Source organism: Micrasema longulum, unplaced genomic scaffold (genome assembly GCF_059751315.1).
Source record: "Micrasema longulum isolate JH-2025_06_02 unplaced genomic scaffold, ASM5975131v1 h1tg000076l, whole genome shotgun sequence".
In the NCBI taxonomy this organism is placed as follows: Eukaryota; Metazoa; Arthropoda; class Insecta; order Trichoptera; family Brachycentridae; genus Micrasema; species Micrasema longulum.
This window is the reverse complement of record NW_028277283.1, coordinates 648,537-1,801,969: the sequence shown is the minus strand read 5'-3', so window position 1 is coordinate 1,801,969 and position 1,153,433 is coordinate 648,537. Positions and strand designations below refer to the sequence as shown.

At 31.8% G+C, this 1,153,433-nt stretch overlaps 10 protein-coding genes and 2 long non-coding RNA genes across 40 annotated transcripts; 5 read left to right on the top strand and 7 right to left on the bottom strand.

Moving 5' to 3' along the window:
* Positions 1-7,634: 7,634 nt before the first annotated feature.
* On the bottom strand, positions 7,635-11,802 carry LOC148284935 (juvenile hormone esterase-like). 2 transcript variants are annotated; one of them, XM_088233140.1, is made up of 4 exons: positions 11,555-11,802; positions 9,285-10,318; positions 8,988-9,179; positions 7,635-8,177 (listed from the first exon to the last, which is right to left on the bottom strand). In XM_088233140.1, exons 1-4 carry the CDS (start codon positions 11,687-11,689, stop codon positions 7,991-7,993), a joined length of 1,548 nt encoding a protein of 515 aa, XP_088089266.1. In that variant the 5' UTR covers positions 11,690-11,802; the 3' UTR covers positions 7,635-7,990. The 2 variants fall into 2 exon arrangements, with proteins under 2 accessions (XP_088089266.1, XP_088089258.1); XM_088233132.1 differs by having other exon boundaries at positions 8,988-10,318.
* A 47,239-nt stretch (positions 11,803-59,041) lies between these two features.
* On the bottom strand, positions 59,042-253,272 carry jing (AE binding protein 2 jing). 3 transcript variants are annotated; one of them, XM_088233072.1, is made up of 6 exons: positions 252,823-253,272; positions 66,514-69,379; positions 63,205-63,384; positions 61,619-61,772; positions 60,550-60,781; positions 59,042-59,777 (listed from the first exon to the last, which is right to left on the bottom strand). In XM_088233072.1, the coding sequence occupies exons 1-6, from the start codon at positions 253,137-253,139 to the stop codon at positions 59,351-59,353; spliced, it is 4,176 nt and encodes a 1,391-aa protein (XP_088089198.1). In that variant the 5' UTR covers positions 253,140-253,272; the 3' UTR covers positions 59,042-59,350. The 3 variants fall into 3 exon arrangements, with proteins under 3 accessions (XP_088089198.1, XP_088089207.1, XP_088089215.1); XM_088233081.1 differs by having other exon boundaries at positions 61,628-61,772; XM_088233089.1 differs by lacking the exon at positions 252,823-253,272 and adding an exon at positions 116,896-117,647.
* Positions 253,273-262,875: 9,603 nt separating this feature from the next.
* On the bottom strand, positions 262,876-291,930 carry Pld (Phospholipase D). Of its 4 annotated transcripts, none has more exons than XM_088233100.1 (18): positions 291,260-291,930; positions 290,209-290,448; positions 281,168-281,318; positions 280,245-280,505; positions 278,551-278,671; positions 273,581-273,732; positions 273,074-273,205; positions 272,849-272,997; positions 271,605-271,837; positions 271,400-271,504; positions 271,176-271,315; positions 270,901-271,095; positions 269,937-270,599; positions 269,540-269,639; positions 268,566-268,736; positions 268,021-268,187; positions 265,321-265,561; positions 262,876-263,533 (listed from the first exon to the last, which is right to left on the bottom strand). In XM_088233100.1, exons 2-18 carry the CDS (start codon positions 290,435-290,437, stop codon positions 263,087-263,089), a joined length of 3,657 nt encoding a protein of 1,218 aa, XP_088089226.1. In that variant the 5' UTR covers positions 290,438-290,448; positions 291,260-291,930; the 3' UTR covers positions 262,876-263,086. The 4 variants fall into 4 exon arrangements, with proteins under 4 accessions (XP_088089226.1, XP_088089241.1, XP_088089249.1 ...); XM_088233115.1 differs by having other exon boundaries at positions 290,215-290,448; positions 291,260-291,921; XM_088233123.1 differs by having other exon boundaries at positions 278,551-278,654; positions 291,260-291,754.
* A 10,809-nt stretch (positions 291,931-302,739) lies between these two features.
* LOC148284931 (uncharacterized) lies at positions 302,740-483,506 on the top strand. Its single transcript, XM_088233059.1, has 13 exons — positions 302,740-303,299; positions 333,086-333,176; positions 462,413-463,786; positions 463,964-464,098; positions 464,653-465,300; positions 466,894-467,007; positions 470,265-473,192; positions 473,565-473,819; positions 474,549-475,400; positions 476,280-477,230; positions 478,087-478,356; positions 481,283-481,405; positions 483,315-483,506. The coding sequence occupies exons 1-13, from the start codon at positions 303,286-303,288 to the stop codon at positions 483,381-483,383; spliced, it is 7,824 nt and encodes a 2,607-aa protein (XP_088089185.1). The 5' UTR covers positions 302,740-303,285; the 3' UTR covers positions 483,384-483,506.
* On the bottom strand, positions 367,277-372,992 carry LOC148284932 (uncharacterized). Its single transcript, XR_015823417.1, has 3 exons — positions 372,934-372,992; positions 372,509-372,617; positions 367,277-367,697 (listed from the first exon to the last, which is right to left on the bottom strand). It is a non-coding gene; the product is annotated as an uncharacterized LOC148284932 (long non-coding RNA).
* Positions 483,507-519,708: 36,202 nt separating the features above from the next.
* Positions 519,709-589,374, top strand: LOC148284930 (DNA-binding protein D-ETS-4-like). The gene is given in 7 exon segments (XM_088232988.1): positions 519,709-520,043; positions 548,371-549,478; positions 565,694-565,848; positions 572,726-572,845; positions 572,847-572,871; positions 584,945-585,115; positions 589,042-589,374. Coding segments are annotated over 7 exon segments (1,809 nt in total). The 5' UTR covers positions 519,709-520,004; the 3' UTR covers positions 589,233-589,374.
* A 20,003-nt stretch (positions 589,375-609,377) lies between these two features.
* Positions 609,378-619,852, top strand: LOC148284929 (uncharacterized). The gene is made up of 5 exons (XM_088233020.1): positions 609,378-610,348; positions 615,307-615,562; positions 616,300-616,533; positions 618,249-618,429; positions 619,337-619,852. The coding sequence occupies exons 1-5, from the start codon at positions 609,505-609,507 to the stop codon at positions 619,505-619,507; spliced, it is 1,686 nt and encodes a 561-aa protein (XP_088089146.1). The 5' UTR covers positions 609,378-609,504; the 3' UTR covers positions 619,508-619,852.
* A 7,599-nt stretch (positions 619,853-627,451) lies between these two features.
* Positions 627,452-1,113,726, bottom strand: LOC148284927 (CD151 antigen-like). 3 transcript variants are annotated; one of them, XM_088233027.1, is made up of 8 exons: positions 1,113,641-1,113,726; positions 956,049-956,101; positions 889,025-889,067; positions 785,058-785,676; positions 677,110-677,301; positions 635,202-635,375; positions 629,205-629,360; positions 627,452-628,241 (listed from the first exon to the last, which is right to left on the bottom strand). In XM_088233027.1, the coding sequence occupies exons 4-8, from the start codon at positions 785,226-785,228 to the stop codon at positions 628,098-628,100; spliced, it is 837 nt and encodes a 278-aa protein (XP_088089153.1). In that variant the 5' UTR covers positions 785,229-785,676; positions 889,025-889,067; positions 956,049-956,101; positions 1,113,641-1,113,726; the 3' UTR covers positions 627,452-628,097. The 3 variants fall into 3 exon arrangements, with proteins under 3 accessions (XP_088089153.1, XP_088089164.1, XP_088089172.1); XM_088233038.1 differs by lacking the exons at positions 785,058-785,676; positions 889,025-889,067; positions 956,049-956,101; positions 1,113,641-1,113,726 and adding an exon at positions 731,191-731,346; XM_088233046.1 differs by lacking the exons at positions 677,110-677,301; positions 785,058-785,676; positions 889,025-889,067; positions 956,049-956,101; positions 1,113,641-1,113,726 and adding an exon at positions 655,248-655,437.
* SH3PX1 (sorting nexin 33-like protein SH3PX1) lies at positions 924,758-1,113,711 on the bottom strand. Of its 3 annotated transcripts, XM_088233002.1 has the most exons (3): positions 1,113,641-1,113,711; positions 956,049-956,101; positions 924,758-926,549 (listed from the first exon to the last, which is right to left on the bottom strand). In XM_088233002.1, exon 3 carries the CDS (start codon positions 926,529-926,531, stop codon positions 924,831-924,833), a length of 1,701 nt encoding a protein of 566 aa, XP_088089128.1. In that variant the 5' UTR covers positions 926,532-926,549; positions 956,049-956,101; positions 1,113,641-1,113,711; the 3' UTR covers positions 924,758-924,830. The 3 variants fall into 3 exon arrangements, with proteins under 3 accessions (XP_088089128.1, XP_088089135.1, XP_088089123.1); XM_088233009.1 differs by lacking the exons at positions 956,049-956,101; positions 1,113,641-1,113,711 and adding an exon at positions 927,843-927,862; XM_088232997.1 differs by lacking the exons at positions 956,049-956,101; positions 1,113,641-1,113,711 and adding an exon at positions 927,403-927,498.
* Positions 1,113,727-1,123,605: 9,879 nt separating the features above from the next.
* Positions 1,123,606-1,124,013, top strand: LOC148284926 (uncharacterized). The gene has a single exon (XM_088232647.1). It carries the CDS (start codon positions 1,123,606-1,123,608, stop codon positions 1,124,011-1,124,013), a length of 408 nt encoding a protein of 135 aa, XP_088088773.1.
* A 1,454-nt stretch (positions 1,124,014-1,125,467) lies between these two features.
* wupA (troponin wings up A) lies at positions 1,125,468-1,143,964 on the bottom strand. 19 transcript variants are annotated; one of them, XM_088232877.1, is made up of 10 exons: positions 1,143,906-1,143,964; positions 1,141,521-1,141,556; positions 1,139,469-1,139,508; positions 1,136,617-1,136,634; positions 1,136,219-1,136,347; positions 1,135,951-1,136,074; positions 1,135,384-1,135,484; positions 1,130,669-1,130,712; positions 1,129,074-1,129,215; positions 1,125,468-1,126,181 (listed from the first exon to the last, which is right to left on the bottom strand). In XM_088232877.1, coding segments are annotated over exons 2-10 (672 nt in total). In that variant the 5' UTR covers positions 1,141,523-1,141,556; positions 1,143,906-1,143,964; the 3' UTR covers positions 1,125,468-1,126,109. The 19 variants fall into 19 exon arrangements, 16 of the variants coding, with proteins under 16 accessions (XP_088089003.1, XP_088088993.1, XP_088089007.1 ...); XM_088232867.1 differs by lacking the exon at positions 1,135,384-1,135,484 and adding an exon at positions 1,134,973-1,135,073; XM_088232881.1 differs by lacking the exon at positions 1,135,384-1,135,484 and adding an exon at positions 1,134,423-1,134,523.
* On the top strand, positions 1,143,110-1,145,660 carry LOC148284924 (uncharacterized). Its single transcript, XR_015823512.1, has 3 exons — positions 1,143,110-1,143,183; positions 1,145,257-1,145,327; positions 1,145,524-1,145,660. It is a non-coding gene; the product is annotated as an uncharacterized LOC148284924 (long non-coding RNA).
* Positions 1,145,661-1,153,433: the final 7,773 nt, after the last annotated feature.

Here is a 1,153,433-nt window from a genome sequence, read left to right as displayed (position 1 = left end):
GAAACATGCATATATTAATATTTTGTCTCGGTGCCCCACACATTATGAAGTACAAATTTGTAGAACAAGATGTCCTAAATCTTTTCCTTAATAGTCTTGTCGATTCTAAATCAAATGTGAAATATTATGACATCAATTTATTGTTGGAATATGCTCCGGTGTCGACAAGTTAAATTATAGCCTTCGACACCTAACTGTACCGCTCTCGTTAGGAATAATAATTTAACTTGAAAGTTATTATTTAATATTTATGGGAATAAGAAGTAAAAAGGATGATTTAGAAATATAAAATTGTATTTACCCAAAAAAGCAAACAAATATCTAAAAGAAATTCCAGCAACAAAAACATTTTTTATGCAACAAAATTATTCAAATTTTTGGGTCTTTTTCTGTTACTCGTAAATACCGTGTTAGAAAAGGGGTAATGAGTAGTGATAGAGCGGGGTCCGAACCTCGGACTTGCTGATCAACCCGTCTAAACATTAAGCTCGGGTTTCGGCATTTATGCGGTTGACAGCCGTCGTAACGGTGACTAGAGAGTTGTTTCCTATAAAAATGGTGTTGATAACACCGTTAAAAAATAAAACCACTCTCTAGTCACCACTACGACGGCTGTCCACCGCATCACCGTTCACAACGGCCGTTAAAATACGGGCATTGCTGTCCTAGGAAACCCTAGCTTTACATTACATTTTTGAGTGGTAAATGTATTATTTTTTTTAAATGTTTTGAATCTGAAAACGGATTTTTTTTTATTATACGAGATCTAGTGTGGGCTACGAGATATTGAAAATACATTGCCCGTATAGCAGTGTAAACATTTTACGATTTTTCGGGAATGGACCAGGGAGTGCTTCCTTCAGAAATATCCTCCGGTAATACAATTATAATATACAAAAAGACGCTTAGAATCATATTTGCATACATCGCACTGTGTCCAAAAGTCTGATATCACGCCTGCGCGCATGTCTAGCTCCTCTCTCCTCTCTCCTCTCTCCTCTCTCCTCTCTCCTCTCTCCTCTCTCCTCTCTCCTCTCTCCTCTCTCCTCTCTCCTCTCTCCTCTCTCCTCTCTCCTCTCTCCTCTCTCCTCTCTCCTCTCTCCTCTCTCCTCTCTCCTCTCTCCTCTCTCCTCTCTCCTCTCTCCTCTCTCCTCTCTCCTCTCTCCTCTCTCCTCTCTCCTCTCTCCTCTCTCCTCTCTCCTCTCTCCTCTCTCCTCTCTCCTCTCTCCTCTCTCCTCTCTCCTCTCTCCTCTCTCCTCTCTAGTGCCGATATGATCAGGGATAGTAATATAAAACTACAAAGTCGAAAAGTTCGAAAGTTGTTAACGTCATCAATCGAAATGTGTTGATCTTTGTAATGTTTAGTAATTTTATTTATTATTAATTATGTATCTATGTTCCTACCTACGTACGTATTATTTTTTGGAGCCTCACTAGCAAATAAAAATTCACTTTCAATCAATTATTGATTTTTCAAAGGCCCGTATATATTTTCACATAAAATAACGAATAAATACCTAATACTGTACAATTATTTTCTTTTTTTATACTATGCATAAATGCCGCTTACTCTTGTCATGTGTCTGCTCTTGGCTAACAATTTGTGAATTTAATTTAATTTCTACGTTTAATAATTCAGTACCAGACCTCTTCACTAATGTTGATGGCTGTATAAAAATATAATTTGGCTTTTGCTGATGTGTTATTCGTATGAAACGCTGTTTATTGAGCAATTCAACCTTGTGGGTACTTACTAATAATAGGCAATGTTCTTTAGATGTGTTATGCGGATCTTAAATTATAATATCAGGCTTTAAACGTGAGTCTGTTAATGGGTTTAATGCTCAATTTAGAAGTTTTCATTTTTCTTCACCTGTATTTAATGGTGCCCATTTGTATAATATTATATCTGCGTCGTTATCTTGATCGTAAAATCATGGTTTAGGCGTCAGTGGCAAGTTACTTGACAATATTTTGAGTTTGTCCAAACGTTTGTAGATAAAGACGGTATTCCACCCCCTAGGGAGTTATTAAGATTTACATATTACAACGGACACCGAGAACATTTTAGAGAAGGAACATGAAAATTTCACAAGAATCAACGAGTGGAAAAATTAAAGAAACATGGGTGTTTTTAATTTAACAAACAGGTTTCAGCTCTTTTACTTCACAAAAGTCAACAGATGGAAGAGTTGAGGAAATTAGGATGTTCAAACATGGGCAAAAGGGTGAATGTCACACAGTGTGTGAAGTGGCCACTTAAACCAGCCAACGACAGGTCATAAGCCCTGTAAATGCCTAGATTCCCATATTCCCTTCTCTAAAATGTTCTCCATCCCTGTAGTAATTTCGTCGCTTTAGTTCGTTTTTGTCAAACAGACCATTTTTAACAAATTTTGTCTTAAGTTGCCGTCATTATTTATACCTATTTCGTTAAAAAACTTTAAAACTCTATTTCTGCAGAATTGTGTTTTGATCTGTTGGACAAAAACAAACTGAAGCGACGATTTGTCAATCTTAATGACTCCCTGGGGGGTTATATCCAGTATTTTGTCTACAAATATTTGAACAAACTCAAAATATTGTAATAAACATTTCTATTTTAAAAAAGAACTGATTTAGCAGTATTTGTTTATTTTTTACTTCATTTTGATTTTTACTATAATTTTTTTATTGATATACTACAGTATATAATATGTACTTATTTATTCATATTTTACTCTTACAAACTATAAACAATAATAAAAAATAATGAAAGCCCACTGGGGTTACCGGTGCCGAGGACACTTAACAATATACTTTTTCGAAATGTTTTTAAATTTGAGAATAAACAAAGAAGACTAACTTAATAAACAGAGATAATAAACAAAATATTCAGACTGTTATAAAAACTAGGCATGTATATATGTACATCTACATTATTTATATTACAAAACGCACAATGAAAATAACAAAAACCTAACATAAGCTATACACTTGTGGAGCAGTTGACTCAATATTGGTTTGGGCGAATGAGACAATCCATTTTACTTCTACCTGGCTCCACTATTCATTTTTTTAAAGCCTTTTTAAACATTTTCTCGTTACTAATCGTTTTAATAGATAGTGGAAGTAGCTTATAGATTTTGAAAGAACTTATGAAAATTCTCTGTAGGCATATTTAATTTAGTGTTTTATAAAAGGAACTAACCCGACGTGTACTAGTAAATAATGAAAAAAAATGGATGTCTAAAATCACTTGCATTTTTAAATTCTGTATTTTGCATCTAAATTAAAATCTAGCTGCCTAAATAACTACCGTAGTTTGTATTGCATAATTTTTCAAATAAATTTTTGTTTATAAATTTTGGAATTAACTAAAACCAATGTCTCAAAGTATCGAACCTGTCTCTAATTCCTCCAATCTAAGGCACGCCCATTAAAACTTTATAAAAAGGCATTCCAATTATACTAGACACCAAAAACTTAAAATTGTCCATTGAGTTTGCTAAGCAAAGTATTCGAAATGACTAAATGCTGTGTGTGATTGGCTCTCGGTTAGCTCATCACCTACAGCATTTAGTCAGAAAAATAGGCGGTATTTTGTTAATGTATCAAATTAAGATATCTCCCATTTTGCAATAAGCAAATTTAGACATGTCCCGTTTCTCAAAATGCTCAGCTAGATTAATACAAAATTTTATTTCAGAATCAGCAATGTTCGTTTTTTAAATTGTTATTTTAAACAAAAATTAAATGATTTTTCTTATTCGTATACAAGTCCTTTAATTATGAATCCAAATAAAAAAAATAAAAAAATAAAAAACTTGTTTTTGCCAATATCTCACAGTAACTTAATCACATCAAAGTTAAGAGTCCAAGGTTCGCGCGACTCCCCGAGGTCACAGGTCACAAAGAGTCCCTTTCTGAGTGAATTTTAACCTTGCCTCTCCGTCCCAGCCGCCTCCTCCCCTCACCAAAGTCTCGCTATCATTAAGACACATATTTCACCTCTCCGCCCCCTGCAATAATTGAAGGTTGATGCGCTAATTTTCATACTCGCCGGCATCTCTATAGCTTGTTTAAAAACACAAAAACCAGTTGATTTTTGCAGTCCTGAGTTTTGAAAAGGAGACGTTAAGAATCTTACCAACACACATATTTAAATTAATTTTTCACGCCCACAAGGCTTTAACATATATGAAAGTTATATAAAACATGAGTATATAAAGAACAAACAATTTTAAAAATACAATATAAAGCAATAAAAGATAGAACCGTGTTTAGAAGTAAAGTTGGTATAAAAAAAGAAGATGAATATATAAACAATATATTTTTTTTTAAATACAATATAAATTAATAAAAGTTAAGAACAGTGTTTAGAAATATAGTTGTTATAAAAATAAAAAGATGAGTGTATAAAGAACGTAAATTTAAAAAAAATCCTATATAAAGAAATAAAATATAGAACAATGTTTAGACGTATAGTTGGTTTATATTTTTTTGTTTTTTTTTTTTTTTTAATTTTTTTAATTTAAAATAGGTAAACAAATAAAATACAAACATATTAAAGAAATACAGTTTAAAGGTTTAAAGCAGCTAGTTACATGATATGTTAATACAATATAAACAGAATATTAAGTTCGATTTGATATGGAACATATTGGTACATTGATTTTTAAAAAATGATACTGTCGATATAATCTTACTATTAATAAAAAAAAATGCTCATTTTTTATTTATTCAGTAAATATTACAACAGAGATGGAGAAGATTTTTTGGAGGGAATATATGTTTACGGTGTTTATGAACGTAATAAGCTGGTATAGTGGATCATTTTACGCACTGTGCGAAATTCACCATTGACCATTCTGTCTGTATTTTAACACCGATACTTCTTCAATTCTTACATCTGTTGATTTTATTTATGTAAAAAGTTGTAACATTTTATTTATTTATTCTTTCATTTAGTATGTTTTTACAGACCTTATAAATATTATACATTCGTAAACGAGTTTTAGTTACAGACTGGTCTAACGATGTCGGTCATGACGAAACCCGGTCACTGAAGTTTTATAAAATATAAGTGGATATAAACTAAATGTTTTTTTTTAGTTCGCCATCAGTAAAGGAATCTTTGTAAATTTACTGCGTGACAAGCGCAAGTGTGGCGACAACGTTTTTTTTTTAAATAGTCCTTTTCCAACTAAAAGGTGGATGCCAACGCATCCACGATCCTGTTACTTGACACCATTTGATTATTTTTTCTTGGTCTATAAAAATCTATGAACAGAAACCGAGAACTCTTGAAACTTTAGAACCCAAAATAACACGCTCCGTTTGGGAAATTTGTTAGAAAATATTGCCAAAAATTTGACCGACAGAATTCGCCAGGTGACTGCTTGTCGCGGAAGATACTCCTGTCGGATATCATTTTCAAAAAATAAGTATAAATTTTTATTCATTCGAACACAATTAAATCAAACTCATTCCAAATTCAAAATCATATGGTAAAAATGCAGTCATCAATAGACTTCACTCTCTAGGCAATGAGTACCAGGACGTTGGTGACTCATTTCGCATGAAATTTAGTACATATAGAACGGCTCTTCTTCTTTATTTCATTGGTAATAGTTCTAGGTAACTATTTGTTACTATTGTTAAGAATTGTTTTAAACTTCTTTATTAGTGTTTTTTTTTTCTTTTTTCGTTTCTTTTCTTGATTTAATTTATAAGTACAAAATATTTTTCTCATGATTTTTTTTACATCATTATATATTTTTATACATAAATATATACTATTTACCTAAGTATTAGTTTTAAATAATAATACATATATTATATATATATATATATATATATATATATATATTTTAATGTTATTCAAAATTATTCTCTTAGTTTTTTTTTACTGGTTCAAAGTATTTCTAATACAAAATTATCTTTTTTTTATCGATAATTCTATAACTGATAATATTTTATTATTTTATATTGTTTATCTTTTTTAGACTTTCTTAATTTGTTAATTAATATTATTGTTTTAAATGCTCTGTATTACTTATAATTATGCTTACATGTATTTATATTTAATTATTTCAATTGAGAGTGATCATGATTAGAAAAATACCCGATACAGGTGGGATAAATAATAAAATCATAGTGTTGTAATAATATATCTACGTCTTTTAATAGTAAAATTGGTAACGAATGCACACTCTTGCGACAATCATTGGAACTAAAATCTTTACAAAATACAGTGGAGTGGTTTGGTTCCTCGCTATCGCTACTCTTTTGAGATAAAGCCGTAGGTAGTTTCATAAAAAGTAAGGTAATCATACCTACGATTTAGCCATTTTAAAACGCTGTTTTTTTATATTGCGAAATCAAAAAAATTCCATAAACATGTATTAGATAAATGCAATATGTTTTTAAGGTATTTCTTCTTAAAGGTTTTATATAACCAAACTATAATTACTTTGCGACCGGCTAATTATGCATCTTAAAATTAAAACAATACTTTGGTAGACGGATTCTATCAAATAATTTAAAGACAATAAATTGAACATTAGAAACGCTACAGCGAAATCTTACATTTTTGTTTTTCAAAAGAAATAAAAGTATTTTAAATTACAAAAAAAATGTGGTATTTTTCATGATATTTTTTATTGATTGTACGTAAAATTGTGCCTTCAATAATCGTTTAAAAATAAAATAAAACAGTAAATTTTAAATTTTTGCGTTACGTTTTTTTCAAAATATCATTGCTCATATCGACCATCGAATGGGGTTCAATTTTTTAAAAAAACCTACTGTAGAAATTAAATATTTTCAAAAAAATTATTTTTTTCCGTAAAAAAGGAATATAAAATATATAAACTTTTATGTGTTTTAAAAATCATGATTGAAGGTATAATTTCGCGTAGAATAAAAAAAAAACACAAAATTGAAGTAACTTAAAATGCTTGTATGTCTTTCAAAAAACTAAAATGTGAAATTTTGCTGCGGCGGTTTTTTCTTCAGCTTATAACCTTTAAATCACTTTTTTTTTTAAACTTTCTTACTTTGGTCTTTATATGAGAGTCCAAAAATTAGTCGAAATTTTAAGAGGCGTAATCTGTCGGTCATATTTTAGTTATTTAAAAATTTAAAGATAAATACTTTAAAAAATGATTGTATTTATTTAATTCGTGTTTACTTAAATTTTTACATTGCGTAGTTTTGGAAAAAAACAACGTTTTTAAATGGCTAAATGAGACTAAGAGTACACTGAAAGTAGATACTGCATAAAATGCATTCATAGGTACATGATAGTGTTTTATTAAAATAATGCTTTTAATAAGGAGGTGGTGTTTTTTATTATTGTTTGTTAATCGACTGTCAAACTAAGCCAAATTTAAAAAATAATAATTATATATTAGCGCTGTGATCTTTCAAAATTTTTTAATTTTGAAATTACTCAAATTTATCGAGAAAGTTTTGTGGTTTAAAAAAATATATATATATTTATTAATAGACTATCAAACTGAGCCTAAAATTGTTCTCGTCGGTGAGTTCTGCTGATTGATAAGTTGGTTTCCCGAAAACCGTAAATCTATCAACACATTCAATCATTGGTTGACCCTTAGGAATTTGTGTCATAATTCAAAACAATTCAATTTTGTTAAAATCGTTTTTATTAATTTTTTCATCCATTTTCGAGGAATTTTGCAGTACAATGAAATACTCTAATTTTTACCACGTGTGAGAAAACAGTTTTTACATCTTATTTCCCGTAGCACTGAACATCTTAAATACCAAACTTTACACCACAACCAGCCATGCCTGTGAACTTGTCCAGAGTCCCTAGAAAATCTGTGTTGACTTGAGGCACTTATACTGCATTCATAAACACATTTACAGATTATAATAAAAATACATGATGTACATTTATAACTTGGCATCTCAATATTATTTTCACTAATTAATGCTTAAATACATTTTATATGGCAATATTCAAAACAAAATTTTTACTTTAAATACAATTTTGCGAAGAGTTGGGTGCATAATTCTTATAAAGATTTTTCCAAAATGATAAACGTGAATTTTCTGGTCCATTCTTCATTGTCAAGTGTTCATTGATGTCCAAATACTTCACCAATTTTTCAGTTACTTCTTCCCATAGCACTGGCACAAGAATATTGCGGTCTGCAGTTGGATTTCTGAAAAGAAAGCTTTTTTAAATTAAGTACTCCATATTTGTCATTATATTTTGAATACATTCGAAATTTAGTAGAAAAATCCTGAATTTTTTAACCCGTTAGTTTAAATCTAGATAGAAGGATTTCTCAACAAAGACGAATGAATCATTGGGAAATTTGTATAAATTTTATTTTATAAATTTTATTTTATTAGCCTTTGACTAAAAAGAAAACTATGTTTGTCAGCTAAAAAAATCATATCGTCGGCGAAAACTTGAAAACCTGTAAGATAAACAACCTAAATTATTCAAGAGAGAAAAGAGAAAATAGTAAATAAATATTATTTCACGTTTTTCTTAACTTGTTAATAGTTAATATACTAGAAAAAACATTGAAAAAAAAAATTGTTTTTATATAATAACAAAAACCGGAATATCAATATTCTTATTTAAATACTTATTTTTAGTTTATTTTCTAATCACCTTCTTAAATCATTTACGCTCCCTTACGGCATTTCAAATTTCGGCCAATGACATGAAAACCCCTACTTTCAAAATAATAATGAAAATGATGTATGAAAAAAAAAATTCAACCGTTTGTTATTTGCATGCATTTTTAATTTAAAGCGTAATTAATTTTGTTTCAATGGAATATTCAAAATTGGGTTGAAATGAATCAATCTTCACCAGCAAGGTAAAAAATAACAAAATTGAAATGTTCAAACCATAAAAATGTTTAATTACATTTATAAAATGAATGGAAAAATTAGAAGATATTTTATAAAAATTCGATTGTATGTTTAAGAAAATTATATAAAATATTTTTTCTTACCCATATTTTGCAAAATCAGTCCACATCTGAACCATTCTTTGACGAACTATATCAGATGTGCTTCCTTTGTGCGTTTCTAAATTAATACCATATTCTCTGAAGAGATAGCCTAAATCATCCAAGTGACTCGCTCCTTTAAATTGAAGATTGTATCTCTTCTTATACGAATTCAAATCTCCGTCAAAAGAAAATCTGTAAAAATACACAGGTGCTTTGGAGTACTTCTTCACTAACCTTAAAGTAAACTCAATCTTTTCTAAAAACGCGTAATCTGTGTATAAATCGATAAATTCATACATTGTTTCTTCGTTCAAATCCTTTCCGCCAAAATAAAAGTTCTTAATTTTTTGGGCAATTTCTATCGACTCTGTGCTGTTGAAACCATAGTTCATATCCATCGGAACTACGTATTGAAAGTTTTTGTTGAGATTTTCTATATGTCCTTTATGCATTATGGCGTAGTCGGCATAAAATATACCATCTTCAGAACTGTATCCAGAAATATAAGGAACCTTACTGAAATTTCCAGAACAGAAGGATTCTATGGGAGGTCTTGTCATGAAAGATTCTCGGTCGGGAAATTCTTTTTCTAGGCTTGGTGCAAATGTAAAAGCGGCATCTCTCATTTTCTGTTCAAAGGATCTTAATTTATTTGCAGCCTCGAGTAACCCTTCTACCGAGAGATGTCTTAAAAGCTGAACAATTTTTTGTGGATTTTTCGTTCTTCGTCCGATTGCTCCTGTAAGCTCCACAGCCATGTCGAAATGATCGATATTTTCTGGAGTGTATATCCAATGATTGAGGCATGATCCTGATTGAGAAATGACCTTATGAAATAATCCTCGGGCCATTGGAGATATCATCATAAACTGACCCGTCGCACCCCCGGCACTTTCTCCGAAGATGGTCACATCATCCGGATCTCCTCCAAAGTGTTGGATATTTTCCTTCACCCATTTTAGCGCCATAACTTGATCTTTGAGTCCCGCATTACCAGGAACATCGCTAGTATCCAGATTTAAGAAGCCAAGAACACCGAGCCTATAGTTCATGGTCACCAAAACGATATTTTTTTCCACGATGTAATCAGGTCCAAAAAGTCTCGAGTTTCCTGACCCATCGACGTAACCTCCTCCATGAAACCATACCATTACGGGAAGAAGAAGTTGTGCAATGGTGAATAGACGTGGTATTTTAGGCGTATAAACATTTATGAAAAGGCAATCTTCGTCTCCAATGAGCCTAGGTGATAAGACATTAGACTGAGCGCACACATTTCCTTCCCTAGTTGCGTCATATTTACCAGACCATGGGTCAACTGGTTGAGGATCCTGAAAAAATATTTTTACATTATTTAAAACGCGATATGGGACTGAATTTCAAATGCCTACGCGCTTTGTAACTGCAAAACTTGTTGAAATATAGACCTTTACTGACAGTCCGCACCTTCTGCATAGCATTGCATCTGTACAGCGTTTGCAGCACGTCCCGATTGTTTGCTAAACAAAACAAAACACGAGAGGAACAGCCTTCAGATCCAGTCCGTGGGCTGTAATATATTCAAGTGAAAATTACAGTTTTAGAACATTGCATTTCGAAAATCGAACCTGAGACCTCATGCATGGTAGACTATCCACTGCATAGCGAGGTGTACGATGTGTCATTATCATCAAACCGTAATTCAAACCTGGTGGTGCATAAGGCACTGCATTGGAAATGTACATGTTTTGTATATCGATTATGCATTACAGGAAGGTAAGACAATCAGTCTTATGCTTCAGGTGCCAATCCAGGGACAGTGAAATATTAAGAGTTTAACCCTGTGTTAAACAAATACTTCATATTGGCCCTCCCAGGAATTGAGCCCAGAACCTCAAGCATGGTAGGTAAACATGCCAACCACTGCCCTACTAGACGAACTTTTTTACACTCCTTTACAGGATTTTTCCTGAGAGTGACCATCGAGTCGAAAATTCTGGTTTAATTCCACACACAGAAATGTATTCTTCATCTGTCCGGACAGAACAAAGTGTACTGACAATATAACACCCTTTATTGGAGTGGAAGGCAAGTCTAACGAAAAAATGTTGTACTAGTTCAGTTTTATAATATACATACATACATGTAATTTTTTAACTTTTTATATTTTTTAATTTTTCTTTCCCAGATTGTATAATGTATACATCATTTTGAATTTATTTCCATGCCTAGTATTATGTTTATTTTGTTATTTTTAAATATTTTTCATACCTTTTTAAATTTGTAGTATATCATAATTTTTATTCTGATTTTGTAAATAATGTTATAGTTTAAAATATAAAAACGTCTTTAAATAAATATTGTTATCTGTATGTCCCTAAATGAGTTTTTTTTAAAACTCTTTGGGAATATTATATAAAATTATGTTTTCAAATTAATTTTTAAAAAAATATTTTTAATGCTGAAAAAATCCATTTCTTCTTTATGTTTGTTTAATTTATCAAAAAATAAAACTAAGATGCAAATATCAATCTTTTAAAACACATCTATTGTGAGCTTTAGAGCTTTAATGTCTATTGGAAAATTACCTTAAACCTCAGGTCACCTAAAGGCGGCTTTGCATATCTCATTCCTTGGAAACTGTAATAAGTAAAATTAGACGATGTGGAATTCGTCTGACCATACATAACACCTTGTCTTAGGTTAACCGTTGGAACACTCATTTTAAACGAGCATGTAACGTTTAAAAAACTGTTTTTTCACCAAATAACATTAAATTATAAAGTTTGTATCACGTCATTCAACAATCCGCTGTGCACGGTGACCTTCCGCAAGACTGGTGATATACAAGTGACAAGTGACCGAACCAAATTTGCTATCTACAGAAGTTTATGTTTCTTAAGATTATTCATAAAATGTATTATTCGTGCAAATATTACTTGGCTCGTTGCATCATGCAGATAAGACCAGTTCTCCATTAACATAAACGTGGTGGTAAAGATAGTGTTAAAATAGTCATTCACTTGAGGAGACTTTGTGCAGATGTCATGATTGTATTGTTAAAAAGCACGAATAAATTCAACAATTGAAATGATGTAAAAACCATTTTGCCCATACATAATATCCTAATCCGAGTAGCGGTCCGAAATGTCACTATCCCGCCGGCGGCGGCGCACAGTGTTTCGTTTCATACAAGCTAGAAACTAAAAATTCTGAATGTACTTTTAACTTACGTATGCGATTCATTTAATCCTAAAAATAGGTTTTTTTTAATTAAATATGTAATAATAATTCGTTTTATAAAAAATATGTCACATTTTGTTATTTAATAAACGAAATAAATTTTCTGGAAATTGATATCTGCATCCAATAATGTATTTAAGGATCATAAATAATTGAAATTATTACTTTAATTCTATTGACTGATAAATCGGTCAACCTATAAAATAAATAATTGAAAATTATATTAGATACTTAGGCATAAAATAAAGATTTCACACGAGAAAACTAATCTGCCTTCACTTGTTTTGTCAGAATAACCATTTTACAGCTGATTTTATTATGTTAAACATGACAACTGAAAGGGTTTAAATAAACTTAAAAGTTTGGCATTGTAAGGAACACAGAAGTGAGGCAACGGACACAGCAACCCTTGGTATCTACTGTCATCCAAGGCGTTTTGGCTGGCAAGGCCATGTACTACGTATGCCTTCCGAGAGCCTTAACCATGCTTGCCTATGTTACAAGGCATCAGGTTCTTGGCGTCCTGGTCGTCCGCTGTTGACAATTTGTGGGCAGTTTGCGTCAGAGTTGCGGTACGTGGACTTAAGTTGGGAGGATGTACGGGAGGTCGATCGCTTGGCCGGAGGCTGATTATGGAATCCATATGCTCCACATAGGGAGCGGATATGGTATGATGATGATAAGACTTAAAGATTTTTAAATAAAACATTTGTTATAAGTGATTTTCAAATAGATGTATTTTGAGAAATATAAAAAGAGCATGTAATGTAGATAAGCCAAAGGAATAAAATTCTTGTCGAGAAACTCTATTAATACTAATAGAGTTCATTTCACTGGGTTTGGCGCCACAAATATAACAGGACATGGTTGACTTATTTTCAGCCAAAACGTTGCGAATTTTACCATCTACCATTGTTAAAAGCATTTTAAATTTTATGGACAATACTACACCTCCAATATTAACATTAAAATTTTCAAGTTTTTCAATTGCATCTTGAAGTTTTTCGATTTCAGACTTAGTAAGAATATCAGTTTCTTTGGCGAAAATAAATTTAATAGGACGACAATAAGAGGTTGAGGAAGGGCTTAAATTTTGCCAAATTACTATATTAGGGTCATCATTAAGCCTCAGTTGTATTGGAACGAATGACATAATAAATAAAAATTCATCTATTGCATGCTCTGTGTAAAATTTCTGTTTATAATTACTATGTCCCGAGCTTCCATTTCTACCCCACTTGCATATAAGAGTCAGTACAGAACCTGAAGGAACTTTTTCTTTTAAGACTTCTGATTCTACATTTAGCAATCGTTGCACCGTATGATTTAAAATCGCTTGTAGCTGGATTTCTGCACTAGTTTCCGTTATTTTGACAAATTCCTCGCTCAGGCAACATGGTTTTTTTTCTTTTCTTAAACTATAAAATGCCGGATATATGTTGTGGCCGGTTTTTATGGCATTTTTACGCATAACTTTGTAGGAATGCGAAGATAATTTACAGTCAACGTATAAACTTACCGCTTCCTCAATTGTCAATGCCCACTGTTTGTTTACTTGTTGACGTTCGCTACGTATTTTTGCTACTTCATTGGGAGTAGCTTTCAAAATTTTCTTTAGGAGATCGGCAACTGTGCGTTTTCCTGATGCTCGAATAGATACCTGCGTGGCAAACGAAAGTTCTTCAGATGTCTTCGTACTCACTAAATCACGCACTTTTGTCCTTTTGCACTGATCACTGCATGCCCCAAAATCCTTTGCGGGCCTTCCAGTAGACGTAGATGGTTTATTCATGTCTACTGAAGGACTTTGTCGAAAGTTTTCACATATCAAAATATTTTCACTACCGTCGAGCCACTCAAATTTTTTTTAACAAATCTATCTAGTTTACAGCCAGATTCGGTCCATTTTCTGCTTATATTTAAACAAATAAGCTTAATTTGATGTTTTAACAGTTTTTCACCACTTGCACCGAGTTCACCGACTTCAAATTTACTAACAATATTATTTAACACTCCTTGAAGCCTTTCTTTCTTCGTCAAACTCGTCCACATCACGTACAATTCTTGCCTGGAAATCTCGTATCTGGTACCTGTAAAATAACAAAATAAGATAGATGCAACTTCGTGCGGTAAAATATTGAAACTGTAATGAATTAACAATAAATTGGTCTATTGAAAAATAAAAATAATATTTTGCTACTTTGATATACTCTCCGAGATAAATTCTCGAGAAGTTAGAAATTGATATTTTTTTAACTACTGAAAAATACATAAGATAAATTATTGTTTTTTTAAATACCTAAATGAAATACATTAAAATATTAGAAAAAAAACCATACAACATACCTTCCAAAATAGCTTCCATTTTTTTTTAAATCGAAATAAAAAACTTTAAACTTGATAAACAACCTTTACACGTCGGACGCCAAAATGCAAATAAATGTAATTAGGCTTTCAAAAACCAATTATCCGACTTTCATATTCTGGTATGAATCACCCTAAGCATTAATCACCCCAATTAGGCTTACAATCGTCACACTAACTATCTGGTAATGCCCCATGACGTCATCGTTTAAGAATTCAAAAGTGACTTTTTATCTTGTAGCTTGTATGGGTCAAAACACTGTGCGGCGCGGCGTTGCAGTAAAAAAAGCCAACGTACTCAGAAACAAAAAAAAATGCTTAAATAATCTTATATAATACGAGTAATATGCCCATGCAGATCAGTGCGGAATTTCATCGCCTAAGGTGTCTGTCAAAATTGATTGATAAGCAACATTTTTTAAAAAGGAATAAATTGCTAAGCTTCTATTTTAAAAAAATATCAGCATATGGGAAATAGATGATACGGAAGGAAGTAACGAAAAATACACCATAAGTAATTTCAAATCATCTCTTTATAAATATTTAATAATGTTCCATAGTAACTACTTATGCTAATGATCTGGTGATTGTTAATTTTTTTATTTTTTATATATATTTTGTATGACATACATACATGTATGTATATATTTCTTGTTCTTTTTCTTTTCATACCCATGTTTTAATTTTGTTTTTAATTTTTTGTATACCTAACTAACTCATTATTTTGTAAATTTTATATTGTAAAAGTCACTTGTGCCGTGTAGTAAATAAATAAAATAAAATACCCAGATCGTTTGAAAAAACTGTCTAGAATTGAGCCCGCGAGTCAGGCATTTCCAGGATTCCCGGAATAAATCCTCGCACAACCAAATGGTCCCACATGTAACAACCTCCTTCGGTTAAAAGTAATGAAATGTAAAAGCTCCAAAAATATTCAGCCACCTTATTAATATAAAGTAGGTATTTGAAATGCAAAATATTTTTTTCGCATCAGTAGTTTGGCGAATTTTTTTTTACAAAGATGTACTGTATAGTGGTACAAATAAATGTATTACCATACTGACTATCTACGAAAAAAGTCGTTAGTCTTTTTTTAATTGTTACACATATAATTTGCATTCATTTGTGTAAGATTTTAATGTTTTTTTGCTGTATTATTTATCTTTAATTGTGACACAATTTTTTTATTTATTAAAATACATATTACAAAAAAAAAATCAATAATAATACATTAAAATACCTAAATTTTGTAAATGGGGTCTAGACCTAGAATTACAATCGTCTATACGCTTAGTAGCTGCAAGGGGTGTTGTAATCTTACTCCTTTTTATTATTCATATTATTATTTGTTCAAATATCATTCATACACTAAATTTATTTGTCAATTTTTAAAATGTGTAAATGGGGGCTAAATTTCTAACTGTCTATGCGCTCTGTAGCTGCAAGAAGTCCTGTAATAGATAACAGGAGCTAGAGCTCCTATCTGTTATATTTTTTTATTGATCTTAATTGAAAACGAGGAACTAGAATCCCAACCGTCCATGCGCTCTGTAGCTGCTAGACGTACTGGAATATTTATTAATTGTACAGCGCCCTTGAGGTGATTTTCACAAAAATGCCGCTATTTAAATTATCCAACTATATATAGATATATATATATCGTAAAATAACCCCTAACAATTAAATACAACAATTAAAATTCGCTGGCCGACTATAGAATGTTAGTAGCTTGAAAACTGAGTAGGCACTTGACCCAGTGAAAACAATACTTCACTATTAGCTAAAAATAAATAAATGACCAAACAAACACGGCCTTACTTAAATGGTGGCGCCTGCAAATCTCGTGTTAATACGTCCGGTGTTCGTTACGGGAACATGATTTCTATACACACTATACGCGCTTGTTGAGGGTAATGCTTGTCGCGTATTTAGCACTGTATTTTTTATTGTTCATCTCTTAAATGTTTACTGTTTATTTCAAACTTACTTTTCCTTATTTATATTTATACGTAAATCAAACTTTTCTTCCGTGTCTGTCTTGAGGATTGGTGTTGTTGTTGACTCTGCAGTTACCATTCAGATGCTATTTCGGCAGTCAGTGTTGGTGTTGCTATCGTTGCAGTTATCGGCGTGAAGGAAGATAACTCAGCCGGTGGTGTATTCAGGTCACGCATCACGCATTAATAAGTTTCAGGTGGCTGATAGTTATTGTTTCATCTTTTCCTTGTACTCAAATAATAAACGTTATTTTGTTATAGTAACTTCGCACACGCCGCTGTTTAAGCGGGCCTCCGAATGCGACTGCATCCTTTCGAAGAAATCAATGGGTTCCTGGGGCAAAATCTTTGGAAATAAAATTATTGTTTTTCACCGAGCTACGTGCCTTCTAATGTGGCGAATCTGTCGACGGCAACTTTTCTCCGATATCTTTTGGAAGGCGTACGTTATTGGCTTGTAAAAAACTTGTTGCTTTTAAAAAAGAACGTCAGGGGCTCCCACTGCCCGCCAACTCGTTATTGAAGTGCTCCGCCGGTGGTTATGTCAGAAGCGCCACTTATGATGGCCAGATGTATGTCGAGTTTCGGGTGTGTTAACTAAGAATTTAGCGCTAGGCTCTTCTTACATTATTCAAATGCACTAAAAGACTCCAGAGTCCAGTGCATGGGTTGTTCGCATTTGACGTTTACCTGTAGTGAGGCAATCAATAGTGCTTGTGTTTCGGTGGCCTTAGGTACAAAGTAAGATCTGGGATTCTGAATTATCTCGAGCTGACCGTATTTCTAGATTGTCTCTACCTCGGAGAGTGCGTTTGTGCCATTATCAGGTACAAGGTACCCGAGACACTTTACTTCCGACTTCCCGAAATGGGACTTTGCGCCATTCACTACGACACCGTACTCCTGTAACAGTGTAAAAAGTATTTCTAGATGTTCCAAGGTTTTCTTCTTTTGTTTTGAAAGTGAACTGTATGCTGTCAATGCACGCGTAACAAATGTCCAATCCTTCGCCCATGAAACGCTGGAAAATTTGTGCGGCGTTTCATAAACCAAATGACAACAGATATTCAAATAAGACAAATTGAGTTATAATGGCTGTTTCCGGAAAATATCATGTTTTTAGCAAGAGGTATCCGGTTGTAAGCTCGGAACAGGTCGATTGTAGTAAAATATCTTCCTGCCTCAGAGTGATTGTGGAAAGTCCTGAATATGGCGAACATGGTATCGGTGTGGAGTGGAGATAATGTTATTTTTTTCATATACTTAAACTCATTAAAATAGCATTATATCAACTCATTAGTTAACCCGAAAAAAATTTGATAATTATTCTTAAGATAAAAATAACTTTATTTGATTTACTTTCATATAACTTTGAATTATCTATCCTTACCTCTGTTTTGTATAAATACTTTGAACTCCTTAATAAAGATACCAGTCTCGATGATGTCGAGAAAGCGAAGAAACCGGTCACTGGATATTCCAAATTTGTGGATTAAAGTATCACTCGTCTTTTATTTATATAATAAATTACAATGAACTTCCATGAATAATTTTCACTCACAAACTTAAATGTTTCACATAGGTTATATGTATGCCATAACCATGAACAGAAAAGCGCTTAAAATAAACAAATTCACTCATCAAATGTATGCCTTTTATTTCATTGTGTATTTTGTTACGCACTTATTTTAATAAACTCAACTCAACTTTAATGAACTGAAACAGGAGTAAAATAAATGAAGCACGTTTTCAAAAATTCTTGATGGTAGAAAGCCATATAAACTAAAATCCGTTTTTTATAATGCTTGAAATAAAATTCACAAGTCATTATAGAATACGGATATAAGTTCATATACTGTTTGATGATTAGCATCGCCAAAAAGAAATAAGTTAAAGAAATGCGTAAATAAAAAAAAGGAGGTTAGTTGTCAAGAATAATAGGAGGAAATAACAGGAAGCGCTACCCCGCAGTCTACATCTACAAGCAATCCAACCATATAAAAACGAAGTGTAACGAGAGACTATGATATACGAGTATGCTGTTCTTCTTCTTCTCTTTCGTTCCTCAGTTCTGAGGGTCGTGATCATTGATACTCTCACCAGCCATCCAATTGACGAAGCGTCTCCACTCTTCACGGCTCTGCGCCCTCTCCACAGCTCCATATAGGGTCGCCCGTGACATTGTTTTCACCTGATCGATCCATCGAGCTGCAGCTCTGCCTCTGCTTCTTCGCCCTGACACACAGCCGAGATTATTATTTTCTGGGTCACGTCTAGCTATGTGTCCGAAAAAATGCAGAATACGTTGGCAGCATATGGCCGAACTTTTACATTGAGTTCCTCCAGTATAGAGACATTTGTTCTTCTGGCTGTCCATGGTATTCTCAACATTCGACGCCAACACCACATCTCGAAGGCATCTATTCTCTCCTGCTCATGTGTTTTAACTGTCCGCGTTTCTGCGCCATATAAGAATATTGGGAACACAAGCGTACGCACTGTGAACTTTTTCTTCGAGATGCCCCGATCTTGCCAAATTTTGGTCAGTTGAGTCATGGCATTTTTTGCGATTAGGATGGGTCTTTTAATTTCTGATGTGCATGCACCGCCCGCAGAGATGAATGAGCCTAAATAAACAAAATAATGCACTTTTTCAAGGTTTTCGAGTCTATTTGATGGTTATAGCATATTGGCTCTGTCAACGATCATGAGCTTCGTTTTAGTTCTGTTTATTTCCAACCCAAATTTGCAACTTTCTTCTGCTACCCGAGCCAACATATTTGCCATTTCCAGTTCGTCTTTAGCAAGTGATGTGGTATCATCTGCAAATCTGAGGTTGTTGGTTAGGCAACCACCAGTTTTGAATCTTCCTTTCCAGCCTTCCAGTGCTCTTCTCATTATGTGCTCCCCGTGCAAGTTGAATACATATGGAGAATAGATAATACATCCTTGACGGACTTTCTTTTCTGTGCTGAAACTTGTCGACTTTGCCGTTCTATTGCTATTGTATGCTGTTCTATTGAGGAGTATTTTCTGTCATTCGTTCACATTTAGGCATGGAAAAAAGTGTTATTTATTTTGCCAAGGCAAAATAATAAATCAGCTTTGTGTATAAAATAGAATCAGGGCCCCCATTACAAACGCTATCTTTGTCGGTACCAATCGAGACGGCATATAGTAACATCGATATTTATGTACGAAAACATGTATATTTGTATAAATATTCAAAGTATCTTCCTCAGTAACCTATAATTAAACTGTTTAGAATAAAAAATTGCTAACATATTATATTTTTCATAAAGAAAACTTAATTTTACTTTGTAGATAAAATGGACGATAAATCGTAACTTCCAGTTAGAATACGGGCTCAGGGGCCTTATCCTATAGTCATTCGCCTAAGAATAGTATGCGACGTTCGTAAATTGACGAATCACTGTATTCTTGAACCATCCATGCGAATGGAGTCGATTAAAAACCAGATGATTTTATCTTGAGTGCCCCAAAGCCCTCGACATTGATTAATCGAATGCGACATAGTAACTTTAGGTTCCAAAATTTTTTCGTGTAAAACGACGACATATTTGAATGACGAGTATTTTTACCGTGTTTTAACTTATGATTGACAACATTGATAAATGTTATGAACTTGGTGTATCAACAAATGTGCAAAAAATATACTCGTACTTATTTTCAATCTCTTTTCAAATGAAGTTTCACTAGAAACACGATTTTAAAATGATTTTGTCACTCGTCAAAATTCGCATTTGAGGGCATCATTAGACCATAAGACGCACTTTTTTACTCTGAAAATTCAACCAAAACGTGAGGTTCGTCTTATGGTCCGATGCGTTCTTTCATCATCAGCAGTGGAGAGAAACGGGCTGATAAGAAGAAGAAACATGTTGCAGTGTCTCAGTAAAACATTGTTTATTGTATTTTTATAATATATGTATTCCATTCACAAAATATCCAAAAGAAGGAAGTTTGACTAGAGAAAATAAATGTTTAAATGTGGCAGGAGAGCCATAAATAAATACGAGTTTGTAAGTGTTCCATTATTTGCCACTATTTTCATTCGGTTATAATGAAATAGTCGCAGGCGTTTCAATACTAGAAATTTGCTAAACCAAACAAGATTACCACTCGGCAATAATCGAGTGGGTGACAAACGTCATATCTTTCCATACTATATCAAAATACTAATTAATGTTCTCATGGTGAATTTTCAATGTCATTTTGAAGTGCTTTCGTGAATAAATCGTCACAATAATATAAAATCAGTGTGATGACTGACTATGACAAACTAGAATGCTAATCTTGTGTATTTATGCTGATTTTTAATTAATGTCATTTTTAAGCAACTTAGTTATCATAAGAAACATCAAAATGTGCCTCAAAAAATCATCTCGCTACAATAAAATCAGTATAAAGACTGCCTAGAACATGCCAGAATGTTTTTTCTGTGGTATCCTGGTGATTTCTTCTTAAATATAATTTCAGAGTGAGTTGATGGTCATATTTGACCTCGAGATGTGCCACAAAAAAATATCAAACCATTATTTTAACATCTGTGAGATGAGTGACTATGACATACCAGAAACGTTTTAGTGTTCTCGTGGTGATTTTTTCAATGAGTTTATTTTAGAGTACCTTAATGATCATCTTGCACATCATGATACGCCACAGAAAATCATCACACTATTATAACACAAATGTGATGACTGACTATGACATATCAGAATGCGTTTGAGATGATTTCTTCAATTATGCCATTTTGATGAGCCTTGATGATCATATTTTACATCATAATGTGCCACAGAAAATCATCACACGTTTATACCACCAGTATGATGACTGACTATGACATACCAGAATGCGATTTTTGTAGACCCGTGGTAGTTTTTTCAATGATGTCAATAAGAAGTTTATGGCTAATAATATAAATCACTTCAAAATATGTCAGAAAAAAATATTTTCTCACTATTGTTACGTAAGAATGAAAACGCTGTAACAAAATGTTATCCGCAAAATATATCACAGACAATCCTCACCCTGAATGAATACACAGTGTACTGAACGACTGTGATATACCCTGTAAAAAAAGTTATTGTATATTTCTGTAAAGTATTTCAAAGTGCATTGATTATACATACCCTGTAAAAAATAATTGTGTGTCTGCATAAGGTATTTCAGAGTCCATCGATGAATATAATTCGTAGCATGATGTGCCTCAGAAAATCATCACACTATAATAACATCAGCGTGACGACTGACTGTGACACACCAGAGTGCGTTTTTGTATTCTCTTGGTGATTTCTTCAATAATGTTATTTTAGGGTGTCTCGATGATCGTATTTCACATCATGATGTGCCACAGAAAATCATCACACTTTTATAACACCAGTATGATGACTGACTATGACATACCAGAAAGCGTTTCTTGTAGTTCCGTGTTATTTTTTTAATTATGTCAATAAGAATTGCATTGTTAAAAAAAATATATATCAAAACGTGTCACAGAATACCATCATACTATTGTTACATTAGTCTCCAAATTTCCGCAAAATATATCACAAACAATCGCCACACTTTATAACGACACGGTGTAATGAAAGGCTGGACATACCCTGCAAAAATATTATTTGCATCTGTCTAAGGTATTTTAAAGTACATTAATTATACACATATTTTAATAAGGTTGTTGTGTGTCTGAATAAGGTATTTTAAAGTCCATCGATAATTATAAATCACAGCATGATGTGCCACAGAAAATCATCACACTTTTATAAAATTAGTATGATGACTGACTATGACATATCAGGAAGCATTTTTTGTAGTCCCGTGGTATTTTTATCAATGATGTCAGTATGAAGTGCATTACTTAAAAAATATAGTATCTAAACGTGACACAGAATATATTAATTCTATTTTTACATAAGTCTACCCTGTGAAAAGATTATTGTGTGTCTGCATAATGTATTTTAAAGTCCATCGATGAATTTGCATCGCAACATGATGTGCCTCAGAAAATCATCACACTATAATAACATCAGCGTGATGACTGTCAGTGACACACCAGAGTGCGTTTTTGTATTCTCTTGGTGATTTCTTCAATAATGTTATTTTGGGGTGTCTCGATGATCGTATTTCACATCATGATGTGCCACAGAAAATCATCACACTTTTAGAACACCAGTGTGATGACTGACTATGACACACCAGAAAGCGTTTTTTTGCAGTTCCGTGTTATGACATACCGTGTTATGATGTCAGTTAGAATTGCATTGCTGAAAAAAAAACGTATCAAAACGTGTCAAAGAATATTTTTATACTATTGTTACATAAGTCTTAAAATTTCCGCAAAATATATCACAGACAATCATCACACTTCGTAAAGACACAGTGTAATCAAAGGCTGTGATACACCCTGCGAAAATATAATTTGTTGCGTGTCTAAGGTATTTATAAGTGCATTGATTATACATACCTTTTGATACTATTGTTGAGTGTCTGTATAAGGTATTTCAAAGTCCATCGATAATTATAAATCGCAGCATGATGTCCCTCAGAAAATTATAACAATATAGTAGCATCCTTGTGATGACTGACTATGACACACCAGAGTGCGTTTTTGTATTATCTTGTCGATTTTTTCAATGATGTTATTTTGGAGTGTAGCGATGATCGCATTTCACATCATGATGTGCCACAGAAAATCATCACACTTTTATAACACCAGTATGATGACTGACTATGACATACCAGAAAGCGTTTTTTTAGTTCTGTGTTATTTTTTTCAATGATGTCAGTATGAAGTGCATTGCTGATGAAATATTCATACCAAAATGTGTCACGGAATACCTTCATACTATTGTTACATTAGTCTCCGAATTTCCGCTAAATATATCGCAGACAATCATCACACTTTATAACGACACAGTGTAATGAAAGGCTGTGATATACCCTGTGAAAAGATTATAACTCGTCTGTCTAAAGTATTTCAAAGTGTATTGATTATACATACATTTTGATAAGGTTATTGTGTGTCTGCATATGGTATTTCAAAGTCTATTGATGAATATGAATCGCAGCATGATGTGCCACAGAAAATCATCACACTTATATAACACTAGTGTGATGACTGACTATGACATACCAGGAAGCGTTTTTTGTAGTCCCGTGGTGTTTTTTTCAATGATGTAAGTATGAAGTTCATTACTGAAAAATATATAATTTTAAAACCTGTTACAAAATATCTTCATTTTATTGTTACATAAACATTAATCAAACTGCGGTTAATCAAACTGTGGAACTGCCTTTACCAATCGGGTTAAGTTAGGCTGCGTTTGGAAAGCTAAAACACTCTTTCGAAAATAAGGAAATCCCAAATCTGAAGGCTTAAGTCTACAACTCTTGAGTTCTGCCGGTGGCAACATACGTTCTTGAAACCATGTCACTCACTGCTAGAAGTTTTCACAAAATTAAGTGCACTCAGCAGTCTATGGAAAGACAAATTTTAGGCGTCTCCTTAAGAGAACGAATAGGGAATTAGGTGATAAGACGCCGTACAAAGGTGACCGATATTGCAGAAAGAGTGAGAAGATGAAAATGGCAGTGGGCGGGTCATGTGGCGAAACAAGAAGTCAATAGGTGGACCCCCAGAATACTAAGCTGGAGACCCTTCAAAAGTAAAAGGAAAGTTAGAAAACCACAGAGGAGATGAACTGACGACGTCGTCGAACTCGTGGGCCATGAATGGAAACAGAGTGCCTAGGACAGAAAATTAAGGGAAAATTTGGGCGAGGCCTATATCCAGCAGTGGAGAGAAACGGGCTGATAAGAAGAAGAAGAAGAAGAAGACGACGAAGATTGTTCCATAAGTCTACCCTGTGAAAAGATTATTGTGTGTCTTTATAAATTATATCTAAGTGCATTGATTATACATACCCTGTAAAAGATTATTGTGTGTCTGCATAAGGTTTTTCAGCGTTTATCGATGAATATGAATCGCAGCATACTGTGTCTCAGACAATCATCAAACTATAATAACATCGGCGGGATGACTGACTATGACACACCAGAGTGCGTTTTTGTATTCTCTTGGTGATTTCTTCAATGATGTTATTTTGGGGTGTCTCGATGATCGTATTTCACATCATGATGTGCCACAGAAAATCATCACACTTTTATAACACCAGTATGATGACTAACTATGACATACCAGGAAGCATTTTTTGTAGTCCCGTGCTATTTTTTTCAATGGTGTCAGTATGAAGTGCATTGCTGATGAAAATTATCATATCAAAACGTGTCACAGGATATTTTAATACTATTGTTACAAAGGTCTCAAAATTCCTACAAAATATATCACAGATAATCATTACACTTCACCAAGACAGGTATTGAAAGACTGTGATATACCCTGTAAAAAAAATATTATTGTTTATCTCGTATTTTTTTTTCAGATAACAAATAAATCACAGAATATCTTCTTTCTATTGTGACATAAGTCTCAAAATTTCCACACAATGTATTGCAGACAATCATCACTCTTCATTAATACATAAAGAAATAAAATACTGTCATATACCCTGTGAAGATATGTTTGTGTGTCTCTGTAAAGTATTTCAAAGTTCATTGATTATACATACCCTGTAAAAGATTATTGTGTGTCTGCATAAGGTATTTCAGAGTCCGTCGATGAATATGAATCGCAGAATGATGTGCCTCAGAAAATCATCACACTATAACATCAGCGTGATGACTGACTGTGACACACCAGAGTGCGTTTTTGTATTCTCTTGGTGATTTCTTCAATAATGTTATTTTGAGGTGTCTCAATGAACATAATTTACATCATGATGTGCCACAGAAAATCATCACACTTTTATAACACTAGTGTGATGACTGACTATGACATACCAGAATGCGGTTTTTGTACTCCCGTAGTAATTTTATCAATGATGTCAGTATGAAGTGCATTTCTGATGAAAAAAATATCAAGAAGTCTCACTGAATATCTTCATTCTATTGTTACATAAGTCTCAAAGTTTCTACAAAATATATCACAGATAATCATCACATTTTACATAGACAAAAAGTACTAAAACACTGTGATATACCCTGTGACTAGATTATTGTGTGTCTTTATAAAGTATTTCAAAGTGCATTGATTATACATACCCTGTGAAAAGAAATTTGTGTCTGCATAAGGTATTTCAAAGTCCATCGATAAATATAAATCGCAGCCTAATGTGCCTCAGAAAATCATCACACTATAATAACATCAGCGTGATGACTGACTATGACACTCCAGAGTGCGTTTTTGTTTTTTCTTGGTGATTTCTTCAATTATGTTATTTTGAAGTGTCTCGATGATCGTATTTCACATCATGATGTGCCACAGAAAATCATCACACTTTTAGAACACCAGTGTGATGACTGACTATGACATACCAGGAAGCGTTTTTTTTAGTCCCGTGTTATTTTTTTCAATGATGTCAGTATGAAGTGCATTGCTGATGAAAAATTCATTCCAAAACGTGTCACGGAATACCTTTATACTATAGTTACTTAAGTCTCGAAATTTCCGCAAAATACATCACAGACAATCATCACACTTTGTAAAGACACAGTGTAATCAAAGGCTGTGATATACCCTGCGAAAAAATAATTTGTTGCGAGTCTAAGGTATTTTAAAGTGCATTGATTATACATACCCAGTAAAATATTATTGTGTGTCTGCATAAGGTATTTCAGAGTCCATCGATAAATATGAATCGCAGCATAATGTGCCTCAGAAAATCATCACACTATAACATCAGCGTGATGACTGACTGTGACATACAGAGTGCGTTTTTGTATTCTCTTGGTGATTTCTTCAATAATGTTATTTTGAGGTGTCTCGATGAACATAATTTACATCATGATGTGCCACAGAAAATCATCACACTTTTATAACACTAGTGTGATGACTGACTATGACATACCAGAATGCGGTTTTTGTACTCCCGTAGTAATTTTATCAATGATGTCAGTATGAAGTGCATTGCTGATGAAAAAAATATCAAGAAGTCTCACTGAATATCTTCATTCTATTGTTACATAAGTCTCAAAATTTCTACAAAATATATCACAGATAATCATCACATTTTACATAGACAAAGAGTACTAAGAGTTGTTTTAATAGTAATGACTTGGGACTTTGGATATAGAGATTTTGGTATTATTTATGTTTTCTCTGAATATTCATTGTTTACCTTTAAGACTGAAAAAGCACACATTATGATAAAACTGTAAATACTTTTTAATATCATTGTAAAATACATAATTTACTGCCTTAGAACGGGGAAGCTATCCCTAGTTAGGCAGTTTAGATGAACCAACAGCAAAAATAAAAAATATGTATGCTTACTGTTACTACTGAATTTATTTGTTGTGTAAATAATTAATTGTATATTGCTGTAATAAATATGTAAAATAATAAAAAAAAATAAAAATAGAAAATAAACTAAAACACTGTGATATACCCTGTGACTAGATTATTGTGTGTCTTTATAAAGTATTTCAAAGTGCATTGATTTTACATACCCTGTGAAAAGAAATTCGTGTGTCTGCATAAGGTATTTCAAAGTCCATCGATGAATATAAATCGCAGCCTAATGTGCCTCAGAAAATCATCACACTATAATAACATCAGCGTGATGACTGACTATGACACCCCAGAGTGCGTTTTTGTTTTGTCTTGGTGATTTCTTCAATTATGTTATTTTGAAGTGTCTCGATGATCGTATTTCACATCATGATGTGCCACAGAAAATCATCACACTTTTAGAACACCAGTGTGATGACTGACTATGACATACCAGGAAGCGTTTTTTTTAGTCCCGTGTTATTTTTTTCAATGATGTCAGTATGAAGTGCATTGCTGATGAAAAATTCATACCAAAACGTGTCACGGAATACCTTTATACTATAGTTACTTAAGTCTCGAAATTTCCGCAAAATACATCACAGACAATCATCACACTTCGTAAAGACACAGTGTAATCAAAGGCTGTGATATACCCTGCGAAAAAATAATTTGTTGCGAGTCTAAGGTATTTTAAAGTGCATTGATTATACATACCCAGTAAAATATTATTGTGTGTCTGCATAAGGTATTTCAGAGTCAACAATGTTTGATTATGTCCAAATGCTTGCAGACTGGCTGGATTTCCTCCCTAGGGAGTTGTTCATATTTAAATTTATTTCAACAGAGAGGGAAAAAGCCAAAAAGCCAGTCTGCAAGCATTTGGACATAATCAAACATTGTTGAATTACTACCTGGTAAAAGAAGAAGTATAAAAATTGGAAAATTGTTTCCAGGCGTTGCCTAGTAGGTGATTTGGTTCAGCCGGATGAATCTCAACCACGTGATAAAGGTTTCAGCTCTTTCACTTCACAAAAGTCAACAGATGGAAGAGTTGAGGAAATGTGGATGTTTAAACATAGGCAGAATGGTGAATGTTACACAGTGTGTAAAGTGGCCACTTAAACCAGCCAATGACAGGTCATAAGCCCTGTAAATGCCTAGACTTCCAAATTTCTTCTCGAAAACTTTTTCCCTCTCTGTTGAAATAAATTTAAATATTTCAGAGTCCATCGATAAATATGAATCGCAGCATAATGTGCCTCAGAAAATCATCACACTATTATAACATCAGCGTGATGACTGACTGTGACACACCAGAGTGCGTTTTTGTATTCTCTTGGTGATTTCTTCAATAATGTTATTTTGGGGTGTCTAGATGAACAAAATTTACATCATGATGTGCCACAGAAAATCATCACACTTTTATAACACTAGTGTGATGACTGACTATGACATACCAGAATGCGGTTTTTGTACTCCCGTAGTAATTTTATCAATGATGTCAGTATGAAGTGCATTGCTGATGAAAAATATATCAAGAAGTCTCACTGAATATCTTCATTCTATTGTTACATAAGTCTCAAAATTTCTACAAAATATATCACAGATAATCATCACATTTTACATAGACAAAGAGTACTAAAACACTATAACAGACAATCATCACACTTCGTAAAGACACAGTGTAATCAAAGGCTGTGATATACCCTGCGAAAAAATAATTTGTTGCGAGTCTAAGGTATTTTAAAGTGCATTGATTATACATACCCAGTAAAATATTATTGTATGTCTGCATAAGGTATTTCAGAGTCAATCAATAAATATGAATCGCAGCATAATGTGCCTCAGAAAATCATCACACTATTATAACATCAGCGTGATGACTGACTGTGGCACACCAGAGTGCGTTTTTGTATTCTCTTGGTGATTTCTTCAATAATGTTATTTTGGGGTGTCTAGATGAACACAATTTACATCATGATGTGCCACAGAAAATCATCACACTTTTAGAACACCAGTGTGATGACTGACTATGACATACCAGGAAGCGTTTTTTTTTAGTCCCGTGTTATTTTTTTCAATGAAGTCAGTATGAAGTGCATTGCTGATGAAAAATTCATACCAAAACGTGTCACAGAATATTTTCATACTATTGTTACATAAGTCTCAAAATTTCTGTAAAATATATCACAGACAATCATTACACTTCACAAAGACAGCAATACTGAAAGACTGTGATAAACCCTGTGAAAAGATTATTAGTCGTCTGTCTAAAGTATTTCAAAGTGCATTGATTATACGTATCCTGTGAAAAGATTATTGTGTGTCTGCCCAAGGTACTCGTATTTATTTATTTAATATAAATCGCAGCATGATGTGTCTCAGAAAATCATCACACTATAACATTTCATAAAGACGCAGTGTAATGAAAGGCTGTGATATACCCTTTGAAAATAATGTATGTTGTCATTGATTATACATACCTTGTGAAAAGATTATTGTGTCTGAATAAGGTACTTCAAATTTCATTGATGATTATAAATCACAGCATGATGTGCCACAGTAAATCATCACACTTTTATAACACCAGTGTGATGACTGACTATGACATACCAGAAAGTGTTTTTGTAGTCCTGTGGTATTTTTTTCAATGATATCAGTATGATGTGGATTTCTGATGGTAAAAGTCACACCAAAACGAGTCACAGGGTATTTTCTTACTATTTTTACATAAGTGTAATGACGCTTTAAAAAGGTATGGATTTCTAAAGTTTTCCGGAAAATGTATCACAGACAATCAGCACACTTCACAAAAACACAGTGCAATGAAAAGCTGTGATATACATGTGAAAAAAATATTAGTAGTCTGTATAAGGTGTTTCATAGTGCGATGATTATAAATAACAGTATGATATACATTTTTGGTCTTGGGAAATATGACCACATTTCTGATTATCGTAGGCAACTGAAATGGCTCAAAATTAGATAGCGGAGAGACTATCACTCCCTCTCACTTCTGTTCAATGTACTTCATAGTCCTAACGCTCCTACATACCTGCGTGAAAAATTTCAACGCTATCAGTTCATGGTTTACCTCTCCGTTCTAATTCTTAAGGCACACTCTTAATACCCATCCAAAATTCCTCTTTCTTCTCTAACTCATATAGTGTCCATGCGGCTCGACTGTGGAATCATCTCCCATCCACCATCAAAGATGTTACTACATTATCTCTGTTTAAATCAAGTCTAAAGAAACATATCCTTTCTCTTCCTTAATCTTTCCGCCTTTCCTCCTTTCCTCTTTCCTCTTTTTTTCCTTTTGCCCATTAAGTAATAGTTTTGATTTAAGGTAATTTGTTACGTTTATTTCTATTTATATTTTTCTTTAGCTTTTTAATATTTTTTACTATTGAATATGTTCTGTAACTTGAATTATAAAAATAAAACTCTTATTTTATTGGTTGGATGGAAGAAAATGGCATTTGACAATAAGCCCGCCAATGTACAAATAACATTATGTACAAAAAGTTAAATAAATAAATAAAATAACACAGAAAATAGTCACTCTATTAAAACATCGGCGTGATGACTGATTATGACATGTCAGAATGCGTTTTCGTATTTTCTTTGTGTTAATTTTATAGTTCCTTGATGATCATACTGCACATCATGATATGCCACAGAAAATCATCACACTATTATAACACGAGTGTGATAACTGACTATGACATATCAGAAAGCATTTTTTATTCTCGTACTGACTTCTTCAATGATGTCATTTTGGAGTGCTTGGTCGTATTTCGCATCATGATGTGCCACAGAAAACCATCACACTACTTTAACATCAGTGTGATGACTAACTATGTCATACCTGAATGCGTTTCTTGTAGTCCCGTGGTATTTCTTTCAACTATGTCAGTATGAAGTGTATCGCTGATGATATACATCACTTCAAAACGTGTCACAGATCTTTTCACCTTTGTTACATAAGTATGATGACGCCATAACTATGTATAGATTCCTCAAAATTTCCGCAAAATATATCACAGGCAATCATCACACTTCATAAAGACACAGTGTGATAAAAGGCTGTGATATACCCAGTGAAAAGTTAATTAATTGTCTGTATAAGATGTTTCAAAATGCATTGATGATTATAAATCAAATCATGATATGAATTTTCAGCAAACTATTTCACAAACTATCACACAGTATAATGAAAGGCTGTGATATTCACTGTGAAAATAATCTTAGTCGTCTTGTAAGGTGTTTCAAAGTGCATTGATGAATATAAATCATATCATGACATAAATTTTCCGTTAAATATATCACTCTAAATATATACACAGTACAATGATACGCTGTGATATTTTGTGAAAAGATTATTGTGTGTCTGAATAAAGTATTTCAAAGAGTATTGATGATTATAAATCACACGTGATGTGAAATCATTACCTAATGACTTAAATAAAATAATATGGAGATTTTTCACAATATAATTCCTTAATAAATAACCAAATAACTTATTGATTGGTTTGGTGTTTATTTTGTAGAAATCCATATTTAAACAATTGTCACGAAGTTTTTATTTTTATATGTTTATATTTGTAAAAATAAAATAAAGTGTCCAGTAGACTCAAATCAGTATTTGATTTCTAATATTATAAGTTTAACTAAATAACTTTTCAGTAAAGCCGTTTTTTTTTTTGTTAACATTTAACCAATCAACAATATTTTGAGTATGTCCTAATTTTTGTAGACAAGGACTGGATTCAACTCCCTGGGGAGCTGTTTATATTAATATATTACAACAGAGATGAAGAACATTTAAGAGAAGGTAATATGGAAGTCTAGGCATCTACAGGACTTATGACCTGTCAATGGCTGGTTTAAGTGGCCACTTTACACACTGTGTAACATTCACCATTCTGCCTATATTTGACCATCCATATTCCTTCAATTCTTTCATCTGTTGATGTTTGTGAAGTTAAAGAGCTGAAACCTTTATTTATGCGGGTGAGATTCATCTAATTGAATTATTTCACCTACATACTAGGCAACGCCTGAAAATATTATTTTTTCAATTTTTATACTTCTTCATGGACCAGGTAATTTATCAACAATATTTTGAGAAACTCAACTCAACTATAGGTCATAAGCCCTGTAGATGCCTAGACTTCCATATTACCTTCTCTTAAATGTTCTTCCTCTCTGTTGTAATATATTAATTTAACCAATCGGTTAACCCCACCTCTACCCCCCTCCCTCTCACTCAATACCAATTCTTCAATATGAGACAAATCAGAAAACTTACTAAAAAACATTCTAAAATAATAAATGGTATATATATTGTATAACTTTATAATAAATTAACTAGTCATTGGGTAGTCATGTTATTGTTTATTTTTGCATAAAAATGTCTGCCTCAAAACAGGTTATACTTAGTTAGGCAGACTAGACATAGTCCAGAGAAATCTATTACCTAAGTACGTAGGTAGTAGATAAAGAAATTGTATTTTTTGTTAATAAACCATGATTATTATTTTATTTTATTATACTACGGTGATGGAGAAGGTGGAGGTGTATTTTAGTATTTGCATGTTGGCGTAGTGAGTACATTTTTTTTATATTATTTTGTATATTGTATTGATTATTTTGTTTATTGTGTTGTATATTAATAAATGTTTTGATTTATATATAGAAGAGTCCCAACTTAACGCGGAATTTTCTAACAAGTCGGGACATAAAAATTATAATTGCGGTATAATAAAATTGTGTATTGTGTGACTTAAATAAATAAATAAAGTTAAACGACAATCAAAAACACCAGCGTCACTCGGTTTCACTGGGAATATTTAATTTTACGAAATAAAGAAAATATTTTTCTGTTTTTCGTTAATGTTCTAATCCTTAACGTGACACTTTTGAAAGAGTATGTCGGTCTAAATTGGTTGCAACAGCAACAATTGGCGCTTACTCATCATAATTAACTACATTAAAAATAATTCTGTTTTTACAAGACAACAACTTATAACCCCTTAAAAATTAAGCTATATTTATGACCTTAACCTGCCCATAACTAAAAACGCTTAATGAACTCATCTTTTATAACAAAGCTGTACGTAAAACATTAACCTACCCTTAAAAAACTAAACATTAAAAAAATATTAGGTGAACCAATCATATGTTTCATATTCAATGCATAGTTTTCGTCACGTGGCCCTTTTTAAATATTTATGAGATTCCATCATCACAAAATGTTTGTATTCCAAACTGAAAGATAACGAAAGCTTCATTTATAGATCACTCAAAATACTGCCAGTAGCTCAATCACAAATAATTATCGACGTGCTAATAAGCGACGTGATAACAATTTCTCACCATGGTTGTTCATCGTATTCGCGATCACAATGCAACATCCGTGAACACTTAATATTAAATGTCAAAATATTTACGTTTTGCGACGTATAATCCTGATGCGCAATCACATATTTGAATTTCTCCGGTGTAAATATGGAAAATATTCCAAAACTGATATTTTTATTTATTTCTTTATTATTTAGCATGCTATTTATTGCATTTAGCCGTCGGTTGGCAAGCCAAATGTCAAAAAAGCAGTCGCCATAGTAATTGTAATTTAATTTTTGGTTTTAGATACTCCTTCCTATTTTGCAAATGCAATATATTGTTTTACTTTTTATGGTAAACGCCAATTTTTCGCCAGTAAACTGTATTTATTTACGAGGAAAACAAAAAACGAACCAACAGGAGCGTTGACTTAGAGATTACGCACGCGTTGGTTATGTCCGCGATAACTTAAGCATGTTCATTATTGTTCATTGTGATCACTCAAATTCTTAGCATGTTTGTAAGCACGTTGATAGTTACTTAAGATTGAGCTACAGGTCAAGGAATATGGTGGATCTGCATCATTTTAGAACAGTATAATTGTATTATAAATTTTCCTTTTAGGATGGATTGCCCATTTATATAGATTCAAAAAATTGTATTTTATTTGTAATTTATGAATAATACTCGCTTTAATTATTATTTTTTATTCGTAGTTACCATAGTTATACTGAAACAATATTTTTTTTATAACGAAGCAACCCTTAACAAGTATAGTTATGGAAATCACTTTAATATTTTGTTTTATATTTAAAACTTATAGAAGAAAAAAACCTTCCCATTAAGATCTAACATCTGAAACGTATAACTATTCTAAAGACATAACCTACCGCTACTTAAAATCATTCGATGAAAAATTAAAACAAATAGATATTTAATAGAACCAATAATTTTTAGCACTCCTGATAAAAAATATGTTACCTTAGTAAAATGTTATTACTTTTCTACAGGCAGATTACGCCCTGTGAAATTTAGACTAAACTTAGGTACATTGGTACTCGTATAAGTATTTAAGTTTAAAAAATTGTATCGATTTTAAAATAAATAAAGAGGTATTTAAGAAAATAAAATTGTATTGATTTTAAAATTTAAAGACGAAAGTTATTAAAGAAAAAATTGGATTTTCAAAAGAAAAACAAGTTCTTAAATCACACGTCTTTTTGTATTTTTCTTAGTTTTTTGTTAAATTATGTCTCCAATAATTGTTAAAAAAATTAATACAGTAAAAATAATTTAGTTGCAACCTTTTTTCATAGAAATATATTTTTTTGGTTTTTTTTGGGAGAATATTTTGGTTGAACTTTACATTATGTTTTTAGCACATTTGGAATTCTGTCAAATGTCTGATATAAATAATAAAATTTTGGAATAATCATACTAAAAAAACTGAATATTTACAAGCAAAATATCATTCTTAAAAAAAAAACAACAACCAGTAAATGTGTTTTTTTTTTAAATTGAATTGAATAATTGAAGTTATCATTAAACCTTGAATTTAAAATGCTTTTACTTCTTTATGGAAATATATTTTTTTATTTTATCAGTTCAATGGATTTTATTTTAATAATTAAATAAATTTTACTAAAATACTTTGTCTTTATACGAATATCAATGTACCTAAGTAGACACTAAATTTCGAAATGCATAACCTGCCCATTGAAAATTAATTCTATTTTACTTATGTAAAACTTTTAAGGGTGTTTTTTTGTAAAAATACCTATAAAAAATTATGATTTTATTCCTGAATATTTTTTTAAGTTTTTTAATAGCGCGACTTTAAAAGAACGCTGTTTCAAGATGGCAAAGTTGTATGATTTCTATACTTTTCATCAGACTACAGCCTTAAAGAACCAACTCCTAAAGAGTAGAGCTACACAGAAAACACTAACATACCCTTTAACATCTAACTTCTTAAAAGTAGACGTATTCTCAAGATCTACCCTTAAATAATAATCAACCCCTTAAAGGCATACTTATACCTACCCTCAATGAACTATTCCTTAAAATGTATATCTTAATGGAAAACATAGCCATACCTTTAAAGAACTAACCCCTAAAAAGTAACGCTGGGCTTATGAAATAATTTTACTTTTAAAAAACTAACCTTTAAAAACCTACCCGTAAAAAGTATAATTTTACTGAAAACATTAACCTGTTCTTAAAGAACCAACCGTTAAAAAATATAGCTATGAAAAAATTAACCTACCCTTAAAGAACTTATCTTACAACAATATCATTATCTATTATATACACATTGATGCATAGGGCATTACATTGGTATATAAGGCAACCGTTTGTGGCCTTATCAGCCGAATCACTTCAACTTGACGACAGTTGGTTGTTGCGTTCGTTGTCTTATTTTCAAATTGTTTAAACAAACAGAATTTCGTAAAAACAAAAAAATATTATTTTACACCTACCGCTACTTTACGTGTGTATATAGTATAGCACACTCCATGTCTACTCCTTAGTAGGTGTGTATACGAATAGCCTCGTGGCTTGTCTGTCGGCGGCCAACTTCTGTGCTTCCTTCCAAATGTTTTCTTTTTCTTTCTTTTTTCTCTATTACTATTATATATGTCTGTGTGGATTTAAATGTGAATATGTAATATTTTATATGTATTTTATATATATATTTTAGACACTATAAGTATAATATATTAAATCATGTAAATGAATGCCTCGACACGGGTTGTGCCCAGTGAGGTATTCATATTTAAAAAAAAAGTTTTATGTAAAAATGAAATAATAAATAAATAATAATAAACAAATAAGGGTCTAGTCGTATTTTCAGTCGAGGCCTTATACACTGAAGCGCTACACGTTAACAACTACATTTAAAAAATAGTTTATCTAAACTAGTTAAACTTACGTGGGCAGATAAATAATACAGTTTTGTGTGTGAAATTTAACCAGAACCCCGGACGAGTATTTTTGACTCGATAACGACTCTCAGGTAAAAATCCTTAAAAACGAAATACAGCAGAGAAAGTCCACCTCGTTGCGTAGTGATTTCTTGCGTTTGCTTACCTTGCTTGAAGTCCTGGGTTCGATTCCTGGAGGGGTCGACATGAAACATTTGTTTAGTAGTGAGTTTTCAGACGTGAACTGCCGACGAACTGTCTGTCGTGGACGTCAAGTACCGCGAGAACCTGATGCCTTGTAAAAAAGGCAAGCGTGGTCAAGGCTCCTGGGAGGGATTCGTAATATAAGGCCCAGCCAGCCGTACCGCCTCCGCTTAACATCAGTTGTCACCGGTTGTTGCTGCGTCCGTTGCATTTTTCAACATTCCTTGCAAAGTCGAACCTTCGCACCATCCAGTATTCTTCTGAGGCACCTTTTCTCGAAATTGAATCGTTTTGAGTTAGCGCCCTAGTGAGTTGCTACGATTCGCAACCGTAGCGGATAATAAGTGTTATTCACGCGTTATATAGGCGGAATTTAATTTTCACTTAGTAAATATTCGATCTCCAGACAGCTTTCATACTGTCAAATATGGCACCTGTTTAATCGCACTCCCTGCTGTGTACTTGAAATTTTCGCAAAACTTCACAACCGAAAAAGAGAATGAGTGATATGAAGCCATTGAATAATCGGCATTTCGTTTTTACTCAGTAAACATCTCATTTCCAAAACTTATCTTACTAAAAAGAACTGTAAAAAAGCAAGAAAATATTCCTTCAGGAACTTAAAATAAAAATCTAAAAATCAACTTACCGATGCTGCTGGGTGTCATTTTCCGATGCACTTTTTTATCACAATTATTACAAAAAATATTTTTATGATCTCTTCCATGACCAAACTTTACTGCACTTTTATTTGAAAACGATTATATTTATTATTATTTTTAATAAATTTTCACTATACACACAACACTTCAAATCAGAAAAATACAAGAAACACAAAAAACCAACAAAAAAAAATACAGTGATTAAAAGGAGGAAGCGGGGTTACTCCTCTAAGGAAAAAAAGAAAAGTTCTTACCCGTTACCGCGTTACGTTGACTAATGACTAATTCGTCAATGGAGGAATGATTGTAAGGCGTCACTTGTTCCCTTTATATAGGTGTTGACCACGTGGCCAGTGCATTTTAGGGCCATGCATTAATTAAAATAAACATTTTAATTTTTTTACTTTATAATTTTTTTTTATAATTAGCTCATTTTTCTGTCACCTGTAAATTCATGCTTTCAGGCCTGAATTGCCCCCCAATAAAATCAACGCGCAATCAAATACATAATGTCCTCTTTCGCGTGACAAGAAAAAAGTATTTATTCCATCTGCTAGTCTGTAGCGCTAACTATGCACAACACTCTTTCTTCTATCGTTCTTGCTCAAACTATAATGCTTTTTTTATCTCTTGATATATTTAACATTAATTAATTTAAAAATAAGTTTAGACTAATTCTTTCTGGCTGCGATACGCTCCCACTTGCTGTTTAATGATGCTCACGCTTACACACACTTGAACACTTACTCCCTCACAAATACACACAAACACACCCCTACACTTACTCTCATACAAATGCACATAAACACACCCTTTTGCTGTACCACAATTTAATATGTATGATTTTATTTTATTTTTGATACACAGTGTGTAAAGTGGCCACTAAAAACAGCAAATGACAGATTATAAGCCCTGTAGATGCCTAAACTTCGCCACATGCGTTTATCCTGACATACATTCTAAACTACTTCCACATCCATACAACTGATTATACATGTTCTTCGAGTCTCCTTTTCTAGTGACTAATCCTTTTTGTCCGCCTCGATTCCCGACATGGTTTACATTAAATATTTTTTTAATTAAAAAAGATATTTTACACTATTATTTCACAGTGCCGGGATCGGCAACTGAAGCGTAAGACTGATTAATCTACTTTTATCTAACTAAAAAAAATAATCAAAATACGTTGTGGTTGGTATATTTGCAGTTCCTGATGATCCATTAGTTGCTGATAAAGAAACGATGCTGAGTCTTTTCTTTCGTTTTCTATAAGAAAATATAATTTAATGTTAACTTTTTTTTATTTGTTTATTTTTCCATACATATATTATTTACATAGAAATATAATAACAAAAATACACTTTAGAAAAATACATCTTAAAATTACGCTATAACATAAATTGGAAAAAATGCCCACAAAGACTTCAACGTCTGAGCGTGGGGCATTCCTTTTTATATTATTAAAAATGTTATAGCATATATAAATGGTATGACATGACTATGAAAAGAAAAGAAAAGAAAAATAAAAGAAATCCAAATTAACATGCTGATATTACGAAAACATAATTTATTTGCAATTTGCATTTACTCTTAATTTTTACATTTTTTTTAAAGAATGTGTATCTGTTCCTTCCATGCTAATCCAAGACGTCAAACCTACTTTAAACTGTGCCAGTGATTTAATGTTTTGTAGTCCCTTAGTTAGAAGATTGAAGGATCTTGGATCAACATGTAAGGAGTGTCTCTGTGCGAACTTAGTTCTACATCCTGGAACTGACAGAACACTATCGGATCTATTACTAATACGATTTAAATTATTACTAAACAATTCCCTATTCAGTAAACATATTTCAGGCACTGAAATAAATATAATTTTCTAAAACTAAGGAGTCCACTCTCTACGTATAATTTATTACTAAGATATAGTCTTTGTTTTTTGTAAACTATTTAAATTATATTTTTCTGTGCAAGTTCTTTTGAGTGACTATGCGCGTCCAATACTCCTTCCTACCTTAAGAAGTGTCATTAATCCAGTTTGAAATTGTAAATTTGAAATTTCACTGTGTTTCGGATACTCTTATAAAGTCCATTTTCTTTAACTATGGTTAGAATGTTTTAATGTTTCTCCCTAGGAAGGAAATCCAGTCTGTTTGCAAACATTTGGGCATATTGAAAACATTGCTGATTAAACTAATTCGTATAAGAAGAAGTATACAAATTTAAAAAATGTTTTCAGGCGTTGGTGTTGCCTAGTAAGTGAATTGGCTCAACACGATAAATCTTACCCACATGATAAAGTTTTCAGCTATTTTACTTCACAAAAGTCAACAGGTGGAAGAATTGAGGAAATGTGAATGTTTAAACAGAATGGTGAATGTTATACAGTGTATAAAGTGATGACATAAACCAGGTCATAAGCCCTGTAAATGCCTAGACTTCCATATTCCCTCCTCAAAAATGTTTTCCCTCTCTGTTGCAACAAATTTAGACCCATTTTTGTTGTTTATAAATGAAAAAATCATTCATAATTCATGATAATCACTGCTTTACAAAGCATTTAGTCATATGTTTGTAATGTTTGCCATAATTTATTCAAATTACAATATTCTTGCGAAAAACCGATGGCAAAATATTTAGTAATTGAACGAAAATTTTCAGTTTTTCTCGTCTTAGAAATTCGGAAAGAAAACGTTGTATCTTAACAATTAATACTTATATTTTGATTTTTGTGCTCTGAATGAATATTCCATTTAATTTAAAACATCTAAAATCATATGTAGGATACAGCATATAAAGGATGAATCTCAAAAAATAAAGTTTCAAGAAATAACGTTTTCATGTTTTTAAACCTCTTGAACATTAAAAAAATATATGTAAATTTAAAGAGTCCTGCTTTTTAAATAGTCCATAATGTTTCATATCATCTGAAATGGTTTTCATTAACATTAAAATTATCGCTTTATTTCCAGTATTTAACCGACACCCATCCTTTATTCCTCTTTGCATTTACATCCCCTATATTGATTTTTTCTTGTTCAATTATCTTGAAAAGTACAGCCCAAGTAAAATGCGAGTCAATTTTTATCAAACAGAAATGTAGATCATGTAAGCTGCCGTCAGTTCAGGAATCAAGTTTTAATAGAATGGGGTTTGAACCTAGGATTTCAGATTGGTAAGTCCCCAACGCTAGTCACAAAAAATTGAGAATGCGTTTTATTAAATTAAAACAATCTTTAATAAGGCAGGGCTCAAATCGTAATAAAAAATCATTATAAGCTTTGTTAGTAAAGGTGATTTTAATGCATTTATGGTTGCCATTAAGAAAACAAATTATTAAACTAACACCGAACACATTTCAGAAATTTATTGAGCTTTCGAAGCTCAGTTAAAACTTTGTAAAGACAAACCACTTTCAGCAATAGATCATTCATACGAATAAAACTAAAACCTACATATTACGAGTATGTAACCTTGTCTTAACTTTAAAATAATAAAACTTCACGGCCTTAAGAAGCATGATTTGTCTGGCGGATGAAGAATACATTCTGCGAGTGAAATATAACCAGAATGCTGGACGAGTGATTTTGACTCGCCACTCTCAAATAAAAATTCCGAATTAGGATAAAGAGGGAAGAGAAATCCACCTCGTAGTGTAGTGGTTGGGACGTTTGCCTATCATGCTTGAGGTTCCAGATTCGATTCCCGAGAAGGTAGAATTGCTCTTCAAAATTTATAAAAAATAACGAATCGTGTTTTGCCATCTTTCAGCGAATTTAATTAAAACACAGATATTTTCGTTTTGTTTGTCCAAATATTTCACCTATTTATTTCCATCTTTTTATTTTTCTTCTGTTTGTGTGACTCTTAAACAATATTTTTATTTTAACTAAAACGATAACAAACCAATGACAAATCGTTAAAAAGCTTTTTTCTGATCTTTTAACATTGAATTTCATGTTCATATTTTGTAAAAACATAGTTTTTTTAAAAACTGTTGTATTTTAAAAGTGAATTTAGTTTATTCCTGATTTTTGTAGCAACTAATATATTTTCGGTGCGATCTTTAAACACTAATTTTAGAATAAATACAAAATGATTAATCATTTTACATTTTTGGTCTAAAGTTACTCTATACGTATGTATACATACATTATTCATTCAGTGTGTATCAATTAAATTTTAAAATACTTTTTTTTCAGAATAAGGTTTAGAAATTAACCACACTTTATAAAATACAATTTTTAACATTTCTTGATTTAAATATTTACAAAAAGGTTTCGAAAGTAGTAAATTTTATTTTTTATAATCAAACTTCTAACCTAAGTTTAAAATTACTTTTTTATACTTAGGCACCCACACACACGCACCCTCTCCCTCATTCATTCACACACGTACATGCACACTCTCCCTCATTCATTCATACATACACACATTCGCATACACACATGAATACAAACGTCACACGCATACAATTACGTAAACGCTTTTTCTTATATATTATGTATTATTAGATTTACAGTGGATTTTTTTAATTGGCTCTGGTATTGTTAACATATTTCTACTTATTTTTTTATGTAATAACTGTAAAAATCCCAAATAAAATATACTACATACATTTATTAAATTTGTAATCTCCTATAAAACAAATAAGAAAATATGAATGCGCGTTGTCCGAATGATGAATGTTACATAATGTGTAAATCGATCATTTAAACCAGTATGACAAGTCACAAACCCTGTATTAGTATTTTCTAAGATTCTAGTATATTTTCAAAATTTGAGATCGTTATTTTCAATTTGTTGTTTTTTTAAGTAAAATTCAGTACTTGTCTCCAAAGATTACGTCATATTCAAAATTCTGCCTTGTGGTCTAGTGGTCTACGCCCTTGCCTACGGATTCTGTTTCTGATATGGCCTACATAATACAATTATTTTAAAATGCGTTTTTTACACCGTAATACTTCATAGTCCCTGGACTAGCGCGTAAGATTGATCATCTTACCTCCATGTTAGAAAAAATATCGAATTCTACTGTTATTGATCTACTAATGCAGTGCCCTGTGCATGATCAGGTTCAGAGAAATTAATTATGTAGATTATAACAAAAACATCTTTGACATTTTTAGTTTTACTAAAAAAATACAAAAAAAATTACAGTATTTTAAGTATTTCAATATTTTGATTTTGTCCAAATGTTTGTAGACAAAACACTTAATTTCACCCCTTAAGAAGCCATCAAAATTACCAAATTACAACAGAGATGGAGAACATTTTAAAGAAGGGAATATGGAAATCTACAAACTCAAAATATTGAAATTAAACCAACTGGTCCAAGAAAAAGTTTGGAAAATTGTTTTCAGGCGTTGCCTAGTCTAGTATGTGAAATATGTAATTCAATCAGATAAATCCTTACAGTAATAAAGGTTTCCGCTCTTTAACTTCACTAAAATGAACAGATGAATAAATATGGATGTTTAGACAGGCAAAACGGTGAACGTTACACAGTGTGTAAAGTGGCCACTTAAACCAGCCGATGACAGGTCATAAGCCCTGTGAATGACTAGACTTCCATATTCCCTTCTCAAGAATGTTTTCTATCCCTAGTGTAATTTGTTAATATTTTGAGCATGTCCAAATATTTGTAATTGGTCTTAGAAGTATAGAAATTTAAAAAATACTCCCTAGAATCTCACCCATATCAATTAACTAAATGTTTGAGTTCTTTTACTTCCCAATAATTATTAAAAGGAAGATTAGAAGAAATGCGAATGTTGAAAAATGGCAGAATGGTTAATGTTGCACAGTATGTAAAGGCATCCCTTAAACAAGCCAATTAAAAGTCATAAGCCCTGACGAGAGAACCCTTTTAATACCCTGTCATCGCTCTCATTTTCTTGCCTCCTCTTTCACAGTAGCAGCCGCTCGATTGTAGAATAATCTACCCACTAATGTTAGAGACGCTCCTTCTTTATTTACATTTAAGTCAAGATTGGAATGTCACTATCTAAATATTTAAATTGTTCCTTTATCCTTCTTCTTTTCTTCCCATCCTCTCTCCTCCCTTCATAGTATAGTGTTAATTTTTTTATGTATTTTTAGTTTTTTTAATCTTTGTTTTTAATTTTTGTATAAAATTGTAAGATTCAATATGTCCATGTATTTGTAATTTTCTCAAACTGAACGGCTTGGGTAGGTAGGAAGAAATTGCCTTAAGACAATATGCCCGCCCTTATATGCATAAAAAGTGTTAAATAAATAAATAAATGCAAACTTTGGGAATCCCTCTGACAGAAAAGGTTATAAATCATTCGAAAGAAAATTTTCTGCTCCACAAGATGCTGCATTGTCTTTTATATTACGTATATTATTTTATTTGATTACAAGCCTTTAAATGGAATGTCTAATAGACGAAAGTGAGCATTTTCGACACCTTTTTCTGTTCGCGTTCAATCGAGGAGTAAAGCTGCCAAAACTGCTCGCGATATTTGCGCAATGTACGGTGAAGATGCTACGAATCATTGACTAATTTGCTGTATTTTTTTTAATTGTGCCCTCTTGTTCTCTTCATTCGGAAGTAAACGGACACAATTTATGTTATCACCTAATTTATTTATTTATATATACGCCCAATGGGCATTTTTAAGGATATTTTAAACATTGAAAGTTTTTATAAAAGAAAGTAGAAAGACACAGTGGTATATAGTAGACTTGGTGTTTATTATTGAATATGATTCAGTGATCGTATGAAAGAAGACAACTTTTTATCAAAGAAATCAAGACTGGTATGTTTGTTGGTAGACCTACGAATTCTGGGCATAGGTGAATAAAAACCATAGTTAGTTCTATGGTTATCGGTATGAAGGAGTAAGGTTTCTGGTTGGGATATTTAATTTATCGAGCTCAGTAGTTCAAGCGCATCAAAGAGTGAATTGAGAATTTTAAATAGGACATATTTAAGCTAGTTACTACTCGTTATACGTATAATAATCTTGTTCTTTCTTACCTTTTTTGTTATCTTTATTCACATATAATGGTGCATTGAGCACTCAATTTTAAAATGATGATTTAAGTCGTTGATTTGACCAGCCAATAAAAAAAGTAAATTCCTCAATATCCATATTTCTTTTCAAAAGAAGTTATCTGTCTCTTGTAATATATATCTAATATTATTTAACTAAGCTTATTAATTATTTAAGCTTCTTGTGACAGCCCTTAAGTTTAGCAAAGCTTATCTTCTCATGTGCAATCGAAGCAAACCAGTGGCGGACGATTTATTGTTATTGGTATGTACGATTTTCGAGTAAAAAAATAAAACATTTGAAATAAGAGCAGGCATTTGAAGGAATGTCGTATTTATTGTAAACATTCATTCATTGTACCTTTCCGCACCTCATAATGCAGAGGGCGCTGCATCGGTCGACCAACCGCAGCGTAACTTGTACTGCGTCGTTACATGAAAGTATAATGAAATATTCAAAAGCAAAACCTTTTAAATAATTATTTCTTGTCGATTGTCATCTTCCGTGTCTGGAAACCAACCCGAGACGTCTTGCATGCTAGATAAATACGCTGAGCTGACCACGAGGGGGATAAAAATACATTTTTCATACCTTTACAACGTATGTATATTGAAAAGTTAAGTGTCTTCAACCTACATATTTATTTTGGTCGTAGGTACAATAATTAAAAAATAAACAAACAAAATTATTACGCCGTTTCCCCGTAGGGAAAGACAGAGAGGATAGAACGCCATATTACTCTGTATTTGCATACAGACCTCGCTTCCTCTACGTTCGATCTCATTCATGTACGCCAATTATTCCAAGTTTTAACATGTTGACGTGTTCAACATTCGCATAGAAAATCTTTTAGCCATTATTCCGCGGGCTGTCCATTCGCTCTACAATGTCCGAACCAACGATGCACCCGGTTAATTTTATCGAAGTTACTTGTCTCAGCATTGCAAACTTCACGAATCTCGACATTATTTGTGCACTCGTCATATACAGTTTTATCACACATTCACCCAAGACATCACATTTTGACGGCATTCGGCCTACTTTCATCCTTACTTCACTTTCATGCATTAGGGTCGATACCAGGACTAAATTGTGGACTGCTAATTTCGCCACTTGCGACAGCTTGCCCACCACATACCGCACACCACACCTTAATGTTATTCGTCTTTCGAATGAAAATTGTCTGCTCTAAAAGATATTGCGTTTGCTTTTACTTATTATTTAATTTGATTACAAGCCTTCAAAAGTAGACGACTGTAAGCATTTTCGACATCTCCATCTGTTCGCGTTCAATACAGGGAATAAAGATGCTTGCAATATTTGCGCAGTGTACGGTGAAGATGCTATGAATCATTGACTAATTTGTAGTAAAGTAATGAAGGAGAATATGTTTCATTTAATGAGAATATAATAAAAGGAAGAAGAATGATGGTAACAATTCGTAATATTCCGAATGTCAATTTTACAATAAAGTTACCCACAACACACAACATCTAACCAGTTAACATTTGTTTGAAGTTTAGTAATTATTTTTGTCATATTGTATTTGAGCCATTTTACGTTTTTTTCATCGTGCAATCGACATTACGAAACAGGCCATCAATCATTAATCGGTCATGAAATTAATTTTTCAAAGAGGTTATGTTTATTTTCCACCCTCTTTTTATGTTCTGAAAAATCAGTTAACATTTAAAGCAAGTTTGTAGTTTATATGTATACATGGATCTATAAATTAAACATACTTGAGTTATTTTTCTTGAGATAAGCCGTTGATTTTGCTCCATGCTTTCATTTTCTATGGTAAACCAACACGCGTGGGAATGTAATATTCAAACAAATCATGTACAGAAAATCGAAACTGCCATACATCAACTACCTATAGGCAGAATGATGAATGTTACACATGTCATAAAACGTACTTTATGTATTCGGAAATAATGTCTGCTTTCTGTGTTTTTTATTAAATTAAATATTTTACCCTAATATGTTAGAGGGGAAAACAATATTGCGTACTTACGTATAATTTGAAAGTTTAGTTTTAGTGGGAAAATAATACAATACACAATGGGGAAAGGTTTTTATTAAAACAATTTGGGTTTCTTACAGGAAACAAAAAACGAACCACTTTCGATTTCAAAAAAATTGTTGTGCACGCTGTCGCTGATATATTTTTTTGTTATTGGTATTTTTTTATACTTACATTCGCATTAAAAAATATTTCAAAATATATCCAATGCCCTCAGCAATGGCCGTATTTCACATTTACTAACAAGTTTTTGCTTTGATTTGTAGAAAAAATAAATTCCTCGAAACTGATAAATTTAAGATGGAATATTTATAAAATTTGCAATGTTTTAAGATCCCCTGTGTATTTGTTGACAACCTAAAAAGGCTGCATGCTATAATGTATTTCTGTCTTTTACATACAACTTTTTAACCATACGATACTCTTCACTTTTCCCTCCTTGAAGTTTCTGAAAGCTCAGAGGGTGGATAGATTGAGCTTATTTTACTCATAATAAAAGTCTCAGCGTCGGTGAATAAATTATGTATGTTTTAATAACTTGTAATAATTAATATATTTTTATTATGCATGCGACACTGGTAAATTTTTTAAACATTTTTTGATGACACAATGAGATTACTCTTTCGCATACTTTCTCACGACTCATAAGGCGTTAATAATATTGATATCGTGATTAATTTGACTCTCTTACCTTCGACTTTGTTAGCAAAATTATAACAGCCACAAAGGGAGTCAAATTTCGTTTTCTAGGAGAACGTAAGATAACGTTGTATAAAATGTCCCAGAAGTAAAATGCTGATGCAATATATTGCATTCAATTCACGGGAATCTCTAAACATTCCGCCTAAAAATGCAATTCGTATTTATTTTTATCAGAATAAAATATTTACATTTGTTTAAAAAATACCGCATTACAAAATAAATGGCTTGCAAATTCGCTCATGGTCGTGAAAATAGATTCACAATAATAAAATAGGTCATCAAAAAATTACCAATTTATCATATATCGTAATTATTTCTTATTGAAATTTTCTAAAATCATTTCCTTAATTTCTTTTTTAATTATTTCTTTATTTTCATTATATGGATACGTGTCTCAACTCTATGGGGTCCCGTGTTGAGTTGTGACGAATAGTACTATAATCTTAGAGTAATAACCTAATAGAGTCGCGCATATGGAGAAAAAACGTTCTATGATTATTGACCACGAACTTAGCTACAGATTACAGGAATACAACGGGCCGTAAGTACTTGGGTTGAGAATTGTGAGCGTTAACGGAAACCGTCCAAATTGAATCACTAAAAATAAGTGTTAATCTTAATTCCTCCCCCTTAAGTTAATATCCAGTCTAGAACATCTTCTGGAAAACTCTACATTTTTATGTTTGTTATTTTGTTCTGTATGACATGATGCGTAATGGTTGTAAATATTTATGGAGTTTTTAAAAATATTTTAAATAAAATTTTAAGGTACCAAAAAACTAGTCGAAGGTATCGAGGGAGACTATGGCAGGAAAATCGTGTATATATTGGTTGCACGATCTTTTTGCGCTTACGAGTACTTTCGATTAAAGCCTCTTGTCAAAAAATATATAACTGGGAAAGTCAATTCATCAAAATAGCATGGCTGACGAGTGACGAGAGTCCCCCATGACCCTATAATAGATACGAGTATGTTTTCTCCCTCAAATACTTGAAGATGAAAATGTCAAAAATTAATTAATCTGAGGCGTGCATAAAAAAATGCACGGAAGCGAGATCTGTATCTAAAATAGTGGTGTGGTGTTCTATTCTCTGCATACTCTGGTCGGCTTTAAGTCAGTTTGAGTTACTAATACATACGAAAAGCAGAAATATAGAGTTTTAATAAAAATTAAGTAAAACATATTTTCAACAACGCCATTTATTTTAATGAATTTTAGGACATATTCTATGTAGAAAAAAACGCGTTTTAAATAAACAGTGTGGCTTTTTCTCATAGATTTAGATACAAAGCTAATGAAATTCCACCTGGTCGTCATCTTTTAAAAAACCACCTAAAAAATGAAGGGACAGTTGGATCTCAATATCCCAGGAGAAGCAGCTTTCTGCCAGAACAGATTAACAGATCTAGATGCAGAGGAATTAGAAGAAGAACTTAACATACGGCACTTAAATGCGTATGTATTTATTTCTACTAATTTCTAGGCATATAAATATTTGCACTCATGACATGCGTACGAGAAAGCTTATTTTCTTATTTGCAACAATGTATGTTTTATCAAATATCATGTGTTACATTTTGGAATGTCAACTGCACTAAAGTAATACCCTTACACCAATACTCCATTGTTCTGTGGTAGTCTAAACATATTTGAGAATATTATCATAGCGATAAGCTTACTGACTCGAATTTCACGGCATGATTCAAATTTAAAATAAGCGCACGGATACATTGTATTCTGAATATTATGACTAATAGCAACGTATGTGGCCCCAATCGATACAATTATTGTTAATGTTATTTCGGATAACTTACATAGCGCCATTTTCTAATTATAATACCTTTACGCTTTACAAAAGTGAATTTTTTTATTATTTTTTTTTTATTATTTACATACAATATTACATTTTTATTATTTTTTAAAACATTTTTTAAAATTATTTTTTTTTACAGGACTCACAAGATCCTTTACATTAAATCATATGATAACACTACATAGTTATATAATAATAATTACTACTAACTTAAATTAAACTCGATTCTATGCAGCATTGGATTTAATTTGACAAAATTTAACATGTAGAACGTATTAGAGATTTTTAAGAAGTCTAGGCATTTACAGGGCTTATAATATGCCATTTTCGGTTTTAAGTGTCCACTTTACACACTATGTAACATTGTCCATTCTGCCTTTATTTGATAATCCATATTTCTTCCATGAGAAAGTTTAGTGGCATGGGAAATTGGATATAAAAACTGTTTTCTTACACGTGGTAAAAATTAGAGCATTTGATGTTCAGTTGTTTTTTTATTTGTTAATAGATTATCGAACTAAGCCTTTTAATATTTTTTTTCTATTTGTCGTATTATCAGTACTGTGATTTTTTAATGTTTTGTGATTTAAAAATTACTCCGCCTGTGACGTCACTAGTTCTCGTCGGTGAGTTTTCACGACATTTAAAAGGAGAGAACCCCGTAGCTATCAAAATATACTAAAAACGCTGAAAATAATGGCATTCCGAAAACCGAAAATCTGCTAGAGGTGGGCATTTCGGTTTTTGATAAAAATAGTAATAACAGTTACCGTTTCACAAATTAAGCTGTTTCGTAAAGACGTTTAAAAAAGAACAGTTGAGTGCAGTTGGCGACCCCCCCCCCCCCAACAATCTCAATTTAAGTAAGTAAAATTTTTTTTTTGCTTCCCATTTCCCTAATCGCATTAAATATTATGTTACGAATAAAAAAAAATTAAAGTTTTTTCCGTTGCTCAAATTTTTGATAATTTAGAAACAAAAAATTACTAATTTTCTAAAAGGTTTTTTATTTTTTTAAATTATTATTAAATGTATTTTCTAGGAACCATATTTTATGGAATGACATTAATATTTTTTAGCTTAACTCTTTTATTAAATGCAAATAGAAGCCTTTAAATTCACAAAATGTAATTTCATCTATACCTATAATTATGTTGTCATTCGGATTATATGCGTATTAAATGTACTTACATTTATAATAAATAACCCACGTAAAATTATACAATATTGTATAATATACAAGAAATTGTCGTTGTAAAATGCGCATGTAAATTGGGCCTGGTATAATCCCTGGACTGGCACCTGAACCGTAAAACTGATCATCTTACCTTCATGTAACAAAAATGATTAAGATATGCTGCGATTGGTGTACTAATGCAGTGCCCTATACACCATCGGGTGCGGGAACGGAGTGATGATGAAAATCTTCTTCTTTTTTCTTCTTTTCCACATCGGCTCCTAAGTGGAGCATGTGGACATCGCCAATTGCCTCCAGGAGACCCTATCGCCAGCCGGCACTCTCGCCTCCTCCCACATTAATCCAGCGGCCCTCAGTTCCGCCGAATAAAGTCGAAAGGTCGTCATCGACGGCCTTCCAGGACGGCGTGAGCCCCCAGGTCTAAAAAAGAGGCAACTTGGATTTCTTGGATTTCTTGGAGGTTCTTCTGAGGCATGCGCAGCATGTGCCCAAGCCAGGACCAACGCCGCATCCTCAAGACGCTCGTTATAGGACGCTGCTGCGTCCGTTCTCGGACTTCAATGTTAGTTAAAAAGTCAATTAATTAATATTAAGTGTAAGTTAAACCACCTTATACTTAAGTTTGGTGTTTTGAGCGTTGGTAAGGTACCAAGATTCGCACCCATATGGGAGTACTGGCATTTTTTATATATTTTTTTAAATGAAAATCAATGTACATTCAACTTCTTCATTCTAGTAATTTCTGAAACAATCAAATAATGTGTAAGTACGAGTAGGTGGGTAGGTACTTAATATTTTTCGTTTTTATTTTAATTTACATCTTGAGAACTACGCCATCTTTTCTCGAATAGTCAAAGCTTTATTCACAAACATTTTACTTAGTAAAGATCAAAACCATAATTTTAATACAACATAATACATCATATAATGTTTACTAGGTGTCGCTAGAGTTATTACTTCACTCGAGTTATTAATCATCACCGACTTAAGTATTGTGATAATACTTTTAGAAATAGGACAAGAGCCCAGCTTTTGGCCTGAAATTTCACCACTAATAATACAATGGATATAACGTTGGTTTCAAAACGCCGCATTAAAGGTCATAGACTCGTATTTCAGGTTTACGAGGAGTGCGTAACAAGAGGCAATTATTTTGTTTGTAATTATTTTTATTTTTTTTAATTATATAATCACCATTTATTTGTGGCCACTGACCACTTTTTATCCACTTCTACTTGTGACCACGCTCCTGTCAGAGCCAGACCTACTATAGTAAGTTGGCACTAAGAATCAGACACTAGCTTACAAGGGACTTTACTTGCTTGCTTGACGTAAATGAAATGTTAAAACTCTTTTACTCTAAGATAAATACTTTAATACAAATACATGTTCCATTAAAAAAAAAATACAAAAGGATATCCTAAATGGAACTCCAAAAGTTTAATTAAACTCATTAAAGAGAAAACACGCACAGAAGGAAGTACAAAAAATATGGTAATGAACTAGTGTGGATTTGTCATTTAAATAACTTAGAAATCGTACAAAGAAATTGATTAAACGTTGTTACGCAAAGTATATAGAAAATATTCAAAAAAATAATACAGGTAACACAGGTGGTATATTTCAGTTTTTTAACAGCCGCCATAAAGTTTCATCGAGTGAATGTATAGCGAAGTTAGAGCGGATTCACAAATTTTTTATCATTGCCAAATACCAAAATAGTCAAAATTGTAGACAAATAATTTGATGGTGTCAATCTAATAATATTACTTTCTAAAAAGAACTTAAAAATTAGAAGGAGGAAGTTTAGCTTTTTTTTTTTAAAAAAAATCAGTTTTAAAAATAATAAGCCGAAACGTTATTTTTTTTTACATTATTTTGATGTCACTATGATAGTTTTAACTTTTTTTTTTAATCTCACCGTTCATTTTTACTTACATTGTCACCATTTGTCAGCCTGTCCACCTAGTTCTATGAAATCTTTTCAAAAGGGCTAATTTGTAAATGATTATAACACATGTGTGTATATGGGCATATTTTTAATGTGTTCATTTTAAACTAACTTTATTAATTTTGTGTGCATTTCAGAGAAATTTCACCATGTCGTTATACAACTAAATAATATATGTCAAAGAAAAAAAATTCATAAATAAAACACCCAGTAGCACTAAACTTCATTATTTAGGACATATGCATGATTGTATGTACATACAGATCGCACATACGATAAAATAAGGTCATTACTCAGAAAGATAATTTCCGGGAGAGACAAAATCAAAATCATGTTTTCTTTTCACCCCCTTTCAAGCAATGCCAATGTGTCATATATTTGTCTTAAATAATGCTACTATGACTATCAAGTATTTACTAAAGTGAATGAGATGCGGGATCTCGGGGTTCTACTTGACAATAAGTTAACGTTTGAGGCACATGTCAACTTAATTGTTAAAAAATCATATCAAATGTGAGGTTTCCTCTTCCATATAGAGAGAGAATTCAATCATGCGCGCACTCTTAGAATTCTTTACTTTACATATGTCAATTAGAATTCGCATCACCCGCTTGGAGCCCTCAATAAAAAAATACATTAACCAAATTGAATACATGTATACAATCAAAATTTATATCGTATTGCAATTATAAACGGTTGGCTCTGAATGCAGGTCCAGATGAATCTACAAACTTACCTAAACTCCAAACTCGCAGGAACATCACTGACGCCATTTTTATGTATAAAACTTTAAATAACATGATAGATTGTCCTAAGATTCTATCACTTATTAATTTTAGAATCCAAGTAACGCAGACCAGAAACCAATCTCTATTTAAAATTTCTAAATGTTCCACTAAATCTTTTCAAAATTCATTTGTAAATAGAGCCTGCAATACATGTAATCAGAAATTAAATTCTATTGATATCGATAACATATCTTTAACTTCCTTTAAAAATGAAATTTCCAAATAAATTCAAGTTATGATGTTGCGCCTTGGATCCACAGCCTATTATGCAGGTTATGTGCAGTTCTGTATGTAGGCACATTTTAAATGTACACTGTATGGCCAACTATAGTGGTATTATATATTATTATGTGCAACTGTGTGACCAATATTCAAAAGTAGATATATTATTAATAATATGTATTACATTTACGTTTTTAGTAATATTTTAAGTTGGGTATCATTAATTATTTTATGTTGATTTTACTAATGTCCATACAATCAAAACTCTTTATTGCTCAACTGTTCACCCTCTTCTAGAATATGCCTCCGTGGTCTAGTCTCCATTCTATGTCAATCGCATAAATCACATTGAATCAGTCAAACATTGAGATGCTTGGACTAGAGAGAGGTAATTATTATTATGCTGATATAGAGTCAATGTTAAATATTTCTAGTCTACAAAAACGTAGAACTAATATTGACTCCGTATTTATGTTCGGCATACTAAATGGTATAATCGATGTTCCATCATTACTACGACAAGCGAAATTCAATATTCCGACTCGTAGGTTGACAAAAAATAAAGTACTGTTCATCAATCAGCATAGAACAAACTATGGCCTTAATTCTCCAATGACCCGTCTTTGTCGTATTGTTAACTCAAGACAAGATCTGGACTTGTTTGGTTTAAGTTTACAACGATTTAAACAAGCACTAAATAAACAGTCCTTGATGTCCCTTATGTTTGTCAATGCTTCTTTTCTTTTTTTTAATGTTTTAAAATATTCTTTGATTGTAATATTTTAACCCTTTAAACCCTGTATACATGGACAATGTCCGTTAATAAATAAATAAATAAGTTACGTAAATTTTTTATGTGACAACATTTACAATAACAATATTATACGGAAGCCTCTAATTGGACTTTATGATATGTATTTTTAATATTATAATTGTATTTTATAAATTTATAAATGTCTGTTGGCTTTCCAATAAAAAAATATTAAAAAAAATATGCCATGTTTAAAGAAGTGTTAATGTAAGTGTAACACATAAACCCGTAAAGTTGTTAAATCGCAAAGCTATAATTAAATACTCTTTATTTAGCAAATAAGAATTTTTCCATAATTTATTCAATATATTTAATCCACAGAGTTTTTAAGATTATGACTACTTTATCGGTGGGGCGAGATGTGAAATTTTTACATTTTGTCAGGTTTCTGGAACAAATTAGTAACTAAACTGTTACCAGTTGTGAGATATAGCACATTTAAATTAAGTTAAAAGGTCATCCCATATCAACAATTTAAATAAAACCGCATGCCGAACAGTATAAAAGATTATTTTTTGTATTCATTTACATTTATTATATTTTTATTTAGATTTCAAACAATGATGCCAGTTATAAATAAATATAATTTTTTTGAAAATTTAATAACTTGTGCCAGAAACCCGACGATTTGATCCATAAATAATATAAATTATAGATATAAATTACTTGTAATTTCATGTCACTCAATATTTCTTCGTAACAAGTAGATTCATGTCATTACATAAAATAAAGGACATTTGGATAAGACATTGGGATAGAGTAAAGACTAAGTATCATAATATAATTGAATTTATTTGATATTATTTCATACAGTACATGAAATGTGATAGGTAGAAAATTGAAACAAGATACACAAAAAAGAAAATAAACAAAGTTATGGGATATTTCATAAAATAATATTTGTAATAATTAAAATCTTTTGTATTATGCCCAAATACTGGATAAATAAATTGAGGTAGATTTTTCTTTCTCCATTCTTTAATTACAATTTTATTTCCCGAAACATTTAATGAGAAAATATAAAAATGATTGCAGATTAAAATATTTTTACCCGAAGAAAACGCAAAGAAAAATATTATACGCAAATACATGGTGATAGGAAATAAAATATAATTTACACACTTACACAGGAAAAATCCTACATTATTTGAAAGTATACAATTTCATTAGAATATCTACAATTCAAACGAGGGCGTATTATGTAATTAGATAGATTTCAATAATTAAAATTCTATGAACATTGTAAGCTGATTGTGACAACATAAATTTATATATATATTCTGGAACATTCATAATTCATAACAGAACATTTATGTATATTCCTTTTCGATTGCCTACTTTAAGCTAACACACGTTATATACCTGTACACGGAGCACACGGCTAACTAACAAACTCCGGCACAGAGCGGGAAGCGCTTCCTTCATGTTGACAAAGGTCAATATCTGCCTAGAACAACACTCCACCAGGGACCTGTCCCTGCCCACTCTTGCCGGCCATTACACAACTTAAGTTAATTTCAGTGCCCTCTGTACACCCGTGGCGGACAAGCGTGTTGTCGCAGGAGTAACGGAGAGGAACTTGGGAGTAGCGATCCCGACACGAGTGCGACCGACAATACTCTACAGGCGAGGGCACTACTTCACATGACATTCTAATACACTGTAAATAAACATTATTTGCTCTTCTACTACGTGAGTTGCATCAAGTCGCGTCCGCTTTATGAGTAGATTACTTGAAAAATAGACATAAAGAAAATAACTTTGTGAATAAGGATGAACATGTTGGGAAGCAAACATGTAAGAAACTACCAATAGTCTTTATGAGTTTTTAAAGATGAATTTAAACCACTTAAAATACTTTCAGTCAAATGTGTTACGAGGGTCGTCTTTTATATTTTGAGATTTGTCAACACTGGTGCTGCTATCTGGGAACTGACGCCTCTATCGTAGATTTTGACATTTTAGAAGCTATATTAACTAAAAAAGTTTTTTTATACGGTCACTATTTTCAATTGTAATAGTTATTTCAAAATTTAATATCAGTGCAAAAGTATAATTCAAACGTTAACATTTTCGTACAACGGTGATGTGATGAACTTAATTCAACTTTTGACGATGAAGCACTATCAAGGACCAGTATTGATGGTATACGAAATTCACTTGTGGCTGCAGTTCGCTTAATGACAAATTTCGTGAAGGTCGTCCAAAATTGGTTGTTGTTCCGAAAAACACTGATGCTGCAACTGATAATGGAAGATCGTCGTTTGACTTTCCATGAGATTCAGGAATCCTCAGGCATTAGTGGGACCAGCATACATTCAATATTACATAAACATTTGGGTGTCAAAAAGATTTGTTCACGTTGGATTCCACATAATTAGACAATCGCTCACAAAAAAGCCTGTGTCAAATGGTCAAAAGGAATGCTCAAAAAATATGATTACGGTGCTTCAAAACATGTCTACAACATCGTGACAGGTGACAAATCATGGATATATTGGTATGAGCCCGAAATTAAACAGAAGTCGACAAGTATGGGTGTCTCAAGATGGGCAAAATCCAACAAAATTTGTTCGCGGATGAATCACATCAAAACAAATAATCTCCTGTTTTTTTCGGAAAAACTGGACATGTCGCAGCCGTACCTTTGGTGCAATGTAAAACGGTCAATTCTGAATGGTACACAACTATTTGTTTGCCAGAAGCCTTCACAGAAATAAGAAAAACCAACCGCTGACGAAAGATCATTCTCCACCAGGACAATGCGAGCTCTCATTCACTGGCAGAAACAAGTGAATATGTATTTAACCGGTCAAAACATTGAATTAATGACTCATCCGCCGTATAGTCCTAATTTGGCAATGACTTATTTTTATTCCCGAAGATGAAAAATTAATTGCAATGTCAACGTTTTTCGGCACCTGAAGAAGCGGTTGATGCGTTTGAAATGCATGTTTCAGAGGTACCTCAGTCAAGAGTGGCAAAAGTGCTTCAAAAATTCTTTCAAACGAATCGAAAAGTGTATTAATCATCGTAGAGAATATTTCGAAAAACAATAAAGCCATTTTCGATTTTTTTTAAATGTTTTTTTTTTACTATATCCCGAAATGTAAAAAACAACCCTCGTATCTGTCAACTATCAGAGCACTCAACACATTAGAAATTTGGTCAGACAAAATATTGGATAAGGAGTTTTGCAAATACATGCCATTAAATTATAGCTAACAATTTCAGTGTAAATTTAGAAAATAAAACGTACCTTCTTAAGTCTTAATAAAAATATTTTCCTACTTATAGTGGTATTCCGAACTTAAAGATAATTTCGACCTTATATTATAATCACATAATTGAAGTGACCAATATTTCTATACATATCTTAGTACTCTTAAACAAGTTTTGGTTATACACAAACATCTACAGATTATTATGTTCAAAATGTTTTCCCATAATTTCTACTACCTTGTCATGAAAGAAAATTTTTACCGAATCTTAAAACATGTTCTTTTTACAGTAAATTACTGAAACAACCGCAATTATAATACATTCATAAGTAAATGATAATCAGTCTGATAAAAGTTTTGATAAAATAAATTTGACTGCACTTACACAAATTAAATTTGCACTATAAATTTTTTAAACAATTATCGGTACTGCTTCGGAAATAGAGATCAAAATTTTGATCACAAATATTTATTTTTCAAAATATTTTCCTACAATTGACATACATAATTTATGGCACAAAACATTTTGCATAAATTAATGATTGCACAAATAAAGGGTAATAATTGTGCAAGGATATCTGAATACGATGCTTTTATTGTATTCAAAATACAATTCATCAAATAATGTGAAACCTAGTTACATTGCTTGAAAATAAATTAGAAATATGATTAGTTTTCTTATATTATTCAGCCTTGGAAAGTCGGTGGAAAGTAAGATTGTAAAAATGTTGACAGTACATATTGGATATCGGTAATTTACGCTATTTGGATCAATTTAGAGTCCTATATTTGATTGCACATATTAAAATATTATTATTATTATTCACAAAGCAACGTAACAAGTGGAAAATGCATTACTGTAAAAAAGAAGAAAAAAAAGCCATAAAAGATTTAAGATTCAATAAAGCAGCACACAATGAAATTATAACCTACATAATACATATTATGTTTGTCTTTAGTAAAATTATTATTAAGTTGGCACCAAAAATATAGTTTATAAGGAAATATTTAAAGAAATTATCACTAATAATAAATGCGTATAGGTGATTTCTTTTCATCATTCAACAAGTGAAGGGATATAATATATAAATTATATATGTATTTATATGTTTTATTAAGGAGTTGTGTATTGACTAAAACTACACTGGAAATTTTACTAAAAAAATAATTTAACTAAGTCTGTTCAAATATAAGAGTATCTTAAATAATATTTTATACTAAATTCTAAAAGATCATTTACTAACTAAAAAAAAGTTATGTGGTCAAATGAACGCCTACAGAAAACCAGAGGTAAATTGTATAGACCTTCGTAGTTTTCTGCGCAACATATATCCGAGATCAAAGTTTTGTTTAGCAGAAACGGGTGCCATACTAGGTGCAGTTGGTGGACTTTGGATCCCATAAGGAAGAAGGGATGTTATGGACGAACACTGTTGTAGAAACAGGTAAAAGCCTGAAGATATGACACCCTTTCCGTTGCGCAATCATTGGAGCTTTCAAATATAATATCAAGACAAAAGATAATACATAACCTAAAAATATTTATCAAAATATTGTATTGATAAGTCCAACGCTAGTACACGATTTGGCAGTGTGTTTGTGTATGAGCTGGCTGTATTCATATAATATGTTTCTGATCCCACGTATCGAGATTAACTCCTAATTATATTTATCGACTGATCCTCTACGAATGTAGCATCCTTTAATGTACAACTCTTATCTAAACCTTTATAAACAGCTAATCACTTCACAACACTCATATCTTACATTTTCACACGCAGAAAAAGCAGATTTACATCATTTCAACTAAATAAATTTACATTATATTACATTGTGCACAAAATTACAGATAAAATAATACAATAAATCTTGAAAATTGTGAGATCTCTATGAATACAAAATGATAATGCGGTTACTCGGAACCTTTACTTAAATCTGTACAGTCTTGGCTATTTACACTATGCGTCATACATTACAGAATATCGTAAGAGATGGCAGTGGTGAAGGAATTAAGATAGTACATATTGATAATCGACATAAAGAGAGAAGTTAAATGATATACACACAAAAGTTACTCTGATAGAAAAATGACTCCAACCAAACATAACCACGAGTAATGTAAGTCTTGTTTTTTTAAATTTAAATTGAAAAGTTAACAATAATTCCTTTTTATTTATAATACAACAATTTCAGTCTTATCTGTGAGAAACATATTACTCATAATCACTATATACGGCAGTCAATAATGACAAAAATTTCTAAAGTGATTGAGCTGTAAATTTTTAATCAAGAAATAAAATACAGAGACCTTAGAATATACATGGTTAAATGGAAAACTACTTTAGTAACATGTACAGCATAGGCAGAGTGGCATCTTTGATATTCCATTTATACACGAAAAAGGCCAATGTGGTGGAAACAAATACGCCTATCCCTATCCACTCTACACAGACGAGATAATATATGCCTCCGTCCCTACAACCGGAAGGCAGACTCTCCCGTGTAACACTTCCCTTGCTTCCGCTTAGCAGCTCCCGTAACTCTTCCACTCCCGTCGTCGTTTGAGTCCACTCGTTTCCTCGACAAACAATTATTATTCATGAAAGAATAATTGGCAGTGTTGGCTTTTACGCTATCAGTCTTGGTATTTTTATTGTGACCGTTACTAGAAACGGAGTTCTTTCTGTTGGCAGCTCGGTGTAATCCGTTCACAGGAACGGCGGGTATTCTGAATTCCGGAGTAGGCTTAGGAAGAATATTTTCCTCGGGAGGCTGCGGCAAGTGACGGTACGAGGAACAGAATCCGGAGTACAAAATGTCTTTAGCTGCCGGGTCTAGTTGGCTCATGCGAACATCTTTTACAGCGACAAAATCTTTTTCGGGTAACCATTCATCGGGTAATCTGAAAAATAAATATTATTATTTAAAATATTTCAAAGTGGATACCTTATTTAAAGAATGAAATTGCACAATTTTATTTATTTGGATGCATGAATTATAATGGCTCATTCAGCTTGGACCAACCTTTCGGCTGGTTTTGGCAGTAGCCAAATGTGTGATTTTTAGCCAAAGTTGGGTAATGCAGAAACTTCGGCCAAACCATAAATATAATACAAAATCAAATCGACAAAAAGGAGTACACGAGATATAGGCGCATCAGCAAAGGCTGCCTGAATAAAAATAATAATAATAAATAACACATTTTTCAATCCAAAATACACAGAATCAAGATAACATTGGCAAAATCCTACCAAAGCCAACCTAACAAATCCTAGTGACAAAATTTAGACCCTAGTATAAAAAATCCCTGTTCAATTATTTTTATCTTAGCAAAGAATTTTACTCAATGTATTATGCTGCAAAAGGTTCATCGAACCATTGATAAATCTTAATCTTTTCTTTTTCCACATCTGCTCTTAAGTGGAGCATGTGGACATCACCAGACATCTCTAGGAGGCCCTATCGTCATCCAGCACTGTCACCTCCTCCCCCGTTAATCCCGAATCCCTTTGTTCCGCCGAATGAAGCCGAAAGATCATCATCGAAGGCAAGAGCCCGCAGGTGTGGAAAAAAGGCAACTCAAGTTAAGGCATCTTGACCTGTTTTGGTGCAAAAACTCAATTCAGCCTCTAATAAAAGTTTGCAAAGCTGCCATACTAAAGCGATTAACTTACACGTTAGGTGGCAGCCAGGTGACGAGGCACTCGGGATGCTGGAGATGGGGGTGCAGGCGGCGAGCTAGCACGCGCGCGGCCATGGTGATGCAGGGCGCGCCGCGCTCCCGCTCGTACAGGCCGCGCAGGGGCGCCACACCCGCCGCGCCGCCCGCGCGCCACATGCCCGTGCGCACCAGCCGGTACTGCAGCCCTTCCATTATACCCGCATCGAAGAAGTCAAATATGCGCGCTGCAAGTAACACAAGTTCACTTATTACATCATGATAATTTCAACACATTTTATTGAATAAAATACACTCAAATCTGTTGGACTGTCCATATCTGTTATAATTTACCTGTTAACCGAGTATGACAAAATATTCTGTCATTCAAAAAAGCATTTGTAGCAGGTATGACAAAACATTCCGTCAAGACCTTTCTAAAATTACCGTCGCATGGGCGCGACGAGCTATGGCTTATTTTGTTTGTGTATCATATATAAATTACGTGTGATTATTACACATAATATTATATGTAAAGCGATTATTACAGTGGGCATGATGAAGTAACTGGATTACAAAAGACGCCACGCTTCCAGTCTAGAGATCGCCAAAAACTTTGTATTTTTAGGGTGTATAGCGATCGAATCCTCACACGCATATTTTTTTTTTTTTTATGTTTTAAATGACAGATAAAATATGTATGTTAATTCTGGAAAAACTGTTTTTTTTTCATTACTTTTTGATACTTTTGTTGCTGACTGACAGCTGTTGACCAGGTGTTAATAAATAGTATTTATTTTCGAAAGTTTCTTTATAGTCCTTCAATTGAACGTTTATAAGTTACTATAATTATTTTTTTTGTGAAATAATACTTTATGGTTGGAAGAAAAATGTTTTTTCAAAAGTGCATAATCGTTATACTATAAACAGCCAAGGGGGTATGAAATATCACAGTGTATGAAATGTAATATAATTTCATGCCAAATTTTTCTGCTAAACGAGATTCCCAGAACTGAAAATGGCAACTTTTTAAATCTATATACACATCATACAAATAACCAATATTCTCAAGAAAATATACATACAATGCTTACCCGTCCAGGGTTGTCTCCTGTAGCGTAGTTTTTTACCATTCCTTTTGATAAGTTTAGGGGCACCATTATCTAAAGACTTCTTGGCACTACCAGTGTTTGTTCCTTGCTCCGTAAAGTGACCATTAACGTGCCTCTGCAGCAGTAACTGTAATCATAAAATAAAATGTCTTGAAATGAGTATAAGTCAATTTATGCAGATTAAATTCCTATCAAAATGGATATTCGGTTTGGGACTTGATCACTAGAGCATAAATGTCACAATTCAGCCAAACGGGGATTAGTTGGATCACGTTCAAATGAAAATAAATACTCATGTCTACAACCATTTTTAAAAATCATATGAAAGGTCATCTTAATTCTTGGAAAACCATAAAATGCAATAATTATAGTCTCGTACAATATTAACTAACTCAAATAATACAATATTTGTTGCAATATTATTGAACATCTTATTTATTGTTTATAATACCAATGCTACAAAACATCGTGATACCCATGCTATGCTATAATAATTATAACATATGAAATGGTCGGACTTATCATGCGGGTATCGAAACGATTTAAACATGCAGAGACATATGAAAAACTTTATAAAACATTTGTTCATCCTGTATACTGTACTCCTATTTGGTCACCTTACTATAATCTTAGTATTAATAGACTAGAAAAGGTCCAACAAAAATTCTTTAAACAGGTCGATTACCGGTTAAACCTTAACTTCTCTAACTATATTGAAAGTATGCAGTACCATGGAATAAACTGTTGTAAAAATCGAAGAATAATGTTGGACCGGTTATTTTTATACAAATGAATAAATAATAAAATTGATTCTCCTAATCTACTTAAAAGAATTCCATTCCGTGTGCCACATCTAGACCGAGAAGACAAAATCTTCTGTTTTGCAACCATTTTTTTAAAACAATCTACAATATATATAGAATATACGAGCAATATAACAATAGATTTACAGAGGTTGATATTTTTTATGACAATGTATGTAAATTTAAGTAAAAAAATCATAGAAATATTGAGAGAAGCAGATATTTAATTAATTTTATTGTTATATACATTTTTTTCATTTCTTATCTTTTACATTTGTTATATTTAACATAATTAAAATTATTGCCTTAAGTGTAAACCATTTTTTGGTGTGTCCTACACTAATATACAAAGAAATTGACAATATTTCTGTACATACTGTTTGTTTACCCAATAATATAAATACATAATTAAACAGAAATATTTAATACATTTATAAAATGTATCAAAATATAAAAAAGCTACAAATAACAATATCGAATCAATAAATGAAACAAAAATTACAAACAATTTTTTTCTTGTTAATATTGCATGTCTTCATATTCCTGCCATGAATTTAACGTCAAATGAATAAATATGTAAGTGTTTATTATTCAAAAATCTATTGAACTTCTTGAGACATAAAATATGTTTTATGAAATTCCAATTATTAATAAAAAGATTCAACTTACTTTCTGTGCCTCAATCAATCTGATTACTGTGATCAAAACAGTGGAAAATATTACACAAATATGTATTTACTTTGTAAGGATTATTACCTGAGTATTGAATCTCAGCCCACAGTCATCCACAATGCACCTGAACAACTTATTCCCTCCGTGAGACAAGACATGACGCTCTAGCCAGCAGCGGGAACAGGATGGGCGATTGTAAACCTTGCACCCGTGCCACAGGCAAGTGTACGTCTCGCAACCAGCCTGAGTATTCACGTGAGACTCCTGGAACATTGATAAGGAACAAATTAAACTTCCATTCCATTGTTCAAATAGGCAAACACACGCCCTTGCGCTTACAATTTAAAAGGAAAGAGATTTAACAATGTTTGCTGTTTGAGTCAACACTAATTTTTTTATCCTAAAATTAAAATATTTGTATAAAATTTTCAGTTACCTTTGTTGGTTACATAATACCAATCATGTTACAAATTAAATTTTGTACAAATATTTTCATTTTCGTATAAAAACATTAAAATTAAGGCATGGACAAATATTGCTAAGTCTCCTTCTTACCTACTCATTTTAATATTTATCATGGTCCATAGAAAATTTTTGAGTAATCAATAAGCCCTCCAAGAAATATAATGCACCAATACGATCAAGACTCAGGCAAAAAATGCTGAACACCGTCCAAGTAGAACCGAAGATCCAATAAATTTTATTTTAAATTTATTTAAATTTACATGATCGAGTGAATTTTACATTTTTTATTCTTCAAAAAGCAAAAGTGGAGAAGTTTCTAAAGTAGACTATCCTGCCATATTCTCACATAATAGTTACAGCAACTAGAAGAAACATACATATTGCAGTAATTATCATTAGCCTTCTATATTATGTTGTTAGCAAGGCAGAAAATAAAACAATTCCCATGAACGAAAAACTATTCCTGGCGTTGTGATTGATGTGAAAATACACTGATGTTGAAAAAAAATAATAATACACTTGACACTCCAGAACCTGCCTATGAGCCAGTGGAGTGGCTACATCTGCAAAAAATATTATTTACCTTTGATGTACGTGAATTTAACATGCATTTCAAATATCAAATATTATGTATATTTTTTTTAAAAAACAGCATAATTAAAAAAATAAAAAATAAGTAGGTACATAACAATTTGCAAAAATAAAGTGTTTTGGGAAATGACAAACACAATACTATATGTTGTGGTCTAGAACGGATGTTCGTAAAAGTTGTTCCGCGGAAGAGGCACGGGGGTTCCGAGAGTAAGGAAGTATTGTCGTAGAAAACAGGCAGTCGACGCTTTTATCGGTAAATATCTTCACCTATGAAAAATGTTGCTCGCGCATACAGAATCCATTTGCAGATCAGACCAAATCATCAATATTAAACTGAGCCAGAATATGAGAATTTGATCGACCTTGAGAATTCATCTTTTCTAAAACAAAATTCGAATTAGGATCCGACTTAAAGAAGATCGGATCCCTGCAGTCGTTGAGAAGGCTATCATGGTTCTGCTACAGTAAGACTTAGCGATGTGGGGCTAGCTAACACTAAAAACAAGTTCAGAATTAGACTGGATGCCGCTCCAGATCTCTGAATTCAATTATCGGACATTAAACATAATTTTAGTGCTATTATAAGTAAAACTGGGTAAAATTTCATTCTTCGCAATAAAAACACGCAGTAAAGATTTTAAAATCAAAATATAATCATTCTTTTGAAGTAGAACATTACAACACGCAAACTTAACAACAGGTCTTAAAAAGAACATTTTTGACAAAAAAAAAAGGGTAGATCAAAGGGTACCATGCCCAAAAAACTTTGAGAACCACTGGTCTAGAAGACAATATGCTAATTGCATAATTTTTCAGGAGAGCAGTTTAAAGTTTGACAAGTTGCTTTTTTGTCTCTGTTTGCATGTCACTTGTTATGAACATGCAACTACAATTTGGGAAGAGATAAAAAATTAGTGTTCTAGTGAGTGCAAATGGTAAGACTCATTTAGTACATTTAACGTTATAATGTCAAAACCATTTTTTTGTGCTTAGCACGTTTGTCTTCTAGATCATCGATATGTAGATTGGAAGTTAACGCACATGAAATAGTTTTCAGAGATTATTTCAGATATAACTTCGAAGTAAAATGGCCAGAATAAATTATAAAATTTATGTAAAGGGCTGACATACTTTTAAGCTGTTCAGCATTATGATACTCCTTCTTGCGTAAGAAACAGAGAAACCAAAGCTGAGTGAATTGTGTCCTCAAAATTGATATAAAAAATATTTCAATATAAAATTAATAGTTTCTAGTACATTATACTGTTAGTTTTTATTGAGTATAAAAAATAATATTTATATTTTAGTGACTTTCTCATTTCATTCCCTTATCCACGATTGATGGTGCATAAGGTGCTGTAATAGAAACACTATTTGTAGCGAAAGTAAAATGAATTCAATGCTTCTGCATTAATATGAAATACATATTATGAGAAAAAAACATGTTAGAGAAATATTTTATGGCGACTCAGTTGGGAATTGAACCCAGGATAGTAAATATGCTTTAAAACCAGTTCAAAGTGATATGGTATATAACTCATTAGGCAAAGTAAATTAATTTCACAAGAATACTCAATTATGGCTATCACTGCCCTAGACTTTCCAAAAAAAATTTATGGTATAATAATAATTGTCTCAATTGTAATACTATTAATAAGTAGTTGTAAATATAACAATATCCTTTAGCAAGTTCAATACCGTGAAAAAACATTGCGATTTTCTAAAAAAAAAGATAAAAAATAAATTTGAATGCTGTTTATTTTGTGTTGTAGATTAATACTAGAAAACCTATTTTTACTATTGTATGCATCTATACGAATTTAATTGTGGCAGTTATGCACGGCGTATTCGCTGTATTGCATTGCCACAACTCGTGTAAGTCTCATTTGCTGTATTGGATTTAGGGATATATGTGATATTGCTCGCTTCTTTAGTGGGGATGATTCATTTGCGGCGTTGAATTTAATCGAATGCAAGCAGTCTATTAGTCAATTTCGAAATTTAAATATACCGATCATTGCGGCTTGTCCAATTCAACTGAAAAGCCAAAAAAACATATTTGGATTTTTTCTCGGACTCATACACGGTATTAAATTTACATTTATGATATAATGTGTGTACAGTCCATTTAAATCTTTAATAAACTTTTCTTATGTGTGCGTGAGACAACATTTTCAAATAAAATATTTTAGTTGCCTGCTGACACAAATAAAATTTGTATGTTTACTCGGTTCACTGACACGCACTAATACATTAACATAGGTTTATCAAACATTCAAACGCACTGTATGAACTTATATAAAAATTAATAACCCAATTGGTAAAAATGCTTACTTGTAAATGTTCCGACAAGTTTGAGCTGTCATTAAAATACAGAGTACAGTCATTCCACCGACAATACTTAGTGTCTGAAGAACTTGAGCCAGCATTAGTTCTATTTCTGGGGTCATGGTGAACATTCTTCTTAGCAGGGAATCTTATAGTTTTCGGTTGGGATAGTATGGGACTCTTTGGGCAAGTTGAAACCTCCTCCGTCGCACTTATGTCGACTGTGAGTAGAGATTCATCGTCTATCTCTTTACTCGCTTCTGATGGCGAGTCAATAGAAGAAGTCTCACAAGTAACATTCAGATCCAAGCTTGTTGTTTCTGGACTACTTTTGCTTTCATCGAATGTGATTGAACTATCTTCTAGCTTACTATTATCTAATTCAGTTGATATCGAGTCCGCAGAATCATCTCTACTTATCCTGAGAGACGGTGGTGGTGGGGCACAAGGTTCCTCCTCATTGTTTCTGATCACTTCAGTCACTTTAGTCACTTCAGTCACTTCGTTCGCTTTAATTGGACTACTCTCATTAGCACTCTTAGAACACGTGATAGCACTTGGTAATATCCTAATAGGTGAGGCTTGTGAGACAACAGTATCAACTATAGAATTCAATCTAGGCACAGAATATTTGGTTGTAGAATTAGACACACAAATGTCCACTTTAGCACTGCTGTTTTCAACACTCGATGTAATAATATTTATTTGTGAATTTGACACAACAGTATTTGAAACAGTTTCACTTGCTAGCGAAATTTTTGGTATTGAGGGTTGGGTTGGCGTTAAGAAAACACGGTTCATATCACCTAATTTTAAAGGCGAAATTGGTATACTACAGGTAGGCATTGACAACCCTGATAAATTATTGCTAATGTTGGGGTTCATGTGTACATTGGAATGGACGGGAGCTGTTAACACCACATTTCCATTAAATGTTTGCGGCATCCCTGTATTGGTTTGCGTGGTAACTACACTACCAACTGGATTCAAAATAAACCCAGAAGAAGAAACGAACATGGGATGGTTCAGATTCATTGTGAAGTTTGGTTTCGAAACCATGACTGTTGGCATAGCTGTAGATATGTTCTTCTGCGTAGTATAAGACACATTAGTTGTACTGGTCGCGGTCATCTGTTTAGTCATGAGTCCAGGTAGATTTGGATGCATTGGCCCATTTATCTTAAGGATGGTTCCATTGATAAACATTTGCGTGGTCTGCTGGTTTACAATGCTATCTGTCCTTTGAATTATATTTTGGGTAGAAAGGGGTAGCACTGTATTCTGACCCTTGTAATTGGGTATCTGCACAAGAGCACCATTTAAATTCTGAACCAACGGTAACATGAACTGACCATTGATTTTGGTCGGACTGGAAATGTTGACGTGATTATTAATTCTTCCCGCATGCGGTTCCGCGTGTGAGAGCTGATGCAGGTTTTGTTGAGGTATTCTAATTGCTGTGAGCATTACAGTAGGTTGAGGCACTGTTAAATTGGAGGTGGGTGGATTTGTTATTGATTTAACTAAATTTTCAGTTCTCTGAGTTGTAACTACATTTAAATTGTTTGTCGTCACATTTGAATTAGAATATTGAATATGTGCTTGGTGATTAAAGCAAGGCACTCCATTATTTTCACTAGACACTTGAATAGATTTATTTAAATTTCCCGTTAAGAGTTTATTTTCTCCCGGTGGTACTTTCATAAATATATTACGCATGTGATTATGAATTGATACTAGATTTCTAGTATCAGATGGCAATGGAGTAGAACTATTTAAAGACATATCTGGTGAACTGCTGACAGTTAGTGAATTATTTATTTCCATACAGTTTGTCATGGTGCTTTTATTGGAAATATTAGAATTACCATTAGATTGGAAAGAGACTGGTTTTTGGGGTAGACTTTTTATCTGCATACTTTTGGTTTTTAAAACCTTAAGAGCTGTTGATTTTTTAACCTCTGTCGTTCTTGTTCTTTTTACGGCCAACTTAGCAGCACCATTGCCTCTGCTTTTTAACTCTTTTACGGGTTTATTTCCAAAATCAGTTAAAGTCTTATTAACATCAGTCTTCTGAGCAATTATAGGCCTAAAACTACTTTTAGAATTTGAAATTGGATTTAAGCCAGGAAGCGGTTTTCTATCTTGCTGTTTTTGAGATAAACTATTGGAAAATATTTCCACATTACCCTTCAAATTTCTATGCACAGAATCCAAACCAATTTTACCTTCCACTATATCTGAGTTCAGCAAGACTTTCGGGTTCAGCGTCTGAGAAAGGTACATGATATATTTATCAAAGTTATTATCAGATGCTTTAGTTACGGCAGATTGCGGAACTCTACTCTTTACATCGGTGGCTCGGTTGATCCACGCTTGGATATCCCGCTTCAGACCGTTGCTGGGTTTCGCATGAGACTTGAAGTATTCCGTAATCCGGCCTTGCTGAATCTTGAGCTGGCTTTCTTGGTCCGCAACTTTGTGGATGATATGCTTAGGGATAGAGGAAATCTGGGCCAAGCAGTCGGGGTCGGGCCGTGCGGAGGGCATTTCGGGAAGAGCGCAGCAGGGGGAGGAAGCGTCGCGCGGTCCACCGTCAGCCGGGAGGTTGTTGTTGTGGTTGGCAGCGTCCTGAGTGAGCAGCTTGGCGGCGAGGAGGGAGTCGAGGGTACTGCCCTTCTCGGGGCGCGGTCTCTTGCTAGCCCAGGGCCAGGCGGGCTGGCTGGGCCCCGCACCGCCCCCCGGGCCCCCCTCGGACACGCAGCCCGAGCTGGAGGAGGACGGGCTGTAGGGCGAGCCGGGCTCGGTGATGTCGCTCCCGCTGCTGCCGCTACAGTCCGTGCAGCCGCTCAGCACACACACGGCCACTCCGCTGGAAAAAAAAACAGAGTCGTTTAACAAACATTCATACTACGACAAAAACAATAGTTAGTTAGAAACTGAGATGAATTATGACAAAAAAATTTTGGAGTGGTACAATGAGCTCTTTCAATTTGTCCAAAAATAAAATTGAATTAGTTTTATATAAAAGGAAAATGTATTAACTAAGACTGTTTAAACGCAAATATTTTATTAAATGACAGGATGAGATCAGTGAGGGTGTTTTAGATATAATTATGTTTGTAATTGCCGAAAGAAAATATAAAGACAAATAAATAGTCACAGCAGTCAACTAACAAACAGCCGCGGACGACGGCGTCCGTAGCGCCACTGAACGATAGCGGGCGTCGTACGAACTACGCGCAACTACGCGACGCACTGCAACCACGAGGTAATCGCACCAAAACGCGCAGAGTGGGGAGAAAATGCAAGAGTAGGATGCATTTACGCCGACGTCACAGTGACGAAACGAGACAAAGCAAGAAGACGAAAAGAGACATCTCCGTTCACGTCTACTTTTCACTTTTCACTATAAGAGGAAAAGAGACAACAAGTTTTCATCGTTACGAGGATGAAACTCGTCGTAAAAGTGAAAAGTTTATATTTAGTCGACGGCACTCTACAAAAAGAGAAGTACTTGCTCATCGAGCTAATTGTTGGCGTACTATTTATGTAAATGGTTTATCTTCTACATGGCATTATTTTAGCAGTTTTGTAACTTGAATTGATAGTGAAATGGGGTAGGCCTGACGAGACGAGCACATGGCGGCGTGGGCGCGAGAGAAGGAGACGCCTAGATAGACAAGACAGTGGCGCCGCGGCGGCAACAAACCGAACTAGCGCGGGGTTATCGAGTCAGATGACTTAAATTTGGTATAAAAGTCAAGTTCTACCGGCGAGGAACGGGGTGGGGAAAGCGGGTGACAAGATGAAAACATTCCCGCGGGGTCAGGTGTCACGAACACGAACACGAACTACCGACTCCCGACTACGGACTCCCGACTACGGACTCCCGACTACGGACTCTACGTTACGCATACCACATGCTGGATCATTGGATAACCATATTATTAACGATAGTTATTATTTATATGGTCCGCCAATCGAATTATGCGAGTACCTACGTTTCAAACTTGTCACAAACTGCGACTCTCGTACTCTTGTCGCATACATAATTTTAAATCAAGCATTTTATTTAATCTATTCATCAATAATGTGGATACGGCAAAAATTGATTTTAGAAACATAAATTATTATGGATATTTTTTGTAAAATTCATCTCAAGGGCTGTATATTACATATTATGTAAACCTCCACGGACAAGCTATGCTTATATGGGTTTTTTATCCTGTTTTTTTTAAATGACATGTACTGTCAATCTATGCATAAGAAAAAAAACCAATAAAAACCAATACACAAAAAATAATACAAACGAATTCAACTTGAAAAAAAAATTACAAAGTATTACAAACGGTATACTTAAAATACTTAGATAAATAAAAATAAGATTAAAGAAGTATGTTAGGAATGTTAAAAATCATATTTTTTTCTCTCTTGTTTTATTAAATGTAAACCAAATTATTGAGTTTGCTGTTGTAAAATTATTATTATGTTTCTAATTCATATAATATTATTGATGATATACTCGTATGTCTATGTTAACTAATTATTCGTCCCAAATCAACACAGGACTTTTGGTCCCATGGAGTTGGGATTTATGTCTCAAAAAAGTGTAATAAACTGTTTATAAGTAAATAAATAAATAAATAAATATTGAAGGCCCATAATACAGGTACTACTGTCTTATGCTAAGAGATAAGTAGTGGTATTCTGAATCTTCTCTACCCCCTACAGATTGATTCATTTTGGAATTTGTATTTTTTGCAAGAGTTTACAATTTGCTTCATATCTGACCACGCTGATTATTGAACGTCAAATAAATATGAACACGCGAAATAAAGCATGATGATTTTCATTTAGAACATTATGGAGACCTTAGACCCGAAACACTTAATCAGGTTGAATTGACCAAACCGTATTAGTTTTTTAACAGTTTTATACATCATTTGACGTTTAATTATCACAATATATGAAGCAAAGTGTCGTCGAATTAAAAAAAATAAATACCCAAATTTATCACTCTCTAGAGGGCAGAGAAGATTCAAAATACCACCCAAGGGCTTCACAACAATTCAAATATAAATCATCATTTTTGTGAAAAAGCTTCAGCTAACAAAGATAATAATAAAAAAAACAATTCTAACTGTTGTATATCACTAAATTTGTTAATTTCTATAATATCTACAAGATACATAACAAATAATAAGCTGAAATAATTAAGTTAAAAAAAAAATCTGTAGATAAGAGATTTAGAAAAGTAGAATCGATATTACAATCATTTTCATTTTAAAGGATTTTTGCATCATTGTTTTTATTATTTACTACGTCAAATTTAAAAATTAGTTTACCTAAAATTCACATATTCAAGTACAATAATCAAATAATGCAACACACAAAAATATGTACATAGTGATTGAAAGAGTGTGATTTAAAATTATAACACCAAAAGCGGGTCAGTATTCACACCATACGAATGTAATATTGGTTTGGGATTCATTAGTCTCGCGGTGTTAGCGTTTGTATATTTAGACTTCATATATAAAATAATGGATAAATTCTATAAGCATTATGAAAAGGAGAAGAGAAGAATAGGGAAGAGACCATTGCGGGAGACTGCTGCAAAATATTGCATAGATTTATATACTATTCGTGTCGTCCAGACGTGTATTAAAATTTATGTTGATGTAGTACTTTTTATTTTTAGTATTCTTTAATAATATGTATGCTTTCACTCTCCATTATGTTATGTCCTAACTCAACACGGGTCTCTTGGCCTCATAGAGTTAGGGATACGTTTTTTTTTTGTAATATGTATCTTTATATGAATAAATAAAAATGTGGTATTGAAGATGCAAGGAAACGACCCTTTAACATTTTAAATCCGAACTTCTGACATCGTTGATTGGTCCGGACATTGACCGTCGCTCAAACGACGTCGATCAATTGGTTGGGTTGTACAATGAGGTACTATCTAACCTGATAGACAAACATGCACCATTTACTACGAAAACTATTCGAAAAAGGAAATCTGATGCATGGTTTGACGAAAATTGTCGACTCAAAAAAAAAGAGCTAAGACGTCTAGAACGCAAATACAGAAACACACTGTCAACTTTGGACCGATCAATATGGTTAGATATGCAAGCCTCTTATAGGACATTTATAAAAGAAATAAAATCTAGTTTCTGGTGTACAAAAATCACTGAACAGAAAAAGTCTCCAAAACAACTCTGGCGAAGCCTTCAATCTGTTCGTGGTGACTGTATAGCAGAGACATCTAACACAAGCGCTACTGCCACTGATTTTGCCGACTTTTTTACAAATAAAGTCGAAAAAATCAGACTGGCGTGTAGTTCAGCGAAAAAACCTGTAATTTTAGATAATGCCCTTCAAAAATTCAGTAAATTTGAACCAACGTCTATAAATGAGGTTAAAAAAATTGTTGCAGCATTACCCAACAAACAATGTATATTAGATCCGATGCCAACATGGCTTTTGAAAAAATGCATTAACGTATTAGCTCCATTTTTAACAGATTTATTTAATACATCCATGGAGCGCAGCATTGTTCCGAGAGCCATAAAAAAAGCAAATGTAACTCCACTTTTAAAAAATTCCCAACTAGATGTGGAAGATCTTTCCAGTTTTCGCCCTATTTCAAATCTTCCCATCGTATCAAAAATACTAGAAAAAATAGTTTCTCACAGGCTCGTTAACTATATCGAGCGGAATTCTTTATTTTCGGTAAGGCAATCGGCATACCGACGTTTTCATTCCACGGAGACGGGAGTGATAAGAGTACTGTCTGACATTATAACGTCGGTGGACTCTGGTAATCTGGTGTTGATGGCTCTTCTGGACATGAGTGCTGCATTTGATACTGTAGACCATAATATTTTGCTTGAACGTCTGGAGAAAACTTATGGTATCCGTGATCAGGCACATATGTGGTTCAGTTCATATCTTAATAAAAGAGAATATGCAGTCGTGTTCCAGGGTAAAAGCTCAACCAACTTTCGAGTGTCTACAGGAGTGCCTCAAGGGTCAGTACTCGGACCACTTCTCTATCTCCTTTACACTAAAGATATAGAGAACATTATCAAAGAATGTGGATTGTGGTCGCACTGCTATGCAGATGATACGCAGATTTATTTTTATTGCAAACCAGGCGAGAGAAGTGTGCTTGTCAATTTAATTGATGGATGCATCAAGAAAATAGGAAACTGGATGGCTGAAAACAGACTAACATTAAACCCATCAAAAACTGAACAACTGTGGGTGGCTTCAGCCAGACGACAGAATTTGATCCAGGATACGGCTCTACCCAATGTAGGGAGTGCCGTTCTACCCACCGTTAAACTACTGGGAGTTTTACTCAATTCTGACCTATCTCTTGACGCTCAAATTAGTAGAACGATAAGTTCATGCTTCTACCAGCTGAGACAAATTAAATGCATACGCAAAAATTTGCCGGTTGATGCCGCCCGTCAATTAATAAATGCGTTTGTAGTGTCTAGAGTCGATTATTGTAATGGTATCTATGCAGGTCTACCAATGAACAAAATGACTCGCCTACAATCTGTATTGAATGCCGCAGCGAGACTTATTTTCGGAATCTCTAAGTTCAGTCATATCACTCCACTACTTCGGGAACTACACTGGCTACGTTTTCCACAGAGGGTCGAATACAAACTCTGTTGGCTTATGTATAAGTCACTGCACAACTCGGCTCCGGAATATCTAAGGGAACTATGCATTCCAGATGAACTAGCTGACAGGCGTCTCACGCTTAGATCAGCTACGTCTACGGCGAGAGGAAAAGTTATTATACCTCTACGCAAACAGCGCACTAAATTTGGTGAGCGCGCATTTGCGGTCGCAGGCCCTATGGCATGGAATGCTCTCCCAGCAGAGGTGCGAGGCTGTGAAAGTGAAGTGATGTTTCGGAAAAAACTTAAAACCCACTTGTTCTCTAAATCATTTGAATAAATCCGTAGCACGTGACAACAAAATAAATTATTTTAATCAAATTACAAATTTAAAGCTTCAATTAAATTAACTTAACAGTAGAATCACCATGTAAAGCGCCCTTGAGGTATTTTATTACGAAAATGGCGCTATATAAGTTATCCACAATAAATAAATAAATTTAATTAAAATTTACGAAGGAGAATAAGTAGAAGATCAATCTTTAAGACCGGACGATGAAAGCGCTCTTCGGTCAATAAACGAAATGAATCGGGCTGTGGTCCTGTGGCTAGTGTCTCGGACTCACGGACCAAAGGTCCGTGGTTCGAATCTTAACTTGATTCCCATTTTCTAATAGTGAGTTATTTACAACTCGTTGAAAATGGCTGTCAAAATTAAATATTTGGGTAAATCATAAGAACGCAAATATTTCTTTAAAAAAAGAAAAACTTACTAAAAAACTAAACCTAGATATGTTATTATTATTATTATTATGGATAACTTATAAGGCGCCATTTTCGTAATATAATACCTCAAGGGCGCTTTACACAGTGATTCTATAGATAAATAAATTAAATTGAAGCTTTAAATTTGTATTTTAATTAAAACAATTTAGTGAACTTTATGAACAAAATGATTTAGAGAACAAGTGGGTTTTAAGTTTTTTCCGAAACATTACCTCACTTTCACAGCCTCGCACCTCTGCTGGGATAGCATACTATGCCATAGGGTCTGCGACTGCAATTGCGTCATTATTGCAATTTTCATAAAAATCATCAACTATGGGGGTTTATCAAGAAATATCTACTCAAAACATCAATACTATCGAGCTTTCTAGGTCGTCTTTATCCCACGTTACAATTTACGCGCTACTACTAAAATGGTACTTACATGTTTTATAATTATTTTGTCATTCGTTCATTCCAAATGACCTGACCATTCTATATTTCTACAAAGGAAGTGGAAAATACGTTGATTAATTATAAATAAATGATTAAAAATGAAATGGATGCAAAAGTTATAATAAAAATGGAAGAGCTGATTTATGTTCACGACGTTGTACATAATAATTATTACTGGATTTTGCATCGAATTGGGCAAATAAACTAAAAGAATAATGAATGGAAACAGTAAGCAAAGTGAACTTTACCAGCCATTAGGCCGTACCTATCCGAGGTGGAAGCGAGTAGGAGGATCTATGTATAAATTGTAAGAAAGAAAAGGACGCAAGCAGCGCAGTAAAGAATCGAGCACGGATGTCATAGTGATACACCGGAAACTGTTAATAATAGGCTACGGTCGGAGTTGGAGGGCCAAGGGAATAGGGAATACTGGCGGTGGGGTGGGGAGTGGATAGGAGTAGGGGGGGGGGAGATATTGAGGGGATTCGCCATCCATCACGATATCTTTGTGAAACTTATCCATAAAACAAGCTTCAGTGTTGACAGACATTTCAATAGAAAAGGAGAAACTTTTAAAAAAGGTAATATGAAAGTCTGAAAATAATAATAGCTATTACTTTAACAACTTAATTTCTTAATTTTAACTTTTAACATAATTTTAATTTAAACTTTTCATTTTAATTTTAACTTTAAATTTTAAACATTTGATTTCAACTCTTAATTTATACTTACTTACATCTACTACCTGCATCTAATAATTTATTGTTGGTTGTGATTTTTTACAATTAAATTTAAATGTTCATGGAAGCAGAGAGGAAAGTAGAGTAGCTATAAAATGTCTTCTCCTTTTTATGAACTTTTTATGTAATATTTTTATTTTTACTTTTTTAGAATTAAATTATTTTTCCCCTTTCCTCCTGCATTCATAATAAATTAGTGTGAAATCTGTAATTGGTCTTACTTTTTTTTATTGTTCTTTTGTACCTTGTTTTATATAAAGACTGTATGATTTCATTAATAAATAAATAAATAAACTTACTAAGAACTAAGTAGTCATTAGTTAGGAAGCGTTTTAGAAGTTAACGTTTATTATTATTATTTTATTTACATTGCGCCATTTTTGTGAAAATGCCTCAAGTATTAGGTCACAATAATTAGTCTATTTTTAAGTGGTTCCAAAAGTACCTACTACCTACTGTAAAGATATTTGCAAGAAGTTGCCTTAAAGATAATAAAATTTAGTAGAAAATGTGTTATAATTATCTTCAAGAACGTCTGTTTTTCGTATTTTTGAAAATAATTTACGTATTTGTATTATTTTTTTGACTTATTGCATAACAAATACAATCGCAAAAAAGTGATTATAAGTCCCGACTCCCGACTAACGAGACACGAATTAAATTTCAGGAAGTCGGGACACGATTATAAAAACAATTAATTGTACGAAAATTGTATATATTGTAAATAAGAAAATAAATATCAAAATTCGATCGATTCTGTGGTCACTTTAGTGAAATTTTGTTATTGAAGCAGTAGGTACATTTACTTTTATAATAATAATGTGTCTATAATTAATAATTCATAGAAGTGTTAATATATTTGAGATGTGGCGAGGATGAAATGATTCGGGAATTAAAGAATTATTCAAATTTCAAACGATGCATTTCGTGGACCACTTTTGAAGAAGGCACTGAACTGAATATTCTGATCAGGTATTATATTTTTATTATTTACTAACATGCAAAGCAAATTTCTACAAAAAAGTGCGAATAAAAAATACACAAGTCATCCTCAAGTAATCTCAGATAGCAGTCAGATAGCACCGGTAGATACAATGTATCATTCCCGAAACATATTGTAACAACTATGATTAGTTTATTGAACCATTCGGAATTCGTACGATATATATATTTACATACAAACTAAGAATAATGGCAAAACATGATATGTTATTTTTTATAAATTTTGAAGGAGAGCTTCGATGGGCTGTGAAAAATCCCAAGTTTATTTTACAAGTCTGATTCTAGTGTCAGCAGATGCATTGAACATTTGTTTACAAAGGATTTTTTTCACCGTAGTGTGTTTACACAAAATATATAACTCAATATTCTAAAAAAAAGACATATTTAGCCATCGTCTAACCCTTTATAGGACGGATACATTTTTTGTTTTGATTTACGTCTTAGTTTTTTTTTAAGACAATCAACATATCGCATTGTGTGATCTACCAGTGTACGTTAATACGATACTCTAGTGACATAAGACTTATTAATACATAATTATAAAAAATATAGACCTCAATAATTATGGTGGTTGTTTTAGGTGTCCTATAAATGGTAAGCAGCTAAAGCTAAGAGAGCGGAGTAACTATTCGCACTCCGAGAAGAGACGGGTATATCTACGAGTATATTCTGCATTAACAGGTGTACGCTCAATCATTGTGCATTTATGGAGGAGAAAAATACCTTGAAATCTCAATGAATAGTCACATTCCAACCCCCAGTGAATGGAGCCGACACCGATACTCGGATTATCATAGCATAGCGCTACCACTCTGAGAATTCCTCGTCTAAGCTACCACTCTTTCACTCTAGTCTCCCATTGGTAGTATGCGCGGTGACGTCACGGAATTTTAGTGAGGAATTCCGAGCTCGGAACAAGGCGGACAGGCAGGCCCTCCCGCCTCCCCCTCCCTCTCCCTCACCCAGCAACGGTCGCTCTGAGGATAATTATTTTGACAGGAATTCCAGAGGATAGGCCGACAGGACCAGCGCAGAATCCCAGCGGGAGTAGGATGAAATGTTCGCTCGATACCAGGATTAATAAAAAATGACGACTTTATTTCTATGAATTTTTCGCTACTCTCTGGAATGAAAGTGCATAGTAGGTAGGTATTCAGATGTCTAAAATGATTAATATACTATAGATGCACTAGGCCAATATTTTTGTATTCTCGTATATTCAGAAAAAAGATAAAACTAATCCACATTATACTTGCCTCAATCTGTCGAGCTTTATGACAAATTTCATTTTAAAATTACTAATCTCGTTGGTCAATAATTAATACGTAAAATACCATTCATCAGTTATAGAAAAAAGTCGTTTATTATTTTAAAAACAGAGAATCCATTAAGAGTTCACGGGATGAAATTCACAATTGATGGCCCAAAATCAGAAGTAGTTACTGAATTTAAGGCAAGGCAGCACAACTTAAAGATACGTTGTTGAAATATTTCGATTACCGCTCTTTGTTATAAAGCTCAATTCCTGCTAAATATAATACAGGCACGATAAATTCATACTAAATACAGATCTTCCCGCGTCTCCGGAGAAGGTTATGCGGGAGTTAGGAATCTAGAATCTGATATGGCAACAGACAGACACGGTCAGCCAAGGAGGGGGAGAATCCAATAATCCTAAGTTAAAAACAAATACTATTCAAAGAATTAGCGTAATTAATATAAATGGTGAAAAAGTTCAACAATGTAATACTATTTTTATCTAACTTATAGCCCGTGCATCTGAGGGTTAATCTTGAATGTGTGCTTTTACCCAGGTATATCTAATATAATATTTTAAAGAAACGCTATTTCTTTATTTAAATAAGAACTCTTACGTAAGGCGTTCAAGTGAACCCATTTAATCTTCCATATATTGAACCTAATAAATACGTCAAAAGCAAAAAAACAAGTAAATAAACAGCCCTCCTTCTCTCGCTCTTATAGATGAATTATTTTACAGTTTATGAAATAAAACTGATAAAAATAGATACAAAATAATAAATAAACCAAAGAAAGAAAACTGTAACACGACTAATCAAACAAAACGTCCGTCAATAAAACGATATGGTAATGGATTCAACATTTGGGTATCTTCATTCGAGGTCATACTAATAGTTGAATAAAAGTCGAATTACAAAACCACACAATCTCGAGCGATGTTTGAATAATGTACCCAAAAAGGTAATTACAGTTCTTACGTAACTAAATCAGCAGTGAGCAAACTAATCTCAATCAACAGTAAATTCAATGTCGTACCTAATCATGACCAACAGATTCATAATCGCCACATAATCAACATACAGTTCTTTGCCCCAATATCAACTCAAAAACATAACCAATTAGTAGCTCATTTTTTTTTCATGTTTATACTTTTCAAGCCTAACACCAATAACCGTCATCAAGCGTGTTCTCTCACAAATAATAGTATTGTATTTGTTTGCAGAGTATTTATTTTATTTACACCAGTGTTTTTCAACCTGTGGGTGGCGACCCCCGGGGGGGTCGCCAATCCTCGCTTGGGGGGTCACGGTCACAAGCAATGCAAACGTAAATAGCAAGGGTTTTAGGTTCTACACTAAAATACAATAATTTCAGTGAGAAGGGTGTGACTGTATTTTTTAACAATTTGTCTAGTAGTCGTTTCGTTTTAAGGACGCAAATAACCAAAATATTTTAGAATTGGAGTCTTTGTTTTTTTAGTTTTTATGTTTATTTTAAAGAGAATGTTAGTTAATATTCGTAGGATGTGGAAAATGGCACAAATAATTTGGTTTCCTTTACCAGCTCTGAATATTCTTATTTCTCTGTACCAGAAGACGTCAATCTTATGCGAATTAAATTCCACTTTAAGCGAGCAGTATTAATTTTACAGATATGCTGATGACGCTCCCTTGTGCCCGCTTTTACCTCGCTTCGCACTTGATTTCTCGATTAAAACTAATATGATCCCAATAGAAAGAAAATTGAACATTGATAATTATCTCTAAAATCACTGGCATTCGAGAAGTATAAAAAATAAGATCAGGGCCGCGATTATGAACGCTATCTTCATCGGTAACCTGTAAATGAATATGATTAAACAAAAAATATATATATATATTAAATTTTTCATACGGAAAACTTAATTTTACTTGGTAGATAAAATTGAAGATAAATTTTAACTTCCCATTACAAAACGGGCCTTGGAGGGTCACCAGATATATTAACTCGTAAAGGGGTCAAATATGCAAAAAAAGTGGAAAAACTTTAATTTACACAAACGGAGACACGTCACGTAACGAAAAAATGGAGATGGATTAAAAAGGTACGCACGGTCTAGCAAGGTAGAATGATCCGTTTCTAGTTTTATAAGTTCGGTCTTATTTTGTCAGATCGCAGTTCCGTGGTGTAATTCGTCCCTCGTGGACCAGCGCTCGCGCTCAACGTGCGTATCCATTATCCAAGGTAGTCCATTGACTCCGCGGGGGCGTTGGGCCACTCGGCCGGTGATTTGTTTTCGTCTGGTTCCGAATGTTTTACTACCGGCCGATGCACGGGACCCGAGACCCGAACACGCGGAGCAAGTTGAGAGGATGTGGAATACCGAAATATGCACACGGTGTGCATGCATGGAAGGGGGAAGGAGGGTAGTGCCTAGGATTCTATATACGCCATATAATACGTTCAATCATCGCGAATTCCGTTACAGATAATTTCGCGCAGCACGAATTAAAGCGATGAACTATTTCAATAAAAAATAAATATATAATTTTTATTATAAATATTTAAACCATTCACTTTGTGATCAAACCTCAGAGTTATAATTTGCTACTCGCTTAAAGAGTCGCCTTTTTGCACTAAAGCATAGAACAAAGGTGATTTTTGGTTCAACAAACGTATAACGGACGGTTTCGGTTGGCTCTTGCAATTCTCGACTTGAGTACCTAGGGCCCGTTGTATTGATATAAACTGCAGCTAACTTCGTGATTGATAATCATACAGTGGTTTTTGACCTATGGCCAAATCCGTAAGCGGGTGGCGTATTATTTACTCTAAGGGTCAAACATTTTAATAAATGTTAGTCAATAATTTTACGTAACCAGGCTTTAAAAAATAACGTATCTTTGATCAATAATCAAATAACCTTTCAATATAGCCCATTATGAATGTTTATTTCATTATGTATCGATGTTTCATTGTAATGATCATCCTATACCTTATTACCCTAAATTCACGCTCCATCCTTCCCCACGCCCTTTTTTTTAAATTTCTCCTACAAAATTAAACATAAAAAAAACACGTGACATAATTTCGTTGTTATTCTGACTTACTATCAGAATAATAACTAAATTACGAAACGCACACCTGCGGTGCTATTCTGAACTGCTCTCGCGGCCGTAGAAAATACTTTTATCGCGCGTATTTACACACAAAATACGCGAGATACAAGCGTTGTCTACGGCCGCGAGTGTTTGGAATGTCGACCCTGTTGAGCTTAAAGAATAAAGAAATAGGTACATTGTTGTAAAGATTAAAAATAATTTTACTTCCTAGGTTTTTGGAATTTAATGGCAACAATCGATGAAAAAATCACAGCCGAAAGATGTCATGCTAGTTTACCATATTATGTTAAATTATTTGTTACCATTGTCCATTGTCTTTGCTATTTGTTTTTCTAGTTAAAGATTTTCTATCTTACTGTATTTCGTGTCATTATGTATGTCAACATACAGCGTCCGTTAGCAAATACAAAATATAAAATGGTGGGAATTATCACTCGTAAACATTGGCAATGATCGAAACCAATAGTTGGTTCTCGTGTATTCCTTCCTCGTGGATGTAATAGTTAGCGCGTTTAGCTATCATGCTCGAGTTCTCGGTTTCAATTCTGGGTAAGGTCAATTTAAATACTACAATTTTTTTTTCTGTAATAAATTACAATCAAATTTCGTACAGTATTTTCATTAACAATATTTCAATTTCATTACAGTTCTGTATGCGTCATTAGATGCGGGAAATGGGTGAGTAAAAATCTGATTATGACGAGACAATAATTAGTGTGTAGGTACCCGTAGCAGCGAGGAGTGAGTTAGTACCTGCACCTGTAATCTGGCTACCGACACGCCATGCGCCATAGCCAGGGTTGCCACGCTCCGCTGCGTGCTCGTCTGGTAGGTGCTGCATAATGGGGCAGCCGCATAGCAGGTACGGGTACCGAGAGCTGGTGCCGCGTAGCAGGTAGTAGATAGTCGACAGGGCAGTGGGTAGTCCCACCGCCCACACTCAAATGTGCAAGAACGGCCATCAACTGACCATCTCGCGGCAATGGCAAATAGAACCGAAAAACGAGATAACGTGTGACGGACCGAAAGAACAGTTAGATACGATGCATACCATTAACCATTTATAGGACACCTAGAACCGAGTGGTACATATAACACCAGAATTGAGGTATTTAATATCTAATATTTCGTCTCGTCTCATGTCTCGAGAGAATCGTAATAATGTACACTGGTAGATCAGTCTTCCACTCAGCTTCTTCAAATGCAATAGGTTTATTATCTTAAAAAAAAACATCTTTTATTAGGTTCGCAAGGCGTCAATCACAAAATATGTGTCATATAAAGAGTTAAGCAACAATTAATATATAAATAAAGGACTTATAAACATAATTATATTTTAGATCCTAAGCTGTGGTAAAAGATACAAATACTAATTTAGCCATCTTAATTTAGTACAAACGTAAACGAGCGAAAATTCATGCACATTATTTCATATTTCCATATTTCCATTTTTCTATTCCTCGTATATTTATTCATTTATTTTTACATAAACGGCATAAATTGTCTTTAACATATACATTGCCTGTAAATATGAAGAAAAAAAATAAATACATAATAAAAATTATAAAATTGCATGACATTAACAATAGTAACAAGTAAATACACATAAATAACCAAAAATACTAACGGGATATATACATAAATATGAAAAAGCAAAAAAGAAAAACATAGATAAAAGTTTAAGAATTATATTGCAAGAAAAAAAAATAAGTCGGACTCGTTTTATAACTATCAAGTCCAGAACCAAAAATAACAGTCTTATCCTCATACTGACTACCATATCTGTAGAGCTTAGGGATAGGCGAGTGCATGTGATAATTTGTCCTAGAACTTGCAGACCAAAAAGGAGGTCTGTGGCGGGTTATCACGTTAATCATTTAAATAGGATGACCTAATATATGAATACAAATTATGATGTAGACTGGAGGAATACCAACAGAGCCAGCAGACTTACATCATCAGAAATGGTTGAGTTAGGCAGGTCAATAAGCTCAGTTAATTTGTTTTCTATTGTGTTAATCAACATAATGCTCGTTATTCCATGGAACATGGAACTGGCAGAGCAAGGATGAAAGCCGAGTGAACGCGGTTGAAATGCGATCTCTTAGACGAATTTTTGGGAAATCAATGAATGACAGGGTTCCGAATGATGAAATCAGGCTTAAGAAATCAGATTAAGAAAGGGTCTCTGAGATGGTTTGGTCACGTAGAAGGAATGGACGACGAAAGAATGGTAAAACAAGTAAATATGGCGAAAATGAACGGCAACGTGAGACGAGGACGACCAAGGAAGACGTGGCATGATCAGATAAACCAAAATCTAAGGTCTGGTCATGTCAAAAGCAGACAGAACCGAAGGGCATGTATGACAAGATGTATGAATGTGGAAAAAGCTAGGTATATATGCCGGGATATACGTGTGTGGCGGTCCATTCTCTCCTACCCCTACCCCTACGGGTAAATGGCGTGATGTAGTAGTAGTAGCATTGTGTTAATCCAAGTTATGGCATCATCATAAACATTAGAGAAAAAGTCAGCGAACATATTAACTGTATCTTGCATATTACTAGACCTGTTATTTCTAGATCTCATAGATTTAGGAATACCGATATCGCTATTGTTCAGGGTATTAGCATGTCTCCAGAAATACTTGGGATCAGTCAGAATATTATCTTCAATCTTTTTTATATATGCATTGTGAGATATTAATGATGTTTTTTTACAACCCTTCCTAATCTTATTGAATTCAATATACTAATTATTGATTTAAATTTTAATTATTTTTATTTGATTGATTTATATTTTATAGTTATAATTTATTTATTGACGATTATAAGAGATTCGATGAATCCTATATAAAGAATAATAAAAATAAGTTATTGTTTTGTTTTTTTTTATTATATTGCTTATGCAAAAAAAAATTGCAGATCAATCAAATCCTTGGAAAACCAACTTGGATATTTGTTTTCCCTTTGAACTGAAATTGATACAAATTGATATATATAAGAGTTTATAATATATAAAAAGGCGAGAGAATATCTGTTAGATTATGGTCATGAAGAAAACTCCAATTAGCTTTCCAAATAATTACAAATTAGTGAATAGTCGACTCTTGAAAAATTTCTGTAGGTAGTCACTTGTTTTAGTTTAGAAATTAATAAATTGGAAATCGTAATATCTAATGGTGGAAGATGCATCAATAGGGAAAAGAGCAACTACACTTTGGTCAACTATAATCGAAGGTATGTTAGAAAAAATCAAGAAAACGATTATTTGAGTTGGATACATAGTTACATTGTGATAGACCCAGGAAAACGGCCATGTCTCTAACTATACTTGAGTCATAGTCCAACACACTTGCTACATTTGTATCAACTACGTTTGGCTAGTTCTCGGGAGATTATATTCACCCACAAATCTTCTATAAATGCTTTTAACATCTTCACACTGGTTATTGTAAGGACAAGAATCAGAATAAGGGGGAATATATTATATACTTCCAATTATCAACTTGACACCCTGACTTTAACAAATAATTATCCCATACTTACAATTTTACAGGGAATAATATATGATTTCATATTTTTAGTAATTCAAATTTATAAGCTTCTGTAAGTTATTGTAAGGACAAGAATCAGAATAAGGGGGAATATATTATATACTTCCAATTATCAACTTGACACCCTGAACTTTAACAAATAATTATCCCATACTTACAATTTTACAGGGAATAATATATGATTTCATATTTTTAGTAATTCAAATTTATAAGCTTCCTCCTCTAGACTTCTTACTCGTGTAAATATTACGATCGATGCGATATATATTATAGTTATGGAAACTAAGTTCTGATGACTTCATGTGTTTATCGAGCCATGTTTTTGTAAGAATTACTATATCATAATTTAGTGTAGAAATTGTGGTCGCTAGCAAATCCAATTTGGTCTGTATGCCTCGAACATTTTGATAATATAGATTTATTGTAGTTTTATTGTATCTTTATAGTATTCTTTATAGGATTATTAGCAATGGAGAGAAGGTATAAATTTAAAGTACCTAAATAAAGGCCAGTTGCATCGAAAAAGGTTGAATAAACCAACTAATATTGATAATTTTGATATTTTTCCACTTGAACTTTTTTTATCTGCAACTAATAGCTCCTAATAGCCAACGAACCGATTAATGGCCAGATGCACCACGTAAAATTGAGTTTCAAAAGTTTAAAGTTAAATGATTGTTGCGTTTTTGTCAAAATCGGCAAGTGGTTTATTATATCTTACTTTTTACAGACAGACTATTTAATTTAACTTGAAACTTTTTTCTAACTTAACTTTTTTTGGTGCAACTGGTCATGTACACGATAAATGTACCACCCTATTATTATTTATACACGACCTCCTACACACGAATAAGTAACACGCGAGGTCGATCAAAATAACGCTCTCGCATAACGGTTCTTAAAATTTCGAAAAATTGCTCAATTTAAGAAGTAGTGTGTACTTCCCGGGTCGGCTAGTCCTGTCGCGCAGTTTTTGTGTTATTTATTTTGTATTTCTGCGTACTTTTCTTGTGTTTTTTTAGTGATTGACAACGTTAAATATATTCCTTATAATATCTTCGTAAACTTAGTGTCAGTGCCGAAAGAAACCGAGAGAATACGAGCTAATCCGAACGTGCCGTGCGAAAGTAGGTACACCCCTCGACGTTTCACTTGGACTCGTCCGCCGAGGAGAACCGAAAAGGTCCGAGGCGAGCCGAGACAAGCCGACCCGAGTGAAATAAGCGAAATAAACAAAGTAAACAAACAAATAAATTGAGCATAGACAAAGTGATAATAATATTTTTTAAATTAATACCTAAATTATCCTATAAAATAATTTTTATTTTTAAGTTAATATCTATAGTTTTTTCTCAATAATTTGTAAAATAAAACAAAATAATAATCATCTTTAATATCTCCTTTCGTACAACAAATAATAATTGTTTTTCACTTATTAAAAAAAAAAAAAAAACGTTTTTAATTTAAAACAATTTTTTGTGCACAGATTTTAATTTTAAAACATAATCAATATGAATTGTAACAAATGTGTACAAAATATCAGCCCCCGAAAAGCACTCAAATGTGCAAGGTGCTATATATATTTTCATCCGACATGTGCTGGAACCACACTGGAAAATTATAAAAAAATGAGTAAAATATATCGAGCACAGTGGAAATGTGAGATTTGTAAAATACATGATCCACGATATAATACAAGTGCACTATATTCTGATGAAGAAGATGACCAGTTGAAGACATCAAACAAGGAACCTAAGAACCATACTCAAAATAAAAACGAGGAACCAATCATAACAGATTCATCAATGAACTATATTAAAAACATGTGGGAAGAAATCTCAAAAGTTAAAGAATCGATCAATACACTTACTATAGAACTAAAATTGCTTACTGATAAATATGAAGAATTAGTAAAAAGTAAGAAAGAAGAACGTGATGAATTAATCAACAATCAAAAGGTTGTTGAAAATATTGAACCGAAATTGACAAATCGAAAAATTAAATCCAACAAAATAATAACAAATAGTAATAAGAAAAAGAAAAAGAAGGATGAGTCAAATAATGAAACAAACGATACAATATCAACAGCTGATGATGAAACTAATGATACTTCACAAATTGATAAATACACAAAAAAAAAGAAAAAAGAAAAAAAACTAACAGAAAATAATCTACATTTAATAAAAAAAGAAGATAATATGCAGAAAATGAATATTCTTAAAATAGGAGATGAAAGAGGAAAAAAAATCAGGAGAACCATTGAGCAAAATATATCTAACAATGTTCACTGCTGTAGCAACATTTATCCAGAAGCTACCTTAGAAAATTATGCTTCTAACATTATATCACAATCAAATACATTTACAATGGAAGATACTGTAATACTACTACTGGGACAAAATGAGACATCCCCTATTCAATTTCTAAGTTATTTATACTATATACTAGATAATCTTAAACATACAAAAGTATATATTTACTCTGTCTATAAGAATGATTTCCTTAACACCTTAAAACTAAATATAGAAATTAGAAAACTGGCAAAACTACATGAAAACTGTAAATTCATAGGACCAATCTATCACGAAAAAATGAAATTTTATGAAAAGCAAATATTAAAAGAGCGAACAATGTATGAAATGGTTACTACATTGAATAAAATGTATAAATTTGAATCACAAGCTAATTACATCCTGTGACAAGAAAATGTAAATAAAATCAATGAGCTTGATCATTTAGACAGACATAAATCTAAACAATCAGAGGAGAAAAAAATGAGAAAAATGCATAAACTCAAGATTCTTTATATAAATATACGCAGTCTTAAACCAAAAATAGATGAACTTAAATCATTAATAACAAATGACTCATCAATACCAGATATCATTATGCTTACAGAAACATGGCTAAGCAACGCTGAAGAAGAATTGTATGGAATTAATAATTATAATGTAATTAACTCATGTAGAGAAGGCAAAGGAGGAGGAGTTGCAATATATATTGCTAATAATTTAGATTTCCAAATTAAAATAAAAGAAACCGCAAAAGATAAATCAAATGTAATCTTAATTAATTTAACTGAACAAAATATTAATATCTGTGTCATCTATAGACCACCCAATAAAAATCAATTACACCAATTCATCGACTTTTTTGAAACAGATATACTTACAAAAGAAAAAGGAAAAATAATAATAGTTGGTGATTTCAATATAAATTTACTTGACAAAAAATGTGTGCATACTAATGATTACTTAAATTCTCTCCGCTCAAATAATTTTAAAATACTAAATGAAATATCTCCTGAAAAGTATACTAGGTGGAATCAAAGAGGTGAAAATACAATAATTGACCATGTGATCACTAATATAATAGGATGCAATTACACCATTGACTACATAGATACACCGCTAAGTGATCATAGAGCATTGGAGTTAAATGTGGATATATCAATAGCTAAACAAATAGTAGCAAGGCAAAAATATACTTCAGAAAAGATCGATTTTAATAAACTTAAAGAAAGCGTGGAAATAAAATTACAAAATTTACAAATAACTACTTTTAAACAACTGCAAGAGTTGATTCTAACTGAAATTAAAAAGAATACAAAAACAGAAAACAGAAGATTTACTACTTCGATCCAAGAGGGGTGGCTCACAAAAGAAATATTTAAAAAAGTCATTCTAAAAAATAAAATTTACAAAAAAATGGTAAAAGCAAGACACAATCAACATCTGCAAATACAACTAAAAAATATTCAAAAAGAGCTGAGAAATGATATAAGAAATTCTAAAAAACAATACTATCAACAACAAATAGCATGCGCAGAAGGAAACAGTAATAAATTATGGAAAATTATTAAAAATATTAAATCAGACACAAAAATACCATCACCATATATAAAGGAAATAAAACAAATGGATGGAAAAGTAACGAATAATCCGGTAGAAATAACAAGTACATTAAATGATTTTTATACAAATATAGGAAAAAAACTTGCAAATAAAATAAAGGGACCATGTTTAAATGTAACAGAAACACAAAAATACCAAATAAATGCTACCTTCTTTCTTAGACCCGCAACAATAGGAGAAATCAAAAAAATTATAGATAATTTGAAAAAAAATGCTTCTCCGGGATATGATAAAATTAAACCATCGCTAGTAAAAATTCTTAAAGACATGCTTAGTCCAATATTAACAAATCTGATTAATCTGCATATAAAAGAAGGTACCTATCCAGATGAATTAAAAATAGCAAGAATCACTCCAATATATAAAGGAGGTGATAAAAAAGATCATAGCAATTACAGACCAATTGCAAATTTAACAGTCTTCAACAAAATATTTGAAAAATATATTCAAAAGAGATTAATGGACCATGTTAAAAATCTCAATATACTTACTTATAATCAACATGGCTTTCAGGAAAAAAAAGGAACCGGAACAGCCCTAGTGAATTTAATAAATTTTATTCAAACCAACATGGATACTGGGATCCCAATCACGGGAGTAATCTTAGATTTTAAAAAAGCTTTCGATACGGTTCATGTTGAGACAATGATAAAAAAATTAAACGACATAGGAGTAAAATTTCAAGAAAGTAAACTATTAAAATCATATTTAGCAAATCGGAAGCAGTATACATATGTAAATGAAAAAAAAAGCCTTTTGCAAACGGTAAATTTTGGAGTACCCCAAGGATCCATTTTGGGTCCAATATTATATATTTTATACATTAATGATTTGTCACTGTACAATTTCAAGGGAAAAATTATTATGTATGCCGACGACATTGGACTATTCTATAAAAATCAAACAGACGTATTAACAAACAATGACATAAACAAAGACCTAACTATGTTGACTAAATGGACAAACACAAACTTACTTACACTTAATGAAAAAAAATGCAATATTATCCATTTTGAAATTAGAAAAAAATGTCATAAAGTAGATGCTTACATAAATAATGAACGACTTACTGAAATTGAACATGTTAAATACTTAGGACTAACAATAGACAGACAATTAACATGGACAATTCATATCAACAATTTAATTAGCAAAGTGGCGACATTATCGAGTCTTTTTTTAAAAATCAAAAACTTTGTTCCAAAAACGGAAAAAATTCTAATGTATGAAGCCTATGTAAAAACTAAAATATGTTATACGCAACTATTATGGGGAGCAGGATATCAAAATGACATAAACAGACTACAAAGACAACAAAATAAAATATTAAAGTTAGTATATGACCTTCCCTATTTAACTGCAACTAGAGAACTTTTTAAACAAACTAAGCAATTAAATATAACTGAACTCTTTCAACTAGAATCATTAAAATTTATCCATAAATTAGCCACTAATGTAATTGTAGACGAAGAACTTAAACTAATAAAAAATTGTAGTCAACATGGACATAATACGAGAATATCAGACAAATACCATATACAACTTTTTAAAACAAGACAAGGACAATCAAGACTAATGAACCAGGGACTGAAATTATACAATAAACTACCAGACAAAACTAAACAAAAGACTCAGACAAACTTTACAAAAGATGTAAAAAATATTATTTTAAACAACAGAGTATAAATGAAAAATGTATGTATTATTTTATGTAAAATGAATGTTATAATCCGTAAGGGTTTATAAATAAATTTTCAAATAAAAAAAAAAAAAAAAAAAAAAAAAAAAAAAAAAAAAGTACCTATTTTTTTCTCGCAATGGGATGATGGTTCTATAAAATAGTAATCGGTGTCAAGTCCTTTTATAAGTAAAAATACATTATCAATCTTTTAAATAGTCCATTGTGAGCGACGCCGACGTGATGATTCGCGACATTTCACTGAAAGAACGCGGTAAAAAATAAGGGGAATGAGATATTATAATTTATAACTCGGTAATTTATTTGCAATAACAATAAAGAACGAAATGCAAAGAAGGCGCACACGAGCGCCGACATCCAGAAAGGATTCTCTCGTAGTTTATTAACCCTCCTAAAAGTGCATACATCATCCATTGAGCATAATAATGCGCTATTGTTGATCGCGGGATTGTAAATTCATCGCGCGCACTATGGAAGGGTCATCACTCTTAAGAGTTGTGACGCGGAAAGACATAACAAGTCCTACAAATATTTCGTTTTGAGAAACACAACGAACATTCATAATGAGCACGATGTTATTAAACATCTAATTGCTTTTTTTTTTTTATTTCGGACTAGTTTGTATGATACAAATTAAACATCTATTTGACGTTTTTTTTAAGTTATATTAGGCTCCCACACAGGCATGAAAAGATGCCCATTCTAGGGAGCCTGATGCCTGATATATTATCTTATGGATCACGGTAAAATAATTAAGATTTTAAGTTAAACATAAAGACTAAACTGAGTAATCACTACATAATTATTGCTGATATCTCCTATGTGAGGAGCAACACGTCAAGTCGCATTTTGTCCACATTAGTATTTTTCTTTAAAAACGGAAACACATATTTTATTTAGGCTATATTAAACAAGGTGTCTATGTAATACCATAAATAGCCTAGAAAAAGAATAGAATTAAACAGAATGATGAACTAACTTTTGATGCAACGTGTTTTGATGCAACCTCGTGCACGTAGACAAAATACATTTTAATGTGACTCAATGGGGACAAAATGCGTTTTGATAAACCACTTTTAAGAAAATGTATATTTTACTATGAAAAATCTACGTTATTGTAAAAAATAAAAATAAATTATTATAACTAATATAAAATACGACAACGGACGATAGATTACAATCAGTTGTAACAAACCACGAATTTAAAAAAAAAGGACAAGTCCGGGTTCGTTATCTAAGCAGTTGCATCGATATTTGTCTTCATTACTTTAATAGCAACTGTTTTTTTGATGAGCATTGAATATTCCACTTAAAATTTCAAATCCCTCCACCAACTGTCTATTATTATCCAAATCTCTTATACTCGTATAATGCTTTTTTTAATATTTTGTTTTTCCAAATGAAATTTTATTTTACTACGAACGGTAATTCTTTCAAGAATATCTTTTAAAGCGTATATCCTTTTTTAACATGGTCAAATATTTTCGGGTAGGGTCGTCACATCTAAATGTTAACTACAATTTAATTTTAACACGAGGTTCGCCTGTTTTCCAACCTTACATTTAAGTAAGAACATTTTTTTAATTACACCGACACCAGTAGTTTTTTTTTTTATTGCTCAAATATTAGTTTTTTTTAGATTCCAGTCTTTTTTATAAACTTCAAACTTGTCCAATTTATTTATACGTGTATCAGTGTATTGTTTTGTGTTATTGTATATTAGAATGCTTATGTAATTTTTCCTAGGCAAAATCGTTAACACATGGAAAAAAATAATTTTGATGTGGGTAGCTAACTTTGCACATTATTTTATATGGGTTAAAATGCTATTTCTCGCGTCTCTTATTCAATTACAGAGACCTCGACAAATTTAACGAAAATCTGTCATAAACTCAATTGTGCCCTGGGGTGGACAAAATACGATTTGATGTGTTGCTCCTCATATTTTCTCTCACCTAGTCTGTAGTAGCCGAACTTATTTAAGAAGAAGATATTATTTATGTTTTTACCTTTTATTTTATTAAGTAGCAGATTATATATTTACGGTCATATAAACAAAACTATTTTGTGAATAATAATTATGCTGTTGCAATCATGGTTTGTAAATTTTAAAAATGCGTGTCTCTCACCATTAAAAACGCATTTATTTACCATCGGCTATTAAAATTTTTTTGGATATTGGTGTCGCACGTTCTAGGAAAAGCGGCGTCACTGACTTCAAAGTAATAAAATTTTCAGGAGTCGATCGACTAGCCGTCAGACATCCCAGTCTGGAGCAATAAACCGCCACAGAGTCGCGTGCAACACGCCACTCCACACCAGTCGCAATCGCAGCCGCAGCCGTGAGCCGTGGCCGTCTCCAGTCTCTACACTCCACACGACTGCACGGGCTTGGTCTGATTGTCCCGAAGTATTAACACAGGTAGGTACGTAATAAGGCAATCATTGCTACCGGTGACCGACAGCTTAAATAATAACGATCTCAATCAATATTCAACTGTGAGTTGGAATCTATAACCGGTCCGTTGTTTCAATATCGCGGAGAAGCCTCATAAATTCTTGAAACAGCAAACGCGACACAAACGCAGAAATAAATTAGTACTCCCAAGAATAAGGGTAACTATTGCACGGTCACCTACGAAAACTGATTGCCAGACATTTTTTGCGATCGCAGGGGCAATATACAAGGTGAAAATGTTTTTTAGTCTTCTTTCCTGAAGTAAAATTAAAAAATTAAGTAATGGTATCGATGAATTTAAACCTGTTCGCCTAGTGGTGGATTATCGTAGTAGATGCATTTTGCGAGCGAGTATGCGGCGCCCGCCTGTGCCTAGCCGATATAGAGTAGGCAATCTGAAGTGTTGCGGTGGTGTATTCTTTGAGACAACAAAGCTTCGTGCGAGGCTCGCCGAGTTCGGGCGGAAAGGGGCTGCAGTAGGCGGGGTGGACGGCGCGAGGCGAGGGGCGCGGGCGGCCGCTCCACCGCCGAATCATCACGCTCAATTTCATCCACGGAGTGGGAGGAGGGAGAGGGCCAGGGCGGAATGCTCGACCCCCTCTTCTAAAATCCTACCCCACCTTCCGCCAGAGGGGTGAACTGAGGGTACAATTGGAATGAATCTGCACGAAAACGGTTTTGGCGGGGTTAAGCTCCGATAATCCCGGGTTTAAAAAGAAATGCATGGACGTAAATAAAATCAAGTTGTAATATTCAAATTTTAAAATAGAAATATGATCAACTTTCTTAAAATCTTTAGGTGCATACGATTTTTTAAAACATGTAAAAACCCAAATTTTATTTAGTTATAAAAATAACACCAATTCGAGAAATCTTTATTTTGAAATATGAAGTATGCTTATAATGCGAGCTGTTCTCATAATGTATTTTTTTGACAATAATCGCCCTAATTTCGGCAATGCAACTGAACGCAAAAAAAAAACAAACGTAATACTCAGTATTTAAATATGTATATTATAGTATAGATTGTTGTAACTATGGCACTTTACGTTATATTATAAAATAACACACGTCCGCTCGTTTCTACTAACAGAAGGAAGGTGAATTTAACCTGATTCCTTCAACTTCAATAATTTATTTATTTGAGAAAAAACAACAGTTTTTACATTTAATTCATATAGAAGATAAGGGTACATTGGAACTTAAATTAAGGTATTAATCAAGTGTACACATTAAAATAACCAAGTAACCGAATAAATCATTTAAAAGAAGAAGAATTGTTAATAATTCAGAAACTGCAAAAAAAATATAATAAATATTAATAATAAAGTAAATAAAGGTAAAAAATAAATAAAGTAATAAATAAAAATAAAAACAACTTTTGCAATAATATTGAAGAAGGTACATATTACATTTTTCATGACATACTCATATTATCAACGCCTATAAGTAATCTTCTATCATATAAAAAAACTTTGTTTATAACTTTATTTTTTATTTTTATTTAAATGGTTAAAAATAAAGTTGTTTTATTTTATTTGATTATAATGAAAAATAAAAAAGATGGTGCTTCCAATATAAAATTAGTTATTTTAAAAGGGCAAAATTTCTAAACCTTATTAAAAACAGGCTACTATTTAAAAACGTAGAATAACAATGTAATTTTAAAAACCTAATAAATAATTATTGATACAGGGCAGTATTCATTTGTAAAATCTGAAGGGCTTACTTAACTAACATACTACAGCTAACTAATTTACTCCGGTACCTAATATCCCACACAGATTAGGCTTACTGAACACTGAACACCAGACTACAAACCATATTTGATCATGATGTAAAATACGTATTATAATATTATCTTGTAAATCGCCAACCTACGTGAAACAGACAAGGCCTAAATTAGAATATTTAACAATTTATACTATAACAAAACAACTGATGTGATTTAGTTTACGCTTTGATAAATAAATAAGAATACAAAAAGTAATAGCAAAAATTAATACATTCCAAAATCGTTAGCAGACGAACAAAAGCGAAAAATAATTAAGTACCTAACTTATTTATTGAAGTGGAAAAGTTCACTAAAGCGCGAGATTTTAAATCTGTAAATCAAAACACCCAAGATCGAGTAAAATCAGTAGACCAAAATGAACACGAAAATGTCAACAAAATCAACCCTTTCCAACATTATATAATTTATTGAAGAATAAAAATATGCGATGCATAGATTTGAATATTTTCCATGAAATAATTTCCGAATTCAGAATTGGTTAGCAACACAAAATTTACTTTTATTTATCGGTCTTATCACTATGTTATATGCAAGTGGATTGTATTATGGCTTTATTTATTTACTCATGTGAAAAGTCGGAATAATCTACGTGCGTGCATGAGAAGATGTATGAATGTGAAGGAAGCAAAGGAAGTGTGCCAGGACAGAGTGGTGTGGCGTTCTATCCTCTCTGCCTACCCCTCCGGGGAAATGGCGTGATGGTTAGTTAGTTAGTTAGTTAGTTATTTATTTACTAAAATTTATATTACGTTTTAGTTAACAAGTAAAATCCCACACCGAGCACTAGAGGTTGTCTCTTTTTTGTTGTAGTATTTCGTTTCGTTTTTATTTAGTACTTTTCCCTAAATTGTAAAAAAAATGTTTACAAAACAATTTGAATAAAAAAATAATAAAGAAACATATATTTAAATTTGGATGTAAAAGGCACTTGTACGTTATATTTTGTAATAAAGTAAATAATATCCACGAATTGTATTCGGTTTTTGTAAATTTTTAATCCGAAAGTTTAAACATTTTACTAGACAAAAATGGGAGTTTTTTTTCCTACTTTATAAATCCACAATTAATGACAGTAGATAATTTTTGCAAGCTGTTTATGAATATTGAGGCATACTAATGAAGTTGAAAAATTTTGGAATGAAGGAATGTGCGAAAAATCTAAAAACTTCTTTTTTTTTCAAATAAAAACTCGGTGATAACGCTCCTATAAACTTGCGTGAAAATTTTCAAAGCTTATCGGTTCATGGTTTACCTCTTCGTTCTATTTCTCAAGGCATCCACAATTCCTTTCTTCTCCGACTCATATAGTGTCCATGCCGCTCGACTGTGGAATCATCTCTCATCCACCATCAAAGATATTACTACAGTATCTCTGTTAAAATCACGTCTGAAGAAACATCTCCTTTCTCTTCCTTAATCTCTCCTCCTTTCCTCTTTCCTATTTTTTACCTTTTCCAATTGAGTGATAGTATTGATTTAGGGCAATTTAGATACAAATTCATTTATTTATATTTTTATATAGCTTTAGCTTTTTTTATCTTTATTTTCTATTGAATATGTGAATTATAAAAATAAAACTATAATTTTATTGGTTGGTTGGAAGAAATTGCCATTTGGTAATAAGCCCAGTCCGTTAATGTAAAATTAAAATTATGTACAAAAAGTTTAAAAAATCAAATAAAAATTAAATAAAAAATAAGACAATTAATTGAAAATATGACAGTCAAAAAGATAAAAATGTATTAAGAAAAATACCATAAATAGAAATTATTTTAAATACATAAAATAACTTACGAAGATAGCTAAAAAGCAATAATCCATTAATTGACTAATGACTGTGAGATGATGCAAAGGCCTAGTCTGATATAAAAATCTAAAATTGAAGACAGCAAAAAATAATTCAGAAAGGTACAATGTTCATTGGACCGAAAAGTACAACTACGTGGGTGAAAAGAGCAGATGGTCTTTATAATAGAACAGGATGTCATAATGCAGATGCAATGGTTAAGATTGCCATAAATATAGGTACATCATTGAAAAAAATAAAACAACTTTTAATTTGTAAGTTGAAGAAAATATTCAATAATAATAATAAAATAATAAAGTGCCGATTTTATAGAAAATATCATTCAAAATAAATATTTATGCCGAAGTTATAATTCTGACTTCAGCTGATTTACCGTTCCAAGCAAGAAGGCAGTAACAGACTTTTGAGTTTTGAGGAAATTGACGTTATACGTATTTGGTATTTTTTACTGTATATTTTTATATCAAAACGGTATTTAAAAAAAATAAAAAATTATTAGAGTAAGTTTTAAAAATATTATAATTATTTATCAGATGGCATAAAAAAAACTGTTTTTTTTTTAATCGCTAGATACGGTCTTTAACCTTGGAAGCGCAGTAATCATGATACAGAGTACGGATTACAAAAAAGTTTTTTAAAGTAAAACTTTCTGCCTTCTGTCCGGGCGCGGGCATGTGTACCGGAGTGTAGTGAAGCATTCGCCGGCGATACTTTAAGATTCTAGGTATGATTTCTGGACATGACGCATTGGTTTTAAAGGTGATTCGAAACTACGATATTTCTGGTTCCTAGACTGGCACCCAAAGCGTAACTCTAATCACCTTACCTTCCATTTAACAAAAGTGATCGAAATTCAGTAAAATTGGAGTACCAATGCAGTGCTCTATTTAACACTAGGTGCGAATAGAGAAATGATGATATTAATATTTAACAAATAATAAGCTCTTGTTAAAGTTTCATTATTGAATGATGTAATAACTTATATTTACATATAAGTTATTAATTTAAAAAATACTTGGTACACTTCCACTTATTTATATTGATCAATTAGCGCTTATACCCTGTAATGGGCATCTTCAGACTGGTGAATATTATACAGTGTATGGATAATTTATATAAAACTAAATATTATCTTAAGTGTAAGTACATTTAAAAATAAGTTGAAAAAAATACAATACGTAATATTGCAATGGAACAGAGTGAGACAAATGATCGAAACACGTGTTGGCGGTGTACTTTAAAAGGATATTCTATGTTATGGAAAATATTTATTGTTTTATTACAATGTACAGGGTCTAACTAAGGGGGCTAATAAGGGTGAGTTTTTAAATTCTATCAGCTGATTTATTAAAATTCTATCATCACATAGAATATCCTCTTAAAGTACACCGCCAACACGTGTTTCCATCATTTGTCTCACTCTGTTCCATTGCAATATTGCGTATTGTATTTTTTTCAACTTATTTTTAAATGTACCTACACTTAAGATAATATTTAGTTTTATATAAATTATCCATACACTGTATAATATTCACCAGTCTGAAGATGCCCATTAAAGGGTGAAAGCGCTAATTGGTCAAAATAAATAAGTGGAAGTGTACGAAGTATTTTTTTAAATTAATAACTTATATGTAAATATAAGTTACTCGTATCACATCATTATAATAGAATTCCATCAAGAATTGTCAATAAATAAATGAAATTTCATTATTGAAGTGTTTGCATATAATGCGCTTTTGCATTCAAATAATGGGCAAAAATAAGAAACCAAAAACTAGAAACAAGGATAAAACGTCCAAAAAACTGCAGAAGATTGATGCTTAGTGATAATAAAAAGGGATACCACGAAACACCTTAATAAAACCACCATAAATAACGAGCAAGACAATATAATGTATTTTATATTTGGAGGTTATACCCTCCCATGATCCTGTATCAATTTTTTTTGTACCGAAATACCTCATCATTCCTCGCAGTCCATAAAGAGGAAATAACCATAATAAGTTATTTTACAAGTAGATGGATTCTATAAATTACTAGACTTTCTGATATTTACGCTGAACCAACATCAAACATGACAAGATTATTTTAATCCACGTAGTTGATTACTTTCGTTAAAAATACAAAAAACATTTTTTAAACTTAACCAACAGTTTGGTGTGTGATAAAGAGATTGTTTATTTATCAAATAAAGTTAATATATCTTTTAAAATAGTATACTAACCCCAAGAATATGTAATCTTATCAGATTAAATGTGTCACGGAGTCGGGCGTCAGGACTTCGTTCGGTAAAAGTAGCTTGAAATTTTAGGACTATTAGGAAATATTAAATGTGTTATTGCAGAAAATAAATCATTAAAAATCTTTAAGAAACACGATCTGACTTCTTTTCATACAAATGTATTCTCGTATTTTCTCCCCGGATTCTAGAGCAGTGTTTTTTTTTTACACACTATACATATTTATGATTGGAGTGTCTCTACCATTTTGCTTTTGTAATAAATAGTTTCTTATGGGAGCTAGTACAATAAAATCGGATTTAGTCAGGAATAATCAGTCCGACGTGTAGTTGTCGTTTTCGCACAATATCGGAGAGGCATCTGCGAGTGACAGAAAAACTATGTTCAAATGCCAATTTATTAAATTTCTCCGCCACGCACTTCCTCTTGAGATAAAGGAAAAACAAAGATCCGCGGTGTCACAAATTAGCATTGCGCAAAGGAGTATCCTTGTAGACAGGACAGAACGAGAGAGCGAGAACGGAAGATCACCTCCAGCCTGCTGCCTGCAGCCTCTACTGACCTTGGCCGGTGCAGGTGCGATGACCGCCGGCGCTGGCAATCGCAGCTACTCCCCTCGCCGGAGGATGCCCTTCCAGGTAGGCGAGGGTTTAGAGGGCACTAAACGGGTAATATCTATCCGCTAGAATGTGCGGACGTGATTCACTGGTCCGCGGAGGCACCGAAGGGTGATTCCAACTTCAGGGTCATTAGGAATACGAACGATGCAGCGATCGGTAAACCAATATACAAAACCAATGTAGGATTGATAAGAAAATCCAGACAGCAAATGGCACAATAAAATAACGGTGTTCCAAACATTTCAAGTCTCCTCGGTTTTTAGCACGTGCGAAATGAGCGGCTAATCTTTTCGTATGAAACTGTGACACGACCATCGCATTTTTAAAAAAGTTTTGGGCGAATAAACTGACAAAATAATGAATAATATTGCATAAGGTTGATGGTTGGCCTTCTTAATCAATTCACTAGAATCGGTATAAAAATATGAACTGGAAACTGCGCTTACATTAGGGGAAAAAGCTTAAAACATTTTGATTTGATGTTGCGAGTTTTTAAAGGAGAATTCCACAGCTGGGGGTATATAGGTTCACGTTGTAGGTTGTATTTCAGTCATTCTGGTCTAGATGTAGCGAGATATGCTGAAGGCAGCAGGCAGCAGGCATCGGGGTCCACAAAGGAATGACGGCGGACGCGAGGACTGGTTAGCTAGGTTAGGGGTATAAAAAATATACCAGACGAACACAAAAGGTACACGGCCCGCAGCTACACAATAGCTCGTCTCGGGCAAGGTGAAGTGACAGGAGCTCCGTGAGACGTACAGCTGACTTTTTTGGTAACTTTTCTAACAGGGGTGAGTTTTTTGTTATATTCCTCAATACAAACTACGATTCCTATACATGTATATTATAAAATATTGCGCACGGATACGATGACTTAATCTGTGTAAAAAAATGTTAAAATTATCAACAATACTTTACGATAAGTAATCTGTCAATCCACAAGTCGGAGAATCGCTTTCTAAGGTCATATTTAAAGCCACACTTATGTTTATTTAACACGTGTATGGAGAGATAAAAATTGCGCTATCAGCAGGAAGTTAACAATAGCAAATAAAGTATACTAATATGCGTGAGAAAACCGTTTGAAACTTTAAAAAATACTTTGCTATCGATCTCAATACTATCGATATTTACGTTTAAATCAATTCAATAGTTAATTTTCGTGATTGGTAGTGTAAATGCCACGATACCTGTTTGTGACGTATTTCTTATATTGCGTCTATATTGAAGAGTGCGGTCCAGAGTAAATCTGGGAAAGACTTACCGGTTAAAACCACAAGTAACGATCGTTCAGGGAAAAACATTTTAAACGTTGTCAATTAAATCTCGTGGAGAGAAATGTGTTAAACGTTTACCACTTCAGTGCATACAATACCGCGCTACCTATAACTATTCGAGAGAAATAATATCCTTTATATTCTAGGCGCGGTGTTAATCGATTTTCAAACCACACTCTCGTCCGTACATTGTTTAAACCCATGGCGAAGATGTGTTTTTTTGCTGCCGTAAAAACGTAACGTGCATTAAAATACACAATACTGTCTGGTTCTGAAATCCATAACGCAGAACATACCCTCCTTATCAATTACAAATCTAGATTGAAAAAGAGTACCAATTAATTTATTATTCACATTCTTAAGGTTCAACGCAATTTTTGGGCAGATCAAGACCATATCATGAATCTTTTCTCTATTGATTGTTTTTGCACCTTGAGCCGAGAATCCAAATCACAGTGGTGAAGTACAGACCTTATGACTGAAGCAAATACATACGAGTACAAGTTACAAGTGTCAATTTGGGCCGTTTTCTGCAGTCGTAAATAACTGTGATAGAAAATGAGAAACACTTTGTGGTTTAGCGGGGTTCGACCATCGGACCAGAACTTGCTTAGCGAGGCAAGTGAGCTTTTACGCCAGTTCAAATCCTTGTGTAATTATTGCAAATCTAAAAATTAATCAATTACAAGAGGTTTAGGCGCTGGATATCCGTAGATTAAATACATTACTCGGGAATCAACAAAGGCGATAAAATATTTCGTTCATTATTTGTGAATCGTCGCATTAGCCTTACAAAGACCTGTCGGAAACAAAAACGAAAACGTAGCTGAAAACAGTTATGTGGCGGTACGTAGATAATTTCCTTCGCGAACAAAAGTGAAATAGACTCGCTGCAAATGTTTGTATAAGGCACCAGAACTAGCGACAGCCGATGGCAAGCGGGGGGGAGGGAAAGGGAGGGAATTAGCATTCGTCTCACGGACCTCCTGGGAGTGGAAAGAGGAAGGGCGCCTGGGTCGAAGAACAAGTCCCGATGCTTTATTAAATACGATATTGAATAGAAAGAGACACATATATTATAATATTATATTAACAATTAGAATGTTAATAATATAATCATGATTATTTTTTAATATAATGCATTGGTATTTTAAATATATAGATTAGACTATTTTTACTTAAGCTATTTACCTAAAAATAATTGTAGTAAATAGTCCAAGGGTCGATATTATTTATATGTATTTAATTCGCAGTAAATACGAACGTCAAATGTAATTTCAAAGAACGGCAAATTCTGAAAAGTTTACAGTAATTTAAAAAATGCACTCTTGGTTATATAAAAAAAAGTTAAAACTACGTAATTATTGCGTTTTCGTCGATATAGGCTGAGAATTTGTTGTATCTCACTTTATTCATGCAACCTATTTATTCTATTCAAAATAAAAACAGATTTTTTAAAACTTTGATGCAACTGGCTGGCTAAGACAACTAAAATATAACTTACTTTTTACTGTGAAAACAAATATTTCATTTTCGATAGAGCAAGGATACTAATTTTGAACCGCAAACGGAATGCAGAGTGATAATTAAGAATAAAAATAGATACTAAATTTGTGTTCGTTTTTAAAGTTTAGCTGTAGGCAGTTGAGTTCTAAACAATTAATAAAAAATACAGATGAAACAGGGTGACATATCCATAAAAACGAGTAGTTAAAAAATTTAACTATTTTTTATTTTAAAAAAAAAGAAATATTTGCGTTCTTATGATTTACCCAAATATTTGATTTTGAGCGCCATTTTCAACGAGTTGTAAATAACTTACTATTAGAAAATGGGAATCGAGTTTGGGTAGAGTGGGATTCGAACCACAGACCTTCGGTCCGTGAGTCCGAGACACTAGCCACAGGACCACAACCCGATCAAAAAAACTACCCGACTTCCGAGTGGTGTTATGAATCTATTTTTTTTATTAACAATTATTTTACAAGACAAGATAGCTATTTGGTGTAAAAATTCTGTAAAGGTAATTAAATTACGTTATTATTTCAAACCAGTTTACTTCCGGTCAGTAAACGTGGAAAAATTATCTACCTGACAAATGGATTAACGTTTTGGTTAAAAAGAATGTTTGTCAAGATTAAAAAGAGCTTCAATGATAATTTTGAAGTTACATTAATCTACATAGTAATTTCTCGAAGCAAATTTTAATTAGGCATAAAATTAAATTGAGTTGATACTCGTACACAACACACAATATACTAAACAAGAAAACGCTTTAAGTTTCGAAATATCTGTGAAAATATGAGATGTTTAAATTCCGTAAATTTTAGATTGGAAATCGGGTCGATTTTATTAATTACGAGCTGAACCCGGCAATGCTTTGTTATTGCTAGATTAGAGTACATACTCGTATATTTATAGTGCATATCACTGCTCTAGTGCTATAATCCAGGGTGGAAATACAGGAATACGTCTGTATGAAGAAAAGTCAGGTCGCATTTTCTCTTAAGATAAAACATTATTAAGTATACTAACAAAGTTTGCTTCATAATGCTTTTACTTAACCATAGAAACAGGTTCGGCTTTCTTAAATAAAACCGTCGAACTATTAATACACTTAAAAGCACCCTGAGCCCTCTAAAATTATGACACCTAACTCATGCCCAAACGCTTATTTTGGCCAACGCGTATTTAGTCGTTCTTTAACCGCCAGCCGGTTTTGACGTGAGCTTGATATTTCGTTTGAAACCCAAATGCCTGATTGTGCGCGAAAGCGTATAAAAATTGTTCAGATAAAAGGTACTTGTTTATGATTGAATTCCAAATATAAATTATTTGTAAATCTGAGGGATTTTCATGATACATGTAATCGGTCATTTCTATAATCTGATTTCTGGAAGTATATTTAATCCAAGTATACAAAAAAGAGATCAGTTTGTTGTATGTTCCCAATTATTATACTAAAGCGAAATCTCGCGCAATATTACGCACCCAGTAGCCGTACAAAGGTAAGTCAGAATTCACTCATTAATAGGGCAATTCGCTTGCTGAATACTGCTTCTGCGGATAATATGGATCCATTTTTCTGTACATATCGGCAGTCCAGCAGCTATCTGCTTTCTATTCATGAACTTATAACTTATATTTACAGACTTCATTACGTGATGGGTTAAACAGCCCGTAAAGTAATGCAGACTACAATTGTCAAATAAATAAATAAACTATTGCGTTAAATTGTACTGCGTAATTGAAGCCGAAATATACACCAATGGAATAAGGGAATATTTACATTAAAAAAAAATAATCACACTTAATTATATTAAGTATTAACAAACAAACACACAAACAAATCATCACGCCGTTTCCCCGTAGGAGTAGGCACAGAGGATAGAACGCCATAACACTCGGCATACAGACCTCGCTTCCTTTACATTCATACATCTTATCATGCACGCACGCCGATTATTCCTACTTTCGACATGTCCATCTTCAAGTATTTGATGTACTTGATCGTGCCATGTCTTTCTCGGTCTTCCTCGTTTTTTGCATCCATCAACATTTGCATCGTAGATCCTTTTAGCCGTTCTTTCGCTGTCCATTCGCTCTACATGTCCAAACCAACGCAGCACCCCTTTCTCGATTCTGTTAATAATGCATGTCTCAGTCTTACACACTTCACGGATCTCGACATTTGTGCACCTATCATACATCGTTTTACCACACATTCACCCGAGGGATCGCATTTCGACAGCATTCAACCTACTTTCATCATCATTTTTCCAATCCCATACTTCGCTCCCATACATTAGAGTTGGCATTAGAACTCCGTTGTGAACTGCTAGTATATACAGACAAACAGAGAAGAAAAACCTAATTGGGAAGGAAATCAGGAAGTCAAAAATATATATAGGGCTCATGACCGGGTAAAGCAATAAAATGTATATTTTTTATTTTTTTTTTATTTTTTTTTTCAAAAAATATTTACAAAAAAATTATTAATTAAAGTCCTGCTGAGTTGCATACATACAACTCGTCAGCAGGTTCTTATAAATTACATTAATTATTTACACTTAGCCTACATTAACAATAATTTTACTTGAAAAACAATTACAGATTACATTTTGCATTTTGAAAAATTAAAAACTATCACTAATACAAAAAACTTTTTTCTAATAACCATTAGTTCGGGTAGGTTCAGTAGGTTTAAAGGTTTTGCGATAACATCAGAAGGATCTTCTTGTCGCAAAGCTGTACTAAGTTCCGATAAATCTGAAGCCTCAAGATAAATTTCCATTACAATATTTGAGTTGGTCCGAATGTTTGTAGACAAACCAGCTAATGATAGGCCATAAGCCCTGTAAATACCTAGACTTCCATATTCCCTTTAAGGTAATTTGTTAATTTTCCATTGGGTACACATCGCTCGATACGTGGGGGTGGCGGGTAGATTAAAGGGACAAAGGGGTGGCGTGATATTATAAGAAACATTCACCTTCTACACTCGGGATGGAGGCGAGATGAGACACTTCAGTTTCTGTATCTAGTATCTAGATCCCTCCACACTACTTCGGCTTTATACACTATCTAGGCCAGGCCAGCAGAAAGTAAATAAAGACGTGTAAAGCAGCCGCGCCATTGTGAAGAGGGTGGATTCATACACGTCGATAGATCAGATATTAGAATCATCACTTCTCATAATTTCAACAGAAGCAGTATTACAAATGATTAAACAGTCAGTTCTATACGGAAAGTAAGGTAAATATCTACGCGATCGAGATCTTTTCTCATCTTTAAAGAATGCTTTATTTTTCTTTTTTATATTTAATTACCAACTAACAATTATTGTATTGTCTACTTGAAGAACAGTCAAATCAGTTTGTAATTAATAAGAATTAAGGTTTTTTTATATGTATTCCGGTCCAGAAAAGAAACAACACTTAGGTGCATTTATAAAAATGGTAAATTAAATAACAACAATAAACCATCTAAAGTATCATGTCTTTCTCGGTCTCCCTCTATTTCCGCATCCATCAACATTCGCATTAAATTGGTATATGGTAAATTAATAATGATATATTTTTAGGTACATACTTAGTTTGGATTGAATATACATAATAAATTATTACCCTTAAGGAAAAACTCTCAAAAGTTGAAACATAAATTATTACACGGATATTTCGTGTTTTTATTACAGTTTCAAATATTATAAAATATTCAGGAAGTGACATTTTATACGTGTTATACATTATAAGTATTAAGTATGATAAAATAGTGAACGGTGAGAAATCCGAAACAAATGGTGTAAAATCAAGTTAAGGCATCTTTGATCGACAAAGGTTTATCATTATCGCACGAGTGTGCGTGACCAACTAACACACAACAAATACACACACACAGAATCGCCAAAGTCACACCGAGTTCGTTCCCTTCCATCTAGTTTGAAGCTTAGAAGCAAACCGGAGAGAAACGCAGGGCACAAAGCTCCGGGAGAGCGAGGGAGACGGATTCGTGAGGTGAAGATAAAAAAATAAAAGAGGAGGAACAAGTTTCGCTGCGCTCGAAGGATTCCCATCCGCACAGCTGAGAAAAGTTGTGCGGGGGAGGGGGTGAGGCGCGAGAGGAGAGTGGCGAGGGGAGAGGAGAGGGTGGATAGTGGATACCTCCCCGACAGATGGGTCTTTCACTACTAGTCGCTAGGGATGCACATCGCCTACCGAAACATCGATACATCGAGACGTCGATGTAGTATCGTGATCGACGTTATTTTTATTTATTTACGTAAATATTCTTTATTATTACACAGGCGCCTACCTACATTACTTACGACTAAAAGGGAATCCTTCCAAAATTTTAATATTTGGGTAAATCATAGGTACACGGGAGGGGGGATGGGAATGAAAGAAGAAGGAGAAACGACTTACTTCCACGTAGCGTCAGAATATATAAATGAAATATTAAAGGTATAACTATACCAAATGTACTTTGAAATAGTTTCTAAGATTTTTTATTAATATATTAATTATATTACACCTAAACTAAGAAAAAATAATTATATTTTTAAAAAGCTTCGTGACATAATCGATTGGTCATTGCTTGAAAGTGTTTACTTCTCTTTTTTCTAATCTACAGCAACTTTTGGAATTATTGGATAGGTGGGCTAGCGTATTGGATCCAGTTTTCAAATTACAAAAACTCGTGCTTAGTACAATGAAAAAAGTTCCTTTACGCTATTTTTCACGTAGTACGTCAATAAGCAGTCGTCATGGCTGCCAAATGCATATATACTTTAATTGATTTATCTATTTTTTTAAAAATATGTTTACATTCCAAAGTGAACATAACTATTAAAGACAAATTTTATGTTAAACTAAAACTATATTTAAAAAAAAAAATCGATTCATAATTCAACTCACCGTTCCAAGCAGTAAAAATCATGATAAATTACAATAGAATTTAACATAAAATAAACATGATTCAAAATAAATACCGCAAAGTTTAGTATTGTTATTGTATAAACAACTACCAGCCTACTTTACCAATATCGTATATATTAAATACTTGCTTCACTTTTGAAAAAATAAAGAGTAGGTACACAATATACACCTAGCAATATAAAATAGAAAACAGATTTTTCTAAAAAACATTGATATTAATTTATAAACTAAAATGGTTTTTTTTAAGGGACGTATCGATCTTTTCAAAACATCAATGCATCGGATGCATCCCTACTAGCCGCTAGTTACAAGGCGCGATACTTTAGGGCCGCGACCAATTTAGTTCAGCGGTGCTTATCGCAGATTTATCTAAACGTCTCGGTTTAAGAGACGAAAAAAGATTTATTGATATTTATCGATACATTCAACTAGTTTTTTAAAACTAAAATATTAATATTTGTGTAAGATGATGAATAACGTTTCTGTTTCTAATTTCTAATCACGCTACCAGCGGAATTTTTTTTAAGTATTCGAGTTCTTATTATTTACTTAAAAATTTTCAGACCATTTCTTAAAAGTCGTATATAACTTGTGTTTGAAAAATTTGATCCGTGTATCCACACTATTACCAAGGGACCACAACCCGATTCGATATACATTTTTGTATTGAAAACTCTAGTAATTTAAATTGCAGACTCCTTGATGATTTTAAATTATTCATAGTAAATTGGTGTTAAGTTCATTTATGTAAGTAATTTATTATTTTTAAGTACACAATATGTATTATTATCTATATCTATATTCGCCCAGAGGGCTTTTACATTACAGTTATAAATCTAAAATTCAAGCATTTTGAAGTATAACAAGTAAATTTGTAGGTACTTACCTAATAAACAACATCATCATTCCCCTTTCCGCACCTAATGGTGCATAAGACACTGCATTGGCACACCAATCGCAGCGTATATTGGTCGATTTTGTTCAACGAATGTTAGATAATCAGTCTTGCACTTCAGGAACTATGAAATATTCTAATGTAAAAACAAATGAAAAAAAAAAAAACACGTCAACCATGTCGGGAATTGAACCCGAGACGTCTTGCATGGTAGGCAAATGCGTTTTTTTTAGACCTGATAAAATATTACAGTTAACATTTTATTCCATGCTTTTTTAAAACATTGCGTATTCCATACAGTAATTTATAAAAGGCTCAGTAAGTAGAAGTTCAAATAATATAAAACGATAAATATATGATTATGATAAAATTATAAACTTATCAATGAAACTTCTTGGTTTAGTTCTACTTTTTATTATTTTGACCAACGAGCGCTTTCGCCTAAGTAGGCATCTTCAAGACTCAAGAGTTTTATCAAGAAATATCAACAAAAAACATCAATATCGATAAATATATGTTACTGACTTGTTTTATGTGTATTATTTTCATTATCTATTCATCTCAACTCGACACAGAAGTTTAGTGCCATGCAGTTGGGACACGTGTCCACGTTTTAGTAAATAAATATTATAATAACAAATTTTGACAAATCTCCTACATATCATTTATTATGTAAAAGTGTTATTATGTTTAATTGTTAGTAAAAAATTAAACATATTTGCGTTTTTATGACTTACTCAAAAACAATTTTGGGCAGGTTTTTTAAAGTAAATAGCCATGTTAGAAAATTGTTAATAAATTGTAAAAGAGCGGGTTACGCGGTTCGAACCTCCTCGATCTAGAGTCTACAATACAAGGGTTGCTACTTAAGTTTTGAGATGGACAAGTAAAAACAAATACTTAATCGAAAATGGCTTCGTTGTTTTTCAAAATATTATCTTTGAAGATCAATACACTTTTGCATGCCTTTAAACCAATTTTCGAAGCACTTTTTCCAGTCCGATTGAAATACCTACAAAACATGTGATTTTAACTTATTGACCGCTTCTTTAGGCGTCGAAAAACGTTGACATCGCAATTTATTTTTGATATGCGGGAATAAGAAAAAAAACTTTGGGTGCCAAATCAGGACTGTACGGCGGATGACCCAATAATTCAATGTTTTGAATGCCCTAAAATTCACTTGTTTGAGCTGATGTGTGACAGCTCGCATTGTCGTGGTGGAGAATAATTCGTCTTCTGCAGTTGGTTTCCATTATTTTTCCGAACACTTCTGGCAAACAAATGGTGGTGTACCATTTAGAATTGGCTGTTCTACGATGCTCGAAAGGAACGGTGGCGATATGTCCAGTTATTCCGAAAAAACAGGCGACCATTTGCTTCGAAGTGCTTCGTGCGCGAACAAATTTTGTTGGATTTGGCTCATCTTGAAAGACCCATACAGTCGATTGTTGTTTAGTTTCGGGTTCATGTACATAGATCCATGATTCGTCGCCTGCCACGACCTTATAGATGTCTTAAGAAGCACCGCGATTGAATTTTTTAAACATTTGTTTACACCAATCGACACGAGTATTTTTTTGAGCGATTGTCAAATTATGCGGTATCCAACGCGAACAAATATTTTTGACGACCAAATGTTCATGCAATATTGAATGTATGCGAATGGAACTAATGTTCAAGCATGCCTCAATCTCACGGTATGTCACATGACGATCTCGCAATATCAGTTCAGGCAAACCATCGATTTTTTCTGGCACAATAGCCGGTTTTGGACAACCTTCACGTAATTCGTCCTGTAACGAAGTGCGACCACGATTGAATTCAGAAAACCAGCAAAACACAGTGGCTCGAGATAGTGCTTCATCACCAAAAGTCGCAGCGAGTTTATCGGCACACTGCTGTTGGTTTAATCCACGTCGAAAGTCATAGAAAATCATCGCACGAAAATGTTCACGATTTAGTCCCATTTTTTTAACAAAACATATTTTTTAAGCATCTGTAAACAACACAAATATTACTCGTATGACAAAACGTTCCGAGTACGTTTATAATAAAAAATGGCTAACTCTGCGATGACAATGTCAGATTTGACATATTCACATTGATGTTGCAATATCTCAAAACTTAAGTAGCAACCCTCGTACTACCACAAACACAAAACAATTTCAAACTATTAACAGCCGGTGACTTTTGATTTGAAGACCGCGATACAAACACAGTACAGTACCAAAAATTAACTTCTTACAGATGATACGAGTGTTTTACTTCAAAATCTACAAACGTTTGGACAAATGTTTTATTATTTTATGTCATTCTCAGAGTGGACCGAGAAAATGTACTCAAAATGTGTGGAAATTTTGAAAATGCACACAAACACTTACTCGGTGATAGTTTCTCATTGCCAATAACGATTGTGATTGCACACAAACAGTGAATTGTGTGCATGGATAGGGCGAAGAGGGGAGAGTCCCACACGTTGCATTGGTAAACTGACGATAAATAATATAGTATAAAGTTGCACGACCCGAGGGCACGCCCACGCATTCGGTCGGTCGTAAATATCGCGTTCGGACAATATACGAGGGCATGGATTATAACCATTTTGGATTTCGAGATGCGAGTTGCATCGTCTAAAAAAATATCACTTTTTGAACATTCTGAGAATAGTACGTCTGCAATAAATAAACCACGGCAAAAAAGCAATAAAATATTTAATTGTATACAATATCAAGAAATATATTTATAAGTGATTTTTTTATTACATAATTCCTGGACTTAAAAAAACACAAGATAAACGTGTTTTTTTCATGTAATAAATGAGTTAGACATGCTGCAATAGATATTATACCGTTTATCAGTTAAGCGCCACCATGCACAATGAAGTGGGAGGTTTATAAGAAATTATAAATAAAAATATATTTCGTTATCTCTACAAAAATAAAACAACATAAGTACCCTTATAATATCGGGTTGTGGTTCCATGGCTAGTTTCGCGAACTCACGCATCAAAGGTCCGAGGTTCGCACCTCATTCTACCCCAACTCGTTGAAAATGGCCTCCAAAATTTATATACTTGGATGAATCATAAAAACGCGTATATATTTATTTTTTTAAATTACTATTTACATAATCGCGATATTATGATATTTTAATCAAAATTCAAGCAGTTGACTCGATTGGCAAGATGGATATAATATAATTTACATACAACATTACTATTTACTCATAAATAATCATTTATTTAGCAGCAAGATTAGTAAAGTGAGATATGTTCCACGTCGCAATTAAGATACAACTTATTTTTTATGATAAAAATTAACTTACACTTAAAATAAGTACACATTTTGGTCAACTCGACTGTTTTCTAGGGGAAACAATATGCATCGTTCTAGGCGGATTACAATGTTACAAAGTGAGTGCCGATGAATCAATAAAATACCTAAACCGCTCAACTCTTTATACTCTAAACATAGATTTAGTGGAGTTTTTGAAATTTTCTTCGTGAATTATGATATTTATAGCTTGAAATCGATAGTGATATTGTTACTTATACTTGTATAAGAAAAAAAATAGCGGCACAAATTTGCAATAAAAAAAGTTGTTATTTTTCCAATACGATATATTTACAAAAATAATTTTAAAAACCGCATTATAATCAAACCACAAAAATATTTGAAAAAAAAACTTGCTGTCATAATCAAAATATTGAGGTTTGCAAAGGAGTAGCCAACCAAACGGATGACAGATCTACGTAAAACTGATCCTCAGGAGTCATTTTAGGAACTAATTACTTTAAAATGGTTAAAACTACTCAATAATGTCCAAACATGCCGACAGTGATTAGTTACATCAAAAGCATACTCATAAAAGAGATTATTTAACAAATGGACATTTATTTACAACACATTTACAACGTTTATCACAAGTTATTCACAGTGGTACGCGGTACGCTTAAAACTAATCTTATTTGCGAATTTTTTTCTGGGCTCTGTCGAAAATTTTTACATTCTTCGGTTAACCGACACGTTTAAACGTGTCTAGATATTTGTTATAAGTCCCGAATATATAAGTTAATTATATCAATATATTATACAATTTATGTATCACGTATAAACAATAACGTAGAATAATATTAAAATATCCATCTCTGCGTAAGTAACACGTACATGAAAAATATTTGTATTTAAATGGAAATGAACTGGAGATAAACGATTTATTATCAACACTTTGTTTTATTTTTAAATCAGTAATGCGGTCATTGTATAATTCAAGTTGAAGGTCCCAAAGTTACGGTGAAAACTTGTAAACAACTATTACAAAAGCGGGTACTTTCACATCGGGCCATCGTGCGGCATTGCCAGTTGCCAGTGTCAGAGGATTATACGTAATATATTATTACCTTGAATTCCTACATTGGCTACTGCCTACCCGCGGTGTGTTTACCGACCCGAGCTTGTCGCGGTGAAGAAACATGACTCTATAGTCTGATCGTGTTCAGTGGACATCCTGATCTAGAGACAAGATTGGAAACAGGAGAAGTAAAATTATTTCAAAACAGTAGGCTGTCTCGTCTCATTATCATCTCGACGGTCATTCAAAGTTGACAAAAAAAAGCACTAATTTGATTATTATACACAGCAATACGGTCGGACGCGTCGTCGAGGTGACTGAGCAGAAGATCCTAAGGTCCACCATCCACCCGCAACTGTTACTCTGTCAGCTGTGCGTAGACGAAAGTACATAGTGTAAATATTCTCGAGAAATACAAACTCCATGCAGATAATGAAGGGGAGGAGGATGTATGGAAAGGGGCCAACGCGTGGTCTCCATTCCTCTGATCCGCGTTCGCCTACCATGCAAGAGGTCTCGGGTTCGATTTCTGACATGGAGAACATCAAATATTTATTGAAAAAGGTGTTTTTACACTAGAATATTTCATAGTCCCTGGACTGGTACCTGAAGCGTAAGACTGATCATCTTACCGTCATGTAACAAAAATTCTCAAGATACACTGCGATTGGTGTACCGATGCAGTGCCCTATGCACCATTAGGTGCGGAAAGGGAATGATGATGATTATCACAAATGGTCGAGAGCATTAGATTTGTGACTTTAACAACGGTCCCTACGTATACCATGAAAACTGCATTTTGCAAGGTTTACGGGAGAGCAAAAACAAAGCTAGATATCTTTTTAAGAAGCTATCAGATACTGTAGAATTGCCAAACATGTGTCTATTGAAGCGCGTGTTAGTCACACGCCAGTTCCCTGTAGAATGACGGCAAATCACGCTACGCGATGCATCCTTAAGTGTGAATCAATGAATCAAGTAATAACTTTTCATACAATAGACACATGTCTGGCAATTTTAGTGTCTGAAAGCTTCTTAAAAAAAATAACAAGCGTTTTTTTTGCTCCCCTGTAAACCACGCAAAATGCAGTTTAGTTAGTATACTTAGTGGCCGTCGATAATATTCAAGATGAGGATATTAGGTAGGTCCCCGCGGCCGAGAGATAGCAGCTAGTTCAAAGGAAGAAAACCCGCAACAGGTTTAGAGCATTTCTAAATTAGAATACGAGCGAGAAAAGCGCGCGTAAATTCGCGAGCAGCGAGTTCAACGTCCGCCTCCGAAGGAGTCAGCGCTGTTAGCAGTAGTATGCGAACAATACGATACTGACTACAAAAAACAGGCTCCGCGCAAGACCTATCCACTGCACCGACACACGTCTTACATATTTGGATTTGGAAGTGTATTTTTTCTTCATAAAAAGATTTCCCGCCACAATCTTCGGCTCACGATCCGCCGGAACGGGTTCCTAGCACGTTTCGTCACCAGCGTGGAATTATTCAAATCGCGATGATCCGGTCTGCCAAATAAATATTATAGGCTTCTCGTGCCCGCGTGCCCGGTGCGCGGTACGCGATACGCATCAAACATGGGATCACTCGACTTTGTGAACACGCGTGCTAAAACCTCTTGCCGATTATACTATTTAATTATGTTAATATATTTAAGAAGTTTGTGTTGCGCGGAAACATGCAATTTAATTTGTCGGTAGGATTATAACATTAACAATAATATTCGAGGAATATATTTTATGTACGATGCGTACTGTAAATCAGTTTTATTAATGAGTATCTTTCTATATCAAAAAAGGATTTCATGAAATATTGCTGAAAAGAAAATTTTATAATTTCATATAACAATTAGGTACGTAATATTTAAACAATTACCTTCTTTAGAAGTTACAAAAGTGAGCTCAATGTTATGTTGAAGCGTTTTAAAAACATCAACAACAAATAAATTTGTTTTCAGGAAAACCTGAAATAGCAACGAGCAATTTGAGACTTATGTCCTCAGATGCGGTGTGCGGTATGTGGTGGGCAAGCTGTTATAACGTGTACTTACTACAAATAAATAAATTAACAACAACAAACCATCACGCTGTTTCCCCGTAAGGATAGGCAGAGAGGATAGAACGCCACACCACTCTATCTTTACATACAGATCTCGCTTCCTCTACATTCATAGATTTTCTAATGCACCCGCGCCGATTATTCCAACTTTTAGCATGTCCATCTTCAAGTATTTGTTGGATTTGGTCATGCCATGTCTTTCTCGGTCTTCCTCTATTTCTGCATCCATCAACATAAGCATTGTAAATATTCTTAGCCGTTCTTTCGCTGTCCATTCCCTCTACATGTCCAAACCAGCGCAGAGCTCCTTTCTTGATTTTGTCGATAGTGATTATCTCAGCTTTACATTATGTACGGATCTCTACATTTGCGCATCTATCGTACATAGTTTTACCATACATTCGCCTGAGAGATCGCATTCCGACAGCAATCAGTCTACTTTCATCCATACTTCGCTCCCATACATCGGGGTCGGGACCAGGACTTCATTGTGAACTGCTAATTTTGCCAATTGCGACAAACATTTATTTGCCAAGGTTGATTTAAAAGCACCATTCACTCTGTTCCCGGCACTCACCCTCCTTTCAATATCTTTCTCAGTCATTGCATCCCTGGTAAACATACTTCCCAGATATTCAGTGATTTTACATTTAGTCATACTTTAATTTCTTTCAAAAACCATCATATTCATCAGCTAATCGCTTCCCTAGCATACATCGTGAATAATAGTATTTGTAAACTTCTTTTACATTTGAAATATGTAAGATTGTCACTACGTAGGTTGGGAAATTCATTTTTCAAATACGAAACGAGAGAAAAAAAAACTCGCATATAAGTTCTATACCTAATCAGGCTTGGAGTAGTAATGTAATTCCAGGTTGGCAAGGATGTAATTTCATACACCTGGAAGCGGGCAGCGGGCAGAAGGCACCAGGCACCAGGCAGCTAGCAGTTAGGCCAGTCTAGCGGCAAATTAACGACTAGCAAGTTAGTTTGATGTGATAACCGGTCTATGAACGTAAAAGGAAACAAAGGGTTATGCTGTACGCGCTTAGATTACTCATTCCTCGTTAGCATGGATTATCTGTCGTCGCAAAAGAAGGGACAGACAACGGGCACTTGATAGGCCAAGCGGATACGGAGCGGTCATTACGCTTTTCTTTTTTTCGATAAAATTACGAATAAGTCCACGAGTAATCTTCACTAAGAGACGGATGCTAAGCGGTGCCTATTGAAGATACCTAATACCTACTTAACACAAAGTGATTTTTTTAAAAACGCAATGAAAGGACGTTGACTGGAAAACTCGTCACTTGTGTTATGTCTATATTGTTGTACACACCGAAAGGTCAGTACTTATGCATACTGAGACTACTCAATATCGAATGCAATGCTAAGAAATTTATTTTGTAAATTACAAATACGTTATATAACAGGTAATTTTAATAGACAAATGTAAGTAATTATAAAATGTATGCAAATAAAGAAGGATTTGAGAATAAACGAGATACCTAGATGAAATAGTTTTCACCATTTCAGGAATAGTCTTCAGTCTAACATTTTTTTCGCCTCGAAATGATTTGTTACGTTTACATTGCGATGAAAATTAAATGAGTATTGCACGGTTTATTTATATTGACAGAGCAATTGGGCGCTTAAGTTTTATTTTACTCGGTAACGCGAGTAGGAAGTTAGAAAGTGGCTTTTCAATTTGATATTTTTTCGGAATGGTGAGAAACGAAAATGACAAATGGTACCCAGCACAGGGAAATACAAAAGGGAAAAGCAAGTGTGCCCAAGGAAACGCCGCCATTTTGACAAGCATAGTTCTACGGTCCCATGAAACTATTGAAGCGCACGTGGTGTAGGGTTTTGGGTTTCTGTTTCTGACAGTCTGGCCGTCTGGCGTGCGAAACAACATTAACATTTTTAAATTAGGAAGGGAGCGAAATATACCGAAGTACATGATCGTGTGTAAATACTTTAGGACATTAATAATTTAATATACGTGCTCATAGGTAGGTAGGTAGGTACTTAAATATACTGAAAATATAAATGTTACAAAGTTCAATATTTTCAGGATACTCTTATTCACTAGAACCTCAAGTTTTAGCAATGAAAACTAATATACATTTTTTTTGCAATTTCAAATGAAATTTGAATAATAACGCACATGTAAAAAAATAAAAAAAAATAATACGTACTTAGAACACATCTATGATGAGTATTTAAAAAGTTATTTTTATGTATAATGTCAATGGAAATACACAAAATTTTGAAGAGCATGTACTATTTACCTCCATTCGTGGTGTAACATGACTCCCGAAGCATTGCCACCACTGACAACATCGCATCGCATGGAGCTGGTAGAGTTGACTCCTTCAATTCATCGTCTAATGGATACGAGCCCCGGTGTATATAATATATACCGAAACCGTGCAAGCTCGCAGGTGGACAGTGGGCACTCCCAACGAGCACTGGAAATCCACTCGTGCGCTAGGAGATATGCGAACCACTTAATTATTCAGAGATCACTTTGTCATCGAACACAACTGACCCAAAACTCGCGAACGGAACTTTAACGCGGTTAATTAACGATGGAAAAAGTAACATAAAATTAAAACTGTTTTGGAAAGAAGCAATATTTGTAAAAGTAGCAGTTAGTTTAGTCACCAGTTTTTTTTCAGCGCTGAACAATAAACACAGAAACAAAAAATATGGCTATTGTTAAAACCTATTATAAAAGGTCCCTTTGACGAGCAGGTATACAAAATACGGACCGTAAGTTTAGGAAATAGAAAAATCTACACTCGCGCACACTGCTGCAGTCTGCATAGGAACTGCGGCTCCCCGTCGCTAGAAATTGCAGCGGCCCTCTGACACAAACGCGATAATGCATTTACGCGGATGCCGGGGGTTTTAAAATAATAACACGGTGTACAAAAAAGCGTCAAATGACATCAGAGATGTTTTAAATAACGAACGACCGCGATACCGGAGGACAGCGAGAAGAGTCGTGAACGAGCGCCCTCCGCCGCAGTTCGGGCGCGAATGACTGCGGGGCCGCGGGGCGCGCGCCCGCGCCCCCCCTCGCCAGTGCCACGGCTAGCGAAGTGGCAGGGGTAGGGGGAGGAGGAGGGGGAGACCCACCCGACCTACCGAAGGGGAAAGGCTTAGGCGGAAAGCGCACCAAAGCTCTGCTTTTGTAGCTTTGCATTCTTCGTCGTTTTACTCTGCCATCGTAGTTAGAAGCGTGGGAATATTACAAAAATCGAATTGCAAACTTTGGCACTAAAAACATAGTTGATAATCCTATTACAGGAAAGTAAACAGTAAAAATTTGCAAACGATAAAACTTTGTAGTTAAAACAACTTTTAGATTTGTTAATAACGGGTCGCGGTCCCGTGGCTAGTGCTGCGGACTCACGGCTTAGAGGTCCGAGGTTCGAAGCCCACTCTGCCCCAACTCGATTCCCAATTTCTAATAGTGAGCTTTTTTTTTCATATGTATATTTACATAGAATTTTAATTAAAAAGTACACTTAAAAAAATACATCTTAAAATTAAGCTATAACATAAATTGGGAAAAATGCAAACAAAGACTTTAGCGTCTGAGCGTGAGCCATTCCTTTTTTAATTATTAATAAGTTTATAGCATATAAATATGGTATGACATGACCACGAAAATAAAAATAAAAACTAAATTAACATATGCTGATATTATGAAGTTATTTGCATCTCGTTGAAAATGGCCCTGAAATTGAAATATTTGGGTAAAAAAAATATTCATAAAACATTTGATGGGCGACAATTTTGAATTCAAGATACCGCAAAAACTTTTTAATGCAAGTTATAAATTAAAATACCTCTCGGTACACTTCCACTATTTATTTGCCAATTGACCTTTCACCCTCCAACGGGCATCTTCAGACTTGTGATAAGTATACTGTATTAAATCATTTATACAAAGCAGGAATGTTCTCCCTTTTTTCAACTAAAGTAAAGAACGGGATAGGTAGCCGTATTAGAATATTATACCTAATATGTACACAAGTAAAGTTTTATCGGTCCTGAGATGAGTTAGGTAGGTACTTAATAAATATTTTCTATCTTGACGAATCTTAGTTTATGTCTGTGACCGATCGGACGAAGAACACAGTGTGTAAAGTTAAAATTAAAAAAGGAAAATTCGCCTTGCTGCTATTAAACGTCCCGAATTAGATTTCTGGGAAGATTGACATCAAATATCTGTTTATAAATATGGTTTTTCACTGAAATATTTTATTGTCCCGGACTGACACTGACACCTGAAGCGTAAGACTGATCACCTTAACTTTTTGTAACAGATGATCCGAGATATGCTCCATTAAGTTTACTAATGTGCTGCCCTATGCACCATTAGGTGCGAAAAAGGGTTAGGGTAAAGGTGAAGTTTATAACAAATTATAAATTGTTTGTTAATTGTGTGTCATTATAATACCTACATAAGAACTTTTTAATATAAAAGCTATAGAAAATAAGTTTGTGAAAAACGTAACTTTGTAAATGGTTTCAATTTCTCGGTAATACAACAGTACGATTAAAATTACCAGAAAAACTAGATCCGCAAAATCGTAAATTCCTGAGGCGTCAATAAAGTCACGTTACAAATCCTTTTCTTTGTTACTTTGAAATCTGTTGGACGGAATATTACATAATTTCAAAGCACTTCTAACTTTTTACAACAACAAAAATATTGATATTACGAGGTTCACGGTTACACGAGCGACAGCTCGGGCGTGAGTGGGTGTAGGTACCTACTGTACTAGGTCTAGGTACTTAGGGACGCGGACGCCTGCCGTGCGATCATGAATGGCTTTCAACAGCTTTATCGATTTTGAGTTAACTCAAAAATGTATCTTTAGCACGTAGGGGTTTTAAAGTATAAATACAGTTTTTGAAATTTGAAGATATGTGGAAAGTTCAAATATGTGGAGAATACTGAATGTTACACATTATGTATTCATAAGACCTGTAAATATACCCAGGCTACCAAATTCCCTTAAAATCCTTGCGTCTCTTGTCTAATAAATTGATTGTTATTTAATCAGAAACTCCACAAGTCATTAACTGAACGCCGCACGTCAAGCCACTTCATTTTTAAAAATTATTGAATATAAAATTCCCTCGAGTGCGTAAACTTTTTTTTTTAATTTATGCTTATTTTTTTATGAAATCGTAATGAAGAAAAACGTCAGTTAATAGTTTTTTGGAGACCCCTAAAAATACTTTTTTTTTTTTTTTTGCACCACAACAGGCCAGGAGGCCCAATTACAGTGGTGAATTACATCACAGAACACCCAGGCTTGAGAAAAATCACATTTAATTTTTGTGTTCTCACCGGGAATCGAACCCGGAACCTTCCGTCTGTGAGTCGAGCGTCTTGACCACTACACCACGGAGGCCGCCGTTTGTTGAATTGTGGGTCTCTGAATATTACGACTTAAATTTTCCTTAATTTTTTGTACAATTTTGCCGCTGACTAACGATTTCAACTCAAAATTTCATGGAGATATTTACTTTTTGTGTGGAAAACTTATTGACTAAATCTGTCGAAAGTAAAACTAAAACAAGTCTCTTTTAGAAACCACGTGTCTTAGAAAACTTTTATTCGCCGAGTTAAAACGAAAGTCTTTACATCTTCAAATTGTATTTAGATACATACTTTACTTGAATGGGCCATCACTCGTACAGAAGTAACATACGTAACTGGAGATCTGAACATTCGTTTCGACCGCAAGACGGATTCAGAATCGGTTCGTTTTAATGCACTTTTAAGTGATTTCGATTGTTCACAAGAAGTAAATACCCCTACACATGATGCGGGAGGTACACTTGATGTTATAATACGACGGAATTGTGATAAAAAAATCACAGTTTTTGTAACAGACATCGGACTTTCAGACCACAGATTAGTGCACTGTAAAATTAATATCCAAAAACCAACACCAACTTACAAAACACTCGCATCAAGGCCATGGAGAAAATTAAATTTAGAACATTTTAAATCCGAACTTCTGACATCGTTGATTGGTCCGGACATTGACCGTCGCTCAAACGACGTCGATCAATTGGTTGGGTTGTACAATGAGGTACTATCTAACCTGATAGACAAACATGCACCATTTACTACGAAAACTATTCGAAAAAGGAAATCTGATGCATGGTTTGACGAAAATTGTCGACTCAAAAAGAAAGAGCTAAGACGTCTAGAACGCAAATACAGAAACACACTGTCAACTTTGGACCGATCAATATGGTTAGATATGCAAGCCTCTTATAGGACATTTATAAAAGAAATAAAATCTAGTTTCTGGTGTACAAAAATCACTGAACAGAAAAAGTCTCCAAAACAACTCTGGCAAAGCCTTCAATCTGTTCGTGGTGACTGTATAGCAGAGACATCTAACACAAGCGCTACTGCCACTGATTTTGCCGACTTTTTTACAAATAAAGTCGAAAAAATCAGACTGGCGTGTAGTTCAGCGAAAAAACCTGTAATTTTAGATAATGCCCTTCAAAAATTCAGTAAATTTGAACCAACGTCTATAAATGAGGTTAAAAAAATTGTTGCGGCATTACCCAACAAACAATGTATATTAGATCCGATGCCAACATGGCTTTTGAAAAAATGCATTAACGTATTAGCTCCATTTTTAACAGATTTATTTAATACATCCATGGAGCGCAGCATTGTTCCGAGAGCCATAAAAAAAGCAAATGTAACTCCACTTTTAAAAAATTCCCAACTAGATGTGGAAGATCTTTCCAGTTTTCGCCCTATTTCAAATCTTCCCATCGTATCAAAAATACTAGAAAAAATAGTTTCTCACAGGCTCGTTAACTATATCGAGCGGAATTCTTTATTTTCGGTAAGGCAATCGGCATACCGACGTTTTCATTCCACGGAGACGGGAGTGATAAGAGTACTGTCTGACATTATAACGTCGGTGGACTCTGGTAATCTGGTGTTGATGGCTCTTCTGGACATGAGTGCTGCATTTGATACTGTAGACCATAATATTTTGCTTGAACGTCTGGAGAAAACTTATGGTATCCGTGATCAGGCACATATGTGGTTCAGTTCATATCTTAATAAAAGAGAATATGCAGTCGTGTTCCAGGGTAAAAGCTCAACCAACTTTCAGGTGTCTACAGGAGTGCCTCAAGGGTCAGTACTCGGACCACTTCTCTATCTCCTTTACACTAAAGATATAGAGAACATTATCAAAGAATGTGGATTGTGGTCGCACTGCTATGCAGATGATACGCAGATTTATTTTTATTGCAAACCAGGCGAGAGAAGTGTGCTTGTCAATTTAATTGATGGATGCATCAAGAAAATAGGAAACTGGATGGCTGAAAACAGACTAACATTAAACCCATCAAAAACTGAACAACTGTGGGTGGCTTCAGCCAGACGACAGAATTTGATCCAGGATACGGCTCTACCCAATGTAGGGAGTGCCGTTTTACCCACCGTTAAACTACTGGGAGTTTTACTCAATTCTGACCTATCTCTTGACGCTCAAATAAGTAGAACGATAAGTTCATGCTTCTACCAGCTGAGACAAATTAAATGCATACGCAAAAATTTGCCGGTTGATGCCGCCCGTCAATTAATAAATGCGTTTGTAGTGTCTAGAGTCGATTATTGTAATGGTATCTATGCAGGTCTACCAATGAACAAAATGACTCGCCTACAATCTGTATTGAATGCCGCAGCGAGACTTATTTTCGGAATCTCTAAGTTCAGTCATATCACTCCACTACTTCGGGAACTACACTGGCTACGTTTTCCACAGAGGGTCGAATACAAACTCTGTTGGCTTATGTATAAGTCACTGCACAACTCGGCTCCGGAATATCTAAGGGAACTATGTATTCCAGATGAACTAGCTGACAGGCGTCTCACGCTTAGATCAGCTACGTCTACGGCGAGAGGAAAAGTTATTATACCTCTACGCAAACAGCGCACTAAATTTGGTGAGCGCGCATTTGCGGTCGCAGGCCCTATGGCATGGAATGCTCTCCCAGCAGAGGTGCGAGGCTGTGAAAGTGAAGTGATGTTTCGGAAAAAACTTAAAACCCACTTGTTCTCTAAATCATTTGAATAAATCCGTAGCACGTGACAACAAAATAAATTATTTTAATCAAATTACAAATTTAAAGCTTCAATTAAATTAACTTAACAGTAGAATCACCATGTAAAGCGCCCTTGAGGTATTTTATTACGAAAATGGCGCTATATAAGTTATCCACAATAAATAAATAAATACTTTTATATTGTAAAAAATCTAAGGCAGCACCTACTTATGAAAAAACAAATTAGATAAAATTTAATAATTATTATGATACAATGAAATCAGTAGTGAAAAATTCTAAAAATATATTTAATGTATGTACCCCAACATAATAATTAAAGGTATTGCAAATTATAAGCCTCGGTCGGTTGAGGGGCTTGAACATTGTATGAGAGATCTTGGTTAAAAATCTTTTGAGGAAAATCATTAGTCTTAAATTATCCTTTTAAAGACTCTTTTCCGAACTTCAGAGAATACCCGGAGAGGATTAGCAAATTAATGTTTAAAACGCCAGTCGGTACTGAAATATTCCCGGCTAAGATACCTACCCGATACTAAGGTATAATGTTCAGAGGGTAAATACCTGAAATCGGGTTTAAAACAAACAAAAAAATATGTAAAGTAAACCAGGATTAATAATCTGTAATATTATTTTATTGGCGTGGAGCGGCCGACATTATAACACAGTGAGCTTTGTAAAAGTATACTACTAAAAGCGTCCCCAAAATATGTATCGAGAACCTATTGAAATATCTATCATCATAGTATCAATGTCGTAAAAAATATAAGAAAAAGACATAAAAACACAAAAGAAAAAAAGCAACAAAAGTAAAAAATAATGTACACTGGTAGAGACGTAGAGAATATTGTCAAAGAAGAAACATGAGCGTTACTGGGGCGAGTGAGTTTAATTATCAGGTAATTGATTATTCATGGTTTATGGTAATTTTATTGGTATTAATTTCTTTTTAAGTTTTACTTATCATTAAAACCTATAATATTATGTTCACGCAACCAGACTTATTTTACCCTTACTAAGTAATAAATTAATGACTGTTTAAAAATTAACTCGCCAACACAAAAAAAAAAAAACTATTTATGACTTTAAATGTTGAGCACAAAATTATATTACAAGCTTATAACTTACAACTCAAAAAGGTTCATTGTAAATATTGCAGTGTGAATTTCAAGACCAAAGTTTGTAACTATATTATTGAGAAATTTATGACTTTGGTTCATATCAGCCTAACCTTTTGGTGAAAAGCATGGTGGTTAGCGAATTAGTCAATACGATATTACTTTTACGATGGATTTTATAACTTTTGCAGTTAAAGCATGAAATTGGGTAATCAAATTCAAATCAAATCCAATAGAAGAGTTATAACGTAACATTATACTATGCCTAGTACGGACCATGGCTCAGTATAATAATATTATATATTTAATACGTCGGTAGGTGTATCATTTTACATCAATCAAAATTCAGGTAATTTCTTGTATCATAAAACTTTCCGCCTTCTCGATTAAGTGGATAGAGTATTTTGTATTTAAAGATTATTCAAGAGCGTTAGGGTTTGATTTAAATAATGTGTATGAACTTGAACGGTATGGTCATTTTAACTATAATAATGACAATGTTTATAATACTTTTTGTCGAAGCGTAGTGTCAGTTCATAATCTTACAAATATTTTCTAAGCAGGTATATTTAATCAAAGGAGAAAGTATTCCGAAGAGTTTTATTTAACCCTTTGATCCCTGAACATAAATTTAGTAGTTTTTAAATATTTTCTTTTTTAATGACGATTACATATTTTTGTTTTTTAAAAAAAAACTTCATTTATAACAAAAAAGTTGCACAAATTCGTAACGTCAGAGAATTGTGATGTAAAAAAAGCAGTTATTTTTTCAATGCTACATATTAACAACAAAAAAATGAAAAATCAATATTATAATCCAACAACAAAAATACTGCAAAAAAAACGTCATCCTAATATTGAAGTTTGTAAAGTAGTACTAATTTTACACAAATAAACTGGTGACAGATCTACGCAAAACTGATCCCTAGGAGTAATATTTTAAAACTAATTAGGAACTTCAAAATGACCGAAGCTACTCAAAACCGTCCAAACCGACAATGATTAGTAACATCAAACGCATTCTCATAAAATAAGAGATGTATGAGTTTTTTTACACCGTGACAAATTTGTACCGTCAGGGAGCAAAGGGTTGAGTGTTACTTCTAACTAGATACAAATGTATTATCAAAAGGAAACATTCAAATAAGGATTAGTTTTGTGACAGTTTTGTATCGTACAAATTAATATATTATTATATTCTCAATGAGAAGAAATACGACGGTACTCGTAAAGGTTTCGCCTGCACGCGAAGAAATGTTAAAATAATGTCGGTTCAGTGTTAATTCTACTACGCCTACGGACGAATGTGTCCTAAAAGGAACATTTAAATTGAGGTCAGTTTAGTGCCAGCTCTGCTACACACGAATGCTTGTTCAACTTCCAGGGGTTGAATGGATCCCCCAATAACTCATTCAAAGGCTCGGATAATGTGTGCTTTCAGTATGTATTCTACATAGGCTCGCTGCACTCGGGTCGCGGGGCGGGGAGGTGAACGCCCGCACCAAGGCCGGGGGCAGGAGGGGGGGTAGGATGATCTCTCCAGGGGGTGGAGGGACGAGTCTTCCCCTCTTCGCCCCTCCTCGCAACATACCCGCCCGGCAGACACTTGGATGCGCATGTGTGGCATATATGCGTTACTTTAAGTGTGTAAGTGTGTTGCCCCTCGGCCACACGACCGTAACTAAAATTATTTTTTCCTACCATACTAAGAAAAACTAAGTAAGTACCATAATAAATTAAAAAATAGTTTAAAACAATTTGGAAATCAAAATACAACAGCGTCGAAACCTTTAATGAAATCTTTATGGCCATGTTAGAGATTTGCATTATAATCACGCTAAGATACCGCTCGGACTTGATTTTAAAAAAAATATTTAAAAATATTTATTGTAAAAAGTCAATCTTATATGAACGGCATATGAGTAGTAAAATGTTATCGTAGTAACATTAATATTATTGGTAATTTCTGTGTTAAGAAAGAATGTGATACCATCATGTGAGGTATGTTTGGAAGGTTCTGTATGGATAGAATTCCTCGGTAGATAGAAGATAATGATTTATTTTTGTTGAGAACTATTGTCTTGTGTTTTTACCGAATTCTGTAAAATACAAAATTAACAAAAAAAAAGATTTTTTGTATGTTTAATTAGTAAATGGTTCCTGTTTATTATTGTAGTATAATATCATCAACATCTCAGATTTTCAAAACAGGGGTATTCATTATCTTTTCTGACAAGTACCTATATTTCCATTTCTTGTCCATATGACAACCATTTGCTTTTGTGGCTTTTGGGTATTCGATTCGAAACAATTGTAAAATGGTTGTTATGTGTATTGATGTGCCGGTAGTAATAGTAGATTTTGGATTAGGTAGCACGATATATGTGGCAACGGGTTCTAGTAAATTTAATTTAATGGCGAAGAAATATAAAAAACATCACATTGCCATTGGAGTGAGCGCATTATGAAATAGTAAATACATAGACACGACCTTATACCTCTTCGTGTAAAAAATGCACCTTTCTTGGCCACTTTTTAGGAACGTCTAAATATTATTAATCATTAGAACCCGAACCTCCTTTACTTTTAAAAAAAATAATTTTTTATTAAATTTTTATTGATAAACCCTTACGGGTTCCGTACATTTAACAAAATATTTTCACTTTTAAAATTCACATTCTACTGTTAATAATAATATTTTTAACATCTTTTGTAAAGGTTGTCTGAGTCTTTTGTTTAGTTTTGTCTGGTAGTTTATTGTATAATTTCAGTCCATGGTTTATTAGTCTCGATTGTCTTTTTCTCGTTTTAAAAAAATGTATATGATAATTTTCTGACATTCTCGTATTGTGTTCATGTTTACTACAGTTTTTTTCGAGTTTTAATTCTTAGTCTACAATTACATCAGTGGCTAATTTATGAATAAATTTTAATGATTTAAAGAGTTCAGTTACATTTAATTGTTTAGTTTGTTCAAAAAGTTCTTTAGTTGCATTAGATCACCAAATGCCGAATTTGATATAGAGCCCTATACAATTTCTCATGATTTTCACTGTATCCATCGGAATATTATACAACCCTGCAATTGTGATATATTAGAAAATATTAGTGAGTATGTTTATTTGGGATTAACTATCGATTGCCATTTTAAATGGGATGCTCGTGTACAAAAATTGTGCAATAGACTTAGATCAAAAGTTGGTAAAATGCATATATTGAAATATTATGTCTTTGATAGTACTTAAAGAATAATTTATTTGTCACTTTCAAAATCAATTATAAGTTACGCTTTAACCTCATGGGCTTTTTCCAGTAATAAAAACATAAACCTTGTTCAAAACTTACATAATTCAATGAAAAAATTTTAATTGAAAAAAAAATGTACTGTAAGCGACAGTACAATTTCCAATATCCTTTTTGTATAAATCTATAAATATTTTATTTTATTTTATTTATTTTTATTTTTTGCACCACAACAGGCCAGGAGGCCCAATTACAGCGGTGAATTACATCACAGAACACCCAGGCTTAAGAAAAATCACATTTTTAATTTTTGTGTTCTCACCGGGAATCGAACCCGGAACCTTCCGTCTGTGAGTCAAGCGTCTTGACCACTACACCACGGAGGCCGCCAATTTTATCCGTTAGAGCTTTATTATGGTCCAAGCTGGTTTCTCAGCGTGCGTCTCTATCTGAATATAGAAATAAATTGGAACATGTATATAATACTCGGTTCACTAGTGTAGATGGACTAGCTTTCCCTAAATTTAATAATAAATACGGGAAAAGAACACTTGAGCACAATAAACCAAAATGTATAATATGCTCCCATTAAATATAAAAAATCAAAAAAACTTATCTGTCTGCTGAGAATCTGGCTTTAAGAATGTGGTTTTTTGTATTGAAATTTTTTTGTTTTTCTTTTTTATTTGGCCAATTTTTTATTTTTGATGTACATATTTTTCATTTTTTCCATAGTACTAAGAGTTTTTATATATATTGGAGCTTAACTTTAAGCACCCGCTGACGAACTGCATTTTATACAGTTCAGTAGGACTTGATAATAAATATGTTTTTATATTTTTGTATGCTTTTGATAAATAAAAAAAGTTTATGATGGTGAAAAAATATAAGTAATTTAAAATTTATAAATGATTCGGAGCAATCGGATATTTAGTTTACCATCATCCTTAACACATTTTATGATATATATATAGTATACAATACATACATATAAAAAATCGTTAAAAAAATAATTAGTTTCTGCCTAGTTTTCTGTAATATTGTTTTGCTCCCATTTAACATTTGTAAATACTGTATTTTTTAATTTTTTTTGTATTGAAAATAAATGTTTGCGTTCTTATGATTTACTCAAATATTTAATTTTGATGGCCATTTTCAACGAGTTGTAAATAACTCACTATTAGAAAATGGGATCAAGTTGGGGTAGAGCGGGATCCGAACCACGGACATTTGAGCCGTGAGTCCGAGAGACTGGCCACGGGACCACAGCCATCCAACCAACACAATATTACCAAGAATGGTAAAAGCCATAATGAATGAAAAAAAAGCCTGTTCCTAAATAAGTTCTTTGTCAAAAACTCCGTGGAAATATTTTTTTTGTATAAAATGGTATGTAAATAAATATACCTACGTTGATCTTATTCTAGTTACGTGAAACTAAATTTTTTAAATGCAGTTATTTCGGTTTTTCTTGCCAACATTTTTCAAGCCACATAAATATTGTATTCAAATAAACTAATTAACTCTAAGAATTAAAAAAATTATCTTACGCATGCGCATATGATGAACATCGTTTCCGTTTAGCTCCCATCGCGTCGATTGAAATAAATAAACAACACGTAATGGATTTATGTAAACCTCCGGCGGCTTAATCTCCTATTAATGTCTTCTGCGGGAGGGACTGATCCGACTGCAGGACATGTGGCGCACCATCGAGACAATTATGCGGAGCCGAGCGAACCGCGTTGGTGCATTCGAAACCAATTTATGATGTAAACTGACACATTTTCAGTTTCAGTGGCTGACAACATCGCACCACACAATGCACTCGTAAATTTGCACTTCGAGACTCGCGCGGGCACACAGCACACAGCACACAGCACACGCTATACACAATCATATAATAACATACAGCGCGGTAAATGTCCCGTGACTCGCTGCCCATTCTGGCATTAAACCCGCCGAGTTATTGTGCAGATACAATATTTCACATCTCAGATCCGCGATCCTTAGGTACACCTCGTCACACTGGAGAATGTATTTGAACTTCAACCGCAATAAATTGCACACACAAACCAAAAATCTAATGTAGAAAAGGGCATCGCGAATAACAAGTAGAGGTTATCCAGGATGACAAAAACTAAGCGATAAAAAGGGAAATGACATAGCCGCGAGTTCAATAAGCGATAAAGCGGAGGATATTTTAGCGATCACGTCGCGGGGTGACTAATAAATACGACTACGAAGCGGGCGACACGTAAAGGTGAGAGCTGTAATGTTGAAGGATAATCCGGAAGGCATTTCTGATCCTTCGAGGGAAACGCGTGCGATAGAACTGACGGTCTCCCGCACAGTTGAGATGTTTACGAAGCTCTCACGCGACGACAGTAATTATTCTCCTGCGATGGTTGTTGTACTTTTATTCCAGAAATTATTTATAGGACATTGTGGCTCGCGCTGACGACTCTGATCTCCGGCATACACATGGCGAACCACGTACTTTCTTACGGAGGCAATTATAATGTTGTTCAAATTTCAAATTGAGTTATAGCTCTGTTAATGTACTTACCTACAAACGAAAAAAATGTAGGAAATGTAGGAACACAATTTGTGTTGTTGTTTTTAGATTTTAATAACATCTGTTTTCATATTTATTTTAATAAATCGAATACATTGTGTAACGCAATTTCCGAAATAATGAACGGTGCTTTACAAAAGTGATTATTTACAGTAATGAATTCAATTGGACTTAAATGTTTGTTAAACTTTTTGGTAGAACAATTTAGCTATTTTGTCATTGCATGCCAAGTTGTTAGACGGTCAACTGTAAAACTGGCGTCACGAGTTCGATTCCCGCCAAGATTTTTTTCATCAATTTTGGGTTTTGTGGAGTATTTTTTATAACTTCCTTCGATATCCTCTCTTCCCACCCGCTGACAAGCCTCTAAAATAAAGACTTAGCGGGTTATTCCTTTTTTATTAATATAATATCATTATAATAACATTCAAACAAAGGGGGGTTCAAACTGTCAGCAGGGTTGCAGTGAGTCACATCTTGTTGGAGGGTGTGATTCTATAAAATGCTGCGAACGCCCAGTTGCATTATACCGGCAACAATACTGTCTAGTCCTATTCGTAAGCGTCCACGTCGCGAACCCCGGGCAATGGGATCACACTCATAACGGTGTGATCACAGCAGATAACGAGAGGATGAACGGCGAGTTTCTGGCGAGTTTCGGCAAACCAGAGCCAACCAGCTATGGGAAGGTAACCCCGACAGAAAATTCCACCAGAGAAGGCAACGGGAAACCACTCTGGTCATCTTTTCCCAGGAATCACTATGGCGAGTACATCCAATAAGCAGTTGTCCTGGCTGCGGAATATAAGAGTAGCGCAGGACCGAGATGCTGTCGCTGTAGTGGTCGCCAACGTCGGGGGGACCTGACAAGGCACCGCAAGAAGAAGATAATAACATATTGTTTTTGTTATATGGAGGCAAGATAATCAGTCGTACGCTTCAGGTCCCAGTTCAGGGACTATGAAATGTTTCAGTGTGAACACCTTTTTAAAATAAATATTTCATGTCAACCATGTCGGGAAATGAACCCGAGACCTCTCGCGTGGTAGGCAAACAGGCTAACCGTTAGTCCACGAGGCGGACAAACAAATTGGCGGGTTGTAATATCATGCAAACGGAATAAAGTTTCCTAGCTAAGCTTCACGAAAATTGTAACTACGGGTACGGAAGTTAAAGAAAGGAACATAAAAAAAATGAAGGAAAAATTACAAAATATATGTTGATGATTATTTTTCTATGGCTCTTATTGAAAATATTGTATTTTAGAAATATTTATTGGGCAAAAATTAGAAACATCGTCACAATAGATCTTCACAGATCGCAGTGACGTCAGGAGCTTGCATAGCACTAACCGCCCCACTACTAAGAATAAGAAGGCGTCACTCCTCATTATGGTACAAAAGAATGTTTTTTTTCGTTTACATAGTGGATAAACGTTAAAATACGGATTTAAACGTTAAAATATCCATATATCCCTAACCAAAAGCAACAGTGAGATAAACACGCAATTTCCAATTTTGAGATACACACGCAGATATGTATAAAATAAACTAATGTTTTTAAATAACAAAGTGTTAAAGTTAGATAGTTAACCTATGTGAATTCATAATCTAATTCAAATCATTTAATTTAGTCAGACCCTGTGCATACATTAAAGTCCGATTATCTCAGAATATGTTCTTCAGAGATATCTTACTGTTGCTTTAGGCTAGCGATATATGTGTTTATATGAAATCTGTATAAAATTGTTTTCAATGGTACTATTTTTTCTGAATGAAACTGATTTTTTTAAACATAAAAAAACTTTTAAATTTAGATACATTTTACATACAACAATGATAATTTTTATTTTATTTTATGGCCGCCACTCGAGATAATTAACAATAACATGTAATACTTAACGGCATGTACAATAAAAGGGTGGTCATTTAACAGGGGAAAAGTCGGCAAAAGTGTGCGAAAATGTTTATTACCATCGTCACCGGAAAGGAGACAGCAAGCGTTACGGAAACTCGATACAAGGACATTATTGGAGGGTGGAGGAGGCTTTTCCTGTTTAGTCGAATGTAAAATTAACAAATTACAACAGGGATGGAGAATACCTTAAATAAGGGAATATGGAAGTCAAGGCATTTACAGGGCTTATGACCTGTCATTGGCTGGTTTAAGTGGCCACTTTACACACTGTGTAACATTCACCATTTTGCCTATGTTTGAACATCCATATTTCTTCAATTCTTCCATCTGTTGATTTTAGTGAAGTCAAAGAGCTGAAACCTTTATTGTTGTGAAGAGATTCATCTGACTGAATTATTTCACATACTAGGCAACGCCTGAAAACAATTTTTCAATTTTTTAACTTCTTCTTGGACCAGTTGGTTTCATTACAATATTTGAGTTTGTCCAAATGTTCATAGACAAAAGACTGAATTTCACCCCCTCGGGGGTCATTAAGATTAACAAATTACAACAGGGATGGAGAATACCTTAAATAAGGGAATATGGAAGTGGAAGGAAAAGTTCAATGAGGAAGTTCAGCGATATTTAAAAAAAAAAATATTTTAATACTATCCAAACTGCCAAATCGTTAACAACTATACTTTTGTTTATAGTATTATCGTCACTATGATTTTTCAAAGTTTTGGAATTACTCCGCCCGTGACGTCACTTACTAGTTCTCCTGAGATTTGAAATATACTAAACGTTGGAAAAAATTGCTTCTGGAAACCGGAAATCGATCACAACACACGTCAACGCTATCACTGATTGGTTGATTAACGGAAACATGTGACGTCGTTTAAATTAGTTAATTTTTATTCATTTTTTCATATATTTTTGAGAAACTTCGCCGTACAATTAAATCCCGTAGCACGAACATCCTTATTGGGCACAATACGACTATTCATTTTTTGCCTACAAAGCATCCATTTTATTCGCAACATTTTATAGTCATACTCGAGAAATTTAAAAAGCAGTAATTTTGCTTGTTGTTTCACATGATTAGTTTATTTGTTTAGCATCATTTTATCTAACTATTTTATATGCCTACTTAGCCATACTACAACCCCCCATCATATAGATTTTGTCGAACACAGCAAAAAATATAATGCTGTGTAAGATACTAAAAATAGGACGCGTACGAAAAACGTTAACCATTTAATGGAAATAATTTTTACTATTCATATGTTTAAATTCGATATATATTCACTATGCACCGAGGTGCAAATTTACAACTTTTACCGACAAAACAATTATGAATTATGGAACAGTCACAGTCAATTGAACACGTGGGCACTTGATTACATATTTGATGGCATTATAGAATAATGAACAACCCTCGAAGCGGCATACCACCGGAAGGGCGATAAAAACTATTAGAAATTGTTAATGAATATGAGGGCGCCATTATTTTAGCAAACACAAAGTATGGGGTGCGTGTGAAGATAACGTCCAAATGCTCATTATTATTACGACCCGTGAAAGGGTGTTTTTAAAGAGAATTATTACAATTTTATGATGTATCATCTAACTATAGTATTAAGGTAAACTAAACCAAAACGCAGTTCCAATAAAAAAAAATAGCGGGTTATCTAAATCTAACAAAATAGTTATAACATGAGAAAATATTAAAATAACAACTGACAAATAAAACACATTAATAAAAGTAAACCACTGCAAATCGTTCGAAAATTATTTGTGTTAGGTATTATGTAGACCCAATGCAATGATGCGAAATCTTTCCACCGTGTTCTTAAAGATTCCTGTTTAATCCCTAATTAGGTAAGCAAAATTTGTTTAAATAACCAACACAAAAAGCGTGTCAAGCTTTTTTACCCTTTATGAAAATTACTCTCACCTAGTGATTTTTATACGATTATGGAAAGAGAGAACTTTGTTATAGGTAACAGTGGTAATTACACAATTGAGAGATGTAATAATAGTTTTAAAAAAAAACTTATTTTATTTAAAATAGGTAAAAAATTATGCATCAACCTACTATAACAACACATATTTATATATTTATACCTACTATGAAATTCCTATTATACTATTAGAGAGGTAATTTGGCAAACAGCTGAACCCAATGGACCACAAAATGAGATAACGCACTTTGCGGTTGAGAGCAGACCAATATTTTCATCGCATAAAATTTACGGACTGCACAAATGGGAAGGTTTAACAATATACGTACACCCACCTAGGAAAATATATTTAAACACTGTCGGGAACCACATTTTTTTACATGCTGTGAAGTAATGTGTGTAAAGTGTAATAAAATAACCTCAAATTATATATTTATAAGAAAATTAATAATACGACATTTAAATCTGTGTTTCGCATTTTGAATCACCTATTTAATTAAAAAAATCCCTTGTCTATCTAACCAGGACCTGAGACAATAATAAATACTACCCTTTTTACTGGAAATAGCAAACATGCAAAAGGAAATAAAAAATGTTATCGGAGAGGAAAATTTGTGAAAAATCAATATTTTCCATTTTCTCTAAACATTAGCAACCGGCGTTTCTTATTTTTTTCGACCCCAACAGGTCGGGAGGCCCAAGTACAGTGGTGAATCACAGCATGGAACACCGAGACTTGTGAAAAATCACATTAATTTATTTTTTGCGTTCTCATCCGGAATCGAACCTTTTGTGGAATCTTCCGTGCGTGAGTCAAGCGTCTTAGCCATTACACCACGGAGGTCGCCTTTATAATAAGTTATTCATTTAGAGTGACGATTTTATGGAGATATAATCTTACTTCCTAAGCCAGGTTTACCAATTCTATGTGTCCACCCTCTTCTTTACAATTTACGGTATGGAAAAGTAAAATAACAACAATCCCGAGTACAAATTACTAAAATGAAAACGTGATTCGTTTTAGCAACCACGCATGTCTACTTGGTACTACAAATTATATTCTTTCTAGGGTATGAAAAAACCATATTCACTCATGTTGAACACGGAGAATTGGTACTCCGGTTGAACATTTTTTCGTTTAAAAAACAAGATGAAAAATTGGGACTGACAACAATATGACTAAGACATACATATGACTAAGACATACATAGGACTTTTTCCAGATTAACGTACCGGAAGTGACTGACTCAAGCAAAAGGTTTGAATCCATTTGAATTTAATATCGAACAGGTACTATTTTCATGAGTTCCGATTGATATTTTTTGTTCGTTTAAATTTTATTTGAATATTACATTTCTCACGAGAGATCACGTGCCAAAAAACAAATTGCAACATTTTTATTTTAAACACATTATTATGGTTATTGTTTGGAACTGTAGTAATGATCTCACTAACCAAAAAAATAATGAATCAATGTAACAACTACTTAAATATAGAAAAATGACAACATGTTGATTGTGGATACTTATTTTTTTCATCAATATCTGCCTTTTTTAAAAGATGCTTATAGTAAAGGTTATATTAACTATAAACATTACTTTGAATGTGTATTGTTTTTTTTTTATATATAACAATCACTTCTTTTTTTTTTTTTTTTTTAAACTTCCACTTTAATTAACTCTGGTCAAGGGTCTTGTGCGTTTGACTGGATATTTCATATCACTATCTAATTGGTCAAATAATTAAGCTGTTGCGTGTTTCACATTTAAATATTTTGTAAACAATGGGGAATATTTAATAACTTTTATACTTCATTCGCTTATAGTTGAGTGTGGTCACGCTGCATATTGGCTAGGGGCGAAATAATAGCAACAAAGATAACAAAACCACGGAGAAACGTGTAGCCATTTTGGAAGCTGATAAGTTGTGAAATATTTCATTTTATTCGGGAAATTAACAGTAGGTACAATGAGGAAGTTCAGTGGTATTTAAAAAATATTTTTAGATTAGTTAATAGACTATCAAACTAAGCCAAAAAAAATAAATTATTTTGTATCGTATTATAAACGCTATGATTTTTTTAAGTTGTGTAATTTTGAAATTCCTTCGCCTGTGAAGTCACAAGTATTCTTGGTTGGTGAATTAGCTTCCCGGTAACCTGAAATCTATCACAACACTCAACATTGGTTGATTCGAAAGAACTAGTAAAAGAAAACATTTTTTATCCAATTTCCTGTAGCACTGAACTTCCTTATTGTATGCAATAAGTATACTGCGATGGTTTTGACTTATATTTTTTACAAACCGAAAAAATATGATAGACGACAGTAGATTTATTATATTATATGGAACACAGAAATTCAAATCCGTATATAAGGCAAACAAATAAATATGTTTTAATATAGGTATGTATAATATTGAATAAACACAAAATTGTTAAGCTCGCTTTAAGTCATTGTCTCCCAAAACGTCCCTATTATTAATGTTAGTAATTATTATTATAATAGTTAAGTTTCTTACAGCTAAAATAGACACTTACGGGTAATTAAAAGATTTAGATAGAAAAATAAAATCATTTTAAATTCTCCTGCGTACATGTTTTGAGATACGATACAATGTCAGATATTACGTGCACGTGACATTGTACGACCTGTTACTTTAGCCAGTGCGCAAATAATTTGCCAAGGGAAACCCTTGTCACATAAACATCATTCAAGTCCAAACACAAGCGCAATCGTATTTCATCAACGCGCAACGTTTATATTAAGCCAAACATGCAAGTGACTTCTTGCGATAATGCAGTTGAAGAGGGATTTTTCAAACAGTCCTAAGTCCAAATTTCAAACGAGCGGAGGCGTATAAATTTTTTTTTTAAAAGTCCCAATTTCAAAGTAAGAGTGCCATTGTAATAACAATTATAAGCTGCATAACGAGCTTTTTTTACTAAGGGGTCGTTTTCATGTGGAATGTGGACAATACGATAGGCAATATTGTCTAGTCCCAGCGTGAACAGCCTCGACAGCACGGGATAGAACGCTGGGACAATACAAAAATTCGGTCGCAGTTCACACGTGAGCGCAGCGGCTAAAATTAATACAAGAGCGAATTCACGAAAGATATTATTAATTGTATACCAAAATATATTGGAATTGTTAAAAGACGAACTAAACAATAAAAAGTATTTTTTTCTGTAGCCATTTTCGGCGGTTAATTTTTTTTGGAAGCGACACGTTCACATCAAGCAAATCGCTATTGCCACAAGATCCTGTCCGTACGGACACACGAGGACAATGCGGCCATGCGCGGTGGTGTGGGTAATCATTGTTTCGCGGAGAAGCCTGCCCGTCTATCTCGGTAGAGATGTTTTCGGGACTATTTTTTTTTCCTACAAATATATATTTACACGTGGACAACGGTTGAGTCCCGGGACAAAACAATATTGTATCGTCTACGTGTAAACGGCATTTAATTTTAAGTCCGAGACTATAAAGCTTAAAAATTTCACATGCTCTCAAAAATCCTTATTTTAATAAGAATTTTGATGATTGCAAATTACCAGTCTATTTAATTGATCGGATTGCATGAATCGACTCTAAAATCACTTGATGTGATAAAAATTAAAAAAATACAACTTAACGTTTTTCTCTAAACGATCTGTTTTACTTGGACCACTTTGAAAAATCAGCCTTTAATTATTACGAAGGGAAGAAATAAATATTCAGCCGAACGATGCATTGTAGTACCTACCTACAGTCTACAGTACGCCTGTACGGTACGGTAGCGAATAATTATTGCGACGTGCCAGTTACTGCGAAACGTTTCCACGAATTATATTAGTTACACGGTCAAGGAAATAATATTCAAACTGCACATTCTTCCTGCTTGGGAGTTAAGGCGAAATTGCGGTTTTGTATTTCATACGGTAAGTAGGAATATCAAAATTTAACTTACTACGCCAGAATGTCGAGGTCATCAATATTTGGTATAGTTCTTGAAATAATCCAAATTTCCATTACCTGAAACAAAAAACAATGTTAAAAACGTAACAATTACATTCTACTAAAAACATTATTTCGTTCAAATTGTGTGGTGCATCTGGCCGAATGTCAGATTCTAGAGAGTTTTAATAAAATATAATTACATATACTGGGTGGAGTCCCGTGGTAATGTTGTTGGGGTCTGAAACTTGCTCTAGCTTTACCACAACTTGATTTTAAGTTTCTAGTATTTTTTTAAAACGAATAAAAATTTGAATGAATATTTGGGTGCATCATAAAAAACAACTAGATTGTCGAGTCTCTGTCGATATACCTACTAATGTTAATTTGAGTAAATAAGTTACAGAATTTTTTTTATCAGTAAAACAGAAACGAAATTATTTTAAAGCGCCCTTTAGAGAATTTTCTATGAAAACGGCGCCGTATAAATTGGATAATATTATTAATACTAACAAGACATTGATTACTATATAATAATATATTTCCATCATTGTGTCCGCCTTGCAACAAACCGCAATGCAAGGAATGCGATAAATTGGGCGTTAACACACTAACTTCCATACAAATAAACTCTTACTCTCCTCGGCTAACAACATCCGTTACATTTGGGATTCGTCTGCCTTGTTAAAAATCGTGATCTAATCTTAGAGCGATAATGTCTCTAACAAATATTCCAACGCCGGATGTACTATACTTCTCTATGAGATTTTTTTATACCTCGGTTTTGTAAAGCATTATATTACGATCATATTATTGTATTGTATTGGATAATCATTATTTATTTATTAACGAGTTGAACCCGGCAATGCTTTGCTATTGCTAGATTTGAGTTCTTGCTAAACAGATTTAATAAACACAATCGAAAGGGTGATATCAATTATTGTATTAAGTCCAAATTAGGTATGTACGTATACGAGTACATTATTATCTTTGTGTTTCGGTTTACATAAATTGTGAGGACAGAGAATTTTGATAAATAGGTGTTAAAACATTGTTTTCATGTCACTGTCTTGCAGATGCCTCCCCGATACTGTGCGAAAAAGACAACTGTATGTCAGACCTTTTGTTAGAATAGACAAAATCGACGTTTCGCTGTACCGTTTTCCGCACTTCAAAACTGAACCGATTTTGTTATTTTTTTTAGACTGAGTATCAGAATAAAATTTTCTGTATCGGTATGTTTTGCGTTTTTCAAAAATAGTTACATTTGTGTACCGCGCGCCGTGCGCCGTGCGCCCGAAAACAGCAGATAAAATGTGTTTTTTTTACGGGTTTGGATGGTTCTAGTTCCCATAGCAAACTATTTTTATAAAAACCAAACAAAATAGGGACACGCCAATGGTTAATATCTACAATGTATAAAAGAGAGCTCTGCGTTGGTTTGAACATGTAGAGCAAATAGACAACGAAAGAACGGCTAAAAATATTTACAATGACCGAATCCAACAAATACTTAGAGATGGACATGGTAAAAGTCGGGATAATCGGCGCGCGTGCATGAGAAGATCTATGAATGTAAAGGAAGCGAGATCTGAATGCAGTGAAGTGACGTTCCTTCATCTCTGCCTACCCTTACGGGGAAACGGCGTGATAGTTTATTGTTGAAATGGTAAAAAATTAATTTTTTCCAGTGCCATAATTTAGAGAGAAAATACGTTAGTACGTTTGTATGACGAAAAGTCGGACTGCGTTTCCACTTAAGATTAAACATAATTAAGTATACTTACAAAACTTTAGTAAAAATCATTCGGATAAACATAAAAAAGATGTTGTAACTTTTTATTGGTTGCAGGTACCTAGGTACTTGTTCATGGTTGAATTCAAGAACTTATAAAAAATATATTTAATAACTTTTTTTGTACTTAATAAATTTAAGATTTTATGAGCTTTAAACCTTCTAGTAGCAAAGATGTACATTTATCTGAAAACCGCAAGTAAATCGGTCCGGTAGTTATCGAGTCCATCGAGGACAACCATTCGAACATTGCCTTTTATGTATATGGATACACAAGGCACGGAGTGCCTTTTACCATACAAAAAATACGTAGTTAGTAGAAATAAACACTTATACCACTATACATTTTCCAATGACATCAATCAATTCCATATAATTTAATCTAATAATTTAATCAGTGCATGTGCTTATTAAAATGCATGTCGTGTTGGTGTTATGTTTTTGTGCAACAACTGTGTTGAAGGTGTATAGTGGGTTTTGCATATTGGTTTGCATGTTGGTTTAATAAGTGTCCTGACGAAAAGACGGGTACGTCTCGAAACCGGTAGACACAGAAAAGTCGGTAAGTGGTTATAAACAAATATTTAATAACATTTAGTAACAAAAATATCACTCGTATGACAAAACGTTCTGAGCACGATTACCATAAAAAATGGCAAACTTTACGATTACAACGTCAGATTTGACATATTCACACTGGTGTTGCCATAACTCAAAACTTAAGTAGCAACCCCCGTAGTATACATCAAGTTATTGAGACAGGACTATCTTTAATGTTCAATTATTCGCAAACCACACAAGTTTTCAGCGCATCGCTTGAAAGATCATGTATTGTCTTCTGCTAATAGGTCCTGTAGGCTGGCTCTAAAATTTAAATATTTTGTCAAATAAATCATAACAAAGCAAATATTTATTTATACGTTTTTAAAAAATTCGAGTCAAGTCGATCTTGGTAGGAATTGAGACTGATTTAAACCAAACGCGCTAATCATTACATTATGTAATACTTGGCTTTCGCTTTACGCATATCACTATTATTGATGGCGAGGGGTTATTTCGGCATTTTTGGTCCCTCCCTTTCTGAGTGGCCCCTAACACAGCCCCGTGGGTGAATCACTCGCACTGACATTCATTTTCATTAGGCTTCTACACACCATTATTATTTTCATTATTAGGTTTTCATTTTTTTTTGCATCATTCCCCCCTCGACTTGTATTGTGCGTCGGTAATGCACCCCTAGTTCGCAAGATGAAAGCACAAGAGTTCACATATATTATTCGGGTAGATTAGGTACATTGATAACTGTTATTCCAAGAATATTATGCGATATTTAACATTATATTACAACAGAGATAACACCAACTTTATCAATATTTAAACGCTTTTTTAAACATTTTTTTAGAAGAAGTGAAGCACATTTTTGAAGAAGGAGCATGGAAGTTTAGGCATATTAGGGCTAATGACCTGTCATCGGCTAGTTTATGTGATCACATTACACACTGCGTAACATTTAAAATTTTACGTGTGTTTGAACTTCGAACATTCATATTCTTCAATACTTTTATATGTTTACTTTTGTGAATTAATTTTTAGTGAACATATTTATTTATAATTTATACTTATAATATAAGAAATAAAACACTGTTTTTATAATTGTAAAAATAAAATAAAGTGTTCAGTAGACTCAAATCAGGGTGTGATTTCTTTTATTATAAGTTTAAGTATGGAGTTCTACAAAATAAACACCAAATCAATCAACATATTTATTATTTTAGATTTTTATGTATTTTATTGGTAAGAAACATTAGTTTGTTGTTGTTAGAAATTTTAATCAACAAAATTTAATTTAAAAAGTATGTATGTCCAAATGTTTGTAAATCCTCGTTTGGTTTGTAAATTTATGTATAAATTTTTGAGGTCTTTTTATAAACAAAAATCAACATTTTGAAGAATTACGGATGTAAAATATAGCCAGAATAGTGAATGTCACAGAGTGAGTAAAGTAATCACTTAAACCAGCGAATTACAAATCATAACTTTTGTAAAAACCTAGACTTTCTTATTTCCTTCTCAAAAATATTCTGCATATCAATCTATTATAATAATATCTCTATAAAAACCTGAAAAACGTGGTTATTTTTTCCATTTGTTTTCTGTACCAAAGAGAATTTCAAAAATATTTTGTGGAAAAGGTGTGGGAATACAGTTATTGTCTGTACTCTGTACCATGTGCATTTATATTAATTTATTTTATGGCAGGATAAATTTAATATACATAATAAGAAACGAGGAATTTATTAGTTTTCTCTTTTCATCCCTCGGGAGTAATTCTAAATGAAAAATCTCCCGTAATTAATTTTAGCAGAGTCGTTGAGCCCAACTTCAATATGGGTAATCAAGTGGCGTAAAGTATTCGAACACTCCTGAGTGTTAATGGGCCCTCGGCCATATGGTTAGGGATATAAATACAAGGGACACGAAATACTGCTGGCTGCTAGCGGACTACCTACATACATATATTTGAAATAAGTTAGTGGGAAATAAACAATAATTATGAAAAAATAATTTTTAAAAACTATGCTGAGAAAAATTTCTGACCAATTTTTGCATTTAGGGGGCAGACAAAGACAAAGCTACATATCACCTCCGTAAAAAGTGTTGTAATTTTTGTGTGTATTTTATATTTTTTGTATCACAAAAGGCTCGGAGGGCAAATTACAATGTTGAATTACAGCATGGAACACTTAGACACGAGAAAAATCACATTTATTTTTTGCGATCACACCGGGAATCGAACTCCGAACCAGAACCTTCCGTTTGCAAGCGATCACACGATGGTGTATACATAGACCAAAACTTAAAATGGAAAGACCATATTAGTAAACTAGTTAAACGTATTAGAAAATGTATATACATATTTATTAGATTAAGGAATATTTTAAAAATCAATAATTTAAAAATACCTTATAACTCAATTGTACAATCTTTGTTACAATATGGTATTATAGGATGGAGTGGTGCACATGCCAATAATTAAAATAATCTCCTCAATGAACTAAAAACCATTAAAAATAATATATCAATAAATAAATTTAAAGTAAATCTAAAGAAATTTTTTGAACACGTGTAAAAACTGCATTCAATTTTAGTTAGTATGAATGTATTATTATTTTATGTTTTTGTGTATATCCTATTTTTTTTTTCATGTACTCGTATATTCAAAATTAGATAAACTCTTATAAATAAACAACTACAACAGTGTAAGTCACTCTCCAAGCACAAGAGTTAGTCTCTTTTTTTTTAGAGTTACAGTGATAACATTTACTAGATGAATAAAAGTAGATCTGTATAGATTTTTTTTTAAATATGTACCCTTTATGAAATTTATTTAGAAAAATATTTTATTTAAAAAAAAAAGTGTATCAGGTCTAAGCCATTAGACCACGGAGTAAGCTCTACCATTTTCCTTTATCATTATGGTCATTTCTCTATCCGCACCCAGTGGTACATCGGCACCACATGACACACGAGTACTCCAATCACAGCGTATCTGGATAGGTTTTGTCACAAGGAAGGCGAGGAGATCGAGCAATCATACGCTTCGGGTGGCAGTCCAGGGACTAGGAAATATCGCAGTGTATAACTAACTTTAAAACAAATACTACAAATCCGCTATGCCAGGAATTAAACGCGAGACCTCGAACATGACAGGCGAACGCTCCGACCACTTTAAGGAATTATTTGTTTATAATACATTAGTACTTTTAACTCAATTAACATCGACTTTACCCTCGTGTATCTGTTTCTTAATCTCAGGATTATTATTGGAGATTTGTTTTGCAATATGGAGAATTTGTTAAAATTTTCTTGGTTCGGTAGGATAATGCGCTGCGGTGGGGGTCGGTGTGTGGTTCGGTGATTGTGTTGTAGGTGATTTTGCGTGAATCCTTAGCAACAAATCTTCTGGTTCTTACCAAAATTCAATATTTTTCGTTATCACCTTAGTGTTATTTATTTATTTATTAACGGACATTGTCCATGTATACAATTTATAAGGTTTAAATATTACAATAAAAGAATAGTTTAAAACATTTAAAAAAAAGAAAGAAGCATTGACAAACATAAGGGACATCTATTAATTAAGTGCTCGTTTAAATCGTTGTAAACTTAAACCAAAAAAGTCCAGGGCTGGTATTCCAAACGAAATTATAGCGCGGTATAGCGCGTTTTTACCTACTAAATACGCATTATAGCGCGTTGTAAACGCGTTCGGAATACCAGCCCTGATCTTGTCTTGAGTTAACAATACGACAAAGACGGGTCATTGGAGAAATTGGTCATTTCATCATCGGGTTATGATGAAATGTAAGTTTCGAGCGTGTATAGTTTACAAATATTTACGATCAATGTATAGTTTATTGGTAATTAGATTCAAATTAATATTAAGACATTCATATAGTATAAGGTTTGTACTATTTAAAAACAAAATATATATATTAACGTATAAAAAAAGAATTACACAGAATACCCATAACATCAACACGTTGAATTTTAAAAAGCTTTCGGTTTTTCTAGCTACACTATTTATTTTTCAAACATATAAATACAGTAGGTATATAGTTTGATTGAAAGCTTTATTTCTATAGCAGTAATCAATCATGCGATTTGAGAGTTTTCGTTTCGTGAGGGGAGCTTTCGCGTGGAGTACGTGATATTAAGAACGAATATTAAAAACGCTACTTCCGTTTCCTGCAGAATTGCTTTTATAAACAACAAAGAATCTAATGGTAGTTCCATAAGTATACATAACATTTGGGTAGTGCGGAGTAAGAAACAAATCAATTTTATTAAGGATATAATCGGACATTTTTATTATACTAGTGGGCGGAATGAGGGTCTCGAAGAAGGCACATAATTAAATTTTATTTCGCTGCAATAGCATGCAGGTATTTGCAAAACGCTGGACCATCAGACTGTCCTAACTAGTGAATAACTGGTTTTATCATAATTTGAAGGCTCTTCATTTTATAACAAAAACCATTACTTGAATAACGCGCTGCGAAAAATTTAAACTTGCACACAACTAAACATTCTATTCGCTAACATAATATACACTGAAGAAAAAAAACTGGCCTATTCAGCGCATTGGACAAGACTTTCATTGTGACTTTCGTTTACCAAATCCTGAACTTCCAAACACGGAACGCAAAAAAAACGCAGATTCGTTTTTCGAACTTCGAAATCCTTTCCGTTCTCATTGTCATGAAAATGTCACATTAGTGAATACAAAACTAAATACGAATTATATTTTATAGTTTCTATTTATAATCATTTAATCTGTACATCTGTTTGTATTCTAAATAAATAGTAATATCTTTCATATTTTTAAATAATAATGAAGTAAATGAAATAATCGTATTTTGCTATAACAGACCGAAATTATGTATGATTATTTTTACAAATTATGGAAAATAGATTATAAACGGCGCCTGAATAAATATGTGTTCAATTTTTTATTTTAAATACAGTAGAACTCCATCGGTAGACATATTTAAGTAAGTTTTTTTTTTCCAATCAGCTCTATTATTTCAACAGCAATAAAATCTAGCACGCATTGATACGAGTTTTACTGTACCTGTATTTCAAAATATGTCGTCCTTTGATTTATAACACAACGTTGCAGCACCTTTTTCAGAGGGATTTATAGCACAGTTTTTTAAGAGCATACCACGAAAAACGCTAATGACCTCAGTCGTTTCTGTGAGAAAAATGATAACTATGCTTAGATAGAAAAGTTGTAATAATATGACAGTTTTTATTAAAAATATAATACAACAAGCGAATAAACCCGTGCAGATTTATAATATTGAGTAGCCGGTTGCAGCGTGAATAAGTTATAAAAAGTCCCCGCGAGCGTTGCACCGATAAATGGCGATAAATATTTGCGCGGTAAGTCATGCATCAAACTAATATTTTCGCTAGACGCCTTCGGTCATATTCACGGCGACTGGCCACTGGAAGCGGTCTGATTTCGCTAAACACTGATTACCCCATAACTGGACTGAACAATAACTTCGACAAAACCAAGATTGAGCCAACACAATTCTGAAAATGCAACGGGCATTTATTGCTTTAAAGAAAATAAGCTAACAGGGAGAAAGGAATCGCAGCAAGAATGTCGATAATGCAATAGATCGGCCAGGCAATATCAATAGGTCTAACGCTTACTGCGCGAGTAGGAATGTTTTGCTATACCCGAGCGATTGTAAGTTGATTCGTGCGAAAGTGTTGCGGCTTTTACTCTATTCACTAGATTATAGGCCTTATTTATAAACCTGGTTTAAAGTTACGCCTAGGCATTGTGGCAGAATAGGGATGGCATCCCAACCCTTATTTTAGAACGACGCCTAGGCGTAACTTTATACCAGGTTTATAATAAGTAAGGCCTTATTAATTTAACTAACCAAACAATGTTACGTGAGGTTGGCTAAAATGTACACAGGTAACTCTCCTCTAACACGGCCTCCAACAACACGGTTTTGCTCCAACACTATTAAATTTCTGCGGAAACTCTCCTACAACACGGCTTCTCATAACTCACAACACGGTTGTGTATATTGTAATGAATGTATATCATCAGAAAATGGCATGTTTAGCATATTAAAACTAGCGAAATCGATGAAAGGCGACGGTTTTGACGATATGAGATTTCGGGACGTTCAAGATTTATTGATGGAAGACGAAATGGGCGAAGAATTGTTGAAAATAGCCTCAGACGCTCAAATCGATTTCGAGGAAAAGGAAAGTAACGAAGATTGTGAAAAAAAAGAAATGACTTTAAACAAATAAAAAGAAGGCCTAAGCCTAGCTAAAAATCTAGAATCATATTTACTAAATGCAAACCCATCCGCTGAAAGAAGCCGAAAATTCAAAAGATTGCTCTGGAAAATGTTTTGTACCAGAAAATCTACAACGTTTTTTTAGGAACAGCAAGCGAACCAAAATCACAGACTTCAAAAGATTAAAAAAGTAAAGATGATAATATTATAATTGTAAAAACGCGATGAGGAAGATAGTTAAATTTTTACTGTTTGACATAATATAAACATTATATTATATTGTAATTTTTTTAACAATTTATTTTTATAAATTATTTATGGAACCTAACCCCCCTTTTTGTACTCGCTCTAAGTCTCAAATAACACGGTTTCACATAACACAGCATTTTATAGGAACCTATCTACCGCGTAGTAGGCGGGTGTATTTGAAAACGTAAAAAAAAAGATCGAAATTTTAAAATGAAATGGCTTATCTGTCACAGGGATTAACTTAAAACGACTCGTGTAAATATGTAAGTACATGTGTCATTACGTTATAAAATGCATACCTAAATAAAATTATAGACAAAAAAAATATTTCATGCGATGTTAATTTTGAACAATATATCACATCGATTCGCCGAGTCGTGTTTAGTTGGCTGATGCTGACGTATGGTAATTTTATCCTTGATCTTCTGTTTAATGCGGGATCATCTGAAAATCTGATTTCCAGAAGCCGACTGGAAAACAATTATTTATCATCCACGACTATTCCCAAGGCCGTTAAGGTGTTATTAACATATTTTTTTTAAATAACCCAACGGACCAAATATTTATTCAAAGAAATAGTTTCAGGATGATATAAAAAAAAAATTATTAATAAAAAGCTATGTTTTGTTTAGTTACGTCGCTAACATATTAAATGAAAAAAATATTGCGCAAAAGTAATGTATAGTTAATAGTAAAATTATGTAGTAAGATTATTTTCATTCATGCTGATTCAATGTCTCTGGACCTTTCCGGGTAAAGTTATGCCTTTTAATGGAAGCATCAACCATTTTGAGCCGATAAGTCGAACCAGATGACCCTTGACTATATGGAATACTCCAGATTATTGAAGCAACCGTCCAATATGATATATTCCAAAACTTTCAGAGTTCAGCGTCTCCATTTTTCATTTATGCACGATTATGTTTGACATCAATAATTAAACTAATATTATCATCTACAAATAGTTTAAGAAGTATTTTAAACGGATTCTTGAATCAGGTAGTAAATTTAACTTCGATATAAGTTTATAATGTTTTCTGAAATTAAATTCATATGCTGTAAGGGACCAGACCGGTAATATTATTTAAAATATTTTTTCACTAAAATTGACTTCTGTGATTGATATACTTAGCTTTGAGCCCAATCGGCCCTGTCATGTTCTAATGGTTTCGTGAATGGAGGATTGTGGGTTTGGGAAGACAAATTCGCGTAAACGCTTTCAAAATTCTTTTTTTAAATTTATTTATCGATCCTTCACGAACTTACCGGTGCAGTATACAGATAAAACAAGTAAGTACAGTCCATCCAAATATTTAATTACGTTTCCTTTATGTGTGCGTAACAATGAGTTTTCGTATAAATCATTCAAATGTGAGTGCTTACACAAGAAAAATTGGAGATAAGTTTACTTGGTTCACCGACAGACACTAACACGTTAACATTCGAACAACAGTTTTATAAACACATTTTCTAACTTTCGCAACATATAAATAACGCTTATATTAATTTGATAAACCATATAGATTTTAAGTCTGTTGATGCATTAAAAATATTATACATGACCTTAGTAAGAAGCCAGTTAGAATATGGGTCCTCAGTTTGGTCTCCTCATTATGTTACCCATATAACAGTATGGAGAAGGTCCAACACAAGTTTTTAAGATTTATAAATTTTAAATTAAACATTCCAATTGAAGAGCTTAACTATAAATGATTAACGAAGCAGTTAAAATTAATATGTATTAGTGATAGAAGGGAAATTTCAGATTTAGTGATGCTTTTCAAGTTATTAAATAATGTTCTTGATACTCGTAGTCCCGAACTTTTAAATTGTGTGAATTTTTATGTGAGACAGCGTGGGACGAGACTAAATACTTCTTTTGCTGTTGATTTGCATAGTTCAAACTATGCCAAATACTCACCTATTCCACGGTTCCACATTAGCAAACAAACATGGAAACTTAGATTTATTTCATTTATATTTATACCAATTAAAATCATTACTTTTTAATCACTTCTTTTTTAAATTATAAAAATGTACGAAGTTTTGTACTTGTTTTACTGTTTATGCTATGATACATCGCCTCTGTTACTTCAATACTATTTAAACCCTTTATTTAATGTTAATTTGCTGCATACCTATGTTATAATTTCTTATTATATTTTTCTTTATTATTTCCTTATTTTCTGCTGATTTTATTTCTTGTATCTATATTTTTTATACTGTGTTCAGGTGTTTTGTTTTATTATAATTGTTTTTCAATATGATTTTATACTTTGTTAAAGGCGTAAGCCGTCTAAATAAATAAATACATAAAATATGTGATAAGTTTGTGGATACACTCAAAATAAGATAATTGTTAAATATTCATGACACGACGTGTACCGAATATAAGAATGAATACAAACTAGAAGGTACAACTACAAACCGAGGCGGATGGGCGTCGTATATGCACTAGTAGTGAACAAACGCATAAAAATTCAAACCGTACACGCGTCCGCTGAGGAAACATAAATTTTTATTTGAATTACTTGTGCAGGCATCGGCCAAGGGGCAATGCCGCAAGAGGAAAACACTTTCAGTGGCAACTGGCGATCATCATTGAAAGAGGATTTATATTGACACACGTACGATATTATGTACAATGTAGTAAGTAGGCACAACGCCAGTATTCATTGACAAACTGGATAATAAGGCTGATTGCGAGGACGGTGAAAGCGGTGAAAGAGGTTTCGTCGAGGAAACGGAATACGGGGGTATTAAGTACACACAGATCCTTGAAAAGAAAAGTAGTGGTTGGTATTGAAAAAATAAAGAATTCTGCTATTTCCAACTAAAACATAACATTATTATATGTTCTCATGATTTACGTAAGTATTTAAATTTTGGAGCCATTTCCAAGGAGTTGTAAATAACTCGCTATTAGAAAATGGAAATCGAGTCGTGGTACGGCTCTAATCCCGGATCCGCGAGTCCAGAACACTACCACGGAATCAAAACCCGGTTCGAAATATAGTAATTGGGTCTTACTTATAAACCTGGGGTGTTATTCTCGTGTATTTTGTATGTAAATACACGAGATAATACGGCCGCGAGAGCGTTTGGAATACCAGCCCTGGTATAAAATTACGCATAGGCACATAGTGGTAGAATAAGGATGGTTTTCCCATATGATGGTATTATTATCTTTATTCTCCACTATGCCTAGGCGTAACTTTATAGCAGGTTTATAAGTAAGGCTAAATATGTATAAAGAAAGATGACTAATATTCGGATAATAAATCTGCAATAAAATACCAAGGTTCTAAAAGAAAAAATATGGGATAGCGGTGCCTGAACATTTGTTTATAATTCTAGTATTTATGAGAAACATACATAGGCAGGCGCCGTGGCGCAGTTGGTTAGACGGCCGACTGTGAAACTGGCATCGCGAGTTCGATTCCCGCCAGTAGCAAGAAAAAAATCCAAGAATGATTTTTTCTCAATTGGTCTGGGTGTTGTGGTGTATATTTCATTACCTCCTTCCATGTCCCCTCTTTCTTATCTGCTGACAAGCCTCTCAATAGAGGCTTAGTGTGCTAATCCTTTTTTTTAAATCAACATAAAAATAACCTAAATTTCGCTTTGAAATTAAACACAATATTTTATAAATACCAGAAGAATAAATGTCCCCGTGGCCTTGTGCGAAGTCTAATAATTTAATATTATTGTAATATTTTATTTATTTTTATCATAAAGGTTAAATTTTAGGCGTATTGAAAAAAGGAAAAATAACAATTAACCTAAATTACAATTGGGAAATGGATTTTAAATGTAACATAGTATTCAATTATTTATTAGCATCACACATAATCACTTGAGAGCGACGCCCGATAATTATGGGTCAAATGTTATCACAAATTATTATTGATTATATTATTATTCCATAAAGTTATACGATTGCGGATGAATTAATATAATGATAAAACCGGAATAAATAAGGAATTAAACCGATATTCTTCTAAATGTAATGATCGATGTATAATTAAGAACATGAAATTTTTCGTTTCAGAAAAAAATCTCAAGGCTCATTAAAAAGGTCACACAAGTCCTGGAAACATAATACACCCCCTAGGTTTAAATGCACCCTACAGAAGGGTAGAAGAATAGCTCTTCTCCGCGGGGATTCCTGTATTCGGAGTCTGATGGGAGAAGTCTATCATTATCAACACATGACGCCTTTAATTTTGCCAAGGGAGATGGATATACGTATGTATATACGAGAAAAGTTTGGAAAAATATTCAATTGCAAAGGTTAAGAGTTGGTGTATGATATCAAACAAGAGATTCAAAGTTTTCCCAGTAATTTCATGGATATTTGTTTAGTTGAATTTAATAAAGAAAATTAGTATACAGAAACAAATTTGAAATCTGCGGGTATTAATTTCTAATTTACATATTCAAAAATAAATACCAATTTAGTGGATCAGTTCGTTTTAAGCATGCAAATTCTTCCTTTTTACTTTGAAATTACTGGATTATTTTTATAGTAGAAATAATGTTTTTCGGTACGATAAATACCTATTTCATTATGACGTGCCTTATGAAAACGTAACATTTGAATTTTAGGGAATAATTTATATTTTATGAGAGAACCTAAAACACACATAAAATAATTTCAAGATGACATTTTGGTTGGTTTTTATAAATTACAAATTCCGTTTACCCACATGGCATGGCACTCCATTCATTAGCGCGCGATCGATGCGTCCCGAACAGCCAATAAAAAACGTGAAGCATACGACCAGCTAACAGATAGTTTACAGGCAGTGCCACACGGCCCAGATTAACCACAAACCCGCTATAAACTTCAGTGTTTTTACACTCTCGTCAGTCGGTTAAGTTTTATGGAAATTAAACAACTTGGTTTTATTAAAATAAAATTTCGCGCGCCGACCTACCGCAATGTACATAGCGACCTCGCTATAAATTTACCTACGTCGTGTATTTACCTACCTTCTAGCAAAGCCACTGAAATGTCGAATCGCGTCATCGCTGCAAATAAATTATGCACATTATTTCAAAGTAAACTAAATACGTATTTCTTCTTTGAGAACCACATGGATAAACTTGACGTGACAACGATCTTTTTACAAAATACATCAATTTACGAATGTACAAAATTCGACTAAAATATTTCAGTTATAGCCAGTTTTTCTTTATGCTTTGCATAGGTAAAGATAATAAATTAAACGTACCTGTTTACGACAAGCCAGAGATTGCCAGTGTCTATGATAAGTTCACAATTTGATGAAATCTACTCTAACATATATAGGTGTATGTATATATGTCAATAAATATATTACTATTGAATAAACGAAATCCAAGATATTCGGAATATAGTAAACAAATAATTAAACTGTAGATGTTTTCTTGTGCGAATTACGAACCTTATTACCGAATTACGAATACTAAGTGGAACCATGGACAAAAAACAAGCTCTTGGTATTCTAACACCGCGTTACAATAAACAGCATCTTAAAAAGTATTTTTGCACCTTCCTTAATTAAGTCACTTAACGCCGCATGCTTTAATCGACAACCCTGAGTAAGGATGGCAGGTTTCAAAAATACGAAATTAAGGACACAGCGCAATTTCCATAGTTATTCTGGTAAGCACCTGAACCGCGGCGCAGATGCTACTTACTATTAACAGATGACTTGGAATACAGCAAGGTGCATTGTTTTAATAAAAGCGATCAAAAATACATATAATATACACAACGTACGTACTCAATATTCAAGGTAAAAACCGGTTAAATGTGGTAGAATTTTCATAATGTATAAATCAACTGAAAATGTAGTAGCAAGTAGTTCGATACTCGTACTATGGCACATGCTATTAGCCCCGCCACACTTTGCTCCTCACTTTGCTCCTCGCGCTGCCGCCCTCTCGCGCAATTAATCGCGACGCTCCGCACTTGTCATTTGTCTCGCTATACGATGGACGATAAAACTGTGACAGCGTGCGCGCTATGCATTTTTAATATGGCTAATTATATCAATGTCATGCAACGAAATGTACATCGTTCAAAAATGACGCGTGCGTCTTGGTGAGCGCTCGATGCGTACTGCGACCGCGCGATTATGTGGCCAGCTACTCGCGCTCATATTGCCGGTCCTTTAACTCGCGCTCAAAAACCGACAAAATAGGGAGCGGTGGGCACGACGAGGAGCATGACGTGCAGTATGACGAGTAATGTTGCCACACTACGTCTCTGCCTCCTTTCCTCGCTACTTCCCATGCCACTCGTCGAGTGTATGGCAGGCCCATCATATCTACAGAGACCGTGCATTTTGATACACGATTTTCAAATATAAGATTCATGTCGAGATCGCAATACATCTTTTTATGCATTACAATAGGCCAGGAAGTGTGAATTACAGCACGAACACCTTGTCTTCAGTATTCACATTACTTGTTTGTAATCACATCGGGAATCGAACCCAGAATCTTATGTGCGCAAGTCAAACATCTTTGCCATCCACCACGGAGGCCTCTGTACAGTGTTATTTACATAAAAATTAAAATACACTTATGAATTCAATCGAGTACTTTATTGATTTTTTGTGCCGCGATCAAAAAATAAAATAAATTTAGCTGCAACATCAAAAGTTGGGTTAAAATGTCCAGATCAAGTCACGTTAATCGCGGCGGTGATGGGAGTAGTGACAACGTCAAAAGGTTTGATGGTCTAATGGGCGTGGAAGAGTTTGGCTGGGATGAGGCTTTAAGGAACACGTTCTAGAGGTCGATGGTCATCAGAGTTGAATAAAAAGTTACAAAGAAAGTTTTCTTTATCTACTGTAATGAAAGCATTATTACCGTAATTCGTTTTCCGTTTATTATTTCATATAAAATTAGGGTGAATTAGGACAACCATTTTCAATGTAGTTTAATGAAAAAATAAATGTGTATAGTAGAAATATAAATAAAACTCCTTACTCATTTGAAACATTGTTTATTTATGAAAGGAAGAAATGCGAATTTTATTCAATTAAGAGCAAAATTAAATTAGAAAATAAAAAATACCGTAAACAACATAAAATCTCACATAGTCGCACCATCAGAGTAATAATTTACTACCGCTTATACAGACGATACGGCCCATACGGACAAAAACAATTATACAATTATCAATCACGAAGTTAGCTACAGTCTACAGCAACACAACGGGCCGTAAGTACTTAGGTCGAGAATTGCAAGCGGAATCCGAAACCGAACGTTACACGTTTTTTGTTAAACCACAAACCAAACCAAATATTTTGAGAGCTTTTGTTCTATGCAATAGACAATAGAAACATCTCTGTAAGCGGGAGCGAATGAGGAAGTTCAATGTTTAAAAAAAATAAAATATTTGTTAATAGACTATTAAACTAAGACATTTTTTTTTTTCAAAAGTTGTATATATTGTACTATCAGAGCTATGTTTTTTTAAAGTTTTGCATTTTTTTAATTACTCCGCATGTTACGTCAGAGGTTCTCTTTCGTTTATTCTCGGTCAGTTCTGCCGATTGGTCCGTTGACGGTAAGTAAACCGGATATCTTTCACAGCTCTCTTATCATTGGTTGATTCATATGAACTAGTTACGTCGTTCAAAGTAGTTCAACAAGAAAACATGTTTTGCATACGTAGGGTTGAAGTTCCTTATTATTACTCAATCAGAAATAATCATTTGGAATGATTCTTTAACAAATCGATATCAGAACTGCGCAATACTGTGGAATAAGCAAAGTAATAAATATTTTTCATAGAAAGAATCCGGTTGTGGTCCTGTAGCTAGTGTCTCGGACTCGCGGACCAATGGTCCGTGGTTCGAATCCCTCTCTACTCCAACTTTATTTCCATTTTCTATTAGTTATTTACAACTCGTTTAAAATGGCCCAAAAAATTAAATACTTGGGTAAATCATAAAAAGCAAATATTTATTTTTCTTTAAAAAAAAACCTAGAAATTACAATATTTGAGTTTCTTCAAATGTTCGTAGACAAAAGACTGGATTTCACCCCCTCGGGAGTCATTAAGATTAACAATTTACAACAGGGATGGAGAATACCTTAAGTATCGTCCCTTATTTAAGGTATTATCCATCCCTGTTGTAATTTGTTTACCTATACTCTATCCAACCATTTATTTAACTTTTGACAGCTCGATTATGTATCGATTAGGGATGTCCTAATGCGTTACCGAATCGATTTCTCATAAAAATCGACTTTATTTAGGAAAAAATTTTAATCTCAACATTTTGTAGCTTATAAACATACCCAGACGTTTAAAGCAGAGTTTATATTACGAAAGCGATGTAGTAAAACTTTTTTTTTTTTAAGTCTTCATTCAATAAAAAATATTGCAAAAAATACATCATTTCTTTACAAAAGAAACTTTAAATACAGTCTCGATAAACTCCTTAATTGGAGTTTGTCATTGGGTGCAGGAGCTACAGAAAACCCAAATATGCATCGGACTATTTTATTGTCGTAATGTAAATTGAGAAATTTTGTGTCGCGACACTGTCAGTTTGTCGGCGACAATAATAAATGACAGCGACCACGGCGCCATTAAAATTCAATATATTCTGACAAACTGTCAAATTAGTTTTGGCCATAGACAAAATCCGTCGCCAATGACGCAGTGGCGGCGTTAATTTGCCATCACTTGCAACGAGACGCCCGTGCTATATAGTAACTACATTTCCTTTCGCTGAGAGTTCATTCACATTTTTTATACGTCGAGTTGAGTATTTATATTCCTCCGTATTGATTGTTTTTATTCCCGTGAGCTTTATACTTACAAAATAATGCCGAAAGGTATGGTGCTTAAAGGACAATCGAGAGAGCTTGTGCTGCGCCTTCGTGAATATCCTCCGTGAAGACCTCTTATACCAGTGACGCAAGTTAGAGACCGTGTTGCAGCAGCATTGGGAATAAGTGCTCCAACAGTGGCAAAAATAACCAAAGAAAGCTACGGCAGAAGCGGCATGGAACAGAACACGCTATCTACGCCTAAGAAAAAACGTCAGCCCCGTAAAGTGACTGCAGTTGACAGTTTTGACGCTGATGCTATTCGCCGTCATATATACGACTATTACTTTAGAAAAGAGATTCCGACATTAAAAAAACTAGTAGAATCTCTGAAAAATAGTGGCTTGTTTCGTGGTCAAAAATCTTCTTTGGCAAAGGTGTTAAAACAGATTGGGTTTCTATATAAAAAATGTGACAAAAGAAAAATATTGATGGAGCGCCATGATATTGCTTTGTCTCGATGTCAATTTTTAAGACAAGCGAAGAAAATAGAAAACTGGTCGAATGTGGTTTTCACAGACGAAACTTGGCTCAATGCGAATCATACGCTGTCAAAAAATTGGACTGACGACACTGCTGCCTCCACTTCTGCAGTGCCAATGGGGAAAGGAGAACGCCTCATCATTTGCCATGCGGGAGCAGAAAAAGGATTTATGCCAGACACTCTATTAGCATTCAAATCCCAGAAAACAGGAGATTATCATGAGGAGATGAATGCGGACGTGTATGAAAAGTGGTTCAGAGAAATGCTGACATCACTCGAAGAGCCATCGATAATATTTATTGATAATGCACCCTATCACTCTCGTCAAATTCATAAAATGCCAACGCAGGCCAATAGAAAAGCTGTTATCATAAACTGGCTACGTGACAATGGGGAGGATGTGGACGAGTCCTTACGAAAAATAGAGTTACTGAATTTACTGAAAAAAAAAAACAGCCAAAACGGTACGTGATCGATGAAATGGCAGCAGAACATGACCATATCGTTCTCAGAATTCCCCCATACCACTGTCAATACAATGCTATTGAGCTTATCTGGGCACAAGTCAAAGGACACGCCGCTAGAAACAACACAACTCCTCCTTTTACCGCTAAGAAAATGATAGATCTTCTTAAAAATGCGTGTGCTAATGTGACGCCTGAAAACTGGGCGAATGTCGTCGAAAGCACAAAGAAAAAGATATTTTCTGATTGGGATCGTGATATTGCGTTTGACATTGTTAATACGGGAGAATTTACAATTAATGTTACTGAGGATTCAAGTGATGATTCCAGTTCATATGGGGAAGAATCCGACGATTTTTCTCAATAAAATTAATTTAAAGTCATCTTTTGTAAGCCTACAAGAAAGTATCAATATTTTTCACTGCCGTTTTCTTTGGAAATGCACACAGAAATTTAATGTGATAGTGTAGTGGATCGACTATCAGCATTACAGACCAATATTATTGGTCAGAGTCAATCGGGCATCTGAAACGGGGTGAGTTTTTTTTGTATCTTGTTGTACTTTGACAAATAATACTAGATAGCGTTGGCTCCTCTTTCCAGAGTTGCGTAGAGCTTTGACCGCTAAGGCGTGCATCACAATTGCGTATTCAGAAATCGATAAGTAGTTTTTAATAAATATTTGATATTTTCACAATATTGAATCAGTTAGACATTTATATTTCATGTAAATTAGTCGTATTCAGAATTAAGTGAATAAAATACTGTGGCTTTCGATAGATTTTTTTTTTTTAATTTCTGGTTTTAATTTGATTCACATTTTATATTTTCTCATGAAAAAATCAACTTGTATAATCCTCATTGCATAAGTAGGCTCAATAAACATCGATATCGATAAATATCGGAGCAAAAGAACATGTCGCTTCACTATCGTAATGAAAACAACATGAAGTATTGCATTTTTCGGTCTATGGTTGCCTGTCAATAATTACGGAACTTTATAGGCGCCCATGTGTCAAAAGTTAAATAAACGCTTGGAAATACTATAGTAATTGTACATCCAAAGCTAAAGAATTTCGCAAGCGGGAAATAAAATTTATAAGCGGATATCGAGAAAGACATAGTCTTTTTATACGCAAAGCGTTGCTGCGAAGGTTATGGATATGTTTTTTTAAATCGTAAATAAGTTTTCCTCTCATTTCCTTATTTAAATGCTTTATAAGCACACGTGCAGATAAATTAATGAACTGCATATAAGAAAGTACGCATAAAAAACAGCAAGGAAATGTTTCGTCTAGTCATATTTTCTATTGCAAATTGAAATTATTTCAAGTGATGGTAGCCATGAATGCACAAACCAGCTCAACCGAGCAGTACCAGTAGATAAGTATTGCATGTTCGTACATTGCATAAGGCAAGTTGGATCGGAAATTACCCCTCAAACGTAACAAGCACCGCTTACGATGTTGAACTCAAAAGATGCCAAACAGAGCTTCAGCAATTGAACCGTGTCACTTAAATGACCATCCTAACATGCCTTAAATTATTATTGACTTTTGTTAGTACATCCCGTCTCACATTCAGATTTCATTATAATACGAGTATGAATAAATAAATATTTTACATATTTACGTCAATATTATAGAGCGTCCCAAAGGGCAATTTTAAAAAAAACATTGTCGCCATCTGGAAGAGCGTAAGTGAAAAACGCCACCTAAGATTTTTGAACCGAATTTTTGTCGTTTACTTTTTTTTATTTTTTTATTTTTTTTATTTAAATTTTATTGATAAACCCTTACGGGTTACATACATTTAACAAAATATTTTTACATTTAAAATTCACATTCTACTGTTAATTATAATATTTTTAACATCTTTTGTAAAGGTTGTCTGAGTCTTTTGTTTAGTTTTGTCTGGTAGTTTATTGTATAATTTCAGTCCATGGTTTATTAGTCTCGATTGTCCTTTTATTGTTTTAAAAGGTTGTTTATGATATTTTCTGATATTCTCGTATTGTGTTCATGTTTACTACAGTTTTTTTCAAGTTTTAATTCTTCGTCTACAATAACATCAGTGGCTAATTTATGAATAAATTTTAAGGATTCTAGTTTAAAGATTTCAGTTACAATTAATTGTTTAGTTTGTTTAAAAAGTTCTTTAGCTGCTGTTAGATAGGGTAGGTCATATACTAACTTTAATATTTTATTTTGCTGTCTTTGTAGTCTGTTTATGTCATTTTGATTTCCTGTTCCCTATAGTAGTTGCATTTAATATATTTTAGTTTTTAAATAGGCTTCATACATTTTTTTTTTCCTTTATTAGAACAAAGTTTTTGATTTAAAAAAAAGACTCGATTAAGTCACCACTTTGCTAATTAAATTGTTGATATGAATTGTCCATGTCAATTGTCTAAGTATTTAACATGTTCAATTTCAGTTAGTCGTTCATTATTTATGTAAGCATCTACTTTGTGACATTTTTTGTAGATTCAAAATGGATAATATTGCTTTTTTTTTATTAAGTGTAAGTAAGTTTGTGTTTGTCCATTTAGTCAACATAGTAAGGTCTTCGTTTATGTCATTGTTTGTCAATACGTATGTTTGATTTTTATTGAATAGTCCAATGTCGTCAGCATACATAATTATTTTTCCTTTTAAATTATACAGTGATAAGTCATTAATATATAAAATATATAATAGTGGACCCAAAATAGATCCTTGTAGACTTATAAACTCAGAGGCGAAAAAAAAAAAAAAACTTCAGTAGATCGGATTGAAATAGTTATAATTTGTGCGATGTACTTAGATACTATATCGGAAATAATTTTGTTTAAAATCACTAATAGTATAAAATATGTAGGTACGTGTTTTTATCCGCATTAATAAAATTATACCGCAATTCTTTTTTAATTTTATTCATATGAATGTTTCATTAAACACTATTTTATAAATTGCAGAAATGCCGTCAATAAATAAATTACAGTGGTATTCCGTTTATCCGATATCCAGTCATCCGGATCGTTGTCAGGAAATAAAAAATAAAGGAGACTTTATAATAACAAATAAAAAAAGGTTAAACGAGTTTCTTCGTCAAAGCAATTAACTTTACTGGACATTTTTAAGTCAGTTTTTAATGTTATTCCAATTCGCTGTATTATTTCAAAAGCAATAAAAAAGTAATCTTAGAGTAAATTGTGCGTTTTCTTTCCAAACATTGCTTTAATTTAATGATAAATCTAACTATCCGAATAACGTCTTGCACTCATGGATCCGGATAATTGGAGTGTTACCGTATAATGAAATACCTATAACGATACCAAAATCTTCAGTTCGTTCGATTGACTTCGCAATATAATAGGTATGTGTATATTAGTGTATATAAATATGAATGTAATAAAAACTAATTTAAAAATTAACATTTCAATAATAAAGGCTTTTATGTCCATCGAGGTCTGAAAAAACAAAATGAGCACAATGAAAACTAATACAACGAAGACATTCGATACGAGACGAAGAAAGTATAAGTTAAACTGACTTGAAGCCGTTTTGAAATAGTGGTGCAGTGTAAAAATACAAATTATACTTTCTACGAATGCGGGTTAAAGAAAAACGAGAGGTAGGTACATAGAGAAATGATAATTAAAAATAAATATAAGTTTATAAACAACGTGGGAAGGTCGAGTCGACCGACGGGTCTTGACCCGGTAATGACCCGCTCCGGCCCTGCCGGGGCGGCTGGGTGCCGGGTAGGGGCACAGCCAACCGGGGCAGGTGCACTAACATCACATCCATATAAGAGTATACCTTGTAGGTGCACACAAAGGCGCGCCATCACTACGGGTTAAGGTGAATCAATAAAGAGTGCCTGACCACGAACGTCTGCGTCCATTCACCGTGAAAGATGATAACTGATATCCGACGATTTTAAATAAACTTTTTTGCGACCGTCGGATACGGAGATTTGGAATATTACAAAGAGTAAAATGGTTATAATAATAATGTAATTAATAATAATGCGATACATATTTTTTTAACATTTAATGTTATTCAAAATTGTTTTCTTAGTTTTTTTTAACTGGTTCAAAGTATTCCTTATAACAAATTATCATTTTTTATCGATAATTCCATAATTGGTAATATTTTTTTTATATAGTTTATCTTTTTTAGACTTTCTTAATTTGTTAATTAATAATATTGTTCTAAATGCTCTGTATTACTTATAATTATGCTTACATGTATGTATATAAAAAATGTATATAATATGTAAAAGGCCGTTTATTTCAATAAAATAAAAAAAAAATGTCAAAGCAAATATAAAAAAATCTAATTTTAATATTGAAATCGATCACAGATTTCGGTAAACTTGTTTCGTTATCTTTTTTTTAACAATAAAATATTGGACAATTGCCTTGTCAAAGCTTTTTTAAGGTTTTTTCTTTAAAAACAACCAAATTAGTATACTCAAATCAGTGTTTGATTTTAATATTAAAAATGCAATATGGAGTTCTACAAAATAAACGCCAACTCAAGAAATGAAAAATTATATTAATTCTCCTTTCTGTCATCGATATTATTTTTTGTTAGAATACTCGAGTATACCATATTTATCTAAATCCAATATTTCTCCCGACTGATTATGATACGACAGTTACTTTAAATCAATTCAAATGTTTACATAACAATTAAAACTTGCACGATGCGATGAAAAATACATATTAATATTTAGTGACCGACCGCAGTTTCGGTTTCGGACAGTTTAAGCCAATAAAACGAGTTTCGGCCGCGATTTCGAAACCTGCGGTCGGAATGCGTCGATAACATTCGGCTGTATAACATAACTACGAACCAAAAAGCACTAAAAAATAAACTAATTTAATCATTCAATCAATCTTTTATTTAAACACTAATTTTAATAATCCCGTAATATTTAGCAATGAAAACGGCCATTTTTTATGTTTTGAAGTGACCTATTTAAAGTCGAAACTAGAACAGAAACCGAAATTCTGTTTCAATTTCGGCTGAAAATATTGATTCGATCTGTCAATATTAATTTTGTCTATATTATTGACAAACTATTTTTTGTTATCACACTATCTCATATTTATTCTCATTGTTTTAAAATTTATTTACATTTATTCAAATGTTTCTTAACGTGGAGTAGGTACCGTTTTAAATCAATGATATTTGATTTTTAAAAAAAACACAACATCGCATGTTATACTATATATACTTCAACGCAACACCACAAAATTTACTTGCATAACACTACTAAGTAAGTTTAGAATCTTTATCGCATTAAGTAAAAAATAATAACATACAAAAATAAAAATAAAACTCAAACAGAAGACCGGCTTGTCAGCAGGTTTTTATTAATTTAAACAGAGATAGACGCAAAACCAGTTACATAAATTTAGAAATCAATGTAAAATATTATAAAAAACTTGAGTATGTAACGTATTTTTTACATATATGAAATTTGTTGTTCTAAAAAATATGTAAAAATGAATATTAAAAATGAGTGTACAATAAAACAAAGAAAAAAAGGTTAATTAATGTGTAGGAATGACTATAAAAGATAAAGTAATAAATATATATAGGTATACAAGCAAGGCTTCAATTAAACATTATTAGGTAAGATCAAATCTTACCTAGATGAAACAAAATAAACGATCGAGATACACTGCGGTTAGTGTACCAATGCAGCCCTATGCACCATCAGGTGCAAACAGGGAAATAATAGTAGCGGTGAGACGCAATATAAATTAAATATTAAAATAAATTAGTTCCAAGTATGGACAGTTTTGCTAACGCGAATTTTAGCAGGTGTAAATGCTGAATGTAGTAATTCATTGTATAAAGAGTGTTGGCGAATTGAGTAATGAAGCAGCGCAGCGTACGGCGCTGTGACGCGGAACGCGTGCCGCGCGCGAATCCCGGCACCGGCACCGGCATTAGGCACCCGGCACCCGGCACCGAGCGAGCCCGGCGCCGGGGACGGTGGACCGTCATCCCGTCAGGCCTCATACCCATAAAGCGGGGTTCACACGACGGCAATGCAATAGACAGGATATAACTGTCTTGTCCCAGCTCCGCGAAAGGCCTGGACCGTGCAAGACGGGACAATGAGACGATACAACAAATAGGCCGTAGTCCACACGTGGAATGCTGCGAAAATGAACACGCGACGAAGCGCGTTACGCGTAGGGTTACCATATGACAGGCGTTTGCCGGATTTAACAGGCATTTTAAGGTGTAGACAGGCGAGCGACCGACATTGCTCATTTTTTTTATTTCACGTCAGTTCTTGCGTGGTAAAAGTTTTTGACAGTGTAGCAGCTATCCCCCCCCCCCCCGCCCCACCACGCTTGACTTTCGGAGGAATAATAATTAATCCACCGCTTTGTACTTAAGACAGGTTTTTTTCTGATAAATCTGGCATTTGAGGCACCATGTGCAAGCATCCCCTTTTGAAGTGGTAACCTTAGTAACGAGCGAGTTCGCGAAAAATATTATTTCTTTTATACCAAGATGTGTTGGAATTTTGGATGACAAACTCAATAATAAAAAGGCATTTTTCCTGCCGACATTTTCGGTAAAAACTGAAATGCGCGGGAGTGACACGCGTGCGCCTAGCTGGAGGCTATTGTCCTATAATCCTGTCCTTGCGCATTCACACAAGGACAATAGAGCCATGTGCGTCGGTAAGGGGGATCCATTATCCTGCGAAGAAAGCCTGCCCGTCTATCTCTTGGACAATGTATCGGTCTATCGTCCTGTCCCCGGAATTACCGATCACACGAGGACAATAGGTCTGATGCTGGGACAAGACAATATTGTATAATCCTCGTGTGGACGCCACTTAAGGCTGGCGCTCCAGCAAGGTGCGCTCGAGATGCGAGTACGTACTCCGCCACTACGCGAGCAGGTGGCAGGGCAGTCCCAACTGTTCCGTTCTGTTTCCACTGTCAGGTGATTCTCGATTACCAATGGATTTTTTTTTATACTGTCGTAAAAAGTTAACGACTCATTCTTTCTACTCTTAACATTCACGCGGAGAGCTTGGTCGACCGGAAGATAAATTATTAAAGGATCAATCAATGTACAGAAAAAAATGTGCATATTATTATGTACTATCTAAAATAATTAATCCTTTTGTTGGACGTCGTAAGCATCTTGTTGTGTCCACACAATATAACAGATATCTGAATCCAAATTTATTTACAAAAAAATGCCTCTAGTTCAATCGACTGTCCTGAACTAATATAAAAACTTTCTATCAATGTTCCTTCCAAAGTTCTAAGAAATAACTTTCTTCTTCAAATACCTCTTGTTTCATCTAATTATAGGCAAAATTCATATTTATGGCGAACTTTTAATAATTTTAATGTAATAAATAAATTATTTAACGTATATTTATTTGCAAATAATCTTAATGACGTACGGTGTTTGCTTTTGAAATAATTCGTAGTATTTTTTCTTTTCATTTGGATTTACATTAAATGACTATTCATTTTATGTTCGAGAATCTTTTTCAACTTACTGTGATGGTACTTGTGAAAACCTGTAATTGGCTTATTTGTTATTTGTTTCGTTATATATATATATAAGATAATTATAGCTGTTAGTTATCCAAATAAATAAAATAAAAATAAAATAAAATAACAAATTAATAATTTATTTTGGTTCTTATGGCAGTATCCTATAATATCGTTTAGTGTTTGTGACCCATAATAAAACAACAAATATAATTTTCTCGGCGACAGGTGCTTTTGCGAATTGGGATGCCTCATTTTTGAATATCTACGAATTGTGATTGCGCTGACAGCAAAATGAAATCATTGATGTTAGAATCATGGTGGGAAAATACCACGGATATGATTAATAACGCGAAGAATTTAATAATTAGAATCTAAACACAACCGTAAAATTAGTCGAAAAAATGACTAATTTACTTCAATAATGCATGTACCGTTTAAAAGAGTTCATGTATTTTTATATTATAGTTTTGAGATACACCACTCATAATAAGTACTTATATATAAGGCCTATATAATATAAGCCGAGGTAGAACCTTAGAATAATATATGTGGGTTTAATAAAATACAAAAATATCTAACTGTATTGCGATATAACTTCCAGTTAAGACGCTGACAGCACGGTTTGCTCACATACTGTGGGTACATGTAACTGATTGCCTTCGAGCCTAATAAAACCGGTATTAGGGAATGGTTGTGTAGGTACCCAAGAAAATAATTCTTAGTCATTGGACCACCACAAAACAGAAACTACACAAACGCAAAAAATGTTCACATCAAGATATAAATTGAATAGATAACCATGTAAAAATGTTATACATCAGTGTTAACAGTCATTTATATGCGATAATTTGCAGTATGAATAAGTAGAAAACATTATCGTCCAAGCGTAAAACTATGAATTACATTTGGTATTATTGATTTTTTTGTAGATGTTTCTTGACAAGAATCCATAGTAGACGCATCGTTTGATAAAAAAAGATCAACAAAATTCCTTGATTAAGTTTTATCATATTATTTATTGATCGACAAACGCTTTAGCAGAAATACTGGTCAATTAGTTCACTATCATCGTGATGATATTATTCAAAGAACAAACGTGACATAAAATGTTAAAATAAAATTGATTAAAACAATCGCAAAGAAATCGTGCGAAGTTCAATGGGTTTAAAAACATTATAAAAAAGTTTCATACATAAAAAACCCACCAATAGCGTTTTGATAGTAAACAGTAACAAAGATAAACGAGATAGTAATATGAATAGTTTAATTTTCTTGTATCGTGTTTTCGAGTATTATAAACATGTTCTGAAAGCAGGTTCTCCCAGGCATACAAGTGAGCCAAACTTATTCTAGAGGATATTTCCAATTTAGGAAAAACAACTAGGTGATAAAAAATCAGCGCAGAGGGAATAAGTATCCAGTTCGGCGTAAACTCTTCATCTTGTCGTTCCTGTTCAGTAGAGCTGGTTAAAGTTTCTGTTCTGTGGATCTATGCGTTCAGGTTTTTGGATCTACATCTATGTGCATTCGTTATGGATCGATGTGAAAGTGGTTCTGTTCTAGTTTATCGAGAACTCGTCACGGCTGCATCTGAACAGTCGACATTACCGAAGGCTGTTGTTGCGAAAGTGAATCGATGTTCTAAGAACGCGATAGAAACGGATAAGTACAATCGCGGGAGTTGCGCAATCGTGGATGCGAAGCGAACACGCCACACGGTGTTGTACCGAATGCACGCGCAACTCATTTGCGGAAATCGATGACAAGCGGACACTACAAAGCATCGTGACAATTTATTATTTTAGAATAATATATTCCCATAATATTTTTTGAATAACTTTTACGGTAGGTAGAAACACATCCCAGCGATTTTTATCCGAACACGGAGAGTTTTTATAAATATGTTGATCTTTAGACACAAAGCTCGCAAAGATAGTATTGTATTAGGCTACCATAAGACAAAATCTACTTGAAAAATACAACTATTTAACGAACAAAATGAAAAAAATAATTGATCAATTTAGGATAGCAGCTCATTGGTTATAGCAACTAAATAAAAAAGTAATTTCACATGGAAATCACCGAGTTTTAGTAATTAGTAACTCTGTTGATAAAAAAAATTAAATGACTTTGAAATTTACATGTTTGTAATATAAATTAAACAAAGTAAAATCCGTCGAGTGGTTTATCTATAATACCGGTTATATTTTTATTATTTCCGGAAAACTTCTGAAATTTATAATATGGAGTGCATTAAAACAATTGAAAATTGAAATTAAGTGGAGGGTGGTTTACAACCATTCACAACCAATAAAGGTAAGTTCGTGCACAATACTAATCACCATTTTAGATCGATAATACGAGGTACTCTCGAAGCCAGAGGCAGAGGGTATGGCAAACAATAATCTTCTAACGCAGCCATGTGCCGTGCGGGCGTGCAGTGCACTGCACGCCCAGGTACTGAGACTACCGAGTAGGAGAGCAGAGGTACTAGGTACTGCTAGGTAAGGTCTGTCGGTCGGTCGCTGCAGCCCGAGTATATATAATGTATAGGTATTACCTCGGGCAGAGTAGGTAGGTTGCGTGTCTGCAGTGGGAAGTGCATTCTCCGCTTACCTCGTGTGCCGTGTGCCGTGTGCCGTGTGATCTAATCATCTGACCGAGGCCGTTCGCCGTGCAGCTTAATGCGAGCCCGGCCGCGCCGTTATGCACCGCATAGAGTATAGAACGAGCCTTGAGAGTAGAAATGTGCATAAACATGCGCTTTGTCATCTTAAATACTCGAGAAAATGATACAAACTATCATTTATAGCAAATACAAGGTAAGGTTGCATATTCCTTTCGTACAGCAGCGAGCGGCTGACGTGTTGAATACGAGAAACGCATCAGAAATCCATTCGTAATTTCATGTTTGTGAAAAGGGATTCATGTTTTTCAAGGAATATGCCTAACTACGACAAAAGTACAAGTGACTTCTGAACATCCATTTATCGTTCAACATTATAACTCAGTGTTCACGGAATGTGAATTACATAAAACATGCAAAAAATCAATCGAACAAAACAAAATCTTTTTTAAATTACTGATATTTTTATCAGTACCTGCAATAAATTGTTATCTGTATCGTTTTTCAGATGACAAACCGAATTTACTGAAAGGGTATACTTGTTTAGTTACCTATCTATCATATGAGTGTAATAATTTCAGCATCGATACGTTTACATTATTTTGGTAACCAATAAGGCATTGCTAGGAACTAGGAACTAGGAATACGATAACGTAGAATCACTTTACCTTAATGTAAATATTCATATCGGACACTTGCCTGGCGTAGGAGTGCTAAGTATACAAACATAGAATAAAAATAATGTGAAGAATAAATACATCGGAAAATGGTTCCTATTTTTCAACAGCGAAAATATTACAGTATCACCGACCGTCTTATTTGCCCATTGTAATCAAACTTAGATTCGCTGGAAACTAAATCAAATGCAAGATAATTGTTAAATTTAATCATAGGGGGGTTGGGGATTTTCTATAATCTGTTAAATACGTCAATTGTACGATATCGTGTCACCTGTATTAGGAACAAGTGGGCTTTCTATCCAGTTTCCTGAACACGCATAAAAATATAAAACTTAACCACGACAGTGTTTTTAATTATGTTATTCTACAAAGTTAATGGCGATTCAATAAATAATATAGTTATATACACATATTTACTAACATTATGTCATACAGTTATTAATTATAATGCTTAAAATTAAATATTGTTTTAAAAACTCATACCACTGTTGTTTATTAGTCTGAATCCATACCTAAAACAAAAATAATAATGAATTAGATACAATTAATAATAAATTGATAAAAAAATATTACAAAATATTATACACATCACAGTGATTTGATTTCATCGTTTTGTTAGAACGTTAAAAGGTAATTGAAAACTTTTCTAAATTTGTAATAAAAATCTTTTGTCACAGTAAAAATAAGAAAACATAAAACCTTGTGATATAATTATTAATTTCGTTCTGGATTGAACTTGACCGGCTGTACGAAAATAACAATAATTGCCAATGTTTCTTTTGAAATGTTGAAAACGGCCAACAATAACATTAAAAATAGAAACATAAAAAAACGTAATATAATGAAGGAAAGGAACTCTTATAAATACATTACATCCAATTATAACATTCTCGCTTAATTAAAGCAAATATATATAAATATAGGCACGCAAGTCACATTTTTGGTTGTGACGCTCATTATGACAAGTGATCCGATAGCAAAATGTGTTTATCTGCAGACCGATGTCGAGATAGCAACATTTGGGGAGTGATTGTTTACATTATTACTCAAGAGGTGAGAAAGAGGGGACATTATGAACATCAAATGTTAATTTTAAAATGTAAAAAATATTTATAATATAATATGATTAAAAAATATACTTCACAACATTAACGGGATAATCTTTAAATGAAAAAATATATATTTTCGAACAGCATTCGTGAACTTGTGGAAAGGCTTTATCATAGTATAACTAAGTGAGAATACACGTTATTGGATGGCAGGCCCTATTATTTTTATACATACATTGTTATAGTTTCTATTTATAATCATTGAACCTGTACATCTGTTTGTATTCTAAATAAATAAATAAATTGAGGAAAAATTAGTTAAGAAAATAACGAAATTCGTTTATTTTACATGCCTATAACGCAACGATGTATTTTGCTATTTCTTTTTAAGTATGTAGATACAGGAATACTTACGTTAAAAGGAAAACAAAAGCAAATTTTTAAAATTAAATTTTTATAATTATTACAGACCAACCGCAGAGACTAAAATTAACAACCATTTAAAAAAATCAAAGCTGAAGCAAAACATAATGTTAAAAATGAAAACCTCCCTGAACTTACGTACTTACTTCTATATCATAATATAAACCAGAAACAAGTTTCTTAATCAAACGATAAATTATTTATTTATTCATGCGAGAGTTTGCGCGTTAGTTTTTACTATACGTAAATATTTAAAAAATGTAAAAGTCGATATGAAAACCAAATAAATGAGTGATTAACCATATCACATACTATTTACAATCACGACTTCACGGTGAAGACAATCGCTTGTAAATCAATTAAAAATTATTATTTATACCCGATGAATGCATTTTAGTAACACTTCAGTATTGAAAACGGAAGTGTGGTCGGCTAACCGTATCATTTATATTCGAGAAAACAACCGAGACAAGCTATGCAAACATTAAAGAGGGGGGAAAAAGTAAACTAACGCATAACGGCGTCAACATATAGCAGTTTATGCATAGGGAATAAGCTTATTGACACTTGACGGCGATTTTCGCGAAGGTAACTTATCGCCGTGTCACCTACGCGACAGTACCTTGTCACTTAGTATTCCGCTCAACGTCCGATGGCTAGGATCCGAAGTTAAATCACCGGGACACTGGGGAATAATAACCCCGGCGAATACCAGTTTAGTGACGGCAGTTATTGATATTTTTATTTCATTTCAATAGCATGCGAAATCAGCTTACCGTGTGCAATTATATCACTACGCTATTTTGTTAAAATTCAAACTATATTGTGATGTCCCCGAGAATCGATCCCGTCTTGGGGTCTTAAAAACTTGGCAAACAAGCGTCTTAACTATAATATCACGGGGGCTGCCGAGAGATCCTCCAACCCTTCTGGTTTTATGGTGAACTATTTTGGGGGAGATACGTTTTTTAAGAACGACTTACGATCATTTGGTTTATTAGTTCATTCAAAGATTTTCAGAAATAATTCATTCGCAATTTTATTTTATTTTATTAACATAAACGGCATATCTGCCTTTAAAAAAAATTATAATACTTACATATTTGGCTTATTTTTTTAAAACATACATTTTCTTTTTACCCAAGATTTATAAAAAAAATAACTTAAAAATTATACAACATATCATCTTATAATAATCGATTGACATGTTTAATTTTAGTAATGAATTGATGTAAGGTTTAAAACATACCCTTTTCATTTTTTATAATTTTCTTTTTACAATAGATGTACATAAGTTACAAATATATAAAAATATATACATTTACACAACAAAAACTCCCACAAAGGCATTGCCGGTGTGTGGGTATACATTTTATTATTAATTTAAATAAAGTCTACTGGAATAATACGATAGATATCAAAAAGTTCAACAATGAATGCTAATATTAAAACACTTTTTTTTGTCGTTGAAAATAAGAAAATTACAGTAAAAGTATATTCTATTAATTAAAATAAAAAGTTCTTTTTTTATCTATAATTTCAACAAAAAATTTCATCGAAACAAATTCAAATAATTAATCTCTATCATAATGTCCTTATGAAATGCCTTGGAACAGTTTTGGAGCTATGAAAAATGAGTGTCTTTGGCTGAGTCTGGATTTATAATAAGGGATTTCAAGTAAACTATTCAATCTTTGACTAGATCGATTAATTTATTTAGGAAATAAATGTTGGCGTATAAAAACATATTTAAGACATTGCTGGCAATAAATTACTCGTAGCTTTAAAAGTTCAGCTTCCTGAAATAATTGGTTAGAGGGAAAAGTTAAATTTTTATGAAGTAAAGAGTGATAATTATTATTATGCCATTACAAATTGCAGTGGCCAGCGGCGAAGCTCACGCCCAGATTAATTTCGGCATCTCGCAAAGATGAGCAACGCAAAAGCTCCAATCAGTTCGACATATTTTAGACACGGACAGTGTTTTACTCGCGTCCAACTGACTGGCGAAGATTTGCGCAAAAAGCTGTTTTATTTAAACACATGGTTTATAGATTCAAATAGGTTTATAGTTTATGTGCAATAATTTTGGTAGATAGGTCTCCGAACCCGTATTGAGAAGTAAAGAAAAAACCAGTTTGTAAATTTATGCAAAATAACGTGAATTATTTAATTACGAGTCGCAGTGATTACACGGAACAATAAATGTTAAAACATGCGCAATATTATAATTAATCAATGAAATATAATATACAGCAAATATTCTTATAAAAACTTAAATATTCAAAGATTAACGCCAGCGCAGGATCATCGACCAAATAATGTAATCAATTCATTTCATTGATAAAAATATAATATTATTCACATAAATATGCAATGAAATTGAGAATATACATCTGATGTACACACTGTAATGTATCATCCGAAGAAACTGATTTGGAAGTAAAAAACATTAAAAAGAATATGGAAGTTCTAAAATATTTGCAAGGAAAACATTGACAAGCGGACTTTAAAGTAATTGAAGGGAATAAATTATTTAAAATTCAGTGCGTTTTTGAAATATCGGTCCTGGGTTGTTTTTTTCAATGCGAGTCTAGTATGCGTATTCACAAAGTATAAAGGTATTAATGGATCAATGCAATATAGCAGTAAAACTGCGATGGGTTTATGCAAAATTACCTTAGTAACCTTATTACCACTATAATAATGAGGAAGTTCAGTGCTACGGGATTTTGGATATGAAAAATGGTTTCTTATTCGCGGTAAAAAATAGAGCATTTTTAATTATATGGCGAAGTTTATCGAAAATGTATGAAAAAATTAATAAAAACGATTTTAATAAACATGAACTACTTTAATTGTTGTCATAAGTACTTCTAAATCAACCAATGATACAGTATTGTAATTGATTTTCGATTTCGGAAAGTCAATCCACCAATCGGGACAACTCATCGAAGATAACAAGTGACGTCTTAAGTAATAAAAAAATAAGAAAACTTAACTATGATAATACGAAACATGAAAACAAAAAGTTTGGTTTAGTTTGATAGTCTATTAACAAATAAAAAAAACCACTGATCTTCCTCATTAAATGAAAAAGATAAATAATTGATTTTAGGAGATTTGTATGATCTATCGAAGTCTGATCGAGTGACGATGATCTAAAAACTGGCATGTGTGTAGCAAACCTAATCCTTATTCAGTGGGGTAAGCCAGCCCCTTATTGGCCTCGCAAATAAACCAATTTAAATTCAAATTCGCCTGCGGGGGTGAAACGAGGCACTCGGCGAACTGGAATACACGGACAAATACATTAATCAATAGGGTGGCGACAAAAATGAAAAAGTTTGATTGAATTGGGAAATGTGATACGTTTACACAATAGCTGGGGGCTGGGGGTATACTTACTCGTATCTTACAGTAGCGTTGCAATGTCGTGCACACAGTATTGAGTTTTAGTTAGTAAGAAGAAATTTTCACAGGCAAAAAAGTAATGCCAATGTAAATATATGCTAGCGTACCTACCAGTAGCGAGCAGGGATTTATTTTATAGGTAATGTACAAAAAATGATAATTAATTTGTACCTACATATAAGTACATAGGTAATATCGTGGGTATACTGGCAAAAAGCTTTAACTCTCAAATCCCTATTTTGAGAAATCAAGCATTTTAGTTTTTTTTCCAATTTTACTCTTTTATATCTTATTTAAATATACTAAGATATTAAGTGCTCATTTAAGAACATGTTTTTAATTTATCCGTTTTTTAATTTTATATTTATTTAAGATTAAGTTATTTAAAGCTTTTAGCCTGAATAAAATACCGAGTATACGACTTAACCTTAAATTTATTTTTAAAACTACATATATGTGAAATTTAATATGACTTAGTGTATTTTTCCCAGTTTGTAGAGCGTTAAAAACTTTACAAAATTGCGTCATTAAGTCAAATTCGCATATTTTCGAGTTAACGTTTTTTGCCAAAATACCCACGATATATAAGTAATATAATTATAAATGGATATTTTTCACGCGGTTCTGTGGAAATCAACTAATACAAAAAATATTATTGACTTAGTGATATACGTAGCTTTATTCTACATTATTTTAATGCAACACTTGTACAAAAGTTTATTAAAAAATACCAAAATGACATTCAGCAGATATTTGCAATATGATTGAAATGTCAACACTGAGCACTGGCCGATTCCTTTTAAAATGAATAATGCCACAAACGGCCACTTCGAACGCCACATGTCCTATATGATACATAATATGTCAACGGTATCCCACCAAAGAAAAATAGTCCTTCAGAAAAATTGATCGAAATACTAGTTTGCAAATAGAAAAATCTGCAAATAATATTTGTAATCTGCAGGATCGCTTTAGCACTGAAAAATCGCGACTAGGTTAAGATGTAAAATACAGTGTACTTTTTTGTATGGAGGAATAAGCTAATGTAATCGGCTAGTTTCATCGTTCACTGAGAACGGGCTGGGCGCACTTTATAGTTTTTTTTTGTGGGAAGCTATAAACCGTGGTGGTGATTTGAAATAAGTAAACAATATTTTAATTATTTTCCCATTAACATAGTTCCTATAAACAGTATTATAGAAAGTCAAATATAATGGTAAGCTGTGCATAATCGCTTATTTCGACGACTCGCCGCTGGTACCTACATAATAAATAAGTATTTATAAAAGACAAAACAATAAAATTATGATTAGCATTAAATTTAGTCATGAAAGTTAACCAAATTGACCTAATTAAACACAAACAATAACTTGGTTTACGATTACCCTGAGCCGCAAGGGATTAGCAAACCGGTAGACGCCTTTGTAATGCCACACGGTATGAAAGGAAAATATTAATATGTCGGATGGAGTTGATCCTTAGGAGGGTTCAATAATTTGTAGACAATATGTTAACAGAAGGATTTGATCGGGCAAATTAATGATATAATAAGTGCGTTATAATTTTTTAATGTTAATTAAACAGATAAAATTAGTTAAAATATTACATATATCATAGCATTTTTTTAATTAAAAACATGAAAAAATAAACTAAAATATTATGAGCCGCTATGAAATGAAAATCAAGATCTTAATTATTTTGGTTGTAAATTTATTTATTTTTACAAACAAACTAAAAAAAAATATTCCCAATAAATTTACTGTACTTTTATAGAATTAACCTGGATTCCATAATGCCAGTCTAATGTATTAATTCGTCTTTGCTTTTCTTTGTTGTATTGCTTCTATTACTTGTGACTGTATTATTATTGTTTTTCGTTATATGATTTGTTTAAATTGGACATTGTCCGTAAGTTTGTTAAATAAAATAAAATATAAATAAAAAATGTAACCGTCATTATTTGATAATCATGTTATATGTGATTAACTTTGTGCATTTTTAAGAGGGATGTATGCTTTGGATGATTTTTTTACGATGCGATGTAAGCATAAAAAACGTTTAAACGAACATCGGTTTTTGTCGCGATAATTTTTAAACAATTTATTTTCCCCTCAGCGGGAGACGAACCCTCCACCGAAAGCAGTTTCTAGCAGACATAATTAAACAAATGTGTCGGTGAAGCTGTTCAAATAAGGGTTGGGCTTCACCGACAGGCCCCTCCCAGGAGGGTCATATGGAACCCGAAGGTTCTAGAACTTTGTTTGTCTCGATTCTCGACACAAGTTCTATTTGCTCAGCATCACCATGCAAGGTTCAACAAATGGAATTCTGAAAAGTGCATAACAAAGCGATGTTCGAATAAAACGCCTCATTGTTGCATCGGAAACAAATGAAAGGATATTGACGTGTTGAGTTTACGTCTGTTTAGTGAGTCATATTTATAATATGTTGACAATAGTAAATTGCTTTACAGGCCATTCAAATAAAGACGAAGGAGAATCATTCGCTGACAGTAACGGAGCGTTCAATGCAGCACATTTAAAACAATGAAAGATAAGATACCTTTTTACAATATTTTGCAATTGCCGAATGGCGCCTGTCAATTCATTGTTAAGAACTAATCTACGAGTAAATGACGTACCTAAATACAAATAGTGAGTGTACAGAGGCAGGAGGGCGTAGGTGAGTCAAGCTATTGTCTCCACATCGATCCGATGTTTATCCACAGATGACGATCCCATTTACTGTGTCCCCTAGTGCAACATCCCTAAACTGGGTTACTAATCCAACGTCGGACGGAGGCGAAGGGTGCAATGCACCGCTACTCGGTACATGACGCATCACTCACTAAGGGCTGGGTTGACAGTATACCGTAGACCGGTTATTACGCTTTACTCCCTAAGCACCCTGTATAATGTTTTATTTTGATTCAGCGAAAGGATTTGATCGAAGGGTGCGAACTGCGCAGTAATAATATATAATAATCGCACTATCAAAAGAACAATTTCTTAAAAGATTTGTAAAGTATGAAAATAATTCTAATGCATGTTGACGAGTGACGAGACAGACGCGATACGTTAACTCAAATGAAATAGTTGTTAAAATATTTTACTATGTAGCGTAGGCGCCGAATGCGTAAACATTATTACAATAAATCGTATACAAATTTATTGATAAAACAAGACGTGCTTATAAACAATTCAATGAAATGCTTTATTTACACAGGTTTTTTTAACTCGATGGCATTGAACTTAGAGAAAAGAAAGCAAACACAACGAAAATTCAAAATAACATAATCGAAGAAATATTTTATTGAATAATTACCGAATAATAGAGACACGTGAATAAATAAGTTGTTAATGGCCTTGTTCGAGAATGTCTGTCAAAAGCAGCTTAGGTGAGGAAGATTAGAGTTTAAAATGTAGATGGAAGATACTAGATACACAAAGCTCCGGTTAAGACTAAATTAACGATAATTACATTATTTATAACAAACATACAAAATATTAGAAAAAGGTAACTGTAACATAAATTGTAAAACGAACTCCCTCTTTCAACACTAGCATCCTGCCCCATCATATAGGTAATAACGTTAAGTATAAAATTAATAAATATAATATGCGTATCATTAAAAAAAAAAAACTTTTTCAAACAAATAAAAAATCATTTGAAAACTGATAAAAAAAAACTATCCCGATTGATGTGAAATAACTATTTACGAAAAAAATACTATTATTTCCTTATCAGCACCTAATGGTGTTTAGGGCACAGCTTTTGAAGACTAATACTAATACCGCAACTTCAATCATTTTTAGTTACATTAAGGCAAGATGATTAGTCTTACCCTTTAGGTGCCTAAATATGAAATATTGCGGTGTTAAACACCCTTTTCAATAAATATTACATTTCAACCGGAGCGGATCAAAAGCGGATACAACAAATTACACATTTTTTTATATAACTCATGAATATATAGGAGAAAACAAATGAAGCAATGTCAAATCAAATTGAAACGAAAAAACATTTACTGTTGAGACTTTGAAACTTTGACAAAAATCATTAGCGGGAATAATTTATGAACGAAGTCAAGGACATGATAAAAAAAGGGGACGAAGCCCATACGACATTTTTATGCAAATTTGACTTAATAGTAGCGGCTTCTGAATGTTCACTCGCTTAAGATGTGTAGTCAATGTATAGGTCAAGAGGATGTACAGTAGCTGCATCAGTTTCCACTCTAATGGGTCTCCTGTCTCCGGTTGTGGCCAACTCGAGGAGGCAAGATTCCAGTTAACAGCATACAAGATACGTACTTATTACTAGACACTAGTATTAGAAATGAATACATAGGTCTTTACATGACTTATGTCTTGTTATAGGAAAGTTTAAAATAAAAACAAATGTGATTTTTAAGCCTCAGTGTTCTGTAATGTAATTTATCACTGTAATTGGGCCTCTTGTGAAACGGGTCTATTTTATATTTGATCAACAAATGGCACTAATGGCTAATAGTTTCAGTAAAAATATTTTCTAATGTAGCACAAACATTTGATTAACAAAAAAATGCATTTAAAAGAAAACATAATTGCAAAAAAAAAAACTGGAACCCGTAATGAATCGAACCCCCGCCCTAGTCAAAAGAAAGCAACGACTCATCCGCACGGCTATTTCATGTATAAAACTGTATAGTTCATTAGCGTACTGGTGCATCGTTGTTTAAGTCTGACTTTGAATATACTATACTTGAAATAAAACACTATTTCTTAGTGAATAAGAGAAAAAATTCATTATTCAAAAGTATTCCTTACCGAGTACGATAGTTCACTAAACAAAATATAAATTACGTTTCATCGATTTTTATATGACATTAATATTCACAAAACGACATAAATCTTGCATTTTTTAATTCTTTATACATATTATGTTTATTCTTAACACTATACACTAGTACCGTTTTTATCATAACTCAAACATAATTTTGAAAGTTTAATTAGATACTGAAGAATAACCTATAATTCAACTGTCATCAGTCTGCACAAAAACATTTTAAAAATCATGTATTCTTTATTTTTGTTGAGCGATCCTTTGTTTTTTTAAAACCCACTGAAGGATTTATACTGATACGCTAATATTATGGATTGAAATATCAATTCGTTATCATTTATTTTACAACAAATTTCACAAAACTACCGATACTTATCAAGTACCTATTATTGTAACTTCCGTGTTAAGACATACAAAATATATTCGTAATCTTTTTCTCACACATAACGAGTGCGTATAATGCCACCTTCCTTGGACCGTCTTAAGTCAAATAGATTTAAAAAAAGAATAATAGCCCTTATGAAGAAGTGTTGAAAGATTAAATTGCATTAAGGAAAGCTGCAAGATTTTACTGTAATCGCGTAGTGTAATTTTTCGAACATGATTGTAATATTTTGGGGTTCGAGGTGTATTTAAATTCATGTTTTTTCTTCAGCAGAGTTATCTTGTGTAATACAGTAGTAATAATTTTGGTCGATAGAGGCGCAACTGGCTCGCCGTGTGAAATAAAGGAGTATGAAGTAAATTTACTAACCGAAGAAATGCAATGTTTTTTTTTTTGTAGTGTGTTTTTTCCTAATAATAATGTAACATAAAACATTACTTTCGATGGCAACAAAATATGGTCAGCTGCAAATAATCGATTATAAGGAGAATTCGCCCCTGATAAATACCAGGTTAACTACTTTGGCCGTCCCATCATGGCGTGTTGAATACACTGTTTATGTTTACAATACCAGGGGTGGTATTCTTAACGCAAAAGCGCGCGTAGAAAACGCATTTTTACGTACTAAATACACGCTAACATAGCGATCTCTTCGCGCGCAATTCCGTTCAGAATACCAGCCCAGGGCCCCAATTATAATGGGAAGTTAAGAGAGTTATCTTCGATTGTCTATAAAGAGAAATCAATTTTTGTCTACGAAAATGAGTATATTTGCATGAACATTTAAAATATCTTCGTCGGTAACCTATAATTGAAAATGTTTAGAAGAAAAAAATGTACGAATATTCTGCTTTTCATACAGAAAACTTAATTTTACTCTGTAAATAAAATTGAAGATAAATGTTAACTTCCCGTTGTAATCGGGGCCCAGGTTAACTTCTATGGCCCATCTCATCATAGCATGTTGCACCAATGTAAAAATAAATTAGATGAAAGTTAAATAATTGCTGAATTTTCATCAAAATGCACAAAAAATGGTGAAAAAAAAGATAAAACCAACACCCTTCAGAAAAATGCAACATTTATTAAACTTTGAACTTATTTTGGTGCAACTGCCCTTCAGTTGCTTGCTACGTTTTATCGACTTAAGCCAGACGTAAAATATTACCATTGCACATTAAATGTGCAGTCAATAAAATACACAAATTAAACTGATGTATGTTTCAGACCAGAATATGAGTGATCATTTAAATGTACGTATTTTAATACAGCTTTTCGTTTGTATTGAGAAAACAATAGCGACATTAAAAAGGAATTAAATTAAAGTACACATACAGGGATAACACTAAAACATGACCACAATAAAGAAATAAATATGCTCAATAATATGTAAACTGATGACCGTAGCGAAAATAAGAACTCGAGACTGAAATGCGTGAATATTATAAATCTTTAAAATAAATTAATTTCAAGTCGATTATAAAAACAAACCCGCATCGGTATGTATTAAAATAAAAAAACACAAATAAACTGTGTTACAGATATTTTTGATATCTGATTTTATTCAACTTTTGAATGGTCGCATAATCATTTAATCGTAATCTACTAATATGAATGAATATCTTGCATAACTATCATATCCTTAGCGGCCTTAGCGGGAGGGATCTGAATAGGAAGTCTGGTTGTGGTCCCGTGGCTAGTGTTGCGGACTCGAATCAGAGGTCCGAGGTTCGAGTCCCACTCTACCCCAACTTGATTTCCATTTTCTAATAGTGAGTTATTCGTTAGTTGAAAATGCCCACCAAATTTGTAATATTTGGGTAAATTATAAGCACGCTAATTATATATTTCTTTTTTATTAAAAACAAAAAATCCTTGATGAGTTTTTAATATATAAGACTTCTCTTTTATCTTTTTTTGATATTTTTTATTTATTGTCAGTCAAATGTTTGGTGTTTGCTGATGATTAAAATAATGTGCCATTTACGAGTTTACATGTTTTTAATTTATTGATATGTTGTCTCTGATTGTATATATTTGTGGTGATGTTATATGTCTGTATTAATTCATTATTTGTCCCAACTCAACCACAGGTCCCATGAGGTTGGGACTTGAACTGTCTTGGAGCTTGGACTGTCTCAAAAAATTTATAATAATCTATATGTAAATAAATAAGTTGACAGTCCCTACGTATACTATCGAATCTGCATTTTGCAAGGTTTACAGAAGAGCAAACACAAAGCTTAATAGTTTTTCAAGAAGCTATCAGATACTGTAGAATTAAATAACGATGGATACATGTTTGGCAATTCTACAGTATCTGATAGCTTCCTAAAAAAAAACATCAACTTTGTTTTTTCTCTCCTGTAACCTCGCAAAATGTACTCTACTCGAACACCAGCACCCCTAAAAGAATTTAGTATTTGACGTCAGGTTGTTAGAATAAATGAACCATTAGATTTGATAGTATACGTGGAGACCGTCGAAGTAATAGTGTATTTAACTCAAACCCAATACATATAGCTATATAATAAATTAAATACGAAATCTTGAAATAAAGTATTTTTAAATGTGACCGAAGTTAATAACAATGAATTAAAAATATATTATACATATAACAAACCATCATGCGTTTTCCGTCCATCTTCGTGTATGTGTTGGATTAGGTCATGCTATGTCTTTCTCGTTTTCTCCATTCAATATATCTTTTTGGCCGTTCTTTCGTCGCCCATTGGCCCTTTTCACACATGCCACGCCAATCCACCTGGCGCGGTAATTTTACCGGGTTCACCCTACAAAAGCTGACTCGTTGTGTATGCGTTTGTAGGATGAACGCGGAAAGTTACCGGGCCGGGTGGATTTGCGTGGCATGTATGAAAAGGGCCATTAGCTTAATATGTCCAAACCAAATATTCTATATTATATTATATCATTGCACAAAGTGTGTGATAATTATATTCATCATAAAGTTTCAAATTCCAATTATTTAAGAAATAAACTTATAGGTTTCCGTATTGTCTTAAAATACTCTTAAATTAAAAAAAATAGTTCAGTTATGTTAACACCGGGTACAATACAGTGCAGCGTACCTACCTTTGTTTAAAGTATTTGACAACCTGACAAAGAGTTGACACTACCTTTAACAATCTATCGACCGGTTATATCGAATCGATAATAATAATTGCTATTATCGAAGGGCGGTTCGGGGGAAGCATTAAATGGGGCAGGTGCTCGCGAGTAAAGAGGGAGATAGATATGAGGAAAGTGAGGGTAAGGAAAAACATGACAAAAAATACGGCTTCTGTTCGACAGCCGCATACACATTAGCGGCAAGTCTAGGGGGCAAGAGAAGTCGATACAAGTAAATGGACGCATTTAAGCAGGGCCGCGATTATAATGGAAAGTTAAGAACGTCATACCTTCACCATGACGGTATATTTGAAGATGAATTCTCCCGAACGATTACGAAAGGACATTACCGACTCCCCAACCCTTCAAGTTTTAGGTAGGTACATCGATATGCGACAAGGAGAAGCGTACGTCACGGTACACGTGTCGACGCAATAGAGTGACATAAGTTCATTATGACGTCATTTTTGAGGATGAATTCTCCCGAGCGATTAAGAAAATACACTACCGATCCCCCCCCCTTCAAGTTTAGAGGTAGGTACATTGGTATGTATCGACGGGTCTAGTACCTCTCGGTACGCATATCTACGCATTAAAAGTGTCAAAAATTTGTTCCGCCGAGCAATTTTTCCTGTAATTACGATTTTCGAGGTGTGTTCAGAAAATAACGAGATTTTTTTAATTTCGCGGGTTTGGAAAGTCCGATTGTCAATTTTTTTGTTATGTTGGTATACGTGCCCCTAAGGTTTACTAAAATTTTCAGCTGTATTCATTGTTTACTTTGTGGCAGTCGCTAAAGTTAGACGTGTTTTTATGAGCTCGGCGATTTAAAAAAATGACACTCGGACTCCAAACCAGCAAAATTAAAAAAAAATGTTTTATTTTCTGAACACACCTCGTATTAAAATTTTTGATCGTTCTGAGGTTGGCACTTTTTTCTTAAAAGCATATTTAAATATGAGAGAGAAAAAAGTAAATTTTGAAGTCGAATTAAATTCTGTCATAAATGTCAGTTTTGAAAACGAGCAACTAATATAATGCTCAGAGAATGTGGCTAGATTTGATCTATTAACATAAAAGAGCATCTAGGCGTATCTTCTTGGTAATTGTCAAGTCATACAAACATCATGTTAAAGCGAGCATTTTTTGCTTGAATTGGGATTTATTGGAGTTTATAAAAGCTTTGAAATGGCCACTTTTTACATATTTATAAGAAGCCTATTGAAAATATAAATGAGAACTATTTAAAATTTTAATTAAGTAAGGAACGCGGACTAAATTTTCGGGGTCATTTGTTGGTTGGATTCGATCATATGACGTCGAGATGACAAGTCAGTAGAACATACCGTGGTAATCACGGCTCAGGTTCGATCCCCCTACCAATGGCACCGCTTACTACTAAAACTTCCTAGGCCCAATTTTTCTTTGCACATCTGGGTTCAGTTTTCAAAAAGATTGCCGTATAATTGAAATAATAAATTAGAGACTGCTTTATCTAAGTTTATCAAAACATGGGGATAAAGAATCCATACAGGAAGTGATTGTGAAAATTTTGTGAAAATGTGGAACTAGCGCGTCTTACCACGGAACACAAAAGTGGTGAATTTTCTATTATTTTATTTGGAAAACTAGCAGTTCTTAATTCTTATACATTATAGCGGTAATTAAATTATGCAACAACAGGTTTCCACGAATTATAAATTGCAAATAATAAAAAAATCTTATTAATATTTAAAGCATTAACTTTGCGGTCAAAAATAAATGTTATTAAATATTTGTAAATAACTAATGAATTCGCAAATCACCTAATCAATTTAAATCATAACTTTAATAATAATACAGGAGTTCAAATCTTACATGCAAATAATTAAGGGTTAAGTAAATAATATGGAAATATTTAAATTTATTTCAACAGAGAGGGAAAAAGTTTTCGAGAAGGGAATATGGAAGTCCAGGCATTTACAGGGCTTATGACCTGTCATTGGCTGGTTTAAGTGGCCACTTTACACACTGTGTAACATTCACCATTCTGCCCATGTTTGAACATCCACATTTCCTCAACTCTTCCATCTGTTGACTTTTGTGAAGTGAAAGAGCTGAAACCTTTATCACGTGGGTGAGATTCATCCGGCTGAACCAAATCACCTACTAGGCAACGCCTGGAAACAATTTTCCAATTTTTATACTTCTTCGTTTACCAGTTTCACATTAGGAAAGCTTTAAAAAATAATGTTCCTTTGATCAATAATCAAACAAACTTCCAATATAGTCTTTTATACGATGTTCCACTGTAATGGTCACCCTATTAAACCTATTAAGCTTACCCCCTCCCTCCATCCCCTCTACTTTTTTTATAAATTCTCAAACAAAATAATATTTTCATAATTTAATCAGTGCATGTTTGTCCTAATCAGTGCATGTGCTTATTAAAATGCATGTCGTGATGGTTTTATATTTTTGTGCAACAACTATGGTGAAGGTGTATAGTGGGTTTTGCATGTTGGTTTGCATGTTGGTTTAATTGGTGCCCTGACGAAGAGACGGGCACGTCTCGAAACCGGTAGACATAGAAAAGTCGGTAAGTGGTTATATACAAATATTTAATAACATTTAATAAATAACCATATGCTTTCTGTAAAGCAAAGCTTGATTGTTAACGGTATTTTTTTTTTATTTATAAAACTCACCACTTGCCTTCGTTGATTAGATGCGTGTTTATAACTTTATAGAGTGAGCCCCATAGACCCGAGTATTGATTCGCCTATTTGTTACCCTATTGTTATTTGGAAACAAAAATATGCATTAAAAAATAAATAAACGCGTGATATATTGGATCGATTGAACTTTTGATTGTTTCAGCATCGTTATACCTACTCGTGTTGAGAGCTTGGAGCGTTTTATTATTTGGATCGAATTTAAACGAAGAATGCAATTTGTATAAGTGTATGCGCGAGAGACGCGTGCACCATGATCAGTCAACGCGCCGCACCGGATGGTGTAATACGGGTCATTAGGGGTCAGCTGATGGTTTATGGGTGATGATTAAATGATTTACCATCTGACATACTTCTGCATAAATAACATTATTGTTACGACACCAAAATTTATTTTTCAACCAACAATATCCTTCGTGTGTCTCGAGTTAAGAGAATGCGCGGCCTGACATTTCTTCATACAAACGTCTTCCAGTATTTTCTCCCTGTATTATACCAGAGCGATATTTTTTTTTGCATTGCGTTTTATAGGAGCTAGGATTATCCAAAACCCTTAAACGCGCCTAGTTTTATCTGCCGTATAAAAATATGATAACTGTTTTTGAACATTTCATTTTTGAGTCGGGTTGTGGTCCTGTGTCTAGTATCTCGGACTCACAGATCAAAGATCCTTGGTTTGAATCCCACGCTACCCCAACTTAATTCCCATTTTCTAATAGTAAGTTATTTATAACTTGTTGAAAATGGCCCTCAAAATGAAATATTTGGGTAAATCATAGGAACGCAAATATTTCTTCTTTTTTTTAATAAAAAAATTCTGATACTCTTCCTGAAAAACTTAAATCGGTTCAGGTTTGTGGAAGGGAAAACGGGAATACGATCTCGGCAGCTAGGCATAATCAATCCGACGTGCGCTTGTCTTATTCGGGGAAGCATCAGCGAGAGAGTGACAGAAAACAGAAAAACTATATCCAAATACCTACTCATAAAACCGCTCTTCTCCCCATATCCTATTGATAAATATGTTTCTAATCAACCAGTGGACGTTAAACGAAGAAATTTGTCATAGGAATCCCGAAATAAACGGATGCATTTTATTTGTATAATAATAGACGTGAAATCTGAAACATAATCACAGAGAAACAGAACACCGTTGACACAGCAGACACAGCAGTCACGAGTCACGAGGAAGAGTCGGTTCCGATACGCAATGTTCCCACGCTTTGGCGGGCGGGAGGTTTGGTTTTGGTAACGCGAAGTTATCGCGGAGCGGGGCGCGGGGTCCGCAATACTTTGGGGAACGAACACGAATGTAGCTGTAGTTTGTGGAAGGGGTTGGTCTCGCAGTCTCACCCTCTGCGCTCGTAATGTGGGCAAACGAAGGTCAAACACTATTTAGGGGTGTTTTATCGTGTGTTCTCAAACCATATTAGCAATTTTTGGCAAAAAAAAAGTACCGATTGACATGACGATACCACTTTGGAGTATTTTTACGTTTATTTCATTGCAATATCGATGGCGGGTGAAAAAACATTCGTCGGTAGAGTAAAAAAAACTTTAAATGAATATTTTTAAAAATCGTCAATTATTTCGTATCAAATTACCATGAATGAAAAAAATTACAATGTTTACAACCAAATCATTTTATATTTGACAGTTATTCTAGCCGAGTACTAAGAGGATAAAATTGGATACTTATGCCTTAAACTGTATTGATGGACATGTGTAAAGAACAAAAAATTTTGGTTCAAAAAGGGTTATAATAATTAACGATACATTATAGAACTAGAAGGATTGGACGCTGCAGTAGTTAAGTACCGATATAAAAATAAATATTTTTATTATTTATTCATACAAATACATATATATTGAAAAAAAAAAAAAAACGTGTCCCAAACTCTATGAGGCTAAGAGCACTGTGTTGAGTTGGGATACAAAATAATGGAAAGTGGAAACATGTACATTATTAAATAATAACAAAAATTAAAAATTATTACAAAAACATAATATTTTAATAAACACCTGGAAAACACGCCTAATAGTACATAAATATATGCAATAGCTCGCAGCAGTCTCCTGCAATGGTCTCTTCCCTTATACAAAACCGTGCAATATACAAATAATGAATAGGTATATTAATATTATATTCCCAGAAGTTACATTAAGTCACTATGGGACATAAAGAATTGTTTATACATTTAAAAATACAATATGAAACACATAGCATGATGATACAAGGAACAGACAAAATACGTATCATATAAAATTATCAATTGTTGATGTCCAGGAGTTTCTGAGAAGCCTGGAGGCTGTTTATCGACACCGTATGCTCCAACTAAGGAGCGAATATGGAATGACTATGATGATGATGAATTTAAATACGTATTTTTAAACAATAAAGACTCGCATTTTTGGATTGACATCTGCCTTTTTCACATACGAATACATACGAGTACAGCAAGTAATTATCATAAGATAATTTCAATCTAAACGCAGACCATCTGAAATCAATACGAAACGTAATCGTCATCGCAATAAAAACAATATCGTAATAATACGTTCCTAACATTCAGATGTTACTCGTAGTTTCGCTAACAACACGCAATAAAGCGAGATGGAAGTTTGAGATACAAGGGCTACCGTCAGTAGGTTAGGAGGGGATTACATTTTTAATTTGATAATATTTTTGTATGGAAAGCACCCTCGGGCAAAATGCGAGTGCTCATTCATTAAATGTATTACCAATCTTTTCAAAGAGGGTAGAAATAATCGCAATAACTAAGAGGTTACTATGCAGTCTAAACACGCGCATCTCTCCATCTGAGAATTGCTAATATAGAAGGCTATTCAATGGATAGTGAAAATGGTTTTGTTAAGGAATTAAACATTTGTATATATGTTTTATGCAGCTGAAACATGGACAGCTAAAAGAGGTAAAAAAACACAATAAAGTGATGACGGCATGTTTAGGTTTGTTTAGACCAACGGCGATCAAATGTTTTTATTTTAGTTTAGAACAAGCTACATAAACAAACATTCTTACAGCGTTTCGCTCGGGTCTTTAAAAAACATACCTACCTTGTTTGAGAATGGGTTGGATAGCTCACATTGGCAGCAACAAGTAAAACACGCTGAATTCGGACCGCTTATCTTAATAATTAACACTGAGCTTTGTCAAATCGACTAGAGGAAAATAAACGCACTTCACTTTACCTTTCACTCTAACCCATGCACGGTGTATCTATTTTGATACATGGCACAAAATTACCATAAAATTACCTAAATCAAATGATTTTTTGATACCTGTTTTTCCTAATATTTTATAAATTTTCGATCTACGATGTAAAAAAATATTTTCCATCCATTTTAAGCGTTTAAAATATCATTTAAAATATATAAAACAAATACTAAAAAAATATATTATGCAACAAAACTCAAAAAACTAATCAATATCAGATAATTAAAATATTTTAGAAAGCAATTAAGTTTCATCACAAAGTACTTCTTCAGGAACAACTTCTTCCGCTGTCTTATATCCTGGTGAAATAGCGTATGAGTACACTTTTAGTCGAAACATCAATGTTTGAGCATCTTCGTTAACATTATTTTTTCGCTATTCCTCTTTTTCAACGTAAATACACACTAAGATTAACAAATTACAACAGGGATGGAGAATACCTTAAATAAGGCAATATGGAAGTCAAGGCATTTACAGGGCTTATGACCTGTCATTGGCTGGTTAGAATCCAGTCTTTTGTCTATGAACATTTGGACAAACTCAAATATTGTAAATACACACTGTGTAATATTCGCCGTTTTGTCCTGTAAATGCCTAGTCTTTCATATTCCCATGTCGGAAATGTTCTCTATCCCTGTTGTAATACGTTGATATTATTTTTTTGAAATACGTTTTTGTTAATATCCCTAACATTCTGTCCTATACTTATCTGCACATATATACAGTAGTCAGCACTAAAACCTATTAGAAAGGGTTAGTGCAGGTATAAATTAGTTCTAAGAACTAATTACCCCCCCCCCTTTAATTTTTTTCTGCCTGAATAAGGGCTTACTCAAATAATGAGACGAGTTTTATTGTGAATTATGGAAAATTATGGAAAATACGGCGGCCTCCGTGGTGTAGTGGTCAAGACGCTTGACTCACACACGGAAGGTTCCGGGTTCGATTCCCGGTGAGAACACAAAAAATTAAAAAATGTGATTTTTCTCAAGCCTGGGTGCTCTGTGATGTAATTCACCACTGTAATTAGGCCTCCTGGCCTGTTGTGGTGCAAAAAAAAAAAAAAAAAAAAAATGTAAAAAAAATTTAAGCAATTAAGCGTTTTACAAAAATATACAATAATGCAATTTTAACTTTGGCGACGCAAAAAGTGAGTTCCAGCGCTATAGCAGTTCAGATTGGATGCAGTCACACAGCAGTGTTAGATTGTGTAAAAGTTTTTAAAGGTTCTGCAAGTCTAGAGCGAAAAAAATGTACTGGGCATAAAAAAAAAACAACGCATGCTGATGATCGACTGCTGAAGCGAATCTGTTTGCAGAATCGATCCAAAAGAGCCGAGGATATAAGGACAAAGAACATAAAGGCTGGTGGTTCTGAAGTGGGTGTTCACACCGTACGCCGAAGACTCCGGGAGAGCGGCTTTTTGTGCCGCAAAAGGCCTGCAAAAAAGCCACTACTGACCAAAAAAATGCGCATTGCCCGCTTAGAATGGGCTAAAAAATATAAAACTTGGACTGAAATTGATTGGCGACGAGTTATTTTATCTGATGAGAGTAAATTTTATTTATTTGGTTCGGAAGGAATTCAGTACGTGAGACGGAGATCTGCAGAACGTTTAAGCTATGAGTGTCTTAGGCCAACACTGAAGCATCCTGCTGGACAAATGGTCTGAGGATGTTTCTCCTTTTATCGAGTGAGGCAATTAGCATTCGTAAAAGGAACTGTGAATGCAGAAGTTTACAAAAAAAATAATTGGAAGAGTATTTATTCCCGTCAATTGATATGCACTATTCCTATATTTCTGAGTGACTACATACAAAATTCGGTAAAATCCATGCCAAAACGTATTGAAGCAGTTATTAAAAAAGGAGGAACAACAAAGTACTGATTTTGTTGGGTTTTTGATAATTGTTAGTGTTATGTACCTACGTAATTTTATTTTAAACAAATATGTGGTTTTTAAAATTATACAAGCATTTTTGTGCGAAAAAATCGAAAACCTATAAATAAGCTATAAAATGAAGAAAAAAAAATTTTTGCTCACTAAATAGGCACTTTTTTTGTATATCATCTTTAAACAGTGTTGCTCAATAATTTAAACTGAAAAGCTATCAAGAAATCACATAAAAAATATAATTAAAAAAAACGGATATTTTCAAATGCTCATACTATCCGTGCTTTCATTCTAAAAAAAAAACAGTGAAAAATAAAAACATAAAAACAATAAGTGACCGCGAAAGAAATCGTAAACACGACAGCGATATAACGGTAAAGACATTATTTTGGTTTACCAAACCATTTGGGGTGACCTTCCCGAGTCAAGTTGGGTTGAGCGCTATGCAGAAACGGATTTTGCGAACACTGGCAAATTTGTGTTTTTTTGTTCAACACTAACAGAGAGACTACGTTAATTATATAAAATCTGACGGACACGGTCTGATCCACAAGGCCTTGGGATCCCGGGCAGTTATCTGAAATGCACTTGCCTAAGGCAACGGTTAAGGTCAAACGATTTGTTATTGCAGTCTGCATTTTTCTAGACAAAGCATTTTTTTATTGCATATTTTAATCGTTTTATGATTCCATTCTACACAAAGGAGTTAATTAAACTTATAACCAAAAAACAATAATAGTTGAATAAGGATTATTTGAATCTGGTTGTGGCCCCGTGGCTAGTGTCATGGACTCATAAACCGGAGGCCCGAGGTTCGAACCTCACTTTACCCCAACTTGATTCCCATTTTCTTATAGAGAGTTATTTATAATTGGTTGAATATGGTCCCAAAATTGAAATATTTTGGTAAATTATAAGAACGCAAATATTTATTTTTTCCATAAAAAGGATACAATTGCATTATCGCTATATCCGTCTTGTGGTAAAATTGTTAACTTATCATTAGATTTCAAATTCGATTAAGGGCGGCGTCAATATAACGATACACAGTAATCTACATACATTTCAATTGGAGATCCAGATTTACGGACCTTAACTATAAAACTTCTTGTCATAAACATAATATACTTAGTCTTGAGGATCGTCGTTTGGTATTAGATATGGGGATTTTACATAATATTCTTAATGGACGTCTTGATAGTCCTGTTCTGGTTTCTGAGTTGGCCCTTAATGTACCTGGTTACCGCACCCGTCACACGAATCTATCTCTTTTCCATGTACCTACAGTTCGCACCAACTATGCACAGAACTCTCCTCTGATTCGTTTGACGCGTAATTACAATGTATTTTTCAATAACATGGACATATTTAATTGCAATAAACTCACTTTTAAAACCAAAATTAAAAAACTATTATATGAAAAAAATGATGTTTCTTTATAAAAAAAAATAGTATTTTTACATTATACATTTAAGTTGTTTCTATTCACTCATCTCAAACACACATTCACCCTGTCCATAAACCTACCCTCAAACCAATATACAATCACATACATATTCACATACCTACCAAAACCACACTCCACTTTTTTACACACGCATCCTCACACAAAGAAAACTCGCACACATGCACTTCTATGAATTAATATCTAACTGAACTGGATTTTTATAATTGTATTTATGTGGAAAACTGATTTGGCTTTATTTTATGTTTTTTTTATAATATTGTGTATATTTTTTTGTATTGCTGTTGTTTTTCTGAAGAAACAAAATAAAATAAAAATAAAATAAATATTTTCCACACCGCCTGAGACATAAAAATCGAAATTAATCCGTAATATGTAAACCGGGGCAATTGTCTTCTCAGTGTTCTCAGGTATTGGATAGGGTGAGGTCGTATATATTAAAAATCTCCCATCCGATTTTAATATGCATTTATACCCACAACGAAACCCGAGTCTGCAATTTGAATAGCCTTTTGTTATCTCGACGAATCGATGGACAGATAAGTCGGGCACGCGACGCATGGAAGAGGAAGGATTAGTTCGGAGAAGTTATGCTTCTCAAACATACATTATGTTGAAGCAAGTACCTACAACCTACATGATAGTTTTAATATATTATTATATTTTTGAACGGATGAAAAATACAGTCCGAAGTGTGAAATAGAAACAGAACCCTGGACGAGTGCTTTCTACTCGATGGCTACTCTCAGGTAAAAATTCTGAAAAAAGGAAATTGAGCGAAGATAAGTCCGCCCCATAGTATAGTGGTAAGCGCGTTCGCCTGCTATGTTTGGGGTCATGGGTTTGATTCCTGCCAAGGTGAATTTAACACTGAAAAATGTCATTGTTCCCGGACACATGAAGCGAAAAATTGATAACCTTTTTTTTACATGTAACAAAAACGATCAAGATACGTTGCAATAAGAGAGTTTAGGCAGTTCCCTAGGTTAAAATGTTTATCTTTAAAAATAGCAAAATAGTTACATTTTAAAACAATTAATTTTAGTTTTTACGGTTTCAAAGGTTGTTATATACAAATATTTAATAACATCGAGTAATATTTTTTATCGACATGATACGTATGTTAAAAAATAAAATATTTTGTTTCGATAAAAATGTTCAAACTTTTTTATTTATTAAAAATAAAGTTGATAATTTAGCGTCCATATTAATTATTAAATGTGAAATGAATTTTAGTGGATATCGACGCATATAATTGGACTAAAAACATAATTTTAGGTATAAATTATATTTTAGAATTTTAAGGTCTTTATTTGCAATAAATAAAAGTTTTTCACGACATTGATCAATAACACTTAAAATTAAGTACCAACTTACAATAATTGATAGCGGGAAAACAGAAAATACCTTCACTTGAATTACGTACTTAAAAAGCTAGGATTGAAAAACCAGCATTCCGCTGAACAATTTTTTTTAACAGTTTCACGAAACAGTTTAATTTGTGAAACGTTAATTTGGATTAGTTTACTGGGATTATCCTTTTATATCCTGATTTGCTCATCGTTATGACATGTGTATCATCTTTTTATGTTCTAATCACTTGATTGGATATTTTGTTTGTTAATTTGCGAATATTAAAAAAAAAAAATTACCTATGCAATATTTGTTGTTTTATACTGAAAGTCACATTATATAACATTTCAAAAATAAAATGAATTGAGCAGCGATGGTTGAATATGATAATACAAAATACCTATTAGGTTAGGGGGATGAAACAAGGCACGAGGCACGTGGCACTAAGCGCAGAATTCATCCCTCGTGAACGAACCAATAGGATTACTTGAAACTGGATCGCCACAGGAGTCCTCCTAGGGTCCAATTGATACAAAAAAGTTTCATTTTGAAGGAACATGATTTTGTACTTCACGTTTTATTATTTTTTATTACCATCGGTGTAATTGAGAATTTAAATGAAAAAAAAATGTTATTCCGTATAGACCCGCAGGCTAACTATGGCGTGAGATTTTTTTTTAATAGTATTAATTATTGAATATATACATACATTCGTCTTCAATAAAAAAAGGTGGAACGATTTTATTATTTTAGCATCGTTTAAAAACAACGTTAACCTATTTGAAAAAAGTACTGATTTGTTAGCATTTACATTTAAAAAATAATAATAATCCGCTAAGCGATTTATTTTGAGGCTTGTCAGCAGGTGGGATAGAATATTTGGAAGGAGGTAATGAAAAATACACCACAACACCCAGAACAATTAAGAAAAAAATCTTTCTTGGATTTTTTTCTTGCTACTGGTGGGAATCGAACCCGCGACGCTAGTTTCACAGTTGGCCGTCTAACCAACTGCACCACGGCGCCTGTCATTGATGCAAGAATGATAAAAGAGAATAAGAAATGATAAAAAGGTTTTAATCTAAATGATCAAAACATGGTTTTAGACAGCAGTAAGCTGTTAGGGGAAGTCTTGTATGCATTACAAATAATTAGCTTGGTACTGGAAAACATGTCTTCTGAAGATCAGAAAAGTCTAATAAAGATATTTAAAAAAAAAAAACACCATCGATGAGCGGTGTAGATTTCAAATCTGAAAAAGATAGCATCTAAATTTAATTGCCTGACAATTTCCGATTTATATTGCAAAACCCGTTTGATTGCAATAAATTAATCAACATACAAAATGCGTTTTTTTCTGATATTCAGTTTAACCTCACTTTCATACTCAAAAAATCATCTATATATTTTGTTTATCATATTTTTGACATGTGGTTGATATCCCCAATAAATAAACAAATATATGTATAATTTTTCATTTCTGTTGAGGAGTAAGTAAATAGTGGTAACGCATTTTATCAAAACTACACTTAGATTAAATAAGATACGAGTAAAAAACATTTCGTAAGATAATAAATAATCGATAAACGTTAACTATCGGCGAAAATTACCGAGTTGATCTCCGCGTTCAATAATATAGCAGGAGATGGAACCGTTCATCGGCTAAATGCAGAATTAAGAGCGTTAACAAGCTGCAAAACTACTGCATAGATGTACCCTGGCTGAACGACGTCTCTGTCATTTCCCCAGGGCCGGAAGAGTAATTTGCCGAGCGTCCCGACGCCGAAACCGATTACCGAATTAATCCCCGCTTCACGTTAAACAGATTTGCGCCCAGCGGAGCCTGTAATGACGTATCCCACTGGTGCCCGTTGCAGCATAAAGTCGGTTGAGCATTAAGGACCAGAAGACTCATCGTGGTCATCAAAAGTAATCATAGGTAAATCTCAGAGATTGATAATTATAAACATAAACAGGCAGCCTAACATCAGGAGCTTTGACATCCACCCCCAAACTATACATAAAATAAATACAGGAATCATCTTGAAAGTGCCTACCCGTACACCCGCTCTAAAGTACTAACAATGTTCGACGTAATGAATATACGAAAAACATGTTTAAAAGTCACACTGTTTCAGATTCTTAAAGATTAAACAAAGCATACGCAAACGAAAACGAGGTCTTAGGGAAAGAACTGTTCAAAGAACCTAATTTTCTAACGGTGTAAAACATATGTTGAGATTGACTTCCTCTATAACAAATTCAAATAACTTATTTTCTTTAACTTACTCATAATTCCCATTGAATTTTCCAACGTAAGATGAAAGTTAGCTTAAATATGGAGGTAATCTTTTAAAATAGATTTTTTTTCAGAATATTTTTGTACATTAAAATTCGAGTATCGCATTTGCTTTGAATTTATCAGTATCATTTCTTTTTGCACAAAAATTAAATAATTTTAAATTGCTAAATTAAAAATTTGGTCAAGTCCCTCACTGTTCTGCTTGAATATAAAAATTACATAAACTAAGTCACATTTACTCAAATTCGATTAAAGTGGACAAGCCCATTTTTGAAGATTACCTCCTGAATAACTAAAATATATTTTTTTATTTGGATGTAAAGTGTTTGATAATACCGAATTGTTGTTTTACTATGTTCGTTAGTCCATCGTGCGAACAATGGACACCGTCAGGCTAAAGATACCCCACAAAGAATATGCAATATTCTTTCTTGTTTAAGTGAGAATGAGTCATTATAATATTCATATAATGATTGAGTGACAAGTAAAAAATGTTACCTAAAGCATCGACACGTGAAAAAAAGACGCAATACGTTATAATGCGGAATGGCGAGTACCGTGTCGTTGGTCGCCAGTCGCTACTCGCTACTGAGCCAAGTCCTTGAGATTGGAAAAAACCGCCAGGGTAATTTGAGCGATGATTAAATATTATTCCACCGGTACCTTTATGTACATCCAACAGCTGTTCTAGAAAGCTTGTACCCGGGCTGATACAAAAGATAATATTTTGTAAACAGAATGAACCGGGCGGCTTTCAAGGCGATTGTTGGTGCATTTTTCTTTGTGATTCGAAGGAAAAAAAGAGCGTGCGTGTGGGTTCGAACATAATAATATGATACGAATAGGTTCGTGCAATGTGTTCACACAAAACTTAATAAGTTGCAATACAGTAAAAAATAAAAACAAATTCAGAATGCATATTTTGAAAAATTAATATATTTAAAGGAATAACTCGCTACGCCTATATGTAAAGGCTTGTCATCAGGTTGGAAAGAGGGGATATGGAAAGAGGTTATAAAAAATACACCACAACACCCAGACCAAACGAGCCAAAATTTTCTTAGATTTTTTTTCTTGCAGCTGGTGAGAATAGAACCCGCGACGCAAGTTTCACAGTTGACTGTCTAACCAACAGCGCCACGGCGCCAGTCTTTTTATGTATTTAACTTATTATACATAATATATTTGTACATTGGGGTGTTTATTGCAAAATGGCAATTTTTCCAACCAATTAAACAAAATGTGCTATTTATATCAGGTTGGGGAAAAAGTAATTTTGTGTTTTTAGCTTTATTCGTAAAAAGTGTTACAATCATCCGATTTAAGTTAAGTCAGCCGTTCTGTTCGATAACTTGTTGCCAACGAGAATCCACCTTCACAATGCCCCTCTCGTAGAAGCCCTTGTCCCTATTGGCAAAAAAACTCGGACAACCTATTTTCACAGGCGTCTATTGAGGCCAAATTTGTACCCCCAAGCGCGTTGGCCATAGACAAGAACAGGTGGTAGTCATTTGGTGCCAGGTCCGGAATATAGGGTGGATGTATAAGAACTTCCCATCCGAGCTCAAGGAGCTTCTGGAGCGTCATCAAAGATGTGTGCAGCCTCGCGATGTCCTAATAAAACACGATTCCTCTATTTACCAATGCTGGCCGCTTCTGTTCGATCGCCAGTTTCAAACGGTCGAGTTGTTCGAGTTGTTGAGTATTCCTTGCCAATCCCAGCAAACACACAGCAATACCTTCCTGGCCGTCAGTCCTGGCATGGCCACGGTCTGGGCCGCTTCGTTGGCTTTCGACCACGATTTCGTCGCTTGGAATTGTCGTAAATGACCCACTTTTCTTCACCAGTCACCATCCACTTCAGAAATGGTCGCTTTGTTGTGATTCAGCAGCGATTCACAGACGGAAATTCGGTTCATGGGCGTCAGCTTGTGTGGATCCCCAAACATCGAGCTTTTTTTACTTCAGCCTTTTGCAAATGGTTCAAAACGGTTTTATGGTGGATATTCAGCTCCTGGGCGATGCTACGACTGCTAACATGACGGTCAATCTCGATATTTTCCATTATTTTATCGAAATTTTCGACGACAAGCCTGCCAGAGCGTGGTGTATCATTCACCTCAACTATACCAGAGCGAAATCGCTCGAATTACTGTTCTGCAGCACGAACCGAAAGAGTATCGAAGCCATTTACATCGCAATTTTTTTTGGTCGCTTTCGACGCGTTTTTTTCTTTCAGGCAGTAAAATATGGCGAATTTCTTTCTTCTGGGACCTCCATACTCGACGCACGATAGTTCATGACTGAACCGACCAAGCGCAATACTGTCAAAGACGCGTTTTTAGTACACACTTACACCTTTACAATGCCGTATCGTATGATCCGATGTGACCATTAATGAACGAAATATATTTAGTTTATAAAAAAGGAAATTACTTTTTCCCCAACCTATTATTATTAAAGGTTCAAAAGGTATTTGAGAGAAAATAAGAAAATAAAACAAAATACATACCAAAATAGAAATATTTGTATTTATCCAAACGAATTAATATCAATACTAGTATTTAATGGGAAAACGTAATAAAGAGAGAGGAAAGGAGGGAGGATTAAGGAAGAGAAATGAGATGTTCCATCGGGCGTGATTTAAACAGAGATACTGTAGAAACATCTTTGATAATGGATGGGAGACGATTCCACAGTCGAGCAGCGCGGACTCATACATGACTTACGAACATTATTTTGTGACTCTCATTCACCTTGATCAACAATTCGAACTGTTGGTTCTGGCTACTAAGTAGTTTCAGCTAACTCGTAAGTATTTTCAAAAGTAAGAATAATAATTTTAGATATTCTACGCCAACGCCATTCAATTTATTACTATGCAGGTAGTCATATCACAAAAAAAGACAAAGACGTCGAAGCGCTTGCAAAATAATGTAAGTAATCATTACGTGCCCGAGGAAATCGGAGATGCATCTGTGAGGATTGTAAAATCTCCATGGTGACTAAGTCCCCCTTGCGGGGGAAATACCTTAATCACTCCAATAATAATGCAGAAAAAAAAAGAACCAAGCTAAGCCAGTCAAATCAGTCTGCGACCAATGGTTTTTAAACTTCGTTTCGAGAAGGAGTATGGTAGAGTTGGGTAGTATTAAAAAATAAACTTACATGAAGGTAAATTGAGTTGATTTCAAACGATATTGCATCAAAATCTTACTTTTCTCATTTTAAGGTATGATCATCTTAACAGAGATAGAGAATTTTCGAGAAGAGAAAATTCTTTAATAAAACCATTAATCTGGAGAGAGTATAATATGGCAGTGCAATACTTAACGTAAGAAAAAATACTTCATAAGGGTAATTACTTGTTACACCTATCAGTTTTATATCAGTATCAACATTCCCTTTCCGCATCTAATAATGCATAGGGTACTGCATTAGTACACCAACCTCAGCTCATCGTGATCATTTTCGCTACATGAAAGTAAGATGATCAGTCTTACGCTTCAGGTGCCAGTCAAGTAAAAACACCTTTTTAAATAAATATTTCATGCTAACCATGCCAGGACCTCTTGCATGGTAGTCAAATGCGCTGACCATTTGACCACGAGGCGGATAAATATTTAAGTATACATAGGCATTTATTAATCCATGGCAGTTTAACCCTTTATAGGGCACATTTTGCACATATGCTCTGTTTTAAGATAATAAACCTATTGAATTTTAAAAAAGTTTAGTGGAAGACCGATGTATTAGAGTACTCAATAACGTCGCAATAGCGATACTTTTGTAACATAAGACTTATCATTAATATGAAATATTAGAAAATAAATACCTCAATTCTAGTGATATATCAATCTTAAGGTTAAGTTTAAATTTTAACAAATTAAGTTAAGTCTAACAAATTTCCAAAAACATATTGATATTTGAACCTCAATATTTCTTCAATTAAGAAATTTAAAAGAAAAAAGGAATAAATAATACATTTGCTATGCATTTTAGTGTAGGTAGCGATATGATAAAATAGTGATTTCTAGAGATTGGGATCGAGGGAGAGAAATTATACACAGTGGGGTGAAGATTGAAGGTTCGCAGAAACGAGATTTAGGAGTCATAGCGACTAATAAGAGAGTAAAATACATATCAAAGGTTGGAATCTACCACAAGAAGTAAATAAAACATGGTTTAAATAGAAGTTTCGAAACATTCACCCTGGTTAGTATCTTTAGTAGGTGTAGCCAAAACACAGCTTCGAAAGGCACACTCTTAATGTGTAAATAGTAGCATCCAATATAATAAAACACAGCTTCGAAAGGCACACTCTTAATGTGTAAATAGTAGCATCCAATATAATAAAACACAGCTTCGAAAGGCACACTCTTAATGTGTAAATAGTAGCATCCAATATAATAAAACACAGCTTTGAAAGGCACACTCCTAATATATAAGTAGTAACATCTAATGTAATGTGATTAAAAAACTATTTTACGGTACTAAATAAATATGTAAATATAGAAACAAAAACGTAATACTAACAAATGTTGAAATGGAGGGAAACAAAAAAAAAACAAAGAACTCTGAGTAACTTCACACAAAATTAAAATCACAAGAATACGTGCTATCATGAAAAACCTTTAAAGACTTCATAATACATATTTAACAGTAAATGGTCATAAAAAACTTTTTTAAAATAATATATTACAGCGGAGATGGGGAAAACAACAAGTAAAAAATTTAACGTTTAAATAAACTTCAAATCGAAAATATTTGTGTGGATTGATAAAATTAAAAAAACTGATGAAAACATTGACAGTTCTAGCAAATATTTAAATTTTCGTATTAAAAATTCCAGGTCTTGTTTTGTACGAACAATTAAAAACTAAGGCTAAAAGGATCTAGGATGCAGAAAACGAGGAAGACCGAGAAAGACATGGCACGATCAAGTCCATCAAATACTTGAAGATGGACATGCCAAAAGTAGTAATAATCGGCGTGCGTGCATGAGAAGATGTATAAATGTAGAGGAAGCGAGGTCTGTATGCAAAGACAGAGTGATATGGCGTTCTATCCTCTCTGCCTACCCCTACGGGGAAACGACATGATGGTTTGTTTGTTTGTTTTTTTATTTTTTTATTGATAAACCCTTACCGGTTACATACATTTAACAAAATATTTTAAAATTCACATTCTACTGTTAATAATAATATGTTTGACATCTTTTATAAACGTTGTCTGAGTCTTTTGTTTAGTTTTGTCAGGTAGTTTTTGTATAATTTCAGTCCATGGTTTATTAGTCTCGATTGTCCTTTTCTCGTTTTAAAAGGTTGAGTATGATATTTTTCTGATATTCTCGTATTGTGTTTATGTTTACTACAGTTTTTCTCAAGTTTTAATTCTTCGTCTACAATAACATCAGTGGCTAATTTATGAATAAATTTTAAGGATTCTAGTTTAAAGAGTTCAGATACATTTAATTGTTTATTTTGATTATAAGACATGATTTCATTTTACCCTTTCTAAGCATTAAATATTAAAACTATCCATATCATAAATCTAATACCTAACGAGCATAAACTTGTGATTATATTAATTAGATTATATGTACATTTTTACTAAAAATTCTATGATTCACAATACCCTTAAAAACATGTAACACGATCGTTCTTCTAAAAAAACTTCTAATTAAGTTCAGCGATACTACGTGATTTGAGTGTAGGGGAAAACAGAGAAACTCGCAGCGCCCTGAAGGACCAAGATAATCTCCTATCGGCGGGGATGCAGGCAGGGCCGCGGCCGGCAGGGGGGAGGGGGTGGGAGTTCAATTAGGATGAAAACCTTTTGGTATGAAACCCCGCGGCGAGGGGCGAGGGCCGAGGGGCGAGGTGCGAGAAGGCGAAACTTACTGAAAAGAACGCTCGAGATTCCAAACAAGAAAAATAACCGGAGTAACTCAAAAACGGATTTCAAGACGTAAGAATCACAATATGTTTCCACTTAAGACAAACTAATCCCGGTTAATCTACTTCTTTGATGTAGCAAGTGTATTATAAAACGTACCTGTTCACTGTTCATTATATGACGTACAAGGAGAAAGAAGAGCAACATTAAAATATTATAGAAGTAAAAATAATGATAAATGTTATTTATTGAAAGGCGTGTTATTTACGTGACATTCTATTAGGGCAGCGTTATTTAATAGTACTTTAATTTAATAAGTAGGTACATAAGTAATGATAAAGGCTCCACGCTTTAAATTAATAAAACTCACAAAAATACTTCTTTCTGTGAAGTATTTTTGAAAATTTAACTAGTACCCAAGTGCATGCGTACAAGTAAATAATATAATATAGAACTCAACAATATTTTGAGTTTATCCAAATTTTTATAGACAAGGACTGGATTCAACTCCCTGGGGAGCTGATAACATTAACATATTAAAACAGAGATGAAGAACATTTCAGAAAAGGTTAAAGAGCTGAAACCTTTATTTATGCGGGTGAGATTCGTGTGATTGAATTATTGAATAAAGGTTTGAATAAAGATTGAATAAAGGTTTCAGCTCTTTAACTTCACAAACATCAACAGATGAAAGAATTGAAGGAATATAGATGTTCAAATATGGGCAGAATGGTGAATGTTACACAGTGTGTAGAGTGGCCACTTAAACCAGCCAATGACAGGTCATAAGCCCTGTAGATGCCTAGACTTCTATATTACCTTTTCTGAAATGTTATTCATCTCTGTTTTAATATGTTAATATAGAACTTGTAAAAGACCATTAAAACATGAAATAAATCATCTGTCCGTACATATGATATATTCAGTAAAAACGGCAGCTGTTAAATTATTCCATATATATCTTAGTGGAAAATCGTTGAATCTATAAGAGAAAATAACGATCTTCGAAGTACAAAAAATACTTGCATAAAAACAAAGTAACGTATAAATAATTATATAGTCAACTAATTTCAATAGGGTTTTCGTTCCCTTTGCAAATTATCCGAATGGCAATTGGCGCAATGAGGAAGTCCAGTGGTTTTTAAAAAAATAAATATTTGTCGATAGACTACCAAAATAAGCAAAAAAAAACATTCTATTTGTGTGCATTTTAATATCATTGCTAAGTATTACAATGTTTTAAAATTATTCCGCGCGTGACATCACTAGTTTTCTTCGGTGAGTTGCCCTGATTGGTGAGGCTTTCCGGAAACCGGAAATGAATCACAACACTCTATCATTGATTGATTTAGAAGAACTTGTGACGTCATTTAAAACTAGTTCGTTTTTCTTAAAATCATTTTTATCACACATTTTAGAGAAGCTTCGCGATACAATTAAATGTTCTAATTTTTACCGCGTGTAAGCAAACCTTTTTGGTATCCGATTTCCCGTAGCACTGAACTTCCTTATTTTTCTGCCCTTGATTGTTAAGAATGGACCACAATATCTAGTAGCTATTCAATTCTCTAGTCGGTCTTATTTATTTTGTTTGTATTCTTATTTATTCTTATAGTGATACGTAATTTCAATTACAAGAATCATTTAAATCAATATTTAATTATCAAACGTAAATATGAAACATTTTATGAAAAATATCAAACAGGCAGCAAAATTATTACGCATGTCCGATGATACAAAGAAACAACGTGTTTCCGAGTAGAACAAAAAATTGAAATTCCGGGAGCCAAGTTGGGTAAGTGATATTCGGAAATTCATCCAAAAGCAATGGACCAAACATATGAAGGCGAAAAGGTAGAGTATTAATTGTCTTGTAGTGGACAAATTTCTGGCCAAATACACCGAAACCTATTTAAATTTATTTCAACAGAGAGGGAAAACATTTTTCCGCAACTCTTCCATCTGTTGACTTTTGTGAAATGTGGATGTTTAAACATGGGCAGAATGGTGAATGTTACACAGTGTGTAAAGTGGCCACTTAAACCAGCCAATGACAGGTCATAAACCCTATAAATGCCTAGACGTCCATATTCCCTTCTCAAAGATGTTTTCCCTCTCTGTTGAAATAAATTTAAATATGAATAACTCCCTAGGGAGGAAATCCAGCCAGTCTGCAAGCATTTGGACATACTTAAACATTGTTGAACACCGAAACCTATTTTTACACAGTGGATACGTTTCACGGAGTACCGTTTAAAAAATATACATAATACTAAAAAAGAACAACGGTGGATAGATTTCATTATATCAAAATAAATATAACATGACTACAAAATATGCTTTAAAAAATCATAACAAAGATTACTCACTATCAGACAATAGTCGTACCCGCATATGCACATTCGGTAAGACGCTTGAAATATCCAGAATCCAGACCCTGTGTAATATTTCCATTTAAAAAAAAAACGAACAGTATTATTATGCACTGATAAATTAATGTTTTTGATTCATTTGATTTTTGCACAGTGTTATTTCTAAACCGGGTAAAAGAAAATTCCGATGTATAAGTCAAAGTACCTACAACAGTACAGCGACATTGATTTTTCGAGTTCATGCAAGGACGGAATAAGAAGATATTAATATTTTAACGTATATAATATTAAGATCGCTGGAAAAATATATAACGGGTAACATTTAGTGGGTTTTTAAAAATGGAGGATGGGCGGATTTGTTTTTTAGGATATTATTAACTGTGAGAGGTTGAGTGCGCGCTAGGATAGTGCGGAGTAGTGAGTCCAGGTTCATTGCACGCCATGCACCGGCTGGAAGTAGTGCGTGTTGCAGGAAGATTATTCAATAAATAATGATCTCTGTCGTTGACCGCGAGCGCTGCACACTGCGCACTGCACACTGCACGCCGCGCACTGCACGCCGCGTACCGCACGCCGCACACCGCGCACTATCTGTACTCGGGAACATTAGGACAAGAGAAACACAACTCCATTAAATCTAAAGTGATATTCGACACAAAAAGCTGCCTTAGCCACTTCCATATAGCCAACAATGAAGAGTTCATTTGATTGATCAATAAATATATTTTTATTCGACGATTTAATCTTAGCATAACGAAACTACACTAATTATAAACCTAATAATTTATTTGAATAAACTGAAAAAAATAATTTAAACGAAACAACTAGAAATTAGATATTTTTAAAGAGAGGTAAAGCTATTAAGAATCTAGAAGTCTAATTATTTACAGAGCTTAAGATCTGTCACCGGCTGAGTTAAGTGATTACTTTATACTTGTGTAACATTAACCATTCTGCATATATGTAGTTGACTTCTATTTTCGCGTATGGTATTTTTTCATAAACATATTTCAACAGAGATGAATAACATTTCAGAAAAGGTAATATAGAAGTCTAGGCATCTACAGGGCTTATGACCTGTCATTGGCTGGTTTAAGTGGCCACTCTACACACTGTGTAACATTCACCATTCTGCCCATATTTGAACATCTATATTCCTTCAATTCTTTCATCTGTTGATGTTAGTGAAGTTAAAGAGCTGAAACCTTTATTTATGCGGGTGAGATTCATCTAATTGAATTATTTCACCTACATACTAGGCAACGCCTAAAAAGGTTATTTTTTCAATTTCTATACTTCTTCATAGACCAGGTGGATTTATCAACAAAATTTTGAGCCACTTAAACCAGCCATTGACAGGTCATAAGCCCTGTAGATGCCTAGACTTCTATATTACCTTCTCTTAAATGTTATTCATCTCTGTTGTAATATGTTAATATGAACAGCTCCCCAGGGAGTTGAATCCAGTCCATGTCTACAGGAATTTGGACAAACTCAATATATTGTTGGTATTTTTCGATTATGTACCTATGTGTAATGCTTTGTTTTGGATAAACATTCCCATGCGTGTGGGTATAGCTTCATCTCTGTTAAAAAATATATAATATTGGTATCATCTCGAGAGGGAAAAATCCAGAATTTGATTACAAAGATTTAGACGTACCCAAAATATTGTTAACAACTAGAAATTAAATTCAACCTTGAATAAAAAATCACACGTAGGTAAGACGTTAATAGGGAAAATATAAAATAATACCTTACCAAAATGCGTGAGAATGTATTGAAGCGGTTGTGGTTCAACGGCACAATTTATTTGAAAATTTAAAGAGAAAAATGACGAGTTGCATTACAAATTGTAAAAAAGGTAGAAAACACCGCTTTGCACCAATTTCCGAGAAGACAATTTGGTGCAGTTGGTCCGACTCACGCACGCGATGAGGATCCAAGACAGCTACATAATGAAGGGTTTCTATTGAACGGGAAACATAAGGCCAAGGGGTGGAGAATAATGGAAAAGTTGCGACTGATGATACACGAAGCGGCGAAATATTATTTACACTGACCATATGTCAAGTGAATGAATACAACGATAATTGCAGTAAATAAATGAAAACAAATTACTTCTTCGTTACGAAAACTGACGGTAACCGCATAGCCACACCTTTTTCATACTATCTATGCATATTTAAAAATGACTCGATGTCCACAAAAATTCTAAACACACGTCATTATTTCATGTATGTTGACATTTATAAGTGTATGTATGTTAAACATAAACAAATGAACCGTCATGTACTCATATTACTGTGTACCTATATTCCTGTGTATTCTATCATTAGTTTACAAGTATGTTGACAAACATTTAAAACATTTAAATATTAATGAAAATGGATATTTAAATGTTTTATAAAAAAGGGCAACCGTTCTCTTGATAATACCTACATTTTACTGGGAAATTTAAAACGCTTACAAAGCTTCCAAGAAAAGGGGCGAATGCTCAGAATAGAACAGAAAAAATAGAAGGAATAGAAATGTTTAACGAGTAACAGTTAAAAAGAAATTATGGGAAAACAGCCAATACGCGGATGTCGGAGGAACTCCCTCGAAGGGCGAGGAGCATCTGACGGTCCACCCGTCTCCGTCCACCGGTGCTGGCGCCGAGTACGACCGTCCGAACGCCACACGCGACTACTCTCCCAGTACAGAAACAAAGCGCCGGAGTATAAAGGTTTAACCGACAGCTATGTGCACTAATGGTGCATTCTAAATCAAAGTATCCTACTATATAGTTTTCCAGTTTAGCAAGCACATGCCAGTTTATACGGGATAGGGGCCTCACAGCCAACAACCCGTTTCGTTGGTTTTATTTTTACGCGGCTCTAAACCAGTTAGAGCGGACTCTGATGAATACTAGGAAGGGTTCGGACATTAGGGGAATGCATTAGGCGAGGCGACGAAAACCGACGGAGCTTCGAGATTTAATGGAACGAATATACTGCATTAAGTTCAAATAGGCAACACGTACGTACTTATTAGACGAAGGCTGAGAAAATGGATTCTTAGAAGCGTGTTCTTAGATGTGATAATATCGAAATAGTCTTTAGAAGAAAATGAAAGCAAAACAACCGCCGTAGATCCAATATAATATAAATAAACGGAATATAAACAAAGACATGAAAAAAAACCGCAGTAGAGCTCACGTGTACCTAATTGATTTAAGCTAAAGTGAAGTGTGATATCTACACACGTAATGCTGACACAAATGAGCAATATTTTTCACGTTCGTCTGCATTCGATTAGTTCAAACTTAGAATTGCGTACAACGAAATGAAAAAATTAATAATTAACGAGTGTGTTTGGTGGATTTCTATACTGTTTTAAGGTAATAACTCGTTTGCTATATAGAAGTCGTAAACTAGCCGGTTTTACGTTAACAGACAAAACCTTTATGCGCATCGCCGAGCCGGGTAAGACAAAGGCGAGACAAACACGAGGCGGACAGAAATGCAATTATCCTCCATCAGGTGGTCTTACTATCTATCAGCGGTTTAGTGGAGATTCCTAAATAGCGAATAACAACCTATGCTCAGCAATGTGCATGCAGAGGGAATCCAATTAACGGGTCGTTAGCATGAGAAAAGCGCGAACCTAAACCATTTCCGCTCCACGCAAGGAGCAATCGGATGGAGCGCTGATGCGCCGAGATTAAAGGCCAACTGCTTGTTAGAAATAAATTTACGTCTCCTGCACATAAAACGAGATACAATATCAGAATCAGGTGGCAGAATTACAAGAATCAAACGAGCGGATTTCCTGATTCAATATTTAAACTACGCGTTTCAAATAAAACGTCGGATACGAGAAAAGGAATCAACTTTTAGTATATCGAGCCTAATAATTTTCTCACTTAGATCAAACATCATTACCGTTTTATTGAATTCACACAAAAAGTTTGGAATACTAATCACTCGAGCCGTTTATATTATAAGGTATAGTTCTCTTGATATTATAGTAATTACATTTTTTGTGTAGTTATATAATGATTTAGATAGATTACATATTTTAGATAGCTGTTTCGCTCTGTAAGGGTATTGTCAAAGCAACGAATAAACTTACCAGTGAGTACCACTTTAGTATTTTCCAAAGCTTTAAATGTAAATCAAAGTTCTTCTTAAACACGTACATATTTTTATAAAATAATTTCGCTCTACATATTTTTTTTGTTTGTATTATAATGTCCAGTGTTAAAAACTAAATCATTTTCGTAGTATAAAGGACTTAAAAATAAAAATACATAGTGTCAACGTATGGCTAAGAAATATAATGGAAGTAATAATACACTAGGGTTGATCTTAAAGACGTGATTTATTGCTAATAAATGGTAAAGCTGCTTCAAAAACGTGGTACTCCTACAGTATGTACTAACCGAACCCCGCTTAACTCACCCTAACTAGGGGGGAGAGAAATAAGAAGTTGGACGAAATAAAATATTGCCTCTGAAACCTGTTATGACAAATAAGAAAACGACAGTACTTAGACAAAAATAGGTTTCATTGCCAAAAAACGGGATCTCGGCGGTAACAATATGATTGGTTTGATTTCAGACTTCGGGAATTCAACTTTCAAGTTTTTAAACATTTATTAATATTTTTTTGCACCACAACAGGCCAGGAGGCCCGATACGGTGGTGAATTACAGCACAGAACACCTGGGCTCGAGAAAAATCACATTTAATTTTTGTGCGCTTATTGAGAATTGAGCCCGGAAACTTCCGTGCGTGCGTCAAATGTCTTGGCCTTTACACCACGGAGGTCGCCGTGCAAAAAAAAACAATGAAAAAAAAAAAGCACCTAGAAACAACCATAATATATATTTTTTTAATGCATGCGTACAGAGACAAAAAAAATTAACTATTTTAGAAGAATTCATTTTACAGAAACACATATTGATTGACCAGTACAACAGTTAGCGTATTTTTTTGCCACATTATATATTTTTTTCTGTAGTCACTACTCACTATCTAAGCTTATTTAAATAGTAAAACAAGCATATTAATATGATATTGATACATATCTGTTGACAGGGGGACATTCGGGAATCGTGTTATCGTGCATCAATTCTGATTAGTGATAAACCAACCTGAAACAAAAAAAAACATATTAAAACAAGTTGGCAACAGGCCCAGCAAATAATATTGAATCGTGAACTGATTCAATTTAGAATCCACTAGAAAAACTTAAGATTATGGAAAATAGGTAAGGTGTGCAAATGACTAAAGATCTACCTAATAAATACTAATGTAAACTGAGGTCCAGAGAACAGGTATAACCGTAAGAATCCCTACTGATCATTTAATATAGTAGTATTTAGAAAACTGATATTTATTCAAACACTTATACCCGTATGCAGAGACAATACTTGAGGTGAGGAAAGTACATTCTCATTTCAAATGCAGAAAATAACCCGAAGGTGAAGACAATAGAATGTACTTTCCTCACCTTAAGGTTTGTCTCTGCATACGGGTATTAATCATCACCTTCCTTTCCACATCCAATGGTACATAGGGCAGTGCATTGAAAAACCAAATGTAGCTTAGTTCGATAATCTGTTATGTGAAGGTACGGTGATCAGTCTTACGCTTCAGATGCCAGTGCAGAAACAATTAAATATATCCGTTCAAAAAGCCTTTAAAATCAATATTTCACGTTCACCCTGAAAAGAATCGAACCTAGGACCTCAAGAATAGTGGACGGACGAATCAACAAGGGGCGCTTCTTCTACAGGTAAAATCACTACAATGTTTTTCCTAATGCTGGCCGATGCAGCAAACTTCCGTCGTCATCACCAAGGTACTTTTGAAACGACCCAAATTTTTACCGGACACGGAGCTATGAGAAGTTACCTACACCGCAAGACAAAAAAAATTACGAGTTTACCTGCTACCGCGCCCCTTGACTTTACTGAACCCTTTTTCTAAGAAATCCTTTATCGATACCTCTTTCTTTTGTTTAATAAATTAAGGACACTATGTGTCACCTTTCTACAATATTTACATTTTAAAATGTCTCAACAGTCTTGTTTTACCCGCGTTTGAGTGAACATAACACAACAATCATGGAAAGTGCAAAGCAAATGTCGATTGCGATAAAATCCAAAATAATCACATTGTCGCAAGAAAACATATCTAATTGTGAAATATCTCGTCGAGTTAGGTATTCAGAAGGTGCAGTGAGGTTTTTATTAAAAAAAATCCAAGAAACTGGATCCATAGAACGGAAAAAAGGAAGCGGACGGGGGCGCGTGACATCTGCCCGAGATGATCGCTTAATAAAAAAAATTGTTATGCGCGATCGATTTTTAATGGCACCTGAAATACACGCAGAGGTGCAGTCTACCAGCACATCAACATTTTCAGTAAAAACAGTGTCCAGGCGGCTGTTGGAGCATGGTTTCCAAGCACGGAGTCCCGCAAAGAAACCATTACTCACGGACAAAATGAAGAAGGCTAGACTGGATTGGGCGAAAGAGCACCAGAATTGGACCTTGGAGGATTGGCAAAATGTTGTTTTCTCTGATGAATCAAAATTCAACCTTTTTGGTCCAGACGGCAGAAAGATAGTTCGACGAAAACGTGGGGAAAGATATCATCCGTCGTGCGTCACTCGAACCGTTAAACATTCACCCTACGTGATGATTTGGGGGTGCATGACAGCATACGGTTTAGGACCTCTAAATTTTGTACAGGGTACGATGAATGCCATTCAGTACAAAAAAGTGTTAAAAAAACATATTATTCCAACAATCGAGGACATTACGCAGTATACCGCGGACCCAATTTTTCAGGACGATTCTGCGCCGTGCCATAGAGCCCGCACTGTGAGTACAAATATATATATTTTTAAATGCATTTTGTGACCACATGATAAATAATTTATTGTTTTTTTATAGATCAATGAATTCAAGGAGAAAATTGGCTTAAAATCGTTGACGTGGCCCGGGAATAGCCCTGATTTGAACCCGATAGAAAATTTATGGGCGATTATGAAAAAAAAAGTCGGGAAAAAAAAATCAAAAAACATCGAGGAATTAAAAAAAAACTTAATTCAAGTTTGGGAAGAAGAAATAACATCAGAAATTTTAGATTCGCTTTACGCTTCTCTAAATAATAGAATTTTACATGTTATAAAAAATAAAGGTGAATTCACTAAGTACTAAATATTTTTAAATGTTATAAATATGTTTAAATGTAAAATGCTTTAATTTAAAATAAAGCGATAAGAACCTACTTCTTAAATATGAATTAAAAAATAACATGTCTTTTATTATTCCATCACAAACACTCGACCATAAATGAACCGTTATGGGTCTCTAAGGTTCGGGTAATCTGATACCTGATATATAATGGCAATTTCTAAGTACAATTCATGAGTAAGATTTTTTATTTTACCCTTGAAATAACGAGTAGTCATCACATATGTCAAACAATATAAAAAAACTAATTAAATATCAAGAATAATTCATTATATGTCAATTTTAGTTTTTTTTGAGAACTCGTAAATTTATTTGTCTTGCGGTGTATATACGTTTAAATAAGGGAATGATGACTATTGTCCATGCGATAATATTTCTTCACTGAGTATCGAACATCTGTTATTTCGTTGCCCATTTTTCAGTTTACAACGCCCCAATCTTGAAGCAGAATGCAGGAAAGATGGGATATCTTTAACAGATATCCACACTGTCGTTAAAAGTAGTTATCACGCGCCATTGTTCTTGGACTTTGCAACAATGGTGATTGGACTCATAAAGGTAATAAACCAAAATCAGTGATCGAACATCCCATTTCCAAGATAAACAAAAACGGTTTTTTTCCGAGTACCCTAGCCTTGTACATGACACGTAAGGCTACTAAATACAGGGGTCCAAATATATTTTTTAAAAAGGGGGGGCGGACTTATATCCACTCGATTTCCTTATTCAGAATTTTCACCCGAGCACTTGTCCAGGATTCTGGTTCTATTTCACACACAGAACTGAAACATTTAAACAAGGGCAAAAACATATTTAGCAATTTGCTTAAGCGACTAAACGGCTGATACGTATTTATATAACCTCTGTTATATACTGAATATTTATTGTAAGTAAAATGCATTATTAGTCTAAAAAAGTAAAAAAGCATCCTTTAATAAAACAAAACAGGAAAATAAAATAGTATGAGCAAAAACCCATGGGTATTAATGTTATCATAATGCGCCAAGAACACCAAAGAGAAAAATCATACCACTATTAAAACGACATATCACGTGTACATTTCTTCTTCTTCCATCTATATTTGCCTTTCTTAATTGGTGACTATAATCAACTGCACTCCTTTTGTTTGCAAACCAGTTTCATCACGTGAAAACCATTGCACCGAGAAAATTATGAAAAAACCTGTATAATGTTAAAGTACATTAAACAGGATACAGGATACGCCACTTGCCATCGTAAAAGGGAAAATTCATAGACCTTACCAAGCGAATACACCGGAACTTTTTTTAGACGAGGTATACGATCCTGCATTATTATGTAAAAAAAAGAGCAAATAAAAGTATAATAAAAAAATAACAGTAGTGGATGGGTTTTCTTGAATAAAAATCCATTCAATTTTTTTTGAAAAATGTTTTCTATTTATTGTACCTTAACTTTTTTCTTAACTCTTGTGTGGCTGTGATGTCACACTAGTCGACATACGACACAAGACTTGATATATCTCTCTTTTTTTTTAAAATTATGAATTCGTATTTTTTGCAATCTTCAAATGGACATTTTCACATCCGATTTGTAAAGTAAAATTTGTATAACTGTGCTTAGTGTTAATACAAAAAAAATATATCCTTGCTACGTGAAGAACGAATGTCCGCTAATTCAACAAAACATCTATACAGATACCTTATACAAGAGAGAGCACGAATATAAAAGTCATAACAAGGAAGACAGAGACGCTGTTCTGCGGCGGGTGTCGTCTAAAACAGATTTAGTCTTCAGTCGGTTGATGGCAATGATGGGGGACGCACGCGCGTAGCATGAGCGGCGTATTTGTGATTTCAAATTTAATTTGCTATAACAGAGCAAAATTATATGTTTATTCGCATACATTGTGGAAAAGGAATTATTAAACAGTATGTCTATATGTTTTTCATTTTTTTTAAATATTCAAACTTTAGAATATTCCGTCTTTTACTAGTGGTAACACGATGTTACATCACCGCGCGCAAAGGGATTATTTACCACAGTCTTTTAAGAGTTAAAGATGACATGACATGACATTAAAATAAGTTTAAAATCGTAACAAAGTTTATTTACTATCATAACTATACTACACGCCAAGTAAAAGAGCGATTTAGGGCATTCCAATATATATCACATACTACGAAGACCGATAAAAACATGTGAAATGGATTTAGAAACATTAATTAAATTTTCAAAACCAATATGAATATTGTGGAGAAATGTTTTTATATGTGATTTTTTTAATAAAAATGTCTTTAAAAAACGCGACGTTAAAATGTTCTATTTGAATTGAAACGGTCACTAAGTTTAAAATTTAACCGAATCGTGACGAATTAGTAGCGTTGTTAATGCAATCAACCGTTATTTTATTTTATTTTATTAGGGAAATCAACAGTTCTACATACATATTTTTAGTAAACAAACAGATATAGTGTATAAACTCAGAACTAATAACAGATTTCCACATAGTATACAAAGTTAGTAAAGAAAATATATTACATATCAAATAAATACATACAATTTATACATATAAAAATGTTATTTTCATGTACTCAATAATCAAAGATTTTTTAAATATTAATTTTAAGAACATTAAGTTACTGTAAATTGGGCGGGATAAGGACAAAAATGCTTGAAGAGAGGATAAGGAGGGGGGGGAGATGTACATATTTATTATTATAATGTCTACTAAGTTACATAATACATTTTTAGTGTAAATTTTAAATCTGACAGAGTGATGTTTGTATAATCTATATTATTAAATTTTGTATTGTACATTGAAAAAGTCCTACGAAAAAAAGCATTTTTAACATACGATGTTTTACTTATTGGTACATGAAAAAGGTGGTACCGTCTACAAATCCTGGCTGGCACATGTATTGTTATTAAACCAAGCAGCTCTGTACAGTCAACCATTCCTGTCACAATTTTGTAAAGCAGTAGTTGGTCCGCACACACTCTGCGGTATTGCGGGAATTAAAAATTACAAATTTAAAAATATTTTAATACTACTAATAAGTAGAAAAATTATTCTACTGGACAGTATTTCATACTCTTGTTAATTTAAAATTGTAAAAAAGAAGCGTGATATTTCTCTATTATGTTAATATTACGCATTGTTAAAGTAATGTTTTTTTTATTTAATAAATTTTTGGACCGTGTTATTTCGAAACCGTGTAAAAAAAACGAGTAAAACGAGGTTTCAGAGTACTTTAGAGTCGCTGACCGATCTTGATCCTACGGCACAAAATAATACCCATACATCCATAAACATGCCAACTTCTCCATAAACACGTTCATGTAGAGCTTTACCAAAGTTCGTAAAACATTAGTCAGCTGATATATCCGCTGTTGCTAAACGCTAAAACATTGCATTGTGGGATATTGTATACTAGGCAGATCAATGAACAAGCATGACGTATATTGTACAAAACATTTTTAAAATAAAAATGTACGGGAAGTCAGTTGCACTATGTTTTATAAAAGACTAATTATAAAATTATATTGGTTTTAATATCTAAAAATGGGCGCGATATAGGTTAACAAGGTACACTGTGGGCGTAACAGTTGGCATATAGTACAGTATTGAAATATTTCTCTAGAAGTAAAGTATACTATTAAGTGTGTTGTCCACATGCCCTTTGAAATATATGTATGTTTATATAATAATATTTCATTTTTATTTTGCAATTATTTAATTATGTACGTGCTTCCACTTTCCATTTTGTTGTATCCCAACCCAACACAGAGCCCTTGGCCTCATAGAGTTTGGGATATGTTATTATTATATTTTTTTTGTAATATGTATGTATCTGTATGAATACAATACAAAACTATTTCTATATCTTGCACATGTGAACACATAAAAATCATACCTAAATATGGGCGAAAACGCTTTAAAATGCCTTAGCTGTACGCACAATACTAAATTTATTTATTTAACAAATTCTTGTCCACATTTTACGGACTGTTTAACCGGCCTCCTTTAGGCGGCCTCTGTGGTGTAGTGGTCAAGACGCTTGACTCGCGGACGGAAGGTTCCGGGTTCGATTCTTGGTGAGAACACAAAAAAAAAGTGATTTTTCTCAAACCTGGTTGTTCTGTAATGGAATTCACCACTGTAATTGGGCCTCCTGGCCTGTTGTGGTGCAATAAAAAAAATGAAAATGAAAAATGAACCCATTACGTAATGCAGACTGTAAATATAAATTAGCAGATAGCTGCTTAGCTGTCGATATGTACAGAAAAATAGATCCATATTATCCCCAGAACCCATAGATTCAGCAAGCGGTGGGTTAATTCTGACTTGCATCTGTACGGCTTCTGGGTGTGTAAAACAGCGCATGAGATCTCGCTCTAGTATAATTATTGGAAACATGCAAACTGATCTCTTTCAGTATATTTGGATTATAATATATACCTAATGATACTGATTTTTTTATATTTTTAATTTACACTAATGAATATTGGCACTAAGTTACGACAGTTTCACTCGCGAATGAACAACTATGGAGTTTTATCAAGAAATCTCAACAAAAAACATCAATATTATAATACATACTTTCAGAAATCAGCTTACGAGAATATTTCTCAAGAAAAATAATTAATATCATCATCATTATTCCCTTTCCGCACCTAATAGTGCATAGGGTACTTCATTGGTATACAAATCGCCGCGTATCTTGATCATTTTTGTTACATGAAGGTTTTTACGTTTCAGGGACTATGCAATTTTCTAGTGTAAAAACACCTTTTTTAATAAATATTTCGTGTCAACTATGTCGGGAATAGAACCCGAGACCTCTTGCATGTTAGGCAAAGCGCTGACCACTACACCACGAAGCCGACTATACTGAATATACTATATAATAAATACGCTAATAATATCCAGAACTTATAAAGTCAATAAAAAAAAAGTGTACTTGTTTTGTCATTTACATGAACAATCTAAATTTTTACATAGATTTTGCCGTCCGCGATTTTCGGAAATAGGAATGATGATGAAGTTATCTTTTCAGTCACATGATATTTGGGGGTGTTTTATGTTATTTAGTATCATCGGGGAGTGACGGATATTTTTGTGCGAGTTTGTAAAATCGATAAAAAAATTGCGAGAGAATACGCAGAATTATTAAACGATTGAATCAATTCGGTTACAGGTGACTTCTCGCCTCGGTCACAATGACAGGTTGTGTTATGGTAAACAATCATTGAGCAACCTCGTTGCGTACACACTCCGGTCGTTAATAGTCTTAATGAGCGAGTACAGGTGTTGACGCACAGGCACAGGCACAGGGAGGGTCGCGTGCGCGTCTACATTGTCTGATTGTCTCCAATACTTCCGATACTCTTATCTCCTTCCTACTAACACATTTGTGTACATGTAAACACGAGATAGATACAAATAATACGAACTGAAATTGGTTCGTAGTTCGTATGTGCTGTGGATAGTTGTTTCGTTTCGTTTTAGTTGGCCAGATGTAAATTGTAGAGGACGAGGAACTAGACAGGCAGATGGCGCCTGAAGCCCGAGGAATAATAATTTATTATTAAGTATTAACATCGCCTTATGCTTCGGAATTAATTGCTCGCTTCATCAGCCAATGAGGGCTAGGATATCAGAAGATTATCATACGGACCCAATTAATTACCGGACAAAATTATAACAACATTATGATTTAAAGATGCACAGAACGAATGTGAACGGTGAAACTTTTACTCGATAAAAAGCAGGGCTCGAAAATATCCTATCATTTGACCTATAAAAATGAAGAAGTTCAGTGGTTTATTTTATTTGTTAATGGACTATTAAACTAAGCAAAAAAATATGTTTAAATTTTTATATCAGCGCTATGATTTTTAAGTTTTGCATTTCTGAAATTACTACGCGTGTGACCGTCGGTTCTCTTTTGCTTATTGTCGATCAGTTCTGCCCATTGGTCTGTTGACGGTAAGCATACCGGAAATTTTCTTTACATCTCTTATCATTGGTTGATTCATATGAACTAGTGACGTCGTTCAAAGTAGTTAGTTTTATTAAAATATTTTTTTTTTGTACATTTAAATATACACTAAAACTACAGTTATATTAGGCAGTTGATAGAAATATATTTGTTATATCTTTTGAACAATGAAAATTACAAAGGATACAACAGAAATTGATATCTTATCAAGTTATCTATTGAAATATAATCAAACGGCGAGTAATCTTTACTAGCATCATCTTAACATATGCCTTCCAAACCGAATTGTAATCAGTATGTCTGGCTGCAGGGTGTTGGTTAAAATATTCAAAGAGGAATACCAGTTTTGCGGCCTTTTCATAACCCAGCCTATCTCTATGTTTGGACTTGGGAAACCAAACAAAAAGATAAAAAGTATACCTCTAGAGCTGCTGTTTCTGCATATTATTCCCCTTGCTCCAGGTCCGGTCCCCATTTCGGTCCGGGAAATCTCAGTTAAGTTAAACGCGGAGAAACGCGGAAATGTCTCGTAGAAACAAAGACACAGAATAAAATATAAATAAAATTTATATATATCGGCAATACATTTCATGGTATATATCCTTCGAACCCTGATAGAAAGGGAAAGTGTATCTTGATGCATATCCCTCGTGTTCTAAATTAAGAGTGGTAACATAAGCCTCCCCTTTACAAATAAGAAACCACATTAATTTTGATTTGCGCAGGTGCCGAGTCATGTCCGGCCCTTCTTTCCCTCCAACACCCAATACCCAGCAGTGTTGCCAACTTTACTAACATTAAATGTATTGCTGCACAAAAAGGGCACAATGCATAGTAAATGACGATTAAGGCAACGGAAATGCATAAACAACTGAGAATGTAGAATGCTGAAGAACGAACACGGTACACGGTACAAGGTAGGAAGTTGTAAAGGCTATTTACACACAATATATATGCACATAATAACAGCTATTTTGCAGTAAAGTGTATACGGGTACAATATACACAGCATTGGGATTGCTAAGTAAACATTGATAACCCTATGACACTAACGAGTGAGAAATATTACTACTTAATCAGGCGAGAATGTAAAATAGCTTTAATGGCCGCTTAAAATAGTCGTGAAAAAATATTAAGGTATTAACAAAAGTTTGCAAAACTTTAAGAAATTACGTCAAACCATAAAAATACATTTGATAAAAAATAATTCTCAAATTAAGAAACATTATTCGTCGTTAAGGAAATACAGATAATTATGTTATGGCTCCGAATTCCGAAATTAAAGGACCATTTCCGATTTAAAACAAAATTTGATAGTAGAAAAATTAGTTAAATATTAATTATATTATGAATCGTATGGTAGGTGTGATTTCTTAACTCATAGAATTACCAATTCACGAGTACATAATCATTTGACGCGTAGGTAGAAGTTCTCGAATAATATAATCACTAGATCCTCAACACATAGACAACTTAAACAAATACAAACTAAAACCACTTTCGGACGAAGGGATTTTGAGTATTATTCAATTAAAATCTAAAACCTACTTCCACTATCTATTAAAACAATTAGTAACGAGAAAATGTTTAAAAATGATATAAAAAAATGGATAGTGGAACAAGGTAGAAGTAAAATGGATTGTCTCATTCGCCCATACCAATATTGAATCAACTGCTCCACAAGTGTATAGCTTATGTTAGGTTTTTGTTATTTTCATTGTGCGTTTTGTAATATAAATAATATAGATGTACATAAATACCTTGTTTTTAAAACTGTCTGAATATTTGTTAATTATCTTCGTTTTTTTAAGTTAGTCTTATTTGTTTATTATCAAATGTAAATTTTAAAAAAGTATATTGTTAAGTGTCCTCGGAACGGGAAACCCCAGTGAGGTCACAATATTTTTATTATTAATTATACTTTGTAAGCAAAAAATATGAATAAATAAATAAATAATAATGTAAAGGAAATTAAGAGTGTGAGTGCACCTATAAAACAGCACCCGAGGTGAGATTTCCTTTTCACACGTAACGTTGCGTTAGGTAAAGCGTGGTTTTCGTTACACTGTATGTTAAATCAGGGACACCACCCGTTCAACGCGGGAGGATGAAAATTGTGAATTATAAAGTTCAAACAGAGTAGTAAGTCGATGCGAGTTCTGGGGTAGTTGATAGACTTTTTTGTTTACGATAGACGTAAATTACTTATTAAATAATGGTATGGCGTTATCGTGGAAATGGTTTCCAGCTCTGCGTGATTTTTGTTCAATTTACATACTCGATGACTTGCATACCACCGAAAACGAAGGGAGAAAAATGAAGCGTAATGCGGTATTTAAACTTATTTGTTTTTTTTTCCATTTAATAATCGAGATTACTCAAATTTATCTTATCGTAATTACGCAGAAAGTGTAATTACCTACGCCATCTATATAACTTAGTACCTAATACGTGAGTATTCAACAAAATTTAGATTAAAAAAAAATACTAGCGAAATTATTACAGGACAGATGGATACATTGCACATTCTTCTTTTCCACATCCTCTCTTAAGTTGAGCATGTGGACATCACCAAACGCCTCTAGGAGACCTATCGCTAGCCAGTATTCTTGCCTCCTTCGACTTCAATCCCCCATCCCTTAGTCTCGCCGAATAAAGGCGAAAGATCGTCACCGACGCGACGTTCTTCCAGGACGGCGCTAGCCCGCAGGTGTGAAGAAGAGGCAGCTCGGGCAAAGGCTCTCTCGAGGCATTTGCAGCACGTACCTAAGCCAGGTCCACAGCCGCACCCTCAAAACGCTCGTTATAGGAGTTTTTCATATTTGGTATAAGGTGCCTAGTACCTACTAAAAAGTTAAATCTTATCAATTGATTCCCAGTATCATAAAAATCAGTCGGTTTAGTCATCAAATTTGTTAGCAACGTAGAAGTTAATCAGAAACTATGTATCTACGTGACCAAACCAGCGATAAATACCAACCTTTTAAAATTTAATAATTAATATGTATTTAGTCATAAAAAACGTAAAAGTGTTGATTATTTTAATAAGTTAGTCGGTTAGTTCACAGATATCGCAAGCAATGTTTTTAAAAACTGATAAGTATTAATATTGTCAAAAGTTAAGTTCGAAAATCAAGCAGTAAAAATAATAATCGTACAACTCGTATTTAAGAAAAATCTGCGGTAAACTACGAGTACTACAACTGTCATCATTCTTGGGTGTAACAAATCGTTTAATTCGATAATTATATGAACGCAACACAAATATAATGCAGACGAGCATTTTCATTTCAAATTGCGCAAAAACTAGACTATGCAATATGAAAAAAACCTGTACACGCGGTTTATTTCATGAACGTAATGTTAATGAACAATATTCATTTCAGCCTACAATATTGTCAATATAACTGCCTGTTTACACTCTAGCAAGAAGTGATGTTTATTATTGTGACGACAGCTGACCCTGTATAACAACGGAACTCATGGTGACCCTGATGAACTAAAATAGATGCGCGGACTGATAGCCATTTACTTATATGAAATAAAACAGGGAAGTCCAACGGTCGATGGTAATTACATTTATTCGACAACTTTTCACTGATAAGGTATCCATAAACATTGTTTCTCAACCTGGAGGTCGTGATTCGTGGCCCTCTGTGGGTCGCGATGAGGTGGGGTCATAATCAGTCCAGCGAGATAAAATAGTAATGGCTTGAGTTGGTTAAAATAATTCATTATAATATTAATGCGACGCGAGGCAACGGTGAGCATTATTTTTCACTCAAAAGTTTTTATATGTGGATCGACATAGTAAACAAACAAAATAAAAATATTTTCAAGCGATAATAGACTATAAAATTGATATTTAAAGCACAAATAATAAAACAGATTTGTAAGAAAATAAATTAAGTCAGTAAAAAAAACAATAGCCCACACCTGTTTTGTTTTAAAGATCGTATCCATCTCTTTTTACACTTCCCGTCATTAAAATAACATGACAAAAACACTTAATTATTAGCTCCACAATATATATCAATAATGTACTAATAATATTTTGCTGATTTATATAGCGCCATTTTTGAGAAAGATCACCTCGAGGGCGCTTTACAATTGTATATGTAAACTTACATTCTAACTAAGCTTAAGTTACATATTATATTTTCTGAATGTTATTCAATATTTGTATGTTACAACTTACCGACTTTTCTGTTTACCGGTTTCGAGACGTACCCGTCTCTTCGTCAGGACACCACAACCAACATGCAAAACCCACTAAACACCTTCACCATAGTTGCACGAAGAGACGGGTACGTCTCGAAACCGGTAGACATATAAACGTCGGAAAGTGGTTTTATACAAATATTTGATAACATTTAGTGAAATAATTTACCACAAAGCTAATTAATGTTTTGAATATCAATAATATTATATTTTCTGATTTAAAATTGAGTGTATGATGAACTAAAGAAGTGAAATTAGTTATCACTGCAAAAATGAAATAGAATATAATATTTAGTTATCATAGTAAAAATAAAATAGGATAGAATTCATTAGTTAAGTATAACTTTTTGAAAATTTATTTATAAATCATATAACACAAAGTATTTTACAAGTATAATACGTTGAATTACATTCCCAAGAGTTACAACAACTCAATTCGGGATATAAATGATATTAACATTTAGAAAATATCACATATTGAGAACGACAAAGAAACAAAGCAAGTTTAGCACTTTTATAACTAAATATAGCACAACAATTTATACGCCAAAAACCTTTTCTTACACAAGCAGAATAAATATATATTAAAAAAACGCTTTTAAGAAAGAAAAAAAAGTAATGAATCTACTAAGGGAGATAATAAACCTTAATAAAGAAGCTTGTGTAGCTTTGAAACCGGTCAGCAGAAAAAATAAATAATAAGTGGTTAGAAACAAATTTATTTTATGATAATAGACTATTTCTGTAGTTTTCAAAGCCACTATAAATAAGATGCCCTTCTCACATAAGTGGCAAACGGGATCATTATTTTAAAACACCCGTTACTATAATAGGCTTCCGTATTTACATCGTCGTGCGAGCCAAAACGTCTCTTAATCTTGGGGTAAAAATTCTACATAGTTGTAAAATTTTCTCAAGCGATATTTCAATTTAATAAAACTGACAAACGTCAAAATATGTTGAAAGGATTTTTTACTTCAATTTTTGGCTTTTCAGGGGGCCGCGATATTAAAAAGGTTGAGAAACAACGCTATTAAATAATAGAAAGCACAAAACATTGGGAAAATAAATATCTACATGTGATGTGTTGGTGTTGATGTAAGGAGTTTTTTTATAAATAAATATAGCAAATTCGTATGTACGAAGCGTGTATTAGTATTTTATAAATAAGCAACACTCTAGATTTGTCATTGATAATACTATACATTAAATAAATGTTTAAATTCTTTACCCATAACTAGAAGTTTATGAACTATGAACATTGTATCGTTTGCATTCCTGTAGAGCTGTTTTAAAGAAAATATATCGGTGGCCCAAAGTAACAGTGAAATAAACCCGAAATTTCTGATTTTGATTTACAAAATCAGATATGTTAGTAAATTAAATTAATCAACGTTCTAAAATGAGACAATATTAAAGTTAGATAGTTGAACTAAGTTAAAATATAGTATTCATAATCTACTTCAAATAATTTCATTCAGTCAGACTCTTTGCACGTCTCTAAGTCCGGTTATCTCGGAATAAGTTCTTGAGAGAAATCTCACTGTTGCTTTGGGCTAGTGATAAATGGATAACCCTAATAGCTACCATGTAAATTATAAATAGCTTAAGTGGATACGAACTGTAGGTACGTAGGTTGTAAACCCTTGTGTGGATATGATGTCACACGAATCTACGAATCTATTTTACTTTTTTAAATAATGATGTCGTATTTTGCTATAACTGGCCTAAATTATATGGTAAGAGGACCATGTGAGTTGAAATTAGTACTTTCTTATGGTGGAGAGGGTTCAGAAGAAATTTCTTAGAATTCTCTACACGAGGGAGTGCGGATATTATCCATGGCTTTATCCCGCTGAGATTCTCCAGGGTATGATAAGTTAAACGTTACAACAAAGTTACAAAGACCAGAAGGGATGTGTATCTAACTACGCCTTTCTTTTGATTGTTGCGCGGTAGTGTCGACAGCCCTGAAATTATGCGCAGCAAATCTTTTATGTTTCGGATAATTACCTTAGACAGCATCAACTTGACTGTTCCACATTTCAATTTACAGAACCAACCTGCCAATGGTTATGCCTGTTGGAAGGGCTACATCTATATTGAACAATATTGCTTTGGACATTGATATCTTTCACGTTTTCGAGGGAGTTTTACATTACAAGATTCTCTTATTTTTAAATGTATTCTCAAGATATACTATACCGATGTGTTATTTTTATATGCATCTAATTATATTGACTTTGTTTAGTATTTTACAAAATTATTATTATTTTGTAATGTACATATTCATATATAAATAAATAAAATTAAAATTGTTGATTATTTTTACAAATTGTGGAAAAAGCGTTACTAAAATGTATAAATGTGTTAATTTTTTGTTTTTAAATACCCGTATTTCAAAATATGTCTGATTTTGTTTAATGTAACACGAAGTTACAGCATCTCATCTAAAGGAATTTTTTAGCACAGTCTTTTAAGAGTCAAACTTAAAACAGACGCAATCAGAAAACCCAGATTCTTCGGTTCCAGCGTGCAAAGCGAATTATTCCAGCGTCTTAAATGAATGTTTTAACCTTGGCGACTGCGTAATCTGCGATTTGTTTAGGAGCCGTGAAAATACCTCTCGAGATTGCGCTTCACAGGGCGCGAAGGGCCCCACCATCAAGTCGGCGCGGGTGTACTCCCAGTCTGCAGTACCTACCCGACACCTATAGTACCTAGTACCTAGTGCCTAGTGCCTAGATCCCGGTACCCAGTACCCGGGGTATCTAGCATTGTACCTACTCCCGCGCGGGTCGATAGGACCGAGGACCGCGCCGTGCTGTGCCGCCGCCTTGTGCTGGCTGTCGGCTGGCGCATACATCGACCCTCGCCCGGGGGCGGGGGACGGGGTCGGGGGAGGGGACGGCTCTCCCCTCGGCCTACAATGGTGTGTAACCACCAAAACGCGGGAGGGAGTGGGTTCGGGTTCGGAGAAGTCCGCAAACATTCGTGGATAATCGGCTGCAGAAGGTGGATTACCGCAAATCGCCTTGGATCCCGAAAACTCAAAAAATCTTTGTTTTGCTATACGAACAATCAAAACAGTATGTTTTCTTTATAATTTTGGGTACAACCTTGTCCGCCATATAGAACAAAGAAATGGCAATCAACACACACATTACAATATAAAAATACATGTGAATAGGACAGTGGTTAGAAGACTAATTAGGGGTAACAATATTTAAGATGTTTCTTAAAAGCAAATAATGAGTGTAACTTGCGCATCGCAAAGTAATTAAGATTCCTTACTCATTACTTTACGTCAAAGGTTCCGAATATCCAATCGATTTACGTTTGGTATTTCTTCGTTGCATTTCAATTTCTGTCAAAATAATTCCTCTATTATTCTGCGGATCAAGTATTTCCACTGCCCTCTCCTCCAACCCTCTTCCCCATCCTTCCGATTCCGTACCTGATTGGATGGCGGTACATACGTACTAGAGTTAGCCGCTCCAATATATTATTATTGTCCCCGACACCTTCAGTCATTGTCCGACATGGATACTAGGTTAATGGGAATATCAGCTGTTTACCGACACAGTAAAGCGAGATTAAGAGTAATAAAGCGAGGCTAATGCCCGGTAAAACTATGCACGATAGATGCACGAATGTCGAAATCCGCACATTAAGTTGTCTTCTTTCATAAAATCACTGAACCAAATTAAATTATAAACACCTCTTTCCCGCTTCCACTCCACCGAGTCTACTATTTACCATTGTGTCTTTTTAATTTCTTTTATAATAATTTTCTATGTATACATATAAATAAAATTACGTAAGGCTGAGATAAGTATTATCGACAGAATCAAGATAGGAGCTCCGCGTTGGTTTCGACATGTAGAGCGAATGGACAGCGAAAGAACGGCTAAAAAGATTTACGATGCGAATGTTGATGGATGCAAAAATAGAGGAAAACGGAGAAAGACATGACAAGACCAAATCCAACGAACACTTGAAGATGGACAAGTCAAAAGTCAGAATAATAAAGATTTATGAATTGAGAAGAAGCGAGATCTGTATGAAGAGATATGGCGTTTTATTATCTCTGTATACCCTTACGGAGAAACGGAGTGATGGTTTGTTTGTTTGTCTAAATTTATTGTGTTTTCCATGAATTGAAAATATACATGTAATTTTTATTGGATTATGTGTAATTCTTGTTAAAACGGGATTTAATCAAAAGTTTGTGTAAAAATTCGTTGATAAGCGTGTAATCGACGAAGGTTATTTTCGTACGGAGTGTTCACATTCGATAAAAATATTGTTTTATTATTATTACTTTTTGCCTGTCTTTTAAGATCGATATCCAATATTTCATACTTTGAACGCAATACAAAACGAGGGCCCCGATTACAATGAAAAGTCAACTGAGTTATCTTCATCTGCCTGTAAAATAAAATCGAATTTATGTAGGAAAATCTGCATAAATGAATACAAATTTTAAATTTCATCGCTGGTAACCTGTTTTTGAACATGTTCCGGAAAAAAAATCATACGAATATACATTTTCCTACAGAAAAACCAAGTTCATTTAATAGAAAGTTGAAGATAACTCTATTTGCTTCCAATCGTAATCTGGGCCAAGGAATGCAATCGGCGATATGTTTGTGTACACATATATAAATAAACACATAATTTATTTATCCACTTTTTCTACATTATACACAATATTAAACGAGTTCTAACAAATCTTTGTAGATAAATGTTGTCGTACAATAAAATGGTGTATTGACGCGCCCATCTGCCAATAAACGCAACTGATCGATAGAATTCAGTGTTCATATATAGCGCGAGAATCATCTCAAGTCCTCAGGCTACAGAGCTCGGAGGGTGTACTGTACAGCTTCAGCTTACAGATTCCATTCGATGGGGGGAGGGTGACGCTTCGAGCGAGAAATAAAAGAAAAAAGATCCAGTCTCCAACCATCTACAGCTGTAGCCAGTCAGACAGGCCACGCGTCTGTCCCCCTTCAGTCACACTTGTCCGAACTATACAAATAATATGTAAATTGAAAGTTTAGTCCATCGCGACCATGTGCTCGCCTCTCTACCGCAGATAGGAAGGGGTTGAATATTGCACCCGATTTGATGCGCAACAATACGCGTATCGTGAACAAAAGCTGCACGCATGACTAGCGATAAAAGGCTATCTCCGTAAAAAGAAAGAAAAAAAACGAGCGCGGACAATCATCGGTTACCCGGCCAGAAACGAAGCGAACAAATAAATACCAATCGGATGTTAAATCAAGCCGGGTTCATCAAGGGGATTATTCAAAAATATGTTTTACGTAATCGCAATAAAAATATTATATCGCCAAGCTTCTGAACTAACGTATACCATGCAAGAGAGCGTCCATCGAGTTTAATTCCCTACATGGTTGACATGAAATATGTATTTAAAGAAAGTATTCTTACACAAGAATATCTCATAGTTCGTGGACTGGTGCCTGAAGCATAAGATTAAAAATCTTACCTTTATTTAGAAATGCATGTTTTTAAAAATAATTCAACAAATTTTACCGTATGTGTTGATAAAATTAAATTAAAGTTCAAAATGCACCAATGCCCCATACACCAGTAGCTGCAGAAAAGGAAAAGTTATTAATGAACAATTACCAACGATTTATTCGAATCACAATATTAACATATACAATTATAATGGATTCAGTATTGATGTAGACATTTTTAATTGCACGTTGCATTTATACAAAAAAATTCTTTATGGGGTCGATTATTTGGGATAGTTGTTGAATGTGCACCTAGAGTGGTTTTTGCTATGTATATGTGCCGCATGTAATGTATTTATAGAAAGTAATTGTAAGTACATAAAATAACGTTTAAAATTGGTCACAAAGTAATTAGGACAAACAGAACCTTTTGATAACGCTGCGCTGCGGTGTACGTAAGCCTTTTCTAAAACCTGACCGCAAGGCTATCTCGGAAAAATCGAACAAAGGTTGTCGTAATAATAGTTTTACACTTCTGGTTTGTACTTGCCTATGGTCATTCTTTCAGTGTAAAGAAACGAAGCCAGTGACCAGTGACCAGTGACCAGCGACCAGCGGCCGACTAGCGACGCGGTAACCAGTTCGTGAATAGAGACGGCTGCGTCAGGTGGTCCATACAAAATGGGATGGAAGAAAGGAGGCTCGGGTATTATTCAGCCAGCGAGAATACTTTAACGCTTGTAATTAGTCATGACTGAAGCCGTTCAGTTGGGACGACCTGTCATTTCTACGGCGGGGATTACGAAACTCTTCGGCAACAAGACGACAAATTTAAATTTCAAATTTAAACCCAGTGTAAATAAAAACATCTTCACAGACCGTGTCATTCGAACGAACGCCCCAAATACTTAACGAAACTGTCGGGGAATGAATATTTATCTTTCAAACAAAAGAAAATGCAGGACGGCACGGCGCGGCAGGTAGAGGTGTCTCTATGTGAACACATGGAGCGGATATATCACCTGTACTGTGTCAACCTACGCGTAGAGCGAGATGCAGTCAAAAAGGACCTTACTTTATGTATGCAAATAAGCGACAAGGCGACTAAACATCAGTATAAATATTATAATACTTCGGTAGATACACATTTGTTTTGAATTAACTTATGTAAGTACACAGGTTTACAAACTGAGAAGAGTAAGTACAATCAAAATTCTAAAATATAGTTAGCCTCTGATATCACTGTAGGCATAGAACTAAAACTTGAAAAAAATAGTAGTAAATATGGACATAATACAAGAATATCAGAAACGAGACAACGCAAACGAGATTAATGAATTAGGGACTGAAATAATACAATAAACTACCAGACAAAACTAAACAAAAAACTCAGACAAAATTTTCAAAAGGCGTAAAAATTATTATTATCAACACAGTATTAATTAAAATTAATTAATTATTTTTGTAAAACAATTGTGATAACCCGTAAGGGCGAATAAAAAAATGACAAATAAAAAAACTAATATGAATATGTGTTTTATGACCTAAAAAACCGTCTGAGTATCCAACTCGGACACTTTTGAAACTATCACTAATGCATAGGGTTGCAAACCAGCAAATGTAAATATGAAAGAAATAAAAGAGGTAAAATTTACCTTTTGACGCTTTTAAATATTTGTTATTACTTGTTACTACTTAGGCAACAGTTAGCTGTTGGTTTAACCGATAGTTTTAATTTATTTTTAATAAGTGCCGAATATCTGAATAAAATAAAATAAAAATTTTAAAAAAATAATCTTAATACTTGTTAAATATAAGATATTTGTGCTCTTTGAGTTCCGATGTACGCATATTTTCAAATAATTGTTTAAATTTTTTGTATATTTGAAACAAATAAATTGAATGTGGATTAATTAATTACCTTGGCCCCTACCACTCACTCAAAGTTAGCTCAAAGAAACTTTACCTTCCAGGCTCCTAATTTTTTTATCAACTTCCGGCAGCCATAAAGAACTCCACAAGTGCCAATGTATTTAGGGAAAATGTTTCCAATTGGTTGCTGCACATCGATAAGGACGAGGCTGTCAATCTTAAAGTTCGAGATTAACGAAAATTGACTAACCTGCTTTCCTTCCATACTTTTATTTTCTTTATATATCTTGATATTTTTATGTTTTTTTATTATGTATTGTTTATTTTATTTTTATTTTTATTTTATTAGGGAAATCAACAGTTCTACATACATATTTTTAGTAAACAAACAGATATAGTGTATAAACTCAGAACTAATAACAGATTTCCACATAGTATACAAAGTTAGTAAAGAATATATATATATTACATATCAAATAAATACAAACAATTTATACATATAAAAATGTTATTTTCAAGTACTCAATAATCAAAGATTTTTTAAATATTAATTTTAAGAACATTAAGTTACTGTAAATTGGGCGGGATAAGGACAAAAATGCTTGAAGAGAGGATAAGGAGGGGGGGGGGAGATGTACATATTTATTATTATAATGTCTACTAAGTTACATAATACATTTTTAGTGTAAATTTTAAATCTGACAGAGTGATGTTTGTATAATCTATATTTTTAAATTTTGTATTGTACATTGAAAAAGTCCTACGAAAAAAAGCATTTTTAACATACGATGTTTTACTTGTTGGTACATGAAACAGGTGGTACCGTCTACAAATCCTGGCTGGCACATGTATTGTTATTAAACCAAGCAGCTCTGTACAGTCAACCATTCCTGTCACAATTTTGTAAAGCAGTAGTTGGTCCGCACACACTCTGCGGTATTGTAGAGAAATGATTCCATGGAAGGTGGAGGCAGTGAGAGTAGATACATAAGAAATACCGGTTTTGTATTTAAGGTACTTTATAAATTTGTTTTGAATATTTATTAATATTATTTTATTTAGTACCTACTCACTGTTATTTGGCATATTATTTATAACCCCATTTCTCACTACAGTATAGAGTAAGTTTCAATACCATATCTCAACTATCATTTCAATTATGTTTTTGTATTTTTTTTCTATTTAATTTAAATGATACTATTATTTTGTATATTTGATTATGTATGAATCTAAATTTGTATAATTCATATTTTAAAATTTAAACATGATTATCTTTTAAACATCGTCTTCATTGGAATTTATTATTTATACCTTGTTTTTCTAGACTGTTATTCTATAGCATCACGTGTCATTATAATTTAAATAAGTTAATTTTACTATGAATTTTTTTTGTAAATTATTATGGCTTAATACGGGCACAGCCAAAAAGGAAGTTCATTAATATTACGAGTGTAATTTTGAATGAATAAAAAAAATGTAGTATGATACACAATACTCGTACATGAGGGGGTTAAATGCAAAAACCGCCACTGTGCATGATCAGTATTTATGGGAAGATCAACAAAACTAGTAGCCAAATGACTGTTCAATGTGCACATTCTACTTCAAATGAATAGTCTTTTCGCTACCTGTTATACCACGCGCAAGTTGCACATTGAATTTAAAAGAAATAAGTCTTTTTGCTGCTGGTTTAGTCGGTCTTCCCAAAAACAGCGACCATGCACAAAGGCGGTTTTGCATTAAACCGCCTCACATTAAAATAATAATTAAGGAAAATGACCAACTGAAAACGTGTCTAGACTCATGACTGTTAAGAAATGCAAAACCCAACGGATTCAATTTCCGTCCGAGACCAGCAATGACGGATGTACAAAACCAATTCCCGGAGGTAGTCAGCAGTGAGAGTCGGCAGTCGCGGGCGGTATCGGAGAAAAACTAGCTCGTCTATGGCGGAAAATGTTCCCTACGAAAATCTCAAGACAATGGGCTGATGTGCTCGGGGGCCGGCTGCGGAGTGAGGGAGTGGGAGATAAATAAAGAAGAGGGAGGATGCGAATAGGGATGCAAAATCACTAACTGAAACATCGATATTATTACATGTACCGTTACGATACATTATTAAAAATATTCGTGTTCCCATGGTTCACACTAATATTACAATTTTGGGGTCATTTTCGAATAGTCGGAAATAACTACTAGAATACTAAAAGGCCGTTTACATATGGACAATACAATTGCTCCGTGAACAACTTTGAGCGCGCTGGGACAAATTCGACTGCAGTTCACACGTGAGCGCTGCGAAAATCAATACGCGACGGCGTTTGTACGAGCGAATTCACGAAGATTGTTATTAATTTCATACCAAGATGTATTGGAATTGTTAAAGGACGAACGAAATACTGAAATGGATTTTTTCTGCCACCATTTTCGGCAGAATTTTTATTTCGAGAGCGACACGTTCACGTAAATAAAATCGCTATTGTCACGAGGTCCTGTCCGTACACACGAGGACGTTGCGGCCGCGCGCGGTGGTGGAGATAATCATTGGACCGCCTGTCTATCTCAGTGACTCGGGACAATATTTTGTCTTACAAATTGCTGTTTACACGTGGACACTGGTCGAGTCCTGTGATAAAATCGTTTTGTATTGTAAACGGCCCTTTAAAATGGGAATAAAGTTGTAGAGCGGAGTTCTAGTCTCAGATCTAGAGTTCGTGATTCGTGAGTGATACGCCAACCATAGGACTACAACCCGGTTTTATATGACATACATTTAAAAATAAACTTAAGATCGGAATTTTTAAAAATAAATCGTTGTTTTTAAGTAGGTACCTGAATAATATGTAAAACCGACAGAAAACCAATTCGAAAATCAATAAACGTTGTAATTTTGATCAATCAAGGTTATTTGAATACAGAAATGTTTGATAGAATTTTCCCAACTGGTTTATTGATAGCATCCACCACAAAGCCGAATCCGTTTTAAAGACTTAATGTCTTTCTTCGGATCCACTCATACAAGCAAGCATTTTTTTTTCATTACGAATTGATTACATTTCTTCCTCTACTAAGCAAATTCAGTAAGGAAAAGCGCCAACAAATATTTACATTTACAACTTGTCCCTTTCTCTGTCACTCTAAAAACCCCCCCTCACCGTCTGCAAGGTAGGGACAAGGGGAAGTACAAATAAAATAAATAAATCAATCCAACTGGTTTAGTATTTTATGTCGACGTTATGAGAACATCGATATTTTAAGCATCCCTAGATGTGCACCGAATCCATCGCCACCTTGTGCCTTCACTGTGCGGACGTAATCCTAAGGATTCTGATTCTCCATTCTACGTTCATGCTGCCAAACTTCTACGAATTAGATTCCGTGGGTTTCCCCACAACGTTCAAAGGTATCTAATATTACCGTGCACGAAGATTGGAAGACATCATTACTATGCACGAGACGTTATAATACGCATACTCGTACATAGACCAGTTTTATTTCCATTTTGAACACGAAGCCAGACCCGGTTTTATGAGAATTTTGACGTTGCGGTACGTGGTGACAAAGCATTCGCAGTAAAACAGGGATAAACTGCCTTATTTTACGTATATCGGTTAACAAATTATCTAGAAAATAATAAATTACCGTGGGATAAAAGCATTAGAAATAAGCTAAATAAAACTTTGTGTTATTAATAACTAGAATCCTGGACTAGTGTTTAGCACTCGGCGGCTGCTCTTAGGTGAAAATACTGAAAAAGGAAATCGAGTGGAGAAGCGTGTTCGCGCGTTCGTCTACCATGCTTGCAGTCTTGGGTTCGATTCCCGGGAAGGTTGACTTGAAATATTCGATTTCAAGGGTGGTTTTCCACTGAAGTATTTCATTGTCACTGGACTGGCACCTGAACTAAGAATGATCACCTTACCTTTATCTAAGAGGTGATCGAGACGCTGTATTTGATTTAACGCAGAGCCCTATCCACCACCAGGTGCGGTTTGATAATGATCAGATACATTACCTACGATAGATGATTTTTTTAAGCAATCGTCTTTTTATTTTTCTATTCAAACAAATAATATTTCATTTTGGGACAATTTGAAATATTTAATCGAACGATATTGTAAATTAATTAAACACATTATTTAAAGAACAACAAACGCAATCATTGATGGTTTGATACGAATCAGATTGGACGATTTTCCGCAGTTCATTTCTCGTCACTGGAGACGACTTAAATAGTAATTAAAGTGTCAACAATGCTTTGAGTATGTCCGAATATTTGTAGACAGGCTGAATTTTCTCCCTAGGGAGTAAACCAGTCAATGATAGGTAATAAGCCTTGTAAATGCCTCGACTTCCATATTCCTTTCTCAAAAATGATTTCCCTCTGTTGAAAAAAAATTCGATCTAAATAACTCCCAAAGGCAGAAATCCAGCCTGTCTTCAAACATTTAGACATATTTAAAATATCTTTGATTAAACTAACTGATATAAGAAGTATAAAAATTGAAAAATTGTTTTCAGGCGTTGCCTAGTAGGCGGATTGGTTAAGCCGGGTGAATCTCACCCATATGGTAAAGGTATCAGCTCTTTTACTTCACAAAAGTCAGCAGATGGAAGAGTTGATGTAATGTGGATGTTTAAACATAGACAGAATGGTGAATATTGCACAATAGGTAAAGTGGCCACCTAAACCAGCCTATGAAAGATCATAAGCCCTGTAAATGCCTAGACTTCAATAAAATTATTCCATATGTTATTATTTTTATTTTTTTACATCTAAACATGTTTTTCATTCTTAACTTTTGATTACTTTTACAAATTTTCTTCATTGTTTTTACTTTAGTTTTAATTTTTAAACAACTTCTATTTATGTTTATTTTCCTTCTCTTTTTGTACTTTAATTAATAACTTTAATTAATAACCTTACATATAATTACTTCATAATATGGAAACTTCACTGGTCCATTAGAGTTAAGTCTAACTGTGTAAAATATAAAACTATGTAACTGTACTGTATGTTTCCTAAATAAAAGAAAATAATAAATAAAAATAAATAAATAAAATTGTTTCCCTCTCTATTGTAACAAATTTAGATTAAAAAGTATCTTCATTAAAAAACAATAATTTTCCTGGGATATGATGATATCCTTGTTCAATTATTTCACCTGATGGGACGTGCAGACGCAGACGGGGCTGTATCACAGTATCAACTATCAACTGAAAACCGGGAGCAGTCGGTTTCATACGAGATGATGAATATCTAATGTCTCCTCTAATGATAGAAATAACCTCTTAATTGAGTATTTATTGCCCGTAGAATAAAGTGTAGAATTACGACATAAATGACCCAATTCTATAAAACATTTGTTTAAATGTTTTTAAATTGCCCTTGACGTCTGTTTTAAGGATACGAATCAACAAACATTATAATACAAATTAATCATGAATATTTCGCACCTGAGCGATAAAAGTGGCACAAGTCCAAAATTGTCGTTTATAAGTTAAGTATGCAAAAATGTTTATGAATGTATTTTAATAATAATATTAGGTCATTCATGTATTATGTTTGTACTATTTTAAGACTAAAAAATTTAAAAAAAATAATCATTCATCATTATAATTAACGATATGATTCTTTCAAATATTTGGGTGGTCATAAAAGCAAAAATGAGAATATTACATTCTTACTTGAATTCAAGAAATAATAATGGCATAATGATAAACATTAAGTCGTGCCGTTGTTTTTGCGAATGGATGTTAATTTACTGATAGCGCAAGCGTGTGTGTAGCTGTTCGCTTGTAAAAATGAGTTTTTTAAATTTACACTTTCTCATATGTTCGTTCAGATGCGTCAAAACAATGACAATCAAACTAATTCTTAGGTGCAAGTGTGAAGCTTTGATAGATCATCGAAATATATACGAATATTTGGTTGATTCCGAACAAGATTGTAAATTTGTAATTTCAAGATAGTGAACTAAAAAAGTGTTTCATTACGCCATCAATCAAATAATGGGCAGCGCAGAAATGTCTATTTACGGCTTATAGTTTTGTGGTGCGTATTTCACGAAGCTCACTGTATAGTTTGGCTCTAGGGTCACACACGGTTAGATACCAGTAGACCAGCACGGGCGCGGGCGGGTATGGCCTTTTCAGACGGATCGTATAAATCCACACTACACGGTAAAATTACCTGGGCCTCAATTATGAGCGCTATCTTCATCTGTACATATCGAGACGGTATACTTTACTTCTGTACTATCTGTATCTTCCTCGGTATGTTCTCAATACTTGTCATCTCGACATCATATGATCGAAACGAACTAATGAATGACCGCAAAAATTAGTCCGCGTTCCTTACTTCATTAACATTGAAAATAGTTCTCATTTATATTTAAAAAAGGATATATCTGTGATAGAAAGTGCCCACTTTAAAACGATTATAAACTTCAATAAATCCCAATTCAAGCAAAAAAATGCTTGCTTGAACATGATTTTTATATGATTTTTGACAATTACCAAGACGGTATGTTTAACCTTTGTATGCATTTATCTACCGAGCGATTACAATGCAGGCTCTTTTTATGCCTCGATTCAGGAAGATAGTAAAACAAGTGGAAAAAATATAATAAGTTAATTTATTTTTTTATAGTGGTAACACTCGTACGCCTAAATGCTCCATAATCTAGCTACATTATCTGCGCATCTAGCTCTTCGTTTTCAGAACTTACAGTTGCGTCAGAATTAAATTCGACTTCAGAATTGACTTATTTTTCTATAATTTTTGAAACAGGCTTTTAAGAAAACAACTGGCCACCTCAAAACAATTCAAATAAAATAAATTGTGAATAAAGCTAAAACTGCTCGACGGTGTACACGGCGACGTGTACCGTGAGGTACTAGACCTGTCGGTACAAACCGATGTACTAATCTCAAAACTTGAAGGCGGGGGGTCGGTAGAGAATCTTCGTAATCGCTCGGTATAATTTATCTTCAACTTTGCCGTCATAATGAAGGTATGTCACTTTAGTTTGTAGATTTGTGTATCGTGGGGTACGCTTCCTCTTGTTACATATTGATGTACCTACCCAAAACTTGTAGGTGGGGGGTCGGTTAAGTATCTTTTCAATCGCTCGGGAAAATTTATCTTCAACTATATTGTCGTTGTGAAGGTATGACGTCCTTAGCTTCCCATTGTAATCGCGGCCCTGTGGTAGCTGTTGTAAACAAAATTGTGGATTGATTTGTTTGACGTATGCCAAAAATATTCCCGTAACAATGAGATGGTATGAAGAACACAGTTTTGTTTGAAAAATATAACCAAAATCCTAGACGAGTGGGTTTGACTCAATGGCTATTCTCAGGTAAAAAATGTGCAAAAAGAAATCGAGTGGATATTAGTCGACCTCGTGGTAAACTGGTTAATGAGTTTGCCTGCCATGCCTCAGGTTCTGGTTTGTATTTCAGTATTTCGCATTGAATAGTACCTGAAGCTTAAGACTGATCACCTTGAATTCGCGTATTAGATGATTAAGACACGCTGCAATCGGAATACTAATGCAGTGTTCTAAGCAATACTTAGTACGGACAGGGAAGTGATGATGATGCTGATTAAGCCACAAATATTTTTTAGTAAGAACGGTTTTTTGAAACTATCATTGTTTTACCGTATAAATGAGGTTTTTGAGTATAAAGCCGTGTGGACTTGTACAATCCGTCTGAAATAGGCCTATAGAGGATATTGTACCTACACTATTTCCGATACTGGGTGGGAGGGAGACTCTTCCAACAATGGACGGCGGCCCACAACTCCATAAGTGTGATTGAAAATAAACGTGTAATTTAATTTGCTAAGAAAAGCAAAAACAAAAATAAAACAATTATAGCTCAAACAATATAAGCAAACAACACGTCATGAAAAATATTAATCGATTTAAAAGGCCTTTTTTTAAAAACAAGTTGATTTTTTAATAGGATACCGTTGATCAGCCATTATTTTAATCGACAAATACCTACGTAACTATGCTAGATTATGCTCTTAGATAATTTGTGTTTTCTTGATACTTTTCAATTAATACTTTCTTATTTTTACAACTTAACCATAAAAGGAAAACATTAATATTCTATATTTTTTTCAGTAATTTAAATGCTTGGGATCTTGCTTATAAACCTGGTACAAAGTTACGTCTAGGCATAGTTGTAGAATAAGAATGGTAATCCCGGCCGTATTCTACCACTATGCCTCGGCGCACCCTTAAACCAAGTTCATGAGTAAGGCCCTTGATCCCTCTTGGCCTGTTTTTCAACCTATCACGATAAGGGAAATAATCCTTACATCCCAATGGCTACTTGGTGTAGACAACATGTCGATGAAGCTCTTATCTTATAATAATATTAAATCACATCACTAAATTTGTTATATCGGAATCCTTTTCTTTTTTTCAGAGATTGCTCATAAATAGAGATTTGAATGCACATTATTGTAACCTTCGCGTGTTATTCACTTCAGTACAACAAATTGATAAAAAAAAAATAGGTACGTATACTTACCTATGTTTATTTATTTATACTTATACAATGTTTGTTTTTTTTTTTAATAGAGAATAATGTTCCCTCACTGGGGATGTCCCGTGCCGAGGTAAACATTTTACAATAAGTGAAACATGATTTAATAACTTATATTTACATGTAAGTTATTACATAATTACAATGGAATTCCATAAAATATTTTCAATTAATAATTTAAATAATAATAAAAAAATGGTGAAACAAGCCTTAAATTCGTTATATAACGTAGTTAATATAATAAGAAAATAAAAACGTAATTAATCTAATTAACCTTATTATCATCTTAAACATAATAAGCAATAAAAACTGAAATAATCATAAAAAACATAAAAAATAGAATAAAATGAAAATGGAAATAAAATATTATTAAAATAATCTCCATCGCCGAAGGAGACGATTGAGGATTAAATAAACCATCCTTACTATTCCCTTGAACCAGAGCATTAAATTGGTTATAAGTTATCAATCTGAATGACAAAATTATGTAAAACATTTCAGGAATTCGCAATTCTATATAAAAGATAAGATGACATACCTACATAACATTGCCATAAGCGGAAACATAAATTTACGCTCAACGAAACCAGTTTCTGAGAGACAGTTTTTACTATTGCAAAAAACGGCATCATCGGAAATGTCTCCACCTCTAACAATTTTTTTTTCTTCTTTTATTCAGGAAACATACAGTACAGTTACAAAGTTTAATATTTTACACAATTAGACTTAATTCTAATGGACCAGTGAAGTTTCCATATTATAAAGCAATTATATGTGAGGTTAATTATGAATGTATAAAAAAGAGAAGGAAAAGAAAAACATCAATGAAAGTTCTTCAAAAATTAAAATTTAAGTGAAAAAAAGATATTTTAAAGTTTGTAGTTTGTAGTGAGTATTTACAAATGGAAATAATAATAAAAATGAAAAAAAAATGTAAGAGTAATTAAAAACTATATTTATACAATAAGTACATCTAGAATAATAATGACGAGTTGATAATAGAAAATATTGCTTTACGTAGATTTATATGTCATAAACAGAAACGATAAAAAAATTGCAACGTTATAAGAGATTCATCGGATTGAATTATTTCACATACAAGGTAACGCCTGAAAACAATTTTCCATTTTTTATACTTCTTGGAACAGTCAGTTTAATTAACAATATTTTGAGTTTGTCCAAATGGACAGGTCATAAGCCTTGTAAACGCCTAGACTTCCACATTTCCTTTCCTAAAATGTTCTCCATCTCTGTTGTAATTTGTTAATTTTAATAATTCCCTAGGGGGTGAAATCTAGTCTTTTGTCTACAAACATTTGGACAAACTCAAAATATTGTTAGCGAGAAAATTGTTTAGAAGCATGCGATATGTAAAAATGAACACATTATATAAAGATGAAGCGGTTAATGTATAAGTAATACATAAATGTGTATTAATTACTGAATATGCAAGTAGGTATGTTTAATACTATTCAAGCATCTACAAATTATATAACTTAAACTTACTTAAATATTTATACCATCAACTTACTTGGAACAATTTCAAGCAAAATTATACATTCATTTCAATTGGTCAAAAATGATCTGTAGAACAAGAATAGGAACCTGTGCATGGTAATAATATAAGCAGGATGTTGAATCAATTAATAGAGCACAGAGCATACATTTTTAAAAATATTCTTAATTTTGATGTTAAGCAAAGTGATCATAACAAATGTACACGTTATTGAGGAATTGTGGAAAAGAAAAAAAAGTAGTTTTTGTACTTCTTATGCCATTTATCGATTCTGCAAATATACACGCAGAGCGAAATTAAAACAATGCGACGGTCATTGTAATTCAATAATAAACGTGATTTTTCATAGGAGCCGCTCAATAAATAATTAGAAACGTTATGTGCAGCGCAGCGCGAGGCACGACCAGTGCGGTGCATACAATCATGTTGCGGGAGGACTTGCGAAATGTTTCTAGTGCAACGGAATGATCATTGATCACAGAATGGCGAAACTTGCAGCAAAACGGAAAGTAAATGAGCAATGGAAGGTGATTGCAGTATGCATCAAGGCTGAACCAGATTCCATTGAGATTACATGCTTTGATGCCACACAGATGCAGATGATGCATTTTCACATCAAGAAGTAAAAAGAAAACGCGAAAAGGAACCTAATTTTCTCACACTTAAATTTTAACTTTAACTTCGCCGTTTACACGTAGATAATACAATATTATTTCATCCCAGGACTCGACCATTGTACACGTGTAAACCGCAATTTGTAGGACAAACATTGTCCTGAGACATCGCCACCGAGAAAGACGGGCAGACTATTTCCGCGGAGCAATGATTACCCCACCATCACGGGTGGCCAACGTGTAGCTCCCAAAAAAACAGTTTGTTTAAAAAACAAATAGTTTATTTTCACGGTGCAATCAAAATGTTAGATTGAACGCACAAAAACTTGAAGGAAAATAAATGCGGAAAACATAGATTGACAAAAAGATCTCAGCATTTTGAATAAGTATTATGTAACATTTTGAATAATTAATAGTAGCTCAGGTGTAAATATTTTAATTTTTCATATATTTTTTGGTATTTAAAAAAAATAATTTTTATATTATTATTTGTATAAACATGTTTATTCTGACCTTTCCGGCTGTTAATTTTTATATGGTATTCATTGTTTTTATAAATGTAAATAATATTATTAGGTTAGTATAAATATAATCTTCACCAACAAGCTACAGAAAGTGGCTTGGTGGGATTTTAGTTTTAGTAAAAATATAACAAGTGTTTTTTTTTTAAATTGTAAAATTGTATAGTAATACTATTAAAATAATTTTAAAAAAATCTATGTACTAATAGCTTTGCCTAGTAAATAAAAGCATAAGGATCCCATTTAGAGAACTATTACTTCTAAAGTCTTATTTATTTTTTTAAAAAGTATTTTCATTTCTTTATGGATCCATCGAATTGTTTTTTTTCTTCTAAATAATTTGTAAACGTGATTTCATTTTACTGTACCTAAGTAAATCTCAAGTGAGGGTGATTGATATTTTCTGATTTAAACTTAAATTAGGTAAATCCAATTGATTCGAAAAGCTTTACTTTATTAACCAGCCAAGGCGTGTAGAGACAGAAACACTAAAGACACGGCATGTAAGATTTAATTTAAACACACCCAAATATGCGTTACATCCTGTAAAGAATTAGAGGAACCTCCTAGGTCTTCCACCTACGCACAAACCACATTCAATATTATTTAATAAATAGGTGTATAACTCAAGATCGCACGTATCCTAAATCCTATCGTTAACTTCTTTATTTATCTATTTGGTAATGGTTACTGGTACTAGTACTACTACCTAAGCAACACAAATCTCCGGAAAATGACTTTTTTGTGACAAGGCATCCATCGTTAAATCTCCCTGAATGAACCGTAAATAATAAATATACTAATAAAGTCCATTCAGTTCATGAACAGTAAGAGCAATACAGAGAGCTATCAGAAAAATCAAGCGTAACCGTTTGCACTTTAAATATCTCCTCACCGTCACATTTTAGACGTAAAAATTTCACATTTATTGATAAACGTTAAATTACCTAAGTACCTACATAAATATTTTACTTTTAAAAAACCGTCAAAATGGATATCGCAACTATTAAATTTAAAGCGTAGTAATTACAGTATTTTAATCTTTAATAGTAAAAACACACATTCCGACAGCATAACATACCTAGTTTTTACTGAAATCAGATAGAATGTAATTATCATGCATTGGTGCGATGACTTTGGTGTACCGATTTATTAATATGTCAAATAAAAACACAAAGCCATCGATGTTTTTTACCGTTAATGTATTCACAAGTAATACAAAATCTGAATGGCCAAGGTCATACCGTATGTATATCTCTCTATAAAGTCGCAGATTTATTTATATTGCAAAAAAAAACAATATTTATTAAATTCGATTGCGGTTGCTCCTAGGTTTTTCAGTTATTATTTTATCATGTTTAAACATGCAATAATAGTTAAACTCGAAAAAGGGAAATGCAAGTGCGTTTATTTATAATTCAATAGCCAAATATAATTACGCGAGTAAGTCGAAAAATTTTCCAATAAAAAGTGTAAATTACGATTTATATTGTGACATTGCGACTCGCGTACAGAACGCGGTTGTCCATGTGTCCTTACACGCTAATTTTATTGAAAATCCACGGAGGAAATGCCATTTTTATACAGCGTCGGAAGGCTGCCATGAAAAAACTAAACATGACGTAACGAAAGAAAAACCGAACTAAAAACTACAATTTGATTTTAAGGGTAAGGCAGAGCGGGGTCCAAAGTAACAACCCCCCTCCATGCTCTTTTGTAAATAATACCGAGAAACTGAATCCGTAGTTTGAACAATGTGCTCAAGCACTACACCTCACAATTTACTAATTTTCTGTGTCGCGAAGCGCATGTCTAATATTAAGCAATATTCACAATTCAACGCTTCGTATATTTCGTATTTTCTTATTATTATTATTATAGTTAAATTTTGAATTAATATCTTACTCAAATGACTTAATTTCGGATTTCAATCGGAAGTCGTCGAAGTCAATCGATTCAAGGTATTCTTTGTGGTTTTTGTGAAATTGGAGACAAAACATTAAAAATATGGCTGGGGTTCGAAGTAATAAAATGAATAACTTAAAGAAATAATGTCAAAAAAATGTTGTGGGTATTCTCTCGAAAAAAAAAATAGTGCTTTTGCTCGATATGTGTGGAAACGTAATCAACTGGTCGTCCCGGAGAAGAGTGCGCACAATGTATTTACTGCAAAAAATGTACTCACGAAGAATGCTCTATGGCGGAGGCAACTATGTATGTCACAATTGTGATCTTATTAATATATATTGTTAAATTGTTCGTCGTTTCTGGGAATTAAATTTCTGATGAACGCCATCTTCCTTTTCTTTTTGATTCGATTAATACTCGTCACGTTACTTTCGAACCCACTATATGATACTTTAGACCCTTAACACTTAACACTAGACAAATTTCAAAAAATACTCAAAAGTTTAAAACTACCACGAGCAGGCAACAATTAAAATAATACGTAGATAAATATCAGTAATTTCTGAATGTTTAAAAATAATCAATCTTTACTTACCATAATTTACATATGATGAATACAAAAATAATAACAAAGGTATGCTTGGTTAAATGGGGGACTCATTGCAACTAGCTATTTCTTACAGTCTAGCCAAAACTAAATAAAAACTTTATTTTTATTTTTAATACTAATAAGTTTAGAAAAAACAAACTGTTCAAACATTATACAAGATTATGGTGTCTATTGCTTACATATTTAGCACATTTTAATTTATTCAATTGTTTCTTCCAAATATTCATTTACAGTATGGAAACATTTATTTATTAGAAACACTTTTAACACTCCTGCTATTTTTTTTATCCAATTTATTTTCCTTAATTTTTTGGTAAGCTTATTAAAAATTTATACTGCGATGCATATGGGCCCTTTTTGTATAAATGATCGTTTTGCCAATGGAATTTTTAATTTTTATTCCTGGTGTTATGAAAGTGGTTTTTTTCCTGTGAAATAAAATATTCAGGTCTTGATTTAACAATAAGATTTGATTTAAGACAAAGTTCCATTATATAAATACCCGTCACTGTAAATAAATTTAATCTAATAAAAATCAGCCTACATGTTGCCACGTAATCAGCATGTACCATTTTCCTAACACATCTTTTTTTAATTTAAAAAACATCCTGTACCTGTGTAGAGTTTCCCCAAAAAATAATACCATATTTTAAAATTGAATATACATATGCATAATAAGTGGACATAACACATTCATTGTTTGCTATTTTATACAGTTTGTCTAGTACAAATATATAACTGCTTATTTTCGCGACAACAGTCTTCGCGTGTTCTTTCCAGTTTAAGTGGTTATCTAAAGATAATTTAATACCTAAAAGAGAACAGTGTGAAGTCGTCTTAATAATTTTGGAATTAATTGTTATATTTGAATTTTATAGGGATTCTTGGTTTGGCCAAATATTATAATTATTGTTTTCTCTGTATTTAAAGATAGGTTTATAGATACAAACCAATTTGCTACTGATTGAAATTTTAAGTTCTAGTCTATAGTCAGAAGATTTGGCACAATAAGTACAAATGTTTGAAATGTTACTTTGGACCCCGGTGTCTCCTACCTACTTAACAATAATATTTTTTTTTTAAACTTGCACCTTGGAAATAATTTAATTTAAATTTTACATGAAATGCATACAGAATATGGAAATGATTTCGCATAGATTGTAAAAAAAGTCTGTACATTTACCACAATGAACAGTATTAATAATTAAAGAATTATACATACCTACCTAGTGATAAAATGAAAAATGATAAAACTTGCAAAATGCCATGAATAAATAAAGAAAGAAAAAAGAACAATAAAACACATTTAAAGGGGATAAATACATTAAAAAAGTGCAAATTTAGCAAAATTATAAATAATTATATTGAATACAAATCAATATAGAAAATAGAAAAAACAACAAAGTTATGTGGTATACTATAAATTTAAGTATACTGTCAAGTTATTTTTTGTATAGCAGCTATCTAGTGATAAAATTTTTGATATCTTTACGATTTTTTTGTTAATATAGCTAAAAATAATTTTAATTTTATCTCCTTAATCATACTATAATATTATTCAACACTTCAATGTTATAGTTTACTGACCCAGACCTTATTTCCAGCCCAGTATAATTAGTTAGTTCTTCAAAATTGGCAGGTTTTATATACGTTATACGAGCTAGTGATCTGATTTTTCAGAGCGAGGCATTTGCTATGGAATAAAATAGTAAGTCAAGTTAAGATTATTAAAATCGACCGAAAAATCTTTTTTCCTTTTGGTCGAAACCGAATATCAAACGAAACTTGATTTTTTGTTCAAATGAAAAAAACGGATGTTAAAGGATATCCTCGTCCTTAATTATTTCAGTCATTAGGTTCCATATAATATTTTCAATTATTAATAATACACAGAATGAGCACCTGCCGGTATGTTCAAGAAAACTAATAACACCTAATTTTTTTGTTATTCAATTAAAATGTATTTACCCTTCTGACTAGTTGGTTGAACTCATATTGGTGTTTTTGTCGATTGGAATTATAGCTATACATAAATTTAACGAAAATACGTTGAGTGTGTGTTATGTTGAGAGTAGTTTCGGATACGCAAGAAACCCTTTAAATTTGATCGAATGGCCAACTTCTTTACCTTGTATACGAAACAATTGAAAATAAACATGAACTTAACCCTTTTACACCCGAATAAATTCCTGTGGACATAAAAAAATATTTTTTAGTCCATAATATATTCTAGGTGGATCAAAAATTTTGGAATAATCCTGAGAGATAGCATTAGTATGCACTAATGTGATTCAATCATAAAAAGCTTCATTCTTCATGAGACGTCTGTAAAAAATTTAGCTATTTTTGTTTATATATTTACAAGTGACAGCAGTGGGAATCAACCAACATCCGTGTGTTTATAAAATGAAAAAATCTGAGTTTCGTGTTTTGATTAAACATTTTTATTTCCGTAAAAAAACGATAACCGAGAAAAAGCCAAGCTAGATAAGTATTATCCGGACTGCACCGTCGATGAAGATGATTCAAAAGTGGTTTTCTGACTTTCGTTGTGGCCGTACAAGCGCCGATGATGCTGAATGATCTGGACGCACCAAAGACGTCAGTACACCAGAAAACGTGAAAAAATCCATGATATTATATTGAACGACCCCAAAGTGAAATTGAGGAAGCTGGCTGAGACCACAAAGATGTCGTATGACAGCGTGTTTAATATTATACATGATATTTTGGATATGAAGAAGCTTCGGGCGCGATAGGCGCCGGCGTTGGCTAACAGTGGATGAAAAATGAATTCGTATTACAAATTACGACTTCCCAGCGGAATTGGGCAATGTTTATGCAAAATCCAACGAAGTTTTTGAGCCGATTCATAACCATTGATGAAACATTGATACATTTCTACACACCAGAGTCCATGAAATAGTCAAAACAATGGGTTCCTTCGGGTGAAAGTGCTCCGAAACAAAACTGAGGCCTATTTTGGAGAGCTTCCGAAGGACCATTTTTTGCACGGGATAAAAAAGTAAGAAAATAAAACCGAATTCGGCCAAAAACATATTTTCTTGTTTCACTTATTCCAAACTTTTTGATCCACATAGCACCAAATGAATTATTAGAAAAAAAAATTCTTTCAAATCTCTTATACTTAACAAAACTGTTGATGAACACTGGGTCTCAAACCGATAAAAATCGAAAAAGGTCATAAAACATGCGTACATAAATGTTTATTCTTTCAAGTTAGAGTAATTGTACTAAATTTCATTTTTTAAATTCTTGAAATATAATTTAGTCAAATAAAAAACTAACGTATCTGTGTAATGCCGGTTACTAACATAAGCAGAAAAAAAAAATAGAGACGTACTTAAGGATACCGCTAATTAAAAAATAAACTCGCTGCTTTTTTATTTCGGCGAGTAAATTAACCTTAAATTTTATGTATATTTGGATATACATACACCCGGGCTGAAAGGGTTATTACTTTTTCAATATCAATGAAAAAAGCTAGGCATCCGTCCATTTTTCACTCCTAATGTTGATGTATAAATGATTTGTGTTCAGTGTTCATAGTACTACATACAAATGAAACAGTTTGTGCATAAAATACAATGTGATATTTCAAGGTTGTAGACCTGACCTAGAGCAACAATATAAATTATGAGTAGAATATTGTTGTATGGAGAATTGTTTAACATTCTAATTTTTGCTTGCATCTGATAGTACATAAATAGCGCACTGAATTGGTGTGACAGTTATGATGGTCGTAAATTACAAAAGATAGATAAATATTACAAGGCTCCCATAGAACTAAGAGTTGCATTCATATTTATTTTGGAGTATGTTGTTGCAAACGCAAAGCTTTATTATTTAACTTGAGTCATATTATGTAAATAGTAAGCAGTAAGAACACAGGTCATACACTTAAAAGCCAGAACATCAACGTAAAATTGTATATATCATACAATTTGAAAATAATATCTGTACCTTAGAGGATAAAAGGCGGGACTCCACTTTTTGCCGTTTTGAAGTTAAAGGTGCAGAAATTATCGCAATAATATGTTTTATACGTGAATAAAACACCAAAGTCCACTTTCGTAATAAAAATGCTTTTTAGTTGAAATAAAAATCTAAAGTCCACATTGTTTTAATCTAAAAAAACATCAGTAGTCCCAGATACACTGTTTTAGTATGTACTATTATTATTTTTTTTAATATTATTTTGCATTGAAAGTTCCTCATAGGTTGAAATTATCTAATTTGGTTTAAAAGTTATGTTTCGGAAATCGCACAATCGCAAAATCTTTTTTCCCGAACATTTCCTCCAATGTGACTTCTGTGGTTTATCTTAACTCTTGTGTGGCTGTGATGTCACACTAGTCGACATACGACACGAGACTGGATAATATTTCTCTTTTATTTTTTTAAATTATGAAATTTATTTTTTTATAATCGTTAAACTGACATTTTCACATCGGATTTGAAAAGTAAAATTTGTATAACTATACTGGATTTTAATACAAAAAATATTTAACCTTGCTACCCGAAGAATGATGTCCGCAAATACAGCAATACATCTGTATTAGAGAGAGAGAGCACAAAGATAAAACACATAACAAGGAAGACAGAGACGCTGTTCTGTAGACACCGTAGCCGGTGTTGTGTGAAACAAATTCAGTCGGTTGTTGACAGTGATGGGGGACGCGCCCGTGAATCATGAGTGGCGAACTTATGATTTTTATTTCTTTTTGCTATAAGAGGGCTAAATTATATGATTATTTTTATAAATTATGGAAAATAAATTATTAAACTGTAAGTCTCCGTGTTTTTTTTTCTCAAATGTATGAGCTTAAGAATATTCTGTCTTTTGCTTGTTGTAACACGATGTTACATCACCACGTGTAAAGGGATTATTTACCACAGTCTTTTAAGAGTCAAGGATTATTGGTTATGGTTACTATTAGAGAATGTAATGCTAAATTTTGTTGTTTGTAGAATGTTTAAAATAAGTTTATTAACTGCAAAAGCTGTGTTTTTTACAGAGTTGCATTGTAATTAAATGTGTATGTAGTTGTACATCTAACATTGAGTATGGGTAATATATTATGTTCTGTGTTGTAATACCTACACAATTTTAAGTAAAATTTATGAATACCGTTACAAGTTATTGCTTGTAGCGAACAAGCATGTCTGCAGTACGTCTCTTGCATTTTAATTTATATTATCTCTATACTGGGGAACCGTTTAACGCGTTAGAAAAAATCTTAACAAAGTGTACATAAATAGCGCATACAAAATAAAAATAAATTCAATTATACATCGACTTAACGAAGAAAAAAACATCAGCATCTAAAGAAATTTTGACTCGTGTTTGTCATAATTTAAAATTTGATATTGAATTTAGAGGCGGCTTAAAAACAAGGTTTCTTAAACATCTACCGAATTACATTACTTCGCAGGGATACGACAAAACACAATATACACGAACAAACATACCCACCTGTCTCTAGATAAGTTTAGTATATACTAACTTTTCAAAGTCCATTTACTTCTCTGGAAAAAAGCGAAAATTGAACCATGAAAGGGTGGCAGCTCAAAGGCTACACTGAGGCGCCAATTTATTATAAGCGCCGAGTTTCCGAGCTCCTACCGCACCGTGGGGGGACAACTGGAGGGAGGGAGTTAATGTCATTGTGAGCGTAGATACTCCCTCTCCACGTTGAAGCAGGTCTGCCATATAATGTGTGAGGTTGTGTTCGTATGCCGTCAACTTTTTTCCTTATTGGAGTTGCTCGGGCTTCCGAAGCAGTACTGGTAGTCCAGAACTTGTGGACGTCAAAGGTCAGACGAAAAATATTTACTGATGTCATAAAATATGAGGCGAGAGTGTAAATCTGAGTCAAGTATAATTGATAAGATTAAGAAAGGGTCTCTGAGATGGTTTGGTCACGTAGAACGAATGGACGACGAAAGAATGGTAAAACAAGTATATATGGCGAAAATGAACGGCAACGTGAGACGAGGACGACCAAGGAAGAAGTGGCATGATCAGATAAACCAAAATCTTAAGTCTGGTCATGTCAAAAGCAGACAGAACCGAAGGGCATGTATGACAAGATGTATGAATGTGGAAGAGGCTAGGATTGTATGCCAGGATAGACGTGTGTGGCGGTCCATTCTCTCTGCCTTCCCCTACAGGGAAATGGCGTGATGGTAGAAGTAGTAGTAAAATATGATAATACTAGAAGGCAACAGTCGGCTAGCACCGGCATTCAGATGCTAGAAAAATCTGCCTTTCGGGCCTTACAATGTATTTTTCGTAGTTCAGAGCGATCGAAATGTAATAATGAAAAATCTTTAATTCAGAGCGTAAATTTTATAACAGAAGTATGCATGTCTGCACGCACATGCACAACATACTTAATACTAACTCAAAATAAGAAAGAAAAAAACATTTTGGTGGCCTCAGTGATGTAGTGGTCAAGACGCTCACACACGGAAAGTTGCGGGTTCGATTCCCGGTGAGAACACAAAAATTAAATGTGATTTTTCTCAACCCTGGGTGTTCTGTGATGTAATTCACCACTGTAATTGGGCCTCCTGCCCTGTGGCGGTGCAAAAATAAAATTAATAAATAAATCCTTACTGATAATAATTGAGTTATGACCGCGTAGAAGAGTAAATGAGATTTCGTTTTTTTAGAGCTTTTAGAAGCTCTATTAAGTCAAGTTTATTGTTCTTTTTAAAATAAAACAATGCTTTTTTCACAAAATGTAATAATTGTCAATGGTACCTCGTCGCTATATACTATACATATACATATACCATTTTAAGTTTAAATAAAACCGTTCTTTGTTTTTAACGTTCATATTCACAATTCAATTATATATCTTACTAAAGTCACTGCAGGCGCCTGCTAGGTACATACAATATTAAAATGGCCAATCAGTAAAAAGGTCACGACACCGATGCCCTTAACGACATTTGAACCTTTCGACTTCGTAGTTTTATATTATTATCCTTTTTCTTATAAGAGTCAAATCCCGGCGCGGTGAGAGGGCCGCGGTATACGCAAATGAAAGCAGACACAGAAAGAAATCACCATTTATTGTGTACAACAAGGGCTCCGTTGAATACAATAATAATAATATGGATAAGTATAAAGTCTTCTGCGTTCGAAGATACGGAACACATTCCTAGATAAAAGACGGTCAAGATTTTCCCGGATAATGCACGGTGGGGAAATTAGCAAATTACATCACCGGAGAGTCGGAGAGACCGTCTCCATCTATTACTGCAGTACACAGCGTGTTTATGGCCGAGGAAAAGATAATGTATAAGACTGGATACAGATCTCAGTGGCACGAGAAACATCGACGAGGTAATTAGGAGTGGTTATTTTATGCAATAAGTGCAGTTTCAAAGTGACTGGTTGCATGCGCAGTTCGCTTGCGCAACAATAGCCGAACGGCGCGGATAGACAGAAAATAGGCCAGGGCTTCGCGGCCACAAATAACCTCAGGAGAAATATTATGACTTCGTCTCAGTTCAGACTGCCTCCTTGCTGTAACTGGTTATTGTTGTCAATAATATGAATACGGCGTGCATATTTACGAGCAATTATAGCGTGGAAATTGTTCCTATTCTGACATAAAAACTTCCTTGGTATTTCAAAATGGAACGAACCTTTGCATACTAATTTGCAACTCGAGTTAAAATAATAATTCATTTATGTCCAATTACATTTTTTTCTACTCGTTACTTTTGGCAACTTGTCACTGAAAATCACAAAAAAATAACTGATTACTGATTTAAGCTTCGAATCTATGGCCAATATGGGCCCAGTTTCTGAGTAGGTACCTACTTTTCAAACAGTTAAGTATTGGACGAACAAATAATGCCTTCCTAGGTATTTGTACTTCTACTTAACTCCGGTATTTGGTAGAGGCGCTTTTCCAGGATGCGATGATTTTTACTGGCATTAAATTTACAGTACCTGCTAGCATTCGCATTTTATGCAAATTGTTAGTAATAAATTTATACTGAACGATTCAGCAAGTAGATTTGATGAAAATCGCGTTCATCTCATTTTACCTTCACACTGATCTATTCGAAGTGATATTTTTATTTAAAATGTAACACAAATATGTAAGTACGCAATATCTACGTACCTAGTACGGACTTACATTAAACAACAAACAATAGACACTATTAGTATTATCAACTCTATTGCAAATCAACTTATTAAGACTCCTTCAGTTTTTATTTAGATTTTTTTAAATATAGGAAATAGACATTTGGGTTCTTTTAATTTACCTTAATATTTAAATTTTTGGGACCATTTTCAACGAGTTGTTAATTACTTACTATTAGAAAATGGGAATCAGGTTGAGGTAGAGCGGGGTGCGAACCTTGGACCTCCGATCCGTAAGTCCGCGACGCTAGCCACAGAATTACAACCCGGTTCGATTGATTTAGTTAAATTTTTTAAGCACCGACCTCCATTATTTATATTTTTTTAGTTCAACAGTTTTTATTTACGAAACAAGTAAAATGATTTAAAACCAAATAAAAAAATAACACTTTTGACGTATTTGAGTAAATACTTAAATACAATTCCATTTGATTAAAATTTTCATCGTAATGAAATATTTGCATTTCATTAATGTAAACATTCACTTGTTTACGTATACTAATACGAGTAGGCACTACTGCACGTACTTTTCATATTTGTGTTAACATTGGATGGCAAAATAGTCAATATTAATAAGTACAGTACATAATGCAAACGGTGGCGGTGGCCGGTGGATGCACATTTTTAAACGAGTAGTTTTTAGTTTGTAATGTAAAGTTTTTTTAAAATTTAATTTAGTATGGCTATTACCATTCTTGATAATATTAGCCAGAAACATACAATATTTACAAATGATAAATGGGAGCAAAACAATATTACTGAAAACAACGCAGAAAAATCAGATAAACCTCAAACAACTTAAAAATACATAGATCTTAAAATAAAAGTAAGAAAAATTGGAAATAAAACAAAAATATCTTTTAAAATAGAAACTTATTGGACATATGTATACTATTCTAAAGATAAAGATAATGGATGAGAACCTATATCTTTTACATATTAAGAGCTAAAAATATGAACATACAAAAATAATTATTTGATGGATTATATTTTTCAATAAATTATATAAAATGATGTAGCAATTAATTAATATTTACAATTTTAAAAGGTGTAACAGACAAAAAATAATATTAAAGATCCTTAAGATCTTAAAAGAAAATGTTGACAAAACTAATTAAATGGCTAATATGTAACAAAGCTTTATATTGATTATTATTTTATGTTAAAAGTCATCTATTTATTTTTTTGTAAAAAAAGTGTGTAAAAAGTACTATGCTTTTAGTTCTTAATAATATTTATATATTACTTTTTAAATTTATATAATTTCTCTTACGTTTTTCTTTGTAAAGGAAAAATACGAAACCTGCTGACAACCGGTTTCGCGGTTTAGTGGGTTTCATTATTTTTCATTTTATATTTTCTGTTCATGTTTACCTTCTTAAATAAAAATAAATACAAAAAAAAGGTCTACTACTTAATATACATTAGATAAATATTTACATATTGCAGAAATTATACCCCAGTTTCTAATACATGAAACAATAACATTTGGATGTTAAATTGGTAAAGTTATAAGGCCAATTAGGATTTCTTTAATCGATTCGTCTTTATTTTCTATTAAAGGACAATTTAAAATTATGTAGTTCTCATCACCAATATTCTCTCCACAATCATAGATTGGAGAGTTCCCTACAGTTAATTCGAAGTAAATGTGATGGAAAACAGCTGGGACCTAATCTTAACTCGCATATTGTTACTAATTAAGACTGATGAAGTACATTTACAAGTTTGAATTTTGAATTAAACGGTTTCTGTGTCTAGGTGGCTGTAAAAGATAACTAGGACCGGATTACAATAGGAAGTTAACAGAGTTATCTTCGACTGTATATAAAGAAAAAGCGATATTTGTGTACGAAAATGGGTATATTTGCATGAACATTTAAAGTAGCTTCATCGGTAACCTATAAATTAACATGTATAGAAGAAAAAAATGTATGCATATTCTGCTTTTCATACAGAAAACTTATGATAACTTTCCATTGTAGTCGGTGCCCAGAGCCCCTAAATACAATGGGAAAATTAACAGAGTTATCTTTGAGTGTCTATAAAGTAAAATTGAAAAGTATGTACTAAAATGTGTACTTTTCTATGAAAATTTAAAGTATCTTAATCGGTACATGTTCAGAAAAAAAAATGTATGTAGGCACCTGCTAGGTGGATTTAAAGTTAGGAATAATCATAAGAGATGGCGTTAGTACGCACTAATGTGAACCAATCATAAAAAGATTCATCCTTCATTAAACGTCTGAAAAAATTTCAGCCATTTTTCTTCTCGCATTTACAAGTTACAGCAGTGAGAATCAACCAACCTCCGTGTTTTTATAAAATGAAAAAAGCTGGTGTTCTGATTTAACATTTTTATTTCCGTAAAAAAACGATAACCGAGAAAAAGCCAAGCTAGATAAGTATTACTCAGACTGCACCGTCGATGAAGATGATTCAAATGTGGTTTTCGGATTTTCGTTGTGGCCGTACAAGCGCCGATGACGCTGAATGATCTGGACGCACAAAAGACGTCAGTACACCAGAAAACGTGAAAAAATCCATGATATAATATTGAACGACTCCAAGGTGAAATTGAGGGAGCTGGCTGAGACCACAAAGATGTCGTATGGCAGCGTGTTTAATATTATACATGATATTTTGGATATAAAGAAGCTCCGGGCGCGATAAGTGCCGGCGTTGGCTAACAGTGGACCAAAAATGAATTCGTATTACAAATTACCACTTCCCAGCGGAATTGGGCAATGTTTACGCAAAATCCAACGGAGTTTTTGCGCCGATTCATTCATTTTCGTCATGCAAACGAATCCCTGGATTTTCTCCCCGGATTATGTATGGCACTAGAGAAGTGTTTTAATTACACACTATAGATATTTACCATTGACGTGTCTATATCGTGTTCCTTTTTTAAAAAATTGTTATTTATGGGAGCTAGGACCATCCAAAAACCCAAAAAAGCGGCCAGTTTTATCTGCCGTCTTTGGACGTATGGTATACAAATATGACAAATAATTTTGAAAAACGGAAAAGGTACAGACACAGAAAATTTTATTCCGATACTTTAAAAAAAACAACAAAATCGGTTTAGTTTTAGGATGCGGAAAACGGGACAGCGAAACGTCGATTTTGGTTAGGCTATTAGTCCGACGTGCAGTTGTCTTCATTACTCCGCGAACACTGTGAACAGCCTCGACCGTGCAGGACAGAACGCCGCAAAAATGAATACAGGACGGCGTTTATTACGAGCGAACTCACGAAAAATATGACTAATTTTATACCAAGATGTACTGGAAGTGATAAAGGACGAACTAAATAATAAAAATGATTGCTTTCTACCGCCATTTTCAGCAGAAATTTTTTTGGGAGCGGCTCGTTGGCCGCACCCGTGGTGTCCGCAATCAATGTTCCGCGGAGATAGCCTGCCCGTCTGTCTATCTCGGTAGCGATGTCTCGGGACAATGTATTGTCCAACAAATTGCTGTTTACACGTGGACAATGGTCGGTCCTGGGAGAAAACAATATTGTATTCTCTACGTGTAAACGGCCATAGAAGATAAATCTTGGAGGTAAAATATGCACGTGCGTCGATCGCGTGAACATGAGATACAGCCTGGTCATGCAGTATGCACACCAAACTCTCAAAATACGGTCATAAAAACATGACATGGACCACAAGCCGAGCTTCTTCTCGGAGAAGCTTGCTATATTCGTGAAGTTTCATAAAAATATATTTCTGAATGGGGAAAAAATATGATTAAAACTGGGTACGAACAGATAAAATTCATAATATAGTAGGTACGATGAGTGTAAAACTAAAATGCAAATTTTTGAGGTTTAATTGCAAAACAATCACATTCGTCACAATAGTGAAAGTGTAAAAGGGAAGTAAGTTTAAATTAAAACAATAACGTATAAAAAAAACCTAGTTTTTCAAGCAAAGGGAAATTTCTAAACTATTCACTATCTCCACATAGATACTACGGTTTTACATTCGAGGTGCGATATTTATGGCGAAAACTGGTGAGATAAATAATGTACTTGATTACAGCCACGTGCTATTTATTGTTTACAAAATCTTTTGGATATAAATATGATGTACAAAGTTTCAGTATACAGTTTCAAAACACGTAGGTCTCGCTTTCAATCTACCGAATTATGCAATGTCCAACGCTGGCGGGTCGGGCCGGAATTCACTCGAGATATTCGGCAATGACCGTGACATTCGCTACTTCGAATTATAACAATGACCGGCTCATTGCCAGACATCAGATAACAGGAATCCGTCCATTGAATCATTTCGCGTATAAAAAACACATACCAGTAAGATTGTAGCCGTAATATAGTACGTACGCGACGGCAACAACAAAAGCAGGTGACGTTCGAAGAACGATAACAAAGGCTTATTTTGAGATAACACGGGTTTTAAATTACCACTGAATATTGTGAATCTTCAGTATTGACATTTTAAAATACTTCTTATGTCAACAAAGCGTCGTATTTAAGGTCCAAGCGCGTAAAATATTTACGAGAATCAATCGCTCATCAGAACGCTAGCTCGTCGAAAAAGGTCGACAACCTCGGGCCTAAAGAATGTTTATATTATTTTTTTATCGACTAACCTGTCTGACGATTCCGAACTGTCGTATCTATCCGCACAACGCTTCTTTCTGGTGTCTTCTTCCTGTCCAGCGATATATTCCACACGTTTGGTTCGATCCGTCGATGAGTTTTTGGGATCAGCCACGCTTTGGGATTCACATTTATCACTCTGAACATCACTTTTGCTCTCGATGTAAAACGACATTTTCACTTTTGCGGGTCGTGAAACATTCTCACTTATAGTTTTTAAGTCACACGTATTCGCACTGTCATCTTTCACTGAAGATTCGTCCTTTTTCACGAGACCCGTTCCATCCGCGCACGGCCCATCCGCCATGTTGAATCACACAACCAACACACCAACAAAACACAACTGTTTTGAAGTTATTTTGTATTTGGGCCGCTAAGGACATGAGCGCTGCATCTGTGACGTCACACGGCTGCGCGAATTGTAGGGGACTGACATAACTGCTCCGCCCCTTTGTGTGCATTCTGCTTTCTTATTGGTTAATGCTTTTATCATGAAATTATTTATGCTATAACATTGATCTGGTGTTTAAGAAAAAAAATTTTTTTTTTTAATAATAGGTTTAGTATTTATGGATCACTATATAACTAGGTAGACCTTAATTAGCTTTTTAGCCTTTACAAACTGTAATAATGTAATTTAAAAGACAACAAGAACTTTTTTAAAAAAGGAAACAAATTTAATAAATAGATATTTCACAAACATTATCACTAAGTAGTTAAAAAAGTAAAAGTAATAAGTTATTTTTTGCGTCATTATATTTTTTATTTTATCATCTGCGATTGAAGTACCGATGCAGTACCCTATGTACCTTTGTGTGCAGAAAGTGGATTTTAAATTGTGATTATTTATAGTTTTCTCGCCTTTCTCTAAAAAATGGATTTTGTAATACTCGTATGATCGTTACGATGGAATATTATTTTATTACAATACACATACCTAATTACAAGGCGCCATTTTTTGCAAAATATTTCTCTTCATTACCAGCTTTTATGCCTGTCTGCATATTAATACAAAACTGTTTAGTATTTTTAATCATACTTGAAAAACTCTTTGTATATATTGTAAATATTGTATAGGTTTTTTTATTTATTTATTTATTTTGTTTAAAAACAACAGCAATACAAAGAAATATACACAACATTATAAAAAAACATAAAATAAAGCCAAATCAGTTTTCCACATAAATACAATTATAAAAATCCAGTTCAGTTAAATATAATTTATAGAAGTGCATGTGTGCGAGTTTTTTTTTGTGTGTGAGGATGCGTGTGTAAAAAAGTGGAGTGTGGTTTTGGTAGGTATGTGAATATGTGTGTGATTGTATATGGGTGTGAGGGTAGGTTTAAGGACAGGGTAAGTGTGTATTTGATATGAGTGAATAGAAACAATTTAAAATTATAATGTAAAAATATAAATATATATATATTTTTATTTTTTTATAACGGTGATTTTTTAATCAGTGATCTGTAATAAATCACATGTAGACTGTATATTTCAACCGGTGGATCGCAAAGCCTTGCTAAAGAGGTCGCGGGCACAAGCATGGTAGAAGTTAAAAATAAGGGATGAAAATTTAGCATCCTCGGCAGATTGCTTAAGGCACCTCCAGCGGATACCAATATTATTTCACTTTAACTTTTGTATTGTCCTTGACTGCTACCCCCCGAGCGAGGCAAAAGTTAAGCCTGGGGGGGTCGCCAACTATGTTTCTAACCATAAGAGGGTCGCTTATTTAAAAAGGTTAAATAAAAAACACTACTGTAGTTCACGAAAATATTTGCTTATTTAAATGAGTACCTACCAGCTTACCAGCGCTTTCATTATCCTCTTTTTTGTGTTGACTTTAATGTAAAAATGTTATATTCTATTTGAAAATTCAAATACCTATTCAAACTAAATTTTACGAAATTATAAGATGTGTACTTTGTTCCGTGTTACCGAATGTTAATTTGCATATTTAATTATTTTTTCACCACAATGGAGCAGAAGACCCAATTACAACGGTGAATTACAGTTACAGCACACAACACCCAGCCTTAGAAAAATCACCTTTTTTTATATCTCAGCGGGAGTCGAACCCGGAACCTTCTGTGGATGAGCCAAACATCTTAACCACACATAAATTACACCACGAAGGCCCCAAATATATGCCCGCACATTTAATAAAAATATAATAAACATCGATACGTCTGAATTAACGTCATGGTAACGTTATACCGGAGTAAAGTTCAATGTCTATTTTTACAGTCATTGGTCGCGGTTCTCTTTCCTCCGAGCTTTGTGTTTAGAGAAAAATGAAAAAAACATTAATTTACATATCATTTTTAAAAAATCGAATGGAAGCAAGGCCTGTAAAACACGAATATATTTACAAATCAAAATTTTTTGATTGATAAAAATATAAAAAATTCCATGTTTACTTACAAATATGAAGGTAATGATACTTATTATAGTATTGTCGTTTCTGATAAATATTTTTGAACATGTAATTTAATTATATTTTTGAAAAATATTCAAAAACAATATCTCCCTTTACAGGCACGGTCGTCTGCTTTTTGCACCACAGAAATCTTAAGTATGAGGAAATGAGTTATGAAACTAGGAAAATCAATCATTTTTATATATTTTTATTCTACGACAACTTCTACCAACACGTGGATTCCCCGTAGAGATAGGCAGAAAGGATGGAATGTCACAGAGGTGTCTATCCTGACACCATTTCCTAGTTTCTTCCACATGTTTACATGCTGTAATGCATAACTTCGATTGTATATATTTTCGACATGATCAGATTATAAATTTGGCTTTATTTGATGTAGATAAATAAACGTCGATGACGCTTTAATCCACATTAATAACGTTTATAATAGTTATTGACTCTTAAACTTTTAAGACGTCGACGAAAAAAAAATTAGTGGCAAATAATGGTGGTACAATATATAATTGTTTTACTAATTCTAAAATTCCGTAACCATACCATCCCTACTTTATACAATCACGTGAAAATCTATATTGCTTGGTCATATATTAAAATATACCATATTTATAATTCCCTCCAAAAGTGTACGATTTAAAATTTACTCCCTTTCATTTAAAAAAAATGGTCAGTAAGAAACTGTGATTTTTGAAGGCGGGGCATTACAAGGGGAGGAGTCGACCATAGACAGCTAATACGCGTCATAGACTATCCCAGACTATCCAACGGAGCCAACAAAAAAAAACAGCTGACCTTTGACAGTAGATTTGTGGCAAACGAGTTTGGCCGTCACTCTGTTGCCATTCAGACTATAATTCCAATTAGCATATTACATAATATTTAGATTCTCTGGAGCACAAAGTTCTGTTAGGTATGCCAGGGCCATATTCCGATTTGGAGTAAAGACTGCCCGTAAATCTGCAATGTATTTTCCCCAGATAAGATTTTTTGTAGGTCCAGAGACCTGGGAATACTTAAAACCTATTTATGAGCCTGGCTGAACAAAAAACTCAAATAAAGATATAACATTAATATTGTATTCATATCACTAATGTGAATTAATTGGTACACCAAAAACAAGTCGAATTGAGACACCCAAACTATTTTAAAATTAAGACATGTTTTTTTTTAATTGTCAGCTATTTTGCTTTATGGTGGTAATACTAATGTTCTGTAGTCAGTGAGCAGTAAGAACCATTCGGCTGTCATGCTTTATTTGTTAGTACAAATATATATATAATATACTTATACTATTTTTATACTACATATATATTTGTATAAGTATAACTATATATATGTAGGGAGTCAGAAAAGTTGATGCATGCCACGGATTGGAGAACCTTACTGGATGTCAAAAATAAAATATAAAAAATAAAGAATAATTTAAAAAATATATATTTATAGATGACAACCATGAAGTTTCGCATAAATAAATTGTCTATGTTTTTATGAATGTATGTATGTGTATGCGCATGCGTGTATGTACGTGTGTGTGTATGTACATATGTATATATGTGTATATTTATATATATACATGTGTGTATATATGTGTATGTCTGTATGTATATGAATCAAAATGTGTATCCGAATAAGTATATATTGTGTTTGTCTGTGCTCTATATTAATTTGTTAAGTATTATAATATATTAAAATGTAATTGCCTAGCTTGGAACGGGGTATGTACCCTTGTTAGCTGGGCAAAGTGAATATGGAATTGTATTTTGATAATAAGTGTGAATAAATAAATAAAATAAATAAATAAATAAATATATAATATACTTATACTTATACAAATATATATATAAATACATATACTCTGAGCTTGATCATTTTTTCTGATTAAAAAAATAACAACACAGACATATAAAAAAATATTTTTTTATTTATACTTCGTATAATATTTAGATCTAAAGTCATGGATTAGTAAAATCATCGAGGTTTTACCATACAATAAAAAAAATAAGTAATAATCATAATATTAATTACATATCAAATTGTGGATTTGTGACAGAGTAACAAAAATAATTATTTTTGTGAAAATCATTTAATGGTGGTTGCAAGGTTACATTATGCTTTGAATTACATAAACTTTTAAAAATAAATATGAGACTTTTTAATAACATCAAAATCATATCATGCCATGGAATCATAAATGGTTATCGACAAACACATCTTAGAATATTTGCATAAAATTTAAAGTTTAATTTATTGGCTGTACATTAATAAACCTACAACTGACATAATTTTATACTACAATAAAATTAAAATTAAGGAAAAATAAAGTTAACTAATATAAACTCATTCAAAGGTAGCCACTGATGTATTTTCAATAGACCTTAGTATAGAACTTTAGGGGCGGTTTTTGAATAGCTATGGTTAAATATGACAAAGATACATGTCCATACATATATTAAATATCGCTTTTGCCTATAGTTACCTTTGGCCATATTTTGCAGTGCGAGTCTGATTCATGATTTATGTTAGGTATATACCGAGGTCACAGAATTAAATAAATTACCTGAATTGTTTCCAAATTTCCGCAGCCTAACTTAAAACTAAGTATGGAACACTGAGGCCTTATTACTCTGTAATGGGCTGGTTATTTTTGTGCAAAATGATGCTTCAACCTCAAATGTGTATGGTTCAAAAGTATTTGATTTTTTCAATACTGTTTTATAGTGCTTACACACGCAAATAAAAATATGTATTAATAAATTGTAACAGGGATAGAGACCATGTGTCTGTGTGGCAACTTTAACCCACAAATGTTAAAGACGCCCCTTCTTTATTTACATTTAAGTCAAGATCTTAATATTTAAATTGTTCCTTTATCCATCTTCTTTCCTTCCCATCCCCTCTCCTCTCTTCATAGTATAGTGTTAATTTTTTTCAATATATTTTTTTTATTTTGTTAATCTTTGTTTTTAATTTTTGTATAAAATTGTAAGATTCAATATGTCCATGTATTTATAATTTTCTCAAACTGAACAGTTTGGGTAGGTAGAAAGAAATTGCCTTAAGGCAATATGTCCACCCTTATATGTATATAAAGTGTCAAAAAAAAAAAAACAACTTTAAACACCGTGTAACATTCACCATTTTTCCTATGTTTGAACATCCATATTTCTTTAATTCTTCAAATTGTTGAGCCAATGACAGGGGTCATAAATCCTGTAAATGCCTAGACTTCCATATTCCCCTCTCTAAAATGTTCTCCATACTTGATGTAATTTGTAAATCTTAATGACTCCCTAGGGGGTGAAATCCAGTCTTTTGTATACAACCAGTTGGACAAACTCAAAATAGTATTGTAAATATATTACTATACTAACACGCTCGATTTGTGTTTATGAAAAAAATATAATATTTTCAACTACATACTGTTGGTTCGCAAGCTTTCATGGCATGACTCAGGAGCCAACTGTTTGTATTGCGAAAGCAAATAATATAGTGATTATGAGTTGTTGAAGATTGAGTTTATGTAATTTATCAAATTTTCAAAGGAAATTTGTCCACCATGGCATAATTACATAATATTATAATAGCAGATGCAAAAATCTTTGAACATTTGGATTGGTTCCCTTATTTGAGTCGTAACTCTATGGTTGGAGTGTAAATAACACAAGTGTCTGTAAGAAAGGTGATGTAAATAATCATTAAGTAATCGCAAAGCTTTTTTATACTAAGACAGGATTTAAACATTCAATGGATGGACAGGATGCATTGAAGATGTTAGGATTTGTTCTGCGTACTGCCAGGGTTTTCGAAAATACCCGCGTACTGAGAACTCTTTACAACTCCTTGGTGCGAAGTAGACTCGAGAGTGGCTCGATGATTTGGGGGCCACATGAACTGAAGTACTCTCTTATGATAGAGAAAATCCAAAAGAAGTTTCTGATATATCTCTACATGAGAGAGTGCGGGTATTATCCTTGGCTCTACCCGACCGAGTTTCTCCAGGGTATGCTTGGCTACAACAGTTTAGAGACTAGAAGGAATGTGTATTTGACCACACATTTTTATCGATTGTTGCGCGGTATGATTGATAATTCTGAAATTATGATGAGCATTGGTTTGTATGTTCCTGATAATTACCTAAGACAGCGTCAGCATAGATTGTTTCATATTCCGATATTCAGGACCAACCTGCCTATGGTTATGCCTGTTGGAAGAGCTACCGCTATGTTGAACAACATCGCTCTGGATATTGATCTGTTCCATGTATCCGAAGAGGTTTTCCGGAGCAGGATTCTTCGACTCCTTTGACATGAGTCTCTTTCGTGTATTTTTTTTCCTCTTTTATAATATGTACGTATTGAATATATTTTTGTAATGTATATGTTATATTTAAAATAAATAAATTGAATTGAATTGAATTGAAGAGTTTTCATCCAAATTATTCGTAACACTTATTTTTAATTCCAACCAGACTTAATTACATTTGAGATAGTAAGTAGGTGTGTATATATTATTATAATTGCTATACAAATAAACAAATAATAAACAAAAACTACACAACCTCATTACTAATTTACGAATCTTAAATTTAATGATAATAATTCCACTTCTCCCTTCTTTAAAATCTTCATCACCTCTATTGTAATATATTAATATTTAAACTTATTGAATTAAACTGTTTTATTACCCTGCACCCATTTTAGGGCTGTTATGAAAATGTCAAAAATACCTTGAGTTGATTTATATTCATATTAATATTTCCTAATTAGACATTAATACCCGTATACAGAGACAAACCTTAAGGTTAGGTAAGTACATTCTATTGTCTTCACTTTCGGGTTATTCTCTGCATGTGAGATTAGAATGTACTTTCCTCACCTTAAGTTTTGTCTCTGCATACGTGTATAAATTTCTTACATTTTTACTTTAAATAACTTCATGTTAGCTATAAGTATTCTTTTTCATTAAAAGTGTTTATTCCAAATTGCTATAAAAACATTCACTAAAAAAAAAACAATGTCTTTATAGTTGTCTTTATACTTTTGGCTGTAATCTGTAGCTAACTTCGTGGTCAATAATCAAAGAACGGTTTTTCTCCATATAGGCGACTCTATAGGTTATTACTCTAAGATATTATGCAACCATTCATTTAATATCAAAGATGTGCATTAATTTTTATTGGTAATCGTAAGATTTATTGTGTATCTAAAAATAATTTTAAAGTATTTTTTTTTTATACAACCATGTCATGAAATCACAGTAAGCATTTTTTATGTTACTGTCTTAAACTAGAGTACAATTGAACATAATTATGCGGAAAGCAGCCAGCCACAGAAAAGTGAAACTGAGATAATAGTACTTTTGTGAAAAGAGTGAATAATCAAATCTACGCAATCAGTTGGAATGTTTTGTACTTTGACAATTGATGAATTAAGCATACATTCATTTAATACAAAAAAATAATTGAATTATATATTTGACCAGTTTTAATGATTTTAAAAGTCTGGCTGATCACAGAACCTAAGATGCGCCTTTTGCAGAAAACAGCCAACCCTAGTAAAACTCTGATGTACGTTGTGCCATTATGCATAGAACTTATTATTTTATATTTGTATTAGGGTATTAAATTGCAAAGAATCACTTGATTCATTTGTTATAATAACTTTAAAAATATTTTTTATGTCTAAAAGGAATTTTGGTGATTTTTTAGTATGGCTGACTACACAACCTAAATATGCATTTTGCAGAAAACAGCCAGATCTAATATTGAATGATACCTCTTTCAAACTTTGAATGTGACATTCTGTATTAAATCATTTTTTTACAGGTGTTTTTAAATTAATGAATTTATAAAATAAAAATACTTATGTATTTATAAACTTTAATTTATTTAAGAGAATTAGATTTCTGGAGGCATTAATCTTCCCTTCAGCATCTATACCGTAAGATTTTTCTAGTGCTGTGGATGTTTTCTGCAAATTGAGAAATGTCATTTCTGTGATCAACACTATTTTCAGAAGGTAACTATTACAGTTTTCTGTATGGAAGCGGCCTGGCTGTTTTTAGCATAACATACTCGTATAATTGACCTTACTACATCTGATAACACAAATATCTCTTTTCCAAAATTGTCGACTGGCTGCTTTCTGCATAACTACGTTTAATTAATTATAGAATAAGAAAATACTAAATAAAAAACAGTGACATTTTAAATGTTAAATTTGCGTTAAAATAATGTGGAAGACATTTTTACAACCATATTTTGTTAACAGAACAAAAACAATAACATCATAATTAAAAACACGATACATTGTGCAAATACATAATACCATATTAAAAAACCAAATAATTAAAAAATATGTTTGTAATTCTACAGTTCAGATGGTAAAATATACTAATTATTTAAAATTCATAAAAATAGAAATAAGTGAATGTTGAAATACTCAAATTATTATTTCTTGTTATTAATCTATTTTCTTAATTAATTTTTTTATCTTCTTATAAGTAATATTTTGATTTATCTCTACAGTATACTCATTACATTTATTATTTTGTATTTTAAAATAATATGGCTGGTAAAGCATTACACCCACTGGTGACGGCTTAGTTATTATAGAATAAATAATCTCTATTATTGTTCATCTTATATTATGGTGCCTTGTAAAAATAACTTAATAATATAGAATCAAAAACATGTCTAAAGTAAAAAAAAATAAATATAAAAATATGATGTAGTAAATAATTAAATGTTTTTGTTCGATTAAATTAATTTTTTTAATACTGTAAATAAAATTAAGATTTTTTCGTTTTACAAAAAAACCTATGTATGATATTTTGAGTAATGAGTATTACATATTGCACAATAAACATTATTTATATTATTTAAGCACATTAAAAACATTTTATTTTTATTTTGAGTAGCAAATAACCTACTTTGTACCATTATAAAAAAGTGTAAATGTGTTGATTAAATAAAATATGCAATAATCAAAATAAAATAAAATAATTGTCACCACACAATACTTTAATTTCGATAGTATTATATTGAATATAAATATAAAACACAATCAGAAAAATATCTCAGTGTCTAAAGAAACAATAAATTCCAGTATGGTTTAGACTAGAACACATTTCGGAAGAATCATGGTGGTATACACAAGTGTATAATATAAGAAATGTGTTCTACTCTACTTACCTGTCCAGGTTAGTCGCAAAATCCAATGTATTTTTAATATTTACACTAGGTATAGAATTGTCGCTAACACAAAAACAGTTTTGTTACAGATCAATTATTATTTATGCAATTCTATTTTGTATCTATGGACTGAGAAAATGGAATCAAAATCCATTAGGCATGTAAATGCACAATTTATTTAATTTTGCGATTTTTATCTGAACAGTAAATATATTAAGTAAATAATACCTAAACACATAATATGGAATCATCAACCAATTTAATTATTAAATAATATCGTAATGATCATAGAACAATGACGATGTGATTTTCTTCAACTTTACATAAGAGCTTTTTTTTTTTTTTTTGACACTTTGTCATAACTTGATAAGTACAAAAGTATATCCTTTGATACTTGGGTTAGTATATATGCATTTTATTTTTTTCAAACCTGGAATATAAAGCCTTTATATAACCTTCTCAAGATCAAATATAAAAGAAAGTCAATGTTGCATTTTTTGCACATGCATTGTTGTTCTATGATCACAACGATATGGAAGCATTTAGTGATTCAGAAACAAAATTGGTCATTTGGTATATGGGATCAATCTTAAACTTAAAACATTGATTTTTAACATACCAATTTTATGTCCAGAGTGAAGTTGGCATCATTCCCTCCATGGACGTATTCGGAGGAGTTAAGACTTCACTAACTAAGAATTCCAAAGGGAAATTTACCAAATGTCCTTTGATATCACTTATCTTACTGTTCGCAATGATCGGATCCTTCACCCAGAGAGAGTCTCGATGTTCTTCTTGATATTTCTTCAACACTGCGAAACTTGTCACTGAATTCGTTGGAAGGCAATGGAAAACTTCTTCGTAGGTATCGGTATTTATCTGGGATGTTGCTTTCCAAACGTCATTATAAAAGGAATCGATAGTAGGATCTTTAAGGTCAATTTTACGCACTGAATCTTTTTTGTCAATTAATCCTAAATGTTCTCTGAAAAGTCGTTTTCTGAGGGATCCTGCAAAACTACCAGAAGGGAATATTTCTCCATTCATTCTGCCATCTTCAAATGATTCGTCCTGGAATTTATAATAGTTAAAATTAACATTTTATTGGTTTTATTCAATGTCACTGAAATTAGAAATGTATATATGAGTTTTATTTCCAATGTACATAGTATTTTTAATTTCTATCAAGTTAAATTGTTCATGTCACATAAGTTTATATATTTTTAATCAATTCCAAAACAATGTACTGTCGGAGACTACATCCACAGTCAACCAAAAACGTGTAAAATTCGATTACACTAAACTTAATTTGCCAATACCCTCTGATATAATGAACAATAATAAGATTGTAAAGATCTTATGCATAATTATTCAAGAGTATTGACACTCTTGAATTTTTATCAAAAATCAACTGGGTATCACATCACTACTGCATTCCTTCCGTGCATCATGAACTTAGGCCTTAATAGAAGGTAAGACAGGTGTGATGTAAAACTATTAGGGCTATGCAGAATAAATACCAAAAACAAAATTTATTTTAAACCTAAAAAACAATTTTCAAACATGTCCAATTTATGCAATATAATAATTTATTGATTTTGTGAATTTATTAAGAGGGTTTTTTACGTAAATGCCAAAATTTACATCTGATATCCATGAGTGTTGGCTCATATGGCGTTGAATAAATTTCTGTAAAAAGTGGTGTATATAACTAAAATTTTAGCTGTAGTAGAATCAATAGAGTAAAATAGTACAAACTAAACTCGCCATTCTCCCCTGGATCGCATGCACAGAACCGCCAATAATTACGCAGAGCTGTTGGACTTACTCCACACCACTCCTGCTACAATGAAATCAGCTATCCTATCCGCTGAATAGTCATCACCTCAATTCTCCAACTCTTATTAAGGCTGTAGTCGGGTAAAACGAACGCAAAATTAGGAAATCATACGATTTTGCCATTTTAAAACAAATGTTTTTTAAAAATAGCGCAATAAAAAAAAATTTAAAATCATATGTTAGATAAAAACAATATTTTTTATAGGTATTCCTATCAAAAAATGTACTTAAAAGTTTTATGTAACGAAAATATAATTACTTTTAGACCGGTAGATTACGCCATTTCAAATTTAGACTAAGCTTATGAATCTGGGATCTCAATAAAGACAAAGTATTGAACTTAAATTTGTTATAATGATTTGAAGATAATAAATTTAACAAGGAAGTGGCCGCGGCAGAATCTTAATTTTTTGTTTTTGAAAAGAAATATAGGCATTTTAAATCACATAATTTTTTGTAAAATTTTCCTTTATTTCTACGTAAAATTACGCAATCGGTAATACCATAAAAAATTAAAAACTATCGAAATAGTTTATTTAAAACCTTTTTTTATAGAATTGTATTTTTTTTTTTTAATACCATAATTCTAGTTGTAATATTCAATTTTAAACAATATCTTATTTAGGTTTTTATTGAATTCAGACCGGCCCTTTGGCGGCCGCAGACGGACGTGTTTTCTGTGCTCTCCATTTTAATGCGTTTTTCAAAACAAAATTTACCGACTACAGCCTTAATGTGTTTTTCCTTTCATTTAAATTCTTCTTTACTTTCATTCCTTTATTTGTTTACAAAACATACTTAATGTAATGAGTGAAATTATTATTATTATATGTTTTACAACTGTATAATTTATATACATTTAAGCTGTTTATTATAAGAGCCCTCTGGGCGTTTAATAAATAAATCAGTCACTTACTCTTTTTACCGACGATATATTATATAACCTAGTAAAATTTATATGAGACAGAATATCAAATGCATTTATCCAATGCGATGTTATTATTTATTAAAACACATACTTGTATTAAAACCGCAACTTCGGAATCCCTCTTCCCGAGCAATGAACGATCGTTGATATTAGCGCTGCCACAGATGACAAGTCTGTCATCTACAATCATCAGCTTGGAGTGTACATAAATCAGTTCTGTAACAGGTTCTCCGTCTAGCACTGAATGTGTTCTGAGACCATGAAATGTGACATATTGCGAAGGGTCTTCAATACCGGCATCTTTAAGGCGCTGTATCAATGATTCTTTACCGCTGAAAGATACAAATAAAATACAACGATGTAAAATATGATGAAAGTACTAACTTTATAACTTTTAAATGAAATCATTTAAAAATTTTATGTAAAATCACTCGATTAAAATTAATACGCTGACCTGTTTCAGAACATGACTATTTCATTGTCAAGGTGAAAAAACTTTACTAAGAATTTTTAATTTTACCAAAGATTTACACTATATTATGTAATGTGTAATGTATTTATTTAGATAGTTGTACAAATGAAATTTGAACACCCAGTTGTACCTTAACTAATAAACAATATATAAACAAAAATAATTTCAAAAACAAAACACTGTTATAAAATCCAGACGCTTTCCGATGACACTCTACCTACCTATACGGATGTTGTTTTTAACAAAAATCATCGCCATCCCACGAAATGATGCGATAGACCCAGCATCCCTAATATCTTTTGGCAACTCATTAAACATCTTAAGTCCTTTATGATACAGATTGTTTTGAGTTGCCTGGATTCTTGTTTTGGCGAGTCTGAAACCTTCACCTCCCCTCGTAGGATAGCGATGAATTTCGTTATTACGCTGAACATCACAAAACATGTATTCGGGCAATCATTTATTTTTCAAGTTAAATATTAACACTAAAGTATTTAGATTTACTCTTTGCTTTATCGAAAGCATGTTTAGTACCGTCAACATATGTTGAATTTTTGCATATCTTCCACATCTCAATATTGTCCTCATTCCCCTATTCTGAGCTTTCTGCATGACATTATGTTGATTTTCAGTGCTCAGAAAGAGAACACTAGATACATCTGCTAACAATATGTGTTCAGTGTTTCTTATCCAAACTACATTAGTACACAGCAAGAAGAAAGATAATAAACACCATTGAATTTTTAGAATTACTAATGAGATTATTATGCAAACGAAAAGATTATGTTAAAGCTTTTATGTTTTGACTCACAAAAATATTTTAAATTTATTATGTGGTATATGACATTTATCCATGTTTGTAATTTTAAGTTAGCAGATAAAAGCATCGATAGTGAGAGCTGGTAGCAACAAAATTAGTCAGTAAAATATTTGCCCCCCCTGTGGTCTAATGGTCAGTGCATTTGCCTACCATGCGAGATTCTGACAAGGTTGACATTATTTTACATGTTGTATTAACACTATCCCTGTCCCTGGACTAGCACCTGAGGTGTAAGAATGATCATCTTACCTTCATGTAATAAAAAAATAATAAAGTTACGCTGCAATTGGTGTACTAATACAGGGTCCTATGCACCATTCGGTGTATAAGTATGTGTATAAAGGCAAAAATATACATTTACTAAGTTAAAAACTGGGTTCTGATTCCGTGGTAGTGTTATGGCACTCCACCACAATCGATATCTATTTTTCCAGCAGAGGTTAATTTTGATTTTAGAAAACGGTTTGAAAATGAAGATATTTGGGTAAATAATAAGAAGCCATTATTCATTTTACAAAAAAAAAGTATTTGGGCATGGAATATTTTTTATAAACTTGTAAAAACATTGAAATTCATTGAAACAAACAGGAAAAATATTTTTGGCTAACTAGCCAATGGCAGTTCATAAACCCTGTAAATGCTCAGATTTCCATTTTCGTTCTCAAAAACTTTTTTCTCTATGTTACAATGAATTTCAATTTTGAGTGAAATTCAGCCTTGTCTACAAACATTAGGACATACAAAAAATATTGTTAATAGATACTAATAGGTTAATATACCTTTTCACCACTCTACTTTTTTTGCTTCCTCTTTCATAGTTGTAGCTGCTCGATTGTGGAATAATCTACCCACGAATGTTAGAGACTAGAGATATTTACATTTAAATCAAGATTGAAATGGCACTATCTAAATATTCCCATCTCCTCTCCTCTCTTCAAAGTATGGTGTTAATTAATTTATTTTTTAGTTAATTTTTGTTTTAATTTTGGTATAAAATTATAAGATTCGGTATAGTTCCTTAGAATATGTTCATGTACCTGTAATTTCCTCAAACTGAACGGTTTGGGGAGGTAGGAAGAAAATTGCCTTAAGGAAATATACCCTTATAGGCATATAATATATTGTATATGTATATAAAGTGTTAAATAAATAAAATATGTACAAGTATGTCAAATAAAAGAGATCTAAGACACATTAATATTCAACAGTAATCGGCATCATGTATTTGTTTTAAAACTACATAATTCGGAAATCTGTCTTACTAAACACAAAAACCACCAATAAAAGTGATTATTTTTTTAACTAATATTTTCTTAAGCCAGTGCCCCATTCTTGTCAAATATTTATTTTGACTTTTGTACAATAGTATGTACATTGGTAGGCTTATTGTTGGTGGCGAAATCTTCCGAGCAACCAATAGCAGACTGGTGTTGGTCAAGGTTTGTCCAGATAACTTATTGATTGTTATTAATTACGCAATGAAAATTAGGAATAATTACCGTGAAATACTTTGATAATTCCAATGTGTAATTGCATGAAGAGAAGTTCCGCTCGAAGTTCCGATTTCTCCTTCGAAGGCGGGCAAAAGGGGCATCACAACAAATACCCTGAATACAGTACCAGATTTATGTGCCCGCATTATCCGATTAAATAAGGATTCTCCTATCTGTAATAATAAAGATCAAAATAAATGAGAAAAACCTCAATCAGTGAGCAACATCATTAAGAAACTGGTGAATAAATGTATAAGATTACAATTATTTTTTTGAATATTCGAAGCAATAACTTTGCGGAACATTATTATTCAATTTATTAAAACGAAATATATATGTAATATTTTAATACCATCTTCAAAGTTAAATGAGTGATTATTTGTAAGAATATGTTCGGCAAACTCTAAAAGAAACTACGGTGTGTTTGCCGAAACTAGTCGATTATTAAATTATAAAAAATCAAGTGGTACGTGCAGTCAAAGAAACTTTGAAGAAATGTGTAATTTTATATAAATATAATATGATAATAAAAAAATAAAAACACTGCTTACTTGGTTTCTAACGTAAAAGTTGTTATATGAAAGAGAAATGAAGAATTGGTTCTCAATGTAAACATAGTGTTGTGCTCTGGCGATGCTTTCAATGTAGGCTTCATGTATGCTTTGTTCTATGGACTCTGTATCCACAAATCCGCCTGACCAGCACGTTAAACTACGTAAAATCTAAAAACAATACACATTTCTCATGTACATATATAAGTAGAGCCAGAAAAGTGATTTAGACACCAGACAGTGTTGTACAGTGTAATGAATACACTGAGTAATGAATTATGTACATACTATTGAATAGGGAAATATCACATACTACGAATACCGATAAAAACATATGACATGGATTTAGAACAATTAATTGTATTTTCAAAATCAATATGGATATTGCGGAGAAATGTTTTCATTTATAACTTTAAAAAAGAAATTATTAAAAAACATGTCCTTACAAAAATGCGACATGTTTGGTCTTGATAATTGTGACATCAAGATTCGTAACAATGTTCAATTAAAATTTGAACGGTCACAAACAAAGTTTAAAATTTACACTACTACTTAGGGGTGTAGCCAATGCAATGGACCGTTTTCACGGGAATTCAATATTGTACAGTGAAAAAAAAATTTTTTTTACTCGACAGTATTTCATAGACCCTTATTAACTTAAAATTGAAAAAAAAAATTGATATTTCCTTATTATATGTATCTACGGTGGAAAGGAAAAAGTTCCTAAGCGACATGTAGCAGCTTTACAGAATAACCAATGAAAGTTTTTATTTTTTTTAATAATAAAAAATCTCATATACCTATTATTTTGACGTAATACCAATATAATTTAAATAAAAAAATAAAATATGAGATTTTTTATAAATAAAATAAAAAAACTTTCACTGGCTCTTCTGTAAAGTTAGCTACATGTCGCATAGGAACTTTTTCCTTTCCACTGTAGATATATTTATTTGTTTGAAAGTGTAGCTTACTTGGCTTGTGACAGTGTATTTTTCCAAATTGGGTAGTAAATCAGGTACTATAATATTTGAATAGGACTTTGGAAGTAAAAACGGGTAAGTGAGATTGTTCCTGAAAAATAAATTGAGTGGTTGAGATGCATAAAAGATTTTTTTTTTCCTTTAACTAATAAAGATTATGGATTCATCTTTACATTATGTTTGAAAGAAATAAAACATTTTAATTATTACTGCACTGTAAAAAATAAGTTGAATGTATAATAAACATTCACACTGGTTAATTTAAAAAATAGACATAAGAGATAAAATAAACGCAAAATGCATCGCGAATAAAGTTGTCATATAAACCCAAGAAAAGTTTGGTTTGTATAACTGTGTAAGTATGTATTTAAAATGTTGTGTATCTTACTTTACTTTCTCCAATTTGTGGGCATTCCATCTTTGAATGAAGTGTCTTGCAGCATCTCTGGCGGCTTCTCCTTCTACCATCATGGCTATATCATGCCACGGCATGCGAGGAGTTGTGTACCGATCCACTAAATCTACAAACGGCGCATCGAGATTCGTTAAATCTTTAACAATGAAGTTTCCATAGTCTTTGCCGATCCAAAGCTTATTGTTTTCGTCCATTACATTAATGGCTTCTTGTACAGATTGATCGTGCATATTTAACTTGACCTCATCTTCTATAATATCAGCCAACCCTGATCTACTAGATATCAGAGCAATACTATCTCCTTGGTTATCTGGGAAGAAGAGATTCCTATTTGAAGCTGCATATCGTTCCGCTTTCTTTTTCTCTCTTTCTTCATTAGCCGAGGATGGAACTTCTGGCGAATCACCGCCAAACAGACTTAAGAAATCTTTACTTTTTCCAGTGATTGTGTCTATGACATTTTTTCTGTGATTGAATTCGGGATTGTAGTGCTCATCTAAAAATACTGTTCCGGAGGCACGGCGAGAAGGCGGCATGAGCAAGTTATCTCCGGGATGTAAAACTGGTAGCGAGTCATCATTTCTCATAGGAACAGGTAATGGGTTAAGTGGAAAATCATTAGATTGAGGTTGTTCGCTGTAAGAATTAAAAAGATGATTTTTATAAATTATGGAAAAGGAATTATTTAACAGCATGTATGTTTTTTTTTTCAAATGTCTGAGCTTCAGAATATTCTGACTTTTGCTTGAGGTAAAACAATGTTACAGCACCCCGTGTAAAGGAATTTTTTAGCACAGCCTTTTAAGAGTAAAACAAAATTTTACTATTAACATTTATCATATAAACATACAAATAAAAGCAATTTTTTTACCTATTATACACATTTTACCGATACACTCATCATCAGTATAAAGGCCCTTCTTGCTTTTGTACTAACCTTTTTTCATTTTTGAATAAATCGTTTACAGCTTGGTTAATATCTTCTGGAGAATTTCCGCCATTTCCGATATCATCACTGGATCTCGATGATATTTGGATGAAATCATCATTTCCTAAGGGACTACTCGAAGTTTTTTTTTTAGTCTTTGGGCGCGCTGCCAGGTCTCGTGCCACATTTCCGATATCTGTTAATCTAACAAAACAACATAATCAATAGAAATTGGAGCTGATTTGCAGAAATATTTAATGATAGTAAAATGTAAATGACATTACCTATGATGATGATCATCCCATCTTCCGTAACATAAGTCGATACCGCCAATAAAGGCAATACTTTGATCAATGCAGACGACTTTTTCATGATGAGCCCATAAGAAAACTCCTACTTTTGCGTGATCTGGGTGGCGTAAAACCTATAAAAAGTTGTGATTATAATACATCTGTATTACTAAGGTAATGCTACAATATTTTCAATTGTGTATTCTATTAGAATATACCTTTATATTATCAGAAGTAAGTTGACTTTTACTGTAGAAACTATTGATTCCTAGAGCCATTTCCACCTCTTTGTAAAGAAGAACAAACACTTTCACTCCTTGAGCCTGTAACAAGTGATTACGGTTTAGTAAACTACAGAGTATAGTACATACAAGATAGGGGAAGCATAAAATAAAGTAAACTCTAATGTTGATTAATATTTACCGCTTTTCTTTTTAAAACTTGATCAAGTCTCCAGTAGTCCCCTGTTGCCGGACGTTTGAGGTATATTTCTGGGCTTAGCCACCAATCGGTAATGTAGATTTCTTCTTTAGCACCCTCCAGACAATCCGCCACAGCGCTGAAGTACCCCGCTCCGTCCACAAAGTGAGAAGCTTTAGTGGCACTTCTTACAGGAGCAAAGGAGTGGTGAGGGTTCGGAGATGTAAAGTCTCGAGCTATATGCAATAAGAAGAAGAAAATATAGAAACATAATTTTTCATTCAGTAGAATATTGTCTTTTTTAGGTATGATGTGAAAAGATTAGCTAAAGCAGACATACTTTTTGTAAATATGTTGTAAAAATATTGCAACAGCATTTGATTAACTACCCGCACATAGAATTAGGAATATTCCAGAAACCGCATACGCACATCAAACAAAAGGCGACTAAACTACTCATAAATTAGTAGGTTTACGTTTTGACCCATTAGGTTCTTTGTAGACGTTGCTCAGTACGCAACTCCTGATTTGAATTCAACTATGTCTTGTTGTGTCCTTTTAAAGTGTAGAAATACTGCTAGGATCTTAAAGAAACAGGATGCAATCACATTTCACGTGTAATTAGCAAATGAATGTGTATGTAACAAATGCATTACTTAAAAATTGAATTATTTTTCCATCTGTCAGATTGTCGAAAAAACAAAATGAATATTTCGTTAGTGTTGCCAGGGTAGTAAATTTGTTTACCCTACTTTGCTCATATGAGAGAACTAATGAAAATTGGATCTCAGATTAAACAACTCTATCGTGGACATTTGACCGACATTATCTTTAAAACATCAAATATTATTTAACATGATATAAAAATATCCGTTTTACGTAAAATAAAATTTGTTTTATATTTTAAGTTTAAAGTTCATTAATTCAATTACTCTTATTAAATGACCCTTTTTATCTACTTTGTTTTCTCAATCAATATTTCCGCATGCACAATAAAATTTTAGAGAAATTAACAGATTGCTTTTTTTTACCTTACATTTGTGTTGTAATTATGTATATTTTTTTAGAAAGTGAGGCATACTGGGGGAATTATTGGACACAGTCCAATGTATTCAAATATGATTCTACGCTCCTTTTGGACTATTCTTAATTCTATGTACCCGCATTACTCCACAGTTTATAACATAGAAATAGAACATATTCTTTAAATTTATATTAAAATAATTTATTAATGGTTTATTTGTTACCTTTTGAATTTGCCACTTCTTGTAGCTGCTGTTTCCATTCTTTGCTTTGCCTCTTCGTCCACAATCTAATTATCATTTGTCTGTTAAGATTCAATATTTGTAGGCCATTAGTTAGCCCCGTTGAGTACATTCCCGTTGAAATCTCAAAGCTGAAATAATTATTATAATAAATAATCAATATTAGCCAATGAAAAAATAAAGTGAGACAAATAAAAATATCTTTACCCTTGATCGAACAGCATAACTCCAGTAATGGCACCATCTTTCGGTCTCATGTATCCGAAGCAAGAGTCTTTTAAGAAAAACCAACGTTCTCGCCATTTACCACATGTAAAATAACTGCAGAAAAAGTTACACCTGAAAATAGAAGTCACAACACGATTGAATTATTTTTCAGTAAAAATATAAAAGTTCGGTTTAGCACAGTAACAAAACAATAAGGCACTTTGAGCTCTATGGTAACTAGTTCCAAAGGTTACTTGCATTATGAACTCTTTCATTATTGCTAGCATTGTTAACATAAATATAGAATGAATTATTCATAAATATAATAAGATTACTCTAAATGAAGTAATATAAAAATTAATAATTGAATGCTGTGAACTACATAATATTTAATTGGTTTTCGGCTGGGCCACTGGAGCAATAAGAATACTTAAGAATAATACTGTTGAATTTAGGTTATCCAGATAATCCATAATGTTTTTTCTACATAAAGTTGATGTGTTTTACCTGTTACAGATGCCATAATGTAAGAGTCCGCAGCAATCACACCCCGTCTGCCCTGGTAAAGTTGATCCAGCCCTTTTTAAAACCATTCCTTCCTTTCCTTTGCTTCCAAGATCATTTATAAATGATAGGTGTGATATCTCCAAAAAATTAACCTTAAATAAAAAAATGTAAAGAATGTTTAGCAAAAATATAAATAGATCGCCGAACTGAAGGAACAATCAAATATAAATGAATAGGCAGCTTTTCGATAAAGCTACATATAATTTTATCCATACAAATAGCAAAATATACATTATCGATCAAAGAGCATGATTTTTTTAAACCAATATTTTGAAACATTTAAGTTTGTAAGTGAAAATTCTTGATGGAAGTTCATTGTAATTTATTATATAAATAAAACACGAGTGTTAAACTTGTGGATTAAAGTATCACTTGTGTTCCAATATTTTGATTTAATTTGAATGGTTTATTCATTAAAAATATTTTTTGAATGGTCTTTGAAACATTGATGATAGAATTTCCAGAGCCTACCAGCAGGACATTGCGACCTACCAGTAGGGTGGGCTTTATTATGATAAATGAGGATTTCTAGACCTGTTAGCAGGATGCACTTTTTTATATGTAGTGCTTCTCTTTCTCTCTTAGTGAGTTTTTGAATCGTGTTTCTACAATCAATCTAGACAATACGGCAGTCAGTATATTAGGACATGGCTTTCAAGCACAGGCAAAAGTTACATTTTTTTTATTTATTAAAGTTACATTTTCGACAGTCATACTAATCATACCATTCAATGAGTCCTGCTGACAGGACCTGTTCTCCCCAGGCTGTCCTTTTAGAAGGACATGGTGTTAGATGTTTTATCATTAAACATTTTATAATGCAGTATTCATATTATTATGATAAAATATGATTCTATAATACAAACACTATCATTATTTGATATTTCTCTAAGCTCGATAACTCGGATATTAAATATCTAAGAATTATAACCACAATCGTGTCTACTAAGATAATAAATTGATTAAAAAGGAAATGCATTATAATATTATAAATGCATATGTATTTGTAATAAAACCACACTGCGTAAAACCTAATAGTAACATTTTAGTGTAAAATAAAACAGGAAGTTGTTTTTTTTCCAAGAATAGTAAAAAACCACAATTATCATTTTTCCATATCCTGGAACTTATTTAAGCACACATTATCAAGCAAGTGACTAAATCTAATGTGTGAAACAAGGCCAGTGCCTTGGCCTTGGGTCATAGAATATTTAGGGCAAAGAATGATTAATGAAAAAAGCATTAAAAACCACAAATGAATATTTTATAAATAAATAAATAAATTTTTAAAAAAAACAGAATAATAGTGAGTGTTTCATATAAAACAGCATTTATCAATATTATTCCTGGCCAATTACCATTCTTTCCTATACTTCCCTTGACCCATCCTCATGGTACCTACCGACCATCAAGATAGAAGAAATACAATAATAGAACCTTTACATTTGGAACAAAACAAATAACATTTTGACATTACAACACATTTCATATGAATTCTTGGAATCGTAGTGCGTAGTTGTGAAAGTTATTATAATAAATTGTTTAATATCATAATTCATATTGAATTTTCACTATCCAGTGCCCAAAATAGAAGAACATCCTCATCGCATCAAAGGTAGTTCCATTTCTGTGCTCCTTTCCTTTACTCAAATATTCCAACCTTACTCGAAATTGAATGATGTTCATTTTTAAATTATACGGACCGCATTTCGTTAACAGAGAGACAACATTTTTTTAAATCTCGTACAAACATAATAAAATTTGCAATTGAATATAAAATATTCCATTACAATAATCATCTAGGCAAGTTCTCCAAAAGAATTTTAATCGATCATCATCATCGACAAAACTAAAGGTGAGTAAAGTACATTCTGATCTCATATATCTCAACACAGGATTTTTAGTCCCATGGAGTTGGGACTTATGTCTCAAATAATGGGTAACAAACTACATGTTTGTAAATAAATGAATAAATATGCAGAGAATAACTTGAATCGGGTTGTGGTCTGTTGTCTGGCTAGTGTTGCGGGCTCATGGATCAGAGGTCCGAGGTTCGAACCCCACTCTACCCCAACTTGATTTCCATTTTCTAATAGTGAGTTATTTACAAGTCATAGAAAATGGCCAGCAAAATTGAAATATTTGTGTAAATTATAAGAACAATAATATTAATTTTCTGTTAATAAAAATAAATATTAAAAAACTTGAATGTGAGAACAGTAAAATATATTTTCCTCACATTGAGTTTTGTCTCTGAATAAGGGCATTAGTGTTCTAAGTAAAAATTTACTCATTTTTATGCTCTATATATTATTCTAAATGAAAATATTTTCTTTGTCTGCCTCCTGGTCTAATGGTCAGCATGTTTGCCTACTATACAAAAGGTCTAGGGTTTGATTCTCAACATGGCTGATGTAAAATATTTTTTTAGAGTAAAATATTTCATAGTCACTGGCTATTGAATATTTCATAATGACTGACACCTGAAGCCTAAGAATGATCATCTTACCTTCATGAAAAAAAAATGATTAAGATACGTTGCGGTTGGTGTACCAATCCAGTGCCTTATACACCATTAGGTGTAGAAAGGAAATGATGATGATCAAAATATCTTATACATACTATGCGTATTATTGCAAGAGCAAAACCAGTACCATTGAGTGACAGTTTTTAATAGTGTATTTGTTGCACAAAAATCCATAATTAAAATAATATTTAAGAGTTCTCATATAGACATCTACCGAAGAAATATTCCACTAATCACAACTTATGGCACCAAAGCAATTATACGCTAAAACAATATTTACTTACATATTCAAAAACTATTCTTACTCAAATGAAAGACATAATACAACACATACAAATAATATAATCACCAGATCCACAACACAAAGACACCTTAAACAAATACAAACTAATACCACTTTCGGACAAAGGGATTTTGAGTATTATGCAATTAAAATCTCTAACCTACTTCCACTGACCATTAAAACAATTAGCAACGATTAATGTTCAAAACGGCTAATAAAAATGGACAGTGGAGATGGGTAGAAGTAAAATGGATTGTCTCTTTCGCCCAAACCAATATTGAATCACCTGCTCCACAAATGTATAGTTTATGTTATGTTTTTATGCTTTTATTGTGCGTTTTATAATATTAATACTTAGTGATCATAACTTTCTTAACATTTTGTAATTTTTTTTGTATATAAAGTTTTCTTTGTATATTCTCACAGTTAAAAAAAAAAAGTAGTACATTGTTAAGTGTCCTCGGCACGGGTAACCCGAATAAGGACACATTAATTTTATTATTTGTTGTTTATAATGTGGAAAAATGAATAAATAAAAATAAATAATAATGAATATTTCATGATCATCTACCTGGGCAGTATAACAAACGATTCTTGTTAATATTTACTATAAACAATTAAAAATAAAGGACAAACAGCATTAGAGCGTCACTGTGCTGCATTGCACAGCGCATCGCAGCAAAAATATTTTTACTATTTTAGATGAACAGCACCAGAGATGCGTTACATCGCGGAGCGCGGCAGAGTTGCCTGCAAAATTATATTTTGAAGCACAGCGACGATAGTGCCAGTGCAGTATAGTGCACTATAACTCACTGTGTCTCCTCAATACTAGTCAGTCCGCATTCGCCATTAATATTTCTTTTAAATTTTGTATGCTGTTTTTTTCAATGTTATCCGCTACCATCTAAAATAATTCATAGGCAGACACGCGCCCTGGCGCAGTCGGTTAGATGGCTAATTGTAAAACTGGCGTCGCGGGTTTGATTCCCACCACTTGCAAGAAAGAAATCCAAGAAAGATTTTTTTCTCAATTGGTCTGTGTGTGGTGCTATATTTATTATAACTTCCTTACAAATCCTGTCTTTCCCACCCGCTGACAAGCCTTTACAATAGAGGCTTAGTAGGTAATAAAAAATATAAAAATCTTCCGATTTGATTTTGTCTGTGTCCAGGTAGACGAAGAATAGAGTTCTGTGAGTGAAATAGAATCAGAATCTTGGGGGAGTGTTTTGGGTTTGATTGCTATTCTCTGGTAAAAATCTTAAAAAATAAAAAATTGATCGCATTTGGTGTTCCAATGCACCATCGGTGTGGATGTTGGAGGGGGATGATGATGATTAACGGTGTATAATATTCTTCTACGTCACTGCGTGATTTGGGAATACCACGCACCCAGAACCTTTTCATGCCCTTTCTTTCTGCCTCCTCACAATCTAAAGGCATTGTGATTCAATTCAATTCAATTAATTTATTTAAAATATAACATATACATTACAAAAATATATTCAATACGTAAATATTATAAAAAATAAAAAAATAAAAAATACACGAAAGAGACTCGTGTCAAAGTAGTAGAAGAATCCTGCTCCGGAAACCCCTTCGGATACATGGAACAGATCAAAATCCAGAGCGATGTTGTTCAGCATAGCGGTAGCCCTTCCAACAGGCATAACCATAGGCAGGTTGGTCCTGAATATCGGAATATGAAACAATCATTGCTGACGCTGTCTTAGGTAATTATCAGGAACATACAAACCAATGCTCATCATAATTTCAGAATTATCGATCATACCGCGCAACAATCGATAAAAATGTGTAGTCACACATTCCTTCTAGTCTCTAAATTGTTGTAGCCAAGCATACTCTGGAGAAACTCGGTCGGGTAGAGCCAAGGATAATATAGTGATACTAAATATACTCGCAAGCGTCGTCTACATTGTTCGACACCCAGGATGCAAATGGTTAATATAGTGACACGCACTGCCGCGCTATTCCAGCTGTAGTGCTATTAGCAAGTGAAAAGCGCAGCGATGTTATAGTGCAGTTTGACCTTAATGGTGTTACAGAGTAACAAATAAACATACTATGGCCACTTACCAATGCATGATGATTTCTATAGATAGTAATATTGCATAGATTATACAAGTATTCTTCTAGCTGTTTCATTCTTTTTGGTATGTCTTCGAATGATACTAGTACTTCTGGTTTTTTAGGAAATCTGAAAAAATATCAGTATCACCAAAACGTATATTTAAACACAATCATGAATATTAACAACATTAATTTAGTATAAAAAATGATATTATAGTAATATGTATGTCAAAAATAATATGATAAATATGTAAAATCAAACCAATAACATATTTCATGGTTTACATAATATTTTTGATTTATTTCACATAAAACCTTATATTTTTTTCTTTTCTATATGAACACCTCACTGAGCATAACCCGTGTCGATGCATTCATTTACATTATTTTGATATTATGTTCTAGTACATAATAAATAAATATAATATAATAAATAGCACTGTATGGATATAAACATAAAATATAAAGAGCAGACATGCAACAATAATTACGAGTTCAAATATACTACGGTTTTGGTGGAGTGACCATTTCAAGGCAGTTCTCGGAACCCAAAAAAATACTTAAAATGTTACTAATAAATACAGAAAAACGTACTACTATATTATACAGGGTGTTCTTTCAACCCTGTCACATCCGAAACTACAATGATCAGTATGAGCAAAAATACTTATTGGCACATTAAAATAAATTTTTAGAACGAATAAATGAATTTTAATTATTGTAGAAGTAGAATAACTACTTTTACTATCATCAAGCCATTTCTCCTAGGGGTAAGCAGAGAGAACGAAATTCCTCGTACATCTTCCTGACATACATTAGGGTGATCAAACGTCATGTATTTTCCAGCCAGAATTTCAGCTGTGGTTTGCATTTAAATAACAACAAAACAGGAAGGATATAAAAGGTGGTGTCCCATATGTTATTTATTTATTTATTTAAAACTTCAAGTACAAAGAATACGTACTTTAACGGACTTATTGCTAAAAGCAATATCTTCCAGCCAACCAAAAAAAATATCATTCCCTTTCCGCTCCTAATGGTACATAGGACACTGCATTGGTACACCAATCGCAGCATATCTTGATCATTTTTGTTACACGAAGGTAAGATGATCAGTCTTACTTTTAGGTACCAGTCGAGGGACTATGAAATATTCTAGTGTGAAAACACCCTTTTAAATAAATATTTCATATCAACCATATCGGGAATCAAACCTGAGATCTTTTGCACGGCAAACGTGCTGACCATTACACCACGAGGCCGACAAAAAACAGATTGGTCAAAAATAAGAGATTGGTCAAAATTTTGAACTAAAAAAAAACATCAATATATACCAAAAGATGTACATACATAAAATTTTAAAAAATCTAATTAATTCAAAATAACCGCTGTTCTTCAATTGGGAGATAAGGCTTGCACATATTAACTTTTGAAAAATAAAAAATGTTTTATGTTTTGTAATACATGATCACATAGGGTTGGAAACCCTATTACTCATTCATACATGTCCCACGACTGTGTTTAATTATGACAATAATATTTTGGTCTAAAATAATCTGTATGTACTTACAAAATCTCACAAGAAAATGTTTTTCTATATACAAACAGGTAATCCGAAATGACCTAGAGAATATTTGGACAACTTCTTTTTCCAGTTATAAAAGAAATAGATCGAAAATAAATCGTATTACGAAGCTTACCTAGGCAGAGCCCCTGGTCTCTTTTTCAAGCGACTCGTAAGCTTTCTGGGCGCTGCTAACGGTTTCCCGTCCAAAGCTGCTCGCTCCGCAGCATTCACATTTAAACGGAAACTGCTGCGAAGTTCTCTGTGAGTCTTCGAAGGAAAAGGAATGTTCAGACCAGCTCTAAAGACAGTCAGGTCTTGGTGCAAACTTAAAATGTGTTTGTATCGCTTTGTGATTGTCCAGGTGAAATCGCCATGGGATAGAAGTATCGTGTAGCTGAAACGTATAATAAAGGAGAATGAACAAAAATATTTTTAAAATATGAATATGTATTTTAGAAACTTTTGGATAAATTTAATCTAATGGCATATCATGATGAGATATCATCAACCCATATAATGGATGCTGCAATGCTGTATAAAACGTCATTAAGAAACGCTAACAATTAAAATACACAATAACCCAAAATCAGCATCAGTAAATTTAATCTGATTAAATTTTCTTTATTTAAAAGTAGTTGCTTTTACCTCCAATACTGTAATTATTTTAATCGTTATTATTGATAATTTCTGCAACAAGCAAACTTATTTTATATGAAATGATTTATGTATTGTTGGTTTGTAATTATAATGCATTTTTATGGAAAAAAAAAAAAGCTAATTGTTTGTTTCTAAAAACATGCACAAATAAAGAATCATTTACTGACAAGATAAAACAAAAAAAAACATATGTACAATGGCTTCTCATTATTATATTTTAGAATAGAAGTAGACGTTCAACGATGCACAAAAAGCTTAGTACTTAAGTCAATATTCTCAAGAAAAATGAATATTTGAGAAAAAAGGCTCAGTGTTTAATGTACATATTCTCAAGATAGATGAAATAGTTCCAATTAGATTCGGGTCAGTAAAATGAATGTAGTATGAGAGTAAACTTACAGATTTGGACTAAGTAAATGTGCCGTGACACTTCTCTCATTTTCAATTATCTTAACTGTAACTTCCACTCCGGGAATGAACACTTTTCGATGGACAGACTTAAATTTCAATGGCGGGTTATGAACTATGTTAAATGGTAGTGTGTTAGATTCTGAAACAAACACCAATGTGGCATTAGGAATTATTACAAAGACATGAAAACATTGATGACGATAAATAAGCAAGATTCTTTTATATGAGAGAAAATTTCCAGAGATGTAAAGAACACATAGAACTAAAATAATAAATTGAGTCGCCCATTTCTAAGGTTCATCTTGCTTTGTTTTGTGATACATACTAAAAATGTGTATAGACCTCTGTATTAAAAATAAATTGGTTAAAAAAAAACTTTTAAAATATGATATTATTATTTAAAGACACAACAGTTACAAGAAAATATTATCTTTGTAGCTGTTAACTTTAATAAACTTTCATATTCCACATAGACCAATAATACTTAATTTTTTGTTTTACAGTCATCATTATGGTACTAATTATTCATTGAATTCACCAATTATTCGCATGCAGCGACTTGCAAATCAATACAGTGATGATTTAGATTTATTTTATACTACGCCGCTGATGATCAAGTCCTGCGTTTTGCAAAAGAATTAACAATTTAAAATTCAAATAATGATTAGTTCTTCACTTTTGCTTTAACTCTTTACTCTTGTGTGTATAATTGTTTTTTAAATTTATTATTGTTTAATATCAATATTTATATAAACCATGAAGTAAACTTTATAACTTTCCTTTAAAAGCACTTTCTTTTTTTTCTTCTTCTATTTCTCTTTTTTTAAAACTGCTATTTTCTTTTATTTACCTTTCTTTTATAAATTATTTATATTTATTACAGATGTAATATTTCTTTTTTATATTCTTACCATTGTATACTTTTTTCGATGTTTTTGTTCTTTTTTAATAGTATGTTATTTTTTGTTATAATTTTTTTCACCGGTTTTATTGTAATTATGTAAAAGGTTCATGGAACCGTAAATAAATAAATGAACTGTTGTGACACTTTGGAAATGTTTTAAACGGACACGATGAATCATGATAATAGTTATAAAAAATATGCACAAAAGTTAACAAAATATGTAACATTAAAACGGACAAGATGATATTATTTGGAAATGGGGAGCAGATGTTCAAGACGCGTTTTGGAATTCAACTATGTTTGTGAGCCATGTTTATTTTTTTTTTTTTACTGGCTGTTAAAGATTATTCTTAAATTTTTTGTTGGAAGTTTATGTGCCTCCTTTAATAAGCCTTAAAATGGCATACTCAGTTCATTTTTGATAAAAACTAGAAAAGGCAAATTTCGGAAATAGGCGACTCAGTTCCAATAAGAACAGAAAATAATAAACACACAACCAACTTACTGAATAAAAAGCATGGTGTATTTTACAATAGGTATATGAATTATATAAAAAAAAAATTAGAACATTATTTATCTGCGTAGTATGTGATGTTAACAACCTTATCTCCCTTAGTTCTAGATCTACCACTTCCTCCACTCTTGAAAGCATTTTATATATTTATTTTGTTTGTGTAAAAAAAGGTTTTTGGCTTAAATATTGTTGTGTTATATTTAGTTATAAAGGTGTTAAAGTTGTTGTTCTAAATACGCGCTTTTTAAATAAAATATTAACATTATTTTTAAGTCTCGAATTGGTAACTTCTGGGAATGTAACTCATATTTTTTTTACTTTGTAAAATACTTGGTATTATACGATTTATAAATAAAAAAAATAAAACGAAAAAAAAAATTATGCAAATTTTTAGAGAAAATGAAAATATCAACAGTATTTTGAGTTTATCTAAATATTTGTAGACAAGGACCGCTTAGGGAGTTATTAAGTGTAACATATCACAACAGAGATGTAGAACATATTAGTGAAGGAAATGTGGAATTCTAGGCATTTGGAGGGCTTATGATCTGTCATTGGCTGGTTGAAGTGGCCACTTTACACACTATAACATTTACCATTCTGCCTATGTTTGAACATTCATATTTGTTCAATTCATTCAACTGTTGATTTTGAATGTTACACAGTGTGTAAAGTGGCCACTTAAACCAGCCGATGACAGGTCATAAGTCCTGTAAATGCCTAGACTTCCATATTCCCTTCTCAAAAATGTTTTCCCACTCGGGTGAAATAAGTTTAAAAAAAAAAAGTAATTAATCGTTCATTAAAGCTTAAAATTAAGACATTTTCTGAAAGGTAATTGAAAAAAAACGGTGAATGGTCACGACATTTGAAGTATCTTTTAAAATATAATTTTTTATTGTGCTAGTTAAAAGGTTAAAAGACAAATGTTGTAAAAACAATTAGAGAATTCACAACACTATGCATTTAAAAAGCAGTTTCAATAAAGAAAAAAAAAAACACATCAAGGTCAAGCAAAGTTCGAATAATCAGCGATAAGGAAGAAAATAATTAAAAATAAACACTGGCCGTAATGTAACTTGTCTCGTAAATTTATTTGACAACAGTTATTTTTCCATCACAACAGGCCAGGAGGCCCATTACAGTGGTGATTTACAGCACAGAGCACCCAGGCTTGAGAAAAATCACATTCAATTGTTGTGTTCTCACCAGGAATCAAACCCGGAACCTTCCATGCGTGTGCCAAGTGTCTTAGCCACTACACCACGGAGGCACGTTTTGTTAAATTACGAAAAACGTAAGCAGGATTTGAACCTAAAATTACATCTGACACGTAATCGTTTATTTTTAGCCACAAGCATAAAACACTAACTCATTTAGACATCTGCTCAAAGTTTACACAAATGAGATGTTAATTTGAAACTGATGGCTATGAATACTAAATTACTTTTATTTAGAAATTCATCACCAATCCTTTATCCGTGACTAATGGTGCATTGGGTACTGTACGAGTACAAAAATCACACCATATCTCGATATTTTTTGTTACGTGAAGGTAAGATGATTAGTTAGCATTAGTACCTGTTAATGTTTTACGAATGATTTATTTATGTCTCTCAGAATCAATTATTCGATACGCTATTTCTTCCTGGGGGTTATCAAGTGACACTAATATGATTTATATTCTAATTTTGCGAAATTCCATGATCAAATTGCTACTACATAAAGATGTGTACCGCCAGAGACACAATATTTCAATATCGATTATGTATAAATTTGTAACAAATTATCAGTTAGGGTCTACTTTGGAACAGCTTAATTTGTCAGCATGCGTCGCACTCCGAGTATAAACACAAATCGGTACATGATAACAACACCAGGTTTACTAGTATGGCAGGACTAGCAGTTCCTAGATGTTGTAATAAATATGACAAAAGGACACTGCAATACAGTATGCCTAAAATATTTAACATGTTACTAAAGAATATTAAAAATAGTGAGTTAAATACAGGAGTGAGGTGTATGCTCAAATTATGGTTAGTGGAAAAAAGTTTTTTGTATTAATGATAGTTTTTAATCTTAAATAATGTAATAAAACATGGTACAATATGTGATGTTTTTCAAATAAAATGATGATTAATGTAGGTTAAGTATAAAAAATCAAAGCAATATATAAGAACCGGCTGACGAGTTGTATGCGTACAATGCAGCAGGACTGTAATTTTAAGACTTTTGCGTAAATATATTTGAAAAAAAAAAAGAAATTATTATGTTTCAGATGCTAGTACTGGAACTATGAAATGTTGGAAACCTCTTTCACATGAAAAATAAAGGAATACCTATTATAGTAATAATCTAGAAAATTAAGGATTTTTACAACAAAAAAAAAATAGTAGAACTCTGTTTATCCGAACTCCAGTCATCCGGATTGCCGAATATCAGTATTTTTATCAGGAAATAAAAAATATAGATGTAAAAATAACAAATAAAAAAGGACACTGACAGCCGACGCATTCCTTCATCAAAGTAATTAACTTTGCTGGAAATGTTTAATTTGATTATGTCTACAATATTAACTACAATAAGTCATTTAAAAAAAAAGCGTTGATTTACAACTAAAATATTTATACACGAATATTGCAAGTATCCTGTAATTACATAATATGGTGCAAGTGCGGCCCGCATTAATCCGTACGTAAAATATTTGGCTTCTTGCAACAAAGGGTTGCCAACCCATGCAATACAGTAATGATTTTTACCATTTTACTTAATATATTTATAATAGTTTTATAATTAAAAATGACAAAATTTGTCATTTTGATTCAATTACTATAGATTTGATTATTTGAACGTTTTATTTGTTTTCTATTTTTAACAACCAAATACTACAAGTTATAAAGGAAGAATATTAACAAAAAATGATTGATAGTTAGTGATGTAATATTTGACCTTGAATATTTCAATTCAATGTGTTTTGTCCAGTCACATCGACAGCTAGTTGTAAGAAGATATTTTGTTTCTAAGATACTTAGTGTTTCTTCTTCTAAGTTATGTAAAAAAAAAGATAAAGAAACATGAACAAAAGATTAAAAAGGCTACCTGTACAAAAACAATAACAAGTTAGAGCAAAAACTCATATTTAAAATTAAGAGGTTCAAAAATGTATTATTGTGTTTTCAATATTTACATTTTTTTTTTTTACATTTTTTTTTTTTTTTTTTTTTTTTGCACCACAACAGGCCAGGAGGCCTAATTACAGTGGTGAATTACATCACAGAGCACCCAGGCTTGAGAAAAATCACATTTTAATTTTTGTGTTCTCACCGGGAATCGAACCCGGAACCTCCCGTGCGTGAGTCAAGCGTCTTGACCACTACACCACGGAGGCCGCCACTGTTCTAAATTCACACTGAATTATTTCATGTTATAATATTCCCTTAAAGTAATAAAAATTATTGAAGTTTGTCAGTAAAAATTCCTGGTGAAAATTCATTGAAAATTATAGAAATAAAGGACGATAAATTTGAAATAACCAGTGACCGGTTTCTTTGCTTTTGCGACATCTTTGAGACTGGTATATTTACTAAACATATTTATTATATTTATACAAAAAAAGAAGGTTAGAGAATTCGAAATGAAACAATAGTAATTAGATTTTATTATATTTATCTGAAGGACTATTTTACAAAGTGTTATGGGGTAAATACAAGAGTTTATAAACTAATGTATAACACATCTGGCTATATTTAAAATATATTTATTGATTCAGTTCATACAGTACAAGCACTAGGCAATTAAATAAATATAATATCATTGGTTACATGGGTTGACAACCACTGATTTTAAAGATTAGGAAGCGGCGGAGTTATTGTTTCAGGACATGGGGTTGATTTATGGTTCGGCGTGGCCAAAACACTTGGTGTTTTGGACAGCCGAACTATCTCTTCCTAGTAATTGATGTCTCGCACAGTATTCAGAAGTTGGCGAAAGGGCCTAACAGCCAGCATTCATACTTAACTAAGTAGTTACTAGGGATCAATTGCTATGATCTGGGTTAATCAAATTATATGTCTGGCCGTAGAAGCTGGTTGGACCAAATAAGGAAAGCGACTAGGTAAGCAGAGGTAGACAATATAACATGATCGTATGGGATGAGTCAAGGCGTAGCCTAGTACCAAAGAGTTCCAGATAAGGAAATCAAGCTGGTTTACTAGGAGAGCCCAGAGTAAGTGTCTTAACCAAAGAGTACCAAAAAGACAGGTAAGCAGAAAGTTTAGAAGGCAACCTGGATTATTCTTGACTTCTGGAGCTAAGAATTCGCCTTATAAAGGCCAAAATTAAGGGAGGGTGACAAATTTAGGGGCCTCATGGGGCCTGGGGTAAGCGCGGGTGGCTGAAGGGATGTCAGAAGGGCATCAAGTTGGAATGCGCGCTAGAATATGCAAACCTACTGCACATGTTAGAGGAATCGTTGATACGTAACTATGTTGTAAGAGTAGGAGAGCAATATTTGAAAAAATGTATTGGGATTAAAGCGGGTGCAATAAATGTAACTAACTAACTAACTAACTAACTAACCATCACGCCATTTCCCCGGAGGGGTAGGCAGAGAGGATAGAACGCCACACCACTCTGTCCTGGCACACTTCCTTTGCTTCCTTCACATTCATACATCTTCTCATGCACGCACGTCGATTATTCCGACTTTTCACATGACCACTTTCAAGAATTTGTTGTACTTGATCATGCCATGTCTTTCTCGGCCTTCCTCGACTTCTAGAACCAGACACATTCGCATCATAAATCTTTTTAGCCTTTCTTTCATCATTCATTCGCTCCACATGACCGAACCATCGCAAAAGACCTTTCTTAATTTTGTCGATAATGCTTAACTCAGCCTTGCATTCTGCTCTAATTTCGACGTTAGGGCACCTATCATACATTGTTTTTCCACACATTCGCCTGAGGGATCGCATTTCAACAGCATTCAGTCTACTTTCGTCCCTTTTTTTCCAACTCCATGCTTCGCTTCCATACATTAGGGTTGGTACCAGAACTCCATTATGAACTGCTAATTTAGCCTCTTGCGATATACATTTATTTGCTACGACAGACTTTAAGGCACCATTAACTCTGTTACCGGCACTAACCCTCCTTTCAATATCCTTGTCCATATTTCCATCTCTAGTAAACATACTACCCAGATATACAAATTCTTCGACCTGTTTCAAACTATCTCCATTTACTACAATCTTACATTCAGTCATAGTTACATTTCTTTCAAAGACCATGACGTTCGACTTTTGCACATTCATTAGCAAATCACTCTCCTTGCACACTTCGTAAACCTTTGTAACCAAGGATTGCAGTTCCTCTTCGCTGTCAGCTAGGAGGACTGCGTCATCGGCGTACAGAAGGCAACTGACAGTTAGATTACTCATTTTCGCTCCCACATCCATACTTTTCAATTCTTTCATACATTTATCCATGTATATGTTGAATAACCACGGTGACATTACACATCCCTGTTTGACTCAATGTTATTTTAATAAGTTATTAAAATAAGATATCAGTCTCAAAGACGAAAGCAATGAAACCCGTAAAGGTTATTTAAAGTTTGTGGATTTAAGTATCACTCATCTTTTATTTAAAAAATAAGTATAACTTATACCCACATGCATAAAATCAGACAAATGCTATTCTTTTACTTTTTTTAAATATTTTTAAAAATAAATATTTGCCTTTTTATGATTTACCGAAATACTTCAATTATAAAAGCCATTTTTCACGAGTTGTAAATAACTCAATATTAGAAAATGGGAATCAATTTGTGGTAGAGGGGGGTTCAAACCTCGGACCTCTGATCCCTAAGCCCGCAACACTAGCTGCGGGACCACAACCCGGATTTATATTATATACCATACCTAATTAAAATACATCTATGCAATATGAACCATCAAAATGATATATTAAAATTCATGTGACAATGAAAAGGCTTTATAAAATTCTTAAATATTCAGCTAATAAAATAAATTTATTATTGAAAATTACCACAATAAATCTAATGAATAGTTTATTTTTAATGTATTTCACATAATAATTTGGCATCAACTTTGTGAAACATAATTTTTATTAGGAGTAGTTAAAAAAAATATGTGAAGAGAATAATAATGTACCTATTTTAAAAATTTATTTGTTTATCAAATAAACAAAGCATTTTATTATGTATGTCAATGCAGTAAGTATGTAATTTATGTAATTAGCACAAATTATATTTTGCACGGAGCTTCATATTTTTACTTAAATACTGTAATTTATTGTTATTAAGATAAAAATCTAAATTGAAGGAATCGGCCAGCGTACAAATGGTTATGCATGAAACAAATTATGTACAAATGTAAATAATTTTGTAGTAAATATGCAGTAAAATGTACAACGTAACAAAACTAAATAGTTCAATAATCATGGGAAAGAATAAACATCAAAAAAAAAAAATTTACATGTGATGAAAAACAGCAAGCTTAATTTGCAAAAAATAATAAATATTTTTGCAAATTGGTATATATGTACAACAAAATAAATAATTGCTAGATAACAATATTTTGAGATTGTTCACAAATCAATACATGTAAGAATTGAAGAAGCATGAATGTTCAAAGATAGTCAGGATGATAGTCAGGATGATTAAGGTAAGCGCCCACATGTCCCCATTGCACGCATAGGATGGATTGTATCAGATTTCAGGATTGTTTGTATAGTCATAAAAGTTCATCCACTGATCAGTATCGGATGGACCGCACTTGTATGACTAACTATATAAAGAATTCTAAAATCCGTCCGATGTGGATATGTGGGCGCTTACCTTAAATGTTACAAATTGAGTAATATGATCACTTAAACCAGCCAATTACATATTATAAGCCTTGTATATGTCTAAGTTACCACACTTTTCTCAAAAAGGTTTTCCACATATCGTGGGTATACTGGCAAAAAGCTTTAACTCTCAAATCCCCGTTTTGAGAAATCAAGCATTTAAGTTTTGTTCCAATTTTACTCTTTTATATCTTATTTAAATATAGTAAGATGTTAAGTGCTCATTCAAAAACATGTATTTAATTTTTCCATTTCTTAATTGTATATTAAATTATTTAAAGCTTTTAGGCTGAATAAAATACCCAGTATACGACTTAACCTTACATTTATTTTGAAAACTACAGATATATAAAATTTAATATGGCTTAGTGTATTTTGTCAGTTAGTAGAGCGTTAAAAACTTTACAAAACTGCATCATTAAGTCAAATTGGCATATTTTCGAGGTAAAGTTTTTTGTCAGTATACCCACGATATATAGTCTCTAGTTCGTCAATTGTTATACTTACGGTATGATTTTATTATATTCGTGATGTTTATTTATATGTACAATATGTGAAATTGGCTTAGGCCCAGTTGCATCGAAAAAAATTGCATTTTTGTCAAAATGAAAAAAAGTTGTCTGAAGCAACCAGTTTTACCATGTCATCAAATCATAACAATTATAAAACATTAATTTAAGTTTTATTCAACGTAACTGGCTTTTAAATTGTTGGTAAATAAATGAAAATACAAGTTACCCGGACCATCTGTCGTACTCCTTCCATAACGTACGAGGTCAGTTTCGCCTGTTGCAATAACAGACAGTGATGGTGGTACCGCAAGGCTTTCATCATAGTCAGATTCCAGACTAGGAGAGATGGTCTGCATACTGAAGCAGTCACTCAACACTCCTCCAGGAGTTGAAGGTTCTGGAGGACCTATTCCCTTTGAGCCTTGAGGATTTTCTGTATGTTCAATTGAAGCCATATCATTGCCACCTAAACAGAAAAGCAAACTAAAGTTTCCAACTGGAATTCATCGCACCTTTCCAAAAATAAATTTTAAAGTTGTATATTCAACATTAAAATATTTCCCCTTTTCCCATATCTGTTATTACAATTTTTCGCGCCTTAATAACTTATCATTTAGCAACCCGATGGGCTCATTTTACAGTACATAATATGATCTAAAACTACAGGATATAGGGTAAACATATGAGACACCACTTGCATTATTATTCATAAAATACAGAACTTTATGCGAGAAAAACAAAAAGGTAAAGTTAGCCACCATAAGGTAGATAAAAGTAATCACAATAAAAACTATTTAAAACAAACCAATGAATTGTAATAATATATTGAAATAGTCAATCATATCAATGTACAACGATTCCATTAAATAAGCACATTTTAAATGAATATTTATCAAGTTATTAGTGTTAAGTTACTTTGAAAATGCGTGCATTGCTTAAAAGTAATCGAAGACGTTAGTTTCAATCAACAATAAATGTAATGAAATGAATATATTACTACACTGATAAGATCAGCATTAAAAACATCTATTGTCAACAATGTCACACAATTTATAATTTCTATAAAGTAGCAGGGTATGATTCAGCCGTAACACACCATTTAAAGGGAGAAACTTTACAATAACCAGTTTGAGATTAAGATGATTTTTTCGATTTTCCATTTTCATTAATTTTATTTAACAAAACATTCGAGAAAACTCTGGAGGAACTGGTAGGTACAGGTTACAGAAGACTTATGACGTTAAAAATAAATAAAAGATTAAACACTATTATCTTACCTTTTGTTTGAAAGATAACAATATTTTATCACTGAAAATTGGAATACCCAGGTAAACTTGTAAATATAAAATGCAGTTAGCCAATCAGTATTTGAAGAGGTAATGCGCTGGACTGGTTGTAATTCGCAACTAGTAACTTGTAGCGATTGCACAATTCGACTTAGTGAGCATTCAATTGCCATTCATTAACACAGAAAAACAGGAAACCAATAAAGATACGCCATAATATTTTGTGACTTTTATAAACATCTGAGAGTATAAATAGATGATCTAAAATTAATATCACATTTTAAATAACCGTGCGTAGTACGCAAGTAACTCTACGTATAAAGATCACTGAAGGTTAATCAAAACTTAACATAATTACTAAAGGATGACTGATCATAAATGATGACATAAAACAGTTACGTATATTCCGACCGTAAACAGTAAAGTTTCCCACTACTAATAATAAAACACGAGTCCTTGACAGGACAGAACGCGATCGCGTTTTGTGTTCCGTCTACTGTCAAATTGAAGAGCGTGACATAAATATTGAGACGTACAAAAATAAACACTCGCTGACATAATAGATTATGATGTAGCTATAAAAATATTTAAAGGAATAATCATTTTTTTAAAGAGCGAAAATATGTACGATCGTAATTCAACATGATTAATCGGCATTTACTGACGAATTAAATATATATTTTTTAATTCATGAAATAGGGCGAGTACAGCCATCTATGTACAGGAAAGGTAAACAAAACGAGTAATCTGAGTTCATGGTGATTTGTGGTTAAGATACTAGATGTTAGATGGCAGTATAAGCAATTTTTGCTTTCTACCAAAACTTGGAAATATTGACCGAAGACAAGTTACATGACAGGTTAATTACAATGAAATTGTGTGTATTTTTTTAATGTTTTAAAAAAAAATATATTCTTTGTTTTTTTACAGATATAACCCCGGTAAGCCAGTATTTCGAGGCATGCCAGCAGGTGGGAAGGAGAGGATTTGGATGGAAGTTATAAAAACACACACAACACCCTGACCAATTAAGAAAAATCTTTCTTACACTTTCTTGCAACTAGCGGGAATCGAACCAGAGACGCCAGTTTTACAGTTAGCCGTTTAACCTACTCCGCCACGGCGCCGGCGCCTGCCTTTAAATGGATTAATATTTAAATGTAATTATTGATTTGTATAAATTATAAATAAAATTATCAATAAAACTTCTTGGCTTGGTTGCACTTTTATTATTTGTTTATTTATTTTTTATTCCACTCTGCAATGGCTTGGAGAAGTGCGTTATTAGAGCTTTTCAGGCGTTCCCATAGCTCCAGGCTCTTGGCGAAGTAGGGCAGCGAAGGTGTTTACCCGTCCAGCAGTAAACATTTCGGAGGCACTGCAATACCTAGGCAGTCCGAATAATTGCCTGTATGAATTATTATACGTGACCCTTAATTTATTCCATGCTGCTTGCGTATAATTGTCATGTTCGCCGTATACATGGACGTCAAAACTGAATTATTTACTATTATTATATTATAAATATTATTTTAATTATTTACTAAATATGAGGTTTGATCAACGAGCGCTGTCGCCAAAGAAGGCATCTTCAGGACTGGTAAACTGTTTACAACATTTTGAACTTTTGTGATATTTGTTACAAGGTTTGGACATAAAAAGATAACATAAGTATTTTATTAAGGGACATACAACTAAAATAGGGAAACGTCAGGTTTTGTTTTACATTCTTAAAGTAATAAAGGTCTATGAAATACTTACTGTTCAGTAAAAACAAATATTTGCTAATTATTAGCAGCATAAAAATTATTTTTAAATTTGTGTTACCCTAATGGTTCACTATTCACGTTTATTGAAATTTGTTTAAAACATTATCACGAATTTGACGTCACAACAACCAAGGCCAAACACGTCGCGTTTTTCTAGCAACGTATTTATATTAAGTTTATTGTTCACATGTATGTATGAACACATTTCTCCACAATATCCATATTAATTTTGAAAATACAATTAATTATTCCAAATCAATTTCATATATTTTTATTGGTATTTGTAGTATGTGATATTTCCCTAAACAGTTAATTTTTAGAAAGTCTTTGATCGAAATTTAGGCGAAAGCGCTCGCTCGTTGGTCAGAATGAAATAAAAGTGAAACTAAACCAAGAAGTTTTATTAATAATTTTATTATTAATTTAATCTAAATCATTAACTTTGGAGTTTAATAAAGAAATATCTACAGAAAACCTCAATATATAATCTTCTTTATATATATATATATATGTATATAATTCCTCTGTACGTGTGATCTCACCGTACTCCTCCTAAACGGCTTAACCGATTTACGTGCGGTTTTCAGAGAAATATAGATCTTTGCGCTGTGCGTGTTCGTAGATATAAATCTTTAATCGAATATGTAAAAAATAAGTTAGGAGCATAAATGTTTTATTTATCGATCTACCGGGGTCGCATTTGAGGAGAATGTATTTGCAAAAAAATGGAAAGATGTTGTTTTTTATGTACAAAAAAAGTTTGTTTCTGAATGTTTACAAACATCATTTGTTTTTTGTAGATCTCAATCAGATTCTTTCCTTAAATTCCTTAGAATTTCTACCAATTTATTTATCTTTATTGGATTTTAGGTAACACTAAAATAATATTGATTTCAATACATTTTTAAAAATCTTATTCCTACATAAGTACACCCCTTTGTTGGTGAGACGACCGGAGTTTGACGTTTGCAAAAAGAATGCTATATTTGAAAAAAAAAATTATTTTATGTTTTGGAATTCAACCATAAACAAGTATCTACTTAAATTTAATATTTGAATATTAACTAATTTTAGTTTTGGAATTTAATCACAAGCAAGTACCTAGGTACCTACTTATCAATAAAAAGTATTTTTCCAAGGCAAGCCAACGTTCGGGCAGGACAACGTCTGTCGGGTCAGCTAGTATTATATAAAATTGTTGTAAGCGAGGTAAAGTATCGAACAAAAATTGTAAAATAGAATCTAATGCATATTAATAAAATTAAAAAAAACGTAGAAATGAACAAAACGGAAAAAGGACAATAGATAACATTATGTACACAAGCATAAACATCATGCATATAATATACAACATACACATAATTGGATACCTGAATTACAATTTTAACAGAAATTAAAACGAGTATGCACAAGATCTTAATCTAGTACCTTATACCTGGACAAGCATAAGACTGATCATTTTACCTTCATGTAACAATTTTTTAAAAAGATAAACCGCGATTGGTGTACCAATGCCTTGCCCTATTCACCATTAGGTGTAGAGAGGGGAATGATGATGATTATGATACTTTTTTCGTGTCCAGACGGAGGAAGAATACAGTTCTGTGTGTGAAATAGAACCAGAACCCTGGACGAGCGATTGCGACTCGATCGCTGCTCTCGAGTGGTGATAAGTCCATTTCGTCCGTTAACCATGCTCAAGGTTCCGGTTTCGATTCCCGGTAGGTTCAATGTGAAACATTTGTTTTGAATGTGGTTCAGTGCATTATTCCACTGTCCCTGGACTGACACCCTAAGCCCCCCTAAAGGCCCACATGGGTGGAATTAAATTTTCAACTGACGAGCAGGTGCAGAAAGAGGTTCTGAAAGGGGGAAGGAGCTGGCGGGAGAGTTCTTCGAGGAGGGCATAAAGAAGCTTGTGCCATCACGCACTGATTAAATTATGAACATATTCTGTGTTGTTTGAGAAATAGTTGAAAAAAGAAGAGGATATGGAGGGAAGGGGTGAGCTTAATAAATTTAATAGGGTGACCATTACAGTGGAACATCGTATAAACGACTGTATTGAAAGTTTGTCTGATTATTGATCAAAGGATTTTTTAAAGCTTTCCTGGTGTGAAATATTTCCATATTATTTACTTTTAACTCTTTATTATTTGTATGTAAGATTTTGAATCCTGTATGTTTATTAAAGTCATGATTTATTGGTAAGTAGTTGTATACAAATATTAATTAAAATTTAGTAAAATGTTTGACCACAAAGTTAATGCATTAAATATTAATTAATCTAGTATAGTTACTTTCTAAACACGGCTCGTAATTATGTAAATGTTGAAGTTCAAAAAGCTCTCAATAATAATAATCCTACTATCATCAATAATCAAATTAAATATTAAAATCATCACCATCACAACAGTGAGAAGATCAGTCTTACGTTTCAGTTGCCAGTCCAGGGCCTCGATTATATGAAGATGAAGACATCATACCCTTACCTTGACGTTATAGTTGAAGATAAATTTTCTCGAGTGATTACAAATATACACTACCGACCTCCCAGCTAAAGTTTTGGGTAGGTACATCGATATAAAACAAGGGGAAGCGTACGTCACGGTACACATATCTACATTATCTACGCACTGAAATGACAAAGCTTCAGTATGACGTCATAGTTGAAGATAAAAGTCTCCCGACCGACTAATAAGATGTACTACCGATCCCCCACCATCAAGTTTTGTTGTAAGTAAATCAGTTTATACCGACGGATCTGGAACCCCTCGATATGTTTATCTACGTATGAAAAGTGACAATAATTTTATTCCAAAAAGCAATTTTTTCTTCAATTACGATTTACTTAAATTTTTAATCGTTTTGAGGTTGGCACTTTTTTTCTTAAAAGCCTATTAAAAATATAAGAGAGAAATAAGTAAATTTTGAAGTCGAATTAAATTCTGACATAACTGTCAGTTTCCGAAACGAATGGCTAGATGCAAACAATAATGTCGCTAGATTCTGCCCTATTAATATACAAGAGTATCTAGACGTAAGAAAGTGTCCACTGTAAAAAAACAATAGTTATTATATTTTTTCCGTCTGTTTTACTATCTTCTGGAGTGTACGTATCGAGACGTTATAGGAGCCGGCTTTGTAGTCGCTCGGTAGATAAATACATACGATCGTTAAGCATATCGTCTTGGCAAGTGTCAAAAGTCCTATAATAATCATGTTCAAGCTAGCATTTTTTGCTTGTATTGGGATTTATTGGAGTTTATGATCGCTTTAAAGTGGGCACTTTCTATTACAGAAGCTTATTAAAAATGTAAATGAGAACTGTTTTTAATGTTAATGAAGTAAAGAACGCGGACTAATTTTTGCGGTCATTCATTGGTTCATTTCGATCATATGATGTCGATATGGCAAGTAGGTAGAATATACCGAGGAAGATACAGATAGTACAGAAGTTAAGTATACCGTCTCGGTATATCCAGATGAAGGTAGGGTTCATAATTGAGGCCCTGGGACTATAAAATAATATCTTGTGAAAAACACGTTTTAAATAAATATTTTGTGTTATTTCTTGCGAGGCCAGCAACTCGTTTTTAAATAACCGTTCTTAACTAAAAAAGTTAAATATTAAGAATTACAATTTAACCTGCACAGAAACCGATCAAAAAAAGAATTTTATTGATTTAACACGAACTAAATACGTAGTTATATTATTTATAATATAAAAAACAAAAAGTTTGTACTTTAAATATAAATGTTATTAAAGAAATACGTCTATGATGTGGTTTTTAGCAGATTTCTATTTACTACATAGGTATTTTGAACATGGTCGACTAACTAAACTAGATTACTTTAAAGTATATACGTATAATTAATTTGTTTGATTTATCATAAAGAAAAAAAAGACCTTGAATACACAGAGGTTTATTTGATAACAAACGCACTCTCCTGATACCTATATAATATAATAGGTAATATGAAAAGCTGAGTATAAATGTATAAGGCCATTGTTAGCTACCTGAGTTAAAATAAGCAGACAAGAAACTAACCACCTTGGTTCACGTTATTTTCTCATGAATACAGAGTGTTTAAGTGTGAATTGACAAAAGGAAGACAGTAAAACTATAATCAGGAACTTCTGCCCTACGCGAAATTGGATACAAAAAATGTTTTGAATAGCATTAAATTATACGCCAAAGTTTCTTGAAAATGTACGAAAAAAATATTTTACATTTTATTTATTCTGAACGACGTCACTAGTTCATATGAATCAACCGATGATGGAAGATTTCTGATTTACTTACCGTCAACGGACCAATCGGCAGAACTGACCGAGAAGAAGCGGAGGGGAACTTGAGACGTCACACGCGTGGTAAAAACTTTCAAAAATTAGCGCTGATAATACGATACATAATTTATAAAACAAGCTTTGTTTAATAGTCTATTAACAAATATATAAATTTTTTTTAAATCACTGAACTTTTTTACTGAAATTTATGGACCTAAAAATAAATTCTGAGTTTTTCTTTGTTTTTCTTTTCTTTCTATATAATTTTGAGTCATAAGTATATCTATTACAACAAAGTTTAATCCTGTTTCCTATTTATAAAGAAAATAAATCGTTTGTTACTATATGTACTTACACCATAATATATTGCAGTTTTTTTTTATTTATTCATACAAATACATACATATTACAAAACAATATAATAATAAAGTATCCCAAACTCTATTAGGCCAAGAGCCCTGTGTTGAGTTGGGATACAACATAATGGAAAGTGGAATCTCGTAAGCACGCACCTACATAATTAAATAAAAGCAATTTTTTAAAAATATTATTGCATAAACATACATGTATTTCAAAGGGCATCTGGACAACACGCTTAATAGTATATAAATCTATGCAGTATCTCGCAGCAGTCTCCTGCAATGGTATTTTCCCTTAGACATAATCCAGACTTGTACACTCCTGAAAATGGCTTTGGAAAAAAAAAGACTTTAATACTGTTTCTCAATTTTATTTATCATCTACAAAAACTTATGTATCCCTTTAATATTTTTTTTATAGTATAGAATCTTTATTTAATAAAGTTCGTGTTTTTACAATAATACATTCTAAAAAGAAAAACATACAGCATAAAAACTTTTTTTGTCCTGATAAACTATTAAATATTTGTTTGTCATCGGGTGCTCAGACATTGGTTTTAATTAAGATTCAAATAAAGAGAAAGCTGATATAATATTGTATACATATAAAATAATGAACACGTATTAATTTTGTTTTTGATACTTTGAAAAAATAAAAATCGTATCAAGAAAAAAGAAACAGCATTAAATTGTACGGCAAATTTTCTTGAAAATGTACGAAAAAACTGGTTTAAATGTTTTTAAAAAAGATAGAAAAAAAAACTAATTAAATTAAAGAATAAAAATATACCTACTTGAATATATAATGTTAAAAAATGAATGCTTATAAACGCAACCAAAACAAGAAAAAACAATTAGTTTCTGTAATTAATTCGTTTCTATGTAAGTTTGTATAAATATCATACATAATATTGGTGTGCTATCGTCATCATCATTCCATGTCTTATCCCAAGTTGGAGCATATGGTATCCACAAATAGCCTCTACACATCTCTATCAGCTGCCAACTCCTTTGCGTCCTCCCAAGTCAGGTTCTCATCCCAAAGGCTCGACTGTGGAATCATCTCCCATCCACCATCAAAGATGTTACTACATTATCTCTGTTTAAATCACGTCTGAAGAGACATCTCCTTTCTCTTCCTTAATCTCTCCTCCTTTCCTTTTTCCTCTTTCCTCTTTTTTACTTTTTCCCATTGAGTAATAGTTTTGATTTAAGGTAATTTATAAACAAAAACGTTTATTTCTATTTTTATATATCTTTAGCTTTTTAATCTTTTTTTCTATTGAATATGTTCTGTAACTTGAATTATAAAAATAAAACTTTTATTTTATTGATTGGTTGGAAGAAATCGCCATTTGGCAATAAGCCCGCCAATGTACAAATAACGTTATGTACAAAAAGTTAAATAAATAACTAAATATCCGATCTCCAGACAGCCTTCATACTTTTAAATGTGACGCCTGCTACTCCTAACCGCACTCCCAGTTCTTTTTGATAGCTGCTATTTTCTGTAACATATACTCCTAGGTATTTGAAACTGTGCTATACTTTCACATAAAATATATATTTTTAAATGGCCCACACTCAGACGTCAAAGCCTTTGTGGACTTTTTTACCAAATTGCGTTCAAGTACCAACTGTAATTTAAAAACTGAATTTCTTATAACATTTATTATTTGTTAATAATATTGTGATGTTTTATGACAGTTACAATAAATTCTAATTTGTAAAAATAAACTAATTGAAAAAAAAACCATTGGAAAAGATTGCTAACTAGAAAAACTCATTTGGCATATGAACGGCCGCAAAAGTTAATAATTAAAGACATGTGAAAAATATCGTAAGTTTAGAAAAATGTGAATTTGTGAACATTTTACGCACTGTGTAACATTCATCATTTTGCCTTTCTGTATATTCCATGTGTATTAAATCTTCCGTCCGCTGACTTTTGCGAAGTAAAAGAGCCAGCATCCTCACGTGCACGCGTTAGCTACTAAAAGCGTGTGTCTTATCAGTACGCTGGTATTATATTTTTGTGCAACTACTATGGTGAAGAAGAACAGTAGGATTCGCACGCTAGTGTAATAAGTGTCTTGATGAAGAGACGGGTATGTCACGAAACCATTAGACATAGGAAAGTCGATAAGTGGTTATATACTGTTCGTATTCCCAGAAGTACACTGTGGTATGTCTAAATTGGCAATTTTGCTGGGAGCAAAAACCAACTTTTTAAAATTTATGAATGCTTGTAACTTAATGTTTATTGAAATTATAATGACCAGCAATAACACTGCGGCATCATAACTACTGCAGAGTTCTTCTCGATATTTTACTTAATTGATTTCGAAGAATACTAAAATTTGTGGTATATATCGCTCAAAAAAAATCCCAGAGATACGTAAGTGTTCCCCTAAGTGAAAAAAAAGCGGTTAAACTGCATTCAAAACAGCCAAATTTAGTCTTACGACGGTGTTCTTCTCGGGGTGACGAAAATTTAATGAATAAATATACCCATCCGTAGAAGTGGAGCAATACACATTTTTGACGCGTTAAGCTTCGCTTTAGGGCCTCAATAATAAACGTTATCTTCATCTGTACATATCGAGACGGTGTACTTTGTTCTACCTACTTGTCATCACAACATCACATGATCGAAAAAAAACAATGAATGACCGCAAAACATTAGGCCGCGTTCCTTACGTAATTAGCGTTTAAAATAGTTCTCATTTACATTTAAAATAGGCTTCTGTGATAAAAAGTGCCCACTTCAAAGCGATTATAAACTCCAATAAATCCCAATTCAAGCAAAAATGCTCGCTTGAACATGATTTTTATATGACTTTTGACACTTACCAATACGGTATGCTTAACGATCGTCTGTATTTCTCTACTGAGCGATTACAATGCCGGCTATTTTAACGTCTCGATACGTACACTCGTAAACATAGTAAAACAGGCGGAAACAATATAATAACTAAATTTATTTTTCACAGTGGCAACATTTTACGGCTAAATGCTCTTGTCTGTTAATAGGGCAGCATCTAGCCAGTCTAGCCACTGCATCTAGCCACTCGTTTTCAAAAATGACAGTAATGTCAAATTTGACATCGATTTCAAAATGTACTTATTTCTCTCTTATATTTTTAATAGGCTTTTAAGAAAAAGGTGCCGACCTTAGAACGATCAAAAATGTAAATAAATCGTAATCGAAGGAAAAATTGCTCGGTGAAACAAAATTTTTCTCACTTTTATTGCGAAGATAAACGTATCGAGGGGTTCTAGACCCGTCGGTACAAACCGATATACTTACATCAAAACTTGATGGTGGGGAATCGGTAGTGTATCTTCGTAATCGGTCGGGAGAATTTTATCTTCAACTATGACGTTATGCTGAAGCTATGTCATTTCAGTGCGTAGATATGTGTACCGTGACGTACGCTTCCCCTTGTTTCATATCGATGTACCTACCCAAAACTTGAAGGTGGGGGTTGGTAGTGTATCTTCTTAATCGCTCGAGAGAATTTATCTTCAACTGTACCATCATGGTGATGGTATGACGTCCTTTTCTAACTATCATAATCGGGGCCAGCTTCGGGTAAAATCCTCCGTTCCGACCACTCCGACTCTCCGCTCCTGCTCCCCTCCAACTCTCTGCTTTTTTGAAGATAATAAAAGCCCCCTGTATAAACCTTACGAATTCTTACGGTCATTCGCTTTGTCCTTTATCTATGTATTACTCTAGATTACAAATATACTATGTACTAATAATAATATTGGTCTTTCAAAACATTTATTCTAATTCCGGTTTAACAATAGACTTCGCAATAATTATTATATTACATTCTGCGGGAGTCTCCGCGCCTAGAAATTGGCAACAGATTTTAACTCGAAAATGTGAAAAAATTTGACATGTATTTTACATCGGAAACAGTTACAGATGTTTTTGTTTTTCTGACAGCGATATATTGTTATTTAATCTACATAAGTATGTTATTGACAATTTGGTTTCACTTAATAAGAGAAAGTAACGTATAACTATACCACTGTACCACTGTATGGAGAGCAGATTATGAACGGCATTGAAAACGAGTTAAGAGATTGATACCAATTAATTTAATTTAATCTATATTGTGTACCTACTTACGATTTCAACAAAATAGAGAACGCGTACTTAGCACATTTAAGATAAAATAAAATAATACTCAAATAACGCACTATTGAATGAGGAACTTCAGCCCTACGGGAAATTGGATACAAAAAATGTTTTCATGCGCGCCGTAAAAAAATAAAGATGCGAATACGCCCCTAAAACACAGTCTTGCGGATGAAATCATAATATTGAATAAAAAATCATGTTTATTCAATAACTATGTTCCTACCTAATTAATTGTGTGTTCTTTTAATAGAAATAATTCAGAAAAAATAATTAAAATAAATAACATTTAAAAAATACGTTTCCCATTACATAAAAGAAAAAAAAAACACTATTGTGTACATTAATGGAGAGTAATGTCTTTCAATAATGTTTTTAGAAATTCATTTTTAGTGAATATATCTTAAATTACAAATAAACTCACAAAAATGTGGTGATTTGAAATAAAATGCCATTTAAAAATAAATCGTGAATTTATTTTTTTCTAGCTCTTGTTTAAATATTTTTGATTTTTGACTGCATTATTTGTTAATTTTATTCATTTCAAATAAAAATATTTCCCTGTGATTGTTTAACGACGTTGTCCTGTTGTTGTTTTTAATCATTAAAGAATTGAAATATTTCCAATTGTTCTAGGTTAAATTATTAATGATCATACTATACGATTTTTACGTTTTCATATGCAGAAACTGAGCATTGGATCCAGTCTAGAACTAATTTAGGTATATTTCATGTAGTGTAGCTTCTTTTCAGTATGTACCTGTCGCTTACAAGGTGATGATACTAAGCGCGTGCTTTAGGAAAGCGGACGAATGGCGTTGGCGCCCGAGGGCCGAGCCGCCGGCGCTGCGCCTCTCGGGAGGCTGCGGCGACACTGCTGGCCGGCGGCTGCGCGCACCGCGCTCGCTATCTGCTATCTCCGGGAGGTGGTCGAGACCCGACCGGACCAGCCCGCGCTCTCGGTCTAGGGGCATATCGGACAGTCTCTTTTTGACAGCTGGCTCCGAAGGCGGAGATATCTGTCGAGTTCTCTCGTAGACGTCGCGTCGGTTACGCTCGGTCGCGCCTTGCCAATTTTCCACTCTTTTATTTTCCGAAGCTCGCGGCTACCGACCGCGCGGCCCGTTAGCTCCGAGCCGCCAGTGATTCACTTTTGTTTTCTACACACCATGTAAGCGCACTCGAATCGTCGAATTATTCAGTTATGTCGGTTCGCATGGTCTAAGCTCGATAAGTGCCGGATTCAGCCGAGTCGATTGGCCGTGAAAATCGAAATTTTTGCGGGAAAATGTAAAACTTTTCGCATCATGGTTACGCAAGAGAAATAACGTAGAATAAAATGTATTCATTTCGCAAAAGTACGTGAAATATTAGTTAACATTGTTGAATGAAGTTTTGTGCCATTGAACTCCAGTGTAGTTGGATTTTCTCACTGTATTTTCAAGATGCGAGTTTTCATGTAAGTACATACACAAGTTCTTAATTCCCGGCTGAAAGTTTGTTTAAACACAACTTCTTTAAGTTGGATTTGACCACGAAATAGTTTTGTAATAATAAAAGTGAAAACCGTAGTTCAATTTCAACAAAGTACACGTGTTACGCATAAGTGTGTTGTGTTGTGATGACTGCAAGGGTAATAATTAAAATACTTACGATTGATAATTACAATAAAAATAGCCAACCAATATGTTCGCCTGTTGCGTTGAATCGACCTTCTGCAATATTGTATAGCACTATTCAAACTTCGAAGTAGATAAATACAATTATATTTCGCAAAACATTTGGTAACCTTATTTGCGTCAAATTGTGTTCGGAATTGCAAACATGTTCTACGAAAATAGAACTGACCAAACCGAAACATTTCTAAAATCATAAATTATGTGCACATTTTGAAATTATACAATAATTTTGTACAAAAGTTAAAATTATTTTAATTTTAATAAAACAGACGTAGAAATGAGTGAACGAAAAGGCAATGACTAGGAAAATTGCAAAAGAAAGTTATGTTAAATTTACAACTGCCTATAAATTTGTAAGTACTTGTAATGTGCCGGTGACCAAGTCAAGCATTGAGTTTCTCATTTCTCCTTTAAGAAATTCAAGGCGTTTTTACTACATAATGATATTGTTTATTTAAAATTTTCCACAAAAGAACTGTTTTCAAATTTGTTATTATTGAAAAGTAATAATATTGATGAACCAGCCCTCGACTTATAGAAATATTGTATTGAGTTACGGTAGCTTACCTACTTTCTTCAAATGAGGAAAAAATTGTAAATTAACGGAATAGATAGTATTTTTGATCAGGCAGTTTTAAAATTTAGTATGCAAATGAGGTTTTTTTTATTTATTTTTTAATATTTATAATGTCAATGCGAATTTTAAAAGGAAAGACAACTACACAACGGATTGATTTTGTTTAACTAAATATAATCGACAAAATCGACGTTTCGTTGTTCCGTTTTCCGCAACTCAAAACTAAACCGATTTTGTTGTTTTTTTTTTTAGAAAGAGTATCAAAAAAAAATGTTCTGTGTCAGCAATTATTATTTTTTTCATATAACAGTTATCATATTTGAATGCCACCCGTAGACGGCAGATAAAACTTGGCGCTTTTAAGGGTTTTCGGATGGCCCTAGTTCCCATAATAAACAATTTTTCAAAAAAACAAAGCGATAGACACGCCAGTAGTAAATATCTATAATATGGAAAAAAACATTACTCTAGTGCCATACTTCAGGAAAGAATACGTTTGTTTGAACGGGAATACGTTCGTGAGTAGAAAAGTCAGACCGCGTTTATCATTAAAGAGCCTTTATTGATTTATTTATACACGGCACGCAGTGCTTTTTACCTTACAAATATACATATTTAAAAGAATATGAACACTTCAATACAATATATATGTGAAAAACATAAAAATCAAATTAAAAAGTATTATGTTACATAAATGCTATAATACAGTAGTTTCGTATAAATAACGTATTTAGATATTAAAAAGAATCAAATAATGTGTGCAGATAAAATTTTAAAAAGAAAATATTTTTTTTTTCTTTAAGAGGTACAAAATATAAGTATATTATATACAATAAAATTATTTTGTCTCAAAAAAAATAAAAAAATAGTAATAGTAATAACAATTAAAGTAATTAAAAAAAAGCATACACGTAAATATTGTACACAATAGTACCCATACAAAAGTCAACATAGAAAGCAACTATAATCTAAAAAATGTACAATACCGTTTACCATCTTTAAAATGATTAAACGAGTTGATTTACATAAACAATTTATTTAATTTTTAAAATTTTTATTCCAGTAAAATGGCTATAAAGTGCAGAGCCAATTCTACCATATGAACATATAAACATGAATATAATATAAATATAAACAAAAATATAACAATAAACATAAATATAACAATAAACATAAATATAAAATAAAATTTTATATTGCAGCACTTATGGTGGTCTTAACATATCGCGCCATCGCTTGAACAACGGTGATTGGATCCACTCTGCAGTGGCTTGGAGAATTTCGTTATTAGATTTTTTTTAGGCGTTCCCATAGGCTCCAGGCTCTTTGGCGAAGCAGGGCAGCGAAGGTGTTTATTCGTCCAGCTGTAAACATTTCAGAGGCACTGCAGTACCTAGGCAATCCGAATAATTGTCGGTATGAGTTGTTATACGTGATCATTAATTTCTATATTATAATTTCCTATACTTAATGTGAAAAATATCAGCTATTATTATTGATGCGGTATTCATCTGACTGAAATTCACTCACTAGGCATCATCAGATTTTTTCCGTAAGGAGTTGTAATGACCAACATTATTACAACACAGCTTACAAATAGCTTAATTTTCCTTTTTTTAATAATAAAGAGAAATACTTGGAGTTCTTATTATTTACTCAAATATTTAAATTTTCAGACCATCTCCTGAAAGTCGTAAATAACTTGTGCTGGAAAAATGGCAATCGAGTTGTGATAGAATGGGATTTGAACCTCGGACCTTTGGCCCGTGAGTCCACAATGCTACCATGGGACCACAACCCGGTCCCTTCCTTTTTCTTTTTATCCCACCCCTTTCCCTCGTACTATTCCTTCCATGCAGTGCTTTTTTTTTGATAACTTATAATTTATACATATTTAAAGCATGTTATTTTTTAGTATCATATCTGTAAACATTTAAAATCGGGTTCACGAATTTTTTTTATACTTGTCTAAAATACGAGTATATACATTACGTTGTTTTTCTTAGTAAAATGAAACAAAAATAAAACCTAGTTTTTGGCATTAAATGACAGGTCGTAAGCCCGTCGGCTGGTTTAAATTATCCTTTTACACACTGCGTAACATTTAACATTCTTCCAGTTTGTTAAACTCACTAGATGATAAAATATAGTAGCTTTTTATGAACATTTTAACGTGGGTACCTTAAATATTGTTGATAAATAAAATAATTTACGAGGGTTGGGAAACAAATATGCTTTAAGCATTTTGACGTAGGTACCTTAAATATTGTTGATAAATAGCATAACTAACAAGGGTTGGGAAAAATATATACGATAAACATTTGGACGAAGGTACCTTAAATATTGTTGATAAAAAAGATAATTAACGAGGGTTGGGAAACATATCGGTAGTCAGATGGCAGAAGGGACCATCTATATTTTTGTCTATCTTTAAGTTTTCAAAAGTTTTAATTAATATTTCAGTAAATACACGCATTAAAAAAAATGAAAAATCAGCGTCATTTAGAATGGTAATTAATTATTGAAAAGCAACACTAAAATATTTTAGTCTGTGGATTAAAGTCTTGAAATTGAGACGTATTTCAGCTCTCCTGAACATTTTTGAAAATTACAGATGATCCCTTCTGCCATCTGACTACCGAAATGAACTTTAAACATTTAGATGAAGATACCTTAAATATTGTTGATAAATAACGTAATTAGCAAGGGTTGGGAAAAATATATAAGATATTTATTTGGACGTAGGTACCTTAAACATTGTTATAAATAACATTATTAACAAGAGTTGGGAAACAATAATATATTTCAAACATTTGGACGTAGATACCTTAAATAATGTTGATAAATAACACAATTAACGAGGGTTGGGAAACAAATATATTTGAAACATTTGGACGTAGATACCTTAAATAATGTTGATAAATAACACAATTAACAAGAGTTGGGAAACAAATATATTTTAAACATTTGGATGTAGATACCTTAAATAATGTTGATAAATAACACAATTAACGAGGGTTGGGGAACAAATATATTTTAAACATTTGGACGTAGATACCTTAAATAATGTTGATAAATAACACAATTAACGAAGGTTGGGAAACAAATATATTTTAAACATTTGGACGTGGATACCTTAAATAATGTTGATAAATAACACAATTAACAAGAGTTGGAAAACAAATATATTTTAAACATTTGGATGTAGATACCTTAAATAATGTTGATAAATAACACAATTAACGAGGGTTGGGAAATAAATATATTTTAAACATTTGGACGTAGATACCTTAAATAATGTTGATAAATAACACAATTAACGAGGGTTGGGAAACAAATATATTTTAAACATTTGGACATAGGTACCTTAAATAATGTTGATAAATAACACAATTAACGAGGGTTGGGAAACAAATAGCCGGTTTGTTGTAAACCTTGTTTAGATGTAACAATACAGGTAAACAAGAGTCGCTTGATTGATTTGTGTTGTAATTTTCCATGTATTAATAAGTCAGTAGGTAGAATTTTGCAGAAAGTGTTATTGTTACACCAATAGGCTTTATGATGAAATATGTATTTAGACTAACACAATATGCATATACATATAGCAAGCAGTCGCTTTTCATTAGTTACTGTGTTCATTAGCAACAGAACTTTGAAAAACAAAAAATCATAAATCAAAAAACCTACTGTAAATGCTTAAATGCGTTATACAGTGTGTAAAGTGGCCACTCAAAACATATCAAAAGCCCTGTAAATACCTAGACTTCCATATTCCCTTCTCTAAAATATTCTCCACCTCTGTCGTAATTTGTCAATCGTAATGACTTGCTAGGGAGTGAAATCCAGTCTTTTGTCTACAAACATTTTTACAAATTGAAAATATTGAATTAAAACCAACTGGTCATAAAGAAGAAGTTTAAAAACGGTTTTTTTATTTTTTTAAAAAGAAATATTTGCGTTTTTATAATTTACGCAAATATTTCATTTTAAGGGCCATTTTCAACAAGTTGTAAATAACCCACTACCGTGAGTCCGAGACACTAGCCACGAGACCGCAACCCGACTAAAATTGTTTTCAGGCGTTGCCTAGTATGTGAAATAATTCAAACATATGAATTTCTTCACAACAATAAAGGTTTCAGCCCTTTAACTTCACTAAAATCAACAGATGGAAGAATTGAAGAAAAATGGATTTTCAAAGATAGGCAAAATGGTAAATAATGATAATGTCAATCATGTTATCACGCAGGAATAGATTCCGAGTGATTTTATCTGCATTTCGGGAGTCGGGAGATTAAAAAAAATATAAGCTTTTTACCGGGAGGATTCTGGAATTTTGGGAGGGTTGGCAACCCTAATTGTGACCTGTCATTGGCTGGTTTATGGGTCTACTTTACACAGGGTGTAACATTAACCATTCTGTTATATGGGGTGAAATCAAGTCCTCGTCTGCAAATATTTGAGCACACTCAAAATACTGTGGTCTGAAAATGTCCAAATTTATAATATAAAATACCGCAAATAATAGTACGTCTTATAACTCTGCACTTTTTACTGCATTTAAAACTTTGTGTATATTACACGCAACGATCCAGCGCAGTGCCTTATACATCATTAGGTGTCACTGGATAAATTATACTGAGGTCTTAGGTTCGACTCTTGGCAGGATGGACTTCGAATGTTGGTTTTAAAAGTGGTTCCACACTGCAATATTTCACTGTTCCTAGACTGGGACTTAAAGCGTAAGACTGATTATCTTATTGATTTATCAAGGGTTAAATGAACCTTTTACAGAAATTGTAGTAAAAAAATAATCACAGAAGTGAAAAAATTACAATGTAAAACATAATCTGAAATATGTTATATTAATGAGTTTGGTTGTGGTCCTGTGGCTAGTGTCTCGGGCTCACGGCTCATAAGTCCGTGGTTCGAATCTCACTCTACCCCAACTTGATTCCCATTTTTCTAATAGTAAGTTATTTACAATTCGTTGAAAATGGCCCTCAGAATCAAATGTTTTGGTAAATCATAAGAATGCAAATATATATATATATTTAAAAAAAGAATTAAAAAAAGAATTTAAAAAAAACTATTTTCGTTTATAGTTGCAGTAATAAATCTTTTAAACAATTAAAACAATATTATTCAACGTATTACAACAGACATGAAGAACATTTTACAGAAGGGAATATAGAAGTCTAGGCATCCACAGGGACCTGTCATTGGCTGGTTTAAGTGGCCACTTTACACATGGTGTAACATTCACTATTCTGCCTATGTTTAAACATCTATATTCCTTCGACTCTTCCATTTGTTGACGATTTTGAAGTTAAAGAGCGTATATAAAAAAGTTTTATATGGTATAAGTTTTATGAAAAAAAAACAATTTTAAAAAATTACATAAATCTATTGCTTTTCTAAAAAAATACCGAGTGAAACTGTAGTCATTTCAATTGATTAATATAAATTGTTTAAAAATGACAAATATTTGTTCAAACTGATTACCATACCTATGTATTCTAGGTGTGTTTGTGAGTGTATTTCGAAGTTGGTACGTGAATAATTATTGTTACTATATTTTTTTCATGTATTAAAAACGATTCATAAGCCATGCAATTCGAGTACAAATTCAGTGCCCTATGGACAACTGGGAAATGATAGTGATGAAACAACAATAAATTTGAACCAAATAAACACGATAAATTTATGCCAATGGTGCAAATACTGGTATTGAAAGATCTGTTGAAAATCTCATCTTCTAGACCATTTTCATGGTTGTACTCTAATGCCTGTATGCGCATACAAATCTCAAGGTGAGGAAAATACATTCTATTGTCATCACCTTCGGGTTATTCTCTGCATATGAGATTAGAATGTACTTTCCTCACCTTAAGTTTTGTCTCTGCATACGGGTATAAGTAAGTCGTAAAGACATGCGATAATAGATGTGTCGGTAAATGATTACAAAAAAATAGAATCCTCCGAAGAAACAAAATAGGTCCTTGTAAGTTTTTTTATTTAAAGCCCGAGCTTTAAATAAATAAAAACATGAATCGTACCTAAATCTTTGCTCTTATACAATCAATTTAAAGTCACAGACAAATGGACCATTCGATTGTGTAATTCTATTTATTAAAGTGCAATATACATACATGCATTACCTATAGTGTGTTAAATCCGTTTAATTGCACTTCTTTTTACATTTAATTCATTCAGACTATCTTTGTACTTCATTAGGTAATTTCATGTTGTTTTATACGATTTACAAAACCAATTTGATTCGGTTAGCAGTAAAAAGGTTTTTTGCTTGTGTACGAAAATTTCTGTAAGATTTGCGTATTTATTATTCTATTTTAATGATACTAATAAGGAAGAATACTGCGAAGTAGTAATAATCAAGAACAAATTAGAAACGGCTTTCAATATTTCATTTTATTCAAATAATTCTAAATCAAATTTTAACACAAAATAAAAATGCAGAACGCAGTTCATATTAAATGTCAATTATTTATTTTTCTCATTTGGTACTTGTTCTGAAATATATCCCAGCGCCTGTATTTCAATGGGAAGTTGACAGATTTTTCTTCAATTGCCCATAAATTTAACTCGAATTTTCTGTCCGAAAAATTAAATATTCACACAAACCGTTTTTAAAACATGCTCTTTTACAGGTTCTTATTCTTATTCTTAGTGGTGGGGGTCAGTGTTATACTAGCTCTTGACGTCACTGCGACCTGCGAAGATCTATTGTGACGGGTCCCCGTGAATAGTTCTCGCTCTCCAAGCCCAGGGCCACGTTTACTATAGGAAGTTAACAGAGTTATCTTTGACAATCTATAAAGAAAAACCGATATTTGTGAATGAAAATAAGTATATTTGCATATACATTTAAAAGTATCTTCGTCGGTAACCTATAATTGAACATGTTTAGAAGAAAAAAATGTATTCATATTCTGCTTTTCATACAAAAAACTTAATTTTACTTTGTAGATAAAATTGAAGATAAATGTAAACTTCTCATTGTAATCGGGGCCCAGGGTACGTATTCTGATGGGAAGTTAAAATTTATCTTCAATTTTATCTACAAAGTAAAATTAAGTTTTCTGTATGAAAAATATAATATGCTTACAATTTTTTTTTCTAACTATGTTCAATTACCGGTCATAATCGCGGCCCAAGTCTATAAAGAGCCTAGCTACTGTGTGGAAGGCGAGAGTTTACATTTTGGTAAATTTCCCCCTCCATTAGGTAGGGAGCGAGCTCTTTAACATCCTCAGGTTTAACCAGTGGTCCCCCGATGATGAAGTTTCTTTTATGATGTAAAGCATCACATTCACATAGAATGTGTCCAGGTGTTTTCTCATCTGCACTGCAGAACCTACATCTAGAAGTTTCGGAAAGGTTCATTCTAGAAAAGTTCGATTACAGGTTACCGACGATAATACTTAAATACAAATTTTTGTATGTAAAATTAGATTTTATTTTTTAGGCAAATGAAGATAACCAATTTTAACTATCTAATGTAAATAACTTCACATTGTAATCAGGGTCTAAATAAACGTTTTAAAGGTATGGACATATCGTTTTTCAATTAGGTAAATAAATGTTTATTTTGGTGTTAGACAATTAATATTGTGGCTAAAATACTCGTTCGAAAGTGGTAGTTTTTTCAAATTATTTCCTAGCTAAATGTATTTAAAACATGTTTCGACGTCATCATACTGAAAATAACTAAGCCTCAAATCATAGTTCTAAGAAAAACGATATAATAGTTAGTCAGTTAACCCTTCCGGGCCTAAAGGGGGTATCCGGTAGATATGAAAAAAAAATTAATAACTTTTTTGTTAATATTTTTTGATTTATTTAACACTTTATAGATATATACAATTTATAAACATATACGGGCGAGCACATTTCCTTGAGGCAATTTCTTCCTATCTATCCAAACTGTTCAGTTTGAGAAAACTATAAGTATACGGACATATTTTAGGTAAATATGCAGAATCTTATAATTTTATACAAAAATTTAAAATAAAAATTAGCTAAAAATGTACATTATACTATGCAGAAACGAAAGGAGAGGTGATGGGAAAAAAATGGAGATAGGAACAACTCAAAGATTTAGTTAGTAACATTGCAATCTTGATTTAAATGTAAATAAAGACGGGTTGTCTCTAACATTAGTGGGTGGGTAGATTATTTCACAATCGAGTAGCTACTACTGTGAAAGAGGAGGCAAAAAAAAAAACATATTAATTTCAAGTTTTGTATAATCCGACCCCATTATGTTAAAAATATATCAAAATTATCAGAATATTTTTCTGCCGAATTTTTCCAATAATAATTCACATTTGTCTTTGCTTTTCTCTCGTGCAAACAGCGAACATCACAATTCATCGCTTTTCAGTTTAATAACCGTCGATATATTTGGTCAGTAAACACGAGTAATTTTTGCTATTTGGGTGCAAATTTCCAGTCAGTTATGACTAGAAAAAACTAGATTTCGTGCTTTGCATTTTACATAACTTTCCGCACTCTCCGCCGCGCTAACACGAAGCGAGATTTTCGATCAGTGTTGTTCAACGTATGGCAGAAAGAGCAGCGCGATGCCATAATATAGCATCCTCCCGAAACAGTATTTTATAAACAAATGTATGTATTCCTGGTACCCCTGGTATTGTTTTCCCCTTTAGTCTCAGAAAGGTTATCAGAAAATACTTACCTACATCTTTCGATTTTAGTAGGTATCTCCTCGGAGTAATGATTCTATAGAGAAGCCCTTAAGCTTCATTACATGGTTTTTAGTTTGTACATTGGATTTTACCCCCTAGGTTAATGAAATATTTATTATGGGACATTCTAAAAAATATTTTAAAGTACTTTTCATATTTCACGTGCATTTTCGAGACGAAGATTTCATCACTTATTTAATGTATTTTTTACACACGCATTTAAGTCAAGTTGTGGTTTTGTGGTAGTTATATAACTGTGTACTTAACTCATAACAATCGAATAGAGAAATAAAAACAATATTTTTATTTTTACATCCCTGTTTTTTAGATCTTATTAATTGTAATAAAATAAACCACGAACGAAATTTTTTAGTAGTAGTAAATATACAAGATACTTTAAATGAAAAAGTTTTATGTTTTTCTTTGGAATAAATTATTCTTATATTTATACATGAGATACTATTAAAAACGTAGATAATTGATTATATTTGTAAGAAGTTTTGTAGTGAATATTTTCACTAATTTCAAAGAGTAGAATGGTTTTGAAATATAAAATACGTCATCAATTTTATCGAATATTTTCTATTGGCCATCAAAGAAAAAACAGAAAACGGCAGTCTCTGCTTTCCCTGATCAATCAACGATGAGTAGTATAAATCGACTGGATAAGATAAAAGAGTAGAAACGTACAAGTATTATTTACACACATCAGCTGAAAACTTATAGCGCAATATAATTTAATAATTACTGAAATTCTATAAGTGCCGTAATTTCAATTGAAACTCCATCAAAAAGACTTATGTTTCTTCATTTATTTAAAAAATACAATCACTTAACCATTGGCTATGGCGGTACTTCAACCTAACCTAGTTTATTTCCTAAGAGAACGAATTAATTATAATTACACGAATGCATCTTTCAAGTGAATGCTTTCACTATACCAAGAAAACGTAGATTTGTAAGTACACGTATAATTTTAACGAACACTCTATAAAATAGATCTATTATTCCAAGGCGAACCCATTTATTTTAACAAGAATCGTATTACATACGAATTAACCATCACACAATTGCCTTTTCAGATTGTAAAATGTTTCTTAGTTTCTACAATAAACGAGTCTTAGAGATAGAAGTGCCGAATTCGTCACGCAAGTTTACATACAATACATCAAACAGCTAAATACCTGACGTATGGACACGCAGCTTCGCTAATACATGGCTGAATTTAAAGTTGATTCTTCTTCTTCTCTGGGTGCATGACGCATGTCCGCTATCGACGTCTGCGATCATGCTGGCCAAAATAATTTATTTACGGCTGCTAGGGAAAGCTCCACCGAAGACTTGCCATACCACTGCCGCAAGTTCTTCAGCCAGGAAGTACTTCTCCTCAATTTGATTGTAATTAAATTTTGGCTCTTACAATTAGATGTGGGATCTCACATTTTCTGAGATCTCACATGATGTGTCCGAAATACTGCAATTATAGGATTTTAATAGTTTTTATTGTTTTTTTTCTTTACACATCACCGCGTCTTTATTTCGGACTCCATCTACCAATTGAATTTCGAGGATTTTTCTTTTCATCTACATCTCATTAAAATTGTTTGTTATAAAATTACATTATTGTAAAATACAATTTTATTTATTGAAAAATACTATTTACTTATTAAAATGATATGTAATAACGGACGCATAATGTGACGATATGTTATTTCCTATTTTACGTCGTATCTACATTTATTTACTGTCGCCTTATTTCTTCTTACTTGTTCATTATTTAAATAATGGTCAGCGTAAATTCCAACCGCATTATAAAACAGGTGACAGCATGCAGATATGAGTTTCTCATTTGTGTGTAAAAGAATTGGCCCACCATTTTGCAGATGCCGAAAAATTCAAACTGATTTAAATTTGAGAATTCCTTACACTGAACACATTATTCGGTAAAAAGGCAAATAAAAAGTCATTTGCGTTCCTGAAAACGAAGTATTTTTTATTATTATTCCAATGAACTTTTTTTATGTCTGATATTAAAATCAATTTAGCCACAAAATACATTAGAAAATAATTCATGCCTGATGCATATCACCAATTGCATAGACATTCTGAAATCAATACATTTAAAAAAACGGATTTTTAAAATATGTCAATTAATTAGTTTTTTCTCTTAATACAAAGAAGAAAAAATACGGATATATAAACAGAGACATAGTGACTTGAAAAGTTTGACCTACCTACCAGCATATATTATGGTAATTTACCATAGTAATCCTACCCATATATTAATTCAAATTTTCTGTCACTTGTAGGCTAACTAGATTTTCATTTTACGTTGACCTTCCTTTTTTTTTAACAATTTCAATAAAAAATCAGTATATCAAGTGTTATTTGTAAATTGAAATTTTAAACGCGATTACTCTAAAACTTAAAAATTTTAAACACAAAAATATGGTATTTTTAGCCTACATAATACTCGTATATATTTAGTAACCATAAAATATTAACTTGGCAATTTTTTCACATGTCTGACTGCTCTATTAACGAACTTTTAAGGATTTATTGTTTAACAGTGGATACAAAAATGCAACGAAGAATTCATGGATATTATTAAACGTGGTTTTACGGCATAAAGTTGTTAACATTTTTTATTAATCTGTCGGGTAAGCTTAGATTTACTAGATCAAAAATGTACGTGACTATAGCGATTTACGGCGGAAAAAATACTGCAAATGGTATAAAAAACCAAATGGCCTTATATTTTATGTACATTTTTGTTAGTCATGAAAAAAATAGGTACATTAATCGTGTGGGGCGTTAACATAACCATTGTGTTTGGTTTATTTTTAATATAAAAAACTTTATAACGTATCTATTTGTTGTATATTTTTAAAATTAATATTGATGTATCAGTATTATTAAACATTATTGGACATGTTATTTTGCTAGCCGCAAAAGCTTAGGAAAAATAATATCCAAATTTGCGAAGATAAGGGAGTACCCAATATATAGGAGTAGACAAATGAATAGGATGTTGTACGGAAATAGATATCGAAAAGGACTAAAAAGAAAGCTGAGGAATATGTTATATATGTTGAAGAATACTTGAATGTAGTTTTGCAAAAAACAAACAGCCAGAAAAATGGAACTGAGATGATAAAAAATTTTTGAAAAGAGTTAATTATCAAATCGACACAACAGTTGAACTGTTTTTATTATGAAAAATGGTTAATAATGCATACATTGTTTTTTTTTTAATAAAAAAGGATTTAATAATGTATGTGACCAGTTAAAATGAATTTTGACGTCCTAAAAAGCCAGCCATAGTAAAACTCTGATGTATGTTGAGTGTTTAACATATTATTAAGTATTTAACATATTATTTTATATGCAGATTGGGGTGCTTAATTGTAAATAATCACTTGATCGATTTGTTATAATAACTTTAAAAATAATTTGATTATGTGGAATTTCGGAGATTTTTTTGAGTCTGGCTAACCATACAATCTAAAATATACAGTTTGCAGAAAACAGCCCCATCTAACTTTGAATGATTGGTACCTCATTCAAACTTTGAATGCATGAAATGGCATTATTTATTAAAACATGTTTTTTTATTACGGGTTTAAATAATGAATTTATAAAATTAAAATACTGATGCATTTGTCTACTTTTATTTATTAAAGAGAACAAGATTTCCGGAGGCATTAATCTTCCCACCAGCATTTATGCCGTAAGATTTTTCTAGTGCTGTGAGTGTTTCTGCAATTTGAGAAATGCCGTTTTGTGATTAATACTATTTTCAGAAGGTGATCATTACAATTTTTTGTATGAAAGCGGTCCGGCTGTTTTTAGCAGAACATACAATTGACCTTACTGATAACACCAATATATAAATTTTTCAAAATTGTGGACTGGCTGCTTTCTACGTAACCACGTTCAATTATTATATGCATTGAAATAATTTTCTTTTAATGTTATTTTTTTAATTTTAAAATTTATTTTTAAAATTATACCATAATAAACTAATTTGTAACTGATGTGAAGTGCACAAACCTATGTATAAAAAAATAATACATTTTACAATTCAAAATGAGCCGTGCCTATGGGCTAGTGGAGTGGCTACATACACAATTAAAACATGTAAATGTAATATGTAAATTTCGTAAACTTCGTATCTACTTGTATTTTTTTTGTTAAGTAATTAAAATTTATAAAAAAGATAGTACAAGACAATACATCATCTCTTACGTGTTGTATTTTCGCACGAGTCGCGTGCTGATATTAGTTAAAATACTGCAATTTCTACTTTGATCCTGGCTTACTTTTTTCAATATTTCTTTTTAAATTTTAAACAAATAAACGGGTTTATTATACTAATCATTATAGATTCGTACAAAAATAGTTTTTTCCTTCTTTATTGAGGAAAAACTACAGTTATTTTATAAGATTATAAAATATAAAAAATAGTAGATACACCCAGTTAAAGTTTTTCACGAATGTTTTAAGAGAACATGTTACAGAGTAAAGAGAAAACATAATATATCATACAAGACAAGAGAAAAAAAATCACGTTAGAAAGTGAAGGGATGAAGAAATAGGAATGGAGGAGAAGGATTTTCATAATAAAGTTTACCGATTCAAAATTTTGACATGAGAATAACATGAACAAAATTAAAGCAACATAAACTTATTACACACTGACAAATGTTTCATTTTACAGTGTTTCAAAAAGTTTTTTTTTAAGTCACAAAATTTTTGAATTATATTTTTTTCATAGTCATAAAGTAAGTATTATTATTTTTCTAATATAACATATCCATGTTTTTATATTGACTGTTATTTAACTTAACTCATTGTACTGCTTTTTTTTATTTTGTGAAAGGTACTTTTGCCGTATAATAAATAAATAAAGACATTAATAAAATTTAATACACTTTAAAAGTATAAGTACTTAATAAAAATAATATTTTTCATATTAAATAGGCAAATACTAAGCTTTTCTTGGACTCTATGACCCAATTACGTTCTTCAGAAAATATCAAGACAACATATGAAAAAAGGATTCTTTTTTATTTCGAACGTATGTCCAGAAAAAAATAGTATCGTTAGAAGACAGAAATATTGATATCCCAAGAAACTGAACGACACAGGAACGATGATAAACGAGCGAGAGGGCAGTCACTTGCACGATAGACATATGAAGTAAGTTTATTTATGTAGTTTTCCTTAAATATAGCTTGGACTTAGACACGGAGAAAAGAGGCAAGGAGCCGTATCATGCATCTAGTTCCTGACATTGCAGAAGACAACGATGTTTAGTATATAGCAGGACAATAAAGAAGATTAACGGTTTTTATAAAGTATAATAACTAAGCATTTTGTCGAGTTTTATATCAAAAAGTCAATCAATTCCTTTGAATTTGAAGCGCTTCATGAAGCGCATTACCTTTGATAAAAACGCGAAGTATTATGTTATTTGTTAAGTACATGCTATTTAAACCGAAGGTTCAGTAGAAAGGAAATCGCTTGCAAATATTAATTACAAATTTTGTTCTCTAGGTCTTGCTAAATTTAAAAATGCGTTAAATAGTCCATGGTTTTTGTTAAATTTCTAACCTTCACTTAATCAAGAAATTGACACTGCGACAACTTTATAGTAAGTTATATTATTGTGACCTATGAACGAATCAGTAATATTACAACATTAACAGCTAACCTAGGTACCGGGTATACTATGTAGGCAGGTATTGGACTAATAATGCTCGGCCATAATGTCATAAAGGAACAATATAATAATATTATACGTTTCCTACTTGACTGAGCATTGAGCGTATGAGTTTACAGTAACAGAGGACAGGGTTGAACAAAATATTGCAAATTACACATCATTGACGTTTAAAAGTTGCAACACTTTACCAACTTTTATAGAGACTCGATGAGATGTCATTATCTAATGATTATATTGGAGCCGGACTGTGGTCCGTTAGCCAGTGTCGCGGACTCAACGATGAAAGGTCCGAGGTTCGAACTCCGCTCTATCACAACTTGATTCCCATGTTCCAATAGTACCTAAGTTATTTCGCTGAAAATGACCTCTAAATTGAAACGTTTGGGAAACCATAAGAACGCAAATATTTATTTATTATGATTTTAAAAACATACGTATTGTTATCCAATGACTTGTCTTATTTATTTATAAACGGACACATTTAAATTTTAATGTGCTTTCACGAAATACAATAAATGAAAAAATTTAATCTAGAAGAAAAAATAAATAGCAAAGACATGTATGTAAGACAAATATGTATGTAATATAAATTAGCAATTGATTAAGCTAAGATGATATTTAGCAATTTTTTGGGACATCATCCAAACAGTTTATATTAAATCTTTTTATGCACGTCTAGAGACATTGAAAAACTTCTTAATTTCGGAATAAGAATAATTTATTTTTTTCTAGATCCATTTCCCAGGTAATTTTTCTTAAAAAATAACAGCATTATTGATTCAAATCGATTAATATGAACGGTATACTAAGGGGATCAGATATTACAAAGAAGACATTACATTAAAATTGAAGTGTTTAAGTAATTATCGTCGTTTAACTTTTATTAAATATAACTAGATGTATTATTATAAATGCTATGAGCGTGGTATGTGTTACAAATCACGGGTATTGAAACAAGCATGGCAATCATTTATGGATTTTACTGATTAATAATTATTACATTCGACATTGTTTCTCATACTTTAAATATTCAGATTTTTTTTTACTTGTATTTACCAAGTCAAGCAAGCAACCTACTTGATACTCACTACGTACCAACCACTACATCTTCTGTGTATCCCTATATTTTACTAAAACTCACACTCTCTTGTGCTTCGAAAAAAAAATCGTATAATATTTCGTCATCAATCTTTTAAAATGTTACCATTTTTTTTTAACTAGACGCCCTGTAATTTATCATATATGTTACATTTTGCAAAATGCTATATTTCTAATTTCGACTTAACTAACACCCCGAAGTACTGTATTCCCGCTTAATATAACATTGGTAATATTAAATTCTTACGATTATTAATTTAAAAAAAACTCACTAAGTGGCTTTGTGTATCAGTGACATTACATCAACGTTTGACAGCCGGCAATTTTGCAAGAAAGATTGTGTTCCTTATTTTTCTCAAATTAAATTTTATTTTTTTTTTTTTAAATTTAAATTTCATTGATAAACTCTTACGGGTTACAAACATTTAACAAAATATTTTCACTTTTAAAATTCACATTCTACTGTTAATAAATATTTTTAACATCTTTTGTAAAGGTTGTTCGAGTCTTTGGTTGAATAGTTATCTAATTCTTATGATATTTGATGAGTTTTTAAATAATACTAATGTCATTTCCACTCAGACTATTTTTAACAGATACGCTAATTAATTATTTAAAAAAATGTTTTTTTTCTTTCTAATTTTGATGCGTTAATAAACTTAATTTTTAACGAAAAAAATATTTTGTTTAATTTGAATGTAAAAAAAATATTCGCACAGTATAGGGTAAAGTAAATCAAACCGGATATTAAAGCCAAAACGTCATGGACCATTAAACCAAAACAATGCACATAATATAAACGCTCCTTTATCAAAAAGTAAAAAAAATCTAAAAAACTTTTAAATAGTTTTTTCTGTTGTTCATAGATGAAATTTAAAATATTTGAACACGTTTACACAAACATGCAGAATGTAAATATTTAAAAATCAAATACAAATTCTTCTCGAATCTTACGTACGTAACAAATACTGAAGTGTTTTTCCAGCTGAAAAAAAGTTCCGATTTTAAATACGAGTATAACTAGGTATCGAGAGGTATTTTCTTATGGGTGCCATTTCTTTGCTTGTTTTACGAGGTTATAGCATGCAAATTATTTAACTTGTGTATTATCCATTAATGAATGCGGAAATTTGCAATAAAATCATGAAATACCGCAAATTTTGAAACGAACCGATTATTACTTCAACGTTGGTCGACACAGCGCTGCGCATTGATAGTCATGCATTGACGCTGGGGGCGCCATGAGTCAAATAATAGACCTAAGTTTTGGAAATGAATGGGTTCTGAATATCGATGTGTTCCTTTTGTACCCCGTATCTAATTCCCGTAATGAGTGTCACGCAGTTCTCCTAAAGTAAACACTTTACCGTGCGACACGAACTGATATCAAATTTGAAATTGTATCAAAATGTGAAAGCAACTCGCACGTAAGTCGAAACCAGCGAACTGTGGTTAGGTCTATGCACGATTGTTCAACAGCGGGACGCGACAAAACCACGCTTACCTACTATAAATCTGCCATTTTGTCGAGTCAATATCCACAATACATGAACTTTATTTCCATTGTCAAGGTTCATCAATAGATTATAATATATGCATACCTAAAACACATTAAAAAAATGTAAATTGGGGAAATTGCAAAAATAATTTGATAATTATGGCAGTTCTGCCATTAGGGATTTAAAAAAAACAAGTTTTGCTTAAGCTAAACTCTATATTTTTTTTACGATACAATTTAAACTTCTGTTTGTCGTCGCAATTTTTTAATTTGACGTTAAAACTACCATAAACGACATTTACCAGATTTTATGACGAGTCTAAGTAAAATTCCAATTAAATAACCACTAAACAGTATAAATACTGAAGGCGTTGACTAAATGTATTAGAAAAGTGTCAAAATCATTTAAAGGTTCAATCCAGCGACGTAGAAATGATTTGTTACGTCACAATTTTGACTACTCACGCGTAGGTCGTGCGTGGATCGTGGAAATAAAATATTTTAGAGTCACTGTGTGCCCACCATTTGCACGCTTTATTTTTAACTCGTTTGGCAAGAAATCAATATCTGAACTACTGACACTATGACTTGTAATATTGTCTCCCCTCCAAAGTGTTAAGGTTTATTACATAATGTACTCAATCAATATGACCACCATGACGACACTTCACTCAATTAATTTTTAGTTTTAACGTTATATCATGACGCGAAACCTTCTGCCAGTGTCATTTTAGGGCGAAGACAAGTATTGCTTGGAAAACAACACGCACTTGCATTTTTTCACATGCCATTGATAATTGTAAAAAATAATTAAAACCAATATTGGCTTTTTCATTATAATTTAAATGCTTATATAAACATCGGTTACTAAATTTGTATTTAACGTTTCTATCTATCTAATGGAGCGAGATATTCGTATTTAGAGATGGAGTTCGCTTTACAATTATTTATTTCACACACTTTTTCACTGAATACAGCATGGAAATTAGGATGGAATGGGATTCATACAGTTCTTTCATTTGTGTTAGAATAATTTCATATTTTCAATTTCTTTTATTACTAAAGGTGATTGATTAAAATAGTTTTTCTCGAGAAGCAATAGTGATTTTGTACTGCACTTGTGTTGCACCAATGCAGACGTAAATCAAAAGGATTTTTTTCTTCCTAAATTTAGTAAAATAGTTACTTTATTCTATTTTAAAACTTGTATTAAAGATTGTTGTTAAAAATATTATTCTACTGTATTAACACAGAATTCTTAAAATACTTAATAAGATGGATTCTTGGTTTTATAATGATAATTTTTATATTTTTTTTTTTCGTGAAATTGACAAAGGGTATAAATTTGATTTAAAGCATTCTCCCCATCCCACAATTCCATACCGTAAAGTCGATTGTACGGGTGATCCAATAAGAGTGCAAGATTTAATTTAAAAATAAAAAACATGGTTTTTTTGAGCGAGTGATGATATTTTTATTGCATTGTATAGTAGACATTTATTTATTTATTTATTTAAACGCCTTTTAAAGCTTTTACATGTTTTACACACATATGTACAAATAAAGACAGACATGTATTTTACAAAGAAGTAGCAAAAAAAATATAAACTATTTTTAGAAGAAAAAAAAAATATTAAAAATATCATCTTTACATATTAGAATAAAAGTGGAAAGAAGTGCATTTTTAAATATGAAGACAGAAATGCATTTTACACAAAGAAAGGAGCAAAAATAAAAATGAATTAAGAAGAGAAAGAAAAATAAAAATGAAATAAAAAAAATAAGAAAAATCATTACATATTAGTAGAAAATATATAAGGATACATAAAAATACATACAGGTATTGCAGTGGAGAACAGGAGTACATTTTTGCGTATAAGTTGTATTAAAATAATCTTAAAATTAGAAGAAGTTAGAAAAATACTCATTTAGAATACATATATAAGAGAATCAACATAGTATTATTTAGGTATTACAATTTGAAGATAGTAAATTGATACACTGCCTTTTAAAATTCAAAAGTGTTATATTAAATATATCTAGACATGTTCCGATTACGTATGGAATGAAATATCTGGCATATGGCCCCCGCGGCTCTGAACACCGGCCCTTGCTCTTTTCATGATATTTTCGATGACTTTTTGACAAAGCTGTGGCTCTATCTCACCGATGACGCGTTGGATCTCATGTTTTTGTCTATCTCAATGCTAAGATATTATATCTGGTTACATTTTTTTATTGTATAGATGGTAATTCATCATTATTTTCCTATCCGCAACCTTTCGTGGATAGGGCGCTGCATTGGCACTTAAATCGGATCTAGATCATTTTTGAAACCTGTAAGGTAAGGTGATCAGTCTTATGTTTCAAGTATCAGTCAGGGATAGTGAAATATTGAGGTGTTAAACCACCATTGAATTTTTTTTCATTATCGACACTGCTAGGAATCGAACTTATTATCTTAAGGATGGTAGGCGAACGAGCCAACTACTATACAACGAGGCGGACTTATCACCACTCGATTTCTTTATTCTGGACGTTTATCCGAGAGCAGCCATCGAGTCGAAAACACTTGTCCGGGGTTCTGGTTCTGGTTCTGGTTTTATTTCACACACAGAACTGTATTATTTCTCCCTGGACACAGATATAATAATTACCCGAGTGATTTTATTTTTACCTACATTCACTAAGTATTGTTTGCTGTATGTATGTTTATCGATAAAATCAAATTATGAAATTAAATTAATTGTAAACTGCGCAGTTTATAAGAAAAAGATTGAAAACGAAAAAAATAAATATTCTTTTTTATAAAAAAATACCAAAGTGAAATAATACTATACATGAACATAGAAAGTCTCATTTCGCACCACGAAGAAGTACAAATATTACTGGAAAAATCTAAACCGCTGATGTTAATGTTAAGTGAAACCCATGTTACGGAAGACATACAAGATTTTGAAATAAATTATAAAGGGTATACTACAGTAAGGTGTGACTCAAATAGCAGACATACAGGGGGGGTAATAATAATTATCAAACAAGGAATCATATTTGATGAAGTGACTAATAAATCGTATGAGAGAGAGTACTGGATATTAGGAATAAAGATTAGAAAAGGACCGAGAAAGGGATATTACTGTGTAATATACAGATCACCAAATTCAAGTGCTAAAAAATTCCTAGAATATTTTGATGAATGGTGCCAAAATGTGCTGATAGAAAAAAATTTTAATGTGATTGCAGGTGACTTCAACATAAATCTAAATCAAAGTAATGATACCTATACCAAAAAGGTACTGAAAATAATACGACAAAACGGTATGAAACAACTAGTAACAAATGATACAAGAGTTACAGAGACATCCTCAACTTTAATTGACTATGTTATAAGTAATGATTTTAATCTGAATGTAAAAATAGTTGACGATTATAAGATCACGGACCACAATACAATTGAAATAGGATTAGAAGGCTTTAAACAAGATAATATTCATGGATGTAAATACATAAAAAACTTCAAATGTTATGATAAAGTATCTTTTCTGAAAAAATTAGAAGAAAATCAATGGTCAAACTTGAGCGAACTTTCATTCGAAGAAAAAGTTGATAAAATGATACAGTTCATTGAAAAAACTGTCAATACAGTTATACCAGAAATGAAAATAATAAACAAACCGTACAACAAATGGTACTCTAAAGACTTAAAAATAATGCGAATGGAAAGAGATAAGTACTATAAATTAACAAAGCTCACGGGAAGCCACATAGACTGGGAAAACTATAAAAAAAGTAGAAACAAATATGTCAAAGCACTAAAAGAAAACAAAAATAATTATTATGTTTGTAAAATCGAAAAAAGCAAAAATAACTCAAAAGGATTGTGGAAAAATATTAAAGGTATGATCAAAAGTGAACCAATTACCAATATTGATGAAAATATAGAATTTCCAAAGGACTTGGGAGACGACAGAAGCTTGGCAAATCGTTTTAACACCTACTATATAAAAAGCATAATTGAAATAAATGAGAGTATTCCGGTGGAAGAAGCAGAACAAAATAATAATGTGCATTTATATAATGACTTTGCTTTTGAAGAAATATGTGAACAAAAATTACTCGCTATTCTAAAATCTATGACATCCAAGGCAAGTCCCGATGGAATAACCATAAATTTGATGTGTGATGCTTTTGCTGTAATTGGAAAAACTTTTGTAGAAATAATTAATGAATCACTTAAAACAGGAGTTTTTCCGGAGAAGTGGAAGATATCTACAGTAGTTCCCATACCAAAAATAAAACAACCAAAAAAATGTGATGATTTTAGACCTATAAATACTCTACCAAAATATGAACAAGTTCTGGAAAAAGTAGTAAAGATGCAGCTTACAAAATTTTTAGATGTAAATAATATTTTATGTGATCAACAATCGGGATTTAGGTTTAAAAATTCATGTGAAATGGCCCTTAATATTGTTATAGATGACTGGAAAGAGAACATCGATAAAAATAAATATGTAGTTGCAGTGTTTTTAGATTTTAAAAGAGCGTTCGAAACTATTGACCGAAATATAATCATTAAAAAATTAAAAAATATTGGTATTAAAAACACGGAAATAAAATGGTTTGAAAATTACCTCAACAATCGCACGCAAATGACAAAGGTTAATAATGAAACGTCAGATCAACAAAAAAATGATTTGGGAGTTCCACAAGGATCTGTTCTGGGACCACTATTGTTTATTTTGTACATAAATGATATGACTTTAACATTGTCTGATTGCCAAGTTCGACTTTTTGCAGATGATACCTTAATTTATGTAGCTGATAACGAATATGATTCAGCAATAAGGAAAATAAATGCAGAATTAAAAACAGTCTCCAAATGGCTTAAAGCAAATAAGCTAAAACTTAATGTAGGAAAAACAAAATGTATGATAGTGGGTAAGAAACGCTGTTTTAACAGTGATCACAGTGTTGAATTAGATGGAGAAGTTCTTGAGAATGTTGAAAGCATAAAATATCTAGGAGTTTGGATTGACTCTAAATTATCTTTTTCAAAAAATGCAGACTATACGAGTAAGAAAATCGCAAAGAAGGTATCCCTGTTAGGAAGGATAAGGAATAAATTAGACATTAAAACCTCTCTGCTGATATTTAAAAGTATTATCGTTCCCCACATTGATTATTGCTCCAGTATTTTATATTTAAGTAATGAAGGAGATCTAAAAAGACTCCAAATAATACAAAACAAAGCGATGAGGATAATATTAAGATGTGGGAGACGAACAAATGTTAAGAAAATGATTCAACTTCTAGATATCATGACAATTGATCAAAGAATCAAATTCAATGTTGCCAATGAAATAAACAAAATTATTAAAGGAATAGTTCCGAGATATTTTCAAGATAAACTAAAAAATAATGAGTTCTTTCATAACTATGCAACAAGAGGATCTAAAAATATAAGACTGGAAAAAAAATCAAAAGCAATGTCCCAGAACTGCCTTATGTACAAGGGAATAAAACTGTTTGAAGAAATGCCAGAAAGCATAAAAAATGAAATTAATGTAAATATATTTAAAATTAAATGTAAAAAGTATATATGTGAAAAATATTAGGTAGTAAATAGTGAATATAATTAATGAAAATGTACATATGAAACAGTGAATATTATAAATTAGGATTTTAAGTGTATAATAGTGATAAATAATGTTAGAATAAGTATAGATGTAAATATTGTGTTGTAAATATATATTAGACTATGTAAATACATAGAACTAAATAAATAAATAATAATAAAAAAAAAAAAAAAATAAATAAAATTTCATAACTTTCGACAATTCGCAATAAATTCAAAGATAAATAATTAACTGCATTTGGAACTTAGTGCTTCAATACAAACGAGATGGTACTTAGGTACTCTGCAGATAACATTTTTTTCATATTTTCTGCGTTTTACCTCTTGATAAAACTGTTAGTTAACATTTGTACATACCCACTTACCGACTTTTTTACTGTCCGCCGGTTTTGAGACACATATGTCACTTCATCAGAATACCAACTACGCTAAAATGCAAACTCCATTGTACACCTTCGCCATAGTAGTTGCGTTAAGAGTACACGCGGTCAGACTTTTCTTCATACAAAAGTTTTCCCGTAATTTCTTCCTAGATTATGACACTAAAGCAATGATTTTTTTACACATTACAGATATTCACCATTGGCGTGCTCTCATTGTTTTGTTTTTTTTTTAAAATGTTTCTTATGGGAGCAAGGACCACCCAAAAACCCTTAAAAGCACCCAGTTTTATCCGCGGTCTTCGGACGTACGGTATACAAATATGATAGCTATTTTTTTAAAACGTAGAAAGTACCGAAACAGACAATTCTGATGAATTTTTTCTTTTAAAAAAAACAAAATCAGTTCAGTTTTAGGGTATGGAAAATAGAATTACGAGACCTCGGCTTTGTCGATTTTAGGCTAGGCATAAATAGTTCGGCGTGTATTGGTTTTTTTGCACAGTATTCGGAGAGCCATCTGTAAGAGTGACAGAAAAACTGTATTAAAATACCTGTTCATCGAATCGCTCTACGCCGCATATTCTCTTAAGCACGATGATCAAAAGTTCTAAATAATATCGCGAGACAAAACTTAATTTATAAGCTTGGATATTTGCACTGTTCCGGTAGTGAACATTTCAAATAACATTGAATTTGACTATTACTAGTTATTCTTTCAATTAGCAGTCACGATTTAACCCTTGTCACGTTTCGATATCGTACTGGTAAAACGCCTTTGTTGAATTATGGCCAATAAATTATTTTAGCAGTTACACAATGTGTACTCATAATGTCCCATAATTCAAAAGTTTGGGATCAAAAATGTGGTAAGAACAATTATTAATATGAGTATTATCCCATTTTGGTACCCAGAGGTGCATAAGGCACGGCTTTGGTAAACCAAATGAAGGATATATTGATAATTTGTAGTATAAAGGTAAGGTGATTAGTCTTACGCCACAGGTGCCAGTAGACTGGCTAGTATTGCTAGTTTTGTTGCTAGAGCAACAATGAAATATTTGATTTTTAGAATGAACTATTTCACGTCTACCCTGGCAGGAATCGGCCCCAGGACCCTAGGAACGCGTCAAACACCACACAACGAGGCCCGTTCACGCGATTTCCTTGTTCAGGACTTTTACCTGAGAGTAGCCATTGAGTCGAAAACACCCGTCCATGTGTCTATTTCACACACAGAACAGTATTTTTCATCCTCCAGGACACATCAATTATAATTGATTTACCTCAGAGCTCTATAATGTACAAACGTTCTTTGTTTCAGGTCCTGACTAGCTAGAAAATTTCTGTCTTCAGGCAGGACCTTCTTTGTTGTTTATATTTTTTTATTAAATGGCGTTTAAACAATTCAAGTAAAAAAGAAAACATACCAATATGTATTATTATTTTTTTTTTTTATAAAAAAAAAAATATTCGCGTTCACATAATTAACTCCAATATTTCAATCTTGGTGACCATTTTCTACGAGTTGTAAATAACTCACTTTTAGAAAATAGAAATCAATTTGGGGAAGAGGGGGGTTCGAACCTCGGATCTCTGTTCTCTGATCCGTGAGTCCGTAACACTAGCCACGGGACCACAACCCGATTCGTATTCGTTCGTTAATAATTGAAGCATAAATATTAATTACAAAATATACTATTAATAATTCAATAATGAAATTTAAATGTAAATAATAAAAAAGATAATTAAAATAAACATAAATTACAAAAAAAAATGTTGTGTTTATATTATGTCCAAATCATTGTAAAATATTTTTAAGTCTGGTGACAAGTTTAATGTTAAAAATTATAGACCTATATCAATGTTATCTATTGTACCAAAAATATCTGAATCTTTTATAAGAAAAAAAAATCACCTGTTTTTAAAAATGTATTGATGGATCAGCAATATGGATTTCGGGCTGCCAAATCCTTTACAACCAATCTGCTTTTTATACTACTGCTATCACTAAACTTGTGCTCTTGAAGACAATCTTCAGGCTGATGTCCTTTATACAGACTTTTCTAACGCTTTCGATAAAGTCAATCACATAATTGTTCTGTCTAAATTACAAGTCATTGGTGTGCTCGTAAGAGATAATTTATTATCATTTTTCAGGTTTTACCTAAGTTAAAGGAAACAGTTGATTCAAATAATTATTTTTTTGTCTTCTCCGATCACTGTTACTTCTGGAGTACCCTAAGGAGCTCACCTCACTCAATTATTATTAAATATTTTTATAAATGATATTATCAATGTTTTTTGATAATGACAACAAGATAGTTAAACTTATGGAATCTCCCAATGATTGTCTCCTTTTTCAACACGATATCAATTGTTTTAAGGAATGGTGCGACATCAATTGTCTTCAACTTAATATTGACAAATGTAAAATAATATCTTTCTCGTGACGAAAAAAACCTATACAATTCAACTACAAATTAAAAAATATTTCCTTTTCAATGGTTTCGTCAATAAAGGATCTTGGCATAACTTTAGATAGTAAACTCTCCTGTCGTGAAGACATTGATTGTAAACAAATCTTTCAAATTTCTCGGTTTTACCAATAGAATGACGATGAATTACAAACATGTTAATACCATCAAAACTCTTTATTGCTCACTAGTTCGACTCCATCTAGAATACATTTCTCCTATTTGGTCTCTATTCTACAGAACTAATATTGATCATATCGAGTTTGTCCAATATCGTTTTCTAAAAAAAGTGGCATGGTTGCTCGGATTACAAAGGAGTAATTATTTCTATTTTGAAATAGAGAAATCTCTTAATCTATCTTCATTGGAGAAACTTAAAACTGAAATGGAACTTACATATATGCATTTTCAAAATATTTAATGCTATATGTGATGTCCCACCTCTGTTGCAATCAATTTCTTTTCATGTTACCAACCAGTTTACTTTAATTACTCTAAAATAAAAAAGTACATTATAATCTTTTACAGAATATTTTCTTTTCTCTTTCTTATATTACACAAAAATATTATACCTGTCTATTTATTATGGGAGCAAAAATTCATAAACATTTCTTGTTTACCCACGAACAGACCATGCCTTTATGGGATTTTTTGTTTACTATTTTTACTGTTAATATGTATTTCACTGCTATGTAATTTAATCCTTAATTTTTTCAATACTCTGTTTACCTCTTACGTATATTGTAAATAAATAAATAATAATAATAATAATAAATGTCACCGGAAGTAAAAATCTGCTATTTATTAAATCTTCTAAGAACAACTTTTGTTTTTATGCCGCAAAGTCCGGAATGTGTAGATTAGTCAATTCGTCACACGACTTGGAATTCTTTGAGATAGATCTTTCGGCTTTTTGTACATAGATAGATCACTACGCGACTAAAACAGTGTAAGATGAAGCTGGCATAATTTAGCTCGAAGTCTTATGTTTTTCGTTTTTATGAATATGTTGAATATCGTTATTGTATTGCCCTTGTTTGTCTTTGCTACATAGTTTTATGTTCGTTTTGTTCAGTTACTTGTGTATTTATGTTTCTTCATGTAACTGTTGTGATTGGCTTATGCCGTATATATAATAAATAAATAAATAAATAAATAAATAAATAAATAAATAAATAAATAAATAAATAAATAAATAAATAAATAAATAAATAAATAAATAAATAAATAAATAAATAAATAAATAAACATAAAGTTTAAGAAATCTCATTTTAACAAGGAAAATGAAAGTCTTAGTAATTGCATGGTCTTTAATTGATTACAAGATTTGTAAACCGAATTGATGAAATAATTGATAAAAGCTAAAAAAACCGAAAAAAAATCTTTGAAAATCAATAGAATATGGATGATCGGAATAGTAAATACATAATACAAAGCGTGATAAGAGCTTAATTAAATCAGCCAATGAAACGTTGTAAACCTTTGAAATACCTGAACTTACACGAACAATCATCCCTCAAAAAATTGTCTGCGTTTGTTAAGACGAAATTTGTATTTTTTAATGTCACTAAAAAAATATTGAACAATTTCATTTTTAGGTAATGGCCAAATGCATCGATTTATTTTATTAAAACCCTATCAAGACTTTTAAATATTTAGAATTAACTTTAAAAAATATTTAATGGGCTCAGAACCAATAATATGTTTCCACAAATTGAACAATATAATAAAAGAAATATGAGACATAAATATATATTACGTATATAATGGTTAGGTAAAAAATAAATTAAAAAATAACCAACATATGCTTGTTGTAAATGAACCGCGGTTTGGATGGGGATGCGCGTGGAGGATAAAGAAGAGAGAAGGGAGGGTTAAAAAATATACATATAGTCGGGATCGTAGAATAACGACGGAAGTGCGAAAAATACGACGTTGACTTTTATTTATATTTGATCTTGAATATGTTATATTCAGGCTTTTATTCCATGTTTGAAAAAAAATATATTACAACCCAATTATCAAATCATATACTTTTGTACTCATATAGTTGCGATATAATGTGTCAAAAAAATAATTTAAACTGGTCTCACGTAAAGTTAAAGTAAATAACACGCGTCGTTGTTCTACGATCATGATGTTATTTGGCATTATAGTACCTGTACACATATTGAATTTTAAGTACTAATTTCAGTGCAATGTATTTGTATAGTCTTTATTGATTTAGTTGAAATTGGCGAATATTTTCATGCAATCAATTTCGTCTGTTTTGACGAAAACGTAACAATTTTTAAATTAAACATATTTTAACAAAACATTATTTAATAATAATAATGGCTTAGTAGATTTAGATACCAGATTTATATAAATCAAATGTTTTTTTCTTAAAAATCTAATGTAATACATTTATAGAATATTTTTTTTTTTTATTAATAAATTTCATAAAAGGTACATGTATTTAAAAATTTCATAAATATCTACTTTTACACATCTAGTAAATGTTATCACTGTAACTCTCTAAAAAAAGAGACTAACTCTTGTGCTTGGAGAGTGACTTACACTGTTGTAGTTGTTTATTTATAAGAGTTAATATAATTTTAAATACAAGTACACGAGAAAAAAAAACGAAGTATAAATAAAGAAAAATCATTAAACAATAATAGATTCATACTTATTAAAATTTAAAGTAGGTTTTACACATGAAACTGTTGTAGTTGTTTATTTATAAGAGTTGATATGATTTTGAATATACGAGTATATTAGAAAAATAAAATAAAAAACACAGAATATATATTTAAAAAAAACATAAAATAATAATACATTCATACTAATAAACATTTAATGGACTTTTTACACGTAGTCAAAAAATTTCTTTAGATTTACTTTATATTTATTTATTAATATATTATTTTAAAAAGTTTTTAGTACATTGAGAAGATTATTATAATTTTTTACACATTTGAAGAAAAAGCTATTTTGTCCATGACTTGTGTGGAATTTAGGAATTTTAATATTATGTTGGTATCTGAGTGACTTATTCATCTCAAATTCTTTTATTTTTTCTTCTTTATAAATTTATATAATGGAATTTATTTTATAAAGAGTGTCTACTGTATGAACCTTAAATATTTTATAAAGACTTTCCGTATTGAGTTTTGAGGGTTTCTTTAGAATAACTTTAAAAATTAATCGTTGTACTATTTGAAGAGGGCTTAATATAATGGCATATGCACCACCCCATCCAACAATACCATATTGTAACAAATATTGTACAGTTGAGTTATAAGCTATTTTTAAATGATTGATTTTTAAAATATTAATTAATATGATAAATATGTATATACATTTTCTAATTCGTTTAACTAGTTCACTAATATGATAAGATACATTAATAAATTTTAAAACGCCATTCACTTGTCTTCTTTTGTTTTACAGTTTCGCTGATAAAATGAAGCTACGCTCTAAGCTGATTTTTGTGGGATTTTTGCTTCTCATAACGCATGCGCACTTGGCCACAACATCACCAGTAAGTATTTTATTCATATTTATTTTATTTATTCTTTATTTATATACTATATTATGACATATTGTATTTAATTAAAAATCAAGGAAGTACTGAGGGTATATAAAAAGTTTGAAGCTCCAAAACATAAAAAACATATTTAATATTTTCATTGGATATAACTTTTTATTCAAAGTTTCTAGATAAGTTTTTAAGATATTTAAATAGCTATATGTCTTTGTTAAATATATGCAGCTATAAAAGATCTTGTCATATAATCGAAAATATTGATTTTCAAATTCTTTATTAGTTTTATGCGATCTAGCATTAGGTACCTACCAGGTACGTGCGGAAGGGTTTTTGGTTAGGGAAGCAATTAATATATAAGTAATTGGTACATAATAATATACACTGCCCTTAAGAAATTAAAGACAAACTTAATATTATATACATATAATTAAAAAAAAATAACAATAATTTTACATGTCTAGTAATAAAATGTAATTAAAAATCAACCAACTTCACTACAATATATACTTTAATAAATAACTGCGAAGTATTTTGTGGCATTTTATTTTATTTGAATAAAATGCAGTGAAACCAAAATAGATATTATCTTATTAAAAAACATTACTTTTCAACGAAAAAAAAAGGTCATTATTTGAACCGGAAAAATCAACATGTGCAGTGTATTACAAACTTTTTTTTTACAACAAATCAGCATTATATTGCTGTAATGTTTGAATTTAATTCTACATTTTATTTTATATTCCTACTCCACCATAAAAGAATAATTATAATATTATGTTTAGCGCCAAAATACTAAAATTGCATTTGTGCTGCGCGGCGGCGGCGTTGCGTTTGCATCGCATCTAAACTACATAGAAAATAATGTATCGGTATGTTTCGATTGCTTCCGTTGCGTAGTGAGAATTTTAGTCTGCGCTTGCGCCTGGACTGCGCGTTCAGTACGGCGCTGGAACGGAATTTCGAATTTGCTTCCATCGCGATCATTCTTTAAATCGATACCCAGCCAGCCAGTAGCAAGTACGCGCCGATAATGCGATTAGTTCGCGCATGACATCGCTGGTAAATGGATGTGTCGGGAGGTCATGTTGCTTTTTAATATTTTTTATAAGGCGATATTAAAATTCATCCGCAATTTATCGCCATTATTAATAAAATTATTAAAACATTATTTGTTTATAGTAATCTAAATGTAAGATATTATGCCTGATAATTAATTTGTTTAACATGCTATTTAATGAACATTGTGTGTCTAAATTAAAGGGAACTAATGGTTCCATGCGTTCTATGAACGGACCGCGCATGGTACCTACCTAATACTTACTGAATGATAAAAGAGTTAAAAGTCTATCAGTTGCGTAAATAAAAGAAATCTCAGTCGACGACTTCTCCTACTCGAAAAATCCATAAAAAATCTAATATATGGCCTTAAAACCAATGGTATGTTAAAATAAACAAAAGAAATATCCAGTAAACAAGTCATATAGATATTTTTTTGAGATATAAATAAAATAGCTTTGTTTTATTAACCACTTTTTAAAGTTATTAGATAACCCTGAAGAGGGCGACGTGTAGTTACCGAAACTAGTTGATTGTGTCAATAAAAAGTGGTTCACAAAACAAAACTATTATATTTTTATCTCAAAAATATAACAATTATTCGCAAAGTAAGGTCGACAAACATCCAAAATAGGTTACACTGAATTTAAAATACAAAAGGGTCTTTTAAGATTTTGAAATTATTTTTATTTTTAAATAAGCAAAAAATTACGATGGCAACGGTATTAATATTTTCTTCGTGTGACGTCAGATAAATTTCCTACAGTTGTTTAAAATATACATATTTTGAATTACCCGAAAAAGAGACGTTTCGTGCCGTAGAACAAACGGCACGTATGACATTTTGGCACCAAAGTTGTATGCAATTTATTTATTATATATACAGCCTAAGCCAATTACGAGTACAACAGTTACACTAAGAAACATAAATACAAGAAACTGAACAAAAATAACATAAAACTATGTAGCAAAGACAAACAAGGGCAATACAATAACGGTAAGCGAAAGACATAAGACTCAAGCTAAAGCATGCTAATCCAACTACATCCCACACTGTTTTAGTCGCAAAGAGATCTATGAAAAGCCGTAAGATCTATCCCGAAGAATTTCAAGTCGTGTGAAGAATTGACTTATCTACACAATCTGGACATTGGGCCATAAAAACAAAAGTTGCTCTTAAAAGATTTAATAAATAGCAGATTTTGACTTCTGGTGACACGGTTGGGAACATGAAAAAAACATTTGAATGCAACAGAGATGGGACATTACTTATAGCATTAAGTATTTTAAAAAGGCATATAAGGTCCATCTCAGTTTTACGTTTCTCCAATGGAGACAGTTTAAGAGATTGCAATGTTTATTAGAAGCGCTGTTGGTGGGCATGACGCGTGACGCTTAAATGACTTGATGCCAACTGCGAGCCGTTTTAAATGTGCTAATTATTAAATCTAAAAGTTATAGATAGGAACTTGTTTTGAATACAGTAATAGATAGCTATATCATTAGAATTGTAAAAAAAACGTCAAACCGTATTCCCGCATTGTGAAAATACATTATCATATATGTAAGTACTGAAAAAATTTCATTCAAATATTGAAATTTAATTTGACTTAATAGACCTAGGTTGATTTCTCTTTGTCCCTTTCTGAGAGTATTCATTTTTTTTTAATAATTAAAAAATATATTTCGACCCCTCTATTTTTTTCAAAATCCTCACTTTTAATATTCACATTACGTCTTCTTTTCGCTTGAATTTTTAAAGAAATCTGTAGATTTTTTAAAAACCAGCGTTTATGATTAGCGAACTAATTTCTGAATGCTGACTAATTGTTAATACGAGGGTTGCTTCTTAAGTTTTGAGATATAACAACACCAGTGTGAATATGTCAAATCTGACATTTTCATCGTAAAGTTTGCCATTTTTAATGATAAACGTACTCTGAACGTTTTGTCATACGAATGATATTTGTGTTGTTTACAGATACTTGAAAAATTAGTTTTGTTAAAAAAATAGAACTAAATCGTGAACATTTTTGTGCGATGATTTTCTATGACTTTCGACTTGGATTAAACCAACAACAGTGAGCCGGTCAACTCGTTGCGGCTCTTGGTAATAAAGCACCATCTCGAGTCACCATGTTTCGCTGTTTTTTTAAATTTAATTGTGGTCGCACTTCGTTATAGGACGAATTTCGTAAAGGTAGTCCAAAATCAGCTGTTGTGCCAGAAAAAAATCAATGCTTTGCGTGAACTGATATTGCAAGATCGTCATGTGACATACCGCGAGATTTTGGCATGCTAAGACATCAGTTCTGTTTGCATACATTCAAAATTGCATGAACATTTGGTTGTCAAAAAGATTTGTTCGCGTTGGATACCGCATAATTTGACAATCGCTCAAAAAAACGCTCGTATCGATTGGTGCTAACAAATGTTTAAAAATTTAATCGCGGTGCTTTTAAATACGTCTATTAGATCATGACAGGTGACGAATCATGGATCTATGCATATAAACCCGAAACTAAACAACGATCGACTGTATGGGTCTTTCAAGATGAGCCAAATCCAACAAAATTTATTCGCGCACGAAGCACTTCGAAGCAAATGGTCGCCTGTTTTTTCGGAATAACTGGACATGTCGCCACCGTTCCATTATAGAAACGTAGAACGGCCAATTATGGTACACCACCACTTGTTTGCCAGAAGTGTTCGGAAAAATAAGGGAAACCAATTGCAGAAGACGAATCATTCTCGACCACGACAATGCAAGCTGTCACACATCAGCTCAAACAAGTAAATTTTTGAGCATCCAAAACATCGAATTGATAAGTCATCCGTCGTACCGTCTTGATTTGGCCCCAATGATTTTTGCGAGATCAACGTTTTTCGACGCCCGAAGAAGCGGTTGATACGCTCAAATTACATGTTTTGCAGGTACCTCAATCGGACGGGAAAAAGTGCTTCAAAAATTGATTTAAACGCTTGCAAAAGTGTATAGATCTTCAAGGAGAATATTTTGAAAAACAATACAGCCATTTTTGATTATAAATATTTGTTTTTACTTGTCTATCTCAAAACTTAAGTAGCAACCCTAGTACATTCGACTAAAATGTCCGTAAAATGTAGGTACTTGGATTCGAGAACAATGGAAGTTAAACAATATCATAAAATAAGCGGCATCAGAACGCTTTCAGTAAATAATATAAAATATTTAAAAAATACTGTATTTAACATTTTCTAAGCAGTAAGCGTGTAAAAAATTATATCTGGAAATGTATGCACAGTACACAGTTTGAAATAAGTATCAGTTTTATTATTATTTTAAGACGTACCAACGCGCTGAAGTTCTATGGGATATAATAAATGATGCGTAAAATAATGTCAAGTTTCCGGAAAACCATTGACATTGTTTTCTTTTTTTTTCACGGTAAAATTAAGTACCTTCCATACCATTGTTTTAAAATGCTCACGATGTTAGCGCGTTCATGAGCAATTTAACTAAAAAATGTCGTAACATTTTACTAAATACAATTAGTATAAGTACTTATACAGGCATACAGTTGAAGTTTTTTACAAATATAAATACAAAAAAATATTTTCCACAATAAGGAGAACTCTCACATTTACTTATCCGAACCCACAGTTGCATAAATCATCGCTTTGGCACTTCGATTGCAGCGTATCTCGATCATTTTTGTTACATGGAAAGTAAAGAGATCAGTCTAACTCTTCAAGTACCAGCTAAGGGACAGCGAAATATTGCAGTGTCAAACAACCATTAAAATAAACCTCGTCAGGAATCAATCCCGGGGCCTCAAAAATGGTAGGCGAATGCGCCAATATGTCTATAAGTTTACATAAAAATTAAATTTATAAAACAACCTCAAGTTAAGATCCTGGTGAATCCGGAGCCGATATTAATCCGGAGTTATTGTTATGTTAGTATATGACTACCTATACATTAAAACATAAAAGTCTCCATCTTAGAACAGGCTGAGCCATGTTAAATGGTGAATATCATAACCAGAGAACGCTCCGTATTAATTTTTTAATTTACTTGTTTTATATAGATACCCTGGCATTATTAAGTATACTTATTTATGCAATAAATATATATAAAAAAAATGTTTTGGGCCTTACTCAGAAACTTGGTATAAAGCTACGCCTAGGCATCGAAGTAGAATACGGATGGGAATATAAGGCGGCTATAAGGCGGCCTCCGTGGTGTAGTGGTCAAGACGCTTGACTCACAGACGGAAGGTTCCGGGTTCGATTCCCGGTGAGAACACAAAAATTAAATGTGATTTTTCTCAAGCCTGGGTGTTCTGTGATGTAATTCACCGCTGTAATTGGACCTCCTGGCCTGTTGTGGTGCAAAAATAAAAATAAAAATAAAATAAAAATATCATCCTTATAACAGCGGTTTAATAAGAATGGTATTTTACCACTATGCCTAGGCGTAACTTTATACCGGGTTTATAAGTATGGTCCATTATGTGCTGTACTGTGTGTTGGCACATAATAAGAGTGCACTGTATGGTCAGTTTTATTTGTAATATATATATTTATATATCAGTGACGAATTGTGATTTTATTTACAGGTATCCTATAAAAAATATAATATATTTGTACCTTTATAGGGATCCCACTTGGGTCCATTATTGTTTATTCTTTATATTAATGATATGGGTAACGTCTTTAAATTTTCCGAATACAAAATATTTGCCGATGACACAAAAATATACAAGAAAGTTACCTCTCTACAAGATTGTCTTGATATGCAAGAAGATCTTGAAAACTTCTCTACAGAAGTTTTCAAGATCTTGTGTAAATAATCAGCTCATATTAAATCCGCTTAAATGCAAAACAATTACCTTTACGAGAATAAAAAATCCGATAGATTATTCGTATTCTCTATCGGGTACAGTCTTGCACCGTGTCCAAGAAATACGAGATCTAGGTGTAGTTCTGGACTCAAAAATGACTCAAAAATGTATATCTCAATGGTCTGGACACGAAATAGAAAATTAAACAAATACATTTTTTTATAGGGCTATCTTTATTTTATTTATTTATTTTTTAATCTGTTTCTGTTACTTCGATTTATCGAAGTAAGATTCGTGACTTACGTTCGCAGTTACGCTGTGTTAATTTTATTGTAGTAGATACTCACTTGCGATTGCACGAATTTTATTTATCGATTACATTGCTGGTCAATTAAGCATTCTAATTGATATCTTAACAAACGCCCATTTTCCTAATATGCGGGTATTGTAAAATAGCTCCTGCCAAATTCTTACTATGTCAGCGATTTTACAAAACTCTGTCCAAATGGATCGTAATTTAGGTTATTATTACTTAATATATTTTACGAAAAGAAGTTACGTTGATCAAACAAGTTTTATTGTAAGATAAAGAAGAAGGCCTCGCCGAATATAAATATCATGTACGTAAACATATAAATGAGTTTAAATTGCACTTTTTGTGAATTGATTATTGATTGGTGCAATAAAAAGAGAAAAAAACATCAACATCAAATAATTTATTTAAAAAAAATATATATTTTCATCATTATCCTTTCTGCACTCAGTGGTGCAAAGAGCACTGCATCGGTCGATTATCTGTTACATGAAGGTAAGTTGACCAGTCCCACGCTTCAATGAACAATGAAGCAATGCAGTTTAAAGAGCTTTTAAAATCAATATTTTACATTCATCTTGCCAGAAAACGAACCCAGAACCTCGATAATTATTGACAAACGTTTCAACCAGTATGTAACGAGACGGAGCCAAGGAACTAGCCGATTACTCTAGCTTATTTTTTCATACAAATAAGCGTACTATACTTTTAACATCTTAAACCCAGTGACGGGATTTTTCTTCTAAAGTAAACTTGCAGATTACACAAATTCTTTGAAGATTCTCGATTTGGAAAACAGTATTTTAAGCATTATTTCTTAAGGATTTTCTCTTTGAGATGATACTCCTGACATATGACTCGCAACACATTTGGCGCTCGAAGCGGCCGTTTTTAGCATTATTCATTACTAGAACAAATCGGCCAGTTGACATTTCAATCGTAATGAGAATATCTAATACTGAATGAATTCAAAGTGCTATTTTTTATAAACTTTTATATGAGTTATACTCGTGTGTTAAATAAATGGATAATATAGTTACACAATATAATATATCACGAAGTTACGTCGTTTGAGTTGATTTCATAGATGAGGGTTATTGTATCAGACAGAACCACAGAAAAAATAGCAATTTATAATATATATCACTTACATATTATTATGGATCTACTATGTAGGTATAAATAAATTATTTTGTTTATAGCTTACCTATAAATAAAATCACCGTTCGCCACTGCTGGACACAGGTTATGATTTTTAACGAAATACAGCTATGTTAATGACATTATCTCCCTTAGACCTAGATTTGCTACTTCCTCCATTCTGGAAAGCGTATTTACTTATTTATTTTGTTTGTGAAAGAAAGGTTTTTTTGTTTATATCTATTTTTTGTCATATATTTAGTTAAAAAGATTTTAAACTTGCTTTGTTTCTTTGTTGTTCTGAATACATGCTTTAAAAATAAAAATAAAACATTTAAATCCCGAATAATGTTTAATTACAAAAAAATAAATTTTTAAGCGTTCTCATGATTTACCCAAATATTTAAATTTTTTGGCGCCATTTTCAACGAGTTGTAAATAACTCACTATTAGAAAATGGAAATCAAATTGGGGTAGAATGGGGTTTGAACCTCGGACCTCCGATCCATGAGTCCGCAATACTAGCCACGGGACCCCGTGTTTGTAAAATACTTTGTATTATATGAAAAACAAATAAAATAGAAACACATTTTCCGTCTGGATTTACATATGAATATGCATTGTTTATGTTAGATGTCAATAAAGTTTCTTGAAATTAATAATTTTACTAAATCGTAAATAAGTTTATTTTTCATTTATAAAGCTGGGAGTGTCTTCTTGAACAGTCGATGAATTAAAATTAATTCAGCTTTTCTGTGGCCTCATGCTGTAACTTATTCGTTTGGTAAATTCATTCGTATCGTATGAGAGGGAACGAGAGCGAAATGTGGTTTTAATTGTGTTAGAATGAGATGGATATATGACGAACGAACGAGTTTAAGAAACGAAATTGTGATAGAATAAGCTCGCTATACCTGAAACGTAATTCTAAAATCTAACTTAAATTCTATGTACCAATATGAAATCGAAAATAATAATGTACGTTTTCATTACCGAAATTTAATTTGCGTTTTCTTATACTGTTATAAAATAGCATATTTTTCTTTCTGCTTCAGACGGTCGAAAGTCTCTAGTATTGAGAGTCCTTGAATTGATTGGGATAATAATGACAGCTGGCTGAAAAAATCGATTGCGTAAATTAGTCAGTAGCGATACGGATCACAAGTTGTAATACTAAGAAAGTGTATTATTAAATTAGCCGTTTCATGGATCATTGGCCTTAGAATGCAAGTTGAGTAGAAAAAATGAGAAATTTTCAAAAGTGAAATTAAAATATCGTGCCATTGAAACGATACAATATAATTATGAGTTATTATAAACTTACTCAGATTTAACGCTTTCGTTTAACCCTTTTTATAGCAGAATAAAAATAATGTTTCTTGAACAGAAATGATATAAAATGAACTTGCATGATGTGCCTCCATTTAAATTTCCATCATAAATTCCTCCTTCTCTTACACAAATACTGTTCATTCAAAAATAGTTTTTTAAAAAAATAAAAATTATTCATAAATTTCATAAAAAGTACATATATTTGTAAAATTCTAAACATATCTACTTTTACACATCTAGTAAATGTTATCACTGAAACTCTCCAAAAAAAGAGACTAACTCTTGCGCTTGGAGAGTGATTTACACTGTTTTAGTTGTTTATTTATAAGAGTTTATATAATTTCAAATACGAGTACATGAAAAGAAAAAGAAAAACATAGGATATTTAAAAAAATACATAAAACAATAATACATTCATATTAATCAAAATTTAATGTTGTTTTTACACGAGTTCAAAAAATTTCTTTAGATTAACTTAAAATTTATTTATTGATATATTATTTTTAATAGTTTTTAGTTCATTAGGAAGATTATTATATTTTTTTACACCTTTGAATACAAAACTATTTTGACCATGACCTGTATGGAATTTAGGAATTTCAATATTATGTTGGTATCTAAGTGACTTATTCATTTCAAATTCTTTTATTTTTCCTTTTTTATATATTTGTATAATAGAATTTATTTTATAAAGAGTGTCTACTGTATGAACCTTAAATATTTTAAATAGACTTTCCGTATTGAATGTTAAGGGTTTCTTTAGAATCACTTTAATAATTAATCTTTGTACTATTTTAAGAGGGTTTAATATATTGGCATATGCACCACCCCATCCAACAATACCATATTGTAACACAGATTGTATAATTGAGTAATAAGCTATTTTTAAATGATTGATTTAAAAAATATTCCTTAATCTAATAAATATGGATACACATTTTCTAATTCGTTTAACTAGTTCACTGATATGGTCTTTCCATTTTAAGTTTTGGTCTATGTATCCACCTAGATATTTAATTTTATCTATTGTATCAAGTACTGCACATGTGAGATCGCAGTTAGTTTTGTTACAATTGCTTTGGTGAATAATTATATTTACTACTGAATCTTAATTTGTTTTGTTAATAAAAAATGAGATGATTTTTGTCTTTTCCGTATTTAAAGATAATATATTTTTGTCAAAACATAATTTCAATTTATTTATAACGTCAGTAGCTACTAAATTTTCTGAGTTCCAGTTAACTCCCTCAACTAAAACAACCGTATCATCGACATATGATATTATTTTTTAGTTTAAATCTTGACAAAATATGTCATTGACATAAAAAATAAATAAAAGCAGACCTATCACCGTACCCTGAGGTATTCCAAAATCGCAAGTCTCAATTTGACTAAACGCATATTTTATTTTTACCATATGTGGTCGTTGGAATAGATAACTTGTTAGCCATCCAATGGTTTTCTATAGTATGTCTTTTTATATCACCCCTTACGAAACACATCTTTTCTTTTCATTTATCTATCCTCTTTTCCTGTCTCTTTATTATATTTCACATTGAAGGTTAGAATCGATATTAAGCCATTTATTGTCACATTGCTAGTTCTATTTTTGTACCTATTTTATTTTCGTGTTATTCTCGTATATCTTATGAAATATAAATGAAAATTATATACCATTGGTTGGATAAAGATATTGCCATTTGGCAATGAGTCCGCCAATGTTCAAATATGTACGAGAAGGTAAATGAAAAATTGATGGAATTATGGATTATAACGTACCTTAAAATTACCGATTCGATTAATTGAAAATTTTAACATGATTTTGGTATACTAAGTACAATCCGTTGGAATGTCCATTATTATGAAACGAGTTTAATATTCGCATATCAGACGCTGTCACAATTTTGAAAGGATTAATTTCGCATAATTTTTTGCCGTATCTAAGGTACGGTTATTAATTTGTAATGTAATGATGTTGATTTCTATACAAATATTTCTTCGGTACTACCAATCAAGACGACAATAAATGCCCCTATTTCATTAACAAAAAATGATAATATAGTATATCTTTCTAGCCTCTTAAGTTTCATAAATTTACGTATCTCACATAGACCAAATAGAGTTAAATTTTTGTTTCACAGTCATCATCATATTACCTATTGATTATTTATTCAATTCACCCACATGCAACGGCTTGCAAATCAATATAATGACGATATAGATTTATTTTATACTCGCCGCTGATGATCGAGTCCCGTGTCCCGAAAAAATAATAAACAAAAGGAAAATATCTCTTTTTTTACAATTTAAAATTATTAAGGGTCTATGAAATACTATACCAATTAACTACCTACTTAGTAATATATAAAAATATTTTTAAATTTATAATTTTGAATGCCCGTGAAAACGGTCATTGGCCACACCTCCTAATACGTCACGATTCATGTTAATTTTAAACTTTGTTTGTAACCGTTTAAACTTTTATAGAATATCGTCACGAATCTTGACGTCACAATTATTATTGCCAAACATGTCGCGTTTTCTAGGGATATATTTTTTTATAATTTATTTTTTAAAGTTATTTATGAATACATTTTTTCACAATACCCATATTGATTTTGAAAATACAATTATTTTTTAAAAATCAATTTAACATATTTTTATCTGTATTCGTAGTATGCGATATTTCCCCATTGAGAATTTCATGAATAACTTGTTTTTAATTTTTGTTAAGTGATTTATATGTGTATTTATACAAGTACATACACCGGAATCTGTTTTAACACGGAACAAAAACAACAATGTACAAAATAAAATATTAATTTAACAGAATCAAGATTTTTAAATTCCCTACATCACTTTTTTACTTAGTATATCAAATAATAGTTATAGGGAATATGGATGGAAGAATTGAAAAAAGTTTGGCAACAACGTAGTATTACTAAGTCTATAAAAAAGATCAAAACCCCTATTTTTTCCTATATTCTTGTACGCCGCAAAAACGTGGACCCTGACAGAAAGAGAACGAAGAAAGATAGACGCTTTTAAAATGTGGTGCTGGCGTAGAATGCTGCGGATACCATCGATAGCCCATGGGACTAATGTTTCTAAAATCCGAGAACTGGGTATTGAAAAGTGTCTTTCTTCCACTGTACAAATCCGTGTTCTCAGGTACATCGGCCACGTAACGAAACGAAGAGACAATATGAAAAAATTAGTGGTATAAGGACGAGTAGAGGGAACTCGATCTCGCGGAAAAAGTCCTACCAGATGAACAGAGTTGTTAGCAGAAGCGACCAGCGTCCCTCTTCAGTAGGCCTTCAAAAGCACTGAAGATGTGATGAAGCGGATGTAGACGGATCGTAACGAAGTGCTTCCGTACTGCCGATGAGACCACGACTGCTTTGCCAAGATCAAACGACTAAAAGAAGAAGAATAGGGAATAATCTTTTTTACGACGTTTAAAGTATTTTGTTGTCATTTTATAAATTTACTGTAACTTAAAATTAAGGTACAATAAATGTAAACAATTTATTTTCTTTAAATCCCGAATTGATTTTTAAGCAAGGAATCCTCTATCCACATTGTTCCTTTTTTAGTGTACTTTTTTTTACACGGTACTACGTGGAACTTATCCCCTGTCTAAAAAGAGGTTCCAGTGTATGTATATTATTTGTGCAAACCATGATAAATATAAAAACCGTGAGGCGTTTATAAATAAATAGATAAACACGTTCTCATTTCTATATTTATATAGAAGCACAGAATAATTTTAACCGGAAATAACATGGACACAAATAGCCTCCAGTTAACAATGTATGTTTCGACTAAAGTACATAGTTTAATAAGTAAACAGGTTTAGTATCGCAAAACAAAAAGTAACTTAAGTACGCTGCCTTTCTTTAGGCCGACTGGTGAAACTGACTTGAAACCAGGACAAAAGAAAAGGTAGGTAGCACAGTGGTATCAGGGTCTTATTTATTTAATTCGGAAACGGCTTCACCTCTGTTAATATTTTAAAATAGATTTACACTTAGTCGTATTTTCCACTATTACTGAATAAAAAAATTAAAAAAATTAGTGCACACGATACACAATATTATTACAGTAAAATTATTAATTCTTATGTCCCGACTTGTAAGAACATTCCTTGTTAAGTCGGGACTCTTCTAGATTAAAATCAATACATTTATAAATATTCTTATTCTTCTTGAGGTGCCTTGTCAGATCCCCGACGTTGGTGATCACTACACCGAAAGCATCTCGGTCCTGCGCTACTCCGCAGCCAGGACAACTGCTTATTGTATGTATTCGCCACAGTGATTCCTGGGAAAAGATGACCAGAGTGGTTTCCCGTTGCCTTCTCTGGTGAATTTTTCTGTCGGGGTTACCTTCCCTTAGCTGGTTGGTTCTGGTTTGCAGGCGGCAGAAACTCGCCTTTCATCCTCTCGTTATCTGCTGCGATCACACCGTTATGAGTGTGATCCCATTATCCGGGGTTCGCGACGTGGACGCTAACGAGTAGGACTAGTCAGTAGTGTTGCCGGTGGAATGCAACTGGGCGTTTGCAGCATTTTATAGAATCACACCATCCAGCTAGATGTGACTCACTGTGACCCTACTGACAGTTTGAACCCCAAAAATATTACGACACTTTAATATCCAAAAACATAGTAAAAATGTATACATATCAAAAAATATAATACAGATAAATTATTCAATAATACATCTAAAATTTTAATTAAATTATTTAACCGCTTAAGGACTACACCCGAGTATACTCGGGCGGCTATTACCCTGCGAAAATTCCCACACCAGAGATAACTCGGGCAAACTCTACTTACATAAAAGACCACTCCCGAATATACTCGGGTGAAAATAAATAATGCTACGAGCCACGAGGTTTTTTTCCAGTTCTTTGCATGTATAAAGCATTATTAACGAATTATGATAAATATTTTTTATTATCGAATTATTTAAATATTTCTTGACCCACACTATGCACCATAGTATACCAACTTTCAGTCCCATTTTGGACCCGAAATGGCTTTTATGAAGGACAAATATATTTTGGTAAATTAATTTTTAAAAAATATTTTTTTTCTTTACTTCTATATTATGTACTTATATGTAGGTACAAATAAATGAATATTTTTTGTAGATTACCTTTAAAATAAATCACGGCTTGCCACCGGAACCTATACACTGAAACCTTTTTTTACACGAGGGATATGTTCCTCACAGTACCGTGTAAAAAAAATATACTAGTGGATATGGAGATGATGGCGTGGATAGGTTTCCTCGAGAATAAATCATTTAAAGATTTAAAAAAATATATATTTACTATTTTCTGTGCCATAATTTTATTTCAAAATGTAACATGAGAGCAAAATACTTCGTACATATATCTTAATCCAGATTATTCACCATCATTCTTCCCCTACGCATACCTCTCTGCGCCTAGTAAGTAAAAGAGGAAAGTAGAGAATTCCAAAAAAGAAAATAATAATTATAATTATAATAATAATAATAATAATAATATTAACTAGTAATAGAACGCATTGTTGAATAAATGTTCAAAAAACATTTTTATTTAATTTTTGTACCGCGTTATTCATTTATTTAAAATATTTTACAAGGCTAATTGCCTTTATTTTTCACAGAAATATTAAATGAAATATACTTACATACATTAGTATTCGTGATGTAAATCAAACAAATAACATTAAATACGATTCGATGGATCAAAATTTAAATGGAAAATAGGAAAAAAGATAAGATACAATATAAACTTGTATATGAGGAGGAAACTAAAATAAATTTAAAATAAAAAGTGAGATTCTAGACATCTCGTGATTTGTAAATCACTCTTGTAAAAATATCAATAATGTTCTCAAATTTATGAGTAATGATTGCCAACCTATTGACAACGTTATTATAATGAGGAACTTCAGTCCTACAACAAATGGGAACAAAATCCTACAAAAATGTTTTCTTGCGCGCGGTAAAAATTAGAGCATTAAATTTTATGTTGAAATTTCTTAAAAATGTACAAAAAAAAATAATATTTTAATAAAAAAAGCACTACTTTGAATGACGTCACTGGTTCATATGAACCATCCAATGATATAAGAGCATTGCAGGATATCCGGTTTGGTCACCGTAAACGAACTAATCGGAAGAACTGTCATAGAACAACCTCTGACGTCGCACGCGGAGTTATTTCAGAAATACAAAACTTTAAAAAATCATAGCGCTGATAAAACGATATATAAAAATAAAAAAAAATAAAAATTTGGCTTAGTTTAATATTCTTTTAACAAATAAAAAAAATAAAAAAAGACACTGAACTTCCTCATTGCCGTTGGTTTGGTAGTTTTCTTCCAGAAATAACATTCGTGTTATTTCAAAACCGTGTAAAAAGACGCTCCAGCGTATAAGGGCACGCAACACGTCACTCGCCCTTTTCTGCTTAACTTAGCGTGTCTATTTTATTTGTGAACCCACTGCATTTTTTGCATTTGCAATAAATTTTTTGAAAGGATATTTTTTCCGTGATGATAAAATATAAATTATTGTATGTGATATTTAATATTTAACTTTTTACGTAAGCCGATTTTTACGCATATAAACCATAATTTATGGTTAACGAATATAACTATTGGTATTTTTTAAATAACCTATGAACTAAATAAATAAATAAAGATCTATGTACAGCAATAAATATATATATTTAAATGTATATTTGAAATTAATGTCTTTAGTTAGCAAAACAAAATGTGAATGAAATAATAATTTCATTTTAAAAACATTAGTAAAATTAAACAAAATCTTAGAATATAAATAATTATTTAAATAATATAATGTCACTACACGTAAGTTAGTGAGATTCTTCTATTGAACACAACTTGGACAGTAAAGTAAAACGTTCAAATGGCATCGTCGGCGAAGTTAATAGGCATAAATTCGAATTAGTTTCATCTTGAAATACTCCTAAGAATATGTAGATTGATTCTTCTCTGACAATCTTAGTACCGATAGAATCCACTATATTGCATATAACTGAATATGTCTTTTGTTATTACTGTTTTTCCCCTCATATTATTGATATGAGGGGAAAAACAATAAAACGAATTTTATGATATTTATTTGCTATTTACCGAATGCAAAAAATCATTGAAATGTCAAGAATATAATGTATTTTTTCCGAATAAATAAAAAAAAATTAAGAACTTGATAATATGATACAAGGAAAAAATATTTTAAGTCACCAAAAGTGTTTTCTCTAAACGTCATTAAAAAAAAAACGATACTTTAACTGAATTTATATTTATATTTATACTGCACAATAAATGTAAACAACGAATGTCTTGAACAAGTAGAAGAATTTGTATATCTGGGAAGCATGTTTTCAAGCGATGGAAGAGTAGAAAAAGATGTTGAAAGGAGAGTAAATGCGGGCAACAAAATGAACGGCGCACTAAGCACAGAAATTTCTGATAAAAATATGTCAATTAAAGCTAAACAGGCAGTGCACAACGAAGTTTTAGTCCCAAAACTTATGTATGGAGGTGAAATATGGAACTGGCAGAAGAATGATAAAAACCGAGTGAACGCGGTCGAAATGCAATCTCTTCGAGAACTGTGTGGGAAATTAATTCATGACAGGGTTACGAATGATGAAATCAGGCGAGAGTGTGAATCTGAGTCAAGTAGAATTGATAAGATTAAGATAGGGTCTCTGAGATGGTTTGGTCATGTAGAACGCATGGACGACGAAAGAATGGTAAAACAAGTATATATATGGAGAAAATGAACTGAAACGTGAGACGAGGACGACCAAGAAAGACGTGGCATGATCAGATAAACCAAAATCTTAAGTCTGGTCATGTTAAAAGTAGACAGAACCGAAGGGCATGTATGACAAGATGTTTGAATGTGGAGGAAGCTAGGAATGTATGCCAGGATAGACGTGTGTGGCGGTCCATTCTCTCTGCCTACCCCTACAGGGAAATGGCGTGATGGTGGTAGTAGTAGTATATTTAATCAGCTGTGTTTTCATTAATATGAAGATTAAAAGTTATTGATAAAAAAATCAGCAACTTCATTTATCTATACCAATTTATTTATGGCTTAACCAAATATTTCAAGACAAATCATCATCATTACGCTTTTCGCACCCAGTGGTGCATAGGGTGCTGCATCGGTAATGATCAGTTATGCGCCAGTCCAGAAACAATGAAATATTACAGATTAAACAACTTTTAAAATCAATATTTCACATTTACCCTGCGTGGAATCGAACTTAAGACTTCAAGGATGGTAAGCGAACCACTTTACAACGAGTCTTATTTATCTCCACTCAATTTCTTTATTTAGGATATTTACATGAGAGCATTCATCGAGTTGAAAACACTCGTCCGGGTTCGGGTTCCATTTCGCACACAAACTGTATTTTTCACCCGCCTGGATACAGAGAAGGATAAAAGGAAGATGAAATTTATGGTTCTCATCACATTCTTACTCAAATGATGTGGTACTTAAATCTATCAATCATCGTAAGCTGTTACAAATGATAACTGTTTTAGTAGCGTAGTATTTACAGTACTGAAACGTGAAGACACGACTCGCTACCAGAACATTATTGGTTGGAAGTTTGCAGCTGATATTTACACGATAAATTATATTTCGTGATACGTTTATGAAAATTTGAGAGAATTACGTTGTTAAATAATATTAACAAATTCATACGATCACGTTTCACATAAATTTTTATTTTCCTGCAAACACTTTTGATTAATTCGACTGAAATATTATGTCGTGGGAAGTAGTTTATTTGACCCAAAATATCAACCTATTTCGATCGGGATACATAAATCATGACTATCCGAGGATAAGTTTTTCTTTACGGTTTTCTTATTTATTTTTTTTAGTTGTTAAATTTTAAATTATCGAATTATTAACATTTTGTGAGTATGCATTTAAAACAATGTAAGCCATTTGTTATAAATATTTATATGCTTATTTTGTATTAATACCATTTATGTTAAAACCCCTTGTCTATAAGACACATAATTACTATATTTTACATTTTAGTAGACATGTAGTAACAATAAAAACTCTATTTTACATTTTGGCATAAATATGCGTTTTTAACGATTTTGCATCGATCGATAGGATGGTTGATAGGTTTCCTCATTAAGGTTTAAAAAAACAATTTATTTTTGATAATCATTGTTTAATAAGTCCACTGTATTCACTACACATTGTCACACACATAAAATACTCACACACCCATTCACATATACACACTCCCTCACATAATATAGATATATATATACTCACCCTGACTAACATGTACAATAGTAACATTGATACACTAAAACGGGTACTTAGCATAAATATTATTTTGTTATAGTAAAAGTTATCCTCATAATGTAGTTGAGACGCATTATATTTATATATTTCTACCGACATTTAAACCATCGTATAAATTCTATAATGTGTTTTGTTTTTATGAGAAAAATAAAATTAAATATAGTTACCCTATTTTACATTTTTGCAAACGATGAGTTTTATTTTATATTATCGTAAAATAACATTGTTTATTTCAAAAAAGACTACCAAAACATTATTTTACATTCATTTATTGTTAAAACCAAACACAGAGATGAACTAACCAAATAATCTCAGTTATGTTTTTTTATTATTATTTTTTATACTCCATTAAAATTTTTACACTCCATTCATATTATATAATAAAATGCAGTTATGGTAAATAAATAAGAACTTAAAAAATATATTTATGTATAAGTCTAGGATTAATGTTAAAGTTTTGTAAAATACTAAGTATATTTTTTCTAATAATAAAATAATGATGATAATTAGAAAAAAATGCCTTAGATTAAATAAAATCTTTTTATGAATTGGTTTATATCACAGAGTGATAAATCGTTCCCGCTTATAGAGATGCCCTTTTGCTCTATAGCAGGTTCAAATTTTTGGTTTAACAACAAACGTGTAACGGGGCGGTTTCGGTTTGCGCTTGCAATTCTCGACCTGAGTATCTACGGCCCGTTTTATTGCTGTAAACTGTAGCTAATTTCGCGATTAAAAAGTAAACGCAAAACAAAGTGATTGGAAAAAAACTTGATAAAAAAATATAAAATTAAAGCATAGATATACTGAACTAAATATAAAAGCACTAAGACAAAGTCCCTAAATATAATAAATTTGGCATATACCAATTAAATTGTAATAGATGCGATTCAATCTACACTGGGAAAACTAAAATAAACCTTTGTATTAGAGTAAAAGAATACTTAAGGTGCCCAAATAATAATATTTTTTCTAAATTCGCAAACCATCTGATAGAAAATAATCATAATTTTAATAAAGACACTTGATTAAAAGTTCTTCATGTTGATGGTAATACGCCCGCCCTTATATATGTATATAAATTGTATCTGTATGTAAAAATAAAATAAATATAAAAAAAATACTAAAATAAGACAACTTAAAAACCTTATAAATAAAAAGCGATTCATAATAAGAAAAAAAAACCTAATAAACAATATTTACTTTAGTCCACTCCTATCTAATTTTGAGCGTATGCATCTCAAATTACGGTTCCCATTCTTAAAAGACAAAAAGACAAAATGACTTGATTTATTAGTTTCATATGTGTAGCATAATACTGATAGAATAAAATAAGACAGAATTCAGTAGTTAAGTATACCTTGATAATGAAGCTCGTATAGCATTGAAACCGTTCAGTGGAAAAAAAAGTGGCTAAAAACAATATTGTTTTATTTATTTTATTATAAAAGCTTGAGTTTTATTAATTCCTTTTGCAAGAAAAACTATGCTAACTCCTTTCTTAAATATATTTTTTATTACCTGCTGTAAATAAATAGCTGTAAATCTAAAATATTGAAAACAAGATAAAGCTATTAGTGAAAAATTGATGTTTGGAATTAAGTATAAAATAAATCATTCGAGAAAATTTTGTAATGTTTATTAATTACATATCTATCGCTTTCTCACGATGGAGATGAATATATCAAATTAATTATTGTATGTAGTTCGAGACATTCACTTTATTATATAAAAAATAAATGTTAAGAAAAACGGTTAATCGGGTTAAGTAAAAATGGTTTCTTCTTCTTCCGGTGTCTTTTGGGGTCCCCCAACGTTGGCGATCACCGTATTTCTGTCCTGCGCCACTCTTATATTCCGCAGCCAGGACGATTGCTTTCTGATGTACTCGCTGCAGTGATTCCTGGGAAAATATCACCAGAGTGGTTTCCCGTTGATTTATCTGGTGGTTTTTTTCTGTTAGGTTTACTTTCCTTTGGCTGGTTGCTTCTAGTTTGGAGGCGCGAGAAACTCGCTTGTCACCCTCTCGTTATCTGCTGTGATTCCACTGTTATGAGCGTTATCCCATTGCCCAGGGTTCGCGAGGCGGACTAGTCAGTAGTGTTGCCGGTGGAATGCAACTGGGCGTTCCCAGCATTTTATAGAATCACACCCTCCAGCAAGTTGTGACTCACTGGCAGTTCGAACCCTGAACCAAAAATGGTTTAAGATGTATTAAATTCCATAATCCTTGATATAATAATTTGAAAAAAATACAATGATCGAGGTGTTATATTTATTCTTAACGTGTCTAGTCTACAGTTATAGAATACAAGTAGGCTATAATTTTAGAATACAGTTCCAAAAATAGAACCGAAATCCTAAACGAGTTTTCACGATTCAATTATTTAGAAGTTTGAGTTGATTTTTTTAGAATGGGATATGGATTTTCAGGCATTAAAATGATATATTTTATAATATAAATATTTTAATGCTCCAAAATAAACCCATTCCGGAGTGACGGATTAACAAAAAAATATGTTTTTATTTTAATGTAAGTTGTTAAACAAAAGTAATGATATACACTATGTAGCAAACTATTTATGCATTTCTTTTCAAATTTATTACACGATTTAAAAAAAATTAATACGAAGAACTGCGTTTTTATTTCTGACCTTAATAAATCAATTTTATTTATTCATGATTTATTGATTTAGTTCATAAGATCTGAAGAACTACTTGCATCGCATTTGATATCAAAATTTATAAGGAACTTTATTGAAAAAATGATTATAATCATTTCGAGGCTTTCTATTTCTTTAATTTCTTCGGATAATTTATTGGACCTACAATTTTAAACCGTTGATGTTTGAGGCTGTTTTTCTCATTATTGGTAATCTTATCATTAACCTATATGTTTTATTTGATTTAACCCCTTCATAATTTATTGATATTAATTTATTCGTGGGTAAAATATTGTTGTACAGAAAACACATTAATTAAGTTTTTAAATTGATTTAAAATTATAAATAACAATATTCATTTTGGAAAGGATTTTCAAAAAAGTCGAAAACTATCGTAACAGAGAGTGGTAATTAAGATGTGGTAAAGCGGGAAGCGATCCTCGGAATTCATACCCAGTATCCACGATACTACCAGAGAACCACACTCCGATTTGTGACTTGTCCTTGGCAATTAACATTTAGGTAAACACAAATACCAAATTATGGTCCTGTAGTTGTGTAGCAAACTTACGTAAAAAAGGTACGTGGTTCGAACCCCGCTCTAAAACAACTTATTTTAAAGTTATTTTCGACCTTTTGAAATTGGCAAAAAAATGAAATATTTGGGTAAATCATAAGAACGCAAAACATTCTTTGTAAAAGTATTTGAATTTGATAATCTTTTTTTTATTTCTCTACCATGTTATTTTTTTTGTATAAGAGCAGAAAAAAAAAATATTTTTTTTATTTTTTTATTTAATAAATAAATCTTTTAATTTTGGTGATTTACCCGAATATTTCAATTTTGGACACATTTTTTTTTGTCCAAACAAACTGTGTTCGAAAATAAGAAACTGGTTGTGGTAGAGCAGGGTTCGAACATCAGATCTCCTAACCCGGAGTCCACGACACTACCCACGAGATCACAACCCGTTTATTACTCGTACCTACTATAGTTGAGATTCTTCGTTAGTCATGGAAGTTTTTGGTCATAATTGATTATATGAAACAATATTCTAAAATGATATATTACTGTGACAACTTGACCCAACTTGTGTTTCTCAATACTTTCTACGTCGATTTGTGAGCGTTTTAACGAATGAAAGTGGTTCTTTTCTTTCGACCTGATTTTGTTACATAGAAGTGCATGTATTTAAAAATGTCGCAGTGTGACCTCCAGTTTAAGTCATTGTTATCAGAAAGGCCAACTTCACATTTTCTTTCTTTTGAACATTCTTTAGAAATGGATGCAGTGTCTGTAGTGCTTAAACATTTGTTGAAATTTCAGCGAAATTTAACTATGAATAGTTTCTAGAATTCAGAAGAAACATTGAACGCCAATGTTGTGTTATGCTGTTCTTAACGCGAAAGTTTTATTTTGAAATACCGTATTTCATTAAAATTAGAATAATTTATTTTTAGCCACTTGTGATTAATTTGATAGCGCGCTCCTATCAAGGTACAATTTATAAATGAATGTAATCTTAAATTATTATGAAAATAAAACTTTTTTATCAGTGTTACACAATTTTATTATTTTACAAAAACACAACTATAGTTTCGGGAGAGCACTCCTCCCATCGACGGGTGATATCAAACTAATATAATAAACACAGAATATTGTTCACAATGTCATCGAATCTAAACAAAAAATAAACAGATTAATCAGTGAAACTTAGAGCAGGGGGGTTTTATTCTTATCTTAGGTGTTGGCATATGAATGGATGGTTATCTTAAGTACAGATATGAAAACATGGACAGGACATTAAGTCGAATTTATTTCTTGTGTAACACTGATAACAAAGTTTTATTTTCATAATAATTTATAATGAAGTGTTACGAAGTGAATGCCGATTCAATTAAAAATAGAATTTAATCTTATTGTATAATTTTAATAGTGTCGACTCATCGGAGATAATAAATCTAGTCTTTATGTCGAGTGTTATTTTGTGTTTGTGAATGAGGGGTGGAGGTGGGCTTAAACTCGACCATTTGCATTCGTTTTCAGCAAATTAGACAGGAGCGAACTATTATAGGATTTTTTTTTGTTTTTTTAAAAAATATTGTTTGTTTATCATCAAAAGATAGAAATTATAGAAAATTAAACAAATTATTAAATATTATGATATCAAGAGGTATCCCAATACACCTGAAGAAATAAGTTACTGTTCGACGCACGCGTACCCCTGCGCTCATCTACGGGTTCGATCCCACACAAGCTTGAACGGGACGCAGAAGCGTAGGAAGGCCCCACACCAGATGGTCCGACGATATCGGAAGAGTTGCAGGCCCAAAGTGGCAAAGGGTGGCAGATGACGAGGAATTGTGGAGGTCCAAACGGAAGGCCTTTGTTTAGCAATGAAATCAAGAAGAAGGCTGAGTAAGAGTAAGTAAGTGTGAAAAAAAGATTAAAAGGACCTGTTCGCGATAAACTTTGAAAATTTTTCTGGTAAATCATTTATAAAACGCGATTGAAAAACATTCCACGCAATTGGTTGGTTTTTAAATTTATCGGCGCATGCGCTATTATTGAACGTATAAAATTGCCTGTTATTTAGAAATATTAAATAAAATGCCAAAAGGTCGAGTGCATATTTAATAATACCTCATAAAATTGCACTTAAAATATTCTGTATACTGGCACATTTATAGGTAAGCACAAAAAGTTGTGGTTTTTATTATTTGATATTCATGACACACTTGTTATATTTCTGGAGGGTTATGCGTTATGACCCTAAAACACTCCTCGCCTACCGTTAAGTGCGTCAGTAATATGAAGTGTCCTTTGGTTAGGTTAGTCTCTATCTAATATGGTTCAGCCAGTTCTAAGATACATATTTTTACATCAATACTTAGAAGACAGTTATAAAAATAAGTATATTTATATAATACAGTACTCTTTGACACGAAAACGCTATGAAAATGTTATAATACAATGCATGTTTACTTTGTAAAATGCTAAATCAGGAATGTGCATTACTTTAACTGCATTATAAACGAGGCTTTTAAATACACTTTATGTTGGTTTGACTACGAATAATGAAAGAAATGTTTTATGGCAAAAGTTTCTCTCGAATGGAAGATAAAGAAGAGCCACTCCGTCGGATACTTTCCGTACTAAAGTTAAATAGATGTATCGGAATGTAGAGTTGGATTAAAGTGCATTGCAGAACATTAGTTTCTTTGGCCTTAAGCACATGTGAATTTGTCAAATCGCTCAAGCGGCGAATCTTTTCGTTATACTCTAATTTGTGCATAACTATAAACCATTGCTTTTTTTTATTGCGTTGCAGTTTCGTATACATTAGAGGCTGTAGAAAATGTTGGATAGTGAAGTTCGACAGATTTTGGAATGCACCCCTACAACTTTATATTATTATCTTGTTATTCTTTGTCACTCTCTGGTTTAAGTAAACGCGTTCTTCTTTTACCAATACTAGCAAGTAAAATTATAGAACACGTAAAATAATTTATTTGAATTAATTACAGGTTACCACGAATATACTTTAAGCTTTTTTTAAAACGTTTTCATTTTCGTAAAAAAAAAAAATTTGTTTCATAGAAAATTTTCAAAGGAAAAATTATAAACTTATAAATAATTATTTAGGATCTTACGAAAACTTTTCAATTATTTTTATGGAGAACTGTTATGAAAAGCACATTAGAAAAGCATATTTTTTAGCAAGTAGATATTTTAGAGCCAAAATGTTTGTAAGCAGACAATACAAAAACAATGAGCTTGATCGAGATCGATTTTAAATTAACCTTAGATTGCCTACAGGCGTCCAATTGTGCCGGGAGTGTAACATCATAATATTGATTTGGGTGTTTGGACACTCAAACATCGACGGTAACGAGGCAGCTGATGAATTGGCAAGGCTGGAAGCTGAAACAGCCCCCATAGGCTCTAAGCCCTACTGTGCAAAGCATAATTCTCTGGCAAAAAGTACCTGGCCAGCACCATATGAAAGACCTGGTAAAAGGGTACTTGCCAAGGATTTTTTTGGCCAAATAAAGCTCAGCCAAAATCAAGTGAGGGTTATCACTAGAGCCCTTACGGGGCACGAAGATTGAAAAAACACCTCGTTAAAATGAATCATTCCAAAACTTATAGATGAAGGTTCTGCAGTGCCGATGTGGAAATATATATACAATCTCTACGTGAATGTGACAACCTGAGGATTTTAAAGAGCTCACTCCCTACCCAATTGCCCGATACTTTACGTATCTGGGCGTACCTTCCTCACAGTAGCTAGGCTCTTTAAGGCTTGGGCTTAGAGGACGATAACTATTTACGAGGATTCGCACAATAGATCTTCACAGGTTGCAATGATGTCAGGAGCTTGTATAGCACTAACTCCAACCTCAAAAAATAAGAACAAGTAGAAATTTTGCGAATGAAGTATCCCAAATTGAGCATTAAAGAAAGGTAAACATGTTATTATACATCGGGGTCTAATAAGATAATAAAAATACAAAATGTACGAAAATATCGTGGGATTATTACGTTGAATAATAGTTAATTTGGCTATGTGAACGCAAACAATATAACAGAGTACTGAAGTACATGAAAATTAGACAAACGAATTTAATTACATTTAACATTTTATTATTTTAGTTTTATTACTTATGCAATTGTTTCAAATGAAAACATTGTTCGACCGCTAGCGCTTCGTTACTCCTGTTAAAAGAAAATAACGAGTTCTGTTATGGTGATAGCAATAAGTGAAGGTGTGTTCAGAATAAGACAGGTCTCATGATATGGCGGATTTCTATGTGAAATTAGGTGAACGAGATATGAATGTGCGTGAGATCACACTCCGGTCAGTCGGGGCGGGAAAGCTACATAGATACTTTTCTACTTTAAGTGGATAGTCTTATAACCATTTTTTCCTGAGCATAGTAGAGTTTTCAAACATTTTCTTTTTGTATTATGTTATTTATGGCTCACATGTTTTCCTTGTTTTTTTAAAACTTTTAATGTATAAAAAATAATGGCACAAATTTACACCGTCGAGGAATTGCAATATATAATTTCCAATACGATACATTTACAAAAATAAATTAAAAACCCGCAATATAATCAACCCACAAGAATATTTGAAAAAAAAGAACTTTCAGAAAGAAAAAAGAGCTCTCATAATTAAATTCGTGAGGTTTGTAAAGGAATAGTAATTTTATACAACTAAATAGATGACAGCTCTACTCAAAAATGCCAAAACTACTAAAAAATGTTCAAGTATGTACCGACAGTGATAATTTATATCAAATGCATTATCATTTTAGACAAATTTGTACCACCAAGGAGCAGAGGGTTAACGTAACAGTAAAATATATTTTTTTATCTATTTTTAAAATTATTTTATTCATTTATTTATTCAATGAATCCACTTGTTATAACCATATTAGTAAACTTTTAAAAATATATGTATAATATTGTATTGAAATATATTTGTCCCGATAAACTATATAATAGTTTGTCATCGGTTGCTCAGACATTAATTTTAATTGATATTCAAATAAAAGAGTATAGATAGCAGTATTGTACGCATATAAAATAATAAACATGATATATTTATTTTGTTTTTAACGGTTTGAGAATACAAAATTGAATTTAGAACAAAAAAGAAAAAAAAAACGCAACAAAACCTGATAAAATGATTAAAATATTTTTTTAAATGTTGAAAAAGAGAGAAAAAAAACACAATTAAATTTAAGAATAAACGTATTTATTATGAATGTTAATTTATTTACTTTGCAAAACCAAACAGATAACAAAAAAAAGCTTTCCGCATAATGGCTAATACTATCGTCAACTGATACATGCTAGGAGATTTGCCCCTTCGGGCCTCAATCACACAGTCATTCGAACCTCATGTGACAGACCACTTGACCGCTTATAGTTTTTTTCCACCCCTGTTGGATATTTCTTTGTTTTTTTGTAAATTTTTCACCTGTGATGGTTTTCCAAATTTCAAAGTGTGTTTTAAATATATGTCATTTTATTTTGTTGCATTATTGATCTCATTGTTGAGAATACTGCGGTAAAAAATCGACAAATAAAATATATAATTACATTACCCATCTTTAACTACGCGGTACCATAACTCAAACATACAAAGTAAAAACATTATTGTATTGCAAAATAGATTACCAAGGTAATGATAAATTACTGTAATATTTCACTCTTCCTAGACTAGCACCTGAAGCGTGGGACTGATCTCCTTACCTTCATGTAACAAATTCTTGAAATACGCTGCATTTGGTTTACCAGTGCGGTGTTCTGTGCTCCACTGGGTGCCATTTTATCATACATTTCTCTTGAACACTTAAGCTAGGGTTTCCTAGGACAGCGGTGCCCGTATCTTAACGGCCGTAGTGAACGGTGATGCGGTGAGAAGCCGTCGTAACGTCGTCTAGAGAGTGGTTTCCTATGGAAACGGTGTTAAATGGTGTTGATAACACCGTTTTCCTAGGAAACCACACTCTAGTCATCATTATGACGGCTGTCCACCGTATCACCGTTCACTACGGCCGTTAAAATACGGGCACCGCTGTCCGAGGAAACCCTAGCTGTACGCTCTTGATTGAAACATTTAGATTTTTGTTTACCTTGGTTATGGATGTACAATTTCTTTAGAAAATATATTTCGAACTAATTAATTTAAGTTTAACTTTTTACTTTATACCTAATACACGTAGTTCTTTTTTAATTTAATATCAGTGAGGTAAAGGCAAAATAAAAAAAACCTATTTGCATACGTAATTTATTATTTATGTGCCTTAAATGATTTCAAATGTAAAAAGTTTTGCCATTCTTTATAACTGATTTAAGGATTTTCAGTACGTACTTCCCTCTTAAAGGAAAACTCGATATTAATCTAAGCTAAGCATCGGCAAATATGGAATGTGTACACGGTATAACTATTCACTTATAATATGTAAATCATTATCTGATTTGTTAAGGCAACTGGATGGGGCGATATGCTCCGCTTAGCATCGCGATTGTGGTAATTATTACGATTTTACGAAGAATTCAAGGGAAATTATATATCATTTGGATGTAATGCATGATTGAATGTTTTAGTCATTAAAATTTTTGTGATGTTTTTCAGAAATGTTTGTTTCCAATTTACATAAACTTAACAGGAACTATGTTAATTTCATTTATCGTGAACGTTAAATAAGACCATCTTTACAATTTGACATATATGTTATAACATTTCACACAATCATGTAAATAAGTTACGTCAAAATAAATAATCAACGTTGAAACTAACTTCTAAATAACATACAACATTTTTAGTACTACCAGAAAACCAAACAGTAACTAATTAAATAATTTATGGGGTTTTAACGACCTGGTTTGAGAGAAAATACTACTTTCATCAAGAAAACCATTAAATGTGTAAAATGTATATAAAATCAATAAAACTGCAACAGTAAAAAGTTTTTTTACTATCGTAAATAATAATAAAATGATTGCATACCCGTACTTCTTATTGCATAAGTTAAGTTGGTTATTCGGTTACAATATTACAAGCTTATAATTTCACGTGGCTTAATTCGCACAAGTCTTATATTTCAGTAAGATAACAAATAATTTAACAGGTCACATTTTTTTTTATTGAAATAAACGGCACATAGTGCCTTTTACATATTAGTTACAAATACAATTAAATATACATACATGTAAGCTTAATTTAAGTAATACAGAGCATTTAAAACAATATTATTAATTTAGAAAGGCTAAGAAATATAAACTATATAAAAGAATAAAATATTACCAGTTATAGAATTATCGATAAAAAAAGATAATTTTGTATTAGAAATACTTTGAACCAGTTAAAAAAATTAAGTTTAGGTTATAACGTTATAAGCAAATACGACACATAAGGTATTTATTAGTAATTGCCTTAAACCCTTACACCATAGAGAGGTCTTTCAGATCTTGTTTATATATTACTTGCATAATATCTCCTTGCAAATAAGTTTATGAAAAAAAAACTTATAAGTAATTGTATGAACGTTCAAAAAATATAAAAAGCTTGTTATTTTATAATTCATACTTTTTACCAATTTTAATACGAGTACACAAAAAAATATTTTTTTCATGGATATTTTCAATTTATTCTTTATTTACGAACTTATACTCTTAAGAATTCTAGATTATAGAAAAAAAACATTTTAACACATACAACATCAAAGTTTATAGTAAAACAATTGATTTATTACATGTCCTCGATTTCTTTGACTTTTTGTGGAAGAGATTCCTGTAGAGAAGCAACTTGGATGTCGGATTTTTTTAGCATCGTCTGGAGCTTGATGATTTCCGACTGACTCGATCTCTTCACTGCGTCAATTTCATGGTTAGCAATATCAAGTTGACTCACGGCGTGTTAGCAGAACTGTTCATATCTTTCCAGTGGTTTCTTTGATGCATCTTCATTCAATCGCACTGTTTCCTTCAGGACTTTTTTATTAGTTTTTTACCCTAAAACCATTGTCTAACAACGTTCATATTAACTGTAACAAAATCATATCGAGCGTGAATATCATATCTGAAAAATCCATTTATCCCTACAATATAATTCGCTTATCTACCTACTCGTAAAATACCATTTAATTGAAATAGAACTTGTCATTATCAAATTCACTATTATTTACCATAAATATATTTAATCAATCGTGGGAGCATTTAATATCATCACCCATTTTTGAGTGTTCCCGATTACCGCAAATATAGAAAACAGAATTTCAATGACAAATTCGATATGACGAAAATGATAATTCAAATGAACGATTTCTAGTGCGCAACTCATTCACCCGTTAAGTTATAATGACGTCGTATATAGCTCTTCTAGACCATCCAAACTTTTACTCTTAATATCTGAGATAATTTCAATGAAAGCAAAAGCGAGAATGAGAGCGATTAAATTCCGGTACTTGTTGTTATGTAAATCAATATTTGCTTCGTAGGAAGTAGTTAAGTCAATACTAGTACTATTAATATGCTCCTACGACAGATTTCAAATTGATTGAAGGTCTTCCAATACAAAGTACTAATCGAAAAACTTTTTTAAATATATTTTTTTGTTGCTAGGAACACAGGTAAGCTGAAATTTTTTCTTGTTACACTTAATATTTTCGTATTATTATTGAAGAAAACGATTAACCTTATGATTACCTTTAGCAACTTTAATTTGAACCATATCAACTACTGAAAATTTACTTTTTATTTTATTACGATTATCTACAGTAAATACCATATCCTTTCGTATTCCTGTCACGAATACATTGCTAAGAATAAAATTTGAGTTACAAAATTTGTCGGAACTTACAAGTGAGTTAAATAGTTTTAAAAAAGTAAGTTACTTGCATAATTAAAAAATAAGAATTATTCAATACTAAATTTGTTGACATTAATATAATTGACGTCAACAAATTATTTTTTAAATTAATATTTAATATATGTACCTCTTTCAAAGTATTTCGTGTACTTAAAATAATTATTTTAAAGCCGTTTTGATTCACTTTTACCCTTTTTTGTTTTATTCGTAATAATAGATCTTTGAAATCCCCTTTGAATAATAGTGCCTTATAGTAAATTTATCAAATATTATATCTGTACCTCAGAGGCAGACGGATGCAAATCCAAACGCAAAATATTTAAAACATGCCCAATGAATCTACATTCTCTTAGTTATTTCTAATTATTTATAGGATTAATTTGTATTTTCAGTATCCTTGTATATATATATTTGTACATTGGTTCTTTCGTTATAACACTTACATTTTATCAAAATCAATGGGCATGATCATAAACTGGATACGAAAATCAAAATGTCATTTCATCAAATTCTGGATTTGCATCCGTCTGCCTCTGAGGTACAGATATTAATTGAATGATATTTTTAGTTTTTCCTTTTAAATAAATTAAAAATAATCATCATATTTCGATCTTCAGTTATGTTTTGATACCATTTATTTTTTAAATATTTCGTTCCTAGATTAGAAATTAATAACCACTTTCACTAGCACCTTTAATCTATTTTTGAACGAACCATTTAAGTCCTAAGATCGAAATGATCTGTTTTCAGTTGATGATAATGATAATGACAACAATAAAACAAATAATGTAGGAATCAACGTAAAGAAAAAACAAAAGAGTAAACAATAGGTTGTCCGTATTTTGTAATATTTTTAATTTCAATATAATATACCTAAGTACAGTGCGTTCGAATGTTTAATTAGCATGTGTTAGTGCCTGTCGGTGAACCAAATAAATACAAGGATTTTGTTTGTGTTAGTAGGTGTAATATAATTATTTACACGTAAAATTATTGCTTCGCAAACATAAAGCAGAGGGTGTAAACGATTTGAATGGACTGTACTGAAATGAATAAATCTATTATTTTTTTTTGTATAGTACAAAAGACCTAAAAACGGTGGTAAATTGAAACGCAAACACCTAACTTCGCGATTTCCCACATTTAATTATTATTTTTTGTAAAGAGGAATTTGACCACCCAAAACACGAGTATCTATTTATTTATCTTATAGAAACATTCATTCAACAAGAATTAAATTACGTAATATGGAAAAAGTTATAAGATAGACCAGCGAAGTTTCGAAATAATAATCATACGTATTAAATTATAGTGCAATTTAATTTTTGCATGCGTATAATGTATTCGTATGAGAGTAAGTGTTCAGATGTGTGAAAGCGTGTGCATCATAAAAAAACAAGTGGGAGGGTATCGCAGGCAGATATAATGAGTCGTAATTTATTTTTAAATAAATTCAGGGGCATGTTAAACATGTAATACGAAAAAAGAATAATAATTTAAACAAGCGCGATAGAGGAAAGAGTGTTGTGCATACCGAGAGCTACAGACTGGCAGATGGAATAAATATTGATTTCGTGTCACGCAAAAGGGTATGATTTGTACCTGTATACTGTATTATATTTATATTCGTCTATGTACGTAAAGCACACCTTTTCTCAATTACATGAGCCGCATAAGAAAAATATCACTTAATATTTAAACCTATTATAGTATTAAGTACCTTAGAAATTTAAACCACGTACAATTTTTTATTAACCCACATAAAATAGAAAATATTCTTTGCACGCATACGATGCCTTGTATACTTTAGCTTATTGTAAATCTATTTTGCTATCAAATCATGTAAGTGAGAGGTAAAAGTATTTGTGATGACATCAGGCAGTTTATTTTCATTTTTTATTGTAACTACAGTCCATTAAAATAAACCTTTATTCATGAAATAGGTACTGATAAGTTAAAGCCAATTTAATTGTTTTTTTTTTTTACCGTGTTATTTTTGTTTTAATTTTATGAAAACGCACAGAAGCCTTTTTAATAATTACAGCACAAAAAGTGTATGTATATTTAAGTGATAAATACACCCATATATATATAATAAGTTTGAAATAATTCAAAGGACTTTAAATGATAAAAAACTTTTCAATCCAATTTATAATTCAATTTTGTAACAAAAACAATTCGCTGATAGATATCACGCAGGTGATATTTTTTTAGAAAGGACTTTCACTATTGACTTTAAGACAAAGAGTTAAAAATAATCTTTAATTGATTTTGATTTAATGAAAAGGTAGAAATAATAAATAAGTCATTGAATATGAAATCTGTTTTTTTTTGTATTCCACAGCGACCACTAAAACCAACCAATGCGCAATTCGCTACAAGCTCGGTAAATTAACCATTTCCATATTGTCTTCCTACGAAGGTTTTCCATTTTGGTTTTAAGATGATTTGTGATTAATGGAAATAATATTAACGTTGTCAATTTGTTTCATTTGCTTAAAATATTGTTCACTTTTAGGACACGTGATCAATTCAATAGATTCATAAAATTCCTCATGCTCATGTACAAAATGTGTAAGATTAAAAGGTTTTGCTGTTGCTCGTGCGTTAAATTTGAGCATGGTAAAAATTCGTATTGAAGCCTTTACAAAATAATATTGTCGTACTTACCTTTATAATATACTTATACAAACCTTAAAAACTTACCAATATGTAGATTAAATGCGTTGTGTATCAGGGGTCTTCTAGGAGCGACTTTACAATTACAATAACTTTGATTTTACTGGCTACTAATAGCCATGGCTGACCCGCAAAAACCATAGGTTCTCTGTTTTTCTGACTCTTATCTAAAACCAACGGGATCTTCATTTCAGGAAGAATTAAAAGAAGGAACCCGACCATTCAATAACGTCAATTTTGTACTGGGGTATCTCAAAAGTTAAGAATTTTGAGTAATTAGTAATTAAATGATGACGAAGAACGTTGTCAGAGGAATTTTATTTATTTATTTAATGCACAAAATACACAATTTTATCATAGAGCAAAATTATAATTTTTTTATGTCCCGACTTGTTGGAAAATTCCGTGTTAAGTCGGGACTCTTCTATATTTGAAACAAAAACACTTATTAACATATTAAACCATATACAAAATAATCAAAACAATATATAAAATAATAATAGAAAAATATAAATAACAAAAAAATATACATGTCGAAAAATGGAATGCAGAAAAGTTATATAATAATACGTGACAATATGTTATTAATAATTTATAGTAATTTTATAATTTAATTCGGATATTAATCGTCATTAAAAATAAATACAAAATAATACAATACAGTAAAAAAAGTAACATATCTACATATCTTCATGAACTAGGCAATAGTTATTCCCACGTATCTGATATATTTAGTGTAGGGTATTGTTCCTATAGAACAAATCTTTTGAACTTTTTCAAAGATGGTGCATGGTAATTATATTTATTTATTAATGCATTTCATAATATATACAGTTTTTTGTTTACTTTGCCCAGCTGTATGATTCAGTACTTATGATTTTTTTGTTGTATTACGTTAGAATGTTTTATTATTTAATTTTGTTTTTTACATTTATTCTTGAACTGTTTTTACTGAATATGATGTATAATTTTAAGGTTAATTTTTTAAATATAAATCCTGCAAATTTTTTTTTTATAAATCTTGGGTATAAGTAAATTTATTTTTTAAAAAAATATATATATTAAGCCAAATATGTTAGTATTATAAATTTTTGTAAAAGGCAGATTTGCCGTTTATGTTAATAAAATAAAATAAATAAATAAATATATGGTTGAATACATAATTTAAAAAACACAATAATAAAGTTAAAATAAACATTTACAAATATTAAATTGAATAAATAGGACGATCATTGCACTCCACAAGAAAGCCAATCCTTTGGAGTGAAATAATTACTGCGGAATAACTCTTCTGAGATTTCCAGAAAAGATTCTTGGACACCTATTCTTGGGCAAAATAAGAATTTTTGTACGGCAGATTCTGAGAGTTAACCAAAGTGGTTTTATTCCGGGTAAGATACATATTACAAAAAAAAATAATAAAGTATCCCTAACTCTATGAGCTCCGAGCCCCTACACCAGGTGTATTCTTCAACTTCGGTTTTATTCAGTGGAACTTACGGACGCGGGATTGACGTGGGAGAAAGCGAAAGTGCTGGTTGGAGATAAAGTCTCCTGGAGGCGTCTGGTGATGTACACATGCTCCACTTGAGAGCGGATGTAGGCAAGAGGAAGAATAATACGATATTGAATATCATGATGTAGGTAAATGGTGCCTTCTTCGATCACGTTCGGGTCACCAATTTGTCGGGGCATACTTCCCATAAAAGTTTATAGCAGTTTTGTAGTTCATGTGATACCTATAAATTAAAAGGATTTAAAAGATTTAACCTCAAGAAAATATAGAAATGAAAAATTTTAAGTTATTTACAGTTTATGGTTTCATTGACACACGCAAATATAGTGGTTTTACAAACCAAATAAAGAATATAAAGTTTATATTTGAAGCACTAACTTTGTGGTTATTCATTATTATAACATAAATAGAACAACTTTGTTTTTAACCACTAATTTTTATTTTTCACCGACCGGTTTCAAAGCAAACAAGGTTCTTTGTCAAGGTTTACGTAACTAATGAATTGATTCCTTTTTATTTTATTTCTATCATGTTGTTTTATTTATTTTATTATTATGCGTAAACGTAAACCTTGACAAAGAAGCTTGTTTGCTTTGAAACCGGTGGGTGAAAAATAAAAATTAGTGGTTAAAAACAAAGTTGTTCTATTAATTTTATTTTTATTTTATCAAATAAAGAATACTTATATTTGAATTTAAATGCTGGTGGAGGCAGAGAAAGGCGAGTGACGTGTTGCAGATGTAAGGATTTGTTCTGAGTACTGCCAGGGTTTTCAAAAATACCCGCTTACTGAGAAGTAGACTCGAGAGTGGCTTGATGATTTGGGGACCACATGAACTGAAGTACTCTCTTACGATAGAAAAAAATCAAAATAAGTTTCTGAGATATCTCTACATGAGAAATACTATCCTTGGCTTTACCCGACCGAGTTTCATAAACATAAAGAAAAGTTTAAAAATTATATTGCGAGAGAAAAAAAGAAATCATACTCGTTTTATAACTATTCAGTCCAGAACCAAATATATCAGCCTTGTCCTCATACTGATTACCATATCTGTAGAGCCTAGAGATAGGCGAGTGCATGTGAAAGTCGGTCCTAGAACTTGCAGAACAAAAAGGAAATCTGTGGCGGGTATGTTGCCCTAAGATTATGAGCATTAGTTTGTATGTTCCGAATCTAAGACGTAGTCAGCATAGATTGTTTCATAATCCAATATACAGGACCAACCTGCTGATGACGACGGTTATGCCTGTTGGAAGGGCTACCGCTATTCTGAACAACATCGCTCTGGATGTTGATTTGTTCCATGTATCCGAAAAGGACATGAATTTTCAAATATATATTTCAAATAAATAAAATGAATTATATACGACCATTGGGTACTGCGCGCATAGACAATGAAAAGATCTCGCTACTTATTTTCTGGTCCCCACAAAGATATAAATATTTCTCCTGAATGATCTGAAATGTCTTTTCATGAAAACGATTGCATTTGAACGTGCGAAAACTATTGAAAATACAATGAGAAATTAGTAAGCATTTGGTAGTATTTACACATGGAAAGACGAAGGAAGACTTGTAAAGAAAGTAAAAGATATTTTCACTTTCAATAAGTTTTCTCAAAATTTCGTGAGAATGAATAATCTATTAAAACAATGCATTGAGTTCCCGAATTATTTTGAGAACAATAAGTATTTTGCATAATGGCTGTTTAAAAGAAACAGTGATTTAGATTTTGAGCATTTTTAGATATAATTAAAATGTAGTTAATTATAATGACGGCATTAATTAATTAAAAAAATAGATTTACTTCCTTATGATTGATGTTTCAATAAAGTAATTTTCTAACCTTAATGAAGTGCTTAAAAATTGGAATTTCTGTAGATTATAAAAAGAAGTATAAACATTGAATAGCGTTTTTAAGAGTTTGGCCGTATTGTCATTTTATAAGTTTATTTATTATTTATTTATTAATAATATTGTGTTTATGCATTTATTAAGGACAGAGACACAATTAGGAATGACCCGTGCATATGAACTTGCAGCGACTCGCTAGAAAATCCGTAATTAGTCGGGGCACTTGTAATGCATTCATAAACATAAATACACACATATATTCATGCATATTATTTATTATTTATTATTTATTATTTATTATTTATTATTTATTATTTATTATTTATTATTTATTATTTATTATTTATTATTTATTATTTATTATTTATTATTTATTATTTATTATTTATTATTTATTATTTATTATTTATTATTTATTATTTATTATTTATTATTTATTATTTATTATTTATTATTTATTATTTATTATTTATTATTTATTATTTATTATTTATTATTTATTATTTATTATTTATTATTTATTATTTATTATTTATTATTTATTATTTATTATTTATTATTTATTATTTATTATTTATTATTTATTATTTATTATTTATTATTTATTATTTATTATTTATTATTTATTATTTATTATTTATTATTTATTATTTATTATTTATTATTTATTATTTATTATTTATTATTTATTATTTATTATTTATTATTTATTATTTATTATTTATTATTTATTATTTATTATTTATTATTTATTATTTATTATTTATTATTTATTATTTATTATTTATTATTTATTATTTATTATTTATTATTTATTATTTATTATTTATTATTTATTATTTATTATTTATTATTTATTATTTATTATTTATTATTTATTATTTATTATTTATTATTTATTATTTATTATTTATTATTTATTATTTATTATTTATTATTTATTATTTATTATTTATTATTTATTATTTATTATTTATTATTTATTATTTATTATTTATTATTTATTATTTATTATTTATTATTTATTATTTATTATTTATTATTTATTATTTATTATTTATTATTTATTATTTATTATTTATTATTTATTATTTATTATTTATTATTTATTATTTATTATTTATTATTTATTTATTGCAAAAAAAAAAACATTCTTAATAACAGGGAATCTATATAAAACCAATTAATGCAAAATGAAAACGGAGTATTCTCTGTTAATACATATATTTTCGCATATACATATTCATATTATATTTAATACATACATTTCAAGTTTATACATATACTCTTAGAGTATATATACTCTAAGCAAATACTACATATTATTAATATCAATGGTTGGTATTTTACAATTTGGCTGGAAATGTTTGGCTGCTTTCTAAATTGGTGAAGATTTCAGATATTTAAAAGAGATCGTCAGGATGACCAATATAAAAATACGAATAACTTTTAAAAAAAGGAAACACGTCTATTTCGGCATTAGTAATTAATACAATTGAGTTAGATTTGTTGTATTTCCTGCTACTTAAAACAGTGATTGTTTTATTTTCGTATTTGTTTTTTTATACGATGTTGGGTAAGGTTAGGCTAAGATTGGTTATTTAAAAAAAAGAGTTAAATTACTTAACCTAATTCAAACTTATTTAACCTGACTTAACTTAACCCATCCTATCCTAACATAACCTTACTTCACATAACAAAGTAAATACAAAAATTGAAAAATAATAAACCAACAAATAACACATTTAGCAATTGTTCCGTAGGTATTACATGCACCGTTGGGAATTCGGGTATTTTCCTTTTAATTATAAAGTAATAAACGTTGGCTATATTTATCAAGTCATATTTCTTCTCTCAGTATTATTGAGTGGATTTCCGTTTTTCGCACGAAACCATAGTCACCTTTTACATTTTATCACGATATTTCATTATATTTTTGGAACAGTTTTACTACAGGACGTCGTTTTTACTCAATGGCAACAATGTACGACATGCGACGCCTCAAGTGGTAGAAGAAAGAACTCTAAAGAACAATCGGGCGCGATTTGCAGCCGGTCGAACGTTACGGCTGATGACTCGGTTAGCCAAAATGCAACACAAATAATCGTCGATCAGCTGATTTACAATACGGAGTCGTTTTATAATTTAGCTAGCCAATATGCGGTCCGCCTAAAATAACAATCCGACTACAACATACGAGTATGTATATATATAAATAATTAAAAATTCTATGAAACACTTTAAAAAATCTCAATGGGATAAGTTTTGAAAATCATAGATAATAACATTAAACTATTTTATTTAATTTATTTCCTTATATTCGTTAATATAACATGACGTTTATATTAACTAACATTTACATTTTTTAAATTTTAATATATTTATTTTTACAATACTACATTATAAACAAAACACCTTTTTTAAAAATCAATAAGTTTTTATTCATTCTTTATACTTTCAGGCATCTTACCATACTCTTTTACATCAAGCTATTTTGTGATTTTCTTTTTTTTCTTATACTTAGTTAATATTTTTAGAATGCGAAAATGCGTGAATTGACATTTTAAAGTTGGTTCATTACATAAGTAATCGAAGCAAAATGCCATCTCTAAAATGCCAAATAACACAAACAAGTTTGCTGACCGGTAAAAGATAATGTGTGGACGACATAAATAACTTGCAACATTTAAATTTATGTTAGTAACGTTAACAACTTATGTTTTTTTCAATTCTGCTTTATGCAAATGTTTGTGTGTATTTGTGAAAGCCAACACACGTTACGTAATTTAAATAGTAAGAGTTTATTTTAATTTATTTAGAGAATTTTTTTTTTCAAAAACGGAGAAAACCACAATTTTGGATGGTGTTTAAATATTAAGATAATAACAGAGATAAATTTTCTTTTGAGAAGATATTTCTCTTACCATAGTTGTGGTTCCACGGCTCGTATTGCGGAATCATGGATTAGATTAATCATGGTTCGAACCCCGCTCGACCCTAATTTGATTACATTTTTTATCAGTAAATTATTTCACATATACACACATCCTCATCCTCAATTTCGCACCCTCGTTCCATCATACACACAAAAACCGTTACCCACTCACCCTCTCTCAGAACACCCAAATTCTTATTCAATACCTACTTGCTTATGTAAAATGTATTTTTGTGGATACCTGTTATTGGTTTATTTTTATGAATTTTCATTGGAAATGTATATTCGCTGTATTACTATGAATTTCTTAATAAATGAAGAATCGTTGAAAATGGCCCCCAAACCTATTTCTGTAAATATAAGAATGCAAATTTATTATTAAAGAAAAATGTTCAATATTAGGGCGTATAGGCATGTCATTTGCTATTTCTTTTATTGAATCCTTCAACTTCCTACAGTATAAATGTGTTAGTTTATAATTAAATAAATTGTAGTTTTTTTTACATGATCAACACATGGCATAATAATCAGCTTTTTTTTATATACGTGTTTTAAAAAATATATTGCAGTAAAATGAATTATATCTTTAAAATATATATTTGAAGCACTAACTAAGTAGTTATTCATTAAATCATAACTATCATAGCTAGACAATAATCTACTTACCCTCAATGTGGATAAAACCAAATATATCACGTTAAGTAAAAGTAACAGATCATCACCCGAATCTCATGTTAATCTGGAAATAAAATCTGATTGTCAATACCGGATTTTAAAACCAGTTGATTACATGTAATATCTGGGATATTGAGGGATACTGGGGATTATTGACAAAAATCTACGATGGGAGTTTCAGGTCCAATCGCTGGTTTTCAGATTAAGAAAGTTATGACATGTATTCTGCTCACTTAGGAACATCTTGAATATTAGCACTCTCAGAACTGTGTATTTTGCTATTTTTCAGTCAGTGGCAACCTATTGTATAGTGGGTTGGGGAGGTTGCACGGCATTTATTATGAACCTTCTAATAAATGTTTAAAAAAAATACTAAGTGTGGTGCTTCTATGTTTCCACACTTTCCCATCTGAGACATTGTTTCAATTTATGAAGGTACTGGACATAAGACTTTTTTTTTTAAAAAAGTCACAGACACATTTCTGGTCATGCGGTTATAAGAGGGAATCCCAGCAAAATGCTCGTATGAGGTTTTTCTGTAATTTGAATTATTTAATACCAAAAACACGTAAAATATTCGCTCTGAGAAATTTCTCTTTTATGGCCTCAAGAGGATGAACATATTTAAATCTCCAAAACGAAAGCCATTTTTAGAAGTTTAAAAGTTTAGATTTTATCTAAGGGAAGAGACCATTGCAGGAGACTACTGCGAGATATTGCATGGATTTATATATTATTAAGCGTATTTTCGAGATGTTTATTAAAATATGTGTTAATGTAGTAATTTTTCATTTTAATTTTTGCTGCTGTTTAATATTGTGCATGCTTTCACTTTTCATTAGGTTGTATCGACTGTGGAATCATCTCATATCCACTATCAAAGATGTTACTACATGATAATATAGTACAGAGATATCTGTTTAAATCACGTCTGAAGAAACATCTTCTTTCTCTTCCTTGATCTCTCCTCTTTTCCTCTTTTCTCTTTTTTTCCTTTTTACCATTGAGTAATAGTTTTGATTTAAGATAATTTATAAACAAATACGTTTATTTTTTTTTTTATATATCCTTTGATTTTCCATTAAATATGTTCTGTAACTTCAATTATAAAAATAAAACTATTATTTTTTTGGTTGGTTGGAAGAAATTGCCATTTGGCAATAAGCCCGCCAATGTACAAATAACAGCATGTACAAAAAGTTAAATAAATATTCCAACTCAACACAGGACTCTTGGCGTCATCGAGTTAAGGAAACGTTATTATTTTTTTTTGTAATTTGTATGTATTTGTATGAATATATTTTTTTTAAAAAACAATAAAAATCACACACCTTATTTTTACCTACTTATTATTATTTATTTATATACCGGCCAATTTCGGAGCTGCTACTGTGCAGTGCTAAGTGCAAATGAACGAATTTCAATTTGTCATAAAGATTTTAAATGATTTATTACCTCCAATGTAAACACTGTAAAAAATATTTAATAAAATTACATTATTTTCTAAATTTTACCTTGATGACGGCATGTAGAATCCTCAAAACCGATTGGCAAGTAAGTAAATAACAAGTAGTTAAAAAAAATGTTTTTTCACTATCTATTTTTGAATTTTCATAAACCCTTTAAATATTTAGTTGTTATTTTTTTTATATTGTAAAATACCGTAAGAAAGGAACAGAAGAACAAAAGAAAGAGAGAGACACTACATAATATAATTCATGACGGGAATATTTAAAAAAGAGGACTCGAAGTTAAATTTCATAAATAATTTTTAAAATTGAGTGATTTATATAAAATTATAAACAAACAGAATAAAATGTCGTACCACAATTAAAAATGTTTTTGATTTTAAAATTGAGAATGTTTTTATTATCATTAGAAATTATTTTGATTTATGTTACAACGTCGTTGCCAGGGAGGCAATGTTGAAAGAAATGCACAACGAGTAAATAATTTTAATGTATAAACGTCATAATATAAATTATATAGTAATTATTATTTATTGTTATTTGGCACTATTTTTAATTTAGTATTTAGCTTTCTAAACGTGCTCTTAGAATCATTTAATAAGCTTAAAGATGACCTGATTGTGCAATGTGCAACCGAAGTGTATCTGCAAATATGGTTGCAATCACAGATCAATTATAAATAAAATGATAAATGGAGATGACGATGTTTAAAATTGTAAAAAATGAAATGCTTGGCTGTGGCAATTATAAACCAAGATTAAAATATCAACATAATTTGAAAGATAGGCGTATTCGTTTGATGATTTCACAATTTTAAAAAATTGTATCAGATTAAACTCAATAAATGACATAAAATTGTATGTTCAGATTGTTCAGCATATTAGAATGGAGATAGAGACAATATTGGAGAAGGGGTTATGGAAGTCTAGACATTAACATGTCTTATGGCCTGTTATTGGCTGTTTTAGGTGTCACTTTACACATCGTGTAACATTCACTAATCTGCCTACGTTTTAACATCCATATTTTTTTTATTCTTTCAACTGTTGATTTTTGTGAAGTTAAATAGCTGAAACCTTTATTGATGCGGGTGATATTTATCTGTTTGAATTAGTTCACTTGTATATACTAGGCAATGCCAGAAAATATATTTAAATTTTCATACTTCTTTATTGACCAATTGGTTTAATGTATAATATTTTGATATATTGAGTTTTTCTACTGACATTTCTTGGTGGAACTGCATTTTAATTATAATAATAAAAATACGTATAAAGTTTTAGTTCACTTTTATTTATAAATTTTTATCTGTGATTGTGATCGACATCGTTAGACTGGTCTGACGATGTCGGTCACGACGAAACCCGGTCACTGGTAAAAATTTATAAATACAAGTGGAATGAAATTATATGCGTATTTGTATTATTGTATAATATTTTGAGTTTGTTTAAATCTATGGAGTAACATTTTAATCCTAACTTCTTTTTAGTTTTAGTAATTTGACATATTCATATACTATACTATTTCAATAATTTAAGCTAATTTTAGTGCATGTTCGGACATGGTGGTGTTTGCATCCCCTTTAACTCTGCATATAATTTATGTATTTTTTTGTAAATACTTTGTTACGGTGATGGTTAAGGTGAAAGTGTGTTTTAGTTTTTGCATGTTGACGTAGTGAGTGTCCTGACGAAGAGATGGATACGTCTAGAGACCGGTTGACATAAAAAGTTGGTAAAGGGTTGAATACAATTTTACTATCATTAAATAAAATGTTTGACCACAAAGTTAATGCTTTGAACATAAATAACATTTTTTAATTTTGTTTCGTCATTATTGGTGTTCACATATGTATAATTGGTGAAAGATGTTAATTTGTATTATTTTTATATTATGAAGTGTATATATATATATATATATATATATATTGTGATATCTTTTACAGTTTGCAAACTGAAAATAAATAAATTAATGAATGAATTATTTTTTGGATTTCTGCTCCACAGGTTTTTGCAAATACACTACAAATATTGTTCATATACTATCTTTACATGAGAACATATATTGGCTATTTTGAAATAAATGTTTCCAAATTTAATAATTACGAAAGAGAATATTGAAATAATTACCACTGCATCTTATTTATAAAAAAACAACATTGAAATTTGATGCTTAGAATACTTTTTGTATTGCATAAATTGAAATGTGAAAATAAGTTTTTTGTTCATTTTTTGTAGTCGTAACAGTTTTTTTTATTCAGTTAGGAACTGAAATGAGTAGCAACATGGTTGTAACTATTGAATTCGTTATGTTCAAATAAATCATTTTAAAAAAATGTTGGCTAAAATGACCACGAAGAAGCTCTTTAAAATATTACATGTGTGTTTTGGCGTTAGCAGAGCGATTCTGCCTGGGGTGGTGATTATAATTTTTTGTGGGTATTATTTGACTGAATCGTTGATCAGTGTTAATTTTTGCGGGGAAAGAAGAGATGCGTTTGCGCGATGATGGCAGATACAGACAAGAATGGTATACGGCCAAACAAACTACAGCTGACAAAAATCCTACCTCTGGGAAGTCAGGAAAAGGGGTCAGGGACAGGAATCCGGATGCTATCTCCAAGTTCTGGCTTTTGAGTAGTGTTTCCCCCTTTTCGGTAAACACAGCACTTTCACTATAGTAATTCGGCTAATATAAAGATGAATGTGGCGGCGCGCTGGTCAGAAAATGTAAAGGTGTGCAGATGTGGGCAGATGATTAAAAGACGAGCTCATGCGGGCAGATAAAATATGATTCACGCGGTTGTTTGCAGAAAATATCAAGAAGAAAGAATGTGATTGTTGATTTTGGTTGCTATAGATATGGAAATTTGTTCTCATAGCAACCGTAGCTACCCATGGCCATAAAGACGAGGAAAATAAACAAACATCAAAAGTTGGAAGATTACAGGATGGGTAGGATAGGTGGACCTTCATTTACTGGCGGTCCATCCAGCCACAAACCACTTAATCCCACCTACCACTCGCGCAACCACTGCCTATGTTTGTAATCCAATTTCTTCGGTTTTTATTTCTGTTGATCTGTGTGCTGTAAGAATTTTGTGAATGTAGGTGAGACATTCCCGAATTATCACATGAATCCAAAAGAATATATCTGAAGATATTTTTTTGAATTTAAACGTACATTGATACCGGTCGTTTTAATTAACAATATTTTATACGCGTATTGAAATTGTTGTAATGAATGATTAGTAGGGTGCCATACTTTTAAACGAGCTACATCTTCAAGTAAAAAATGCACCTTATATGGCAAATTTTAAGAAACGCCTGAAAGTTGATAACGTATCCTTAAACCCTAACATTACTATGTATAGTTTATTCCTTTGTTTTCTGGATTCTTTTTTTTCTTCCAAACTCATTGCGGCTGACGGTGTGGCGCAATTGGTTAGACGGCCAACTGTGAAATTGGCGTTGCTGGTTATTTTTTTATGCTGGGTATATTTTCTCAAAAGATCTGAGTTTTGGGTGTATTTTTCACAATTTTCATCCACATTCTCTCTTTCCCAACCGCTGACAAGCTTCTAAAATAGAAGCTTAACGGGTTATTCTATTTTAAAAAATAGTCTTATCCCACATTTCTCATCACAGTTATAATGCGAGAAACAATTTTTATTTCAATAAGTTTATATCTAAAACCAGTCTACCCTCTAAAAAACAGCAATTATAAAAAAAATATTATTCGTATTTTTACCTACATTTTTTTAAATTACAAATTAAACCAATTTTTTTTACAAGTCTTTTATTTTGGTTGGTTCAAAAAATTGCATTTAGCAACTAGCCCGCCAAAGGCAAAAGGCATTAAATTTTGTGCTTGAAGTATAAATAATAAAGAAATATGATTAACCTGTTTTTTAACTGTACGTTTTCAAATCTAAAAAAGAAAAAATAGTATTTTGTCAAATCTAATCTTTTCGGTATATTTTTGAGCAGAAATGTTAGTGCAGTGATTTTTGTCACTTTATTTTTCTCTTTTGATTTTTATAAATAAAGATAAGATAAAAATATTTTTTAAGCATTCAATAAAAAAGTAGAAAATAACAGAAACGTAGCGTTAGTACATTTCCTCATTAACTGTGAATATTTAGGATACATAAATAATATAATACACCAATTATAATATTATTAATACCAGAATGAGTTGCAAAACAAGGCTTAAGATAAATCATTATTTTATCTCACGCAAAAATTTAACTTGTTTGAACTTTAAAAACCATTAATATCTAGAGCAGACGGTTATAATGTGTCCTTTAAGGAAGCCATTACTAAAATATCAACCGCTTTTTTATACGTGTGATCTCACATTCATCAAACCGCATTGTACAATAGACATCAAATATACAAACAATATAATTAGCAACCAGTTGACCAGTCATAACTCACCCTAGAGAAAAACATATGCAATTTTGAGATTAAAATCTCATGTTTTACTAGTGCAAAAACTAAACATAAATAAACTTTTACGTTCACCTATATATTTATTATACCTATTATTTTACAATTTATCGTCTGATGTAGTTAATATCCCATTTAACTTGTAATATAAAATATTTGAATTTACTATGAAATTGGTTAAATGTCAAATTTTAATGAGATCGAAGCTTGCTAATTAAAATGTTAGTAATTGGCTTTTAAAAAATATATATGTTGTGTTCATAGGCAGAACCTAATAGTATAGTTACAAAAATGAATGTATAAATAAAATAACTATATGGATTTTAAAAAAAAGAAATATTAGCGTTTTTATAATTTACACAAATATTACAATTTTGGTGGCCATTTTTAACGAGTTGTAAATAACTCACTATTAGAAATGGAAATCAAGTTGTGGTAGAGTGGAGTTTGAACCTCGATCCTCTGGCCCGTGAGTCCGCAACACTAGCCACGGGATCACAACCCAATTATATATATAATGTAGATATTGCAGGTGATAAGATTGTGTTTACTAATGTTTTTTATGCATAGATATTTCTTGAAATTCCAGAATATTTTTTTATGCAAAGCGTTAATTTAACCCACTTTTACATGTAAGTATGAGATATTTAATTATATTATGAGGGTAGGTACCTTAGTCTTATTCTTGTTGACGAGGATCAACGCTAAATAAGCTCCTGACGTCACTGCGACCTGTGTAGATTTATTGTAACACGTCCCTTTAAATTAATTCTTGTCCTCCAAGCCTTAGCGCAGGGATGCAAGGCGAGTGCTTTTATATCTGTGGTTAAATGTCCTCTCCCAAACCTCAGTCTTAAAAGTATCGGGCTATATAGAAGGAGAAAAATTACTCTCATATCATCAGGAATAACCAACACCGAGGATGCGGCTTCACTTTCTTTCACTTTCTTAGAGTTTATTGAGAGAATTCAGAATAAGTTTCTTAGATATATCAGGTTTAAGATGGGTTTTCTTAGTAATCAATTAAATCACAACAAAATTTATACGAAGAACATCGAACGATCTTACGAGTTTATTTAAAATAATAAAACGAATGTTTGGTAACCCTGATCTACTGAAGTTAATTTCGTTATATGTACCACCTAGGTTAAGCAGAACATCATCAATACTATATTTTAAAAATTCTCGAACGGTAGCTCAATACAAGTCACCTATTTTTAGTTTACAGAATACCGGGAATAAATATGCATCATATTTTGATATGATATTTAGTTTATAATATTATTTTGGCCTAACTAAAAAAATAAAGTGATTAACATGTTCTTATCAAAAAGAGCAAATCAACTTCAGGAAATCCGGTTAGAATAGTTATAATTTGATTGATTAAAGTATTTTGTAATTTTATCGGAAACTTATAATAATTTTTATTACTTTAAAATATGTAAAAATTTCAAGTGATTTATAATGTGTATAGTATATGATACTCGATTCTTTTTTCAAGCACTCTTTAAACTACATACATATATGTAAATGGCAGAAATGCTGTATATAAAAAAAATATATACATATCTAAATTCATTTACATAACACACGTAAAGGCGTTTCATCATGTGCACTGCAGAACCTTTATCTGGAAGTTTAAGACAGATTAATTCTAGCAAGGTGTTTATTCAATCTGCAGTGCCCTGTAAGGGCTCTTGTGATTACCCTTATTTGGATCGACTTAATTTTCAACTTAACTTTCAAACCTTTGCGAGTGCTCCTTTAGTAGTTCCTTTGCACGGTATTTAAGGGGTGCTTTTAAGGTGCCTACATCTAATCATCGCCAGAGTCATTTCTCTATCCAAACCCGGTGGTGCATAGAGCACTGCATTGGGTCACCAAATGCGAGGTATCTTGATAATTTGTTACATGAAAATGAGGTGCCAGGCTAGAAGCAGTAAAATATCGCTGAATAAAAACACCTTATAAACAAAAATTTCATGACGACTTCATTCAATAAATTGGATTGTATATCGTCTGACTAACTTGCAAAACTCCAATCTCCAAAAATAAACATTTTACAGGAGGGTGAAAAAACAGTACCTATGATTTATCGAAATTATACTGTCTTTTCAACCTCCTGTAAAATTTTTTTTTGGATATTGGAGTTTAGCAAGTTAGTCAGACAATAAACGAATGAAATTATATGTAATATGTACTATTGTTCGCAGTTACAATTTAATTTAAGTATGTTCTCATCACAGACGGCGGCATTATTTTTCGCAGCGTCACGTATGATCACGACAAAAGTCCGTTTCAGAATAAAGATAAAGAAAGTAATTATCTTCGAATTAAATGCCATCTATTACACCTATGTAACGTGTCTATTTAAATGTACGTCACTGGGCAAATCTACTAGTATCAAATAGGTACTTCATATAATTTAGAAATCGGCCTGCGTAATATAATTGGCTTTAGGTAATCTAATTATTATACTTTAGAAGACTTGAAATTGTTTTAAATACATTGGTATAAGCTATTTTTGACAAGTTTTAAGCACTATCCATCATCATAATCTCGAACGTTCGATTTTCATTAATCATAAGTGAATTGGTCAACGTTTCTACAAAGACTCTGACATTTATTTCAACGGCACCAATTCAACAATTTGTACCCATAAAGCAAAACTTCCGAATCTACTAAGTGAGCTTAACATACGGTTTTTTATTCTAAAATGATTTGTCTTGTGTCAAAGATGAGTGAAAATACGAATGTCAAGTGCATTGTCAGTCATGCGGTCATAAAGTCGTGCGGTCGTAAGGTCATAAAGTTCGTTAGTATCATATACAATAATATTTATTCTAAAATCCGTAACCTGCATGACCATTAAAGAAACAACACTAGCGCTACTTCAATATATTATCTTGTGATTTCTTTGTCGCTTAGTACTGTCGAAGTAAATTGTCTAAAAGCCGCTTATTAAAATTTGTTGCAACAGAGAGGAAAAACATTTTTAAGAAGGGAATATGGAAGTCTAGGCATTTACAGGGCTTATGACCTATCATTGGCTGGTTTAAGTGTTTAAACATGGGCAGAATAGTGAACGTTACACAGCGTGTAAAGTGGCCACTTAAACCAGCGAATGATAAGATATAAGATAAGTCCTGTAAATGTTTAGACTTCCATATTCCCCCCTCAAAATTGTTTTCTCTCTTTGTTTTAACAAATTTAAACATGAATAACTCCCTAGGGAGGAAATCCAACCACTTTGCAAGCATTTGGGCATACTCAAAACATAGCCAGTTATTTATTTAGCGGGATTTTTGGTCTGTTGTAAATTTTAAACATTAAAATAGCATTTAAAATGTTCGCCGGAGTTTAAATAATTGTTTGTATTCGCGGAATTTAAATAATTGAATCGGTTAAGATATAGGCAAAAACATTCGAGTAATAACACGCCAGTGGCTTATAGAGTCACCTTTACGGAGAAAAACCATTATATGATTATTAATCACGAAAATAGCTACATATTACAGTAAAATAACGGGCCGTAGGTACTCGGGTCGAGAATAGCGAGCGCAAACCGTCCGTTACACGATTGTTGTTAAACTAAAAAACAAAATCAATATTTTTGAATGCTTTTGTTCTATGCAATAGAGCTAAAGGGCATGCCTAGTGAATTATTACTCTAAGGTAAAAATATATACGAAAAATTAAATAATCCACTCTTCAATAATTTGAATATTTTTAAATATGTACCAACTAACAGAATTATTTTAATTGGCCTTTGTTATAAAAAAATCTCGTTTCATAGACATGTTGAAAAAATAATTTCAATTAATAACATAAAATTACATGGACACTTTGACTGTTGCGAGCGGAAATAAAATGGCAGCCTTCGTGACACATGTGACGTTACGCAGAAAAATGTCATGGCGAGTGATGAGAAAATCGACGGTCCTTATCTATAATATCGAATCTGCATTTTCCGATATTTACAGGAGAGAAAAAACAAAGCTTGATAGTTTTACATGAAGTTATCAGATACTGTAGAAATGTTAAACGTGTATCTATTGTATTTCAATAGATACACGTTTAACATTGTATTTCGATAGATACACATTTAAGTTTGTAAGTGAAAATTCTTGATGGAAGTTCATTGTAATTTATTGTATTAATAAAAGACGAGTGAAACTTTAATCCACAAATTTGGAATATCCAGTGACCGGTTTCATCGATTTCAAGACCAGTCGCGAAAGCGATGGAACCGGTCGCTGGATATTCCAAATTTATGGATTAAAGTATCACTCGTCTTTTATTTATATAATAAATTTCAATAGATACACGTTGAAAATTTCTACAGTAGTGACGAAACGGATAGTGGTTTGGCCGGATACCGGATACCAGATATCGGATATCCGGCAAGCATCAAAGCCGGATAGCCCGATATCCTGCTCCTTGTCTAATCAAACAATACAAACACCCCGGTACTCAAATTTTACTCATAGATAAAAACAAAAATTTAAATGTCCGTAAAACAAAAAGGAGTTAAAATATTTTTAATGATCACTAATTGATCAATGTGTTTGATATCAATAAGGTATATAATTGTATTAATTACATAATAATAATGATTTTGAGTAGTTTCACCGAGTGCGCTTCATTTTTTCACGCAAGTAATTGAAAAAAAAAATAATTGAAAACATTTTTCTTTAGCGTGTTAAATTATTTTTCTTTGGTGTAGGTATACTGAACACTGACGAACGGAATATAGTCAGTTTTTAAAATAACGAGACTTACTTCGTTTTTCACAAACACGGTTGATATCAATAAATCAATTTAGTGGTGTTGATTTCATTCATTTTTTGCAGTTAAATGAATATTATGAATTTGCCGGATATTGAGCTACTAGCCGGTTACCGGCCAGATAGGCCAGATACCGGATAGTTAACGGATATCCGTTTCATCTCTATTGTACAGTATCTGTTAGCTCCTTAAAAAATATCAAGCTTTGCTTTTTCTCTCCTGTAAACTTCGACAAATGCAGATTCGACAGTATACATAGGGACCGTCAAAATGCTATACAGGTCACTGTAACTTTGAAAAACTGAAAAGATCTGTCATTTTAGTGGTAAATATTTTAGATAAATACAATCCAATTTAATAAATAAATATACAATTAGTAATATTTTTTAAATACATTGTAAAAAACGTTAAAAAACATGGTAAAAAATTCTACAGAACCAATCAAACTAAAGAAATATGTACGAGTATATTTTTTTTAACATAAATATCTGCAAATATTTCGCGATTTGCAATCCTTTTTTTATTGTTAAGGACAACCTAATTAATATTGTTTTTTTTTCTAAATGTAGCTAGTATAAAAATAATATGTCTATTTATTATACGTCACTGATTGCAACCAATTAAACTTTATACTAAAAATCAAAAATTAAATTACCTTTGACAATATTGTTTTCATGTACATTTGACATATTATGTGTTTGGTTAGTATAGTAGTAAATTTTTTACTGTCTTAGAACAGGATTCCTCTTTTTGATGATTGCATAATTATACGAATTAATACAGCACTCAAAATCAATTTTATACTACTGTAATGATTTAATGTATACATAATAAGATAAATAAAATAAAAATAAATTCATCGCTAAATTCTTGTAAAGCAAGGATTCTACTTAAAATTTCGATTGGAACTTCGCTATTTTTAAACCATAGAGAAAAAGTAGATATTCTTCGGTTATTAAAACTAGAAAAAAACATGTTTACAACAAATACGAGCTGTGATTTTAAACAGGCGCCGCCGCCGTGGCGCAGTTTGTTAGACGGCAAACTGTGAAACCGGCGCGGCGTCGAAAAAAATTAAGAAAGATCTTTCCTCATTTGGTATGGGTTCTAAGGTGTATTTTTATACATTCCTTCCACATTCTCACCTTCTCACTTGCTGACAAGTCTCTAAATTGAGGCTTAGCGGGTTATTGTACTTATTTATTTTTCCATTAAAAAAAACATTATTATTTACAGGAATCTGAACGTTGGTGATAATAACCTGTCAAAAATACATCACAATTCAAACGTCAAAAGTCACAATAATCTTGTGCGTGTTTTTATATTACACCAATAACTTTAATTTATATTAAATATACAGTTGTTTTACCCATTATGAAGATAAACGTCTCGATAAACGCGCCCTGAGGCTAAAAATTTCATCGATTAGGGAATTAAAAGTCATATAAATATTTTGTATAATTGCATTGCATTGAACACGATATCGTGACTTTAAATTTGCATCACTCCTAATGAGATCAAGGAACATGTTTAGATAACTTTTATAACTTGTGTTTAATTGATAATTATACTAATTTAAGTCGAGTAATCGAACTTATTTGGACAGGTCCTTTGCAGATAAAAATAAATTACAAAAATGAAATACATTATGGAAATATAATACGTTATAAAATATTATATGTATAGGTCCTAAGTTGGGTAACCTAGCAGTCTAAACGCTAAATATTGTTACAAAGGAGAGGGAAAACGTTTTTGAGAACGGAATATGTAAGTCTAGCCATTTACAGGCCTTATGACCTGTCATTGGCTAGTTTAAGTGGCCACTTTACATACTGTGTAACATTTACCATTCTGTCTAGGTTTAAAAATCCACATTTTCTCAACTTTTCCATATGTTGACATTTGTGAAGTAAAAGAGCTGAAACCTTTATCACGCGGGTGAGATTTACCCGGCTGAACCATTCCAACTACTAGGCAACGCCTGAAAACATTTTAAAAATTATTATACTTCTTTTACCAGTTATTTTAATCAACAATGTTTTGCGTATTTCCAAATGACTGTAGACAAGCAGGATTTCTTTCCTAGGCAGTTATTTAGATTTGAATTTGTTGCAACAGAGAGGGAAAACATTTTTGAAAAGGGAATCTGATGCAATAAATTCAGATGTTAATAACTCCTCAGGGAGAAAATCTTGCCTATCTACAGACATTTGGATATACTCAAAACATTGTTGATTGATTTTAAAGGTTGCTTTGTATTGCACTATTTCAATTTTTCTAGACTGGCACCTGTGCCGTAAGACTAACACCTTACTTTCATGTACCATATGATAAAAAAAACGCTGGATTTGGTTTACCAATGCTGTGCTCCATACACCACTGGGTGCGGAAACAGGAGTGATGATGATGATGATGACAATATGTCAAAATGGACAAAAAAAAATTATATCTTCTAATTGTATTTATTACATTTGTCTTCACTCATTACCTAACATTTTCGATTTATTTACGTAATCTTGTAATTAATGATCGATTTTAAAAACATATTTACTGTATCTTTTCAAAATAAAAATAGAGGATCACACGGGTAAGGTTAGTGTTTCGAATATTTAAAACCAAGGTGTTTTAAAAACGGATGAGCATGACTTGTTTATTTGGAGATAGTTAATTTTACTCATACGTGATTAATGATCTTGAATAATATTTTTATAACCCAAATTATTTTTTTAAGTTGCGCAAATTATACATTTCTTATGCGCATTTAACCTTTTAAGAAACGATTCCAAATAATTTAAGTACATGGCGAATTGGACTAACCTGCTTAAAGCGATTTGATGATATATGCGAACTACCTACACATACATATATGTTAATACGTAGTTGAGGAGAACGTCTTGGATTATTTATTAATAAATACCAGTAGTTATATCAAAGCCGGTCTTGAGATTGCATTAATTGATTAAATAAGTATTAAGGCTATTAAGGATGTGTGAGATATTAAATAAATCGAATGTTGCTCCATTTTGTATGTCAAATGTTTTCCCTTGACATTTAGTCGTGTCGTGTAATTAACGTTTTATTTATTTGTATTTCGGTTTGATCAATAATTTGTTCTCCGGAAATGATGCCACTAAAGAAATAACTACGTTTTATTAAAAAAACATATAAACAGTTATTCAAATACCCACGTATCTACCAGTTCGACTTCTTAAATATTGTTATTTGAGAAGTAAAAACGATTTTTTTTAATTGATTTATTTTTACCAATTTCTTACACCATTATTTTTTGTCCCACTGATATCCACAATGATAATGAATTAGCTGTTTGTACTGCAACCGATTGCTCTAACTTTTATCGTAAATAAAAACATAAATATAAAGATTGACGTATTTAAACAAAGATAAAAACGTTTAAGAGGATATGGAATTCGAGGCATTAACAGGATTCATCTATTTGTTGATTTTTGTGAAGTAAAAAACCAGTCGATGACAGGTGATAAGACCTTTAACTGTCTATACTTCCATAGACACTTCTCTAAAGTTATCTTCTTCTCTGTTGTAATATGTAAATCTTAATAACTACCTAGGAGGAGAAATCCAGTCATGGTCTCATACATGGTCAATATAGTGCAGGCAATTGGTAAAATATACCAAAGTAGGGAACAAAATGCCGAACACTCCTCTAGTGGAACGGAATGCTTGTTGACTACTGCCAACAGGCCGGCTTCTCCTGAAGAGTTTTAAGTAGTTTCCTCTCCACATGAGCAAATGCTGAGAAGTTTCCGATCGGTCCACATAAGTATATCCCTCCTGATCCCAACAGTTTAGATAAATTTAAATAAATTTTATTGCAGAAAAATCCACCTTTTTGTATTTAAACCTTATACATTATGAGCAAGGTAAATAATAAAGCCACTCCCATATAAATTTATTTTTTTTAAAGTCATGGTCTACGAAATTTTTGGAAAACTCAATTTGTTGACATAATATAAATCTAAATAAAGTTCAGAAGAAGCTATATAAGGTCATCAATCGAAAATAAGAGCTATTCCATATTGTGTTTATTCTTTTACAGTTGTTTGTATTCTTAAAAAAAAATCTCACTGGGATGTCCCGTGCCGAAGGAAAAAATTAACATCGTTTTGATACATTCCCTAAATACGTACATAGTAAACCAAATCTTACTTCTACTTTTATCTTATAACTAACACTACAAATATTTTTTGGCCCTATACACTCCTCATCATAGGGTTAATAAATTCAAAATTTTCAAAACAAGCAAAGGGATTCTCAGTAGGTAAATAAAATATTGATTATAAATATTTTATGTATCGATTGTAACAATAATTGCATTAGCGAGCTGAAATGTACTTAACAATAATCTATCTCCCAAAACAATGCTACCAAAAACCACGCAAATTAAACAGACATTTGAAATATCTCGGTAAAAAAGCGATTAAAACGAATAGGAAAAAAATCTGTAATTTAAAATAACAACAGTAAGCTTTTGGCAACAGTAAAAGGCTAGAAAATTTGGCCCTTTAGGCTTAATCTAGTCAGCTCTACGGGTTTTAATTAGTATGTCTTTTTGGCATCATTAAATCGGCTCTACGAACCTCAGTTAATCGGTTTTTCGGGCCTCGGTGAATTAGGATCTCAAATGCGGTATATAAGTTATCCATAAAACAAATTAAAATCAATATTCACATACTTAAAAAGCACCCTTGAGGAAATATACTGTAAAAATGGCGCTGTATTAGTTATCCATAAAAATAATAAAAGCCACATTTTATCTAGGATCACCCTAATTTTTTTTTTCACTGTGATAAAAATTTTTTTTTTTTGGCATTTATATTTATTATTTATTTATTCATTGTAAATAAAATTTGTAAACATATTTTAATGTATATGTCTAGACTTCCGTATCTTTTCTGAAAAATGTTTTCCCCCTCCGTTGAAACTTCAACCTAAGATATAGTATTTTTCTTTTGGGGGGGGGTATGAAACGGATTCCCTATCCTGTAAATGACTTTTCTTTGAGCTATACCTAGGTATTGTGCTGTTTTCTTCATTTAAAGAAAATTCTAAATGCCAATTTTATATTTTATCGTAGTTAAAAACCGTGTAAAATAATGATTATAATGATGAATGCAATTAGTTGGATAAAATTGCTTGAGAAATTTCACGCTTATTTAAAACAAACACCAACTAACCGAACCGTTAAAAATCTTGCCTTTCTTATATGCGAGTAACAACGCAAGAGCAGTAAAGAGTTTGTCTTTGGTGAAAACATTAGTAAAAAATCTCTAAAATTTGTAGTAGGTATTAAATTATGTGTACGGACGGTTCCTTAGAACAAGCATTAGCCACATAGGAACCGATAGATCCTTGCAAGACTTGTAAGACGTATACACTACGTGTTCTGCTTTACCGCACTGCTTCGCTTGTTTGAATTAAGAACATTGGTTTGTAATTTTGCATTTGTGATTTAAAAAAATATATAAAATAAAAAATACAGTTCTGAGTGTGAAGAAGATCCGGAACCCTGGACGAGCGATTTTGACTGGATGGCTACTTTCAGGTGAAAATCCTAAAATAGGAAATAGTGCGGAAATTTTTCCAACTTGTAGTGTAGTGGTTGGTTTGATTCCTGGAAGGGTGACCGTGAAATATTTGTAATAAAAGTGGTTTTCTGTACAGCAATATTTCAATGTTACTAGACTGACACCTGACGCGTAAAACTGATTACCTTACCTTCCATGTTACAAAAATGATCTAGGTACGCTGCAATTTAAGTGCTAATGCAAAGCCCTATGCGCCACTAGGATAGTTAAGAGAATTGGTGACGATGATGAAATTCTTACGTAATATCATTAGATTTATATTAAAAACGGTCAACAAAAATATTATAGGTATTAATTATTTTTTTAATCATTTTGAAATTGGGTTTTCAGTTTTCATCGCAGAACATTTAAACAATTCGGAGAAAAAATACAAAAACGTGCATCTTTATAAAATGTTTCATACTTAAACATTAGCAGCAAGTTTTTGTACCTATATATGCGAAACAGCAGCAATGCTAATGCCATTAACATTAGCACTGAAATTTCACTTGTTATGTTTTACTTATAATGCGTTTGAAAAATTTCACCTAGTATGAAGTAAAAAATTTATCAAATAAAATAGTAAACTTCAGTCAAGCGGTATCTGATATTCCATTCAATTTACTGTTAAGGGGTTAGGTGTAGTCAGAGGCGTTAAAGAAATAAAGATTTTTGAAGTCGCCTTTGTCGCCTTGGTCGCCATTTTGCTCAAAAAGTTTCTATTAAGCACAAGATGAACTATTATATTGATTTAAGATTAACCATTAAGAAGTTTTTTGTACTGATAGTCACATTGTGATACTATTAGAAAGATATTTAGCTGATAACTTGGTCCAGAATTGGGATTTTTATTTTAATTTTTCTTGAAAATGACTTGAAATGCAATGTTAATACGTGATATTATTAAAACATTACACAGTTTTTAAAAAATCTTGAAAATGTTTGTTTTTTTCACGTCTCTGACTTCACCTAACCCCTTAAGTTTAATTGTTTTTATCTCACAAAACCGAGAGATTGGTTCATTATTCCGTTAATTAAAGTTTGCTATCGTGAAATGCAAAACAGCGTAGATTAAGTTATAAAGGATATTCAAAGACTGTGTCGGTCAAGATTAATTGTAGTCGAGTCGTGACTGCACTATGGACACATGGACAATATGTAAGTGCCTGTCCGACGTATTGGGGTCAGAATTAAACAAAATATGATTATTTCAATTCGGCAAGCAATACAAGGCCTCAGGCTAATTTGATAGTTAAAGCAAAAACGCTAATACATGAAATGAGCATGGATTAAATAACCAATAAATTTTCATAGTAAACTTACATACTTACTTATCGGGTCCGGACTTCAGACCTTGCCACTGTAATGTGCAGCGACAGATATCGCCTTGTCCGTGGCCAATCTCAAATCATCCTCTTTGCAAGTTAACTGCATTTGTGGACCCCGCAGCAGATGAGGATCATCCAGCACCTCCCCACGATCGCAGCGCGTGTCATCTTCCCCCAGAAAATACCACCTCTTTTGATTATATTCTACCCCTACCCCCAGTCTGCTAAAGCTTTCCACGCAGAGAAGTCCAAACTGTGGACCAAAGTGATTTTCATAAAATGGCGCGATGTAAATTATCCATAGGGATAATAATAATTTAATTGAAGTTGTCACGAACATTATTGTAACCTAATAAAAGTAAGACAGTATAATATTATCTGCAAATTGAACAAGTGTTTTCAACTCGATGGTTTGATTTTAAAGTTCGTTTAAAATGCAATATTTCATTTTCTATGGCATCTGAAGCACAGAACTGATCACCTTACCTTCATGTAAAAGACGGTTGAAATACGCTGCATTTGGTAAACCAATGCAGTGCCGTATGCATCATTGTATGCGGAAAGGGGAATGATGAATGATGATGATGTGCAAAATATTATTTTCCATGTCCAGGCGGATGAAGAATACAGTTCTGTTCATATTTATAAAGTAAAGGTATATTTTGTTAATAGTTAAAAGGACCCGTAGGCTTCTAACCCGTTTTTAAAACAAGCAATAAATACAAATATGTATAAATAATTAAAAAATATTATTTTTCATGTTCTAATGTCAATTTGAAATAAATATTCATTAACATTTTGTATCCCGGAGCTGTGTATACACGTGATTATATAACCACGCGTTGTGTCCCGGTCCCGTGTTTTCACGTGGTTTACCAGCTGTCTAAAAAAGTGGATTTTATTGGCATCTGGTGACTTTTATTAGTAATTTTTCGTTGCTGGTAAACAACGTAACAACACGGGACCGGGACACAACGCGTGGTTATTATAATCACGTGTGTACAAGGCTTCGGGATATAAAGCACAAAAAAGGAGTGAGACCTGTATATGTGCGAACATTGAAATGTGGCTCTCCATAAAGGCCAATGTCGGCAAAACTATCATACAAAAATGAGTTATTAAATTGTTTAAAATGAATATGAGTTTAAATTAATTTAATCTAGTATTTTCATAATTATGTCACTTTTAAGAAAAACTTCCAAATGCATGAAATTTCACGAAAATGGGCCGGGCACAGGGTACATTCTAAGTGTATTCGGCCGGTGTTCAAAGTGTTAAACTAAACTGTATATAATTTATGTGTCAATGATTTGTAATGTTTTCGATGAAGAAAGGAGATTCATATTTGCAGATAACACCGCACTAGTCACTTCCAATAAAAAAAACTTTAGAATCTCAAGGTATACTGCAAAATGATCGTAATGAATTGTTGAAGTAAGCTTATGACTATGGTCTTAATTTAAATGCAAAAAAAACTAACATAAAATCTTCACATGCAAAAAAATATGTTTTGCCTAATATTATTGCTCATTGCACAAATTGTTTACACGATGGTATCTCTTACATATGTAACTGCAAACTTATAGCACGTATAAAGGAGTACAAGTATTTAGGTATTTTTATAGATCATAATTTTAAATGGGATTGTCAAATATTTCAACTTTGTGATCGATTGCTGACTCTTGTGAGTACTATTTAAAAGTTATTATTTATTTTACATTCAACTAAAATTAATATTAAAATGATCTAGGGTCTGTGGTACTCTGTAGTTACAAGAATTGTACCAGCAGAGATTTACATATAAAGAAGTGATAAAGTTATCCTGTACAAAACACTTAAAACTCTGCTAGTTCGAGGATTTGCATAATTTTAAAACAATTTAATAGAAATAATTTCAAAATTCCTCTCAAACATAACCATAATACACGCTTCATGTATAATGATGGTTTAGTGGTACCAAAAATATGTAATAATTATAGTTGTAGAACTCTTAATAATTGAGTATATAGTATTTTCAATTTATTGCCAAATGAACAAACAATATAACAAGAGGAAAATAAGAGAGTGGCTACTCGGTCGAAATTTTATATACAAATAGTTATTATACCAGCTTATGTGTAATTTCTTTTTTTTTAAAACTTATTTTCTTTCTTGTCATTCAATAAGACATCTAAGATTTTTTAATTTAATAAAATAAGCTTACAAACGAGAAAATAACTTGATCAAAAGTCCGGTTTGGAGCATACTATTGCATGGTAGCGAAATGTGGACTATCGGACTGTCAAAAAGGGGCGGATGGAGGCGTTCGAGATGTGGTGCTACAGGCGCATGTTGGGGATTCATCTGTCGGAACGGTTGGGAGCGCCGAGGTATTAAACAGAGCTGGAGAGTCTAGATGCTTGCTTAATAAAGTTGCACAACAGCCAAATGGATAGGCCATAACATAAGACACCCAGGCCTGTTTCTTACGATTGCGGAGGGCATGTGCGAAGGCACAAATGAGAGAGGACGACCCTGTTTCAGCTACATGGACCAGATTATCTCCGGCATGCGTTGTTGCGGGTATGCCGAGTTGAAGAGACAAGCGGAGGATAGAAACGGGCGGAGACTGACCATGCAAGAATTGAACCAATCGCGCAGATTATGACCCGAGAAGAAGATTTAAAAAAAAAGAAAAAAGAAAAACATTTTATTTGTATCTTTCCAGCTGTTAAATATATAATATACTGTATTTATAAACTTAGGTAATATTTTATATAATTATATTATATAGTATCTATTATATTATATAGTATTAATATAAAACTCCTCCAACAAGCCACAAAAAGTGGCTTAGTGGGATTTAAGTGACTAATAAAAATAAATTAAAATGTTTAAAGTGTAAAAAAAAAACAACTTTTTGTAATAATTTACAACGCAATACAATTAAATTTATTAAACGCTACATATATTCATTTTATGAGTGATTTTCCCAAGACCTATATATCATTGTGTAATATAGGCAAATTTTCCATATGTTGTATGAACGAGTTATTTAAAAATAGCCCTAGGTAAATGTGAAATGTTCAACTTTTTTGTTACCAAATACACATAATTAAATACATGTTCAAAAGCTCAAAAAAAGTTACATAGTGCACACAATACATTGAGCAATTAATAAATTAACTATTTTCTTATCTAAAAATTTGACATTATTAATTGCCAATCCTCTCTCTGAGCTAATAACATAATCAATTCTAGTCAAAAATCCGTAAGGTAAGTTGAGTGATAAATTAATACGCGTAGTTCAATATAATGAGTGCAATTTGTATACTGGCATGTGTAAGAGAGTGACTATACTCGTAGAATAGAAGTTAGTAGACTGACCTTGCATTGTTATATGAGCCGTTAGTATTGTCGAATAAACAAGTTCAAGATTTTTTACACTTTTTGTCAACGCCAACGGGTTCCCCCATTGTCAGGTTTTCATTCCAAGTATGGTAAAATGTTTTTTTTTTATGAAGATTAGAGATTTGTCGACATAGTAATCATGCTAGAATTTTTCATAAGAAAGTTAATAAGAATATTTGAACAGTATATTCAAATCTTCATATACATATCGACACATCTTTCGTATAGTATCGTAACCTATAAAACGCGATTTTACCGAAGGAGGATTTGAAACTATTTTTGTAATGTATAAATCTAAATATTGACCTATTTAAACAAAAAAGATAGGCATATGTATACATATCTTATATCCGATTAGTTCAACATATTTTTTTATGCTGGAAACACCATCAGAAAAAAAACCTGAACGTAAATACTTTAGAATTACATATCAAATTGAATATTGGCTTTGAACAAACCGGAAAATAAATAAGCAAAGCGTCACGAGTTACCGAATATTCATATCTACGTAATGTCTTTAGCCCGTAATCCGTAATACACTTTTTTATTCATAAAGTAATTTAGCACACTCATAACTCGATTGTAATTCAAGTTTTTATATAACTTACAAAAAACGCATTGAGTTCCTACATAAATTTATTAGAATTTGTGATTGAAATTGTAATATATAATTGAAATGACATGATTGGAATTGGATTTCTGTGTCTAAGTGGATAAAGAATACAGTTCTGTATGATTTATTGCTTCAGCATTTACTTTGTGGATAAACATTTTGAATTTATTTTAAATAAAATACTTTGTAAATTTACCACACAAGAGTTTAATACATTAAAACACGACTAGTTTCGGGTAATCAGTATTACCCATCCTCAGATGTAAATATAAACTAAACTTAAATACATACACAGATTAATACTTAGGTACTGATAGGGTTGGGCGGAAGGGGGAAGGCAACGTGTGGTGGAGGGGGTGGGGTTTTCCTAATTATAGGGAATATTGATAGCAGGGGTGATGCATTTTGAAATATAATATTATTAATTAAAGTTTCTAAACGAAATGAATTATTTTTAAGCGTTTGGTCCAGATTTGGTAATTTTTAAATAAAATTAATAGGTAAGCCCGGCTTATGGGCTTCTATGAAAATACCACCGCTGTGTGTGAACTGCTATCGTGTCGATAATTTTAATAATTCCTCATGTCCTAGTGTAGCATTTAAATTCTAACAGATATCTCTTAAGTGTACAAAATCTAAAATCGTTCAGAATACTTGACTTCGACGCGTAAAACGTGTACTAAGTTAAATTTCGCGTCTTTACGCGCTTTTTTGTAAGGCCGGCCCTTCCGAGTACGGAAACGGAGAGCGCGTCAACGCGCAATGGCACTTAACCGTTTAAGAATCAATTATTACGCACGAAAGCCTATAATTAAAGTCGAGATAAATAACTCGTATTTTAAATTAAAACCTTCATTTGATTGGCGAATGTTTTGAATTTGTAAAGTTCTAAGGAATAATATATATTTAGTGGAATCGTGGTGAACGGGAAATGGAACATTCAAGGTGCATCTATCTTAAGTGCAAGCCTTGGGTAACAAATATGTGGTCCATCCACTTGAATCTTTAAAGATGCGTTCTCTTACTAACCTAGTAGTTAACCTTCAATATAATTATGTATAATCAAAATTATAGACACCTGTCTTAGCTCACATAAAATTATCTTGAAAGCTTTTTTTATAACACATATCGACTATGTATTATAATGATAATCAACTTTTCATAAAATAAATCTGTTGATTGTGCCATTTAAGTAAATATCCTCTATATAAATCCTAACTGTTATATCTCTTAAATAGTTGTTATTTTTTCGTAAAAAACGTCAAGTCAAAAAGTTTGAAAATATATAAATACTATATGAAATAAACGTATACCACAACGAATTTAATAACTAACAATTCAAAGTTATAATTTTTATACCTATTTTTTTCTATCAATTATTTTGTGGAAGACTTATGAATATTTAATTTTTAGTGTTTAGAATTCCATTGGCAACAAACGTTAAAAAGCTTTATCACTAAATGTTATTAAATATTAGTGTATAACCACTTACAGACTTTTCTATGTCTACCGGTTTCGAGACGTACCCGTCTCTTCGTCAGGACACCAATTAAAACAACATGCAAACCAACATGCAAAACCCACTATACACTTTCACCATAGTTGTTGCACAAAAATATACAACCAACACGACATGCATTTTAATAAGCACATGCACTGATTAGGACAAACATGCACTGATTAAATTATGAAAATAATCAAAAAAGTAAAGGGGATGGAGGGAGGGATAAGCTTAATAGATTTTATAGGGTGACCATTACAGTGGAACATCGTATAAAGATATTGGAAGTTTGTTTGATTATTGATCAAAAGAACATTATTTTTTAAAGCTTTCCTAATATGAAATATTTCCATATTATTTACTTTTAACCCTTTATTATTTGTATGTAAGATTTTAACTCCTGTATTTTTATAAAATTCATGATTTAAATTGATTGGGTGATTTGCGAATTCAGAGAAAATATTATTGCAAAGACACCTCACATGTTCTATAACACGAATATCAAAATTTCTTGATGTTCTTCCAACGTAAACTGAAGGACAAGAATTGCATTTTAATCGGTAAACACCTGAATTATTTAATAAACTATTTTTGTCTTTATTATTAAGCAATACTTTACCAATATTGTTATTTGTATAAAAAGTGATATTAATTGGTTTCCTGACAAAGAGACGGGTACGTCTCGAAACCGGTAGACATAGAAAAGTTGGTAAGTGGTTATATACAAATATTTAATAACATTTAGTAAAATGTTTGCCCACAAAGTTAATGCTTTAAATAATAATAATAAGCTTTATTAGGTAAGCGTACGGACATAATAAAAAATAAGTTAATATGAACACGATTGCTGGAAAAAATGATTTGATAAATCTAACATACTCCTAGATTTAACTTCCAGTAAACCACTTATGCACATACTTAATTAAATTTTATCTTATTAAATTAATAAAAATATCGTTAGAAATATGACGCATTTATTTTGCATCACGATTCTTAAACTTTTTATAATATTCGATTCTCAGAAATAATTCCCACCTGTCAAGATTAAGTGCACTCAACGGAGGTTCTAAAATGCATTTTATACAATAAATCACAGAAGCGAAAGTTGAAATTGGTTTGATACAAAATTGATGATTATAGCTGATTCGAAGGCAATTTAAAGACATAGCGGAATTTCGTTGACCGATTTGATATGTTCTTCAGTAAAATCAATTGAATTAGGTTTTTTTTAATGGCATTTGTGATGTAATGTTCAAAAGAAGATTATAATATGTTGGTCAGTGACTGAAAAAAGATCTACATTTTATAATATATCTGTAATATGTTGCAAACCGCATATTAAGTAAGAAACTCGTCTGTCTTGCGAAATTTTTAAATCTTGTTTCGGTATCACTTTATAAAAATCAGGAAATCACAATTCTTAACAATTTATATCTTAATCTTTTACCAAATTGGGACGGTTGATTTATTCACAAGTTACGAGAAAATTATAATTTTAAGTACCTATCCATAAAACGCAATTTAAATACTCTATGTACATAATGTGATATATTTTATTTTTTAATTAATTTAAAACACGTGCAACAGGCAACTATATACGCAATTAACATAAAAAATATAACCTCTTTTCGCATAAGCGATTGATTTTTTTTGATCAGGAGTCGAATAAAAAAAAACCAATTATAGTTAAAAATATAATGAAACACATGCGGGACCACATATCAACAATTAATAATGTATTATCTTTGTGGTTAAACATTTTACTTAATGTTATTAAATATTTGTATACAAATTCTTACCGACTTTTCAGTGTCTACCGGTTTCGAGACGTACTCGTCTCTTCGCCAGGACATCAATTATACTAACATGCATAACCCACTATGCACCTTCACCATATTGCACATAAATATATAACCAACATGCCGATTTGAAACCACATGTTTTCAGTAGGCAACCCTTACATGCACTGATTAAAGTTTATAAAAATGATTGATGTTGTGTGAGAAATAGTTTGAAAAAAAGGAACAAGGGTATAAAAGGAGGGGCGTGAGTTCAATGATATAGGGTGACCATTACAACGGAACATCGTATAATGGGCTATATTAAAAGTATTGATTTGGATCTGGATTTGGAAAAACTCAAAATATAATTGATTTGACCAACTGGTCCAAGAAGTTTTTAAAAAATTGAAAAATATTTTTAGGCGTTGCCTGGTTAGTGAAATAATTCAGTCAGATGAATCTTCCCGAATCAAAACGGGTTTTAACTATTTAACTTCACAAAAGTCAACAAATTGAAGAATTGAAGGAATATAGATGTTCAAACATAGGTAGAATGGTAAATAAACATTGTGTAAAGTGACCATTTAAACCAGCCAATGACAGGTCATAAGCCCTGTCGGTCTAATGGTCGGACTTCCATATTCCCTTCTTTAAAATGTTCTTCAGAATTAATATTTAAAAAATACTTAACTTATCAAAGCTCGTTTTATTATAGACAACTAACCAGCAAACAAAACCCCCCATGCAATAAGCCACATCTGTGAAAAAATACGTACCATAAATCCTATTAGTGTTTGTGTCATGTTTTTGAGCACAGCCTGATATTGGACCATGCTGTTTTTGATACATCATCTCAATCTACGTGCAAACTTTCGATTCGCTTTGTCATTTAAAAATGCCGGGCGATATAAAAATTGACTCTGAACTTTCACTTAAACTAAAATTCCGATACAGATAGGTGCAACAGAGAACAGAAGGTAGTGCGCATATTTATCGTTCTTACGTAAATGTCAAATGAGTTCATTGTTAGTAGACTACAAATAAGATTAAATTAAAACCATGCGTGATAAAATAATCGGCATTTGCAACACTTTGTTACCTGACGAATTTCAGTGTATTTAAAAAAAAAGAGTAATGTTTCACTAAGCCAAATTTTTATTTACAAATTGAATGTTGTATTTTAAGGCGACATATTTTTCAGATTTAGATTTTTAAAATCCCCTATAGAATTTTCACAAGTGGCCTTGCATTTTTTTTTTAGTGTTTCTAAGAAATCTGTGGATTATTTTACTCGTACTATGGTGAAAAGTGCGTTTATGATTGTCATTCTAATTTGTGAATTATTAAGACATATATAGGTACGTGTATTTAAAATTAACAGGTGATGAAATTGAAATGATATATTTTAATATGCATGTAATTTGATGTACTGTATTATAAGGGGATTTTAAAAAAATATTATAATATTGATAATACGAGTACTTATAAAAACTGTAGAACAAACAAAATTTATATTTCAAATATTGACGAAGGAATTATTTTGTAGAGTAAAAAAATACATGAACTTTATTGGGTTTATTTAAAAAAGGGATATATTCTAGTCAACCAAAAAACAGATTGGTAATAAAAACAAATATATATATATGCATATGTGCGAAGGTTTTCACGGTCACTGTTATAAATTTGTTTCTTTTTTGGGTGAAACCGTGTGTGTTGGATTTGTTCCGATGTTTCCGCTACCATTGCAGACATCTTCCGGGTAAACTGTATGTTTTGTGGAAAATAGTATTTGTTGAGGTACTAGTAAGTTAGCCCGTCATCTTTGTTTATTAATTAAATTTGAACTAAATTCAACATTGTTCAAATTAAACTCAACATGGTTCCCAGCACTATATACTACAAAAACGAATAGAAATGTGCCTACTGCCGACTGCGACACGGTACAAATTACTAGTACCTTAACACATACTATTTTGCTCCTTCAATGGTAACCGAAAAGCCGGAACAAATCCAACAAACACGGTTTCACCCAAAAAAGAAACATATTGATAACAGTGATCGCTAAAACCCTTGAACCTTTGCATATTTATATTTGTTTTTTATCAATCTGTTTTTGGTAGGCTAGAATATATCCCTATTCAAATAAACCCGATAAAGTTTAGATAAATCTATCAATAAAAATAATTCGTTATACATATTATATTACGAGGAAACTGTGTCCGAATAATGAGAAACTTCAGCCCTACGGGAAATTGGATACAAAAAATGTTTTCTTGCGCGGAGTAAAAATTAGAGCTTTAAATTGTACCTCAAAGTTTCTTGAAAATGTACGGAAAAAATAATAAGAAACCTTTAAATAAAAACGCACTACTTTGAATGACGTCGCCGGTTCATCTAAATCAACCTATGATCTGAGAGCTATGGAAGATTTCCGGTCTGCTTGTCGCTTCTGGACCAATGGTAAGAACTGAATGAGAATAAGCGGAAATGAACCTCTGACGTTACACGCGGAGTTATTTCAGAAATACAAAACTTTAAAAAATCGCAGCGCTGATAATACGATATATAAAAATTGAAAAAAATTGTTTTTTACTTAGTTTAATAGTCTATTAACAAATATTTTTTTTTTTAAAAACCACTGTACTTCCTCATTAGACAGATATCTGAGCGGAGTTTATGTGAAGAATACAGCTGAAAACAATATAGTTGAACAGAATACGGACTGTTCTGTTCAACTGAACAGAATACGGACTGCAACTACGATTTGAGGAAAAACTAGGGAATTTGTTTTGATAGAGTTAACAAAAACGAAATATGACATACCTGCAAAATAAATATTAATTGCTATTAATAAAAAAAAGGTGAGTTTATAAACGTTTTTAATAAATTCGCTGAGACAAATGAAAATTATCCATTAATAGTCTTCAAGCATGGAATAAAAATTAGTATTTTAAATTATTTAAACATTATTAAGTACCCTCAGTTAGAATATTTTTCTCCGCCTTTTTGTGCGTGTCAATTTTTCCTATTGTTTTGTTATGAAATGAACATTTTTAACTAAAAAAATATTGTGCTAGCAAACACAATCGATGTTATCAAAATCTTTATGATATAATCAAACCCACAAATCACAGTACGAGAACGATTCGTCGATAATGAATATTTCTTAGCCTTATTTGAATTGTATGTACATACCGTTGAGGTCGCGATAAAATTATGCGAAATGTCAGAAATTTGCCGAGATTGGAACATCAATTTTGCGTGACTTAAATAAATTGCATGCGATGCAAATATTATAATAGAAATTCATTAAATACAACCAGCGTTTGATTCAAGGAAGATTGCCTTGGGCTTTAACACGAAAATCCTTCATATCTACTTTGGAAATTTTCTGATAAATCTGCTTCCGATCTTATCAAAAGAATCACGAGCTTATTATTATCCTATTTTAAAATTATTTTTTTTGATCTAACGCTCCTATATCATCATTTCCTTTCCGCACCTAAAAGTGCATAAGGCACTGTATTGGTACACCAATCGCAACGTATCTTGATCATTTTTGTAACACGAAGGTAAAATGATCAGTCTAACGCTTCAGGTACCAGTCCAGGGACTATAAAATATTCTGGTGTGAAAACACCTTTTTAAATAAATATTTCATATCAACCATGTCGGGAATCGAACCCGAGACCTCTCGCATGGTAGGCAAACGCGCTGACCATTACACGACGAGGCTGCTCCTATTTACTTCCGTGAAAATTTTCAACGCTTATCAGTTCGTGGTTCACCTTTTCGTTCTAATTCTCAAAGCACCCTCTTAATATTCACCCACAATTCCTATTTCTTCTCATATTTTCATATTTTGTCCACGCGGCTTGACTGTAGAATCATCTCCTATCCACTGTCAAAGATGTTACTACAAGATCTCTGTTTAAATCACGTCTGAAGACACATCTATTTTATCTTGCTTAATCTCCCCTCCTTTCCAATTTCCTATATTCCTTTTTCCAATTGAGCAATAGAACTGATAAGGTAATTTATATACAAATATAGTTATTTATACTTTTGTACATCTTTAGCTTTTTTTATTTTTATTTTTTATTGAGCAAGTTTTGTAACTAATCTTTAAACGAAACTTTTATTTTATTGGTTGGTTGGCAGAAATTGTCATTTGGCAATAAGCCCACTAATGTACAATTTACGTGTTATACAAAAAGTTCAATAAATAAATAAATCAATAGTTTTGGAAATAAAGTTTGCTCCTTTAACTTCATAAAAAAATATAAATGAAATAAACAGTGACGTAATAACAAATTATAAATTTTATAATAATTAAGTTTCTAGGATTTTATTTATAGCAACTCAGGAATTGGATATTTTTAAAAAATCGTGTATTTATTGTAAACACTCCTGGCTTAAAGATGACAAACTTGCCATGTCTGACTAGAACATTCTGATACCGGACCTACTGTAATTTTAAATAGTTTCTAATATTGATAAGGGTAAGTTAAATCTTATGCCAATTCATAAGGGTTGTCGTGAACCTGTCGATTGGCTTAAAATATGAATAAAATATCTGCCGTCAATGTAGTTTATTATGCTCTTGTAGAGTCTTATCTTTCTCATATAACAATTGGATGGGGGAGCCTATAATAATCGTATTAAGCCTTTAGAAACCGATTAAAAAATATATTTTTAAATTATGCTTCATAAGAATTTAACTGTTCCCTCCAACTGATTATTTCAGGAAGCTAATCTTTTGGAGCAACGAGAAATTTATTACAAACATTGTTTAAAATATGTTTTTTTGGATATTAAATATGATTTAATTAACAGCACATACTTTTTTTTCATTTTTTGTTTTCTAATAATTAGTATCTATACATTTTTTTATCTCTCATATTCTTTCAGTAGATTTTTATTTAATTTGAAAATAAAATATATACCTACAAACAGGCCATGCCTTTGTGGGAAATTTTTGTGCTTGTGTAATATGTATATTGTAAATTGCAAAAAAAAAATATATTTTTGTTCTGAAATTCGCTCGACCATTAGGATTTTGAAACATGTTTTCAAAAACCGAAAAACGTTTTTTTAAATAATAAATAATATGCAAAATAGTGGCGAGACCTTGTCAACTGATTTAATGAGACATTAAATTTACACAAAATATGCATTAAAACAATGTACTAGGCATTTCTGCAATTAAATTAATTTAGTAAACAAACGCTTAACATTATTAAGTATAAAGACAAAAATAAAAAGGTATCCAATTAGTGTGTAGTCATGATCATTGAACCATTACCATCGATTGAAAATATGATAAGTGTTTTTAAATAGTCAATTTTAATTCATATGAACGTGTTTTATGAATAATCACGCTAAAGACTGACACCGACTTGACTATAATCGGAAACCCTTTTAAAAACTGGTTTTAAGCTAAGTTTAACGTAATTATAAAATTTTACGGTTTTTATTATACCCATATTACCTTTATTTTTCTGCTGTCATAAGGTACTTTTACGTTATACGTCGATTATCCGGATTAATTGCATAAAAAACGAAAATATTCTTGTCATCACCTGCCAGAATGAACTGGGTTGCAGGCTTTCGACTTGTTAACAAGAATAAATAATAAAACTTTTATCACATAATTTTTAGTCGTCAACACTTAAAGTTGAATATTAAAACCATAATAAGTGATGAAGACTTTTCGAGATAATAAAATCACCACTTGCTTACTTTAGAAGATCGCCGTCTACTATTAGACATGGGGGTGCTCATGACATACTTAGTGGACGCCTTGATAGTCCGGCTCTTTTGTCGGAGTTATCATTAAATGTCCCCGGCTACCGCACCCGTCACACGTCGAGCTCTCTATTTCATGTGCCAGCAGTTCGTACGAACTATGCTCTGAACTCTCCACCTATACGGTTTGGTCGTGAATATAATTCGAACATTCCCCTGATTGATCCATTTGATTGTAAAAAAATAACATTTAAAATGCACGTCTTAAAACATACTTTTTTGTCTTATACTTAGTTTCAATAATAAAGTCTTATTTTATCTTATTTTATTTTATTTTATTTTATCTCTAATTCTTAATATTTTAAATATATTTATATTTTCGACACTTGACACTTGTGCAATATTAACACACATGTCCACCCTCATTCCAATATAACACCCACTCACACACCCTCTCACTCACTTACACTCACACAAACACACTTGTATGTATTGTACGTGTATTTAATGTATTTCTGTGGATATCTGTCATTGGTTTTATTCTCTGTATATTTTATTTGTTTTATTTTTGTTACATGTATTACTGTTGATATCCCCAATAAATAAAATATATATATAAATATATATATATATATCATAAATGGTTAGAGTACAAATGTCAATTTCGTAATTTAAAAAAAAGACAGAATGCCAAAATACTGTCCGAAAGGAACGCAAGGTTTGTTGACGCCTGTTAATAGTATGTGTGTTATTTGTAATCTTTGACGACATTTCGGATCGCATTTACCCTGATGATGCACGACAAAAGACAACACAGGACATGCAAAGGAACAGCCATCCACGGGATGTAAGAAATTTAAGTGCCCACATTATATAAGTTGCTTAGATGCTGATAAAAAAAACGCCTGTAATATTACTGTAAACTATTAAGCATGCATTGAGATGCATCGTACAAACAAAATTTATGCATTTAATTAAATGGCCTGGGTTTTAAATAAAGGCGCACGTGTTATTCTCACATATCTTATGTTTCTAAACGCAATAAACGGTACTTATTGCATGATAAAACTAATATTACTTTGAAAGTAGTTTTGTTTTTTGTTTTCGATAGGATATACTTAGTGCTTAAGACAGTAAAAATGTATTTTAATTAATATATCTTAGTTGCACATAATTATTCATTTAACGAAAGCAACTATTCATATACATAACGAGTATATTCAGTAAATTTTGCTCAATTTCCAAGGTCCATTTAATAACACTTACGGGTGACTGACTGCATGTCAATTGACAGTAAGTAAATTGTATCAACATGTTTAGTCATTTGAATAGAGTCTATTAAAGTATAAAAATAGCCAAACATTCGTACCGTTTAGAAATTTTATATCAGTTATAAATAGATACTGTTTATGACATTAAATTCAGATTTTCTATGAACAATTCAAAAATGAAATCAAAAAAGCTTGATTTGATTGAATATTGTCAGTGCCGAGTCATTGAGGTTTACTTATAAAAGTCTTAAATTTTATGCATAATAGGATTACGAATGATGAAATCAGACGAGACTGGATATCGGAGACAGATTAGGAACGGTCACTAAGGTGTTTTAGTCATGTAGAACGAATGGATGAAGAAATAATGATATAACAGATTTCATTTTAATTTTTAATTTAATTTTGTTTATTCAGAAAAACAACAACAATACAAAAAAATATTTGCAACATTATAAAAAAAACATAAAATAAAGCCAAATCAGTTTTCCACATAAATATAATTATAAAAATCCAATTCAGTTAGATATTCATTCATAGAAGTGCATGTGTTTGCGAGTTTTTTTTGTGTGAGGATGCGTGTGTAAAAAAGTGGAGTGTGGTTTTGGTAGGTATGTGAATATGTGTGTGATTGTATATGGGTGTGAGGGTAGGTTTATGGACAGGGTGAGTATGTGTTTCATATGAGTGAATAGAAATAACTGAAATTTATTATGTAAAAATATATTTTTTTTTCAAATAATAGTTTTTTAATTTTGGTTTTAAAAGTGAGTTTACTGCAGTTAAATATGTCTATGTTATTGAAAAATACATTATAATTACGCGTCAAGCGAATCAGAGGAGAGTTCTGTGCATAGTTGGTACGAACTGTAGGTACATGGAAAAGAGATAGATTCGTGTGACGGGTGCGGTAGCCAGGTACATTAAAGGCCAACTTAGAAACCAGAACAGGACTATCAAGACGTTCATTAGGAATATCATGTAAAATCCCATATACATATGCATATACCGAGAATGAATGGTAAAGTAGGACGAGAACGAGGACGACCAAGACAGACGTGGTATGGTCAGATCATCCGAATTCTCAAAAGGGCACGTACGACAAGATGTATGAATGTGGAAGAAGATTGGAATGTATGTTAGGATAGACATGTGTTCAATTTTCTTTGCCTATCCCTACGGGGAAATGGCGTAATGATAGTAGTAGTAGTCTGAAAACGGCATCCAAATCTAATAATATTGAGTGTAATGCGTGATCATTTCACGTTCATGTTACAAAAATGTTCAAGATATGCTGCGGTTGTTTTACCGATGCAGTACCCTATGCCATATCAGGTGTGGATAGGGAATGATAGTTAGGGTACATTTTTTTAGTCAGTAAAATTTGCAAATTTTATCAAAATTATATTCCGAGCTAAATTTAGTCGTAGATTAATATTATTTTTCCGGTAAAAAAATGCGCTGAAGCGTAAAAATCTAATTTTTTCGTGATTTTTTTTATCCGATCTCAAAACATGTTCATCAATTTGATTAGATATTGCAGTTTTATAGCAATTCTTAAAAGTGTTAAATAAAAATTTCAAAATAAATAATATTATGTTCATATCTTTGTTTGATGGTGGGTCAGGACTGGACAGACATTTGACACCATTTCCCATTTAACTCTTTGATAACTGAACATAGATTTAATAGAGTTTTAGAACTTTTGTACTTGAATTATATTATTTATAGCTTGAAAATAATTTTGTAGATCTCGTGGTGCGCATTTGCCTACCATGCAAGAGGTCTCGGGTTCGATTCTCGACGTTGTTGATATGAAATATTATTTTAAAGGGTGTTTATACAGTAGAATATTTCAAAGTCCCTAGACTGGTACCTGAAACGTAAGACTGATCACCTTACCTTCATGTAACAAAAATGATCAAGATACACTGCGATTGGTTTACCAATGAAGTGCTCTATGCACCATTAGGTGCTGAAAGGAAATGATGATGAAACAATTAGCTTTTAAAAAAAAAATTAATATACAAACAAGTGATACAAATTTGTACCTTCTGGGAATTGCAAAATAATTTATTTTCTATTTTTTCAATACGATTTATTTTCAAAAACAAATAAAAAACTAAAAAAAAAATCTGAAAAAAAATCACTTACTTGCTATCACAATTGAACGTACTTATGCAGAAAGCAGCCAGCCATATAAAAATTAAACTGAGATTATAGCACTTTTGTGAAATGAGTGAATTATCAAATCTAAACAACAGTTGGAATGTTTTTGACTTTAACAAATGATAAACAATGAATAAATAAGTTTTTTTTTGTATTACAAACAAGAATCTAATTATGTATTTGACCAGTTTTAATGATTTTAAAAAACCATAAGATTTTTCTGAAGATGTGGGTGTTTTCTGCAAATTGAAAAATGCTTTTTTGTGACCGACACCATTTTCAAAAGGTGATACAGTTGTTTGTACGAAAGCGGTCTGGCTGTTTTCAGCAGAACATAAAATTGACTTTTCTGCACTCGATAACATCAATGTCTCATTTTTTCAAAATTGTGGACTGGCTGCTTTCTGCATAACTACATTCAATTTAAGTTTATGAAGAAGTAGTAATTTTACACAACAAAACGGGTGATAGCTCGACGCAAAATTGAGCTCCAGGAAACAGTTTTTGGATTTAATTACTTCGGAATAACCAAAAATACGCAAGAATGTCCAAATATGTACCGACAGCAATTAGTTATATCATATAAGATATATTTAAGTTATTTTTCAATAGGACAAATTTGTACCGTCAGGGAGCAAAGGGTTATGTAAAGTTGAGTTATCACGATGTATGTCTATGTTAAATAATAATTACATTAAAAACTATTACAATATTATTAGTTATGTAATTTTGGCATTCATCTCTATTACATAACGATAAAATCAATTATAAACGTGATACGGACATATCACACGCCATAAACTAGCTTGTAAGATTATATAACTCTTGTATACAAAATGAAGTGCATATCCGTGGTCCAATGATCGGAAGAAAGATCTAGCGTATAACAAGATCATTGCTTTGACTAATTTTTATATTAACAGAGATGACGAACATTTTAGAGAAGGTAATATTGAAGTCTAGGTCATCCACAGAGCTTATGACCTGTTATTGGCTGGTTTAAGTTGCCTCTTTACACACTGTGCAACATTCAGCATTCTGCCCATTTTCGAACATCTATATTCATATTGTTGATTAATCTTTATATATAATTCTTCTGTACGCGCGTATGTCACTGAACTCCTAAACGGCTGGACCGATTTTTATGAGATTTTTGGTGTTTTTGAGTGGGTCTCTGGATGGTTTAGATCCACAATTGCTCCAGGTTGATAGGCAACAGCAAATCACACAACGAGGAAACGAAAATATTGAAATGTAAAACTTAAAATTTACTCAAAAAATTCTTATTACAAAATTATTATATTAATTAAATATTGTAATAACTTTATAATAAATTAACTAGTAGCAATTGTATTTTTTTAAAATAAACCATGATGATTACTATTATTATTGTCAAATGTCGCAATTAATGTCAAACGTCAGGGGTGTTCAGAAAACAACGGGAATTTTTTAATTTTGCGGTTTGGAGAGTCCGATTTATTTATTTTTGTTGCTGAATTTGTGTGCCTAACAATATGTGCCTATGAAAGATTTACAAACCTAAAATGCATTTTTTTTTTCTACTTTTTTTCCATACTTCACTCTTTTAATATAAATCTTTTATTCTTTTTTTTACCATACATTACTTTTACTGAGTTTAACCATAACAATTAACAGTGTTTTCTTTATATTATATATCTTTGTACTTAACTTTAATTTTGTACAAATTGGTTACGGCCGTTAGTTATAATAATAAATAAGAACATATTACAACAGAGATGAAAAACATTTAAGAGAAGGTAATATGGAAGTCTAGGCATCTACAGGGCTTATGACCTGTCAATGGCTGGTTTAAGTGGCCACTTTACACACTGTGTAACATTCACCATTCTGCCTATATTTGAACATCTATATTCCTTCAATTCTTTCATCTGTTGATGTTTATGAAGTTAAAGAGCTGAAACCTTTATTTATGCGGGTGAGATTCATATTAATAAAGGCTTCAGCTCTTTAACTTCACAAACATTAACAGATGAAAGAATTGAAGGAATATAGATGTTCAAATATAGGCAGAATGGTGAATGTTACACAGTGTGTAAAGTGGCCACTTAAATCAGCCATTGACAGGTCATAAGCCCTGTAGATGCCTAGACTTCAATATTACCTTCTCTTAAATGTTCTTCATCTCTGTTGTAATATGTTAATATAAACAGCTCCCCAGGGAGTTGAATCCAGTCCTTGTCTACTAAAATTTGGACAAACTCAAAATATTTTTAATAAATAAGAAACCTACAATGAAGTATGTATTACATAGAGCCAATACGAATAGAGCACTATTCACCACCGTTAAGCTCCATAAGATTTCATATTTTGGTCATGTATTGAGAGGTGATTAATATGCCATACTTCAGCTTGTCATGAAGGGGATGATCGAGGGATATGGAGGGGTCGGAAGAAAACAGCTTTCCTCGCCTCGAAACATCCGAGCATGGACCGGGATTAGAACTGTGGAGGAGCTGTTTCGCACTGCTCAGGATAGGATAGCTTTCTCCCAAGTGGTTGTCAACATCAGGAGGACCCGACATGACACGTGAAGAAGAAGAAGTCATGTACTAATACATTAACATAGACTTATTGCACATTCGAAGGCACTGTACACCTTGATAGAAAAGTACCTAGACCAAGTTTTGCTGTCTTTGTTTGACGAGCTATTGAAAATCTAATTATTCTTATGGTGATAAGGTTAGAGAGTACTTTATTAAATTAATTATTTTATAAGGTAAAAAAACAATAAAAGTACATTTTTGTATTTCAAGTGTGGTGGACACCCGTACAGACAAAAAATAATGATTTTATGTGTCGATAAAATAATATAACGTTTACGTATCTATAATCTGCACGTGTTTTGCTTTCAATAATTGGCCCTGCACTTTGGATCAACATCGTCTGTTCCACAAGGATGTGATAGCTGTTATGAAATATTATAGTACGAACGAGTTACAACGGTGAATATTACATGATCAGGTGGTAAATGAGTGTAGTATGAAGTCAACTTTACTAACCACTTTCACCCACAAACTGGTGGCCGACATAAGGCGGAAACATTTCGCCCAAATTGTAAAGATAAAAAAACATATTTTGTTGTGGAACCAATGATGTCTAAACGGTGCCACTTAGTGGGTATTCAAATTCTTTCACCCTAGAGGCAGGTATGAAAATAATAATACCCAGACATTTAGTGCTGTCAAACTTCGCGTTTTCTATTTTGTTAAAATGATAATATAAAGTTTATTTGAAGTATTATACATGTGTGTACAATGCAATCTACATACTCAATCGGCATAAACTACCTAATAGACTCAAACGACTTCAGAATACACTCATCCATTTGATTATCATAGGTAACTGGAATGACTCAAAATTAGACAGCGGGGAGACACCTCACACCCGCTTACTTCTGTTCACGGTACTTCATAGTCTACTACTACTACTACTACTACCATCACGCCATTTCCCCATAGGGGTAGGCAGAGAGAATAGACCGCTACACACGTCTATCCTGGCATACATTTCTAGCTTCTTCCACATTCATACATCTTATCGTACGTGCCCTTTTGAGAATTCGGATGATCTGACCATACCGCGTTTGTCTTGGTTGTCCTTGTTCTCGTCCTACTTTACCATACATGCCCTTCGGTTCTGTCTGCTTTTGACATGACCAGACTTAAGATTTTGGTTTATCTGATCATGCCACGTCTTCCTTGGTCGTCCTCGTCTCACGTTGCCGTTCATTTTCGCCATATATACTTGTTTTACCATTCTTTCGTAGTCCATTCGTTCTACGTGACCAAACCATCTCAGAGACCCTTTCTTAATCTTATCAATTATACTTGACTTAGATTTTTACACTCTCGCCTGATTTCATCATTCGTAACCCTGTCATACATTGATTTCCCACACATTTGTCTAAGAGATCGCATTTCAACCGCGTTTACTCAGCTTTCATCCTCCCTCTGCTAGTTCCATTTTTCACTTCCATACATAAGTGTTGGGACTCAAACTCCTAACGCTCCTATAAACCTCCGTGAAATTTTTTAACGCTTGCAGTTCATGGTTCATTTGTTCATTCTCTGTTGCATTCTCTCAATTTTCATCCACAATTTTTCCTTCTTCTCTAACTTTTATATTGTGTTTGTGGCTTGACTGTGGAATCATCTCCCATCCAGTATCAAATATGTTTCTACAGTAGGTATCTCTGTTTAAATCACGCCCGAAGAAACATCTTCCTTCTCTTCAAAAATTCTTCTTTTTTCCACTCTCTTTATTTTCTTTTGTTATTGAAGACTTGTATTATTATTAATTCATTTACATACACACGCTCTGGCGTGAGATTTTAAAATCCAAATATTCAAACTTTTTATTTTACTATCTGAGCTAGATATGTTCCAATCATCGGAAATTGCCACTACAACTATGGTTGCATCGTCTCCGTAGTATGTGATGTTAACGACCTTACCTCCTTTAATTTTAGATTTACTACTTCCTCCATTATTGAAAGCGGTTTATGTAATGATTTTGTTTGTGTAAGAAAAGGTTTTTGGCTCATATATTGTTGCGTTATATTTAGCTATAAAGGTGTTAAAATTGCTTAGTTTCTTTGTTGTTCTTAATATGTGCTTTGAAAAAAAATGATATTCCGAATTGAGTTGTACTAACTCCTTAGAATATAATTCGTATGTATTATACTTTGTACTATATGATTTGTAAATGAAAAAAATGATCTATTTCATAGTTTTTTTATCGCATACGTTTTGAAACTACAATTATACATATAACACCGATTACTTTATTGCTTGGAAGAAATAGCCATTTGGCAATAAGCACGCTAATATATAAACATGTAAGTGTAAATAAATAAATAAATAATCTAAGTACATGCAAGGAAATCTTGTCAAGGTCAACAATTTATTAAAATCATCATAATTAATTACGATGTATTATTCCCCTGTAGGAAAATAAAAAAATATCATTAAACTTGTTGTTTATTACTTCAATAATGTTTCAATCAAACGAATTTGTGCCCGGGTGTATGATGATTACAATTATGTGAGAGAATCAGAACCACAACCCTGGAAGAGTGTTTTCGACTCGATGGCTGCTCTCAGGTAAAAATCCTGAAGGGAAATCGAGTGAAGACAAGTCCGCCTTATAGTGAGTAGTGAGTGGTTGGCGTCTATCGCGCTTGAGGTCCCGAGTTCTCCTGGCAGGGTCGAAGTAATAAATATATATTTTTTAAGGGGATTTCCCTATGCAATATTTTACTGTTTTTGACTTGTACATACATAAAGCGAACCTGATACTTTGTTGCCAAAATGACATAATGTGGGGGAAAAGAACAGCAGAATACAATTCACGTTAAATTTAATTTTAAAAAGGCATATCGAAAACTTAATTACATACGAGTATATACAGAATGCTTAAAATTAGGTAATGAAATAATTATTTCCATTGTTAATATAAAAACAATAACATTTAGTAATAGCTTAATTCTAATGCGTTGTATTATGACTCAAACCAATAAATATATACCTACAAGTAAAATCGAAATGTTGAGATACTTTCTGGAACGCCCCGGGTCGAACCAAAGACAAAATCGGGGCTTTCAATACATTAACACTTATCACATTCTCTTTTTGTATATCGCCACCAAGGCCCGTGAATGAAACATATTAGTGCAATATAACACTTGGTAATTCAGATATATTTTGATTTACCACCAATATAAATTAATAAACTGACAAGTGAGTTGCATATTATTGAACTGATTGTATTAGCAGCTGTAATTGTATATTATTTTTTCAGGTCGCGTCAGAAGACGTTTTTAATAATGCAAACTATGTTTTACAATATCGCAATTAAAATAATTTCAATGACATGCGTAATGGATATTGTTGTTAAAATTAAATTAAAAGCGGCATTGTATTTAATAGCGGATCGAATAAATTATTTATCAATCGTATTGATAATGCATTTATGCATAATATTTGGACCTCAAAATCTTTATAGATAACTGTAATAAACGTAAAGTTATTACAAATTAAATAGATAAACACGGTGTTTTAAGGCCAGAATTGTAGTGAATTGCAGAAGAACGTTATTCATGATAAACTTTAAAAAAATAAACAATGTTTAGAGTATGTGCAAATGTTAGTAGAAAGGCTGAATTTCCTTATTTTTTCTGGAGTTATTTAGATCTAAATCTGTTGCAACAGAGAGGGAAAACATTTTCGAGAAGGAAATATGGAAGTCTGACATTTACAGGGCCTATGACCTGTCATTGGCTGGTTTAAGTGGCCACTTTAAACACTATGTAACAATTACCATTCTGCCCATGAAACAAAATACTTGAGAACAATTGTTCATGTTTTTAATCGACAATGTTTTGAGTATGTCCAAATGTTTGTATATCTGCAATGGCCACTTAAACCAGCAAATCACAGGTCATAAGCCCTGTAAATGCCTAGACTGCCATATTCCCTTCTCTAAAATGTTTTCAATCCCCTTTTTTTAGGGTTATAAGTTTATCCGAAGTCGCACGGAAAAAATAATAATACCGTTGTCATCGTAATATTTTGCCTATTTAAAAAAAAAATTAAAAGACCCTATTGGTGAACGACTGTAAGGACACGCGGTCTTACTTTTCTTTATAAAAACGTATTCCTGTATTTTCTCCCTGTGAAATTGCACCAAAGCCATAAATTACGCACTATAGATATCTATCATTGGCGTGGCCTTGTCGTTTGTTATTTTTGTTGTTGGTAAATTGTCTTTTATAAGAGCTAGAACCATCTAAAACCCTTAAAAGTGCTTAGTTTTATCTGCCATCTTTGGGTGCACGGTATACAATTACGGCAAATTATTTTTGAAAGGAGCAAATCGTGCCTGCACATAATTTTTTTCTGTTACACTTTCTTTAAAAAATAAAATAATAAGCAGATACATTTTAAAATTGCGACATAAATTTTAAATGTAAAGTTCTGAGATACGTTTTATTTTCAATTAGTCACATCGATTATTTGAGTAGATACTAGATATACATATTACGTAATATTTTAAAAGTTATTTTATCACTTATATTATGCGCTCCAAAAGCTATGTAATTTTCATGTGATTAGCTGTCATATCGTAATACTAAAAGTTTGTATGGATAAAGTAAAAGTTTGGACATGCTTTTAGAAAAAAAAACTTTATTTTCTAAACGATTAAACACCGTTACTCCTTTGATGATGCCGCAAGTGGTAAAAAAAAATCAACATTCATTAATTTCTTGTCGCCACCCGGTGGTGAATAGAGCACAGAATCGTTGGTATAGCAGCGTATCTTCATCGTTTTTGTAAAGGTAATGTGAGGTTAGGTGAGCAGTCTAATGTTTTAGGGGCCAGTCCAGGAACAATGTAATATTACAGTGTATAACCACATTTAAAACCAATATTCCACGTCCACCCTTCTAAGAATCGAACCCAAGACTTCAAGCATGGTAGGCTAAAGCGGTAATCACTACACTACAAGGCGGACTTACCTACACTCAATTTTATTTCTCATTAGTTTTACCAGAGACAACATTTCGATTCTTGTCCATAGTGGTCTAAATTAGCTTCCATTCTCCTTATATTGTCAACACTGGGATGACATCATCTATATGCTCTGTGATTGGTCGTTTGTTTTGTCACCGGCAGTTGGCGTCATGCACAATTTTTTGCCATCTAGTCAAAAATATTCGTCCAGGGTTCTGGTTCTATTTCAAATACAGAACTATGTTCTTCTTTTACCTGAACACAGAAGAGTTAAATAATTAATACTTTGTCTAATATGCCTCGTGGTGTAATGGTCAGCGCGTTTGCCTACCAAGCAAGAGGTCTCGAGATCGATTCTCGACATGGTTGATATGAAATATTGATTTAAAAGGGTCATCAAACATCAAAATATTTCTTAGAACCTGGACAAGTACCGGAAGCGTAAGACTGATCATGTTGTTTTCACGTAACAAAAAAAGATCAAGATACGTTGCGATTGGTGTACCAATGCAGTGCCCTATGCACCATTAGGTGCAGAAAGAAAATGATGATGAATATGCGTAGTTTTTAAATAGCTATTTAACTGCCTACCTAAATTAAAATCATTGGGGCCAAAAATATTATTTTATGTAATACAATATAATAATGCACATTAACATTCCAATAATCTGGATTAATCAGTTTTAGATTTCTTATTTTAGTTTTAGATTTCACATAAAAAACTTACTTAAACTTGTCTAGCAAAGTTAATTGCACAATTAAACTAAATTAAAAACTTTGCTTTTTTTCATTCCTTGACAATGATCAGGGTATTTGGCGACCCGGATGGCTGGATGTATTTTGTAAAATTAATAATACTTTATTATCATATTGTTTCTGTCTATAATAATAAGAAGACATTTACCAAAACGTTCGTACGATGTTTTTTTAAAGAACGATTCATGTTATACCCAAAACCCGCACGACTTTGGTTCAGAAGCACCTCTCCTTTACCGCACCTAGATGTTTAATATTTTAGAAGAGTGTATGTAGCTTTTAAGGACAAAGCCTAATTTACAATGAGGAATTCACGACTGGATTTTCGTCTACGGGAGGAATTTGAGTAGGAAACTCATTGACCGTTTTTTTGGTGTTTTTTATGTCAATCAAATGTTTGTTATTGTTTGATTTATTTATTGTGTCATATACATAAGTGCCATGTGTTATTTTTAAAGAAGTTTCTTATTTTGTATTATATTTGTTGTGTATAAATGTCGTTTAAGTTTAATATTTGTCTGGTTTATAAGAGTCGGGACTTTAAAAAATTCGAAATTAAATATAGTACTGTAAGTAAAGTGGTTTATTTTCAATCTACGCCCACGTAAAAACTTGTGTTTGTAGTCAGCAAATGCGTTAATATAGAAACATTTATTTTCAGCTAATGTCAATAACATATCCTTAATTGCAGACTGGTTTAATGAGTGTGTACAAAGTTGTTGTCCTTAAGAGTATTTGTAGCCATTTACATTTTTTTGTAAATACATGGACTTGAAGTGATTAAATTAAAACCTTAGCAAAAATTAGAATCAATTATATTTTTAAAATAACTCGATTGATTCAAACATTGTAGGTCTCCTATACTTATCTGGTAAATTTGAAGGGCAATACGACAATTGTTTTGTACAACATAGTCAGTATTATGAATGGCAATCAAATTACTAAAATGTTAAATAGGTAATAAATATAAAGCCAACATTTTAAATAATAAGAATTTACAAGAAGTTCTCTAGAAGACCTTACGCGTCGATGCCGATGCCACTTTTTTAAGAGTTTAACAATAATAATATTAAAACCTGGGATCATTAATTTTTTAAATTAAATTTTAAATTCTTCTCTGGGTGCATGCCCGGAATTGGACGTCTGCAATAATGTTAGGCAACATTATTTAGTATACAGCTGCCCGTAAAACCTCCGCTGAAAACTTGGCAGACAACAGCCGCAAGTTCAGCCAGGAATTTCTTCTCCTCCCTGCTCCTAAGCTCGCAATTTTGCATCGTACAATGAAATGTAGGATCTGATATTTCTCTGGGAGTCTGACGATGTGTCAGAAATACTGCAGATTTTGGATTTTAATCGATTTTAGACGTCTTCGTTTCGGACCCATCAAATTTTGAGGATCCTTCTAAACACGCATATCTCAAACGCTTCCAATTTTTTGATAATCTTTTCGCTGAGGTTCAAGCCGTCATTTCAAACAAAAGCACAGAAAACACTTAGATTATTAGATATTCGGAGATTTCGATTAATACCACGACAGAACAACATTCTTCTCATCTTGATGAGCATGGATCTAGCCTGTTCTATACGGCATTTTTTTCAATATCAATACTAACATCTTAATTTTCGTTTAACCCTTCCGGGCCTAAGAGAAGGATCTAGGGTTCTCAGGTAGAATATTTTTTTAGTTTTTTTTTAATCATCACATTAATTCAATTTTAACGAAATCTCACCCCATTAGGTTAAAAATGTACCAAAATTATTCAAATATTTTTCAGAAGAACACTTTTAATTATACGAGTAATTAACATTTGTCCGCTTTTCATTAATTGCTCCGCAGTTCAGAAATCTTTGATATGTTCGTCAATTTGCACGTGTGCTTTTTGCTGTCTGGTCTCTATTTTCCAGCCATTACTACAAAAATTTGGATTCTCTGATAACGGGTGTCGCGAAATTAAATCAGTACTGTTCAATGTGTCACAGCACTGCGGCGCAATGTCATAAAGCATCCCCTCGCAATAGTATTTTATAAAAAAAATAAGAATTTATAAAAAAAATGAAACAGTTTTATAATCTACCATGTCAATCATAATTACTTTTTAAAAATGAAAAAAATCGTATTTATAGCATTTTAGCTGGGGTATTAACGATGACGCCCGGGTCACGAACTCGCGGATTATTTTCACGTTCAGGCTCAGAAAGGTTAAGTGGATTCTAAGGTACTTAAACCATTTTTACCTTACCTTTTAAAGTTTTTATCCTTAAATCATCAACCCTGTATTGATTACCTCAAATACGGTGTTTGTTAATTGTCAAATATTATGTTGTACTTGCGTTGAGCTTTAGACCATATTTATATATACACACAAAATAGTAACGTAATATTTAAAAATAGCTTATTACTTAATTGTACAACCTTTGTTACAATATGGTATTGTTGGATGGGGTGGTGCATATGCCAATATATTAAACCCTCTTAAAATAGTTCAAATATTAGTTATTAAAGTAATTTTAAAGAAAACCTCTACTGAAAGTTTATAAAAATTATTTAAAGTTCATACAATAGACACTCTTTATAAAATAAATTTCATTATACAAATTTATAAAAAAGAAGAAATAAAAGAATTTGAGATGAATAAGTCACTAAGATATCAAAATAATATAAAAATTCCTTAATTCCACACAAGTCACGGTCAAAATAGCTTTATCTTCAAAGGCGTCAAAAATTACAATAATTACCCCAATGAACTATAAAATATTAAAACGAATATATCTATAAATAAATTCAAGGTAAATTTAAATAATTTTTTGTACAATTGTAAAAACTGCATTGATGTTTGATTATTATGAACGTATTATTATTTTCTGTTTTTTTTCATATATTCTATGTTTTTGACTTTTTTTCTGATGTTCTTGTATATTCAAAGTGATATAAACTCTAATAAGTAAATAACTATAATAGTGTAAGTCACTGTCCAAGCACAAGAGTAAGTCTATTTTTTTGAAGAGTTACAGTGATAACATTTACTAGATGTATAAAAGTAGATTTGTACAGAATTTTTAAAAAACATGTGCCATTTATGAAATTTATTAATAAAAAAAATAAAAAATATATTCAAGATCAAAAATGTAATCAGGTACTTTTTGTATGAGCGTCCAGTGGAATTTTCAGCTATCATAGTTATTTATACATAAAAGGTGAAAATAATCGGTGTGGCAATATCGTTATACCGGAATTCGTATTTAAAATAATTGCAACTAATTAGTTAAGAGATCTTATACAAGAAATATGAAACGCGTAATATGATTTTATTTAAATGAGTTTGTATACGTAAGAAGAAAGTGCTTTCCTGCGGAATATGCAGAAATAACTAACTAATAAAATCAATTTGATATCTTATTTCATTGGCTGCCTCAGCGTAATACAAGTTTATTGATTGCGTTAAGAAGTAAGTAGGTACTTGATCAAGAAAAGTCGTTTCCAATATTCATATTAAGAATGCGATCATTTAGAACAGGGGTCTCCAAACTTTGTAGCATAAGGGCCACACCGACTCCTCCTCTAAAGTATCGTTTGCACGCACGTGGAAAATACAATACATAGGACAATATCGTCTTGTCCCGGCTCCGTGAACAGCCTCGACCGCGCAGAACAGAACGCTGGGATAATACGCGGCCGCAGTTTACACGTGAGCGCTTGGAAAATGAATACACGACGACGGTTACGAGCGAGTTCACAAAAAATATTATTTATTGCTATACCAAGATGTATAGGAATTGTTTAAGGACGACATAAATTATTCAAATGCATTTATTCTGCAATATTTTCGGCAGGAAAAATGCACGGGAGCGAGAAGAACACGTCGGGCAAATTGTTATTGTCATAAGGTACTGTCCGTGCCCGAGGGGGTAATCATTGTTCCGTGGAGATAGCCTGCCCAGATATTGCTCTGTGACAATGTCACGGAATATTGTCCAGTCCTGCAAATTGCAGTTTACACGTCGACAATAGTTCGATCCTGGGATAGAACAATATTGTATTGTCAACATGTAAACGGCATTTAAGTTCCAAGGCCCAATATTGAATTAATTTAGGTATTTATTATACTTAGTGCGGATACACAGTATCTAATGTAATACTTAATAATCACTGTTAAAATAAAGTAGGATATCATTCATTAGTTAAGTAACAATAAAAAAACGAGTAAAAATATTAATGAAGAAGCTTGTGTAGCTTTGAAACCGGTCGGTAGAAAAAATATAAAATAAGTGGTTTAAAACAAAGTTGCTTTATATTTTTTTTATTATAGTATTTAAAATGTTTGCCTATAAATTAATTCACATAATTGTATTACACTTAATTTGAATTAGTTGTACCTTTTTCACTGTTCAGAAAACATAACATATTGTGTAAATTATTATAATAAACTTCGATTGTCAGCCGTATAACATTTAAAATTATTTATAAAAATAAAAATACGCGTTCAGTTTCATTCCACTTTTATTTATAATTTTTACCAGTGACCGGGTTTTGTCGTGACCAGTATGACGATGTCGGTCACGACGAAACCCGGTCATTGGTAAAAATTATAAATAAAAATGGAATGAAACCATATATGTATTTTTATTATAATAATTAAAATGAAGTTCCACCAAGAAACGTCAGTAAAAAAAAAACTCAATTCACCATTCTGCCTATGTTCAAACATCCATATTCCTTCAATATACGGTGGTTGAATCCAGTTGTCTATAAAAATTTGGATAAACTCAAAACATTGTCATTTAAATTTATTTTATTGACGACCGGTTTCGAGGCTACAGGTGCTTCCTTATCAAACTTGTTAAGCTTAGAAATCGGTCAGTTTTTATTATAAATATGTGTTTTTATTTATTGTGAATGCAGTTTTTTGGTAGGATTAACTTTTGTTTATTGGTAAGGTATCTAAAATAAAATAATATTGTTGGATTAAATTCTGATTTTAATTGAATTCAATAACAATACTTTATTTTGGATACCTTACCAAGAACGTGTTTTATTTTAATTTGAATTATTTAATGAATTACCACAAAGTTGGTGCTTTAAATATAAATTTTATAACTGAGACATATTTTCCTATTGGCAATACGCTCAATGCCTCTATTATTTCCAAACACATTCTCCAAGATCTGATGAAAGTAATCAAGAATACAGGAAATATTTTAAAACAAAAGAAAGTATAATGCTTATATTATTTGTATTGTTCCACTCAATACGGAAATTTGTTACAATATGATATATTTTCAGGATATGAGTGGTTATAGAAAAAAAGCGTAACGTTTCGTATTGTTTATATTATTTACAACTGAGATATTAATGACTTTGAGAAGGGAATATGGAAGTCTAGGCATTTACAGGGCTAGTAACCCGTCATTGGCTGATTTAAGTGACCATTTGCTACCTAGAAGATTAGAAAAAAGGAACATTTACGATTCACCATTGAATGAAAAGCGGAATGTTTTTGAGGAATAGGGTGGTTGGATAAGTTAACAATGACGGTTTAAGTGTAAGTTTCTAAGATTTTGCTAGTGGAGGGTTAGAGCTCCTACCCCAGTTGGAGATTGCCAGAAAACACGATGTTGGTGTTCCAAGGTATATTTATTACATGACGAATAAATATACGGAACTTTCATGGAACACAAAAGTAAAAGCGATGATGAGTTGAACCGGCTGCACTTGAACTACATGTGCTGGAACTAAGTGACTGGGTCGAGTTGACTTTTTTGGCTGACTTGTTTGAGCTGACTGGACGTCGCCACATCCTGTGGTCTCTTTATAGGCCACGTTCCTTTGTTTTTGCCTGCATGGCGTGAATGTACTGCAGAACGTTTCTCTTATGTAGACGGATGTTTTATGTGCAATACTGTAAGTCTTGCAGAATACAATATATTGTATTCAATACAAACGATGACTTGCTTCATCGATCGTTGCTCTTTATTTTAGGTGAAATCATTGCACGTGTGTGTGTCATCGATCAATGGACTATGACCCCCAAAAGTAGTTTTTTGGAAAATTAAAAATTATTTTTGATTTTTTCCTTCCTTTTCTTTCCCTTTTTTAACTTTTGATCCCATAAGATTAAACGTGTTAATAATTATAATCAGTGCACGTTAGTGTGAGCTTCCAGTGGCACGTGTCCTATCAGAACGTTGGTTTTGTATTTTTGTGCAACTACTGTTAAAGACCGTTAACACGTAGATGATGCAATATTGTTTTGTCCCAGAAATTGATCATTGTCCACGTGTAAACAGCAATTTGTTAGACAAAAGATTGTTCCGAGACATAGCTACCGAGATAGACGGGCAGGCTATTTCCACGGAAAAATTATTATCCCCCACCACCGCGAATACGCACGGACAGGACCTTGTGATAATATCTCAGAGTAATAATTCGCCTGTAGCTATATTGCATGGAACAAAAGCGTTCCAAATTTTTGGTTTGGTTTATAGTTCAACAGCAATCGTGTAACGAACGGTTTCGGTTTGCTCTTGCAATTCTCGACATGAGTACATATGGCCCGTTGTATTGCTGTAAACTGTAGCTAACTTCGTGGTTGATAATCGAATAATAGTTTTTGTCCGTATGGGGGACTCTATAAGCCAGTGGCGTGTTATTACTTTAAGGACAATAGCGATCTGCTCGACGCGTGCGCGTCACTCTAGCGTATCTTCTGCTAAAAATGGTGGCAGGAAAAAATCTTTATTATATAGTTCGTTCTTTAACAAATCTTATACATCTTGGCGTAAAATATTTTTTTTTTCTAGATTTCGCTCGTAATAAACGCCGTCATGTATTCATTTTTACAGCGCTCACGTGTGAACTACGGCCGAATTTTCGTATTGTCCCAGCGGTCTGTCTCGCGCGGTCAAGGCTGTATACGGAGCTGGGACAAGACAGTATTGCAATATCTATTGCATTGTCCACATGCAAACGATCCTTTAGTCTAATAACCATATTTCTTTCATCCATGGTTAAATAATGGTGAAGGTGTAAGATAATTAGAATTTGTACGTAAATATTATTAGCGTCTGATTTAAAATAAGCAGTATTAATATGTTTAAAGCATTAATCGTAATGGTAAAAAAATTCAATAACTATATGAGGGTATTCGAATCAAATTTAAAAATCTCCACCAAAAACTAAAAATTAGTTATTGATGCCAAATTAAACTATACATAAAAATCTAGCTTCCTAAATAATAGCGTAATTTAAATCCGTCTCTAAATCTTGCAAAAACAGATTATAATTATACTACTTGACACCGCAAACTTATAATTCTCCATTAAGTTGGTAAAGCATAATTAGAAATCTCGTGGATGGAACATCGTGTTAGTGTAATTACTGTTCTGACTAAGAGACGCGTGAGTCTGGAAACCGGTAAACATATAGCTGTTACATAATTGAAGACGTGAGTGGATAAAGGCATTATGTGACAAATACAGCATAATCAGTGATATCTGTGATTACTGTTTTGAACACAAGTACAATTATTGATAATATAACACATTCGTTCATTCTCAAAATTATAGTCCTTAAAATAAAGCTTGATTAGAATGACAGCTGTTAAACTAATTTCATTAGTTATGGGAAATTACTGATCACTGATCGAATCGATTTTATCAGTTATTTCATGTCATCATGAAACTCTGTTTCCGAAAATTGATATAAAAAACGCAAAAACAAGCCTATCATAGTGTGTTTAACACAATTATTCACAAAAAAATGAGACATTTATGCTTTTTTCATGAACAACATCAAATGAATTATTTTTTTATTCGACCAATTTACATTGATCAATTTGTCCCATCTCTAACGTTTTTGCAAAATGATGTAACCTTGTAAGAACGTCGTTGATAATTAGGTTTGTTTTAGTTTTTTTTTTAGTTTTAAAGCTGATTTTATATTTTAATGTTGATTTATGTTCCAAGCATTGTATTAAAAAAATAAATTAACACCCCAGATATAAATGATTTTTCGTGTGTCAATATAAATAACTCCTTTGACGTTACTACAAAGTTATATCGTCACTTTTTCTGACAACTGTCATTCTAATCATGTTACATTTTAAGGACTATAGTTTTCTGTTACTTTTTGAAGGTGTAGTTGGTTTTTTATGAAATGGTTGTGGATACATAAAATCTTCATCTATGTGAAAAATAATATTTTTGAAAATTTGCGACAAAACTCCTTCATTCACTTATATCTTTACTAGATTTACTAACATTTATTGGGATTTTTAAAATTATAAAAAGAAATGTGTCGTTGAAAAACCTTCAAATTACTCATAGACACAATACAAAGTGAACGGTAGGTTAGTAGGTACTAAGAAGTGAATAAAAAACATATGATAATAGAATGAAAGGAAAATGAAAGTCACATAAAGTATTTTGAAATTGAAATGTGTAGAACATTCTTACAAGTGTAGGCCGAATTTTCAATGAAGGAAAATATTTAATTCATTTGTCGTCTAATGAAAAATTATTACGTACACGTGAACAAAAGCTTGCATTATCTATGCCCTTAGAATCACTAATTTAACAATAAAGCCTATTCAATCGTAATGTGCTAGTATTTTATCAAAACGATTTAATTTTTATTTTTCTCTTTGTAAAATTAACAAAACGCGAGTTAAAGTTTTTTTTGTAATATATTATTGTTCTATGTATTTTTTGTACTAGCGACTACCAAGGAGCTTCTATTTAGGTAGGTACGCATTTTTTCGGCATAACATTCAAAATTAAACATCAAAAATAATGTGTCTTCACCGAGGTAACCAGTGCCGAGGACACATAACAATAATATCCTTTTTTGCACGTGAGAATATGTACACGTAAAAAACATAAATCGAGAGAAAATTTCAAAACACAATTTAAAACACTGAAAATTTTATACACATATATTTTATTTATCTCTGTAACCTACATACTATTTATATTACTAAACGCACAAAAAATAAAAACATACACCATAGCTTTAACATGTACATTTACTAAAGTATTGTAGTGAAGTGATATTTCAAAATTGGTTTGACCTAATAACACAAACCATTTTTTATAGCATATTTAAACATTTTCTCTTTACTAATTGTTTAAATAGATAGTGGAAGTAAAATATAGAGAGGAATCTAGGTTTGTATGAAAAACAGACTAAGTTGACATTTTATCCTCTCTGTTTGTTTATGATTTTAGGTTTTTAGGTTTGTTTGATAAAGAATTCATGAAGTATAACAGCTATCAAGTCGTGTTAAGATAATTCAATTTACATGTTTATCAATAAGATACTTTGATCTAGTTTGTAATCTAGAGTATATTATAATAATATGATTTCTCAGTTACTCCAAGACCCCTTTTTTTTCATTTTATTAATACACAAAAAATTATTAGAAATAATAATTTCCGGGGTCGTTTCTTTTTGCTATACACGTTTTAATCATAACCTTATCTGCGTGCGAATACTTAAGGTTTAGATATACATAGAAAATTCTTAAGCTGGGTTCGCACGAGGACCATACAATATACAATACAGTATTATCCTGTCCCAATTCCATGAACAGCCTCGACCGTATAGGTCAGAAAAATGGCACAATACAACAATTCTACCGTAGTTCACACGCGGAATGCTGCAAAGGTGAATACACGACGAAGTGCGTTACGAGCTAGTTTGCGAAAAATATTATATAGTTTATACTATGAAACATTAGAATTGCTGGAGTACGAATTTAATAATAATATTATTACAATATTTGAGTTTGTCCAAATGGTGGCGAAATGGTGAATTTTACACAGTGTGTAAAGTGGCCACTTAAACTAGCTAATGACAGGTCATAAGCCCTGTAAATGCCTAGACTTCCATAATCCCTTATTTAAGAAATTCTCCATCCCTGTTGTTATTTGTTAATAATATTATTGTTTTTCTCCGACAATGTCGGCAGGGAAATAAAAAGAGTAATCCATTGTCCCGGGGAGATAGCCTGCCCGTCTATCTCTGGAACAATGTCTAGGTCCATTGTCCTGTTATTCGAATTCCTGTTCACACGAAGACAACAGCTCCGATGCTGAGACAGGACAATATTGTTTTGTCCTTGTGTAAACGCTATTTTAGGCATTGAGATCTTAAGTACGGTAAAATACTTATGTATACTCGCGAAACTGTAGTCGCCCGAATCGCGTTTAATATTAATACACATAACAATAATTATTGTAAAGTCTTGAAAGTAGAATTTGTATGACCATGAACACCAGTTGAAGTATAACAAATAGTTCGCTGGTCTTTATGTTATCGTGACACAAGGCAAAAACTTGCAGGTTAAAAGAAATTGTTAAGAAGGAAAAAAGTGCTGAATAAATGGCGTGTTGCAAATCAGCGATCGTTTCTTGTTTTCTGTGTTCTCGTGTCTTTAAGCCTAAATTGTATCTACTATCTGTTAAGCTGTGCAAAAAGTGCGGGTAGTCGCGATAATTTTGCAAGAAACTATTTAAAGCCGTTCAAGCATAATCCAAAAAAGCCACATTGTAAACTATTTTATTGTGTAAATACATATTTTGTTACTTGTAATACACAAAAGAAATAAAACACGATTTTTTATTATGATGTTATTTTTTTGATGTTTTCGGGTTTAATTAAATTTACAGTTAAAACTAATAACTACTATTAGTATAAACTGCGAGGTTTTTGTAGTTTAAAAGAGATCGTTTGTTAAACGATTTAATTTTTTAAGTTTCTCGAAGCACCTGGGTGTCAAATCATAAAACTCCTACATGAAAAATGTCCTCCCGTTCTTTGTAACTTTGAAGCCCTCGGCTGCTTGGAGAATGGAGCTTCTCGCTAATATCCGTGACCCTTTTGAATGCTCCATCGGAATACTGATCTGGTGGCTTCCAAAAAGAATTTCAAGAGTTTCAAAAATAATTGATCATATCCAATCAACTTAGCCTTTGTGGGATATTTTAGTTTACTATTTTTACTATTAATATGTATTTCACTGCTATGTAAATATGTTTATTATTTTAATACACTGTTTAACCTCTTATGAATATTGTAAAAAAAAAATAAAATAATCCCGGGCTGTGAAGAATTCATTTTCTTCTTTTTTTTCATTCCAATAAAGTATTTAGGTTATTCTGGATTACTTTCTTCAGCACAAAGATGATAAAACCAGATTTCAGAGAGCTCCTTCGAACAGCTTTTCTCGTTCGGCAACGAGCAATTTTGATTGTACGTGAATACCACCAAAGAGACTTAAGTCCTCAGATGCGGTATGCGGTATGCGGTGGGTCAGAGTTTATATGGACGCGGTGGACCAGAAAATAATAATTGATTTATTTTAATTAAAGAAAAAGAACACATTATTATTTATTTCCTCGCATTCTTTTTCAAGTCTCAGTAATTTTTATATTTTTAAAATTATTTTTATTTGTTTATTATTCCGTCCATATATTCAAATATAATTTTAATTACAATTCTTTTTTTTAAAAAACACGTCTTAATTATTACTTAATTAGGTTCTAATCGAATATCAAATAATAAGTAGTTAATAATAAACTTTTCTATCTGATTTTTAACATGTCTTACACAGTTTTTTTGTAATTGATTGCAAAAAAAAAAATGTAACTCGTATTCCGTGGTTTTTACATAGATCATATAATTCTTTCTCGGGCTTTAGTAGAAAAAGTGATGTAGAATATTGAATGAAGAACAACGTATTTATTAAACTTTTTTTAGGAAAAAATATTAAATTACGAACCATTAATTAAAACATTAACTATTTATGAATATAACAGGTAAATATAAATTTTATGAAATTATATTAATAGTAATAAAACAGTAATTGGAAGTAAACATTATGTGAAAAAAATCAAAGTAAAATAATGAAATTAACGGCAAAAGAAATGACATACTGGTTAAGTATGGTTGATTAAGACAATAAGACTTAATCTTGAGTAAAATCCCTCGCTGCGTCAGAGGTAGTTTGTTATAAAAATTGTGGAATTAATTCGGTATCCACTGCTTTAATACCAGCAAATTTTGTTGAAAGCACGAGTATTATTACTGCACTACTGGTGTTTTAGAGCAAGCTATTTCAGTAGTGGTATTCCGGAGGACTCCAATGTTTTTAGCAGTAATAGAATATGATCCCTGTATCCCATTCGTTTGCCATCACTTAGCAATGTCGAAAATATAATGTCAAAGCTAATTTCGCGTTTTCATACTTCAATTTACCTTAAGGTTTGCATTTACTAAAAAAATAAAGAGTGGTGTAATAAACAGTAATAAAATTAATATATATTCACTAAGATTTCAATAAATGTTGTGTATTTAACAAATAAAACACACATTAATTAATTTTATTTAACTTAAGTTTATGAAACAGAATATATAAGAGAAACAAAATAACTGCAGGCGCATGTTTTAATTTTGCGCAGTAGTTCGTTTAATTCGCACGATATAATTAAAGCGCAATTCCTATTTAATGAGGATTATAATTACAAATGTTATTACACGTTAATTTCCACATTAAAGTATTTTTCCAAGTGCGGTTAAAGTGTCGATCTAGATCCGGGACAAGATGACTAAGTAAAGAAAAACCACATTCACTAAAATTTCGCAATCATTTCTGTCATTTTTTTACTCTTGACACTTTGAAGTACAAAAGAGCGGTTTAGATATTTGTTTTTATTTATTTGTGTACTGTACAATAACAAATTACCAGCGAGACATTCACGAGAATCAAAACGTTACTAGACCAGTGATCATTATCAACTCTCCGCATGTTACAAAAAAACATAGAAAAAATAACCGATATATTAGTTGGAACTCGTGAAAATAAAAAATTGTGCAATCAAATTAATCAATCAAACGCCTATTGAAATTTAAACTATTGAATATAAGGATTATTTCTCTGACAAATTGTTCAATATGCTTCACTTTAAAATAAAATTCAAATTTGGTTGAAGCAAATTGGAATAAGATACATTTTTATTTCATTTAAAAAAATATTTAAGCTACATGAGCACAGTTGGACATTTGCTTCAAGAATGGATTTTACTAGTGAGAAAAAAATCTTAAATTAATTTTGAATGAATGTACATTTTTTTACGATTCATAATAATAATAAAAAATGACAGTAGTTTTAAGGGTATGAAGACCTTTTCCAAAATATTTCTTCGTCTCTATTGCATAAAAGTATATCTTGATATACTCCCTTCACAGAAATCCAGTCTTCTTGTCTAAGAATATTTGGACATAATCAAATAACAAAATGTATTTCTGTTATTAAATGATAACTATACTGAGCTATTTAAATTAACAATATTTTTGCATTTCAAACAGAGAATTGAAACAATTTACAGTAGCGAATAATCAGACTTGTTTTGCAAAAAAATTTAAGAAAATTTAGTTAAGCCATTACATTGCTCACTGATTTTTTGCATAGCTTATGGATTTATTGAGCTCAATTAAGTTGAATATTTTCTATCTTGTATAAGAGGTTATATTGTTAGAAATTCGCCGCAAAAACGTAAAACCACAACCGAAGCTTTTTTCAGTTAAGATTATTTCAACTTATTTCAGAAATACGCAAGAATAAATAATCACATACCCAAATAAATTTGCATAATGAGCTGAAGTTGTGGATTTACCCTTATATATTTTAAATAAATTCAAAAATATTTTTGATTTCGATTATTTCCGAAAAACGTACTTTTTGTGAAACGTTTCAAATACACCACATTCTCTGTTTTTTTTATTTATTAGTACTGGGCATATTAACCTTATTATTTACTCCTTATTCATACTCGAACTGTTTTCCATCGCTTATTTAAATTCTAATAGTTGTTTTGTCGTATGTAATGTATTTATTTAGATAGTTGTAAAAAAAAACTAGATATAACTTATATTATAATCAATATGAACAAAAATAATTTCAGTCACTATATTACAAGTTATTAGATTCAGACGCATGATGTTTCCTATTTTTTTTATTCGTATTTTCCATTCTTCATTAATTAAAGTACATATTTAAACTTTAAGCCTTTGAGTGTGTTTTGTTAGTTTATTACTTACATATTTTACAATTTAATTGTTTTTTTTGTCAATTTAATAATACATTTTATTTAATTACAACGATAATATTTTTTATTGCTATTACATATGTTTTTACATGATAAACCAAACACGAAAACAAAATCTGGCACCGATAAAAGTGAAATGCATGAAAATGTGAATATTTTATGTTTAAACCATATTCAATTACATGTTACCGACAAAGATACTTAAATTTTTAATTGAGATATCAACATTTTAGTTTGAAAAATTGATTTGACTTTATATACAATAAATTGAAGATCACTAACTCTTTTGGCTTCCCGTTGCAATCCTTTAAACATAAAATTAACATAATAACCTTCTTTGTGGTAAGCAGTTAGAAATACGGCTTTGAAATATTTTTTCCTTAACTTTATTGGACTTTAACGGGCTTTTAGATACCTACTGATCACGTTTTCTGGGCAGCAATGCTATCCAAAATTCCACGAAACATCACGAAATGTTAAAACATTCCATAATATTCAATCAGAATTAAAATCTGCATTTAAAATGGCTCGCGGAACTTACAATGACGTAGGAAAACGTATTAATTATTTTTTAGCTACAATGAAGCGGTAGATTAATAAATAGTTTTTTGATACATTAGAATGTTTTTTAAGTGGTTGATCGCACCAACTTAATTGAATTCATTATATAATTATCGATTCTGAGTGTGTTATGACATTTGTACAAAATATTGATTTTACTCTAAAATTTTAATTAAACGTTCATCAAGAAGTATTGCGAAGGTTATCGTATTGCAAAATATCATCGATTTTTATTGAAGGTTGCTCTAATTATAATATTTCTGCAGACAGATGTCGATGGCAGTACTTTTAAATACCATAATGTGGCAAAAGCGATAAAACTAAAAACTTACTGGTTTACTGAACAAGAAATCCTTGGTACATGGACATGTCATTCTTAAACTTCAATAAAAACCACCTCTTATTGTTCAAAGCGGTTTTAATGGCATGCATTTGTTTTTGGAGTAAGTATTTCATAAGTTGAAATAATTTATTTGTTTATAAAAGCCAATTAATAAATATATAATAAAAAATATATATATATTTATATTTTTTATCATTAAAACTTTTCATTGATAAACCCTTACAGGTTACACACACACACATTCAAAAAAATATTTTTTCTTTTAAAATTCACATTCTATTGTAAATAATAATATTTTTAACATCTTTTGTAAAGATTGTCTGAGTCTTTTGTTTAGTTTTTTCTGGTAGTTTATTGTATAATTTCAATCCGTGGTTTATTCGTCTATATTGTCCTTTTCTCGTTTTAGAAGGTTGTTTATTAAATTCTTCTAATATTCTCGTATTGTGTTCATGTTTACTACAGTTTTTTTCAAGTTTTAATTATTTGTCTACAATTACATCAGTGGCAAATTTATGAATAAATTAAAAGGATTCTAGTTTAAAGAGTTCAGTTACATTTAATTATTTAGTTTGCTTAAAAAGTTCTTAAGTTGCTGTTTGATATGGTAGGTCACATGCTAACTTTAATATTTTATTTTGCTGTCTTTGTAGTCTGTTTATGTCATTTTGATTTCCTGTTCCCCATAGTAGTTGCATATAACATATTTTAGTTTTTACATAGGCTTCGTGCATTCTTTTTTTTTCTGTTTTTTGAAACAAGGTTTTTGATTTAAAAAAAAGACTCGATAATGTCGCCACTTTTCTAATTAAATTGTTGATATGAATTGTCCATGTTAATTGTCTGTCTATTGTTAGTTCTAAGTATTAAACATGTTCAATTTCAGTTAGTCGTAATATCTTTTCATTATATTTTTTATGATTTTTTTTAATCACATAAATCACTGGATTACACGAGGTATGGTTTAGTTAAATATTCATTAAGTATCAATCTTAAGGTGTTGAGAAACTATGTAAAACTGTATTTGATTTTATGTTTATATTAAATTTATCGGAAATATACACCGGATTTTGTGCTTGCTGAGATCATAATAAACGATAATTTGTCATTTCAAGTAGGAATGTTATTTGCGTCTGCCGTTCACTAATTCATCACTGTATTTGGACGTCCTGGCCTGTTGTGGTGCTTTATAGATATAATAGGTGTAAATACTATTAATGTTACGTTTTCTCTATATTTAACTCTTTTTTATAACGACAAGTTTAACTTTTAATTTTGCATTGGAGCATACTTTTTTGGATTGAACATATCTTTATTAAAAAAATACATTATTATTTTTATTTTTATTTTTTAAATTTTTACTGTGTACAGTAACCAAAGTTTAAAAAGTACAAAATAACCTGTATTATTTTGTAAATGCCCCTCAGGCGTATTGTAAAATGACATAAAATAAATAACAGTACGTATTGACGTGTTTTCCAAGCTCTTAGGGTGCCAAAGAAAATATTTTGCTGAGTAACTAAAAACATTGTTAATATCTTGCTTGAGTGGTCAAATATGGACTATTTAATTGTTAGTTTTGTGTATACATTACCAAACTCAAAACCTTTTCGTTCAGCACTAATAGAAATAAACGGTAAATCTTTAATTATATACAACAGACGTTATCTGTTCAGGTTGCTCATGTTCGGGCGGAATAAATTACGAACGAGGTGTGTGTGAAATAGGTAAGAACCAAATCGCTGGACGATTATATTTTAAACTTTTGTATTAATGGCTGCTCTCGGGTAAAAATCTTGAAAAGGATAATTGAGTGTAGATTGTACTGGTAAGTGTGTTTTCTAACCATGACTGATGTCCCAGGTTCGATTCCTAGCAGGATTGATGTAAAATATTTATTTGATAGATGGATTTCCTCTGCAGTATTATATACCTTTTATAAGTGAGACTGATCATCATGTATATTAAATAATCTCTAAATCACTGCAATTGAATACTACAGCGATTCACTTTGCTTTATTAGGTGTGATTAAGAAAACGATGATAATTTATTTGTAAAATCAGCTAATAATATGCAAGCAGGTACTGTATGAACTGTAATTTGTAAGTTTGCCATTTGTAAGAACGTTTGCACAATACACTATAATCAAGAGTGATGCGTAATTGCTACAGTGCTATTTCGGGGTCAGCAAAGTTCATATTGATTGTATATAGAAGATCTCAGTTAACCACTTACGACAGCAAATGACTTGTTGGAATCCTTATAACGCGATTAGTTCTATTTAAACGATTTTTGGATTAACCCGAGTAGAATTAAATTGTAACTAAGTATATTGAAGAAGGTACGTTCAGGGTGAATAAATCATGGATTAAAAAAATACGTGTTTTTGCACTAGTAATTTGTACCGTGTTTTGTATGGAGTGTCAGGAACCATGTTGATTTTAATTTCAGCCCTTTACCTATCTCTGTTTACGTTTATGACTAAAACCTAACTTACTAGTGTCCCGAGCCTTGTGATAACTTTAAGAAACTACAAGTTTGAGAACTTATGTCTTTTACTTTCGTAAGCTTATTACAATGGTTATTGATTAATAAGCAATCAACAGTCCCACCTTCGTCGTATAAATATTTCATGACATCCCTCGACTTGGCAAAGTTGCCCGATTACAGAATAGTGTTTTGCATAATTGATCTGATTGGTTCAGTCCCTACCTTTTCCGAGGAACTTCAGGTTTTTATCTCCGAATCAAAAAAATTCATTGAACTGATGGGTAGAAACGGTAAATAATATTGTTCTGTGCTTTTGTTAGGAAAAGTATTTGAATAAAAAATAAACAGGTTTAATAACCATTTGCACCACCCCCGATGTAATCTTTTTATTAATAATATAAATTATTTTTATATCTAAGCAATTTAATATGATTGGGAAATGATTCAATCGAGTCAACATTTATACAAAGATTAATCATCCAAGGAATCGTAAATCTCGATCATTAAACTGCTTAAAATATAGGATAAAAAGGTTTTTTTAAAAAAAACTGTAAGAATACTTAATAAGAAGTAATTTTACCAACCAACGAATAGGCATGAAGGAGAAGGTGAAAGACACGATTACACCAAAGCAATATGTCTTTTCCTTTTTCCGGGGATTAAGCTCTCCGGGTTCAATATAAACAACGGTTGTTTATTTACCTTTAGTTTTCGATTCGTAAATGTAAATGACTAGGAAAACTATAATTTATATAATTAACAATCGTGTTTTCGTTTATGGAACAACCTATCTGTCACTTAATTGATCTCTAACTAATATTTTTTTAATAGAGTAATATTATGTATTTAACAAAAATAATGCATTCAGATCTCGTATTCACCGCATTTTTAAATTTGATTTGGTCATCCCATGTCTGGTTTATGTTTTGCATATTTTTTAGTCGTTCTTTCGCTGTCCATTCGCTCCACATGTTCAAACCAGGGCAGCACCTGTTTCAAGATTTTATCGATAATACTTGTCTAATGGACGACTCTCAAAATTTTTGTGCACCTCTCGTACTTAGTTTCGCCATTCTAGTATCACACACTTGCCTGAGAGATTGCGTTTCATCAACATTCAGCCTACTTTCATCTTTGTTTGACCAATTCTATACTTCACCCATGCATAAGGGTCGGCACAAGAACTCGTAATATATGATCGTGGTAAGGTCCTTGTACGATCCGTACCTAATCAATGCCCCAAAATAATCTCAAATACATTTCTAATAATTATTAGCAAGAACAAGTTTATGTTTAAGCACGAATCCAGAATAAGTGCTAATTTAATTTATTTAGATTCAGAAAAGGTTTCTGAAACATTGCCGTGTTAATTGCCATTTTGTAATTTCTTCAAGTGAACTAAAAAATAAATCTTACCACAAAGTAAAGACTTGTAAGTCCTTAAGTATAATTTACTAACATGCACTGAATATGCAACTCACTTTCAACCAATATATTACCTGCATTTATTCCACAATCGTTCCAAACTCGTTCACATCCATAAATTAACCTTACGTCTGATTTTGTATGTATATATATGGATATATATTCATATATTCAAAATGAAATAATTGATATTTATTATTTGGCGATACAGAATTTCTCGACTGCATACGATAACATTTATTTCATTTATCTATATCAGAAAACGAGTTTCGAAAATGGCCGAAACGATTTTTTAACTCAAAAGGAACTTGGGCAATGTTTTACTCTGATGAAAATAATTTAGCTTGCAAGGCAAAATTAAAAAAAAATGTTTTGTATAATAAGAGAGCAAACATATTATTTTTTTTATAATTAAAAAAAAATTGCAAAACAATATTAAAAATACTTTTAGTTGTTATTTTCAATTGTTATCAAATAAAGATATGTATTTTTATTGCAAAGATTTTCTATAGGTACAAAAAATAATACGAATCATAAAAAACAGTAGTAATCTATTTTTCAACGAAAATAAAAAATAAACAATTGTGGTGTAAATATTGAAGGTATTCCGTACCTTGTGATCGGATTACATAACATGACTACAGTGCGTACTATACATACTTTTATTCGCACTTGCTAGCGAATAGGGCACTACATTGTTTCACAAAATGCGGCATACTGGATTATCTGTTACACGAAGGAAAGGCGAAGTCTTTTCCAAGTCCCAGTCCAGGGACAATAGCCATGCGAAACTATATTTTACTCGAATATTAATATTTCATATCAACCTTCCCAGGAATCTAACCCGGGACTAAGACTAAAAGTAGCCATGAAGTCAAAAATACTTGTCCAGAATTCTGGTTATATTTAACACATTTAGGCGGCCTCCGTGGTGTAGTGGTCAAGACGCTTGACTCACACACGGAAGGTTCCGGGTTCGATTCCCGGTGAGAACACATAAATTAAACGTGATTTTCATAAAGCCTGAGTGTTATGTGTTGTAATTCACCACTGCAATTGGGCCTCTTGGCCTGTTGTGGTGCAGAAAAATAACCAATTAGAATTGTATTCTTCATCCACCCAGATACGAAGAAATATACATTATCAATAATATTATCCCTCAACATACGCGAACACTGATCGAAGGTTTTCTTATTGGTTTCGCCCATACAAAAAAAATGTTATTTTTGGTCGAAAACGAAAAATTTCATATTTTTAAAAATTTCAATTTCATAAACTGAGATTTTGATTGAACTTAACCCTACTGCTGGAATTGCCCCTTTTACTGTGAGTTGGGGAAATTATATGGAAGGCTTACGTCGGGTATTGTCTTCCTTCCAAATTGCAATTACACGAAAAGCGGTAAACCTGTGTAATTAAGTTACAAAGATCCATTACCAATATAGTATTTAATATAAATTAAGATTATTATCACCATTATTTTGAAGGATTACAATACTAAGACAATAACAACAATAACAACAATAGCAACAATAACAACCAAAACAAAAATAACAACAATAACAACAAGAACAACAATAACAACAATAACAACAATAACAACAATAACAACAATAACAACAATAACAGCAATAACAACATCAACACGACAACAACAAACCATCACCATCACACCATCACGTAGGGGTAGGCAGAGAAGATAGAACGCCACATCACTCGGTTTCGCATACAGACCTCGCTTCCTCCACATGAAAAAGGTGCATTTTTTTATTTTTAAATTAATTGCATTTTTATTTAAAATAAAAACCGTAATGGCTCTTTAGCCAGAAATAAGGAAGACGCGTTTGTAAGCGCAAACTTTAGAAAGGAAATTATTACACAACCTTTTCAAACTAATGACGGCGGAACTGCATTTTAGTTTTTAAGTCAAAATATTATTTGTAGATTCATCATTATTAATAGTTCTAGAAGAAAAATAATTTATGGAAGTTCGTTAAATTTTTGCCCAGGTGATATAATTATAGTTATTCAGATTATAAATACATACCAACTGGATTTAGCGAGGTGAATTGATCAATAAATTTTATATTTGGAAAAATTGAGGCAATGTATATTTTGAGAATCTTGATTTTTTTGTAGACAAGGACTGGATTTTGCATGTCATGAATTTCATCAAGATTAATGACATTACAGCAGAGATGGATACTTGCTTTTTATTTATTTAAATATTTAAGTCCAAACAATAAGTACTTAGATGGATTCATTGCTTAAAGCAATATCTTTCAGACAACTAAAAAATAGTCAGGTCAAAAGAAGACTTGGTCAAAAAATGTGTACTAAAAAACAAAACATAGATCAAAAGATGGTTAGATGAAAAAACCTAATTAATTCAAAATAACAGCTGTTTTTTAATGAGGAGATAAGGCTTGCACATATAAAGTACATTATATTATACAAATTTAAGAATGAGTAATGTGGAATCAGGTAATGAGTTTTGGAAGGAGAGAGGAAGAGAAACCAAGAAAGTAAAGAATTAAAAATATTTTTTAAAAAACAGTAAAAAGGGAGGTTATGGTTTTATTATTGAGGACCTATAGTTTTGTAAGGGATCTTACAGATATAAAAAATACTGCAAAACACCTATTCTCCGCTATAGATGCGAATCCTATGACCCAAAACAGCAAAAATCTAAAATTCGCGAATGGGTATTTATGAAGAATTTCGGGTTAGTGGAGGTTTTACTTTGTGGATAAAAGTAATAAAAAAATACACGCAGCCAATTCAGCTACCAATTGTCATCAAGCGAAAGCGATATGGTAAGCTGGACCATATACAGCGGATGCCTCCTGAGATCCTTCATTACGTTTGCCTACTTTTCATCGGATCAAATTCTCAACCTCCTTGACGTCCGCTGCTGACTGTCCGTCTGCAGTTCATGTCAGTACGCGAATTTGACGTGGGACGATGCACAAGAGCTGGCGGCTGTCAGGGAGTGGACATGGAATGATAAAGATGACTGGCCAATTATTTTATTTATGTTTGTACATGAAAATATTACTGGTTATCTATTATAGTTCCTCAAGAGATTAGGGATGCTGGGTCTATCGCATCGTTTCGTGGGATGGCGATGATTTTTGTTGAAAGCAAACATCCATATAGGTAGACAGAGTGTCATCGGAAAGCGTCTGAATTATATAACAATGTTTTGTTTTTAAAATTATTTTCGTGTTTATATTGTTTATTAGTTAAGGTCTAACAAGGCTTCAAATTTTATTTGTACAACTATCTAAAACAAATACAAAACAATAGAAACAAATCAACTTTACAGATCAAATTTACTGTCAATTCTCAAAAAGAAAAATCGAAATAATCAGTTCATAAATCCCTTCAGGCAATCTAGTCTGTCCGCAAATTGAATGTTTTAACGCAGATGCAGGTAAAATAAAAACAAGATTACGTCGACGAATAAAAAGTACACTAGTATTACATAAAGCTCTGTAATATTATTACAACGTGATGCGATTTTTTCGCGGTGTGCCGTGTGATTTATTGAAGACTCGGGGATCGCTACAGTAAAATGACATGAGTAGTTACTATCAGTCTTGAGAAGGTTATTAAGGGGCATTCGTTACAGGGATAACAAACCATGTGACAAAGGTAAGAACATATTTATTAGAAATTTTCGGTTTACCAAAATATTTCGATTTTGGGTCCCTTCCCAACTGACACTTTATTATAGAAAACTGGAATCAAGTTGTGGTGGAGCTGTCACACCTCAGAGTTTTTATTCCTGAATCCCTGACGTTACTAAGGGACCACCATTGTTTGTTCAATACAAGAAATGTTAAAATATTTGCTATTATTTTAAAATCTTGAAGCATAACTTTAATATCTCATTCATCGATTGCCCTTCGTTTTATTTAACTTTTATGTCTGAGCACCCGATGAAAAACTATCAGTAAATGGTTTATCGGGACGAATATTTGTAATATTTTATGTTGCGTAGTGTAAAATAATATTGTAATAACTTGTATGTTCTCTTGAAAAAATATGGTTAAATTTTCATGTCAATTCAAAAGTTTAAGCTTTAATCTTCATATGAATTTGAAAGTTCAAGCTCAATATTCATGTCAATTCAAAAGTTCGAACCTCAATTTTTATGTAAATGCAAAACTGTAAGCTTCAATGTTTACGTCAATTCAAAAGTTTAAGCTTTAATGTTTACGTCAATTCAAAAGTTCAATCTCAATGTTCGGTTCATGCTAGTTCAAAAGTTTTAGCTTCATATCAATTCAAAAGTTTAAGATCGATGTTCATTTCAATTCAAAAGTTCATCAAGCTTCATGATTCAAAAAACTTATATTTTCACGGCCGTTGAGATGCACAATAAGTTTTTCTGGGTTATTATGGCGTGTGCCGTTCGTATTGAAACTGATGGTATTTATACGATAAATAGTAAAAACTGTCCTTAGGTTTACATTGGGCAGAGTGCTCGAAAAATTACCACCAGAGTAAAGAAATACACGAGTGCATGCAGACTCGGCTACCTAAAAAAATCGGCTTTGGCCGAACACTACATAGAAACGAGGCATAAGTTTTCCTTCGAGCCGATAATCTTAGGCAGACTAAAAACTCACAAAACTCGATTGGTAAAAGAGACGATCAAGATCTACAAATATCCCGGCAATATAAATAGAGATGATGGGATGCGTTTAAAATCATCCTGGAGCCTTATGCTGGAAATATGTGACATTTTGTTACCCACTCGACAATAATCGATTGATTGCTTTGCCATAATGCTATTCTTGGAAACCCCCAGACAATTTAATTACAAAGACGAATTAGAAAGTGGCAACACTAACAAATCCGTATTTATCCATCGCTCTCCTGGTTTCCTGCCACACGTAAATCTTTATTGTTTCTTTTCAGACTCCTTCCGTTGAATATGTTGTGTATGGAATATTATGAAAAAAAAAAATGTTTTACTAAGACACTGCAACATTGATAATTACTATTTGCCTTTGACATAACACATATCTATATGTTATTAGAAATATTTGATAGATTTTAAATTCGTATTGTATAATATATATCTCAAATAAGTATTTTGACATTGACGAGCGATAAAATAATTTTGAAATCATGTTTCTAGTGAAACTTCATTTGATAATGGATTGAAAATAAGTACAGTTATATTTGTTGCACATTTGTTGATACGTCATCATCACATTGATCAATGTTGTAAATTTTAGGTTAAAATAGAACAAAAATACCAACTTGTCATTCAAACATGAATGCCGAGCGTTTTACAAATAGGAAGTTTGATAGCTGAAATTACGATGTCGCATTCGATTGTCAATGTCGAGTGCTTTGTGGCACTCGAGATAAAGTCGATTGGTTTTCAATCGACTGCATTAGTATGGGTGGTTCAAGAATGCTGTCACTCGTTGAATTGCGGAAGTCGCATACGAATTTAAAGACGAATGAGTCCAGCATAAGGTCCCTGGTATCCAGTTATAAAGAAATCACATAAAAGCGTAGACCGCGAAGCGCCAAAGATTTCAAATTGACAAGCTGTAGACAGCAACGACAGCGAAATTGTACAAATCCTTAGTATTTAAGGTTACACATATGTTTCACAAATAATAACATCGATCCTGATGATGGACGCTGTAATGCGATCCGAAATATCGGTATATAGTACGAACGACGCATGGCATAATAACCCAGAAAAACTTATTGTTAAATATTCACGTTAATGCAAAAGTTGAAGGTCAATGTTTTTGTTACTTTAAAAGCATTTTCCCTTTTTCACCTAGTAATACACAGGACACTGCTTTGGTACTACATTTGAAGTTTGTTTTCTTTTTTTCCTCTATAGCCTCTCTTTAAGAGCAGTGTTTCCCACGGTGGGGCGTACGCCCCACCGGTGGGACATAACGCCTCAGGGTGGGGCACCACGCTTCAGAGATGAGACACGTCAGCATTCCGCATATAAAGGGGAATACTCATCGATCATACGAAAAATGCCTGAGATGTACAAAATTGAAATATACGTCAATTTGTACTTAAAATAGAATGAAACCCATTACGATTTCAATAATTATCCAAAAATTTTCAATTTGTTTTTTGTAATATTTTCTGTTATAATATATGTATTAGAATAGGATTTATTTAATTTCATTAGGGATTCATATGTTGACAAACATATTACAATATGATTTGAAAATGTACCTGCTGTTCAGTTAAAAAAGATGCTGGTTGGGCATCTGACTTTTGAAAAGACTACGGTGGGGCATGGCATAAAAAAGGCCGGGAAACACTGCTTTAGAGGCTTGTCAGCAGTTGGTATAGAAGAAATATGCAAGGAGGCAATGAAAAATACACCACAAAACCCAGACTAATTAAGATAAAAATCTTTCTTGGATTTTTTTCTTGCAACTGACGGGAATTCAATCCGCGACGCCAGTTTCACTGTTAACCATCTAACTGCGCCAAGGTCATACGCGCCGGCTCGAACAGCGTTTAAGCGTGGATCATTTTTGTTAGATTGGTGGTTTTGGTGGTGCTTAAATGTCATTTTGGTGATGCTTGTCTTACGGTTTAAGCGCCAGTCCAGAAATGATGAAGTATTGCAACTTAGAAACACCGTTAAATTAATATTTTACGTATACTCTGCCAGAAATCAAACCTTAGATACACACTACAGTATGACGGCTCCAAAATTATTTTTTATTAAGTTTTTTTGCAGAGTTTGAAGAAAAAGGTTGATAATTTCTGTATTACACTGTCCAGACATTCGATGACCCAGTTTTCAACCTGCGGACCATTGGTGCTGGCGATGCTTGGTGGTAAAAGGTACTCCAAGAGACATGGTGTTTATGTGCACGTAACTTTACTACAAAGTGGCGTGAGTACTGACTACTCGTATAACATATTTATGCACTAAGCTCATGTGCACTAAACGGCTCAATAACACGGTGCATTGACGTATGAATAATTGCATAAAATGAACGCTTCACTTTCTTGATCTTTACAATGTACAAAGATGAGGCATGAGTTAATAGCTTTTTGACTTAAAGTAATTAGGAGCGTTAGATTTCTACAAACGTGTATATTTAAGCATGCATAGAAGATTCAGATAATGTGTATCTATATTATCTGTATATGGAGAATTATAATGTTATATATGTATGTATACGACATTTGGTCAATGATGCAAGGATTGTTACTCTGCAAAGCTGTTAACTATGCATCAAGCTGACAGATAAAATGGGGTTCACAAAAAAGAAAACAACATTTGGTTCTACTGAAGAAATATTCCATAAATCACAACTTATGAAACCAAAACAATTATACACTAAAACAATACTTACTTACAGATTCAAAAACTACTCTTACTCAAATAAATTACATAACCCCTACAATACACCACAAACAAATATTATAATCACTAGATCATCAACACAAAGACAACTTAAACAAATAAAAACTAATACCACTTTCGGATAAAGGGATTTTGAGTATTATTCAATTAAAATCTATAACCTACTTCCACTATCTATTAAAACAATTATAGCGAGAAAATGTTTAAAAAGGCTATTAAAAAATGGATAGTGGAGCTAGGTAGAAGTAAAATGGATTGTCTCATTCGCCCAAACCAATATTAAATCAACCGCTTCACAAGTGTATAGCTTGTGTTAGGTTTTTATTATTTGCATTGTGCGTTTTGTAATATAAATAATATAGATGTACATATGTACATAGTTTTTAAAACGGAATATTTTGTTAAATATCTCTGTTTATTAAGTTAGTCTTCTTTGTTTATTCTCTAACGTAAACACATTTCAAAAAAGTATATTGTTAAGTGTCCTCGGCACGGGTAACCCCAGTGAGGTCACATTTTTTAAATTATTTATTATAGTTTGTAAGAGAAAAATATAAATAAATAAAAAAAAATAATAATAAAAAAATAAAATAAAATAAACATATTACCACTGATATTTTAATTATTTGAGTGACGCGACGTGTAAACAGAAAAAAGGGGATTATAATATTACTATGGGAAAGTAAGTTAAGAGTTATCTTCAATTGTTTACAAAATAAATTGAGTTTTCTGTAAAAAAAAAACATATCTTTTAATATATTTAAAAAAATGTTCAATTAGGGTTAACTGAGGCATGTACGTGTACGTCAAATTTTCATAGAGAAAATTAAATTTTACTTTTTAGACTACCAATGTAACTCTTTTAACTATAATAATGAAAATACGAATATGCCTTAGAGGTGTATTACTCTGAGGTATATACAGTACTTTAATTCCACCTTTATTTAAAATTTTCAGCAGTGACCAGGTTTTGTCGTGGCCGACCTCGTCAGACTGGTCCGACACCTTGCAAATAAATTATTTTAAAATAACAACTTTGTTATTAGTATTACACATATAAGTTCATAATATTTAAAGAACACAACTATAGTTTCGGGAGAATGCTGATCTCATCTACGGGTGATAAAAAAATGATACTGTAAATATAGAATAGTATTCAAATAATAAAAAAAATCACAATAAAAAAGTATTATTTTATAATAATTTATCATGAAGTGAATCTCGATCCAACAAATAAAAGAGTTGTAAACAAATAACTCACTAATAGAAAATGAGAATCAAGTGTTGGTCGAGCGGGGTGCGAACCTTAGACCCTTGATTGGTGAGTGTGCGACACTAGACCACAATCCGATTCTCCTATCTGCTTGTGTACTACTGTTTAGGTGTTTAGTTAGCCAAGGATAAAATTCAGTATTCGTGTATAAAAAACATGTTATACATCGTATTATTTTTCTTGTTCGCTTTAATTATTTTTTTTCAAATACAGGAATTCAGTTACATATTGTTGTATATATTTCAGCTCTTTAGGTAAAAACCTGTGTTGTGCTGAAATGTTTAACAACATTTAAATATGATACAATACTAAATTTAATCTGACGCTTTGGATTGCAATACATTTAACAGATACTTTTAAAAGTATAGCTTAATTGATAAAATATACATTTTAATATACAATAGAAAAAAAAACAAAAAGATTTAATAAATTGTTGGTTAAAATTATACAATTAACATAAAAAATACAAACATAAATATATTAAAATCAACGATAAGCAAAATCAAGAAATGAAAAGTAATTATATTTTAAAAAACAAATAAAATAAAATGGATGTCTGCGACATTTGGAATAAATTTCTCTGTGACGTGGCAGATAACGCGACGTGAGCGTGATAGGCCGTCAATATGATTAGGTACTATTAAACTTAAAAAGCCTCCATGAACTTAAATTTCATGCGCCATTTTACTGTTTAAACTTTGTGCACAGTTCAAAAATTTATGCCATGTTTAACAGAGTAGAAAAAAAAAGTAACAAACACGTAATAGTAAACCGTTAAATTAATTATGCCATACATCAGCGCTGTCCAACTTCTTTTAGGCCGCGGGCCATTTTTCTTTAGCAAACATTTGGGGTGCAAAGAGGATAAGTAAATCTAACGTGGGTTAATGTAAATTCATAAGGTTTTTTTATTTATACGAAAAAAATAACACATAACTAGAAATAATAAATACAATAATATAATATTCTTAAGTTATTTATATTTTTTTAAATAAAAATTTACAAAACAAATATTATACTTATACGTACTTATAAGTTATTTAATGGGAGCATTGTGGCCGTAGTTGTTGAGCAACAATTTTTTTATTATAAATATCAACATTTGTTGTGGCAAGTCTAATTATATTTTCAAGCGTGGAGTCCTTTAAGCTGTTTCTGTATTTTGATTCTATGTATTTCATATCACAGAAGGCCGCTTGCAGATATTTGTACTTCCAAACATATAAATTAACGTTTGGCAAAATGTCGCCAGATGGATAAAACTAATTAGCCATATTTATTTATTTGTAACGCAATATTTTGATTATCATCAATAATATTTATTTACGGTTTCTATATGTGTTTAACAACTTATAAATTAAATATATGTACATTGTTATTATTAGAGTACACAAAAATATATTTATGTGTCTTCTACTTCAAGATACAATATAAATAAATAAAATTTATGTTTTTTTTAGCTAGAAAAGTAAAGAAGTATATTCCTTTGTTTTTTTTTTTTTTTTTAATATTTAGTTTTAAAATAGTACAAACTTAAAACATAATTTTCCGAATATTAACTTATATCTAATTATCACTAAAACATATATTAATTTACTAATTATTAACCTTTCAAAACAATGTATGGGACTTGAAACCCATAACGAAAAATATTGCAGAGAACAAAACATTTTTAATTTAAATTTTTAGGAAGAACCAGAAAATTTGTTGATATGGGTTCATGTAAAATCACCTACAAACCTAATCACTGAACCACGCATCAATCATCGCATCAGCATATTATCCTATCAAACCACGACAAATTTGAAACAAATTCACCATACTACAAAACAAAGCTCCAAGAATAATCCCGAGAAAAAATACCAAAGGGTAGTCGATGCTAAATGACTGCATTAAAGTACTTATAAAGAAAATCCTTCAATACAAAAAATTGCAATTGCAAATTCTGTTTTTTTTTCACCGGATATATCACGTCAAATATTGATTCCGACAAAGTTTTGCTTCCCAACGTCTGTCGAAAAATTAAAAAAATTCTGTAAGATGTATAGCTCGCGGTAGGCAAACAAAGTTGGGCCACGAGTTGGACAGCGCTGCTTTAAATCATTTTTTTTTCTTCGAATTATGAGATTTGTAGGTACGCATATGATTTTTTTTCTGATCTTCTCAGCGTTAGAAATATTATTTAAAGCTGTTATAATTTGGTATATCATACATTGTGTTTAAATAATAATATTATCACCGTATATCATTTCAAAGGTGGACGGAAGAGCAGAAGTGTAATTATAATAATAATATCTGTGCGAGATCGGATGATATAAGCGGAAACTTGTAAAAGAAAAAATGTTGACGGTAGAAGAAAATGTAGAGTGCAGTTAGTATTATGTGCACAACAGAAGGAAACATATTCTGAAGTCAAACAGCGGATCGGTATTTCTAGGAAATATTATTGGTTGAACGGTTTTATTAGGTTATATTTTTATTAGTTCACATTTTATTCGTATACAAAATATCTCAAGTACTATACTAAAAAAAAAAGAGCTCGGCTCGAGTAAAGTTAAAACCAGTAATACTAAAATTGTTTAAAAATACAGTCAGATTAAGATTTTGTAAAAAAAAAATTACACCACGAACGACCAAGTAGCTAATGAAAGTAGTAAATTACAGAACAGAACACCGAGGCTAGAAAACGTCATAGGCATATTTTATGGCCTCACTGGGAATCAAACCCTTAACCCTACGTGCGTGAGGCGAGCGTTTTAGTTATTACACCACGGGGTCGCCGATAAATACCTACCATAGACCCGACTCAAGACTTTTTAGCGAGTCAGAGCAAGTTCACAGGCATCATTTCTTAATTCAATTGATTTATTCAAATATCTGTACATGACAAAACAAAGTATCTCAATTCATACACAGAAATAATTAAATAAAAAAATCAATAAAATAAGGGATATGTAAAAATAACACATAGGTGTACCATAATATCTTGTAAATTCGAGTTTTGAAAGGCAGTGTATAAATTTATTATCTCCAAATTTGAATACTTAAATAATACTATGTTGTTATATATTGTATACCTTTTATTAACTTATATCTGTATTCTTTATTATTATGTTTCAACATTTTTCTAATTTTAAGATTCTTTTAATAAAACCGATGGGAAAAAATGAACTTCTGTTCTCTCTACTAAAATAAATAATATGTATGTACTATATGTAAGATTAGTTTTTATATATTTTTATTTTATTTTTCTTATTACTTAATTTTCAATTTTTTGCTACTTTTGTGTAAAATATATGTCTGTTCTTGAATTATATATATATTTTAAACATGTAAAAGCCTACAAGTGTGTAAATAAATAAATAAAAATAAATAAAATGAAATAATATGTTAAAAATGTAATAGAATCTTGTAACGAAAAAATCCCGTGAAAAATGTCAATGTCCAAAGTAATATTGTTCAACATCGAGATAGTCCTTCCAATAGGCATAACCATTCATAGGTTGGTCCTGTATATTGGAATGTGAAACGGTCAATGTTGACGTTGTCTAAGGTAGGTACATAAAAGCTAAAGCTGCGCATAATTTCAGGGCTGTCGACACTACCGCGCAACAATCGAAAGAAGTGCGTTAGATACACATCCCTTCGGGTCTTCAAACTGTTGTAACCAACCATGCCCCGGAGTAACTCAGTGAGATAAAGCCATGGATAATATCCGCACTGCTTCATGTAGAGAAATCGAAGAAATTTCTTTTGAACCCTTTCCTCCATAAGAGAGTACCACGGTCCCCAAATCATCAAGCCACTGTTAAGTCTATTTCGCACCGACGAGTTATAAAGAATTCTCATTACTCGTGTATTACCGAAAACCCTGGCAGTACGCAGGACCAATCCTAATGTATTTAACGAACTACTACAAACTGTTTTGATCTGATCATGAAATGTCAGGGAACTCAAAAGTTATGCCCAGATCTTTAAGCTTAAAAGTCCGCATAAGATTTTGGTCATTCATTTTGCAGCGAAAAAAAGGCAGTGTTTTGTAGGCCCTGGTTCCGATGTAAGTTTATTATAAAATTTCTTTGTAAACATTTTATTCACCGTGCATTCATTTTTTGCAAATTCGTAAACTTTTTACATTATAATTTCTTCAGATCTGAAACTAAAATGTAACATTTATGAATGTTCCTTAAAATATTTTTTCATGGTTCAATATAATGTGTAAACTTCCCATTCATAAAATCAAAGTATTGTGCTTAGTTAATCTGCTTAAAAGTGTATTTCCTACTCTGTTATTCCATTGTTTTTTTTCCATCTGTTCTTTACTTACCTTTTCTTGTATATAATAAGAAAAAAAAAACCTAGGACTTAATCCCAATTTCAGTAAAAAACTTTCCTAAAAATGAACTGTATTGCAAACCATTTGTAATTATATTTATATTGTCTGTCCATTAATAAAATACTTATGTGATCTTTTTATATCCAAACCTTGTCACAAATATTATAAAATTCAAAATGTCGAAATAATTTACCAGTCCCGAAGATGTCTTCGTAGGCAAAGGCGCTCGTTGGTAAAATAAAAAAAAACGAAACTAAACGAAGATGTTTTATTAATAATTTTATTCGGAATTTTATACAAATCATTAACTTTTTATATGAGACTTTGTATTTGAAATGTTAAAAAATATGTTAAAAAAATATTACAGAATATGAAAAAACAAGCTTCTTTTTTATGCATTGTTATTTTCAAATGAATGAAAAGCAATTTTGAAAAAATTAGATAATGTAGTTATCAGGTGCAATAAGGTCAATTCTATATTTTGCTAAAAACAGTCAGACCGCTTTCCAACAAAAAACTGTAATAATCACCTTCTGAAAATCGTGTCGATTACAAAAACGGTATTTCTCAATTTGCAAAAAACACCCATAGCACTAGAAAAATCTGACGGTACTTTAAAAATCATTAAAACTGGTCAAATATATAATTAGATTCTTGTTTGTAGTATTAAAAAAATATGTATTCATTGTTTATCATTTGTCAAAGTCGAAAACATTACAACCGTTGTGTAGATTTGATTATGCACTCGTTTCATAAAGGAGCTATTATCTCAGTTTCACTTTTCTATGTCTAGCTGCTTTCTGCATAACAACGTTCAAATGCAATTGCAATGCTCTACGCAGAAAAAGGTGAGAATTACGGTGGGAATTTGAAAGATATATAATTTATCGAATACTCCAGTTGATTCAGTGAAGTGATTCACGTCCTTTCTCTATAATTTGGCTTGACCGACATTAATCGAACATGCTAATTCCAAATATTAAAAATATCCAAACCGCAAACAAAATGATGCCGAAAAGCGCTATTGACTTTCCAAATATGAAATACCGATAGTTATTTATTCTTGCTAAATAATAAGTTCTTTTTATATTTCTAGCAGGTACAAAAGAAAATGTGTGGTTTATATTCCGTTTATGTTTTAAGCATCTAATACATGACGTATAGTAGTCTCGCCATCTTAACAATATAAGTTGCACAAAACATATACTCGTACTGTGGTGTTTATTTGCATTGCAGAGTAATTATTATTGTCCAGATGAAGAGAGAGAAAAGTCAGTATGTTGTCATGTACAAATATTTACTCAAATTCATTTTTATAATTAATTTGGGTAGTGAAATTAATTTAAAGCATTTTGATTTTGAGAAAAATACTAGTATAAAAATACAGTCCACTCAAATCTTTAATAAACCTTTGCTGATGTGTTCACCGACAGGTACTTACACATTAATATTGGCTAGTCAAAAGGATATGCAGTGAAGAACAATTTGATGATTAGGTATTTGAATATAGTTTTTATGTCATTCTCTCGCAGATGCCTCCTCATATACTGTGCGAAAAAGACAACTGCAACGGACTGATTATGCCTAGCAAAACTCAATAAAATCGAAGTCTCGTAGTCCCGTTTTGCGCACCCCAAAACTGAACCAATTTTGATTTATTTTTGAGAAAAAGTTTCAAAATTAAATTTTCTGTATCGGTTTTTTTTATTTTATTTTTTTTAAATATAATTATCATATTTGTGTACCGTAAGTCCGAAGACGGCAGATTAAATTAGGCACATTTTAGGGTTTTCTGTTGGTTCTAGCTCCTATAAAAGACGATTCATAATTAAAAAATGTCAGGAACACGCTAATGGTGGACATTTGTGGTATGAAAAAAAAAACTCATTGCTCTAGTCCCATTATCTAAAGAGAAAATATGGAAATACGTTCGAATGGAGAAAAATCCACTTAAAAAGATTCGAATGCACTGTACATACATAATTTATTATGTCAAATGAATCGAAAATACGATAACTTAAATTAACATCTATTTTTCAAATACATTATTTTACAAATTATTCTGAAAATTGTACTTCTGAAAGAAAGAGGGAAAGAGATTAAGAAAATATTCTAAAAAATTTATAAATCCAGGTAAATTAAATCCGTTATAAAAAAAATTAAGATTAGCGGGTAGCTTAGTTATAAATTTTATTCCTTTCCAACCCGAAAATACCAATTTACTGATTTGAAAATTAGATTGTCTTAAATTTTGTCTTTTGATATCTGATACAACAATGAAATCTCGCATTAATATATTACGAAATATTTGACATCGATGAATTTTACAATTTAGTTATAAAAAACTTATAAAATGTATCGAGAAAATAAACTTCGTTCAAACAATTTAATAACGTTTGAATTTCAAGCTTCTTCAAATTAATCATCTCATGATTGATCAATACAATTATTTACAATACTTAGAACCGCTCTCTTCTTAAAGCAAAAAACTCGTTCGTGAACGGGATGGGATGCCTAAGAAAATTACGCCGATTGCGTTATTTTGAATGCCAAGATGTGTTCTGAATTAATACTTCTCACGCAGTCAGCTAGTTATTTTGGAGGGCACACTTGAGTGAAGATGAAAAATGAAATAATTTTTGGTTAGAAAATAAATAAGATACACCATATTCACCAAAAGAAAAATTAACTATGAATTACTTCACATACTTCACATAAACATTGCTTGAAGTGCATCGTTCACCCTGTTCCTGACACTCAACTTTCCTTTTAATATGATTCTCAGTAATTTTCCAGTACTTAAATATACGAGTACTCCCAGATACAGAAATTCTACTACCAGATTTTGAATATCTCAATTCACAAAGGTATCACATTTAGTCATCCCTCCATGAACATTGTCTTTAATTTATTTATTGTTTACATCATGATCTTGCCCAATAATATTTGTTAAAAATTATTGATGTTTTCATGGAATCCAATCACAGTAATCTTACAGTTTTTAATACTTCAATATCTTTAAAAAAAACCATCAGATTCGATTTATCAACAACATCATCAGAAAATCACTTTCTTTGCATACATCGTAGAGCTTTGTCACCAAGAAAAGAGAAGTATCGCATACCACGAATACCGATAAAAGTATGTGAAACAGATTTAGAAAAAATATTTGTGTTTTCAAAATCATTATAAATATTGTGGAGACATGTTTTCATATTTAAGTTTTGAAAATAAATTATTAAAAAACGTGTTCCGACAAAAACGCGACATGTTTGACATTGATAATTGTGACGTCAAGATTTGTGACGGTTTTCTATTTCAATTTAAGCGGTCACATACAAAGTTAAAAATTTGCATGGATCGTGACGTATTAGGGGCGTGGACAATGCAATGGCACGTTTTCGCAGTATTTAAAATTGTAAATTTGAAAATATTTTTTACTTTTCCTTGTAAGTCCACTTTATTGCTAACAAGAACGGTATTATCAGCATACAAAAGACAGTTGATAGTTAAATCACCAATTTTTGCTCCCATTCTTAAACACTTCAGTCAGTCACGGTGGCATCACTTATCTCAGATTGACAATATTTAGAATGCGTATATAAATATTTATGTAAAAGCACCTGACCCACCGTGATAATTAAAAGTAAAAGCATTGAAGAACGCATTAACGAACCTAATATATTTTTTACGATTCCGAGTCCATTGACCGTTCTGACAGTACCTACCCTAGATAATGTAGCGTTTAGTCAAACACAATGGAGAAATTTATCTTAATTGTAATACCTTTCGACGAAAAATCATTCGCTCATATTTATTTCGTCCAACTACAATATCTCAGTACAATCAAAATTGAACGCTGAAATTACGAAAAATACATTATGTGCTGAATACTGAATAATAAGTATGTAATATCCGTGACTTCAAATATACATTTGATACATAAAACAACGTATTTGGACTTTCTTCGTCACGTGTCGGAAACCAACAGAAATAACAATTTTATATTTAACATATTACAACAGAGATGAAGAACATTTTAAAGAAGGTAATATATAAGTCAAGGCATCTACAGGGCTTATGACCTGTCATTGGCTGGTTTAAGTGGCCACTTTACACACTGTGTAACATTCACCATCCTGCCCATATTTGAACATCTATATTACTTCGATTCTTTCATCTGTTGATGTTTGTGAAGTTAAAGAGCTGAAACCTTTATTTATGCGGGTGAGATTCATCTAATTGAATTATTTCACCTACATACTAGGCAACGCCTGAAATTTTTTTTTTTTCAATTTCTATACTTCTTCATGAACCAGGTGGTTTTATCCACAATATTTTGAGTTATTATATTTTATTTATTTATTATACGGCACAAGTGCCTTTTACAATATAATATATAACAATATAATGAGTTAGTTAGATATACACAAATTTTAAAACAATATTTCAACACGGGTATAAATAGAAAAATAAGAATAACAAAACATATATAAATATATATATATACATGAATGTATGTCAGCATACAAAAGATATAAAAAAGTCGGTTTATATGAATATAAAATGAGTTAACACCAGATCGTTAGCACAAGTGGCTTTTGCAAATAATTTGTTAATCGTTACTGTAGAACATCATAAAATATTTATTTTATCGAATCCACAGAGACTCCAGTTAAAAATGTCAATATTTATTTATTCGTATTTTTCTCTTACAAACTATAATTAATAATAAAAGTAATGTGACCTCACTGGGGTTACCCCTGCCGAGGACACTTAACAATATACTTTTAAAAAAATATTTTTTTTTACATTTGAGAAAAAACAAAGAAGACTAACTTAATAAACAGAGATAATTAACAAAATGTTGGGACAGTTTTAAACATTACATATTTATGTTTATAATAATTTATTAATATATGAGAGGTACATTCATTTCCTAGTCTGTGTATACGCGAGTGAGTGACAGACATATCTAGTTGGTTTGGGAAGGTGACAATAATATATAGTATTTTGTCAAGTTCTACGTGTTGGTATATTAATATTTATTAAATCCAGGAGTTCTCAACAATCAAATTTAGAATTAATGATTTTATATACAAATATTAGGTCAGTTATTGTCCTGCAATCCTCAAGAGTAGGTATATTTAAAAAAATAACAAAGACATATAGTTAATTTGTTCTATGGGAATATGCAGTTTGAAATTAATGAATTTTAAAAATTGTCGTTGGACTACGAGTATTATTAGTATTTCAACATTTTTTATGTGAATTTTGTAAAAAGGGGACCATAAAGTAGAGCTGTACTCTAATTGGCTTCTAACCAAGGATATATACAAGAGTTTAATTATTTTAACTGATTCAAAATCTATACTTAAATTTATTTCAACAAAGAGGGAAAACTTTGTTGAGAAGGGAATATGGAAGTCTAGGCATTTACAGGGCTTATGACCTGTTATTGGCTGGTTTAAGTGGCCACTTTACAGATTGTGTAACATAAATAACTATGAATAATAAAAATGAATAACCTAGGGAGAAAATCCAGCCAGTCTGATAGCATTTGGACATACTCAAACATCGTTGATTCAAATTGATTGGCGGCCTCCGTGGTGTAGTGGTCAAGACGCTTGACTCACGCACGGAAGGTTCCGGGTTCGATTCCCGGTGAGAACACAAAAATTAAAAATGTGATTTTTCTCAAGCCTGGTTGTTCTGTAATGTAATTCACCACTATAATTGGGCCTCCTGGCCTGTTGTGGTGCAAAAAAAAAATCCTTAATGGTTCTATGAATGAAATCCCAAAGTTATAATATTTAACTCAAAGTTGTAAAAAATTAATATAATGGTGAATTTTACGAATATATACGAAATAAACATAAAAAATCTTTCCACGCTTAGGTTCTGTTATTTAAGGTAGGTACTTATTTCATCATCATTATTCCGCTTCTGCACCCACACACAGGGCACAGCATCTGTAAATCTTATGTAGCGTATTTAGATTATCTGTTACTTGAAGGTAAGGTGACCAGTCTTACGCTCGGGTGTTGTTAGTGCAGGAACAACGAAACATTGTAGTTTGAACCACCTTTTACAGGAATGTGAAATCAGGTAGTGAGTATGGAATGAGAGAAGAAGAGAAACCGAGGAAAGAAAAGGAATAAAGTATGTTTGAAATAAAAATGAAGGTAGTTTAAGGTTCTAAGGATATATAGTAATGTTTCAGGCGTTTCTTGAAGGTTGCCAGAGAAGGTGCATTTTTTATATGAGGAGGTAGCTCATTCCGAAGTAAGTATAGCACCCCGAACAGAAAAGAAATTGCTGAAAAATGATGTGCTATATCAAAGAATGCAAAGGGAAATGCGAAGCGAAAGACCATGATTAGAAATAGCAATTAAATTTTTAGTAAGATATTTTAAAGCGCATGGGTTGTGAAGAATATTATGTAGTGTAATAGATTTATTTAGATAGTTTTTTTAATTTACAATTAAAAAAAAAATGCACCACAACAGGCCAGGAGGTCCGATTGCAGTGGTGAATTACATCACAGAACACCCAGGCTTGGAAAAAACTCACATTTATTTTTTGTGTTCTCACCGGGAATCGAACCCGGAACCTTCCGTGCGTGAGTCAAGCGTCTTGACTTGTTATACAAATAAAATTTAAACACCTAGTTATACACATTATATCTTTATATTAAAAAGAAGTGAGAGAGATTGAAAGTTTATGCTCTGATAAAAACGAAGACACTTGAGATTGATAATAAAGCGGATGCATTGATTCTGCAAACGCTCCAGACGATACACATATTGTGGGGTTTTTTCTTTAAACTCTAGAATTTCGTTTTTTTTTACGGTTACCGACCAGTATACATATCTATCTACTATCTATACAGGATAATTCACAGTACTGATCGATAGATATTGTACTGATCGATAGATATCGATAGCAAAAAAGTTGAGATTGGTGATATAATTTCATGATTTTATCTTTTAGTGCGGCATTGTTTTGTTTCATAATTGACGGTTGGGCACCTGTAATTTGTAATTGATATCAAACAGGATATAACTAGTTATCAAGGTTTCTCAACATACGAGGGGAAAAATATATATAATAACATTTCAAACTTTTAGATTTTATATTAAATTGAATTTAATTCTCATTTTAAAAACTCGTTAGAGTTTTATGTAATAAGATCAAGTCATGTTATGTCGCGCGTGGTTAGCATAGTCATCGTGTGCTTTTTAATGTTCATTTAACATTTATTTACATTATAATCTCTCAAATAGTCAGGTAAGTCATTATAGTGTTGGAGTCCATTGAATAGTTTTTTTTCCTCTACTCCATCGGAAATTAATTAAAAAAATTATTATTTTGAAAAAAGATTTAATGCATTGTTTTAATAATTTTTCAACATATATTACTTTCCGTGTTTTAAAACGTGTTTTCTCTTTTGATTAATCTCTTAAACGTTAAATAAAATTATGACCAGAAAATTAACAAAATTCGGAAGTACTAAAAAAATAGGATTTAATTTTATTTATTGTGATCAGGTTGGAAAAAAAGCAACAAAAATACCACAGAGTATTTAAGTGTTGTTCTTCATATTATAAAAATCTTTTTAATTTTATTTTACATATCTACGCCTAAAAGGCTCCTTCAAACAAAATGAACATAAGAAAAAATCAATAATAGTATACTAATAACTATTTTGTACAAAAGATTTGACCTAATAAAACATTCCCGGGTAGGGGTGTGTACCTAGTCAGATAAGTCACAAAATCTTAAAAAATAGATTTAAACGTCACCTGACTAGATTTAAAAAAATCTTTCGATGTGAGTAGTCGGTTAAATCAAGAGGTTAATATTCTTATGAGATTCCTGTATTTTGTCCCTAGATAATGATACTAGAGCAGTGTTTTTTTTTTACACATCATAGATACGTAGACGTGTCATTATTGTTTTGCTTTTTCGATAAACTGTTTCTTATGGGAGCTATGATCATAAAAAAATCTACAAAATCGCCCAGTTTTATCTGCCGGCTTCGGACGTACGGTAAACAAATATGTCAAATAATTTTGAAAAACAGAAAAAGTACTGACACAGAAAATTTCGTTTTTTAGACAAAATTGGTTCAACAAAACGTTGATATTGTCGATTTTATTCAGACATCAGTCCAACGTGTAGTTGAATTTTTTGCGAAGTATCGGGGAGGCATTTGCGAGAGAGTGACAGAAAAACAATGTTCAAATACCCATTCATCAAAATTGTCTGCCACGCATATCCTGTTCACGTTTAAAATAGTCAAAAATATAAATTTGATAGGCCTTTTTGCAGCTTACTATAAAAACATGTTTTAGAATTGAAGTACCTACAACAAATTGTTTTATTTAAGTTTTTTTTTCGTTCAATGAATAAAATATACGTTTTTAAAAAAAACACAATTTATTGATATTTTTTTTAGCATTTGACTGAATAAAAATAATCACTCGATAATTTGTACAGTAAGTTACTCGTGGCTAGATTTTGTGCCAATCCACCACTTTTTCGTTAAATCGTCAAAAAAGTTATGAAATATATTAATAAGCCGCAAGCATGTTTGGGCATAAGATAAATGTAAATAACAACGTTATTTGTTTTCCATGAACGAACATAATTATAATTAGATGAACGTGGAAAAATTTTAAACATTTGTTTTGCCGTATCTTAAAATGACAATTTTGGACTTATGTAACTGGATGGACACCCCGACCCGGGAATCAAAGAAATCAACAAAGGTACAAAAACCGTGCCTAAAACTTAACACGCGAACTTTTTATATCCATTTATGCATAAAGTAGACTAAATAAAAATAGCTTATCAGCGTTGTGTGGGTAGGTATCTACTACCTACATACTTTCATTTCTGCAAAGCAAATACCTTGACCTCCTAAAGCACCTGGAAAAGCTGTGTAGATACTTTAAATAAACAGTAGTATATCATTTTGTAGATATTGATATAAATACCTACTTATAAATATAAAAAAATACAATTTTGTGTTTAAGTTAATTTTATTTAAAAATACGTGAATTACTCATAAAAATGAGGAACTTCAGCCCTAACGGGAATTGGATACAAAAAAATATTTCTGCGCTTGATAAAAATTAGAGCATTCATTGTACGGCAAAGTTTCTTGAAAACGTACGAAAAAAGTATTTAAACACATTTCAATCAAAACGAATCACTTTGAACGACGTCACTAGTTCATGTGAATCAACCAATGATCAGAGAGCCGTGAAAGATATCCGATTTACTTACCGTCAACGGACCGATCGGCAGAACTGACCGGGAAAAGCGGAAGAGAACCTCAGACGTCACATGCACAGTAATTTCATAAATGTAAAACTTTACAGCGCTGATAATACGAAATAAAAAAATTGGTTTTATTTTAATAGTCCATAAACAAATATATATTTTTTTGAAACTACTGAATTTCTCCATTCATAGATTTATATCAAACACAATGTCTGTTCAAAGATATTCGTTTTCAATAGCGATTTTAGTAAATAATTGATCATTTATTTGCTGTATAAAAATACTTTTTAACAAGGTATGTATTATATACAAAGATTTTATTTAAAGATGCTGAATTTGCTTCCTGTTTAAAGCTTTTACGTTTAAAACCGAATAATTTCTAGAATAATTATTTTAACAGCACAGCATATTGCAATTTTCACTTATAATTTTTTTTTATTAAGGGGTTAAAATGTGTATGCTTCACATCACCATCATTTCCTTTCTGCATCCAATAGTGCATAGGGCACTGCATTGGTACACCAATCGCAGTGTATATTGATCATTTTTGTTACATGAAGTTAAGATGATCAGTTACCAGTAGCTACGGTTGCTATGGTAACAATTTTCCATATCTATAGCAACCGACATCAACAATTACACATTTTTTCTCTTCTTGATACTTTCTGCCAACTACCGCATGTTCATAATTTTATCTGCCCGCATTTGCTAGTCCTATTACCATCTGCCCGCATCTGAACATTTTTTCATTTTCTGACCGCCGCTCCGCCACATTCATCTTTATATTTGGCAAATAACTATAGTGAAAGTACCTTGTTCACCAAAAAAAGAAAAAACTACCCAGAAGCAAGGACTTGGAGATATCATCTGGATTCTTGTCTCTGATTCCCTTTCCTGTTTTCCTAAAGGTAGGATTTTGGTTTGCTGTAGTTTGTTTGGTCGCATACTGTTCTTTTCCGCATTTTCCATCTCCGCGCAACGCATCTTTTCTTTCCCCGCAAAAATTAACACAGATCAACGATTCATTCAAGTAATATCCACACAAAATTATAATCGCCGGCCCATCGATGTATCGGCTTTTTTATTGAACTTTTTGTACATAATGTTAATTGTACATTGGCAGGCTTATTGCCAGATGGTAATTTCTTCCAACGAACCACCCTGTATACACAGTTTACGCAGAAGATGGCTCCTACAATAGTAGCCGAAACGTTGGAACGAATCCAACATACACGGGATCACCCAAAAAATATACACATTGGTTACTTAATAAAGCATGAAAAAATACATGTGTAATTATATTATTTATCTATTTATTAATATACACGGCACGCATTGCCTTTTACCTTAAAAAGATACACGTTTAGAATAATATAAACACTCCAATACAATGTGAAAAACTTCAAAATTAAATTGAAAAGTATTATGTTAAATAAATACTATATATAACACATCAAAATAATCGGGTTGTGGTCCTGTGGCTAGTCCGTGTCCGTGGTTCGAATCCTACTCTACCCCAACTTGATTCCCATTTTCTAATAGTGAGTTATTTACAACTCGTTGAAATTGGCCCTCAAAATTAAATATTTGGGTAAATCATAAGAACGCAAATATTTCTTTTTTAAAAAAAAAATAAAAATGTATAAAGAACATATTTAGATATAAAAAAAATAATTAAACAATGTGTGCAGATAAAATTTTAAAAGGAAAAGAATGTATATTTTTTTATTTAAGAGGTGCAAAATATAAGTATATTGAATACAATAAAATCATTTTGTCTAAAAAAAATAATAAAATAACAGTAACAATAATAACATTTTTTTTTTTTAAATTAGTACACACGTAAATATGGTACACAATAGTACCCATACAAAAGTAAACATAGAAAGCACTATAATCTAACAAATTTAAATTACCGTTCACCATCTTTGAAATGATTAAATAGAGTTGATAATATAATATACGGCAGATTTTACAGACTTTTACTGGAGACAAATTTAAAATCAATCTGAAAAAGCACATGATGACTGAACTAACTAGACTAGACGAGACATAAAATGACTTGACAATATTAAATTTCTAATGTAACCCTAACGGGTTTTTTAAAATTGTAAATAAATAAAAAATATATAAATACGGCAAAACATCAATCGTTCGGATTAATGAGTGCCAGACGTAATACAAATATGTGGGAATCCGGATAGTTGGATTAACCATTAAATTAAGGCAATGCTTTGAAAAAAAACGTAAAATTTACTCTAAAATCCCGTTTTTATTGCTTTTGAAATAATGCCGCGAATTGAAATCCCATTAATAACTCCCTCAAACATGTCCAGCAATGTTAATTGCTCTGACGAAACTCATTTACGAGCAGCGCGGTCCTTCTTTCGAGGATTTATTTTCTGATAACGATCCAGATACTTGGCAATCCGGATGACCTGAGTTCGAATAAACGGAGTTCTACTATTTGTGCATTTTTGTACTCGGCACTCGGCACCATATACTCGGAGCCTTATGGATTATTAGTTAAAAATCATATTTATCAAGAATTGCAGACATGATCATAAATAATCGATTCAATCCATACATTTCACATTGCTTGCGAAATTTTAATGATTTAATCATGAATTTCAATAAAACGCTAAACCTATAAGGGGTAGGCAAGATCTTGAAACGAGGTCAGAACAAAAAAGGGACTTCAAAAGTAAAGTATTGATCAAAACAGGTTTTTATTTGTTGATTGAGTACTTTGTACTTGGCAATAAATCAGGCCAGTGTGTTACTTCGGATTAATTGTAATGATTTGCCATAGTTGATTCAAAAGTGGCAAATTAAGTTAATGATGCAGAACAGACAAGACGTAGACAATGATCATCCTTGAACGCGTTGTCGAATTAACTTTTAAAAATGTTATTTCTGTATGAATTGAAAGACTAGATACTCCATCTTACGATGAAGTTAGTTCGCAGTAATCATCATTCCATTTCCGCGCCTAATGGTGCATAGGGCACTACATTGGTATACCACTTCGCCTGTATATCTAAGAGCGCATCCAACCTCTTTCACAACACGGACTATCTCTTCGTTCTAGTGACGAGAGAACCCTTTTAATACCCTGTCATCGCTCTTATTTTTTTGCCTCCTCTTTAACAGTAGTTACCGCTAGATTGTGGAATAATCTACCCACTAATGTTAGAGACGCCCCTTCTTTATTTACATTTAAGTCAAGATTGAAATGTCACTATCTAAATATTTAAATTGTTACTTTATCCTTCTTCTTTCCTTCCCACCCCCTCTCCTCTCTTCATAGTATAGTGTTAATTTTTTACATATTCTTATTTTGTAAATCTTTGTTTTGAATTTTTGTACAAAATAGTAAGATTCAATATGTCCATGTATTTGTAATTTTCTCAAACTGAACGGTTTGAGTAGGAAGGAAGAAATTGCCTCAATGCAACATGCCTTTTCCTTATATTTATATATGCATATGTATATATATATATATATATATATATATATATATATATATATATATATATATATATATATATATATATATATATATATATATATATATATATATATATAACTTAATATATATATATATATATATATAACTTAATATATATATATATATATATATATATATATAACTTTATATATATATATATATATTTTATATGTGTATAAAGTGTTAAATAAATAAATAAATGTACATTATAATCCATAATCCTATCAATTTTTCATTTAATTTCTTGCAAATATTTAAACATTAGGGGACTTATTGCCAAATGGCAATTTCTTTCATCCAACCGATGGTATATTTTTTTCATTTATTTTTTAAAAGAAATACGAGAATAACACAAACAAAAAATAGGTATAAAAATCGAACTAGTAATTTGATTTTATAAATGGCTTCATATCGATTCTAGCCTTCAATGAAAAATATAATAAAGAGACAGGAAAAGAGGATAGATAAACGAAAAGAAAAGATGTGTTTCGTAAGGGGTGATTTAAAGATACACACTATAGAAATATATATTTTTGAATGAACAGTATTTGTGTAAGAGAAGGAGGAATTTATGATGGAAATTCAAAGGCACATCATGCAAGTTCATTTATATCATTTCTGTTCAAGAAACATTATTTTTATTCTGCTATAAAAAGGGTTAAACGCAAGCGTTAAATCTGAGTAAGTTTATAATAACTCATAATTATATTATATCGTTTCAATAGCACGATATTTAAATTTCACTTTTGAAAATTTCTCATTTTTTTCCCTCAACGTTTTAATAAATTTCTAGTTATTTTTGTTAAGTACCTTTTAATTAAGATAATCTTAATGTTAAATTATATTTTGCGAATTTGTTAATCTGTCTCAAAAGATAAAAAATAATGAAATACTATTGTTGGTTAGAGAGAGAATTTATTGGTATTCTTAATATATTCAGTGTTGAGTTTTTGTAATACTTTAAATCGTATCTCATATAGACTGCGTGATTTTCCCTGCTCACTGTTACATGCAAAGGTAGAGGTATGATAATCTGTCAGCAACTTAGATGAAAGTAAAATCGTGACCACAAAGATGTTATTTTATAAATTAAACTATAATTTAGGTTTGCGGTAAATTTGAAGGTATTCTAACAATAAAGTCATATTTCTTTATAAGAACTTGGGACGGTTTTATGACAGTAAAAATTTACATAATACGTATGTAATAGTTTGCAATTTACTTTCTTTAAATAATTATTTACATGTTTTTATATACAAAGATGTTGTTATTAGTTTTTTGATAGGCAAATGTGTGTGTTAAAGTTAGGTACATAGATATAACATTATTGTATATCATGAGTTTAATGTGTTCTTCTTCTTCTTAGTTATTTATTGGCTTTTTTACCTCAACCGAGTGTTCTAAGTCAGTGTCGAGTTTCAGATTTTACTTTGTTAAATATTTACACACGTGTAAGAACTATGTACATAATATAATAGTAAAAAAATTTATAAATAAAAGTGGAATAAAACTAGATACGTATTTTTATTATTATAATTAAAATGCCGTTCCACCAAGAAATGTCAGTAAAAAAACTCAATTTATAATATATACAAGTTAGTGTGTTAGTATTTAATATTACATACGCTATACATTTATAACTTATTAACAACTTAATACCATTTATAACTACATAATAATATTTTAAATACATGTTTATTGGGGGGGACAGGAGAGTAAGAATATGAATAGGAAATGAGACGTTGATATCGGAGAGGTCGGATAGGAACTTAGGATAACAATAATGAGTTTGAGATGTATCAACTTCTTGTTCACAATACACTTTCTTAATTTACCTCAAAATTACTAATTTATAAAATCTACTCCAGTGGTGGTGGTTCTTAATCTTCTCTTCCCCTAGAGAGTGATTAATTTGAAGAATTTTATTTTTTTTAAGTGACGAGACTTTGCTTCACATAATGGCCACACTGATGATTAAACGTCAAATGGTGTATAAAACTGCTGCAAAAACGGAAATAAAACAATACAGTTTGGTCAATTCAACTTAGTTAAGTGTTTTGGGTAATGTTTAAGGTCGCAATAATATTCAAAATGAAAATCATCATGTTTGATTTCACGTGTTCATATTTTTTGACGTTTCATCATCAGTGTGGCCATTATGAGAAAGCAAAGTCTCGTCAATATAAAAAAAAATATTCAAAGTAATCACTCTCTAGGAGTAGAGAAGATCCAGAATACCACCCCTGCATAATAAATTCTCTTTGAACTATTGACAATACAACAGTTTTTTTTAAATCATTAACAATTTTTTCTTTTTTGTTTCAGAGAAATCTCCGAACAAGAAGCAGCACACCTTCAGTATCACAAGAAAATGAAGAAGAATCAGCAGTCAGTTGGATAGGCTCAAGAACAGGAGCTGAACAAAAAAATAGTACTGAGCCAAAGAGTTACGTAAGAAGGATAGATGGACTAAACAGCAGGCGAAAGATTATTCCTCCTATAGACATGGACATAGTTCCTTCCGGCCAAGATCCCATGTTACCAAGGAGCTCCAAAAATATTAGAAGGAACGATTCCAGACAAAAACCCTCACCTGAAACATCATTTGTTCAGGTGACAAATAATGGAGCGTTTTCAGAATCCAGGAGAGCGAGGGTTTTATCTACTAGGCAGCCGGTTGTCCGAAATCCAGACGAACCGAAACATGCAGATCTAGTTTCTAGAGGACACAGACAAACTGCACAAGCGAGAATGCAAAATCCGGAAGAAGTTCCGCCTACGCTAGTGAGAAGTCGGCAGAGGAAGCCGGCGAGAGATTTTGTGGAACCGTCACCACGCTCTGGGCGACTACTTAGTCCTAAACCACCGAGTGTAGTGATAGATGAATCAAAACTTGAAATATTGAGTTTAGATATGGAAAGCGGAGCGATAAATAAAGAGTATGATTACAATATGGCAGAAAATTTCATGAAAGAAACGACGTTTGACAAGGTTAAAACTTCAAGTTCAACGCCAGCCGTAATTTTGCAAGAAGCCACTTCACCTAGAAGCAGAGGTCGCAACCCTCCTCTCAGAAGTAGAGGCAACTCAATTCCATCGAGACAAAGGCAAGGCTACGAATCTTCTACGATAGAAAATACTACTTCACAAAACAGTCGATCTAGAAGTCGCGGTAGAATACATCACACGGCCAAATCGGAAATGCAAACGGAGCCATTATTCGAACGAACCGAAAAATCAGTTCAAACTGCAAATTTTACACCACGAACGAGAAAATTAACGAGGGCTACAAATCCCACAGCTGAAACATCATCAACGATTGATACGTATTCAAGGGGGCGCGGGCGCTCTAATTTAAGAAGAACTTCAGCAATCCCTAAAGTTGAAATAATTTCTTCATCGGAAAATATCCGTCCCATAGTGTCGAATAGAAGATCGGATATATTAACGACATCTGTTGACGAAATACCGGATACTCCATCAAGCGAAACACCATTACAGGCAAATAAAAGGTTGAGGAAAAAGTTAGTAAAACTAAACAGCGCGGACTCGAACCAAAATAGTGAACGAAGCGCTAATTCTCGTGGAAACGCTCGATCTGGTGAAGATAAAGGTTTCAGCGGATCTACTGAGGATTATGAAAATGAAAATTATCCGGAGCACTTTAAAACATTGCTTTTAGCCAAGGAGAATGCTGCTGTAAGCATAGTAATAATTATCGTTTTGTATCATCACATTTTAAGTTATCATTTTTAGATCCAATTCCAATGACAGTAAGTTCGTAGGTTGAACAAACGAACAAAATCCAATAAAATCACGGCTATAATGGGTAGGTGATATATTTTCTTATAGTTTATTGTGTTTTTATTTTTTTAGAAACAATCTACTCCTAGTGTATCAACGCAGGAAACCCTTTCGACAAAGACGTCTCGACTAATAATAAATTTGTACAATCCAGAGTCTTCTCAATCACCCAATGTTTTAAAAGCTCCTTCTACTAAGTTTCCCAGGGTAAGATTTTAATATTTTTTTGATTTGTCTATTAAAATATTAACAACACTTTATCTTTTCTACTATAATGGCCTTACTCAGTTACCTTAACCAACTACCAAAGAACTCTGCATAGCGACAGCTTTTGGCTCACTCGAATTTTGAATAAAATGTAAAATGATTTTATTTTCAATGTTCAAGGAATATTTCCTATTTTATATGTTATTATCTAAGACAAATTAAAACTCAAATTACTATCATTCAATTTTCCAGTAAATAATAATTTTATGAATAAAAAGTAGTGTGATTTTTATTTAAGTACCTACCCAAGTAGGCACTTAAAACTCTTTTCTTAGTTACAACTTAAAATGTGCATTGCATAAATTTAGTCTTTTTTTTGGGAGGGTCCGATGTCTTGCAGGGCATCCGCTGGCACAGCGCGGGTTTAAACTGTGCAACTCGGCTATAAGCTTAGACTATACCCTGTCTGCGTAATCTATAAGTGTGAAAGCACTACAATTCATGATATGAATCATAAATGAGTATATAAATTTTGTTTTTAATTTTGTACACAGTTTCGTGCTTTGAAAACATCACCAATTTCCCCAATTGACTCTGATAGTGTAAATATTGAAAATGCAAAAGAAACTAACAAGGTTAATACCGTTTTGAAACGGAAAATAAAAGATAACACTTTTGGAAAAGTCAGTACCTCTGAGACACCAACAGATACTTCACCAATTACTCCGAGATATGCTCGCCAGCATAAGTTTACGGCTTCTCGTTACAACGGTTACAAGAAGGTTACCACTTCAAGTCCAGTAGATGACCAGCCAAAGACATCGCTAAAGCCTAGACGAACTCCCGCATTCAGATCTAATCTGCATTCTAGAACAAAAGGTACTACAGAGAAACCAGTAGAAGTATCTACTGGCTCAGAACTTGAATCAGGAAACCTTTCCCTTGAAACATCATCTCCCGTACATGATGAATTACTCTCTACAAGTACTGAAGTTCCAAAAAAATATCCTCAGCGTTTTAATAAGTTTAAGACGTTATCTACTAAGGTCCCCTTAACTACCAAAGATGGACCAAACGGCTTTAAAAGGTTAAGCACAAGGACTTATCAGAGGAGAACTGAAGCACCTAATGTATTGGATGACAGTATAAAGAGCAGCTCTCAGGAAGATAGTAAAACTCTGCGACAAAAGTTCTCGAGTCAAGTAAGTATTTTTGAATAAGTTAAAAATTCTAAATACATACCTATAGACAGGGTCTACATTCAAGACGCACGGAAGAAATGCGGTAATGTGTTTTGACTTGGCGTTGCCCGTTTGAGTTTCAATATAAATATATTTATTTATTCATTCAAAATTACACTAGTTAAAATATTAATGAACTTATTAAGGCTTTTTAGGCTATGCCCGTGTCAAGCCATAATAAATAACAATAAAAATACACAGTAAAATTAATTAGATTAAATTATAATGACATGTGATGCAAAAGAATAACAAGAATAAGAATAATAATAATAAGAAAAATAGAAAAAAAGGTATAAGTAATAAATAATAAAAAAAACTAAAGAATATAATGCAAAAAAGATAATCAGAAATAATTTTTAAAATAAAAATTATACAAATTAAGATTCACACATAATTAAATATACAAAATAATGGTATCATTAAAATCAACAAAATAATAGTAAAATATAGTAGTATTAAAAAAAACAAAACAAGAGTATCATTGAAATCAACAGAAAAATAATGTATATAGGTATAAAAACATAATTGAAATGATAATTGAGATATTTTTTCAAGAAACTCACTCAGTACTATAGTAAGAAATAGGATTAATAAATAATATGCCAAATAATAGTACGTACTAAATTAAATAATACAAAAATACATAATGAAAAAAATTGGTGCCTTGATTCAAGAATATAATATATTTGTGTATATTGACCAGCTAATTTTTACCTAAACTCAACCGGACAGCGTCATTACACACTTCTGCATCCCTTCCGTATGACTTGAACGTTGACCTGACTATACATGTATTTCGATAATAAATTGAGGGTCTTTTTGGCATTTCACTTCACTAAAGATGTGTGTCACAACATTTAGTAAATTTTCAAATAAAAAATGTATTAGGGAAATAAAGGAATCAAAATATATGGCCTTTTTGACACTGTACGTAGTAATTCAGGAGATGTAAACAATCATGTTTGTATGTATTTGCAATAAAAAAATACAACGATTGAATCGAATTTAAAACACAAATAATTGTGCCACATTATTACTTAGATTGATGTAATTTTTAATAACAATACATTAGGTAAACACAAATAAATCAATGTCAGATTTTCATTTCAAATATAGTCCAGGTTAATCAAATTTAGTATAACAAAGTTTATGATCTTAAGTCTGGTCGTGACAAAAGCAGATTCAACCGAAGGGCATGTATGAAAAGTTTTATGAATGTGGAAAAAGCTAGGAATGTATGTCAGGATAGACGTGTTTGGTGATCCATTCTCTCAGCCTGCCCGAGGAAATGGCGTGATGGTAGTAGTAGTAGTCGTAATGATCAATCTACGTTTTACCTTTAATTATGTCTTATTGCTTTAAATTATTTTTGTATAATAATCGTATATAAAATATAATCTGTAAAATATTGATCAGCATGCTTCATAATGATAAATAAATTTGTACAGTATTAATTTATCCGAATATTAATATAAAACAATAATAAAACTCTCGTTTGTATTTATGTAAATTATCTGTATGCACTATAATGTTTTGATCATGTTTGTATTAAAGGTACCCAATGAAGCGAACAAAAGATATAACCAATTTAGTTCTCGCTACAAAGCCCCCTTACAGAAAATTCCTCCCGTGTATCAAGCGACTGTTCCAACAGTAACCTCTACTGTGGTAAGGATGTTGCTCTCACAATAATATCCACTATCATTCTAAGTTAAGAGACATGTTAATGTAATGATTCATTCATTATTGTGTGACAACCATTTTTATGTTATAATAATATGTATAAGACTGCATTTTGCACTCAAATGTATGTCATCTCATTCATTGCACATCCATCTCACATTTTGACTAATACTATTTTTTTATTTGTAACTTGAAGCTTGAAAGATGGGCTGCTGCAAAACTCAGCTACCAAAAATATAATGCAATAAAAATATATGTAGTCATAAAATAGGATACCAACTGTTTAACTTTTTTTTCAAATGTCTCAAACTTTAAAGAAATTTCCACTTGAAAACATAGATATGTAGATGGCTTAGCGTGAACATATGCAAGAACATCATTTTGATATGTCAAACTGCTAGTAGCAAAAAATAATCAAAATTTTATAATATCATACAAGTTTCATAATAAAATTCTTTTATATTTCATATTCGCCGTTTTGATATTTTAATTTAGTTTGAAACTTACGTTTCATATATATTTTAAAACTGGTTAGTTTGGGGCATTGGCATTGGCCCAACCTCGGAGTAATAATTCGCCCGCGCTTAAAGAGAAGCCCTTTAGCTCTACTGCATAGAATTAAAGCGTTCCAAATTTTTGGTTTGGTTTTTAGTTTAACAGCAAACATGTAACTTACGGTTTCGGCTTGCGCTTGCAATTCTCGACCTGAGTACCTACAGCCCGTTGTATTGCTGTCAACTGTAGCTAACTTCATGGTTGGTAATCATGTACTGGTTTTGGTCCATTTGGGTGACTATTAGCCAGTGGCGTATTACTAATCTAAGAGTCCAGCAATATAAAATTCTTTAGAAGTTACACTAGTGATTTCATTCTAAGCCATCTTCATGTTTATCAAACAGTTAGAAGTGATTTCGGTCTTGATAATAATTTATGTTTAATAAAGATTGAAAATAGTATAAAAACTGGAGATTAAAAGAACATTTATGGTTAAATATATCAATTTTGATGCCCTTAAACTCAGCAAGTTTACAAGTCGTATAAATCAGGAGTGTAGTTATATCGGTATTGCTACTATATTTGAAATTGTTGCTGGAAATGTACCTGTAAAATAAAATGTTTTTAAGTCTTTTTTATAATTGCTTAGTTAAAGTTCTGAATAAGCCAGTAAATGTTTATATTGGCAAAATTGGTTTGTTTTTGGTACATCTTCTAAAGGCTTGGCTGAAATTCTTCGTAACGGACATTCCGATTGCGGATTCTTTGACAGAACCAGTCTGGTTTGTAGCGGCGGATGGTCAGTTGCGAGGGAAATTCAATCATCAGATCATTCGCTCCATCGACCACAATCCCAGGGTTAACACAAAGCACATCCATTCACAGTGAATCTTCACCAAAGCTTTGCATCATTACTTCATTCACCCTTTTCATTTAATCAATTATTATTAGACACTAGAACTTAATTATTGCATTTGCATATATGGTGGTTATCAAAATGGCAATGGAGATCCTGAAACAATTTGTGTACTGGGTAATTTTTAAATTATTGCTGTGACAAATTCTTTTCGCTAACTTAACTTGTTTATTTATTTTTAATTAAGATACTTTCAAATCATTTTTAGCTTTAGATTCTTTAGCCTACTCTAAACTAAAGTGTCACAGTATATGAATGTCTAAAAAATAGACTAAATGTTTTTTTTTTAAATGGCAGCGTAGTGCACAGCTTTTTGTCACAGGTATCAACTTAAAATGGCCCAAATGTAGACTACATTTTATAATTTCTAACAAGGCTTTTATCTATATGCTACATACTATGGAGCATTTACATTTTTGATTTTCTGACATCTTAAAATCGAAATTACCTACTTAAAAAATATATAATTAATTATTTTGGTTAAAAAAGTTGAACGTATATGGATAAAAAAATTGCATCAAAATTATTATACATTGTATCTGTTGGTTTAAAACATTCGAGGACATTTTTTTCTTATATAATCCATTCATATGGACACATGTCATAACTTTCTTATTTTTTTAAATATTTCACATCCGAATGAACCGTAGTGGATGATTTGTGAAGTAAATCTTATTTGAGTAACATACTAGGACACTTGTAAAGAATTTTTATTTTGTAGGGGCACAATAACTTGTCCTACTATATAATTACTTTAGTTTGGACTTAAGTAGGCTATAGCCGTCTTTCTAATACCAATGTCTTTTTGATTGACAGGTATAGCCATCATTTCCTAAATGGAAGACATGATTTTGATGGCTTTAGCCAACATAACCACAAATATGTTTAGTTTTGATTTTGATTAAGGAAACATGTCAAATCAGTGCATTTGGAAAACCACCATATTATCATTATGATTTAGATTTATTCTATCAAAAACTTTTTCATATTCTCTATATTTGCATGATAAGTTTAATATTATATTAAGATATAATGTTTGTGTACTGTATTTTTTAAATAATTGGTGATAAACTTAATACGCACATTATGAATCAAAATAAAATATAATAAACATTCAAAATAGTAATTTAAATTATAAAACACTTTTCTATCCATTAAAGGGCAAATTCACATTTTGAAAATCTTTTGCAGGTTTGTTTATGACATAATTTATTTTATTCCTTTGGAACACACCTGCCCACTTTAAACATTGACTTAAAAATACTATTAAAATGCTCAATAAACCTACCAGTTAAATAATATACTTATTTTGTTATAGCGTTAAAAGTTTTTTTTTTCAATTTTTGAATTACTTTTGCTATCTTTTAATAATGTGAATCTATTGAAATTTTATTTTAAATTATTAAGGAGGAACTAGCAGATAGGCAGTTATTTGAAGTTTTATTTAAGTTAAATGTAAATTAAACTTTTTTTTTTACATTATCAAATACATATTTGAACTTCTGGTTTTCATTATTAGCTTTTAAAGTACAACAATATATAAACTACTGAGTCTCCAATTATGATGTGTTTTCTAATAAATAATTTTAGTTTTCTTTATTTTTCTATTTTCCATACATTGTCTTTTTCTAAGTTATATGTAGCGATGTATTGCAGCTCTTTACTTTATATCTATTTAATAAATTGGTGTGGTCATGCAAATATTTCGATTGTTTTTCTCTGATTTTCTTTTCGTACTCTGATTTCCTTAACTTCCTTGCTATGACTTTTTGTTGTGTCGTGTTGTACTCTTTATTGTTTTATAAAGGCACAAGCTCATCTTTCATTGCAGGATATAGGAGAAGAGAATACTATCTATCCCGATATAGACATTATTTCGTTCAGTCAGCCCCGAAGTACCCCGGCATCAGACAGCCTGATCACTGCGGAATCCTCCATTATGGCCTCCAGATTAATAAATGTGGAGACTTCTAACCACTCTCCTTCTGTCACCGTATCTATTTTTGATGCTTTAGCCGACATTTTGACATCAACTCCGAAAATTCCTAGGTTGTCTACAACGACAATCACAACTACGACCCCTACTCCTAAAAGTATATCCGAAGAACAAAAGTCATCGATTGATAAAATAATTGCAGTGAGTACTAAAGCAACAATTAGCGGTAGTAAGAGAGATTCTTCAGCAAGAAATGAAGGATCTACAGAAACTGGTTTCACTGTACAGTCTGAGAGTAAAACTTCTCAGGTAACAACAACTAATAAACCTGTACAGCTATCTACAGGAGGCATCTTGGGTCTTGCAACATCTTTGAATGCAAAATCAACTGATTTTCTATCTGTAACTTCTTTCCCGGAATCCTACTCGTCCCCTCCTATCATTTCCGCTACATCTCCTTCAAGCTCATCTTATACTCTACTCCAAACATCCACACCACAACAAGTTACTGATAGAAAACCATTTGCTACACTAATTTTATATTCCACTACCCAAGCCACTGCACCTACTGCTTCATTAGACTCCAATACTATCACGACACCTAGCACTAGGCAAGCATTCACTACTACTTTCTCAGATACAAACATCCTCGAACCGGATGTTACACAGATTCCCACATCTAGACAGCTCAATATAACCAATCTTTCTAATGAAAATAGTAATGAAGTGGAAACAGATCCGTCATTTATTCCACAGTCGGTAGTTGAAAATTTATCCGATATTCCAAACAAAGACACATTCTCATTTAATTTTGCCTTTTTATACAATTTTGTTACCAATACTTCTACTTTATCAGATTTAGCAGAAAAAGCCACACTGAATGCTACTACGCCTACACTTAATAATTTGTCATCTGATGTGTCAACAATATCAGAAAATGCTGTTACAATTCCTGATTCAAGCTTCACAGCTGTACCCCAAATATTGTCTCGATTTGGTGATGAACAATCAGAATCATTCCCAACACCTTCTTCTAATGCTGCATTTACTGAATCAATGATATCAAGAAAAATATCTACAATAGACGATAATCCCGTTGTTATTTATTCTAATACACCTACATCAGCATTCATTACAACACAAGTGCCAGAAATTTACAGTTTAGTTACCCAGACTCCCGAATCTTCTACTTTTTCACCACTTGGAAACACTATTTCTCAATTAGAAAGTTCTACACCTGATTACACATCCACAACATCAGTTGAAAGAGATTTAACAACAATGTTCTTAACTACTGGAACACCCGCAACAGATTCATCAATACAGACAACAAATATACCGACTTCTACTATTTCTTCAGTAAATTCAGACTTACTAACAATAATAAACAGAATTGCTTCTACTCGATTGGATGGATCTATGGTTCCTAATCAAGTATTGGGTTCCTCACGTAGAGCAAAATTGTTAAGGGACATAGAACAAATTATACTTGATAATAATTTGCAATCCATTGAAAACGGGGTAAAAAATGTATCTATTGCAGAAGTAACCACACAAATGAATAATTTATTAATGGAAAGTACTACAAAATCCTTAGCTCAGGATGATACAACAACTGCTTCTGGTGATGTTTCTATTGAAAAAAGTAATACATTTAGTATAGCTTCTACAACTAATTCTCCCGACGTTAAAGTAATAACTGTTTTACCTGAAAATACTGTTCAGACAACGGAGAGTAAAGTTATCCTCACAACTAGTACAGTTGCTGATTCGCTTACTACTTTTTCAACTAAGGACATATTGACAGATCAAACAACGCAGACAAACTTATTATCTACTACCGGGGTATTTGTACCAACAACATATTATTCAACCAAAGCATTTACAACAGATATGAGCAACTTAACCCCAAATCTATCATTTAGATCATCATATGATTCATTTACATCGACAACTCCATTCCCATCATTAAGATCAAATACAGACTCTACCATTTCACCAACTACTGATCTTCCATTATCAACTACATCAGCTACTACTTTATCCTTAAGTTCAGATATTCCATTTTCATCATCAACCACAGATGCTTTTATTTCGTTAACAACAGATTTGTCTTCTCTAACTACAACGGAAGATGCATCTTCAACTACAGATGTGGACATGACATCTGCCACTGATATTCCACTTACAACTCCTCCATTTGAAATATCTACATTTCCTATAATTTTGTCGAGACTTTCTCTAGACTCCAACACAACATCCAGTACTACACTGAAAACACCTCAAACTACCCCTTACCAGTGGGTTCCACCCTTCCCAACAGCTTGGCGTAAGAACCCCAATACTATCTCTGAAGTATCTGCCAGGTTTACCAATCGCTCACCAATAGCCCCCCCCGGAACACAGAGTTCGACGGCTAGGCCCAAAAAGGATTATTACATATATGGGGTACTTCCCAATAATACGGTGGTACGAAAAAATCCCAACAATAATGAATTGGAGACTCTCACGGAGGCAAGTCCTTTCATTATATTTGGAGTATTAGCAAATAACACAGTAATAAGAAAGTTTCCCAATGGAACAAACGTACCACAAGTAAAACAGCAAATTGATATTCTTCCAATTGATCCACGGAGCTTGAAAAATCCATTCAGTCCTGTATACAGATCTCCCGAATCTATTAAACCAATAAATAACCTTGTGGACGATATAAGCACTAATGAAATAACCCAAAACAAATTGGCTGAGAATTCAAATACTCAATCGAGCTCTGAGAGCAATATTTCGACGAAGGATGCTCCTGTAAATAACACACAACCAATGGTACTTCTGTCTTTATGAGCGAGAATGGATTCGCTATTGCTAGCTTGCTTTTTGTTATGTAGCAAGAGAAAAATCTAACCCTATTAACTGACAACTAATTCAACAATTACCGTGTACTAATTTCTATTTAAGCGTTTGATGTATTAGTTTAGTTATCTAACAGTGTACTAGTAATAAACTAACTTTAATATTTATTTTTAGTTACTTTTTATTTATTTATTAGCAATGCTTGGTATTTTTGTAGGTACTTTTCTTTGATTATGTTTTTGGGTGAAGGGTTTGGACTACTCGCGAAAAATGTAATATTGATCTTTCAAATATTTTCAGGAGTTAACCAAATTAAGAATGGGAAAAGAAATAGACATTATAAAGTCAATTTCTGCTATAAATGAAACGATTAGTAATGTCAACACAATAAGTAATGAGAAAACTGCCGTAACCAAAGAAAGCAATCCATCTCCCACAGAATCGAATGTAGTAAATCTCTTAACAACGGCGAAGCTTCCCAAAATACAGGATATATTAGTAAGCAGTATTGCAGCGGCTACTAAACAGGAAAATATTCGAACTACCACTACGGTCCAAACTTCTACTCCGAGATATCTTACTCTGGATATCGACCCTGAGGTATGTAAAGTCAAGTGTAACTTCTATATTCATTTATATTATTATTTATTAAGTACAGTGTGCATTTTAAAAGTAAAAAAATAATTGAAATATTTCAAAAATCAATTGAGATATTTTCAAAAAAAGTGTAAAGGAATTATTTTTAATTAAAAATAAATATTTGCATTCTTATGATTTAGGTACCCAAATATTTCAATTTTAGAGTAATTTACAACTAGTCGGAAATAACTGGGCTTGAAAATAAGTGTTCAATTGCGGTAGAACTGGATTCAAACCTTAGAACTCTGGTCTATGAGTCCGCGACACTACCGCAAGACCACAAGCTGCTCTTAATAATTAATTACTTAGATTTTATAGATAATTTTATTTGTTCGCACAGTGTAAAAACCTCTAATGGTGATATATAAATATATATATTTTCTGGTGTCCCAGAGAGCCATAACTACTTGGCTTACGGCATTCTAGATTACCATTAACATTGCTGACAATTATTTGATCTAAACTTTGAGAATTGATTCACAGGATATACGAGAATCGCTAGCTAAACAGAGAGACTAGTATTCATAATATTAAAAATATTTGTTTGGCTGCATAATGTACTAACCGCAACATGTCTAATCATACTATGTAATTTTTATAAATTGTTTGAGCAATACAGCATTTTAACTCTAGCTCCAGCAATACTGCATATTTTTTCCAGATTTATGTAAAATGTACCCATTTTTACAGACAAAACAGATTCGCACTGAAAAACCAACTAACAATGCAGCAAATACAGTTTTTCGTTGGAAACCGATATCAAATGATATTTTATCCACCGAAACAGCGAAAGAGTCTTATATTCAAAGAATTACTACTAGCAGTCCAATAGGTTCAACAGTTATATATCAAGCAACAACTAGTTTTCCAGAGAGCACTGAAAACAGTAATGATATAAATCTTTCTGTTAGAAGTGGGATCACTTCGAGGCGTGTCACTGCAACTGATTTTACAACTGAACAAACAGTTGTGGAGAGTGAGACCAATAATGCCATTGACAGTGATGAATATCCCGATATTTCAACTGTTAGCAGCATTCGTACAACTATGCGGCAACCGGTTTACATTCCCCAATACACAACTAAAGTAGAGCCGGTAATACAGCCAGGCCCAGTGACGACGGAATTCACACCTTATACCGCAGAAATAAGACCTGTTTATATTACCACACCTCAAAGGAGGCCTCCGACAACGACAACCACCGAAATACCCCCTACAGTTATGACAACGACGCAAACGAGGCCGACAACTATTCGGAATAGACAACCGAGTACAACTTCAAAAAGACCGACTTCTACAACAACACAGAGAACTACTACCGAGCCGAGCGCAACATTCCCAGCTCCGAGAGAACCCTTTATAGCCGAGTACCAAAGTGTTATTTCAACTACCCAGAGACGCCCGCCAAGCACTAGCAGAAGAACAGTTTCCACTACAAGAAGAACAGCTCCTTCAACAACTGAACCAAACATTCTTACTACAGTTTCATCAGATAGATCAACTTATTCCATTGAAGAAGATATCGCTTTCTTAAAGAATCTGGTATGTTTGTGCAATTAAAAGCAAATTAGATGGGTTATGATATTCTATTTGTAGAATTGCACATGTGTATTATAAATATTTAGTTCATTTGTTAATAAGCTTTCCATCTATTATTTTAAAATTCCAGCTGTGTTCCTATGGGTGTTTTCTGTGATATCTTTTGATAACTATATTGTCACGCATTTATTTATTTACTTCCTACATTAAAACTTCTAGGAAGGTTCTAAACTATAAAACCCACCAAGGTTTCTATTACATAAACAACTCTAACTCACACTGACTATTTTATGCATATTATTTATACCCTAATTCCCCCTACATTCTTCATTAAAAGTTATGTACTACAACATATTTATTTTAATCTTCGACTTATTTTGCTTTTTTAATTATAATGTATTTTGAACATAATAATTTCACAATATTTTATATAATATGAATACTGTATTTTACTTACTATAAGCATTTTTAATATTATATTACCTTTTTCTTTTGGTTGACTGGAAAAAAATTGGCTATGGTGATAGTCTTGTATTTGTTCATTTTGTTTTATAATTTGTATATGTATAAATGATTACTGTGTTTGCAGTTGAAAAAGTGACTATGATAATTATGTAAACAGCGAAGGAGTAATTTTTATTTAAATTAAATGAACATCGAGTTTTTACAATGTTTTCAATTATTTTTTAGATTTTTTTTTTCTTAACGCAATATTATAATTATCATTCTCATTCCTTCAACTATAATATTGTAAATAATAAATGTGATAAATAAATGATAAATAATCAATCCCATTTTATGGTTTTGCCCTTATATTACTAGAATAATTACTATGAAGTATATTAGTAAAAAAATAAATTAATTCATTTTTTGTGTTTCTAGAAACAATTGGTAGCTGTAGAAGGACAAACTAAGGAACAAACACTAGCCAATAGGGTAATTGCTATGGCTGTTGAAAAGAACTTAGCCGAACTGAGGGCTAAAACATCGACTACTTCCACCACTACAACTACTACAACAACCACTACAACAACAACCACTACTACTACAACTCCCCGTCCTCCTCCGGCAACCAGACCTCCATCAAGATTTGGGAAACAAATCAGTAAACCAAACAACCTCGATGTTGCCACATCTCTTACACAGACTGCCATACAAAACCCATCTATTCAAGATGATATAATCGCATTCCAGAATGATGCTAAATTATTGCAGTCCCTTCTGAGCTTAACAGGACAAAAACTTCCTAAATTTAATGTACCGCAGCAGCCAATTGAAGCGAAACCCTCCAAATCTACTGGAATAAAAAGCGCCACGGTGAACCCCTCTGACTTGAAGTTCCTACAGACTTTATTAGCCTCCCCATCGCCAATAAATAACATTCAAGCCAACAATGAACTATTGAAGCAATTAACTGCTAATATACAAACAACAGCTTCACCGAGTGTTACCAGATCTACCACAACAGAAAAAAAGATTTCTCGTACTACAACGACTCCCCCTGTAATCAAAATATACCCCAATGAACCTTCCACTCCTTCTATAAACGATGATATCAAAAACTTCCAGAAGGATACTCTTCTTCTTCAAAATTTGTTGAAAATCCAGGGAGCTGGTGAGTCGTCTACTCAGAATATTTTGAACCTCAACGGTTTGACAAGTGATAAAGCTCTAGCTGCATTGTTGGGTCAGTCAGAAACACCCAAAGACGTCACAAAGATTCCTGTTAAGCTTAGCACAGAGTACGGGAAAACTAATGAAGCGCTTTTAGCTGCATTGCTAAAGGAACAAGGATTAGGACCTACGACACCTCAGGAGCAGTTGAAATTAGCAGTGAGTTTTTAAAAAATCTATTCATCTTACTTGTTCATATAATCAACGTTAGGAATTGATAGTTTTATATGATACACTGGAAGTTTTGAATCACTGGTTGCGCCTTTCTGGTTTGTAAATATTTTTTCATTTCTGTTTTGTTTTCTGATCTTTATTAAGTTTCTGGCCCTGAATAGCCCTTGATAAAGTGTTTCTGATTCAATGGCTACTGTCAGGTGAAAATCCTGAAAACAGAAATCAAGTGGAGATAATTCCATCCTGTTGTGTAGTGGTTGGCACATTCTTCTACCATGCTTGAGGTCCTAGGTTCGATACCCGGTAGAGTGGATGCAAAATATTGATTCTAAAATTCATTCTTCACTGCAATATTTAATCGTTTCTGGACTGGCACCTGAAGCGTTAGATTATTCACCTTACCTGCATGTAACAGGTGATCCAGATACACTGTATTTGTAGTACCTTATGTACCACTGAGTGCAGATAGGAAAATGATGATGATCCTGACTATCTTGGCATTTTCTGTGATCAGTCGAGACCAATTTTATTATTATTGGATTGATGTCTAATAATATATTAAATAACAAATAATCCATATTTTTAGGCAACATGTGAATACATATATCTTTGTGCATAATTGATCTGTTTTGTTTTTTTTTGATGGGTTGGGTATTCTTGGTAAATTATTAACTTTCTCTATGTTTCTTCTTAGATACCTATTTGCTTTAAAAAAATATATTCCGTAAAATTTTGTATCTGAAGCACTACCTTAAGTGGTTAAAAACAAAGTGTTCATGCATATTTTTATTTTAATTAAATAATATTTCATTTGTAATATTTTGGTTTTATTAATTTCCAGGCTTTGCTAAACCAAGTGGTGGTGACTCCCAAGCCTCGTATCCGTTCCACCTCCCGCCCCCCGCCTCCCACCCGCCAGGCGCGCCCCCTCCTGGACGGCCTCTCCTGGCTGTGGCAACAGTGGCAGGAGACCGGGAGCGGAGTGGGCGGCGCGGAGGTCAGGCCCCGCCCTGTCTCTACCTCCGGAGGGGGCTTCCTGTTCGGCTCAGGGCCCTTCGTGGGAAATGCGGGAGAGGAAACCAATATAAGGCCGTCGAGAGAAGAAAGCAGGGTTTGTTGCTTTAGAATATCAAACGTATTGATGGCAGCTACGTAAATTATCGCATCTTTAAAACATCAACTTTTCGGGCCAGCCAGTATTTTTTTTGATAATCCATTCTAATTCGGATGATTTCCGTCAACTGTTTAAAAAAAAAAAATCTACACCTAACTAAGACTTCTAGAAGTCTATATCATTCTCACTCAGAAATAAGAACTGCGGATTATACCCATTAACCAGGAAAAAATTCAGTGTTACAGAAAATTGGATATAAAAGATGTTTTTTTATATGCGGTGAAAATTAGAGCATTTAATTGTACGGCAAAGTATCTCTAAAATGCATGAAAAAAATTACAAAAATGAACTACTTTAAATTTCGCCACAAGGTCACCGATGGCCATTAGTGACGTCACGGGCGGAGTTATTTCAAAATTAAAAAAACTTAACAAAATCATAGGGATTAAAATTATTTTTATGTATCGTATTATAATACGAAATATAAAAATAATTTAAAAAAAAATTTGGCTTAGTATAACTGTATATATAATATAACTGTATTCTTCATCTGCCTAGACATAGACAGTCCTAGATGATATAAAAATAATAGTAATAATATATGAGTATAATTCTTCGGGTTTTTTGCAAAGTTGATTTCATTACAATATTTACATAGTTGCTATCAATATAACCTCTAAATATCATTATCTACATCGCTAGGTGAAAAGAGAGCTGCATTGGTTCATCAATTGCAACGTATCTCTCAATAGTTTGTTACTACACTTTAGTATTATGACTGTAAAGACAAGTATTCAGTATAAATGAAATATGTGCATGTGCTTGTATTTAAAACATGTGCTTTGATGTTATTATATTAACTGTTTTTGAAATGTGTCATGATATAATTATGAGGGTGTTATTTGCAAACCTGGTAAAATCCAAAATCTTCAAAAAGTGAGATATGAATTGAAACTTATTCAGAATACAATTGTTTACAATAATTATAACATTGTCTGCTCAAAATACAGCTTTATTTGTGAGAATTTCACTTCCAAATGAGGAACTTCAGCCCTAAACGAAGTTGGATACTGAAAATGTTTTCTTGTGCGTGTTAAATAAAAAATTAAAGCATTTAATTGTACTGCAAAGTTTCTTGAAAATGTACAAAAAAAACAGTCTTACGCTTCAGGTACCAGTCCAGGGACTATGAAATATTCTAGTGTAAAAACACCCTTTTAAATAAATATTTCATATCAACCTTGTCGGGAATCAAACCCGAGACCTCTTGCATGGCAGGCAAACCCGCCGACCACTACGCCACGAGGCTGACTACTATACTTTATATACTGTAATAATTACTCCACAATACAAACAAAAAAAAACAACAAATTATTTTAAATATACAACAATTTACATAAATTAGATTTTCATAATTTTAAAATTGAAGCACATAAAATATTTTAAGTATCAGGTATTTTTCACATTCATATTGTCATTTATATTAAAAAAAAATATACACATATATATCTATTTTCTAAAGCACACATATTATCAGTATGCTCCAATACCCCTGAAAGAATAACAGTCTTATAGACAACAGACTGGACCATTACTGCATGTGTATTTTGATTTATATTTGTGAGATCAAAGCAATATGCTCACTACAAAACAGCTTTAATATTTTTAACAATCAATGCTGCTTTGTGCGTTCAACCATCATGTCTTTGTTTTGAAAATTTCATCAATGCTATCCTAGATCGCACTAAATAGTATGGCTTGTGTAGTTTGATTTTCAGCCCAAAGAAAATCTTCAAGAAATGCTTATTAACCATTAATGCCCTGCGAACTCATAATCAATCCATATCAATTGATTTTTAAATATTTGTTGAGTATCTACGGCCATAATAATACAAAATATTTTGTATGAAAGAAACTTAAAATATCAAACAATATTCGTCCCGATAAACTATCAACTAATAGTTTGTCATCGGGTGCACAAACATATATTACATTATGATTTTGATATTTTTGAAAGAAAAATTGTCCTTAAAACTGCAATTAATCAATGAGTATAAATAATTTAAATGAAAAGCCAATATAATATAAGGAAAAACATAAAAAATTAAATTATTTATCGACTTGGCGTTTATTTTGTAGAACTCCATATTATATTTTAATGTTAAAATCAAACACTGGTTTAAGTGTTTGTTTGACATTTGTTTGAAAATGCCTTAACAAGGTGAAACAATTGTCTGATTTTTTATTTTTGTTTTAAAAAATAAAATAAATTAGTATACTCAAAGCAGTGTTTGATTTAATATTACATTATTCAACGAATTTTAAAATTATGGTTATATGAAAATCATAAATCAATCAAAACATGCAGCATTTGAATTATTTTCAAAGCATAGAGTATTTTTACAGATGCTCGAGGCAAAATATAATTAATTTTGGTTTCCATACGCAATATATGTCACGCCGAGAACTCGTGTTATGATTACGAGGCATTACACATAATATAATACCATTATGTGGGTTCATTTTAATCTGGAATAAGCTTGAAAATCTGCATTTACACAAGCAAACCTTTAAAATAAATACTGTTTTATTTATCACTGGATTGGCATGAGGAGAAAATGTCTGAATCGTAGAGATATTGAATTAATTTAGTATATTATGATATAAACCATTTTTATTTCATATACTGAGGATTGTAACGTCAAATTATGTAAGTATTTTGTAAAAATCAGCTTGAGAATTGTCTCTGCATATCAGTGTACATATTAAAATCAATATCATGAACCACAGTTGTTTGTTTGCCATCTTGGCACATGCGTTGAGTACTTGGAACATGCGTGTGTATGAAAGATTGTGACTGAAAGGGAAAACAACATTTAAGCTACGCAGAAGATGATTTTGGGATAAATAATTTGTCAATTAGGTACCTCTGCCTCCTCCTCAAATTGTGGATACTCCGGAAAATGGTCCCGGTAGAGGACAACTAGTCACAGCTGCTGTTAATGTTACCAGAGCCTTTTCTCAGTTTCTCGGAGCAGCCATTCAGGTTCATTTCATCTTTAATATAATCCATTGGTTCCTATTCCCCCTTCACTGTAAATATACAATTAATAATCTCTTTAATAACTCCATACTCGAGTAAAGATGGAGTTCCGAATAACATAAATTTAATACAAATTGACTAAAAATGTACAAAAATATATTGTTGGCAAGATACACATATTGTAGTGTTTCGATGTATTGTCTACGTACTGCAACTTTTATAGTATTTGTTGATAATATCTTTTTTCTTAAACACAACTATGCCCCCCTGAGATTAGAAAAATAACTCATTTTAATATTATACATAATCTTAAATATTAGTCCCAAAAAATATTTATAAAGATTTAAACACATTGACAACTTGCAAAGCATGTTTTCAACTCATCTGTAAACCAGTCAATAAAGTCATTTCAATAATGCAACAACAAAAAAAGTTACAAAATAAGTCACAAAATATATGGTTTTAAATAAAATTATCATTTTTTGTGGATGTAGCCACTTCACTGGCGGAATGTCAAATATATTATTTTATTTAAAGAGTACATCAATTACAATTTTTGATAATATGATATTGAAAATAAATTTTAAAATGTTTTTTTTTTTTTAAATCAAAAAATAAAATACTTTTAATGCATATACTCTGTATGAGACAATAATCTATATTCCTCAGCTTCTTTTCTAGCCCTTTTTGCTATCATTTACGGACTAGAGTTTTGAAAGCATTGCTAATTTATTTTGCTTACTGCTCTCCATAATTGATCAATTATAATTTATTTTTTTTATCTCAAGGGGCGAAATTCATTGACTTTATTTTCAAGACTTGGGTTACTATAGTTTTAAAAACTAAACTAACATATTTTTATTTAACTTATAAACATATTGTTTTGCTATTTTTTTTTTTTTAAAAAGGTGAAGGTTTTAAGAATCTAGACTATTGCATTAATTTAATAATAATATTAGGTGTGAGTTTATGAATGCGATTTATATTCATGTTTTGAAATAAATTATTTATCAATTTATTTCTCAAAAGTTGCATGTTTTTTTTTGTTTTTGCTATAAAAAAATAAATTATATTTATAATGATGTAGTTTGAATTATTTGTCAATGAATTTTAATACTAACCTATTACATAAGGACAGTGAGATAAATATTCTTTACTAATTTGTTAATTTTTCATTTTATTCTTATTAGTACTTTGTTTAATTTTTAACCTATTTATTTCAATCCTTTCCGCAATTCATTTCTTAATTGTTTATTTTTATTTAGTTTATTGTTGTTTTAAAGCATGCATTAAAAAAAAAACTTTAATTACTTCAATCAGTCTTTTAAAAATAACTGTAATTTTTAAAAATGTTTTTATTTTGCATTTTAATTATATTTAAATATTTAAACATTTAAGTGAAAGTTTATTTTGTATTTCTACTGTAAAAAGTTCCTTGAACTAGTAATTTATAAACAAATAAATATTTATACATAACTACGCTGGAAAGGAAAAAGTTACCAAGTGACATGTAGCAACTTTACTGAAGAGCCAATATTTTTATTTTTTTTAATGAATAAAAAAATCGTGTACATATTTATTATTTTGACCTGATTCCTTCATAATTTAAATAAAAATATAAGATTCCTTATTAATTAAAAAAAAAAAACTTTAATTGGCTCTTCAGTAAAATTGCTACATGATGCTTGGTAACTTTTTCCTTTGCAGCATATTATAATAAATACATAGTCAACTTTAATTATTTCCCACACAGATATTTTGTGTTAAAAATTGTGTGTATATTAGTTTGATATAAAGATTTGAGGCTTTTCAATGTTTCCAATTAGAAAGAAATTGTTGTTCAAATGACGAAACATAATTTATTATAATTTGTTTTGGAGTAATATATTTGTTTGTTTTTTGCAATATCTAGGGAGCTGCACAGACATTCCAGAATGTTGTAAAGGCGGGAACAAGAGCAATTACCAGTGGTTCCGGATAAACTAGTTCATTTTATTGTTTTATATCATCGATAGAAATAAATTGACAATGGAGATGACATCTTTAAACATAAATGGAAAATTCAAATCCCGCAAAAAGACTAAATACAAACTACCCAGAAAAATAATTTCATAATGTATTTTTCAGCATAGAGATGATAGATAAAAAAAACTGAATAAAATTTAATCAAAATTGTGCTGTCCGGAAATTTATATTTTATAGTAATTTATATTTCTGATGTAGATTTTATCCATACTTTTCAAAAAGAATATCTTATATGATTAATGAGAAAGTTGGTGTTTTTTAAAAACTTTATTACTTCAGGTAAAATAATTTTTCCTGTTATTTTGATCCCACTATGATTTTTTAAATTATCAAAATCTCCTTTTACTTGTGACATCTTTTCTTTTAATTCTAGATTTTTTTCTACTATAGTCAAATACAATTTATTATTGTCCAAATATTTTTTTAATTATGGCGATATTTTTGAGAAGTTTTGTCTTACAATTAAATGTTAGTATTAAATATTACAACAAAAAAAAACATTCAATAATTATATTACGAGTTAACTTTTGTATTATTCAATTTCTAACTGCATAATTTTGAGTTTCCGTAATGCATTTTTGTCCATTGTATGCTATTTGTACTATAAAAAGGAGCGGTCAGCAGCCTTATCTGATATAAAATTAGCACACAACCTATCAAGAATGTTGGTGTTTCCAGCATTTTAAAACTTGTTAATATCACCATATTGTTTATTTTTACTTTGAACTGAATTGAATTATTTAACGGTTGTGAATATAATTTATAACTTCTGAATAACACTTGAGCTTCCATTAAAATATTTCTCTTGTATTCTCCAATACTAATGATTGTAGTTTAGTGTCACTTTTCTTTATTATAGAAACATTATTTTATATGAAAAATAAAATAATTGGTTTTGTAATTTTTCCTATGTGCCATTGATGCACATGATGTTTATGGCTGTACATATTAAACATATTTTTTTACTGCTTTTTTAAAACTATGAGGGGTGTTAGTGTGATTTTACTTACAATACGTGGGAAGCAATGTGATTTCAATTACTTTTAAGGTTACTAAATAAATGAATTATGTGCTTCTAAAATTTGCAGAGTGAAAGTACCTAATTTGACTTAAATTTAAATATGTTCAATCTTATTTTCATAAGAGGATCTCCTTTGGGAAAAATGAATTCTTACTATGTTTATTATATTGTGCTATTTAAAATTTAAAATGTTTAATAGATTCCATCACTGTCACGATCAAATCAGCAAATTATTTATGTAAATAAAGTTGTTTATTTATCAAAATTGTGCTGTGTTGATGGCGAACAGTAAATAACTTTAGAGTGAGATAGTATTTATTTATGTTTAAAATAAATAACCAATATTTTATAGTTAAAACTATTTGCTAAAGCAAAACAAATATTTGTACACTTAAATACAAATTTTCTGAACTTATATGGCGAATCAATCCTTTAAAAATAGATTTTTCAATCAAAACGTTTATACTGGTAAGTAAAATGGGCTGATTAAGAAAAGTAATAATAATTATTAAAAAATATTTACCACAGGCATTCAAGAAATCACTAAAATATTATGAATCCTTGTGCACAAGACAAGCATTATAGCTATCTTACCACGAGGCCCGCTAGACGTTTTATTTATATAAAAAATATATTTTGATCATTTTATTATCTTTTACTATTTTTTTTTCATTATATTAAGACTTTTGTGGTAATGAGAATCACAAAAAACTGAAATAGTCTAAATTTTTTTGTATCACAGCCATTTTTTATGAAAATTGTGTTTTTTTTTTAATTTTATATGAATGATATTTCAGCTCTTTTTCATCAGTATAATTAAATTCAATCCAATCGAAGCACCGAGTTTGCAAGATTTTATGAATATACTTGTGTAAAATTTATCAGTCAATAATAATTGTGGCAAATGTTAGAAATGAGAGGTCATTAGTTTCTTGTACTTTGATCGAGATGTATAATTTTCCTACCCATCGCAATATTATTATTAGGTAATAAAATTATTAATATTGTAAATAAACATTGAACATTCTTGCTTATGCTAAGATCGAAACAATAATTTATATTAGTTAAGTACATAAAAGAAAAAAAGCTTTGTGCAATTTCTATGATTTATTCATAAGAAAATTCCTGCTTAAAAATATATAAATTATATCTTTAAAGAGAACTGCTTAGCTTATTTTTAAATTAAGTCATTCATTAGTAATTTTTCTACTTCCATTTGCCTAAAAATGGTTTATTTTATTCCTATATTTTAAAAATTAAATTCTAATGAATATTTTGCTCATTAAAAAAAAATAGAATATAATATTCTCTTTTAATTTTGCCTTGTTTTTTTCTTTATGTGCATAAAGTCATAATTAGAAAAAATGCAACGGCCTCTTGCCATATTTATCTAAAATATTTCTCACTGCCTATTATTTTTTAGCTTTTAATATGAATTAATATTTTTTATAATCTCTACTAAACGTATATTTTTTAAGTTCCTTTTTAATTGTATTCTTGTATCCTACTTTCTTGTTTTGATTTCATGCTCAAATTTTAATTAAATTAAATTTCTTGAAATCAACCATTTAGTGTCTAATTGCTGATTTTTATTTCCACAAGGAATATAAAAAAGAATTTTTTTATAAGAAGAAGATTTTTTTTATCTTATACTACAAAATTAGGTCATTTAATTAGTTTTTGCTAGTTAGCAAATTGTATTTATTTATTTTAGTCACGTAAGTAACTATTGCTTACTTTTTTGTAAAAAATATACATTTTATATACATTAAGAATAAAACAATTGGTGGATGCTTGAAAACAACGTCAGAAACTAATTTTGATAAAATAAAAAATCCTTGATTGTGCTTTAGTCATTTTAGTGATTTATATTATTTTTTGTACATAACTACAGGGTGTACATAATATAATTTTATCTTGTATAAATAATAAATATTTTGTGTGCTATAATGTGTTTTTTTTATTGTCCCAAAATGTATAATTATTTTTTTATGTCACAATTGGTTAAGAGGCGCCCATTTACAGTGGTAAAATTACATTCTTAAAGCACCCCCTTAATCCCATCAATAATTCCTTACTTTACAAACTCATATCGTACATCTATAAGTTAACATTTATCTTCAATTTTATATTCTAAGTAAAATTAAGCTTTCTGAATGAAAAATATAATATGCATACAATTTTTTTCTAAAGCTGTCCGATTACAGGTTAACGACGAAGATACTTTAAATTTTCATACAAATATATACATTTTCGTACATACATATCAATTTTAATTTATACCGTCTCGTTATGTACGAATGAAGATAGCGTTTGTAATCGTGGTCCAGGGCCCTTATTAAAATGGGAAGTTAACATTTATAATAATAAATCAATATTAAAACCTCTCGGATCTGGTGAAAAACCAATAATTAAAATAATTTTAAAAAAGCCCTTAAGGTACCCACCCCAGCTTCAAGTTATTTAAGGAATTTGTGATCTTAGATATAAGGCAATTATATATTTTTAGAATAATAATGTTTGTGAAAGCAAATTGTTCTACCAAATCCCAAAAGGAATACCCCCACTCTACCAGAAGCTAAACTAGAGGATGGGTCGTGGGGTCTACCACAAACTCTGAATTCGGGCAAAGAAATTTCAGGTTTCTGGGCCCCAAAATATTCAATTTGTTATCCGAACATTGCAAAACCATGACCAGTATTCAATTAAATAAATTTGTAAAAAAATTGGTCACTGGGTTTAGGTAGAGAGAAATCGGAAAATGGTATAAATTAATATTGTATAACTGCATAAAAAATAACTAGTATTTAGTATTGTTATTGTTTATTTTGCATAAAAATGTCTGCCTTAAAACAGGTTGTACCTATTTAGGCAGACTAGACATGATCTAGAGAAATATATTGCCTAAGTGTGTATGTAGTAGATAAAGATATTGGCATTTTTGTTAATAAACCATGGTTATTAACTTTAATTTTATCTACAAAGTAAAATTAAGTTTTTTGTATGAAAAGCAGAATATGATATTTTTTTTTCTTCTAAACATGTTCAATTATAGGTTACTGACGTACGGTGAAGTTTGCGATTAGGGAAGCAGTCATTTGATACTAGGTGCATAGTACATACAAAGGTAAAATTTGTGCTTTCTACAAATACAAAATTAAGTGCTTTGAAATAAACTATGAGGCAATTTTATGCCATGATTTCAACATAAAAGAGTTATATATCATATAAAGTCATCGTGTCAACCGATTTAAGTGCTAAATTTGTTATAAAACCGTCACAATACATAGAAAATGAATCTGGATGTGTTTGTTAGAATTGGTTCCACCGATATAAAAGATCTCTATTTGCGCATGCGCGGATTTGTTAAAATTCTGTACTGAGGGTCCGCCTGAAAGGGAATAAAGCATTTACGTAGTTCCATAATCCAGAATCAGACAAAGCGCGGTGTATTTTATACCAGTTCGCGCATAACTGCGCAGTCAAAAGGTCGTGTGTCGGGGGTATTGCAATTTTTCGAAAGTTATTAGTGAATGAACATCGAACCCTTCTCAGATGGCTTCGATTAAATTAACAAACCAATAACATTTTTTTTTGTAGTTTTTTAAAGGATTATTATCTTAAAACTGATTTTATTGAATAAAAAGAAAATTGAAAGAAAAATGAGAGATACACTGTCGGGGGTGTTGCAATTTTTCGAAAGTTATTAGTGAATGAACATCGAACCCTTCTCAGATGGCTTCGATTAAATTAACAAACCAATAACATTTTTTTTTGTAGTTTTTTAAAGGATTATTATCTTAAAACTGATTTTATTGAATAAAAAGAAAATTGAAAGAAAAATGAGAGATACACTGATTGTGGTAAAGTTAAAATTGGTTCTGAAGTGGTAAAATTTTTTAGGAAAACATTGGTTCAATTTAATATATGGACGGACCGCGCATGCAACGAGGATACTTTAAATGTTCATGCAAATATACTTATTTTCGTTCGCAAATATCGGTTATTCTTTATAGACAGTCGAATCGTGGCCCAAGAGAGAATATACGTTATCTTAAAACCTTGTATTTTTCATTGAGTTTTTTTGTTCACCCTTAAACGCAATGCTGATGTGTCATATATATTTACATTTGTCTTTAAATTAATGATACACAATTTAAAAAAAAATCTTGATTGTCTTAAAAAAAATAATATCACTGTTTGAGAACAGCGGTGCTCAAATACAGCCTTCAGCGGGTTTGCATTGATATCGTAAAGCTAAAATTGTGTAAATATTTTTTTTTAGCATAGCTACGAGTAATTTTTTTATAATTTATTCTGTATGCTTAGCAAAAAAACTGTTTTTTTTTATAGTTATGACTCTATTTTATCGGATGTGCAATATATTGTTCATAAGGGTTTCTAGTCTAGACACAAATTTGATTGTCGAGACTAAAACGAGACTCGGAGATCAACTCTCAAAATTTCGAGGCTTTCCAGACTTCCAGACAATTTGATACTAACGATAATTCGTATAAAAAATAATGAATGCAGCTTGCCTACCACACACCGCACACCGCATCTGAGGACATACGTCTCCTTGGCGGTGCCCACCTACGTGGAAAATTTGCTCGTTGTCAAACGAGAAAGAAAGTAATTCAGAAGCATATAATATGTACTTCATTGGATTGAAAAAAGAGGTAAGTGAATTCTTCACTGACTGGGATTAACTTGATTGGACATGATCAATTCGCCGAAATGATTACAAAAGTTTTTAAAAGCCTTGAAATTCTTTTTGGAAGCCAGCAGATCTGTAAATCTGACAGGACCTATAACAGGGCCACGGATAGTAGCGAGAAGCTCCATTCGGTAATCATAAAGAAGGGGAAAGGGACAAGATCACAGGATGTGTTCAGAAGATTGGTTAGGATGTCCGCAGCAGCACGGAGGGGAGTCAACAATATAAATAACAAATATTTTTTTATTGAATTTACCATGACTTGATAAAAACTGCGTAGTCCAGTGATCGGGGATAACCCAAAAAGATTCTAAGCACTGACGGATTGAAGGAAAAAAAGAAAGGTAACCCTTCCTGAAGGGGAAGATTCCCATCGCGATTGCCAAGCATCAAGAAGAGCATTTAATTTAAAGTCATTTTTTTATATTCGATTGAGACATTCCTTCAGTTGGGAGTAGATGGACGCCACCAATAACAGAGGAACGACTTCTTTTTAGGTGGAAATTTGCAGATCGTCGCTAAACCTCCAAATCCAAAGGAAACAAGCCCGTTAAAACCGGGAGTGCATCCGTCGAGCATGTCCTATATGCTCTGGAAACAGCCACAAGAGGTTGCCTTTATCCGCTTAAAATAATTCGCTTGAAATATTATAACTCACATCGGTGTGCCCAACAGCCAGCCGCATATCAAACGATGCCTAGGAAAATGGATCTATAATAGACCGTTGAAGTTTCAAAAGACAATCCCCAGCTGGCTCTGGCCAAGCGTGCAACTTTGTGGAAAGCCATCTTTCCCAAATTCACAGCTTTCCTAGCATGGGAAGTGTAAGACAAATTTCTTTCAATCACACCAAGGTTTGAAACCGAATTTGACGCTCGAATAGAAGTGCCTAGCAATTTAATAGATGGAGGACACACATAATGAATGCAGTAAATAAATCACATCATAGCCTACCATTAATTGAACTTTTTATTAAAATGAATACAAAATATACCAACAACCATCCCCATATTACCAAACACCCATTGATCACAATAGCCTTATTAAAATAACGTAACAGAAAAATCATCTTAAATCAATGACTAGTTAATGCTGAAATCGGCTGGCAACCAGCAGGTAAATTGCGTGCTAGCAACTCGCTCTCTACCCTCTCTGGAGAGCGTTCAGAATCATACTGTCTTGAAATTTAAATACTAGCATCTTGAGAGTATCGATATTAAAAATGTCTCGACTCTCGAATGGAAGCCCTGCTGTCCATGCATGCGTCTGTATTTTGGAATCATTTTCAATCCACTGTTAAACATATTTATAGCAACTAGGCATGTAGAACTACTTGTTTAAATCATGATTGAAGTAATATTTCATATTCTTCCCCTCAGTTTATTTCCTTTGTACTATAAAGACTACTATCAAATTAAATTATTTACACAAGCATTGCTAGTTCTATCTTAGTATCAATTTTATTTAGTTTTTACATATAAGTACACATTAAAACTAAAAAAAAAACTCCCTTTATTTTATTGGTCGACAGGAAAAAATTGCTAATCTAGAAACCCCGCGCTAGTGTCGTAATAAATATGTTTAAATTAATTTCAAAATTATATTTGAAAACCGAAATATATGATTAATATTTTTAACATTTCAAATGAATTTCCAGTGTTTTTAGGGAGTTCCAACGATTCGTTATACTTGTACTATTGATTTGAGTCTAAATTTATAATTTGAAATAAACAGTTTCGTAAAAAAATTCAATATATTAGCTCAAACTTCGCGTTCATAAATATCGTTAATTTAATCCGATAGCCTAATTTACATCAGGAATTAAATAACTATTATCGATACATGAGTAGGCGTTGATGGAGTATACATTAATCAAAAGCTGCTTTACTTTTCAGAAACTATGGCGGATGAAGGATCTAACATAATAATATTATGAATAATAATTTGTCTCGAATAACAGGGACATCCTATTGTACGAATAAATAAATAAATCTAATAATTTTCCAACACCCCACTGAGATGTCATAAAGCATATTAATAGTACGATAGCTAATAAGTATCGATCAACTTATCGTCCATTTAATATCGAATCATGGTAAGATACATTTTATATAAAAATTAACCGTACGAACAGAATCAACAAAACAAATAATTAACATGGCGAGGGCATAATATAATCAATACTGATCTAAATTTGTTGCAACAGAGAAGAAAAATATTTTTAAGAACGGAATATGGAAGTCTAGGCATTTACAGGGCTTATGACCTGTCATTGGCTGGTTTAAGTGGCCACTTTACACGCTGTAATATTCACCATTCTGCTCATGTTGAAACATCCACTTTCTCAACTTTTCCATCTGTTGACTTATGTGAAGTGAAGGGGAGCTGAAACCTTTATCATGTGGATGAGAATAATCCGGCTGAACCAATTCACCTACAAGGCAACGCCTGAAAACAATTGTCTAATTTTTATACTTTGTCTTATACCAGGTAATTAATTCAATAATGTTTTGAGTGTGTCCAAATGTTTGCAGATATACTGTTATGCCTAGACTTCCATATTCGCTTCTCAAAAATGTTTTCCTTCTCTTATTAACATATTACAACACAGATGAAGAACATTTTAGAGAAGGTAAAATAGATGTCTAGGCATCTATAGGGCTTATGACCTACCATTGGCTGTTTCAAGTGACTGCTTTACACACTGTGTAATATTCACTATTCTGCCCGTATTTGAACATCTATATCCCTTCAATTCTTTCATCCGTTGATGTTTGTAAAGTCAAAGAGCTGAAACCTTTATTAATGCGGGTGAGATTCGCGTAATTGAATTACATCACATACATACTAGGCAACGCCTACGCAGCAATATTTTGAATTTGTCTAATTTTTTTTAATAAATCCACCTGGTCCATGAAGAAGTATAGAAATTGAAAAATATTTTTTTTTGGCGTTGCCTAGTATGTAGGTGAAATAGTTCAATTACACGAAATTAAAGAGGCGTAGCGACGTTCAGCCCTTTTGTTAAACGTGGCTTTCAATATTTTGGCTAAGCGGTCATTAGCCACTCACTTAAATGCCGGCATTTAATGAACAGCCTAGCCATCCAATTAAGTAGCTGATTTAACTACTTGGCGATATATATAAGGTGGTGCTTAAGTCATCACCCTATCAGAAGATTCTATAACTTTTGAAAATGGCGGCAAATGTTAGTTCTACTTTGACGTTTCTGAAGTAAACAGATACATAATACACGTCAACAAGACATGAATCAATTTAGTAAAATGATGTATGTAAAATGTTATTAATAAATAAAAAATTTAAACACTTTATATACTTGAGGCAGTTTTTTCCTGTCACCCAGCCACTTAATTTAAAAAAAAGTGGTATATGAACATATTGTAGGTATATTATAATATTTTTCAACAAAGCATTTATATACGAACACATATTTTTTTTTTGGAAATAAAAATTGACTAAATATCTATACTATACTATGATGAGAGGAGGGAGTAAAGAGGGAAAGAAAGAGGAAGGAAAAAAATAGTACGAAAGTTTGGATAAATAGTCCGTTACGAAGTTTTGAATTGACAAAGAAATTTTGCTCTGCGTGCGAATGGTCAATTATTGGCCATCAGCCCATTGGTCAGTATTGGCATTATGGAGTCTAAATCAAAAAAGTAATTTCATGTCAACCGACGCTAGATACCGGGTACCAGAATGTCGATATGTTGAGTCAATGCCACATTGACTATTAATAATAATTTATTATACAATACATTTCGAATATTAATAATTGAAAAACACAAAATACATCACTATACGCAGGACTCTGAAGATAATATTCTTATAAATATTTTGTAAATAAATCTTTGCGTTCTTTAATTTATCCAAATATTTAAATTTTTGGTGGCCATTTTCAACGAGTTGTAAATAACTCACTATTAGAAAATGGAAATCAAGTTGTGGTGGAGTAGGGTGCGATCCTCGGATCTTTGATTGACGAGTCCACGACACTAGCCTCGGGACCACAACCCGATTTTATATTGACATATCAATACACATAAACATGCCCTGAGACCTGAAAAATGATAACACTTAACTCATGCCCAAACGCTTAGTCATGCCCAGCGCGTATTTAGTCGTTCTTACCGCCAACCAGGCGTGACGTTTAGAATCGAACTCAAAATGGCTACTGGTGTAATGAAAGCGTGTAAAAACCTTTCGGATAAATATTTTTAAAAGTATTGTGTAACTTTTCATTGGTAAATACTTGTTCACGAGTGATTAGCAAAGCTAAAAACAAAAAATATTTAAACGTAAAAGTTAAACTACGGCTAGCGGCGCAATTGCGAAGCTCTTCTTAGTTACAGGGTTGCACCGATAGAAATACGTTTTTAAAATATAATAAACTTGAGTTAAGATTTTTTTGCATTCCTCAAAATTCAGTGAAAATAAATAGATGGGTCAAATTTTAAGAAATTTAAGGAAAGAAAGAGATTGAGATCTACCAAAAACGAATGTTAGTTGTTAACGTTATAATACAATTTTTTTATGTAACAAAAATGAGCATTTTCCAATTTTTGGTAGAATATGCATGATAGTTGAATGAAACCCTGGTATAAATAAACAAACTTAGTAACTATGGGTACGTTTTCGTCTCACTATTTTTTAAATATTTTATTCTATAGGGCACGTCTATGTATTATATGTCAATGGTTATAAAATCTGTATGGGACGGATTTAACGATTAATTATTTCTAACTGGATCCCGATTACAATGTAGAGTTAACAGAATTATCATCAATTGTCAATTAAATTAAAATATAATTTTCTTTACGAAAATGTGTATATTTGTAGAAGAATAAGATAATTAAATATTGCAATTTGAAATCACTTTTTGAACCTATATTTCATGTCGATCTTGCAAAAATCAAACCCGGTACTTCATGCATGGTAGGCGAACACGCCAACCACTATACTACTTATGTACGAAGCGGACTTATCTCCTCTCGGTTTACATTTTTAGAATTTTTACCTGAGATGTTTAAAAAAGGTTTGGGAATTAGGAAGTTCAGTGGTTTTTATTTATTTTTTATTTGTAGACTTTTAAACTTAGCCAAAAATTTGTTTTACTTTTATGTATTTATTTTATTTTATTCAGAAAACATACAGTCATACATAATAAGTATTAAAAACAAAATATTTTTAACATAAAAAGACCAATTAAGTTTTCACCAATTATGCAAAAGATGTAAACATTAAATGTGTCAAACAAATAAATAAGAAATTCAAGTGAGAAAAGAATAATTGTTAACATTTGCGTTTTCCATGGAGGTTATCGTTGGTTATAAATTAAAATAAATAAAAATACCGAATGCACACTCCGAGCCATCCACGCCCACACACATGAACGCACATATAAAACATACACAAACATATACATTACATGCGGCACATATACATAGCATAAACCACTCAAGATGCACATTCAGCAACTATCCCAAATAATCGGCCCCATGAAGAAATTTCTGTATAAATGCAACGTGCAGTTAAAAATGTCTACATCAATACTGAGTCCATTATGGTTTAAGTATCGTTTTTATCAGCCCTATGATTTTTTACAGTTTTGTATTTTAGAAATTACTTCACGTCTGACGTCTTAAGTTATCTTCTCCTTCTTCTGGATGGGTTCTGCTGAATGGTCAGTTGACCTACCGTAAACTAGAAATCCATTACAACTCTCTTATCATTGGTTGATTCGGAAGAACTAGTGACGTCATGCGAGAAGTTCGTTTTTATTAAAATCTTTTTTTTCACACATTTTCAAGAAACTTTGCTATATAATTTAGTGCTCTAATTTTTACCGCGCGTAAGAATTCATTTTTTATAGTCAATTGAACGTAGTTATGCAGAAAGCAGCCAGCCATAGAAAAGTGAAACTGAGATAATAGCACCTTTGTGAAAAGAGTGAATAAACAAATCTCCACAACATTTGGAATGTTTTTGACTTTAACAAATGATAAACAAGGAATATACTAGTTTTTTTTTTACAATTCAAACAAAAATTTAATTATGTATTTGACCAGTTTTAATGATTTTTAAATTCGTTAAGATTTTCTAGTACTGTGGGTGTTTTCTACAAATTGAAAATACCGTTTTTGTGATTGATACCATTTCCAGAAGGTAATTAAAACAACTTTTTGTATGAAAGCGGTCTGGCTGTTTTTAGCAGAACATAGAATCAACCTTACTGCACCTGATAACATCAATATAACATTTTTTCAAAATTGTGGACTGGCTGCTTTCTGCATAACTACGTTTAATTTCCCGTAGGCCTGACTTTCTTCATTATCTGAGAGCTTTTAAATAATTGAGCCATCTAGGTTAATGCATTTTGTAAATATTTTGTTACGAATTTTATTTGAACATTATCAAATAAACTTATAGGTGCTATTTTAATCAGTAAAATTTAACTTTTGTTATCGTCTGAACCATCGATGTTATTGTATCATTTAAATAACTATAGTCCTTAAAATATAGCTTAATTAGAATGATAGCTGTCAAACTAATTTCATTAGTGATGGGAAATTACTGATCACTGATTACATCGTTTTTATCAGTTATTTCATGCGATCATGAAACTCTGTTTCCAAAAATTGATAAAAAAAACGCAAAAACAAGCCTATTACAGCGTGTTTAACACAATTATTCACCAAAATTTAAGACATTTATACTTTTTTCATGAACAACATCAAATGAATTATTTTTTTATTCGATCAATTTACATTAATCAATTTGTCCCATCTCTAACGTTTTTGCAAAATGATGTAACCTTGTAAGAACGTCGTTTATAATTAGGTTTATTTTAATTTTTAAAGCTGATTTTATATATTAATGTTGATTTATGTGTCAAGCATTGTATTAAAAAAATAAATTAACACGCCAGATACGAATGATTTTTCGTGTCAATATAAATAACTCCTTTGACGTTACTACAAAGTTATGTCGTCACTTTTTCTGACAAATGTCATTCTAATCAAGCTATATTTTAAGGACTATAGATACGTAAATTTATATTATCTACTGTCGTATTTATATTTGATAATATTGTGAAACGTTTAATACCTACCTAACTACATTTTTTTTATACTGATAAATGAATTACCCGCTTTGTTTGTAGATTAACTATCAGATAAAGCGGAGTAAAAAATCAAAATGTCTACTAGTTTCGGAGAGACCACTCCCTCAGAAAGACATTACTCAACTGGTTGACATTTATTTGATATTATGTAGACAACAAATGTAATAGTGCAAAGATAAACGATAGTGATATCGCTATAGAATTAAAAGTTCGAAATTATTAACATAATTTAAAGGTACACCGACAAATTATGTGTTTATGTTTTTTACGAAGGTATATCTATCTGTTGGTAAATAAAGGAAGGAAGTGCACTTTTAACCATTTTTTAGTTAAGACGCAGTAATATTTATTTATTCATATTTTATGTCTTACCAACTATAATAAAAATAATGTGACATCACTGTGCCCGTGCCGAGGACACATTTTAAAATATTTTAATATAAAAGGGACTTAAAACTAGACTAAAAATGATCTCAAACTTATAATTATCAAAATACGTAATGTGTCATAAATAAAATTATATTATGCAAGAAAAGAATTTGGAAAACCATTAATAAAATGTTTGTACATATTTACCATTGTAAATTTAAAATAAAATAAAATAAATATTTTGGATTTACTCATCACTACTTATCCACGGTGAAAATGCCTGCATGCTGTCGCTGATTTCCCTTTTGAATGTATTATTATTCAAGTTGAAGATACTATTCGCATTGGCTTCAATAATATTATTGTATAGGTTGCATATTCTATAAATGCACGAAATTTTTGCTGCATTAGTGTTTACATCGGTGCAGTAAAATAATTTGGTGTGACGGGTACATTTAAAAGGTACATGGAAATTAATTAAACTTAGTAAATTAGTCAGTAATACCATTTAAAAGCTTAAATAGAAACATTAAGTCAGCAATTTGTCGTCTATTATCCAAAGAGTTTATTTTAAAATGTACTCTCGCTTCATTATAATTATTGAATTGGTGATTATTTCTGTATGACAGACATTTAATCAATTTATTTTGAACTTTTTCTACTTTATATTTGTGATTTTCACAGAATGGGGACCAGATTAAAGTTGAATGTTCAAGCCGACTTCTGACTAACGCGTAGTACAAAATGTTTAGGGTATTTATATCTTTAAACATTTTAGTGACTCTAGTGACAAAACCTAACAATTTGAATGCATCACCCGTAATATGCCTGACATGTTCGATATAGTAGAGTTTACTATTTAAAAGAACTTCGAGGTCCCTAGTCATTTGAACATTCTTTAACAATATACCTAAAAAAATATTTTTACATTTGAAAATATACAAAGAAGACTAACTTAATAAGCAGAAATAATTAACAAAATGTTCAGACAGTTTTAAACACTACATATTTATGTTTATAATTGATTTATGTACATCTAGATGATTTATTTTACAAAACGCACAATGAAAGAACAAAAACCTAACATAAGCTATACACTTGTGGAGCAGTTGATTCAATATTAGTTTGGGTGAATGAGACAATCCATTTTACTTCTACCTAGCTCCACTATCCATTTTTTTATAGCTTCGTATATATTTAGTTAAGACGCAGTAGTATGTATTTAGTTAAGACGCAGTAGTATGTATTTAGTTAAGACGCAGTAGTATATATAATGTTAGAGAGGATCATAGAAATACCTAATAAACTAGTGAAGTTAATTTAGAGCATAAATATCGGTTGTTCCTCATACGATGTTTATGTTCAAAAAGAAAAAAATATGTGTAACTTTGAGTTACCATCATCATCATTCCATGTCCGCTCCCTAGTTGGAGTATATGGTGTTCACAAGAGCCTCCAGGCATCTCTTTCAGCTGCCAGCCCCTTGCGTCCTCCAAAGTCATGTTAGTGTCCCGTAGTTCTGACATAAACCGTCGACGGTCAGCCAGCAGCGGACGTCCAGGACGACGAGAACCCGATGCCTTGTAAAGTAGGCAAGCGTGGTTAAGGCTCTCAGGAGGCATCCGTAGTATATGGCCCAGCCAACCGTATCGGCTCCGCTTGATGAGAGTTGTCCCGAAGTTTGCTACATCCGTTCTTATTTTTTCATTATTTACGAAGTCAACCATCGCACACCTAAGATTATTCTGAGGTTGTTCTAGACCCTAATCGGTTACCACGATTCGAATATGCAAAGGAGAATAGGCGTTATGCAGGCGTTATATAGGCGGTATTTGGTTTTCAGATCATTTAGAACGCGGCTATTTTGCGCAGCATACACTCCCAGACATTTGAAACTCTCGACCCTTTCGACGATTTTGATTAATTTGTTGCTTAACTGTGAGCCAGCCAATTTCTTTGTGCATTCTTTCTACATTAGAATAGATATTTCTTTTGAGTATAATCCTCATCGCCTTATTTTGAAGAATTTATATATTTTTAATTTCTCCTTCATTACATAAAAAAAGAATGGTAGAACAGTAATTTATGTGTGGACATATTATTATTTTATATACAAGAATACTACTTCCATAGTCTCTTCTGGACTGCTAATTGATAATATAACCTTCATTGCCTTCTTAAAACAAAAAAATCCAGTTAAACTGCGATCGATGTACCAATGCAGTGCCCGATACACTATTGGGTGTAATAAGAGAATGGTGGTGTTGATATGATTGATGTAAAACTTCTTAAAAATATGTTTAAGATCATAAATTTGAAATTAAAGCAGGGTTGAAACACTGCTCTACCACAATTAGATTCCTAATTCTCATCACAGTTTTTTACAAATATGTAGTTGAAAATGCCTCAAAATTAATTATCCGAGTTGATACTTCGTATTTCAAAGGTTTTTTTTTTGCGAATAAGATAATTATAATGAGACGGACTTGCGATACCCAAAACTTAGTAAGGTGGAGCAGAACAAGGGGAAACTTCTGGAGAGATGACGTCGATAGAATGGACAACTCCATAATCCCCTATACCGTGGGTCCATGAAATCCCAGCCGGTTGCCGTCTGCCTGGAAGACCACCAAAGAGATGGAATGACAGCTGAAACTCAGCATCTCAAGATTAACCGATCAACAGATCAATCGATCTAAACAGAGAAGAAGAATAAGGAGGTAAATCTAAATCACTACGTTGTTTAACCGTCTATATTTTGTGCTTCGAAAAACGTTACATGTACCGCGAAACCGTCCAATTTTGCCCTGGATGGATATTTTGCCCAAACAGTCTAATCTATGATCAACCTTTAAAAAAACATATTTCCATTTGATTTCGGTAAATTTGGTATATCAAAATATCCATCCAGGGCAAAATTAGACGGTTTCGCGGTACATATTATTATTGTTATAATAATTTATTTAATATTGTTTAATTACATAAATTAACATCAACTAGCATGTTTTATTTACGCAAAGGTAAATAACATTAGAACTAACATAATAAGAGACTTGTTAAAAACAATACTTCTTATCGTATTTATGACTCGCGTTTGAAGACCACAGGAGAAAAACTTGATGAGTCCCATTATGCAATGTTTCAAAGAGAGCATAGTTAAAATTTGAAAAGCCGCTGTGAAATTATACTTATACATGTTTTTCACCCGTATCGCATTAGCTTATCAAGTTTTTACAAGAAATTTTGCTCAGAAATCTATAATTTAAGCTAGAAAATAGCATTTTTACTTGGTATTTGGGGATCAAAGCCTTGTAAGGTTCTGACGTTACCCAGACCTGTGAAAGTCTATTGATAATAATTTTTAGCTGATTTATATATGACCATTTTTGTGGAAAATCACCCCAAGTGCGCTTTACAACCCTATACTTAAACTTATATACGAACTTAGTTAACACTATATAAGTATGTAAATGAAAGTTTCCGATTTTAAATTTGAAGGTATGATAAACGATAGAAGTCGCGGTGGTGTTTGCATTCCATTTAAGTATGTGTGTAATTTATGTATGTTTTCGTAAATACTATGTACACTACGGTGATAATAAACGTGAACGTGTATTTGAGTATTTGCGTGTAGTGAGTGTCCTGACGAAGAAACGGGAATGTCTCGAAATCGGTAGACATAAAGAGTAGGCTAGTGGTCATATAATAATATTTACTAACATCAACTGAAAGAAGTGGGATTTCAGTTGAGATCTGAACTGGCCGAAACTGTCGACGATTCGCAAGTTTGAAGGCAGTTGGTTCCATGTACGGTAAAAGCACAAACTTTGAGTCCAGTGTCTGAGCAGCGTCAGAGTTCGACAAGTCCCTCTCAGCCTGAGTCAAATGCTGACCTAAAAATAGATTTTATTTGACATGTACACCGCAAGACAAATAAATTTACGAGTTCTCAAAAAAAACTAAAATTGACATATAATGAATTATTCTTGATATTTAATTAGTTTTTTTTATATTGTTTGACATATGTGATAACTGCTCGTTATTTCAAGGTTAAAGTAAAAAATCTTACTCATGAATTGTACTTAGAAATTGCCATTATATATCAGGTATCAGATTACCCGAACCTTAGAGACCCATAACGGTTCATTTATGGTCGAGTGTTTGTGATGGAATAATAAAAGACATGTTATTTTTTAATTCATATTTAAGAAGTAGGTTCTTATCGCTTTATTTTAAATTAAAGTATTTTACATTTAAACATATTTATAACATTTAAAAATATTTAGTACTTAGTGAATTCACCTTTATTTTTTATAACATGTAAAATTCTATTATTTAGAGAAGCGTAAAGCGAATCTAAAATTTCTGATGTTATTTCTTCTTCCCAAACTTGAATTAAGTTTTTTTTTAATTCCTCAATGTTTTTTAATTTTTTTTTCCCGACTTTTTTTTTCATAATCGCCCATAAATTTTCTATCGGGTTCAAATCAGGGCTATTCCCGGGCCACGTCAACGGTTTTAAGCCAATTTTCTCCTTGAATGTGTATGTCCCTAAAACAGAGATCCGATAAATATCTTCAGGCTATTTCATGAAGGGATTTGAATATTGTGACGTGTTTCTTTCATCTCCAACGAAAAACCGGGTAACTTGGTGAGAGGCGAGCACTAAAATGTTTTTAAGCCTCTACATTCATCTTCAAGCTAGATCTTGCTTTTTAAGCCTAGCAAGGTCTCTCACACCCCCAGGTCCAATCAATGGTTTTTTAATCAAGCAGATAAGCATAAAAAAAATCATTTATTTGCACCTACATAGTAGGTTCATAATAAAGTGTAAGTTATATATACTATGGGGTTCGAACTGTCAGTAGGGTCGCAGTGAGTCACATCTTGCTGGAGGATGTGATTCTATAAAATTCTGCAAACGCCTAGTTGCATTCCACCGGCAACACTACTGACTAGTCCAACTTGTTAGCGTTAGCGTCCACGTCGCGAACCCTGGGCAATAAGATCACACTCGTAACGGTGTGATCACAGCAGATAACGAAAGGATGAAAGGCGAGTTTTTGGCGCCTCAAAACCAAAACCAACCAGCTAAGGGAAGGTAGTCCCGATAGAAAATTCACCAGAGAAGGCAACGGGAAACCACTCTGGTCATCTTTTCCCAGGAATCACTAGGGCGAGTACATCAATAAGCAGTCGCCTTGGCTGCGAAACGTAAAATTAGCGCAGGAAAGGTACATATGCTTTCGCTGTAGTGATCGCCAACGTCGGGAGGACCCGGCAAGGCACTAGAAGAAGAATATATACTATAAAATGTTATTTTTTTTGTGGTTTGGTGTGATACAACAACTCTCATCCATTAAATCAACTTAAACGACGTAACTTCGTGATGTATTATATTGTGTAGCTATATTATCCATTAATTTAAAACATAACATATAAAAGTTTATAATTCAGTAAGTATTGGGTATTCTCATAAAGATTAAAATGTCAACTGGCCGATTTGTTCTAGAAATGAATAATGCCAAAAATGGCCGCGTCGAGCGCCACATATGTTGCGAGTCATATGTCAAAGTATCCTCTCAAAGAAAAATAGTCCTTAAGAAATAATGTTTGAAATACTGTTTTCCAAATCGAGAATCTTCAAAGAATTTGCGTAATCTGCAAGTTAACTCTAGGAGAAAAATCCCGCTACTGGGTTTAATATGTTCAAAATATAGTACACTTATTTGTATGAAAAAATAAGCCGTAGTAATTGGTTAGTTCCTTGGCACGTTGCTGGCGCGCTTTATTAATATTTTTATTTATATTTGGAGAAACATACGAATGGTGGCAATAATTTAAAAGAAATAGTAATTATTTTACTCTTTTTCTAAAAATGAAGTCACCGTAAAACATTATTAAGGATAGTCAAATATAATGGTTAGCTGCGCATAATCGCTTCTATACACGATTCGCCTCTGGAGTATGTAGTATTACATTCACACATTATGTGTATAGTCGTTCGTCATCATAACCGCAGAGACTGAGTACAAGAATAATTTACACAAAATGGAATAATTTTAAAATCTAAAAACGGACTTATCAAGTTGTTCCCCTGTGGTGTTCATTAGCGTAATGGATTAATAATTTTAATAAACTATCGCAGAAAGTACAACGCGGTAAGCAATATCGTGACCAATCAGAGCTTAACAACAGAACAAAGAGGTACGAGTACAAGTAAAACGCAATTAACACTGCTACAGTTTCCTAGGAAAGGAATTGAATAGTTTTTTGTCTATTAACTTCTTTTAGTAATTACATGTCTTTAGTGTAGTGTTAGTTAACTTACATTCAGGTAATGTGCTTTGTAGAAACATTCTAATCTAAGGTCGTTTGCAAGGACAGTCTAGTCAGCGTTTCTCAATTTAATTTAAGTGCAAACTCCTTTGTATTTTGGTCAAAAGATCAAAATTCTTAACTGAAAATTTATTCTTCTTCTTCACGTGTCATGTCGGGTCCCTCCGATGTTAACGATCACTTGGGAGAAAGCTTCCCTATCCTGAGCAGTGCGAAACAGCTCCTCCACAGTTCTAATCCTGGTCCATGCTCGGATGTTTCGAAGCCAGGAATGCCGTTTTCTTCCGACCCTTCTACGTCCCTAAATCTTCCCCGAAAATTTATACAAACATTAAATATATAAAGAAGATCCAAAAGCCCACCGACCACCCGTCGCTATTACGAGTCCCGGAGGACTCTCTTTAAAAAAAATATATGTGTTGCTTATTTTTTGCCTTGCTTATAATATACAAGGTTTATATTATATATAGATAAATTTAAAGAAATTTAATTGCAGGAAAATCCACTTTTGAAATATAAACCTTGGAGTAAAAGGTATAGGTATAATTGGAGTAATAGGTAATAGGTATAATAAAATAATAAATATAACCTTGGAGATAATAGTGGAGCTAGGTAGAAGTAAAATGGATTGTCTCATTCGCCCATACCAATGCTGAATCAACTGCTCCACAACTGTATGGCTTATGTTAGGTTTTTGTTGTTTTCATTGTGTGTTTTGTAATATAAATAATATAGATGTATATAAATACCTTGTTTTTAAAACTGTCTGAATATTTGTTAATTATGTTTGTTTTTTAAGTGAGTCTTCTTTGTTTATTCTCAAATGTAATAAAAAAAAACTAAATTGTTAAGTGTCCTCGGCACGGGAAACCCCAGTGAGGTCACATTATTTTTATAATTAATTTATAGTTTGTAAGCGAAAAATATGAATAAATAAATAAATAAAATATTATAAGCAAGGTAAATAATAAAGCAAATTCCATATATATATAAAAAATCTCCATACAATAGTTAGAGCAATTCGAAAGAACATACCTATGGCAGTAAATATAAGCCTTGCACATAATAAGCAAGGCAAAAAACCCCCATCAAAAAATATAAACAAATTAACAATTGTTTTGCAAACAAAATTGGGAAACATTGGTCGAGTGTTATCGCTTTGTAGCGAAATATTTTATAAAACACAATAAGCCGGTCTCGTGACCCTTTCACGCTTTATTGAAATAAAATCAGGATAAAGTTACAATTATTATTCACTAACCGGTTTCTACTTAAATTCGTCTGTGTCTACCGAGACTAAATCTACCTTTTAAACTCTACCAGACATAACGCAGTACTCAAAAACCACATTTTAAACTCTATCAAACATTAATACTGAACTAAATATATTATTCATTTATTTTTATTTGGGAAAAAAAAACAACAGTTTTTACATATATTGTATACAGAAAATAAGAATATATATAAACGAAAATTGTGAAAAAGTCAATAAAAATTTTCCACAGTGGTGTACGCTATTGATTAAGTACATTATCGGTATCAAAATAAAAGCAATTAAGAAATGTTAGGCACTTAGAAGTTGCAAATAAAATTAAAATACATATATTTATATACAGTTATAAAAATAAAGTAAATAGAAATAAGATAAATATAAATTTAAAGAATAAGAAAAGAAAAAAATTACACAAAAATAATGTATAAGGTACAAAATATAATAATGAACATACGAGTACATACATAACTACTGACATCGTAAAACTAAATGTGTGTACTGTCTATAAGGAATCTTCTATATTTCATATAGGAGAGATGAAAAATGTCTGCGTAACCGGAGAGAACAGTATTATAATAATGACATGCTCTAAAGAAAAAGTAGTTTTTCCTTGAGTTAGTCCTAGGTACTGGCAAATTAAATGTAGTATGGAGTCTTGTTCTGTTGGGTACAAGATATTCTAAAGAACTTGTAAGTAAAGGGCAGTTTACTAAATATTATCATACATTTATACAAAAAAAAAACTAATATTTCTGCATCTATCAACATTGCAATATTTTTCGGTGTCCATTCGCTCTAAATGTCAAAATAAACGTAGCACTACTTTTTTGATTAAGTCAACAAAGCTTGTCTCAGCCATACATAATGCACGGATCTCGACATCTATCATTGTTTTACGTCACATTCACCTAAGAGATCGTATTTCAACAGCATTCATCCTCTTTATCCTTGTTTATCCAATTCCGTTCTTAGTTCTCTAATATAAGGGTCTCAGGGCTCATTTGTGAATTGCTAATTTTGCCTCCTGTGACAAATGTAATATATGTTTGTTCCCAGCACTCACCTTCCCTTCAATATCTTTCTCAGTATTTCCATCCCTAGCAAACATACTTTCCCGATACACAAATTATTTTATCTGATTCAGAATACCTTGGTTTACAATGATGTCACATTTAGTCATAGGTACTTAAAACTTAAAAAAAAACCATTACTATAAATTTATCAACATTCATCAGCAAATCGCTTCATTCGCATGCATCGTACAACTTCGTTATCAAAAATTGTAGGTATTCTTTGTTGCTAGCGATAAGCAGACATAGCTATTAAATTTGAAATAAAACCTCGATACTCTCTTTAAAACTATATATAATAAGGCACAATCGAACACTCAACCCTCGAAATGTGATATTTTTACATTCAGTTAGGACTTTAGAAATGTGCCAGAGAGATTTTTATTTTATTAAGGCTTTGTTTAATCGATCATGACGTGATATTTATCAAAAAACAATAACATCAAGTTATTGCATAATGATGAAAAACACATATATTGTGCTGTGTTTTATTGAATTATTTCAAATACTTTGGCCTACGTGTCGTATATCATTATGTCGGAGCATAATATTATTATCACCTAATACCGGACTAAAGGTAAAGGTAGGGTTCTGTACCTTAAAGGATGGTAGACTAACACTTAACCCATCTAAAACGGAACAACTATGGACGGCTTCAGCCGGACGACAGAATTTGATCCAGGATACGCCACTACCCGATGTAAGGAGTACCGTTTTACCCACCGTTAAACTACTGGGAGTCTTCCTTAATTCTGACCTTTCTCTCGACGCTCAATTTAGTAGAACGATAAGTTCATGCTTTTACCAGCTGAGACAGATTAAATGCAAAGGCAAAAATTTGCCATTTGATGCCGCTCGTCAATTAATAAATGCGTTTGTAGTGTCTAGAGCCGATTATTGTAATGGTATCTACGCAGGTTTACCAATGAATAAAATGACTCGCCTACAGTCTGTATTAAATGCCACAGCGAGGCTTATTTTTAGAATCTCTAAGTTCAGCCATATCACTCCACTACTTCGCGAATTACACTGGCTACGTTTTCCACAGAGGGTGGAATATAAACTCTGTAGGCTTATGTATAAGTCACTGCACAACTCTGGTCCAGAATATATAAGGGAAAATTTCATATGAGCTAGCTGACAGACGTCTTACGCTTAGATTAGCTACATCTACGTCGAAAGGAAAAGGTACTATACCTCTACGCAAACAGCGCACTAAATTCGGCGAACGCGCATTTGCGGTCGTAGGCCCTACGGCATGGAATGCTCTCCCAGCAGAGACCCGAAACTGTGAGAGTGAAGTGATGTTTCGGAAGAAACTTAAAGCCCACTTGTTCTCTAAATCATTTAAATAAATCCTTAACATGTGGTGACAAAGTACATTGTTTTTCTTAAATAAAAAAAAAATAAAAAAACAAATTGGTATATTTATAAAATCACTTTATAAAGCGCCTTCGAGGTATTATATTACGAAAATGGCGCTTTATAAGTTATCCATATTAATAATAATAATAATAACTGCGGGAGTCACATTGAACGAAATGTTCAGGAAACAAGACTTTGTGATTGAGCGATTTTCAACACTTATTCATCATTCTTATTCATGACACTGATGGATTTTATCTTATGCAAATCAATACCACCTGATCGAGGCATAGAAGTGAACTCCCTCCTAAAGTTGTGCAACTTGGAGTATGCAGACGATGCAGTTCTTCTTACAAAGTCTGTTGGTGATTTTCAGGAAATTGTTGACACACTGCAGGAAAATTCAACTCGTCTGGGTCTTAATATTTATACAAAAAAGACTCAGATTCTGTGCAACAAACACTGTCCTGACCCTAATCAGTCTCTCTATAACAATGGACAGAGGATTGAGAAACTTGACAACTTTAAATACTTGGGATTTTACATAACAGATGATGGAAGCATGCACAATGAGCTCGCAACCCGCCTAGGAATTGCTGGAGCAACTTTAAAAATTATGCGTGTTGTCTGGAACTCTAGTCTATACTCGGTCAAAACAAAATGCCGATTATTCGACTCTTGTATAATGCCAGTACTCCTATATGGGTGCGAATCTTAGCACCCTACTAAAGCTCAAAATAACAAACTGAGTTTTGAGAGTAAGTGCATTAAAATAATATTAGGTATAATGTGGTTTGATTTTATAACTAACATTGAAGTCCGAGAACGGACGCAGCAGCCTCCTATAACGAGCGTCTTGAGGATGCGGTGGTGGTCCTGGATTAGACACGGGCTGCACATGCCTCAGGAGAAACTAAATCCAAGTTGCCTCTTATTTAAACCTGCGGGCTCACGCCGTCCTGGAAAGCCGTCGATGACGATCTTTCGACTTCTTTCGGCGGCACTAAGGGCCGATGGATTAACGTGGGAGGAGGCGAGAGTGCTGGTTGGCGGTAGGGTCTCCTGGAGGCAATTGGTGATGTCCACATGCTCCACTTACGATGCGGAAAAGAATAAGATTTTCAACATATGACAACTTTTGAACCAAATGAGAAAATTTCAATCTATTAAGAACTTTCAATGAAAAATAATGATTATTTTGATAATAAAAGTATTTATTGATATAGCGTATCTGGGACTACTGTTGTTTTTGCATCAGAACAAAGTGAAATTCAAATTTTTATTTTAACATAAAAAAACATAGTTGACTTCGGTGTTTTTATTTACGTATAAAATAGCTTATTGCGATAATTTCTGCATTTTAAACATCGAAACGGTAAAAAGAGGATTCCCGTGTTTTATACTGTATTGTTTCAAATATTATTTATAGTGACCTCAGAAAAAAGTTCATTACACAATAAAACAAATTAATTTTAATCAATTCTAATACACTCTAATAGTAAACATACTAATTATGCATTTAATTTAGTTGTATGACTTTCAATATCTTTATCTTAATTATGAAATCCTGTTTATTTTGACACAGCCAATTAATTTTACCAGATAATTGCAATTACATAAAACGTGATAAGTGAGCAAATTTTATAAATTGATTCGAATACGATAGTTAATTACGCGTGTTAAAAATAAAGATTTGTCAAATTTTATTAAAAAACGCAAGAAGTGACGTATTTATAAAATCATATTATAAGTTTTACAGTTCACATAAATTTAAATGCACATTTAATTGTGATATGCACTATGCGAAGGAACTGATAAAAGGGTGATTCCAAAGTTTTGCTTTTGACCTAATAAAGCTCAGCAGAAATCACTAGAATATCACTAGAGCCCTTACAGCGCACTGCAGATTAAACAAACACCTTGCTAGAATGAACCTTCTCGAAACTTCAGGCGAGGAAACACCTATACACATTATATGTGTGTGCTTTACATCATAAACTTTACATCATACCACTTGTTAAACCTACGGATCTTAAAAAGCTCGCCCCCTACCTTATAGCCCGATACTTTAAGGATCTGGGCTTAGAGGGGTAGATTTAGCAAAATGTAAACTCTCGCCTTCCACACAGTAGCCAGGCTCTTTATAGACCGGGCTTGGAGGGCGAGAACTATTCACGGGGACCCGTCACAATAGATCTTCACAGGTCGCAGTGACGTCAGGAGCTTGCGTAGCACTGACCCCCACCACTAAGAATAAGAATAAGATATCTACAACCATAATACACGCGACTTAAAAAATCTACGCGTGTCAAAATTTCGCTCAACAAAGTTTGACAAAAAGTTTTTAGAAAACATTGGCCACTCCTAATTTAACGAACTGCCCGAAAAACTTAAAAACGAAATATCAAGTGTAGCGCTTATAATACATTTTTTTCGAGAGTGATGGTATTTAATATATATATAAAAAACTGTTTAAATACTGTGCACTGACATTTTGAATAGGTTTGTAGGGGATGTAAAAGTGGGCGGCTGCCAGGGGCGCAACCCCAAGGGGGCGGCACTTTGCGAACCCACAGTTTTATTTTCTCTTTTTCTATCTATAAAATAAGTCTTGGGGGGCGCAAAATTCAAATGACGCTGGTTACCATATCATACCATAATGATATTATATATTGTCACAAAAATGATTATTTTCTACGTGTTGTCCCAAATGAGATTTTTTAACTACTGGTAGTTTAATGATAAGATGTTGTCCCGTCCAAACGTTGGCTTGCCTGCTATTAGCCGATTCAGCAAACGTTTTTTCAATACTCAAATTGTCAACCTGCCGGGTTTAATTGTGAATCTAAATCATCCGGGGACCCACTAAAAACCACACTACAAAGTTTTATCAAAATCGGTTCAGCCATTTAGGAAGAGTTCAGTGACATACACACCTACGGCAGAATTATATATATTTGATATAATATTTCAAATATCTCAAAGACAGTCAGTGAAAGTAATTTTTGTTTAAAAATTTCACGATTCAATTTGTTCTAAAAGATTTTTGGTGACAAATAGGTAGGTATGTCAAAATATTGTGTTTCTAGATACTGACCACACAGACCCGGATGAGAATGTGAAATATTTTCTGAATTTTTAGTATTGTATAACTCGAAACTACATCCCTCATCTGTACCGAAAAAGGCTACCATCGACAAAAAAACTAACTGGGGTTTGTGAATAATAGAAATCTGTGACAGGTTCTATAACATAACCGGTTTTCCCAAGATATTGCACAATTGAGAAGAAATTAATTTATTTATTTATTTACCGACTTATTGAGTCAATTTCACAATGGTCTCTTAATCTCTTTGTAATATATACATGAACAATTGAAATAAAATACAAATAAAGAGAATTGAAGTAAAGACAAAAAATTAAATAATAATTACTAACTCAAGACAAGATCTGGTCTATCTTAGTGATTGTTGAAATTTAAAAAGATTTACACCAAAAAAGTCCAGATCATGTCTTGAGTTTACAATGCGATACAATCGAGACATTGGTGCACGCAAGCCATAGTTTGTGTTGTGCTGATCAAGGAACAGCACATTATTATTTCGTGACCGGTGGATCGAAAGATTGAATGTCATTTGTTTCAGTAACAATGGTACATCAATTAAGCCATTTAAACATAAATATGGAATTAATGTTGTTTCTTCTCCCCTCTCGAGGCCAATCATGATACAACATATTTATGTAAGTGACCAAATTAAAACAGATCGGAATGTGTGTAACAATTAACAGTACTAAGGTGTTTAAGAACAAGCGATATACATGATTCCCAGTGATGTACATTAATCGTGGCACAATCACAAAGTTATATATGAGCCATGATGAAGTCTGGAATGCCATATTCCCTTGTAAAAAATGTCCCCCATTTATGTTGGAGATTATATCTTTCAATAGAATATGTACAGGTGCACATACGGGCATACGCATAAATTACGGAATCTCACAAGGGCTCAAAACAACCAAAATACTGAGTTTTGAGAATAGGTGTGAGGTTTGAGTAGGAAGAATCTTGGGTGCGCGGTGGGTTGATTTTGTGAGGAATGAAGAACAGGCGCAGCAACTTCCGGTGACAGATGTGATCAAGCGAAAGCAATATGGCTGACTGAGCCATGTACTGCGGATACCTCCTGAGAGCCTGAACTACGCTTGCTTATTTCTTGCTTGGATCTCGACGTCCTGGGATGCGAACCTAACTTGGGAGGATACACAGGTGCTGGCAGCTGACAGAGATGCCTGGAGGCCCTTTGTGAACACCATAAATGCTGCTACTATGGATGATGATGATAACGATGACACATCGGAATTTCTGTAAAAGTTATTTTAAATGTTTTATTTTTATTGAAACAAAATCGTGTTTACGGATTCCTCAAGAATAATGCAAATTTAACGATAGCGCCACATTCCTCATGATATTGTAACCAGTAACCGATCAATGTGGTGTTGCTAGGGAGACGAGCTATTGATGACTATTGGTATTGATGGCCAACAAGTTGATGAAAACATCAGACATCTGCTTACGACAACGCGACGCCAATAGCCACGTTTCTGGATAAACAAAAAAGTTAAGATTGTCAATTTGTGTTTGACGAAAACAACAATTGATATATAAATCCCCCTTCTCTTTTTATATTATCTAATGAATAATAAATTAAATACATATTTCGATACGAATTTGATTATAACGCCTTTATTTTATTTTCGTTGATAGTCATTGAACAAAAAAGGATTTAAACCCCGTTCAAAGCCAAGAATGGAATACAAACGTAGTATTTACACAATATAATATGTGTACTTAACATATTACAACAGAGATAAAGAACATTTTAAGAAGGCAATATAGATGTCTAGGCATCTACAGGGCTTATGACCTGTCAATGGCTGGTTTAAGTGGCCACTTTACACACTGTGTAACATTCACCATTCTGCCCATATTTGAACATCTATATTATTTCAATTCTTTCATTTATTGATATTTGTGAAGTTAAGGAGCTGAATTTTTTTTTTATGCGGGTGAGATTCATCTAATTGAATTATTTCACCTACATACTAGGCAACGCCTGAAAATGTTATTTGTTCAATTTCTATACTTCTTCATGGACCAGGTGGATTTATCAACAATATTTTGTGTTGGTCCAAATTTTTGTAGACAAGGACTGGATTCAACTCCCTGGGGAGCTGTTAACATTAACATATTACAGTAGAGATGAAGAACATTTTAAAGAATGAAGAATATGTGTACTTTAAAAAAAAAAACGTATGTACCAAAACAGGCCATGAAGTCGAGTTACATTTGTGAATTACCGCACAGAAAACTCAGGCTTGATAAAACTCCCTTTCTTTTGTGATCTCACCGAGAATGGAACCCGGAATCCTCCGTGCGCAAGGCAAGTGCCTCAGCTATTTCACCATAGAGGACGCCAAATGTGCATAACTTTTTTAAAATTAATTTATTCGTTCATTTAAAATTAATGAACAGTTTACGTACTCACCATTTTATTATGAGCCCGTGTTAAGCTATTATATTATGTAACGTTAAAAACATAAAAAATAATAAAATATAAATTATGCATGGTTACAAACATTTCTGGAAAGCAATATAATATCAAATCGAAATAATTAGAAAAAAAAATGTATTATGTAGGTATATAAAATAATTTGCATGTTTGACTTATTAAAAATAAAAACTAGAAAACTGGTTTATAATTTTAAATATGCATAAATAAATGTAAATAACATGAATTTAATTGAAATTACTGATTAAATATATGTTTTTTAAAGTTAAATATCCTCAATAAGCTGTATGGCAAGTCTTACTATGATGAGCTTCGATTTAACTGTGTACAATTACATTAAATTAAGGACCTAAACATTTTCATCAAATAATAAATGCCCATTGTGATTTTACATACACGTAGATACATATAAAAGAGAAATTATATTTTTAGGTAAAAATAAGATCTGTAGGAGCTAAATTATAATTTTATGATGTAGAATAAATTGTACTAAAAGAAAATGAAACTTAGTTTTATTTTCACAAAATTAAAACAAGCCATAAACTTAATTGTTTTCCACATGCGCTCTTAAGTGGAGCATGTGGACATCACTAGACAGAAGACCCTATCGAAATATCAATGAAATATGTAAATTACTTAAAGGAAAAAAAACGCAAAATAGAAAAATATTTACATAAACAAATGATAGGAATAATGATAAAAGTATATTTGAGATTATAGCTCCTTTAAAATCTAATTTTTAAAACATTCTGGTTATATTTTGTATTATAAAGCCATTTATTAAGAACTGTGCCAAAAAATCTGAAAAACTGTGATATGTTAATATTCCTTTAAATGAAAATAATAAGCTTAAGGTGATTTATTGGAATGTTGATTAAGAATATGTAATATTATTTTATAGCATTATTCCATATAAGAAATGTACGACAAAAGAACTAAATGACTTAAAAAGGTGGTTACATCTAAAAAAATAAAAAAGAGACAAAATTGTGTTGTACATAATAAGAGTAGGAATTTTTTTTCCACAATTCCAAAATTTTTATTGCTATTGTTCTGAATTCAGGTGAGTGACTAATACAGTTCTTATCTTAATATTTAAACCAAACACTGATTGGAGGACTAATTTCATTTATTTTTATTTTTAAAACAAAAAAACAGACTTTTTTTGGGGCATTTTCAATTCCTTTGGAGAATTGAACGTTGATTTTTTAAGTAAATTTCTACAATTTGTGAGCGTTGTTCGAATGTAAGGCATTAATTCAAGTATTCTCACAGAACCCAAAAAAACGCGCATTGTAAGTTTGACAAGGGACAATATAACTAATCGAAAGTTCTATCACGACAAAAAACACCAAATATTTAAAGTGTATCAAAACTATCTTACTTTAAACCAAAAGAGATCAATGAAAAGAACAATTGAACTATTTTCAGGATATTATATTTATTAGTCATTATACTCAATGGAAAATATTTATTGCACCCGGAATACATAGTTTATTTATTGCTTTTAATTTATCGTTCATTTATATATTCAACGATTTTAATTAGTCGTGCAAATTAATATTAAATTACACTATATGCCTCATACATACAATAAATCATGACAAATAATATTTAAAATATTGAAGAAATATAAAATTTATTTCTTATTAGAACCTACTATTAAGGATGTTTCAAGAGTAATAAAAAAACATTTTCCATCTCTTTCTTGAATATTTCACTCTTCCTCCTTTTTATTTCCTCTTTCTAAATTTTTTAAAATTAAAATAATTTATTTTTTAAAATATTTTTTTATATGGGAGTTGCATTATTTTTTACCTTGCTTATAATATACAAGGTTTATATTTCAGGAAGAGGATTTTTCGCTATTATATTACTTTATTTTAGCTAAACTTTTGGGATCAGGAAGGATATTCTAATGTAGGCCAAACAGGAACTTCTCAGCATTTGACAGTTGTCAACAGGCCTTCCGTTCCACTAGAAGAGTGTTCGGCATTTTGTTCCCTACTTTGGTTTATTTTACCAATTGCCTGCACTATATTGATCATGCATGATACTACCTCTTCTTTTCTTCTCTGTCGTTCCTCAGTTCTGAGTGTCGTGATCATTGGGTACTCTCACTAGCCATTCCATTGACAAAGCGTCTCCACTCTTCACGGCTCTGCGCCTTCTCCACAGCTTAATATAGGGTCACCCGTGAAGTTGTTATTACCTGGTCGATCCATCGAGCTGCAGCTCTGCCTCTGCTTGTTTGTTCTGGCACACTGCTCGTTATTACTATTTTCTCCAGATTTTCTGGGTCACGTCTAGCTATGTATCCGAAGAACTGCAGCATAAGTTGGCAGCATATGGCCGATAGGCCAACTTTTATGTTGAGTTCTTCCAGTATAGAGACATTTGTTCTTCTGGCTGTCCATGGTATCCTCAGCATTCGACGCCAACACCACATCTCAAAGACATCTATTCTCTTCTGCTCACGTGCTTTAATTGTCCACGTTTCTGCGCCATAAAAGAATATTGGGAACACAAGCGTACGGACTATGAATATTTTAGTTCTAATATCCCGATCTTGCCAAATTTGATCAGTCGAGTCATGGCATTTTTGCTATTAGGATGCGTTTTTTTTACTGTGCATGCACCGCCCACAGAGATGGATGAGCCTGAATAAACAAAATCTTGCACTTTTTCAAGGTCTTAGAGTCTAGTTGATGGTTGTAGCATATTGGCTCTGTCAACAATCATGAGCTCCGTTTATTTTTGTTTATTTCCAACCCAAATTTGCGACTTTCTGCTGCTACCCGAGCCAATATATCTGCCATTTCCAGCTCGTCTTTAGCAAGTAACGTGGTATCATCTGCAAATTTGAGGTTGTTGACTAGGCAACCATTAATTTTGAAAGCTCTTTCGAAAAAACGAAAGCGCATTCATACCATTATTAAGGATGTTCAGGGATTTTTTCGTTTTTTTGTTAATAGACTATCGAACTTAGCAAATCATTTTTTTTTATATTTGTAGAACGTATTATCATTGCTTTGATTTTTTTAATATTTTGTAATTTAAAAATTACTACGCCAGTGACGTCTCTAGTTGTGGTCAGTCAGTTGTCCTGACATTTAAAAATTGAATCCCGTTACGTATGAAAACACGCTTAACATGGCTTCACAAAAATTAACAGATGTAAGAATTTAAGAAATACGGAAGTTCGAACATGGGCAGAATAGTGAATACTACAGAGTGTAAAGCGGCCTCGCGAACCAGCCGTTGATAGGTGATAAGCTCCGTGAATGCCCAGACTTCCATAATCCCTTCACTAAAATGTTTGTTATCTCTGTTTTAACTTGTTAAGCTTAATACTATCATTGGTTTACTCATTTTAAAGCAGAAATTTTCTGATGTCGGATTTTCCTAGCTAAATTTATTCGTTAGATAATACGATCTAAGTGACCAAGGCAGGTGAGTACTTTTAGCACTGGAAAGAGAATTGACCGAGCAGACAGTTGCTGCATATATGGAACCACAAAAGTTAATTTATGCAATTTGCAACGCATTCGATTTGATTGTGGTCGACTTATGGTTGCATTTACTTTTTAATATTTTATTATTTTCAAAGTACAAAAACTCGTTCTCAGAACAATGAAAAAAGTTCTTTTACTATCCTTCAAAATAACTGTATGAAAATTGTAAAGTTCAAGATGTGCGGCAGCTATTTGTTAAAGAGGCACTTGTGAACTTCTTGAAATCTGTAGATAAAGTCAGGATACGGCAAAATATACGGACTCGATCAGCGGGAAGGATTGATTATTTTGGCCCTACCACTCACTCAAAGATAGCTTAAAGAAACTTTACCTTCCTGGTTCCAATTTTTTTTCATCAACTTCCGGCAGCCATAAAGAACTCCACAAGTGCCAATGTATTTGAGGAAAATGTTTCCAATTGGTTGCTGCACATCGATAGGGACGAGGTTGTCAAGTTCGAGATTAGCAATTAGCAAAAATTGTCATTTTTATTAAGTTTTAATATGTTTTTTCATTATGTATTTTTGTATTATTTGATTTGGTACTCACTCTTATTTGGCATATTATTTATTATTCTTATTTCTTACTAAAGTATAGAGTGAGTTTCTGGAAATCATATCTCAATTGTCATTTCAATTATGTTTTATATACATGTTATTTTTCTATTGATTTTAGCCCTACTATTATTTTGTATATTTGATTAGGTATGAATCTAAATTTGTATAATTTATATTTCAATATTTATATCTGATCAACTTTTTTGCATTGTATTCTTTGGAATTTTATTATTTGTTACTTATACCTTATTTTTCTGAATTGTTATTCTATTGCATCACATGTCATTATAATTTAATCTAATTAATTTTACAATGTATTTTTTATTGTTAATTATTATCGCTTGACACGGGCAGAGCCTAAAAAGCCTTAATAAGTTCATTAATATTTAAACAAGTGTAATTTTAAATGAATGAATATGTATTTTTTTTATATAACAGTATAGTAGGAAGGTACGCAAAGTTTCAGTGTCAGCGATTGAAAATTCAGTGTAACATTCCATTTGATAAAATATACCAAAATCAAAAAGTAAAATAAAAAAATTGCAAAGTTAATTATATTTTTTAATTTAAAAAATGAAAAAATCTGCGAAAAATTCCTTCTGGCAAAAAAAAAGTTATTTTAAATCCTGGTCAGCACCACGCTAAGGAAATTTCGATCTAATAAAGCTCAGCCAAAATCAAGTAAAGGTTATCACTATAGCCTTTACAGGGCACTGCAGATTTGATAAACACCTTGCAGAAATCAACCTTTCTAAAACTTCTAGATATAGTTCTGTAGTGCAGATGAGAGAACACCTATACACATTCCATGGGAACGTGATGCTTTATTTCATGAAAGAAGCTGCATTCTCGGAGGATCACTGGTTAAGCCCTAAGATACCAGAGAACTCACCCTCTATTAAAAAGCTCGATACTCTATAAATCTGGGGTTGGAGGGGAAGATTTAGTCAAATGAGAACACTCGCCCTACACACAGTAGCCAGGCTTTTTAAAGACCTTAGCTTGGAGGGCGAGAAAACAAATCTAGTAACCTTTAGTGACGAATATCAAAAAGAGGTGATGCGATTGGCTAGGCCATATACTGTGGATGCCTCCTGGCCTTCTGAGAGCCTTAACCACTTTTTCCAAGGCATCAGGTTATTGATGCGACGTCCACTGTTGGTTGACGGTCCGTCGTTTTTATTTTTATTTCGAAATCGACGCAGGAGAACGTACAGGAGTTGGTGGCTGCCGGATAAGTCTATATGCTGATTGTGGACACCATAAAATCTATCTAGGGAGCGGACCACGGAATGATGATGATGATTTTAATATTACAAAACTCTATTTGTATCACCTGTCAATGGGAGGAGTGCTCTCCCAAAACTTAAGTTGTGTTCTTTTAATAAAATAAACGTGTAACACTAATAAAAAGTGTTTATTTTAATTCATACTATGCCATGTTTAATAATAATAAAATTTGAGCTTTCCGATGTTTTTCTCAAAAATATTCCCACTTGTTTATCCATAACACAACCTGCTGTAGTTTAAATCTATTTGTATTTTTATTTTATACTTTTTATTCTATAAATTAATTATGATGATACCGTTTAAATGAAAGTGATCAAATAATAATAACTCGAAGTCAACAATAATAATACAAATCATTAATCATCATCATCATCATTCCCTCTCTAATGGTGCATAGGGCACTGCATTGGTACACCAATCACAGCGTATCTTGATCATTTTGTTACATGAAGGTAAGATGGTCAGTCTTACTACGCTTCGGGTACCAGTACCGGGACTATAAAATATTCTAGTATGAAAACACCCTTTTATCAACCAAATCCGAGACCTCTTGCATGGTAGGCATTTGCGCTGACCATTACACCACGAGGCTGACAATATATATAAAACTAATGCGACTCTGAAATCTTGTAGAAGTAACTTTACTGTACGTTTGATTTGTATTTATTTAACTTTTTGTACATAATGTTATTTTTACATTGGCGGGCTTATTGCCAAATGGCAATTTCTTTCAACCAACCAATAAAATAAAAGTTTTATTTTTATAATTCAAGTTACAGAACATATTTAATAGAAAATAAATATTAAAAAGCTAAAGATATATAAAAATAGAAATAAACGTATTTGTTTATAAATTGCCTTAAATCAAAACTGGAAAAAGGAAAAAAGAGGAAAAAGGAAAGAAAGAGAGATTAAGGAAGAGATTTATTAGAATACCTAACACTAACAATCTTAGATAAAACGCTAAACAAAAGTTATTACAATGTGTGTTATTAATAATGGATATTATTTATTTATTATTTTAAGGAAATAAACAGTCGACAATGATATAATAACATTTAAAAGATACGATTTAAAGACAGACCAGCGAAGTTTCTAAATAAAATCATTCATATTAAATTGTGGTACAACAAAAGGGTGTGTTTATGTGTATTTGTATAAGAGTAAGTGTAGAGGTGTGTTTGTGTGTATTTGTGTAGGAGTAAGTGTTCAGGTGTATGTAAGTGTGAGCATCATTAAAAAGCAAGTGAGATTGTATCGTAGCCAGAAAAAGTGAGTATTTATTTTTAAATAAATTAAGGGGCGCGTTAAAAATATCAATATATGAAAAAAAAGCATTGTAGTTAGAGCAAGAACGATCGATATGTATCTGATTTAAAACGTTTTGTTTTTAAGTTGCATTTACTAATATTTTAATATTGTTTTTGTTTTATAAAATAAAGTTGATGTCCCTATATCCAGAATAGGTGTGATTGATAAAGGTTATTTTTTTTATTGTTATTCTTGTAACAGCATTTACATTGTAATCATAATAATGCATTTAATATTATACTATAATTCAACTTCTGCGGTATATACAAATTGGTAAGCGCGCAAATTATTTTGCAATCCATGTTTACGATAAAATGCCGCCATTTTTGCTTCTGATTCAGGTGCCACACAGCGTTAAAATATGGAACTAACGTTAAAACGAGCCTATAATATTACGAGACTATGAAAATGCAGGCCGAGGAAAAAAGGCGTGATTTTCATATTACCTTTTTATAAAAGCGTTTGAAACGCAACAATCTTTTTACACGTGCCAGTACTTTGTTTATTTATCTAATCTTCAGAGATTAATGTTGCGGCTGGTAGTGAAACTACGCATACCGTCGAATTTTTCCAAAAAAAGAAAAACTTTTGTCTCATTGACATACCTTTATATGTTGAGTTGAATTGATTTCTTTCGATTAGGTTGCAAGAATAACTTATCCTGTTTTTCATTTGAACACCGAGAATACCGGGTATGTAGGTCGCTGGCTGGCAGACATTTTTGTAAACCAGCTATCGTCATACACAAGTTAGATCTCGTACGGGAGGGACCTGCGCGAAGCGCTTGCGCCGAACAAATATAAAACTTGTTTATTTTAATCATTCAACGCGAATCTGATCGCTCAAACCATTTGAAAGTTATGTGTCGTGAATTTGTGCATTATTCTAAAATATTCACCCTACAGCGGACTGGACGGAGACAGTTTTGACATTAAAAGTTTGGGTGATAACTTTTCGGACCGACGCTTTTCAGACTCGAGCCTCGTAGTACGTAAATTTCGGCTTATTTTGTGCAAAGCAGATATCGGGAGGAACTATGCTATACGGACGGACATACGACATGGAGAGGGAAGCGGTTAGTAAATTAAAATCATACTTTACAATTTTCTTGTAAATATTTACTAAAACACTTTGCCGACAGATTACATCGTCTGTTTGTGAATAATCTGCTACTTTTCCTTTTCATATTTTCGAAAAAGTTCAGACAGCAAAACGTTTATCATTTTTTATCACGCTGATTTGAGTTTCAGGAAATATTGTCAGTTTTTCACAATAAAACATACAACAAATTGATGAAAATGCTCCACCTTCGTTGAATTATTTGATTTCAAATATCCGCTTTCTCTTATCGTGTTGCAATGTTTATTAATTTTGAATGCCCATTTTATCAATTAAAGCGCTGGCTACTTTCTATTTAATGCATAAATTAATATATTTATTTGACATGTGTCATTCTATTAATGAGCCCAGAAAGCCGTTTCGTTGCTAATTGAATTGTTTTAACTGACTAATCAATAAATAAAATTATTTTATTGACTAACCATAGCCATAGAACTTATTGAATTACCTTTGCATACTATTTTATGTGTAAAATTATAGTAATATATTTCGTCAGTATACTGGTAAACCCCTCTAAATGCTTTACTAAAAAAAATCATTTTAAATACGATACATATTCATGGAACTATCTTAGTTTCTTTAAATTGTTTTGATGGATCAGGTTTATAAAAAAATATATCCAGTAAAAGGGATTAATAGTTTTCACCAGAAAACATAAAAAAAATTGTGGATGTTTATGCGTGGATATCTTTGAAACCAATTTTTGGAGGATTTTGAGAATTTTATCAGTTGATAAAGCTCAAAAAATGATATATCTGCATTTATTACTTGTTTTCTCGAATTTTGTCATTTAGAGGGTATCATCATTACAAGACGATTGAATGGTTACAGAAATAATACAATTGTACAGAAAAATTATAAAAGTTCAAGAAAAAACATTTTCACTTTATACATCGGATTTACATTTTACATATATTATATTATATTATTAGACAAAATGAGATAATTCAATATTTTCTTTGAAATAAATTAAAAAAAACTTCTGCATTGAATAAAGTAGATGCCAGGAAACATGAAAAAACGTGTCTCACGCCAACTGAATACAAATGCAATATTTTGATATTATCTGAAACCAAGATATGTATGTAAGATTTATTGCGCAGCAAATGTCAGAACTTTTAATAAGATATTAAAGAGTATAATTATGTATAAATGATGCACACACATTTGCCACTTGATTGTTAATCGTTTATCTGAAGAAGAATACCAATAGATCGGAAATTACTTATTTAATTAAAAGTTATTTATAAATAAAATATAGGAAAAGGCGTGTCTTATGCAAGAAACTAATAATGATTGTTTGTCATTGTATAATCTTTCAGCATGATAAGAATATTATTAAAATAAAATCAAATAAAAAATAACTGGTAATAAATCAATGTAAATTCCGCAATAAATTTAAATGATTAGTGTTTATAAATGGGAGATAAAATATGAATTTTGGTAGTATTTTAATAAAAATGTCGCCTGTATTGGTTCATTATCTTCAAAAGCTTGACAAAAAATATTATATCAGTTATTTAGTGTAACAGGAATGCGACCCGAGTAGTGATTGTTTTATCTCTGAACTAGAAAATAAAATAATAAACATTGTTTTATTTTAATAATAATCAACGCGTCCATTCCTTTTTTTGTTATTAATTTATTAGTCATGTTGCTACTCAAAATCATATTTAAAAAACTACTTGATTTTTCACAATGTTCAATTAAAAGATACGTTTCATAAAATCGCAAATAAATTGTTAGGGTGGGTGGCTTTTTGCAGTTTTTTTTATATCAAATTTAATTAAAACCGAATTCGGGAATTTTTCGAAAAATTAATTATCATTGAAATTGATAAACCAGTTGAACTTAACAAAAATAATTTTAATATTATGCTCTCAAACTTACAGTACTTGGTACTCCACAGCGTAGCAGCTAGAGATACTAAAAAGTTTATTAAAATACTCAAGTATGGGATAGAAAATTTACAAATATTCTTGCTGCGTTGCAAGGTTAAAAAAAAACTTAAATACAAATTTTTACAGACGGCTTTTATCAGGAAAGCGGGACAAAATCTAAAAAATACAGAATGTCTCATAAACACAGGACCTCTGAAACCCCTAGTTATAGCTAATATACTATTTACTATGGGTCTCACAAAACCGACCGATTGAAGATAAAGAATCCAAGAGATGACAGAATAATGACACCATATTCTTTACAAATAATAATTAGCTTTTAATACCTGTAGTCGTTCGCTATGATTGGCCAGTTTTGAGGATACGTTTTTATACAATGACGTACTTATTAGCAATTCATTCAAAACTTTGGCTACTCAATGAATCTTTTTTATGTTTGGGAAAAATACGACTGAAATAAAAAGTATTTTGTTCTAGTGAATAAATTTAAGATTTCCCAGATGAACTGACTAACGCCATGACTCTCATACTACAAAGTTTTTGCGAACCGTGTCCAAATGAATTTACCGTTACATTGAACATAAAATACAGCAGATTTGTATTGGTCGGTAGTTGGTATGCTAGTTTATTATATTCGCCGCAAAATACAATACGCAATAAATTAAAGTTTTGAAATGTAAAAATGTGTACTTTATAAATATTTTGATTTCATATTGAACCCTCGTTCAGTTTAAAACATATTTAATAATCTTCATTTCGGAAGAACCAATAGAGTAATAATTAAGTCAAAGCTTTCTGCATAATTAATTATGATCCAAATTTGTTGCTACAGAGAGGGGGAAACATTTTTAAGAAGGTAATATGAAAGTCTAGGCATTTACAGGGCTTAAAACTTGTCATTGACTGCTTTAAGATGACACTTTACACACCGTGTAACATTCATCAATCTGTCCATGTTTAAACATCAACATTTCCTCAACTCTACCATCTGTTGACTTTTGTAAAAGTAAAAGAAGAAATCTATCCTGTCAACTAACATTTGAACACACTCAAAACATTGTTGATTTAATATGATTTAAAAACGTAAGGAATTTATTTATTTATTTTATTTTATTTATCTTCTTTTATTCAGGAAACCTAGAGTACGGTTAAATAGTTTTATATTTTACACAGTTAGACTTAACTCTAATAGACCAGTGAATTTCTTATATTATATAATAATTATATGTAAGGTTATCAATGAAAGTACAAAAAAGAGAAGGAAAAAAAAACACAAATGGAAGTTGTTTAAAAATTTTAATTAAAGTAAAAAAAGTTTGTAGTTAGTATTTACAAATGGAAATAATATTAAAAATGAAAAAAATTATTTATAATTTATAATTTTTATTAATTTTTAATTTATATTTATGTTTTATTCTGTTTCCACAAATATGATTGGAAACAATATAACTGAAAATTCATCACGCCTCAAATTCACTAATATGAATTTTTGAGCGTAAAAACATAGTTATTTACCCTAAACATGATGATTATTTTATTTTTCCTTAAGAGTTCCTAGAAAATACATATCTTTTCCGAGATTTTAATGAATTTTACCCATTTGTAATAATATTATCGCGTAATTAACAATGTGTACTCGCTTTGTGGTAAAAAATGCGGTTTCGCATAAACTAATACATTAGGACGTCGTAATTAAAAGCATGTCTCATAATATTTTATTGTAAGCTAACTTTCTAAGAGTTGAATTAACTAAAACAACTCTTAATATTTTTATTGCTATTTAGTGTTATTTACCAACTTTAGCAAATAAACGTTTTTTAAATTAATATGACGCACTAGAATGTGTAATGTAATTCTTATAAAATAAAAATCTCTAAAATAAATAAAGTTTCTCTGAAAGCCTTGAACTTAAGTTTTTCCTAAAGATCTTAAGTATCAATCGTTTTTGAAATTGTTTAATTTATTTATTTATGAAAATGTTAGTCTGTGTTTTTTTTAAAACATGTTCTCGTTATGATTTATTCATTTACGAAAATAATAAAACTTTTCTCGTCATTTCAATCATCAGTTTCAACAAATATGTTTAATTTCTGTATTTATTTATATTATACTTCAAATTATGCAATTTATAAATTTAAAAAAATCGTTTAATTTTACCTGATTAAAAAAATATTCCCAATGTTATTGAAGTGCATATAAAACTAACTCGATAACAGTTTGTTCAAGTTATGATTAATGTACATAAATACATATTATTGTTTTTTTAATTTTATAATTTCATCCATCAGGTAATCAATTAAAAAACGTTTTGTCCATTTTTGTTGAAACTTTTTTATTTGTTGGTGTTCTAAAAAAAAAAAACATTAAAAAATTATCGCGTTAATTACTTTTTTTTTCATGAATATAACTCCTCTTTACTACCAACTTTTGAGATCAGGAATAAGTCACCCTTCTTTTATAAAATCTAATATCTAGTAAATGGTACATATTGTGAGCATACAAAAAAAACTGGCCAAGTCAGAACTCTTGTTTGTTGGCAAATCAAGATTTAAGTTTTTAGTGTTTTTGTGATTTTAAGTTTCTTTTGCTTTATACAGACAAAGCATTAGAAGTGCATTGTATTAATATGAAAGAGTTACATTTTATCAGTATTTCATGTAGCAGATGTTCATAGACTAACTTGAGTAATTTACAATTGTCAGTTCCGTAAAAAACTTTGGAATTTTTGTGGACTTTTTTTTTCAGTCAAAGGTACCACCCAGTACTAAAAATTGGTGAAAAATATAAAAATCAAAATATTTGACTTTGCTACTGTTCGCTTTATGCTCATGATATACGAGTATTTTGATTACAAGGAAAAAATGTTTACTTTTTCATATACAATTTTGATATGGTACAGTGAACATGACTTACGTTTCAAATTAAGAGTAAGTGGTCATGCACACATCCTGTTTATGTAATTAATCAATTCAAGCAGCAAATATGTTTCGTGTTTTTCCATCCTCAAATGCGTTTGGTAAATAAGTTTTCTAACCTTATGAAAAAAGTATTCTTAACACACATACATAATATAGAATTTACGTGTATTTTAAAATAAATTAAAGGACTTTAAGCTAACATTCAGTACTGTTTACATTGAAAATTTAAATTTTATTCATTGTAAACTTCGTTTTATTAAAACACGTTGACAGTTAAATAAGGTAATTATTACTGTAGAGTTCCATTAATAAAACTATTTTTTTTAATGTTTTATTTCAGTAGGACACATAAGTGATGTTCAAAATTAAATAGTTATTAAAATAAACTATTCAATTGCAAAGCACGCTAATCTAAATCACAATTTAAAACATTTTATAAACTAAATACACTGTAAAAATAAAAAAAAAATTACGTAAAGTTTTGAAGATTTAAAAGTAATATTGATTTAGCAGCAGCATGTTATCGCCAAAAAGCTTAATTTAGCAAGATTAAAAATGAATTCATTGATTTTCTGAAGTATTTTGTTCTATCTTTTAAGCGATAATTTTATTTGAAAACATTTGTACGAAAGCTCAAAACGTTTATTTTCAAAACAATAATGAAAGGTCTGAGCTTGATCGGTTAGCACAGCTTGCTGTTGTCAAAAAATTACAATGAGTACTCATAGCGTTAATTTTTTTCACGAATTCATGATTAATTTACCAAAAAAATTGACTTGTAAAAAAATACATCGATAATTATAACTCTCTCTTGAATCAACTTCAGTCGGAATAACGGTCGGAAATGTAAACAAAAATATATTTTTCAGAAGGCAAGTATATTTTGCATGTTTTATAAAACTGAAAATAATTTTCTGATTAGAAGTGAAAGTCATTATTTCTTGTAATAAGCCCCAATAAAAGGTTAATAATTATTACGCCATCAAACGCCAGAAAATCAATTCACTGTCTATGTTTGTATGCGTGTAAGCGAATGTATTTACAAAATAATACAAAATACCCACCTTTGTGATGTTTGGCATTTATATTTGCTATTAACCTTGTATGAGTTCGCAAAAGTTAAAACATTTTATCTGAAAATAAAATTGAAATGAAATCGGTCTTAATAAAAATGATCAGTTTAGAGGCGAAGTCAACTGCGCGTTAAATAATGTAATGTAGGTACTTAAATACATTGGCGAATTGAGAACAATAAATTGTTACCTTATAAGATAATAAAGCAAATTCAGTTTTTAATTAATTAAATTACCGAGCGATAAAATAAGATTAGACATTTAAGTCTCGCTATGGGCATTCGCAAGAAAATACATTTTTTATCAAAACCTGAACAATTACCATGGGACGGGAACGGTGCGTAGAGGGGGGAGCGAGGGAGAAGGGGGAGGTACCTAGCGCGCCTTTTGAAATTGGAAAAACCGACTAGTCCTTGAAATATATGGACCGGTTTCGTGAAAGGGATAGACGTATGCAAAGTCGAGAGACGGCAAATCAAAATGCTAATATCATTTGATCGTTGGACCGTGATAGCCACGGTAGGTATTGTAACGAGGGGGTCAATATTGTATTCACGTCTGCATTCCTAAATTCGAGCTATTACGTTTTATTGACGTACTGTCAATTGGATATCCAAATAAAATAATAATGTTTTTATGATTAAAATATAAAAGAAAAAAATGTAACCACCAATGCAAGCATTACGGAATTAGCAGTTTTCAGGTTTCTCGCTTACTCGCGCGTTGAGAATTTTACATACAACATCATTTCGTTACCATAACTTGATAAAAAAAGTAAGTACGTACGATGTGGTGTAATATAATGGCATACATTATTATTACTGATTTTAAAAGAACTAATATCCATAAATATGCATGAAAAATGTACTAAATTTGGAACATGCTTATATTTACTAATTGAATTAGTTATGAATTCAAAACACTAAGGTATAATAGCATAACTAGTAATGACTAATAATTCAAAATACTTTGAATAACGAAACATCAATTACAAAAATCTAGTTGTTTTCAAAATCATGTTTCGTTTCCTTTAAAGTAACACAAATAACATAATTTATTTTTTCTTATTCTCTGAGACAAATAAAAAACAGCATCAATATTTTTATATTTGAGATTAATGGCATTACAATAGTAATATACATTATGTAAGTAAATAATAAGAATATTAATTCATATTTGAATTAAATACTATTAAAACGAGTTACATATGGTAAATATTGTAAATTAATTACGATACGAGCTGTTTAGTAAATTATGTGATTTACTACTCAAAAAATTATAAATATTATTTGTGACGTGCGAATGAATCTACTTACACCTTTTTGATTGTTTTCTGATTTTATTACCAGTAGAGCATTTAAAATACTCCCGCTGTTAATGTAAGAGTGATGTTTATCCCGATAATTTAAATGTAAAATAATCAGATTGTGTTAACGACCATTATGTTTGAGTCATAGTGACAAAATAACCAACTCATCCTCAGTCACAGGACTTTCGTGCCATTCTAAATGTCACAGTCAATAGTTAAACGTTGAGATGATTCCCATTGTTTGGTTAAAGGTCACAAATCCCATAAATATCGTAACAACTGAGAAATGCGATTCAAAGCATCGCACAAAATTGTTGCAATTAAATATTCGCTATTTTACTAACTGATATTTGTATTAAGTGCGTCATACTTTTTCAGGGTGTAGTTCAAAATTACAAAATTATCGTTACATTATATTCGATTAAATTATAGTCAAAGATCTCGACAGAAAAGAAAATGACTTAAGAAGCAAATATGAAGTAGTCGTTGCTAGTATGTCAGTTAAAGTGACATAATAGAAAATGATTTAAGAAGCAAATACGAAGTTGTCGTTGCTGGTAAGTCAGTTAAAGAGACAGAAAAGAAAATGACTTAAGAAGCAAATATGAAGTAGTTGTTGGTAGTATGTCAGTTAAAGTGACATAATAGAAAATGATTTAAGAAGCAAATACGAAGTAGTCGTTGCTGGTAAGTCAGTTAAAGTGACAGAAATGAAAATGACTTAAGAAGCAAATATGAAGTAGTCAGTGCTAGTATGTCAGTTAAAGTGACATAATAGAAAATGATTTAAGAAGCAAATACGAAGTAGTCGTTGCTGGTAAGTCAGTTAAAGTGATAAAAAATCATATTTGCACTTCATTATTAAACCTGCTATGTGTTGAACCCAGTAATCATCTAAAAATATTTGAAAGTATTCAAATATGTGTGTATATATTATATATATATAAGTGGTTACAGATAAAACGAAAAACGTGGAACTCCTTATTAACACAATCAAGATCAAATTAATGACGAATTTGATTATCGGTGATGCTGTAGGTATTGATAATTATATTATTAATTAATTATATAAGAAGTCAATAAATATAGATATCTCGGCCACAACATTTTACTCTCCAGAGATAACCAAACCGCTGAGCTTCAGAAGAGAATCGGTCTTGGGTGGGCAGCATATATGGCAATCTGAAGAAGTTCTTCGACAGCGAGATTCTCTAAACTCTGAAACGTAGAATATATATATGTTTTTATTTATTTCTTTATTTTTTTATTGGGGATGTCAACAGTAATACATGTAACAAAAATATAACAAATAAAATATTTAGAGAATAAAACCAATGACAGATATCCACAGAAATACATTAAATACACGTACAATACATACTAGTGTGTTTGTGTGAATGTAAGTGAGTGAGAGGGTGGGTGAGTGGGTGTTATATTGGAATGAGGGTGGGCATGTGTGTGAATATTGCATAAGTGTCAAGTGTCGAAAATATAAATATATTTTGTTTATTCAGAAATTTATATAAAATATTAAAAATTAGAGATAAAATAAAATAATATAAGACTTTATTATTAAAACTAAGTATAAGATAAAAAAGTATGTTTAAAGACGCGCAATTTAAATGTCATTTTTTTACAATCAAATGGATTAATAAGGGGAAAGTTCAAATTGTATTCACGAGCAAAACATATAAGTGGAGAGTTCTGGGCATAGTTCGTACAAACTGCTGGCACATGAAATAGTGAGCTCGACGTGTGACGGGTGCAGTAGCCGGGGACAATGTGTACTTCCGGTATTGACGTATGGGTCAGAAACATCTCTTTTTTACTCACCAAATTTATTATTAGGAAGCTCCGTGCAGCGCAGACAAAGCATGAAAGAGCTATGCTACGAGTGTATATAAAACTCTCTGATCGGATAAGAAATACCGAGATAGGTAGAAGATCGGAAGTAACGGACGCAGTTCAAAGGGTGGCTGAGCTGAAATTGTCATTTGCCGGACATGTTGCCAGACTAAAAGACTAAAGATGGACTAAAAGGGCAGACTAGTGGAGACTTCGCGAAGACAAAAGAAGTAGAAAGAGACCCTCACGCGATGGTAGGATGATATTAAAAGAATTGCTGGTGACTGGATGCAGACAGATTCGCCTGATATGAAAATGCTCATTGAGCGTTAATAATTCATAAATAAAATTTAAGAAAAAACACGTAGTAAAAAAAAATAGTACACGTTCTAGTAAAAAAACTTGGGTTATTAATTTACACATTTCAAAAAGTTATATCGATTTGTGGCTTGTGATTGAATCCGTTAAAATTTTTATTGCTACCAATAGGAATATGACAGAATTATATGATTTTGCGTAAATTAAACTCCAGATTTATATAAATTAACTAAAATTAAAATCAAATCTTCCCAAAACATCAATAAATGGTGGAAGTCAAGAATATGTCAGATTTTTTTCTTAGTTAATCTATGGATTTATCTAAAGATGATACTCTTAATAACCACGAGTGTGCGTGTAGCAATGTACATTATACACACAATTGTAATTTTCACAAACATAATAATTAGTACGTAACAGCGCATTTGTTTGAATGTGACCTTTATTAGTATTGTTGTGAGAAAATCGTACAAACCTACCATCTTTATTCAAGTTTATTATCCTAACAATACTTACAAACAATAAAAGCCTTAATTGTTCATCAACAACACGAATTTTTTAAATTGTGAGTAATGTCTCGCTATTTGTAAACACAGTATTTTAAAAAGTAAATTATTATATCGATCGACATCTGCAATCATTCATTAAAGTTAAGCAAAGCATTTAATATCCATCCAGAGGAAAACTTTCTTGGCCAGCCGAGTCGAGAACCATTTGAACAGTCTTTAGGAAGCAATCAATTCAACTTCCGTTTGTGTTTTTCATAATAAAATTAAGGTCATTTATTTAATTAAAAACAAGTAAATTAGATATAACGTGTATAAGCTTCAGACCCTCAGCGTAACTACATTAAATTATAATAATATTTTTGACAATAAGTGTCTATCAGTAGCAATATTTTCAAGAACGTATACATTGCATAGAAGGAGAATAGATAAAAATCCTAATTTCTGATCTTTTATATTTTTCATGACAATAATGAATATTTTTTACATCTATTACTTGTATTTATCAGCAATACTTTTGATAATCTGAACTCGTTCGTTTTATTTGTTACATGTGGTATAAATTCTGACTAAAATAATAATCATTGCCTTTTTTGTACATAACAAATTGTCATTTTTTATTTATTTATTCACAATATATTCGTTTAACATTTATTAAGACACAAGTTCCAACTCCAAGGAACCAAAGTCCTGTGTTGAGTTGGGACGAATAAAATAAATGCATATATATAACAATAAAGTTATTGACTTAATACAGAAAATTAATAACTAGTTCAAACTAGAAACAAATACGGTATCTATCTGAATTTATAAATAAAAACAGAATAAAAAAAACAAGAATGAAGATACAATAAATTTTAAAAGATTACTTGCAGAATAAGTAAGAAAAAATATGGAGGGAGAGTTCCAGCTGAACAAGTATTAACCTGTCCTTATGACATACGTACTTCTCGAAATGTTCAATCATAATTTGGCGTGTTCTATAAAATTGTAAAGCAGGCTCAATTAAATGGGCCTTTTTAAGTTTTCGTGAAAGTTTGCTTCAACCTCGTACTATTGCTGTAAAATAACCTTTAAAATAAATCATTTAATGGAAACAGAAATAAAACACACAGAATCCGAATATCTTGGAAGTTGATGAGCCAATCAAAATGATATGTTAGTATTTTAGAAAACAACAAAGGACGGTTATAGAAATAAAAATATTATATTTCAAATGCGCGTTGCAGGTTAAGTGTTTAGCAGACAAATAAATTATATTTTTTTATTCTTCGGTTCGTGATTTAGGTTTAGAAGATAATTCTATACTTGTGAGTCGTTGTGAACTGTTGTTTGTTATAAGTACTGAGTATCTAATACTAACGATCGTGACGAGGATGGTAAGTATAGATCACGGCCAAATTCTATATTTCAGTACCTTGTCGAGTAAAAGGTTTTTTTATACACTACACAAAGCGGTTATTTATCTATCAATTAAATCCTGTTAAGTTTACAATAAAGTTATTTTTAAAACATGATAAGGATGTGTTCAATTAAATAGCCAAATTAGTTACGTTTCACCGTGAACCATTTATAAACACATTACTTAATTATTATGCATTACTTTAAAAAAAAAATATTTGGTTTAAAATTACTAATTAAATGTTTTTTTTGGAACACGACTGTTCCTTTGCCAAAGTATGCTAATAAACAAAATGAAATTTTATGTTACAACTTAATTTTAAACGTTAAATGATTTAACATGGGAAACAACAAAAATAATGCTTCAAAAATTAATTTTATTGAAATACCGGAAGAAAATGTGGTATTTTATTCCGTTTCATGTAATGTGTACATTGAATTAAATTTTGTTGATTCACTGATGAATGAAATAAATTAATATAAAATAAAATATGTATCTAAAGTACATACTTTCGTATTGAACGTTTATTATAATACAATATGTTGAGTTTGTCCAAATGTTTGTAGACAAAAGACTGGATTTTACCCCCTAGGGAGTCATTAAGATTAATAAATTACAACAGAGATAAAAAACATTTTAGAGAAAGTTGTAAAGTGGTCACTTAAACCAGCCAACGATAGGTTTTAAGCCCTGTAAATGCCTAGACTTCCAAATTCCCTTCTTTTAAATGTTCTCCATCTCTGTTTATTATGATGTTTTAAATATGCAGATATTTTTGTTTTTCTGAGAATTGTATTCCGAGAAATTTGGTACCAAATTTAGGGATAGGACATACATGATTGTTTATAATATTGTTTCTAAACAGTTTTAAACATGAGGAAACATATAAACAAGAATAAGGTTATATCTGTGTACGATTATTCTTGGAATCTATTAATTACTATTATTACGATTTGCATTCGTTTTTCGCTAGGAATTATTTGATTTCTCAAATATAAAATATCTTCTAAGATATATGAACGTAGTTTTTACGGCTGGGATTTACTCTGATGTAACAAATTATAAATACATTCAAAATTCAAAGAAAAATTATGACACAACAATCACAAAAAAACTCACAATTCTGTAGATTAAATACTGTATTTTGATCGTTGAAGCAAATGCATCGTACATTTACGACGAAAATAGCTGTTTTATGAACAACCAATAAATTTTTTAAAAGGTAAATAGACAAAAATGGTTCAACATGAACTAATTTCAAAATGCAAATATATTTTTACTAAGTTGTTTAGCCTTTTCTGCAATCCAGCTTTCTTAACTAATAAAATGAGAATATTCTATGCAAACTCAATGTAAATTAAAAGCCCTATTACATTAAGACTGTAGTCGGGAAAAACGAACGCAAAATTAGAAAATCATAATAATTTTAAGTAGAAATAAAAAAAATGTCACAAAAATGTATATGATTTAAAATGCTTGTATTTTTATTCAAAAACAAAAAATTAAAATTTGGCCGCTGCCACTTTTATGTTAAATGTATAACCTTTAAATTATTATGATTTTTTTTTTGTTCAATATATATTCTTTATTGAGATCCCAGATACCTAAGTTTAGTCTAAATTTGAAATGGCGTAATCAGCCGGTCTAAAAGTAATTATATTTTAGTTACATAAAACTTTTAAGCATATTTTTTAACAGAAATACCTTTAAAACATATTGTTATTATCTAATTTATGTGTTTTTGTTTTTTTATTATTTCCCGATTAAAAAGACCATTCATTTTAAAATGGCAAAATCGCATGATTTCCTACTTTTGCGTTCGCTTTTCCCGACTACAGCCTTAAGGGTTGTAAATCAATAAAAAATGTGTTATCCGTGTTGTCGGTAATGAAATGAGAATTCAAAAGAGTAAGCCGTGATCTGTTTACGAACGGAGAATCCGTTTATGTCTTTTGACTCTTGAATGAGTTTTAAGACGTTCCTATAAAAGCCTCCTGAAACTTTTTGTTGTTTTCGACGATATTTAGATAAGGTACTCTAAAAATAAAGGAAGTTGGCAGTATTCAGTTTTGTAAGCACGGTTAATAGTACTGCGACTCTAATTCAGGTAATAAGTTAATTTTGTCATTTATCAATAAGAATTTTACCGATGGAATAATTTTTTTTTGGAGATAGAAAGTAGCTTGTATCGATTGCCGATCTTTTAACTATGAAAAAAATATGGCCATCCGTTATTTTATAGCAATGCAGCATGGTTATTCTGTTCACAAATCTAAAATCCTACCACAAAACCAAACCAAACTAACCATAGATAAAGCAAGACAATTATAGAAATTTCAACAATTCATTTCAAATTAATTCCTCTTCACCTCCCTCTTTACCATCTAATCCTTTTTTAAGTAATATTGCTCACTGCTGAAATAATAGATATATTTTTTTTATTGAATCTTTTTTTAATTTGGGATGAAAGATAAGTATTTTAGTATATTTCTCACCTCTTAGGCTATCTCTATGCAAAAAAATATGTCAATCGGTGGCTCCGTTAAGACGTGAAAGAAACACAAACAAACAAACACACTTTTGCATTTGTAATATTAGTATGAATAGTTTAAGCTTTAGGATACCAGTATTATGGATGCCACGATTCTTTTTCTGATGAGGTGCTATTCTGAACCGCTCTCGTGGCACGAAAAACAGTTTTTCTCGTGTGTTTTGTATGTGTATACACGAGATAATACGGCTGCGAGAGCGTTTGGAATACCATTTCGGAAGGTTTAATATTTAACGATTTATTTATTTATGTATGTATACATAGTTTGCATAAAAAAAAAATTTTAACAAAGTAAATTTAAAAAATCTAATCCTGAAATAACCAAATACCACACATAATAAATAAATTGATAACTCGCAAAACACATCCTAACTCTATCTGTTTTTAAGTAAATATGGTTGCGTTTACTATATTTTAACCCCGAAAGATATGTTCTTTAGTAGGTAGTCTGCTACAATAAAATAAATAGCCCGTGAAATTGATAGCGAATTTTTAAATAAATAAAAAGTTATTTTATTTTATTTTATTTGGGAAATTAACAGTTCTACATACATATTTATAGTAAACAAACAGATATAGTGTATAAACTCAGAACTAATAACAGATTTCCACATAGTATTTTAAGAACATTAAGTTACTGTAAATTGGGCGGGATTAGGACAAGAATGCTTGAAGAGAGGATAAGGAGGGTAAGGGAGATGTACATATTTATTATTATAATATCTACTAAGTTACATGATGCATTTTTAGTGTAAATTTTAAATCTGACAGAGTGATGTTTGTATAATCTATATTTTTGAATTTTGTATTGTACACTGAAAAAGTCCAACGAAAAAAAGCATTTTTAACATACGATGTTTTACTTATTGGCACATGAAACAGATGGTACCGTCTACAAATCCTGGCTGGCACATGTATTGTTATTAAACCAAGCAGCTCTGTACAGTCAACCATTCCTGTCATAATTTTGTAAAGCAGTAGTTGGTCCGCACACTCTCTGCGGTATTGTAGAGAAATGATTCCATGGAAGGTAGAGGCAGTGAGAGTAGATACATAAAAAATACCGGTTTTGTATTTAAGGAACTTTATAAATTTGTTTTGAATATTTCCTATTCTAGTTATATATATGGCATACTGAGAATTCCATATCTGAGATGCGTATTCGAAATGGCTTCTGACAAATGTATAATATAATGAAATTAGGGCCTTTGGAGTATCAAAGTGTTTACTCATTCAAATTATGAAACCTAACATGCTCAATGCTTTGGAGGTAATTTTATTGATATGCGATTCAAAAAGTAGTTTTGAGTCTAAAACAATCCTAAGATCTTTAATTTCGTGCTTTCTCATTAGTACATTATTGTTATAGTTTATTAATAGACAAAAGACCTCGTCTTTGAAGGGTAAATAAAAAAGGAAATATGGATGTTATTTTGGAAATAAATTACACCCAACCTTCACCAAAAGCTTAACTTTTACTAACAAACTTGAGTATTTCAAATATAGATCTTGATTTCCATTTTACATAAAAGTTCATTGATTCCAGCATTGAAAAATTAGTCATTGTATCCTATAATGACACATACGCATGCTACAAGAAATATTAAATAACTATATATCCAATCGGAATCTACTGCACTTGCGATTACTCACCACTGTTAAATAATTCAAGTGATTGTAAAACAAAATAAAGCTCCTCAAAAATCAATTTTACAAATTCTTGATTTTATTACCACTCCACGTGACTTGGAAGCCAAATGAAGAAAATAGAAAACGTTTCCAAGGAGTTTCTGTGCAGATAAAATGAGGGATATACCAACTTATTCTTTCATTTGTCAGTCATTCTGTCAAATCAGCATCTTGGATCTACCAACGCAACCGCGTCTTGAATATAAATATCCAATATTATTTACAAGTGGATTATTATATTTATTTTATTGTATATTCAAATCGTTTATATCTAAAAATAAGACAGTGCATAGTGTGTTTTACATTGGAGAGTTATTTTTCCTTCAGTTTTAATAGAAAATGTATGTTCTTTTTTATTCCTTCTTTCTTCTTCAGCCTTATTATCTCCACTGCTGGATAAAGGCTACTTCCAAACGTCTCCGTTCTTTCCTATCACCCGCTTTCATCATTCATGTTTTACCGGCGAGAGAGGCGATGTCATCGACCAAACTTTTCTGTGGCCTTCCAACACTAACTTCTTGTTTGCCTATGGTCTCCACTTTATTATCCTGCCATCATTTTACCTCGCCAGGTCCTGTCCACTACCATTTCAATTTTGCTGCACGATCTATGATATCTACGACTCCAGTTCGGCGCCTTATTTCTTCATTTCTTATTCTGTCTCTTAGACATACACTGAGCATATATCTTTTGTGTGTATAATAATGGGATTCAAAAAGTGATTTTTATTAATATTTACTTAACCATATATCTAGAAGTTTATAAAATACACACATTCCCATGATTATGGCACTATAGCAATGTTTTTTGAAAAACAATATAGATAGATTGAGTTTTTCTACTTATATTTCTTGTTGGAACTGCATTTTGATTATCAGAATAAAAATACAAACATGGTTTTATTCCACTTTTATTTATAATTTTTACGTCACCTGCTGACGAGCCTCAAAATAGAGGTTTAGCGGGTCATTCCTTAAAAAATAAATTAAGCTCTTTTATTCCCATAATGATATAAAATCATGATTTCCAACCCCTGCTTTCACTTGTATATAACTTAGAAATTTGTTTAGTCTCCCACCAGTCTGATAATGGTGGTTACGACGAAACCCGGTCACTGGTAGAAATTATAAATAAAAGTGTAATAAAACTATTTGCGTATTTTTATTATTATAACAATTTAGATAATAATCATTAGCGTACCTCAAACGTTTTATTTGTTTTTATAAATAGTTTCTTGTGAAAGCTAGGACCATCCAAAAACTCAAAAAGGCGCCCAGTTTTATCTGCCGTCTTCGGACGTATTGTACATATATAAATGGGTACTACTTGCAAACCTGGCAAAATCAAAAACAAAAAAAAAGTGAGATATTAATTAGATCTTATTCAGAATACAATTTTTTACAATAATTATAACATTGTCAGTTAAAAATAAGGATTTATTTGTAAGAACTTGACTTTTAAATTGTCGACTTTGTTGCAAACATGGCAACCTCTACTCGAGTATTGTGAAGTTGGAATGCATTATTTAAATTTATTATTTCACTTCTGTTTCTTCAGATAACCATGCTTATGCCATCACTGCTTACGTGTAAAATATTTACTGATTATAATAAAAAATTGAAGCTTAAAAAAAAGTTAAAGTTAAGTATTGTATCAGTTTATTGCGATTTGCTCAAAATAAAGAAAGATAGATTTCGCCGGGTTTGCAAATAGTACCCTCAAATATAATAAATAATTTTAAAACAGGAAAAAATACCGTTACAGAAAATTTCATTCTGATTCATAAAAAAAAAACCAAATCGGTTCAATTTTGGAGGCATTTGCGAGAGAGTGACGGAAAAACAACGCTCAAATACCCATTCATTAAAAATGTCTGGCATGACTTATCTCATTTCTCTCACTTAGTGGTGCATAAGGCAGCGGTTCCTAAAAGGTGGTTCGCGGAATCCTGGGGTTATATGTTACACAGTCTGTTTAAATATTAATTAGCCTATGTTTTGCTTTATGTGTTCGTAACAATAAGTTTTCATATAAATCATTCTAGTGTGCCTTCTAACACAAACGAAGTATGTATGTTTTTGGTTTACGGACGAGCACTAACACATGAATATAGAGGCATTAAACATTCGAACGCACCGTACTAAAGTGTATATTTGTGAGCAAGTTGGTACCAAAAAGTTTTTCTCGATACTCAAATACATTACTCGCAAGGAGAGTAATTTATTTTCGAAGGATTATTGAAATTGCAGTGTTGCATTATTCCAAACATCACGTGTACTGGTGTCCAATAATGAAATGTGCAAACCGCCGCATTACGTTTAGTATGACCTCACGGCTCGATAGGCGCTTGAATGAAAATGTTTAATGTATTTTTAGTTATTCTTTGCAAGTTGTAATGTTCAAACGTATCTGTGGCGGTAGAGAGTGACGTCAACGAACCAGGAAGAACGTAGGCGATCGGAGATACTAACAGCGCCAGTTACCTCGAGAAAAATCCAAGGCGACTGCACGCGAGACGGAGGCATACGGAGGCTGCCGGGGGAGCGAGACAGATGAGATGAAGAGATTTTTTCTTTAAGGACTGTAAATTATTCGTGTTACGCTATCAGGTATTTCCCATGATTGTGCGTGACTGAGACAGTCATACGTGGTGGTACATTGACGAGAGCGGGTCGGCTGGAGTGTGCTGATTAGTTCTCACTAGGCTTAGGGCTAGAATGGTCGCAGAATCAGATCACTGAGGGAGAATTAGTGAACAGCAAGTGCGTGATAGGAAGATCGGCTCGGATGTTCGCTGTTCGGCCATCCTGCTCGCGAGCCATGGACCTCTTCGTCTGCTAGCACGAAGGTACTATTACTTCACTAATTTGTTTACCTGCAGAACGTAACTCTTTTGTATAGCAACTTGTATACCACGTTCCGCGTAATACGTTTTATTCTACAACTAAATTCAATACGCTCGTTGTCAATTAAATCTATAATCATCGCACGTTTAATTTTTTTATAAAACCACTTAAAATTACATGTTTTTTGCAACAAACTCATATGAAACACATTTCCAAGTAATTTACATTTGGCGGTGGTTGTCATTAAAAGCGATTGACGCGAGTCATAAATCAATTAATATTACTAACGCTTATTGAATATCTGTAATGAGATAACTCGAACCTGTGATTAATTGTTACTTTCTAACTGATACGTTGTAATGGCGGCAAATAGTTCAATATTGTCGATGGATGGAAAAGCGAGGGAAAACGCGCGCCGGCCTGCGGTCCACCGTCCATGATAATCACCACAGCAAAAGCGGGTTTACAAGTCGCTTGCAGCTCACCTCAAAATGCCACATTATTAGTATGCAACGCAAAAATGATCCGTGCTAGTGATTTGATACTTTTGTGACGGTCGGTGCGTCTTATCTCCTGTCGATTTTACTTGTTTGAACGTGCGTATACTGGTGGCGCCAAGCAACAAGGAAGGCTGGAATTACAGCACGCTACCGAACTGCATGACCTCATGATATAGTTCAAAACAGATTTAATTAATGACTAGAATGGAATGTTGCCAAAACTTACATCCAAACTAGTTTTTACCAAAATGGTGGTTGTATTTTTTGCATCTGGACTTTAAGCTGCTCTTATCTCAATCTCTAAAGGACTTTAAACATTCCTACGGTTTTTTATTTATCCTTATTTTACCCATTGTTATTTAGTTAATTTACTTATAAACAAGAGTTGAAAAATCAAATATTACACCTAAATACATGACATTATCATTCAAAATAAATCTACAAGTGCGTTATCATTTCTACAGGTTTTCAAAATAGCAAATTTAAAAATGACATTTATTTAAAATATATTTGAAGCACTAAAGTTGTGGTTATTAAAAATTAAAACACTCAATTTTTACCACTTATTTTTTACCACCGTGTTCAGAGCTACACCTGCTCCTTTATAAAGTATTATTAAGAACTCTCGATCAGTAACAGAGCAGTAATGACTTCTTTCCTAACTACAAAAACCTTTTCATCATCACAATCATTCCCTTTCCGCACCTAATGGTGCATAGGGCACTGTATTAGTACACCAATCGCAGCGTATCTTGATCATTTTTGTTACATGAAAGTAAGATGATCAGCCTTACGCTTCATGTACCAGTCCAGGGAGTATGAAATATTCTTGTGTGAAAACACCCTTTAAAATAAATATTTCAAATCAACCATGTCGGGAATCGAACCCGAGACCTTTTGCATGGCAGACAAACGCACTGACCATTACATCACGAGGCTGACTTTTCACATTCTAGTAAAGTGAGCTTTTACAGTGTTTTTAATTTTATATGTTTTATTACATATACTTTATTTCTCTTCATTATAACTGTGAGAACTTTATTTGAACCACCTTAAACTTTAGGAAAATAAATAGATATCTAAGCTTTTTCATTCAAGAATGGAATTAAAAGGCACACAAATAACTTATTTGAATAATATTCAGTAAATTTCTGATTCGATATTGTTATTTAAATGTTTAAAATGTATCTTACACATCATTTATACGTACATATAACTTAAATTAAAAAAGCTTATGAAGATCTTAAACTAGTAGTCTTCTTGCAAATTCGCTTTTCGTATTTTTGGCACAATAATACAGATACTAGGTTATATCGCATTATAATATAAATTTCTTCAGACCCAGTTTTCTATTTACAAAAACAGGTGAAATTATTTGATAATGAATATGAAATATTGTACAGTGATTTTAATAACACGTTCGTAATTGTAATTAAATAGTGAATTAACTGTATGTATCACATGGCTCTATGTCGACTTGTGAATTACTATGGCGACGGACTAAAGATAGCTTATCATGTTTTAATTCTCACTTCGTTTTCTCCCATTAAACCACTTGGCAATTTTCACTGAACAAGTTTTCTGTCCGTACCAGAGCTGAAAATCTTCCATAATGACGAATCTAAAGATGATACTCGCGTACATAGAATTGAGATTAGTCCAGAAACCGCAAAATACGCACATCAAACAGAAGGCGACTAAACTGCTCATAAATGAGTAGGTTTACGTTTTGACCCATTAGTTTCTTTGTAGACGTCGCTCAGTACGCAACTCCTGATTTAGTGCTTCGCCTTTTTTAATATGTTTTCAAATATTTTTTCAGTACCTTTGATATCTGTACCTAGATCTGGTTTATTCCAGTTTCACAACGAGTAAGTTTTTTAGGTAAAATTAGAAGGCTATAAACATTATTATTTTGGTGCCAGTTCAATCAACTTAGCGCAAGTAAAATAAAAAATCAAGGTTTGTCAGCATTAAATTTTCTGAGGCATTCAAAGCTTAGCAATAAAAAACTTAAATTAATGAACGACTGACTTTAGAGAATAGCTCGATAATAGTTATTTAAACATTGAAAAAAATAATTAAACACAAAAGACAAATGACAATAAACGTGAGTACTGAAAACTAATTTTGCAATAGAATCATTCAATTCGATAGTGGCAAAAGCGAAACAATAATACTACGCCATTTTATTTAAACAAAATAAATACACTAGAAAAAAAATAATGATCAAACACGCGTCACTGAACAAACATAATTTAACTTTTTTTTCTAATGACTCATTTATTAATTTTAATAAGCCCAAATTCGTACAGACAAGCACTAAATTTAACTGAATGTTATTAACTTTTTGTATACAACCACTTTCCGACTTTTCTATGCCTACCGGTTCGAGATGCACCCTATTCCGCAAATCACCTTATTAATTCAAATTGTTACATTAATAAAAATACAGGAGTTAAAATGTTACAGAAAACTAATAAAGAGTTAAAAGTAAATAATATGGTTACATTTCACATAAAGAAAGCTTTAAAAAATAATGTTCCTTTGATCAATAATCAAACAAACTTTCAATAAAGTCCTTTATACACGATGTTCCACTGTAATTGTCACCCTATTAAACCTATTAAGCTTACCCCCTCCCTCCATCCCCTCTACCTTTTTTTTCCTCAAACAACATTGAGTGAACAACACACCCTCTTAAGTGTTAAATTTATCTTAATATTAATATTTAAAATATTAACTTTGTGGTCAAACATTTTACTAAATGTTATTAAATATTTGTACCATTCATTTACGTCTTACGCTTCAGGTACCAGTCCAGGGGCTTTGAAGTATTGTTAGTGTAAAAACACCCTTTTCAATAAATATTTCACATCAACCATGTCGAGAATCGAACCCGAGACCTCTTGCATGGTAGGCAAACGCGCTGACTATTACACCACGATGCCGACTCGTGGTTATGGAACTGAGATATAGTTTAGTTTATATCCACATGACAACATTTGAAAAATAAGAGAAAATCAATCATTTTTAAGAGTTTTGCCTTTGTGGAATTGAAAAGGAGTATTTCTTTAATATAATGAATAATTTAACCCAAAACTTGTGTTTTTTTAATATATTTTTTACAAAATGGATTTTCTTCCTTTGAAAATAGACGCACTATATCTGAATCATACTATTTATATAAATTATTTAATAATAAAGTTGACTCTTTTAACCTACTCTTCAAAATTAACCTTTATGTCCCCTTTCGCGTAACAAAAAAAAAGTATTTATTCCATCTGCCAGTCTGTAGCACTAACTATGCACAACACTCTTACCTCTATAGTTCTTGCTCTTACTACAAAGCTTTTTAAAAATCTATTGATATATTTAACACGCCCCTGAATTTATTTAAAAATAAATAAATACTGATCCTTTCTGGCTGTGATACGATCCCACTTGCTATTTAACGATGCTTGCACTTACACACACCTAAACACTTACTCCCACATATTCCGTATTGCGTCATATAAAAAAATTCTGAACGAAAATAGATATTTGTTTTGTGAGCCCATCTGCTTATTCAACGCGTGTGAAAATGAGTTATTTTTTTATTGAACTTTCAACGCCTATAATAATTATAGACAAAAAAAAACAGATAAGTAAGCTGAGAGCTGCACAACAAACATGAGAAAAATCTTTGTTTAATTGACTGTTCCTTTAACGGAGATGGAGAATCTTTTTGAGATGGGAATAAAGAAGCCTAGGCATTTTATTATTTTTTATATTAAATATAGTTAAGTACATCAAATGATACGCGTTTTTTTTTTCTATTACAATCTATTTTTATATATTAAGTTAATCTAAAAAATGTAATTTTCCAAAAAAGACTAGCTCTTCTGCTTACTCTGTTATAGTTATTTAGTCTTTTGAAGTTATATAAATTTAAATATACATGAGAAAAAAAATATATATATACACAAAATGAAGAAAAAAACTGAAAATAATAATACAGTAATACTAATTACGATAGGAAGATTTGTACCGCTTATGACATGTTATTGGTTATTTTAAGTTATAACTTTACACACTAACATTCACCATTATGTCCATGCTTAAACATCTAGTGACCGACCAAAACAAGATTTTCAGCCAAAACCGAAACTTGTTTATTTATTCATATTTTTTTTCCATTATAAACTATGTTTTATATTATAATAAAAATAATGTGACCTCACTGGGTTAATATACTTATTTAAATAGAAAGTCACATAAAAAAACCAAAATTAGGTGTTTTTATTGATAAACCCTACGAGTTCTTTAAAATAAGTGTTCAATAAAATGCACAATGAAATGAAAGGCATACATTTGAAAAGTAAATCAGTTAATTTTTACTTTTTGGTTCGTTGTTATGTTTTACACATAATTTATATGAAAATTTGTTACAACAGAGAGGGAAAACATTTTTGAGAAGGGAATATGCAAGTCTATGCATTTACAGGGCTTATGACCTGCCATTGGGTGGTTTAAGTAGCCACTTTACACATTGTGTAATGTTTACCATTCTGCCTATATTCCCTTCTCAAAAATGTTTTCCCTCTCTGGTGCAACAAATTATGATCTAAAAACTCCCATATTTTTAACATTATTTAAGTTAAAAATCAGAAAATTTTTGAGGGGAAGATTCACCTGATGAAAATATTTTTCTGTACTTCTTAGACCAGTTGGTTTCATAAACAATACCCTGGGGTTGAAATTCAGTTTTGGCCTATAGAAATTTGGACAAACTCAAAAAGTTGTAAAATAATTTATCATTGTGATGATTTGTTTTCTGTTTTATTGATTCTGTTTGTACGGTTATTTGAAAAATAAAATTAAACTTAACTTACCATAGTTTGGTATTAGAACTTATAATTTAATATCAGAACTAATAATTTGATATTGATCTATTCTTGCTAGCTGCCATACGTTTCATATGCTTTATGACAATAGTGTGGGGTAGCATGACAGGAAATTGCGTTAAACCTTTATTGATGTGTGTGAGATTCATCTGCCTGAATTATTTCACCTACTAGGGCTTGCCTGAAAATGTTTTTCAATTTCCCTATTTCTTAGACAGTTGTTTTTTTTTTGTAATTTATTTATTATTTTTTTTATATATTTGACTTTTTGTACATTATGTTTTTTGTCAATTGGCGGGCTTATTGCCAAATGGCAATTTCTTCCAACGAACCAATAAAATAAAAAAAATATTTTTATAATTCAAGTAACAGAACATATTCAATGGAAAAAAATATATTAAAAAGCTCAAGATATATAAAAATAGAAATAAACGTGTTTGTTTATAAATTAACTTAAATCAAAACTATTACTCAATGAAAAAAAGGAACAAAGAGGAAAAAGGGGCAAAGAGGAAAAAGGAAAGGGGGAGAGATTAATGAAGAGAAAGGAGATGTTTCTTCAGACGTGATTTAAACAGAGATAATGTAGTAACATCTTTGATGGTAGTAGGTTGAATGCTGTCGAAATGCGATCCCTCAGGCGAATGTGTGGTAAAACGATGTATGATAGGTGCACAAATGTCGAGATCCGTAAAGTGTGTAAGGCTGAGACATGCATTATTAACAGAATCAAGAAAGGGGCGCTGCGTTGGTTTGGACATGTAGAGCGAATGGACAGCGAAAGAACGGCTAAAAGGATCTACGATGCAAATGTTGATGGATGCAGAAAACTAGGAAGACCGAGAAAGACATGGCACGATCAAGTCCATCAAATACTTGAAGATGGACATGTCAAAAGTAGGAATAATCGGCGTGCGTGCATAAGAAGATGTATGAATGTAGAGGAAGCGAGGTCTGTATGCCAAGATAGAGTGTTATGGCGTTCTATCCTCTCTGCCTATCCCTACGGGGAAACGGCGTGATGGTTTGTTGTTGTTGTTGTGTATCTTTGATGGTGGATGGGAGATGATTTCACAGTCAAGCTGCATGGACACTATATGAGTTAGAGAAGAATGAGGAATTGTGGATGGGTATTAAGAGAGTGCCTTGAGAATTAGAACGAAGAGGTAAACCAACTGATGGGCGTTGAAATTTTTCACGCAGGTATATAGGAGCGTTAGTACTATGAATTACATTGAACAGAAGTGAGAGGAAGTGATAGTCTACAAACATTCGGCCATACTTTTTAATACTTTTGTTCCCATAGAACACACATCTTTATCGTGTTGATACAAACATTTGTTTATATTTGCAAAAGCAAACAGGTATAGGTATAATGTCACCTATAGATAACAAACTTGCGTGGTTTTGGTTAAGTCCTTATCTTAAAATTATCAGTGAAAGTTTTATCGCGGATGAAATACGGTTTTATAGTTATCCAATATGCGGTAGTAAAATTATGTAAAGAAGCGTATTTAATCAAACCAACTAAAAAACACCTCATTTGTTTATTAACGCGTCTCAAAAAAAGTTTTTCTTGTATGCTCAGAGCACGCTTATATCAGTCTTACGCTTCAGGTGCTAGTCCAGGAATAGAGAAGTATTTGAATATTTTTTTGAATGTAAACCTACGGATTCATTAAACAAAATTATTAAACATTCTATCGTTAGTGATAATAATTTTAATATCTTTTGTAAAAGATGTCTGAGTCTTTTGTTTAGTATTGTCTGGTAGTTTATTGTATAATTTCAGTATATGGTTTATTAGTCTCGACTGTCCTTGTCTCGTTTTAGAATGTTGTTCATGATATTGTTCTAATATTCTCGTATTGTGTCCAAGTTGAGTACATTTTTTAAAAGTTTTAGTTCTTCGTCTACAAATATATATTAGTGGCTAATAGGAAAATATTACATGCTACTAATACCAATAAAATTATATAAAATGGATGTAGAATAATGAATTTTCTTTTCGAAATCAATATGGATATTGTGGATAATTTTTTTCATACATAAATGTAAAAAAAATAATTTAATAAAAATACGTTGTTATAAAAACACGACGTGATCGGTATTGATAGTTGTGACGTCAAGATTCGTGATAATATTCTAAACCAATTTCGATGTCCAGGAACAAATAAACATGAATCGTGACGTATTAGGGGCGTGGCCAAGGGAATGACAGTTTTTGCGGGAATTCAAAATTACAATTTTAAAAATATTCTTTATGTTACTAATAATAAGCAAAATTATTTTTTTTACTGGACAGTATTTCTAGACTTTCATTACTTAAAAAATATTTGAAAATAAAGCGATATATCCCTATTTACGAACAAATTTTAAAGATTATAGTTGAAAGCGTTTACTTATCTTTGATTGGTTTGTTTAAAGAGTTCATTCGTTGCTGTAAGATAAGGGAGGTCATAACTTACTAATTTCAATATTTTATGTCAAATATAATTTACATCGACCCTGCCAGGAATCGAACTTGGGGCCTCGAGCATGGTTGGTGAACGCGCCAGGATTTTTTTTCTGAGCATAGCTGTCAAGTCGAAAACACTTGTCCAGGGTTCTGATTTTATTTCACACGGCAAAAACTTCTTGAAAAAAATAAGTGTAAAAAAGTCATCTTCATGTTAAACTATGTGTTTAGAAAAATGGTGTGTTTATGCACTTAAAGTCTATTTTGTGTCGCAATCGGCAACGGCAATCGGCCATGTCGCAATGCACTATGATTTAACGATGTGAGTCCACGACAGAATCGCGTGGAATTTTTAAAAGCAGCCAGTGGCTGGAAATTTTATTTCTTCACTCCGTGAGTTATATTTCCTCAGCAAAGAAGTAATTAAAATATACGCAAAACATTATTTTAATACGGCGTTTCTCATGCTTTGTTTTGGAGAAAAATAAATCCTTGTCCGGACGTGACTAAAAGAACGTCTGGAAGGACAGAAACAATAAGGAAAAAAGAACCTTTTATTCCCAGTCTCATCTTAAACGATGCACCCCTTCAACACGGCTTTTTTTACAAGTGTCAACGGCTTGATAACGATTTATTCAGTCTAAGCTGCAACACTTGCACCGCGTGAGAACCCGAACAAAACATGTGACAAGTCCCTGTCTCCCAATTTCGACCCGAGAATTGTACTCCGCGGAGGGAATTTTAATGTCCTCTGACGTCATTAGCGTCGTGACGCACGTTGTTTTCACAACGAAATGTTCTTATTAATACATGCGGTTAGATTAATCTTCCTTATTTTAATTGTAGGTACTTTATTCGTTTCATATACATTATGTTCTGTTTTTAAAAATGTTGATCGCTTGAGGTTAAAAACGTGATCTTTTTTTAAATTTTCGACGAAAAATAACACGTTTAGTTTTACACTGGTAGAGGACATATGTACTTACTCAGCCTTTTTCTTGAGTCCAACAAAGGCCTCCCGATTGGACCTCCACACTTAAGAGTATGATGTATATACTCTAAGTCTCTACGATTCCCTGTCAGCCGCCACCCTTTGCCACCTTAGACCTGCAACCTAACACGTGTTGGAAAGATTACAATAGGAAGTTTGCAGAGTTATCTTCGATTGTGTATAAAGTAAAAATTGAAGATAACTGTTAACTTCTCATTGTAATACAGGCCGGTCTGGGGACTTCCTACTTTTCTACATTCTGTCTTGGCCTTCAGTCCATCACTTTTTTCGTCCATCTACCATCCGACACCCGAGAAATATGTACGAGTAGATGGCATTGTGTTATAATTTTGCTCATTCTTTATAGAACCGAATATCTCTGCTGTTTTTTCGTTAATCTGTTAGTGCCTGTCGGTGAACCACGTAAACATAAAAATTTCTCTAAATGTTATGAAATATTTGTGTATAACCACTTACCGACTTTTCAATGTCTACCGGTTTCGAGACGTACCCGTCTCTTCGTCAGGACACCAATTAAACCAACATGCAAACCAATATGCAAAACCCACTATTCACCTTCACCATAGTTGTTGCACAAAAATATAAAACCAACACGACATGCATTTTAATAAGCGCATGCACTGATTAGGACAAACATGCACTAATTTAGAAAATATTCTGTTGTTTGAGAAATAAATGAAAAAAGTAAAGGCGTGTACGTCTCGAAACCGGTAGTCGGTAATTGGTTTAATACAAATAGTTAATAACATTTAGTAAAATGTTTGACCACAAAGTGAATGCTTTAAATATTAATACAAATTTCGTTTGTGTTAGTAAGCACACTAGAATATTTTACTTTAAAACGTTCTGTCACGCACCTATAAGTAAATTTTATTAAAGATTCGAATATACTGTGCACTACATAATTTGGATTGATTTTTTATTATGATAATCGGAGGATGAAAAAAATACGGGTTCATTCAATTGTGTTTTACGACGCCACGTTAAGATTCTGTAAAAGTACATTTAAAAAGGTTTATTTAGGTACTGATATGAGCGAGAGTGCAAACTAACTTGTTTTTTTTTACAGATGCCCCAGACGGTTCCCTCGGCAGGCCAGTCCCCGCCCAGTACGCCCTACACCTTCACAGCGGACAGCTTCGACCTGTCGCTGCTGTCCCCCGACGGAGAGGTCCCCGTGTCCCCCCCCTCCCTGCGGCACCTCGTCACGCTGCTCGGGGACCCTACCACCGAGCCCATGTTCGGAGCCTGCGACGAGGACGACTGCATCAAGAACAAGGACTCGAACCTTCAGGACTTTGACTTCCCGACGACCATACTGGAGGACAACATTCCGCAGCTGAAGTCCATGCCGGCATTCAAGACCGAGCCACAAAGATCGAACCTGTATCAAAACGATCCCAACACTCTACTGTTTGAGCAGTTCCACAACTTTGGGTACCAATCTCCCGTATACCCTACTCCATCCCCCTCGTCGGACGAAGGCTCGATTCCAACGTTCAGTATTCAGCCTTGCTCTCCGTACGATACATCAAATTTATCGTACTCTTCTCCGAATTCCTACTCACCGTATCTCACCATCAAGCAAGAACCTAATAATCTCCTTTCCCCGGGATATTCCGGAAGCTCTCCTTACCCTCATTCCCCAGCGAGTACCTGTACTTCATATTCCAACCACTCTTCTCCGCATTACAACCAGCCCGTTTCCCCATCTCAGTTCTCGTCCACGGTGATAAAGGACGAAGCAGCCATTGATATAGAAGAGTTTTTGAAAGAAAATCAAATCCTGCAAGACTCTATATATTCGCACCAGAAGGCTCAATCTGAGAATCAAGCCCAACCCACTTACGAGAATCTGGTGGTTCCTAAAACAGAACCATTCGCAAAACCCATTGATCACCAGCTTTTACGTGAAGTTTTGCAAGACACGTCATTTCAGAAGAAATACAATTTAAGACCTTTGAACTTGGATATCTTGACGTCAAGTTTTACTCCATTTACAAACTTGACAGTGAAGATGGAAGAACCCGATGGAATGAGTTCATCAAGTGATACGCTGATGACTTCATGCAGCAGTGTATTAGCGAGAGAGAAGATTGAACCAGTGTTATCTTTGGCTATCGAACAGATGAGGAAAGATGTAGACAACACATGTTCAGCACTAGGCATTTCTCCAGGTAAGAAAATATTTTTTCTTCAACAATATTAATTTATTGATTTATTTTCGTAACATCTTAAAAACTATTATAAACTTCTAATTAAATTATAAAACATTATTTAAATATATCAATAGTAGTTTTTTTTTATTGATTTAAAATATTTTAAGGCTACGTTAAGGCTACGGTAACTCATCGTTTAAAGCCTTGTATAATGAGTTTTGAGTATTTTTCTCCGCATTGAAAATCTTATCTTTTTTATCTCTAGTTTAGTAAAATTTGATTAAATTTTACTGTGATTTAACCAATGAAAAATTTAAAAAAAAAATGTTATTTTACTGTAATTTAACCCCTTGATTATTTTATGAATGAAAATTGGAACATTATATTATATTTTAATTGTCGCTTTGCTGTGAGAAAGACAATTTATTTATGTATCTTTCAACGTTTGAAGATATAATATGTTTTAAGTTTTATTCTGTAGAGTTTTAATGTTTTTATTTCTCCCGTATTAACATGAGGATGTCCAAACAAATGTAGAAATTTTAATTAAATCCGAATGAATAATTCGATTAAAATTTAACGACCTATTAACGCAACGCTTAAAATGGATTAATTGAAATATATTTGATACAGTTAAAGAGTAAAAATTTGATTAATAACCTAAATATTAGATCCAAAATCGAAAATTTACCTTTCGTAATTAGTAGCTAGTCCAAATAATAAAATTCGGTAGCAGAGTTTACGGGCGGCGGCGGTGACAAACCTAGAGTATCAAAAGTGGCGTGCGTGACGAATTCTTATTTCTTAACATTTAAATTCATGTATTCAGCCACATTTAACAATTCTAAGAAATAAACTTACTTATTCAATTGGTCACGTCTCCGCTGCTAAAAGCGCTCGATTTGTATTTATTTAAGGTGTTAATGATTTTGCGACACACAATAATTGCATGATTATATTGGAAGATGTTAACTCACGTTCTTGAAATTCTCCTTACAGCCTGAGAGCTGTTTGATTATAAGCTTCAACTAAATAGCAATGCAAAACAAAGTTATTCTTATATTCAAAAACAGCTTTTTAGAAGCTATTTCTCTCTATTACTGAGAAAAATAGTGAAGATATCATTTAATCAAATTAAAACGCTTAATATTTTGAATAGTTACCTACTTAACAACATTCTAAGTTGATTGCGGAAAGATACGTACCTTCGTAATTTAAAAAAATCTACTTTGTAAATACAGGCTCTTTTTAGCTGGAATACGAAATACGAAGTTATCGAAATAATCGTGATTATTATATCGATGACTGAAAATATAACTTTGGAAACTAAGAATACTTCCACTTAACCGTTACATTGAAATTTACGTTTAAAAATACTGTCTTTTGAAATTGACTAAGACAGATGTAATAAGAAACATGTAGGGCATTAGTTTCACATGCTCGTCGCCTTTGGGTTTTGAATATTTGAGTCCACTTGAAGAGATGGCAGAAGCGTGAAACAAATTCACAATTCTTCGCCGAACGATCGGTCGCTATGTCGCTAATGGTGGCCCGAACACCAGTCGACAGAATACAAAACCAGTATGGAGATAATATATTAGCAATCAACATGGACTTTGTAGAAAAGAAACAAGATTTAAAAAACTACTTTTTTAACAGTTTTATTTGCCATAGAGATTGATTAAACAATATTTACATCGCTACTTTAAAAAATATGTTTTTGAAACTAAGAAACTGAATGATTTAAAAATAAGTTTTTTAAAAATATATTTTGATCTATAGCTATGAAAGAGGGTTCTACAATCAAATGAAATTTTAAAAATGTGTTTAAAGAAAAATATAATACATAACAGACTATAGAGCCGTTTCTACGTAGGGTACGCAGAGAGGATAAAACCCTACGTCACCCTGTCTTTGCAAACAGATCTAGCTTCTTCTGCATTTATTTATTTTTATTATTTTTTATTTTTTATTTATTAAGGAAAAACAACAGTTGTTACATAAGAATACAAAATTTAAAAAAATAGTACATACATCCAGTTAAAGTTTTTCACAAATATAATGAGAAAACATGTTACATAGTAAAGAGAAAAATAATATATTATAAAAGACATGAGAAAAAAAAGAGCTCTTGAGAAGGTTAAGGGATGAGGAAATAGAGTGGTAGAGGATTTATACAAACATCATGCACGTTCACCGATTATTCCGATTTTTATTTTTTATTTTATTAATTTTTCACGCCCATAAGGAAGTTATATAAAACATGAGTATATAAACAACATTAAATTTTAAAAATACAATATTAAGCAATAAAAGATAGAACAGTGTTTAGAAGTAAAGTTGGTATAAAAAAAGAAGATGAGTCTATAAACAACATAAATTTAAAAAAATACAATATAAAGAAATAAAAGATAGGAATAGTGTTAAGAAGTATAGTTGGTTTTAAAACAAAAATAAAAAGAAGAGTGTAAAAACAACAGAAATTAAAAAAAAAAACAATATAAACAATAAAATAAAGAACTGTTTAGAAGTACAGTTAATGTTAATTTTTTTTTTTTTTTAAATAAGCTAGATATTAAAAATGAAAAAAAATAGATAAACAAATAAACGACAAACATTTCAAAGAAATGCAGTTTAAAGGTTTAAAAAAGCTAGGTACATAATGTTATAAAATACGATATAAACAAAATAATAAGAATGCTCATTTAAGCATTTCTTGGATTTGGTCATGCCTTTCTCGGTCTTCCTCGTTTTCTACATTCATAAAATTTTGCATTGTAAATCTTTTTAGTCGTTTTGTTTCCAAAATAATAAAAATAATAGGAATATAATACACGCATGCTTAAAATTTGGTATTAACTTTGTAACACTTGTGGTGAATAATTTCATGCTATTTCGAATAATACATTAGGCTCGGTAAATCTTAGGAATTCTAGGCGCTATATAACATAATCTGAGAATGCAGAATGTGTGGCGAGATGATTGTAGAGAGCAGTTTGAAGTCAGTACTAGTCAGTGAAGCTGTTGTATAGCCAAGACCTTGCCGCGAGCACAGCCTTCTGACGTCATCGTATACAGTTCTGTCAATGATCTCTCTCGTACCACTTCCGAGTGGTGAAATTCCCTCTCGAAATACAGGTATGTGGGATACTGTACACAACCGATGAATTTAGTATTGTGAATAAATAATTATGTTATAAAAGTATAAATTTCACTCGTATCTGCTGAAAACATAAGCTAATTAAAAAAATATCGCACCTTCGATTAAATACAGTCATAACTAAGTAGTATTCGCATTTTAATTTCGCTAAACAATCACAATGAAAATCGGTTATTAGGTTTAGCAATCAAAAAAACAAAATAATGAAAAAAGTTTTTAAAACTGAATTGTATGCGAAAAGATCCTAAAATTGGATCCCTTAAAAAATGTGGTTTAAAAAAATATTTTCATCATCAAAAAAAGGAATCAATTAATCTGTCCGAAAAAATGAAAAAGTTTCGGAATTATAAAAGTTCATTTACATGGTACGGAGTTGAAATCTGAAATAATCGCAAAAGCATTTATAATGCTAAGGGAATAATAACGAATGCTAATAAAATTAAACAAAAATAGCAATAATTGCCACTACCAACTCTGTACAAGTACACTTGCCCATTATTCATAATCTCAATTGAGTGTATCATTCAACACCACGTGAAAATAATATTAACGGTTTACCGAAACAAACGAATCGCTACGTAGGTGTCCATTTTATGGTTAATCCACTGTGAATATCGATACATAAAGCATATAAATATTTATCAAATTATACGCCCAGCAATGAAAGTAGTCCATCAACCAACGATCAAAGAATCCACTCACTCGTAGGAAGAATGTTGAAGCATGGAGTAAAAATGTCGTGTTAGATTGACGGAGAAAATCCTAAATGATATGAAATGGTTCGCCTCTTTTTTAGTGAAAATCTCCGATTCGAACAGGTGTGCGGTGCGGTGCGCGGAAATATTATTTATAACTCTCGGGAAATTTTAGAAATTCAATGTAAAATTTTTGAATCTATCAACAAGTATTATAAATTATGTGTTTAGAAAATAACAAGAAATTTATTTTTAAAAAGTACTCATTTGGACAACAACCTAAAACGTTTTAAATGCTTTTTGTAAATAGACAAAGAATATCGCAAAAACGTAATTAAAATATTTTGCATGAAATGACAAAATCGCCTTTATTGTGAAAAATAATAACGCTCCAGTAAGTGCAAATATTTATTTTTAATTGTAAAAAAATACCTAAGTACAGATGAATTTCCATAATGTCTTCAATATTAAAAACATGATCATGCTGAAATTTATTCTAACAGCGAGGGAAAACATTTCTGAAGGGAAGTTTAGCAAATTACAAATAAGACCTGTCATTGGTTGGTTAACATACTGCGTAACAATTACCATTTTGCCTATGTTTAAGCATTCAAATTTCCTCAACTCTTAATTCTATTGACTCTTGTGAATTAAAAGAGCTGAAACCTTTCTTTTTGTGGGTCAGATTCATCTGGCTGAATTCATTTATTCATCAGGCAACGCATGAAAATACTTCCAATTATTATACTTCTTTTTATACCAGTGAGTTTGATCAACAGTATTTTGAGTATGGCCGAATGTTTAAAGTAGTCTTGTCAAAAAATATTTGTTCATACCATAAACATTTTTGACATAATCGTGTACTTAAAAATATTTAATTTATTGCTTTTTCAAATCTTGATATTTCCATATATTGTACCTATTGTGAAAAATATGACGCAGCTATTAATTACAATATTATACTAGCGTTAAATTCTCGTTAGTGATTCAGAACTTAAAATTACTCAACAGAACTAAGTTTCCAACATTTCTCAACTCACCTATTTGTAAGCGTCCAGTGAAATTATTTTACAATAATAATTACAAAAATACGATAATAATTACAAAAACACAATTGAATTATACGAAAAAGTCACAAGTTTTGTCCCGCTCGTTTTCTGGTTCGATTTCAAACACATTTACTTTAAAATATCTATTTATAAACATGGTAGGCGAACGTGCGAACACTACACTACGACGTGTCTCCACTAGATTTCCTTATTCAGGATTTTTATTTTTTAAAAATAGCCATAGAGTCGAAAGCACTCAACCAGGATTCTGGTTCTATTTCACACAGAGAGATTCGATTCCTGAGAGTGTCGAAATAAAATGTATATTTTAAAGGTGGTTCTACACCGCAATCATCCACGTTACTAGAATGCAACCTGAAACGTAAGGCGGATTACTTTACCTTCGTGTAACAGATGATCTATATACGTTGCCTTAAGTACCTTATGCACTATCGGGAGCGGACAGGGGGTATGATGATGATTTATTTGTACATTTGTTTTTTTACTGTAATATTACAGTTCCTGTACTGGCATAATACTCCTTAGCATGTACAGTCAACCCTCGTAGAACACAGTATTCTTCTAATGCGGTTTCCATATAACGCGAAACGAAAATTGCGAACAACTCTCCTAGAATGCGGTTTCCATATTCGTTTTCGTACTATTTTTTCATATCATTTCGTTTTTCGTACAAGACCACATTCCAACAACGTAAATGACTTGAAAAGTGTATCAATTCCGTTCATATGCACGTTCTTCGATTGGAAAGCACACATGTCATTTATATCTGGAGCCGTTTGAATTAGCTTCTGTTGTTTGGAATTATCTCTACACAATATATATACTACAACTAGATAGGATACATAATAGATTCTTTTAACTTCTGGATGGTAAATCTCACTCTTACTTTGCCTCGTACGAAGACTCTTCTTCCTTTCATAGTTTAACTTCACTTACTAAACGTAGAAGCATTTCTGATCTGTCTTTTCTCTTCAAAATTTAAAACAATTTTGTCGATAGTCATTATCTCTTAGAGCGTATTTTAATAAACTGTCTCGTAAAGTGAACACGACAAGTTTTGAAAAAAAAATCCATTGCCCAAAAAAAATGTGTTCATAACTCGTTTATTTATTATGACTGCAACAAATTTAACATACTTTGTCCCAATTTAGATATTTTTAATGCAACGTTTTTCAGTGTTCTTAATTATGTTCATGTTATTATCATATCAAAATTTGAATCGGTCAACTATATTATAAAAATCCCTCTCCTCCACTCTTCCACTCCACTTCTTCTTGCCGTCTCCATTTTTTTTGTCAAACTTTGTTTTGTGCGAATCATTCATTCATTGGAATAATGATATACATTGTAGTTTTCTATGCCAAATCTTTCATAAATACATGAATTAAAATAACGCATCTTTTTTTTTTATAATGTTCAATATTAATTAACTTTTTAAAATAGACAATAATAAGATTTAGTTGGGTAATAGGCGCAATATTATTTTTATATAAGGTTTTATGAAGTAGAGTTACATAATTAAAATGACTAAAATGCAGCATTCAGCTATTACATAACAAAAATAGTGTTATGAAATTAGCATTTTAGTAAAAAAAAATCAGTCCGCATTAAAAACTACGTTAAGTTTAACACTTTCACATCTAAAGTGGTGGTGAAAGTTTTAAACCTAAAGTATGTTTTGTTGCCGAGTTCAGAAATTGTAATTGACACATTTTAACATGAATCACGGAGAATCTCTTTTATTTTATTATGTAAAGGGCGTATATGTTTATTTACTAAATAATACACATATGCAGTTCCAAAAAGGTAAAATTAGTCTTAAGGTGAAATTCGATGTCTCAAAAAAAAACTTTGTTTTTCAAAGAATCCTTAATACGCAAATAATATTTTTAAAATGTATAATTTCAGAATGCACAAACATAATATTACCGCAACGGAGGCATAAAAATGAAGGTGTAACAAAAAAGCATCAAGATGCATTAATTAATGTAAGTCTCTCTAATGCAGTTCTCGTGATTAAGAATTAACTTGGTAAAGTTTTTTCCCACGTCAAGCATAAGAGGTCGTTTCGTTTTTGTATTTTTTGCCTCAATATGTTTCATTTATGTAAAAATTGTTTTGTTTATGAAACAAATTAAAAAAAAAAACAAAATAATGTTATTTATTTCATCTGTTTTCAATCACTATGCAAACACCGTTTTAATCTTAGAAAAATAATTCGCGACTGTGAATTATTACTCCGAGGTATTAAATACACTATGCTGAGGAACGTATTCAATCTGTGATTAAATGATGCGTCGGTAAAAGTTTCAATACTTTTTTCTAAATACCGAAATTTCAATAGTATATAAAATAAGCATTTTTATGTACGATTTGTACCAGTTATTTTAGGTAGGCTCTGTAACAAAGGAGGTCTTATCGGTCCATTGCGCTAATTTATATACAAGAGTAAATCTTCATTCAGTATTATGGAGTCACGGAGGAAAATACAACACGCGAGAAAAAAAGTACGCGTGTAATCGAAGCAGTTCGTTACCCTATATTATCATCTATTTTGTATGCTTCACAATGTAGCCAATGTAGAAAAAAATAATACATGTAAATTATTAATGAATTTAATTATTAGAATCACGACGGGCATTCTTATTATTTATTTAATTTTAAATAAAATTAAAAAAAGTTATAGGGCATAATTACATTAAAAAATAACAAAGCCAATAAAACTACTCCACAAATAAGAATCGGTAGGTGTATAATAAAAATAAATTATGCTATGTTTTTTAGGGCCATACCACAAAATTTCAGAGGAGCATTTGTCGTGATATATTTTTAAAAGCATTCTTACGAATTTTTTAATTAAAAAAAAAAAGATTACAAATTTATCTGATTAACGTAACTATACGCACCGAACGCTGACTAGAGAAGCGGTTCGGTTCGAGAGGGGTTGGGGTTTGTGGAAGGGATGCTAGTCCGATACGTAAAGGATTTTATACATTTTCAAATCGTTTTAATATTTTTTTGCATAAAAAAAGAGTTTTAGAAAAAAAAGTCAAAGGGTTTTTTAAAAATATGACCATTAGGAATGATACTCTAAAGTTTCACGGTCTGGCCCCAAAACACCATGTAAATATAAAGCTGAGTTTTTGTATGTATGTGTGTAACGGTGAGGTTGTGTGATCATGTGTGCGAGTATGAAATGCAATATGCAGGGAGGCGAAGGGATAGGAAAGGAATAAATAAAAAACTGGTTGTTAGATTTTAAATTTCGTAACATGATTATGCAAAATAATGAAACAGTTTATATTGTCTATTGTCTATAAATTTAAAAAAAAAACTATTGCACGAATATTATGTATAAGAAATGAAAGGCAGGTACTACACAAGCATGAACAAACATACAGTGCAGCGCTCGAGCACAGTGAATATACATGTACAATAAATTCGCGACTGGCTGTTATCACACCCCCGTGCCTCGATTATAAAAGTTGTCTTCATCTGTATATATCGAGACGGTATACTTAACTTCTGTACTATCTGTATCTTACCTCGGTATGTTCTACTTACTTGTCATATCGACATCATATAATCGAAACAAGCCAATAGAATGACCGCAAACAATTAGTCCGCGTTCCTTACGTCATTAGCATTTAAAACAGTTTTCATTTATATTTTAAATACGCTTCTGTTTAATTATAAACTTCAATAAATCCCAATTCAAGCAAAAAATGCTCGCTTGAATTTTGCATGACTTTTGGAAATCACCTAGAAGGTACGCTTAACAATCGTCTGTATGTATTTACCGATTGACCACAAAGCCAGCTCCTTTAACGTCTCGATACATACACTCGGAAAGATAGTAAAACAGATGGAAAAAATATAATAACAAAATTTTTTTTTTAGGTGGTAACTTTCTAACGCCTAGATACTCTTATTTGTTAATAGGACAGAACCTAGAGACATTATTTTCACATTTAGGTGTTCGCTTTATTAAAGTGACAGTTATGTCGGAATTTAATTCGACTTCAAAACTTACTTTTTTCTCTCTCATATTTTTAATAGGCCTTTAGAAAAAATGCCAATCTCAAAACGATTAAAAAGTTAAATAAATCATGATTAAAGGAAATATGGCTCGGTGGAACCAAATTTTTGACACTTTTAATGCGTAGATAAACGTATCGAGGGGTTCTAGACTCGTCGGTATAAACCGATGTACTTCCATCAAAACTTGATGGTGAGGGTATCGGTGCTATACCTTTGTAGTTGGTGGGGAGACTTTTATCTTCAACTATGACGTCATACTGAAGCTATGTCATTTTATAGCGTAGATATGTGTACAGTGACGTACGTTTCCCCTTGTTTCATATCTATGTACCTACCCAAAACTTGAAAGTGGGGGGTCGGTAGTATATCTTTATAATCGCTAGAGGGAATTTATCTTCAACTATACCGTCAAGGTGAAGGTATGACGTTTTTATCTTCCCATTATAATCGAGGCCCTGGGGTGCTATTCTGAACCACTCTCGTGGCACGAGAAAACAGTTTTTCTCGTGCCGGCCGTCTCGTACCGGCCGGGGTAATACGGCCACGAGAGCGTTTGGAATACCAGCCCAAGGGTGCAATTATGAATCTTCTCTATCCCCTAGAGAGCGGTTAACTTGGAGATATTTATTTTTTCCATGCGACTAATTTTTGCTTTTTATATGGCCACATTGATGATCGAACGTCAAAAAATTTGAACACGTAAAATCTAACATGATGATTTTCATTTAGAACATTATTGCGACCTTAAGCATTACCCAAAACCCTTCATTAGGTTGAATTGACCAAACCTTATTAGTTTTATTTCCGTTTTTGAAGCAGTTATATACACCATTTGACGTTTAATCATCAGTGTCACCATTATATGAAGCAATATGTCGCCTCATTAAAAAAATAAAAATCATCAAATTAATCACTCTCTAGAAGAGGAAAGATCCATTGTAGGGAAGATCCAGAATACCACCACAGGCGCAGTAAAGATCCACCCGGCCGGGCCCTATAAAATAATATCGGAGAGATTGATTTTTATCGTATTTTGATTATTTATTAAAAAAATTGACATAGATATTGATTGTATAAGATCACTTGCCAAAAAAGTTAAATAAAAAAAAAAACAGTCCAATCGAAGTATAGATAATATCGTTTTGATGACAGAGTTTGTTTGTCAGAGTTTGCATGAGTTTTTCTTATGTCCTAACTTGCGAGGAAGGTGATTTGAAGCTTCGATAGCAATACGTATTTTTTAAGACACGCTTAAGACATTCCTGTAATAACCGCAGACCACAGTCTTAAACCGCACCTAAAACCAGATGTGAATAAACCAGTTCCTCAAAGTCGTACTAACTCTGCACTATATCTACACGGGTCACTTTAAAATTAGACCAATATCTAAGAAACTAACTATTAAAAAACACACTATTCGAGTCTTGTTTATATCCAAATGACATAAACTAAAATACATTAAGTACGATTTCCTTCAGGCTATTGTTTATAGCGCTCTAAGATGTCGTATTTATGGTCACGATCAAAACAAGAAATCTTAAGATTATCTTTGCAAAACATTATTTATATTTAAATGACGTCAATATTTACAACTTGAATTTTCGCGATTCTTTAAGAAATATGTTTAAAGAAATAAAAATGATGACAGTATATAGTCAGTTTATTTATAAAAATATTATGTATGTGCGTAAAAATATATTTCTCCTTCAAAAAAATAGCGACAATCATCATCATAATACTAGAAATAAAGACAAATTGGTAATCCCGAAATTAAAGTTAAGTTAAGGTAAGCATATCGTTTGTGGGGCACTGCGTACACTTCTACAATAGAATACCTGACAATGTCCTAATTATGACGGACAATAAATTCAAAATTTTCATAAAAAGCATACTTCAAAAAAAGGCCTATTATGAACTTAATAAGTACATGGAAGATAGCAGTAAATGGAACTAATAGTATTATTTTTTTGTGTAAGTTTATTTGATTATTTTTGGAATGTGTAGTTATTTATTGAAACCTGACTATCTCTTTGTGTTGTTTTGTTTATTAATTTATATATTGACTTTCAATAAGCGAATAAATGATTGAAGAAAAAATAAAAACTAAAACTAAAAATCTAATACTAATGATAATTGCCATGTAATTATTTGTGTGATACATAATAATTTAAAAAATAAAAAAGGAAGAAAATCAAATTTAAGCTTTTGTTGTACCTGTTTAATTTTAGATTTCCATATATATTTCCTACATCAACTCAAAAAAGACAATTATTTTTATCAGTATCACTAGAACTTAGTTTCAATATTTTCCGTGTTAAACAATAATTTATCTTCCTATTTATTTAGTATAATTTCATTAAAATAAATGTAATATGCTGATTTTATAACATTTTGCTCCTTTGTCGAGTTTATTTTTCAGCATTCACAAAGAACAGCAGTGTTCTGATACCGATCAGAATATTACATTTATTTTAGTAATTTTACATAATGTAAATGTGTAGAAAATTACCGTTTATAACAACGTAATTTTAGTGGTCAAGTCATCGGGCGTCATATGAACTAATTTTATTATTGGATAGATATAACCAATCCTTACTTTTTTAAAAACATTTTCTTGCCTCTTAAAACCAATGGTTACCAGTAAACTCCAATTATCCAGATAATTAATTCTCAGATTTTATTGCTTTTGAAACAATACAGCGAAATGGAATCACATTGAAAACTTACTTAAACATGTCATAAACAAAGTAAATTGCACAATTAATTAAAATTAAAAACTTCTCCATTTTTATATCTCAATAAAGATCTGTATTTTTGGCGATCCGGATGACTGAAGTTCAGATAAACGGAGTTCTACTGTAATTACTTTGATTGAAAAAAGAGATCGATTTCACGTTTGTCATAACGTCATTATGTAGGTAAATATACTTAAGAAACCGGAAGAAAATGTATTTAACATGTTGAAATTTAGACCTCCTGTGAGCGAACCGGCGAACCTACCAAGGAAGTCGATACAAAGTATTTATCAACTTTGTTTTTAGATATATTATATTAGTTTGTTTTGCCGATATACCATATAAGTTCACGGATACTACTGTACTGGCCATTATACATCAATAAAATATTTATGTCATGTTTTGAGCACACAAAAACACTCAGATACCTTATTAATTATATACCACGAAATGCAGCAAATTAACTGCTGTTATAAATTACATAATCGATTATTTATTTTGTTTGATTCGTAAAATAATGAATGCTAAGCCACCAATCATATTAACTAGGTATATATTTTAGAAGAAATTTTTATTCCAGCCTGTTTTTCCGGTATTATTTAAACCAAATTGTTGACACACTGCAGGAAAACTCAACTCGTCTGGGTCTTAATAGTAATACAAAAAAGACTCAGATTATGTGCAACAAATCCTGTCCTGACCCTGATCAGCCTCTCTATAATAATAGACAGAGGATTGAGAAAGTTGACAGTTTTAAATACTTGGAAATACATATAACTGAGGATGGAAGCATGCATAAAGAGCTCGCAATCCGCCTAGGAATTGCTGGATCAACCTTTAACATGATGCGTGTTGTCTGGAACTCTAGTCTATACTCAGTCAAAATGAAATGCCGATTATTCAACTCTTGTATAATGCCAGTTCTCCTATATGGATGTGAATCTTGGCACCTTACCAAAGCTTAAAACACAAAACTTCTGAGTTTTGAGAGTAAGTGCTTGAGAAGAATATTAGGCATAAAGTGGTTTGATTTTATAACTAACATTGAAGTCCGAGAACGGACGCAGCAGCCTCCTATAACGAGCGTCTTGAGGATGCGGCGGTGGACCTGGCTTGGACACGTGCTGCGCATGCCTCAGGAGAACCTAAACCCTAGTTGCCTCTTCTTTAAACCTGCGGGATCACGCCGTCCTTGAAAGCCGTCAATGACGATCTTTAGACTTTATTTGGCGGAATTAAGGGGCGCTGGATCGACATGGGAAGAAGCGAGAGTGCTGGCTGGCGATAGGGTCTCCTGGAGGCAACTGGTGATGTCTACATGCTTCACTTAGAAGCGGATGTGGAAAAAAAGAAGAATAATATTTAAACCAAGACGAAAGAACTATTCCACAAATCAGTCAAAACACATTTTTGAGCGGGTCCCAGAAATCATTGAATTTAGTGTATTGTTATTTGCATTTTCGACACTGAACTGCTTGTCATGAAACTTTAATTATTTTACAAACCCGCCGTGGTTGAAGCACATATATTTTTAACATATTCATTACATAGAACCTATTCCAGTTAGGTTGGCAACGTATCGGTCTATCCGTTTCGATTGTGGTTTTAGAATAATGTGACGATTCCAATTCAATGGAGTAAAACATGCCTGATTAAATACGGTAACTACATAACCATAACTAATTAGATAAACAATGCTGTAAACTTGTTAACAGTTTCCACTCACACAATATTCTATGATGTTTTATAAAAAAAACGATGCATGCAATCAAAACAAATCGGAAAAAACATTATGGACACTTGAATTCAGTGAGTTTCAGGATGTAAACCTAGTTCCTTTTAGTCAAATGTTCTATTCCTGATTAAAATCAAATAGATTTTAATGTAGAAAGAAAAGCAATTTTAATAACTGCGAGATGATACTCATCGCTCTGAATTTGTTTAAAATTCTAATAATTAAAATAATTTTGGATTCCGAAAAAATGAAGGTTGCAAAAGAATTGTGGACACTTTGTTAGTTGAGATACGATTTAAGGTTTTTAAGATAATTAATTAATTAAGAGTTTTGAAAAATCCCCAATTCAAAGAGTAGATAAAATTTAAAAAAGGTTTTCATTACTGTTTCTACACTTGATAATTGATCATCAATTATGAAATAAAATATCTAAAATTTCATTTTGATAAAGCTTCCTTAGTGTAGGAATTTTTCATGTTGTTTATTTATTTATTTATTAATTTATACATCCATTTCATATTTTACATAATGGCAAAAAAAACATTGGCAAATTCTGCTTGTACTTGGAGTAGGCTCAGTATATGAAGGGTCGGTAGGTCAGAAATATTAATATGCCAAATGTTGCAATCGGTTCCTATATGGGCAAATGCCTGTTCTAAGAAACCGATTTGTTGCGGTTATCTAGATAATAATAAAAATCGTTTTATCTAGATAATAATATAAAAATCGTTTTATCTAGATAATAATATAAAAAAAAACATTCGCAAACTTGAAAATACCACTTCAGTGAGCTGTTATATACACTAATTTTTGACAATGTTTTGAGTATGTCGAAATGCTTGCAGACCGGCTGGATTCTCTCCATAAGGAGTCGTTTACATTTAAATTTGTTGCAACAGAGAGGGAAAACATTTTTTCACTAAAATCAACAGATGGAAGAGTTGAGGAAATGTGGAGGTTTAAACATAGGCAGAATGGTGAATGTTTCACAGTGTGAAGTGGCCACTTAAACCAGTCAATGACAGGTCATAAGCCCTGTAAATGCCTAAACTCCCATATTACCTTTTTAAAATTGTTTTTCCCTCTCTGTTGCAACAAAGTAAAAAAAAATTACAACAATGACCAATCTTGTAAAAAAGAATGAGATATTCAGATGAAATTTAATCATATCAATCAGGGCAGGTCATCATATCATGGTTATCATTAATTGGATCTAAAAACTGCATTTTTGGCACAAATTGATTGTTTTGTTTGATATCATCAACGCAGTTATTTGTAAACTTTAGTGTCATCTGAATTAAATTCAGCGGTATTTAACTTCATGTTGAAGTATTTCAATATCATGTGCAAAAGTATCTTGAATTAAACTCGTTTTAATAAAATTAAATGTAATTCAAATTAACATCTACCGATTAAATCTAAAATCTACATCTAAACGTGTTTATTTGGTGTCAATTTCAAACACACGTCCATTTTGTACAAGTCGAGATAGAAATATAAAATTGATAGACTGTTAGATATGTCTCCGCCAGAACTGCCAGCAATTTAACTGATTCGCATAATTTTTAAGATATCATTATAAAGTTGCGTTGGAATAAATAATTGTCAATTTGTTATTAACGCGCGTGTTAGAAAATTTTATGCGTTTTTGATTGAGAATTCTTGTCAATTTTAATCGTTTCCGGGCGACCTTACAGAGTGCGCATGAGTTAATGACATAGTAAAATTTTAATTGTATAACATAATCAGACTAACTATTATTTAGATCGACAAAGACTTATTGTAGGGTGACGTTACTTGAATAAGTTATGATGAATAAAAAAAAACGTTTGATTTAATGAACTTAAATAAGATATTTTATTTTAGACAATATAATCTGCTTACTTAAACGCTTTATTAGGACCTGGGTCGTGGTCCCGTGATAGTGTCTCAAACTTAAGAATCAAAGGTTTTCAAACCAGCTCTACCACAATTTGGTTCTCATTTTTCAAGCTCAGTCATTTACGACTTTTAAAAAATAGCATCGAAATTGAAACATTTGAGTTATTAATAATAAAGCAAATATTTCAGTATTTTAACAAATTTGATGTGTGAGTGCCGACTCGACGAGGAATGCATAGATCACGCGTTGTTTGGATGTCCTATTCGGGATGCATATCCTTTGTATTGGAAACTAAACCTTCCCTTAAATTATCCCATGTCTTGTCAGACTTATCGAAGTAGTTTTGCACTTGTTTAAATTTATTATTTTAACCCTAGATTCATAAACACACGTCTCTTATACACCACAAGTATTAAAACTGTCACGGCGCGCGGCGTGCAATGTGCATGGAACATCGGTAGTTAGTGCCTAGAATACTGGCACAAATCATCATTGTAATGGGTTGCCTTAACAAAAAAAAAACAATTATAAAAAGTGGTTTTTACCTTCGTAAAATATATTTAGTTAGTTTTTTTTTATTAAACCTTAGAAACAATTTTTGTTTGTAGATGTTTGTTGTAATTATTAACATTACAATAACTATGTCCAGAGGATGAAACGCTTTAATGGAATTTTATTGAATCTGGTAGTATCAAATTGTGGTCTCCCTCGTTGATTGTTTTAAAAAATGAAATTAAATAAAAATCTGCAGCTATAATATCTATCATTATTATTACTTTTCTTCAAAACTCTATTAAGTTATTATTTTAGTATCGTAAGACTGACGATTTTTAATTCATTCATAAAAAGTTATTTTGTTAAAGATTTTTAACACCTTCAAATCTTTAGTATTTTAATTTTAAATGTTTTTTTCAGATCCAGTCCAATGGAGTGGTGAGGATGTAAAGGCCTGGTTGCTATGGACACTGCGGCAGTACTCTCTGCCTCTAGTTCCTATGGAGTACTTCTGTATGGACGGAGCAAAGCTTGCGGCCCTTAGCGAACAGGACTTCGTACAAAGGGCTCCCCAGGTAAGACAGAATTTAATATATCGTAACATTTTTCCCTTTCCGCACCTAATGGTGTACAGGGCACTGCATAGTTACACCAATCAAAGCGTATCTTGATAAAATTTTTGTTACATGAAGGTAAGATGATCAGTCTAACGCTTCAGGTACCAGTCCAGGGACTATTAGTGTAAAAACACCCTTTTAAATAAATATTTCATGCCAACCATGTCGGGAATCGAGCCCGAAACCTCTTGCATGGTAGGCAAACGCTCTGATCACTACACTACGAGACCGATGATCGTAACTAAATGAGGAAATTAACAATTCAAATAACTCAAATAAATACGAATCAAATTTACAGTGACCACAATAAAATACAACTAAGACCTGATATTTTTTATTAATTTCAAAAGATTTATATTTTTATCTCATAGTGAAAACATTTTTTTACATTAATCAATAATAATGATATTACGATCATTTTCTGTTTATTTAGGATGTGTTTATTTTGGAACGAAATCAGATCTTTCATAAAAGCCACGCATAATTTTGTCTGAATAATCCAGATTATAAAATATTTCCTTTACTGCATCGTAAAAATGCTAAAAATATCTCAAATGAGTAACGAAACTTTTTACTGACAGCAGATAACAATCTGTACATATATTTTTTAAACATTAAAATAGAATTCTTACAGTATAATGTGTGTAATATGTATAGTTTTTTTATTACCCGTGTCTCAAAATAGCTTAAAATAAGATAAACTGTTTTTGGCGGTACTGTTAGTACAACGGTATTTGCTGACTTGATAAGGTGTTTTGATATAATAATTGTTTGATTAACAATAATCTCCAAGTGGACAATTTTCTTTCGTTAATGAACGTACACTTTTAGTTTTAAGATATCGGTGTGGCTTGATGTGATTATGAAAGATTTAAAAAAAAATGTATTTTAATTTCCGCAATGAATTACTAAATTGACGACTCGCTGCCTGATTCGTTTTTCGACGAATATCATTAATAGGACGTTATTGTGAATTGTCATTTTGTTTACGATTGAATTCCATTTGTATAAGGTTCTCGTTCGTTGATTTGACACATTTGTTTTTTTCCTTACCTTTAAATAAGCATGTTTTTTGCCATGAATGTATGCATTTTTTAGATACAGCTATATCAGTCGTGAGAAATCAATGAAAAATATGCTTGATTATTAAATGGGTTTTGCGTACAAAATACTTATTTATATCGTTCGATTGTTTTCTCCTACTGACATAACGGTTCCTGTGAAATCATTATTCAATATCGCAATGCGTAGGTAGAAGCTGTTAACAATGTATGGTGTACTGGTAAGTACCCACTTACCGCGAATCGGCGAGTTGTGAACCACCTTATATGCAAGAGTGACGTCAGTACCAACTCCGTACTATCTACCTATCTAGTAGTGAAAAATATATTTAGAGCCATTACGCACGCACTGATCTTTAAACAAACAAATGGTAGTCAATACGTGTGTTTTGGAAATAATTTCAGAAACTTTAATGTGATTTGAAAATTTAACAGAGCAAAATAAATGATCACAAATAGCTATGCATGATCAAACACTGAAAAATAATAATTACAGTATGCAATGCAGTGTGTATAAACTTAAGATATACCTGATAAGTATTGAAAAAAACTTTTTAATGTTATACAATTGTTAGGTTAGAGTTAAAAAAAAATTATACTTAAAAATTATTTCAAAACACATGTATTGACCACCATTTATTTGTTTAAAGACTTTTACTAAAAAATGATTGAAAATGTTTTTCAAAATCTTAAATATAATTTGCAGTAATACCGATATTGCTATATATAATATCATCATCATCATCATTTCATGTCCGCTCCCTAGCTGGAGCATATGGTATTCACAAAAAGCCTCCATGCATTTCTATCGGCTGCCAACTCATTTGCGTCCTCCCAATTCAGGTTATCGTCCCGAAGTTCTGACATAAACTGCTGACAAACAGTCCGCAGTGGACGTTCAGGACGGCGAAAACCTGATGCCTTGTAAAGTAGGAAAGCGTGGTTAAGGCTCTCAGGAGGCATCCGCAGTATATGGCCCAACCGACATTGTCGCCTTCGTTTGACGACAGTTGTCACCGGAGTTTGCTGGGTCCGTTCTCTTATTACTTTGTTCCTCACAAAGTCAAACCACCGCAAACCCAAGATTTTTCTGAGACACCTATTCTCAAAACTCAGTATTTTGTTTTGGGCCCTAGTGAGGTGCCACGATTCGCATCCGTAGAGGAGAATAGGTGTTATGCAGGCATTATATATAAATAATATATGAGGATAATATTCACAAGTGGATTTAGTTGTGTAGTGGTCAAGACGCTTGACTCACGCACGGAAGGTTCCGGGTTCGATTCCCGGTGAGAACACAAAAATTAAAATGTGATTTTTCTCAAGCCTGGGTGCTCTGTGATGTAATTCACCACTGTAATTAGGTCTCCTGGCCTGTTGTGGTGCAAAAAAAAAAAAAAAAAAAAAAACTCGCGAGTTTCCTGACTGTGTGTAGTTTGTAGTGAAAAATGTTAGTGTTAATAATGAGAGGGAATTTCGGCTATAGACCTTTATGGGAACTTTTTTGCACTAGTTTATTGAAGAGAAAACCATATAAAACTCGTTTAAAAGTAGCTGGACTATTGCTATCTGTGCATAGTTAGTACCTAGTTAGCAAAAACTGTGAATATTAAAAAATATATAGAAAAATTACATACTTTTTAAGTAATTTTTGAAAAATCTGAGACAAACTGTCAAATCGTCGTCCATCTTTCAAAAAGGCGTATCTTGAATTTGTTTATTTTTGAAACGATTTTTTAAGAATTTGTTTTTTTTAAATTTTCGCCTTTGAAAATAATAAAAAAATATCTAACTGTTTTTGGCAGGGAATTTTTTATTATTTTAAAACATTATTATGCTTATTTATTCCATATATATAACTCAATTTTTATTAAAATATTCATAACTCAATTTCAACAAAAAACGAGATACGCCTTTTAGAAGATGGACGGCAAATTTAGAAAAATGCATTTATATCACACGGGAACTCGTCAAATCACGTGATACAAACTTTTACATGTTTTTATGGAAAACATATTGAATATACAATAGAAAATATCATCTATATTAAACGCAAATACTCAACGCATAATTTTACCAAAATATTTAATTAGACCCTTATATTATTGTATTTTATATACCTAGTTATAGACAAGAAAAAATGTACTGGTGATTTTTTTTTATTTTTTATTCTTAGAGGAGTACACATCTCTCTAAGCTTGGACCAGATGAGCAACGAACTGAACAATATATATATATATATATATTCATTGTGGAAATAAAAGACGAGTGTTACTTTAATCTACATATTCGAAAAAACCAGTGACCGGTTTCATTGCTTATTTCTATAAATCGAATATTTCTGTAATAAATTACAATGAACTTCCATCAATAATTTATACTTAAAACTTAAATGTTTGGTATGTTTATAAATTGTTTTTTTAAAGTTTAGGTAAACCAATATTGATCATAGTAAATTAGCATATTACAACAGAGATGAAGAACATTCAAGAAAAGGTAATATAGAAGTCTAGGCATCTACAGGGCTTATGACCAGTCAAAGGCTGGTTTAAGTGGCCACTTTACACACTGTGTAACATTCACCATTCTGCCTATATTTGAACATCTATCTTCCTTCAATTCTTTCATCTGTTGATGTTTGTCAAGTTAAAGGGCTGAAACCTTTATTTATGCAGGTGAGATTCATCTGATTGAATTATTTCACCTATACCAACGCCTGAAAATGTTATTTTCTCAATTTCTATACTTCTTCATGGACCAGATAATTTATCTACAATATTTTTAATATAAACAGCTCCCCAGGGAGTTGAATCCAGTCTTTGTCTACAAAAATTTTGACAAACTCAAAATATTGTTGATCATAGTAAATACTAAGTTTTTCTTGCAGTTTTTTGTACAACAAAATCCTCGTACGACAAAACGCGGTACGTGCGTGACGATCCTCCCGTGTATAGAAGGAGTGAATACCTTATACTTAGTTTGCGTTAATGTTTATGTATTTGCAAAGGAGAAAGTTTGAACAACACATTAGCATTCCAGAAGTGATCGTGCTAACCTACTTGGGTCGTTTTAGTGACAACTTTTCATACATTCGGCCTTCAGAACTTTCATCTAACCAAACACGATCATAATAATATTATTATCCTTTATACTACACAGATCGCCGAAAGAAATGGGATTGAAAACAAAAGATTTATTATCGAATTTTAGAATAAATTCTCCAACAAACTTTCTAATACGTCGCTTCGTTCTTACCGCCTTGTTTGTTATTTCAAATAATACCGAAAACATGTAAGCACATATTTTTTTTATTTTTTTTAGTAAAAGAAACATTTGCGATCCTATGATTTACCCAAATATTTAATTTTGAGGGCCATTTCCAACGAGTTGTAAATAACTCAATATTAGAAAATGGAATCAAGTTGGGGTAGAGTGGGATTCGAACCACGGACCTTTGGTCCGTGAGTCCGAGACACTAGCCACGGGACCACAACCCGATATATTATTATAATGAAATATTATTATCATCTTGTACGTTTCCATAAAAAATATATTGACAATCTTAATAGAGATATTAATTCAGCGATTAGTTTTATTTATACACTAATAAAAAAAAATTAAAAAATTCGTTGCTGATTCCATTCTTATAAGATTTTTTTTAAATCTCACTGAATACCGCAAAAATTTAGCTACATAAATATTTCTTATGTAGCTAAATTTTTATAATACTCTAAAATCTTTCACGAAACAATGCATACGTATTTTATGGTATGGCCACGAAACACAGCATACGGTACCTGCATTGTATTTAAAAACGATCTGACAAAAGATGTATGTCAGATGGTATCAAAAGTATTCTAACTACACCAAATATCGTACATCATTTAGCTGCGCTGAAAATCGGATAATTTATTAATTTATATTTTAAGAAATGTTTTCGCTTGTCTGACGAGTTTAAACATTTCCACGCATACAATTAATTTTGTTTAGCCTACAGACAATTATCCTTCATTCACAATAACAAAATTCATCATACTAATGTATTGGAAAAACGTTAATTTGTACAAGAGAACAAAATGCAAGGAACATAGAGCTTCACATTGATTGAATTCAGTGAAAAACATTGCAATTAAAATGCAGTTTCACGAAAAATGTCTACATGTCTAAAGGTTTAATTTTATAATACGTAGATAATATATTAAGAATAATTGAATATGTTTGGTTTTGAAAACAGTATATTGAAATATAATGTTCTTAATTTATACGAGTATAATGTTTGATTTTCATTTCTGTAAAATAAAATATCATTTTAGTTCTGCAGAAAGCTCGTTTTGCTACTCTAACATAAATGCAAAAATGATTGAACGCATTTCTCAGTAAATCTTTGAATATAGTATTACGTAATCCTTTTAAACACTTTTTTCTGGAGTATCTCTAAAACCTTCCATTACTTTTTTGCCCGATGACCGTTGTACAGTAGATGGTGAACGCACAAAATGGCGGCTAATCTGTGAAACGAATTTGGGATTTGTACATCGTGTAAGAAATTTTCTAGTCAAAGGTGTAGAGAAGATGTACGTGGTACCGGGAGGTAGCTCGCGGTAGGTAATTGCGATGGGATGAACCGATATATGATTTTAGAAATGATCTCACCGAGCTCTACCTGATATTTGTTCTCACATTTGCGAGCTTCGGACCCCGAACTGTGCAAATCGTGAACGGCCGCTTGTCGCCGATTCAATAGATCTACAATACAAATAAAGCGAGTGTCTTCACTACGGCAAATGAAGCCAAGTATCCATACATCACAGCCATTTGTAAATATGTCATCTTATGACTTAACCGACTGTTATTTATTTGCCTTCGAAACGTGAGACTATTCACGTAAAATAACGCTGATTTCACAACAAAATCGAACAAATCAGTGCTTCCGTGGTCGAAATCGAGACTTTTCCTCCTTATATTTTTATTGTTCGAAGTAGGTGGTCATAGTTGTATCAGATTAGACTGCGAAGATAAAAATGCCATAATTTATCACAAAAACAAAATAAAATAAAATATGCAATATTGTAACATGCACGATTCATTTGTGTTTTAACATTTCTCAACCTTCGTACAAAACCCCCTGTCGTTATTAAAGGCAGTTTTTTTGCTGAAATAATCTTGGCATAATCGGAATACTGTTTTAAAATATAAAACTCAGATCCGATTAGAGAAGAAGACATTAAGAGTCAGGAGACAAAAATAAAAATAAAAACACTTAAATTATATTTTATAACATTGCTGACTTGCACACAATTGGTTTTGGTTGTTGTTTTAGAAAAATAAGAGATCTTTAGGATATTGGTTCAATTTTTTTAGGTTTTCATGCCGCGTGTCAAAAATACTTTCTGCAGTAATATCGGCTTAGGTGGTGAAGGTACACAGAAATGGCAAGAACAGAATTGAGGACAAAAAAAATGCGGGTTTCAGCCGCCAACCCAAAGCTATTTTAGAAAATACTAATTTTATTGAACAAGACACATTTTTGTTTGATTCTTCTTATCGCCTCAATCCCTGTTAAAGGTTTGGAGCAAACGTTCGCATGGCCTTCTCCATTAATTTCCTCCATGTAATGTGAATGGTAATTCAGGTTTCCTTTAATTTGATCAAGGTCTCTGCTCTTGCGGAGGAGCTATTCCATATGGTTCACGCCTTTTTTAAAAAAAATACGTTTTTTAAAATTGATATTACATGGTGAACCTTAATACTAATGGGAATTTATTTTGTTATAGGCTGGAAGTACTCTATACGCCCAGCTGGAGATTTGGAAAGCCTCTCGTCAGGAGTCCAGTGGGAATACTGCAAGCGGATGGGGAGATGCAACACCTTCTGTGTCGACCCTATCAAGTACTATCAAGTAACGAAGAGGCTAGCGATGGTGAGTGAACAAATCACACAGTAAATATTACTCATCACAGAAATTTGCATCAGAACCCTAAATATTGTGTCGCTTCAGTTCGTTTTTGTCCAACAGATCAAAACAGAAATCTGCAGAAATAGAGCTTTGAAGTTTTTTTTTACGAAATAGGCATAAATAATGACCACGACTAAAGACAAAATTCGTTAAAAAACCCCTGAAACAATTTGTATTTTTTTATATTTTTTATATGAATTTTATAAATAAAGGCTTTCTCAGAACTCCTGTATACTTAACTCAATTTCATTAAAAATTAAAAATGGTTTGTTGGCAAAAACGAACTAAAGCGATGAATGATTAATAGACATGTCTTTAAATAAGTATACATAACAATATTTGAGTTTGTTCAAATGTTCGTGGACAAAAGACTGGATTTCACCCCCTCGGGAGTCATTAAGATTAACAAATTACAACAGGGATGAAGAATACCTTAAATAGGGGAATATGGAAGTCAAGGCATTTACAGGGCTTATGACCTGTCATTGGCTGGTTTAAGCGGCCACTTTACACACTGTGTAACATTCACCATTTTGCCTATGTTTGAACCTCCATATTTCTTCAATTCTTCCATTTGTTGATTTTAGTGAAGTTAAAGAGCTGAAACCTTTATTGTTGTGAAGAGATTCATCTGACGGAATTATTTCACACATTTAGAACATTGGAACATTTGGACAAACTCAAATATTGTAATGAAACCAACTGGTCCAAGAAGAACATTAAAAATTGAAAAATTGTTTTCAGGCGTTGCCTAGTATGTGAAATAATTCAGTCAGATGAATCTCTTCACAACAATAAAGGTTTCAGCTCTTTGACTTCACTCAGATCAACAAATGGAAGAATTGAAGAAATATGGATGTTCAAACATAGGGAAAATGGTGAATGTTACACAGTGTGTAAAGTGGCCGCCTTAACCAGCCAATGACAGGTCATAAGCCCTGTAAATGCCTTGACATCCATATTCTCTTATTTAAGGTATTCTCCGTCCCTGTTGTAATTTGTCAAGTATACATAACATTATATATCGTGTAACCCTTAATAAACTGCATATATTATGTTGTTGTAAACGATAAAACTGCTTTGAAAATCACTCAAATGTTGCCTTTATTCTTATTTATTAATATGTAAGATAGGTGTGGATACACTGGAATCTTACTCAAATAGGTAGCAGATATTTATTGATAATAAATCCTGATTTTGTTGGTCCTGATCTAAACTGCAAATGATCTTGAAAGAATGACAGTAATTCTGCTGGATCAACTGGTCAAATTGTGAACATTACGAGGAATAAAAACTATGAAACCTTAGAGATCGAAGAGATCTGCTGCAGAAATGTCGACTTTAAATTCGACAAAAAACATGTTTGCATTGTCAGGGCCAAATACAATAACGACGATTTTAAACAATCCTTATAGGGACATATTTGCAAAACTTAAAAAAAAAAACTATTTTTTTTCCATAAAATAAATATTTGAGTTCTTATGATTTACCCAAATATTTAATTTTGAGGGCCATTTTCAACGAGTTGTAAATAACTCACTATCAGAAAATGGAATCAAGTTGGGGTAGAGTGGGATTCGAACCACGTATCTTTGAGCCGTGAGTTCGAGGCACTAGCCACGGGTTTACAACCCGATTTAAATTACAATTTCGATTACGTGTGTCAGAATTTTTACACAAAAATATATTTAAACCATTGACTATTTTTTTAAGAATGGAGTAAAGAAGTTTTCAAGAAATTTGCAGAAACTGGTGTAAAACCCACCATTTTATTCACGACCATACCGTGTAAAAGATGAGCCTTCCATTTTTCTAAATATTATTTTTTAGACGTAATGTATTTTAAAATGCTACGCTCACATTAAAAATAAACTCGTGACATATCGGTAGATCATTTTATACGGTCACATTCCAGTTTTTTTTAAATTTATGGCTGTTTAAGATTTATTTTTCTCCAAGTCTGACTAAGCTGCTTTATACATATCTTCTTTTTTGCCAACTATACTAGTTTACAGTAATATAAAAAAGTTCTTGATTTTCATAGCAGAGCACGGTGTTTAGTGCATCCGTCTCAAACAGGTTACGCCAGACGAGATGGATTTATTTAGTCATAATTAAAATTGAACAATTCCAAACGACCTTATTGTAAGAATGTAGAAAAGGAAAATTTTATTGAAAAAATAAGTCATGTACGAATAATTCAAAACCAAAATTTTAAATATATACACTAACACTTGATTATTATTTATACAAATTAATCAATTAAAGATGCACAAAAAAAATCTGTAAAGAAAAATTTTCAATAGAAAAAATTTATGAAGCTAACTGATTTCAGACCTTAAACCGATCGTATTTTCCCGGTAAAAAATGTGTAAATTCACATGATTATATTTTTTAGACATATCTATTATTACTACCTAATTTTATTATTAAAGGATTTATATACAGTGGAAAAATGAGAGGAAAGGATGAGTTGCAAAGGACACCATTTAGATCGGTACAGGAACTTAATTGTTGTATCAGTCTTCGTTCAGAGAAACAGGTAGTCACTAAAAAACTGTACTTCAATTTCTTAAAATTGTCCAAAAACGATTAATTGAAACACAATTAAGTCCTTTTTTAATGATTTGATTTAAATTCAACAATTCGTGATCTTATGGTTGAGTTAAACATTTGATTTTTTTCATTTTCTTTTATCTTAAATAACTGAGAAGAACATAATAAATAAACTAATCTGTTTGTTTGCTTATAAAATAAATAAATAATAGAAAAACATGGTGGTAGGGTGGGGTTCAAACCCAGATTTGCAAATAGGTAATCAATCATTTTTTTAAATAAACATGCGACTGGGAAATACATAAAATAAACCCTGAGATTTCCATCTCTCAAACCATCGCTGATTTAAGTGGCCACTTTACACACTGTGTAACATTCACCATTCTGCTCATATTTGAACAGCTATATTCCTTCAATTCTTTTATCGGTTGATGTTTTTGAAGTTAAAGAGCTGATATTTACTCAGTGTGTAAAGTGGCCACTTAAACCAGCTAATGACAGGTCATAAGCCCTGTAGATGCCTAGACTTATATATATATTACATTCTCTAAAATGTTCTTCATCTCTGTTGTAATATGTTAATTAAATACATAATTTGAAAAACTTAAAAATGGGGTAGAAGTTGGAAAATTTGTTGAAAACTAAGCTCTATATTAACATGGATGATTTTTTAATGTGTCTAAAACTGCAGGTCGTTTTATTAAATAGAGTATTTTGTCTAACAACGGTTTGTTGCCTCAGTCAATTAATACGATCATCTTACATTGCGATATTTTATTGAGCTCTTCTAGTACCCGCGGATTACAGGTACCGTTGCGTACCTGGCAGTACTCATACGTACGTCACCTTTATAAATCAAAGCCTGTCTCGCAAAAAGTCACTTCATATCCCGTCAACTGGGGTCACATTGTCTGGATAAAGTCGCCGGTGGATTCGGACAAGAATCTAACTGTGATTCACCCTCAATCCGCACCGCGATTCCAAAGAAAAATGGAATGAAACGCGAAACGTTGTGCAATAAATATTTCCTTTTAATCGCAACTGGACTGAACTAGGGCTGAGAATATTACGGTATTTTATTAAATATGCTCATGTTTTTAAAAAATATATTTTGTTTGTTTTTTTTTTTTTAACAACAGGAATATTTTTCTTTCTCATTTTTTATTCGTTTTTTGTAATTATTTTGTTCTCATAATATATGCATTTTTTTTTTTAAATTCAGGGTTTTTTAAAAGCTTAGATTCATTTTGAAAAAGTTTTTCCTTCCATTATTTACCTAAAAGTTGGGATTCAATAGCCATTTACATAGAGTTATTATTAAGATGCATTTTTGTTAGCATTTTGTTATTCATTAAAAGAGTTATCTTATATTTTTCTTAATAATTAAAATCAATATTTTTGACCTCATCGGGAATTCAAATATTTTTGTGGTAATTTAATGAGCCGTTGAAAACATTTATTTTTGAACCTTTAATTTAAGAATTTAAAATAAAAGTAATAGTGACCGAACGAAACAATTTTTTTAGCCGAAACTGAAACATATTTAAATATGTTAAAGGTCACTTCAAAACGCCCAAAATAAGGCTAATAATTGATAAATGGCGGCCTCCGTGGTGTAGTGGTCAAGACGCTTGACTCACAAACGGAAGGTTCCGGGTTGGATTCCCGGTGAGAACACAAAAATTCAAAAATATTTTTTCTCAAGCCTGGGTGTACCGTGATGTAATTCACCACTGTAATTTGGCTTCTAAACTTTACGAGTTAAATAAAATACACAATAAAATGAACGGCACAAATTTACTGAATAAATTTATTTATTTTTTACGCTTTTCGGGTTTTTATTACATTATACATATACATATATTATAACTTATAGGTAACAGTTCTACAATGTACGCCATAGGAACTTTAACTTATTAACTCTAAATGAATTACAAAAATAAAAATAAAAATAAGAAAGATCTTAGAGCTACCAACTTAAGTCAACAAATCACGGGTCACGCGACCGAGTCGAGCCATAAGATGCACCCGAGTGCAGCCGAACGTAGTCCGACACATCCCGACCGCAGGTTTCGGCTGAGTCGAAATTTCCAAATCAAAACCATGGCCGAAACACGCTGAATCCGAATCTTCGGTCGGACACTAAAAAGTAATGTTTCTATTTATGTCAGTTTTTCAAATAACTGTTTTGAATTTTTTGAGTAATTTGCGACATTACATTATGATTAATTAGTAGGAAGCGAACCCCAGATATCTGGTCGAAATCTGCAATACTACCAAAGGACTACGATCCGACTAATCCTTCTTAAAATTAGTAAACAAATAAATTTAAAATTATTGCTGTTGATATTTTATAATTTTTTTTTTATTAATAAATTTCATAAAAGGTACATTTAAAAAAAACATTCTATCCAGATCTACTTTTATACATCTAGTAAATGTTATCACTGTAACACTCCAAAAAAAGAGACTAATACCCATATGCAGAGACAAAACTTAGGGTGAGGAAAGTACATTCTAATCTCATATGCAGAGAATAACCCGAAGGTGAAGACAATAGAATGTACTTTCCTCACCCTAAGTTTTGTCTCTGCATACGGGTATAACTCTTGTGCTTAGAGAGTGACTCAAACTGTTGTAGTTGTTTATTTATAAGAGTTGATATAATTTTGAATATACGAGTATATTAGAAAAATAAAATATAATATATAAAAATAAAAAAACATAAAATAATAATACATTCATACTAATTAACATTTAATGGACTTTTTACACGTGTTCAAAAAATTTCTTTCGATTTACTTTAAATTTATTTATTGATATATTATTTTTAATTGTTTTTAGTTAATTGGGGAGATAATTTAAATATTTTACACCCTTGAAGACAAAGCAATTTTGACCATGACTTGTGTGGAGTTTAGGAATTTTAATATTATATTGGAATCTGAGTGACTTATTCATCTCAATTAATTTTTCTTCTTTATAAATTTGTATAGTGGAATTAATTTCATAAAGAGTGTCTACTGTATGAACCTTAAATATGTTATGTAGACTTTTCGTTTCTTTAAAATGACTTTAATAATTAAACTTTGTACTATTTTAAGAGGGTTAATATGTTGGCATATGTATCCTACAATACCATATTGTAACAAAGATTGCACAATTGAATAAAAAACTGTTTTTAAATTGTTGGTTTTATAAAATATTCCTTAAACTAATATATATGTATGTACATTTTCTCATACGTTTAACAAGTTGACTAATATGGTCTTCCATTTTTCAACGTTCGAATAATAAATTTAAAATGCTTGTATTAATATATACTTTTTTGTATGGAGATACCGGTAAGCAAAATAATTAACATTGTTTTTAAAACTCTAGTCTATAAATAGATAACTAAAAGTACTAAAAAGGAAGCTGGGGAATATGTCTCATATTTCAGAGTATAATTTATATTTATTGAAAGTCTTTTCATTTCATGTACATACGAATTTTAAAAATAAACTTTCTGATCTCTTTGATTTAAAAAAATATATAAACTATAACTATAATTGAAGTGAAAGTACTCTTATGTATAAAATAAATAATACACTGACACTTCAGAACGTGCTTACGGGCCAGTGGAGTGTCTACTTCTACAATATATAAAAAAAAACATGGAAATAAAACATACATATATATTTTTCTAAACGTAAACCTTGTAAATATTTATTTTGTTGGATAATTGAAATAAAATAAATATACATCCGCATTTTTATGATGTATCTGTGGTATTTCTCGCATTTTATAGGGGCATATTTGGTGCCAGAAAATAGCAAACGGAACATTAAAAATTATGGCAATTAGATCATATAAATTTTGGTACAAAGCAATAAATATTATTTGATTCTAAAGGTCAAAATTTGCAGACACATTACATCATGTTCAAATAACAATGATTTTATGGCATTATCTTTTTATAATAACAATGCAAACAAAGACATGCCTGCCGATCGATGTAAAAAAAAACATTACATTGTGATTTAAATTTACGTAAAAAAAACGATTTTACTTTATAGACAATAATTGACGATAACTACGTTAACTTCCCATTGTAATTGAGGCTCTAAAACCTTTATGGATGTGGGTAAGATTATCGAAATTATTTCGCCTGCTTTGTAATGCCTAATATTTGTTATATTTTTATACTTCCTTTTGGAATAGTTTGTATAATCAATAATATTTCGAGTATATTTAAATGTTTTTAGATAAATACTTAATTTAACCCCTAGGGAGATTACCCAAATAGATGTATTGACATTTCTAACAGTGATGAAATACATTATTTATTTTTTACATATTTATTACGGCAATTTACAAGTAATTATTTATACAACAAATTAATTTAGTAGTAAAAATAAACATGCATATTTTTTATTTTTGCTGTTGGTTCATCTAAACTGCCTAACTAGGGATAGCTTCCCCGTTCTAAGGCAGTAAATTATGTATTATAATAATATTTAAAAGTAATTATAGTTTTACCATAGTGTGTGCTTTTTCAATCTTAAAAGTAAACAATGAATACATGTATGTAATATTATTTAAAATTTGAGAAAAACTATGTATTCCTAGCATGGGCAAAAAGTTAAAAGTAAAAATACAATTCTGCCCTGGTAAAAAAGAAATCACGTTCAGTAAGGGAATGTTACCTTGTTGGCACGGTAACCGGTAACCGGTAACCATTTGACATATGGGACAAGTCTTCACCATAACTTACCAACTACGTTACCATCGCAACGCCATGACAACGCTCAACGCTACATGACAATGTCGAATACCCACTCTTTGTTACAGACATGACAACCTTTGGATGGCACTGATCGACGAAATACTAGCTGTAGTAATCGATATTTTGGGATTAATCCATAAATTGAAAATGCAATTCCCTTAAAACTACCTGACAAGTTCGACTGTATCGTTGATTCTTCGAAGACAATGACAAAAATCCAAGGTCGATTTCACACCATGCTAAAAATCCGCACGGCACGATAAAATAACAATGTTGGATTGGTATTTGTTGTATTATTTATTTAATGCCTTCAAATCTAAATATTGACCGTGAATATATTTATTTTTAATGCCACCACTCATAACATCATATTGTATTTGTGTAAGTTGGTATCACAATCTTCTGGCGTGGGTGTTTTAATTAAAATAATCACGTAAAAGCCAAAAGATACTAAAATCAAAATGAATCATCACAGGTTAACGTTCACCAATCTCAGAAAACGGTAATATTTATTTATAAATTAATTAATTTAATAAATATTATTATATAATGTCAGAAGTAGCTGTGAATTCAGTTTACGCGTCTGTCTCGATGCAGTATTTTTACATTTTTATCATTGTGATATACATGTTTTATATTGCAAAGCAGAAACAACTATGATGAAATGATCGGCGTAAACAAAGTATTTTTGATAGATATTTCTTTCATTTATTATTTATTCATTTTTATGGTCATAAATAACAACACTAGAAAAAGAATAGCACGCTATGGAGTTTGAACTTCGGGAACACACCCAATTCAAATACGTTTAATTTATTTATAATAGTTTTTGTTAAATTCCAATAGTTTCTCTTTAATTCCACAGACACTAATTAGATTTTTATCCGAGATTTTCTCACTTATTAAAATGATAATATAGAATTTATATCATATTTTTGAGAAATAAAATAACTTTATTTTAAGAACCACTTTATTCATTTACCGACTAGTTTCGGCAACAACACGTTGCCCAAAGTAATTTCATTTGTCAAAAATATTACATGTAAAAATGATCCACAAAATTAGTTCTACAAACATCCAAAACATATTAAATTTACTTTATATATATGACGATGATAAAAAAAATATTGTCGTTTTAGTTTTGTTTTAATTCGACATCCTCGAGTAATGCAACAACGAATCAAACGACAAGAAAACTTGATGTTTGTAGTCACCAATTTAAAAAACGACTCAATAAAGCGGGGCTAATAAATACGAAATTTAATAGGATGAGAAAATGTTTTAGGTAGTAATTTATTTGGTCTAATATTTCTTTCCAAAATAACATTCTAGTCACCGTTTATTGTAGTTTTTTTTTAACCAAAAGAATTCATAATATTAGATTCAATTTATTGCGGTCAATTTTCGTGCAAACTCAATCATGATCTTATTATTTTAATTTAATAATAATTGCACGTCTCAACAACAGCTTAAAGTAAAAAAGAAAAACAGTTTAGTATTTCTCTCGGAATTAAAACACGCCTGACAAATTTAATACTGACATGACGCCCCTTTTCTTCTTTTATCGACTTTTTTGGCCACCATAAGGTCGTTTTTATCATTGTTAGAAAATTGTTTCAAAACATTGATTTAGTTTTATTTTTGCACACACCAAACTTTCAAAAAGGTGTAAAAAAACTAACGATTTTTTATTTTATCTACACCTATAACCTAAACGTATATAGGACGCATTATTGTTACTCGAATTGTAAGGTGTATCAATGAAATTTGTTCTACAAAGAAAACTTTAATAATCAGTCTGTCACTAAACTTCAGGGAAGTTGAACATTTTTATCTTCAATTTTATCAACGAATTACAATTAAGTTTTCTGTATGAAAAGTAGAATATGCACACAATTGCTTCTTCTAAACATGTTTAATTATAGGTTGCCAATGAAGATATTTTAAATGTTCATCCAAATATACTAATTTTCGTACACAAATATCGGTTTTTCTTTATAGACAGTCGAAGATAACTCTGTTAACTTCCCATTGTAATCGTGGCCCAGATGCTAGTTCAGTGACAATGAAATAATATTATTCAGTGAAAAGACATATGTCTTTTCACTGAATATAAAATATACGTTTAATTTTAATTCTAACTAATCCCATTATTACCAGACCATAAGCTGATTTTAATTTACTTAGGTCAATCAAATAGATTTTAAATGAATTTCCATAAAAAATATTACGTACCTTAGGGCATTGAGGCAAATAAAGTATACTGTGGGCGTAACTACTGGCATGTAGTAAAGTATTAAAATATTTCAAAAAACATGTACGCTAAGAAAAAGATGCAGAGTTTACTATAAAAAAACTATTATTTATATATATTTACTACGTGAACATAGGTAATAATATCTCAATATGGACGATAACGCAAAAAAATACCTTAGCGTTAGGCACAATAATTTATTTATTTATTTACATACATGTAGTTTATTACACATTATTTGAGATATAAGTCTTAACTCCATGGAACTAAAAATCTAACAATCATGTTAACTTCAAAGTTTTTCCTAAATATTATAGCTAATAATATGAAAAAGATTAAAAAGTCAATAAAAAGAAGAGTATGTTTATTTTTTCATTCATTTTCATTGATTTTTCTGCGTGCGATTTTCAAATAAATTTGAATGGAATGAACCGAGTGAATAATATTATTTTCAGTCTAACGCAAACATAGCCTTTAATCTGAGATACATTGCATCGCTCGAGGTATTGTTGAAACATCTAATTACCTCTTTTTTGGTGTGGTACTTCGTTTCATTTTTTGTTTCTGTACTTTTGCTTTATTATGTATTTCTTTTTGTTGACATGTTGTAACTTTATATTTTATTAAATAAAATTAAAAATCTACGAACAGCAGCGTGTTTTTGTGCTCGCTGGCCTACTGCCTGTCTTTAAATCAATTATTTTTATATTTCATGTATTTTTCTTTAAAACTGAACCATCTACCAGAGATTATTAAACACCAAATAGGTTGTATTCGTTACAAAATAAGACTCACTCGAATTTATAAAATAACGCTTTTTATTCAATCGGAACTCGGTATGTTTACAAATGATGATAACATTTTTGGGTTAGAGGGCATCTGATAACCTTGATAAGTTTCACGATAAACTTTATCAGCAAACTTCGTCATTGGTGTTGGGACACGCGTGGTGTCAAATATCATCGTACTTTAGAAAGATATTTCTCGGAAATGGGAGAATAAATCGCGAGTTGGAGTATTATCTTACCACCCAAGTTACAAAGTAAACTTGTTTTGATAATTACAATTCGTCAGGGCATTTAATTTGTTAAAGATTATGTAAAAGTTTCATACTATACACTTTTGGGCCCCACTGGTCATTGTATTTTTAATAGTGTTTAAATTTAAGAATACAATAAATGAACAAATTTACGATTTTAAATTTAAATTCTCGCAAAACACAATCCATAAATCCACCATAATTTGTCAATATTGGAGAATACGTATTTAAAATATTTAGTTGTAACATGGATTGAATCCTTTAATACTCTAATGTTAAACAAGTATTGTAGTTTCACCGTATTTGCCCATCAAATGCAGTGTACCTCGATCAACAACTTTTTCAGGAATCAAACCTGGTACCTCAAGCATGGTAGACAAACGCACCAACTCTGCATTACGATGCGGAATTATATCTTCTCGATTCCCTTTTATACGATTTTACCTATAAACCAAGAGTAGCCACCTAGTCAAAAACACTCGTCCAGGATTTTGGTTCCATTTCACACACAAAACTGTATGAGTAAATACGTTATTTAAACGTACAAACTCACATTGTTGTAGATTTGAACCATTTCCAGTACTTTTTCCTGGTAAAATTGCCTTAAGTAGGTAGTTTTGTGACATCGTTTTTTATCTTTCTCTTATTATTATTATTTAGTTTTTTTTATTCATAAATTTCATAAAAAGTACATGTTTTTGTAAAATTCTAAACATATCTACTTTTACACATCTAGTAAATGTTATCACTGAAACTCAAAAAAAAAAGAGACTAACTCTTGTGCTTGGAGAGTGACTAACACTGTTGTAGTTGTTTATTTATAAGAGTTTATATAATTTTAAATACGAGTACATGAGAAAGAAAAATAAAAACATAGGATATATAAAGAATAAACATAAAACAATAATACATTCATACTAATTAAAATTTAATGTTGTTTTTACACGAGTTCAAAAACTTTCTTTAGATTAACTTTAAATATATTTATTGATATATTATTTTTAATAGTTTTTAGTTTATTGGGAAGATTATTATAATTTTTTACACCTTTGAAGACATAGCTATTTTGACCATGACTTGTATGGAATTTAGGAATTTTAATATTATGTTGGTATATGAGTGACTTATTCATCTCAAATTCTTTTATTTTTTCTTCTTTATAAATTTGTATAATAGAATTTATTTTATAAAGAGTGTCTACTGTATGAACCTTAAATATTTTTTTTGGACTTTCCGTATTGATTGTTGAGGGTTTCTTTAAAATTACTTTAATAATAAATCTTTGCATTATTTTAAAAGGGTTTAATATATTGGCATATGCACCACCCCACCCTACAATATGATATTGTAACAAAGATTGTACATTTGTACATAATTGGATGAAAGCAAGTTTTAAAATTGTGATATTTTCTTTTCACAGAAGAAGATGAAGATATGGCGGTAGCGGGGAATGGAACTCCATCTCCTGGATCCTCAGGAGTTACCAAAGCGCCCACTAAGGGAGGCTCCCACATCCACCTATGGCAATTCTTGAAGGAACTTCTAGCTTCACCCCAACTCCACGGTTCTGCCATTCGCTGGCTAGATAGAGGTATAATATAATATTCATCCATTTTAAAATGCTATTCAACAAGTTAAAATATTTCAAATGTTCGAACCTACTTTCTCCTATTTTTTCCCCCCTTCCTCCCTGGATCCCCTTTCCCCTTTCTGTCTACTTTCAAACTTATTACCCTATGCCACATTCTTTGCATTCCCTTTCTCTTCAAAAAAATATATATAACACGGGTTTTCTTTTTTTTATAAATACACCTATATGTGCAAGCTTTACCTGCCTATTAAAAACAACTGTTGTTAGAAAATTATGCAGATTATTTGTTTTTAAAAAAAAAAAATCAAATGTTAAAATTTTAAAAAAAAAATCACCAGTATGATTTTGGTTTGCTGAAAGAAATTACTTTCGGCAATAAGTCCGACAAGGGCAGTAAAAAAAAATTAAAATCATAATTATAAGTTTTTCATTTTTTTTTATTTAAATTGAAAACATATTATACATAATTTTATATAATATTCCCAAGAAGTTTTTGCTAAAAAATAATTTAGGGACATGCAGATAACAATATTTATTTACAGACGTTTTTATATTTTAAACTTTAACATTATTTGCAAAAGCAGAATAAAAATTATGATACAATACAAATTAAAACGGTATGAAAAAGTTTCAAAAAATTACAAAATAAACATAATACAAGGTATGGAAATAAATTCAAAATGATATGTACATAATACAATATATAAAAGTAAAATTAAAAAATACAAAAAGTTTGAAAATTACATGTATGTATATGTATATATACAAGCTGAACGAGTATGAGAGTATGTTAAGAATTACAAGAATGAAAGAGTTTTTTGAAATTAACAAAATACATGTTCAGGTTAAAAAAGTATCAAAAGTGTATTAAAATTACATATACATAATACAAGCTAATAATTAATTAAACATATTGTACAATATGTATGTTGTACTTATGTACCATGTTCTATGTATATGGGTGGGCTTATTGCTTTGAAGGATTTTTTTCCAAACAACCAAAAACAGACTTGTAGGTACAGTTTGTAATTATTATAAGTCACCAGATAGGATTTGTATACATAGAACAAAAGGAAAATACGTAAAATTACAATAGAAATATTTAGTTGATTTGTCGACTATGAATTGATAATGAGGCAAGGAATGCACAATTATGAAGTGGGTTGAGGTGAGTAGTTTATAAGGGGAAAAAAAATAAAAGACCAAACAAGAATTAGGGAAGATCGACATAGCAAATGACGTAGACATGCCAATGAGGAAGTTAGGAGGTTTTTTTTTTTTAAATATATATTTGTTGATAGACTATTAAACTAATCCAACTTTTAAAAAATACACATGTATCGTGTTATCAGCTCTACGTTTTTTTTATGTTTTGTATTTATGAAATTACTCAGCGTGTGACGTCTCTCCCGCTTTTTCTCAGTAAGTTCTGACGATTGGTTCATTGGATTACCGTAAACCGGAAATCTTGCAGAACCTTCTAATCATTGTTTGATTCATATGAACCAGTAACATCAGCATCGTTTAAAATAGTTCGTTTTTATTAAAATATTTTTTATGACTTTTTTCGTACATTTTTAAGTACAATTTAATGCTTTATTTAAAAATATTTTGTGTATATAATTTTCCGTAGGGCTGAATTTTCTCATTGAATAAGCCGCATTCTGCGCCACAAAAAGAAAAAAAATCTAATTGGAAAACAGAGGGTATGTACTGTAAAAGATAACTCCATGGAGAGTACTTTGATCAAATCACAGGAGATATTATGAACGACAAACCATACATTTTGTAGTTTGATATTATTTTGTGGAACTAGAAACTAAAAATAAGTATTTCTTCATTAGTTATGTAAGAAGCAAAGTTCTTACTTTAGATTCTTCGATGGCTACACAAATAAAAATGATTATGGAAAATAACTCGATACCGTATAATATTAATTTATCTTTTTACAATGTATCGACCCGACGCGTCGTAGTAAATAATGCAGTCATGACTATTTAAACTATTTATTAAATAAAACAAGCAAAGATAAGTTACAAATCGTGATGGCAAATTCATAATTTGTATCGCGACTGTTAGTTGAAGTTATTATCAACTCCTATATACAATTAATATTAAGGTATTCATCCGTCCGTCGTCTATAAGATTTTTTATTTAGTGCTTGAAATTTTAAAAATTAATATATCGATCAGCCTTCAGTATATAATTTTTTGGATTTGTTAATCCATTTTACAAATGAATAATTTTGCTACAAGATGAAAAATAAGCGGAGAATACTAGGATTTTTAGGAAAAACTATCGGCATCAAGAACTTGCGTTTATTCAAAATGGCAACTTTGTCTCGCCAAGTTGAATTGAAGACACGAGTGGGTAAAGGTGACAAAGACAAAAACAAAAAGCAGAGATATCTCGGGTTAAAGTTTCAAACACCAGTACAATTATGTATCAATTAACACTTTAATTTGCTCCCAAAATAAGTTGTTTGATACATTTTGTTGGCTTTATGTGAAAGGGCTGATCATAAAAGCTTCCTTTATTTAAAAAAAATACATTTTTTAAAATTTGCGCCATAACGCCTTGTCTTCAATTGTTTTTAGAGAAGTCTACGGATAATCAATAAATGAGATATGCTTAAAATAAAAATTAGTAGAAAATAACCTTTAAATTTAGTACCTATCTATTATTGTAAGAAATATAAAGCATTTTAAACTGAAATCCTACGTTTCCACATCCCCAATTAAAGATTTTTTCCATAGAATATAATATAGTACGATGTAAGTTGTGTTTTAAGTAAAAGTGCATCAATAAAACGCTTTACTTGATCCAGTTTTTTTTTTTAATAAAAGAAAAGTTCCCAAAAATATTAAACCATTTATCCAGTGCAATTTTCAAATGATTGCTTACGATTTTTGTTCTGAATTTTTTCTTATCTACCTACGTTTGAGATAAGTATATTTATTCGTTGGGTGTGACGTATAATTTATATTCCGTAACAAAATTGCAGCTCGCGTATGATTAACTATCTGAGCCGAAAGCTCTTTTAGCTGCATACGTCATCGAGAATTTACTACCTAGCATTTTGTATAATGGATAAATTTTCATATCTCTAAGTGACGGACATCTATTGTACGGCCTTATTTGCAAAGTCGCATAAAAGATTTATTGCTTAACTGTAATATCGTTATATGTACTTGTAAACGGCATCTCTTTGGAACAAATACCTAAATATCACGCAAAATAAACCGCCTATACCTATTTGCGATATGTTTATGCACACTTCTAAAAGTCATAGAAGTATTTTGACTAAAATAAATTTATTTTTTAAAAATTAAATTTGTTTAAACAAATATGTATATAGGCATGTAAAGTTTCAACATGGGAAAATTCTTAACTTTATGCAAATACAAAGAAATTTACATGACTTTACGTCTATTCAATGTGACTAATAAGACTTTACCTGCCTTGTATAAATACACAATTTTATTCTACATACTGCATACTCGTACATTTTGAAACAAACGAATTTCAGATATAACATGCTCTTGTGAAGGTTATGTAGACAAATTAATAACGATTCGTGAGTATCAATGGATCAAACAAAATGGCGACTTCTTAATTAGGCACCACAAGCCATTTTTTTATTTATAAATCAAGTAAAAGTATGCGGTATGTGACCTTCTGAACTAGCTCTAATCGACTGATTAAAATATTCAAAACGACCGACGTTTGACACAACTGGAATTCGCAGATACGACTATGTACTTGTTTTCACGATATTGTTATTCAGATACGACGTACCTTTCCAACATGGCGTTCATTTGAATAAACGAACATAATATGATTATAACGCGAATCTACTCTGAACAATGAACAGCGATTGTTTATTTCAAACTTCTGCTTAAATTTAAAATTGATTTTGTCCACAGGAAAAGGAGTGTTCAAGATAGAAGACTCCGTCCGTGTCGCACGGTTGTGGGGTAAGCGCAAGAACAGGCCGGCGATGAATTACGATAAGCTGTCGCGTTCCATCCGCCAGTACTACAAGAAGGGCATCATGAAGAAGACGGAGAGAAGCCAGCGACTGGTGTACCAGTTCTGTCACCCTTACTGCCTATAATAAGCCCTCGTGAGCTCCGCGGCAGCCATTTTGCCGAAGCCGAAGCCGCGGTCGCGCCCATCGCGACTCGGAAAGAATTCGCCAGTCGCGAGATCGAGCGGACTTTGTCGCGGGCTTGATAGTTATTTCCGAGTGACTGCGCGCTCATCGCCCGAGGCTGTCGAATTTCATCGACAAGAACGGGAATGTCGCTTGCGAAACCTTGAAATGATTATTGTTCACTCGAGAACTCTCGCTCGATAGCGCGAGCGCTTTACGGCTTCGTCAAAATGGAGGCATGCTCCGCAAGTAACGTTATTTATTTTTAGTACCTAATCTTATCCGAAGGATTACAATGTTATTCTCTTCGGTATCTCGTAATCTATTTAAATTAATTTAAAACTCTTGTGCAGTTGCAGATTGCAACGTACAGTGAGTTTTAGTCCGTCTATAGAATCACGACATCTATCACGCACTCTGTACGTATTTGAGCATCGTGATGTATTCGGTCACGATCTTAAAAGCTTTTAATCGTCAGATGTCGGCTGTAAACGCGGCCACTTAAGCGGATTAATACGCGATAATTTATTTTAATTTTATCGCGAGATTTGTTTTCGCGTAACGATAAAGTAGAGTGTAGATAAAACGCTAGGGTATAGAAAAACCACGGCATAATTCACGAAAGGTAATTTTCTGAATTTTGCTCGTAGGTTATTTAAGACAATAGTATTTTAAGTCTATTGTTAAGGAGTAGCGTAAGGTGTTTTTTTTTGCTGACGAATAGGTGTGAGCCATTTTCGTTCACTTGACATGTCCCGAATAAAAACAGTCCCCGCGAGCCTTCGTGTCGGGCGGGAAAACCCAGCGACCCACGCCATCGCATCACGCGCAGGCGCAGAGCCGCCACTGGGCATTCGGTGAGCGGACATAGAGCTCCGCCGAAAGTTGGTGATTTTCGGTCCCATATATCTATGATATATTTATAGTAAGTTCTATGAACGAATAATGAAAATTAAGCGATATTATTTATTAAGGATTTTTCTGTACATGAGATTAATGCTTTAAATATAATGTGTAAATTTAAATGTCTCGTTCTCATGTGAGATCGGACATACAAACTAGTTAAGTATTTATCGATAATAGTTATTAGCAACGACAAAGTTATTGTTCTTGCGTAATTACACCAAAATAAAATAATAATGTATAAGTCGAGAGCTTGGGTTTCATTCGGAAACGTGAGCTCCTTTCCGAGCGTATCCCGACCTAACTTTTATATACAATATTACATTGTAAATATATATCGACTATCGACTAACGACTAACATGTTACAGCGCCCAATAGCCGCTTTACTATCTTAGTAAAGCGGATTATTTCACTGTCCCGCCGATGGTATAAAGTTAATCAAAAATTGGTGAAGGAATCATTATCAAAGTTACTTACTTTGGCACAATTATTGGGAAAAAAATCACAATGATAACCCTAGATATAAAAACCTTTAATTCATTTAAAGGAAATCTCAACATTTCTTAAGCTTATTAACCTAAGACCTTAAGTTTTCTTATTAATTTACACGTTTTCTAAAACACATAGGTATTTAAATGTTAACAAATTAAATTTTGCTTATTGTTTATGTAAAAATGTATTTTTGTAAAAAATGTATATTTTATTATAAAATAAAACCATTACTCAAACCAAAATGTTTTTATATTTTTTATTGCTATCTTTATAAAATCTTCTAGTAATATATTAATAGTGTATATCTTAGCTGTATATCTATGGATCTGCAGGTTTATAGAAGAGTTCCTAAATTCAGAAAAAATAATAATGGTGTCTTAGTTAAGAACATGACTGTCTGCAAATAAAACATTAAAAGGAAAACTGTTTTTATTCACTCGACAGTTTGAAAATATGTTTTTTGTTTTTATTGATTTATTTATTTATTTATGAACATTACAAAACCATGACCCGAATTCTATTAAACAAATTTGTCATAAAATGGTTACTGGATGTAGGTAGAGAAAAATCGGAAAACTTACTAAAAAACATTCTAAAATAATAAATGGTATATACATATTGTATAACTTTATTATAAATTAACTAGTAGGTAGTCATGTGATTGTTTATTTTTGCATAAAAAATCTGCCTTAAAACAGGTTGTACCTAGTTAGGCTGACTAGAAATAATCCAGAGAAATCTATTACTTAAGTATGTATGTAGTAGATAAAGAAATTGTAATTTTTGTTAATAAACCATTATTATTATTATTTAACAAAAATAATTTTAAAAAAATATAATATGGTAGGTGCTTTACAAACCCTTAGTATAATCTACAATTCCAAATACATTTGAGACAGTAAAAAAAGTTTAAGACGACAAAACTATAGTTCAAAAGATTAGTTAACTCCCTTAACCCGGGTGTTCATTCAACACGAAAATGAAGATTTGTGTACTCACGTAGGTACCTACCGAAATTAAAAGGTGGAAAGTTTATTTTTTAATAACTGTGCCTCGATTATGAACGCTATTTTCATCTGTATATATCGAGATGGTATACTTAACTTCTGTACTATCTGTATCTTACCTCGGTATGTTCTACCTACTTGCTATATAGACATCATATGATCGAAATAAGCCAATGAATGGCCGCTAAAAATTAGTCCGTGTTCCTTACGTCATTAACATTTAAAATAGTTCTCATTTATATTTTAAATAGGCTTCTTTGATAGAAAGTGCCCACTTCAAATCGATTATTAACTCCAATAAATCCAATTCAAGCAAAAAATGCTCGCTTGAACATGATTTTTATATGACTTTTAATCATTGCCAAAACGATATGCTTAACGATCGTCTGCATTTATCTACTGAGGTAGTAAGTAGCGATTACAAAGCCGGCTCTCGATACGTTATCTCAGAAATATAGTAAAACAGGTGGAAAAAATATGATTACTAAATTTATTTTTTACAGTGGTAACTTTCTAACTATAAGACAGAAACTAACGAGATTATTTTTGCATCTAACCGCTCGTTTCTCATTATCTGACAGTTATGTCGGAATACAATTCGACTTCAAAATTTACTTATTTCTCTCTCATATTTTCAATAGGCGTTTAAAAATGAAGTGTCAACCTCAAAACGATTAAAAATTAAAATAGATCTTTTGAAAAAAAAAGTTAATTTTAATGCGTAGATAAAGGTATCGAGGGGTTCTAGAACTGTCGGTATAAACCGATGTACTTACATTAACACTTGATGGTGGGGGTATCGATAGTATGTCTTTGTAGTCGGTAGGGAGAATTTTATCTTCAACTTTGAAGTAATATTGAAGCTGTGTCATTTAGAGCGTAGATATGTGTACCGTGACGTACACTTCCCCTTGTTTCATATCGATGTACCTATCCAAAACTTGAAGGTGGGGAGTCAGTAGTATATCTCTGTAATCGTTAGAGCGAATTTATCTTCAACAATTCCGTCAAGGTGAAGGTGTGACGTCTTTATCATACCGTCAAAATCGAGGCCCTGGTATCCTTAAGTACGTCTCTACTTTTTTCTGCTTGTAAGTATTCGGTATTACACAGAATAGTAATTTTTTTAACATCTGGCTTTTGGCTGGTTTGTTTGTTGCGGAGTGATTTCATGTCATTCACATAAATTAAGTTTACGCTGTGTTTTGAATATATTTCACTAAAATTAAAAAATTTACTGAATAAACAATTACTGTAAGATAATAACGCTAGTTTTATGAACTTAATCAATTTTTATCAGTTTGAGACCCACGAGTCATTAAAAAATAATATTTGGTCATAGTAATTATAACAATATTTTTTTGAAAAATAAGGTTTAAAAACTGTAGTGCATACATAATAAAGTTTATGCCTACAAGAATTAATTCAGGTCTGAAAGGGTAAAAACTAAAACACAGAAAATCCATTATAAAAATGACACCAAAGCAACTTCCTTATTCGTGCCCAGTGGTTCACAGGGCACTACATTGGTCCTCTAATAGCAGCGTACCTTGATCATCTTTGTTACAATACGTGGAAGGTTAGGTAATATTGTATTGTACAACCGTCTTCAAAACCAATATTTCGGATCCGCCCTGCCAGGAACGAGCCCATTACTTCGAGCATGGTAAGCGAACGCGCCAACCACTCCACTAAGAGGCGGACTTATCTCCACTAGATTGAATTTTTTAGGATTTTTATCCGAGAGTAGTCATTGAGTCGCAAGCACGCGTCTAGGATTCTGGTTCTATTTTACTCACATAACTGTATTGTTCACCCGCCCGGACACCAAATAGTAAGAAAAAATATGTATATACATTTTGGGTGCCTAAACGACATTGAACTATTCTATAAAAATCAAACAGACGTATTAACAAACAATGGCATAAACGAAGACCTTACTATGTTGACTAAATGGACAAACACAAACTTACTTACACTTAATGAAAAAAAAAAGCAATATCATCCATTTTAAATGTAGAAAAAAATTTCATAAAGTAGATGCTTACATAAATAATGAACGACTAACTGAAATTGAACATGTTAAATACTTAGGACTAACAATAGACAGAAAATTGACATGGACAATTCATATCAACAATTTAATCAGCAAAGTGGCGACATTATCGAGTCTTTTTTTAAAAATCAAAAACTTTGTTCCAAAAAAGGAAAAAAAAAATGTATGAAGCCCATGTAAAAACTAAAATATGTTATATGCAACTACTGTGGGGAACAGGAAATCAAAATGACATAAACAGACTACAAAGACAGCAAAATAAAATATTAAAGTTAGTTTATGACCTACCCTATCTAACAGCAACTAAATAACTTTTTAAACAAACAAAACAATGAAATGTAACTGAACTCTTTGGACAAGAATCCTTAAAATTTATTCATATATTAACCACTGATGTAATTGTAGACGAAGAATTAAAACTTGAAAAAAACTGTAGTAAACATGAACACAATACGAGAATATCAGAAAAATATTACATAAAACCTTTTAAAACGAGAAAAGGAAAATCGAGACTAATAAGCCATGGACTGAAATTATACAATAAACTACCAGACAAAACCAAACAAAAGACTCAGACAACCTTTACAAAAGATGGTAAAAATATTATTATTAACAGTTGGATGTGAATTTTAAAAGTAAAAGTATTTTGTTAAATGTATGTAATCCGCAAGGGTTTATCAATGAAAAATTTTAATAAAAAAAATATATAAAAAAATACAGATCTAACTGCGGCCCTGAATGTTGCACGATAGTTGCAGATAATCGAAAGATGTTAAACACTAGTATCGTAATAATAAAATTATTTTTTTATACGTGGGTTTTTCGTACGCTAATGGCAGGTTACTCTGTTATATATTCTGTAATACCTGAGGCAATAATTTATTGGTAGGTATTTAAAAAAGGTTTGGCATTATTTAATTCAAACTCCTAGGCAATCAATAAACATAAAAAATAGAGTAGGGATGTATTTATATAGATACGAAAATAAATATTTAGTCAACAGGCCATACAGAGGTACGAAAAAGTTTACCACGTCAAATTTTATTATGGAATCGAGGATAACCTTTGAGCAATAATACGCCGTCCACTTGCACTTGCAGAGTTCAAAACCATTCTATGATTATCAATAAAGTAGTTAGCTACATTTTATTTATTAAGGAAATCATAGTCTTTATATAAATACAAGGTACAAAAGAACAATTTAAAAAAGTAAGACCAATTACAGATTTCACACTAAATTATTATGAATGCAGGAGGAGAGGGGAAACAATCATTAGATTCTAAGTATATATATATATAAAAATCTAAGTTTTAAATAAAAAGTACATAAAAGGGAGAAGACATTGTACAGCTCCAACTATACTTTCCTCCCCCCTCTCTCTGCTTCCATGAACATTTATATATCTTAGTGAAAATTCACAACCAACAATAATTGATTAGATGCAGGTAGTAGATGTACATATGAATAAGTAAAAATGAAGAGTTAAAATTAAAAGTTAAAATTAAAATTGAAAATTAAAATCAAAAATAAAAATTAAAAGAGTTAAAACAAAAAGATAAAATTTAAATTCAAAGTTAGAAGTTACGCAGGAGATAAATTAAAATGTTTTTAACAGATCTGATAAAAATATAGTATTTACAGTGTAATACGAGTATGTCGATGTCACTAAAACTAAAATAGGTAATCTGTATTCTTCGAAGAGTGCTATTTTTTATATAATTATTCATTTTACAGCAAAACAATGGGTCGTAGGTACTCAGGTCGAGAATTGCAAGTGCAAACCGAAACCGCACACGTTTGTTGCTAAACCGAAAACCAAACTAAAAATTTGAAAAGCTTTTGTTCTATGCAACCAACGCCAACGACGCGAAAGGGCATCTCTTTCAGCGGGTAGCGAAATTTTTTCGGAAGGGAATATGGAAGTCTGACTGGTTTTTAAACTGCGTAACATTTATCATTTTGCCTATGTATAACAGCCACAATTCCTTAACTCTTCGATCTGTTAACTTTTGTGAAGTAAAAAAGACAATAATTTTGTTGATTTGGTATAAAAAGAAGTATAAACATTGTTTTCCATTTCTTTTGCAATAAATTTCAATCTCAGTAAGTCCCGAAGGAGTGAAATCCAAAGTTGCCTACAAACATTTCGACATACTCGAAATATCAGTTAAGGCAACGGTAATCATTTTGATTTGATTTAATCGTTAAAATTAGTTTTATAATTTTTGATGATTACAACAAATAGTTTTCGCTCTACGATTGAGAATAAAATCGGTCGGTGGTTCGATTTTTTAAATTAAAAAATATTTACAAAATAAAATCTTAAATTAAAATCCTGCTGAGTTGCATACATACAACTTGTCAGCAGGTTCTTAAAAATTGCATCGATTATTCACACTTTACCTACATTTATAATAATTTTACTTGAAAAAAATATTACATTATCAAAAATTAAAAACTATTACTAATACAAAAAACTTTTTTCTTTTAACCATAATTTGAGCAAACGTCTCACTCTTGAATTTAACTCAGTATTTTTAATATTGTTTGGTAACATGTTAAATATTTTAGGTATACTGTATTGCAGTGTCCTTTTGCCATATTTATTGCAATATCTAGGAACAGCTAGCCCTTCCATACTAGTAAACCTGGTGTTGTAATCATGTACCAACTTGTGTTTATACATGAAGTGCGACGCATGCTGACAAATTACTACCAAAGTAGAGCCCTAAGAGAGAGTTTATTAACAGATTTATACATCAATGATATTGAAATATTTTGTCTCTGGCGGTATACATCTTTACGTAGCAGCAATTTAATCAAATAATTTTTTACCAACATTGAAATTCTTAAAAAATACGAAACAACCACTAGGATATGGCATGGACGCATACCGCGGATGCCTCAGTTCCTCGGTTGCCACGCGAGATTGACGAGGGGAAGACGAGATTTTTGGCTGGCGATAGGGTCTCCTGGAGGCGTATGGTGGTCATATGAGCGAACGTGGAAAATAAGGTTATCTTTGATTTGATAAAAGGAAATAATGTGATAATTTTGCACCATATTAAAAATATATATATATGTATGTTCGAGACTATAGGAATTAATATTCAACATACCATTTTTCGATTTTCCCACAAATTATACCGTATTGTATTTTTTCGTTTTGTTTTCTCTTTTATTGCAAATTCAAAGATTGACAGAAGGTACATTATAAAAATAGGATAAAATTATTTGAAAAAATCCCACTAGGCATAACAGGCAGTGGGTATACTGATTTAGTCAGTTTAACGTAACAGCACTATTTTATGTACAAATATGCATATAAATACATACATATATACATATACATACATGTTATATATACATCCATATATACATATACATACGCATACATATGTATACATACATACACTTATAAACACATACATACATACATAACATTCAATACACATGACACACGTATATATATTTATATATATATGAAATAGTATAAGATACAAAAAATAAACTTATTTTACTAGTAATTTAACTAAAGTAACCAATATCAGTAAGTATTGTATGGTTAATTTAAGCATCGTTAGATCCCCTGGGTTCACTCGATACTTCTACTGATGTGTGATCACAAATTTGTAAAACTAGAATTATCGGGTTGTGGTCCTGTAGCTAGTGTCTCGGACTCACGGACCGAAGGTCCGTGGTTCGAATCCCACTCGACCCCAACTCGATTCCATTTTCTAATAGTTAGTTATTTACAACTCGTCGAAAATGGTTCTCAAAAATTAAATATTTATAAGAACGCAAATATTTATTTTTTATTCTATGTAAAAAACAAGCAAACAAACCACCACGCCTCGCCGTTTCGCCGTAAGGGTAGGCAGAGAGGATAGAACGCCACATCACTTTGTCATTACTAACAGATCTCATTTTCTATACATTCATACATCTTTCCAACTTTTGACTTTTATTTTCAGATATTTATTGGATTTGGTCGTGCCATATCTTTCTCGGTCTTGTTTGATTTCAGCATCTATCGATATTAGCATCGTAAATCTTTTCAGCCGTTCATTCGCAGTCCATTCGCTCTACATGTCCAATCAACGCAGAACTTTTCTCACGATTTTGTCGATAATGTTTATATAATGCATCGACATTTGTGCACCGATCGCACGAGTTTTACTACACATTCGCCAGAGAGACCATAAACATGTTATATTTGTCCTGACTGGCTATCAACCATGCTATGATATTATTAATCTATGTGTGAATAGTGCATTGCTTCAATGTAGGTTTGTATAGGTGTTCATTCTCCTTTCGTTCAAAAAGCATTTTCGAGGCTGCGTTCGCTTTCCTGGAATCCGATTGGCCAGCGAATGGTCAATGGTAGTCCTTTGTAATAACGTATATAAACATAATATTGTGGAAAAGGTGTTTGTGCCTTTGCATAAATAAACATTTCCAATTAACGTTCGTGTCCGAAGAATAAATCCTATTCGAAATAATAAAATGCAGACGTTGGTGACCTAAATATAGGTACTTTGTCTATTGGAGGTATTGCAGATATTGCGAAACATAAACTGGAATGTTACTCACTGAACCAACTCGAGGAAAACTCTGAAAACGCGGCCATTTTACGAACAACAATGATTCAAAATAAGATTTCATCATCATTATCATTATCCTACTCCTGTCGGAACCCGGCGGTGCAGGGCATCCCATCGTAACACCAAATACCTATGGCGACGAATGTTTTTTACGAGTTCCACGCGTGGGAAAAAAACATTTATGAATGAAAAAAAAAATCAAAATTTAAACCGAAGGTTAAAAAATATTTGTTGAATAACTTATAAATCAAATATATGTACATTGTTATTGTCAAAGCACACATACTTACATTTTTATATTTGCTCTTTTTCAAGATTCAAAATAAAATAAATAAATAAATTAAAAATAGCATTAACAAATTACAACCGGGATGGAGAATACCTTAAAAAAGGAAATATGGAAGTATGTTACACATTGTGTAAAGTGGCTACTTAAACCAGCCAATGACAGATCATAAGCCATGTAAAGCTCGGGTTTCCTAGGACAGCGGTGCCCGTATTTTAACGGCCGTAGTAAACAGTGATGCGGTGGACAGCCGTCGTAACGGTGACTAGAGAATGGTTTCCTATAAAAACGGTGTTGATAACACCGTTAAAAAATAAAACCACTCTCTAGCCACCGCTACGACGGCTGCCTACCGCATCACCGTTCACTACGGCCGTTAAGATACGGGCACCGCTGTCCTAGGAAACCCTAGCTTAAGTGCATAGACTTTCATATTCCCTTCTTTACGGTATTCTCCATCCCTGTTGTAATTTGTTAATCTTAATTCTCTCTCCCGAAGGGGTGAAATCCAGTCTTTTGTCAACAAACATTTGGACAAATTTAAAAATTGTAATTGTTTTCAGGCGTTGCCTAGTATGTGAAATAATTCAGTCAGACGAATCTCTTCACGACAATAAAGGTCTCAGCTCTTTAACTTCACTAAAATCAACAAATGGAGGTATTGAAGGAATATGGATGTTTAAACATAGGCAAAATGGTGAATGTTACACAGTGTGTAAAGTGGCTACTTAAACCAGCCAATGACAGATCATAAGCTCTGTAAATGCCTAGACTTCCATATTCCTTTCTTTAAGGGATTCTCCATCCCTGTTGTAATTTGTTAATCTTATTGACTCCCGAGAGGGTGAAATCCAATCTTTTGTCTACAAACATTTGGACAAACTCCAATATTGTAAAAATAGCATTATTTTCGGAGACTTGCAACATAACACTATTACAGTGATCGTCGTTTTTTGTACGTTTGACGTAAATTCAGTTGATTTTATAATATTTATGGTTGCTAGTGAAATACACCCAATAAATATTTATATTCGTATATAATATGACTTTAAATATCAATTAATATTTGTGTTTGTATATTGTTTTACAATCAAATGAAGTATTCAAACATGCTTTCGTTCGAATAAGCTAGAGTGGAGTTTTAAATGCAATATGTAGCGTAAACAGTGTATTTGTAACATTATAATTATGACAAATTACTACAGAGATGGAACATTTCAGAGAAGGAAATATGGAAGTCTAAGCCTTTACAGGGCTTATGATTCGTCATTGGCTAGTTTCAGAGGCCACTTTATACACTGTGTAACATTCAATATTTTGTCTTGTTTGAACTACCATATTTCTTCAATTCTTTCATCTGTTGATTATAGGGAAGTTAAAGTGCTGAAACCTTTATTGTTGTGAAGAGATTCATCTGATTGAACTATCTCACATATCAGGCAATGCCAAAACACGTGGTCAAACTGAAAATATCGCAACATAATAATTATACTTGAATAATGTTTTGAGCATCTCCAAATGTTTGCAGACAGGCTGGATTTCCTCCCTACGGAGCATTTTAGATCTATTTTTTTTGCAACAGAGTATAAGAAGAAGTACAACTTTTGGAAAATTGTTTTCAGGCGTTGCTTAGTAAGTGTATTGGTTCAGCCGAATGAATCTTGCCCACATGACATAGGTTTCAGCTCCTTTACTTCACAAAAGTCAACAGATGGAAGAGTTCAGGATATGTGGATGTTTCAACATGTGCAGAATAGTAAATGTAATACAGTGTGTAAAGTGGCCACTTAAACTAGACTTTCATATTCCCTGCTCGAAAATGTTTCAAATCTCCAAAAGTAAGAATAATTAAAACAAACAATCTCAATATATGGAAACAAAAACTTGTCTATAATCTTTTGATCAATCTCGCCATTCATTTGTAAATAGGTAGTTGCAGATTGCAAGCATTGAATTGGATATTTTCGATTGGCCTTCAGTTGAATAACAAAGTGTGTAAAAAGCGGACAAATTACCAAGCTTTTATGTTATTATTATTACAACAAAACAGACAACGTGCTTCTATTATTTTGTCAGTTAGTTCGATTATCTACGTACGAGCGTTTACAAAATGGCACCCGAGTTTTTATCGTTGCGGTTGAGTATGTGAATCATGAAAATATATTATTGGGTTTAATATTCTGGACATCGGTCATTTTATTCGCCAAGTTGATTTACTACACTGATCGCATCATTCATATTTATAAATTTTCAAGTACTGAGACACGATGTTATGCGTGTAAGAACCCATTTAAATAAATCACAAATACAGGTAAATTTCAAGATCACAAAATATGGTTATGTTTTTATCGAGGTTTTCCCGTTATAAATTGCCTCATTGATGTTTCAATAATTACTCATATTTACTTATTTGCCTTTTTTATTCTGATTATCTTAAATCCATTTGGATGCATTCATCATAATCATGAAATATAATTTTAATATTTATATTTTTTGGTCGATTTTAAGATGTTTTTTTCTTTAACGCCGGAATCCGATCTAAACAATGTAACAAATGTTTAAATAATGCTTGATTTTATTAAATAAACAGTGATAACCGAACAAATATTATATAATAAAAAAAGCATAAATTAAATAAAATAAATATTTTCTTAATTTTGATAGAGAAACTACACACACCCACTTACGAGTATATATTATTATATTGTAATTATGCCGTTTTATTCTAATTATAAAAAATATCATCATTTTTAGTAGAACTGATTTCTGTAAACTTAAGTTATTCACTCGACTATATTTTTAATGTAATTTTTTATTTTTATTTATTTATTTATTGAAATCTACAGCATATACAAAAATACGGTTTTATCATAATAGGTACTTAACACTAAACTAAAAATGATCTCAAACTTATAATTATTAATATACGTAATGTGTCATAAATAAATCTATATTACACAAGAATAGAATTTGGAAAACCATAAATAAAATGTCTACATATTTATCATTGTAAATTTAAAATAAAATGAAAAAATAATATTATATTTACTCATCACTACTCACCCACGGTGACAATGCCTGTATGCTGTCGCTGATTTCCCTTTTGAATTTATTATTATTCAAGTTGAAGATATCACTCGCATTGGCTCCAGTAATATTATTATATAAGTTGCATATTCTATAAATGCACGAATTTTTTGCTGCATTCGTATTTACATCGGTGCAGTAAAATAATTTGGTGTGACGGGTACGTTTAAAAAGTACATGGAAATTAATTAAACTTAGTTAATTGGGGCAGTCAGTAATCCCATTTAGATCAGCAATCTATCGTCTATTATTCAGAGAGTTTATTTTTTAATGTACTCTGGCTTCATTATAATTATTTCTGTATGATAGACATTTCATTAATTTATTTTTGACTTTTTCTATTTTATATTCGTGATTTTCATAGCATGGGGACCAGATTAAAGTTCCATGTTCAAACCGACTTCTGACAAATGAGTTATACAAATTTTTTAGGGTACTTATATCTTAAAACATTTTAGTGACTCTAGTTACAAAACCTAACGATTTTAATGCATCACCCGTAATATGCCTGACATGTTTGATAAAGTCGAGTTTACTATTTAAAAGAACACCGAGATCCCGAGTTATTTGAACATTCTTTATTGATTTGGTAATAAGGTTATATTGATGATGAATGATAATTATGTTTCGAGTAAAGGTGATTTGAAAGCATTTGGATATGTTTAAATATAATTTATTACGACCACAATACAGAGAAAGGCGGTCTAGATCTTCTTGCAGATACATACAATCATTTGGTAATTTTATCGGTTTAAATATTTTGACGTCATCAGCATAGAGTAATAAAGATGAGTGTTTAAAGCTCTTCAACAATGTCAAAAATATATAAAATAAAAAATAATGGACCAAGATGGGAACCTTGTGGAATACCCGATGGAGTTAGTCTAAAAGAAGATTGGAAACCTTTTATATATGATGTGATCCATCTGAAAAGGTCTCATCTCATGCCATAACTCCAAAGTTTTTGTAGGAGTATTGTATGATTGATTTTATAAAATGCTTTCGAGAAGTCGGTATATATGACATCGACTTGAATGCGTTTGTCCATCGAGGCATTTAACTTCTCCGTGAAGGATTATATTCATTGTATCAGATTAGATATAGGTATTTTTATGTAAAAAATTATAATTATACTGCTCTTATGAGCAAAAAGGCAGCTATTTGCAAAAGTCGTATTTTGAAATGATACTTTTTAGCGTTTATCCACTTTAAAAACTGTAAATAATTATATGTAAAAAACACATCACGTCAATTGTTTCTGAGCATAAATCCTGTATGTGTCATATCTACACTGTGTTTTTGATTATGAATCTCTCAATAATGTGTTGAAGCTTATACAGGCTGTTCTTTAAACTCCGTCACATATGAAACCACGATGATTAGTATGGGCAAGAAGACATATTAGCATATTTCAAAAAATATTTAGAACAAAGATTTTTAAAAAAAATAAAATATTTAAAAAAACAAATATTTGCTTACTTCTGCAGGGGAAAAATGAGGGGAGCGCGGCGCAGTATCAGACTCCCCCCTTCCTCCTTCTCGTTTCACCCCTGCAGAAGTAAGCAACCATTTGCTTTTTTTGATATTTTATTTTTTTAAATTATATTCGTTTTAAAAAAATATTTTAATGTGCCAAAATGTCTTCTTGCTCATACTGATCATCGTGGTTTCGGATGTGACCGGGTTTAAAGAACACCCTGTATATAAACATAAATAACACACTCATTATAGTTTTTCGTAGGTACTTAAATACTTTTTTTTACCTTATATTGTTACGTTGTCCGCTAAATTACCGTGGAACCACAAACAGAATGAACGTTTACATGCTCTGACTTTTATTCATACAAACGTACATATTAACATATTTTTTCTACGGAGCAACGATTTTTTTTACAAACCATGTATGTTATACATCATTTAATTTTTTAGTTAATTGTTTTTATGGGAGCTAGGACCATCTAAATACCCTTAAAAGCGCCCAGTTTTATCTGCCGTCTTCGGACGTACGATTATAAATATGATAAATGTTTTTGAAAACGCAAAAGGTACCGACACAGAGAATTTCATTCTGATACACTTTCTTTTAAAATATCGGTTCAGTTTTGTGGTGCGGAAATCGAGAATACGAAACCTGGATTTTGTCTGCATAATCAGTCCGAAGCGACGCGACGTGCAGTTATTTTTTTCTCACTACCGGGGAGGCATTTTCGAGAGACTGACACAAAAACAGTATTTAAACACGTATTCATCAAAATTCTCTGTCACCGCATACCCTCTGACTCAGACATAAGTTCAATTTTGTATTGCGTCTGTCCTTTTTTATGCCACGAGAAAATAAGAGTGAAAATTTCCCTGCATAATTTGCGATATTAGTATTGTGATGACAGTAGTCGGAGGTATTTAGGGCATAATATTTACCGTTACCTCGCTAGAATTCTTGATTGCGCAATATTTTGAAATAATAACATTTTACTTACAAATTATATACTATTCCCTCATTTGACTAGGAAAATAATTAATTGATTAATTGATGAAACAAATAATAATCATGAATCGTTCCCCTGTTCAAGGACATGATTACATCTGTACCTTAGAGGATAAACCATGAGAGCCACATTAAACGAAATGTTCAGGAAACAAGATTTTGTAATTGTGCTGTTTTCAAAACATTATAACTTGGAACCAAACATTGAGGAAGGTAACTAGAGTAAGCATAAGCGTTCGAAATATGGTCCATCAACAATTGGCAAATGTTTGATAGAACGGGCTTTAGTCTGTTGCGAGAATTCCCCAGCTTTTTTTCTCCTCGCAATTACTAAAACGCCCATATGTACGCTAAAATACTGCACAAATCGATCTGGAAAATATATAAAAAGCAATGGTATAACCTTTCACCGGTAAGTAATGTTCTTATTTTAATAAATACTTGTTTAAATAGATATTTTAATGTCAAAAAACGTCTTATTAATATGTTACCAATTCGTTAGTTATCTCCTGTCTCTTTCCTGCTCAGTCAGGAGGCGTATAGTGAAACGACAAACAAAGGTGACGCGTATGCGGAAGGGAGCGACACACTGAATAGAACTAACAGTAAACCGATGTAAACAGACCGTGCTTTTTACCATACTACATGTTTTGCTTGCCTAAGTCGACGTGATATGACGTGACGACGCTTGCTCCCTCCACTGTTCATTCCCTTTTCTTTGGGGACATATTTTTAGCTAGGATTTGTATGAAGTGTCATCTCGATATATTTTATCTCCGTGGAACCAAATGCGATAATTTCAGTCTAAAAAGAACTTAATGTAAAATAATAATTATTTTGATAAAATAAGTACATATTCAAATAGCGAATCTGAGACTACGGATTTTTTTGCATTAAAACAAAATAGACTTCAGATTTTTATTTCAACTCAAAAAAGCATATTTATGACGAAAGTGGGCTTCGGCATTTTATTCACGTATAAATTAGCTTATTAGTTTTTGCATTTTAAACTTCAAAACGGCAAAAAGTTGGCTCCCTTGTTTTAAGAACAAATTTACACATACCTACGCACAATGCACATGTCAATATTATGCCCCTTTAAGAAAACATTTCGTCAAATAATATTGTATATATATTTTTAAATTGTAATATTATGTATCAATTACCCAAATAATAATTTTTTTACACAATAAATATATCAACATTTTAATGGAGCATGTTAAAAAATCAATTGGAAAAATACTTGTGTCACATGTGAACAAAGGAATTAAAATCAACACAATGCAGTATCTTCCAAACACGCATCCTAGGATTATAATTTATTGTTGTTCAAAATTAAAAAATGGGAATAAATACAGTAAAAGTCAAATAAACATAAACACTTACCCACTAATAAAAACACAATATAAAATCACATACGCAACACTTCGGCAAGGAAAAATTGCTAAAAATAGTAATAGTAGTTAGTTATATTATTTAATATTAAAATAATATTAGCACATTTTCAGAAAAAAAATCATATTGTATTCTCAGTATTGCGAATATTTTTAACACTGTTAGAAATAAAATCAAACCAGCCCGTTCTGGAATATAAAAATCTCGACTCAATTTTATAAAACATTTTCGAACCGTATGTATTTCAATAATGCAGTCTACAGTAATTAGATAATTTTTTTTGGAGTTAGGATTCTCAAATTATTAAAGTTTGCACGGAAAATTAACAATTGGTGTTTAGAGTATCTATTAAAACTTTATAGTATACACGGCACATATTAAAAATGAACTTTTGAAATTGTCTGTTAAAATGACAGATTTTAATATTTCACAACATTGACTGTTGTTGTGTCATTGTTTTTTTTTTTAATAATAAATTCGGTGAATAGATAATTTATTAATATTCAGTAGGTACCCGGGTACTAATTTAGTTATTATAATTTTATTATTAAATAAATATATTAATAAAACTTATTGCAGATAGTATGTTTGTTTGTTTAATAAGCCGTGTTAAATGTTAGTATGTTAGCGCCTGTCGTCGAACCGAGTAAACATACAAATTTCGTTTGTGGCATTCTAGATTTTTTTTTAAATGAAAAGCAGAGGGTATTATAGATTTGAATGGACTCTACCTACCTATAAATCAATATTTCTTATTTCCTTTATGAAACCTATTCGTCATTGATCGGTCAACAAACTCTTGTTGGTTCCACAGAACTGGAGAAAGGGACCTTGTACACTTTCTCCTGAGCGGGCCTTAAAACGTCACATTATTATTGCGTCATCGTTTTGGGTCTTGTCATAAGACCCCGCTCCAGCGTCCAATCGGTGCTCTCGAAATTTTGTGCCAATATTTTTGACAAAAACACGACGTTTTTGTAATATAAACTTTCCAAATTATTCAAGAATGTTAAAAACAAAATTAAAATTAGTGACATTTACGTAATATCGTGTTAGACGTAGGTATTTATTGGAGGGAATTATCATCATCAAACCCTTATCCGCACCCGGTAATGCATAGGGCACTGCATTGTTGAATCAAATGCAGCGTATCTCAATGATCCGTTGCAGGAAGGTAAAGTAATCAGTCTTACGCTTCGGGTGCCAGTCCAGGGACAGTGAAATATTTAAGTAGAAAACATAGCGTAAATATAGCATATGTAAAATTTTGGCTTTGAAAAAAATAGCTTTATCCGTGAGGACAAACATATAAAAGAAGGCGTATATATTTTAATTTTGCGATATTCTGCCTGTAAAACAACTTTATGACTACAAATTTATTGAAGATCACTTAGCTGGTCCGGAATATAAAAAAGGGGTTTCCCAAATTAACAACACTAGATAAAAAACTAAAAAAACTGAGGGCTCTTTGGTCAATCCCCGAATCACTTCAGAGAACGAACATTAAATTGCGTTATTCCAAGTTTTTTCAATCTTCTTCGTCAGCCTTCTGTCCTCCACTGCAGGATATAGGCCTCTTCCATATCCTTCGATTTCTTTCGGTAGGTTGCTGCTTGCAGCCAATTTTTACCCCCCACAGTGGTTTTATCGTCGGACCATCTTTTTTGAGGTCTCCGACGCCTCTCTTACTCTCCCAAGGTCTACATCTTAAAATTTTAGGGGTCCATCTTGTGGGATCTTGTCTTGGAACATGTCCTGCCCATTGCCACTTCAGTCTAGCTACGCAATCCATGATATCCGCTATTCCAAGGTTGTTCAATAATCTGCCAAAAATCATTATTCACATGGAAGATCACTGAAAAAATATTTTTAGTATAATTAATATTAATATATGTATTTTTATGTCAACTTTTCCGAGAATCGAACCTGGGACCTCAAGCATAATAGACGCGCCAACCACTACTCTACGAGGCTGAAGTTTTTTAAATAGATTTCCTTTTTCAGGATTTTTATTTTTACCTGAGACCAGCATCGAGTAAATACACTGGTCCAAGATTCTGGTTCTATTTCACACACAGAACAGTATTCTTCATCGACCTGGATACAAAAAACCTACCAAGGTACTAGATACCCATCTAATAACAAAAAATAATTACACCTTTTGACAAACAAACAAAAAATGAAAGCACTTCCTCCACATAGCCGAAAACTGTTTTAAAGACCGAGGGTCTTCCCATCGGTCAAAAATATTTTTGGCAATAATCGAGTTACTTTTTAAATTGTCAATTTTATTATAGGTGATTTCAATTGAATTTAACTCTACTGCTTTCATTGCCCCTTTCACTGATAGTTTTGTCAAATCGTATGGAAGACTTATGTCGGTTTACACGAATCGTAACAAAATTGTATTTGTTTGTGTTAAATGAGGAAGTTCAATGGTTTTATTTATTTTTATTATTTGATGTTTGTTAATAATAATATACGAAAGCGCTTTGATTTTTTAAAGCTTTGTAATTTTGAAATTACTCCGCGTGTGACGTCACAAGTTCTCTTCGGTAAGTTCTACTTATTGGCGAATTGGTTTCCCGTAAACGAGATCTCTATCACAACGCTCTATCATTGCATGTTCGGAAGAACAAGTGACGTCGTAGTGAGTAGCTCGTATTCATTATTTTTTTCATACATCTTCAAGAAACTTCGCCGTACAATTAAATGCTCTAATTTTTACCGCGCATAATAAAACATTTTTATATCTGATTTTCCTTAGCACTGAACTTCCTCATTGTACCGATATCAACAGATGGAAGAAATGAAAACATATGGATTTAATAACATAAGCATAATAGTAAATACTAAGCACAATGTAAAGTGATCACTTAAATCTGCCAAAGATGGGTCGTAGGTCCAATTAATACCTACATAAATTTCCATATTTTCTTCTTTGCGAATTCTAAATTCGTCAATCGAATATAATTTGTCTGATTGATATTGTGTTATTTCAATCGCAATGCAAATCAAAATCCATATTATATAAACATGCCATTCGTCTCAACGCGACGTGTCTATGCTTCAACCAATTTTATTTATTTACCTAGTAAGTACCTACCTATGTAATAATATTATGCATAATAATATACCTGCCCGTGTGTCAATAAAACATTTCAAGTGAGTACCTAGGTATTGTAAAAATATTACGTATATTTAGCTACCCACTCTTTTATTAGATTTATATTTATCAAATTAGTGCACGTTCTCTAAAAAGTAAATAGATTTAGTCCGCCTTTATTTGGTTCTTGGTTGTAATGATTCAATAATAATTCCCTAATAAATGAAACCTGTCTCGAGCCACAAAAATTTAAATGATCGCGGTATTATAAAAGTAGGTAGGTACTAACATACCTATCTACCTATAGATATTTAAACATTCATTGGCGGCGTAGAATGTAGTCGACCTTGGTCACGGCATAATGTGAAATAATATATTATAATAATATACATACACTTTTCTTATTTGATACATATATTTTTAGTATAGATCAGAAAATTGTGCAGAATTAAGCAAAATAAAGCCGAATTTACGTATAATAAAACTAGTGGAAATTGGTTTGAATGCGCTCACATATTTGAATTTTGTTGATAATATACACGCCTGCCATCTTTGGATAAATTTTAATAACTTTGTTCTAACTTCTAAAGAAGTTTCCTGTATGTTGGCCCTCTGCTTGCTGCTGGTTTGATTCCGGATCCTGTTTTTTTTGTTATGTTCACAGACTACAGATATCTGTTATGTTTGAAAATGGCGATTTCAAATGTCAGGGGTTGTGGAATGGTGCAGTGTTTATAAATGTTTAAAATTGCTAAGACCTATAGACGTATGATGATAGCGTCAACTATTTAACCAATTTAATGTATTAAAATGAGTGCGTCTAACGAACGTCGTCGAATATCGCCTCTTTCTACGCCCGAGAGAACTAGTGCAATTGTAGAAATTCATAACAAAAATAAATCTTTTAACGAAACGTCTCCGTCTGCACCAATTCAAAAGACCAGGAGAGAAAGTATCCAAAATGACAGATCAAGAAGGTCTTCTAAAACTGAAGACGTGCAGGTTCTCGAGGGTGGTGCTGCGACTACGATTATCACCGTTGAAGACAGTTCGACAAGATTACAGAAGTCTCGCGGATCCTGGGTCGATTCAGATATTAACGTATCTGCTGAAGGCGAATTAGAAATACACACCCAAATAAAACTAGGTATTATGGGATTCATGGAAAATGAAATTAAAAAGTCTGATGGTAAATATCCCATCGCAACATTGTCAGCATATGTCAATGGAATGAACGAATCTGAAGAAAATCTGAAGCATAGCAAGAGCTCCCACGGAAGTGGAAGTCACAGAGAAAAGAAAAGCCCCTCTAGAAGGAAAAAGAAACGCATATCGTCAAAACATAGATCGGACTTAGGCTCTGACTTTGATATTACAGTTTCAAGTATGAGTGCCTTGGAGAAAGTTGACGACTATTTAAAAGAATACAATAGAGGCGAAGAAATAACATTGAGTGGAGACCTGGAAATTGAGCCCAATGATTTAGTTAATAATAATGGATCTTCGAAAGAGAGTAAACTTAAGCCAAAAAAACGCCGAAAAAGTCGACACGAAGAAGGAAAACGAGATAAGAATGCTAACAATAGAGATATAAGTCCTAGAGTTTTTGATCCTTCTACTGGTAAACACGTCAAGTCATCAGGAGACAAGCCAGGTAGTATTTTAACTTTAAAAGGGCTTAATAGTCATTATGCTGTATAGTAACTGTATTTGTTTAAAAAGTATAATGTTTTGGCCTACTATTTGCCTAATTTTATTTATTTATTTTTATTTCACGTTTTACATTACACTTTTGTTTTCAAATATGAATACCACACTGGGCACAACCCGTGTCGAGGCATTAATTTACTTGATTTAATATTTACTTATGGTGTCTAAAAAATAAATCTAAAATAATACATATCCATATTTAAATCCACACAGATATATCTGTGTGCGAAAGGAATAACGGAATGAGTTAAAAAATGCAGGTTTTCAGGAGAGCCAAAACAAAATTGAAGAATTTCGGGATTTTATGAAATATCCCACAAATCGTAAAAGGCTTTATTATTTTTGATGAATTTTTGCACCAGTAGGTTTGAAAATGTATATTATTTTTTTATGTAACCTAAAATAGTGTAACTTAATAATTTATTACTTTTTTCTGACTTATGCCATTGTTCCTTTCCGAAAATTCTGTCATCAATTATCAAAATGATCAATTAGAAAAATCATTTGATACCGAATCAAAACCGATAAACAATAAAAAAACAAAAATAAATTGAATCACATTTACTCCCAAATGGTGCATAGGGTACTGGATCATAAAGAGGTGGTATTAAAAATATGTATATTCGAGTATATTATATTTTAAAACAAATTTATACAATCTCGTATTTGCCAGTATTTCAATTTGTAAATACTATTTTCAAGAAAGCCTAAGGGGCTTGTGTTTGAAAATAGGAATCAAGTGGTGTTGGAACAAAGATTTAAACCGAGGCTCATTGGACTCAAGAGTTCACAACACTACCCCTGAGCCACAGTCCAACTCAAAATAATTATAATAATATACTTATTATTATATTATAAAGATTAATAATTATATAAAGAAAAGGTGATCAGACTTGCGCTTCAGAGAGTACAATATATTTATATAATTATTAATCCCATCTCATTATATAAACTCCACTCCTATCTCAGACAGATCTGAGATCTAATATGTGATGGGAATCAGATAACATAAGTGAAGGGGCTTAGGGTATATGGGATAAAAAAAAAAACATTTTAATTCTATTTTTTATTATGTAGGTACATTCAAAAGACTTATCCAAAAAAATTATCTAAATTATACTTAAAAAGCTTATCTTCATTATTAAAATAAAATAATTTACACTTGTATATATAAATATATTAATTTTCATACATTAGAACTGTCTTTTAAAGTTTTGAAAAAATCGTGACAGTCATTATCAATTACTTAGGTTTAAATTACTAAGAAGGTCTTTTTTTCTCTTTATTTATTGGCACTGGGCCATCGTAGCATGGTTTTGGTTGCAAAAGTTCCTTGGATTTGCCTCTCCGGAAAAATTAAATAGTTTCAAAGGGTAAAGATATATCCAAGGACTTTTTAAATTGTGCATCATAATTTTCTCCACCATTTCGAAACCATTTGACTTGTTGCCCTAAATGAAAAGGCTAGCGAAGTCTATAAAAATATTATATTTGTACGTCATTACTCTGACTTCTATCAGGGCACTTTTTTACTAGTATTCCTCACCGAATTGTACCAATCTCTTGGCGCATGAAGAATACCAGCATTTTTTTTTTTTGCGCTCTATCAACCCATGTATTGAATCACATTCCATGTGATACCAAAAACTTTTGGTTGATAATTAAACCTGGTCGCTTTTGCTTCACACATAAAAACATGGCAGCCACGTGACTATTTTTGTTTTGACCCGCACATTAGAGTGGGCCGATGATGTATGAGGTTTTTTATTTTTTTAGACATCAAAGTGAAAGGTGTCTAAAAAGTTGCATTTTAAATCACATTGAACGTAAAAATTATTAAAAAAAATATTCCATACTACTTTTGGCCCTCAACCGAGGTTTGAAGTTTATCACTGTCTGAACATTTTGTTAATTATCTATATTGATAAAATTATTTTTTGTCAGTAAATAAATAACTTAATTACATTACAAATTCGAACACACTTTAAAACTACCAAAATGCAAAAAGTTTACACTCCGCGGAACTGATTCCGTCGAGCGCCTGACTAATGTTGACGAAAACAATGGCCCATTAAAACAATTTTTTTTTTTTTTTATTTTCTTTTATTCAGGAAACATACAGTACAGTTACAAAGTTTAATATTTTACACAATTGGACTTAATTCTAATGGACCAGTGAAGTTTCCATATTAAAAAGCAATTAAATCTAATGTTAATTATGAAAGTATAAAAAAGAGAAGGAAAAAGAAAACATAAATGAAAGTTGTTTAAAAATTTAAATTTAAGTGAAAAAAATATATTTAAAGGTTTGTAGTTTGTAGTGAGTATTTACAAATGGAAATAATATTAAAAATGAAGAAAACTTGTAAGAGTAATTAAGAATTAAGAATGGAAATAAAGAATGAAAAACATGCTCAGATGTAAAAATAAAATAAAATAGTAATAACATTTTTTTTTAAAAAAGGAAAAACATAAACACATATTTATTTTAAGGGATTCAAAGAAACGATGAGAAGAATCTTTAAGTGAAATATAAGACAGTAAATTTAAATTTAGGTCAATTTAAAAAACATCTTCAAAATTAATGACACATTATAGTAAGAGCAGCAATATATTGATTTTATTAACATATATAATATAATACAATATATAATATAATACAATATATACAATGCTACCCATTTATTACGAAACAAAGTGCAACTCACGCCCTTAGATGCTTATTTAATAAGATTTAATGCTCATTATAAAATTTATTTGGACTGATTTACTTACTCAAATTCGAAATGACAGCCGGCTTAGAGCAAAAAATCGACTTTTTCGAAAACTTCAAGCTCTGGTTGAGGGCCAAAAGTAGTATCGAATATTTTTTAAAATATTTTTTGCATTCTGAGTTATCCAAAAGGCATCTTTTTAGACCCCTTTCATTTCTAAATTCGGAAAAAAAAATATCGGCCTACCCCACCGCACATGTATCGGAGTAAAAGGTTAATTTCTTTATTTCTGAAGACAAGCTCAAAATAAAAGCATACAGACATGAAGCTATTTGATTAGCTCCTCTACAACCTTCTCCTTTGTGCCACATAAAACTTACAGGTTTTTTGGTGTGACAGTTGTAGATTGTAAGATTAAAGGTCCACAATAGACTTTTATAACAAAACTGAATTTGTATTTAAGTTAGGTGTTGGCAGACATTGTTGTAGGTCAAAACAATATATTTTATGTTCATTACTTGATAAAGCTTTATCAATTATTTTGGCCTCATAGGCACCATCAGCTTCCACTAACTTCCACTCTTCTAATCTTTGGAATTCTGCGTTTACTTCTATTCCAGTTGACCGGGCTATTTTTATTTCCATGGGAAAAGTGTCGCAGGTATTACAGGTAAACAGGGCTGGTTTTTTTTATTTTCAGTCCCATGCTTTAGAAAATAGTGCCAAATTCATTGGCATTGATAAAACTGATACATAGTTAATTGGCACTTTTTCTTTGTACATCTCGTACATAGTGTCCAGAGTTAAGCCTACTGACAAAAATTTTCTGTCATCTGTATCCCTTCTAGAGTAATCGGACTCATAAAAGATATGTATTTATGTGACGTTTGTACGTAATGGCCAACTGAGTATAGTAAATATGGCCAAAAGCGGAAAGGAACACTGAACCAAGTTGACTTATGTCATTGTTCCTTGCCAACTAAACGTTAAAAAAATACTCTCCAGTGGAATAAGTACAATTATTCCATTAATCCTTGCCAAATATTCTAAATAATTATTCATGTCATTTTTCCTCCGTAGATATGTATCTAAAGAACCACTCTGCATACTTAACTCAAAACTCAATTTTTTTTACTCATTCCATTTTTCCTTTTGCACACAGATATAAACATAAAAAATAGTTAGAAAATAAGAAAAAATATATATACATTAGTACAGCTCACATATTTAACTACTATGCAGACATGAGGTCAAGTAACAAGCTACTGTCTTAGGGACCTTTACATCTGTAAGTTCCCGGTGGCCCAACATACGCACAAATGCCAAATATATATGACATTTATTAATCGAGACATGTGTGGATACAAATACAAAACATGGAATTCAAAAATAATTTTATATAAACAAGTCTACTGCTTTGGTGGGGGGACCGTCTCAAGACAGTTCTCGGGACCAAAATCAAGTAGACACTTTTTTTACAAATAATTTAAATTGCTCAAGATCTAAATTTACTCTTGTGGCAAATTGTTATATATTCTTGAAGCAAGGTATACTTGACTCCTTTGACCAAATGATGTTGTCATTTTAGGTGCCACGTATGCTGTTTTTTCTAAGGCGCGTTTCATAGCTACTATCGTAACATTTATTCCCACCGTGTTTATGAATGTGAATGAGAAGTTCCTTAGCATACAGTTGCCTGACGTTCAAACACCTCCGCTGTGGGTGTCCCGAGACTGACCCCGAGTAGGGCCTTGAGAACACACTTTTGTGGTATTACATGTAATTAATTACAGTGATTAATGGTATTACAGGTCTCCTTTTAATTCTCACCCTCTAAGCTTTGGTTTAAAAAAACCAGACTGTTGCAATTATTATTCCTATTTTATTTCATTTGGGAAACCAACAACTATTCAATTTGTGTACATTTTAGCAGTTAAATTTTTGCATAGACACATAACTGATGACTGGCTTCTACAAATTTAACTCCTTTGTAAAGTAATATAAATAATATGTACGTAATAAAATAAAAGTTAAGAACGGTTGAGTTTTATAGAGACAGGGACCTAAACATTTATTTTCTCGCTGGTATTTTCTGATCCTCCAAATTTGTTGATCCAAACATTAACTAAGCATATCTAAATTTTATTTCTTTAATACAGTGATAATAAATATAAGTTTTTTGTTTTAGTCCGACCGACGCTAGATCTCACTTCAATGTTAGATGGATTAGGTTCTGATATAAGCAGTTTTAACGAGAGGCATATTGACAATCCATTTTCATCCCCATCCCCGATGACATCACCTAATGATGGAACGCTGGATGGAGCCTTCAGCCGAAGACCAGATAAAATATATGTGCAGAGAGGAGGACACTTCAGAGCAGTCGCGAGGGACAGAGTCTTAGGAGAGGCTCAACGACGGGCTGAAGAACGAAAATATTTCAGGTATGTTAAATAAATCAATTTCTTAGTCCCTGGACTGGTACCTGAAGCGTAAGACTGATCGTGTTACCTTCATGTAACAAAAAATATCAAGATACACTGCAATTGGTGTACTAATGCAGTGCCCTATGCACTATTCGGTGCAGAAAGGGAATGATGATGATGAAATAAATATTTTATTGTAGTAGGAAATCAAACAGCGTACCTAAATTTAAATTATGTATTGTGCTGGTACCTCTTGTTAAATTAAAAATTTGGAATATTCATTTAACAACGCGTAATTGGATTAAACTATTCATTTTTAGGATTCCTTGCATTTTCACTTACTAGGCACAAAAAATATGCAAAATGAAGGGTAATAGTGATAAATCTAAATGAATTTTTTTTTAAAGTATTTTGTTATCTTGTTATATTTTTCAATAAAACTAAGATACAATAAATATGTAATTGCCTATATGTACGTAATAATATGTATTATAATTGCCTAGCCTGGAACGGGGTATGAACCCTTGTTAGCTAGGCAAAGTTTTTACCAAAGAATTGTAAATATGATAAATATGGTACTAAATTATACCTTGATAAGGAAGCTTGTGTAGCTTCAAAACTAAAAAACAAAACAAAAAATTGTTTTATTTTAACTAAAATGAATAACCACAAAGGTAATGCTTTAAGTATAAAAAATATTATTTATATTATTTTCTGTTACAAAAGAGTGCATCATGCATTTATAATAATTCCAGATTAAGCAGTCTAACTCCGTTAGATGTGGCAATAAGCGCTCAGGGTGGGTGGCGCGGTGTGGCCACACTATCGCATGGTCTACTTGCTGGGCTGGCTCTCATGCACCTACTGGCCTTGACCTACGGAGACGGCTCCCGACCTGGCCACTTGTCCTTCCACGCTGCTATTGTAGTCCCCTATTCTGCAGCATATTACTTCCTGTGTTCATGCTGCCTGGTTTCAGTATTTGATAGGTAAATATTTAAAAAAAATAACTTAAGACAGATATCTCGCGCGTGGTACAGGGTAACATAAACATTTACATATAAATATTTATAATATGTTTTCCCGCAAATTTAACGCACCGCCTAAAATGAATAGATAGACCATTCCACTTTTGATTCTGCATGATATCCTCTAACAAAACCTTTCTCTATTGACAGTATTTTTCTTTTCCAAAAGTATAACAAAGTCTATAGAATTTGTCTGCTATTTAAACGGCTAGTTACAGTGGTGAATTACAGCACATTATACCCAAGCTTAAGAAAAACACATTTAATTATTGTGATATATTCAGTAATCGAGCCCGGATTCCCCGTGTATTAGACAAGCACCTTGACCGCGTGCAGGTACCGCCAAAATAATTTATGCTGAAACTTGGCTTCATATCACCAAAATATTTTAGCTAGTAAAAAACAAGTCAATGCTTGATCAACTTAATATTATTTTTGTCGATTATACCATGCTTATTTTCCTGGGTCTGTGTGGAATGAAGAATACAGTTTTAAAAATCAGAACCCTGGGCGAGTGTTTTTGATACGGTGGCTATTCTTAGGCGAAAATCCTAAAAAGGAAATTGAGTGGATATTAGTCTGCCTCGTGATGTTCTGGCTAGTGTGTTTGCCTACCTTGCCTGAGGTCCTAGGTTTACTTCCGGCGAGGTCAATGTGAAATATTTATTAAATAGAGGGTTTTAATTTGCCAAAGGATTGTTATCAATATGTAGATTAGTAAATTCGTCGCACAACTTGGAATTTTTTGGGATGGATCTTCCTGCTTTTTGTCAATTTCTTTGCCATTAACACAGTGTGGGATGAAGATCGATTGGCACGGCACATATCTCAAAATCTTATAAGTTGATCATGTTCTTGAAAATAATTATAATTATCTACCATTATTTCATTGCCCTTGTTTGTCTTTGCTACATAGTTCTATGTTCTTTTTGTTCAGTTTCTTGTACATATTATTCTTCATGTAACTGCTGTAATTGACTATTGTATATATAATAGCTAAATAATATTTTAATAACGATAAGAAGTTTATTTTTATTAAGGGAACATGGAGGTCTAGGCATTTCGTACATGCCCTTTCATTGGCTGTTTTTTAATGATAATATTTTTTATATACATCAACATGTACTCTTACTATTATTAACCCAAATACTACAATTTTGGCGGTATTTTTAACTGTGATAAAAAATGTGAATTAAGTTGTGGAAGAGGGGTTTTAGAATTTCAGACCTCTAATCTGTGACTTTGCAACACTATCACAGTACCACATCCCAGTTCTTAAATCCTCCCGTTGTACACTTTATAAAGTTTAATTTTAATTTACCAATTTGGTGATTGATCTCATTATTTTTAAAAATCTTTTAGTACTGAAAAGACTGCCCACGTGAAACTGAAGTAATTACATACTTGCATGGTTTAAACCATCAATTATGGTCTAATTGGAAGTAAAATATTCCAAAAAATAAGAATTTTTAGATATGTGTCCATTGTCCATATGAGTGGATTTTATGAGAAAAAAAGTGTCCGCGAATGTGTTAATTTATTATGAAATAATTGAGCTGAAATCTTTATTGATGACCTAGACTACTATCATTCTATACTTAAAATAGAAACATCATACATAATTTTTACTAAGATATATATCGAATACTCATTTATATGGTGTATTTATTTTTCAGCTTGGATATAAGTTTGTCTAATTTGATCTCCATTATCCAATCCCATCTTCGGGGAGTCTTGTTGGCTCTCCTCTACCTCGTGTGTATGGTCATAACTCTGTCCAGCCGGAAGTATGATGAAATGGTTGCCTTCCACAACACAGATTTCAATTCCACTAATTTTGGGACCAATTCTACATTGGTAAGGCAGTCAAATTTGTACATATTTTACTGGTCTTAATATTATAAACATTTTATTTTAAAAGGTACTAAAAGAATGAATCATACATTGTGAAAAACAATAATAAAATCCATTTTATGTACGTACAGTTTGCTCTCCAGCTTTTATTTAAATAATTTAATTACATCAAACAAGATATCGCTTGCCCAAAGCAACAATTAGATATATCTAAAGAACATATTATGAGATAATCAGACTTTGAGGTGTGCGAAGGGTCTGACTGAATGAAATTATTTGAAGTAGATTAAGAATACTATATTTTCACATAGGTTAACTATCTAACCTCAATATTTTATTATTTGAAAATATTCATGAATTAAATTTACTAACATAATGTCTGCATGTATATCAAAATCGAAAAATTCAGGTTTATCTCACTGTTGCCTTGGGCTAGTGATATTATAAATCAATAATTCAAGCTTTTTATTTTATTTATTTGCTTGATATATTTACACTCATGCCATTTCTATAGGTAAGTAGAGAGGATGGAAAGCCACACATGTCTATCCTAACATGCATTCTTAGCTTCTTTCACATTCATGCATCTTGTCATACGTGCCCTTCGATTGCATCTATTTTTGACATGACCAGACTTAAGATTTTGGTTCACCTGATAACACCACGTCTTTCTTAGTCGTTATTCATTCTTGTCATAATATATATGTGTTTTGCCATTATTTCGTCATCCATTTATTCCACACAATCAAACTATTTTATTGACCCTTTCTTAATCTTGTCAAATATACCTGTTTTAGATTTGCAATTTCAAACGAGAAAACTGTACCTACATATTTTTTCTGGAAATCTTAGCTACATTCTTTTATTTTAAAAAATAAAATAAAATAAACTTTTACTTGTGTTTTTTCAGATCACCCCGCCTGATTACTATTCCACCTGGTCACACCTGTCAATATGGCGAGCTATAGTTCCCATATTGGCCGCCACATTAGTGGCTCTCCTGAGGCAAGAGGATGTACTGTATCAGGAACTGGCCAAGCTTGTACACTTCAAACACTCCCTTCAGTCCATCGGGGGCTAAGCAAACGTGATGTTCTTAATGCAGTCGTGTATGGAAAATAGCATACTCCCGAATTAACGGTACCTAAGAAGGTATTTTTTGCAAAAAATATCAACTGGCTGAATAATTTTATTGTTATTAGGTTCTATTGATATGTGAAACTTTAAAAACAAAGTGCGTTCTTTAAAACTTGCTTCGTTAAATCGATTTTTTCCTAATATTTTCACATATACAGTTGATGACAAAATTTATTTTACTGTCACCGGGTGCATGTTCCAAAATTTAATTTATCAAAATGTGACTTGCAAAACCGTTTGAAAACAGGTTTTAATAAACTATCATTATTATTCAAAATGTAAGAAAAAATACAAGTCTTTTAAGTACTTACTTCTAATAGTTTTTTTTTTATCATTTAACAACAAAATGTTAGAATGAAATAAGTTGTTTGCAAATTATTTACCCCTCACAAGAAACACTGTGAGTTACATATTTTTATTATTTATTGATGTGAGGAAAATTTTATTGGAGCCGGACATGCCATAGGTTCAGTTGGCACAAAAACAGACTTTCTTGCAAGGGAGGAGAGAATAACATGCTCATATTATATATTCCCGTCCCTTTTCAGCAAGTGACGGGGCGCTTGATCCCGTCAGATCCTGTACTAACTTTTATAATGCCATTTTTGTATTATTAAATAAAAGAGTATATTTTTATTTAATTAATTATTGAAATGATGAGTTTGTCCTTCAGTAATTTATTATGTCCGTTGATTTAATTTAATGATTATGTTTATTGAAAATATTTTCATACCACAATATTGACATAAGGAATTCTAGTTATTCTAGTCATTTTTTATTAGAAAATATAGTAATTAGAAAATATAGTCAGCGTCTGTATTAATTTCATGTTAATTGTAAAATGACTACTTAAATACTTACCAAATATTTTATTGCTATTTATCAATTCAGTTATGCTTGTAATACTTCTAGGAACCACAGTCATGACTAATGTCGTATTTAAAGCCTATGAGAAGAATTTTGTTCCTTTAATATTATTGCAATGTGCATTTTAGTGCTTTATGCAACTACAGATGTATTAGCAATTCAGCAGTGTATTTATTTTACATTTTATGAATTGATTAATAATTTCATTGCGCTGGGTAACTTTGACCAAAGAGAAGACTGATGTAAGGTGTGATTTATATAGTTTAATAATATTTTATTATTAATATTTATTTATTTCAGGATCTCTATTTCAATAAATATTTAGATTTATTTTTAATATACCTACTTATAAAAAAATGCCAAACCATATCTTGATAGACTATAAAATATATCGGATTTCTGGTTGAATTAAAATGACAGCCATTTATCATTTTCTAGTCAACGGGTTGAAATAAACTTTGTTTATTCTAAAAGAAATCAGATCATTACTAATATGTACATGCATTTTTGTGCAATTTTTTTTTACGTAAAATGTTTTTTCCAAAATACATATTCATCATATTTATTTTAGTGATTTTTCTTCACTTAGGCTGCAAGCATACATTTAAAATCTCTCTTTGTTATTTATTATTTTCCTACCAAAAGTATATCTGTAAGCGGGAATTAAAATACAATAATTATTATTTGTCTCAATTTCTATGTAAAATAGTCAAAAACAGTAATATAAAAAACCAGATTTAAAAGTCTTATAGTATTTTGAATATGTCTGAATGTTTTTAGACAAATATTCGATTTAACCCTAGAGACAGTTGTTAGTTTTCTGACTTTTCTTTTACAGATGCATATTTCAACAGAAATGGAGAACTTTTGGAAAAAGTTTCATGAATGTCTTATCTTACCTGTGTATAATGTAATCACTTAACTCTTTGAATCACAGTGGTATAAAAAACGTACCACATATTCAATGTATTTTTTTGATAGTAGTTGTATAGTTGTTCATATATAATATATTCGCCCAATGGGCATTTTTAAGGACATGTATGCATAGAAAATTATTGTAAAAGAACGTAGAAAGACAATGGTATATAGTAGACTTGGTGGGAGTGGAAGCGGGAGAGAGGTGTTTATAATTGAATTTGATTCAGTGATTGTATGAAAGAAGACAACTTGTTATCAAAGAAATCAAGACTGGTGTTTGTTTGTTGGCAGACCTAAGAATTCTGGGCATAGGGGAATGAAAATCATAGTTAGTTCTCTGGTTATCAGTATGAAAAAGTATGTTTTGACTGAGGTTTCTAGTTGAGATATATACGTAAAACCCCCTTTTTACGTTGTTCAATCCCGCAAGAAAAAAAGTGTAAAACTAAAGAAAACGCTTAAGTGAGAAAATGAAAAATGTATGGAAAAAATAGGAATAACATTGAAAAAAATGGATTTAGTACACTATATTGTACGTATACTTCCAGAAAAATTGCAAAAACGGTTTAAGTGGAAATTGACAATATTTTTTTTTACCTATTTTCAATGATTTCACCCAAAATATTTTTTCAAACAATATTATGTAATCTGTTTTTTATTTGATTTAAAACAGCATGTTAAAAATTTTTTATGTGTAAAAAAAACAAATAGAATTTTGAATTCGTATAAAATAACATAAAATATTTCTTCCCCTAAATGTTGGGAAATTTTATATCACTTTTTTTTCTATGGCATCACTAAAAACAACTGTCATATAGTTTGCAGCTTTTTAAACCATCTTTTTTATAACTTTAAATACAGTCAAACTCGGTTATAACGATCACGGAAATAGCGAGGTCTCTGATGTTACAAAGAAACATTAATTGACATTTTAGTTCATGGTTTTTTCCATACAATTATTCACTGTTATAACGAGCTACTTTTCGGACATACCGAACAAAAATATTGTCAAAAATTACACAAATAATCTTCAATTGTTAAAAACATCATTCTCGAAATAAAAACCTAAGTGATAAAATCCAAACGGTCGGCTAACGTAAAGGATAAATACCGCTGGGCGTTGGAATCGGATTATGTTTATGATAGCTATGTAAGTGTCTAAGTACCTAATTTGATTTTTCGCCAAAAATATTGAAAAATGAATAAACACACATGGTTTTTTAAAAATCCAAGCTTTGTGAACTTAGTAAGTGCCGGTTCGGCACATTGCTATAATTTACAGCTGCTTTTGTAGTTTACAGCTGCTTTTGTAGTTTATGAATGACATGCTTGTTTTGGGGGTTTTTACGGGCATTTTTTAGATTATTTAATGTTTATTTCAATACACAATAAACATTACAAGTGGGTGATGTCAAATGAGTTCTAGACCAGATCAGTTAAAACTTAACCCCTGAATTATAAACACTTCTACTAACAAGAGGAAGTGTCTCTCAATTCGTGTAAAAGTGGCAATTATTCGTGAAATCGAATGTGGCGTGTAAAATGTGGAATTGTGTACAAAGTTTTCTCTATCTATGATGACCACAGTGTCAACATTGTTACAATGTGCAATAGCGATTGTATAAAAAAAACGTTTCTCTGGTATAACGAGTAACGTTTATAACGAGCAAATTCAATCGTCCCATCTTCCTCGTAATAACCAAGTTCGACTGTATTTCTATTGTTATGTTTTAAACATCGCAATTGAATGATATTAAAACTTTATTGTTTTTAAACGTTTGTCAACTGTGTATCATGATTTGTACAAGTCAATGTGACGTTTTTGTTCAAATAAAATCTAAGACCAACCCTGTAGGTTAATAGAAACTACGAACACTTAAACAAAAAGGTCGATTACACTACACCTGCTTTGAATTTATGTTAAGACAATAATTTATCCCTTATTAGTTTGTTAACCTGTTTTTATTCTTCATTCGCGTGGCACACGCGATGGCGCGCGGGCCGCGGCATTATTATTACAACATAATTTCGGCTTTTTTGACACATCAAATGAATTCCGAATTTTTTTAAAGCGTAAAGCCGGGGTTTTGAAAAATGTAAAAAACGTTAATGGGGGGGAATATTTGTATGAGAATGTATGAAGAAAAATGGGTCCTGAACATTTCGGTGGAAAAAGCGGGAAAACGTAAAATCGAGGAACGTAATAACGAGGTTTTACTGTAATTATTATTATTTATTTTTGTTTTGCACCACAACAGGCAAGGAGGCCCAATTTCAGTGGTGAATTACATCACAGAACACCCAGGCGTGATGAAAACCACATTTTAATTTATGTGTTTCTCACCGGGAATCGAAACCGGAACCTTCCGTGTGGGAGTCAAGCGTCTTGACCCCTACACCACGGAGGCCGCCAATACAATACAATATAGACATTACATTTTCACTAACACAAGTCACTAGTCTCTGACTGATTTAAAGAGTCGTTTACTTCCTTACTGGCATGGTGGTAGTCAAATTTAGACCACCTGGAAAAGCGTTTTCCTTTTTTTTTTCTTCTTTTTTTTAATACAAATCATAGAAATTATGGTAATTTTTTATTTTGTATTAAATTAAAAAGCTGTGCCTCTAAGACTTAAACCAGCAAATGACAGCACTGTAAAGCTGAGACTTTTAAGAAAGTTTTTTTTTGAGAAATAAGTTTCTCAAAAAAAAATTGAATTTCTGCTGAATGTCTGTCAAACTACATTAGTAATTCACTGTTACTAATGTAGTTTGATATATATAATCTTTGCTTCATTTCTGCTATTAAAAAAAAAACACATATGTGTACTATGTTTGTTGTTGTTTATATTCCTAGTTTGAAAATGGTGTTTGTATAACCCTCTGTTTAAATCCAACAGGATTTTTTCTTGATAATAGCTTTTCTTTTAAAATCCTTGTTATTGCGATTGTGGGAATTGGATAGATAGTATTTTATAAAACAATATTTCAGGAAATTTTCATTAGAAATAAGAACTATTTGTGATAATATATTATTAATTTTATTTGGTACATACAAAACAAGACAACAGTTTATCAGATCCATATTATTTATGAACTTTTTTAGTTTAAACAAGAAGTAGTTAGTTTAAGTACATTTAAAGCGTATATTAAACAAATCCTTAGTTTTAAAATGTTATTAATCACCTAATGTTTTGGCCTACATGTTACTGGTTCTTAAAATTATATATACATTGAATTTCGCATTCCTATTTATATTACATATGTAAATGTTTAAATGTGAAAATACAAATATAAATTTATTTTGGTTGCATTGCAAATTGTGCTTGAAAATAAATGTGTTCGGTGATGCATTTTTAGAGCTAGTTGCAGCAATAAAGTTGCTAAATAAATTGTCAAATTTAAATAATAATTGTTATGTTTTTGTTAAAATGGGTTGCTTTATGGAACAATTATACGCAAGCAGCATGAAATAAATTAAGGGTCACCTATAACAATGCACATAGGCAATTTTCTGGACAGCCTAGGTACTGCAGGGCCTCCGAAATGTTTACGCTTCTCCAAGCCACTGCAGAGTGGATCCATTCACCCCTGTTCGAAAGATGGCTGGAAATGCTGCGACAGCAATAAGCACATAATATAAGAGAATTTATTTTATTTTGTCTCATTTAGGCAAAATTTCATTCAATTAATGTAGTTTTTTTTTTCTTTCTCTTACATGTTAATTATTTTTGTTTTGTACTTAAGTTTTAATTTTTTCGGAAGTTTTAATCTTTTAATATTTTTATTAATGTAATATACATATTATGAACGTCATCTCTACATTGTTATATTAAAATGTTTTTGTTTTGTATTTTATTATATTATTTAGCCATTTTACTGGAATAAAATTTATTATCTAACTTTATTCGTGCAACCCATTTTATGACATTAACTTAAATTTAAATCTATCTGTTGTATATATCATCCATGTAAGTTCAATACCCCGGATGAACCATTTGTCAAAGTGTTCAGAAGGGACAAAAAACCTTGTGATTTTGTAAAAAAAATAAAATTTAGTGCTGTTATTTTGTGTTCTTGATTTATATTAGAAAATCTATTTTACTATTATATGCATCTAAACGAAGTTAATTGTGGCAGTTACATATGGCTTATACGCTGTATTGCCTTTACGCAAATCGAGTATGTCTCATCCCTGTATGGGATATAGGGATATACGCGATATTGCTTCGCTTCTTTAGTAGGGAGGATTCATTTGCGGTACTGAAATTAATAGAATGCAAGCAGTCTATTGGTCGATTTCAAAATTAAAATATACCAATTAATGCGGCTTGTCTCATTCAGTTGAAAAGGCCAAAAAAAAAATTTTTTAATTTTTTAGGATTATACGCAGTACTGAATTTACGTAGACAATATGTAAACTGGTTTAGATAAAAATGTTCAGTAGTCAATAAAAAATCTAAGTTGGTTGTACTAACTTTGCTATCTCATTGGCCAAAAATTAAGTCTTTTTCTTTTGCCAGAATTGAAAAATTGTCACATTTAACATTTAAAATAAGTTTTTGAATATAATTTGTGGTTTTTTTATATATTTCTATTGCTAGGCTAATGCACAATGTTTTGATACAAACTATATTTCAATAAGCCCATTGAGAGTCCACGCCCTAAATGATTTCTGGTAAAAAAAGCACTTTCGTTGCCATATTAAAACTTTAAGATATATAATTATCATATTTTATATGAAAATTCAAAACAATAAATTCCGGATATTCTTAACTATACATTTAAATATGGTGAAATTCTTTATGTGAAACAGAATAAACAATACATCATTTTGGGCTTTTACAGGTTAAATTTTGTATTAAAAATACAAAATAAAACAATGTTCGAATATTATAATAATTCAAATCAAACTATCCTATATTTTAAATAAAAGTTTAAAAATCTTTGGTTATTACAATGTGTAACAGTAAGTTATTACTTTACATAAATTTTAAACATAAATACATAATTAAATAACATTGAACATAATATTACGGTATCTTATATTTTTATATGAGAGTCTGAAGCATTCAAGGTGTATAAACTATAAGTAGGTAAACTGTTAATAAGATTGTTGTATGATTACTAATGATATTGATCTAATGTTTCAAATTCTATGTACTGTGCCTGTGAAATGTTACATTTATGTAATTAATTATAATATTTTTTTATTAGCACCATCATGTAAAATATTCTCATCTAATCATTCCTGCACAAATTTTTCGTGATTTTATTAATTTTATTATAGTTTTGTCTGCATTTCTTATATATAATGTTAATATAGTATTGTAATTTAATCTAGACTTAGATAATATGAATCTATAAAAATAAATTATATTATTGGCGGCTATGACTTTTGTGTTTCATTTTTACATCTAAACATTTCTCATAACTCTATAACTATGATTTTTATCATTAGGATTTCAATTCCACTGCTAATGCGAGAAATATTAATTTAATAATGTTATTTACAAACATTAACTCATATTTAGTGGTCTAATCCATCATGTTTAATAAGTTTGTTCCTAAACTGAAATATAATTATGTCTGTGTGCTTTTCACGAGCACCTTAATTTTTAAAGGTGTTTTACTTTATTTAGAATGATGCTTTATGTATGCAGTTATGTATTTACATGTTACGCAAACTCTTAAAAAGACTGAAGATTTATTTATTTTCAGTCATTACATAGCGACATTTAAATTACTCGATCAGTCATAGTTGTCCATTTTTCGCCAGTGTCAAAAAATGCGTCTCTCAAATCGTTTGTTACTCAGACTTAATAAAGAATTAAGGAATATAAAAGAACAAATAATAGAGAAATTTCAGAATAAGAAGATTATGATGATAAATACTATTTAAAGCATACGTTATGTTGTGATAAGTTTTTCAAGATAACCAGAGGATTGACATTCAGACTATTTTTTTTTTCTAAAATACTTGCCAGTTGTAATGACTTGAGTTTTTAAACATACATGTTTGAGATAGCTCAATGTAAACTCATTGCCATGGCAGTTTTATCAAAAGAATTTTTGCTCCTAGTAATAATTTTTATGCAGTTAATTTTTGGCAAAATCTTACAATTTGCGGTTTTCATACAATTTGGAATAATATTACAAAAACCTTTCGTTTGTCGAATCCCTCTTCCATCGAGATTTTTATTATTGTTATTTTCTTTAATAAATCCATTATAGCTTTACTCTTCAAAAGTTCTGGCAGCCGCACAACACTGTTAAATTAATATTACCTATCAATTATCCAAAATTATAAAGATGCAATTTTATTTGTTATGACATGCCTTATATCATATTTTGTTAACTATTTTTTTTTAAATACCACATGTATTTAAAATAGGCAGATACTCAACACAAAGCTTTGCACTGACAGCTGGCACATAAAATACAAAAAATACATGGCTACATAAATATAAGTTTGTTAGTATTCAAATTTAATCGACAACTTAGAACCCAATGTCACTGATTGTAGTTATGCTGATAATTTTATCTGTTGGGCTGGGATGTGACAATCTTCTCCTCTTCGTAGAATGGACTGGACAGTGTTCCCGGTCGGTAATTCCAAAGGCGTGTAATTTTGCGGCCCTTCCATTCCTATACCTGGCCGTCTGGGTATTAGATTTGTCGAAGACTCGCGATTTCGAAGGGCCCATGCGACACGGCAAGTTGTTGATGTTTGCCTTCTTAGGCAAAGGTCAGTCTAGTACGTCCTTGAGCTTGACGTAAAGGCAACACGAGATGATCATCCCAAATATTGGTATAATACTTATACCGAGGCCAACTGCTCCGAGTATTATCAGGTGGTCTCGTATGTGATTGGCCATCGGTCTCATACATCCCTGGAATACACAAAAATATTAACATTAGGGAACAAGAAACCTCGAGCAAAACTATTAAACATAGGTATACACAGAGCCGAACCTGCTATAGGCTCGTTTCAGTTAGCATAAAGAACCAGACACTTACTTACAAGTGAGGGGTAATAATTTACAAACATGCATATTCCCACCCCCTTTCAGTGACATAATAAAATTAATCTCCCACACTTTATGTAGTATTTGTCAACTAAACAATATTATGAGCATCCGTTGTAAAATTTATACAAAATAATATAATTGTATTTATATATTTATATGATAAATAATGAAACATTAGTTCATAGTCATAAAAAGGTATACTTGGAGCTATTTCCATATATTTTGGTCTGCTGCAAACTGTCGATATTTAAATGACCACCTTATTTTTTGAACCATCTCTTATTTTAAAATTATTCAGAATGTTCATTAAACCCTGTCACATCCGAAACCACGATGATCAGTATGATCAAGAAGACATATTGGCACATTAAAATAAGTTTATAGAAGGAATAAAATTTAAAAAAATAAAATTAAAGGGGAGCGTATCAGATTCCCCCCTTCCCCTCCTCGCTTCTCCCCTGCAGAAGTAAGCCGCCATTTGTTTTTTAAAATATTTTATTTAAAAAAAAATTCGTTGTTCTAAATATTTATTTTAAATATGATAATATATCTTCTTACCCATACTGATCATCGTGGTTTCGGATGTGACAGGGTTTAAAGAACACCCTGTATTCTTATTAATAACTTATATTTGTATACAAGTTATAAATTAAAAATGCTCTGTACACTTTCACTCATTTATTTGATCAGTTAGCGCTTTCATCCTCCAATGGGCATCTTCCGACTGGTGAAATTATATAATTACAATGGAATTCCATCAAGAATTGCCAATAAATAAAATAAATCAAATAAAATAGATACATTTTAGAATTATTGATTACTAACCCCATAGTGGATATTAGATGGGTGATCTCTCAGTCCACACCTTGGTGTGACAGTTCTGCAGCAGGAGTCCGGCACAAGTCTCTTCTCTGCCGGAGATCTCCTGAGCCAAGAACTAGCTTTCCAGTCCTCGAATCTTACGGCTCCACAGCAGCGGAACTGAAAAATGGTAGATAATTTATTACTAAATAATTTATTTTGATTACAGGAGACTGCTGCAAGACATTGCATATTATATATAAATGGTTTTTCAGGGCCAGTCCGCGAGACTCCAGAGGAACATTCCTCATGGTAAGCTTTAAAAAATTCCTAAAAAAAATGGAGTAAATCTTTTAAAGGATTTTTCGGACTAATATCCCTTCCGCAAACCCCTATCCCTCCCCGGCAAAAAAAAAATTGCGATAAAAACGTCTTTGACCAACGAAGCGATACGCACCAAACGCGGACAAGGGAAGCGGCTGGGTGGCGGAGGGACTGCTTGTCTGAGAAATTAAGGACTTACTACATTTTAAGATTACGATTTTTTAATTTTTTTCATGACTTTTTGGAAAAAAAATATTAGGATTTTTTAAAAAGCTTACCATGAGGAAAGTTCCTCTGAAGTTTTGCAGTCTGGCCCTGAAAAACCGTGTATAGAGTACTATTAAGCGAGTTGTCCAAATGTTTATTGAAATTTGTGTTCATGTAATAATGTTTATTTGTTGTATTCTTTAAATGCACGCTTCCACATTCTATTTTGTTGTATCCCAACTCAACACAGAGCTCTTGGCCTCATTGAGTTAGAGATACGTTATTATTTTTTTGTTCGTCTTTGTCGCATTGTTAACTCAAGACAAGATCTGGACTTTTTTGGTTTGAGTTTACAATGATTCAAACGAGCACTAAATAAATAGTCCCGATCTTGTCTTGATGTCCCTTATGTTTGTCAATGCTTCTTTTCTTTTTTTAAAAATGTTTTTAACTATTCTTTTATTGTTATATTTAAAACCTTTAAATTGTATATATGGGTATGGGCAATGTCCGTTAATAACTAAATAAGTAATTTGTTTCTTTATATGCATAAATAAATAATAAATAAAAAATTGTTAAAGTCAAAGTATCTTGTTAGAGTGAAACCTAAGGGTACTAAATATTACAGAAGGTACGTTTGGTGTTGGCTTCTAATAGCATGTGTCATATCAGCATGTTGGTTTTATCTTTTTGTGCGACTACTATGGTGAAGGTGTAGAGTGGGATTTGCATTTTGGCGTAATTAGTGTCCTGATGAAGAGAGGTCTTGAAACCGGTAGAAATATAAAAGTCAGCGAGTGATTATAGTATACTTACAAGTATTTACTAACAGGTTTCATCATTCCCTTTCCGCACCTAATGGTGCATTAGGCCATTTTTGTTACATGAAAGTAAGATGATCAGTCTTACGCTTCAGGTACCAGTCCAGGGACTATAAAATATTCTAGCGTAAAAACACCCTTTTAAATCAAAATATCAACCACATCGGGAGTCGAATCCGAGACCTCTCGCATGGTAGGCAAATGCACTGACATCACACCACTAGGCCGACATACTAACAGGTTTAGTTTTTATTATCGCTTGTTTCGATATTAGTTAAGTTAGTATAAATATGAATATTTCAGTCAAATAAATTTCATCCGCATCAATGAAGGTTTCAGATTTTTTACTTCACAATGAACAGATTGAAGAAAATGGATGCTCAATCGTAAGCAGAATGTTACACAGTGTGTAAAGTGACCAGCTATACAAGCCAATGACAGGTCACTAGCCCTGACTTTAAATTCCCTTCTCTAATTTGTTCCCCATCCCGGCTTTAATAAGTTAAATATAACAATATAATAAATCAAAGTGCAAAAAATATACAAATTATTAATGAGTTAATTTTATATTGAACTAAGTAAAAACATCTAAATAAAGCAAATAAATAAATCGGTTTTTTTTTTAACTACCAGCTTTAAGCTGGGTTCACACGAGGACAATTATACAATAGACAGGACAATATTGTCCTGTCCCAGCTCCGTAAACAGCCTTGACCGCGCAGGATAATGGGATAATACAACAATTCGAGCGTAGATTTTGTTATTTTATTTTTATTTAATTATTTATTAACATTAATATACATTTTATACATTTAACATTTTAGTTTTACAAAAACTCAAATCCTTGTGTCCATGGAGATTTTTTATAAATTTAAAAGCAATGAATTTACAGATATAATTAATAGCCAAAAGTAATATACATATACAAATAATCGTTTTTTTCCCCCACACAATTTCCCGGAACACTGCGAAAATGAATACATGACGACACGTGTTACGAGCGAGTTATTCTTCTTCTTTCTTCTTTGTCTTCTTGTAGATCTGACGATCTGTTCTATTTAGACTACTTAGACTCTGATGAGGCCCCACCATCCTTCCATCGCTTAGGGGTCTTCCAGGTGGGCGCCGCGCCGTCCGGAAGGCAATTCTTTGATTGCTATGGACACCAGCCTATCGCCGCTCATTCTGTTTATGTGGTCTCTCCAGAATCTTCTACGGGATCTGCTCCGGTGCACTCTATCTTCTATTTCGCACGTTTCCCGTATAAAGTAATTTCTGACCCGGTCGCGCAGCGTGTTCCCGATAATAGATCCGAGGACCCTCATCTCTGATGTTCTTAGCAGGTTCTTCGTTCTCGTGTTTCTACGGAATATGTCAAGATGGGTCTCACACATAACTTATATACTCTAATTATTTCTGTTATCCCAAGACGTGTTGGATTTAAAATATACATATATTTATTTATTTCACATAATTAGCAAAGTGGCGATATTATCGAGTCTTTTTTTTAAATAAAAATTTTGTTCCAAAAAAGGAAAAAACTAAAATATGTTAAATGCAACTACTATGGGGAACAGGAAATCAAAATGAAATAAACAGGCTCCAAAGTCAGCAAAATAAAATATTAAAGTTAGTATATAACCTACCCTATCTAACAGCAACTAAAGAACTTTTAAAACAAACTAAACAATTAAACGCAATTGAACTCTTTAAACTTAACTAAAAATTAGCCACTGATGTAATTGTAGACGAAGAATTAAAACTTGAAAAAAAAAAATAGTAAACATGAACACAATACGAGAATATCAAAAAAATATCATACACAATCTTCTAAAACGAGAAAAAGACAATCGAGACTAATAAACCATGGACTGAAATTATACAATTAACTACCAGATAAAACTAACTATAAGACTCAGACAACCTTCACAAAAGATGTTAAAAATATTATTATTAACAGTAGAATGTGAATTTTAAAAGTAAAAATATTTTGTTAAATGTATGTAACCCGTAAGGGTTTATCAATGAAAAATTAAAATTAAAAAAAAAATAAAAAAAGTTGAAGGACGAACAAAATAATAATACGTAGAAAAAATGCGCGGAAGCGACACGCACGCGCGAAGCAAGTGACTATTGTCCTACTGTCCTGTTTGTGGGCGTTCACACGAGGGCAATGGAGCCGCGAGCGGTGGTTGGGGTATTGTCTTGCGGAGATAACCTGCTTGTCTCGATGACAATGTCTCGGCCCATTGTCCGGTCCTCCAAATTTCTGTACACAAGAGGATATTAGGTGCGATGCTACAATTAATAAAATTACTATGATGGACGAAGGCTATTGTGGTACAAATAAATTCAGTTTTCGCTACCATTCGTGTTTGCAATATGGTCACGAAGATGAATGATAATTTCCGACAAAGGCCCGCCATATAATTTGCTAAACTCACGACGAAAGTAGTAGAATTAAATACAATTAAAATCGAGATATTTGGAATAGAAAATTTTAAAAGAGTAACTCGTTTATTGACAAAAAAACATGACTTTTTTGTATTAGTGAAACCGACAGGAAGACTCACGGCCTTGAAAACGGTTTCAGGTACGTGGAGGAAGTACTTTTACAGGTCCGACGCTGAGACGGAACAATATTGTCCTGTCCTCGTGCGAACTCTAGTTTATTATATTTGACGCCGTGATAATCAAATTCAATTAGTAAACGTTACAATTTTCAAAGTATCTAATCCACAAGTTACGCAAAAGGGATAGATAACACTGTTTGAATCTAATTTCGGACAGTAATCTGATCTAGGTAAAATAATTAGTTTTCGCATGTTCGTATATTTATTTTCTGTTCACAAAAGCGCGAAAGAAAATGAGATTCTTTTGTTATATTTCCCATTATGGAAAAACAAAAAAAAAACATGTGTGGTTATGACAGAATAGATCCCTTGCAAAGAATTACAGGGAACTCTTTTCTTCGGTAAATCACTGTCAGTAAATTAAGACAAACATCTTTTGGAGTGAAATATTTTCCGTGACAACTTGTAAAAATATTTTCTCTGAAACTCGTTTTTTGTTGTTTAAATATTTACGCTATAAAACTGTCATATTGTGCCATAAATTTAAAAAAAAAACTTTTAAAACTGCACTCCATCAAAGCAAAAAAAGTTATTTCCTAACACTTCCGAGAATTAAATATATAAAAATAAATTTGACTCTGAGCAGTCCTCCTCAGAACAGGTTTCAGGTCACAAAAAAATTTTTCATAGCTAGTCTGAAAATCATAATGTTCGGCATCATTCTTCAGTGTTTTTTTTTCTAATTAAGGTGCCAAACTCAAGGACAAACCACTTTTTGATGTGAATAATATAATTTTTCAGATCACCTTTAAACGCCAAAAATATTACTAATTATACTTAGAACCTTCAATATCCATCATATAATTTCTCTTTCCTCTTGAATCTCATTATCTCATCATGCAAAATATTACATAAGTAATCCGCTTTTTTTGCGATTAGGAAGCTCTGATCTACGTTTTGAATAAACCTCCGAACGAGTGGAAACAAATAACGATCTTGAGAGACTGCAAATTTGGCGTCCATGCAATATATAATAAATTTGTATGGTAGAATTGGCTCTGCACTATATAGCCATTTTACTGGAATAAAAAAATAAAAAAATAATAATAATAACCGTCCGAAATTCGGTTAGCCCAATTGTAATGGACATTAAGACAGATATCCAGAAGCTGCGATGCAGACATCAGAACGCGTTCATAGGTTGGATAAGGGGACACTGCGGAATCCTCGCCAACGAAAAGGCTCGGGAAGCTACACTCAAGAAAACAGCCCCCGATTTTGCTAATTTCCCGCTCAGCTATGTCAAAAGGAAAATAAGAAGCAGGACCCCTCAATTCTAGAATTACCGTTATTTGAATGAAACTACCGGACAAATTACTAATAAGTTTTTTCCTACCATTTGCTATGTCTTTAATTTCAAGAGAATGCAGAAAGGCAATTTTGAGCCAACCCAAATCCTCGCGGGTCACGGTGGATTTATGAGCTACCTGCATCATTTCAAGATCTCTAAGACCGACAGCTGCCCATGTGATGATGAAACACCCAATGTCCATCACCTGTTGATGTATTGCCCCGTTTTTAGCATTCAGAGACAACAGCTGGAGGCGCGATGCAGAAATCTGGGTGAAGACCTATCCATCAAGTTAGTGCAGGACATTGGAAAAAAAAAACGGAGACAAAATGCCGAACATTCTTCTAGTGGAACGGAAGGTCTGTCGTTGACCGTCAACTCCCGTCAAGGTCGCGGTCGGCTTCTGAAGAGTTTTAAGTGATTTCCTTTTCACAAAGCAAATTCTGAGAAGTTCCTGACTGGCCCACTATAGAATATCCCTTCTGATCCTAAGACTGAAAGAGGAAATAGAAGCTTCTTAAAAGCAGAAAAAAACAATTTTGAGAAATATAAACCTTGTCCATAATATGCAACTCCCACTTTAAAAAAATCCGTACTATCTACCCATAATTAAGTAAAGACAAATCTTGACCAGATTGCCCCAGTCTGTCGTCGGTTGGAATAGATTTCTTATAGCAATAAGCCCGCAAGTGCAGATACCTATATACTGTACAAAAACAAAAAAAACAATTGAAAATATGCTTACGTTTATTTGCATCTCATCGATGGCTTTGGTCCTGGCAGGAAGTATCCTGTAGCTCTCCAGAAATGTAGTATTCAGGTTTGCCTGGAGTTCCCCGGCCACCTGCTCCTCATATACATAGGCCAACACTCCTACCATCGCTTCCAGCACGAAGATCAGCAGAAGGAAGTAAGTGTACTGAAACCGAAATAACGATTTCTAAAACTGTCGATTTGGCTAAAATGTTAGAAAAATAAAATAAATAAATATGAGAGGACCGCCACATACACATGTTCCTACTCGTATATTGATTTGCGTATTCAGTATTCGTACTTTAAAGGTATTTAGATACTAACATTTGTTTACATACTAAATTATACATTTCCATGTTCCAGATTCCTAAGACAGTAAGTAGTAGGCATAGTCTTCACGACGTAAAACATCTGCGCTCTGCAAGATTTCTCCTGAACAGTGAGCACTCCAGAGTTATTTATAAATTTACGGATTAGCGGATTCTTTTTATAAATGACAATTTTTTTAAACAATTATCTGATTCCCCATCATCAACCATTAAACCTGCATTCTACGCAACTAATAATGTACGAACTTTGCAAAAAAAACACAAAGATAAAGTCCCTAATTATATAAATATGGCATAAAGAAATTTTATTGTAAAGACTACACTGGAAAAACACAAAAAACTTGAATATTTAAAAAGAACAATAATTTTTCTGAATTCGCAAACCATCTGATAAAAAATAATCATAATTTGAATAATGACACTAGATGAAAAGTTCTTCATATTAAAAATAAAATCTTAGAAATTAAAACGCAACAGAAATCCCATCGTTTTCATGTATGAAATAAATTCTTCACCATTAGAAAAAGTTACAGAGATGTCAGATTTAGATATTCTTTTTGACGAAAAACTGAGTTTTATTAAACAAATACAAAACATTACAAATAAAAGCATGAGAATCTTGGGATTTTTGCTGCGAACGGTACGGGATTTTGAGTCTATAAAAGTAATGAAAAATTTGTTTATTGCCCTAGTGCTAAGTCAACTTGAGTTATATGGTCACCGTATTACAGGGTTCATGTTAAGGACATCGAAAGAGTTCAGCATAAAATTTTTCTTTTTGTCAATTTTAAATTACGTATACCGGTTGAATACATAAATTACACATACCTAAATGATTATTTAAACATCTAAACATTTATTATAAAACAGACGAAAATTAAATGACTTGCTTTTTTATTTAAAATAAAAACATCAATTTTCGATTGTTGAGAACTCATAAATTTGATTTATGTGCGAGTGCCTGGTCGAGTTACCCGATGTAATACTCTGTTCTACTGCGGTCCATCATCGACCAATTACAGCGCAAATTCATCAGTAGTACGGATGCGTGTACTTGCGAACCAATATGCTAACAACATAGATGTCTTTAACGTAAGTCCTCTAATTTTTTTAAATCAATGTATATGTTCCATATCAAATAGAACTTAATATTCTGTTGATATTGTATTGTAATATCATGTACCTAGCTGCTTTAAACCTTTAAACTGTGTTTCTTGAATATGTTTGTATTTTATTTGTTTATCTATTTTATTTTTTTTAAACCAACTATACTTCTAAATACTGTTCTATATTTTATTTCTTTATATTGTATTTTTTAAAATTTATGTGGTTAATATACTCATTTTCTTTTTTTTATACCAGCTTTACAGAAGTGTTTAGAAAAACACTGTTCTATCTTTTATTGATCTATATTGTATTTTTTAAATTTTATGTTGTTTATATACTCATGTTTAATATTACTTCCATGAATGTAAAAGCCTTATGGGCGTGAAAAATGAATAAAATAAATAATAAGAAATAAAATAATAAATTACCAAATAAACAATATTTTCTCTCCCTTCACACTTTCCGTCATTAAAAAAACAACATGACATAAACACTTGACTTATTAGCTCCATAATATGTATCAGTAATGTAATACTTAGTTATCACTGTAAAGCTTCAATAAGACAGAATTCATTAGTTAAGTAATACTGTGATTGATTGTGATAAAGAAAGATAAAGAAGCTTGTGTAGCTTTGAAACCGGTCGGTAGAAAAAATATTTAAAAAGTGGTTAAAAACAAAGCTGTTTTATATTTATTGTACTATTATTAATATATAGATCTCTCAGTGGTGGAAAGGCCCGAGTCACAACTTCATAGTTTTGATAAATATAATTAATAAATATAGCTAATAAACATTTAAAAAATGGTCATAGTACCGACATAATATTTAGCTAGGTCAATAAAACTTTTGAGAAATATTTATTACCGGGTATAAATGGGGTGGGTGCTATAAAAAATGGACGTGTTATAGTAAGTAGAAACTCTAAATACAACTGTCAAAAATAAGCAAACCTTCATTTAAAGAAAACACTAAAAAAATGACGCTTTATGGCGGAGATAAATACTTACGTTTACTTATTTTTGACAATTAGATTTAGAGCGTCCAATTACTATTGCACCTACCCTACCTTCTTTTTTTTGTATTTATTTTTATTAAAGTAAACATGAACAGAAAAATAGAAAAGGAAGAATAATGAAACCCACTAAACCGTGAAACCGGCTTGTCACCTACTACAAATATGAATAGAAAAAGAACATGAAAAAGTTATTTTGAAAAAAAAATATAAAATATGATTTTCGCATTTCATTCCTAAAACTATGTTATTCTTTTTTCAGGTGAAATTCAAATAATAATAATACATATTGTTTATACTCGTATAACTGTACGTACAATCTTAAAACGTGTTAAAAAATACAGACTAAAACATTGAAATCAAGTTGTGGTCAGACTGTAAGTAATCCTTACCAACTCAAAAAATACTTAGTAAAAAAAAATAAAATGTTTATAACAACCTAATGAAACTATATTATTTGTGAAACCTACTGACTTTTGAGAAGTTTTATGTCATTTTTTCCTTACGACGTTAAATTGATATTTTTTCCCTTTTACAAACTTTGAATACAAACAACGATCATAAGTTCGCTTTTGTTAAATAACTTTACATATTTACTGTCTATTTTGGGATACAGATGCAACGAAAAGCTTGCGGAAATAATATTTCGAACTTGTACTTTAGTGAGACGGAAAAGCTTGAAGTGCTAATATTGAAAGCTGCAGTCTAAAGCTTTGAAGGAAATTGCTTTCATGGTTTACGGTTTATATTGGCCCGGCTCCTTAGAGCAGTATACTTCTTATTTATACTAAATGGAGGCATGTAAATTCTCGTCGTTTCCACTAAAAACATATTTAAATCTGCAAAAACTAAGTACATAATATATTTGAAATTTAAATGATCATTTAAAAGTTTTCATCATCATCATCATTCACTTTCCTCGCCTAATGGTGCATCGGGGGATGCATTGGTAAACAAATAGCAGAGTATCTTGATCATTTTTGTAACATGAAGGTAAGATGGTCAGTCTTACGTTTCAAGTCCCACTCCAGGGACTGCGAAATATTTTAGTGTAAAAACACTTTTTTAAATAAATATATTATATTAACCATGTCGGGAATCGAAACAGGAACAACTAAACAGGAAAAGTTTCAGATGTGTTTTACTTTGTAAAATATTTTACAATCACATAAAAATACAAAGTCAATGTCGAAATTGCTTATGTATTCATATCGAATAACTATTTTTTCAAAATATTTTCATTTCTAGCATAGGAATTATACGACCCATTTCAAACTAAGGAGTCCACTCTCTGCGTATAATTTATTACTAGGGAATAGTCTATGTTTTTTGTAAATTATTTTAATTATATTTTTCTGTGTAATTTCTATTGAGCGACTATGCGCGTCCAAGACTTCTCCTCACCCTATTATACTATATGTTATCGAAGACTGAGTTAAAGCGTACTATACAATTTTTAATTTATCTTTGGTTAATATATTTTTCAGTCTTTGGAAAACATAAGATAAATATCTGAGTTTATCTGCTAGTTTAGATATGTTTTTCCCATTTTAGCCTACAATCGATGTATATACCCAAATATTTATAGCTTTCCCCTGAACTTATTTTGTATCACTTATTACAAATATCATCATTACATTTTAAATCATGGGTTTAATTGACAAATTTTGTGCAGGGCCACTTTTGTTTGAGATTTGTGCAGGCAAATACATGTTTTAAAAAAAATTTAAACGAAATAAATTTGTTTCAAGTCAGTTAAGTGATTTGAATTGATTGGGCATGATCAATTCGCCAAAATGATTACACAACTTTTTTAAAGCCTTGAAATTCTTTTTTGAAGCCACCAGATCCGACAGGACCTATAACAGGGCGACGTATAGTAGCAAGAACCAATTCAATTAGGCAATCATAGAGAGGGGGAAAGGGACAAGACTGCATGATGTGTTCAGAAGACTGATTAGGATATCCGCAGCAGCACGAAAGGGAATCAACAATATTAAAAACAAATAATATTTGATTAAATTTACCATGACCTGATAAAAACTGCGTAGTTCAGTGATCGGGGATAACCCAAGAAGATTCTAAGCGCTGATATATTGAATTATTATTATCATGGATAACTTATATAGCGTCATTTTCGTAATATAATACCTCAAGGGCGCTGTACAAAGTGATTATATAAAGATATAAATTTAATTTTAACTTTTTAATTTATGGAAAATAATGTACTTTGTACATGCTAAGGATTTATTCAAATGATTTAAAGAACAAGTGGGTTTTAAGTTTCTTCCGAAACATCACTTCATTCTCATAGTTTCGGACCTCTGCTGGGAGAACATTCCATGCCATAGAGCCTGCGACTGCATTCGCCGAATTTAGTGCGCTGTTTGCGTAGAGGTACAATAACTTTTCCTTTCGACGTAGATGTAGCAGATATAAGCGTACGACGACTGTCGGCTAGTTCATCTGAAATGTAGAGTTCCCTTAAATATTCTGAAATTAATGGACAAAAACGGACAAAAAAGAAACGTGGCAGCGTGAAACCATCTTATAAACAAATATTTCATGACGACCTTTGCCAGGAATCGAACCCTGTGCCTCAAGTATTGTAAGCAATTGCACCGATCAGACAAAGGTAGACTTTTTTCCATTAGATTTTCCTTTTCAAGATTTTTATCCGAGACTAGTCGTCAAGTCGAAAACATTTATTCAGGGTTCTGGTTATTTTCACACATATACCTGAATTATTCATCCGCCTGGACACAAACCGAATAGATTCATATTAAGTAACTGATTGCATAACAGAACTTGATTTAAAACGCAAAATAAACACCACCGTAAATAGTTATTTTCTTTACCAAACTGCTAGACCAGATTTTCTTAAATTTTAGAGTAGTTTGGCAGGTGAACATCTACACATATTATTTATAAACGTGTCTATCTCCCCGGGGCAACGAATACCTATTACTTTCTACCTGGCTGTGTACTGACACTTGCGTAAGGATAAGGGTCGGTACTCCCTCAGCTATCCTGAAAAGATCCTTAAGTACCATCCATACTGTAACCGTGTGGGTCGAAGGAGAATAGTTGGATACCTCTCCGTGTGTCGAATTGAGAGAGATTTATGGTACTCCGATGGATAATTGAACGTAGTTATGCAGAAAGCAGTCAGTCCACAATTTTGAAAAAAATTAAAAAATGGTGTCATCGGATGTCGTAAGGTAAATTTTATGTTTTGCTAAAAATAGTGGCCTGCTTTTATACAAAAAAACTATAATTTTCTTGTTTTTCTGAAAATAGAGTTTATAAAAGAACGGCATTTCTCAAAATTTTCACAAAACACTAAAACCACCAAAAAATCCTACAGTATAGATGCTGATTCTCTTAAATAAATAAATAAGAATTTAAATTATTTGAATTCATTTATTAAAAAAAACACGTAATAAAAAATACTCGTTTGTTAAAATACAGAATGTATTTAAAGTTTAAATGAGGAATCATTCAATATTAGATCTGACTGTTTTCTGCCAAATGTATATTTAAGGTTTTGGTGATTTTTTAAAGTCAGCCAGACTTTAAAAAATCACCAAAACTAATTTAACACATTATTAAATTAATTTTAAAGTTATTTTAACAAAGTGATCCTTCACAATTAAGTACCTTAATATAAATATTTTAAAAATATGTTCAACACATAATGATGCAACATTCATTTTCTGCAAAATGTACATCTTAGGATGTGTGGCCAGCCAGACTTTAAAAATCATTAAAACTAGTTAAATACATAATCAAATTATTTTTTGTATTTAAAAAAAAAAATGCATGCATTTTTTATCATTTGTCAAATTAAAAAAATATTTAAGCTGTTGTGATGATTTGATTATTCACTCTTTTCATAAAAGTCGCTGTTATCTTGGCTTCACTCTTCCATGGCTGGCTGTTTTCAGCATAACTTCGTTCAGTTCAGTTCGTTACAGGTATGTAAGAAATATTCTTACGAATTTTAGCGCCATTTCGTAACAATAAAACTTTGTGAATTTTAACACTGCTTTATTTGTATTCATATTGAATCTTGTATGAGTGGGAAAAACGTTTAATACGTCTTCGACATAAATAGGTATTATTAATTTATGAACACGATTAATCAATGAATCCAATGAAAATTATTTATAAAAAAATCTTTCAGTAAACATATTATTTATTATTACAATATTTTAGTGGCTAAATTCAGTTTTGTTAGTATTAAGTTTGTGTCTGGGCGGATGAAGAATATAGTTCTGTATGAGAAATAGAATCAGAATGCTGGACGAGTGTTTTCGGCTCGATGGCTATACTCAGGTAAAAATCCTGAATTAGGAAATCGATAAGAGAAATATCCGCCTCGTAGTGGAGAAGTTTGCGCGTACGCCTACCATGCTTAAGGTCCCGGGTTCGGTTTTCGGGAGGATCGACGTGAAATATATGTTTTAAAGGTGGTTTTACACAGCAGTATTTCACGCTGATACAGTTTGGACTGCGCTTCCTTTCGAGCGAAACGCACACGTTATCTTGTTTTGTCCTCCCTCCCTTAAGGGGGTGGTATTCGGATCCTCTGCCTCTGTTCACCCAGATAGTCCTTCTTTATTCAAGGCCGTTCTGTTATTGTAAATAACCGTGTTTATAATTCTGTTTTTGTCATTTATATATACTCGTACCTTCATCTTGTTCCTTTCTAAATATGAAATATGTTTAACAATATTTTGAGTTTGTCCAAATTTTTGTAGACAAGGACTGGATTCAACTCCCTGGGGAGCTGTTTATATTAACATATTACAACAGAGATGAAGAACATTTGAGAGAAGGTAATATAGAAGTCTAGGCATCTACAGGGCTTATGACCTGTCAATGGCTGGTTTAAGTGGCTTGATAAATTACTTGATAAATTACCTGGTCCATGAAGCAGTATAGAAATTGAAAAAATAACATTTTCAGGCGTTGCCTAGTATGTAGGTGAAATAATTCAATTAGTTGAATCTCACCAGCATAAATAAAGGTTTCAGCTCTTTAACTTCACAAACATCAACAGATGGAAGAAATGAAGGAATATAGATGTTCAAATATAGGCAGAATGGTGAATGTTACACAGTGTGTAAAGTGGCCACTTAAACCAGCCATTGACAGGTCATAAGCCCTGTAGATGCCTAGACTTTTATATTACCCTCTCTTAAATGTTCTTCATCTCTGTTGAAATATGTTTTATTTTCGTTTACATTTATGTTTTTGTATTTATTACAATAGTTTGGTATATTATGCTCCTTTGTTTTTTTTAAACATTTATTTTATTATTTAGAAAAATAATTTTACCGTGTTCTGTGTCACTTTAATAATTATTTTTGGATACGTTAATTGGTGTATATTTTGTAAATACTTTAATTTTGAATAAAAAACCAGAGGCATTGAGGGTATCCTGCGGGGTGAATACAACGTGTTGACCTCTGTCCATATATTCTCATCCCAATATACTCATTTGCGTACACAAATATTAGTTTTTCTTTATATACAGTCGAATATTGTAATCGTAATCAGTATTTCACCATCCTTGGACTGGTACCTGAAGCGTAAGACCAATCATCTTGCCTTTCTGAAACAGACTATCGAGATACGCAGTATTTTTTTATTTATTAAAAAAAGTTGTTGAAAAAATAAGTATGAAATTACAAATGGTTTGTACATTTACTTGACAAACGCAGTGTCCTATGGACCAGTAGGTGCGGATAAGGGTTTGACGATATTTAAGTAACTTATTTTTGTGAACATTATTTTAGTTAAAGGCTGTCTGCCTTTAAAGACACGCCCTTCAAAGTCCTCCTCAGAAAAGGTTTCTCTAGTGAAGAGGACTAATGAATTACTTTTGAATATAAAATATTTATTTTTAAATAAAAAAATAAAATAAAAGAGTCTCAAAATATACATAAATATACATGATACAAAGGGTACTGAACTGGTACTTTAGTTGCAGCGTAATTTGATAATTTGTTAAATTAAGGCAAGATTTCAATTTCAATTTTAAATTTCAATTTTCAATTTTCAATTTCAATTTCAATTTTCAATTTTCAATTTCAATTTCAATTTCAATTTTCTATTTTCGATTTCAATTTCAATTTTCAATTTCAATTTTCAATTTCAATTTTCAATTTCAATTTTCAATTTCAATTTTCAATTTCAATTTTCAATTTCAATTTTCAATTTCAATTTCCAATTTTATTCATTCATAAATATGTACATTCTTATTCTTAGTGGTGGGGGTCAGTGCTATACAAGCTCCTGATGTCACTGCGACCTGTGGAGATCTACTGCGACGAGTATATGTACATTACAAAATGAAATAAGTATTTTAATTCATACATAGGTATAGAAATAGTGAAAATAATAAGCTAAAATTAGGTATATATAAAATAACACATAGGTAAGCATAATATCCAGAGAATAATATGTTAAAAAGTAAGAGATTCTTGTTACGAAAAACTCCCTCAGAGACGTGAAAAATGTCAATGTCTAAAGTAATACTGTTCCACATAGAGATACTCTTCTAAAAGGTTCCACTCTTCTAAAAGGTTGGTCCATTGGAAGGTTGGTCCTGTATATTGGAATGTGAAACAGTCTATGCTGACGCTGTCTAAGGCAATTATCCGGAACACAAAAGCGAATGCTCCGCATAATTTCAGGGTTGTCAATAATACCGCGCAACAATCGAAAGAAGTGCGCAGTTAAATACACATTCCTTCTGGTCTTCAAACTGCTGTAACCATGCATACCCTGGAGGAACGGATAGGGAAGGATGGAAGCCATGGATAATATCCGCACTCCCTCATGTAGAGAAACCGAAGAAAAAAAGTTGCCCGTAAAATACATTATATTTTGGTATATTTGAAGGAAAATGAATGATTATCGATATTTAATAATACTGTTAAATTGATGATGATCCTAAAAGTATATTAAAACATAATTTTTTGGTTAGAGTTATAAGTTATAACCTTCGGGGTCCATTTAAGTCATCAAGAACATATTTAAAACCCAAAGTTTTTAATTGGTGATCTATCCGCTCGATTGTTTAATAAGACAAAGCTATTCTAAAGGAAAATGTTGATGGAAGTTGTGTGAAATCTAAAGAAGCCTTCGGAGTGTTTCCTACGGGAATTTAAGGAATATATTCCACCCTCAATCCTTTTATCTTTTACCGCCTGCGCTTCATTACGCTTTGCCTCTTGTTGTATTTTTATTTGGATTCTTTTGCGGAAGATGCGTGAATCAATTTAATGTTTGCTTAATGGGAGTTTTTGTCTTAAACATAAAGTGGGATTCATTTGAAGAGAAGAAAAGGTGCGCTTTACAACGGGTGGAAATTCACAAAAAAACGCCCGTACAATGCACCTGTAAAACCCCCTCTGAAGTAACTTAGACACAAACCATGTTATAAATTATTTCACGTTTTTTTGTATTTTGCATAGGTACTTACTTAACTTATGTTTTATGGTGGGTAAAAAAAAATGACAGTTGTCTGGACATTTAAAAAAAATATATTTTAAAGAAATATTTGCGTTTTTATGTGTTCGGGCCAAAACGAAATTTATCAATATTTCGTTTATAAATAGTATATTTTGTAAAGAACACATTCAAATCACTAACAACTTCGTTCCAAAGATTTGGCGGGTTAAAATAATGCTTTACAAATAACGCTTTATTGGTTAATTTTGTATACCGACTAGCAATTTCGGATGTTATTGTTCTGCTTTGCAACATGTTTATTTCTTTGAAAAGTGTCGTATATCGTGAATTATTGTTTTATGCCCTTTTAAACGTTTTCTACTGAAGTTGAGATATTTATTTTACTGTGTAATATTTCAAAGAACTGGGCATTTTTCCTGTACTTAAGTGTTAAGATCCTATTTTAGTTTATTGTTTTTTGTCCTAGGATGTCACATGTAATTTTATTTATTAGGGAAGAGAAATCTTGTTATTGTTTGAAAAGGTCTCAGAAATATTTTGTTTGGCTCTAAAATATCAGCATTATTTTTTGTAGAATGCAATTGAAATAGGTTTTGGAAAGCTTGTGAGAGAGGAACAAGCTTCAGTCTTCATATTGAAGTCTGCAAGTGCGCTTGTAGAGTTGCTGACGGAAAGTCAGACTGTAGCAGGCGAGGAGTGTACGCATCCTCGAGTGATACGTGTATTAGGTAAATGTGTTTACATATATAATCATTTAAAGAAACTGCGGTTATCTTTTAGAACAGTTGCAATAATTATTATTTCTGTGACATTGATTACTGAGCCTCTAGAGACGATGACGGAAGGTCCTAAGTGACAGTCTTCTTCTTCTTCTTCTTCGTTTTTTCATGGCCTTTTCACATCTCAACTTGGGTGTTCTGGCCAGTGTCGAGTAGTTTTTTTTTTTTTTTACATATATACACATGTGTTAGTAATATAATATGTACAAGTTAGTATGTTAGTATTTAATATAATATATACATATAATAATAAAACATATTTACAGCTTTACACCATTTACAACTAGATATTTACATAGGATTTTAAATACACGTTTATTGGGTGGGGACAGGAGAGTTAGAATATGAATAGGGAATGGGATATTAATATCAGAGAGGTCGGATAGGAAATCAGGATAACAATCATTTATGGGGCATCCAAAAAAAATATGGTTTAAATCTTCCTCATCTAGCTGACATTCGCAAATGGCAGAGTCCCGGACATGGATTCTGAACAGGTGAGAACCATTGCAGCAGTGCCCAATGCGCATTCTGCATATGGAGGATGTCTCAAACTTGTTCAGAATCACTTTGGAAAACCAAGGCTTTTCTGTAACATTTGGTTTCAGTTGGAAAAGATGTTTACCCTTGGCTTGGGAAGAGGCTACCCAATATTCTTGCCATGTGCGAAGTTGCTTCTCCTTCGTCATAACAAGGAGATCACCTAGTGGTAGTAAATTACTATAGGCAGGATCCCCGGAGTTGACCGCCTCCTTTGCTAACGCGTCCACTTTTTCGTTACCGGGAATACCACAATGGCTAGGGATCCAGGACATAACAATACTCTTATTGGATGCCTCTGATATAGAAAGAAGAAATCGAGTTTCCACGCAGAGCTCATCCTCGGGATAAAAGGATGGAGGGGATTTGATTTTTTGTAAGGCACTCAAGGAATCCGACAGAATTAGGAACTTGCTATATTGTGAGCTTAAGGCGTATTTGACAGCTTCTCGGATTGCGATACATTCTGCGGTAAATACAGATGCATTCTTGTGCAATTTGTACAATCTTTGAAAGTTGTTGTCTTCACAATATATAGCCGCACCCGTATGGGTTGCCGAATCTGACCGAGATCCATCAGTGTAGATAATTTTCCAACCTATCCATCTTGACGACCGAATACGGTTGAATGTACACCGGGGCTGTAGGTGGCTTTCGACTCCGAATGTGAGTTCAATACTTGGGGCATAAATAGAAGTTTTAAATGGGAAACGATAAAGGGGAAGAAGGTCTTTAGGATAAATGTTAGATTCGAAAGATTTGTAAAAATGAAAACTGTTGACCAGTAAAGGGGGTGGTTTATGAAACCAAAAAGATGAGGATGTCACGCAGTCAGAGAGAAATTGTACCTTTTTGAGGAGCAGGTTGTTTTTTTGGACAGAGCATTTTAGAAGAAATCTATCCGCCAAGTATTGTCTTCTCATACCGAGTGGGGGATCACAAGCTTCTACTTGTAAAGCGTTAATTGGAGATGACTTCATGGCTCCGACGACTAGTCTCAGACTTTGGGATTGGATCCGGTCAAGTCTTTGGAGATTCTTTTTTGAACAAGGTTCTAAAAGGAACGAGGCATAATCTAGATGGCTCCGGATATACGCAGTATAAAAAAGTCTCTGTATAAAAGGGTGGCTCCCCCACCATACTCGCGAGACTGCTCTTAACGTATTCAATCCGGCTTGACACTTGTTTACTATATGATTTATGTATGAGTTCCATGTAAGATGAGTGTCCAGAATTACTCCCAGGAACTTAATCTGGGACGTAAAAGGTACTATCTCATCTCCGTGTTGAATTTTTATGGTTGGGATTTTTCGCTGTCTACAAAAGGTTATGGCATTACTTTTACCAGTCGATAGATCCAAGCCATGTTCCACTAACCAATTCCTGATGTTTCTCATACCTAAATTTAGAGTATTTTCTAGATTATTTGGGTCCTTCCCATATGTATACATGAAGAAGTCGTCCGCGTATTGAAGCAAACTTGTCTCTGAGGGAACAATTCCGCTTATGTCATGCGTATAGGTATTGAAGAGAATCGGGCTCAGGACAGAACCCTGAGGTAGTCCCTTGCTCAACTCTCTCTCCACCACAGCATGACCGCAAACACTGATTTCTACCTTTCTGGAGAGAATCAAATTTGCTATAAAGGAAGTGAGTTTTCGCGGGATTCCAATTCGTAGCATTTTAGCTTCTAGAATATGGATAATAACATTGTCATATGCACCACTTATGTCCAGACAGACACCTATAAGAAATTCTTTCTTAGTAAGAGCGGCTGTGATATCAGATGTCAGAACCGACACGCTTTCAATAGTGCTCTTTCTTTTCCTGAATTCAAATTGAGACTCGGGGAGAGTTTTCGAGCTCTCCACAAACCAGTCCAAGCGTTGTCTCACCATATGTTCCGCCACTTTCAACAGTGTGGAGGAGAGGGCTATGGGGCGGTAGGAAGACCCAAAGTTTGGGTCTTTGTTGGGTTTAAGGATAGGGATAATGGATTGGGTTTTCCATGAAGGGGGGATGTTTCCTGATTCAAAGATCATGTTGATCAATGATAGGATGTAGGAGAGGGTAGGATCACTGTTATGTTGGATAAAACTATACAGTATACCGTCAATCCCTGGAGCTGAGTCTGTGAGCCGGGTCAGAATAGTCTTCAGTTCATCTAAACTGAAGCTATGATCTAACCAGCTTCTATTTGTAAACTGGTACCAATAGGGAGACTCATTCCAGTTATTTGCGGTCTGCGGGGCTAATTTGTTGGCGAACTCCTCAACCCACCCTAGGGTCTCAGGACGTCTCACTGGTGGAGTGAAAGAACCTCTAAATCGACGTATCATGCTCCAAACAGTTGATATAGGCACGTCTCGTGATAAAGAGCAACAGAAGTTTTTCCATCCTTGTCGTTTCTTGTCTCTTAAGAGGCGTTTTGTTTTAGCTTCAACCTGTTTAAAACTCAACAGGTTTTCTAGGCTCATGTTTAAGGAGTAAACTTTAGCTTGTTTTTTCCTTTTCAAAACTGCCTCCGCACATTCGCTATCCCACCATGGGGCAGGGGGGGGTTTACTTCTATTGCCTTTCTCCTTTACAGGGACATGTTTGTCTGCTGCTTCGACGATGCATGATGACAATGCTTCATAGCACTTCACTACATTCTCTTTCGTCGGGGTGGGCAGCTCGTTCACTTTAAGTTCAATGTCGTCAGAGAAGTATCTCCATTTAACTCTTTCTGTAATGTATCTCGGTCTTCGTCTTCCCCCAGGGGATAGGCCACTTTGGCAATATCTATGGCTGGATATGAGGTTGACTACTATAGGGTAATGATCACTACCAATAGTGTCATCCTTAATTGACCATTGCACAGATGGTGCCATTGCAGCGCTGGAGATGGTGAGATCCACTGCACTGGGTCGCTGATTTGGAAGCTGAAGGCGCGTCGCGGAGCCATCATTAAGGACACACATATTCAGATCATCCAAGAGATCAACAATATCTCTTCCCAACCTGTCGCATGTCGGAGCACCCCACAGGGCATGGTGAGCATTAAAGTCACCAAGGATAAGGAACGGAGGGGTCAATTTTTGGAACAAAGATAAAAGTATCGATTTTGAGGGTTTGTTGGTTGGGGAGATATACATGGAAAGGATGGTCAAGTCATTAACCTTTGCAGCTGTCACTTGGAAAGGACAGCCATCAGTCTTGACATTAATAGGGATAAAGGGAAGGGAGTTTTTGATGAGGAGGGCAGAGCCACCCTTCCCATCCTCACGATCATCTCGCAGACAGTGGAATCCCCGGAATCTAATAGTAGATCCCGGGACCATCCACGTCTCCGAAATGGCCGCAATTGAAATAGATTCTTCTTGCAATGTATGCAAGAGATCTTCTTTTTTATTTAAAATGCTATGGCTGTTCCACTGCAGAATCCTCATCTGAGGAGCCATGGTGGTGGTTAAGTAGGGAGGTTATATTTAGAAGTTGATGGGCGACGTTGGACGGTATTTGTGGATTGTTTTGAAGGATCGATACTAGAATACTCAATATGGTAGATATAATTGTATTGTTCGATGTTGGGACTGTGCTAGGAAAAGCATTCCCATTAGAACCAGATGGAAGTTGTCCATTCGGGAAATACAGAAGTGAAGGGTCATGATGAGGAACATTAGGTTTGGAAGGTAGTTTTTTTGACCTCGACTTCCTCTCTACTGATTTTTTGTAGGATATTGGCGCGGAGGGCGCGGGCATAACAACATTGACATTCGGTTTTGTCGTTTTAGAGACGATTTCTGCATAGGAAATCGTCGCTTTTCCGAACATTTTAGAAGCTTCAATATATGAAATGTTTCTGTCAGCCATCGTGTGTTTTATGTTTTGTTGCCTTTTAAGCTCAGGGCACAGCTTGCTGGTGGCAGAATGGTTACCAGAACAATTGAGGCATTTTATATCTTCAGCCGCCACCGTGCAGGATTCCCCATTGTGTGAGGAGCCACACTTGTAACAGCGCACAAGGGATCTACAGACAGTCTTTGTATGTCCGTACTTACAGCATTTAAAACACTGAATAGTCGGAAATACGTAGAGTTCTACGGAGAGGGACACATTGAAGATGGAAATGTGGGAAGGTAGAGATTTTGAGTCGAAGGTCAAAACCACCGTGCGGGAGGGTTTCCATTCGACTACGTCACCATTACTCGATCTGTAATTCAGTCGTCGAGCCTTGATTACTTTTCCGAATCCATGAGGTACCTCGGCATTCTCCACAATGTCCTGTTCAGACCAGTGCGAAGGGATGCCTTTGGTAACACCTTGTTTAGTTACTAGGAAAGTCGGAATGAAAACGTTATAATTATCTTTTTTAGCTATTTCTGATTTTACAAACGTATTGGCTTCGTTTGCCGTCTTAAACTCCACAGAAATACGGTTACGGCCGACGGACTTGATTCCGTTCCAGGCAGTCCGAATATTGTTTCTATGAAGAAATCGACCGAAGTCAATATCGTACAAGTTGGTTTGGGTGACGCCGTCTACTTGTACTTTTGTTACATGTACGATAAATGGAGCACGATCCATTCCATTGTACATGCGGGATTGGACTTTGGTAGGTGTGGTAATAGGCGATAAAGTGTTTGTGACCTCTGGAGTACCTGGGTTTGTAGAAGCTGAGGGTCGGGGGCTAGGTGTTTTGTGTGGGAGGGGGCGGTCTGACTCAGAACTCGATTTCCTCTCCGAATTTATAAGTTTGAGTTTTTTTGATTTAGGCCTTATTGTAACAAATTCGGCGGGATCTGGAACAGTGTCCATTGTACCGCACGACGAATCTAATTGAGATCCATCCGGTGGATCCGGAGGTTTCTCTTTATCGTTCATTTATAAAAAATAAAAAAAAATAAAAGTACAAAACAAGTTGTAAAAACCAAAAAAAAATTTGGCTACACGTGTATGGAAAAAATAATTGTTACCTGGTTATTAGGTTTCGGGACAGAGAACGAAAACAAACACAAACTACTGAAAACACTTAATAATAGATAAAATTGTATGTACACCACTCTTTTTTTAACCCAATTAGTGAATTATTTCGACTTTTTAAGGAAAAAACACAATAATTATTATCTAAGACAAACAAAAACGACCGCCACCACTGTTAGTCATAGACAATCCCTCTAAGTGACAGTCGAGGCTTGTACGCATCCTCGAGTGTTACGAGTTACGAAAGTGAGGGTGTGATTACCCTGTGGTTTTATTTGAGCTGATTTGTGTGTTTAATGATTATGTACCCGCTCAACTTTTTCAGACTGTTTTCAATTGTGATTTATGTGACATTGCGGAATTTGGATAATAAATAGTATTTTTATAAAACTGTGTCTTTTCCTCATTCGCATGTCACCCGAGATTGGCGAAACCGTCGAAGTGAGAACCCTGCACCAGCTGGCGTGAACACTATTATGATTTACCCAAATAATTTATTTTGAGGGCCATTTTCAAAGAGTTATAAATAACTCGCTATTAGAAAATGGGATCAAGTTGGGGTAGAGTCGAATCCGAACCACAGACCTTTGAGCAGTGAGTCCGAGACACAAGTCACTATACAACACTAGTCCCTCCTTCGCTGTATACTCCATCTTACGATGCTCTCAGCCACAGACATCTCTCTTATTCTGGTGTTCCTGACGCGATCTCTTAGATTTTTACCTTCTATGATACTCGGTGTCTTCATCTCGGATGTCCTTAATACTTGTTTAGTCCTGACTGCGTCTGCTCTTGCTTCAACCCTTTATTATGTCATCACTGGTCTTACGCATGCTTTGATTCTCATCTTACCCTTCCCTTAATAGCCACATTTTCATTTTTCTACATTGTGGATTTTTAGAGTACCAGAAATGGCAGCTACCTCGTTGACTCGTATTTCCTTACACAGATCAGCACCTCCAACCAGGTCTTTCTATGCCTAAATATCTGAAGGTGCTGACCTGATCTGGAGGTTTGTGCTCCACAGTCAGGTTACATGTTTTTGGTATTTTAGAGAAGGTCATCCATGTTGTATTTTCGATAGAAGTTGCCAGGTTATATTTTTTACAATCATTGTTTTGTCTGTCTATCTTTATTTGTTGGTCATTATTTTTCTCAGCTATTTGATTATAGCGCTATCTGCATAACATACCGCACAAACAATTTCCTGTCCTGAACATATAAATGTGTAAAAAATACAAAATAGAGATAGTAAATAATTACATTCGTAAATTGTTTCTATATAGATAAAATTGAGTGAACAAAAGAAAAATAAAAGTTCTGGAATTAAAGTAAATTAAAGTCCCCTTAAATATAATAAGTGTAATGTTTATATTGTTTTATGTATTATATTATCACCAAACTAAATAAATTTATAAAAATAAATGAATGGGTAAGTGTAAAATATCACACCGCAAAGTGAACAATGTTTTTGATATTAATCATATCATCATCATCATATTCATTTTCTTTCCGCACTGCATTGGTACACCAATCGCAGCATATCTTGATAATTTTTGTTCCATGAAGGTTAGATAATCAGTCTTACGCTTGACCATGTTTCACGTAAACTTTACCAAAAAATGAGGAAGTTCAGCGAAAAATTCTAATTTAAATTTCATAAAAATTTAAATTATGAGAAAACACAAAATCACGTATTTTTTCGCTCAAGTCTAGGAGAAAAGTAAAACGCTGAAGTTATAAATTTTATTGCGATAAATATTGCTGTAGTTTTTTTTTTTTTTAATATGTGAGTTGCATTATTATATTACCTTGCTCATAATGTACAAGGTTTATATTTACGTCAAAGGGATAGTTATTTATTTGTTTACTTCAAAAAAAAAAAACAATTATTCTATTAAATTTACTACAATGAAAAAGTTTGAAAAAAGTATCGCTGACTGCGAATCAGTTAAAGAAACTTCACACGAAGCTTTCTTCGTTAAGCCACTTAATAGTAATGAAAATAACGAGGCATTCAATCCTTAAATTTCCCGAGAGGGTTTCTCGATTGAAAGATAGAAAATTATTCCAAGATAGGCATACCGTTAGGTTTTAATTGCATTTCTATAATTGTAACCTGTAATTAAATGTGAATATTGTAAATATGCGATCCAATCAGTTGTACATAATCTGCAATAACAATGTACCTATATATATAAATGTGGATTATAACGTGAAAACTATCGTGATATAAAATTGTTCTTGTTCAATTAACCATTTTTTTAGCTTTCTTATTTTCTTTTTTTGAGGAAGCTTTATTGTTTTATTTTGAAGAAGAAAAAAACTTTTGAGTATTGGTGTGAATGTATGGAGATATTTCTTATTGTACGGATTTTACCGATAAAATACGAAAAGTTTCCTGTAACAAACTGACATAAAAAGGAGACAGTTTGGTTGGCTGAGCTATTATATACCCAGTATACCCACATATAAGAACTGTGAATGAAAAAATGATAAATATATCTAATGGGACGTCTAAGTTTAACACATATATAATATAATTTTCAATTAAGCAATGTAATGAAATTAATTTATTTATTTTCATTTAAGTTATAAATAATTGATGAAGGTATTTTGTACATTTAGCATGAGAGATGGATCGTCGTGTATTACCTTCACCTAAAAAAAATATTTAATAAATACGTGTTAATTACTTCCACACTTTGTCACTTACATTTTTTAAATTGGGTTTTCTCCGTGTAAAAAAATACATCTTACTATTACAAAGTTTAATCATAAGTATAAATGATAGTTTAATTATATAATTAAACCTCTAGAAAATTAAAACAAATGACATAAACATTTGTTTCTTTTGTACTGTATTTATTTTTTCACTGTAGTGCTTGCCAAGCTTACAAGCCTGACTTAGGCAAGTTTTTATGATATTTTATTGAACGGGCTTTCTTAAAAAATAATAATAATTTGAAAACAATAAATTAATGTTAAAAGTAAATTAAAATATTATTTATTTTTTTGATGTCAGATTACCCAGTCATTAAATTGGCGATTATATAATATACGCGTCGGTCTTTCGTGCAAACTTTGATTGATTCGAAATAAAATTTCATGTCATGTAGATATCTTTTTACTGCGAAATTAAATACAATTTATAGAAAATTAGCTAACGCTACACAGGCCTTTAAAAATGAAAAAGGCTCTTGGGCACCGGTAACTTTTTGACTGCTAAGTAGTTTTCCAATAAATCAAACTTTGTCAAATTAAATGTAGCGAGGTTAATTTAAATTCGCAATTCCAGTAATAAAATTATTTTAAGTTTACTCGTATTTATTCAGAGCACTTTTATTTTTGCTTGAGTTTATTTGTAAATCGCTCTCTTAAAACGTTAAAGTTTTTTATTTATTATTCATCACATTTCAAACAATTAAGAAGTTTTGTTTACGGTTAAGACGAATGTCTAATTCAGTGTCGATTTGAAGAAGGTAGGGCCCGATAGGACGAAAAAGGAAACGATTCGTGACAACAATAGTACCTACCTTGCTCAATGTCAAAACTTTTTCCGGTATAAAGTACACACCTATTGGATATCGGGTTTGGAACTTTGTTAATAAATCCAGCATTATATTCTAAATTAAAACCGGCAAGGCCCTTTGCATCCCTTTAAATTTCTTGTTTTATGTAATATGTAAGTAAGTTTTAGCGCGAAATATTGATGATACCTTAAATACCTAGATACGCCTAGGTATATGTCGTATATTATTCAATACATGTACAACATTTGTAGAATTTAATAGTTGAGGGTTTGGTTGGAGTTCTTACCCCAGTTAGAGATTGACAGAGAAGACACGAGGTGGTGTTTAATGCGTATTCATTAAATGGCGAATAAGATACAGCACTTGGTTGTGTAGCACGAGCGTAGCGGCGATGATGGGTTGAAGTAACTACACTTGAACTACATGCTGAAACTGTGTGATGTCATCAAGCTGGTCTGACGTGAACTGAACTGACTGATGTTGGCTGCGTCCTGTGGTCTCTTTATAGACCATATTCCTTTGTAGTTCATTTCTTCATAGAAGGGGTGATGTGAATGTACTGCAGGGCGACGATCCTGCCTTTATGTGTAATATTGCTAGAGTTGTAATATAAGTTGTATTGGGTTCGATAGAAAATGATGACATCGCATCGTCGGTCATTGTCTACTTCAGGTGAACTAATTTAATACGTGTGTGTCATCGACTGTGGACTATGGACCCTACACATTCAATTGAAATCGTGCAGTAAAATCGTAAAAATAAAGCGCAAATTTAAAGTAATAATATCGATTAAGCAAACGTTATAGAAAACTAAAATTTATTTTATAGTGTGGTTAAAGATTCCAATAAATATAAGTAAATTTTTGTATATAACCACTTATCGACTTTTCTATGTCCACTAATAAAAATGCTGTAGTATTTGATTAGCCCCCTACGCACCATTAGTGTGGATTAAAGATAAAAGAAGAAGGACTATCGCATTGACCTTCTTTCTAAGCCAATAAAATGAAAAATAGGGATGTTCCTGTAAACCATTCCTTTCTGTATTTTTATCAGATTTGTTACTACAGAGATAGAGGGAAATGTTTCCACCCTAAAAACATCAAAAGCCTTTTCACCCTCGAGTCTATCAATCTTGACATCTCTATTATATTTCTTTTCACGTCAGTGTTCAACATGTCAATTTATAAAATATTAAGAAATACCTTCGTGCTCTATAATAAAAGGCAAAGCGAGATAATGCAAGATATACCCCTTATCTTCGTGAAGAGTTCAATGAATCCGTAAGCAGAAAATATCAGAGTTCTGGTAAAAGACAAATAATATAAGTAACGAAATTCTTTTTTAAAAGCTCTCTATTCGTAAAATATTTATTTTATTTTATTGTAAAGCACAAATAAGTTTTAATAAATTTTGAATATATTGTTACAATCAATTATTAAGTTAACATAATATATTTAAATTCACAGTGCTTTTCCAATCAAATTATGTACCAATTAAAATATATATCATGATCTTTTATATCCGTTTAAGATTATTAACGGCAAATTAGATAGTTCGGTTTGAGTAATATCAAAATAAGTGTTCTTTGTGGCCATAACTTTAGAAACCCAAAAACTCTTAACATAGATTCGTTTAAAAATTACTTATCGTTTTTCAATCCGATATAAAGAATGTACGTATTAAATAATACTATTGAAAGCACAGAGATGAGTATTTTTGATGGGAGGTTATTAAGGTTTAAAAAATCTATACAAGATGAAATTTATACTAATAATAATAATTTTATTTAAATCAATAACATGATTCATCTATTTATTTAATAAAATATATTATTTATTCAATAAAAAATGTGTATTTTATTAATGTTTGCTTGAAGAAAAATATGTGATGTCTTTTTATTTGAATATTTAGGTTTTTTCATATTCTTTTTATAAAAAAAGTATATTATGGTAAAATAGTGTAATAGCATATTTTATTTATACTATTTAATCAATTATATTTGAAGGCAAATAATCTTCATTAAGTTTTTCTTAAAGTTTATACATTTTTTTTATTTTAGTTCTAGTGGAAGGTTATTGAAATATTTTTGTCTTGAATAAACATACATAGTTATTTCTCAATAATTGAGACTTTTACTAAGGTGTTTTAAATTGTTTTGGATAAATTAAAAAAATATACTTTCTTGCGGCAACTTGAGATTTTGAAAAAACCACGAGTGTTTATTATCTTGCTGATTTTTTCAATACAACCTTTATAATGGTTTTCTGTACTACTTTAATAGAATTGTTTATAACCATTAGTTTTATAACCATATTAATATGGTTATAAAATCCGACCCCAAAAAACTCTCGTATTGGAGTAAAGATTAAACTTTTGCAACAGTTTTTAGGCTATTTAATTCTAGGATGTTTCTTAATCCTATAAAAATGTATAAACATTATCAAACTTGTTATGTACATTTAAGATAAAAAATAAATATTCTGCTTTTTCTGGCTTTTTAATGAATGTTGAAACAAGACAGTGGATGCAGCACCCTTGACTGATAGCAGTTACTAAGCGGAGGTGATATATAGCGGGTGCCTCTTGAGAGCTTTAACCACGCTCGCAGTCCTGGACGTCCCGATTGACAGTTCCTCGGCAGTTCACATCTGAACTTGGGAGGACTAGAGGCCTGGAGAGATATTATGTTGAGAAAAAGTTCAGTGAATACGTATTTTAGTTGTTATTAGATTAAGACCGCTGGAAATTTATTGTTTCAATGTAATATTTTTACCGTTAATAAAATAAACAATTTTCAGACTAATAATATAATTCATGTTAAACATTTGCGTCTTTGAATGCTACTTTTGCTAAATCAAAACATGAGAGACGTGTAAAAATCTTTTTAGAAAAATTCAAAGAATTTTATAAATCTGGAGCTTTTTTTTCAGCCCCCCTAGACTGCATATTTTTTTAAATATTATACATCATGCATTTGAAAATAATAAACAGCATGCCTTTTCATTAATATAAAGCACAATTTTTTTCAAAGCTTTTATCAATCAATAGTAGCTCAAGCAATACTATAATTATTCAAAATAATAATTAGAAGATGCTTCAAAGGGAATACGGCGATCTAATTAAGAAAACCTAAGTGTCAACCCACAAAGAAAATATCTCATTACAAACAAATGAAATTTCTTTGTTTCTCGAAATGCGAGTCGGGTTCATAATAGACCCTACAGAACACAATCGAGGGAAGTATTCCGATGACGCCACATCTCACAACCACCCCTAATGATCGGGTGATTTCAACACTTCTGCCTCGAGGGAAATTAGCCGCAGAGTTTTCAGTTTTCTGTAGACAAATAATCAAATATTCAGCTTGAAGTTTTATCTTCCTGAAATGCGCTTCGGGCAGAATATTTTTATGAAAATATTAATTTTCACTCTTTTGTCTGCCGGGACTTGTGATTTGAAAATTGATTTTATCTTTGGTTTTTGTAGACACTTGATTCTTCATGATCGTATTATATTTATTTGGGATGAAAACGGACAAATAAATATTTTGCAATCAACATTAATTTATAAATTAGAACACCGCGGGTTTCTGATAATTCTAAAAGTTTCAAAAAATAATATTTAATATAGTTTTTATTGTTTTCAAAAACATTTTTCACTTTGTGGTATGACATTTTAAACTTATTTGTTTATAAATTTGTATAAACAACTTAATTTTTTAAAAGTTAAATTCTTGACGATGAGGTAGTAACCTCGAAACCGGTCGAAGTGTAATTAAAAAAATTAAGTGGTTTATACAAATTTATAAACAAATAAGTGTTATATAGTTTTAATTATGTTGTATTCTTTTTATTTTGGAAAAGTTCCATATGACAAAATATTATCGTAAGAAACACGCGATTGTGGCATATAAAAAAAAACATTATGAGTTATTATATTTAAATAAAAAACATTTTCAAAAGTATGTTAATTAGTACCTTATTTGCATTTAATTACATCAACGATATACAGGTAAAATAAATAAAATTGTTAATTAAATTCAAAACAACTCACACGAATAGCACATTTTGAAAATGCCCTTTTTTTACCAAATATTATCTCTTACTAGGTGTTCATTTTTATTTTGAGGACACAATGATTTGAAAGGTTGAAAACAAATGTGATGAGTCTCTTTTACTCGTTTCATCTTATTAAATGCTTTCTATAAATTTCTACAACTCATTAACTAATAAATATTTAGATCTATGTAATTTTAAATCATTATAGTAAACAACAAACATATTGCTTAGGGTAAGTTAAATTAAATGTTGTAGGTATATACTGCGTAATTTGCTGGGAAAGAGATATTTTTTGTACTGATTACATTTAAATGTTTTTTGCTGCATGTAGCTAGAAGGTAATCTATCCTTCGTTTAAATTTTTGATTTTCTATGTTTATTTTCATATATTGGTATTTTTAACAATTTAAAAAATACATAATAAAATTATTTTTAATTCTATTGTACTATTTTTTTTTATTAAATATGTACTTCGCATTTTTCGCATTTGTATCCGTTTTCAATAACCTTGAAAGTAAAATATTGAAGTTTTGTTTGAGAACCCGAAGACGAATTGCTTAAAAAGCAGTTTATCGGAACTTAAATACAATTTTATGACTTTTTTTGGGAAAACATTGTAAATATGTTTTTTTATGAACAAAGGCTTCTGAATGAAAAAAAAAAGGAATTTCAACATCAAAATTACAAAGATATTATTTTTGGGTACACATAGGTAGGTACAAACATAAAAAAAATATGCGCCATGTAATTTTTAAAATTGGAATACCAAATACATATTATAATCAAATGAATTATTTTGATTTTTTTTTTTTAAATATACGGCACTTAGTGCCTTTTACATACTAGTTGCGTAGACATTAAAATACACACATGTAAGTAGAATTAAAAGTCAAATATAGTATTTCAAATAAATGAATAGCTTAACAGTATACAAATTATAAGAAGTCAAAAAAAAAAGATTCACAATTTAAAAATTAGATCACCAGTTATAAAAATATTGATAGAAAAGAAAATCAGGTCAATATTTTGGAACCTGTAAAAAAAACCAAAAAACAATTCATATAAATATTTTTTTTTTAAACAATTTTGAATGACACTAAACAATAGAAAAATATTTATATGTATTATTATTTAAAACTACTACTTAGGTAACTAGTATAAATATACATAAAAATACCAACTTATATAAAAAAATTGATAAAGAGAAATATTATGTACTTTAATAAAAAAAAACCAAGAAAAGAAAATAATTATTTAAGAAAGAAATTTAAACAATTTTGAACAATACTGAATAATGATAAAAAAATAAAAATGTCATCTAGAACTATTACTTACTAACTTCTACTTATAAAATACAGGATAAGGTCCGCCTTGTAAGTACTAAACTTCACATGCAATGAGTAACCATCGTCTCAGTACTTATTGCCGAGAGTGTAAAGTCTATTGATTACTGCATTTTTACCATAAAAAGTCGAAGTATTGTTGCCACAGTATTGGTAGGTTTGCCGAGTTGTCTTTTTCAGTACATTAAAATTAAATAGTAATAAAATTATATTTGTAAGATTTGAATTCAAATTAAAAACATTAGTTTTTATCAAAATAATTAAAATAATTTATTTCAAAATTAAAAAAGTGTTCTTAATTGTTATTGATTTATGTACGAGTATTTCGAGCCATGATCGCCAAAGCACTGTAACCGCAATATTTATCCGAATATTTTTTTTTCTTCTTAATGGTCAAGGAATAAACTTTGAGAACTAAGTTTTGTTCCGACCATATATTTTGTTGATATCAATAAAATAAATTGTCGAAATATAATTTGACTCTCAAAATGTAATTCCCTGTTGATTGAGAGGAAATAAAATACTGTTTTTGTCGGTTACGATGTTTCGGAAATCATGACTCGATATTAATGATAAGAAATGTTTTTTAAAAATTCAGCACAATTATTTAAAAGGGTGTGTTTTAGTTCAAACGATTTATCAAATCCTGGACCCTATTTGGGGAAGGAGACAGTTTTCAATTATTTTTTTTACCCCTTTCGATCTATAAAATTAGAAGCTGACTTAACAGCTTTAATGAACCATCAATTAACTTCAAAATTACTCAAAATCTTGTCTGAAAGTATCCGGCTTCAGTGCCATTTTAGGGGTTGACGTTTCCCGTTTCCGTGATATTTGGGGCGACTGGGAATCGTATTTTATGGCCATCGGAAAACATTTTAAGGAAATAAGTTCGTTCTACTGGACATGTTTTAGGATTGTTAACCCTTTTTCATTTCCCACAAGTGTCATTATCAGTCACGACACACAATAATAGGATTTATTCAATATTTTTTACTATCAACCGTTGTACTCGGATTAAAAATTGAAACATAAAACTTTCATCAAAAATGCTTTTATTTAAATGAATTAACTATTCATTTTGATATAAAATATATAATTATGTATCAAAATATACAAGTCATCTTGTATATATACTTAAATTCATTCAAGTCGATCACTAAACTTGATATACCCTATTTGTATTGTTTTCTTCCAATATCTGTAATTGACCGGTTTAAGTGTTTGATTTCGCCAATGTTGGACCATGTAGTGTTCTTTGAATTAAATTAAATACACTAATATGGAAACTGCAGTAAGCAATTTGCAAAAGGTAAATATTTCAGCTATTAAAGCTATTTTCTTAGTCATGCATCAACAGGTCAGGAACTCCGTAATTGCCTGTACGTCTATATTCATTTCTCAAAATCAATTCTCCATCTCTGGTGAGATCTTCTTCTTCATTCTGTGCCATGTACCATTTTAGGTCTCCCCGACGCCGGTGTTGGACATTTATCTAGAGTAGGCATTCCAGTCCTGCGCCAATTGGAACAGCGCCTCAACCCCGCGCACTCCCGTCCAGTCGCGGATTTTTCTCAGCCAGGACATCTATCGCCTTTCAACTCCACGCGTCATGATAAGCGGTAAAAGCGCATATTTGTTTCAGCGTATTACATGGCCCCGATATGCGAGTTTTATTGAGGACAGTAGTTCTTTTTCGGCACTGGCTTATCTCTGCATCCCTACGTAAGTCACTAAATCTGTCCACGGGATTATCAGCATTCTCCGTTGAAGCATTATTTCAAAAGCCTCTAATCGGTTTGATTGATCACAAATTGACAATACTGCAGTTAGGGGGTACAATGAAAGTTTTTAAAGTTTCTTTGTTTTGTTATTCTCGCGGTTTGATTGCAAAGAAATATTAAATTTTCGCTTAATTAGTTAAAAAAAAATTGATATTGATATGCAAAACTGAAGAAAGACTCAAGTCTTTATAAACAGTTTCGGCAAAGGGGTGGATGCTTTCATTGTAATCGGTTCATGAAGTTCACATTAAGAGTCGATGTTTCAACCCCGTAGAGCAGTATTGACCACACATAGCATTTGACCATCCGCTGTCTCAGTTTTGAATTAAGACCGCAGAAAAATGTTTTCATGCCATTGAACGCTGACCGTACTATTTCTATTTTGCATCTAATTTTCCTATCAAAATTCAAATGAGAAGTGATTTGACTGCCGAGGTATTAAAAGTTAGTTACTCTCTCGATTTTTTTATCATTCAGTCGCAATACAGCACTATTGCGAAGGTTCCGGCTAAACACCATCATCTTTGGTTCTGTCAAGATACCTATGATTAATATAAATTTATTCCGATTTTTTACGTGTTCAAATGTACATAAGAACATATACATACAATTCAATTTTGCTGGCAAATATAAGTGGTACTTAAGCCATGTAATATACGTCAGCCATGTGGCATTAGGATTTGTGGATTCGCTTTTCTTCAAATTGTCAGAGTGATGGGGGTGAATTTCATTCCTTTTCCATTACGTTTCTCGATTTGAATTACAAACCTTAATAAAATGGCATGAAGGCTGTTGTTCTGTCAGGTAACATATTTTTTACTTAGATCTTTGATGGCTAAAATAATACATTTTATAGCGATTTTCAAAAAGGTTTCTGCTTTTATACATATACAGTTTCCATTGAATACGTTTAACCATCGACCTATTAATACACATAGACGCGCCCCACAGAGTAAAATATTTTAAAAAGTAGTAACACGAAAACGTACTTATAATTACTAAGTACGGTTTTTTTACCGAAGATGAATCTCACCCACGTGATAAAGGTTTCAGATCTTTTACTTCACGAAAGCCAACAGATGGAAGAGTTGAGGAAATGTGGATGTTCAAACAGGGGCAGAATGGTGAATGTTACACAGTATGCAAAGTGGCCACTTAAAACAGCCAATGACAGGTCGTAAGACCTGTAAATGCCTAGACTTCCATATTCTCTTATCAAAAAAATGTTTTCTCTCTCTGTTGAAATAAATTTGAATATGAACAACTCCCTAGGGAGGAAATCCAGCCAGTCTGCAAGCATTTGGACAAACTCAAACATTGTTCTTCCATAACACGTTACACAAATACAAAAGTTACTAGATACTCAACCCTGATGCTGCAAAAACAATTAAAAATGAATACAACTTTTGGTCAAAGAGGATTGGCCTACTACTCGGTTAAAGTTTACAATCTTCTTCCATTGTCCTGTCCTGACCTGTAAGTATTTACAATATAAAATTGATATTTAAGAAATGGATAGTGGAGGTGGGTTGCGCACGGACCGATGAGTGGATCAAGCCAAATAGGTGAAAATTCGTTTCCTGATTATGAAATTTTGTCTACATGTCTATATGAATTTATTGTGTTTTTTATGATTATTTTAGTTTATTTTAATTATTTTGTTTACGAAGATAATTAAGTTAATTGGATTAATTACGTTTTTATTATCTACTTATGGTAACTAGTTAAATAACTAGTTAAAGGTATGTTTCATTATACTTATTGTAAAAAAAATATTTAAATATCAATGTATGGTTCCATACCAAACAGAACTTAATATTCTGTTTATATTGTATTTTATAACATTATTTACCTAGCCGCTTTCAATATTTAAGCTGCATTTCTTTGATATGTTTGTATTTTATTTGTTTATCTTTTTTTTTAAATATCTAGCTTCTACAGCTCAGTAAAAAAAAAACACTTCTAACCACAGTTTTGTATTTTATTTCTTTAAATTGTATTTTTAAAAATTTATGTTGTTTACATAATCATCTTTTTATTTTTATTTTTATACCATCTATACTTCTTAACACAGTTCCTATGTTTTATTTATTTTTAAAGTATTTCTTTTTAATTTATGTTGTTTATATTCTCATCTTCTTTTATTTATACCAACTTAACTTCTTAACACTGTTCTATCTTTTATTTCTATATACTGTATTTTTTAAATTTAATGTTGTTTATATACTCATGTTTTATATAACTTACATGTATGTAAAAGCCTTATGGACGTGAAAAATTAATAAAATAAAACAAAACAAAAGTTTCCCGTGGCACGAGACACTCCAGTGAGGGAACACTATTTTGTATAAAAAGAATACAAAATTGCAAAAGTATAAATAAATATTGAAAAAGTAAACGCTTACGGTCAGTATTATTAATCAAGAAATTTCGATACTCGTGTTAAAGAACACATGAGATGTCTTAGTAATAATAACTTCTCAGAATTCGCCAACCAGATTATAGACTCAAATCATGAATTTAATAAAGATACCGGTGTTCAAGTTTTACACATAAATAATAAAGGACTTAAAGTAAATAATATGGAGATTTTTTACATAAAGAAGGCTTTGAAAAATAATGTCCCATTAATTAATAATCAAGTAACTTTCCAATATAGTCCATTATTCGATATTTCATTGTAATGGTCACCCTACCCTCCCCCTCCCTTTTTCCTCCTTTTCCGATTGTTAGTCCTTTTATTTATTTAATTTTTTTTATTTTTTTTTATTCCAGTAAAATGGCTATAAAGTGCAGAGCCAATTCTACCATATAAACATATAAACATATAAACATAAACATAAATATAAACAAAAATATAACAATAAACATAAATATAACAATAAACATAACTATAACAATAAACATAAATATAACAATTAACATAAATATAACAATAAACATGAATATAAACATAAAATAAAATTTTATATTGCAGCACTTATGGTGGTCTTAACATATCGCGCCATCGCTTGAACAACGGTGATTGGATCCACTCTGCAGTGGCTTGAAGAATTTCGTTATTAGACTTTTTTAGGCGTTCCCATAGGCTCCAGGCTCTTTGGCGAAGCAGGGCAGCGAAGGTGTTTATTCGTCCAGCTGTAAACATTTCAGAGGCACTGCAGTACCTAGGCAATCCGAATAATTGTCGGTATGAGTTGTTATACGTGATCCTTAATTTATTCCACGCTCCTTGCGTATAGTTGTTCCAAAGTTCCGCTGTATACATGGACGTCAAATACGAAGTAAATATGATTTTCTTCACTTCGTTACTGCATTGAAAGAAGCGTCTCGCTAGCATAGAGGCCCTGACATTAATGGCTCTTCTCTGTCTCTCTATGTCCTGATCGTCTTTACAATTATCAGTCAGTATGTGCCCTAGATATTTGACTTTTGCAGTTACCATTAAACTGTTGTTGTCTAGGAATACAGGTGGTGATGGGTTCAGGTTCTTTTGAAATATTAGCTTCATAAGTCATTAACCCTCGGTGGTGGCGTAGTGAAGCATGTGTCTAACCTGCATGTCGATTTTATATTTTTGCAAATCTACTATGGTGAAGGTGTGTAGTGGTATTTGCATGTTGATGTAGTGTTGTTATCCTGACAAAGAGACGGGTTACGTCTCGAAACCGGTAGATAGATAAGTCGGTGAGTGGTTTTATACAAATTTTATTAAGATAATATTATACCTTACGGTCAGCATCATTAGTGTCATTAATTTATTATGAATTTTTTACGAATATCTGATGACAGATCCGACAGATTTTCGATATAAATGGAGTGCGCAAAAACTACACAGTTTCCTTATTCCGGAACATTCGTTTTATGATTTCGAATAAAAAACTAGTAAAAGAAAAAATGTTTGTCATCTTACTTTTACGACATCTTATATCTCATAATTCTCTCAATAACTCTTCTCTTTTTGTCTCAGGTTTTAGAAAAAAAGGACATCTTACTTTTTATTCGAACTGAAATAAGCTTTAAAATAGCTTTATACGCAGAATGAAAAGTATAAACCTGGTTCATTTAATTTATTTTGGACTATGCGATTGTGAAAACGCCATAATGGGAACATTTAGATTTGGCTCTTACGATTTATATCTTGAAAAGCGATTTGGATTTAATGACGAGGTGTTGACTAGAAGTTTCCAGAAGAAATGAAGATAAATGAAGCCAGGAAATTTAAGAAAGATTTATGATATTTTCAGATTCGATAATATATTTTGCTTTGTTGTTGATTGAGATAAACAATTAGAGTAGGTAATTTTATCGAAAAATATGAAAGAGAAAAAAAATCGACGTATGGTCTTGGTAAATAGTTACAGAACTCAACTCTTTCATTATGAAGGCATAAAAATAAACATTAAATTCTCATAGTTATCATTCCTTTTATCGCACCTAATGGTGCGTAGGGCACTGCATTGGTACACCAATTGAAGTTACATGAAGATAAGATAATCAGTCTTATGCTTCAGGTACTAGTCAAGGGAGTATGAAATATTCTAGTGTAAATTTAACATCAGCCATGTCGGGAATCGAACCTGAGACCTCTTGCATGGTAGGCAAACGCGCTGACCATTACACCACGAGGCCGACTAATAGTTAAGAAATATTTTTCAATTTTTAAAATTCTTAAATTAAAAAAATAAAATAAATATTGGCGTTCAATTTTCATGGCCATTATCAACGAGTTGTAAATAACTCACTATAAGAAAATGGAAATCAAGTTGGGGTAGAGTGAGGTTTGAACCTCGGGCACTGGCCCGTCAGTCCGCAACACTAGCCACGGGACCATAACTCGATTCGGATTGCGTATAGCGAATGGATAAAAGAATTTACGATGCGAATGTTGATGGATGCAGAAAACGAGGAATACCGAGAAAGACATGGCACGACCTCATCCAACAAGCAGGCGTGCGTGCATGAGAAGATGCATGAATTCAGAGGAAGGGAGGTATGTACGCAAAGACAGAGTGATAAGGTTATTCTGCTATTCTCTCGGACAACCCTTAAGGGGAAGGGACGTGATGGTTTGTTTTTCTATAGAATAAATTTATAACGCACCCCCCAGAAGTACACTGCGGTATATAAGCTGTTTGGCAGGAGAGTAAAAACAAACTTTTTGAAATTTAATAATATTTATAGCTTAATGTAAGTATCTTGACATTTTACCTAATGCCTAGTACTTTATGTGGTATTTGCTAATTCGACTGTCAAAATATGAGAAGACTGTAGCATCATTATTACTGCAGTGTTTTTTACTGACAATTTATTTAATTGATTTAAAAATAAAAAATGAAGTTTAAGGTTATATCTCGCTCAAAAAGATGAAACAATATCGTGAAACTGTATTCATAACTCAAAACAGCCAAATTTAGATTTACGGCAGTACTTCTGAGGGTGCGATTTTTTTCTTTTAACATTATGTTATATTATTTTAATAACATAACTATCTACTGTAATTTGTGATCTATTATTGTATTTAGAATGAATTGGGCCTTTTTTCTGTAATGTACGAAATATCTGAATAAATAAATGAAATAAAAAAATAAAAAAATAAAATTAAGTTAGAGAAAAGAACAACAACAACAACAAACCATCACGCCGTTTCTCCGTTGGAGTAGGCAGAGAGTATATAACGCTATATCACTATGTCTTTGCATACATACCTCGCTTTCTCTACATTCATACATGTTCTCATGCATGCACGCCGATTATTCTTACTTTTTTTTTTCAATGTATCATTTACATGCTTATTGAGAAAGTCAGTTTATAAATTAATAAACAAAACAACACAAAAAAATAGTCTGGTTTCAATTAATAAATAAACATTCTAAAAATAATCAAATAAATTAACGCAAATAAAATAATATGGTCAGTTTCATATACTGCTATCTTCCATGTACTCATTTGGTCTGTAACATTCCTTTTGTAGAAGTATGCCTTTTACAATTATTTTGAATTTATTGTTCGTCATAATTAGGACATTGTCGTGTATTCTATTGTAGAAGCGCACGCAGTGCCCCACAAACAATGTGCTTACCTTACTCAGTTTTAATTTCAGGATTACTAATTTGTCCTTACTTCTTTATGTGTTGTAATTATGTTTGTCGCTATTTTTTTGAAAGAGAGATATATTTTTACGCACATACATAATAATCTCATCAATATACTGACTATATATCGTCCTAATGTTTATTTCTTTAAAAGTATTTCTTAAAAAATCACGATAATGTAAGTTGTAATTACCTCTTAATGCCCTCTTTTGCAAAAAAAAAACTGCTGAAATATCGGCAGCCCGACCCTAACTTTTTTTTTTTGTTTTTTTTTTTTTTTATTAAGTTTTATTCATTTAAACAAAGAAGTAACATACAAAATTGTATTTTTGTCCCCGCAAAGCCGAAGCTTGTCTGCGGGTTACATTACATTTTATTTTTTTAAATGTATAAGTAAGTACATAGTTTAATAATAATTAAAGAATAAAATATATTTATACACTTAAGTTTCACTTGCTGTTTAATAATTTTTTGACTATTTTTTTTAATGAAATTAGGTTTTTTTTTTCACGATTTTCAGCTGGTATTAAATTGTACAGTTTTGGTACTACACTACCCATTGTTTTGTCACCATAGTAGTTTTTCTGTCGTGATACCATCAGCTGCTGTGCCGATACTTGTCGGGTCATGATCTGGTGGTTTATTTTGGATTTAAAATTGCAATCGAGGCCATGAAATGCCATAAGACATAATAGTGTGAAAGGAGCTAAAATAGACTTTTCTCGCTGTAGCTACATCTTGACATGTCCATCTTCAAGTATTTGATGGGCTTGATCGTGCCATGTCTTTCTCGGTCTTCCTCGTTTTCTGTATCCATCAACATTCGCATCGTAGATCCTTTTAGCCGTTATTTCGCTGTCCATTCGCTCTACATGTCCAAACCAACGCACCACCCCTTCCTTGATTATGTCGATAGATTTTTTTTTTCGGTATTCCGGTTTTATTTCCCACGGTTGGTACCCACAGAATTGTCGTTTTTTCTTCCACCGAAATACGGGAAAAATAAGACATGTAAAATACACACAGTTAAACTCCAATTATCCAGATCAACGAGTGTCAGATGTAATCCGGATATGCAGAACTCCGAATAGTTAGATTTACCATTAAATTAAGGAAATATTTTGAATTAAAACCCAAAATTTACTCTAAGATCGTTTTTTGGTTGTTTTTGAAATAATACGAAGAATAGAAATCACAGTAAAAACTTATTTAAACATGTACAGCAAAGTAAATTGCTTTGACGAAGGCAGCAAGCGCCGTGTTTTATTTATTACCATAAAATCTCATCTATTTTTTTATTTCCTGATAACGATCCGGATATTTCGCAATTCTGATGACTGGAGTTCGAATAAACGGAGTTCTACTGTATTTTATAATAATTTTATTTGTCGCATACATAATTGTTTCATATAAAACGCCTCGTAAACTATTCAGACCAGTTATGTCGGTTCAGTGAACGTTGTTTCACGTAGGTTCCTACGTCCAACTAACTTCTGTTGACCGTTTCGGGTAACTAACCACAGAACTGTGAATTTTAATAAACTTTAGTATTCCAACAAAAGCAAACTAATTTAGAAGTGAAGTGTGTTCTTACTCTGGTACAGTACAACAACCCACTTATAGAATAACCAGATGAATTAAACAAAGGGTAGTTATAAAGCCGTAATTTGCTTGTTAACATGCTCCTAAAATCACATTAATACAATTTGTTTGAAATTTTCAACGTCTATTTTATCATTATCACACCCTTATCCGCACCTAATAATAGGTAGGGCAGAGCTTTCGTAAAATTCATGCTGAGTATTTAGATCGACACGGGAAGATAAGGTGATCAGTCTTACTTTTCAAAGACAACAGCTGGAGGCGCGATGCAGAAGCTTGGGTGAAGATCTATGCGACATCCCATCGGTGATAGGTAATAAAGAACTCACACGAGAGGTAGTATTATACATGATCAATATAGTGCAGGCTATTGGTAAAATAAACCAAAGTAGGGAAGAAAATGCCGAACACTCCTCTAGTGGAACGGAAGGCCTGTTGACTACTGCCAACAGGCCGGCTTCTCCTGAAGAGTTTTGAGTGGTTTCCTCTCCACATAAGCAAATGCTGAGAAGTTCCTGATTGGCCCACATTAGTATATCCCTCCTGATCTCAACAGTTTAGATCAATTTAAAGAAATTTAATTGCAGAAAAATCCACTTTTGAAATATAAACCTTGTATATTATAAGCAAGGTAAATAATAAAGCAACTCCTATATAAAAAAAAATAAAAAAAAAGTCTTACTTTTCAAGAGCCAATAAAATATGGCAGTGTAATTCCCCTTTTAAACTTTTTTTTTTTAAAAGCCAATCTTTAGGCTTATGAGAGCCCTAATAGATTGAAATTAATGATGTATACTAGTATAAATTAACTTAACCTCAACAATTTTAGAATAAATTTAAATGTACAATAGGTTTAGTCATGTCGCGGTCTAGGCAGACATGGCAAGTGTGTCATCTCAAGGCGGGAGTGATAACACCGCTCGTTTCATGAATGCTTGCCTTTGCTGTAGGAACTCACCAACAGTACCTATTGTTCAGTTAGATTTTGCTAATCGCTCTGAGGATCTTTGGCAGAGGGGACTAGAATTTGACGTTGGTTCTAAAATTTCAAGTTTCGGTGAGGTACATTAAGGTTAATCTGAGCAAGGATATCACGGGCATCTGTATAGTTAGATATTATTTTGTGAAAGAATATTAAACCAGCAAAAAACCTAAGATATAAAAAGTTTACATATTTACTAGGCTTCTATTATAAGATAGTCTTTTTAAATATTTTTTTATATGGGAGTTACTTATTTTTTGCCTCGCTTATTATGTACAAGGCTTATATTAACTGCAAAAAATATATTCCTTCTAATTTCTCTGACTATAGTGTAAGGATCTGATGAGATAATCGGCTGTGGCCTTGTTGAGGAACTTCTCCGCATTTGCTTTAAGAAGAGGAAACCACAGAAAACTCATTCAGGAGAAGCCGGACTGTTGACAAGCATCAACAGACCTTCAGCATAAATGTTCATAGAAGCAGAGAGAGAGGGGAGGAAAGAAAAGCTAGAGCAATGCAATGTCTTCTTTCCTTATATACTTTTTAATCACACATATATTTATTTTTTTATATAAATATATTTTTTAAATTTAATTATTTTTTTCCCTCTCCTCCTGCATTCATAATAAATGAATGTGAAAACTGTAATTGGTCTTACCTTGTTTAAATTTTTCTTTTTTGTACCTTGTATTTATATAAAGACTATATGAATTCCTTAATAAATAAATAATAACCTTTAACATTTTGTTTTAATTTTTAATGCTCATTTTTAAATTTGGAAAAAAATAGACAAAACTTATGTTTACATCTTATATTCCACCATTGTGTTTATATTTAAAAATCCATAACTCTTCAATTTAATATTTCATCAAATATTTTACAGCAAAAACTTCCATTACCCGTTGCGTTAATTAGTGAACTCCCCTTATTGTTCGCTCCCAGAATCATTTTTCAAAAGAGCTTATATTAATATTCACCCGGGTAAAAAATAGCCTGAGCTCTTTAAATTACACCAAACGTCCTCCACGTAATAAGAAATTTTCCGTAAAATAACGCGCCCCTGTCTGGCAACAGGTTATAACGCTCATAACTCCACATGATTAAGCATTAAACAAGGAAACTATTTAATAAGAAAATACTAGAATCCTGAAAACATACGCCCCTTGTAAATGCTTAACACAAATAAACGTATTTCAGTAAAAAGGCTGAAAGCTGAGTTTAGAATAAACAAAATTATTTATAAAAAAATACTGATATAAATAAGTACACGAATTAATACCCAAGTAAAAAAATAAGAAAAAAATGAAAAATGTAGCAAAAAATTAAAAAATTGTTAAGTAAAACGTAGTAGCGTTTGGACTGAGGTTCAATTGCACTGGCTACGTTTTCCACAGAGGGTGGAATACAAACTCTGTTGGCTTATGTATAAGTCACTGCACAACTCTGCTCCAGAATATCTAAGGGAACTCTTTATTCCAGATGAACTAGCTGACAGACGTCTTACGCTTAGATCAGCTACATCTACGTCGAAAGGAAAAGTTATTATACCTCTACGCAAACAGCGCACTAAATTCGGCGAACGTGCATTTGCGGTCGCAGGCCCTACGGCATGGAATGCTCTCCCAGCAGAAATCCAAAACTGTGAGAGTGAAGTGATGTTTCGGAAGAAACTTAAAACCCATTTGTTCTCTAAATCATTTGAATAAACTCTTAGCATGTGGTGGAAAAGTAGTATGAAAAAGTACATCATTTTTCTTAAATTAAATAGTTAAAGTTAAAATTAAATTTATATCTTTATATAATCACTTTGTAAAGCGCCCTTGAGGTATTATATTACGAAAATGGCGCCATATAAGTTATCCATAATTATTATTATTATTATTCAAATCTTACTCTACCACAACTCAATTCCTATTTTTCCAGCAAAAGTAATTTACAACTTTTAGAAAATGGTCTTAAAATTTAAATATTGTGGTAATACGTAATAAAATAGCAAATCAGACGCTTGAAATAAACAATAATGTCCTTATGGCGGTTTTAACATTTGACGCTAAGGTGTTGATAGTGATAAAAAAATGCATACCAATAAAATTTATTTTTTTTTCGTTCAGCAATGAGGAATTTTATTGGTTTGAAAAAAAAATATTTAATGGTTCATTATCAAACAAAACCAAAAAAAATAATTAATTCATCACTATTACAATCACAGCACATAATTGATTGGCTATTCCAGCGGTCCTAAAAGGTGTTCCGCGGAACCTTGGGGTTCAGTGGAAGGGTCACAGGTGCTCCGAGAGTTAGGGCCTATTACAAGTAAAACTGAGAAAAAATTTCATTCTTCACGTTAAATATGTGTAGTAAATTTTTTTATTAAAATTCTGTCTTTTTTTTCGAGTCGAACATTACCACGCGCAAACAATAAGGTATCACGGGTCATACATATAAAATTTTTATTGATTTTCTTTTTTATTGTCGAGATGGAGTTCCGCCAAAAAAAGTAGATCAATAAGGGTTCTTTAGCCAAAAAAAAATGAAAACCGCTGGGCAATTCTAAACACGAGTTCATCTGAACCCGTGACGTTTCAAAGAAATTAGACTTATTTAATTTATCTTTAAATCAATTAAAATCATTACTTTTTAATCACTTCTTTTCCAAATTATAAAAATGTACTAAGTATTATATTTGTTTTACTGTTTATGCTATGATACATCGTCTCTGTTACTTCAATTCTTTTTTATATAAACCCTTTATTTAATGTTAATTTGCTGCATGCCTATGTTATAATTTCTTATTAATTTTTTCTTTATAATTTCACTATTTTCTGCCGATTATATTTCATGTATCTATATTTTTTATACTCTGTTCAGGTGTTTTGTTTTATTGTAATTGATTTTCAATATTATTTTATACTTTGTCAAAGGCGTAAGCCGTCGAAATAAATAAATATTTTTTAAAAAAAATTTCCGACGTTTTCTAGAAATTCAATCGCAGAACAATTAAATGCCCTATTTTTTACCGCGTGAATGAAAGCATTTTTTGTACCCAATTGCCCTTAGCACTGAATTCCCATTTTTTTATGCAACGCTAAGGAGTCTTATGTCCCCAAATGAAATATTTGATGGAGACGAGATTTATTATTTTCAAGGTGAACAGTTCATTTAAACATGAGGAAGTATCGAGTATTTAAAAGAAAAAACCTGCATACAAAATAATGTGCATTTATATGAATAAGTTTGTAAATTTATCAAGCTGAAGAAATTTAATTAAAGCGAGTGAAATTAAATTTCACAAAGATAGAAAAAAGCGAAAAATACGAACGAACAAGCGCATAAAATACGAGTAAAGTTTTTGACTAATTATTTTTTAATTAAAAACATTTTAAATTAATAGTTTTTGACGTTATTTTTCCAGTACCCTGGCATAGTAAAAAAATATAGTTGTAAGTATATAAAATGAACCAGAATTCTGGACAAGCGTTTTCAGCTCGATGGTTGATGAGGGATGATGTAAAGATCCTAAAAAAGGAAATCCGCCAGAGATTAGATCGCCTTGTGGTAAAATACTTAGTGTAGTGCGTTTGCCTTCTATTCGTGATTTTTGAATTCAATTCCCGATGAGGGCGACATGAAAATAATGACTTAAAAGTGGGAATCTTCTTCTTTTTCACATCCGTTCCTAAATGGAGAATGTGGATATCGCCAGTTGCCTCCTTAAAAAACGTTTTAAAAAAAGGCAACTTGGGTTTAGGCTCTCCTGAAGCGTGCGCAGCACATGTTTAAGCCAGGTCCACCACCGCATCCTTAAGACGCTCGTTATAAGAAGCTGCTGCGTCCGTTCTCGGACTTCAATGTTAGTTATAAAATCAAACCACATTATACCTAATATTCCACTCAAGCACTTACTCTCAAAACTCAGAAGTTTGGTGTTCTGAGCTTTGGGTAAGGTGACAAGATTCGCACCCATATAGAAGTACTGGCTTTATACAAGAGTTGAATAATCGGCATTTTGTTTTTACCGAGTATAAACTAGAGTTCCAGACAACACGTATACTTAACTTCTGTACTATCTCTATCTTCCTCAGTATGTTCTACCGACTTGTTATTTCTACGTCATATGATCAAATCCAACCAATGAATGACGCCGAAAATTTAGTTTGCGTTCCTTACATAATAAAAATTTTAAAAAATTCTCATTTCTATTCTAAATAGGCTTCTGTGATAAAAATAAGCCACTTCAAAGTGATTGAAAACTCCAATAAATCCCGATTCAAGCAAAAAATGCTCGCTTGAACATGATTTTCATATGACTTTTGACAAACACCAAGACGGTATGCTTACTTTTCGTCTGCATTTACGTACCGAGTTATTGCAAAGCCGTTTTTTTTTTACATTTTGATACGTACTCTCAGGATATGAGATGGAAAAAATATAAAACTAAATAGATTTTTTATGGTGGCAACGTTTTTGCCGCTAGATGCTCTTAAATGTTTTTTATTATCTGAAACTATTCTCAACTTTACTGGTTGTATTTTTATGTATTCAACATAAGATTTTCTCATGTTAATTGTTTTCTTTTATTTAGATATCCTATGTTTCTTTATACTTTTACTGCTTTTTAAATACTTTATGTTAACTAAATTGTTTAGTTTTAATTATTCTGTTATATTTTATCTTATACACTACATAATTACTGTTCTTTGCTGTGATTATTTCTGTAAAACATTTTTTTGTAAAAGATTAATTAAACGGTTGATGTATAAATAAATGAAAATGTTAAACGGGCAGCATCCAGTTAGTCTAGCAGCTGTATCTAGCCATTCGGATTCAGAACTGACAGTTAAGTCAGAATTTTTTCGATTTCAAAATTTATTTATTTCTCTTTCATATTTTAAACAGGCTTTTAAGAAAAAAATACTGTCCACCTCAGAGAGATAAACAAATTCCTGTCGGTACCTTTCGATGTGCCTACCTCAAAACTTGAAGGGGGGGGGGGGGGGTCGGAAGTGTATCTTTGTAATCGCTGGGGAGAATTTATCTTAAACTATACCGTTATGGTGAAGGTATGACGTCCTTAACTTCACGTTGTAATCGCGGCCCTGGATTGGATTAAAAGCGTTAAAATGATCATTTTGTTTTCATGAATCAAATGACCAATATACGAGGCAATTGGAATGCTAATTTAGGATCCTATAAATCACTGTTTGTTGGTAGAGAAATGATAATGTAATAATATGTTTATAATGAAGTTTTGATATATGTATAATGTATATATATTAATTATGTATCTGAAATATACTCGAATTATTTATTTTGTCAACCATTAGATATACTATAATTGATTATAATTATTAATTTAGTTAAGAGGAAAAGCGATATCACCTTTTTTCATATCCACGTATTCTCATATTTTTTCCTACAAGCGATGATTTTTTATTCTGAAACTCTGTCTAAAAAATAACAAAGTCGTTTTAGTTTTGAGGTGCGGAAAACGGGACAACGAAACGTCGTTTTTTTCTAATAAAAAAGGTTTGACATGCAAATGTCTTTTTTGCACAGTATCGGGGAGGCATCTGCAAGAGAATGACAGGAAAACTTTGTTCGAATACCCATTTATCGAAATTTCCCGTTCTCATAATTTATGTAAACCGAAACAAAAAAAATTGGATGTATATGTACATATTTAATTTATAATTGATATCAAATTTTCGATGGTGTTTATTTAATCTATATACATACATGTACTCAAATAGCAAAGTATTGCCGGGTTCAGTTCGTCAAAAATAAAATTTGATGCATTCGCTGGCGTTTTTAAAAATATCAGAAATCGTTCTTTTACATTCAAAACCTGTAGAGTATTTTTCCAACCTAATAGACACGCTTTCGAAAATACTAAAAATATCAGTAAATTCTTACTTTTATTACCTTTCTAGAATGTTTTATATGAAGGCATTTGAAAAAAGGAAAAGGACCCCCATCGCAAATGCTCGTAAAGTTAAGGGAAATATGAAAGCGATAACATACCAAATATATGACCTGTATCGTAAACTATGCAGTACTAGCCAAGTGAAAAAGATGTATAAATTTTCAATTTTAGACGCTATTTTTTGAGAAGTAAACAGAATTTTTTATTTCACCTTAGTTCTACTAGAGTTTGTATGAATTTCATATTATACGTTGATTGAATTTCAGTAGGTGTAAGAAATTAAGTTGAAATTTATCTACCAACATATTGGATATATTGGTTTACCAAAAATAAGTAATATTTGAAGCATTTTTCTCACCCCAAGAAGCATGGATCTATTCTCTCTCCATAGACCGCAGTAGCCTAAGACTGAGGCTATGGCCGCCAGGGATCCCGCTGCCAGGAGCACATATGCCGCCATGGGGTAGGTGATGGTACTCAGCAGGGACACATACTGGTGCTTTCCTAGGACCGTCCACAGTCCCACGGAGAACACCGCTAGGCCAGCGAACTGTAATAAAAAAACAAAATACCAAGTTACTAATATTTTTTTACACTACTTACTAAGACGCTTAATGAGGTTGTTTGATCATTAGTAAAAGTAATAATTTTTAAATTTTATTTACTTTTTTGTACATAAAAGGATCTTAATAACGGATTTCTATTTTTCTAAATAAATTTTATTTTAAGACTCGTTGATTTAACGTTTACTTTTTTTACTAAAAAAATGTGAGTAGCAACCATATTTGATTGCCGTTTTGATATTTTAATGGCTTTTTAAAAAATATTTTTTTTGTAAACGTGTTACTAAAAATAAAATAATATAACTTTAATTTTAAAGAATTCGAACGATTACAACAATATAAAATATGCTCAAATATTAAAATCTTCATTCTTCTATTAAAATCTTTAATACAATTATAGGGTTATTTAAATGAATTTTTGTACATTTCAATGTTGTGTTTATATGAATTTATTATATTTTTTTGTAATTATTTTAGTTTCTTGTGCTTATTATCTTTACGATGATAGGTTAATTAGATTAATTACGTTTTTTTTTTCTTATTATGTTAACTATGGTAAATAATTAATTTAAGGTATGTTTCATTATACTTATTGTAAACTGTTTCCCTTGGCACGGGACACCCTAGTGAGGGAACATTATTATGTATCAAAAAAATACAAAATTGTGAAAGTATAAATAAATAAATAATAAATAAATAAATAAGAAGTTCACCGGTATTTGAAAAATGGACGACAGTAATAATAAAAAGGAATCCGTTAAAAAGGGTTTATCCACCAGAATGATTTAAGAGTGGAAATGTGAATTAAACTAATTTTAAACAACGTTGGGGTTTGATAACCCCAAAATTGTTTGGAATTAATATTCCAAATGAATTAATGCAAATTGAATTGAATTCTAACAAATCCTTTGCATTATATTATTAAACCTTCATCGTTGCTTTAATTAAAAGTGTATTTGTGACATGCGAGTAATGTGGAGGGAAAATCAAAGTGGTACTGGAACAGTGCAAACAAATGTGGAGAATTCAGTGAAAATACGAAGATGTAATCGTAAAAAATAGAATGAAAAGAGATGTTAATGACATTTAGGCTTTTATTGAATTTTTCGAATAAATTTTAATTAGTTTCAAATAAGGGCGGTATGATTAATTCTCGTTTGAAATTGTCGGATTTTTTTTGTACTGATCTTTTAAAATAAAAGAAATAAAGGGTACAAGGATATAAAGGATAAATAGAAATTTGTACGCGTTTTAACCTAATAATGGCATCTGTCTAGTAAAAAACAGCATTTATCGATATTATTCTTGGCCGATTACCTTTGTTTCCAACCCTTCCCCTGATCCATCCATAAAGTACCTACCTGACATTAAGATAATTGATTGACAAAAGAAATTTGGATTTGGACAATTATTTAAAAAAAGACAATTCAAGACATTGCATACGAATTCTGGAAGCGTCGAGCAGCGTTGTGAAAATTGTAATCTTAAATTGTTCAATAATTTATTGTGAACTTTATAATTCAGTGCGCGATTATTGAAAACATCATCATCGCATCAAATGTAGGTACATTCCCGTGCTCCTTTCCTTGATTAAAATACTCCAACTTTGTACAAAATCGAATGATATTAGTTTTTTTCACTATACAGTCCGCTTTTCGTTAACAGCATCTGAAGGCTGTTCTAATAGTCTTCATTTCTGTTTGGTAAAATTTATTATAAAAGGCTCTTTTTCCAATTTAACAAAAAAATCGTAGAGGGGATAAAAAGGTGGATGTTAGTTAAATACTAGAAGTATATCGAAAATTTAGCATTAATAAAAACCATTTTAGATTACATAAAAGTGTATAGACTATTTATATTTAGCATGTTCTTTTATATTTATAAGTATATTTTGATTTCTTAGGTTTAAAAACTTAAAAACGTTCTGTCTCAAAACATCCGATTTTGACAATCACCATTTTTACTCTGTACCTTTCAAATATAAATTTGTCGTTGGACTTAGGAATGACGTTTTTTTAGTGTGTATTAGCGTACAAAATACTAAATTGTACACAATTTATGTTCTGATACCGTGGAGTTATGGTAACCAGTAAAAAGAAATCCAGAGCATAGATAAAAAAAAAACAAAATACTTGGTATCTCTTAAGGCTTATTTAAAGTTAAATAAATTATTTTAATAATTTGAATTAAAACAAAATGTTTTGAAAATGGTGCGCCTACTGTGTCTAATAGTGTGTCCACTGTTATGGGAAAAATATACATGAAAAATACAATATTTAGCAATCCGACTTATTTGAAAAACGAATATTCCAATAAAGGGCATAGAATCCCTGCCAGAGCAGTAGAGAGAAATTTCAAATATTCAGTTCGTATAATAATACAGTTTCATTTTTCTACACAGTTTTTTGCGAGTTATTAAACAGAAAATATTGGAAAATCCACGAAACAGATTTTATCAATTGCCTCTTTTTGCCTCCATGTTTTAATTTAAAAGATGGATATAATAAACACAATATCTTGATGAATGTGCCGTTATTACAAGCAATATACTTTGTACTTTAACTAAGAATCTACAATATTTCAGTGGAAGTGAAGTGAAAAATGGAAACTCATTTCAAAGATGGAAAATTTCGCTTAGTTAATGACATCGATAAACAAAGATAAATATTTTATTAAGTATAATACAGACGATCCGTTAACATTAATAACTAATGCCATCAAATCAGCGATAAATAATTCAATACAGTTTTTTTGTGCATTTTAAAACGTCGAATAAAAAAATCGAATTAGAAAATTGGCAGTTGTATTGGTAAATAACTAATATTTTAGTATTGTGGCGGGCAACACCAACAGCCGTAAAGTTTACTGCAACGACGCGTAGTTTGCTGCAACTTCAGTCTGCATGATTCTACGTAACACCGCAAATCGAAAGAATTCAGTACCTTTTATTTCTGCTGTTCGTGTCGCCTGGCCGCGAGGTTATCAAAAAATAAAAAAAATATGGATTGTAAATTAAACGTATAAAAACTCGGGGTCACCATTTATAGAATGGATGTGCGGGGGCTGATTTGTAGTTATAATGAGAAAGATATTCCCGAATTACATTACAGTTATTTATTGAGTAAAGTCACATACTGATTACATCCTATATTTCGTACAGAAGGAATTTACAATAGCTAATGATGAAGAGCTCGTGGCCAGGTGACACGAAGAGTTGAGAAAAATTGTACCAAAGTCTTTCGATTAGTGAAATAACGTAGAATCGTGCAGACTGAAGTTGCAGTGAACTACGCATCGCGGACCAAAGTAGGATTCGGGCCCATTAACTTTACAAATCAAATATTTTGAATGTGCGGACGAATTCTCTAGTTGGTAGAATCCAGAACTTATTGTTGATTTACTTATTTGATTTATTTCGCTGTTTTTACAATGCATAGAAGTTTTTCATTTCGGGTCATGACTAGTTAGGAATTTCCTTTGGCTTTTCGTTACGGATCACGCTAAAACAGTTAAAATCAGTATAAATAATAAATAAATAAATATTAATAGATGTAACTAAGATTTCTAAGAATAATAAAAAACGTATTTTGAAGCGTTTTCAAGGAAGTGGAATATCAAAATTCAATAAATTTAATGATATTAATATAAGTTTTAGCTCTTTTACTTCACATTTATAAACAAATGGAAAAAGTTAAAGAACACACCCTAATTGAAAAACGAAAATAATTGGAAATATTTCACAGTTCATAAAATGAAAAGTAAATCCAGCCAACGCAAGTCGTAAGGCCTATAAATTCATAGACCTCCAATATTCCTTTTCTTAAAAATATATGCGTTGTATATGCGCCAACTAACAATTTTAAACACTTCACAATACCTAGAAATTGCGAGCAATATAACTTTATTTATTTATGCTTTATTGAGTTCATTCATAAAATCTTAAGAACTAATATAAACTTTTAATAACAAAACAATTTTTTATCAAAATTTCTCATCAAAATTTTTTTTCAAATCAATTTATAATATTCCGAAATTTCTATCTCCTTAATTTCTTCAGGCAACTCATTGTACAGCTTCAATCCTCTGTGCAATAATTTTTGAAATTCTGCTTTTCTCCTCATTGGTAATCTTATCCTTTTTTATCCCCTGTTTCATATGTATGACATTGTTGGTTAAATTTTATTATCGTTTTTATTATAATAATCCCTTTCATTATTTAATGTATAAACATTGCTACATTATATTTTATTGTTCCTTTACTGTAAGCAAGCCAATTTCATTGTGCATTATTTCTACATTATAATACATATTTCTTTTGAGTCGTCCTCATCGCCTTATTTTGAAGAATTTGTATATTTTTAATTTCTCCTTCATTACATAAAAAAATAATGGAACAACAGTAATTTATGTGTGGACATATGACTGTTTTATATATAAAAACACTACTCTTTATATCATACACTTTTAAAGTTATAAACTACTGTAACTGGAACATAATATAAAAATATTGTAAATGAATGCCTCGACACGCATAATGCCCAGTAAAGTGTTCATATAGAAAATAAACAAATCTAAAGTTTTATGTGAAACAAAAAAAAAAAATTTATGTTTTCGGTGTTCACTAATAATACAAAAAATGACAGTATATTTTGTAGATACTGTTTGTTTACCTAATAAAATAAACAAATATACAATATCTATCAAATTTTATTTTGACTTTTTCTACGAATTTCCCAAAAAAAGAAAGCTTCTTTTTTATATTGGTTATTTATGATATACCTTTATATTTAATTTTTTGAAGTAAAATATTACATATTACCTAAATACACGACGGAAAACGGGTTAAAATTGAATTACGAGCACAGCATTCTAACGGATGTAATATTTTCAAATTAGTTTTTTTCTTCGGAGTTATGCAGATATAAGTTTATTGCGATAGCAGGCACATAATTCTAATATCGTTTCGAGAAAGGCTTGCCTGCGTGAAATTATTACACCGCATAACTGTATCATAAGAATAGTCCCTTTTCATACGGCGGAAAATTATTAAATTTTCATATTACATACACAAAACGTTCATTTGGGCGGGATGTTCTATGGACCTTAAAATCATAAATTTACAAAAAATACACATTGCGGTTTCCGTAAACTATAACGAGATTACTAGATATTTTAAGAGCGTGTTCTGATAAAAAGGCACCTGCTTATAAAAATATGAAAATTACGGTTTCTATAATGTTTGTAGAAAATATTTTAAGAATATATAAACGATAATTTAGCGGCTTTCTTGGAACATTACCATGTAGTTAGAAATTATAGGGAGTGATGAAGTTAAAGGATTGTAAGTGAAAAAAATCCGTAAGCAAATCTCATAATGTGCCCTCAGAGATAAAGCGATAGTCTTTTAATTAATACAAAAAAGGGTATCAAAATACGTCGCTTGGTATGCTTAAACTTTTTCCATCAGCCTTAATTAGATTTTTTTTCTGTCTTTAACCAAGTAAAAATCGGGAACTTATTTATTTATTTATTTACTGGCTTATAAAAAGTTTACTACACATTTTTTGAGACATAAGTCCCAACTCCACGGGGACTGAAAATCCTGTGTTGAGTTGAGACGAGTAATTAGTTAACACAGACATCCGAGTACATCACGACAAATATTATATAGGATCAGAAACATTATTATAATTTAAAAAAAAACAATTAATTGCACATTAGATTACATTGAATTTATTTATTTATGACAAAATACGATATATTTTATTTAAATATTTTACATATTACATTACATTTTATTAACAATATATTAAGTTTGTCCAATTTTTTGTAGACAAGGACTGGATTCAACTCCCTGGGGAGTTGTTTATATTAAAATATTACATCAGAGATGAAGAACATTTAAGAAAAGGTAATATGGAAGTCTAGGCATCTACAGGGCTTATAACCTGTCAATGGCTGGTTTAAGTGACCACTTTACACACTGTGTAACATTCACCATTCTGCCTATATTTGAACATCCATATTCCTTCAATTTTTTCATCTGTTGATGAACTTTAACTTCACAAACATCAACAGATGAAAGAATTGAAGCAATATGGATGTTAAAATATAGGCTGAATGGTGAATGTTACACAGTGTGTAAAGTGGCCACTTAAACCAGCCATTGACAGGTCATAAGCAGTGTAGATGCCTAGACTTCCATATTACCTTCTCTTAAATGTTCTTCATCTCTGTTGTAATATTTTAATTACATTTTATTATTTTTATTTTAATTTTATTAATAACAAATACAAATACAATATTACAACTTAATACAATTTTTTACATTAACTAAAGAGTTACGAAAATGTCACATCATTGATCGAATATGAATAACTTGACAAATTGATCTGAATAACAAATGTAAATAGTCTAATATAATTATCTTAGGCGTCATCGTTTGTGCTTAAAAATATATATAAAGTGTACATAAAAATAATAACCCAAATAAAATGAAAGCGAATCAATGTAAAATAAATATTTTAAGCTTTTTCTGTATTTTTCTTACCTTTCTTTCTTCTGGTCATTTTGATTTCTTAAAATTGTGTTTTTTGGGTTAGAGACTTTTGCTTAAACGGTGACGATATGTTTTAGTACGTTAAAATTTCATATTTAGATAATGACTTAAGCTGATTATCATTTAGGTAAATAATAATACAAATCAAAGTAAAAAAATAATATTTAATCTTAAAATAATATTGTAATACGTAATATGCCCTGTATAAAAATACATACAAATATACATACTCTCTTTTCCTTTTTCAGGGACATTAAAATACTGAAATGTTAAATCACCTTTAAAGATCAAGCTTCAAATAATAATAAAAAAATATCGTTTTTATATATTTTACGTCGACCCTGTCAGGAATCGAACTCGTGACCTGAAGCGTGGTATGTGAATGCGCCAACATTACGAGGCAGACGTTTCTCCACCCGATTCCTTTTTCAGGATTTTCACCTTAGAGCAGCAATCGAGTCAAAACAATTGTCCAGGATTCAGGTTTTATTTTACATACATAATTGTTTTCTTCATCCATCCGGACGTCACGGAGATTTATGTACCAAAAAAGTTGTAAATAAAGACAAATGAAAAAAAATATATATACTTAATAATAATAATATTTTCACTTATATTGAGGTTAAGTTTTTGTACATGCATAATAGTTTAATGATGTATGAAATATAATTTATTTCACGTATTTGGTTAAAACGACAATGTTATGTTATTCGTACGTGTTACCGCTCAAACATTTAATTGAATTATTACATTAAATAATATATTATTGAATTAGGCATGATTAATGTAAATTATAATATATGCGGTAATATATTTAAATGTACAGCATGTTAATGGTTAGAAATGTTTCAGATTTCACGTTAATTTTGATTAATTGAGTTAGAACACGGGATAACATGGAAAGGCACCTTGTAAGGGAAGATGGGAGAAGGGGTGGAAACGGATTCGACTCTTTCTTAGCCGAGTTCACCCGGGAGGATGATTTGTTGCAGTTTAAGGGTCAACAGATGTCTAAAAAGGGTGGTATTTTATCATTCCGTTTTTCATATTAACTAAAAAAGGGTTCCTAAGACATCTGCGTTGAAAGGTATGACTGGAATATAAGACTTGAAAAGTTGGCCACCTTGCAAAAAATGGCGTTAAAAATAGTTTAGAACAAACATTATTCAAAAAGACATATCTCAACTAAAAAAATAAAATATTTTTGACAGATGTTTCAAAAGTGATGAACAATTTTTTAGGGAATATGGAAGGACTTTCTATCATTTTCTGATTTAAGGGATTATTTTCCGCGTTGGCGTCGTGTAACCTTCAGGGTCATTTCGGATTTTTTCATTATTTAGAATTTTAAAATAAGCAAAAAATTACGAAAGTAACGATTTTATTATTTATCCGTGAGACGCCAGATAAATTGTCTAATATGGTTTGAAATACGCATTTTTTTATTGACCGAAAATGAGACGTTTCGCGCCCTATGGGGGGTTAACGATACGAATTACGTAACCGCGTCACGCTTGTAGGCTATGTTTGTTAGAAATGCATCGGCGGGCATGACGTTCGACGTGACGCAAACGTTGAGCCGTTTTTTATGAGCTCGTCTTAAAACCCGCAAATTTAAAAGAAAACTTGTTTTTAATACGTTAATAATTGTAATATTAAAAAACAAAAATATCCGCTCTGTGAATTTTTTTTTATATTTTTTTATTTATTTAATTTTACAATACGCATTTACAAAAATTTATACAGGTAAGTACAAACATAGTAAGTATTTATTTTAAAAATAAACAATACTATTTTTTGTATACACGTAGAAACAAAAAAAGCACGCTGCAATGCAAAATAAAAAGAGAAACTTTGCATAGTAAAAAAGAAAAAAACATGGATATAAGAATAATGTTGAGAGTTAAAAAGCAAACTGTTAATAACCTTTAAAGAATTTCAACAATAAAAATATATAATTTAAATATATATATATATATATATACGTATAAAAAAATAATATTAATAAATTAATGTTATAAACCAATAATAAAAATTAGTTTACACTAAGTACATATAAGATAAAAATATAATATATGGTACACAAAAATGTTTGATAAATTAATTTCAGAGATAATAATAATACACATCAAAAACAGTGAAAAAATTGCATAAAAAGAAAGCTTTATTACGATTTTAATAACTAGTTTTAAACAGTGAATTTAAAAACGTTTGAAAATAAGTCATTGTTGTATTAAAAATTTCCATATCACAAGTAAATTTTTGGCTAAGGAATGTAAACGCGGAATCGGAGAGTTTCGTGCATAGTTAGTACCTACGTATGAAATTGCAAACAACTCCGTACTTGTAGTGATTCGATTCAGTATTCGAATTTAATAAGATACCTTATTCTGCTTATAAACTTTTCACATCTCTATATTGTCGTATTTTATTTGTATCCACTCAAAATTCTGCCAATTATCACATTATTGTACAAAAACATTAAGAATTGGTACTAGTAATCTGTTGATTTTTGGTAAAAGTTTTCGTAAAGCTTTAAATATCCTCTGTCGAGTATGCAATAGTATGTATTCTTTCGATTTATATATTCTACCACAAGCATATGTGTTTATTTAGATGAAATCCTTGACGGTTGAATCCAATATTTTTTTACAATGATTTAGACAAAATGCAAATGTGTGTATGAACAATACTTGTAAATAATTCTAACGTATCTTAAAAATACCATAAAATCTAATATTGTCAATAAATAGAAACGATTTGAACATCAGATCAGAGGTCTGAGGTTACATTTGACACAACGCTGTTTCCTTACGTCCACAAACTTAATATATTTGGATTAAACATACGATGAAAATTATATTATAGTTTTTGAAATATGCACTTATGTTATTTTGAATTATTAAATAAATACATATGACAAATTCAGTAAATTAAAAAATAAAATCAAATAAATACACCTATTTAGTAAATTCAAATAAAAATAAACGTATATTATTATTTATTGATTAATTAATTCAAAATCACGCTCGTTTATACATTCATGAACAATATTAAGTTTTTTTAGGCTGTGTTCGTGTTAAGCAATAATAATTAAGAAGAATAAAAAATACGTGGTAAAAAAAAAAATATAAAATGTGATGGAATAAAATTATAATCCAAAAAAATAAAGTAAAAATAATGAATAACAAAATAAAATATAAAAAACATTCAAAGAAGATGACATAAACAATCATCAGATATAAATATTGAAAGATGAATTTTACAAATAAAGGGACATACGTAATCAAAAATACAAAATTATGGTATCTTTAAAATCAATAGAAAATAATACAAAACATAATTGAAATGATAATTATTGAGATATGGTTTATATAGTAAAAAACTAAGGGTGATAAATAATATGCCAAATAACAGTAAGTTTTAAATTAAATAATATAAAAATAAGTGTTGATAAAATGTCAAGATATATAACAAAAAAAGGATGGAAGGAAAGTAAATTTAAGAATATTGTCAATCTCATCCCTATCAATGTGCACCAATAAATTACAAACATTTTTCATAAATACATTAGCACTTAAAGATTTCTTCATGGCTGCCGAAAGATGATGAAACAATTAAAAGCCAGGATGGTAAAGTTTCTTTGAGCTAGCTTTGAGTGAGTGGTCGGGTCGGACCAAGGTACTTTATCCTTCCCGCAGATCGCGTCTGTTTTTTTTTGCCGTGTCCTGACTTTATCTACAGATTTTAAGAAGCTCACAAGTGCTCCTTAATCAAATAGCTGCCGCACATCTAAAACTTTATAATTTTCAAACAGTTATTTTGATGGATAGCGTAAAGGAACTTTTTTCATTGTTCTGAGCGCATGTTTTTGTACTTAAAAAACTAAATCCAATTTGCCAGTCGCGCTACCCCCCCCCATCCAATAATTCCATGTGTTGCCGTTGATTGAAAAAGGGAGAAGTAAACACTTTTAAGCAACGACCGATCAATGTCACTAAGCGTTTTGAAAATAAAAGTAATTTTTCTTAGTTTAGGTGTAATATAATGAACGTGGGAACTCCAGCTAAGGCATTTATCAATGTAAATTCATAAACATTTGATGTTATCACATTTTTCAATGTAAACGTATCGGCATTATGAAATTGAAAATTTCAAGTCATTTAATTTTTGATAATTTTATTTAATTGATAACCGTAATTAATTTCTTTAGAGAAAATGAAAAAGTCAAATAAGGTCGTGTTAGCGAGACAAAACACTGAGTGGTGAAAATATTGCTTTCCTGCGGAAAATCTGGCATTTATGAATTATTAAAAACTCAAATGTGTGTTTTTATCAAAATGGGTCAAAAAAGTTGCTCTTACCTTACTTTTTCATTCGAACAATTTTGTATATTCTGATGAAAACGTAACAATTATTTAACTTTTTTGGTGCAACTGGCCCTTTTTCAGATGTCATTCAATAAAAACTTGGGTTGACCAGAGTTCGAGTATTTTCTTATTCTATTTCATGTATGACATAATTTGACATAATTCATATTTTTTTAGCATAATACCTGTAGCTACAATTTTTGACAACATCCAGAAAGTTCGTTACACAATTTGAAGAAATCACTTTACCTGTGGATTAAAATTATTTTTATCTTTTATTTGGTTTTTAATTAAGCCAATTTTAAACCAACTTACGTGATAATAACAAAAAATGGTTTACTATTTTCAATTAAGCTGATAAAGTACTTGCAAATTTAATGAAAATAAAATTTCACGAGAAATATTTACTCCTCTGCGGATTACTCCTACGTGGAAATTTATAACAAACCCTTAAAAGTAAATAAAGTGTGTTAAGGTTACCTAAATATTTCTGGAAACGAGGGTTTTAATTATTTTACTTATTCAAAGCCAGAACACAAAGGGAAATACCTTTTAACTTAAATTTTATTTACGTTTATATTTTACTCTTTAACTATTCTTTACTATATTTATATAAACCAAATATTGTTTAAAATGAACATACTTTATTTTTAATTGAATGTTATTACTATCGTGGACAATGTATACCCCTACCACACCCGCACTTATGTACATGCATTAATGCCTAACCTACCCTAACCTAACCTACCCCCAAAGAGGTGACCCCGACCTGATTGGGAACTGAAATAAGTTCTCGTTGTTTTATGTTCGACGTCTCTTGGTTTCAATTTGAACGGCACCTGATTTTTTTATTTTAGAATAATTCCTAATGCTTTTGAGCGTTTGGCAACTCTTGTGCGATTAACTTCTTATGATTCTGCAAGTTCATTTTGCGTCTGACGTTTATCTCAAGTATGGATGTTAACATAAGTTTTGTCCATTTTTTTCAAACAAAGAAAACAAATTACAACAAATTAGTCAATAATGCATTCTCCTAATTTTTATAACTTGTTTTCTCCTTTACTTCCTTGATTGAATGCGACCAGAAGAGATGGCGTAAATGCTCACGTTCGTTAACTTGACATTCTATTTTGAAGGCGTGTAATCAAATAAAATAATGTTTTAAACGCAAAAGCAAACACATTATCTTGTAGAACAGATTTTCGCAACTACACTGGCTGAGTATCAGGCATAGAAGAAACATTCACATTCTATCACTTCTTTACATTTTTTTAAATAATCCCACTTTGCCTGTTTATCTGAGAGAGCTCTTCCAACCTCCATCACAACACGGGCTACTTCTTCGTTCTAGAAGCGAGAGAACCCTTTAATACCCTTTTATAGCTCTAATTTTCTTGGCTCCTCTTTCACAGTAGTAGCTGCTCGATTGTGGAATAATCTACCCACTTATCTTCTTTCTTTACATTTAAGTCAAAATTGAAACGTTACTTTCTTAATATTTGAGTTGTTCGTTTACCCTTCTTCTTTCCTTCCCATCCCCTCTTCGGTCTTCATAATAAAGTGTTTATTTTTTTCATGTATTTTTGTACCTTTGTTTTTAATTTTTGTCTAAAATTGTAAGATTCAATATGTCCATGTACTTGTAATTTTCTCAAACTGAATGGTTTGGGTAGGCGGAAAAAAATTGCCTTAAGGCAATATGCCCGCCCTTATATGTATATAAACTGTATATGGATATAAAGTGTTAAAATAAATGAATAACATTAAGCACTTTCTTTTACTTTTGATGCTTGTTTTTAAATTTGTAAAATAATGGAAACAACTTATTAACACCATATATTATAATTTATTATCATATTCGAAGGAGGCCCTGTTGTACTCAATAAATAGTGACACGTATTCAAAAGGTCAATTTTTATGTTTTCTTCGTGTTTTTGCTAACACCGCAGTAAACTAAAAGCTCCGGAATTCGATGCTAATAAGATTGAGGATGATAATACAAAAACATGAACTCGAAAACTTCAAAAGTTGTTAAGTTTTTTGATTGACTGGTCAAGATATGACCTTTTTTACTCATAAGTGATTTTATAATAAATGCTAGTAAATATTTGTTTATAACCATTTACTGACTTTTCTTTGTCTAACATTAAATTCACGCTGAAAAACATGTTGATTTGATTTTATACTTAGCATGGAAAATTCAGATTTACGAATAATAATTTACAATAAACAAAGCTCAGTCAGGAGAAATTCGGAAAATTAATAATACTAAAATTATTATAACAATGTACCTAAATATTTTCCATTGTAGAATTTCTAGGAATCATAATATCTAGGTTTCACGAGAAAATTTCAGCAAAGGAATACTCCATCGTCGATTAAATTATTTACAATATTTGAAATTTAATACGTTTTAAATTATCGTAATTACCGACAAGTATTTTCAGCATCCTACACAATTTGATTTGATAGAAACATCTAAAACAAAAATAAAATGATGCTTGATTTAATCAATATTAAAGGCAATAATTGTAAAACAAAAAAATACTGCAATACTGTAAAGGCAAATATAATATAATGTAATGGAAATAAATTTCAGCCTAAATCTTCTATAGGTCATTAGAAATTAACCATCATCGGGACCAATGACTTAATTAAATGTTATTAATTATAATAACAGTTATAATATCCAAAATAATTCTTAGAAAACAATATACCTTTCCATCAATTTAATAAGCCCATAAATATTTGTTGTTTGTATAAACCTCAAGGCTTTACCGACTTCAAACGAGGGTAATTGCTTTTTTGAAACAATAAATTTGTTTTCCTAGTTAGGTAATCAAAGTATGAAAAATTATACATCCTTGTAATCCATGATGGTTGTTTTATCTGATAAATACTATATTGGAAGTTATCGTTGATTTTTTTGTTTTGTTCTATCTAACATGTCTTATAAGTTATAAAAGTTATAAAATTTACTAAAAGAAATACGTGTTATAAAAAATAATTTAATAAAAAAAAACGAAATGGTATACCACACCAAAAAGAGACAAACTATTGTGTATGGTGGGGGTTTATTATATTAATAACTAAGGAACAATATAAGTGTTTTTAAATTAATAAAGTCGCCCGAATAAATAATGAATCACCTGCTCCACAAAAGTATAGTTTGTTTTTGTTATGGTTGTGTTTTTGTTATTTTATTGCGCGTTTTATAATACAAATAATAAAATACATAAATTAAATATAAGTTAATGTTTATAACTGTCTTAAAATTCTGTAATATCTTGTGAGTCTTTTTTGCATATTCACGTATGAAAAACAAATTGAAAAGTGTTTTGTTAAGTGTCCTCGGCACAGGTAACCCCGGTGAGGTAACATTATTTTTATAATTAATTATTTTAATAACCTTCTTGTTATTTACCTGAATAAAATTAATTAATTAAATAACATGTCAATAAGAATGATAAATGAACGTTTTGAAAGTCCTTACCAAAAAAACGTTGTTATATAAAAAAACCTTTTTTTTTAAATAAAGTTATATTAAAAAGGAACATTAATTCCAAAGCCCCCTTTTTAAAAGATATTTTATTTCTACGCTAATTTAAAAATTATTTTTATTATTACAACTTTCTATCAAATCATTATGTTTACTTTCTTGACAGGAGAGAAGACGTATCGGAAGGTGTTACAGTTCGAGTTGAAGTACTTTGTTACGCTCAAGATAGTCCAAACGAAATTTCTGAGATATCTTTACTTAACAGAGTACAAATACTATCCGTCGTTGTACCCGTAAGACTTCATACTAGGAATGCTTGACTACAGTAGTTTGCAGAAACGAAGAAATGATAATTTTTTTTTTGTTTTTTTCCTTTTGGTACGTGGTATGACGATCAACTTAGGTGTATGGACAGATTTTTTTATTGGATGTTCCAGCCATCGGCGCCTTGATCTGTTTTCATTTCCCGCTTGCAAAACCCGCCAGCAAATGGTAATGCCAGTAGGAAGATCAATGTCTTGACTTAACCGTATATCTTCGAATATCGAGAGCTTTCATGTTACCGAATGAAAATTCAGAGAGGAAAGATTTTAGCTTGATTACTGGGTGTTTTTATTTTAACTTTTTATTGTATTCGTGTTCTATTTTTAATTTTTCTTGTGCTATGAAATATTTTGTAACTGAAGTACATAAAACAGTCTTTGCAAGTTACGTGAAAGACACCTGTTTCTCGCACAATCGTTGCAATCACAGTTTTATGCATTTTGTAGTGTAAAAATACAATTTGAAATTATAGATGTATATAAGTAGCAGAAGAAAAAATAAGTACATAGACAGATATTGTACTAAATATAAGATATAAAAAAAATATAAACACGAATAAAGCATTGAATTTAGAAAACAAAATCTAATACAATGCATCTCGTCTGACGAATTAGTAATATTAACGTATTACAACAGAGATGGAGAACATTTAAGAGAAGGTAATATAGAAGTCTAGGCATCTACAGGGCTTATGACCTGTCAATGGCTGGTTTTAGATAGGCTGTAGATGCCTAGACTTCCAAATTACCTTCTCTTAAATGTTCTTCATCTCTGTTGTAATATGTTAATATAAACAGCTCCCCAGGGAGTTGAATCCAGTCTTTGTCTACAAAAATTTGGACAAACTTAAAATATTTTTGAATTAGTAATAGTTGAAAGCGTAAGGAGTAAAATAAATTACATACTAGATTTTTTTTTAAATACTGATAATTGTTATTTTGGCTTTTTTTGCACCACAACAGGCCAGAATGCCCAATTATAGAGGGAACTTACAGCACAAAATACAAGCTTGAGAAACATAATATTTATTTTTTGCGTTCTCACCTGGGTGACTCGAGCATCTCAGCCATTACATCACGGAGACCACAAATATGAATAAAGGTAATTTTATATCGTACTTTAATTAAAATAAATAAAAATAGAAATTGACTGAGACCAGAACTCACAAATTCGAATTATTTGCATGGTAATATCTAAACTGTTAACCACTACAATATAAAGTCACCGAATTTTTTTTCTGAAAAAGCAAAAATATTCACACTAAATCGACAGAAATGTAATATTACGTATGCATGTAAATTTCTTCACATTATGGCCTTCCATAAATTTGTTCGCAAATTTTCAAGTTGAAGTGGGGCTGGAACGAGGGAGGCTGAAAGCAATTGTTGGGAAGAAAAGCGAGCAGTAGAAGGATGAAGAGTAGGAGATTATACCATGAGAGCTGAGGGAAAATTTTAAATACAGTGAGGAAAAATCCTAGGCAAGGAAGTAATGCATACTTAATTCAATTTCCTGCCACAACTTTCAGAATATTTAATTTGCTATCGGATTATTGATGAGTCGCAGAATAAAAAGTTTTGCCGATAGTTAAATTAAAACTACTTGAATAGGTATTGCACGGTTAAGCCAAGACCGTCAGAAAATATTTAAGATACTTAGAAAAGGGCGAATTCGATTTTTTTATTCAAAGTTTTCTTTGTATTTTATTCACCGTTATTTTAGTTAATAGTTCTTACAATGTTTTGAGTACGACCAAATTTTTGTAGGCAAGATGCATTTCCTTTCAAGAAAGAAATTTAGATGTTAATTTGTTGCAACAGAGAGGGAAAAATTATAAAAATAGAGGATAAAGGTTTCAGCTCTTTTACTTCACAAAAGTTAACAGATGGAAAAATTGAGCAAATGAGCGTATGCAGAATGGTGGATGTTACACAGGGTGTAAAGTGGCCACTTAAACCAACCAATGACAAGTCATAAGTTCTGTAAATGCCTAGACTGACTTCCATATTCCCTTCTCAAAAATCTTTGATATTTTATTAGTTCTACAAAAAAATACATTTTTCATGATAATGTTTTTACATGTGACGTATAAAATACGTGTCTAATTTTTAAATGATTATAAAGCGGTATAAAAATGATTTGCATTTTAATATTATAGATGCATTCAAAAAGATTCTATTCGGATTATTTTTATTTCAAATTAAGGAATTTTTGGTTATTTTCTTTGATTTTTAACCATCATTAATTTCTATGGACAAATAACGTATTACGTGCATTATATTTTTTCCAAAACAACCAATTTTAATAAAGTAATGGAGTGTTTTGATACATGCATTTAAATAAGAATTTCTAAGGAAAAATGAAAAATTCAGATTGTTAACGAGACAATAAAACACTGGACGGTGAAAAATCTTGCTGTTTGCGGAAAATCTGGCATTTTCTATGAGTTATTGAAAACTTTAAACCTAAAGACTTCCAGTCCGCCATATGCGAGATGACCCGCCATAAATTATTTCATGTGGTTAAGCTGGATTTTTCGCGGACGTGGGGGATGAATACAAAGGGGTTAAATTGATTCCCACGCCTCACAGCCCTTATATTAACCAACCCTCGGATAATAAAATGGCGTTGAAAAGAGGAAACCTATTAAAGAGGATAAGACTTATACGTTTAGCTGATCAAATTTATTGCTCTTCATTTCGTTTCTGGTTAAATTTTTTGTTCAAAAATGAAAAGAATTAACATTTGAAAGTTTGAAAGATGTTTATTTGATGAAATTTTTTTTTCTTCTCTTTTTTGTAAATACCAATTGGTACATTATGACGAACGTATTACCACAGATATAAAGAACATTTAAGAGGAGGGAATATGGAAGTCAAGGCATTTGCAGGTCTATGACCTGTCATTGGCTGATTTATGTGTCCACTTCTCACACTGCGTAACATTCATCATTCTGTCTATGTTAAAACAAACAAATTTGTTCAATTATTCTAACTGTTGATTTTTGATGCGGGTAAGACTCATCTGACTGATTTCTTTTACGTTCATACGAGTACTAGGCGTTCTAGTAGAAACTGTTTTTAAAATTACTATACTTCCTCTTGGACCAGTCGGTTAAATCAACAAAAAATCAATATGACATTATTTTAAATTATTATTCTCGACATGAAAATCCTTATTAAGGTTAAATAAATATAAATTGCAAAAAACAAACTCGAAGAAAAAAAAAGTGAATGTGACACACGTCACAATCCTTATTAGACACGTTTCTTATTAAAGAAAATTTTCAAACAATGTTTTGAGTATGTTTACATGTTTGCAGACTGGATTTTTTAATTTTTTATTAGGCATTTACAGAGCTGATGACCTGTCGTTGGCTGGTTTAAGTGGCCACTTTACACACTGTGTAACATTCACCATTCTGTCTATATTCAAACATCCACATATCCTCATCTCTGTTTTTGTGAAGGGAAGTTTCAGGTTTCAGCTCTTTTACTTCACAAAGGTCAACAGATGGAAAAGTTGAGGAAATGTGGATGTTTAAATACAAGCAGAATGGTGAATGTTACACAGCGTGTGAAATGTCCACTTATACCAGCCAACGATATGTGATAAGCCCTGCAAATGCCTAGACTTCCATATTTACTTCTCAAAAATGTTTTCCCTATGTTGAAACAAATTAAAAACTTGTAAATATTAATAATAATAGACATGTTCAATATAAGATGCGAGTTATTTCACAACCAAACAGGCAACCACAGTAAAAGACGATGTAATTAAACGCGTTTGCTTATCCATAAATATGTTTTATCATTAGAATGCATAAAAGACGCGTATTAAATAACTTAATATTTAACAAATTACAACAGGAATGGAGAATACCTTAAATAAGGAAAATGGAAGTCAAGGCATTCACAAGGCTTATGACCTATCATTGGCTGGTTTAAGTGGCCACTTTACACACTGTGTAACATTCACCATTTTGCCTAAGTTTGAACATCCATATTTCTTCAATTCTTCCATTTGTTGACTGCAAATGCCTTGACTTTCATATTCCCTTATTTAAGGTATTCTCCATCCCTGTTGTAATTTGTTAATCTTAATGACTCCCGAGGGGGTGAAATCCAGTCTTTTGTCTACGAACATTTGGACAAACTCAAATATTGTAACTTAATATTTAATGCGTAATAATTTGATATTGACAATACAATATTTTCATCCTAAAGTTTTATTCATATTTTTAGAATGAAATCCAATATTGAAAAGAAAAAACAATTTTAATTATTTTTTAAGAAGGGCTAAAAGACGTATCTAATTTCAACAATAATAATTTAAGGGAAAATATTTTAAGATCCAATTAGTCGATCTAAACGCTTCAACGAGTTTTATTACCTTCTTGATTCAATGAGTAAAAATTGATGAAATCACAAAAGCGATAAACTCTAAGAAATATTAATTATAATTCAAACGATACAATTTTTACAAGTTATATGGTATTTAATTCGAAGACTTTTTTTTTAATGGACGATATATATACAAATAATGACAAAAAATATCTTAAAGTTATTATATTGTTCTCGTGTGTTGGAAAACCACATGGCGTGTATCGCTTTAAGTAAATATTGTATAGGTAGGATTACATTGCTCTCGTGTGTTGTGTCGAGGCGCCTCGATAAGTGATATGCGCCAGATGGCTCCCCAACACACCTCTCTACAACACACGAGAACAATGTAATCCTACCTTAATAGACAATTGTTTAAAATTGTACACTGAGTTACTTTAGGTATCAAAAAAAGGAAGCCTAAAAATAAAACCAATATTCTTGTAATAATTACGCTCATATTTAAATTATACCTCATAATTAAAACACTGCATTTAGTTTATTTTTTATTGTTTTTGAAATACGCATTTGCGTTCTTATAATTTACCTTAATATTAAACTTTTATGGGCCATTTTCGACGAGTTGTAAATAACTTACTATTAAAAAATGGGAATCGAATTAATTAATTAATGTAGAGCGGGGTTCGAACCTCGGACTCTTGATTCGTGAGTCCGCCACACTAGGCACAAGACTACAGCTTGTCCACCACGTACCGCACACTACACCTGAGAACATATTATTATGTTCTAAGTCTCCTTGGCGGTTCCCACATACAGGGATTTTTTATTTGTTTTTTATTATTTTTTTTATTTATGTGTTATTTTTACATTATAACAAAAATAAAAATGATGTGTTCTCACTGGGATGGGGTTATCCGTCTCGAGGACACTTAACAAAATACCTTTCTTTTTTTTTTCTTGTGAGAATATACAGATAATTTTTTATAATTAAGAGAGGGAAATAACAAAATGATAAGACAGTTTTAAACACATCATTTTATGTTTATATTTCATTTCCGTATACTCATATTATTTATATTATGAAATGCACAATAAAAGAAAAAAACACAACATAAACTATACGTTTGTGAAGCAGGTGATTCAATATTGGTTTGTGCGATTGAGACAATCCATTTTACTTCGACCCACCTCCACTATCCGTTTTCTTATGGTACTTTTAAACATTTTCTAGATACTTATTGTTTTAATGCACAGTGAAAATAGGTTATAGATTTTAATGGCATAATAGTATTTAATGAATCGTTGACGAACGAGAAAAGCAACCCGAAGGAGCTCTCTGTAATCTGGCAGCCTTTGAATCTTTGTGCCACGGAACTGCAACCCGATTCATTCTCTTAGATTTAAATAATAATAGTGGAATAAAACTTAATAAAGTATTTTCATTATAATATTATAATTAAAATGCAGTTCTATTAAGAAATGAAAAATTAAGTAGTTCAAATTTTAAAATTCTACCAATTATTTTTGTGTAATATGTTAAAATAATTGCATTTAGTTCCACTATTGACAAGAATGTGATCACATTTTCTGATATAAAATTGAAAAAGAAAAAATAGACGATGGGCCTCAAATGATATCGGGCCGCAGTTTGCCGTACCCTGATCTCATATGATGCAATTTAATATAAAACTGGAGATTTTTCACATACAAAGCTTTGTGAACATTGATAAACTTTAGAAAACCTTTAATAATCACATAGTTGTTATGAAATTTTTTGGAAAACGTGTTTTTATTTTGAAAATTCATTGTTAAAATTTCCCCTGACTGGTTTTTTTTCGTTATTTTAACAAATAAAATATTGTGTTAACAAAAGTTATTTTGCTTAATATTTATTCTACAACATGTTTTTAACTTTGTTGTAGAAAAGGCAGCACAACATTATATTTTTTGAGACCCAATTGCAGTAATAAATTAGAGCACAAAACACGCAGGCTTGAGAATCAGCTCATTTAAACTTTTGTGATTTCACTAGAAAACGAACCCGAAAACTCCTGAGTATAAGGCGAGCTTCTTAAGCATTTCATAACAGAGTCCGGTTTATTAAATTTAATGGTTTTCAAATAGTTTTTTTTTATTTTTTGTATTAATTTTTTTATTAAAGAATATAAACATGAACCGAAAATATAAAAAGAAAAACAATAAAACCCACTTAGTCACGAAACCGGCTTGTCAGCAGGTTTCTTATTTTTCCTTTACAAAGAAAACAATTAAGCAGATCATGTAAATTTAAAAAGTTATATGAAAATTATTAAGAACTAAAAGCATACGTATTTTTCACACAAAATATATTTACAAAAATTTTAATAGTTGACTGTTAATATAAAATAATAATCAATATAAAGCCTTGTTACATGTATAAGCCATTGAATAATTTTTTCCTTAACTGTTTTATCAACATTTATTTTTTAGATCTCCTTTGGAATCTTTTTGAAAATTTTATGTGTAATATAGTGTATAATAAAGTGTTCTTTGGCCATTCTTGTTTAAATACCTCGGTACTGACAAGCCTTTACGGTGTGTTAGTCTTGTATTATGTATATACTTTTTTTTTTTCATGTACTATGAAACCGATATCTAAAAACAAATTTGAGCTATAGAATAGCATTTACGGATAGGTACCTTTGCTTTTTAAAAAGTTCAGGTACCTCTTCCTTATCAACTCTAGCTTATCTGTTGATTAATTTTAGAGCCTAGTTTTGTAAAGTTGAACTTTTTTTACTGTTGGTTTTACAAGAAAGGTCCCAACTGGTAATACCATACCCAATAATTGATTCCGCTAGTGATTGATAAATTAGTCTTAATGTTTTTATTGGAACAAAATATTTTATTCTTAATATGCTGCCTACAACTGTCCTTAATATTTAAAAAATTTAAGTAATATGTTTATCCCATTTTAAAAAATAACAACAGTAATAAATAATTTGAAACTATGAAAAATTGAGGTTGACATTTATTTCAACAGTTCTAGATGGAAAACATTTTTGTAAGGGAATATGAAAGTCTAGGCTTATGACCTTTTCAAAAATTTTAACATAATCAAAATACTGTCTTAAAAATTAAAGTTATTTAGTCAATTTAAGTGCAGCTCAAATAAACTTGATCGTATAAAAAACATAGTGTAATTAGTAAAAAAATATCCGAAGGAAAGAGGAAAATCACGAATCGTTCTTTAAAGTCTAAAATAGCTTGTGGTGCCTGCCAAATATCAATAACAACATATTTCCGGTGAGAAGTTAAAGCCACAAGCGGTTTAAACCATTATCAATACACTATTCATAAACAAATCAGATTACATCAACTCCGGTCGGAACACGTGGTATAAAACGACTTTTATCACAAGATATACAAAGATAGATTCGGCCCGTTTGGGTTTGTTTAATTGTACAGTGTACAAGCTTCCTCTACGCGTACATTAACCATTCATTGCGAACTACTTACATAAATAATTTTAAACCAATCTTGCAGTCATTACAATATCCATTAATCTACAATCATTGGCCAGGGAGCACCCACCTAATTGGTAAGAATTTGCTAAAAAAAAAACATAGATTAATTCTCAGAGTAGTCTAGTAGCGTGAAGTAAGGAGTCAAACATTTAATTTTGATACGTCTTGGGTTTTATTAGAAATTATTTATTTAATTATTAAAATGCTATGAAGACTTCATAAATTCACAGAATGAATGCCGATCACAAAATAATGCGTATAAAGTTGTTCTAAAAAACAAATTCTATTCTTTTGGATGTTTTTTTTTATATATTAAGAACTCTACACGAAACTTGTTAATGTCATATTTTCAAAAGCAAACTCTGGTTTTATGATATCCTAACTTTAATATATATAAAAGCATTTTTTTAAAGAAATAACCCGATAAGCCTCTATCCAGAGGCTTGTCATCAAGTGGGATAGAGGGGATATGAAAGAAGGTAATAAAAAATACACCACAACACCCCGACCAATTGAGAAAAATATATTTCTTGGATTTTCTTCTTGCAACTGACAGGAATCAAACCCGTGATGCCAGTTTCGTTGGCCGTCTAACCAAATGCACCACGGCTCTTGCCGTATGCAATTAAAGATGCCGCAGATGCTTTCTCGCTGCTTGAACGAATTTCTGCCTCAATACAAGCCTACACAGTTGGACGGAAAGGTAATTACAGAATCATAACCTTAAAAAAAATACATGTGCCTACCTGTTTAATCAAATTAATTAATAAATATTGATGAAAGTAATTCCATAAAATATAATTAAAATCGTTACAGTTCCAAGTGACCGGATAATTTCTGGTAAGTAGCATACATGCGTGAGATAATGAACGGCTTCCTATAATAATTATAACATTACCCACACGTTTCGTTTTACAGGTAGCTATTTGGAGCCAAATAATTGCACGTTTGGGAACGATTTGGATAATATTACCTGAATCGGGTTAAATTAACCTGTATTTTATTACCAGTTCCTAATAATACCAATTAGCATGCATGCAGAGGAACTAATACCAGCTCATCTCAACGTGGGGATTCTATAAACGAGTTTAGATTTGCTAAATTTATGGTTAAATGTTTTTTTTATAAGAGCCTTAAAAGCAACAACAACAAACCATCACGCCGTTTCCCCGTAAGGGAAGAGAGGATTCTGTTGAGGAAGACTGTTCGTCAGCAGTTAATGTCAGAAGTATGGGACGCGAACCTGACTTAGGAGGACGCACAGGAGCTGAATGCCGATAATGATAATGCATGGAGGTTCTTTGTGGACACCATATGCTCCAACTAGGGAGTGGACATGGAATGATAATGATGATGAAAAAAAACAAGCCCTCTAAAATTTCCAAGTTTTTTTACAAAATCGATAATTGTATTTATTTATTTAAATCTTAAAGTAGGGCACACATATCATACATATTGTTATGTGTGTTCTAATAATAACATTACAAATATATTTAATTTATAAATTGTTCATCACATATGTCTTGACCATTATTTTAAATTTTATTATGTTTTTTTCTTCATAAATATTTTTTTCCATTTCGTTATACTTTTTAATTGCTTTAAATAAAATTGAATTTTGTGACTTTGCCTTTTTCCTAAATGGAAGTCCAATTTTGTTATTTTCTCTAGTATTGTGATCGTGTTCATGCTGGTTCCGATTAATTTTTTTCCAAAATTCTGTTTTTTTATTAGAGTTTATAATTTTATGAACAAATATCATTGTATTGTAAAATATTCTTTGTTTATATGTTAATAATTTCATTGTTTGTTGATTAAGTTAGGATTGATTTATCTGCTACGGAAAATATTGTCAAAATCAAAACACGTCGATACAAACAAAATACATTGCTAACCCTTCATCTATGTAAAGCAAAATAAACTCACAATCAAAAGTGTACTAAATAGCGAAACTATTAGTTTGTGACTATGTAAAAACATAAATCTTGGTTTCCGAACAAACAAGAATTCTGACTTTTTTTTTGCATGTTCATGGCGCAAAACAACAGGTTCAGTTCTACAAATCAACTTCTTTATTTGAATTCTTAAGAAGAACAAATAATAAATTATTGCAATAAGAAATCAGATTTAAAAATATTAAAGTGATGCATCTGAACTTTAAAAAACTCTAATTTCGTTAACTTTCTAGCTTACAAAATAACCTGTTGGAAGCGAAATTGTGAATGGGTTTGCTTAAAATAAATAAAACATATAAAAGTATTTAAAAAAATCATTTTGATATAATATATTGACAGTACTGTTTACATTACACATTTCATTACATTTAATAGTTTTAAATCATTTTAAAGCAAGCATTTTTACGCAAAAAACGACTAAGCATACACAAAAAAATCTAGATATATAAAAATAATTGGACGTCTTTTGCTCTTTAAAAACGGTGTTTCTTTTCATGAAAAGGTACATTTTTATTCATATGCGAAAGCTATCTTCTCAAAGCTAAACGTCGTTTTACCGAACAAAGAAGAGCTTACGCAAGTTTCAAGATTTAAAATGGTCAAAAGGAATTATTTTACCTCAGAAATTGTTAAGTCGTGTATTTTCTACGTACATATATTATATAAGTTGGGCGTTAAGAAAAAATATATATGAATAAGCTGTACATTATTAGATGTGCATTATTTTCTCCCGTTCAAAAGTTACTAATTAAGATATCATAACATCGTTATACAGAAAAGTGGAGTATATTTATGTATTTATTTACATGAAATATTTTTTTATTCAATAGCTACAAAAATAGCGTAACGAAATATTTAATAAAAGATATGACAAATATGGAGAAATAATTTTTAGAAATACACAACAGTCAAGTCTATGTAAATCAAATATTTTATTGTTTTGTGTAATTTCAAAAATAGTAAATACGAAATAATTCAATATAAAGACAAACTGACAAACTGAATATGTTTTTTTTTTTAAATAAGATGTAAAACATTTTAGAGAAGGTTAAATGGAAGTCTGGGCATTTAAAGGACTAATGACATGTTATAACACAACACTTACCACAAGATTCATTTTTCTCCTCTTGTTCCATCTAGGCAAAATATGAGAGGCAAAATCAAATTTATGATGAACTTTCACTTTTTTTCATGCTAAAACAAAATTATAAAAAAATAGATTTATTTGAGGATAAACCAAATAACGTGCGGCGTTTGCTTTCTGAAAATACTTTTTTTTCTTTTAGATTTAGTTTAAGGCTTATTACATTTATGTTTGCGGATACTTATGAGAATATCTTACTGTGGTGCTACTTGTGATGTGTTTGGCAATTTCATCGTGATCGTAGAACAACGACGGATGAGCAAAAATGCGACATTTCTTTTTTTAATATTTGATATTAAAAACGTTTTATAAAGTCTGTTTATTTCAGGGTTGAAAAAAAACGTAAACAACTAATCCAAGTATCAAAAGATTTACCTACTTTTGAACTGATCAAGCAATGACAAAGAATAAAAATAAAAAAAACAGCTCTCATTTACAGTTTTAATCACATGCGTCGTTGTTCTACGATCCTGACGATTTGTTGTTTGCTTTGTTTTTAATATATAGTAATTGTAGCTGATGGTTACCAAAAAAATATTCTGGCAGCAAACAGTATGTTCTAGCTAGTTTACAAATGTAAGTATTAAATTTAATGGAATTAAAAAAATAGTATCGTTAGGTAATCACTTTTTAATTTTGTCAGGAAATAATTAATATTATCGTGGAATAGTAACACCTGAGTCGGCAGATATATAATACAAAGGGTTAACACATATTGCAAGAAAATTTTAAGGATATTTTGCATTACCACCACAAAATACGAATAAACCAATTCGTTCTGAATCAGTAAATGAAAGCTAATACTAAAATATACTGAAAAAATCAAACAAAATTTGCATTACTTCAGTAAAACACCAAATGGACCCCTGTTTTACAAAAAATAATTTGATTTATTTATTTGTTAAAGGCCATAGTCAATTTGTGCAAATTGTATAACATAATTAAAAAAGTAATAACATATAAGATCCATAATATTAAGTTTATAAATACATATTTGTATCTTAGAGAATAAAACAAAGGGAGTCCACTTTTTGCCGTTTTCAAGTTTGAAATGCAAAAATTATCGCAGTAAGCTATTTTATATTTGAATAAAACACCAATGTCCACTTTCGTCATAAAAATGTTTTGTTAAGTTGAAATAAAAATTTAAGCCCACTTTGTTTTGATTAAAAAAACATCAGTAGTAGTAAAGAACTAGATACGCTATTTTAATATGTACTTTTGTTATCAAAATAATTATTATTTTACATAAAAAGTTTTTATAGACTGAAATTATCTCATTTTGTCAGAAGTTATGATGTTTTGGAAATCACACAATCACAAAATCTTAATTCCTGAACATTCCGTTCAATGTGACTCCCGTGGTTTATTGTTTAAGGTACATACATTATGATACACACATAAGCACATTATGTATGTCACAGGGGCCAACCGTGTATAGAAGCGATTATGCGCAGCTTACCATTACGACTATTTTTGTTTGAGATGGTACTTTTGACATAAGACCATAATTACTTTCATGCGTCATATTGCAGGACATATAGCACTTCACGCGGCCATTTTTAGCACTATTAATTACTAGAATAATGCGGCCAGTTGACATTTCAACTGAATACCTAATATTGACTGAATTCATAGTGGTATTTTTTATTTATTTATTAATGAATTATATAATAAAGTAATGGATAATATATCTATACAATATAATATATCACGAAATTACATCGTTTGAGTTAATTTCATGGAGAGTTGTTGTATCACACAGAACCACAGAAAAATATCGATTTATAGTATATGTTACTTACATTATATTATGTACCTCCTATGTACGTAAAAATATAAATTATTGTTTTTTATGGCTTACCTGTAAATAAAATCATCATTCGTCACTGGTATGCTATATACTTATTTTAATTGAATTTCACATATTTACAGATTCATTTTTAGTTCATTGGTTATTGTTGTAAAGTCAGTAGTACGTATTCCTTTGTACAACTAAATAATTATGTTAAACCAATAAATTATTACAATATTTGAGTTTGTCCAAATGTTTGCAGACAAAAGACAGGATTTCACCCCCTCGGGAGTGTAAAATCAACAAATGGAAGAATAAAAAAAAATGGATGTTTAAACATAGGCAAAATGATTAATGTTACACAGTGTGTAAAGGGGCCACTTAAACCAGCCAATGACAGGTCATAAGCCCTGTAAATGTCTAGACTTCCATATTCCCTTCTTTAAGATATTCTCCATCCCGGTTGTAATTTGTTAATCGATTGTTTGTAAATAACATTTCAGAGGTCTCAAACTAAATTTATTTATTCTGTAATGATGTTATTTCATCAAGAATTATCAATTAATAATTAAAATCAGATATTTTTTCTATTTTATTTTTTAAAATATGGTAATTTATATTTATCTAAATAAGGGCAGGGCGTACGGGGTGTGTAAAGGGAGGTATTATGCATTGACAAGAAATATTGTGATTATTATATTTTTAAATGTAGGAAGTAACATATTACAGATATCGATATGGTCGACAAATCCATTGCCGAGGTTTTGCATTCAATGTACGAGTGTACGAGTACAGAATCCAGAAACTGTCCGACTGTTGATTGATTTATAATAAAAAAATATGTGAATACTTTCACGGTTTTTTTTATTTTCTCTCTATATTAATTTTTCTCGTTCCAGTAAACTATCAGCGAGATTAGGGCTCTAATAACCCTCAGGTTAAAGTTTATTTTTATGATTGTGTGTATTACCTTAATTACGATGTTTTGAGCTTCCTCCCTATTCATGACTTGACTTTACCAGGGAAAATGTAAGGCGAATAAGGTTTTGAGAGAAGCTTTGCTTATTTTATTACCGCTTTAGGGTTGAATAACGTTATGTTTGATTAAGTCAAAATTAATAAGCGGAATACTTTGACTATAAATACTATCAACGATACTAATTATTTTGATGCTTAAATGTCTTTTCGTGGAAATAATTGGAAAATACCCTTTTTCGGCTTTATATTCTAGATGTATCTTACTAAGAATACTTGTTTATGTTTTTAAGAACAGTTTTAAAAAATATTTAATTTCAATAATCCAACAACAAAAAATACAAAGTTATGAAATACACATCATTATGCAATTGACATTTTTCTTTGAGACTGAGATAAATATGGTCAAAAAATGAGTTCTGCGGTGGTTTGGACATGTAGAGCGAATGGACGGTGATAAAAAAGTCTACAAAGATTTATGATGCAAATGATGATAGATGTACGAAACGACCGAGAAAGACATGGTATTCAACAAATATTCAAAAATGGACACGTCAAAAGTCAGAATAATCGGCGCGCGTGCATGGTAATATGTATGAATTCAGAGGAAGCGACGTCTGAATGCAAAGACATAGTGATATGGCGTTCTATTATCACTGCCTACCTCTTCGGAGAATCGGCGTAGTGGTTTGTTTGTACATTTTTTGTTGACGTACCAACTTCAATGATTTATAGTATCGAACATCCGTTATTTCAGTGCCCATTTTTCAGTTTACAACGCCATAATCTTGAAGCAGAATGCAGGAAAGATGGAATATCCTTAACAGATATCCACACTGAAGTTAAAAGTAGTTATCACTCGCTATTGTTCTTGAACTTTGCAACAATGGTGATCGGACTCATAAAGGTAATAAACCAAAATCAGTGATCGAACATCCCATTTCCAAGACAAACAAAACGATTTTTTCCGATTACCTTAGCTTTGTACATGACACGTAAGGCTACTAAATACAGGGGTCCAAATATATATTTAAAAAAAAAAAAAGATTGATAGTCTAATAAATGTTACTGAGAAAGAAAATGTTCAGTCCATTCAAATATTAAATATTTTTTGCTCATGTGTACGTATTTAAAAAAATACAAATCATTCAAATGTGCTTGCTTACACAAGAAAAATTTTTAATGAATTGGCATTTGAACATTGTTTTTCTGCCTCTTTCGCGCAAATGCGTGACAAAATCGACTTTTTGTTGTTCCGTTTCAGCACCCCAAAACTGAACCGATTTGGTTGTTTTTTTAGAAAGATTATCGAAATGATTTTTTCCGTTTCAGTACCTTTTGTGTTTTTCAAAAATAGTTATCATATTTGTATAGGGGGGGTGCTATAGTAATTGGACATGCTACAGTAATTGGACATTCTAAATCCAATGGTAATTTTTTTCACAATGCAATTTATTTCTTTAATTTTACAATATGCCCAAGGGAGCATTTACAAAAAATATACAGGTAAGTACAAACATAGAAAGTAATAATTTAAAAAATAAACAACGCTATTTAGAATACATGAAGAAATAATAAAAAGCATACTGCCATGCAAAATAAAAAGTGAAATTTTACATAGTAAAAAAGCAAAAAATAAATGGATATAATAAAAGTAATTGAATTAAAAAGCAAATTGTAAGGAATTTAAACAAAAAAATATACATACATATACTTATACGTATAATGAAAATGGTATTAACAAATTATTGTTGAAAACAAATAATAAAAATAAGTTTACAGTTTGTATATATAAGATAGTAATATAATATTTGGTACACAAAAATATTTAATACATTAATTTTAGAAAAAGATAGGATAATAATAATACACATCAAAAACAGAGAAAAAAATGTATGAAAAAGAAAGTTTCATTACGAGATTAATAATATTATATATATATATATATATATATAAATATAAATATATAAACATAATAGTAATGCGTTCCTTTTGAAAAAAAACCACACAAAAATATACGTTTTATGATGTAGATACATTTTCACATTAACTTATTTTTTACCATTAGATTTAGATTGTCTAATTACCATGGCATCCACCGTATAGTACGTCCAAAGACGGCAGATAAAACTGAGCTCTGAGGGTTTTGGATGGTCCTAGTTTTCATAATAAACAGATTATCAACAAAAAAACTATAGGGACATGTCTCTATCAAATCATGGGCTCTAGCGCTATGATCCAGGGAGAAAATATGGGAATACTTTTGAATGAAGAAAAGTCACACCGCGTTGCCTCTCAACAGGCTTACTGAACATACGAACGCACTCCATATAGTTACAGTTTTTTTTTAATAAATTAAATTGATACAGTAATAAAAAAAATAAAAAAATAAAATTAGAGGTTCACAGACAGGCGCTGTGGCACAGTTGGTTAGACAGCTAACTGTGAAATTGGCGTTCCGGGTTCAATTCCCGCCAGTTGCAAAAAAAACATACAAGAAAGATTTTTTTCTCAGTTGGTTGGGGTGTTGTGGTGAATTTGTCATTACCTCCTTCCATATCCCTTCTATCCCACCTGCTGACAAGTCTCTAAATAGAGGTTTAACGGGTTATTACTTTTAAAAAAAACAAAATAATAATTTATTTTAGTAATAATACGAACATTACTGTTTGTGTATTTTGTTTGTGTGTGAAAACGATGGACATTTTAAGCGTTTATATGTGCAATGTTTAGTAAAACCAAGATAAATCCGTCTATTGTTGTTGTAAGCATGGTTATTCTACCCTCTGCCGCCTTGGAAATAATGGTTCTTTAGAGAGATTATTCTGAATGAACAGGGTTCGTAGAGGCTCTAACTTGGCCGAATTCACAGCCGGCCTTTTTAATTCGCATGTAAAATGCGGAGGCACGTCTCGGCCTTGTGCGGAGTGCGGAGCCGAGCCCCGTCTGCTGGCAACCGCAATGTAAGTTAATAAGTCTCACGTTCTTCCAGCACGACAAAATAGGTCCAAAGGTGATGGTCTAAAGGCAGATCTCCACGTTGCCCAATACGTTCACCAGCACGCCGGTGAGTATTGGCAACGAAAACGCTACATTGTCCACATGTTTGCGAGTTGCTCGGTGTCTCTCAGGGCGAGCCAATCTGCGGACGTGTATATTTTTTGGTGCGTATATCATAAGCGCACAAAAAATATGTGGCTTAGGCGACAAGGTCAATATTGAAACTTAACCACTAAAATGTTTTTCCCAACGCTGGCTGATGCAGCAAACTTCCGTCGTCATCACCAAAGTACTTTCGAAACGACTCAAATCTTTACCGGACACGAAGCTATGAGAATGTACCTATATGGGTTTGAATTAAGGATTTATGACTATTGTCCATGCGGTGATATTTCTTCACAGAGTATCAAACATCTGTTATTTTAGTGCCCATTTTTCAGTTTACAACCCCATAATCTTAAAGCATAATGCAGGAAAGATTGAATATCCTTAACTAGTTATTCAGAAAAGAGAGTTGTGAAAAATTGATTAGAATTTTAACTTAATACAATTATACGTCTTTTCGAGTGTCGGCTGTGATAAATTTATTTATTTTAAGAAAACAAGAGTCATTGCAACAAGAAAATACAGTATTGACAAATAAATATTAACTATAACCAATGATTTTATTAGTGAAAAGATGCAGCTTGCATTATAAAAATTGATTTTTAAAAATATTTCCGCTATCCACAATTGACAATATTTGGTAATTGGCCAACGTGTAGAGCTGCCTTTATACAAAATCGTGTAAAATATGGGTAACATGGCTGGTCTTCGATTTACTAGGGTTGACGGTTTGACATTCTCAGATAATCGATTGTATGGTGAATCATAGGTATATAAAACCACGACCACCTATGATCGTAAGCAAAAAAAAATAAATTAAAATATGTAATTTTATTTTATAAATGGGTTTTTAATTTAATATTCTCTTAATTATTTTTTTAAAATATGGATAGTAAATATTGCATTTGAAGCACTAACTTTGAGGTTATTTATTATACACGGTGTTTCAGGGCCAGACCGCGAAACTTCAGAGGAATGTTTCTCAGGGTAAACTTTTATTTAAATCCTAATAATGTTTTTACAAAAACTTATATTTACTTAATTTATATTTTAATTTTTATTCATAATTTTGATATTTGTAAATGAAGTAAATCCTTAACTTCTCGGACTAGCATCCCCTCCACAAACCCTGACCCCTACCCTACCCAGTTGCCACCCTTGTCCGCGTCTGGTGCGTATCTCATTTTTTTGAAGGGTTAGATAGGGGTTTGTGGAAGAGATACTAGTCCGAGAAATTAAAGATTGACACAATTTACAAAATATAAAAACATAAAAAAAGCTAGTAAAAATGAATTTTTGGAAAAACGTCATTAGTATTTAAAAAAAGTTTACAATAAGGAATCATCTAAAGTGTTTAAATAACGCTTTGTTTTATTGATTTATTGATCGGATATTCCATTCTTAATAATTATACCCGGATAAAGGAGCACGTGTTGCTCCGAAACCGTGAGGTTATTAAATAAACAATTCGTTGTTAAAACCGAAGTGTTTTACTTTTAATGAAATAAATAATAATTGCCATTAGGCGCTGCATTGGTACACCAATTGCGGTGTTTTACGATCATATGTTACATGATGGTAAGGTGGTCAGTCTTATGCTTTAGATGCTAGTCCAGAGACCGTGAAACGCTTCGAGAACTATCTTTAAAATAAATATCCTTTCTAGGAATCGAACCCGGGACCTGGGCGATTGGTTTGGTAATCCTATCTTAACTGCATTCCCCTTTTCAGAATTTCGACCTGAGAGTAGCTATCGAATCGAAAACGCCCGTCAAAGGTTCTGGTTTTGTTTTCACAGAATTATATTGTTCATCCGCCCGGAAAAAAGAGTAATACAAAATACTGTATGTAATATTTTAAAAAAACTAAGCAAGCACAATAAGGTGTAATTAAGTACCTATTAAAACTCAACGAATTAAAAAAAAATGACCTATAACAAAATTGATCTGTTCAACTCGTGAGATCAAAAAGTACGTAATGAAAGCAATCCCACAGCAAAATCAAAACTTTCTTTTTAAAATTTTAATTTAATCAACCGCGATATTTATTGAATATAACTAAAGTGCTTTTATTGCCCCTTTCTTGTGAGTTCGAAAAGTTGAATGGAAGGCTTGGATATTGTTACTTTTCTTCATGACCGTATTACAATAAATTACAAGAATGCTGCGTTAATTTACTTGCATTAAATAAAAATTCATTGAATCAAAATAAAATAAAAATACATTGCACTGCAATAGTATCATAAAATCAACGACAACAATAATGAAAAAATTACAACAGGGATGGAGAATACCTTGAATAAGAGAATATGGAAGTCTAGGCATTTACAGGGCTTATGACCTGTCATTGGCTGGTTTAAGTGACCCTTTTACACACTGTGCATCAATCGCCATTTTTAAATCAACAAATGGAAGAATTGAAGAAATATGGATGTTCAAACATGGGCAAAATTGTGAATGTTGAACAGTGTGTAAAGTGGCCAATGAAACCAGCCAATGACAGGTCATAAGCCCTGTAAATGCCTAGACTTCAATATTCCCTTTTTTAAGGTGTTCTCCATCCCTATTGTAATTTGTTAATCTTAATGACTCCCGAGGGGGTGGAATCCAGTCTTTTGTCTACGAACATTTGGACAAACTCAAATATTGTGACAATAATAATAATATTTTTACTTAAAAAAAACATCAGGTTTAAAAAACAATCAGTGCTTAAATTGCTAAATCACATTAAAGGTAAAACTTTTCCGTTATCATCATTTCCAGCACATTTGCTCCTAGAAACTTTCATCAAAGTTAAATTGTTTCAAATTTTACACATCATTAGTGTCTTTAACTTCCAGTGCGGAAGGTGTAGGATGTAAGAAGCCAACAAAGTAACTTCCGTATTTCCGGTTGGTCAGCTGTTTCGACTGAAGGTAAACGCAAGGGTGTTAGGTGTTATACCATTATTTTGATAGCCATTAGGTTTAACAGGGTGTTAGCAAAATATTGTCGCAGAGCTTTCGTGGTTACTGGTTCTCAGTAGAAAATTTTGCCGACTAAAATATTCTTGTGTCTACATATTAAGGAAGTTAATGTCCAACGAAATGAATATTTAATTTTTGAGTAAGGCGTTTTTTATTACCAACGTTTATCAAAATCGGTATACATAATGATTTTGCAAGAATGGGCTTATTTATTTAATTGATAATTCTAAAGAGGTGAACCGTACTGCCCCTATAAGCTAAAAGGCAGTTTTTCGACCAAAATCACAAAATGAATGAAATAAGAGGTCGAAGAAATTTCTAACCAGTTGATACAAAGCGAAAAGTAGTAAAAAAAAATAATTCAGTATGAAATACGATGATTTTTTTTTATCAAAAAAAAACTGTAAAAATTCTAAGCAATAACACAGTATCTAGAGATTCACAAGCAAAAACAAAGCGTAGATGTGAGACACATATTGGTTTTATTATTTGTATAATTTATATTTTACACACAACATTTATATCTGATTATTTTTTTTTGTTATATTCTTTGGAATGTTAATATTTATTGTTTAAGTATTCATTATTAATTATTTATTATTTTTACGTTAAAGCGGCATATGACAGTATCAAGAGGTCAAAGCTGTAAGAGGCAATGGTTGAATTGGGGATACCCAAAAAGCTAATACGACTTACTAAGATGATAATGTCTAAAACACAATTTATTTGACCCTTTATAAACATATACAATATACATATAAGGGCGGGCATATTGCCTTAAGGCAATTTCTTCCTTCCTACCGAAACCGTTCAGTTTGAGAAAATTATAAATACATGGACATATTGAATCTTACAATTTTATACAAAAATTAAAAACAAAGATTAACAAAATAAAAACATATTTAAAAAAATTAACACTATACTATGAAGAGTGGAGAGGGGATGGGAATGAAAGAAGAAGGATAAAGGAAAAATTTAAATATTTAGATAGTGACATTTCAATATTAACTAAAATGTTAATAAAGAAGGGGCGGGGCGTCTCTTACATTAGTGGGTAGATTATTCCACAATCGAGCGGCTACTACTGTGAAAGAGGAGGCAAGAAAATTAGATGATGAGTTATACTTTATTTTACTGGATATTAATTCTGTTGCGTCGCATGCCACTGTAGTTTTATTTATTTTACTTTGTAATTTTATTATAATTTATTTATATTGGCACAGCCTAAAATGCCGTAATAAGTTTAGAAATCTGTAAACGAATGTAATTTTGAATAAATTAATAAATTTTAAAAAGTTAGTATGCTGTGTGTTTTCTTATGAATATTTATAGTTTTGTAATTTAAAATAAAATTGATGAATACTCAAAAGTATCATATCCTAAAATATGACTTTTGCTAAAAGCTGCCATCTTGTTTATCAGGGGTATATAGATAGTAATAATATAGCTAACCTAATGAATTTTTTATGTTGTTCGACGACAACGCAAGTATAAAATAATTTATCTAATACAAAAATGAACATTTTATCAAGTTACAAATTAAAATATAAAACAAGAGGTCAATAACCCAGTAAAACTCGGTTTAATTTATAGAGTCATTTAAACTGCTGTCAAAATACTTGCATTTATTTTGATTTATACTATTTGACTAAAGATAACGCAAAGCTATTTACTGACACATTTTATAACACTGGCGCATGCGATCTATCATACGCTGTCAATTAAAATAATATTTTGTTGCATTCGTATAAAAAAATTGAGCACGTTAATGACCTCGCCACCGAGCGTCCAAATAATAAATAATGGCTCCATTGGAAAGGGCAACAGATATCAAATGTTATGAAGAAAAATATTTAAATAAATAGTTGTCTTCATGGTGAACCTAATGTATCTTTCGTAGCAAACTTTTTCTTAATATTTTCTTTTGAAATATGTAGCGCATCCAATGTTGAAAATTTCCAAAAGCATTTATTTACCTAGTTGAATAAATTATTATTATTATTTATTTCTATTAGTTAGCTAACACATATTTAATTTATAGTTAATCAAGTAATATATAGAAATATATTAATTACTTTATACAAGCAATATTTTGAGTTTGTCTAAATTTTTGTAGACAAGGACTGGATTCAACTCACTGGGGAGCTGTTAATATTAACATATTACAACAGAGATGAATAAAATTTAAAAGAAGGTAATATATAAGTCTAGGCATCTACAGGGCTTATGACCTGTCATTGGCTGGTTTAATTTTCAGGCGTTGCATAGTATTTAGGTGAAAAAATTCAATGAGATGAATCTCATTTACATAAATAAAGGTTTCAGCTCTTTAACTTTACAAACATCAACAGAAGAATTGAAGGAATGTAGATGTTTAAATATGGGCAGAATTATAAATGTTACACAGTGTGTAACATGGCCACTTTAACCAACGAATGACAGATCATAAGCCCTGTAGTTGCTTAGACTTCTATATTACCTTCTCTTTCGATGACTGGACATTAACATTGGTAAATAAATTTACGACTTCAAATTATATTAATTTAGCATTGTTGGAGACTAAGTTTTTAAGTGTATCAATTAGCTCTTATTGGATTTTAACGGTGTGTTTAGGTAAGATACAGTTTTAAAAACTTAGGAGTTTAAATAACTGAGGATGGAAGCATGCACAAAGAGCTCGCAACCCGCCTAGGAATTGCTGGAGCAACTTTTAACATGATGCATGTTGTCTAGAACTCTAGTCTATACTCGGTCAAAACAAAATGCCGATAATTTAACTCACAGATAATGCCAGTACTCTTATATACCAATGCAGTGCCTTATGCACCATTATATGTGGGGATGGAATGATGATGAAAAAAGGTACAAATTTTAGAGAGAGTCATAAGGAAAAGATGAAACAGATGGTTGATTGATTAGTTACTCGGTTAAAATATAAATTACAGAGAATTATAAATAAAAATACCATGTTTTAAATAAATTTAATGTATCAAGATTTTTCCTTGTGATGTAAAAAAAAATGTCTTTGGTCAAATACTGGAGATATATTCGGATCAAAGACGGAGGATGGTAGTAATAAAATAGGGAAATATTTTATGGTATTTTTGAAAATATTAGGCATGGTGTTTTAATTTGTTTCTTGCCATAGGTATTCGATAACCAAGTTCAAAAAAACATAACGGCTTTATTTACACGACAACCATAAAAATAAAACATTTTTGCTTTTTTATTTGCTGACCTGCAGGATTCATTATTTTAGATAATAATCTTAAAAAGGGTCGCATAAAAAGCGAAAACACAAATCCAAATGTAGTGAAAAGCAATAATATTTTACGATGTTGTTACAGACTAAATCTCTTCGCGGGAAATGTAATTTTAGTTTTATGTTTGCTCAAGACATTTCATTATTACCAAACCTATATGGAGATCCATATTAAAGGAACTATAAAATTGATGTAAAAAATAGTGTGTCCACTAAAATACACAATGATTATTTGTTAACATTTGAGCTGAGGGATAGACGAAAACAAAATCCAAAATAACCACAATTTATGAAAAAAAATTCAACTCCCATTTTTAATTGGACTTCTACAAATCGCAATTGTTAAATCAAAATTCCAATATTTTTTCTCACGAACATTTTGTTGTGTGAGTTTTAAGTAAGAAATATTTTCCTATTTACTCGTGACAATTAATATCTGTTTTTCGTTTTCTCATTCTATAAGAACTATAATTGTGTGTGCTTTAATTTTTATTTGAATTTAAGTTAAACATATAAATTATTTTCTGATCGTGGTCTATCACTTTGCTTTTCTTAAGTGATAACATTTTTCATTCTTCGATATACCGTATCATTTTTTAGCAATTTCAAAATGAGTTAATTACCTCTTTAAACTGAAAATGCATCTTCCTTAGCCACGGTTAAGAAATGCCTAAAACACTATTATATATCCTTAAAACCTTAACGTCCCTTCACCCTTTATTCCTTTTCTTTCTTGAATCCTTTTCCTGTATCTTTTCAAACTCATTGTTCAATCCCAAAGTCCTTATCATGTAATGGGTATTTTTATTTAGAAATTTAGCTGTACAAGCTCTATATCCCCACTAAAAAATAACCGTAATTCAAAAATATGCGTGTTCATTTATGAGACATTTTGACCAATTTTTCACCTGTCTGTTTTTCGTTGACTGGAAGATATTACAATTAGTAAGACATTCGCCAAAGTGCATATATTTTCGTTCTTGACGTTTGAATACATAATTTATTTAATTTTATTGTTTTTTTGGTAGCGTAAAATAGATGGATATTAACAAGTTTATTGCTTTAAGCAATATCTTGCAACTAATAAAAAAACAATGGTTTATGATGGGCTAGATTTGTACATATTTAGTTACAGCTGTTTGTTTAGTGAGCAGATAAAGCATATTGAGGGTATTAGAAGCAAACTTAGAAATTTTTTAATCGGGTTGTGGTCCCGTGGTAGTATTGTGGACTCTCTGACCAAAGGTCCCAGGTTCAAATCCCATTATATCACAACGCTCCATTTTTCCAGCACAAGTTATTTACGAATTTAGGAAATGGTCTGAAAATTTAAATATTTGAGTAAATTATTAAAACTAGTATTTCTCTTGTAAAAAAATCTCCATCAAAAACGGAAATAAGTTATTGATGCCAAAATAAACTATGTATTCAAACTTACCTACCTAAATACAAGTGTAATTCAAAATCGTCTCTAAATCTTGCAAAATCATATTTCAATAATACTACTTGACACCGTTAACTTAGCATTCTCCATTGAGTAGGTGAAGCATAATTTGAAATCTCACAATTCTTTTTTCAAAGTCTTTCGCAAATATTTCAGTAAATCCTTCAATGGACATTTCTAAATTTGCTTCTAATAGCCTCATTAATTGTCGTCGTAGTGGTGAAGAGAGTGAACTCACGTTAGAAAAAAAAACGTTTTTTTTATAGTAGTGTAGAGAGTTAAAAATTAATAACATTATTTTAATACTAAATTTCGCTAAGATGATTCTCTATGTAAAAGCTTTGACGTATAAAACAGTATTGTTCATGTAAAATTAATAATATATCTGTTTAGTATCCCCATCCAGATAATTTGTTTCTGTTTATTATGCACAAATACTAAACTCATAAAAAATCCTTTTATTGAGGGGAATTGAAAATCTAGACATTTCCGATGTCATTAGCTGGTTTGAGTAATACCTAACTTTACACAATGTAATATTCACTACTCTGCCATGATTAGACTCATATACGATCTTTTTTATTGATTTACAAGGAACTAGCCATTTAGCACACTTAAATATGATCTCAGATTAATAAAAAATGTAATATAAACTACATTTAACAATGTTTTGAGTTTGTCCAAATTTTTGTAGACAAGGACTGGATTCAACTCCCTGGGGAGCTGTTTATATTAACATATTACAACAGAGATGAAGAAAATTTTTAGAAAAGGTAATATAGAAGTCTAGGCATCTACAGGGCTTATGACCTGTCAATGGCTCAACAGCTCCCAAGGGAGTTGAATCCAGTCCTTGTCTACAAAAATTTGGACAAACTCAAAACATTGTTGATAAATTACCTAGTCCATGAAGAAGTATAGAAATTGAAAAAATAACATTTTCAGGCGTTGCCTAGTATGCTGGTGAAATAATTCAATTAGATGAATCTCACCTGCATAAATAAAGGTTTCAGCTCTTTAACTTCACAAACATCAACAGATGAAAGAATTGAAGGAATATAGATGTTCAAATAAAGGCAGAATGGTGAATGTTACACAGTGTGTAAAGTGGCCACTTAAACCAGCCATTGACAGGTCATAAGCCCTGTAGATGCCTAGACTTCTATATTACCTTTTCTTAAATTTTCTTCATCTCTGTTGTAATATGTTAATATAAACTACATTTTGTTTAAAAATAAATAGACGTAAATCCCAAATCCTTTTTTTCATGTTTTATTTTAGATAAAGGTATATTGTGATTAAAAAACTGATACTGGTTAAAAATTTAAACCCGTATAAGAAAGAAAAATCTAGTTTTAGCCCTTCAAATGCGCCAAAAAATCTGAACGGAATAAAATAACTAAGGTAATTTACTTTAGGGTCCGGATAATACCAAAACTCCACAAAATTTATCGGAGATTTTTAAATTGAAAATTGGAGGAAGTAATTGATATTAATTATAGCTTGAAAACGTGGACGTCTTTTTTAAATACACAAAATATTATTTACATATTTTTAAAACTGTTTTGAATGATTCTTACGGAACAAACATTTAGCTGTCGCTACTTGCGTATCTACATATATATATATTTGATTTTATTTAAATTATTTATTGACAATTCTTGATGGAATTCCATTGTAATGATGTAATAACTTATATTTACATATAAGTTATTACTTAAAAAATACTTGGTACAAAACACTTGGTATTTGGTACAAAATACAGTCTGAAGATGCCCATTAGAGGGTGAACGCGCTAATTGGTCAAAATAAATAAGGGGAAGTGAACCAAGTATTTTAAAATTAATAGCTTATAAGTTATTACATCTTATATATTTAACGTTAAAAACTCAAAAAGCTAAATTTTGGATGTTTTTTTTTTACATTTCGTATTTGAAAAAAATATATAATAGGATATTAATATTATCCTTAGTCTATCACTATAATAAGGATGGTATTTTCATCAGTATTCTACTCTTATGCCAATGCGTCACTTTGTACCAAGTTAACGAGTAAGGCTCATTATTGTCACCCACAGTACTACATTTTGATTAGAGTTCAGCGGGTAAATTTAAATTATAACATAGCAACCTTCATAGTAAATGTGCCTTTACAAGTGAAAATAATATAAATTCTCACGAAAACTTCAATATCAAAAATAAATAATTAATTTTAGCAAATAAATCAATGCACTATGTTTTCACTCAGAAGTAAACTTGTATTTAACAAAAAACTACTACATCGTATTCGTATATTATATTCTTAATTTAATAAACGTAATCTATTTTAGATTTCTAGATTTTCTGGATTTTCTGATAACAAAAAACTACTACATGGTATTCGTATATTATATTCTCAATTCAATAAACGTAATCTACTCGAAATTTCTAGATTTTCTGGCTACACCTTTAACCATAAAATACATTATTATGAATATTCGACCATTCATAGGTAATTAAAAGTATCAGATATATTTTTGAAGAAATTCTAACAGTATTAAAACAGATTGAATGTAAAAAGAATCAGGTTTCTTTATAAGAAACTTGTAATTCGACTGTAGGCGTAAAATTGATAAGTAGCTTAGAATTAAATATGCCGTATTTTTACACGGAGAATAAAGCCCCGCTTTCTAGTCACAATTCACAATAGGCTTTTACTATGTAGGTATTTACAACTTCGAATGATTACTGTCGTATCTTCCGGGATAATCTGGCCCGAGTCCCGAAATAGTGTGATATATTGGATCCCGTATCGAAGAAGACGAAGTATCGCTCCATATACGACTACAATCACACGAATTATTACGATTGATCCCGTATGGAGTGGGAGGTAGTTGTACGCATACGCTATACTGTACCTTCCCGCGCCCATCCAATACATCTACATAAGTAATGACAAATCAACTAGGTGGTCCAACACTTCGAGTGTTTGTTTTCACACGCGTGTTTTTATGTTACTATTTGTTATGTATTTGTTTAACAACATACACATAACCTTTATCTATGTGGGTAAGATTCATCCAATTGAATTATTTCACCTCTTTAACTTCACAAACATCAACAGATAAAAGAATTAAAGGAATATAATAATACTCCTGTGCTACCTATCCTCGAGATTTATATTTTAAAAATAAGGAAACAGATAATGAATCCGAAATTTGTGATTTGTTCTCAGAATATTGTAACTTTTTTCTGAGTCTGAGTCTGATAAGCCTTCATCCACTCAGCCATCAAATTTTAATCTAGGACCTGAATTTCATAATAATTTATCTACTGTCAGCTTTCCTATAGAAACAATAAAGAAATATATCATTGAATTAGATATTAATCAAAGTGCCGATTTCGATGGGCTCCCAGCTTATTTTCTCGTTAAATGTGCTAGTGTTTTAGCCTATTCCTTGTATATCTTATTTAATTTATCTTTAAAAAACGGCACATTTCCCGAAATCTGGAAAAAGGCATTTATTATCCCCATTCTGAAAAAATGTGATAAGGCCAACGTTGAAAATTATCGCCCTATATCGAAACTGTCGATACTTAGTAAAGTTATGGAGAAGATAATTTATAACGAACTATCTAGCCAGTCTCAAGCATCAAATTAGACCCCACAACACGGTTTTGTTAAAAGACGCACCGTTTAAACGAATTGAGCATGCTTCATGGAAGAGTTAAATGCCTCGATGGACAAACGAATTCAAGTCGATGTATATATACCGACTTTTTGAAAGCATTTGATAAAATCAATCATAAAATACTCTTTCAAAAACTTTGGAGTTATGGCATGAGAAGTGATTTTTTTAGATGGATCACATCATATGTAACGAATAGATCACAAGCGGTCACTATAAAAGGTTTTTAATCTTCTTTTAGACCAACTCCATCGGATATCCAACAAGGTTCCCATCTAGGTCCATTATGTTTTATTTTATATATTGATGACATTATGAAAGAGCTCAAACACTCATCTTTATTACTCTATGCTGATGACGCCAAAATATTTAAACCGATAAAATCACCAAACAATTGTATGTACCTGCAAGAAGATCTGGATCGCCTTTCTCTATATTGTGCTCGTAATAAATCTTACTTAAACATATCCAAATGCTTTTATATCACCTTTACTCGAAATCTTAATATCATCCATCATCAATATAACCTTATTACCAAATCTATTAAGAATGATCAAATAACTAGGGACCTCAGTTCTTTTAAATAGTAAACTCGACTATATCAAACATGTCAGGCATATTACGGGTGATGCATTCAATTTGTTAGGTTTTGTTACTATAGTCACTAAAATGTTAAAATATATAAATACCCTAAATATTTTGTATTACTCATTTGTCAGAAGTCGGCTTGAACAAGTAACTTTAATCTGATCCCCATACTATGAAAATTACAAATATAAAAAGGAAAAGTCCAAAATAAATTAATTAAATGTCTATCATACAGAAATAATTATAATGAAGCGAGAGGACATTTTAAAATAAACTCTTTGGATAATAGACGACATTTTATTTATGGTTTTCAAAATTCTATTCTTGTGTAATATGAATTTATTTATGACGCATTACGTATATTGATAATTATGAGTTTAAAATCATTTTTAGTCTAGTTTTAAGTACCTATTTTACTATAACTTTTTTATTGTATATGACTGTAGATTTTAATAAATAAATAAAAATATATATATATTTAGATATAAAGGTGTTAAAATATGGGCAGAATGGTGAATGTTAAACAGTCTGTAAAGTGGCCACTTAAACCAGCCAATGACAGGTGATAAGCCCTGTAGGTGCCTAGACTTCTATATTACCTTCTCTTAAATGTTTTTCATCTCTGTTGTAATATGTTAATATTAACAGCTCCCCAGGGAGTTGAATCCAGTCCTTGTCTACAAAAATTTGAACAAACTCAAAATGTTATCTACATATTATATGAATAAATTCAGGTCAGAAAGATTTGAGCGAAAACTAAAAGCTTTAATTTAATAATTAAATTATAATAATAGTGGATCATCTTTTCGAGGTTAGAATCAACATGTAAAAAAATAATGAATTCATATTTAATAAATAAGAGCTCTTTATTAATTCTACTATGTTAATATTTTTTATCGTTGTCTCCATTACTGATATTATGTTTCCGTTTAATTATAAGTTATTTAGAAATATTATTTTACTTCGTACATTTTCTGTGCATGAAGTTACTTGCCACCGAATCCTCGAACATAATGCCAGTCTTTAATTTGCCCACGCGCACACGTGGAGATAAGTAAAGGGCGGGAAGTTCCAGTTCCAAGTACAGAATTATGTTATGTACGTTCATGATAAAGCTATGCTTATTGCTCAGCTTCGACTAGACTTGTACGTACACCTCTACCCTGGGCACGAAATGGAGGTGTGAGGTTTCGCTTGTAACTCGACTCCTTAAACAGAGTGGTTGAAATAAAACTACTTTAAAAATACGATTTTAAACAAATTGATATATTTGTATTCAATTTAAAAAAATACATTTTGATTTAAAAATATATCTACATATTCATGGTTTGTGTGATAAAATTTCAAAAAGGGGAATCCTGTAAAAAAAAGTAAATCTTCAGTGACTATCGAACTATGCCAACTTCTTTACCTCCACTTTTCGAGCGAAATGCTATTTGTATATTAGGGATAAAGATAATTCATACGTGTATTATTTAAATTATTTAGATAAATTAAACTTAGGTTTATTTCATTTAATTATTAAATAAATCATTGTAACTGAATTGAATTTAAGTAAAAGTGTAAATATACCATCTAAAAAATAAAATAAACAAACAACGCAATAATTCATTTGTTATTGTAAACATGCGTTCACATGAACTTGTGACCATTCAAAGTAGTTCATTTTTATAATTTTTTTCAAACATTTTCGAGAAATTTCTCCGAACAATTCTGTGGCATTTGGGTAAAGAGATACACGTCCTTAGAGTAATAATGCCCTAAGCTATAAAGGAGACCAAACGTACGAAAACCATTCTATGACTATTGTGTATTAAGTTAGCAATGGTCGAGAATCAGGTCGAGAATTGCTAAATGGATATTAATTTGCATTTGATATATTTTTTAATATGTACCTGTGTATTTATTATTGCAGGGTTATACCAATTTATTTATCTACAATTCACCTATATTTATTTTATAAAACTGAAAATACATGTGTGTGTTTATTTATGCATTTATTTATTCGTTTTATTCACAATGTACTAATGTTATATTTCTTGAGACATAAATCTTGGATCTCCATGGAACCAAAGTCCTGTGTTGAGTTTGTTTGTTTGTTTGTTTGTCCGTTACACCTCCGAAACGGCGTGTCGTAGCGGCTTGAAATTTGGACACGTCATTTTAGATGCGATTTCAAGGTTAACATTGCTATTTTCGAGTAAAATTTGAATCGACCTCTACTCGGTAGAAACTCAAACTTTATATGAATGCCTTGTGCGGCCCCGACATATTGCTCGTAATGAACCGTCATTATCAACAGTAAACATATTTTAATTCACAAATTTATCTCATAAATTGAGAAAAAATAGTATCTGAAGTAAATATGTTGATATAAGGAAAGTTTTTAAGAAACATAATACACGTATCGGGACAATAAATGCCAAAAATCAATGTAAATCATGGGAAAACATACAAAATCAATTATCTGTAAAAATTGACTTCTTTAACACCTTTGACGCTCCTACAGCGGCAACCAAACATACTGCAATTCACCATAGTCGACTTTCATTTATTATAACGAAATTATCCAAATTATTTACAAACGAAGCCCAGCACACCCACAAAAGCATCCGATCGAACCGTTATGTTTATGTTGTCAAGCAAAACAAAATGGCCACCAATTGGTTGCTAACCAACAAACCACCATCGCTTGTGTTCTATGAAACATAGTGATAGGGATTCTCTATAGGTTCACCCATTATTACACTGAGTACATGTCACTATTAGCTAATTGTGCAGGGGATCCATTTAAAGTTTCTTAATGGTATATTACTTGAACATTGAACATACAATTTCGGGTGCTACCTTAGAATAAAATGTGCAAACTTAAAAATATAATACGCGGAGAGGTATAAGTCATATTGTATTTCTTCAAATATTTTATTTATTTATCTTGTTAAATACAATTTTTATACGAGTTACTTATATTTATAATCCTAATATAATATTCAAATTATACAACGTCAACCAGTTTTATTATTGAAATATTGAATTAATAAATTTTTCCTAGTTTTTAAAATGTCACCCAAACTTCCGTACACCTTTAAGAGTAGAACTGCACACTTTACTCATCTTCTCAATATTAGTGACATGTACCTCTTTACCTTAATGCTACAGAATTAAATGTTATATTTTTTACCGCGCGAAAGAAAACATTTTTTGTATCCAATTTCCCGTGCAATGGCATTGAACTTCTTCATTGAAAATGTGTATGCAGCCTCCTATGCAGTTTTTAGTCAGACTACAGTAAATTGCTGGTCGAAATAAGTCTGTTATTAAACCATTTTCGTACCTTTGTTTTAATATTTTGAATTTATCACATTGTGCATATTATGGTTAAAAATATGAATAATTATTATTATATCATTAGCGTTTTGAGGGTACGGCGATGGACCTGGCTTGGACACGTGCTGCGGATGCCTCAGGAGAGCCTTCACCCTAAATGCCTCTTCTTCACACCTGCAAGCTCCCGCCGTCCAAGAAAGCCGTCAATGGCGATCTTTCGGATTTATTTAGCGAAACTAAGAAACGCGAGATTGAAGTGGGAGAAGGCGTGTGTGATGGCTGACAATAGGGTCTCCTGGAAACGTTTGATGATGTCCACATACTCCACTTCGGAGCACGCGTGGAAAAATAAGAAAATGTGTATTTTGTATACATTTTACAACAATATTCGGTGCAACATCGTTTGCTAAGAAAAAAATCATGGATGATTGGCCTTGAGAGGGGAGACTAAACCTACGGAAAAATTGAGTCAATGTTAAAAATCTAAGTTAATCTCTGTTAAGTCTACAAAAACGTCGAAATAACATTGACTCCATATTTATGTTTAGTTTGATGAATGGCCTTATTGATGTACCATCGTTACTGGAACAAGTGGCATTCAATGTTCCAATCCACCGGTTGCGAAATAATAACGTGTTGTTCCTCGATCAACACAGCACAAACTATGGCTTGCATGCACCAATGTCCCGATTGTGTCGTATTCTAAACTCGAGACAAGATGTGAACTTTTTTGGTGTAAGTCTTTATAAATTTAAAAAATCACTAAGATAGACCGGATCTTGTCTTGAGATAGTAAACTTTAATTTTATTTAGTGGTATTTTATTTTATTAGTGCCTGTATTTATTATAAGAAATTGTATTTACCATCGTTAAAATGGACTGCATAAGTCCGTCAAATAAATAAATAAATATAAATACATGGTAAATCGTAATTATGAAAGGTGTTTTTCATCACACTGTAGTTAAAAACACGCAGGTGATTAATGAGTGGGTAATTTTATTTGGAACTGTTGTGACCAGACGAAGTTACAATGGAGGTTATTTTAGATATTTAGCTAGTCAGGATTTTAACTGAATTCTTTGACCAAACTGTCTATACATGAGAATGGTACATAGTTTGATATGTTTAGTACTAAACAACATTGAACATTGTACATCTTGTGTGGTTAATGTACCTTACACAACAGTTTATTTTCATTGCCATGTATTTTAAAAGAATTAAGATAACATTTCCCATTCAAAAAATTTAGAGCACACTTAGAAACGAAAAAGACTAATTTTTTTATTTTGCTTCTCGTTCGAAAAATATTATCAAAAATAAGTTGTTTTAAATATATTAAAACATGGTGATTGTAACACAGTGTAAAGTAACTTGAAGCAGCCAATGATAGGTAATAAGTCATGGAAATGCCAAGTTTTTTTTATATGTTTTTTATTCATTATTCATAATTCTCGCACGAAAAAGTACAGTGCGTTTAAATGTTTAATAACCCAATGTCAATGTGTTAGTGCCTGCTGGTGAACCAAGACAACATATCAACAACACAACGACAACACAACATGGACTATCTCTTCTCTCTAGTAACGAGAGAACCCTTTTAATACCCGTTCATCGCTCTAATTTTCTTGCCTCCTTTTTCACAGAAGTGGCTGCTCGATTGTGGAATAATCTACTCACTAATGTTAGAGATGCCCCTTCTTTTTTTATATTTAAATCAAGATTGAAATGTCACTATCTAAATTACTGAGTTGTTTCTTTCTCCTTATTCTTTCCATCTTATCACCTCTTTTCTCTTCTCTCACAATATAGTGTAATTTTTATTTTTTATTAAGTTAATTTCTGTTTTTGTTTTTTTATAAAATTATAAGTGTAAGTCTTTTTGTTAATTTTTGTTTAAAATTGATAAATAAAATTGTATTCGGTTAAAATATGTCCATGTTCTTCTTGAAAACTGAACGGTTTGGGTAGGAAGGAAGAAATTGCCGTAAGGCAATATGCCCGTCCTTATAAATTGTATTTGTATAAAAAATGTAAAAATTAATAAATAAATAAAATAACTTTCTAATTTCGTCTGTGTTGGTAGGCATAATATATTATTTTATTTGAGAATGTTCTCTCACTAACACATAAACATAAGGTCATTAAACATTCGAATTAACTGTATGTACATTATAATTATTTTGATTAATACACATTTTGATTTGTAATTTATTGTAAAGAAACAAATCTCGGTTAATGTTAATTGGTCTATGTTAATGTTAAATAGTCCACAGATGGCCAGTTGCAACACATAAGTTAAAATCAACATACTACAACAGACATGAAGAACATTTTTCTGAAGGAAATATAGAAGTTTAGGCATCCACAGGGCTTATGACCTGTCATTAGCCAGTTTAAGTGGCCACTTTACACACTGTGTTACATTCACCATTCTGCCTATGTTCAAACATCTATATTCCTTCGACTCTTCCATCTGTTCACGTTTGTAAAGTTAAAGAGCTGAAACCTTTATTATATAAATTCATCTGATTGAATTATTTCACTCACATACTAAGCAGCACCTGAAAATATTTAAGTTAATAATCATATTAAGTTAAAAAATCTTCACAGATAAATGATTGTTGCATTTTTGTCAAAGTACAGAGGTTTAAATCCCACACTACCACAACCCGATTCCCATTTTATTATAGTTAGTTATTTATAACTCGTTGAAAATGTCCCCAAAAATAGAAATATTTATGTAAATTATAAAATCGCAAATATTCCTTTAAAAAAATAGTCAAAACGAGTGGTTTTATTTTTTTGATGTTACCCATTTTGAAGAAAACGCAACAATTAATTCAATAAATTATTTCACATTTTTTCTGGTGCAACTGACTTTTAACTGTTGATTTATAAATATTTAATAAATACAATAAAATAAATATTTATAAAAAACAAGATGTTAAACTAAATGCGAGAATTCGGTTCAATTGTGTTTGACGAATTACCAAAATTATATTCGAAATTTAGGACGAACGACTTGAGAATTGGGACTCAATTGTCCAACCAAATACATATAACCACTTCATGAATAATTTATATTGCTTAAATCCAAATTTCTTCATGTACACTCAATATTTACTTTGATGTGGTTTAGTAAAAAACTTTACCTACATCAAAAAATAATTTTAATGGGTCATTTAACATTTTTAGCTTGGGGGATGAAATTGAAAAAGCATAAAATTTCTGAGTATAGAAAAACTTAGCTTAAATATTCGCAGACATATTTTGAACAACATTTTTACTAATTCGGTAAGCATGTTTACTTATTGTGCCTAAAAGGTTTATTAAAAATCATTTTTTGCCAAACACAAGAGCCAGACTATTTTTTGGTAAGTTCAACCTGAAGTTTTATATTTTTTATTTTATGTATAGTTTTCATGCTAACAAAGGTTTACTCTCCGTAGTGTAGTGGTCAAGACGCTTGACTCACGCACGGAAGGTTCCGGGTTCGATTCCCGGTGAGAACACAAAAATTTAAATGTGATTTTTCTCAAGCCTGGGTGCTCTGTGATGTAATTTACCACCGTAATTAGGCCTCCTGGACTGTTGTGGTGCAAAAAAAAATTGAAAATATGTAAAAATAAAAAAAATGTACTTAAAAAATACTAAAAAAATATTTTGTTATTGCATTAAATGAAAACCTGTTAATGTAGGTTACAGTATGTAAAGCGATCACCCAAACGAGCCAATGACAAGTGACAAGCCCTTGAAATTCCAAGATATCTCAATTTGCTTTGCAAAATGATTTTCCATCTCTATTAATGATATTAGTCGATTTATTTTGAAAAAGTTATTTTCCTGAAACGTATCGCAACAGAGAGGAAAAGTATTTCTAAAAGAGAATTCGGAAGTCGAGGAATTTACAGAGCTAATGACCTATTATTCACATGTATCAAAATTGAAGAGTGTTTTCAGACTTTACAAATAAGGTGAAATAATTCATCCAGATAAATCTCATTCATATCAATAAAATTTTATGCTTTTACTTCACAAAAATCAGCAGATGGAAAAGTGAAGGAATCTGAGTGTTCGAACATAGATAGCATGGTGACTGTTTTACAGTGTGTACGTTGGTCACTGAGACCAAGCAATGACAAGTCATAAGCCAAAACAGAGAGGAAAAGCATTTCTGACGTTTCAGCTACCATTGCAGGAGCCATCTTCAGTTTACCCTGAAGTTCCTGCAATGGTAGCCGAAACGTCGTAAAAAATCCAACACACACGGTATCACCCAGAAAAGAAACATATTTATACCTAAATATTCGAAAACTTGTAATATGTTTTTTTTTTTAAATTTGGAAATAAAACAGCGTACACGATCGTGAAGCAATATTTTGTATTAAAACCTATCCTAATTGTGTATATTACTCGTATGATTCCGCTATTGAAAATCTTCTTCTTCTTGTTTTACATCCGCTCCTAAGTAAAACATATGGACATCACCAGACGCCTCCAGGAGACCCTATCGCCAGCCAGTTCTCCATCCGGAAAGATCGTCTTTCAGAACGGGGGAAGCCAGAAGGTGTGAAGAACAGGCAACTTGGGCTAAGGATCTTCTGAGGCATCTATAGCACGTGTCCAAGCCAGGTCCACCGCCGCACCCTTAAAAAGCTCTTTTAAACCTTTCCGAAACTTTTAGATGTTGGTATGAGGAAACATCTATACAATGTGAATGTGATGTAAAGACATTAAAAGAAGCCTCATCCTTGGGATCATCCCGAGGATGTTAAAGAGCTCACCCCCTATCTAATAGCCTGATGCTTTGCGGATCTGGGCTTGGAAGAGGAGATTTGGCAAAATAAGAGCTTTTGCCTTACGCACAGTAGCCAGGCTCATTAAAGACCTGGGCCCCAGGCCGAGAACTATTTACGGGAACCCGTCACAATAGATCTTCATAAGTCGCAGTGAGTCAGGAGCTTGTGTATAGCACTGACCCCCACCTTTGAGAATATGAATAATACAACTCGATCCGAACGGGGGATCAAACGACCCTGGCGCCCGCTTGTATATATTCGTGATAGAGTAAAAATTTGGTTGTGTTTATGATTGTGCTGTAATCAATTCATTTTATTGCATAAACATTTTTTACTCATTAGCGTATTTTATTAATTTTTGTTAGCTCTCCGAATACTAATGTACCAGGCAGGTTCAGAAAGTAAGTGTACTAGATTTTTATTTATAAAAATAAAAATCAGGGTATTGTTTGTATACATGTTGACTATTTTTTCACATAATCGTCATTCCGTTCAATGCATGTGATGAGCCGTGGCACAAGATTCTTTATAGCTTCCTTGAAGAAATTATTTTCAAAAGACTTTATGAGGGCGGACGTTGTCGTGCAACAAGCACACTCCTCTCGTCAACACTCCCCTCGTTTGATTTTGAGTGCTCCCTTTGAAATTTTTTTAGGGTCTCACAATATATTTGTGCGTTGATGGCCTCTCCTCGCGCCAGAAATTCCATTAAAATGATGCTTTTTCTGTCTTAAAACATTGAAGCCATGATTTTTTTTGCCGTCGTTCTCCCCTCCTCCCTACACCACATAAACACACTCGTTTTGTTCATAACACCTTCGCCATAAACCGTTTTGATTCGCGAGAAAAATCTGTAGGTGTTATTTATTCCGCGAGTAGGAAGCGGATCAGAGCACGTGGCTCACATTTGGCGGGATTTCTTACTGACATCTTTCAGGCAACTAGACATTACAATGTGAGTTTACGTACTACCGTGTTCCTGTACTGTCAGGAGATCCCCCTCTACCACTCAGTTTTGTCAGCCTTCAAAAAACAAAAAACCGCACCCCGTTATGGTCACAGTACATCTACTTTCTGAACATGCCTCGTATATAGCGTGAAATCGACCGTTATATTATATTTGTGTTTTTTAAAAATATTAAACGATTTTTTAATTTGAAAACAATAAAAGGAAAATGTTTCTTTCTGTTATTTTTAAGATATGATATATAAAAAGATACACAAAAATATGTAGTATGTAGTTTTAATTAACGGTGGGAATAATTTAATAAAAATAATCGAAATATTCGATTATTAAAAAGATTGAAACATTTCGAAATGCTTACAATTAATCGAGTTCACTCGGACTTGACAAAAAATAATCGAGATATCTCGAGTGAATTCATTCGGAATGGTTTCTCGAGAGATTCATACGAAGAGTTTACTTGGACCGAGTTAATATTTTGGCATGGAATAATTCGAAGGCGCTTTTTAGGAAATGCATTTGACGAGTTCTGTCTGACATAACATTCGGAAGTATAAAGTATCGTTGGTGTTCCATAAAATTCAAGTATGTTATATTAAAACATTGTTGCTAAGGGTTCATATTTACGCTATGATTTTATTATATCATTGGTTGATTTCAGTGACCTAGTGATGTCATCCAAATTAGTTCATTTTAATTTTGAATTTTTTTTTCATCCATTTACATGTAATTTAAATGTACGATTTATTGCTCTAATTTTTACCGTGCTTAATAAAACATGCTTATATTTAACTTCCCGTACGGCTTAACTTCCTCATTATTATTTCGAATTACTTTGTTATTACACATGTATATGTTTACTTCCCCCCCCCCAATGCCTAAAATAAATGTCCGCAATATTTTTGTTTATTTTTGGCCGTTTTCTGACATTTCCGGTTTAAAAAGATCGATCAATTCGATTTTTGCGTTAGTTTATTTGCATGTCTCGAATGCTTGTATTTCGATTATTCCCATCATTGGTTCTAATAATATTCGAGTTATCGAATTAAAATTGATGTATGAGGTATTCGGTTCTCCCTTTTCGATCCAGCTGGTGAAAGTAAATTGCATGATATTTTTCGTATATTGAACCCTGAGATAAAAAATTTGAAAATATAAGCACTGTACATAAAAATATAAGTATTAATAAATGTTATTACTTAAAACTGTGGAAAAACGGGATACGTTGTACGTATAATGAAATGATGTTAGAAATAATAATAAATAAATACGTTTATGGAATACCTTGGGTGGAAGCGTTAAGGCAGGGCTGGATAAGGAAGTTAACGTTACACGCTTGCCCATATAAGTTTTATCGATAAACAAGCACGGAAGCGGAAAATTTCAATTTACTTTAACATCTTATTGAATTCGAATAAACCGACAAATGTCAACATGTTTGTATTACATACTACGACACACATACTAGTAGGTACCTTAATAGATACTAGATACATGATTAAATTCAACATTAAAGATATAAAAAAAATATTTTCACTTATTATTTTTTTTGTTATTTTTAATTATTAAAATTTCTATTTTACGCCAATGAATGTTTTTTTTTCACCACAACTGATTTGTATTATAATAATTAAAAAACGTAAACGTAGTTTCATTCCACTTTGGTTTATAATTTTTACCAAAAACCGGGTCTCTTCGTGATCGACATTGTCAGACTGGTGGGAGACTAAATAAATTTCTATGTCATATGTAAGTGCAAGCAGGGGTTGTCAATCATACTTTTCAAATATGATTATGGGAATAAATTAGTGTAAATTTATTCATATAAAGATATATATTACAAAAAATAATAATTACGTATCCTAACTCTATGAGGCCAAGAGCCCTGTGTTGAGTTGGAATACAACATAATGGAAAGTGAAAGCATGCATTTTATTTATTTCTACGGCTTACGCCTTCGCCAAACTATAAAATAATATTGAAAAACAATTAAAATGAACAAAACACCTGTACACAAGTATGAAAAATATTAATACATAAAATAAAAAAAATCCAGCCGAAAATAAAATAAATAAATTGTTCGGGTTTTTAAGAGAATATGTTTCTACTGCGCCCGATTCCACCTATGCATTTGAGATAGACCAATGAGGAACTCTAGTTCTACAGGAAATTGAATACAAAAAAGATTTCCTACGCGCGGTAAAAATTATAAAAAATATTTCAATAAAAACAAAAAACTTTGAAAGACGTTACTAGTTTTTCCAGATCAACCAATGATAAGAGAGCTGTGAAAGATTTCCGGTTTACTTACCGCCAACGGACTAATCGGCAGAACTAACTGAGAAGCGGGAGAGAACTTGAAACGTCACACGCTGATTAATTTACGAAACACAAAACATTAAATAATCAAAGCGCTAAAATACGATACACAAATATTTTTAAAATTATTTTTTGGCTTAGTTTAATAGTCTTTTAACAAATAAAAAAATACACTAAACTTTCTCATAACGCAGCGAATGACAGTCGCTTTCTAGTATTCGGATAGACCACACTGCATTTTTCCATTCTTTTCCACCTATTTCAACAGTATATTGCCAATGATTATGATAAAATTATAAATAAATTTATCAATGAAACTTCTTGGTTCAGTTTTACTTTTTATTATTTTGACCACTTTACTAAACCAAAAAATTTCTTTAGTAAGTTTATTTATAATTTTATCATAATCATTAACTATGGAGTTTTATCGAGAAATATCTACAAAAAACATCAGTATATTGCAAAAAAATACCTATTCATTATAGAGGGGGGTGCTAACCTACGCGGCCCATAGTACATTCTTAGGACAATTAATTAGAGTATACACAAATTGCAGTGACGTCATGAGTTTGTTTAGCACTGACCCCCCATCTACGTACAAGAATAGGATAGAACGTTGACTGGCAGCAACAATATATATCTACAGTATATACGTACCCACACATCCAGGGGTGATATTCCAAACGCTCTTGCGGCCGCGGAAAAAACTTTTATCTCGCGTATTTTGTATGTAAATACGCGAGATAAAAGTGTTCTCTACGGTCGCGAGAGCGGTTCAGAATAGCACCATTCTACGATAGTCCCTTAAACAGTCTAACAGCTCGATTAACAGTCCTTCTTATAAATAAACGAAATTTGGTTATCTATAAATACTGGAATTAAAACGTATTTAAAATATAATTATTGTAAACCCATAAAGTAGATACTAACCTTTTCAATAAAATACAAATAAATGCGGGATCAAGAACACTCAGAAATCGGGACATATTTAAATTGCTTTTCTTTTCAAGTAACGCTACGTACTATACACCAATGGCCCGCATGTGTCGGGAATAAAAATAAATATTCTACCAAAATAACAAAATTGTCATTTTCATATTCTTCTCGATCTATTCCATACTCTCCCAACTTTTGTGAACAATCTCTAAGGAATACAACATACAATAAACAAACAAACCATCACGCCGTTTCCCCGTAGGCGTAGGCAGAGAGGATAGAACGCCATATTACTCTATTTTTGGATACAAACCTCGCTTCCTCTACATTCATACATCTTCTCATGCACGCACGCCGATTATTCCTACTTTTTACATGTCCATCTTCAAGTATTTGATGGACTTGATCGTGCCATGTCTTTCTCGGTCTTCCTCGTTTTCTGCACCCATCAACATTCGCATCGTAGACCCTTTTAGCCGTTCTTTCGTTGTCTATTCGATTTACATGTCCAAACCAACACAGCATCCCTTTCTTGAAATTGTATCGATGAATTACTTTAAATTATATGTTTTCTAGTATGTACCTTTGTTAAATTACCTTATAAAAAAATATTTAAAAAACAAATCATTGCAATGCTGGTAGCACAAGTTAACATGAAGGTAAGATGATCAGTCTTTAACTTGGTGTCGGTCCAGGAACAATTGAAAATTACAGTTTAAAAGTTCTTTAAATAAATATTTCACGTCCACCCTGCCGTGAATCGAACCCGGGACCTCAAGCAAGGTTGGCAAACGCACAAACCACTGCACAGCGAGGCGGACTTATTTCCACTCGATTTCCTCATCTAGGAATCTAATATTATTTCGACTCGAGAGCCGCCATCGAGTCGAAATAATAAAAGTTATCTTTATTATTGTAGCGTGAGTTGAAGTACTCTCTTATGGTGGAGAGGGTTCAGAAGAAATTTCTTCGGTTTCTCTGCATGAGGGAGTGCGTATATTATTCCATGGCTTTATCCCACTGAGTTCCTCCAGGGTATGCTCGGTTACAGCAGTTTGAAGACCAGAAGGAAGATGTATGTAACTACGCCCTTCTTTCGATTGTTGCGCGGTATTATTGACAACCCTGAAATTATGCGGAGCATTAGCTTTTATGTTCCGGATAATTACCGTAGACAGCGTCGGCATAGACTGTTACACATTCCAATATACAGGACCAACTTGCCAACAGTTATGCCTGTTGGAAGGGCTATCTCTATGGAGTTTTTTGTTACAAGATTCTCTTACTTTTTTAACATATTATTCTTTGGATATAAACAAACAAACCATCACGCCGTTTCCCCGTAAGGGTAGGCAGAGAGGATAGAACGCCACAACACTCTATCTTTGCATACAGATCTCGCTTCCTCTACATTCATACATCTTCTCATGCACACGCGCCGATTATTCCGACTTTTGACATGTCCATCTTTAAGTATTTGTTGGATTTGGTCATGCCATGTCTTTCTCGGTCTTCCTCTAAATCTGCATCCATCAACATTCGCATTGTAAATATTCTTAGCCGTTCTCTCGCTGTCCATTCGTTCTACATGTCCAAACCAGCGCAGAGCTCCTTTCTTGATTTTGTCGATAATGCTTGTCTCAGCCTTACATAATATCAGAGAGTTGCACCGTAATCTTTGCCAAGGGAGGTCACGTTCCGTGAGCTCCGTTAGTGAAAAATTTACAAACAGCGATATTAGTGGTTTTTTCTGCGTTTTTTTATATGTGTTATACATCGTTCGACTCGTGTTTTTTATGCGCGTCTAACAGTGTTTTTAGTTTTTATGTACGTGTTTTGTTTTGTTAAAAAATAGTAAAAAAGTGTTTTTTCGCGTTAAAAAGTGCCGTTTTTTAGAACGCTGCCCTTATGGTAGCGTTTTTCATAAATATTTTTTGCTCATTTTGTGCACCGTCAAAAGACCTTTAAAAAAGTCCGCGGTAGATATATACTACCACCTACCGTTTTCGAGACAGACTGTTTTTTCACTTTGCCACGTGGTTGTGAAAAAATCCGTTTGTCACGCAACATAGTGTTGTGATATATAAATCTGCGCGGATTAGTAAGACGAACTCAAAACTAGTTAAAAAAAGTGAAATTTAGTGACAATACTGTGTAAATAACTAAAAATTGACCTTTTTTGCTGAACGCTCTTTTTGTGGTGAAAGATAAAATTGTGCAATAAACACTATTAGACGCGGCTCGACCAGAGGAACATTTAAGTCCGCGACAGCACATTTTTATCTTTTATGGTTGGGAAGTTATTGCGTATTTTCGGTTTTATACCTACGTTGGTTGAGTGAGAAACCACCTGTGGGGTCCCACAGGGTAGGAGGTTTGGGTGCGTTGTTTCCTGGGGCGTTCTCTCGACTGTGCAGTCGATTCTTCGTGTGCTTGAGGAGCGTCCTTCACTTTTGTGCCCTTCCCTTCCCCTTACCCACGGCTTTCGAGCACTCTTCCGTCACGTAGGTGGCACTCCGCGAACCTGAGGACCAGCTAGCTTTTTCCGGCTGTGCATCGACGCCAACTAGAGGACTCACCCCCTCTTAGTGGGTGTTCGGTGTATCAGTTGCGGGCGGAGGGTACGTGAGCGAGGGAGTTACCCCCCAACCTCTCAAACCACTTCGCTCCCGGGGTAGTGTCAGGTTTGTCCGGCTGCGGGCGGGGTTGCCGGGGACAGGTCGTCGGACCAGAACCGGTTATATTTCGTTCGCGGTTGTGAGGCTATATCCTCCTCGGGCTAGGGTTTAGTTTTTGCGGCTGCCCTCGGTTGGCGGGAAGGAATTTATTTTTCTTTTGGCCATTCTCGAGGTTTGGTAACGGGTTGGCGCGCAGGTGTCGAGTACCCACTCTAGTCCTGCAGTGACCAGCTTTCGCTTAGATTAGATTCACCGGTCCTCGTTAAGGTCGCATTCCTGGTCGACCACCTCAGCTGCTTGACCTGTTTTTACTAACAGGATCAAATCAGCGCAGGTGATTGGACGGTTTCCGTCGAGCGTTGTTTTACCTCACCCGGAATCTCCGAGTGAGGGTGTAGACACTCCGTCTCCAGCTTCCAGCTGAAGAGGGACGCCGACGTCCTTCCAGGTCCAATCCCGACCGCAAATCAGCAGCTGGGAATGTCGACGCCGGAGAGAAAGGCCACGGCGACGCCTTCGCCTGCAAAGAACCCCTTCGAGACGTCAATTTTGACGCCTCGTTCTCCCCCTGTCATTATTAGATCAAAAAGCAGCCCGGAACTGAAGATCAAGAAGGATCAGCCGAAGAAAGGAAATCCCGTCATGGAAAAAAAGCCCGAGCAACCCAAGAAGCTGCAGCAACTGAAGAAATCGACTCGCCAGACCCAAGCCAAGGCAAAAGAGGCAATCCCGAAGACAGCCGATACAAAGGAGCCGACTCCCTCTTGTTCTGGGACAACGTCCCAAACAGCACCAAGGTCAAAGGTACCAACCCCTTCGACTTCGCTAATCGCTTCCCAGAGGACCCCCCCGCCCACTTCGAGCCAGAAAATAAGCCAAGAAAGTAAGTCAGAAGACATGCCTCTCGACGCCATGTCTTTGAACATGATAACCCTTTCGACCAAAGGCTTGCGCATGGTGGACCCTTTGAAAGGGAATATTACAAAAGAGACCCGCGAAGGCCTGATGAATCTGTTTACAGACATCATCGATTTGGCCTCCGCGATGTCCAGAAAATCCCAGCAGCAAGAGACGACTTATTTGAAAGAAAAAATCGCTCTGATGCAGAGAAGTGTCTTCGCCAATGCTCCATCTTCAGCCAGTCCGAAAAGCTATGCTTCCATGGCAGCATCAGGATCCTCCCATGCTGTCATCATCAGTTCTTCGGACAAATCCAAGACGAGCTCTGACATCATGGCTTCATTGAGACAGGATGTCAGACCATCCGTCTTGAAGGTCGGAGTAAGTGCCATGATTCCAGCTAAGGATAACAAGGTTATCATTAAGCTCCCAACGTCCAATGATGCCGAAACTATAAGGGCTGCTCTCCCAAGGTTGACCAAGGGAAACCTGGTCGCCAAGGAGGGCAAAAGGTTAATGCCGACAGTCCTGCTGAAAGGCATTGAAAAAGAAACCCACGATGAAGACCTGATCGAATACATTCTCCAGCAGAATGACTCGATCTTCGAGGCCGCGGGGGAAAACAAAGACGCTTTAAAGTTGCAAAGGTCATTCCGCAACAAGAACAGTGAGCGTTTGAGAAATGCCGTCCTACTTGTGAGCAAGGAGGTGAGAGAAGCCATGATCAGCCAAGGCCGAATCAGCATCGGTTATCAGAGGGTGCAGGTCGAAGACAGCTGCCCCTTAATGCAATGCTACAAATGCATGGGCTTTGGTCATTCTGTGGCAAGATGCCTGGAAAATAAAGACCGTTGCTTGCATTGTGCAGGAGACCACAAATCTATAACCTGCACCAAGAAGGACAAAGAAACCGATTATCGATGCTGGAACTGCATCAAGATGGCTAAGGGTAAAACCGAGGCATCTAAGCACAGGGCCAACGATAGGGAATGTCCCTATCGAATCAAAATGATGATGAGAACTATGGAGAGAGTCAATTATGGCTAGCTCCATTCTGACAACCACAACCGGGATCCATTCACACATCGCCGGCGCGACTAAAGTTATACAATGGAACCTGGGCCGCTGCAAAGCGGCACAAGAAGAAGCACTGGCCAACAGACGGGGGGCGGATATACTGCTGCTTCAGGAGCCTTACACGGGCAACACAGGCAAAATTAATGCATCGGGAATTACCGTCTATCAATCGGTAACATCATCGCAGCATGTCTGTAAAGCAGCGGTTATAATCTGCAAACCCAATTTAAATGGAATTCTGTTGAGTAAATACAGTGACTCTAATACAACGCTGGTTCAAATAACAACTGACGCCGGACCCATGGTAATCGGATCCATGTACGTGGAACCAACCTCGGATGTTGCTCCCGCACTAGACAAACTCAGGCTCCTGGGAGATGTTCCCATTCTCATAGGAGGTGATCTTAACGCCAAAAATGTGTGGTGGGGAAGCGCAAGAACGGACCGAAAGGGCGAAAAAGTTGCAGATTTCTTGTCTGAACTTAATTTGCACACCTTGAATGAAGGTAATCGGCCCACTTTCGAGGCCTTTCGCGGTCACCTCCACCTCAAGAGCGTTATTGACATAACATTCTGCTCTTCAAGTCTGATAGACACCGTCGACAGATGGAGAGTGGAGTCTAACAATAACCATCTTAGTGATCACAATCCTATATACTTCGAAATTTCAGCCAGAATATGGAACCCTACGGAAACCAAAACGGCCATTTATAACAACAAAAAGGCCAACTGGGAGAAATTTTCGAAAGAAGTTCGACGTAAATTAAAGGAACGTAAAATATCACAGATTTCTTTCTCCGAAGTAAGTAACTCGCTGGATTTGGAGAAGAAAATCATTTTGTTGATGGAAATTTTAGACGAATCGTGCAAAGCAAGTATACCAATCAGGAAACCCTTCAAAAGGCAACCCTGTCCTTGGTGGAACACTGAGCTCGATAAACTAAAGAAAGTTGCTAGGAAATGCAGGCACAGGCTTCAGAACTCAAGTTCTCTCCGTAGAGAGACTAAGACACTTCCTGAGTACCTCGAGGCTAAACAAGCCTACAAAATCGCCATTGAAAAAGCAAAAACGGAATCCTGGAAGAATTACTGCGGCTCTCAAAACAGAGAAACCGCCTGGTCTGCAATTCACAGAGTGCTGGTCAACCGGAAAAAGACTACTCCATTAGCGACGCTTAAGGATGGCAGCGAATACTTGGCTTCGGCTGAGGAAAGCGCTAGACGTCTATTGGAGAGGTTCTTTCCGGACGACAATACACAACAAGAGACTAGTGAGCAAATCGACATCAGGCGGATAGCAGAAATCATACCTTATACAGAAAGCGACCCGATATTTACGGCAGAGGAGATTGAGGATATAATATCAAATATTAATCCAGAAAAGGCGCCCGGTGAAGACCATTTCACCGCGGACATCTGCCTTCACTTCTTCAATGTGAACAGGTCTCTGGTACTGGGTATGTATAATGCATGTCTCAGAGTGAGCCACTTTCCATCTCAATGGAAAATAGCGAAGGTCATTGTCATACCCAAACCGGGAAAGGATGACCTTCAAGACATCAAGTCCTACAGACCGATCGGACTTATCTCGGTATTTGGCAAAGTACTAGAAAAGCTGATGATCAATCGGATCAACTGGCATTTTCATCGCAAAGGTAAGTTGAGTCAGAAACAATACGGATTTACACCCCAGAAATCAACAGAAGACGCTCTTAACGCATCAGTTAAGGTAATCAGGACTGCACTGCATGACAAGAAAATGATCATAGCGATCTCGCTCGACATAAGAGGAGCCTTTGATAACGCTTGGTGGCCATTTTTAATGTGCCAACTGAGCAATAAGAAGTGCCCTCGAAACTTGTTCATGTTGGTGAAGAGCTATCATCAACAAAGGAAAGTTGTATTGTCACACTTCGATGCCACTCTCGAAAAGGTAACGACCAAAGGATGCGTTCAGGGATCCTCCTGTGGACCGAGCTTCTGGAATTACATCTTAGATGATGTACTCCAGAAAGACTTGGGTGCGGGAGTCGAACTGAAGGCATTTGCGGACGACCTTCTCTTGACAGCCGTGGCAGACAATACAACAGAACTTGAGAGGATGACAGACAATGCGCTGAAGATTATCACAACATGGGGCTCAAAAGCTAAACTCCAATTCGCTGAAGACAAAACCAACGTGATGTTTATAACCAGAAGAAAGGACCGCCAGCCAACCATTCATATGAACGGAGTCCAGTTGAACTATGTGGACCACTTTAAGGTTTTGGGTCTTACCATAGATCGCAACCTAAATTGGTCCAAACACGTTGACGGTGTTTGTAAAAAAGCCGCAGGTATTACAAACAAACTCGTGAGAGCCGCCAAACCCACATGGGGTGCATCGCCGGAGGTTATGCAGCAAATATACGTAGGCGCTGTAGAGCCTCTGATTACGTACGCCTCAAGCGTGTGGGTGGACGCGGTCAACAGGAAAGTCAATCGGAAGAAATTGAACTCCATCCAACGACAAATAGCCATCAGGTCATGCAAGGGATACAGAACAATCTCCTTGGTATCAGCACAGGTTTTAAGTGGATTCATGCCACTCGATTTGAGAATCAGGGAGCTTGCAGAAGCATATGAGGTGAAGAAGAGCCTCACTTTGCAAGACTTGCCACAGGACAGATTTTACCAGGGAGTGGGAGACTATTTCTCACTTCCTCATCCGGCGGAGCGCTATCCGATAGATCACGGCTATGATGATCAGGTTCTGCCTGGGACGGCGCAGGAAGAGTTGAGGATCTACACAGATGGCAGTCTCTTGGACGGCAAAGTGGGTGCAGCGTTTGTACCTTACGATGGCGTCAGAGAGCTGCCGTCGAGAAAGTTGAAACTCGGCGATTTCTGCTCCGTGTTTCAGGCGGAACTCTTTGCGATCAGAGAAGCCCTGGTCTATGTTTTGAAGAAACCACCAAACAGATGGAAGAAAATAACGATCCTGACAGATTGCAAATCTGGCGTCCATGCAATAACTGACCGAAATTCGGTCAACCCTATTGTAATGGACATTAGAACAGATATCCAGAAGCTTCGATGCAGACACCAGGACGTGTACATCGGCTGGATACGGGGACACTGCGGAATCCTTGGCAACGAAAAGGCTGACGAAAAGGCTCGGGAAGCTACACTCAAGAAGACAGCCCCCGATTTTGCCGATTTCCCGCTCAGTTTTGCCAAAAGGAAAATAAGAAGCAGAACCCTTCAAGTCTGGAACGATCGTTATTTAAGTGAACCTACCGGAAGTATAACTAAAATGTTTTTCCCTACCATTTTCCATGCCTTTGATTTCAGGAGAAAGCAGAATGCTGGCTACGAGCTCACCCAGATGCTTACGGGTCACGGTGGGTTTATGAGCTACCTGCATCGCTTCAAGATCTCCGAAATCGACAGCTGCCCATGCGACGATGAAACTCCTCAAGATGTCCCTCACCTGTTGATGCATTGCCCCCTTTTCAGCTTTCAAAGACAACAGCTGGAGGCGCGCTGCAGAAGCTTGGGTGAAGATCTATGCGACATCCCATCGGTGATAGGTAATAAAGAACTCACACGAGAGGTAGTATTATACATGATCAATATAGTGCAGGCTATTGGTAAAATAAACCAAAGTAGGGAAGAAAATGCCGAACACTCCTCTAGTGGAACGGAAGGCCTGTTGACTACTGCCAACAGGCCGGCTTCTCCTGAAGAGTTTTGAGTGGTTTCCTCTCCACATAAGCAAATGCTGAGAAGTTCCTGATTGGCCCACATTAGTATATCCCACCTGATCCCAACAGTTTAGATCAATTTAAAGAAATTTAATTGCAGAAAAATCCACTTTTGAAATATAAACCTTGTATATTATAAGCAAGGTAAATAATAAAGCAACTCCTATATAAAAAAAAAAAAAAAAAAAAAAAAAAAAAGCCTTACATAATGTACGGATCTCAACATTTGTGCATCTATCGTACATAGTTTTACCACACATTCGTCTGAGAGATCGCATTTCGACAGCATTCAGCTTACTTTCATCCCTGTTTTTCCAAGTCCATACTTCGCTCCCATACATCAGGGATGGGACCAGGACTCCGTTGTGAACTGCCAATTTTGCCTCTTGTGACAACCATTTATTTGCCAAGGTCGATTTAAGTGCACCGTTCACTCTGTTCCCGGCACTCACCCTCCTTTCAATATCTTTCTCAGTCATTCCATCCCTAGTGAACATACTTCCCAGATACACAAATTCCTCTACTTGTTTTAGTTAACTCCATTCACAGTGATTTCACATTTAGTCATACTTTCATTTCTTTCAAAAACCATCACATTCGATTTATCGACATTCATCAGCAAATCGCTTCTCTTGCATACATCGTAGACCTTTGTTACCAAGAATTGCAGTTCCTCTTTGTTATTAGCAAGGAGTACAGCATCGTCAGCATACAAAAGACAATTGACTTTTAAATCACCCATTTTTGCTCCCATTCTTAAGCCTATTTATAATTATGTGTGACTTTTATATATGCGTAATTTAACCTTAATAATTTAATTATTTCTATATGTATGAATTAAGATATTCCATTTTGTAATGTACATATATATGAATAAATAAAATTGAAATTAAAATTAGTGACTCAAAGCATTGTCGGTTCTCTGTGCGGGTAATTTGAAACAAAAAAAAAAACAAGTTGTGGGCGTGAGACACATGTTGTTATTCGAGCCCGGAATAAAACAAATCAAAAACAATCCTATTGTAATCGTGTCCCCAAATCATATCACATTCTCCGATAATGGAATAATTCCGATGCGGGCTGCCCGCACTCAAAATAAACAATATTTATTATTCACAATATGAATCCAGCCCGTTCTCCAATCAGTATAGTCACAACGGGGTAATTTATTATTTAATAGAAACAATACTTCCTGACTAGGGGCTGTTAATCATAATAAATTTTAACGTCTTGAATGAAAAAATTCAGTGCTAAAAACTAAAACATTATATTGTAGGGCAAAGTTTCACTTAGATGTATGAAAAAAATAATAAAATGATTTTCATAAAAAAAGTGATGTGATAGATTTCCAGTTTCCGGGAAGCCAACTCATCTAGTAATTAAAAAACAGCATCATCATTCCCTTTCCGCTAAAAAGCATCATCATCATAGGACACTGCATTGGCACAATCGCAGCGTATCTTGATCATTTTTGTTACACGAAGGTAAGATGATCAGTCTCAGTGTAAAATCACCCAGACAGACAGGCGCCGTGGCGCAGTTGGTTAGACGGCCAACTGTGAAACTGGTGTCGCGAGTTCGATTGCCGCCAGTTGTAAGAAAAAAATTCCAAGAAATAATTTTTCTCAATTGGTCTGGGTGTTGTGGTGTATTTTTCATTACCTCCTTCCGTATCCCCTCTATCCTACCTGCTGACAAGCCTCAAAATAGAGGCTTAGCGGGTTATCACTTAAAAATAAAAATACATGTTTCATATTAACCATGTCGGGAATTGAACCCGACACCTCTTGCACGGTAGGCAAACGCGCTGACCATTACACCACGAGGCTGACTTAAAAAAACACAAAATAAAAAAAACGTAGCGATGATAATACCATACATAAAAATAAAAATATTTTTTTTAGCTTACTCGGATAGTTCATGAATTAATAATTTAAAATAATTTTTTTTTAAATACTTAATTTCCCCGTTGCCTTCAAAGGAACGCAACTAGGAAAAATTATAAGAAATTAAATGTTGATTTATAAATTTAAATAGAAAATTTTAATTTCTAGTTGCAAAGCCAACTGACGTATAATACGTTATTTTTATACCAGCCATATCTTAGATAGAGCAAATATAGGGTTGCTCTCAACAATGTGAAAAAAGAGATAGCAAATCATGATACGATGCAAACATTTACGTGAGAAAGATAGGGGTTTTTTTTTTAAAAAGAAATCTTAGCGTTTTTATAATTTACTCTAATATTTCAATTTGGTGGCCATTTTCAACGAGTTGTAAATAACTCACTATTAGAAAATGTAAATCAAGTTGGGGTTGAGGGGGGCTTAAACCTCGGACCTCCGGCCCATGAGTCCGCAACACTAGCCACGGGACCACAACACGATTCTAAAGAACATGTTTCCTTAGCTCAAATTTATTTCTGTGCAACTCGTTACCATGGATACGAGACTATATGTTTTTTTATGCAGGTACTTAAAAATAAAACTGAGTATCTACATTTACATATTCAATCAATTGGATTGTATTTACAAATAAAATATAAATCTATTCCGGATCTCACAGTTGCAATGTAATTTTTTTTAAATTAATTTCTGCGTAGCGTCACGTCTGATCACGACGAAAGTCTTTTAGAAAATGACAATTCAGAAGGCAATTACCCATGAATTTAAATGCACTCTCAAAACCATTACATTTTCTGTCATTTATTTTATTTTCTCACGAAATAAACTGAGAGAAGAATTGAAGAAATATGAATGATTAAATACAAGAAGAATGTTCAGGTTACAAGCACTTCTATATTTTTTTCTCAAATAGGTCATTTACATGTGTTAAAAATCTATATTTTATAGCCATTCTTACACTTTTGTTGTTTTTTTCTTTGTTTTTTTAAACGCATTTTCAACATATTTTTTAAACAACTGTTACATACAAAAATGTATTATCTAGTTTTTTTTAATGATATTTAAATTGATTTCTTAAGTAACACATAACTGATTCTTAAATCATTTTTTTTTTAAAATAATTGCACCACAACAGGCAAGGTGGCCTGATGTGGTGAATTATATCACAAATCACCCAGGATTGAGAAAAAAATCATAATTTTTTTGCGTTCTCATAGAAAATCGAACCCGGAACCTTTCGCGCGTGAGTCAACCGTTTAAGCCATTACACCACGGAGCCCGCCAATCTATCCATCTCTTTCAAAAAATAAAAACCTGCTAACATGTTAGTCTCGCGGTTTAGCGAGTTTTTTTTTACTCTATTTTATGTTGTATGTGTTTTGTATCTATTTAATTTTTATTTCAAAATTGCAAAAAATATGTCAATGTTTGATTTTTTAATTAAGTTTTAAATTGGATCTTTGGCAAAATTAAAAACTTCACTTAATACGGATTTACACTAGACAGAATCGATTTCAAGGTTAACATTAAAAGCAATCAATTATCGACTAAAAGCTTAGCTAACAGGAAGCTTTATTTATTATAAACCTGACCCGATCGAGTGAAGCATATTTTAATATCTGAAGAGAACATTGATCGAGTCCTTTATAATGTACGAAATACTCAGCGAAAGGACGGGAAATACAAGCGATATAATTTCCAATACACTTTATCGAGATTACAAACATTAATTGGAAAAATAAAGTATGGATTAGTTGGAATGTGAAATATTTATATATTGTTCAAAATTATAATATAAAGTATATCTTATTTTCGAAATTAGAAATGAATAATTAGCAGAATGCAAATGTTGACGCCTTTACGACAAAATTTGAGAGAATAATTGAATATAGGAAGAATGATAAATGTGTTTTTTGTATGCTGATGATGCCCTGCTTCTTGCTAACAACAAAGAGAAGGCGCACTTCTTGGGAAGAAAGGTCTACGATGTATGCAAGGGAAGCGATTTGCTGATGAATGTCGATAAATCGAATGTGATGGTTTTTGAAAGAAATGAAAGCATGACTAAATATGAAATCACTGTGAGTGGGGTTATACTAAAACAAGTAGAGGAATTTTTGTATTTGGGAAGTATGTTTACTAGGGATGAAATGACTTAGAAAGATATTAAAAGGAGGGTGAGTGCCGGGAACAGAGTGAACGGTGCACTTAAATCAACCATGGCAAATAAATGTTTGTCGCAAGAGGCAGAATTAACAATTTACAACGGAGTCCTGGTCCCGACCCTGATGAATGGGAGCGAGGTATGGGCTTGGAAAAACAGGGAAGAAAGTTGGCTGAATGCTGTAGAAATGCGATCTCTCAGACGAATGTGTGGTAAAACTAGGTACGACAGATGCACAAATGTCGAGATCCGTACATTATGTAAGGCTGAGACAAGCATTATCGACAAAATCAAGAAAGGAGCTCTGTGTTGGTTTGGACATGTAGAGTGAATGGACAACGAAAAAACGGCTAAAAATATTTACGATTCGAATGTTAATGGATGCAGAAATAGAGGAAGACCGAGAAAGACATGGCATGATCAAATCTAACAAATACTATAAAGATGTACATGTTGAAAGTCGGAATAATCGGCGCGGGAGAAGATGTATAAATGTAGAGGAAGCGAGATATGTATGCAAAGATATAGTGATGTGGCGTTCTATCCTCTCTGCCTACCCTTACGTTTGTTTGGTAAATATTACACGGATTATAAAATAAGGTCTAAAGCCCCGTATGTGTAAACTTTCATGTTTCCTCGGAAACAATATATCTCATCTATTAAACACAATACCGATCGTTTGATTAATGTTTGATATGAAAATAAGATTCGGGAGACGTTATCATTATTATTAGCTTACTATCCAGATTTTGGTATAATTTATTATTTTACCCAAGGGCAAACACGTAACACGGATGCTATTTAAATACTCATGCCTTCAAGATACATACGCACACAATACTTAATATATAAGTGTTGTATGTGCTTTGCCTCTAAGCCTTTTCATTAAGAGATTCGTCTTCATTACATAGATCCATATTATGAATATACTTACATTGTGTATAAGGACGTGTACTGGATTGCAGCTCGTAGCAAACCTATTAAATTGGATTCCTTTGTCTACAAAGCATGTTTCAAATCTCTTAAGAGTGTATTATTAAGCATTCAGAATACATTTTCTAATATCAAAAATTCCATCATTGACGTTTGTTTTATGAGATATTACAAATCGTTTAGTAAAGTTAGTACGTGATAATATTATTATAAGGATCGATAAATAAAAAATAAATTTAAATTTGAAATAGTTTACAGTGTTTACACGAATATATCTTTCCAAACCCGCGATCCTCCATTCACAAAACTAATCGCCACTGGCAAGGCTACAATGCTAGAACACGAGAAGTCCGAATGGGCTCGAAGCTTAGTATATCAATTACAGGAATAAAATATATTTGCGCTTTAGATTTTAGATTTAGATTTATTTATTTATGACAAAATACAAGGTTTTTAAATTGTACATATTACATTACATATTTTATTTGTACGAAATATTCCCAAACATCAAAAGTGCTGGTATGAGAGGATATTATATATAATAACACAATAGTTTAAATAAAAAGTCGATAAAATATCATAACATATCACTCGTCACACGGGCTGTAAGAACTGCTTTATTTAGGTGTTTTTTTAAGAACGTATATGTTTTGTATATTTTTTAGGTCATTAGAAAGTGAATTGTAAAAATTTATTGCTGTATACACAAAACTGTTTTTTTTTTCTATTAGTCCTGGGTTGCTCGCAAGTTAAATTATTTGATGCTCTTGTATACATCTTGTCATACATGCCCTTCGGTTCTGTCAGACCAGACTTAAGATTTTGGTTTATCTGATCATACCACATCTTCCTTGGTCGTCCTCGTCTCACGTTGCCGTTCATTTTCGCCATATATACTTGTTTTAGCATTCTTTCGTCTTCCATTCGTTCTACTTGACGAAACCATCTCAGAGACCCTTTCTTAATCTTATCAATTATACTTGACTCAGATTTACACTCTCGCCTGATTTCATCATTTGTAACCCTGTAATACATTTATTTCCCACACATTCGTCTAAGAGATCGCATTCAACCGCGTTTGTTGTAGTTAAAATTAAATTTAACATTTATCTTTATTCTGTTCTTTTTCATCCTTAATATCATTTTTATTTTTTCTGTGTAGACTAATTCCTCTAGATTGAGCATTGTTGTTATTCTATATAAATCTGTGGTTCTAGTAATTTAATCATATAATCCTAGTCTTTAATCATATAATCCTAGCTGTGCTCTTACCCAGGGATAATAAACGTTTATACGTTTGTATGAAGAAACGTCAGACAGCATTTCCTCAAATGGAAGTGATAGATGGAGAATTTAAGAAAATTTTCATTCGGGTGGCGTTTGAAGCAAAATAACGTGTGAACTATGAACCATTTTCTCGGTTGAGTAAAAGGATTTTATTTCAACCCTTGAGAAGAGATTTTAGTAAACACTATCAAGTTTCGTGCAATGCGTACCAAGTGCCAATATCAAACCAGTGATTTAGTATTCCTGATATATCCCATTTACTCCACGGAGCTGAAAGGTTTATTGCCTGTCTAAAAGAGGTTGCGATCTCATCACTCGAATCTCCTAGGTTCATGGCACGAGCCATACTTTACCATACGCATTTAGGTTATACGAGTTTAGAGCCTTACAATTGTTAAAATGTCGTGTTTACCAAAAAAATATTATGCTTGGTTGCAAGTAATGAAACAGAAATAACGCATTTTTGTATATTATTCGCCATCAGAGAAAACGTCTCAACTATTTTGACAATATTTTATAATAGATACAATGTAAATTATAAATTTTTCAATTTCATATATTGTGATTTTTATTGAATTCAACTCTAATATTTTTACTAGCCCTTTCACTGTGTGTTTGGCAAATTGTATGGGGAGCCTTTGTCGAATATTTTCATTCACCCTCATGACAATATTGCAAACATGAATAGTAGCAAAAACTGTGTTTACTCGTATCACAATAGCCTATGGTCATTAAAGTATTCTTTACAATTTAATAACGTCCAATTAGGTTATTATTACCATTATTTTTAAATAACTTTACTCCGATGCCAAAGCTCTGATTGGTACAAATCTTGGTGTGAAGGTAAACGGTGAACTATCAATAATATTAGATATGCAGATGACACCGTTCTAATTGCAGACAATATACAAGAACTTCAATAAATGCTTGATAAGATTAACTCCGTCGGTGAACGTTTTGGTTTAAATATTAATGGAAACAAAACTAAACTTAAGGTTTTTTAGCCGAGAGAGTCATCTTAATGTAAATCTCCAACTTTAAGGTATCAATATTGAGAGAGTGAAACAGTTTAGGTACTAAGCTAGTATCATCACAGAAAATCTAGACCCCGACAATGAGATAAAATGCAGAATAAAAGCAGCCTGAACAGGATTTAACAAAATGAAAAATCTTCTTTGTGACGATAATATAAACCTTAAGCTGAGACAATGAATGGTCAAATGTTATATTATTTTTTTTTTTATTTTTATTATTATCATTTATGTAAAGTTGCTTTGACTGTCTAACTAGGGTTATTTTCTCCGTTCTAAGACAGTCAAAAAATATAAAAAACAGTAATCAATTTATAGAAACAGTTATAAAGATACAGGACAAAGTGAAAAACAAAGTAAAAAATGGAGTAAAAACATGGTAAAAAATGTAGTAAAAACATAGAAAAATGTAATAAAACCATAGTAAAATTGTAGTAAAAACATAGTAAAAATGTAGTAAAAAAACATAGCAAAAAAAATATGATAAAAACAAAGTAAAAAATGCTGTGAAAACATAGTAAAAACCATTAAAATATATAATTGTGTCTATAAAAATATTTTGAAACTCAGTAAAATGCGAAATAAAAACAGAATACATAGTAATATATATGGTCTGTCTTACTGTACGGTGTAGAGGCGTGGACTCTAAAAGTTAACATTATAAACCGCCTTGAAGCATTTGAAACTTGGATCCACCGTAGAATGTTAAGAATATCTTCGACCGATATGATAACCAACCATGAAGTATTACGTAGAGCTAATACTAATAGAGAACTATGTAAGATTACATATTTTGGCCATGTGTTGAGAGGTGATAAATATGACATACTTTAGCTTGTCATGAAAGGGAAGATCGAGGGACGTAGAGGGGTCGGAAGAAAACAGCTTTCCTGGCTTCGAAACATCCGAGCATGGACCAGGATTAGAACTGTGGAGGAGCTGTTTCGCACTGCTCAGGATAGGGAAGCTTTCTCCCAAGTGATCGTCAACGTCGGGGGGGACCCGACATGACATGTGTAAAAAATTCTCCGACGCCCTTTATATAATTGACCAAAAGATATGTCCCCAAACTAAAATCAATAGATGGAAGAATGAAAGAAATATACATGTTCAAACGTAGGCAATATGTTAAATGTTACACATTTTGTAAACTGTCCCTTTAAACCAGCCAAAGACATGTCATAAGTCCTGTTTTAAAAATGGAAATTACCATATTTCCATTTCTTAAATGTTCTCCATCTCTCTTGTTATTTGTTAATATACGTTTTATATTAATTTATTCTCAATAAAATATTGCCTTCGCAAAAAACCTTTTATCAAATTGTGAGCTATTCAACTTCCCATCAAAATGTTTCACTGGATCGTGAATTTTTTATAAGGCAATCAGTTTTTAGTAACATCAATCACTCGTCAGCCATGAAGTACATCTGGAAAACTTCCAGTACTCTTTCAAAAGGAAAACTTACTTTATCTAGCATTCGTTTCTTTAATTACTATGCTAATTAATTAAAATTCGCACTATTCAAGCATTACCCACAACATTGAAAAATGGATGTTGCGTTTAGAGATTGAAATAGTCAAATGAATTTACTAATCGAAGGATTAGTGATTGAATGAATAAAATAATCGAATTAATTCATTGATTGAATCGTTCAATGGCTTATAATTGTTCAAAACCATGGTGGGGAGTGGCTACGAAATTCGTCATAAAAGTCAGTATTTTCGAAATTCTTTAATTCGTGGGGGGGGGGATATACCCCTTCCCCAAGATTATTTATATTTTTAAATAATAAATAATACATTTTAGTCAGTCATTCATTCATTCATCAATTCAACTACTAATTCATTAGAATGAACTGCTGCATTCTGACTTTCATTAAAATAATTTTCATAATCGAATGCATTCGACTATTTTCATTCGAATGAATCATCTCTAGTTGCGTTAGTTAAGACACGTGAAGCGATTAGACAGCGAAAGAACGACTAAAAATATATACCATCTGGATTTAGATAGATGCAGAAAACAAGGACGACAGAGAAAGGTATGGCATAACTAAATCCAACAAACACTTGAGAATGGACTTTACTCTTTCATACAATAAAAATACTGTTTTTATTGCGAAACTTTTGTTTTCTAATTGAAACCAAATGCGATTCAGAACAATAGTAAAAACTACCCTGCAGCACGGTGAAGGTTTGATAGTTGCATAACTTTACGATAGCGCTAAAGTCGGCTAAAGGAATCTTGCTAATGATTTTTCCTTATCTATCGGATATATTTAATTAGTATTATACTATGCAGAGCTAGCAATTTGCCTTTATCTCTAATCCTGTGAGAAGGGTCGGGTATTAAGAAATATAAAGGACTCTCACTTTCGTACGGAGAGACAATTTATTGTTTTCTGACTTGGAGTGTTGGAGTAGAGATGTAAAGTGATAAAATTATCCCGATATTTTACGGTAATTTACCGTTTTTTTGTAAATGACGATTTAATACGGTCATTTTGTATTAAATGATACTTTTCAAAGATATGAAAAGGAAATAAATTGATAGTTTATGCTACTGTGAAACACACAAATAAATTATTCCCTGGTGAGAAGAGTACTTCCTTTACCTATAAAGTTACCTTAGAGCAGTTTACATAGAACATGAAACGTCATCAAAGAGCAGGCTGTTTTGCTTGTCAATCGTGTTCATGGATTTCTCCTGTATTCGTAGCTGAAATATAGGGTCAAATCTACTGACAAAAAGCCTTCGGGTAGTTTTCAGAAGTACGTTTATTACATGTTGCAACAGTTGAATCTCGCAAACACGCAGGCATAAAAATACACATAGTTATATAGTTTATTTATTTATTTACATACATAAGTTAACCGTACATTATTTGAGACATAAGTTCCAATTCCGTGGTAATAAAACTCCTGTGTTGAGATGGGACGAGCAATTAGTTGACACAGACACATGATGTTATATGGAGGAGGACATTGATGACCCAGGACTATTTTTGTAACATACTATTACACCTGACTATTGCTAGATTGAATCTTAGTACCCATAATCTTTGCTAGTGCGAATTTTCTACTAAAAACGTTCTATAGCACAGTGACAACGTGCAATTTGGTGGTTAATTATAACTACATGAAATGTACACCCTGATGGTGCGAGGTGGGCCTCGTACCCATAAATGCCCAGAATTTTACAACAATTAACTGGATGTACTTAATTTACATGCCTAGAACCTAACCTGCGCAATAAATCGAACTCGTGACTTATTGATTAATCCAAATCAAGCTGGCTTGTGGCGATATTTACTAGGTTTCAACTATTCGACATACGAAAGGGGTTGTAATGCTATTGTCTGTTAGGGGCTTCCGCGCGCCGAGATGAACAGCTAATGATATAACGCAGCAGTTTTTTGGCTATATGACATAACGCAGCGCCCGATGTGATCAGATTTATCAAGGTGTGATGCTTATGGTGGGTTGGCCACATAATTAGAATGGACAACAACGATCCCTTAAAACACCTCTCTAAAACTCTCACCATGCCACGAGGCCGACGAAGACCAAGAATGTCCAAAATGCGATAAATGAACTGCATCAGCGTAGACGCGACAACGTTAGAAGTGGGAAGCTGGAGAGGAAGAGCAGAAGACCGACAAAAGTGGAGGAAACTCTTGTATACAGCCAAGGCCCACTCAAGGCTGTTGAGCTTATAATGATGATGGTGATTATATAGTTTTGTACTGTTTATGTATAAATTATAGACTTGTTCTCTTTAACAAACGATGCAAAGAACACCGCATTATTTAACTGCAAAGTTCAGTTGATCAGCTTTACGCTTAAGGTACCAGTTCAGGAACATGGAAAACTGTAGTGTTGAACCATCTTTTAATTCAATATTTCGTGTCAACCATCCCATTCGAACCCGGGACCTCAAGCATGGTAGGCAAAAAAACTAAACACTACAAAGCGAGGTGAACTTATCTCCGCTCGATTTTCTTACTCAGGATTTTTACCTAAAAGTAGCCATCGAGTCGAATGAACTTGTCCCGGATTCTGATTCTATTTCACACACAGAACCGTATTCTTAATTCGCTCGGACGAAGCATGGTTTTACAAAAACTCTCAATAAATCAATATGAAATGTTACATTATTATATGTAGAATGTAATTTATTGCATATCTGTTTTAATAATAACTAAGAGTAGAGCGTGTAGCATAAAACTGTTCGTGTTACATTAATGTGACTAAGTACTCGTATTTGAAAATTTACTTATATAATAATACATGCATTATTTATTGATAGTTTTATACGTTTAAGCAACATTTAATGCAACGTCTGATATGTGTAACAAATAACCGTACAAATGATAATCAAAAATTCAATTTACTATTAAAGAATTGTTATGTATATTATCTTTTAACTATTTTAGATTGAGTTTTAAGTGGGAGAACATGGTACTATAAATTTGATAACGGCATTTATTCAATCGTTGGAAAGAGAAAGAAATTTATGTGAAGAAAAAAATCACTAGGAAGAGAGAGACGGCGTTAATTTGATAGAAGATAAATGCATTATATTGAATGCAGCTAGGGCGCGTGGGTGATCCCGATCTCGAGGCAAACGGCAAGAGCCGGAAATACCCGATCTTATACGAAGGTGGAGAAAACAACCTTAAAGCTATCTTGATGAAGGTGACACGCTATTAAAAGGTTTGACTTTTAATGTCTTCATTTTAATGAAACTGATTTATTGAGCGGTTTTTCAAGATTCAATTAAATAGGCATTTAAACTCGGTAGATAACAAACACGACAGCATATTTTCTACTAGAATATTAAATTAAAATTTTAAATTACAAACCCACTTGCAAATGAATTTTTTTCATTAAAAAAACGGGACTATTTATCGATAACATTTGATTAATGTTTATTTACAGTTTTGGTTTTAAAAATAGTTTGTTATAAAATAAATCGAACTAATGATGATAAATGTATGTAGGTACATATGGTACATACATTTATAATGTTTTTAATATGAAAATATAGGATGTGCTGATATATTTTTCCAGTTGTAATATAAAATATTGGAAAAACGTATTTGTAAAAATGAAGTAGGAAAGTAAGTTTTAAAGTAATTTATTATTCTGTCTGTGTCCAGGCGGATGAAAAATACAGATCTGTGTGTGATATAGAAACTGAACCCTGGACGAGTGTTTTCGAATCGATGTCTGCTCTCGGGTGAAAATCCTGAACAAGGAAATCGAGTGAAGATAATTCTGCATCGTTATGAATTAGTTGGCGCGTTCGCTTGCCATTCTTTAGGACCTTGGTTTGATTCCTCGCAGGGTGAATTTTAAATGTTGATTTCAAGGGTTGATTAAACTAAATATTTTTTTGTTCCTGGACTGGAACCTGAAGTGTAGAACTGATCACCCAGTAGTGACGTAACAGATGATCAAAATACGCTACATTTGGTTTACGAATGCAGTGCCTTATAGACCAATGTGTGTGGAAAATAGGAATGATGATGATGATGACGAATTTATTATAGTCATTTTAATGTATGGTAATGAATAGACATAAATCTGGGTACATAAAATAAAAAAATATGAAAAATCATTATTCTAAATTTTTATTAATTTTAGCTTGGTTCATATATGAATTACATAAATCTATCGTATGAATGCAATTATTGATAAAAAAATGGCATAATATTCCGATAATTAATTTGAAATGGATTTGTTATGAAACTGAAGTAGCAAATAATTAAATAAAAATAGTATTAAATAAATATAATCGTCAATAGATAATTTTTAAGATACTTTACCTAAATATTTATACTGTTACTTAATAAAACATTTGATTCAATAACTAAATCATTATAGATTATCATATTTTCTTCCTCGATCTCCATTTATCCATCAATTATTTTTTTGAATCATCTAAATCGCCTTATTAGTAATATTGAAAACATAGAAAAGATTATGCTGAAGACGTATCTTACGTAAGTTGTCTTTATGGTTTATTATTTTCTGAAACAAAATAAGATAATACGTCCCCAAACTGACAGAAAAATGATCACATTACCGGAAACAGCTACTCAAGTATATCGGTTAAGCCATTACAAAAAATAGACTTGTCAGTTCTTTCCCCATCAAATAAATACCACTTGAGTAATACTGTATCGAGTAAAAGTACCTTTTACTATATTTACGACCATTTAATTGTTTTTAAAGTGAATCCAAAAATAGATATTTACTAACCACACCAACCCCACTTGACTTCCTAACGCTTGAAGGAGATCAAATTGATACATTAAGAATATTAACTTGGCTTCTTTAATGTAAAAGGTACTTCAGTATCATTTATACGAGATGAACTTACGGCTTTATTTATGGGACAGGTATGTATGTATTTTAAAGGCATCTGTATTTCGTCATCTTTATGATGGAAGACTTAAGTGAAAAAAATCTGATATCTTTTTTGTATCAAACTTTTTCATCACTTTATTTTTGAAATTTGTAGTTTATCCGGTAATGAATATTTCTTAAGAGTTTCATTAGTTAAGATCCACTAACTGAAACTGTATTCAATACGTCCGTATAACCCTAACTTCCTATCATTTTTTAAAACATTTTTTTTCTGTCTCAAACTCAATTTCAACGAACTAAAATACAGTTATAATTTGAATTAATTCTGGATTTATTTGTTAAACGACTTCTGCCTTTAACAAAGTATAAAAAAATAAAATAAAATGAAAACAAAATACAAAACAATATATAAACTACCCGAAACATCATGAAAACTTTAGTCTTTAACTTAGCAAATAAGATCAAAGAAGATAAAGAATAAAATAAAATTTTTGAATGACAGAGTTAATGATGTATTTAAAAAAGTAAAAATTAAGATAAATTTTCAATTTGACAAGTCTGTTTTTCGGTTTGCTGGAAGATATTTTTATAGCAATAAACCCGCCAAAGTACATATATTTATATTTTTATTATAGGAATTTAATTTTACCGAGTAAAATCCGATCTCGAGACAGTTAACATACTAAATTGTTTAAAGCAGTAGTTATTAAGATATTTTTTTATAATCCATTGTAAAAAAAACTATGCTAAAACATATTTATTTGCTCTGAGTTTAACGTACTTTATTCAAATTCTATTGATATTTTTTGCACAAAACTTTATTGCTTAAAAAAACACCTTGTTTAATTTTTTAATCAAGATGCTTACCAATATATTATTTACTTTCGTACATATTTTTTCAAATAGGGAGGCTGGGATGAACCGAAGATGTGCAAAAAATGAGAGAAGAGAGAGTGCTCAGTAAAATACTTCACACGAAGCCTCAAGGTAGACGTAGCGTTGGTAGACCCAATCTCCGATGGCCGGATGTGGATGCTATCGGCATCGGGGACTGTAGGAGTGATGAGAGATGATGAGGAGGATGCCAGAACAGAGGGAGATGGCGCCGAGTGTTAGAAGAGGCCAAGGCTATGGAGCCAATGATGATGATGCTATATTTATTATAAGTATCCATATAAAAATAAAACAATTAGACATTTACGCCACTAAATTACAAAGCACTTATACGTTTATACTCTGATGTGTACATTAAATATTTATTTACTGAATTCATATACGAACAATGATAACTGAAATTATGGATTTACCCTAACATAAGTTTATATGTATGTATATGCGTCGATATTAATATTGAGTAAATTCCGTTAAATACGGATCAGAAAATAGAGCAATAAGTAATTTATTATTAGTGTTACATTTCAACAGAAACTCTAGTAAATTCAAACTAGTAAATTCATACTCCTCTCTTACTCCCTTCCTCCCTTTTCAAATATCCGACAAGATTTATAACGTTATTTTTTAAAAACATATTACAACAGAGATGAAGAACATTTAAGAGAAGGTAATATAGAAGTCTAGGCATCTACAGGGCTTATGACCAGTCAATGGCTGGTTTAAGTGGCCACTTTACACACTGTGTAACATTTACCACTCTGTCTATATTTGAACATCTATATTCCTTCCATTCTTTCATCTGTTGATGTTAATAGCAGACACACTTTTACATTTTGTTTTATTCTATTACCGTGTATAAATATTTTTTTTAATTATTATTAAAATTAAAAAAAATGTTAAAATATTTGTAGTTTACGCTATGATTCTGCAAGAAAGGAAGCAACAATCAAAGCAAATGAAATTTGCAGTTTTTAAAAAAAAGTGTGAGAATTTAATTTAGTACCGACAAACTGGTGAGTAAGTATTTACTATTTAAAAAACATTAATTAGATCAATAGATTGTTATTTATTTTGTAAACGAATTTTAACTGTATTTATTAATTATATTTTTAATTTATTTGGAATATATTTAGGATATGTATCAAATAAACATGTTAGATTGTTCTTAGAATTTCGACACAGAACCTAACCTTATTTCTTCCATTATATTTGTGTTTATTTTACGCCGGTGTCTCTTGGAACAAAACACCGGCGTAAAACGAAGTTTACCTGTATTTTATATCTTATTTTGAGGAACTTGTTTAGAAAATAAAAATGAATGCAAAACGAACTCCCGATCTATAAACTTTAGTGTGTACTCTATTAGAGAGGTAGAAACGTTATTATTAATTTAATTATATATCTACATACCCTATGGAACCTTTTTTGTATTTTGTAAAATAATTTTGATAAATAAATCATCATCACCATCATTCCCCTTCCGCATCAAATGGTGCACAGAGCACTATATTGGCACACCAATCGCAGCATATCTTGATAATTTTTGTTACATTAAGGTAAGACGATCAGTCTAACGCTTAAGGTACCAGTCCGGGGACTATGAAATATTTTTAGTGTAAAAACACCCTTTCAATAATTATTTCATATCAACCATGTCGGAAATCGAGCCCGAGACCTTTACCGTGGTAGGCCAACGCAATTACTATTACACCACGAGGCCATTACACCATAATAAAAAAATAATATTTAAAGAGTCATTTAATATTTAGATGGTTGGCTGATACATATAAAACAGGGCTTATTCACATCAGATCGTCTATACATTTGTAGTATATAATATGTTTAACCCCTCTGGTAGAATTATTATTATTATGTGTCTATCTCAAACCCTCTCTCATACAACCCCATCCATTCCTGTTTGATAAATTATTTGTCTCACAGAATTCACAGTCTACAGCGTCAGATGTGACACCAGGTAAATTGTCAGTTTGATATAGAAGACATAATTATTTTCAATCGAATAAAAATGATCATCTCTAGTGCTTGGTAGAATAAATTCTAAAAACATTTTACCGAAAATGCGATATGTCAAAACGCTTCTAGAAATACAACACCTACATTATGAATGCCTAGACAACTATCCGAACAAATATTATTTATTTTTAAAACCCCTAAAATGTAACTTTTGTATCCAATGTATTATTATTATTATTTTTATTTTTTTTATTGAAAATTTTTTTTTTTACAAAATACATTTTTGAAATACAAAATAGGTAAATATACAGAACATCTTATATATAACGTTTCTACCTCTCTAACAAAGTAGATACTTGTGTTTAGAGAGGGAGTTCGTTTCACATTTTTTTTTTTTTTTATAAACAAAGTAAATTAAAACAAAATAAATTAAAATTAAAAATAAACAAGGTAAATTAAAAATAAAAAATAAACATTCTTTGGTATGGAGTCTAGGAAGGGGTGAGTCTTAAATGTTTTTTAATTTTAGTTTTAAAAGTTTGATAATTTTTTATAGATTTTAAGTTTTCCGGAAGTTTATTAAAGTTTTTTTTACCTATGTACGTATGATGGTTTAAGGCTGCTGTTGTTTTACATCTGTGCAAAATTAAATTATTAAAAAATCTAGAGTTACTTGAATTTTGCACTTCAGTTGTTTTTTCTTTAAAAGTTTGTAAGATAGAGGCTTTATTAAAAATTTCTTCAATTGTTGATATATTAAGTTCTTCGAATACTAGTTTTGATGGGTAAGTTCTGGGCTTTTTAAGAATTATTTTTGCAATCTTTTTTGAATAATAGAGAGTGATTTTAGGTTTGTCCTATAAGCTCCTCCCCAGCCTATAATTCCTTACTGCAGAATTGACTGTATTAAAGCATAATAGACTGTTTTTATAAGTTATACTCTTGGTATAAAAATATCATTATGTCTACATCATCATTTCATGTCCGCTCCTTAGTTGGAGCATATGGTACCCACAAAGTCAACAGATGGAAGGGTTGAGGATTTTTATTTGTGAAAACAAGTGAGCAATATAGTGTTTAACCGTGATCATATTAGTAAAGTCACTAGATGTCCTGCCAACAAAACCCAAATGTTTTAGTGACTTTTTAATCATAGTATCGATATGTTCATTAAAAGTAAGTTTACAGTCCATGATAACTCCGAGGTTCTCAATAGACTTGACTTCATCTAAATTAATATTTTCTATTTTGTAATCAAAGGAGATAGGTTTTTTCATTCTATAAAAAGACATTATTTTACATTTTTTAATATTTAATTCTAGGTAGCTTTTTTTGCACCACATATTAAAAGTATTAAAATCTGACTGAAGCAGTAGTAATTTGTTTTTTGAGTTATTTTAGGAATGTTATTGTCATCCGCAAAAAGCAAAATCGAGAAAAGGAGAGTTCATTTGCTACATCGTTAATAAACAAATTAAAAAAAATAATTCATTTATATTTTTTGGAATATGTTGATAACTTAATAAAGTTTGAAAAAAAAACTCTCAGAACTAACGTTTTGATCATTTAAAAATGTAAGGTCCACTTAAGTAGAAATCGTGTAAGTCAATAATAAATTTTGTGGCTTGGGAATCTAAAAGGGCCAATGTCGTAAATCGCAATGTAACAGGAGAATAATTTTTTAGCTATTTTATGGCATTGCAATGAACTGAAAGACTATATCTATAACTGTATACGTGTATAAAATTTTTCAATATTCATATTTTTAAATTGACATCAGCCCTCGACAAATTGTTGGCAAGAAAAAAAAAATTTGACATTGGCCCTTTTAGATCTAAGCCACATGCTTAAATAAAAAATATCAAGAACCACACTAAATTCAAGCTGAAGTTACAAATATTTAACTATAAACCACCTTTATTAAATGTTCTTTTTTATTACGAAGTTAGTAGACATAGCGTTTCTTTACTGATTTATTATTTACATTCAAAATTCTAAAACAAATTATTTTTATCTTTAATTAAATACAATTTTATTATTTTCTTATTAACCCTTTCTTTTCTTTCTTTCTTATTTTATTAACATATTTTGAATCTTCATTTTATAAGGTACTTTTTATTTTTTTCCCTCTGTAGATATGAATTAAAATTATTGAATTAATTTTGTTTTATTTTTTATCTTGTTTTGGTTACATTTATGAGCACCTACTATTAATATATGGATACATATTTTTTCTTATGTTTAAAATGTATTGAAGTAAATGGCTATTCTTTCATTTTAATTATGTTATTTTTCTCTATTTTCCTACTTTAAAAAATATATATAAACCGTTTTTTCTGGTTATGTTGAGTTCTTTCTAAATATAATATATTTTTATTTTTCAAAGCATTGAAAACAAAATAATATATTTTCATTATTTTATATGTGTACAATATTATGTCTGTATTCTTTCATTTGGTTCCTAATTAAAACCAATGTATAAGCACCCAATGACAAACTATTGTTTATTAGTTTATCGGGACAAAATATGTTTTAATACTTTGTTTTCTTTTTATAATATATTAATTTTGTAATAATGTGTTTTTATTGAATAAAGACTCTTTAAATAAATTAATAAAAAATAATAATACTAAAACATTTCATAATTTTTTTTAATGCTTTTTCCTTACAATTATTTTTTTAATTTATCAGACTTATCACCATATCATATATGCAGACATATATTTATAAATGTTGTTTTACATAAACTTAATTTATTTAATAATATTTCGATTGTGCTTTAGTTGACACAAGAGGACGTCTCTTTTTTGATGTGGTGTTTTGTTTCGATTTTTTTTATTCGTACTTTTAGCCCTTTATGTACCTTCTATAGAAAAAATGGTACCTGTTTATAAAACATTTTTAACAAATAAAAAAATCGAAGAATTGAATTATTTTTCTTTGATAAGTTACGAGAATAATTTTTGGAATAGATATGGGGATTTAATTATTTATTTTCTGATTTTTTATATAATTGTTTTTTTTTTATTATTAAAACACCTCACTGGGCACAATCCGTGTCAAGGCTTTCATTAACGTTAATTTATACTATGCTCCTAATTATTATAAAAGCTAGAAAATAAAGTATATGTGTGATTTTTTATTATTTTATAAAAAAGGAAAATTAAAGCATTACATTCTCACTTGCTAAAATAAAATGTTCATTATTTTTACTGCTTCAATAAACACATGAGTTCCGAAGTTTTAGGGATCGCGTGAAGCTTATTCGTTTGTTTGGTATAAAGATGAGTGTTCTGGTTAAGAATATAAATGATCGAGAACTTATAAAAATAATTCATCAATAACTAAAGATGGATGGATTTTTTTTACACACAAAGAGAAAATATTAATATTTTTAGATATTGCATGTTCTTCTTAACTCAGCCATTAATAAACACGTGAAATGTTTCTAGGAAAATGTCTAGGATCTTAATCTTATTTTGTAAATATGAGGTGGGAGAAACTAACAAATATTAATTTCAAGATTAGTAAAGTTTACAAGAAAATATACTTGACAGATATATTAACAGAGATGGAAATGTCTTTGAGTTGAAATATGAAAGAATATTATGCGTTCATGAATTATTTTATGATCTGTCATTGAAAGAAATCCAGAAATGGAAGAATTAAAATATATGAATCCTTAAACATTGTCCGAATGGTGAATGATACACCATGACAGACCATAAAATCTGTAAATGCTTAAAATATATTCTCTTCCTCAAGAGTTTCTCTTTCGTAAAACGATCAAGGATTGAAAACTGTAGGAAGAACGGGAGTCAGAAGTGTCCTCAGCACGGGTAACCCCAGTGAGGACACATTATTTTGATTATCAATTATAGTTTCTAAGAGAAAAATATGAATAAATAAATAAAATAAATAAATAAAATTTGTTGTAATTTTTTTTTTTTATAGTTTCTTGATAAAATGTAAAGAATAAGTATTTTTTTACTCAAAAATAAAACGGCAGGATGTTAAAAAACCAACTATAGAATTTCTGTCATAAATTATAAATAATGTTTGTACAATAATTCATTAAACCCTCTTCTTACCAATATAACAATTTCTCTGCATTAATTTACATTTTTTTCTTACAAAATGTAAAAGATTGTTCATTTCAAGAGCTCTCGTGTTCAAGTAGATAGTTAAAAATTTAATTGAGATGTTTTCAAGCCCAAACTGAAATATTAAAAGTCGGAACGAGTCTTCAAAAACCAATTAAGCCATATCTGAAATAAGCTACAAAGCCACCGAAACATGTGAAGCGTGTTTAATTATAGTCTAAAAGGTGCCGTCGATATTAACACTTTCTTTGTAAGCGCCATTTATCGCTTCCCGTAAAATGCGGGATACAATAGGTTCCAAATAAGGCCTCAAATCTCTGAGGGTTTACCATGCACATATTGGACCGAAGAAAGGTGTTCGCGATCGTCGCGAAATATCGTTTTTGGTGCTTACAGGGATTCTTACAGTAACAGTTTCGTGTAGTTAAACAATTTTTTTTGTTGAAAACCCCCTTTTAATGGTAAAAAGTGGTTAAATTCGGAGATGAAATTTATGCTTAACGTACATTTAATGTAAACATACATAAATACGAGCAATTAATTTAGGGTTTTTTTTTTCTTAAATGTTTTATTTATTATCGTTACAAAATCTTTGAAAATACTGTTTTTATTTAAGAGTGATAAAAGTATGTATTTGAAACTTTTGTGTTCACGAAAAAAATTTTACACAAATTATCAGTGACACAGAGAGCCATGAAAAGGAGAATGCTGGGTATTTCGTTGTGAGACAGAAAAACCAATACATGGATTAGAGCGAGAACAAAGATCGCCGATGTGGTCCATAGGGCTGCCAACCAGAAATGGAGCTGGGCTGGTCATATAGCCAGAATCACAGACTCTAGATGGACCAAAAAAGTCCTGGAATGGCGACCCAGAACGGGTAGAAGAAGTGTCGGCAGGCCTCAGACAAGGTGCTCTGATGACATAAGACGAGTTGCAGGAAGTGGTTGAATGCGGTTGGCTCAGGATAGGGAAATATGGAGACTAAAGGGGGAGGCCTATGTTCAACTTTGGACAAGAGACAGCTGATGATGATGAAAAGTATAGGTAGAATGTATAAAGACAAACATATTTAAAATGAATGAATTTAGTTTATTCATTGTGAGCAAGTGTCTATAGTCTAAAATTGAGCATCAAATATGTCAAAAAATAAAAAGAACCAACTATATTAAAATCCGATATTTTTAAAGCTTACTTTGACACGATCAAGCGACACGAAAAAAACAGCCTTAATTAGTTTCGTATTGTTTCGCGAATGGTTTTCTATGTTACGGATTTTAAGATAATTGTATGGGACACGTATGAAATTTGGACTTTTGTGAAACGTATTCATGACTTGCTATGCAATTTACATTTGTTTTCGCGTTCGTTTTGGCTACTTACAAATAAAAAACAAAAACTTTAATTTCATCCTGTGCTAGGGCAACGGAGCACCATTCTAGGCTAAAAAAACCGTGATATTGAAAGGAATTTTATTTACTTTATCTCGAGTGCTTCATAAATATGTAGGCGCTCTTTAATGGTTCCTACGGCAATTGAAGTGGCCCTCAGAAGGGCTTCTGTTTATTTAGATTCTTTTTGGACTTTCGTGACTTAAAACTGTATAATACTCTTTTATACGTTAAATAATACAAAGGTGCTCGTAATTCCAACTTTGAAAACAAACTTAACCCTTTCGAGATCTATGCAACAGAAAGACGCGTTTGTATAATATCCAGAACATTGTTTTAATGGATTTACTATGCGATTTTTAGAGACTCTTTTTATTTCATTATTTTTATTATTTTTATTTTATTTTGAATCTTGTAGCAATAAAATTGTTTATTATATTTAAAAATTGCTCTAACCATAAATTGTGATTTTTTATTTTCTTCATAAACTTTTTTCCCATTTCATAATATTTTTTTACCGCCTCATATGAAATTGAATTTCGTGACTTCACCTTTTGTATAATAAATTGTATTTGATATAGATCCTGCAAATAAAAGAATCGGATATTTCATGCATTGTAGCCCAAATTTTCTAACATTTATTTATTTTGGAAATCATACAGTCTTTTGAATAAGCACAAGGTATTTGAAAACAATTTAAAGAGGTCGAACCAATTACAGATTTCACATTCATATGTATTATGAATACAGGAGAGGAGAAAAAATAAAAAAAGTATATAAAAGGGAGAAGATATGGTATCTTTCCGTCTCTACTCTTTTCTCCTCTCTCTCTGTTTCCATAAACATTTATATTTATTACTAAAATATTCGTTAGATACAAGTAGTAGATACATGTAAAAGTTAAAATTTGAGTAGGTTATAAATTTAAAATGTGTTTAACAGAGCTGATAGAACTAAGTATTAACAGTAAAATATGTCGATGTCACTAAAATTGTCGTTATTGGTAGTCTGTATTCTTCGAAAGGTGCTATTTTTCAGATAATAAGTCTGTGAGCGCGGAATGTCTACAAGTGCTAGAGGACTCTATATGAAATGTTTCCGACAATTTGTGGGCTATCAATTAGGTAATTGACAATTTTATAGAGAAGGCTCATAGCCAACATGATAAGCCGAGTTGCGAGATGTTGAATTTTATGAAAATTAGCGGACTCAGTCCTATTTGAAAACTTGACATTATTTTTTTAAATTTACTGTCCAATAAGTACTGAATATGTTCAAGAGGTTCTTCAGGGTGCCCGGAAGAATGACTAGACAGGTGCCACCGTTTTGTAGCAACAATTCACGGACAGTGTATACTTGTAATGCCGTATTAAACAGACTTCATGAACTCGGCAATAGTTATTCCTACGTATCTGATATATTTAGTGTAGGGTATTGTTCCTATACCATTTTGAACTTTTTCAAAGATAATGAATGTTTATTTTATTTATTTAATCATGCATTTCATAATAAATACAGTTTTTTGTTCACTTTGCCCAGCTGTATAAAACAGTACTTATGATTTTCTTGTTATATTACTTTAAAATATTTTATTATTTAATTTTGTTTTTTACATTTATTCTTAAATTGTTTAAACTTTCTACTGAATATCCTGTATATTTAAAAAAATATAAATCTTGTGTAATTTTTAGGTTTATTTTTTTTTTATAAATCTTGGGTTTAAGGAAATTTGTGTTTTAAAAAAAAAAAAATAATTAGCCAAAATTGTAATATTATATTCTTTTGTAAAAGGCAGGTTTGCCGTTTATGTTAATAAAATAAAATAAATTAAAAAGAAATATATATTGAAGATTCCAAATCGGGGAACTAAACTTTAGGACACTACATACATACCAAAAAAAAAGTTTTCTTAATGTGTCATTTCTCGTCAAAGGTTTGGTTGATCGTACGACAAACCCTAACATTTTGTAAGCCTTTTCTTCAGTATTTTCAATGTGTTTGTTAAACGTAAGTTTACTATCAAGTACAAGTCCGAAGACGAATAATTTATAATCAACTCGTTGATTTCATATGCATAGTTTATTTTTTGAGAACGACTGCGGTAACATGAAATTTGCTGACACTTTTTAATTTTAATAAAAAATCGGTTTTTAATACAATATGTGGATAATCTGTTAAGGTATTCTTGAAGATTAATACTATCTTGATCATTATTAATAGGTAAGTATATTTTCATATCATCACCAAAATGGCTGAATCGTGCAAATTTGAAACATTGACCGATATCATAAATATAAACATTGAAAAGGATCATGAGGTGGACACACTGTTTTATAAAATGACAAGACTTAAGATTTTAATTTATCTGATCGTGCAACGTCTTTCTAGGTCATCCACGTCATATGTTACCATTCATTCCCGTCATATATATCTGTTTCACCATTATTTCGTCATCTGTTCGTTCTAACAAATTATTTAAATAACGATTTTATTAGGACATGCATACATTCGCGCATTTAAACCAAATTATATTTAAATGTAAGCCATTGAAGAGATGTTAATTGTGATGGTTGTCAAAACGAACAAAATTGTTATAGGAACCATTAAATAAAACTTTATAGAAAAATCATCTGTGTCTTTAAATCAGACTGTTTTAAGGGTTATCGTTGTACGCTAGAAATTTGTGTGTGGTCTGTGTTCTCTCGATTTGTTAACGATGTGAGTAAATTCTGGGCGGTATTTGGTTCAACCGCTCATTGTTAGTTCATTTAGAGGCTTTTAGTTGGTTAGAACAATCGCTTGCGGTAGTTTATAGGCCCTCGGACTATAAACCATACATACATGCCTGTAACTGGTACCTGTAACTACCTGTAATCTGTAACAAGGTAGCACTTGATTGCCTTTAGCTTCGGGCAAAAGCCACAGCTACCTATGAATATATTTATTAGGTACTAAGTCGGTTTTATCCTCGAACTCGCAATTCCTTGTAGACATACACGGTTTTATTTTTTTCATAAATACATACGTTTTTTTGCACCACAACAGGCCGGAAGCCCAATTACAGTGGTGAATTACAGCGCAGAATATTCAGGCTTGAGAAAAATTACATTAAGGGGATTCTTAAGCCAACCATTTACCCCCAGCTGTTATATAGTCCTGGGGGACTCTATCAGCTGGGCATAGAAGAAAGTTAGCAAAACTTTTCCCAAGGAACACAAACTCTATGCAGATTAATGAGGAGGGAGAAGGATGTATGGACATAGGCCAACTCGTCGTTCCCACCCCTCAAGATCCCCTCAACGATTCTGTTTTTTTTAATTCAAAACAAAGCATAATATTTTAAAAAAATACAAACAATTTACACAAATAAACTTTTACAAAAATAATGAATATAGTAACATATTACAACAGAGATGAAGAACATTTAAGAGAAGGCAATATAGAAGTCTAGGCATCTACAGGGCTTATAACCTGTTAATGGCTGGTTTAAGTGGCCACTTTACACACTGTGTAACATTCACCGTTCTGCCTACATTTGAACATCTATATTCCTTCAATTCTTTCATCTGTTAAGTGTCTCTTAAATGTTCTTCATCTCTGTTGTAATATGTTAATATAAACAGCTCCCCAGGGAGTTGAATCCAGTCCTTGTCTACAAAAATTTGGACAAACTCAAAATATTGTTGATAAATTACCTGGTCCATGAAGAAGTTTACAAATTGAAAAAAAAATTTTTTCAGGGGTTGCCTAGTATGTAGGAGAAATATTTCAATTAGATGAATCTCACCCGCATGAATAAAGGTTTCAGCTCTTTAACTTCACAAACATCAACAGATGAAAGAATTGAAGGAATATAGATGTTCAAATATAGGCAGAATGGTGAATGTTACACAGTGTGTAAAGTGATCACTTAAACCAGCCATTGACAGGTCATAAGCCCTGTAGATGCCTAGACTTCTATATTGCCTTCTCTTAAATGTTCTTCATCTCTGTTGTAATATCTTAATATAAACAGCTCCGATGTTCAAATATAGGCAGAATGGTGAATGTTACACAGTGTGTAAAGTGATCACTTAAACCAGCCATTGACAGGTCATAAGCCCTGTAGATGCCTTGACTTCTATATTGCCTTCTCTTAAATGTTCTTCATCTCTGTTGTAATATCTTAATATAAACAGCTCCCTTGGAAGTTGAATCCAGTCCTTGTCTACAAAAATTTGGACAAACTCAAAATAATGAATATTGTAATGATAGTAACACAGAACACAGTAAAAACATTTTTTAATGCGTAAGAAAACAAATGAGCATTTTATACTGTACGGCTAACAGTTCTTGTAAATTCTTCTTCTAACTTCTAAGTTCTCTTAAAAAACAATATTATTTCAACGAAAATAAAACGTATTTCATATTTATTAAGGAACAAAATGAAGGTACGAGTATTGTATAAGTCACAACAAACTGAATAAATAACACGGTTATTTACAATGAGAAAACGGCTTTGAATAAAGGACTCCTTAGGTGAACAGAGAAAGAGGATCCGAAGACCATCCCCGTAAAAAAGAGGCAAAACAAGAGAACGCGTACGTTCCGCCCGGAAGGAAGCACATTCCCAACTGTATCAGCATCCTACTGGAACAGTTTCCTGTCCTACCATATTTAACCCACCTAGGCGTCCGCGCATCTGAGGAGCTCCCAACGCAATACCCAAGTCTGGACAAACTGACAGAGGAGTGCGAAATTCGCATGGAACAGAAATGGTATAACTTTTTTTAATACATTCATTTTTAAAAACTGTTAGGGTCAAAAAGACGTCGTCAAACAATTGCTTTATGCTATGATGTAAATAGTACTTGAAACATAATAATGAGTTGAATGTTTATAATTCAGGTTGGTAATGCAGGGAATGTTGAGTTCTTAAAAATACTGTAATTGATACGAACTTTGCAAATGTATTATTTCGCAAGCGCGAAAATAATGGAATTTCAGTTTATTGGTGGGTAATTGCCTTTCTTGTCTAACGGACTTTCTATGGAAATATGCCTTTGTGTGTGATGATAAAACGCTTTGATTTCACTGCAACTGTAAAAAACAGAATAAATATATACATTTCGTTTTATTCGTAAATACAGTCAAATGTATGAAATACTTCATTCTATTTTAAAGTCCATTTAATGGGAATTTCGACAAGTGCCAATTAGTGTCGAATCTATGGTAGTGAGTTACACATAAAAAAACATGAATTTCTTATACGAATTACTGCATACGTATCTTGATTTGCTCTCTTTTTTAATTAAACTATTACGGATATAAATAAATTTTGAAATAAAAATAAATGCACATATAAATAGTGTCGCTAGGGGTGTCATATGTAGAGACTAATGTTCATATTAATTTATTTAATTGGTAAACATATTATATACATTCTTATAAATTAAATTACTTTATATTTGTCTTTCACTATGTTATTTACTTTTAAATAACACTTCCTATTTTTAGCAAATATAAATATTTTAAATTTATCTAATAACGATTATTTCATTCTTATATTTAGTTAGCCATGTATTTATAATTGAAAAGTTTAATTTTTTTGTTAATGATACATTAGTATAGAACTACTAATACTTTAAAAAATAAAAAATCTCCACATTAGAACAGGCTGAAACATGTTAGATGGAGACTATCCTAACCAAAGGACCCTTCTTAATAATGTTCTAATTCGTTTTATATAGATTGCTTGGAATTAAATCTGTAAATTTTTATTATGCAATAAATTTATTCAAAAAATGTTGATGTCGCTAGCGACATCAACATTTTTTCATTTTTCATAAAAATAATGTGTCTTTTTATCATACGTCATCGCCTACACCTTATTATCATATCAGCTGAAATAAAATCATTTAACCTTCAATTTAATTGCTGGAATAGAATATTTCAAACTCAAATTCTGCTAAAACGGTAACTTATGTGTTTTTGATTTATTAGTGGTTTATTTCTACGAACAAAATAATTTTCCATAAATACTGACATTGAAAAATAAAATCACATATTTAAAATTTATTCGATGCTCTTAAACTTGACCTAGAATTCACTTCACATAGAATCCAAAAAACGTTACTTAACTAACAATAAGATGTTTTTTTACCAAACGTGTCTTTAAAAAAGTGAATCGTGGGAATAGAGTTACAAATGAAAATAAAAGTGGATTTATATGATTTGTTTCTTGATGTGAGTTAGTCACTGTTATATAAACTTACAATGTGCTGAAAAATTATTAATAGAAACAAATAAATCGTGGTAATCTGAACTAAGTGGGAATTGCTTCTAACAAAGAAATTCATTAACACTTGGTTTACCTGCTTATGGATATAACGCGATTTATTTATTTCTTAGTTTATACTGTATACCAGCTAGAACACTGTACTCCTATTTGGTCACCTTACTATAATGTAAGTATTAATAGACTAGAAAGGGTCCAACAAAAAAAAATTGAGCAGGTCGACTACTGGTTAAACATTAACTTCTCTAACTATGCTGAAAGTATGCAGTACCATGGAATAAACTCTCTTAAGAATCGAAGAATAATGTTAGACTGGTTATTTTTATTCAAATTCATAAATAATAAAATTGATTCTCACAACATACTTGAAAGACTTCCATTCCGTGTGCCATCTAAACCGACAAGACAAAATCTTCTGTTCTACAAACTATTTTAAACAATATTCAATACCTAGAATATGCGACCAATATAACAATATGTATATTTCCCAAAGCTGATATTTTTTGTGATTATTATTATTAATGGAGTTTTGATTAAAAGATATACTATTATTTACTACCTTATTTGGAACTTTATTGAAAGCAGCTGAACAATACAAAAACACATCTGATATATCACACCCCCCTCTCAAAACAATGTTTTGAGTTTGGAACTAATTACAATTGAATCGTATTCTGACATTAGCTTCACACGAGGTGAGTGTTAATCTATCAATATGACAAGTTTTCTAACGAATGATGATATCAGAATATGTTGGTTGTGTTACATATGTGATAGGGAAGCAAACAACGACCCGACCCTATCACGGCCAAGGGTTAAGTTTATGTTGTCCTAATTCAATTTTGCTTGACAACATGTTGTACAACTTTGTAGATTAACATAACTTCCGGATAATGGATGACGATGTCAGTATTTTGATAGATTAAGCGGATTGCTACGCATTGAACTTTCATCTTAGAAGATGTATGTTATTTTATACTAGCCAGTCTTCTTAAAAATGTGTTTTGGACATAACAAAATGGAAGATAGACAAAACGGATTTGTTTTATTTTTTATCTACCCTTAAACCGTTACGAGATCATAAAATTAGCACTTTTAATTAAAAATAAAATTTCTCAATTTCATATCGTTCTAGACTTCATTCCCAAGCGAGTTATCAATATTGAAATTCTAGGCATTTTAAGGGCGTATAATCTGTCGTTGGCAATAATAAAAGTAATAAAAGGTTTCAGCTCGATCTAATGATACCAGGCCAAATCCAAGTGAGGGTTATCATAAGAGTCCTTTCAGGGCACTGCAGGTAAAAAAAAACACCTTGCTAGAATAAATATGTCTGAAACTTCTAGATATAGGTTCTGCAGTGCAGGTGATGAAAGATGTCATGTTACGAGTATGTGAATGTGATTCATTATACCACAAAAATTGCATCTTCGGTGAACACCCGAGGATGTGAGGTAATTTTTTTTTTAACTTCCATCTCTTTAACTTCAAAAAAATCTCACCTTCTCTCGGTTGCAATAAATTTCAATCTCAATGAATCTTTAAATAATGAAATAAATAAAGGTTCTTATATTTCGGACACTTATTTAAAAACGGTAAACATAGATATTACTTGAAGCCAAAATTTACGAGAATCCAAATAGAAAACATAAAGTAATTATTTTTAAAAAAAACTTTAAATCATCGCAACAAATAAAAATTATGTTTTTGAAACATACTATAAAATTAGACTTTGAAAGGAGCCAAGGCTTTCTAAGTAAGGGCAAGTAAATATTTTAAGTAATTAGATGTGCCTTGATACGGAGAGTAATTTTCGTTGTAAAAAAATTCAATTCAATTATAAATGATCCACGAAGACAGTATTTTAATATCGTATTTTTAATTCATCTTGTCTCACCGTCTGTTGAGGAAATTATTTTTCAGTCCCTTAAAATAAACTCTCGACATTTTACGGAAAGCGAACTCTACTTTTTAATTAAAGATAAGAAGCATTTCATCCCAAAACGTTAGAATATTAAAATATTAATACCCTCTTTTGACTCTCCGAGTTAATTAATGGTGCATATGTGTTGTTTAAATACATAAACGAATACCCTTTAAATTAAAAAATATATATTTTTTCGTAACGATACATTAGAATAATTTACGTGAAGCCCTAAGAGTCAGTACATTTTTTGATTTATAATAAAGTGCAGTATAATATGGCAAATGAAATAAAGATACATAAAATATAATATCGTATCTATGAAGGAATACTATAATCGTTATTATTTTTTATTTTTTTTATTTCACGTTTTACATTACATTTTTGTTTTTTAATATGAATACCTCACTGGGCACAACCCGTGTCGAGGCATTCATTTACATGATTTAATATTTTATAATCATGGTGTCTAAAAAATATATATAAAATTCATTAAAAATAATACATATTCCTAATTAAATCCACACAGATATATAAACATAAGAAAAAAAAAGAAGAAAAAGAAAACAACATTATTTTATTAGTACGGCTCACATACTTAACTTCTGTGCAGACATTAGGTCAAGTAACTAGCTACTGTTAGTTCCCGGTGGCCCAACATCCGCACAAATGCCAAATATACGAGTATATGACATATATATTCATCGAGACACTGTGTACATACAAATACAAAACATGAAACGCAAAAATAATTTAAAATAATAATTATATATAAATATATCATTGGTTAGTTCATATGAACCAGTGACGTAGATCAAAGTAGGGCGTTTTCATTTAATTACTTTTTATATTTTTTTCGTACATTTTCAAGAACTTTGCCCTTTAATTAATTTAAATTTCCCGTAGGGCTGAAGTTTCTCATTAAACCAGAGGCAATTTTTAATGGATCAATTAAATCAGCTATTTCGCGACTTGAATACAATTGAATAAAATACAACATATTCTGCAAGACTAACAGTATTGCACGTAAAACATCCGTCTACATAAGAGCAACGTCCATCAGTACATAACTTCGTTTTTACTATGAAGAACAAAGGAATTCGGCTTATAGAGAGACCATACAGCGTGGTCAGTCAGTCCAAAGAGTAAAAAAAAATTGTTTCGTTTATTTAACAACGGCAAACGCACTAATCGGTACACCACGAGGCTGACTAATCTCCACCGCTGAGTTTTTACCTGAGCATAGCCACGCTAGGTAATAAATTAATAAAAAAATAATGTGATAAATTATATCAATCCACCCTAATTTTACCGTGTTTTGTGGATTTGGACGATGCGTATGAAATAAGCCATCATGATTAAATATGTTTAATGTTGTGACAGCAAAGAGATGTTATCCGCTGAGGTATGTAACAAGTTCTGATGGACCCAAATGGGACTAAGTCAACTCTGTATTAACCCTTTCAGACCGGAATGAATTCTCGTAAATACGAAAAAAAACAGTTTTGGATCCTATATGCATATGCTGTTGAAATATTTTTTATATGTTACATATTATTAAACCTTCATTTTCAATGGGCCTTACTATTAAACTGGGGGTAAAGTTACGCCTAAGTATAGTGGTATAATTCTGATGGGAACAATATTCTTATTTTACCACTATAATAAGGATGATATTCAAATTATACCACTATACTTTATGCCAAGTTTATGAGTAAGACCCTATAAAGACTGGCTCTTAAACTGATAATATATTCAAAATTTTCATGCATCATATCTTAGTATCTTACAAAATATGTTTATTTAAACAAAAAAAAAATATCTTTATTTTTTTTTTTTTATACATTTCTTTACGCAATATTTTTTATATGTGTGTACATGTATTATATTTCCTTACTACTTTTGTAGAGTTTATGGAAAGCTGTTATTGGTTCTGAGTTCAGACAATATATCTTATATTAACTTTAAATAAATACTCGCATGTATATATAACTATCGGTTTCTTGAATTTGTTTGAATTTTGATTTTATAGAAATACTATATATATTTGAAACTATATATTTGAAACTTGCTTAAATATCATTAAGTAGGATAGCATGAATCAGCTCTGAAATTTGTGTCGACCCAGCCAGCCAAAATCTGTCAAATTAAAAAAACGAACTTATTTTGTGTAATGCTGACTACCAACAAAAAAATGATATACTTAAGAATACAAGTTTAAAAAAAAAACCGCCGATTTTTTATTTCGGTAGGTAGATAAGGAAATTAACTTTTAAGTTTCATGCACATTTGAATTATGCACCGTAAATAACCGACGCGTTATCCATTCGGGAATCTTCAGTATCATTTGGAAATACATCACCCGTTCGGGAAGTTTCTAAATTCTCTTCTCGTTATTAATTAGTACTGTTCGATATCGTAACGCTGCAAAATCACCTCCGTGTGGCGCCTGCTAACGTCACTCAACATAAACATTATCTTTTTGCTATAATGTGATAAAAAATAATTTGGTTTTTGTTGCGGTTATTACTGGGGTGAATAAAGCGTCAGGTATCTCCATCGGATACGTCCGATATTTACGAAGCTACTTCCTTGGGTGAATTCCGAAACATCCCGAACGGATAATGCGCCGGGTATTTACGAATATGTTACGTGAGGTGAAAGGGTCAACCCATGAGAGGACCGTAAAAAAAAGAAATAAGTGGGGCGGAATGTGTTAAGTCTGTTAAGCTTAGTTATTACGATGTGATGGCACAGTAAACGTGTTAAATACTTGGCGTCCTTATTACTTATAACTAATTGAATACGAACTGTCATGTCATTTTAAAAATAAACATTTAAAGAACGTAATTATTTTTTAAATACACATTTTTTTTTATTTATTTATTTTTTTTTTATTGGGGATATCAACAGTAATACATGTAATACAAATATAACAAATAACATATACAGAGAATAAAACCAATGACAGATATCCACAGAAATACATTAAATACACGTACAATACATACTAGTGTGTTTGTGTGAGTGTAAGTGAGTGAGAGGGTGGATGTGTGGGTGTTATATTGGAAAGAGGGTGTCAGGTATCGAAAATATAAATATATATAAAATATTAAGAAATAGAGATAAAATTTAATAAAATAAAATAAAACTTTATTTTTGAAACTAAGTATAAGACAAAAAAGAATGTTTTAAGACGCGCATTTTAAATGTTATTTTTTTACAATCAAATGGATCAATAAGGGGAAAGTTCAAATTATATTCACTAGCAAAACGTATAAGTGGAGAGTTCTGGGCATAGTTCGTACGAACTGCTGGCACATGAAATAGAGAGCTCGACGTGTGACGGGTGCGGTAGCCGGGGACATTTAATGATAACTCTGACAAAAGAGCCGGACTATCAAGGCGTCCACTGAGTATGTCATGAAGCACCCCCATGTCCAACAGTAGACGGCGATCTTCTAAAGTAAGCAAGTGGTGTTTTTTGCAGGAAGACATATAATTGAGATCGGTATACCTGCATCTCCAGTTAAGATGTCTAAGAAATGTCCATTGAATTTTCTCAAACTTTTCTTTATGTGTGACATATTGTGGAGACCAAACAGAAGAGGCATACTCGAGCAAACTGCGAACATGAGCAAAGTAGACCATTTTAATACACGCGATATCATTAAATACCTGACATGTACGAAGTACAAAACCAAGGTTTCTATGTGCACGGGTCAGTATGTCATCGAAGTGATTCTCAAATGTAAGTTTGCTATCAAGAATAACACCCAGATCGCGTACGGTATCAACTCTCTGAACAGGTTGGTTTGATAATATATAATGATATGGGATTGGATGTCGACCTCGCGAAAAAGAAATAAGCAAACACTTTGATACATTGACGTTAATACGATTTTTCAAATAGTATTCTGTCAAACGGTTTAGATCATCTTGAAGTTTAAGACAGTCAAGGGGATTCTTAACTTTGAAGTATATTTTTTTATCATCTGCGTACATCAAAAATCTTGCGTTCATAAATACAACATAAATATCATAGAGATACGCATTGTAAAACAATGGTCCCAAATGTGAACCCTGGGGTACTCCGGAGGAAATATCAGCAAACTCAGATCGAAAACCACCAAGAACAACAGCTTGGCTTCTATTGCTGAGATAAGATAAGATCCATCTGTGAACGTCTCCTTTTACACCCAAGTTTAAAAGTTTTCTCATAAGAATGATATGATCCACTCGGTCGAAAGCTTTTTCGAAGTCTGTATAAATTGCATCAACCTGCTCAAGTTTGTCCATACAATGAAAAACATAATCTATAAATTCTATCAAATTGGAGATAGTAGATTTGCCTTTCAGAAACCCATGTTGTTGGGGAGGTATTCCTTTTACTATGATTGGATAAATCCGAGAATAAACTATTTTTTCGCACACTTTGCTGAAAGTATTGAGTATGGAAATACCTCTATAATTAGAAATTTTATTTTTTGAACTTTTTTTGTGTATTGGTAAGATATGAGCTTCTTTCCATTTCAGGGGAAAATATCCTTGCTTGAGAGATAAATTAATTATTTTATTGAGAGGGATACACAATGATTTTGCACATTTTACAATAAAATATGGAGGTACTCCGTATACTTTAATCTTTGTAGACCTACAAGAAATCAATCCTCTTAGGATTTTATCTTAAGAGACAGATATCTTAACCGAGATTATAAAGTTAGGCATTTACAGGACTTATGATCTGCCAATAGCTAGTTTATGGGATCATTTTCATCATCATGACTATTCCCTTTTCTACAACCGGTGGTGCATAGTGCACAGCATTTGTAAATCAATCGCAGCGTATTTTGATCTTCGAAACCAATAGATCACGTCCACTTACCAGGAATCGAACCAAGGACCTCAAGAATGGTAGGCAAACCCGCCAATTACTACAACGAGAGAGACTTTTCTCCGCTTACTGATTTTTACCCGAGAACAGCAATCGAGTCGAAAACACTCTGCGGTGCTATTCTGAACCACTCTCTCAAAAGACTTTTATCTCGCTTATTTTGTAAGTAAATACGCGAGATGAAAGCTTTTTCTCCGGCCGCGAGAGAGTTTGGAATATCATCCCAGGGCTCTGAGTCTATGTTGCATATTAAACTGTATTATTCTTCCATCTGGATACAGAAAAATGGGATCATTTAACTTTTTGTGTAATATTCACAATTAACCTAATATTTCAGATTTCTGCGACTTCACAGTTTTTTTTTAGAGATTGAAGATCACATATATAGTATTTTATAGGTATTTACAGGGATTATGATGTGTAATTAGCTGGCTTGACTGGCAACTTTAATAATTTACTACTAAAAACATTTACTATCTGTATAGTATTTATATTGACCGTTCTGCCTTTGACGTTCAGCCATTTGTATTTATATAATACTTCTACGTGTTGACTATTGTGAAGTTATGACAGTTTAGTGAAGTTTTGAAGCCGATGACAGGTCTTTGCATTTTATGGAAGTTGCTTATTTTTTGCCTTGCTTATTAAATACAAGGCTTATATTTACTGCAATAGTCTTGTTTGAGGATCTGGCGGGATAGTCGACTGAAGAGGAAACCACAGAAAACTCATCCAGGAGAAAACGGACTATTGTCAGACATCAAAAGACCTTTCGTGCCACTTTGACTGTGTTATTCTGTCCTATTTTTATTTATTTCGAAAATAACTTTTATTTTTTTTACTATATACGATATAACTTCATGTGATAATCCTTATGACTTATCGAAATTGCGATAACTCCAAGGTCCTCATTCATACTGCTACATCGTGCTTAGCTGCATGCTCTAAGTTGAAAACGGGACAACGCATCAACAAATGAGAGACATCTTGGAGAGTCACATCATCACATGGACATCAATTGATTTAAGAGAGCTTAAAATTGGTCAACCCTATTGGCATGGATCAGAGGCGGTTTCTTTGTATGTGTATAAGTGCAGTGCACTGCCAAGTAAAAATATATATAAATTAATAAGTAATTGATAGTAAATATCTAATACTTAGGCGCAAAATCAAATTGGGAAAATTCAATCAAACTGCGGAACTGCCTAGACGAATTGGATTAAGTTAAGCTGCGTTTGGAAAGCTGAAACACGTTTTCAGAAATAAGAAAATCCCAAATAATCTGAAGGCCAAAGTCAACAACGCTTGTGTTCTGCCGGCGGCAACATACGGTCTTGAAACCATGTCACTCACTGCTAAAAGTGTTCACAAAATTAAGTGCACTCAGTGGTCTATGGAAAGACAAATGTTGGGCGTCTCCTTAAGAAATTGAAAATTGAAAATTCATCTGGCGAGACCAAAAGTCGATAGGTGGATCCTCAAAATACTAAACTGGAGACCCTACGAAAGTAAAAAGAACGTAGGGAGACCACAAAAGAGATGGACTGACGACGTCGTCGAACTTGTGGGCCATGGATGGAAAAAGAGTGCTCAGGACAGAAAAACATAGAAAAATTTGGAAGAGGCCTATATCCAGCAGTGAAGAGAAACGGGCAGATAAGAAGAAGAAAAAGAAGTTCTAATACAAAAAAACAGGGATTTATTGCAATGTTATACTTGCAGAACATTATAGTCAATACTAGCGCTAAAAGATCTAGTGAAATCCACTTTAGCGAACGATTTACTTATCTTCTATCCTGAATTTGTATGAAAAATACCTTATTTTATTTGAACCAGATCAACTTCGATTCATACCGGTGAATTGTGCATTATATACAGAGGACAAATAACATACTCCGGGCATTGCCAACGACGCATGCGCAGATTTAAAATATAAATTTTGTTTGTATCGTCACTTTATGGCTACCAGATTTCAGAGAGCTCCTTCGGGCAGCTTTTCTCGTTTGACAACAAGCATATTTTCCGTGTATGTGGGCACCGCCAAGGAGACTAATGTCCTCAGATGCGGTGTCCAGTTTGTGGTGGGCAAGCTGTTTCGTCACTTTGACCATGCGTAATGACACAATAACAGTTGAATTTAGTTGATTTAGTTTTGTAAAATGGAAGTATAATGTTAATGCATATAAAGCAGTATGCAGACAAAAACGATGGCAAGTTTAGCGTTCTTTGTTCCGATGCGCGGGTTGTCATATTATTATTCAGTCAGACAAATCATATTGTTCTAATACTATTAAACTTAATAAAGGTACAAGTTGACAAAATGTAAAGAAATACAATGCCAAAGTTTTTGGTTAGGAGCCGCCAGTAGTATGGACATTCATACTGATATACAGAGACTAAAATCCAGATCACAGAATGTGTATATCGGATGGATAAGAGAACACCGCAAAATTGAAGGCAATGGGCAAGTAGATGAAAAGGCTCGAGAAGCTACTCTTAAGAAAATAGCTCCTGATTTTGCCAAATTTTCTTCAAGTTTTGCCAAATAAAATATAAGAAGGGAAACTCTCGAGCTCTTGAACGCCCGGTATTTATGTGAAACTACAGGACAGGTAACTAAAATATCTTTCCCAACAATTTTTCATGTCTTTGACTTCAGAAATACGCAACCAGTTGGCTACAAACTGACTTAAATCCTTATCGGCCACTGTGGTTTTATGAACTATCTTCACAGCTAATGACAAGTTATAAGCCCTGCTAATGCCTTCCATATTTTCTTTTCAAAAATGTTTGTAATCTTGGTTGTAATCTGTGATATGATGTCATTCTTGATAAATCCCAAGAATCCAGTTTTTTATTAAAAACATTTGGACATTGATAAAATATATTATCGATCTAATATTTTCTAAATATTTGTAAATAATCACTTACTGACTTTTCTATGTCTACCGGTTTCAAGACGTACTCGTCTCTTCGTCAGGAGACATACACTGATTAGGACAAATATGCACTGATTAAATTATGAAAATATTCTATGTTGTTTGAGAAATAGTTGAAAAAAGGTAGAGGGGATGAAGGGAGGGGGTGAGATTAATAGGTTTAATAGGCTGGTTTTATATTTTTGTGCAACAACTATGGTGGTTTTGTATGTTGGTTTGCATGTTGGTTTAATTAGTGTCCCGAGGAAGAGACGGGTACGCCTCGAAACCGGTAGACATAGAAAAGTCGGTAAGTAGTTATATACAAATATTTCATCACATTTAGTAAATGTTTGACCCAAAGTTAATGCTTTAAATATTAAAAGTAATAATTTCTCTGTGCCCAACCGGATGAAAAATACTGTCCAAATATAATGACCTTACCTTCGTGTAACAGGTGATCAAAATACGCCGCATTTGTTTTACCAATGCAGTGTCCTATGCACCACCGAGTGTGAAAATGGTGCTAACTCTGAATTAGTTGATAAGTTAGAACGGTTGCAGAATGTTTGTATACGTTATATCTTTGATCTTCGCAAATTCGACCACATAACCGAATATCGCTCGCAACTACACTGGTTCAGTATCCGGCATAGAAGAAACATTCACATTCTATAACTTCTTTACAATATTTTTAATAATTCTACTTTGCCTGTTTATTTAAGAGAGCAATTCCAACTTCTATCACAACACGGACTAGATCTTCGTTCTAGTAACGAGAGAACCCTTTTAATACCCTTTCATCGCTCTAATTTTCTTGCCCCCCTTTTTACAGTAGTAGCTGCTCGATTGTGGAATAATCTACCCACTTATGTTACAGACGCCCCTTCTTTATTTACATTTAAGTCAAGATTGAAATGTCACTAAATATTTTTTGTTGTCCCTTTATCCCTTTTCTTTCCTTCCCATCTCCTCTCCTCTCTTCATAGCTTAGTGTTAATTTTTAAAATATATATTTATTTGTTCAATCTTTGTTTTTAATTTTGTATAAAATTGTAAAATTCAATATGTCCATGTACTTATAATTTTCTCAAACTGAACGGTTTTGGTAGGTAAGAAGAATTTTTTTTAAGGCAATATACACGCTTTTATATGTATATACATTGTATATGTATTTAAAGTGTATATAAAAGGGGAATGATGATGAATAACGTTTAGGTATAATGTATAAAGTAAAATATAATTTGAAGTTATACATACAAATAAAAAAAGAGAAAATTACTGTTCTTGTCACAGACTAAGGATAATTTTCAAAGCACGGACATGTTTTTGCATCAAAGAATAGAAACTTCCTTGTGGACGACCAGCAGCTTTCTATCTAATTGGTTGCTGTCAGCTTTACAAAGCTCCATACAATCCTTTACTAGTCTCCGAAAGGATGGACTTAATAGAGAAATAGTGTTTGTTTAAAATGAAAACAGAATTAAATTTAAGTCTTATTTTGTTTTATTCATTTAACATCTTGAAGTAATACGTCCAAAAATAATATTTCATGTATAATGCCCAAACCAATATTGAATCAACCGCTCCATAAGTGTATAGCTTATGTTAGGTTTTTGTTATTTTCATTGTGCGTTTTGTAATATAATATAGATGTGCATATATACCTAGTTTTTAAAACTGTGAATATTTTGTTAATTATCTCTGTTTAGTAAGTTAGTCTTCTTTGTTTATTCTCTAACGTAAAAACATTTCAAAAACGTATATTGTTAGGTGTCCTTGGCACTGACAACCCCAATAAGGTCACATTATTTTTATTTTTAATTATAGTTTGTAAGAAAAAAATATGAATAAATAAATAAAATATAATAACACGAGATATAATTTTAACATGAATTTAATAAATACAATTTGTTGATTGAGTTTCTATGTTGACATTTCGTAATGGAACTGCATTTTTATTATAATATTAAAAACACTGTAATTAGTACGAATACTATCCGCTTTATAGTTTTTACCAATAAACGGGTTTCGTCATGACCGACATCGCATCGTTAGACTTGTGGAAGACCAAATAAATTATTATTGATGATTTATTATAATTAATGATTACTCTGAATCACCAACAAATAATACATGTAATTATTTACGAGAACTGGAAGACTACGAAAACAAACTGTATTTCTTTTCCAATAAAGAAGTATTAACATGAGAATGAATAGGTATTACAGAATAAAAATTCAAGTATTTTTTGAGTGTTTATAATAAGGAAATATTTAGAAAAAAAATGTTTGTAGTAAAAGGGTATTTTAATTTAATATATTTAAATTAATAAGGAGCAATCAACCAGCCGCAGTGGTCCCAGTCAAAGTGTTAACCGTAAAAAATAATCAATTATATTAATTGAACAAGTGGTTTATCAGAAAAACGGCGTCACAAGTAAAAATTAAAATAAGTAGTAAAAATATAGATACACTATAAGTACATAAGTATTCTTTATACTCCCGTCGAATATTTATTTTGTAAATGCAAAATTACATATGTTACTATAAAATGAAATGCTACGAAATGAAAGAAAGAAAATTACGCTTTACATAACATTTGTTCATCGTAATTGACCAACTCGTTCCGGAGATACAACTAAACAGAGAGCGCGCCGTGCCCACGCAAGCCCAAATTTAGACCCCCACGCGCAGCGCTGTGACGTCACCTCGCAACCCTCCGCCCTCTACTATTGATGTTTTTTTCCTATTTCCGTTAGTCGACAAAACGAGATATTCAGTCATTGTTTTAGATATTCTGTAATCCTTATAGTTTTTGCACACAAGGCCCTCGAAAGTATAACAATATCGCTCGCGACAAAACCTTACATGACACCGAAAATGAACCACATGATGTTCATTCGCATTTACGTCAAAATATATTTCAAATAGACTCATGAAAGTGGTGAAAATAAAAACATGACTTAGTTAAATACAGTAGTATAGTGAAGTAATACTCGTACTTTCTGAATCGCCAACAAATAATACATGTAATTATTTATGAGAACTTGAAGACTACGGAAACCAATTGTTTTTTTTTTAAATTAAGAAGTAAAAAAAATTAAAATGAAAAAAATATATATAAAATAATGAAATTTAAGCGCATTGCTGCTCATCCTAGTAGTTATAATGTTTTACTATCTCGTCAATTATGCCAAAAAATCCACATATTTTGAGAGTGCAAGCAAGGTGCAACCAACACGTTATAAAGATTAGCAGGTAATGCATTGCAGACATTGTTATGTTCAACCTTTTAGTCGTGCAACCTGGAGAACTCGTATAGGGGACAGATAAAGGAGAGGCAAAGGATATAGAGTACAAGATATGAGAAGCAAAATATAGCGTACAGAATTCAGAGTTCGGAAAACCGAATGTCAAAGGGGAAGAAATACGTTTGATATTGTGCTGAGGAAAGTTCCACCTTCTCGTATGGAGGAAATCAAAATAATTGTATAAAAAACAATTGAATTAAATCTGTAATACTAAACAAAATTTCGTAGAAAAGTAGAATAAATGATATTTTTAAAATTCACATTTATGTAGAAAAATAAATCAAAGGAATATTTTTTATCGCTCGCTTTGGTTATTAAATGCCATAAGCTTTACAAACTCGTATACACTGGAACCTAGTTTAACTCGTTTTTTTACTTTTTTTAAATACCACCCACCAATATTCATTTTTTTTAAATTGAGCCATAATTTAACAATGCGTGATAACAATATGATATTATACTTTTCGTTATTGGAATGCTCTACATTGCTATTTTACTTACTTGGCGTATAATATATGAAAGTGAATAATCGTTGTTATGAATTTATAAAGTATTTTGATGTCATGTTAATTTTTTTAAAACTATTAAGGTACAACAAATACTGAACAATTTATTTTTTTATAAAATTCTTAATTGATTTTTATGCAATGAAACCTGCCCAGCATTGCACCCTTTTCAAATATATTTTTTACAAGGTACTGTGTGGAACGAATCCCCCGCGTAAAAGGAGGTTTTAGTGTAATTTAGTCTCTAACAAATATAATAATTACATTCGGCGCATATTGCTTAGAAAATAAACATTTCGATCATGGTATAAACAGAAAAAATACATGAGTATTATGTAGGTATATATTTTATTTCAGTATTCATATTTCAAAAGTAAATTTTACCACACAATGTTATTATTATAACCCAGAAAAGTAGTATTTCTCAAAGTTAAATAATAAAAAGTTTCAATTATTTAGTTTATAATAAAAACACTCTTTTCAATTTCATATTCAAATGCTTGATATGATTTTATTGAAAATACGTTAATTAAGGTTTGAATAAATAAAAAGTAATGCACCTTTTAATGTTTCAAAAAACCTTTTTGCGTTTTTATGGACTTAAATTCCTTCATTGTACAATTTTAAAAAAATCCAATTTGAATCTAATTATTTTGCCAATAAACTATTTCTGCACTAAAATTGAAAAGTCATTAGAAAAGCGTTCGCATATAAAATTTACTCGGGTAATAATATTCAATAATTACAACGATCGTGCTAGATTTGATCGTGGTTACAAATGACTCAAACGAACCGCAGGACTAACGTCAATTAGGACCAGAGTATATTGAAGGATGAAGATATCGCTTTTACGGAACTAACGAATGGATAAGATCATTTGTTTTCCTGAGGATAAGGATCGTTATTTGATGAGCTCGTTAAAAATTAATCGAATCACCTTCGAAGATAGCGGGACCGTTATTAATGATGATTGAAGAATCCTTAATGTGATTGGTTGGATTATCTGGTTAAAAAATAAACGGAAACCATAATAAGTTGAGTAAATGGGCACGATAAAAAATATTTTGAAGATGAAATACTGTATTCGCTTTAGATTGATTAATTACACAAAGAAGTGTTATGATTTATTGTTTTCTGATTTCGCTGTGATCGCCTACTTCTTTTTTTAATTCAAAATGTCAGTATATGTAAATTGTAAAGTATTTAATAAATTTTCAATGCTATGCTTAGATTATTGTCAAGTAATCTAAATGCATTAATTTGTGTCTATTTACATAATGTTATTCAAATCAGTTGGTACTCATACTTATAAACTTCTTGGATCTTTATATTATACTCTCACATAAATGCCAAAGTTATCAGCAGATTACAGAAAGCTCCTCCGGGAATCTTATCTCGAACGGCAACTTTTTTGCAGATTTTTTTTCTTGTTTATGGCAGCGTTAAGGAAACTCAAGTCTTAAAGCGAGCTGATTCTTCATATTTAATTCCTAACAATTATATTATGATCTCGATAATATAACACGAACACAGTGATTATTACATTCGAGCATATTATGTATTCTAAGAGATTACATTTTCAAAACGATAATTAAATTTCTACTTACCATAAAGACGACATTAAATATGTGCAGTACGCATTTCAGAAAGTTGACACTGCAACAGTCGGAATCTCTCGTCTTCCTGTGTTCTGAGCTCCCTGCGCCGGCGCTCGATACACTACTGGTCCCGAGTAACGCCCCGTTACTCTCCTGATTCTTGCTACTGTTCCCGTTCATCTTCGCAAACTGTTCCCGGAGTTCTATTCGAACAGTCCAGGGGCGAAACTTCTAAAAGTGTAAATTACAGCAGAAGAAACATTGATATTTGTCCGAAGTAGCGCATTTTGCAAAGCGAACCTTCCACATTTGCCAGTTGAAATAACTAGGAACTTTATTAGTTTAATTTTGAATTTGGAAATATGTTCATTTTTTTCCAAATAGCAGTTGTTTCACATTTTTCTGAATTCAAAAGCCTGTGTTTCGAAACATTGTTTTTTGAGTTTCCTTTTGTTTTTTTTATTCACCCGAGTTAAGTCCGGATTGAAATGTGTCCTTTGCTCAGTCTGTGAAAAGCACGCTCACTCGAAATATGTGACGCCTTTGAAACACGACTTTTTGTTTCTGAAAATGGGTGATAAGAGTTTTCTTTGAGCTGTCTCGTAATTGTGTTCTCTGTTTGGACTACCTGGAACAAAATGAAAGGATAAAATCAGAGATCTGCTTTGAAAAGAATGAAACGCTTCATTTCTCGCGGAGGGTTGTATAAATAATTGAAGATTGAAGCTCAAATAGGTAGGTACAAAAGAGAAATGTTTTATATTTTGCCCAAATTCAAACGCAAACTGTTTGAGAAAAAACGCATTTGTAGCTTTAGTGGAGAAAAATTCGAGTCAAGAAAATTTTAAGTATTTTATTATACTTTTTAACTTTGTACACGGTTTAAAAGATTTTCATGTTTTTTTTTTTTTTTTTTTAAAAAGAAATATTTGCGTTCTTATAATTTACCCAAATATTTAATTTTGAGGGCCATTCTCAACGAGTTGTAAATAACTCACTATTAAAAAATGGAATCAAGTTGGGGTAGAGTGGGATTCGAACCACGGACCTTTGGTCTGTGAGTCCGAGACACTAGCCACGGGACCACAACCCGACTGTGCTTACATTTGAGGTATAAATAAATGTAAAAAACAAAATAGTTCGATAAGAAATACGGGTAATATTTATAATCTTATATTATTTATACGGAAACGAATGTAAGAAGAAATTTACAGTAAAATAATATTCGATTTCTTAAAACGTCTTTCAGGTTCGGTTAGTGCCAAAATACGGCGTTTATTGGCAAAAAATAAAAGTAAATACATGCAGCACAAAACAAAACAACATTAGTGTCTGACATTGAATTGAATTGCAAGAAAATAATCCTAGCAGCTTCAATAGATACTAAAATACCTGTTCTAAAGCTACATTTATAATAGATTTACTCTAATGTATATTCACTAAAATAAAAATCATAATATCTTTTATAGGACTAGATTTTAATAAAAATAAAGAAATAACTAAAATAAAGTACTGAAAACTTAGTTTAAAAATTTTAAACAATAATAAATTGATCAATAAAACCAATATGTTCAAACACTTATAATCCTTTTATAGAAAAAGCTGTAGTTTTAATATTATACGTGCTTTTTGTTTTGTATTTTATTTATTTATTTATCCATTTCAAATAAAAGTTACAATTTACATGTATGTATTCATGAACTTATGGCTTTTTAGGATGTGCCTGTGTTAAGCTATAATAATTAACATGGAAAAAATACTTAATTAGAAGAAATAATAGCATGTTATTTTACGATATATGTATGAAATTATAGTAAAAATATTGTGACTAACGGCCAAAAAATAATATTTGATACTTTAAAAATTTAAAAAAAAATTGAAATACAAGGTTCAAAACATAATCTAGAAAACAGAATAGCAAAGAAAAAAAAGCATATTTACGTTTAATCGTTTTAATAATATGAGAGTTATTTATTATCACCAATTTACAATACAAATATGATATCCAAATAAAGTTAGTAAAAAGCCGTACACATAAAAATTTACAGTCCCATCAAGTATTATATCTACATTGTCAAAAGTATTTTAGAATTCATTCTAAAATACATTTAAAATAATGTATTTTATTTATAGTAGTATCCGTGCATATCGATTAAATGTGATTTTTCTTAAATCTCGGTTATGTACAGAATTGGGTCTATTGTGGTCCAGAAAATATAATTCACACTGACGTGCTTTAAGAAATTAGCAATTGTTTTCGTAGTGGAAAATAAGAACTGTAACATATTAAAAACATCGATAGTTATCTATGTCACAACGGTTATTTTAAAAGATTTGTTGTCTGTTTTATATATTTTCTTTCACATTCATTAAGGAAGTAAAGATAACAGTTGGTAATGGGCTCGTGGTTAATGGAAGCAATTTCTTTCCCAAACAGCTAGAACCGAAATGGTTTTTAGAGTAATTGAGTAGTTCGACGGGAGATTGGGAAGATAGGGTTAAATAGTTCGCGTGAGAACTTTTGCAGTACAAAGTTACTTTAACACGTTCTATTATTGAAGATTAGTCGTAGAAATTAGACAAAGAGCCTTCTCTTCTAAATTATACAAAGTGTAAAAAGCAATAACTGAAAGCATAAATACTACTTAGATAAATTTATCTTCTCATTTATGATACGACAAAATTATCTTCTGCATCATAACACATGATATTATTCGCAAGTCCAGGGTAAATACTAAATAAATTATTTTGAGAATGATTACATGAAATCGAGAAATCCATATGAAATAATAATAAAGAAATCGGTATCGGTACCGGTAAGGGCAGGTATGAAGGTCGTTAAAACGTTAATAAAATATTGTTATAAATTGAATATTACAACCAGAAATATCTTCTTTAAAAAAAAGAGAATACAATTCTATAAAAAAGGGTTTCAACTACAATATTTCAATTAATATTTTTTTTTAAGAATAACCGAAGGCATAATTTTACGTAGAAATAAAGGAAAATGTCACAAAAATGCCTGCATTTTTTACAAATTACAAATTTTATTAGTTCAATACTTTGTCTTTATTGAGATCAAAGGTACCTAAGTTAAGCCTTAATTTGAAATGGTGTAATAAAAGTAATTATAGTTTAGTAACATAAAACTTTTAAGTATATTTTTTAACAGAAATACCTTTAAAAATTTATGTTTTTATTTATTTTATGTTATTTTACTTTTTTATTATTATTATTATTATTATTGCGTGATTAAAAAAACATTCGTTTTCAAATTGCAAAATCGTATGATTTCCTCATTTTGCATGCGTTTTACCAGACTACAGCCTTAAAGTCAACGGTGTTGAACCAAATTTTTCTCGCCCTTTTACGCTATAGAATCGAACTTTTCAACGGTTTATCGTAGAGACGAATCATTTTGAATCAGCACGTAAAATGCCATTAAGATCGATCGTGTTGTTATCAAACCAAATTTTTCATGGACTTCCTGGGTATTCTTCATTTATTTATTTTGTTTTAAAATCTAACATTTTATTTATTTATTTTGTTCATTAACGCCCAAAGGGCATTTACAAAAAAACATTTAAAAAATACATGCTAACATACTAAATAATAAAAACAAAATATACAGAAAAAATATGTGAAATTAGTTAGAAAAGATATAATACAAAGTTATATAATGTAAAAAAAAAACAATAATAACAAAGGTATGCAAGAAAAAACAGTAAGCATATAAACAAAAAATGCAAAGATATAAGCTTATGAAATAAATTCTGTGGAGCAAACAAAGTAAATAAAGTGTTACGGTAAGCAAGAAAGAAAAAAATAAGTTAAATTAATAACCAAGCAAGCATATTTTATTGCGAAAAAAGAAGAAATAAAAATATTTAGGTATGAAATGCATATTTGCTAATACTACAATGCAATTTGATATAATGGTAAAAAATAAAAACACGTAATATGTAATAAAAATAAACAAGTTAATAATAGTTTGACGAGCAGCTACAAATAAACTTGATATTGTGGACTTATAAGATAATAAAGTATTGGACAAAATGTCTGCAGCCGTTCCATAAGTGTTACCTAACCTATGTAGTCTCAGTATCAATGAATTGTTTCGTTGGTTGGAAGAAGTACTGGAGCAATGAAACAATAAAATACTCCTAGTGTTGACAGCAGGTACTCTAAAATTAATCAATTCAAGTATTTTGGTACGTCAAAGAGAGAGTTTACAATTTTATACAGTACACTGAGATCATTAATAGTTCTTTTTTTCATTTTATATTTTGGCGGTGAGTTGTTGCTACATTTAATTTTTAATGGCTTTAATTTGATAAAAACTCTAAATATTTTGAATGTTTTAAATTGATTTATTTTGCCTGAACAGAATCAATTGCGAATTTGATAAATAATTTAATTTTTAGTATCGTATTTTATATTATTTGTGTAAACCACGACGCAAAAGCTGTTATGATGCATCGAATCATCACACGATGAAACTGATCAATTTTACGAACATAAAACTTGCTGCATCGATACATGATAACCTAGTGGGTCAGGTAATTACAAAATCAATATATCATCATTTAAAATATGAGTAAAAATAAATTGAAAAATATTACTTTTATATAAACAGAAAGTATAAATACCAAATTGTATAGTGCTGGCTTCGGGAAGTAAAACTATAAACCGTTTTTGAGTTAAACCTAACTAAGTAATCCAATTCCAAATCATGCTTACTTAATTCAGGATATCTGAATCAGGGCTTAAACGCTTTTAAAAAACTTCCCATCGTTTTAAATTAAAAAATGGCTTCCGTTTTTTGCCGGACAATAAAAGAAGCGCGAAATAAGAAAAACAACATGGAAAAGTCCAGCGAAGTCCGTAAACTTCAAGTCTTTGCTTGATTTCATTATCTTTACGCGAGCAATAACGATAATTTAATCATTCCCAGTGAAAAGTTGGTGAGGCAACTCCACGCGACGGAACAAACTTGAGAAGAAAGTTATCGATATAGGCGTGTCCTTCGTATAATGGCATTTTAATTCCCTTCACATTTCATCGTCGACATCCCACTCTGAGGGTGCAGATAGAAAATGAATAGAGCCTTAAATACCACGAGCCTTTCATTTATTTTTATAGCGGGCTCATTTGCCATAACTGACTTTATTCCCGCGTTGATCATAAATTAGAAACCGTCGAAACCCGATCTGGTGTTCTTTTAAATTGTCATGCTGTGTTGGAATTTTTAGTACGAGCAGGTACTACCAGATGTGTGCGCCACACCACCACCGCCACAGTGTTTAGCATAGAACCAGTTGTGCTAGGCGGACAAATCTCAACCAGATTTTCAAGAATTGATCGGTGGCACTACTATTACTACTACTACCATCACGCTATTTCCCCGTAGGGGTAGACAGAGAGAATGGATCGCCACACACGTCTATCCTGGCATATATTCCTAGTTTCTTCCACATTCATACATCTTGTCATACATGCCCTCAGTGGTTAATATAAATAACCCTTTCAAAGTATGATTCCAGGAAAAGTTTATCTAAAATTATCGTTACATAGTTAAAAGTAGGTAATTAAATAAGTTCGTTGGCATTGAAAAATCAACTTATTCTATTAATTACAAAATAAAATAAAGTTTTTTTTTTTTAATTAATTTTTTTTTTCAAATAATATAATTATACATTTTTACTTATTTTAAAATTTCAAATGTTATATTTTTTACTATTACTTAAATCCCACCAAGCCATTTTCTGTAGCTTGTTGGTGTTGATCATTATTTTTGTGTACTTTATTTTCTATTTATTGAATTGAAATTTTACTACGGCTTAAACAGCATATCCATGTAGCTATTAATTACTTATTGAAAAGATTTAGAAATGCATTTTATTTTCGAGGGCAACTTCTATTATAATTTATTGGTAAAAAATAAATCCGATGAGTATAAATATTTTTAGAACAGATCGATGGCATAGTTCCATAGAGGGATAACGAAAAAAATATGTTCTAAGTTATACTATTCATTACATTGAAAGAACATTGTTTTTCAATTCTATAAAGGTGTAAACCTCAAAAATTATTGATTTCCTTATAAAAGACAAATGTTTTCGTATGGAAATAAATGAACTCAACTATCTCTTAACTACATAACTAATTAAAACGTTGTGATAATTTGTATAACACCCTTAATCCTGAAACTAGTAACCATTGTGTAAATATTTTACATAAATGTATTCATATATACTACACTTACGGTGATGTAAATAATTATTTGTTACAAATCAATTTTAATCAGTCAAAACATTGGTCAGCCATTACTCAAAACAAGCTATTTCTAGTTATCTCTGTATGGAACTGAGCCATCGAGATGTCCAAATTATTTTGACCTTTTTTATAGAATCATAAATTTGAACATCAATTTTTTTTTTATCTCCGGTTAGATTTTATATGTGTTTTAGCTTAAACATAAAAAATAAAAATACATATATTTCAGACAGTACCGTAAAAGCATACAACTTGAGACAGTTTTCAACTTCAACTGACTATATCTTTTTATATATTTAATATTACGCTTTCAAACTTTAACACAAATTTGTGTCTATGTTTCAAATTACAGAAGCATACCACATTTTTGGACATTTTAATATCCTTTAATTTATTTTTTATTTTTTATTGCTGTTCCAATTTACCAGCAAATGTTGCAAACATGATTTACAATAAGAAAGTCGTAGTTTCCCATGTATCATTTTACTGCTTTAACCATGAGACAATAAAAATTTAAAAAATATTCAGTTTCCACAAATATTATTATAAATATGTCATGTGCAATTAGAGAAATAAATAAAAAAACATTCACCTTTAAAAAGCATTGTATAATTTGAAACGCTTACGTCATCAAATAAAAAAAAACAATCAAAAACAAAATTAAACCTATTTTAAAAATCGTAAAAAAAAACTAATTTAAAACTCAAAATTGAGACTGTGTGTAATTTAAGACATGTATAATGCTAGAACAATAAACAAATATTAAAATGCATACATTATCTTCACAGTCTGTACTTTTCTGTAATAAATTAACTATTGTAGTCGTACCGTATCTAATTATAAAATTATGGAGTTTTCACATAATTATTAAACATAACTATCAGAAGAGATTTGAGACAATTTGAGACTTAATAATTAAGACTTATGCACCTAATTTGAGACATAGTCTCAATTTACCTTCCAAAAAAAATGCTTTCATGTCTACAAATTTTTAGATTCACTCTACCAACCTACGCTTAAAGTGTAAAACATAGAGTTGGCTTGTTTACAGAAAAGTGTCTCACGAGATCGTATTACGAAATCGATTTAGAACACAACAGTTTTTTACAAATAATAAAGTTTTCAGGCATATTTAATTCAGAAATATATTTGAATTGAAAATCAGTGTCAATTTCTCAATAAATACTACTTACTTTATCTAAATTCCTCTTGACAGCAATTATACGTTCACAAGAAAAAACTTTGGAAGGACACTGCCAATGCTGCCTGAGTGGCAATGATACCAAATGTCATATTATGTACCGCGAAAGTTTCGTCTCAAATTACATTAATGTCTCATGTTAATACATAATATGATAATAAATAAATAATTAAAAAAAACGGTATTTCATCGAAAAAAGATGTGCAGCTGCCGAAGGAAAAAAAGGTGATTAAATTAATTAAAATACACACGTTTTTCTAAAAGTCAATATGAAGAAAATTTTTTACTTGTTGGCAGATCAAGATGTACCTATGTCAGATTATACAGCTGAAAAAATGATTTTTTGATCGGCGCACACCTCTACGTAATAGGTAACTTTATTTTTGTAATTAAGTTTGGTCAGTTTTTTATACCGTGTCACAGTCGCCATTCCTGCTTCCGTATTGAGATTTAAGTGATACAATTGTCAGGTTTATGTTCCTTAAATGCAGCTTAAGTAGTACCCCACTTTAACAGTACCCTACTTTACATACTCGTACTAGCATTTCTAAGAAGCATGAAGTAAATATGATGATTGTTGCACGGAACCACTTTCCTTTTTTACGGCATACGAAAGCACAAACAGCGACAGCGGTACGGTATAAATTACTCATAGAACAATAAATAAAATAACGTAATTTTTACTGAAAATTACATATCACATCAGCTCAGTTTGCTGTAATGATATTTGAAGCGTAAGTAAGATACGCGAACATAAACACCATCATGGGAAAGGCGGTAAATTTCTAAGAAGGATTTATTTTAACTCTTTCAATTCTGATCTCATTGTTAAGCGCGAGGCTAAAATGTCTGCGCAAATAAATAATATTTTCTCTTGTCATCTCTCGGCCTTATCATGTTTGAGAAATTTGCGTTCTAAGTACATAATAAACGAAAACAAATCTCTTCAGCCTTTGCTTGGGTCCGCCCGGGTAACTTCAATAATTTTACGGCACCCGATGGAATAAAATCAAAGGAAACTGACATTAAGATTTGAACTAAAGGTCTTAAGGTGAAATTTATTAAGATTGTAGATTGAAATTATTATTTTATTGTTTTGAATAGGATAACTTTGTAGAACTTCGACGAAAGTAATGATAACGATGTATTTCAATATTAACTCTTTTAAATTTCATACAGTATTTATATTTTTTAATCAAAAAGTACTTGTATTTATTATTCAAACAAATTTGGGAACATTACTTTTGTAAATTATTTTACTACCTATATAATGTTTTCATAAAAAATCGACGCTTGCATTCAAAAACTAAAACAGAATATAAAAATCAACGTTTTCATTTTTATATCTAGTATCTAAAATGTTACAAATATTAAAAAAAAAAAAACAGTTTATTTATTTTCAGTTCACAAACAGTAAAAGATATCACAGTATTAATACAATTTATAAAATGAAAAGTAATAACACTAAACTTCTTGCACCAATTATATGTGAACACCAATAGTCACAAAAGAAAAATGAAAGTTTGTACATAGACCAAAATTTAGTTTTCATTTTATGTTATTAAACAGTATATTTTATTTTTTATAAGATTAATTTTAATAAAATTTATTTTAAGATAGATATAATTTTACTAGATTATTAATAAAGTCTCGTAGTAGTAATAAGTTTTTTTAAATGTACATCAATAATTATAGTAATAATAGTCACAATAAAATAAAATAAATAAAAAACAATGTGTACTCTTATTTACTTTATCCGTTTTATTATTGTACATGTTAGTTAGGGTGAGTATATATATTTAGGGTGTGTGAGGGTGTGTGTATATGTGTATGGGTGTGTGAGTATTGTGTGTATGCGAGAGTGTGTAGTGAATATAAGTGGACCTATTGATCAATGATTATAAAAAAATAACTGTTTTTTTTTTAAACCTTAATGAGGAAACCTATCAACCACCTTATCGATCGATGTAAAATTGTTAAGAACGCTTCGGCCTAAAATCCAATTTTAAGTAATAAAAAAACAATACATATATCTACATGTGTGTATATGTGTATGGGTGTGTGTACATACATATATATATATATACATATATATATATATATATATATATATAAATATATGTATGTATATATATATATTTATTTATATATATATATATATGTTTATATATATATATATATATATATACGTAAGTACTCATTATTCACAGGGATCTGTCACAATAGACATTCACAGGTCGCAATATAAAACGAAGCTTTATAGTTAAAATGTTAGTTTTTAAATTTTACTTACTTACTTACCTACTTCTTGTTTAACAATACACTCTCGTATAATAATATATGTGTAATATAAATATGTGTTAAAACATAGATGCATTGGCTTCATATTTAATAATTGACATTTAAAGGTCCCTTTTAGTTATTTTTCGTGATTTATATCAGGTTAAATAAAGTTTCTATCGTGTACTAACCTATTGAGGCGTCTTTCCATTTACGTAGTAGATAATATACTACATTTATGCAGCAATATACCCTACAAAGAGCTTTTGACATTTCCGTAAATTTTAAGTATGCACCAACCTTTATGATTTTCTTTCAAAGCTTGTAAAAGGTTTGGTTAATAATTAAGCATCCCACTGTTAAAAATGCACGGTTCGTTTGGTTTTGCAGCCATATGACGTGGAAAGAAAAATTAAATTTAAAAAAGGAGGGTTGTTTTGAATTGGGAATATTTACATAGAATCGGCACAGTCAATCCGAAATATTTGTTTAAAGGGTGGCTTTGCGTACGGATAGGCTATAATAATGGTGATGATAATCGTTAAAAACGTAAAATAAATATAAAGACTAGTACACTGGCGATCCCTGTGGTGTAATGGCTAAGATGCTTGCCTCATGCACGGGGGATTTCAGGTTCGATTCCCGTGGAGTTCGTAAAACATATTTAAATCCACTATCACTATCTTAAATACGAATTTCGACTAAATAAACAGTAACATCAAACTCTACCACAGAGATATCCTCCAGCACAGTACACGATTGATCAGAAAACAAAATTCGTATGGGATTTGTCAATTTAACTAAGTTTGGTCCAAGATCCTTGCATAACTTTCAAACAGTTTAATCAATAGACACAAATATTTCAAAAATATATTTTCGAGGAGTATTTTATTAAAATAATATTGCTTTCATTGATTCTGAAAGTGTTAATTTTTTACTCTTGTATGGAATATTTGAAGTTTTTTTTTTTTTTTTTTTAATTAAAAAAAAATTAACTGATTAAACCACTATTTCAGAGGCTTTTCAGTATGTGGGAAAGAGAGAATTTGGAAGGAGTTATGAAAAATACATCACGACACTCAATTAAAAATCAAAATCTTTCTTGGATTTTATTTCTTGCAACTTGCGGGAATCGAGCCCGCGACGTCAAATTTGCAGTTGACCGTTTAAAAAATAAGTTTAAAATTTTTTTTTCAATTAAGTTGTTTATTTTTAACATGTGTATAATATTTTTTAGTATGTTTTGTGCATAATGAGAGAGTATGGATACTACCCATTGCAGTACTTAGTACCTTTAATTGTTTTTATGTAAGCTTGGTATCACACGTTTACGAGTCAGAACAGCCTTGTTTTGCTTAAGATGGCCTTCAAACTTCTTAAAGGATTGATTTACAAACCCAACATTTTGGAGCACATAAAATTATATTTATTTATTTATTTAACTTTTTGTAATAATTTTTGAAACAAGTTCTTATAAATTATGTTTATATCCAGAATAGTAAACCTATGTCAAATATGTTTTCAATTTATATTTTTGTTGTAAAATATGTATTATCGAGGTTTTGGGTGTTTTTCTTAAAAATGCATATTATTATTGCGATTTTTTATTTATTTCCAATTGTTGTATCAATTATGTTCCATGTATTTTTAAAATGTATAAGGTTTATCTGTTTTTTCTGTCTTGTCTGTAATATTGTTTTGCTCCCCTTTAACATATGTGAACACTGTTTGTTTCTGGCAAGTATTACCAAGAATGGTAAAGGCCATAATAAAGGGAAAAAAATATAAAAAAACAATAATAATAATAAAACACAGGTTTTTTTTTTGATACATTTTCTCTAGCAAACATTGAAATCGGTTCAGTTTTGAGGTACGGAAAATGGGGATACGAGACCTCGATTTTATCGATTTTTGTTGGGCGTAATCAGGGGAGGCATCTGCGATAGTGACAGAAAGACTTCATTTAATACATATTTATTAAACCGCTCTTTCGCCACACGTCCTGTTAATAACAAAATCTTTGTTTCGTCTGAGGATATTTGCAGAGTTTCGCATGGCAGGAAGTAATAAGACTATTAACCAGAAATAAATTCCTGTGTTTCAAGCGGCTAGAATTACGTTAGTTTCAGCAGTTAGCTTTCGCTTGACTTACCCCGGTTGTTCGGTTGGTCCGTAAAGTTTAACTAAACGGAAAAATTCCGAATCAGACAAAATGCAGTCACGAAACAAAAAGATATTTATAACGCTTTTGTCATTTATTTTAAAGGTACAATGCTCGTGGATATTTTTTTCGTTGGCGTTCTTCCTAAGCAATTTAATCGCCGTCATTAAGACTGACTGAGAGATTAAAAGCTACTTGTGGTTTAGTGGTCACTCAAAAAACAATCTAAAACTTCGTATTGGGACAAAAATAAAAAAAAAATGTTAATAAATGTAAATAAACGGAGTACCCAAAATACACAGAGCATACAAAAAATATATACATTCTACTTAATTTCAATTATTAAATAAGTGCATCAAACATTAATTTTGCCTTATACACAGTTTAAAACTTCTAGCCGAAATTTATTCACTGTTCACTTGACGATATAAAAATTCAAGAATAGCTCATCCTTTATATTTCAAAATAATGGTAAATTATTACCAAAATGCGATAACAAATAATTCATGAAAATAACTACATAATATGTTTAGACATAAAAAAAATAATTGCCTCCCGACTTTTTTATTCCCTTCTCGAAAATGTTTTCCCTCTCTGTTGCAACAAATTAAAATATTTAATATTTCATAGCAACTTTTATAGACCATATTCCAAAACGGGTAATGTTCTCTTAACCAAAAGAGGTACATAAAAAAACGTAAAAAGAGGTCAATACAGGCACGAAATATTGTATAACATTGAGTTAACATGCTCAAAAAAAAAAGGTGCAACAAGGATAACAATAAAAAACGATATATTACAACAGAGATGAAGAATAAAAAGGACAACACAAAGCTTTAACTGTGTCGGCGTGTCTGAGGAATATAATATGGAGAAATAAGAATGTGCGTATCGAAAGCAAGGTTAGAATATACAAGAAATGTGTAAGACTCATCATGACGTACGCTGTGGAAGTGCCGGTTGACACTGTTCGTACAAAGGGACTACTCAGAGCTGCTGAAATGAGGATCTTAAGGGCCATTACTGGAAAAACGCTCCGAGACCGAATCCGGAATACTACAATAAAAAATACCTGACAAATAGAGGATATCGTGCGATGGAGCAGATTCAGACGAAATACTGGAGGAGCCATGTGGACAGAATGAGCAGTAATATACTTGTGTACAACTGCAGACAATGAAATCCCATTTGGACAACGTCCGCTTGGAAAACCTCTCAAGAGATGGAGGAAGAGTCGGACATTATCATCTCAGTAGGACAATTAGTTTTCTGTAACACAGATCTAAGGATCTCTTAAAAAATTAAAAATATATAAGTCTAGGCATTTACAGGGCTTATGGTGTGTCATTGGCTGGCTTAAGTGGCCACTTTACACATTAAAAAAAAGTTTTTTTGTTTGATTATGTTTTATTACTGAATTAAACATTTTATACACAAAAGTAATTTAAGAGTCCTCCTTGCTAGGGAAAACTGTTCTGAAGAGGACTGTACAGTACTCATTTTTTTTTCCTATTTCGTGTGTCATCCAAATTTAAAAAAAAATTATAACCTAATTTTCCTCAGCCATATTTTGATTGCTCTTTTGAAATATTGTTTGTTGTCGGTTGATTTAATTTTATGTGAAACCATATTAAAAAATTTGGCAGAAAAATAATCCTTGCACCTTTGACCAAGTGTTGTGTTAAAAGAAGGAATATTGACAAATTTCTTACCCTTGTTATATATTCACGTTCTTGAGCAGGTGGATGACGATGTCCATCTCTAAATCTGTCTAGCAGAATAATTTTAGCGTATATGAGGCATATTTCAGGCACATCAAAGGCTTTAAAGATTTCTGTAGATGGAGTTCTTATTGGTACCTACATAATAACTTTTATGATGCCTTTTCGTGCTTTAATAAATCGTTTAAGATGTGCAGCTGTAGCGGATCTCCATTTAATTAGCCCGTATTCTAAACGAAATTGGCAAAGTGCATTTCGGGTTGAATCCAGTTCTTGTATAGACACATTTGGATAAACTCAAAATATTGTTGATAAAACCCAGAAGTATAAAAATGAAAAGTATTTTCAGGCGTTTCTTAGTACGTATGTGAAACAATCCAGTCAGAATGTCACCCACATCAATGAAGGTTTTAGCTCCTTAACTTCACATAGGTTAACAGACAGAAGAGTTGATGGAATAAAGTTGTTCAAACATAAGCAGAATGGTCAATGTTACACAGCGTATTTAGTGGCCACTTAAACCAGCCAATGAAAGGCCACACGTTCCTTTTTATAAAATGTTCTTCATCTATGCTGTTAATGTATTAATTTTAATAACTTCCAGGGGATTTGAATCCAGTTCTTGTTTACAAATATTTGGACAAACTCAAAATATTGTTGGCAATAAAAAATGTTGGATAGAAACACTTGCTGAAGAAGTCACCTCGTCTGTCGTTAAACACGCGTCTCTCCAAGCTTAAGAATTCCCTAAATTCGAAGAACCAGAATCGAGCTCTTCGGCCTCATTAAGTTCAATGTTTAAGTTAAGTTGTCTAAGTATTAGGAAATCGGGCAGTTTAAGTAAAGTAACATTTTGTGTTAGATCAGGACGCTTATGAGTCGTACACATATTTATTTTTAATTACTTTAAGTTTTATTAATATGTTTGAGTCGGGTTTTCATGTTTAAATGTATGTGTTTTTTTTACTTAATTTTTATAAGAACATCTTTCCTATTTTTCTGAATGTTTATATACTACTTATTTTTAATGTGCAAAGGATGGCATTTACAAGCGGTTTGTTTGTTTTTATTTTTATTCCGAAAAAACCTATTTACAAATTGATATAAATATGTATGTATACTAGATGCGGCACCTGTCTTGTGTTCTTTTTAACTGAGGCTGCGGAATTTAACTTTTATTTGGTGGGAAATAAACAGCGGTGATTAAATGTGAAGCAGCGTAAAAAAGCGTGACATACAGCTTTGAATTTACAGTAAACAGGTATAGACAGTATTTTTACTCCACTACGCGTTTTGCACGACAATGTTGGTGCGGCATGGCAAGACTGAGCTGATTTGTAGAACATAATTAGAACCTGTCGTTTCATGAGGCATCTTCTCTATTTAATCTTACCTCAGTTTTTTAACAGAGTTTTTTTTGTAAAAAAACATTAGAAAAATACACGCAATTCCCGATAAATCACTATTCAAGCAATTTGTCATCGAGTGGTCAAACATAAGCTCGATATTTTATTTTAAAACCTATAGAAAATGGATGCAAATGCGAAATGTTCAAAGCATGAAATAAAAAAAAAGTATAAACAAAATAGTTATAAATATATACAACAGTATAAAAATATATTATAGCTGCAAGACGCTTAAATAAAAATAAAATAATATAAAAATAAAATAAAATAGGTTCCCTAAGATTTAGATTATTCGTAGATATTCTAGAAAACAATCATTTTCATTTTCAATACAGGGACCAAATATGGTTGCTCATATTATAATGTTTAGATTAGGAATAAATTAGATAGTTTGATTCATTTCAAACAAATTCCAATAAAATACTGTTAGATTCACCACCTAAAACAATAAAATATTAATCAAATTATGTTTCAAGCACTAACAATGTCATTTTTAATAATTTAACCACGTATTTATTTTAAGTAAAATCATTTAATTAAGTTTTGTCAAACAAGTGTTCCTTAATCAAAGCATTACGCTTTGATTCAGATTTCATAAAAAAACTATTGTTAAATTATTTACCCAGATAATCAATTAAAAATCACATTACAAAGTAACGAAATTGTGTATACGTTTTATGTATAGTTCTAACATCAAACTAATACCTAGTTCTATCGTTTTTTTTATTTAATTTTGTTTATTGAATTTCCATTCATTTATTTTATTGTAGGAAGACTTTTTGTCTCTTTAGTATATACTCGTGTATCCCCTCTCCCCTCTTTCTCACCTGCCGATAAACCTCTAGTGTAGAGGCTTAGTAGGTTACTTCTTTAAAAACATGCATAAATATTTAAAGTATCCATTTGATATGTTTATTAAAGGTAGTTGAAATTCACAAAAAAAACAAATAGCTAATAAAAAAATAATGTATGCATATATCTTTTTTAAAGAAACATAAATATTAGCGTTTTTATAATTTACCCAAATATTTCAATTTTGCTAGCCATTTTTTAGGCCTGGCTCACTATTAGAAAATGGAAATCAAGTTGGGATAGAGTGGGGTTCGAACCTCGGACCTCTGATCCGTGAGTCCGCAACACTAGTCACGGGACCACAACCCGATTTTTATTCAAAATTCGAATTCAAATTATTTATTTACAAAGTAACATAACAAATAACAAAGGATTTAAGACGTTAAATTGGAATTTTATATCAAACCAAGAACCCTTGAGCAATGGTTCAATATTATTAAGATATAATAATCTCTAATAGCAAGAGTATTTGCCTCTTAAGCATAGTTTCACTAATGTGAAAGATGTCAATCTCCAAAGTGATAATGTTCAGCTGCTTGACTGTTCTTCCAATCGGCATGACCAGAGGCAGGTTGGTTTTGGATCTGGAAACCGGGAGGTAAAACAGTCTGTGCTGACGCTATCGGAGATAGCCATCAGGAACATAGAATTTGATACTCTCTAAAATGGCCGAGTCATCGATGAAACCCCTTAACAGTCTGAAAAAATGAGTCAGTGTAGACCCATCCCCCATCCCATCCCAATGTTAATAAAAATAACATGTAAAATATATAGGCAGAATGCAGAATGAACAGTATCAGACTTGTGTGCACTGCAGCCAATGAAATCATATCTGGAAAACGTCTGCCTGGAAGACCAACCCAAGAGATGGAGGAACAGTTTAATCTCATCGTCTCAGGTGAACCACTAGTTTTCCGTAAAACAGATCTTAGGATTTCTCAAAAGACGAAGAAGAAGAAATATTAGTTTCACCAGAGTATGTGCATTCTTCCGATCTAGAGGTGATGTAAGTTTGATGCCGCATCAATTATTGTGAACGCCGATTGATTAACCAATGCAATTACGTGTGTTTAGGTAACTTTCAAATAAACATAAAACCAAGGGGGATTTTCGGGAACATATTTTAGTTCAGCGTGTTTGTCAGGAAGTTAAGAAATATTTTAAATCCCGAATGTAGAGCCGAGATTTATGAAGGCGTTAAAAATGCGTCGTTACCATAATAAAGCCATCGTAATATTTTGCACACGCTCATTATCTACAAACGAGGAAAATAAGGTTAAGCTGAATATGTCGTAAAATAAATTTAAAAATAAATACTGGCTTTAAAGCCATTCAGGATATTTTTTGTTTCAAGGTTAAATGTCATATTTTAAACAAACTAAACAATTAAATTTAACTGAACTCTTAAAACTAGAATCCCTTAAATTTATTTATAAATTAGCCACTGATGTAATCGTAGACGAAGAATTAAAAATTGAAAAATAACTGTAGTAAACATGAACACAATACGAGAATATCAGAAAAATATTAAATACAACCTTAAAAAAAGAGAAAAACAATCGAGACTAATAAACCATGGACTGAAATTATATAATAAGCTACCAGACAAAACTAAACAAAAGACTCAGACAACCTTCACGAAAGATGTTAAAAACAGTATTAGCAGTAGAATGTGAATTTTTTAAAAGTAAAAATATGTTGTTAAATGTATGTAACCCGTAAAGGTTTATCAATAAAAAAATTAAATAAAAAAAATATTTTTTTTTAGTTGTAATGTTTATTAAAAATTAACTTATTTTCTTTTCATATTTAAACACGCATTTGTGATAAACAGTACAAAGCTGTCTTTTAAAATAATTTAACATTAAAATAAATCGCAAGTAAAGCTTAATGTGCGCGATTGAACACCAATTTACTTCTATTGCTTGTAGATATGTATACGAGTACGTATACCGTGGGGTACTGGCGCCCTTGATACTTGATGAAAACTCGAAGATACAGACAGGGTCGATAGTGTATCTTTGTAACTGGTGGGAGAATTTACCTTTAACTATACCGCCGTAGTGAAGGTATGGCTTACTTAACTTTCGATTGCAATCGCCCCTGGTTAAATAGTAAAACAATACACATTTGAAAAATATTGTTGAAAATTCTTACAATGTTCTTTTGTTTTATTTTTATATAAATATTCACCGAAAAATCAGCAACTGAAAATATCCCGAAATTCACAATTTTTACCCTATGGAAAATATACAGGATAATGCAAATGATAAATGGATATTTAGACCGTTACTTTTTATCGTTAAGTGCTGAAAAATTATTTCATTACATCATGAAAAAATCATTTTGACAAATGACATAACTCCCGATGAGAAATGGAAACGAGTTGAAAAGAAATATTTCCTTTATTATGGTTTCGATGGAAAAAAAAACTAATCATTTGGTTTAATATTAAACACATAACTTACTTTTTATTAGATTTTTGTGATTTATGGATTTGATTGTGCGAAAAAATGTTTTTTTATCGTGCATGTTTGATATCTATACATAATATGTTTACTTACTAATTTATGTAAGAAAATATCATATTTTTATCCAAAAACAACAGGAATCCCATAAATAAATAAGTTTAAAAATAAAATATAATAGTAGAACATGTGTCACACAAAGTAGAAAATATAAAATATTGTGGCACCTCCGTCATAGACAATCCTCAAGGACCTACCGAGGAGCGAAACCACACTAGTGAACGCAGCTCGTTAAGTTACCAGCCTGCGGTTCGATACCCAGCCGGAAGTAGAGGGAGACAAGAACAAACACTATAAAAAGCGCGAAGTTCAAGGCCCGTTCTTCTCTCCTTGTCCGAAATTCAACTGCAGTGCTTCCTCACATAAAATTAGTCTTCTATAAAACACGTGTTAGATGTAAATTTGAATTAAGTTAGATTTTATTGAATGTGTAATAAAATATCTTTGCATTACACGCCAGTTTCTTATAAAATAAATAGTGTTATCCATGTAAGTAAGCCGTTATTTCTTGTGTGATAAAATATATATATGAATCCTTTTCCCCACCACCTTCTGAAAAGAACGTAGTAGGGTGTTGAGCGAGAGGTCATAAGGTACCGACGGGACCGATTGCAGGCTCCAACAGGGACGCGAGGCCCCGAGCGGATGGATGCAGGTAAAAAGGAAGATAGCCTAATCCTACCTCACGTACACGCCTGTGAGTACAAAAGTTACACACAGCGTGTACAGAGAGACCCCAACAGGTAAGCAAAACGCCACACACACCCCACAACTACATACAAGAAAGGGAATAGGTAAATATGACGATTATAAATATGTAAGGATCTTTTAAATACTGCTGAGTAAACAAAACAAATTGTTGGTAGCATTTTTTTTTTCATTCCCGCGAAAACGGTTTATCGCATTGGCCACGCCCTTGGTTCGATCAAATTTTAACCCTTTTTTGTGACCGATTAAATTGAAATAAAACGTCGTCACGAATCTTGACGACACGATTGTCAAGGCCAAACATGTCGCGTTTTCGTGGAAATGTATTTTATAACAATTTTTCTTTTTATTAATTTTGAAAGAAAACATTTTTTATTCTCAATATATTTATATTGATTAAGAAATTGCAACAGGGATAGGGAACATTTTAGAGAAGGTAATATGGAAGTATAGGCATTTACAGGGCTTATAAAGTGGCCACTTTACACGTTGTGTAACATTCACCACTTTCCCTATCATAGAACAGAGATTATTAGATTTTTTCCAAATAAAAATATATATATGTATTTTAAAGACAATAGAAATATTTGCGTTTTTATGATTTACCCAAATATTTATGTATTGAAAACGTTTCCAAAGTTCAAATTTTTGTACAAATCGTAAGAATAACAATGCAATATAAAAACTGCGTTAGATGAAACAATTTTCTTACTCTTTTTTTAAAGCTATTTTTTCAAAATATTACTTTAATGTCGATACTTAGAATAATATTATGCATAGTAAGATATTTGGTACAATTTGTAGATAAATTATAGTATTGTTAAAACTGTAGAATTTAAATTTGAAAGAAAAAAAAATATGTGACTTCTTTAAACAATAACTAAGAGAATAAAATAAAAACAATATTATAAATCTAATCTAACTCCATATCTGCGAAGAAAAAAAGAAAGGGCGTTTCAAATTACCCAACCAGTGGGGGGCTATTTGGGATTCAATTTTCTAGAGGCCGTTTTCATTGAATTAAATTGGGAATAATTCAATCACTTTAATTTTCCCAAAAGTAAAAACCACGCTGAAAGAATTTTTTTTCAAACCATTCCTGACAATGAAACAACCATTGCAGAGCAACTAAAGGCACTTCCGAAAGAAACCTTCCAGAAATGCTTCTAATCATGGAAACAATGTAATGTAATGTTTTTGTTAATAAAATGATTAATGGTTATACCTCAAAATAGTTGACTCAAAAGGTTTTTTCTAATCAATGTGAACACGAATATAAAACAAGAAATAAACATGAAGTAAGACTACCATTTCGTAGGAAAACAAGCACACAGAACTCATTGATGGACCGAGCTGTACAGTTATATTATAAGGAAATACCATTAGAAATAAGAGAGCAAAAAAATATTATTTCATTTAAATGTCAATTAAAAAAACATGTGTTTAGCAGATAAGTTTTAAAAAGTAATCTTATTCATGTTAGCTTTATAGAAGTTTTCTTTTTAAGTGTACGTTTACCTATTGTTTAGAAATGTTAATAATTAGTATATGTTTTAATAATAATTAGATATAAGTTAATATTAGGACATTCATTTATTATGTTTGAACTATTTAAAGACACAATAAAAATAAGTGGAGCGTTAGGACTATTTGAGCATATTCCATATTCATACTATGGTTAACAAGTCACTAAAACTCTTGAGTTTTGTTAGCAGGACATCTAGTGACTTTACTAATATGTTTATAGTCAAAACACTATATTGCTAACTTGTTCGTCCTCTTTTAGAATATGCATCCGTGGCCGGACAAATCATATCAAATCAGTGGAATATCGTTTGCTAAGAAAAGTAGCATGGATGATTGGCCTCTAGAGGGGAGACTACACTTGCGGAGAAATGGAGTCAATGTTAAAAATCTCAAGTTGACAAAAACGTAGAAATAACATTGACTCCATATTTATGTTTCATTTACTGAATGGCTTAATTAATGTACCATCGTTACTGGAACAAGTGGCATTCAATGTTCCGATCCGCCGGTTGCGAAATAATAATGTGCTGTTCCTCGATCAACATAGCACACAATATGGCTTGCATGCACCGTTGTCCCGATTGTGTCGTATTGTAAACTCGAGACAAGATCTGGACTTTTTTGGTGTAGGTCTTTATAGATTCAAACATTTACTCAGATAGACCGGATCTTGTCTTGAGGTAGTAGTTTTAATTGTATTTTATTTTATTAGTGCCTGTATTTATTATGAGAAATTGTATTTATCATTGTTAGAATGGACTGCATACGTTCGTCAAATAAATTAATAAACCCTAAAGTTGGCTTCAGATATTGTAGATTACATGACATTGCGTATGCTGATGATGCCGTGCTTCTTGCTAGCAGCAAAGAAGACCTTCAATTCTTAGTAACAAAAGTCTACGAGGTATGCAAGAAAAGCGATTTGCTTATGAATGTTGATAAATCGAAAGTGATGGTTTTTGAAAGGGATGAAAATATAACTAAATGTGAGATCAGCGTGAACGGAGATATTCTGAATCAGGTAGAAGAATTTGTGTACCTGGGAAATATGTTTACTAGGGACGGAAAGGCCGATAAAGATATTGAAAGGAGGGTGAGTGCCGGGAACAGGGTGAACGGTGCACTAAAATCTACTTTGGCAAACAAATGTTTATCGCAGGAGGCTAAACTAGCAGTTCACAACGGAGTTCTAGTTCCAACTCTAATGTATGGGAGCGAAGTATGGAATTGGAAAAATAATGATGAAAGTAGGTTGAATGCTGTCGAAATGCGATCCCTCAGGCGAATGTGTGGTAAAACGATGTATGATAGGTGCACAAATGTCGAGATCCGTGAAGTGTGTAAGGCTGAGACATGCATTATTGACAGAATTAAGAAAGGGGTGCTGCGTTGGTTTGGACATGTAGAGCGAATGGACAGCAAAAGAACGACTAAAAGGATCTACGATGCAAATGTTGATGGATGCAGAAAACGAGGAAGACCGAGAAAGACATGGCACGATCAAGTCCATCAAATACTTGAAGATGGACATGTCAAAAGTAGGAATAATCGGCGTGCGTGCATAAGAAGATGTATGAATGTAGAGGAAGCGAGGTCTGTATGCCAAGATAGAGTGTTATGGCGTTCTATCCTCTCTGCCTACCCCTACGGGAAAACGGCGTTACGGTTTGTTGTTGTTGTTGTTGTTGACATGACATTCAACCGTTAACTCAAAAGCTGTTTTCATTGGATAAATTGATTTATTGTAACAACATAAATAGTATGTATATTATTCTTGCTGTGTCTTATCAGGTCTCCCCGACGCGACGCGACGTTAGTAATCACTACAGCGAAAGCATTTCGGTCCCGCGCTCCTCCGAGGTCAGGACAACCGCTCGCCATAGTGATTCCTGGGAAAAAATAACCATAGGAGTTTCACGTTGCCTTCTCGGGTGGATTTTTCTGTCGGGGTTACCTTCCTTTAGCTGGTTGGTTCTGGTTTCGAGGCGCTAGGAAATCGCCGTTCATACTCTCGTTATCTGCTGTGATCACACCGTTATAAGTGTGATCCCATTGCCCAGGGCTCTCGACGTGGACGCTAACGAGTTGCACTAGTCAGTAGTGTTGCCGGTAAAATGAACGTAGTTATACAGAAAGCAGCCAGCCATAGAAAAGTGAAACTGAGATAATAGCCATTTTGTGAAAAGAGTGGTTTATTAAATCTACACAATATCTTGATTTTTTTTGACTTTGACAAACGATAAACAATGAATACATAAGTTTTTTCATATATTACAAACAAGAATCTTATTTTGTAGTTGACCAGTTTAAAAGATTTTTAAAGTACCATAAGATTTTTCTAGTTTTGTGGGCGTTTTCTGCAAATTGAGAAATGCCGTTTTTGCAATCAACACCTTTTTCCAGAGGTGATTAATAAAGTTTTTTTTACGAAAGCAGTCTGGCTGTTTTTAGCAGAACATAGAATCGACTTTACTGCACCCGATAACATCAATATCTAATTTTTCCGAAATTGTGGACTGGCTGCTTTCTGCATAACTACGTTCAAATGTAACTGGGCATTCGCAGCATTTAATAGAATCACACCCTCCAGCAAGATGTGACTCGCTGCGACCCTACTGACGGTTCGAACCCGTATGTATATAATTACGATAAAAAATAAGATTTGAAATCACTTAATAAATATTTCGGCCAAACCAGAAAGTTAGGCAGTAAAAATTTTATCAGAATTTCAGAGATTTTTTTGAAAAAGGGAAAGAAATATATAAATAGACGCAAAACACGTAGATGGTGGTTTTATTGTGACGATAAAAAAATAAAAATATTAGTGGTGGGGGAAAAATATTTTTAATGAATTAGTATTTATGGTAATGAGAAACAAAATGCTTTTTTATTACAAAAAGCCTCATTATACGGTAGGAAAGGCTCGGGTGAGATAATATTTATTTGTTTTTAAAAAAGGAAATTTCCTACATCTATGAGTTTCGCATAAAATTACCAAACTCCCTTATCATTTCAAATCATAAAATCAGCTATTTATTAAGCCAATCGTGTTTTTTATTAGAGACATAATGGTAAATTAGCCGTGAATGATATCATTTCAGAGATTTGAGAATTTTAAGATACAGGAAATCGATTTGGTATTGCGCCAAGAATTGTATATTCAAAATGAATGATGGATGAGGGGATATTTCCTGTTTGCGAGAAAATAATTCACTTTGTTTTTTTAATCTTCAGCCAAAAAAACATTTTTAAAAATGTTCTGGAAAACTTTTGAAGTTCCGAGAAAGGTTTTTACGTGAAATATGGTATTTGATACCTATTAATCCCATATTTTTTAAAAGTAATTTACCATGAAAAAGATTCATTTCTTTTTTGTTTAGTGGAGAGGAAATTCGATAAATGATTCACAAAACAAATATTACATTTTTGCATAACTAATGCAGCCTCGTGATGTAATGGTCAGCGCGTTTGCCTACCATGCAGGAGGTCTCGGTTTCGATTCCCGACATGGCTGATATGAAATATTTATTAAAAATTGTGTTATCACACAAGAATATTTCATAGTCCCTGGACTGGTACCTGAAGCTTAAAACTGATCATCTTACCTTCATGTAACAAAAAATGATCAAAATACGCTGCAATTAGTTTACCAATGCAAAGCCCTATGCATCATTAGGTGCGGAAAGGGAATGATGATGAATACAGCATAATTTAAAAATTATCTAAGCTTCCCGGGAAAAAGTAAAATAACTCAGCTTTTCAGGGCTGTGGTCCGTGGCTACTGTTGCGGCCTAACGGATAAGAGGTCCCAGTTTTAATCCAGCTGTACCACAACTGAATTCCTATTTTCTAAAACTCATTGAAATGAATTATTTACAACTCTTTGAAATATGTCACTGGAAAATTGCCTACCAAATTAAAATGATCCAGTAAATGATAAAATCGTTTTTTTTTTTTAATACAGCTCCGTCGAAATGCAATCTTTCAGACGAATGTGTGCTAAAACTATGATGATAAGTAGACAAATGTTGAGATCCGTGCATTATGTAAGGCTGAGACGAGCATTATCGACAAAATCAAGCGTTGGTTCGGACACTGTAGAGCGAATGGACAGCGAAAAAACGGCTAAAAGGATATACTATGCGAATGTTGATGGATGCAAAAAAACGAGGGACATGGCATGATTAAATTCAAGAAATACTTGAATATGGACATATCAAAAGTCGGAATAATCGGCATGACAAAATGTATGAATAAAGAGGGAGCGAGATCTGTACGTATGTAAAGAGTGATATGGTGTTCTATCCTCTCTGTCTATCTGTTCATTATTAGCATTCCCTTTCCGCACCTATTGGTGCATAGTGCACTGCATTGGTACACCTATTGCAGTGTATCTTGATCACTTTTCGGGAGGGTCCGATGTCATGCAGGGTACCCGCTGGCACAGCGCGGGTTTAAGCTGTGTAACTCGGTTATAAGCTTAGACTATACCCTGTCTGCGTAATCTATAAGTGTGAAAGCACTGCAATTATTGATATAAATCATACACGTATAAAACATGTCAGTCGAGGTCCTGTAAAATACCAAGACTTTTGTTACATGAATGTAAGATGATCAGTCTTACGCTTCAGGTACCAGTCAAGGGACTATGAAATATTCTAATGTAAAAACACCTTTTTAAAAAAATATTTCATGTCAACCATGTCGGGAATCGAACCTGAGACCTCTTGTATGGTAGGCTAACGCGCTGACCACACCACGAGGTCGACAAAACGTCTACCTATTTATTTGTTTAAAATATATTTTCTAAAAATGATTATATATTTATTGAAATTCTTATAAGATGGAAATATAAAAACACATTAAATTTTAATGTGCAAGATTAGAACAGAGTAAATCAAATTGATAAAAGGTGTATTTGCATGTTAGGTAAAAAAATATTCCATCCAATCAATGTTTTTAATTAAATAACCCACAATAGTTTTTTCAATAAAATTATTCAACGCTAATTAATTCTCAATTTTTTAAACCGTGAAAGTTTTTGTAAAAAAGTAAGGAATATAAAAACATTAAATTTTTGCCGTTTCATTAATATTTAAAACTTATTAATTCAAAGAAATTGTGATTTTTAAAACAAAATGTCGTAACATGACAGAAAATATTCAACGAACATACATTTTTATATCTGCACTTGCAATAGCATCGCAAAATCTTACAAGCAACTGTAATTTGTTAAGTAAGAGTACATAGTAATTTAAGACTACAAAGATAAAATGTCAAAAAATATTTAAAATAGAGCACAGTTTTTATATGTTAAGTACATATCTCCTCAGGTTAAAAGATCGTTAGGATACAGGTACTTGTAATATAATTTTGTGAAGGTAAATTTTCGAAAGGAAAAATAGCAAAAGGTATTTTTTAACCCTATATTGTGAATTTTACTATGTACGAGGCATTGCATTTGTACAGCAATTTAAACATTTTTAGACGAAGAACTTCAGCCCTGCGGGAAATTGGATACGAAAAATGTTTTCTGACGTAAAAATTAGAGCATTTTTTCATACGGCAAAACTTATTGAAAATATACGAATTTTACTAAAAATAAAAACGAAGTACTTTGAACAACCTAAGAATTTTGGAACATTTCCTATTTTCTTATCGTCAACGGACCAATGGCAGAACTGACCGAATAGAAGTGAGAGAACTTGAGACGTCACGCGCGGAGTAATTTAAGAAAAGACTTTAAAAATTCCGAACGCTGATAATACGATGCATAAAAATTAAAAAAAAAAAAAAAGCAAGTCGGGTTGTGGTCCCGTAGTAGTATTGTGGACTTACGGGCCAAAGGTCAAAGGTTCAAATCCTACTCTACCACAACTCGATTCCCATTTTCCCAGCAAAAGTTATTTACGATTTTAGGAAATTAAAAGGGAATAATAAGAACCCGAGTATCTCTCTCTTTTGAAAAGAAAAAGAACTTCCTCATTAGTCTAATGCTTTAGATACCGGAACTCCTGTATTTGATTCCCAAAAACGAAACTTTCGTCTTCACTTCAGTCGATATTAAAGATTGTGGTTGGTGGGATTGAGTGTTTTGAGGCTGGATGGACCGCCAGTGGATGTAGGTCCACCTATGAAATGTGATCTCCCAACTCTTAATGTTTGTTATTCTCCTCGTCTCTATGGCCATAGGTAGCTACGGTTGCTATGGGAACAATTTTCCATATCCAAAGCAACCAACATTAACAAACACTTTTTTTTCTCTTCTTGATAATTTCTGCCAACTACCGTGTTCATAATTTTATCTGCCCGCATCTGCTAGTCCTATTACCATCTGCCCGCATCTAAACATCTTTACACTTTCTCACCGCCGCGCCGGCGCCGCTTCGCCACATTCATCTTTATATTTTGCAAAAAACTATTGTGAAAGTGCCGTGTTCAAAAAAAGGGAAAAAACTACTCAGAAGCCAGGACTTGGAGATATCATCTGTACCTGATTCCCTTTCCTGTCTTCCTAAAGGTAAGATTTTTGTTTGCTGTAGTTTGTTTGGCCGCATAGTTTTCTTTTCCACATTTGCTATCTCCGCGCAACGCACCCTTTTCTTTCCCCGCAAAAATTACCACAGATCAATAATTCAGTAAAATAATATCCACGCAAATTATAACCCTGGTTTTTATTACGAACCTAGAACCTCTTGCATGGTAGGAAAAACGATAGAATTACGACGCGACGCGGCGGACATTTATAAATGTTAATCATAATAATTACGATAAACATAATATTGGGAGGGTCAGTAGTAAAAAATAGGGTGCGCCATTATATTTTATTATTAAATTTCACGCAATATTATTCCAATATATATTACAATGGCAATATGTTTTGCGTGTTATGGTTGTTATAATTCAGTTCAAGTGCGGGAAATGATAGAAAAACAGAATTTAGGATTATGGGGAAAATACATCGAAAGGGCCTATAAAGGCCGAACAAAATAAAAAAAATATTCATGTCTTTTACTAGTATTTTTAAATTTAGTTTTAGAAACTATACTAACCTTACTTTACAAACTGCTCTAGTTTGGTAATGAATATACGATAAATTTGATTTTTTTTCGTATTTTGTTTCCAAAATTCGAACTTAATCTATTTAAAACAATTGTTTTTTTTTTATTTCTAAATATCTCTAAATAGTCGAATACTTATTACTAAACCATTACTGTATAGCCCACAAAATAGGAAATATGGTTTAGTTACATCTTTATTTTCTTGCAAATATAAACTTTGTCATATTTGAATTTGCTGCAACAGAGAAGGAAAACATTTTTGAGAAGGGAATTTGGGAGTCCAGGCATATGTTCATACTTTGTCAGTTTTTTTTTTATCTTTGTATGTGGTATATAAATTAATACAAACTTTTAATCGATCGTTTGATTAAGAAGCGGAATGAGAAAAAAAAATGTTTGGAAAATATGAAAACGTATTATGTAGAACGCATGGTTTTTATAAAGATGTATTTTTATAAAAACATAAACAAGGATCATTACTAGTATTAAGTAATGGCTGATCAAAGTTTCGGCAATTCTAAATTTGATTTGAAACAAATAGTTATTTACATCACCTTAAGTGAAGTGTATATATATATATAAACATTGATGTAAAATATTTTTTAGTTCATATGAATCAACCAATGATAATAGAGTTTTGGAAGATTTCTGGTTTACTAACCACCAACGGATCAATCGACAGGTCTGACCGAGAAGAAGCAGAAGATAATTAGAGACGTCACACGCGGAGTAATTAGGTAATAAAACAACACATAAAATTTAAAAAATACATGGAAACAATTAGATCAATTATAATTTTCAAAAACAAAAAAATATATGTCGATGATACGAAAATATACGCTAAAGTTGAATCTCGTAAAGATCTTAATCGTCTAACTGACTATCATAATGAAAATAAACTGTTTTTGAATATTAATAAATGTGCCTGTGTTACATTCAAAGGAAAAGAAAAAAAAAAGATTTTGATTACAAACTAAACAATAATGTTCGGATGAGAAAGCACGAAATTAAAGATCTTGGGATTGTTTAAGACTCGAAACTACTTTTTGAATCGCATATCAACAAAATTACCTCCAAAACATTGAGCATGTTAAGTTTCATAATTCGAATGAGTAAACACTTTGATTATCCAAAGGCCCTAATTTCTTTATTTTATACGTTTGTTAGAAGTCATTTGGAATACGCATCTCAGATATGGAATCCCCAGTATGCCATATATATAACAAGAATAGAAAATATTCAAAACAAATTTATAAAGTACCTAAAATACAAAACCGGTATTTCTTATGTATCAACTCTCACTGCCTCTACCTACCATGGAATCACTTCTTTACAGTACCGCAAAGTGTGTGCGGTCCAACTACTGCTTCACAAAATTATGACAGGAATAGTTGACTGTGCAGAACTACTTAGTTTAATAACAATACATGTGCCGGCCAGAATTTGTATACGGTACCACCTGTTTCATAAACCAATAAGTAAAACATTGTATGTTAAAAATGCTTTTTTTCGTAGGACTTTTTCACTGTACAATACAAAATTTAAAGACATAGACTACACAAATATCATAAAAATGCATTATGTAACTTGGTAGACATTATAATAATAAATATGTACATCTCCCTTCCTTTCCTTAAAAATTTTTTTACGAGTGCATGAAAATAACATTTTTATAGGTATAAACTTATATGTATTTAGTTAATATGTAATATATTTTCTTTACTTACTTTGTATACTTTGTGGAAATCCGTTATTAGTTCTGAGTTTATAAACTATATCTGATTGTTTACTATAAATATGTATGTAGAACAGTTGGTTTCCCAAATAAAATAAAAACATGTATCTATACTAGGTATGTCCATGTAAAATAGTCTTATAAAGGGTTTTAAATTATACGTAGCTAATGATTTCTGTGGGCCGAAATAAGTTAAGAAATTCCATCACGAATATCGCTCAAGTCAAAAGTCTTGGCGTACCTTAAATGGGAAGATCAACCTGTCGCAGCCGTGTCTCATAAGCTGGCTCATAGTCATCATACATACTAGGCATTGTTCCGCGACAATACACGTGCGCACAGTAGTGGTACAATTAGCATTAGGAATTTAGAATAAATTTTGAATAGCATTAGCAACTACTGTTAACCGCAAGTAGGTATAATCTGGCTACTTTTATACTGCCGGTGAACAGACTAATAATAACGGATTATTTGAATGACATTTATTACCGGATTTTAATACCAACTTGAACATTTTATGATATTGCTCTTAGTGCAACCATTTTTTTTTTTAAAAAAATATTGAAATTTTTTCACATAAGGATTCTTCTAAACAATTTTTTTAATTCCCGCCAAACTGCAAAAGCAGTTTTTTTGCAGGGATTTATCTCTTTAAACATTTTGGTAAAACAATATAATAATGTTTACATAAAATATTTTTTAAAAATCTTAAAAATATCAATAAAATAAAAGTTAAAAAAAATTAAATACAAGTAAATCAAGTCTTTTTTAATAACGAAATATATAAAAAAAATCGATTCGACATTCGATAATTATAACAAAGATTATAAGTGATAACATATCAATAACGGATTTGGGTCGGATTTAGGTCTGATTTGGGTTGGGATTGGGTCGGGTTGTGGTCCTGTGGCTAGTGTCTCGGACTCACGCATCAAAGGTCCATAGTTCGAACCCTACTCTACCCCAACTTGATTCCCATTTTTTAATAGTGAGTTTTTTGCAATTCGTTGAAAATAGCCCTCAAAATTTAATATTTAGGTAAATCACAAGAAAGCAAATGTGTATTTTTATATTAAAAATAAATAAAAATAATAATCCTGTTAGTAAATAAGCTTTGAGATTTATTAATCAAATGGGAAACCAATTACTGCGAAATAAAATAATAGCCTTTGAAATGCTTTAAAAATTATTTTCCCCTAATAAAAAATCAAATATTTTTTTTAATATAGCCCACTTTTTTCTTTAAAAAATAATCAATCGTACTTTAGCCTCCTAGCCACTCCCTTTCCCAAAACCCTACCCCTACCCATTCACCAATATACCACTTAATATCATTAACCTAATGTTTAGTGCATATTTGGACGTGGTAGTGTTTGCATGCCCCTATAACTCTGCATGTTATTTATGTATTTTTCGTAAATACTATGTATACTATGATGATGGCAACGGTGAAAATGTAATTAAGTATGTGCATGTTGGTGTAGTGAGTGTCTTGACAAAGAGACGAGTATGTCTCGAAACCGATAGCCATATGCTAATATTTACTTGCTTCGGGTTATAAATATAGAATTTATTATTAAAAACTTAATATGCTTCGCACAATAATGAAATCACAGCGATCAGTTCTTGGCCCTATACTATTTATTATTTACATTAATGACTCGGTGAAAATTCTTAAATACTGTAAAATAAGATTATTTGCGGATGATGCCCTGGTATATATTGCAGGAGAAAATTATGAATCCATAGTACATCAACTAAAATATCACCTTAAAAATATCGAAATATGGTTAAAGAAGAATAAACTTAAGCTGAATACAGATAAAACTAAGTTTATGAACATAGGAAATAAAAAAATCCCTATTTCACCAACAATAGTGATGGATGAAGAATTATTAAAGGAAGTGAAAGAGATAAAATATTTGGGGATTATTATAGATTCTAGATTGACTTTTTCCCAGAATACAAGATATGTGACAAATAAGATAGCAAGGAAGGTTTCTCTTATGGGAAGAATCAGAAGATATCTAACTGCAGATTCGTGCAGGATGATTTATAACTCCATAATTGTGCCTCATAATTATTGTAGTAGTATTTTGTTTTTGGCAACTGAAGGGGAAAAATAAACTTACAGTTCTGCAGAATAAGCTATGAGAGTAATTTTGAGAAAAAATAAATACACTAGAATAAAGTTGATGCTGGAACAAGCAAAAATTATCACAGTACGTCAACTAATATATTTTAATGTAATGTTTTTTGTTCATAAAATGATTAATGGTTATACCTCAAAAGAGTTGACTCAAAAGGTTTTTTCTAATCAATGTGAACATGTATATAAAACAAGAAATAAACATGAAGTAAGACTACCATTTCGTAGGAAAACAAATACACAGAACGCATTGATGCACCGAGCTGTACAGTTATATTATAAGGAAATACCATTAGAAATAAGAGAGCCAAAAAATTTTTTTTTATTTAAATGTCAATAAAAAAAACTTGTGTTTAGCAGATAAGTTTTAAAAAGTAATCTTATTCGTGTTAGCTTTATAGAAGATTTTTTTTAAGTGTACGTTTACCTATTGTTTAGAAATGTTAATAATTAGTATATGTTTTAATAATAATTAGCTATAAGTTAATATAAGAACGTTCATTTATTATGTTCGTACTATTTAAAGACAAAAAAATAAATAATTATAATAATAAATAGCGTCCATTACCATCGCTGCCACTGGCATACAGAGCAAGTAAGCATGGTGGAATCGCTCCAAGTCACGTGTTACGAAGGCTTCTTGTTTGTCGTATGGAATGACAAAATCTCCGTGTTTATTGTATGATCTACTTAACACAGCTTCTCCACAAAGGACTAGTTTGGTGATGAGATACATTAAAATGAAATTCCTTAGTGTTAGACTTGCTTGTATATTAAATACTACGTGCCTAAAATGTACAATATTTAAATAATTTCTAAGCTAGTTGAAGTACTTGTCTTAGTATGCCTGTCAAAAGACATTATTGAAGACATTTAGAAATAACAAAACTATAACAAACTCTAAGAAAAACGAAACTTCAGAGAGCCTTTGAGAATTTATTTATTTATTTATTTGACACTTACAATTTATATACATTTATATGCATTCTGTTATAGGCGAAAATATTGCCTTAAGGCGATTTCTTCCTACCTACCCAAACCGTTCAGTTTGAGAAAATTACAAGTACATGGACATATCTTAAGATTTTGTACAAAATTAAGAACAGAGGTTAACAAAAAAATGTATGAAAAAGTAACACTTTACTAGAAAGAAAGAAGAAGGGTTGAGAAAGGAAGAAAGAGGATTAAGAAACAACTTAAATTTAATATATTGAAATAAAATCACTTTGTTTCTATGTACCACTTATATTTTTATAATTTGACAACCAACTAGTTTCGGCAATACTATGCCTTCTTCAGGGTTGATTAAAGTTTTTAATTTAATTTAATTTTATTGATTTAAAATTAAAATTGTATTTTTTTTGATCAAATGTTTGTGCTACATTAGAAAATATTTTTAATGAAACTATTAGCTGCTGGAGCCATTTGTTATGGATTATTTATCTAATATAAAATAGACTTATTTTGTATATTCCCGCTGTGGACATTTTGTCAGAATTTTCGTAGCTTACCAATTTAAAAACTCACCGCTCGTTACTGCTTGATAGTAATGGTAAATTTAAAGCAGTCATCAGGGATTTATAATTTATTTCTGACACAGGTAGACCTAATTTAAATTGAATGTATCTTGAAAACTTTCTCTGTACTCGTTCAAGATCATATGAGTTGCAGTAATAAACAGGACTCCAAACTGCAGATGCATACTCTAGCTGTGATCTTACAATAGAACAAAATAAAATTACGGTTGTTTCAATATTTTGAAAATGCTAAATGTTTCGAATGACAAAACCTTACATTTGCATAGCCTTATTGGATATTTATTTTATTTTATTTATTTTTATTTTCTTTTATTCAGGAAACATACAGTACAGTTACAAAGTTTAATATTTTACACAATTGGACTTAATTCTAATGGACCAGTGAAGTTTCCATATTAAAAAGCAATTAAATGTAATGTTAATTATGAAAGTATAAAAAAGAGAAGGAAAAAGAAAACATAATTGAAAGTTGTTTAAAAATTAAAATTTAAGTGAAAAAAATATATTTTAAGGTTTGTAGTGAGTATTTACAAATGGAAATAATATTAAAAATGAAGAAAATTTGTAAGAGTAATTAAGAATTAAGAATGGAAATAAGGAATGAAAAACATGCTCAGATGTAAAAATAAAATAAAACAGTAATAACATTTTTTTTAAAAAAGGAAAAACATAAACACATATTTATTTATATTTTCATAGTGATGTGAGAAAATTAACTCAGTATCAAAAGTAGCACCTACGTCTTTAATAGAATAAACTTGTTCAATGGCTACATTGTTAATAAAATATTTTGACCCAACGAGTTTTCTGGATCGACTTAAAGAAATATGGTAGCATTTTTTAAACATTTAAAAACAGTTTATCGAGTTCGCACCATTCAGTTGGCTTGTCTTTATTTTTTTGCAGTGAGTTAACATCGTTAAAGTCTTTGATAATTCTAAAAACTTTAAGTCATCAGCATAATGAAATAAGTTTTATAAGCAATACATAATAAAAATGTAAAAGACTGGTCTACTTTTAAAATGTAAACTCTGGCTAATTTTGTTTTATCCCATTTAACAATTTTTACTAAATTTATGAAAACTTTTTATGATGGAAAATAGTTATCTATATTAAAAATGTATGACTGAATGTTTTTAAAAATAAAAATCATGGTAATAATAAAAAACATAAAGCCAAAAAATAAAAGTTTTTTGGCTTAATTTATATTGTTAAAATCTATTTAGTTATAAATATGTTAAACTTGTTTTTTTTCTTTGTTGTTCTGAATCAGTACTTTTTAAAAGAATGATAATATTATTGAAGTCCCGATTTGAGGTGTAGTAACCTCTGAGGATATAATTAATAGGTATTATACTTTTTACTGTATGATTTAAAATAAATAAAAATATCCTGACTGGTTTTTTTTGACAGCAACAGTTAGATTTTTTTGTCTCTTTTCAAATATGTTTAATTTTAAACCACCTTCGGATGCGGGTAAGAATTCGATGATGATAATGATTATATATATAGTCTGTTTTACTGTGCGGTGTAGAAGCGTGGACTCTTAAAGTTAATATTATAAACCGCCTTGAAGCATTTGAAATGTGGATCCACCGTAGAATGCTAAGAATATCTTAGACTGATATGATAACTAACACTGAAGTATTACTTAGAGCCAATACTAATAGAAAACTATTCACCACTGTTAAGCTCCGTAAGATTTCATATTTTGGCCATGTGTTGAGAGGTGATAAATATGCCATACTTCAGCTTGTCATGAAGGGGAAGATCGAGGAACGTAGAGGGGTCGAAAGAAAACAGCTTTTCTGGCTTCGAAACATTCGTGCATGGACCAGGATTAGAACTGCGGAGGAGCTGTTTTGCACCGCTCAGGATATTGAAGCGTTCTCTTAAGTGATCGTCAACGTCGGGGGGACCTGACATGACACGTGAAGAAGATGAAGAATGATTATTTCTATGGTTTGCCTACCTGTTGCACAACGCCGTTTATTTACAGAATGTATTGTCAGCAGTTAAAACATGTTCACGGTAGTCTACCTGTGAATATTTGCATGGGAAGACGAAGAAAAAGACAGCCAAATTATGTATGAGCCGGAGATTACAAGGGCTACACTCACGCCCCCATAAACCTCCCCATAAAGTGAAAATCTCATACGAAGATAGAATGCTGAATAACATAATAGATTTACGAGAAGGGAAATCATTTTTTCATAATGTAAAACTCACGTTTGTTTCTTAAGAAGGAAGTTTTTAAATTTAATTTTATAATTTTATTTATTTATTTATTTTATTTTTCTTTATTTAGTTTAATATATTATTAACAAAAGATTCATTGAACAACTTATGTACGTCATTAATTATAAATATTTAATACAATTCAACAATGAGTCAATTAAACTTAGATGTATATACTCTAAGATTAAACTCGACAAACGAATAAATTCAAATCAACAAACTAAAATCAACAATACGAATCTAATGCCAAAAGGTCTTATCCTGCAAATATATTAAATTATAAGATTCTATAGATAAATAAATTAAATTGAACGTTTTTAATTTGTATTTTATTAATCCTTAAAAATATTTGATAAATTAATTTGATTTTTACATTAATTTTGCAAATAGTATAATTATTTTTTTTTTTTTTTTTGTTTTTTACAATAAGCATAAGAGGTAAAACAGAGTATTAAAAAATAAATGACAATTACATGGCAGTGAAATACATATTAATAGTAAAAACAGTAAACAAAAAATCCTACAAAGGCATAACCTTTTCGTGGGTATTCAAGAAATGTTAATGAATTTTGCTCCAATAATAAATAAGAAAGAGAAAAGAAAATATTCCGTAAAAGATTATCAGGTACTTTTTTTATTTTATAGTGATTAAAAAAGGAAATAAAAAATACAAAAAAAACATTAAAATATTCCTCATTATAGGCAACAAAATATATCATAGAAAAAATAGTTTATATCATTAGTTTGAATCATGGATAGTGCGTGTTTTTTAAAAGAACGATTTTTTTTTGATAAATTGTTTTTAATTTCTACTGAATATGTTGATAATTTTTAGGTTTAATTTTTGTTTCTAAATCTTGGGTTAAAAGAAATATGTGTTTTTTGTAAATCATTAAACCGAAAATGGTTCATATTGAAAGTTTCATAAAAGGCAATTTTGACGAATACGTAAATAAAATGAACATAAAATTAATACATTTTTAAAATTCCATAAGGTACGGTTAAGACTTTCAGACGGTTAAGACTTACCTCTTAAGTCATTTGTATTTCCCAAGAGTATCCATCCATACGTAAATAAACAACACATATTTGAGTTCAAAAGCCCTATTCTATTTTGAACAGTGACAAAGAAACATACGAGTTCTTACAGTTCGCCATATAATGCTCTATGACTTTTGTCATCAAGAGTTTCCAAGAGGGATATGTAGTTCTAAAAATGTCATCATTTTCATTTATAAATCATTTTATGAGTAAATTATCTAAATAAAACTTAAAGTTTACACGTGGTCTTTGATTACAGTGGAAGGTTAACAGAAGTATCCTAAAATATAACAACAGAGATGAGGAACAGTATAAAGAAGGAAATATGGAAATATATGTAGGTACTTACATAACTTATGATCTATCATTTCAATTTCAATTTTTTTATTTTATGCGTTTATGTACATTACAAAAATGTATCAAGGCAAAAATAACGCAAAATAATTTATACTTAAATTTAAATATACAAAGATGGTAAAATAAAAATACCCAGCAATTAAAGAAAAAGGATGCTAACCTCTCTGAACTTTTTTTCACTAACATGAAAAATGTCGATATCCGAAGAGATACGGTTGAGTAAAGACATTTATGTATTTATTTATTTATAAATTTGTTGCAAAAAAATAATATACATACTTAATAATAGGGAATCTATATAAAACCAATTAATGTAAAATGAAAACGGAGTGATCTCTGTTTATGATAGTCTCCATCTAACATGGCACAGCCTGTTCTAAGATGGAGATTTTCTATCATTGCTCTTCCTACTGGCATTACAATCGGCAGGTTAGTTTTGCAAGCAGGAAGATAAAACAGTTGTCATTGGCTGGTATAAGTGGCTACTTTACACACTGTGTAACATTTACCATTTCGCTCATATTTAAACATCTTTAAAAATCCTAACAAAATTATCTTCAATTGTCAGTTACGTAAAATCTTATTTTTAGTACAAACGTTTGTATATTTGTCTGATTTAACTGACGAAGATACCTAAAATTTGTATCCAAATACACATTTACTTACAGAAATTTTGATTTAACTTTGTTTTTTTTACAATTGAAGACAACTTTGTTGGGATTTCATTGTAATTGAGGTGGCCATGGTCATGGTTTTTGACCACATTCAGTATGACCCGTTTTAGTACTTTTTAGGCTCAGTATCCGGCATAGAAGAAACATTCACGTTCTATCACATCCTCACAATATATTTAATAATCCCACTTCGCCTGTTTATCTGAGAGAGCTCTTCCAACCTCTATCACAACACGGACTATCTCTTCGTTCTAGTAACGACAGAACCCTTTTAATACCCTTTCATCGCTCTAATTTTCTTGCCTCCTCTTTCCCAGCAGTAGCTGCTCAATTGTGGAATAATCGACCCACCAATGTTAGAGACGCCCCGCCCCTTCTTTATTAATATTTAAGTCAAGATTAAAATGTTACTATCTAAATAATTAAGATGTTCCTTTATCCTACTTCTTTCCTTCCCATTCCTTTTCCTCTCATCATAGTGTTAATTGCTTGTGTATTTTGATTTTCTTAATCATTGTTTTTGATTTTTGTTTAAAATTTTAAGATTCGATATGTCCATGTACTTGTAATTTTCTCAAACTGAACGGCTAGGGTACGAAGGAAGAAATGACTTTAAGGCAATATGCCCGCCCTTATATGTATGTATATAAACTGTATATGTATATAAAGTGTTAAATATTTCTTTTTTAACTAAAAAATTTTCAACATTATTTACATTCCTTTTTTAAATCTTCATTATGTATGTTTTAATTTATAAATTAATTTAGTTACATTATTTATATTTTAAATATTAAAGATTGCCGACTATTGCGTGCTATAAAATTAGGTCCTTCGGTCTACATTATTTTATTTGGGTGTAATATTATAATTCCTCGATTTACAAAAGTGTTTCTATGCGATATTAACTTTAATTTGACTTGTAAAACTTTTCATTAAATGAATTATTTTGTCATCTCATATCACATGCTAAGGATTTCTTGAAGCCACCCTCATTAGACTGAGAAATTCTGGTAGATAGTGTTTTAAGTACTTGCCTAATTAAAAAATGTGTATTGTTTAGAATACCTACTTTCTTATGCTTGTAACGTCAAAAACATTTTTTATTAAAATATTATACAAATACTAACTAATAGCAAAAAAACTTTTTTTATTTTTTGTCATAGTCGTAGAGATAATAAGTATAATTATAGACATCGCACACGCCTGGGAGATGGGTTGAAAAAATAATAACATGTGTTATCAATAAAAATAGTATAACCTTCATTCGGCGACCTACGTGGTGTAGTGGTCAAGACTCATAAACGAATGGTTCCGGGTTCGATTCTCGGTGAGAACACAAAAAAATATATGTGATTTTCCTCAAGCCTGGGAGTTGCACTTGTACTGTAATTGGGCCTCCTGGCTTGTTGTGGTGCAAAACATAATTAAATAAAATAAAGTTTAAAAATTTGACTAGTATGTTTGTATTAACGTTTTGGAAATAAGTCAGAAATAATCATTATTTTAATTTCAGCTAGTTTTTGTTTTAAATGAAAAAGTCTTAATTACTAAAAAGTGGTCAACTAAATATAAGACTGTATGTTAATTTCCTCTATAAATCGATTTGGATCGCATTTTGACTTACGTTTAATTTAAAAAAATATATTATCATTCGTGATTTGAATATTATCATTTGTTTAATAAATAAATTATAAAATATGTATTCAAAGTTCTGGTCGTTTTCAAAAGTAATTTATATATGTATAATCAACAGACCTTTGCTTTAATTTAGCGGTCATATTTTTTCTAGGTGGGTCAAAGGTAGAGCGAAAATACCATTATTTCATTAAAAATGCGAAATTTAACCAGTAGATATTTAAATGTTTGATAGCGTGTAGGAAGGAGATAAAAACGTTCGCCTGGCAAATCCGGCCGAAGTACTGTCAGATAATCCGGTGGAAATATGCGAAGATTACAACTCCGGTTAATTTAAACTCCGGTTAAGCCCTCATTTCAAACCCCCCTCATTCATTTTCAAGCTTTGTAACTTTATTATAATTTCCTGAATCATTAACGAAAGATCATACAAAAATAGTATTCTGTGTGGAATTTTTAATTCACACAACAATCAACAAATAAAGAATGGAAAAAATATGGATGCTCAAACAAAAACAGAGTGGTCAATGTTACACAGTGTGAAAAGTGGCCACTTTAACCCGCCAATGACAGGTCGTTATCCCTGTAAATGTCTAGACTTCTATACCCTTCCTCTGAAATTCTTTAGAGAATCGGAGAATCGGCTAGTTTGTGGGCAAAATTGAAGTGTTGGGTAAATTGTAAGAACGCAAGTTTTTTGTTCACGTATATTCTTCTCCCCCGTTGAATTATGATCATTTTAATACCTCCCAAGTGCAGTGGCGAACGGTGACTTTTTTATAGGTAAGCTATGATTATTTCATAATTTGTACCTACGTGTACATATAAGTAATAAAGTATGCACACGGCTTCTTTTTCTAAGGTTTTGTGTGGAAACAACTTTATATCTCCATATCCAGCTTTACCTGCTGATAACGGAAGACGGAATATCTGTTTTTTTTAAATTGAAATAATTATTACCAATAATCCACCAATTTAACTAAAACAACAATGAATAACTTCGCAAAATATGTAGTTATATTCTCCAATATTTTAATACAGTACATGTATGTAAAAGTTTTTTTTTAATGTGTTAAAAAATAAATACCTATGGTAAAATAATTATAATTTCTTTTTGTGTAGCACTGGTTGACAAAAAACACCGTATGTTTTTTTTGTAATTTACATTTTATACTGAAAATGTTTACTAATTAAAAATAAAATACTCGTAAACACATTAATGTAAAACGTCACTCCCCATTTCGTACCCATACAAAAATATTTTTTTCTTTCACGCAATGGGAAACGATAAAATATTTCTTTTTTTTTCTGAATAAACTTCAATGTTTAAATGTTCAAATTAGACGCATTAGCAATAATATTGCAACAAAAATGTCACGTGACCGTCGTCGTTCGGTACATTTCATTTAAAAATTAATATTGCCAATAATTGACACAGCACCGAGCGGAGCGCCACTTACTAACTTAAACTGGGGGACGAAATAACTGGCGTCATATGTCAACAGAATACTAACAAACAAAAATGGCCTTTAGGAACTAATGTTCGAAATGCTACTCTCTAAATAGAGAAGCTTCAAATAATATATGAAATCTGCGAGTAAACTCAGTAAGGAAAATATACCAACTGGGTTTTGAGATGTCAAAATACAGTATACATTTTGTATTGAGAAATAAATGCAATAAATGCTGCAAATCGGCCAGTTTCTTTTTCCCACTGGGAACGGGCTATGCGCTGGGTGCGCTTAGAGATGTTTATATTTATTTCAGAGGAAGATATAAACCGTGACGTTATTTCATAATAAATATGTATAATTTTATTTATGTTCCAAAGATTTTCATTATTATTGATAGTCAAATATAATTATAAGTTTCGCATAATCAATTTTATAGACCATTCGCTACTGCCCTTGTGGATAAAATCCAATAAATTGGAAATACGTTGTCGTAGAGTGAGATTTGAACCTCAGATCTCTGAACCGTCAGTTAGCGACACTACCACTGGATCACAACCCGGTTCAATGGCTGAATGATTGGCTAAAATAAGTTGACACATGTCTTTTTCTTTTACAGATGAAATTTTAAAGTTTTAAGCTTTTTCGAAAAATAAACAAGTCGGAAAAGAATATATGATAACTAGATCTTAATTTGTTGCAACAGAGAGGGAAACATTCTGAGAAGCGAAGTCTAGGCATTTGTAGAGATAAGAGTTGAATAAATGTGGATGTTTAAACAAAGGCAGAATAGTGAATGTCACAAAGTGTGTAAAGTGGCCACTTAAACTAGCCAATGACAGATCATAAACCGACATAAATGACAAAAAACATTAATGACTAGACTTCCATATTTCCTTCTCAAAAATGTTTCCCTCTCTGTTGCAACAAATTAAGATCTAAATAACTTCCTCGGGAAAAAATCCAGCCTGTCTGCAAACATTTAGATATATTTAAAACATTTTTGAATTAACTAACTGGTAAAAAAAGAAGTATAAAAATTGGAAAATTATTTTCAGGTGTTATCTAGTAGGTGAATTGATTCAACCGGATGAATATATTCCATATTCCATATTCCTTTTTGAAAAAATTTTCCCTCTCTGTTGCAACAAACTTTGATCTAAATAACTCCCCACGGAAGAAATCCAGCCTGTCTGCAAACATTTGGATATGCTCAAAACTTTGATGAAAATAAATGTATTATTCGTTAATTCGTTCGTAAGTTTTTAAATTTGCAGTAGTTCTTAAAAATTTGTAGTTATGACTGATTTTTAAACTATTTTATGATAATTTTTTATACATTTATTTGTATCAGAAATGCGTCGATAAACTTTAATTTATTTTAAATATAAGTTTGGCACAATCTAAATTTTGTTTGCATTGATGAATTTAAAAGAAAGGGGACTGTAAAGACTTTCATATCTACAAAGAGATTCTTCATTTGTGTTGAAATTTAATGTCCAGCTGGATAAATAATTTATTTTAAAGTTATTGTATTTTTTATTTTAGCTTTCTCATTTTTTACAAAATTTGCTCGACATCACTACACGCCTCCGAAAGACTATCTTTCGCCAGCCAGCACTCTTGCCGCCTCTCACGTTGATTCCACGTCCCTTATTTCGCCAAATACGTCTAAAAAAAATACAGGAATGTGGAAGCTCGCAGGTAAAATAGTACATATTTCTTATTTTTGTTAGTAAAACTAAAGTGATAAAATAGTAACATGAGTCAGTCCTGTGAGCTTTGCGTATCAAAATTGCAATTTTGTTGCTGAAGCTTTTGCTCCAGGACCAAAGTTCGGAACAAAGTTCAATGGATTCTACATCGAACTTTCTTACCCTAGGAGTTTATTAGTAATTCCATCTTAAACGAAAAGCCTGAAGATATAAATAAGAGAAAGAACCTTTATTTGCACGACCAGCCTAAGTTGAAAACTTCCACCTTATTGAATTAAACTAAGAAAATGAGAAACGTGTAGTATAAAACACATATTTACTTTAGTACATTGTACCTTATTACTTCTATCTCATGGTCTTCCAATAATACCGTGAACCGTGACCAATAGTCATTTAGTATGTAAATTAATTTATTTATTCAGATACTTCTAAAAAAAACTAGTTATAACTTACATTAAAATAAATATGTAGAAAAAGAATTTCTTTATTATTAATATTTAAAGCATTAACTTTGTAGTCAAACATTTTACTATACGTCATTAAATATTTGTATAAAACCACTTACTGACTTTTTTATGTCTAAATAATAAAGGATTAAAAGTAAATAATATGGAAATATCTCACATTTAAATTTGTTGCAACAGAGAGGGAAAAATTTTTTGAGAAGGGAATATGGAAGTCTAGGCTTATTGATTAAAAGTTTATACATGCTTATGTGTAAATATTTTATTTTTCATATATTTTCTTGTTTTTAAAAAATAAATTTAAATATTATTTTTTGTATAAACATGTTTATTCTGATCATTCCGGCTGTTAATTTTTATCTGTTATTCATTGTTTTTATAAATGTAAATAATATTATTCAGTTAGTATAAATATAATCTTCACCAACAAGCTACAGAAAGTGGCTTGGTGGGATTTTAGTTTTAGTAAAAATGTAACAAGTGATTTTTTTTTTTTTTAATTGTAAAAATGTATAATTATACAATTAAATAAATAAAATAAAAATTATGACGTGTCATTGGCTGGTTTAAGTGGCCACTTTGCACACTGTGTAACATTCACTATTCTGCCCATGTTTGAACATCCACATTTCCTCAACTCTTCCGTCAGTTGACTTTTGTGAAGTAAAAGAGCTGAAACCTTTATCACGTATGAGAGATTTATCCGGCTGAACTAAATCACCTACTAGGCAACGCCCGAAAACAGTTTTCCAATTTTAACACTTCTTCTTTTACCAGGTAGTTAATTCAACAATGTTTGAGTATGTCTAAATGTTTGCAGACTGGCTAGATATCCTCCCTAGGGATTTATTCATGTTTCAGCTCTTTTACTTCACAAAAGTCAACAGATGGAAGCGCTGAGGAAATGTGGATGTTCAAACATGGGCAGAATGCACCACCTTTTCTGAACTCTTAAATTGGATGACTTTTGTTAAGTAAAAAAGCTAAAACCTTTATTGACGCGAGTGAAATTCTTTTGACTGCATTTGAGTTCGTGGTTATTGAATGAAATATTCCGATTTTGATGACGATTAAAAAAATCGAATGATAGTAATAAAACCCCATGTGGTTAAATGGCTATAAAATGTAAGACACTTGCCTTACAAACTTGAGTTTCGGGTTCGATTCCCGTAAGATCAACACTTGAAAGGTGAGTTTATTCTATTCTATTTCACTACTCGTATAATTGTTGTGCCAAATAAGCGTGCTAGAAAATGAAAAACAAGTTGTGAGAGAGGGTCTCGAGCCTCGGGTCTCTGATCCATGGTCCACGACACTACCACAGGACTATAGCGTAGTAATTATGTTGAATCAAGGCGAATGAAGAAACCATCACCTACCCTGGACGAATTTCGTCTCAATGGCTGCTTTAAGGTAAAAATCTTTAATAAGGAAATCAAATGAAGATACGTCTGCTCCCTTGTGTTTACCGACCATTATTGATTTAAATTCCTGTCAGGGTAGGCGTAAAATATTGATTTAAAACTGCAATATTTCATTGTTCCTGAAGCGTAATACTAATGAATTTACCTTTATGTAATAGATGATCAAAATGTGCCGGATTTTATTAAAAAAATTAGTGCCTTATGCACCACTGGGTGCAGAAAGGAGAATGATGATGATATTATTTGTGATAAATTTTACGTGATTGTTTATTTTATTATTGTTTCTTCTTTATGGCTATTTTGTCATTATTTTCCGAAAAAAAATATTGGTTAAATTCACCTTTGTTATTGTCTGGTGTTTCCGCCTTTCCCATTTCCCATTTCCACCGGAAAATTGCCAGCCACGGCATTCATTTCCAGAACGCGCATATGGCCCATACAATTACTTTTATCCGAAAGGGATATTTATTCTGTACCATGTTAATTGGGGTCGCTTGTTATTTAGTAGTCACCAGACTTTATGGCAACATGTCTTCTACGTACCCCGATTACAAAATCATGTAACTGAAATATTTTACTTATAAAATTAGTTTATTATTATAATTACAGTTTGAGATTTCATTCTAAACAAAGCAATGAAAAAATGGGTTACATTTATAGACAACAAAAACATAAAAATACACAAACCTGGGGTGATATTTTAAACGTTCTTGCGACCGTAGAAAACACATTTATCTCGTGTACTTTGTATGTAAATTTACGAGATAAAAGTGTTTTCGGCCGCGAGAGCGGTTCAGAAATGCAAAATCAGTCATGTTAAACCTTTTTTTTGCCATATTCTAGTTTTAATTTTTTTGGTAAATGTTCATCAAAACAATGGACTATTGATATTATAATCCACAAACTCGATATCTGTTAGATTTCTGATAAGAATGGTGGTTTACATATGGTTTTGAATACGCCATTTTGTTTGTAGGGATATATTTTCACAAGCATTTTTATTCATCGTTTTTGAATATACGACATTTCAATAGTTTGCTTTAAAATATATTTTTTGTAATGCGTTTTTGGCCTTGTAGAAGTAGATATGTGCACATTTCATTAATTTTACATTTTATGTTATCAAAAGACTAATTATGCCATTAGTCGTCTTTGAAAGATGGTGAATATAAACATTTCATTTCCTCATTTAGGAGTAAATTTGACATACATATTTTCCGAAAAAACTAAAATATCGGTAAAGTTCAATTATGCTATCTTATATCTATCGATTTTTTCACTTAGATTCATATCTTTTCTTCTTTGCGTGCCATGTCGGGTCCCCCCGATGTTGACGACCACTTAGGAGAAAGTTTCTCTGTTCTGAGCAGTGCGAAACAGCTTCTTCACAATTCTAATCCTGTTTCATTCCAGGATGTTTCAAAGCCAAGAAAACGGTTTTCTTTCTATCTCATTACGTCCTTTGATCTTATCCTTCATGACAAGCTAAAGTATGGCATAGTTATCACCTCTCAACACACGGCCAAAATATGAAATCTTACGGAGCTTAACGATCGTGAAAAGTTCTTTATTTGAATTGACTCTACATAATACTTCATTGTTGGTTATCATATCGGTCCAAGATATTCATAATAATAGTCTACGGTAGTCTAACATCCACATGCCTTTTCATGTGTTTTTATTATTTTTTTATTATTATTATTCGTTTGCTCTTGGCAGAGCATTTAATGTCACATTGGCAGGAGAGAAGCACGTCGTTACTATCCGCCTCCATCCGCTTCTATCTTCAGTGCTAATGGAGACCTCCTGAAGAGGGACGCCAGTCGCTTCTGTGTTCAAGTCTGTCATCTAGTAGGACTTCTTCTGCAAGATCGAGTTCCCTCTATTCGTCCTTGTACCACTAATCTATCCATATTGTCTGTTGCCGAAGTACTTGAGTTTTGTACGGTGGAAGAAAGACGCTGTTCAATATCCAGTTTTCGAGTTATAGAGATATTAGTCCTATTGACTGTCCATAGTACCGCATTTCGATAGCGTCTATTTTCTTAGTTCTCTTTCTCTCAGTGTCCACGTTTCTGCAGCGTACAAGAATATATGAAAAATTAGGACTTTGATCATTTAAAATTTTGTAGACTTGGTGATACTACGTTGTTGCTGAACTTTTTTCAATTGTTTTTATTTAAATTTTTTATATTTTTTTGTTTATATAATATATAAATTAAACTGTTTCTGTTGATAAAGTATTGTGCAAATATTTCAAATGTATTGAAGTGAATTTGTTTCTAAGTTCAATGAATGACTGTTATTGTGCATTCCATCATGTGATGTGATGTCTTATTTAAGTGTAACTTACTCAGCTTTGAAATAAGATTCATGTGTTTATTCGAGAGTACTGTACGTTGCTAACAAAATGGCTTGTTGTTATGGCAAGTCTGTTAGACAAAGTTATGTAGTGACAAGAAATGAGCTAATGAGCCATTATTTATGTTTCATTATGGGTTCATGTCTAATATGAGCCTATAACGACATGTTTCTCTTACATTTTAGATCATTTATCAAGCAAATGGTATTGTTGATACTATTATAATGGACGTTAACTTTCATTCGCTGAATAAAGAATAATGTTTCAAAAGAAAACATAATCTTTTTAATTTATTGTTTCATTCGAACGATTTTATGATTCAGCATTTTAATAAACAATAAAATATTATGTAGTTCATTCCCGACTTACATGTTTTCTAAAAAATATAACTAAACATTACATTTCGAGAAAATTAAGAGAAAAATATCCTTCAAGTATTTTCCCCTCATTTCTTTATATTTTCCTTAACTAAAAGTGTATTTCTTGAAGTGTTACCGATATAATGTTTGGCAACCATGCCTGAGTTCTAAGGTTCAGGTATTAGACTAAAAATCAATAATATTCGAAAAAGGAAAACGAAAATGCATACTTTTAATTGTTATTATTAGTTACGACAACTTATGTGGCACCATTTTTGTTAAAATCTTCTTAAACGCGCATTGTACAATCAAAAATCAAACATTTCTTGCAGCTACAGAGCGCATAGGCGGGCATATTTACAGTGCTTAAAAACTTTTTCCATATAAACCTCCCTCGGAATTTATTCACATCTATAACTGTTCAAATATTAATTAATATTAATATGCTTTTATGGTAGAAATTTCTATATTGGAAACAACCAAAATCATGGTTCCGATGACTTGTAGGACACCGCTGTTACAAAACATAGGTTTAAACTGTGCAACTCGGTTATGCTCCTTGTCTGCGTAATAGTGCAAAAACACTAAAACAAATTTAAGATATAAATAATCAATAAAAATGTCAGCCAACGTTTTGTTTAACTCATGATAAAACTCGTAATTTTTTGAGTAAATTACCTACATTTTTTAAAAGTGTTCATTTACAAGAATACTAATTTTATGGTTTCTCTAAATTGGCGCCCCGTCTCTCATAAAATAAAAAGGATACAATAAAATTAGCACGTCATGAAGTAGTACTCTATACACAATCGAATGTATATAAAAATAAAACAAATCGTAAAACAACTGTAAATTAAAACATTTGTCAGTGTGTTATAAGTTTTTGTTCCTTTAATTTTATTTATTTTATTATAATTATGTTTATTTTATTATAATATCAAAATTTTGAATTGGTCAACTATATTATGAACATCCCCCTCTTCCACTCCTCCAATCTATTTCTTCATCCCTTAACCTTCTGAAGAGCTTTTTTTTCTCATGTCTTATATAATATATTATTTTTCTCTTTACTGTGTAACATGTTCTCTCATTATATTTGTGAAAAACTTCAACTGGATGTATGTACTATTTTTTATATTTTGTATTTTTATATAACAACTGTTGTTTATCCTCAATAATTTTTTTTTTTTTTTTAAAATACAAACATAAAAAGTTAGATTTTTACATGATTACGTTAAATCGTTATTTCTTGTTTTCTTTTTTTACTGTTTTGTTTTTTGTTGCAGGTCCCAACTAGTTAGGAATATCCTGTGTTTAGGCAGAGCCTCATTTTTTAAATTTTTGTTTTCATTGGATGATGCTAAAACAATTAAAATCAATAAAAATAAAAGTGAAAAATAGAACCACAAATATGAATTAGAAAAAAAAAACTAAAAAATAACTAGACATAGTTATGTCATTTAAATTAAAACAGTTAAATGAATACGAAATCAAAGTAACAATTCACAGGAGATTAAAAGGTCCAACAATTTATCCACCTGCTAACCATCTTCTTAGATGCATTGCAACACTGACAGACGTCTTTATGACAGGGTCCAACATGGTGCTCTATGCCGTGAAATGAATTACATCCATTTGCTTTCGAATTTTCATTTTTCGTATTCTACCGACAGTATAAAAAAAAGTTAGCGACGTTTTTAAAAAAATGTAATACGAAGGTTATTAAATTTTACATACAAGACACATGAATGGCATAGAAAAATCCCCAAAGATTATCTTTCATATTAAAAATATGGTATTTACTTTTTCGGAGGATTTTTCAGGATTTAAATTGGGATTCTCCCAAAGGATCCGTTTCGATTATTTTTCTAGAACAATGGAGGACAAATGTTTAACTCGCGTATCAAAGATGTATATTCTACGTGGGCACTTACTATAAAATATCATAATTTTATTTAACCTAGATTTTATTTACATCTGAATCATGTTTATTTTTCTTGTTTAGGTATTATTTTTACATATTTAAAAAAAAAACATTACTTTAATGTTAAATTTTGTACATGGTGGTGATTCCGTAGAAGTGTTGCAGACTCATGCTTCAGAGGTCAGAGTTTAGAATTCTGTATATTCACGAATACCTAGTTTATTTGTACTACTCAATTTTAAAGTTTAACAGCTTTCAAAATATAAATGCCTTCACTTTACTCTTCCGGACATTTAGAAGGTCATTTTCATTTCATTTCATTTTTTTTTTTTTTTTGCACCACAACAGGCCAGGAGGCCCAACTACAGTGGTGAATTACATTACAGAACAACCAGGCTTGAGAAAATTCACATTTTTAAATTTTTGTGTTCTCACCGGGAATCGAACCCGGAACCTTCCGTGCGTGAGTCAAGCGTCTTGACCACTACACCACGGAGGCCGCCTGTCGTACGGCCTAATGATGAGCCGACCCTAACAGCATACCCAGGCAACGATTTGCGACAGTGCTAGGAAGAACAAGAAGAATGCAGTACCCTATGCACTAGCATGTGTGAATAAAAATTTTACAGTGTTGATAATTATGTCAATTTGCTCTGTATTTTTATAATTAATGACTATCGAAAGAATTAATAAACCAAGTAATTTATTTAGTTTATTGATCGAATATCATCATCATCATTCCATTTCCACACAAAATGTTGCATACGGCACTGCATGGTACATCAATCGTAGCGTATCTTGATAAAAAAAATGTTTCTTGAAGGTAAAATGATCAGTCTTACGCTTTAGGTACCAGTACAGAAACAATGTAATATTTTAGTATGGAAACACCCTTTAAAATAAATATTTCGTATCAACCATGTCTGGAAATGAATCCGAGACCTCTCGAAAAGAGAGTGAACAAATATGGTTCAGGAATATTGATTTTATAGCTAACTACTGATTTACGATCTATTTTAATCTACGGTCGATCGGTAAATACAGTTATATCGATAAATAGATATTAACGTTAGCGGCACGCAAAGGGTAATAACACTTAATTAAATATAAGCTATAAGTAGTAGGTATTCGGAAAGTTCTTTTGTCATCAAATAGCCGCTAGTAGTAAAAACTTGTAACGCAGTCGGCTACTGGTTTTAAACCACAAAACCACGCCCGACTAAACTAAATTTATAACACCACAGTGGTTTTTTATTTCAGGTGGCAGTGAGCGTGATGTTTTGAAATCTGGTTATTACATCTCATAAATAATATGATCATCTGCTTATAAAATAGATGTCTCAAGTTCAGTCTAGATATTAAAAAAATACCTTGGAAACATTGACACATAGGTATCTTTAAACGTCATCATATTTCATAATTCTTTCTTAATATTTCAAACAGGTTTAAAGCTTCTACATGCATATGTGTCTTAGTGAAAGCAGTGCTTCCACATACACGAAAATTGTTTTAAAGAGCAATGGTATTCCTATCGGTTTAACTCATGCTAAAAAAAACATGTTTGGGTTAAAAATCTAAAAGCTTTATTTACCAGGAATAGCTAAAGGATAGGTTACAAACTCTGAATTCGGGCAGAGATATTCGGGTTTTTGGGTCCCAAAATAAAGTGTGAAGGGGCCACCAGTTGTGCTGGTCACCGGTTGTTGACTCTACCATTGTCTTTGTAGATAGGTCGATCAGCGTGTAAACGCTAGGTGGAGATGTTTTTATACTTGCGCTGCTGGCTTAAATGTGGTGTAGGAAGTCGTTGGAAGTCCTAATAAAACATCTCACGCGTGGCCTACTCTTCAAAAGGTTGCTTCTAACTTCATAAATAAAAGGAAGTCGGTACTTGTAGTTGAAAACTTTTTATTAAAAGCAAAAATAAAATATAGTACTATAGAGTGAACGAGAAATGTTATAAAATGTTAATGAATTTAAGATTATTTGAATATTTTCTACTACGCGGTTAACAAAAATTTCTTGGTAGTAGTAGAGGTGACAGGCTGCAGAGGTAGAGAAGAAAGAGCGATCAGTGAATCGGTGTTTTTATAGGCTTACCTACGTCACTGATCCTCTGTGTTGCCAACCTGTTGTGTTTGTTGTTTATGCTCGACGGTTAGCGGTACTTATTTCTGAGGCACCAAAATACCATATATTGCCCAAAAATTGTAAAATCATGACCCGGATCCAATTTAATACATTTACAAAAAAATGGTTACTGGACTAAGGTAGAGAAAAGTCAGAACATTTTTTAAAAAATGTTTCATAGAAAATAAAGGACATTTAATATTGTAAAATTGTATACTAAATTCACTAGAAAGTAGTAATGTTTTAACAAATTACAACAGGGAGGGAGAATACTTTAAATAAGGGAATATGGAAGTCAAGGCATTTACAGGGCTTATGACCTGTCATTGGCTAGTTTAAGTGGCCACTTTACACACTGTGTAACATTCACCATTTTGCCTATGTTTGAACATCCATATTTCTTCAATTCTTCCATCTGTTGATTTTAGTGAAGTCAAAGAGCTGAAACCTTTATTGTTGTGAAGAGATTCATCTGACTGAATTATTTCACATGCTAGGCAACGCCTGAAAACAATTTTTCAATTTTTAAACTTCTTCTTGGACCAGTTGGTTTCATTACAATATTTGAGTTTGTCCAAATGTTCATAGACAAAGCCCTGTAAATGCTTTGACTTCCATATTCCCTTATTTAAGGTATTCTCCATCCCTGTTGTAATTTGTTAATCTTAATGGGCCCTCGAGGGGGTGAAATCCAGTCTTTTGTCTATGAACATTTGGACAAACTCAAATATTGTAATAGTAATGTTTTGTTGATTTAGCATCTGCCTTAAAACAAGTTGTACCTAATTAGGCATACTACACATATTTCAGATATATCAACTACTATAAAAATGTAATTAATAACGATATTGTAATTTTTTTAATAAACTTTTATTACAATAAGTATTATTATTTTCAATTTCGTAAACCGAGATTTTAATTCAATTAATTTCTACTGTTTTCATTGCCCCTTTTATTGTGAGTATTTGTCAGAAATCGTTTTTTTTTTCATGATTAAATTACAATCACACGAACAGTAGAAAAAAATGTTTATTTACTTGTATAATCTAGCCACAAAAATCTATTACCACTATAGTATTTCATATCCACTCCTAAGTATAGGACATATGGACATCACCAGACGCCTCCAGGAGACCCTATTACTAACTAGCACTCTCCCCTCTTCCTTTGTCATTCCCAGATCCCTTAGTTTCACCGAATAAAGCCGAAAGACGATCATCGACGGCCTTCCAGGATCACGAGAGCCCGCAATAAGAAGAAGAAGCAACTTAGATTAAGGCTCTCCTGAAGCATCTGCAGCACTTGCCCAAGTCAGGTCCATCGCTGCACCCTCAAAACGGTTTCTAAATACGGTTGCTGCGTCCGTTCTTGGACTTTAATGATGGTTATGAAATCGAACTACCTTATACTTAATATTCTCCTCACGCACTTACTCTCAAAACTCACAAGTTTGGTGTTTGAGTAAGGCGGTAGAATTTGCATCCGTATGAGAGTACTGGCATTATACAAGAGTTGAATAGTCGGAATTTTGTTTTGATCGAGCCTACATTCATTAAAAAAATATTTTCACATATTTAAATTGATAGATTTTTTACACCAATACAGGCCAAATAATCTAATTACAGTAAATTTAAAAGTCGGGTCGTGGTCCCGTGGCTAGAGTCTCGGACTCACGGACCAAAGGCCCGTCGTTCGAATCACACTCTCTCTATCCCAACTTGATTCCATTTTCTAATAGTGAGTTATTTACAACTCGTTGAAAATGGCCTTCAAAATTAAATATTTGGGTAAATCATAAGAAAGCAAATATTTCTAAAAAAAAAAAAAAAATACCGAAGGTCAAAGAAAATAAAAAAATCAAAGAAAATAAAAAACCCGCTATGCCTCTTTTTAGAGGATTGTCACTAGAAAGGAAAGATAGGATAATGAAAAATACACCACAACGCAAAGCCTAGATCAAATATGAAAAAAATCTTTTTGGATTTTTTTCTTGCAACTGGCGGGAATCAAACCCACGGCGCTAGTTTATTCTTTCGAATATACCACGTTATCTTAATAGTGATAGTTATTAATGTAAATTATAAAGATGGTGTAAAGTACTGTGTTTTACGTTTCTTATACAATATTTATGTTTATGTTTTCTTATTATTTCGGATGTATTACCACAAAAATGTTTTTTTTATGTACGGTCCCAAATGAGTTTCTGTAATTACTCCTGGGAGTATAATATGTACTTTTTGTATTTTATATTTTATTTATAATAAAAAAATAGTAAAAAACTTTGTTTTTATTGTTATTAATTTTTTTAAGATTTTTTTACCTAAGTATGTTAAGTATCAAAATCCTAAAGTTATTATATTGAACAATGTATGAAACAACTGTGTAATATGTATAGATTTATTGTTATTATATTATTTCATAGTTTTGTAATAGAACAATGTTATGTTAAATGTATTATGTTTATGTTCACAAAAGGCGTTTGGGCCGTGTACACACTTACAAAAAAATAAATTACTATTTATATTGAACCTGAAACTCGCGAGCATGAGAAAAACGTTGTAGCCATTAAATTGGTAAGTTGCTAAATTAGTTTCTATCGTATAAATGGGACCTCTTAATGATTTGAACGCATGGAAAGTTATTATTTTTAGACGAATGAAAAGGCGAACAATGATGGCTACCTGTTTAACAAGTTTGAATATCGTGAATAAAACAATACACAAAGGGCCGACGTTAACCGCCTACTTTCCTCTAGGGACATTCAAAACCTCCCCCGCAGAGATTTACAAACAAACAGGAGAGTAAACCAAAATATTTAGAGTAAGTAGCCCAGTTTACACACGGAATACTAAATTATGATCAAGAATTCTCGAGTTAGCACTCCGCGTTCGTTCTACCTTTGTTTGCAATAAAACGTGTTTTGTGCTGATGTCCGAATTTTATTAAAATATTTCATAGAATCAGTTTAGTGTCTAAAATTAATTGCAAAAAAGAGAGAAAAACATTTTTGAGAAGAAAATATGGAAATCTAGGCATTTACACGGTTTATGTCCTGGTTTAATTGGCACTGTGTATTATTCACCATTCTGATCATGTTTAAACATCCACATTTCCTCAACTATATCTATTTTGTTGTGTGTATTTGATCAGATTTCCAATCCTCAAATATATATACTTTCTTGGATGTATTTATTTTTAATGAGATTGTTATAAGCAATTATTTCTGCTTCTTTTTTTACCCATATCCTAGCATTTACGATCATGTAAAATAGACCAAAAATTTTAATACACCAGTTAACAAACACCTAAAAAACGATTAATGGGACTTTCTCAAATTATTTGCATAAAACGTTTTTTTTATAATCACGCAAATATTATTTTGATGTTTTTTGACTCATAACACAGTGCGTCAAAGCTCTTTATTCGTACGCTTTGGGTTTGTTAATACAATGAAGAAGTTAGGTGTATTTTTTCTTTTTTGTTAATAAACTATTAAACTTAGCCAATTTTCTTTTTTATTATTGTATTATCAGGGTTATGGATTTTAAAAGTTTTGTATTTCTAAAATTACTACGCGTGTGACGTCTCAAGTTCTCTTCTGCTTCTTCTCTGTCCATTCTTCCGGTTGATCCGTTGACGGTAAGTAAACCGGAAATTTTACACAGCTCTCTTATCATTGGTTGATTCCCATAAACTAGTGACGTCGCTCAAAGCAGTTTAATTTTATTCAAATATATTTATTCTTTTTTTCATACATTTTCTAGGAACTTTGCTGTACAATTTATTGCTCTAGTTTTTACCGCGCTCAATAAAACATTTTTTGTATCCAATTTCCGTAGGGCTAAACTTTCTAATCAAATAATTATTTTATTCAACTAAAATTATATAAAACTACACTTCTGAATTTTTACATGGGCTGCATGATACCATTTAGTAAATTTTATGTTATATAGGTGACTGGAATTGAACCCGTCATATACCCGCACATAGAAAACGTTATTTGCTTAATATTTCATCTTACTTTCTCTAGCTAAACTTTTATAGTGTGGGAGATATTTTTTGAGATTTTTCCAAAATTTGACATTCAAGCATTCAGAACTCTATTTTTTTACATTATTTTAGTATTTTTAAAATTATTTATTGGTAGTCATAAACATTTGTGATTCAAATACGTTGAAACTTTCCTGAAACTAGGGTTTAAGGAATTAGATAAAATAAAAATTAGAGCTTTAAAAAATTTACTCAAAATAAAAAACTATACGATAAAATTCAACCTGAAATAAAAAAAAACTACGTTGTTCAAATAATTTATTCTACTTTCAGTTAGTTCTCTAGTTCGTCACGTTTTTTTAAGTCTAATATTTTATTTTTAACCCTAGTTTGAGGGAAATTAAGTTCTGAATGATTGAAGGTCAAATTTTGGAAAAATCTCGATAAAGTATAAAAATTGACACATCCCTGAAACTATAAAACTTTAGCTAAGGAAAGTGGGTTAAATAATTAGCAAATGACCTCCTCTATATACGAATTTTCTAGGGCGGGTTCGTTTTCAGTCATCCTGTATTTGGAGTAAATAATATGAAGGTAAATGTGTTTTTATATTTTTATAAAATTCGTTGAATTAACGCTTGCATACGTAGCTTCTGAACTATAGATATTCCTTCGAAGATTCATATATGTAGCAATAAAGGTATTTTTAGAACTGTGCAACTTTGCATCTGCGACAATAATGAGGTCACATAATAAGCAATGAAGTCAATATGCTTAAATCCAGTATGCTTATGCAGCTATTGGTATTCGTTCCCGCCGTAGTTTAAGTGCAGTGCAATGACAATGGATTTTAATTGCCATAAGTTTGGAAGTTGGATTCAAAGTTGTTGGACTTAATTCAAACTCCATGTTTCCGGGACCATCTCTTTAAGTACTTAAGACTCTTGGGCATTTAGAAACTGGTGTAGGAAATTCACTAACTTGATCAAATCTGCAGCGTGACGTGAAAAATAGATAACTAGCTCTATAGCTCAATCACAAATAACTATCGATGTGCTTAAAACATGCTATTATTATTATTATGGATAACTTATATAGCGCCATTTTCGTAATAAAATACCTCAAGGGCGCTTTACATAGTGATTCTATTGTTAAATTAATTTAATTGAAGCTTTTAAATTTGTAATTTAATTAAAACAATTTATTTTGTTGTCCCGTGCTACGGATTTATTCAAATGATTTAGAGAACAAGTGGGTTTTTTAGAGAACAAGGGGGCTAAGCATTAGAACGATCACAATGAACAATAATTAAAATACAACAATGTTTGAGTATGTACAAATGCTTGCAGGCTGGCTGGATTTCCTCCTTAGGGAGTTATTCATATTTAAATTTATTTCAACAGAGAGGGAAAACATTTTTGAGAATGTTTTCAAAACTGTTTTCGCTCTTTGCTGAAATAAATTTAAATATGAATAACTCCCTAGGGAGGAAATCCAGCCAGTCTGCAAGCATTTGGACCTATTCAAACATTGTTGAAATTACCACCTGGTAAAAGAAGAAGTATGAAAATTGGAAAATTGTTTTCAGGCGTTACCTAGTAGGTGATTTGGTTCAGCCGGATGAATCTCACCCACGTGATAAATGTTTCAGCTCTTTTACTTCACAAAAGTCAACAGATGGAAGAGTTGAGGAAATGTGGATGTTTAAACATGGGCAGAATGGTGAATGCTACACAGTGTGTTTAATTAGATGAATCTCACCTGCATAAATAAAGGTTTCAGCTTTTTTACTTCACAAACATCAACAGATGAAAGAATTGAAGGAATATAGATGTTCAAATATAGGCAGAATGGTGAATGTTACACAGTGTGTAATGTGGCCACTTAAACCAGCCGATGACAGTTCATAAGCCCTGTAAATGCCTAGACTATTATATTCCCTTCTCAAAAATGTTTTTCCTTTCTGTTGAAATATATTTAAACAATGAAAATGCTTAAGTTATTGCAGTCATAAGGCAATGCGTGTGTAATCTCTAAGTCAACGCTTTTGTTGGTTTGTTTTTTTTTCCTCGTAAATAAATACACTTCGTTGGCAAAAAATCGGCGTTTACAATAAAAAAAATACAATACATTGCATTTGCAAAAAAATAAGGAGTATCTAATACAAAAGAGTAAAAATTAAATTACAATTACAATGGCGACTGCTTTTCTTGACATGTGCCTTCCGACCGCCGCGCCGGCTAAAATCAATAAATACCATACCAAATGCAATTAATACCATACAAATACCAAATAATAAATAAATAAACGAAAATAGCAATTTTGGAATATTGTCAATATTTACACCCGTGAAATTAAAATATGTGATTGCGTAGCAGGATTATACGTCACGAGATGTAAATATTTTGAAATTTAATATTAAGTGTTCACGGATGTTCCGTTGTGATCGCGAATACGATAAACAACCATGGTGAGAAATTGTTATCACGTCGCTTATTAGCACCTCGATAGTTATTTGTGATTGAACTTCTGAGCTGTATTCTGGTTTATTTTGAGCACCAATATTTTTTAATAGATTTTTACTGTTTTATTATAGACAATTCATCGGCCTCGTGGTGTAATGGTCAGCGCGTTTGCCCACCGTGTGAGAGGTCTCGGGTTCGATTCCCGACATGGTTGATATAAGTATTTACTGAAAAGGGTGTTTTCACATCAGAATATTTAATAGTCCCTGGACTGGTACCTGAAGCGCAAGATTGATCATCTTACCTTCATGTAACAAAAATAAGATAATGATGCAGTGCGATTGGTGTACCAATGCAGTGCCCCATGCGCCATACCATTAGGTGCGGAACGGGAATGGTAATGATGAGTTATAGACAAATCGGCGTGTGTACATGAATATCCATAATTATAAGTGAAATAATTAATATGTTAACAAATCTGACTTAACATTAATAATAAACACCTGTACGTACAATAAAAAACGTAAATATAAACACCTGTACATATTAAAATAAACGATAAAATAAAACGATAGGTACAAATGTAAAGCTTTTGTCTCACATTTTTAACCAAGGGTTGAATAATTCCCAGTGGGTACATAATATAAAATGATTGCTTAAATCAGCCAATGATGGATTATAAACCTTGTGAATTACTTGCATTTATCTGTTTCTCAAAAAAGGTCCACCTCTATAGAGATACGGATATTAATATTTGAAAACATTTCAATGAAGAGTATTGTCTGATTTCTTTCTTTTTCACTGTTTGATATTTAAAAAAAGTTTTTTTTGTCTATTAAATAATATAAACGAAGAGTGATAACGTTATCTAAGTACAGAAAAGTCTAAAAATAACAAATATCACACGTAGACTTTCGCGGTAAACAAAAATAATTATATTGATAATCAAACGTCTCCATCGTTTGAAACAAACATAAAACATTTATTTTCGGAGGTACTGGAATCAGCACAAGATACAATATTAGAACAAATAGAGATAAAGGGCGCAAAGCTACCAATATATACTGGTATGTAAAAGTATTATTTTTGTTATATCCGCGAAGTAAATCGTATTACTTTTTCCACGTTTCGCTTACCCACAATTTCAGTGTGTTACCACAAAATATTAGGAAGTCGGAACGCAAAATGAGAGCGGCCACTTTAAGGCATTGAAGGCTGCGCAAAATGAATTTTGCGGAAAATTTATAGCAAAAAACACGTTTCTTAAGGCCCTAAATTCCTAAACAATGGCGTCTTATCTCTAGGGTTGACTGTCTCGGGACGAAATGTTCACCAGAACATAAAAAAAAATATTTGAAATTGTCGTCAACCGCTTGGAAAATATTATTTACGATCACGGGGAAAACTTTTGACATTATTTTTCATATACTTAAACATCGAGAATTTACAACATCGCTAAAAATAAGGATTGTTTTGATTTATTGAAAGAATCCAGGGAAACGAAAAAAGCATTATGGTTGTTTTTTTCGATTATGCATAAGCAAACCTATTTTTTTATTGAATTTAAAAAAGTGTGTTTAGGTTTTCAGTGTGGTTTTGGAGAAGGCTGCTGCGTATGCCTTGGACAGCCAGAAGGACGAATGATACTGAGAGCCACATATTACAACTCGTCTGTCAGAGGTGTGTCTTACAAGGACACTGTCTTTCTTTGGACGTATTGCGAGATGTGAGCCAGACAATCTAGAAAAAGCAATAATGTCTGGCCGAGTTGAAGGTAGGAGAAGCCGGGGTAGAATCCCATATAGATGGACTGACCACATAAAGAAGGCTACGGGGCTATAATTAAAATGTGTCAGTTTGTCTGGCTGATGACAGACTGGAGTGGATCAGACTAATCAGAAGTGTTCATGTTGGTCACGATCCTCAGCATTGAGAAACCGACTTTGAAGAAGAAATGTTTTCAAGAGTAAAAATGTTCACGAATACAAAAGTGTTGACAATTTATCCAACAAGTTTGAATTCTGAATCGGTTGTGGTGTCGTGACTAGTATTGCGGATGCTTAACCAAGTTTTTTTCCATTTTCTAACAAGTTATTTACAAGTCGTTGAAAATAACCCCAAAATTGAAATATTCCGGTAAATTATAAAAACGCAAATGCGTATTTTTTATAAAAATATAATAATAAGAGATAAGGGTATTGTACTTAAAAGATAATTGAGATGCTAAGAAACTTTCACTCATGCTAAAAGAGCTGATCATCAAACAACAGAGATAAACCGAAGGGTTGGGTTGGGATGGACAGCTTTCCGCAAACTTGGTCGTATCTTGAAAAATGCCCGAATATCCATCAATTTTAAACAAAAAGAGTTTAATTCCTGCATTTTGCCAGTACTCATATATGGATTAGAGACCATCATACTATCCAACGAAAGTGGATATAAACTGAGAGTCACCGGAGTGATGGACATTATTAATTAAAAGAGTTATTATTATCGTTGAAATGGCGCTGGGTTGGTAATGTTGCGAGCAGTTCAGACGATGGAAGGACGAAATGCTTTCTGTGCTGGCGCCCTCGAACTACTTCTAGAAACCCCAAACGATTCCAGCTTTGTTGGAGAGGCGGTATTGTGAAGCGTTCGGAAACAAAATAGCCCAAGACCGTTTGTTATGGAGAAAGATGGAGGAAGCCAACGTTCAGGAGTAGACGGCTACAGGCTGAAGAAGAAGACGAAATTAATAGATTTACTGTAATATGAAAAATTTAATAATTACGAGTAAATGATATTTTATCGTGGCTGAGTTAAATATACGAAAACAGACTTTCATGTCAAAGTTGTAGTTCATTATGTATTAATATACACAATCAGTAGGTGCACATTAATCTTTAAAAAAAGGTGATCGCACGGTAACTCAACAAAAAAAAATAGAATTGATCTCGAAGTAAGAATATTGATATTTCTGTTGAAATTTATACATTAGATGTTTATCTCACGAAAGCGAATAAAAATTGTCCACTAAAAAAACAAATTGTTAAACTTATATTTTACATGCCGGTACGAGTCAAACTTTTAAAATAAAACAGTATTAGGGTAATTTAATCATGTATGTTTGAAGAAAACTCTCTCGGGTCTGAGAACAAGTAAAATGTTGGATAAAAATCTCAGCGGCAAAGTTTTTAAAATTACATAAAAATATACCTACTTTTTTCAGTCATGTGTGCTGTGGATTTAACATATAAGTTTATTAATAAACATATAATGATTAAACTTGTAAACCCTAAGCGTAGCTTTAAACAAAAATGAATGAAGTTTGTGGTCGTAATGTGCCACGTGTTGTGTACATACGTTCATTCTTTATTGCATATTGTACGAACTCGGTACTCCACTTTGAGAGTTTTTAAACATTTATAACTTTCATGATTTGACTTTCATTTTTATAAAAATTCGCGCGCTTGGGAGGTATCCTGATAAATTCAGTTTTCGTATTTATGTAAAGCTAAAAATCATTAAAATGTATTAGTTTCACAACGGTGTTGGAGGCAAAAAAATTTTTTTTTTGCGTTTTTATCCAGCCTGTAAATCTTTATATATAAAAATATATATATATATATATATACATAAATTAATTGCCGTTATTAGTCTCGCAAAAACTCGCAAATGGCTTGACTGATTTACATGCGGATTTTTTCAAAACTTTTTAATTTACGTCCCCAAGGTAATATAAAATATAGTAAAATAATAACATCTTCAATGTGCTAAGTGGAAAAAAGTTTATTTATTTATTTATTTATTTATTTATTTATTCACACTTTTTATCAAAATACAATTCTATATTCACTTTGCCCAGCTAACAAGGGTACATACCCCGTTCCAAGCTAGGCAATTACATTTTAATATATTATAATACTTAACAAATTAATATAGAGCACAGACAAACAAAATATAAACTTATTCGGATACACATTTTGATTCATATACATACAGACATACACATATATACACACATGTATATATAAATATACACATATATACACATGTACATACACACACACGTACATACACCCATGCGCATGCACATACATACATTAATAAAAACATAGACAATTTATTTATGCGAAACTTCATGGTTGTCATCTATAAATATATATTTTTTAAATTATTCCTTATTTTTATATTATATTTTTAACATCCAGTAAGGTTCTCCAATCCGTGGCATGCATCAACTTTTCTGACTCCCTGCGACCAATGTCATGAAAGAGCGAGGTCAACACCTTCCGTAACTTGACAACACTCCCGTCTTTCCACGATTCTGGCAAAAGGTTATGGACCTTTTTGCCTACGTTATAGTGTTGTCTCGATGCCAGAACAGTGTTGACAAGCAAATATGTCTTTTTAATCGATTTTCCAGGGTTGCATTCGATTAAAATGCATTTATTGAAAAATTCGGGGAATGTTGTTTTTTTGGAAATTAAAAAGTTTCTATTTTAACAACAATATTTTGAGTTTGTCCAAATTTTTGTAGACAAGGACTGGATTCAACTCCCTGGGGAGCTGTTTATATTAACATATTACAACAGAGGTGAAGAACAATTAAGAGAAGGTAATATAGAAGTCTAGGCATCTACAGGGCTTATGATCTGTCATTGGCTGGTTTAAGTGGCCACTTTACACACTGTGTAACATTCACCATTCTGCCCATATTTGAACATCTATATTCCTTCAATTCTTTCATCTGTTGATGTTTGTGAAGTTAAAGAGCTGAAACCTTTATTTATGCGGGTGAGATTCATCTAATTGAATTATTTCACCTACATACTAGGCAACGCCTGAAAATGTTATTTTTTCAATTTATATACTTCTTCATGGACCAGGTGGATTTATCAACAATATTTTGAGTTTGTCCAAATTTTTGTAGACAAGGACTGGATTCAACTCCCTGGGGAGCTGTTTATATTAACATATTACAACAGAGGTGAAGAACAATTAAGAGAAGGTAATATAGAAGTCTAGGCATCTACAGGGCTTATGATCTGTCATTGGCTGGTTTAAGTGGCTTCTATATTTAAGTGACTTCTATATTACCTTCTCTTAATTGTTCTTCACCTCTGTTGTAATATGTTCTATTTTAACGTTTACAAACAACAATTATTTTTAATGGATACTAAATTGATTAATTCCCTTCCAATTTCTTAATATGTACACATATTTACTTATTTTGAGTAATGCTTAAATAATTTTAACCGACATTTGAAACATTTTTGAAAAACGAATTCTTACAAAAAGTGCACCACTGTTGGTTAGTAGATCAAAGTTTGAAATTTGAAACAAGAATTCCATATTTGAAAATGCATTATTTAAAGTTTTAGAATTGAACTATAAACTAGTTTTGAGATTCTGTTTTTTTCCTCATTTGGTAATCTTATCTTTTTTTTATCCTTTGTTCCATATGTTTGACATTGTTAGTTAAATTTTATTCTACCCCTGAAATTATTTTATGCATAAAAATTGCTACATTACATTTTACTTGGTGCTTTACTGTGAGCAAGCCGATTTCTTGTGCATTTTTTCTACATTAGAATACATGTTAATTTTAAATATAATCCTTATCGCCTTATTTTGAAGACTTTGTATATTTTTAATTTCTCCTTCATTACATAAAAAAAAGAATAGAAGAACAGTAATGTATGTGTGAACATATGTTTACTTTAAAGATAAGTACACTACTCTTTGTATCTGTTACATTTTATAATCTTCCCATAAACGTTTATTTTTTTAGATTTTTTGTTTGTTACTTATTGAAAATGTATTTTGAAATTCAAATATCTATCTTAGTGAATTCCGAGAAACTACATTTCATCGACAGAATTTATATTTGAATTATTAACATAATTATTTCATCGCTGGGGTATATTTTTTCTCCTAATATTCATATATTTTGTTTATGCGACATTTAATTTTAATTTATTCACTTTTAACCATTTCGATATATTTTCTTAATCGTAATTAATCTTATTTATGACTGAATCATAATTATCTTCTGATATATTTACTAGTACATCATCTGCATAAATTTGGATTTTACAGTACTTTAGAGATTCACCGATGTCATTTATGTAAATGATAAACACTATAGACCCTAACACTGAGCCTTGGGGTACTCCTAAATCGTTTTCTATTGGATCTGAAATAATTATATTAACTTCCGTTATTTGAAATCTGTTATTTAAGTAGCTTTGAAACCAATTTAAGGTATTTCCTCTCATTCCAATTATTTTAGATTTTTATAATATTCTTGTTCTATCAATAGTCTCAAATGCTTTTTTAAAATCTAAAAAAACCGAAAATACATATTTAATTTTGTCAAATTCTTATTTCCAGTCACCAATAACTGTATTAAGAGCTGTTTCACACGAATGATCGTTTCTGAATCTAGATTGCTCATTAATAATTATATTAATTTTGTCCAGAAATTAAGAACAGCGAACCTGTTTCTATTTCCATTGCATAAAAGCATTATTTTTATAAGTTTTATAAGTAAACTAAATAATGTTTAATCTTAAGAGGAAACGCAGTCCGACTTTTCTTCATACTAACGTATTCCCGTATTTTCTCTCTGGATTGTGAACACTACAGGAGTGATTTTTTACACACTCTAGATATTTACTATTAGCGTGTCCCTATCGTTTCGTTTTTACAAAAATGGTTTATTATGGTAACTAGACACAGTTTTATCTGTTGTTTTCGAGCGCACAGTATGCAAACTATTTTTGAAAAACGCAAAGCGTATCGATACAGAAAATTTTATTCTGATACAGTCTAAAAAAAATTTAAAAATCAGTTTACTTTTGAGGTGCGGAAAACGGGACAACGAAACGTCGATTTTGTCTATTCTAACAAAAGGTCTGACATGCAGTTGTCTTTTTCGCACAATATCGGGAAGGCGTCGCAAGACAGTGACAGGGAAACAATGTTCGAATACCTATTAATCAATATTCTCTGTCCTCACAATTTATGTAAACCGAAATTTTTAAAAAATGTAACGTACATATTTAATTTGGACTTATACAATAATTGATATCAAACTATCGATTGTGTTCATTCAAAATATATATGTGTATATGAGTATGTACTCAAATCTAGCAATACCAAAACATTGTCAGGTTCAGCTCGTAATTAATAAATGCTCATGTGAAATGTCAAAAGTTGATTATTGAAATGATATCTACGTAGGTCTAGTAATAAATAAAATCACTCGCCTACTGTATGTTTTAAACACCGCAGCGAGACTTATTTTTGGAATCTCTAAGTTCATTCATAAAGTTCAGCCATATCACTCCACTACTTCGCAAATTACAATGGCTACGTTTTCCACGGAGAATGGAATACAAACTCTGTTGGCTTCTGTATAAGTCATTAGACAACTCTGCTTCGGAATATCTAAGATAACCATAATAATTTTATTCATTTGAAATGCGACAACTATGCATTTCAAATGAACTAGTTGACGGACGTCTTACGCTTAGATCAGTTACATCTACGGTGATAGGAAAAGCTAATAAAACTATACGCAACCGGCGTACTAAATTATATTCATACTAATATCATAGATGCAAAAGTATGTTTGTCTGTCTGTTTGTTTATTTCTCGTCGCAACGGAGCGGCTGATCAATTCGAATTTAATCAAGCCGGAGAGCTGAGAAGTGAAATAAGCTACTTTTCATCCCGAAAACTAAATATTATTCGTCTGGAAAATATTTTTTTTGTGGAAAAATTAATATTTCTTTCACGTCGCCAAGAAACTTTACATAGGGAAAACCGGAAAGCAGATTTTTGCACAAGTTACTTTTCGAACCGAAAAAGACCACTCCCTCATGAAAATTCTAATTTGATTTTTGTTTTCTTAGTGGAAAATTGATTAACATTAAAAAAAAAATAACGATACTACTCGTACGCCGCCATAAACTAACGGATAGTCTTTTTTTTGCATAACTAAAGTTGGAGGACCGGCAATCGAACATGCTACTTTTTATCTCGAAACAAGATTTATAATTTCACAGGAAAAATGCTTTTTGTTAAACGACAAAACTAATTAATTAACTTATTTAATTTTAATTTAATTTTATTAGGTTATTCAACAAAGATACATACTAGAAAACATACAATTTGAAAGCATTCGTCGATACAATTTTACATGCATATATATCTTCAATTATAGAATGACACAAAATAGATTTATATATTAAGATGTAACACATATTTTTGAACATTTTTTTATTTATTTTTATACGGGATACAATGCAATTAAAAATAAGTTGTACGTGTAAACTTATGAAAAAAAAATTATTCTCAAGAGATTATTCGCAAAAGCTGAGAGAGTATCATGAAAAATGACAATTTTATTGTTTCGGCAGTATATATTATATTCCCGACAAATGCGGGCCATAGGTGTATGGTATGTAGCATTATTTGAAAACAAAAGAAGTTTAAATATTTATCGATGTCTGAGTGTTCTCAATCCCGCATTTATTTGTATTTTATTAAGGATGTTAGTATCTACTTTATGGTTTAATATTTTATGAAGAAATTTTATCAAAAGTAACGCGGCATTTTATCAGAGAGTTAAAATGAAAAAAAATTAGAAGTTGCTCGTAATTTGAATTTGAACGTGGGTTAGAAATTTGAAACTTATACAAAAGGTACTTTTTAAGAACTTTTTTTGAACAGATTCTATTGAATTTATGTGATTTTGATATTACGGACTCCCTACGCATGAGGCTTACTCAAGATTACTGCGAATCAAACTCATATATAGACATGAGTTATCTAATCTATATGTTAAAAAATTGATTTTGTGAACTATGTTAACTTGGTTTTTCTTTTATTTTTCTTTTCTTTTTTCTTTTCTTTTCATGGTCATGTCATACCATATATATATGATATAAACTATTTAATAATTAAAAAAGGAATGGCCCACGCTCGGACGCTGTAGTCTTTGTGGGCATTTTTTCCAATTCATGTTATAGCTTAATTTTATGATGTATTTTTCTGAAGTGTATTTTTGTAATTATATTTCTATATAAATAATATACCTATGTATTAAAAAAATGTGTTATGTCTCCATACTTACAATATGGAATATTTATTATTTGAACAATCTCTTATTATATCAACCACGACAGAAATGAATTACTTCAGGTATTATTTTTGAAGCTGCAAGACTTTTTGTGATGTTTGCTATCACATTATGTAAATGTTATCAACTATCAAATATCTTAATTTAGTAAATGGGGTCTAGAATTTCAACCGTCCATGCGCTCAGTAGCTGCAACACTTGTTGTTATCTAAATTCTAATTTTATAAATTTGCTTTTTTTTTCGTTTTTAAAATTTCACTTAAACTCTAAACATCATTGTCAAATAAAAAAATTGAAAATAAAAATGTAAATAGAAGCTAGATTTCTTATTGTCCATGCGCTCTGTAGCTGCAAGACGTTCTGTTAAATAGCTCATATATATCATAATTGTAATATATCATAATTGGAGACGAGGAACTAGAATCCCAACCGTCCATGCGCTCTGTAACAGAAAGACGTGTTGGGATATGTATTTATTGTACAGCGCCCTTGAGGTGATTTTCACAAAAATGGCGCTTTGTAAATTATAATAGTATTTCGGTTAAGACGAAATTATATATGTATTAAAAGACTGAGAACAAAATACTTCCCTTCCTAGAAAATTCGTGTTTTTATTTTTAGGATGTCAATTTTATAACACGTTCCCTGCCATTAAAGAAATAAAATGACTTTCGGAAAATATTATTCTTTTAGGCGAAAAATACTGAAGATTGAACTTTTCGTTCGGTGAGCCTCTGTAATATATTTTTTTCGTGAAATGTTTTATGTAAGTATAAGTAACGCCTTACGCGAAGTAGATCTGCGTCAAATTGAAAATGGCGACCGCGCAAACTATTTAGGAAGAAGCTTGTCATTATAACGAAGACTGACATTAAATTACGTGGACAGGAAAAAGCATCTATAATGTAAATGGAGACAGACATTATTAAAAGAACTGAAATATTCCTTTGTTAAAAATCTACTATTCTCTACTATGATAACACTAAATCTTTCATACAAATATTAATGGATTAAAAGTAAAGAATACGGAAATATATCACATTTATTAGTAAGGCTTTGAAAAATAATGTCCATTTATAAATAAATAACTTTTCAAAACAGCCTTATACAGGTTGTTCTTTAAACCCTGTCACATCAAAAACCACGATGATCAGTATGGGCAAGAAGACATACTAGCATTTTTTTTTAAATATTTTGAACGCAGAAAATTTTTGAAAATTAAATATTTATAAAAACAAATGGCTGCCTACTTCTGCAGGGGAGAAGTGAGGGAGGCGTGGCCATGTGGTTAACGGTGTATCAGACACCCCCTCCCGTCTCCTCACTTCTTCCTTGCAGAAGTGAGCAACCGTTTGTTTTTTTTAAATATTTTAATTTTGTGAATTTTATTCATTCTAAAAATTTATTTTATTGTGCCAATATGTCTTCTTGCTCATACTGATCATCGTGGCTTCGGATGTGACAGGGTATAAAGACCACCCTGTATACTATGTTCCATTGCAATGGTCACCTTATATCTAGTCAATTCACAATCCTATCATTCTCCCCTCCCACTTTTTTCAACAATTTTCCGGGCACGATCAAACATTTGAAAAAATATTATAAGTGCAAGTCAGTGTTAGCTACTTAAAGCATATGTCGTATCAGCAAGTGGTTTTTATATTTTTGAGCAACTACTATGATGCATTTGCATGTAAGTATAATTATTGTCCTGATGAAGATACGGCTTCATCTCAAACCGATAGTCAGGAAAGTTGGAAAACGTTTATTTACTAGTTGTTAACAAAAGTTTTGTAAATTTTTTTCTACAAGATATCGTGTTAGCTTTTACGTCACACATATTATTTTATTTGATTTCAAGCCTTCAAAATGGAATGACAATGAACGTCGTTGTACAGAAAGCAGCCAGCCATAAAAAAGGCAGCCTCCGTGGTGTAGTGGTCAAGACGCTTGACTCACGCACGGAAGGTTCCGGATTCGATTCCCGGTGAGATTCTGTGATGTAATTCACCACTGTGATTAAGCCTCCTGGCGTGTTGTGGTGCAAAAAAAATATGTAAAAAAGCGAAACTGAGAAAATAGCACTTTTGTGAAACAGATGAGTAATCGAATCTACACAACAGTCGGAATGTTTTTGACTTCGACAAATGATGAATAATGCATGCATTCGTTTTTTTATAATACAAAATGGAATTTAATTATATACATGACAAGATTGAATGATTTTAAAAGTTTGACTGACACACAACCTAAGATGTGCATTTTGCAGAAAACGGTTAGATTTAACAAAACCTCATACGAAATCAGAATGTATGACGCTACTTCATTTTCATGACATTTTGACATCATGAAATTTTCAGAAGGTGATTATTACATTTTTTGTATGAAAGCGGCCTGGCCGTTTTAAACAGAACATAGAATTGCCCTTCCTGAAGATGATAGATAACAACAAAAACTCATTTTTTCTAAATTGTGGACTGGCTGTTTTCTGCATAACTACGTTCAATAAAAGCTAGCATTTTTCAAGCGAGGATTCAGAATAAATGCGGGATTATACGCAGTTTGGCTTTAGAAATGCCTTCGGTACAAGAGATGCTTTATTAGCTATCAATGTTTTGCTGCAAAATTGCCGTGATCAGAGAAAAAAGATTTTTGCATGTTTCATAGGTTATGAGAAAGCATTTGACAGGGTAAAAAATTCTAATTTGATGATAATGTTTAGGGAGTGTAATAAAAACACCAAAGATCAAATGTTTATCCTAAACCCATACTGGTATCAAATAGCTGAAATCGGACGCGGAAATGAAATATCAGATGCAATACCCATTCAACGGGGAGTGCCACAAGGTTGTATCCGGTCCCCCTTGCTTTTCAACTTGTATTCTGAATATGTTTTTAAGAAAGCGTTGAACAACAATGAAAGAGGCCTGAAGATCAATACAGTTGTAATCAACAATATCAGGTACGCCGACGCCACTGTTTTGCTGGCGGATACCATTACCGATTCTCAGGAGCTGTTAAATAGTGTGAGTGCATTTGGCGAACAACTGGGTTTAACAAATTATGTTGGTAAAACAAAATTGATAACATTTGGCCGACTTAATTACTCCGCATTATCTCTCAAATTAAAGGGTAGTGACATTTAAAAGTTAAACACATTTTAATACCTTGGCAGCATTCTAACAGAGACCCTTGACCCAGATAAATAAATAAAATGCAGAATTGAGACAGCAAGAGCTGCTTTTAATAAAATGAAATCCCTCTTCTGCAATGCTAATTTCAACTTAAAAATAAGGCAAAGATTGGTAAAATGTTATGTGTGGTCTGTATTGTTATATGGTTGTGAGACTTGGACTCTGAAAGTGAATACAATGAATAAATTGGAGGCTTTTGAGATGTGGTTGCATCGCAAAATGCTTAAGAAATCTTGGACAGACCTGATAATGAACTCAGAAGTCTTAAGTCGAGCTAGAACGAACAGAGAACTCTTAACCACCATAAAAGTTCGTAAAATTTTATATCTGGGGCATATAATGCGTGGAGAAAAGTACCACTTGCTTCATTTAATTTTGAAAGGCAAGATTTAGGGTCACAGAAGGGCTGGAAGAAGAAAGATGTCCTGGCTGCGAAATATACGAGACTGGACTGGCTTCAGGACTGCAGAGCAGATTTTCCGGGCAGCACAAGACAAAGAGACTTTTGCCAGAGTGATTGCCAACGTTGGGGATACCTGACAGGGCACTAAGAGAAGAAGAACATTTTTTACACTTTGTTAGTTAGTCTCAATATTTAAGTGTATTGTGTATTATTTTTCATTGTTTATATACTAAATAAATAAATCACGGTATATTTAAAGATAAATTCTCCCATACCATTACAAAGATACACTACGGACCTGTAAGTTTTGGAAAGGTACTTAATATGCACCAAGGGGACGTGTACACCGCGGTTCACATATCTACGCAGTAAAGCGACATATTATTATTATGACGTCACAGTTGAAGATAAATTCTCCCAAGCGATACGAAGATCCACTACCAACGCTCTATCTTCAAGTACCGACGCCGACGGGTCTAGCATCCCACGGCACACATACTCGTCTATTGTTATTTAACGTGATAAAAAAAATTGTTCCACGGAGCAATTATTGCTTTGATTACATTTTTTTTTCATTAAAAACTTATTTAAATTGCTACAGTAAATTTTGAGAAAGAATTAAATTCTGACATAACTGACAGTTTTCCATCCGAACGACTAGATGCAGTGGCTAGATGTTACTCTATTGACATACGAAAGCATCCAGCCGTAAAAACATTGCCACCGTAAAAAAGAGCATGGTTTACTAATAAACCCATCTAAAACACAAATTATTTTTGCAGGTAGTCAAAGATTGCTTAGTAAGCTAGACATACCTTCACTTAATCCTCTTACTGTCAATGGTACCAATATTCAATACAGGAAATCCGTAAAAAATCTAGGGGTACAAATAGATGAACATCTCTGCTGGCGAGCTCATACTAATGAATTAAGCCGCAAAATATTTTTCAGTCTACACTCAGTTAGAAAGTTGCAAAAATTCTTACCCATTAGTACTAAATGAACCCTTGTACAAGCATTACTACTACCCATTCTAGATTACGCTGATGTTTCCATGACTGATTTAAGCTGTGAGCAACTCGATAAACTTGAACGACTTCAGAATACATGCATAAGGTACATTTTTGGTCTTGTCAACTGAAATGGCTCAAAATTAGATAGCGGAGAGACTATCTCTACCTCTCACTTCTGTTCAATGTACTTCATAGTCCTAACGCTCATAGATACTTACGTACTTCATAGTCCTAACGGTATATAGATACCTGCGTGAAAAATTTCAACGCTTATCAGTTCATGGTTTACCTTTTCGTTCTAATTCTCAAGGCACTCTCTTAATACCCATACACAAGTCCTCTTTCTTCTCTAACTCATATAGTGTCCATGCGGCTCGACTGTGGAATCATCTCTCATCCACCATCAAAGATGTGACTACATTATCTCTGTTTAAATCACGTCTGAAGAAACATCTCCTTTCTATTCCTTAATTTCTTCTCCTTTTCTTTTTCCTCTTTCCTCTTTTTTCCTTTTTCCCATTGAGTAATAGTTTTGATTTAAGGTAATTTATAAACAAATACGTTTATTTCTGTTTTTATATACTTTTAGCTTTTTAATCTTTTTTTTCTATTGAATATGTTCTGTAACTTGAATTATAAAAATAAAACTTTTATTTTATTGGTTGGTTGGTTGGAAGAAATTGCCATTTGGCAATAAGCCCGCCAATGTACAAATAACATTATGTACAAAAAGTTAAATAAATAAATAAAAAAAACAAAAAAATTCATTTATTATATTTTCCACCTTATTTATTATCTTCCAGAGTGTACGTTTCGAGATGTCCAAAGAGCCGCCTTTGTAATTATCAAAAAAAAACATGTTCCAGCGAGCACTTTTGCTTTAGTTGGGATTTATTTGAGTTTATAATCGCTTTTAAGTGGCCACTTTTTATCATTGAAGACTTTTTAATATATGAATGAGAACTAATTTTAATTAAAATTAAGTAAGGAACGCTGAGTAAATTTTTACCGTTATTTATTGGTTGAATTCGATCATATGACAAGTCGGCAGAGCATACTACCAAAGCAGTAGACTTGTTTACATAAAATTATTTTTGCACTTCATGTTTTGAATTTGTATCCACACAATGTCTAAATGAATATATATTTGGCATCTTTGCGGATGTTGGGCCACCAGGAACTTACCGATGTGAAGGCGCCTACGATAGTAGCTTGTTACTTGACCTGCCCAGTAGAATATGCGAGCTGTACTAATAATATTATTTGTTTTTTTCTTACTTTTATTTATGTATTATATTTGTATGGATTTAGGTATGAATATATATTATTTTATGTTTATTTTTAAGACACCAAAAGAATAATAATATATATTAAATCATGTAAATAAATGCCTCGATACGGGTTGTGCCCAGTAAGGTATTCATATTTAAAAACAAAAGTGTTATGTAAAACGTGAAATAAAAATAAATAAATACCAAAGTATATAGAGATAGTACTTTCGGTATGTTCGATAACTATAATCTTTGTTATTTCCCCCCGAAACTGTTTAATTTTGAACAAGTGTTCGGGAGATTCGATATTTAATAAGATTTCCGAATTTATTGTTAACCTAGTTTTTTTTTTTTAAAAAAGCATCGATATTAGTGATGTGTCGCACTTTGTCGTCTAGTACAGTAGTTGGCATACCGCGGTTCGCGAGCGTCTTTTAGCCACTTGAGTGCCTCAGCCCAAGTTTCACTTTTTACTTTATTTTGACGAAGGGTCCTAATGAAGAACTTTAAGGATTTCACAAAAGGTCACATATATACGTGGCGAGGATATTGCAAAGTTGTCATTAAATGCACAGAGAAACTTCATATTTAACTCGATAAAATTGTTTCAATTTCAACAGATGAGCCAAAAAGTATGACCGGGGTGAGAAAAAAAATTGTTTCTATTTCGAAGGCAAAAAAATGATCATGAGATACTTGTTTACAATTGCATAATTCACTAAAAAGGGCTTTGTGCGTAGACACTTTAAAATCAATGTTTTGAAATTGGTAATCATGATTGTCAACAGCTTAAGATAAAACGTTTAAAATCGAAAATAAATTTAGTTTTAAAAAAAATTATTAATTGTTGCTTTGCTCTGCTGATCTATAGCTCGTTTGACTAATAAGTTTGCCGACTACTGATCTATAGTAGTATATTCCATTCGATGAGACGTTTATTAGATTCGATGATTCAATACTAATAATCGAATGATTCAGTACTGATAATATTGATAATTCAATGATTTATGAAAGACAAAACAAGTGTTTTACATTGATTTCAATATGACTTACTTTAAAATGTAATTAAAATGTAAATATGTCTGTAACGATTGTTTTTATTATATTTTCAAGTATTTCCGTCGAATTTACATTTGTCAATATACCTTTTTTGTTTTATTCTAAAACAGACGTCTTCGGTTTTCAAAACCCTTTCTCTATCGCTCAAAAGAGGTTTTGACGTATTTCCGAACCACAAAACAATCCTTTTGCTTTAAAATTTATTTCCAAATAAATATTTCCACAATAATTTAAAAAATGAAATCTTACTGAGCTGTAAGCAAACAATTCATCTGCGGGTTTAAATAATATTGTTTCATACGTAACCTGTATCAATAATCATTTTATTTGTAAACATTAAATATTTTATTTTGTAATTAAAAATGAAGACTACAATTGCTATAAAAAAAATCCATTAGCCATAATTTAAGCATACGTATCACTCCTGTATTTAACTCACTATTCATAATATTGTTTGGTATCATGTTAAATATTTTTTTACATATATTTATTACAATCTTTAAGAACAACTAGCCCTTCCCTACCAGTGTGGGTAATAGCAACACTCAACACTTGCAACACCAAGTGCCAGGTCTATCAACGCAGCAACGCAACACGATACATCTACAAAACCGAAGTCAGACTCTCTTCACCCCGTAATGATTTAGGTTGTTTTCAACGCGACGCACGGCGATGTTAACGACTTTTAACATTTAACGTAAATTAAATGCATATATTACGGTTAGGTGCAGCTTGTATTGTCGACATTTATTTTATTTTATTTTTTCTTTGTATACTAAATTAAGTTAATCATGAAACTCCAGGTACAATGATATGTTAGTGAAATTTTTTATTTAATACACGCAACCTCTAAACAAAACTTACAGTAAATTGAAATTCCATTTAAATATTATTTACACGGAAACAATTTCACTTCACTAGTAAACCTGGCGTCTTAATCATATACCAATTTGTGTTTATATTTTTTATTTTTTTATTTATTTAACTTTTTGTACATAATATTATTTGTACATTGGCGGGCTTATTGCCAAATGGCAATTTCTTCCAACCAACCAATAAAATAAAAGTTTTATTTTTATAATTCAAGTTACAGAACATATTCAATAGAAAAAGAAAAAAAAAGATTAAAAAGTTAAAAGTATATAAAAATAGAAATAAACGTCATTGTTTATAAATTACCTTAAATCAAAACTATTACTCAATGGGAAAAAGGATAGGAGGAAAGGATATAATCGGGGTGTGATGCATGCTGATAAATTAAATTGTACGAAAGTAGAGCCAAAACTGATAATTTATAATTCGCATCAGTCTTGGAGGACTTAAGTAAAATTGTGACATTTAAGCCTTCTAAATACAGATAAGCCATTAATCAATACGACATTTGAGCAAGATTTGCGGAATTATTGATGCGTAGCCTTTTTTGCCAGAATTCTCTTCGGAAACCAATGTAGAGTTGACTGCTAAGTTGATAATCTAAAAGATATGTGACTAAGATAATATCCGCTCGTGTTTAAATGAATGGTCAGTACGTTTGCCTATCATGCGAAAAGTCTCGGCTTCAATTTCTGACATGGTAAACATGAAATATTTCAGAAAGTTCCGAAGGTTCTTTCGTTCAATCCGAGAGAGGGTCCGATGTCTTATTTATTTACGGACTTATTCAGTCCATTCAGCAATAGCAAAAATAGTTTTTTAATAATACATGCAGGTACAATGTTAATAAAATAACACTAAAAAATATAAAACAAAAAATAGATAATAATTGCTACCTCAAGACAAGATCTGGTATATCTTAGTAATGTTTAAATCTAGAAAGACTAATAACGAAAATTCCAGAGCTTGTCTCGAGTTAACAATGCGACACAATGTCTTACAAGACATCCGCTGGCAGAGCGCGGAGATTAGACTCTACCCTGTCTGCGTAATCTATAATTGAGAAAGCACCACAATCAATTATATGAATCATAAACGTATAAAGTATCTCAGTAAGGAGAGAGTCGGAAAAACTAAATGTTTAACTTTGTAAGTCATTCTCCAAGCACAAGAGTTAGTTTTTTTTTTGGAAAGTTACAGTGATAAAATTTACTAGATGTGTAAAAGTAGAAATGTTTAGAATTTTTAAAAAAACATGTACCTTTTATGAAATTTATTAATAAAAAATAATAATAAATTGAAATCGTTGGACTTGTTAATACCTCCCTAGAGGATTTATGTTTGCACATCACTGAAATAATTCAGTCAGGTGAATCTCTCTATCACAACAATAAAGGTTTCAGCTCTTTAACTTCACTAAAATCAACAGATGGAAGAATTGAAGAAATATGGATGTTCAAACATAGGTAAAATGGTGAATATTACACAGTTTGTAAAATGGCCACTTAAACCAGCCAATGACAGTTCATAAGCCCTGTAAATGCCTAGACTTCCATATTCCCTTATTTAAGGTATTCTCCATCCCTGTTGTAATTTGTTCATAAGATTGATCATTTATTGATAGCGTTTACTTTGTGAAAGAACATATGAGTATTAAATAAAGATTTAGCGATTTAGTAAAAAAAAATACACGGTAAGATTATCATTTGGCCCCTCAACTTGCTTTCTAGCATAAAATGCTTATTTTCATTTTTATTATTGTTTTACAGAATATTAAACTATTCATTTCGATTAAGCTTTTTTTACATATATTTAACATTAATAAAAAAATAAAAGAACTGTTGGTATTCGGTAAATTCACCACACCTGAAAAATATTTTCTCACGAATAATGATTGACTACCGCCATTGTTAGATACACTTGTCACATGTTGTTGGTCAATATAGGGCGCAGATATATACGCAAGTATGCAAACACAAATGACAAGCTGCTTCTGTGATGATTACAAAATTTTGTGATAGTTAGCATAATTATATTGTTTACATAAACATTTATCAATAGTGTATAGATGTATGTACATTCAATTAACATAATATGAAAAGATAGAACTTAAAGTTCTTTTGCAAACATAGGTAGAAAAACAGTTTAATAAGATCAATGGAGTTAATATCGAGCTCAATTGTTGTGAACTCCTGAATCTCATTAACTTCAAAATACCTAATCAAGTCACTAGAAGTACGGAGTTGTTTGCAACTACGAGTACATACGTGGGTACTAACTATGCACGACACTCTCCGATTCCGCGTTTACATTCCTTAGCCAACAAATTTACTTGTGAAATAGACATTTTTAATACGACAATTATCAATTTTAAAACCTTCTTAAATGCACTGTTTGAAACAAATTATTAATGTCGTAATAAAACTTTCTTTTTCATACAATTCTTTCTCTGTTTTTGATGTGTATTATTATTATTTAATCTCTTTCTGATATTAATTTATCAAATATTTTTGTGTACCGTATATTATATTATTTTCACATATATACTTACTGTTAACTAATTTTCATTATTTGTTTTTAACAATAATTTGTTAAAAATACCTCATACCATTTTTTTTATACTTATAAGTATATAAAAATGTATTTATTTTTTTGTTTGAATTCTTTACAAGTTATTTACAATTTGCTTTTTAATTCAATTACTTTTATTATATCCATATAAAATTATTTTTTTTCTTTTTTACTATGTAAAGTTTCACTTTTTATTTTGCATGGCAGTATGCTTCTTATTGTTTCTAAATGTATAAAAAAAGCATTGTTTATCTTTTAAATTTTTACGCACTATGTTTGTACTTAACTGTATATTTTTTGTAAATGCCCCTTGGGCGTATTGTAAAATTAAATAAAATAAAAAAAAAAATTAAAAAAATATACGGTGTAAAACATCTCAATTTATTTTTTTACCCAAATTTTATTCTTTATTTTATGATGGACTGTAAATATTTTGTTAACTGTCAAGTGATCTAAATATTAAAAACACAGTACCTTTATAGAGTTATTTACCATCTTAATTAGGCTGAACATTAATTTATTTGCTTCAAAATTAAAACTTACGTTAATAAATACAGCATAATGTAAATATATATTATTTACGTAAAATATAAAATAAGGTACACCACCTTGTTCCAAAAGAGTATATAATAGGGAAAAAAAATCAATGTCTTCTTTTTCCTTTTCAATTAAGCAGCCAGGGAGAATTGAATTACTGACTGATAAGGGAAGACACAAGACAAATGGAATGTAAAGGTCAACATTTAATTGAGTCGTGTTCAAACCCTTTGAATACAGAACTCAAAATGTACCTTGACTTCCAGAGTAATATGTCAACATTTGACTTCCCTGAAAATGTTTCTGAAATTTTCGGAATATTATCTCAGGAACAATTCTTTGGGAAATGTGCGATATTTAACATAACTCAAATATATTCACAAAAATGACACAGTTAACTGGAAAATAATGAATACGTGTAATTGCTTGTTGCGTGGGAGGTTGGTGGAGGAATAATTTCTTGTAAATACAGACTAGATTTCGATCAAATAATCCCTCACAAATTAATTAAAGGCATGTCACCAAATGAAATAACGATAATAATGTTTGCTAAAGAAAATGAAGCGATTGAAATGTAAATCGCACTTTAACTGGCTTATTGCTAAAAAAAATATCTTCCAACCAACTGAAAACCGGCTGGTGAAAATGGGTGACATTTTTACATTTATTTTATATAAATAGGGGATATTTTTTTTTGTTGCAATTGTTTTAGTTGTGGAGATAGAGATTGTACATACAGTAGATCAATATCTAAAAACACATCTGAAAAAAATTCCACAATGAGAGAAATGTATAGAATTTGAGATCAGGTAGGGAGTTTGGAAGGAGTCTAAAAGACGATCCTGTAAAGAAGTGTAATAAAATGATTGAAAATATTACGGTTTAACTTTAAATCCCGAGATTGAAATGAGACTCGAGGATCAAGTCTCGAAGTTTCGAGACTTTTCAAGACTTCGAAACTATTCGATATTAACAGTAATTCGTATAAAAAATAGTGAATGCATACTATTAATTAAAATTTGGATTAAAATAAACACAAAACACACTGACCAAATTCCTGTATCGCCAAATACACATGAATCACAATAGCCCAACTAAAAAAATATACCATAAAAATTTTATTTAATCAACAACTAGTTGTTTTCAGTTTGTTAGTTGTCAAAAATGTTTTTTCCGTCTATTTACCATGCTTTTGAATTCAGGAAACTGCAGCGTGCAGGATACGAACTTACACAAATCCTGACAGAAAATGGCGGATTTATAAGCTATTTACACAGATTTAAGATATCTGAGATCAACACTTGCTCATGCGATGATGTTACTCTCCAAGATGTCTCCCGTCTATTGATGCATTGTCCCTTTTTTAGTCTGCAGATAATGCAACTGGAGGTGCGATGCAGAAGTCTAAATGAGGATTTGCACTATGTTATACGATGGTATTAGTCACAAAGACTTGTCAAGAAAGGTTACATTATACATGATAGTATGATAGATATAGTAAAGGCAATAAAAGGTATCAATGATAGCAGGACACCAAATGCCGAACACTCTTCAAGTGGATCGGAAGATCTGTTGACGAATCACAACAGTCCGCCTTCTCCTGACGAATTTTCTGTGGTTTCCTCGTCACTAGAGCAAGTGCGGAGAGGCTTCTGAAACAGGCCACAGCCGAAACCTTCCACCCAATCCTCACATAATATATCAACTAAATAACTAAACAAAGTTTTTCATTGAAGTAAATTTAAAAGATTTTTTTTTTGAAGTAAACAAATAAATAACTATCCCTTTGAAGAAAATATTAACCTTGTACATTACAAGCGAGGCGAAAGAATAATGCAACTCACATATTAAAAAAAAAAAAACAACTAGTTAAGGGTGAAGTCAGCCAGCAGCCAGCAGCCATCATGCTCCAGAAAAAGCTAAGGAAAATTATGTGCAGCTTCAGGATACATTCAGGTAGTGACACACAGATCCAGCATTAAAAAATTTGTACCAAAAAAGAAAATATGTAAATTTTTAAAAATCTCAAAGAAGCTTTTCGGAGGCAACGCTTTAAGATAATTTGATCGCATGTTATGTAGACCAATAAAGCTAAACTAGAGGTGGCTCCTGCAATGGTAGTCAAAACATCGGAACGAATCCAACATACACGGGATCACCCAAAAAAGAAGAGACATGTTGATATCAACGCTTTCTCTACCCCTTAGAGAGCGTTCAGAATCGTACTGCTGGTCTTGAAATTTCGATACTAGCATCTCGAATGGAAGCCATAGTTCTAAGGATATAGAAAAATGCTCCAGGCGTTTCTTAAAGACGACCAAAGAAGGTGGATTTGTCACATGAGAGATATCTGATATAAGGTTTTATGGTGTGGAGTAAGTGTCAAGCGGAAAAAAGTTTTAAACGAGTGTAAAATAATATCAAGAGCGATGGCAACAGTTGTGCGAATTGAAATATTATCATTGCAAAATTAAATGCAAAAAATATCTCAGTGTCTTCGTTTTTAGTTCAGCTTGTTTTAATTAAAAACTGTAATTTATTAGGAATATTTTTATTTCCGTAGGATATTTGATAACATTTGGTTCTCATTCTAATTAGACCTAAATAAAAATAAATGGAATGTGCTCCAATGAAGAGTATTTTGAATTACAATGTGAAAGTTCGGTGATTTTTTTTATTTATTAATAGACTCAGAAACTGTGCCGAATTTTCAAGAATATATGTGTATCGTATTATCAGCGCTATGATTTTTTAACGTTTCGTTATTTTGAAATTACGCAAAGTGAGGTTATCTTCAGTGAGTTCTGCTGATCTGGTATATTCATCATCATCATCATCATTCCATGTCCGCTTCCTAGTCGGAGCATATGGTATCTACAAATTTGTGAATGAAAAATTGGTGAATTCACTTCCCGTAAACCAGAAATCTATCACAACACAATATCATCGTTTGATTCGAAAGATCTAGTGACGTCGTTCAAAGATTTCGTTTAAAAAAAAAAAAAAACATGTATTTCTGGAAACTTCGCGGTACAATTTAATGCTCTAAATTTTAACACACGTAAAAAAAAATGTATTCAATTTCTCGCAGCACTGAACTTCGTCATTAAATAACTTTTCAAATTTTAGCATGGCATGGGTTTTTTTTTAATTAGAATATTTTAAAACAAAAATGGCAAGATATCACCCGAAATTATATTACTCGTATTCATTATTATATTTTTTTTAATGTATCATCATCATTATTATGTCTCTATCCGAACCAGCTGGTGCATAAAGCACAGAATTGGCTTACCAAATGTAGCATGTGTTTGACCATTTTTAAAATGAAGATAAGGGTACAAGTCATACGCTTTAAGTGCTAGTCCTGAAACAATGAAAAATTCAAGTTTAAAACCACTTTTGAAATAAATATTTCATGCCGGCCCAACCAAAACAATTGAACCCGGGACACAAGTATTTTAGGCCAGTGCACAAACTACACTTCCAGTCAGAGTTATCCCCAAGAGTCAAAAAACGTGCGTCCAGGATTTTGGTTCCGATTCACATTGAAAATTATATTTATTTTCGAGTATAAAATGCCATTTTCATTAGTATTATTATCTAGATGTGCGGCAGTGTTAAAGAGGCACTTGTGAACTTCTGGAAATCTGTAGATAAAGTCAGGACACAGCAAAATACACAGACGCGATCAGCGGGAAGGATTAATTACCTTGGCCCTACCAGTCTCTCAAAGCTAGCTCAAAGAAACTTTAACTTCCTGGCTACAATTTTTTTAAATCAACTTCCGGCAGCCATAAAGAACTCCACAAGTGCCAATGTATTTAAGAAAAATGTTTGCACTTGGTTGCTGCACATCGATAGGGAAGAGGTTGTAAATTTTTTTAAAGTTTGAGATTCGTAATTAGCAAAAATTAACAAATTTGCTCTCTTTTCATACTTTGACTTTTATTTGCTTTTTGTACAACATGATATTTTTATGTTTTTTGACTTTGTATTTTTGTATTATTTAATTAAGTACTCAATTTTATTTGGAAAAGTATTTATTACTCCTATTTTTTACTACAGTGTAGAGTAAGTTTCTAGAAACCATATTTCAACTATCATTTCTGGTATGTGTTTATATATATATTCTTTTCTATTGTTTTTAATGATACTATTATTTGGTTTTTATTTTCAATACTACTATATTTTACAATTATACTCAATCGCGGATCGCGTAGCAGGACTAAAGTGGCAATGGGCAAGACATGTTGCGAGACAAGATCCCACAAGATGGACCCCTTAAATTTTAAGATGGAGACCTTTTTTTTTTTATTTGTGAGTTGCATTATTGTTGCATTATTGCTTGTAATGTACAAGGTTTACATTTACTTCAAAGGGATAGTTATTAATTTGTTTACTTCAAAAAAATAAAATTATAGTAAATTTACTTCAATGAAAAACTTTGTTTAGCTATTTAGTTGATATATAATGTAAGGATCAGGTGGGAAGTTTCGGCTGTTGGCTGTTTCAGAAGCCTCTCCGCATTTGCTCTAGTGACGAGGAAACCACAGAAAATTCGTCAGGAGAAGGCGGACTGTTGTAATTCGTCAACAGATCTTCCGATCCACTTGAAGAGTGTTCGGCATTCGGCGTCCTGCTATCATTGATACCTTTTATTGCCTTTACTATATCTATAATGTGTAATGTTACCTCTTTTGACAAGTCCTTATGACTAATTACTACATGAACATCGTGAAAATCCTCATTTAGACTTCTGCATCGCGCCTCCAGTTGCATTCTCCGCAGACTAAAAAAGGGGCAATGCATCAATAGATTAGATGGGAGACATCTTGGAGAGTAAAATTATCGCATGGGCAAGTGTTGATCTGTTGACTGGTGTTGAAGATAGAGACTTTGGGAGAATAAGCGAGGCGTCGGAAGACCTCAAAAAAGATAGTCCGACGACATAGCTGCTGTAGAGGGTAAAAATTGGCTGCAAGTAGCAATTGACCGAAAAAAATTTAAGAATATGGAAAAGGCCTATATCCGGCAGCGGAGGACAGAATGCTGAAGAAAAAAAAGAAGAAGAAAAAGATACTTTTATTTTGTCGATTTCAGTTAAACTATAATTTTGTATATTTGATTATGTATGGTTCTAAATGTGTATAATTTATATTTTAATATTTGTGTCTGATAATCTTTTTAAAATTGTATTCTTTGGAATTTTATTATTCATTACTTATATCCTATTTTTCTGGATTGTTATTATATTGCATTACATGTCGTTTTATTTAAGTCTAATAATTTTAACCAAGTATTTTTTATTGTTATTAATTATGGTTTAACACGGGCACAGCCTAAAAAGCCTTAATAAATTAACTTATATTTAAACTAGTGTAATTTTGAATGAATAAATAAATAAAATACATAAATAAATCATTCATACTTGTTAAGTATTGAACACATAATAACGCAACAAGACATTTTTATTTCACATACACTTAGAATATTCAGATAAACATATATTAGGAACAAATTAAAATAAAATATTGAATTAATCAAGGTTTCAATTGCATATTATATATTTCTTGAATGTTGAAAATTAATGATATATTTAAATTGTAAGACGTCATTCAGACAACCTTGTCCATAAAACTGCACAGAAGTATGCTAAAACCTCAAATATTCATAAAGTTAATGTCCATGCTGAAAATGAAAAGTCTTATTATGGCTAGACTCGTGAAAATGGCTTAGCTGGAATGTGTTTTATAGCCATAGAAACTTTCAAGTAAATCTAAATGTTTTACAAATGATATAAAAAAAAACAATTACTTCAATATAGGCAAACAATATTATTAATTGTTTCGGCGTTTACTTTGTGAAATAACGTTTTAAGTATAAAATATAAAAAACGCTTTGTATTTTACGCCACATACGATTTGAATTAAGCGTGCTGTCCAGATGCTAATTGAAACTTATTTTTATGCAATAATTTTTATTTGTAGTATTATTTAATAATATGCATGCTTCCCCTTTCTATTTTGCTGTATCCCAACTCAACACAGGGCTCATGGCTTCATAGAGTTAGGATACGTTAATTTATTTTTGTAATATGTATTTTTATGTGAATAAATAAATAAAACAATAAAAAAAAATAATAATTAAAATTAAAAACACAAGTTTCAGGTAAGTGGCGGCCTCCGTAGTGTAGTGGTTAAGACGCTTGACTCACACACGGAAGGTCCCGGGTTCGATTCCCAGTGAGAACACAAAAATTAAATGTGATTATTCTCAAGCCTGGGCTTCCCGTGGTGCAAAAAAAAATAAAAATTTTTTTTTTAGATGAGAGTTGCTTTTTTTTTTACCTTACGAGTAATGAAAAAAAGACTCATTATACAGCATGTAACTACACTGGCTCAGTATCAGGAAAATAAAAAAAACATTTGCATTCCATCTCTTCTTCGCAATATTTTAAATAATCACACCTATTTATCTGAGAGAGCTCTTCCAACTTTTATCACAACATAGGTTATATTATCGTTCTATTCACGAGAGAACCCTTTAAAAACCAATTCACCACTTTATTCCTTTTTGCCTCCTCTTTCAAAGTAGTAGCTGCTCAATTGTGGAATAATCTACCCACCAATGTCAGAGATGGCCCTTCTTTATTGACATTCGAATCATGAGTAAAATGTCACTATCTGAATATTTGATTTTTTCTTTTCTACTCTTTCTTTCCTTTCTATTCTCCCTCTTCTCTTCATAGTATATTGTAGATTTTTTTGTCAACTTTTGTATAAATATTATATACATGGAATATGGTCATATAACTACTAATTAAATTCTCAAACTGCACAGTTTGGGTATGTAGGAAGAAGTTGCCTTAAAGCAAAATGTCCACCCTTATAAATACGTTTATAAAATGTAAATAAACAAATATTTTTATGGAAAAAGTTAAGTTTTTTCAAACTACTTTAGCTATTGTGTGTGGGTCTGGTGGGATATTCGGCTGTAGTCTTATTAAGGAACATCTTCGCATTTGCTTTAAGAAGATAAAACCACAGATAACTCATTCAAGAGAATCCGGACTATTGACAGACACCAACAGACCTTCTGCGGGTATTCTGAATAACCTTTCATCGGGTGTAAATATATACCCACTAATATAATCATACAGAAGAGTACTAAAGTACTGATAGAGTTGGGTGAAGAAGTTAAAACAGGGTGTTTTTATTATTATTTGAAATATTAAAAGCAGGGATAAAGTATTGAAAAATGAAACACTGCTTATAAAAGTTTCTTCAGATTTTATTTGTTTTTGAGATAATGGAATTATTGGGAAATTTAAAAATCAAGGCACACGACATATAACCAGTTATTGGCTTATTCAATTGATATCTATAATACTAAGTTGTTATATTGAATTAATATATCAGTCACGAAACTGAAAAAGTATTTAAATTTTAATAATTCATGTTTTATTGAATGTTAGTAAATAATTGTGTATAATAATTTTATTCAAAAAATGTTTCCACAGTAAGAAATTCTCTGAATTCGCAAATCACCTAATTAATTTTAATCGTGACTTAAATAAAGATATTGGAGTTAAAATCTTACATACAAATTTGTCTTTGTTTTATTTTCTTATATATACAAATTCAATTTGTAATATTTGTGTATTTTTTTTAATTAATAAAAAATAGACTGCAATAAAAAGTGTGCGCAAACATGCATATTGTAAATATAGAGGATACAATTCTACAGCTTTAAACTATTAACATAAATCGAAATAAAAAATTGTACTTATGTACTTACAATATATTTTTCAATAATTCAGTAATAATTTGAGTTTGAATTCTTCCTTTTGCTCTCCAAATTTATCTCATTTCTTGATAAGAAAGTTTTAACCTTTGAAAGTATATTTACATAGATATTTTTTAAAGAATATTATTTTTTGGCTGTACTCTTGCAGAAAAAAATATTATGTCCTTGACACGGGTTTAAGAACATGTTTATTTTTTATTATTTTTTTTTTATTTAATAGCATAATTATACATTTTTACAATTTAAAAAAAATTTCACTTGTTATATTTTTTACTAAAACTAAAATCCCACTAAGCCACTTTTTGTAGCTTGTTGGTGATAAAGGATTAAATGAAAATATTTCACATTAAAAAAGTTTTGAAAAATAATGCCTCCTTATTCAATGAAATTAAATAACCTTTCAATATAGCGCATACTACGATGTTCCATTGTAATGAGTGGCATGTGTCCTGTCAGCACGTTTGTTTTATATTATTGCGCAACTGCTACTATGGTAAAGGTGTTATTACTATCCTGACGAAGAGACGGATGCGTCTCGATATCGGTAGACATAGAAACGTCGGTATGTGGTTATGTACAAGTATTATTTGTTAAAATTCAATAAAGATCACAAAGTTAAAGATTGAAATATTAATATATTTAAATTATGTGTAAAGTCAATTCGTCACACAACTTGAAAATCTTTGTTATTGATCTTCCTGCTTTTCGTAGATCTCTTTGCCATTAAAACAGTGTGGAGTGAAGATGGATTGGCATGGGTCAGCTCAAAGTCTTATATGTTAATCGTGTTTTTCAATATATTGTTTACCATTATTTTATTGCCCTTGTATGTCTTTGATACATTGTTTTTAGTGCTTTTTTTTAGTTTCTTGTACATATGCTTCTTCGTACAACTGTTGTAATTGGCTTAGGTCGTATATTTAAAAATTAATCAACGATTATAATGTAATTTTTTGCTTCACCTTTTTAATAAAACATTAATTATATCACAGAATTACAGATTAAGAAATTCATTTCTACCAGCGGCCTCTTTTCTTATTCGATAATATAATTTAAGTAGTTTCATAAATACTTAATAAATAATGACTTTACTTCGTAATAAAAAATTATTAGATATTACGTTTCAAGTATTCAAGAATTTTATCGAAACATTATTTGAATAAACCCTTCGGTTTATCGCGATATCTGTTTTCTCTTAATATTATTGCGTTTCGCGATCGCCGATAGTGATATTTTCCAATAATGCGCATGCAGGTGGTTATATGAGGCTTTTGAACCGGCAAATTGCATACTGAGCGAAAAGCTGGTGCATATTTTGACTAATTACCTCAATTATTATTAGTTGTTTTGCCTCTGGCTGACCAATCATCACGACGCTGTACCCAGATGGGCGGTCTACTTTGAAAGAAGAGAAATTATTCAACAGACGATCATTTCAATTAAAATAATATTATTTTAAGGAATTTCGCTAGTCGGGGTTTGCCTTAAAATTGTTAGCTCAGTTATTTAAATGTTTGTACGAGGGTTTGTATACATGGTTATATGAGTATATTATGAGTGCAGTTAGTGATAAATATTATTATTTTGTATATTGGTTTATATTTGTAACTTTATGGGTATTATTTATAATCTACTAGTTTTATAAGTTTTTAATGTTATTTGAAATTTTATTTTTAATATTGTATCTTTTATAATTATTTTTATCAAAGTATTTCAGATGTTTGCAATATTTAAAAAAATGTTTATATTGTATCATATTTAATTATTACTTATTTTAATTTGTTGTTAATTGTTATGTTTGAACACTGGCTCAACCTAAAAAGCCATAATATGTTGGTAAATACATATACACATGTAATTTTAAATGAATAAATAAATAAACATTAAATATATCGTGAGCATACAGCAAAAAGCGGAAAAGTCAAAATATTACTATTTTTAGATTTTTTTACTGAATTTCGGTGCTGGGTGGTATTTTGCATGTGTAAAGATTACACAGCACCGGAACGCGAGAATTTTTTTGGCACAGTAAAGGAAGGATTAATTATGTTTTTTGTGAAATTAATAGAAGATGTTAAATTGATCCATACATTTATCCTTACTGTAAAATGGGGCATATTAAAAAAAAAATATAGGTGTAATATTTATCAATACTATTTTACATCACTTCTCGTCAACTCACCAAGAGCAGGTCATAAGCTCCATAAACACCTAGACCTACATAATATTCCCCTTTCAAAGAGAATATTCACTCCATATTACACTTGTTATGAAACAAGCGGTGTCTTTGTTCTTACCGTTCAAAGATATATTATATGAAGCATAGTAATATGTAGAATATCATATGTCTATTCAGATAACACAAGCATTCAGTGCGTTAGTCTGTAAAGTCTGTAGGGTTCTGCATTAATTAGTGCAATTGCGACGATGGCTAATTAATAGTTATCTTGCTTGTACAGAAAAGGATTTTACAGGATTGAATAATTCAATGAAAATGACCAGACACTAGGAAACTACCGGTGTTGATTTAGGAAAGCTTAAATCATAAGGTTTGCATAAATTTTCTGGTTGCGGAGTAAATTAAGACAGGACCGTGAAGTAATAATAATTAATAAATGAGTAAATCTTATATATTAAACCAATAGGCAAGATGAAATGAATAAATGGTTTAAAAGACTACAAACACTGAAAAATGTAGGCGAGTAGAGGCAAAATAGATTGTGTTATTCGGGCAAACTAATTTTGAATTTTATACTCCATTAAGGATACATTTGAAAAAAAAATTGGTTTTCTAATTTTAAAGTATTATTTACTTCATATCCGGGTGGATGAGTTAATGATGAGCGACGGTTCTGTGTAAAATAGAACCAGAACCCCAAAAAAAATTTTTTACTCATCGGATTACATAGTAGCTGATTTCAACTAGACGCATAGTAGCTGATGTTGTCATACTAAATAATATTGTGAATAATCTTATAGATTGTCCATGCTTGGTAAATGAAATAAATTTTAGGATTCCTTTTAAGACCACTAGGCTTAGATGTACTTTCCATACTGAATCATTCCAAACAAATTATGCTCAGTTCTCTCCATTAGTTTAATTCACCTAAATGCCAATAAATTTAACCGCCTTTTTGATATATTTAATACTTTGCCTGCTTTAATTAAATCAAAAATTATGTTAAGTACAATGTAATGCTTGCTACTAAATAATTATATTGATGAAACAACTTTTAAATATTTGTTTATATAAATATGTGTATATGCATTTATTTATTTTTTTACTCTTTTAGATATATTAAATTACACACTGTAACAAGTAAATTACGAACTTTTGAATGAGGAAGTTCAGTGGTTTTTAAAAAAAAAATGTTTGTTAATAGACTGTTAAACTAAGTCAAAAATTTTTTTTTTTAATTTTTATATATCGTATTATCGGCGCTACGATTTTTAAAAGTTTGTATTTCTGAAATAACTCCGCGTGTAACGTCAGAGGTTCATTTCCGCTTATTCTCATTCAGTTCTTCCTATTGGTCCAGAAGCGATAAGCAGACCGGAAATCTTCCATAGCTCTCAGATCATAGGTTGATTCACATGAACCAGTGACGTCATTCAAAGTAGTGCGTTTTTATCAAAATATTTTTTATTATTTTTTCTGTACATTTTCAAGAAACTTTGACATACAACTTAATGCTCTTATTTTTACCCCGCGTAAGAAAACATTTTTTGTATCCAATTTCCCGTACGGCTGAAGTTCCTCGTTACTTCTACCATAACTTCTTAAACATGTTTTTTTCAACTTAACTTTTTAACCTTTGTATTCGTATAACTGCTACATATTTTTGTTTTTAAACTTTATTATGTATTATATAAGCAAATTTGTATTGTAAAAGCCCTATGGGCGTTTAATATATTTATATTTTTTTTAAATTCAGTAAAATAAAATCGAATGGAGATCAGTCCACCTCATACTGTAGGGCAATGAAAATTATTGGTTTTAAAGCATTCATATATATGAGTATACACTAAATGTAGCATTGACCACCTGTCTTGTGTTCCACTCGTTGAGGTTTCTGCTCTTGACCGGTATTTGGTAGGAATTAATATTTTACGCGCAGCGGCAAGTAAATGCGAGGCAGCGTAAAAGGGAGCCACATACAGTTTGAATTCACGGTAAACTGGTATAAACCGTTAGTCTTTTTAACTTTACTACGGTTTTTGCAAATTATATTCTAAAATTGACAATGCTCATTTTTAGAATATAATTTGAACCTGGCGTTGAATGAAGCATCATCTATCTTCAATTTTACCTTAGTGTTTTAAAAGATATGTCTAAACTTGAATGTTTCATTACTTCTGTATTTACGGGCTTATGAAAGCACAAATAGATTGGCATTAATAATATACGAGTATAATGCATTAAATTAACTTAAACAGCACAATCTTAGAATCTACTTAAATGTACAATAGGTATAGTCATGACATGATCTAGGCAGACATGGCAAGTGTGTCATCTCAAGTCAGGAGTGATAACACCGCTTGCTTCTTGAATGCATGCCTTTGCTGTAGGAACACGTCGACAGTACCTACTGTTTAGTGAGATTTTGTTAACTGTTCTATGGATCCTTGGTAGAGGGGAAAAGAACCCGACGGTGGGTAAATTTTTTCCCACAACAAAGACAGCATTGCGCATTGGTACGCAAGTTACGGGGAGGTACATTAAGGCATCTCAATAGTAAGATATTATTTTGTGCACCAGCCAAGATCCTCCCGATGTAAAATATAAAAGTATTCTAGACGATCATGATTATTAATTATAAGAGTATTTATTCCATTTCTAAATATGATCGAATTTAAGAATATATAGTGAATAGATTGCACCGAATTGCACCCAAAGCGTAAGAGTGATCACCTAAGCTTCCATGTAAAAGAAATATAATTTAATTAGAAATGCGGTGCCCTATGCACCATTGATTGCGAATCGGGAATCGATGATTACGATGAATGTAAAGTGTCCTCGGTCGGGATGGCAATTTATTACTGTGTTATATACATATTTACAAACATTTATTATAATTGATTATATAGTAAGTCAAAGGTGATGGTATTTGAAAGGGGAAGTGAGGTTACTGACTACATAATAAATGTAAATAACGAATGTCTTAAACAAGTAGAAGATTTTGTGTATCCGGGAAGCATGTTTTTAAGAGTAGAAAAAGATCTAGAGAGGAGAGTGAATGCGAGCAGCAGAATGAACGGCGCACTAAGCTCAGTAATTGCTAGTAAAAATATGTCAATCGAAGCTAAACTGGCTGATCACAACGGAGTTTTAGTCCCAACACTTTTGTATGGAAGTGAAACATGGAACTGGCAGATGAAGGATGAAAGCTGAGTGAACGCGGTTGAAATGCGATTTCTTAGACGAATGTGTAGGAAATCAATGAATCACAGGGTTACGAATTATGAAATCAGGTGAGAGTGTAAATCAGAGTTGAGAATAATCGATAAGATTATGAAAGGCCCTCTTAGATGGTTTGGTCATGAAAGAATAGTAAAACAAGTATATATGGCGAAAACGAACGGTAACGTGAAACGAGGACGACCAAGAAAGATGTGGCATAATCAGATTAATCAAAATCTGGTCATGTCGAAAGCAGGCAGAACCGAAGAGCATGTATAATTGGATGTATGAATGTGGGAGAAGCAAGGAATGTATGCCCGGATAAACGTGAGTGGCGGTCCATTCTATCAGCCTACATCTACGGGGTAATGACGTTATGGCAGTAGTAGAAATAGTAATCGAATAAATATTACTTGGTCGCTGAAAATTATTACAAAATAGTGAATATTTTTAACGCATTATTTTACTGTCTTATGTTACTTAAAAACAGAGTACAAAAAATAAAATACATATCATCATCATTCGTATAATGCTATTCTGAATCGACTCCATGTACTCGGCAATAACTATTCCGACGTTGCTGATATTTTCCACTTAAAGTATAGCTTATATAAATCAACTGTTTTTAATCATTTCAAAAATGATGAACGGTAATATACATTTTTTTTATTATAGTGCTTTCTATGGTTATTTTTGTATGGGTACTTTTGTGTACCATATTTACGTGTATACTTATTTTTAAAATTACTTTAATTGTTATTATTATAACTATTTTTTCTTTTTTTTTTTTTGAGACAAAATAATTTTATTGTATTTAATGTACTTATATTTTGTACCTTTTAAAGAAAAATATACATTTTTTTTTTTCCTTTTAAAATTTTATCTGCACACATTATTTAATTATTTTTCTTATATCTAAATATGTTCTTTTTACAAAACTGCTATGTTATATATATATAGTATTTATGTAAAATAATACTTTTGTATTTAATTTAAATTTTTTCACATTATATTGAAATGTTTATATTATTTTTAATATGTATTTTTTTAAGGTAAAAGACACTGCGTGCCGTGTATATTAATAAATAAATAAATAAATTCCTTTTCCACACCGAATAGTGAATAAGGCACTGCATTGGTACACCAATCGCAGCGTATCTTGATCATTTTTGAGAGACTATGAAATATTATTATGTAAAAACACCCTTTTAAATAAATATTTCATCCCAACAATGTCGGGAATCGAACCCGAGACCTCTCGCATGGTAAGTGAACGCGCTGATCATTACATCACGAAACCGACAGAATATATATATTTCTATATGAATAACTGATTGGAGAATAATACTAAAGTACTTATGTAATCAGAAAATAAATTAAACGCAATTCAAATATTTATCAAGTTCCAATATAATTAGTGATCGGTTTATGGTTTGGTTATGGGTTATTGGTTATTGGCTGTTGGTTATTGGTTATTGAGTCGCCCGCGGACATTATAAATTGTTAATACAATCTGTCATATACAGAATTGCCATGCTTAGTCCCTTGTCGATGTCATAAAATTATAAATATAATATCCTAGGGACCCAAAACCCAATGAACTGGGACTGCGATTGGTCGATTTGATTCTATATTATCTTTCATCAAAGGGTTCTAAATTCTAATTTAAAATAACAAAAAGAACTTGTAACTCTGAGCTTTATGGCCGAATATTATTACTTTAGTTGTGAATTTATTATTATTGGGTGTTAACATAAGTTGTGTACGTTGTTTCCAAATTTAAAAATGAGCGCTAAAAGTTTAAAAAAATTGTAAAGGTTAATGTGTTTCCTTTTACGTTACATATATTATTTTATTTGATTAAAAGCTTTTCAAATGGAATGTCAAGTAGATGAAAGTGAGCAATTTCGACACTTCGTTCTGTTCGCGTTCAATCGAGAAAATAAAGTTGACAAAGTTGCTCGTGATATTTGCACAGTGTACCGTAAAGATGCTTTAATTTATTGTAGACTAATTTGTTTCTCAATAATGAAGGAGAATACATTATTGTTTTACATTTTTTTGTTATTGCCTCTTGTTCTCTTCATTTTGAAAAATTGATTTAAAAAAAAGATTTTACCTCAGGAGCCATTAAGATTAACAAATTACAACAGGGATGGAGAATACCTTGAAGAAGGGAATATGGAAGTCTAGGCATTTATAGGGCTTATGACCTGTCATTTGCTGGTTAAAGTGGCCACTTTACACACTGTGTAACATTTATCATTTTGCCCATGTTTGAACATCCATATTTCTTCAATTCTTCCATTTGTTGATTTTAATGAAGTTAAAGAGCTGAACCCTTTATTGTTGTGAAGTGATTCATATGACTGAATTATTTCACATACTAGGCAACGCCTGAAAACAATTGTTCAAAATTTAAACTTCTTCTTGGACTAGTTGGTTTCATTACAATATTTGAGTTTGTCCAAATGTTCGTAGACAAAAGACTGGATAAATACCTAGACTTCCATATTCCTTTCTGTAAGGTATTCTCCATCCCTGTTGTAATTTGTTTTTAAAACCTTTTTGTTTATTTTATCATTAAAGATAACTTATAAAGCGCAATTTTTGTAATGTCAAACCTCAGGGGCGCTTAATTTTTTTTTTTTTTTAAATAGGCTTGAAGTTAGGTACATCCAATTGATTAATTATTACTTGTAAATTTTATTCTGTTAAAATATGTGTAAATAAATTTGTCAGAGCTGAGGACTAAAGTATTACTATTAATCTTTAAAATGAAAACCGGGTTGTGCGATATTAAAGTAATATCTCATTTTAGTTATAGTTTCCTCGGCTTTAGGGAAATCAGCTGCTGTCGGGTTGCAAGTCGGAGAGTCTGGCTCGATGCTAACTCCTTGGAGTTCGGGTGGAAAAAAATGTTCTTCGTGCGTTTCTCGTATATGAATTTATAACCACGGAAATGAACAAGGTACCGACAGATTTCAAAATTTGTACCCATTTAATTGACCAAAAATATTTTAAGAATATCCATATGTATGCCGTATTTCACTCCCAGTGAGATAAAGAAAGAGTTATATGAGGATTTAAATTTATTGCGAAAGAAAAGGAATGTATTTTTGAGAAGGGATTGTGGATGTCTAGGTATTTACAGAAATTGTGAATTATACTAAATAGTATAAAAAAAAGTATTAAAATCCAAAATTATTTTCAGGCGCTGCCTGCTACGTAGGTTAATTCAGACAGACGAATCTCATACACATCGATAAAGGTTCCAGCCCTTTTACTTCACAAAAGTCAACAGATGGAAGATTTAAGGAAATGTGGATGTTCAACATAGTCAGCATGGTGTGTGTTACACATTGTTTAAAGTGGCCATTTAAACCAGCCAGTGAAAGGTAATAATTCCTTTAAATGCCTAGACTTCCATATTTCCCTCGCAAAAATCTTTTCCCTCTCTGTTGCAATAAATTTCAATCACCCACACTGCAAATCAACAAATATAAATATAAAACTAGTTTATTACAGACATCCTTACAACATTATATTTCGAAGTAATTGCCTTTGTAAATACTCATTTACCCCGTTTGATCTTGTAACGATCATATTTCATTCTGCCCCATTTAAGCAGCGCGTAATTAAGCACGGGTCCAAATAATATTTTTTAGTACATTAAAATTCAAGCATGGCAATACCACGTCAAACTGTGCATTTTAGAAAAGCAAAGACCGCCCGTGACAAGCGAAACAAACGTTGTCTCACAACAATGCACAGAGCGTAGCTGTCAACCAATAAATGCACTATTTAATTTTTCTATATTATGAAGTTTCCACTTTTTGTAAATCTTTGAAATCTATTGATACATTGAGTGTTGACATTCTTTTTTTTTTAAATTTGGTCATTTTTCACACTCCTCACAATAGAACGTTACAATCTATCATTTTCCGTTTTACTAAACACTTGTGTATCATGTCGAGGAAATTGTTTTCCTTGAATACTCGTCCTTTAGCACAAATTATAAATATAAGAGATACCAACATACCGATGTTATATATTACAATGGCCAATCAACTTATCTTCCCTCAATTACGCTGAGATTTTTCTAAAAGTTGCTGAATCTCCCAAAGGAAAGTAAACTCGGCGTTCAACAAAAAAAAAATAATGAAATTATCGAATGGTATTATTATATTATTTATCCTGAAGAAAATTAGTCTCGAAAAATATACCGTTAGGTATTATTTGGGGGAAACTATCTGCCGAACGGTGTATTATTTTACATAATAGAATGAAGTTTAGTCGTTTTTATTTGTTAACAGACTACCAAACTAAATTATGAAATTACTATTTACGTGACGTAACAAGTTCTCGTCGGAAAGTTCTACTAATTGGTGAGTTGGCTTCCCGGAAAACGGAAATCGATTACAACACTCTATCATCGGTTTATTCGGAAAAACTTGTGAAGTAGTTCATTTTTATTATTTTTGCAACATTTTTGAGAAACTTCGCCGTACAATAAAATGCTCTAATTTTTACCGCGTGCAAGAAAACATTTTTTATCGAATTTTCCGTAGGACTACACTTCCTCATTTTAGTTACCTACTAAGTCTATAGGCTTTTAAGGGGCACGCGTTTTTGTTAAAAGCATGTGTATGCGTGTGTACATAATAAATACATGTAATGATTAACATTTACTATAAGGTACTAAGGAGGTATTTTCAAGTTAAAAAAAAAAGATTTCTCTTAAAAAAATATTTAGTTTTAGAGAAATTGGGCAGACATTGAAGATTCAAAATACACACATTCGCTCATATGTTTTGCCTAACGGATTACGCTATTGGGTACAATCCCACCTGAATATCATAAATTTTACCATACTGAAACATTAATCTTGAAATAAAAATTATTTATTTATTAAAAGAAAACAACAGCCATTACAACAAAAAATAAATATTTACAAATAAAACAAAATTATAGGCCAATTACAGTTTTCTATACATTACTAAATACTATTGTCAAAAAAAGAAGAAAAAATCGTACATTGAAATAGCCACTCCGCATCATTCCACACGTAAAAAATAAATAAAATATTACAGTAATAATGAAATCACATAAAAAATAAAAGAAAAAGGTTTTTTGTTTACTCGGACTTAAAAATCCTTTCGCCGGCGGATCCGTACGGAGTAATACGGAGTTATCAGCCCTCCCTTCTTTCATCTTTCAAACAAGAGAAAATAATCAGAATATTAAAGTGTACAAACAATAAAATATTAGGTAGGCACTTTTTCTTTAAATTTGTTAAAAGTGAGGAAATATATCTCTATTTCAGCAAAAAAAATGTTAAAATTATTTAAAATTCTGTGCAAAGGTGCATTCTTATTATTATTCGTGCTTGAAATACCAACATAAAATAATTATTGCAGCTGAATTGTTAATTAGTTAATTTTCTCAAGCAGTCGAGGGCAATCTACTCGTAAATTGTTATTGCATATTTTGTAAAGGAAAATAGTATCTTTGATGATTCTTCTAGATTGTAAGGTATCGTTTTTGTGATGTACTGCAGCTTTTTCATAATACTTATAAAAAGGATTAAAATGATAAGTAATCATATAAAATAAATCAGCAGCAACAGCCACATATAACGAGCGTTTTGAGGATGCGGCGGTGGACCTAGCCTAGACGCGAGCTGCGGATGTCTCAGGAGAGCATTAACACAAGCTTTCTCTTCCTTACATTTCGGGTTCCCGCCGTCCTGGAAGACCATCAATGATGATATTTCGGCCTTATTTGGCGAAACTACATGATGCGGCAAGGATGCCTTCTGTCTGTTTTCCTTTTTAATATGTACTCTGAAGCCATTTTTAGAGATGCACCAAGTTACCGACGACATTAGCATAAATTGTCAAATCATAAATAATATCCAATACGCGGATGATACTGTATCTCTAGCAGATAGTATGGAAAACCTGCAGCTCTTATTGGACAAAATACACACGGCTAGTTTGAATTAAGGGCTGGAAATAAATATTTCCAATACCAAACGTAATTCGGAAAAAGCCACAAACTTTCACAATGTCTTTGAAAATTCGAGCGCAGTTTATTAAGCAAGTCCATCAATAAAAATATTTAGGATGCTGGCTGAATGACGAATGGGATCACTCACAAGAGATCAAAGTCAGAGTAGAGATGGCACAGAACTGCTTTTTGGGGATGCTTGACCTCTTTCGCAGTAGTGACTTTAATTTACACCTCCAAATGCGCATTGTGCGATGTTACGTCTTCTCAGTATTTTTTTACGGCGTCGAAATGTGGACACTCTCCCGAGCCACTTCAAGAGGTACAAAAGACAATTAAGAAACGAAAACTTGAGTACTTTAAGCATGTGATGAGAGTCTATCGTTTTATCGGCCCCACGGGCCTCTTTGCGCCTCGGTTAATTAGGTTTAGCGTTGATACCACGATATTATAGCTCAAATTCCTGTACACGAGTATAAGACACAGATGCAATCTTTACTTAAAATAAAGTGATTTCACAGACATGCAGAGATCGAGATATTTTCACATATTATAGACGAATTATCCGTCGCAATTAAAATAACTCTATACTCGTATTGTTTTATCAGTTCCTAGTTCTATTCACACTCTAGTTCAGTTCCCTACGGCTACGATAATATATCTTAGTCACAGCCCGAGTGAGTAATTACAAAACTTTTCAACAATGTTTCTCTGAATAACCGCGACATTTCCGTACAAGTGTATTTCGGTTTCATACATCAAACAAATCATTACATATCGCTTGACAATTATGTAAATAAATTCAAAACAGTCATATCTCTATCAATATTGTTGGACCTTTGACATCGGAAAAACAAAAAAAGTGCATTATCAACTAATTTCATTCATGTTATATTATCAATATTTTCATTTAATGTCATTTTTATTTATTAATTCAACAATTTTTATTTTTATTTTACTGTTTTATTTGGAAGTTCAACAAGAATACAGAAAATACATACAATTTGTAAGTAAGCATTGGTAATTCTTTATACATATTCTCAACAAAAAAACGTCATCATCTTTCATAAATTATATAAAATAAGTGTGTGGCTTAATTAAATCAATTTGACTAATAATAAAGATTTAGTTAAAGATAAGAATAAAGATTGAGTTAAATAAATAAAATAAAGTTAAAGATAAGAAACTAATTGTTTATAAAGAAAAGAAAAGAAAAAATAAAAACATGTAAGAAGTAAGAAAATTAACTAAAATTAATTTACATGCAGAAAAATAAATATAAAACATTTGTTTTCAAAAACACGGTTAAATTGTATATATGGGAATATGGAAGTCTAGGCATTTACAGGGCTTATGACCTTCCCTTCTCAAAAATGTTTTCCCTCTCTGTTGAAATAAATTTTAAAATGAACAACTCCCTAGGAAGGAAATCCAGCCAGTCTGCAAGCATTTGGACATAATAAAACATAGCCTTTTTTTTTTTTAATCGAAGATTTAAAAAAATGACGTGAACGTGTATTAGGTAAAAACAATATTTTTCAAGGCAAAAGAAAATTTGCCTAAAAATATTTATTAAATTTCAGTTATTAATAAAAATATAAGCGTTTTAAATAACATACATTTTATGGCATTTTTCTTCAATTATTTGTAAAAATCTGCCCTTAATAATCGCTTTAAAAAAATATTTACGTTAAACCATTTTACATTGAAATATACATTAAAAAAAAAAATTTTGGTTGTATTTTATGTCATTTCAGCAGAGTTTAAAAAAAATTGAACGCCATCTGACGGCTGAAATGACCATTAATATTTTGTTAAAAACTTGCCGTAGAAATTAAAAACTTATGTAGTTCTTAATACTATTCATGCAATTTACCTTGTACTCTGTATAATATGTCATTTTTAATACCTTTTAATACTCATAATAGCTTAGAATTCAACAAGTAAGTGAGTCATGCATTTGTTTTATTTTTTACATTCATTAGTTAATTTATAAGATACATTTATTTTTATTCTGCCTTTTTGTAAATAATATTAAACTTTAACGTTTAAATGCGTCTGTAAATAAATATACTTATCTTCATGTCCCTAAATGTGTTTTTCTATAACCGCCTTCGATGTATTATATTCAATTATTTATATGTTTTTAAAATAAAATAAAAATTTCTTTCGTGAAAAATGATTAAATTTCGACATATCATTTCTTGTCGTATTTAACTTTAAACTATTAGTAGTATTAAAATGTAATGTTTCCGATTAACCTTATTGTACCCACTCGAATTGGAAAACGATTAACGTCAGTATTTCTGAGCAGCTAACGACAAATAAATAGCGTTTCCGGGTCCCGGTTCTTGCGACAATGCAACGCCACGCGCCATGTTGCAATTGTCTGCTGATTCGGATATCCGATCAGAATTTGTGAGCACGTTGCGATAAGCCGATTTCTTCGGGTTGAGCCATTTTTCTCGTAAATTACATTCCGAGAAATATTTCCAACCGACTTTAAATCTCGTTGTCTACGTCAATCCAGAAGAGATTGAGAATATTTTCAAATATACAGACATCTCAAGGGAGATCGAGAATTTCCGAGGGAAAAGAATTTATACAACAATTTGAACATACTTAAAATATTGTAGATTTCTATTTATCACCACTATCTTCCCATTCATTCATAAAGGACGATACATTGGAATACCAACTGTACTCGAACATCGTTTACATGAAGGCAAGTTTATCCGTCTTACGTCTTAAATAATTAGGTCTTATTTATTTATTTGACACTTTATATACATATACAATATATATACATATAAGGGCGGGCATATTGCCTCAATGCAATTTCTTCCAACCTACCTTAAACCGTTCAGTTTGAGAAAACTATAAATACACGGACATGTTGAATCTTACAATTTTATACAAAAATTAAAAGGAAAGATTAACAAAAATAAATATATTTAAAAAGAAATTGACACTATACTATGAAGAGGGGAGAGGGGATGGGAAGGAAAGAAGGAGGATAAAGGAACAATTTAAATATTTTGATAGTGACATTTCAATCTTGACTTAAATGTAAATAAAGAAGGGGCGTCTCTAACATTAGTGGGTAGATTATTCCACAATCGAGCGGCTACTACTGTGAAAGAGGAGACAAGAAAATTAGAGCGATGACAGGGTATTAAAAGGGTTCTTTCGTTACTATACTAGAACGAAGAGATAGTCCGTGTTGTGAAAGAGGTTGGATGAGCTCTCTCGATGAGAAGGAAAATGCATTAAAGGTTTACACTTTTTAAGTACGTACTTATGTAGATACTACGTACCTACAAGAGAAAGTTCAGTGCTACGGGACTTGTACAGGAATTGTACGGCGTAAATTCTTGAAAATACTCGTCCATAAAGAAAAAGAATTAAAATAAAATGAACGATGCCACTAGTTATTCTGAATTAATCAATGACAGAGTGTTGTGATAGATTTTTGGTTTACCAATTCAAGTCAATTCACCAATCAGCAGAACTCATCGAAGAAAACTTGTGACGTCATGCGTCACACGTGGAGTTATTTCAAAATTACAAAACTTTTAAAAATCATAACGCTGATAATATGATTATGTATAATAACAAATAAAAAAAGCACTTAACTTCTTCGTTGATTTAACCAAGTTCAGGCGGTAAAAGAAAGGTCTGAATGTGAAATAGGACGTGTTTTCGACTCGATGGCTACGCTCAGGTAAAAATCCTGAAAAGGGAAATCCAGTGGAGGCAAGTCCACCTCGCAGTGTAGAGTATGATTATATTATAACATACAAATAATTTAGTTTCTATTTTAAAATATAAAATATGAAAATATATCTCTCCTTTGTGAGAAAAAAAACTATTGTTGACGATGACAATAAGAAAGATCAATGGTTTTTAATATTTTTTTCATTTGTTAAAAGACTATCAAATAACGTCCATTTTATTTTAATTTTTGTGTAATATACTATCATCGCTATGATTTTTTTAAGTTTTGTACTCCACCCATGACGTCACGAGTTGTCGTCGGCGACTTGAGCTGACACAACACATAATGTATTGGCTATTCTAAACAGCGGTTTACCAGAACCTATGACGTTAGTAGTTCATTTTTATCAAAACGTATTTTTTAATTTGTTTCATATATTTGAAATTTCGACGTACTCGTAGGTACAATTAAATGCTCTAATTTTCACGGCGCGGCGTGTAAGAAAATATAGTTTATATCCAATTTCCCGTAGCATTGAACTTCTTCACTGGCTTCTTCAGAAATAAAAAAGTTGATTTTAATTTTTTTACCATTTTTTTTTTTAAATTACAACTGTTCAGAATTCATGAGGCATTGTGTAACAAGGAATAACATATTTCTATAGTTTAAGCACTTTGACATTATTATGTAATAAATTTGGCTTCTAGTTGTAGAAATACTTAACGTTTGTAAAGTTTATATATTTTTTTTTTTATTTAAAACTTCAAGTACTAAGAGTAAGCACCATCTTCCAGCCAACAAAAAAACAGATTGGTCAAAAAGAAGAGATTGGTCAAAATTTTGTACTAAAAAGAAATATCAATATATACCAAAAGATAAGTTAAATTAAAATAAAACATAATTAATTAAAAATAACCACTGAATTGAAATTGGAAGATAAGGCTTGCACATACTAACTGTAATAAAAATAAAAAACAACATTATGTTATAGTGTTAAATGGTGAGAAATGTGGGATCAGATATTGTCTTTGGAAGGAGAGAGAAAGAAGAACCAAGGAAAGAAAAAAAGGGATAAAAATACATATTTAAGAAAAAGAAAAAAAAAGCAGTAAAACTCAAGTAGTTCAGGATTCTGGGGATACATCATAATGTTTTGAGCGTTTCTTGAATGTGGCTAGAGAAGGTACATATATTATTAAATATGCTAACAACAACCCTTTTATTAACATTCGCGTATTTTTAAAACTCTGACTAATCTTCTTATCTTTAATATTCGTTTTATACAAACAAATTGATGAGGATTAGTAATCTTACTTTGATCATCTTATTAATAAATATATGTTTATGAAAATCATCGAAGCGCGATGAAATTACTCGAATAAAGTCCGCAGTTTATTGCACAACACGCAATTAAATTCTACTCCACTGTATGTAAATAATCATGTTTATTTCTCGAGTCATTTAAATGCGCAACCAATCGGAATTTAATATCTTCAATCGAGTTTTATCATGTAAATAATCCAAGTATAATATTAAGGACAAATACTCATTAATTTCAAGTAAATAACGTTTTTAAAGCTCTCACTTGTTGACTATTTAATAATCAAAAAGCTTAATCTTAATAATTCAGATAATTAATATGGTAAAACACTGAAATTTAAACCAAACATTTTCATTGTGTGATTTTCCAAGCACCCGAAAAAATACCCACTTCATGTACAATGAAAATATCGCTGTAAAACGTTACCTGTTTAAATCACCTGTTAACGGATTATATTAACAATATTATGGTACGTAAATTTGTATACATAATGCTGTAAATTATACAAACAAAATACATTTCTCTAATAGTTCAATTGAATTGGAAGAACATATCATTATTATTTAATATTTCACAATAAAGTCGAACACTCGACACAACCCAAATGCGACATAAGCAGCAAGTCTGATTTTACTCGACAAGGTTTTCATGTTCATACTACACTTAATGAAAAATTTATTTATTATTAATTGAGGGCGTTAATATTAAACATATATTTAGATCGTTCAGTTTTTTCGATTTATAGCAATTGTGTCTGAACATTGCATTATGTAAGACCAGCCGACAAAGGGCGATATCAAAACGTTATGAAGGAAAGTACCGATAAGGGCAGGTGTGAAGGTAATAAAAACGTAAATAAGATATTGTTAGTAATTGAATATTACAACAAAAAATATATTTTTAAAAAAAAAAAAGAGAAAAAAATTCTATAAAAAAGATTTTAACCAAAATATTTCGATAAATATATTTTACTAAAGTATTACCAAAGGCATAATTTTACGTAGAAATAAAGGAAAATGTCACAAAAATGTATGTGATTTAAAATGCTTGTATCTCTTTTCAAAAACAAAAAATTCAAATTTTGTTTCCGCCACTTTCAGGTTCAATTTATTATCTTTAAAATAGTGCAAAAAATTTTAGTTCAATACTTATACCCGTATGCAGAGACAAAACTTAAGGTGAGGAAAGTACATTCTAATCTCAAATGCGGAGAATAACCCGAAGGTGAAGACAATATAATGTACTTTCCTCACCTTAAGTTTTGTCTCTGCATACGGGTATAAGTCTTTATATGAGAACCCAGATACCTAAGTTTAGTCTTTATTTGAAATGGCGTAATCTGCCTGTGTAAAAGTAATTATATTTTAGTAACATAAAACTTTTAGGTATATTTTTTAATAGAATTACTTTTAAAAATTACTGTTTTTATCTAATTTATGAGTTTTTATTTTTTTATTATTGGGCGATAAAAAAAACATTTGTTTTAAAATGGCAAAATCGTATGATTTCCTCATTTTGCGTGCTTTTGACCAGATCACAGCCTTAACAAATTACAACAGGTCTCAATGACTCTCTAAAGGGTGAAATCCAGTTTTTTGTCTACAAACATTAGGACAAACTGAAAATATTGTAATAAACCAACCAATAATCAACTGGTCCAAGAAGAAGTTAAAAAATTAAATAATTAATTTCGGGCGTTGTCTAGTATATGAAATTGATTAATCAGATTAATCTATTTACAACAATAAAAGTTTCAGCTTTATAATTTTACTAAAATCAACAGATGGAAGAATTGAAGAAATATGGATATTCAAACATAGGCAAAATGGTGAATGTTACACTATGTGTGTAAAATGGCCACTTAAACTAGCCAATGACAGGTTGTATGCCCTGTAAATGCCTAGACTTCCATATTCCCTTCTCTGAGATGTTTTCTATCCCTGTTTTAATTTGTCAACAAGATTTTTAGTTCTCTTTTCCACCAGACAGCTTCCGAACTAGTATGTGACGTTTTATATCTAAAACTAGTGATTGTAAATTTTATCTAATCGGAATTGTAAAAAAACTGATCATATCTTAACAGTAGTGATCCCGTTCGGAGGCTGTCAGCGAGGAAAAGATATTTTGTTCTTGTGTTCTTCTTTTATCATGTTTTTGCAGTGCCCTTTATTTGCTGGTCTTGTATATTGTGACGTTCGGGCAAACAATTGAAATTTATTTGTCAGGAAATATTTTATTGTTTTAATCAATCAATGTCAAACAACTAAAACAATAAATTTATAAACTCACCGGTTATACACTCACTCTAAAGGATCCTGTCTTAATCAGTCATCTGAAACAAAAATTCAAACATTGCAATGTTTAAAAAATAGGTATCTACAAAAAAAAACATAATACAATCACAATTGCAATCGGGTTGTGGTCTCGTGGTAGTTTCGCGGATTCACCGATCATGGTTCTGAGGTTTGAACCCAGCTTTATCAAAAGTTTTCATTTACTATCAAGCTTTAATTTACGACTAGTGGAAAAAAGGGAAAAAAACATATGTATATGGTTTTATCAGATAGTGAAAAAATACGTTTAGAAAAATAAAACTAGAAAATGGACTACGTTTAATTCAAATTAACGTGTACTCGTAGGAATGTACCCAAGTATGCGTGTTTTGTGATGTAATTCAGGACTGGAATTGATATGTTATGGTGCATATTTTAAAAATAAAATATAATTGTTTATACAATTAATTATTAAGTCAGAAATTCATCTATGTACACATTACATAAATATTATACATTTTTTAAATATTTTTTTTTCATTATTTGTTTCATCATTGGACTGTGTCCAAGTGGATGAAGAATACAGTTCTGTCTGTGAAATAGAACAAAACCCTTGGACGACTGTTTCTTGAAAAAGGAAATCAAGTGTGGAAAAGTTTGACTCCTAGTGCAGTGGTTGGTGCATTCGCCTTCCATGGTTGAGGTCCCAAATTCAATTTGTGGCAGGGTCACGTGATAAAATGATTCTAAGGTGTTTTACTCTGCAATATTTCACTGTCCCTGGACTTGCGCCACAAGCTTAAGATTGATCACATTATCTTCGAATAACATGCTTTTGAAAGGTTGCATTTGGTGTTCAAATGCAGTGCTTTATGCACTATCGGGTGTAAATGATGACGAAATCATCAATACCGCATTTAAAATGTTATTATTTTTAATATCAAACGATTGTTCAATTTTACTATCAAATTACGAACATTCCATATTCCAGTATTTAGTTTTCAAGGTTCACGCAGGTTCTTATCTCAATAGGCTAAAATAAATAGATAGGTTTTTTTTTATATTGGAGTTGCATTATTTTTTACCTTGCTTATAAATATACAAAGTTTATATTTCAAAAGAGGATTTTTCTGCAATTATATTTCTTTAAATTTATCTAAACTGTCGGGATCAGGAAGGATATATAATAGATAGGCTTACAAATACTTGATTATACGAGGGAAATTTTGAAATATTACGTGACAGATATTTCAAACGTTAACGAGCATCTGCGAGCCGGGACAGCCTATTTAGAAGATCACTATGAAATGGGCCTTTGTAAATCCGGATAGAAAAGACCTCTTAAATACGACCTCCGGCCTCAGGTCAAGAGCCAAGAGTTGGTATTAAAGTCCGTACGTAATTCTGCTAGCCCGCCATTTTATCTCCAATCAGACCAGATGGTGTTGGGGGTCAGTATTAAGGGCAGGGCAAAGAGGAATGGTTCAGTTAGGTTCGGTACTGCGAGTCACAGATTATACTTAGAGATTAAACTACAAAGATCGTTTTGTTCTCAAAAGCGTTCATAACGGATCTGATTTATTGTGATCATATAACTAAACAATCTAAACGGCTTTCTTATCTAATAAATTGAAAAACTAAAATTAAACTCATAAAGACATTAATTGAGGTCTCTAATTAAAATGTTTTTAAATAAATTTGTATTTTCCAGTTACGCTTTTTTTCTAGGGTAATTTAGTGTTTTCTACCATCCATAAAATTCTAATTAGTAATACGTATTAAATACAAAGCTTTAATAATGCATGTATTTGTACAATAAGCTTCTTTATTTACGGTTTTTTTACATAATACAAAAAATAAATTGAAAACTATTTTACACATTAATTTCACAATGCGAGATAGTAAAATAATAATGACACTCGTTTTTGGAGTGCGCTAAATCGTTCGTTTACTTACTAGGCGAATAATAGGCATAATATGATAGGTATAGGGAATAATCTTTGTTACGATTTTTAAAGAATTTCGTTGAATTTTGAAATAAAATTAAGGTACAACAAACAGTAAATAATATATTTTTATTCAATCCCGAATTGATTTTAATACAAGGAAACCTATCAATCGTCGTTCTTTTTTTTAAGATTTTATATTTATTTAGCGTATGCCAGAAAACAAACAATTTTAAACTTTAAAATGCTGTGTGAAAAAACTCCCTCGAGTCATTGTGTAAACTGAGGTTGGGAAATGATCGCCTAATAATCAGTATCTCTTCTTATATTATTAAACTTATATGTGTGTCTTGCTTAGTGATTTAATAAGACAACAACTTATTATCTCAAATTAATAATTAATGTTTTGGGTATTCGATATTTTGACATTTACGGAGATCCAGATGGATAAGATATTTAATTAAAAAATATTAAATATACCTAAATATATGATGTAATTTTTTTTTGGTGTGTTATGGTTTACTGGAAGATTTAAAAAAATCTTCGTAATGTTCGTATTACCGGACCATAAGATATACTTTTTTACTCTGAAAATTCAACCAAAAATTAGGGTGATACGTCTTATCGTCCAAAACATTTTTTTTTCAAAAAATTGATACATAAATTTCGGGGTGCGTCTTATGGTCCGATGCGTCTTATCGTCCGCCAAAAACGGTAGTTGCCGTGATATTCAAGCATTAAGCGCAATTTACAACGCCGTGCCGGTTACATCACAGGAACGGGTGAGTTAAGAAGATAACATGAAAAAGAGGAAAAAAAAACGGGGCGTAATTTAAATTCGCCTTATCGTGGTGCATCTTGGATAACGCTAAATGAACTGACGCAACTGGAGCCTAACGATCCCTGATAAAAAAACATCTCTGAGCAACAAAGAAATCCATAAAAACATTATTTTTTTAAATTTTACACGACAATGCGTGGAACGTACAAAACGTGTTCAAAAAGGTACAGTACGCGATGCCAAACATATTTTTTTTTCTAGAGACTATCGTCTCAATGAGAACCTTCAGCCCTACGGGAAATTGTATACAAAAAATGTTTTCTTACGCGGGGTAAAAATTAGAGCATTAAATTGTACGTCAAAGTTTCTTGAAAATGTACAGAAAAAATAATAAAAAATATTTTGATAAAAACTACTTTAAATGACGTCACTGGTTCATGTGAATCAACCTATGATCTGAGAGCTACGGAAGATTTCCGGTCTGCTTGTCGCTTCTGAACCAATAGGAAGAACTGAATGAGAATAAGCGGAAATGAACCTCTGACGTCACACGTGGAGTTATTTCAGAAATACAAAACTTTAAAAAATCGTAGCGCCGAAAATACGATATGTAAAAATTAAAAAAAAAAAATGACTTAGTTTAACAGTCTATTAACAAGTATTTTTTTTTTTAAAAACCACTGAACTTCCTCATTATTGAATAAAACCAAATAAGGGCGTGGCTTAACTGATTTATTAAAATAACGCTTATGTATTAATTATCGATTAAGGTTTTACTTATATATTAAGTTTCGCATCAGACATGCATGGCCTTAAAAACGAAAGAACCGTAATATTTCTTTTTACATGTAAAGTAGGTAGATTAAAAATGGGTGATTTTTTTGTTTGTCAGCCTCGTAGTGTAGTAGTCAGCACGTTTGCCTACCGTTTCAGAGGTCGCGAGTTCTATTTCTTAGTTTACACGAAATATTTATTTAAAACGATGTTTTTACATGAGGAAATATTACAGTCCCTGGACTGGTACCTGAAGCGTAATATTGATCGTCTAATCTTAATGTAAAAACATTATTAAGATACGCTCAATTGGTGTAGCAATGCTGTGCCATATGTACCATAAGCTGCGGAAAAGGAATGATGATGATGATTTAAAAATAATTTTGAACATCAAAATTATTTTAAAAGAAAAACTAGAAGCAACGTTTATTTTAGAGTAAAAGAACACTTAAGATGCTTAAATAATAATAATTTTTCTGAATTCGCAAACTATCTGATAGAAAATAATCATAACTTCAATAAAGACACTGGATTAAAAGTACTTCATGTTGAAAATAAAATATTAAAATTAGACAACTTAGAAATCTTGGAAATGAAAAAAGCGATTCATAATAAGAATAAAATAATTAAAACTTTACATGCCTAATAGGGGACTTTAATGCTAAAATAGGTAAAAGACTATCCGATTTGGAAATTAATGTGGGAGAATTCGGATTGGGAACAAGAAATGAAAGAGGAAATATTCTTGTAGATTTCTTACGAGAAAACCAATTTTATGCAATGAACTCATTCTTCAACAAAAAATCCCAGAATAAATGGACATGGAAAAGTCCCAACAACTTGACGAGAAATGAGATTGACTACATCCATTGTACTCACAAACACATTGTCAGTGATGTATCAGTGCTAAATAGGTTTGCAGTGGATAGCGATCATAGATTGGTAAGAGGCACAGTTATTATAAATACCAAATTGGAAAGGCTGAAACTTATCAAAAAGCCAAAACATAATAATGTCTTCGAGATACTCTCCTCTAAGACCCTAGAATACCAAGCAATCCTCGCAACAGAACTAAAAAAGTCACCCTTTCCTTATTCAGGTACATGCGAAGAAATGAACCGGTGTATAACAGACACAATAAGCAAATCTGTTAAAACAATAACTCCTAAATCAGTTTCGAAAAATGACAAATTAACTGACGCTACAAAATCACTTGTTAAGAAGAGAAATGATATGCGAGGTGAAGGAAAACAGATTACACCGGAATATAAAATATTGAATAAAACAGTTCGTAAAAACATAAGGAAAGATGTGGCAAAGTACAAGGAAAGTGTGGTCAATGACATTATAAAAGACAATGGAGGAACTAAAATTTTACAGAAAAAACTTAGCATTGGCAGAAAACAAATTACGACGTTGTGTAAAGAGGATGGTAGTGAGAGCAGAAATAGATCTGAAACACTAAATATAGCAAAAGAGTTCTACGAAAAACTTTATACCTCACAAATACCTGAGAATGAGAACCAAAATAAGATTGGAATTAAAAATATCGGATCAGAAGACATTCCTGATATAACATGGGAAGTCCAACATGCCATGAGACAGATGAAAAACAAAAAAACCCCTGGCTCTGATGGTATAGCTATCGAAACCATAAAATTTGGGGGAGAAATTCTTCAACGAGCAGTTGTGACTCTATTAAATAAATGTCTGGAAGAAGAACGTATACCAGAAGAATGGAACAACGCAACGATAATTCTCCTTCACAAAAAAAGTGACCATAGGAAGTTGGAAAATTATCGACCTATTAGTTTGTTATCTCACTTGTACAAGCTGTTCACAAAAATAATTAATAATAGACTCTCTAATAAACTAGACGCATACCAACCGGTAGAACAGGCAGGATTTAGGAGAGGTTACAGCACGAACGATCATATACAGACCCTGAAAAATATCATCCAGAAATATAATGAATATAATATGTCACTACAACTAGCATTCATTGATTTTGAGAAAGCTTTTGATTCTGTAGAGATATGGGCAGTAATGAAAGGTTTAGATAATTGTAGAGTGGATCACAGGTACTCAGAACTCCTAAAAAACATATACAATAATGCCACCTCTATTGTACAGCTCCATGAACCAAGCGAAAAGTTCCGCATAAGAAGAGGAGTAAGACAGGGTGATACAATATCCCCAAAATTATTTACACTAGCTCTGGAAGATGTCTTCAAAACTCTTGACTGGAACGACAAGGGTATTAACATCAACGGCGAACTCATTAGCAATCTCAGATTCGCAGATGATATAGTCCTATTTGCTAAAGATGAGAAAGAACTCGAAAACATGATAAACGAAGTTAATACAGCATCCCTGAAAATAGGCTTGAAAATGAATGCTTCAAAAACTAAAGTTATGAGTGATGCAAACCAATCATGTAACATCTTAGTAAATGGAGAAATAATTGAAAAGATTGATAGTTATATATACTTAGGACATGAATCCGACGTTTATTATTCGGCAAAGATAATCAAGAGGTAGAAATAGAAAGAAGGCGAGGTTTAGCATGGGCCGCCTTTGGTAAGCTCTCATATATCCTGAAATCTCCGAAGTATTCACATTACTTAAAGAAGAAACTTTTTGATGCTTGTGTTCTCCCTGTACTGACATATGGCTGTGAAACTTTTGTGTTCACGAAAAAATTTTTACACAAATTATCAGTGACACAGAGAGCCATGGAAAGGAGAATGCTGGGTATTTCGTTGAGAGACAGAAAAACCAATACATGGATTAGAGCGAGAACAAAGATCGCCGATGTGGTCCATAGGGCTGCCAACCAGAAATGGAGCTGGGCTGGTCATATAGCCAGAATCACAGACTCTAGATGGACCAAAAAAGTCCTGGAATGGCGACCCAGAACGGGTAGAAGAAGTGTCGGCAGGCCTCAGACAAGGTGGTCTGATGACATAAGACGAGTTGCAGGAAGTGGTTGGATGCGGTTGGCTCAGGATAGGGAAATATGGAGACTAAAGGGGGAGGCCTATGTTCAACATTGGACAAGAGACGGCTGATGATGATGATGATGAATTAAAACCTAAAAAATTTATTTTTTTAATCCAGTCTAGCTTCGAAAATAATCATATCAAATTATCACCAGGGAAAAAATACTTGATTTATTTACTTAACGAGTATTTAGTAAACATGATAAAAATGAAATAAGAAAGAATTCATTAGTTACGTAAACCTTGACGAAGAAACGTGTTTGTTTTGAAACCGGTGGGAAGAAAAAAAATTGTGGTTTAAAACAAGGTTGTTTTATTTTCTTTAGTAAAATGAATAACCACAATGTTAGTGCTTCAAATATAAAATTTATATCAAAATATTTTTCACTTTGTGGTAAGATATTTTACAATTATTTGTTTATATAAACCATTTTTTTGCTAAACACTTTGTTGTGAGACCACTTGAATTTATTTTGGAGCACTATTATATAGTTTCAGATTTAGTTTACATATCTAAATGTGTAGGAAGTTATACATTAAAGCGTTGGTAGTAGATGGAAAGATCTGCACTTTCCGAAACTACATAGCAATGTTCCAAAATAAATATTAATGGTCTCATAACACAGCGTAAAATTTAATAAATTTAATTTATTATTCCACAAAGCTTATGCATTGAATAATTCAACTGTATAAACCACTTTGGTTTTAGTTTAGTCATGGCATGATCTAGGCAGACATGGCAAGTGTGTCATCTCAAGTCAGGAGTGATAACATCGCTTGCTTCTTAATGAAGGCCTTTTTTTATATTATATTTTTAAAGCCAATCAACAGGCTCAAGTAAGCCCTTATAGATTGGCATTAATGAGTAATACTTAATCCAAACAGTTTTAAAATCTATTTAAATTTACAAAATGTATAATTAACCAAAGGTATAAATATGGCATAATCTAGGCGAAAATGGCAAGTGTGACATCGCGAGTCAGAAGAGACAACACTGCTTGTTCCTTAAATGCCTGCTCTTGCTGTAGGAACACATCGTCAGTACCGTTTAGTGAGATTTCGTTCACTGTTCTTAAGATCCTTGGCAGAAGGGAAAATAATCCGATGTTAGTTTTATAATTTCCCACAGCAAAGACAGGATTGGTACGCAAGTAACGGCGAGGTACATTAAGGTTTATCTAAGCAAGGATATCATGGGCATCTGCACAGTTAGATATTAATTTGTGCAAGAATATCAAAGCAGCCGAAATCTTTCTGAATTCTAAACTAAAGATATGAAAGTACTCTTGACAATCATAATAGGCTTTTGCTGTAGGAATACATCGACTGTTTACTGAGATTTTTTAAAGTGTTCTGAGGATCCTTGGTATTTTATTTATTTTATTTGACACTTTATAAAGATATTTTTTCCAACAGTTCTACACACATATTTTTAGTAAACAAACAGATATAGTGTATAAACTCAGAACTAATAACAGATTTCCACATAGTATACAAAGTTAGTAAAGAAAATATATTACTTATCAAATAAATACATACAATTTATACACATAAAAATGTTATTTTCATGTACTCAATAATCAAAGATTTTTTAAATATTTATTTTAAGAACATTAAGTTACTGTAAATTGGGCGGGATAAGGACAAAAATGCTTGAAGAGAGGATAATGGGGGGATGGGAGATGTACATATTTATTATTATAATGTCTACTAAGTTACATAATACATTTTTAGTGTAAATTTTAAATCTGACAGAGTGATGTTTGTGTAATCAATACAATATATATACAATATATAATATATATATACAATATATACAATATATATACTATACAATATTTATACATATAAGGGCGGGCATATTGCCTTAAGGCAATTTCTTCCTACCTACCCAAACCGTTTAGTTTGAGAAAATTATAAATACATGGACATATTGAATCTTACAATTTATACAAAAATTAAAAACAAAGATTAATAAAATTAAAAAATATATTTTAAAAAATTAACACTGTACTATGAAGAGAGAAGAGGGGATGGGAAGGAAAGAAGAAGGATAAAGAAACAATTTAAATATTTAGATAGTGACATTTCAATCTTGACTTAAATGTAAATAAAGAAGGGGGCGTCTCTAATATTAGTAGGTAGATTATTCCACAATCAAGCGGTTACTACTTTGAAAGAGGAGGCAAGAAAATTAGAGCGATGACAGGGTATTAAAAGGGTTCTCTCGTTACTAGAACGAAGAGATAGTCCGTGTTGTGAAAGGGGTTGGATGAGCTCTCTCAGATAATCTCAGACTTGGTAGAATCCGACGTTGGCGTTGTTTCTCAAATTTCCCACAGCAAAGACAGCATTGGTACGCAAGTTACGGTGAGGTATTGAAAGGTTAATCTGAGCAACGATCTCGTGGACATATACATAGTTATTAATTATTATCATGTATATATTTTTTCAAAAAAGTTTTTTTTTTTTTTTAATTCATGTTACAGTTTTATGTTTAACGTTTCTAGCTCTTTGGTGGAGTGTAGTGTATTTCATTTCAAAATCTTTTATTGAAAAAAATTAGATTAATTAATAATAGTATTGAGTACAAATTATATCAATGTAAAGTTACTTGTCACTGTATCTTTAAGTCTCAGTTGGGTTTGTTTAGAACACGGGTTCCAAACCAGTGTAGCGCGCCACATTTGGGGGGCGTAGAGTAACACATAGGGGGGCACACGGCGCGGCATCGACAAATAAGTACTGCGTATTTTTTAGCCATTCTCAACAAGCTTTGTAAACGTAGTTTTTCAACTCCGTTGGAAATAAAGACAAAACAAATTGGTTAATAAAGTGCAGCCCCGGGGCACCGGGGCTGCACTTTATTGCAGTGCAAAGTGCAGCCCCGGTGCCCCATCATTAATTATAATGATAAACTTTTGTATATTTATTAATTATCTGCCATTTGATTAAAAATAAACACGCTCGTATTATTTTAATCGTTTGTTTAATTTACTTAAAATTGAGTAGGGGGGCGTAGGGGTTTTAGCAGAAAGTTAAGGGAGGCGCGCATGGTATAAAATTAGGAACCGCTGGTTTAAAGGAATAGCGATATTTTATATAATGTAGCTGGTTTTCTGGTTTAGAAAATGTTTGACTCATAAAACATCCGACTGCACGCTGAGTATAATTCTCTTGATTTAATTAAATGAAGTAGGAGAAGCAGTAATAAAGGAAATGTTTCTATAGCAAGACCCAAAGGTTTCATAAACACTTATGGTTTATCAGTCCAACAACACCCCTCAATAATAGCGCAATAAATTGCGGGGAATAATTATCATTAATTTAACTTTGCATGTTATTTTAACGAGATCTTGGGTCTGTTTTTCTTCAATGTATTTTACAGCAAACCCCCACCGGCCGCACCCATTTCAGCAACGAAAGTTAACAGTGATGAATTTAAGGACGAAAAACATTTAACATACGCAAGCATGTTCAATTAAATTTTGACATCCAGAACCTAAATCATCATCATAATCAAACCGTCATTTGCACCTGATGGTGCATATGGCACTGCATTGGCAACGTACATGCTGTGTATCTTAATCATGTATTACAGGAAGGGTGATCAGTTTTACGTTCCAGTCCAGTGACAGTGAAATGTGTGTGGCAACGTAAAACCACCTTATAAACAAAAACATATGCGTATGTTTATCTGAATGTAGTATGTATACTATGTTTTTTTAAATAAATGTCAGTGTTTTTATAAATATCCCAAATATTTAAATTTTGATGGCCATTTTTAGCGAGTTATAAGTAACTGACCATTAGAAAATACAAATCAAGTTGGGGTAGAATAAGGTCTGAACCTCGGACCTCTGATCTGTAAGTTCGCAAAACTCACCACGGGACTATAACCCAAATTTATTTTACGCTGATTCTCGCAGGAATCGAACGCAGGACCCCAAGCATGGTAGGCGAACACCCTAACCAAACCAACATTACGAGGTGGACTTTTTTCTACCTGATTTGCCTTTTCAGGATTTTTACCAGGTTCTATTTTACTCACTGAACCATATTTTTTTATTTAATTTCAATTGACTTATTTAATCATTAAATGAGCACCAAAAGAAAAGCAAAATGGTAAAAGTTATACGTCATTCGAAAGAAAATTTTCTTCTCTTCAATTCATTGTGTTTGCTTTTATTATTATTTGTTATTATTTTATTTGATAACAAGCTTTTAAAATGGAATGTCAAGTAGGTTAAACTGAGAATTTTTGATCATTCCTTCTGTTCACGTTCAACCGAGGGAATACATCTGCCAAAGCTGCTCGCGATATTTGCGTAGTCTGAAGATGCTATAAATTCTTGACTGATTTGTTGTAAAATAGAATCTTCACTTAAAAAAAACGGAAAAAACTTATGTTAAAATCCAATACGAGTACATTACGATATGTAACATTTGAATTTATGCATATAATACAAAATTTAATTTTACATCGAAAACCTTCCTCAGAGACGTGAAAAATGATAATGTCTAAAGTAATATTGTTCAACGTAGAGGTAGCCCTTTCAACAAGCATAATCATTGGCAGGTCTTGTATATTGGAATGTAAAACAGTTTATGCCGACAAAAGGTAAAAAAAAATGTAACTGCTGTTTTAAAACAGTTACTCTATCGAAACACTTAAAACAGTTTCTGAAAAATAAATAAAATTGTTTGAAAAAAACAAAAACTAAATGACCAGGCACTGAAGTAAATAAATCAAAAAAACATTTCGCCGCTCTCCGTACCGCGGTCCGCCCTTCAAACTCAAACATCAAATATGTATCTATAATACCTACCTACTCGTATTATAATCTCCCAATGAAGAAGTACACACACACATACGCATGAAATCTCCCCGATCCGTATCCACTCCATCTCACCTAGCGCAATCCGTGACTTGTCCATCCGTATATTGAAAATAAAATTTTACAGCCCGAAGTCGTTACCGTTGTAAAAAAACAACAAAAACTTAAGGTTTTCCACAACGGAGTAGCAAATTAAACTGAAACAGTGTCATAACCAGTTGTAACCTTTAAGACATTAAAAAAAAACAGGAAAACTACAATGTTCCAAAAAAATTAAAGCCTCACCGTTTTAAAAGGGGTGGGGGAGGGTTGCACACTGCACTAAACTGTTGATTTTTAAGCGTCTTCACGAAACAGCTTAATTTGTGAAACGGTAACTGTTACTGCTATTCTTATTTAAAAAACAAAATGTCTATCCCTAATGTCGACGTTGTTTAAGGTAATAAGTATCAAATGGACATGCTAGGACAAAAAAAAAAAATAATTACTACCTCAAGACAAGTTCTGGTCTATCTTACTGATGATTTAAATCTAAAAAGACTTGCACCAAAAAAAAACAGATCTAGTCTCAAGCTTACAATGCGACACAATCGAGACATTGGTGCATGCTGGCTATAGTTTGTGCTGTACTGATCAAGGAATAGCACATTATTTTTTCGCAACCGGCGGATCGGAACATTGAATGCCACGTGTTCCAGTAATTGTCCCAGTATTAAATTAAACATAAATTCTTGTTTTATTTATTTACATACTTAAGTTTACTGTTCATTGTTTGAGACATAAGTCCCAACTCTATGGGTACCAACTAAAAGTCCTGTGTTGAGATGGGACTAGCTATTAGTTGACACAGACACATGAGTATATCACCACAAATATAGAATCAGAAAAATAAAAAATAATTAAAAAAAAAAAACATATGGTACATCAATATGGTAAACAGTAAACTCAAACATTCGAAAAATTATCAAGGAGTTTCCTACTCAAATCCCTCCCACTAAGGAAAATCCAGTCCTTAACTACTTGCTTGAAATTAGTTTTTTCCTTGAGAGTTTAAAACGCTCTTCCAAAATATTAACACTCTCGGTGCGATAAATGAGAGATGTCTTTGAGCAAAAGTCGTGCGAGTTTTGGGTATGACATAATTCATGCTCTGGGAAAACCTCCTACAGACCCTTTGCTGAGACCATTCCTTATTGTTCGACCAGAAGTATGTAAGTGCTTCTTTTAGGTACAGTTGTCTCATATCCAGTACCTTCATGTATTGGAACAACTGTTCTGGTGGGTATGTTAAAAGGCGCCGGAATATTATTCTCAATAATAATTTCTGTGAAGTTATGAGAGGCTTTAAAATGGATGCCGCACAATCCCCCCAGCCAGCTATGTCAATATGAAGTCAACGTTATTTTGTAGACTTAAGATTTTTAACATTGACTCCATTTCTCCGTAAGTGTAGTCCCCTCTCTCTAGGCCAATCATTCATGCTACCTTCTTTGACAATAAATCGTGTTAATCAATATAAAAAAAAATAACGTGCGGCACGCCGTTCATTTTTAATTCCTAACGCGGTTTTTCGTTCTAAAAGTTTTCCCAGGCCTGGTTTGGTGGATACTAAATGTTGAGTAAACTTAGTACCCAGTGCTTAGTTAGTAGTACTCCATAAAAGTAAAGATTAGGCTTACATAATTAATTTATAAAGGCAAATTTCTCGTGGTTTATATTCTACGTAAACGTGATCAACTAAAAAGCCGAGTACTTACCAACAGGCTGCAAAAAACATTGAAGTTTAATCGTAACTCGTTAAACAAATAATAGTCAAAAGGGTAATTAATAACGAAAACAAACTCTTATTCTGAATAATTGAAAAGTTTTCTAAGCAAACAAAAGAACTCGCTAATTGATTTTGTTTCATCTTAAAATTCTCGACATTCCTCTTTTCCAGATTTGTTTCAAATGTTTCACTGATTAAAATTTCTAACGAATTATTTTTCTGCTCTCTCAACTCTGAAAAGCGCGAATTCTCATTAATTTCAAGTGATTTCAAATTAAAAGAACGAACATTCTTAAAACTCCGCTGCGTTTTTTCTTTCTGATTGTGCACGGCTATATTCATGGACTTTCTAGATTTTAATTATTTTAAACGATTTACGTTGCAATCCTAAGTTAACGGATAAATCTTTGCCAGATCCGTAAAATATGTAACTGGTTTTTATTTTATTTTTGTGATTTATTTACTTTATTAAAGGTAAACAAACATTATGTACAAAATGTACTGTCATTTTTTGTATTATTAGTGTAGGACACCCACGTACACGCCGAAAAACAGGTATCACTGAAGACAAAACAAACAAACAAACCATCACGGCGTTTCCCCGTAGAGGTAGGCAGAGCGGATAGAACGCCACATCACTCTGTCTTTGCATACAGACCTGGTTTCTTCTACATCTTCTCACGCACGCACGCCGATTATTCCTACTCTTGACATGTCCATCTTCAAGTACTTGATAGACTTGATCGTGCCAAGTCTTTCTCGGTCTTCCTCGCGTTCATCTCATCTCCTCACATTCGCATCGTAGATCCTTTTAGCCGTTCTTTCGCCGTTCATTCGGTCCACATGTCCGAACCAACTTGATTCTATTGATAATGCTAAGACAATAATTCGAAGTATGTAAAAAAACCAAATTTTATTTTTTTGATTTAATTTTTATTGTATTGAGATAAACGGCACTTAGTGCCTTTTATATATTAGTTGCTAATAAAATAATATTCAGAATTATAAGTAGTATATAGCATTTAAAACTAATTAATACTTAACAGTTATTTACAAATTAAGAAGTCTAAAAAACATAAACAATATAAAAATTATATTACCAGTTAAAAAAACATTGATAAAAAAATAAATATTTTGGTAAGAGAAATATTTAAAGCCTTTTAAAAAAAACTAAGAAAACAATACATATGTATTATTAAAGAAATGAAAACCATTTTGATTAACACTAAACGATAAAAAAAAACGAATTTATTAATATGAAAAACTACTATTTAGGTAAATAATAAAGAAATTTATACAATTTTGAACAATACTAAATGATTTAAAAACAAAATTATCTAGAACTCTTAGGTATTAGCTTATCCTTGTAGAGCGCCACGAAAATAGTTTATTAAGGATATGTTGGATAGTAATACAATCATCAACAGTATGAATAACTCTGAAAATTTTCATGTCGTCAGCAAACAACAAAACTTCGACGCCATTAAATATGTCAACAATATCGTTGATAAATATGTTAAAGAGTATCGGACCCAAATGGGATCCTTGCGGGACTCCACTAGTCGCTTCAACGGTACTAGATGTGGTGTCACAAATTTTTACTGCCAATTAAGTAACGCTGGAACCATTTTAAAATCGACCCACAGAAACCCAACTTGGATAGTTATCCACACATAGTGACACCACATCTAGTACCGTCGAGACGTACTAGTGGAGTCCCGCAAGGATCCCATTTGGGTCGATAAGTTTATCGATCATGATTCTATGGATCACCTTATGAAAATCTTTAAAGATAGTTGTATACAATGAATCCACTTAATTACGCGAATTAAAAGAACTCATAATAACATATTCATATATTATAAGATAAGTCAGTGTTGGTCTTAAAGGCATAAACCAGTATTGTAAATTGTATACAGATTGGTCTATGATTTGTAACATCATATCTATCCCCACTCTTAAAATATATATAGGTGTCAAGAAACCAGAATTCTAATGTTCAGGAAAATGTTTCTTACATAGCGACTTATTATAAATTATATACAAAGAATATGTCAGGAAGTCATCACACTTTTTCAACAGTATTGTAAGTATTTTGTCCGGACCATAATTAAACTTTGAAACTAGTGTTTGAATACTGTCTCTTATGTCAATCATCTTTATTTGAATATGGGATAGTTGTATGTTTATATTACTGCTTAAGTTAGTTAAATAGTTAGTATTTGTGTTATTGATATTAATATTATTTGTATCATCATAGACACTTTTGAAAAAAATACTAAATAGATTCACCAGATCTGTTCAGTTACTGCCAGTCTTTACGGAATAACTGAAATAATGAATGTAGAAGATAATAAATAAAACAGATGTTTATAATAACACTAATTAAATAAGTATGTACTTCTCTCAATATTTCTATGACTTAAGACTTAAATTTACGTTCATTTTCGTGAAAAATATCAACCTCGGTAAGTCTATAGTTGTATTTCTCGCATATTCTTGGTACAGCATATTGTTTTAAATAGTTACCATAAGAACGGCACTAAATAAATATTTTCAGTTAAACCATTACAATTCATCAACATCACGCATCTATTCACACCCGATGGTGCATAGAGCACTGCATGGTACACCAAATGCAGTGTATATCTGTCTGGACCGTTGGGAGATTATCCGAAATCGGAATGTAAAATGATGAATGAGGCGCAACGAAGATTACTATGGTGAGATTTATTTTTCGCTTTATTTACAACGGCAAGAATAATTTACAATCAAGAGCTTAAGAGATTAAAACATTGTGTATTTTTCGGGAGGCTGTCGGCGTAGAAAATAGGGCGATCTCTATGTGCTCTTGTTTTATAACGTTTTGAAGCGCCCTCTGTTGTCTTCCCTGTTAGGAATGATCTTAATGAACTGCAGGACTTGCTCTGAATACAAAATATCGTTATAAATTTATTTATTCCATTATAATGAATAACCACAATGTATTTATTAATCCACGTTTTTGGGCTGGATGGTGATGCGAATCAGCGTGTAGGTATCAGTTCGTATGAGTTGGTTTTTCAGAAAGAAAATCAAACGGCAGTCTTTAAGAAAAATATTTTCTGGTTATCTATACTTGTGCTTTGTTCCACAACTTTATCCAGTAAAATCATGTTTTTCTCTGCTATCAATCGAGAATAATTCTTTCAAACATCGTATTACCACGCACGTACCGATTGTAATATATTTTCTGAAAACAAACTGTTTTGCCTCACAGAATTCGCATTAGGAAGATAAGAACGGATGTTCCAATATCTTTAATATCTGTGATTTCCACAATCCAGGACTTAGTTTGAGAAATAAAGGATTGATCTCCAGACTGATTTATATGTCCGGCGATCAACAGTCTGATAGGGAAAATGTAGAAGGATTTCTGGGTTAGGAGTCGACAAGGATAAAGCGCGGACTTATTACTTATACTACGATAGATTGTAACCCCTATGATAAATCGGTAATAAATCTTAGAGGGTGCGCTGTTCCCAAGAAAAGGAAATACATAATAGTAAGTTTATTTGTATGTTAAAACGGATCTACTGAAGTTTAAAGCTTTTCATTTCCGGTCAGAGTTTATTTACTCAATCCTATCGAGATCAGAATTCTATTAATGAAACAGGAAACAGGAGGAACAGTAAAGAATTTTAAGTCGTAATCTGATTTATTAACATATTTTAAGATTGGCACGTATTTTGATTTAAAAATAAAATTATTTTGTCTGAACTTATGTATTAATCAATTAAAATTTCTTACAAAAAATATCGTGCATATTTCATATTTTTCTTTATTCCACTTTACATTTTTTTTACGTTTTGATGTTCAGTTTTTTAACAATCACTGTGAATAAGATATAATATGTTTTCAGATCACCTATTTATTTATTACGCTTTATAACTTTCATAATAATCAATATTCATTTTTTTTAAAAACTAATAACTATCATAAAAAAATAATTTTCATCACATACCGTCTTCACTATTTTCCTATCCGAACCTAGTGGTGCATAGGCCACTATATTGGCACTCCAATTGTAGTGACAATTGTTTTAGTCTTCTTGTCTTTTATTTCTTTGGATAACTAACTTTACAAAGACTTTGTATAGCTGATATTAAGTTGTAAGATAGTGATTTTTTATAATTTTTATTTAACATCTTTATATAAACTTTATATAAATAAAATTAATCCACACAAACACACCTCTATACTTACTTTCATTTAAATACACACTAACACAACATTTTGTTGTACCACAATTTAATACGTATGATTTTTATCTAGAAACTTCGCTGGTCTGTCTTTATTTATTTATTGTTTTACAATTTTTGTATTCTTTTTTATACAGAATAATAATCCCTCACTGGGGTATCCCGTGGATGCCGAGGGAAACATATCTTTAAACCATATATTTTTTATGTTACTATAATATCATTGTTGACTGTTTGTTTCTGCATAAAAAAATAATTAAAAAAGTAAAATCGAGTGGAAATAAGTCCTCCTAGTAGTGTAGTGGTTGGCGCGTTCGCCTACCTTGCTCGAAATCCTAGGTTTGATTCCTAGCAGGCTGGACGTGAAATATTGATTTTGAAGGTGGTTCTACACTGCAATATTTCATTATTTCTGTACTGGCACCTTAAACGTAAGACTGATGACCTTACCTTCCATGTAAAAAAAATGATTCTGATACACCACAATCAAAGTACTTACCTAGTTTTTCATTTTATTCAAACCTTGCAAAATTCTATGATCAAATTGCTACTACATAAAGATGTATACCGCCAGAGACACAATATTTCAATATCATTAATGTATAAATCTGTAAATAAATTATCTATTAGGGCTCTACTTTGGTACAAATTAATTTGTCAGCATGCGTCGCACTCCGAGTATAAACTCAAGTTGGTACATGATTACAACACCAGGTTTACTAGTATGGAAGGGCTAGCTGTTCCTAGATACTGCAATAAATATGGCAAAAGGACACTGCAATACAGTATACCTACAATATTTAATATGTTACCAAACAATATTAAAAATACTGAGTTAAATACAGTAGTTCGACGTTTGCTCAATTTATGATGATTAGAAAAAAGTTTTTTGTATTAGTGATAGTTTTTAATTTTTTTAAATGTAATCTGTAATTGTTTTTCAAGTAAAATTATTGTTAATGTAGGTTAAGTGTAAATAATCAATGTAATTTATAAGAACCTGCTGACGAGTTGTATGTATGCAACTCAGCAGGACTTTAATTTAAGAATATTTTGTAAATATTTTGTAAAAATAAATTTAAAAAAAAAAAAAAAAGTGCCCTATGTATCACTACGGGTGGATAGGGAGAAATTAATGATGATGATTAATATTTTTTTAAAAGTAATAACCCGTTAAGCTTCTATTTTAGAGGCGAGTCAGCAGGTGAGTAAGAGAGGATATAGAAGGAAGTTATGGAAAAAATATTTCTTGGATTTTTTTCTCGTAGGTGGCGGGAATCATACCCGCGACGTTAGAACGCAGTTGGCCGTCTAACTTACTGCGCCAAGTTATGTATGTAGGTACATGCGTTTAAAATTTCACCCATTTTTATTCAAAATTAGCATTAGACTGTGATGAAATTCACTTGAATTAATGACAACATTCTAGATTTACGAGCGGTTCTTACTAAGTTGATTTGTCCATAAAGTTGTCTATCGTAGTCGTAATCTTATGACGCACTGTTAAAGTCTGTTCTGTCTGGGTAATGAACCGAATAGCCCTTCCTTGTTTGTCATTATAGCCTCCACATTAATTTATCCCCAGCTAACCGCCATTTTGCGTTTCTGTGGAGACTCGGGGACGGCTACTGGAATATTAATATTCGTCAATTATTCAAGCGTCATTATACCCGATCAGAAGCAATCACTCGGATACAGAGGTAATTTAGAGAAAAATCAAAAGCTGCCGATGCAAAATTAAATATTAAATCAAACCACTTTTGGTCAAAGGGAATTAAAGTGTTACGCAAATAAATTCTACAGCTGAAATTATCGTTTACTTCAGACAATTCGCCGGCGGTTCACGTCGTAGATCTTCGAGAAACAAAACCTTTTTTATTCATAAAAATTAACAGAAAAACAATTCATGTCAGACAAGATCTGTTAATAAACTAATATATAGTAAAATAGGTAAATATGACACCATGGAGAATTCGCCGCACTATTATATTAGACCCCTTAATTTCAAAACTTGTTCACATTATGGCGATAATCGTCAACTTTTCAGTCATCTATCTTACAACATTTTTAGTGATTTGGTCGTATTGTTATTTTAAAAGATCGACTTTTGTAGGAAAAAGCAAGATATATACCAAAAGTATTTTCACCGTGCTTTTTACCAACTATTTTTTGACTGGGTGTCACTTATAAACGACTCATTAAATTAAGATTTCTGTTAGATTGATGGATTACGAATCTCAGGCCGTGTCAATTCTATTTGCAAACGGCCGCCATGACACCTTTGGTTATTTAGTTTGGTGTGTGATTTTTAAATTGTATTATGGGATAATACGCCTCAAAGCGATTGAGTAATACGCCGCGCTTGTCATCTATTATTTTTTGTACTTGTATGAGCCTTATTAAATGGATATGAATTTTTGTGATTTACACAAAAATTTAGTACATTTATTATTTTGATATAAACTGGTTACATTAATCGTTTATAGGATTCGAAAGCCCCTCCAACAATTGTTTTTCTTAATAACTTAATTTTCTTAATATTTTTTTTCGATAAAACTTACTTTTTATTACTACGTATTTTGAGTATTTGTGTTACTTACGGTTAAAAACCTTTTTAATTTAACATTTGGTTTTGATACTCTCATTATATAGGAGCTATAATAGCCCTGATTGGTGGTGCCATATTCCCCAGGGCCAAATTAACCTCTTTTATTACATATCTAGCCATATTCCTTTTTCAAAAATGTTTTCTGTATCTGTTTGAAATTATTGTCTATCAAAAGTTTACCGTTAAAATTCATAACAAAATAAAATAATATAGGTAGACAAACTTGTGGGACGAAGTTTTCACTTGAAGAAGCGTTACACAAGTTGTGTGTACTCCCTCAAGCGAGCGCTCAGAGAAATGGAACTAGCAGTAATGGAGTTATACCTACTTTCCATGCAATATTGTTGTGGACTTACGAATACGAAGTTAGCGGAACTTTGTAATGTCATTGTTATAATGACGAGCGAAATGTGATAGTATACAAGTACGTGATAGGAATCAGTTCCTATTGAATTATCTCAGTATCGTAGCTCTTAGTAAACGTTTAAATTTAATTTTATGTGATATACGTCAATATCAAATACCGCAATTTGCTTAATGAATACGACTTCTGCGGATAATATGGATTTTTTTTCTGTACACCGGCAGTTTAGCAGCTATCTGCTTTCTTTTCATTAACTTCTAACTTATATTTACAATCTGCATTATACGCCAGTCATATTGTACATTAAAATCACAAAACACGATTAAAGGTCCATTTTTGGTATGTTGTTTGGACCCGTTTGGGGATTGAGAAACTACGTTTTGCAAGCAAAAAAAAGTTGTGCTACCTGCGGAATACGCGAAAAACTGCAAAGTTTTCTAATTTTTTTTTAGTTTTTGCAGTTTAATACAATACATTAGTTACTAATATCATTTTGAATTTATATTAAATTAAAAACAATTAAAGCCAACCCACAACTCCGTATGTCTTATAGTTTTTGAGATATGATGCTTGAAAAATTTACTTGGTTTTCAGAAATGTTAAAATTTTGAGTTTTGTTTATTTTTTTAGCCGAATATCGGCATAACCGCTCACGCTTATAGAAAAATTGTAGTTTATTAAGTTTTAGCAAATTTAGGCTCATATTTTAAAACTTTTATTATTGCAATTTTCGTTTTTTTACTATTATAAGATAATTTTAAGGTTTAAAGACCCTGTTTTGCGATTAAATGAAAGGTAATTAAATTTGTACTATAACATTATACTATTACGAAATTGGGCTGTAGTCCCGTGGTAGTCTGGTAGTGACGCGAACTCGAGGATTAGGGTTCCTAAGAGGTTAATTTTCTAATATCGAGTTATTTGAACAAATCATAATAACAAACACAAAACTAACTGTATTTTTATAAGAGATAATATTAGAGTAGCCGTATTGGGGTTGAAGTTGGTTGGTTGAAGGGGGAGGTAACCAGTTGAACCAAAAAACGATTTTTACGTTTATTTCAAATGAAGACACGTAAGAAATGTAAGAAAAACATAAAAAAAGTAAGAAAAAAACCTACATTCATTATAATTTTTGAAAAGGCAAAATTTGTATAACCATAATTTTTTTAACATTTGTTTTCTTGGTGCAAGAGGCTTTTAGTGATTTTCTTATTGATGGAAGAAAATTAATTCTTTTGGAACTTAAAATTTAGAGGTGAGTCACAACCCTATACTTTATTGACGTGTTCAGAATCTGTATTATGTCACAATTTCGTTTCGTAAGACCGTTTGTTTTTCATATATTCAACAAAATTATCAAGGACCACAATAAATTCAAGCATAAGTAAAAAAAAATTATCTACTCGTATACTTTAACCACCTTAATTTGTTCTTTTTACAATAATACTTAAATATACCATTAATTTTTTTTTAATACATTTTTATTGCAATATTTCGTGTGAATGTGTATTCTATTAGTTAGCGACTCAAAACATTATTTTATTATAATTAACAGTCTAAGCACCATGTTATATACATTAATTAAAGTTGTATTTTATAACGTTTAATTATTTAATAATATTTCGATTGTACTTTAGTTAACATGTTTTTTATTAGTAATTTTCGTCTTATATGCATTGTTTGTGTTAAAATCTGTTTATAAAACATTTTCAATAAATGAAAAAAAAAACGCAAAAATGTCCTGCAAAGTATAGTTTAGTATAAACTGCACATATCATGACAACAATTACTTTTTGTGGTTGTGTACCTATTGTTAGTTAATAGTTTTTGTATTGCATCACACGGCACAAAATACATATGTATGCATTCACATTTCAATTAACTCATTAATAAAATATTATCACTGGGTTGAAGTTGGTCGGTTGTTTCATCGACAGGCAGATGACACCTCCATGATATGATGGATAACTCGTGGCTCTTCATGAATATGAAACACAGGTATTTGCTTAGTTTGTAGGTCTTCAACGTCACGAGTCTAAAGGAATATCGAGTAGGTCAAATACAAGAACACGAGGTTATCTGAAATGTATGCAAATTGCAAATCGTGACATGCAGCTTGTTGGGATTTACAACTAACTAAGATGTGGGAAGATTTGATGTCAATAATAATAACTTGTGGCTCAACTTTGTGCTTTGTATCGGATGACCTAAATGGACAGTAAAATACTCAGGGGAACAATTTTTAACACAATTTTTGTTGAGTTCAATTTTCCAGCGGTTTTAAAGTACATATACATAAAGACATGCTGATTTTAAAACACGAGTTGGTATTTTATAAACATAAACGGCAAATCTGCATTTTACAAACATTTACAATTCTAACATATTTGGCTTAATATTTTATTTTTTTTAAAAACATAAATTTCTTTAAACCCAAGATTTATAAAAAAAATTATACAAGATTTATATTTAAAAAAATTACCTTAAAATTAAACAGCATATTCAGTAGAAAGTTTAAATAATAAAACATTCTACAGTAATACAACAAGATAATCATGAGTACTGTTTCATTCATCTGGGCAAAGTGAATAAAAAACTGTATGTATTACAAAATGAATGAATAAATAAATAAAATTACCATTCACCATCTTTGAAAAATTTCAAAAAGTTTGTTCTACAGGAGCAATACCCTACACTAAATATATCAGATACGTGGGAATAACTATCAAATTTTTATCTTCTGTATTCTTCTATCAAATCAAGTTTTTTTCGTCTACAGCTGATCTTAATGTGATTTTTTTTACCTTAATATGTATGTTTGTCGTTTGGTAAAAGAACATTACTTGTATGATACAATTTTACATACAGTAACTGTACAACTTTGTACGAATAAAATTATTATCTTTGAGCAGTGGGCGTATTAGATAATATAGTATTTTCACATATCGGGAATAACGTCAAAAATATAATATGTATTTAGAGCGAATTTTCACGATTCTAATAATGAAAATATCAATGTATTCAAAGGAAGTTCTGATTCATAATTTTCGGTTTTGAAAATGAGAACATACAAAACAGCTCGCAGTTGGCATCACGTCATTTTGACGTCATGCGTTATGCCCGCCGACTTCGCTTCTAATAATTATTGCGTATAAAGTTTGGCGCCAAAACGTCATACGTGCCGTTTGTCCCACGGGACGTGAAACGTCTCGTTTCAAGGTAATTAAAAATACGCATATTTTAAACCTTTGTAGAAAATTTATCCGACGTCGCACGAAAAAAATGTTGACACCATTACCATCGTAATTGTTTTGCTTATTTTTAAATAAAAATAATGAAAACGTGTGAAAAAACCCTATTTTTTCCTTTATGTTTCTTTGTATGGACATTTTGTACGAGTTTTGGAAGAGAAAGAGGGTATTCTGTAGCTTAAAAGCTTGACGTGAAAAGACAAAAACTGGGATCATTTTTGGATTCAGATGCCAAAAGTTAGATAAAGTAAATTTCAAAACTAAACGAAATTTTTGTTTCCCAGTAATATTGGAGTCATTTTTATTAAGGCAATATCTTCTCGTCTATATTCTTTGTAAATGTCAAAATACAGATATGCGCGTCACTTTTTAAACCCTTATCTCCCTTAATACAAATTTCTCCAACCCTTATTGAAGGGGAAAAATCGATACGAGTACACTGCTTCGAAGTCACTGGACTAACATCCGAAGTGTAAGACTGATCACAATGCCGTATGCCTTCATGTTACAAATAATAGAAAAACATTGCGATCGGTGTGCCAAATCAGTGTCCCGTGCACAATTCTATGCCGATATGGGAATGGTTAGTAAATATCTGGAAAAAAAGGACAACCGTTTACATTAGGACATTACATACAGTGAACTGTAGATACATCAAAAGAGCTATCAAGGAATTTTTAAATACAAAATGTAAGCATCCTGGAAGAGGTATGATCAGATTTTAATTTTTTTTTCAAGACAAACCTAGTTTTAGCATCATATTTCTGTCATTCTCAATATTCAAGTAAATTCATCTAATTTATCTGGTTCATATTTTTTCTTGTTTTTCTAATTATAAGGATAGCATAACTAAATGCACCCTTGTACAAGCATTACTACTACCCGTTCTAGATTACGCTGATGTTTCCATGACTGATTTAAGCTGTGAGCAACTCGATAAACTTGAACGACTTCAGAATACATGCATAAGGTACATTTTCGGTCTTAGGAAATATGACCACATTTCTGACTATCGTAGGCAACTGAAATGGCTAAAAATTAGACAGCGGAGAGACTATCACTCCCTCTCACTTCTGTTCAATGTACTTCATAGTCCTAACGCTCCTATATACTTGCATGAACAATTTGAACGCTTATCAGTTCATGGTTTATCTCTTCGTTCTTATTCTCAAGGCACTCTCTTAATACCCATCCACAATTCCTTTTTCTTCTCTAACTCATATAGTGTCCATGCGGCTCGACTGTGGAATCATCTCCCATCCACCATCAAAGATGTTACTACATTATCTCTGTTTAAATCACGTCTGAAGAAACGTCTCCTTTCTCTTCCTTAATCTCTCCTCCTTTCCCCTTTCCTCTTTCCTCTTTTGTCCTTTTTCCCATTGAGTAATAGTTTTGATTTAAGGTAATTTATAAACAAATACGTTTATTTCTATTTTTATATATTTTTAACTTCTTAATAATTTTTTTTCTATTGAATATGTTATGTAACTTGAATTATAGAAATAAAACTTTTATTTTATTGGTTGGTTGGAAGAAATTGGCATTTGGCAATAAGCCCGCCAATGTACAAATAACATTATATACAAAAAGTTACATAAAATAAAAAATAAAATAATTATGGCTACTAATTAGTACCTAAACTTAATATTCAAGTACCATTTGATGACCATTAGAATCGCTATCTTAATTACTAGAAAAATTTGAAAAAAATTGAACCAGGTAAATTAGATCAATTCTCTCAAATTTGGAAAATGATCCATTAACTTATATCAAAGTCAATTCTCATAACAATATTAAAATGAAAACCTGTGGAAATTTTGCATGTTTATAGTATAGAAGAAACTCGAATCATAGGAATAGAAAAAAAATAACTTTGAAAGCAGGTTATCAGGAAATAATACCAACTAAATAAAAAATATATGTATTTAAAATTCACAAGAAGAAATGATTTGAAACTAACTCTACACGTCAATCAATAGAGGAATCATTGTGAGATATTTCACAAGTTCGTTGTTTGGGAACAAACATTTATACCTGCCGAAATTTAAAATCTGTCACCATATCGAAATAGGTTCTTGCGAAGAAAGGTTAAGTTAAGACCAAAGTTATATCAGTCGCTTGGGGATGGAGTTATACTGCCGATAACCTACCCCAAGAAGAACTTAAGTTACGGCGATAAACTTTATAGTTATTATTTAACAATTTACTTTTTATTGTAAGAAATACAACCCATCAAATTTTATGGCACCATAAATATATTTTTATTAGATACCCACTGCATATACCTACCTATATAATGAGGTTGTATCTACAAACATGTAACAATAAAAGCGCTCGCCCTTTTCCGAAACTGTTCATAAAGACTAGTGTCTTTTTTCAGTTTCACGTAAGCAGTATCAGTTTTTATTTAAAATATTTTTCTATAATTTTTATATTTCTTTACAATCAAACCGCGAAAATAACAAAATATTGAAACTTTAAAAGCGTTCATTGTACGCCTTGCTGCTGCAGGCTTATTCTGTAACAGTTTCGTTTTGTAAGTTCGTTCGTTAGTCATAAATCCATCTCATTCTAACGCAATCAAAACCATATTTCGCTCTTGTTTCCTCTCATCCGATACGAATGAATTTACGAAACGAATTAGTTACAAATAAGGCCACAGTATTGTCAATTTGTGATTAATCAAATACACTCGGTCAGTACATTAACTTTATTTTAGTTTTCCTTCATGAGAGTGAAGAAATATGGCCATACATTCGGATTCTGCTTCAAAAGGAAGAAAGAACGTAGTAATACAAACAAAAAAACAACTACACAAAGCCCCTATACATCTGAGAAACATTTAGAGAATTTGTTCAATACAACACGCACTCAAACAATAAAAGAAAAACAGTTCGCATTTCAAAGTACATACATACGTATGTACATTAAATTATTGAGACAATACTGGCAAACCCTTACACAGATCCTTACTTCTAACACGACTCTATCAAACTCTCGTGAAATTCTCTTGCAAAAAAAAAAGAAAATGAACCTCCATCTTCATAACAGCATTGATCCCTTACAAAACTCTTATTTTCATAATACAAACAGTAGGTTCCTACAATGCTGAGAAAAAACGCTAATCTTTCTGACACAATGTGCGCCCCACCATCACCTTTCAGACCTCAGAGTGGACGAAGCGGGTCCTAAAGCACAATTCTCTGAGTTTAGCCTGCTGGTGCTATTTAGTTTTGTAAGTTTCCACTTCCCTTCGATGGGACAATACCAACACATATGGAATACAGATTACATATGTAAGTAAGACATCAAAACTTAGGTTAAAGCCTTTTATTTTAAGTTTTTTTTAAAATTATTTTTCATACATATATATACAAAGAATTTTGATTTAAAAATACATTTTTAAAAAAATACATCTTAAAATGAAGATATGACAGAAATTGGAAAAAATGCCTACAAAGACTTCAGCCTGAGCGTGGGCCATTCCTTTTTTTAATTATTAATAAGTTTATAGCATATAAATATGCTATGACATGACCATAAAAATAAAAAAAATAAAAAGAAAATAAAAACAAAGTTAACATATATTACGAAATATAATATACAGATATTACGAAAACAGGATTTATTTGCAGAATGCATTTTATTTTTAATTTTGATGAATACATAGTTACATAATATGTATAGCTAAGATGCTATAACGGATAGATATGTTGGTAGGTATTATAATATAAAAGTCATTTCGCAAACCGGAGTTTTCTTTACGTAGGTAAGTAAGCTTAATAGGCATTTTGAAACTACCATGATGTAGGTAGCTACAACATTATTCATAACTAGTCAAAGCTTGATAATAAAACAATTATCCAAATTATCCAATTCTCAATCATCAACAGATGAAAGAATTGAAGGAATATAGATGTTAAAATATGAGCAGAATGGTGAATGTTACACAGTGTATAAAGTGGCCACTTAAACCAGACATTGACAGGTCATAAGCCCTGTAGATGCCTAGACTTCTATATGTTCTGTACTTCTTCTATTCTTCGAAATGTTCTTCATCTCTGTTGTAATATGTTAATTATCCAAAACATCGATATTTATGAATCAAGATCTAGGCGTCAAAAGATATTGAAACGTCTGGATTCGAAGATAATATTCCACGTCTAGAGTACATAAATCACAAAAATGAAAGAAAACGATAAATATCGGAAATAAAAAGGTGATTTTCACGCTGAAAATATCATATTATTATAAGAGGCTTGTTTCGTTATTGGTTGTTGAAACCTGTACTAAATGATACCTCGAGATAAAACGATCCCCTAATATTTCAAGAAAACTACAAATGCTATCTAGTACTCTACTTTAAACAATGTTTTTGACGTCTGACAGTATTGGCGGATTATTATGTAAAGTGAAAAAAAGTGTCCATAAAAAAGTATAATTTTCAACAATTTTATCAAAGCTAAGTAATTTTCAAACATCATAATAAAGTTCTAATTAAGTACTCGTATACTCTTTAAGCCGACGACATTATATAATTATGCCTATCTTCTTCACTACTCATATGTCACTCAATTAATATTTAGTTTTTTTTATTTATTTAGTAACAATAACTTAGTAATAAATGTACGCTTGAGTCAAAATGACCTCCTGGTACTGGTAAAAAACGATCCCGGGATCATTTTACCCTACACCAAGATTAAAATTAATTTTTAAAATTTTTAGATGACTCGTGATCAAGTGAGGAAAACAACCCGACACAACTGGGATGAAAATGCGATGGTAGCTGCCATAGAAGGCGTTTAGCGTGGTGTGCCATTCAAAAAAGCGACTCAGAAATATTCAGTTTGGCCAAAAGGGCAAGGAAAGGGTAACATAAACTACAGACTCTCGGTTTCGGAGGCATGTACCCATTTAACATTTATCACAATCAAGCTTTAACAAAATACACGCATAATAATTCCAGTAGAGTAGTGTCTATTTTCCAATTGAGTAAAAATTTTGGCCAGCCATATCTGAAAGCTGCAATATTATTAAATGCTATAAGTGAAATTAAAAAATATGGAATAATTCCCTTCAATCCCGTTGCATTCACAGACATAGACTTAATAACTGCTGACACAATGGAATAACAATTAGAATCTGAAAATTCTCTAGATCTTAATGGCATTTATTCAGTGGGATCATGTACACCATCAGCTTCGCCCTAGCCACGTTATTTTGCCGAAAGTAATACACAAACTTATGATATTACTTTGCTAATTTTATTAGAAATTTGCTATTGTATTTTGGATATTATTTCAATAAATATGTATGGTAAATGATTGTATTTTATCTGACTTATTATTTTCTCAATGGGGGTAAAATGGTCAGGGATAATTTTATACACCCAGGTGGGCAAAATAATCTTACTGTAGGGGTTTTCAAAAATCGTTTTAGATATAATTTATTGAATAATGACGAGATTTGATGAATAGGGAAATATCACATACAACGAATACCGACAAAAATACATGAAATAATTTAGAAAATTGCTTGTAATATTAACTACAAAGTGTATTATTTTACTTTTATATTAAATGTTTTCATCCATAACCTCAATTTTTTTTTAAAAATATGTCCCTAGAAAAACGCGACATGTTTGGCATTGATAATTGTGACGTCAAGATTCGTGACGATTTTATATAAAAAAATAAACGGTTTAAAACAATGTTCAAAATAAAAATGAATCGTGACTTATTAGGAGCGTGGCCAATGCAATGGGCGTTTTCTCGGGAATTCGAAATTACGAATTAAAACATATTTTTTGTGCTAATCATAAGTAGTAAACTAATTACTACTACTAGTAAACTATTAACAAGTAGTTTTTAATCGACTGTATTTCATAGGCCTTAATTACTTAAAAATGGTAAAAAAAAAGTTTTGTTTCCCTATTGTGGTAGGTAGCAAAATAATTACACATTTTTAAAACTAAGATTGATAGTTTTTGTCTATTAAATATCGATTGAAGGGGATCATCTTGGACTGATTTACCCTACAACGTAATATTTCAAAACTGTTATTTTTGGTGCTACCGTTAGAAGAAAGCCAAAAGGCGACAACGCAGCCCCCTAAATAATTATTTTCAACTCTTTTTCGACAAACTGTGCATTATTTTTGTTAAAATAGAAACAGACAAACGTGGAACTGCGGCTTGCAATATAGCAATGCTTGCATGTGCATAATTGGATTGCCCAAAGGAAATAAAACACCTTTGCATATCTACATGGATATTACATACGACCAACAACGACACATTTTCACACGCCCACTTTAAATATATAATCTCGATAACAATGTGTTATTTTATTCGTATTTGATGATTGCAAAAATTATTTCCAACCACGCAGCAATTTTCCGCCCACATACAAATATTTACTCTTCATAGTGGTCGTTTTAAAATAAATAAGGACGTGTATTGTTTCATCGGTCTGCGATTATAATAACTGCATTATTTATTGATGATCACTCAATCGATACCAATATATATACCTATTATATGTCCGAGTTATTATTGGACATGGTTAAAATGGAATTTACGAGTCTAACGACGCCAACGCGCGTGCGCCGCGCCGTTGTAGATGCTTACCTCTGCGATGTCTGATTCTCTTGAAAAGCGTGGTTACAAGCCATTATTTTATTGTTTTCCGTAAGTATCTTTCTGAATGCTGTAATTCTGCAGCTGAGATTGCATTTAAATTGACAATGTTTTTGAGATTCTATACCATTCCAAATGTACCTATTTCCATATCCCTGTACGATGGTACCTAACACATAAGATCCAGACTGTCAAAATAAAACAGTGAAAATGAGATCTATAGCTTTGTAAATTTGGCGGTCTTCGTGGTGTAGTGGTCAGACGCTTGACTCACGCACGGAAGGTTCCGGGTTCGATTCCCGGTGAGAACACAAAAATTCAAATTTGATTTTTCTCAAGCCTGGGTGCTCTGTGATGTAATTCACCACTGTAATTAGGCCTCCTGGCCTGTTGTGGTGCAAAAAAAAAAAGTAAAGTAAAGTAAAAAGCTGATTTTAACGCTGGCAATAACAAATAAGTGGCCTGCTTGCTTTCTTCGTTTTTTTTTTCACAGGTTCAAAATATTTCTATGACCAAATATTTTCTTATTTATCAATATTTTTTTAACTGGTTTTATAATTTTTAACTGTGAAACTTTTTTTTTTCTTAATTTGTAAATAACCGTTTGGTATTAATTTGTTTTAATTACTATTTTTTGCTTATAATTTAACTTATATGTATGTATTTTATTGTATATGCAACTAATATGTTGAAGACACTAAGTGGCGTTTATTTCAATAAAATAAAATGAAATAAAGCTATTTTTTTTATGAATACAATTAATTACAGTACTCTCTCTAATCCGGCACTTCACTTCTCCGGCCTTTCCGATAATCCGGCGTTTTTATACTGGCAGCTACCAAGCGGGTAGCTCGGTAATGCATACAATCAGGCATTTAAATGCGTCTGCCATTTAAATGCGTCGTTATTAGTGATTTCTAGCAATACGGCGTTTTCAATAATCTGGAGACCACTGTATTATGATTTTTTTTAAATTTCATTAGTGTACACGGGATAAACGCATTTTTTAAACATAAAGATACATAAATTAAACATAAGTGTTCTATTAAAAAAACTATAACTAAAACTATGAAATAATGCAAAAAACAAAACAGTTTTTCACAGTTTTTAAAACGATATTAATTTATTGTACTGTATTATAATACTATGCGATACATTATTATTTACATACTTAGATAAATAAAAAATAAAGATAAAAATGCAGTAAATTAGGATTGGCAAATATTTTTTAATTTGTTGGTATTGTTGCAATGTCTCGATATTGAATGTCCTAGGTCTGGACAAACTGTCTTGTGCTAAGAGCTCAGGGATTCACATCAATTAAAAATAAAATAATAATAAAAAATAAAATATTATAAAAACCAGGAAAATGGACATAATTCTTAACGTCTCGGACATAGCATCGCTTCCACAGACTCCATACTCCTCCCCTGCCCAGTCATTTCCCTAGTTATCACTTCGTTGGTCAAATACGTAGGTATATAGTCTCATTTTTAAAAAAATATTGAACAATACTATTTTCGAAAAACATCATTAGAATGTTTTAAAAAATACATCATGAAAAATGTCACGAAAATTTCGCGGTATGACTCAATAATCAGTTTATATCAAATTTGAACTCCCTAAGGGGAAAATTCCAGTACCTATTTGTATAAATACATTTGGATATAATCAAAATATTGTTGATTAAACTTAATAATATTTTCAGGCATTATCTAAGTGAAATAATTCAGTCAAATGAATCTCACCCACATCAGCTTAGCTTTTGCATTCCACAAAAATCCACAGTAGGACGATTGTAGAAATAAGATGTTCAAACATAGGCAGTATTGTGAATGTAACACATTGTATAGTAGTGATAACATAAACCAGCCAATGATAGGTCATAAACCTTGTGAATCACAAGACTTTCAAATTTTCTTTTCAAAAATGTTCTCCACCTGTGTTGTAAAAAATTGGGGTGGTCACTGTATTATACTCGAGAATGGTTTTTGCATTTTCGCTGTCCATTGGGCTAATTTCGTTCAAGTCTTGACATTTTAGTTTTATTTTCTTAGTATAAAATCGTAATCCTTACTTATTGCTGAAAATGAACAAAACGTCATTTTTTAAATACAGCCTACAACTATTTAAGTCATTGTAAAAAATATGTTTTTGACGGCTAAAATTCAAAACAATACATATTTACCTTTTGTAAAAATAATATTTTTGAAAAAACTAGTGAAAATCTGAAACGTTAGAATACCATGTGCATTAGTATATGTCTAATGTCATAACGAATATTCGGTGTTGATAATAATAAAAAAACTATGGATAGGTACAGTTTGCACATATTCAAATCAGTTTAATTTATGATTCTGATAATGATCCCCAAAAAGTTACAAGTTCCAAAATTATTTGAAATTTGGTAAAATAAAGTAAGCACTTTCTGTGTGTATTAAAAATATTTATATAATCTACAAAACACCAAGCATAACGCCCAATTTATGATTTTACATATAACATGACAAGATATGGCATCAGATTTGAATAATCATAATACAATGACATCAGTCACTACCATCAGCAACCTAATAATTTGAATATTCTTTCATTTTATGACTAATCAATTTTCCATATAAATATGTATGGTTTATGTTACTTTGAACGTCATTTGTGTTATTTTATTAACTACATTTGATAAAACCTTTGACAGTCTTTTGTAGTACGTAAATGATTATGGAAAATATATAAAATAATAATATGACTTAAATCCCATCTGAACACAGGACTTTTAGTCCCATGAAGTTGGGACTTATGTCTCAAACAATGTACAATAAACTTATGTATGTAAATAAATAAATCTAAATATTCACACTCTTAAATTGGACTTCTCCGTCTGTAGATTTTGATTTAAGACTTATAATTCAAAATGTATTTTCGGCTTACATTTATTTTTTATTTATTTATTCATACAAATACATATACGAACAGTATTAGTACGAGTATTACAAAAAAATTGCGTATATTTGTTTAAGAATACCATATTCTTACCCTCTCGTCCAAAAGTAGTAACTACTCTAGCTTGTTTAACCTAGCCGGACCGAAGAGGGGGATTCGAATCCTCCATAGAACGATTTTATTTCGATAACTCGAGTATTATTAAAGCTATTTGCCCTATGTTTTTTACAATCGTGAAAATAACAGCAAGAAGCATTTTCCTGTTTTTGTTTTCAAATAGTTTAATATTAAAACAAAAAAAGATGTAAATAATATAAGGGTCGATTTCACTTTATGTTCATTAGCATTCGGCAAATTAATAAAATATACGAACGAGTAAAAGATGTGAAAAATATGTGAGTAAAATAAAACACTTCCAACTTTTTATTTTAGTGACGCTATATACAAGTAGGCGCTGGGGTCGTTTGGTACCCCGTTCGGATCATGTGTAATTTTTAAATGCTTAGTGAGGAAAAGCTTAAATACAAAGTGATTTAGACCAACTCAAATGACAGATTTTGGTAAATCATAATGCATAAAAAAATATGTGTAGTGCCAGCATAGATATTCAAATATAATGTTGCAATTTAAATTCATAAAATAATTGAAACTTAATTTAACCAAATAAAAAATTGAAAAAAATTAAATCAAGAACACCATACATATGCCAAGAAAAAAAAAACAACAGTTTGAAAAACATAATATTATTAAAAGGTGAAAAACAGAGTATCAAAACTCATTGCACAACGGTTTAAAATTGTAGAATAAGTTACCTAAAAAAATAAAAGAAATGAAAAGCCTCGAAACATTTCAAAAAAAATTAATTGACAAATGTTGATATTAAATTAATGAAATGTTACTTAAAGTTCATATTAATTTTTAAGGCTTTTTTTATTTTTATTGATTTATTCATTTTTTTCCATTATAAACAATAATAAAAATAGAGGGATACCAACTAAGAAGAATTTTAGAAAAAAATCTTGTTATAAAACCAATGCTCCAGTATCAGTCTTTTGCCGTAGATGCTAGTCTGAGGAACTAGAATATTGTTGTGAAAAGTATATTTTAATTTAATATTTTATGCCAACCTTGGCAGGAATTGAACCCGAGATCTAATGTGGTGGAAGTTCGGACGAAGTGGATTAGATCAGTATATGTTCAGTTCAAAACATGTGAGCATTGAATCGAATAAATTAATATATGTTATTAATTAGAGTTTAGAGCAGTATCTAATATAAAACAAGTTTTTAAAAACAGTTAAGTATTGAAATATTTTAGGATCTGTGTAAAATATTCACCTGAAAATAAAAATATAATAAATAAGGTCTAGTCGATTTGAAACCATTACAATAATTAAAAGATTGTCATTTAAAGAAGAAGTTTTTGTTCACGCTGTAGAGCCACCAGGATTATTAATCACAAAGTTACTTAGAGCATACAGCAAATCGCTGGGTCATAGTACTCAGGTCAAGAATCGCAAGCACAGCGAAATGATGAAACCGTCAATTACACATCTGTTGTTAAACCTAAAACTAAACCAAAATTTGCAACGCTTTTGTTCTATGCAATAGAGCGAAATGACATTTCTACAGCTGTAGCGCAGTATTACTCTGATGTTTTCACTGATTAATACAAATGAAATAGGAAGGACGGGAACATAATAAATAAACACAAAAAATATTTAGTGCTGATGACTATATTATTATAAATGTACATATATAATATATGAAAGTAGAGATATAAAAAGATTGTCTCTTATGCATATAGAAAAATATTTTGTACTGTACACTGTGTGTTAAAAATCCGAGCAGTACAGGCACAGTTGCTAAAAACAATAAAGTTGCATTTTATCGATGTTTTGGATTGACCATTCCAAATACAAATTCCACAAGTAAATTATAAAACACAATGCTAATATACAATTTCATAGTTGATTATTTATCAGTGCGGAATGATTCAAAATGAAGTAACAATTAATAAAATAACTTTTCACTCCCCTTCAATTTGAGAATAAATATATTTCCTCTATAAAATGACTACTATGTGTTTAAAAAAAATACACTTAATGCCATGTATATATTACATGAATAGAATTTTATGTAAATATGTATTACTATGTACAGAAAATTTGATTTAAAAAAAGTCAAATTAAATTAAACTTTCTAAATGTATGTACCTATATTGCAAATTATTACACTTAAAATATGTGATTAATACCAAAGGATAACAGTTCTAAACACTGCTATAGTAATTAATATAAATTGATGGTACTGTAAGCGTAAGTTCATTTATCAAGTCTAAAAAGTTCATAATAACATAATTTAATACTTTAAAATATTAAACATAGTATTATGCATTACTCATTGAACAAAATTGGAAGACGTTAAAAATGTCACATAAAACTCAAGTAATAAAAATATTATATATACCAAAATGATTTGGAAAAAACAAAAAAAATTCTTAAAATAATTGGATCGATTGGAATATTCTCAACTCATAATGTGATAAAAACGAATGACTGCGAGACTTAAAAATAACAGTAAACATCACATTGTTTTTCTTTTGAGAGGCGGAACAATCTCTACTGGCGATCAAAAGTTTTTGGTTCAAAAATACATTTTTGGTTTTCAATCATCAAACTCTTTAAGTGTATTTTTTAGTTTATCGACAATCTTCTGATAAAATGAAATTTGTTCCTTAAGGTAAACTTGCATTGCTGCCTTTAAGTCCGTCGTCCTCTCAGCTTTAAAGTGGTTGATTTCGGCAAGTAAAGCGTACGATACGACATCTGTTCTTCTAATAACTTCATTTAACTGCACAACCTCCATTTTGTGGTCAGATACTTGTCTCTCGCATTCTTTTCTTTTCTGAACAGCTCCACGTTGAACGGCAAGTACATCGGGAAAGGCACCAATGATGCCTTTGTGAATGTGAAGTTTATCACTTAAAGGTTCCCAGTCATGTTTAGGTTGTTCCTCGAACAATCTACCAATATCGATGTACGCTCCTCCAGTACGCTTTATGGCTCCCGTTAATTTAGATGTAGATATAATCGTGCCCTCATCCAATCCTAGTGCATTACCTAAATTATAAAATGACTCTCCAATTTTTTGATACTCTCTTTTGTAAGGGCCTTGATGTTTTTTAGACTGGTCGGAACAAGTTGCCATTAAATTTTTAACTGCTGAATCCATGCTATGAATGAAGTTGGCACACTGATCTGTTTGCTGCTCTACTTGCGACTGCAATAGAGCTCTTTCCGGGGGAAATATGGTAATACAGTAGTTCGCTCCAACCAACTGATCCTTTTCCGCTTGCCGCTTTCCAGCTTTCCATCGTTTTTCATCGGTACATGTAAGAAAGTGCTGCCAAACATCACAACGTGAGAGAACAGGATGTCGACAAACCCAGTCAACAAATTCTTGCAGCTGCACTCGGCGATGTTCGATGAACTGCTCTTCGTATCTCCCGGATATTTGTTTATCGGGCAATGGTGGTATTGGAATTAAGCAAAATTTGTCAGTTAATCGTTCATGGAGCCAATCAAAGTGCTTGTAACGTCGAGATACTTGAATATTATTAAAAGAAGGAGTGAGCTGATAGGCAATAAAACTTTTTATACCCTTGAACTTAGTTTCCTTCTTCGGTGACGCTACTACGACACTGTAGGCGTGAGTGATAGGAGACCAAGTATAACCATCCTCATCCTGCAATACAAATACCTTGTCCGCATCTGACACAACCACATTGAGCGTTCCAAGAATGTAACTTTCCCCACCACTTTTCACAAAGGTAGAGAACCTGTTAAGATTTTTCTTTGTTACGCCGGCGGACTGTGGACCACCGTAATTGGAGACATTATCATCGTTATTAAAGTCATTAACAGGCATTCCGGGAAGCGGGTAGCTCGGGGCTTCAGGGGTGTTAGCAGCGCTCGGGGGTTTAGGGGCCCCACCGGCTACTGGCTGACCATGCGGACCGATCTCGGAGTAGGTGTCGTCATCCCAGTCGTCTTCCCAGGCGTCTCCATCTGTCCTGGCGTAGTTCGGGTCCGGCGCCCCCTCCCCCCACTCGTCGGCTGTCTGATCGTACCTGTTGCCGGGCAGCACGGGCGGTGGCCGCTCGGGGGGCGCGCCGGGGGTGGCGGGCACGCGCTCGACGTAGGCCGCAGGGAAGAGACCAGTTTGACCTTGATCGTTGCTCCCTTCCCACCATCCTTCTCCCACGTCCAAACGTTTAACTGTGAGGATATCTCCAGCAGAGATGGACAGCTCTGCGGTGCCCGGTTCTCCGTTGAAGTCGTATAATGCACGCACCTGGTATGACATGCTATTCTCGAAGACCACCTAAAATAAAATAAAACAATGCAATACTTAACTGCCTCGGATTTGAATTTTAAAGAATCTTACCGAACCTTACATATTTAAATTCTTCATTAAATTTTAAATTTTGTAAGTAATAATATTCTGTTGAACACATAAATCTAACGAATGGATGTAAACATAAAATTTTCAAATAGGAGGTTATTGACACACAGTTTAATTTGACAGTTGAATGACAGACAGCTGATATTACTTACTATAATGTTTCATATGTGGAAATGAGCAATTAACTCAAAGGATCATACTCAGTTCAGTTATATTTGTTTATCATATGAAACACTTCTCAGAAATTCATTTGATTTTTATAAATCTATAGAGATTACAAAATTTAAAGAGCTTTGCTTTTTAACAGTAGAAAAATCAATCAAATTTATAGAAAAAGGTTACCTACAACAAAATTAATAAACTGGGTTCCAAAATGTATTAGATGATAACATTTTTGACAACACGATTACTCATCGAATTGCAGTACAAACGAAAACGAACATAGGAAATGTCGCGTTTGCATTCGAGACAATGACTCGTTTTTGACGTTTATGCAAGTCGACAATATTATTGACTAAATTAACTGTAAAATATGCAAAAAAAACGTTTTTACATTCGTTAAATATAAACACTTTCGATCAAATTAAACACAATTAAGCACAAACGCCCGTATTAAGTGACGTCAGGAAAACATATCCCGACACTCCATAACCTCACTTGAGGGCATAATTTCACTGCACAATTTATTTAAAACACGGCACCCCAATGTGTAGTATCTATAAAAATATACATCGAATATTACCACTCACGTTAAACCATTTGTAAGGCTTACCTGATAAATTTGAGTTGAAAGAAATGACAATATAACGGACCAGACACACTAAGCGGCCATTGGAATGACAGATACGATTAACTTTACATTGCGTCGCTAGAGGCGCTAGTGTATATATTTTCTCTTTCATTCGACACCATCTGCGCTCCTCACTCTGGTAGTTGTTGACAGCATGAATAATTAATTTTTATCTATCTATAAAACATGTGCAAATATTTTTTACTAGAAGTTCTAGTTGTAATATTGTTAACCTTACTGTTCTAACTTTGAACATGATATTTTTTTGCACAAAATTTACTCATATATTTATTTCAATGGACAAATAACTTTTCATAAAAAGAGTATAGTACCTACCTACAAACTTTTCAATTATTCAAACATAGATTATTTGTGGGTGATTTTTTTTATCTTATATTTATTATTTTTACATAAAAACTTACCTTTTTTCGGGAAATTTTTATCACAGATTATATAGCACAAGTATTTTGATTACACTTTGCATTGTTATATTTGTATGTAACGCTAGTGTGATAAATAAAAAATAATAAAGAAGGTATTCGATATATATTTATCTATAATTTAAAAATAATAAAGTTTCAACTGCATTCAGGATTTGTAGAATACAATCTGAATTCATATCAAATTGCAACTAATTTGAATCACCTTATCTCCGTTGATAAACATTATAGGCGTATGCGTAAGTAATGTTTATACAAAAATCATTAAAAATGAATCACAAAGTACTACTGTCAGAAAGCATATCGCCTTATCGATATTTTATTTATTTATTTAAACATTTTATGATATTATGTACATTTTTTTAATGTGATTGTTATAATCGTTTTTTAAATTTACGTTTATTAACATAAAAAACGAATGAAAAAATCGGTGGGGTAGGTACCTAAATAAATAATGTCTATAAAAGATTGTTACATTTAGATGAGTATACCTATACGAGAAGGTATTATAATATCGAGACGCAATCGCCAAAACATCGTAACCGACGAAAACAATATTAAGGGAAAATATTTTTTCTTCTTAATTATTAAGGAATATTTTTTGAGAACCGAGTTCAGAATATTTATTTTACTGAAATTAATCAAATTAGATTCTTAGAGTATATTCCTTTTTGAAGGAGTTAAATTATTATCCTGTAAAAATATTTGCCATTTTCAACGAGGTGTAAATAACTCATGATTAGAAAATGGGTATCAAGCTGTGGTAGAGTGGGGTTCGAACATTGGATTTCAGATCCGTGAGTCGTGGCTCGAATTCGAAAATAAATGTGTGTATTTACCTCAGAGTAATAATACGCTAAGCTAAGAAGCCCAAACGTAGGAAAACCATTATATGACAATTGGGTATTAAGTTAGCTACAGTTAGCAGCAAAACAATGGGCCGTACTCAGGTCGAGAATTGCCAAATGGATATCAATTTGCATTGTAAGTATTCTTAAATATGTACCTGTGTATTTATTATTGCAGGGTTATTCCAATTATTTTTTCTATAGTTCGCCTATATTTATTTTGTAAAATTGAAAATACACGTGTGTGTTTATTTTTTTATTTATTTATTCATTTTATTCACAATTTACTTATGTTACAGTATACCATTGAGACATAAATCCCAACTCCATGGAACCAAAGTCCTGTGTTTGTGAAGTTTTTTTGTTTCTCCGTCACATCTCCAAAACGGCGAGTCGTAGCGGCCTGAAATTTGGACATGCCATTTTAGATGCGATTTCAAGGTTAACGTTGCTATTTTCAAGTAAAATTTGAATAGAACTCTTCTTGATAAAGACTCATACTTTATATGAATGCCTAGTGCGGCTCCGACATATTGCCCGAAATCAACTGTAATTATCAACAGTAAACATACTTTAATTCACAAATTTATCCCCTAAATTGAGAAAAAATAGTATCTTTTTAAATTTTTTTTAAAAGGAATAACCCGCTAAGCCTCTATTAAGAGGCTTGTCAGCAGGTGGGATAGAGAGGATATGGAAGGAGATAATGAAAAATACACAACAACACCCAGACCAATTGAGAATAAAATCTTTCTTTGATTTTTTCTTGCAATTGGCGGGAATCGAACCCGCGACGCCAGTTTCACGTCTAACCAACTGCGTCACGTAAATATGTTGATATAAGGAAAGTTTTTAAGAAACATAATACTCGTGTCGGGACAATAAATGCCAAAAATCAATGTTTATCATAAGAAAATATTCGAAATCAATTACCTGTGAAAACTGACTCCTTTAACACATTTGACGCTCTTACTGCAGCAACCAAACATACTGCGATTCACCGTAGTCGATTTTTATTTATTATAACGTAAATATCCAAGTTATTTATAAACAATGCCAAGCACAACGACAAAGGCATCCAATAGATCCGTTATGCCTATGTTGTAAAATAAAACAAAATGGCCGTCAATTTGTTGCTAACCAACATCGCTTGCGTTTTATGAAACATAGTGATAGGGCTTCTATATAGGTTGACGCATTATTACTCTGATGTATTTATATATTTTTTTAAAATTCCGTACAAATTTCGACCAATTTTTATATCCAACGGTTTGTTTTTTGCTGGCTGGAAGATTAGCAATAAAATCAGGAATGTGCATATATTTTTTATACTTGAAGTTTTAAATAAATTAACACTAAGATTTGTTGTATAATATTAAATTTGGTTTCATGAAAATTGCTATTTAAATATTGACAAATACAGGAATATAAGAAATAAGATTTCATATCATTAAGAACTTTCGTAAAAAATAGAATATATTTAAATAAAGCCACAAATTTACGATTCGTACCTACGCAATATATTTTTGTTTTGTTTGGAAGGTGGTCCTTTATTTCGTTTTTTATACTATTGGAGGCTAAGTAAATTAAATTACCAAATGGCACCCCATTAGCGACCCGAGTGGGGTATATTACATGGCCGTGACGTTTGGGGTGAGAGCCATCCGAGCCCTTTCGTCCGTCCATCGGAAGGTACTACAAGGGTTAATTTTCAAAGCGTTACTCTAATGCTCAGCAGAAAAATACAGAACGAAGACGAAATTCGATAGGCTGAAGATGGACACGTGCCTCTCGGGTTGACAGATGTCATTAGCGATCATAATATCGTCTTTCAGAAGGTGATTTCAGCCTGGGGGGCTAATGGAGGCTTTAACTAGGTGACTAGTTTCCCGTGTCCCGGTGGAATGGAGAATACGGTTCCTTGTGTGAAATAGAACTAAACTTGACCCTGGACGAGTGTTTTTTAATAGATGGCTATAATACCATAATCATCTCGTTTACGCACCCATTGGTGCATAGGGCACTGTATTACTGTACCAAATGCAGCGTATCTAAATTTACACGGTGATAACGTTATTAGATTAGATTAGATTATGATTATTGCGCTTCAGGTTCGTGTCCAAGGATAAAGGAGTATTGGAAAACTACCGTTTGAATCAATATTATGTGAGCAACATTTTAAGTTTGTATAAATATTTGTAGTTATTAAGATTATTACAACAGACATAGAGATCAATTTTTTAGTCACATGAATTTCACCCGCATCAATAATAGTTTCAGCTCTTTAAACATCAACAGATGGAATAATTGAAGAAATATGGATGTTAAAACATAGGCAGAATGATAAATATTACAAAGTTGCCACTTGAACCAGCCAATGACAGATCTCAAGCCCCGTAAATGACCAGACTAAAATTTTCCCTTGTCTCATATCTTCTCCATCGCTGTTGTAATATGTTGACAATATCATTTCACATCGAACTTGGGACCTCAAGCATAATAAACGAATGCGCCAACCTAGTTAAATGAACTACGAGGCGGGCTAATCACTGCTCAATAGCTTTTTTTTGTTTAAATATGTACCATTTTTGTTAACATTCAATAATAAAGTAAATAAATAAAATATTCAAATCGATTGAATGTGTTGAACAAGAAAACGCAACAATTTGAGAAATATTTGTTTCTCTATGAAAGACTATTTAAACCTAATATATTTTGGATACGGTTTTATATTTTTTATTTGGTGATTCAATGTGGGGGCTCATTCAGAATTCAGAACCGGACAAGGCTCCGGATTAAAAGGCGTAAAGTTTTACTCTCACGGTCACAGAAATCATTACTGATTTTACGCCCCTTTTGCTGAGGCGGTACTTGAAATTCAAAAGCCCATGATTTAGTGTACTACTCTGAATAGCAAGGTGACCCTTGGAACTTCAAATCCACGGCTCGTTGAGCTGATTGGACAAGTTCAAAATGACATATTTCATAGTTTTTGTATCAAGCTAGGTTCCCTTTTTTACACCCAGAGGTCGTACGAGCCCAGGGCAAATGAAAACCCCAACTAAAACGAGTTCGTCCAAAATGTTATTTTATTTTATTTCATTCATTTAGGATATCAACAGTAATACAGCAAATACAAATAGTATAAAGGAAAAAACATAAAATATAACCAATGACAGATTTCCTCAAATATACAGTAAACATAAACAAGTATGGAAAGGGTAGATGTGAGAGGGTGTGTAGTGTGTATGAGTATTTATGTGTGAAATTTTCCCAACTATAAAAATAGTTCACATTAAACGTGCGCATGAATTAAAAATATTTTTATTCATTTTAAATTTGTAGCCTAAGATAACCTAAGACTCGTCACGCACTAGTGGTTGGTTGCCTAGGCGGTTCGTTTGAGCGGCCAGCCGCCTAAAGCGGTTGCTTTAAGCTAGGGTTTCCTAGGAGAGCGGTGCCCGTATTTTAACGGCCGTAGTGAACGTTGATGCAGTGGACAGCCGTCGTAACGTCGAATAAAGAGTGGTTTCCTGGGGAAACGGTATTAAATGGTGTTGATAACACCGTTTTCCTAGGAAACCACACTCTAGTCACCGTTACGACGGCTGTCCACTGCATCACCGTTCACTACGGCCGTTAAAATACGGGCACCGCTGTCCTAGGAAACCCTAGCTTTAGCGGCTGACCGCTATGGCGCCCAACCGCGATGAAATCACGTTAAGCGGTTGGATCGCTCGAAGGCGTGATGGATCCATTAACGAAATAGACGCCGTCGAGGTAGCTTGTGTTATCTATTTTCACTACCGAAAACAACCAAAGAAAAATATAATGTCATATATATATATATATATACTGCTCCTTCACAATTCCAAATAGCTTTAGCCAAATAGAATGGTACACAGTGTCTAAAGTGGCCACTTAAACCAGCCAATGACAGGTCATGAGCCCTGTAAATGCCTTGACTTCCATATTCCCTTATTTAAGGTATTCTCCATCCCTGTTGTAATTTCTTAATATATATTTTAGTCTGTGTGGTCAGCCAGACTTAAAAATGTATCAAGAGTCCAACACATGATGAAATTATTTTCAAAAGTTATTATAACAAAATAATTAAGTGATTCTTCACAATTAAGTACAAAATATAAATATTGAATAATATGTTTAATACATAATGACACAGAATATATCTTAGTTTTTCTAGAACCATTTTCGGTATAATGCACATCTTAGGTTGTGTAGTCAGCCAGACTTTAAAAATCATTAAAACTAGTCAAATACATCATTAAATTCTTTTTTGTGTTGAAAAAAAACGAATGTGTGTATTATTAATCACTTGTCAAAGTGAAAAACATTCCATCTGTTGCGTTGATTTGATTATTCACTCTTTTCACAAAAGTACTATTATCTCAGTTTCACTTTTCTATAGCTGGCTGCTTTCTGCATAACTACGTTTAATTGGCTTGGGCCATAAATGTAATAAATAAATAAAAAATGAAGACTTTACAGTTTTTATTTTTAATCTTTAATATTTTTTGTGATTTCCAGGTCAAGGTTAGAGTTTAGTTAGAAAAAAGGTTGTGCAAGTTGTCTGCAGTTTACAATCTTTCTAGAAACGTGAAACTTTAATAATTAGGCTAATGGCCAAGGTGTTGTGAAGTAAGGAAACCCGTGAACTCTCTCTAATTACCTATAGTCTTCATTTACCTTTAGTAAACTAGAAGGCTCTTGTTTGTGAGGCTGTACAACGTAGGCCATTAGTGATATTGCTTCTCTATTGTACTCTCTCACCTTATTCAATTATTTTACTAACAAAGTGAAGAACTAATCAAATGAAAAAAGTCCTCATCTTTAAAATTGGTTTTTCACCCTTTTTTTGTATACGTGCATTATTATGTTATTAGCTAATTGCATAGTATATGCAGATATATAAAAGCAAATGACTAATATATTTATTATTGTATAAAACGTAATAATAATCTTATACTTGTGTATTTAGAAGAAAAAATCTTAACTACCGTCTTATATTTTTTTCATAATTTACGCATATTTGTAATAACAAATAAGTTTTTTACTTTACGGTACATTTTTTACTGAAAAGTTGATGTCAAACGCTCAATTTTATTTACAATATAATACAAAAAATCTAATATTTTATATTGACAAAAATAAAACAATTTTCGCGTTTTTGAAACAGGATATATTAAATTACTGTGGGTACATTCTGAAATGAAACTATGGAATATCTTTTTTACATGCTGAACAGTTATTCGAAAAGTTTTTCCGTTTTACAAAATGTTTCCATTGTTTTCACAATGATTTTTCCTTCGTAAAATGCTGAAAACTAACGTGTCCATGAACAACTTTTACCCTTTAGAACTTTAGATCTCATACTCATTGCAGTTGATTTTACTATTTTCAAGACCATTTTTTTTGTTTTAGTGGTGTTCCGTTGAAAACTTCTATTAAGGGTCAGGTCACAGAAACATGACTTCACGATAACCAAGTTAGAATCAATATTACTGATGATTGCATTGTTATATCTTTACGGATAGTTAGGTAAATGTGCATTGATTGAAATCTCGTATTGAAATTTTCTTAATCCCATGAGAAATAAATGAATGAACTTCGCGTAAAAACACAGGAAAATGCCTTTTCAATATACATCTTTGTGCCTATTGCAGACATTTCATTACAAAGTCATTTCATAACTCCAGACAAAATAAGTTAAATAATATTCTAAATGCATTATAACCAAATCAAAGTAATTCAATTTCCACTGTGATTCAGTTAAACTTTGAGAATATTTCGGATCGTAAAAACCGCTATTTTCTATGGAAATTGGTATGAAAACGGCTGGATGCGATGTTTTAAATTATTTTTAACATGAAAACCATTTATTTTATAGTAGCGAGATAAACTTGGAGCAGGGATGACGTTCGTTAAAATACAACAGACGAACAATACTATACAATTTTAATTTTAACTTTTGCGAAATTTTACCAATGCATCTAACTGTATAGGCTCCGCTTAAAGGTAAGTAGTATTGAGATAATATTCAAACAATATTCTTATAAAAATTACGTTAAGGATAAGCGAACAAAGGGATGGTGTCCTACAAAATTTACCCACCAAATAATAGAATTAACGGGGTCCTCATTCAACGCTGCCCTCAACTTAGTTAAGAATCTGAAGGACTGGAGACGTATTAGTTAAGTTCAGTGCCAAAATACAGCGTTTATTGGCAAAAAAATTAAAGCATATACTTGCAATACAAAATAAAACAAAATAAGTATTTGCCATGTAAATATTGCAAGAAAATAATCCTAGCAGCTTCACTAGATAAAAAAATACCTGTTCTAAAGATATATATATTATCTACTTACAAAATATACATTATAATTGCAATAAACATGAAGAAATTATAAAAAAAAATACTAAAAACTTTAACGAAAACGTTACAAAATTCAAAACAAATGTAAGAAAAAATAAAATGATGAATAAAAAAAAAAATGACAAATTAATAAATAAAATAAAATGAATAAATATTTTTTTATAAATTGGCAACTAACAGTCGGAATTTCAAAACTAGAACGAAAGATTTTTTTTTTAAATTAGTAAATTACCGATTATAAAAATATTTTTTCAATATAATGAATGAAAAATAAACATGCATTATTAAGGGCACCATTAAATCTTTATTCTTAAGACCTTATCCAGCTGACTTCTTCCGATTCTGAGGAGCCACTCTCTTACTTTAACTGGGAATTTATTTATGGAAGAATGAGTAATTTCTTGAGGTAGCTTATTAAAGCATAGAGGTCCTATAATGCTTGAGTGTCCTCGGACAAAAATTGTCTTCGTTTAAGAAACCGCAAGACTAAGTTTAGTTTAGTTTAGTTTAGACTCTGGTTCTTTTGGACTGTATTTAGTTTTAGAGGTTTCTTATCATGGACATCTTTAAACAGGGGCATTATAAACAACTGCCTCACATTAAAAACTTTTGATTTCTTAAGTATCATTTAATACTCAATGCCTAACATTTAGCTGTATTTAATTTCAATTGTACCTGTACGTATTATAAAGAAATGAATTTACCCCTGTAACATATTCGTAAAAAAACATCTCTCAGCACGGGACTTAGCAAATGCTAAATTAGCTAGACGCCTAAAAAGAAGGTAAAGACGATAACGCTAAAAACCGGTATTTGATAAGAAGACATTTAAAGGAAAAGAGTTTTTTTATTTTTGTTTTGGACTGTACCACGCGTTGAAATGCGATCTCGTAGACGAATGTGATACAATTTTAAGTTGCTAGAATTCCACTCGTCCATGCTCTTTGTAGCTGCAATATGATTAGTAATCATGCTTCAATATGTAAATGTTATCAACCATAAAATAAAATAAAAAATCAACAAATGAAAGATTGAAGAAATATGGATGTTCAAGCATAGGCGAAATGGTGAATGTTACACAGTGTGTAAAGTGGCCACTTAAACCAACCAATGACAGGTCATAAGCCCTATAAATGCCTAGACTTTCATATTCCCTTATTTAAGGTATTCTCCATCCCTGTTGTTATTTGATAATCTTAATGACTCCCTAGGGGGTGAAATCCAGTCTTTTGTCTACAAACATTTGGACAAACTCAAATATTGTAACCATTAAATACTTAAATTTTGTAAATGGCTCTAGAATTTGTACAGTCCATGCGTTCAGTAGCTGCAAGACTTGTTATAATCTAACTCCTATTTTGAAAAACGTTTTTTAATTTTTTTTAAATATTTATATTCATATCATTAAAATACTCTTCATTGTCAAATTAAAACCGCCCATGCTCTTTGTAGCTGCAAGACGTGCTGTAATATAGCTTCTATCTACTATAGTTCAAATATTTCATAATTGGAAACGAGGAACTAGAATCCCAATCGTCCATGTCCTCAGTAGCTGCAAGACGTGCCGGGAAATGTATTTATTGTATAGCGCCCTTGAGGTGACTGACAAAAATGGGTCTATATAAATTATATAACTTAAATAATAATAAAATACATGTTTACAGATTATAAAGCATCATCATTAAGTTCATTCATAAATATACCCACATACCTTGTGTTCAAATATGTCAACATTTGTAAAAAAAAACTGCCTTTAGCTCAATTATTCATACAGATTTATATAATCCCCTTCAAAGTAATCACCATTAGAGACAATACACATATGCCAACGATTTTTTATGATATTCACAGCACTTCTCGTATGCCGATTTCAGAATGGCTTTTAACTCACTTTTTTTTGACGAATTTTCTTTTATCACCTCAATCGCCTCAAAGTGCTTTCCCCGAAATAATAATTTGAGTTTAGGGAACAAGAAAAAGCCACACGGAGCCAAATTAGGTGAACAATGTGCATAGGAAACAACTTTTGCGTTGTATTTGGTCAAATAATCGCGTACGTAGATAAGTGAGATGGTGCATTATCAAGATGCAAAAATCAAAAGTTTTTTTTTCCATGAATCTGGTCTTTTTCGACTAACATTCTCCCTCGAATACTTCAATACGACAAAATAGTATTCTTCGTAGACCGTCAGGCCTGTTAGAAGGAACTTCGAGTACATAACACCATGATACCACCCATACACACGCACCCTCTCCTCATTCATTCCCACACGCCATGTATCCTCTCCCTCATTCATTCACGCATACACACATTCACATACACATGAATACAAACGTCACACAAATACAATTACTAAACTTATTTTCTTATATATTATGTGTCATTATATTTACAGTGGATTTTTTTAATTGGCTTTAGTATTGTTAAGATTTTTCTAATTATTTTGTTTATGTAATAGCTGTGAAAATCCCAAATAAAATAAAATAAATAAATAAATAAATAATCGAAGATAACAGTCAACATCACTTTGATTTTTTAGCGACTTTAGTGTGGTTTATTGGGTTTTGGTTCAGTTGGTACGTGCCATTCCGAAGATTGTCATCTTGTTCCAAGTCATAATTATACACTCACATCTTGTAACCGTTAATGATGCACTGAACGGTAGTATCCTCAATAGAAAGTTCACTTCAGTGACAGATTTGCGTTGATCTTTTTGAATAAAACTAAGCAAAATTCGTAAAACACAATAAAGATGGACTTGTTTACACAGCTGCCTCAAATAACCTTCATGACAGATCGCGGTAAAAAATAACACGCGTGTCTATGACTTTTCTACCAATCTTAAAAGCCGTTTACACTAGGACAACACAATATTGCCATGTCCCAGGACTCAAAAAATTTTTTCGTGTAAATAGCAATTTGTAAGACAAAACATTGTCCCGAGACATCGCCACCGAGATAGATGGGCAGGCTATCTTCGCGGAACAATGATTACCACCACCATCGCGCGTGGCTCCCAAAATTTTTTTTACCGAAAATGGCGGCAGAAAACAAGTATTTTTATTATTTAATTACATCTTGGTATAAAATTAATAATATTTTTGATGAATTTGCTGATAATAAGTAATAAAACCGTCGTCTATTCATTTTCGATGCGCTCACGTGTGAACTGCGACCTAATTTTCGTATTGTCCCAGCGTTCTGTCCTGCGCCGTCGAGGTTGTTCACGGATATTATTAAGATAATATTTTCAAATCTATTGTATTGTCCACATGTTAACGACCCTTGAAGAAAAACAATTACCAATATCATGAACGCCGTCATTTTAAATTGCAAATCCCGGGTCATATTTGAATATAATAGTTTATTGTTTTGAGGCAACCGTAACTATAAAATAGCGTTATACTGGAGTTGGAGATTTGTAAATACGACGAAACCCTTTTCTGGTAATTTAGTAACTAAATTAAAATTTCTCACTCGAAAAATGTGAAAAAACTTTTAAATTTTATGGCTTTCATAAAGTACACAGGAATTTGTATTATTTAAATGAGGTAACAAAATTTTAATTCTTTTTGTAAGACGCCAACGTTCTCGAAATCTTAAATGAAGCCATTAAATCTTTAAAAAACACAACGCGATATTCAAAAATTTGTATTATTTCAAATATATAGGTGTTTCATTGTTTCACCTTTCCTTCAAATTCAGCGATATCTTAAAATATATAATTCCTCTGTACGTGTGATGTCACTGAGCTCCTAAACGGCTTAACCGATTTACGTGCGGTTTTCAGGGAAACATAGATCTTTGAGTTATGCGTGTTCGTAGCTATTGAAATCTTCAATATAATATCTAAAAGAGATGTAAGGAGCATAAATGTTTTATTCATCGATCTACAGGGTTGCATTCGAGGAGAATGCATTTACAAAAAAATGGAAAGATGTTGGTTTTTTGTGTGTAAAAAAGTTTGATTTTGAATGTATACAAACAGCATTTGGTTTTGGGGATCTCAATCAAATTCTTTCCTTAAGTTCCTTATAATTTCTACCCATTTATTTCTTTATTCAGGATTTTTGATAATACTAAAATAATATTAAATTTAATACATTTTTAAAAATCGTATTCCTACATTAGTACACCACTCTGTTTTTTTTTTTTTTTTTCTTAATTAGGGCCTACTACCAAAACTTGATAACATCGCTAAAAAACAAGTTACATTTATAAACATAAGAAAAACATAAAAAGACAGGAATAACAATAAAGATACAAACAAAAGACAAGAAAAATATAAGTACAAGAATAACATCAAAATATCAATTGTAATAATAAACACATATCCAAACCAATAAAAATTTCAACATAAATTGAAATAGGCACTAACAGAAAAACCCACCAAAACCTGATAGTGCCTATTTAACAGAAAATAGAAACTTACTGTAAAATTAGAAGGAAGATAGAACTTAATAACTAGAAAAATTACAACAAAATAATCAAAATATTAACAAACTTAATATTATATTAATGATAAATTATAACTATTAAAATTAAAAATAAAACGTCGGAAGTAATAATGACAAAATATTTTACTTAAACCTAAAAATGTAAGACAAATTTATTGTAAAAAAACAAAGAATTAATTTTACCACTCTGTTGGTGAGAAGACCGGAGTTTGACGTTGGCAAAAAGAATGCCATATTTGAAAAAATATTTATTTTATGTTTTGGAATTCAACCATAAACAAGTACTAAGATACTTACTTGAATTCAATATTTCAAAATGAACAATTGTTAGATTTGGGATTTAATCACAAACATCTCCATCTCCATCGCCAACGTTCGGACAGGACAACGTCTGTCGGGTCCGCAAGTCGCTTATATAATATTAGTATTACTTATGTGCGGCCGCTAAAATTATGTGCCCTTAAATATTAATATTTAATGTATAGGCACATCATAACATTGTTATCACAGCACGTAGGTATTTCTAATAACACGTAGATAAATTTCGTGGAGTAATTACAACAAATGGGTAAATTCAAAATCAACGTTATAAAATTTACCCACTAAAACACATGTTTGTATATTCCTTCATGCTACAAATAGGCAAGTCGTGATTCATTAAAATCATATTTTGATTATTCGAATGTATGATTTGTCAAAGTGGCTCGATTTCTTAATTTTAAGAAATTCAAAACGGCTCTATGCGGAAAATATGTTCTGTGGCCTACAGATCATGGGAAAAATGAACAAAAATTTTTTTTTTCGATAATATTAGCCTCAAGACAGTTGAAGTTTAGGTATTGTAGTATTTTTGTGGTACATAAAAAAAGTTTTGTTTTAGGTAAGCAAATATTTTTTTATTAGTAGGTATTTGTTAAAAAGCTAAAACATAAGCAAAACGATAACAAATTTAAAAAAAAATTATATGTATTTAATAGTTTAAGAAAATCTTCTAAATTACAGTTGATGATTACAAGTAATGTTAAACCCCGGCATTATTTTTTACATGTAGTCTTTAAATAAACTTAATAGTGATGCTTAATAATTTTGCAAATACGTATTTTCACTATTTCTAATTGAAACATAAAATTATTCATCAATCTGCTCATTGAATTATATATTGTACCGTATGAATGTATTACTATTATTATTTTATTATAAAATTAATTACTAAATTGAATTCAAAGAAATAAATTAAATTTTAGATACATGATTTTAACTTTGCTGCACCATGTATTATTAAATAGCTGAGCTGTATTGTATTTCTTGGCATGTATAATTTTTTATTGTGTATTTTGTATATTAATGTGTCATAATATTTATAAATATATTGATTTTAGTATTGGATAATCCCGACTTCACACGGAATTTTCTAACAATTCAGGACATATAAAAATAAATTATAATTGTTGTATTAAAATTGTGTATTATGTGCATTAAATAAAAATAAAAAATGTTTTATTTTTGTAAAAACATTTTATTGACTTGAATCGTGTTAGTGTATGTAGGGGAACTTTTTCTTAGAATTTAACATTTTAAACTACCAATATTTTGTATGATTAATAAAAATAACGTTTTTTTAGAAATAATGCGTAATTTGATTTATAGAAAAGCTTTTAAATAAATATCACAGTAATACCAATAATTATTCTTATTATTATTATTATTTTTGAGAATATTATATATGATACGACAAATGTAATATTTATGAAAAAAATTGTTATAAATTGAAACACTTAAAATAAAATAATTTTAAAGGGAATTTTATACAACGTTATGCCAGAAAAAAAGCATAGGTAATTCTTTATTTTTATTGCAAGAAAAATTGACTAATATTCTTAGTATTATAATATATTCTTAAAATGCATACATAATGTATGTAGCTTTAGAACAGGTATTTTTGTATTAAGTAAAGCTGCTAGGAATATTTTGTTATAATTTTACATGTCAAACACGTTTATTATTTTATTTTGTATAGCTAGAATGTACTCGTCCTTAATTTTTTAAATTAATAAACGCCGTATTTTGGCACTGAACTTAACATGAAAAAACAGGTTTTAATTAAATACAATACAAAGTGTTATTCAAATAACAAGAGTATGTATGTATATATGTGCGTAATACCAATGAGTAATCGTGTCCAATTATTTGTCGGACAAAATTTGATATCGTGGGATAATTCAATTAAATCTAATACCATTGAGTTACTGATGCGACAGTGTCCGAAATTCCGACAAGCTGACTAAATTAATAACATGTAGATGTGACAAATATCAAATAGTAGCAAATTAAATGGAAATCAGCGACAGTGATGAAACATCTTCTAAAATACCAGGAACACAGATTACGCTGGAGTAAATTGCTTGGGTAATTTATTATCTGATGCTTCGTGGAAGGTAAAATAAAATTTTAAAGGTAATATACAAAGCCAAGAAAAGATAGACGGCATCATAAAGTTGTCTAAGAAAAAGTTTTTTTAAGTACTCACCTTTATAAAAGACGAGCTGGACCCGGCAATGCTTTGCTATTGTTACATTTAAATATAAACTCTTAGATTGACTCTAGAGATTGAATGGAAACAATCAAAAGTATAATATCAATAATTGTATCTAGTTCAAATAAGATATGTACACGAATACATTATTAGTTTTGTTTCGGATAACATTAATTTTGAGAATATGCGGTGACATAAAATTTTGATCAATGGGCATTTAAACATTGTTTTTCTGTCACTGTCTTGCATGTGCCTCTCCGATACTGTGCATTTCGTACCTTAAAAGTTGCTTAACTATAATAGACAAAATCGACGTTTCGTTGTCCCGTTTTCCGCACCACAAAGCAACCGTTTTCTTTATTTTTTTTTAGACATAGTATGAAAATGAAAATTTTTTTTTCGTTCCTTTTAGTAGCGTTTTTTTAAAATAGTTTTCATATTTGTATACCGTGCGTCCAAAGACAGCGGATAAAACTGGTCATTTTTACGGGTTTTTGGATGGTTCTAGTTACCATAAAAAAAAAATTTATCAAAAAAACAAAACAATGGGAACATGCCAATAGTAAATATCTAAAGTGCGTAAAAAATCACTGCTCTAAGGCAATAATTCAGGGAAAAAATATAGGAATACGTTTGAATGAAGAAAAGTCAAACCCCGTTTCCCCTTAAGATAAAAATATTGCTTTTTAATAAATTTATGATACCATAAAAACAGGTTCTGTTTTTTTAAACCAATTCATTTACCTATTAATACAAATAAACGCACCCTGAGCCCTCTAAAAATATTACGCTTAACTCACGCCCAAACGCTCAGTAATTCCCAATACACATTATTTAACCTCCAGCCGGGTTTTGAAATGAGCTTGCAATTTAATTCGAAATCTAAATGCCTGATTGCGTCCCAAAAGCGTGTAAAAACCGTTCGGAAACACGTAAAGAAGATGGTGTAATTTATTATTTGTAAGTAGGTACTTAGGTACTTGTTCATGGTTGAATTCCAAAACTTTGAATAATTCATTTTCAAATATAGAATTGTTTTTGCAAATGTCAAACTCTGCTCTTCTTTCCGGCAGGAGTGCACTTTCTGTAGAAATATTATTTCGAAAAATGTATTGAATGTCAGTGAATATTATTTTAGCATTGCCAAAAATCCAGTAAAAAGAAATAAAAACTATAATGTATTTTGTTTCATTATACATTAAACAAATTATTTTGTTTTTATATTAAAGTAATTAATTGTAAAGAATTACTAATTGATTTGTTATATTAACTTTAAAAATAATTTAATTAAAAGTCTGAGTGACCACACAACCTAAAATATGCATTTAGCAGAAAACAGCCAGATCTAATGTTGAAGGATACCTCATTCAGACTTTGAATGTATAAGGTGACATTCTGTATTAGAACGTTTTTTTTTATTGCAGGTATTTTTAAATTATTGAATTTATAAAATTAAAACACGCGTTTGTCCACTTAAATTTATTTAAGAGAACTAGGTTTCTTTAGACATTATTCTTCCCATCAGCATCTATAGGTACTGTAAGACTTTTCTAGTGCTGTGGGTGTCGAGCCTTTTTGTGTTCTAAGCTACTCGTATTTTCAGAAGGTGATTATTCAGTTTTTTGTATAAAAACGACTTAGCTGTTATTTAGAAGAACATAGATATTGAATTAATCTCATCCGATAACGCCAATAACTACGTTCAATTAAATGTAGTTATGCAGAAAGAAGCCAGTCCACAATTTAAAAAAATGATATGTTGGTGTTATCAGGTGCAGTAAGGTCAATTCTATGTTCTGTTAAAAACAGACAAAAAACTGTAAAATTGACCTTCTAAAAATAGTGTCGTTCACAAAAACAGCATTTCTCAATTAGCTGAAAACACCCACAACACTGGAAAAATTTTACGGTACTTTAAAAATAATTTAAACTGGTCAATTGCATAATTAGATTCTTGTTTGTAGTATAAAAAAAACTAATGTGTTCATTGATTATCATTTGTCAAAGTCAAAAACATTCCAACTTTTGTGTAGACTGGATTATTTACTATTTTCAAAAAAGTGCTGTTATGTCAGTTTCACTTTACTATGGCTGGCTGCTTCCTGCATAACTACGTTCAATTGTAAATCAAATATGTATAACAAAAGACAAATAGTTTTAAAGGATAGACAAATCGTTCGGTTTATCTTTTAAATAAGTGCCCAGGATTTCTATACATGGACAACTGTATGAAAGAGATAGAATGTATGGGTATTGGAGCAAAAATGGATAATTTTTCAGTAAGCTGCTTGTTGTATGCTGACGATGCAGTTCTGTTAGCAAGCAGCGAGGCTGATTTGCATCAAATAGTCTCTAGAATGTATGATGTATGCCTGGAGAGCGAATTGGCGATGAACGAAAGTAAGTCAAAAGTGATGGTATTTGAAAGGGATAGTGAGGTTACTGACTGCATAATAAATGTAAACAACGAATGTCTTGAGCAAGTAGAAGAATTTGTGTATCTGAGAAGCATGTTTTCAAGAGATGGAAGAGTAGAAAAAGATGTTGAAAGAAGAGTGAATGCGGGCAACAAAATGAACGGAGCACTAAGCACAGTAATTTCTAATAAAAATATGTCAATCGAAGCTAAACTGGCAGTGCACAACGGAGTTTCAGTCCCAACACTTATGTATGGAAGTGAAACATGGAACTGGCAGAGGAAGGATGAAAGCCGAGTAAACGCGGTTGAAATGCGACCTCTTAGACGAATGTGTGGGAAATCAATGTATGACAGGGTTACGAATGATGAAATCAGGCGAGAGTGTAAATCTGAGACAAGTATAATTGATAAGATTAAGAAAGGGTCTCTGAGATGGTTTGGTCACGTAGAACGAATGGACGACGAGAGAATGGTAAAACAAGTGTATATGGCAAAAATGAACGGCAACGTTCAACGACCAAGGAAGACGTGGCATGATCAGATAAACCAAAATCTTAAGTCTGGTCATGTCAAAAGCAGACAGAACCGAAGGGCATGTATGACAAGATGTATGAATGTGGAAGAGGCTAGGATTGTATGCCAGGATAGACGTGTGTGGCGGTCCATTCTCTCTGCCTACCCCTACGGGGAAATGGCGTGATGGTAGTAGTAGTAGGATTGGCAAACATTTTGTCACGACTGGTTAGGTCATAATGTAGGCTTTGAAGTCCAATTCCAAAGGTAAACTTTGCTCAAAGCGCCCACATGCTGATTTTTGGATTGTTTGTTGTAATATATAAGTAAAAACTAAGCGTGAATGAACATCTGTAGGAACAGGGAACGCACACTTGGGACCCCGTCTGGAGTTTAGGGTACGCGAAACTTCGGCGATAAATAATATGCAAACATTCCACACTTCTACACGCACACGCACACGTAAATCATAATAAATAAGGAAGAAATAATATATTACTAAAAACCGTGCATCCTCTTTGTTGCGTGGAGAATACTACTTTTATCTCATAACATGCGACTCGTTTAATAAAACAAGAAGTTGTACAAAAGCTACAAAAGAACCTTCTAAAATAATTTACCAGGGAGTAAATAAAAACTACTCCTTCCAGGTATGAGGATACGAAGCGCATGTACTTAGTTTATATATAACAGTTCATATCGGTTCGTTCACTGCATACTTTTTTATTATTTTTTTTTAATAAAATTGATGTACATTTTTACACTTTTAACATTTCAATCATTTAATATTTTTTGTTTTACAAGTAACTAAAATCCAACCAAGCCACTGTCAGTAGCTTGTTGGTGGAGATGTTTATTTATACTAGCTTGGATAATATTATGTTATGATAAAGGAACAAATCTTCTGGTTCAACACAAAATAGTTTTTTTTTCTTCTTTGAAATCTTTTTCATTACCACCTTAATACTTTCGTAAAAGGTAAGTTTTCAGTGTGCATAGTTTAGAAATATTAATGGTTAATATATGTACTAAGTTAAATGATAATTAGATTCAAGTTAATATTAGGACATTTATGTGTTATAATATTTAATGTTCTAATATTAATTACAATATTTGATTGATTGATTGATTGATTTGGTGTTTATTTTGTAGAACTCCATATTTCAACTCATAATATTAGAAATCAAACCCTGATTTGAGTCTACTTAACCCTTTATTTTATTGTTACAAATATAAAAACAAAAATTTCGTGACAATTGTTTCGCCTTGTTGGGGTATTTTCAAACGAATGTCATTCGTTAGACTCAAATCAGTGTTTGATTTATAATATTATAAGTTTACAATATTTGAGTTTGTCCCAATGTTTGTAGACAAACTCAAATATTGTAATAAAACCTACTGGTCCAAGAAGAAGTTTTAAAATTGGAAAATTGTTTTCAGGCGTTGCCTAGTATGTGAAAAAAATCAGTCAGATGAATCTCTTCACTACAATAAAGGTTTCAGCTCTTTAACTTCACTAAAATCAACAAATGGAAGAATTGAAGAAATATGGATGTTTAAACATAGGCAAAATAGGTAGGAGGTAAGATTATACTTAACAAATATAACTTCACAAACATCAACAGATGAAACAATCGAAGGAATATATATGTTCAAATATGGGCAGAATGGTGAATGTTACACAATGTGTAAAGTGGACACTTAAAACAGCCAATGACAGGTCATAAGCCCTGTAAATGCCTTGACTTCCATATTCCCTTCTTTAACGTTTTCTCCATCCCTGTTGCAATTTGTTAATCCTAATATTAACTTAAATCTAATTATCATTTAACTTTGTGTATCTTACCCATAATTTTTATTATTGTAAGACCAAATTAAAATATATAAAAAAACCGTTTTTAAAATTATCTAACGCACATTGTTTCAGGATAATAATTATAACAGAGAACCTCAAAAGTGTTTTATTGGGTAGTATCGACGAACAAAATAATGAATTTCTAATATTAATATTTTTATTTACTTTTTGGGCGAGTTTAGGTAAACATTGAGCTGGTGTGTAAACAAACTCAAAGAGCAATAGTATTTAGGGATGTTTGCGTTTAAAATTTGCATGGGGAGTGTTATTATTGTTCCGAGAAGTCGGGTACCATATTACAACTTCAATTGTTGGTTTAATAAAGGCATAAGAAGGGTCCTCACGTTTCAAAAATATACCTGTAACTGCGCAACAACATGTAACCTTAAAATGCGTGTGTTCATCGGTTACATAAAATGAAATACTGTATCAACCTTGGAGTATACTCACTTTAAGGTATCAGCAGAGAATAGTCTCGTCTACTTATATTTCGTTTTTTTTTTACATTTCAAACGATTTCATTAAATTTGACAGTCATGGAAATTTAATAATGACATACTGTTCATCAGTCATCACGGATTTTTTTTCATAATAACATTTACGCGCCTTTCCCCAGAATCATCAAGCTGGTAAATTATCATCATCATACTCCTCTCCACTCCCCATGTTGCAAAGGGCACTACATTAATACACCAGTAGCTCGACTATCGACATGCTAGTAAGCGACGTAATTTCTCACAATGGTTGTTTATCGTATTCGCGATCACAATGGAACACCGGTGAACACCTAATATTAAATGTCAAATATTTATGTTTCGCGACGCGCAATCACACATTTCAATTTACCGGTGTAAATATAGAAAATATTCCAAAACTGCTATTTTTATTTATTTATTTGTTATTTATCATGCTATCTATTCATTGCATTTAGCCGGTGGTTAGCAAGCCAAATATCTAGAAAAGCAGTCGCCATAGTAATTGTAATTTAATTTTCACTTTTTTGTATTAGATACTCCTAACTATTTTGCTAATGCAATATATTGTATTATTTTTTATAATAAACGCCGATTTTTTAGTAGAGAACTGTATTTATTTACGAGGAAAACATAAACAAACCGACACGATTGTTGACTTAGAGATTACGGTGGCCTCCGTGGTGTAGTGGTCAAGACGCTTAACTCACGCAGGGAAGGTTCCGGGTTCGATTCCCGGTGAGAACACAAAAATTAAAATGTGATTTTTCTCAAGCCTAGGTGCTCTGTGATGTAATTCACCACTGTAATTAGGCCTCCTGGCCTGTTGTGGTGCAAAAAAAAAAAGTAAATTACACACGCGCTGACTTATGACTACGATAACTTAATCATGTTCATTATTGTTCATTGTGATCGCTTAAAGGCTTAGCATGTTTTTAGGCACGTCGATAGTTATTTGTATTTGAGCTACAGAAGCAGCGTATTACGATCATGGTATATTTTATGGAGGGAAGGTTTTTCATTTTAAAGTGAACTATTATGGTTTATAACGACTTGTAAAACAACTGTTTCAAGACACTTCCATAAATCAAGCCTAGGCCCGCAGTAAGGAAATTGAACTTTTTTTATTAACATTTTTAAAGTAGTAAGAGTCTATGAAATACTGTCCAATAAAAAAATATTTTTTTTGATAATTATTTGTAGAATAAAAAATACTTTTAAATTTGTAATTTTGAATTCCTGCAAAAACGGTCATTCCATTGGCCACGCCCCTAAAACGTCACGATTCATGTTTATTTGTTCCTGGCCATTGAATTTTTCTTAGAACATTATCAAGAATCTTGACGTCACAACAACAAAGGCCAAACACGTAGCGTTTTTCTTGCAACGTATTTTTATTCAATTTGTTTTTTACATTTATGTATGAAAACATTTCTCCATAATATCCGTATTGATTTTGAAAATACTATCAATCATTCTAAATCCATTTCATGTATTTTTATCGGTATTCGTAGTGTGTGATATTTCCCTATAATGGTAGGCAAACGCGGCAACCAATACACAAAAAGGCTTACTTATCTTCACTCGATTTCTTTCTTCAAAAGTTTTACCTGAAATAGCCATCAAGTCACTCGCCCAGGATTCTGGTTCTATTTCAGGCGTAGAGATTCCATTCCTGGGAAGGTGGAGATGATGTTATATTAATTGAGATGCTGGATCAACACTGTTATATTTCCTGTCCCTGGACTGGCGCTAGAAGCGTAGATAAGGCTGATAACCTTACCTTCGTGATCTAGACTTTGTTGACGTAAAAATGTGATATTTTATCAGACAAATAAGGGATCAATATGTCATACTGATTAACGCTATATTTTTTGTAACAATTATTTTATTATTGTATTTATTTTTTTCATTGTGAAAGAAGTATTTGCGTTCTTATAATTTACCCAAATATTTCATTTTGAGGGCCATTTTTAACGAATTGTAAATAACTCACTATTAGAAATTTGCCTTATAATATGTCTTTGCTGTTTGTTTTATATACTTTTTTTATCTATTTAATTGAATTTTAAGTCAAACTGAGTCCGATAATGAAAAAAAATAGTCAAATATTACAATAAATTTATATATGTAAATATTTGTAAATAAATTTTTATGTTGTGGGAATAACCGTTAAAAGAAAAGAGGAGAGGAAAAAATTCATCATCATCATTCCCTTTCCGCACATAATGGTGCATAGGGCACTGCATTGATACACCAACCGCAGCGTATCATGATCATTTTTGTTACATGAAGGTAAGAGGATCAGTCTTACGCTTCAGGTACCAGTCCAGGGACTATGAAATATTCTAGTGTGAAAACACCCTTTTAAATAAATATTTCATATCAACCATGTCGGGAATCGAACCCGAGACCTCTTGCATGGCAGGCTTACGCGCTGACCATTACACCGCGAGGCCGACAGGCCGGGAGGAAATTAGGAGTATATATTTACTAGGTGACCATTGCAATGAAACGTCGTGTTATTGGTAGTACCTATTTATTTATTTATTAACGGCCGGAGCTAATTTGTATAAATTACATAAAATGGTTAAAAAAGAATAAAATATATGATACATATTAAGTTTATAAATCTTACTTACATTACGTGTTATTTATATAATATTTATTTTTGGTATTCTTAATACGCTTCCTCTTTCCATTATGTTGTAGCCTAACTCAATACAGGTCTCTTGGCCTTATAGAGTTATGGATAGGTATTTTTTTTTTGTAATATGTATATTTGCATGAATAAATAAAAATAATTATTATGATCTACACATAAGCATATTGTGTATGTTGAATGCGTATGTATAAACAAATTGAATTTTAAATCTTTATAAACACGTGAATTTTTGGTTCATTTATTATTTTTTTAATTTTACACGAGTTTGTTGAATAAGTATTTAGATAACCAATAAAGATAATAAGTATGATTGTTTCTTATTACATTTATTGAAAGGTTATTTCATAAATTATTGATAAAAATGATGTTATTTTCATGTTAATGGGTAGGATATGTCTCGAAACCGGTAGACATAGAAACGTCGGTAAGTGGTTATATACAAATATTAACTTATATTTACTAAAATGTTTGAGAATTGAGTTCGTGAAAAAATGAAACTATTACGAATTAAAAAAAGGTTTAAAATCAATTTGGTCATGAATAAGCTGTTAATAAGTCATATTTAAATTTATTTCATTCGCTGGTTTAATTGGCCACTTTACACACTGTGTAACATTCACCATTCTACCCATGTTTCAACATCCACATGCCCTCAACTCTTCCATCTGTTGACTTTTGTGAAGTTGATGAGCTGAAACCTTTATCACGTGGGTGAAATTCATACGGCTGAACCAAATCACCTACTGGGCAACGCCAGAAAACTATTTTCCAATTTTATACTTCTTCTTTTACCAGGTAATAATTCAACAATGTTTGAGTATGTCCAAATGCTTGCAGACTGGCTGGATTTCTTCCCTAGGGAGTTACCCTTCTCAAAAATGTTTTCCCTCTCTGTTGAAATAAATTTAAATATGAATAACTCCCTAGGGGAGAAATCAGTCTGCAAGCATTTGGACATACTCAAACATTGTTGTTAATAAGTCGTTTTTTTAACCCTCCCTGTATTTTTTCTCAAGGTCGTTTAAAGGGTTTTACCTTCTCTCTATTAATATTATGTATATAAATATATATGTGTATAATGTGTATTATAGAACCTGAAATTCTTCAAAAGTGTGTTGGGTTACCATGTTTACTACCGGTAAGGGAAAACATTTTCCACGAGGCTTAATGCAACGTTATGCTTCTATACGTGATCGAAATATTTCTATAGCTTTTGAAACGCAAGAAAAAACGGAAAAGTTAAGGTTCTAAATGTGTAGAAAATATAGAGAGAGGCAAAAAAGTTAATTTTATTACAACAATATAATCAACAGTAGATACAGCAGCCTGAAACATTATAATATTCAGTAACACGAAACATTATTAGAAATACGAGTATATATCCTTAGAACCCTAACCTTTTTTAATTTTTTATTCCTTTTCTTTCGTGGATCCGCTTCTTGTCTCCTTCCATCACTCTTTATCCAACATTCAATTCATTCCTTTCCTCAACATATAATATGTGTATAACGAAAGTGTTTTTTACTAATATTATTTATGTGTACGGGGTTTATCTGCCCACTACAGCTTTAATTACAAATTATTAATATTACATAATACTATATACAATATACATAACGTATTATAATTAAAAATAGAATATGAAATAAAAAGAATATACATATTGTTTAATGAATGTAGTCTGTAAGGGTTAATGAATAAATCAATTTCAGACAAAAAAAAATTAACTACAAATTTTGACCAATTTCCCTTTTATAGATATAGCTTTTAGCAAGTTGGCCAAAGTGCATATATTTTTTATCTTAATATTTAGAACAAATCTATATAATTCTCCTTTTCAAATTTTCATACAAAATATCAATCAAGTTGTGAGGTTAAGAATAAATGAGTCAAACTAAATTTTTTTTTAATTGATACTTTAAATTAAATTGATTTTCCCTTCCAGGCCTGAGTGAGGTCGCCCAGGTAGCATATTTTTTTAAAATAACTTTTTTGCTAATCATAATGTTGATTAATTTTTTTACATAATCCCCCAAAATACAAAAATGTATCAAAATTATTAAAATATTTTTCTGCCGAATTCTTTCATTAATAATTCACATTTGTCTTTGATTTCCTCCTGTGCAGACAGAAGGTATTACAATTTATTGCTCCGTATCCGTAGTTCAACGATCTTTAATATGTTGGCTAGTTCGCATGTGTGCTTTTTGTTATTTGGGCGCATATTTCCAGCCATAACCACAAAAATCCGGATTACGTAATTTACATTTTACATGCGTTCTCCTTCAAAACTCCCCGATGTATCACCCCGCTAACGCTATTCAGACTTTAGATCAGTGCGGTTCAGCGTGTTACAGCGAGAGCAGCGCGATGTAATAACGGTATTTTATGATGTTTTACGTTTTTTTTGTTCAGTTTTTTGTACAAATGTTTCTTCATTTAACAGTTGTAATAACTTAGGCCGTATACTCGTATACATATTATAAATAAATAAAAAAAATAAAATGGTTTATGAATTTCGCAGAAAACTCTAAATATTATGAAACAGTTTATTAAACACTACCATGACAATCGTGTCCTTTTTTATGTCGTATTTATTGTATTTAGGCTGGGCATTTCCTGATACGTCCTTCGAGAACTCACGGTTTTTTTTCACGTTCAGGCTCGGAAACGCTTGATAGTATGTTCAATAAATTTGGACGTATATGTTCTCAAAATATCATTAAGACTACATTTAATCTAGTTTTACTACACCTCTACTGATTGCATAACTGGGAATTCTTAGAATACTGAGAATTCTTTATAACTCGTTGGTGCGAAGTAGACTCGAGAGTGGCTCGTTGATTTGGGGACCGTGTGAGTTGAAGTACTCTCTTATGGTGGAGAGGGTTCAGAAGAAATTTCTTCGGTTGCTCTACATGAGGGAGTGCGGATATTATCCATGGCTTTATCCCACTGAGTTCCTCCAGGGTATGGTTGGTTACAGCAGTTTGAAGACTAGAAGGGCGCGGTATTATTGACAACCCTGAAATTATGCGGAGCATTAGCTTTTATGTTCCGGATAATTACCTTAGATAGCGTCAGCATAGACTGTTTCACATAATATACAAGACCAATCTGCCAATGGTTATGATTGTTGAAAGGGCTATCTCTATGTTGTCCAATATTACTTTGAAACTTAATATTTTTCACGTCTCTGGGGGAGTTTTTCGTTACAAGATTCTCTTACTTTTTCAACATATTATTCTTTGGATATTATGTATACTAATGTGTTTTTTTTGTATATAGCTAATTTTACCTAATTATTTTAATTATTTCTATATGTATGAATTAAGATATTCCATTTTGTAATGTACATATGTTAGAATAAATAAATAAAATTTAAATTGAAATTGAAATTAAAAATTGAAATAAAAAAATACGTAAATTCCTAAAACAAACTGGAAGATATTCTGTGGTATGCAAGCCGAATGTTTTAATAAATAAATTTCCATTCTGTTGAATATAATTTTTCTTTTTTAAATCCGAAAAAGTGATTCGCTATGAATAGAGTATATGGTTCGGATTGTAATTTATTCTGCGGCGTGCAAACCTCTCATGTCGGTGTCGTTACAATACTCACACCCGGATAAGTCAGAATCGAATTTACTTCATGGACCTACTGCAGTAAGGAAATCACCCAAATATGTATTTTAAAGATCTAAGGATTTTTTTTAACAATTATCTTTTATGGGATGATACTTTTTTTGTGACAATGTATGTAAATTAAGGTCAAAAATTATAGAAATTTTGAGAGAAGCAGATATTTAACGTAAATTATTTATTGACAATTCTTGATGGAATTCCATTGTAATGATCTAATAATTTATATTTACATATAAGTTATTAATTTTAAAATACTTGGTACACTTTCATTTATTTATTTTGACCAATTAGCGCTTTCACCTCTAATGGGCATCATCAAACCAGTCTGAAGATGCTTATTAAAGGGTAAAGGCCCTAATTGGACAAAATAAATAAGTGGAAGTGTACCAAGTATTTTTAAATTAAAAACTTATATGTAAATATAAGTTATTACATTATCAGATATTTAACTTGATTATTATTATTACATACATATTTTTTCATTTCGTTTCTTTTACATTTATTATATTGAACATAAACAATTTTTTTGGTGTGTGCATGAGTTTCTTACACTAATATACAAAGAAATTGGCTATATATGTGTACATACTATTTGTTTACCTAATAAAATAAATAAATTAATTAATATTAAATTTAGTTCTCAATCCAATTCTGTTCAAATTTTATATATTGTGTTTTATGGAGGCGGGCCTCATTTCACTGAATATTTTAACATTCTCAGCAAAATAGTTACCAAATCTAATACTTGTATTATTATTTTGCTGAGGTGACTAGTAATTTTCCAAGTGCAACTTTTCTTTGCAATTTATTTGATTAAAACTTGTTTTCCTACATATATTTGTTTTTTTTATGTGATCCATAAAAATGTGCTTTATTATGATTGAAGTAAAAATAACTGTTATAAATGTTTTATTCAAAGAAAAAAATGTTTTATTTAATGAACAAATTTCTAGCTCTTACCAGAATATCACAAATTATGAAAACGAAAAAACGTTTTTCTATCGCGCTGTTCCAAAACGTTAAAATGGCATACAGTCCATTCAAATCTTAAATAGCCTTTGTTTAAGGGTACTCGACCAAAAGTTTTCAGATACAATACTATTGTATGCGTACTCACGCAAACAAAAATTGTTTGTTTACTTGGTTCACCGACAAGTAGTAATACATTAGTATAGCCTATTAAATATTCGAACGCACTGTACGTACATAGAATAATAAGGATGTTAAAATGCAATATTACATGCCTAATTAAAAGTGTTAATTTTATGAAAATTTAAGTATTAATACATAATATATGTAACATATCATAGAATTAAGAATAGTCCAGAAGAAGCGTAGAATCATATTTGCATACATCGGACTGTGTCCAGAATTCCCTCAGTATGCCTCACTTTCGCCGCGCGCATTTGTGATGCTGTCGCGTAATGTTGCACGGTGGAAAAAAATATAATTTTAACAAGGTACATTCTCCAAACAAAATGTAGAATTAACATTACAATTAATTATTTTATAAAGATATATCAAGTCTAAAATCTGTCTCCGAAATTCCAATGTATCTTGACCAAAATGTTCTAGGCCCTGGATCATAAGACTGAAGGGTACTGCCCAGGTTACATTTAAATGTTAGGAGACGAAAAATTTTTTTTGGCACCGATTCAATTAAATTAGGTAATTTTAGTTATGTAATGTAGTGACTAGACTACAGATCCAAATTCCAAATTACTACGAACAAATTAATTGTATAACCAAATTATCTAATTATTTAATGTTTTTTGAACCCGATATATCCTTGACATTTAATGGTATTTAAAAACCTATTTACGAACCAAAACGATCTTAGTTCTTACCCACCCATTGTATTTTAAAAAATATTTTTTCTGTTGTAGACCGAGTTGTAATGGAACGATAAATATTTTTCCTGCTGACGTATTTTTTCACTTATACCCCCATAAAAAATATGAATTGTGTGGTATTGTATATCAGGTTTTGTTATGAATTGCTTGTTTTCTGGACCAAGAAGTTTGAACTCTCCCTGTTTGTTTTGGCGGTAAGCGCTATTTATATTTATATTTCAAAATATAAAACAATGAACAAAGGAGACCTTAACATAACCTCTAAATGGATCCAGACGCATTATTTTGAGTAATGTACATTAAAAAGCATTGGTTTAGAATTGGTGAATAAACATTTGTGTAAATGTATCGCGTTCAAGTCAGATGACTTCAGAGTCCAGTAAAAGGTGTCAAGTAAAAGGTCAATAATTTGTAATTCGCTCACTGCATCAAAATTATACGTGTTTCTCATATTTGGAAATGATGCATAGAGAAAAAGTTTGTTAGTTAAATTAATAAAGCCTTTAAATATTATTTTTTTATTTTCACTTACCTCCGGGTTGTGTCAGCGCAGATGTTTAGTAGGTAAGTTGACACAGTTCTTATCTGAAAAGATAAGAAAGAGCCTGTTATATAAATGATGTAAGAACTATGAATACATAATATGATAACAGAAACAATGGACCAGTTTCAGATTCCATTCAGAGAAAAAAAATGTAAGCGTTGCATGTGACCTCACGATCGAGATCGTTTAAAAATACCTCGATGAAATTGTACGTAGAAAAAGTATAATGTATCAAAACAAGCGTTTGTATTTTTAATATCATGTTTGAGATTCTCTCCTTTTTAATAATGATTGTATGAAACATCCTAATTAAAAAATTGTTTAGACAAATTTAGATATATAAATGCAGGTAGGGAATCTAATTACATAAAAAAAGATGGTATAAATACAAGTTATATTGGTTTTTCAAATACTATGCGTCAGTAAAATATACAATATACCGAAACCTATTTATTATTTTTTTTTAAGAAACACACAGTCGACAATGATTTAATAACATTTTTTTTTAAAATACAGTTTAAAGACAGACCAGCAAAGTGGTTATTTATACATGGTTTCGAAATAATACGGTTCAGAAATTATTTTGAAATTAAATTTGGACATTAATTTAACAATGTATATATATATAATTATACTGTATACTATTTTTATTGGAATTCCCTACAAAGCCTTTTTACTTGCTAGGCGTATAATATATGATAGTTATCGTAAGTAAACTTTGTTACGTCTTTTTAATGTATTTTGATATAATAGTAGGTACACAATTATTTTTTTTACATCACGTATTGATTTTTATACTAGGAAACCTATCCGGCATTACTTATTTTTTTACTCAATACCGTGTGAAACGAATCTTAATTTTTAATTTAATTTTTCCAAATCCATTCAATATATTTTTATCGGAATTCGAGACAATATTTTGAAACTTCAATCATTTTAGTATTCGAAAAAGGAAAATGTCGTTTATTTTATTAGTAAACTAAAATTTTCGAATGAATTTGAATTACATCTTTCAAAAATGTTCCTGCTACAAACCACGGAACTTGCCAGAACTTAATGTTTATGTATGATACGTCCTACCCGCCCAACTATCAAAATACGACAAGTTGTCTTACGAAGTTCTATGATTTATTCCATATTTTTCAAGACTTGGATTTAATTCAGGATTCGGATGAAATTCACAATTTATTGTTGAGTACCTAATTCTTAAAGCCTACTCAACAGCGAGTAGGCATATAATATATAACTGATAGTTATGTAGTTTGTATTTTCTACCGCGATTTACAATAATTCACGGTAAAGTGGCTTTCTGTTTTGCATGTCGAACACAACAGTTTTGCTTGTAAAAATACTACTTGACAGCTTATGATTTATAGTTTTTTTTAATATTTCATTAGAATTTATAAATTGTACTAAGGCAGTGCTTTATTTATAATTTAAGGAGTGCATTGTGAAATTAAAGGAAAATTTAATTAATTTGAGATGCAATTAACCCTACAATATTCAAAAACCGGAGTAACGCCGTGCCGTTGATAGTTATTACGTAAAAATAGTTAATCAAAACATTTTTTAAAGATGCCATGGTGATTTTAAACAAGATTCTGTGTAAAAACATATCACTTTGTGTCTTGCGTTATATAAAGTACCTATCTGAAAACAGTAATTTACTTTAAAATTGAACTCGATAAAACTCTACCATTAATCACGTATTCGAATATTATATTATGATATGATGAACAGATGTAAATAAACCAATGTTAAAAAAAATGGCGGCCTCCGTGGGCGTGGTGTAGTGGAAAAGATGCTTGAGTCACGCATGGAAGGTTCCGGGTTCGATTTCCGGTGAGAAGAAAAAAAAAAAAAGTGATTTTTCTCAAGCCAGGGTATTCTGTACTGTGATTAACCACTGTAATTTGGTTTTCTGGCCTGTTGTGGTGCAAAAAGTACTTACTGACAGTGCAGTAGATATTTTTAATGTAGCATTATTTTATTCATTCCCCAAATTAACAAAAACATATCGTAAATTCAACGTTAACATGAGATAATAGAATAAACAATAATTAACTTCGGCTACCTTTCGAAAGAGAAAAAACCGTAAAATTAATATATTTGCATAGCCGTAAAAAGTTTTTGTGAAAGTAATAGGAAAGGAACAATAACAGTTTTTTATTTGTTTTTAACGTATATGATTTTGTTTATTATAATTTTGGTTTTTTATATTGCTTCCTATAGTTTTTCAAAGTTAATCACAACCGTTTTATAAATTATGTGCTTTTTGTATTGCATATCAGAATTTACTATTATTTACAGTACGCTATTTTCTAGAAAAATAACAGCGTCTTCTCTCTTACTCTCTATCTCTCTTCTCTCTCTCCAATCCGTGCCTTATGTCTGAAGATAGTGATCATGCCTGACTCCAGGCATGGCTCAACCGTGGACAGTTCCTTCCATCTGAAACGGTCTTGTGCTTTTCTGTAGGCATTCGTCAGTGATAATTTTGATAATTCAGTGATTAAGCCTTGTCCCTTCGACACTTCCCAGGGGGATAATTTTCTCCAAACTGTCAAAGTTCTCCCTGAAAATATGTTAAAAGAAATGCAGGATTCTTTTCTGGCACATAGATGTATGATGTCTTTTTTATTAAGGGCTAATTCCACCATAAAAAAATAAAGTAATTTAGTCATGTTTTTTTTTTTCAATTTTAGATTGCACAATTTTTTTATATTTCCCATTTGCAATTATACACTTGATTATTTTTAAACATAACTAATTACGCGATTCAAAATATTACCGGACATGGTCACAATCGAATGTTAGTTCATGATTTTCACTATCATATTTTCCCAAAACAGAGAACTGACTGCTGTGTTCATGAGCTGTAACATCTGTTCGAAATAATTTTAAATGTAATCAAATAAATTATACAATGTTTACATTTGTTTAAAATTACACCAGAACAGAAAATAAAACTCTCTTTTTTGGGTCAAGTCGTGTGATAGGCAGAGCGCGATTACACACTGATAAAATTGTATTTTTCAACCTATTTTTGACCCGCATTGACTGCGTTCCGAACAAATTTAATTAAATGACTTTAATATCTAATTCGGATGACGGAAATTGTTATGCGATGACGGAAAACGATTCTTTACGTAGGTACACTTCCTCATTATAAAATTGAGTGTTTGATAGAGATGATTTGATTCAAAACTTACATTTTATCAAAATAATATGATGGTTACGAAAATAATTATTGCAAAAAATCCATTTAGGAACAAATCAGAAGTGTTAAAAGTTGTTTACAGGTGGACATTGAGGGAGATCTTTAAGCCTACCATCCACCCGCAGCTGTTATAGAGTCTTGGGGGATTCTCTGTCAGCTGCGCATAGAGGAAAGTTATTTTAAATACTCCTAAGGAATACAAACTCTATCATTTTAAGGAGAGGTGAGGAGAATGTATGGACGGAGGCCAATACGTCTCCCTCACCCCTCAAGATTCCTCAATGCTTCTGTTTTTTTTAAATATAAAAAAAAAATTACAAACAATTTACATAAATAAACGAACAAACAAAAATAATGACTTAAAACATAGTACACAGCAAACAAAACTAACCCAACAAACATAATTAAAACACGAATATTTACAATGAGAGAACGGCCTTGAATAAAGAAAGACTCCCTGTGTGATCAAAGTCTGAGGATCCGAATATCACCTCCGTAAGGGGAGGACAAAACAAGAGAACGTGTGCGTTCCGCTCGGAAGGAAGCACAGTCACAACTGTATCAGCATACCACAGGAACATGTCCTGTCCCACCATATTTAACCTACCTAGGCGTCCGCGCATCTGAAGAGCTCCCAACGTCATACCCAAGTCCGGACAAACTGACGGAAGAGTGTTAAATTCGTACTGTTGGCCATTAGATCCATTAGGCCATTAGGTCGCATGACCCCTGTCAAATCATTCAGAATCTCATTTCTGGCATCATCCAATAGCACACAGGTGTTTACAGGTGGACACATTTACAGGTAGACAATACAATATTCCTTTGTCCCAGGATTTGATCATTGTCCACGCGTAAACGATAATTTGTAGGACAAAAAATTATCCCGAGACATCGCCACCGTGATAGACGGGCAGACTATCACACCAGCACAATGATCCCTACCACCGCACGTGGCTGCCAGCGGCCGCATTGTTATTGTGTAAACACGCAATGAGTGACAATAGCGTTTAGCTCGACGTGTCGCTCCCGGACATATATTTTTTCTGAAAATGGATGAAAAAAAAAACATTTTTATCATTTACTTCATTCTTCAACAATTCCAATACATGTTTGGATAAAATAAATAATATTTTTCGTGAACTCGCTTGTAATAAAACGCCGCGCCGTCGTGTATTCGCTGCGCTCACGTGTGGACGGCGGCCGAATTTTTATGTTGTCCCAGCGTTCTGTCCCACGCGGTCGAGGCTGTTCATGGAGCTGGGACTAGACAATATATTCATATCTATTGTATTGTCCACATGTAATATTTCATTTCATGTTTCATCCTAGAGGTAAACAAAGAAGATAGATGTGGCGTATGTGACAAAGATAGATTGCCGCCAGTTGCAAGAAAAACGCCATAATTGGTCCAACTGATTGTGGTGAATTTTTCATAACCTTCTTACATATTCTCTCTTTCCCGCTTGCTGACAAGAAACTTAAATAAAGACAAAGTTTTATTCCTTAAAAAATCTGTTCATGTATGTTTTTGACTTGATCAGATTTAAGAATTTGTGTCATCTGATCATACGTGTTTTGCGAATGGAGTTGCGGTTATTTATCTTTAGTGCGTTTAGTATAAAGAACTAAATTAATCGAGATATATCACGTACTTTTAGTAAGAAAGAGAACACAATTTTTTTATAACATTCTTTAGAAAGGGTTATATAGTAATTCACATATATGGTCATACATTGATTTCCTACTAAGTCGTCTCAGCACGAATTTTAACTGTGTTCAGTCTCTTTTCTTCGTTACCCCTCTAGTTCCATGTTCACTTCCATTTTTTTTCAAACAAAAAACCCACCCACGTCAATCACGATACTCAATATTGAAGGATTGTATTGAAGGATTTTCTTTGTTCACAGTGAGTAAGTACTTTAATTAAGTAATTTAGTATCGATTATTCTTGGAGCTTTGTTTTGTCGTATGGTGTATTTGTTTCAAATTTGTCATGATTTTATAGGATAATGTGCTGATACAGTGATTGGTGTGTGGTTTAGTGATTGTATTGTAGGTGATTTTACATGAACCCATATCAACAAATCTTTTGGTTCTTCCCAAAATTTTTTATTTAAATTGTTTTGTTCTCTGCAATATTTTTCGTTATACGAGTAGCTTTCAAATGTACATATATTGTTAAGCAATGCTATTAATTAGTATATGTTTTCATGATAATTAGATATGAGTTAATATCAGGACATTCATATATATTGTTGGTACTATTTAACACTAAATTTATATGTTTAAATTTATATATATAAATTTATATATATATATTGTCTGTTAACCATTCGTATCATCTCAATATGTGATTTTTTACTTTTTTATCTGCATATTTGCCAAGAAATCATCGCGCTTGCTTACCATGCAAGAGATATCAGGATCGATTCTTTTTATTAGTGTTTTTCAACCTATTTGAATGCGCGACCCCTTTACGAGTTAAAAAAAGATCTGGTGACCCCTAGAACCTTAATTTTATTATACTACTCGAACAACAGTGATTTCAACGATGAAGTATTCAATTTTCTTTCTATTGAGACCGTGTTATTGAACATAGAAAAATCAAGTAAAAGGAAAAATCCCATAGATCTTGCTGCAGACGGCATGCTTTAAATGGAATTTAATTTGCATACGTAAGATTAAAAGCTTCTGGGTCAAGAGAAAAGAAGAACCTTCAGAGCTGGCCAAGGAAGTTTTGAGATTAGAAGTGTTGTTAGAAGGTATTAAGTGTGTACCTATGTAAACTAACGATCTTTTTTACGGTGGACATAAAAACTCCACTTAAAAATAAATTAGTTATTTGCGTCTCAAAAATAGAACTGCGATTCGACAAATTAGAAAGAAATAGATAAGTACAGCCTTCCCACTACTTTTTAAAACTTTAGTGTAATATCTTAGCCCTTGTTTTTACTTTTACCTTGCTTGCGACTTCGACCCCTCACATAAGGCTTTGCAAACCTAAGGAAGTCGTGACCCACAAGTTGAAAAACGCTGCATTACAGGGTTGATATGAAATATTTATTTTTAAAGCGTATCCTTACACTGCAATATTCAAAAGTCCTTGAACTGGTACCCGAAGCTTAAGATACCTTACCTTTGTATGGAAAAAATGCTCGTGGTGTAATAAGGTTTTGATATTACCCTGGAGGTCGTGACCCGTGGGTTAAAAAACACCAACCTACAAGGTTGAGATTAAATGTTTTTACTCTGCAATATTTAAAAGTTTGCTGAGAATTTCATTTACCTTTCTGATGATGGTCTTTCGCTTCGCTCTTCTCGGGGGAGAACACTTTCCATTCCTCGACATAGCACATTATCTTTCAGCTATTCTTTTTCCATTCAAGGTGCTATACTTTGGAATGAGCTACCTCTTTTTATTAAAAATGCACCTTCTCTAGCCACTTTCAAAAAACGCCTGAAACATTACTTCTTTACATCTTTAGAATCCTGAGTTCCCTGTATTTTAATGTTTTTTTAAAAATAAATGTTCATGCCACTTTTCATTCCTTGGTCCCTCTTTCTCTCTCTTACCATACTCATTATCTGATTCAACATGCCTTATTCTTTAATATGTATAACATACATACAATACATTGTGAATAGTGTACATTTGTTAAGTTTATATTTGCAAGCATTATCTTCCAATTTAAAAAAAACAGCTGCTATTTTTAATTTATTAGGTTAAATTAAAGAAACCCTCAACATTCAATACAGAAAATCTATTTAAAATATTTAAGGTTCATACAGTCGACACTCTTTATAAGATAAATTATATTAAACAAATATACAAAAAATAAAAGAATTTGAGATGAATAAGTCACAAATACCAACTTAATTTTAAAATTCCTAAATTCCACACAAGCCATGGTCAAAATAGATTTGTCTTCAAAGGTGTAAAAAATTATAATAATCTTCCCAATGAACAAAAAGCTATTAAAAATAATAAATAAATAAATAAATTTAAAGTACATTAAATTTTAATTAGTATGAATGTATTATTGTTTTATGTTCTTTCTTTATATATCCTATGCTTTTTTTTCTCATGTACTTTTATTTAAAATTATATAAACTCTTATAATAAACAACTACAACATTGCAAGTCACTCTCCAAGCACAAGAGTAAGTCTCCTTTTTGGAGAGTTACAGTGATAACATTTACTAGATGTGTAAAAGTAGATATGTTTAGAATGTTTAAAAAACATGTACCTTTTATGAAATTTATTAATAAAAATGAATGTAAATATTTTCGTTTTTTTGTACAAATTTTAGACTAACTCTTCTTTTGGCCAGTCTGTTTGTCAGTTGGCTGGAAGATATTGTTTTTAGCAATAAGTCTGCCAAAGTACTTATTTCAGTTTAAAAAAAAAAAATTCCTCGAACAAGTACCGGAAGCGTAAGATACTTTACCTTTGTATAGCAAAAAACATTGGTAGTGTATCCACCAGATCACTAAGCAGAAAATATACGCTAACTACTAACATCACAAGAGTACATATATTTTAAATTATTCAGATACCTCCCAGTTCAATGATCCCGCTTAATTAATACTAGTCTAACAAATCACAAAATCTGATTGTCATCATCTTAGGGTTGACAAACCATTAATTTTTACATTGTCTCTTTTTGGATCATACTCGATTTGATTACAGAGTCACGCTCCAGCTATTAATCAAACCCCGGAATTGAACCACAGGCTCTTCAATTAGCGGAACCAATTTTCTTAATTACAATTTTACTTAAATAATAATACTAACGAAGGGAGAGAAATTTGTGAATTCATTGTTCGTGAAAGGTATAAAAAAGTTTTAATAAGGGTGGATGGGTATCCAAGCAAGTATGATTGGTGCCATTAAGTAACCTTTTTATTTTAATTTCTATAAACTAAACTCGTACGCGTAATTTAAAAATATATTCTGTAATCGCGGAGAACCTTATTTTTTTTAAGGAATAATAAATTAAACTAACGATACATAGGGTAAAGCAAGCAAAGAGTGCGCACAACCAAAGACCATCGCGATTTATTTGAATCACGTATCCAAAGTTAACAATACTGTTATTTTAATCGGTTATCTATAGCCTAAACTATCAATCGGCATCTCGTTCACATCACGCGTTGGATTGTATTTCTTGTAAAAAGCATTTTTTGTTTTTTAGGTACTTTTTATCTCAAAATTTAAAAAAACTCATTCAGAATAGGACTTCCATACTACCGTCATAATAAAAAGGCAGCCTTTTGATAAAAATCACAAGGAAATTCGAACCATCTGAATATTAAAAAAATATTTCAATACGAAAAACGATATAATGTTTTTAAAGTTTTTTAAGCGATAACATCAACATTAACAAACATAGGCGAAATGGTTAATGTTACACGTTACACATGTTTTAAGACGTACATATTGGCGACATCCGTGGTGTAGTGGTCAAGACGCTTGATTCACACACGGAAGGTTCCGGGTGCGATTTCCGGTGAGAACACAGAAAATTAAATGTGATTTTTCTCACACTGTAATTGGGCCTCCAGGCCTGTTGTGATGCAAAAAAAATGTAAAAAAAATAATTAAATTTGATCTCAAGCCTGGATATTCTGTGATGTAATTCACCACAGTAATTGTTGGGCCTCCTGGCCTGTTGTGGTGCAAAAAAAATATTTTTTTACATAAAGATAAAAAATACATTACCGTATTCCCTTCTAAAAAAGTTTTTCTTGTTGAATTATTAATAAAAAAAATATTGTATGTGTTTGTTAAATATACAATTTACTTAAATTAGTGTGAAAGTTTGCTCTAAAAGATTTACTCCGTTATCATTCATATAATTTATTAAATGTTTGTCTTATTCAACCTTTCCTTAATTTTCCCATTAAATTATTGTATTTAAAATTTAATTGATTAACCTTTTCATGCAAAACTATGTCGAACTTTGTATTGTTTATCGCATAATGTCGTGCATTAAATTATATCTTTCTTATCATTATGTCGTAAAATCATTTATTCACGACATCCGTTTTTGATCTGTCCGGATTAACTCATCATAAATATGGGCTTCTGTCCACAAAATGTCTATCGCACACGATCCGTTTCGACCGTAGATTCGGTATCCAGGACCTACGAAATTCAAAATATGAAGGGAGTTAATATGAAACTAGTAATTTAGAATTTGGTATGTCAGTCAGTCGAGTTTTCTTTTTTTATGAAAAGGTCACAAAAGTGATAAAAATATACTATTTTTTACCTTTTAATGGAATATTGGCGTTCTTAAAAGTTACCCAAATCATTAAATTTAGGTCGTTTTTCCATTAATCGTAAACAATTGAGCTTGATATTATGATGATATGGTAGAACTTCGGACCATCTGGGACCCCACATACTACACACACAAATAATATATTTTATTATTTACCTCATTTATTATTTTTTTATTATTGCTGTAAATAGATACAGATAATTATCAAATCATTTAATAACAAATAAACCATCCAGGTTCAAATTTTGTGAACAGAAAGAACGCTTTACTTATTTATTTATATTTAAAAAAATATTATTTATATTGTAATTATTATTTTTAATGCAGGCCCTGTGGTCTACAATAAATGGTGACATGTATTCAAAATGTTCATTTATGTATGATTTCTTCCAGTATTAGCTTTCGTTTGTATACGCCGCCCGCTGCATATTACTAACTCTGAAATTTTACGCCGGTAAGACCAGGGATAGTTATATGAAACAATGAAGTCGAAAAGTTCGAAAGTTGTTAAGCTCTTCTATCGAGATGTGTTGACCTTTTTAACCGATGAGATATTTTATTATTTTATGTTCCTACCTACTAGGCGCATTGGGTGTCTTTAATTGGACTAATTATCTGCTGACTATAAATAAAAACGTTTTTCTTGCTTTTAGTTATTGGAAACGTTTGACATAAGAAAGAATTATTAAATGTGATATCAATTGCATACGTTCGTGTGTTAGAGTTGCCGGCTGTCAAAATCGGATGTCGCATGTCGTGGAAAACGGCTCCCAGCATATAGGCACGTTAGTTACCGGATGAAAATGTCATCCGTCATTCGAAAAGTCGGACCAAACACGAACCGTTGACAAACGCGGTAAGTCCAATTTGCATTTATGCAGCACACAACTACGCATTGAGTAATGATAATTGGCAGACAGCTTTCCTAACCGCCAAGACTTTAGATTTATGCATTCAGCCGGCTCCATATCAGACATTGATGGACCTCCGATTCTAAATACGGTAATACCAAATTTATAGCCCTGTTATTCCATTTACCGTTGCAAGTTAATGGAGTCCAATCAAACACAATATTAGGGAATGTGGATTGACGTTCAAACTCCATAAAAATTTCAAACACTTTAAAATATCGTTAATTTACGAGACGTGTAGAATTTATCAACATATTTTTTTAATGAAGCGGCGCTAATTTATGATTGATAGGACGCTATAAAATTGACATTTACGACAAATTTTCACTCAAAGGTAAAAATTAACATCATTTATTAATAATAAATTATGTGTATTACGTCAGATTAGGAGATTTTTAATTTCAAATTATACAGCGGTTTAATACTGTGACGCCAAATAAATCATTTATATACATATGATTTATGTTTTGTATGGATGAAGGTAATTTAATGTTATTTCTCATAATAAGAATATCAAATTGTTTTTAAAACTTAACTTCACATTTGACGGATCACGAATTAGTGACAACGTTAATTATTTCTTAATCAGCCTCATTTTTGGCCGCCAGCAACATTTTTTTATTATGAAGAAGATGTCATATTGTTATTTTTACATCTTCTTTCTTTTCTGATAAGGATCCGTGTATTTGGCAATCCAGATGACTAGAGTTAGAATAAACGGAGTTCTACTGTATTTATGGCCGAAAAACTGTTCATTCCTATGCTTTCCTCGATAGATACTTATAACTTATAGTTTATGGTACCAACTTTGAAATTAAGAAGAAAAAAAAGAAGACGTTGGGATAATTTCAAATTTGGCGTTGCATAATTTTGGAATAACAGTTTACAATCGTCGTTGGTCGGAGCAAGTGAGAACCTTAATAAAAATGAGAAAATAACAATAGTTGTACAAGAGTTGTCACCTCATCATTACATTTATAGGTCCATTCCTGTGCTCGTTTCCTAAAATACTTAAAAAGAAAACTGAATGATAATTCCTTTATGTATGAACTGTGAGATAACCAAATAGAATATGAATCGACTTTTACTCTCAGAATGATATTTTCCTGTACTCTGTTGCGAATTTTCTTTACTAAACACCTACAGGAGGTGAAATAGGAAATGCGATACCAAAACATCGATGGTATATTTGTTTTCTAATGAGGAAATAAATCAAAAACTAAAATATTTCTTACTCTGTTTTAAAAATATGCAAGCTTACTGTATATTTTTATTAAATAATAAAAAAAAACTAAAAAATAGTCTCATAACAATTTTTAAAATAATCTTCATCACCAAAAAGATTTAAAGAGTTAAACAAACCATTTAACGAAAATATGAAACTTATTTTAGTAATAAAACATCACAAACAATAAATATATTTTTGAATCGCCATTTTGCATGATTTTTTTCGTTTTTCTGTATTAGAATAAAACTTACATCACTGTTTTTCAATATTCAGGAATCAAGTGAACAAAATAACACTTTCGGTAACTTAAATATTTTTTTAAAATTTTAGTAAATAAAAAATACGATAATAAAAATATAAATGATAATTTTTTTTATTTCTGCGCATTTTTAAAAAACATCTAATGTTTTACTTTTTATCGTATTTTAACGTTTTACATATTTCCTCGTACACAATCCATTACAGGAACAGTGTATAGGAAGAGGGTTCAGAAAGAAGGTAGATCGTTTCCTTTCAAATAAAATGGCGCCAGTCTAACAAAATGAGACCAAGATTAAATTAGAAATGCAATTTCAGGAGAAATTCTGATTTTAAATAAAAACTTAACCGTAACTATTGCTCACATAAATTTGATGGCGAGTTTTATGACCAACCTTGAATTTATATTCAGAAAACGAAAACGTTTACGTTTGGGCGACATTTTGTGACTATGAAATCTTCAATTTGGTCGTAAAAATATAAAATATCTCCGAAAGATTGACGTGGTTTTATCATTTTTCTCTAATCTATTTTTTATCGCCCTGCCTTCCCCCGAGTCAAAATTTATTTTAAGTTTTGAGAGTAAGATTTTTTCAATATCTTAGTTTCGTAACAGATTTTATATTTTATGGATCTATTAAGTGTACCTAATACGATTATTTTTACGTTACAAACATGATAAATTTTATTAATATATTAATATTAGTACAAAAAACAGTTAATTTTTATATAAAATACGATTGCTTGTAGTGATTATGTAAGAAAATATGAATTTAAATCGGTATTAATTTTTCATAGTACCAAAATCCTGACATTTCACAAGTCAATTTTCAATGATTTTATAACGAGTATATCACGATTATTATCCAATGAGTCCTATCGAAGTATTTAACATTCACTGAATGAATATAGATTTATTGATTGGCCTTCGATGACATAAATCGATGAAAAATCTGGGTCATTGGCAAATCTTCAAACAATCGCAATCGTAGAAAACAAGTGTATCTTTGCGTTGTTGTTGTCGAACACATCATGGCGCTGATAGGCAAATATTTTACTTCCGAATGCAAATCTATCATATGGAAGTTATTTTTCGTATTCATAACGTAAATAACCAAATATATATATTTTTTTTAATTCAGGGACAGTTTTATTTATCTTATTAAGAAAACGTTCGGCGTAATTATAATAATGGTGTAATCGCAAAATATTTTTTTTGTCAAATTTTGTTCCTCTCATAGTACGGTATTTAATTTCAACTGTGTATCCATAATTCCTCCTTCATTACAAGCTCACATATCTGCTATCCATGCTTTTCGACCGTTGAATCATCTCTCATCCGCTATCAAAGATGTTTTTACAGCCACTTGATTATTTAAATCTTGTCTGAGGAATCTGTTCTTTTCTTTTCCTTAATCTATCTTTTTTTCCGTTTCTTATATTTCCCTCTGAAGACTGTAGATAACTATCGATATTAATTTGTTTTAATTGCTAGTTGTGTTTTTCTATCCATTTATTTTGTTTGTTTTTTTACATACAAATGAATGAATTTATTTTACTATTTTTGCAGAGAAGTTTCCCGTGATTGATCCGGATCTTTTTTGTTACATTAACTTCTTTTTTAAACTAAAAAAAAATACCTTCTAATTTATAAGTTCAGTGAAATAGGCCCACTAATATTAATGTACAAAAAGTTATCAAAATAAAAATCGAAACCTTTTTTTATGCTTCTACGAGGGTCAGTTTAAAACTAATGCCTCATATTTGTTTTCTCTTTTTAATTGTCAAGAAATTAATAATACAATTATATAGGTTTCAAACCACACTTTTGATGATTCATTTGTCACTTTTCAACATAATCTTCGTCCAATTTCATAGTTTTAATCCATTTAACAATGGCATTTATTCCATTGTGGTAAAAAGAGTAACCCAGTTATCAAATAATCGTCATCACACTGCTTTTACTGAGGGAGAGAATGAGACACAATTCATCTGAAGCTATAAGGCGGTAACCACAAATGATGTAATTGACTACCGAATATTGCGTGGAGTCACTGCAGTCAACGGCCTACCACTCTGCTTTTCATCAGCCAATAGTGTTAGCTCTTTAGTTTCGTTACAGCGACGAACCCATCGTCTTACAGTGCTGACATCCACTGTGGCATCACCGTACACATTTTTTAATCTCTCATGAATGCGAATGGGCGTTTCACCTTTTGCATTTAAGAATTCAACCACATAACGCTGTCTAATATGAACATTGATGTCTGCTATTTTCAAGCGACCGCAGCTCTGCTACATGTTGACGCAGAAAGTTACCACTGTAGTAAATTTTAGAAGAAGATTCGAGAAATTGAGCCAAATTTAAATTTTTTACTCAACTAACGTTATTTAAGTAGAAAAAAATAGGAGGCAGTAGTTTTTGACTGACCGTCGTATTATGGAATATGTTAATGATATAATTGTATTTTCCTTTATTAAACAGGAGATTTGATGGTAAGAAGTTGTTTTTAAGCCTAGTTGCCTTACCTGCAAATTAATTCGTCTTTTTAATGTATATTTATGCATAAAGAGTGTAAAATAATTAAATTCATTTTAAAGTATATACCTATTCCGAATACTTTTTAGACAGACAACTTTGTGCACTATTTTTTTCCTTCGAAAACTTTTTGTAATAATTTATATATTTTTTCCCACTGATTCTTGCAAAAATTAAAATAAAATTCTTGTTTTATCTTCTTGTTCTTGAAACCTTAAACGTTAAATAACCAGCTATATGCGGTCCTAGTTTAATGCGTACTACGTGAAAAGTGTATAAATGAGCGTAAAAGCCCACACAAGCATCTCTTACCACTAATAAATTTCAATCCGTCCCTTTTAAATTACCATCGGTCGTATTTAAGTAAGTATCAGAGAAATCCTGTAAGACCTGCGCATATTATTTTATATGCAAATGAAGTTAAAATTTGGCCCTAATTTAAGTACTAAATGATTAAAGAGAAGAAGGAAATTTCTATAGTTTTTATGAATATTTCAATAATTTGTGTCACATAAGATAAGTTTTGTGATTAATTGAATTACCGCTCCGTGCATTTTAAACATATTTTTGAGTGAGTCAAAATTTTTATTCGGTGCCTGAGCGAAAAAAATAAACATTTGTGTGTAAAATATAACCAGATTCCAGGACGTGTTTTTTTGGCCCGATGGCAATGGCTGCTCTTTGGTAAAAAAAATTGAGATAAGGTCGCATCGCAATGTAGTGGTTTCCCCGTTTGTCTACCACGCATGAGGTCCAAATTTCAATTCCTGACAAAGTCGACACTGCGATATTTCACTGTCCCTGGATACTGAAGCAGAAGACTGATCACTTACTTTAATTTAACGAATGATCGATTAACACTTGCCCGTTTAACCAACTGAGCCACGACGCTTGTCGTAACTAATTTATTTAAAATAATAACACTGTCGGCCAATTGTTTTATAAATGTATGTTACTAATTAAAAATATAAGGAAATTTAAAAATCCCATAGCTTTTCATTTTATTCAACCTTAAGAAAATTAAATGAGCTTCCGGTGCTTCTTAATTTTTCTCAAAGATAAGCCCTAATGAATCTTAAAAAACTTTTTCAAACATGTTTTATTTGGCGTTTATTTAAGCTCTTTGGAAATGAGGTAGAAGGCCAACATTAAGAATATATTCCATTTAAATTTATGTAAAATATTTTATCTCTAAAAAAAGAACTGTGTGTCACTTTATTTATACGTCTAGATCTAGAGACATTTTATTTTATGATATAAGTCATAACTCTACGTCAAAACTTGTTCATTTCCCTGGACAATATAAAACCCGAAGTTCTGATACTGTAACAAGTTAGTATGATAAACGAGATGATGAATTTCGAAATGTATTAAATCCGTGAAGTTTAAATTTTATCATCTATTTCAAAGTTCAAATTGACTGGTACTAGAGTATAAATATAACGAATGATCGAAATATGGAATAATTAGTGCACCTACTAATGCGATGCTTTATCCTCATTTGTGCCAATTATGGGTGTAAATAAACTTTGGAAAATGAAAACAAGATCATTATTTTTTTAGAAATGCTTGTGTATTTTGTTTGTTGGTCCGCGCGGATTTAGTATACAGTTATGTGTGTGAAATAAAATCAGAATCGTGGTCATCCTGGACGAGTGTTTTTAACTCGATGGTTGCTCTCAGATAAAAATCCTGAAAAGGTTCATCATGTGGTGAAATACCCGCCTCGTGGTGTTAGTGATTGGCGAGTTCGCCTATCACACTTGAGGTCCCGGGTTCGATTATTTATTTAACAACGTTTTTAGTATGTCCAAATGTTTGCTAAGCCCTGTAAATGCCTAGACTTCCATATTTCTATCTCAAAAATGTTTTCCCTCTGTTGCAACATCTGAATAACTTCCCAGCATGTACGTTAACATTTTGACATACTCAAAACTTTGTTGAATCAACTAACTGGTAAAAGAAAAAGTCTTAAAATAGAAAAAAAGTAGGTGAAGAGTTGAGGAATCATTTTATCATTTATCATTTATTTATTCATATATATGTACATTACAAAATAAAATATCTTAATTCATACATATAGAAATAATTAGGTAAAATTAGGTATATTTAAAAAAAACACATTAGTATACATAATATCCAAAGAATAATATGTAAAAAAAGTAAGAGAATCTTGTAACGAAAAACTCCCTCAGAGACGTGAAAAATGTCAATGTCTAAAGTGATATTGTTCAACATAGATAGATAGGAATTGTGGATGTTTAAGCATAGGCAGAATGGTGAATGTTACACAGTGTGTAAAGTGCACACTTAAACCAGCCAATATTTGGGTAGGTAGGAAGAAATTGCCTTAAGGCAATATGGCCGCCCTTATATGTATATATATTGTATATGTATATAAAGTGTCAAGTAAATAAATAAATAAAAAATGATAAGCCCTGTAAATGACTTATCATTATTCCATGTCCGCTCTCTAGATGGAGCATAGGTGTCCACGAAGATCCTCCAGGCATCTCTGTCAGCTGCCAGCTTCTGTGCGTCCTCCCAAGTCAGGTTCGCGTCCCGTAGTTCTGACATGAACTGCCGACGAACAGTCAGCAGTGGACGTCCTGGACGTCGAGAACCTGATGCCTTGCGCAGCAGGCAAGCATGGCTAAGGCTCTCAGGAGACATTTTTTTTGTTACATATTTGCTTTGTGGAATAAAAATTTAAACAAATAAAGTTTAATATAAGTTAAAATGTAATGTATGGGGTTGCAGTGAGTTATATTGAGTCCTTTGCTGGGGGGTGTGATTAGATAGAATGCTGCAAACGCTCGATTGCATTCCACCGGCAACCCTACTGACTAGTACAACTCGTTAGCGTCCACGTCGCGAACCCTGGGCAGCTTGTCCACCACATACCGCATGTGAGGACTTACGTCTCCTTGGCGGTGCCCACATACACCAAAAAACCAACGAAAAAAATACCCGAAGGAGTGTTTTGTTATTTGGTAGCCTTAGCATCTTTGTGCTGAAATAAAGAAATCCAGAAGTACATGATATAGTGAATTATTTGCGATCCCTGGACAATGGGATCCCACTCATAACGTAGTGATCACAGCCGATATCTAGAGGAAGAAAGGCGAGTTTCTGGCGCCTCAACACCAAAATTAACCAGCTAATGGAAGGCAACTCCGACAGAAAAATTTACCAGAGAAGGCAATGGAAAACCGCTCTGGTCACCTTTTTCCAGGAATCATTATGGCGAGTACACCCAATAAGCAGTTGTCCTGGCTGCGCAGGGCCGAGATGCCTTCGCTATAGTGATCGCCAACGTCAGGGGGACCTGACAAGGCACCGCAAGAAGAAAAAGAATGTAAAAAGTTTCGGGTATTCAGGATTACCCGAAACTTGTCTCAAATCAGGAGATTTCAATTTATTTTTAATTTCAATTTATTTATTTTATTAACGTTTACGTACATTACAAACATATTTCAATGCATACATAACACAAAAATATCAATACTAAAATTTAAGAATACAAAGATGGTAAAATAAAAATACCCAGCAATTATAGAAAAAGGATGCTCTCCTCTCTGAACTTTTTTCACTTATATAAAAAATGTCGATATCCGAAGAAAGACATTGATAATGGTTGTTTTATTTAAAATATATTAAAAAAATATATTGTTAAACTATCTTCTTATGCACGGAAGTGCACGTAAATCCATTCAATTCCAGGTAAACTAAAATAATTCATAGTTTAATTTTTCTTCAGTATATTGTGTACTAAAACATTTAATTTTTTAAGTGAAAATTCTTGATGGAAGTTCATTGTAATTTATTATGGAAATAAAAGACGAGTGATACTTTAATTCACAAATTTGGAATATCCAGGATATAATTTGGAATAACTGGATATTCCCAATTTGTGGATTAAAGTATCACTCGTTTTATTATTTATACAATATATTGTGTACTGTAATTTTAACTTGTTACTCTTTTTAACCGGTTGTGATGTAAAAATGAATAATAACCTAAAACCGATTTAAAAAAGACTTCAAAATATAAACATTAATTTTAAATAAAAAACTTCGTAGTAAGCTCTTGAAGTGTATTTTACTAAAAGGTATTTTTGCTACTTGAGTAAGGAAATAGCGAAAGACCGTTTTATTAGAGAAATTTCCACTGAATTTCGTTGCCATTATTAAGCCCCAAATTTGTTTGTCAATATTTGGAACCCTCATATTGAGCTCCATAAGCTATAACTCAATAGTTGGCTTATAGAGTGATCCGTCCCTATTTACTTGTAACCTATTTGAACATGTTTTTGCGACCACGGCCGTTGATAGAGGGGGATTTGTGTGTACCAATAACAAATTTAGATTTTTTTAAACTATTGGCATGGGTTTATTTTCTGGGCGAGAGACAACGTTAAACGTAACTACGTTTTTCAAATAAAATTATCATATTATTAAATTCTCCGTATCTGAACATCTATTTCTATATTTTTAAATAAAAATTGGTTAACAACATTTTGAGTTTGTCCAAATTTTTGCAGACAAGGACTAGGTTCAACTCCCTGGGGAGCTTTTAATATTAACGTATTACAACTTACAACAGATATGAAGAACATTTTAGAGAAGGTAATCTATTCTGCCTATATTTGAACATTTATATTCCTTCAATTCTTTCATATGTTGAAGTTAAAGAGCTGAAACCTTTATTTATTCGGGTGAGATTCATCTAATTAAATTATTTCACCTACATACTAGGCAACGCCTAAGATTATTTTTTTTCAATTTCTATACTTCTTCGTGGACCAGGTGGATTTACCAACAATAAATTGAGTTTGTTCAAACATTTACTTAAGGATCTCTTTTTTATTGCTTTTGAAATAATACAGCGAATTGGAATCAGATTAAAAATTTACTTAAATATGTCTAGCAACGTTAATTGGTATGACAAATTTTATTATTTTTTGTTTAGCCTCATTTCCGGCCGCTTGTGCTCTTTTTTATTTTTTATTGTAACATCTTTGTCTTTTATTTCCACGTTAGCCAAATCTTCATTGTTGCTTATATTCAAAAAATAGATTTTTTTAAATATTTTTTTATTGTTTTTTGCTTTGAACTTTGAATGTTTCTTTGTATTAAATTCACTCTAAAATACGTAGTATGGTGAAGAAGAACTTTATCTTTCACGACTTTCGATACTTGAATGTATGCATTTCTGATCAAAGAAAATCCATACAGAAGGATTACTGAGAGGGGAACTGGATACTTCATTATCTGACTCTCGATAGGAAATATCTGACTCATTTAAATTTTATTCCTGAGATAGAGATAAATAATATGCCTTTTGATATTTCAAAGTGAATTTTAAAACAAGGTATTGAAATATTCTAGCATTCTATCGTTTGGGGAATTTCAATTAGGTTTTAAGAAATTATTAATTTTATTGAGAACTGTTGGAAATCAAGTCTAATTATTTTAGTCGGAAGTAACGCGAAAATAAGTACCAATATTTACTGTGAATAAAATAAAATTAATGTTTTAAAAAAAAACAAAATCTTAAAAGTTGGAATGGAATGGCCATAAAATTAAGAATGGTCCAGAAACCGCATACGCTCATCAAACAGAAGGCGACCAAACTAATTTTAAATTAGTAGTTTTACCTTTTGACCCATTAGTTGCTTTGTAGACGTCGCTCAGTACGCAAATCCCGATTTGAATTCAACTATGCCGTGTTGTGTCGTGCTAAAGTGTAGAAATACTGCTGGGATCTTAAAGAAACAGGACGGGATCACATTTCATGTGTAATTAGCAAATGCATTACATAAAAATTGCCCTACTTTGCTCATCTAGAGAACTAATAAAAATTGGACCTCGGATTAAACAACGCCGTGGTGGGCATTTGACCGACATTATCTTTAAAACATAAAATATTATTAAACATGAAATAAAAATATTCGTTTTATGTAAAATAAAATTTGTTTTTATATGTTAAGTTCAAAGTTTATTTATTCAATAGCTTTTCTTAAATAAACATTGACTTTCTGTTGCGTCAATCAATCTTTCCGCGTGCATGATAAAATTTCAGAGAAATAACCAAATTGCTTTTTTTTAACCTTATATTTGTGTTTTGATCATATTTTTTCCCATTTAGCAACATTACGCGGTGACTTCACGAATACGCGCTGCGAAAGTGGGACAAAGGGGGGGGGGGATTTTTGGACACAGTTCGATGTATTCAAATATGATTCTGCGCTCCTTCTGGACTATTTTTAATTCTATGGGAATGGCAATTGTTCCAAAGAATACAAATTTCAGTCAATTTTACAGAGAAGCAAGATTAATATTCTGATTCAGATGCCTATCAAGTATAATAATTATTCTACGAGAAATGCTATTTGGAAAAAAAAGATTGAAAATCAAACTGGAGTGGTACGCATAGACTTTTTTTTCTTTTTCAAATTTAATTAGCCGCTTTTTGAGGCTATCTGGTTCTCCGAATACCGACTTTTTCTCGTAACATTTTTTTTTATGCATGACATCCTATTTTCAGTGCACGTTTTTACCAAACACAGATTTTATGTTTAACAATTAGTATTTCCAAAACTGTTATCCTGCCTGGTCATATAAAGGTCTCGTCACGTCGCGTGGTTTTTAAGAGTGACTTGATTTTTAAATTGTTATTTTTGCACAACAATAGATCGTGTTTTTTTAGTAATATACGTATAATGACATTTCATTTGTATATTGCGGAGAAATGAATGTTGCCTGCAGATGACTATGAAATTTTGTTGGTGATAAACGAGAAAGGATATTAATATACTCGAATATACCTAGGTACCTACCTAATAATCAGAATTCTTACTCTCGTAGGTAATCACATTTTTTTGACAAATGTAGGGTAGATAATTTATATATATATCTAGAAACAAAGGTGTAAAACTCATTCACAAAATTATATATGACGAGCTGTTGATATCTTCTTCAGCCCCCACTTCCTCCCCCCCTCCCCCATCTAACCCCCCCCCCCCCCCGCTCAGTGCGCTCAAGTACTTTTTTCATTAGGACTACACCACTGATCACCTTAGTTTGAAAATGTATTTATTATTGCTATTCAATGTAATCAAGTATTCAATTTCTAACGATCTCAATATATTTTCACTATATAAAAGTGAAGAACAATAGAAACGAATGGAACAAACGATTTCCTCTAATGCCACGGTCCAAAAATACGCGAGCTTTGGCTCCTAAAGCCACTCCCCTTTACTTTTAGTGACATTTCACTTTTGTTCCCAAGTAAATGGCAAATGTTTTTATAATGGTGCAGCTTACAAAACGAGTAATAAAATTATTACCGGTCTGTTGGATAATAATATCTGGGCAAGGTTAGAGTTGGAGTTAAAGTAGTAACATAAATATAAACATTAGGTCAACTTGTCTAATTATCTAAATATATAATTTTTAGATGATTCAACATTTGAAAAATATTTAGTTACATGTTTTAAAAAATATATGAAGGAATATAAGTTTGGCAACAACCAGACAAAATATTGTGCAAGCTTTTCAATCGTTTACAAGCAAAGCTCATATCGAGCACACGAAATAAACCAACAATACATAAAAAACATTATAAATACACCTGCACATACAAACCATAATGAACACCCAAGTAAATTGAATTGGTTTATAAAATACAAACTGAATTTGATTGTACGGTTATCAAAAGAAGACTTCAAACTGTATTAATGTTTTTTTTTTAAATGCTTCATTAAATTTTAATAATGTTAAAGTACTTTACAGAGTAATGAGGTTTATGAGAAATTATTAGGTAACATTTTCAAAACTCAACCACAATGTTACGGATTATGGATGATTATATTTTTTGCCCAAAGTAAACAATGTTTTAATTATAAATTAATCATTTATTGGCATTCAAAATAACAAATACAAGAAGTGAATAAATGGAAAATAATAATGTAATTAAAAATAATAACACTTTGTTTAAAACCACTTATTATTTATTTAATTTCCGACCGGTTTTAAAGCTACATGTGCTCCTGTATCGAGATGTAATTTATTAAGAATTGAATATGAATCCTATTTTATAATTTAAACAATATCTTTAGTTAAAAACGTATTTAACAATGATAAATAATTTTCTGTGTTTGGGGTTAAAATCCAATAATTTCAATTTGCTTGATTTTTTTTAAAACAGCCGATAATTAAATAAATAATGTAAAATGTAAAGCGTTTTTATTTGAATTTTTAGCAAATGATAAATAACCACAATGTTAGTGCTTCAAATATAAATTTTACATCATGTGAAAAAGAATTGAATGAGCGATGAAGCCTTATTTAAAAAAAACGTTTATAAGGTTCTAACTACATTTTAACGACCTCTGTAGTGATCAAGCAATTTTGATGAATCAGTAATATGAAAATATTTTTGAAATTTACTAAATAAACTTGCTTTAAAAATCACTTGACAGACGCACAGTCTCAAATACACATTTTAATTAAATTTACTAAAATTTAAATACTTGCTATTGGTTTTATTTGCTGTATCTTTTGCTTATATCAAAAATAATTTCTTAATTTTAGCATATTTCTGATTTCATCATTTTACTTTTCTTTAAAGGTTTTTGTACATAATGTAAATTGTGAATTGGCGGGTTTATTGTCAAATGGCAATTAATTCCAACCAACCCATAAAATAAAAGTTTTATTTCTGTAATCAAGTTACAAAGAATATTCAATTGAAAATAAAAAGGTAAAGAAATACAAACAAACAAACATTTTTACCTAATGTCATCAAATTAATTTGATCAAATATATGTGCTTGCACACAAGTATATGTGTTTTCATTCAATCGTTTTGTATAAGGTTAATAAATTGATCAGAATTATTACTATTTTAATTCATTAATCTTAATCCAAAAAATTTAAAAAAATCATAAAGTACGTGACGACTTTTGACAAAATCTCTCAAGCGGATGAAATCTAGCGAAAATCTACAAACATTTGGACATACTTAAATATTATTTAACTAAGACTTATTTATATTACTTGGTACGCCGAGTATTAAGAATCTTTAAAAATATATATGCCTTATGTTTCCATTTATTTAGGGTATTTATATTTTCATGTTTATTAAAAAAAATGGTCGTGTTTTGTGGTTCCACGGTAGTGTCGTGGGCTCACGAATAGAGGGCCGTGGTTCAAACCCCGCAACACCACAACTGAAAATCCATTTATAGGCATGGTAATTTTCGACTGTTTTTAAAATATTAAAGTAAATCATAAAGATATTTTTTGTAAAATTAATTTATTTCCTAAAAAAAAGTATTTGGCTGATCACCAAAATAATTATTTCACTTTTCACGCCCAATGGTGCATAGGGCACTGCATTGGTAAACGCAATCGCGCCAGTAACTATACTACGAGGCGGACAAACTTCCACTAAATTTCCTTTTTCAAGACGCTTGTCCATGGTTCTGGTTCTATTACACAAACAGAACTGCATTATTTGTCTCCCTGGACGCAGACATGATATATGTATGAAACTTTTACAATTTGTAATCTGCAATATTTCATTGTCCCTAGACTGACAACTGAACCGTAAGACTGATCACCATACCTTCCTGTAACAGATGATCGAGATAGGCTGCATTTAATTTACCATTGCATTCTCCTATGGACTGTCAGGTGCCGGTGAGGGTTTGATTGTCAAATCTCATCTATTTTTTTACCAAAAAAAAAAAGAGTGACGAAATTCTGAAGCTCTAGAATCACCAGTATTTAAATGAACCTACTGATAAAAATAAAAATCTAATCAAAAAAATTTAGAATTGTTCATGCATTTGATTTCAGAAAAACACTGCAATTTGGCTACCTTGAATTGGAGGTTTTACTAGCTATCTTTACCGTTTTAGGCTCTCAGAAACCAAGAGAAATCCGTGCAAAGTTGAGACGCCTCGAGATATTCCTCATTTGTTGATGCATTGTCCCCTTTTCAGCCAATTGCGATGCGGTTAGAGACGCGACGTAGAAGTAAAATGAGAACCTGGGAGATCTTGTAACCGTAATAAGTTATAAATAATTATTACATAAGGTTATAGGACACATGGTAAAATAGTAAGTAACAAGAAATAAACATGAAGTAAGACTACCATTTCGTAGGAAAACAAGTACACAAAACTCATTGATGCACCGAGCTGTACAGTTATATTATAAGGAAATACCATTAGAAATAAGAGAGCAAAAAAATATTATTTAATTTAAATGTCAATTAAAAAAACATGTGTTTAGCAGATAAGTTTTAAAAATTTATCTTATTAGTGTTAGCTTTTTGGAAGTTTTCTTTTTAAATGTACGTATATTGTTTAAAAATGTTAATAATTAGTAAATGTTTTAATAATAATTAGATATAAGTTAATATTAGAACATTCATTTATTATGTTTGTACTATTTAAAGACAAAAAAAAAAGGGCAAAAATATTGAAATCAACAAAAGAAGGACAGACATTGTCGAGAAATGACAAAGTGAAGAAGAAGGTATGTTGGCTACTCCTGAATGAGTTTTTTGTCGTTTCCTCTTTTTAAAGCAAATGCGATAAAATTCCTTGACAAGGCCGCAGCAGATTATCCCACCAGATCCTCACGCAATTGTTAGAGTAGTTAGAAGGAGCATACGTTTACCAGAAAATAATAAGTACATAAAAAGCAAGGTAAAAAAAGAAACTCCCATTTTAAAAAAGAAGGGAGCTTGATGACGATTATGATGACAGTTTTTAAAAGATAAAAATGATCAGCGCTAAATGAAGAGTATGCTATTTCCAATGTTCATTGTTGGTGAAAATAGCCTATCCCACAGCCCTGACATATTTGTTTTGCGAGGTCCATGCAGTAGCAAAATACTTAGCGATCCATCGACTGCTGAATTATGCAAATGGCTTCCATTAAGCGCAGCCTGCTTGTCCCCTCGTGTCCTACACATGGCCAATAACTATGATAAATAGTCAGCGAACAATAGCCGTTGATTCTCGATGCAAATATTTCTCCCAATAAACTTGGTCAGGTCGTAAACAAAGCGATCATTACCATACTCAAATATGTTCGTAAGTATGTAGAAGAAACAAGCGTAAAAAGTTATATTAGTACCTTTGTACGTACATAGTAGTAATATGCGTATTGCGTAACTGATCGATCGGAACAATCGAATCATTCGTACACGGTTATGTTAATACACAATTGATTCTTATCTAATTTACCTGCATTTGACGTAACCAATAAGCGTATATTTATTTTTCTTTGTACACGTTGCTATTTTCAATTTTACGTTTGCATTATATTCAAACTTGTATTTTTTAAGTATACCTAACACCCACAAAATGGCCTAGCATTTGTGTGATTTTTTCATATAAATTTTAATTTTAATTTACCTATAATTTTCCATTTTTTTTTTTTAAAAACATTTTTAAAATTATTTTTTTATATTTCACAGGACTCACCACGCTAATTTATATGGCTCGTCGGTAAAGATCCTTTATATGAAAACGTATGATCACACCACAAAGTTGTTTAATAATGAATACTACTAATTTAAATATAAGGAGCGACAAAAAAATAAATATAATATTTGTTTTCAAATAATATTTTTAAAAATGTAAAAAAAGCTATTTCCTTTTAGTATAGAATTATTTTTTATTTAATGTAATTTACAAAGTATTTGAGATTCATGTACGTATTATTAAAAACAATTTTGTCTAAATAGCAACAATTATAAAATTCGTCATTGAGTACAAAAAATCGACAAAAAAGAGCGGATTTGTAAATAACCGGTCGGAATTGGAAAAATTATCGAAGTTAAAACTAAATGTAATAAGAGCCCGCTGATTACTGAATAATTAGATTTATAAGGTATTAGTATTGTTTTACTACACCGCAAGACAAATAAATTTACGAGTTCTCAAAAAAAACTAAAATTGACATATAATGAATTATTCTTGATATTTAACCCTTATACTGCTAAACAACGATATATCGTTGTTGTTAATCCCTATCATAAAGTTCTAACTAGACTGATGCTGACGTCATAATCCCCAAAAGGGTAAATGAATTCGGGAACTGCTTGTTGCACTTAACCGTCAGTGGTATAAAACATTTTCAAAACATAAAAATGACTTATTCGACGGGTTATTATTTAGTTTCGTACCTATTTCAGCCCTACGGAAAATTTTATACAAAAAATGTTTTCTTACGCGCTGTAAAAATTTAAGCATTAAATTGTACGGCAAAGTTTCTTGAAAATAAATAAAAAATCATTAAAAATATTTTAATGAAAACGAACAACTTTGAACGACGTCACTTGTTCATATGAATCAATCAATGATAAGAGGGTTGTGTAAGATTTCCGGTTTGCTAATCGTCAATGGACCAATCAACAGAACTAACCGAGAAAAAGCGGAAGAGAACTTGCGACGTCACACGCGGATTAATGTCAGAAATACAAAACTTTAAAATATCGTAGCGCTGATAATACGATACATAAAAATTGAAAAAAAAAGCTTTGTCTATTAATTATTTTTTTTTAAAACCTCTAAACATCCTCATTATAAATTTACTTATGTTGTTTAAATTCGCAGTGCTTTTAAGAAAAGAGAAACGACTAAACACGGGAAACTTCTAGCTAGTCGGGACCTGAAACTGAACTTTTTTACATTCCAAAAACAGTGAAATAAAAAATAAATCAATGTTAATAGTTAGATTTTTAATCACTTATATGATATTTGAGGAAAATAATTATATTTGGTGTTTTCCCCGCTATTAAACCCGAGTCAGTGATTACGAAAATATTGATGTACTTCCGTAATGAATAACTAATTGAATACTTTACCTTTAATATAATAACTCTTATCTAGTGAGGTCCCTATATCACCGGAAAACCCCATAATTAAGAATATAAACAAATAAGTAAAGAGCCATAAAACATAAAAATAATTCACCATGGAACCTAATGATTGTCAATTAGGACGTTTGAATATAAAAAAAATCATTTGCTAATTTATTATAATGGGTACCCACAGTAATGGGAAATCAAAATGTTTTAGCTGTTCATTAGGTAGTAATTATTACTCTACTAACAAAACGTAATTATTACCATACAAACTCTATTCTACAAACAAAACGTAAATGAGGTATATCAGCTCGATATTGATCCAAAAATACTTCAGAAAAAGCTTCTTCGATTTTGTGCTCTTCGTAAGAGTCATATTATAAATTATTATCACAACCACTTAAAAAAATATCGTTATTGTCATATTCACTTTCGGAATAGGTTGAGCTGCTAAGCCTCCGAGTTTCTCGGCGAGGTACAATTATTTCTTTATCACTTTCACTATCCGTTATCATATTGAATTATATATTTTGTAAATTTATTCATAATAAAAAGGACGCTTTGCAGAGTTAAATTGTTAATTAGAGTAACAAAGTAAGATTAAAAATATATATAAATGTAAAAAATATGTAATTTACCTCAGCTGTTTGTAATTTCGGCAACTGTTGTCTATCTCGCTCAGTCCATTATGCGTGAACTAGCTATTATCGAAACGGAATATTTTTCTTAGAAGAAATATCAATTTGTGAGACAGTTGTACAAAAACATATTTTTTTTAAATTTAAATTATACTATAACAACTACCAAGAAATAATATCACTTCTTTGTACATTTACCGGTTACCTTTAGGTTTCAATCTAAATAACTCCCTACAAACATTTAGACATACTCAAAATATTGTTGATTAAAATAACTTGCATAAAAAATTTAAAGTAATTTTAGGCATTACCTAGGAGGTGAAATAATTTATCCAGATGAAACTTACCGACATCAATAAAGGTTTCAGCTCTTTTAGTTTGCAAAAGTCAACAGATGGAAGAGTTGAGGTAATGTAAAAATAATCATGAATATGTATGTGTAGACATACCCAGAATAGTGAATATCTCGCAGTGTGTAAAATGGTAATTTAAACCAGCCAATGACAGATCATAAGTCCTATAAATGCCTAGACTTCCATATTCCCTTGGCAAAAATATTTTTCCTCTCTGTTGCAACAAATTTCAAGATATATTTTACTCAATTTTTGTTTAAATGCATTGATGGAAGTGGTAGGTTTGATAATTTATAACAGAGCACTTTGCTCCGCAATTAACAAAAAAACTATAATGATTATTTCGTTTCAATAATAACGATGCGCCTTGAGATTGCAGTACGAGATCAGTTTGTTTGTTTTTATTTTCAATTAAGAAAGGGTTTACAACCGCTGTACGAAAATTGTCTATTTACGGCACGAGTTGTCCATCTTGCTCACTCCATTAGGCTTGAATTAGATATTTATGAAATGGAAGATTTTTCTTGGAATTGCTATTAATTGATAAAACAGTAGTGTGTTTGGAAAACAACGTATTCGATAAAATATTTTTGAAATGTATAAATAAGAGGATTTCTGATTAGATTCTTGAAAAACTGCGTAGCAGCGTAAGGGTTAATTAGTTTTTTTTATATTGTTTGACATATGTGATGACTACTCGTTATTTCAAGGTTAAAATAAAAAATCTCACTCATGAATTGTACTTAGAAATTGCCATTATATATCAGGTATCAGATTACCCGAACCTTAGAGACCCATAACGGTTCATTTATGGTCGAGTGTTTGTGATGGAATAATAAAAGACATGTTATTTTTTAATTCATATTTAAGAAGTAGGTTCTTATCGCTTTATTTTAAATTAAAGTATTTTACATTTAAACATATTTATAACATTTAAAAATATTTAGTACTTAGTGAATTCACCTTTATTTTTTATAACATGTAAAATTCTATTATTTAGAGAAGCGTAAAGCGAATCTAAAATTTCTGATGTTATTTCTTCTTCCCAAACTTGAATTAAGTTTTTTTTTAATTCCTCAATGTTTTTTGATTTTTTTTCCCGACTTTTTTTTCATAATCGCCCATAAATTTTCTATCGGGTTCAAATCAGGGCTATTCCCGGGCCACGTCAACGATTTTAAGCCAATTTTCTCCTTGAATTCATTGATCTATAAAAAAACAATAAATTATTTATCATGTGGTCACAAAATGCATTTAAAAATATATATATTTGTACTCACAGTGCGGGCTCTATGGCACGGCGCAGAATCGTCCTGAAAAATTGGGTCCGCGGTATACTGCGTAATGTCCTCGATTGTTGGAATAATATGTTTTTTTAACACTTTTTTGTACTGAATGGCATTCATCGTACCCTGTACAAAATTTAGAGGTCCTAAACCGTATGCTGTCATGCACCCCCAAATCATCACGTAGGGTGAATGTTTAACGGTTCGAGTGACGCACGACGGATGATATCTTTCCCCACGTTTTCGTCGAACTATCTTTCTGCCGTCTGGACCAAAAAGGTTGAATTTTGATTCATCAGAGAAAACAACATTTTGTCAATCCTCCAAGGTCCAATTCTGGTGCTCTTTCGCCCAATCCAGTCTAGCCTTCTTCATTTTGTGAGTGAGTAATGGTTTCTTTGCGGGACTCCGTGCTTGGAAACCATGCTCCAACAGCCGCCTGGACACTGTTTTTACTGAAAATGTTGATGTGCTGGTAGACTGCACCTCTGCGTGTATTTCAGGTGCCGTTAAAAATCGATCGCGCATAACAATTTTTTTTATTAAGCGATCATCTCGGGCAGATGTCACGCGCCCCCGTCCGCTTCCTTTTTTCCGTTCTATGGATCCAGTTTCTTGGATTTTTTTAAATAAAAACCTCACTGCACCTTCTGAATACCCAACTCGACGAGATATTTCACAATTAGATATGTTTTCTTGCGACAATGTGATTATTTTGGATTTTACCGCAATCGACATTTGCTTTGCACTTTCCATGATTGTTGTGTTATGTTCACTCAAACGCGGGTAAAACAAGACTGTTGAGACATTTTAAAATGTAAATATTGTAGAAAGGTGACACATAGTGTCCTTAATTTATTAAACAAAAGAAAGAGGTATCGATAAAGGATTTCTTAGAAAAAGGGTTCAGTAAAGTCAAGGGGCGCGGTAGCAGGTAAACTCGTAATTTTTTTTGTCTTGCGGTGTAAAGGGATGTTATGCATATGGTTTTTACACTTCTCGACCCAGGTTTCCTAACAAATATCCCAATATCGGGGATGTTCAAAACAAATTTTCTTACTTTCGGTGTTCATTGAATAAAATTCAATTATAACCATTGTTCCGTCCCGTTCATCACTTTTTTTGGTTTTTTTAAGCGAATTTTACCTATATTTTTTTGTTTTCATTTTCTACTTGTTTTCTCTATTTCATTATTTTGCCTGTACATCATTATGAGCATTTGTAGTTGCTGTGCATAACTTCCTGTTTTATAAAAAATCTAATTTAACGAAAATAAATAAACAACAATATTATTATCAGGTCTTTGATACGTCTGTAAAGACGATTAAAAAATGGATATTAACTAATAACAATGAAATTCATAAAACATAACGTACATAATTTTTCAATTATTAGCATTAATTATCATCGCAAATATAGGTACTTATAATTTAATTGTTTATTGGGTTTTTATTACAATATCCAACCGAACGAAACAAAGAAATACGAATTCTGAATAATTTATTTTGGAAAACGAATTCAGAAAATACGAATTTAAATTAGCCGCGTTTTATTTTTTCAAATTTTGCTTTTTAAGCATTGATGATAACGGACTATTTTTGTCGGTTTTATTTGGGTACTGGAATTAAATTAAAATACTGAATATAAAGCAGCCACTCAATCTGCTTTTTTAACCTTTACACCAACAATAAAGTCGTTTTATGATGATCCAATAATTCGTATACTTTCTTTTTAAAGGAAATTCCTATATGCTCGGAAAAAAATTGGCTGAAAATTAGAAATTTTATCATTGTCATTCCTTTATCTATACATAGAGCGCAGAATTGGTACTTCAACGCTGGCATATTAAATAAAAATGGTATATAAAAGCTACGAAGTTATACTTTTTCATTTTATTCTTCAGGCGCCAGTAAAAACATAAAAAAATGTTCATAAAAAAACCATTAACTTAATCAATATTTTACATTACTGGGAATCAAACCTGTGGCCTCGGGTATAAAAGGGAAACACTCCTATCACGAGACCAAGAGGTGGACTAACCGTAGATATTAAAATTTTCAATCTAATATGTAAACAATAAGATAGGAGCATAAATGTTTTATTCATCGATCTACCGGGGTTGCATTCGAGGAGAATGCATTTACAAAAAAATGGAAAAATGTTATTTTTTCGTGGATAAAAAAGTTTGCTTTTGAATTTTTACAAACAGCATTCGTTTTTTGTGGATCTCAATCAGATTCATTCCTTAAATTCCTTATAATTTGTACCCATTTATTTATTTTTGGTGACACCAAAATAATATTATATTCAATACATTTTTAAAAATCGTATTCCTACATAAGTACACCTTTTTTGTTGTTGAGACGACCGGAGTTTGACGTTTGCAAAAAATGCCATATTTAAAAAAAAAACATTGTTTTTTATGTTTTGGAATTCAAATATAAACGAGTACCTACTTAAATTCAATACTTTTTGAATATCAAAAATTTTTAGTTTTGGAATTTAATCACAAACAAGTAGGTACTAGGTAGATGAAAAGTATTTTTCAAGATAATAGCAGGCAAGCCAACGTTCGGGCAGGACAACGTCTGTCAGGTCCACTAGTACATATATATATATATATAAAGTATCGCCCCATAATTGTAATTGATATTTGAGTTAAAAATATATATATATATATATATATATATACACGTATAAGTCCATAAAGTAACGAGGAACTGTTTTTAACTCAAATATCAATTACAATTATGGGGCGATACTATATAATATATCGCTCAAGTTAACCAAGGATGGTTTTATGACTGAGAACAATATTGACTATTCAATGGTATGGTTACCATGATTTTGAGAGGAGTACAAATTTAAACAAAGAGAATACTGTATCTTGGTAAATGGCGCAAAAGCACAGGAGCAAATGGAAAATCTTCGTATCTTATATGTTACTTTAATTGAACTCTTTATAGACTGTAAAATTATATTATGAACTATTCGATTTATTTTTCCAACTCTTTTCCTTACCTTGTAAAAAGCAAAATTCCAGCACTAAAGTCAGACGTAAAATGCAATATGCAGCGTGCTAAGTATCTACTACAATACTATATATAATGTATATATTCATTATGTATTTTTGTATTATTTATTTTTCTATGTACTATTATTTGGCATATTATTTATTACATCTATTTTTTATATTTCTTACAATGTTATTGAGTGAGTTTCTAGAAAACATATCTCAATTATCATTTCGTTTTTATGTTTTAATATATATGCATTTTTTTCTGTTGCTTTCAATGATACTATTATTTCGTTTTTTTTTTAATACTACTATATTTTACTATTATTTTGTTGATTTTAATGATACCATTATTTTGTTTATTTGATTATGTGTGAATCTTAATTTGTATAATTTATATTTAAAAAAATATTTTTGATAATCTTTTTTGCATTGTATTCTTCGGAATTTTATTATTTATTACTTCCACTTTTTTTACTTTTAGATTGTTTTTCTATTGCATCGCATGTCATTATAATAACATCTAATTAATTGTACTATGTGTTTTTATTGTTAATTATTATGGCTTGACACGGGCATAGCCTAAAAAGCCTTAATAAGTTCATTAATATTTAAAGTAGTATAATTTTGAATGAATAAATAAATAAATAAATCTTCTTAAACTCTCCCTTCTTTATCTTCTTCACTTGCATCTTCGTCATATTCATTTTTCTTAAAAATAAATAAACTTCGTAACTGCATTACCTTTTTTCGTTATTATTTACATTGCACAATTTGTGGAAACCTGTAATTGCTTCGAAGCCCATGCAATATTTTTTTACTGTTGTTAAACTGTATAAAAATGTAGGCTTGCTTTCAAAACAAAACATAATTAAACAAAAATAATTTTATTTCATTAAGCGAAGCATTGGTACCATTAGCTGTGATAACAGGAAAATATCACATACTAAGAATACCGATAAAACTATGTGAAATGGATTTGGAAAAAATATTGTTTATTCGAAATCAATTTAAATATAGTAGAAAAATGTTTTCATTTGTAATTTTAAAATAAAATTGTTAAAAATACGCCTCTACAAAATCGTGACCAGATTGGCCTTGACAATCGTGACGTCAAGATTCGTGAAATATACGACGGTAAAATTGTAATAATTGTTTAAAAAAATGGTATTTCCTTCCCTACTGCGGCGTTTTTGTGGAATTTTTGTAAATAAGTAGTTGGGTTCTAACATGTTTAAATATACTACAGAGAAAAAGTAGATAAAATTGATTAAGCAGTTCTCCTTACTAGAAAAAACTGTTCCGAGGAGAATTGTATGTACAGTGGATATAAATTTTATTTTTTATCTTCTGTTAACATGCTTTAGTCAGATATTTTTTTCTTTTATTCAGGAAACATACAGTACGGTTACAGAGTTTTATATTTTACACAGTTAGACTTAACTCTAATGGACCAGTAAAGTTACCATATTATATTATAATTATATCTAAGGTTATCAATGAAATATTTTAATTATAATTATATATAATTATATATAAATATTTTAATTATATATATATTTAAGTACAAAAAAGAGAAGGAAAAAAACACATAAATAGAAGTTGTTTAAAAATTAAAATCAAAGTAAAGAAGTTATTTAGTAGTTAGTATTTATTTTTTTTATTATTAAAAATGAAGAAAAAATGTTGTGAAAGTAACTAATGTTATTTTAATTCGGTTTTTTTTTGCAAAGAAATATTAGCGTTCTTATAATTTACCCAAATATTTCAATTTTGGTGGCCATTTTCAACAAGTTGTAAATAACTCACTATTAGAAAATGGAAATCAAGTTGAGTTAGAGTGGGGTTCGAACCTCGGACCTTTGATCCGTGAGTCCGTAACACTAGCCACGGGACCACAACCCGATTCTTTTGTTTGTTTTGTTGATGTTATGTTTTTTGATTGATAGTTTTGAGAGGTTATTGCTCGGGCATGGGTTGAGGTAGGCAAATTTGAGTAGTATCGTTGTATTTTCACCATCAACCAGTTTTCAGTCATAACCATGGTTTGGATTGGAATCCGTCGAGGTTTTGTCATGCGGGCGTTTTACGAAAATAACCGTTCGGTTATTTATTAATTTAATCTTTCATATTTTTTTACATTAAAGAAAAGCAAAAAAAGAACAGTAAATATACATACTTCCACAAAAAAGGTATCAACTAAAATATTTAACCTGTTTGAATTTTAAACGATTTTGAAGACATGTTAAATTATGAAAAAATAGCACCTTTTTTGTGGTTTAAATACTTGTATTTCTTTTTACAGAACATAAATTTATTTGTTTTTTTCTATTATTTTCCTATTCAACTTATCTTTAAATTATTTTTATTTTTTTTATTTTCAATATTTTGTTTTTAAATCCGTACCAATTTTCCTAAGTTGAGTGTAAGTTTTAAAAAGCGTAATCTGCCAGTCGAAAAGTAATGAAATTTTAAATACATAAAACTTCTATGTTTATTTTTTATCAAACACACATAAAAAAAATGTTTTTATTTTATTACTTTTTAAAAAAAACCACGAAAAATAAGTGACTTGTATGATTTTATTAGACTCTTAACGGTAGCATTTTTAGGACCCGGGTATGTATATTAGTCGGAATTGACTTAATTCACATTTTTTTATTCTCAAGCAAATAAATATGTTCACGGTTATCGTGATGTACGAGTATAAATATTTTATTTAATTTGTAGCTTGAGTGTAAAGTATGATATATAACTATGTATGCCAAAAGTGCAGGGGTCAAAGATATCTCACCCATGACGTCAACACAAACAGAGGTACGATCTGTTCGCAAATTCACATTCATATCTTCATAAATTGTTATCGAATTTGATTTTTTTACATAACCGAAGATTAAGAAAATTATATATGATTACATGTACGAGAAATTTGAATCCTACCAGAAATCCTACCCACTTAAATAATGCCTAAATTGTATATACGACTTTAAGAAAACTCGTTTATCAGAGTGTTTCACATTCCAATATACAGAATCAACCTGCCAATGGTTATGCCTGTTGGAAGGACTATCTCTATCTTGAACAATGTTACTTTGGACATTGACATTTTTCACGTCTCTGAGGGAGTTTTTCGTTACAAGATTCTCTTACTTTTTTAACATATTATTCTCTGGATAAAATGTATTTTTATAAATACCTAATTTTACCTTATTATTTTAATTATTTCTATATTTATGACTTAAGATATTCTAATATTGTAATGTACATATGTATTTAAAAAAATTAAATAAAAAAATATTGTGAATAACTACAATAGGAAACAACCTTACCTCTATTACTTGGCTTATACATTTTGTATTCAATCTTAAGAAGTTTTCGTTTACTAAGAAAAGCATAAACGTCTTTTAAAATATAGCTAAAGAGTTTCTACAAAAAGCTAAATAACGAAAACTGTGATATAATATGTATTTTAAATCTGCGGTATTTTTAAAAAAATCTATACACCCTACATATTACCTACACCTACCAGTCAGTCGTTTTTAAGAATCATAAGTTATTAATTATCCGATAAATAATGACCGGAAAATGAAAAAAAGAGGTAGCAAAGTACAAAAATGCTATAAAATAGGAAACTTGGAGTAAAATAAATACGACAACTTATTAAAGATGATTTATTTAAATTTTTCTTACTTTTATCATTTTTTTCGTTTATTCCTACCACTCTTTAAATGAATAAACCAAAATATTATTGTTGAGGTATTGGAAAATACTTAAATTATAAATTAAAAAATCTCCGCCTTTCTTATGATAATAAGGAGAAAATACGTAAAAGTACGTGCCCTTAAGTAAATTCACTTATCGCAGTTTATTTTACGAACTGAAAGGGTTTAAATACATATACGATATATTTTTTATTTGGTGAGCTATAATCAGATTTGACCCTTTCAGTAACTTTTTTATATCCCTCGACATCTGACCCTTGGCGGAAAAAATAACAGAAAGATTTCCTGAGTAGCCGGTTTGACTTTTGTTTAGATACAAAACCCTATTTTGTCAAATTTGGTCTTATTTCCATGGGTAAAAAACTTGGTCCGTATTTACATAAAGTCCCGAGCGGACCCTTTTTGTATTATTGTAACCTCAGGTGTTACCTCTTTCTGTAAATACATGGTAATTACACATAACATGTATATTTTTGGGCCCACTTATTAAGTATGCCAAGAAGATAAATTTACGCTCACCGTTCTGGCAACGTCGCGTCGTATGGAACAATTTAATAAATCTATCGTGATCTAATTGACACAAGTGTAATAAATTATTGTGTAAATAACTGTTTTATTTGTGTCATTGCTTAGGTAAAATAAACGTTAAGGAAAATATTGGGGAATTAGCTACAGAAACATCGGGAATGACGACTTGTTATACTTTTAAAATAGTCTTTACTCATTATTATTTGTCCATGCGGGTGAATAATACAGTTGTGTGACGTAGATCCAAAACCCTGGACCAATTCTTTTGACTCAATGACACTTACGTAAAAATTTAGATAAAAATAATCAAGTTTAGATAAGTTCGCTTGGCAATTTTGAGGTCCTAGGTTCGATGTCTGGCAGTGTGAACGTAAAATATTGGTTATAAGTTGATTTCACGTTGCAATATTTTATTTTTCGTTATTTAGCACCCGAAGATCTGACTGCTCACCGTACCATAAGAAAAGTGATCTAATGGCAATAGGAGAACTAATACAGTGCCCTTTGCATCTTTGGGTGTGGATACGGAAACGATTATGATTTGTTATGATTGTTCGTGTTCTAAAATGTTTCTTATATTGTTATGGGTGAAGTGTATAGAGAAAAAGAAATGAATCTAAAACAGTAGGAAAATAACAAATATTCGAAATAACAAAAATATTCTAAAGGTGAATAGTAAAAATAAATCTATGAAACCAATCAGAACATTTGTACACAAATCATCAGTTACCAGTGCCACTTAGTTGGGTAATAATACGATAAAATTTGTTTTATTTTTTATTTTTTAAACAATGTTCGTTACTACTAAGCGATATACGGGACCTAGAAAATCTTAAAACGAAAACATGTAAAATTCATGAAAATAGATTTATAAAATAATTAAATTCTTCTTATATTGTTCATATACGATTGCAAGACAATTAGTTATTTTCTAGATAGTACAAATTGTAAAAATACATAACCAGGTTGGAAATATTTCATTGACAAAACGTTTAGATGATTTCAAACAAAGCCATTCGTTAACAGGGGAAATTTAGTCAAAGAAAATCTTTATGACTAATTATAAATGTAGTATGATGAATTAATTAAATAGCGAAAATTTAAATCAAAGAGATTATCCGTTAATAAATTGAGATTTAGACGTATAAATTATGCGGACAAGCGAAATATTTTTAGCGAATTGAATATCACGAAGACATGGTTGAGATAATGTTGTAACCGCCCAAAGCTTAAGTTTCGGTTTTGATTTCGGCCTATAATTCGAGTTTTGGTCGCGGTTTTGGTCAAATGACTGCTAAAACTTTGGCTGGAACCTGCGGTCTGAATGTGTCGGATTACGTTCGGCTGTACTCGGGTGCATTTTATGGCTTATTACTCTGTGTTCTTAGATCTTTTTTTGTAATTCCTTTATAGTTAATAAGTAAAGTTTCTATAGCTTACATTAAAGAACCGTTACACATAAGTTATATGTATCATAACAACGATCCGAAAAGTGCTAAATATAAACAAATTTACTCATTCGATTTATGCTTTTTAGTTCTACTACTTAAAATTTATTTTAACGAGCTCGTAAGGTTTAACCATAAAAACAACTAATTTTGAACGTTTTGAAGTGACTTTAAACGTATTTATATAAGTTTCGGTTTCGGCTGAACACTTTTATTCGATCGGTCACTAATGATATGTGTATTTTTTTATCTGTCTAATTCATCTTGATTAAATAAACAAGAATGGTCACATTTGTGGATTTAAAATCTCAGCTCCAATGAAAGAAAACATTCATCAATACTCGCGTACACAATTCGCATACACATTAGCGAATTCCTCGCATGTGTGGCTTAATACAAATAAATACTACGTTCCTTCATATGAAGTTAGTATGGGTGTTTATGGGTTTATATACAATATACACATGCAATATGCATGTATGCAAATCATTAGATCAGCATACGTACGATTCAATTTGGATGTCGCTTGAGTCTAGAATAATCAGAGGAAAAAATGGTAATCTCGAGACGGAAATAAATCGACCTCCATGGATGCCAGGTAAAGAGTTTGCGTATAGTATACAGAAGAATTTTTTGTTAATTGAATCGTGTTTGACGCGTTATACTACAAATTTATTAACGAAAATGTTAAATACAGTATGAAAAAAATAACGAGAAATATGCTTTGAAATAATATATATTTATTATACTCACGTTTAAAGATCAATAATTGTAAATTTCGATTACACATATATTTTTTTTTATTTTCCATTCATGACAATATAAAATATCTTATAAAAAATGAATTAGCTATACATCTGTATATTTTTAAGCTTTAAATATATGCATAATATAAATTATTCACGATTTGTAAAAAAATATAGCAATGACGTAAGTATTTTATTTGTAATATGTGCTATAAATATATTATCAAACCATACGCTACACAATGTTATAAGTGGCTACCTTAACCAGCCAATAACAGGTCATAAGGCCTTTAAAGCCTAGACTTCGATATTCACTTATCTTAAATGTTCTTCATCCTTGTTGTTATTTGTTAAAATTAAATAAGAGTTTTTCTGCTGCCATTTTTTCGTGGAACTGTATTTTAATTTTAATTATAAAAATACGTATTTAGCACCGACAGTCCGCGCATAAGATCTATTACTAACTGGAACAACTCCCCCACACTAAGCTCGGTTCAGTTGTGTATGCTCCTTAGCCATAGCCAGGAAAGCCTCTTCCTACCCAGCAACTGTTATCCTTCAACTTTTCTCTTTATTATAAATTGTAGAACCTTGTATTTTGGGCCCCTAATTGCATTATTGTGATCGTAGAACAACGAAAAATGTGAGAAAAATGTGACGTTGACTTTCTTTTATATTTGATCTTAAAAGGGTTACGGCTGTATATTCCTGGGTCCGTATTCCAATAGGAAGTTAAAATTTATCATCAATTTTATCTACATGGTAAAATTAAGTTTTCTATACGAAAAATATAATATGGTTACATTTTTTTTCTTAACATGTTCAATTACATGTTACCGACGAAGAATATTTTAATTTTCATACAAATATATACATTTTCGTACTTAAATATCGATGTTAGTTTATACCGTCTCGATACGTACCGATGAAGATAGCATTCATAACCGCGGCGCTAGTTTATATAACTAACTTAATATTAAATTATACACTTTTGTAGACATCAAGTTGTGACATAATTTTACGGAGTTTATTCGTTGAAACTTGAAAGAGTGCAGAGAAAATTTTTACGTTTTATCAACTACAAGCTATCTATTCCTATTGAATTGAAGACGGAAACTGAGTGATTTAATGTTTCACTTTAAGATAATGAATGGCATGTTGGACTTTCCTGACTTGCTAAACATGATTTAATTCCGAATACATAATGTCTCATTTCATATAGATATTGCTGCTACTAATTATGTTATGAATTCACCTATTTCAAGATTGCACAGTCTAGGGAACCAGATCAGTTGTATTGACATTTTTCACATTAGCTAAATTAAGTTTAAACTTGCTATTAAAGAAATAGTTCAGAATTTTGACTGATGTTTAAGTATTTATGTTCATTTATAAAAAAATAAATATATAAATAAAAAAATGTCAGATATATTTATAAATGTACGACTAGATATTTGTTTTTTAGTTTTTAAAATTAAAATTTTTACATATTTAAAAAAAAAAGTTTTAATATCAAATTTTTTAAAAGGTTTATTATTTTGTTTATTTTTATATTTTATTTTTAAAAACGGTTGAGAACCCCTGAGCTCTTATCAGGAGACAGTTAGTATTATTCCTAGGGCATTCAATATACATTGCAACAATACCAACAAATCAATGATTTATGATTTTTGTTATTTCGAATATACCGCGTTATCTTTATTTTTATTATTTTTCTACCTAAGTATGATAAGTATTAAAATCCCAAAGTTATTATATAGAACATTTATAAAACAACTGTGTAATATGTATAGATATATTGTTATTATATGATTTCATAATTTTGTAATAGAACACTGTATGTTAATTATATTTATGATTATGTTTATAAAGGGCATTTGTGCCTTGTATACACAAATAAATAAAGCGTCAATTTTTTTTTAAACCGCTCGCGTGTTAAGTCGAAGAAAACCACATACGTCGTTGTTTTACGATCATGACGGCATGTGTGAGGTAATCTATCTTGCGACGTTTTACCATTTTTAGAAGCTCTTTGTTCTTGTGCAACATAATGAGAACATCTCATATGGTCCGCCTGTGATATTTTTAGCATTCTTCGGTAGCACCACATTTCGAATGCCTCGAGCCTATTCATCAGAGCGTCTGTAGGAGTCCGTGTTTAGTCCAAAGTATAATGAATGAGGACAGCAAAAATAAGGATGTAAGAGAAAAAAAAGAAAATCTTGGTTTTAATGCACACATTTTACACGTATCTTGAAGTTTACAAGGAGGAAGTATGTAACTCGTGAGTTTTTGATTTTTCCGTGACAAAGTTACCATTATAATATAATTAATAATTTAAAGAAACATTTTCATTCTTAACATATTACAACAGAGATGAAGAAAATTTAAGAAAAGGTAATATAGAAGTCTAGGCATCTACAGGGCTTATGACCTGTCAATGGCTGGTTTAAGTGGCCACTTTACACACTGTGTAACATTCACCATTCTGCCTTTATTTGAACATCTATGTTCCTTCAATTCTTTCATCTGTTGATGTTTGTGAAGTTAAAGAGCTGAAACCTTTATTTATGCAGGTGAGATTCATCTAATTGAATTATTTCACATGCATACTAGGCAACGCCTGAAAATGTTATTTTTTCAATTTCTATACTTCTTCATGGACCAGGTAATTTATCAACAATATTTTGAGTTTGTCCAAATTTTTGTAGACAAGGACTGGATTCAACTCCCTGGGGAGCTGTTTATATTAACGTATTACAACAGAGATGAAGAAAATTTAAGAAAAGGTAATATAGAAGTCTAGGCATCTACAGGGCTTATGACCTGTCAATGGCTGGTTTAAGTGGCCACTTTACACACTGTGTAACATTCACCATTCTGCCTTTATTTGAACATCTATATTCCTTCAATTCTTTCATCTGTTGATGTTTGTGAAGTTAAAGAGCTGAAACCTTTATTTATGCAGGTGAGATTCATCTAATTGAATTATTTCACCTGCATACTAGGCAACGCCTGAAAATGTTATTTTTTCAATTTCTATACTTCTTCATGGACCAGGTAATTTATCAACAATGTTTTGAGTTTGTCCAAATTTTTGTAGACAAGGACTGGATTCAACTCCCTGGGGAGCTGTTTATATTAACATTTTACAACAGAGATGAAGAAAATTTAAGAAAAGGTAATATGGAAGTCTAGGCATCTACAGGGCTTATGACCTGTCAATGGCTGGTTTAAGTGGCCACTTTTCACACTGTGTAACATTCACCATTCTGCCTTTATTTAAACATCTATATTCCTTCAATTCTTTCATCTGTTGATGTTTGTGAAGTTAAAGAGCTGAAACCTTTATTTATGCAGGTGAGATTCATCTAATTAAATTATTTCACCTGCATACTAGGCAACGCCTGAAAATGTTATTTTTTGGGAGTTGAATCCAGTCCATGTCTACAAAAATTTGGACAAACTCAAAATAATGTTGTTTTTCATTCTTATAATTATTTTTTATTCTGTTTTCAACAAGTCACCATTGACTGCTAGAAAGTAAGAAACAAGCTGTAGCAGGGTGCTAATCTCGGACCTCTGATCCGAAGTCCGCGACACTACCACGAGACCGCAACCTGTCAGTAAATTAATAATGTCATATTTTAAATTAAACACGGTACAAGCAGAATGGTGTGGTTGATAAGAGCTTGTGTTAATAAACAAGTTGGCACATGGAAAGACGGCTCAAGGATAAAGCAACCCATTTACATACACATATTGTTTATTATTACTCTGTGGGACAATTATTTATGGGAACTTCAATATAGCTATGAAAATACGCTTCATACTAATGATTTTGCGAAGGAACAAAAGTAGGTTCTGCGTGCGTACGAGTACATACGTAATTTACATAATTACTAATTACCTTTCGTGTACAAGTGTTACATAGTATTATAATGAACGCATGTTAATTTCCGTCGACAGGCACATTCTTAAACTAAATAAAAGCTAAACAGATGCCAATATTGCCAACTGATAACAATTTAGTATAAATTAATTGAAATATTACGTATTTTCCCCGCGGTATAATGGTTAATACAGTTCACTACAGTATATAAAGTTCCGGGCTATTTGCCGACTAGTTAAGAATGCAATAATATTTTGAGCGTATCTAAATTGGCAAATTCTCACTCACGCTTTTTACTTCACAAAAATAAAAAATCGGAAAAATTTAAGAAATATGACATGTAATTATATTTAAAACATTGCATTTAATTTAATATTCTAAAATATAGTCGCATTAAACAATTAACTAAATCTACCATTATCATCCATTTTATAAAGCTACGTTAAAGGATTGACTATCCCACATAAGATTAGGATTTAATGTAAGAATATATTTTTTTAAATTTTAGAGCGGGTGTTATATGCTTACTACCATAATTAGGTCTCGTGGTTTGTGATGGAAAAAAACTTTTTGCCTAGAGATATCTCGATACAAATCGGTAAATTATTACTTAATTGAATTAGTACTGCATCAATACTTATAAACTTGTTATTGAATATTGATTGTTGCAATACAAGTTTTAATGATAATAGTCAAAACTTAAAACGTTAAAATAAATATTTCACATACGAATTTATGAAAATTTATTGTCAAATAAAAAAATATTTGGATGTATGTGTACCTATTGTATTACAATGGAAGCAGCTGAGTTCATTGAATCTAATAACAAAAGTGTAATATTTTCGAAAAATTACAATAAATGACTAGCTACAGTGCAGTATAGTGCCATCGGCAATAAAAACAAAGCGTAAAATTGAATATTATGAATTAACTCCCGACCGGAGGGAAATATGGCGTCCGCCTTAAAGTTTTCACACTCTTGCTAGGACTAAATGAAATTACGTTTCCAACAGGAAAAATAAACCCAGCAAAGTTATGCTTTCGATAGCCTTCTATGGGTTACGACGTACAACGTACAACCCGTAGCATGCTAAAAAGATAATTCGTAATGATATACACCTGGCCGAGATTGTACCTCAGTGGAAATTCAATTAGAGCTGTTATTTGCTTGGCAACATATTGCGTTGACGGTTTTTAACGGCCGGACCGAATGTAATTGAAAATTAGTATGCAAATTTAAATGGCGGCGTAGACCTTCTTAACACGACAAGATAAAGGAGCGAAGGAACATTTTCATTCATTCTTCTTCTTCTTTTGCACAATCGTTTCTAAGTGGAGCAAGTGGACAGCACTATCGCCTCCTCCTTTGTTCGGGGACCACCACGCGCCACGAGAAGGCCGGCAGTAGGATTTGAATAGTAGTATTCAGAAACTTCTTAAGTCAACAGAGGTATTTTAAGGGATCTACAAAATAAACTATTTACTTACTTTGTTGTTGTATAAAAGCGTCTACATTTTTAATTATGATTTCATAAAAAAAATTAAAGAGAAATAAAAATTTAGACGGCCAAGGGAATTGTCTTGATTTGAGGCATTTAAACTTATGAGTGATTTATAATTAATAATTAATTTGCAGGATGGAGTAACTATGCTGTATATCTTAGATACATTTTGTCAGCGTCAGTGTATCCGCTGCTATCTAACTTGCTGTTGAAAACATTATTAGCCCGTGTTAACTTAGATTTTTAATTTTCTAGTAATTTGTCGTTTATTTAGCTGATTAATGCAGTAATAAAATAATTATTATGTTTGTATTGCTGTCACAAAGAACGACAAGCATTTGGAGAAAACTTGTTTTCAATGGTAAGAAGTAAGAAACTACTATCCGAAGACAACGGTCTTACACAAAAAGTCTCACTTCAATTTAATGTTTTTGTCGTGACTCACAAATTAGCCCCGTATTTTTCGAAGCATCATACTTTGATACATCGACTATAAAATCCAGCATCACCACAACTCATATATAATAGAACACACTTACATAGTTGTAGAAAATTATTTTTGACTGTTTTTACAATTTATGTTTCAATGTACCCTTATCTTTTGTCTATCTTTATCTTTGTTATTTGTAAAAACTGTAAATAAATAAAATAAAATAATTAGAAAAATATAATTGTGCGCCGTAAACAAGCAGTCCAGTAGCCGGCAGTAAGTAACAGACATCGGGCTAAAAAAAGAGACTGTCGATGATAATCGGCCATCTTCAGTTTTGTAGAGCGTCGTCTCTGTCGTACAGGATGAACGTCGAAGTTATCCGATTACGGCTGACAGTCTCTTTCTTAAGCTCGATGTCTGTTGCCGGCAACTGTAGTAATGTATTAATACCCTTTAGTAAAGGATATATATGTGGTCTTTATAAACTGCGTATATTTTCCTTACTAGCCCTTATTAAGTTGTTTTAGGCCAGGAGTAATAATACGCCGCCCGTTTATAGAGCCGCCCATACGGACAAAAAACATTATATGATTATCTATCACGAATTTAGCTACAGTGTACAGTAATACAACGGGCCGTACTCAGGTCGGGAATTGAAAGGGCAAAGCGAAACCATCCGTTACACGTTTGTTGTTAAACCAAAAATTAAACCAAACATCACAAAACGCTATTGTTCTATGCAAACTGAACGAAAGAGCATCTCTATAAGCGGGTTACGAATTATTGCTCCCAAGTTTAAGATATATTAAAGTTTACAATTGCATAATTCAAACTGAAAAACCTTACTCTGCATTACAATAGAATATTTTTTTAATACGAGTAACTCGAATTGGCGAAAGGACTGGATTTTTTGTAACTTTGATTTTTGTATAAAAGAAAAATGTGGTACAAACATAGTAATAAATGTAGTTAAAACATAGTAAAAAATGTAGTGAAAACATTGTACAAAAAACAAAATAAAAAAATAATCTAAAAACCTAGTCAAAAATAATACTTAGTAAGAAACATATTTCATCAATGTTTAAAGGTTTTTAAAAAAATATGCAGGTTCTGACTAAATTTTGGAAGATTATTAAATATTAATAACAAACAAAACACTAAAATATGACATTGATTTGTTTTTAATACTATGCAATAATAATAAAATCGGATTAAATTTTGCGGTCCATTATCGTTTTGACAATTTAATTCCGCAAATCGCACCACAAACTTTTCGGCTACGTCAGTGTTACTTTAAACTATGTTCATTTTTTGGGATAGCTTTAAGGGAGATTTGAAAAGTTTGAAAATAATATTACGATATTATGTCAAAGGAAAAATTTTCATTGTAATAGAGTTATAAAACAATTTTACTTGAATAACTGATTTGTTTCTATAAAAGTTAGATTTGAATATCCAAGTGCTGTTAAAAGTTTCTTTTTTAACAATTGTATACATTATAGTAATGTTATTGTACAATTTTGCAAGATCACGGGAAATTTTTGAATACAAAATATGTATAAAAACTCCCATGCAAGATTAATTTTATTTACATCCATACCTTTTAAATATACATAAACACTGTAATTTCATTAAATTTATGGTGACCAACCGAAGTTTCGGTTTCGAAAAATAAAACGAGATTCGGCCGCGGTTTCGGTTTTGGCCATGGTTCCGGTTTCTCACAAAAATTGACCGAAACTTCGGCTCACCCGAAACTTGAGTTCGGGATGCTTCAGATTACGTTCAGCTGTACTCGGGTGAAATATTAACATCATTAGAAAGTTCAGCCCTACGGGAAATTAGATTTTAAAAAATGTATTCTTACGCGCAGTAAAAAGCAGAACACTAAATCATACTGCAAAGTTTCTTGAAAATTTATTGATTTTAATAAAAACGACCTACTTTGAATGACGTCACCGGTTTTAAAATAAATAAAAACCAATGAAATATGAGTTGTGACAGACATTCGGTTTTTGGTAAAATAACTGACCAATCAGCAGAACTTATCAAGAAGTAAAGGCGAAGAGAACTTGAGATGTCACACGCAGAGTAATTTGAAAATACAAAACTTTAAAAAATCATAGCGCTAATAATACGATATATGACAAAATAATTTTGTCTTAATTTAATAGTAGACAAACAAATAAAAAATTTAGCACCACTAAATTTAAGATATTGGATCGTTAAGACATTCAAATAATTAGCTTTTTCAAATAATTAGTATTGCCATTGTCCAACATAAAAAATAAAAACTAGGCTGATTTTGTGATTTGTTGACTATAGTTAGTAGTTTTAATATCTTTCCAATAATAATTTTTGCAATTCCAATATAGTTAATTAGTTAAAGTTCCTATAGCGTGCATTGAAGAACTGTTACATATTAGTTATAAATAATATATATGTACACATAAAAATGAACCAAAATGCGCTAAAAATTCTTTAAAAAATATATATACTTTAAATTCATGCCTTTTATTTCATTGTGTATTTTATTTGACATTTATTATGATAAACTGGTTAAGTTTAGCAAAAAAAAAGCCCGATTTCAGGCGTTTCGAAGTGACTTTGACTTGACAATGTTTGAGTATGTCCAAATGCTTGCAGACTGGCTGGATTCTCTCCCCAGGGAGTTATACATATTTAAATTTATTTCAACAGAGAGGGAAAACATTTTCGAGACGGGGATATGTAAGTCGAGGCATTTACAGGGCTTATGACCTGTCATTGGCTGGTTTAAGTGGCCACTTTACACACTGTGTAATATTCACCATTCTGCCCATGTTTGAACATCCACATGTCCTCAACTCTTCCATCTGTTGACTTTTGTGAAGTAAAAGAGCTGAAACCTTTATCACGTGGGTGAGACTTATCCGGCTGAACCAAATCACCTACTAGGCAACGCCTGAAAACAATTTTCCAATTTTTATACTTCTTCTTTTACCAGGAAGTTAATTCAACAATGTTTGAGTATGTCCAAATGCTTGCATACTGGCTGGATTCTCTCCCCAGAGAGTTATTCATAATTGGAAAATTGTTTTCAGGCGTTGCCTAGTAGGTAATTTGGTTCAGCCGGATGAATCTCACCCTCGTGATAAAGTCAACAGATGGAAGAGTTGAGGAAATGTGGATATTCAAACATGGACAGAATGGTGAATGTTATACAGTGTGTAAAGTGACCACTTAAACCAGCCAACGACAGATCATAATGCCTAGATTTCCATATTCCCCTCTCAAAAATGTTTTCCCTCTCTGTTAAAATAAATTTTAATATGACTTTTAACTTATTTAAATAAGTTTCCGATTCGGGTAAAAATCTTGTTTTGGTCAGTCACTAATCATTTAACTCCATATTGTTATAAAAACTTTTTCTTATGTACAACTGGTCACCTGTTTTTAAGTAAGCACCTGCCAATATAATAATTCACACTCGTGTAAGAATGCCATTTGTGGCCAAATAAAATTTAAAATAAAAAATATATTACTTCAACTACTTTTGGTATATTGCAGGGATAAGATTATGAAAACACCATACAAATATATTTTAAGTCTAGCAAACACTTTTCATGTAATAGTAAAAATGCATAGTAACCCGTCAAGTTATGCAAGTATGAATGTATAAGGCGTCCCGACGCCGACGGCGAAAGGCCACGAGAGCGTTCATTATCATTCCCTCTCGGACCGGAAAGGCCAGGTGAATATAATTTGAATTGCAAGGCGTTTTACATTCCAGAAAAGATGTGACCCGAATACTTTAAAGCAATTTCCACACTAAAGGGTTTTCAGAATTTCCATAACAATTCAGAATGTTGGGACAAACTGGACTTAAAAGGGGGAAAGGAATTTCAACCGTGTACCGAATATTACAAAGACAGAGGGTTCCTTACCTTGAAAATGTTTCCGATCTTTGATAGAAGAGATCTATATATTGTAAAGCGGAAATATCAAATAACGTTATGGGGTATTTTTTTGGTTATTTATACCGTAATAAAGCATAATATTATTGATAAATCAAAGGTTAATTAATAAATCATGTATTAATTTTAATTTGCTTTAGATTACAAATCGCAAGAAAATCGCCATGTAATTCATTTGTGTATTGGATACTTTATGTCCGGGTGGATGAAAAATACAGTTCTAACTGTGAAAATGAACCAGAATCTCGGACGAACGTCCTTGACTTGATGCCTGCTCTCAGGTAAAAAATCCTGGAAAAGGAAATATAATCGAGTTGTGGTCCCGAGACTAATGTTGCGGACTCACGGATCAGAGGTCCGAGGTTCGAAACCCTCCCTACTCCAACTTTTTTCATGAGTTACATACAATTCTTTGAATATGGCCCAATATTGAAATATTTGGGAAAATCAAAAGAACGAGCAAACGATGTGCACCAACCATTCTTGAGGCCCTGGGTTCGATTCCTAATAAGCTGGACGTAAAATATTGGTATTAAAAGCGGTTCTAAACTGCAATGTTCCAGGACTGGCCCCTGAAGCGTAAGGCGCCTTACTTATTAAACTTGTTGTACATAATATTGATTGTACATTGGCGGACTTATTTCCGAATGGCAATTTCTTCCAACCAACCATTACCTTTCGTTCAACAAAAATGATCTAGATACGGTGCAATTGGAGTGTCAATGCAATACCTTATGCACCACTAGGTGAAAATAAATAAATGATGATGATATTTCATCTATATTTTACCAGTTTTTTTCAATTTATGCTGTAAAAATGTTTTTTGTGGTGAGTTATTTTGAAAAAAAACTATCTACAATAAATGTGTAAGCAGCATAGTTTCTATGAATGAAATAACCTTTTTTTTCATTAGAATATAATAGCTTGCAAAATGTTATATTTCATAATCTTATCGGATGAGGTGTATAGTTCCAAAATGTTTATAATACATACGGCATTAATAATTTTATATTGTAAAATAATTTAATACAAAAATTTACCTAACATTCAATCAATTTTCTTTCGTTTCGAATTGATTCCGTAGGAATTGATAATTAACTTTTAAAAAAATACACATTTTCCGGTTTCTGTGAAAAATCACAAACATTTCAATTCTAAATATCAAATAGATAGGCAGTATTTTTTCAAAGACTTTATCTCTTCAGGGTCTGTGATTATTTTTTACGAACCAAAATGGATCCCCTTTAAAACGCTTAGCATAAGAACCGTTTTCTCTTTTACAGAGTCAGAGTTGATTTTTACCGACCTTTTGCACCTTTTTTATTTTTAGGGATCGGATCGACCACACAAAGAGAGAAAATTATCACATGGCATTTTTATTAACAGAGAAAGCCATAAATTTTTCTTTTGTGAATTAGAGCTTACCTACGTTTATAATATAAAACAGTAAATTCTTATTTAGTACATATGAAAAGTCTTTTTATTTATTTATTAATAAAACATTTGAATTTAAAAAATGAAAATAAAAATTGGTTGTTTCCCCATTTACTCTGAATATTTCCGTAATCAGATGGCAAAAACAATATAATTAACAATATACGTAATGTGTCATAAGTTGACATGATATTATATATTAATCAAATTTGGAAAATAATAAATATTTGTACGTATGTACTTTTTAAAATTTAAAATTTAAAAAAAATGTCTTGTATCATTACTCTCCCACAATGATGTTACATAAATAAATACATATTTATTTATTTATTTATTATATACATACGGCCTAAGCCAATTACAACAGTTACATGAAGAAACATAAATGCAAGAAACTGAACAAAAAGAACATAAAACTATTTAGCAAAGACAAACAAGGGCAAAACAATAATAGTATACAATTTATTCAAAAAAACGAAAGACCAAAAACTTTGAGCTAAACCATGCCAATTTAACTTCATCCCACACTGTTTAGTCGCGAAGAGATCTACGAAAAGGCGGAAGATCTATCCCAAAAAATTCCAAGTCGTGTGATGAATTGACTAATCTACACATTCTGGACATTGGGCATAAAAACCAAAGTTGCTCTTAGAAGATTTTATAAATAGCAGATTTTGACTTCTGGTGACACGGTTGGAAACATGAAAATAAATTGATTGCAACAAAGATGGGACATCACTTAAAGCATTAAGTATTTTGAAAATGCGTATAAAATGCATTGGTTTCAATGATGTTATTATACAAATTGCAATTTCCATGTATTCATGCAATTTTTGCTGTTTAGTGTTAACGTCAGAACCGAGAAATAGTTTAGTGTGACGGGTACGCTTAGAGTATATATATACTCTAAGCGGGTACGTTTAAAAGGTACATGAAAATTAATTTAACTAAGTAAATTAGGGCAGTCAGTCATGGCATTTTAAAGCTTGAATAAAAATATTCAGTCAGCTATCTTCCGTCTATTATTCGAGGATTCTATCTTAAAATGTCTTCTCGCTTCATCGTAATTATTAATTTGGTAATTGTTTCGGCACGATGGACATTTTAATAATTTATTTCTTACTTTTTCTAGTTTATCTTTGTGACTTTCATAGTAGTAGGACCAGATTAAAGTTGCATGTTCAAGCCGGTTTCTAATAAATCCACAATACAATCTTTTTAGGGTTTTCGTATTTTTTAATAGTTTAGTGACTCTAGTGACAAAATCTAACATTTTGAATGCATCAACTAGATGCATCATTATATACCTGACATGTTGAATGTAGTCAAGTTTACTTTTTAACAGAACACCGAGGTCCCGAAGTATTCAAACATTCTTTGTAGATTTAACAACAAGGCTTTTTTTATTGATTATGATTGAGATTAATGATTTGAGTAAAGGTGAGATGAAAGCATTTGGATGTTTAAATATAATTTGTACCAATACAAATATAAAGAGAGGCGGTCCAGATCTTTTTGAAGACACATAAAATTGTTCAATAATTTTATTGGTTTAAATATTTTGGAATCATCATCAAAGAGTAATACATGTAGATGAGCATTTGAGCTCTTAAACTATATGTCATTACTATATAAAGTATAAAATAATCGACTAAGATGGCAACATCGTTGGATACCCGATTGAGTTAGTCTAAAAGAAGATTTGAAATCTTTTGTATTATGTACAATATTTGAAATATGTCCAAATATTTATAAACAAAGCTGATTTTCACTCACTAGGGAGATAAAAAAATTGACATTTATTGCAACTGAAAAAAAAAAATTCTTCGTAAAGGAAAATCGATGCCTCAGCATTCAGGACTGATGGTTGTTTTAATTGACTTGCACCATTCTGCTTAAGTTCAATCCATATTCTCTCAACTTTTCAATCTACGGACTTTTGTGATGCCTTGGCATATATTTCCTTTCTAATTAATATATTATATTTCTGTTGCAATAAACATTATGTATTTTATGTTTCCCCAATATTCAGCATTGTGCATGATCATACAAATGTTGTAACTGATATGTATGTAAATTTTACATTATACTCTTTCAAAGGGTTAGTTTATCGTAGACTCAATTATTTACAATCTTAATGTTAGTAAATAATAACCACGTACCGATTTTTTTAGTCTGCCAGCTTCGAGACGCAACTGTTTCTTTGCCAGGACACTCACTACACCAACATGCAAATACTAAAACACACCTTCACCTTCACAATCACCTTAGTAGATATGTGGTATTTCCAAAAATACATAAATCACATGCAGATTTATAGAGATGCGAACACCACCATGTCTACACATGCACCTCCCTCTCAACTCCCAACCAATTCTTCAATATAAGACTATTTGTTTTAATTAAGCTTATTGCATGTTTAAACATGGTGGTGTTCGCATCTCTATAAATCTGCATGTAATTTATGTACTTTAGGAAATACTAAATATATACTACGGTGATGGTGAAGGTGGAGGTGTATTTTAATATTTCCATGTTGGTGTAGTGAGTGTCCTGACGAAGAGACGGGTACATCTCGAAACCGGTAGACTAAAAAGTTGGTAAGAGGTTTTATACTTATATTTACACACATTAGTTAAAATGTTTGACTTTAAAGTTAATGCTTTGAACATAAATAAACAATTTTATTCTAGTATGTGCAGAATTCACTACTTTTCATAACTTAATTCAATGAAACGCGTTTGTCTTTTTCGACCATTTTCTTTCGACTGAAGCTACCGGATTATAGAGAGCGGGCAATCTTGTTTGGCAGCGAACAAACATTTCCTTGTATGCGGGTACAACTAAGAAGCTTTTCAGATACGGTTTTCTCGTACGTGTACAGCTAGCCAGTATGTGGCAGAAAATCCGCAATTTATTACTCTAACCATTCATTCTTCGATAAAGCATTTTTTTAGTAATAAATAAATAATTTTATCTCAAAACTGATTATATAAATGCATATCTTAATTTAGCCTTAAATGAACTGCGCGATGTTTTACTGTCAAAAGCTTCCTAATAAGAATTAATAAATGTAGAAGTTTGTAAAATGATTTACATTAATCAATAAGAAATGTAAAATGTTTTAAGAATGTCCAAATGTTTGTAGCTTGGCTGGATTTCAACTCAAATACATTCTCAAAACATTGTTGATTAAATAAACTAGTATATGAAGTATAAAAATGAAAAACGGTTTTTAGCCGGATGAATTTCATCCACGCGATAAAGGATTCAGTTATTTCACTTCACAAAAATCAACACATTAAAGAGCTGAAGAAACACGAATGTTTGAACATGGGCAGAATGGTGAATGTTACGCAGTGTGTCAAGAGGCCACTAAACCAGCCAATGACAGGTCATAATCCCTGTAAATGCCTAGATTTTCATATTCTCTTCTCAAAAATGTTTTCCCTCTCTGTTGCAACAAATTTAGATAAAAAGAAATAGTTCCAGTTGCCTTTGTCATTTATTTTATATGTTCCGAATTTTTTTATTTTTTTATTAATTTATTATCATATTACATACATGAAATTATATATTTATACAATGTTGCTTTGACTATCTAACTAGGGTAATTTATTGCGTTCTAAGACAGCCAAAAAATCATATGAAAAACTATAATCAATACATAGAAAAAATAATAATAAAGGTAGTAGACATCGTAAATATATAGTGAAAATATTGTAAAATGCAAAATACATAGTTGTAGTAAAAAATTATAGTTAAAACATAATAATAGAAGTATTTAAAAACCCAGTAAAATACATAGTAAGAAAAATAGTAAAAGAAATAGTAAAAAAGTGTATTTTCAAACCCAGTAAATACCTAGTAAAAACAAAATACATATCAAGAAATATATAAAAAAAACATAGCAAAAAAATCATATATATATATGTATGTATGACAAGAAATATATATATATTTTTTTTTAAAGTAAAATACACAGTTAATAGAAAAAACATCTTTAAAAAACGTAGTAAAAGATGTGATAAATTAAATAAAAATGTGTATATATATAGTAAAAACAGAATAAAAAGTAATGAAGACCTTCAAAAATTCAATCAATAAAAAACTAAAAATATGTAATTACAATTCAAATAAAGACTATCTGAATAAAAAAATATCTCTGTTAGTGTGAGTGACCACCACTGCCCTCAGTAAATATTGCTGTCTGATATCAAGCGCTGCAAACTCCCTGAATAAGGAATCCGTGTTCTTGTTTCGATGTCATACTCGTGTTGAGGCGTTGACTCCATCATGCGCCACAAAGTGCACCAATATCCTGCGCATATCGGTCTCGACCCTTCGCCAGCTGGATCAACTCCCCCACATCAGGCCCGGTCAAGTTGCGCATGTTCCTTAGCCAGGAAAGCTTCTTTCTACTTCCTACCCAGCCGTCGTGTTCCTTTAACTTATCTGTCTATTATAATTTTCAGATCTTAGTATTTTGAGGCCTCAATTATGCGTCCGAAATACTCCATCTTGCCGCATTTTATCGTATTTAGAAGCTTCCTGTCCTATGTGAACTAAGAACTGTCTCATTACTAATATTTATGATGTCCGTCCATGATACTATTAGCACGAAATTAATAAGCGAGGAAAAAGTGTTCATTCGAGTTTTTAAATTATAGTATATATCTAGCCTAATGCACTGTCAATCGGACTCCTGCGTTGTTGTTCTGAACCATTTTTAGCGCCATTGTTGTAATACTTACATCATCCCAACACGTTCTGCAGCTACAGAGCGCATAGGCGGTTAGGATTCTAGTTTCCCGTTTCCATTTTTTATTTTTTATTAAATTAGTTGTGCTAGAGCGTGGTTTGAACTTAGGATCTCTGATTTACGGAGCCACAGCCTGTATCCTTAATGAGGAAGTTCTATTAAACTAAGCTAAAAACACATTTTTCATTTTTATGATTCGTATTATCCGCGCTATGATTTTTAAAGTTTTGTATTTCTGAAATAACTCAACGTGTAACGTCTCAAGTTCTCTTCCACTTCTTCTCGGTCAGTTCTGCTGATAGGTCCGTTGACGGTAGGTAAACCGGAAATCGTCCACAGCTCTCATTTTTTGGTTGATTCATATGAACAAGTGACGTCGTTCAAAGTAGTTAGTTTTTATATAAAAAAAAAAAAAAATGTAAATTCTCAAGAAACTTTACCGAATATTTTAATGCTCTATTTTTTATTGCGCGTAATAAAACATATTTTGTATTCATTTTCCCAAGGGCTAAAATTCCTCATTGTACTAAATACTCTTGCATCAACGATTAATATTTGAAAAATTAATATAAATTACAACGCATTTATTTCCAAGGATATTACACTAAATTTAATTTTAAATATTTTGAAATTATTAAACTGTCTTATCGTTTATTTCGATGTTGTTTTTTTACAGGAAAAAAGCCTTCCTGTCTATTTGACGACGAAACTGACAATATGACAACCGCCATAACGAAAACAAACAAGATACTAAAGGAAGGCAGGTAGGTGGGTGGCAGTAATGAGCGTGTAACGAAATATGGCAGGTTTCCGCCGAAAAAACGAAAAATAATTTGATTTGTTTTTACGTAAACGGCCCTTTAATGACAAAATCTCCTGTTACAACACACAATTTGTACCGCAGTTTTAAAGTTTACCAGAGTCTAAGAAAAACATTGTTAGGACGACGCCGACAAAACATAAAATAGTAAAAAGATAATCAAAAAATTAAAAAACAAAGATTTTTCAAAACCAGGTATTTTTCGTACATACCTAATACGATCACTAATTTATTTTCGAATTTGCTAAAAAACATATTAATTTTAATATTTTCGAGTTGAACATAAAAAGTAGTTATCCCTTTTACAACAAAACATCAATTTTTAATACTAATAACAGAAATGTCACATTTTCTTCACCATAATATTCCAATATATTTTTTATATGTTATTAGCTAATACCTCACTTCACTTCAATTTATTTTAAGATTTTCGTACTTCAAAAATTCTATTAACAAAATAATGCTTGATTATTGAAAGAAGTTTGACAGTAAAACATAAAAATTATAACATTTAAAGTGATAATTGAACGTAGTTATACAAAAAGCAACCAGCCATAGAAAAGTGAAACTGAGATAATAGGCATTTTGTGAAAAAGAGTGAATTATAAAACTTACACAACAAGTGGAATGTTTTTGTCTTTAACAAACATTAAACAATGAATACGTTAGTTTTTTTATATATTATAATCGAGAATCTTGACATGTGTATATGACAAGTTTTTATGATTTTTAAAGTACCATAGGATTTTTCTAGTGCTGTGGGTGTTTTCTGCAAATTGAGTAATGCCGTTTTCGTGATCGGACACCTTTTTCCGAAGATGATTAATATAGTTTTTTGTATGAAAGCGGTCTGGCTGTTTTTAGCAGAACATAGAATTGACCTTACTGCACCCGATAACATCAATATATCATTTTTACAAAATTGTGGACTGGCTGCTTTCTGCATAACTACGTTCAATTGAAGGTATGTTTTATTTGAGAGTAGAGTGTTATAGAAAAAGCTCTTTATTAATGAACTAAATAAGTTTCAGTGCATTTATAGGATTAAACACATTCAATAATTTGTTGTATCATAAATCATTTGTAATTTACGTTATCATAAATCAGTAGCTCAATCAGTATGAATTGGTTTAAGCTACTTGTATTTACATTTGACACACTTCTGTTCGAAGAATAAGGAGATGTCTCAGCAAATCGTTTATACGAGGTTTTCCCAGGGAATGGATTATGTCAAATCCAAAACCCGAATAACTTTTGCTCAGAGACATATCTCCTTTATCGTACCGAGAGTGTTTAATGTTTTGAAAAAGCGCGTAAAGCTCTCAAGGACAAACTCTATTTTCAAAATAGAGTTTCAGGACTGGATCTTCTTTAGGTGGAGGGATTTGAGTAAGAAACTCCTTGATGGTTTTTCAAATATTTGAGTTGCTTTTATTTCAATTTTATTATTTTTATATTTTTTTAATGTTTCTTTTTATAGTTGATTTGCCATGTAATTTTTATTATGTTTGTGCTACAAGAGTATGCAGTAAATATGGTAATATTGACTGTAAAAGTTTTATACCTATATTCGTCCCAACTCAACACGGGGCTTTGGTACCATGGAGTTCCGACTTGCATCTCAAATATTTTTTAATTAATATATTGTAAATCAATAAAAATAAATAAATAAAATAAAAAATGTAGGTAGTTCAATTAATGTCATATAAACTTTGTTTATAAAATGTTATAGTAGAATCTAAATAATTAGGAGCAATTAAAATTTCATCGAATTCCGAAAATGGCTACAATAAGTACAGCTTTAGGTTGAGTAATGGCGTATCAGACCTATAATCCAAATTTACGAGCTCTAATCACAAGAAAATCCAAGCAATTATTTTGTTCTACATATTTAATTAACCATTTTTTTCATCATCATTCCCTTTCCGCTCCTAATAGTGCAAAGGGTACTGCATTGATACACCAATCACAGCGTATCTTAATATTTTTGTTACATGAAGGTTAGATGATCAGTCTTACGTTTTAGTTTCCAGTCCAAGGACAATGAAATATTGTAATACAAGAACACCGTTTTATAAAATAAATATATTATATCGACCATGCTGCGAATCGAATCCGATATATCTTGCATGATAGGCAAACGCGCTGACGACGAGGTGAACGATTTTTTAAATTACTAATTATCTACATTTACATAATATCGAAAAGGATCCTTATTATATAATAAAAATAGGACATATCGTTTTATTATAAACAAAAATATTTATGCACTAAAATTGCTATAAATATTATATAAAACAATACGTGTTATTATAATCATCGCAAAATTTTTAATTGTATTGGGTGTAATTTGGTTAACATAAGTTGCGTCCGTTTTTTTCCAAATTTAAAAATGAGCATGAAAAGTAAAACAGATAGTAAAGGTTATGTTTACGTCATTTAAAATATATTTTTTTACTCTACAATATATGTTTGTTTAACGTTACATATTTAATTAGATTATTAGCCTTTAAAACGGAATGTCAAGTAGACTTACGTCACCATTTTCGACACCCTCTTCTCTTCGCGTCCAATCGAAAAAATAAAGAAGCCAAAGGTGCTCGCGATATTTGCGCAGTGTGCGGTGAAGATGCTTTGAATTATTGAGTAATTTGTTTTTAAAAAATTAATGAGACTACATTATTGACTTATTTGTTATATTTTTTTGTTGAGTCCTTTCGTTCTCTTCATTTGAAAAAAACACACATAAATTATGTTAACACCCGATAGATATAATTTGGCTACGTACAAATGAAATATTTTATTGAAAAAAATGTGTAAATCTCAGACTAAACATTTTTACTAGTATACTATGTGTAAATATGAAGGTAAAAAATACAAACGATTTGATATGTGCTGTATCTAATTATTAACATACGTTAATAAAAAAGTGTTGAGTGGAACTTAATAATTTTTAACGTATGTATAGTGAGACTACACTTACGTAGTAAATGTAAAAAATCTCAAGTCACAAAATCGAAGAAATAAAGTTGACTCCCTCTTCAATATTATATCCAGGTTTAGTTTACTCTAAATGGCTTAATTAACGGACCATCGTTACTGAACTAGTGCCTTAATCATTTATTTTTTTTAAATTAAAAAAGAGAAATATTAGTGTTCCTATTATTTACTCAAATATTTAAATTCTCAGACCATTTCCTAAAAGTCGTAAATAACTTGTGCTGGAAAAATGGAAAACGAGTTGTGGTACAGGGGGATTTGAACCTGGGACCTTTGGTCCGTGAGTCCACGATACTACCTCGGGACCACGACCCGAATCGATTATGCACGCTATCTTCATCTGCACATATCAAGCCTTAACTTCTGTACTATCTGTATCTTTCTCGGTATGTTCTACCTATTGTCATCTCGACATCATATTATTGAAATGAACCAATGAATGACCGCAAAAATTAGTCAGCGTTCATACTTCATTAACATTTAAAACAGTTCTCATTTATAATTTATATGGGCTTCTGTGATAGAAAGTGCCCACTTTATAGGGATTAATACAAATAAATCCCAATTCAAGCAAAAAATGCTCGATTGAACTTGATTTTTATAAGACTTTTGACACTTGCCAAGACGATCGTCTGTATTTATTTACCGAGTGACGACAAAGCTGGTTCTATCTACACGTCGATACGTGTTTTCATGAAGAAAATAATTGATAAATGGTAATATTTATTTTCCATACTTGCAATTTTTCTTTTGAAATGTTGCCATTGCACCTTGTCTCAAAGGTCACGTGGGCTTACGCATGCACTTCAATTACACCGAGTTTTCAATCTTCACCGCTATTGGCGCTGTACTAACTGTCAAAATTTTATCCCACCTCAATTACATGTTAAAGATGACTTATTTCTCTTTAGTATTTTAAAAAGGCCTTTGAGAAAAAAATGCTAACCTCAAAACGATAAAAATATAAAAAAAATCGTAATTAAAGGAAAAATTGCTTGGTGGAACAAAATTGTTGACACTTTTAAATCGAGAACTTATCTTCAACTATACCGTCAAGGTATGACGTCTTTATCTTCCTTTCATAATCGAGGCCTAGGTGGCATTTGATGTTCCGATCCGCCAGTTGTGAAATAATAATGTGCTGTTCCTTGATCACCACAACTCAAACTTTGCCTTTCATACACCAATGTTCCGATCGTGTCGTATAGTAAACTCTAGATAGGATCTGGACTTTTTGGTGTAAGCTTTTCTAGATTTAAACAATCACTAAGATACACCAAATATTGCGGTTTAAGAATTGAAGAAATATGGATGTTCAAACATAGGCAAAATGGTGAATGTTACACAGTGTGTAAAGTGGCCACTTAAACCAGCCAATGACAAGTCATAAGCCCTGTAAATGCCTTGACTTCCATATTCCCTTATTTAAGGTATTCTCCATCCCTGTTGTAATTTGTTAATCTTAATGACCCCCGAGGGGGTGAAATCCAGTATTTTGTGAACATTTGGACAAACTAAAGTATTGTAAATGTATTTATCGTTAAATTGACTGAATATGGTCGTAAATAAATAAATAATAATTAAGTATGAATAATTATAATTACGCATATTTTAAATAAACATTATAGTTGATTTTTTTAAAACAAAATAAGTTGTTATACAAAAATGTAATGATTATTCATATTTTTCTGTATTTTATTCGTAAGGTGTTACTGTCTACTTTATTTTAAAAGACTGTTGAATTATTACGAAAGACTCTTTGTGTATTATACATTCAACAAATAAATAATACTGTTTACATTAACTTTGATTGAAACTTACCCAATTACAAAATTTTCGATTTATAAATGACACACATATTACACATGACTTGTGAATGTATTCATTCAAAAAGGCACGACATGTTTTGTAATTAGTTTTGTTATCAGAACGAGGAGATCACTGATTTTGTTTATTCTAGAAATATGTAAATAATTACAATTTCATTCGGGTTTTTGACAATCATAAATATGTATCCAAGAGATTTTTATTTTATTTTTTATTAAGAAATTTCATAAAAGGTACATGTTTTAAAAAAATCTATGCAGATCTACTTAAAACATCTAGTAAATGTTATCACTGTAACTCTCCAAAAAAAGAGACCAACTCTTGTGCTTGGAGAGTGACTTACACTGTTGTAGTTGTTTATTTATAAGAGTTTACATAATTTTAAATATAAGAGTACATGAGAAACAAAATAAAAACATAGGATATAAGAAGAAAAACATAAAACAATAATACATTCACACTAATTAAAATTTATTGTAACAGTAACATTTTTTTTAATAATTCCTGCAGTACAGATATTAATTTAATTTATTATTATTGATATAATACAAAAAGTACATATTATACTCCCAGGAGTTATTAAAGAAACTCATTTAGGACCGTACATTAAAAAAAAATTTTTTGTGACAATACATAATATCATAAATAGTAAATACATCCGAAATAGTAAGAAAACATTATTGTATAAGAAACATAAAAAAACAATACTTTACACCATTTATATAAATTACATTAATAACTATCACTTTCAAAAAGATTTAAGTAATATTTTTTAATAGCGACACTTCTGGATTTTTTATTCGATTTTTCGTGATTTAGCTCATTGGCCAATTTATTATATTCGGAATGGTCAATATTTTCCAAAGACCTACTGCCAAACTTTGTTGAGCAAAACTTAGACGCATGTATTTATTAGATTAAGGAATATATTAACCATCGAAAAATTAAAATCAATTTATTTTGCATTCGCCCAATCCATATTACAGTACGGAATAATCGGATGGGGTGGTGCTTTTAAAATAAATATTTTACCAGTTGAAAAAATACAAAAATTAATTATAAAAGTTATTTTGAAAAAACCGTCTACTTTTCCCACTGTTCAATTATTTTAAAAACTTAAGGTTGCTATATAAAAAGAATTGTGTGCTTCAAATATATAAAGATAAAATAAATAGTAGTATTTCTATGTCTCAAAACATAAGTACGCGACCTAGGACAGGTGGTAATATCTTAATTCCTAAATTAAAAACAACTACTGCACAACATCATTATACTTACAGAGGAATATTTTTCTTTAATAAAATGAACAAAGATAATAAAAAGAACAGTCAGGAATACAATATATTTAAGAAAGAAATAAAAAAATATATCTTTAATTCTTTTTTATGTAACACTGTTTGAAAACATCGTAAATATCTTTTTTGTAATTTATATATGTTATTTTAAAAATATTATTGATTAAAATAAAATAATTTATTGTAAGACGTCACTCCCCATTATGTACACAAGAATTGTTTATTTCTTTTACGTAATGGGAAACGTTATTGTAAATATTTGTATTTGATTATTGTAAAAAATTGTATTTAGTTGTAATATTGTATTTTAATTCGTTATTAATAAAAAATAAAAAAATATGAAGATTTCCTGAGTAACGCGTATTGTTATTATGAATATCATGACCAAATATATATATATATTTTACAGGAATATTAATTCAGGTATGAATTGGGACATTGTAGAGCAGAATTCAAAGCTTGGGTATCAGATTTTTGATTCGCAATGAAGACGTTCAGTGCTATAGGAAATTGGATGAAAAAAATGTATTTTTACACTCGGTAAAAATCAAAGAAAGCATTTCATTGTACCGCAATGTTTTTCGAAAATGTATCAAAAAATTAATGAGATGTTTAAATAATGAATGTGTACAATAACCGATCAATTATAGCGTTGTTATGTGTTGTGATGGATTTCCGGTTTCCGAGTAGTCATGTTTTTCAACGTTTGGTGTGTTTTGACTGGTACGGGGTTCTCCTTTTAAAAGTCAGGAAAACTCACCTACTGGAACTTTAAAAAATCGGAGTGACGGTAATACGATACGTAAAAATACAATGTTTTTTTTCTTAGTTTGATAGTTTACTAACAAACAAATAAAAGAATTAAAAAACATCGAACTTCCTCATCCGCGGCACAAAACGCAATCCATTACAATAACTATTGCGATAGTTCCATTTCATGAATTACTGTGACATTTATACATAAAAGTATCGCCAAAGCAGAATACAAAAACATTTGTTATCTTCCGATTCTCACTAAAAACCGGCAATTTACAGACAAAGCCCCATTTCACACGTATCGTCCAAATCCGCAAGGCACGGTAAAGTTAGGGTGGATTGACACTTATTATATAAGTACTAGCTTTTACCAGCAGCTTGGCTTGATTGATATTAGGGAGAAATTAGTTTGTGATTTAGTTTTGTCATTTATTAATAAGAATTTTCATGATGATGATTTTTTTCGAGTTAAAAAATAGCTCGTATCAATTAGTAAAATAAGTTTATGGTGACGTAGAATCATTATTCTGTTTATAGAATAATCAAGTTTTCAATAAGAACTCATTTTTCACTTATTTTTTATAAAAAGTATCTTGTGACATATAGGTGCGAAGGTTTTCACGGTCACTGTTATCAATATTATGTATCTTTTTTGGGTGATACCGTGTATGTTGGATTTGATACGACGCACAGTGTTTCGTTTCATACAAGCTAGAAACTAAAAATTCTGAATGTACTTTTAACTCACGTATGCGATTCATTTAATCCTAAAAAGAGGTTTTTTTTATTAAATACGTAATAATAATTCGTTTTATAAAAATATGTCACATTTTGTTATTTAATAAACGAAATAAATTTTCTGGAAATTGATATCTGCATCCAATAATGTATTTAAGGGTCATAAATAATTGAAATTATTACTTTTATTCTATTGACTGATAAATCGGTCAACCTATAAAATAAATCATTGAAAATTATATTAGATACTTAGGCATAAAATAAAGATTTCACCCGAGAGAACTAATCTGCCTTCACTTGTTTTGTCAGAATAACCATTTTACAGCTGATTTTATTATGTAAAACATGAAAACTCAAAGGGTTTAAATAAACTTAAAAGTTTGACATTGTAAGGAACACAGAAGTGAGGCAACGGACACAGCAACCCTTGGTATCTACTGTCATCCATGGCGTTTTGGCTGGCAAGGCCATGTACTACGTATGCCTTCCGATAGCCTTAACCATGCTTGCCTATGTTACAAGGCATCAGGTTCTCGGCGTCCTGGTCGTCCACTGTTGACAATTTGTGGGCAGTTTGCGTCAGAGTTGCGGTACGTGGACTTAACTTGGGAGGATGTACGGGAGGTCGATCGCTTGGCCGGAGGCAGATTATGGAATCCATATGCTCCACATAGGGAGCGGATATGGTATGATGATGATAAAACTTAAAGGTCTTTAAATAAAACATTTGTTATAAGTGATTTTCAAATAGATTTATTTTGAGAAATATAAAAAGAGCATGTAATGTAGATACGCCAAAGGAATAAAATTCTTGTCAAGAAACTCTATTAATACTAATAGAGTTCATTTCACTGGGTTTGGCGCCACAAATATAACAGGACATGGTTGACTTATTTTTAGGCAAAACGTTGCAAATTTTACCATCTACGATTGTTAAAAGCATTTTAAATTTTATGGACAATACTACACCTCCAATATTAACATTAAAATTTTCAAGTTTTTCAATTGCATCTTGAAGTTTTTCGATTTCAGACTTAGTAAGAATATCAGTTTCTTTGGCGAAAATAAATTTAATAGGACGACAATAAGAGGTTGAGGAAGGGCTTAAATTTTGCCAAATTACTATATTAGGGTCATCATTAAGCCTTAGTTGTATTGGAACGAATGACATAATAAATAAAAATTGATCTATTGCATGCTCTGTGTGAAATTTCTGTTTATAATTACTATGTCTCGAGCTTCCATCTCCACCGCACTTGCATATAAGAGTCAGTACAGAACCTGAAGGAACTCTTTCTTTTAAGACTTCTGATTCTACATTTAGCAATCGTTCCACCGTATGATTTAAAATCGCTTGTAGCTGGATTTCTGCACTAGTTTCCGTTAATTTGACGAATTCCTCGCTCAGGCAACATGCTTCTTTTGCTTTTTTTAAACTATAAAATGCCGGATATATGTTGTGGCCGGTTTTTATGGCATTTTTACGCATAACTTTGTAGGAATGCGAAGATAATTTACAGTCAACGTATAAACTTAGCGCTTCCTCAATTGTCAATGCCCGCTGTTTGTTTACTTGTTGACGTTCCCTACGTATTTTTGCTACTTCATTGGGAGTAGCTTTCAAAATTTTCTTTAGGAGATCGGCAACTGTGCGTTTTTCTGATGCTCGAATAAATACTAAATTATATACACTAAATTACGCACTTTTGTCCTTTTGCACTGATCACTGCATACCCCAAAATCCTTTACGGGCCTTCCAGTAGACGTAGATGGTTCATTCATGTCTACTGAAGGACTTTGTCGAAAGTTTTCACATATCAAAATATTTTCACTACCGTCGAGCCACTCAATTTTTTTTTTAACAAATCTATCTAGTTTACAGCCAGATTCGGTCCATTTTCTGCTTATATTTAAACAAATAAGCTTAATTTGATTTTTTAACAGTTTTTCACCACTTGCACCAAGTTCACCGACTTCAAATTTACTAACAATAATATTTAACACTTCTTGAAGCCTTTCTTTCTTCGTCAAACTCTTCCACATCACGTACAATTCTTGCCTGGAAATCTCGTATCTGGTACCTGTAAAATAACAAAATAAGATAGATGCAACTTCGTGCGGTAAAATATCGAAACTGTAATAAATTAACAATAAATTGGTCTATTGAAAAATAAAAATAATTTTTTGCTACTTTGATATACTCTCCGAGATAAATTCTCGAGAAGTAAGAAATTGATATTTTTTTAACTACTGAAAAATACATAAGTTAAATTATTGTTTTTTTAAATACCTAAATGAAATACATTAAAATATTAGAAAAAAAACTATACAACATACCTTCCTAAATAGCTTCCATTTTTTTAAAAATCGAAATAAAAAATTTTAAACTTGATAAACAACCTTTACACGTCGGACGCCAAAATGCAAATAAATGTAATTAGGTTTTCAAAAACCAATTATCCGACTTTCATATTCTGGTATGAATCACCCTAAGCATTAATCACCCCAATTAGGCTTATAATCGTCACACTAACTATCTGGTAATGCCCCCATGACGTCATCGTTTAAGAATTCAAAAGTGACTTTTTATCTTGTAGCTTGTATGGGTCAAAACACTGTGCGACGTTTCGGCTACCATTGCAGGAACTGTTTTCAAAAACTGTTCAGTTTTCCCTGAAGATGGCTCCTGCAATGGTAGCCGAAACGTCGGATCAAATCCAACATACACGGTATCACCCAAAAAAGATACATAATATTGATATCTTGTGACACTTGTCAGCTCTCCGGCTATCCCTTTACAAAATCACCTTGATAGGTTGCACCATTGCGACGTGAAGGAACAAAAAAAAACAACATGATTTTCGCCCTTATAATATTATCAGTATGGACCTATTTTTTTATTTATTTACAATTTTTAATAATCCGTTTGGGTTATGTAAACATATTATAAGGTCCAATCATGATATGTCTCGTCTGGTTAGTGTGGTCATCATGTGCTTTTTATGTTGGATTTTAATTTTGTCTCGAATGTTATTTTTTTTTAAAGTATGGTAAATCATTGTAGTGTTTTAAGTCTATTCTGCATTTGTCTATTCTATTAATAAAAATAAACAACGGCTAATTTTAGGTAAAAATCCTGCAAAAGAAAGTTGAGTAGATATTTGTCGGTCTTGTGGTATACTGGTTAGTGTGTTTGCACACCATTAATCTAATTATAATGCACTAAATATACTTAGTATTTACACTTTGAGCACCGGATAGAATTTACCCTGTGCCCGGCCCATTTTTGTAAAATTTCATGCTTTGTGAAGGGTTCCTTAAAATTGTCATAATTATGAAAATACTGGGTAAAATCAATTTACACTTCTCATATTGATTTAAATCAATTCAATAAGTAATTTTTGTATGATAGTTTTGCTAACATTGGACTTTATGGAGAGCCACATTGCAATTTTTTTTTTTATTAATAAATATTTGCGTTCTTATGATTTACCCAAATATTTCATTTTTAGGGCCCTTTTCAACGAGTTTTAAATAACTCACTTAAAGTAAAAATGGAATCAAGTTGCGGTAGAGTAGGACTCGAACCACAGACCTTTGGACCGTAAGTCCGAGACACTAGCCACAGGACCACAGCCCGATTTACACATATTTTTTTATTTTTTTTTTACATTTTACATTTTTTTTTTGCACCACAACAGGCCAGGAGGCCTAATTACAGTGGTGAATTACATCACAGAGCACCCAGGCTTGAGAAAAACCACATTTTAATTTTTGTGTTCTCACCGGGAATCGAACCCGGAACCTTCCGTGCGTGAGTCAAGCGTCTTGACCACTACACTACGGAGGCCGCCGATATACAGGGTCTTACTCTTTTTATTGTGCTTTGCATCCCGGAGCCGTGTAAACACGTGATTATAATAACCATGCGTTGTGTCCCGGTTCCGTGTTTTGAAGTGGTTGACTAGCAGCGAAAAAGTACTGATAAAAGTCACTAGATGTCAATGAATGCACTGTTTTAGACAGCTGGTAAAACACGTGAAAACACGGGACCGGGACACAACGCGTGGTTATATAATCACATGTTTACACGGCTCCGGGATACAAAGTGTTAACAGAATTGGTAACATTATGAATCATGAGTGTCTACATGATACACATCAATATATGATGAATAATTACTAGTAACATTTTTTTAAAATATATACTATAAAAAAATATTATTGGTGATACATGTTTATTCTATTAAAATATCACAAATTTAGTTTCGGAAGAGCACTCCTCCCATCAACGGGTAAAAAAAAACATGTCTATTTCATGTTTCGTATCCCCAAGTAATACGAAATGTGTTGTATCACCTGTCAATGCGAGTAGTGCTTTTCCGAAACTATGTTTTTTTTTATTTTGATATAATAAACGTGAAACACAAAAAACAAGGTTTTTATTTTGTAATCCATGTAATCCGTTTGTGCTTTCTTCACGTCGCAACGCAGTAACCGATCAACGCGACTTTTTGCATGAAGAAGAAGTCAAAGACCTAAGAAGTGTCATAAGCTGCTTTTCATCCCGAAAAAAAATATCACTCGAGAATATTCATAGTGGAAAAATGAATTCATATTAAAACAGAATGATGATTCTTCGTCGCCATAGACTAACAAATAGTTGTATTTTTTGCAAAGCGATAATTGGAGGACCGACAATGGATACAGGCTACTTTTTATCCCGAAAAGTATCAATGTCGTTCCATCGGGAAAAATAACATAATTAATTTCTTCCTGATATACAACGCGAGCGAAGCCGTGGGTAAAAGCTAGTTATTTAATAAATATCAATCCACTCTATATTTTTTTATCGCGCCGTGTAGATTTGAATACAGTTATTAAAGAAACTCATTTAGGACCGTACATAAAAAAAAACTGTTTTGTGACAATACATAATATCATAAATAGTAAATACATCCGAAATAGTAAGAAAACATTATTGTAAAAGAAACATTAAAAAAACAATACTTCACACCATTTATTTAAATTACATTAATAACTATCACTATCAAAAAGATTTAAGTAATATTTTTTAATAGCGACACTTCTGGATTTTTTATTCGATTTTTCGTGATTTAGCTCATTGGGCAATTTATTATATTCGGAATGGTCAATATTTTCCAAAGACCTACTGCCAAACTTTGTTGAGCAAAACTTAGACGCATGTATTTATTAGATTAAGGAATATATTAACCATTGAAAAATTAAAATCAATTTACTTTGCATTCGCCCAATCCATATTACAGTACGGAATAATCGGATGGGGTGGTGCTTTTAAAATAAATATTTTACCGGTTGAAAAAATACAAAAATTAATTATAAAATTTATTTTGAAAAAAACCGCCTACTTTTCCCACTGTTCAATTATTTAAAAAATTTAAGGTTTTAGATATAAAATTGCTATATAAAAATAATTGTTTGGCTAGTTATTTAATAAATATCAATCCACTCCATATTTTTTTATCGCGCCGTGTAGATTTGAATACAGAAAGCCGCGATAGCTTTGTATACTTTATTTTCTCCATTCGGTGAAAGTTTCGACAGTTGTCATACATTGCGAACAAAATAACAATATATTTCCCGGCTGATAATATTCACGGGCCCGAGGGAAAAAATAATTGGCAAGCTTGGTAATTTATTGCCAAAACTTGCCGCTAGTCCTTTTATGTAAATGGATTACACTTAGTAGTGACAAATACCACAAAAGTTGGGGAAAACATTTAAAAGAATACAACTATATTTTACTTACTTAAAAAAAAGATATTAGGCAATTCAACGAGAAAATATACAATTTGAAGTTATTTGTCGAAAATATTTCATATGTATACACGTTTATCTTTAATTATAAAATTACATGTAATGCAATATATTTTTAATTAATTAAACTGAGGTAGATTTACGTCTTTGAATAAATTGTGAATTGATGGTTCTGGACCAAAAAAATAATTGAAGATTCATTTGTTTGATGCTTTGGTGTAGAATGCAAGACAAAATAGCTGTTTCTGTGATACCTGAATTGCGCGTACTCCATAAAGCATAGTTTAATTTAATTCTGGTGTAATTAATTAAATTCCACAACGTTAACAGCATAACAATGATGAATAGAAATTAGATTGTTTCGCCAAGTTTAACTTCGACCGTGGACAATAGCTACCATCAATAATATTCAATATACGTAATGGTACTAATTATATACGTATATCAACGGTTTCCCTTTGTACGTTTGAAGATTAATTACTGGACTCTTGTCTTTTTCTTACGAACGCTATTTTTAGACTCTTTTTATAAAGGGGTGAAGCCACTCCAGCGCTTCAAAAAAAGCTGATTTTCAAAAAAAGAAAATAATATAATTAAAACAATAAAAAATATACTTTTATGAAATTTTTCATTAAAAATAGCGGTGCCAGAGCCCAAAACCTCAGGGTATCTTTTGTGCAAAGCGTTCCGCGGCCGTACAAATTTCTCCCATAGTTTTTAACCTATCACAAAAAACTTTTTTTTTTTATTAATGTGTACGAAAAGCTTTAGTACTACGTACGGAAATTAGAAAATATAGTTTTAAAAAGTACTGCAGATTTGAATAAAAACTATCATTTTTAAGTGAAAATCACATGATTTATTGTTTATAACAAAAAAGTCTCACGACCAATTACAAATTCCGTACGTAGTTTGATGGAGAATGTATCTGAACTTTTTTTTTCAAATTTCAAAGGAATCAGTGCTTTTTTGGCTAAGTTACATGTCTCGCAAATTTAAAAAACATATTTCGAGGAAAACACGTTTAAAGTTTGAATTAACGTTAAACAATAGAAATTTTTGATTTACCTTTAATCTACAACACCCGCACCATACATTTGGCAAATTACTAATAACAATGTCTTCTTCTTCTTCCTTTCTGGTTAACTTCAAAGATTGTCGAGTAACTTAAAATTATATTACATATTGCCCTTTAACTATATTACATTATTAAATACTTACATGTATTTCTTGTAGATATTTCTTGATAAAACTTTATAGTTCTAATGGAAATTCTAAATACAGAAGCCGGCGAAAATATTTATGATACTAAATCCGTTAATCTGTTTATTTTGGAAAGAAAGTTGTTTGGCGAAGTGAGCGAAATCCTTCAATTCAGCCATCCATCTTGTCAGTAAAAATCTTTCACAACGCATCGCGGTGCTGAGACTTTAGAGAACAAAAGTTCTATATCTTCTAGAATATTCGCTTTCCTTCCTGCTGGTTCTCGTAAAGTTTATTCAGTTTATTGTATATTATCACTCTGGCACGGAAAGTCGCTCCGAGCCTCGAGGCAATAAAACATCATTAAAAGTTTTCGATTTCTCAAAATCACGTATTCCTGCGGTGTTTCAGCAAAAAGCAGCTATGTCGACCTCCATACCGCTACCCGCCGCCGGATCTAGCCGGTATCAATGGAATGAAGAACGATTGTGAACCTGGCAGCGAGGCATGTGGCACTTCCCAGCGAAGCAAAAAAAGGCCAAAGGAGTTCGGTCGTGTCATTTAAGAAGAATGGAGGTCCGGTTTGTAAGATCGATCGGATGACAAAGAGAAAAATTTGTAAGTGAGAACCACAAATAATGGATGTATATTTCTGGCATCAGCGTAAAAACGTTTCCATAAATACTCACATAGTAAAAGAATACTATTTTTCAGGTGTAGCGCAAATATAAAATTTATTTTATTGTAAGTTAGTTCTCAGGTGACTATATCATAACAGATAAAAAATATCAATCATAAATAATCTATTTGTGTCATTTGTTCAAAGTGCGAATTTTGATATTATCTGTAAAGTTAAAGTAAAATTAAAATTTACATATATGCGTTTTTGGCAAAATAGGTTACATAAAAAAAATTCAAGTTAAACGACCCGTTTTGTTAGTGAATATAAATTTTAGTTTAAAAAACCTGTATTAATGATTTGAAAGTCTTCATAATGAAAAACAAATAAGGCAAATCGATAATAATAATAATAATAACGGCTTATCGAAAAAACGTAATGATTTCTTTATCTACTACATTTTTTTAGTAATGGATGGATGGGTGATCATATGGATGCGGAAAATGAGAAATACCGAGAAAGACGTAGCATGAGAAAATATAGCAAATACTTAAAGATGAGCACGTCAAAAGTTGAAATAATCCGCACGCGTATATAAGATGCATAAAAAACGAGCGGAAACGAGGTCTGTGCGCAAAGATAGAGCTATGTGGGGTTCTATCCTCTCTGCCTACTCCTATGGAGAAATGGCGTGATATATTTGCTTGTTTGTTTGTTCGGAATTTGATAGATAAAAATGAATCGTGTAACTTAATAAAAGTGAATTATAATGAAAAAGTATTTTTCAAATAATATATAAATGTTTTTTTTATATGATAGATGTTTCAATAATTCAAATTTGATATGTTATTAATAAATCATTTACCAACTGTGAATAGTTGCAATGCAGGGGTTTGTATAAATCGGTGTTTAACAAAATTATTGTATTTTATTGTTTAATTATATATCGTGATCGATTCGTTTACGTTCCTAAAACATCATGCTCGCCTTCCCGTTCCCCCTGTAGATATTGAACCTATGCATTTTATATAAAAATAAGTACCCGCCTGTTATACATCGTACGTATAGACTATAAGGTCTTCGAGATCTCATTGTAAAATATATTATCGCAAACTTGTTTTACAGTTCCGATCAATTTCACATCCATTCATTCAACGGAGTTACAAAGATTAATGTCAACAATGCAATAATATTACTGCGTTAGGTAGCGTAACACCAATGTAATAAAAATATACTAACCGGTAAATTAGACGTAGACATCTTGTTTTATTTATTATTCCTATATATGTATTAGATTTTTTTTTTAAAACAGTAAATCTAGCGACTACTTACTTATCATATACTCATATGTTATTTCGTTCAATTTTTAAAAAACATCAGTAGATTATGAAATGTGTATATAAGAAACAATGGAGAGCAATGGAAGGAAGATATTTTTTTATAAAAAAATAATACAAAAAAAATAAAATGTTAATAACTATAGTAATTATATATTATGAAAATATTATATTGACTGTGTTTTGCCAAACAATTTCAACGTATTTTGGAATGTTTTTAGGAAAGCAAAATGCTGTCAATGGGATAAGTTTTGCTAGAGGATATCATGCTAAATCAAAAGAGAAATGGTATCTCTATTCATTTAAGGCTGAGCTTTTAATTAGGGATAAAACATATTCTAGATGCAAATGATTATGTTAGACCATGCGCGAGATATCTCGCTTATAGCACCTAAAGGGTTGACAGAAGACATACATAATATACAAATGTGTATATTTCGACCATGAAAAATTAGTCTCGATTCGATTCCATCAATTGTTTATTTAAAAAAATATGTTTTTGCTACAATATTTCATAGTCTCTGAACTTGTACTTACAGCGTATGATGAATTAATAATTATTAAAGCGTATTATCTTGTCTCGGTATTTTTATATATTCTCATATACAAAAAAAAACACATTTTAAAAAGTGTCCTCCGCACGGGTTACCTTAGTGAAGACACATTATTGTTATTATGTAATATTTTTATTTTAAAAAATATAAAAAATAATAAAGAATATCATCTGACAAAATATGTTGCGGTTGGTAGTGCACCATTAGTTGCAAAATATGAAAATTTAATAAATGCCAACTTATAAGAATTTAAATAAAAAAAGACAATGAAAATGACAAATTTGACAAGAAATATTTTTATTTTTTAAACTTTTTGTGCATCACGTAAATTAGCGGGCTTATTGCCCAACGGCAATTTCTTTTTATCAACCAATAAAATAAAAGCTCATTTATATCATTTCTGTTACAAAACGTATTCAATGAAAAAAAGGTAAACTTTTACAAAAAGACACTACTGTATTTGTATATAAATTACGTTAAATAAATACTATTACTCAAAGGGAAAGGGGAATGAAGAGGAAAGAGAAAAGGAGAATAGATGAGGGAGAGACAGATGTTTTTTCAGGTGTGATTTCAACAGAGATACTGTAGAAACATCTTTGATAGTGGATGAGAGATGATTCCACAGTCGAGTCACATGGGTTCTATATGAGTCAAAGAAGAAAGAAGAATTGTGGATGGAAAAAAAATATCCATGGTTGGTGTATTTTAAAAAGTAAAATAATGTTAGATTTTTTTAACGTGATGCTTTGAATCATGTATATATTCACTGTACTTATATATTATACAGCTACACAAGGGTACATCCTACACACGTATAATCATCAGTGTGGATATATATAAATCAAAATCTAAACGCACGCAAAAAATAAAAATCCGTAAATTAATCACTCTCTAAGGGGGTAGAAAAGATTCAAAATACCACCCCAGGTCAGATATTAGAAACATCACTTCAGAATCAATATAACTTATGATTGAACTGTCGATTTTAAACGGATAGCTCGGTAGATCTAAGGTATACTATTATACATGTAGTGATTGAAAGCTCAGATAAAAATTTAATTAAAATCCCTAAGAAATAAATATAGTAACTTGTCAAGCTTCGTGCGCCTGTAACGGACATTTTATTAAAAAATCCTTTCATAATCCCGGATAAAAAGTTAAAAAATACTCTAAAAACATAAAAATCTCTTTAAAGTAATAAATTTTTAACTTTTATTTAATCAAACTTTGGGAATATTTCGAAACATTAGAGCCACGTATCTCCATACAAATGTATATTGGCGTTTTGGCACAGCCGGCTGAGGCATCCTGAAATAATTCTAACAATGAAGTCATTTATTTGTCGGTTCGGAGAAATACTAAGTAAAAAAATTGAAAAATATAAGGCGGGGTGTGGGACTGTGTAAGTACATAAAATTCCTAGCGTCAATGGCTGGGTGGTTTGTGTATTGGGTTTTAAGTATCATATTTTTAAGTATTCTTTTGAAAAATTTTCATAAATAATGTTGTAAGAGTTCAACGATTTTTTTTTAAATCCATCATTTTTTATTTATTTATTTATGTAAATCTACTGTCATTCATATTCTGCTAAAAACAGCCAGACCGCTTTCATAAAAAAAAAACTGTAATAATCACCTTCTCAAAATAGTGTCGATTACAAAAACGGGATTTCTCAATTTGCAAAAAACACCCACAACACCAAAAAAATCTTACGGTACTTTAAAAATCAATTGAACTGGTCAAATACATAATATGATTATTGTTTGTCATTAAGTTGAAAACTCATGAATTCATTGTTTATTATTTGTCAGAGTCAAAAACATTGCAACTGTTGTGTAAATTCGATTTTTGGATCTTTTCATAAAAGTGCTATTATCTCAGTTTCACTTTTCTATGACTGACTGCTTTCTGCATAACTACGTTCAATTAACGTAGTTATACATAAAACAGCCAGCCATAGAAAAGTGAAACTGAGAAAATAGCCATTTTGTGAGAAAGTGTGAAAATCTACACAACTAGTGGAATGTTTCTGACTTTAACAAATGATAAACAATGAATATTTTTTTATATATTACATTTAAGAATCTTATAATGTATTTGACCAGTTTTTTATGATTTTTAAAGTGCCATAAGATTTTTCTAGTGCTGTGTTTTCTGCAGATTGAGAAATGCCGTTTTTGTGATCGACACCTTTTTCCGAAGATGATTAATTTAGTTTTTTGTAGGAAAGCGGTCTGGCTGTTTTTAGCAGAAGATTGAAGAATTAACCATACTGCACATCAATATCTCATTTTTCCACAATTCTATCTGCATAACGAGGCTCTCTGCTTTCTGCAAAACCAAGTTTAATTAACAATATACGTAATGGGTCACAAACAAGGTTATATGATATTATACAATAATAGAATTTGGAAAACTATAAATTAATAGTTTGCACATATTTACCTATGTAAATTTAAAAAATAAATATAAAAAAAATTGTATTTACCGATCACAACTCACCCAAGACGACAATCTCTTAATTTTTTAGTCGTTCAATTTCAAATTGCACATTCCTATAGAACAGATCAACTACATGTCTTTGTTAAATTTTTTTAATTTACCTCTGGAGGGTCTAAGAATAAAAACACACTTAATATTTTGAAATAAAATTGCTAACTCAAAATTCGATTGTTGCGAATTCTCGAATTTACAACACAAAGAACTAGAAAAAATACTCTATATTATTGTCACCCCTCTCAAACCATCTATCTTTGTCACTCAACTATACCGCGTGTACACAGATTAGAAAATGAATGTAGGTACCTCTCATAACGACATTTTTAACTCGAGTCTGTAAATTCAAATCATCTCTTTATAAATATTTTATGATGTTTTATAGTAACGATTAACGAGTAATTTGTAAAGCTACTTATGCTAATAATCTGCTGTTGACTTATTTTATGTTCATAATATACCGACTTTTTTATATCTTTTGTATGCTGACATATGTATATATTTGTATTTTTCTTTTTCTTTTTAAAGATTCATTTTTTAATATCGTTTTTTATTTTTTTTTTACTGAAGTTATTATAATTTCATATTGTAAACGCTACTTTTGCCGTATGATAAATAAATCTGTGACAATTTATAAAACTAATTGGGGAAAAGCCTCTAATAAGGCTTTATCAAATTAATTTTTGATGTGTATCTTACGATTTTTACAATTATCTGTTAGCCGTTCAATGATTTAAAGAAATATTAGCATCAGCTGGTTTAAAGTTTGTCATTCTCCAAGTATTTGCATTTGAGGCGTGTTTGAAAAATATGAATAACCTATCCGCAATTACGACTATCTTTAAAGAATCCGTGGAACAGAATTTACTCGAGAGGAAAACAAAAGATTCGAAGCTTCTCGAAGCTATTCACTCAAAGAAATCTCTAATTGACGAATCTCATTACTTTGTTCACCAAAACAAAAGAAAATATTCACAAGGACACAAAAATAACCAAACTTAAAAGCCTCCAGTTTTATCTGCCGCCTTCGTACGTACAGTATACGAATATGATAAATAATTTTGAAAAACAAAAAGAGTACCACCAACACAGAAAATTTTATTGTGTTACTTTTTCTTGAAATAATAACCAAATCGGTTTAGTTTTGGCGTTCGAAAACGGGAAAGCGAAACGTCGATTTTAGTTGGGCAAAATTAGTCCGACACGCATTTCTCTTTTTTGCTCAGTATCGAGGAGGCAATTGTGAGAGAGTTACAGAAAAACACAATTCAAATACATATTCATCAAAATTAGCACGCGTATCTTCCTAAGCTAACAGATTTAATTAAAAAATATTTCATTAATTGACACAAGTTTTCTTCGTATACTCCAAATAAATACAAGACATACAAGTATCGCAAACGTAACGTATTTTCCTAACAAAATTTTCGCCTGAAGTTTTAATCTCTCTTCTACATTAGTAAAAGGTTATCCCGCGTTGTAGGCAAGCATGCTTACTTTAAATTCCTTGTGGAAGATGCGGCATTTGAAGTAAAGGAAGCATAATTCAAGGTGTTTGAAACGGAAAGACATCTCGTCCTGAAAAATTACTCACAAAAGTTTTTAATGAAAATGTAAGTTCTTTTCTAACTCTGTAGATTAAAATCTCTTTTCAGGTTAAAGAAAAATCATATAGCTGTTTTTTATGCTTTTTCACCAAAGTAGTGGGATGTAACCGCTAAGTAAAATTTTCAAGATAATCATCATCATTCCTCCTTCCGCGCCCAGTGGTGGATAGGGCACTGCCTTGGTTAACAAAATGCAGGTGTTTTTACACAGAATAGTTGAACGTAGTTATGCAGAAAGCAGCCAGCCAGTCCACAATTTTGAAATAATAAGATATTGGTGTTATCGGGTGCAGTACAATCAATTCTATGTTCTGCCAAAAACAACCAGGCAAGCGGCCATGAAAGCGTCATACAAAAAAACTGTAATAAACACCTTCTAAAAATAGTGTTGATCTCAAAAACGGCATTTTTCAATTTGCAGAAAACACTAACAGCTCTAGAAGAATCTTACGGTACTTTAAAACTACCACTAAAAATGGTCAAATACGTAATGAGATACTTGTTTGAAAAAAAAAATGTATTAATTGTTAATCATTTGTCAGAGTCAAAAACGTTCAAACTGTTGAGTAGATTTGATTATTAACTGTTTTCACAAACGTGCTATTATCTCAGTTTCACTTTTCTATGGCTAGCTGCTTTCTGCATAACTTCATTCATTTTTTAGTCCCTAGTCTGGTACCTGTAACGTAAGAAACTGAAATGAAACAAAAATGATCAAGAGACGGTCCGATTTATGTACTAATGTAGTTCCTCGTGTCATTAGGTGCGGAAAAGGAATGACGATGCTGATGAAAATTATATTAAAACTCTAGGACTTTCTAAGCACAAGATATACCTATTTTTTTTTAAGAAATAGAAATATTTGCCTTCTTATGATTTATCCAAATATTTCATTTTGAGGGCCATTTCCAACGAGTTGTAAATAACTCACTATCAGAAAATGGGAATCAAGCTGGGGTAGAGTGGAATTCGAACCACGGACCTTTGGTCCGTGAGTCCGAGACACTAGCCACAGGACCACAACCCGATTCAAATCTAATATCCTGTCTATTATTCAAACTTTCAAAGAAAAAAAACATTTATTTGCAAAATTGTCGATACCCTAGATTTCCAAATAATTGAATTTTACAAATAATTGAATAATTTATATGTTAAAAAAAAAACTTAAAATCAATATCAAATATTAAAACATTTAAATCTAAATTTAAAAAACTCACGAGACCCGACCTATCCTGAACTCCACACAGTAGAAAATTGTGTATCTTTGAGAATATAACATCGAATTTGAAGAAACCCTGTTTTACATTTAAAAACAAAATGTAAATAAATTATAATTTAAATAGGTTTACATATATGTTTGTTTATAAATAAAAATAAATGTAAAAGGAACTCCCTCTCTAAGCACGAGTTTTCACTCTATAAGAGTAGAAACGTTATTATTGAACATGTATGTATAAATTTAGACAAAGGGTATGTGTAAAAATAGGTTTTTACACTAGAATATTTCATAGTCCCTGGACCTAAAGCATAAAGCTAGGGTTTCCTAGGACAGCGGTGCCCGTATCTTAACGGCCGTAGTGAACGGTGATGCGATGAACAGCCGTCGTAACGGTGACTAGAGAGTTGTTTCCTAGGAAAACGGTGTTGATAACACCGTTAAAAAATAAAACCACTCTCTAGCCACTTCTACGACAGCTGTCCACCGCATCACAGTTCACTACGGCCGTAAAGATACGGGCACCGCTGTCCTAGGAAACCCTAGCTTAAGACTAGTCATCTTACCGTCGTGTATTTTTTTTTATATCAAGAAACACTGCGATTGGTGTATCAATGCAGTGCGCCATTAGGTGCGGAAAGGGAATAATGATTATTTCTAACTTAATACTTATTTTGTTAACATTTAAAAACTGTGCCAGCATCCATCTAGACCGCCAGCTTCTAACAAGCTGTACAGCGCAGCGTCGCGAGACAGCCCGCTTCTCCACCAGGTTCCAGCACACGTCACGCCTCGATATCAGCAGGTTAGTGGAATTGGATAACCTTTCTTCCCCAACAATACAGTCCACTCTAAATTTTCCTACTATGGGACGAGGTATTTGTCCACACCTCGTCCACTCTTCAACATGGTATTGAATATTGAATATTGAATTTAGAATACTCGTCCAGGTTTCTGGTATTATTTTACACACAGATACGTATTCTTTACCCACCTGGACACAGAGAGTATAAAAAAAGGAAATGTAAAATTAAAGGTTTGTATTTATTTATATTCTTTTACAGAAATAGTCACAGTAGTGAACAATTCATTATGTAATATGTTATATTTATATATAATTCAACTGAATAATTAAAACTAAACGAATTTGTTAAAGTATTTTTTTTTTAAACTGCAAAAAAGTAAAAAGTAACAACATATCGAAGATGAAAAATAAAAGATAACAATTGAAGTGAGAAAATCTTATGTTCTAAATATTAATATGACAAAGAAAATCTTATGTTCTAAATATTAATATGACAAATGTAATAACAGAGTTTGTATTGAAAATATCAAATATTTTTTCGAACTTATTTCCAAACCTATGTATTCTGGATAAAGGTGAATGCATTTTGAAGTTAGTACGAGAATTGTTGCAATAAAATAATTCTCTACTTCTAGTGCACCTACCGGGTATTCGAATTATTAAGTATTTTTTTTTTATCCTTTGCATAATATTGTTAACCTCTTATTGTTATTCAAACATACAAGATCCATAATTATCACAATAATAATGTGTTAGAAAAGACATTTTTTATGTTTTTTGTCTAACTGCCTGGTTCACGAATGGTTTGTAAGTTTTGTGCGATTAGTCAACGTTTAAAGACTTTTCACGCTTCAACACCAACCGTCACTAAATGTCATTATGAAAATGGTCTAATTAAGATGTTATTTCGTGATATTTTCGCTGTCATGCGTCATTTTTAATTTACAAAAAATAAATTATGCTGCCTTCCCAGAGTATAAAAAATAACTTTGTGAATGTTTTCTTTTTACATAGTTGAGAATATCAAAAAAAATGTTTTTATTGTATACAATTCCATTATTGCATATTTTATAAATGAATATATGATTTTTCCGTTACTGTTGAGATATGAATACAAGTCTTCTTCTTTAAGATATTGAACCTACTCAAAACTATTTTTAAATAAATAATTGCGTTCTTACGATTTAACCAAATATTGAGGGGCCATTTTCAACGAGTTGTAAATAACTCACTATTAGAAAATGGGAATCAAATTGGAGTAGAGTGGGATTCGAACCACGGACTTTTGAGCCGTGAATCCGAGACATTAGCCACGGGTTCACAACCTGATCCAAGGTATAAGGTATAATTATATACAGTACCTACCCACATTAGGTACAATTATATATTGGACCTTTTTTGTTCAATTTACTCGTGTATGAACTATATACATGTTTATAGATATAATTTTCCATTTTGCACTTCAAAATTTTTAACACTTATTATTTTATTGTTTTATAATCTGTAAGCCTGTTCTTTATATAAAACTGCTGTATTTTTAAGATTTTGTTTTATAAGAAAAATAAATTAAAATACAGGTACATTTTGCATTATTTATTTATTAACTTTTTCCTTACTTTCGTAAACTGTTCTTTATTTCATATTTTCATTTCAGTTTTTTTATTTCTTTATTTCTGCATTTATATTAATTTTCTAGTTCTTATTTTCCACTTACTTGTATTAAAAAGAAAACCCGAATGTAACTACATGTCGTTTTTATTTTATATACTTGTACATCTACACCATAAATTTCATAATATATTTTAGATTTAGTATACTCACGCACAAGCCATACCTCCTTGGATTTTTTGGTTTTAAAAAATATATTTATATGAATAATAAAATGCAAATAAACATATAAAAAAAAATTAATGTCTTATCTATCTATATATGCACTAAATATTCCCAAATAGTTTTACACAAATTTCATTTTGTGACAATATCGTAATCTTACATTTATACATAAATAATATACTGTGTAACAGAAGAATATTATGAATTTCCTGAAGAGACCACATCACCAGTGATGAGGTTCTCAGTAGAATCGAAGGGAGGCACCTAATCAAAACCATCTCAGCGAGACGAGCCCAATAGATCAGCCACATTATGTGCTATGGGGGTCTCCTGCATGACATGATAGAGGCAATGGTTTAAGGGACAAAAAAGAATGGCTGGGCGGATGAGATGCAGGACTTTGCTGCACACCAATCTGCAGGATTGAGACTGCGAAGAAGAAGAATACATTGTAAAATACATTTTGATACGACAACATTTTGATATGTATTTGTATTTTGAGACACTTTTTTACTTTTTGTATGCTCTATCGTTGAAGTGTTTATTTCTACTAATTACGTATTTTTCTGTGTATAAAAAAAAAATTCAATTGTACAATCTAAAATGTAACTATTGGGTAAAGTTTTTTTTTTGTAGTTTTATCAAAATGTTATCAAGTTCAAGTACTTTATTTTTCATTTGTCTCCCAAAACTCGTCTGCAAATATTTAGTGATTGTTGTTTTTTTTTGTACAGATCTCATATAAGTCTCTTTGTTTAGTTAGCTGGTAAAGGATTTTTGTGTTGGACGGAAGTAAGTTGGTCAAAGGTTCGCACTACAAATAAGGTGTAAAAATTTCAGAAATTTAAGTAACCCTCGACGAACTTACGAGAAATCGTTTCCCTTTCACAATAGCACTTTACAATAAGAACAAAATTCCACGACGACCAAATACAGTTATTGTATACAGAAAAATCTACTCAAAATATTGCTGTTCACAAATAGTTTTGAAGTTTTCTTACCATGACAATGACAAGGACATTTTCATAATCCAGTAACGAATAATTAAAATTTATTCATTACGTTTATTCACCTAATAACAATGTGTCATACATACACGGTAATGTAAATTTTATGTTGATGGGATGAAAATTGAGAACGACAGCAATAGAAGGAGATGATTATTTCTAAATTAATTCGTTAGGTATTCTGGCGTCGTGATTAGGAACATTCGTGAGGGGAGACTTTCCTTGACTCGGGTTTCAACGTGTTGTTAGGCACTCGTAACAATTTCTTGGTACATTTTTGAGCCATTAATGATGCTAAACGAACTTGATTGAGCTTAAATTTCAGGAATTAAGCATTTAGTGTTAATAAACAATTAAATCAAATTAAGGTATTTCCTCCAGTGAAAAATAGATTTACGTTTATTCACGATTTTCAATCCCAGTTTTATCCACCCATTGTTTTTCAAGTAGGTGTAACGGAAGTGAGTTAAATAAATTAGCAGCCTATTGAACAAAATAAATCAATTTTAAAACCCATCCAGAATATTTTTTGCACTTAAGGTGCAATTAATTAGTTAAGTTTTATTAACAATGTTCAGACTTTATCCAAATGTTTGTAGACAAGGACTGGATTTTACCACCTAGGGCAGTGGTCGGCAAACTCCAGCTCCCGAGCCGCATGTGGCTCTTTAGCCACTCGAGTGCGGCTCACACAACCCAAGTTTCACTCTTCGCTTATTTTGTCAACGGGTCCTAATAAAAAAATCTTTTATCATTCATATCATCATAAGATACTTGTTTATCTTTGCATCATTCACCAAAAAGCGCTTTGTGCGAAGACATCTCCAGAAGAAATTCAATATTTTGGAATTAATTATCAAGATTGTCACCACATTGGTCAATTATCGCCAATTCAAAGAATTTTTAGTTAAAATATAGAGAAAATACGCAAATCTACTACCACATAATAAGATCCATTAGCTTTGAGGAAACCTTTTCATACGAAAATAAATTTGGCTTGCAAAAGAAATCTTAATTTTTGTAACGCTGATCTATGGCTCTTTTGACTAATGATTATGCCGACCATTGACCTAGGGAATCATAAAGATTATCACTATTAACAAGCAGTAGTATCTATCAGTGGTCGAGAACACCTTTGAGAAAGGATAATACAGAAGTCTAAGCATGTACAAGGTCTGTCATTGGCTGGTTTATGTGGCTACTTTGCATACTGTGTAACATTCTGCGGGTGTTCAAACATCCATATTTCTATAATTCGTTATAAAGGAGCTAAATTTGTATCGATGGGGGTGAAATTTATAATTTCACCTTCTAGGGAACGCTTGCAAACACTTTTCTATGTTTTATTTTGTTTTATTCGAGATTTTTGCGGCTATTGCATAAAAAATAAGTAGAAATATGTTAAAAATACTTGTCAATTAAAAAAACCCACTGTTATCTAAAAATTTAAATATTAAACACCTTCGTGAACCAGTTGATTTGATCATTGATATCTAGAGTTTATCCGAATGTTTGTGGACAAGGACTGATTTCACGGGTGGATTTAACCCCTTGAGAATTAACAGATGGAAGAGAAAAAAATACATGTTCAAAATATAGTTCAGAATATGACAAAACGATTCGATATTTTTCAAATTATTTTAAAAATTAAATATCGATGAATAACTGATTTTTTAGTTCATCAGCTATAAAAACAATATTTAGTTAATTGCAACAGAAGGTAAAATATTTTTAAATAGAGAATATGGATGTGGAGACATTTACAGAACATAAGCTCTGTCATAAGACCTGTCATTGGTCGGTTTAAGGCGGCATTGGCGGCCTCCGTGGTGTAGTGGTCAAGACGCTTGACTCACGCACGGAAGGTTCCGGGTTCGATTCCCGGTGAGAACACAAAAATTAAAACGTGATTTTTCTCAAGCCTGGGTGCTCTGTGATGTAATTCACCACTGTAATTAGGCCTCTTGGCCTGTTGTGGTGCAAAAAAAAAATGTTAAAAAAAAAAGTGGCCACTTAAAAAGAGCTGAGCTGTTACTTTACTAAAGTCAATAGATGAAAGAGTTGAGGAAATGGGAATGTTTGAACATAGGCATAATGTTAAATGTTACATAGCGTGTAAAGTCGTCACTTAAACCAGCTAACGGCAGGTTATAAGCCCTATAAATGCCCAGACTTTTAAATTATTTCCTTCTAAAAATGTTTTCCCTCTTTGTTGCAGTAAATTTCAATTCGCATAACTCCCTATGGAGTTAAATCCAGCCTTGTCTATTAACATTTAGACATACTCAAAATGTTATTGATAAAATTATCAGGTAATAAACTGATCAAACGAATTCCGTCACTAATCTTTAGACATTAAATGGATGGTAGTTGTACGACCCAGTGAATTCACAGGATTAGCAAGTAAAATGATTAAAGGATTCAATGATCTACGACCTGGTTCCCGGTACTCTGTACTCGGAATACCCCAGGACGCAGGACTAGAGGTCTGGTAGTCTCCTTTTGAATCAGTTTACGGATCAAGTATTCCCGAACAGATAGCGTTAGAAATGTATGAATTTACAAATCAAATGTGTTTTAAAAATATTTATTTATTTTAAATCACAGCATAATATTATCGGTTGAAATTCAAAATGTTTAAGATAAAGTATAAAGTGGAAATATATATTTTTAAAAAAAATCTGTTGATACGTTAAGACCAATTTGCTGTACAGCGTTTATTGTTGTACAGCAGAGGATAGAGCTCTGCATTGGAACTCTAACTAAAGTCCTATGCTTTAGGTGGCAGTCAATAAACAATGAAATACAAATTTCCATTTGTTCTTGTAAGGGGTGCAGAACCATTTCTCTGGTATCTGCTCAAACTCTGAGTGGTTTAATACCGCTTGACTTGAGAATAGGAAAGCTCTTTGAAGTATATGAGATAAAGAAAAGTCTTACTTTTGAAGACGTCCCAAACGACAGACTCTTCCAGGGTGTCGGAGATTGCTTCCCCCTTCCGCACCGTGAGGAAAAATATCGAATTGATCACGGCTAAATTGATCTGATTCTTCCTGAAATGGAACTGGACGAATTGAAAATTTTCACTGATGGCAGTCTTTTGGATGACAAGGTCGGTGCAGAGTTTGTACCATTTAATGGCGTTAAGGAGCTGCCACCTAGAAAGCTCAAACTCAACGAATTCGATTCAGCGTTTCAGGTGGAGCTCTTTGCAAAAAAAGAAGCACTGGCCTATGTCATGAAAAACTCACCTAATGGATGGAAACATGTAAATATCCTCACAGGTTGTATGTTTGATGTGCATACATAACTGATTGGACTCGGCTAACACTATTGTAATGGACATCCAATCCAAAGTCCATAAATAACGAGTTGAATCACAAACTGCATATATTTGAAGGGTAAGAGCACATAACGGGATTCGTGGTAATGAAAGAGCGGATGAAAAGACTCGGGAAGCTACGATTGAAAGGATAGCTCCCATTTTTGCCGAGTCTCTTATTTTAGCTAAATGAAAAATTAGAAACAGGATTCTGCCACTCTGGAATGGACTTTATTTAAACGAAACAACAGCATGGATAACTAAAATGTTCTTCTATTTTTTTATTAATTTAATTTCAGGAAAAAGCAGCGTATGAGCTTCAAACTCACACAAATCCTTACAGTATTACGTCTTTATAATAACGGCTTATCGCTCATGGTATCCTGGCCTGATATATCGCTGTATTTTATATATATTATATTGTATACTCTTTTGGTCCAACTCAAATGTTTTTTTTTTATATATTGTATATTATTTTGGTCCAACTCAAATGTTTTTTTTTTAATTTGCAAGAAATTAAAATTTATATCAAATACTACCTAATTTTCAATACCAGCTACATAATGTTTATTATTAGATTTCTTACAAAGAAACCTGGCAACATTTGCAAGGTAGTTACAATAATTTTCAACAGAGAAATGAAAATTCTAATTTAAGTGAAAATTGCAAAGTAAGTTCTTAAAATAATATGAATTTTAATAGGCTTTTTAGATCTATAATGATAGTTTGACCTATAACAATCATAAAAGTTTCAACGCGAAAAACGTTCATTAAAATCTCAATTATTTTAATCGGTTTATTTACAGACTAATCAAAATTAAGTGAGTGCTAATAAATTCTTGAACAAGTTTAATGATTCTTGGATTACTTTTTAAGCGTACTATTAAGATTACTTATAAAGATTCAAGGAATTTCACAACTTAACGGAGGATCTGAAAAAGGGCATAATTTTACAAGCGAAAATACAACAATAAGTGAGTTGTAAAATTTATTAACAATTTAAGCAATACAACTACAAGCATTTGCGGAGATTTATATTTTTCAAACGAGTTCTGTTATTGTTGTGTTATGTTTATTTGTTTGTAAACAATAGATTTTTATAAACAATGCCGGTTTTATAAACAATCTATCAAACTTTCGTAAGTAATACGAACCGTTAACCGTTCCTACCTAGCGATAACGGACGGTTTTGTGTTTTATAAACCAATTTTACTAACTGACGGTCACCGGTAAGCATTTTGATCGAAATTCAAATTCTAGTCGTAATTTCTGTATCTAAGTTATTTCAAACGTCTATTTCTAAAGTGTAAAACATAGAATTGATAATAGTCCAAAAGGAGCGTAGAATCATATATGAATATATCGTACTGTGTCCAAAAATCCCTCCACTTTGCCCCACTTTCGCCGCATGAATTCGTGAAGTCGCCGCGTAATGTTGCCAGATGGGGAAAAATATAATCAGTACACAAATGTAAGGTGAACTAAAAGCAATTTATTAATTTATCTGAAATTTTATTGTACACGCGGAAACATTGATTGACACAACAAAGTAGTAAGTCAAGGGTCATTTAAGAAGAGAATTTGTATTAATGAACTTTGAACTTAAAAAATAAAATAAATTTTATTTTACATAAAACGGATATTTTTATATCATGTTAAATAATAGTTTATGTTTTAAAGATAATATCGGTTGAATATCCACCACCCAATTTTCATTAGTTCTTTCATTACACGAGCAAAGTATAATAAAAAAATGGACCACCCTGGCAACACTTAACAAAATGTCCATTTTGTTTTCTATGACAATCTGACAGATGAAGAAATAATTCAATTTTTAAGAAATGCATTAGCTACTTACACATGCATTTGCTAATTACACATGAAATGTGATCCCATCCTGTTTCTTTAAGATCCCAGCAGTATTTCTACACTTTAAAACGACACAACACGGCATAGTTGAATTCAAATCGGGAGTTGCGTACTGAGCGACGTCTATAAATAAACTAATAGGTCAAAACGTAAAACTACTATTTTAAGAGTAGTTTAGTCGCCTTCTGTTTGATGCGCGTATGCGGTTTCTGGACTATTCTTAATTCTATGGTGTGAATATATTTATTAGGTTGCTGGTAGGTCAAGAACGTTCGGTATGTTGTTTGTATACCCAATACATTATGCATAATATTTGCCTAATAGAACACTTGATGTAAAAAATATAAGAATGGTGACTAATATATTAAAAACTAGCGGACTCGATAGACGTAGTCTTGCGCGACGTTGGCTTGCCTGCTATTAGTTTGGAAAAAGACTTTTCATTTATGAGTAGGTACCTAGGTACATACATGTTTATGATCGAATTCTAAAATTTAAAAATATTCATGATTAAATATTAAATTTAAGTAGGTACCTAGGTACTTATTTATGTTTGAATTCCAAAACAAAAATAAAATAAATAATCAAATACCAGTGTATTAAAACAACTGTCAGTTTCAAATAACGGTATCGCCGCTGAAGATAATAAGATAATTTTATATGTTTGTCAACTGCAAAGTCAAAGATAAATAAAATCTTTGTATGTACGTATAAAAATACAAAACATATATATTTATGTCGAGCGACCTGTTCCAGTAGTTGTAATAATAGTCACAGCCAAAAAGACTAGTCCTTAACCCTTATAACGCCAACCAATAAAATAATGGTAAATTTATATTTGAGTCGCCTTTTTCTGATCAATTAAGCTTAGAGTGCGTGGCAAAAGAGTTTTTTATTATTTTAATATCTTAAGTCTTTTTAAATGGACCTTGATGCATATTATTTTTTACAGAAATTAAAAAATATCCTACAAATGTGTAAATACATAATTATATACTTCCTATATGTATTTTCAGCAACGTTTTTTAGGACAAATCAAATGATCTGTTTATTCGCAGAAATCGGCAGAGTCACATAAAAATGACATTCGATATTTTTCATTCTAATTTCAATAAAGATTCATTAAACTATAAACATATAAAACAAAATAAGTTTTATTCGGAAATAATGCAGATTGCAACTACGAATATTTCCCCTTTCCCCATTGTTTTAATTACTTACTAAATTACTCAAGCCGTTGCGGCGTCAAATTTCAACTTAGAAATATTCAAACTGACAGTCTTCTGACATCACTATGTTTTGTGTGTGAGCGAAAAATATACTATCTTTCTTCTTTATCTCTTTAGCCACAACATTACATCTAGTTCGTGTTAATAATTATCACAGCTTTTGTAGTTGTCTCTTAGAACGTACCCGAACGCTTTAAGGGTTAAATACACAATATAACAATATGATACTCATTTATAGAATGGCAGACAAGCCAATGATATCTCCACTGTTTATAAGGAACTGTCTTATTCTGTCTTCGATGGAATATTACAAAAACACACTTGTATTTATTTGCACACATCTCTTCTGAATACTAGACAACTTTCTAAGGCAATTTATCTTGCTTTGATTCAACCCCATACAAATTTTCCAGCAACTTTGTGTTTTGAAAGGTAAGCTTTCTTTGTAGTTATTGTCATGTAGATTTGTAAGAACGGAAGTGATTTTGGATAAAGTACTTTGCAAATAATATCTCAAATAGCAAAAAACTATTCAGCTGGAAAACAAGTCAAGCACAGTTCGACTTTAAGATTCATGACTGTGCGGTTGTTTGTTCATTCACATATGTATTTTTAAATATGAACGAGACAAACATAAATCTCGTATTTTGGAGCTAGGAGTATGGGCGAATGAAAGAAATCTATAAATAATCTTTTAAACGCTGCAGAAGTTATTACTTAAACGTTCGGAATCCGAACTCTATACTTCGGTAAATTTACGCCATAAATTTTGCTCGTTCTATAGCACAGTATTACTATAAATATCCAGTGCTTGAGTTTCCCGGATTCGATTCCTGTCAAGTTCAACGTAAAATATTTGAACGTTAAATATCATGAAATATTTACACTGCAGTGTTTTACTGTCACCGGACTGGCAACCTGAAGCGTAAGATTGATAATATAGATTCAAATGTCACTATAAAAATATTTAAATTGTTCTTTTATCTTTCTTCTTTTCTTCCCATCCACTCTCCTCTCTTCATAGTAAAGTGTTAATTTTTTTTAATTATATTTTTATTTTGTTAATTTTTGTTTTTAATTTTTGTATAAAATTGTAAGATTCAATATGTCCATGAATTTATAATTTTCTCAAACTGAACGGTTTGGGTAGGTAGGAAGAAATTGCCTTAAGCCAATATGCCTGCCCTTGTATGTTTATATATTGTATATGTATATAAAGTGTCAAAATAAATAATTAAATATCCGTGTAAAAAAATGTTTGTTTATTTACAAACAGCTCATTGTACATTTTTTGAGTCATAAGTCTCAACTCCATTGGACCAAAGTCCTGTGTTGAGTTGAAATGAAAGAGATACTCTGTATTTGGTGTTTCAATGCAGTGGCCTATGCCTATGTTGAGCACGGATAATGAATCTATTTTTTTTTATTTGTACACAAGAATATGTCGTTATTATATAATATTTTTTTAATATCAAAAGAAGAAGATTTTTACGTTAGTTTAATATTGCTGGAATAAAATAAATTCAAAAGATTCGTAAATCTGGTTTCCTTCGTAAATTCGTGAAACTGATCAATCCTGCGTGTGCGCTTTATTTTCAGTATTGGGGAAGTACTTAACTGTTATGTTCAAATATGGAACAGTTCCATTACTGTACAACATGGATAAGTTAGATTGCGGTTTAACACAGTGGTAATAATATTATAGATTCCGGATCAGAGCTCATCCGGCTCGAAGGACCAAATGTCGTGTGCTGGAGTGAACTTTACATTTGATTATTGTTTCGGACTGTTAATTATACGAGGATACGAGATTCACTCCCCGATGTACTATAACTGAATTCTATTTTCAAACATGATCATTTATGACGGACTAAATATGTCTATGAAAAAATATTTGAACGGAAAGTTGTATAGGTATAGGTTATTGAGAAGTGTATCAAGAAAAGTTTTTAATTCAGTTCTATGAAGAACCACAAAATATCTGATAAAATCTAAAATGTATCATTTTAAAATTATGTTTTCTTTCGAAAGGTAAACTGTTTATCAGACATTCAATGTTTCCCTGTAGAAAACATTGTATTATCAATAGTGAATTATTTCTTAACAATAAACTAACTGTGTCGTAGTTAAGTCTTACTTGCTATATTCATAAGCTATCCCAATGTAGGTACAAGCTTTTCATCTACAAAGATGTAAGCTTTTCTTGCATTGAGCTGCCGTCCATGATAAAAGCACTCAGAATTCTAAATTCTTTTTCCGGTTTCCTTTGTTGCGTTACTCTCGATTTTAGGGCAGGGCACTAAAATTTCAATGTGAAACACAAATTTTCAATAGAGTTGTCATTCTTAAGTCTCTCTTGTATAAAAGACTCAACATTTTTGTAGTATGAATAAATCTTAAAAACAGTGTTTTTAGGTGACAGGTATTTTATTTTTAAAAGTAGAAATATTTTTTACAAAATGTTTAAAAAATCCAATTATATAGGTATTGGCGGGCAAATACGTCCAATGAAATAATGTTCTGATATTGAATAATATTTTATGTTTTTATTATCATTAATAACAAAACATATGATATATGAACAAGATATTATTGTTCCTGGAGTTGTAAAAAAACTCATTTGATACGTTACATAGAAATATTTTTTTTTTATTGCTTAAAATTATATTTTACTACTGATTTTAACAATCAACTTTTAACAAAAACATGTCAATTTTTAAAAAAACATGAAAATATAATTTTATTTGGTAATTAAACCTACGGCGAAATTACGATCAGTACATATCGAGACGGTATAAAGTAAAAGCGATATTTATATACGTATTTGCATATATGAAAATTTAAATTATTATCTGATTCCACATTCCTCATCCCTTAATATGTACAATATAATGTACTTTTTTTTAAGTTAAAATGTGCGAGTCTTATCTCCCCATTAAAAAACAGCTGTTGTTGTTAGTTAATTAGGTTTTTTTCATGTTTTATATATTTTCGTTTATTAGTACAAATTTTTTTACAACTCTTCTTTTGACAAGTCTGTTTTTGGTTGGCTGGAAGATATTGATTTTAGCAAAAAGTCCGCCAAAGTACTTATTCTTTGTACTTGGAGTTTTAAATAAATTAATAAATTTAGTTCTTCAGTAACATGTAATTGAACACGTTCATAAAGAAAAATACGTATTCTTTTCTTCTTGCAGAAACCTTAATTTTACTTGGCAGATAAAGTTGAAGATAAATATTAACTTCCCATTTTAAACTACGAATAAAATGAACCAGTTTGAATCCCATGAGTCAAATTATTAATCGGATTGAAAAATAAATTAATAAAGATAATAATAACTGCATTTTATTTTGTATGTTTTGCGAGACATTTTTTTATTTTAAATCTGTTTATATATTCTAAACTCTATGATGGTGAGAATGATAGTTTTTTTTATTGTATTACACTTATGTTACCATTTATATAAGTAATAATTGCATGTCATTATCGTACCTTATTAAATCTAAAAATCTCAAACCTAAACTACTAAAAATGGAAGGTTATTTGAGCGTGCGTGTGCATTTGTTTGTAAATATATGCGTTGCCTAATTTTTTATCCGTGAAAATGCATTTATGCCTGCAATTTGTATTTGTCCATCCTCTCACTTACTGTGGTCGCATTCTGAACCAGTAATTAACATATATCGTTTAGTTTTCACGGGAACAATTATTCATCAAGGTAATATAATAGCCTAGAGCAGTTATTCTAATGCGGGCAATTGCCGCGCTGCGCTGGTCTCAACAATAGATCACTTCCTTCCTACACACATTCCCGCCCAAATAGCCATAATTTGGTTTTCTTCATTCAATCTATTTCACTATGATTATTAATCAGTTTAAATTTAATTAAAACCAGCTTGGCTCCGTCATTTGGCCCACCTAACTAGTTTATAATAATTCATGGAATACTTTTAAAAGCCTTCGGTGAATTGTTTAACATATGCAATAAAATTTAATAACTCATTTATTCTAAGCGCGTACTCATTTGGGATCTGTTATTTCCTCTGAATTATCAATTTTATTGATGAGAAAGAATTGTTTGTCCGTATTTATTTATTTTTTTAAGGTAATTTGTGTTTATTCCTTATTTTTTTATAACTTCTTATTTTTTCACATCTGCTTCTGAGTGGAGCATGTGAACATCACCAGACGCCTCCAGGAGGCTGTATTGCCAGCCTGCTTTCTCGCCTTCTTCCCCGTACGGGTAGGTAGAGAGGATAAAATGTCATATCTTTCTGTCTGTGCATGCAGATCTCGTTTCCCTTAAATTCATACACCTTACGTACGCGCGCCGATTACTCCGACTTTTGACATGTTTATCTTCAAGTATTTGTTGGATTTGGCCATTATTTATTTATTAATGGACTTATTAAGTTCATTTAACAATCGGTTTCTGCATCCCTTAACATTCATATAGTTAATCTTTTAACCGTTCGTTTAATGATCCATTTGATCGACATGTTCAAGCCAACGCAACCAAAGTGGAAAATCGTCATCAACTTTACAAATACAATAAATGGCTTTTAAATGTATAATCATATCTAGTTATATCTAGCATTTTAGAAAACAGGGCTGCTATTTTTGGGTTTGGATCAGAAATAATGACCTATATTTAGGTAGAAGATTGAGTTCTCGCATTGATGGCTCAATTATTCAGAATAAATTCTTTCTCTGTTGTCAGAGGACACTGAAATATATTCCTACTTAGACTAATAGATCAAAATATAATTTATTATCAGAAATGATTTTAACAAATTACAACAAGGATGCAAAATACTTTAAAGAAGGGACAAACTCAAATATTGTAAGAAATTATTTTAATTAATTGATAAAAAAACAATAATTTAATGTTTTTTAAATACTTATGTCAAGTTAAATGTGTAAAATTAAATTATTTTGTTGACGTTAACTAAGCTTATAAATTTATTTTATAATCGAAAGATTGTATTTTAAATGTTGAAAAAGACTAATTATGGTAAAAATCTGAAATGTTAAAAACTTTTTTGTGATCTTGGAAATATTTTTCCAATGAATTCGTTTATGCCAAGACGAAAATTTTTTTTTATTTTATGATTTAGAACTTGTACCATTTTTAATTCGTATTGAATACTAGAATTTTTTGTGAGAGCATATAAAGCGTAAGCTTGACTATTTGGTTATTTTGTTATTCTTTACGTATAACATACAGCTTTTTCAAGATTTCTAAAAATAAATAATTTACTTTTAATTTTTTGAGTCATCATTTTTACCTAGGTGTATAATTTTTTTAATCTAAAAATGCTGGTATGAACAGATTTTTTTTCTACTATGGAAGTTTTTCTTCTCTTTTAAAAAAAGTACCGTAATTTATTAGGAATAGTGTTCCGGCGCTTCTTGAATAAAGCGATTACTGCAGAGTCTGTAAGACCGTGTAAAATGAAGAAGAAATAAATTTCCAGTGTAAAATACTACTATCGCTATGTCTGATCGCTTTGTGGGAATTTTCCTCACATTTTTCGGTGTCCGGGCTCCAGCTTTACCTTTGTAAGGGCCGTATAAAACCTTCCCAAGTCCTTAGTGCTTATACTAACGCTCGTCAATATACAGAGGCGATTACCTAAATATCTATTGTCGAGCCTTCCCTTGTGGTCGCCATTTATATTGGATCTATGGGGTGGTATTCTGTCGTCAATTGAAGAAAAGGGCGAGAGAACGAAAGTAATTGGAGGGATAAAGAATTATAGGGCGTAAGTGGTATCGTAAATTTAATCGAAAACGATAATATTTTATATGTTTAAGTCCTCCAGCCTTTTTCCTTTAGAAGTATATTAAATCTTAAGTTGTAAATTTTTTCGAACTAATGTTTTTTTAAAAAACATAGTTTAATCTATGATTTTTGGAGCACTTCCTGAAAATACGTTTTCAAGAATCTCTATTAAGACAAGACTGACTCGAATCGATTTTCTAATACAAATACTAAAAATAAATCGGATTGTGGTCCCGTGGCTAGTATTGCGGACTCACTGATCAGAGATTAGAGGTTCGAACCCCACTCTACCTTAACTTGATTTCTATTTTCTAATAGTGAGTTACTTACATTTCGTTGAAAATGGCCTTCGAAATTGAAACATATGGGTAAATAATAAGAACGCTAATATTTCTTATTTTTTCTTTTAAAAAAAGTTATAATGAAATAATCTGTTCTTCCCGGTATAAAAGCGTTGAACTCGTTAAAATTAAAATTCAAATATTAAATTTCCGAACAAAAAATAAGCGTATGCAAAAAATTTTCATCGAGCTATGATTTAAGCAAAATTTTGTTTTACATATTTTAATTAATACCGAATGAGAAGATGCTGGATGACATGTTGGAATCTCCAATAGAATTCCATCGAAGAGCTCTAATTTGGAACCTGACTCCCTCATTTACAAATTAATCACTGAAGTGGTACTAGAGGAGTTTCCAAAATAATGGAAATTACGACACTGAAAAGTTCCTTAATATATTTTTGGTATTGGGCAGTTGCCCAGTACTTTATGAATATTTAGAACTTTCTGATATACTTATTTAGCAATGACACTCACCGCCAGACAGTGTGATTAAATTACTTACGAGTACGGACGTGTTTTTTGAGCCTATAAAGTGTAACCACGGATGCCGTGAACGCGAAAATGATGAGCATTTTCTGGGACTGCGAGTGAATAATATTGGTAGATGCAAAAGAAAAATATAACACAAGCACCGCTAAATATTATCATTGACTGTTGGCAGGTCTACTACGACAATTTTTTAATAGCAAAGGGTCATGGGTAGCTTCATGCTCGACCGTCACTGCAGTAAGACAATGCGAGACCACTCACGGCACGCAAAACCAAGAAAGTAATAAGTGATTTTCTTTGGAAACTACTGCCACAGCTACCTACGTCAGCATTCGATTCAGAAAGAGGAAAACTTGCCGAAATTCGCTCGGCGCTCCTCAAACACGAGATTTGGAGATCGTGCTTTTGCCGCTGCCGGCCTCTCTGCCTGGAACCAATTGCCTTCAAACTTACGAATCATCGACAGTCCCAGTCAGTTCAGATTCCGACTAAAATCCCACTTCTTTAGACTATCATTCCCTCAATTTTAAATCTGGAAATATAATATATCACTTTAGTTTAGTTAGAATGTAAGTTTAGGTTTACAACTGTAAAGCGCCCTGGAAGTGGTTTTTTACAAAAATAGCGCCATATAAATCAGCCAAATATTATAATTATTATTATTACCTTATTCACCTGGCCTTGCACCAGTGATTACCGCTTTTATCTCTAACAAAAAAAACTCTTCGTTGCCAGAAAAATATGATGACTTTAAACGGAATAAATATTTCCATGGTATTAATATAAGAAATAAATATACTTGCTACGAACCACCACTAGACTCTAAAATGTTCATAATTCTTCTGCCTTAAACTGCATACGATTCTACAGCAAAATACCTCTTGATATTTAGTTTTTTCGTCAAACATAGGCTATTTAGAAAGAGTTATTTTAGAAACGTAGAATGTTTTCAAGACAAAACAGCTTGGCAATATATTTGATCGTGATCGTAGAACAACGACGGATGTGCGAAAAATGCGACATTGACTTTCTTGTATATTTGATCTTAAATGGGTTATAAAAACGCTTTATATTCCAGGTTTGAAAAAAATATATATACATATATATGTATACATAACTAACCCAAGTATCAAATGATATAATTTTGTCTTGTCAAATTGTGACAAGTGTCAAAAAAAATTAAACTGCTCTTATGTAAAGTTGAAGAAAATCGCAAGCGTCGTCGTTCCAAGATCAGGACGATTTGTGTTTATAAGTTTGTTGATTTGAATTTATTAATTGGTGAGTTGCATTATATTGTTATAACTTATTGATGATTGCAGGAGGTTTAATAAATCGTACGTAAAAAAAATATGTAAGCAAAAAACAAGCAAATAAACATAATAATCCAATATTTTCATCATTTTGGAAACATCAATATCAGATATCAAATAAGAATATTTATTTTTAAAAAAACTTCCTTCGTACCTCATAGATGTAATATAAGATCGTAGGAACTTACACAATCAATTTAAGTATGTTGTAAAACTGATGAGAGTGTTGATCTCTTCCTTCATGCAGATCAATGATGATTGCGAGTATTTCTAATATAACTAGAATTGCATTGTGTAATTAAGTGTTTTGTTTTAACCTAAAAAATATCTTTAAATTTAAATGTAATTGTACCTGCGGATCAAGAGGCTCGAAGCAATGACACACGAAATTTTTTTCAAAACACGCGTAACATCTGTGGTAAACTCTCGATCGCTTAAGAGGGTGTGCGATTACAGACAATTTTGATGAATGGGTTTGAACACTGTTTTTCTGTGTGAAAAAAGACAACTGCACGTCGGACTAATTACGCTTAACATAAATCAACGTTTCCGCACCTTAAACTAAAATGATTTTGTTTTTAGGGAAAAAGTATCGAAATGAAATTTTCCATGTCGGTATTTTTTTCGTTTTTCAAAATTATTAATAATATTTATTCACCGAATGTCCGAAGACGGCAAATAAAACTAGGTACTTTTTTGGGTTTTTGGATGGTCCTAACTCCCAGTAGAAACAATTAATCAAAAAAGCGAAACAATAGAGGCACGCCAATAGTAAATATTTATAATGTGTAAAAAAAAAAACACTGCATCCAGAAATCCAGGGAGAAAATACGTAAATACGTTTATATAAAAAAAGGTCAGACCGCGTTTCTTTTTAGCGGTAAAACACTGTAAAAATCTAAAAATGGAATGATCAAGTCAAATAAAGACCTCGTAAATGATATACGGCGTGGTCATTTTTAGAGAGTCGATCGACCTCCGAGACATCTCGCTTCATCCACATTCTATAGGCCCCAGGACTATTGCGAACTGATAATTTTGCCTTCTACCTTGCATTTATTTGCCAATGTTTGTTAAAGTGCACCGCCTACCTTGTTCCCGGCCTCCTCAATTTTTCTAAAAAACATGCTTCCCAGATTCAGAGTATCTCCAATCACAATTATCTCACATTTAATTACCACTTTAAAAACCATCAGCTGCAAATGTTTGTAGATAGGCTGGATTTTCTCCCTAGGGAGTTATTCAGATCTAAATTTATTGTAACAGAGGGAAAACATTTTTGAAAAGGCAATATGGAAGTCTAGTCATTTACAAGACTTATGACATCATTGGCTGGTTTAAGTGGCCACTTTACACACTGTGTAACATTCACCATTCTGCTCATGTTCAAACATTCACGAGTTTAAAAATGTTTTCCCTCGGTTGCAATAAATATAAATCTAAATAACTCCCTAGGGAGAAAAACCAGCCGGTCTACAAACGCTTGGACAAACTCAAAACATTATTGATTAAACTAACTACTATAAGAACTAAGAACTATGGATCTTGGGATACTATTTGATAACAAACATAAATTCAACCATCACGTTGATCACATTTCCAAGAAAGCGTCCAAAATCTGTGAATTATTTTGCGAATATCTAAGCCGTTCAAAAGCCCGAAAATCGCAATTACATTGTGTTAATCATTTGTTCATAGCATGTTTGAATTTAATCCTATAATATGGTCTCCTAATTTCATTATTCATATAACGCGGATTGAATTGGTACAGCTTGATTTTTTTAAATCGTTAATATTTAGAATTGGATCAATTACTTTCATAATTAACTATTAAGATCGTCTAGAGTACTTTCGTATCTTCAGTTTAGAATTCAGAAGGGTTTTGACTGGTTTGATATTCTTGCCCAAATAAATATCTAACTGTATAGATGCCCATGATATTCTTGCTCAGATTAACCTTAATGTACCTCACCGTAACTTGCGTACCAATGCTATCTTTGTTGTGGGAAATTATAAAACCAACATCGGATTCTTTTCCCCTCTGCCAAGGATCTCAGAACAGTGAACAAAATCGTATTAAACGGCGCTGTTGATGTGTTCCTACAGCAAAGGCAAGCATTCAAGAAGCAAGCGGTGTTGTCACTCCTAACTAGAGTTGTAAAAATACCGTAGTCTACCAAATCGCTCAGTAGTATACCGGTAGCCTACCGTAGTTTTTTGTAGTTTTGGTAGTTTATTTTTATGGTAAAAAATATGAAATACTTTGATAAAATAATTACTTTTTACTACGATTTTATTATACTTGTTTTATTTTGAGCCCCTTGCTGTCTGTTAAGTAGTTTATTAATTAATAATTTTATGTTTCGTGACAGTACGGCTTCTTTAAGAAAAATTTACGTGAGAAGGGCGAAAAATAAATATATTAAACAGTGTCCTATGGACTGAAATGAGGCAGTGCGTTACGGACGAAAATAATGAAATATTACTTATTATGTGATTAAACGGCCATTAGAAAAAAAAAAGATTTCTATGAAAACTACAGAAAAATACCGTATTCTAACGTATTATACGGTTTCTTATACAGAGAAAGTTTCTGACTATAAAATACCAATACAAGCCATAAAATGAAATATGAATAATCAAGTAATTATACAGGCATTTTATTAAGAAAAACGTTTTCTACAAAAACTACCGAAAACTACCGTATTCTACCGCATTCTACCGTATTATACGGTAGAAAACGTTTCTGACAATAAACTACCAATGGTATACTACTTGCCTTGCATCTCTACTCCTAACAGTCCTAACTCGCGATGACACACTTGCCATATCCGCCTAGATTATGCCATCATTATACCTATTGTAAATTAAAATAAATATTAAGATTATTTAGATTAAGGCTTCTTTTATATACTCATTAATGCCAATCTGTAAGGGCTTCCACAAGTCTGTTGGTTGGCTTAAAAAGAGTTTTAAAAAAGTTTTTTTTTCAGGCGTTGACTAGTAGGTGAATAAATCTGACCCATATGATAGGGTTTTAGCTCTTTTTCTTCGCAAAAGTCAACAGATGGAAGAGTTGAAGAAATGTGGATGTTTTAACATGAGAAGAATGGTGAATGTTACACAGTGTGTAAAGTGGCCACTTAAACCAGCCAATGATGGGATGATCCCTGTAAATGACTAGACTTCCATATTCTCTTCTCAAAAAAAAAAAATGACTCTGTTGCAATAAATTTAGACCATCAGTTTCGATTACCGACATTCTTCAGCAAATCGCTCTTCTTGCAAACAAGTTATCGAATACACTAATATTTCACACCATTGCATGTTATACCTTACTTCCACGAACGACAGACGAAAAACATAAAAAGAGAGTATTTATAAAATAAGGCAATACGTATGTATGTCACGTTTGCCTTACAAATAAGGTCCTTGGGAAAACTAGAAAGACAAAAACTAAAGTAGAGAAATGAAGCTGAAGAATTTACAGCATTACTTATATTATTGTGACCTACTTGCTGGTAGTGACTGACCGAAACGATATTTTCGGCTTCTGAACTAGTTTCGGTCGAAACCGAATAATTACCGTCATTTTAAATAATTTAAAATGACGATAATTAGGCGCATTAAGTTAAATCTTGTGAGTCCGTTGTAACAAGTGTTAAATAAAAGGAACATTTTAGAGAAGGTAATATAGAAGTCTAGGCATCTACAGGGCTTATGACCTGTCATTGGCTGGTTTAAGTGGCCACTTTACACACTGTGTAACATTCACCATTCTGCCCATTTTTGAACACCTACACTCCTTCAATTCTTTCATCTGTTGGTGTTTGTAAAGTTGAAGAGCTGAAACCTTTAATGTGTATATGTTAATGTTAACTGCTCCCCAGGGAGTTGAATCCAGTCCTTGTCTACAAAAATTTGGACAAACTCAAAATATTGTTAAATAAAAGGCATAAATTTAATGAGTAAATTAATTTATTTTAAGCGCTTTTTGGTTCGTTTTTATGTCATACATATAACGCATACGTAACAGTTCTTTAATGTTCGCTATGCGAACTTTACTTTAATAACTATAAGCGATTAAAAAATACAAATATAAAAGATCTTAGAACAACAACAAAAGTCAACGAATCTCAAAATCAGTGTAGTTTTTATTTTTTTATGAAAGACATGATAATATAATAACTAATTTTGTGAATGGACAACAATCCAATAACTCTAATTACGGTATTTTTTTTTCATATATTATTTATGAATATTTATGGATGACAGACAAAAAATAAAATAAACTTCTCAAAAAAATTAAATAGATAAAATCTATCAAAAAAATTTCAACATGATAATATAATAACTAATTTTGTGAATGGACAACAATCCAATAACTCTAATTACGGTATTTTTTTTTCATATATTATTTATGAATATTTATGGATGACAGACAAAAAATAAAATAAACTTCTCAAAAAAATTAAATAGATAAAATCTATCAAAAAAATTTCAACAGTGCTCAAAGTGTTTCTTATAAAGAAATATTTATATACTCGTACCATGTAAATGAATATTTGGAAGATGCAATTTAATAAATAAATATGTGTAAAATGTAAATAACTTAACTGATATAATGTTTTTGCTGTTTGTATTTTCTTAACTTTTTATTTATTTACTTTACCATGTATTTTTTATTTAATTTTATATTGTTGTATTTTTTATTTGTTTTAGGTCAGACTTTAAGAAATTGCTAATGGTCCGCTTCTAACCGTGTACATCTTTTTTTTTTTAATAGTATTAATCATATTGTATATATTAAAGTGAATAAATATTTTTTATTATTATTATTATTATAAACCTGAGTCCGTCCGTGCCGAGCGTAAACCGACACATCCCGACCGCAGGTTTGACTGAGCCGATGATTCGGTCAATTTTTGGGCGGAACCGAAACCGTGTCCGAAACTCGTTTTACTGGGCGAAACCGAAACATCGGTCCGTCACTACTTGCTAGCTCTTTATATGCACAGTGCTCGTCTTGTATATTTCTGCCAAATATTACGAAATTAGATTTAAATTTGTATTAAGATGTTATCAGCTGTTACTTTTTGTTTCTTGCTGTTTGTCATTCATTTTCTTTGGGCTTTTAGATACAACGAAAATGTTTATTTGCTAAAACAAATCATACTGAAGCTTAGTAAAGTTTGTTATTTTGATAAAAGTAAATAGTTTAATCATTTGAATACCAGTTTACGAATACCTTAAGCGTAAAATGATAACTTTGCTGCGAAATTGTTTAGTATGCTTTCCTTAACTATAAATGGACAGATGAGAAGGATGTTTTAACAAAGAAACGAAAATTTAGAACAACAAAAATTAAAATATAATAAAGAGACATATGAAGAAAAAAAGTGTAATAATGCGCCACTGGCTAATAGTCACCCAAATGGACAAAAACTATTTTGTGATTATCAACCACGAAGTAAGCTACAGTTTACACCAATACATCAGGTCGTAGGTACTCAGATCGTAAATTGCAAGCGCAAACCAAAATCATCCGTTATATTTATTTATTTATTTGACACTTTATATACATGTACAATATATAAGGGCGGGCATATTGCCTTAAGGCAATTTCTTCCTACCTACCGAAACCGTTCAGTTTGAGAAAATTACAAATACATGGACATATTGAATCTTACAATTTATACAAAAATTAAAAGCAAAGATTAACAAAAATAAACATATGTAAAAAAAATTAACACTGTACTTTGAAGAGAGGAGAGGGGATGGGAAGGAAAGAAGAAGGATAAAGGAACAATTTAAATATTTAGATAGAGACATTTCAATCTTGACTTAAATGTAAATAAAGATGTCTCTAACATTAGTGGGTAGATTATTCCACAATCGAGCGGCTACTACTGTGAAAGAGGAGGCAAGAAAATTAGAGCGATGACAGGGTATTGAAAGGGTTCTCTCGTTACTAGAACGAAGAGATAGTCCGTTACTACATTATCTCGTTATACGTTTATTGTCAAAATAAAAATTAAACCAAAATTTGGAACGCTTTTGTTTTATGCAATACAACTAAAGGCTTCTCTAGCAAATTATTAAATTATGGCTCTGAGTCCTCAATAAAGGCTATTTTATTGAAAAGGACTCTTATTTTAATTTTGTCTTTACACATTTTTGATATATTACAGTATTATAATCATAAGAATATCTGTAATAAATACTGTTTTAATTCAATGTTTTTTTTGTGGTATGATATTTTTGACTGATTGTTTGCATCTTTATCTTTTAAAGTCATTTTAATGTTTATTTAAAAAAAATACGCGTTCGCCTCGTGATCAAATATTCAACACGATTGCCTACTTTGCAAGAGGTCTCGGATTCGATTCCCGACACAATTGACATTACATATTTATTCTAAAATGCGTCTTCACATTGGAATATTTCATAATCCCTGAATTGGCATCTGAAGCTTAAAACTGATGAAAACTTAAAAATGATGAAGATATGCTGCGGTTAGTGCATGACTGCAAGGGCCTGTGCACCCTGTACGGAAATCAAACCTCCAACAAATGCGTCCACAGAAATATCTCTCTTCTGATATACTTTTTTTTTAAACAGTCCCAGTGTATCTCAAGATAACGATATTTAAAATTAGTGATATTGAAGATTTTATTTTTCTAAAAGTTGATTCAGTGATTTGTAGGTAGTGTTTATATAAAAACCATTTCTCAAGGGTCAAAAATACTGCCTTATATTTTCTGTTTCTCGTCCGTAAATGTTAAAATTTCAACCACGTATTCCACAGGTCTAGTATGAATGAAGATATACCGGTTGCGACAGATATATTATTATTAAGGGTAACGTTGGCTTGAACAGACAGGTGGTCAATCATTTAATAGTGCAAAATGTATGTACAAGAACAACTGTATCTATGTATGCTATTTATTGTAGGTTATTAATTTTACATCTAAATATGCGCGATATGTTATTTTTAAAAGTACACTAATAACATCAATAACATTTATTTATTTAATTCTTTATTACAACAGTACATGAGTTGAACATAATCTAAAACATATGTACATTCACACACTCGCCTTATTCAAATTATAAAGAGTTTTTATGTTAACTTACAAGTTGTAGCTCATAAAATGTAACTGAAATACATTTTATATTTTTTATCGATTGACTATAATATAAATTATTACATGAATTTTGTTTTTTTTTAAATCAATTGAAATAAAATAAAATTCCAATTTTCAATTTCTTATATAATTGAAAAAAAAAACACTTTTTATTTAAAGTTAAAAAATTGACGTATTTTTATCTGTATGTAGGTTAAATTATATTACAATGCAATACAAAAATTCATTTATTGAAATTTTCTGATATTCTGTTTTTTTTCGAGTATTTTTTTTTCTCTTTTTTCATTGTTAGCTTATAAGATTAAGGGAAATTATTTTTAGCGTTGTTGATTTAAACATCTTTTAAACGTTTTTTTTGTGAGTGTTGTAAAACATGCAGTGTACTCATATTATTTTAGGTGTCTACGAAGGTTTATTTCATATTTTGTACGATTTTCCATTATTTGTGTACCAAAATAAATAAATAATATCACATATTTCAGTAGGTAGTACATGATAATATTATACTAATGTGTGAATCCTGCATAAAAGTTACTCAGCTCAGTCACGCCAAAAATGTGCCGTATTTTGCGGACGACAAGACGAATCGAACCATAAGAAGCACCTAAATTTTTGGTTGAATTTTAAGAGCGAAAAGGTGCGTCTTATGTTCTGAAAAATACTGTGTATATATTTGTTAGTGCATTTCTTTATAAAAACCAACAGTCATAACTTAAATCACTAAAAATCTCCAAAGAAAATGCGCCTTTCAAAAATAATACAATAAATGTTTATCAGATGAACAAGATGAACGTGTCCTAAAAATACACATTTAGATAAACAACAGATATTTTAACCGGATGCCAATGTCTTACTTATTTTTTCAATACATAAGGATATAAAATGGAAACTGAATAATTATACACACCCACATAATATGAAAATCAAACATTCTTCTACTATTGCAGCGTCAGCAGTCAGATGATGTTATGACGCATCCTACAGTGTTTTTGAGCCAAATTAATCTTCTTACCTGAAAAAACAAAAACAATTAGAAAACATTCGTTTAACAGAAAACCTCAACACTGGCGAATTTTATAACATTCCATTTTTATATTCAACAATGAATCGAATGCTTGGTGTAAAAATATTAGTAGCTACCTTAAAAGCTAGAAACATTAAAAATATTTAAACTTAGTCTTTTGATCTAAATCTTGTTTTAAATACCTCTATTGGGTCAATTATTTATATGAATAAATTCTTAAGTAATGAAATGTGCATCCGTATTCTCTTCTTTTAGATGTTTGTTAAATAGATAAAATCCTGAATTATTGAGAATCTATTTCTTGTTAGCTTTTAATATACATACTAAAAATATTCCTATAAATAAATAACCTTTAACACTGGAATTTAAATCCTGGATTTTGGATTCTGATTCTGGCCGTAGCCACTGAACAGAATATCTGTGGTCGTAGCTATAAAATTAGGTAAGCTCATTTCCTTATTGAATATTCAGAAAATCGTTTATTATGTTAATAGTTAATATCCCTTGTTTTCTCTTCCAAATACGTAAACTATACTAAAATATTATCTCATTGCATTCGAACATTATATTTTGAATAAAATTTAAATAAATAAATCTACAAAAAAAACCGGATGCACTCTGACGGGCATCTTTAGACTTGAGACACTAGTGAAAAAGTAAAGATAAAAGGCAAAGAGTGTAAGCGCTATTTAAAAATATTTTTTTGAACTGTAACAGGTCAAAAAGCCCAACTACGGCTGTAAATTATGGCACCGATCAGACAACTGTCTTGCTTCAGAAAAATCGCATTTAGGAATGACACTTTCCATGCGTAAAGCACGCATCTTAAGTCTTAACCGTTACACCGCTAAAACAAAGAATTGGTTAAATAGACAAGTAAAGAATGTCGAGTACTTTTCTATTCCCCGCGCACGAGGCTAACGTTTAAACCATTACGCCAAAGGATCCGCTATTTTTGAGATAGCAAAATATAAGTGGTAATCTAATTATCGTTTTAGTTGAAGATCGCATAATTATTTTTAGTCCAAAGTAAAATGATTAATTAACAGCGAGAATTTTCCCGACATCTCAAAAGAAAGTTCTGGGTGGAGAGCGTATTCCATCATTACATTAAGCCGTCAGTATAGTTAGTACTTTCCGAATTCCTGGGGACGCGGGATAATTTGCAAGCCTCTCTGGTACGCGTTAGGATTTACTGAGCGCAAAAAGCTGATGCTGCGAGTAGGTACCGAATCGTGACGAGAACTACAAGTGAGCTAAGTTCGTTCACGTCCTGCAGAATTATGACGTCTTTCCTCTATCAGCAAAGACACAAAGCAAAATGCCTACAGAGAAAATCGCTTAACACGTAACTGGCAAAAAATATTCGCCCTAAAATAATTCAAGTGGGAAGCTCTCGTCAACTATCGATCAAATAGTTTAGCCAGAACTAGCTTATAATACTGTTTTTTAACATGGAAAACCATGATAATGAGGAAGTTGAGTATTTTTTCAATAGATTTCTTAAGTTAGCTTCTATTACAATTTGTATAAAAAATTAATACACTTACTTTAATTACATATATATATATATATATATATGTCATCTTACAGAAAACAAAACATTTATTTTCAAATTTATTTCAACTTTTTTCAATCTTCATACATTCTGGCATCTCTTTATACATTTCAAAAGCTTTATACATGCTTAACATATAAAATTTTGTTTTATGTTTACATGGTTAAATTGGCTTTGCACTATGTAGCTATTTTACTAGAATAAAAATGAAAATAAAAAAATAATTAAAAAAGAATGCAGTTTTAGGATACTGTTTTTTTTTAATGGCAGCCTTATTCTTTTCTTATTTCTTATTTCTACTTACATGCCTGTATAATTTTTTTTTATTTAACACTATCTTATTGATGAAATTTTGGGTATTCGATTGTTTAATATTCATATTCATATAACGTGTGTTTATTAATTTATTTACAGTTCAATGAACCTTTTACATATTACAAAAAAACCAGCGAAAAAAAAATGCAACAAAAAATAACATAATATTAAAAAAATAACAAAAACATCAAAAAAAGTATACAATGGTAAACAGTATTTATATATAAAAAAGAAATATTACATCTGTAACAACTATAAATATTTACCTTTATAAAAGAAAGGTAAATAAAAAATAAAATAGCAGTTTTTAAAAAAGAGGAGAGAAAAAGAAAAAAAAGAAAGTGCTTTAATAGGAAAGTTAAATGGTTAACTTCATAGTTTAAATAAATATCAATATTAAAAAATAATACATTTTCAAAATAATTATACACACAAGAGTAAAGAGTTAAATCAAAGGTGAAGAACTAATCATTATTTAAATTTAAATTGTTAATTCTTTTTCAAAACACAGGACTTGATCATCAGCGGCGTGGTATAAAATAAATCTAAATCATCACTGTATTGATTTGCAAGTCGCTGCATGTGAATAATCGGCGAATTCAATGAATAATTAGTTATATTTAATGAACAATATGTTAATACATATAATTTTTTATTTCTACCGTCATTTTTTGTGGCATAAAAAGACAATTTTTACGCATAGACTAAAATTTGTCTCGCTTATTTTGCTATAATTTAAAAAATTAATAGAAAAAAATTGTTCGCAAAAACTCAGAGCTGGAATCTCGTTTAATTCGCACATGCTAAAAACTTACATTTATTCCATTTAAATGAACGAATGTTTAATTCTCTAGTCATTTTGCATTATACTCGTACTTTTACTAAATTTACCAACAAAACATTCTTAACAAATCAGAAAGAGATTTTATTTTAGGTTGTCAAAATTCTAAAAAAGATGACATACAAACCTATATGACAACGACGTAAAGATGTTAAATGACGTTGACCGAATTTTCATATAAAGCGTTTTCATATTAAACGATATCTATTTTATTGAAGTTCTCGAGTATTAATCATTTTAAATGTTTTGTCACACCTCAATTTGACTATTAAATCTCAATCTATTGCTTAATTAAACGCAAGGTTCTCTTTATTGGCAAGATAAGCTCAAGTTTACACTACTAAATATCCAATTAAGACTCGTTAATTAAAAAGTGCTCACGGGTGAGGCACTTAGCTGTTAAACACGCAGATGAAAGAAAGTTATTACGTTTAATTCTTGGTATTATGTTAATCAAATTTGATAATGTGAATGTCGCGTGTTCCTTTAACCAGGTATTCGAAAATTAAACTAAATTTAATGGATATTTTAAAACATAATTATTATTTATAGAATACATTTCCATGTGTGACGTAGAACCAGAACCTTGGATGAGTGTTTTCGACCCGATGGCTACTTTAACCCCTATAAAGCTAAGTACATGTGATCTCATTTTTTCTCATGAACTAAATAAGTACTCAGCAAGTAAAGTAGCATTCGGCTGAAACGTATTTTTCTTTCTCAACTGCATTATTATGATTTGTGATATAACAAAGAAAGCATCCACCCCTTTCCCGAAACTGTTCATAAAGACTTGACTTTTTTTTTCAGTTTTGCATATCAATATCAATTTTTTACTAATTAAGCGAAAATTTAATATTTCTTTACGATCAAACCGCAAAAATTACAAAACAAAGAAACTTTAAAAGCTTTCATTGTACCCCTCACTGCAGTATTGTCAATTTGTGATCAATCAAATACACATGATCAGCTCAATCACCTTTTTCTTATTTCCCAGTATGACAGAGAAGGAATACAGTGTTAGTTCAAAATTGAGACCGCGGCCGCACGCTCCAGATCCCGCCTCCGAAAGGAAGAAGAACGTAGTAATACAAACAAATCAAACAACGACACAAAACCCAAATACACATAGGAAACATTAGAATAATTTGCCCTATACAACATGCACTCAAGCAACAGAAGAAAAACAATACGTATCCTTACCAAATCACAGAGGAACATCAAATTATCAAGACACTACTGGCAAAATCCTAACACAGATCCTAACGTGATCCTTATCGAACTCAGGCAAAATTACTTCTCGTCGTAATACTGAATTTGATTGATGATTTGTGAAATAGTTGAATTAAAACAAAAAATATATTTTTGATTGGGATTCTGGAGTCTTTTCAACCATCAAATTTCCACACCCAGTGGCGCATAGGGCACTGCATGTGCAAATCAAATGCAGCGTATTTTAACTATATGTTACTCAAGGGTAAGGTAATCAGTCCCACGCTTCAGATTCAGTCCAGGAACAATGAAATATTGCAGATGAGTTATCCTTTAAAATTGGAATTTTTTCACTTCCACCCTACCAGGAATCGTACCCAAGACTAAAAGAATGCTAGGCAAATGAGCCAACCACTACACAACGAGGCGAACTTATCTCCACTCGATTTGCTTATTCAGGATTTTTATCCCTTGGACACAGGAAACTCTTTGCTTTAATTCTCAAAGCACCCATTAAATTACCATCCACAATTCTTCTTATTTCTCTTAATCATAAAGTGTCCATGCGGTTTGACTGTGAAATCATCTCCAATCCAATATCAAAGATGTCTATACAGTATCTATATTTAAATCACGTCTAAAGAAATATCTTTTTTTTCTTCCTTACGTCTTTCCTTTTTATTAATTTTTTCTCATCGAGTACTAATATTTATTTAAAGTCGTCGATATAATTACTGTTATTAAATTCTATTTTTGTGTACGAGTATCTTAAGTTTTTTTTTATCAATTTCATTTTCTACTAAAAATGCTTTAAAACAAAAATGATAAAATAACACTTGTATTTTATTGATTGGCAGGAAGAAATTACCGTTTGACAATAAGCCTGCTAATGAACAATAAATTAATTAAATAAAAAAAGTTTTTTTAAGAAGCATAATATTGATCATCTTACCTTCATTTTACAAAAAATAAAAATCTGATGCGGTATGTGTACCAATACAGTGCCTTGTGGATATAAGTTGCGAGATGAGAATAATGATGATGATGATATTAAACGACGTAACTCATCACAAAATATCAAAGAGTGGGATGATTTGATTAACAAATCAACAATGTTTTAAATTTGTCCATATTTTTGTAGACAAGGACTGGATTCAACCCCCTTAAGAGCTGTTAATAATAACATATCCAACAGATATTAAGAAAATTTTAGAGACGAGAATATAGAAGTCTAGGATTTTATGTGGATAGGTGTGTAAAGTGGCCACTTAAATCAACCAATGACAGACAGGTCATAAGTTCTGTGGATAGCTAAACTTCTGTATTCCCTTCTCTAAAATGTTCTTCGCCTCTGCAGTAATATGTTAATAAAAAATATGTATTTAACGTGGAAAATGAAACCGTATACCACATTATTATCAATAAAATCTATTTATCTATTGAGGAACGGTGTAGGTATGAGAGATTGTAAGCTACATGGTTTTGAGGGAAAAAAGGGTTTAGATGGTGTGGCCAGTTAAAATATTATCGTTAACTGCGCAACATTAATTTTGTCCCCAATTTTAATGGATACAATAAACATTAAATTTCAATTTACAAACATAAAACTGTTGGCATAAATCAAAGATCCATGAAATATATTTGATATTAAAATTTTATTAGCAAGTAATTTGATATTATATTCGGTAATAAATTTTGTTTGAGGCAGTCTTCGTATTTACATGTCTAAGTGAATAATTACAGGAATTGATGGAACTTTACCTTTATAAACAATAATATATATAGACACTCATAAATGAAATACTGTATTTAAGAACATAAATTATTTCAATACGCAAATAAAAATAACGAAATTTTTCAAGTAAATATTGTACAGAATTGACGAAAATATGAGCATTTTAAAATCACCAGATTGTTGACATGAAAATATTTTTCTTTTTTTTTCGAATATTTGGTAAATTGAATGAAAAAATGAAGCTTTGTTATAAATCAGTATTTCCATAAATGCATTATATGCTAATTCTTACATTTTGTGAAATATCGGAAAAACGTAATTTTAAATAAACAATTTTTTAATGCATATTGCGATTAGTGATGTTATTTTGAATGAAAGCAAGAAAATGGATTTGCTAATGAATGTTGATAAATCAATGGTAATGGTTTTTGAAAGGGATGAAAGTATTCCTACCTATACGTAAGATCAGTGTGAATGGAGATATTCTGAATCAAATAGTCGGGTTGTGGTCCCGTGGCTAGTGTCTCGGACTCACAGACCAAAGGTCCGTGGTTCGAATCCCACTCTACCCCAACTTGATTCCATTTTCTAATAGTGAGTTATTTACAACTCGTTGAGAATGGCCCTCAAAATTAAATATTTGGGTAAATCATAAGAACGCAAATATTTCTTTTTTCTAAAAAAAAAAAAAAAAAATAGAAGAATTTCTGGGAAGCATGTTTACTAGGGATGGAGACTGAGAAAGATATTGAAAGGAAAGTGAAGGCCGGAAAGAGGTTAAACGGTGTACTTAAATCTACCTTGGCAAACAAATGTTTGTCGCAGGAGGCAAAACTAGCAGCTTAAAATTGAGTTCTGCTGGTGACCCTAAAGTATGAGAGCGAAGTATGCAATTGAAAAAATAATTATGCAAATAGGCTGAATGCTGTCGAAATGTGATCTCTCAGGCAAATGTGTGCTAGGAGGATGTATGAAAATGCACAAATGTCGAGATTCGTGAACTATGTAAAGCTGATACAAGCATTATTGACAAAATGAAGAGCGAATAGATAGCGAAAGATAAGTCTAAAAGATTGGCGGTTCGAATGTTGATGAGTGCAGAAAGCGAGAAAGACCGAGAAAGACATGGCATAACCAAATCCAACAAATACTTGAAGATGGCCATATCAAGAGTAGGAATAATCGGTATGTGTGCGCGAGAAGAGGTATGAATGTAGAGGAAGCAAAGTCTGTATGCAAACACAGAGTGATATGGCAATCTATCCTCTTTGTTTACCCTTACAGGAAAACGGCGTGATGGTTTGTTTGTCCGTATTTTTAATGGTGGATTCTGTTTAAAAACTTGTGACGAAAAAATTGCAACGAACGTATCGGACGTCTAATCTATAGTTTTTACAATATTTTTTATGTTTTTTATAAATCGGTTTTTACAGCAAAGCAAATCACAATAAAACATTGTTTCAGGCGCAATAAAACAATAAACTTTCTAGTTTTTCCAAGAGGTCGTGCGTAACATGTCACTGGTGTTTTTCTTTAAAAATAAATGTGATAAATCTAAAAAAGGTAATACGCTTAATATTCCCTACTAATGGTAGAGGAACTCTAGCAACCTTATTCTGCGACGAATTCGTTTCGTAAATTCATTCGTGTCCTATTAAAGCGGACAAGAGCGAAACACGATTTCGATTGCGTTAGAATGAGATGGATACATGACAAACGAACGAACTTACGAAACGAAATAGTGAAAGAATAAGCCAGAAGATTAGAAACCAAAGGTTCGCTTCCCTTCTAATTCTTATTTTCTAACACTTACAACTGAAAATGGTCATCAAATTGATTCGCGAAAATGATAATTGTAAATAATTACAATTCCCCTTATTAATATAATTCCTAGAAATAAAACGGCATGGCGTACAGTGCGTTCGAATGTTTAATAACCCATATTAATGTATTTGTGAAAGAACATTTTCAGATAAAATATTATAGTTTGCCTACTAACACAAATGAAATTTGTATGTTTATTTGGTTCTTCGACAGGCACTAACATTAACATTAACATTCGAACGCGTTGTATACAGTCTATTTAAATCTTTAATGGCCTATGTTTATGTGTGCGTGACAAAATATTTTCAAATCAAATAATAAAGTGCATACTGGCACTAACACATCAATATAAGCCATTTAAGATTCGAACGCACTGTACAATACAACGAATATGCAAACAAAAATTCATATGAATAAGTATCCTAAAACCCATTAGAATAGGGAAATATCACATTCTACGAATACCGATAAAAATATATGAAATGGATTTAGAATTATTAATTGTATTTCCAAAATTAATATGGATATTGTGAAGAAATCTTTTCATACATAAATGTAAAAAATAAATTCAATAAAATTACGTTCGTAGAAAAACGCGACTTGTTTGGCCTTGGTTGTTACGACGCCAAGATTCGTGATATCGTTCTACACAAGTTTCAACGGCAAGGAACAAATAAACATGAATCGTGACATACAAGGGGCGTGGCCAATGAAATTACCGTTTTTTTGGGAATTCAAAATTACAAATTTAAAAGTATTTTTAATACTAATAATCATAATTAATTATAATAATGCTACTAACAATTAGCAGTATTTCATAGACCTTTATTACTTTTTTTTTTTTTAAAAAGGTATTTTCCCTATTCCGGTGTTAGCAAAGTAATGTTTATTAGATCAAATTTATTCATTTTTGTTAAAAAAAATAAAAAAATATTATTAGCGTTCTTATAAAGTACTCAAATATTTCAATGAATCATCGAGTTAAAAAGAGGAGATTACGTTAAAGCGGAGCAGAGTTCGAACGACAGACTTCTGATCCGCGAGTCAGCAAAAAGTCTCTACATAAATTAAATGTTTAAAAATGTTTCGTTTGCTATCTGTAATTTCCTGGTATTCGGAAAAAATAATACCGTTTTGATTGAGATATTTTTATTTGTAAGATACTAGAAGGTGAGAAATTATTATTGCAGGCACGTTTTAAAGGCATGATACGATTTTTCGAATTGTATTTTTGTCTAATCTTGTAAACAAAAGAATATTATTTTGGATAAAAGAGTATTGTTAGGATCGGTTTAAGTAACGCTCCCTTTTACCGCACACAAACAATGGGATGTTTTACAAATTCAATGAACCATCCGAACAATCAACCACTTACATTCTTAATTTCTTCTTTATCCTACTCGTTTATTGGTCATAATATATTTCAAGGGATAATCTTTTAACATTACTCCATTTTGTACCAGTAAACAATATTTTAGATCAGAACGCGTTTTGGAAGAAGCCTGACCGCGGCGCTAACGTTAAAACAGGTGATACTTATTGCTATTGATCCATTTTCATTAGATATAAATACACTAAAGTAGATTATTATCAATAATCTAAGTGTACACATATGGGGACGAGGTTGTCAATTTTTTTAAGTTTGAGATTAGCAATTAGCAAAAATTTACAAATCTGCTTTCCTTCCATACTTTTACTTGCTTTTTATATACGAGTATCTTTATATTTTTTCATTATGTATTATTTAATTTAGTACTTACTTTATTTGGCATATTATTTAACACTCCTATTTCTTTACAATAACCCAACTGGTCCAAGAAAAAGTTTAAAAATTGGAAAATGTTTTCAGGCGTTGCCCAGTATATGAAATAATTCAGTCAGATGAATCTCTTCACAACAATAAAGGTTTTAGCTCTTTAACTTCACTAAAATCAACAGATGGAAGAATTTTATAAATATTGATGTTCAAACACAAGCAAAATAGGTAATGTTACACAGTGTGTAAAGTGGCCACTTAAACCAGCCAATGACAGTTCATACGCCCTGCCTAGACTTCCATGTTCCCTTATTTAAGGTATTCTCCACCCCTGTTGTAATTTGTTACTCCTATTTCTTATATTTCTTAGTATAGTATTGAGTGAGTTTCTAGAAATATCATTTCAACTATGTTTTAATACATACATTATTTTTCTGTTGATTTCAATGATACTATTATTTTGTTTTTTTTTAATACTACTTTATTTTACTCTTATTTTGTTCATTTAAATGATATCATTATTTTGTATATTTGACTATGTGCGAATCTTAATTTGTAAAATTGATATTTAAAAAAATATATCCAATTATCTTTTTTGCATTGTATTCTTTGAAATTTTATTATATATTACTTTTACCTTTTTTTCTAGAATGTTATTCTTTTGCATTACATGTCATTATAATTTAATCTAATTCATTTTACTGTGTATTTTGATTGTAAATTATTATGACTTGATACGGGCATAGCCTAAAAAGCCTTAATAAGTTCATTAATATTTAAACTAGTGTAATTTTGAATGAATAAATAAATAAGTAAATAAATATGTACATTTATTAGGAGTAAAGATACTAAGAAGAATATTAGCCATTGCATTGAGTTAAACACAAATAAAAGCAACAATCGTTATTTTTAATTTTTTAATGTTGAATGGAATGCAAAAAAACGTGTTTTAAAAATGTAAAATATACTCGTAATATTGCAAACGATTTTTTCCCTTAAATTTGGGAAAATATTTTTTATATGACATCGCTAAAAAACTCAAAAAAAAATATACCTGACATTGCGGCAATTCTTTTTTCAAGCGTATCTAAAGGTCGTTTAAAAGCTTTTTAAATAATTTCAGCCTAGCAGTAGATTAAAATACGTGCTGCAACCTTTCTAGTACAGCTTTTAAAAAGTTTTGAGGTTTTAATTAATGATATAGACTTCAAAACCTAAACAACAATCAGAATGAGCAAACGTCAACTCTAGGCGTGGCGGGTGAGCAGTGGAGGGCGAATTTTAGTTTTCGTAAAATATCTCCGTGATTCTTTCTAAATGTATCAAAGACGAAAAGTTCATATACCGTAAAAAAGACGAAGAAATTTATAAAAACAAAAAATAAAGTATATGCAAACAAACATATGCCATAAAATGGATATAAAATATGTAGTATTTGGATGTGTGTAGTTCTTGTCTCTTGGCCTTCCAATCCTGCAGCTAATTTGCAATCTCGGTATTTGTAAGATCAAAGAATTTACATCTCGCAATATCCCGGTATTTGCGGGATCCCGCGTGTTTCAATTTCGAGCATTAGTAATTTGTATGTGGTGTTTAGACATCGTAATATTTATTTAATCAATTAGAGGTATGGCAACTAGAGAAGATGTATTACAAGATATATAATAATTTACAGCTTAAATAAATGTCTATGATCAACCAAATAAATTATTGTTATATTTTTTTTTTTAAAGAAAAGAAAAATTAATCAAACCTTACTAATGTAAGACAAAGTTTATAACCTTCTTTTGCTGAAAGTGTTTTCGGAGAGAACGTGCCATGTCTACAGGGTGTTATTTAAACCCTGTCACATCCGAAACCACGATGATCAGTATAGGTAGGAAGAAATATTCGCATATTTAAAAAAAATATTTAGAACGAAGAGAACTTTTAAAAATAAAATATGAAAACAAAACAAATGGTTGCTTTCTTCTGCAGGGGAAAAGCGAAGGGAGCGTGGCCATGCGGTTGACGGTATATCAGACTCCCTCCTCCCCACTTCTCGTTTCTTCGCTGCAGAAGTAAGGAACCATTTGTTTTATTCTATATTTTATTTTTTAAGATTTTAATGTGCCAATATGTCTTCTTGCTCATACTGATCATTGTGGTTTCGGATGTGGCAGGGTTTAAAGAACACCCTGTATATTGTGCCATGTCTATATTGTGTCATTTGTTAAACTGCTACGTATATAAGAGGCTAAATAGTCGGTAGCAGAGAAAGTCCTTTCAGCTAACGCTTTTGAGCGTATAGATTTTAAGGCATTAAATGTAACTTTTAAATAATCCCTCAAGCAGCCCTTTAATTTACATAAGAGTCTTCTTTTTATAATAAATTATATTGAACTGGTGCTGAATAATGATGGGCAGCTTATTTTCAAAGCAGATATCAAAGTAAACTCTAACTCCTCTTGCAATAAAATATAACAAACTGGTGGAGAAACCTTGTCATTGTTGCTGGCAGATTGAATAGTCTCTTCGGCCAGAATAGAGGCACGTCGTCGTCATTATCTTTGGTGTTTGTATTATTAGTTTCTGATGATGATGACACGCTAAACTGCTCCCTAATCCCGAAAATCCTGCGTGATCCCGCAAACGCAATCTCGCTCTGAGCAAGATCAGATCAGAAATCATGCGGGATCAGGGTACACCGAAATTGGAAGGAAATAATTGCAGCACAGAACACCCAAGCTTGAGAAAAACACTTTTTTTTTGTGTTCTCACCACGAATCAAACTCGGAACCTTCTGTGTATGAGTCGAGCGTCTTACACCACTAAGTCCGCCTTATCGTAACTACAACCCTGCAATAATGATAATAATGTGCTGTTCCTTGTGCAGCACAGTACAATCTATATCTTGCATGCTCCAATGTCCTGATTGTATCGCATTGTAAACTCGTGAAAAAAAATGTATTTTTTTGGTGTAAGTCTTTCTAGATTTAAACAATCACTAAGATAGACCAGAACTTGTCTTGAGGTAGTGATTATTATTCAATTTTTGTCCTAGCTTTAATTTTGTTTACTTGTATTTTATTTCAATTGTACCTGTATATATCATGAAGAAATGTTTTTACCATTGTCAAATGGTCGGAATAAGTCTGTAAATAAATAAATAAAAAAAATACAATGAGACATCCGAAACGTCGGCAAGAGTACGAAAGACAAAATAACCTAAAAAAACTAAATGTGCAGTTAAAAATAAATTGAAAATGTCAGCGAATGGGCATTCATTGCCGTACCTCAACATCTCATTCAGTGTGGGAAAATATTATTAATTTATTGTGTATGCAGATAATTGGTAGAGTTCCGTATTAAAATTTGGGAAGGTATCCAAAATAAAACACTTTAATTGGATTTAATTCTACTTTTATGTTTATTTTTTAATATATATGACGCGATTCGTCTTGAAACTCTGTTTTGATAATGTCTTAACATGACGAAACGCGTCACATATTTTTTTTTTTAATATATAAAATAATAGAAGTTGAATTAAATCCAATAGAAGTGTTTTATTTTGGATACCTTTCCAATTTTTTAAATTTTATTTGTTTTGCTTTTGTAATACCTGCAATGAAAATGTTATAATAAGTTCTCACTTTTTTTATTTAAATTGACAGTATAAATCAGTAAAATTATAAAAATACGAAGCATTGCGTTCTATTCAAAAGCGTATTTTATAGGTGATTAAGAACTAAACTAAAATAACTTAAATTCATTTGAATATAACAGGCAAATCACCGAATGGTAGCGGTGAGAAACTTATTATATCGAAACGAAAAGTCTGTTGAACCCGTGATCTTCTTTATTATAAATAACACATTGTTTATATTAACGTTATAAATCCCACGGTCGAAAAATCCGTTTCAACTCCCGGTAATAAGAGTACATATTTGTACATAGGGACGAGTATTATACCTATAGTTAGTAGTTAGTTGGTCCGTCAGTTCCAAACAGCTTTTTTTCGGACAGTCGAAAAACCTATTAAGTCTACTTCATATATTATAGGTATATCATCTCTCTCTCTTTTAAACGAATGAAGTTGTATTCTACAGGCCGTAATTATGTGATTATTTAATAACTTATAAAAAAAAGATAATTAAACTATGTTAAATTATTACATTATGTCAAATTAATGTTATCGGCATTGAATTATAATATACCAGAAGGCGCATAGAACCAAGTTTGTATACATCATACTGTGTCCAAAAGTCCCCCCTCTACCCGACATCCCACCTGCGCGCATGCGTGAAGTGGCCCCGTAATGTATCCAGACCGTAAACAATATTCACAAATATAAGATAATTTTGCGTTATATTATGTTATATTTTGAAACAAAAAATACACAACAGGCCAGGAGGCCCAATTACAGTGGTGAATTACATCACAGAACACCCAGGCTTGAGAAAAATCATATTTATTTTTTTCTGTTCCCTCCGGGAATCGAACCCGGAACCTTCCGTGTGTGAGTCGACCACTTCATCGCGGATGCCGCAGTCATCATTATCATCATCATCATTCCCTTTCCGCACCTAATGGTGCATAGGGCAATGCATTGGTACACCAATTGCAGCGTGTATTGATCATTTTTGCTACATGAAGATAAGATGGTCAGTCTTACGCTTCAGGTACCAGTCCTGGGACAATAAAATATTCTAGTGTGATAACACCCTTTTAAATAAATATTTCATGTCAACTATATCGGAAATCGAACCCGAGACATCTAAAACGTAAAAAAATCATTTAGTAATTAAGTCAATTAATACCGTTTAATATTACACTAAAGCTTATTAATAGAAAGCCGGGTAAAAATTTGACTACCCTGGCAATACTAACAAAATGTACATCTAATTTTATTTAATAATCTGACAGATGGTAAAATAATCAAATTCTTAAATAATATTACTTGTGAATTCGCTTCTTACACATGAAATGTGATCCTATCGCATTCCTATTCAATCCCAGCAGTATTTCGACACTTGCAAACGACACAACGCGGCATAATTGAATTTAAATCGGCAGTTGCGTACTAGGTGACGCCGACGTATATAAACTTCTCATTTGTGAGTAGTTTAGTCGGATTCAGTTTGATTCTAATTCTATGCTTTTTGGTTGTATTTTAAAATATCTCGTATTTTGCATAATATAACACGACGTTATAGTACCGATGCAGAGAGATTTATTAGCACAGTCTTTTATGATTTAATACACATCCATGTATTATCATAATCATCATCATCAAACTCTTATTCACACTTGATGGTGAATAGGGTACTGCATTGCATAGAACGATCAGTCTTACTTTTCAGGTGCCAGTCTAATTGACTATTGCACTGTAAAAAAATATCTTATAAATATTTCATGTTGACCCTTATAGTAATCGAACAAAGAGTCTCAAGCATGGTAAGCGAACATGCCACCCACTACACTACGAGGCGGACTTTTCTCCACTCCATTTCCTTTTTCATGATTTTTCCGGTGAATAGCCATCGAGTCAAAAACACAGAACTATATTCTTCATCCGCACGCAACTATAAACAAATGTATGTTAGGTTCTATCAACACACTTTTTTTCATCCGTCGTAAGTGTTCTTGTTTAATTTTAAATGTGTTTCGTAGCAATATAGGTTTTTTGTCGACGTATAGTAAAATAGTTTTGACGTACATCTGTCTAATATCCAATACTCTTAACTCCTAAAATATGTGATTACTAGAATACCTAAATCTTTTTCTCAGTATGACCTTCAAGGCGGCTTTCAGTGCTTTAGCAAGTTTACTTAAACGACTTTTGCGACACCACCCCTCACCGTTACCCTAGCTATTTTTTTTTAGAAATATGTTAAAGTATGCATGTTTTTCAAACTAACTATTATAACTTTAACATTTGTTGTAACTATTGTTTTTTTTTTTTTTTTTAATAAATATTGCGTAAGTTGCGGTAGAGTACGATTCGAACCACAGACCTTTGATCCGTAAGTCCGAGACACTAGCCACAGGATTACAACCTGACTCATAAGAATATAAATATATAAATTAATGTCAAAACATTAAAACAGAGATGAAGAACATTTTATAGACGGTATTATAGAAGTCTAGGCATTTACAGAACTAATGACCTGTCATTTTGTGGTTTAAGTGGCCACTTTACACGCTGTAACGTTCGCCATTCTTGATCTTTGTGAATATAAAAGGGCTGGAACCTTTATTAATGTTGATGACTCCCAAGGGAGTTGAATCCAGTTCTTATCTACAAAAAATTGGGTTGACTCAAAATTTTGTTGCCATTTATTTTCTAATTACTGAGTCCAGAGCAATGACGTATAACTAAATGGGCACGTCACTAGCGCTGTAAAAAATAATTTAAATCAATTTGTGGGCAATTGCCTTTCATGGGCTCAGACGTGATGCTATGCAGAAATATAAAATCGTATTTATCTAAAGAATGCTTTAATTCCACTGCAACTATGAAAAACAAAACAGATATTTTATTTCGTTGTAAAAACAACCTAATTTATGGAATAAATAGATAATAAGTTTTTTTTATTCAAAAATTTAACAGCTGCTAAATGCTTTCGGTTCTATAACAACGAGTTACACATAAATAAATATGAAGTGAGGAAATACGTTTAACTCGCTCTTACAAAAATGATTGCATGTGTATCATGATTTGCATAGGGTGGGTGCTATGAATTTAAAAATCAAGTAATAGGGAAATATCATTTTTTTACACACATTTTAAAGTAACAAAGGTCTATGAAATACTGTTTAGTAAAAAAGTTTTTTGTCTTACTTATTAGTAGCATAAAAAATATTTTTAAATTTGTAATTTTGAATTCCGCAAAAAACGGCTGTTCTATTCGCCACGCCCCTAATACGTCACGATTCATGTTTATTTGTTGCTGACCATTCAAATTTGTTCAGAATATTTTCACAAATCTTGACGTTACAACTATCAAGGCCAAACATGTCGCGTTTTTCAAGTGACGTATTTAAAAAAAAAAACATTTCTTAAATTTATGTATGAAAACGTTTCTCCACAATATCCATATTGATTTCGAAAGCAAAATTATTTAATCTATGTCCATTTCATATAGTTTTATCGGTATTCGTAGAATGTGATATTTCCCTATTGGACACTTAAATTAATGGTGAGTTTTTTTGTGACCATTAGATTTAAAATGTCCAATTACTTTAGTACTCACCGTACCCTTTTTTTAATTTCTTTTAGGGCAACGCAATATTTGCTATAACTTAGATATAGCAAGGACCTTTTGCAAAATAATGTTTGGTGACCCCCTTTTTACGATCCAGCGCTGTCCTCGCCCCTCAGAATGAGCTGTTTTTCGTCCCCTGCTTTTTACTTTTACCCCCCTAGCAAAGCCTCGCGACCCCCGTGAGGGTCGCAACCAAAGGTTGAAGAACACTGTAGTATAGGAATAACGTGTTTTTTTATTTTACGTCATTGGTCTAGAGTCGATTTATAGCATTTTTTCGAGGCTTAGTTATCGCTTCAGCTTCTATAGTAGAATATTTTGTTGCGCCCTGTGGCTTAAATATCGCGATTAATTTATTTTAGTATCCAGAGTTTTTATTCAAGCAAGATAACATCGCATCTCTGTGTTTGAATCGCAGCTCAATATTACGGGTCAAGAAAAATCAAAGAAAGTAACCATCAACCGATTTATTCATAAAGTTAGAATGACTTGAACCGGAAATGTCAGTTGCATATGTCTTTAGTTAGAGATATTTGTCTGTTTCAGCAACTTCACGTCACTCCAAGTCTGTCGGCTGTCCGACTGAGGGGAATGGTTTGAATTAGAAAACAATTGATTTACTATGTTAAATTTGATGATTAATTTTAAAAAGCTGCTTCGAAATTTATGTTTGTTTGTGGGCTAACCTACTAAAAAAAGAACTGGCGTTTCAGCTTTTAATCTTCACAAAAATCAGCGGATAGAATAATTGAAGAAATATGGATATTCAAATACTGGCAGAAAGGTTAATATTGCACAGTGTGTGTATTGAACATTAAAACCTGCTAATGATAGGTCATTAGCCCTGTAAATGGCTAGACCTTCGTGTCCTTTTCTAAAATGTTCTCTATCTATGTAATATGTTAATCTTAATAACTCCCAAGGGGGTGAAATCCAGTATTTTTCTACAAAAATTTATACAAACTGAAAATATTGTTGACCTAGTGAGTTATTTACAACTCGTTGAAAATGGCCACCAAAATTGGGTTTCCTGGGTAAAGCAAGAACGCGAATATTTCTTTTAAAAAAATCGTTTGCTGGTACCACTTTTTTGAGTAGATATCACACAATTTCGACTGACGCAAATATTTAAAGCACTAACTGTGTAAAAAATCTATGTTAACTAATCCAATTATTTATTTATTTTCTTTATAATCAAAATAATAAAAGTATTAAACCGACACCTACGTATATATGGAAGCGAAGGATAAAATTGGTAAAAAACAAGATTCAAAGGGGGCTGAAAGCTGTCGATGAGCCATCTTTATAGTTAACGTGTGGTGAAACTATGTAAGATAGGTGCATACATTTCGAGGTCCATACGGTACGTCAGTCAGAGACAAGCATTAGAGAGAAAATCAAGAAAGGAGTAGTGCGTTGGTTTGCTCATGTAAAGTGAATGGACAGCGAAAAAACGACTAAAAATATTTACTATGTGAATTTTAAAGGACGCAGAGAACAAATGGCATGGCATGACCATATCCAACAAATGAGATTCGATTCGATTCCCGACGAGGACATGAAAAATTTAATGGTGATTTTTCTCAATCCTGGGTATTCTGTGTTGTAATTCATCATGTAACTGGGCCTCCTGGCCTGTTGTAGTGCAAAAAAATACTTGAAGATGGACATGTCAAAAATCGGAACAATATACGTGCGTGGATGATAAGATGCAGAGAAGTGAGACTTATGCAAAGTCAGAATGATGTGGCGTTCTATCCTCTCTGCCTATTCTTACTACGAAACAGCAAGATGGTTGTTTGTTTGGGTGAATTTAAGCAAAACGTAATTTGTAAATTGACCAAATTATTAAACTTTTAAGATATTCATTAAACAGTTTCATAATGTAGCGAGATCTTTGTTCCAAGATACGACTAGCTTAGAAATTTATGTGTTTTGCAGGACTTTCTTTGTGACATTTGTTTTTCATTAACGGATGCTTTAACAATTCAAATCAATTATAACAAAATTTAAAAATAAAAAATAAATTTAAATTCGAAAACAATATGTATAATTAATAATAATTTTAAAAAACGAAACGTGAGTATAAATACCAATAATAATTTAAACAAATGTAAATTACATTATTAAAAAAATTCAAATCTACTAAAAGGAATAAGGAGATATTTGAAAATTAAAACAGACAAAGATTTAGTCATAAAAATTATTTACAAGATATAAAAGGTCTACTTCTTATTTAGCTGCTAACCATCTTCCAACATATAGAGTATTGCAACTGACAAACGCCTATATGTCAGGGTTCAACGTGTTAAAAACCCTGGGCCCCAATACTGTAAAATACCTCTGAAAAAGGGCAGTTCTGCTTTGAGGTACTCTAAAGTTCATTGCACGTCTTGTTTTAATATTTTGTTGCGTTATATTTTTTTACTGGGGAACAGAAATCTGTTAGAAATAAACAAACGAATAAAATAAACGAAATTTATTGCAACAGAAAGGGAAAACATTTTCGAGAAGGGAATATGGAAGTCAAGCAATTACAAGGCCTATGACCTGTAATACTCATATGGCCACTTGGGATACAAATCCAGCCTGCCTACAAACATTTGGACATACTCAAAACATTGTTGAAATTTGTAACAACCAAAAGTGCATTCAGAAAGAATAAAAAAACAACATAAAAAATACAATGTGTATTTTAGAGGACCTATTTAACGACATATGATAGTAGATTTACTTTTATTTAATTAACTCATATTGTGAACCGATACGTGATATACCTTATATGTATTGATGTTCACTCGTATGTAAAACACGTGTGAGGCTTGCGTCCTGCGTTCATTGTATTCTATTGAACTTTTTGTTAAATGATGCAGAAATTCCAAATCTATTGCGTTTAGCTGAATAGCCCACTAGAGTTGAAACCGAATGTGTCGAAATAGTGAAATTTATAGTCTGAACACAATTAAAATGGCTGTTGTGAATAGAATAAATAGCGGAAATCGGTGTACTAGGAAAATTGGTTTTAAACACCGCGCACCGGGTTGGGTGGGGCGCAGGCTTTTATCTGCTCACTCAAAATTAACAAATAAAATTGGTTTTATAAAAGAAAAAATTGAATTTTTGTTTACTTCAATGAATTTAATTTTCCGAACAAACAAATTTAGGTTTTACACTTATTTGTTTATAAATTTGTATCAACCACTTAATTTTTTTTAAATTACACTTCGACCGGTTTCGAGGTTACTACCTCATCGTCAGGAATTTAACTAACTTATAATTACACGCGTTGCTATTTATAAAGTAAAATATTGTATGAAAGAGACAGAAAATTGAAAGAAAGAGAGCGAAAGAAGATAAAATAAATCATAACGGGAATAGTTTTAAAAGAGGACTCAAAGTTAAATTTAATTGATTATTTATTATTTGAAGTTTTTGATTAATGGCTTTACTAATTTCTAATCGTTCTAAATTATATAAACGAAAACCATTTTAATTGACATGCAAAATTTCTACACACGTTTCTTGATTAAATTCATGGTTTTCGGATATAAGATGATTTGCAAATTCTGAAAAATTATTATTACTCAGACATCTGATATGTTCTTTGATTCTAACTTTAAATTTACGTGAAGTTTTTCCAATATAGAGATTTGGGCAATTTAAACAATTTAATTTATAAATTCCTGAATGATTTAATTTATCATCCTTATCTTTACAATTTGTTAATATTTTACCTATGTTATTATTAGTATAAAAAGCTGGCCTAATATTGTTGGGTAAAATTTATGTATTTTACAATTTATTTCATTTTTAATTTGCAAAAATAACATTCTTAGAGTTGTTGTTAATGTAGATTCTCTGTAAATAAATATGTACATAATACGAGTATATGTAGTAAATTGATAAATAAAACGTTTTTCAAGAACATTGACAAGATAATATGTTACTTTATGCAGGTGGAAACAGAGTGTTTGGGACAGAGAGATATCTGAAAATTTGAAAGGGGGGTAGAGAAACGGGCTGATAAGAAAGAAAGAAGAAGAAATATTACTTCATTCAAAATAACCTTTTTGTGCCTTTTACTTATCAAGTCAATGTACGATCATACGTGACAAAATCAAAAATCAGGCATTTATTTTGAACGTTATTGCCATGACATTTAATAAAAGCAGATAAATATTATTTAATGTAAAATGAATTGACATTATAATTAAAACATGTTTACATATTAATGCAAAGCTTATAACTGAAGACGTTCACAAATTGTGAATTCATGAATATAATCAAATTAATATTTAAATACTAATCGTAAATGATCATCAAAATGTAAAGCACATAGTTTTACATAAACCAGATATCAAAACATGTCAATTAAGTGAAACGTAACTGGATTTGAATCTAAAAATAAGATCTTTGATATTACTTTTAAATTTTCTTCACATAGCTGCTATATTCGTGTGAGAGTGTGCTTATGCGAAGGTTTAATAAAAGGGTGTCTCCTCTGACCCTTCAAAGGTCCTTATTTACGAACGTGACGCTCACGTCAAAGGACACGCATTCAGATCTAGAAAGGAAGGTTATATTAAGGAATATGAGCTTTGAAATGTGACTGGATTGAATGACTTGGTAATATAATATAATAAATGTAGATGCCGTTTTTATATCGAAGTTCCTAGAATAGGTTCAGTTTAAGATGTGACGATCTATAAATATGACGCCATATTAAAATGCTCAATTTCGTTTTATTTATCATGATTTGCTTAATACAAAAGCTGCATTCTCGTATCAACAATGCAATTCCCTTTTTAAAAATTACTCCTTCATATTTTTTTAACTTTAATTTTAATTTTTAAACAACTTCTATTTATTACAATATTTGAGTTTGTCCAAATGTTCTTAGACAAAAGACTGGATTTCACCCCCTCGGGGGTAATTAAGATTAACAAATTACAACAGGGATGGAGAATACCTTAAATAAGGGAACATGTAAGTCAAGGCATTTACAGGGCTTATGACCTGTCATTGGCTGGTTTAAGTGGCCACTTTACACACTGTGTAACATTCACCATTTTGCCTATGTTTAAACATCCATATTTCATCAATTCTTCCATTTGTTGATTTTAGTGAAGTTAAAGAGCTGAAACCTTTATTGTTGTGAAGAGATTCATCTGACTGAATTATTTCACATACTAAAAATTTAATTAATTATTATTATTATTATTAGCCGCATGGACACTATATGAGTTAGAGAAGAAATAAGAATTGTGGATGGGTATTAAGAGGGTGCTTTGAGAATAAGAACGAAGAGATAATTTAACAGATACAGAATTTTTTAAACGTTGCTACAGTCAAATTAGACTTTTCTTCATCTTTATTGGAACAGTTATTTCGATGATAGTGAAGACAATAAAAAACTCCCTTGTTTTCTTCTTTAACATTAAAGTTTATTAAAGGCTTAAAGGGTTAAAAATGTATTGTAAAACTGACATGACATCTCGCAATCTTCAGCCAAAAAGGGCTGTTGTGTTTTAGTTTATTTTTGACATACGTAACACTGTCGTTTTTTTTGTCCTTTGACAGATTGGTTAACTTTAATTAAATACCTAAGCATTTCATCTGGACTGATTTGATTTATAAAAATTCATTCATCCATTTAATAGTGCTGTAATATTGTTTGTGTTTCTTGTTGCAAGTTTTAACACATGATTATTTTCTAATATTATTTATTTAATTTAAGGTAAAACGAACATTTAAAAACCAAGAATAGTATTTAAAGCGGACAAAATATGTAGGAGAATACATAATTTGGACGAAAAAAGAGATTAACTAGATGTCTCTGAAAATTCCTCAACTCCCCTTTCTCAAGTCCAATCATTTTTGTCCTTATAACCGATAATAAATTGCTTTTTTATAAAAGCTGGAATTTCTAAAAGGCAATTTTTAATATTATAAAATATTTCAAGCTTATCGATATTCAATTGATTTCAAATAATTTGTAAGTAGATACAAACTCGTAAATTTATTAGTCATCTATGTGAAAATATCTCATAAATTACTTACGCATATAAATTTAGTGGATTTCTTATGTTTTTATTTACTTATGGCTGTAGTCGGGTAAAACGCACGAAAGATGAGGAAATCATACAATGTTGCCATTTTAAAACGAATGTTTTTTAACAATCTCACAAATATAAAAATAAAAGTTAGATAAAAACAATAATTTTCGAAGGTATCTTTATTAATAATATACTATAAAGTTTTATATAACTAAAATATAATTACTTTTCGACCGGCAGATTACGCCATTCCAAATTTAGACTAAACATTGGTATCTCGATTCTTATATACAGGCTAATACCCGTATGCAGAGACAAAACTTAAAAGGCAATTATGCCGTGTATGTTAATAAAAAATAAAAATAAAATAAAGGTGAATACAATAGAATGTACTTTCCTCACCTTAAGTTTTGTTTCTGCATACGGGTATAAGTATTGAACTAAAATGTTGTCCTAATAATTTAAAGGTAATATATTATAAACATTAAAATAACTGAAACAAAATCGCAATTTTCAGTTTTGAAAAGGGATTCAACTAAAATATTTAAATTAATGTTTTTTTTAAGTATAACCGAAGGCATAATTTTACGTAGAAATAAAGGAAAATGTATCAAAAATGTATGTGATTTAAAATGCTTGTATTTCTTTTCAAAAATAAAGAATTAAAATTTTGCTTCCATTATTTTAATGTTTAATTAATTATCTTTTAACCGTTAAAAATAGAATTATTTCAATACTTAGTCTTTATATGAGAATCGAGATATCAAAATTTAGTCTTAATTTGAAATGGCGTAATATGCCGGTCGAAAAGTAATCATTTTATAGTTATATAAAAAACTTTTAAGAATATTTTTTTATAAAACAAATTTTAAAAATATTGTTTTTATCCATTTAATTTTATTTTTAATTATTGCGCGATTTTTAAAAGACATTCATTTTAAAATGGCAAAATTGTATGATTTCCTCATTTTTCGTGCGTTATACCCGACTCTTAAGAATTTATCATAAAATATATTATTTATATGGATTTTTGGTACTTAATCTATGCATTAGTGAAAACAAGAAATGTCTTTTTTTACATGAGAAAGTTCTTATTATAGTATTTACACTATTGCCTTATCCCACTAACTTTCCATAGTAAGCTCGGTCACAACAGTTTATTGAAAGAGGAAGGATACATACGCATTTTTCCGACTGTTGTCGACTATCCTGAAAGCAATTATTAGTTATTATGATAACACAGATTATTCTACATTACAATATTCCAAACCAAAATGACGAATTTCATGTGTTTTGGAATAAGTGCCTCTGTGCTAAGCAATAGGTATCACTAATTACAGTGATCTTTCCATGTCTTTTTCGGGAGTTCTTCGATGCAAGATCCCTTGCTCTTTTAATACACTTAAAAAATATTACTTGATTTAGTTATCTAAATAGACTTTAGTTTATCCTAAGGCGACAGTATTTACTAATTTTATGAAATGTATTTGACATCAACATGACTGCTTCATTTTTTTTATAATCCATTGCCAAAAAAATATATGTTAAAAACACATTAATTCATCGTAGCTGCTCCAAATATAACTTGCTCTGGCACCATTTTAATATTCTTAACATGAAATATTACGACTTTGATAAACACTTTAAAATAAAAATTTTAACATTGGTTAGTTAATTTAAGTTAAATGTTTCTGCTAGTTGAATATATGAATACAATTTTTTATGTGATGAGTTTTTTTTTTAAATTGCGTTCTTATAATTTACCGAAATATTTCAATTTCGGGGGCCATTTTTAACGAGTTGTAAATAACTCAGTATTGGAAAATGGGAATCATGTTGTAGAGTGGGGTTCAAACTTCGGACCTCTAATCCACGAGTCCGCGGCACTAACCACGGGACCACAATCCAATTCATAATTAATCAATCATATTGTAAAAATTCGTCTTTTTCTCCTCCAATTTTTTCCCACATCCTCAACTTTTTTGCAAAGCTCGATTTTCTTGTATTCTATATATTTTTTTATTCTTAGTGGGTAACATGTTCTATAATAATATTTAATATAAGTGAATAACATTAACTGGATATACGTACTACTTTGTATACTTATTGATAAATGTGTATTTTTAATTATGACATAAACATTTTTACAGATCGAGCCCAAGCTTCGTGTGTGATAACCTAACATGTCGACCATTACTTTGAGAGATAGATAAAATATTATTTATTCGTGCACCCGCTTAATCATCAGAAGAAAATCATTATAAAATATCTCAGAATCCAGAAAAACATACGTATGGAGTTTTATAAATTTGATCAATATGTTTTTACATAATGTAAGACGTATATAATTTAACATAAGAGAAAATAAGGGCTACGTGATTTGATTATACTTTGGTAAAAGTATTTCGAAATTCATTTATAAATATGATATATGTAGGTAATGAAATCACGTGTTTCCATACATTCCATGTTTATTGGAAAATTGGGTACGGACATTGAAACGTGAGAAAAGAAAATACATTTTGACGGACGGCTGAGAAATGATACAAACGTAGTTATTGGTTTATTACATTTAATAAAAATTACCAAATAGTTTTAGTCAGGGCAACAGTTTTTAAGATGCGCTTATTTTATGTTTCTTCTTTTTCTTGTTAAGTGCTTTATTCACCAGTTGGATGATTAAGAATAGGGAAAGATCACATACTACGAATACAAAGTTTAGATAACAAATTTAAACGGCCACAAACAAAGTTCAAAATTTACCCAAATCGTGACGTATTAGAGGTGTGGCCAATGTAATGAACCGTTTCCAAGGGAATGAGGAACTTCAGCCCTACGGGAAATTGGATACAAAAAATGTTTTCTTGCTCGGGGTAAAAATTAGAGCATTAATTTGTAAGCCAAAGTTTCTTGAAAATGCACGGAAAAAATAATAAAAACGCACTACTTTGAATGACATCACTGGTTCATATGAATCAACCTATGATCTGAGAACTATGGAAGATTTCCGGTCTGCTTGTCGTTTCTGGACCAATGGGAAGAACTGAATGAGAATAAGCGAAAATGAACCTCTGATGTTACACGCGGAGTTAATTCAGAAATACAAAACTTTAAAAAGTCATAGCGCTGATAATACTATACATAAATTATTTTTTTAAATGTCTCAGTTTAGTAGTCTATTAACAATTAAAAAAATTAAAAAAACCACTGAACTTCCCCATTCAAAATTATAAATAAAAAAATTACCCAGCTGTATTTCATAAACCATTACTTATTTGGAAATGTAAAGCAAAGGTATTTCCCAATTGTCAATATCGAACACGATCCTTAGAGTAATGACATTGAAGATGAACAACAATGAAATTATCAACTTTTTTACTTAGAATCCTTGGGTTAGCTAACAAATTCCCTAGTATTGAGTATTTTGGTTATACATTGTTTTCCTGTATGCTATCATTAAAAAACTCCGATTATAACCACATGTCTGTGCCTCGATTATGATCGCTATCTTCATCTGTATATATCGAGACGGTATACTTAACTTATCTTCTATCTGTATGTTCGTACCTCGGTATGTTCTATCTACTTGTCATATCGACATCATATGATCGAAACAAGCCAATGGAAAGACCGCAAACAATTAGTCCTCGTTCCTTACGTTATTAACATTAAAAAAGGTTCTCATTTATAGTTTAAAAAGGCTTATGTAATAAAAAATGCTCACTTCAAAACGATTATAAACTTCAAAAAAACCCAATTAAAGCAAAAAATACTTGCTTGAACATGAACTTTGTATGACTTTTGGAAATCACCTTGACGTTACGCTTTACGATCGTCTGTATGTATCTACCGATCGACTACAAAGCCGGCTTCTTTGACGTCTCGATACATACACTCGGAAAGATAATAAAACAGACGGAAAAAATATAATAACTAAATTTATTTTTTACAACGGTAACTTCCTTACGCCTAGATACTCTTTTTTATTATTAGGACAGAACCTAGCGACATTATTTTCACATCTAGGCGTTCGTTTTATTAAAGTGACAGTTAAGTCAGAATTTAATTCTACTTCAAAACTTACTTATTTCCCTCTCATATTTTTAATAGGCCTTTAGAAAAAAATTGCCAATCTCAAAACGATTAAAAAGTTAAATAAATCATAATTAAAGGAAAAATGGCTCGGTGGAACCAAATTTTTGACACTTTTAATGCGTAGATAAACGTATCGAGGGGTTCTAGACTCGTCGGTATAAACTGATGTACTTCCATCAAAACTTGATGGTGGGGGTATCGGTGCTATACCTTTGTAGTTGGTGGGGAGAATTTTATCCTCAACTATGACGTCATACTAAAGCTATGTCATTTTAGAGCGTAGATATGTGTACCGTGACGTACGCTTCTACTTGTTTCATATCGATGTACCTACCAAAAACTTGAAGGGGTCGGTAGTATATCTTTATAATCGCTAGAGTGAATTTATCTTCAACTATACCGTCAAGTTGAAGGTATGACGTCTTTATCTTCGTATTATAATCGAGGCGAATGCAACAGTAAAAAAGAAACATAACATTAGTAAATAAAAAATATCAGTTATAATAATAAAATCTCAAGTTCCAAGAAAAAAATGTTACTAAGTATAGTAAAAATAAAATAGCTATGCTTTGCTTTCAATTTTTTTTTACAGAATGGCCGAGAAGTGACGTGGGTGAGTTTCCTCATATTAAGGGGTATCCGAATCGACCCCATGTATGTTACACGATTGTCAGTTGTTCGGTTTCGATTTTTTTTTTTTTTCTGGTAGGTTTTTTTATTTGGTAATTTTTTAAAATTGTTCTTTAACGCATAAAATAATCAGCTTCGTAACATCAATGAAAGTTTAAAAAGTTTTGACGTAAAATGCAGAATGTATGTTCAAGCGAGTCAGACTTGAACTTTTAACTTTAAATTAAAAATTTCAACAGACTATTTTTTAGTTTCTGAAAACCTTTAAAATCTGCGCTAGATTTTAAGCTTTTGTAATAATACTATAAGTAATAATAATAAAAGTAATAATAATAAAATATGTAATCATTTTCTACAGAAGTCCTTAAGCTCTATTGCATAGAACGAAAGCGTTCCAAATTTTTGGTTTGGTTGAAGTTTGGTTTTTAGTTTAACAACAAGCGTGCAAAGGACGGTTTCGGTTTGCACTCTCAATTCTCAACCCAAGTACCTACGGCCCGTTGTATTGCTGTAGTCTGTAGCGTACTTCGTGGTCAATAATCATATAATGGGTTTTCTCCGTATTCTCAGGCGACTCTTAGGTTACTCCAAGCTTATTTTCGTTTTTTTCTGAAATGAAAAACATTTGAAAAATAATTTTGTTCTTCGTCGATGTCAAAATACATATTCGGGATATACTTATGTAGATTAAATAAATAATAAGATTTGAAAATTCATTAAACAAATAGGTATTACATATTTCGTATGTCGTTAATGCATGTTATACAGAGCCAAAAATTATTTTAAATTTTGCTGGGCCTTAGTAAAACATTTTTTTTGTAATAAAATTATAACATACACAAAATACCCAAAGGAGCAAGTTTGACGAGAATCAATATAAATAATTGCGGAATAAAATTGAAGTTTAAGGCTAAGTTCAGATGACCGCGCGGCGCTGCGCGTCGACGCGCGCGTCACATGACAGGATATGTTCGCGCGGCAGTATTGTCGACAATGTCGTCTTCGCTACTCATTTTTCTATGATCTATACGTACGTCTATCTCAAACCGCGCGAACCAAATGAACAGGTCGATACAAGTTTATAGAACTTGTACTGCGCGCTACCGCGCGGATCCACGCGGTTCAAGATCTTGCGCGCGGTTATGTAGACAAATAAACACTGTTTAGTTCAATCTTGTACCGCGCGGTACCGCGTCATCTGAACTTAGCCTAAAAGTGATACGAAAGTCATAGATAAATATAAATTTGTTAGTTTTGCCGCTTTATAATTAAATTGTAGAGGCGTTTTCAATAATAGCCAATATTATTTATCAGAGGCATCCAATAAAAGCATTTTTATGTCTTAAGAAAAGAACAAAATTAGACTTCCATTTAGGAAAAAGGCAAAGTCACAAAATTCAATTTTATTTAAAGCAATTAAAAAGTATTACGAAATGGAAAAAAATATTTATGAAGAAAAAAACATATCAAAATTTAAAATAATGGTCAAGACATATGTGATAAACAATTTGTAAATTAAATATATTTGCAATGTTATTATTAGAACACACATAACAATATGTATGATATGTGTGCCCTATTTTAAGATTTAAATAAATAAAAAAATCTCTAGCCATTGTGGTTTTCCCGGTAACGCGAGGGTGGACGAGTTGGCAAAGGAGGCGGTCTATTCTGGGGATCCTGCCTATAGTAATTTCCTACCACTAGGTGATCTCCTCGTAATGACAAAGGAGAAGCAACTTCGCACATGGCAATAATATTGGGTAGCCTCTTCTCAAGCCAAGGGAAGACACCTTTTCCAATTGAAACTAAATGTAACAGAAAAGCCTTGGTTCTCCAAAGTGATTCTGAACAAATTTGAGACATCTTCTATATGCAGAATGCGTATTGGACATTGTTGTAATAGTTCTCATTTGTTTAGAATCCGTGTCCGGGATCCTGCCATGTGGAAATGTAAACTTGAGGAGGAAGATCTAAATCATGCTTTCTTTGGATGCCCCATAAATGATTGTTATTCTGAGTTCCTATCTGACCTCTCCAAAATCAGCGTCCCTTTCCCTACTAATATTTTAACTCTTTTGTCCCCACCCAATAAACGTATTTTAATTTTTTTATGTAAATATGTGGTCATAAATGTTTTTAAGTTGTAAATAAGTTATATATTATGTAAAGTGTATATAATATTAAATACTAACACACTAACTTGTATGTATAGTACTAACACATGTGTAAATATTTAAATAAGTCAATCTCAAACTTGACACTGGCTAGAACACCCCAGTTAAGGGAGAAAAAGGGCAAAAAAAACTAAGAAGAAGAATAATAAAAGCAAATAGACAAAGCAATCGAGATGACCAACATTTGAGGTTAAAAAAATGACACATTTTTCCAGAATGAGACCCCTGATCAATTTCTGATTAATACGAGCTTGACCTTATACTTGGGAGGAGGTGTTTAAAAAATCAAATTTCATTTTTAAAAGGATGTTTCCTTTCAGTTTATTTATTCATAACAATCTCAATATGATGATTTCACACAATACAGGTTCTGGTTAATCCCTTGACACTTGGGATTCTAGACGCAAAATTCGCATATGTTTCTATACCACAAAAACCAGCTTATGTTTGGCGAATAAATCCGCTTCTTTCCATCGTCTTTTCTATCTGTTTTCCTTTTTTGTCTCGTAAAATCTAAGCCTAACAAATGGAGGCACAGAATACACATAAACCTCTTAGGCAATAATGCTGACAGGTTTATTTACATTACATTATTACGTTCATTCCTTTTGATATTTATCTCCCATTATTTATACACTAAACTTGTATTGGATTGTATTATTAATGTTTACTCTCATTTGCTTTCCGGTTAATCAATTACCTTTTAATTTTTTGTGCGACAAATAGTTGATACTAATTTTATAGTGTTCGAATCATTTTATAAGATTAATATTGATAACGTTTCAATAATTAATTGTTTTTCATTGAGATTTGAAAAATAATTTCACTAGCATAAACAATCTTTATAACCAGTGAGAGACAGGTTTGAGAATAATCAAATATTTTCTACGATTAACAATAATTTAGTAATGCCCATATTTCATCCTCATTAGATTATTTTATTCACGACTTCGTATTTTTATAACGGTCATTTAAAATAAATACACCCATGTTTTCATGTCAATGTCCAGGCATGCTAGAAATAAAATCTGTTTTATCCCGGGACTTGGATTGTATCTAAATATCTCAAAATACACCAATAAATTCTTATACCCGACGATGGAAGCTCATAAGCCATTGTGGTGCCTCAGCAGTAGGCACCGACAACTGTCAATAGAATATCAATAGACAACAAATACGACGGGTTGGCAACCCAGAGGATAAGTGACGTAGATGAGCATATAAAAGCACCGACGCACTGATCTCTCCTCCTCTCTCCCCACTTTTGCAGCTCGCTACCTACAACATAGATCCAAGATATTTGCAACTCGAAATTATTGTCAACCGCATAATGAAAATATTTGAATTCTTACTTCAGTGCTCATTTGTATTAGAACTATATTCAATTACGAACCTCTTTCATTTTTAATTGTAATTCATTTCATCTTCAATAAATAGTGTTCAAAACTCATGTCAGTAAATACTTTTGTTTCATTATAAACCGTAAAGCAACCTTTTGAAGAGCAACGTGGGGCCACGCGTGAGATGTTGGACGTAGGATTTTGATCGACTAACTACACCACATTTTAGCCTGGACTAAAAAGGACTAAAAACATCTACGCGTAGAGTATACACGCTTATAGATCTATCTCCTGAGCCAGTAGTAGGGTTGACAATTAGCCGATCGCTAATGAGTGATCTTCACCACAATTGGTGACCCCCGACTGTAAACACAGTACATTGTCCAAGATCCTCACATCATATTTACTGGAAAAGGAACAAAAATTGTATAAACGAACATAACATGGACATTTAACTATATTAGATTATGAAATGTAGGCTTAAATTTAATTTACCCGTTGTTCTCAATTGCAAATTATTAATAACTTTGGGTTATCAGAAATTTCTACCGTCAGCGTCTGAAAGTTCGGCACAACTTTTGAACCCTTGAAAACTTTGGTCAGTATGAATATTCAATAGGGGGTTCTACAAAACTAAGCGAACAGTGATATTTTTAGTAATTTCTTTTACTAATTGATTGTTCAAAAAATTATTTCGTATTTTGTTCATATCGATAATACATGCAACAGCAATGTTTTCTTGAAAAAATTTTTTAAAAATTGCAACAATTGGCCCATATTCATTGCCGTATCCCAACACTAGCACCTACAATTTTTTTTTTAAAAGGTGTACGCAAACATTTGGTAAACAACTTATAGTGAAAAACACTCTTATTAGAATACCTATCTTACCGATTACATAAATTCAACCAAGAAATGTCACTTGATAAATTCAATCTATTTTAATGAATAATTAATTATTATACCTTTTCAGTGAATGAAATTATTAAATAAAGTCAATTTTGACAAACCTTTCAGTAAAATTCATTCGAGAATATTTTCTTGCCCCAGTCACCTAAAGCGTAAGACTGGTCATCTTATCTAAACATGATCGAGATACGTTAAGGTTAGTACCAAAGCAGTACCCTATGAATTATTGGATGCGGAAAGGGAATGATAATGGTAAGTAAAATGATGTAAACTATAAAATTAAAATGTTTTGTAATTGTGGTCACATTTGAAATATTAAACTAAAATGCTCACACAGGATAGAAAAAACATTTTATAAAAAAGTTTTACTTATTATCATCAGCATACCCTTGTCCTTACCTTACAGTTCATAGGGTACTGCAGAGGTTAACGAAGTGCATCTTATCTCGATCATCTGTTACATGGAGAAAAGGTCTTTCTCTCAAAGGGAAAAATTAGAAGCAGGACCCTTCAGCTCTGGAACTACCGGAAATTACCGGACGTGTAACTAAAATGTTTTTCCTACCATTTTCTATGCCTATGATTATAGGAGAATGCAGAAAGCTGGCTGCGAGCTCACCCAGATTCTTACGGGTCATAGGGGGTTCGTGAGCCAGATGCATCGCTTCAAGCTCTTCGAGATCGACAGCTGCCCATGCGACAATGAAACTCCTCAAGATGTTCCTCACCTGTTGATGCATTACCTCTTTTTCAGCTTTTCGGGACAACAGCTGGGGGCGCGATCCAGAAACCTGGGTGAAAAACTATGCGACATCCCATCAGTGATGGTTCATACAGAACTCACGCGAGGGATAGTATCATATATGGTCAATATAGTGCAGGCAATTGGTAAAATAAACCAAAGTACAAGAACACTCTTCTAGTGGAACGAAAGGCTTGTTGACTACTGCCAACAGGCTGGCTTCTCCTGAAGAGTTTTAAGAGGTTTTTTCTTCACATGAGCAAATGCTGAGAAGTTTCTCATTGGCCCATTTCAGTATATCCTTCCTGATCCCAACAGTTTAGATAAATTAAAAGTTATATAATTGCAGAAAATTTTTCTTATGAAATACAAACCAAAAGTATATTATGAGCAAGGTAAAAAAATTATGCAATCCCCATAAAAAAAGGTATTTCGCTTCAGGTGGGAGACAAGGGATAATAAAATATTGGAGTGTAGAACGACCTTTAAAGCAAAAAGCTTACGTGCACCCTCTCAGGAATGGAACCAAAAAGCACAAGCATGGTAGGCGAACACGCAAACCACTACTCTACGAGGCAGACTTATTTTCACTCGATTTCCGATTTCAGCATTTTGACCTAAGAGTAACCATCGAGTCAAAAACACTCGTCCAGGGTTCTGTTTCGTTTTACCTATAGCAATGTATTTATCCACTCGGCATGGGCGTATTTATAGTTTCCACGTGCTCTTGAAAAATTAACACAAAAGGCTCGATGGGAACCTCTCTCTGTCTTATCTCTCTCGAAAAATAAAGTTGCGTGTGAAATAGAACCAAAACCCTCGGCGAGTGTTTTCGACTCGCAGGCTGCACTCCGATAAAAATCCAGAAAAAAAGTTCGCCTTTTCGTGTAGTGGTTGGCGCGTTCATCTACAATTCTCGAGGTGCTGTGTTCGAATTCTAGCAAGATGGACATAATATATAGATGTTAAAGGTTGTTCAAATTGCAATATTTCATTGTTCATGGACTGACATATGAAGTGTAAAACTGATCATTTTACCCTGTTGCAACAGATAATCGACATACGCTGCATTTAGTTTGCAAATACAGTGCCCTGTGCACAACCGGGTGCTAAAATAGAATTGGTAATGATAACGATTGGAACTTAGTGTTCCCATCTATTTTTGTTTTTTAAGTATCTCATATTATTAACGCTAAGGTAAAAAATTCAAAGTATGTAGGTACTTGAATGGGCTTTATATAATTAATTATATCTAGTGTAAACTACTTTTAGATGAGGGAGGGTTCAACCCCCAAATATACGTCGTTCCGCTAGATCACAGAATTTCATTATTTAGAGATGGTTTTTCCGGTGAATTTTGTATAAAAGACATTCCATAGTGACTGTTGAGACATTTGATTCCAGAATTTAACCAACTTTGAGTTGTAACCGTGTTATCAGAATTCATACAAAAGTAATATATTTTTTTTAAACAAGCTAAGCAACCATTTTATTTTACTGTTTTTAAGAAAAGGCTCAGTAGGCTGAGTAGTTAGGTGTAATTATTATTTGAACGAACGGAATAAGATAAAGAGGTACTGAAGACCATAAAGAAAATAAAAAAGCGAAAAATATAAAATTTTACAAGTCATCTTACAGGGAAGAATTGAAGGAAGACGCAGTGCAGGTAGAAGGCGCATCTCGTGGCTTAAGAACTTGCGCGACTGGTTCAATTGCAGCACTCAGTCCTTGTTCAAGGCAGCTGCCAATAAAGTAAGAATTGCAACGATGATTTCCAACCTCCATCGGGGAGAGGAACCATAAAAAGAAAAAAAGAATAAATGCGACTGGTGAGACACTGGAAAATCCCACTATTCTACTTTTGTGCATTTAAAGACGAATTTAAGCCAAAGTACTCAATATTAATGAGAGATTTGTTTGTGTTGTGAAGCATAAAATATTGAATTTTAATGTTTTAATAAAATAGAAGTCTTATAACAGTTGTAGAAAAAACAAAAAATAAAAATATATGTCTGGGGGGGACAGGGCTTTGTGATAACTAAAAATTTTTTTTATAAAAAGTGACTCCGTGTGAAATAATAGCTTTTATAGACAAAAAATCAATATTTATTATTTTAGCTTTATATTTTTATGTATATAATTCCTCTGTACGTGTGATGTCACCGTACTCTTCCTAAATGGCTTAACCGATTTTCGTGCGGTTTTCAGAGAAATATAGATCTTTGCGCTGTGCGTGTTCGTAGACATTAAAATCTTCAATCGAATATGTAAATTAAGAAGTAAGGAGCATGAATGTTTTATTCATCGATCTACCAGCATTGCAAAAAAATGAAAGATGTTGTTTTTTGTGTATAAAAAAGTTTGTTTTTGAATGTTTACAAACAGCATTTGTTTTTTGTGAATCACGATTCTTTCCTTAAATCTCTTATAATTTCTACCCATTTATTTATTTTTATTGGATTTTTGGTAACACTAAAATAATATTAAATTCAATACATTTTTTAAAATCGTATTCCTACATAAGTACACCCCTTTGTTGGTGAGACGACCGGAGTTTAACGTTTGCAAAAAGAATGCAATATTCAAAAAAATATTTATTTTATGTTTTGGAATTCAATACCTACGTACCTACTTGAATTCAATATAAACAATTTTTAGTTTTGGAATTCAATCACAAACAAGTACCTAGGTACCTACTTAACAATGAAAAGTATTTTACAGGACAGCGTCTGTCGGGTCCGCTAGTTATTACTAAATTACCGGTGATGAATGGAAATTCAGAATTTATGTAATTTTCCCACTTTACATGGAATGCCTCATAACAGTTTAAATAAATGCTTGTAGGTATATAATAAATGTACGAAAAGTACGAAGTATGTATGGCGCACAATAGAATTTAATGACCGATCATCCATTATTTATAGAGTTCGTAAGTGAGAATCCATGTACGATACTTCGTAGAAGAGCATATGTTGTACAATATCGTTCTAAACATACTTAAGAGGTCAACTCAACTTAAGTCCTACACTTAATCTTAAAATTCTATGAGAGTGCTCATCTCCTGTGTAATATCACGTTTTAAGAAAATCTGCGGGGAATTTATTATTTTTAAGTCTAGACATTATCAAAGCCTTTGATCTGTCACTGGCTGGTTTAGATGGCCACTTTACACGCTTTGTAACATTCACCATTCTGCGCACATTTCCTCTGTTTTCTTACAATAAACATAAAAATAAAACAGAGTATTAAAAAAATAAAGCATAATTACATATCAATGAAATACATATTAGTAGAAAAATAGTAAACAAAAAAATCCCACAAAGGCATGGCCTGTTCGTGGGTATACAAGAAAATGTTAATGAATGTTTGCTCCTATAGTAAATAATGGACATTTATAATATTTTGTTTAACATAAGAAAAAAAAATATTCTGTAAAAGTTAATATATTTTTTTTTTATAGTAATTAAAAAAGGAGATAAAAAATATTGAAAAGAAACTCAAAAATATTCCTTGTTATTAAAGGGCAACAAAATATATCATTGAAAAAAAGAGTTCATATCTTTAGTTTGAATCCAGGATTGTCCTCGTATGTAGGATTAGAATTTCATACCAAGTGGTTGGTTGATAGTTGATAGGTCTCGACTCAGGTGATAACAGGTTTTAATAGATTGATGCCAGGTTTTTGTCTTGAATAGGATGAAAAGGGGGATTCTGGAAATAAAGTGAAATTATACACTTTGTTTTTTTTTTTAACTTGATAGGTTAGAATCTTTTTTGTTGATAGATGTCTGAATCAGGGTATCTTTGAAACAGGCAAAAAAATGCGAAAAGGTTGCTCTGTACGAATCGTTAAATAAGGGCCAGTAGAGGGGTGGTGACGCTTTGTTTCTCCCGGTTCGACTTGTTTCTTCCGGTTTACTAATAAGCTAATGAACTAACAAACCCTATCGCCGTCAAAATAGGGTAAATTAGATTAAAGATGACAGACAAATCGACTATATATACTGAATTGCACTGACGGTGATAGGGGTATTAAAGGCACTTAATGTTCATTTTAAGAAAATGCGTTTTTGTAAACAAAGAATATAAATAAAAATAATATTAACTGTTCATCAATGCCAAAAAAAAAAAAGTTTTGGAAATGTGCGGATCTGAAAAGGGGCCATAAGACCTCTAAAACGGATCCGGGTAAGTGGGTCGGGCTCACAATGTTATTCTGTTTACTCTTCTCATTTGTTTTCTCCTTTATTCCCTCGATTGAACGTAAACAGATGGAGGTGTCAAAAATCCTCACTTTCATTTACTTGACATTCCATTTTGAAGGCTCATAATCAAATAAAATAATACACGTAACGTAAAAGCAAACACGATAACTTGAAGAGCAGAAAATCTTCTTTTGAGTGACGTATAATCTTTACCATTTTGTTTTACTTTTGGTATTTTTTAATAAAATTAAAACATACAAAACTTATGTTAACACCTAATACAGAGCTAGTACACGATAGTCTTACACGTTATTAAAATTCGCATTATTATTTTTAAACAATTTTTTTTTTAAATTGATTACACAAATATTGTTAAAAATATATTTTAACTCGTTAATACGAATTAATAATTATATAAATAAATATTTATAACATTATTTCGTTTAGTGGTCAAGACGCTTGACTCACACACGAAAGGTTCCGGGTTCGATTCCTGGTGAGAACACACAAATTTAAGTGTGAGTTTTCTCAAGCCTGGGTGTTCTGTGATGTGATTCACCACTGTAATTGGGCCTCCTGGCCTGTTGTTGTGCAGAAATAAATAAATAAAAAAAGTCAGTGAGATCTTAGTTTGCCTAGAGCTTTCGTTTTAAATTGATCGAACCAGTGAAAGTTCAGTCTTCGGTCTAATGTAACCGGTCGTAACAGTTGCCAAAACTAAAGATAATTTAAGAGTCATCTCTCTTTGACCTAGACCTTGACTTTATTTTTGATACATGGTTTTATTTTCTCTTCTTTTATCACAAAATCTCAATCCAATAACCTGACGATACACTTACAAAAATGATTTATTAAACAGAATGAGATTGAAATTTTCTCTCGAATATTTAGACTAAAATCCCTTACACGGCATTAGATATGTCGGTGCTGGTATAAAACAGACGTTTTATAATTGACATATCAATACATATAGACATGCACCGAGCCCTCAAAAATTATCAAACTTAACTCATGCCCAAACGCTCAGTCGTGCCCAATGCATATTAAGTCGTTCTTCGACCATTTAGATGTAAAACCAAAATGCTTGCTAGTGTCAAAAAAGTGTGTAAAAACTTTTGGAATAAACATTGTCAAAAGGATTGTGTACCTTTTAATTGGTAAATATTTGTTCATGTATGATTAACAAAGCTTAAAAAAATTCCTATTTAAATATAAATAACATTTTTGTAAACGTCAGAATACGCCTAGCGGCGCAATTGCAAAGCTCTTCTTAGTTACAGGGGTGCACTGACAAGAATACTTTTTTTTCTTAAATAAACGTGGGTCAATATAATTTGTGCAGAAATAAATGGGTCGAAATTATCCCAAGGAAAGAATTTGATTGGGATCCACCAAAAACGAATGATGATTATTAACGTAAAAGTAAAAAAAAACATTTTCCAAAATGTAGTATCCTTTCATTTTTGGTAACATATGCATGATAGTTGAACGCAGCTCTGGTGTAAACATACAAACTTAGTAACTATGGGTACCTTTTTGGTCACTACTTTTAAAAATAATTTACTATACAGGGGGCGCCTATGTATTAATATGGCAATACGTTTTATGATATCTTCAACAAAATTAATAATGATATTTCAAAAGCTAATAAACGAATTGTCAGATAAAAATTTAATGTAATTATTATATAATTTAATTTGCGTTTGTATTTTCGTGTTTGTTTATTTTGTGTAGTTTATGTACAAGTTCAAACCAACTTGTGCATATTTTTTTAATATTTAAGGCGTTTTAAATATTCAAAATAAAAACAAGTAAACTTTTATTACTCTACAGATAGAAAACACCCTTAATATGGTAATATTTATATATATCAAAAAATTTATATATATCTAAACTTTTTGCAAAAAAGTTTGGCAAACAGTCACTAGAAAACATTGTCCGCTTTCAATGAATTAAAAAATGAAAAGACAGCTAAATCCCAAGGAAAGCGATTAAAAATATTTTTTTGAAACTGTTTATTAATAATATCATAATTTGATAATACAAACAAACAATAAATCATTTTATTATGTTCCTACTTATCACTTATTTTTGTATCTTTATATTACTAAGCTATCTCTAATATTTTGTTTTAAATGTTTATCACAGTTTTTTCTACTGACCTCAAATAAGTATAATTTAACAATCCAGAGACAGTTAATTATGTACACATTTTTTTAAAACATCTTTAGCGTATAGTTTAAAAATTAAGTTAATTATATTTTTTTCGTTTAAATCGTCAATTCGTTTAGATATATATACAAGTATATTGACATAATATTCATTCCGTTTTTGTAAGTAATTAGTTAAAAGTGAAAATGCAAATACGTCTTTAAATAAATTTTGTTATAATATGCTTGTCGCTTTTGTAATATTCACGATTTTGTTTATGTTAAATCCGCACCGATTACTTACTTGAATAAAGTAATTGAAACATCATTCATAGTGGGTGGGAGATGTTTAGTATAAAAAAGCATTTATCGATATTATTCCTGGCCGATTACTTTTGTTTCCCATCCTTACCTTGACCCATCCTAATGGTACCTACCTAACATCAAGATAGAAGATTTATCAAAATATTACATTTTAATTTAGAGCAAAATATACAAATTTTTGACATTACATCACATTGCATAAGAACGATTGGAATCGTTGCGTTCTCTTGTAAAAGTTATGATAATAAATTATTAAATATCATAATGCAAAGTGAACTTTAATCATTCAGTGCACCAATATTGAAAAAATCCTCATCGCATCATAGGTAGGTCCATTCCCGTGCTCTTTTCCATTGTTCAAATATTTTTTACAGGAGACGATTCTACAGTCGAGTCTCAGGACAGTATACAATTTTAAGTTGCTTTGAGAATGTGAACAAGCGTTAAAAAAACTTCACTGAGGTCAAGTAGAGCATTAGGATTATGAAGTACCGTGAACAAAATCGTGAGGACATGATAATCTCTCCACTGTCTTATTTTGAATGATTTCAATTGCCTAAAGTTGAATAAGAAATTTTTATTTGTGAAAAAGTGATGAAAAACCCCTATGGGCGCTTACGAATAAATAAATAAATATTTTACAAATAAAATAAATGAACCGTTGTGGGGTTGTGTATAGTTGTAAGGGTTCGGAAATTCACAGGGGAATCTTCATGTCACTTCCCACTAGTAAAAAGTATTGGGTCGGTTGGCTAAACTGTACATACATACAAGAACTGAATATATAGTGACGCAAAACCTATTTCTCTTTATTAAGGAATTCCATTCGGTCCTTAAGCCTTAGAAGAGATCAATTTTAAGGCGGATCATTATTTTTTATGCCTTCTATGTGTCACACACCTAACAATGTGCCGCTACACAATGGACCTACACTAGAACTAAACACTGAAACATATTGAGAGAATTCACATTGTTTGATAGTAAATACTCGTACCTAAATAATTCAAAGAGTTTGACAAGAAAATAACAAGTCCCAAATAAAGTACTGACTTTTGGTCACAGTTACTTGCTGGCAAGTCATAGCTAAAAACTGTAACTACTTCGCTTTTTTTTAATTGATAAATCCTATTAAATGTGAGTAAATAATTCTATGTGTATAACTACTTACGACTTCTCTATGTCTACCTGTTTTGTCTGGCGTCCAAAGACGGCGCTTTTAAGGGTGGTTCTAGCTCCTATAAAAGTCAATTTAACTATTTTTAAAACAAACACTAGGGACACGCCAATAGTGATTTCTATAGTGTGTTAAAAAAATCATCGCTTTGGTGCCATAATCCAGGGAGAAAATACGGAAATACGTTTGTATGAAGAAAAGTCAGACCACACATCCTCTTAAGGTCATCAGTCTTCGACTTATATTAATGTTTTAATATAATTCCTAATATTTTATATATTTTTTATATTTTTGACACTTGTGCAATAATATTTACACACATGTCCACCCTCATTCCATTATAACATCTACTCACCCACCCTCTCACACACTTACACTAACACAAACACACTAGCATGTATTGTACGAGTATTTAATGTATTTATGTGGATATCTGTCATTGGTTTTATTCTCTGTATATTTTACTTGTCATATTTTTTTTACATGTATTACTGTTATATCCCTAATAATAAAATTTAAATGTAGTTTTTACTAAACTTCCGTATTTACGAAGTATTCCTGATTTCAGATTCAATTAAAATATTATTTAAACTGAACGCATTTGCAATATTTTGAGTTTTTTCCAAATATTTGTACAACTAACACTCGATTTTATCCCGCAGGGAGTTTTTTTTTTGTTAGTTTTAGTGGCCACATGACTCATTGAGTAACATTCACCATTAGGCGTATGTTTCAACATACATATTTCTTCAATTCTTCTATTTGTTGATTTTATTGAAGTTTTATGACAGTTCATAAGCTCTAAAAACTCCTAGACTTCCATATTTCCTTTTCGATAAAGTTTTTTTGTAATTTATTGATCGTAAACATATTTGCCCTGGTAAGATAGAGGTAAATATTATAATATTTTGCGGCATGCCCAGAAAATCTTCCTCTAAAAACACTACTCTTTCAGATTATCGGTTTACTAGCATCGCCTTTTGTCTACCAATATCCTGACCATAAAAATGATCTCATGACTGGCTGTTGAGGAAATGGCCGGAATGTACAGAACAAAAACTTGAGAAAACACTTAAAGAGACACAAAACAAAATACGGCGTAATCATATACTTCGTCATACTGCGTACAATATATTATGGACACTTCTTTTGTACTTTATTACATGACATAAAACTACTAAAACTTTTCGCGTAAGCTTAATTCCATACTAAACTCTATTATATAAGTTCTTAATATTATTCGTTGCAACTCAACACAGGACTTAAGTCCCATGGACTTGTGTATCTATAAATGTAAATTCAATTATGTACCTTTAATGATAAACCACAGGATTCCTTTTTGTGATAGTGCGATTTCCAAAACATGAAACTTTTATTTATCTAATTCACATAAACCCCGGAGGGCTCTTACAAGTATGGTACATAAATTAAATATGTAAAGCAAGAAATAAAAAAGCGTTCGGTACATTCAAATACATATATTTTATATGTATATAACTAGTAAGAAAACACAGTTTAAAAACACATACATATACATTCAGAGTACTGAATATTATTCAACAGTATATATTGAGAACGGTAGTGGTTACACACATAAAAAGAGACATTTACCCAAGCGTCAACCACAACCATAATACAAGATACTCTAATAGGGATCTGATACTAAGTGAAGGGGTCAACACTGTTCTGGCATCGAGACAACACTATAACGTAGGCAAAAAGGTCCATAACCTTTTGCCAGAATCGTGGAAAGACAGGAGTGTTGTCAAGTTACGGAAGGTGTTGACCTCGCTCTTTCATGACATTGGTCGTAGGGAGTCAGAAAAGTTGATGCATGCCACGGATTGGAGAACCTTACTGGATGTCAAAAATAAAATATAAAAAATAAAGAATAATTTAAAAAATATATATTTATAGATGACAACCATGAAGTTTCGCATAAATAAATTGTCCATGTTTTTATGAATGTATGTATGTGTATGCGCATGGGTGTATGTACGTGTGTGTGTATGTACATGTGTATATATGTGTATATTTATATATACATGTGTGTATATATGTGTATGTCTGTATGTATATGAATCAAAATGTGTATCCGAATAAGTTTATATTTTGTTTGTCTGTGCTCTATGTTAATTTGTTAAGTATTATAATATATTAAAATGTAATTGCCTAGCTTGGAACGGGGTATGTACCCTTGTTAGCTGGGCAAAGTGAATATGGAATTGTATTTTGATAAAGAGTGTGAATAAATAAATAAAGAAATAAATAAATAAATATATATAAAGATGACATGATTTACATAAATATTGTAAAATGTTTGAATAAATTATCCTGCATGAATCTGCACTTACATATCTTCTGATTCTTCCCATAAAAGAAACATTCCTTGCAATCTTATTCGTTCAATTATAAATTTATTTCGCTATTGGTAATTATTTCTTATAGATACTTAAATCCATATTTAAATATATGTTTTCTTGTCTGTATAATTAACAGATCACAACAGAGATGAAGAAATTTTTATAGAAGTCCAGGCATCTACAGGGCTTATGACCTGTCATTGGCTGGTTTAAGTGGCTACTTTACACACTATGTAACATTCACCATTCTGCCCATATTTGAACATCTATATTCCTTCCATTCTTTCATTTGTTGATGTTTGTGAAGTAAAAGAGTTGTGTGTAACATTTATCACAAAACAAAGTGCAACTCACGCCCTTAGATGCTTATTTAATAAGGTTTAAAGCACATTATAAAATTTAAGTGTACTGATTTTCTTACCTAAATACATAATGACAGCGGGTTTAGCGCAAAAAATCGACTTTTTCGAAAACTTCAAGCTGTGGTTGAGGGCCAAAAGTAGTATCGAATATTTTTTTTGAAATTTTTTGCATTCTAAGTAATTCAAAAGGCAACTTTTTAGACTCCTTTCATTTTAAAATTCGTAAAAAAAAAGCATCGGCCCACACTAGTGTGTATAGCAGATACATTAACTCTTAAAAAGTCATTGAATTCGAGTTGGCTTCAACGAAGTTTTTTTTTTAAGTGTACGTATATTGTTAAGAAATATGAATAATTAGTATATAATTTAAATAATAATAATAATTAATAAAACTAAATAAAAAATGATAAATAAATGACAAAAAATAACAAACAATAGCAGAAGATAAAACTATTGTATATGTACAAATAAGAATGCGTATTACATACTTTTGTAAAATAAAGTTAAAGAAAAGACTCGGTTGTAATAATAAAAATACGTATATAGTTTTATTCCACTTTTATTTATAAATGTTTACCAGTGACCGAATTTTGTCTTGACTGACATCGTCAGACTGGTGGGAGACTGAACAAATTTCTATGTTATATTAAAGTGCAAGCACGGGTTGTAAATTTAAATTATAATTAAAAGAACATAAGTTTTCTTTCAATAATTTTATGAAGTTTTATAATGAAAATGTATTTGAATTATATGTATTTAAATTTAATTAAAACTATAACAGGGACCGCTGGTTGGTAGTTCCATCGAAAGTGGAATAAAACTTTATACGTATTTTTATTATCATAATTAAAATGCAGTTCAGCCAAGAAATGTCAGTTGAAAAACTCAATATATAAAGACTCGGTGTTAAATTAAAGATTAAATAATATACGTACATAAGTGTTGCAAAACGTTTAAATAAATCATTTACAAAATTATTTTAATTTGAACCAAATGAAATAATTACAATCTATGAAGAACTTTCAATGTAAAAAAGCGTATCTGGGACTACTGTGGAAAATAATGTTTATGGCGAAAGTTGACTTGGGTGTTTTTGTACTCACGTGTAAAATAACTTAAAAATTATGTATTTCTTAGAAGTAAAGCATTTTAGTCATCCTTAAAATATTTCACAAAGATTTTGTCTGACTAAGCGCACTTCCGTTTCGCTGATGAAGCAACTTGAAATATAAATATTCTGGTTTCACTTTTAATTGATCATTAATTTATTTTCCTCAAATTACCAAGATCCATTTACGCTATATTAAATAATCCTGCGGATTTCCCGTCCGATGAATTAAGCGGAAAATACCTCAATGTTCTGAATTCAGGTGATCCTTTGATTCCGAAGCACGATTAATTTTCTTACAAAGAGAAAATCTTTGCTCAGTGGCGTATCGCTCAACATGATTATTTTTCATATTACAATATTACTGCCATAATTTACCTGATTCATTTATTACATACATAAAAAAATCATTATAACTTGGTTATATATCCAAAATAAAACACTTTAATGGATTTAATTCTACTTTCATTTTTTTAAATATATGTGACGCGTTTCGTCTCGTTTTTTTTTTTTTAATTTTCATTTGTTAGTCCACTATCAAACATATTTGGTTTGATATGTTTGATAATGTCCTAACAAGACAAAACGCGTCACACGTATTTTTTAAAATAAAGTAGAATTAAATATATGCAACTACACTAACTCAATATAAGACATTGGAGAAACATTAACATTCTATAACTTCTTCACAATATTTTAAATAATCGAACTTCGCCTGTTTATCTGAGAGAGGTATTCCAACATCTTAACTAACTCTTTGTCCTAATACAGAGATAACCCTTTCAATACACATTCACCGCTCTTATTTGTTTGCCTTCTCTTTCACAGTAGTAGCTGCTCGATTATGGAATAATCTACGCATTAATGTCAGAGACGCCCCTTCTTTATTTACATTGAAATCACGTATGAAATGTCAGTTCCTGAATAATTAAGTTTTTTTTTCTCCTCCCTTTTTTCTTTCCTCTTTACCCCTTCCTCTTTTCGTAGTATAGAGTGAATATTTAGTCGATTTTTATTTCCTATAATATATATTTGTTTACCAATATTTTGTTCTAAAACGAAAATATTATTATCCCAACCATATTTTTATTTTTTTAATTTTATTTTTGTACCACAACAGGCCAGGAGGCCCAATTACAGCGGTGAATTACATCACAGAACACCCAGGCTTGAGAAAAATCACATTTAATTTTTGTGTTCTCACCGGGAATCGAACCCGGAACCTTCCGTCTGTGAGTCAAGCGTCTTGACCACTACACCACGGAGGCCGCCATATACCACTGATTTTCTCAAATTCAACCCTTTGGGTAGGTAGAAAGAAATTGCTTTAAGGCTATATGCCTAAACTTATGCATATGTATCTTAACTTATTTCAAATAAAGGTGCCAGTCCAGAAACAATGAAATATTGCAGTAAAAATAAAAAAATTCCACCTTTAAACAAATATTTCATGTCGACCCTCCTAGGAATAGAACTAAGAACGTTAAGCGTGAAAAGCGTATGAGCCAACCACTACATTACTCGGTGAAATTTTCTCCACCCGTTTTCCTTTGTCAGGAATTTACCTGGGAATAGGGAGTCATCGATTCGAAAACACTCGTCCGGGATTCTGGTTCTATTTCGCATATAGAACTGTATTCCTTCATTCGCTCGGACACAGACCATAAGAAAAGACATGAAAAATTATTGTTTTAGTGAGTGCAAATGGTATGACATGCTCAATTTATTAATTTAACGTTAAAATATCCAAACTCTTTTTTTTTGTACTCAGCGCGTTTGTCCTCCAGACCATCGATATTACAAGTTTACCATTAACTCTTTAAAATTATGGTTGATATGCAAAAATGATCATTGATGGTTGTTTCGCAAGCATGTTTGCGGGGACGGTTGTCGTGATGTTAAATATATATACATATGCTATGGAAGCAGGAATAAGCGCAGAATTTGCAAATAATATACGCAGGGCATCTTATTCCTTGTATTGTGGAAGTATAGTTGATAGTCGTTTGAACGAAAACAAATATAAATAAGCAAATTTATAAATAATGTTTAATTAAATAGCTTGCCGGGATCTGATGTAGGAATAACTAGATATTCATGGTTTAAAACTATAAAAAATTATTCCCTTCCAATGGACTCAGTCGAGTCGACAAACAAACATCGCAACAAACTCCGGTGACAACTGTCATCAAGCGAAGACGATACGCTTGGCTTGGCCATGTCATCGGATGCCTCTTGAGAGCCTTAACCACGCTTGCATAAGGCATACGATTGTCGACGTCCTAGACGTCCACTGCTAACTGTTCGTCGGCAGTTCGTGTTAGAACTACGAGGCGCAAACCTAACTTGGGAGCTGGCAGCCAACAGAGATGCTTGGAGGATTTTTGTGGACATCGTATGCTCCAACTAGGGAGTGGAGATGGAATGATAATAAATTATTATTATGTATTAAATGTAATTGCCTAGCTTAGAATGAGGTATATATTCTTGTTAGCTGGGCAAAATTTTTAACAAAAAAATGTAATTATTATAAAACGTATGTATGTAATGACTAATGATTCAATGTTATTTAAAATGTGTTGATTGAGGCAAAAGGAAAGAAGTTACTTAAAAATTACAATTCAGTTTGGTCAAAATTCTGTACTTGGTCTATTTTTCCACGCACGCCTCTGCGTTTTAATAAGATTACCGATCGTTCCACTTTGTTCTTATCCAAATTACTGATGTGTGGACTGTTAATGGGTGGATTAAGATGAATTAATGTTTTCGTTATGAATTTACTGTAACACAACATTTTGATCAATTTAAGAATTGAAAGAATATCACCATCATGATTATTCCTTTTCCGCACCTTATGGTGCATAGGAAACTGCATTGGTTCACCAATCACAGCGTATCTTGATCATTATTTCTGCGCATAACCTACGCCTTGCCGTTAATGGATGAATTAAGATGAATAAATGCTTCCGTTATTAATTTACTGTAACACAACATATTGTTAAATTAAAAAATTGAAAGAATATCACCATCATCATCATCATCGGTTGGTTAGACGGCCGGCTGTGAAACTGGCGTCGCGGGTTCGATTCCCGCCAGTTGCAAGAAAAAATCCAAGAAAGATTTTTTTCTCAATTGGTCTGGGTGTTGTGATGTTTTTTTCGTTATCTCCTTCCCCATTTCCCTCCTATCCCACCTGCTGACAAGCCTCAAAATAGAGGCTTAGCGGTTATTCCTTTAAAAAAACCTTTTTGCACCTAATGGTGCATAGGGGACTGAATTGGTAGACCAATCGCAGCGTATCTTGATAATGTCGATACGCTGCGATTGGTGTACCAATTCAGTGCCCTATGCACCATTAGGTACGGAAACCTAATGATAGTAATAATGGTGATTTTTTAAAGTTTTGTATTTTTTTAATTACTCCACGTGTGACGTCACATGTTCTCTTCTGTGAGTATTACTGATTGGTGAACTGGCTTCCCGTAAACAGGAAATCTATCACAACATTATTTCATTGAGTCAATTCGTTAAGTCGCGTCCAAATGATTTTTATCATAATTTTTTTAAAAACTACGCCGTACAATTTAATGCCGTAATTTTTACCACGCATAAGAAATCATTTTTTATATTCAAATTCCCGTAGTACTGAACTTCCTCATTTGTGTTCTGATGAATAGACGGGTACGCTTTGAAGCTATACGCCTTCACGGTAGTGGAATTTGATTGTTAGTGTAGTCCTGAAGAAGAAACGGGTACGTCTCGTAATTATTAATTATTGAAAAGTCGATAAGTGGTTACATACAAATATGTATGTACAATAAGAAGAAAGTTCAGTGTTTTTTTTATTATTATTTGTTAATAGATTATTAAACTTGGCCAAAAAATAAAATTATTTTCTTAAATCGTTTATATTATCAGCGCTATCAGCTTTTTAAAAATTTTGTATCCAATTTCCCGTAGGGCTGAAGTTCTTCATTATCAAAAACAGTCCGTATATTTAATAATTTTGACCAATATTTACTATTATTAAAACTTAGGTTTATTTATAAATGTTTATCTCACTAATATAAAGAGCATTAACCATTAATTAAAATTAGTTTATTAGAGAGTAAGTGCTTGAGAAGAATATTAGGCATGAGGTGGTTCGATTTTATAACTAACATTGAAGTCCGAGAACGGACGCAGCAGCCTCCTAAATTAATAAATAAATTACCAAAGTTAAAACTAGTAACATCCGGATTATTGTTGCATAACAAAAAATATTTGAAAAAATGAATCGGGTTGTGGTCCCGTGGCTAGTGTTGCGGACTCACGGGCCAGAGGCCCGAGGTTCAAACCTCACTCTACCCCAACTTGATTTCCATTTTCTAATAGTGAGTTATTTACAACTCGTTTAAAATGGCCATCAAAATTGAAATATTTGTGTCAATTATAAAAACGCAAATATTTATTTTTTCTAAATAAAAAAAATAAAAAAAATCTTGAAATGGGATACCTCTGTGAGTAACACTGATGTAACGTAAAATTTGCTAAAAAAATAAATAGTCAATAATCGGTTATAAATAAGCCCAGAAAATGAATGGACCTCCATATTCCATTACAATAAATCCCTTGTCTTTATCGTTATACTTTAAATAATCGGGTAATTTACGAATTGACAAAATCAAAATGTCTTTATAAGGTGCAATAAAATGGTTAGGTACTGGGAATTTCGTATTTTTTATGGTTTTTTATACACAATACCTGGCAATCTTCGGATAGTAAAGCGTGTTTACTCCTTTATTGGATGGTACCTATGAATTTTCGTTGAGTCTGGCCATACAGTCAGGTACATCGTCAACAATACTATTGCAGACTTGTTCGGGAAGTAGGAACTTCACGTAAAGTGCCTACCTGTGACATGTACCGGTGTTTAAGTACCATTGTCACATGATTCTGAGCTTGTTAGTTTGTTGTGTGGGCTTGTTCGGCCGTTAAAGGGGTTCTGTTGGTTTTGTTTTTTTAATTATCTCTTAGAATACATTTTTATTTATATATTAAAGAAACATTTAAGTTTGTGTACGTATATTATGTGTAACTGTAAGTAAAATCAACACTTGCAATAATTTTTGAAGGCTGTAGTTTGGTAAAACGCACGCAAAATGAGGAAATCATATGATTTTACCGTTTTAAAACGAATGTTTTTTTTTAATCGTGCAATAATAAAAAAAAACAAAAAATTAATTAGATATGAACAATAATTTTTAAAGGTATTTAAGTTAAAAAATATTCTTAAAAGTTTTATGTAACCAAAATATAATTACTTTTAGACCGGCAGATTACGCCATTTTAAATTTAGACTAAACTAAGGTAACTGAGATCTCAATAAAAACTAAGTATTGAAATAAAATTGGGTAAAAAGAATTTGAAAATAATAAATTGAACATGAAAGTGGTAGAAGCAAAATTAAAATTTTTTGTTTTTGAAAAGAAATATAAGCGTTTTAAATCACATATTTTTGTGACATTTTCTTTTATTTCTACGTAAAATTATGCCTTTGGTAATACATAAAAAAAAATTGTTGAAATATTTTAGTTGAAACCTTTTTTTATAGATTTGTATATTTTTTTTTTTAAAGAAGTTAATTCTGGTTGTAATATTCAATTTCTAACAATATCTTAATTACGTTTTTAATACCTTTATACCTGCCTTTACCGGTACCGGTTTCAACTAATTATGTCCAAGATCAATAGATTTTATAACGAAGATATTGAGGTATATAAATAGAGTAAACATAAGCGTTCGAATAAATATGTTCCTTCAACCTGCAGCCAATTGGTCTATGTTTGATAGACTGGACTTTGGTCTGTTGCGAGTGTTCGCCAGCTACTTTTCTCCTCGAAATGACTAAAATGCTTGTACGCTAAGATACTGCACAAATCGATCTGTAAAAGCGATGGTATAACCTTTCACCGGCAAGTTATTTTATTATTTTAATCAAAAATTGTTTAAAATAACAATTTTAATGTCAAAAAACGTCTTATTAATATGTTACAATTTATGAGTTATCTCTTGTCTCCGTCCTGCTCATTTGGTCGGGCGTAAAGTGAAACGTCAAACAAAGGTGACGCGTATGCGGAAGGGAGCTACATACTAAATAGAACTTACAGTAGACTGATGTAAACAGTCCGTGCTTTTTACTGTACTACGTGTTTTGCTTGCCAAAGTCAACGTGACGATACTTGCTATTTCCGCTGGTCAACCCCTGTCCTTTGGGGGCGACTTTTTAGCTCGGATTTTTATGGAGTCTTATCTCTATATATTATATCTTAACCAACAAAGATTGAGAACATTGTTGCTTGATAGATTATTTAATTTGGATTAATCTCACCCGCATCAAATAAGGTAGCTGTTACTTCACAAAAATCATCTGATTAAAGAAAAAGAAACACGGATGCTCAAATAATGCAGAATAGTAAATGTAGCATGGTGTGTACTTCAAACATTGTAGAACTGTGTAAGTTCAGACTATATACTAGTATTACACAGTTTGCAAACTGAATACTTAGACCAGACAATGACAAGCCATAAGCCCTTTAAATAAAACATTCATATTTTCTTCTCAAAAACGTTCTCAATTTTTTTATTTTTAAAAAAAAAGAAATATTTGCGTTCTTATGATTTACCCAAATATTTCATTTTGAGGGCCATTTTCAACGAGTTGTAAATAACTCACTATTAGAAAATGGGAATCAAGTTGGGGTAGAGTAGGATTCGAACCACAAACCTTTGGTCCGTGAGTCCAAGACACTAGCCACAGGACCACAACCCGATTCGCTAAAGACAACTATCATCAAGTAATAAATAACCATTTTAATCTGTTTATGTAAAACATTATATTATATGATCAGTAAATTAATTATTTATTATAATTATTATTATTATATAATATTACAATGGATTCACCTATAATTTTCAGCAAATTTTCCACTTCTAATGCATATTATTTATGTGACAATAACTTTTTTCTGTATTTCACAGAATCATGTAATAGCTAATGTATATTCCGTGTTATGTTAGACAAATAAATAATACGTGTACAGTACCGGAATTAAATTAACTTTGGTAAGTCTTTTTAAATTTACCTGAAACACTTTAATTATATAATTATTTCGACATGAAAACAATATTATGTTCTTATCATCTTTGGTATATCTGTAATAGTTCATTTTAATATTTTTTTAAACAAAAAAATCATTAGACAAAATTACTTAACAAAAAATAGGAACTGTAGCTTGTCCTGATAAACTGCTTTAAAACATTTTTCGTTTGGAGATTATAAGTTATATATTTAAAAAAATATATAATTCATTAATGCCAAAGTTTTAAACTAACAAAAATGATAACATTAACAAAAATGATAAAAAAGAAAAAAAAGAATAAAACGTATCTAATGATCGAAAAGGACTAGAGACTTTTGAAAAACTGTTGTTTTGCTAAGGTCATTTTGTTGATTTTAAATTTCTTTCCGGATTTAAACACTGTACAATTAATTTTATGTAGTGTTTAATTTCCTTGTCTGGTATTTTTTAATGTCCTACATTTATCCTTGCTTTTTTGTATGGTAGTGTTGCCTGATACTATATTTGTGTATGTCAGCATTTTTGGTCACCGTTATGTCATCGTCTTGCATGTTTCCCAACGCAATTTTGTGCACAATTTTCGCCAAGTATTTTATGTCAAACTGGCGTGATTTTCGTGCAGTTCAGTCATAGGGGTCAAGTAAGATAAGTTGTACATGCATTAGTTTTATGATCTTATTTTTTTTCCAAATGCTTGAGTTTACTGTTTACCATATTAATGTACCATATATATTAACAAATTACAACAGCGATATAGAATACCTTAAATAAGGGAATATGGAAGTCTAAGCATTTACAGGGCTTATGACCTGTCATTGGCTGGTTTAAGTGGCCACTTTACACACTGTAACATTCACCATTTTGCCTATGTTTAAACATCCATATTTCTTCAATTTTTCCATCAGTTAATTTCAGTGAAGTTAAAGAGCTGAAACCTTTATTGTTGTGAAGAGTGGACAAACTCAAATATTGTAATGAAACCAACTGGTCCAAGAAGATTAAAAATTTTAAAAAAATGTTGAAAACACTCTGGTTCAGCCGGATGAGTCTCACCCACATGAGTTTTCAGCTCTTTTACTTCACAAAACTCAACGGATGGAAAAGTTGAAGAATTGTGGATGTTTAAACATTGGCAGAATGGTGAATGTTACACAGTGTGTAAAGTGGCCATTTAAACCAGCCAATGACAGGTCATAAGCCCTGTAAATGCTTAGACCTCCATATTCCCTTATTTAAGGTATTCTTCATCCCTGTTGTAATTTGTTAATCTTAATGACTCCCGAGGGGGTGAAATCCAGTCATTTGTCTACGAACATTAAGACAAACTCAAATATTGTTATATTATGTTTTTTTAAATATTTTTTATTTTTTTATGTTTCTAATCCTATATTTGTGGTGATATACTGTGTGTCTGTGTTATATAATTGCTCGTCCCATCTCAACACAGAACTTTTAGTCCCATGGAGTTGGGACTTATCGTCTCAAATAATGTACAAAAATATTATGTATGTAAATAAATAAATAAATTTTGTGGTCTTTGTATCCTATCTTGTAACTGTTTCCCCATTAAGCGATCATGTAGCTCAAATTACTTTAAATATACGCTTGATTTCTCGATTTATTGTATATTATGCATAAATAAAACGCAATATTGCTTTAGTATTAGTATTAAAAGTGTCACATCATAAATCATTTTTATTGCTTATCATTAAAAATTCAATAACAATATTGAAATTCTGCATGCATTTTTTCAAGGCTGAAGACACAGTCAATACAGTACCTATATTGCGTTACTACTCTTTTTCTCTACCGATAAAATCAGTCAAATAATTCATTTTAACTTACCTATTGTTGTGACAGCTGAATTAGATTCACTAAATTCACACAATTCACTAATATATCATCGAGATATCAATCCACTTTAATAAATAATTTAAAATCAAAAGAAAACAAAAACAACACTTGATTAAAATAATATAATATGTGTTTTGTTTATATCCACTTATTCTCGGTTCATAAATAAAATACGTAACGCGTTCGCAAAAACTTATAAGGCGCGGGTTTTGTTGCAATAATATTCGAACTCCGAACGCGAGTGTTTTGTTTATTTTTTCAAAACAAATACGCGCGAAACGTCAAATTTCCCGCCGGCACGAGCGACGTGAACGCAGCCAGGCAGTCGATCTGTTTCGACAAACTGAAACTGAGAACTGAGGATCAAAACACGGAGCGGAATAATATCAGAGTAGGTACTCAACCTATACCTATACAATAGACGACACGTAAAATCGAGTTTGGCGCGCAATCGCCTATGGCGGGAACGGTTCACAGACACTAGCACCATCTGGCGGCCAATAGCGGAAATACAAAACGACAATCCGATGTTTATGTTAACAATATTTTTTAAGTGGGTAAGTCCAAATCTTTTAGAGGATATTCGATTCCATACAATTTTGATGTATAAGTATTTAAACATAGTATTTCTATCACTCTCTCGCAAATGCCTCCCCGATACTGTGCGGAAAAGACAACTTTTCGTCGAACTAATGTTGCCTTACTGAAATCGTGTCAGTACCTTGTCAATATTATTTATCATATTTGTATACCTACCATACTTCTGAAGAGAGCATATGAAACTCGGTACTTTTTTAGTTTTTGGATGGTCGTAGCTCTCATAAATAGAGATGTAAGGCCGGTAGTATACCATTGGTAGTTTATTGTAAGAAACGCATTTTACCGCATAATACGGTAGAATACGGTAGTTTTGGTAGAAAACGTTTTTCTTAATAAAATGACTATAATCACTTGATAAGTCATATTTGATTATAAGGCCTGTATTATACCATTGGTATTTTATAGTAAGAAACTATATCAGTGTAAGAAACCGTATAATACGTTAGAATACGGTATTTTTCTATAGTTTTCATAGAAAACTTTTTTTTTTAAATGGCCGTTTAATCACTTTATTAATAATAGTTTATTATTTACGTTCATAACACACTGCCTCATTCCGGTCCATAGGGTACTGTTTAATATTTTGTTTTTTTGCCCTTCTCACGTAAATTTTCTTTATAGAAGCCGTACTGTCACGTAACATGAAATTATTCATAAAAAAACAACTTTACAGACGGCAAAGGAGATCAAAATAAAGCAATAATAATGAAATCAAAGCAAAAAAGAATTCATTTTATTTTTTAAAAATTACCATAAAAATATACTACCAAAACTACGGTAGGAAACGGTAGACTGCCGGTATACTACTGAGCTATTTGGTAGACTACGCTATTTTTACAACTCTACTCATTAGAAACAATTCATAAAAAAGCAAAACAAAAAAATATTGCTCCAGTGCTATATTCCAGGGAGAAAATATGAGAATACGTTTATGTGAAGAAAAGTTAGTCAGCTATTTCTCTCAATTACCATCCATAATTCTCAAGTATCTCGACAAAATATGCACATCAATAGATTATTAACATATTACAACAGAGATGAAGAACATTTTAGAGAAGGTAATATAGAAGTCTAGGCATCTACAGGGCTTATGACCTGTCATTGGCTGGTTTAAGTGTATAAAGTTTAAATGACAGGTCAGAAGCCCTGTATATGCCTAGTCTTCTATGTTACCCTCTCACAAATGTTCTTCATCTCTGTTGTAATATGTTAATGTTAACAGCTCCTCAGGGAGTTGAATCCAGTCCTTGTCTACAAATATTTGGACAAACTCAAAATATGATCAATGGATTATATCTAAAAATTCAGCAACTGGGCATATTATGTAATACCGAATAAAATAATGTACCTTTATATTTTGTAATTATATTTATGTTTTGCATTTATATTTAAAATTAAAACTTGATTTTTATAAGATCACTATTTAATAATCAAGTTATGTTTTGTTCTTACTTGTATTTTAATTTTGTTAATTTCATTAACATTATTATTTTATTATTTTTTATCCTATTTACAAAAAAAAATGGAACCTGAAAACATATATTACGAGATTTGTAGTTTAGGCATATACGGGACTTACGACCAGTCATTGGCTGGTTTAAGAACCCACTATTGTGAAAAATTCATCATCCTTGTTAACATTTAATCCATTTTTCAATCGAAAAAATCGCTATTTTTTTTGTATCAACAAATTGATCCGTTTATTTTAATGTTTATGCATTTTAATATTTATTTATAACAAAAGTTCTCGAAACTCTAGATTTCCAAATAATTTAACTTTATACAGGTACAATACAACTGCATCTTTAAATCATTATTCATATATTGGAAAAAAAAACTTTAATCTTCTTCCAGAAATCTTAAAATCAATACCAAATATAAAACATTTAAACCTCAATTAAAAAAACACACGAGACCGACTCTAGCCTGAACTCTATACAGTAGAAAATTGTGTATCTTTTAGACTGTAATATCTAATTTTAAGGAATCTGTTTTAGATAGTAAAAATGAAATGTAAATAAAATATAAAACATATATGTATAGATACCATATGTATATAATATAAAAATAAATGTAAAACGTACTCCCTCTCTAAACAGTTTTCACTCTATTAGAGAGGTAGAAACGTAAGTTAATTATGTATGTACCAACCATTTTGTAATTTTATACTTAATTTGCCAATATTTTTTTTCAATATTTTGCAAAAAAGCGTTAAAATTTTTCAGAAATGTTCGTCCAACTAAATTATTATAGGTGCAATTAGTTTGTCATCGGTTGCTTAGGAACGCAGGCGATAATTCATTATTGTGACAATATTTTTTTATGCGAATAAAGTGAAACATAGTTTGGCGAAGTGAAAACGCGTGACAACATTTATCATAACTATAGGCAGTCAACAAAGATAAATAATTTCTTTGAGAAGGAAATATGGGAGTCTAGGCATTAACTGGGGTTATTATATGTCATTGGACTATGTTAGAATATACATATTATCTCTTTACCAAAGTGAAACTGTGGTTTATGTAATTAAATAGTTACTAGATTTTTTTCCGAGAAAAATGTTTAAAGTATAAATCCGATAGGAAGACCGTCCGTCTTTGACGCTCGTTGGGGTGTTTTCGGAGTAAAAGAGCTGAAGCCTTCGTTGGCCTAGGGCCTGGGTAAGGTTCTTTCAAATTATTCTTCATTTTTATTCTTCTTCTAAGACCAGTTATTGATCCCCACCTGAACCAATATTTCATCGCCTTAATTTGAATACACCTGAAGTCACTTTTTTCGGTATTTGAAATAATAATATAATATTTTTCACCGCTCACAATAGCATCAATCTCTAACTTGAACGAAGAAATTGTTGACAGAAAAGAGATAAAACACATTTTTTTAATAACGACTTTTTCAAAAAAGGAGATAGATATATTTCTAGGAAAACAGCGTTAGTCAGTAGGTGGTAGGTAGTACAGTAGTTTAGATTTGTTTAGATTAAACACTTAAAATTCATGTTTACTTACACAAATTTCATTAAAAAATACTCATTTATGATGCTTCAAGTGTCCCCTGTAAAGTTATCATTTAGTGACTTACGTTGTATTTAAATAAAGGTGACGATTTGATTAATTAAGTATTACTTCACGAAGATTAAAAAGTACAACAAGAACATAATGAATGAATTTATGAATTGATGAATCTTTAATAATGAATTCATAAATCATAATTTTAGAGGAAATCGTCGGCTTTAAGGAGTATATATTATTGTTATCAACAAGTTTGTTTATGAAAATCATAAGCTTATATTTTTAAATATTATTGCTTCATCACAATAACATATGAAAACTAAATTTTGGTCTATATACAATTTTTATTTTTTCTTTTGTGACTATTAGTGTTCACATTTAATTGGTGAAAGATGTTTAGTGTTAATATTTTTTATTTTATAAATTGTATTTATATTGTGATATCTTTTACTGTTTGTGAACTGAAAATAAAAATAAATAAACATACCTGCAGCATAAATACTAGTATAATCATAAGCCTACCTAGATACCTTCATAATGTATTTTTAGCATAAAACAAAATAACATTTTTTAATAATATCTGAACAAATACTACTTTCGATCAAACAATAAAACACAATACAAACAACAATACCCAAACAACAATACAAACATTTTACATGTGAAATACAAGCGATCTATAAATAAATCCCGCACAGCCATTTTTTGATAAATCATTTTTTTGTTGGATTAGATTAGATTTTTTCATCTATCTGGTAGTTTAAAACTATATATGTGAGGTATTTTAAAACTGCTAAAATCGTTTAAGACTTGATTGTTATAATTACAGTTTATCGGAGGCATGCAAAATATTTCATTCAAAAATTTAGCTAATTCTTATACATAGTAATAATTGATATGTATCATTTTAAGGTATACAGGGTGACTGGAACTCAATCCGCCATGGAAAATTTGCACATATAGGTCATTTGCTAATTATTGGATCTTACTTTCCCTGGCTAAGGTTTTATGGTTTGGGAGATATGTCCATTTTTATATTTTATTGAGATTTTCCCAAAACTCGACCTTTAAGCATTCAGAACTTTAAGTTTTTTCATTATTTTAGTATTTTTGAAATATTTATTGATAGTCATAAACATTTGTGATTAAAATACGTCGGAACTTCCCTCAAACTAGGATTAAAAAATAAGATAACATTTTTTTTATGCTACTAATAATAAGCATAAATTATTTTTTTACTGGACAGTATTTAATAGACCTTCATTTTTTTGAAAATGTTAAAAAAAGTGATATTTCCCTATTGGAAAAGAGAAACTATGTATGTAGAATCCCAACCGTTCATGCAATATGAAGCTGCAAGACGCATTGAGATACTTATTGTACAGCGCCCATGAGGTAATTTTCACAAAAACGGTGCTATATGAATTGTCTATAATAATAATAATAAATAAAATTCGTATTTTTTTTACCAAAATGCGTATTTATTGTATAAATAATATTTTTTTATGCATATGTAGAAACAAAAATTATTTTCATCTGAAAATAACGAGTAAAAATATAATAGAAAGTTACAATTATTAAGTATAAACATGAGGAAAGCGGCAGCTCGTGAAAAGTATCGTAAAATAACCGTGGAATAAATAAAAAAAGCATAGATAATACGGGAAGTTGCGTATTGTTGTGGTGACTCCCACAACTTGGCAGGGTGTCCTATGCGAAGAAAATTATTATGCTGGTGCTGAAAATTAAAAAAAAAAACTTCGTTACACATTTGTATAATTTAATTAATTCGATATTTATAATTCATAAATTACGAATGTGTTGCTATGAAATTATTTTTCATCGCACCGCAATTGGCTAAGAGGCTCAAAAACAGTTATTATTTTCGAACAATTTATTGGTTGCGTAATTGTACACATTTCAACTCTTCGAGTATTTTTTTAAGCAATCCATGGTGAGCCGATATATTTTTTAAAATGGCTACATTAATTTAATTTAATGTTTGTTCAATTATACCTATGTATATAGGGTACATTGTCTTGATCAATTAATAAACAAAACAATTCATATTTATCATTCCCATTCCAAACCAAATGGTGCATAGGGCACCGCATTGGTAGACCAATCGCAGCATTGCTTGATCACTTTTGTTTCATGAAGGTAATATGATCAGTCTTACGGTTCAGGTGCCAGTCCAGGTACTATGAAATGTTCTAATTGTAAAAACATATTTTTAAATATATATTTTGTGTCAACCATGTCGGAAATCGAACCCGAGATCTCTCCCGTCGTGGGCAAACGCGCTGACCACTACACCACGAGGCTGACAAAATATGTCATTAGTATAAAATATATTAAAAAATTTACGTGTACGATAAATCAATAAGCGATTATACTTAAAAATATATATTTTGTTAATTTTATTTATTTTGAATACAAACAGATGTACAGGTTAAATGAATATAAATAAAAACTATAAAAAATGTATACATAGTAGGGCCTGCCATCCAATTATATGTATTCTTATTAAAGTTTAAACTATATAAAGAATAAATATACTATCTATAAAAATAAAAGAAATATGGACAAAACAAGGAGATAGTGGGAAGGAAAAGAAGGAAATTGATAAGGAGTTGTGAAGGGTGATTAAAGGAAAGAAGGAGGGGGAAATTGCATTTGATTTATTGATTAAGATTATGTATATAATGATTAAGAGCAAGAAAAGAGACAAAACATATATTCTCTGTTATTCTGAATCAAGCCTATTAGTTCTTTTCTGAACCTATAATATGGAGTGTTAAATATATCAAGACTATTAAATCAATAAATAATTATTTATAGCAATTAATGTAAATTATATTCTCTTTTTTACAGTACATGTACCATCTGTGATTTTTTTAAAATTTAATTTAAAAATAAATACCTTCTGCAGGCGGGGCCGGGGCGGCTTCAGGCGCGGGTGCGGGAGCGGGAGCGGGAGCCGGGGCAGGAGCAGGAGCTGCAAAATAAAAATATAATATTTTTTTACAAAATAACTTCCCTGGGGTTTTGTTTTGAATCTCTTCTACCTAGTGGTTGATTTGTGGATTTTTATTTTTCGAGTGTGACTACACTTGTCCTCAAATATGACCACACCGTTGATCAAATGTTTAATGAATACTTACTCGTGAAACTAAACATGATGATTTTCATTTAGAGCTTTATTGAGAACTTACCTTATGTGAAACACTTAATTAGGTTGAATTGACCCAACTGCATTAGATTTTTTTGCGTTTTTTAAAAAGTTTAATACATCATTTGACGTTTGGTCTTTAGTATGGCTATTTATGAAGAAAGGTGTAGTCGCATGCAAAAAAAAATCCCCAAATTATAACAACAACATTCCCTTTCCGCACCTAATGGTGTATAGGGCACTGCATTGGTACACCAATAGCAGCGTATCTTGATTCTTTTTTGTTTCATGAAGAAAAGATGATCAGTCTTACGCTTCAGGTACCAGTCTAGGGATTATGAAATATTCTGGTATGAAAACACCCTTTTAAATAAATATTTCATATCAACCATGTCGGGAATCGAACCCGAGACCTCACGCATGGTAGGTAATCGCGCTGACCATTACACCACGAGGCCTTAAATTAAACACTATCTAATGGGTACAGAAGACTCAAAATAATACCCCAGGGGTGCTATTCTGGACCATTCTCGTGGCACGAGAAAACTGTTTTTCCCGTGTATTTTGTATGTAAATACACTAGATAATACGGCCACGAGAGCGTTTAGAATACAAGCCTAGGTACGTTTTAAACAGAGTCTTTAAGGGTTCAAATAAGTTAAAAATATTTTTGATTACAATGGGAAGTTAACATTTATCTTAAACTATATCTGTAAAGTAAAATTAAGTTTTCTGTATGAAAAGCAGAATATGCATACATTTTTTCTTTTAAACATGTTCAATTATAGGTTACTGACGAAGATACTTTAAATGTTCATGCAAATATATTCATTTTTGTACACAAATATCGGTTTTTCTTTATAGACAGTCGAAGATAACTCTGTTACTTCCCATTGTTATCGGGGCCCAGGGGACTTACTTATAAACCTGGTGTAAATTTACGCCATTCTTATTGAACCACTGTTATAAGGATGATTTTCACATCCGTATTCTACCACTTTGCCTAGGCGTAACTTTATACCAAGTTTATGAGTGAGGCCTTAGGAGTTTTTTTGGATTATATTTTCCCGTATTTAGCAGATCTCTTATTTGAAAAGAAAATTCTTATTAATATTTTTTTTTAAAACTAAAAATAACATTGAATCTTGATAGTTTATGCAATACGGAATATATAGGAGGATTGGCGTGACGAAACTCGGAAGTCTTGTGAAAAGTTTTTTTGCAAGTTAAGTGTAAACTGTTTGAACGTTTTAATTTTCTTGTCTGCACCCATAAGGCTTTATTGTTACACGATTTAGGTGCCAGTTCAGGAACAATGATGAAGTGTAGAATTACCTTTGAAACCAGTATGCTGTATAGGGTGAGTGCTACAGTAATTGGATATTTTTTTTTAAATTACCACATTACATTTATTTATTTTAGACGATTAAGAACGTCCAATTACTGTAGAATGTCCAATTACTATAACACCCACCCTATAATATATCAGTGGCGAACGGTGATTTTATTAACAGGTAAGCTGTAAAAAAAATATCATTTATTTGTACCTTAATAGTAGGTACATAATATAATGTATATATACTATAAATTACTATTTATAAGATAATTTATAATTTTACTGGTTGCATTTATTCTTTTTCGATATCTTTTTTTGTTTTCCCATCACCGATTAAAAAAAAATAATAATAATAATTTCGCTTACCTTCCGCAGGCGCCGCCGGGGGCGCTTCGGCAGCGGGGGCCGCAGCGGGAGCACCTAAAATAAAATTTTTAAAGTTGTATAGTTTTTTAAAATTTTCAGAATTATTTCACTTTCCACGTGCAGTGGTGCATTGGTTCAATAATCGCGTACGTAAAAAATATTGCAATCTAAACAACTTTTCAATCAAATCAATATTGCACGTCCACCCTGCCAGGAATTGAATCCAGAACCTCAAAAATGGTAGGCAAATCTGCTCACCAGTACAAACTAAATGAACTTCCCTGCACTCGATTTTCATATTCAGGATTTTTACCTAAACATCGAGTCGAAAACACTCGTTCAGGGTTTTAGTTCTATTTCACAGACAGAGCTGTATTCTTCCACCGCCTGGCACATGCTTTTTTTAAATAGCAGTTGTTTAATTCATTAATAATATTTTTATTGAAATTTACTGCAACAGAGAGGGAAGAGAAAGATTTATTTTAAAAGGTGTTTTTACATTTTTTTATGGTACCTGGACTGGTACCTGAAGCGTTCTTACTGTCTACGGGATGCGGATTATAGAAATTATAGAAAAAAATAAAACATTGAAATGGAATCATAAAAAAATGGAAGAAAAAGAAAAAAAAGAAAGTTAACAAATTACAACAGGGATGGAGAACATTTTAGAAAGGGGAATGTGGAAGTCTAGGCATTTACAGGGCTTATGGTCTGTCATTGGCTAGTTTAACTAGCCACTTTACACACTGTGTAACATTCAGCATTTTTTCTGCATTAGAATATCCATATGTCTTGGATTTTTCCATTTGTTGATTTTAGTGATGTCTGTAGTAAAGATGTAACCTTTATTGTTGTGAAGAGATTCATCTAACTGAATTATTTACAACAAAACAGGTTTCAGCTCTTTAACTTCATAAAAATCAACAGATAAAAGAATCAAAGAAATATGGATGTTCAAACATAGGCAAAATGATGAATGTTACACGGTGTGAAAAATTGCCACTTAAACCAGCCAACGAAAGGTCACAAGCCCTGTTAATGTCTAAACTTCCATATTCCCTTCTCTAAAATGTACTCCATCCCTGTTGTAATTTGTTAATCATAATGACTCCCTAGGGGGTGAAATCCAGTCTTTTGTCTACAAACATTTTAACAGACTCAAAATATTGTAAAAAGAAAGTTTTACTTCACAAAAAGACATCTGGTGTAAAAACACCATTAAATAAATATTTCACTTCAACCATGTCGGGAAACGAACCCACGACCTCTCGCATGGTATGCAAACGCCCTGATCATTACAGCACGAGGCCGACTAAAGTAATAAATCTTAAAAAATAAAAAAATTAACTTATTTTTATTTACATAAATATACATTTTTACACTATTAACATTACATTTATTATCTTATTTATTTTTTACAAGAAAATAAAATTTTACAATTCTATGCTTGCCATGACAAATTGTCAAGTGTATGCGTTCAATACCTTCAGCCGGTGCGGCGGCAGGCGCAGGGGCACCTTCCGCGGGGGCGGCGGGGGCGCCCTCGGCGGGAGCGGCAGGGGCGCCCTCGACAGGGGCGGCAGGGGCAGCGGGGGCGGCGCCGTCGGCAGGGGGCGCGGCCGCAGGGGGCGCGCCCTCTGCCGGGGGGGCTCCGTCAGCCGGTGGGGCGGCAGCGGGAGGGGCGCCTTCCGCGGGAGGGGCTCCGTCAGCGGGTGGGGGCGCGCCTTCCACCGGGGGCGCTCCTTCCGCCGGGGGCGCCCCTTCCGCTGGGGGTGCTCCGTCGGCAGGAGGAGCTCCCTCTGCGGGGGGCGCCCCTTCCGCGGGAGGAGCACCTTCCACTGCCTCACCCTCCTACATCAGAAAAAAAATGTATTTTTGACAATTGATAATTAGTAACTACGAATTAAAATGTTTCATAAAATGAATTATCTGATAAACGTTATATATTTTTTACTATAATTCTATATGAAAAAATATAAATACAAAATTAATTTAAGAGTCTTCACTAGGGAAACCTTTCCTAAGGAGGACTGTACAGCTGTGCACTGTACTGTGTTCAAAATTAATTTTTCACATTTCACATGTCACTCGAATATTTTTTTATTTCTCTTATGCTAATAAATTTGCTTCAGCTAGATTTTGTATCGGGACAATTTTTAAGATTTGGTTTATTTTTTGCATTAAAACACTGCAAATGGGCCCAATTTCAGTGGTTTATAAATTACAGCGCAGAACCCTCAAGCTTGAGAAAAATTGGGAATTGAGAATCAATCACGAAACTCTCGGTGCTTGAGGCGACTGTTGTAGTTGTTACACCATTGGAGTCACCTTTCACGTTGATTACATTTACCTATTATGTAATCCAAAAGTTCGATTTGGTTTAATTTAATTTATTTTTCTATAATTAAGTTTGTTACGTTTTTTAACAGTAAATATATATATAAGTTTTCGTTAATTTAGTAAGCTAGAATCACACGTCTCTTGTTTACTATTTTTAAAAGTTTTTTTTGGCAATATAAATATTTGCGTACGTATGACTGACCCCAGACATTTAAATTTGGGGGCCAATTTCAACGACTTGAAAATCAAGTTGTAATAAAGTGGGGTTCCAACCTAGGACCTCTTGTTCATAGTCCGCGGCACTAGCCACGGGACGACAGCCCGATTTTTTGTGTTCGTTTATTTTTCTATGTTTATAAATTGTCTAAGCTAAACGTTATTTAATAAAATTTTATGAAACATTTTTTTTGAACACTTACAAAAAGGTTTCATTGTGATTGCAAGGTATAAAATTAAAATAAGCGCGCAAGGCAAAATCGTTTTGGTAAAATAAATCATAAAAAATTATAACAGTTAATAAAGTTAATAAAAAGGAAATAAAGATACGTTTTATTAAAAAAGTTTTGTTTAATGAATAAAACATTTTTTGTTCAAACGATAAATTACATTAGTTCATTAGTTTGATGAAAAATTTTTTAAAAGTGAATGTAATGTTTTTTTTTAATACTATTTCCGTTTACATATTTATGAATTAGTTAACATTAATTAATTAAAACCTACATCACTTATTTTGTTCAAAAAATTATAAAAAAATCAATTATAATAGAAAAGAGTTACATAATGCAAATAAACCCATGCATATAAATATAATGTTTCTTACCGTATATCTTTCCTTTGACACTTAATTATTTATCGAAGGTATTTTATCAGCAATCTATAATTGAAATATCCTTGATTTTCCTTCTGCGGAAAGGTGAGTTTGGTGCATAATTGGGGGCATTTTCTTAACTACATTGTTTTGGGAATTTTGACTTCATTCAATATTCAGGAAAATTAAAAACAAATAATTTTATTTATGCAAGAACATACAATATAAAATTCACACAAATTCACGTTAAAATACTAGAAACATGAAACATATTTTTCTATGGATAAACATAAAGATTTTTCATGCTGGATTACTATTCAATCAGTTCATGTATCATGTATAAAGTTCACACTGTTTTTTTTATATTTGTTTTGTTCGGTGATATGTGAAATAAAATTCAGTGTTTGCAATCCAATGTCTGTTTATTGTATCTGTATATATTTTTAATAAAAATTCGTGAATGTTTTGTAAAAAAGTTAAGATTCTACGAAATAATGTGATTTGTGATTAAAGTTTAAAAATATGTTAAATAAAAACAGGTAAATAAATTAACAAGTACTTTTATATAAACAGTTACACAATATTAATACATATGGAAATCAAAATATATAAAATAACACGTTGTTTAAATTATATATAATAATAGGATTACTTAACAATGTTGATACAATTATTACCGTCCGGTAAAATGAAGTGTTGTTCCAATTTTATATAACAGTGTTATGAAATGTAATAGTTTGTATGGTAATTTATAAATAATAAAGGTGAAACACGTGGGTGGAATGTGTTTCAGGAAGGGTAGAAGGGGGTGGTTTCAGCATTCATGTTCATGCCTCAACTTCCTCCTCCTTTACCTTCTGTGCATCTCCGGGTTTGCCCTTGGACCAGTCGGGTTTTTTCTGAAAAATAATTCGTTAATTCAAAAACAGTTTCGACCAAAAAGTCCACGATTTCTCGGATATTAAAGTCGTTGTAATTATTCCTTTCATGCTGAATAATATATACTCGTATATGCGTGTTGTTCACATACTGCGATTTTTATCAATTAGTCTTTTTGTAGTGATCAGATCAACGACGTTAAAAATATTAAATATGGTTTAATCGGGTTAATGAAAAACAATATTTAAGTGTCATAAAAATAATAAAAACATTGACCTTCGTATGTTTCATGTATATTTTGAGCATTGCTAACTTAAGCTAATTCTGGTGTATAAAATAAATAAAATATTATAAATTACCTGAGTCATAATAAAAAAATGTTAGTTAAAAATAATCACCACGCTTCTCCATTAAGATCTATATTCTATTCAGTGGTCATTTCTCTAAATTCTTAAAAAAACTAAATGACCAAATTAAGCCAATTCATGTTATTGTTACTACAGAGCTTTTTTTTACAAATGTTACTAGATCATTCGGACTAAGAAAAATGATTGGTCTTCATTTTGCTGGCTTCGAGATAAAAGAATGCGAATCAATGTAAAGCCAGTTAGAGAAGTATATTATGATGCAAACTTTATATACAAGAAAAAGGTGCTTCAAGTGTACAGTGCTGAAGAATAATAAAACTTGTTGAACATAAGCAAGGAGAGCGTTCTAATTTCTAGTGAAACCTGGGCCAAATAACACTGCATTTATACAATATTGTTCTTAATTGTGCCATTGTAACCATTTTTCTGCTTAAAAACACTTGACTAGATAGTATAACTATTTTTTGTTTACCAAAAATAATATAATGTATTACTAAATATGTGAAAATATCGTTACATTTTCTCGATACAAATTAAATTGTAGTCTTTTTTTAAAAATTGTCAAATTAGATTTATTTCCCTGTTGACATTTTTAGTTTGCTTTTATCCCAAGATTAAATTTATTGAAAATGTGTATTACGTTTTTGAATTACGTGAAAACATCATTCCTTGAGATTGTAAAATAATAAAATTCAAATAAACTATGGTTTGCTGGGTTTTGGGGGAATAATTTATGTCGATGAAACAATCGAAAGCAAATTTTCAGATCACTAGAATTTACTCTATAGTCCTTAAAATGTAAGCTGATTAGAATGACAGTTGTCAGAAAAACTGACGACATAACTTTGTAGTAACGTCTAAGGAGTGATTTATATTGACACACGAAAAATCATTCGTATTTGGTAAGTTAATTATATTTTTAATACAATTCTTGACATATAAATCAACATAAATATATAAAATCAGCTTAAAAAACTAAAATAAACCTACGACGTTCTGACAAGGTGACATTATTTTGCAAAAATGTCAGAGATCAGACAAATTGATCAATGTAATTTGATCGAATAAAAAAATAAAAAAGTATAAATGTCTTATTTTTGGTAAATAATTATATTCAACACACTTTAATAGGCTTGTTTTAGCGTATTTTTATCAATTTTCGTTAACAGAGTTTCATGATTGCATGAAATAACTGATAAAATCAATTTGATCAGTGATCAGTAATTTCCCATCACTAATGAAATTAGTTTGACAGTTGTCATTCTAATCAAGCTATATTTTAAGGACTATAGAAATTTGTTTCTTTCTTTAATTTCGTCATTGGGTTAAATATTCAAGCTTTATTATAACTTTTAGATATTTTACTATACGAAAATAAATATTTTCGACAAATATTTTTTTTATATTTTTTTATTTTATAATATTTTTGACGAATATTTTTTTGCTACATATTATTTATAATTTTATTTTACTCTACTATTGTTTAAAAAAAGCCTGTTGTATTACTTATTTGCTCTAAAAATTGGAATGAGAATTTTCGACCTTCGCTTATTTGCCACGATTATAGGGATCCATGTTATGATTTCGTGGTAGTCTCTCTTTTACTTATCATGCACCCACTAGCTAATAGTGTAGAAATGTAAATGGTGTCATATTTACATTATTTGTTCGCACTAAAATGCATATTTACACAATCGCATGATTAAAAAATATTCTTGATGATTGAAGAACGCTATTATTAATATGTACTACGCTCGATTACGGACATTACCATCATCAGTGGTCCAATGACTCCGTTTCTAGGTTATGTTTTGTAAAATCGCATTTCAGCTACTAAGGCAATATAAAACATGTACATTTGTATTCGGGTTTTTCCATTAAAATATTACCTTTGCGCTGGAACTCCCCTGAAAATTCGTGCGCGGAAAAATACAAAATATCATTAATATTATTCACACGACTTATATTTTTGATGTAATTAAAATCATTTTCATATTTCTCCATTGAATTTTTAAAAAGACAATATTTTTATTATAAAGTTTGAAATATGTTTATACATTGACTTGTCACAATTAATAGAATAATTAAAGGAGAGTATAAAATCACCAATCATTGTCACTCTTGAGTATTACTTTAAATACATTTTTTTGTAATGAAAATTATGAACGGCCAACAAGTCGACACACCGCTCAGGGTGAACCAATAAGTTTTTTTACTTTTCATTTTATTTTCACAACAATAGGCTTAAAATATGTCCAATCACTGGTGAAATACACAAAACACCTGGGTTTGAGAAAAATCGATTTCACCGGAAATCAAACCCGGAACCCTTTTGCGAGAGGCAAGCGTCTTAGTCATTACACTACAAAATGAACTACGAAACGAATGAGCCATTTAGAATAAAACACCGATTACTGTATGGTAATAATGTTCTGAGCTTTTTTAGGAATTAACATTATTCATTATTTGGCTTATCAATAGATTAGCGTTGATTGTAAATTGAATTTTCATCACTTTTTTTTATAAATATTTCCATTGAATTACCTCTTTGTCTTCTTCTTCAAGGGTGAATTCTTTCTTCTTGACGACCTTGAGTTGATTACGGAAGTTAAATTCGGCTGCCTTCTTTTGGAGCTTGGCGAATTTGTTTTCATATTTGGATACCTTTTTCAGGGTAGGCTTAACGCTATAATCAAAATTATTTATATTGTAAAATTTTGTTAACAAAACTGAGATACGGCTACTTTGGCAATTTATTTCAATTATAAAAAAAATGGTTTCACTTTCGGAAGATTAAGTTCAAATATAAAACACGTTTGTGGTGGATGTGAGTTAAAATTAATGATAAGAAATAACTTGTGGTAGATTAAGGTTCAAATATACCACAATCACTACTTGTAAGCTTAAGTTTAGCTTGTAAGTGTAAATAGCCGCTTGCGATAGGTTTAGTTAAAATATAAGATAGGCTTTGACCACTTGTAATGGGGTAAGTTTAATTCAACTCAAAATAGGTTGTGCCCACTTGAATCCATAACCAACTTTACTATATAATACGCTATGGCCACTTGTAGTGATTGTAAGTTGAATACAATAAGTATGGTAATAGAACTCTCAAATATTTAGTACCTAACATTTTTAATTTATTACCAAAAGGACTTAAATTTTACTCACAATGTAACAAGAGCAAAATAAGAGAGTGGCTGGCTACTCGATCAAAAGTTTATATGTGAATAGTTGCTTATGTGTAAATATTTTAAATTTTCATATATTTTCTTTTATTTAAAAAAAAAATATATATATTATTATTTGTATAAACATGTACTCGTATATTCTGATCTTTTCGGCTGTTAATTTATATCTGTTATTCATTGTTTTTATAAATGTAGACAATATTATATAAGTTAGTAAAAATATAATCTCCACCAACAAGATACATAAAGTGGCTTGGTAGGATTTCAGTTTTAGTAAAAATATAACAATTTAAATTTTGAAAACTGTAAAAATGTATAATTATGTTATTTAAATTAAAAATTAAAGAATAATGAAATGGGCTTGCATCGGGTGTAAGTTTAATTTATATATGGGATAGGCTTCAAAATTCACTAGAGAAGCCTTTTAGCTTTGGTATTTCAACTTTTTTTAATAGCGAGTATTTTAATTTCATTTTTACTAATATAAGTCAAATCAACAGCAGTGATGAATGTTGTGATGTTTTTTGTATCGAGAAATGTGCAAATAATATATCAATACGTATTTCCTCAGAGTAATAATTCTCTAGAGAAACTTTTAAGCTCTATTGCATAAAAAGAAAGCGTTCCAAATTTTTGGTTTTTAGTTCGGTTTGTAGTTTAACAACAAACGTGTAACGGACAGTTTTAGTTTGCTATTGCAATTCTCGACCCGAGTACCCACGGCCCGTTGTATTTCTTTAATATGTAGTTAACTTCGTGGTTAATAATCATATAATGGATTTTCTCCGCATGGGCGACAATTAGCCAGTGGCGTGTTATTACTCCAAGGAATATGACTGGTGTTAGTTTAGTTAGACTCTAAGACTCTGGCCACTAAATTTACTGCGGGTGTGAGTTTAGAGAATATTAAATGAAATGAATGTTTATTGTTGAAAAGGCAATACTTACAACTTTCCTCTGAGGTCATTGACTTGAGAGGTTAGGTCTGATATCTGCGTGGTAAATATAACAAGTATTAGAAAGTACCTTCGATTGGGGAGAAACAAAAACGTGCTAAATCGGACAACACAAACTAAATGGGACGACAAATTGACAGTTGGACAACAAAGTTTTACTTTATCTAATAAATACATCCAATGTAAATAAATGCCACATTGGCAAACAAGGATATTACAGTAAACAAATCTACAGAAACCAAAAATTAATTGGGATGTTTTTAAAAAATCAAACGTTAAATTACATCAAATCCTAAAAGTTTCTACAAATATGTAATCAAATGAATCTTAACTACTGTATGAAAAATTCAAACTATTTACATTAACGTGCATTAAAAATAAATGAATAACAGTAAAAATAATTATTTGTGAGATGTCTATGTACATATTGTTAGTTTTCTAGAAAACATCGAATTATTGACAATCCAAACACAAACAAATAACATTAAACAACGAAACTGTATCTAAAAAACTTTATCTGTAGGATAGTAAAAACATTATTTATTAATTTTAGAAATATTTTTTTTAAAGTAAATACTCTCGGTAAGTAAAAAATAAGTATGTTAATTTGTATTATAAACACAATATCAATAAATAGAACGTGAACAATAAAATGTAAATCCTACAGATTAATAAAATGAAAAATATGAAAATTAGGCGATGTTATTTGCGTCTTGAATCATTGCTCCTTGTGGGAAGAAAAGAAAACGGATAATAACATCGGTTCATATGAATACTTGTGTCTATCGAGTTCTTCAACTTTGTGTTACTTTAGAGAAAACGTATCTATTGCGTTTATTATATTGATTATAATATGAGTTACACGTTTCATGTAGTCTTCAATATTATTATGAGCTAGGGGTTTGTTAGGTAAGGCTCGATATTTACAGCTCCGAGTTTATTAGGAAATGGTCAACATTGAAGATTTCAAATTGTCTGTATACTTCTCTCGTTATGTCAATTGAACTCAATAAGAAAATTTCAATGTTTTACTGTTTGTGGGTTATATGAAGTTAAGTTGATTATTGTCTCTTTGGATAGTGAATTGTTATCAACATGATGTGTAAAAATTAAAAATAATTAATTGTTCTATTTGGATTCACCACCTGTTTGACTTGACGTTGTTAATCACAACGAATAATTAATTGTCGTGTACAAAGGTGTTAATCACAAGAATAATGGGGCACTTGTGGCAGCCAACGCTAGCCACGGCCTGGAAGTGTTAAATCATTTTCCCTGTACAATTTTCATTGAAAAGAACAAATTTGGTTAGACAAAAAAGATAACATTGTTTTAACAAGCCTCATTGCACCGTATACAGTTTATTGATTTGGTCAATAAAGTCACCATAGTGAATTTGATCTTCAGAGACAATCGACAGGTTGATGTGGACAAGGAACACATGGAGGGGATGAATTGTGAACACCATTCATACAGTCAATACACAGCCACAGGCAGCTGGTCATGGGCAGCTCTGGGTGCCTCCCGAACTCAGGCTAGATAAACCTTGCAGCAAACTATTCACCAATGCTAAACCATTTACACTTCATTTTGTTTCAAAAATCCTTTACGTAATAGAGCTGGGTGAACAAATAAGAACAAACTTTGGTATTTGCATTAAACCAGAAAATCAATGAGTCAGAAACTTAAGTTATTCAATCGGCCTCTCTATGCAAAATAGTGATTTTTTAGAAACAAGCTGAAATGCATCCAAAAATGAAAACAAAAATTCGCCATGGCTAAAGAGATTTCCCACAGCACACGACACACAAACACAGTTTGTCGTTTGATCTTTCTGTCGTATAAAGTACAAAGATACCGAGGCAACCGGTGGAAGTGTGCGGAGGTGAGAAGGTGCAAAATCGATTCTCTATTCCAGTAATGTGCTTCACTTCTGTCTTGGCTATAAAATGTGTGAGTTGGAAAGGATATCCACAGTGGAAGGACTCGATCGGACTTGTCAATATTATACATATATGCTAACAGCTACGGAGGAGGGGCCATTGTGCAACATAAGGATTGTCCGTGGCATGGCATGACATGGCACTCTGATTCCGTGGTTCGCGTTCGACGAGAGCTCGGTATCCGCAAGTGGGATGACACTCTGTGACGATAAAGCAAGATGGAGATTTGGAACAAGAAGCTTCTCACGGTGGCGGCGCGGGCGGCGTGCAGCGCGGGGCGCGTGCGCGGGACGGGTGGCGCGCACCCGGTACACCGCACCGTTCGGAAGCCGGCTTCCCACGACACATACGATAGCAACAATCACCTACGCCAAATAAGCCATCCATCGCGGCAGTCCAGCGCTAAATGTTCATTGCATATTGATTTATATGAAATAGCAGCCACACAAAAATGTAATTGTCAATTATTTTCAGTGCCAAGTGCCATACTTTAATGTGGAACAAACATAACAAAGGTAACACTACAGAGGATCTTGTAAAAAATAACAAATTATTAGAGTGAGAAGACAAAGTCATGCAGAGTAACGCATGCTTAGTAAACAGTGTTTTGTGAATATCAATCATTATCGGATACAAATAGAGCACCTCTTTTTTAAAATTATTTCATTTAATATTGTTATTTTAGCATTCGCACATATCTTCGTTAGGAGCTATTGTCAATTTAGTGTTATCACTTTTATTATGAATTAAGTTTAACAGACTCCTTGCGATACTTTAGAAGCAATGAATTAAGCAGATGTGGATGTATACTGGCAACATGCGCTAGGAAATGAGATCCGGGAAAGGAAGGTTTCAGAAGAAAGGAAAAGGTTCGTTTTGGGGTTCGGGCCTCATTAGTGGTTGATTAATGGAATCCATCAAGCTCACTACTAAACACAGCATTGGCCGCGGTTCTTCTTCAGCTACGCGCAGAATCGATTTTGCACCACCGCCACGTTTCACAAGCGAAGTTATTTCACTATGTTTGCATACTTATGTACATTGGCTCTACTATCTACGACTACAGAACCTTGCTCAGCCCTGGTGGCGTACATTTTGGACCAAATAAGACTTGTTGAATGCGTATGTGAGTGTGAAGAGTTGGCGGCGCAACGGGACAACTCACAGAAAGTCTGTTGCTTTGCCACATAACTCCGTTGCTTTATATCCAGGGACTGATCAAGAAATACATTATTTACAATGTTTTGAAAACTGCAAGCGTTATGAACACGGAAAACACGACTGTTCACACGTTTGAGTGCGTGATCTGAATCTATATTCACAACATATTCACTATGTAGTATGGATACAGTTAAATACCTCCCAGTCCCTTTTCCTGGCTTCATGTTCCAAATCCCACTTCTGGCCTTCACAAACATACATGCGGTCAAAATACTCCTCTACCATTTCCCTGAGATCTTCTACGGAATGGAAACATTGATTGAGTTAGAACCTCATAGAGATTGTTACTGCCATAAATGCTTCGAATGAATCATAACATAAAGTAGGATGACAAGAGTGTTATAAAATGAATCGCGAATAATACTGGTGGATGCGAAGACTTAAAGTAATATTGGCCTAAGTGATCGTGAACGAAAGGAGTAACCGGAGCTTAGGGAGGTGGAAGGGACTGCCTGGACTGCTCTAAGAGGCAGGAGGAGATCCTCGCTGCTTCTTGTCTCTTACAAACTGAATTTGTCGTTGTCATGTGGTGTGTGGGTGCAATGCGGAACATTCTCACGATGTTACATCCCAGAGGTTTACCTCTAACATTTTTAGCTTGATGCCCCTCTCTAGATCCCACTTATCACCTTCGAGGCTGTATATTCTATGCCAGAACATTGCGCATATGGTCTGCAGCTCGGCTAAACAAAATAATTCACAGTTCAGTAGAGCACGATGCTCGCAGGAGACAATGACCCGGGTGTGAAGGATAAGCGAAAGCGAAAGCTAAAGTTAAATAAAGACGGAAGAAAGATTCGGGCAAACAAAGTAAAGAAGAAGCTGTAGGACGACGATTTCGCAGACGGCAAAACGGATATTAAAGTTCAGTATGGTTAACGACTTATTTTGTCTTATCGAACATCCTATGTTATTGGTAGATTAATATCTGCTAACGGATGGGCGGTTACATACCAGGATTATCACATAGCGAATGATAAGGGAATGTTTGCTGCCCGATTAAACTAGGTGCTAGAAATAAGTCAACTCAAAGGCTATACACAACCTGCGATCTTATTTATAACAAACAAGTGGGCAGCGGGACAATGATCGCTCAGCGCATGAAGCTAATACTTAGAAGAGGATTGCGAACCTCCATTTCCTTGCGCGCCACCTCGTACTCCCGGTCGTATTTCACTTCTTCTAGGGTGCCGATCCGTGTGTGGTACGCGGTTATCACACTCTTCAGGTTCGCTACAAGACCAAGCAGTCACTTGTGCTTTTAGTTTCTTACATCCGCCTGCTCGTGTTACTACATTCTCGAGATAATCTGACAGCACAAATAGGTGGATAGAGAAGAAAGTAGAGCCTGGAAAGCTTTTGGAAACAGCCATAGACATCGACAACCCGCGGCCAGCTCGAGCGGCCAGGGTTGACCACAGACATACAAGACAACACCTCACATAACGACTTCACATTACATAGTACAAACGACTGTTATGATTAATCATGTCTGTGAGTTATTGTGTGCAAATGTTTCTTTGACCACATACTCAATTACTACCTCAAGGTCTTTCCGTTTTACAATGTATTCCGAATCGAATTTCTCGTCCTCCAGAGTGGCGATGCGCTCGTGGTACATCTTCAGAACTTGCTTAATTGCGTCTACAACATTTGCAGCCAAATTGTGAGATAATTTAAGTAAAAAATGTGTATAATTATTCCATTAAGTCAAAATACTTAAAATCAGTGTACCTATTTATGTGTATTTTGTATACGGGATTACAATTCAACAGTGTGGGTACATACATATAAGGATTTAACGTAGGTATCTCGAAATACTTTAATTTTGAAAAAGAAGTTTTGAAAATTCATTAATAAAAAGTTTGAAAGTTTATTAATATGTTGTAATCCATTTTTTTTCAAATAATGAATGCTACTCATTACTTCCTTTTTTAAAATCTTATATGATTTGATTCATCCGTTCATACAACTAACGCCTGGTATTTAATAAATATACACATAAAATTTGAAAATTAACATCAGCTTACATAGCAAATTTATAAACATGTTTAAAACTGATAAAAGGTAGAATTTTTAGGCCAACGCCATAAATTGCAAGACGCTTTACCTTCGCTTGAGTCATCAATGTTCTTGGGTTTGCCACAACGCTCTTCAATAATGCGCCTCCTCTCAGCAGCTTTGCGTTCCTGTTCCTTCTTCAATTCTTCAGCGGCCTTTTTACGTAGCAGCAACTGTTAGAACGGCAGAGAAAATTCTAATTCGTGCGGGTCAAAACATAGGTATGTGTTGATGCATGTCTACATAAATATGTCTATACCGTGTAGTTGTATTGCTGGATAAATGAAAAAGGGTTTATACTAATGTGAGGAACTTACCCTGAGTTTCTTCTTTCTCTCTGGTGTCATGAAACCCTTCTTGGCCTTCTTGGCTTTAGAGGCCTCCTCCATACGCTTGCGCACCTCAGCACGCTTGCGGTCAATCTCCGCCTGCTTGGCTTTCTTCGCCTAGATCAAAATCCAACATTTTACGTATAAAGTTCTTTGTCAATCAATTTTGAAAAGGCCTAATATCGCGTCATTGAGTAAATTTTTATAATTTTTTGGCCTTTTCAAAAATGTAACTTTTTAAATAATTTCTAGTTTACTGACAAGAATTTCTGTAATTCATATCAAACTTTTACTACAATTTTAATTAACATGCAACTTGTTTTAAATAATTAAATTCTAAGTTTTTTAAAAGTATATTTAAGTCCTGGATTGGTTGTCATACTAGCCTCCTCGAGACGCTTTTTCTGAAAAAGAGAAAAACAACACAATTAGAAATAAATTCAAATAGATTTTCATCGCTTTTATGTTAAAATAATTTTTCCTGAAATTCAATAATTTTCAATAAAAAATCAAACTTTACATTAGTGCTCCTACGATTGACAAATTTAAAATAAATAAGTGAAATATACTTTTGTACTACAAAAACGCGTTTCAAAAACTTTTTATCTGATAATAAACTTTTAATAAACTAAAATAAAATAAACTTTTTTAATCAATGTTTTAATTCATTTACCTTTTGACCATTTAGACATAAATATTAACATGCAATGCTTATTTGTTAAGTTACATACAGATATAATTTTGTGATAATATTATGAACACATTCTATTAATTCACTTTTGTGAATATATTCATATTTTTTAAATCTTTTTGTTAATCATACATAAATTTAGGTAATAACATTTTTTAACAACATTTAAATTTTTATTGACGTTTTCTTCATTCCAACAAACATACATTAGTTTCTTAGACGTGTGTTCGTATTATGTCAGTCACATTATAGTAAGTTATTTATTTAGGAAAAGAAGGTGTTTTTAGAATTTTCAGGGATAAAACGAAAATAGGGTGATTTCTAAAGCGGAAGTGATTAATTAATGGGACATCAAAGGAAAAGGTTTGGTTATTAAAAGAGGATAAACGTATAAATTTGAATTATTGAGGAAAGATTCTGATAAAAAATCATTAGAACTTTAAAAAAACATGATTTAAAAGTGGAGGAAATTGCAAAAAAAGCTAGTTATGTGCTAGCTTTTACAACATATTTATATAAAATATGATGGTTCTATAATCAATTTGTACTTTTAATTTACAAAAAAAATTGTTTTAATGAATTATTTGTTTGTCAATTTTTTGTTTTTGTTTTATCAATTAATTGTTGTTCTTTTTTGTAAATTCAAAGTATTTCTTGATTTTTAGCTTGCCGAAAATATGAAAATGTTTGTTTTACAGTGCAATATGAAATGTGAGACATTCAAGTGTGGTGCATAATTTAGCGAATTGGTGACGAGTGTAACATTTAGGCTTGTTAAGTTCACATGTGCAAAGTTACACGTAGACATAGAAAAGGAACATTAATCCCTTTACTTACTGATACTATACTTCGAGATAGCTAGAAAAAATCTGAGACTTTGTTATTCGATCTTTGAAAAAACATACATGATAAAAGATTTTGGTAAAGCAACCTTCGTTTATAATGCCATGAGGTGATAAGTATTTTCAAAACTACTTTGAAATAATCAAAGTTAGAATACTTACTATTTCAAAAAAGAATTAATACTTTCATTTGAACAAGAATCAAAATTCTCTGAATTTTCTTTAGCAGGTGTTTTTGAGCATTCGGTAACAAAACCTTACACGCAATATTACGCATTTTTCTTTAAATCCCCATTCACACCTTATGGTGCAAAGGGCATTGTATTGGCTTACCAATTGCAAAGTAACGCGTGCTTTCATCTTCTTTTTTCGTCTATTTTAGATGCCATCCGTGTGTCAGTTATGAATATCATTATATCAATATTTTATGTCGGCATTGTAGGGAATCGAACCCAGGACCCGAGCATGGTAGCCAAACGCGGGACGAAAAAATTCAAAGAATTTGTTTTCATTTACTAAAAAATGTTTTCAAGTGGTGTTCAAGTAGTGTGAATTTTAGAAATAATTCTAGATTTATTTATTCACGCTTAAGTGTGTTTGTATAAAAATGTGTTTGGGTGTGGAAAAAGTAAAAGAAAAGAATGAAGGGGGATAGATAATAGAATAAATTGTAGTTTTTCTTATAAATTAGATATTTTTAATCTAAATAATGAATCATATTAACCTATTTTATGATACCTTATATCATTTTTTTAAATTAAAGTGTAATATTCAGTACTTATGCTAGATTAGTTAATGTTCATGCTTGCAAACAACAATATGTACCTTAGCGTTAGGGAGGGTATTTTATACTGCACGTCGTTGTGAAGATTTCAGGAAAAATTGCACGGAGATATATCCAAGTATCACGAGAAGGGGTAGATTTGCAGATAAAATCCCAGCAGCGAAGTCCGTAGAAGTTGAAGAAAGGATCATAGAAATTTGAAAAAAAAATGGGTTAGTTTAATTATGTAAATAAAGAGTAACATTTAGAGTTGAATAAAAGTTGTAGTTTCGTAAAAATGAGCGAAACGGGTTGGTAGTTTTAGCCATTTTTTATAGAATACAATATTGGTGCCAAATATTTCGTAGAATACCGCATTGTTTCTCCAAAAATAGCGTATTTATTTTTTACGTAAATTCAAGATCATCAGACTCCGCTACAGATGCCTATCCAGGAAAACAATAAAAGCTTCAGTGTTATAAAATTATAGTCTAAAAATACCTGTAAACTATGTAAATACTAGACTACAATACCGACAAATTTTAATGCACAATTTTATTTTTACCTTTTACTGCATTGATGGTACCGCATTCGTACGATAGTTGCAACTTTATTATTTTATTGTTTATGATAAAAAAATGTTTGCATAACGTTAGTACTGCTATAAGAGAATTTAAATACTTTTTTTTTTTTTTTTGTAATAAATACACTTTCCTTTTTTCATTTAGCTAAGGTTTTCATAAATACATTTTTGAATTTAAAATCTGGTTCCTGACTTCAAATCTGACTCCCGGTCCGACTGAGGTCCGCTAGTCGTAAATGAAAAAATAAATAATGAAAAATTTCATTCATGTGTTTTTTATTGAAATGTTTCTAGTCTTGCTATCAAAATAAACTAATGTTGCATTCGCTATTTTTTTACATTGGGTGTACTAACCTTACGTCATCATCAGCCATTTTGGGGTTTGGTTGTTTGGGTGGCCTGAAAACAAATAATATTTTAATATTCGAATGTTTTGAAATTAAAAAAGGTTATTAAAAATGCGGTATAAATAGAGATGATGCTTCATAGGACGATATGTTCTCAAAATGAGCGTTGTCGCGTCATGCCTCATGCCCCATTAAAATTACCGTGCAAACCACGTAGTAGAATAAAAAATACTGTCCATGCTAGTTTACTGTAAATTCAAAGCTGTTTGTGTCGTCCTTTTACGCTGCTTCACATTTACTGACCGCTGCGCAAAAAACAATATTTCCCACCTAATAAAAAATTACCTCTGAAGCCTCAGACGAATGGAATATGTACAATTCCTGGCCATTTCATCAAATTTGACATTGTAAAGTGTCGTCTCTGTTGCACAATTCAAATTCGCATGCAGGGCCTCTAATTAAATTTTTTGTTCCTAACAATTTGTAAATCGAACAGAATTAAACGATCACTTATTTGTTAACATTTGACATCTCATGAGTCATCAGTTATAAAAATGCTTACAGTTATTTAACTGTCGAAACTTCTGATAGTTCATTTTATTTTTAGTTTGATAGTTATTTAAGTCTGATAGTTTATTTTATTGATAGTTCATTTAAAATTTTCCTAACCGCCCTTAAAAATGCTTCACAACCACTTGTAGACATTACACGTGACACGTTTATGACAAAGACGAAGCTCTACAAAGCCAAAGGCCTAAATGCCGACGTACAATATAAATTGCGGGGTACTGTTTATATATATATATATATATATCAATGCTATATTATAAAATTTATTATAGATATGTATTTTTTATATTTTATGTTAACATATTATTATGGGTGAAAGTTCTGTCCCGTTTTAAGATAGTACATTTTTTTTTTTAATCTGTTGTATTTATCATAAATATTGTCACTTTTTTTTTGTTTTCCTATTTTTCTAAATAATATTCATAAGAAAATTTAATTAATACGTTACGTAAAATAAGAAATGTAAAATTAAATAATTATATGTAAATATAATTAATATTTGAACTTTAACTAGGACTTAATATAGTTTTGTTGAAAGTGGAAAAACAATTATTTTGTGAAAATTTGACTGAAAAAACCAAAATGTTTATTCTATCAACAATATTTTAAGATTGTCAAATTTTTTGTATGCACGGACTGGATTTATCCCCTTGGAGAGTTATTAAGATTAACATATTATTATAAAGGTCTACTTAACTCTAAGGCTTATGACCTTATATTGGGTGGTTTAAGGGGCCACTTTACACACTGTGTAACATTTACCACTCCGCTAATGTTTGAACATCCATATTTCTTTCAGTCTTTCAACTGTCCTTTCATTCTTCTGGATTATTTTCTTTCAACACAAAGATGCTAAGGCCACCAGATTACAGAGAGCTCCTTCAAGCAGCTTTTCTCGTTTGACAATTAGCAAATTTTCCATGTATGTGGGCACCGTCAAGGAGACTTATATCCTCAGATGTGGTGTGCGGTATGTGGTGGGTAAGCTGCTGTCCTTCCATTCTTCTGTCAGTTCTTTAACTTCACAAAAATCATCAGTTGAAAGTGTTTTAAAATGTGGATGTTCAAATATAGGCAAAATGGTGAATGTTACACAGTCTTTGAAGTGTACACTTAAACTAGCCGATGACGGGTAATACGGGATAACAGTACAGTTGCATAGTTTTATACTTTACGCAGTTAGACTTAACTCTAATGGACCAGTGAAGTTTCCTAATATATTATCATTATATCTAAAGTAATCGAATAACTATTTTTTTTAGTACAAATAGAAGGAAAAAACAAAAATAAAAATAGTTTAAAAATTGAAATTAAAGTAAAAATGTTATTATTAAATTTTGTAGTTAGTATTTACATAAATAGAAATAATATTAAAAATGAGGAATTTTTTTTAGTAAGAGTTATTAAAAGGTAAAAATTAAAATAAATAATGAAAAAACATGCTCAGATGCAAAAAAAATACATTTTCAAAAAGAAAAACATATGTATACATACATCTTTTTAGAGATTCAAAGAAACGATGAGAAGAATCTTTAAAATAAATAAAAGACAATACATTGTAGTTAATTTAAAAAACATCCTCAAAAATAATGACACATTATAGTAAGAAAAGCAATATGTTATTTTTAAAAGCAGTTCTAAAAGTAATTAAAAGCAGTTTAAAAGTATAAAAACATGTCAAAAGCGCAGCAGAGGAAAAAGAAAGAATAGCAGTTATATCAAGTAATTTTTAAAAAGCGATATAAGGAAAAGATTTTAAACCAAAGGTAGTTAATTAAATTTAGTTAAAGCAATATTAGCAGTTGAAAAAATTTCAGTAAAATTTTTAAACTAAAAATAACAATATTAATGTGATGTGATGTAAAAGAAAAATGATAAAAACTTATTATAATAGATCAACGGGAGTTTTATTCAAAAGTTTTCAATACAGTGTTTTGAAAATAATTGTTATTGTATTTGATAGATAGGTATATGGTTGAAAAAGCTAAATATTATATTATTTGTGAAACAATAAGTTGTTTGTATCTAAGATGTGAAGTTAAGTATGTGCCCTAAAACCTTCCCAAAAATATAAATAATAATGTCGGATACGAACTTCGATAATTACTATGAAAATATACCATTCAAAGCATTTGTCATTTCTCTCAACGATATTTTAATTCAAATACCACATTAAGATCCTCAAATAAAATTTTGGCAACCGAGGGTCATATGAAAAATAAACGATTATAATTTATTTTTTTTGAATGTTATGATGCATACAAAGCCATTTTCGTAAAAATCGCAAGAAAGTTGTCGTATTAATATTTTATTTAATATTACAGTGAAAAAACTATAAAATTTAACTTTTAAAAACTTTTAGAGTCGGGTCATGGTCCCATGGCTAGTTTTGCGGACTCGCGGATCAGAGATACGAAGTTCGAACCCCACTCTACCCCAACTTCAATCCCATTTTCTAACAGTGTAATCAGAAAATAACTCTTTGAAATTAACAACTCTCATTATTAACACTCTCGTTATCTCATTCGTTAATTATAACTCATTGAAAACGGCCTCAAAATTGAAATATTTGGGTAAATCATAAAAACGCATTTTTTTTTTTCATTTAATAAAAAGTAAAAATCGTGTACATTTTTAATACCCCTTACCTATTTATCTTTTTAAGCCGTTCTAAATATGTCAATTGAAATTTGTAAATGGGGAAGGTTATTATTTCATTTTTTGTTAAATATCCATCAAATATTTCGGTTATCGTAATAAAATTTCCATTATATATCCAAATATTTGTTGCCTGTTTTTACTGTTTAAGCCAAATAAAAAAAATGAAATCGTACACCCGTACAATTCTGTCAGAATTATAAAAATAATGCGCTCGGTTTGTTTATTTTTACTTTAGCTCTGCGGAAGATAAACGTGTATAATTTGAGAGCTATTAAAAGCTTCGGCAATGGTCGCTTCCCGTCGGAGGCTCTCGGCTACCGAAATAGCCGCGCAGAATCGGCGCCCGCCCGTCACCTAATTTGGTCCGCGGAGGATCGCCCACACCACCGCGGCCGCGCCGTCTTCAGTTACATCGTGGCCTACGCGCGTTACATTTCTTCACGTCTTATTCTATCCCGGTATATGGATAAACAAAATCAACGCTTTTAAGCTACAAGTACTTTTTAATTTTTTTTTTAGTTCAGAGCTTTAAAAAAGGGTTATATTTAAATAAATAAATGCTAAACAAATTAATGTTGATTGTTAAGATGCTTGTTGAGACGCGTATATTTAAACTTGGAAAGAAGACAAAATTTTGATGCGCTGCTAATGTTTGTCAAAGTCATAGTATGAAACATAAAAAATATTGTAAATTATTGGCAATCTGATACTAGATTACCTTCTGAAATTATTATTTATATTTAAATAACGTTAATAATTGTCGAGGTCATTTATTAGCTGTCAGAACTTAATTGCGGTAAAAAAACATTAATGCTTTCAAAAATATAAATTACCAAAGAAATATTTATTATATTTTTCGTTTTGGTGTTGTCTATAACGATTTCTATATATAGCGGCGCACCACTATTATTTTTTTGGTCTGTTGAGTAAAGCGAGCACTCTTCTTGTATCGCGGAAGCAAATCTACTATACTAAAATGACACATCTATTGCTCTCGAACGCAAAGTAATAATCACTTATGAGGTCACTTATTGCGGATATTTGAAAGCACAGGGGTAGATAGAATGAAACCGACAATTAGTATTGCGGGCTGCGGGCTGCGGGCTGTAGAGTCGGGGACACGCAGTCCTTTTCCTTCCGGCGCTGGAAGGGGTGATCGCAAGTAAGGTTATTACGCAGGACCCTTAAGGTTAGAAACGTGTGAACTTGTTCACTCACCTAAGAAATAAAACTAATCACTGCTCTAGAGCGAGCCCTGGGATAGCACTGCCCGGACTGACGCGAAGCTCAGACTGGCGGAGCGAGGTAACCCCAGGCGGCACTTTTGGCGGGACGTACCAGAAATAAAACACAAAACTGGGTGTTATGTCGCTCCCATGCGATATGTGTGAATCGAGAATTCTGTAACTTGAACGTTTCGTGATTTCACATGGTCCAAACTGTTGTTCCATCCAGATTTAGGCGTTAAGATCAAACGTGGATATGCCAAAACGAGATCCCATATCGCGGAATATTACCGATGCATTCTGACACCTCACAAATTAATATTGAAAAAAACATTTCTACGATTACAATTACGAAACGCAATAAATATAAAGAGTAGTGTTCTTATATATAAAACAATCATATGTCCACACATAAATTACTGTTCTTCCATTCTTTTTTTATGTAATGAAGAAGAAATTTAAAATATACAAATTCTTCAAAATAAGGCGATGACGATTATACTCAAAAGAAATATCTATTCTAATGTAAAAAGAATGCACAAATAAATTGGCTTGCTCACTGTAAAGCAGCAAATTAAATATAATGTAGCAATTTTTATGCATAACATAATTAAGGGGATGAATAAAATGAAAACCATAATAAAATTCAACCAACAATGTCATACATATGAAACAAGGGATAAAAAAAAGATAAAATTACCAATGAGGAGAAAAACGGAATCTCAAAACTCATTGTACAAGCGATTGAAGCTGTACAATAAGATACCTGAAGAAATAAAGGAGATAGAAAAAATCGAAATATTTCAAATTAATTTTTAAAAATATGTTATCGAGAAATTCGACTGAGTTAAATATATAAATATAATACTGAGGTTTAATAAAAAGCGAAAATAAATAATAATTTTAAAATAAGTTTTTTAACAAAAATATATTCACATTATTAGTTAGTCAAAAGAGTGTTTACTAAATGTCTCCACAAATCACTTTAGTACTTTGAAAATATACTATTGCGAAATGAACATCTAAAATGTTGTATTTTTTTTGTTTTTCTAATTTTCAATGCATTTTTAATAGCTCTTTTTAAATTTTGATAAAATATAACTTAGTGCTGACAGCAATAATGCTCTCATGAATAAACAATACGAGTACAGTAGGAACTTAGGGAGATCAATAAAAAAATGACATTTTCTCCTTAACACTTTAGAGATGAATAAAATGTCGCAATCAATATTTTATTAATTTATTTATTAACTTTTAAATGCCGCATCATTGAAGAGAATTAGGGTGTATGTAAATACTCCTACTACACTAATAAACAGAAAAAAAATATTTGTCGGTTTCAGCTGTTCGACTTCACAATCATCAACAGATGGAAGAATCGAGGGAATAAAGATGATCAAATATAGACAGAATGGTGAATATTTTTATTCTTAAAGATGAGCGAATGTGAAGCTGTTTGTAAAGTGGCTACTCAAACCAGCCAATAACAGGTCACAAACCCTTCAGATGCCCAGACTTCAATATTCCCTTCTCTAAAATGTTCTTAATCTCTGTTGTAATATTTTTATAGAGAAAATATGGTTGTATACTGCTTTATATATATTTTTTAGACTGGTACCTGAAGCGTAAAACTCACCACCCTCTTAGTGTAACAGATGATCAATATGATGATACTCCACCCTGATGCTGCAAAAACAACTGAAAATTAATATAACTTTCGGTCAAAGGGGATTTGGTCTACTACTCGGTTGAAGTGTACAAACTACTTCCATTGTTCATAAGGTCAATTAGAAAGTACTCTCAATATAAAATTGCTATTAGGTAATGGATAGTGGAGATGGGTTGCGCACGGACCAATGAGTGGATCAAGCCAAATAGGTAAAAAATTGTTTTCTGATTATGAAATTTTGTCTGCAAGTTTATATAATTATTTTTTTTATTTTTTTATTTATTAAATCATACAAAAATTAATTTTTCTTTTACTCCCAGGAGTTACAACAAACTCATTTTGGGACAGAATAATATTTACATAAAGGTATGGTAATAATAATAATACAGTAACAAATAATAATATGGCAACACGTAAAAATATGTACATAAAAACTGAAATAAGATGGCAAGCAAATATATAGTACAAAAAAATTTAAACAATTCATTATAAAAATTACAATTGTTTATTTACATATTGTAAGAAAGAAATATCCGAGGAAAAAAAAGATGTTTTTTATTATTAGTTTAGTTTATTTTGATTATTATGTTTACGATAATAATAAGGTTAATTAGATTAATTACGTTTTTATTTTCTTGTTATGTTATCTATAATTAATAACTAATTTAAGGCGTGTTTTATTATAATTATTGTGAAATGTTTCCCTCGACACGGGACACCAGTGAGGGAACATTATTATGTATTTAAAAAAAATACAAAATAATAAATATATAAATATCCGCTGCATTTGGTGTGCGAATTCTGTGCCCAATGTACCACATATTGCGGATTGGGACATAGTAATACTGATGTATTGTCTTGGATATTACTCATTGCATAAAATTGAACTATAAAAAATGCATTTATTTAAGTGCAAATAAAAATAAAACTTTTTTATACTATATAATAGGTACTCGTACATTTTTTAAATTATTTGAAATGCAAAAATAGATTGCGCGTGGAGCTGGATTAGAATGATGGAACTATAATAATTGTGTCAATGGGCCGGTACAGTTTCGGCTCGGTTAACAATTCGCTTCTCTCTGAGATCATTTCCGTTATATCGCTAACCAGGAGCCTTATTTTTAACCTAATTTGTTTCGTTAATTCAATCGTATCGTATGGGAGAGAACGAGAGTGAAATACGATTTTGATTGGGTTAGAGTAACATGAATATATGATGAACGAAAAAACTTACGAAACGAAATAGTGACAGAATAAGCTTCCAGTGACGCGACGCACGAAGCGACGCACCCGCGACGCACGAAACGACGCACGACGGCATGAACGACGTCGAAGCCGAAGCCGAAGCTAGCTAATAATAATAGCTTTTAGAGTCGTTGACAAATGTGCAATGAAGAGCTATTTACATCTTTTTTTATTTTCTTATTCTTTAAATTTAAATTTATCTTATTTCTATTTATTTTATTTTTATTACCGTATATAAATATGTGTATTTTTATTTTATTTGCAACTTCTAAGTGCCTTACATTTTTTAATTGCTAAATTGCTTTTATTTTGATATCGATAATGTACGTAATCAATAGCTTACACCACTGTGGAAAATTTATATTGACTCTTTTCACAATTTTCTTTTATTTATATATATTCTTATTTTCTGTGTACAATATATGTACAAACTGTTGTTTTTTTCTCAAATGAAAATAAATAAATATAAATAAACAAAAAACTTTGTATGTTTCAAGGAATGGGTTTATATTTGTCACTGAGGGAGATTTTTATATTGCCAAAATGGTTGTATCTTTACCAATATATATTTTGAGGCAGTAAGCCTGATTTATCATAAATTCTTCAACTTAATTCCTATTGTTTACAACAATACTATTATTTTGCCTTATATTTAATGAAGGGTGTATCTATATATTTCAGTATATGTTCAAAATTTGTTAAAAATATGTAATTCCGGAAAAAAATTTCATCACGATTTCCCTATACGCACCTAATGATGAATAGGACACTGCATTTGTAAACTAATTGCAAAGTACATTAATTATTTTTGGTTTGATAAAGGCAAGATAATAAGTCTTTAAGATTTATTAGACACATTACATTAGACTCAGAGGCAAAAAATATGAAAATATTTACACAAATGCCTAAATTTTCTAATTTTAGTAAATAGATCAATATTTCATGAATTAAAAATTAATAAGGGTCAAAGTGCCGACAGTGGCTCGGGTAAACAGAATGGATAAACTGCCTTGCACGTAAAAGTGTAAGCACTTAAATTTTATCTTGCTCACAGCAATATATAGGGTTCACACATCACTACTAATTAGAATTACGCATGGTTACATATGACAGTATCACTATCATGAACAAACTTTGTGTTTGTTTGACTAGAAAATCGAAATGGGCACATAGGATACTATGGATCAAATACCGTTGTACACAGTAAATCCACTGTATACCTAAGCTATTAGAAGTATTTCTTATGCTACCCACATATTTACTACAGTCTAAATTCTCATTTATTTGCCGGGCGTTAGAATCAGCCGCAATTGATTTATTTGTGATATACTGTACCCGACCTAGAGTCATTATTTCCTATTTTTTAATGATTATGTTATAGTTCTTTTGTGCAAAAAGTAATAATCAATAAATCAAAATTGCACACATTTATCAACAATATTTTTAGTATGCAAAAATTTGAAGATAAGACCTTGATTTTATACGCTAGGTATTCATATAAAATTGACAATCATTTTCAGCAGACGTCTTTTTTTTTCCTGCGGACCAAACGGTATGTATTTAAATGTTGTATCTTACACATTTTAGATTTTTGCGTCTAATGATAACTTATACAAGCAAGTTATTGAACTTACATTTATTGTTTTTTTGAATAAAAAGCGGTACAGCTAACAGTATTGATAGAAGATTTTTTTACGCTTGGCCAGAGGCCCAATAACTCTAGGGAATTGCAACACGGAACACCCAGGCTTACGAAAAATCACATTTATTTTTGTCTTCTCATCGGAAATCGAACCCGAAATCGAAAGCGACGAAGCCGGTCACTGGTTATTCCAAATTTGCGGATTTAAGTATCACTCGTCTTTTATTTTAAAAATAAATCATTTATATAAATATTCATGTTCTATATAAATATTCTCACAAAATTTATTGCAACAGAGAAAATTAAGATCTAAATAACTTCCAGGGGAGGAAATCCAGCCTGTCACCAAACATTTGGACGTATTTAAAACATTGTTAAATATTATGTGTTTACCTTTCCGTATTGTTTTTTTATCACAACATTTCAAACACAGATGAAAAATATTATTTGATTGCTTTGAAAAAGGAACACGAAGGTGTGGGTATTTATAGAGCTGATGGTCTGTCATTGGTTGGTTTAAGTACTCTACAATCTGTGTGAAATTCGCCATTTGCTCAAGCGAAAAAATCATATTTCTTCAATTCCTCCATCTGTTAATTTTTATGAAATAAAATAGCTGAAAACTTAATAAATGTGTGTGAGATGTATCCGGCTATTTGTGATTGCCTCTCTGGTACAGTTCGCAAGACATTTGTTCCCGGACATTTCTTCGCAGAGGCAATTCACCGCCGAGCGAGTCGTTCGCCACAGCACTTCTTCGCCGAACATTTGTACCTACGTTTTAATTATTAAGAATTTATTCGTCAATACTCGTTCCTTAAATATATAATCAACAGTTTATTTTTAACCGAAAACGAAGAAAATTACAACAGGAATGGAGAACGTTTTAGAGAAGGGATTATGTAGGTCTAGGCATTTACAGGGCTTATAACCTGTTATTAGCTGGTTTAAGTGGCCATTTTACACACTATATAACTTTTAACATTTTCCCTATGTTTGAACATCCATATTTCTTCAATTCTTCCATCCATTGATTTTACTGAAGTTAAAGAGCTGAAACTGTTATTGTTGTGTAAAGATTCATCTGATCATCTGTCGTTTCGGAATTTTAGCGTTTCCACCGTCGTGCGTCGATATATAAGTATATTATTTACAGTCGATTTAAATTTAATATTTTATGTTTACTTAGTTCACCGTCAGGCACTAACACATAAACATAAGTTTTTTAAACATTTGAACGTACTAATATTACAATACACATTATATATATTTATTGGAAGAACGTATTAAGGTATTAAGGACAAAAAATATTTTCAAGAAAGGAGTTAAGGACTGGATTTTCCTTAGTGGGATGGGAGGGATTTGTGTGGGAAACTCCTTGATGATTTTCCGAATGCTTGAGTTTTCTGTTGATAGTGTTAATGTGCCATGTTCATGTTTAAAAAAATAAAAAATAATAATGTATGTTTCTAATCTTATATTTGTGGTGATATACTCATGTGTCTGTGTCATATAATTGCTTGTCCCATCTCAACACAGGACTTTTAGTCCCATGGAGTTGGGACTTATTGTCTCAAATAATTTACAATAAACTTACGTATGTAAATGAATAAATTTATACAATTACGAGAAATTTTCTAATAAAACTTTGGTAAATGTATTTAAAGTGTGTATCTTTGGATTGAATAATAATTGTGTGTTGACTTTACAGTAAAATAAGCACCGTCTTAACTTCGAATATGTCTTTCCCAAAAATATTCTCCGTCTCTCTAGTAATGTGTCTTATAATCATAATTATTGTTAGTCCCTCCCTAAGTCTTCAGCCACAACCCACAACACCCGGCTGGCGCTGCTGATTGACAAGACAACTTTATTTTGAAACTTAACATAAGTGAAATATTGCAAACCGTTTTACCGTCTGATCTTGGGCCAAATCTGTCAAACAGCTGAGGAAGCAAATTAGCTCTTACGTCACATAAAACGCATACAATTAGGGTTTTGTTTTCTCAAATCGTGCTTAAATGCATGAAACGTAACATTTTAGGCTTTAAAATCATTGAATTTTCTAAAAACAAATTATTTTGAATTTAATGCGAAAAAGAGAAAATATTTATAAGAAGAAAATATTATGGAAGTCTAGGCATGTACAGGGATTATGACCTGTCATCAATTTGCACATTTTCGGTTAGTATATATTTTAGTGAATTTGGTATTATTTTAAAGAACAAATTATATTATTTTCACAGATTTTACTGTTTTAGAACTGAAAAATAGGGATGGTTTGCATATTTTAGGTACATAATATATATTTTAGTAAGTATAGTATAAGTTAGTCTAAAGCTGTAGGATGTTTTGTAATCAAGCTCTTATTTTTAATCCATTTTGTAAAAATAATAAGAAAAATCAAAATTCCGTTTTTAAATAAAGTTAAATCGGCAAGTTTTAATACCGTCCATGCGCTATGTAGCTGCAAGACGTCATTTTCATAATATAATACCTCAAGGACGCTTTACAAAGTGATTCTATAAATAAATACATTTAATTTAAGCTTTCAAATTTATAATTTAATTCAAACAATTTATTTTGCTATCACATGCCTCGGATTTCATCAAATGATTTAGTAAACAAGTGGGTTTTAAGTTTTTTCCGAAACATCGGAGACCCCACAGCCTCGCATCTCTGCTGAGAGCAATCCTGCGATCGCAAATGCGCGTTCACTGAATTTAGTGCGCTATTTGCGTAGAGGTATAATAAATTTTTATCTTACCGTAGAAGTAGCTGATCTAAGCGTAAGACGCCTGTCAGCGAGTTCATCTGGAATGCATAATTCTCTTAGATATTCCGGAGCAGAGATGTGCAGTGATTTATACATAAGCCAACGGAGATAGTATTCCACTCTCTGTGGAAAACTTCGCTAGTGTAATTCCCGAAGTAGTGGAGTGATATGACTAAACTTAGAGATTCCGAAAATAACTTTCAGTGCAGCGTTTAATACAGACTGTAGGCGAGTCACTTTGTTCATTGGTAGACCTGCATAGATATCATTACAATAATCGACTCTAGATACTACAAACGCATTTATTAATTGACGGGCGGCATCAACCGGCAATTTTTTGCGTTTGCATTTAATTTGTCTGTAATCTAGCTCCTGTCTGGGATTTAAATATAATTGCAAACGAGGAACTAAGAGTGAAGTCCCATCTCTCTATGCGCTATGAAGCTGTAAGACGTGTTGGGATATTTATTGTTCAGCGGCCTTATGGTGATTTTCACAAAAATTACGCTATTAAGATTATCGTCAATAATTATAATAATATTTATTGATTTTTGATACCAACACAGTCAAAGTAATAAACTAAACATAAAAAATAACAACAAATAACAAGACAAATTATGGGTTTCACATAGGAACAAAAATATTTAATAAAACAAAACGTACAGTTCGCTAGGGGTGAAAGTAAGTGGAATGGGAAAATAGGGAAGGAAGAGAAGAAGAAAAAAATAGTAAGTAAATATAACACAATGAAAAAAGAAATAAAAATGTACATAAATGAAAAATGAAAAAAAAAATACACATACAACATACATACATATGCATACACACACACATCCATACACATACATACACATACATACATACATACATACACACATGAACATACGGATACACTATTGCACATTCTTTCGCGTAAATATAAATAAAATATAAACAGCTCCCCGGGGAGTTAAATCCAGTCCTTGTCTACAAAAATTTGAACAAACTCAAAATATTGTTGATATGTAATAATATTGAACACGTAATATTACAATCGCGGATTTCACGGTTTTGGGCTCCAAGTTTTTCAATGTGTTAATCCTTGACATAAAGACGTCTATCAGTTGCACTTCAAATAAAAAGATAGTGAACAGATGGATAAAATGAACGTAGAAATTTATAAATCAGTCAGTCCACTATTTTGAAAAAAATAGATATTCGTGTTATCGGGAGCAGTAAGGTCTATTCTATGTTCTGCTAAAAACAGCTGGGCCGCTTTCAAACAAAAAACTGTAATAATCACTTTCTGCAAATAGTGTTAAACACAACGGCATTTCTCAATTTACAGAAAACACCCACAGAATCAAAAAATCTTATGGTATAAATGTTGATGGGAAGATTATTTGCTTCAGAAAACTAGTTATTAAATAAATTAAAATTAATAAAAGTATTTTTATCTTATTTTTTTTACGTGATTTAAAAACAGCTGTAATAAAAAATATGCTTTAATAAAGAATGCTCATACATTCAAAGTTTGAATGAGGTATAATTCAACATTAGACCTGTCTATTTTCTGCAAAATGCATGTTTTAGGTTGTGTGGTCAGCCAGACTTTAAAAATCACTAAAATTCTTTTAACACATAATCAAATAATTTTAAAGTTTTTACAAAAAATGAATGAAGTAATTATTAACATTTAAGTCCCTAATATAAATATACATATAAATATAAATACACATATAAAATAAATATTCATATACATCAGAACTAGAGCTGGCTGTGTTCTAAAAATGCACATCTTAGATTGTGTAGTCAATCAGACTTTAAAAAACATTTAAACTGGTCAACAAACATTGTTGTGTGCATTATTTATCATTTTTCAATGTTAGAAACATTCCAGCTGTTGTGTAGATTTGACTATACACTCTTTTCACAAAAGTGCTATTATTTTAGTTTCACTTTCCTGTAGCTAGCTGCTTTTTGCATAACTATGTTCAAATGTATATCTTTTAATATCCTGTGAATTCATTTATTGACATAATATTACATCTCGTTATTAATTTCTGCTTTCTTTTTTAAAATGTGTAATAATGTTTTAATAATTATTATTGTTATTATTATTATCGTTTTTAATTGTTTTAAAATTATCCAATAAAAAACCCATTTAAAAAAGAGTTCTGCCTAATAACAGGAAATTCCTAGCTAG

Excerpts from the sequence above, each read along its gene's own strand:
- LOC148284935 (XM_088233132.1), bottom strand. The coding sequence starts at position 11,689 with ATGAGTGTTCCAACGGTTAACCTAAGACAAGGTGTTATGTATGGTCAG. Across the intron at positions 10,319-11,554 it reads TAGGTGACCTGAGGTTTAAG|GATCCTCAACCAGTTGACCC; the intron begins GTAATTTTCCAA and ends ATATTTTTTCAG. Across the intron at positions 8,178-8,987 it reads ACTGATTTTGCAAAATATGG|AAATCCAACTGCAGACCGCA; the intron begins GTAAGAAAAAAT and ends CTTTCTTTTCAG.
- jing (XM_088233072.1), bottom strand. The coding sequence starts at position 253,139 with ATGGCGGATGGGCCGTGCGCGGATGGAACGGGTCTCGTGAAAAAGGAC. Across the intron at positions 69,380-252,822 it reads AGTTCGGAATCGTCAGACAG|CGGAGTGGCCGTGTGTGTGC; the intron begins GTTAGTCGATAA and ends TTTTTTTTCCAG. Across the intron at positions 59,778-60,549 it reads ACCTGGCTGCCACCTAACGT|ATTACCCGATGAATGGTTAC; the intron begins GTAAGTTAATCG and ends TTTATTTTTCAG.
- Pld (XM_088233100.1), bottom strand. The coding sequence starts at position 290,437 with ATGGCTTCAATTGAACATACAGAAAATCCTCAAGGCTCAAAGGGAATA. Across the intron at positions 273,733-278,550 it reads ATAGAAATCATCATGCATTG|GTTAATTTTTTGGAGATATC; the intron begins GTAAGTGGCCAT and ends TTTTTATTTAAG. Across the intron at positions 271,505-271,604 it reads AAGTTTTAAAAAGAAAAGCG|GCTCAAGGAGTGAAAGTGTT; the intron begins GTAAATATTAAT and ends CACTTGTTACAG.
- LOC148284931 (XM_088233059.1), top strand. Across the intron at positions 467,008-470,264 it reads CAACAGTAACCTCTACTGTG|GATATAGGAGAAGAGAATAC; the intron begins GTAAGGATGTTG and ends CTTTCATTGCAG. Across the intron at positions 473,193-473,564 it reads TAAATAACACACAACCAATG|TCAATTTCTGCTATAAATGA; the intron begins GTACTTCTGTCT and ends GACATTATAAAG.
- LOC148284929 (XM_088233020.1), top strand. The coding sequence starts at position 609,505 with ATGAGTGCGTCTAACGAACGTCGTCGAATATCGCCTCTTTCTACGCCC. Across the intron at positions 610,349-615,306 it reads GTCATCAGGAGACAAGCCAG|TCCGACCGACGCTAGATCTC; the intron begins GTAGTATTTTAA and ends TTTTTGTTTTAG. Across the intron at positions 618,430-619,336 it reads TTGGGACCAATTCTACATTG|ATCACCCCGCCTGATTACTA; the intron begins GTAAGGCAGTCA and ends GTGTTTTTTCAG.
- LOC148284927 (XM_088233027.1), bottom strand. The coding sequence starts at position 785,228 with ATGAACGGGAACAGTAGCAAGAATCAGGAGAGTAACGGGGCGTTACTC. Across the intron at positions 677,302-785,057 it reads TATTTAATGTCGTCTTTATG|TTCGCTGGCCTAGCGGTGTT; the intron begins GTAAGTAGAAAT and ends TTTTTATTACAG. Across the intron at positions 629,361-635,201 it reads TCGATGAGATGCAAATAAAC|TTCCGCTGCTGTGGAGCCGT; the intron begins GTAAGCATATTT and ends ACCATTTTTCAG.
- SH3PX1 (XM_088233002.1), bottom strand. The coding sequence starts at position 926,531 with ATGTCATACCAGGTGCGTGCATTATACGACTTCAACGGAGAACCGGGC.
- LOC148284926 (XM_088232647.1), top strand. The coding sequence starts at position 1,123,606 with ATGCGTTCAATACCTTCAGCCGGTGCGGCGGCAGGCGCAGGGGCACCT.
- wupA (XM_088232877.1), bottom strand. Across the intron at positions 1,136,075-1,136,218 it reads AGAGAAAGAAGAAACTCAGG|TTGCTGCTACGTAAAAAGGC; the intron begins GTAAGTTCCTCA and ends CCGTTCTAACAG. Across the intron at positions 1,126,182-1,129,073 it reads TTGAAGAAGAAGACAAAGAG|AAAAAACCCGACTGGTCCAA; the intron begins GTAATTCAATGG and ends ATTATTTTTCAG.